Source organism: Micropterus salmoides, unplaced genomic scaffold (genome assembly GCF_014851395.1).
Source record: "Micropterus salmoides isolate LMB-PRFRI ecotype aquatic unplaced genomic scaffold, ASM1485139v1 Ms_hic_scaffold_23, whole genome shotgun sequence".
In the NCBI taxonomy this organism is placed as follows: Eukaryota; Metazoa; Chordata; class Actinopteri; order Centrarchiformes; family Centrarchidae; genus Micropterus; species Micropterus salmoides.
This window is the reverse complement of record NW_024041484.1, coordinates 21,748,093-22,868,190: the sequence shown is the minus strand read 5'-3', so window position 1 is coordinate 22,868,190 and position 1,120,098 is coordinate 21,748,093. Positions and strand designations below refer to the sequence as shown.

Below are 1,120,098 nucleotides of genomic sequence, written 5' to 3'. Positions count from 1 at the left end.
AAGAAATGTGAGAAGTGAAAAAAAAAACAAGAAGAAGCTAAAATGAGTGTATTTCAGTCTTTGTATCTGGAGGTCCTGTGGTGCCAAATTCTGGCCAGAGCCTTGCAGCGTGTCCATTTACAGTTAAAGGAATTGGAGACAGAGATACAGCACAAGCCTTAAGGTCGTATTGCTCAGGAATTTAAAGATGCAGTTTGTAAGATGTGAAACTTCAGTGGAATCAATAAATCCAACTTCACAGAACCCCCCCCACCCCCCCAAAAACAACTAACAGAGCAACTTCGGTAGCAGAGACGTGGGGTTCAATATCAAACTTATAAACTGCATATTTAATCTTTGATATTAACTCAAGCACTACATAAAAGCACTTCATCTGGGATCAGAAGGCAAAGAATAATGTAGATATATAATGATTCTATGGTGATTAATATGAAGCACAGGAGAAGATAAATTAGTTCATTTACACTTCAGTGGGGTAACGGCACTTAAACCCAAAGACTGCTGCAGATCTTTTAATAACTTGGTCCACAATTTGCTCATTTACAGTGGTTGGTTATATAAATGATGGTTTATGGATTCAAAAAGATTTTTTTTCTCCCATATTTCTCTAATTAGCACTTGACATAAACATATTGTCCCTCACTCTGCTTTATGGATTTAAAAAAAATTAATAATTCCTGAAAAGGTCGACTCCTTGTACGTTTTAGAAAGACATTAACGATGCGGTTTCACAAAAATGGGGATTTTGGAGACAAGCTTTGTGCAGGTTTCAGCAGGTCAGAAACAAAACAAAACTGTCCTATTTCTTATTAAACAAACCTCATGAACATTATGAAACATTTAATGGGAAGAATAATACAAAATATTTGACTTTTGTAGTTTACTTTATTTCTTTGTTTGATTTGCTTTTAGGCTTTTTTTAAAATCTACCATATGATGAGGGGGCAATTACTTGTTAGGAGACGTCCAGATTTTTAATGTACTCTAGAGTCCCTGAAAACATTTCTGATACTAACTGCATTACCCTGCTGAAAATCAATCAATTTAAATCAGACTCTTGTAGTCCAGTCGGCTAATGGATGCATATTGGTTCTATATTTTGCAGCTCTAAAAACCATCCTCAAATGGACAAATGGGGCCTATAATAACTGGATTTAATACATTTGAACACCTTTTCAAAGGATCTATGAATACCCTGTCTTCAGAAGACACTTTTTCTTGTATGTGTGCAGTTAAACAGAAAATTATAAAACAAAAAGCAGATGTGTATATGAAGGGAGTTTTGCAAAAGAAGTGAAATTATACAGTTTATAAAAACAAATCAAATCACACTTAACAGTAAATGTGTTTGGCTTTTTAGACCACATGATTAGGCAGTCATGATTTTTTCGCATAAAGTAAAAACAAGCTGGTTCTCAGTGGCAACGGTGTTGATAACTATCAAACGCTCACTCACACACACACGCACAGGATCTGACATTATGGACCACCCTGATTAACACTTTACAAAAGAACAAACTAGGTGGCACGATGTCAGTCCATTAAAAAGATCCTTTTGATGTTGTACATGGAAATGCGAAGCCTAATAATAATAAAGAAACTAAACAAAGTGAAATGATTCAGCTGCGGTTTGAGTCACAGAAAGACATGCTCCAGCTCAGCTGATATGAAAAACAACATTTGGCCATGATACAAGAAAAGTCTGTGTTGATTTTTGGACTTAATTCATCTCATCGTACCCTGAATTCACTCTCCTCAGTTGTGCCATCAAGAAAAAAAAAACAAGACCCGTGACTGGCCGGTGGTGTGTACCGTAGTGGGTTTTCATTGGTTGATAATTTTTTTAAGAGCTCGCTTGAAGGTTGAAGTCCATCAAAGCATTTTCACGCTTTAGGATGAAACCAGTTGCTGACATGAGATCAGATTTCCTGGTTACCATTTAGCAGAGAGACAGAAAAGCTGACCTCAGATCAGGAGTTGGGAGGCAAATTCACCTCGCATCCATAGTTCATAGACTTTTGCTGCAACACAATAAGGAATTAGTGATCACAAAGCGTCCTGGAGAAGCTGTACTTCTAATCCAAGCTTCTAATAAGAAAATATTTGGTAATGTCTCCTTACTTCACTTATCTTAAACTATCCAAAAATCTTCAATCTTCATTCCTTGTGTGGCACTTTTTTCTTAAGTCCTTATATGGGAAAATTAAAACTGGTGGTGTGGAGAAGCCAAACACAGAAAGAACAAGGGCGAGGAGTACGCAAACCGAACGCCCTAGCTATGATAAAAAAAAAAAAATAACGCTTTGATTTCACAAGAGCTCCCATCAGCAGCCACGTTACAGTCACCATTTTGCATCCCTGCTTGGGATTTGTTTTGGGATGCCAAGTGGAGGTACGCCATACAGACTGTAGTGGATATCAGCGGTTCAGTTTCCATCACTCTGGGAATATTTTTACACTTCATTTGTCCAAAATCTCCCATAACTCCTCCCACTTCAGCCCCTCACATGGTCAAATATTCGGTAGAGTCCGCGAGCTCATCCTCTTTTGAGTCCTTAAATGAAAAACAACATCTTGTGTTTTAGTATCCGTTCGCTCTGCCCCATAACCCCTCCACGAGGCCAGAGGTCAAAGGTCGGTGACCTTGTTCTCCAGGGCAGCAGCGATCTGTTGGAGGCGGAGGGTGAGCTGTTTATTCTGGGCTGCTGGGTCCTCGTCCAGCGACTGAATGATCTGAAGAACACAAAATTAAAACAAGGTTAGCCTGAAGCAGCTGAAAGCCAATATTAAATAATTTGATGCTAATGTTTTTATCTCAACAAGTGTCTCAAATGTACGTGTGAGTTTTACTGTTAAAGTGAGTGACTACACCCAGGCTGAAAATCTTTACTGCATGCTTTGTCTCATCCTGTAAAGTACTGCGCTTTACAACTAACCCATTCTCATTCCCAGCTCGTCTCATTTGAACGCTTGGTCCACACCCTTGGCGTACCTTTTTGACCCTGGCTAACCTTTAGCGTCAGTTTTGCACGTGTAGGGCTCCGCGTTAAAGTTAGCAATAATACATTTGCAACGTCAGGTTAGAGTTTCAAACTAAAACTAGTGGTTTGGTTTATGAAAAGGTGGATTAATATAACTACATTACGTGACTTAAATAAAAGGAATTAATGTTCATTTTTGTTTCACACAGGAAATGAACACCGTTCTTCTGGGTAAAACTCCGGTTTCTGACCCACCAATCGATCCCAACCGCCTCCTTACTCAGACTTTTCTGTTAATTATACTAGGCCTACTTTTAACATTGAACAATAAAGGGCTTCTCCCAGTGCGTTGGCCTATGATGCTAAAGGCTGCCATGTGCGTTGGTACCAGACGCCAAAGGACGAGACAAAAGCGTAGGCATTTGACACTCTGGGAGGGAGAACGGGCTGTTACAGCACAATATTAGGCAATGCTAATGATGGTCCATCAAACCAGAATTAAGACTTTATTATTTAGTCATTGAAAACGGGAACTGACAAGAGTAATTTATTATCAGTTGTGTTAAGTCATATCAAAATCTTTTACAAGAATAAGATCTTTCCTCAGACAACCAGCACTGTGTTTGTTTCATAACAATTATCTGTTAGCTAATCAATTAAACTGGAACAAAAAACACCAATATCAGCAAATAATAACATTTATTTAATTTAAATTTAATAATAACATTTATTCTTCTGTTGTATCTCATGTATTCTTCACCCTGAACAGAAGTAGAAATGAAATGGTGCGCAGCAACATTTTGAAATTATATAAAGACATTTCTCACCACATCGTAGTACTTGCTGGCGTACTGGTACAGTTGATGTAAGGCCACCTGGGTGTTCAGCTTGTCTGTGTGTTGCTACAAAGTGGAAACAAAGGTTGCGTATTAAAATAGTTGAAATCCCCTGAAGTAGACACCCAGCTGTTTCCATTCAAACATCAAGCTGCAGAAATGTTCAGAATATTAGTCAGGTACATATTTCCCGATTATAAAAAGCAAATTCATCTCTCAGTCTTTACTGGTTGTACTGGGTTTGTTTTCGTTGGTGTCGGCTATATTTCAGGCTTTAATCAGAAAACAGTAATAAGTAATGCACTTGGCCGTAGTGCAGTGCCTATATTCATACAATTGGCTTTGAACACACTCAAACATTACAATAATTTATAGATAGAGTCTCTAATAATGTTATATAATAAAAACTATAGGGTAGATTATTTGGCCAAAAATCTAATTTTGGATGGATATTACAGATGCATTCATGTGTATGCAGCATTTTCTTGTTGTATGTGAATGTGGATCAGATATGAACTATTTTTTTTTACTGTTTGATAGTTATTTAGCTTTATTACCGATCGTCAGATACGATCATATGTTTTTATATGTAAAATTTGTAAAGCAACTAGTATATGTACGTAAATGTAATTCAAGCATAAATGGAGGTACTAAAGTACTAAAACCTTAAATGTGTACTTAGGTTTAGTACTGAGAAGATGTATTAGTCACATTCCATCACTGTCTGTCTATCTAGTACATGTACACAACATACCCTGGACACCTCAGCAAGGTGTGTATTCATGTCCTGGTCACTGACTGGAACCATCTGTCTGATACCTTTGTAGTAACTGGGAAAAAACACACACGCCAGTCAACACATGTGATCACAAGTGATAAAATGACATTTGTATCTAGAACTCAATAACATGCTCCGATATAGTTTTTGCCATTATGGTTTGTCTTATACGTTGGACTTTTTATTGCCAAGTGGACCCACATGCAGACCCAGCCGTTCTTCCCAAATACTTTTACACACACATCTGCTCAGTTTCTGTTCATTATGTGCAACAAACTCACTCGTCCACCATCTTCTTGTATGTTGAAATCTCTTTCGCATAGAGCAGCTTGTTGCTGGGAGACTCCTGCAGTCAGAGAGAGAGAGAGAGAGAGAGAGAGAGAGAGAAAAAAATAAGATCAAATAATTTTTGGTCCTTTTTAAGGCTTCCCGGAATAATCTTAATTTCCAACAATCAAAAAACACATTTTGTTTTATGTGGAGTAAATATGTTTTACAGAGAAATCCTCTCTTGGATTCAAACAGTCTAGGGTTTATTTTATGATTAAGTGTAACTCATCAGCTGCAGCCAGTGAAGGACTGTGAACATGTTTTCAGTTAGAGATACACTCAATCATAAATATGCTTAGAAAATGCGCTTCAGCCAGAGAATCATCAAATTCTTACATTTTATTCAGTATAAAAATAATCAAGCGATAACTGTGCACATCAATGGGGAGACTGAATACAGGAACTGCTAATAGCTAATTCTGGATACGTTTAATGGAGCTAATTTACCAAAATGTAAACAAATATAGGCCACAAATACAAGGATGTCGCTCTGAGGGTATCTAAATTAAAAAGGACCGGCAAGTTCGCCATAAGGTAATTTAGGCTGTAATGTTATAATCCCCCTCTACCTCCCCCAGAGAAATAAATCCAGGCTGAATCAGGGTTCAGGCTCACAGAGTATAACGTTTGTGTGATCTTTATTTGTGCGGACTGACTCTGCTGAGTTTGTGCTCCGTCTTGGTGCAGGCGTCCATGAAGGTCTGAGCGATGACATGCAGCGAAGCGTCCACCACCTCCGTCACGTGCACGTCGACGATGAAGTGAGGGTTCCTCAGGATGTTCACCCAATAACGCAGAGGCAAGCTGAGGACACAGAAAGACTTGGGTTATGGGTCAAACCTTTTTAAAAGTATCTGGAACTGGATATTTTATTAAAAAAAATGTTTGCTGAAGTGTCTGAAACTAATACCACTGACTTGACATTGTCACTGTTGAGTCGAAGTTAGATAAAATATGGCTTATTGCCTTATTTATTTATCAAACTGCATTTGGGCTTTATTTTATCTTAATAAAAGAAATGCTAAATACAAAGTAATTAAGATAATTTTATTTAGAGTTTGGATGTCTTTGTTAAAAATCACCTTTCCAAAACCAAAAACACGAGCAAAAGTGTGCATCTCTAACGTAAGCTACAAATGTTAGCATGTCCAGTGAAGAAGCTCACTGCCTACCTACAGAAACGGAGTTACTTACAAAGGCCAAGAGCACATTATTAACTAAAGACATTATTTAAAGTTATAGGTTACGAAAACAAAACAGCCTAAATTACAGCTAACACATCCACTGTGTAGTATTTCCCATCTTATCAGAAAACCGGTCCTGGTTAGCCGTTAGTTTAGGCTAACGTTAGCAGCTCTGTCCTGCACTTTATTAGATTTGAGGAAGTTTATACTCCAGCAAATGGGACGAGAGATAGCTTAAAATTTGCCAAACACATTGGTTAATCCTCATCCTAAAACCTTTCATTTTTTTTAGCAAATATCACTTTTTATAAATTACTTTTTATTGTAAAAATACTCGATTTTTGGACTTAATTCATCTCATCGTACCCTGAATTCACTCTCCTCAGTTGTGCCATCAAGAAAAAAAAAACAAGACCCGTGACTGGCCGGTGGTGTGTACCGTAGTGGGTTTTCATTGGTTGATAATTTTTTTAAGAGCTCGCTTGAAGGTTGAAGTCCATCAAAGCATTTTCACGCTTTAGGATGAAACCAGTTGCTGACATGAGATCAGATTTCCTGGTTACCATTTAGCAGAGAGACAGAAAAGCTGACCTCAGATCAGGAGTTGGGAGGCAAATTCACCTCGCATCCATAGTTCATAGACTTTTGCTGCAACACAATAAGGAATTAGTGATCACAAAGCGTCCTGGAGAAGCTGTACTTCTAATCCAAGCTTCTAATAAGAAAATATTTGGTAATGGCCGTTAGTTTAGGCTAACGTTAGCAGCTCTGTCCTGCACTTTATTAGATTTGAGGAAGTTTATACTCCAGCAAATGGGACGAGAGATAGCTTTAAATTTGCCAAACACATTGGTTAATCCTCATCCTAAAAACTTTCATTTTTTTTAGCAAATATCACTTTTTATAAATTACTTTTTATTGTAAAAATACTCTGTCACAAGTAAAAGTCCTGCATTTAAAATGTAAAAGCAGGATTTTACTGCTGTAGTTGTTGAGCTGGAGCTAATTTTCTACTATTTTGTATCAGACTGCAACTAATTATTTTCATTATGAATTAACCTGCTGATTATTTTTTTCCATTAACTGATTGATTGTTTGGTTCGGAAGACAGTGAGAAATACAATCATTCAAAGGAAAAGAATATCTTCACATTTGAGAAGCTGAAACCATGAACTGTTTTTACAGGAAAAACGACTTAAACGATCAAAACAGTTGCCAATTATTTTTCTGTCAATTGAATAATGTTTCAGCTGTTGTTGTATAAACTGTTGGTTGGTTGAATTTACAATAAAAACATCAGATTTTATAAGCTCTTCATATGCTTTCATGCAAAAAGTAACTAAAGCTGTCAGATACTAAATGTAGTGAAGCAGAAAAGTGGCATAAAAATAAACAACTCAAGTAACATAAATCTGCACTGAAGTACAGTACTTGAGTAAATGTACTTAATAAAGTTTCCAGACTTTTTGAGGACCCGCTGACACACGGTTTCCCTTTCCTCTTCCCTCCATCCCTTCATCTCTTCCTGCCGTCTCTACCTCCACAGACCATAACCCTTGTGAATTATTCACTATAACTGATTAATATTTCATGTCTAACCAGTGTGTGTGTGTCTTTCTAATGATTGACAGACTGAGCTCAAGGCCAGTTTGAAAGTTTGGAGAAGAAGCAATCTTTCTGTCCGTATTTCTTCTTCTCCTTCGTCATCAGTTATCCGTCCTGATAACAGATTAGATCTGGCTTTAAAGTTGTCGTCCGCCTGCTTTAGCATTGACGAGGACATAATTACACTGTAGTTTAGCTGTGGAGACTCACGCACACAGCTTGAGAAGCATTATAATTATTTCTCGTAGCAGGTTTTCTTCGCAGGTCATATCTCCAGCTGAGATTCAGAGAAGCTTTGAAGAGAAGCTGGCAGAAGTTGAATCAGTTAAAAGTGTTACATATAAACCAGTCAGTCGTTTCCTGACAGTTCGATCCATGTGAGGCCAAAGGAGAGCTTTGGTCTCCCACCTTGTATACTGATCACACGTGTTTCACTCATTTAGAGATGCCTATAGTCTGTCTATTGACCAAAAAAAGTGTCGTTTTAAAAGTAAAAATTATAAAAATATTCTGATATGTGAGGATTTACTGCATTTCTCTGTTTAATAAGATTGTAAACTGAATATCTTTGGACAAAAAAAATTTTTTTTTTAAGACATCTGAGAAAGTTCTGAGAAACCTTAATGGGCATATTTCAATATTTCTGATTAGTAATACAATGAATTGTGGAAAATAATACATAATAAGACACACAGGTCCATATCGAATCAAATTTAATAATTATATTTATATAAAACTGACAAAGTTGATGTGACAGTAAGTACTGGATCTTGAATAGAACATGCTGGTCAAAAGGGTTGAAAATATATAAAGAAGAAACTCTTGACAATACATTTTATTGCAGGCACCAGCTGACAAACAAGTCTGAAAGATGGCAAATGTTCACAACTGAGGATAATATTCCCAACGGCCACAGAGAGCTCCTGTACAGATCACTAAAACACATCTCTCTCTCAACTCTGGCTGAGCTCTGACTACAACGTGAATGTGTGTTTGTGTGTGTACCTGTTAGTCTTCCAGATGTGCAGCGTCTCCTCGTCCACGTTGTCGTGTCTCAGCGCCTGTTCGTCCAAGAAGTCAAAGAAGTATTTGACGGCAGGAGGCACGACAGAGCCCGAGCACAACACGCTGCGGAAGAAATCATCCACAAACTGCTGCAAAGTGCCCTGTAACACACACACACACACACACACACACGTAGTGTTTGAAATACCACTCTCATTTTCACACTAAAGTACGTCTGAGATGGTGAGAAAATAAGACACACCTGACGATCAGACACCTGGATCATGTTATGGTCGGGTATACAGGGGTATGAATAACTAGAGCTGCAGTGATTATTCGATTACTTTTAAATTATTAAATGAATCGCCAACTATTTTAATAATCAATTATTCAGTTTTAAGGAAAAGAAAATTGAAAAAAGGATTTGATTGCAGCTTCTTAAATGTGAATAATTTCTGCTTTCTTTGCTCCTCTAGGACAGCAAACCGAATATCTTTGGATTGTGGACCAAACAAGACGTCATCTCGGGTTTTGGGAAAGACTGATCGACATTTTCTAACATTTTATAGGCTAAATAACTAATAGATTAATCGAAAAAAGTAATTGAAAGATTAATCGACAATGAAAAGAACAACCAGGTTTTTCAAGTTCCATGTAAACGCAGCATCCTGAATATGATCAGAAAGGATCCAAAACCGGCATACTAATGTGCATGTAAACACACTCAGAGGCATTTATATATTTACATCAATCTAACTAATAACACATTATTATGAAATCGTGTTTCTTTCCACTGCTGAAGCTCACACACAGCTGTACCTTGACAGACAGTAGCCTGGTCAGGTAGATCTCAGTGATGGCTTTGGTCATGGCTTTGTCCTTCATGCTGCCTCTCTTTGACTTCCCTTCATCGATTTCATCTGCCGGCCTCACCAGGTGGAAGGTGTTGTCGTCCTCCAGCAGGGCATTTTCTATTAGCGAGTAACACACAGAGAGAGAAACAAGCCTTTTTCACACATGGAGTAGGTGGCGGGTTTTTACTACCCATACATTTTTACAATTCAATTTAATCATTTCAAGTTATTAGAGCTCAACTTCTGCTTTTAAAATATCATCAGTGCACAAGCATTCAATGACTCTAAGTTGGGACTCTTGTTCATCTTAAAGTCTGAACAAGAGTCTGTCATAATGTATTTAAATCATTTTGCAGTTGGCCTGCATAACAAGTATAGTAGTATGAAAATATAAGGATTATTACAGAAGTTTTCTAACCTGTTTTGGCCATGATCGCATTATAAGGGGAAAATTGTTTTGAATGGATCTGATATATAAGAATCTACTTCAAATTTAAAGTGTTTCCTAGTTTATTAAACTGATTTTGTTCCTAAGAAATTATATTTGTTAGTGGGAGGGGTTGTTTAAACTAACATAACATAACTGTGTCCTCTGACACTAATACTTTTTAAAATGTGTGTATTTGGGTGAATAACTGAGCCTTACCAAAAAGCTGTGGAAGAAATATTTTGTACTTTGTGTCATTGTTTTCCTCAAGTAAAAGTAAGTTTTGCGGTCAAGTGACAATATTATCAGGTTTTCAGATCAATTGTAGAATCACAGTTATAAGTTTTCATATTAATCAAAGATCATTTTTGGCTTTAAATAATTTTCCAATAAGTAATTACGTTTTTCACCTGCCAAGATTTTGTCACTTTTTGTTAAAAACCACAAATCCAGTTTGTGTGATTTTCACCTTTTTCTGGTTCTTACAGGCACAGGAAACTCAAAATTGTGTATTTGTAGCTTATTATGTGATAACTGTCTCCTGTGTCTGTATCTTTTCTTGAAAATGTTGCTGTTTCTATGTTGTTTCTTTATCTAAATGTTATTATCTTTATTTCCTGCTTCAGGGTTCGTTAATTAAATATCAAATCTTTATGATTTTGTTTTCTGTAGTAAGTCGTAAGTTTCAAAGTAACCAGAGACCACAGCCATCAGATAAGTTGAGTCTAGGAAAAGCAAAGTTCAAGAACATGAAAACTCTATTTCAGTATAAGACCTGAGTAACATTCAACAAGTGCCTCAGAGCGTGTGTGTGTGTGTGTGCGTACATACTTTCTTCCTGGCTGTCTTGGTGCTGGTGAAAGGACTGTGTGTGCAAAACTCTGGAGAGGACCAACGTGGCGTTATCACGAACCTGGAAGACAAAAAAAATCATAGAAATCAGTGAGAAAAATATCCTATGCACACAGTTATCAAGGTCTCACTGCAGCTTTCGCAATAAATCATTGTCTTTGAATGTGAGAGGGGCGTCTGGAGAAAGTGTTTCTAGTTTCTGACTGTTTTCGTGCAACCATGAGGACGGGTCTCGCGTGGCTCGACATTTCTCTGCACTTCAGTTTTTTGGTCGTTTCGGTGCAGAAGAAAAAGTCGGAGCTCAACACACAGAAGGAAAGATTAAAAACAACCAGATTCTGCAGCAGGAACATGAACTCCAGTCTCTCCTGACTCGCTGCATCAACTTAAGCTTGGGACAAATCTGAAGCCCAGCTGACTGACGAATGCTGAAAAACGGTAGTTACTAGAGTAGGGGCTGAAAAATATGCACATATGCACTCTGGACAGGATTAAAATCACCCCATCTAACCTAGAGTTATTTAATCCAATTGTAAATCTGGGTTTCAGAGAGACAGTAAGGAAATACTTTTGACTGCACTGAATAAAGTAAATTATAATAAAGTATAAGCACGAAAGCCTACAGACAAATTTGTGGCAAACCAAACTTACGTTGTAATGAGCCAGGGTGTTGAGCCTCTTCCAGCGTCCTTCTTTCTGGGAGGTCAGGTCGAGGTCGGACAGGATCTGACCCGTGGAGCCCGGGCGCCACTCTGTGGACGTAGGAGAAAATCACATTTTCTTTCATAATACAAGCGGTCTGCTGGGGAGAGACAGGAATGACGGAAGATAAAGCAAACTTTAATGTCCTTTTTTGTTTATATCTTGCTATACTCAGATCTCCATCGCAAAAGGGATATTGATCTCAATGAGATTACCTGATTAAATAAAGGCTGTATATAAAAGGAGAGTGTCACTGTTCTATTTTGTGTGATTTAACTGCTGTGCTTGTGAATTTCCATTAAGGATCAATAAAATACTCTCTCTCTCACTAATTTACAATAATCAATAAGTTGAGGCACTGTTTTAAAAGTACACAGTCTTTGTATAAGAGCTTTTTGTAACTGTGTTATGTTCTCCTTAACTAAACCGCACTCTATAAATATTAAATCGACTAAAAATAGTTTTATTGGTTGTTGATTATAGCATTACACCCCCCCATGTTAACCATGCAGAGTCAACACACAGCTGCAGGGGGCGACAAACTCCTGAGCATTCAGTGACAGCCAGGGTTGGGAGGGTTACTTTGAAAACGTAATCCGGTAAAATTACTAATTAAATGTTAAAAAATGTAATCAGTAACTTAATCCAAGTTCCAGAAAATAAAAGTAATGTAACCTGATTACTTCTAGTTACTTTTGGATTACTTCAATACCAAATACGCAAATAAAGACAAGAGAGTGTCAAAGCTATGTTGTCTGTGCAGTGTATTGATTATATAATTGTAAACATGCAATTATAAAATATCCCATTCCCATGAAATCAAAATCGATGTTTAAAAGTTTTTATATCATATGCCTTGCCCTGGGCCTAGATGTCATATGGCAGGATCTGGCCCATCAATGACTTGTCTTGTAGGTTTTCTTGAAGACATTTTAGAGTGTGTGCTGCTAAACGATTTCAAAATGTTGATGAATCCGCTCTGGGGGGCCTGTATTACTTTAGTGTCCAATGAAAAGCTTTCTTTATTTTTAATGACTGAAAATAGTCGTTCTGGGATTGGGCACCACTGATTACTGTAAGAAAGCACAACTTTATTCATTGATTTTGCAGAAACTGGATCATATTTGATGGAAAATATTTTCTCGTTTTCTCTCTGATGTTCCCCCGGCTGCTCCGCCTCAACCCTGATGGCTTTTCTTGTTGCTGCTAACTAGCTGCCATTATCTAATTAGCTCAGTTAGCCTGAAACTACTGGTCAAATTAACTTCCTATGCCAGTGCTGGGCAACTTGGAGCACCGGAGTGTGTGTTCAGGTTTACACTCAAGCACTGGAGGTTTTCAGGCCAGGGGAGGGGGAACCCGGCGGGGAATGATTGCGGGGAGCAGTGCTGAGCGAGCAGGGCAATAAAACTGCACTCAGCAGCCTCCAAGTGAACACGACACGAACTGGACCGAACACAGCCTCATTAGTTGACTCCTCCCCGGGGTGACAAGAGCCAAACCGGCAAGAAAACCTCCTTTGTACTGTATTCCCAGTGGTCAAACTGGCCTCTATCGTTCACTCATTTAATGGGTGGCGTAACCACATTCAACTACTGGCTACATGCCAATCAATATCTGTGTCCCTCCCTAGCTTTGTGTTTTTACAGGAAACACGTTAATAGCAAATAGCACTCCGCTTTCCGTTTAATGGAAACTTTCTGCTTAAAGTAATCCATATGTTCAATCCCCGTTTTTACAAAATGTACCTGTAACGTTAATCTGACTACGTCTTTATTTTCTGTACTGTAACGGAATACAGTTACTTTATTTTTGTATCCTCAATACGTAACGCCTGTAATCCGTTACTCCCCAACCCTGGTTGCAGCCATATTATTGACTTGTATAAATATCTATAAAACACTTCTTTAATTTAGATCGGTGTCCGTGTCTTACCCAGGGCAACACTCTCCACCTTTGGTCTCTGTGAGTACGGCAGATTCCTGTAGACCTGATCGATGATCTTCTCTTTCACCTGTTGAGCAGAAAATTAAGATTTTACTTGCCAAAATGTGTGCTAGGACACATTTATCAGCACTGAACATCAGAGAAATGTCACAAAAGATTGATTAATACATGTGGTGGAAAAACTTCCAGGTAAACTGTCTGGTGTGAAGGATTTACCTTTAACCTTTAAGGCTACATTAAACAGTGGCAACTGAAGATACATCACAGAAACTAAACTAAAATGGAGTCCAGTGTCCATTCTCTGCATATATGAGATAAAATCGTGGACTGAGTTTAGCTGAAACCCAAAATGAGGAAAGATATTTGGCTCCTGACGCAGAGACGGGTGAAGAAATTTACCTGGGAGATGGTGTCGCAGTTCAGCACCTTCACTGGAGTCACATCGGGTCCCTCCCCGTGCACCAACACCTGCAGAGTCTGAAGTCACAAACACATTAGTCAGCCAAATACTGATGCTGACCGGAAAGATATCAAGAGTGTGTTTTAAATTTTAGGTAACGCCTAATAAACTCTGAAGTGACTTCATTGCTGATTAGTTTGCTGAATTAATTGTTTCCTCTATATAATGTCAAAAAAGAGTGAAAGAATGTCTAACACAGTGTCTCAGAGCCTGAGGTGACGTCTTCAAATGTCATGTTTTGTCTGACCAACAGTCCAAAACAAAAAAAGATATTTAATTTACAATTATATAAAACAGAAAAAAAGCAGCAAATCCTGAAGGGTCACAGTGGAAATTAATTTTTGAACTACTTTTGTGTTTGTATTCCCCTGATCCATTGGCACAGTAGGCGCGCTGGTCCAGTTATTATGCCAGTTACTACAGACAGCAGAGATGATGTGACACTTTATCTAAAGCATTTATTGCTCATTACTCTTTTTAAAAGGCTAAGCGACGGATTAAAGCCACTGACTGTGAGCACAGCTGCAACCGCTCCGCCTGGCTGTGCTGGTTGAATCTAGGATGCTATGGATATGTCTACGGTAGCTGCACGTCGACTACTCCTTCCTGCGAGAAAGCTTCATTAAACCACACGCGGTTGTAACCTGTGGTGCTTCTTATCAGAGTTGACAGATATGTCACCAACACACCTCAGGAGCTCAGAAATAGCTTCAGTACAATGCTCAGCCAGCACATACACAAAACTTCTGCATATAGTTAGTGTTACACCCAATATAAACCAATTGATCAGAGCCAGATTCATAACAACCAACACACAGCTCTGACTACAGACACAACTACAGCCTGTCTCAATGAATTGCCATGACGCAGGCTTGTGCCTGAGCAGCCACAGCGGAAGATGCATCCACTCATAATACAGCTCAGGCTTTTCTGTGTGATCTTTTGTGGGGTTCAAAGCGACCAGAGTGCTCCCAGTTTTTGCTTAAAAAGTAGAATAGCAGATTCATTTTGTTGATTGGGAATTTATCATTCAATCGTTTCAACTCAAATTTTTTTTTACATGTTTTATGAAATTAATAAGCATTTTTTTGGCTCAACATCTAAATTCTGATCTAATTTCAGAGGCCTTTTCTGTTCTGTCAACGATCGAGTCAGGAGGAAACGCTGAATGCGTTCGGTTCACGAAAAGGAATCTAAGAATATCTCTGCCCTTCAAAATTCAAAATGCACACTGGTCAACAAGTGTTTGTGTGTACTGTGTATACTGACCAGTACAGAGTACTCAACGTCGTCCCCCAGCAGCCCCGTATCGTTCAGTGTGTATTTGGCTTTCTTCATCTTGGCATCCACCGGTCCCTTCTCAACCTGGTGCTTCAAGGCCTTGAACAGTTTGTATAGAGGCTCTCCTGCCGTGTCCTAAAACAAGGACACAAACACATTAGTTTTTAAAAAAAGCACTCAAACCCTATGAACAGGTAAACAGGCCGATCCATATGAATCCATATTGTTTTTATTATTTATTACAATTAGATTTCTATTTATCCTTAGCAAGACTTTTATCTCATGTGATGAAAATAGTGTTTTTTTAGTAAAAGATTTCAACATTTAAATACATTTTATTCATAGATCTGCTGAATACAAAAGGAAAAGTGAGGGTATTTTTCTGCGGTGGTGGAGGAAGTATTCCTATTCTTTACTTCATCAAGAGTACTTATAGCACACTGTAAAAATACTTTGTTTATCCAAGTAAAAGTCCTTCATTGAAAATAATAATAATAATCAGAAAAATGTACTTAAAGTATCAAAAGTAAAAGTTCTCAAAGCAGTCAAATTTTCCTTGTTAATGTTGTACTATCATATATTCTATCATCAGAGTATTATTCCTTATGTATTTATGTAAAAGCAGGATTTAACTGCTGTAGTTGGTTGAGGTGGAGCTAATTTTTTTTTATCATGGATTAATTGTCTAATTATTTTTACCATTAATTTATTGATTATTTGTTTTGCAAGAAAATAGTGAGAAATGCCGTCCAAACAGACAGCGCCTTCACAACGCCTGCTTTGTCCACCCAACAGTTTAAACATTATTAATAAATCAATATAAGGAAACGCAGCTACTTTTTGAAAGCCATTTTGAGAGCCATGAAATGCTTCACATGAAAAATAGCATAATATATAAACTCTTTGTATGTTTTGTGTGCAAACATCTTAAATTTGTAAAGCTGTGTGTAATTGTAGAAAAATACAAATAGAATATTTCCCTCTGAAATGTAGAGTAGAAGTATAAAATTATGAAAGCTCAAGTAAAGTACCTCAATTTTATACTCACGTAAATGTACTTAGTTATATTACACCACTGGTTTTCTGTCTAAAGTGTTTAAGTACAATGAAATGAGTTTGTTCTTAAAGCCGGGTATGAATAAAATTATCAAGATAGCAGTGCCCTGATTTCAACTTTGTATACTTTTATAAAGTTTTAGTGAATTTTAGTGTCCCACGGTCTAAATGTTTAAGAGGCTTAGAAGTCTTTGGACTTTGTTATGCTCGAGGGATTAAATGCAAACCACAATTCAACTGTTGATCCTAATCACAACATAAAAAATATCCATGGTGGGAAAACCTGGTCTGGAGCTGAAGAGTAAACACAATTTTTGGTATGAGAATGTTAAATTATAGAAACACACCACAGCACAACATATCGGCTGGCTGCTGCCAGTATCAACTTTCCAAAAAAAGCCACAGAAAAGAGCAAAAATACAGGAAAAGGTTTCAACAAAAGACAGAGAGAAGTAAAGAGTAAAGTAGAGTCAAATATAACAGAAGGAACAACAGGAGAAGAAAGAGAAGAAGAAGGCAGGCGAGAGCAACAGATCGAAGAGAAACAAATCGAAGAAAGAAAAAAACAGAATGAGCGAAAGTATTTGTGTTACCCGCAGGAATTGATAGAGACAGATGGACATCCAATTACAAAGCATCCTCTCCACCACAGTCTCTGACCTAGAAACACAAACAAAGAAACAAGAAAATCATTTCAACCATCATTTTAAGCCTGTGGTTTTTTTGTAATCATGGAAAAGTCACAGTGTAAATAACTACATTATTAAACTCCCAGCCTAGATAGATAACTGTGGTGTGAATGTGCTCACACAGGGCTATCCGTCCCTTCCTCACCTCCTCAGCATGAGTTTGGGGTTTTTGTTCTGCACGTGTTCGTCCATCAGCTCCAGCAGCAGCGTCCTCATGATGTCCGTGTAATACTCCAGTTTTCCGTGCAGCGCCACCGTCAGCAGGGAGGCAAAATAACCCCGAGCCCGGGCGTTAAAGTCCGGACGACTCTCCAACGTGCGGATGAACTAGAGGCAGAAAATACGGTGTATTTTAAATTGAAAAAACATAAACGTACTTTGGAAATAGTAGTTTGTCAAGCCTCAATAAAACATATAGAGCAATATTATGGGGTCTTATTTTTACTGCTGCAGATCTTGTGTCTGTGTGTCAATGTGTCAAACACCCATGTGGATCGAAACCAGATCAGACTATACTCAGCTCTGATCAGATGCTACGTATGATCACAGCGGGGGAAAATATATTAGGAAATCAGCCAATTAAAAAAATGTATGCTGACATTTATTAGTGTGTTTTTGCAATTTGATTCACAGATATTAAAATTAAAATTCTCAACTTATCATCCAGCTGGGAATGGAGTGTTTTATTGTTGGTGCAGGAGTTAAAAACAGGACTATCTCAGTATTTTTAGTATATAAACAAGTTAATTTCTATGGCTTTATATTTGTACTTATTACATTGTTAATTGATGGATCGTGCTGTTGCCGCCAGCATCAATGTTATCTCTCTGTTAGCGTCTGCATTTTGGATTTGGTTTCATTATCCTTCAGTTCCTCTTTTTAAAGACTAATTAATGTATGTTGTTGTTTGGGAAGGTTTTCCACGGGTCTGTTTTGGATCCGTGAAGACCTCTAGTGCGTGAAGGTTTTGGCCTGATAGTGGTGCTGGAGGTAAGTTCATGGTGTCACCTAAATCATCAGGGATTCACCTTCTAGAGAAAATATATTTTACTGTAAAATTAATTTTCTCTAACAAAATGCCAGAACCTCCGAGTGTCACTGGTTTGCAGAATCATCATTAAGAGCTTGAAACTGCTGACAGTGAGAAAAAGAAAAAAAAAATAGGACAGAAAGAAAGAAGACGGGGGAGGGACCCGAAATAACCAAAATTCCACCAAAAGCTTCAAACTCACATTGATGAGAAAGGTTTTACTGTTCAGTAGGTTTGAGAACTGGTTGAGTGCCTGAGCCACGATGGCCTTGCGGGCTTCTGGGATTTGTATTTCTCTTGTGATTATGGCGTCGTTGGTGCCGTCTTTGGAGGGCAGGAAGAAGTTTCGGTCGGTGTAGGTTTTGTAGTCCAAGAAGGGGATCCGGGCCTCGCTCAGATCACTGGTGTGGTCCTCCATTTCAATCATGAGATCTGACAGAGACGCATACAAATCGGGAAAAATATCCAGTCATGTCCCTCAAACAGCCATTGTCTAACTATATATTAGCAACCGTAAATAGGGGAGCAGGTGTGTCAAGCTTTGCATTTCTGAGAGGTGAATGGGTCTGTAGTAATAAAGAGTAATAAAGAGTTTGGACTGAGGTAAACTTAATCATCATATTACATTTCCTTCTGCTACAAAGCCGACAATGTATACAAAAATGAATAAAAATAAACCTGTATTGCATGGAGCAGTGCTGAGGATAAGTTATGTTTGTTTATGTTTCTCCAGATCAGAGGTTTTCAAAGTCTGAGACTGCGGACCTCCCCTCACACAAAGCTTGAAAATAGGAGATCCCTCACCCAGTCTTAGTTTACTCGCTTAGTATTGCTCAATTCCTGGATGGCTACGAGATCCTGATAATGTTATTTGGTCCCATAGACACTCAAAAATTGAGCAAAGATAGCCTAACATTACAGTTTGACACAACTTTAGACTGCACCAAATACACAAAAAAGGCATTTATCTGTTTCTGACTCTGGGAAAGACGTAAACAAACTACCTCTCTATTATACATCTCTTTTACCAAATCATGCACATTTACGCTTTAATACGTGATCTCCTTTTGATAACTAATGTCATATTTTTTCCCCACTTCCATTCCCTGAGCCTCCCCTGAAACTGCTTGGAGCGCCGCTGGGGTAGTCCCGCCTCACACTTAAAAAACATCTGCTCTAGATAACTTCAGTCATGTGACTCCCCAGCTGTCAGGGGATTGCGTCTACCTGTAAACTCTTTCTTGCAGCGATCACGCACACTCTCCTCCAGATTCTCCAGCTGGTGTTTCACCTTCTCGTATTCTCGCTCAGCCTGCTGACTCTTCCTCCTGTTAGAGCAAACACACACCAAAGACACATACACGGAGATATTTAAACACATCAACACACAGAAAAACAATTATTATATAAAGAGTTTTTGGGATAATTTGTCGAACCTGTAGCAGTAGACGGACACGGCGATGAAGAGCAGCATCGGTATGATGACTGCAGGGATGATTATAGCCAGAGGAATGTCCTCTTTTCTGGCGTAGTACACTGAACCCACATTCCACTCGCCATGACCAAACTTCACCTGGAGAGAGACGAAGATCGAAAATCTGCATCATTTAAGACATTTTTCTGTAATTTAGCTCGACATATTTGGTATTAAATGCCTTACATTTATTTAAGCTACAAATTAAAACTGTTTTTGTGTCTTTATGTGATTTTAATCTTCTCCTGAGTGTGTATTTGGGTAATTTCTCACCACTATCTCAGAAATAATTACAACCCCCAATGAAGTTCTGTTTTTCTACAAACTTGTTGGTCCTCCTGTAATTTAAATCCCATCCGGAGCGCTGTGCTTGTATGTTAAAGTGAACCCCTCGGCTTTTTTCAGCGTTGTCCTCAGCACAAAAAAAATTTACTTTTGTGTGAAAATCGAGCAAGGTAAAAACATTTTTGCTAATCTGACAGATGGAAACATGCTCACACCAACATATCGGCCTATTTAAACAGAAAACTGTTAAGAGAAAAGACCCCGAAAAAGGTAGGCACTTGTATTCAGTTTTCAGCCCGGTTTTAAGCCTATATTTGATAACACTTTGGCAAAATGGCACCGTTAAAAGTATGCTGAATTAGCTATTAGCAGTTCCAGTTTGCCGTGTAACCCATGGATGTACAGACAACTATCACTGGATTACTTTGATACTGAAGAAACGTGATGATTCTCAGGCAAGTTCTGAAGCAAATTCACTCACGATGGACATTAAAGATAATCATATTTTCAGGAAGTGTAAGTCACACAAAAAATGATATCCATGTGTGTCGCAGTTGCGATTTTTGACTCATGCAGTATCTCTGCCTCTCCCTCAACTCTCCGGTGCCCTCTGGAGATGCTTGTCTTTCTCTTTCAGCATTTTCCTGCTAAATGTCTTTTATTGACTGTTATGGCAGAAAATTGTGTCCTCTTACATTTAATCTTTTATGTATGATCTTTTAATATTATTATTATTACTATCATTGTTATGTCATATAGATATATATGTATTGTGTTTTTTTATCCTTAACCTTTCCTCTCCTCTATATACTCCTTATGTTAGTCTGTCCACATTTACTAGGGTTTAGGTCAGAGCTGTGAGATTGTTTTGGTGTTTCCCTCTCTTGTTGTTCCTCTCCTCTCCTGGAATGTTCATTCAAGGCCTGGAGAGGATCTCTGTTCCCCAAAACATAGAAACCTAGACTGTGTAAATGATGATGCATCCCTTTGCTCGGGGCCAGACGCCCGAAGCCGCCATAGGCTGCAGGTCTCTGGATCAGCTGTGTTTTAGTACAACGGTTGGTTGTTACTCAATTCTTTGCTCAACCCCTCACCAGGAATATAATTTCCACGACACAGACCATATCCTGTCATTTCCTGATGGTTAAAATATCGTCTGAGTTAAATTACGGAGGAGCACTGTGAATATTTCATTCACCTCCACCTGTAACCTTAATCCCATTCAACTGTTTTATATTAAATATCCCAAGGTGGTAGGTTGACTTTTACATGAGCCCCTGAACATAGTTTAGTTGTGTGGTTACCAGTAGCTCCAGCGGGTCGTTGGTTGTGTCTCTGCGTTGGCGTCTGGATCTGGCTCGGGGCGGTGATGAAGGAGCCTCAAGGATCAACTTATCATCCTGTAGAGGAAAGATGGGAAGGAAAGAGTCACCCAGCTGAACAAAACACATGTTAGACTGTTGGTCTAACTCTGTTAGTGATAACATGAGTGATGGGTGACCTGAGCTAAAGACACAGGTTAGCTTTCCAACTCATCCACCTACTGTGGTATAAAATAGTGTTTCCCAGCCTTTAAAGCCAAGCAAGACAACATAACAGTTACATATGACATTGAGCAGTTTCTTTTTCAGATTGTTCAATTTTAATAGTGTGTGGAGTCCTAAGATATAAAACGTTCCAGTACTGTACAAAAAAATCTTTAAGAGGACTCACAAAACTAAACATAATTTGTCGTTGCAGAAATATGTTTTTCTTTCCTACTTGATAATCATTTTGCAGCCCCTCAGCTTTATCTTGTGACAAACCACTGGTACAAAACACCATGTTGTATTCACTTTACATTAAATTTAAAATGCACCAGATTCATTACATTGCTGTAACACAGGCGATCAATTGAGGCAGTCATTTCTCACCTAAAGATAAACTACAGTTAAGCAGCCGTTTCCCAAGGTGTTTTTAAACTAAACAAGCTTTGTTTTTTGTTTCAGGAAGAGGGGCAGTATTACTGTAAGCAGTAGGACAAACTTTACACCACCTACTGCCCAATAACTGCGTTTAATCTGAACATTATTCTCATGGAAATAAACAAATCTTGGCGGATTGACTCAACTAAATGGAGGAGCAGCTGTTGCATAGCTCAGAAAACACAAGAGGAGGAACATTGAGGCAACATATCTTTAGGTGCATTTAAACAAGCTGAAAGTGTAAAAGATTTCTGTTTTTGTCAAATAATCTTTGCAGCAGAATCACTGCTGTAACTGGGAGCCTAATGGTTTGCTGTATAGTGTTACACAAGGGATCAAGTGTTAAGTGTGTCCTAATGCTGCATTTCTGGAAGCCTGTGTTTCTGTAGCATGACAGCATCATCCTGAATTAACGTCACTGCAGTTTTAGACGTGGATGATGTGACTGTCTGATATACTACATTTAATAATATGCCAATATCAGCTCCGTCTTTACAGTGTAAATCCATTAAAAAGCCATTATAAAGTTCTATTTCTTTTTAAGTTATCTTCAGTGTGTGTTTACCTGCAGTATGTTAACGTGGCAGGAGGCATCTCCAACAAATGCCTGGGCCTCTTTGGCCGTCATCGCCTTGGAGAAACCTCGACCCTGACGAAAGCAAGAAGAAGCGAATGAACTCAACAGATTCAAGAGATAAAGAGTGCTATTAAGTGTAAAAGTGTAAAAATAACAGTTTGTCCTCACAGTCACGATGATGATGCTCGTCTCTGTGATGACGTTCTTGGCGAGTTTGTTGAAGGTGGGGTTAGGGTGATAGTCGAAGCTCTTCAGCTCCTCCATCACGTTGTCCAGCTGGAGAACCGTCCTGAAAGACTGGCTGTCGAAGCAGGAGTTCACGGCCGGAGAGTAAAACTGGAGGACGGTGTCGTTCTTACTCAGAGCCTCCTCCACAAACTGAGAGAGACATGAAAACGGGGAAGAAGCCACGTCACAGTGTTTTACTCCATTCCATTCAGCCAGGACCCCATTGCATTATTTGGTTTCTTCAAATGCAAACAATAAAATAAATAAAATAATAAATGACAGAAAACCTGAGGTCTGCTTCAACTCTCGGGGCTGAATTTTTTTTGTACCTACTGCTTTTTATTAAATTAAATATGGCTTTTTATATTTATCTCTCTTTTATTCTTCTATTAATTCTGTTTATGTAACTTAGATTTATCTTCAATTCTATTTTATCATTTTAAAAGTTTTATATAGCTTGTCTAAATGCCTTTTTAGGCCTTATTTAAATCACTTAAAACTGCAGTAGCTAAGTATGCTTTAAAAAGTAAATATAACCTAATTTAAATTGGACCTACCAGCAATTACTTTAAATATGCCCATAAACTGGAAATAAAAACAATGTTTGTCTTTAAAAACAAAACAAAGATGGTTCCACTCTTGCTCTCAATCCGCAGTATTTTCACTTTGTTTACGTCACATTTCAGAACATTCAAAGAGGCTGTAACTTCTATTTAGAGACTTTTTGTTGTCTTATTTAAATTAGTAAGTTTTAAATTGAGTTTCAGCTGACTGTTTATCTGTCTGGGCCACAACTGAACTGTTTTGGTTCACTCTCGCTGCTCTCACAGCGCCGTTTTTGGTCGCAGCAGGCAGCTGTTTTCAGAGAAAAAGCTCTAAAAAGCCACCTTACACGACCTGCTCAGCAGCAAACAGCAGACAGACAGTTAGAGACTAGCTGGTGAACACAGAGCAGCATTAAGCAGCTTAAGAGCCAGATATTTCCCTCAGGAGGTGGTGGAGACCAAAGCCAGAGGTAAAAGAGAGAGAATACTGGACATTCATCAGGTGGACACAAATTCACACATCTTCTGATGGTTGAAAGAAAAGTGTCTGTGTCTCCAACAGGTAAAGTCAAGTAATAATCCAGATTTTCAGTGCAGTTGTAACTTTTACTTCAGATTTCCTCCCCCCTTCTTCCATCTTGTCTCTCTGCCTCCCCCCACTGGGTCTGCTCATCTTCCTTCAGACAGCAGACTTTGATGAAGCCACGATAAGACGACTTCACCTTCTGTCCCCTGCAGTGAATCTTTCCTAAGAGACGACTAGAAAGCTATTCAGCAGTGAAAAAGAAGCGTCGCCCCCCTTTTTCTGTTTCAGGTTTTCGTCTCAGACAGAACAAGAGTCAGTCGCCGCTTCAGGCCGATATATATCCAGTCATTGTGTTTTTATAAAACTTTGATTTAGTCCCGTCAGTGTCGTCCACCTCTGATATTAGGTAGTTTTATTGATTACACATTTCCTGTAGAATTGATCCGTATAGCTCAGACAGATCACAAGTACAAAACAAAGATTTATCTTCTTCTTTAATCTAAAATCTAAGAAAACCCACTGACAAAAAAGTAAGTGCTTAATACTTGACTATTTTTTACTATTATTTGTTCATTTTTTGTTTTGACTTTATTTTATCCCTTTTATTTTATTGTATTTTACTAAGTTTATATTTATCTTAAACGTGTATTTTAGTCTTTTCAATGCTTTCATGCTTTTATCTTGTATTGTTTTTGGGTATTATGGTCTTTACACTTATTAAAGCACTTTGTAACTTGTTTTTGAAAAGTGCTCCACAAATAAAGGAACTTTTTTGTAATAACATGTAATATAAAAACTTTTTTCAAATTCAGATACTGTGATGTAAAAAAAGTAAAAGCTAAACATTAATACCACAGTAAAATGTGTCTAATGTAAATTTCATGATATTACACATAAAAAAAAAACACAAACACATTTCTGACAATATGTTCGACGTTTCTTTGAGGATGGTTGTTTTCCCCATGATGGTCCTCAAGTGGCAGTTTAGTTTACCAGTGTTTTTATTTGCCACTACACTACTAGTTTAAAACTACCTAATTCTTAAAATTATCTTAGTTGCAACCAATTTATTTGCTCTATTTTGTTATGTACAAAACACAGTACACCGTACTTTAAGTGTTAAAGACAATCCAGTTGCATATTGTCTTTGATAAACTGTCATCTTTTCTTATTATTAACATCATCAACAAAAACGTGTCACCAACATGATAATGATTTATGACGGAACAAAGGGAGAAGAAACACTGAGTTTAAAAGTGTGCGTGGAAAATAAAGAGGACAAAAATAACTTTCTGCAGAGAAAGGAAACTGTGAAACAAGAGCGTGTGTAAGAAATAAACAGGAAATGACCAACAAACTCCATCAAACAACAGCAACAACACAACTTTTAGTACAAACATCAACTCCAAAACAAACAAACACACACGTCTTAATCTTCGCACCTGATTTTGATTGAATGTTTATTAGTTTTAGACTTTTGTTGTTTTTTCTTTTTATACCTTCTAAGCATTTTGAGGCTACACCTGACGCCCTCTTTGTTATGTACAGTTAACACGGTCACAGGTGTCGCTCTCATCTGTCGCGAGGTTAGTGGAAAAGGCTCTGTCTACTTGTCCCATGCGACTCTGCTCTGCAGTATAAATCCAGTTGCTGTTATTCTGAACCGCTCTATGAAGCGCTCTCTCTGCCTCTCTCTCTGTTGTTCCTGCTCACCTAGCATCAGCACATTAGCACCGCTACCTGTTCTCTCCACTGATGCTGATTCACTAATTTGTTCACTATCTGGGTTAAGCTCAGCTCCAGTTTGTGCCTCTCATGTGTCGCAGAGGTAACCATTGGTCTCTCTAGAAGATAATTAACCGGCCAAACGCAGAAGGTCGTTTAAAAAACACACTTTTATACCATTATTCTCTGACCGCAGGGAGCACTGTGGCAAGTAGTTGCTGCTAAAAAGTTATTCATTCTTTAATTGTTCATTCGTCCAGCTTTAACATAATCACACTTATTTTTATTTGTCAGTACATTTATACAAAACATAGTACATTTCTGGTTTTCACTGGTTACTTTTTGATTTGTTTTCCTATTTGATTGTGATCAAGGATTTCAATGATTATTTTTTGTCACAGTTTTCATTGATAAAATTCATACTGATCACTCACACACACACACACACACACACACACTTACCTCTACAGTAGTTGTATTCTGTGAAAACTCGTCAGAGCAGGGCAGGACTTTCATTGTGGCTCTCTGGATCAGGTCAAAACCATATCCCATCACCACAATCCTTCGACCACCACTACACACACACACACACACACACACACACACACACGGAGAGGTGGAAATTAATTTAAATTTCACACATGATAAAGTTTGCTACTATACTGATTGTTCCCCATAAAAATACTTCATGTGAGTAGTTTGGTTTTTGTTGCTTTAGTCCACATTCCCTTAAATACTGTATCTGTACTATTATTCAAATAAGACTGTAAACTTTTACTTATGTAGTATCTCAAAGTGGAATTTACGCATATAACTGAGGATTTGTTTACCTTTTCCACCACTGACCAACAACTGTGTGTTGTAATTACATTAAAGGGACAGTTAATCTTAATAACATAAAATGACTCCCGGCACATCCCCAAAAGACTTTTTCTTCTACACTGCTCTTTGCTAACGATGCTTAGCATCAGTTTTTATGAATCTCTGTACTTTGCCAGCTTTATTTTAGCCAATACGATTCATTAAAATATGCCCACATAAGCCCTGATACTGATCTTTAGGATGGACTGAGGGCAGCTCTAAATGCTTCTACATGATATAATAATAGCTCAATCTACAGTACCACCAAACTGATGTAAACCAACGTTTAAAAACATACTCACCACACGAAGCTGGTCTTAGGGTAATAATCTGTGATCTTTGGGTTATCAGAGTACTGGTATGCAGCTGGGACGTCTTTGGTGGTGTTTTTACCGTATTTCACCGTCACCGTTAACGGGTCAGAGGGCACCTTCTGCCCACGGTACCTCCCGGTCTCGCAGGTGATCTGTGCGCCGAATGACCGGCTGAAGAGGGGAGATATATATATTTTTAATGTTTAACTGTCTCTTAGGAAAACATAAGTAAACATATCACACTGTGAAGCAGGTGTTGCTTACACTTCACAGGGAACTCCCCCCACAGTGACGGCGATGTCGTCTTTAGTTGCAGTGTCCAGGTCTGTGCCGCTGATGGTGATCATGGTTCCTCCGGCTGCAGGACCCTTCGCTGGGTGCACGGCATCTGGTTTGGGGTCCTGAACAGAGATGATAATAAATTAGCAGATTAAGAGTTTTCTGTCACCCTGATGCTAGACAAGTAGTTTGAAGGAAAAAAAAGACAGACAAAGATGGTATAACGCTTCAATGATTTCTACATTTACAGAACTTTTTGCTCTAGTTTAGATTGAACAGGGGGGAAAAAAACACTATTTCTTCATTTTGTACTTTTTACTTTGTACCATAGAATTTAAAATAGAAGCAAAATTGTGAAGTAAGTGTAAAAAAAAGTGCAGTTCGTAAAACCCTTTCAGCATATAAGTTGCAAATCCAAGCATGCACATATGCTGTATTTGTCTTTTTCCTCTTGTCTAGCTTTAAATTGTTGTCATAAATTAATAGTTAACTTCTCCTTTTTGGATGTGAGAGACACAATATAAAATGTTCCATGTCCAATCTGTTGGGGGGGGCCGCCTGGTACGGCCAAAGGTGAGGTTTACCGAGCGGCTGTAGAGCAATGTAGCAGTCATGTGTACTGTCATGGTGCAACCACAGTTTAGCTGTGCAACCAACTCGTCAGAGGGTGACATGGGAATGGATTTTCACTCCTACAGCTTAAGCCACTGGGAATATCATCAGTTTTGCAGGTATTTTGGTATAAACCAAAGTACTGGACATTTCTAAACTTTGCCCTTATGATGACGTTATTCACTAAAGATACTAAAATTTGCCCTGAGGTTAAAATGAATGTGTGAACCAAATTTAATGGCAGCATATCCAATAGTTAAAAGGTATTTCAGTCCAACGTCTTTTTCCAGATAATGTTTGTGACTCATTTCAACTTGAGTCGTTTCCCAGAATCTTTTAAATTAATTATGATGTCTAATTAGTTTTTCTACCCTCCATTAAAAAGGTCTGTGGTGTGTTTTTCCTGCAGTCTGAAACCAGTTATTTTCGGCGGGAACACTTTACAAAGAGAACAAAACAAAGAGAAAAATAAAATGACAAGTGAACATTAAACTTTAACAGAGTTCTTTCTGTTCCAACACATCAAAACCAAAAACATATTTAAATTTTTCCAAAGCTAAATAACTCCATACCCTATGGTATTTAGGCACCGAGCTATAACTCAAAAACAAACAAAAATCAGTTTCACTGTAGAACTTCACCTGGGGGGAAGTTTTATCAACTTGTGTGCTTGAAGAATATTGATAGGAGACGGCGACTGCTGAAATACACCAGCTGGTTAGTTTCCTGTTTTTACTGGCAGGTTTTGTGCAGTGCTGACAGCATGACAAACACAGCAAGATGGGATATTAATTCTCAGCTACACTGAAGGATATAGTGGCTTCGAAATTTAAGAAGTCAATCTGTCTGGAGAATTACAACACAGCAGCCCGAGCACAGTGAGCGAATGAAATTATTTGTGGTTGTTTGGAAGCGAGGGGGGTGGGGCGGGATAAAGGTGCAATATGATTCCACACTTAAGAAGTAAAACAATGTTTTCTAAATCAGTGTAGCACGTAGCAAGTGTGTGGTGTGCAGCTGCTGAGATATACTTAAGCATTTGGTTTGGTGGCGTTTCAGATTTGTTCTTGCTTTTCTGGCAGAGAGAGCCGCAAAGCACAAGAACAAACATCCCCGAAGAGAGACAAACTAAGAACAACTCTGCCTGGTTGGAAGTTGTACACAAACACAACAGCGTCACAGGAGGAAGCGGAGACTGAAATACATTTGGTCTGTGAGACAAAGACAACGCAGACAGTTCTATTTTTTGACTCTGGCATTAAGATGACAGAAATTCAAACTTGGAGATTCACTAGCAGATATACAACGGATGGAAATATGAACAAATCAATCTGGCAGACAGTTAGCATGTAGCCGGTGAACACAATGGAGCATGTTCAGGAGCTAACTGAGCTAAAAGGAGAGTGAATAGAGGTCTTACATACGTCAAGTGGCCAGAAACAGGAATACAAATTCATGGTAATGTAACTTTGGGTCTAGCTGGATGTGTAAATAAGCAACTGCTTGCATGTTAACATGTTAGCATACCAACTTCATATATGTCAATTATGTGTTTTAAACTGTCCTGATGAAGTAATTAAATATTGTGTTAAACTCTTCAAAAACAGGATTAAAAAATAATTTTTGTTTTCGCCTTTTACTTTGTTGCAAATATTTATGTTAAAGAGAAATACTTAAGATTTGAAACCAGGTTTTCAGGGTTTTTAACATAATGTAATATACTGTCTTGTAGTATTTACATACTTTATATTGTCTTTGCCTTCTTATATTTTGTTCATGTGTGGCTCTTTCCTCTACGACTATCTAACTATTATTTTCATTGTTGATTAATCTGATTATTATTTTTAGCAATTACTAGATTAATTGTTTGGGCTATAAAATGTCTGAAAATAGCCCAGATGCATTTAAAATTCATCGCTTTATCTGTTCATTCCTCCAAAACCCGAAAAACATTTGGTTTACAATCATACACGACCAAAAAAAAAGAGCAACAAATCCTCACATTTGAGTGGCTAAAATCAGACAAAGGCATATTTGCTTCATATACGTTTAATTTTCAACAGATAAAGTGATTGATTAACTAGACGTTTCATATCTACTCTCCTCTTTGTCCTCACCTTGAGGCGGGCTGTAACAACATTCTCAAAGCACTCCCTTTAAATTTCATCAACATTTTACCGAGGCAGGAAAATATCATCAACAAATGTTTTGTAATACAATGTTTGTATCCTTTAGACTAATTTAAACAATTTAATACGTTACCCAAGCAGTAATCCACAGAAAGACCGGTCTGCCTGTTAGTGTTTCCACAGTATTGGTTTAATTTAAGACAAACAAATCCAGACTCTCTGAGGGAAGTTGGAGGGTTTACAGACTGAGACATACTGCTGCTGAAGCAAATGAGTGATTGTGGTCTCAGCAGTCTTCTTTAATTAGCTTTTTGTCAGCCCAATAGGAAAAAAAACAAGAAATATGAAAGTGAACAACAACATTTAAATTAAACAACTGAGCCTATTTGGAGAAACAAAACAGAACAGCAGGTGAAACTTATTCATTTTGATCATATTTGTTTTTCTATTCGTGGTTTGTGGAAAGAACTGCTGGAAGTTGAATCTAGTTTTGTTGCAGCGGTGAATTTATATGCGAGGGATATTTTCAAGCATTGCTGCTTCTTTAGCGAGCAGATTTCCCTGCACCACACTCGAGGACGGCCGTGTGCTTTTCCTCTGTTATAAACCTTTTTAATGTTTCTGGGATTTGATCTCCTGGCTTGAAAGACGTTGTGTCACACAATGTTCTGTATTGCTTTGATGACGTGTGTACACAGCGTCTGCAGGTCTCAGGGTGCCAGCTTTTAACAATGTTTTTGCTGCAGTTAAACAAAAATGTTTTAAGTAACAAAATCACGACACAAAACTACTGTATAAATGGCGTCCTAGCACACCTGGAAATTACATGTTACGAAAAGTGAATTTTGTGGATAGTAAAGCAGTATGCATTTTGTACCAATAAACCTGTGCTGTTGTAAAAGTAGTATGCATGCATCATCCAGATGCATGATAGTGGGTTTTTCAACGGCTGATATTTAGAGAGCAGGGCCGATATACAGGTGAAACTCGAGACATTAGCATATTGTGCAAAAGTTCATTTATTTCAGTAATTCAACTGAAAAGGTGAAACTAATATATTATATAGACTCATTACATGCAAAGTGAAATATTTCAAGCCTTTATTTGATATTATTTCGATGATTATTGCATACAGCTTAGAAAAACCCCAAATTCAAAATCTCAATCTGAAATATTGCGCAAGAAAACTACTAATAATAAGAAAGAAACTTCACAGAGTACCTTGAGTATAAGAGTGGACATGCGTCACCACACAGTAGGCACTGATTGGTGATTTGTGCGTCAAGAAAGTATAAATATGTGGGTAAAATTTGCAGTTAATTACACAAAGAAATATAGTCGATATAAATGCTGTTGAGAAAACGGTTATTTGTCTTTTCGGCCCTGATCTGAGTCATTATTTGGAGGCGTCTTTAGCACAGCGTTTCGGTTTAGACCTACCCGGTAAGTGAAAAGGACCTGAGACGTCCCTCTCCTGCTTCCATCTACTTCTATCTCCACGGGTCCACTGGTGGTTGGTTCAAACGGGAGGTCAGTCGGTGGGACTCGCTTTGCTGGGCCAATCTCGCACACCACACTGTAGACAGAAAGAGAGGGAGAGATGAAATAATGGCTTCCAGCTAGGGTCTGCGACTGACTATTATTATTATGCAGCTCTCCTTCCAGCTTCGATGTTAGGACGGACGAGCTCCTGTCTGCTGTATGGTAACGTAAATGCTGTCGTTCCGTTAGATTACCTGGTAGAGACTGAGTATCTGTCCGCCTGGTGAACACAGTCCACTCCTGCTACTGTGATCTTCTTGATGTCTTCCTTCTTTATTCCCATGTTGGAACCTTTGATGGTCACTGAGATCTGACCGTTTAGAGGGCCGAAGCGAGGGATGATCTGCAGAAGGAGAGGAAGGACAGTAAGACATGCAGCTCTTTTAATTTATAGTACAAAATATTATCTTTTTACATAAAGTCTGTGTTTCGACTGGTGTCCATGCAGCCAGATTTAAAGCCAGTCCTTGTTTTTGCTGACTGACCTCCAGTGGTTTAACTTCTCACCTCGCTGCGGTGATGGACAGGTGTTCACTGTTGGGTGTGCTTACAGGTGCAACACTTATGACCGCACCCAACCACACCATTTTTAACAATGACAGCATTTAGAGTAGAAACAGACTTGAAAATATGAGTCCAGTTGGTCAATATCTAACTTTAAACTAATTTATTTAGACTCGTTGGGTCAACTGGTGATATTACACAAACCACAGCCAGATTAAACTCACATGTTCCGACTCACTGAGCCGTTTTGCCTCTAAATTACATTTTTTTTCCAACTTATAAGAATTCAGAAGGTTAAATTTATGTTCTGACGTTGAGACATTTTGCTTTAATTAGCGCAAAGTGGCCGTCCAACGTGATCAATGAATCGCTGTCATCTGCTGAGCTGAGTCTAATAAATTGTGACGCATCGTCTCTCGTGACCAATTTAGTTACTGGACGACATTCAGCCGTTAAATATGTGGCCTTTGCGATGACATAAATGTAACCATATTCATTAAAATGTTGAGGTAAACAGCTGGCGAAGCCAATTTTAAACCTAAAAGCTGTATTTTTCAAGGAGGCTGCAAATATCTGCTACTGTTTGAGCAGATTTGGCTTCGCTTTCATGTCAAGTAAAAGTAATTTCAGCTGTCCCTTGTATTTAATGCTCCCTGTCTTCTTGCCACAAAAAGCTCAAATATTGAGGTGGAAATATCACAACTTTTGACCTAATCAGCTGCAGCACAAAAGGAAAATCCAGACGGGACCTGAAACGAATGAGAACAAACTGAAGATGTGCTGCAAAAAGGAAACAATCTGAATATAATATGAGAGTGAAAACTTAGTTCTGAATGTTACACTCAAGAGAAGAGGCGATTGATTGGGAAATTGTCCCTTTGTGAAAAGCTATATGGATTTAAAAGATGTACAATTTGATCTAAAGAAGATGATGAATTGTTAAAATTAGCAAGTTAGAAATGATCCGATCTGCGAGAGAGAGAACTAATGGAGCCGATCACCCTGACAGATTGAGGGATTCTACTCATCCTTTATTTCTCCCTCGTGTTCGTCTCAAACGCACAAAAGTCATACTTGGAAGCTGTTTCAAAAAGCAGTGAGTTACTGTGTTAATCTGCCTGTACATACATACATACAATATAATCATATATATATATATATACACACATACATACATACATACAGGCATTTGTGATTCACTTGAATATTTCCATTTTATACTTCCACTCACTACATGTCATAGGGGAAATATACTTAAAATATTAATATATTATATGTTACATACTTTTTATTGCACTACATTTATTTAATACATTTAGTTACTAATTACTGTACAGATTCCAATTAGTAACACAAAATATTATCAACAAATAAACCATCATGATATTATTATAGATGAAGCCACTCAGCAGTACGTGATTAAAATTAGCTTCACCATTACCAGCTGCAACACTAAAGTGATAAGAACATTATTCCATCAATTATTGTAATAAAATAATAGTATAATATATTGTATATCCATTGTTTATAAAGAGTATTTTTTGGTAATCAAAAGTATATTTAGATTCTGTTTTTGTACTTTTAATTTTGAATGCAGGACATTTACTTGTAACAAAGTATTTATTTACTGTATTTTAACTGAATTCACTTTATTGCTACTTTTACTTAAGAAAAAGATCTGAGTACTTCTTCGGACATAAATTATAATTAATTCCATTACATCATAATAAACAGGACTGAAATGTTTGTGACACTAAAGGAAAAGCTGTGGCTACGTGGTAAGAGATCTTATTCTCATTATTGTTAAGTTAATTTTGAAAGCTTCAAGAGGCCTGCACAGAAAATGGTCAAAAGTTGAAGGAAATTAGTAAATTAAATGTCACATGATAATTAATGATCAAGAATTAAACTCTATAATCTAGACTGTGAATGCATGCTCATATGGTTTGTTATACCGTATGTTGTTCTGCCCGGGCCAGCTGTGCAAAGCATTAATTAGCTACCTGTCGTAATGATACACTGATGCACTTGTTTATGTTGTGACAGGCAAATTTCTTTCATTAATAACTTTTGTGAGTTTATATGAACATATTTTTATCACAACTGACTGACTTACTGTATAATAGGCCAAGCCATAAGACTTAACTAATGTAGAAGCCATGTGCTGTGATCATGGGCAGAAGAAGTACTCAGATCATTTACTTAAGTAAAAGTAGCAACACTACAGCATAGAAATATTCTGTTATAATTCCTGCATTCAAAAGTTTAATTCAAAAAAGTGAAAACACAAAAGCGGTAGCATGAAAATATACTTAAAGTACCAAAAGTTAAAGTACTATTATGCAGATGGTAATTACTGATGCATTATTGTGAACATCACTTTAATGTTGCAGCTGGTTAAAGGTGGAGTAAAAAGTCTCTCTCTGCTGCTTTGATGACTCTGCTAAGCCCCGCCCACCAAACCCATAAGAAGGAGCCAGTCGCCCTGGAAACCTCATCCCACATAGGGCTTGCTCTCCCTGGTGAGAGTCTCGCCAAGACCCCGGTCCCTCTCGCTGCGACTTGTCATTTCAAAGGCGCCCTTCCGGCTCTTCATTTCCCGGGGCAGAGCGCCCCAGGCTTCAGAGGCAGCTGCTACAACGTCTAACAGCAGGATAAAAAGGCCAGTACGCCACTGTCCCCCCTCAAAAGTTATTCCCAGTTATTGTCGTCATGCCTCTCGTTGACAGACTGACAGCAAGTGTGAGGAAGGGGGGCAGCGCAGCATGTAGAGATTATCTGTCAGAATATAGTGACAGTTTTAGCAAATATGCCAAAAAGTAATTTAAAAGAATTCCCTCCTGCTGCTTCAATACACTTCTAACTTGTGAATTCCCCACGATGGAATACCACACCATCATTTATTTGTTGATTATATTCTGTGTTATTAATCTGAAACTTTAAACTACACATAGTTATCAAATAAATGTAGTAGAGTGGAGGTATAAAGTTAAGTACAAGTAAATACAAATACAAATACGATCTCCGTCCACATTAGCGTTTTGACTGCATATCCGAGTTGATCTGTGTCTACATGATAACGACTGAAAACGCACACATAGTGGGCGTTCAGGTGCACTGGGCATGCGTGTTCCCAGTGTAAACATGAAGCAGATGGTCTATTCCGTAGTTACAGAAGATTTGGCGAAAGAATAAAGAAATGCAGACAAAGAATGCATGGACCAATAACGAGCTGGGACTGTTACTGAATGTGACAAGGGAGGTTAAAGCGACTTTGGCGGCGGAAAACAGACAGGAAGTCCAAGTACAAGTGTAGGTGATAAGTGTTATTTGCATGGGACAAATATTTTAATAAAAATACCAAGTCAAAAACTCAGTAGCACCACGCCAAAGGTGAGCGTCGGAGTCATCGTTTCGAAAGATTTTTGTCCCTTCCGCACTAAAGCGCTACCCGGAGTTTTAAGACGAAAACGGGGTCTGCAGCGTTATCAAACTTCTCCGTTTTAGGTCTTCATTTTTGCGGTTTTAGTCTGGACGGGGGGCGCAAACGTAGCAAAAGGTCTCCGTTTTAAAACGAAAACGCAGTAGTGTGGACCCTAAAGAGCTTTTCTTATATCACTTTTCAGCACATCAGGAGCCTGTCCTGTACATGATGAAGCTCATACAGTGTTTGATAGTGACACATAAGAGGGAGTGTTCTGGTGTTTTTTTTATGACTCACATCTGTGATTTCCGGGTTGGGGCACTGTGTCGGCTGTGGTGACTGACAGAGCTCCCGGTAAACACAGGTGTGTGTGGCGGAGCACCAAACGCACTGATAGGTGTCATCGGCGTGTTTACACAGACTGCAGTCTTCTCTTCCCACTGAGCAGTTATACAGCACGACTGTCGGGAGGAGGAGGAGAAGAAGAAGAAGAGGTTAGCGCTAATTTGCATAATTCAGCTGGAACTGAATTGGAAATAACAGAGAAAAACTCAAACAGCATAATAAGTGCACATTCACACTTTGTTGAATTGTGTGCGAGTGTGTGTGCGTTTGTATAAGGGACACACCAACCTGTCAGGGTGCTGTCAATCTTCTTCTCAGTGTTTCTGTCTTTGATGTGGAAGGATACGTTCACCTCCTGCTGTTTGTCATAGGAAAACTGCAAGCACACACACACACTTTGCATTAACACTTTGCATCTATCTAACTGTGAAGGTCAGCACCCACACACAAACACACACACACTCCTGCAGCCATAAATCAAGTTTTTCGTCAGGATGTGTGTGTGTAAAGAGAAAAATACAAGAGATAATGAGAGGAGAATTAGCAGCGACACACACACACAGCCTTGTAGCACTATCTTCGTGGGGACCTGTCACTGACGTAATGCATTTCCCAGCCCCTTACCTAATTCTAACCTGAACCATAAAACCAATGCTAAATCCTAAAAAAAAACCTTTAAACTTGTGGGGTCCAGCATTTTGGTCCCCGCAAAGCAGTCGGACCCCACAAGAATAGTGGGATCCTGGTTTTTGCACCCCTACAAATATAGTAAAACAAGCCCAAACCCACACACACACACTCTTTAGCTACATATTGGCAGTCTTAGACTCAGCATGAGGTGAAGATCAATGGAGGCAGAAAAGTGGAAAAGCTGAGGGGTGTGTAAGAAAAAAAAGAGAGAGCAAAAAGTCCCTGACACACACATAGAAACAACAATGACTTATATAAAATAATCATATTGTTAGAGTGTCAGACACACGGGCACCTGTTAAACAGCTAAAAAGTAGCGTGAGTTGAAGTATTACTAAAACTGAAAGACAAATAAATAAAAAATCATTACAATACAAATACAACATGAAATACAATAGAACTGAGCTTTTCTGATGGACAATTATGTTAATATACTCACAAATTAACCCCTAATGAGTCACTAATTGTCTAATTATCATTAATGATACACTCCCTGATTTTGAAACGCCTGGTAGGGCTCAAAGATGAGCGTCAACACATAAACAGAGAGCCTGGAGGAAATGTATGCATTTGGTGGCTGCTAAGAATCAGAGAGTGGATCTTTCAGTGGACTAAATGGGTTTAATTTAGGTTATTTAGTGCAGAGGCAAAAAAACAACTACTGCGTCAGTGTACAGACAAATAAGGCTTTTTCTTTTTATCTTCCCTGTTGATTTTATTATTTTAATCTCTTCCTCATTATAGTTATTTATATGTTGCTTTATAACATCCGTGTGCTCTGCTATAACACCAGTGTTGATGGGCTTTTATTATCTGCTCTGGTGCTCATTGGGTGTCCAGAGTCCTCTATACTGACCTCATAACCTGTGAATTTGAACTTTGAGTCTTGCTCCTGTATGACTGTCTTCTCTGTGTGTTTCATCAGCTCAGTCCCGATGGCAAACGTCTTACCCTGGAGACAGAGATGGGCATTATAAAATACATCCAGCAGATGATAAGAACTTATTCACCAGTTGATGTGCAATCTGACGGATCTCACCGTGTAGATGTCCAGGTTTCTTCCCTGGAAACTGATGGGGATTTCAAATCCCACAGGGATTAGCAGCGGCTCCGGAGACTCAAACTGAGGACACCTCTGCGACTTTATCACAGAAAGACAGCCAGTAGAGGAAATATTGAGTTTAACAGTCACATCAACACATATTAGTACAGTAAAGGCCTTCAAATCATCATCTAAAATGATGGGGAACAAGAATATTGTAGACAAAGTAAATTTGTGGTCAGTAAATTAGCATCATAAATTCAAATATTCCACTATTTAATTAAAACCTAAACATCATACATCTTGTATTTAATGTCTAACTGTAGGGACTTTATCTGTGAAGTTTGTTGGGAGACATAAAATAGGACATAAAGGACATTAAATAATGATGAAATAATAATTCCGCCTCCTACGCTGATTATTATTATTATTGTGTACATTTCTAATCGGGGACTCAAAATCAGTCCGGTGCATAAGGACGAGAGTTGTAATGTCACAACCTACTAGAGCCAAAATAGATTTTATATAAATGTAATTTGTGATGCTGTTAGATTGCTGCTAGAACGCTTGTTAATACAGGTGTGCGCCTCCCTTTGTGTGCAGCACGCGGGAGAGAAAATTTTGTTTTTAAAATGCTAAGCGCCAACAAGTACAGACTGAAGCAGAATATTTCTTCAGATAAAAACCTATTGTGTATTTTGGAAATTATATCTTTTTTCAGCTCTTGAAAATGTTGGAAAGAATACAGCAACAACAGGAATCTAATTCTACAAATACGGGGTGCTGATGGAGCAGCGGATAAGACACTTAACCCCCAGTTGCTCCAGAGGCGTGCGACCTCTGACATGTATAGCAATTGTAAGCTGCTTTGGATAAAAGCATCAGCTAAATGACTGATTATTATTAATATTATTATTACAAACAGAAGTCTCTAATCTTTGCAACTATGCAGAAATACTTGGTTTAAACAGAATGGAAAAAGAAAAACTGTGCAGCATTTGAGTGCGGATTTACAAAATCCTCCCAAAAACGTGAACAGCACAGAAACGCCTACCTGTTGTGGTTTAACTATGTGATCTTCATTTACGCCATCTTCTCTGTCACTGCAGCTGTGATCCTGAGCGTTCCACTGACAGCTCCATTCACTGGTCACACACGCTATACACCTGAAAACACAACAACACAACATACTTATGATACACGCCATTCAAGTGTGTGTGTGGGCTTGTTCTAGTATATTTGTGGGCTCCAAAAAAACGTTTCATTTTGGTCCCTACAAAGCGGTCAGACCCCACAGGTTCAAAGGGCTGTTTAAGGGTTAGGACTTGGTTTAAGGGTTAAAATTAGGATAAGGTTAGGGCTATGAAGATAGTGACACAAGGATATGTGTGTGTGTGTTGTCCATCTTACGGTGTGTTTGGGTTCTTCCTGACTGTAGCAGCGCAGTTGTAGAAGTGATACTCTCCAGACGTCACATCGATGTTGTTGTTCACCAGAACCTTGACTGGGACGGACACATAATCTGAACACACACACACAGACACACAGTTTTAAAGCGAGAGACAAAATAAAGAATAACAAGACAACTGAAACTTTAAAAACACTGAAGAGTATCTGTGACATTCAAAAATATAATGCTACAAAGACTTTGTTCCCCGAGTTCAGTCTCACAGGCAGTACTTCCTCCCAGGTTGAGCACTGTTCACCAAAAGCTCCAAGTTTTGGTTTAAAGATATACAAAGAAATATGTAGACATTTGGGAAATTGCTGTGATACGTTTCTGATTTTCTGAGCTTTTAAAGTGAGATGTTACGCCCAAAACACACCTATGATTAATGAAGAGACTAAATACAAACCCTTTTTATCTTGCACCTTACTTAATGCCCAGATTATGCGCAGTTGGACACGACCTAAATGCACTTGCACCATGCGCTTTAGAGCATGTGCTTTAGATATTTTAAATAGGGCCCTCAGTCTTTATAATCCAACAGTTCTTTTGTCACACAGTAAGTCAGTGAAGGGTAGACATTTCTGCATGCCAGATGCAACTCAAACAAATTCTCCAAATGAAATAACAAATGAATCCATATATCAATAAACACTTGTGCATCTTGTAAATCCTCCATGTGCCCACTTACCCTGCTGGTCAGGAGTGGGTGGGATTTCCACGGGGTCCGGCAGCGAACAGGTGACCTGTCCACGACTGCTTATGGACATCACAGCGTCCTTGATGACAGAGCCGAAAACACACCACAGCCTATCAGAGGTGCTCAGACTGGGGAGTGTGGGTATGTTGATCTCAACCTAGAGAAGGAGTGTAAAAAGAGAGGGAGTGGGATTAAAGGACATATGAAGGAGTACCAGAGGGAGGCAGACTGAGAGAGGAGGAATCAGGAGAAAAATGTCGAGAGTTGAGAGTAGTTATTTTTCATCTCACATCTCTACTGGCTGCAGTGAGATAAAGAAACGAGACATGTTAGTTAGTGGTACACAGAGAAAGGGAGTGTTTGAGATGAGTGACAGACAAAATCTGGATGTGACAGAGTAATTAAGATAATAATTATATGCATTTATATGCAATATTAAAAAATTGGGCTGGCTTTATTTAATCTTATTTAACCCGAAAATCAAAAGTCCACAACCAACAACAACTTTAATCATGCAAACAAGTGTTGTTTGTGTAGCCAACATCTTACACCTCTACACAAGGTCTGCTTTGTAATCGTAAAAGTTTTATCACCATATATTTAACTTTATAGTGTAGTACAAATATATATTGTAACATATTACATTTTTTGGAAATTCAATTGTTTTATAGATTAAAAAACAAATGGGAATAGACATTTTCGGCTAGTTTTGGCCAAACTTGACGATGTACTTAATCACACTGGTGTAAATAGCCTGTAAATCTAATTTTCCCAACATAACCAGAGATGTTAAAGGAACAGTTACCTTGATATAAAGTGCAGTTAAAAGCTCCAAAAGGCAGTAAATGGAGTAGTAAGTAGATTATTTTCTTAGATATACTGTTAACACTTCCAGGCTCAAAAATCTCTGAGGACTGACAAACTTCTATTATGTCACTTTACATAAAGTCACATCACCTGACTTTACTCAACAGAACTCCTCTGCCATCAAAAATCTATTAAAAACATCGTCATATGGGCACCTGACGGCTGTTTTAAGACGGATGTATTTATTTATTACTTTTATTTGAAACCATACATGTTGACTGTTTTCAGTAATATTTTGTTCATCATTATTTGTCAGCTTTTATGTATGACAGGACAGTTGAGATAAACAGGAAACAGGCAAGAGAGAGAGGGGTTCACATGCAACAAAGGGCTACGGGTTGGACTCGAACCGGCAAGGACTCTGCCGTAGCAGAGAGCTAACTGGCACCCCTACATCCACATTCTTGTTAATAACACTTAGAGAGGGTAATAGAGACAGATAGTACGTGTGTGTTAATAAGCAAGAAAGCAATATGTGTAATTGAGAGAAAATAAGTAAGAAAGTTCAAATGGCTGACCTTGACAAATTGTGCATACAACTGTCTTTGCACGTGTGTATGCAGTCTCGTGTCGTTTGTGTGTGTGGTGGAGTAATAATTACTATTCAGCTGTGCTGTTGAAACATCAGCTCCTCATTACGCCTCGCTGACCTCAACAGTTTTAATTTCGCTGCTTAAGTTTTAATTTCAGACTTTTTGATCTTAGCTAACTGAAAAGCCCCTGAATGAATTCACCGGAGACTTTTTCCTCTTTTTAAGAACGTAAAGCTGCATGAAGCAAAGTTTTTTAAAGCCAAAATCCAACCGTCTTTACTAAATCAAACAAGGGGCTGCAACAGAGACGATGGTCCCAGACTCCCTAATTAACATGCAGAAAATTCACCCATCTGGGCCTAAATTAATTCTGGTATTTGCTGAGGTCAAACTTAAAGAGTTGTTGTGTTTAGAGAGAGCTGGACTCGACTCCTCCCCACCAGAAACTAACGTCATCTCAAAGGATTCAAAGGAAATGAAGACCAAATTAAAACACTTGTGCACAAAGCTGTACAATCATTCCATTTCCTGATCAGAACTTCTGATTGTTTTTGTGATGTTAACAGATTATAACATCGCTATCTGAAGCACAATATGATGCATGAGAAATTAAAATCCCATCAGAAATGAGCAGAGCTGCAGACACGACAGCTGATTTGAGTCAGACTTCAGTCACAAACAGAGGACTCAGAGACTTGACAAGACCAAGACCAGAGTTTATCGAGATGGAGCTGAGACCAAGACCAGGAGGAGGGTGAGACCGAGTCAAGACCAAGACCAGTTCTCCACATTACATGACATACAATAAAATGTGGAATGAGATCATAGGTACTTCTCAAATTGATCTGAAAGATCCACATTCCCATTAAAACACCCACATACAAACACTAAGAGCTGAAATCAACGTAAGCATCTTTATTCAACGCTCCTTTTCCATGCTTACCATCGTGAGGAGGGAGGACAGTCGTCAACGGTAACAACACAATTAGGGTTAATTAGGGTTATTGGATTCATTTGCCCTGCGACCCGACCCCGGATAGGCGGATGAAGATGGATGGATGGATGTTTGCATTTGAAGCAATACATTTCACATCCAATAAAAAATTTGGATGTAAACAAATAAACCAGACAATGCAAAAGCAATTTATTGATATTCCCAGAGTTGTGGTCTTGAAATAAAATCCCATGTCCTCAATGACCGAGACAAGACCAAGTACATATGTGGTTGAGTCCGAGATGAGACCAAGACCATCAAAAAGTGGTCTCAAGACCGGTGTGAAAGACAGAAGCAGGCAGACCTTGCATAGAAACTCTGTCTTATAAAACTTGCAATAGCAAATACATGTTGCTGCTTTATGCTTTTAATGAATTAAGGTTAGGGAAAGATGGTGGTATTGGTGTAGGACCCTCATGAACACCACTACCTTAATCTGGTCTGTTCATACTCCACAACTCATCATATATATATTTTTAAAATTGTGGGTGTGGAAAAAAAGGATTAAATAGAACACCCTTTTCCAATATTTAACTAAAAGCACAATCTTTCCCTAAAATTAACCATACCGAAAATTTCTAGAGGCTTAAACTTAAAAACATGTAGGACGTTCAAAGCCCTGTGCTTTGTACACACAGCTATTCATCCTGACCTCCAATCAGACTGTTTGTGCAGTAGAACAATGTCACAAATCCTTGATTGGAACAAGGCAGCAATTATTATTCCTCCAAACTATATTTGACAAAGCAAATCAGTAGAATGTAAACGTATTTGTAGTAGACAGGGTTGTTGTCCCACACAGCTTGCATATTTAATCAGTAGTTCTGTGCATTGACAGGACTTTGTCTCAATTGTGTGAAAAAGAAATACTATTAATAACTTTGAGCATCCAAAGCAGAAAGCCTTAAATCTTGAATTTGTTTACAAAGACATGTGACTTTACTTGGACCTGCAATAACTTTCGTCACTTGGCAGCAGCATACACAAGCAGTAAAAATAATTTTGACCTTTTAAAGAGGTCATATTATGCTTCTTGCCTCTCATTTATTGAGTTTTATAGCTTTTTTGTGCATGTAATAAGTTTGCAAGAATGTCCAGCCCAAAGGGAGTTCCCATCTCCCACAGAAAACTCTGCTCTGAACTGCCTGAAAACAGCTCGTTTGTAGTCCAGCTGTTTCTCTTTCATCCCTGTGACGTCACAGGGATGAAAGGAAAATACGCCTCATATAATGCTCGCCAAGCGGCTACTCCGACACGCCCTCAAAATCACTGGTGGAAAAACAGTGAGCTGCAGCACACAGCTCTCCTCTCCCTTCCAAACACTAGCTACCCTCCAGGCAGTCAGTGGACATGAAGTTGTTCCTGTGATGTAGAGACAGAGCTCAGTTAAAACTTTATGGATGAAAGATCCTTTTGTTACAGATTAATAACTCACCACTCTGAAACTCTCGCTCCAGTCCATGTTGCCAAGCTGGTCGGCAACATGTACAGCTGAACCAAAGCCGTTTACCCGCTTCTCGCTGACCCGCCCTTCTCTGCTTCTGATTGGCTAGTAGTCCTTAACTAGGAACTGCGCATGTTTAACTCCCAACAAAGATCATTTAGAGACAAGATGTATCACTCCATAGCTAAAACGAACCCTTTAACCCAGGGTGAAAAGAGGAGCTGCAGCAATGTGAAGTATGACAAAAAATAAGTGAAAATTAAACCATGTAAACCTGTTCTGGTACAACCCCTAAATAAGATTTTGAACCTGAAAATGAGCATAATACCACCTCTTTAAATTGCTGTGGTGAACTTGTGTGCAAACAGTTGCTCATTTACACATCCAGCAGTTAGAGAGCAACATTATCAATAGTTTGGAGTTGTGTTTGTGTCACCTGATTAATGTAAGTGCAATATTCACTCTCTTTAAGCTCTGTTTTTGACATCATGACATGTTGCTGAAAAACATTTAAAGTGATATTTTTTTAAATGATCAGGATAAATGATAGGTGGTTTATTTGAAATTTGCTTATTAACCTGACCTGACCTGCGACCTGCCCTTGCCCTCAAGGAAAATATGACTTTAAATATTGCTTTAAATGGACTTGAAACTTTAAACGGACTTGTCTTGGCTGACTTGACAATTGACTAACTAACTAAGTTTGACTGTGGTTACTGGAGTGTTAAACTTTCCCAAGGACCGAAAAACAGCTCTTGAAGTAACCAGACGTAATAAACTAAATGCAAAGTTTTTTGCAGTTGCACTTCAAAAGGATTCACCTACTTCTATTTGCATATTGTTTATTATAACCTGACCTGATTGTAATTATCGCGCACCCATAATGATGTTTTGTTGACTCTGCATGTCTGATGAGGTTGACTGTGACAACAATGTTACTAAAATCACCAACGTTACAATCTACATACAAAACACATTTCTGCCTTCAGATCAACCGGAGCAAGGGAAAGTCAGTCGATAGTCTGGTGTCTTGAAGGACGACGGGTCTTTCTGGCTCTTAGATCAATTCCTCATTAATTCAGCATGTTCAGACGTTAGGTTCAGTTTAAAATGGCTGCCACAGCATTTTGATTTAGAATTTAAAAATCTCTGTAGTAAAAAAGATACAACAGATATGTTTGGATGGTGATGCCTTTATTTACTTTTTATAGAGCCAAAAATATAATATAAAATACACTATAACATATTCTGAAATTGACCATTCTGCACAGTAAGTACTTTAAGTATATTTTGATGCTAATACTTTTACTTGAGTCAACATTACCATCACTGTGGTATGGCTACTTAAATAAAAAGGTCTTAGTAGTTCTTCCACTACTAAAGTCCACATATCCACATATCATTAGCTAACTGTTAGCCGACCAGATTAGATTGCTTGTTACGTTAAAAGTAGTGATTTCTGATACCAACGTTTCCTGCTCCAGGATCGATACTCACATAAAAGGATCGATATCTAAACTCAGTCATTTGGAGTGAGTGTGTGTTTTATTATAAGTATCTTACTGCCACCAGGATGGTCTAATTATACTCTGTTCATAGGAACTACTTTTCCTTCTGCCTGTCAAAGTCATGCTTGCACTACGGCTCTGTGACAGAGCTTCTTCTTTGAAGTGAGCCGCTGCAGCCTTTTACATTTCCCGCGATTGAATACAGACTCTGGCTGACTGTAGAAACAGACACATCTGGCTGTATTTTAGCTGTGAATGTAATAATGATGCTCTGTGTGATGTGTGAGCAAAGTTTGTGAGTTTAATACTTTGGCAACACCGCAAACTTCGCTAAACATCTGAGATTAACTGAAAGTAATAGGATGATGATATGAAGCGGTAGTTCTGAGCAGGATATTTTTATTAGGCTATAATTAAAGAATATGACAGTAGTTTGATGTCTTGTCATTATGCAGCTATTATTTTGAATTGGTAAGGCCACAGCCTGCTCCTTATTTCTCTCATAAATACAGAAACGGGAGGGGGGAGGTCACATTAAACTAGAAATATGTAAAAACTATTGGTATCGGCAATACCAGCCTGGGTATTACTTGGTATTGGATCGGATAGGAATTAAGTGGTATCGCACATCACTAGTTAAAAGGTTTGGTAGTTTTACTTTAGGCAAAATTTAAATGCTGGTAATAGTTATTTCTACACTGTGGTATGGCTACTTTTACTTAAATAAAAAAGGTCTTAGTACTTCTTCCACTACTACAGCAAATAGTTAGCATATCATTAGCTAACTGTTAGCCAACCAGATTAGACTGCAGGTTATATTAAAAAAAATCCCATTCATGGCTGTCACATTCACTATGAAGTATTTCACCACTGTGTGGAAGCCAGTTCCAGATGTTCAGGTTAACTTGAACTGCTCTAGATTTGGGAAAGTTTAACACTCCAGTAACCACAGTCAAACTTAGTTAGTTAGTTACCGAGTTAGAATTACTTTTGCACTTACATCATCATCTTCCTTTCTTCTGTAAGGTTAAAAGTAAAAAAACAAAAATGCTATTTGAAAATAATAACTAATTATGTAAGCTAAGAGTCAAACAGTGTCCATGTATTATATTATCAACTTTTGAGGCTTAGCCTGAGTCTTTTAGCATGATAGCATCTAGAAAGCCATCAAGTGAACGTTTTAAACCCTTTTACGGGGTTCTCATTTTAAAATGAATCAGATGGAAACATTTTTAAAAAAGTCAGCAGGAGGCTTTTAACCAACTCTTGAAACAAACGCTAGCTTAATTAGCTAGCTAGTTACAGCTGATGAAGTGTAGTTGTGTTTTTGGTCACAATTATCATTGTAAAGTTTAAACTAAACATGTTCCGTGCAAGAATGGAAAAGCTTGACAGACTTAGCAACAGTTCCTGAAAGGGGAGGACACGTGCAATTAATTGACAGCAACATACTTATTATTTAGCATTCATCAGGTATAACCGTGTTGTTTTGAACCTAACTGAAATCAGCACTGTTGATCCTGTTGCTCATATGTGATTCACCAAAACAAGTTATCATCAGCAGTTTCTGGGTGTGACACAACATTTCCAAGCAAGCATTATTTCACTTTATGAGCTGAATCAGCCCAGAAACTCCAGAGTCAAAGCAACTGTCAGCACAAACAATATAGATTCTATGCAATATACATCTGGCTCATATCCAAAAATAGTAAATTATAATGCCACTGTTCATTAAAAATGTATTTATTTCTTTGTAACTCCCTTGAGGGCCTCTGGCGGACCACGTTAGGAGCCTGTTTGAAAAGCTGCTGATAACACATAGCCCTCCAAGTCTGCGAGAGTTTCAGGAGGTTTGACTGGTTTAAATTTAGCAGAGCTCAGCAAGAACCGAATTTGGCTCAGGGGGGATTCCACTCCGCAGCGGGAAAGACTCTGAATAATATGCATGTTCATTCACACCATCGGTATCACTCTCTACTTCCTACCTGCTGTGTCTTTTTGCAGCTGAGGTTTGGAGGGTTGAAGCTCTGGATCCGAACACACTGCTGATTGGGTGACCACAGCCAGGTGTTTTCCTCCGTCGACCTCCTACACTCCTGCTTCCTGGTGCACCTGCGAGTCAAGCAGATGGAGATAATATCAAACTTCCCTAATAGTTCGATCTCATCTCAGAAATTTGACTCAATTAAAACGTTTCACTAAATAACAGAAAAAGTAAAAGCGATAGTGTTACTTTAGTTTAATTAATACATACACGATGGAAACACATGATGTTTGTTTGAAACCTTTATACACACAGACAGATTGACTCACTTTCCCTCCAGGACACACCAGCCACAGTACGGATCCTTCAGCGAGACGCAGGAGTGGCAGTCTGTCTTCAGGTGGCATTCCTGGACTGCAACCATTGTGATCTGCATATAGAAGTCAGACTTTTATTGTGAATGAGCTGTAATTGTGAACAACATGCAGCTTAAGGGTAAGAGGTAACCCTTTCGATTAGGACAAAAAAAATGGATGATTCTCAGGCAAGGTCTGATTTTTAAGCAGATTTATGGACAGTTTCTCACGATGGACATCAGAGATAATGATATCCTTGCAACGTTTAATTACTGTACTGTAGGCCGACAGTACAGAGCCGAGCCTGACAAGCTTGGCCTGAAATGGACACCGTACAGAAGAGACTTATCCTGTTTGTTTGTTTTTTTTAAAAGAAGAATGTCTGGAGAAAAATACAGGTGATAAATGCTGAGATGCATTTGGGACATGTGTTTTGGTTTTGTGTTTGTACGGTTTTACTTTCCCAGCTGTCAGATTTAATGCACTGCCTTATGCTGCATTCAGGTACTCCTCGGATGGTTCCACTTCCCGAGTTGGGAAGTTGATTTTCCTACTTCTGTGTTTTCATAAGCTTTAAGTCATCTACGCAGACAGCAGCTAACCTAATACCATACTAAAAATTACATACAAAAAGCATTTACTGTGATCTGTGATGTTTTTGCGTGATATGACGTCAACTACAAATCGAGTACCAAAGTTTTCGCTGACTTTGCAAGTCGTAGTTGAGGGGGCATTCAAGCGAATAGTCCCAGTTGTGAACACATTTTTCTGATTATAACACCACATGAATGCGGGGTTAATGATTAATCATGTGCTCAGAGTTACACCCAAGATATACATCACTTAGTATTTACCCTGTATAATATTTTCTTGGTCTTGACTTGGATGGATGGTATTTTTAGTAGAGAAGTTCTTCCAGCCAGCTGTGGAAATAATTTTCCTATCTGACAAGAAGAGCTGGGTCTAATAAATTTAAATGAGCAGATGGAACAAGCTCGAGTATCGTCACTTGACTTGATCAAAGTAAATTGCCCTCTTGAAGTGCATTCTAATTAATTCATTTCTGAATCAATAACATCAATTTCACTTCGGTGTGGCGTCAGAGAATGATGGCGACCGAAAGATGAAAGGACAAAAGAAGAGAAAGACAGATGAAGAGAAAAGAGAATGAGTGAATAAATCAATGGCTGACTCCTGTGTGGTAATGCAGATGGATGTATCGGCGTTAGTCGAACGAACGAATAAATGATCAAATAAGACGGTCAGAATAAATGACTCGTGGCGTGATGGATGAAATGAAACAGTAGAAGTAAGCACATGACTGAGTCCCTGACCTTCTTTATATGTGGCGACACAGAGGTGTTAGATGGATAGGAAGAGAGAGAAATGGATTTAGTAAAAAAAAAAAAGAACGATCAATGTGTCCAAGTCTGAGTGAGTTTGACCTTTTTCTCTGTGGTGATGTACAGGTGTTGGAGGCTGGAATCGAACAGCAGGTTCTTGTTGACCTTGTCTCCTGTGATCACAACTCGCGAGTACACCTCAGGATGGGCCGACAGATGTACCTTCAGCATCTATAGAAACACAAATACTGCATTAACACACTTTGACCCACTCTGCACTCTGGATTTTCTCCTTTGTACAGACAAGAAGGAAAAAATGTCCAGCTTTCTCAGGATAGAAAGCTCATTCACAGCAGTTTAGGACTGCAGGAAATAAAATGTATTATAAAAAGCTGGTCTCTTTATTTGGAGGTTTCCTGGAAAACTGTGTTTTTTAGTAAAACAATAAAGGGGAATTTGTAGACAAGGTTCTGAGACATTTATATAGGTTTATTGTACTGTGTTGAGTTTAAACTCTTGTTTATTTCCTGAAAATGTCATTGAAAGAACTGTGAACCAAAATAAAAATGTATAAATGTATTATTGAAAACTTGATCCTTCCTGTTTTTCTAGTATGCTAACCAGTAGACAAATCACATTTTTGTGCAGAATTAATACAACATTACAATCATTGTGGATGCATTGGAGGACAGTGGGAATTGAACCTGAGTTTGAGTCTCTCATACCAAAGGCATGTGTCTTATCCACTTCACCATCTCCAGAACAATGTGCAGTCACTAGGAATTGATTGGATGTGTGCATTTATTTGTACATTTTCTCTATAATTACTAGTAGTACCACAATACTAAATGTTGGAAGTAACAGTTAGATATCAGTTCATTTCCAGGAAACTAAGAAACGCTTTAAATCCAAATAATTATTTAATTAATTATTTAACTATAATTTTGCCTTTTCTTATTGAATTCTAAAATATTAACCACAATACAAACCTACTGTGGCACTCAAACGCCCGAACAGTCATTTCTTACTGTATAACTCTTTGGTTTTGCCACAAACAGTTTATAATATGATATAACAACATAACTGACTGGCAGGTTGTGCATCTCCAGAATTATATGATCAGCTGATGAGCCAACTAGCTGGTGAGCTTTCTAGAGAGGCGTTCTGGTAGCCTAGCTGTTAAGACCTTAGATTTATACTGCGATCTCTGGTTTGACAACTGCCCCTAACTTTCTTGCGAGCACTATAATAAGCTAACCAGCTAACTAGCCAGATAACTAGCTGGTGAGATATCTAGCTAACGTTTTTAGCTGCTCAGTACAAGACTCTTTTCCTTGGGTATGTGAGGTTCATGATGTCCCTAAGACCATTAACAATATAGGCCTACTTGACTACAGTCTTTTCAGTCAATACAAACCTTTAACATCATCAGAAAACATTAATAACTTTTATTTAGCTATTTATATTTATTGTTTACACACCAAAGCTAAGACTAAGGATTGTAAAACTGAATAAATGGTGAAAAGTCAGCCGGGGAGGCTTTACCTCTCCAGTGGCGGTGCCCAGAAACGCCACAGCGTGCCCCATTTCCACAGCCACAGCCACGGCGGTCATGTGAACCTTTCGGATTAATTGGGGCTCAGCTGTTAAGGCGAACTCGGCCTTGCTGGCCAATGGGGAAGGCAGGAACTCGGCTCCACACTTGTAATTGAGGGCCATGTGCTTTTGATGAAGCAGAACAGAAATTAAAATCACTAGTAGAATATTCATATTAATACTGAATTTTTGACTCATTGTCAATATTTATCTCGCTCTTATTTCAGTCTCTTTTTATCTCTCACACAAAGGCATAGTTCCTCACCTGATTACTGCTGAGACACAGCTCTTCAGACTTGGAGGAGTAAGGCGAGTAGACAGCAGACTTCTCGTTAATGATACCGGTGTTGCTGTAACAGGCTCCTATTATCTCCACCAGCCTCTTATTTATAGACTGCAGAGGGTACATACCTATCAACAGGAGCAAAAACACAAAATTTTTACCTGTTTTCCACCAGTTTTAAGTTTTCTATTTAGCTGAAATGAGTCCATGTTTTCTGTCAAAAATCACAAACCATAAACAAAATATTTAAGGATTGCAAGTCCGAACTATTTACAGTGGGTTTTTTTGATAAAAGAAAAAAATAAATGCTGATTTCTGTTGACCACCTAAAACCTGAGAATATTTGTACAAGAATGAGTAATGCAAAGTTTAAAGAGATTTACAGCTTTATGACCACTAAATTTCAGTAGACCATACTTTTGTAGCCCGACCTTTACTGTAGGTGAAATGTCTGCAAAGAATGTGTACATCCTAATGAGGTTACACAAAACTTTCAACTGCGGCGCATTTTTGTCAAGACTGTCCACACCTCTAAGAATTGGGCGACCTAAGGAAAATAATAATCACTCTTTCACTTTTGGACTCATGCACCAAATAACAGTATGTTATTAAATAACAGTATGTTATTTGGTAAAAGGAAAATAGAGATATTTTTTAACTGTATAGCCATTTAAATTATTTTCAATATAATGGAAAATCTGGGTTTTGATCACTCTGTTAAGGTGTTAAACAGTTGTATTGACAGATTTGTCTGGCTGCGTAGAATAATTTCTGCACATTCTCACCACAAGTTGCTGTTCTGGAGCTTTCTGTCATATAACATGATCTTCATCGCCAGATAAAGTTACCCTGCTGTTATGTGAAGCTATATATGAGAAAACTGCCATTTTTCTCTGAGCACTTTAACGACTTCTCGTCCATGTTGGCTCAAAAGCTGAGGTTTAAAGTAGAGGAATGCACTTTGAACTTTCGCTCTGTTGATGAAGATCATGCGATTATTGCTTACTTAGTAAAATGTGCAGTACATTTGTTTTATCAGCTGCTGTTTCCAAGGTCAAGAATGAACTCTGAACCTCAGATTTATTAACAGATTTGTGTTGAACAAAAGGATATGTGAAATATAAATATATTTCAGAGCCACATGGTTATAAATGGCAACTAACAGACAACCGTCAGCCAACATAAAATACCAGGAACACCAGCCTATATTCAGATGACACCTACACAAGGCAGAAGTAAGTGGGTCTTCATCAGAGGTGAAGGTGACAAACAGCACCTTGTCAGAGGCTGAAACTGGTCCGTACTGGCCTGATTTGGTCATAGCCTGAGCCAAAACATCACCTGGTGTTGCTACATAGGCGGCCTGGGAGACGAGGAACAGATAAAAATGCTGAATGTTAGATGTTCACAATAAAAATATGTATTTAGCTGATATAACAGTGGTACAGTGAGAGTAAAGACCCAATATGTTGAAGCTATTTCAAGTTCAAGAGCATTTTAAATCCAATTTATAAAGTTTTTTTCCAGGGTCAGGATCGAGGCATTCTCAAAAAGGCTCCAATTTAACACAAACGCATCCAAACGTGAAATGTCCAAATGTGTTTTTCCAAATCACTGCTGCCCTCAAAAAAAATGCTGCGGCGACCCAGTGGCTGAAGATTGTATTATCATTACCTGAGCTTTGTTGTACTTGTTGGTAGCGCTGCAGTTGAGCTGCAGTTCGGTGTAGGAGTAATAACCCTGATCGTTCTCGCACATCCTGGAGATGAAGGTGAAGTTCTTGGTGTCCTGAACCCCCAGCGTCCGTGAGAACAGGAAGTACACAAAGCCGCCGTCTTTGAAAGCAAAGCGGAAGTCGTGGAGGTACCGCAGGACGAAGGGGTTGGCCTGGACCGCTGAGGCCTCTATGATGCTGTCAAAAACCACCCAATCACCATAGTCCTTGAGGATGCGGGTGGAGATCAGCTTGGTGCTGTCGTGGCTGCCGTACCCCTTTCCAACCTAAGACAGAAGAAACATCAAACTTATGTAATGAGTAGGGATGGGTATCGAGCAGCGATACCGCTAATCGACTGAAACAGCCCAGTATCGAATAGTATCGAAACGTCTCCAGTTGGCTAACTTAAATTCCTCCTTCCTCTGAGGATGACCTAATTAGGATGAGGAGCGATATGATACAGTTTCCCAATATTTTTATATAACAGGTTTTTTTAAAAAGAAAAAGATCTCCTTGCTTGTCCATAACAACCAAAAAATAGCAAGGTATCAAATGAAGTACTCCATTGGTATCTGTACCACTTTAAGGGTACTGGTTTTGGTTCCGGTATCGTAAAAAGTTTAAACAATACCTAACCAACCCTAGTAATGAGGCTGTCACGTTTCTGGGGTGTTTGTGTTTCATGTATCCTGTATTTCCTGTTTTATTTTGAAGTTGTTCTGTCCCTGGTGTCATTGAGTTCACCTGTGTCTCGTTATGTCCTCCTCACTGCGGTATTTAGTCGGTCTGTTCCCCTCATTCTTTGCCATTTCATACCACTACTTCATCTATGTTTATCACTCAGCCCTGATGTTGTTGTTGCACTCTAATTAATGCCGTATTGGATTAATTTGCTTCTTTGTTTGGATTAATTTTGCCTTGTTTTGAACCGCCTGCCTCACCATCATTGTAAGTTCCACATTTTATTAACAAATCTGCTCTGCCTGGTGACTGCGCCTGGGTCCAAATCCTAGGTTTTCCTCATCAGCGCTGAAACTAATCATAACAGCAGCATCTGAAAAAGGTCTTGTTTTCATTTTGTCATTAAGACAAAGTGCTTTATATACGTTTTCTTTATGTGTTAAGCTCCAGTGTTAGACTTGAGACTGGAGGCATGGACTGCAATGTCGCAATTACGACTTGTCGGAGACTTGATCTGACTTGAGACTGCGGAACGACCGAACAACAGTGTCACACAGTTTACACAGTTTATCATCAGGCCTTTGTACCAAAAAGTTATGTAAAACTCACAACATTAAGAGGAAAATAGTCAAATGCTGTTTCAATCCAATGGTCATCATTTACATTTATTTATTTAGCTGACGCTTTTATCCAAAGCGACTTAAAATTGCTATACATGTCAGAGGTTGCACGCCTCTGGAGCAACTACGGGTTAAGTGTCTTGCTCAGGGACACATTGGTGTAGGGGTCACAGTAGGAATCAAACCCGGGTCTCTCACACCAAAGGCACGTGTCTTATCCACTGCCCCATCACCTCCCCATTTAGCACCCAAAGACTTTAATCATGACTTGTGACTTGCATTAGGGAGCTACACTTATCAATATCTTTATGTTAACAATAGATCAAGCAACTAGATGAAGAAGGTGAAATAGCTGAAGAGCCAGGTTTTTTTTTTTTAAGCAGTTTGTTTGTGACCAAAACAGAGCTAAAAAAAAAGAGCAAATATTGGACTTATGTTCATTATGTATGACAATGTCAATAATAATGTTTCTTTATGTCTGCTGGGTGTGAATAAGCAACAGCACCAGAACATCATAAAACATCTTGTAAAGATCAATCCACTGATACTGTGTGACTAACTGACAAGAGCGTTCATTTCCCATATGGTTGCCAATTTCATTTCTCCACACAAATTGCAATTTTATAGCGTTTGTTCACACAACATCACAGATGGAAGTGATCATTCATATTCTTTATTTTTATTTTTTTATTCCCTCGGTGCCACTGGAAATTATATATTTAAGTGTTTCTTTTCCTTCTTACCAGGAACACGGTGAAGTTATCTCTATCCTTGGTGAAGTATGACATCACTCCCACCACGGAGACGCCCTCCTCGGCGCTCGCCACGTATGACTTCTCTCCTTTGGTGTCACTGAAGTACAGCAGCTGCTCCACGTTGCTCAGGTTCATCAGAGAGCAGATGCCTCTGTAGACGCTGCCACAGACCACCAGCTCGTTGTTGGCCTTGTGGACCAGCAGCAGCTTGTTGTGGTTGTTTGTGTCCACGGCCTCCTCGCAGGCGTCGGTGACAGGCGGCGTGCATTGTCGGTTGTCTCGCTTTGGGCCCGTGTCGGTGTGGGCCTCGACTTCGAGGTCAGAGTTCAGCTGGTAGAGTTTGTTGACGGCGCCGACGTATAGCCGGCCCGTATGAGGATCGGCCACCACGTTGTTGATCAGAAACTCAGAGCGGAACTCTGTGTTAAAAACTGTGTTTTTGCCCTGGGAGGGGCTGAGGTAAATGGATGCCAGGGCGAACAGGGCAAACTGCCACGCCAACCACCGCTCCATCATGACTGTTGGAAAAACAGAGATAAGAAAGAAGTGTTAGTTGTGTTTCTTTTTCTTTTTGCCCCAACATCAATTACATTTATTCATTTTAGCTGACGCTTTTATCCAAAGCGACTTACAATTGCTATCTATGTCAGAGGTCGCACGTGTTACTGTGTTACACAGAGGGTTACTGTGGGGAACTGAACCTGGGTCTCTCACATCAAAGGCATGCGTCTTATCCACTGCGCTGGCAAAGTTCTGAAATAATTAACATTTTGTTGCTGCGTCTGTGCAAAAGCGGTAAGTCAGATTGATCGATTAGTCCATCTGTAGAAAATGAATCAGTAACTATTTGATAATGACCTAATCTGAAGTCATTTATCAAGCAGGAATGCTGAACACTGTTGCTTTAATCTGTTTTATATCATTGTAAATTGACTATCTTTTAGTTTTGGACTGTTGGTCAGACAAAACCAGACGTTTAAAGATGTCACATTGAGCTCTGGGACATTGTGAGAGATGTTTTAATTTTGTTTTCAGATAATATATTGACTAAACAATTAATTACTAAAGAAAAATAAATGACATATTAATCTGTAATGAAATTAATACTAAATTACAGCCCTAAACTGTTTTGTAAAAACTTTTGTATTTCTGACAAACAGTCCTGACAATAAACCCACTGAACTTGACTTTAAGAGACAAAGACAGTTAGTGCTTGTCCTCTAAACAAAGCAGAACACTGTACTGTGGGACAGCACCAACAGCAGCAGAAACTCAAGGAGAAAAGAATGAACGCTGAAAGCAAAGAGAAACGAGAAGCGGTAATGAGAAGTTTCTCATTAAAACCCAAAAAAAAAAACGAGAGGTGGAGGAGGATGAGGAGGAGACCGTGGAGGTAACGGCCTGAAAAGTGAGAGTTGCTGAGACAGATTAGATTAGCAAAGACAAAAGACAAAAGTGTGTGTATGTGTGTGAAAAGAGAGACTGAGTGTAGCAATTAGTTGTCTGACATACTGAGTTTCTCCTTCCATTAGTCTGGATGGGTGTGTTTAATTATAGCTGTGGCCTGTGGCTGTAAAACAAGGCTCCAGTGTGCAGTAACATCACGCTCACTGTAATAACATCTTTCTGCAAAAACTGTTTGCTTATGATGCTACTATCAGGTTATTCTTGGATGATTCACATAAACTCCACAAGATCATTTCCCCTCCTAAATTGTACTGAGTGCATCATAAAAAATGTTTTTCATTACAGCAGCATCGTCTTGATCTTCTGTCCAGTAAATCAAACTGTTTAGAGTCACATCATGTTCATTTATTTACGCTCCCGTGATCAGGCATTTTACTGGCCAATCACTGATTTTACAGGGGCTATCAGATAGTTCTGATTGGTGGTCAATTGACTGGAGCTTCCCCTGTGCTCTTACTCTCTCCAAATTAGATTCACTTCAGTTCGCCTCATTGCAAAGGGATTTATTAGTGTGAAAAGCCTTATCTCTCTAACCACCTGCTCGCCTAAATTACCTATCCACTGATATCAAAAGTATTACATTGGAGAAATAACATAAACAGACTTTTGAATGAACAGTTAAGACAGGAACCCCAAAGTTCCCCACAGGAATATTATTTGAAACTGAATATTGAATTTGAAATCCAACACTTTGTAACAGCATTGCATTCACAAAATAACTACTAATTAGGAAAGTTATTTTTCTGGGAAACTTTTTAATTCATTTACGCTTTCAACTGTGTTTTCATTCAGACTTCTGAAAGAAATACAAAACAATCTTTTTGTGTCAGGGTAACTCTATTTTGGTGGACTGCCTAATTAAATACTACAGTTAACAATGCAATCACACAAGATGTCTTGATAAAGATACCTGAAGTCTACAATGACAAGCTTTCTTTTTCAGATAAAAGTTGCACTAGGTTTTGTGATACAAGTGTGTTGTCGATTCTGTAGCATCATGTCTGTGATTGTCGATGGTTTGATCGTCTCCATGTCAAAGCGTCCGAGACAATGAACCCCAAATGAATAGGAATCTGTATTCAGGTGTTGTGGTACCTTTGAACGATGGTTTCATACGTTTATAGAGGGTCCCACTATAGCTAGGGAGCATTCTGACAAAATTACACAGGCTACAAAGATCCAGAAAGACTGGAAGAGTGTTTGATGTGCTTTGGCTGGTTTGTATTTCCTAACCTGTTTGGTTAGTTAGAACAAACCCTGGTGCAGACCAAACAAACAGGACCGCGGCCGCCTGAAAAGGAAGGCCCTGCTCTTTCTCTAAACCAGACTATTGTGCGGTTAGCTTGTGGTGTGAAAGCGAAAAAGACCAACCACAGGATTTTCTGATAGTAAATGTCTGATATTGGCTTGATTTCTAAAGCTAGAATACTATTAAATCAATCAGCTGATCGTGAACTGTTCAGGAAGCAATCTTATAATCTGAGCTGTATAAGACATGTGCACTCACCGGCCACTTTATTAGGTAAACCTGTTCAATTGCTTGTTAAATAGCTAATAAGCCAATCACATGGCGGCAACTTAATGCATTTAGACGTTGTCAAGACAACTTGCTGAAGTTCAAATCAATCATCAGAATTGTGAAGAAAGGTTGTTTGGACCGAAATGTCTTGTTGATGTCAGAGGTGAACAGTAAATCAAGTAACCTTTCGTTACATCCAAATTTGCATCATGGATGTGCAGCCGACAAAATCTGCAGCAACTGCGAGATGATCTATCATGTCAATATAGACCAAATTCTCTGAGGAATGTTTCCAACACCTTTTTGAAAGACTGCCACGAAGGATTAAGGCAGTGCTGAAGGCAAAAGGGGGTCCAAGCTGGTGCTAGCAAGGTGTACCTAATAAAGTGGTCAGTGAGTGTATATATCCACGTAAAATAACTTGGTAAACATAGTAACACGTAGGTGCAGCGATTTTCCCTGATCAATCAAGGCAGTCAAAAGTAGATAAAACTGTCTGTTGTGCTTGTATCCTACTCTGTGTTCTTTGGCAGTATCGCTGGATACATTTCCTATTTCTAATCTACAAGATAAAGATTGTTTAATTTAAATTCTTTTTGCCCTTGCTTGTGGCCTCCTCTCTCATTAAATTTCATTTCTCTCCAACACCACAGTAAAAAGAAAAAAGACGGCAGGTATATTCACCTTCTTCATCTCTTTCTCTCTCTCAGAGGGCCCGTTATGGATGTGTGCATCTGCCACATCAAAGGAAAATCATCTTTGGTTTCCACATGGGATCTATCTGTGCTCTGTCAGCCATCTTGCCCCCTTTCTTTTCTCTCTGCCTTATTTTCTTCTTCTTTCATCCCGCTGCTTTGGTTCTTTAAAGCCTGACTGGTGTCAGCCCAGGAATAAACTGTATGTCAATGGTGTAAAATGTGTGTGTGTGTCCTGTTCTTCCATCCTTGTTAGCAACAGCTTGACTTTAAGATCTTCTGATTTGTAAGGTGAGGACATGCTGGCGTAGCGCTCTTTCAAGATTTCTTTTTTCAAGTGAGGCATAATGTTATAACATCATTAAATCCTACCACTTTGAGGCTTTAGTGCAATTATTTTAAGAAATCTGCTGGATGCTGTAAAGCAGAAAACAAGAACAGGGTGCTATTTTTCAAGATAAAGAGTTTTGCTACAATGGTAAATATGCTTACATGTCTAGTTGCTATCTTTGTTTGGTTTGAGGATTTGGGACACCGTTTGTGAAATCAATTGTAGTGGCAGGACAGATAAGGCCATAAGGATTATGGAAATGTATCCACAACATGTCAGATGTTACATTCACCTGCATTGACAGATTTCTTTTGGTCACTTGGTGGCAACAGAAACAAGCTGGAAATGCTTTTTAAGCAAACAGCACCCTGCAGGGCTGATTAATCAAGCCAACAGGGAAGTGCCAAAACTGCAGTTCTTTCAATGGCCACTTGAGGCTGGCTCCAAAAGTGAGTCAGTCCTCAAAGACCCCCATGTTAAAATGCCCAACTTTACAGCAGAAATAAACATGTTTACAGCCTGGTGCAAAATAACGGTTTTGGTTTCCCTGTTCATGACAACTGTACAGGAGTGTCTAATTATATAACTCACCTGTTTTAATTATATTTAAGATTAAAGTTATGCATGCCTAAGGATGTGGCTGCTTTGAGTGTGTGCGAGTGGGTGTGGCTAGCAGCTAGGTGGCTAGACGCTTGTTGTCGGATAGCTACACCCACCCTCTTTGCCCATTTTTGGATTTGGTGACCGCCACACTCTTCAAAAACCTACGGGTGGCTTCAACGAGACTAGGTTCACGATCTATCCCGTCTATGCTTTTAAGATGGCAAATGTGTTAGCAAACAGTAGCCTTTTTAAAAATTCAGCAGACGCAGAACAACATTATCATTTATTTCGTGTTTGTGATGATGAATGTAACTTCAATATTCTCTCTCTTGCGGCTCTATGTTTTTGGTCTCTACCAACTCCTGAGGGAAAATCTGTCTCTTTACCTGCTAAGTACTCCACTATGTTCACCAGCTAGTCTCTAACGCTGTTGGTCTGCCGTTTGCTGCAGAGCAGGTAGCGTACAGTGGGTTTTTAGAGCTGTTTCACCGAAAACTGCATTGCAAGACAATTTATTAACAAAATGATTGATTGATTTATTGCATCCATATCTGGCATTAAATCGAGGATGAAAGTAAATGGTAGTTGCAGCCCTACAGAGAGGGATGTTAACTGGTTAATTGTTTCATGCAGTACACCTGTATAGAAGCATCTCGTTACGTCTATCAGACTGTCTGTCGACATGGAGTTCAGTCTATCAGGCGGGAGTCAAGGTTTAAAGTTTGGCATGTCTTTGTTTGGGTTACTTTAGAAATGCATGTATTCACTAGAAAGTCTGCGTAAATATAGTATTACAAACATCTGTGAGTCTCTGTGTGTGAGATTACACTGGCACACACCAGCAAGACATATTTGGTAGAAAACTGGAGTCACCAACAATGGGGATTAAAATGCAAATGTTGTGATGGAGAAGTGATACCAGTCTAAACACACTGAGACACACACACACATATACAGGAGTGAGAAAAGCAATCTGTGACTCATTAAAATCCTGAGAGCATACTTTGTAAAAGTCTTGAGCACTGACCCTTCTGCTAAAAAGTTTGGAGTGAAACTAAATCCAGGAATGTCTGCTGAGTCTCCGGCCAGGGGAATAAAGCCTCACTGATTTTCTCTCCCTTTAACCTCTCTAAGCTTCTCTCTTCCATCTTTTCTTTGTAATTCACATTGTTTCTCTCTCTCTCTCTCCCTCTGCATAAATGTCTCTCTCCCTTTTCTCTGTCTGTCTTTACAACCTCACCCGCGGGAACGAGTTCAAACAAAACTGGTTTTCTGACACAAGAGATCCCCGGGGACAAACCAGATCTGAAACTCCATCTATGGTTCTGTCTGTGTGCTTGCCTGTCTGACTAACTGTCTGTGTGTAAACCTGTCTGTCTGTCCAGATGTGAGTCTGACACAAACAGTTTACCCAAAGAAGCATTTAAATCTTTTAAAGTCTGGTTTGCATTCCAGTTAGGGTACCAGCAGATTTGCTACATGCAAACATTGTGGTTTACTTTGTGGTAGATTCTTGGAGAGGGACCAATCTGTTAAAATGCCCAGGTACTCCATTCCCAAGACAATTTTTTCATTTTTTATCTGATCCTGTGAGGAACAAAACTCTTAAAATTGCGACACTGCCAAAACTGCATGACCAGAGGGAAACTTAGGGAAAGATACTGACGGCTCTTTCTTTTCACTTGTTAGGAATTTTCACCAACATAGTCGAGTGTGAGATTTTATTCCCTGGAACCTCAGAAATACGTTGTATTTTAGACAAAATGATATTTAGAAAAGGTCTATTTACTACCTTTTTTCTGAAGCTCCCAAACGGAGCTTATGGTCTTCATCAACTCATAAAAAAATAAATGGAAATTAAAAGGAAGCAATTTGGTTTAATTGATTTTCTCTTGGATTTTGTACCCCAAAATTGCAGTGTTTTCTACTGCAAGACGACACTGATGAACCTAGGTTGCAATACATGAGGACCTCTTATGGCGGGTATGGCTCAGTAAGGGCTTCTCATTATAGAAAGTAACGAGAAAAATTAGGAGAAAACACAAATGAGCTAGGGCTGGGCGATATGGCCTAAAAATCTCCGATTTTATTTACTTTAATTCAATTTACGATTTTTTCCGATTTCCCCCCCTACTTAAGGAAAGCAATAAGGTTTGTTGGTCAGTGCGGCTTTGTTCATTGCGGAGAGACTGGCATTTTTCATATTCGGCTGGATGTCTCTGTTTCAGGTGTTGGAATAGGTTTGTGGTGCTGCTGCCTTTCACTGCGATAGGCTTTAGGCAAATGTTGCAGCGTGGTGTCTGTTGTTCCACATCTGTCGCAGCAAACCCATACCAGTTCCAAACAACAGATGACTTTATTCCTTTCTTGGGAACAAACTTCCTGCTCTCACCGGTAGCCATTTTGTCGCTTGCTGTTGCTGTTTAGTGTATGATGTTGTCGCTATGGGAAACGAACACTACGGAAACCCCGGGGAGCCAAAAATGTGCTATTACACAAAAACTCGATTTACTTATTTTTTAAATCGCCCGCAACAAAAAATTCGAATTAATTCATTCAATCGATTTTTCGCCCAGGCCTAAAATGAGCTGTCGTCTGAGCACCAAAATTACTCTGAAAAAGTCAAAATGAAGATATTAATAAGTTTAACTTTGGATAAGATAACTTCAGAGCGGTTGAGCTAGTATTTTCAACATCACACCCATATTTGATAATAACCAACATGTTTTCACTTAAATATCTGGTGCAGCAGACTGAACTATTCTATGTAACTCAAGTCAGAATATCTCACAGTCCGAAAACAATGGACCCTACATTTCCCATAATGCAACAAAATATGTCTCCTGCCTGGTACAAGCCCACATCTTTCAAACTACACCTCCAGTTTGTGTTGCAAGATGTTGCTTATAAATCTGGAGTCAGCAGGGTTGGACAGAATGCGGGGCGAATTTTAGAGGCGGTGCGATTGCACTCAACGGAAGCACAGGGCGCCACAAACTGAATAATCTGCAAGAGCTAACGAACTTGAGCAAAAAATGTTTTACTTGGTATTACGAATCTGCTTCGGACAGAGTACTACAGGGTAAAGTGAAGTAAATGGAGTTTGTGTTCAGTCAGAAACACTCCCACACACACTTTCAGTGCATCAGTTGCTAAAGTATGTAAAGTCAGTGCACCGGCTGTCTGAAGCAAATAAACATGGACTACACACATGGATTATCCAGCAGTCAGATTCACGCAAATGATGGAAGGCAAATATTTGCTTTGCTTTCAATATGAACACACCTTCACAGGCTGAGCGGTACTCCCCATGACTCGTACACTGATCTTTATGTTTTACATCAATGGAGGTACAGCTAAAAATAACAAGAATTCTAATAACCCAGAGTGATAATTCAACTTCAGTCTGGTATTAACATGTATCAATAAAGTAAACTTTTACCTGACTCTAACACCCAGGGCAGGAACAATATTATCATGTTTGCTCCTTGGACTAGCACGTCCCTGCTTTTGTAGCCCAACATTTAGACATTGCAGACATTTGCTCTTAACTGAATGTCTGCACTGTTCGAAGGATTTTTCTCTCTTGTTCCTTTTTATATTCTTGCTCCAAACTTTGACACCAGCAGAAGGGTTTCTTGTTTATGGCTACAATTTTCTTCGAGTTAGAAAAGAACCTGATGTGGTCTCATTTACATTCATGCCCACCACCAGGTGTCATTAGCCATTCATGACAGCAAGGCCGGAGAACATTGAAGCTGATTGGACCGGCCTGGAGGGGATATGAGTCTTATGATTGGCGGAGCCCGGGGGAAATTGAGTTCTTATTGGTGGTAATGAAGAGGCCTAAAGGAGAGCATGGCCGAGACAAAGTAAGCATAAAACCAAAAGGCGGAAGAGGATAGGACACACACACAGCTGCTATACCTAATCTATCCCAACACACAATGTCTTCTACCAGTCCCAGACTCCACAAAAGGTATTACACTCTCATGTAGAGATGAACAAAGAGAGGGGAACCACATTTTAAGATGTTTTGAAGATGCTTTCAGGTGTAAGAGGAGATTCCACATGTGCTAAAAAAAAAATGGGGGAAAAATATGGATTCTAGAAAAGATATCTTTATTCAGTTCTTTCTTTATTAATCTGCCAGTGTTTTTTCAGACAACAGTGGAAATGTCTATTAAATATAAAACATTTTTTGTATTTATTATTTTTGACTGCTATCTGTGAGCTAAATTGCTCCCCAGGGACATTAAAACTTTATCACTCTACTGCAATTCAAGTTCAAGTCCAAACAGCCCTGACCAACAGCGCAAAATTATATTATATATGTAACCGGCCCCGAGTTGTACTGCACAGTCCTGACTCCAACCGGTGAGTCTAGCGTCTGTGGCTAGTGCGTCTCTTAAGCCGGCGGAGAGTGAGGTTGACTCTAGCTGTCTACCGTTACATATTTAATTTTAGGGATCCAACTTATGATTATGTTCATAATTAGTACAAAGTAATTAGTTTCTTGATAAATCGATTAAATGTTTTGTCTATGAAGAGTTGGAAAAAAAGTGAAAAATGCACATCACAAGTTCCCAAAACTCATGTTTTTAAATGGGTCGTTTTATCCGACCAACAATCCAACCCCCTAGAAATATTTGTATTTTTTATCGTATTTGACAAACAAAAGGAATTAAATAGTCACATTTTATTAGACGGAACTAGTACAATCTGACTTTTTTGGTTGAAAAATGACTGGAACGAATAATTAGTTATCAAAATAGATCACGATAAATTTTCTGTCAGTTGACTAATCAATTTATTGTTTCATTCTTTATTCAATTCCTAATGCGATTAATCAGCAAAAAGCAGCGTACCATCGCATTTGAGAAGCTGGAATCAGTGAATGTTGGGCATTTCAGAAAAAGATTAATCATTGGCAACATCAAATTAGGAATCAAAATAGAGCCACTAAAGAAAGTATTCTTCATTTTCATTCTGTGGCATTTCATCGAAATCCAATCAGTGACATCCGAGATATTGTGAGTGACACACAGCTGTGGGGGACGACTCTTTTACGGTGGACGAAGAAAAAGGAAAACAGAAGGTAAGTAAACCTGAGAGGATGCAAATTACAATACGAACTCGCACTAGTAATCTCACAGTGGACATTATTACACGATGACAAAATAAGACCCTCTAATAACGCGACCTTTGAGAAGAGGATTAGTCTTATGATAGAAGGTCTGAGAGGTCGGCAGCTATTAAGCTGACTGAGTGCTTTATACACACACACACACACACACACATCTCTGTATAGTACCACTTGGTAACATCTCAGCAGGGCAGTGCCCCAGCGAGCAGAAACTAAAAGTGGGTGAAGACAAAGACGGACTGTCAGAGAAGTGAAAGAGACAGAGGAATCATTCAGGCCAACGGTACAACGAGTAGTAAATACAGGACAATACATATAAAAAATTATTTCTCTGTCACATAGGATCGATGTGACATTTAAAAATATTGTGCTGTGAGTCCTTTGTTGTGCAAGAAGTGACAAATCAACCGACTGCAGTGTTTCAAGCTCCCCTCAGTATGACAGATTATAATCTAGCACAATCATTAGCTTCAGCTCTATATTCATTTCTAAAATAAACAGCCAACAGAGACACAAAACCTGTTTGAGAAAGCAGAAAACATCTGATTGGCTTCATTTTTTTTGTTAATGATGCGTCTTTCAAGGAAACTAAGACATCCGAGATTTCCCAGGAGGCTGACTAACATCAAGATTTGTAATGTGAGAAGCAGCATATTTATTTAAAGTTGCAAATGTGCGTAGTTTTTTAAATGAATATGGCTTTTTAATTGGATGCTTTTTTGCAGACACAAATAGGGTCTTTGAACGCACCACTGTGTCCCCTGCTTGCAACTGTGACATACCACAAAAACACAAGTTTGACAAGAACTAAGTGCAAGGAAATGTTCACTGTGATTGATTACCAATCTAAATCAAGTCTCAAGTCGGTGCAAATTTATTTTCGCCGCACGCTGGGATGAACTGAAATCCACCGGCTGCCTGGAAGGAAGGAAATCAATCTTCTTAAATAAATATGACTTTACATCAATGCATCGAAAGTTTTCTGCTAAGGTAAAGACAGAAGTAAAGACGGGGATGAGAGACAAAGAGAGAAAAAACATGATCCCATTTCATGGCAGTAAACTCACGCACAGATTAATTCTGTGTTATGCAAATGTAATTTAGCGGTTGTGTCCTCTGCGTTGGAGTGAGCGATTAACAACCACTTTCTATCCTGGTACACCTCCCATTAACCCGGCAGTGACACACACTGATGAGACCATGTGTGTGTATGTACGCCTGCACGCCAACAGACCCCGTCTCCTGCATTAATCATCTCTCATACCTAAGAAGCGTTTCCAGCAAACTTTTAAAAAAACAAAAACACTGCTTTGCCCTGTCAAGAGTTGCCGCCGAAGGAATTAAAGGATGTTCATGTCGTACAGCGCCGAGGACTCATTCAGTGCACCTCATCCTGTTTGGTGTAACGCTGCATTCAGCTCACATGGGAGTAACTGTCAGAGCGTGCTGACAGCTCACAGCAACTCATTTTTAAGTCCTTAAGATGTCATGATTGAAGTCTTCTGTGGACTTTACTGGCTCAGCTCCTGATGATGCTGTTTTAAAGTCAAACTGAACATGAAAAGATCAACTACAGATCAAAAACCTGGCAGGTGTTCTGTCACGTCATTTAAAAGGGTTAGAGATCAAACACTTTTCTTGTTGGTTTTAGTCGAAATGAAATGACTCCCACACTGTTTGGATACAGGTAATATTATGTAACCTAAAAGATGAGCCAGGCATTATTCTATTATTCATGTTCTCCTTGTGAACAATTCCTGCTAAAAGACCATGTACATCGTGAATAAACATCCATAAATCTGCTTCGTAATCACAGAAAAAAGACAGAGAATCATCACATTTTAAAGTTTTCTTCAGGATCAAGGAAATCCAGGTATAGCTGTCTGTACATTCTTTGGTACACTGCAAACAAGAACAGCTAACAACTAATTCGGCATACTTTTAATGCAGTTGGCCAAATGTTTATCAAATATAGGCTAATAACAGGCCTCAAAGGAGAATACAAGTACATAGGATACCTGTAACTGACATCGCAAGAACAATTCCCTAATGGTACTATTAATAATGACAAATGCACTACTTGTCACTCACTACACCTGCACTAATGCTGCATTTCAACGCTATCAATCATTTAAGACTTTGAAATATGACTTTTTGATGGCTGATAGTGATGTTTTTGTATTAAATCCCGCAAGGGCTGATACTGTGCTCATTAGTTACTTCATGCTGATAATTACCATGTGATGAAAATATTTCATTAATAGCCTAACCTCCTGAATGGAAATTAAAACCACTTAATATAATCGTTTTAAGACAACCAGGAGGTATTTTGGAGAATTGGATTATAAATCACCTTGTAATCAGATGCAGTCCGGAGGAAAGCAGATATGTGGAGAAATTAAAAATACAGATATAGTGTGAAAAAGTGTCATGTGTTGGTTGGAAAATGTTATATGTTTAGATTAGTTGAGAGGAGGAATGAAGAGGAAAATGTGGTTGACACTGCTGCTGTTTGTAGCTGAGCACAGAGGTGGGCAGCCTCCGTGACTGCAGCTCCTGCTGTCGAGTCATTATGTCTGGACAGAGTCCAGCATTTTTTACGGTCTCTCTTCACACTCTGAAAATTAAACCACTGTCTCATCTATACAGAGCGAGAGGGAGAAATCGAGCGAGAGCTGAATGTAAAAACGCGTTATTAAAAACTGCTCGTTTCCCTAAAGTTGTATCAAAAAAATAATTAGCATCAACTGCGCACATGGAGCTCTGCCAAAACCTCACGTAGTGTATGCATGTTTGTGTGTGTTTCTGCTCACGCATGCTAGTCCGGTCCAAATGTTTCAACTCTTTTTTTCCACCTCGACATGTAAATTTCATAAGTTTTCCTAACTTTTTATCCTTTGAACTCCTGCTCTACAGCTCCTTCTAACCTTTCCATGCATACATATACATAAACAGAAAGAAAGAGCAAGACATTGGAGAGGCAGCTCTACCAGCTCTCAATTAACAAGGCAGGCTCTGTTTCAGCAGTGGTTCTTTTGTGTGTGTGTGCGTGCGAGTGAAAATATGTGTGTGAGAGAGAACGACAGAAAGAAAGAAGGAGAGATTGTTCTTTGCAGCCAGAAGACAGAGATATAGCCTCCATTCCTGCTCAGATTAAAGGATTTAGAGCAAGAAGCCTTATTACAGACCCAAAGAAAGAGAAAGAGGGAGAGCTTTCCCTCCTTCTCCCTCTGTTCTGGGCTGATTAAAGCACAGATAACTCTCCCTTCCAGGCGGCAAGCTGCTGGAAGCCAACTCAACACACACAGTGACTCATTAAAATCCAGACATAACAATGGTTTCTCTGAGTTTCGAAGGATTTTGACCTGTTGGACAACCAACCTTCTTATGCACAATCAGTGACCTCGCTCTGTTATCAGTATTTAAAGAACCCCTGCAGGGCGTGTGTGTGAGGTTTTTGGACACGCCTCGTAAATGTCAGGGTATCTGCAGATGTGAGTAACTTAAGACTTCTTAAGACTTTTTAATGCTACCTGAAAATGAACTCCAGACCCATTTAAAAATGAGAATGAAGAAACCCAGGAGTCAGAAATGTCCTTTATCTGATTTAATGTGCCTAATGAAGAGTCTGAAGTGTTAAGTGGGCAGAATAGAATAAAAGAATAATGAATAGCTTTATTTCTATTGCTATGTCTTTTCACGCAGTCGTCTTTCATTTAATAAGAGTTACGTAAGAGTCTGAAATAAAGAAGATTCAACAAGATGATATCATGGGATAGTGTACAATAGCATGCCGGACATTCACGTCATGTCTATGCATTTTAAGCTTTTTAAGTGTCATTTAATATTGTTAGAAACGGCACATTTCATGAGTTATGAATGTGGAGGACATGGCAAAGTAAGGTGACCCTCGTCATCACAATAATAATAATAATAATAATCAACATGTGGTTCTGTCGCAGTTTGGTTAGGTTTAGGTACCAAAAGTGCTGGTTAGGTTTATAAAAAGGATCATGGTTTGGGTTAAAAGAAGATTGTTAGTTACGTTAGTTTTGTTATGTACATAAGTTAAGTTACGCACGTGGCGTAAGTTACATACGTTACAAGTTGGCTTAAATACGTTAATTTAAATAAGTCACCGCAGAACAACCCGTCAATACAACAATGAAATATTATCATCTTATATGGCGTACTGGCAAACAGTTGCTTATTTACACATCTAGCTGTTACAGAGCGACATTATCATCTGGAGTTTTCTCTCTTTTAGCTTTGTTTTTGGTCTCCACCAGCGCCTGAGAGAAACAGCTGTGTCTTTAGCTGATAAATCCTTCATGAAGTCCACCAGTTAATTTGCTAACTTTATCTGATCTGAACATTAAATGCAAGACTTCCTTGAAGTAAACATTTTTACATTTCAGTAGTAAAACTTCAACATCAGATCTTCCTAACTTGCATTTGTTGGGGACTATTTTCCGCAGCGGATTAATCCACATTTGGTGCTCCAGTGAGTATTTGGGGCAGCATATTTTAGTAAAACATACTTTGTAATAAAATACAGTCATGTTGTTTTACTGCATGTACTATTAAAGACATTGCCATACTTTTATAACATGTTGTCATCTGTACTGCTATTTTTCAGTAAGGAAACAAAGCTGGATCCCCCTTGAGGGAAGCTTTGCAGTGGTTCAGCTTTTTCCAAAGTGTAGCTTGTAAAACTGTGAGCTTTTCAAAGTAGCTTTCCCAACACACAGCGGCCTTTATGCTCAACTCCAAACAGCTAATCACATCGAATTTTTACCTGGGTGACTGTTCGTATCTATTTTAGGCCGTTATCCATATCCAACACCTACATAAACTGACACAGACGTCATGCAGAGCTACAAGAAAAGACATCACATTTACATTTGTTTTCAGCTCATTCCGGTTACAGTTTGCACTTTGTGTTTTTTTTAAGCTCTTTGTTAAAGTAAGAAAGCATGCAGATGACATCGGATAAGAGGATGGCGTTGCAAAAGTGCTGTGGAGCATTTTCACACCATTTTGTTCCATTAAAACTTGTTTTCACTTGACATTAACAGACAAATGCAAGCTGTGAGTCACTGTTTTCTGTCAATTAAGAGGCTGAAAACACGGCTATATTAAGGGTGGAGTATCACTTCAACTTCTCCCATTTAATGCACTTTTTAATTATGAGAAATGGAGAGGAAGTGGTGTAGACAGCCTGAACAACAACAACAAACATAGACATAAATCATGGAGCAGGAAATGTAACTCCGCATGAAGCAGATGCTCCTGATGTTCAGTCCAGTCAGTGCACGGCTGGTTGTGTCTGAGTGTTTACTGACTGCAGCAGCACTTGGCAGAGAAGTTGTGGTGTGCCACGGTAGCTCAGGCCTGAATGATTGAGCCAGAGTAGTGCTGTTCTACTTTTCTACTGCATGGCTGTCCATCCATACAAACTGCCTTATCAACACAACACACAGCCTGCTGGGTAACACAGCGACTGGGTGACCACTTTAGCAAACTGAACTATGTCAAGTCAGCCTGACATTACGGATGATTTCCTACCGTTTTAACTCTACACTGAAATGTTAAACACTACCAGCCAGATTGCCAATAAAATTTGGTATGAATACATTTTGCCCACAGACATGAGTCACAATGACAATGGCCACAGAATGACAATGACCTTTCTTCTAGTTCCACTATCAGGCCAAAGTGTTTTATTCTACACAAGAAAAATTTAAATGTAAAGGGCATGTGAGTGAATAATATGGACTAAACAAATGTTGCTTGTATCTATGTCAAAATTGTAGTTGATGAATATCAATATGCCAAGATACCTATGAGAATATTCAAAATCAAAACAAATAACTGCATTAAACAAAATCTTCCTTCAGCTTAAACCTGGAATAACTTTTAGGGTTTTGGCCACTTGAGGGCAGGGAAACAGGCCGACGTATGATCATCTTTTAAGTTAATGTAGCAAATGTGTTAGCAAACAGTTGCTTATTTACACATCCAGCAGCATTGTCATTTAATTGGATTCCTGTTTCTGGTCACCTAATGAATCCAAGTCAGATATTCACTTTCTGAGGAGACCGTCTCCACCATCTCCACAGCAACTCTGAAGATGCTAAATGCTCCACTATGTTCACCACAGAGTCTCTTAACTGTGTCTGCCATTTGGTCATTGGGGGCAAGTAGTGTGCATTGAGTTTATCAGAGCTGATACGGAGTTTTACAGTTGTGGGCTGTAAAACCAGAACAAGCTGAATGTGCTCAAACACTCACACGGAGCCGAGAGGGTCTACAGGGTTTCTGTGGCTTTTTCACTACAAGGGATCCCTTTCTAATACATGTAGTCGCTTGTTTCCGTTGTTTTCATAAACAACTGAACACTGATTAGAGCAGCTTAAATTACTACATCTCTAAAAAGTGCGTAAAATGCTCACAATATAGAGGAGTTTGGACTCTCCACCTGAACAAAGTAGTTGTGCATGTATTTCTACATAGAAATATGTCCATTTGGGGCGATTTACTAAGCTTATTAGGGATGCATCCTGTATAGACACCTTATTTTGAAAACCGGACGTTGTCACATGTGTATCCTTCTCGCACTAAATTCATCAAGTCCGACCCAGTTTGATAAATAATGTTGTATGTGGTTCTCGTACGGCGTAACATGAAGACTTCACAGCCTCTCTTCAGGTAGGACTCTCATACTGCAGCACTTGTCTTTGTAAAGAGACAAACTGACAGGATACAGTCACTAACCTGCCATTCAGCTCGCTCAGGTCCGTTTAAGTGGATTTACCATAAAGGCTTGAATACGTGTGCACTCCATATTTAGGTGCTTAATCGCCTTCTCAGAAATGAGTCAGACCGTTTGTTTCCTTTTCTAAGAAGTCAGTCACAGATGGAGTAGATGTGCCAGGAGACAATTCAGCTGAACAGCGTCTGCAAACAGTGTTTTTTGTGTCTTTCTCAGACACTTTCAAATGCTCCTACACTGCCAACATGTGTGCATCCCTAAAGCTTATCCATGCTCCCCAGGGAAATCACACTCTGAGAGCTTTGCTCTGGTTCCTCTGTCTGTTATATAAATAACTGAACATTGATTAGTGCAACTTATTATTATTGCATCTCTAAAAAGTTTGTCCAAGTGAGGCAATTTACTATGCTTACTCATTCTCCTTACTCATTTTCGCCATTCTCCTCTGGTTCTGACAGGACAAGTCGTTTTTTACTAACACTGAGGTAGGGCCTATCACTAGATCCTCAGTATTTAGTTCATCCACATTCACAATGTGTTATGAACCCTGCAGCCTCTAGTTGATCCTAGTTGGGCTTTGGACTTTCAGTTTTGTTTTCTCAATAAATAAAAACTGGTCATTTCTCACATGCTGTATTATTAAAGTAAGCCAAAAAATAATTAATTTACCTGTTGCCGAGCTCAAGCTGAGATGAAGAAAAAGAGTGCAGAGATACTCCAGTAACAATATGGGAGACTCATGAGCCCTCCAGTGTTTCATCTTACAAGCTATACATAATAAACTACAGTGTCTACCTCAAGGCTACCACGCACCTTATTCAGTGTGTGTGTGTGTGTGTGTGTGTGTGTGTGTGTGTGTGTGTGTGTGTGAAGAACAAAGTGGATGTACACAAAGTGAGAAGAGACAGTACGAAGACACCAACAAAGAGGTAAAGAACAGTGTGCATACCAATGTGTATTTATGAGCTCGTGAGATAAAAGGAGAAGAAATGAAGAGTCAGTGAAAGAGGAAGATCATGCCGTCGCTAATGCGCTGCATTAAAGTGCTGAGGGGTGCATTCTGGGACACCAGCCTGGAAAGACGGCCTTTATACTTTCTAACCAGAGCAAGAGACAAGACAGACTGAAGTACGATCCAACACTCATTAGACTCCCCTGAGTCCTCTCTCCAAGAGGACGTGTCCAGTTAAATGTCCATTAAGTAATAGTTCTGACGTTAACATTGAATCAGTGATGTGAAAAGACTGATATTATTGCCAATGTGACTGAGAAACAACACCTCAGTGTGCAGTACAGAGCAGCTTGTAGCTGCCCACACAAGCCGATTGGCTGGAAAGAGCTGAAATAAACGAGTTGCTGGTGATGTAAATCAAACATCTAGCAAGACCCAGATATTTTCACCATGTTCTAGAGTTAAGAAGAAGTTGGCGGGAGAAACCAGAATTAAGACATGGAAACATACCAAGAGAGCAGACTCTAATTCAATGCCCATGTTGCTCTGCTTTTGCTACATGGCTAAGTGACATTGGCCATGTGTTTGCTGTTAACTATTATTTTTACTTTACTTTTTTAAAAAGGTCAGATTGCAAAAAACTGTTCACCTCCCGAAGAGTAAGTGTTGGCAGGACCTTTCATCCAGTGCTCCTGCCTTATCCTAAAACATTTAATTAAAGATTAAAAATAATATACAGAGATAAATCATACTTTAACTGTCACCAGGGACTTGATTAGACACTCAACTACAATTAAAACCTCACTGTTAAAGAAGCAGTGGTTACTGACAAGAAAGAACACACTTAGTTTAGTTATTTTGGTGTTTTGGTTACTGTTGGTTGATGTTTAACAGAGACGTTTCCCGTCTTATCTAAACTAATTTCCATAGTTGAACTTTTCCAGACTTTCTAGAGCATGCACACTGGAAATGATAGCAGTTCCCTGGTACTACAGGAGAAATAAATACGCACACGCACAAATGCACAAGCATGCCTTTGTACCGAGGGAAACCAGAAAGGCTTTGATATCTACATAATAGGACGAGTGTGTTGTTTGTTAAAACTATTGGGGTCAATGGGGAGTTGGCTGAGCAATAGGAACTGAAGGTATAAAAGGCACACACACACAAACGGGCACACAAAAGGTGCGCCCCTGGTTTAGAGCTGAGGAAATTGAGAGGATTACCGGGTATTAAAAGTTACACACTTTCTCTCCCTCTCTCTCTCTCTCACACACACACCTGTATAGTCAGTCAGTTGAAGCGTGCACAAACACATCGACAGGTGTACACACACACACACACACACACACACACACACACACACACACACACAGTGTGTCTGACCCAGTTCATTATATGAGGGTCTTAGCAGGGAAATCCGCATTATTAATATGCAGTGTGAATTTAGAGGCTATTACCAGCTAAATGGTACTCTCTCTCTCTCTCTCTGTGTGTGTGTAAAGCAATTTCCCTCGGCCTTGTAACAAAGTGTTGCAGTTAAAACAGCAGAGAGAAAGCGGGCGCGTTTAGATTTAACAAAACTTTCATCTGCCACTTAGCAAAAAACAAGCAAACAAAATGCTAAAGCAGACTTGAGGATGAGTATGGATTTGTTTGTTTGTTTGTGTGAGTGTGTACATCAGTGTTGTTTCTGTGTGTAAAGCAGCAATAGTAGTTGTTGTGGTATCAGCCAGTGGCAGCCAGCTGCTGCAGAGCGATAGAGAGACCTTTAGTTTGCACCACTCTCTCTCTCTCGCTCTCTCTGCCCTGAGGGTGTGTGTGTGTGTGTGAGTGAGTTTGTTAATAGTGAATGTGTGCACTATATAAACAGCTAGCAGGGAAACAATTACACTGATGCAGAACAACAGCCAGAGCGTCCATTGTCTACAGGCAAACACACACACACACACACACACACACACACACACAAAACCAGTCAGTCACAATCTAGGAAAACTGTGTCACTTCCTGACTTTAAGTTGTGTTTTCAAGGAATATCAGCGACATGTTTGTGTTGTTAATTTTCAAATCTTTACTAATTAATAAAAAGTTCTTTAAGGTATTTTAGCTTCCATTTATTTACATATCCCCTCTATATAAGTTTAACTCTGCTTTGTAAAATTATTTGTCTTTGTTTTTTTGTGGAAAAAACAGATCAGTTACCTTGTTAAATATATTTGGAATTGAATCCACTTCTTCTTCCTCCTGAAAAAAATCTCGAATCTATGAATATGCATATATTGTTCATTTTGAAAGTTTAACTGCTGAATACAACACGTCTCCTTCGTCACTGAGCAGTCTGTTCTCAGGTTTCCACATCACACTAGTGTAATGTCAGGATCAGAGCACATAACATTTACATAGTTTGTTATTTTGATGTTCATTGTGTGAGATTAGGCGACTATAAAATCATAACTTCTTGACATGACTTGTTCGGGAGAGACATGACAGACTACACATGTTGGTCCTCCACCAATCCTAGTTTTCCGTCTTTCACAACATGCGGGCAGAGGCAGACTTCCAGGAACAAACAATGGTATCTGAAGCTAAGAATCAGATACTGGCTATCTTGTGCAAGGAAAAAAAATTTTCACAGATCCACCTCACAACACCATCATTATTCCTCTTTCGCTTCGCCATGTTTACAGTTGTGCTCTGTGCTCCTCTTAGTCGATGTCACCGAACATATCAAATTTGTCAAAGAAGGCAGAAAACTGACTTTTTTTTTGACCGCTAAGCCTGACGCCCATTTTCGTTCCTAAAGTCCAATGTCTGTGAGGTCGGGCTATTACCAGGAGTCTGAACTCGGCATAAGTTGCGTACTGGACCATGACTGTCTCCAAACTAGTTGTGATTTCACAAAATCCAGGTGTTAAACAAAATACTATTTTGAGCGGAGAGGGACTTTAAACTATAATAACATGGACACCTTTGTCAAATTTCACCCAAACGTATTACCAGCACCATGGTCTTCATGTAAACATCACCACCACCAAGAACTTTGGTTGAGACCTTTCCTGTCAGACAGCCAAAAATTAGTTTTCAGGCTTCTGATTTACAAGGCCGTTAAAAGCTTACTGGAGAAAGCTAACTGTAACCCAGTTACTTCATGTAAACACAATGAGAAAATACAAATAAGGCTGATATCTGAAAGTACAAACAGGAACCGAGGAGTAAAACTAAACTCTAAACCAGAGGGAGTCAGTTACAAGTCGAACCCAGAGAATCGCAAGATGACAACATTGCAGGTCAGCGCAGTTAGCCCCTGCTGTGAGGCCAAAGTGGAGTCGAGCTACACCTACAAGCCCACGAACAAGCAGGTCAGACGGCCTCTGGAGTCTGCTACAGCTCAACACAAGATCAGCCGAGGGGGACACCAGGAGCACAGGGAGGTTAGGGTAGCCGACGCAGCACGGTATCATTATGTCTCTTCAGAGTGAAGCTCTGCAGTTACTAGACTGTCGTGGTAATTATAAAAGAGTCTGATAATATAAGAGAAGACACCAATTATGGAGAGGTTCGTCGCAGGCACTGCAGGTAGCACTTTTCTATATTATTGCCATTAGAGTGAGAGAGAGTGTGTGTGTGTGTGTGTGTGTGTTACATCCTGCCTGGGCTAGCTGAGCAATCTGACAGGGCAGATTTTTAGCTGAGCAGCGCTAATCTCCTGTTACAATATGAAGCGCTGATTACACCACTGCACACTGTGGGAACGAGAGAGACTGTGTGTGTGTGTGTAGGTGTGTGTATATAGGTGCGTGTGTCTGTATGTGTGTGTATGATAGGGAATATAAGGGGGCAGATAAGACGACAAGGTGAGAAGAGGAGATACAGAATTAAGTTTAGAAGAAAAAGAGGTGAGTTGAGGTTATCCTGGGTAATCTCTCTCTCTCTCTCTCTCTCTCTCTAAGCTAACAGCACAGTATGTACAGTAGGAATGTTTTGACTAGGATGTGCCTCTGTGCTGTCCTGTTATGCTTGGCCAGGGTTAGGGGGGGGTGTGTGTGCTGATGTTGAGATAACAATGCTAGAATAGTGTGTTAGAGAAGCTCAGAGGCCTGGACTAGGACCATGGAAATGAATAGGTGACTTACACACACACACACACACATACACACAAATTACTGTGTTTGTGGGGACCCGTGATTAACATATGTGTTCTCTAGCCCCTTACCCTAACTTTAACTAGGCATGGCACCCATCCGATATCGGTCCGATTCTGACCCAAATAGCTGGATCGCTTATCGGTGACAGCGGGCTGATCTATCGGCCGATCTGTTCACGTAACATTTTGCTAGGAGAGCTAAAGTAGTATTTTTAGCAAGCAAGCTATATGAAGAAGCAATATAGCTAGCTTTGTATTCTCAGTTTGGATATCACGGCAGAGGCTGCGTTAACTTACCGAAGCAGGAGAAAAAGAGTGACGGAGCGACCAGACAAGAGTAACTATCGGACCGGCTTTTACTCTAAAGCTAACAGGACGCAGGACAGATGGCGAGCTGGCCTTCTTTCTGTTGCAATAGTAAGTAATAACTTATTAGCTGGCTTGCTGTGTCTTGTGTTGTTGTGCTTGCTTGATGTTTGCCTGTGTTAGACTTAAGTAAAAGAGGTTTCATAGACAGAGGTTTAGCCGCCAGCTATAAATCTTGTGTTGATGCTTGCTCCTGCGTTAGTGGCTGACTAGCTTTGTTGGCCACCCACGTTTCAAGCAACATTTTCCTGCTGTGGGAGAGCAGCGCGGGGGCCGAGCTGTTTGCAAGGGTACCGACTTGCTACTTTCTGATGCAGTGTAATCATAACAAATGCATGTGTGTGCAGCTGTCCCATTTCACGACAGCGGTGAATTACACTCTGATCAGGAGGGACGCCAAATCGCGGTGAATGACTCCCAGGCTCTTCCTCACTGTAAGCAACACAGCAGTGTTTCCCACAGAACCACTGTGTCTGCGTCTTGTATCTTAAGATACTCTCTCTGTCTTTCTCTGCAAAATGCTAAAACGGGTGGCCAAACATACCTGGGCGGCCGGTCCAAGTAAAGTCTATGTGTGGGAAATACTGCACAGCTTATTCCTTTTACACTGGTATCGGATCGTACTCGGTATTGGCCAATACCCAAAGCCCAGGAATCGGTCTCGGTATCGCACATGAAACAATGGTATCGAGCCATCCCTAACCTAATCAACTATGTACCTAACCTGACCTAATTCTAACCTGAACCCTAAAACAAAGTCTTAACCCTCAAACAACACTTTAAACCTAAGGTGTCCAGCATTTTGTTCTCCACAAAGCAGTTCAGACCCGACAAGTGTAATGGAATCCCGTTTTTTTAAACCCCACGAATATGGCAAGACAAGTACACACACACACACACACACACACACACAATAGCTTTTTACTCAGTAAGTAAAGAATGAACAGTTTGTGCCACATCAGCAGCCAGAGCAGCTGCTTCTGAAATTCAGGAGAGGAATTGATGATGATGATGATAACGACTATTGTGGTATCATACATTTTCTGGACAAGAAGCAGCGTGTTTCTCCTTCTATTTGTTGATCCCTCCAAAGATGTGTTCAGACTGAACAGGAAGCTAATTTTTTTTTTGCAGCGGCACGACTGGAAACTAAATCAAAGGGAAGACGTGGAAAGAGGAGAATAGACTCAAATTTGCTGTAGCTGGTAACTGCACTGAGGGTAAAATTATTCTGTGACATTTCCGTTCATACTTTTAAACTGGATTATTCAAACATAAAAAAGTCTTTTTATAACATTATCAGCTCCTTTTCTGGCCAAACAAATTGCTCAGTGGTGCTTAAATTCCCTCATGTTTACATAAATGTAGTGTTTGTGTTTTTTGGCGCTGGTCACAGTCCCATCTTTCAACCACATGTCTCTGCTCGTCACATCTGTTTTCTTATCCAAATGTCATCGTCCATATTACTGTCCATTTTTATTGCTTTATCCCAGCTGCTACCCACAGAGGGATTTGTCTTTGACCACCCACAATTTTATTTCCTGGGTGGCCAATCCTCTCGTTCTACTTAATAATTAAGAAATTAGTTTTTTCCTTTTCTGCACCGAGTGTGCACACGTAGACAGGTATGCTGAAAAGGCTTTTTGTTTCAAAACCATGTTTTGTTCTTTGTTGCACACTGTGCTGCATCTGTATGATCTGTGAATGATTGTTAATTTAAGGGACCATACCAGTTTTAGTTCTTATTTGCCAGATTTTCTTTATTTACAGGCAATTAGTAGAGTTAGTACAAATCTTATAAGTTGGGCTACTCAGAAATACCATCAATTTGCATGTGAGTTCATGGTACTTGGTCTTAGTACGAATACTAAAATTAAATGTGATACCGTACACTGACAGATGTTAACACGGTTTATCCAAATCAAACTGCAAATAAGGAGAGAGTGTAGAAAATATCTTTTGATTAATCAATACTAAAAATAATTAGATAGATGAAGGCCGGTTGAGCTGCCTATGGCCTTGAAATGACTTACTTCAAGTGTTTCTTGTGTGCTTTCTCTACTCTGCTGTTTGTGAGATTGAATCTGCTATTTTTCTCTCCAAGCACTTCAGTGCAAAAAAGGAAAATTGGTCCTTCAATTGACTTTGTCTTTTCTGTCTGTTAATACACACACACACACACACACACACACACACACACACACACACACAGGGTGATGTCTGTTAGATAGTTTGCAGATTTTCAGAAGGTTAGAGAGAAGGAAAAGAGGCAAGTCAGTGAAGACCTTTCATTAGTTGGAGAGCAAAGAGGAGAGAGGAAGACTTGCTGGGAGCGAAGGAGAAGAGAGGAGGAGAGGGTCAGGGTAGTTTTGTCTTTGAAGACCTGTGCTCCAGGAGAAAACAGACCAGGGGGGTCCCAACATGAAAAGCCTAATTGAAGACAGGAAGGTGACAAGCGACTGGGGAGGAGAGAGAGAACGCAGCACATTGACCGCTGTGTAGGAGCTGCAGACCGCAGAGAGAGGCAGACAGAAAAACATGCATCAGAAAATATGAATTAAATATGAACCAACGTGGGATTTGTGGCACTGCAGTCTTGGAAGTTATACAGAGAGAGAGAGAGAGAGAGAGAGTTGCAATACACAAAAAACAGTGAGTGTGGCCGTCCCGTGGGTGGAAACTCCAGAAGCAAAGACAGAAAGACTCAGTACAACATCAGTGTAGAGAAGGACATCTGACTGAAGAGGACGGGCAACAACCCCAGAAAGTATTTTTTCTTGTCTAAATATCTAACTTCCTCGACTTAGACCATGAGAGATAGACCTTGAATAACAGATTTTGTGGCCACCTGGGGGCAGCAGAAACAAGCTGTGAAAACAACATTGACATTTCACAACCTTTTAAGTTGATAGTGAATAAATCCATCGGCAAAAACCAACATTCTCATTTGTTGGGAGTTGTGTTTACCTGATGAATTTAAGAACAATATCCACTCTTTTTTAGCTCCGTTTTTGGTCTCCACCATCTCCTGAGGGCAATATCTGTCTCTTTAGCTCAAACGCTCCTCTATGTTCACCAGTTAGTTTCCAACTGTGTCTATCTGCTATTTGCTGCTGAGCAGGGAGAGTTAACCTCAATTTGATAAACAGAAATTAAACTCCAAACAGAAATGGATTTATGTGCAAGTTAACTTTGAGTTGAGTTTTCCACAGTGAAATTACATGATTTATACAATATATCCAGGTATCTTTCTTTGAAAATCAATAAGCATGTTTTTGGTACAGTGTTAGGATACACAATTTGGTTTTGAAGAAAGACCTGGCAGCACACTGATTAAAAGACATATCAGTTTAAATATAAACTTGATAAATTACCATCAATGAGCTCCATGCAGTAGAAGGAGAATGATTGTTATTGTATTGCTGAAAACAATCACTCTTGCAACAAGTCCTGAGTTTATCTCATCGCATTTAAATTTTGTTTTTAGTGCGTTGCCACGCTGACAAGAAAAAGGAAGCCGAGAGAAGCATCTCTTTAATAAGTAGAAGTCAAAGATGCTTTATTGAAAAGATTTCACTTGGAATATGAAGTGAGATAGACACAAAGCGCTGCAGGGTCTTTTAATATAAAGTTTCTCCTTCATTTCTCCTCTACATCTTGGCAGGCGATAACAGCTGGATATTAGTTTCCTGCCGAGGATTTCATATATCATCTCATTACTGCACTTTGTTATCCAACTATTATCTTCAATATGGACTATTACATAATATCTCATACAGGAAGAAACTCTGGCAACTTTCTCGTTTCTCTCTTTATCCCTCTCTCTGCCAAAGTTCAGGACAGTCTGAAAATCATACTTTTTTAAAGTCAAGTGAATTAAATGTAATAACTTTGATGATCTCTTAAAAAGAGCACTCATACAGATTTAGCTTTTAGGTTAGTATTAATAAAATAAATAATTGTTTGATTCAACACATTCTTCATCCACGTTTTATGACATATTTATGGCTCTATCCAGAGTGCCCGTGACGTGACGCCATGCGCACCGGGAACACTTGAACAAAATTTATGCTAAATGATGTCAACATATATGTTTACAGAAGGCACCCCGGTACTTTCTAAGGAGGAGGCAAGTGTCGTCCTTAAGTTTCTTGAAGGTCTTCAATATCATTGTTGTGGCATTGCATATGAACTGTGAAAAAAAGGTTATGAACGTATGGGAAATAAAGATGTTTAGCTAAATAAGTTTGTTTATTATCATTATTATCATCTAACAAAAATCTATTTTAATTAAAGAATTTTAAATGCTTATCACAGCAAATATTGATATATGTCATGTGATTCATTTTGATTCATTCATTACAAAACTATCAATCAGTGCATAAATTTAAAATAAATGACATGTACAAACGTTGCTGGCACACTGGATGTCTTCATCTTTGTATATTTACACTCATCACAGAAAAGGTTGCCAACCCCTGTATCAGACTAAAGGCTTTACTCCAAACCCCTTCTCCTTGAACTATTTATCTAGTGTCATCATCAGCTTCACTTTGTGTGTAATAATTTGATTTATCAGCCTCAGCTACACTTTGTGTTCAGCACTAATTAGTAAATGTTAGCATGCTAACATGCTAAAAGATATTGAATATGGTAAAAGTTATACTTGCTTAACATCCTCATGTTGGCTTGTCATTGTGAGCATGCTGACATTAGCATATAGCTAAAAGCACTGCTGTGCCTCAGTACAACATCACGGAGCTAATAACATGCCTGTAGACACACTCAGTCTTGTTAATTTTAGATTAAAATTAAAGAGTCCTATTAATCATTTCAGGGTGATGTTAAGAAACGGTCTCATCCATCACCGCTGACTGTATCATCTACTTCTAGATCTTATCTCATCATTTTGTTTAATCGACTGTTTATGATTTTTAACACATGCTTAACTATTGTTTAATGTTTGTGGCTAACTCGGGTACATTTACATTTGTGTTCAGTGTTGATCAGTGTACATTGTCCATTTTCAAATAAACAACAAATCAATTTCACTTTTCACTTTTCTCAGTATGTATATTTTCAAGCTGCATTACTATTTTATTTTAGCTACAGTGACAAAAAAAAAAGAATTATTAGATCATCAAAAGGTCGAACTGGAAGTTAGTCTGACCCAGACTTAACTTCACAAACTTTTTTAGCTGCTAATTATGTTGTTGCAACAGATTTTAAAGACATTTCCCAAAAGAAACAACCTCAAGGTCAAAATGTCCTCAGCGCGCATCTCTCTGCCAAGCCTGCACATTACTAATTCTCTGTAATTAAAGCAACACATGTAGTTTTTCTATTTAAAAAAAGAGCAGCAAGTTCATGGGAAAACAGTGAAACATGTCCAGAAATGCCCGACTTTGCCAAACAATCCTGGATCTCCACCAGAAATTAATCACTTTTTCTTTGGCCCATAGCCTATCTTTCCAGACCTGATATCATTGAAATTTGTCCACTTTTTCAGATGACCTGCTAATTAACCCTTACAACTAAACAATAATGAGAGGACAGGGAGTGAATTAGTTTCTATTCTTGAGAGATTTTTAAAGAATAGCATAATAATAGAAAAAACTCATATCAGCAAAAAAAAAAGTTTGTTTAATCCTGCCTTTCCCCACTCCATCTCCTCCTATTCTTCTTCTTCTTCTTTGCCATCTGCTGTTTTCACTCCAACATCCCTCCTGCCATCGCTTCCCTTCCCCGATAACAAACTAGGACTTCTTTTTTTTACACTTCGGTGGTCCGAGGCTGCAGTCAGTCCTTCCAACTTCACCGTTATCTGCTGGTTTACTTGTTTTTTCTCTTCATCTCCTCTGCTCGCCCCTTTCAGTGCCTTTATCTCTTTGACAGAGTAAGCCCAGGTTTCCAGCCAACAAATTCAAACAAACATTAGAAATGTTGTTGAAAACTAAATGTCAGTTTGGTGGCTGTTTTCTTTTATTGTTGTAGAGAGTCGACTACAGTTTAAGGAGGTCGTATTTCATGCTTATATATGAAAACATGAAAACTCTTGATAATGTGTTTCTGATTAAGTCACTGTGATCATATCACTTCTTCTTGTAACTGAGTGGGCCATCGCAGCAATGCCCCATTTCAATAACACTTTTGAAACGACAACATGTTCCTCTTAGCTAAATGACAAAATAGGCCAATTAACCGTTCCCCAAAATGACATATGGCCATTGGAAAGTTCCAGTGCATGACTTACAGTGGGGCTGCACGATTAATCTAATCGCGATGTTGTCATTTGTGATTAAATAACCGCAAAAAGTGTGCTATTTAATATAAACGGAAAAGGTGTGTGTGATGATGTCTTCTCTGTGTGCGCTGGCACAGAGATCAGAAAAATGATTCACAGGTAGTGTGCAAATCTTTTAAGACGACAACCTGCAGTAACCCTGCTCCATCGCTAATCGTTCAAAACATAGTCGGACGCGCCGCCACAACGGTGGATGGGTCACAGTGGGGGATTGAACCCGTGTCTCTCACACCAAAGGCATGTGTCTTATCCATTGCACCTATTCCTATTGGTTTGACTTTTCGTCAACCGACCAATCACAGCCTGGATCGGGCGGGACATTAAAAAAGCTTTGACTTACTACAGCAAACTTTCAAATGATGAAAAATATGACTATTGACAAGTTAGTTCTTAGCATTAACAAATTATAGACCAATGTTTTCTTGCACAAGGTTTAAATAAAAAATAAATAAAACCCCACAGAAATAAAACAGTTGTAACTGGATTTAATATTCAACTAGTGGTCAAATAGTACGCTATACTATTATATGAAATTATAATGAATATAGTTATTAATACAGGATATTATTGTTCTTCTTACAGTATTCTATAAACTGAAAATTATTACACTAATACACTGATGTATACTAGTTCCTGCATTGGACAGGTGTAGATTTAGCCAGTGCCAGGATGCCAGTGTGCCAATATTTGCTCCTTCAAGCCGCCTCCTTTCAAAATGTCAGTATTTTGTTCATTTTCCTTGATAATCAAGCAAGTACACTCATATTACCATTTGTTCCATTATATATCGATTCCCAATTCACAATATTTTCCACAATATTAGCAAAATGACTTTTTCTCCAAATAGTGCAGTAAGTTACATTAAAATAAGAATGTAAGGTGACGTAACTAACATAAGTCACCTACATAATGTTATTTAACCTAAAACTTAAAATAACTCAATGTTTGCTTGGTTTCACACGGGACTCGAGCCCCGGTGTCCTGGATTAAAGTCCTGACTTTGTTTGACATCCATCCCAACCTCCACCTTCTTACAAGGACGTTGTCGCTCTTTATAGTGCGTCACCTGACTTAATACTTTGCTACCATCCTACGGCGCAAACAATTGACCGACGCATTTTTTGTTTGGTGAGCACAGACGTTAAAATGACCAATCTAAAGCTGGATTTATACATTTGAGCATAAGTGGGGTAATTTCCTTCCTCCACATCTTCCTTACCACAATTTCACACAAATGTACTGTGGCCACGACAAAAAAAAAAACAACACACAGGAAACACAGGTTTCGGTTCATTTTTCTGCAGATAGCGACCCCACATCGTAAAATGATAAAATCTATATCATGTAGCTGCTTTGTAATTATAATCAACACTGGTATAAATAACGTGTGTGTATCGACTGTGTGTGTGTGTGTGAGAGAGAGCGTCATGAACTTTTCAACTGTGTCCCTGTGTGTGTGTCCCTGTGTGTGTGTTGACTAACCCACTGGGAGAGAGAGAAAATAATTGGTCATTTTCTCAGGCCTGTATCTGATCTATCGTCTTAAGAGGTGGAACGGGAGGAGTTGTTTCACAAACTCACACACACACAGCAGAAAGTCAAAATCCAATTTTAGAAGTAGCTGGAGGAAAAGGTTACCGCTCTCTCTCTCTCTCTCTCTCGCTCATTGGTTGCTATTCCTACTTTACTCTCTGATTTTCCCATATATCTCCCGCTCTTCCACGCTCCTCTCTCTTTTCCTCTATCTCTGCCTCCAACACTCAATGTCAAATAGAAATAGTCTAGTATGTTCAGAATTTTTAATAAAATCAGGAACTGTCTATCTCTTACCGTCTCTGTGATTTAAGAGATCACAAATATTTAGATACCAAAATACTTTTGATACTTGAACATTGTTGATACATCTTTTGTTTAGGGCACATTTTGATTGGTAGAAGAAACATCCTGGGTTGTCACTTTTTCAAAAAGTGAAGTTTGAACAAAATCAAACTCGTGACTCGCATTGTGGCTTGAAAAAGATATTTTATTTGAATATTGATTGTCTTTCGTAGCTCCAGTTTTATCATCATCGTCCTGAAAACGTTCCTCTGAAACAACGCCAGTGGGCCACGTTTCTCATCGGTGACGGCCTTTTTATGAGTCGCTGGCTCCTGAGGATGAGTGTGCAAGAAAAGGTCAGGTGAGGTTGTACAGTTGACGTTGCTCCTCTCGTTTCTAATGCCTCTGGTGTCTCAGTGAGGCTGCAGAGAGCAGGTGAGTCCTCAGATTTGTTGTCAGAATAAGCTGCTTTTCACAAAGTTCGCAAACCTCTCAGTTCAAATAGTTCTGTAGTAATTTTGCCATCTACGGTGCAGAATAGGGCTGCAACTAACGATAATATATTTTATTATCCACTAATCGACTAATCCTTTAGTCTATAAATTGTCAAGAAATTGTGAGAAATGCTCATCACAATTTTCCAGAGCCCATAGTGACGTCTTCAGATTTCTTCTTTTGTCCAACCAAAAATCCAAAACCCCATTTACCATCACAAACGACTAAGAATAGCAGCAATTCCTCACATTTAGGAAGATTAAACCAGCAATGTTTCGAATTTTTGCTTAGAAAAAAATTACTGAAAAGATTAATCAATTTTCAACATAGTTGTCGATTAATTTTCTTTCGATTGACTAATCGATTAAATCGACTAAATGTTGCAGCTCCAGTGCAGAACGCAAAATATTTCCACACACTGCTTCTTAGATATTTCTCGCTTATGTCCTCTCCCATTTTTATTTGTTAGCTTAGTTAACTGATAGGGGAAAGGGCGTAAAACTTGTCAAGCTGATAGTGGATTTTAAGAGAGCCCTTTGCTGGACTACAAGGTAAACTACTTCAAATGTAAATTTTGAATTCTAACATGTCATTAAAGTTTAAATATAACATTATTTCCCACATTCGAATAAAAAGTGACAGCCCTATTCAATACCCAGCACCGATACTGTATATAATCGTCATTTATTAGTCATACATCATCTGTATTTCCAACAACACAGACACATTTATTTCCCTCAACAATAAAAAAGGCGCTGTTTAATTACTCCAGAAATCCCATAAGAACATAAAATCTTCCATGATGCCGTATTAAAACATAAACAGATGTCCATCCAAAACTATATTTGCTGCAGCTTGCACAAGAAAAATTAAAGTTTGGATGAAATGGTGAACAGAGCTTTGAAACAGCTGAGAGAAAGCTGCTGATGAAAATGTAAAGTCTTAACCATGGCTGGTCTTATATCACAGCTCTGAGGTAGGAGCGGGCCATATTGATAAAAATCAAATAAACACGGACAAGAAAATTCTACAATAAATTTCCAAACTGGATCATGAGTCACATCGGAGATGGACCACACATGTGATTTTTAATAAAAGTACAACACCGGCCCTGTATATCGGGTTCATCTCAACTCCCATAGGTGCTCTTATTTAATTTACTTTTCATCACCTCCCTCTTCTTCACCCTCTACTTACCCTTTCTCACCCTGAAACCTTATCTGTCCTCCTCATATACTCTTAGTTTCTTCAGCACTTTCTCTCCTTTACACTCTGTCCAACTTTCATACTTGTTCGCACTGGGTTTAATTTCAGCTCGTCTCTAACCTGTCCTTGCCCTTTCTCTCCATCTCGCCCTTTTCACTATCTCTTACCATCTTTACCACTCAGTTTCTGAATCTCATTCCTCCTCCTGCTCCTCCTCCCCCTCCTCCTTTTATTCCTCTCTCAGGTTACCTTCGCAGGAAAGAAGGCGAGGGAAGATGGGAATGGAGGATAAGAAGGTGACAGACAAGTCAGATGGAAAGATATAGGAGAGAAAGAGAGGAGGTAACAGCGGGGGAGCTTTGATATGAGCTACCCACTCTATGAGCTGCCACGCAGGACATAATCCAAAATGTATTGGCTTCATCTAGATTTTATCAGTGATAGTTAATAATAATAAAGCAGCGACATGTGTAAAAATAGTCCTGTTATCACTACCGCCATGCTTAATGCTTTAATAAACCACTGAATCACTTCAACATATAATTAAAAGTTCTGATGAATTCAACTGAAAGAACGTTTTAAAACTAAAAGGATGCATTTTATGTTCAAATCTAATCAATTTTCTTTGTTAAAAAGATTTGCGGACAGGAGCGCCTTATCTGAAGAGTTTAATATTTATACATTGAAAATCTCTCTCTACTGAGTCGATTGTTCATCAGTAGGGTTTTTCTGAAAATAAAGAATATATTTTTAAGAAAGACAGATTGCTTAATAGTGAACCAGTCAATCTTAAGCCCAGTTTTCAGAGCTTTACTCATGTTTTCCCGCAGTATATAACCCCCTGTCTCCTGGAAACTTTGTTTATATACCGCTAATTTGTTTTCCCAATTACATTTTGATGGGAAACATAATTGCTGCCTAATTATGTTCACAGGCAATGTTTGGTTTTTAATTTTTTTGGGGGGGGGTGAAGGAAGCTACATTAGGCAAAGTTCAAATACAGCTGCTTTGTGTTAAGGCACATTAAACATTGACACATTTGATATGATTTGTTTCACAGTTGCTTCTACATGTTTTGTAGATAACATTTTGTAGATCATGTGTTTGTTATCTATAAATGTATCATTGTGCAAAACCTCAGATGTCGTACTCCCACTGGTATCGATACAATATCCACCAAACAAATCCCCTCCATACAATTAAAATTAAAATAATACAACATTAAATAGAGGTGGGAATCTGACGTACACGCTCCTGCTATGCACCTCCAATGCACAAGGCCGTTTCTAAAAGCCTTTTCAGTTTCTTAAATGATTTCCCAATGAGCAAATAAATGTAGTGATTATTTGTTTAGCGCTGTTGGTAAACAATCCACAAAAATGGGTCAAGTTCAACAGAGCACCAAATTTGTGTCCATTAGCAGCCAGAGAAGCATGAAGCTGCTCATTTCCTGCCGTGTCGACTGCCAACAACTTCCTTTTCTCTGCTGAAGTGAGGGAATCTTTCTCAGGAGGTCATGGCCCCTTGATGCCTGTCACATGGCATGCGATGAAGGGCTTTTAATGTCCGTACCGTAGCTTTCACTAGATTAATTCCTATTTAAACTGAAGTTGTACAGTCATGCAGACCTGCAGGAATACTATTGAATCATCAGCAATTACTACATCAAAAGACTTGTTAGGTCTTCATGGTCGCTACAAATGCAAACATAATAAATAACAAAAGACTGCATCAGATTCTGTCTGTCTCATGTTTGCTTTTTAGAAGATATTTAAGTCTGGTATCCCACAATTAACTATTTTAAGAAAAATATCCTGTAAAACAACAAAGATGTCAATAAAATGTCTTATTCTGAAAGAAATTGTGTAAAACTTTCCAAGTCATTCAGTAGATCAATCGTTTCCACACTTGTTTTTGGAGTATTTCCAGTCTCCTTACTAGCATGTACTCACATGTTATGTAATTGCTGTATTTGGGTGGTAACAAAGAAAGCATTAGAGGTGCAGCAGGTGAATCACCTTGCTCCATTAAAGAACCGCAGGTGAAACATAATTTCTCCAGTATAACAAGTAATAGTAAACAAGTCAGGGCACAATGCAGCTGCAGGTTTGCTCATAATAGTAGTTTCGACTTGCACACACATACAAACTCTCTTTCAAAACTTAGACACTTTTATCTAAAGCAACCATGCAAACACTAATGTGGGGACCATATTTCCATTACTTGAATTACAAAAGGGCTTTGTAACTGAAGTCTGCCAACTTAATGACATGTTTTGGTCCCCAAACTTTAACAAATCATCACGACCTTGACGAGACGTTATGGATAAATGAAGAATTAATTAAAAGTGAGCGTGAGTTAAATTCCAGCCAACATCAAAATGATTACTCTTCTTTAGAAACATTTTTTGAACTTAATCGTTTGTCCTGGTTCATTGTGTTGGTTTTAACTACTTTTAACTCTACCTGATTACATAAAGAGAAACCCTTTGAATCTGTCTATTGGTTCAGACAGTTGTTTTTTTCTGTCTCTCCTGCACATCACAAAAAACGGCACAATGTGGTGCAAACTAAGTCTGAAAGAGAAGGTGGAGACGTGGAAGGTCATGAAGCTTTTTGGATCTTAGTTGGAGTCCACCTACTTTTTCTTGATATAATCTGTACAAATATGTTTTTTTTTTATTAAAGTGTTCAGAACTTTAAAGCTTTACTATTCAATATGTTTACCATAAAACTTTGATTAATAGCCCAGGCTTTTATTTTCTAAAATCACTGAATTGACCCTGCTTATATTTGGAGAGGCCTTTAATTCCTCTCACACAAAACTGAAATAGCCTACTATGAAAACAGTTTATTTATTTCAAACAGAATTTTACTTGTATAAAAATGATCAAATAATGTCAAATACACATCATTCATTTGATCTAGGTCCGACAGATGGTTTATGCGCTTTTATTTTGTAGGCAGCAACGTAACGAAAACAAACATGCCCAACAACAGAGTGCAGACAGAGAGCGATGGATTTCACATGACAGGACTTAACGGGGCTGAATTGTGGAGAATCTAACAGCATGTCCATACTGACATATTGATCATAGTTTAAACATTAAAATTTGTATTAACGCTCTAAGCAGCTTAGAAGCAGCTACAGCGAGCGACCCCGCGGGGTTTAAGGGGTTTTATACATCCAAAGAACTTCTATAAAAACCAGACCAAGCGTTTAACCTGCGTTTATTCATCAGAATGTGTTCCCACACCAGGCAAGAAAACGGGGTAGGCGGCTATTTGGGAGTTTTACAGTATATCCACAATGGGTCTAATGGCTTATGTGAAAGGAGTCACTCAGTCACAAAAGTTCCCTTCAGCTTTGTGGACCTTAATACTTCTTGTAGCTCATTGTTTTTGTTTTTGGGTCCACAACTTCACTGTTTGGTTCAGTTTCTCTACATTGTATATACTTCATGTAATTGGCCCAAAAGTCAGAAACCAGCCAAAGCATATTTAAACACTAGAAATAAACCGAACCTATGGGAGGATTCACACCTGCAATTTTGTTCCGGCTCAAACTGAAATGACCAGACGAGGTGGTAAAAGGGCCTTTAATCTCATCACTCTCATCAGCGTTGTTGCTAGCAGCTGTTTCGGCAAAACAACTCTAAAAAGCACACAGTACACTTCCTGCCCAGCACCAAACAGCAGACAGGCGCAGTTAGCGACTCTCTAGTTTAACAACCATTTATTTCTCCTCAGGAACTGGTGGCGACCAAACTGGAACTAATATTGCACTTAAAGTCATCAGATGGCCAGAAACGCGTCTCCAAATGAAAGCTGATGTTGCTCTGTGTCTTCTGGATGTGTAGATAGGTAGCTGATGGCTAATGGGTTCTCCATATTAACTTAATAAGGTGATAATATGTCAGTGCTGCATTTACAGCTTGTTTGCCTTCCCTCCAATAAATCCAGTAATGCTGCTTCTCAGACACAGTCGCATGGTCTCTCAACACCAACTGCATCCACAGGATGCCACAGCAAAGACCATACTTTCTGAGGCGTCTCAGGAGTTTTGGTATGAGCATCAAGACTCTTGTGAACTTTTATTGCTGTACCTGAGTGTTCTGACTGCTCAGGACTGCAGACTGCTACAAAGGACAGTTAAAGACAGCAGGAAATATAATTGGCACAGAGCTACCACAACTTCATAACATATACGCTATTTGCTTTAAAAAGAAAGCCCAAAACATCATTAAGGACACCGGCAGCCGCCCCGCTCATGCTCTGTTTTCACTCCTTTTCACCAAGAAAATACCTTACCGGAGCAGTGAGGTCGCTGAACAGCTGACGCACACACATGCACTTCACACTTTAGTAAATATTATCATCTTATCCTGTACTGTATATTGCGTATAATAACGCTGGGAAAGCCAGAGCACAAGGATTTTCTTGTATTTTTAATACACATGATAACAAACTTGAACTTAAACTTTAAAAATAAAAACAAACTACTATTTCAAAGCAAGGAAGGAAGGACTCTTTTCAGTTTAGATGATTTATTATGATGATTCAGATTAATGGTGACAATCAAGAGACTGGGTCAAAATAAATACTAAAGAGTAAAAGTACTATAGAGTAACTTGTTGACAGGGTCACGCTGTCAAATGCTTTTACCAGAGTTTGTAGTGCGGAAAATCTGGATTTACAGTGACAACTGTATCTAAGGAATAAGGGTTAGAATCCCTAAGTAAAAGACTTGTACAAGCAAAAATTAAATAAATAAAATAAAAGGGTAGAGTGGGAGGTGGGGAACCAAAGGAGTAAAATAAGAGAGACCTGATTATTCCTCACCTATCATTAAGGATCCTGTTTTTATTTTTTAACTCTTTTTTTATATTTCCCTGTTGCTTTTATGTTTTTGCACTCTGAATTACCTTGTTGTTGAAATGTGCTACACAAATAATCTCTGCCCATAATAAACAGAAGAGTATGATACGTTTTATATCACAGCAGTAGGACGTGTAATAACGCTACAGCAGAAGATGCTGATGCACCGAAAGACGATTCGTGGAGATGATTTAAAAAATAATGTGTTTACACATTTGAGAGAAAATGGGATAATCAAGAAAGCAAATACGCATTTAAAGAGCAAACAGCACATTTCCATATCTATTACTTCTCCTTAATGACAAAAATAACTAGTTTTATTGATAGTAGAGTATAACCGCTCCTGTTTTGGTGCAGTGATTAGATCTTTGCTTTCTCTGACTTCCATTTAACTTGCTCTGTAGGGATCCACCTCACTCAATTGATTTGACTTGATGGGTGAGCTTTTTGAATTAAAAAGGATAATCCCCCCCCCCCCAAATATGCAACATGCGTCTGTGCACTGCTGAACTTCAAAATAACTTCAAGAGAAGTTGGTATCAATTTTCCTTCTGGATGGCAGAGAGATTGAGGTTATGAACTCTGGAGGAGGGAAATCGACTGTTTTTATGGCGCAGTTAAGTTTGTTAAAGGGAGTTTTAAAGAGTTGAAACCGATGTCCGAGGGGTCAAAGGTCACTGTTTGTTTCACACAGCCTGTCTGGGACTCAGCAGGGGTCTTTTCTCTTCACTAAACCGCCGTCTGACATATCTGACATCAAGAATGTCTCCGTTGGGAGTGTTTTGTCTCTTTGTCTCCGTTTTGTTCTCCCCGTCCATCAGTTCGCTGTGACCAAAGACAGAAAGATCAGTGTGCGAGTGTGTGACTGAGCTCTACGGGGATTCAGGACGATCCGTCTGAAAATTACGATGACAAAATGACAGCTCGAGCTGACAACCCAGCCAACACACACTCAAATAGACACACACACAGTCTGTTCTACTGATACGGCTGCCATTTCTTATCACCAAAGTCGTCTGACAGCCGAGGAGGAAGAGACAGATGGAAAGAGAGACGGATAGCAATAAATACCTAAGAGGAAGAAGAGACAGAGTAACTGACAGAGAAAAGCCAAGATTGATAGAAGACTGACAGATGGACAAATGTTGGGAAAAAGAGACATGAGAGAGAAATGGGAGTTAACCTTCATATATGTTCTTCATCTTTCATCATCTTATATATGGAGCCAAACTCTGCCCTTTTTTGACATGAATAACATTTTAATCTCCCAATTAAAATCACTATTAAAGTGTCAAAAAACACTGGGCAGCACAAATTAATGTCAAAGAGGCTTCTGCTGGGATAAATAATTTGTTCATCTCAACTTGACTTAATGATGGAGACAGAAACTGGTGTGTGATGCTATCTAGCTACAGCTAATGTCTGTATAGTTGGAACATTGGTTAATTATAGTGAATAAACACTGACTGCACAAACAGTTAAGCGATTTCATTTTTTGTGAAGGAAGTGAAAACCCTTTTCCAGCGCGGTGCAAGAGTGAAGTCAGTAAAATCAAAGAAGTGTTCATCTACTGGGGAGCATGAATTTGTACATTCATAGATTAGGATGAGGATTAGGATCCAATGTACAAACCTGACATCTGGCCAGTTGGTGGTGCAAGAGGGAAGCTCATAGTGTGTCCAAAAGGGAAAGGGTTCATCCTCTGGGTAGCATGAATCTGCTCAGTACATTTAATGGGACTTTGCCCATTACATTTTGATATTTATCGTGTGTTATCATATGAGAAACACTGGATATTGCAAGGTAAAGATATTGCTAAATACTGGGGTAGTAAACAGATAGAGAAGCCTACTTGCTTTCTCATATTGGAAAATTCAGAAAACAAGGCCTAGTTGGGATTGTCCAAAACTTGTAGATTCAGCGAGAGGGCAAAGACTTCTGGGTATCCTTCAGCTATACTCGGGCTAACCATTCAGTCTCTCAGTTTCATATCTCTGCATTATGTTGAGCACTGTGACTGCACACAAAGAAGGAGAGCAGTCCTGCACTGATCACTGACAGATCCATTCATCAAGACAGGGTTTTAGCACTGGAATCAGCAGGGGGCTAATTACTTCCCAATGCTTCCTTATACAGTGTTCACTCAGCTAATGTTTCCACACACACACACAAAAAGCTTTAGGAAGCTTTTCTTAAACTTGATGTGAAAAAGATCCTCAAAGTGCTGCAAAGAGCCTCAAACTACCACAACGTGCGCACTTTGCGGGACCTGATGGTTCGTTGTCAGGATAAAGATGTGTTGGAAACCTTTAACCACAACACTACCAAGTATCAGTGATAGAATCCACAGAAACCAAGAAATATAGATATGCTGAGGTCCAAATTCCCCCAGTGCAAGCCCAACACAAAGCCATGTAAAGTTTGAAAACCAAAATGTATATTATTGTTATTATATATGTTCACAGTTTTTAACGATTGCGCCTATATTGATTGTCTGACGTGGTCTAGCCTATTTTGCACACCTGTATGCCATCACTAATTACCATACAAGCCATGTTTGCATGTTCAAACCTTTGGCCCATTGCACATTTTCATGAGGCTGATGAGTGAAATGCATTGCTGTTTAATGGGATAGGTGTGCGATCTCTACCTTTTGTATTGTTTTTTATGATTACCAATAAAAATGTATTGGAAAACTCTAGATCCCTTTATTTTATATTCATTTAACTTAATTGTTTTGCCTAAAACAGTCAAATATAAAAGATTGCATAGAAGTATCAGCCTTAAAAATATGTGCAATTGGGTGTAATTGTACAAACAGTTTGTGTTTCAGTCACAAACGTCTGCACAAAGTTCAGGAAAAAGTTCCTTCTGGCAACACAACCAATCAATTCTCAACTTGTTACTGGCAACGTCTGCAGTGAAATCTGCTCCATATTTCAACAAACAGTTGAATGAAAGCAGAGACAGTGTGGAGAAAATGGCACCGGTGATACTATCCTTTGCAGCAAAGCCCAGTTTTTAGACCAGAATATGCGACATATGGAAACTTTTTTATTTCTTTTGCCAGATTTCAGCCTTCCACAGGCACACTGATGAAGTGCTTTGCTCAAAGGTCCAAGAAAAAGTTTTCCTTTTTTGCACTGCCCTAATTTTCTTCCCGTTTCCCACTTAACATGTGCAGCCAGTTGCGGTTGTGTGTGTGTGTGTGTGTGTGTGTGTGCGTGTGTTGTGTTGGGGCAGTTTTATCCTGGCCCCCATAAGGGTTTCTAATGACCAATTTACATAATTAACACGCTGAGGCATGGCAGGCTGCCTCCGCCTCTGTGACACACACACACACACACACACGGGTGGGGGATTCACTGACTGTGAAGTTGACTCGAAGCCAAAAACTCTCTCCTCCTTTCTTGGCTTTTATTCCAGCATTTAGTCTGAATCCCTTCTTTCACCCTTGTTGTCAATATTCACATTATTCTCTCTGTGTTCCGTCTTTGTGTCCAAATATTCTCAGATTTTAACTCTAACCACACGTCAGTAAAATGTAGAGGTATCTGGTTTTGGTGATGTTTAAAATAATAAAAACAGGAACACTGAACGTGAAAGCCACAAAACAAACAGTTTATCCAGGGAAACTATAATATACTGGGTAAAGTACTACTGTGCTTCCAAATAAACCCCAGGTATTATTGTAACTGCATACTTAAATCCCATTTACGCTTCTGCATCAAATCTATGTCGTAGTTATGCTGTACTCCAAAAGTGTAACTACACGTCGAAGTGACGCAGAGCTGTGTCAAGATCTGGGTGACTTACCACCTTGGCTTAACATTTTCCTGGTGGAAACCAAATAATTGTGCCAGTTGCATAAAGAGATTAATAGAAAATACAGCTACTGTTACAGTTTAAATTGATTGTTTGAGTATTTACATAAGCAGTGAGTTTAAAATAAGAGATTGGTTAAAAGCATTACTGTATGTCGTTTCCTCTTAGAGTGCATACATATGATCTCGGTTTGATCTCTGCTCACTTTGGTTAATACTATAAATTTTTTCCTCAGTGTGCACCACCTGAGGTTACCAAAATACAACAATTAGGATCGTCAATTACCGCAAAAAGGACCAGAACTATGACAAATACTGTTAGAAAGTATCAAAAAAACGCTGGTAACGGCATCTTAAGATATACGCGATGGATTTAACCCTTAAACAACCCACTGACTTTTGCAGATGGTCTGCTTAAAATAAAACTCACTGACTATTCTTGTTTGTTAGACCCTTGAAATGAATTTAGACATCTATTACCTTGATGGACTACGAGTCTGCTCTGCTTTTTCTCCTGAATTATAACCATATTCAGTGTTATTTTCACATACCTCACATAAGTCCTGCAAAGTTATACATTGTGCTGCAATTACAGTGGATGTTCAACTCTCCTTCACTTGTGTTTCACTGGGAGCTGCAAGGTCCCATTAAAGTGTAATGGGGTAAAATGCTGAGCTAGAAAATAATCACGCACACACTATATCCCATCAACTCTGCTCTGTATATAGTTTAATGCCAGGGTGCCAGGCTGACTAAATCAAACAGGATTAGATGGACAGGACATAATAATCCACACCAGACAGTGAAAGGCTAAATCCATCATAAGGATTATGTTATGAAAAATGATATTTACCCAAACCCAATCAGCCCAATCTATGGCTGGCCAGAGTTTAATAAATATGGCTCCCAGACGATAAATAAATATGTAGAACCTTATTTCCGCAGCATAACAACTTAGTAGTAAGTCCGCTCAGTATCTAGAGCTGTGCGCTGTTTTAAAGGGCAAAAGCAATCCACGGGGCCCATGAGTAACAAGCCACTGAAGCCATTGATTAACCAAAACAATGGTCCCTTTTAATGAAGTTTCTCCAACACCACGGCTCATTTAACGGCTGATGATTATAAATCTTAGTGGAAAGAAATGCAATGACATTTTTGTTGTTTTAGTTGTGCATGTTATACAACCAGTGTCTGGAGTAGTAGAAATGCATTTTAGTAAGATCTGGAAACTAACGTTACTTAATTAGATGTTATTAATAAATCTACAGGACAAAGTTAATTTTCTGCCTGCCAGTATAGCGGCTGTTAGAGGCTTTGACATCAACTGCAAACATGTCATGTTTTTAATTATTTATGCCCTCTAGTAGCCAAAAACTTAATGCTTATAATGTCTTTGCAAGCCATGCAAACACTACAAAGATCCAAAAATCAGGACGGTGTCTCAAACACTTTTTTAAACGCTCAAATCTTACTAAATCTACTCCAAGTGTAAACTCTGAGAGCCATACTGATACAGAGTAATGCTAAATGTTTATCCATATGAGTTATCTTAACCCCTCTAATACCTCAATTAAAGGCCTATACTTCATCAACCAGGGGTATTTGTACCCCAAGAGGTACAAATAAAAGAAAAAGATATTATGACTTAATTTATATATTTCCACATATTTGTGGTTCGGAAAAAAAGTCAACACACAAATAAGATTTCAAATCTGTGTGATACTGATCTTTTCTGTTACTGTCACAATAACTAATAATATGGTAGTCTGCACAAGAATGGCTTCATCAAGTCAACTGTAAGTTAATGAGATCAGTTAGTCTTAGACTAGTTAAAGACTAGTCAAAACAATAGGGCTGACATCAAATAGTCAAAGATTCGATGCTCCGATGGGCGGAGCCTGATTCGACTGTCAATCTCACAGTTGAAGATTCGCAGAAATGAGGATCGCGCCATTTTATATGGCGATATGGGGGTGCTCAACGTCTGATTTTACATAGAACCACCAGTTTTCTCCCACATAAGTTAATATACAGGCTATTAAAATACACATTTAAACGTTTAATGCTGTAAAATAAACAAGGAAAAAGGAAAAACTTTCAATAAAAGTGCATAAATAAATCCAAAATTGTAACCCTAACCCTGGGTCGCGCATGTGTGTGTGTGTCGTGGAAGAAGAGGAACACTTGCTGAAGAGACGGAGCCACAGCTTCACTGGTGTTGTGCCGAGTTGTCCGCATTTCGCTGGACTTTTGGGGAATTTAACACTGTAGATGAACCACACAAAGAATATTTTATCGTTTTTAAACAGCCAGCTACTTGAAATAGAACCGCGACGTGCATGCAGCTGTCGGCAGCACGGCATGCACGCGAAACTCTGCTTCAAGACCGGTGAAAGGCCAGGTGAGAGAGAGAGAGAAAACGGTCAACAATAAGCCTCAGTTTAGCTTCGGCTCGCAAGTGCCGTGCACAAAATACACACATGTTTTGATCAGTCGACTATAGGCAGGACTTGACGATTCTGATTCGACTATGTAAAGCCCTACAGAACAAAGACAACAGAAAATCTAAAAGTACAGTTTCTGTCACTCCAAACAGTAGCAGCAGTGGTACAAATCCAAACTTACTAAAAAATACAAAAACGCACAATACCGTAAAGCTATCCGATCTATTAAAGGGGTACTGATAGAGCAGTGGAGGTACGTCGGAGAAAGGTTGGGAAGTTTTGCTATATCTGATCGGCCTCACCATTTTTTCAAACCCCGATCACGACTTTAATCTACAGTTTCAACTTTGTTTTGTTTTCCTCCATTGTCACTAGCAGTGTGTCAGTTAGTCGGTCTAACGATTGTATTCAGATCAGCCCTCCATCATCATTTCCTCAGACTGATAGTTTATGAAAAGGGAAACGGCATCGCGGCTCCGCCAATGCAAACACAATTTAGTGTGAAGAAAAAAGGGAATGCTAATTCACCTGGGAAGAGAGTGAGAGAGTATGTGTGTGTATTGACTCTCACAGTGAGGGGTGTGTCTGGTGTTGTATTTCTAATCTGCAGTCTGAATAGCGAGTCCGAGAACACACTTGACTACCATAATGAGGTAGTCTCAGTACTGTGCGAGTGTGTGTGTGTGTGTGTGTAAACAGACTGAACCCAGAGCTTTATGGGTGCCAAGGGAGGGGTGAAAGAGAGAGTGAAGAAAAAGGGATAAAAGTAAGAAACACTCCAGTGTACTGAAAGAGGAACAAGAATCCCTGGAGTTTCTCCTCCCTCCCTTCCTCTTCTCTCGCCTGTACAAACATGTTCATGCCCTCCTTACTCTTCATCCTGCCCTCCCCCTTTTCAACTGCCCTCTTTATCTCCCTTCTTCCTCCTCATCTTTCTCGCTGCTGAAACTCAAAACCCTTGAAATCCTCAGGATCCATGCCTGTTCAAAAAGGGGGAGGGAAGAGACACGAAAGAGAGACTGAGACGCTGAAGGGAAAATGAATGAGAGTAATGTGAAGAGGAAGAGCAAAATAAAATTTCAATAATTCAACAACAAAAAAAAATATCATACTTTAATCATACTAAGCGGGAAGCTTCCGGTTGGAGAAGTGAGGCTAACGCAGAACTCCCTTAAACCCGCATTCTATCACGCGGCCAGCAGGGGGCGACTCCTTTGGATGCAAAAGAAGTCCGGCTCCATTAGAAATAATGGTGCAATGACCCAACTTCTCACCTGATTTATTACCTCAGTAAACACTTTCCTAATGCGTTTACGGTCTCAATCACTATTTGCAAGTCTTCTTTAATACAGTCTGATGTTCATTTAGTAAATTATGGTCCCAATTAGAGGAAAATAGACCATAAAGCAGTGCGGGATTATCTGTGATTGACAAGTCGTTACCATGGCGACTTGTCAATCAGGCTAGAGTGACTCTTAAGCTTATTAGGAGTCGGCCGTTCACTTTCTCTGGTGAGTACATTTAGTTTTAAGCCTGTTATTCGCTAGACAAAACTATCATCCCGGTTAAAATGACAGTTAACGTGAATTTCAGATGCACCTAACTAAGCAAGCTAGTTCGCTCCACATGGAGCTGCTGGCTCCACCGTCTCTTTTAAATATGGTCACGTCCGGTGCCGCTGGTTGCAAAAAATTAACATGGCGGCAATCTAACGAAACCAATGGGTGATGTTCCAATGACTACGTCCACTTCTTTTATACAGTCTGTGATTCAGACTGAAGTTCAGATTTGTATTTATAAATAAGTAAGACTATTCTAAATGGGTGGCTATTATTTATCTATCATTTCTGAATTCTGCTAATCTATTGGTCCCTATAAATTTCAACAAGAAACATAACTAAAGCATGTTCCAGCATATTTCTAGATGACAATACAGTAACCATAAACAATAATAAATGTTGAGAAAGTCTGGTTTTCCACTCCCCCCCACCCCCAAGATACTTCAACACGTGTCCACCAAACACCTACAAATCTGGATTCACGACCACCTGTAGCCAGAAGGAGAATTTAAAGTTTCCACTCTGAGCTGCGAACTCTATAATGTCCGTCAAAGCAAACTCAGTTTTAAAAGCAGTTCAGGCCTCTTATGCAACGAGTGCAGTGACACACTGTAATGGAGGTCCTGCCCAGACAGATGAAACCGCCGATGAGCTGTGATACAGACAGAAGTGCTGTGACGAGAACAAAGGCTCTTATTCCTCTCTGTGAGGTTTTGGTTTACATGAGAGGGCCTTTGAACGGCGAGTCGTCGAAGAGATGGTGAATGAAGTCTACCTACTTTACATTGCAATTTATTTCAGAGGGAAAGTGGACGGGTATTTTGCGGTAGACAAAAACCCATCAGAGCATAGCAATCAGGTGGCTTCAGGACACACAGTTATCGACTCACTTGCTGATAATAAGAGACCGTTAGTGCTTCTTTTTTTCCAATCTAATCATGACATGATTTAAAGGCAGCAAAGCGTCTCAGGCGACTTAAACTATTTACATCACATTTTCCCCTGATTTTGTTGTCTGCTTTCAGAGGGGTGTTGGAGTGTAGCAGTCACCTCCGGGCACCAGAGCTCTGGTAGCAAACTGTGATTTTATGACAAAACCCACAGGAGAAAAAAAAAAAAACACTTTTGGCAAAAAGTGGATTTTTAAGAGTAGACTCCCTCACTACGAGGGGGCCCCAGCTACCACTCAACATAAATCAAAAAACTCTGACATGCTCTGTTTTACCAACTGTTGGAAACGGTCATCACTGAGAGACATATAACGCTGAAAAGGTGATTCAGAGGAATCAGATTGGACTTTTTGCCCATCCTGTAAAATGCCAAAACCAATAGCCATAATAATAGTAATAACCACGACATAAACTATCCTCTCTAGCAGGAGGCTGCAGTCCATCAGGAGCAAAACTTCAAACCACAAGAATTGTTTGTTCCCGTCTGCAGCTGGCTTCATCAACAAGGCCGGGACCCCCACGGACACGGACTCTCATCCCGCTGCACAGACACTACACGTTTTACATGAATGCAGCATTTCTCAAACTGCAGGGGAGGATAGAGCCACAGCAGGGGTGGCGTGGATGACCAGGGGGGGAAAAAAAGGAAAGTGAAAACTAAGTTGAAAGACCGTGATTTAGAGTTTGCTGATGCAATCATTTCTTTTATTTCAACCAAATTCAACTTGGGTCCTTTTTTATTTGTTGCTCCCAAAATATTGTTTTAGAATACATATGTTTTACACATTTTAATGACACATTTCTATTTTATATTTATGGCTCTTTACTTTTACAGTATTTGTTTTCTTTTGCACATTTTAAAACTGGAAACATTCACCCCTGCCATCTATTTTTTTTGCAAGTTCTTGTGCCCTGTAAAAGACAATGAAATGCCCTGCTGTATGAACTGCACCATGCAAATAAAGTTGCGTTGCCTCTTACTTGCTTTATTTAATGCATATCAACAATAAGACAATTTACTTGTATGTGAAAACTAATATCCCAACTCACAAATCAATTTAAACCAAATTACATCACATCAAGGAAATAATGCTACCATTTCATGGGACTTTTATGGAGTAACAAGCCAAAAAGAGTTGGAACCACTATTACACAAAACATGATTTTCATAGAGAAACAGCATCCAAAGACTGAATTTATGAGCTAAAACACTCTAATTTAAGTGTGTCAAAGAGCTTTAACAGCCTTGAGTTAGTTGTGAAAGATGTTTTTAGACTTTCTCAGGACACAGAAAACACCCTGATGAAGAAAACACAAAGGGAAACGAAGAAGAATAATTGCTTCTAGTTGCACAAAGCCGGAAAATAAAAGAGGGAGGTGAGACAAACCCTGACAAGAACACAGTCATAGCAGAAGAGCAGAGAAATTCAAAATGATGACAGTGAATGATTCAGGAGATCAAAATGATCCAGGAGATTAAAAATCGAGCCTGTAGCTAATATGGGGGTGAGGAGATAGCAGGGTGGAAAAAATCTTCAGAAAATAGTTTCATTATCTTACTCAATCCTTCCTGAAGCTTTTGGAAAATGTTTGAATAGTTGAAAAGGGGAAGTGCACTCTTGTTCACATGCACGCGCGCACACACACACACACACACACACACGTAGCTCTAAGAGAAGATTATCTTTAGAGAATAATTTTGTTCTCCCATTAAATCCTCCCAGATGCTTCCGAAGAATATCTGAATGAGGAAAAATAACACACCACACGCTGGCGGCATTCACGCTTCCTGATGAAAAACGAAACAGTCATTTGTCACGGGCCACAGCTCGTCTCTCACACACACACACACACACGCACACACACAATGTGCATGAGTTGAAATGATGAACACACACACTGCAAGAGTTAGTTAGGAAGAAGTCTGAAAGGACGAATGCGTCGTTGACAGACAGACGTGCATGTTTGTAATTATCCCGATGCTTTTCATGTCACTTCGCTTGATTTGTCTATGCTCTTTCATTACATGTCTTTGTGTGTGTGTGTGAGTGTGTGTGTGTGTGTGTGTTACTCCTACTCCTAGTCTCTGCTCTGTGACATCCTAGTTCATTAATTTTGACAATCCTGTATAAACTTTAAACTCCTCGCAGCTCCCGTGTGGCTCAAAGCGCCTCCATGCAGATCAACCCAAGAGCTCCTCCGGCAGGACGTGTACGTGCCAATCGACAGTCATCTAGGACTACTACCTATTATTTTCCATCAACAATTAACGTGTAAATCCCTTTTCCAACCAACTGATTTCTCATTTAGTCTATAAAATGACTTGAATTGTTTATTTTGTGCCACCAGCAGTCCAAAACTCAAATATATTCAGACAGATCCACGTTATATAGCCTACGTTCGTACGTCTTTATCCTCACTGCGCTGCATTAGAAGGTGTTGCCTCCAGATGCTGCCACCTTCATCAGACAAAGTTTTTAGATTGCCTTTCAAACGTCTTATGAAGGAGTTTGTCAGGTACGTAGAGGAAGTGCTAGCAAGGATTCGCTTCCCAACGTTACTACAACACAATAAACTCCTCTCTCTGACTTCCTTCTTCTTGCAACAACTCGCCTCTCTGAGATTTCAGAGCAAGACTTCTGTTTCTGGTTAAAACCAAGGGGTGTTACCGGGTGATACCTTTTTCATGATGATGTCAGACACCTGGTATTAACAGCTTTGACGTTGCAGCCACTGCAGCCAGTTTATGGCCGTCGGCTGGAAATGTTTTATACCCCAAAATATGTGAAAATATAGCCCAGGTTTAAAAATAACAACATTACCCTTTAACATGCTTTCCACCGCTGGAGACAGCTCTTGGAGAGAAAAGGAAGACGTTTGATGCTGAACTCGCAACGTTTCCTTAAGACTGGTAAGTTAGCAGCTGTTAATGCTAATGTTGCTATTAACTTATAAAGGCGGCCAATTGTATAATGTAACTGACAGTGTTAATATCAGTGTTTCCCATTAATTAACGAGACCATGGCGGCCCACCACAGTCTAATTTGCTCTGCCATAGTTCTAAAATAAACAAAAAATATTTTTACACATCTCATAGTAACATTACAGACCTCTAACGTTGTGTTTTGTGGATGCTGCTCCACGCTGCTCTAAGCTCGCGCGCTCAACCACTTTTCTTTTGAGGTAACTACGGTAACGGTTTGTTTCTGTCACTCGTTTGTGAGAAGGCGATTAAGCTAACCGCGCCTAAATTAGGAGTGCACACGTATTCAAGCATTTATGGTAAATCCACTGAAACGGCCCAGAGCGAGCTTAACGGCAGGTTAGAGACTTTATCCTGTCAGTTTGTCTCTTTACAAAGACAAGTGCTGCAGTATGAGAGTCCTACCTGAAGAGAGGCTGTGAAGTCTTCAGGTAACCACATACAACATTATTTATCAAATTGGGTCGGACTTGATGACTTTAGCGTGAGGAGGACACACATGTGACAACGTCCGGTTTTCCAAACAAGGTTTCTTTACAGTATGGAAATAAGATGATTTGGATTATATTCACAGAAAGTATAAAACAAATTATATGTGTCCTTTAAAAGTAAAAAAAAAAACAACAACAATAAAATGTTAAAGTGAAATTACTTTATTAATTACTTAATTTTGGGGTTGCTGGAAAAACATTAAATAAATTTGTTGACTTTTGTTGGCGTTTCATCTCCTTTTATAGCTATACAATGAGTTTATGATTAAATAGTTTACTAGAGCACAACATTGTTTACAAGAGTGCAAAGTTCTTCACAGATAGCCAGGCACGCACCCAGACCCCCCGAGAGGGTCCGAGGTCTCTTAAAATCCTGTGGGAAACACTGAATGTGTTTGCTAAGTTAGCTTTCTGAACTTGCCCTTTACTTCTTACTGGGTGGACATCCCAATTTTCTTGTGATGTGCTACTACCTCCCTATTTCTTTGGAGTATGAATTGGCTGGGTTACATATAAACCATTAAATTCTATTTTTAAAAGACACTTACCTTTCTCGAAAGTTGGACACTTGTTATTTACTGCAGCACTATGAGTCAGTAAAGCTCCACAGAGATCTCAATCACATGTGAAAGACATTAAACATGAACCTGTTGCTACAGAGCGCAAACACACACACACACACAGTCCATTTAAGAAGTAAGAAATGAAGAGAATAATAGCGAAAGAGGCTGTGGAGAGCAGTGAAGTAAGCTGTTAAAGCCATCAGAGGCTGGGAGGATCCTGCTGTTGTCCATAAAAGCTTAAATGTAGCAGACAGCTTAGAGAGCCTGCTTCAGTACTTTTCCCTCCTCCTTCCTCCTCTTCACTTCACTTTTTCCTCTCCCAGACTGCAGCATTTCAAAGTTCATATATATAATATAAAATGAGCTGCAGGTATTCCCAATTCAGCTACTTCTGTGATCAAAAAGGAATCAAAGGGAATGAAATACTCAACTCTTGCTGGGTAACAACAGAGCGCTGCTTAAAAGACAATAAATATATTCAGCGACATCCAAAAAATTAACGCCTCGGGGCACACCGGCCAACCGCAGGCCGGGGCCTTGCCGGAAACAGAAAGAAGACAATGAGGAAGAAGAACTGCACAATTGCTCAAAACTAATTTAATTTAAATTCAGGGAAATTCAATAAATTCGGGAAACTGAAAGCAAAAAACCAAACAGCAGTACTCGAGCGCTCTGTCCACACATCAGTGGACTTTATTACTGACAAATGACACATGTGGATGACTGATAAGGGTGGAGTTAAGTAACAGGGAAGGACACTGTCACAAACAGTAAACTCATTTCTACTCTGCAAGTAGCTCACTGCTGTAACACAACAGATATTCAGCCACTGCACTGCATTACCCTCATGTTTCTACTTTCTGTGTAATAAGCTGTGTGAGACAAGAAGAAATGTGCTGTGATGGTGGAGCGTTTTCTGCTCTCTTTGCTACATTAACTCAGTGGAAAAACATTTAAAGATGCTTAAATGTGTAGAATGAACAAAACAAAACACTGTATTCATATCTGTATATTCATATTCTTCCAAATAAAAGGGAGGTAACCGTATGTTTGTTTACTTCTGACCAACAGCTACATAGCTAGCATTATACAAAACTCGATTCTCCATTACAGCTCTGAACCTGCTAAAATCAACTGATGGTTAGAAGTTTGGAAAGTCTGGAAAATTATACAGTTTTCCAGGTCAGGTTTAATTTGGTTAAACATTTGCATGAGAGAAAAGAACTAAAAAGTGAGAAAGACAAGGAGGTGTGGCTAACGTTTAATACAGAGTAGCTTGTTACGATGCAACACGGTCCAAGTTTCATGCCACTGAATATGAGTGGACACAAAAGTTCCCGTCAACATTTTCTCAAGACAAGAGTCAATGTTTTCCAGGATGATTTTGACCAAATAGGGTGCAGCGTTGGCCAACAGGCAAGAGCAAACCAGTATGTCACCGGTTGGGTCATCGCCTGAACGATCAAGCCGAGCCGCGGTGGCAAATTCAAGCTGCCGCTGACCTCGGGGGCGTGGCTGTCGTCATGTTTACATTGAAAACAATGGAGGCAGAACCTGCTCTCTCAATCGTTAAAAAAGTGTTTTTGAATGTGCACATGACGACGGCGTAGGCGTACAGGATATGTATTGCAGATTTTATACTCAGTAAACTCAAAAAAAAACTTTACGAAGCAAGAACCTGCATACCAGCGTGACGGTAAATTATGTCTCCTTAAAACTGCACTGTCTGAGAACACAAATCAGGTGTTGGAATATCTGAAGGAATCTTTGGGGCAAACTTGAACCAGATGTTCCCCCTGACAAAGCCCTCAAAGAGAAGAAGAAATAAAAAACAATCTGATAGCAAACAGCAGTTTTCATGGCTAAAAGAGAAATTCCCACAGAAACTTCAATTTTAAGAAATGACATGCATCTGTGGAGGAACATTTGAAAGCAAAAAATGGAGGCAAAACAAACCAAACCAAACTTTTTCTTCTTCTTCTGTCCAATCCCAGGGCAACTTGGAGCAGAACGGGTATAAAGCTTTCCACCACGGTGACGGGACAGAAGCCACACTCTGCTGGCTAACACAGAAAAGAAAATACTGAAAGCCACACATGAGCACCCACTCACCCACGCCCTCCAAACACACACACAAATACTGGCATCAATCCTGAAACTATTCAATCACAGCACACACGAACACACCACAGTACCCGTTGGCAGCTGATGAAAAATCTGCTTCAAGTCATCAACTTCGCCTTCTAAGTCTCTTTCTCTCTCCTTCACTTTTCTTTCCATTTTTGTTCTTTTCCTGCTGTTTTTTTTTTTTTTTGCTGCTTTCATTCCTTTTGACTTTCTTCCATCGCTTTTTACCTTTTTTTTATTTCTTCATTTCTTCTTTCCATTGGTACTCAGTTTTTTTGCATTTAATCCATTTATCAATCCATTTATCATTACTCACTTTCCGTCTGTCTCCTTCCCTACCTTCCTGACTTTTTCCCTTCCTTCCTCCCTCACTATTGCCCGTCTTTCTACACCTCTTTCCTCCTTCTTTCATTCTTTTTATTTGTCTTCATCTCTTTCTGCCTTCCATTATTTCATCTCTTCCCTGTTTTTCTTTCTTTCCTTCCTCCCCATCTTCTGTCTTTCTACACCTCTTCCTTTCTTTCCTTCTTCTCTCGATCCTTCTCTTTTATTCTTTCTATTTGTCTTCCTGCCTTCCTTTCTTTCCTCCCTTTCTACATGGTTTACTTTATTTCCTTGTTTCATCCTGTCTCCCCTCTTTCTTTCTCCCTCTCTCCCTCATTCCCTTTCTTTCTACATTACTACCTTTCCTTCCTTCCTTCCTTCCTAACTCCCCATCTCTCTCTCCTTCTGTCTTTCTACCTTATTTCCTTCTTCCTTCCTTCCTTCCTATGGATTAATGACCTGATTCATATATAATGATAAAGATGGACACACACTGAGTTTTGGCACGCCTGAGGAGATGTTTGCCATCTGTCTGTCTGTGTGTGTCTGTGTGTATACAGACAAAAATGGACTTCAGTCAAACCCACACACCTCACATTTTATTCTGGGACTACCTCCAAACAACAGTCAAACATCTAGACACACAGACACACACACAGTGTCTGAATCATGTGTAAAGCTCTGGCAGCAGCAGATATGGTGAGGTAAGTGATGGAGTGATGAAGAAGATTAATAGAAAAGTGAAAATGAGTCGACTTGATGAAAAGCTCTCTCCGATATCCGCACGTCTTAAAGTTTTGCACCATAAAAATGAACCTGTGGCGACATTAATCATTCACTAGAGTTTGACTGATGTGGCTTTTAGAAGGTCAGTATTGATATTTTCTCGACTGAATCTGCTGAGAGCTCATGTTTTGTACCGCTGTTCAATATTTAAAGAACAAACAGTGTTGCTCACTGACTGTCTATGAGGTTGTTTTTATATAATGAAGTTGTTAAATACTTGACCTCCCATTTATTCAGTGATTTTTCCTGAGTGTAAGTAAACAGGAGGACTGTGGCTCACCGTGTGACAGTAGAAAGTCTCAACTCAAAAGAAAGTCTCATGTCAATTAGGACAAGTTCAAAGAAAGTTAATCCTCGCCAAAAAAGACTCAAGTCAAGTTCCAAGTCATTCAGAACAAGTTGTAAACTGAATATCTTTGGGATTTCGCCTGTTGGTCAGAAAGCTTAACTTTTTTTGAAATGTTGGAGAATATTATTATTATATCAATAATGAAAATAATCATTAGTTGTAACCCTAGTCAAGGTATATTTGTGGCTGAAGTTTGACTAATGCAAGTATCAAGTTTTGTCATAACATGTCTCACGCCAAGTCCCAAGTTAGTAAAGACAAATTCAAATGAAATATCAAGTCCTGTCAAAGCAGTTTCCAAGCAAATCCAAGTGAGTCGAGACAAGTCAAATATCGAGTGTGTCAAAAAAAGTCTAAACCCAAACGAGACGTGTCCGTGTCGAGTCCAATGTCTAGTCAAAACATGTCTCAAGTCAAGTTCCACATCCCTGAAGGTTAGGGAGGGGCAAGTCTTCATAAGCAAAATGCAAATCGGATGACGGTGTGTGGCTTATTATTGTTCCGGGATTTTAAAAAAAAAGGTCAGAACTTGTGTTTATGATTTAAAATCTAAAGTCAAATTACGGAGTTGAGTAGCCCTACAGCCCTGCCAGTTAATATTTAGGTTGTTAGGTTTAGTTTAAGGATAAGATTTCAGATTTCTAGTTGGTTACAGTTGAGGTTGGGGGGGGGGGGGGGGTAAATGTAAATGAAGGAACATACATTTGACATTTGACCTTGTATGACTGCAGTTTGCAATATTTGTTTGGAGGAAAGACATGCAGACGCTGCTGACAATGAAAATTATAGCAAACCAGGAAAACTAAAGCAAAGTCATAGTTGGTGCACCTCAAATATGAAAGGGAGATGAATGATTTGACCCTGAGAAATTGATATCTTAAAACTCACCCCCAGACACACACACACACACACATAGACCCTTGTATTTGCTTTCATAAGATTTGAGGAAGTGACAAGGTACAAGCTCCCTTAGAAGGCTGAGAAAATGAAGCAGTTTATGGGAACAAGTACTACTTAAAAAAAACACACACATTTGATAACACAACTCAGGGGAATGAGATATTGAGAACATGCAGGCAAGAGGGAAACAGTGATGGATGGAAGACAGAAGGGGAAGTGAAGGAAAGGCACATACACACTGTAGTGTCATGCTTTAATGTGAGCTGGCAGACCGCGAGCGGGACAGAAGCAGATCATAGAAACCAGTCATTCAGATCAGATGACCATTCAAATCAACCCGTCACACCAGAGGGTTTCATTTTGGTCCAGTGTGAGTATCTGAAGGGGCCACAGACACATATTTGGACTGAAACTGCTGATAAATTATTTCACTAAATTATGTGTTTAAACTTGTCAAATTCAGGATAAACTATTTTAAGAATGTTTTTCTTTCCAGAGAGGAAAGGCCTCTGAAACAATAAATAATGTTTAATCATTTCGGGGTTATGAACTGAGAAAGAAAATGCCAAAATATCCTGCAGCCAGTTTGCAGGCAGCAACGGAGACTGAGATATTACTGAGATATTATCCATCACAGACCCACTCCTGGACCCCTACAGAACCAACAAGTCTGTAAACATGGCCCTTCACTACATCCTCCAGCATGTGGACTCCCCAGGAACCTACGCCAGGATCCTATTTGTGGATTCCAGCTCTGCTTTCAACACCATCATCCCGGCCCTGCTGCAGGACTCCACCTGCAAGTGGATCACAGACTCCCTTACGGACCAGAAGCAGCATGTTAAGCTTGGGAAACATCTCTCTGACTCCAGGACCATCAGCACCGGTTCCCCTCAAAGCTGTGTTCTTTCCCCCCTTCTCTCCTCCCTGTACACCAACAGCTGCGCCTCCAGTCACCAGTCCTTCAAGCTCCTGAAGTTTGCAGATGACACCACCCTCATTGGGCTCATCTCAGGTGGGGATGAGTCTGCTTACAGGTGTGAGATCGACCATCTGGTGACCTGGTGCAGCCAGAACAGCCTGGAGCTCAACTCACTGAAGACAGTAGAGATGATCGTAGAGCCCAGCCAAGCTCCACCCTCCCCCATCATCCTGGGTGACACCGCAGTCACCACTGTGGACTCCTTAAGTTAACCTCAAGTGGGAGCTGAACATCACCTCCATCACCAAAAAGGCCCAGCAGAGGATGTACTTCCTGCGGCAGCAGAAGAAGTTCAGCCTGGCAAAGACAATGATGGCGCACTTCTACACCACCAGCTGGTACGCTGCTGCCACTGCCAGGGACAAGGGCAGGATTATCATTCGCTCTGCAGAGAAGGTGATTGGTTGTCACCTTCCATCACTTCAGGACCTAAACGCCTCCAGGACTCTGAGGCGTGCAGGAAAGATTTCAGCTGACCCCTCCCATCCCGGACACAAACTGTTTCAGACACTCCCATCTGGCAGGAGGCTGCGGTCCATCAGGACCCTCTCGCCACAAGAACAGTTTCTTCACGATTGCAGCGGGCTTTGTCAACAAAACCCAGGTCCCCACTGTCACTGACTCTAATGCCCCCCTCCCCAAACACACACTCATACACACTCCTGACCCCACACTTTACAGGAACGCTCAACTGTGCTTTTTGCACATACTTGTGAACATTGTATTATAGTATTATTGTAATTTTCCATGTTAATGTGTACTGTAAGCACCGATTTATACCAAGGCAAATTCCTCGTATGAGAAAATGTACCTGGCAATAAGACCGATTCTGATTTTACAATCATTACTGTGTTTGTGCATGCAAGCTACACATACTACTACAAACTCTGTCTTTATATGTGTGTGGTGGAAGTCTTCACATGGCCAAAAATTTGAATCAGACAAAAAAAATTTCAATTATAAAAAGACCCAAACTGAAGACGGACCTGTTTGTTTCAGATTTACAGACCAAAACCCAAATAGATGTGTCATTCAGCATAATAATTTAAAGAAAGGCCATTGTACTGACACAAAGGCATGCCAAATGACTTCTTCCAGGAGAGGGCTGCCTGAGTGACAGATGAACTTTTTATTATAAAAATCCCAAAAAGATGAAAAAGAACTTATTAGTTATGTGCAAAAACACTGTGTCCTCTACATAGTGAAGCTGACTGGGTCTGGCTTGCTCTTCAGTAGCCAAATGCCTCCTGGTCAAAAAGCAGTGCGAATCTCTTAAACCCGACTGACTGCCCATGGTTCAGCCAGTACAAACTCATATCGTCCAGCCAAAGTCCTTCAGACGCAAATATCTATATATTAAGTCCAAAAGGTTCAGTTTCGGAACAATCTGTCTAAATTGATGTACAAAGCATCTGGAATATCTACGGTTTGAGTATTTCACTCAGTGTAAACAAGAGAAACTTCATCCAGTCTAACAATGTTTTCTTCCCACATCCTGTATGCATGTAGTGATATACGGTGGCACTATGTACCAAGCAACATAAAAGCAAGGTGTGGTCCTGAGCCCAACAAACCAAAACCTGACCACATGATGGTGAGGTTGGGTGTGGTCAGAGTTTCAAGAGACTTGTACCCTTCAACTCAGAGGACAATGAAGCTTTGTTTTTCTTCCTTCCAAAATCCAGTGTGGATTAAGGTTAAACAAATGAGGAGTTCTGTATGATAAGGGGTAACAGTCTCTGCAAAAATGTGTAAAGAAAGACATAATATACTCATAATATTTTACAACAGCAGTCTTTTAGTGCTTGGTAACAAAACGTCCAATAAAAAGGGGATGATCAGAAACTCACATGCATTTCATTCTGGGGAGTTGCTACTCTCCCCCCTTTGTAATTGTATTTTTTTTATATGCACAAACAAGCACCGGTTCAGTGAAACTAACTGGGGCTTGCCGACTTTGGGAAAATCTCTGTAGCCAAAACAGCTGCGACCAGACCAGCAGGGAAAACTCAAGCGGTAAGAGACATGTCGTCAGAAATTGGCTGCCATCATCACCCTGTTCTCAGGCACTGTGGGGCCACATTTAAACCAAGAGACCCAGAACAGCTCTTGATGCCACCCAGAATCATAATAGAGGAGGAAATGTGGATGCAAGATCAGTTCAGGTCTGAACATGTCGCTGGTTGATCTGGCCTGGAGACCTCTAATGTGTGTTTGTGTATAAACAAGGGTCTTATTGTAATCTCTCATTCACTTGAGGTTGACATCTACATAACTTGAAGCTTAACTTTCTACATCAATTATTGTTCCTGTGTGTGTGTGTGTGTGTGTGTGTGTGTGTACTCTTGTATTATTTATGGGAAGGAGTTTTATTTAATGGTCCATAACTTCATTGGCTGTCTGAAACTTTTTGTTCAGGTATAGGGTAACTGTTCTGTTTCTTTGTCTTGAAACCTGTATTTTTCCCCCACTGTAAGCATCTTACCGCTTCTCACTGCAATATTAGAAGAATGCAATGTCGGTTGTGTTTGTGTATTAAAGCTTCAGTTCCTTGACAATTGCCTCAACGACATCATGGAGTTCAAATAGAAGAATAAAGCAATATAATTAGCGAGAGAGAGAGAGAGAGAGAGCGAGAGAGCGAGGTGTGTATTGTGTTAGTAATTGGCTGATATGTGAGAAGAGTGTTTGCATAAGGGGCAGCAGAATAACAGCAAGAATTAATTTCTTAAAAACGGCCTGAAGCTTCCAATTACCCCCCTCCCCCACCCCCTCCCCCACCACACACACAAAATGTACGAAAACACACAAGCAGCTGAAAGACGCCAAAATAAACAGCCAATGGCATTCAAGAGAACCTACAACGCTTGCTAATGACAGCAGAGGAGGGGGGGGGTGGGATTTGAAAAATGAAATGATAGCTATGTAAAAAAGGGTGAAAGAGCAAGTGGTATATATTTTGTGAAAAAAAATGAGAATGAAAAAAAGTCAAAGTTGTAACGCTTCCTTACCTGTTCAGTGTTCAGGCCTGTTGATCTCTGATGACATCAAACACCTCACTCTCCTAAAAGACAAAACAAAAAATGTTTGGATAAATTTGGGTTGGTATGTTTGTAGCTGGAACCATTGGTCTCAAATCACAGCTTGGATGTGCTGGAACAGGAATCAGTGACTGGCCCGAGGGTTGCACTCGAATTACAGGTCAAAACTAGGTGACGTTTGTTACTGATAATGATCTGCTGCTGCTGCTTCTGTCCTCTGCTGAGTCTAAACGGACAGTCTTGAGCACTCCAAATTTCGGCACTGTTTTCCGTACGGGACATCAAATACTGTAAACTACGCAAAACTGTCACATGCTGCCGTTCTGCTGCTGCAACCCGATATCATGCCAAAACAGGTAATAAACACATGCCGGTCCACCGTTGCAGGGGCAAATGTTTCCTCGCCAAGGCAGTCAAGTTAGCAATAATAAATACGTAGTATGAGAAACATTTCAGGTCATAGGTACGGTTTGGTTTGTTAGGTTTAGGCACCAAAACTACTTGGTTATGTTTATACACAGATCATGGTTTGGGCTAAAATAACTACTTCCTTAAACCTAGGGAAGGCAACATTGGAGAAACTAGCAAGAGACGTCTAGATTAGAACAAAATCTCTACCCCTCCCTTCAGGCCTCCCTCCAAAGCCACTCCCCCAAAACACATGTTCATGAGTACACAGGTAGGTAAGCCAGATTGGTCATGCTCATTAAAGTCCAACAACCACATTTCTGTGTCAGATCATTTGACTTTGATTACTGTTGGGATGTAAAGAGAATTTCCACAAATATAACAAAGATTGCTTCTGAAATAAACTTCCTACCCCAGCTTTAAAACAATCAACAATGACTATTTCATTTCACACAGAAACAAACCCAAATCTCCCGTGTGAAATTCCTGTGACCCATTTATCTTCTGTTTGAGCCTTAATTAAATTTAGTAGCCAATACTTGAGTAGAAATTTGACATTTAAGACTTCTTGAGTTGTATTTTGGTTTGAACGGATCAACCGTTGATCAATATATTCAAAACTAATTTTGCTATAGCCTCTTTAAGTTTGTATTCAAGATAATCCCTTTGCGTTTCCGGTGGATTTTTTCCATCTACCATTCCCCTTGGCCGGTGGGTCAAAAAGTTAATTTCAGACACTGACCGATTAAAGTTATTAGCCGCGTTTCCGTCAATGTTTTTTAATGCACATTTTGAAGTATAGCATTAGAAAAGGTTGATGGAAACGGCAAAATTCAAATAAAACTTTCTTAATTTCGCAAAAAAGTTTTTACGCTCACTTGAGGTGGTTTTTGTCTTTGTCGAAAAAGAATCCATGCGAATAATGGAAGATGGAAACACTTTTTTCGTTTCAAACCAGATGATGGAAACACTCCTATTTTGCATTATCGTTTATTATTAGTTTATTTTTTTGCGACAAGCAACAAGCAACAGTGCATCATGAAGTAGATTGGCTGATCATTAATGCTGTTAACTTAAATATGTATAAATAGATAAACATAATAAATTGTTGAATGTGTCTCATATGCTGACTTGGTATCAGAGTACAGCCGCAAATAACAATTTAATTGTAATATCAAATAATTTATGTATTATGTTTTAATTTTTTCTATTAAAGTTCCCAGATGCCAATGAGGCCAAATGACCCTAGTGATCCTCTGACTTTCACTTTGTCCAGCACTTGGTTTATGACCAAATACCTGCAAAACTACTTACAATTCCATTAGCTTAAGCTGTACTATGTGTTTAGTGCTGACGTAATAATGAAAATATTCGCATACTAACAAACTAAACCAAGTGTTGAACATGGTAAACTGCTAACGTCAGCATGTTAGCATTGCCGCTGTTAGTGAGTTAGCATGCTGATGTTAGCATTGGGCTCAATGATGGTGCATATTTATTTATTGGTCATCTCTCCATAAAGTTTTATAAACATAGGGATCATATATACTTCGGTACATCAAACATTCTTAACCTGCACAATGATACTGTGAATAACTCAGTTTCAACAAAATTTAATCTGGCCCGACTGCAACAGAACCTGCTATAGAAAAGCCTGTGGATCAAAGTGAGTGCAATGTTAATTAAACATAATTAATTCACAGAAACTGCCAGAAATCTCGTATTATCTATCAGAGAGAAAAGCGTATTACTGCCTGGAATAATAACAAAAAGCTGGAGCTCTGCCTGAGTTTAAATAGACCCCTTCATCAGGGCATGAATTAAACTAAAGACATTTTAATTTGTGATAATACGGGAAGAGAGCCTCAGTTTTTCCTCTCGTAACGATAACAATAATGCTTATAGGCTCACCAGGCTCTAAAATAAAAAGGGACTTTTTAACTGAGAAGATAAAGGAAAAAATCAATTTGGGAAGTAATCTTCATAATGAGACAACCAATCAGACAAAAAGCTACCGACGCCGCGAGCGTATAATGGACAAAGACCAGCCGTGGCCCAAGTGTGGCTGAGTAAGCCTCCGGTAATCCAGTTCACAGGTATCTTAATTTTCATTTCACACCGTTACACTCAGATGAGGACGCTGCTCGCCTCTCCTGCAGAAACACAAATGAATGTCGCCTTTCATTTCGCATTGAAACAAGTGGCAAAGCAGCAAGTCACTGAATGTGTGTGTTGAGTGTGTTAGTGTGTGTGTGGTTCAGTTTGTTTGGCAGCACTTCTAACAATGTTGAGGCCCTCGGTGCTATCCAACAGAATGGCCTAGTCTGTCTCCACTCTATCTCAAAAGAACCATATGCTTCTGGATAGCAGGGCCGACTCGTGTGTGTGTGTGTGTGTGTGTTCAATTGTTTGCGTGAGTGTGTGTCCATATGTCTTAGCATCTAAAATCCAACATCTAAAACATCCAGATGGTGAAGCATCAGTCCACACAATGTTTACTTCCATCATCAGGAAGTGGCTTGAAAACCATTAAAAGACAATAAATATTCATCATCTGGGCTTAAGGGAGCAAACACACCACTCGTTTGACAATTATAGTGCAGTTATCTTATTATGATAAGTATAACAAAAAGATGCCATGGAGAATAAGAGAAACTGTGTTCTAAATAAGCAAAAGAAATGGATTAAATTTAACATGAATTGACAGCTCCAGTTCTCCTCGCTTACTTTTTAATCTTTTGTCAGCTGGATTTAGGTCCCCAGTGTTAAGATGATGGTAAAATCTCAAATCAGTCCAACCGTAGTTATTTAAAAAGAAGTAACCAATCAAAAGCATGCTTTCTAGCTCCACCTAAATTGTAAAAATTTTTTCAGGTTCAAGGCTGCATTAGAGATGAGACAAAACACAACAGACTGACACATGGACATCGTTCTCAGTCAACGGCCACGGTTAACCTTCGTCATGCTGATCGAGGTACTATGTCGATTGAAGAGTTGTTATTTTGGTATGTGGCGATTTAAAACCATTTTACAGTTACACAACTTGTCCACCAGAGAGCGCTGACAAGAAGAATTTTCATCTGTAAAATGTCCCATTCCATGTGCATGTTGGTCTTTCTCTAAAAAAAAAAAAGAGGTTCACTGTTATTGTTTATTAATCATTGTAAACGTGAGAATTAATCTTGATTTCAGGCACCCAGCCCTAATTTCCATTTTTTGTCACTCTATAATTGAGTGCTACTTTCTAAATAAATTAAAAGACGACAATAATATGATAGGCGTCAGGTGACACACACCTCAAAATATCTGAAACATTTTCATGAGTTGAGGGTTATCATGCATTCTTCTCTTAGCTCACCCTCCCCTGGCCTATCCTCTGCCTCTTTCATTTTCACTCTCCTTCTCTTCTATATGATTCAGCAACTGTCTGTTAATCAGTAATCGGCTGGAACAAGCGGAAGCCTGCACAGTTGCATATTGTTTTCATTTAAATAAACTTTTTTGCGACGAATAGTGTGATGGCAGTGCCACTTAAATGTATTTTTACTATGATTTATTGTAGTAGCAGTAATATAAATCCTGATTTTCATAAAATCTTTGGCCGAACTTAACAATAATAATGAGGCAGACGGAGGACAGTGGACCCGCACAGCAGGTCCAGATTGTAGGCAGGGACGCCCTCTGCTCTCTGTCTGACCTCTACAAAAGGAAAAAAACTAAACAAAAACGCATACACAGTCTGTCCATCTCATACACACAGACACACAGACAACATGAGTCATGTGTCATGTGCCAAGAGAGACGGTCGTACAGCAGCAGCCACCTCCGGAGACAAAGACCCCAAACACACTTTCTATTATGAACATACACCCAACTGTTCATACACAACAAGTTCATGACCAATGCTTCATTTTTTGTGCATTTAAATACACAGACACACACAAAAGACGTAGAAACCGTGTGAATGAGTAACAAATAAATAATATCTCAAATATCCACTAGAAGGTGGAAGAGTTTTATTGTTAGCAGCTAAAGGTTTTGGATTTGAATGGGAAGTTGTCATTGGCTCTGCACTTTTACAGAAATGGTGTGTTTTAGGGATGTCTCTCTCCACTGCCTCCACAGAGAACTCAGAAAACTGAAGCTAGATTGTGAATCTTGCAAACTCGCAATTCTTAATTCTGTTATGTCTGTGGTATCTAACGTTTTTAAAATCGTTAAAGATTTGAAAATGGTCTAGTGTGCAGCCGGAATAACTGAACAGCTTAGTCTATAAAATGTCAGAAAATATCTTCAAGCATCTTCTTTTAACAGACTTAAACCAATTTTTCAATTCACAATGATATAAAACAGAGAAAATTTGAATATTCTTACATTAGAGAAGTTAGAACTGATTTACTGTTGGCATTTTTTGCTTAAAAAAACCCCAACAATTTCACAGTTTGTCAATTAACATTTGTAATTTATTGACTCATAATTTAGCTGATGCTTTTATCCAAAGCGACTTCCAAATTTCAGAGGTCGCACGCCTCTGGAGCAACTAGGGGTTAAGTGTGTTGCTCAGGGACACATTGGCAGATGCGTTGCCAATGGAATTGAACCCGGGTCTCACGCCAAAGGCATGCGTCTTATCATCACCCCACCTAGTGTTTCAGCTCTATGGCCCAAATGTGAAATCTATTGACGGGTGAAGTCTTTCACTTGTGCTTTATGATATTTCAGCCACTACTGATTATATACCAGGTCTGTCGACTCTTCTCTCTTCAGTGATTTTAATATCAGGACATTAAATTGCAGCTGAGGTCTAGAAATCATCGTGCTCAGTAAAATTAAGGCGACATCTACTCTCTTTGCAGATGATGTCATTCTTGTGATTGATATGTGACGCGCAGTAAGAGTCTTTAGAGGTGATGTTTATACAGGCTTTATAAAATTATAGTTTCAAACAGCTGAAATGAAATTTTTCCACAGAGTCACAGAGGGTTTAACAGTAAACCAGATTGCTAGCAACTGCAAGGTCCCCTTCCACCTCTTTACACACACCTACATAGACACTTTGATCTTTCAATTTCACACACATGCTGGCTTTCACACACTTAACAACCTTTAGTGACAAATGCATCAGTGAGTCCCGTTTCTGTGGCTGCATGCTTTAGCTACACAGGTGTGAAAATCATGACGGTTTTATGTTCAGGTCAGCAAACCTGGTGGCTGCAAACATGTTACAGTAGGGAAAAGCACAGGTGTAAATAATAACATTTATGAAGGTTGAACATTAAGCTGTTTATATTGTCAAAATCTATCTGTTCAGCTTCTTTTATTAATAAACTGCAGCTGTTGTTTCCAACACAAGCTCAGCACCAAAACAGCAGATAGACATCGTTAGAGACTAGCTGGTGAACATAGGAAAGCATTTAGCAGCTAAAGAGCCAGATATTTCCCTCAGGAGCTGGTGGAGCAAAGGGAGCTACTGTAAAAAGAGAGTGAATATCCATCAGGTGGACCCAAACATGTCTGGTAATGAATACTAATGCAGCTCAATGTCTGCTGGATGTGTTAGCAACTACTTCCTAACACGTTAGCCACAGCATCTCAATAAGGCAAATTACATTCAGTGTTTCTGAGATGTGTTCTCTTGCAATTAAAATGGTTAAAGATAAACAACTAATCAATTAATCGAGTAATCATTGCAGCTTCACGCTCACCATCTTTCACACAAAAGCCCTAAAAATTATGATATATCAATCGTGTTCAATCGTGCCCAGGTGAAATACTGTGAAGAGGCTCAGAGTGAGGGAAAGAGGTGTCAAGAAGAACAACAACAACAAAAATGATGAATGTGAGCACAAGTACTGTGAAAAACATAAATGAGCAATTCTGTCAAAACACATAATGAAATGCTAAAACTATCTCTCTAAGTCATTTCAAACATATGATTTTAAATTGCATAAATGACAGCGCAGATGTGAGTGAGCGGAGGCTTATTTGTGTTGGATTTTCAGCAATTAGGACAGGAAACAGAGGCGCTGCTTTGGCTTCCTTGTGGAATTAAGCTATGCATCGTCAACACACACACACACACACACACACACACACACACGGAGCAAATTCCCACACTGACCGACAACACGGTCTCAGCTGTGAAACATCACACACAAATACACACACTTAAGAACACACGCTCAACTTCCTCTTGACCCATTTCCAAACACATCTCACCACCTCTCTGTTTCCATCCCATCCCTCCATCCCTCTCTTTCTCCTCATCTGCTGGAAGCAAAGCAGATCAGACCACTTCTGCTCTGTGTCATCAGATCAGAGGACACACACACACACACACAGTTAATCAGTTTGTTTATAAGGCCAAAGGCATGCAGGGTAAAATCCTTCTCTGTACTGTACCGTGTCTTTATTTAACTCTGCTGCACTGTTTCAGGGTTCAGAAGGGTAATGACTCTACTGTAAGACTGAAAAATGGGAACGATATTTTGGCTTTCATTTAAATTTACTTTGATTAAACATAATTTATTAAAAAAAAGGAAACCACACAGATTGGGAGTTTAGGTTTAACTGAAGCTCCCACATGAATGGAAAAAACTTTCAGCGTCAGCAGATTACTGTGCTGTTCAGACTACACAACTTGCTGTCTTGTAACGGGAGTCTTGAAGTCGTTGTGATGTTCACACGACGTGACTAATAGGCGACAGGGGGTCACACACTACACAATGCTGACAACGACTGTCACCTGGTTTCCAAATGCCCTTTTGTCATGAAAACACGTGAGAAGTGTCACGGGAAATGCTGCGAAACTACATATGAAACAGGAGTTGTTTATTATCGTAAAGATAAAATTATAAAGACAAAGAATATGGGTGAAAGAATGGATTAGCACACACGGGACTGTCTGTGCGACAGAGAGAGTTGGTGTTTTGTAGTGAAAAAGTACCTCCCTGCTCTCATTGGCTGAAAGCTAGATATCTGGCTGGTATCGGCGATGCATAAGCGATGCATTGGCGAGCCGTTTTGATGCGTTGTTGAGTAGTTGACATGTAACGATTGGAGAGCACTGATCGGTCGCCAATTAGCCCCCCATCACAGCCTGACGATTTGCGAGCTCGGCGACTAGCAAATCGGGCTTAAAATCATGTAGTGTGAACTAGGCTTAAGTTGTTACTTGTTCCCCTCAGTTTTAGTTTCAGGTTAAAGATCTTCTTAAGCTGATGATACACGGGGCAACTTTTTGAGCAATGTTGCTGGGCAATGTTGCTAGAGGCAAGTCCAACTATGTTTTGAACAGATAGCGGCGGTGCGGGGCGGGTGGCAGAGTGGTGGGGGAAGAGGATTATGGTAGTAATTTTTACTCATTACCATCGACGGCAACGTTGCCCTGCACGATTGCTCTAAACGTTGCTCCGTGTATAATCAGCTTTAAAGTCTCTTTGAACTGTCTGCTTACTGACCAGCTCCCATAATCCAGATGAGAAATGAGAGTTTACTGAATTAATAACTGAAGGTTAATCACATAACCATATCAACATTTTTAATCAAGTGCTCAAAGCAATACACTTAGGGAGCAGGAACAAGTGGGTTGCCTCTTTTAGGCTACACAAAAGGGTCCCTACCATATTGGTGGAGGTTGTTGGGGCTGAGAGGACTACCTGTAGACACTACTCAGGGCTGAAGTATTAGTATCATACTCTCAACCGTGTTTTTTGGGTTAGAAAACCAATTCTGTAATCTTTTTCCTAAGAATATGTTATAATTAAACATCACATAACTTTCAGGTCAGTACCATAAAAGTATTGAGGTTTCCAGCACTATTCAGGCTTGTAAAACTGTGTTTATTATATATTTCAAACACATAATCACAGACTGGTGTGTGGTCAAGTGTGTGCAAACACTGTAGTAGTAGTAGTCATTTGTAAGAAAAATAAGAAAATCCATCCACTTGACAGTTTGTGGAATGAAGAGGAGATGAAATGAGGAATGCAAGGACATAAGGAAAACAAAGACGAGACGGAAAGAAGAGAAGGAGGCAAAGGAGAGATGAAAGGTGGCAGTTGGACAGAGCTGCAGCAGTTTGTTTAACAGTCTGACAGGAAATGTTGAATCTGGCTCCATTGGTATGCTCTGATCAAGGCTGCCGAGACGTACCAGCCCAGAAATGAAGTGGAAACTAAATGGATCCATGTTGGTGGAAGAATTTCTTTGTTTACAGAGATATGTTTGGAGAGGGGTAAAGAGGAGGAAATGAGAAAAAGACAGAGGGCAGACAAATCTAAGATACACCAACCAAAAACCAATATGTGAGAGCATTAAAGAAATAAACTTGTATAACATCTCATGCTCCTGTAGTTTTCCTCCCTTTTCTCCTCCCAAATCTCACCTCCTTCCACACCCACTTCTCTCTCTATGAAAACTCATTTCCAAGGATTTATAAAGTAACATTATCTTGCAACAACTGTCGTGATCCTCCTTTATTTCCCCAGGGAAGGTTGACTGAACACTGAACATGCTTCATGTTCACTTAATTCCACACATTTATAACTGGGAGATGCCAAATACATCCACACGCCACAGCCCTGTTGTCCATTTAGACTCTTAATTCCTCATTGAGAGTATCTGACTCAGATAAAAGAGGTATTCATTCATTTTGACTGTGTTTTTTTAAGTTATACTATGGATTCAAATAAAATATCAGGTTTCATTGAATCACTTAAATGTTTATTCTATAAAATGTCTTCAATTTGCTTTCAGTCTTTCCGACTAACAGTCCAAAACTCAAAAGATATTCAATTGGTAATCATTTAAAACAGAAAAGCAATTCACAATTCTTCACGAGTCTGTCTTTCCATTATTATCCTATAACTTTGGAAGATACCCACATGAAAGGATTAACTCAGACTGCCTCATATTAACTTCGATTATTTTTTGAATATATTTTTATAAAATGAGGACTGTGGATTTTGTCCTCCATCACTTATATTAAAAGCACTTTAGGAAAGGATTGTCGTTTAACAGGAGTGAATTATTATAGCAAGCTAAACCTGTTTCAGTGTTAAGATTTTTTTTTTTAGGCCTGGTCGCACCAGCATCTAAAAAAATGGCAAAATTCTACAGCAAAATCAATTTATTTCAGCGGATTAGCAACAATCAGTGGATGTCCTTGCAGGGACGAATAAATCCATGCAACTCTTTCCCATCAAATTCAACTCTGATGAATTTTGCACTAACCGCTGACCAATAGCAAACAGCTTTAACAGTGTTGATTTAAAGTTAAGGTTTAAGGGACCAGAGAGCCAGAAAGTCCATTACTATCGTAGTTTACAATCTGCGTTTAACCATCAATCTTTATTTAACCTGTTGGGAGTAATAAACTCCTCCATACAAGGAGATTACACAAATAAGGGGTTGCTGGCACAACTACGTCTTTTAAATAATCTGTTACCGACCGAGCTAACAAGCTTGCTAAATGACAGTTAACAGTAGTAAATTAACAGTTAGCAAGCTAGCTAATGTGGACTTTTCCCCCCACTTCAATAACTCATTAATGAAGAAAATTAACAATCCTGAAAACAAAATATCAGGGGGGTAGTAAGCCACCTAGAACAAATTAGATATGGCTCAGAGAGCTATTGTGACTCATTAGCACTAGTATGTTCCCAGCCTGATAGCATGTTAGCCATTAGCTCACCAGCTACAGTAGTTTATTAACTAGCCCTGGAAAAGCCTCTAGCACTGCCTTTTTTGCAAAGACAGATGTCTTTCACTGTGCTACTTTCTCAGGGCCTTGAGTGATTGATTATCAAAATGAACAAATAATTTATTGTCAAACCGCTAATCGATTAATCGCTTCACCACTAGATTCAGTCCAGTCTTTTAGCCATGAGGTTGATCCAAATAATGTGAAAAGGATATCATTTTTTCCCCACCAGTGACAGAATTTATCGCTAACACATAAAACCTAAATATGTTTTAAACTATAGTAAAACCCCAGTTTGATCTAGAAACTAATGGCCTACTGTCATCCAGTTTTGGCGACTTATGGCTACCAACAGAAGAATAACATTTTTGATAACTTACTGAAAACCATTTTACCAAAATAACTATTATCCTTTAAAAACCCATATCAGACACAACTGTCGGAGAGCAGGGATGGATGGCTGGATAGGTGGAGGTAAACACATCTGGTTCTGCTCAATGTGGCTGACATTCCTCAGGGAAGAGGGAGTCCGAGAGGAGCAGGCTGGATGGTAATGAAATGGTCTTTTACACCAACACCAGTCTCATCAAAACCCTCTTCCAACGGGCATTTCTACAGATCAGAAGACTGAGGTGTTTACCATGTAAATAAAATCCCATGACTTCCAAGCTGAAGCAACCAAAGGGTGTGGGATCTGGGCTGCCACTGTGGCCTTGATGGAAATTTATGACTTTTCCATGGTGGTCCATTACTTAGTTCGAGAGCTTCAATGACCTCATTGAATAAAAATGTCCTTTCCTGGTTTATTACTGCAGTTTTTCAATGTGTAAAAGTATGACTTCAGATATTTTCCAAATTTATTTTCGTCTTTCCATGTCTAACTGAACAGCTCAGATTCGAAGAATTTCTTGACAAAAGCACAGGGGAGAAGAACTATGACCATTTTGAACAAGCTAAACTCCTTCCCTTAAAATAAATAAAATACAACAAAAGATCATATCCTCAATTGAACCATAACAAATGGCTTTCCGAACCTGGGTCAACTTTTGCCACAATGCCGCAATCCAGAACTACTTTGGCAAATTAAATGTGTGTAAGCAGACATTCATGATGGAATAACATGTAAGGTGATTATGTTGATTATTGTGTGTTGATTATTGTTGATTTGAACATGGCAAAAGCCAAACCTCACCTTTACTATAGTATGCCGATCTCAGCTGAATTCCAACCTTAGCATTTTAAAAACAATTTACTGATCCTTAGCGCTGCCTATTTCCCTCAATGTACCAATCAATAGCAAACTTCATGATAAATGAAACCTCAGTCATACTTCGGCTCAGGACGATGTTGTTTTCACTCCATTCACAAGGCCTAAAACAAATCTGGTTAAATGTAAAGACAGGATTAAGCTTTGCGGGAGACATCACAATGAGCTTAAACTATGGTGAGCAGCTTAACAGTGTAATTGCAATAGTAACTGGGGGCGCGGCACTGGTAAAGACCGGTTAATTATTAGGGCAAAGAATTACGAGTTTAATAGTGTCTAATTTTTTGTCTCCTCAATCTCCAATATTGTATTTTTCTAACATAAATCTGCCTGGTAACTTTTCAAAAACCGCCATGTGGTGGAAAAATAGCTGGGAAATCATGATTTATCCCATTAGTACCAAATATCTAAAATATACTAAACCACGTTGGTTACAGGCTAAACTTACATTTACTCATTTAGCCGACGCTTTTATCCAAAGCGACTTACAATTGCTAAGTCAGAGGTCGCACGCATCTGGAGCAACTGGGGTTAAGTCTTGCTCAGGGACACATTGGTGGATATGTCACAGTGTCGAACCCAGGTCTCTCACACCAGAAGCATACGTCTTATCCACTGCTCCATTGCCACCCGTTTCATCTCAAAAAACTACTTTAGTTAGATTTGTTTTGTTTTTCTCGCAGACAATTATTTGTAGAGGTCAATAAAATCCCTCACACCCCACACATTCCCCACCTCTACACAGAGCTTAATCGAGCAGAAATGCAATATTAAAAAAAAATTATATTCCAAACATCCAATCGAACTCCAGTCAAAAGACACGGTAGCCACCTACAGCAGCAGTAGCAACAGTGAAAATCAGAACTTCTCTCTCTCTGCAATAGAAATGAAATGCCAAGCCTGGCTAAGGACATAATGAAAAAGCTATTATCAGCATGAGCTTTCATCAGCACCGCATTCAACCATGTTCAATACAAACTGATTCTCTCATCTCATGCTGTACCCATCTGAATGCTGGGATATAATAAAAGGAGGCGAGATAAGAGAGAGAGATCACATTTTCACCCCCCGTTAAAGAAGTGCATCAGCACATTTACAGATGAGGCAAAGTTTTTATGAGCAACACACAGACACATTTGCCATCGCAAAAGGGCAACATAATCAACCTCTCATTCCAAGAATCCGATATATTCAAATCATTTAGTGGAGTCTGTATGTATATATTTCTTTACCTCCTATGTGTATGCCCCTTCATCTGTCAGCCGTTTCATTTTCCTGCTTTGTTACGTCTATTTCTTGATGTATTTATTTTCTCCAGAAGTCTCTTTCCATCCGTCACCTCCGGCATTACAGTCTCTGAATTCAAATACAGCCGCTTCATACAATATTCAATGAAATATTGAATTATGTATATATTACGATACAATATTCACACTGTATCCAGCATATATTAAGATCTAATGATGAGGGGCTGAAGTCAGTCCTGCCAAGTATGAACTGTGCATCAAACTGATTAGATGTGACAGTTATAATGTGACTCTCAGTAGCTTAAATATTTTGTAAATACTCCTCTGTTAACAAAAATTAGAGGTTGATATCATAAAATAAAGAACTCTGTAGGTTTAAATGTACTGCCAGTCTGAATTTGTCGTTTTATAATTCAGCATTTAACTTCAACAGTACAACACTGGATATTTCAAAAGTACTTAAAATGACCATTTCAGTTTATTACAACTTCCTTCTTATTTTAGCCTTGGCCATCGTTTCTATCAGTTAAGATAACATTATACTTACCAAAGTACCACATTGAACTGAATATAAGATGTTAATTCTTACATCCACTAATTCACAGACATGGAGGCAATTCTCCTGGAATAATCTGATTTGTTTCTTAATGTGAAAAGTAAGCAGTTACATATGTTGGAAATACAGTTTGGATAATATATAATATATGTTTTTTGGGAAATGGTATGTAAAGTGTTTCAACAGATATTGTTATTTTTTTCTGGATATTACATTTGAAAGAGGGGTTCATATTATATTTGAGAATTAGACAATGACATAACAGCAAAATGTGGTCTTTGAACGCAGTGAGATTCGGTCCCTTGCAAAGTGAGCCTGGTGCATTTTTACATTACAATGTGTTGGCATAATGAGTTGTTTGTGGCCTTAATGTTGCTAGGCTAGCGAGTTTCTTGCGTGTCTTTTTGAGAGTTCAAAAACCAACATGGGCAGGGGACATGCATGCGGTTCTGTTAACATTACACTGGGTGTCTGCATAAGTGGACATGTTCACACATGTTTGTAGGCACGTTTCCACTGTGGTTTTCAAGTGGCCATAAGTAACAAAATGTTCCTTGACAGACCCGCATGAGTTAACAGTCAAAAGTGAAACATGCTAACGAATCATTCTGACTGCTTCAACAGCCTGATAGGACTGATAAACATTAAGGATTTAGCAACATTTACATAAATGTTATCTTTGCGTTATGCTTAATGGAAGTATTTTCATATTTAACTTAACAAAAATAAGATCGAAGCTTTAATAAAGCAGAATTATTGTTTATGTTCACCTCCAGAATGTCTACAGCTAGCTGTCTGACATTAACTTCTGTCTGACTAACAAAGAACGATCTCTTTCATCCATCTCTGCTAGATGAAACATTTCTACCCTGACAAAATGTAGGTGTCCAATCTTTGTAAACACAAATGCCTCCTTTTGAGAGTCATTCTGGCTGCCATAGAATCACTCCTTCAAGGCAAATTTGGAGCACATCGGAAATTGAGAATGCTTTTTGTTAATTAAGCCCTTTGCAAACATGAAATCTCTGTGGTAGAATAAAGAGATATTGGTGGTTATGCAACTTCAGGTTTATGTGAGGAAATCTGTATTGAATTTATGTATCCAAGTTGCTTTTTCGAGTGTTTTGGAACAGGTTTGATGATTGTTCCATTTTCCCCATTTTCCCTTCTGATAATGTGGTTTATTTAAGATTAAGTAGTCCTGATACAGTGAAGCTTATGCGTTATTTTCCGTTTATTTGTTTGGTATGTTTTCATTTCTTGCTGCTTCAGCTCTTTCAGTTGAGTTCATTTCGTTTGACCCCTTAGGGCTGGGCACGTTAACGCGTTATTGTTATTTTATCACACGTTAATGCAGTTTTTTAAAATAATTATTATTATATCCGATAGGCCTTCATCTAGTTTTGCGGGATGCGAATTCCCTCCTGTAAATGTCCTGATAACTATTTAGATTCTGGACACTCACAAACAGCAAAGATCAGTCTCTCTTCCAATCTTTTCTTATTCTATTTTGCGCATAAACAATGCGATTAAAAATTTTAATCATTGCCCAGCACTACTTATAATAAACTTTACTCACTTTTAATGTTGTTAATTAGAGTATGTTTTGAGGCATAGTATATGTAGCTGTATGAAACAAGCCTACAAATAAACATATTTGTCATTGTCATTTAATCTACTGATAATTTTCCTCAATTAATAAATTAATACAATGATTATTTATACTACAAAACAAAAAGAAAATGGTGGAAAAGGTCCATCATGTTTTCAATTGTCTTGTTCAAAGATTGTATAAAAGAAAGCCTCGAGTTCGGCATTTTGGCCATCGCCATCTTGGTTTTTTGGTGACTATATTCGGACGAGAGAGTGGAGCTAGCTAGCTAGGGTGCATTTGTAATTCACATTAACTGTGATATTTATTGGGATGCTAATTTTGGCTAGTAAAAAAAAGGCTTAAAGCAAAATGTACTAAAAAAAATTACAGAAAAAATTAACAGCCGAATTTTAGTGGTTTAGTACAACCAAACGCTGAAAAAGATTTTTTAGGCAACCAAAAAGTTATCATCAACTTTCATGAACTAAAAACACATTTCTTAGACCACAGATAGTTAAATGTACACAGTACATGGGATATGATTTGCCTTTATCTTGTTTGGCTGCTGTTGTAGCGACTTGTCAATCAGAAGGTAGCTACGCCCTAATGCATACCCTGCTTTTTCAGTTCAGTTCAAGTTGGTCTTCTCTGTCTGCTGGACTAAATAATCCATCTATAATAGTGTGCATGTTTACCGACTTAGAGCTGTGATACTCAACCTGCATTTGAGACATTACAATTGAGACTTTTCTGGAGCAGGAAAGGAACTGTTACATTGGTTGACAGTTAAACTGACAGTCCCTGTCCTCTCCAGTGTGTGTGTGGAGTTCATATTTTTGAGCCAGCATTCACAGCTGCGGCTCCCCTCTGAGACACATAAACACCCACACAGAAATGAAGATGCAAACACACTGAACACCATACTGCAAGACAAACCAGAGCTTTCCTGTACACCTCCCAGAGGAAAGTGAGAGACTATGTGTGTAAAGTGTGTGTTTGTGTGTATTAAGGTTAAAGGCGTGTACATTTGTCAGAAAAATAAAGAAACTAGATATGAAGACATATACAATGGAAATAGGTCGGATGGACAATAACATTTCAACTTATGTTTCCTGATGGGATTTATTTAAGAGGGTTTAATCAAATTAGAAGGAAGCAGCACTGCAACTAATGCAACCGTTTACAGAATGCTTTAGTATAAAATGTCTAAATCTATACAATCTAAAAAAATAAAAATACACAAAGAATAACAAATGTACATTAAATCTGTCCACAGCCCAACATTTTATCGGCCGTGTCTAGATGGTAACCCTACATTTGCAAACTCTAACACATGTGCGTATGATTCAGTACAGTAGCACTCGACTCGAGAGCTGCTTCAAAATATTTCTTCAACATTCTTGTCTTGCCAAGTTCGAAGCCCATCTGCACTCATACAGCAAGAAAACGAAGACTAACTTTGTTGTTCTACAGGGCAACAAATGAAAATTTGACAAAACCTGTAGGAAGTCAGGTAACGTAGTATAAAGAGTGATACAGGGGGGAGGTTCTGGTGGATGAATAGGTCAAAAACAGAACATTCACCCAGTGAAGCCAAAAGGCAATATTGACTCTTTTTTTTTCAGACTCAGTTAAATTATTATTTTCAGGGTAGTTAGGTTTAGGAAAAGATAGTTGTTGAGTTAAAATAATTACTCAACAGTGACATTTGGTTTCACATGGGACACAAACAACTACTGCACACTCAGACTAAAAACAACTGCTGTTTGTCACTGAGGTGCACACATTTCTTGGTTAAGAGCATTCAGTCTTGTCAAGGCTGCTGAGGTTAACCAAGCTTTAAATGTAGATATAGCAGGGTGTCATCTGCATAGAAACGTGCACCAACACATTATGTCTGTAAATAAATTTAAATATACTGAACCCTAAACTTATATCAGTTCAATGCAAAACAAAATATTAAAGATTTAAGTTTTCATGCCATTTACTATTAGTCAGTTGTGCCCATTACCAAAATAATACTTTTTACAATACCTTACTTTGAGAAATTTAAAAGTATTTCTCTCCAAACCCTATTTTTCATTATTCAAAAGAAGCCAAAGTTAAATGTTATCTAAACATAAGCAATAGTTATTTTAAATTTGTTATTTAAATGTTTAAAAATATTATTTAAATGAGGAACTATCTGATCCAGGAAGTAAACAAGACTACAAATCTAACCACACATTCAGAGTACGCTTTCAGTAATTGACAGTTTGATACTAAATGCTACAGACATATTTTGCTAGTACAAGAAAGTAAGCCCAAACTATGAGAGGGGAAACCTCCAGTTTAAAGTAAAGTAGCAGAGAAGAGACATTCCATTTCAAACAGTTACCACTTACTGTAGGCAACAGCAGATTTAACTTTGTCAAGTATACACTGTTAAATATTAATAGCCCGCTTGCTGTTGTCCTAAAGAATGTTTGTGATAAACATCAGCACAGTTCCATAAATGCTTTTCATATTATTACAGCTGAACTACTTCCTGTGTCAGTGGTATTATGACACTTGTCTTCCTGTATGCTTTCTATCACTCTGACATCCTGCCATTTGTTTACACTGACTCACATACACACTTCAAGGCTCCACACAAGATAAATAGTGTGTGTTATAAGGCCAAATAATTAGATAACAGCTTTGCAAAACTATGTGTTGACACAGCGATTACAGTTTAATGAACTGCTTTTAGGAGAATTTAATATGACATAGCATACAGAAAGAAAAGCAGGAGCCCTTTGTCTGAGGGTAGGAATTTATCAATAAAACAGCATGCCACGCTAACTACCCCATGAACTTACTAGAACTACACACATTTTGTTATTGAGAAGTTTTCAAACATTTGGGATATTAGCATGATTTATCAATAATGATCTCAGTTTCAAGTATTCTGTTAGTAAAGGAAATCATCTTCCATTCCCTAATTCATGTCGTAATTATTAGGCACAGTTTACCACCAAGGCCAAACCAAAAATCCAACCAAATTTTAAAAAAAGTTTCAATAAACTGAGGAAACTAGTAGATCCCAGTTGATTCTGCCAATATTAGTAAGTAAGCAAGAAATAGCTGAACAGAATTGCCAAATATGTTTGCTGTAATTTAGAAGCAGGGTCATCATTATATAGTTTGTCCACAAGCTCTGTGAAATTAAATAAATAATTAAATTTTAAAAAGTAACTAAAAAAACTGTTTAGGCCAGGCAAATAAAAAGTAGCCCTAACCACTAGGAAGACATTATTTGAAGAGCAAGATTAGAGAAGAGATGTGAAAAAGCAAAGAGAGTACAGTAGTCTTACCTGTTCAGTGTTCAGGCCTGTTGAACTCTTGATGACATAAACCACCTCACTCTCCTCTCCTACAAAATGCACAAAAGTTGCATTTGTTAATTACCAGTTTGGTTAAATTAGGCTTTCTTTAGAATTCGAGAATATTCATTTGAATAAAGTAATCCATTATATTTTATTCAAAACTCCTCTCAACAGAGGACCTACATTAATTTGCCAAAGGTTTACATCTTTATTAATACTGACATGAAACATAAATTCACGGCTCACAACCAGAACAGGTGACAGTTTTAACATTAAAAACATCACTGCTTGGTGAAATCCTCAGCTAATTATTTTTACCTTAAATCTGAGTTTTGTAAGAATCCTCCAATGGGTTTTGTTAAGCGTTTCATTAGCCTGATGAATTTAAAACACGTAAATGAACAAAATTGAAGCCATAACGTACAAACTCCCATTTAAAGGAAGGTTAATTACGCAGAGAAGCAGTTAAAAACTCAGGAGATAGGAACAGCGAGGAAGTCATATTTAGAGGAGACAACGCCCATACACCACCTCCGCTAAAAGGAGTGTGTGTGTGTGTGTGTGGAGGGGGTTGTCACTTGACAAAGTAGGACACGCACACAGAGAGATGCAAATTAATTGCACTTAATGGAGGCAACACTCAGCCCCCAACTTTTTCTATGACTCAGCCTAATCAGACTTCAGTGGTCCATGTAATCTGGACCAAACTAATCAACCACCTACACTACCAATCATCCATGACTCAGAACACTTAACTGCACAGTCTGGCAGGGTGATCAAGCTCAGATTAACAAAGAGCTTCACCGTTAACATTGATTAAACCGATTTCATGGTGTGCTATGGTACAGACATCCAAGATCTTATGTAGGACCAATTTCCATTAAGCTACATACAAAGGATTTTTAAAAAACATTTACCATTGTTGTAATAAAACCATACCACATATCGCTGCTATTACATTCACTTATATCTTCAAAGTGACATGTCAAAGTGACTAAAAGTGAAATGGGGAATAAATACTATAATAATATGTGCTTGTGAGCCCACCAATCTCTGCCAAGAATTTGTCACCATTTATTAAGCTGTCACTATTTAACAATAAACATCTATTCACAATCTCGTCAAGACCGCAACAAAATCAACAAACTCCATTTTTAATTTCTTTGTTCATTCAGCTTACATAAGTTACTTTTCTCAGTGCAGAACATTTTGCGTCTCTTTCAAAGTCGAGTGACTTAGTAAAAGGAAAGAAGGGACAGTTGGAAGGACTGGATTAAGTGGATATTATTCATCTATCCAACCATCTGCCAATTGATCCTGCATCTATCCAACAGTAAATACAACCTTCTGTATTGCAGAGTGTGCTTGGGACTTTACAAACCCACTTTCGAGAACAAGTGCGGTTTATGTCCACATCTCATTAGCCTGTGCGTCACTGAAATTTCATTAGTAAAGTAATAAGAAGTGTTCAAATGTGATGTAGAAGTGTACTCAGGGTGTGGCTAGTACTCTATGACATCACTGTTAGCCGTTTCAACCAAATGAGGCCAGTGAAATGAACACTTTCCAGCTCGGCGTTAAGTTACTCTGGGACGGGTGGTATTCAGAAGAGCCCCGGTGGCTGGAAATCCAATAAAAAAAGGAGTTAACGCTTGCATTCTTGGAATTCCTCCCCCCTGTAATATTGATGCCCGTATCAAATGACTGTTGCTGAGAGAAGGAGGGAGAAGAGAATTATGAGTGTGTTAATGAATGGGAGTGAAGTAAACCCAATGAGCTAAAGGAACACTAGAGAATAAACATAATACACAACCGGGAAGGGAAAAAAAATTAAAAGTAAATAAAACACAGGAGGATGAAGAGAAAGATTTAGCTTCAACATATCCAAACTGAAACCTGCATATACTGCAAACACACTCTCTCACACACACCTCTGCTGTGTGACAGATGCAGAACGAGTGTTGAATGCTGGGATTTGATTTGCAGGTTGATGTGTTTTTGCTGGCGGAGTATTTCATAATAGTTTATTACACTTTGAGTCTTTTAAATCAACGAAAACCCTCACACTCTCACACAGAGGGAGGAGAGAGGAGCCTTGTAAATCAGTTGTGCTGGCTGGTTCTTATCTGAGAAATGCCAGCTATGAGAGCAGGGCGGTACAGTGAGCTGAAGGCTGTGCAGCTGAGCTTTCTCTCCCTTTAATGACTTGCAAGGAGTCGCTGCCTTATTGAACAGCAGGGAGGAGGCGAGCGGCTGCCAGGTTGAGGTAAGAACAGCATCACAATGTGCAAGTAATGATGAAACATTATGAAACAACACTGAATGCTCAACTCATGTTTCAACATGGATCATACTGTTATATAACAAACTGAGTCGCTGCTAAACTGGTAAGACTGGTTATCTTTTGACCAATTTAAGCCCTGTGCTAAAAATAATACCATTGTCAGTGTGTGTCCAACACTGATAATGATGGATGTTTACCCGACTCCATATTTATAGTGGACCTGAGCAACACTATACTGGCTATTATTCTTATGCAACATCGATCTGATTCCACTCAAGGATGCATGATAAGTTGCCTTCCAATGCCAGACCGCAATTTTCACATTTTTTCCCCCCCATTGAGGTTTGGCAAAATAAAAATATTGGTGGAAATAGACTTTTTGACATGATGAATATTTTGCTCTTTGAGTTCTCATTAATCTTTGCTGTGGAAAATCATTGCAGCCATTTTGGAAACTGTCAAATTTGTTAACCAAGAAAAAACAAATTTAATGAAAGTAGGCTGACAGACGCACTACAATTTGACTTTATTTCATGAACAGACATTTCCTTTAGTTCCACCAGGCTGCCGGTAGGCTACGTAGCGCATGACGGTTGCTAAGCCACATACAAAGGCTAGAATTATTAGAACTTTTTATTTATATCTATTTGCTCGTTGGCGTTTGTTGTGCAGCCCAGGGCTGTTAAGTAATAATATTATTTAACAACCCTGATGCAGCCATTAAACTGTCCAGGGTCAGTAGATTGACTTTGGTAACTTGAACTTATTTGAAAATATGCTCGCTAATGTGTGCCGGCACCCAGCAGCGAGTAAAATAATAACACTTTATGATACCTACCATAAAGGGCGGAATTGCGTCTCTCCTTGAGCAATAGTCTTTTGAACAGGTTATTGAAAATTAAACTTTGTTGCAATATTGCAGACATCTGGGGCAAGTAGTGGACTACTGTGTGTGTGTGTGTGTGTGTGTGTGTGTGTGTGTGCGTTTTCGTATGTGTAAGAAAGGGAAATGTTGAATCACGTAATAAGAAATGATTTCTCTGCGTCTCTCTCTCATTATCTATCTATCTATCTATGCCGGTAAAATGCGATCTGTATCCGATTTGTCTCAGATCGCATTTTAATACCAGGTGTAATTGGGGCGTGAGACCCCCACGAAGCTCAGATTATAACTCGAACCCTGTTTGTCTCGGAGTGACACGGATGTGTGCAAACTTAATTCTATGGACACAATTCAGGTGGCCCTTCAAAACTAGACCACAAGGTATTTATATGTAAACTATTGGTGAAAATAACTTCCCTCCTCTGAACGCTCACAGTTCACTGACTGTTTTGGTTGAGTATCTGGACAGACTGATACACGTCTGCAGTATTTTGATGCTTCTTGGTGATTCTAAATGTTAACCAAACCTGAAACTTGTAGCAAAGACATGAAATGGCAAGATGTAGTCTGGCTTTGAAGCCACCTAAAAAAGCATTATCTGGTCTTTTGATCTGTACCCCAGGTGATCTAACTAATGTGTGAGAGCTCTTTCAGTGTGGAAAACAGTATTCTTTGGGGAAAGAGGAAACCAAACACTTTGATAGTACAACGACTTTGGTTCAAAGTACTTTCCATGTGAATATTTAAATGTAAAGCCGTAAAAGGACAACCCAATCTATCTTATTGAAAACTGAGCGCTGAAGGCTTGAAAGGTGACTCATTTATCAAGCAGAAAAGTCAATCATTCTCTAGTTCAAGTTTCTCAAATGTGAGTATTTGCTTTTCTCTGTTTTATATTTATTATCTTTGGGTTTCAGACTGTTCAAATCAAACATTATAAAGATGTTAACCTGGGCTCTGGGAAAATGTGATGGGCATTTTTCAATATTTTCTGACACTGACAGATTATAAAAACAATAGTTGCAGCCCTGGTCCCAGTGCATACCATCCATAGAAACGTGTCAGACCCCTGCTGCATAATCCACTTCTCCACTGTTAATCTGTGTGATCAGTTTGTTCCAAACACTCATGCCACAACATGGCAAAGCCTCATACCCGCAAAACTCCAAAAGCAGTATCATATTTACTGAATTGCTGCAGGTGTCTTGTAAATAGTGCTCAGAAGGAGTATTCCTTTTAAACAGAGGCGCAAACTATGAGCTTTTAACATTGTTCAAATGAAAAAGCAACCATCAGTTATTAGTAGTCTTAAAATGCCTTTGTTCTCTCCCTGCCAATGTTTCCAAAGGGTTCACCTTATCTTAAACCCATTATGCAGACATGTGACAGTTGCTGTAAGAGTGCAGCTCGAGGAGACACTATGATGTTGTAATAATCTGAGTTTTTGAATTGAGGATTAATTAAAAGGTGGTGGTCATTTCTTTTTTCTTTAAGCCAAATATGTTGTGTTTTGGAATTAAAGACCTTCCCCCATCAATCTTAAACGCTCTTCCTCCCATCCTCTATGTGGTTCATGTTCTCTGTTTTTCTCTCTGAATCTCTCCTTCACCGCCTCAGTGTTACTGCTCACACTGTGTGGTTAATCCACTGTGGCATGGTAAAGGCTTTACACACACACACACACACACACACACACACACACACACACAGGTCTGTGCCTGTAGTGGAAGCCTTGCAGACATGGGATTTCCTTTCACATCCAATTGAGACCAAAGAAACTTGGTGAGAAGAGCATGGAAAAGATAAGCTGCAAACAAACACACACACACACACACACACACACACACACGCACACTCTTACACACGCACACTCTTATACATGCACACTCACAAAAACATCTGTGTAAATATCAAACCAGCATTGCACACAAACATCAATAGCCTAAACACAATGTTAACGTGATATAACATGCAGCTTATAAACCCCCCAAAGAGACATCAACTGTACAAAAAAATAAAAAAAAGACCACCCTCCACCCACCAACAAACACACACTCTTCTTCTTCTGTAGGAGTATGTAGACAGGAATTTGTTGGGACATAATTACAATGTGGAGTCTGAACAGCATCCGATTAAGATCCAGAGGTTTTATGGCAGGCCTTTGAAGAGCTCTGAGTGCAGCAGCTCAACCTGGTTTAACCAGACTGCACACACACACACACACACACACGCACAGTAGAGACTGAAGCCAAATGTGGTTTTGCTTCTTTCTGGTTGCAAATGCACCAGTTTCCCAGCACCAAAATGCCAAAATGTGATCTCACTACGAATATCACTCATACTAAAACATAGTGACGATTAAATTATCTTATAGATTCATAGATACTTCAACCAACTTTCCTTCTCACTTTTCAGTTATCTGAAGATGCTTGATCACTGTAGCAGCTCTAAAAGTTTTCAAATGAACAAGCAATTTGTAGCAGAGCCTGGAAATGTGGCAGGAAAATACTGTAGCAACATGAAGATTTTGTTAACTGTGTTGTTGACTATTATCTTTTAGATAGTTGAGAGTAAGGAACAAAGGGAAATATGGAACACAAATGTTATGCAACATCGATACCAGATCGTATCAGGACACAGGATATTGTCACCACATGGACTGTGCAAGAGACCACCAGCACACCCCCCGTTAAATCGTTGGTATCTATGCTGCAATACTGAGGAATACAAAGCTCTAAAACTAAACTTAAAGGGACTACATGCAGGGTTTTTTAATGAAATTAAATCACTTTTTATTGCAACCGGTGAACGGGTTGTACCCTCACATTAAAAATGATCCACTTGCTGGGTTTTCTGTTAACTAACTGAGTATGCCTAATCCTATGTGAAGACTCAGAGTCGGATTTTCCATGAAATCCCTAATTTTATGTGCCTCTTGACTGTTGATTCTGTCCCATACAAACAGTAAAAACAGTACAGCTAACAAGATGGAGTTCGCTTAAACCAAAAAAAAACGACCAGCTCCCAGCAAAGTACAGACTCCAACACAAACTCCACGTAAGGATTAAAAAAAACAAGAAAACTGTTTTATGTGCCTGTCAGGACAAACAAGAATCAGATCGACATCAGATGAAAACACAGTATCGTTTTGGTTTCTGGCACTGGCAGATGGTGTGGTGCTGCTTTAGCTGCAGTTGGCTAAACTCAATATTAATTGGCCTAATGTTGGTTTCCTATCAGCTAAAATGGTAATAATGAAGGCTTACAGAGTGTTTCCGGCTCCATAACATTGCGTCTGTGATGTGGTTTTGTACCATCCTCTGAGTTTCAGAACGCTCGTTCTGCCTGTCCGATTTCTTTGACTTGATTAGACGTAAGCGCCATGAGTGAGTAGGCTACGTAGTTAAATCCTTTTAATTGTATTTATTGTTGATATTCAAATCGGGAGTCTGCACAGGGCGTTTTATTTTGAAAACTGACCAGATCCTCTTTGCAAGAGGTTTTCAAAATGGGAATCGGGCTTAGTTAGTTATTACATTAGCTATCAAAAGGAGAACACATAGAATAGCGTAAATGTGTGTGATTTGGTTGGAGAGATAAGTCAGAGATCCAGTAGTTTTTAAGGACTTTTTAATGTATTTGGTATCGTTGTACATTATAAGCCGAGCAGAGCAGAAACTTTTGGGCCACTCTAGACGCATTGTCTAGAGCATATCAAGCATGTTCACGTGAAGACAGAGAAGAGTATGTGAACAGGAAACAAATGCAATTCCCCAAGCTGAGAACTTTCCAGAAGGTGCTATTGATTTTATATGGTGTTAAAGTAGAGAGGCAGAAGGAGAAGTAAAAAAATAGAAATGAAGCTTCTCCCAGGGAAAATGTTGAATACAACATGGCTTCTTGTGCTCTGACATTAAAGATATAATGCCATTTGTTGGACAATAATTACAATAATTTAGGTTTGAGATTATTATTATATTATTAAATACTACCCTGGATCTCTGTTGGTTTAATTTTTACTGAACCGACTGATCATTTATTTTAATCATATTTTAAAGGTCAAAGGTTTTATTTTGTGTTTTAATACTTGAAAAAAGTAAAATTGTTTTAATGAACTGCATCTCTTCTTTAGTTATATTGACCACTGCTATCAAATTAAATCTCACATGCCAAAATTCCCAATACTCCAGCTTTTTCTATTGCCCAAAATAGAGTCAGAAGCTATGACTATATATCAGACATTCATACTGAACTGAAGAAGCCTCTTGGATGAGAAGCAAAACATCTTCAAGTACCTTCAACAAAGCCCGGTTGCCCTTGATTTAACCCTCCTTGGGTGACATTCATACTGGGAGTGAGTGGACTAATAAATACAGTGTTGTTTTCCACAGAGGCTTTATGCCCACCATATACAAAGTCAGTCAAAAAAAACAATTTGTCTCGACAGGAGAAAGAAAATGCCAGGGCAGAATTTTGATCTATTCTGACTCTGTTCATAAATAATGCACTGTAGTTGGCTAGTCTATAGTATATTTTTGCAATAATCATCATTCAAAATAAAATCAGTCCTTTTTATGACTCAGTGATGAAAAAAAAAAGTTAAAAGCTATAACTGTATGATAAATCGACCTTCAGCAGCTGTTTCGTGTGTAGGTTCGCGCCATTTCCCCGTTTCACGTGTGTTTTCTTGACAAAACGTGGTTTGGAGACCAGCGTCGGGTGACAGAGCCGCTGTCAGCTCGTGTAGTGTCACCCCCTGTTACCGATCAGTCACGTAGTGTGAACGCCACAACGATTTCAGACTCCCGTCACAAGACGGCAAGTTGTGTAGTGTGAACGACACTGAAAGACGTGTGGTCAGCACAAGCCTTAAGGGTCCACCAAAAAAAAAGCCACAGTTTAGAAAAGCCCAGCTCTGAACACCACAGCATTGATCAACAGTCCTCTGTGACCATGAGGAGTAATTAACCGTTCAGAGGAGATTCACCCAGAGGTGAACTTGAAGGAAGTAGAGAAAACTCAGCTGACAGAAAGTTTAATCTTTCAACCCTGAAACCAAAACCTAAAAGGGAAAATTCATCTTGCGGTTTCAATCATTCAGACTAGACAGACAAATCAACAGTTATGTAACAATTAACAGCTCACCATAGTAGCGACTTGTCTTGGAAAGCATACCCTGCTGTCTATTTTCCTCTAAATGCGACCATAATTTACTAAATGATCGTCATGCTGTATTTAAGAAAGCTTGAAACTAGCGATTGAGGCCATAAACTCATTAGGAAAGTGTTTACTGAGGTAATTAATCAAGTGAGAAGAAGGCTCATTTTGCCATCGACTACAATGCAATCATAATCAAAGTGGGAGCATGTCATATCTTCTGGAAGTTTGTTTTAGCTTTGTGGTGCAGCTACATGTTGTTTCTCTATGTTTAACATAATATTAGATCATTTTAATAATACAGCTTATGAATCTATGGTCTGTAACAGTATTACTTCTGTAGCATGGAGCACTGGAACCAACAATCTACAGGAGACACATGGATCTCTTGTTTCTGAATGGGTAATGGATATATTCTTTAAAAGTCCTTGGTGTAGTCTTTTAGACCAAAAGACTTCCAAATCAATAGGAAGCCCAGCGTGATTAGTTTCCACGGAGCAGATCAGTCGTAACCCACTTTTGATCAATGGTAAACTTGTGGAAGAACTCCTTTTCTTTGATGACAACGAAAGCAAATCAACATGCCACTGAACATTCCTCCTCTGTGTTAGCCACTGGCAAACAGTTGCATGCCAATGTGAAAACAAAGACTTTTTGTCTTTCATGCGAGACAAAAAAAAAAAAAGACTCCCATTAAAATTCACTCAGTCACATCCTGAGGGGAGAAACAAGGATTTTTAAAAACAAAAGACAATTCGCTTCCATACATGAAAGCAGAAATGTTGATGCATAAGAATAAGAATGTGTCATAAAAACATGATGTCTGACCGCACTGATGCATTTCATCATATGGTGCATATTTAAAGCTTCTGACTCTGACGTTTCTGGATTTCCTGTTACATATGTACCATAAAATCCACTGGGAAAAGGAAATCCCATAATTCTCAGACCTATAAGGCAATAAACAAGTCAATAAATAAAGTCTGAGGAGAAGGCGCAATGAGTCTGCAGAGGTTAGGAGCTACAAAGTGGCAAAGAAAGAAATATATGTGCTTTGTATTTGTGTCTTACAGCCCTGCACGAATCCTCAGAGGAGAAACTGATATAGCAGGTAGGCCTGCTACCTGAAACTAAATTTTAACACAATTTAACATACAAAGCATTTTTGTTTTAATATTGCTAGTAGATAATTGAAAATCAACATATTCGGTCTGTTTACTTAGTTAAGTAGAATTTTCTTTAATTTAGTTATGTAGGTCATCTACAAAGCAGTAGCTTATGGTATAACCAAAATATGCAAAGCCAAATAACTCATGGGAGTTAGTTTTAACTATGGAATAAAAACATTTGAACTAACGTTACTGTTATTATCTGCTAGCTTTCGAGTATTATTCACATAAAGTTCCTTCACACCATTCTTTAGAGGGCATGTCAAAGCTGGTCACAAACCCTAAACTGGATTGATCTAAGACCTGACAATTAATGCAGCAAAATATGTCACTAAATGATGAAAAAGCAACAATAAATGCCTTAAACTGCATGCAAGACACTTAAAAATCTTTAAATTAGATAATTAACTCAAAATTGCGGCGTTAACTCCAATGTGTGTCTTACTGTTGTAGTTTTGCTCATTAGTTATTATACCATTGTACTCTACAAAGTGGAGGAAATCTGGGAAGATTGCCTCGACAAAGTCTGATGGGAGAAGAGTCACAAGCGCTCAGATGATTAGACATGTTGTAAGATTATCAAAACCACTTTATCCGTGGCTAAAACCAAAAGACTTCCTGTGCATACACAACTACGGCAAGCGTTTTAGGTCAAAGTTTAACCATGAAGTCATCTGTAAACTGCTGGTATAATAATGTTACTGTTGGCTTTAGTTTTCTATTCCAGATATGATTGATTAACCTGGGCGTTTGTTTCCTACCAGTCTGATCTTTTGAATGCTCGTGTTTCTTAAACCGCTGGACAAAAACAAAATCCAAGTTGTAATAAACCACGATCGTTCTAATTCAGATTATTTTAAATTTGTAGAAAAGATAGAGATCCTGACCAGCTACAGGCGGGTACAGTAAAAGCAATTTCTTCTGCTCTGTTTTACAACTTTTCCACATCATCCTGCATCCATGACCAATTCCCTGTTGTAAAGAAAGACATGTAACTATAGACCGAGGAAGGAAAGGTCCCTACAGAGGTCATTTCTCCTATGCAGTGGTACAGAGAAGTATGTCTGTTTTTAATTAACTCCTACTACGTCATACCAAAGCCATTCAGTGTTCCTCAGAGACCGCAGGGGCTTTCCCTTTTCCCATGTACATTGCAAGGATAGGACTGTGTTATGGGAGTGGACATGCAGAGACCATAGAAACCCAAAGATGAAGAAACAAGGTTGGGAAAGAAGAAAGAGGACCGTTACTCACGCCACAAAAACAACCTAAAGAAAGGTTGCTCAGTAGACACACGGATGTTGCCTCAGTGGTCAAACAGCTTAGCCTTGCTTGTCAGCAGGATAAATTAATTGATTCTCGTGGTCGTTTTATTGCTTACTGTTTTTAAATGTGTCTATGTAAAGCATGTTGCATTGCCTTCGGGTATGAAATGTACTACATAAATAAAGCTGCCTTGCCTTTATCTTTTCATGGGATTTGTTGAGAAAAATATCACCAGGCTTATCCTTTAACTAACCAAGACACTCCACACTTTATTCACATAAACGCACTCTTGAGTGTCCCACAAAAGAAAATAATGGTAACTGAAAAAACAGAAAACTGAAATGTGTCTTTGCTTTATAGAGAGTTAGTAAAAAGACGTTTTAAAAGCCTATTTTATTGAAAAAAAGATGCCGTTTGGCCACAAAAGAGTCTTGAATGGGGCCGGTATCAAATTTAGTTTTTCTTTTGTGTCCCAACAGAAATGTTTCAAAAGCAGTAGGAATAAAATATTTGGTCAAATTCAGTCTTGTTTACTTAACTTCTAAATCGGGATCTGATTCATAATCATATTGTCGATTTTATTCAGGAAATATTTGACAAGTGTTGTTAAATACAACAGGGTTCTTACAAAGATTATTTCTCAAAGTAAGATAACTAAAGTACATACATACATACATACATACAGTACATATTGTATGTACACTAGTAAACACTAACACAATATTAATGATCTTGATTCTTTTGTTCTGGTGGGCAAAGAAACCCACAGTGAACGATCAACCCATCTAACCTCTGAGTTTATGACTTTGCACAGGGGCACATGTTTACAAGGGAACACACGTCTGAGCATTATCTGGGAGACAAAGCTCCCACAGTGAAAAGTCGTCAGGGATCACACAGGGTCTTCTGAGGGTCACGACCCTCAACTCCGACAATGAACTGGCCAACTACTGAGGTCGTGGCGAAAGGTTAACTGACAGGATTGTTTGGTGCAATGACAGCGACTGTGTTGTGGAAAGAAAAGTGCCTGTGCCTGACAGCTTTTTATTTTTTACATTTAAAGAAGTATGTCTGTAACTTCTGTTTGTTGTGTTAAACAGCTGGTGGTACTTTTTTAAATTAGCTGCTACTAATAAGCTGAATTACCATCAACACGTAATTTTCTTGATTTAAGTTTAATAAATGTTTAAAAAGTAGATCTGGAATGATTAGTTGATTCAACAGAAAATTAAGTAGGTAGTAATTTTTCAAGCTTCTCAGATTTGCTGCTTTTCTTGGGTTTACTTCATTGTAAATGAAAGACATTTGGGTTTCGGACTTTAGGGTGGAAAAAAACAAAACATCAGAGGACACACCATGGGCTCGAGGAAAGCTGTGGCGGGCATTTATATAAACAGAACAGTTATTTAAAGAAGAACAGAATCTGCAGATTAAACAGATGATGAATATTATTTTTAGTTCCACCACTGACTTTGCTTTTTCTACCATGATTTGAAAGAAGGAATTTAAAACAATGAAACTTATCTGGCCTCGTCGCAATAAGGAACTTTAGCTTAGAGAATATGTATAGCTCATAAATTTATTCTCAGTCTGGACTTTTCTAGGAAAAATTAATATATAGATATTTTTAACATTCTTGAGAAACTTAACATGTTAAACAATAGGCTAAATGGTCATTTTGGCATGCTAAGAGGCTCACAATGACAATGTTAAATGACAATGGCATAAAATTCACCATGTCAAACATCTTAGTTTAGCATGTTAGCATGCTAACATTTGCTAATTAGCATTAACCCTGGAGTACAGCTGAGGCCGATGGGAATGTCATTTGCAGGTATTTACCAAATTTTTAGACAACGATGGAGCAAGAAGAAAATTCAGCGAAGCCCTAAAGATATTAGGATTGATGATCTGGAAACATAGGGTTAGGTTTCAGCCCTAACCGTACCGCTAACCCTAACTTAACAAGTAAAACATCCAAAACAAGAATCTGAATTTCATTTTAGTACTACAACTAAAGTCATGTCACACCATGATACCTTTTAGTACACTCACACCTGTACTTACATGCAGAAGATAGTTTAACAAGCCAAATGGGACAGGGGAAAAAAGTTTGATAAACCCTACTGTTTAACTTTCTTCCAGGTTTTATGAAATCACTTTAAAAAGGTGCCTTTTTGATCTGTATTCCTGTGGCTGACTCATTTGTTTTCATGAAACTGTAAAATCCTGGCATTAAGCAAGAGACCCACAAAAACTGTATTTACAGGTCCGGTTCTGCACAAACATGGAAGACTGAATCTCTCAGTCATCAGCTAGAGACGCGCACATACACACACCTGCATGGAGGGACAAAATACATATGCAGCAAAGCAATCAGAAATGCAGCCTATTTCCATAATGAGGTTCAGAAGGTGAAACAAAGTCCTATCCGCCTGCTCTTCATCTCTCACTGTTTCTCTGTTGGTGGTCTTATTAAATCCTCTCCATCTCCACGACCTCGTCTTTCCTCTGGCCGTTCAGAAACTCATTAGACTGCCAAAAGACACACAAGCAGAATATGCCAGCTATTAAATCCATCTCTTGGGTTGTCAATCTGCCTCCCGAGCTTATTTTTTTGGACAATTTTAATATCGAATAATCAATCCTGATCCATCAGGACTATTGAGAAATCTGCTAATGAGTTGGGAGTCAACTTGGAGATAATTATGCAATCTGACACTGGAGAGGGAAAAGAAGAATAAATATGAATCGATGAATATCTCTTTTGTGTGCTACCTGTACATCTGTGTGACTGTGGGGTGACTGCCATCTTGAGATCTATTATTTCCTTTGCGTCACACTAGAGTTAACTTGAACACCCATGTCTGATTAATCTCAGTTTGACCAGACTAAACTTACTCTTTGATAAAGGTACTTTTTGTATGTCTAATAAAGAATGACACTCTGATGTAGGGCTAAAACTAATAATTATATTCTTGACTTATCGATTAATTGTTTTTCACTATGTCGGAAAAGTTGACGTCTTCAAACGTTTTGTTTTGTCTGACCAAGAGTCAAAAATCAAAAGATGTTCAAGTCTACCATCATGTATGACAAAGAAAAGCATCAAAACTTCCCATTAAAGAAGCTGGAACCAGCGAATATTCTGCATTTGTGATTTACTATTGGACTAATGTTTGCAGCTCTACTCTGATGACCTAAAGGATACATAGATATAGACATAGACATCTGGCAACAAGGCAAAGAGTGTTGTCTCATGTCCTTAAAGAGTCACAGGTCTAAGGAATTGTGGGAAGAAGGTTTGGGCTCTTCTACTGATGTTTGTGATCAGAATGTGGTAAGTGTTGAAACTAGCAATGCTTTTTTAATAATTACTTGTTTTGTTTACAGTATAAAATGTCAGAATGGTAAAATAACGTCCCTTAAATAAGTATATAAAACAATATAGCGGCGCTGTGCAATATGACGATATATATATCGTTTGGCGATAGCAAAATGTCTATCGTTTAAATTTATCTATTGTTTATTTCGTTGTGGCGCAAATTCAACACTTTACAAGGGGACAGTGCTTTGCATCTCGGCCTGGAGCTGCTGTGCTGTGTCTTGCTTAGGGACACATTGGTAGATGGGTCACAGTGGGGAATTGAACCCGGGTCTCTCACACCAAAGGCATGTGTCTTATCCATTGCGCCATCACCACCACATTAACGTTACGTGCTGTGTGGTGGTTCACTCTATATCATGGTATTGGATTTCTACAGAAAAGCTTACCCCACCTTTATGATGCAGAGAAAAATCACAAGTTCATAGTTTTTCACTGAATTTACAAAAAAGGTTCTATATCTGCATATATATCGTTATTGGGATATGAAAAGACCTCTATAACCGGAATATAAGATTTTAGTGATATCACACAGCTGTACAAAATAGCCTATATGCCATCAGAAACAGACATACGCATACATTTGAATATACATTCACACACCGATGGCACAGCCATTGGGAGCAATTTGGGGTTCAGTATCTTGCCCAAGGATACTTTAATATGCAGACTGGGGGAGCTGGGGATCAAACCAAAGACCTTACGATAAGTGGACGACTGCTCTACCCCCTGAGGCACAGCTGCCCAAATACAATTTTATTAATAAGTGACTTAATATCAACCAAAGAAAACCTGAATGAAAATTAATCCCCAATTGTCTAAAACCTTTTTCTAAATATAAGACTGAAGCTTTCTCAGACGTTCTCCAACAAATTAATAAAATACCTGCCGCAGGTGCCTGTATGCTGGGTATTCTTCCATCACCTTCTCTCAATTCTTTTAAGATTTCAGTTGCTCAAAAATCTTCATGTTCTCTGCTAGACGATGTTCACTACGACAGTGGATTTCTGAAATTCCTCCTTTTATTCTTTTTCCTGAAGGACACGTTCAACAAAATACGGGACCCTTCTCAACTTTTTTATGGTTTATCAAAATTAAAACACATCCCACAACTCTTCTCCAGTGCCGTTTCCACTTCCCTTACGTACAACGCATTGATCCGTCATGTGATTTATATACGTCACCATACTTTTACAGTCAACTTTATCCCTCAAAATACTATTTATAAAGACTCTTTGTCCTTATTTGGTACAAAAACTATTAATTATTATTAATAATTATAACTATTATTATTAATTAACCTCTCTCTCTCTCTCTCTCATTACATTACGTTCAACAAATACAATTCATCTTAATCAACCTGTTTTCCAATGATGTGTTTGAATTTTTCAATACAAGTAAATTGATTCAGTATCCTTTAAACCTAATTATTCAGATTAGTTCTCAAAAAACAGTGTATTTAAATCACCGGTTTATGATTTAACAAAAAAAAAAAACTAAACTTTATTTTCCCTTGATCCCTTTCACTCAGTTTGGGCTGAGTCAGAAATACTCTTTCTTCACTTTGCTCAAATTCTGAGTCAAGCTCTGCTTTGTACAAAATGTTAATTTTACGACTGAGTGGTTTACAGACAGGGACACATCATATTTCATTAATGCCTGTCATCTATATTATAAGGGGGCAATAACAGAGATTTTTACTGGCCCACATAGCAGAAAAATGACCACAATATATCTGCTGAGGTTGATAGGGTTGATGATCAATACCAGTGACCTGACCATTACTGGGTCTCTGTGATAAGATTTTTGGCTTTCAACACTCCCATTTCAAGTTGTTCTCTGTTTTGGAACAAAAACCCACTGGACTTCACAGAAACTCCCAAAAGTCATAAATTACGTGGCACCTTTAGTCACAGAGGAGCGTGACTGTGCACATCCAGCTTGGTTCCAGGGCAGGCAGTGGATAAATGCTGAGTGTACTGTGGGAGCCAGAGGACAAATATATCCAGGATATTATTCAAAGCATTGCAGTATGAAATCTTGCTTCTCAGAACTCAAAAGTACTGCTGGGAGTCTATCACATCGATTGCTTTATTAGATTTTGTGTGAAAAGTTTAGGTACTTGCTGAATGAAATGATTTCTTCCATACGGTGCAAAAAAAAAAAAGAAAAAAAAAAAAGATTTATGAAAACGAAAATTTACTGTATATATTAAAACTTTATCACATACAAGATCTCTTTAGGTTGTTTTATCTCTGCATGAGAGTAAAGTTGTTTCATTTTCAGCTTCTTCAGATTTGCAGGTCCTCAAAAAAACCTTTCCTATCTCATGCTGGAAAAAAAGAATTTGCTGTCAAAGCAGTATTAAGTGATTTTATGGCCACATGGGGGCAGCGGAACAAGCTGTTAGTACAACATTGAGATATAGAGACATGTTGCTAGCGCAGGAACAACTCAGTAATTAATCGTTAAGATAGATTGACAGAAAATAAATCGGCAACTATTTTGACAATCGGTTGTTTTAGTAATTTCCTAACATCCTATCGCTAGAGCTTTTCTTAATAAACTGAATATCTTTGGTCTTGGACGGTTGCCAGACTGAACAAAACATTTGAAGGCTTCACCTTGGAGCCTGTGATGAGTTTTCTAATGACCAAACTAATAGTTTTAATTCATAATTATGTTTTCATTAACATATAATCACCTGAAAATAAGAATCGTTTTGTTTTCATGACCTTAGAACAAGTGCTTTATATCTACAGAGCAAGCAGGTCCTCTTCCACAGAATCCGCCATGTTGCACCAACATGTTTCTACAGTAGCACAGAATGGACAAACCAAACACTGGCTCTAGAGAAGGCCTCCTACAAGCTTGGAAGGGGAGGGCAAGGTGAAGGGTATTAACTAAATCTTATAATCTTTAATCAAGAAAATTTAAGTAAGTTAATCATTAGCTGCAGTGCAATGTGTTGCAAAAAAAACTGCCTGTTTACACATCCAGCAGACACAAAGCAACACTAGCATTATTTCACAGTCGTGTCTTTGTCCAATATTCACTTTATTCACAAGTCTAGTTTGGTCTCCACCAACTCCTGAGAATAATATCTGGCTCTGCTAGATGTTTAACTTTTTTACCAGCTAACTGCTAACTTTGTCTGCCATTTCTTGCTGAGCAGGTGGTGTGTGAGTGAATTATTCAGAGCTTATTTGCTGAGAACAGCAGTCTTCGACTGAAAACAGTAAAACAGAGGGCTGCACAACCAAAATAATGAGCTGGAAGACGCTAAAAGCTCCATAGCTGGGCTGGTGATAACTCTCTTTGGGTTTGAAACTTCGAACGACACCTACACTCAGCAATTTGCTCCTTTGTCTGTATTAAAATATTTATTAGTGCAGCTTTAAGATTTTATGTTTGTTAAATGACAAATGACATAACATAAATGGACACCACTTAATGTGTCGTAATGGCTAGCTCACATGTGCAAAAAAAGATAACCATCTACTTATTACAAAGCAAGATGCTCTCTCTCACTTCTACAACGGTACACTGGATTTACCTACCATCCAAGGTATAATATCACCCCAAAAATGTTAATTGAAACGGTGCATTACATGTCTTTGGGTTTAAGTTGTTTCCTAATGCTGCAACATATAAACCAACTCTTAGTGTCTTGGCAACTGTTTGAAATTTAAGTTTATTACCCAGAAATTCTATTCATAGAGGTTAACTACAGAGCATGTCATTATATTTTACATTTTAAGTTTCAATTAATCACTTCTTTAATAGAAAAGATTCCCCAACAGTGACCATTTTATCATCATACTTTGAAAAGAGTGAATCTACAGCCTTCAAGCTAACAAGAAAATTAAGCTTTTCTGTTATAATTTCGTTGCCTGGTGTAGTTTTAAATTGAACTGCTGCTCTTCTGAGACCTCTAACTCGGCAGTTCCAAAATAATTAGACCAGAAAAATAGCAAAGAGACAATACTCAAACAGATGCACTATATAGCAAAAGAACCGTGATAACAATTATGCTAACTATTCATCCATCTCTCTGTAGGTTTGTGGGACTAATTCAATGAACCATCTGTGACTGGAGGTGTCCAATTTTTAATCTCATGCCTGCAGCCCTTTTCCAAAGAATCAAAGAAAGGTCTTTATTCAACACAACAACGCTGATTTACTCAAGAGATTATTTTACAAAAGCATGTCAGTGTTATGTGAAAAAAAAAAAAAATCACAAGATTGTCAACACAACTTCTTCCTGTGTGCTCTCCCATCACGCTGACTTCATACTAACAGTCAGACCACGTCTTTTTTCCCCCTCCACGAAGAGCTGACATCTTGTTTTGGAGCCGGATGTGTCAGTGATAAGGAGCAGCAGTGTGGTCTGCATTCAGAGCTCCCTGCTGGCATCAATCACCGTCAAGACGCTTCAACCCCACTTAAGCGCCTGTTCTCATGGGTTCTAGAGATCACAAGCTGCAAGTCGTCTAAGAACAGGATGTGCCTGATTTAGAGCTTTACTGCTTGCTTTCGTATCCCAAAACATCCCAAACTGGTGCCCCTGAAGATACGATGAGAGTATTGTGAAAGCTGATAACTCTAAATGATAATGTCTTGAAACTATTTAAAAGTATTCAGAGTTTCTGCAGGCAGCACATGCAGACAGCAATTAACAACAACACTTTTCATATATAACCATAAAGCAGACGAGAGCAGTAAGCTTGAGTAGCACCTGCCATTCCCTCATTACTAATGGTGGAAAGTAACAAAATACACTTAACTTAAGTACAAACTTGACATACTTGTACTTTACATAAGCATTTCCACTTTATACCACTTCAAACTTCTACTTCACTACAGCTCAGAGGTAAATACTGTACTTTTTACTCTACATTTAGAAAATCTTATAAAACATCTTATGAAAACAAACAGTTAAAGATTATTACATGTTTGGCTTGTGATCTCTTACAAAGAACCAGTGTGGTTGGGGCTTCTTCATGCTGTCGTTTGTAGTCTTACAAAAGAGATACTTGCCCTCAAAATTTTAAATAACTGCTTATCACATTTATCTTGTGAGCCTTAGGTTGGGAATCAATGGACTAAACTACCTAGCTGTACATTAGAGCTGTGCGATATGGCAAAAAAATCCATATCCCGATAACGATATATATCTCTCGATATAGAACATTTTCTGTAAACATTTTTTGGCATTTCCAACTGTAAGTCAGATTATTTTTCTGCATTATAAATGTGGGGAAAGTGAGAACTCAGAAGGGAGAAATCCAACACCATGACAAATACTATGATATAGTGAACAACGACACAGCAAGTAATGTAACCAACGTTAGCTAGGTTGTGGGTTAGAAAACTGACGCCACTTGCTGCTGCAAATCTAACATAAGAGGACGAGATGGTCCCAGAGCAGCACAGCAGCTCCAGACAGAGACACTCACAACTCTCCTGCTACCACAGCTAACATCACAACAACAGCATGTCTTGGCGTCCGTGAACAATTCATTTAACGTTACCTGACTGACACACACATCATGGCTGGTGTGGCTCGTTCATTATATTTAATGCAATTTCTTCTCCACAACACTGGCACGTGTGGAAGAACGGACTGCAGTGAAGTTAGGTTCAAGTTGGATATTAGTTTTACGTTGGACATTCGGTAAGTAGAGGTCGAATTCCAATGTAAAGCTAACTTCACCGCGGTGCATAGCGCCGTTCCCTCACCAAATTATTGCAGTAAAGTGGGGAATTTGCGACACAACGACGTAAATGATAGAGCATAATTATAAACGATAGACACTTTGTTACAGTCAAACGACAGATATCATCATATCGCACAGCCCTACTGTACATAAAGTAGTTCAAACTAGCTCCACCTCGAGAAGCTACAACAACAAAATGCCGCTTAGACACTGTTGCAGACCAATAAACATCACCATCCTCACCTCCCATTCACAAATACCAACTCGAACACTATAGGGAAAATAACAGTCCAATCAGATCTGAGTGAGCGCTTAACGCTAAACACTCCCGCAAGCTACTGAGAGGGTAGTTTGAGTCCATGTGTGTGAACAGGCCGTGTTGCTACTGGGAGCCTTTGTATTTATCTCTCTCCCTACCTTACCGTGTCCACGACTGAATGCTGGATGGATTTAGAAGAAATCACTGTGGAAATCCCACAAACAGAGATGACATAGCGTACGCCAAGCTGCAGGCGGTATTGCAACCCATCATTCGTCTCTCACTCATTTTTTCTGAGTTTCACAACCTTAGGCTGACTACTGGGAATTCATGCGTTCAGATCAACTTACATTCCCTGATGTTTAACATTATTGCTTGTATTTCCTTTTGTATCTCTTCTTGTATTTGTCTCTCCCTTTCACTGCTTTGTAATCATTTGTTAACCCCTGTTTTACCATCTTTTGATCTGTTGAACGTCCCATTCCTCCTCCTTATGTCAGCAGCCTCCATTTTCTGTCCTCCCTCATTCCAACACTGTTTGTATGAAGATGACTCTACGTTTCCGTTCACATGCTCGCTGACCCTCGACTAAACCTCTATCCTCAGATGTGCATGTGAATCTTGCATATGTCTGTCTGCATGTGTGTGTGGGTGGGTGTATGGACATCCTTAAATTAGTCCTACCAAATGCGAGTGGACAGACACACACCATTGAGCATGAGACACAGGAGAGAAAGTACAAACTCTGAGTGAAACCTAATCTCTCCTGACTCTTGGAGGCTTTTGGTTTATTCAATAAGCTATGAGCTGCTGTATGATGGCACTCGACTGGACAGGGGCCAAGACGAAGAAACTATATATGTTGCAAGAGAAGGAGTGATGAAGTGATGGCTGCAAAGAAAATGTAGGATGCAATATTGTTTATTATCCAGTCCATTGCCACTTGTCATTCATTAGTTGGCCACTGCAGTTGACATGAACTAGTTGCATCAACATGTTTGCAAAACTCACCTGAACTCTTGAGAGTCTGTCTGTCTTTTTAGGAAGATAACATGTCTTACAATTGGCTGTCTAAATGGGGTCTTTCTCCTTGCATGCACCAAGCAAAAAAACAACAGCAGCTCCATGTGCCAGCATCAGTGCCTATACGTTAGACCACAGTACTGTTGTGAGCATCTACAAAGCCATGACGACTGGGTACATTCGATCTGCTACTAATTGGACCAGGTGAGATTCTTTTGCAAACTACTGTTTCCAAGGTCAGTATTAAACCTTTGCATCTCAACATCCAACACCTATGAAGACAGCTGCATTAATTGAAACTGAAACATGGAAGGTAAGACAGAAGACTGAAAAAGCACCTCAAACATGCCCTGTGCAGACAAGGTGAAAAGAGTAAGACGCTAACCTAACTGAACTAACCAGTGTTTTTTGGGTAGATGAGTGGGTTACCAGGTGGGGTACACACTTGACATTTCAGCAGAGAAGACTTCACACCAACGGGCTATTTATGGTCACTTAATCAGAATTTCTTTCGACTATGGGAAGAAACTGTAGCACCCAAAGGAAACCAATGCATACACGGGGGGAATGTGCAAACCCAGCCGCTTGATTTAAACCCAGGACCTTCTTGGACACATGGCTGCCTCCCTTTTTCAAGTCACTTTGGTAGATCTGCTATACTTCTAGATTACTGACTGCTTTTAGCCCTCGAAATACACACACCTAACTGTTTTGCTCAGTTGACTCTACGTGAGCCTAATTTTAGCAATCTTCTTTTAAGAGAGGGAAAAATATCTCCCAATGAGCCAGAAATTAGTTAGGGACCCTCCCATGAACACGTCTTTGTTGTCTGATAAACGCCTAATGTTGGAGGTTGGGAATTCACCAAACAACTCATTCTGGAGGTTAATGGGAATTTGCCAAAATTACTCAGCTGCAAGGTTAATGGGGAATCCAGTTCAGGGCTGCAAACAGCTGAGAGGATAAATTGGGAAATTTGCTACGGAGGAAATTACAGTTCTAAAGGCACTGAACCGAGGCTTTTTTAATATCACCTGGGAATTAATTTTAAGAGCAATTTAACAACAGAAATAATAAAAGGAAAGCTGCTCCATCAGCCTGTTTCTTATTGAACATAACTAATGACAGATTTGAAACTGCAACAACAAGGAATATTGACCATGTTTACCAAAGCGGAGAGGATACATATTTGTTCTTCTATCTCTGCTTTTTATTAGAGTAGTGGAAAAAATTTTATCGTGCATTTTATCATTAATAAAAGGATTCGATTTACATTATTTGTTGTATGTGTTCAGACCACCAAAAAGCTATTTTGTGAGGAAGTAAAATGGCATATATACACACACACATAAAAAGGCTTATGTCACAGGTGACACACGCGCACACACAAACATACACTAATCTGTGCCAAATGTTTCCTCCTGGTCCCAGTTTAACACATCAGATGACAAACTCCCAACGAGAAACACAAAGAAAATGTCAGAACACACACACACACACACACACACACACACACATATTTGCACACGTGCAGACATGAGCGTGCACGAAAACCACCTGAGGAGGGCTTCTCATCACCACTAACACTGTCAGCCTGACAGATAGAGAGACACATACCATGTATTTGTACTGCAAACAGAGAGAAGCTGTGGGGCTTGTGGGAATCGCACTACAGGTTGAGAGGCGACTGACACACATACAAATATCAGCTCTAAAATCTTTAACTGACATAATTTTATTTGTTACCAATGCGAGTTATTGGAAAGACGGTTAAATATAGATTTGATTGATCCATACCAGCTCTTTCCTGATACCAAAATAATACTTTATTTTTCTTGGAATAAAAAAAGTTCCCATTTTTCTCCGCAGTTTCTTCTTTATTACCATCCCAGTAAGCACCGATTTAGCAATTTGCAGGTCTAAATGTTGAGGTCTCACACAGCCGTAGTATCAACAGCATTTTGTGAGTGGACCTGCAGTAACAACCATATTTAGGAAGTCTAGACATGTTTTTTACCTGCAAATCACCAAATGAATACTTATGGTGATTAAGCCAGAATTATTCCACACGACTCCCCCAACTAAGTGCAATACTACATTGGTGGAGTGCCCCTTTTAACAAGTAGCTTTAGCTCCCAAAACAAATTTAAGTATGGCTTTCGTTGCCACAACAGACCTTTATGGATAATTTCAGTTCATTAAATAATTTGATGTACAACTCACCAATCAAATTTAAAAAAACAAGTCTGACAGGGAAAGAAACATTATTTAGAAAAATTATTTCCAAAATTTCAGTTCTGCTCACTTTGGTTTTCACCTCTAAATAAAGTGGTTTAGATAATCAGTCTGCTCCCAAATAGTAAGCTGGATACAGGAAAAGAACAAACACAGAGCTACGTGCGTACATGAGGAGATATCACGGGGAGTAACGTTACCACCAGCTGGTCCAGGAGCTCCGCCTGAATGCTGGTCGGTTCAAGGATGAGTCGGGGCCAATTTAACAGAGCAGTGAGCTAACGCTAATTTAACACAAACCATGAACTGTATGCTACCAGTTATCCATTAGTGCAGTTTAAATCATGAAAACAACTTAACCTAAATCATAAATACTGCACTAATTTGCCTCTAGGCCTCCTGTTTTCTCTTCAAATCGTGGCAACGATGGTTGGTAAAATAATTTAATATCCAGCAACAACCACCACTAGTTTGTCCTCCATTGTGGTTATTTCCCAGCAACTGCTAACTCTGTCGTCACCACAACTCAAAGAATACACAAATGACAGCAGGCGCTCTTCTGCCCCGAGTTGACGTTTTATCAGAGCACTACTGGAAAAATGCGGCACGTTTCAGCAGCATGTGAACGCCTCGCTGCCGTGGCAATACTGTTGGTTTATTAAGTATCATCTTAACTGCAACGGTGGCTAAGACCCTAGTTGTAACAAACTAAAATTATCCTACACATAACCTATTTAGTAGCTTAAATATGAGAACTAATAATCAATACTACAACAAATATTGATATTTAAAATCCTATATGAGTCTCCGCTCACATCTACTTTTCTTTGCCCAACTTTCTCTCTCTGACAGGCTAAATGTCTTGTAATTAACATCAGTGCCTTATCTGTCAGCAGCACACATGGGAGAGAGACACTGACTGTCAGAAAGACAAAAGGCAGGTGAGAGAGAGAGAGCCAGCAGCTCTATCTTTAAACTACTGATAGTGTTTCTGTAGATAAGACTCCATAGTTAAAACCAGCAAACGGCAACAGACTCCTGTCTTCAAAACTCACTGAGAGAGAGAGAGAGAGGGAGAGAGAGAGAGAGAGAGAGAGGGAGAGAGAGAGTGTGTGGTATCTGGGCTTTTCAAAGGAATTTCATTTCCAATATACAGACTGTTGAGGGTCCAATTTCCTGACCAGTGTAGTGGAGCGCTCTGTCTGATGTGCGTGTGCGTGCGTGTGTGTGTGTGCGCGCTTGTGTATATTGCAGCAAGCCAGAGTCCAAACCTCAGCAACAGCAACCAAGCGAGAGATGAGCATCGCTGGGAAGAAGAGAGAGTAGAAAAAGTGAGATGGAGAGGGAGGTAGAGATAGGAAAGGTGAGAGAGAGAGAGAGACACTGGACAATACATGAGCGAGGGAGCAAGCGAGGTAGAGCGCCGAAGAGAGAACAAAAATGAGGACAGCATGTTTAATGGAAGTGACAGAGCAAAGCCTTTACACCTACAAATCACTGGACACACACACACACACACAGTTTTAGTCTGCTGAATACAAACAAAACAACTTTTCAATCGCCTCTCTCCCTCTCTCTCCCTCTCTCTCCCCCTCTCTCTCTCTCTCTCCAGCAACAGTGACTTGCATTTACTTGCCAACAGAAACTCTTTCCCCTGTTTCTTCTCATCCATCATCTTCTTAGATACAACTGGACTGACACAGCTAAAACTGGCCTTCTCAACACGTTCTCATCTCAGTGCGTCAAATACAGACGCTTTAAGACAGCGTGATAAAGCGTAGTTATTTTACGTGAAAGGTACCCTTCAGGGTCCGTCTGAAACGCTGCAGATTGCTAGTAGGTTGCAACACAGAGGAGACTAACCCTACGTAGGGCTACCCGGTCGAAATGCATGTATATTTACTGACTTAGGTTTAGCCACAAACTTATGTGATTGTTAAGGTTAGGGTAAGTTGCTTCGGGGGGCTGCCAACGCCTTAAACACAAACTTTGCTAGCTAGCTAGCGAGCGACTGGAAGTGCTACTAGCATTTCACCCCAGGGCGTCACATAGACGCTTTGTCATCCTTTCTGAAATCGTCTGTATATGACGCCCTGAGATGAGAATGGGCTCGCCTTCTACTACACAGACTACAATAATCACATAAAGTACAGACTGTTATCCACCTCTAATGTGATGAATTTAATTATGTGCATTTGATTACATATTGACATTATTGCTGGTCAGTCAATCTCTGTTATACCCTTTCTTTGAATTACATAATGCATTGTGTTTGAAAGCTGCTTTAAGTGCAATTTATACTTCTGCGTCAAAACGAGGTCGTAGGCTACGGGGCTACGCAGAGGCTACGCAGTCGCCTGACGTGCACCTACTCAAAAATGTAACTACACGTCAAGTCGACACAGACCGTAAGCTCTGTGATTGGTCGGCGTAGCCTCGTAATGCCTCCGAGCCGACCGGAAGTACCCCGCGCTTTGAAGTAACATTTACTAGCGGCCAAAACGGCGGCTGTAACACAGTGAATCAATATATTTGACCGTCGCAACCCGAGCGAAATGACGCAAGCCTGCTCGGCCGGCAAAAGTCAACACAGTGGACGCTGTAGCGCTACTGCCGACTAGCGTTTGGGGGTGTAATTGCAGAATGACGGACACACTTACGCACAAGTATAAATGCATGGCTATATGCGTAGCCTACGGCGTAGGTACGCACGTAGACCCTACGCAGGAGTGTAAATGGGCCTTTACAATTAACCCCTTAGCCCCAACAAAGACCTTAAGGGCCCGTCGGTACTCAGTTCTTATGATGTGTATATCAGAAGTGTTTATAGTTGTTCTGAATCTTGTTAATCAATCTCATTTGAATTTTCTGCGCCTCTCCACATTCTTTAAGTTACGAATCACTGTGTCTCAGCAAACATTTACAATAAAAGGCCGTTTCAATCATTCCCATCCACTCCAAGACATAAGGTAAAATGGGAAGGACATTTACATTTTAATCCAACCACAGAGTGAATACATAGTGAATCTACCTCACTATCTGCTGATGTTATTTACTCACTAATGCGAGCAAAGCACGGCAATTTCTCTGCTTTCAGCTGCAAGAACCAACACAAAAGTCTTCATCTAGAACTCCCATCATCAGAGGAAGTGAAGACCCAGTGTGTATACTTTATTTTTGATGGAAATGTTCCCACAGCAACCGGAAAACTCTTATTTGTGTGCACTAACCATTTTACTTTCTCAACGAGGTCCAGTACAACCCAGGATTTGCTTCAAAACTGAAACTCAAGGATGGATCGATACCAACTTCAAACTTGGAATTTTTATGTTGTTTATTTTGCAGGTTAGCCTGTTAAACTTGGCGACATTTCTTGTTTTTTTGCCTCTGCTGGTGTGCAATAGTTTAATGTAAGCAGTTAAAGATTTCAAACAATAAATAAGAAGAAAAAGTTGGAAAAATCTGCTTCACACCTACATCATAAAGTCTTTAAACCTGATTCATGTACTGCTGTTGGCATTAGTGCGTTTCTTGACACGTTTTTCAGTGGAACAGTGTGAAACCATTGGCTGGAATGTGTATCGCGTTCACAAGAGCTGAGAGCCACAAATAAAAACATTGCTCCATACAGTTAATAGAAGTCAAAACCTCCACAGGGAATCTTTGCTTTGGACTGCCATTGTTAGGCAGACATGGCGAAGCTGAAAATTAAGGAGACCCTAAAATGGGTGAAAACTCTATTAACAGGTAAAATAACTAATCCACTGGGCTGAACAATCAATCAAAGAGCCCCGAATCTGTCAAATGGCTGCCAATATGGGAGAACAAATGGTGCTGGTCACACTGTAACAAGTATTGACAAGGGTCGAACAAAAACTTTAAACCACGGCCCAATGGCTTTCAACTACTGATCACAGAGGGAAGACATCTGCAGCTACAGAGCCCACTAAGAATTAGTATGGCTGCATATGGCTTATAGCTGTGCATTAATTCACAAACACACACAGCAGCTAGCTACCATGCAAGGTGCTCGCCTTGGGGTTCAGTGTCTTGCTCAAGTACACTTCAAAATGTGGAGGAGCTGGGGATCAAACGACCAACCCTGTTATCAGCGGATGATTACACAACCGCCCAATGATAGGCACGTTACATTTTTGGTCAGACCCCAATCTGGTGGCATCAATAGTAAACACACCTTCTTTGGCAGAGTTGCAGAACAGTAGAGGTGGTGCAGCTTTCAAACTGAAATCCACAACTTTCTGCACGTTCAAGGCGAGAGGTGCCACAGTTGAAATGATGTCAAAATAGAACAAAGATGGCGGGGCATTCAGAATCGTCCTTGGCCATTTTGTAGCTGAATTAAAATGTCTTCGACTCACTAGATAACACCTTTGATCATTTGTCATTTGCTGAAGGGATTGAATTACACATCTATGGTGTACGTTTTGCAGTATAAAAGTAATTTCACACCAACTTACATTTGCATTCATTTGTGTGTCAAGTTCTGGTTTCAACAGACTTTGCTGTCACACAAGCTCTTATTGGCTCTTGCTATTGGCTAGAAAGTGGAAAGCAAGTCCAAGTATGTGTCTAACAACACTTTACAATGCAGATGACAAAAAGTGAATATACGCAACGAAGAAAAATCTACTCCACACCTGCATCACAAAGTCTTTAAACCTGGTTCATGTTCTGCTGGCTGGCTTCCAGATATGTTTACAGTGGTGTCTCGATAGTGTTGAATTATTGCAGGTTTGTTATATCCTGACCATTCACAGCTTTTTTGATGAGCACTCCAACCCAAAATGAGCTCACGGTTTAAGTTTTCACTTCCCTTCTTTGTCCAATTGCAGATGCAGACCCTGTTCCGACTTGAAGAGAAAGAACCTATTGTCACATTGTTGAGTGTTGTCAAGACTAACATTGAGAACTTTTAGGAAATCTTTTGGCATGAAAATGATAGCATTTAAAGCTATTTCAGCAAAAAAAGAAATAAGGCTGCAACCGTGAAACCGTCTTATCGATCAAAAATCCCACTTTTGATCTGTCATAAACTCCTCTCGACCCCCTCTGCTTTCTCTCTTATCTGTCTGTTTCACTTTCGTCATGCCTTCCCCATGTCCTGAAAATTTCTCTCTCTTGACAAAACTCTTCCCTCCATGACTGCTCTGATCTGTTTGCTGCAAAGCTTGGCATTAACAGCACTTGGGTGCACATCAAATATGTGATGGGAATGCATGAGGCACTTGGACATCTATCAGAGTCAGTGTCTGGAAAGATAGATGAAACTAGAAGAGATATGGGTTTTTGAATGTGGATACCAATATGTTTTCTGTAATGAAGCTGCACTTAGCGAATATTTGATCCAGATAGAGAGGCTGAACCAGTTTAATCCCTTCAAAAGATCTCTTTCAAATGTCAGAAGTATTCAGCGTGTCTCCTAGAACTGTATTTTTCCATAACATTTTACGTTGTAGAGATTTTTCCACCCTCACAGAAACAGAAATTAGTATGTACCACTGTAGGAAATACACCTATTCGCTTTCTTGGTGAGAGGTAGAAGATCGACACACCCATTGAACAAGAAGCTACAGCCAGTAACCGATTAGCTTAGCTTGCAAGCCACATACAAGCCCCACTAAAGCTCACCAAGTAACATATTATACCTTGTTTGTTTAATCCGTACAAAACTTTAATGTGAAAATGACACATTCTTCTCTTGGAGCAGTAATTTATTGAAGTGTCCACTGGTTGTATGGTATTATATCTCTCCGTTTCCAGATCTTATGCTAAGCTAAGTTGGTCAAAATATCAAAAGTGCCCTTTAAGATATCAAATACTGGCATAAAATATCAGCTATTGGCACCTTCCACCCATAAATGTCTTCATTTGCATCACACAATTCATTCTTCTTAAACCTTAACTCATCCATTATTCATCTTTGCTGCATTACTGTGACTACTTCTTCTCGAATGTGGTTCAGTTAAAGTTAGACACAACTTAACCTCTAAGATGAAGGTTTGGGAGATTTCTGGCAGCTGAAGGGGGAAGAAAACTCAACTTTGACTTTTCCAAACATTTCCTCGAGGGGTGGAGCTTGTTCGGTGGAGGTCTGTGCAACCTCATGCTGATAGGAGACAGATTCACCCACAAGCATACGGCAATAAGCCATGTGTGTGCCTGTGTCCTTGAGAAATAACCCTGAGGCGAGTGTGTGTGTGTGTGTTTGTCTGTTGTTGGCACTGACGTCCTCCTGTTTGGCAGCTCTCTCTGCCCCACACACTTTAACGTTAATGAGATGCAGCTTTAGCATGCCATGTCCGCCTCCTGTGGAGTCAAACACATGCTATTTCCCACATCTACATCTTTCCAGCGCAGTCGATCACTCACACACATTTACATTTCAAAAATCCGTAACATTCACAGGACCTTGAACTCATACCATTTACACAACCATAAATCCCTGACTGGCTTTGAAAATGTGTTCTTCTGATTACTTTCATGCCAATTACACTTCAAAGTCAACATAATGTTGTTGTTGGATTAATGAGAGACTCCAGATGCTCCACTCATTGTTTTGACAGCAAGAGCAATAGGGTAAAGGACACGACTATATTTATCAATATGCTTTTAATGTACAGTCAATTATATGTCTTTGGTTTTGAATGCATATTGAATATGTGAAGGGGGCATGCTCCAGCAAAACATGGGTGTTGTTTGCTCTTTAGGGATATCCTTTCGTTGCTGGATAACAAAAGTTGTGGTCCAATTCAGGTTCTTTAAAGTCTGTGTTTCAAGGACAAATACAGCAAGACCTGTTGAACTTTATATAAAAGTAAACTGGTTTTATTCAGTAGTATTACTGTTTTATTACTTCCAGACAGTGGTGGCGCTGTTGAGTGTAGTGACGCTGAACAGAACTCCAGTTGCTGAGTGACGAAGAACTATTATGTGTCGTCCTTGATTTTACATCATTCACGTGATCACTAGGGCCGGGGCGACTCATCAACGTAATTGACGTCAGTGATTACAGAAATACGTCAATCTGCATAACGTGTGTTGGGGCGTCACACTGAAGTGCTGCGCCTGGTTAAAGCTGGGATTACCAATTACCCCGGAACCAAACAGGCCTATATTTGTTTTCATTTTGGCCAATTTGTAACACTAAAAGTAGAATTAGCTATTTGCAATGGACCCATGGATTCACAGACAGCTTTCACTGGATTAGTTTGATACTGAAGAAAACCTAAAAATGTTCTCAGGCCAGAATCTTTTTTTCTATGATTTCGAAGCAAAGAGCAATAAAAACAGCGAATTCTCACATTTGAGAATCTGGAACCATCCAATGTTGGGACATTTTTGCCTGTTAAATGATAAATGAGAATAGCTGCAGAATCACTTTCTTTTGGATCGGTTAATCAATTTCTTTAAGGTTTCAACTTAAAGAAAAAACAACTTTACAGGTAGTCCTGAAAACTGCCCTACACCCTAATATCTCACCTCTATTCTGATACAGAACAAATACGCAATTACCACCAAAGATGCAGCTATTTTACGGTAACAGGATTACTCACGACTTTACCAAGCAGCAAATAACTATGTGGTGTGATGCCTGTGTTTCATTAAGTCATGCTGTTTTTCTCCAAATGACCCGTAATGCCTGTTTTCCAACACTGACATGACCAAGGCGCCATCACATTCCTACATAATCAGACGTTTAGCCACAGAATGTAAACACTCAGCCGGCCGCTGTCTGTCTCTGTGTGTTTATCTCCATTCCTAACCATCCCCCTCTCTAATTGACACAACATTAAGCTTGTTCAAGTGCGAGATGCAAGTAGAATATTTATCGGAGCGGCCGCAGTCAGTCAACCTGGAACAAAACAACCATTAGCTTAATACTGAGGTAATCTATTACTCTAATGCAACTAGTAAACACCACTGATTGGGTTGTTTGTTTCAATTAATGCAACATATGCTTTGCTAGTTTTTGGGGGCAGAGTTTAAAACCAAACCGTTTAAAATGAAATGCTTCCTGTAAAGTCTGAGCATGTTTTTTTTTAATAGCTGGGAGGTGCAGAACCATTTTGTCATCCCCTATAAATGTGAAGGAAAAGTTCACATTAGAGTGGGAGGTGGCAAGGGGAGGAGAAAAGCCAAAGTAGAAAATGATGATAGAGGGAGGGAAAATTAAAAAACAAGAAACTGAAGAAACAACAGCCATATAAAGATTGGAAAAAGTGATGAGAAGGGGGAAGGTGTGGGATTAAAGGAGGAATGAAAAGAACGTGATAAGAAGGAAGAAAAGGGGAAGGTGAGAGGAGCAAAGAAAGGCAATAAAATGAGAGCTAAAGGGTGGATGAAAGAGGAGGAGGGCAAAGACAACAAATAAGAGAAGAAGAGCTCAGGGAGAGAAGGAAGTTGGGAAGCTGAGAGAGGGGCGTGTTTGGCAGCGAGCAGTTTCCATTACTGGCAAAATAAAATGATACCATATGACTAATCACCTCATAACTGGAGCAGGAACTTACTACAAAACACACACACACACACACCAAAATATAATACTGCAAGAAGGAGAAAAGGTATGAGAGGCAGAAATGGATAGAACGAGAGTGAGATAGAGCTAAACTCAAAGAGAGGGAAGGGTGGAGGAGTTGAGGCATTCACTCCAGACAAACACATTTTAAGAAAACACCCACTGTTCTGAGGAATCACAACAACACACAACAGGAAGCAACAATCAGCTTCTCCTCATAAACAAAACATAGATATTTATCTGATGAGTAACACCAAAATGTATGTGAGCCTAGTCAACACAATGGCTTGCACTTTACTGCAGCATTCACATGATAAGGGTTTAATAATTACTTGAGATGGAAGTATAAAGTACTTTGGTTAGCGTGTGTGTGTGTGCGCGCGCAAGTTCAATACGGTTGAAAGAAGCTAGATGGAGCCACGGTTTCTGTAAACATCCATTTTAATTAGTGCTGGGCAATGATTAAAATTTTTAAATCACATGATTCTCTCTGTCTCGCTCACCCGTCCCTCTCTCTGTCGCTCTCTCTCCCGCATGAACACAGCAACACAAATCTGTCCAACGCAACGCTGTCAATGTCGGAGACCCAGCTTAAAAAAAAGTTATTAGAATGCATGTAAAGAGCCTAGCTAACAAGGAGAGCTAAGTTCATGTTCGAATGCAGCTGGGTTTTCGAGGCTAGCAGGCTAGGTGTTTTTATCCATTTAAATGAGTTAGGCTAGCAGTTTCCTCCCAGATTTCAGTCTTTGTGCTAATCTAGGCTAAAATACATCACAGAGCTATCACTGTAGTTTAATGGGATGACAAACCTTTCATCTAAGTTTGCTTATTTGCTGTTTTAAAGTAAACTCGCCAAACTTTAAGGCAAATTCAACCATTCCTCAAATTATTTGTTAAAGTTGTTTTTTTTTTGCCCATTATAAAATTGCCCATTGTAAATATTTCTACAACACATGGTAACATCAGAAAATGCTTACAAATTTATCAGTCACCACTTTTTTGTATAAAATAATCTTAATTAGCAAAGCCCTTCTCCCCCTGAAATCGTCTTCTCAGGCAGCACCAATTGCCAAGCTGTGAGTCACCACCGGTGTAAGTTAAACTTGTTAACCTTATGTGAAGCCTTTTCCATTTCCAGTCAGAAATACTCAGACTCATACTACCAAATGAAATGTGTGACCAATTATTCAACTCCCGTACAACACACTGTAACAGACCTGTGACTAACAACATTCAAATAGAGCTTAATGCATAGTGACAATACAACAGGAAAATAAGACTTAAGTAAGCACACACACACAGCTGGATCAGAGATGAGTGTCCTGGCCTTCCCACAGCCTTCCTGTCTGTTTCTATATAGCCTGTAATGACTGCTGAGATGCCAAAATGACCTAATCCACAAACACATATGTACAAACACACAATCAGGGAATCTAAACGGCTGATGCAAACCTCACCAGATGAAAGATGTACATTCACTGAGCCAGCACTTTGCAGTGTGGTGTTCACTGTGTGTGTGTGTGTGTGTGTGTGTGTGTGTGTGTGTGTGTGTGTGTGTGTGTGTGTGTGTGTGTGTGTGTGTGTGTGTGTGTGTGTTCGTTCAGGGAAAAATACGACATTTGGTTTCACTTATAAGTAACAATGTGACTGTAAATGGGCACAGCTTTTTATGGCACTGCTGTGTGTGGGAGACAAATAGAAACAGAAAAACAGCGACAAGTTGTACATATGCACAGCAAGTAGGGTTGGGTCATTATAGCTGGTTCCATTTTGTGGATGGATGGATGGATGGATAGATGGGTCGAGAGAGCGAGAGAGAGAGACCAGAACAACTTATTCTAACTGTCAAAATGTGTACTGTTAATTCTCAAATACAATCCAGTACTCAAATACTGCACTCCAATAATAACCTATAACGTAACCTAATAACCTACCTATTAGTGTAATGGATAAATAGTGCACATTTCACCACAATTGATTCCAACACTAAAAGAACAAAGTCAGACCATACTTATCTGGACGGCTTTCACAGTAAAAGCCTTCTGGGGGAGGGAAAGGATCATGCCTCCTAAACCACTGGAAGGCTTTTAATGTAAAACATCTGCAGGAAATGCTGAGTTTGTATCAACAGCAAACAGCAGCAACAGCAAATTAACACAAGAGCATAGCGAAAAACAGGGAGGCTTCTAAATAAAATCCGACCCGGTGTAAAACAGGAAATCAAAAAATGTCTAAAAAAAGACCTGCTCCTGCTCCAGCGGAGTTAGGTAAAAACTAAAAGCTATTATTTCGGAAATTAAACTATTTTTTAAAGTGCATGTGTTTTTTGGATGTTTCTAGGAAGAAACAACAAGGAAATCCAAGGAGTGAGGGGAGGAAAGCATGAAAGACGGCAAGAAGGAGAAAAGAAATAGAGAGACGAAGGCAGAGAGCCAAATCATGCAGGGTCACACAGGCAACAGGCCAACGTACAGGAAATGAAGCGCACACAAACACAAACACACACACACACACACACACACACACACACAGACACACACACACAAACTAAATATAAAGATACGTACATAAAACCCAGAACAAGTACACACTGTAACTAGTACTGCATGCATTCAAACTAAACAAAGCACACAAACACACACACACACACACACACACACACACACACACAACACACACAGCTTTGAGGGTGTTCATGTGACCCTGCTGCAAACCAAGAACAAGGTTTCTGTAAGAAATCTGGGTCTGAGGTCGCCTCCCAAAAACAATACTTTAACATGACGACAGTTCTTTATAATGAGAACATATGACGAGAGACAGGCCTGCATTCAAAGTTCAAGAGGGCAGCATGGTTTGAATATTTCTGTGTAGACGTTTCTCAACATTTAGGTCAAAAAGGTCCACGTGCAGACGGGGGCAGAAATGTTTATTTCTGTCTTCCGATTGGACAAGACCCTGAAGCGTGTTTACCCGGCGGTCGTTGGCATGAAAAATGAAACCGTGTCCAATGTTGTTTGGTGCTTTCTTCTTTGGGAAAACCAAACAAGCTTAATTTTCCTTCGCAACTAAACAAACAACTACAAAAGGCACTTTCTTGGCGACATATTGAGTACTTCAAAAGGCTGGCGCGTCGTCCTGCGCTGAGCGGTAGACAGACAGAGCGTACTGGTTGCCAGGACGTTCAGGCAGCGCATTCCTGTTCCTTGTGGGTGTGACCTGTATGCTATGCCTGAAGAAAATGACCCTATAAAGGAAACCGGAGCCAAAAGTAAAAGAAAAAAACTGTTGAAATCAGAGCGTTTAGAACAGTGGGAAATCTGAGGTTTTGCCTCAGGGATTTCTTTTAAATACGCGTACCTCATTATTTAACATGAACATTGACATTTTAACAATATCGTTCTGCTGAAAAGTATATAGGTCACCTTTAAGAGCTCAACAAAAACCTGAAAAACTCTCCCCCCTGAATATAATTAACACCAACAAACAACATTCATGGAGTCCTTTTAGCTCTGGTTGGTTTTCCACCATAATTTCTGGCTCTTCAGTGCTACAACTTTGATCCAACTACAAAGTTTTACTTTATTTTCTGGTTTATTTGTAGCCCTAACAGCCTCGTGGGCTTCAAGGGTGGCTACTGGCAAGATATTTTTCAGTCTTTGACTGGAATTGAAACCCTTACTGATAACATTATTTTTTACTATTATATGTTAATTTGATGCTGATTAAATTAAACTTGCTCACCAGGGTTCAACTAAACTGACCTTTGTTCACCATTAAAGTTAAATTGATTAGTCATTTCGTCAGTTAGTCAGCTGACAGAGACTGAATCTCCAATCCTTTTCATAATCAATTCATTGCTTAGTAATTTTTTAAGCACAAACGCCAAACATTTAAATGGTTCCAGCGTCTTGTGATTATTTTCTGCCTTTCTTTTTCTTATGCGATAGTAAACTGAATCTAGTTTAGACAAAATTAGCAATTTTCTAACATCAGCTTGGGCTCACAGGTACATCTTGAACAACATTTTTCACAGACAATTTGAAATCTCTAGATTAATTGATAACAAAAAAGCAACAACAGGTTACATTCCTACTTCGCATTACTGAAACATTTCTTAAAGTTAATAGCAAATCTTCAGTCGGTTTCACTTAAATAACCAGACTTTCCGAGTGTCTGTTAGATGTACTGTTAGTGGTAGCAGGGAGCATAGGTCATTATCAGATTTGCAGGTATTTACTCCTACCATAGACGTGCGGGTTTTAGTTGTTTAATGCAGGTTTACCTTTCAGACAGCGGCGCAACCTTTTTTGTCTTCATAACAAAGAGAGACAGGAGACTAACTGGCTGGGAGAAAGACAGACTGGAAACTGAAGTGCGGGAGGCAGGTGGTCAAGTGTTTGGTCTGAACAAAGATGATGAGCCAGAGTTTAGAAGAGATGGAAACCTCAGAGAGTAATAGACTTGAACAGATGCTCACCCGGCAGGTTAATGGTTTAGGACCCCACACACACACACACACACACCAGTGTGTCAACAACAGCAGCAACGCTGTTAAACTGGTTTATTCATGGGTAACTCTGTCACATCCAGTGGAAAGTACTGACTGTCACTGATTAGAGTGTGTGTGTGTGTGTGTGTGTGTGTGTGTGTGTGTGTGTGTGTGTGCGCGCCCCCCCTCTCCACCTCCTGCCTGCAGCCAAATGGGAAGCACTTGACAAACATTACTGAGACCTTCAACAGTGAAACAGCCATTCTGCCTCGACCCTGATTTACCTCATGATCCCTCTGTTCTTTCACACTTAACGTTGATTTAACCAGGTTATATCCAAAGACAATCCGACAGATAAACAGACAAAAAAGAGCAGATAAAAGCACCATTCAAGAGAAGAAAAACAAGACTAAGAGCTTAATACCATGCTTGTGGCTCTGTAAAGCCATGGTTGTAAATAAGAATTTGTTCTTAACTCACTTGCTGGTTAAATAAAATAAATAAGAGCTGTATTTAGGCTAAATGTTAGCAGAGTAACAGTTGCTAATTAGCACTATATACTAAGTAGAGCCAAGGCTGCTGGGAATGTCATTGTACAAAGTAAATTTTTACCTTATAATGGATCTACATGAAAAGTCAAAGGAACACTAAAGTTATTACGAATCCTGAGGGGGACGTGACCATCTGTACCTAATTTACTGATAATCCATCCAACAGTCTTTGATAATAATAAATGTATTTTTAATTTAAAATCACAAATGTGAACTTGGCATTGGTCTTAGATGAAATCTCAGATGATCACCAAAGTCTTTGGGATTTATCCTCGGGGGAACCATGAATGTCTAGAAAAAAAAATGTAATGGCAATGCATCCAAAATCGCTATTTCAGTCTAAAAATAACTTCCTAGCAGCTGGCTTGACCACTCCTGTTGAGGCAGTAAGTTTACACTGACAACATCGGCTCGGCTGAGGGTGGAGACGGTCACAGTTTGCTCCCAAATGGGACCAAATAATGCGGGTCAGTGCAAGTAAGTGCAGAAAATCACAGCACGCAACAGAGTGGGTAATGCTTGCTATACAGATCCAGTGAGAAACTTGTCGAAGTAATAGAGCCTGCATGTTTTTGTTTTCTATCTAAAATCACGCATAATATCCCTGACAAGTGCTAAACCTACAGTCGTATACTAGGAATGTTTTACAATCTGCATCGTCCTTTAAATTCGTCTTAATTTAGGAGCAGGCTTAATCCTGATCCCAGAATCAGGCCTTGGTGTCGAACTTCTCTTTTCTTCCAAATTCAAACAAACAAAAAATAAGCAATAACCACCGCTTCACATATGAAGAAAAACAAAAACAAAGAACTTGCTGATTGCCACTTTAAAATGTGCATGCTTCATCTGTAATCAGCGGTTTCGTGTGCATGTGTGTTCATGATTATCATCACTGCATGACCGGTGGCATGATGATTGCATGATCAGGACAACAAATAGTGCTTAGACTTAATAGAAGGGCTGTCACAGATGACTACTGGTGGTGACTATTTCTAACAAAGAAAAACACTGCAGGGTGGAAACCAAAATCAAAACAGAAAATTTTAACACGGAAATTAGAAAGAAATGAGGGTGGAAATAAGTGAGCGTGCTGAGATCCACAGAGACATGTGAGAAAGTTTTGGCATTAAACACTAAAATGTTGAATAAACAAAAATAGTGGAAAAGAGGTTTGTGGTTTCGGGTTTCCTGTGGTTGGAGTCGAGAGGTCAAGCAGCAGCTATGAGAACACACACATCCACATATCCTTTATTAAAGTATCAAAAGTAGCTGTACTGCACTTAAACAAAAGAACTTCAGTAGCGTGTCTAAGTGCATGTGTGCCGTCATCAACCACCCGTCTTTCCACAAGTGAAAAAGAAAATCACTTATCACCTCAGACCACATGTGAACACCCTGCCACCCACCTTAAGCACACACACACACACATTTCACACTGCCACCATGTAGGTCTTAAATGTGTGAGCATGTCTGCAAGAATTTGTGTACCTAACACTCACACTGCGTTTCGTGTTAGATGACACGCACACAAACACCCACACACACACACACACACACACACACACACAACCCAACAAACAGCCAGCAGTGTCAATGAGATGCCAAAGCAGCCTGCAGACAGCGGCTCAGGGGGCGATCACACTCTGATGAGATAACGTCAGCAATGACGCAAATAAATCTGAAAATGGAGCTTCTTTACGCAGTTTCTCGCTTCCATCTGAGCGAAGACTTTTCCACAACTCAACATGGAGCTCCAGAGTAGAGATATCTAAAAATGGCTGCTCACACGGTGGAAAAAAGCTTTTCAAAAAATACACAAGTAGTGATACAGAAGGCGTAATGGCTTTACGGTGGGATTACACAGGCAATCTGACATTTATTTTCTCAATTAATTGATATTGTCATTATCACACAGGCTTAATTACCATATTTATGTTCTTTATGTTTTTACACTCATCTGTAAATCACATCAATTACTAATTTCCTTTGCGATAGATGAACTTCCAATAAGTCCAGCAAAGTTTGATATTTTGGTTAGGATAAGTTCAAAATCAGATTGTAGCTCAAGGCGGCTATAATCGATATTTTTATAACGGTGTCTGAAATGATATGAAAACTTTACTGTTTTGTTCATTGCATCGTTTTTGGCGAAATTCACGATTTTATCACGATTCATTTTCATGTTGGTTTTTAAGAGTATTTTGAAAGTTATTGGCTTATTTGTTTAAAAGAACTTTATTAATCGTATACAATGATTAATACTAATGATTTATTCAAACAACAAAGAACTGATTCACTTTGTTCTTATAACATTTTAAAGATTTTAATATACGTAAATATTTTTTGATTTGATTTCCCCATTAATGTGCTGTTGTTTCTGCATGTTTAAAAACACAAAGACAGGGAGAGACTTGTTGCAGATATTGATTGGCGTTTACGGTAGCCAACAGCGCTGAATGTTGCCCACTCGCTCGGCCCCGGTTCTGGTGCCCAGTCCGGCGCCACTCTCTGACGTTATCCTGGCCTGAAAACCTCCAGTGCTTGAGTAACGTCAGAGGTGTAACACAAACACAAAACACTCCCCAGGTGCTCCGAGCTCCCAGTCCGGGCTGAGACAGCTATGACCACTAGGCTAACTGAGCTAATTATATAACAGCAGCTAGTTAGCGGCGGTTAGCGGTTACCTTAGCAACACTTTCGGCTCATCAGCAGACTCTGTAAATCACAGACAGTTGAAGCAGAGCAGCCGGGGGACACGGGAAACTTAAATATAAATTTTATGACCCCCAACAGTTCCATTGTTGCCTTTGTATGTATGTGTTGTATGTGTATGCCTTTGACATGTTGACAGAGCAGCTGTCAACTGCGTGTATGAGCCACAGAACTATAACTGATTGATTGTGCAATGCAGCACGATACAATCACTCCGAAAAGGTAGATCGAGGAGACATTTTAATCGTTCACGATCTAATATCGTAATATTGCACACCCCTACACTGAATACGACCTGCTTATCAGCAAATACACAGTTAACGACGAGCTGGTGAACATATTGGAGCATTTAGCAGCCAAAGAGGCAGATATTTCCCTCAGAGCAGGTAGAGACCAAAATAAGAGCTAAAAAAGAGTGAGTACTGGACTTACATTCATCGGGTTTTACCGTTTTTGCTGTACCCTCCCTGCTGTTCATAACCAGGTGAGAGCAAACAAGAAAAATTACACAATATTAGCTTTCAAAGAATGTTGGACTGCTGCCTGTCAGATGTCACATCCGATTCCATGACGCCGATAAACCCGTATGTTACAGGACTGTTTCCTCCTGACAAACTGCACCCTAGTGGACTCGACACTCTTGGTGTGAAAGCATCCTTCAGTAGATGACAAGTGCTTTTAATTATAGTCCACGCAGAGAAAGCACTCACATCTAAATCCTCTCTGCACCGACAGTCTGTTGACCTTCATGCAGTATTTGTATTTATAAGAATAGCTATTGCTAGACGCCATGGAGAGGAGACATCCTAGATGCACACAACACTATCATGCAGTCTCTAACTTTGACACAAGTGAGAGCAACTTGTATTTTCAGATCTTTGCAGACTTTGGTTCACGTCAGTGACAACAATACAAGAAAGCTTCTTATAAATACGCTAATAAAACACTGGAAATTCCCACAGCCAAAGCTCAAATCCACATACATGTTTTCCCATCAACTCAGAAATCCCCAGTGAGGTAATGAAAACCGAATGTAGTCCACACACTGATAGGATTAGTCTGCAATCCTAAAAAAAACACACGGGTCTTGTGTGGATCATCCATGTTGTCTTGTTTTACAGCAGTTTCTGCTACACCCAAATATTTTCAGATTACCATCACAGAAGACCAAGAAAACCAGAAAACCCTCACACATGAGTGTATTTGCTTAAATAATTACTCAAACAATAAATCTGTTGTTATCGACTCGTTCTAGTTTCTGCACATTTCATACAAAATCACACAGATGGATCAGCGTCATTGTCCACAAATAGTTAATGTATTTTGATTTTATATTTACAGCACTTTATTTGCATAAATCTGAATTGTTTACATATTTTTATTTGATATTGTTTGACTATTCTTTATGTATTCCTGCGACTTTAATTAAAAGTCTGACGGATGCTGTTATACTGAAAATAAATTATGATTTAAATTAAAGCTACTTAATTTCAGAATTTCGAAACATATTTGTTTAGTTCTGTCTTGTTTGATGATGCTGACACAAAGAGAAACTTTACTGGGGGGAAAAAACATGACATTTTCACACTTTTGGCACAAGTTTTAAAGTTGTACAACAGTGATTCAGTAGGCCTACTGCATTTCCAATAAAGGTGGGGAACGCACAAGAGACAGATTTGGAAAAAAAAAGCAGGAGAAGAAGAAATATTCTGACTTTTAGTCCCAAGTAATATTCATTTCCCATAATGCAACAAAAGCATAGTTCATTAAACACCCCCCGCCTCTTAACTGGCCATTCTTTCAAACCCCTCAACACTGTTTTCACAAGCTGAGTTGTTCTCCTTGTTACAAGTGAACTAAACGTAAAAATCAGTGGTGTGCCACTTGCAGGCTCAACAGGAGACCAAATCACTTTTTAAATTAAATGTATCCTTTCAGTTAAACCATTTCCCATTGTGTTTTCCCTTTAAAACTCACGTCAAACATGACATAAAATGTACTCTAAAAACAAACTGAGGTGGGGCTGACGGCCAGTGAGTCAGACTCTGACAGGAATAACAAACCCATATAGAGAACAATGTGAACAATGCGGCCAAGGCCTGAACGACGGCAGGGAGGATAGAAAGCTGGAAAAGCGATGGTGAATAAACTCATACAGTCAGAACATGACAGAGAAAAATCAGGGGAAGTGTGAAAACATTAAATTCAATGGAAACAAAAAGGAAGTAAAACTGTAGGAAAGTTGATGATGCATGGACTTTAGGGGAATTTTTAGAGAGACCTAGGACGCATTCAGCCTGGTGTCTATTGCTGCTAACACTAACCACCCAATGTCAGTCCTCCACTGTTGTCTTGACTGAAATATCTCAACAGCTATTAGACAACCTGAAAACTCGAACACAGACTTTGACATGTGTGGTCCCCAGAGGACTTTAGAGATCCCCTGACTTTTCATCAAGCGCCATGAGTCCAATACTTTGGTTTTGGACTAAATACCTGCAAAACTAAAAACAATCCCATCAGCCTCGGCTATAGTTTGTGTTTAATTCTACAGGCATTAGCATGCTAAGACTCTAAACTAAGTAATATGGTGATCATGGTAAACATTGCACTGACATTAGCATTGTCATCTTAGCATGCTAACATTAGCATTTAGCTCAAAGCAACACAGGTAGAGCAGCACAGAGCTGTTAGCATGACTGTAGACCCTTAGTCTTGTTTAGAAACATTTGCTCAAACCGATAAAGTGCTTGAAAGATTCAAACACCACACAATGTTCTAAACAGAAACTCTCTGATAAGGAATATTTTGGAAGTACAGAGAAATATGGATCCCAATGGCGAAGTAGCTGTTGTGCATGGAGATATGCGTCCATAGGATTATATAAATAATAATTACTATAAAGCAATAAATGAGGCTCCAGATGTTTAGAAACGGAGATACACACTCAGTTGTCAGTTTGTCTAGCTTAAACTAATGCAGTCTAATACAACAGGACTGCTAGAAATACCACTACATGAAGGTTATAATATTTGGCTTCTGTTAAAATGGTATCATGGTAAATTTAACTTTATAGTTAAAAGAAAGAGTAAAATAGCTATAGCTTTACCTTAATCTGCTTCACCTATCTGAACAAACAGAGTGGTCAAGGACACAACACCCACACACACACCTACTGCTGTTTCTTGGTTGTACTGCAAGCACAACCTTTGGACGCTCCCTAAAAGCCCAAACACACATTACACACATGCTCCGATGCTAATGGACAAAGTTACATACAACTTATGCACACACACATATAAATTACTGTCTGATAAAACAATCAGCCCTGTTTTAGAACAAAACTATAGTTTCCCAAAACCTGGAGCCACAGGTTGACCTACAACTGCACAGACTGAACGTCCCGGTGAGCAAACTCCGTAAGGATTTTTTTCATGAGGAATGCATTGTGGGAGGCATCTTCAGGTCGCATGATATGATAATACTGTAATCTATCTACTGTCAAAAAAAAAGGCAAACATACCAGAAAAAATGCCAACACCACAAAAAAAGATTTAATATATTCAAATATATATCAATATTGTAATATAAAATTAAATATACAATGGTTATAATTTTCAATATCTAATCATAATTGTTTAGTTAAAAGTTATCAGAGACCAAGGCGACATTTTTAAGTTTCTTGTTTTGTCAGACTAACAGTCCAAAACCCAAAGACTTTCACTTTACAATGATTTAAAATGGAGGAAATCAGCAAATACTCACATTTGAAAAAGTGGTACGGGGAAATGTTGCTTGAAAAATGACTTGACTTATTAGCCAATAATCATTAAATCAATGAACTGTGCATTGCTCCATCATGTTATATTCGACCAACTGCTCGACGCTACGTAGTTCTCCAAAAAAAAACAACCAGCAGCAGCTTTGTTAGTCAAGGATGAACACGTGCAATCACTGATAAATTAACTTCTACCTTATTTCTTTAGCTTGGATACTTCTTTCATCTCCAAGCTCCTCCTGGATGCAAAACAAAGCTGACCCAATGTGAAAGCACCACCGCCGTGATGCAACATCAACATAAGCAGCAGCAATTCAGCTTATAATGACTTTATACAAAGCATCGCCTTCCTTTGGCTGTTGGCTGACGGAGGAGCTCGGGGGTTGAGGGTATTTGTAGGGTTGGGTAACTGATTGTATTACACGCAGAGACTTTGTTGTGGCTTACTGAGCTGACACTGATGCTGCCTTTAAGAGAAATCTCTTCTGAAGTTTTTGAAGTGTTTGTGCATCCTGTGAGCATTATTCAGGTCGGTCAATCCTACCTAACCCGGTTAATACGACATGTGACTGTACTTTGGTAGAAAGCAAATGCCTCTGTCTCAAGGATCCCGGCCTTTCTTTCCCTAGACCGTCTCTTTCACAGTTTCAGACTGGAGTTGAGGCAAAGCTGCCAGAAATCACGTGACTCGCAAGCTTGTAACTGTGTGGGTAGATCTGTACATTCAACATTCTGCAGTACGAGTGCAAATGAACATCTGCAAAAGTTTCAAAACAGAGATTTTCATAACTCAAGGTTTCAACCCCCCCACCCTACCCCCAGATAAACTCTGAAACAAAAAAAATGTTAGCATAGATTTGAATTTTTTAAACCTATCAAAACATTACACAAGCATTCAAAACTTAGTTTCAAGTTGCAAAACAATTTTTTATTGGATTTCAACCTTTCTGACCTTTCAGTTTTAAAATGATATTCATCCCATATATATCATGAAGTAGAGCAGAACAGCTGTTGTAGCATACCAGTTTGAGCCAGAGTATACTGAGGAGGAAATGGTGCTGAAACGAGCAGATTGAGACAGGAAAGGTGCAAGAGAAGGGGGCCACTGCTGATGCATCATCGGATCAACCAGACGGCCAGCCTCTGGAACCAACAGACGGCAGCTGGTGATGTAGGTGCAACACATGATAAACTATGCAATCCGTCTTTCTGCTGTCATAAATGGGACATTTTAGAAGCACTACACGTTCATCTACCGCATCAATATTTTATCAATACTCTTTTCTGAAGAAGCAACAAAACTATACTTTCCCTGCTTGAGACTATGAGGTCGCCCGACCAATTGTACACTGGACATACAAAGATATGATTTGCAACAAAAGGATTCATCTAACAAGTTCTTAAAATTTGTTGGGTTTAAAACATTGGACACCATGGAGATACTGTTTCACATGGACACCTTTTATCTGAAAGTCAAGTGCTACAGTTAGGAAGTCAGCTAGAAGACCAGGAAGCCATCGATTTTAGTGCTCTCTTGCAGGTACGCAGTAAAGTTTCCAAATCCCTCCTAGCTACAGTGCTTTTGTCTGAAACATGGTGTGCTTCACGGAGTCTGTCCCATCAGAACTACTCCTAGGAGGCACATCTATCCTGCTAACCACTCCAACACAGAACTAGACACGTTTTGCAAGCAAAATCATCTTGCTGGGGTGGTGATGGAGCAGTGGATAAGACACATGCCTTTGCTGTGAGAGACCCGGGTTCAACTCTACTGAGCAAGAGACTTAACCCCTAGTTGCTGCAGACGTGTGCATCCTCTGACATATATATAGCAATTCTAAGTCGCTTTGGATAAAAGCTTCAGCTAAATAAATAAATGTAACGTACTGTGACTTATACTTACGGATGTGTTTTGGCAACGGACTGAATTTTAAAAGTGCATGTATCACCTGAACATTTAATTTTGAAAATTTAAACAATTCAGCAAAATATTAGAAAAATATGGCTGCATGCTTAAATGGCTGAAAGGTTTGATTGGTGTCTCCAAAATTGTCCTTAGGTGCGAGTGTGAGTGGTTGTTTGTCTATGTGTGGCCCTGCGATGGACTGGCGACCTGTCCAGGGTGTACCCCGCCTTTCGCCCGATGTAAGCTGGGATTGGCTCCAGTACGCAGGATAAGTGGTTGACGATGGATGGATGGATGGATGGATGAAAGGTGTTAGTACATAGTAGTTAGCTAATAGGTCTAAATATGCAGAGCACCACATATGGTCCTTTAAGATCCAAAAATCTTGTTCCCCTCTTCAATGCAGAAAACACTCAACTGAACACCACTACAAAAAACTCTGAAGTACATCCATCTCTATGTATAATGAACTTTCAATAGACCCTGTGATAAGCCCACACAATAGACTCAAGCAACTAGAATAGCAAGTAATTAAAGGCATTGTATGAAATTAAATAGGAACAGAAAATGCTGGGTAGAATCATTAGACTGAGGGCCATTGTATCCCTCCTCCCCCGGGCTTTTTTTGTCTTTGCGTCTCTTTTCATGTTTTCTATTCTCTATCAAGCAAGCAGCGGCCTTTTCTTCATTTAATGATCACTCTGTCATTTCGGAGAGCGACGCCTCACATCTCCAAAACAGACTGACTGGCGTGACCCTGAATTAACAGAGACAAGACTCAGTCAGCAATCCCCAGGTTAGCAAAATGGCCCTCGACGCTTCCCGCAAAAAATCCATCATCATAAATGTGTTTGTGAGACAGAGATACAAAGACAGGGTGCGTATATGTATCAGCAGTCATGGTGATAAAGTTAAAGGGCATCTAGGGTAAAATAAACGCCGCCTGATGGTTCAGAAGCCTGCAGGCATGGCACTCTTGGGAGTTCTGCGAAAGCGTGATGCTGACGAAACTGACATTCAAATTGTCCCATCAACGAGACAATGCAATGTGAGTTGATTTGATTTGTTTTTCCCCTCCATCAGGCTTCCCGCCCGGGTTTGTAATGTGGAAGATAGACCAGAGAAACGACATGAAACAATTTGCAAAATGTCAATGTCGCACGAAAAGCTCATCTTGGCAAAACGTCCACTTACATTTCTGCTGCACAAGAAATTGCCTTGGAGATGGGAGGTATCTGAACTAAAATTAGAATTTCTAAATTTCCCTCCAAAACATTCAAACATATAGTGATGGATTACTAATCACTATCCTTTAAGTGTCGGGTGACTCTTTAACATACATACATAAGTGTTTTACAAAATCTGAAATTCCTAAAAGCTGCAGTGTGGTAGAAGCTTGACCTTCCACAGACATTTATAAAGCGCATCCACAAAGCACAAGTAGAAAGGAGTGCAGGTCAGTAATCAGTGAGACAGCTCTTCACCCTGAGGCCCCTTGACAACAGCCTCTTAATGAGACCAACACATTAACAGCTGGACAAACACAACACAGCAAAGCTCGTCTGTGTATACACACACACACACACACACACCAGCCTCAATCATCTGCTGCAGCCACACAAGGCATGAACAGACACTTGGAGGCCGTTTTTTTAACCAATTTACATACTACTTAAAGTCGAGTTCACACTAGACCATTTTTAGCCCGATTTGCCGATCTGCAAGCGTCAGGCTGTGATCGGGAGTAAATCAGCGGTCGCCAGTTGTTATGTATGAATACATGTGTGTGTATATATATATATATATATATATATATATATATATATATATATATATATATATATATATATATATATATATATATATATATGCGCATCTTTTTCACCTTAACAAACATCTGTTTTGCAAGTGTAATACAGCACAATAATGACTGTAGCTCAAATCAGGAAAGTTTCTACATTTGGTGCTCTGTTGAACACCTACACTCAGATACCTGCGTCGCTGGAAAAAAGTACTCTGCGGTAAAAAAAAAAAATGTCTTTTGATTCTTCTGGGAGCAGCAGCCTTTTTTTATTCACCAACACGATGAAATCAGATATGAAATGGTGAAAAGAGGAACAGAGAGGATGATCCAGCTCTGTTGAGCGTCCTCATTATAATGTTAAAGAAGTGTGAGGAAAAACACCTCAGAAATAAGCGCATATCAAAGGGGAATGTCTTTAATTATCTGGTTTTGTGCGACCAACAGTCTGAAACCCAAAGATATGCAATTTAAAATGATATAAAACAGAGACAAGCAGCAAATGAAGCAACAATGCCAAACATTCACTGGTTCCAGCTATATATATATATATATATATATATATATATATATATATATATATATATATATATATATATATATATATATATATATATATATATATATATATATATATATATATATATATATATATATATATATATATATATATATATATATATAGTATCATTTGCTGCTTCTCTTTGTCATTTCTGATAATTAACTGAATATCTTTGGGTTTTGGACTGTTGGTCAAATAAAATAAGCAATTTAAATATAACACTTTAGACTGCGGGAGATTTTTACACAGATTTGTCACTGTTTTGTGACATTTTATAAACAATATAATTGATTATTAGATGTAAATATATCTTTAGTTGCAGCCCTTGTCCATCTAATATAGAAACAGGACAAGCAAACAATGTAAAGAAGACCAAAGTCTTTACCGAGTCATCAAAAGAGGTGATTTCCTGCTCTGGTGTTTACCCACACTGGGCGTGATGATAAGGGCCTACTCATGGCTTTAATCAGCCAATCAAGATGAGCGCTCCCTGGAGGGTGGAATGTCACCTGGCCCTTTCATTGGTCGAGGTGGGAGGACAGGAAACATATCAGCCAATATTCATCTTCCTCAGATTAATGAGCATTGGTAATGTCACCAGTCAATAGAAACTCCTCATTTGACATATTTACAGGTAACGGTGTTATGTTTGTGTCTCATGTACCTGAGACACACGTGTGATAGAAAAGTAAAGCTGTGTAAGATTTTATATTGTGCCAGGAATTCTTACTTTAATGAACCAACTTATTTTAGTGTAGTTCTTGGTCGTGTTTTTGCTGTTTTATTACAGAGCTAGAGTTCGTGACATTTAAAAAAATAAATTATAGATCAAAACATTTATCAATTAATTGAGAAAATTATCATTAGATTCAGCCGTACTGGCAGACCTATGCAGATGAGCACAAATGTACTATCTAAATAATAAGCGTATAGGAAATCCTTTAGTTGTCTATGCATAACAAATGTTTCATATAGGATGGGCGTGCTTGATTAAACTCCTCTCCCACGTTAGTGTAACTTTAAGCCTCAAATATACTCTGCACAGAGCCTACACGTACCCCATCTGGTAGCAATTTTTTTCGTCAGGCGTACCCTAGCGGACCCTTGCGGACACGGAAAGTATAATCCTTGCTTTAGATTGCAGTGTCAATGAAATGATGCTAACAATCATCACAGTCATGCAAAAGTCATAATAATCCAGTTACACTCACTTAGTGACTTTGAACACCCAGAGATGTTCAAGAGATAGAAAGGTGCCTCGGTATAAACAGCATAGGAAAATCCTTATAAGTGTAAGTATATAATCATCATATTGCCCAATTCTAGTTGGTTAAGTATATTTTTAAAGAAATGCCAGTCTCTGAAATGTATCTCTGGTCACTGCACGTCTAATACAAACTGACCGAAATTGGCATTATCTTGAAAGCATAAAATGCTACACACAAATGTGTATTCAAGTAAAGGTAGAAAATAACATCACCTGCCAAGGACAATGAAACTCGCACACAAACCCTTGACAACAAATAACAAATGTGTGCAAATGTGCAGCTGAAAGTGAGTGAACATCAACTTGACTCTGCATTCATGTTCTCTGCCACTGACCTCTGCCTCTTTGACCTATGACCCCCGAGTACCAGCTTCCTGTGTTTAATCACAATACAGAGAACTCAGAGGAAACTATTTTAAGAAGGTTTTCCCTCTCTCTCCCTCTCAGTCTTCACTTGTCGTCTCCGCCATGTTATGAAGAATAATTTAACGTCAGGCTTTGAGGTTAAGGGATGTTTTATTTTTCCAACAGAGTGAAGATACTTACTGTGGTGTTTCAACACATGAGCTACAGTAAGTTTGTGCTAAAAACTACCATGTGGTTCCAATAGAGACCAAACAGGCAGGGACTGCTGTGTAGAATTTACTATAAAATGCATTAAAAATAAGTTTTCAAGATGCTCTATAAGCTTGACAACTGTAGAATACAACTGTTATTATATACATATGAAGAAGATGTGCACTGATCAAGCAGCCAACAATTACTGTAAACTGAAAGTTTTTCTTATTGAGTGACTCAACACATGCTGCAGAAAGCCTGAGCCAACTCCGCGGCAGACAGCAGACGGTCAGTAGTGGGAGCATGACGCCCATCTGTTCGAGACAGTTTTATCTCTAACATTGTGTTTTCAGTTTGCACAAAGCCTATGATCATAGATTAGACAGCAAATGCTATATTATGAAGCCATAAAAACAGTCTGTTGAACACAAAGCTCTAGGAACTTTAAGTGCATTTAATCAATCACTCTCTTTACTTTATCCTTAACCATTACTTACTCTTACTTATTCTCTTTTATATGTAGCCAGCAGCTTAACGCAACATGTATGTTGTAGTCCAACTAGGGCTAATTATCGTGATATTAATGTGGCTATTTTCCAATGTCAATACAACACAAATTAGTAATTGTAAGCAAAATCAAACATAAAAAAAACTGAAGCAAAGACTTGTGTTCCACTTAGTTGAGTATTTGCAATTTATGGCTTTTATACTTCTACTCTGCTACATTTCAAAGGGAAATATTGTACTTGTTACTTCACTACATTTATTTACAACTACAGTTACTAGTTACTTTGATTTTACATACAAACCACGTGATCAACGTATAAAATATGATTCATTATTATAGATTAAAAGGTCCTGCATAAACACAGAGGTGTTGACATGATTTTACACCATGGTAGTTTTGGGTTCAGTATGTTCTCTGTGCGTACACACGTTATAATAATTTTACTTCATTTTATTCAGAGTTTACTGTCGGCCTCAGGAAACGTCAACTTTCTGTGTGAAGACAAACAGCCATGTGATTGTGACAGTAGCAGAGTTACTCAACCGGCCGCCTGCATTCCACCTAAACAGGTTTCTGTGTACGCACCATTAATGCTCTCAGGAAGATTAAGGATTTATCAACACAATCATTCCCCCTGACGTTGAACAAATCTCATTGGTTCATTAAAACACAGGTGGGCGGAGCCATAGTGCAAGAGTTTTGCTAGCTAAGGGACTAGCAACACGTAAAATATTAAATGATTTTTTTTATTACAAGTCTGGCCATGATGCTCGTATGTTTATATTCTGGTACAAAACACACACAGGCACGATGCCGTTACGTTAGGACAGGTGTTAGCTTTATGTTAAAGAATATTCTTAGGGGTCTTAATTGATGTAACAGGGAAAGGTAAGACAGGTCTAGAGGAGTCATTAGCTGACCCCAAAAGTGTTCACGGACCTTGTTAAGAAGACAACAGTTAAACTGATAAGGAAGAGACAGTAGCTCAGGTGTCAGGCTAGAAGATATCAGTGTTTTCTGGGAATTTTACAAGGTTGAGTCTTACATGAATGTTTACAAGAACTTCCTGGCTCCACAGATTAGAGTACAACTGATGGACAGTAATAGATTTCAATATGACAAAGCATTGGAGTCTTAACATCAGATAGATTTGTTATTCTAGGTTAAGGCCTGTTAAAGATGACCTAAGAGGGAAACCTACAGGCATTAGAGGGAAGACAGAAACATAAAAGGGACCAAAAGATGTTATCCTTCAGATTTGGTGTTGGCATTTGATGTGTTCACATGTTGTTTGCTTGCGCTGTATCTCCTCAGCCAAGTTTTCATCAGACCCCGAAACTTCTTCATCACACCTGAACCTGGCTCACGATAACTCTTCGACACTTCCGTCATTGAGAGAAAAAGTTACGACTTCACATACATGACTTTTGGGTTTGTGGTCTTTCTAATTACATCTTTTCACAATTTTACAACAAACTACAATTGCTTTGGTAATTCAGGGCATCAACACACTAGTGGTCTCTCGCCGTTAACTACTGTACGTATTTTTTCTGAAATAAAGCCCTGCGGTGGTCCACCAGAAGGGGAGAAACTTAGGTTCTTGAAACCTCTCTCCTCAGGCTCCTCTCATGCATGTATATCGCCACTGGTCGGAGGATGTAAGGTAAAGTAAATCATTCAATCATTAATATCTCAGTATGTTGATGGCCTTTTCTCTTCCCTTGGCATCTTCTGTGCATCATTTCATTCTATAAAGAACTATTGAAAGGGGGAAAAGCTCTCCAAGCTAGCAAGCTTGCTCACTGTCAGTAACCAAGCTTGGTCACTAATGGGACTAATCAAAAGACACATCAATATTAAAGACAGGAACCGACAGAATTACCTGCAACCCTGCCCACATCATTAGCAGCCCCATCTGGGTTTCGCTACAACATATGAGTCACCTTTCATCTTGCCAAATCTGGTCTGACTACACCTCCAGATCAGAGTGAAGTCCAGTTAAAAAACAAACAGATAAGAGAAGAAGAAGTCAATATCAGGAATCCCAGAGCTCTGCGACCAAATGCAAAATCTTGTTTATCAGAACCAAGCAAGATCCAAAATACCTAATAAACCTGCTGACCTTCCAAGATTGTGAATGTCTTATGAATACATTAATAAAAAAGGAGGTCATTGCCCTTTCATTCCTATTTGTAAAAACTGCCAAGAACTCTGTGCCTCATTTCCAAGTCAGAAAATAATGTAAAAAACACTTCACAGTTTGTCCCTAAGGCTATTCAACATAAAGTTCAGCCACTCACCAACTAACTTCAGTCAGTCCACAAAATAGTGATGGATAGTGTATGTATTGTGCTGTGTGTGGCGGCATTTGTCTTTTACTGAAATCGCCTGGCTTCTAGCTAAACATAAAAAAAATAAATAAAAAGGATTTACTGAAGAGCTAATTCAAAACAAAGCGGAAGCATTTCAACAATGGTTTGCTTTAAGAACACATTAGAACTGCTATTTCCTTGAAAACATTAATTGAACAAGCAGCAGCAATGAGCTTTAGGACACATTTTCATTACTGGTATTGATGCTGGAAGCCTGGGTCTGCTGTTTGCTGCTAGGTTTGTGTTTTAAAGGACATTTTTGATATATTTCTTCCTAGAGAGTCTGTCGCCATGCCATGCACCTAAAATTGTAATAAGTGCAAATGTTCAATAAATGCAATAACTCCAAAACAAATGCACATCCATACTCCCCCCCCACAATGGTGATAGCAGAAAATTAAACATGACAATGAACTGTTCAAGCAGCCTTGAAACAGCATGCTTGAGTGATCGGAGCATCATATTAGCCATAACATTAAACAACCTGAGCTTAAACAGAGCGGTGCCGCTGTAGCTATAATGGTTTTATGGCTTCAGAGCTTAAAGGTGCAGTGCTGAAGCTATTCTAATCCATTAACTGACACCATGGGCAATTACCTTTCCATCATGCACAGCGATGCTTGGAAGCAGATGGCCACAGCACAGTATTTTCAAAAGATTCACTATGTGAGGGGGTTAATGTGTTTAAATGACCTTTGGAGCCAAATATGTGACTAAGCACAATCATTATCTGGCTGCTGCTGTAATGGTTTGAGCACTTCTGATCAATAGTGTCATCAAAAATAACATCTGTTTCCACCACAATTCACTAAAAGTATACAGTTTTAAGAATATATATCTGACAGTTCTTCAGAGCTTTAACATCTTTACTGCTAATTATCCTCCCTGGAATTGGTATAGATTTAATGAGGAGAATCGATAATAGATAATGGTCTTTGTTCAGCTGTTTGAAGTGCCAGAATGTGAAGTTAACACTGGAAGAAGTTAGCCCAGTCTGGAGTACTTTATTGGAGCCGTGTCACCCGCTCAACAGGATCAGCCCACTCACTGAGGCTCCAGATGTTCTGTGCATTGATTTGTCCCAACACATTCCGTTGTCTCCCTTATGCATAGACCATCACGCCAGACTCTGTTTGGAAATGTGGAAATTAATTATTACCTTACCCATAAGCAAACACTAGTACACCCAAAACAGGTTCAAGCTCCTGTGAGGAACCACTTACAGCCCAGCCTTCATTTCGGGTTTAAAATACAAAACGTCGCGCAACACTTTTTTAAAATAAACGTCATTCCGCTTTTAAATGCACCCGCCACCTAAACGCCACAATGTCTTCCACTACGCAGCTTGTTACATTAACAGTTCAGGGACTTGCAGAAAAAATCCATTCCAAAAGTTTCTCAAAATAACGCGCTACTTGGTTGAAAAGTTGCAGGCCGAATATCCAATACTTCAATTATATTTGTAAAACATGGCAAATGCTGTCCCCATGGTGCGTTTTACATTCGCCAACAATCAATAAATAATTAAATTTGAAGTTTTGTGAGCGGAGTTCGGCATGACGTTCTCTGAACATGGGAAAAGGGAACGAAGCGCTTTGATAAGAAATCACAAGTGCCTGCCTTACAAACCTTTAAACCCCCTAAAGCCTTTCCTGTTGTGAGAGTCTTTGGAGACTGGTGCTGTAGAGGAATAGCCTAGGTTTATTGTGAAAACAGCTAAATTTATATTCATGGCAGCGGCGGTATAAAGTATCGAACAGGCAAATGCTGCTTACCTCTGGATTTGCAGCTGATATCCCTCTCACTGTACAGCCGTGGTGTCTGTCTGTATTCCGCAAAAGGTATCAAAAGTTAGAAAATAAACGGTCCTTCAAAAAAAGTTCCCAAATTTACATCCTGATTTTGAGGAAACTGCTCTGGAAGAGTCAAACTGGAGCGAAATGAACGTCTAGCTGAGCTGCGCAGCTGCTTCAGTCACTGCTGAAGTTTACTTCAACAATATTCCCACGACAAACAAGTAGACAGGCTGCTTTCTTCGTCCTTCCCACGCCCAGGAAACCGGTAAACTACATGCCCAGCTCAGGTGTAATTCATGTCTTCACCAACACACACACACAAGCAGTTTTTAATGGCAGGAGTGTGCGTTTTCTGTTTCCACTGCTGCGCACACATTCAGCCGGATCTTCAGCCAGGAGCTCTGCTGCAAGGCGCGATACGGAAAACTGAGGAATATCAGGATGAGGGCTTTTTTTTCTCCTTCTTCTTCCTCCTCCTCCTCCTCCTCCCAATACGAAACCCCCAATGCCCATAGGTTTATACAAGTCAGTCAAGTCAGCGAGAAGTTGCCTCATTAATACCAGAAGCATGGTTTGTTTTCCTTTCAAAGTAAAAGCATCTTCCTTAATGGTGGAGAATGCACAAGTGCAAGAACCAGAAAAAACAGTGTCAGGTGGATGAAAATCTATCTATCTATCTATCTATCTATCTATCTATCTATCTATCTATCTATCTATCAAAATGATTAATCCTCTGTATGGTGACTGAATGGCAAGCAACTTTGGTTTGGAGTCGTGAGTTTATAGGCTGCAAAGACTCAGTGGATATTTGCTCTGGATGGCACAAATTAAGGCAAAGAGAATGTTTCAATTGGAGTTAAAAAAAACAAACAAAAGGTTGAGTCATCCCAAAGCTTTGTGACTCTATTGCATGCATGTACAGAGATGAGAGGAAAAGTCTGGAGAAAAATAATAAAAGAAAATTTCCAGATAAGTTTCAAGACTAGTCAGTTATACGTTTCCAGCTAACATCTGTACAGTCTGGTACATTGGCTGTTTGGGGAAAATAAAAATGGACCACCCAGTCAAATTTGCATGACTGATATAAGGACAAAAACTTGCAATGCAACATCAAAACAGAGATGAAAAGGGTAAAGAAAAATGTGTGGTTTTGGTGAGAAAACATATGAAATCAATAAATCCTTGGAGATAAAATTTCCATTAGTTGTTATTCCTGAAGTTTTAAAATTATAAGTTGGCAGTAGCCTCATGCTTTGTGCAAACTTTACATAATTTCTGGAACAGTTTAATTCACTTTAATTCACAGAGTTAATTTGGCTCCATAAAACTACACATATAAAAAATGTTTTTATTTTATTCAATATTTCTCAAGAAACATTAATATAAAACATAATATTACAAGTCTGGTCCAGAAAAAAAGAAAAAGAAAAAAAAAGATGAGAAAGTGAAAGATGCACCAGATGAGGTGATTTTATTTTGAAAATTTTATCAGGAAGTCTTGCTCTGTATTTTTCTGACTTGACAATGGGACCTTAAACTCGGTCCCATGGGTTTAAATTTTAGGTTTAAATTGAAGGAACATTTTTTAAAAAGCCAACCATGCCTTTAAAAACAATGGGAAATAAAAGGACATGTTCACAGCTTAACATCACTAATAAAGTCCTGCCTTTAACCAAGAAACAAGCCAAAAAATATACCTCAAACATTCAGATTTTTTCTGACAGATGTGCTGCAGTCTAATCCATGCTTTTAAATAGATTATAGACAGTTCAGTTTACATCCATAATAATCTATTTAGATTCCCCAGAGATATCAATTGGATTTACTTTTCATTTAATCTATACATTTCATTTTATTCTTTCTATTTTTTTTTTTTCCTCAACATTTGAAATGGAAACAATCTGAGTAGGGCCTAAATCTTCAGAGAGGTCTGGGAGAGTGGTTGCGCTGTCAAGCCCAGTTAAGCGTGCAGTCGCCCCCGCTGCTAATTCGAGGGCTTGATGGGGCACAATGGAGGCTTTGTTGATGGAGAATTTGTCTGAGAAGTAATCCTTGACACTGGGCCATTCAGGGGCCTAACCTTTTGTTTCATAAGTCTCCTGAATGTTACAGTAGGCACCAGTGCATTAGAACAACCTAAAGTAGTGAAAGTCGCCTGGTATGGCAGGAATGGTCAAGGGTCATGAGCAAGGCATGAAGTTGAAGACTTGACACACATTTTCATATATACTGTATATACTAGAGCAATATGTATTTACTTACAAAATGACATTGAATGTTGTTGAACATTGTTGTTTCATTATTTTATATTCGCATCTATTTGTTTCACCTGCTTGTATGTCCATTAAAGCTAAATGTTTATGTTTACCTGTCTTTGTTCATCTTTTTGTCCTTGTTTTCGGCTTTCCGTTTATTTCTGTCTTCCTGTAAATTGTTCTGTGTGCAACACTGAGAGCAAGTTAAAACTAGAGTTATATTCCTTGCATGTGTTCACATACTTGGTCAATGAAGCTGATTCTACAGTGGCCAGCACCTTACGGGAAATTACTCTCATTTTTTTCAAAATGAAACTATATATTTGTGAGCTGCTTTTAAGGATTTGCATCTCCAGTGTAGGAGCCAATGGGCTTCAGGCTGAGAGCCGCAGACAGGAAATCAAGCATTGAGAGACAAACTAACACACTGTTGTTGTTGTTTTTTTTGTGGGATTTGAAAAATTATTATAGCATAGTTTATCCTATAATATTGATCTGTTATAGCAGAGTTTGTGTGCATAATTGGAATGGTGACTTAAGATGTTTCTGAGCACATAAAAATATAGCATCACTCAGTATGGTAATGCTGTGACAAGACTCGCTAATGGAATTCAGACTGGCTCAGATTACAGACAAATTATCACTCAACTATACTGTTCTGTACAGACATTTGAAACTGAATGTTGGAAAACTGAATATCCGTCCGTGCAAACTAAAAAAAGGTAAAAGGCATAAAAACTTGAATGTAATGTCTGTGATATCACTTTTTGGCAGCCCGTCCTCACCAGAAAAACAGGAGCTTATTATGACCCATATTTATGTATAAAGAGCAATAATGTCTGTGTAAGGAGGTGATTGGACAGGTTGAACTCAGGACTTTCACTCAGGAGACTAAGGTTTGAGCCCTGTGTACACAAAAGTTAAATAACTTCCGTAGATGACTTTCGCCACATGACTCACGTAATGTACTTTTTACTAACAAAAATCTCACACTTTCACAACGTTTACCATGTGTTAAATTGTCATGGGACTTACATAGCGTCGGCCTTCTTAACGTCTAGTAGCTTGTCTCTGGACTGTTATTTGCCATGGCTCTTACACATCTGTGTATTTTTCAAAGGTCATATATGTTGTTGTACTTGAATTTACTCTACAATCTACCTATTTAGTTGTTTAAGTATGAGGACGTGTTGGATTTTTAATGGTTGCTTTTGGTGCCTGGGTTTTCGTTTACTGTTTGATGTTATCTTGGTGGTTATTGAAGTTTAAAAATCACATTTTGGGCATGTAGAGACTTGATGTCCCGCGCCCTTTTAAAGCCAGCCTTTGTTCCGCTCTGCTTAATTAAACAAGCTTCTTTCCTTTTGACGGTTTCTTCAATCGTTCTTTCAAAAAAGCTGAAAAAATGGGGGGATGGATTTTCTCAGCAGACAGTAAAACACAAGCATCTAGTCAATTTAACCAAGTATTCTGTCAACAACATGAATCATGGGAGATGTAGTTATGAATGCTGTCTGCAAATGAATCCTCGATTACATGTACACAAGCAGGGTGTGAGTGCCACCCTGTGTCAGTCACGTTATATTATACTGAAAGACTTATTAGGTGCCTAAATCACTGATTGACAGACTAACAGGCTAACTGACAAACTACTTCCTGGTTGGCTGCTCAGCTGACTTGTTAATTATGTGTCTTGTGCGTGTGTGCGTGTGTGTGTTCGTGTGTGTGTTCGTGTGTGTGTGTGTGTGTGTGTGTGTGTGTGTGTTTGGTTGTCTTTGTATTTGACTTGCTTATCATATGAATGTGGATGGTTTGCAGGGGTCACTAGTTGACTAAGTGAGCTGTTAAACACAGTGTTGGAATGAGCAGGCCGTGTGTGTGTTTGTTTTTACACTGTCTCCTCAAACAGAGCACATGCACATACTGTGCTAGTGTACACACTCTTTCGTGTTTTAGACAGACTTTCAATACACATTATTTAGACGTTATGCATTGTTATTTCTTGTGGACAAAGCTTGTTTGCAGTCTCTGGTCATGTTCAGGCTCACCAACCCTGTTGCCAGATAAGAACATTAATATTTGTCAATTCTTCAAAACTGCAGATTACATCCAGAGGCCAATGTTTCCAAGATTGTGGCTTTTCACAATATCTGCACACAGCAACTTCAACATGGTTAAAGTCAGAGAAGGATTTCTGTGATATTACTGCAAATAAAATATGGTAAAGTTTGGTCATAAACCAACTTTGGATTGACGACCAAAGGAAAGAGAGTCAAAGACATAAAATGAGACAGCGATGTCTCCAGAGTTCAGCGGAGTTTTAAAGGAAAATACTGCTTACAGTTGTCAGTGGTTGATTGTCAGTATTTTGAAGATTTAGTCAGAAGCGTGGCTGTAGGGATGTCGGTTGTTCCACCACTTTGGTCCAGACTTAGATATCTCAGATTAGTATTTGTTGGATTGCCACAAACGTTTGTGCAAACGTTCATGGTCCCCAGACTGGATGTTGGATGGATTGGTATGAAATTTGAAACAGAGTCCAGCGTCCCCAGAGGATGAATCCTCTAACTTTTCATTTAGCGCCACCAGCAGGTCAGAATTCCAGTTTGTCCAATACTTTCATAAGGTTTATGACCAAATACCTGCAAAACTAACAACATTCCCATCAGCCTGAGCTGTATGTTGTGTTCATTGCTAATTAGCTAACGTTAGCATGCTAAACTGAGATGGTGATTATATCTGTTTAACATTAGCATTTGTCACAATCGTGGTATGAGTCTGTCTGTAGCCATGTTTCCATCTGATTGTCATGCAAATTTTAAGCGGGCTTTTGAAATGTCACAAAAAAAGGGAGGGGGGAAAAAGAAAATGAGAAATATGTGCGTTTTCATCAGCTGGTTTGGAGCGAATACACCAGGGCCGAGTTCAGCGCAGACAGAACGTAGCAAAACGTCTTTTTCAACGGAAATGGTGGTTCCCTGAACACCCTGCCCTTTTAACACTGTTGTGTTTACAAATTTGTCGCTGCTGATAGGGTAACACCTGTGATACGCCCACCAAACGGGAGAAAACATACCTCGAAGCCCGTTGCAGAACGTTACGCAACGTTGCAAGGAAACATGTCGTTCGATCCGAAAATGTTGCAAACCGGAGCAAAACGTTTTGAGATTGAACTCGCCCAAGGCTACAGCAAGTGTAGTTACGTCAGTAGTTGACGTTACACATGGCTGTAATTTACAAGACGTATGTGTTCCAAACCACAAAACAAAACGCATGAACCTGAGGGCCATGGATCTTAGAAAAATGGTTGATGGAAACACAGCTAGTGTTTGTAATTATTTTTGCCTTGTCTGCTCTGTCTTCTGTGTTTTGATTCTTGTTTCAGTCTAGTTTTCCTATCTCCATGGTTTTGGTTTTGTATCAGCACACTCCTGTTCCTGTCTAATGTAGAAATGGTCTGTGGCCGTTGTTGAATGCTTGTTTTGGGGTTGATCTGCATGTCTGTCTGTTTTGTCTGTGTGCTTGTCTGAACTTGGTTTCTTATGGTTCTTGTTTGTTCTTGATTTCGGTCTGCTCGTTCTGTCAGTTTGGTCTTTGTCTCAGCATCTTGTCCTGTTTCCAGTTTTAGTTTGAAGTTGTCTGAGTCTAGTTTTGCTTTATGTTGTCTGTCTGATTACCTATCTGAAAATTTGCCTCTAACATCACATTTCTTAATATATTTTGTGTATTTTATATTTTCTTGTTGTGTTGTTTCTTCATATGTATTTTGGTCTCTCTCCCTCACAGAAGCCAATCTGCCCTCACTCACTGATGTTGACCCATCACCTTTGACCCCATGTGTCTGGTGACCTTTCCGCGGTATGTCGATATGTCATCCATGGATAATACACTTCTGCTAACTGCCCGATTCTCTATGTCTCACTGCCATCATGTTTGTATGGTGGCTGAACAAAACAATAGAAACAGAAAGCATCGCAGAACACGTGTTCCTAAATCACATCTGCAGAAACATCTGAACAAGCAACACTCTTGAGCTGAAGATATCCAGTGAGAAGAAATAATTATTTGAATTGAAAATTTCAACTTTCTTTTAGATAAATTATGACCACATCCCAAACTAACTGCATAGGAAAAAAGTCGAAGCTTTCCAACATAATAAACATATAAACATATACAGCATATTTATTTACATTAGACTCAAAAAGCAAATTGAGGATGGAACAAACTCCCATTGTCCAAAATACCTAGCATATTTATTTCAACTATGTTTGAAATATATAATATAACAACATAATTCCAGTAGAGACCCCAAAGTTTCCAACAACACCACATACCATACATCATGTATATGGATATTTAGAGTATTAGATTTTATAGTATTCCATTCAATGCTGCACTGCTGGGTCTGAATATTTCATTCAGTATGAAGAATGATATGGTATATACAGATTGTACTGTGAAACAATCCATCCGTCCATCTATAAATGGGAATGTGGATTTTTTTTTTAGCTGAAAGAGGTATTTAAACATCTCATTAGCACAATGCCCACAGTTGTGTGTGTGTGTGTGTGTCTGTGTGTGTAGATTTGAGTGAGAGAGATGTCAGATGTGAATGATTTATGAGTATGTAAATGAGATTGTTGAACTGCTGAAGGACAGTGAAGAACGAGACTGTATAGGCACACACACACTTATACACACAATATTTTGCACTGTCAAAGATGCCAATCTAAAACTCTGATTACTCTCCATTTCAAATATGCAATAAACATTAGCTGTGCTGCTCAGCCTAATTCTCCTAATCTAAATGAACTGTTTACATTACAGACAGCCAAACCAGACCAAAGCTGCATTTAAATGGGGTAATTTCTAGAAAACACTAGAAATACTATTGCACGATCAGCACTATACATTTAAGATTTCAATACAGGTTTATGGTGGCCCCTAAAATCATAACAAGAAGATTATGTTCACAAGAGGGGAATACGTACACCCTAAAAATATAAGGCACAGTGCAACTGTTTTGATATGCAAAAAGTCGTTATTGTGGTGGCTACATGATTAAAAGCAAGACCACACACACACACAGAGACCTTCCTCAGGGTCAAATAATCAGTCACACAGACAAGTGAATGCAATAACCACATTCTTCAGTAACACATGTGAGACCTTCTGCAGCAACATTTAGTTCTCATTTGACCTGTAACCACTCAGTGAATGAATACTGTGTCAAAGAGACCAGCAGAGAAAATAGCAATGCCATGTCAAGTTAAGTAAGTCAATAATTTTTATTTCAATCAGGTTTCCACTTCCTACACAGTACTGAGAATGCTCTGAAAAAGATCACCAATCATTTGCTGCTTCCAGCCAACTCAGGCCTGTGCTCTGTTTTAATTCTTCTTGAACTCAGCTCAGCTTTTGACACTGTGGACCACTTTGTTTTAATTAGACGTTTGAAAAACTATGTTGGCATCAGTGATGTGGCCCTGGATTGGTTTGTCTCTTATCTGTCAAATAGGTCATTCTCTATTATCCTTTGAAAAGCCTCTCATGCTCTTTTGTGGGGTCCCCCAGGGGTCGATCTTAAGGCCAATGTTATTCATTATATACATGCTACGCCTGGGGAAAATCTTTCAAAGTTATAATATTAATTTCCAATTCTATGCAGATGACTCCAAGTTGTATATCCCATTAAAGGCTGGTTCTGCCGATGTTTCTTGTATTCTCTCTTGCCTTGCTGAGAAGAAAGCCTGTATGTCTAATAACTTTCCGCAGTTAAACAACACCAAATCAGAAGTCATTGTATTAGCTACTTTAATAATCTCTCCACTAGTCTGGACGCCTTTTCGTACAACATTTAAAAAGAAGCCCTCAACCTTGGTGTCATTTTTGACTCAGAGATGTATTTTGACGCTCAGGTGAACATAGTGGTGCAGTCCTGTTTTGTCCAGCTGAGACAGCTAACCAAGATCAGATTGTTCCTGTCCTTTGCTGACTTAAATAAGGTCATCCATGCCTTTATCTCCCCAAAGACTTGAGTACTGCAGTTCTCTGTATGCTTCTGGTATCAGTAAGGGAAACATTCATAGACTGCAACTCATTTAAAATGCACACAAAATAATATCTTACACACAGCATAATTCCAAGATGAATAAGAATAAGAGTTTAAAGCCATGCTAGCGACATTGTGTGGCTGCAGCTGATAATGGTCAACATGAAAGTCAGGGGCTCAGCAAACGTTATTAAAATCCAACATAAATGACATGAATGTCTGTACCAGATTTAATGGCAATCTATTCAATAGTTGAGTCATTTCACTTGTTGAAACCACAAATGTCAACCTCATGATGGCGCCCCAGTGGCTCACCAAAGTTATTACGATTCATCCTCTTGGGACCACGAATGTTCAATGCAATCCATTTTACAGTTGATGAAATTTGTCAGTCTGGACCACAGTGGTGAACTAACTGTTTGGCAGACCTATATGCCACTCGCATGGTTAAAAATTCAAAAAACAATTTTGCTTTAGGGGCATCAAGGTAGCCTAGTCGTTAAAATGCTGACCAAGCCCTGATTGAAGTCTAGCTAGTGACCTTTTGTTACACACACATCAGTGCTCCTCTGTTTCGCTTCATTTCCTGTCACTTCTCTAAATAGAAGCAAAATGTCCCGAAAATACTTTCAAGACTTTCATTGATGCTTTATAGATTATTTTCTAAAAGCTCACCATTCATAAATACCAAAACAACACGGAAATGGTTGAATCTCTTCTTTGTCCTCCTCTTGCAGACAACATTGCCAAATATGGCTGGATACTCTCAAAGCAAGATAAAGCTGCATTCTGTGGCCTCCAACTCTCTGTGATATCTGTCGAAAACACACTGTGGGTGTTGTTATTGACATGTTTTTCTGTTTCTGTTGTGAGACGACTGCATGAGTCGAAAATAATGATTTGATTGAGGGTCATAAATGCTACCTGCCAGCCACAGCTCACTGTAATTCCCACACTGCTGTACTGACCCCTCGATTAAGTCACTATTTCATACTTGTGCAGTTGTCTCCCAAAGGAAACATAAAGATACTGTATATCATTAAAGCAGTATCACAAAAGGGCTTGAAGGTGACAGTATAGCATGTACAAGTGCTCAACTATGTCTGGACATGATGTAACGCTCTCCACTGAAATTCAGACTCATCTTGTTGGGGCAGAGACGGTCTGGTTTGACTGCAGACGTGGTGTGAACAACAAGAAAAACCTCCACCCTGACACCGCCTGCCTGATTTTTAAGACCAAACATTGCCCCCATACATCATCATATCAATACACAGTCCATAAATCTAACCTTGCTCTGTGTCACACAGAGAGACAAAATGAAAAAGGAGTAGTGCCAAGTATAGCATCAGGCAGTGGGATGTAAACTGAAAGGCATGTGAGAGTGAGACAATACAATGAACCCCAGTGCATTTAGGATGTTGTTTAAAAAACCCATTCACTCCTTCCCTGGTGCAATGGTGCGTTTTTCTGCAGTACACCCACTCCACACACTTCATTTTTGTCTGTGTCTTTTCTCTCATGTCTCTGCAATGAAGCCTTTGAACAGACAGAATAAAAGTGTTGTGTGCTTCATAAAAAGAAGGGAGGCAATGATCCAGCATGCCAGCTACTGCTACTCTTCAAATATGGAAAATAAGTCTTTTTAACTACTAATTGACATTAAAGCATTTACTTTAATTACTTATATATCTTAACATTTATATAAGCAGATTTAATATGTATATATTTACAGTGTGTGTGTATATATATATATATGTTTAAAGAATTGAGACTGAGAGACAAAGGTTAGTTAAATCCTCAACAAACTAAATTTGCTGATGCATCAATTTATGTTCCTGTCTGTGATAGGATACAGGATTGGAAAGTGAGTATTGATTGGAGGGAATCATACAGAACTGGGTTCATCTTCTCTGCAATTATGGAACAAACAAATTGAGCGATTCCTCAAGTCCATTAAGGAACAAATAGAATATCTCACTTACATCAATACGGGACTTGTTAACAACATGGCCAGGGTGCTGGGGAAGATTAATTGCCCCACACTTTAAATGCCTTCCACTGCACAGTTTATTCTTAGAGCGCTGCCAACTGTTGAGAAGGAGAAGTGCCGTACAGTTTGGTATTGATGAGAATGCACTTGTGGCTATATGTGTAGTAGTACGATCAGGGAGAGCATAAGCAATAGTACTCGTAATAGTATATTCATACTATACTATTAGCAGACGTAGCAGAAGTATCCCGGATTTCAGGGAAGGGGAAGATTTCTGAGACCTTTCTGGGGAAACAAAAAAAAAAACTTCATATATCTTCAAATTTTAAACAAAAGTTTAATATTTTGGGAAAGACTGTTCATTTGCTGTCTTGCTACCCAGCGTCAAATAAGAGGATACATCCCCATAAGCAGTGAAAGAGTATGTCCTCCAACAACTTCAAAGCGTCTTGAGGATATATCCTTCACATTCTTTGAATGAGCTGGGTTAGCAGTGTCCTTCTCCCTCCAGTCTTGTCTGTTAAGCAACAAATCCTCCAAACTAAACAACAAAATATTCAATTTAGTCAGTCAATTCACATTGAATAGATTGTATGTGAACGTACAATATGTACAGAGTTGATGTTTTTTGCGTCCAGGATCTGACCTTGTCGCTGCCCACAAGGAAACATCAAGCTCAGTACAGCAGGGAGTGGGAGTGACAATAAGATATTGCCAAATTGCCGAGTTTCTGTTTGAGCACTTAAGCTCAGTGTATAAATGTGGGTGATGTAGTGTAAAAGCACTTTGAGTGGTTGAAAAGACTAGAAAGGCGCTATACAAATAAGGAGCATTTACAAACAGTAGCAATGGTGCAGCATTAGCAGCTAGCAAAAGAGCTTTCAGGTGAGTCTTGTGGCAGCAGACTTGGCAGGTAAAGAGTGAACAGAGCACCGACAGCTTAAGTACATGGCAATCTCAGCTCTTCAAAGATTTTAAGTGTCTTTCAGCTTTTGTTTTTTTACAGCCCCAACTACTGTTTGGCTGAATCTCACGACTCTGTTCAGTGCTGAGTCCAGCAGAAGCTGTTTTCAGCACACACGCTCTGATAAACCCGCTGTACGCTGATTGCCTGCCTGCTCCCCCTACCATGAAGTTTGGTAGGGGGAGCATTTAGCAGCTAAAGAGACAGATATGTACGTACCAGAGCTGAACGAGAGTAAACATTAGACTTACATGCCCCAGGTGGCCAGAAACAAAATAGCAAATATTTAACGTGTTCTCCATATCAATGTTACAAGGTTATAATATGTCAGTGCTGTGCAGCACACAAGTGGCCAATATATGCTCCACTATGTTGACCATCTAGTTGCTTATTTTAACGTGCAGTATTTTTTTTTCTTCAAGCTTTTTCCTTGAAAACAGCTGCCTGGAAACAACGAGAGAATTGACACTGAACTAAAAACAGTAACGTTTTAGGCATAAATCAAAAACAGTGAGCTTAAAGACGCTAAAACACTCCGTAGAGCTGAAGGAAACTGCAAAGGCACGGGATATCTCTGTGAATTCATCACTACAAGGAACACCTTTTACATGCATATAGTCATTTGATCTATTGTTAATATAAAAATATTGATTATAGCAGCCTCAATGCACAGACAGGCGCATCGATTTTTCTCATCTCTCTCTCACACATAACCAAATTTCCCAACATGTTAAACTACTCGTTTAAAGACAGGCCTACTACATGTGAGTACATTACATCAGACTTGAGTGTCTTCAAAAACCCCATCCGTCTAATGTTGGTGTTGTGCTCCTCCTTGATGACTTACTCACTGAAGACGACCTAATCAGGTAAAATGAACCCCTAACCCAGGCCATGTTAGTGCCTTGCTCTACGCGATGACCTAGACAGGGAAGAGGAACCGCAAAACGTGTCCATGCAAAGAGTGTTGGAGTGTGTGTGTCTTGAAAATATGGCAGCGGTGACAGCAGAGGGCTGTGAAACAAAGAGCAGGTAGATTGATGATTGATTAGCTGTGGCTGTCTGGCTGACTGAGACTCATTGGCAGCCGTCACTTTGATGAATTACACCGCTGAGAAAAACACACTGCACTCTGATTACTGCCAGAAAGACTGGTGTGTGTGGTGTGTGAGTGCGTGTGTGTGGGGTCGATAGCCTCTGTTTAGGGCACGTATGTACTGTGCATGTTTGCGTGTGCATGTTGCCGCTGACATGCGTCCCTTCATGACTGTGAATTGCTCTGCAGGGATTGTTTTTAGTGGATGTTGCCTGTGTTGTTTACATGCTAATCCACCTCTCTGAGCATCAGTGTTCACACACCCAATATCCTTGTTTAGTATTCTGCCAGAGGAAGCGGTACATCCCCACAAGTCTGGCCCAAGGTCCTACGCCACCAGTATACAGAAGGCGATTTGTTCATATCTAACAAGCTGAATGGCAGGTATGTACGTTTTCATCGTCCCTCAGCGCCACCTGTCATGGGACGCGCTGAATAATTGATGCTGATAAAGGCCATTCTGTGTCTTTTGATCTGGCGAAGATCAAAATTTGATGGGAGCATTAAAATTATGGGCAATTGATTTAATACAACATTTCGGGAGCCGACACAGCGTTGGACATATATCAGTGCTTGAAGGCTGACGTTGATGTGGGTGGTGTTAAGCTGCTGACTACTGATATTTGGGGCTGAAAGTATTTTAAAATGTGCACATTTTTTTATGAAAGAAAATGACATTCAGTGTAAAAGGGGATTGTAGCTGTTGTTGATAGATTTAATCCTCTTACCGCCCCATTTTCCCACATTATCTCGAAGAATCAACCCTTGCTTTGAAAGAGGGTTATGAAGCAGATGACTTACGATGGTTTATTTGGTCATGAAAGGGAATGAGGACATTTCAGGTCTAGTTCTTCATTAAGAAACATGCCCTACCTCTTCAAAATTAAGTTAATGATGAAACAAATAGCTCAGCCATTTGTTTGATCTTAAAATGTTGATGAATAGTTTCAGAATCAGGAGATCTCTGATAATCAGCTACTCAATATCCCTTGCTACACTGATGGTTTGTTAACTCTTCACATGAACTGGCAATTAATTCGCAAACTGCTGTGACATTGATTTGACTCACTGCTCTGCTTCTCAAGGTGTGTTCATTTCACCTCAACTAGCTGCGATTTAGTGATTCATAATTCACTGTCTTGTTTGTGCAAAGAAAGTTGTTTTAGATTTTCATCGACCTCCGAAAGACATCTTGAAAAAACATTATACTGTTTTTGGTCTCCAAAAATGGCCTTGGCTTGGTACTTATTTTACTTTTTTGTTCATCCATAGACGTGTCATGACCATATGTCCATGTTTAGACTATATTTGAAATCCTAAAGACACTGTATCCAAACTGCACATCTCATTTAACCTTTACTTATACAGGGTTGGTTGGCTGAGAATATCACCTCTTTTACAGCCACAACCAATCAACAGTTCAGTTGATTAACGGACACAAAATAAAAGGAATAGAGTGAATAAATAAAACTGAAACTGACAGTAAACAAGGCACAGGTTCATTGAAAGCAATCACAGCCAGCCAGAGAGCGGTTACTGAGAATGGCCTTGAAGCAGAGTTGCACGTCTAACAAACGCACAGAAGAGGGTTTGGATTAATGGACATGATACAGAAATTTGCTCGTTCACGTCTTGTGTTTTCTGGGTCAGTGGTTTAAAAAAAAAGGAGAGGGATTTAGTTGGACTCTGGTTCTCAGGCAATGTGTAGAGAAGTATGACTGTGAAGCAATGCTGAGAATCCAAATTGTTCAATATTTGCAAGCATGCCTTCAACATTTAATAAGAGAATTTGGTTCTTCTGAAAAGTATACTTATGCTATAATTTTGAATTTCACTAATTTACTTATGTTCAGCAGTCAAATAAACACATAAATTGAGTATCATTTAATTTGAGAATTTAGCACCCAGTTATACACCAAGTGATTGAGTGACAAAGTGATAAAGCAGCTATCATCAATACTTTCATAATAATTAATCAAGTGACAATGTGTAAACCTGCTATTTTTGGTTCCAACTGGGAACCAACTTTTCAGGTTATGAACCAATTTATTTTTAGTCGAAATGCTCCAATAGTTCAAAAGCCGGTTCTATATTGGTGGAAAAGACCTAATAGAGTAATTTTTGGCTACAGCAGGCAACGTTTTTCAGCTAAAAAGCATGTGAACGTAGTGAAGGATTTAGCAGCTAAAAAGCCAGGTTGAATGTTAATTTGTGATAAAATAGTTAATGGTTTGACAAAAATAATCCCTTCTCAGTGGATGGAGTTTGCTCAGTTGTCCTCCTCCTCCTGTACACATGCTTGCTGCCATCGGTGGGGTGTTTGTGTGTGTGTGTGTGTGTGTGTGTGTGTGTGTGTGTGAATGGGTTAAAAACCTTGCTCCGTAAATCTAGCCATTTACCATTTGCCACAAGATGTGACTGAAAGGTCTGGAAGAAATATAGTGAATGGACCTCGAGTTAGTAGCTTTCCACCACCCATCATGCAGAGAGTAAGAGTCTAGAGTGGACATCGTTCTCGAAACCTTAACCACATGTTTATTATTGTGATCCATGATGACGCAGATCCCCTAACCGTAGCAAAGACGTCATTTTAACCCAATCCATAATCTTACCCTAAACCCACCCAAGTCATGTTTGTTCCTGTTGTGCTTCTGATAGGTGCATCAACACTTCCATGTCGTTCTAGAGGGAACGGACAAACTATGTATTCATTGTTTGTTGTGGAGGACTTGTTGGAAGGATTTGTACACCATCAGAACTGTAAATATTCCACCTACCCCCTGTATGTTTTTCAGTCTCTACTTCTGCCCTATTGAGGGGTTTTAAGATGCCTCTGGCAAGAAGGAATATTTACTAAAAGTCCAACGCAAGTGGAATTTTAAACATGAAATTATAGTCGTTGTTTTTGTCTTTCTTTATTCTTTTTTTTTAAAACTTTATTTATTGCAGGGCTATACAAGATTTGTATCAAGGACAAATACAATTGCGTTTTATAATGTTTAATCAAGGAAGTGGACACCGAACACACAGCAGGGGAAAAAGCAAATTAGAATTCAATGAAAATTATAATGAGGATGTTAAACGGCACATAAATTTTGTACCTCCATTCATTAAAACAAAAGAAAACAGGGACACCTGTTTGCTCGCCTGCTAGAGCACGCACACCATGTACAAGGCCACTGCCAGTGGTCAGGGTATGATTCCAGCCTGCAGACCTTTGCAGCATGTCATCCCCTCTCTCTCTCTTCAGCATTTCCTCAAATCCCACATTGTTACACATTAATCCTCCACAATTAATTTATTAGGTTTGGATATCTGATATCTATAACTTAGTATTAAATGCATTGGACCTCCGTGACGGGAGAGATGGGGGTGCAGGAGATTTCTACTTCTCAGTCGTCCAGCCAGTAAAATGTTGAAGGTGATTACATTCTTTTGGGATAAAGAGAAAGAAGGTAACAAGGCTGATGTCCCAAAGAGAGCACTGAAATTTTAGGGTCAAGCTTTCGGACAAAGTCTTAAAAATCATTGACCAAAAAGTTAAACAAGCATGGACAGAGCCAGAGCACATGTAACAGGTTGACAGGGGCCTGATGAACTCAGTTATTTCAGTTATGCTTGTATGTTGTGTCACATGTTCTTGTCTTTATTGTGCTACTAAGGTCTGTGGTGAACAATAATGTTGTATTTTATTGTACTCTAGTTGTGCAGCAGGACCACGTCAGGCTGAGGTTTCTGTTGACTGATAGGGGGCCCAGCATGTGCAGGGTGTGTTTATTTGTTTCTCTTTATCTCTCTGGTGCTGCCTCTCTCCTCTACCTGTCTTTCCTGTTGAAGTGGAGCACCTGGCAGAAATTAGTGATCAGGGGGAGGTGATATGGAGTCGGAGGGTGGTTATTTTTCTTTAAAAAAAAAAAAAGAAATAAAGCTTGTGGGTTTTCTCCTGTACTTTATGTTGGGGTTTAAATGTTTCTGTCTCCAGCTGTTTCTTTAGAGAGTGTTGTTTCCAATTTCAATTTGATTCTCCATTTTTATTTTAGCCTTTGCAATTCTATGGTGGTGACGGTAAATAAAGCTTGGTTACAAGTACAGACCTCTCTAATCGCTGCTCCCAACGCCCCTCCGTCCTTGATGAAGGCTGACCTGAACACTGTGTGCCAGCGTGAACACCGAACGTCCTATCTGCCTTTTTTGTCCCAAGGCTGCAGCAAGTTGTGCTGAAAAACGAGAAGCACACTCAGCAGTGTTAGACAGAAATAAGTCACTACACGTATGATATTACAGTATATGTGGATGCTGCTTTCATCTGTGACCTGTCCTTTGAGCTGTGCAGGATAAACACATTAAAGCCATAAATCAAAAGGAAGCTGTTCCAAGAGACACTTCAAGCGGATTTTAATCAGAAAAACAAAACAGTGTTTGTTTTTAAAAAAAAAAGCAATATTGCAATGAACTCCAAAACCGCCTCTCTGACCTCTGGGCCGGAAGCAGCTCAACAAAACAGTATACAAACAGGAAACACAGGAAACTTTAACATAAGACCCTGATAATCAATAGTTTGTGTTGAAGTGATCCATTATATGTTCTGATGACACTATAGAACCTGATACAAGGGTTTTATAAACATGTATAGTATGAATTATGAACTAAAATTAGGATAATATTTAGAATTATTCTCTCTTTGTGTACCCACATACTGCACTATGTGCCGTGGAGCATTTTTAGTGTACATGTAAGTAGGTAATTAAGTTAGTCAGGCCAATGTGGTGCTACTAAGTGTCCTAATCATACACTAATTAAGCAAAGTGATTAACAGGATAGAAAAGCAGAGAAAATGTTTTGGCATCACCAAATTAAATATATTTTTTTTATAATCAATTCAAAGATAAAAAATAAATCATAATTAGGCCTATCCACATAGCAACGAGGGGTCACAAGTAGACAAAGATTTGTTTTTAGCCAAAAGGTTGTGGACCAGTGGAAAAGGGCATCAAGTCAGTAATAAATCCATCTGGAATTGAACTTTTTTTGGAAAAGAGGCACCTGTCCTTGTAATGTAATCTACAAAACGCTCAGAAAACCCTTCCTCCCTTGTATCCCAGTATATTGCTTTAAGTCACATGGAAGTTGGATTTAATTTCAACAGTCAAAACTAACAGGCTAGTTTCAGTGTTTCAATGTCTCTACTTAAAGTGTTAGTTTGTGTATTGAGTCTTATCTTTATGATCTGTTGGTTTGGTAATCTCAGCGTGAATAAAAAAAACTTGTGCATGTGTGCTGTAAAGTTACTGGGGCCACATTGAAAGCTCGGGCCATCTTATTGGACTCCCAGCAGCCTTTACACAGTGAGTTCAATTTGCTCCCCTCAAGGCGGAGGTTTTACCACCCAAAGGGTGTCAATAACAGACACATGAGGTATTTTATTCCGTCAGCTATTGGCTTTTTAAACAAAATGTGATTGGGCCTGTGACTATCTGTAGATGGGTTACACTGCTCCCTTTTTTGCCTTTCTTTTTATGCTTTTTCTCATGGCACTGAAGACAAGGGACAACTGCAACAGTGACGTGGTGGCAAACTGTGTATTGTGTTTCTGTATGTATGTCTATATATATATATGTATGTATATTCTGTGGTATGAATTCTATTTTTATTTATTATTTACTGTTACTATAAGACAAATTGCCCATCTGGGACTTTAAGGCTTCTACTCTACTATGAATAGGGCAGAACAGCGGTTATTACGGACTCTGAAAATCACATAGTCAGTGTTAGAATGCATTATTTTCTTGTCCATTCAATATATACAAATAGTAGACTCTGTACTGGAGATCATTTAGGAATTACATTTACAAATATCTTCCTATCATCACAGGCTGTAGTGCGAATGAGGAAGATGGAGTCATGCACCACCTGAATGAAAGACAGACTTGTACTAATTTCCTCAAACTCACAAGATCAAAGTAAAATCTGGATTCAGTGTCTCGCCCTTTTCGACATGTGGACAGGCACGTCTCCAACCCTTTTATTAGTGGACGGCCCACTCCACCTCCTGAGCCACAGCCACTTCTAGGAAGTCTTAGTGATGTTGCACACTTGACATTGTGGAACGTCACTGTGTCGTTTAGTAATTAAATGTCGTATATGTGCTGATAGAATTGCATTTTACATGGAATATTATTTGGATCTAATTGTGAGGTTATTTAGTTTGCCTTTTAACTTCCTGCAGCATGTGATAGCTCTGTCCTGGGGAGTCTTATGTGTTGCACAAATGTGTGCATTTCAAATTTCATATGAGTAGAGCAAACCTGTAGGTATTATTATACTGGTGTGTGGTAGAGACCATCAAAAGAAAATTCTCAGATTTAAGAACACAACTGCAAAGAAACTTAACATTGTGCTCTGCTGTGTTTCCACTTTTCTAAATTAAGGCAAGGATGCCCTCTAGTTGTTACAGTGTTTTTCTGTTACACCAAAGGGTAACAAAGTATGCACAAGTATATGGATATATTTTAATAGAATATACACCCTGGATTATTACACAAGCTACAGAACTGCTAACCCTGCTGACCACACTTTTAAAGTAAACCTATATTGGTACACTATGTGGCCAAAAGCATGCAGACCTATTCTTTTTTATGTACCAGCACGTACCTAGAGATCCTCGGGCAGAGGTCTTTTGTCTGTTCCAGAGTCTCACCCAAAATGGGGAACAGACCATTTGCAGTCAGGACCCCGTCAGCACGGCTGAGTTAGTGAACTCTTTTAAGTCCCTTCATAAAACATACTTTTATAGGAGAGCCTTTCCTGGTTTTATTCATTTTATTCAAGTTTCTTTCTGCTTTTACTGTGTATCTCGTTGAAATAAATTTTGGTGTAGGAATGGACACAGGTTTAAATCCACAGATACAGTAAATTTCCTTTACCCCAGTCCTCCAACTGAGGGGCGGGGCCCCCTTGGGGGGCATAGTGCCACTGCAGGGAGGGCATGGATGTTAAGCAGACCTATAGTTGCTTGAATGTGGGTGGTGATGGCGCAATGGATAAGATCCATGCCTTTGGTGTAAGAGACCCAGGTTCAATTCCCACCTCCACCAATGTCTCCCTGAGCAAGACACTTAACCCCTTGTTGCTCCAGAGGCGTGCGACCTGTGACATGTATAGCAATTGTAAGTCGCTTTGGATAAAAGCGTCAGCTAAATGAATAAATGTAATTCATGTGGTGGGGTAGTGAAAAAAAATGGTTCTGATACAGCAAGGTGATCTTTTATTTCACTCACGTTGTTAATGATTTAAAAAAAGGAGGGATTGACAGAAAAAGGTGGAGAACCACTGCACATATTTGGTGGTCACATATGCCAACTGGAGCCTGTAGGCTGGCTCATGGTTTGAGCTCCTGGTTCCACTTCAATGTCCATTTAGCAATCAGATGTTTAACAATCACATGTAGGTAATGTTTGTGTGCCCACATCCTTTTATGTAGCATTAGAAAAGAAAACGGATGCATGCAGGGAAAGAAAGATCTCAGATTAATGCAAAAATTGATGGGAGATTGGTACAATGAGAGTCTGACAGGGTAAATAACTGTGTTTTTGATGTCAATAAGTTCTGACAACCCAAGTTAGCTTTCAGTGAAGCAGTTGTGTGACTCTCCATGTACTGCTGTTCTGCAGTGATGGGACATGAGAGGAGGCAAAATATGAGCTTTCATCATGAGAAACACATTTATTTTCTCCATCTCACCATGATGCACTTTATTCTGTCAACTTGCGTCGTAAAAAGGTGCCAACCTCTGCTCCACAAATGTGCAGGTGGGTGATTTGTGCGTTCACCTTCACTACATTCCTGAGAATCGTGACAGTTTGAATCGACAGGATCTTTGTGGGTTTTGACCCCCAGCAGCAGTGTAGCTGTCAAACGCTTTGTTTTCTTTTCCCCCTGCCTCCCTCATCAAGCCTGCCTTTGTCACATCTGTTTGTGATAATGATTAAAAATAGAACTAATTTCCTTTAATCCGCAGGACTCACGTCGTTCTCATCAGGAGTCCTTTCATTCACGGTTGGCTGCTGTGGAATAACAGGCTTCACCGAGCAGAACAATCCAATAAAAAGGTTTTTGAATGTGTAATAAAGGTTTCCTGCCGCCTCCTGTCTCTGCTGTCTTTCTGAAAAACCCTTCAAGTGTCAAAGAAAATGACGCGCTGTCATCTCTTGTTAGTGGAGGATATGATGAAAAGGAAGGATGATGGCTGAATTTTACTCAGTATCTTTTGAGTTTATAAACATTAAAAATTTGATTTATAGCTTCAGAAGATCAGCAACAGTTTAAAATCAGTGTCAGCAAGTCACCAAAAGGGGGCAGTAAAGACTAATAACTAATCTAATCTTTGTGAGGACCCGTGAGTTTTAGGGTTCAGTGGTGGACAGTAACTAAGTATATTTACTCAAGTACTGTACTTAACTACAAATTAGAGGTATTTGTACTTGAGTATTTTTTTTTTCATGGCACTTTCAACTTATACTCCACCACATTTCAGAAGGAGATATTGTACTTTTTACGTCATTACATTTGTCTGACAGTTTTAGTTACACAGTATGAAGTTTTGTTATAAATTAATTAAACTACCCAACAGTTTTATCAAGTACAGCTGGTACATTTGTTGATTGACGGAAATTTAATTGGCATCTATTTTGATGTTTGAAGTCATTTTTCATGTGAAAACGTTTAATTTTTCCAGCTTCACAAATGTGAAGATTCGCTGCTTTCCGCTTTGATTATTTTGATGTATTTTTAATCATTTTTGAGGTTTAGACTGACAAAACAAGCATTGTGAAGGTGTCACTTTGCGCTCTGGGCAATCGTGACAACATTTCTCACCATTTTCAGAATTTTTACAGTTGATTAACAGAGAAAACAATCACCGGATTAATCCATAATGAAAAAATCATTAATTGCAGTCTGATACAAAATGATTTAATCTCAGCTAACTACAGCAGTGACATCCTGCTTTATATTAATGCACGAGCAATAATAATCTAATGATGTAACATGTGATAGTGTAACAGTCACAGGGGACAGTTTTCATTCTGCATACTTTTATTTTTAATCCTGATTATACTTACATACTTTTACTTAAGTAACATTTTCAATGCAATAATTTTACTTGTAAGAGTGGTAATAGTGGTAGTTTTACTTAAGTAAAGGATCTGAATACTTCATCCACCACAAACAGGGTGAGAACCTGTTTTGTAAAATAAAAACAGTTTTGGAAAGAGGAGAGCTTGTTGGACACTGTTGCAGGGTGTAAATATTTTTGGAAATCAAGAACATTTGGTGATAGTTTTGGAAAGTAGAGATGTGTTAGAAATGGAATTTTGTTTTTTTACATGTCGTCACCTTCATAATTTGTTATTGTTGGTCTTTATGATTATTAATTTGGAAAGTGAGGAAGATATTTTGGCAAGGGGAGGACATTTTTGGAAAGTGACCACATTTCTGGAAAGCGAAGATGTTTTTGCAAAGAAAGGACTTTTGGCAAAATAAGAACAAATTAGCAGAATGAATACATTTAGGATTTTGAGTATAATGTAGGACAGTGTGGGCATTTTTGACATTTTTAACCTTGCTAATGGCACGGCAATGTTGGTCAAGTTGGTTGGTCCGCCACTTTGGTTCAAAGTCAAATATCTCAACAACTATTAGGTGGATTGTCACAAAATTTGATACAGACATCCATCATCCCCAGCCGATGAAGCCTAATGACTTCACCATCAGGTCATATTTTTCTTTTATCCAGGGAAAGATCACAACATCTACCGGATTACTGTGAAATTTGGTTCATACATTCACATCCCCCTCAGAATCTTTTTATTTTAATCAGTTATCAGTTCTTTAATTATCTATTGAATATTGGACATCTTGTATCATCCCTACTAACATCTCTTACTTTTATTATCAGTAGATTAACACTTGCATTGACTTTGTTTGTCTGGCATTTTTAAAGTCACATTGAAAAGGCACTAATAAAAACTTGATTAATTAGTTAACTTATAAACTAATTTATTTCAAGTTCCCGTTTCATTGTCTTTTATATTCTGTTAACTAATAGCGTTATTCACATTATTTTATGTTCATTTCATTCCTTAAAATTGTCAAGTCAAATGTGATGCCTTTTGAAAAGTTGTGTGTGTGTACTTGAGAGGGGAATGGTCCCCACTTCCTGTTCTCTGGCGACGTGTCGGTCAAATACTTCCCCCAGGAGAGAGCTTTCTCACGCTGCAGAGAATAACTGCACACACAAACAAAGAAACATCACATGGATACTGGGCGCATAAACACAGTGAAAAAACAAACAAATTTAAGGGCACAAAGTTTGAAACACAAATAACATCAGATGAGCTCATGTGTCACCTGCTGTGGGACAAAACAGTGAATTCAAACAGTTTCACAGGTGTTTCATGAATCATGCTCAACTTTTAAAGCAGGAGGCTTTATTTTAATAATTCACAGAAATAATTTTATCTCCATCTTCCCTCCACCATCCTTCTCCCTGGGTGTCACTGCGGGTCTTCCTGTGATGACGAGTCACAAGTGCCACTTCCTCCTCTGGCGACATGAGGGTCAACGGTGAAAGTTGAACAGCTGTCTGGTTTAAGTTTTTTCCCCGCTTTATGTGAGTGTGTGTCTGTTTGTGTACATGCAAAAAAAGAGGAAGGGGGGTGAGTGGGAGTTTTTGTCGGGGGCCAGTGGGAGATTAAGGCCTATGGGGGTATGGCACTTGTGCGTGTGCGTGTGTGCGTGTGCATGTGTGTGTGTGTATGTGTGTGACAGTGCCTTGGGAAACCCCAGTGAATGGGAATCTCTTACACATACACACAAATCATGGTGAAGGCTCATGTCTCTTGATTTTTATCACAAACCCTCCCACACACACACACACACACACACACACACACACACACACACACGACTGCCTCCACTCCCTCCTCTGCAGTTCAGCTGCTACCCCCAGGCTTTGGCCTCTCAGCGGAGAGTGCAGCAGATGAGATCTCAGGCTCCACATCCCAAATCCATAACCTTTATTTAACATGTTCTAGTAGTGTTGAAGTCTGTAGACCCATAGGAGCTAGACCTGGGTTTGGGGCCCCTTCAGGGGCTCACGAGTTGCAGTAATTCTGGGGGGTTTGCAAGATAATCACTAAGACTGTGAGAAACACATTTGTGTATTTTCACTTTTATCTTGTGAAACTTGTAATTTCAGCTAAATGAAACAAACATTTTAAAATCGGGATCTATTATTCATATTTTGAAAACATACAGTATTAGATATGATAATGTGTTTTTTAGGTTTTACTCCTGCATCCTTCTGCTTGGATTACACCAATTAAAGGGCCTTTTTTTAAATGATTAACTAGACATAAAAATGATGGTAATGTCATCATGTTATTTGACTCAGCTTCTTCCTTCTGGACGAAGGTTTATAGTCCCAAAGTACAGAACAAAGTGGTTTACAAATAGTTTTGTTCCACCAGGCATCACTGAGAACAAATTGCAGATGACACAGAAGCAAAATGTATTTATTTATTTATTGGGTGAAGATTCAAACCTTGAGCAAATCTACTTTTATGTTTATCTATTGTCTACTGTCTATTATCGATTGTCCATGTTGATTCTAAAATGTGAGGATGACTCTTCTATTGCAAAACAACAATTTGTATGGGTACAAATAAAGCAACCTGAACCTGAACCTGAACCTGTCACTTGCAAATGTGTCCAACACCAAGAAAGAAGAAAGCACTTTATTACTATTATCCTTCAAATGTTTTATTTATTCTTTAAACTTTATTACAGTGACAAGTGATATTTAAAGAGTACTCGCTTTACTTAATGAAAAGTAGCAATACTGTAAAATAAATATACTGTTATGAGTGAAAGCCCTGCATGCAGATTGGCCCCCTTCCGAAGTTTGTATTATTTTCTTCTAAAACTACTTCTAATGTAAACTGTAAACAGTATTCATGTTGGTCAAGATGGAGCTCAGCTTTTATATAGAAGCTTGTATTTGCACTTTTCCAAACATTATGTTGCTTCTCTGTCAAAAGGTTGACTTTATAAATATATCATCTACTGAACATGACTTTTCCATTAGCTTTTCACCTCTTCCGCTCACCACCTGCCACTGATGCAAACCCTTCAGAAGCTTACACTGATGGGGTTTTAATTAACAGCGCCCTCTTCCAGCTCTGTGCTGCAAAGCAATCTGTAACATTTCAAAATAAAATGCAGCGCAGGTAGACAGAGACTGACGGTCTTAACAGATGTCATTTGTTCAGAGATTTATTTAATGATGTTAAAATTAAGAGATCTTCATTTCCATAGCCTGACCGTTTATAGATATGTAATGACTGTATATTTTCACAAACATTTTCTGGGAAGGTTTGTTCACCAGACTTTTTTCATCCTTTATTATATGTTTTATATAATGAACCCATCCAGTAAAAGCCCGTAGCTGCTGCTGTGCTCCGTTCAGACCTTTAGCCTACCTTTTACTGTCAGTGAAAGCGCACTGTGTGGTATTATTAAATTACAACAGGCACCTTTTAAAATAGGCAAAATGTTAAAAAAAACAACGCATCTTTGAAAACAGACAGCCGAGTCAGCACCGTTGTGCTTATTCGGCTTTAATATGACCTACATTTGCCCACGTTGTCATGCGTTATGAGACACTTCAGCGGAAAAAGCCAACCACCATATCTGGGAGCGTGTGCGTGTGTGCGCGTGTGTGTGGTGCTGGAGAGCCACCATAGCGTCTCTGAGCGGACACGACAGTAAATGTACTATATTGGCATTTCCTGTCCGCGTGCGTTCGGTACAAACCGCAATAGGCTATCATAAGACGTCGCACTGGGGAATTAAGATCCGGGAAGGGACGCTTTGACCCAAACGAGCGCACACACCTGCGTCAGAGGACGGGTAAGTGCTGGAAAATGCATTTCTGTGTTATCCTTCTGTCATTCACATCCAGGCGTCAGCATCCACAGCCTGGTGTCATCCGACGTCTTCAGTTACGAGCGTTCTCTTAGTGTGAAAGACATGCGGTTTGCACCGGACTTCATTGAACAATCTTACACTTTAAAGTCATTCTGCCTCTCAGCGAATTTTGTACCTTAAACATGAACGTAAATACAATATCGGAATCATTAAAAGACACATCTTTAATTCGGCGTCGATATAATCCACCATGCATTTATATTTTAGCAAAATATGAGCTTGATTCTAACTGGGCTCCTTTGATGGACTCTTGAGGGAATCACAATCACAAGCGGGACGGTTCAAAAAGTTAAAGATTTTATAACGATAACTCTTCCCACATTCGTTTTATGTTTACCGAATATAAGAGTGAATCGAATAAATCTAGAAAATCACCTTAAGTCGCGATTTATGCATATAGATATTTATACAAACGCGTAAAACTTAAAATTGCGTGATTTCTGAATTGAGTTTTGGTTGTCTCATTGAAGGGACATTGTAGGATAGGTTATGCTGCACGACACGTGAAAGACACCAGCTTGGTTTATTATTATCTCATCCATGTTTTTGTGATAACAGCGTGCAGGAATTGCATCTCGCTGTTCTGAATCCAGCAGTTTATAACCGATAATACAGACGACAGCATGGGATTGTGTTCGCTTCAGTGCGCCCTGCTGACCTCCGACGCATTTTAATGCCAAACAAAGCGCTTTCACGTGTGAATCCCGCACCCCCTCAGATTCAGTGAGGTTTTAGATTATATGATTTCAGAGAAAGCTTCTGATCATGCATCCATTAGAAATCAGATTATAGATTTCATACTGTAAATCTTTATAAATACAAATGTATCTTTAGGCTACTACAATATTTATTCTCTTAGGATAGTTTAATAATCTATGTTTGTAATGTAGAAAAATCTGGGTCTTTTTAATTATTTAAGAGATTTCTGTGAGTAATGTCTTGTGTTAATCTGAAAGCCAAAGGATTGGACTTAATGTGTGTAATACTTAAATGGGCAAAATGTTTGCATTCTGTCCATTCAACCCCAGAAAAACTGCTGCAGATGTTTAAATCAAGTTCGCAGACCCTCAAATGTTATTAGGTCCCAAAAAAACTAGCCTACATGCCATAAGCAGATGAGGTGGTGTTACTTCAGTTGCAGGTTTGTAAACTGTACGTGTTACTGGTATGTCAGTGGGCTCTTGAAGAAGCCCATAATAAACCCTCTTCTCACCGCTAAACTGGTTCAAGTTTGGAAATCTGATAGGAGGGGAACGTTTTGTCAATGTCTCTAAAGTATAATACACCTGTACCGGAAACTACGAAGTGTATACCTTCAAAATAAACTGGCATAAATCTTCCCTTTTACCACCAGAGAAATCTTTTGAGGAAAACTGATGAACATAGAAGCAAAAAAATAAGAGCCAAATCCAGCATAGAAAATGTAATGTGGAATAAGTTAATATGTGTTTAGGGTGAAACAAGAAGAAAGTAAACAAAATAAAACAACTAGGGAAATAATCAATGGTTATATACTCAAATATAAATGAGAATAAAATACAAACTATAACTAATGAGGACGACAAAAAGGATATAAAATAATGCATGAACTCATCCAGGGTGTGCAAAACGTGCATCACTCACTATACACCTCAAAAAGAGACAAGGAGATATCAGCTCAGAGGGTAACTACCCTCAAGGGGCCTCGGGGCCCTCAGGTGTCCTGTGAGGCAATTATGGTATTTTAAATAATTAATTAATGTAAACTGAAAAGGAAAATGGTTTAAGGGGACTTGTGCATTTGCACTTAATCTTGAGACTCTGTCTTTTAGAGGGCTCCATGTGCAGCATTTAATCAACCTACAACTAAGCTAAAAAAGAGGCTTAGTAGCGGCCCACATCTCCTTTTCCCCTCGCCAGTGAGTTAATCAAACCTTAGTTTTGATTTCTAAGTATGTATTAGTCCTAATATTATAGTTTAATATTATATATATAGTTTTAGCCTTTTATTTTGAAGGAGTCCACCGGAAGCTTTCTGTCGTATTCGGTGTAGCTTGACACTGTTGGCAGAGACAGGCAGTATGCGGAGCAGCTGATGTCTTTGCTGGGCTAAAAATAATCAACTTCTTTCTCTCCAACTCACTGTATTTTGTTTCTTTTCTTCTCGGTTTTGTCTTTTTTAAATCCCAGGTTTCAGGAATGAAACGGTGTCAGTAAGGATTTTTACTTTTCATCCGAGGTAAGAGACTGTGGTGTTTCTCATTAACTTGTGTGAACATTATCTTCGCATGCCAGTAGGAACTAACATTATAGGATATATAATTTGATTGGTTTGATTAATGGAGCTGTAAGTTACTCTAACAGGTTTTGCTTTTGGTAAAAGCTGCAGGTTAATTAACTTGTCTGTCAGCTAATAGCTAGATTTCAGTTTTGTTTAACGTTACTTGATATTTAAAGGATGTGCTAAATTGGGGACCAAATTTCTTTTTGCCATAATCTAGTAACAATTTCACTGGGCTCCTTGCTTTGTTAGTGAGACAAAATAGTACACAGTTAAAGGAACATTCATATGGAATATGAAGTTATAATAGTTCCCACAGTGCCTAGTTTTCTTGTTTAATTAGGATGTGAGTATCAAAACTTAAACACAAACATCTGAAACCACATAAGCAATATAATATAGGTGTTTGCTATGAGTCTGTTTTTCCATTTTGTCCCAAACAAATGATAATTTCTCCTTAATGAGGCACCAAAATATAAGGGGCGTGTCTTGTCCCAAACAAAGATGGCCGCCAGATGCAGCCTTCAGCAGCCATCTTTGTTTTGGGGTTGGGATGGAGACATTTTCTATGTTCCAAATAGCATACTTTTTATTTTTAACATTTAGTACATATTTCAGCTACCCTTACAAAGTATTTACTGTGGCAGTATGCATACAACTGGGACGTACGACTTCGCTATACATTGATTCTCATACTCATGCTGTCCAGAGGATTGTGGGTCACAATAGCCACAAAAGGAGGCTGGCTTGTTTACTGCCAGATGCTACCAGGTGCAGTAGGACACCTTGGTGTTTACTAGTAAGGTAGTACAGGTATTGGAATGAACCTGGTATAATAAAATAGTAAAAACGTGGTAAAACTCTACTTCACTACTCTACTGTGCGTTGGAGGAAATGTTTGACTAGGCAACAAATAGTCTAAGGATGCATCGATCGATTTATTTTTCAGTCCTGATACTAATACCTGGGCTTTGGGTATTGGCCGATGCCGAGTACTGATCCGATACCAGTGTAAAATTAATAAGATGTATTCGTCACTGTGAGGAAGAGCCTTGGAATCATTATTTTATGTGTGAGGCAACATCAGGCTTGATTTAAACTGTTCTTCCTAAATTTGTAAAACAAAAAGCTATGTTAGCACTTGTAGCAAAATGTTCGGATCTACTGGCGTGCTGCTGACGCATTGTGTAGTATACGCGTAATTGAACAGATCGCCACCCTCATCACCGATACCCAATCCAGCTATCTGAGTCAGTATCGGGCCGATATCCGATATCATTGTTGGACTTGTGCATCCCTTACATAGTCGGCATTAAAACCAAAAATTTACAGATTTTCTGCTTTCATAATAGAACTTATTTAAATGTAAACGTAAATGCTCCGTGTTTGTATAGCGCTTTTCTGGTCTTTTCGACCACTCAAAGCGCTTTTTCACTACATTCACCATTTAGTAAGTTATAGAACGTCTTATATAATTTAAGTGTATTGTTGGCAGTGAACTCAAATGTAAGAAATTACATATTTATTTGTGTCTAAAAAAGAAGCACAACACTGATTGGCTTATTGAAATAATTTTAGATTTATAGTTTTGCTGTAGGGCTGAACAATTAATCATTAAAAACTTGATTGTGTGATTTTCGCTTTGCAAGAGGTGCAAAGTAAAAAAACAAAACAATAAAAACCACTAAACTACAAAGTGACACCCATAGCTGTTTGGTTAATATTCTCCCTGCACATCTAAGTTTGGCCAAAGATAGTTTAGTCGAGACAGAAACATCACTCTGAATCATTTTGTTGATGATGTTTGAAAATCAAAGAGGGGAGGTGTACTTTTTTGCTGATCAAACAGACTTACGTTGCACTACTGACATTATGGAGCAATATTTTAAGAATACAAAGTACACTGAATGACTGTTTTAAGCCTGTGACCTTAAAACCTTTGAATCAGGACGTACAGAATTCAGGGCTGTGATGCTTACGTTAACTCCAGGCTGTTAAAAAGTTAAAAAAGGAACAACCCGAGTCTGCTGAAACTTAAGTCATGGCATCATGACAACTTTTAATGATTCATTTAACTTTAAAGCACCATAAGCCTGGGGGGGCGTGTAGCTGGGCGGTGCCCCTGAAATAGCTCTCATGTCTGACACTGGACTGTAGCGTTTGCACTTGCATGTGTGACATACCATGAAAATGTCTTGGCTGAGACTCCAGTTCGAGCCAAAGCGCCGCTAGTGACACAGACTGCTAACTGTTTTTGTATCACACTGTACACTTTATATTCACTGCCTTTGGCATCTTAGAGCAGTTTTGAAATATGAGTTGTCTTGAGTGAACTGATGGTTTTTTTTTTGCAGATTGACTCGAGGCTTGTGTGGAGCAGTTGGGCGGTGTTGGCATGGCCTTGTCGTTTTGTGGCATCGACAACGGTACCAATGCCTACAGCGTGGAGAAGGGCGTGCTGAACAATGGCTGCTTCGTGGACGCGCTCAACCTGGTTCCCCATGTCTTCCTGCTCTTCATCACCTTCCCCATCCTCTTCATCGGTAGGTGATAGAAATTGAAAGGACATTGTATTGACCTACACGTATTCCCTGAAAGATCTACCCTAACCATAAACTTACCCTAAATACATAAAACTGCAGTAACTTTTACAGTATCATAGCTGGATGGTGGACACACTCTCTTATTTATGACATATGTATTCCAAAGTACCGTCTCTGTGTATCGGACACTCCAGTAAAAAAAAAAAAAATAATCCACAGCTGAAAAGGGCAAAATTAAAAAATAAACATTTTCAGGAGTAAATATTTAGAAGTGCTCCATGCATTTTCTGTTTTGGAACAAAATGATCTAGATTAAGTACACAAAAGGTTCTGTGCTTCTGCAGAAGTGTTTCAGTCTGTGAAAATCATTGCAGCTGTCAGGACAGAACTAATCCTGTGAGGGTTGGAGTCAGACAGATCTTTTGCTCTGATCGTTTGATACATACAGCACTGTATTTAATACATTTGATTATGGAACGCAAATAGAAGTAAATATGCTTGTTTGTCTATATGTATGACTAAACTAGTGCCCAATGTGACCCTGAATCAGATAAGAGAAAATATATGGACGTAAGAGTAGGCACTGTGGATAAAGTGATGACCCTGATATGAGTACATATAATTGTATATGGATAATGCTTCTGGCTAATACAGACAAATAAATACCTGACAAATCAAGAAACGTCATCTTATTGATGCATAAAAACATATTAAAGGTCAGAGTGAGTGGTTATGGTGCGTAGGTGATTCCAGGAGACATGCCAATAAATCCTGACATTCATGCCAATAAAGCAAATTGAAATTGACAGGTAGATGGAAGGTTAGGATGGCAGGCAGGCAACAGAGAAAGAAACTGATGAGTGAAAACATTAGTAGCAAAAGGCTTCAGAGCTGGACGCCAAGACATACGGAGCAGAACTAACGATCCGACGAGGACTGGAAGTCTGGTCTCTCCTCTTGTATCGGTGTCGGTCTGATCGGGCTTTTGGGTCAGGTGAAGGAGAGGCAGAGGTAGAGAGAGAAAGAAGAGAGAACAGAAAGACAGACAAAAACTCACAAAGCACACCACATTCACCCAACTGTAAGAAAACAAACAAAACCACGCTCCCTCCCGTACCAGCTGTCACAGGACAGGTGTCACGGCACGGGGGTTGTGACAATTACCTTTAACCAGGTAGACTCATTGAAATCAACATCAACAGCAGAGAGAAAGAAAGGACAAATGCATACAACAAACCATTAAAGACAAAACGCGCATGCAGCATCAGAGACAATTGCAGACATCACTAAACAGATCAGGAGTTAAAAGTTTAAAATTGGCCAGTGGGAATTTTTAAAATCCTCCATAATTCATTGCATGTATAGGGTGCAAAGTGGTTAAAGGAAGTCTTCCCAAGTTCAGCATTTTCCTAGGGGGCAACTAGAGTTAAACATCTGGTTTGGTGAACAGTGGGGGGGGGTTTTGAGAAGAGAAGTGATATACTGAGCCAGCTTTTGCAGGAGAAAAAAAATGCTTGTGTAACTATAAATTGGCATATGGCCAGTTGATGTTATTGAAGAGATTGATTAATAGTATAATTATGATAAAGAATTTTACTTGCATGTTGTTGCACAGATTGTTGGGTTCCAATAGCCGGTTCCATTTTGTATCTGGTTCCAGGTTGATAAAATACCTGGATTCACTGAGCTTTAAGGGTCTGGGATGGAAATTGTTTTGTCTCCGTCTTGCTCTTTTCTTAAAATTATTATTTTTTTCCAATTGGAAATCAGGTAGCATAAATTTCTTTCAATTTGCAAATTTGTTTAAAAAAATAAAAATCAATGAAGTGACAAACAAACAAATGAAAAAGTAACTAAATAAATAGATAAATAAAATAAAGTAGCAGAGAACCAGGTGGGTTACAAAACAACCGATGGTCTTCTACCTAAAGTCTGATCTGAGAGGGTTGATAAACTCAATCCAACCTTTCTAACATTTATCAAATATATCAGTCTTCTGTCTTTCCATCACAAAACTTTAATGCATCACACTTTAACGGACAACACAGTGGATAGTGGTAGGAAACAAGGGAGAAAGAGATGGAGCGCGACACGCAGCAAAAGGCTGTCGGTCCGATTCGAACCAGGACCTCAGCCTTGTGGCTTTCTTACTGACTATCTGCATTATTCTATACATATATACATATATTTTTGACAAACCAAGAAGTTGTGGTGGCATCTTACCCAAATACGAGACCTGAAAACAAAAGTCAATCTTGTGTGTTGTTTGCTGATCCGTGGACTGTTCTCCTTGCAAATGTACAAAAAGAAAATACAGGTCCCAGCAGGCTTCACTTTTTCTGCAGAGTCGCTTTTGTTGGTTAAAATGACAAATGTTGCTGTTAGATTATATCAGTTCAACTCAATGGGGCTTTATTGGCATGGGAAGAATAAAATAAAAACATGTAGATTTAAAGAAGGATTGTAATTTTGCTATTACAACTATAGACAGATAAGTCAAATTATTTGGAAGAAATCTTTAAGCAACTTTCACAAAAGTCAAAGTCTAGTAACATGCTCTATGCAAGCTTTTGTTGGTACACGGCCAAATATTATTTGTCAGAGAAAGAAACATCACTCTGTAACACCACTGATGTGAATGGACTGTAGGTTTTTGCCGTGGTGAGTCTTTTCTAGTGAAAATGATCAGCTGATCTCATAACGCCCGTCCCTAACGTCTCATTAGACATTAGACATTAGGCCTGCCACTATGAAGTTCTTACTCACCCCCTCAATCAAATCCTCATCCCGTGCAGGACAAAGGGCCATAAAGAGCACCCTCCATTGATCTGTATCCATGGCAACACGTCGAAGCTCACCCCAAGTTAAGGTCATCTTGGATACCTTGTTTGTCTTATTTCTGCCCCCAGGCTACTTTTGATCTTCCAGGTTTCCCCTTGCCTGGTAGAGTCGATCCCAGTGCAACCTTTTGTGAGACAGTCTGCCTCTATTGGAAGCACATGGCCCAGGGATCACAGTCGCTTGATGGTCTTGGTTTTTCAGTAAAATAACAGAGTTGTGGTCTTATTGGGTGAGAAAGATGACTGATCAGTTGACTTCCCACTGCTTTTATACACAGCCCTTTGTTTTTACGCTATATTGGTCTGACTTCCAGAGGATCGAGGTACTGAGAAAATGCACCCTGGACTTACCCCAATCTTGTTTTTGGAGCAAATAGCTTGTGCAAAATAAAGGTTAAGTGACATATATTTAATAAACATTTACTGATCACCTCACTTTCAGTTCCCTCTCAGCCAGCAAAGCTGCTTACAAATCCTGGAATATTTTAACCAAGTTTGTTTAACCAAAGGCTTACAAATATTAATATCTGAACGTAAACACATTTATGGCCATTGCAATTCTCTTGAATTTTCTTGACAGTGTTGTGATCTCAGAGGCAAAGTATAAAAAACAGCTCTCACAATCAAGAGTAAAGGAGGAGGACTTGTAGTCCCCGCTGAGCCGTGTTACAGTAATCTGTAGTAATCGGCAGGCAGAGCAGATGTGTTACCAATATTAACTGTCCCTTTCTCTCACATGGACACACACACACACATTTTAAGGCACTTTCTTGTCACCAGTGTGAACATTAAGCAGCTTTGAAGAGTAGTTAAGATGCGATTAGAACAACAGTTCATTGATCCACTGGGCCTCTGCTGCAGGAAATAGTGAAACAAACATCATCAACTCATCAGCCATCTACTACTCACTAATTTCATCTTCTACATCTGGTCCTTTTGCTGTTGAATAATGAACCTCAAATATTAAGAAGAAAAATTATGGAGGAGGGAAATGGAGAAAGAAGAAAGCAAGGGAGGGAGGATGCGAGAGGAAGGAGGAGTAGTAAAGGGGGAAAAAAGTAAAAAAGAACAGTATGGTAAGGAAAGATGGAAGCAAGAAGGGGGAAAAAACAAATATTTTTTAGTTTTGTGTGGTATTGTGGTAACTCTTTGCAGAGAATAACATGAATTGAATGCGTGGTGTGTGTGTGTACAGTAGTGTATGGGAATAATTCTGACCAGAGGCCCTGAGCCTGCTCCCCGAGGACTCACTAATTGATGCTTCCTGGTTCTAGTGTTTTTATGGCCTGTGTCCCCTGAGACTCTGGAATGGCTGCGGTCCATTTAGTTAAGAGCAGAAACAAACCTAATAGGAAACCCTGTCAGCACTAATAAAACCCATGTGGTACTGAGCTCCCATAGCATCATCTGTTTTTTACCAATAAAATAAAATTGGATTAAATTGACACAAGAAGTATATTAGTGTTAGACTGGAAATTAGATTTGCCAAAACATCAAGACTTTGATTTTATATTGTGTTTGGAGTTGCAACTAGTCTGTTTTCAAGCAAAAAAACACAAATATTTGGCCAAGTACCAAACGTTTAACGTACCAAATTGTAAGATACAGGAGAGGAATTTTCTATCTAACTAAACACTTTGGTTTTATGATGCATGTAAACTTTTTTGACAGTAATGTTGGAGTCAAACATCAGGGCCCGTATTTATCAAGCCGCTCAGAATTACTCATAAGAACACTGCTAAGAATTGACTTAAGAGTAAAAAAATTCTTGGCTCAAAGCTGTGCTTAAAAGTTAGTTATCAAGCATCATTGTCCTACTTTAAGTGAAGTGTAGGACTAAATCTTAAGTGTCAGTCTTAGTGCTGATTTACGACACTTTGCTGTGCCGCAAACAGGATTTTGGTCGATGATGTAGCCAAGGACCAATCACTGAAGAGATTTCCTTATTTAAGAATATTCTCAGATAAATTCACATTGAATGGTGAAATTCCTAAGAGAAGTTTATATTCAACACACGTTTAACAATAAAGATTTTTCAAGAGAATACATTATGATATAGGCCTTCACATTAATAAATGAAAGATAAAAAATTATCTTTACATGAGCGCCATTAATGCACCTACTACTTCTGTGTTGCCGGCTATTTGCATGAACTGTGTTTGCTTCTGTCAGATTACCGGGGGTGTTGGGTGTTGGGAAGTCGATGAAACGCGTGACAATGTGTGAAGCTGTAGCCTAAGTGACGTAATTGTTTCCATGACTATTGATGGTTGTGACGGCCAAAATCATCAGCATTGCTGCGTTTGTCCTAAGGCAAAGAAACCAAGTGTCATCACAACCTTCAGTTTAGCTGAAAACGCATTACTACCTAAAGTTAGTGGTGAGCTGACGTCCCGCACCAACTCGCTGACAAAGATTACGCCTGCGCTGTCCGACCCCGTCACAAGCCCTACTGGCAACTCCTAACCACTTGAGAGACCTCTGGAGCTGTCTTAAATAACTGGGAGAGTAAGAGTGATTCTTAGCTTTAAGATATTTGACAACTTGCTTTTATTGTTAAGTTTAAAAGTAGGAGTAAATTTCATGAATTCTCAGCACTTTGAGAAGCTTGATAAATACCAGTCCAGCTGGTGATGGTGCAGTGGATAAGACACATGCCTTTGGTGTGAGAGACCCAGGTTCAATTCCCACTGTGACACATCTTCCAATGTGTCGCTGAGCAAGACACTTAACCCCTTGTTGCTCCAGAGTTGTGCGACCTCTGACATATATAGCAATTGTAAGTCACTTTGGATAAAAGTGTCAGCTAAAGGTAAAATGGGTTTACTTTTTCAATTATGATAATTTGAGATACACACAAAATACTTATGAATAATTATACTTAATTATGTGTGTGAATTTAGCCCATGTGAATTACGTAGAAGATATGAAGGAGTGGTCCTCTGAAGAAGACGTGATGCTCACTGTGATGATTCATATATTTCAAGCTATTTTTTTTGTACTTGCAAGCTGATTTTTACAGTATGGTGACATGAATATAAAGTAGTATAATATGTTATGGCATAATTTGGAAAGTATATATGAATTGTAGTAAAACAGTAGTCTTCCTTCCCGTTTCTTTACATGCTGCATTTTTCAAAAATATCAAGATATTCATTAAATCACCCTTCATTATATCTGTATCTATCAGGTTGGGGCAGCCAGAGCTCCAAGGTCCAGATCCATCATAACACATGGCTTCATTTCCCCGGCCACAACCTGAGGTGGATCCTCACCTTCTCACTGCTGTTTGTCCATGTCTGCGAGTTCGCAGAGGGCATCGTCTCCAACAAGTGAGACATCAGAAAGATATCTTATGAAATTATCACAGAACATACTTTTTTTGTGTTTGTTGTCTTAAGCAAAGTTACACAAATAATAATGATTGTTAGTAAAACATTAATTAGTTTGGTCTTCAATTAATCAGTAATTTTCCATATTAATTATATTTTGTATTTGCCTCTCGCTGTAGGATGATGGAGACCAACCACCTCCATCTCTTCATGCCAGCCTTCATGGGTTTCATAGCAGCCACAACATCAGTGGTTTACTACCACAACATAGAGACATCCAATTTCCCCAAACTGTTGCTTGGTAAGACTCAACACTGGGGGCACTGTGCTGGTTAATCCTCATCTTTTTTTTCTTGTGTGGCTCAGTACACAATTTCCAGCCTTTAAAAGAGTGCTTTTTCCCATAACTTTGTTCGACTCATGGACTTAACAGTTTAAAAAAACATCTCATCATATTTATTTTCCTACCAATTCTTCTTCCTTGTCAAAACCTGGCGCCTACATTACCCACAGTGCAGCTAGACTGCGGACAGTAAGGACATTTATCCCTCTGAAGACACTAAAGGCTTTATACTGTTTTTTCACATATACAGAAGAACTCCCCAACACATGTAAACTGATTTTGATGAGTTCCCCTTTAATCTGTCGTTTAAACAATGACACTTAATCTGGATGTGGAAGTGGCTACAGAGAAGATACCAAGATATTTGATAATTGCAGCCTGTTTTTGATATTAAACAGTCAAATAGCATTTATCCATATTTATTGAAGGCCAGAGGGCTTTACACTGGTGAAATGGAAGAAATGCGGCATCGCTACAACCTGCGTGGGCTCATGCAATAGGAACTTTACAATGCAAGTGAGGTTGCTTTTCAGATATTACACACACACTGGATTGCTTTTCTCTCTCCACACAGTCCTGTTCATCTACTGGGTTTTGGCGTTCATCACAAAGTCAATTAAGCTGTGGAAGTTTGCAGAGTACCATGTTGGACCACAGCACCTGAGGTTCTGCATCACAGCCCTGTTAGTGCTCCTGTATGGACTGCTGATGGCCGTGGAGATCAACGTCATAAGAATCAGGGTGAGTGATCTTGTTTCATCCACTGTCAGTAACCATATAACCTTTAATGTGTTTAATACATCAACCTGGATATTTCCCTTCTTTTATTGTAACATATCTGTCTTTCTGGCTTAGATTAACTTAATCTTTTTCTCTCTCTGTAGAGATATGTGTTCTTTGCCAACCCCCAGAAGGTGAAACCACCAGAGGATTTACAGGATTTGGGAGTTCGCTTTTTGCAGCCGTTTGTCAACCTGCTGTCCAAGGTAGACACGGACACACGGTCATTGATACAATCAGGATAGTCTGAAATATAAGTAAAAGTCTAGTTAGGCCAAAAATGTTATCACAATAAAAACTTTCATATCTTTCGATATTGATTATTATCACTATAAATATCAAATCGCTATTTCTTTCGAGTTTAAAGGCTGATTTTTGCTCCTGAGTGAAAGTTGAAGAAACCTGATGGTTAATTGTGGTTTAAACTCATCTTTATGGTCAACACTTAAGGCCAATGGATAACTTCACAAATCTGAGGTAGAGCATTCAAAACAAGTATGATAAAATCTTTGTCAACAAATATGCATGAGTTAAAATAAGTAAAAGGTTTTTTCAGTCCTTTTCCTCAACAAAATAAACATCTTAATTAAAAAAGTAAGTCCTAATTTGTGTATGATTAAAGTGAATAAAATCAAACATTTATTGAATATTTATTGAACGTTTGTTATACTGTTATTGAAAATAATTATATCGCGATAATTAGTTTTTATTGTTTTATTGTCCTGCCCTCGTTTCAGCCTAGCTTTAGCCAAACTTAATGTTCAGACAATCCGAGGACACTACTTAGCAGCAGAGCACAGTAAATGGTGTACATTTTTTGGCACATTTTTTAGGCAACATATTGGTGGATGAATCCTCTCATTATTGGAGCCCATAAGAGGCCCATAGAGCTGAAGAAGATTGGAAAGCTGCCCATCGCCATGAGAGCCCTCACCAACTACCTACGGCTCAAAGACGCCTATGAGGATCAGAGGGTGAGCAGATGGAGGCCCTAACCTGATTTAACACTAATGTTAACCTGTGGATTATCAGTAGAGAAACCTTTACAATTTCTTTCCCAACTTCCACTCCACACAGACAGCCGAGGACCCCGATCGTGCCCCATCAATCTGGCGCTCTATGTATCGAGCGTTTGGTCGTCCCATCCTGCTCAGCAGCACTTTCCGCTACCTGGCTGACCTGCTGGGCTTCGCTGGGCCGCTCTGCATCTCTGGCATCGTAAAGTACCTGAAGACTGACAAGGATGTCGCAACGCCAGACAAGATCAAGGTGGGTGTATGTGTGAGCCAGAGAGGTGGGAGGTGAGCAGGGTGAACTAAACTCTAAACTTCCATATTAAATACAGAGCAAGTGAAAGGTTTTAATACTGCATTTACACACACAAGCCAGTAGGTACTTGATTCCTACTACTTCCTAAAAGATACTCCAGCCTACAAACACCCTACAAAACACCAGTACGTTATTAAATGGGGCATTTTCTCCTTTTTATGTATATCAATTTCTGTCATCTTACTATGGTTAGACTGATGTAATGTTTGAGCTATAAATCACTAGTGTTGTACTCAAGACCGCCCAAACCGAGACCAAGTCAAGACCAAGACCAGAGTTTATTGAGACAGAGACAAGACCAAGACTTTTAGGGTCTGAGACCAAGACGAGACCTAGACCAGTTCCCCACATTACATAACACACGGTGAAATGTGAAACAAGATCATAAGTACTTCTTAAATTGATCTGGAAGATCCACATTCCCATTAAAACACCCACATACAAACACTAAGAGCTGAAATGAACATAAGCGTCTTTATTCAACACTCATTTTCCACGCTGACCATCGTGGGGAGGGGGGACAGTCGTTAACGGAAACAACATATGTTTAATTAGGGTTATTGGTTGCTTTCAAAGCAATACGTTTTCCATCAAAGTTAGGATGTTAACAAAAAAATCAGACAATGAAAAAGCAATTTAGTCCCAAATTTGTGGTCTTGACTGGTTTTGAAATAAAATCCCAAGTCCTCAATGTCCGAGACAAGACAAGACTATCAAAAAGTGGTCTTAAGACCGGTTTCGAGACCAAGACCGTTCTTGAGTACTACAACACTATAAATCACAATATTTTCTTAAACAAACTAATTCAAATAGACAGTAAAGCTGAAAGAACCGTTTTGTATAGATAGAGCATTTTCACCCCTTCATTACCTGAGGGGTGTCCAATGGTGTAATGCAGAATCTGCATGTTTTAGGTATTGTACGTAGTCTATACCATGATTTTTAGGCAGGACAGAAGAAAAAAGCATACCAATAAAGGCATCACAACATATCTGTTTATAGTTATTGCTCTCCGCCTTTTGTAGCAGCGCGTGGCAGCGCAGTGATTTCAGTGAGCAGCTCCCAGTGTAAAGGGTACATGGTGGGGCGGCGACTCTGTTTTTGACCTGTAATTAATCAGCAACGACATGGTCAGATTCGATTCGTATTTCTTGCCAGTACTTGGATTCTTCTGCAGCGGAATGGTTTTGAGACCTTTCAGAGAGATAGAAGATGGGCTTATGGGACCTAAAACAACACATAACTGACATTTTGCTCAACCGTCAAGCCAAATCCATGGCTGAAAGTAGTCTATGAAGATTCTCAGTCATCCAGGTCATAGTTATCCAACGAAGGTTAAAATCAAGGGCAACTGGACTTCAACCAAGTCCAGTTGCCCTTGATTTTAACCTTCGTTGGATAAGGCTGAAAGTAGGTTTTGATAGACCGTAAGTGCAATTAATATAACTGCTACATATGGCTCCAGTATAGTAGTATAAGCTCGAGTAAGCTGGACACCACTGGAGGTTCCTTTCTGACTGTAAAACTGGTACAGAAATGGATGGACCAAGTGCCATTTTTGAACAGCTTGTTAAGAACAGAGACTGTGTCTGAGACAAGGATGTGAAAAGTTGAACGTCATCCCTTTAGAGAAATCTGTTGTTTGGGCAAGGCTGATGTTACTGTTGTCGTCAACGGGTGTTTACATACGGTCATCTTATTAAAGATTAAGTGCAAATTAGTGCAACATTACCCACACAAATTGGGTGATCCAGCCAACCCGTGAATGACTCACGCCCAGTGTGATTTCACCGAGGCGTTGGACGTCATCATGTCACCACCAAGTATGTGTGTCAGTGCATGTCTAAGTGTGTGTATGACGCTGTATCTGACGTGATAATATGTCTGTAATGTCATAGCTTCTGATGAAGTGGCATTACACACACACATGCACATTTGTAGTTCTGTTCATGTGAGGAGGACCCTTATTCCCTAAACCTAACTTTAACCATAACCTTAAAACCAAGTGTTAACCTTCAAACAGCACAGCATGAAGTAAGGACTCGCCAAAATATTGTTCCCCTCCAGAATATCTTCACTTTCCACAAATGTCAAAGTCTAAAAGGGTGTCAAAGTCTAAAACTCAAACTGGTCCTCGCAAAGACAAAAGTACAAGAACACACATGCAGAGTCTTGTAGATCGTTTCATTAGAAAATGATGAATCAACAGAAATCATGTTCCAAGTTTAAAGTAACTTTAATTGTAAAGTAACGGACAAATGCTGATGTTACTTAAAACTCCCGGGTGTAAAACATAATTTTTTGGATTAATCATTTAGCACATGATTAAGCATTCGAATTGCTTGTTTTGGCTGACCAGCAGCCCACACCCAAAGATCAATTCAAAATCATGTAACACAACAGAAAAACTGAAAATCCTCACTTCTTTTTAACTTGGAAAAAGTTAATTTTTGCTTATTAAATAACTTCACGAATCATTAATGATCAAAATTCTTGTTGGTTTATTACATCATTGGCTCAACTGTTTTGGTGCTACATTAACAGTCTGCACTAAATATAAACTTTTCACTTATTCATTCCAGATATATCAGGATGTGCGCTAAATCAGTAGCATCTCTATTACACAACAATTATACGAAACAGCAGTATCTGCCCCTGACAGCACCATGAAGAGGTTGTAGCAGACGGAGAGAAAGCAGACATTTTTACAGACGGTCCATTTGGCGAAGGAAGAAACGTTGGCAGAGCTGATCAGACATCGACTCCTTTTAATCCGTGCCAGCCTCTTCCGAAGGTCGGACAGAGCTGTTAGGAGAGGCAGAACAGATGTGTTTGTAATGACAGTAGATTTTCAATCAGTCCATTTGGCTGGGATTTGTTATAATTGATGTTGAACGTGAGCTGATGTCAGGTCCGTGCCTGCCTGTTATAATGGGCAGCAGAGAGAGAGAGCAGAGCCTGGCTTCATTTCTGAGTGACATGGAAAAATTCACCTCACCTCAGTTTAATACAGAGGGGAAAGTCTGCTGAGCATCAGACCGAGCTTTTTTGGTACTTGTGTGTGTGTGATTTCATCCTGTTTCATTCACACATGTAGTAGGTCTATGTATAAAAAGTCATACATATTCTTTCACACCAGTAGGAGTGGGTTATATGGATAAAATCCTCTCATCGCAGCACAAGTATGTTTAAGTTGCAATATTGATATTATATATTTTCTAGAAAATGAAAATGAAAAATCAGATAAAATTCCAACATTTCCATAAAACAATTATGCTTTGATTTGCAACACTGGCTACAGTAATTTGGAGCAGGAACACCTTGAAGCTAATTAACGTCAGCTGATTCATTCATGCTTCACCATCAGTGGCTCCAATATTTATACTGGTGTATGAGACATATTATTAAATGCAGTGACAAACACCTGTAAAATGAAAAAGTGGACTTTTGAACTTTTGAATCTAAAAAAAATAAAGTTTATTCCCCAGTATAACAGGAAAAAATATTTACATATTATTCACCAGATTATGGACATAATTTTTGCTTTCATTCAGTGATTAAAAGAAATACATGCACTTGCTGATGCACCAGCCAGCGGTTCTTTTGAGTCAACAGATGTGATACAAGCTTCTGTTTGCAACAGAAGAGACTAAAAAATATGCGGTGCAACAAAAATAAGCCTTGAACACTATGAAGCTCATTAATGTCAGCTGGCTCATTCATCGGTTGCTTAGCAACCAGCTGACTAGTAACAGCCAATCTTGTTTATTTTGGTGTAAATGGTGGATCATTAGTTCCCCCGGCAGTTTGGATTCTTTTGAAAGCTCCTGGAAACCTTTTCTACTATAGTCTAACTGTGTGTAACAAGCTGTTATAAAGGGTCAATTCCTCACGGCAAAAGATAGCTACATTAATATTATCTCGTGGTGTACATGCTGATGTCTTGGGTTTCTAAATGTATTCTGTGTTTGGTTATTTTTAGTATGCGTAAATATTATAGTTATAGGGGATGCTGGATTTTTGTTGCCGACAGTGATCTGATATAAGAAATGATTTATTAGCCGATATCCAAATAAAAAAATATGACAAAAAACTTTTTTACATATCATCCACCAGATTCAGAAACAATTTGTGCCTTTATTAAGTGATTGAATCAAATCAATGCACCTGTTGAATCTGTACATGGAAGAGACAACAGATGTGAGACAAGTTCTTGTCACGGTGGTGAAATGATAAATTGGTTTGACCTTACTGTGTGCACCCTTTTAATAGTGTTAATGTATTTTAAACTTGAATGTCTCGTGTGTGCTTTGTTGCAGGAGACATATTTCGGTGTGTACTTCATGTCCTCCACTGAGCTGCTGCAGAACACTTCGGTCCTGGCTGTGCTTCTCTTCCTGGCTTTAGTCCTGCAGAGGACCTTCCTGCAGGCTTCGTACTACGTCACCATAGAAACAGGCATCAACCTGCGGGGAGCCCTGCTGGTGAGGGGAAACATCATGGAAATTTAAACCTAGACGTTTTGTTTCCATGCTCAGGTGTTGTTTGAAAAAGGTCTACATGAGCGATCTCCCAGTTGTTCCAGAGTCCAAGACTGTTTGCTGATATAAATGTATTTTGTTTCATTCCCTAGGCGATGATATACAACAAAATCCTGCGTCTGTCCACCTCCAACATGTCTATGGGGGAAATGACACTGGGGCAGATCAACAACCTGGTGGCTATAGAGACCAACCAGCTGATGTGGTTTCTCTTCCTCTGCCCCAACCTGTGGGCCATGCCTGTGCAGGTAGGTTGAACCTTTGATCCATACATTTATGGCCTTATTTAATCCAGGGTTCGTACACGATATGGATAAGAATGGGGGAAAAAAAGAAAAGTGAGGATGGAAAAATAGTGATTGCACATGATTACCCCTAGTCTGTTTTCTAACATACCGTAAAACTTCAATTAAAGTCCAAGTACCAAATTGCCACGTGTCCCCTTTACCCTTTACCTTTAGCCCCATAGTCTAATTCATTCAGATTTACTGGCATGGTAAACAACAGATGAAATAAAGTGCAGACTCCCTACCTTTTGAAAAGGTCATTAAGTCCGAATGTGTCCATTCCTAGATTATTTATATTCCTTTAGTCTGTACGGATCCACCGATTAGAAGAATAAAAAAACCTTTAATAAAAATGTATTCTCTCCTGTGAATAATGTCACGTGAAGTCCATTGCTCACTGTCTGCCAACTCCTGCCACACAATTTAAGTTTTACGGTATAAAATTCAGAATTTCTAAAAATGAATTCATCATACAAGCAGAATGTTTTTCATTTAACCAAATAAGTTTGGAAGGAAATGAGGTAAAATTAATTATCTGTTCTTATTTATGAAAGACACGTAAAACAATAACATCGTGTTTATTCAATATGGTAAGGGAAAATAAGACGAGTATAGATGGCACTGGTTAGTACATACATTTTAATGGTTGGGTTTTAAAACTAATGATTTGCACTAGAAATATCTAGCTTTTTGTAGATTCTGTCGAGTGAAGATGTTTTTTTCTTACCATCTCTTTTTGGGTTTTATTTCCTTCTTTGCAGATTGTGATGGGAGTGATCCTGCTCTACTATTTGTTGGGCTGGAGTGCCTTGGTTGGAGCATCCGTTATAGTTCTGCTGGCTCCAGTCCAGTACCTTATCGCTACAAAGCTGGCAGACACACAAAAAAGCTCACTAGTAAGAAGAAGACTTATGTAATTGTTTTGTTTTGAAATAAATCACATCTTCAGCAGATTATTTTGCAGATTGTTGAATTATCTTTAACTGAACTGCGTGATGGATACTGATGTTTCACTGGTAACTATTGTGTCTTCTAATGGGACCTAAATATGGTGTAGAATAACATATCGTTTTTATTCTCTCTTGTCTCTTTTAGGAACACTCTACTGATCGTCTGAAAAAGACCACAGAGATCTTAAAGGGCATAAAGCTGCTGAAGCTGTATGCCTGGGAGAATATCTTCTGTGACAGCGTGGAGGACACCAGAGGCAAAGAGCTCACCAGCCTCAAGACCTTTGCTTTGTACACATCTATGTCCAGTAAGATAAAAACAAAATCTATGACATGAATTTCAGGTATTACATTTTTGTGTGATTGCAGAAAGTAGATTCTTTAGTCAGGGTTGGTAAAAAGACTTGAATCCATTTTTCCTTCATGTATTTTGATTTTCTTTCCAGTCACACTTATTATTTCCATAATGTAATATGTAAAGCCCTTTCAGCTCATATGACGATATGTTTTCTGCTGTCCTCACCGCAGTACAGTAAAACCTGTGTTCTCTCTTTGTGCAGTTTTCATGAATGCTGCTATTCCCATTGCTGCCGTTCTTGCGGTAAGACACTTTCACCAACTTTCACCACACTTGCAGTGTGACACCTTAGTAAAAGAAAGACAATCATTTATGATTTTGTAACTCCTCCTTGAAATATTGCCTTGTAGACATTTGTGATGCACCACTTCCTCGATAAAACCGGTCCCAGTCCTTCTGAGGCCTTCGCCGCTCTAGCGTTGTTCCATATCCTGGTCACCCCTCTCTTCCTGCTCTCCACCGTCGTCAGATTTGCTGTGAAGGCTCTTGTCAGGTGAGCGTCTGTGATAGTGTACAACTAAAATATATATTCTTCCTGCTGTGCGTTATGTTGTATTCACTCTCATTGTAAAGAGACTGGCTGTTACTGGTGAAGCCAACCGTTAATGTTATTTTGTCTGAGAGAGAAGGAGATGTGGACACGACTAAACAAGGAAGACGAACTGGAGATGCTGTGTCACAAGCTGGATGTGGTTCCAATGGTAAATCTAATTAAAGGAACATGGAGGGAACCTTCCAGCACTGAAGAGAAACTCTAAACTCCGGAGAGATTACTGGTATTGGTATCGTCACAATCACACTTATTCATTGACTAAATGTGTGTGTGTGTGTGTGTTCACAGCGTCCAGAAGCTCGGTGAGTTTCTTCAGAGTGACGAAATTGGAGACGACAGCTGGAGAAATGGAGACATGCCTCTTTCCTTCGAAGCTGGAAAAAAACACCTGGGTGTGGTAAGTGATGATGAAACCAGATCAATCAACAAAACTGAGCACTGACAGGGAAAATGAGTAAAATTTTATTTTATGAGAAAAAAAAATTTTTAAATTTTTTTATTTAAACCATTATTTTGTTGTTTATATAGATTATAGCCAGGTAGCAGGTCAAAATGAAGGTGAAGCCACCATAACTTCCTGTTATAAACCTTGATTTGTAAAATTATGATATCAGCAGACGCTGTGTCTCAGTATCTCTGCAACTAACCTGGTGAATGAAATGTAACCATAATTGATGAAAAAACAAAACAAAAATGAATTTTGATAAATAATGGGACCACTTGTTTTAAACAGGTATGTTCACTGCAAACTTTTATTTCAAAAAGCAGCAAACATATTATACTCTGCGTCTACACATAATTGGACCTTACATCAATGTTTGAATGTGCTGCAAAGATATTTTTCTGACCGTCCTCGTTTATGTCCGAGGCACAGGCAGTTTACAGATGTCACGTTCAAGGACTTCTGGGTAATGAAAACCTTCAAACTGTAAAAAATCCAAACATTTATCCTGTATTTAAAACAGATGGCGTTAATAAAGCACACTGCAGGTGCCAAGAAATCGCTTTAACTTGCTGAGTTTTAACAGCCTTAGTTTCCTCATGGACAAAGTTTGGATCAATGAGGTGGCGCCAGAAGACACGGCACACATTCCTTCCATGTTACTCCAGGTAACTTTTGTCCTTTCTATTTTGGTGACAGGTTTCTTTAATGGATTGTTCTGGGACGTTGTATAACGTCAGCACTGTCTGTGGATCCTAATCAAGCAATGAGTAGATCCTCCAAGGAATTTTCACGTATTTAGGCAGTGATGTGCAATGACTCATAATTACTGTGGCTAGCAGCAGGTCATCAAGTTCATACGAATGAATTTTGAGAAATACAAAAAGGAAACCCAAACAGCATTATTTAAAAATTTTATTTCTTCCTTTTGGTTTAGTAGAACATTTTGTACACAAGCTGTTAACAAATTAAGAAACAATAAATGCCACTTAAATTTCAAAAACAACATGCAGTTTTTGTTTCATGTTGTATTGCTGCAGCATTAACACAAGAAAAAAAAGAACATGATCCTATGTTCCAGCCTCAAACACCAACACAAGTTAACATAACATTTGGAAAGGAGAATTCATTCATCATTACAGATATGGAATGTTACTTTACTTACATTATATGTCATGCTATTTCCTCAGGGACTAATTGTCATGTTTTTAGAAGCTGTGGGGCGTCCTACAGAACATCACCACCCACTGAACTGCAGCCCAGACTTGAGTCTTGCGTCTGTCTGGGGTTTCAGGCCACTGAGTCACATGGTGACTATTATGTTGCAGTGGGATTAACACAGTTTGTGTCTAAAATGGACAGTTAGACCACAGAGCAGAGTGACTCACGGAAGGTTTAATGGTTTTCAAATAGGATTGTAAGGCATAATAAATAATCAATTTTTATAATGGAATATGTCTTTACATTTATTATAACTAACTGAATAGATAGTGTTACAATCAGGGCAATATTAGCTACCTAAATGCAAACCGTCTTTCTGGTTGTCATTTTCGTTTCTTCAACTTAATGCAAAAGCCCCTTTTGAAGCCATTTTGTAGCAGCTGCATTATATCCCTTTTTATTAAAGAGGTGGTATTATGCTTTTTGCCTTTCCCCTCTTCTTTATTGAGTTATATATCTTTTTTTGTGCATGTACTAGGTTTGCAAAGTGAAAAAGCCCAAAGTCCAGCCCAAAGGGAGTTCCCATCTCCCACAGAAAACTCTGCTCTGAACTGCCTGAAACAGCTTGTTTGTAGTCCAGCCGCTTCCCTGTGACATCACAGGGATGAAAGCTAAATGCGCCTCATATAATGCTCGCCAAGCGGCTACTTCGACACGCCCTCAAAACCACCGGTGGAAAAACAGTGAGCTGCAGCACACAGCTCTCTTCCAAACACTAGCTACCCTCCAGGCAGTCAGTGGACATGAAGTTGTTACTGTGATGTAGAGACAGAGCTCAGTTAAAACTTTATGGATGAAAGATACTTTTGTTACAGATTAATAACTCACCACTCTGAAACTCTTGCTCCAGTCCATGTTGCCAAGCTGGTCGGCAACATGTACAGCTGAAATGAAGCCCTATTTACCGGCTTCTCGCTGACCCGCCCTTCTCTGCTTCTGATTGGCTAGTAGTCCTTAAATAGGAACTGCGCATGTGCAACTCTCAACAAAGATCATTTAGAGACAAGATGTATCACTCCATAGCTAAAACAAAGCCTTCACAACACAGGGTGAAAAGAGGAGCTGCAGCAATGTGAACAAATATGGTGTTTTTTGAAAATTAAATTATTTAAACATGTTCTCGTACAACCCCTAAATAAGATGAGCATAATACCACCTCTTTAAGCCATTAATCACTAAAAGTGGTAAAGTGGTAATTGCAAGACTTGAAATTTTGCCAGGATATCTGGGAGCTAAGTGGCCACTGATAGGTGGTCTTTGAGATTCTGTCACCTCATGTGTCCTCTGCTCAGATATTAGTACCTTTGCCTTTGTCATTATATCCAACACATTGGCCAAGAGTAAGTTACATCTTCACTACTAACTACCAAGATTGTCATGAGTTTGGATATCAATATTCATGGTCTCATTGAGGCTAAGCTTTCACTCAGCACTTTGGTCATTGACGAGGTTTTGTTTTTGTTTAGCTTTTATCCAAACAACTCACAGTTGCTAGACATGACAGAAGTTGCATGCCTCTGGAGCAACTAGGGGGTTAGTGTCCGGCTCAGGGACACAATGGTGGATGTGTCGCAGTGGGAATTGAGCCTGGGTCTCCCATACCAAAGGTATATGTCTCTTATCCTTGCGCTATAGCCACCATAAATTAAAAAGTCATGGACAGATGTGTCTTCTTTCCTTTTACCAGTAGTTCCTCCATAAGGCCACATTTTCCACTTACACACAAGAAATACTAAATCTAGTTGGCAGATTGCCTTGATTTAAAGAATATTCTTGCTCCCCAGTGGATGATGGTATTACATTTTATTTATTCATATTTTAGCCTTACAACTGGTTAAACTTTAGCCATAGTAATATCATCAGCGTGCTGATTCTTCCACCACTTTTGATATAATTGCAGCTTCTAGAGTGTTATGTACAGGGCTTCACATGAAGTATAAAGACACTTGTACACTGTTTGTATGCAAAGTGTGTCTGGATAAGAACAGGATAATGTGCTAGCAGCGGGGTTGAACCCTGTGGTGCAACATCCTCTCTAGGCTTATATCAGAGGGAACCCTCGCACTTTTTCTTCTCCCCAAGGAACTAAAGCGGATGCAGGAAAGTCTTTTAGTTTAATAGTTAATGCTAACTTCTCTCTCTCTCGCTCTCTATTAATATCCCCCTCAAGACCAAAGCCATCAACAGGAAGCAGCCAATGCGCTACCAGATGGACAACTACGAGCAACCGACCAGACGACAGATGAGACCCACGGAGACGGAGGATGTGGCTGTAAAGGTCAGGATCAAAGTTCACATTTTGGGGAATGGTTGAGAATAACTGCCACCATCCAAGGTTAATGGTTCAAAAGATATAACATATAGTCCCATTAGCAGGACTGGATGTAAATCAGGTGGTGGATGAAATCAGAGGACTTGAGAGGCAGAAGCAGCTCTGTAAAAGTAATGTGTTTCACAATGTCAGACTAATTGACCTCCAACAGTCTGAGAGAGGTGGTTAGAGGCAGCACATTCACGAGCAATGAACTCAGCTTTCCAGATTTCTTCCTGGCGCTTGTATGCTCCCCTCTTAGTGATAAAGTTAAGGAGACCTTGGGGAACAGACAAGTTTAGGTACAGAGGGATGGGTCACCAGTTTGATGAAACTGGAGATGGAAGAGGGGGTAACTAACAGAAATAGATTCTTTGGAAGAAGAAGAAATTAACAGACGGACATGAGAATGTAAAAGCAAGATATAGATAATTCTCTTTATTTTGACATGTTACTGATTTTGACTTTAAACAAAGAATACCTGTATTTCTTAAAAGAAGCAGGCTGGTTTAAGTTTAATTTTTAAGTTGTTATGCAAGAAGGCAATGTTTTTTTTTGTGGACAAGAAAAAATAAAAACCTTCTGATTAACAGCATTACCTTTGATGCAACAAAATCAGAAACAAAACTACTACTCTTGTTGACAAGAAAACCTGCTAAATGGCAGCGTTAAAAGAAGTCTGACGATCAGACTTTTGGATGTTTTATGAATGAGAGTTATTAAGAAATATACAAACCAGTCTCACTTAACTGTGTGGATTGGTATTGATATGATATTCTGTATTTATTACAAAACCACCTTGCATCAAGTGTTTGATTCATATGAATTGTGGCATTTGCACTCACACACAGACACTTAGGAGCTGCTCCCTAATACCATAATTTATTTAACTCTATCAACAGCTGTTTCATGTGTTCGCTGTTTGTACATCCATGGGTCTTTTGTGATTGCATGGAATCATACATGTGACGCGTGTTTGTCTGTGTATCTGTGTGTACTCTCAGGAAGTGTAGGATTCACACGAGAATTAGTTGCCCCTTAAAGGGCCTTGTCAATGTGTCCAACATTTTCTCAGCCCCTCTGTGTGAAGGCTCCTCTTCCTGTCTCATCCCTGTGGAGTGACGCTACCGACCAGACGGTGGGCCGCTAATCAGAGGGGGAGATTAACAGAGCAGTTTCCATACTAAACACACTCTTTGTTGACTTTGTAGTCATCAATTTAAGTATAAAATGGAAAAGAATCACTTCTTTTATACATTACATGGGTCAAAGGTAGACTATATGGACACCTACACATTACTTTTATGAAATCCCATTCTAAATCCATTAGCATTAATATAGAGTTGCCCCCCCCTTTGCAGCTATTACAGTTTCTGCTCCTCTGGGAAGGCTTTCTACAAGATTTTGGAGTGTGTCTGTGGGAATTTTTTCCCATTCATCCAGAAGAGCTTTTGTGAGGTCAGACAGTGATGTTAGATGAGATGGCCTGGCAAGCAATCTCCGTTCTAGTCCATCCCAAGTGTTGGATGGGGTTAAGGTCAGGGCTCTGTACGTGTTCTTCCACACAAAACTGGACAGACCATTTCTTTAAGGAGCTTGCTCTGTGCATGTGGGTATTGTCCTATTGAAACAGGAAAAGGCCAAACACAAACTGTTGTAAGAACTATTGTCTAAAACTATAGCATTAGGATTTCCCTTAACAAAGACCACACCATGAAAAAACAGCCCTTCCAAAAGTATTAGGACAGGAATGTCTACATACTTTTGGCCATATAGTATATGTGTATATTTTTGCTATATTGTGTGTTATTGACTCCATGCAAATAAAAGCAGTTGCGCAACCGGATGTGGCAATTATGTGCAGGTTGTTACAGTGGCCATTGAATTTCAGGGTACTAAATTTCTCCCAGTATGGATTTGTGTGACATCTACAGAATGTGAACTCGTCACCTTGCCCAAGTGAAAAAGAAATATACTGAAGTAGCACTTTTTTTGGATGCACTTATTACATTTTAATTGTACGTGTATACTAAATGTGTTATTTTGGAAAAACTTAAAGTATGTGAAGTGTAATTTTAGAAATACTTAAAGTGAACTAATGTGAATGAACACTGAATGAACTAGTGAATAATTGCAATATATTTTAACATACTTAGTTGTGTTAAAATGGACCTATTTTAAGTACCTTTACTGTAATTTAAATATACTTCTTTAAATTTAACTTAAAATACCCTTTTGTGCATAACTTGAAAAACAGTTTAAATATATTTTAAACTTCACATAAATGTGTTCCCTGAACATTTTTATTAGCATTTCAGCATATTAGTAATTTATTACTAGTATACTCCAAGAGCCACTATTAATATCTTGGGAAGCTGCTTTATGAAACCAATAATGCAATAATAATAATCAGTTAAAAAAAATTATTTTACAACACACACACATACAGACAACTAAACTTTAATTTTGTGTACATTACAAAAATAAATTCCTGTACATTAAGAGGTACAGCAGCATGTATCACATCTTGACCAAAATACCTTCAAATAAAAATAAAATCAGTAAAATGATGACATGATCAGTATTACTGAAAAGTACACTATACACATCCCATCATTAATGTTACCCATGGGGGGTCCCTCATACGGTTCGGACTCTGGGCACGGCTCAGGTGAACTCACGGCAAGCCATCCCACTTCTGACGCCATATGCGGCCAAAGGCGAGAGCAGTCACCCTGCCCAGGTTCAAACCCAGGTCTACAGGGTACCAAACATGCAACTTTAACAGCAAGGCCAAAGAGCAAGGAAAATTGGTATGGCAGTCCAAGTGCTTACTCAGCTGTAGTGAAGGTACTCCGTCACAAGCAAATGGTGGAACCAAACTGAAACTGAAAAATTTCACTATCCTTGGAGTGGAGGGTCGGTATCTTTGAGTAGGACTCGTTGTATTTTCTCCGACTGCAGACACTATGGGATTTGGAAACTGCTTTATCACACAGCATCTGTGGAAGGGAAAAGGAAATATTTTGTCTATATCAAAGCAATATTACCTCTAATTAATTAACAACCATTGTCAGATTTTTTATTTTGTTTAAAGTTGCTGAAACACAAAATGACATCATGTTTAACTGTTCTGATAGTGCTAACCATTTAGGTTCAGGTGAAATGGTTTTCCACAAGGGACCCATCCCAGTTAATGCTCAGTTCTTCCTTTACAACATGATCAAAAACATTACATAAACACTACTGTACATTCAGCCAAGGAGCTGTATATGATAAAAGGTTATTTAACAGGTACAACAAATAACACAAACATACAGATTTGCTTAACAACTGTTCTGTCTACATGTCATTTCACATTAACACAGTACAAAAGTAGCCAATTACTTAATGTATAACAATATTTTAAATAAAATTATTTTTCACAACAATATTTGTTTATTTAGTCTGACCCCGTTGACATGTAGTGAGAGCAAAAACAGTGATGGTGTGCAGGAGCACATTGAGCTTGTGAGGGTTTTCTGGTCCTTTGAGGTTTTCCTGGCCTCTAAGCCATCTGAGTGAGGCAACGATCCCAGTCGAGAAGAAATGAAGAAAAGAAATTGCAGTTGCAAATGATATATAATAAATATTCAGTTAGGCCAGTATTTCCACCTAGTTTTTTTCTTCATTTGCGTATCGTTATAAACACTGTAATTCTATTCTTATAGCAAATCTTTATTGTTATTCTTTATTTAATTTTCTTGATCTAAGGTAGGAAATTCCAACTCTGGGTTTAGCATTAAGTTGGTTAAAGTTGGCAAAGGGTAGGTTCACCTTTTAAAAAGTTGAATACAGGATCTATGACCATACAAATGGACATAACGTTGAGCAGTATTTTATATATCATCACATACTATTATTATATTACAATCATAAAGACCTCACTGGTCATTTTAACAGTGCGAAATATGTTTTAAAAATCATTCTTCTGGAAATCAGGCTGAAACATGTGGCAATTGCATAAATAATTACAATATTTTGCAGTGGCCTACACAATGAAGCATGTTTGGCATAAATATATTTTTAACCCACTAAAAGTGTAATTGTTTAACAATGTACTTCCACAAAGTACACCTAAATAGTATTTACTAAGAGTTAAATGAATATATTTTTAAAAAATAGACAAAAATGTTGTGAAAAATATAATTTTATTTGAGCATGTTTATTAAAAGTTTAATTAAGTACATATTTATTACCAATTTATTCAAAGTATACTTTTGAGAAGTATGTTAAACCTCAGGAGAATATATCTTTAATATATTTGTAGTAAGCATGTTAGGAGTACGAATGTACTATAGGCATACTATGTGAATTTCTAGTATATTTACAGTGCCTTTAAGTGCACTTCTTTTTGACCTGGGTGAAGCCTCAGAAAATCACTTGCAATGTGTATTAAAAGCTGATTTTATGCGTGAAGTCCAAAATCCATCAATTTCTGTTTTCAAGCTGTTAGGAAAAAGTGGTGCAACTTCAGACACTGAATGAAATGTGTAGACACGGGTACAGACATTGGTGCTTTAAAATGGGTGTTTTCATTTAGTGGTTGTTTCATATATGAAAGTGATCTTAAATTTTTTACCCAAGGTGGTATTAAAAGTAGCTTATGAAAAAATTTTTAGGATCATATCCTGCAACTTCTCACGTACAGCAGTGGCCCCACATGTTACCCCATATTTCCTTATTTTCACTCCCTGTTTTTTTTGGTTTACCCTCCCCTGACTTCTTTTGATAGTATCTGATCTTGCTTTCCCTTTATGTACCTCATCCTGCTTTTGCAGTTTTTTCTTGGCACAACACCAATATGTGATTTCTGACATGTTTGTTTATCCTAATCAGTTGATTTTAAGTATGATGCTGATGCCTGGCCATTTTGTGTATTGGAGAGATTTAGTTGGTGGTTAATCACACGGCAAAAGTAAATCAGAGAAAATAACCACCATGTTATTACCAATATGCCACTAAAAACAAAGTCAAATGTTTTAAGTAAGTTCCTATTGAATATTTACTTACAAAGGAACAAAAATGTTTTTATCTCTAAGAATCCTTTTGGGATCTGTGTCAGGGGGAGAAAGGATGTGTCGAGGAAAGACTGTGGGGATTGTCAGATAAATTAAACATAAAATAAACAAATAAATGCAACAGATGGGAGGAATGTAAACAGTCCTAGCAGGAAGCAGGGTGATAGATCACTGAACAGGGATCAGATACGAAGGGCTAACATGCGTCTCTGCTGTTGGACAGTGATCTCTTTTCCTGGGTCATTTAGTGCAGTTGTGACGGACCACCTACACTATGGTTGAGTATGCGTTGTGACTGCCATACCAACAAGCCTGGCTCTTTGGCGTTGTGGGCAAGTTGCATGTTTGGTACCCTGTAGGCCTAGGTTTGAATCCGGGTGGGGTGACTGCTCTTGCCTTTCCGTCACAGCAGTGATCGTTCACACTGCCCTCTGTACAAGTTGAGTATATGCTTTTGCAATCTTTCTTTACTTTTTAGAAAAAAAAACTCACCAACAACTTTTTTGCAAGAACGATGGAGGCTAAAGATCTCACATTCGTCATCAACTATTGTACTTGCAGGAAAGTCCCAAGTTTGAGACAAAATATTTATTTAGAATTGTCATCATGATTGTATGAGGAAAAAGTTGACACAGATTTCTAAACTTTGATTACTGACCACCAACAAACTGACAAAGCTTATTCATTCCTTCCTTACATTGACTTTATTATTAATTTGACAGCGGTTTTGGTAGCACTGTTCTACTAATCAAACATTAGTTCAATAATTTAGCTTTTGTTTTAAGTACAGTGTTTTATGTCACCGGCCATATCTTAAAATTTAACAGCACAAACACCAGCATTAACAATAGCAAGGATCTGGCACTGGCAGCCAAAAATGTGACCATGATTAATGTTATTAGTTTAAACAATGAGGTAGGAGAAAACTTTTCACATAGTGTCTCTTTACACTGGATGGAAATATAATGGTGTCATCTGCATAAAAAAATTAGTTTACATTCAATTAACAGCTGTACCCCTGAAACCCCAAATTATTTATTTAATTGATTATAGTAATATGACAACGATGGAGCTGGAAAGAAATTTTGGGGATTTGGGAGTGTTAAATCAGATTGAGGGAGTAAATAAAGTAAATAAAACAAGAAAATAAAAGGTCATTGCAGATTTTAGAGGATTTGTCCTTATCTGAATTGAAGGTCTAAAGATAGAAGGTGTTGTACTGTATAAAGTATAGTTTGTAATGCAACTCTAGGATATTTTAACAACTGGAAATAACTGTACTTCAGCACCTGCCTCCTTTTTTTTGTAATGGCGTTTTATTTGTCCGTAAACATTCAAATAATCTCTACCAAACTGGAAAAATGCATCACAGAATCAGTTTTGTCACCAGTCCCATATACCATCAGCACAGTTTGTGTCCTTCATTATGTAATGCAGTTATCTCAGCATCTTTCACACCAATGAACTCACAGCTAGGGTTTCTTAAACTCTGGGTCAGGACATGAAGTGGGTCATGTGCTTAACTCTGTTGGGGCTTCACATAACAACAAAACAGCACGTAGTCGTGTGTTGCACAATGGCAACTGTAAGAAATCCACTGCAAAGGATAAGTGAATCATATTTTCACATAAGTTGTAATACTTTTTAATTGTATCATTCCTAAATTTAATCTTGTGACAGATTCAATCTAAATGCTCTTTTTTGCATTGAATTTATCTTCATCTTTCTCTTGTTTAGGTGAGCAACGGTTTCTTCACCTGGGGAAGCAACCTGTCCACGTTGTCTGATATCAACATCCGCATCCCCACAGGTAGGGCTAACAATTCCACCAGGTAGTAAATCACTTGTAGCCAAGCTAGATTCAGATTTCATCAGAATATTTATAAACATTTTCAGTAATACTAACTAATCAAATAAAATTACCAGGCGATCCAGGGAATATGATATAAATTACAAAAAATATTGTGAAAAGTATTCTGTGACTGATGTTATAAGCAGATGTGACTTCTGTTAAAATAGATTAGTTTCTGAATGCTGGTAATTGTGATAAAGTGAAATGTTTTGTCTTTAGACCAACACAGAGTCATCTTGGCTAATCTAAACAAACTGTTAAATTTTGGCCTAGTTAGTTAAAGGTCTAGGTACAGTTTATTGGCAAATTTGGCAAAGTTTATCTTAACTTATGTCTAAATGATACTTCTGATGCTAATGCTGTCTGAATCTCACTTCAAAGTGTAGTGTGTTTTTTTACAAAATTTGGACTATAGTCAGATAACATGTAATAAGTATGGGCTGCACTACAGTCATAGCATGACAGGTCGCATACTGGAAAACTCAGTAGTTGTCAGCAATCAGTTCCCAAACACTGTGCCCATAAAGGAACTATGTTATTTGGTTCTTTTCAGATGACCAAGAATGGTCTTTTAGAAGCACAATCCGCTGTTTATCTTTTGGACCTCCAAGATAAAGACTTGCCTGTGAATTTTTTTATGAGATGCCATGTTCTCAGTTCATGACAAACCCCAGATAATAAAAACATGATGTAATTACCATTTTTAATGCTAGCTTTAGAGGTTAGAAGTCACTGTGGATTTGCAGGTAATTCTGTCAGTGGGCCAAAAGTTGAAATCCCTACTCATGCTGTAAGAACACTATTTGAATGTGAATGAAACATGCAGACTTGCTGTAAGAGCACTACAGTAAGGCTGCAGCTATGACACTGAAATACCAAGCGTCAGGAGACCAGGTCATGTTGAGGAGGCTGTCAACAGATGGACCATATAATATATCTCTCACACACACACACACACACACCTTCCCCTGGGAAGTGACTCGCATGCCATCCCAGTCATGCTACTACTAAGATACATGATTTATTTTTGTGCCGAGTGCTGGTGTAATGGTACTGGAGTAACTGTAGAGTGTGTTTCCGTACCTGTATTTCCGTGTGAATCACTTTTTCAGAACGAGGGAGGACATTTTGGCTGCTCCTCACGTCTTCAAGGGAATATTTTAGCGTTAGGACCTGGGTTTAGAGTAGTTAGACTAAAAGTAGGGTTAGGTTTAGGGTTGATTTTAGGCATGCACTGCTGATGGTTTAATTAGGGGATAAGGAATGAGTGAAGTCATTGGAGGAATAGCATGACACGGATGTGTGTGAAGTGGAAGAAGGACTTTTTTCACCTTAAAATTATATATCAAGAGATTAGTAAGCGTTGTGTTGTTGTGGAGTATCACTCTGTAGCTAGGTTACTCGACCTTTCCTGACCTGTGACCCCATTTTAAGGTCGCAAAATTCTCACGACCACAATGTGCCAAGTTATCATGTGTATTTCAGTAAGACATTGTCGTCTATTTTGTTTTCAAAAGCAATATTGCAATATTTACAGTTAGAATTAGATTATATTACTATCTCAAGTGACCTCACGTGGGATCACGTGGGAAACCCTGCCATGTAGTGTATAGTTTCTATAAAGGACAATTTATGAAATTCCTTGAAATAAATTCAAACTCCATCATGTTCTTTATATTATAGGAGGATAACGCCAACAATAACAATCTCAATGTTTTGTTTGTTCAGGTCAGCTGACAATGATTGTTGGCCAGGTGGGTTGTGGGAAATCCTCCCTGCTGCTTGCCATGCTTGGCGAGATGCAGACCATCGAAGGAAGAGTCTTCTGGAGCAAGTAAGACATTACAAAAACACTTAATTAAACACAGTATCTCATGTCACATTAAGTCAAGTATGAAATATACAAGTAAGGCGTATCTTAAGTTTCTGTCACTTTTATCCTGTTAAGCTGATGCTGTTTTGATGCTTGAATGTTGTTCCTCAAATGTAAGTCACTTTTGGATAAAAGCGCCAAATGAGTAAATGTAAATTTCTAAGCTTTCTTGAAACAGACTATCTTTAGGGCCCTATGATTTCTTTGATGCGGAAAACAGAATTGCGGAGAAACTGTAAATCGCGGAATATCATGGAATCTGATATTCTGAACATTTTATATCTGAAAAATTCCGGTTTCACCTAGCATAATACGCATTTTGTCCGTAGCACTTAAACCAAATGAACAGGAAAAAACTATACTGCTATGCTTTGATTTTCTCCATGGGCGCTGCTTCTGTCCTCCGCTCTCTGCGTGTTGGTCTTTCACCGAGGACGGGGCTCAGCGACCTCCTCCACACACACGCACGCACACACGCACGCACACACACACACACACACGCCATCATATCGAAAAGAGTCTGCGCCCTAGCAAGAGCTCATCACTTCAACAAACTCTCAAAAGTGCAACCACATCTGCAGATGCAAGACACGAGCTCCTTGAAGACTTTGTGGCTGTGTAGGTGGAGTGAGATATCCCCTAGGGATAAAATAAAAAAGCTCCATCCGGTCAAGCTTTGTAAACAGGGATGAATGTTTCCCACATGGAGTAGCCTCCGTCAGACTCGCTTATTACTGTGTGTTCAGCAGCATATGGAGACTGTCCTGCAGAAGAGCCGTGGGAAGCAAATATCAGTTATCGACTATGGTAATAACCTATTTAACAGAGGACAATTCACAGTACATGTACTGCAACAATGCAATCACTGTGAATTGTCCCCCCTGTTAAATAGTATTATAGTATTTTAATGTCGTACTGTTGCAATACATTTATTGTGAATTGTCCCCATAAATAATTTCTAAATCCACATTTGCATGATACATTGATATTGATTACATTTTTAATATTTTGTCATTTAATTGTTTTGAAATTGTATTCATCCACACTCTTTGTAATGATAATATACGACTAAATGGGAAAACCCAGTATTCAGGAAAATTAAAATGGAAAACACGGAATATGGGAAAAAATAAAAACGATTTCATAGGGCCCTATATTTTTAAAAGTACTATGACAGTACAACCATTAAGACAGTTTCAACCTAAAATACTTTAGAACTGCTTCTTACGTCTGTAGCCTCTCAAATGCTAATCAAAATTTCCATTTATATATTATCCAAGGCCTCATTATAAACAAACTCAATGCTTCTCTTATTTAGTATTCCATTAAGCTGTTTGTGTTTTCAGTGATCTTTTCATAAGCTTAGTAAGGACTGTTTATATCATATTACTTGGATGTAAAATATTATCTTGTTTGTGCACAGAGAGAAATATTCACAGTTTGAGAGATACAGACAGCGACAAATTATTATCCATTAGCATCAAGTGTCCATGAGCAGTATTCAGTATGATTTAATTTGCTGCTCTGATGATTATAAAATAATTAAATGACGTTGTTTGCGTTATTGGACGTATAAACTCAGTCATAGTCATATTTCATGACATTTTAAAGGAATTTGTTCTCAGCTGAATATAACTGCTGTTCAAGGCAATGACATGGGGATACTATGAAGTTACCATACCAGTGCCATTATCAGTATCATTATTTTGTTTGTCTGTTTCCAACGCGACAGTCAAATTACCTAAAGTCTCATACAACAGCAACAGAAGTGAAAGTTTCTAAGAGTGACTAAATCAATACTAATGAGAATATTGACTTAGCAATAATGAGAATGTGAGTCAATACTCTCTCAATGATTTACCCTGAAGGTAATTTCATTCTGATGTAGAGCGCTGGGCTAAAATGACTGCGAGCATCACTTTGAATCAGAACAGAGTAATATTTACTGTATATTATCATGTCCTTTGTCACGAGCTAACCCCATTCTTCCTCTGACTCCCTGATTTGGTCATTTTTACAGGCATGTTGGAAGCTGTTACTTGTATAATCCATGAGTTTCTATGAGTACCATAAGTAAAATGTCTTACCATGGTATTCCCCTCTTTAGTGAGAAAGACAAGAGCAGCACATTGTTAGTGTATTAAGATTACTGTTAGAGCAAGGAAAAGCATTTGTACATGGACACTCAACAGATACAGCCAACACTAATATTACGTCAATGATAAAGTTAGCTAGCTAGTTAGCAAATTGTGCAAGTTTACATTTAGCTACTTTTAGCTTTTTACTTCAGAACAGTTGAAAATTTATGTTTTTCTGAGGATTGACAACAAGGTGCTTTAGGGTGTTTTGAAGTGCACGCTTTCTTTTTGTGCATATCACTGCATCTTAGAAACCTTTGGGACATTTTGCTCAAGTTTCCTTCCTGGAATTCCAGCTTTTGTTGCATTTATTTCTTACAGGAAGTTTGAATTTTTATCAGCTTTCTGTCTCAACGTCATCAGTCACAATATCTGCAGATTATAGATGCAGATCTGTGTCAGAAGAGAATCTGTCACCTCCAGTACACTAACCTTTGCAGTATGTGTGTGTGTGTGTGTGTGTGTGTGTGTGGTATGTTTGCACATCTGTTTCTATGTTTATGTGACTGCATGTATACATGGATGTATGTGTGTGTGTTTACGTGGTTTCTATCCCTTTACCTCCTGCCTTCTTGCCATATCAGACTGCCTGAGTGTGAGGTGGCCCGCGAAGAGAACATAAGGTACTTTCTCTCTGGTCTCGTCTTTCTTAAACATAATCATATACACAGACTCCGAACATTCACATTTACTTTTTATCCATTGAGCTGATTTGTCTAATTTACAGTGATTTTATTACCAGCAGTGAAAGGCAACTTAATAGCCCTGAACAAACAGAGCTCAACAAATTCTTTTCACAACGTCTGGTGAACTAAAAGCATTAAATAGTATGACAAAACATTCTTCAAGCGTCACCTTAATGTCAGTGTAGCCAGTAAGTGATGACAACATAGACATCTACAGTATATTATATATAGTTCACCAGCTAGATCTGTAATAATATTTATAAAAAGAAAACATTGTAGGACTTACAGTACAGTATACAGTGACTATAAAAACAGAATCAGAACCCACTCTGACATGAGCATTATTAAAATTATCCATCCCCTTGGCTGAACATGAACATATGATTCAGGACTGCTACGATACTTGTGTTTTTGCAGGAAGGCCCCAAAACAGTAATGCCATCAGTGTGTGCAGTTGTAGCCATGCATGGTGGATCTTCCACCTGGTGTTGTTAATACCTCACCAGGTGGAACCGAGATTCATTAGAACAGAAAACCAGTCCTGATGTTTTTTAGCACATTGTAAAGACTCTTAAACTGGGCCAGTACTGTCCCTGAATGTCCATATAGTACCAAAGGCGTACTTGGACTGAAAAGATAGATCATCTTAAGGTAGGGCTCGTCACTGAAATAAGAGTTTATCCGCCAGACGCAAGCAGAGCTGTGCACCATGTATGTTTGTAATTTGAGCTAAAATAGGTACAGGTTAGGTGCTATCTCGAATATCTCTACGTTCTATAGGGCCTCATTATGTAAACGCAGACTGAATATATGTATATATGTAATCCTTTAACCCAGGCCATAGATATCATACGCACACGCACACTCACTCATACACACCCTCATGCTCATAACATGTGAGACATTGTCGAAGAAGCCACAAAACCTAATTATTACAGACAGACAGTGACTGCATCACTTAGATGGCTCTTCATTTCTGGGTGGGAAGGTTAATTTGGTTAACAGTTGGAAGGCTAACATCATGTCTTCATTATCTGGGGTTTGGCATGAAAACACATCTGTCTCCTCCATTTCTTTCTGTCTTTCTCTGTCTCTCTTCCTCCCTTTGTTGTAATTTTCCATGTTTCCTGTGTCACCTTTGACAGAAAATAAGTTAGTTGCTCTTAGCTGTCTCTCTCTCTCTCTCTCCCTTTCTCGACTTTTACTACATATTTCCACTCACAAACACAAATATACACACAGTTGATTGCAGTAGGCTCATTCTAACACGATGACGTGACTTTAACAGTTGGTCAGAGACAGAGGAGACTGACGAAGACATCAGGAGGTATATGTTCTTCTTCCTGTCTCCTGCTTCAGTTTTCAGATGTGAAGTGACCCACTCATTCATTTACATCTCCTCCCTTTGCTCTCATCTGATTTAACGTCATTTTTCATCTTTACTCTGCCTCTGTCAGGAGAAAGTACTGTTTTCCACTGCACTCAGAACTATTTCTTGCAGTATTTCAGGCTGTGTTGTTCATGGACAAATACATATGGGCATATGTGTTTATTTTGGTATTTTTTTCTCTGTGCAGTATACTGCAGTTATACTACAGTTTAGTCTGTGTGTTCCTGATCTTTCTTTGTGTACATTGTGTTTTTTTAAGCTTTTTTACAGATATTTTAGCTTTATAATATAATAAACTTCACGTTTATACTACTTTGAGACACAAAATGCAGCTCAAACTGCTTTAGACATAAAAGAGCAAACAATTTAAACAACAATTAAAATATGAAAATGCATTTCAAAAGAGGAAAGTGAAATAATATACAGTGTTTTATTTACATATTTACTTTTATACAGAATGTTTTTTTATAAACCTCTTGGAGCTGCAAAGTCTTTTAGTATATTGGTGATTGAGAAACTCTGCAGTTTTAGTGAAAGATAAACTCTTTTAATATGTGTCTGTTCAGGAACAACCACATCAGCCTTTGGAGTGTACTATCTTCTGCACATTGAGTTGATGATTGGTTTTGTGCTCTCTGATTTAATGCTGGGAGTCGTCGCCCTAACACAAATCAACAAACTCCAACATGCTCTGCTAATAGAGATGTTTTATTTATGCAATCTCTAGACGTGGTAACAGTTAGGCTTTTTGAGTTAGTACCTTTAATCATTCATGACCCCCGCATAAGTGCTTTCATTCTTTAAGGCTTGGCCCGGATACTTCCATAACACGTGCAGGTGTTTTTTTTTTAATAAGAATACATATGATGCTCTGATAAAGTCTTTTTTATCAATGTCTAAATTTCTCCAATGTCTGACTGTTATATTTGAGACAATACAGTTTCAGGGAGTTTATGAATTGTACTGTGTGCTCCACATTTCTATTACAAATTTCTGTATGTTTTGCTTAAACGTACAATAATCCTTTAATAATAATGTTTGCACTTTATTTCAAGTGACAAAGGGCCAGTCAAGTCATTCTGGATTATATGTTAATGTCCGACAGAACACACAACTAAGTAAAAATAATTACTTTAGAGACTTTCACTACTACACTATTTTGTTGACGCTATGAATTATTCTCTGTTTTTTAGTGGTGTAGCTAAACATCTGACTCCCAGCAAAGTCCTTCAGTTGTTGTTGTTGTTGTCCTTGTTGATGTTTTTATCGATGTTTGTGTTGTGTAGCTGATATTATTGTTGATTTTTGTTATTGTTTCTGCCGTTGATAATTTGCAGCTCATCATTAACCCAATCCATGATCCATATTTCTCTCTCATATCTTGACAAAACATTTTTAATTTTTTGTGGTGGAGTTTGACCGCTTCCAAAGCCTAATCCTCCCCCTTGTCCTCCTTTTTTTTTTTTATGTTTGGGTGTCGCATCTATAAAGCTGGCTAGAACAGGAGTACTGATCTGATATTATGTTCACTAAACAGTTTTTAGGCTCAATTTTCAACAATGGAAATAAAGAAAGAGAAGTATCTGGTAGCCATAAGCTGAAGTTGCAGTTTGGATTTGTAAAAGATATAGTGTGACTTCTGAAATATTTTGAAGATTGAGGTGATAGATATTCTTAAAGGTAAAATAGAGGTAGTGAATACTTGTGAAAACTTGTGTTGACCTACATAAAGAGAAACCAGATACATCACATTTAAAGGATTGTCACAAAAACAACAACAAATTCCTTGTTTCGATAAAGAAATCTGATTTACTGTATTAGCCTTCTTGAAAACAACGTAAATATCACTGGAAGGAATTAACTGTTACGGTAATGTAACTGACCAGAGATGGCAGACCAGTACTCCTGCTCTTTAAAGCTTTATGAATTCAGGACTTCAGGACTTCTCAGTAGTTCTTACTTGTCTGCCTCTGTTTCCCATGATGTACCCAGCAAGAACAGATACTCTGTGGCCTACGCTACCCAAAAGTCCTGGCTGCTCAACGCTACAGTGGAGGAAAACATCACCTTTGGCTGCCATTTCAGTAAACAGAGGTAGAAAAAAACAAAAAAAACACAGCTCACAATAACAACCAATTTCAGGAATGATGTTGTAATAATGTCCTTGCTGTTGGCTTCTTCTTATTATTTCTTTGTAAACTGAGTGTCTTACCCTTTTCATGCATGAATTCTTCTACATAGGACAGATGTGTGGGGGCTATTTTGAGCTATTTTAAGTTATTGTACCATGTCCCAACCATGCATCATAAATTCAAAATAGGGGGAGGGAAGTGGAGATGCAGCAAAAACCTCAGCAATGACCGTAAAATCCTTTTATTCTCATAAAACAAGACCGGTAAAACAACTATTTTTCTAATAAATTGGATGTTAGAAATACTTTTAGCCAGATTTTGATTATATATTTCTTGTACATTTTGTTCTGTGACTGAAAATACATCTATCCACTCCATTGGACGTGGTCAGCCAAAGGATAGATTCTGCCTTATTTTTATATTTTATTTAAAATAATGATACAATTTGCGCATAAAATAACTTTATGTGTATATTCCAAAATTTGTTTTTTGGACTTATAATGAGTTTTACTGAATCATTTTTGATGCTGTTGATGCATGGCGTCCACTGCTGTGGACACATTTCAAAATTAAATATACTGTGAAAAAAGGTTTATAGACATAGTTTATGACTTGTTTAAAAGTAAAAACAAAACATGAAAATAATTATTACATTGTGATTTAATCATTCATGCATGATGAAAAGGTGTCTTAGACTACAACTCCATGATTGTAGGTAGGTTCTGTAGGGTGATACGGTGGTAGGAAGACATTAAGATGTCATCTGGGATGTATTTTTCAGGTACAAGGCAGTGATTGACGCCTGCTCTCTGCAGCCAGACATTGACCTGCTGCCTTTTGGAGACCAAACTGAGATCGGAGAGAGGGTACGCACATGTTTAATTTATTGCCAAGTAGATTAATTATCATTATTACATGGTAAATGTGAATACATTCATTTGCAGTATCTATCAAATGAACACTAAGATTTTAGTGTCAATATGTATTCTGAAAAGAAGGGATAATAAGCTAAAATATCACTGAAAGACATTTAAGCTTATTTTTGGTACTGTACTGATATCTGACTTCTCATCACGTGTTGCTGTGATTTAGGGCATCAACCTGAGTGGCGGTCAGAGACAGAGAATCTGCGTGGCCAGAGCTCTCTACCAGAACACAAACATCGTCTTCTTGGTGAGCTAAACCTCTTAAAAAATGTACAGAAGATTGGAGATAACTGATGGCTTTCTGTCTAATAGATGTGTAATAGCAATTGTGTTTTTTAATTTCACACTGGAAGGAAGGACTCTTCAAGGATAATGACTCCAGTTTTGTTGTGTATAGCTGAATTAGATTAAAGTCCAGCAGAAAGAAACACCTTCTCTTTACTGGATTAGTTTCAGTCATATCCTAACCCTACATTTCTTTATGATTGACTGTATGATACGACAGATAGTGCATGTTGGCCTTTGGGATGAGGAGGTGTCCGTGTTCGCTCTCCGCTGTGCTGTCATGTGTTTGTCTTTTCGAGTAGTTGCATAGTTTCCTGTTGCCACCGCAAGCTTTAATTGGTTATCAAGCATACATTCCACATTAAAAGCTATCAGTGGCATTCTTTTATACACTCATCACTCTTCGTAATGTCTAGAATGGTTTAAAAAAAAGCGTACTTTGTAAAACTGTAATGTTTAATGAGGAGGGGATGTTTTCTTTAATTAACATTATTTCACTATGAAAGTGCAGCTGCTTGGGCTTTTCATATCTGATCTCTGGGTTGAAATACACGTCGTCATACCCACTCATCATAAAAAGACATCAAATAATCATAACCAGAGCTCCATTACCACACGACGGCACACGCTCTAGTCGACCCACCCAGCAAGATAGACACTAATGGAACAAAACATTCATTTAAGTCTTCACGAGTAAGTCAACATCATGGGAACAAGTGGCTATAAACATTTACAGGGAATCAAATTAGCTCAATGATAAACAGGAGACATTATCAGGTAATACAGAGACACTGAGATCTTTTTTACTGTGTAGGCTGGGTTTACTTCATGGCCCTGGTGGAAACTTTGTTGAGATTTTTGAGAGAAAAAGAGTTTAAAATGTCATAAACAATACTGAACCGGCTGATTTTTCTGTCCTACTTACTTGACACTTGTAAAGTATATTCTGTGATATTTCTTTTTACACTCTTGATGGACCTATGGTGGCTGTTGCTGAAGTAACAATTAATAGGGATCCAAATGGACAACAAACAATACACAATGTTTTGATCAGCTTCTAGATTTCACCTGAAGATTAACCTGTTGTTTACTGTCAGGAGGTTGCCTCACAAAATATTCCAGGAATTCAGTTGTAGGGGAAAATAAAAGAGCTAGAAAGCAACATTGTGTAAAAATAAAAGTTAAATGGGATCTCAGAATAGGGGTGGGGAATAGAAAATGACAAAAATGAGCACAGTACACTTGTACCTTTCCTTGACTACTTGTTTTGTAGACTCTTGTTTCTTTGATGCTCAATGTGGACGCCATTTGCGACGAGTGTGTGTAACCTCCGGTGCGATAACACACACAGCTAAACATCACCACATAAACAGGATTCAGGTCATGCATTTTTGTGACATAACCATAATAATACATAATGTATTACAGACTGAGAAAATCAGGTCCCTCATCCATGAGTCCTCTGTTTTTCTTACAGGATGACTTATTGTCAGTGTTGTACACGTGTGTGAGTCACCCTCTAAAATCTGGCTTATTTCTTGTCTTGCTTTTAAATCCGTCTCCGTCTTGTGTCTCACAGGATGATCCCTTCTCAGCACTGGACATCCACCTCAGTGATCACCTGATGCAGGAAGGCATCCTCAAGTTTCTGCAGGATGATAAACGGACTGTAGTCCTGGTCACCCATAAACTACAGTACCTCATACATGCAGACTGGGTAATATAACTAAATAAATTACTATACTTTTCTATGGAACATATACAGTAGTTTTATTTGAATTAATATTCAAGTGAGATTTTTTTAGTGGCGTGTCTCAGTGAGAAAGTCAAATTTTCCATAACATGAATTTCTTGATCTATTTGTATGTATTGGATTCTTATGCAGCCATTTTTTACTACCTTTTAATAGTATTTATTATAGATATCTGTCCTGCTTTTTCAGTCAAGTTTTCCAAATGTGTAACACTAACATTAAAATCCTTCCCTGGGTTAATAATTATTCTGATCTCTGTTACCACAAGAGAAATTAGGACACGCCCAAAAATATGAAAATGATAGTCCCACATATTCTCCTGCATTGACCATGTTCAGGTTTGTTGTTTCATTCATTTTGTGTGTTTTTCTATGTGTTTTGCCCAGATCATAGCAATGAAGGACGGCTCTGTGCTGAGAGAGGGAACTCTAAAGGACATTCAGACTCATGACGTGGAGCTTTATGATCACTGGAAGACCCTGATGAACCGACAAGACCAGGAGCTGGAGAAGGTAGTGGGACAATGTTTCAATTTCTGATACCATAACAGCATCTCCACCTAATTTGTACTGCAGATAACTGATGTACCAAATGGACATGACCAAGGTTTTAACCTGGCAGTAAAAGCTTTAGTCTGTCTCTAATGTAATGTTTCTATTATAATCCACTGTGTCTCTATACGTAGGACATACAGCAGGACAGTCAAACGACACTAGAGAGGAAAACACTGAGGAGAGCTTTCTACTCCAGAGAGGCCAAGAACCAGATGGACGATGAGGACGAAGGTAATGGATTCACCACTTTTCTAAAGTCGGTCCTTGGGGCCAGTTTCTTAACAGACTCTTAAATTTAGTCATCGGTTGTAAATTTCTTCGCCTCATATACAAAATACATGCAGTCAGACATAACTCAGAAGATAAAACCTGAAATGTAAATTTTAGATCTGACAAAAAGTGTCCAAACGGAACCACTGGTACATTAGGATTCAACGATTTCTAACTCTCGGGTGATTAATGTCGCTTGCAGAATCAAATTTTTCAGCTTGCTTTTTAGTAGTTGTAGTGGTACAAAAGTGTTTAATGTTAGTTTGAATCAAAAGTCATTTTAATTACTGATTTTCATTCTATCAGAGGAAGAAGAAGAGGAGGAAGAGGATGACAACATGTCCACAACCACTAACAGAAGATCAAAGATCCCATGGAGGGTAATCCATCTTTGCAGCTGCACACATCTTTTTAGCACATATAGAGCTGATCTAAATGAGCTGAAATAAGTTAAAAATATTACTATTATTATTAAATTATAAGGGATACAAAATAGGAATAGCATGCAATTAACTGATCTGCTATACTAATTACTTTCTTCTGCATCCAGACCAGGTCCATTTATTTTGATCATCTGTTGTATTAACTGCCGCTTCATCTCCTCAGATGTGCTGGTGTTACATGTCTTCTGGTGGCTTCTTCATGGTCTTCCTGATGGTGTCCTCGAAACTCCTCAAACACTCTGTCATCGTTGCCATCGACTACTGGTTGGCTCTCTGGACCTCCTCTAAAACCAATCAGAGTGCTGGAGCAGGAACGTACGCGTCTAATGGGACCCGCCTGGCTGACAGTGCCAGCAGCAACGCCACACTGCCCACACCTGGTAATCCGGAGGCCGAGGTATAATATTCCTGGTTTGTCTTTTTTATTTTGGCCAATTGTGGGGATGAATTTGTCACAATATCCTTTATAATACAATTTTTATGAAATTTTAAGGGGTTGGTACCAAAAGAAGTAGGAGAGGAAACTTACTTTACCTGCTCTGACTAACCCTCTCCTGCTCTTTACCTGCTCTGACTAACCCTCTCCTGCTCTTTACCTGCTCTGACTAACCCTCTCCTGCTCTAAACACTGGGAACTGCCGTAAATTTGCAGCAAAAGATTTGCATTATATTCTAACTTATTATAAAGCAGCGATTCCCATACTTTTTAGACAATGCACACCCTTCTACATCGTGGTTGCTGCACCTCCAAACCCCCTTTCTCTCTAGGTTTTTTTACTTATTCATTTATTTATTTATTTATTTTCTCATCTGATTGGTTACACGTCGCGAATAATAGCCTATCAACACTTTGCTCTGGTGAGCAGCGGGGCTGTAAAGGCAGCTGATATTACTGAAGTTGCAATAAACATCAAATTATAATGATCTGTTTCTATGAAGACAAGCATCATAGCAACTGTTACCCCAGTGAACATACCCGAAGTCACAGAAACGTGGTTTCACTCAACGACACTCTTGAAAATGGCGGCTTTTAAATCAGTCGCTCTCCCCTTACCCACTCGCTGCGCTTAAACACAGCATGCATCTGACTTCTCTGTCTTTTCACTGCAACTCTGAATCGCAATGTAACGTTAGACATGTTACTTTAAAAATTAACAGTGGTAGTAAAGCTTTTTTTCATACTGTGATGGTTAAACTTTGCAATCAATCCACAGTTCACCTGCATGCTGAACCGTGCGGAGGGAGGTGTTTGGTATTTCCATGCCAAAATAAAATATGTTTCATTTTTTTTTTTACAAATCGCACCCTGTTGCAGCCTCAAAAACAGATAACATGGACAAAAAAAGGACCCATTTCAGGATTTGTAAGTACAGTGCGGGTGGCTCATTCTGATAGGGCGAGGAGAGAGTGGGAAAGAGGTGCATGAGTAGCCATTTCCTGTGAGCTAATGATAATAACATTTTTAATTTTTTTATTAAATTTACATAGGAAAGTTTTTAATTCAGGCATTTTTCTTGTCGCGCACCCCCTAGAGGCAACTCATGCGCCCCCATGGCTGTTGTAGAGTGTGTATCGTGAATAAGTATTTTAGAAGGAAATGATTTGGAAATTACAGACCTGTAAAATTACGTGTTACCCTGTTGAAATATATGCAAAGTCAAATATTTGACAAGTAGATTTTAAACAGTTAACGATATATAGCTGTGTATTCCTGTGTGTGTGTGTGTGTGTGACCCACAGAGCGACTCCTACTATCTGCCAGTGTTTATCGTCCTGTGTGCGGCTGGAATCACGTTATGCCTCATCACTTCTCTCACTGTGGAGTTTCTGGGTCTTTCTGCAGCCACCAACCTGCACCACAACCTGCTCAACAAGATCATCCACGCTCCCATCAGGTACACAAACGCACACACAACTGTAACAAGTCCAGACTTAAAGTACATTTTCACACATTTATGTTTTGCACAAAGACTGAATCTGCCAGCTGTCACTGTAATTAAAAATGTTCAAGAGCAAAACAACAGATACAACAGCGATTTGCAAATCATGAATTGTGAAGACCTCAGGATTTTTAAGTGCTGTGACTTAGGTGACTGTCTAATTGAGCAGCTGTTAATCTTCCATATGTCTTCACTGATTTGTTTTTATTAGTTCCCGATAGTCTTATTGGCCCAGTATCAACAGGATGTTAGGTACAGTACCTTAAATTACTGAGGCTTTTCTTTAAAAAAGGATCAAAGACAGGACAATAGCAGTCCTGTCCCCTCTGTGCGATCGCACTTGACTTGGCTTGCTTTTACTGCTTTAGTCAGTAACCACGGTGAACTAAGTATGAAAGCTACATCAGTGTGGTCTCTTTGTCTGACTTACCTCTTTTCTTTTTTTAAGGGGGAGGAAAGGTCAGAAAGTGGGTAACATAACCTTTGTTTAAATGTCAGAGCTGGAAAACAAATGTTGGATTTATTACTTGTCTTCTCAGGTTCTTTGACATCACTCCCCTGGGGCAGATCCTCAACAGATTCTCTGCTGATACCAACATCATAGACCAGGTATGTAGATGATTTCAGGTACAGTAGCATGACAGGCTGAAGAAAAGAGATCTTAGTCACTGTGAAGAGGACTTACCTACATTGTCTTTTGTTGCACGGGAAAAATCTACATATTTTAAACATTTAGTTGACGCTTTCATTCAAAGCGACTTACAATTGCTGTATGTATCAGAGGTTGCACACCAGGGGTTAAATGTCTTGCTCAGGGACACATTGGTGTCTCACAGTGGATTTGAACCCAGGTCTCTCACACCAAAGGCATGTGTCTTATCCACTGCACTCCTAAATACTTGCAGGGAAGAAGTTAGATTATTATACTGTTATCTGTAAACTAAACAAAGACTCCAAACATGAATTCACTCTCACTTCATCGTCTCTTTATCTCTCAGCACATTCCTCCAACGCTAGAGTCTTTGACGAGATCCACGTTACTCTGTTTGTCAGCCATCGGGGTCATATCGTCCATCACTCCAGCTTTTCTGATCGCCTTGGTTCCCCTGGCGGTGGCCTTCTACTTCATCCAGAAGTACTTTCGGGTGGCCTCCAAGTAAGTCAATAGTGTATTTATTGAAGAGTGCATTGTTTTTGCATTTAATCAAATCTGAAAACAGGAAACAAGAACTTTTGGCTTTATGTACACATTAATTCTGGGTTAAAATCTGTTTAAACCTTTCAATTCCTGTTCTTTTTCTGTGTAAACCAAATATAATTAACCTTATTTGTAGGCTTATTTGTTGACTGATGCAATTCCTTTCATTCAGAAAACAGCATATAGCATTAATATAAAGTATGTATGAATGAATATGGGACTGACCTGTTAGTACATACATTTATACATAAAAAAGTAGTTTATAAACTCATATCCTCATATTCATACTCGCTCTCTCTCAGGGACCTCCAGGACCTTGATGACTCCACACAGCTTCCTCTGCTTTGCCACTTCTCTGAGACCGCTGAAGGTCTCACCACTATAAGAGCATTCAGGTACAACACACATTACTTTTTTACGTTTTTGTCCCTCTGGGGACACTTTATAAATTTAGGTTGGCCGCACACTACAGGAGAATTGGGCCAATTCTTGGTCCTGAGCTTGGGCTGGTCGGAAACAATAATTGTCCCACATGATCCTGAAGTGTGAGGGGTTTCCAGACCTAATCTTAAGGTTAGCGAATGGATCGGAGCCGCAACAGCCTATGAGAGCGGGATGACTTATTTATTTTCTCGCACTTTACAATTTATAAACCGTTTTACACACAGTTAGATTCTCTTCTTTTGTTTTTCTGTGTAAAACACAGCACACGCAAGTGCAACTACCTGACAACGACAGTCTCCCTCCATGTTTGTTTATGTCTGAAGTCACATGTGTGTGGTCCTGCGTCTTGACTGAATCTTCTGGTGTGTGAGTTCTTAAGATTAAACTATTAACAATCTGTTAACTCTGTCGTTATGTCTGTGGTATCCCACGCTTTTTAAAGCTGGTAAGAGGAAAATCCTCTAGTGTGCACCAGGCATTACATCCTGGACACTTTTTTTTTGCGTGTAACAGCTACACAAAGCAGATTTTCCACCTTATTTTCTACCTTATGCGTGGTAAGGTGTTAAAATTAAGTCCCTGGAGGCTTCTCATATGCAAGCATGACCTCTGAATGCCTAACCCATAACCTTCACCCCAAATATAATCTAAGTTTAATTCTTTCTGTAAACAAAACTAAATCTGAGGCCTAAAATAAATCGTATGCCAGCTCTCTCTGCTGTCCCCAGATGGGGAATAAGTCTTGCAATGTGACTGTATAAAGACATCTGCATAGCCAGAACAGAGTAATGAATTGCATCCATTAATTGCATGTTTGGTGGTTCAACCCCTATTTTACTCCTGTCCGAGTGTCCTGGAACAAGAAAATGAAATGTTTAGAGAAATTGGTGTGCTTTTTGATAAATGACATGTTGGTTTTGACATTTTAATTCCACAGCCTGGTTATAGTGTTACAGCAATCGAGAAAAACTTGGATCACTTTTTAAAAAACAATCAGTGTCTTGACCACATCGAAAGTAGTAATCGATAAGAATTATTAAGATGTGAGCAGCATTTCTCTCTGTTGTTATAGAGCCAGTAGCGGTGATATCAGTCTTAATATTAATACTTATAACTGCAGTGATGGAAGCATTAGTTCTAACTCGTGTTGTAGTTAAAGTTATATTGGAGGAAGCAGCAGCTTCTTGTATTTCTGTCTTCACCCTCTTTCCCATCGTCGGTATAATCCAACATTAAACAGCTCTCATGCTTTTTTCTCCTCTCCTCCCTGAGGACTTCCTCTTCCTCACACACACACACACACACACACACACACAAATATACAAACACTGAGAGACTCACACACACACACATACTCAAGCGCGTATCATGCACACACCCGCAGAATGAAGACAGATTCTTGGCAATCACTGGATGGTTCCCATTATCCTTGTCCCCTGGTCTCCCTCCAAACCAAGTCTAGTTTAGATGGCAGTGATATACTACTGACACAGATGATAATAAAACCTTGAGATCCAAACTATTTTATTCTAATTCTTATTTTGCAATTGTTTTTATTGTCATTTTTTCTTATATCCTGTTTGCACTTTTATTCGCTGTTATATTTATTATGCATAGTTATAACTCCACATCACGAAATGCTTCATTTGTGAGTTATTTGTTTTAATTTCGATATCACATTGAGTAGAGATAGTTGTAAACCTTGTGGACATCCAGAGAGGATGCTGTCAGTTAGGCCAAAAACAGGGGAAAGGACAGCCAAATGCAAACACCAACAACATAGTATTCTAATGAAGAGATTCATAGAAGAACGGAGGGATGTATTTTGAATCTTATGTACGCTTTGTTTCAGACACGAGGCTCGTTTTAAACAGCGTATGCTGGAGCTGACAGACACCAATAACACAGCCTACCTGTTTCTGTCTGCTGCCAACCGCTGGCTGGAGGTCCGAACGGTGAGAAACTATGTTATGAAATATGTCTCACTTGACTGTTTACTGGTTGTTCCTCCGGTACTATAGAAGCATATCCGTGTACAGTCACTAGATATTTTACATATTATTTCTTGTAAGCCCAGTCTTCACCACATAATCAGTGGCCAAGTTTTTAATGAATAGAATATATGGAGGAATATCTAAAGTTTGTTCATTCTTACATGTTATGTTGATCAGACTCTAGCAGCTCTTTGTTTTTACTTCTCTTACACTTGGTGTATCGGTGGACCTGTGTTCAAAACGCTCTGTAAATCTATATTTTGAGTTATCATGTTCTGTGAGTTAACATTTCTTCTTATTCTCTCATCTGTGCAGGACTACCTTGGAGCAGTGATCGTGCTGACAGCAGCAGGAGCCTCCATATGGAGTTTTAGCTACGGTCTGCGTTCTGGAGGCCTGGTGGGCCTTGGGCTCACATACGCCCTCACAGTGAGTTTTCTCTCTTAGCTTTCTCTGCTCTTATCTGTTTCTTTTTATTCGGTCAATCTGCCTGCCTACTAATGTAAATGGCCACCTGCAGTTTTTGCTGTAAGTTTACTACACATAATTTCAATCAATCCTACACCTACGGCTACATTTTGTAAATCTCATTGCGTTACATCTCACTAATTGCACTTCTCCACTGATTTGCTAGACAGCTGTCGTGATGTAATTTTTGTACTTTAAAAATACATTTTAGTGAAAACAACCTATTTAGTGTAGACAAATGGCATTTCAATAATGTCAAATCCAGGGAAGGTTAAAATCAGGGGCAACTGGACTTGGTTGAAGATACTTAAAAGACGTTTCGTCCCTCATCCGAGAGACCTCTTCAGTTCTGACTGACTGTTTGGGAAACTCAGCTATTTAACTGTCTTTATGGTTGTTGAAGACACCTGAGACCGAGTTTGAACAACCATCGTTGGCAACAGGGTGTAAATGGATTCCTCGAGGGAAGCCATTTAAACCCGGGTCGAGAAACCGTCGCTTAACAGGGGAGTAGGTCTGTGACACCACTTATCCCCTCTGTCCTTTCATGTCTTCAAACAAACAAACGTTCACTTATGGCCTCAGGCGAGAATGCCAACGATGGTCATTCAGACTTGGGTGTCTCCAACGACTACTAACAAACCAGCGGTATCGATCATCTTGACAAAGACCCCACAGAAGTTAAATAGCTGAGTTTCCCTATTAGTCATTCAGAACTGAAGAAGTCTCTCGGATGAGAGACAAAATGTCTTTTAAGTATCTTCAACCAAGTCCAGTTGCTCTTGATTTTAACCTGCCTTGGATAACTATGACCTGGATGACTGAGAACCTTCACAAATAATAATAGCACCCTGAGGTTCAGCTTTAAAATGCATTAGCTGTTATGTAATGTGGCAGTGCAGCCTAGTGGTCAGAGAAGCTGTCCTGTAAACAAACACTTTCAATATTTGGTCCACAACAACAGCCAGTACGTCTTTCTTGTTCCTGTTGTGGGAATATGTCCTATTAAAGCACAATACCAACTACAAAAGAGGACCCTTAATTATGAGGTGCTGTTTCAGAGAGTAGATATTTGTCAAAATGTACTTTTAAGATCTTTTTCTTTCAGTTGATATGAGTTCCTCTGTAAATACATTTGTACGCAATTAAATTACCACAAGTGAAACACACCAAACTAGTGGCTATATAATATTGTGATTTGTGGTTCTGGCACAACTCCAACCAACACCTTGCACAGTGGGCCCTGTCACATTAATCAAACAATACATTCAAAAAATAAATTGTATTTAAAACACAGGTAGAATCAGCAAAGGATTACTGGTTGGTTTCTAGGTGAAATTCTGCTTATTTTAAGCTGATGAGTGTGCTTCATGGTGACAGTATATAAACTCAGCGCACTGGGGGTAGAGAAAAGATAAGTCTGTTGGGGCAACCAGTTCATTTTGGCCCAGGATCCCTTAGGGGGTTATTTCCACCATGGTTTACACTGCGGAGATAAACATTATCTCAATAATGGAAACATGATCCAGTCTCTCTTCATATGTCACTGTGCAGGTCACCAACTACTTGAACTGGGTTGTGAGGAACCTGGCAGACCTGGAGGTCCAGATGGCAGCTGTGAAGAAGGTCAACAGCTTCCTCAGCACAGAGTCGGAGAACTACGAGGGATCTATGGGTAACTGAGTTCTTGTTATCAAGCTGACACACAAATCCTGGTGACCCGATGCAGCTTTGCAGAACTGGTGAAATTATGCATCACTGTGTTATGACGTTTTTCATAATGACCCCGTTAAGCCCAGGAGAAGAACCACATCTTTTGTGCCGTATTTATTGAATATCTCAGACAGCAAAACGGGCCAAAGTGTCTCATTTCTGCATTCTTGCAATAGCCTTCCACCAGCATTTGCCAAAAACCAAAAGTGAAAAACTTAACATATACAGTATAACAGGATAAAGAAAGTAATTTATACACACACACCATACTTCAATATGATTTTGTTTTCCAAGTACAAAGAGATGAAGACCAGCTCTTCTTGTAACTGTAGAGTATGTGTGTGCGCACGTATGTGTTTGTAGTCCAGAAAGTTTAGGGTTTCTGAGATGTGCTGTTGTTATGGTGAAATACAAATGCTGCTGGAATTTCTTCCTGGCTGGAAAGATAACAAAACAGAGCCTTTTCATTATTTAACTGCTTTTCTATCAGGCTAGTGCCACTGAGATAACCAATATCTAACCGAGCCAAAGCAAATCTAACTAAACCAAACCTCGTGAACAAAAAAGGAAACACTCTTGAATCTGCCAAAGGAACTTTCATCTAGACAGAGCAGCTATTTCTGGAAACATAACAAAAACAATTCCTGAGCTTGAAGGATGGCTGGAAGAAACAAAGAAGGTGATGGAGTGAAAAGAAACCAAGAGAGAATAGCTGTTTTTTCCAGACTCTTTTAAAGTATTAGAAAAGTAGGAGAGCGGAGTTAAGGAAAGAGATGGTCTCTTATGAGGGTTGACTTTTCTTCTAAACTTTGTGTTTCTCAGTAAATGACCCAAGAAACCATAAAACAATCCCAAAACCCCTGAGTGACTGGGAACAGAGAGTATTCCTCTCTGACATCATGGAAGCTTCCAGCAAATTGATAAAAGCAGAAAATTCTCCAAAGTTAGGGAGGAACAAACAAAGTCTGTAGCAGAACTATTAAATTCTTATCTTGTCAGTGTTGTAATATGGATAATACTGAAAAATACTTACGTGGTTTGAAGATTATACATTTTTAATATCAACCTTTTGTTATGAATTGAGGTCCGGGAGTTTGAAAGACCTTGCCGTTTTTCTAAGCACAGAGTTGCATGATGGGAAGTGTGGTATCCAGAGTAAAATATGGAATAGGTTGATTGATGACCCTAAATTGTCCTTAGGTGTGAGTGGTTGTTTGTCTATGTGTGGCCCTGAGATGGACTGGCGACCTGTCCAGGGTGTACCCCGCCTTTCGCCCGACGTCAGCTGGGATTGGCTCCAGCCCCCCCGCGACCCTGTACGCAGGAGAAGCGGTTGACGATGGACGGATTGGGTGATGACATTCATGCCACCCTTAGGATGAATTTTAATAACTTTGATGATCCCTTAACTTTTCATTTAGCGTCGTCATCAGGTCAAATTAATTTGTCCAATACTTTGGTTTACTATTTACTACTTATTTGTGGTGTTTTGTGCTAGTTAGCAGCTAGTTAACATTAGCGTGCAAACATTGCCAAACTAAGATGGTAAACATTATAAGTGCCAAACATTTGGATGATAGCATTATCACTGTGAGCATGTTAGTATGCTGATGTTAGCATTTAGCTCAAAGCACCGCTGTGACTACAGAGCTGATAGCATGACTGTAGACTCCGAATGCTGTGACTCAATTCGGATACTTCTGTTTTATGTAGTACACGAACACGACTGTTGTGTACTTAAAGGAAATGATGATTACCGCCAAATTAACATAATAAACACACTATTGATGGCTTCAATCGAACAACAGTATAATGGTACTTATATGGGAAAAAACACATGTAAAACTTAAATTTTTGTAATGCTGTGTTTACCAGAGCAACCGCAACTACTGCAGCTTTCCTTTCCTTTCAAGATTAAGGGTGTCCCGCATTCTACTCTTTTTTGACTTTACACCTTCCTGGTACTCAAGGTATGCTGCGTTTTGCCATAATTGTCAGTGTGAATACTTAAGCACTCAAAATAGCAAGTGCAAATACAGAAGAACGCAAATTGAAACACAGCAGTAGTCATGGAAGCGCACTTGCAAATCACTTGAGTAATTTATGGTGTACTAGTGATTTTTATATCTTGCACAGGATTAGTACAAATGCGAAGTAAGTGGCACGTTAGATTGTGTCCTACTGAGTACTGTTACTTGTCATTATAAATGGTTGTACAGAGGCAGGCATGTATCATTTTCTGATAATCCAAAGTTTTGTTGATTTGAGTATCATACAAAGCAAAATCTGGTAGTTTAGTGTCAAACTTTCACAAAATAAAACACTACTTTGTCCAGCCAAAGTTTGAGTGTAGTTACTTTTGTTCCCACTTCTATAAAAAAAGATATTAGGAATATTTTAATAACCTAAATTGGTGCGTGCAACAATTTTAAATTAATAAATTGTCTGAATCCTATGTAATTAAATGAAGAAGAGCTACACCATTCAGTGACATCCAGTCAGCAGTTCAGCTTATCAATGAGGTCAAAAACTCTTTAACTGGTCATAGTGTAAATAATCAGGACAAACATATACAAGTTAACTAATATTAGAAATCTAGATATCATGCCCTGATATATTATTAAAAACCTTTTTCGTGACATTTATTAGTATCAAAGTAAATATGGCAGTTAAATGTAGGATAGCTTTTAATTTGTCCAGCACTGTGCTAAAGATTGCAGGAATAATAGATTTAAATTCTACAGTTTAAAGTAATAATTTAAGAAAGTGTGGTTATGATGTCAGAATCTCTACAACACTATAATAGGAAAAACTCTACCCTTGTATATCTGCAGTGTTATGACTTGGTCTATATGGTCTATACGCTGCTGTTTACACCAGCCAGGACTGTAACATACACAACTGGCAAGCAGTAAGTGGCCTGTTTTTTTTTTTTGAGGTGGCCTACTACAGACTGCATTTTCCAGTGTGACCGGGTTCACCACCCTTCAGGGAATGTGAGAGTTAAAATAAATGACTATAAAACACTCGTGTGTGTTTCTCTGCCTCTAGACACCTCTCAGGTGCCTGAGAACTGGCCCCAGGATGGGGAGATAAAGATCCAGGACCTGTGTGTGCGCTACGATCCCATGCTCAAACCAGTGCTCAAACACGTCAACGCGTACATCGAACCAGGCCAGAAGGTAATTAACATGAAGCTGTGAAGCGAGCGTGGGCAGGGTTGGGAGGAGTGGTAGCGTTGCGCTTACAGTTGCAGGTGTTGATAATTTGTGCTGATATTTAATATTTATAATTACTTCAGATATCAGTTTGAGCTGTTAATTGTTCATTTTGAGTCTAAAACTTTTTATTCAAACGTAAGATAATATAAGCTACCACATCCAATAATTTTACTGGTAACACTTTTATAAGCACTATATAACATTTTTAAATTGGTTGAAGTTGTAAGCCTATATAGGGAGAATTTAAAATGTTTCCTAATGTACAGTATTTGAAAAATGATAGCTTATGTAGACATAAATAGTAGTTTAATGAAGTTAAAACTAGCAATATTGTATTAATCAATATGTTGAAGAAACCACAGATGGCCAGTAATTCAAACCTGGGATAAGAAATATTCTCCATGCAGCATTTTCCTCCCCACCACCAGCTACGGGCTCTAGAGTAGCTCCTGGCATATGCCCGGTGTTTTTATCCACTTTGTTTGTGTAACCACATGGTAAAGCTTTTTCTGAATTTCACTGCAGGCCTCCTCAAAAAGTAGAATCTGAGATGGGGTTTATCAAACTCATCACAAACTGTAAATGAACACAAAATGTTCCCAAAAGCAAATATAAACATCATTGTGAGTGTCCAACGTAATAGTTTTTTAAATATTGTTTAAATCACAAGCACAGTGTGGAATGTCAAAGGCTAATAAGAAGGCCGTGGGTGTTGTTTAAATGTGGCGTTTTCCTTTGAAGTCACGGTCATGTGCCTCCATTAAATATGAAGTGACACCCGGTTGACCAAACTCCATTCACACTCAGCATGTACCTGCCACTCTGTTATCACGCAGGTGTCTGATGTCTCACAGCGGTGTCACAGTGAAGCTTATTGACTGTCTCTGCTCTTCCTGCTAGGTGGGAATCTGTGGTCGCACAGGCAGCGGGAAGTCTTCTCTGTCGTTGGCCTTTTTCAACATGGTGGATATTTTTGAAGGTTGGTCTGTCTCCTGTCACACTGTTACCACTTCTTTCATCTCTCTCTCAGCTTTGGTTTCTATTCCTGCAGTCTCTCTTGCCTCTCTTTGTCTTGCTGTCTTTCACCGGTTGGGTTTGTTGTGTCGGTTTGGGAACATTACAGGAGGATTTCCCTCAGGTTTGCTGCCTTGAGTACCTCCTCACCATGAGTTGTTTTTTACCCCAAAAATCTCACTGTTTCTGTTTCTCTCTTTGTCTCTCGTTTTATCTTTCTGTCATGTTCCTTCTTAGCCATTTCCGTTAATCTACTCATGAGATAAAGTAAGTTATGTTTACTTTTAATCTCATACTGTCCAAAAAGAGTGAGAGGGAGATGTAAAAATGAGTTCCCCAGTGTCTAATCTCTTCAGGGAGGTGGATGGCAGCGCAGAAATCAGAACGTTTCCTGGGAAATCTATCTTACATTTAGAAACAGCACAGATTGGAAGAGACAGGAATATTTATAGTAATTATTCTCTGGTATCATGATGGATCTAATGCTTGAATTCTTTATTCCTGCTACATTGTAGCCCTTTTACTTTAAAAAGTAGTCTCCCTCTTAGTTTACACTTCCTTTCTAAAGTGGTAATCATAAACCTTTTCAACTGTAAATCTGGTCCCTCTTAGTTCCTCTAACTCACTATAGCACATTACAAATGTGGGTAATTCAACAGTTAGACCCAGAAAATTTTAAGTCCCTTTTTTAAAGTTCCCTCTTCCTTTATTGAGTTATGTCTTTTTTGTGCATGTACTAGGTTTGCAAAGTGAAAAAGCCCAAAGTCCAGCCGAAAGGGAGTTCCCATCTCCCAACACTGCTCTGAATTGCCTGAAAACAGCTCTTTTGTAGTCCAGCCTTTGCTTCCCTTTCTTGTGATGTCACAAGTAAATACGTGTCATAATGCTGACCGAGCGGCTACTCCGACACGCCCTCAAAAACACAGTGGAAAAACACTGAGCGGCAGCACAGCTCTCCTCTCCCTTCCAAACACTAGTTTACCCTCCAGGCCGCTAAAACTGTTTAGTGTTTCTGACCTTCCCCTAAACTTTCCTTTTTTATTCTTAAATACTGCAAAGTTTTAACGCATCAAGCTTTTAGGAACTACCACTTTTCTTTTGTTGAACTGCTCACAGATATTAGACATATGGAAAATGTAACTACTGTAAGCACTGTGTGTGTATCAAAGCCTGAAACATATTACTGTTCCATAGAGCTCCATTGTTTAAAAGAAAAAAGAAAAAACTATTAAAAACACATCACTGCTGCACTGGCTGACATGTTGTCGTCACCATGAGCACTCGCGCTGTAGTTTATTCTGATTTAGTCCCACATACACTGTCCTGCTGCCCCAAATACTCACCAGAGCACCACACTTGGATTAATTGTCCCCAACAAATGCACTATTTCCTCATGTTTGAGTGATATTTGCTAAAAACTATAGAGCTCAGCTGTTTAAGTGAACAAACCAACAGGCTTGGAGCTGAGTGTATTTTCACTCCTGTCCCTTCCCACTCCCACAGAAATACTCCTGTCCAGTCCCAATCCTAGAAGAATGACTCCCATCCCGCTTCTCTCCCGTTGACTATTTTACTTTCCTCTCCCAGTCCTGGGATAAATGGTGAAAGTGACACAGGAATCCCATCACCCACAGGTTCCCGAAAAAATGTCCGACACTACAGACAGGAAGTCATAAAGTATTGAGAAGCTAACATGTTGTTGGTTTTGGTCTTTTCATAAGATTTGTTGACGATGAGAAAAATATAGAATAGCGGCAATAGACTTCTCTTTAAAGGATTATAGAGACAATCCACTGAAGCAAACCTTTAATAAAACATTTAAACTCAATTACAGAGAAACACAGTCAGATGTGGGTTGAGGGGATTTAATTGAGACAAAATAAACATAGTGGGTTTTGGTTAAACTAAATCACGACAGGAGGTAAATTTGTCATCTAGATTTCCTTCAAGAGATTTCTGCGTCATCTCAAAATGTCGACCATCTTCCCTGTAGTATAGAAGTGTATGTTTATGTTAGAGAAAATGTTTATTTAACCGTCCCTCCTTGCATTACAGCTCTTTTTAAACACAGAATGTGAGGGTCTTTTTGTTCTTCGTGTGGGTTGTTTCACTTTTAAAATCCTGACAAGAGGACCTGAAGTGGACTCTTCTATCAGAGGATTAAAAACAGGACAAAACAAAAGACGTGGCCCATTTCTTCGCCAGTCATTTCCAGGCTCTGGGTCAAATTTCTTCAAGACGGCAGTCAAAGTCTTAAAACTGTCTTTTGTATTTATAGGATTTTGAAAGTGAGTTGTAATCGTATCACTCTGTTTTTAGTCTGGATGAAGATGACAGATTATTCGGACAAAGATGAGATTACACAGTCACTTTTTCCATACACGCGCGCACACACACAGCTGGGCAGACATTTCATTTAACAGTAAATTAAGACATGTGTCAGCAGCATGTCCTTATAAAGCAGTGAAATAAAACCAGAGCAGCATCCTGATAGCTCTCTTTACTGAACTGTACAGGACAGTCTTGATTTCAATGCTCCAAAAATAAAACATTGTATTTGACAGACAAAAATAACAAAAATATTTATTTAATGTGAAGGAGTGAAGGATTTTAAGTTTTAAGGACAGATTTAAGGGGATAATTTCAGTTTAAAAATAGAAAATAAAGGAACAGAAAGTATTTATCCTGGAGATGTGTTACCTATCCACAGGGCATTTGTACTGTATGTTAAATTACAGGCAATTGTAGCTCAAAGATACGGAGGCCCTATGGATTCAACTATTGTTTTTACTCTGTTTTCCCGTGACAACGGGATAATTTTCTTGTGATCTCGTGATAACAAAACATTTGTTTTGTGGAAAAACCAATGAAGTTAATGAAAAGTCTTAGGCAGTCAGATTTATTTTAAATAAAAAAATGAACTGGTGTTGCCTTTCCTGCTGATCTATACTGTGACTTTCAGTCTTTTAGATTGGTGATGTGAGCATGTGTTGGTTACTTGCAGGGAAGATCGTTATTGACGGGATCGACATCTGTAAGCTTCCCCTGCAGACACTGAGGTCGCGACTCTCCATCATCCTTCAGGATCCTGTGTTATTTAGTGGATCAATAAGGTACACAGACACACACTCAAACAAAAGCTTCACTGGATCCTGTTTAACAACCTGTGAAGCATCATCGTGTAAAGTCCTAAGAACCTGTTCATCCTAAAGTCCCCATCCTCGCTACAACATCTGGTTTATATTTTTCTTCTTCTCACCCACCATAACACCGGCATAATAATTTTAAATTGTTTGGACAGCACTCTCGGATCATAATAAACATTTGAGGCTTCAAGTCTGAGAGGTTAGTGTCGACAATGTATTTTCCAAAAAAGTGAAAAAAGAATTGAACGTCACCATCTCGACAAGGACGGCGTGGAGTGGAGTAAAAATTAGAAGGTGTTGGCGAATATACTAAAAAGGAGGAACAGGAGTGCAGCTGATGTTTTCGAGCGGGTAGCCTTCTGTCACAGTTTGAAAAGTTCACGCAGATTAATTTCATTACAGCTAAAATAATAATTCCAACAAGTAATTTGGTCTTCTCCTCTCCCTGTGCGCTACCTCAGCTCATTTTGTTTTGTTGCGTTGTTTTTCTTTTATATCATTCTGACAATATCCTGCCAGAACTTTCTGTAATTGGTCCGGCAGTTGGAAACCATCCAAAAAGTGTTTTCACGTGAGAAACGAACTCGACCATTGGTTTGGTCCAGACCGTGGAGGTGTCACACCTGTAATTTTGGTTCGGATCAAACTGAAAAGTAAGTTAGTCCGGACTAGACGAGGTAGGTGTGAAAGGGCCCCTGGATGCTCATCGTTCTTAGAATACGAATAGGAAACTGCAGAAATGCATTTTTCTCAAATGCTAGTGGAACAATGTCCAGAGATGAAGTGACGTCAGAACTTTGGCTCTTGAATGCAATCATACCTCGGCATCACAGTGCTGAACTGACTACACTCATCTTTGGAAACTGTACGGCGGAAATACCACATCATGAGCTCTCAGCCAGAAAGAGAAAAGCAGTGACATGTTCATATCAAGAAAATCCCCAGAATGTAGCAACAAGTGAATAAACAAAATGGAAAAACTGTAGTTTTGGGTGTTTTGTCGTGAAAGTCATTTGACACGTGACGACACAAAGTCCCAGCTGTGGGGTTAGTGGTTGAAAACACAGTGGGAACTCTGGCTGGGACCTAATCTGACTTTTGTCACAGACGTCACGGACTGAGGAGGTCGTTCGAGGGATGAAGGACCCAGCGTCGTTTCTCTGTCTCCTTCTCTCTTCTCATACACACTCCCAACCTCTGTGTGTTTGTCTTACTAGAAGACACAGTGACTTTGTTATAAAAGACCAAGAGCATGTGCTATTTGTTTGGACAGATATGCCGCTCCAGATAATTATGTGTGAGAGAGAGAGAGAGAGTGGAGAGTTTGTGTGTGTCTTGGCGTTTCCACCGGCGTTTGTTTATGTGAACGTAAGCCCGGGGTGAATGGTCGACAGTAACTGTTTCACACTGTTATCTTAGATGTTCTGACACCGTTTGACTCACTCTGACTCTGCCACACACAGATTGAGTAAAAAGCTTGCAGCAGATTTGTCACGTCGTGATTATGTCCGCAGTTATTCTTTAAAATCTCAAGTTTAGTGTTGAAAATAAACAAGGAATTAATTAAGTGCTACATTAGCGCAGCAGTAACGACTCTCTGTATGACAAAGAAATACACAGACACATAAGTAATAAACTGTGCTATGGTTTGCCTTTTCTCCTTTTTTGGCCTTTTCAGCGCAAATTATACTGCATATAAACAGAACAAGCTCCTGGCTGTCAAAGAAATCTGTGCAAAATCTTTGTGTGTGGTTTGTCCAGTCTTCGTTGGTTTCCGTTAGTCTCCAAGTTATCTCACCAGGTGGTGCATTAAATCAGGGATGAATACATTAAAGGTAGATGCAAGCTCTGTAACTCTACCTCAATGAATGAACAATTTCTCTGACCCTAACCAACAATAACTCATAACATCATAAAATGTTTGTGCTATAGAAATAAACCCTCTGACTTCTGTTATTACAAATACGTACACCCAGTGTAAGTTGTGTCCTCTTGTTGCAGGTTTAATCTCGATCCAGAGAGGACGTGCACTGATGATCGACTCTGGGAGGCGCTGGAGATCGCTCAGTTGAAGAACATGGTGAAAGCGCTGCCCGGAGGACTAGGTACATGCCCTCATCTGAAGACATAGTTTCTGAAGGATGCATTGATTAGCGCAAAGAATCAAATATCTTTATTGAACGTGTCTGTTTGCCTGCAGACGCAGTTGTGACAGAAGGCGGAGAGAACTTCAGTGTCGGTCAGAGGCAGCTCTTCTGTTTGGCCCGAGCTTTTGTCAGAAAGAGCAGCATCCTCATCATGGACGAAGCCACAGCGTCTATAGACATGGCCACGGTGTGTGTGTTTTTGTGTGTGTGTGAGAAATTAGATAATGTACAATTCTCACTGATGTGAGACAAGTACATTTACTGTGTTGTAAGTACAAATTTGAAGGACTGTATACTATTTTATACTTTTACTCCATTGCATTTATGTGACAGTTTTAGTCACTAGTTACTTTGCAGATTACTGCAGAGCTGCAGTCTCTATTCATTCGACTTACACTGTAAATTTCCAGCTAAACTGACCCTTTCTCCCTCCCTCTCTCTCTCTCTCTCTCGCCTGCCATTCACCGGTCTTGTGCAGAGTTTTGCGTGCATGCCGTGCTGCCGACAACTGCACGCATGTCGCCGTTCCATTTCAAGTAGCCGGCTATTTAAAAACGATATAATATTCTTTGTGTAGTTCATCAACGGTGATAAATAAATTATCCGAAAGTCCCTCTGCACAACACCAGTGAAGCCGGAGCTCCGCCTCTTCTGCCACTGGGCTACACCATAAACTGTATCAACGCTACGCCTACACATGCGCCTACACCTACACATGCGCACCCAGGGTCAGGGTTACAATTTTGGATTTATTGACGCACTTTAAAAACCATTTATTGTTTTTACGTGTTTATTTACAGCATTAAACGTTGAAATGTGTATTGTAATAGGCTGTATATTAACTTATGTGGGAGTAAACTGATAGTTCCATGTAAAATCAGACGTTGAGCCACCCCCATATCGCCAAAATGGCGTGATCCTTGTTTCGCAGCTTCGACTTTGCGATTGACAGTCGAATCAGGCTCCACCCATCGAAGCATCGAATCGTCGACTATTTGGGGTCAGCCTTAAATAATACTATATGATAGTAAAACATAATTTTGAGGCATTATGAGTACTTTTGATACAGTTTGTTGATAATATGTATGTACAGTTCCTTCCTATTCCAATAATATTCCCTTTCAAATAATAACTCTCACCATCTCTTTTCTTCCTCGCAGGAGAACATCTTACAAAAAGTTGTTATGACAGCATTTGCAGACAGAACAGTCGTCACAATCGCAGTAAGTCCTCCAGTCTGTCCTTCTGTTGATTTTGTTGTTGAAAATTAAACAAATGTGGAGACAAACCACAAGGTTCATTTGAACTAGACGATCAGCAAACTCCAGTCTTCCTACAGCCGGCTGAGGTTCTTGGTTTGTTCAGTGCTGACGGATGCAGATATGTGGCTCTTTTTCTTTGAGCTTCATGTGCATCTATTGCATTATATTTTCCATATTCTTCCCACTTCACACTAACTGTTTTCCCATGCTGTAGCTAATATGGTTTATATTCCAGATGCATTTAGCGACTTTAATGTAATCTGCTTTCCTTTTCTGACTTATCTCTCTCTCTGTGATACTGTCTTGTTCTCTGTTTATTCTTTCTCCCTCCTTTCTTTTCTGCTCCTCTTCTTTCACCTGACCTTCTTCCTCCTACCCCTTTCCTATAACCATTCCCCTTTTTAAATACATCCTTAATTCATCCCTTTCTTCCTCTCCAATGTCATAAATTTGCCTCTACTCTCACTTTTCTGTCCTTCGACACTTTTCTTTTACTCCTATCCTCACTTGCTCTATCCCTCCCATTTCCTCCTCTCCATGATTTTCTTTAATCCCTTCCCCTGTCCTCCTCTCTCTCCCTTTTATCCTGCCGCCAGCACCGCGTGTCTTCTATCTTGGATGCCGAGCAGGTGTTGGTCTTTTCCTCAGGGATCTTGGTGGAAAGTGACTCTGGTCCCAACTTGCTAGCACAGCAGGAGAGCCTCTTCAGTGTGCTAGTGAGAACTCACAAGTAGACCCGGATCAGCACAAACCACTTTGGCACTGCCCGACTCTCTTCTGTTTTGTCTCTTCTTCCATTTTTCCACCTGTTTCATGTTTTTTTCTGTACTTTTCCTGGCTGAGTCTGAGTCTGCTGAAGCCTTGCTGCCACTGACAGCCTGGTTGGTATAAAATATATTAAACTACTGCATGCTGTTTTGTAGATGTTTCATGTCCATGCAGTATAATTTGGCCACACCCTGCTGTGTAAAGGGTTGTGAAGATTTGGAATATCCTTCTGCACGCCACTTGTTTGGGTGTCATTTTCTTTAACAGCTTCTATTATATATACTGGTAGATTTAGACCTGCAATTCAATCGAGAATGTCTTCCCAGAGGTTCAGCTATCGAAACTTTGCGTGAGGATAAAATACATACAAATACTAACTGATAAAAGGACAGCTTCACTAACTGTTTTTGTTCAATATCCAATATATTATCCATAATGATGTAGAGACAGAGCTCAGTTAAAACTTTATGGATGAAAGATACTTTTGTTTCAGATTAATAACTCACCACTCTGAAACTCTCGCTCCAGTCCATGTTGCCAAGCTGGTCGGCAACATGTACAGCTGAACCAAAGCCTTGTTTGCTTCTCGCTGACTCGCCCTTCTCTGCTTCTGATTGGCTATCAGTCCTTAACTAGGAACTGCGCATGTGCAACTCCCAACAAAGATCATTTAGAGACAAGATGTGTCACTCCATAGCTAAAACGAAGCCTTCAACACAGGGTGAAAAGAGGAGCTGCAGCAATGTGTATGACAGTATGACAAAAAATATGGTGTTTTTTGAAAACTAAACCATGTAAACGTGTTCTGGTACAACATCTAAATAAGATTTTGAACCTGAAAATGAGCATAATACCTCTTTAACACTTAATAAATAACCTTGTTGTATCTGAATCCTTCACTTTGGAAGAATGCCCTTCAAAACGGGTTATTCTTTGATGTTTTGAGTTGCCGATCCTCCTTCCAGCAGTGTCTAACTTGGGTCTGAAGTAGAAAAGGCAACATACAGTGTGTGTGTGTGTGTGTGTGTGTGTGTGTGTGTATGTATGTATATATAGATATATAAGTTTTTTACTAGATTACTCACCACTGCTGAAAGTAACTAGTTACATTACTTTTGGATTACTGTGTAACATCACCTGTGATGCACTATAACAATATATAGTTACACCTCATATATGCTCAGATCAACACAAATCCCTATTACAATGAGGACATACAGAGGATCTCTCTTATATGCTCTTTAATACTACAAAGTGACAGCAGAGTTGTGAACATCAGCCCAACATTTGTCAAGATAAGAACAAGGCAGGAGTACAGTACTGCAGACTGTGATTCTTACTGCTGAATCATTAATAGCTGCAAACATTTAGGCCTGGAGCTGACTGTGAAAGAATCAGGGATGTGTGTCTTATTATAATAATAATAATAATAATAATTAGTCTATTATTATTATTATCATATGTAGCCATTTTGCCATAATTACGCTGGACACAACGGCTGCGTCTGTGTTTGCGACCTGACCTTTCTTTTCTCCGGGAGAGGGAAGAATTTAGGAAGTTGCGTGGTGCTGCGGAGAGCCCCCAGCTGCAGTAGTGCATGGATCATGCGTAATATTCCTCCAGACAGAGGGAACGATCACGAACCGTTCACAGCGCTTAGCGACACAACCTGTACCGAAGAGGAAGAGGGAGTGGGGCGGTGGAGCGTACAGGGCCAGGAGATCGAGGAGCGATTGGCCCGCTGCGGACGGTCGGTCATCGATCCCTCTGGCTGGATGAAGTCTGACGCACCGCATGATCCATGATGATAGAGAAATACAGAGATTAATGTCAGTAAAGCATGATGTCAACCCAAAATATCACAAATCCTACTTTTAGGGGAGCTGATGTCTTATTAAGGGGTGCTAAGCTCACCCTGGCTCCCCCGTAGTTTGCACCCTGGGCAGGAGTCTCTCAAATCGTTTGTCAACCTGACAACCTGTTCTGCCCAGGCTAAAGAGCCTCGCCACAGGCGCACTAGAGGGTATCGCTGTCCTTTCACGAAACAATATGAAGTAATACCTCCACCCCTTGAAAGATTTCTTTGGCAGCTCTGCAATTTCTGCGTCCTCATGGACTGGCGCTGAAGTCAAAAGTGTGAAAATGGACGTTTGATGTATTTTTCTTCTCCTGTTATGCGGATAGTTCAAGTACCAGTACGCAAGTAATGCGAGTAATTTGTTATTACTAACTGTAATGTGATTACTGAAGTTATCAACAGTAATGCGTTACATTACTGCCTTACAGACAAAAGTAATCTGATTATTGCCGGTAGATAAAACTCTTACATCACTGCTGTGACTGCGTTTCTACCACATCTCTGATTTCTCTGTATGTTTTTTTTGCTGTGTTGTCTCTCAAAACACAGAGTGGTGTGTTGCATGTGACTTTGCAAACTGATCCGCTGTGACTTTCCAGTGGCTTTATGCTATATCTTTTTGTTAAAGTCATCTACATTAGACCTGTTTTCCTCAGGTGCTCCTAAAAAGAGCACAAGGCCTCTAACACATAAATCTCCCAGACATTGATTGACGGCACAGTCATATGACCGTAAATGTATGTGGTGACGAGCATTTATTTTAGTGACATAAACGCTTTTCCAGAACCTAATTGTCATTGTTGCTTTGTTTCCAGCACCGTGTCCACACCATCCTAACAGCTGATCTGGTCATTGTGATGAAGCGAGGGAACATTTTGGAGTACGACAAACCTGAGACTCTGCTGGAGCAGGAGGACGGGATGTTTGCTTCATTCGTCAAGGCTGACATGTAGACCCACGGTCGACTGACAGACTGATCCGTTGGTTGATCTACTTTTTTTTTTATCTTGTAGAATTATTTACAGACGTCAGTGACACGAAACACTCCAGTGAAGCCAATAATACACTGTGTTTCTTTAATAAGAAGCTTCTTTTCACCATCAATCACCAGAAGGTACATTTGAAAAGTTGTACTTGAATCATTCAGTCAGCCAATTCAAAATATGGCTTTTCTTGTTTGTACAATTTTCACATTGAAACAGCAAAAACACATATCCAGAGAGTTTTTTATTTCTTGGGTCACTGATCTTTAAGCAACCAGTACTAAGTGGACAGCGTTACATTAGCAATATGAAAGAAAAAATAAACAGCTCAGCGGCTAGATCTTGATTTATCCGAGACAAATATATCTTTCTTGTGATCTAGGACTGGGAATATTGAAAGGATAAGGAGGCATTAATCTGTCTGTGAAGGTTCTCAGTCATCTAGGTCATTGTTATCCAAGGAAGACGTTTCGTTTCTTATCTTGGGTGTGAGCCGAAACGTCTTCCTTGTCTTCGAGCATCTTCAACCAAGTCCAGTTGCGATTGATTTTAACCTTCCTTTTAGGCATTAATCTTTATATTTCTTTACATTTATATTTATCTTTATATTATCAACAAATCCTACAAAAAGACCAAACCAATAGTCTCTAACAGTGTTGGGCAAGTTACTCAGAAATTGTAATATATTACTAGTTACTTATTACTCCTTAAAAAAGTAATATTATTACTGTGTGATAAAAGTAACTAGTTACGTTACTCGTTACGTGACTATATTAATTTCCAGTTTGGGGGGGGTTCTAACTTTGGACAGGTTTGTGCAGCGGTAGAGAGGGAGAGAGAGAGAGAAAGAGGGAGCGAGCAAGGAGGTGCTGCACGAACATATGCTCCTCAATCAAAAAGGATTTTAAATACGCCTAGTAAGAAAAAACAGAAAATCAATATGTGTGCTTTCACTACCACCCCCCTTCACCCCCCAACAAAGCAGTCTCTCCCGACTTTTTTAACTAATATCATATTCAAAACATCAGCAAGAAGTAGGTTTTTTACAAGACATATAGCCTAGGCCGAACGTTTCTTAAATATAAAATAAAGCAAGTAAATCCTGACTTTTGAACCGCTGTTTTTCTGCACATGTAGCTTATTTATAAGAGCAATATCCAGTAGTTACAAAACGTTACGTTAACACCACTCTCTCCCGACGAGTCCAAGCATCAGTGACAACAGCTGCTGGAGTTTCTGTCTGTAACTTAAGTTTCGCGTTGCTGTGCTGCTTCAGCAGATGCTTCAATAAAAGCTCTTACAGCTGTGGAAAGAACGTCTCTCTCCCTCGTTCTCCTTTATTCCTAGTTTTCATGTCACCGGACATGAACAACAGAAGGTGCCACTGACCTGCCTTACTGTCGTAGATTTACATCACGGATGGTGCGTTCAGTAACGAGTAACGCAGCGTTACTTGCATTAGTAACTAGTAATAATATTACTGATTTAGAATAGTAATTAGTTAAACTACTAGTTACTGGGGAAAATAATATTATTACAATAACTGTACTAGTAACGCGTTACTGCCCAACACTGGTCTCTAAACACTTTCTGACTTCCTGTCTGTGGTTCTCAGCTTGAAGCCCATTGGTTGTCACAGTACTGAAAAGGTAAACACCTCACAAATATATAATTTCATTTAAAACCCTCCATCTGATAGAATAGGATTTTTGCTTTTAGATGTTTTATTACAGCAAAATATTCATACATTCTGTCATTGTGGTACTTACGGTATGGATGGAATTAGAGATTTAGAGAATGGTGGGTAATATATTAGGTTTTAAATGTGCCATGCTTTATTTTAAATTAGAATTTCATTAACTTTTTGCTGGGGACCCCCCCGGGAACATCTTGAAGTACCCATGGGGGTCCCTGAACACCACTTTGAGATCCACTGCTCTAGTGAGTATTTGGGGAAGCAGGATGGTGAATTAGTCCAAATTCATTTTAATGAAGGAACATGTTACTCAGTGCACCAATGTGGCTCTGGAATTTAAAATGATGTGCAGAGACTGTTTCTGTTTCTATGCTGCAGAGTTGTTTATTGGATAGTTTTACAGACTGAGCTGAACTTGCAGCTCCTGTAAGCATCATGTTGAACTAATAGAATAGAATTGCAAAAGTCTTTAATTATCTTGTTAATACTGTCTTTTACATTTATTTTAAACATATGCACAACACGTATCACTTTTATTAATCTTTAGCACTCCTATTATGCAGTATGAAAGCAAAAGAGAAACATTTTTAAATAACTGAATGTTGGCTTCGGCCACTCTTTCTGTGCTCTGCATATATCAATGCATTGTGCAGATTCTCACTATAAAGGATTTTAAATCCTAGTATTTTAGTTTAGTATGTGCTACATTTATATATTAAGTTCTGCCATAGAAATAATACTGACAGAATTGACTCTGCAGCCAATAAGCAGTTTTTTACACCCTTTGTTGAATCACATCAAACTGTCCAAACAGCATTGAACCTCCCTAAGGCTGCGCTCGCATCATGTCAGAAGTTGGAGAAGAACAGGATGACTAAAAGCTCTCATTCCCAAATCCAAGATGAGGATTGTAAAGTGGATTGTTCTTCTGAACTAATGTGACAAAGGAAACCAACATCGAAAGGATTTGCTGCTATTTTTGGTGTCAGTTTTGAAACACTTGTGCAACTTGTGATGCCAAAAAGGAGACCTTAATATGTCCTTCATCCTACTCGAAATTTCCACCAGGAGGTTGAGCTGTGTTTCTTTTCCCAGTTTTGGGATTTTGCTGTATGATGTTAGCATGGCAAACATTTCCTTGGGACAAGATCAGGAGACATCCTTTTTGCGACAACAGAGCGCAAAGGGAGGATCCTGTGCGTGTGGAGCCAGTCGGATAACAACTTTGGTGTAAAGAAGGTGGAAATATACCCGAAACAAATCCAATATGAGCTTTTTAACACACCGAAAGAATTTGTTCATTCACATTAATTACATTTAGAAAAGTACAATCCAAGCTGGCTCTTCATGAGGTACAGAGTAATCAAACTTGTTTTACTTCTGTTCATTTTCAAAGTGAATCAGTTTAAGGATAAACTTGTTGAAGTCGGGAAAACATTTTTGCATTTATACGAACAGCAACAACATCCGTCGTCCATTAAACCAAACTTTAAAATTTATTTTTGTGATTTAGAGTTTATAACATGTGACGTTTGTAAATTGAACACCGGAAGAAAAAATTTCTTATATAGCACAATTTGGAAGGTTGGCTATTTTATTTCTGGTTTACTTCCACCTTCACTCTGTTCTATCAGTATGTATTTCTACGCCTACACTAGTACAAACACTGTAGGGTGTCATGGCTCAGGCTGAAGCCGGTGAACCCCCTGTCTGTCTGTGGTCATGCTTTGCTGAACTTATTATTCTCTGGGACAATAGACACCCAATATGAGATGGTTTGTTGTGGACTGGTAGTTATTTTTAAGAGTTCTAGTGGAAAGTTGTTTGATCCAGAATCCAAATGTTAATCAGTTCTAGTTGCTGAAAGGATTCAGCAAGTTATTCACCGTAAAGCTTGAAACTTAAATCTACATTAATTACTAATAGTTTTTAGACTGAAAATGAATCAAAGGGATTCATGTTATGTCAAGGCCGCAAATTCTGTCCCTGAATTTAGCAACTAACTGGTGAAGAAAGTGAAGAATTTAGCTGTTAAAGAGTCAGATATTTGTCTCTGGAGTGGAGTCCAGACAAAAACAGATCTAAAAGAGGAGTGGATAACCGGCTTAACATTTACCAAGTGGCCACAAACACACATTTAACTTCTTTCATTTAACTTTAACACTTTAACTTTTTCCAGTGCAATTGTACTGATGATTCAACTAGAATTTTAATTCCCAAACAAGTATTGGAAATATTGTCAGGGGCAATCACAAACAGCATTTTAACTACATAAACATTTATTAATTTAGCTGACACTTTTATCAAAAGCAACTCACAATTGCTAGATATGTCAGAAATCGCACACCTCCCCGGCAACTAGGGGTTAAGTGTCTTGCTCAGGGACATATTGGTGGTTATGTTACAGTGGGGGATTGAACCTGGGTCTCTCACACCATGTGTCTTATCCACTACGCCAACACCACCCCTCAACATAGAAGTGATTTTTCCTTTAAAGCAGTACATTGACATTTTTGTGAATTAACACTTTTTCCCTCTCTGGCAATGAGTTAAATGATTAGATTCCTACGACTCGCATATCTGTACAGCTGATTAGCTTAGCTTAGCACAAAGACTGGATACAGGGGGAAACAGCTAGCCTGGCTCTGGCCAAAGGTAACAAAATCCACCTGCCAGCACTTATAAAGCTAACTAATTAACACGTTATCTCGTTTTGTTTAGCCCTTAAAAACAACACTGGGCGCTAATGTGCCAGACTGTTATGTAATAAATGTTAAATTCTTAGTTAATGTGCTTAAAAAGAGTCTACCAGTCTGCCAAACTCGTCATGTTAGCAGTGAATACACTAGTTTTCCATGTTCTCTTTATTTTCCATTAGCAGCCAGTGTGCTGCATTAAACAATGTTTGTGCTTCTGAACAAAATAACAAGGAAAACAAACTGCAAATAGCAAATATTTTCTTTCCATTTTACACTTACAGAATCACAAAGCTGTCTCAGCTAAGTGATTAAGAGTGGTGCTATTGTCCCTTTATTATCGTTATGGATTATACTTATTAAGTGCTTGTAAATGAGTTTTTAAAATAACTTTGTACTGTGCTGACTAAATGCCAAATAGATTCTTTTGCAAGAATTTCAACATTTTTTACAAAATGTACTCGCAGATGTTTCATCTCAAGACTTTTTGTCAGCCCCGCCCCTTTTACACAAGTTATTCTGTAATATATTAATAACCATGTCCATGGTTATAGCAACACCTGTGCCACGTGTTGATCACAAGCATGGAAGCACACTTACATTAGATCCTTCTTTTTTTACATTCAAATGTGTCTGCCTTTCTCCATCTATGTCCTTTATTTTAACCTTGATACATCTTTTGTCTATTCAGTTAGCTCCTCCTTCTCAGTCTTCTCCTAATGACCTAACATTCTTCTTCTTGTTTGATCCTGATTCAGCCTTGGCCAGAACTACATTTCATAAATCCTTTGTGTTTAGTTTTACTGCATGTGAGTGTGTCTGGACTGGGTGTTTTCCATGCAGCCTCTGTGCTTTTGTCTGAACTCACCAGCAAGAACCCGCAGCCCTGCTGCCTTGTAAACTCTTCAATTCTCACCCCAAACCATATGTCTTTTATACGATGTCAATGCAAAAGCAGACAAAACACAGAGAGACAAATTATTTTCTTTTAGGACACAGGAAATGCTGATTTTAATATTTCTTTCCCCTGTAGTTTTGGGGAGCAAACAAATAAAAAGAGACTTAATGTTTCTTATTTTAAATTCAGCACATAGGTGGCAATGTTGGTTAATTTAGGGTTGACACTGACAGTCCATATACCTGCATGTAACACAGAGTGAACATAACACATTATCTACGCAGGAAAACATGAATGCGTATTTAACTTTTGTCAGAAAACATTTGTACAAGTACAGGTTGATTGTTTTGAATTCTAAATGTATGTAAGTGTACATTCTGTATATCCAAGAATTTCTAAACTTATATAGCAAAGTATTATTATGTGTGCCTAATTTTTTTTTACACTTGGAATGATAATAAAATGGTTTTAAGTGAAGTGAATATTTTCTTTCTGCAGGACAATGATCCTCCACCTGTTTAATATATTGCTGAATGGCGCCCCCTGGTGCCCAAGTCTCACATTTCTAATTGCTATTACAACAATTTAAAATTTTAAAACCACGGAGTAAAGAATTTAGATATGTGGTTTATACATTTCTTTTTAAAACACAATAACAGCACAACCGGAAAAACAATTATTCAGATTCAAATCAGACAAAAACAAGTAAAATTTTACCTGTATGGTTTTGTTTGTTACCATCTAACAATTCGTTCTACATTTCTAAATATAAAATGTTTATTTATTTGTGTTAAACCATTGTTAGTGGAGTGGGTTAACATTTAGCTTGCCTGGAGACGATTTCTATATCATCATGTCTAAAAATGATTGAAGGCCCTTTCTGCATTAAATGCACAGTTTCTCTTACAAAAGTGTTCTGGATGCTCAGAGACACTCGGGAAAAAAAGAGAAAGAACAGACTTAAAACCATGTTTCAAGTTAATCTAGCATACATTACATCATTTGATTGCAGCTGCAATTTAAAAATGAGAAGGAAATGTAAACTTTAGTTAATTAATCATATTAATTCAGATAGTCCATTTGCTCCTTTTATGAGACAGTTAATTAAAATTAATTAAATTAAAGCCCCCCTGAAGGGAACACTGCCTTATGATGAATGTCCATTTTCCACCCTGAATGACAACTAAAAAATATTAAAATAATCTACCAAATAAAGGCCATGACAGAGACCAAATTACACACCTATATGCTCTGTGTTTACACCAGGGAACAGCATCCATTAGTTTTTACATCTTAAACCCGTTACAATTATGTGGATTGGTGGAAACACAAATAAGGGGGGTTTTGATTCGGTTCGGTTTGATTTGAATTGTGTTTTCCGGCGGTCCCTGAATGGTCCTTGAAGGCAGCGGCACCCTGGTCTGACCGAGTCTGGACTCTGGAAGTTGGACTACGTCAACAGGAGAGTGGAAACCGTCCCAGCCCTCAGAGGAGCTGAGCAGAGGCGGCGCGCTGCGGTCGCTCCGAAACATCCCCAAATGTAGACAGATGGAAAAGAGTTTGTGCGTCTTTGAGCCTTTTTCCTGCACGTGGACATGTTTGATCCGCGCGTAAAGACGCACTGAAAGCGGACTAAAAAGCAGCTTTGACGCGTTTTCTTGACCATCAAGAGCAGTAGCAGAACATGTTGGCAAGAAAAAGCATCATCCCGGAGGAGTTCGGTTTGCCGGGGCTCGCCTCCCGCATGCCCCGCAAGCCGGTGTTCAGGGACCGCGTGAATAAAGCGCGCTTCATTGCCAAAAACGGCTCGTGCAACTTGGCGCACAAAAACATCCGCGAGCAGGGCAGATTCCTGCAGGACGTCTTCACCACGCTGGTCGACCTTAAATGGCGCTTTACTCTGGTCATCTTCACCACGACGTTTGTCAGCAGTTGGCTGCTGTTTGCCATGAGCTGGTGGCTGGTGGCTTTTGCGCATGGAGACCTGGACCCGGAGCGGCAGAACGGGACCCACTGCGTCACCGACGTCAAGTAAGAAAGAGACAGAGCGCTGTGAATATTATAGAGGTTCAAATTAATAATGCAATTTAGATTGTTGAAGTGTGTTTGATGAGATTTGAAACATGTTTTTGCGGTCACTTGAATCCTTTCCATCTATCCTCGGTTGATCCAAACCTCCCACCCTCCTCTTCCTCTTCTCCTTCTCTTCCTCTTTCTCCTTTTTAAAAAAAAAATCGATAAAAGAAGAGGAAGAGAGGGAGAGAAAGGTATGCATTAGGTTAAGTTAGGAAACTTTTGCTCTCATAATTTCAGGGGAAATAAAGTAAAGATGACAGGGGAAAGGAGAGTTTGGCACCTCCCTCTTATTGTAGCTCACCAACACTTCCCCCTTCCATACTTTCATCTTTCCTTCCTCCTTTCTGCCTTTCCTTCCTTCCTTTCTTTCCCCCCCTTCCTCTGTCTCTCCTTTTTAGTTGTCAGCCACTTCTCCCCGTCTTCTTTCTTTTTCCACCACTCCTCAACAGTGATGCAAAGTCAGTACATTAACTCAAGATCTAAGTACAATTTTGACTACCTACTACTTGTTGCTCAGTATAACACTTATAACACTTCTCCTTCAATACATTTCAGAGTGAAATGTTGTACTTTTTACTCCATTACATTTATTAAACAGCTACAAGTCACTTTTCAGAGTAACTTTTTTGTTTTGTAATATAAAACACATTGTTGAAGATCAAACCAGTGGTTCCCAGCCTTTTTTTCTTGTGTCTTACAAAAATCAGTGTTGGGGCTTCTTGTCATGTTATAGATGTTAATGAATTATTAGCAGTTCCACAAAAGAAACATTTCCCCTCTAAACTTCTCACATGGTTTGATTAAAATAACAGTTGGAATATTTCACAAAGAAAGCAAAAAAGTCCAAAAGTCAAAACAGATTTGATCAGAACATTTTTTTCTTCTTCTTTGCTCTACCATTAATCATTTCACGACCCCTCAGATCTGTCTTGCGACCATTTGGATGGGCCCGAGCCCTATTTTGTGAACCACTGGACTAAACTAGCTGTTTATAACTGAAACTGTAGGCCTATATAAAGTAGTTAAAACTAGCTAACTGTATTTAAAGCAGTTAAAACTAGCTCCACCTCAAGCAGCTACAACAATTAAATGCTGCATATTGTTGCATCAGAACTGAAAATGGATTCAGGGTCCATTATTCTGCAGAGTGAGTACTTTTACTTTTGATACTTTACAGACAAGGTAAAAGGTAGGTTAGATTTATTTGTTATTTTACAACACAGGTGAAGATTGTAGTTCCCTTTATGCCACTCACAAGGAGCAAAAGTTTTATAGTCTACAAAAATTATACAATTATATACAGAAATAAAACTATTTTACATGGTTCAGTGCTGAGGATTCTCACTGGGGGAAGAAGCTGCTCTGCAGTCTGGTGGTGTGACAGCAGATGGCAGCAGTGTAAAAAGGCTGTGGCTGGGTGGGTACTGTGCTTTTATCATTTTGGCACTGCAGGCACCTCACTGATATCACTGATGCCCAGTAATGAACTTCTGTGCGGTTTTAATCACCTCCTGCAGTTATGTAGCATTTTGAATAAGGACTTTTTCATGTAATGGAGCATTTTTACAGTACTTAAATAAATGATCTAAATAATTCATCCATCACTGCTTTTCAGACTTTCCCCTGTCTTTTCCATCCCTTTCACTTGAAACCTTGAATGTCACATAATCAGTGGAAAGATTCTTAAACACCATCATGCAGCTGCAGGATTGTAAAATGTTTGTTGTGAAATGTTTTTGTTTCCATTTTGTTGCTTTGTGAATCTGTCTTATTCTCATAACTGACCAAATGTAATCAAAATGATGCCTTAAATAGGAGCAGATCTTGAGAAAAAGGGCCAGACTGATTTAAGACGATTTCACTAAACATCAGAAAAATTTAAAGCTGCAGGAGAAGATTTATTCTTTTCTAAAAATATACCCATTATATCTGCCAAAATCTGAAAGCGGGCCCCAAGACACTGATAAGTGACTCTGTTTGGCAAAATGAAACGGTTCTGAAGAGTGTGTACATGAAACTCAAAGGATCCTGGTCTTCTAAATATCAAGTTCAACAAGTCATGACAGCAGAACTCTCTCTCCTCAGGTCGTTCACTTCAGCCTTCCTGTTCTCCATCGAGGTTCAGGTGACCATCGGCTTTGGAGGACGTATGATAACGGAGCAGTGTCCGACTGCAATCACCGTCCTCATCATGCAGAACATAGTGGGGCTCATCATCAACGCTGTCATGCTGGGTGAGACTTGGAAACTGTTTCCCAGTTCAGGGGTCACATGCTTACAAGGAAATGGCCCTCAGAAGACATGAAAATGAGACAAAAACTATAAGGCGTGGGGAAAGAAGTGTGATATTTTACTTAAGTAAAAGTTGCATTACCACCAGAATTACCCATTTTCAGAATATTATGTTGTATTATAGTTATTGATATATCAATGTGTTACTTTAATATACTTTTAATACTTTATATTCTGCTGGGTAGCTTGTGAAATCCACCAAGGGATAAATACCTTTTTATGTTATCTTAACCTATTGTACATCTTAATTTATAAGTTGATTATATTTTGCATTATTAATCTGAATCTGCAAAATAACTTAACTACATTCATCACACAAATGTAGGTGAGAAAGAAGTACAATATTTCCCTCTGAATTGTAGTAGAGTGGTATAAAAGTAGCAGATATAAAGTAACAGAAATTATAGTAGTAAATGTACTTACTATAGTTACATCCCACCACTGTTAACTTAGACAACCAATACATGATGGACCTGCTGACGTATCAGTAAAGCAGACATAAATCCTCACGGCCAGATTAGATCGCTGATTAGTTTCCTCTCCTCAGGTTGCATCTTCATGAAGACGGCTCAGTCAAACCGTCGAGCGGAGACTCTGATCTTCAGCCGTTACGCTGTGATCGCGGTCAGAAACAACCGCCTGTGTTTCATGATTCGTATCGGGGATCTGAGGAAGAGCATGATCATAGGAGCGACCGTCAGGTTACAGGTGATTGTCTAGTTTTTTCTTAAACATCTGCATCCGAGGACAGTCCACAAATCTAATCTGAGAGGAGGAACAAGTGCAAAGTTTTTTAGTATTTAAAACAAAGGTGTAAACATACAGTTGCTGCAAATTTCCATCTCCCACAATCCTTTATGTCTGAGTTCTTCTAATAAGATTTAAGTCATCTGACAATTATTGTTAAACACCATCTGCAGGTGGTGAGGAAGACGACCACACCAGAGGGGGAGGTGATCCCCATCCATCAGATCGACGTTCAGACGGAGACCGCTGTGGCCAGCAACAGCCTGTTCCTCCTCGCCCCGCTCATCATCTGCCACATCATCGACAAAGACAGGTACAAAGAAGCAGGTCCTGCAGTGGTGATGTGGATGTAGTTAAGACAGACTAAACAGAGGTCAGTGATGAGTTTACACGTCCGCTCCGTTCCCGATATCACCCACTAAATGCCAAACCCTAACCCTCCAGCACCCCTGTGACCCCTACCCCCTTTGAGCCTCTGAAGATTATTCAAATGAAACGGTAAACAAAAGGATCATTTCTCTTTGGTTGAACCTCTTTCAGGATAGCATGTAGGTCCTGCAGCTGAGAATGGGATTAGGAGGTGCAAATTTGAGCACTGGATCTTGTATGTAACTCACTACCTCCATCTGCTGGTTAAACACAAACTTACAGTACAAAAGAGAAAACTCCTACACTACAAAGTCATTGTCAAGAGGTTTTGAGTATGTTGTGTTAACTATTGTCAGTTATTATGAATCCTGCTGCAGGAAGATCTCAGAAAAACAAAGAAATAAGCAATCTGAAGAATAGCTGTTTAATGGAGGTTTCTATCACATCTTAGTCTTCATGCTCAATGTTTTCAGCAGCATTTTTGTGTATTCATCAGAAACTCACAAGTAAAGAGATGAAAGGGGAACGGCGCCTTAAATGTGTTTAATCTGTGGAAAAACATTGTGTTGTCTCTTCATAGTCATTTTCTATTGATCTAATCAATTACAGTGGTCATGTTACAGTTAGTGGTGGTGAGGCAGGTTGGAGGACCCAAACACAGGACTCAAGGCAGAGGAGGTACGGTTCAAAAGGTGATTTATTTAACAAACAAAAAGCGAGCACACTTACATACTGAGTGGCTGAGTCCAGAAAAAGCCAAATGAGAAACGAAACACAAATCCAACACAGGTAATCCAAAACACCAAGAGCGGGGAAAAACAGCGAGGCGACACGCTGGACGAGACTGAAGTCACGACTGACAGGGGGTAACACAAACAATGACCGGACCAAGACTGGAGAGAAACACCAAACATATATACACCAGGGACTAACGAGCACGGCGGGAGTAACACAGGTGACAGACATGAGACTAACGAGACACAGGCAGGTGAAAACAGACAGACACCAATAAGACCATAAGGAAACTAATGATAACCAGGAAGAAACAGAGAATAAGTGACTGAACCAGAACATAAGCAGACAGATCACTAGTATACCAAAACTACAACTAACAGGGAAAACAGACTGAACTAAGATTAAACAGAACGCAGGGCAACATGGACAAAATAATATCAAAGTACACGGACCAGGAGTATACACTAAGACACGGATAAAAATGCAGGACATAACTAGAATATGAGACTAGACAGATACTAAGAAAACTTAAAGCGAATGAACAAAATAATAAACTAGACGACAAAACTCCAAACCATGACAATATCAAATAAACACAGGACCAAGAGCTAAGAGAAAAGACAAGACATAAACTACTAAGGACAAGGAACGAGACAAACAGGCAAATAGAAGGACACATGAAACAATGGCAAAAAACTCAGAAACTCACAGGGAAAAACTACAACAGGTCAAGTACATAGATTTCTTGTGTAGCCTACTAACAGGGCAGATTCAGCACATTATCAAAATTAGTACTTAAATCTTTTGTTTAAAAAAACTGTCACAGGTACATACAGTAATATCTATTTTCAGCGGCGGGTTAACACACATCTGTTGCTCTACTTAGAAGGATGGTGTTTGTGGCGCTGGGCCAGAATAAACTACAGTGTGTGTGTTCATGGTGATGAAGCAACAATGAGGCTCAGTGATGGGTTTTTAATAGTTTTTGGACAACAGTGGAGCTCTATGGCTCAGAGGAGGAAGATATATACATACATACAGCCTATACTTGTTAGTATGATCAATTTATTGTTTTGTTAATGGGATTTGTCCTTTAATGTATTCCTGATTGAGCACATTGCATACTCACAACCTGCTAAACATCACTAAGTTGTAGGAAATTGGGACTCAGCTACAGAAACTTATGATGCAGATGCAGTGTGATTATGTCGTACGAATCAAGTACCAATAAAGTACATACAGATTATGTTCACTATGTGGGACATGGGAGTAACAACTGGGCATTTAGGAGGAACAGGTTACATATGGGGAACAGCACTGGAACAGAGGTTTGGGGGAAATGGTTTTAACAACACAGATATTCTGCGAAACCTATAAGGTAATTGTGTTCAGTTATAATATGCCATGAGTTTAATGAATGAATCACTGGACACTGTAAAGACGTAGTTGTGACCTTTTAGTATCTGCTCTCAGCCCGCTGTACGACCTGTCAGCCATGGAGCTGCAGTGCAGCGACCTGGAGGTGATCGTCATCCTGGAGGGGGTCGTGGAGACGACAGGGATCACCACACAGGCCCGGACCTCCTACGTCTCAGAGGAGATCAAGTGGGGTCACCGCTTTGTTCCTATAGTAACGGAGGAGGAGGGCGTGTACTCTGTGGACTACTCCAAGTTTGGTAACCTAGTCAAGGTAAGAGTTAAATTGGTACACAAAGTGTCAGAATAAATAAATATAGGACTGATACTTACTTTGGATACTAACAGTTACTATATTTTAAGTATCCCTTCCTTGTTTAATTGATGATTGATGCTCTTTTCTATTGGTATTGTTACCTTTATCTTACTTACTAATCATTGATTATTAATAATAATAGTATTATTATTAGGCTACAATACTGGCCATCAAAAGAGAAGCAATCTATAATCAGGCATGTGGATTATTGCTCAACATCCTACTGACGTGTGGTAATAATTTGCTAAGGGACAGACCGACAGACATAGCTAACACCTCTAAAAATGTTCTGTTGTTGTTCTTGAAGGTAGCGACGCCGCCCTGCAGCGCCAGAGAACTGGACGAGAAGCCGTCCATCTTAATCCAGACTCTCCAGAAGAGCGAGCTGTCACACCAGAACTCGCTGAGGAAGCGTAACTCCATGCGACGCAACAACTCCATGCGTAAAGTCGCAGGAACCACCGGAAACCTGCGCAGGAACAACTCGGGGCTCGCACCACCTAAAGTCCAGTTCTTCACCCCGACCGAGGGAAGCCAGACCCTGAACGCCGTCACCTGACATGAGGCCTGCCTTCTACTGGCTGCTCTGCTCCTCCTGGTGGGAAGGAGGATTGTGGGTGTTAGTGTGTCTCTTGCTCTGATGGGACACATTGTTTTCCTGTTCCCTGCCTTTTCTAGACTTGTTTCCTACCACTTTTAATGTTAATGTTACTCCATGTTTGTTTACGTACTTGGAGTAATCTAGTTCTTATTAGAAATAACTGTTCAAATAGTTGACGTCTTGCAGTTCAGCCGCACTGTAAACCTCTTCAGAAAATATTTCTCCGCACTGATACAACCACCACAAACCAAAAGTAAAGCATTGTTTCTGTTCATTATCATTAAAGCAAACATGGGGCCTTTATAGCCATTTTACAGTTTTGGGGAGATAAATTTTCTTAACGATTAAAGTCACAGTTTAACTACTAGTAGTGGTAACTAGTGACATCCAATCACTGTACTGTACATGTGTATTTTTCACTTTATTTTGTCATTTTCTGTTGTTTGAGAATAAATGCACTCATTTCATCTGAATGTGGTTTCAATATCTGAAGTGCTCAAATGATCCCGGTGACTAAGTGTGTTAATTTAATAGTTAGCACAACCAAACAAATGCATTATTACACATTTAAAAATGTGTAAATAAAATGGCTATACAAATAAATATATGATTTAATTCTGTATAAATCAACAGATGTATGGAGTATAAATTGTAAAAGGTGGTGTGTGTCGAATAGAGCACAGTAATTTGAAACGTTAAGGATTCATTATTATTTTAATTTGAAGCATATACAGCAGTTTTGCGTTAGGTAAAGAATGGAAGGAAACATATCTCATGAAAAGCAGTGTTGCTCTTTTGTTTTTATGTTATGTACACAATTATTTTTTATTGAACTTATGATTATAGCATTATATCAATGTAACAGTATTTTAATGAGAATTAGATTAGAGATATTTTGCAGTTATCAACATGCACAGTAAATAAAGTTGGAATTCTAGTACCAGAACATAGCATAATATTTTATGCAGTACAATCATTTACATCAATTTTCCAACAAACACATATCTTAAAAATAGAAATAGAAATGCATTAATTTCTATCTCCATGAATGTTGGTTTATTCTTACGTCGCACCACGTGTTTTTGACGTCGTCGATCCCGGAAGTGCGGGTGGACCAGCAGCGAAGGTAAACATGGCTCGTTGTGTCCTGTGCAGAGCTGTCGGTGTATTTCAGCTCAGCAGGACTCCGACACTCCTGACAGGGACGCGTTTGTACTCTCAGACTGAACCGGAGCCGCCGACAGTGAGACAACAAAACGACGGAATAAGGTGCGGTAACGAAATGAGTCCGTCGTCCTTGAATTGTTACTCACAGGTGCTCTCAGGCAGAAACAGCACATTTACGGAGAGAATACAGACTTTAACAACAGCATCAGGTTACAGTGGTACATTCAGTACTTAATTGCACATGCAAAGGTCTTAAGGTAAATTCGGCATAGATGTTATGCCTATGAAAAGTACATTTTTGTAATAAAATGTAAAGAAAGACTATTATGAGAATGTACAGAGCACCGGGAGGTAAGGTCACTGAGGAAAAACTGAAGTTATTAAATCGAGAGCATTAATTCGTTATGACACTTCCCCGGGCTCCTATAAAATGCAGCAAAACAATAGCAAAATATTGCAAATATCCATTAGCCTAAATGTTCTGCATGCTTCAGTTAAAGTGCTGAAGTAATATAAAAAAAAATACTGAATAGCTTTCTCTCACTGAGCTTAGGTTTTTTAGTAAATCATCTGCAAAGCATGTTATCTGCAGCAAGTACAACATTTCTCTTTGCGGTAGAGAGTCAAAGCTCAACGTCTCCTAAAATAAAAATACTCAGGTAAACCACAAGTACCTCAAATTCATTCGTCAATACAGTACTTTAATAAATGTACCTTGGTCTTAGTATTCCTTGTTGAAGAAAGTATTTACTGAAAGTATAAAACATGTTGTGTGTCCATTAGAAGTTAATATGTTTGGGAAATAACTATTCTTTCATTTTGGGTTTCTGGAAAAACATTACATAAATGTATTGACTTTTTTGCTGTGTCATCACCATTTATATCTATACAATGTGTTTATGATCAAATTGTTTAGGCGACTAGAGCACAATATTGTTTACAAGAGCTCAAATTGCACCGGATCAATGCATTTAATTTTCATTAATAAATGTTCATCACTAAATTATTAAGTCTTACTGTAAAAGGTATGTAGCTTTTTGTAAATGACAAAAACAAATTCATAATCTCTCTGGTAATCTTCTGAATAAACCTATTATAATATTCATCTGATTTTGTCTGTAGTATTCAATGCTGAGTTTAAAGTGACTGTCCTGCAGTTCATTCTCATTTTATCTCCTACATTTGTTGTGTCACAATGATAATATTACAGAAACACTGTTATTTTCTTCTTTTTATTGAAACACAGCAAAGATCTGTGCCTTTATGGCTCATTAGTAGAGATTTTCTGTAGTAAAACTTATGTTCAATACACAAAACGCTAATGTTCTTCTTCTTCTACTTCTTCAAGGAGAATAATATTGAACAATCCCAAGAAGAGGAATGCTCTGTCTTTGTCCATGCTGGAATCCCTCAGAGAAAACATCCTAACTGATGTCAACAGTGATGATCTCAGAGTTATTATCATTTCAGGTAAGTATTTATTGTATGTGTTTATAAGTATGTGTGTTTGTGATAGAGAGAGAAAGATGCTGGTCTAACCTTGTAATGTGTGTGTGTGTGTGTGTGTCTGTCAGCCAAAGGTCCAGTGTTTTCCTCTGGACATGACCTGAAGGAGCTGACGTCAGCTCATGGCAGAGAATATCACACAAGGGTGTTTCACACCTGTGCAGAGGTTAGTTTGTCTTGTTTTTCTCTCCCTCATTTCATCACAAGAATAACTTATCAATATTAAATATTTATTAAAAATCTGCTCCCCTGAGTGTCGCTCACCTCTGATATGATGCTGTTTACATATTTAGGAATCAATCATAATGTCACCAGTTCCTGTGAGCTTTAATACAAAGCAAATATAAAGAATAAAGAAGTCATTTTCTCTCATTTTATTTGTTTATTTTTTAATTACTATATATCTATCTGAGTGGCTGAACAAATAGGAAATGTTGGCGGCGATAGAAAGGTTTTGAAGTAGGCTGTCTAAATCTCACACGTACAAATAACTCACTGGCTCTTGTGCTTCAGGTCATGACTCTCATACAAGACATACCTGTCCCAGTGATCGCCATGGTGAATGGTGTTGCCACCGCGGCTGGTTGCCAGCTCGTTGCCAGCTGTGACATTGCCGTGGCCACGGAGAAGTCCACCTTCGCCACTCCGGGCGTCAACGTGGGTCTGTTCTGCTCCACGCCGGCGGTGGCCATCGGCAGAGCTGTGCCGAGGAAGGTAAGAGCTGAACACAGTGAGGGCTTCAGTAGAAAGACACTCATCTTCCATAGGTGTGTTTTTAACCAATTTGAATTTCTTTACGTTGTATTTACTGTATATAGGTGACTGTCTAAAACAAAAATGTCAGACTTATCTGGCTGATGCGCTGATGTCCAAAGAATCTAATATCCAATTGCTGTGTTTATTGCAGGTAGACAGGTTATCACTTTCATACAGCATCCACAAGATCCAAACAGTTTCACAAGGATACAAGCGTCCAACAGCAATAATGTCTATAAAATACGATAATCAGTCTGAACAGCAGTCAGCAAAATTAGGCTTTCCCCTCTCTCTCTCCAATATATTATTATTATTATACAGTATAATAATAATAATAATAATAAAACATGTTTTTTAAATAAAGTTTAGCTATATATTTGTTTTATTTTATTATTTATTTAATATTAACAACAACAGGTCATTAATCATTTTAGTCATTTATCTAGATAATATATCTAGATCTTATATCTTATTTTCTTCTTTTGATTTTGAACAGTTGGTTGGGCAAAACAAGGAATCTAAAGATATCACCTTTAATTAGAGCCCTAGTTTTCTTAAAATATCCTGCTAATAACCTAATAAAAATATCTGAGGTTTCCTTGTCAAACATTTTTGATAATCTTATATGATTACCAGCAGATTTTTTTCGCTATTATTGATATTGACATTGGCAACCACCTACAAAAGTCCAAGACATATTTGCTATTATCTTCCGACTTTATACCAGATTGCGATGGAGATGCTGTTCACAGGAGCTCCCATCTCCGCCCATGATGCTTTGTTGCACGGTCTGGTCAGTAAGGTGGTGCCGGAGGAACAACTGGAGGAGGAGACATTAGCCATCGCCCAGCGGGTGTGTCAGGCTAGCCGACCTGTTGTAGCCCTCGGCAAGGCCACTTTCCAAAGGTGAGAGTTTTTAAAGCACGGACAGACCAATTTTTACCTTTTCCTTGTGGTCATCACTGTTTTTTAAAGTCCACGGATGCTTGAGATGCTTCAAGGGGGTCCCCCAAAAACAAAAAATGCTAACCTCTACTTCAAATTACACCTAATAATCAGTAAGTAGCATTTTGCCATCAGTTAAACATTATCCTCATTTATTAGTGATGTAATGTTTTATCAGTGGATAGATTGTCAGATTGTAGTTGCAGAACGATGATGGTTTTATTAGAGAATGTTTTAGGGCAAATATTGTATTACCATTGTAAAATTCAATACTTAATCAACAAATGTATGTCAATATGGGGGACCCACAGATCAAATATTATCAAAAACTATACATTTTCTATAATAATCAGGATTCCTTATGTGAAGACATTTGAAACATTGTGATTAATACATATAAATTTCCCTTCGAATGTTTTGTCCTCCCGTTTTTTATTTCCTCCAAAGACAAATGGCTCAAGGACGAGATGCAGCGTATGCTACCGCCTCCAAGGTGATGGTTGACAACCTGGCTCTAAGAGACGGACAGGAGGGGATCCAGGCCTTCATAGAGAAACGCAAGCCAGTGTGGAGTCATAAAGCAGAAAAGGCCCATGACAGATGAACAGGAGATCACTGCAATGAGCTCGTCATTATCCTTACTGGTACACATGGTTTTCAGATACCTGTGTGGAGTAATTAGCACCAGTCACAAGCCAATGTATGGGCTATGCTACTAGTGAAATGTGAAATTTAAATTAAATAGTTGACTTGTTAATTTCCTCCTTTTTGGTGAGACTAAAGATAAGTAGCAGAACCATTGTGTGCCTTGCAAGCTGGAGTGTGGACACGAGAAGGAAATACACTCTTATCATCCAGAGGACCCAACATGTTAAATGACACAATGGACTCAAATCTTAAGAATACTGCTCTCTGTATGTATAAAGTTAAATGCAAAAAATAAGGTTACAGATTGGTAGGAGTTTTGTCAAACATCCAGCGTTCTGTAAATAAAAGTGTACTTAATTTTTTGCCGAACAATGGTAGTTGACGTATGGTTTGAACTCGTCCAAGGCTTGGATGGACATGAAAATATTACAGCAAAGTAATATCTGGTTCTATGATAAAATGTGATAGGTACAAGCATGTGTGATTTAAAAAGTAAGGAGATAATTTTGTATTGTGGGGTGTTTTTTTCCCCCCATTTAAAATTTATACAGTTCTGATTGACTTTACTGGCAACAGCAGCTGTACCAAACTGAGTGTAAAAAAAAGCGATGTTGGAGTAATTAAAAATTATTATCAAATGATAATAAAGCTATACAATCAATAACTAGTCATTATATTAGTATCCTCAGGACACTGAACTTTGTAATGGGAAATGTTTCAAACAAATACTTCCAATTGAAGTCCTACAAGGTTGCCATCAAGTATGATTAAAAGCCACACATTTCACAATACACAAAGGACAGTACAAGTATATGAAATTGACAATTTTTAGTTAGGCCTCCAGTAGTTGATTGGCTACCAGCTGACATGTCTTAGTCATAAATGTACTTAGGTGAAAACCAAGATATTTTCAATAAAAAATGTAAAGTATATTTGTTTTATATTTGTTTATTCTGTACTATTTGCAAATGTGCGTATATAATAACATGTAGGTTAAAGCATTTAGTTTTTTGTTTATATACCGGTTATGTCACATCCGGTCGCCATCTTTGTTTTAATGGTAACTAAACGAGTAAAAATTATTTTTCGGGAAGAACAACTTTGGAACCAAATAGACAGAAGAGTGAATGAGGGCTCAGGAAATACTTCCCAAACAGCGGTAAGTCTTGTTTCACGACCTTCTAGGATTATGAAAGATCACCAGTGATTTATATTTGAGAAATGTGTTTTTTAGCTGGTCGACCGTTTGTCACACTAAAGTTAGCTAACTTAGCCGTTAGCCACCATTTTATGTCGGCCATTTAAAAACATAGACTGTATATAGGTTTTAACTTGCCATGCTGCTTGTGTTTACATGTTTAATGCCTTGCCTCAGTTATAAAGTATGTTTTTCCCCCCGTTAAATGTCACCAAGTTATGCTTCTGCTGTTGTTGTTGGTGGTGGTTACCTTCAGTTTTGCTGCTTGCATAAAGCTACAGTAATTTACTTTGTTAAGTGCATTGTTTGCTTTGGATTCCCTTCTTGCTTGGTAGTGAATGATTGATGCCTTTAGTGAGTATGTTTACTTCATAAATGCTCCTGGCTGCAACCTGTGCTTTATTGATTTGCTTTATTGATTGTGAAATAATGTAATGTACACTCATTTCATGGTAATGAAAACCTATGTCAAAATCCTAATTTTTGTAATCAAGTTTGATTGTAGCAAGGCTGCAACTAACCATTATTTTCATTATCAATTAGTCTGCCAATTTTCTTTCCATTAATCATTTGGTGATATGTCAAAAAATGATTAATGCACACATTATTTCAGCTCCAGATTGTAATTTATCCCCATTAATAGAAAAAAAAGTCATGTCTGTGACTCCATGAAAGTAGGTACAAGGTAGATTTATGTCATTTTCCAACACAGGTTTGTATTTTGAGATGAGGCTAACTCACAAAGAACAAACAATACACAAAGATTCTATACAGAAATAAATGTATTTTACATGGTGCAGTACTGAGAATAAATTAAGGAGTCTCACAGGGGGAAGAACCTCCTCTGCAGTCTGGTGGTACTCTCATGCCACATGGCAGCAGGGTGAACAAGCCATGGCAGGGGTGGGTACTTGCCTTTAGTATCCTTTGGCCAGTTTTAATCACTCGCCGCAGAGCCCTCCTGTTGTGGGCCGTGCACATCCCAGTATGTGATGTTTCCAGTCAGGATGCTTTCTATTGCTCCTCTGTAAAAGTTAACCAGAATGTGACACGGAAAATTTGCCATGTTGTATTTGTTTAAGAAATTCAGCGGGTTTTTTTTCGCTTTCTTTACCAGCGTGCAGATGTGGGATGACCACTGATGTAGCTGAGTGTGTGTCTGCCTCCTTTTTCCTATAATCAACGATCAGCGCATTGATTTTGCTGACATTGAGCTGTAGGTTGTTCTCTGTGCACCAATCTGTGAAAGATTTTTCGGTTTCCTCCCGAAATGATCATTGTTGTTTGCTATCCGGGCAACGAGGGCGGTGTCATCCACAAACTTTACAACAGAGCTCTCTCCATGTCGGGGTTGCAGTCGTGGGTGTACATCGTGAGTAGGGGGCTGAGCACACAGCCCTGGGGGGGTTTCGGTAGGCAATAATTAATAAATAGTAATATTCTTAATAATTTTCTCATGCATATTTGTTTAAATTTGAATGTTCTGCTTGTGTTTGTCTCGTTGTGACTATAAAGAATATTTTAAAACCACAATTAACCATCTGGTTTTACTAAGGAGCAAAAATCAGCCTTTAAACTTGAAAGAAATTAATGATTTTATTGTGATTAATTATTTATATCAAGTTATATGATTGGCCATATTGCCCAGCCCTAGTTGAAATTTAGTTGATGATTCTTTTGGTGTGGTCTATTAATTACTGATAGTAATATTTATTGTTGGTTCTGAAATAATTAGTCAGTTAATTGATTGACATTGAATAAATTGGATTTTGCTTTTAAATGAATTAGTTGTTAAACTCTGGCGCTCTGACTCTGATGCTTGATTGTAAATGGAATATGTTTTTGGGTTTTGGACTGTTGACTGTGGGCCGTCACCTGGGGCTTAATGAAATTGATGATCATTTTCTCACTTTTATAGACTAAATGATTAATCAAGATTTGACAGATTAGCCTAATTGATATTGAAAACAATTTGTGGCAATATTGTCTATGGACATTTTCTGCTTTATACCTCAGAAGGGCTTCACTAGCGTTTAAGGGAAATAGAAAAATGTAAGATGGCAACAGCTCTGTTGCTTTGGGTTAACCACACTGCCGAACAGTGGTGGAAATTAACACCTGCCAAGTGCCAAATGCGGGTAGGTTTTCCATTTGGTGGCTAAATGTTGGAAGGCTACCCACCACATTGGCGTCTAAACGTATTCGGTGTGATATCGCCATATAATAGCTTTTTGATGGTACCTAACAGCAGATCAGCGTTGTTTTTTGTCGTGTGTCGCACTTAAATTGGTTCATTGAAGCGTTCATTGGTTGTTTATGTTGATTTCAGGTTTCTTGTGTTTGATTGGCGTAGATATGTAGGGGGGTGGGCGTTAGGGGACTGGAGTTGGGAGTTATCAAGTCATGCTAGGAGTACGTGATGTGTTTTTAGCATTTATCTAGCCAGCTACCTGTCAACCCTCCCGTTTTCCCCGGGCTTCTCCCATATTTTACCGTTCTCTCCCGGTGTCCTCACATTAAAATATGTCCCTGTAAATATTTTCCGTTGATTTATACCCGTTTTTGCTACGTTCCACTCCATTAAAGCCAGTGGCAGCATGTAGGACAGCTTTGTAACAGCTCCCGCAAATAAAACAAGAAGAATAAAACCAGCGTGACGGGTTCAGAATGGATGATGCGTTGCTAAACAAAGTATTTCACATGCATTTGCCCCTAAAACAGATGTGTGCGAACCAGAAAAATAATACTGTACAATGTGCAAGTAAAAACTGCAACCTACAGTTATTTTGTGCATGAATGGTTATGATTTTTTTGTTAGTACTTAGCATTAATAAATTACAGACCAATGACTGTTTTTCTTGCATACAGATTTAATAAATGAAAACAACCTACATTTAATATTAGGCCTATAGTAGTGAAACACTATATATGCAGAAGCAGAACATTAAAAAAAAATAAAAAATTAATTGACGAGGTTTAAGTTGAATGATGGGCTAATGCGAGGTGGCAATGGTGCAAGACTATGCCTTTGGTGTGAGACCCGGGTTCAATCCCCCACTGTAACCCATCCACCATTGTGTCCCTGAGCAAGACACTTACTCAACCCCTAGTTGCTCCAGACCTCTGACATGTATAGCAATTGTAAGTCTCTTTGGATAAAAACGTCAGCTAAATGAATAAATGTAAATGTAATGCATGATTAAAAGTGAGCAGTGATGAGATTTAAGTTGAATGATTAATAAGCATCATGTAAGTATATGGAACAATTTACTGTTATGTCTTAAGTACATTTAATAACAATAAATTACCTTCAAATTTCACCAAATATGGTGTCTTCTTTAAGTTTGTATTTCGCAGAATACTTTATTATCTCAATTTTACAGTACTGAAACAAATGGCAAGTTGTTATTTTGGCCGGTAACAAATATGTTTGGATTTTTTTTAATCCACCAGTCCCATTGGCAGGTGACCCAAAAAGTCCTCCCGAATATAAATGAGTTGGGATAACTGTTTCGGGGGAATTTTTCTCCCATTTACTAAAGATCTCTCTTCCTCCAAATAACAAATCTCTAACTGTTCGCAAAAAAAGTTCAGTGGTGAAACTGTTTCTCCATTAATTGGCAACAAATTTAATAACAGATTTAAAATCAGTTAATTATTTTTTTGTTGAAAAAAGTAAATGCCAGACACCTGCTGGCACCAGCTTGTGAGATGATTTGCTGCTTCCCTCTGTTTCAGGTTGTAGTTTTACTGAAGTGTGTGTGTGAGAGTTAATCGGAGGTGAAAAACCAGGAAGCTTTGCCAGTGTAAACATGGTATTGAGTTCAGCCTTGTCATGCTGAACAAATAGTTTTTTAAGCCTTACTAAGGAAAAGCAGATTGTAGTTCCTCATAGATGTATGAAGGTTGTTGGAAAAACTTTATCACAATCACAGGAATGAAGTGTAACTAAAATCTTTTTCTTTCGAAAAAACTGTGGGGCAGCAAGCAACTAACGATTGTTTTCAATCTGGTCTGTTATTTTTTCCATTAATCAGTGAATCGTTTATTTAAAAGAACTCAGTGAATAGTTGTGAGTGCCATGTCATCATCTTCCAGACCCCAACCTAATGTCTTTAAATTGCTTGTTTTGTCTGACAGTCTAAGGCCTAAAGATGTTCAATTTAATAAGATATTACAAGGAAGCGGCAAATTTACTTTAATAATATATTAGGGCTGAAACGATTTATCGATTAAATCGATTAATAAAATGCTTCGACACAAATTCTTTGCATCGATTCTTCGTTTAATCCATGTAACTATACAGCACAGTGGTTCGCACGGCATTTATTTATTATATTATCGCACATCGCGCTTACGCTGTGAACACGACAGGATTATAATGTAGCCGTTTGCAAAGTGGAGAAAGAGAGAGAAAATGGCGAGGGACAAAGAAGAAAGTGTCCAAAGTTATTATTTCATGCTAAAGAAAACAACAACTCTGTAATGTTACCGTCTGTCCACCGTAAAACAACAACTGCACGGCTATCGGGCGACGCTTTAAAGTCGTGTAGGCTGCACGAGCCTTTAATATAACTTGTATAGCACTGGGGTGATATGTGTGTTTGTAAAGCGGCTGTCTAGTAGTTGGCCTGATGTTTGCTGTATGACACAGTATGAATTTACGAAAGGACTAATAAATATCTATCACCTATAAACGTGCACAGCTGATCCCGTTACGGGGGGGGGGCGCCGCCGCCAAGCAAAAGTAGTTCTACTTCTTAAACGACGAATCGATGAATCGTTGAAATAATCTATCGAAGCTTCGAATACTAAAATCATCGTTAGCTGCAGCCCTATAATATATGCTTTTCTACTAAAGTAGTATTTAAAAGTATTATAAATAAAGTATTTAAGTAAGTTACATTCCCAGTAGGGTTGCAACTAAATATTTAAATTATTGCTCATTCATTTCTATAGATTTCAGAAAATGGTTCAAAATGCCAGTCACATTTTCCCAGAGCCCAACTGACGTATTGAAATACCTTTTTTTTTTTTTTTACTGACGATCAGTTCAAATCCTAATATTTAGAGAAAAGCAGCAAATCCACACATGTGTGAGAAGCTGTAACGAGCAAATGTTTGGCAGACAAATAACTTAAATAACTATATTAACTATCAAAATGGTTGCCCATTAATTTTCTTTTAATCGAGTAGTCGATTTCCAGCTTCACCAAACATAATCTTGGGCTCTGCATTGATTTGACAGCTGATAGTATTTTGCAGGAAGTTTGTTTCAAGCGCCAAACTAAACCTTCCCCACTTTTCTCTTCTTTCAATGAGCAGCTTATTCCAGTGAGCTTTCTTCTAATGTTTATCTTCTTATTTTTGCAAATTATTTCCCACTGTGGACCAAAATAACATGACTGGGCTTAAGATTCCTAGGTTCAAAGCCACATCCCGCTGCGTCACGAGAATCTCTTTTAGCTCCTCTTACCACACGGTTATCATCCGATTTACACAAGTCTTCACACCACCGACAACAAACATCCTTTGCAGCCATCAGAGGCAGGGTTTTGTTGCTCCCCAGAGTTTGCTCATCTGACAAAGCTCTTGACATGACATTCCTCTGAAGCCGTCTTAAACTCTTTCGACCAGAAAGATACAGAAACAGCGTGCGAGCTCAAGCAGCAGAATGATGAGATCAGGCTTCCTACAAGCTGTAATTATGTCTTCAGCAGTACGTTATTTATTTTACCATAACATGTATTTTTTACAAATTGTTTCTGGTGGTGGTAAATGGTTAAAAACATTACAATTTTCCAAAGCCAGATTTTTATTTTTTCAAATAGCTTTTTTTCCCCCAAGCAATAGTCCAAATCATCAATTTACCAAAGAAACAAGCTGAAAATGCTCAGAGAGCTGGAACTGCATTGATTTTCATTGAAAATAGTATTTGTATGCTGCTTTCACCCATTGATGAATCCACTTATTTCAGCTCTAGACTGTGATTTATCTCAATTAATAGAAAAAAGAATGATTTAGATGAAAGTCAGTAGCTAATCTAAAAATCACTTATATATGTACAACGTATATAATTTATCGTCCTTTAATAAGTCTTGTTTTATGGGGAAAAATAATTTGCTGCTCTTAAAATGTGGCTTTAACTTAATGATTTTCACTCTGAATTAGTCTTTCAATAATTTAATTAATTTGATTCAATAGTTTAAAATATAAAATGTAAGAAAATAGTGAAAAATCCCAAATAAACAGTCCACAACCCAAAAAAATATTTAATGTACAGTGATATAAAACAGAGAGAGGCTGCATATTATTCTCACATGTGAGGAGATGTGAATGTTTGTCACTTTAGCTTTGGAAATGATAAGTACTTTCTAAAATGATCAGTTGTTTAATTATTTTAGCACTAATAGTAGTACAAACTAAAAAAAACGAGTGGTTAAATTTTCGTATTAGTATGTTTGGAGACTCAAGTGTTTCTGCCTCTCATTGAAAAGTATTTGAAGCTGATTTACAGGAATATTCAACATGTACCATCATCCAGGATTAAAAACCTTAAATCCTTACATTTTTGGCTTACGTCCTACAACATTATTCCAAAACTACACTGCCCCACGGGGAGGCAGTTTCATTTTTAGTGGAAAAAAACAAGCAGCAGAAAAAAAACCCCTATAATACGACCTCCAATTTACAGCAAGTCAAAGACAGAGCCAAATATTGATTTTCACCCCACCTCATTTTATTAAGTATCAGAATGGTCTGCAATTAGTTGTTTAACAAAAAACAAAAGATAACTTAGGAAATGTAATGAACAGTACGGAAATACTGTTGAGAGTACTGTTTGAGAGTAACTGCTTCAAAACCCAGTATGAGGAAGAATAATAGGGAATGTGACTGATTAAATGTTGAATTGTGTGACATGTAGTGTGTGTGTGTGCGTGTGCCAGATGACTCTGTATGCCAGTGGAAGTGCCAGCAGCTGAACAGTAGTTGATATGACAGTGTCAAGAATAATACGACATAATGAAATAAAGCAAACTTGTACTGGAACCAGTTCACATCCTGCATGTGCTCCAGATGTGGTAACAGTACAGTGATTAAAAAAAAATGTTACCTATGGTTACATAGCAAACCAGATGGCTTAAAGCCATCAAACAAAATGTTTATTAGCCCTCACAATTTAGCTCGCTATTCCTTGAGTCTCTAATCAGGGTTGGAATTTAATCCAAAATACACTGGCCTCATATACATGTAATACCCGATGTACTATACTTTACGTATGAAAGTGAAATGGATTGCACATCAGTTAATCAGGAAGGAATATTATCAATGAAAGATAACTAAAAATACACATCAAACTCTGCTTTTTCTACAGTGGAGGCATTTCAAAATTGTAATGGACATCAAAACTTATCCATTCATCAATGCTCTCTAATTCTATCATTGGACATAGTATTATTTCTTCTCTTTGAAAAATAACATTCACGAGCATATAGAGTATGCGGTCTCTAATGGAAATTTCTGGAAGTAATATATAAAAAAATAAAGATGGAAATAAATCAAGAGTTTTGCTCTCTCAGGAGAACGTTCCCCTGCTCCTGATAACAACGCAGCATATTAACAAAAGAATCCACTGTACATATCAGACTCTGAAAGATATATACTGTCACCTCTCGTAAATGATTTACATCCAAAAATAAAATAAAATCTTCAGGGTTTTTTTTCTTCTCTCTCTCTCTTTTTTTTTTTTTTTTTTAAGTAATCAGTAAAAACGTCAGAGGCTGGTGTGTCCTGCAACGTTACGATGCAGCGTGACAGTCAGAAGGTCAGTACTTCACACATTAAGAACAGAGCAGAAACAAAACCAGGTTCCTAACAAAGCTAGGACTACTGCTCATCTTTACCACAGTGTCAGTGACTACTCAGTTTATTTTTTTTTTTTACAGTGTCTCGCCATTTTCTGTATCTTCTGATCACAGCAGCATGGACTCCTGCATGGCAAACGCCTCCTGTGCGTGCCTGTAGTGTGGTCCTCCAAACAGCTGGGGGAGCTGTTGCCTTATGACGGGCTGCTGTAACGGAGTCCTGTAGTGCCGCAGGTCGTCTGGGTTGGCGGGAAAAGTGAACTCCTGAACAGGAGACATTTGGGCTCGCTGGAAGCTGGGCGAGCGGGGCATCCCACCTGGGGATTGAGGGGGCAGCTCATCCTCCAGCCCCCACGGGAGCCCGTCTACAGGCCGCCTCGCCTCGGCTCTCCGATGTCCCTCAAATCGGTTTTCCACCTGTGCAGTGGAGGTGAGCTTTTGCAGGTAGATCGGGGTGGAGCTCCCCTGGGTTTCCAGCTGCAAGGAGTGCTCCGGGAGTGGCCCGGCGTTTCGGGGTTTGTGGCTGGAGCTATATAGCGGCTGCCTGCGGTAGGTGGCGAAGGAGTTGTTCACGATAGCCTTCTCTGGGGAGAGGCTGGTTTGCCGCTCGGTGGTGGCATACGCTCTTTCCCCGTACGCCATAGTAGAGGGCGGGGTAAATTGGGGGGGCGGAGCATAGAGTCTGTCTTCTCCTCTGGGGTCCAGGCTTACGCTGTAGGCGGGATGGAAGATGGGGACCTCAGTGGTAGTTCTGCCCGGTGAATGCTGCTGGGGAGGGGTGTGGTACTGGCTCTGACTGGCAGGGTAGCTTGCCTGGACCCTGGCTGGACTGGAAAATGGAGGAGGAAGAGGGTGTTTGGGCATCCTGGGCCCTGATACGACAGCGACGACACTCCCAGCCACGTTGGGATTGCGGCTGGGGCTGACCTGATGGAGGGATGATACACTGAAGGGTGTCTCACTACGAGGGGTCCGCATTCTGGACGGAGGTCTGTCAAGCTCCAGGATCTCAAAATCCTGCTCCGGCAGCCCTGGTACGTTGTCATACTGGGAGGCGTTGGAGCCTCGGTTGGCGCTGGGGACGAAGCCCTTGGAGCGTGGCCGGCGGTGGGGCGGAACAGTGTCATCTGGGCTGGAAGGGCCCGGCGATGCCCCTTGACTCCGATGGACCTCCCGGGCTGCCGCTACTTTGGCTGCTTCCAGCTTTGTCTCGGAGGGTTTGAACCAGCGCGGAGTGATCTCTTTGTGAGAGCTGGAGGCCGCGTTAGAGTTGTGGTTGGCGGTAGCGTGGCTCTGAGGCTTCCGTCTTTCCACCGTGCTGAGCTGTGGCGTAGGGGTGGGGACTGAGGGTGGTGTGACTCCCCTCTCAGGCGTGGTGGATGTGGGCTGCTTTTGATGCTCAGTGGGAATCTCCCCTGATCCCCTGGAGCGGCCATCCCTCTTGTCACCCTTGTGGTGGCGGACCGATTTCTCCACTGAGTTCCGGCGTGACCGGCTGGGGGGTCGACCGTCCCGCTGGTCCCTGGGAGGCTCGGCTGGCTCGGCGTGGCTTTGACCGTTGGCCACGTGGTTCAGCTCAGGAGGAAGCTGCCCTAGAGGCTTCTTGGGAAACTCTTCCTCTTTACCTGCAAGATCAAAACAGAGGAAATGCATTAGAACGGCAGGAAACAAAACGGAGCGGTGATGGTCTAAAACACTGTGTGGCGCTGATTCACATCAGATGAGGAGTCACAACAGGGACATGGATTCATGCAACACCACTGCCATAGAGAGGTAAAAATAAAGGAGAATTACATTCATGACGACACATAATCACATCTCAACAGTAGGGCTGAACGATTTTGGAAAATAATCTAATTGTGATTTAATATGCGATGAATTTTTAAGCTCTTTACCTTCTGTATTTTTCAAAACGGACAAGCAATAAATCAGTGTATAGTATGACCAACACAATATTAGATTAAACATGCACTGTTCTGCATGAATTGCAAGAATTATTATGAGCTATGTTGGAGAGTCTATGGGTGTCAAACTATAAAAATGAGAAAGATAATTTGAGAGTCAAGTCATGGCATTAAATAATATCAGGTAGTCCCAACTACAGACAGCAAGAAAAACTACGTTCACCACAGTGTATTATAGGCTACAGTACAGCGCTCAATACAAAACCCACAGTTCAACCACCAATTAAGTCCTTATCTCAGTTCAGATCTCCACATGAGTCCATCTCTCAATAAAAGCCCCCTTTCTATATCCCAGTAAACAAACAAACAAACAAAAAACACTATGAGGTTCAATTCAAAAGTTGGCCAACGGAAATAAAACCTAGTGACGCCTCTCGTGTTTAATAGACAAGCACTACAGCCTCTGATGCTGGTGAGCAGCACGCTGGCTGTGACCAGGCTGTAACTCGGGACAGACTTGGCCTCTTTTGGACCTGTGCGTTTGGTTTGACACGCCGTTTCACAGATATTTCCTGAGCTGACCTGTGTGTGATCTATCGCCACAATGCGCTTACCGTACTACACGCGTCTTTCTGTTGTGCATTTTTCCTGTCCGTCAAAGTGGCAGATGGCCTGAAGATTTCGCCCACCACCAAGTAACCCGCGGGGGGCGGGTGCTACTTTCATTTGTGACACTACAGTTTCTGTAGTGTCAGCTTCTGTCAAGCTTGAGCCCGCTGTACAACAAGAAGTCAAGGTAGAGCGTAATGTGCGCAGTTGATGCTTCCTCTGCAGACTGCTTTACTCTCGTGTGTCATGTGACCAGAGTGTAATCGCAGCCTTTGTGATTAGAAAATCTCGTTTTATCATATCGCGATAATATCGCAAATGCAATTAATCGTTCAGCCCTACTCAACAGGCAAAGAGCAAGGGACAGAAAAAAACACCAGAAATAGTGTTGGATATCAATTCCCAGCTTGCTGGAGGGGCTCAATTAGGAGGTGACACTCAATCGAGGGGTCTCTGAAATGAGTTTCACTCCATTACATTAAACTGTACTTAGCTGCAGCAGTAGCCCCGGACTTGAGAGGTCATACAGAAATAGTTCTTGATAAATGGACCTTAAATGTACTGAGACTTGTAAGTACAAGCATTAAAGCCACAGAAGATATTTCTTCACTTGCACCAAAGTTACTATTCTAAAATCAGTACATGTTACAACATTAATACTTAAACATACTGCTTTACACCAAAAGAAAAAGTACAGTTGACAGGAACGTATATACGGTGTGCAGACACAGTGATGCTGACGCCGGTTGTTGGGGACTGTAAGGGAAAGTGTGATCACCAGAGTCAGGAGACAGCAGCTGGAGGAAGATGACTTGCTGTGGGAGTGATCCAGGAAGTGCAGTGATTGGCACTGAAGCCAGAAACTAAAGTCCATGATGTGTTTATTCACTGACCTTGGCCTACAAACTAACCTAAACCTTCCTGTTCCAGTTTTCCCTCATCAGTGCTGATCTGAATTGGCATAGTGTTCCTTCTAGCACCTAATTAACACAGTTTCGTGTCGTCTTTCAGGAATCTTTATTCACCAGAGACTATAAGTTAAGGAAACCTAGTCACAGTTCCTCTGCATATTTTTAGATATAGTACAGTTAAGATGATGATTTTTTTTATTCCTGTGAAAAATTCAAATGTAATTCTAAAAAGCCATTCATGAGTGAACATCACAGGCAAGATATTCTGTTGTTTTTGACTGAAATAGCAGATAGATACCATATTTTTTTAGTTGAAATTAAGACCTGTAGCTACAACCTGAATATACAGCAATGACCATGTTTATAACTGACACAATTAGGCCGCGGGGCGTACAAGCTTTTATCTTTTTCACTTCAAAAATAGAAATACAAATGACTTTACTGTACTGTGTAACAGAACATTTGTAGCTTCATTTTGTAGCTACTGCTGATATATATATATATATATATATATATATATATATATATATATAAAATATTTTAATGGCTGAAAAGGCAGAATTACAACAATTTTGAATGGAAATACAGGGCACGACAGTAACGGTGGCCTGATGGCCCGGGGCCAGTAAAACGTAACGTGGGGACACTAGCCCGATCGGCCAGTGCAAAAACTCAACATCCTGCAGTTGTTTTGCAGCTCTTGGCGCGCACCGATGTCCAATCCAGAGTTGCAGTTACGTGACTTGTCAAATGTTATTTCTCTAATCTCAATCATGCGGCAACCTCTGGGTCGAAAGTGAAACCATGCAGACGGACCTTAAATCTGCGTTCTCTCTAACGGCCAGCAGGGGGTGGCTTCCATTAGAAATAATGGTCAAATGTTGCTACTTCTCAGCTGATTTATTACCTCAGTAAACAATTTTAAATGAGTTTATGGTCTCAGTCGCTAGTTTCAGGTGTTCTTCAACACAGCATGATGTTCATTTAGTAAATTATGGTCCTATTTAGGGGAAAATAGACGATAATGCAGCGTATGCTTTTGGACGGGACTACCTTGTGATTGACAGGTCGCTACCATGGCAACCTGTTCATCATGATAGAGGCGACTCGTGTACATTTTTCATAAATGGCTGTCAGCAGGGGAGCAGAGAGTTTTAAAAGTAAATTGTTTTGTTAACCTTTTTATTTTTTTATAATTTTAACTGTACACTTTTGTTTATTTATTTATTTTTTATATCCAGGATGTATTTAATAAACGATTAAACACTTTTGGAAGGAGGGACAGTAAAAATTGTCTTTGGGCCAGTAAGTTTCAAACCCACTGGCCCAGTGGGGCCAGTTGCAAAACGTTGACGTTGAGCTCTGAAATATATGGTAAAAACAAAATGGTGTAATAGAAGAAAATAATTTAAATTCTAATTCTGTTCATCATGATAGAGGTATACATGCATGCATTCTGGCTGATTTAAGGTGAACTTCCTCTCAAGTATTTGCGCATTGTTTGAGCCTAACATGGTTTTTTTTGTCCTCCGGCTTCCTTACTTAATGACTCAGCTGTTCAAGACCATCATATTGGTTGCTTCAAGCAGGTACAAGTATTGTTTTTATTTCAACAGAGTTGGAAAGAGGAAGGAATTTCAGTGTCTATAAAACAATGAAACCTCCCTAACGTCGCCTTAAGGAGCTGCAGTTACACCATGATGGTATAAATGCTGTTGCAGAGGCCTTTTCCTTGCTTACAAAGGCCTGAGGGCAATGAAATAAGTTTTTAAGGGTCATGAAACCACATGTATTTCTTCCTTTTTGTATGAAAGTCTTCAAGGGGTCCATAGTTAGACAGAATCCAGACACTTACTCCTTTTTGGCTTGACTACTAAATAATAAGAGAGAAATCCACCCTAGATTAGAGATTCATCCAGCTGGTGGTGAGGGTGGTTTGGAAAAGAGGAGGATCTCTTAACTCAAACTAAGCTTATTGAAATTCAAGAATACAGAACCATCAAACCACTTAAGTGTCTTCACAGTTCAGCCAATTCAGATACAAAAATGCAGCAAGTGTGATAGCAGATGGTTGTTTAAAACAGAAGTTAAACAAAAGCCTCCGCTGTTGGAAAAGTGTCTCATTATCTTGTCAGCGGTGCAGGGAAATGAACAGACAGCTACTGTTTTAGTTGTGTGGGCTCTGGAAGAAAGGAAAGTTCTGGTTCCTTCTTCAGCTACAGTATTAATTTCAAATCTTACAAAAGAAGTGGCTGCTGCTGTTTTAGAGGACTGACAGGAGGAAGGTGACACAGAAACATCAAAGAGATTAAAAAAAAGTATATTTCTGTGACAGTCTTTACAAAAATAAGTCTTTAGTACTTTAAAGTTTACCATGTGCTGCAGGTTGCACCCTGAGAAAAGTCAGGTTACTTTAGGAGAGTAGCCATTTTTCATAATAAGCTGCAGGTTTAAATAGTCAGATCAGCTGTTGATTAACATTGTAATGTAGTGCCTTAAGTTGGCCACCAGAGGGCACATTATGTCACTTTTTAACCACATTTTAATTAAAACACGGGAGTAAAAAGAGTGAAGCTAGAAAGACCAGAGGACAGCCAGCCACTGCAGGACTCGAATAAGCACTGAAGCAATGCATCTGAGCAGAGTTAAAAATATTGTGTTAAAAAAAAAACAGCTGGAAGACAAAGTTTGCGAAGTAAAAACCGGAGTGCTGCTGGACAGACAGGAGACAGACAGGACGAACGGACTGAGGGACAGATGGACAGAGACATGAAGAGGGAAGACCAGTCAGGATAGCCCACCGGTTACTGTTGAAGGAGGGAATGTGGCCCCCACTCACGGCCACACTTTTGTTGTTGTTGGCTAACATCATTTGAAGGAAGAGGAAGAGAAGGCAGATTAATGAGGAGACAGAGCAAGATTAGAAACACACTGCTGCTACTACTACTACTAATACAGCTGCAGGCTAAACGATGGCAGGAAGCCACATGCACTGCCATCTAAACGCCATAATACCTGATGGGCCATTTGTTTCACGGTCAACTAACGGTAGTGTTAGACTGATTTGATGTTGTTTTTAAGGGATCACATTGTTGAAAGATAGCTGCAATCCACCGCATTTTTAAATTTGGACATATTTATGTAAAACAACCAAAGTTTGAGTTTAGGATTATTCCTTATTTTTTCGATTAATGGACTATTTGTTGAGTTTATAAAATCTTGGAAAGTTGTGAAAACTTGAGCCCAAGTATCCTTGTTTGTCTGATCTAAAGTTAAACCCCCAAAAGATTCAGTAATGATGATATAATACACAAAACAGTGCATTTTCACTTTTTATGCTTGATAATAGAAATCATTCTTATTAATTGTTTCTCAGACTAATTAGGGATGATGATAATAATGACTACGTCATGCAAAAACGTACTTGTGTATTGGTTCAGGTAATGTTTATATGATGAACAACTATGATAATATAACAGCTTTTATAATATTTTAGATCAGATTTTTAGTAAAATGTGAATAAGAACAGCAGTATATTAGTTTATAGTTGTCTCTCTGTGGATCTGTTGCAGCCACATCACCACTGGACCAAAAAGGCAAAAATGTCCTTTTCCGTATTATAGCTGGTAATACGGTCTGTGTGCTTCACGCTGCAGCAGTACCTGGTGCGGGAAGATCCAGCTTTGCCCTCCTGAGCTCCGTCATGGACGCCTGTAGCTGCTCAATCACAAAGTCGTCCTCGAAGAAGAAGTCTTTGGACAAAGTCGCCTGCAGAAACTCCACCAGGTCTTCCATTGACAGCTTCATCAGGTGTTCTGTAAATCACACACAGAACAAATAAATAAGACCCTTTCAGTCTTTGAGAGGTGGACACCAGCTGGTACCACTGTGTGAACAGTCTTACTCTTGTGCAGTTTGAGGATAGTGTAGGACATGGCGGGGAGCAGTCTTTCACCCTCCAAGATGTAGATGTCCCAGATCCTGAGGGTGAGGGTGAAGGGAGTCTGAACACAAACAGAACAAAAGGTCAGAAGATCATCTCATTGTTTTCCCTGGACGCCCCTTGTAGACTGATGTTTTCCTTTGGCTCACATTTTCCATAACGAACAAGGCTGTGGCTATGTATCTATATTTTGGTTATTGCCAACAAATCCCAGCAATGTTTTGGTTCATCTGTCAATACTTTCTGACTTTTACTACACTGTCTGTGGCTCCTAGCCCCAAGCCTATTACTGGAGATATACAAATATTGTATTTTTTAATAAAGGCTCAGTAATTTCCTTTAGGTGGGAACTGTAGTTTGTCAGCAAACATACTGCAACACAAGGAAAATAGTGCATATGTTGGGGACTTGTTGGTTTTGGTCTTTTCGTGGGATTTGATGACAATAAAAAAATACAGAATATAACCAGACACATCCTTTTTAACATGATGGTATCGCATATCATTTCTGCACTAAATGATTTGAAGCCGTTTTCTTCCTGACTGCAGCTGGACAGTATGCTTTTATTTTCATTCCAAGCATCTGACCAGAGAACATTATTCAGTGTGGTGAGGGGGGGGCGACCACTTATGAAGCTTAAACAAAGAAACTATATTCATATTTCACATGTGGGGTGAGCTTGCTGTTAATGTACTCACTCTGTCCAGGAAGCACTGGAAGAACCACTTCATGGTGTAGAGACTGGTTAACACCTCCTGACTATCCTGCAGCAGCACAAACAAACCCAACAGAAAACCTATTCAGTGCATTGAGCTGGGCGGGCTGAGATCTTTTATGTCATTTGTCAAAATATATTAAAAAAAAGAGTCCTTCTAAATGAGTAAAACACATGAAGCTTGTTTGTCTTGTACATTACATTGAGTACATATTTTATTAAATAGTTACCCCCTAACATTATCCAACAATTGTTTTATTTAATCACGGAGTTATTTAGATGGATCTTTTAAGTCTGGTATTATGAGCACTTGTTACATTATTCAGCAGTTGTTGCATTATTAATCGCTGCAGCAGTGTTGTGCGTCTCACCAGGTGCTGTTTCAGTTTGGGCATCATCTTCTTGAGGATGCGGTCATGGTGCTCCTGGAAACGCATCAACTTCGGGAAGCCGGGGACAAAAAACCCTGCAGGTGAGGAGAAAAGGCCCAATCAGGTTCACTGGGCTGACATAGACCTTAATGTGGAGTGTGTCACAGTCTTACCTGCTCACTCTTATTCTATTGGCCGGAAATTACATGCAGTAAAACTTTCATGTTTTCCAGTTAAGCTTCATGATGGCAGCAGAACTTTAAGTCTTCTCTTTTTATACATAGTCCTGACTTTCAGGGCCAATTGGTGAATCTCTTAAAACATGTATGTATCCTGTATGTTTATGGTCTATAATGCGTATCCCCGAGTGTAGTGATGGCCATTTATGGTTTATCAGTTACTAGAGATTTATGAGCTCATTGCTGCAGCATGCCTGCTTGCTAATTTGTCCTAATTTTATCAAGGCCAGCAACGGTGCTGAAGCACAAGTCTCACAGGGGTCTTTTTCTTGAAGAAATGTCAAGTAAGGACTTGATAATCATGGTCAGAAGACTGTGTGTCTACCAGCCACTTGAGTGTTTTTAGTGATGCTCGCTGGATGCTCCTGTGTTGCATTTCGGTTGCAATGTGCACTGGAAGCATTTTAGAAGCACCTGTTCTTCAGTAGCCACATTTTCAATATCATTTTCAGTTGTTTAGCCATTTTATTTTGTGTTTTACAAGCATGTTAAATACACCTTTTTAGCTACGTGCTTATAAATAACAAAATCTAGTTGACAAAACAATCTCCCTGCAAGGTTCATTCGTAGCTGTTCTGGAGTTTTTGACTGAATTTCAGTGTTGTAGGTGTTCACATCATCTACTTTGACACTTCAAATCTGGAATTGAGAATACAGGAACAGCGAGAATGAACTTTTAATATGAAGAAAAACTAGTTTTGTCTGTAACAAATGAAACTTATATGAATTTTAAGCCAATTGTTAGTACATACGGGCATTTATGTACATTCAGAAGTGAATTTCACGTTTCATTCTGCTCCAGCAAAAATAGAACTGATGCTTCAAGATATTGCAGCGAAGAAGGAAAGAGCAACAAGTGAGATCACTCATCCTTTTTAATGTCGGCACTTCAGCTAGAAGGCAGCAGATGGTCTCCGGCGGCCACAACACAGCTGCATCCAGCGAACATGCTGTTGAAGTCAAGATAACCAAACGCTTTTGCCCATGAAAGTGTGTTTATATGTGTTACCATGCATGGCATGCTTCTGCCCAGACAGTAGTTTGACCAGAGCCCAGAAGGCGTCCTCTTCATTCATGTAGATCAGCAGCAGAGCTGTGATCTGACTCATGCCCTGGCAGTAGCCCACCTCCTGCAAACAGACACAGCCGGGGTAATGATGAGTTGATTCCTTACTGCCTATGAACCCTGTTTTCTTCTTTCTTATGCGAGGCAACATGAATGAACTGAACAATGCCAATTCTGAAATGTTGTGTAGGATTGCCTACATTGGTTGTGTTCATATATCATTATGTGTGTGTTTATATATTTTTATGACGCCGCTGATGTTTTTATCTGCACCATTTCTGTTTGTAAATCTTATTTATGTGCAGCTAGTATTTTACTCGGACCTTGTGTGATTGATTATAAACGTCTGACATCTGCATTTAGTGGGAAACAACAAAACATTTTTGAAATTATTTGTGGTTCAGTGGATTAATCTGTCTAATGCATCCAAAACCTGAAGTAGCAGTTTGGAAATCCAGTACTTCAACAACAAAATTATTCCTATAAGATCTGCAAAAAAAAAAAAAAGCACCCAAAAGTGTAATAAAAGCATAGTAACCTTTGCAGCATTCTGCAGACTGAGAGGTCGAATGACTCACCGTGTTGTACATGGAGTAGGCTGTGAGGACGTGGAAGAGAGCCTGCTGCCTGAGGACACAAACCACAATTACCACAAACGCCTGCAAATAATCCAGAGTTCAGAGCCAGGATCATAGTAGTAGTACTTCATAGTTCTGTATTTTAACAGCTTCTAACTTCCACACAAGACTGATTTGTGTTTCTTAATTTCAGAGTAGCAGCATTAAAAACTCATTACAGCGATGTTGAAATGTGGTGTAAATACCAGAGCTACGGCTGGTTGCTGATTCTCTGATTTACAATTCATCAGAAACTGTTTGTCAGATTTACGTGACAAAGCAGAAGTCCAAACAAACAGAAAAAGGGGACATGAGCCCTCTCACTTCCATACTGGGAAAGCTTTCGGGCTTGAGATGTTAAGAATCAGTTAGGGCACATTCACCACCTTCTTTTGATTATTTATACTTTCTGTAACTAATTAAACGACAAAAATACCTGTTAAATAAAGTGTGAAAATACATTTCTTGCAGCTATCTACATTATTTTAGTACTGCGTATGCTTTGCCACTGTTTTTGCTGCTAGGTGCCAACTCCTGTGGTGTTTGTGCCCTGAAAGAAATGAATTGTTGTCATGTGATTAATCTTGCCTAGCAACACCATCTCGTTTAGCTCCCGGAGGTCCTGAGAAACTGAAACCCTAAAATCAGCTAGAAAATGTGCTATATACGTAAATAAATGTGTTTTCTTCTTCTGTTTTGATCGTGTTTTGCATGTGTGACATACAAAACATGATCAATACGATGGTAAAACTGTGAAGACACAGTGGACTTACAGTATCTGACACGTGAGAGTGTTTTTAAACCCTTGAACCAATTAAATTGCTGCATCACAAATTTCAAGGTGTCATTAATCCCTCACCTATGACAAGATTTTCACCAATCCTATGTTACCTACAGTCTGCTGTGTAAACTAACGTGTATACTAACAGCTGAGTTCTGCTATTTAGTCCACAAGGGAACTGCTTCACTTCCTATCAAGGTAATAACATTTTAGCTATATTACAGTTTAATCAGGGCTGTGGTTAATGTAGTCCATAAAACGTATTACATTGTTCCAAACACTCCTTCTGTCTCAGGGTGTATATTGTGCTGGATTAGCTTACAATTCTGTACAAACGTGTAGCTTTAGGGCACACACAAGTGTTGCGAATGTATTTCTACGGGAGTAAATCTGTCTCCATGTAGGGAATGTTCAGTATTTTTATAGTTCATTTGCACTTCCGCTGGTTTCGTTTTCCCTCTGCATTTACGCCAGAGAGGCCCTGAATGCTTTGTTTCAGGGAAGTCACAGCATACATTTAGAGGTCTAGCCTTTAAAAAGTTTCCACTGGCTGTTGGTGGATCTATAGTTTTGAAAAAGCATGATGTTTTTCTGTAATCTAAGATTAAGTACCAGGTCAGAGAGGTTGAACAACAAGAAGCAGTTTCTGTTGAGCGTTGTTATTGCTAAAGGAAAGTAAAGCGTGGCTGTTAAAGCAGCAGTGTATTCTGGAGAGACCCACTTGACATCGTAGCGATGCATGAACATGATGTGGTCCCTGTAGGTGCGGTTCACATCCAAGTCAATCTGGCGGATATCTGGGGAGACTCCTCTGGCTCTGGCCTTTAGTTTCTGTAGACGAACCAGAAAACAAAGACAGAATGAGTAAGAACAGAGTGACAGAGAAGACTACGAGAGGAAAACACTGAACATTTAAACTGAATACCGAAAAGTCTGGAAAATAATAATCGATTAACTACAAAGATTGTTTATGATAAAGAGTAACGAGCAGTACCGCATCTCATGTTTGACAAAAGTTCAGCCTAATTGCATTTCTGCTTGGTGACCAACTACTTTAAACTAGCTTTGTAGGGCTGAAACTAAACATAGTTCAGCAATTCAACAGCATGTTTTTTTACCTTGAGTTTATTCAGTTTAGATTCAGTTCACATTGCTGAACAGTATAGCCTTTACAGTTTAAAATACATGTAAAATAAATGTAAAAGCATTTATCTCAACAGGTTAAAGGAGGATCCACTTTTAAATTAAAATGTTGCGACCTACATATTCATGAATCTTACATGTTCCCTTATGCTTATGTTCATTTGGTGCTAAAATGTTTGGTGTCAACCAGATTAAAGATAATGGATTATTACTGACAGAGCTCCCCTGCTCACCAGACAGAACGTTTCTCTTCCTCGCTTTCTGTTTTCAACTTTGTTTGCTCGTTTACCGCATTTGCCCTAAACTACAACACTTCCAGTCAGCGACACACCGATCCTGCCGGTGTTGTGCCGAATTCTGCCTGCCAAGAATTGCACGCACCTCGCGGCGGGTAACGCTCATTTATGCTGAGGAAAAGAGGTGGAAGCAAATCTCGGCAGGTAGCCTACAACATCTGTTCTGCCGAATTCTGCATCCACCTCTTAAGGTCCTTTTCAGACACTTTGCTGTGCTCACTGATCAAACGCGTTAATCACCACATCTTTTAACTGAATCACAATGCTACTTCTACAAAGTGTAATAAAATATTAACGACTCTAAACGTTCAAAAAAGCAGTATTTGGAGGTGCATGCAATTCTCGGCAGGCATGCAAAACTACGCCTAAATGTTTTGATGACATCCAAAGTTTGCCTCAGTGCGGAGCAAAGGTTCTTTAACAGTGTGCAGAAACAAGCGGTGCAGCTTCACACAAACACAATTAAGCCTCCAAACCCACATCTTGCCCACAATAATTCTGGAGCTCAGTGAAATCAAATAAAGCCAAGGTGTGTGCTGACTTGCTTATGAATCTTTATGAGGCTTGTGCAGTAATGAAGGCTGCCGGGCAGCACTCGTTTTATAAACTGGTGTGGGAGAGTGTTAAGTGCCGGCAGGCAGAGGGTGTGTTTTAGCCAAGACATCCATACCTCGTAGAAGTCTTTCTTCTCCTCCTTTATTTTGGGAACGTCGAGCAGCAGACACCACACCTCCCCTCGGAGCTGCAGGGGAATTCCCTTATAGATCCTCCTGACCAGCTAGAGGCAAACAAACAGTGGGGAGGTCATTGTTAGAAAGGCCTTCAAAGGGGAACAGCTTCACTCACCTCAGATACACCCTCCACATTTAGACCAGAGGAGAGGTTTTTATAAAGGTTTTAGTCTGACAAAACATCAGGCCATTATTATTATTTTCATTAAATATCAAATACTGGTGACAAAGTGTTCCTGACAACAGCAATATTCTATAAAAGACACGACATAAAAATACCTTCTCTGTTCATTTTTAATTAGCTTCTAAAAGCCTCACCTGCAGTGGATGATCCCGCTTTAACCCCTAAAAACATGCCAGTAGTGTGTGTGTGTCCCTAATGAGGCTGTTTTGCCATTACATAATGTTATAAATTTGCTTTGCTCAGTTTTTCTATCATTGTCCAGTAAATATCTTTGGGATCTGGACTGTTGTTCCGACAAAAAAGGAATTGAATATGTCACCTCTGTAAAACATCAGCATGCAGTGAAAATACTCGAGACAGACTCAATAATTGATTGATTAATTATGGAAAAAAATAATTGAAGAGAATAATCATTAGTTGCAGCCAGCCCAGTTGTAAAATCTTGCAAACCCCAGTAACAACTGAACCCTGCTGGGAAAGATCTTTAAATCACAGACCACCAAGTTTGTTTACAGATAGTTTGAAAAGTTCTTTATCTATCTATCTATATATATATATATATATATATATATATATATACACACACACACACAATTTAATTATTACTAATTGTTTTACATTATTCATACTGAAGAATTTCTTTGGATATTCTGTTAAAAAAAAGAAGTAATGTTTATATCTTGAAACATGAAAAGTACATTAAGTTGTTTTTTGTGCATATCAGGATTCAATTATTGTTGCTGTCATGGTGTATTTGGAAGAAATTTACTAAGTTCCATTTATCATTTTGTATATTATCTCAACTTGTCCATACAAAGGTGCGGATTTATAACCTTCTAAAAAACTTATATTCTTGGTTTTATATCATTTGATCCATAGACTATGACTGCACGGATACTGGTTGTTATCTGTGTTTACTAATAACTTTATTAATAGAAAACAAGTGTGTGCTCACAAGTTTGAATGAATAAAAAGACAGTGAAATAAAAAAAGAACTCCATGCCTGCAACAGTAAAACGCACATTTTTATCTGCTCAAAGGTTGTTGCTGCAGACCTCAGAGATGCAATCAGAGCAAAAAGTTATTCAGAATAGAGAAACCCATCAACCAAGCTGCTCTCAGCGTGTCAAAGATACAAACTGTGTATGCATCAATGTACTCGGCGCTCTCCCCGTGCAAAGGCAAAGGGCTTTGGAAGGTGAACCGCGGCCATCTGGCTGGATGAGCTCCAGGAGAGATTGTGGGCAGAGAGAGGGAGGTAGACAGATTGCTATGCATGCAGAACAGTCCAAAGTAATTCAGTGTCCACAAAGAGATGGAAAATCAGTCGGACTCCGGGCGAGGAAGATTAAGTCTTAAAACCCAAACTGCTGGAACAGCAAAGCTAATCGGAGCAGTGAATTCTCCGTCTACAGCTATTAAAACCCAGCCAGCTGGAACACTTATACAGCAGGTATGGGAGCTGTTGTGACTGTAAATGTGCTGCACAGGTGACTGACAGGGGACACGAACCAAAGGGTCAGTCCTTCTATTTGGGGGCTGTGTTCACAAAACAAGGCTAAAAGTAGCTCCTAACATGTGGACTTAAAATTGCAGGCGTGTCAGGGGTATCGTTAGGATTCCCCAGGTTTTGGCCTGAGAGTAAATCACAAGGCATTTCAGCGATTAAACTACCTCCTACGCACCCAGGGGACTCCTAAGTCGCCAAGGAGCCATTTACACGTGTTATTTCAAGTGTCTCGTATCCGGCTAAAATTCAGATTAGATTTAAGACACTTTCACTTCCTAAATATGCGTCTCTGTGAGTCAGATCACAAATCTGAGTGCAACCTGTATTTGTTTTCTCAGCTGCGTCTGCCCTCCTCCAGTTCAGCAGAAGGTGGTGAAGAAGAACTTCTGCACTTAGTAGTTTAGCTAGCCTTAGCTACCAGTTATCCAAAACCTGAAACAAAACACATGATTGAATTGTTTTTATGAAGTACAAGCGAGACGAGAGTTTTAATGTCTTCGCAGCTCAAACTCACGCCCCTCTCTCACACTCACAGATCATTCAGTGGCTGAACTGTTCAGGGATCAGCTAATCGGGACATTCACAGACACAGACCAGGGACTAACCTGTGCCAATCACTGTGGACGAACTGATTAAGATCATTAATAAAACATATCGCCCATCTTAGGAGTCTTAGCTTAAGAGCTCTCTCAGCTTTTAAATAAAATTTGCTCTTGGCCATTGAAGAGGAGACTATATATTCAGGATGACTACTGGCGGTAAATACGGCCCCTCGTCTGTATAACTGGAAGGTATATTATTAAAATGTTCCTGTAACATTTGTACAACAAAGATCCAACGTTTGATTTTGCCTGAAATTCGAGTGAAAAACAGACAGAGAGCTGATTTAGACGTATGAAGACTGTACATGATGTATGTGTATGTGGTTGGTGTGTTTTCCTCTTTGCACAGTGTTGTGTGTGTCATATCAGAATTAATTACACGTGGTTGTGTGAGTGTGTGTGGAGTATCCAAAGCCTACACTCCATCAACCTCTATCACCACACTTGGGACTCACTAGTTTCTAGTGCAACAGCCTTGTAATTAGGCTCTGATGAGCGAGTCAATGAGAGCATCTGTTAGACTAATCATCCTTCCAGTGTGTGTGTTTGTGTGTGCACTAAGACATGTGTGGCAGCATTTACATTTCCGTGAATCCGTGCAGGTCTAGTATTTCTTTGAATTTACAGTGTACAAGCAATACAGCTCATTGTTTTTTATAGATTTTAATAAAAAGCGACCAGATTTATTTTTAAAAAAAGGAGCAGATTTTCAGCTGGAGTTTGCTCTCAAATATCCAAAAGGTGTTGTTTTCTGCTACAAGTTCCAAACAAACAAGCTCCTCTAGCATGGCTTAGAAAACTCTGACTTGGGACAAACCTGAAGCAAACCTGAATTGTTTAAAAGTAAAAATCTGCAGGTTTAGTGATTAACTTGTTAGTAGAACTAGCTGTAAGATAGGAAGCGCCAAACTTTGTTCTGTCCTTTTAATCTGATAGACGTGCTATTGTCAAGTCACATGACCTCCTTTAAAATGTGGACGTGCCCTCCCAACTTTGAGAAATGTATAGTAGACAGCGTGAACTGACCAAGACTCGTCTTAACTAAAGCCACCAACTTGAAGTTAAAAACCAAAACTGGAAATGAAACAAACAAATCCTATTAGCTGTGATTCACCATCAAACTTCCTACAACCCGGCTCTGTTGAATAAGAAGCGACACCAGTCAGACAGCTTTCTTCTTCATATCAATGTGACCGCAAATGAAACAAGTCACAACAAACAGCAGCCAGTGAACAGCCTCACCAAGCTTCCAGAGGGCACAAGAACACAATTACTTTTGCTGTCCCACTTTCTGGTGCGCCCTGGCAGTTATTATTATGAAGAATGGCACTGGGACGCAGCTTTATTCTCACTCGCAGGGTCCACCTCGTTCAAGGTTTCGGATGGATATTACTGCTGTTATGCTAAACAATACAACCATCGTGTGTGGTGCGAGTAGAGAGGAAGGGGGGGGGGGGGGGCTTAGGCTGCTTTACGTCTGCTCAGCTCTCTTGTTCTTTCCTACTGCAGGCTAAATGTTCTCAGCAGCTGGCAAGCGAGGAAACAAAATAAGAGATGGTTCAAGCGTGACCCGTTTCCTCGCTGAGCTGACTGACAAAAAGAGGAAAAGAAACATCCCTGAAGCTTTAAAGAAGAAAGAAGCAGAAGAAGAGGGGAGGAGGAGGAGGAGATGGGGGAGTGATGTGATGGAGGGAAGGTCCAAACGCTCTTCAGTGTCCTTGGCTGTTATTCGCTTTGAAACACAGTGGAGGCAATGCCAAAGAATGAACCTCACTGTGCTCTCTGTGCCAGCCACGAGTGTATTTCACATTTCAAAGCCCCGGCACACTACATACCCACACACGCTAAATCCCTGCTGAAAGCTAACATACAAATGAAGGACATGGGGAAGCGCTCCAGGCAGCACCACAACACAACCTGGACCCTAGAAAGGCACTAATGAAGGCAGCACAACTGATACATGCCCTCCTCTAATGGTCCTTGTGGGAGGTGGACTGAGAGAGAGCTGCTGGCAGGACGGCTGCAGCAGAGGGCAGCAGCAGACCGATATGAACTTTATAAGACCGGTATGTTAGGGTCGGGCGATTAATATAATAATTTATTGTTTTTCATTGAAGTTAAGAAAATAATCAGGAGATTCATTCATAATGAAAATAATCGTTGGTTTTATGTTGTTCTGCTGCCCCCAAGTGGCCAAAAAGATGAATAATGCCGCTTTAACTAACTTCTGAAAGTATTACTTTTAAAATACTCTCCAGAGTATTCAGTAATTGAAAACTAACAAACTTGAGTGTTTGTTTTACACATGTATGTTACCATATTTTAATATGGGCCTACACTTAATTATACGTTGTGTGTGTGTAGCACGAATGAAGTACAAATTTCGTTTTGTTAAGCAGCCTTGTACCTTTGTAAAGGACATACTGGCACAGCGAGGGGCCTCAACACAGATATCTCCGGCCAAAGTCACATGTTAGCAAGTTAAAGTCCTCTTCATCCCATTGAGAGAAGTATTTTACAACGAAATACTGCAATAAACTGTGACTGAATTAAAAGTAAACATTCACGTGGACATAACACGTTATCGTGATACTTGTACGGGACCTGTGTAACAATATGACTACACAAATCACAGCATCGACTTAGTGGTGAGCCTACTGACACTCACTTTTGTTAAAAGTGAGTTTCTTCCCAGTGGTGAAGGACAGATAGAGGTGAGTATGAAAGGGTAGAGAGAGGAGGATGAGATGTGGAGGCAAACAGGAAAACAGAAGATCACCTTCTCACTGTTCTTGTACTTGTCCCAGCTCTTCATCATCTTCAGCCATTTGGCGGTCCTCTCCACCTCCATGTGTTTTTGCTGCGTGGAAACGAGAAGTGACACATTAGCAACTTCCCCTCTTGGCAAGTTTTTTCCTGTGGCGGCGTTCACGTCCGATGGGAATCGCCGTCGGAACGGCTTGACAGTTAAAGAGGAGCGACTTGCGAGTATGTTCGAAGCCGTCAAGATGCTCTGATGAAAGCCTTCTGCAGATTTGGGCTTCTCTTGATCAGCTTTTCCACATTTTATGTCGTGTGCAATCACAAATTTAGAAACAGGCTGTGTGCAGCTTTGGGATTATGATTCGGGTTTCATATCACTTTTGTTTGTTTTAGTGTTTTTATTTATTACATTAAGTAACTAGTTTCATTTTAGAAGGGGGGTAAGAAATACATAATAAATAAATTAATATGATTACATTGATGTCTTTTTCCCCAAACCCTGAGTACTGCAGTAGTATGTACGAGCTTTGAACAGAGTGTAAAAGCTTCCACTTGGTACGTGAATGCTACATTTGACGTGCCAACACACCTGCATGAAGGGTAATATCACAGGTTGTAAAAGAAAATCAAACAGACAACTGGACATGTTAAAAATCCTCTTTGAGCAGCTGAAACAGACAAAGAAATACCTGATAAAAAATAAAAACAAGCCTGCGTCGAGAAAAATTCAGAGATTCTCACAGCCTGCTCATTGTAAATAATGTGAATAGTTACGAGAACTATTTTTTAAGTTATAATTACATTGAATCCTTAGAATAAAACATTGAACTAATGCTGGAACACCTAATTGATCTAATCTTCACAGTTTTCATTTCCTGATATAGTTGCAAAGTTTAGCTCCTGGGACTGTTTGGTTAAAAGCACAGGTTAAAGTTAAAGAGAAGTAACGGGGAGTAATGAAGTAACTCACCCTCTCCTCCACGGAGTCGTAGGATGGAAGTTCATTCTCACTGAGGAGGGGAGAAGAAGAGGAAGGAATGAGTAACAGAAAAGGGAAGTAATAAATAGTCTAGCACTCATCTCTTAACCTCCAGGTTATATTTAGTTCTGTCCTTGCTGTCATATGTGCAGTGGAAGAATCACTGATTGTCAATCCTGCCAGAATCCCATAAAAAACACTGCTTGATGAAACAACTGAGTGATATCTGGGTCGGTCCTCGTCTCACTCTCCCTGACAGGAACATCAAACATGTCAGCGGTCACACAAACAGGAAATAACTGGTCAAACATTCCTCAATTTCTGCTCCGCTTATCTGTGTTTCAAAGTCCCTGTAGGAGCAGCTCTGTTTTCTATGAGACAAACTCAAACCACTGAATCCCACCGGCAACCCTGCTCTGGATACTACCTGCCATTTAGCAGAATAAACAGTGAACAGATTGAGGCCAGCTGAAAAATCTTCCATGCATGTTCGACAAATATCTTTCTCTTACTTCCTTCTTGGCTTTAATGCACAACAACGTGGCCTAAAAAATAGATTTCACAGACAGGGATACAGGCAGGTGTAAATTCATCATAAATAATAAACAAAGTTCTCTCTCTCTTTTTTTAATTATAGTACAAAATGACAAAATCACATAGTTCTTCTCCGGAAATAATTGGGAAGTTATTAAGAAATAAGAGACCCGTGAAATACAAAGTGTTACACAACTGTCAGTTAACGCATCCACGCCACAAAGGTGAGAAGTTAGTCAGGATGAGGTGTTTTTTTATCCCGAATTATGCATTAAAAGTTCAGTGTGTTACATATACAAACTACATGTTTGCAAAATATGTACATGCAATATGCCATTTTGCACAAATCAAAGTTCTGTATACTGTTAAGTATACTTTATTTGTCTTTTTGCAATAAAGATTTAGATAAATAATACGTGTGGTCCTCCATTTGTCCAAATTTCTCTTCTTTTCTTACTTCTAATAAACCAGACGACTACTGCTACTTTCACTAACTGTAGTTGTTGTGTTTCTTCTTCTTTGTATGCAATTTAACGTAGTGAGTAACTCGCTCTGTAGATCCGTTCGTCTGTTTGGGCTGCTGTAGAAACATGCTGGCGCAACACAGCGACTTCATATATGTAGATAGAAATAGGTCATAGCTAAGGTAATAAAAACATAACGGTTCATCATGTAAGGTCTTAATACACCACTAAAAACATAGTTATGGATCCTCCTAAATATTACACACTGAACCTTTAATTTAAATTATGCAACTTCTGTTTTTCTTGATTCTTCACTGAACAAACCCAACGTTTTGGGGAAACGGCGAGTGTGAAAATGCTCTTTAAGTTAACGTCTATTCTTGCTCTGCTCTTTTGGCCCACACAGCTTCTTCTTTCTCCTAAAAAGTACATGGACATCATGGGTTATCTTGGCTCGTCTGTGCTGCTAGTCTGCCCAGTCTACAGCATCTTTCCTGGGCTTTATATTTGTCTTCTTCCTTGTCCAGTCAGTGACCTTCACCTCAGGCTACTTCTGTCCCTGTCTTAAATAATTATACAACCCAGAGGTTTCTTTCTCCCACCATCCTACACTGTCTCCCTCATGTTGCGCTGCCTATGGTCTGGATCGTACCACTCTATCGTAACACTGATGCCCTGTGATTGTGGCTAACCACGTTTCCTGCCTGCATGAGCCAGCCTATATATAACACTTCAGCACAGTGCTGTTTAAGATCCTCACAGCCTCCCGGCCAGCGCGGCCTAAAGCCACAAACACACTCTTCCCTCAGCGACACTCGCCTTCACAGCCTCTCATTTTCCCCCTTTTCTCTTCAACCTGGTGCTTCTGTTCAAACTGGGCTTTGGAGGGTTTTCATTTAGTTATTAGGAATAGTTATAGGTTGTGATGTTTTTCTGTGCGAGTCCTTACTGGACGAAGCCAAAGCGGTCGATGACTTTGTAGAGGTGGAAGTTGGTGTCCTCCCAAGGCTCCACGGTGGCCTCTTTTCCCTGGAATCAAGAAGAAGAAGAGAGAGAGGAAACACCATAAATAGCACTGAAAACTAAAACACAACATCTATCTGTTTCGGAGCAGATGTCCTTTTTTGGATATGCGTCGCGTTGGTTTCCATAAAGATCTCTGATTTCCAAGAACTAGTAATGCTAGTGAATGCAAGATGAACGATAAATAAAAAGATACAATAAGCCAAGGACTTGTGTGAGTGTAAACAGACCTAAACAATTACCTGATTAACTAATTAGTTCATCAACAGAAAGTTAAATAAATGGTAATAATAAACTTTAATAGGCACAAGATATCTGGCAATTAAAATAATACAGTAATAAAATAAAATAACACAAAACCCCCAACAATCAAGATGAATACTAACAATTAAACAGATAAGACATATTGGCATTCAAAGATACGTTTTGAGAAGTGATTTAAAAGATGTCCTCCTCGGACAAGTAGTTCCAGAGCTGAGGGGCCCTGAGGATCTGAGGCCGTGCTCTGGCTCACAGGGGAGCAGCAATTCAGCAATGTAGCTGGGAGCTGAACCATGAAGAGCTTTAAAAGAGATCACTAAAATTTTAAGATCCAATTCCAAAACGAACTGCTATCCCGTGAAGAGAGGCTAAAACAGGCGTGATGTGATCTGGTCTTCTAGTATTTGTTACAAGCCGGCTCAAACCTGAATACAATGAGGCACAGTAATCTAAAAGAGATGAGATAAAACCGTGAATGACCTTCTTAAAATCAGGTCGAGAGAGAAAAGACCAGATCTTTTGAGATGCTGATCAAACATTTGTAATTTGTTTTTCAAATGAAAGGTCAGTGTCAAATATAACGCCCTGGTCTCTGGCTGCAGGGTTGATATTAGAAGACAGGGATCAAACTTGTTTCTGTAAAATAAGGATGGACTTGAGAAGCGAGAGAGAGAATTATTTCCGAGTTGTGGTGGAGAAGATTTTGGGACATCCAGCACTTTATTTCTGACAGACAGTACAGAAGATGATACAATTGTGTGTCATCTGCATAACAGTTGTACTGGGTTTTGTGTTTATTTATTATCTGTCCCAGTGGTAACATGTACATACGGAACAACAATGGGCCGAGGATGGAGGTTTGGGGAACACCACAGGTCAGAGGAGCCACTGAATAGGAGGCTTTACCCGCGACAGCTGAGAAAGTCCTGTTTGATAAATAGATTTTAAACCATTTTAGAGCAGTGTCCCTGATGCCAACGTACTACAACTCACTACTGTGTGCTTAAGGCAGGAGAGAACACAGCCAGTGGACATAGAGCTATTTACAATTGATAAAATACTGGGACTGCTGACAACTATTATGATAACTGATTCATTATTCAATTCTTCCACAAGGAAAACAAATGTGAGTCTCTAATGAAGTTGGGTTTAGACAAAACAAGCTAAATGAATTCATCATCTTGGGAATTTTAATGGGCATTTTTCACAGTTTTCTGACATTTTATAGAAAAACTAATTAACTGCTGAACAAGAACAATGAGTATTTGCAGCCTTGGTGTAAAGTAAGTAAGTCGTGTGGCTTGACTTTTGACAAATTATTAAAATGTTTAATACAAGACTTCCATCTGAATTGGCCTGTGTTAACACTTACCAACTCAAGTTTTTATTTTCAGTTTTCCAGTTTCAGTCCAACCGTACAAAAAGTATAAAACTAAAATCTTACCAAAAAAATCTTTATTTTTTATGGATTTGATGAACGAGCACAGTACATGGACCTCAATCTCTATATGAGGGAACATTGTTTAAAATCACTGAAGTTAAGAGAAAGAAAAAGATGAGAACGGAAAAAAACTATAAAAATTAAATAATAATATTACTTCTACGTGCTGGACTGGGTTGGGTCACCTTGGACTCTGGGAAGGTGATTTATTTTTCACTATTTTCTGACATTTTATATAAAAAAAAGGTGATTTAGCTAATGTGAAAAAAAATCGGCAGATCAATCGACAGTGTAGAAAATAATTTGCTGCAGCCCTGCAGCTTGTGTGATGCTGGGTGAGCACTGAAATAAACTGAACAGTGACTTCTGATTGATCGCTGACCAAATTACATGCCAGCCACGTTTTTCAGGGGCAGAGAATCATGCTTTGATCGGCTGCTAGATTACGAGGGGACAGCCACGACTCTGGTGCCCTTGGGAAAGTGTGTCGGAGTGAGTGTGTGTTTATGAGACACCACGTGTGAGAAGCGATTAACAGGTGTGAAATGAACAGCCAGACGTCCACCTGCGTCACCGTCTGACTCCAGGCCTCCGAAAAACAGTTCTAGTTAATTCACCATCATGGGCCGATGAAATAGAAACCCCACAATAAGAGTTTGTGAGGACGGATTATGTAGAGAGAATATCAAAGAGAGACAGAGCGTGTGGGGAAAGAGTAAAGGAAGAAGAGAGTTGAAAAAGAGTCAATGTAAAGCTCATAATGTAACGTACAGAAGTATGCGAACGCAGCGCTTTGAGTTACGTTCAGCAGATTTGAAGCTGCACTTTCAAGCAGGATGGAAACTGTCTGTATTGATTTATGCTTCAGCTTTCTTTTTCATTTCAATCTCTTGCTTCTATCACATGCCTTAAGACTCAGCCGTTTTACCTCCGGCTCACCCAAAATAACCACACGTACAGTAGGTACGATTCCTGTGGCAGGATGTAGTCCAGGCGACGTTTGTGAACCACCCGGAGTGACCAGGACACTCACTGTGAGAGAGATGCTGCTGCTGAATTTTTAAATGTAGTTTTTCCAATCCTGTGAGCAACACAGAAGTTCCCATAATGCTTTGGGGGATGTAAACGGGAAGTATAATGTTGCTGTGGTTGAGCCCATAGACTGTATATAAGAAGTGGACGTAGTCATCGTGACGTCACCTGTTGGTTTGTGGACTGCTGTTTAGAAGCCTCGAGATTGGCCGTTAGTCTGGCAGCAGGACTGGACGCAACCATATGTGGAAGAGACGGTGGAGCCGACGGCTTGGTGTGGATTTAGCTAGCTTGCTTAACTAGGTGCATCTGTAATTCACCTTAAATGTCAGTTTAACTGTTATGATAATTTTGTCTCAATGAAAAACACGCTTAAAACAAAATCTACTCACCAGAGAAAGTGAACAGCCGACTCCTAATGAGCTTTTTTGTTTTTTTTTAAAACAGTGCTGGTTAAATTTAGGCAGTGCCGTGGGTATGAGTCACTCTAGCATGATTGACCAGTTGCCATGGTAACGACTTATCATCATAGATAAGCATACTTTGCTTTTTGATCTATTTCCCTCTAAATAGGACCATAATTTACTAAATGAACATCATGTTGCATTGAAGAATACATGAAACTAGCGACTGAGACTCATTAGGAAAGTGTTTACTGAGGTAATAAATCAGGTGAGAAGTTGGGTCATTTCACCATAATTTCTAATGGAACCAGACTTATTTTTGCAACCAGAGGAGTCGCCCCCTGCTGGCCGTTGGATAAAATGCAGGTTTAAGGGATTTCCATGTTGGCCTCACTTCTCAGACCCGGAAGCTTCCCGCTTGGTTGAGCCACGTTATTTTAGCCTATATATCTGTTTACATTTAAAGTATGCTGAATTAGCTGCAGTGGATATAAAAAGTCTTATTGTTATTGTACAATAACTCGAAGATTTCAGTTTGTTTTTCAGTTGAATTGTTCACATTATAGGTCACATTAAAGGAAAAAAGATCTGACATGATTTATGACACGGGTGTGTAGGCTTTTTAAATCCACTGTATAAGCAGTTTACCCATGGGTGTACAGACACACTGGATTACTTGATACTGAAGAAAGCTTAAAAACGTGATGATTCTCAGGCAAGTTCTGAAGCTATAAGGAGCGTTTTTTTTCATTCTTATGATCTGTAAGTGGATTTAGGGATGTTCATTTATTTAGTGGACATTGTTCGTTCCTGGGAAAGTATAAGTCTCATGTGTTCACATTTGACTGAATTATGACTCGCATGAAAATGGAGCAACTGCTGACCATGTTGGTAAGCAGCCAAATTGGCAAGCTGAACTACAGTAACTGACTTCCTTTTGTTTTCACCGGCATTCATTAGTGCCTTTAATCTTTCGCAGTATCTGTGGCTCTTCTAGTTTAAAAACTTCTGCATTAGAGGTACAGTCATTTGGGTGAACTGACCCTTTGAGTATGACCTACCATGCCAAGCATGCTGGGTCCTCCATTTCTATTTGCATACAAAGTTTTATTATCTGATTTCCCGTCATTCCAAGTGCTTCTGAATTTATCCGTCATTGTGCTGAACACAATGCAGATTGCATTAGTAGTGCGAACAAATATTCTCAAGAAAATACAGAAGAATAATTAGAATTTTAAATAATAAAAGGAAGAAAATGTATTTAGGCACCGGCAAACTCATATATTCATTTAGAATAGATAACATCTGTGATCTTTTGTGACCTGTGATCCCATTTTAAAGTCACACAAATTATCATGACTCCATCAGTTTGCTGAACTCATCCAGGTGAGGATGGGATCCTTTAGTCTTCCATTTTCAATAGCATGGAGGACGCTGCAAACAAATGTCATTAATTTATTTTGAACCTATTTAATTTGGTTAATTTTCAGATATACATAAAAATGAATTTATGTAATAATGCAATTCATTTAATCATGAGTAGGAATGAATGCCTAAGTGACCCCATGGATACCCATATCATAACCCAACTTTGTGTTTTTATATCTTATATCCATTCCAAGGCTCCATTTCAATGTTTCTAAATGCTGGAAAACTGTTCATAAGCACATGTTCCTAAAATATGGATGTGAGGAAAGAGTTTAAAGACAGAAAGACTTAACACTAAACACTACAGAAACAATTAATGATTCTCTAACCACGACTTTCCAGCCGCTCTCCACTGTGTTCGACCAAAATATCTTAAAAACATTCTAGGAGAGACAGATGGCCTGTCCGCCGTTTCACAGGTCAGTCTGACGACCAGATGTTGAGGTGAAACATTTCTAAATTCATCTTCACCCAGCGTCTGCACCGCACCCTCAGCAGAGACACACAAGTAACTAAATAAATAACTCGCACATCTCTGAAGGATCAAAGGAGCTCCGTGTTTTATCCCACCGAACACCACCAGTGTGTTCACACCCTCAAATAAGAGTCAAGGACCCCGCATCGTCACGGCCGACACATTTATCATTTCTCTCTCTCTGCTTAAAATCAATTTCAGGGTGAAATTAAAGTCTGACTCTGACTGCTCAGCGCTTCTATGATTGTGTGTCACCGGAACTCTGTGATCGACTGCACAATCCAGTCATGTGTGCTTTCTTTCAGTGCCACTGTTCAGGATTTCTACAGTTTATTACCTGACTCATAAAAATAATTTAACTTTTCCTAACCTTTTTTTCTTCGGACCTCCTTGTGACCGCTCCTCAGAAGTTCAGTGACTACGCAGAGTGATTTTGCACTCTCAGATGGTTTCATTTTAATTGTTTTTAGAGGCCCGAGGAGGTAAAATAGCACAGTATTTCAAAATTATTAAGCAAAGATTAGAGAAATGTCTTTTTTTCCCCCTCATTTCCTACTCTGGTAATCATCTTCACACTCATTAGATTAATCTTGTGACCCACTGTGGGGGTCATATCCCCTAAGTTGGTAACCACTGCAATAAAGAAACACTTATTATTACACTTTTTTATTCTGTAACTTTATGTTACATATTATCACAAGGATAAAAAGCCTTTTACCAAAAACAGCAATATTTGGACATAAAGGAAGAAAGCTATGAAAGACATTTTAATTAACAAGACTAAGAGTCTCCAGTCATGTTAGCGGCCCTGGGAGACTGCACAGTGGTGCTTTGCGCTGAATGCTAACGTCACAATAACAACACTAACATGCATGTTCAGCGGGTAAAGTATTAGTTTAGCATGTTAGTGTGACAGCATCTGCTAATTAGCACAAATCACAAGCACAGCTGAGGCCGGTGATGTCATTAGTTTTGCAGGTATTTGGTCACAAATCAAAGTCGGTCACAATTCATCCTGAGAGGAACAAATTTCATGGCAATCCATCTGATAGTTGTTGAGATATTTCGGTCACTTTTTGAACAAAGATGTTGTACTTTAAATATTGGCTCCAAATATTATAATAATCAGTGGCCTCGATCCAAAACTATCAGCACAAGTGGCAGGCGTGAAAACACAGACTGCAGTCGGGCTTGAGTGAATCTGTCATTTGGAAACAAAACACTTAATTTCTGCACATTCTGCAAAGACAAGAAATCATGTTAAATATCCCCAAATGAGTTGAGCTGGCTGGTGTGGAGCGACGAGCAGGACGCGCGTGTGTGGTCGGCGCGATAACAGACTCCATTAAACTCCTCCCATCCCTGACAATGACACTGATTTAGCTGTGATTGTGCCTCATTCGGCCTCGCCAACAAGGACAAACACACACACACACACACACACACACACAAACGCCTCCATCATCTCCTCTCTTCATGGTCTCTTCACTCTTAATGAGGCAGCCTGATTATGCAGCCTGCTGGACTAAATTTAAAAAAGACTAATTTACAAACCAAGCGTGGTGGGCTGGTCCGACTGATACCGCCGGGCTGTGAAATAGAGGTGTCACTCAGGACACATCCACATACACACAGTGTACACACACACACACACACACACACAGTGGAGAAACTATGGAGAGTATCACGGATTGATTCTCTTAAAACCACAGCTCCTGCAGGAGATGTTTGTCTTTCGCTGCCCTTCTGACACAGTTAGTGTTGTAGTAGTCCACTGAACATGCACACTGTGTGGACCATCAAGGTGGCTTTTTAATTGCTTCATTTACATTTTAATTTTCATTGGCTCTGGCTGAGGATACTCCATGTTTCCAGTGTTTCAAATACAGAGCGGCACATTCTGCACGCAGCTTGCTGTGATTATTGTGTTTCACAGGCAATAAGGCAGAGATTTATGGAGTCGTTTCACCACAGTGTTATGAAGTTTCAGTCTTAGCATGAGTGAATAGCTGGAATTTGGCTTAGGATGACCACAAGAAAAACCTATTGTCGTAAGTTACACCTTCACCAAAACTTTTTCAGAGTAAAGTATGCTTACTGCTGGAGTTCTCACCGTACCTTGTCATATTTGGCGACTATCTCAGCCCGCTCCTGGTCAAGTCTCACCGCCGCATCCTGCTCGGTATCAGACGCTGGAGAGAGAGAGAAAGAGATGAGAAGAGACAGGAAAGATGGATGAGTGTCGACAACTTTCAGTACAAACTTTTAACGGCTGTGTGCTCAGTGAGCTGCAAGCAAACAGCGATCACACGCTTTGAGTTTTCAGGCTGTTACACAAAGTCAAGAGAAGAATCACGTTTGTGATCAACACCGAGTGTGTGTTGGTTGTGATTATGGACATCCACCAGCAGCGTTTACAGATGCAGCAGCATAATATATATAACTGTTTTCATTTTAATCAGTACTTTCAAACAAGAAACTAAACGTTAACATGCTGATGTTTATCTTAGCATGTTAGCACATTAACTTGCTATGCAACATTTGGCATGTCAGTGTTACAAGCTAAGATTTAGCATGTTACTTGCTAGCTAGCTCACTATATTTATTAAATCAAATTTACATTTGAGTGCTGGTATTCTAAGTTTAAACTGTACGCGTGATATACTGTACAGTCGTGTCCTCAAATAGAAAATAAAATGTAATGCAGTTCTTTGTCTTTCAGGTGCAGACATTACAGCAAGTGTCTGCTGATCTTTATAGAGTGAGTGTTAAGCTAACATCTTAAAGTTAGCACGTTAGCATGCTATGTTAGAATTAATCTGCAATCTCATTCATCTCGATCAGCCATTACTTTTGGACTCCAGTAGTGAATTTAAGTGTTGGACATTTTGAACAGCTGGTGACGCTAGATGCAACAACTATTACACAGACTTTACACAGCTAGTTTTCCTTTAAAAGTAAAGACAATGCGGGCCAGTATCAACTCTAAACTGAACCAAACACTGTAGGAAAATGTCTAAAAATGTCCTTCTGTATCTTTTTTGAAGTGTCAAAGCTGTCTTTTCTCCTTGCTGCATAACCACCAGATTATTCTGTCATCACAGACATGCTTTGTGTGTTACTCTCCCTCAGCGTGCCAGGACCACGAGCTGACGTGGAGGACACACACACACACTTGTGAACACAGAAGAAAGAGCTTGGTGAGGTCAGCAGGAGCACGGTCAGCCTGACCTCAGCCTGGGAGAATAATGTGTGTCTATATGAAGAAGGCTGACGACAGGAGCTCCTTCAAAGTGACAGCAGTTGTGAGAGAGAGAGACGTCACAGTGGCACAGAAAGGTTTCCTGAGCTTATGCGCCACACAGCGCGGGTGTAAATACGTTTATAGTTGTTGCTACAGACGCTGATAACACACACACACACACAGTGAACATCGCTCACTTCCCTGTGTACCTCAGGATTGTAAATCAGCATTTCCCACAACAGTTTCCACCCTTATCCGACAACATCTGTCACACAACTAACACACACACACACACACACTTCCTGATTCACCGTACCACGAGAGGGTCCAAACATCGGATGTGTGTTAACAAAGCTGGCGCACACACTATTAAGTGGGGTCATGTTGTGTTTATGTTGAATGTAATGCGCAGCACGTAGTAATGGAGGCGTATAATGAATCATACAAGAGGAGAAGCAGCCGGCTGGCAGCTGCCTGAGCGAGGACACGGTAAAACCTTGATAATGAACTTACTGAAGAGGATGAAATTCCTACATGGTACTTTCATTAAACAGATACTGATTGAACTGTTACAGTCATGTTTGATAATTAAAGTTTATCAACGCCTTTACAATATCCTGCCTCAGTACAAATCATAATTCTTTAATTCGTCGTATACTACTATCGACCTTTTCAGACATGTAATACACAACATTGCTGACTTCATGCATCTGTTAAAGTGATGGTATTTTGTCATTCAGACATACAGTAGGTGACAATTCACGACTCGTTTAACTCCCATTTACTCACATGTATGTAAAACGTTTTGCTGGACATTAATGTATTAATCAATGCATGGAGAGTGTATTTGTTATATTATTATTGTGAGAGTTTTTTTTCTTCTCTTCTGCTCCGCTTGCACCGCAAGGAAGAACTGTTTTTATAGACTTATATGATAAGATCAAAAAGTTATTTCGATGCATCCTGAGGGGATCTGTAACCAATTTTCATGGCAATCCATCCAATTTAGGATGTGGACCAACCAACCTGGGATCACTGTACACAGGAGCAAACAGCAACACTCGTTCACACATCGATGCTACGGGTTTCAGGCGATGTCATAAAAATGTACACAAATATAAAGAAAACACACTGTCAACAGTGATCAGCTTTAGTCTCAAACTACTGGCTTAGGCCTTCATTGTTTGAATCCCAGCAGTTGCCTAATCCTAATAATTCCTTTCTTTTTGGCAGTTCTTCGGCCCTTCACAGGAATTATTTGACTCAGTCATTCTCCAACTTCCTCTCCGGGTCTCTGGGGTTCGATGGGAGGAAAGGCTTGACTGGAATTCCACAACGCTCAGAACAAACACACTCCTTACTGAGCCGGCTGGCATTTTTATGACATGATGGTGTGTGTCAGTGAAAGGCATGTCGCTGTGGGCTGCCCAGAGCACACCCAGCGGGCGAAGGCAGGCAGGCGGGGTGGGGTTGTCCATACACAACCATGCAAACTGTCTGGGGCAAATAAACAAATACAATAAAGCCTTTTTCTGCTGGGACTTCCACCCCAGGAGGCCCTGTGGTTCCCATAGTGAGAGGGAGAGGAATTGGGGAGGAAATGGGAATCGGTCTTTTCTTTGCACTGAAGCTTAGCCTTAATTCTGAACCTCTTACAGCCATATTAGTATTCCACAGTGGCCTGACTTAAACTAAATGCAATTAGACCCCTTTTCATGCTTCAAGGATCACATTGGAGTCCGTGACGGAGATTGTGTGCATGTTTTTATTTGTGGACGAGGGGCTCTCGTTGGGCTTGTAGTAGGTCCAGAGAGTTTATAGCCAATAGTATAACACCCCTTGTGACTGAAAGTTAACAGGGTGTTTTATTTTATTGGCTCTGAAATATTTCAGTAAATGGGATATTTTCTCTTGAATTCAATTTCAGTGTAATTAAACTTTGGACATATTTCATTTAGGCAAATTTCTACAGCACAGATGCTTTTGTTTAGATAACATTTAAGAACTTTTTCGATAAATGAAAAAAGCTTTTTGTAGGGAAATAGTCTTCATAGTCTTCAAAACAGGGAATTGAAAAAAGCCAAAAATCAGTCTGGTATCGGCAACAGTATCTAATAATTTCAAATGAAGCCAGCCCAAGTTGTTTTCAGTGTCAACCCGTAAATTCTTTGGTCTACTTTGCGCTGATGTTCATCAAAAATGTTGAGAAAAGTGAAGAACTAATTTGCAATTTCTCTGCTGAAGGCAGCCTGATATAAAATACCATTCAGAGAAACATAAAAGACATCATTTAGACATCACCATCCATCCAACTGTACAGGGTCGCGGGGGGTTGGAGCCAATCCCAGACATCGGGCAAAAGGCGGGGTACACCCTGGACAGGTCGCCAGTCCATCACAGGGCCACGTATAGACAAACAACCACTCACACTCACACCTAAGGACAATTTTAAAGACACCAATTAACCTAGCCTGCATGTCTTTGGATGGTGGGAGGAAGCCGGAGCACCCGGAGAGAACCCATGCAGACACGGGGGAGAACATGCAAACTTTACACAGCATATTAAACAGGCTTAAGAAAACATGGATTAACCAACAAAACTAAAATTACAACCGTTCACAACATATAACCGTTAAAAAGGATCTGAGGGTGACCTTCCACCTCCTTCCGCTCTGAGCTGCCAGTCACTCCCCAGCTGTGAGGCCGATGTCACCTCCAGCTAATTGTCCCTGTCCTGCCGTGATTAAAATGTCACCAGCTGAACTCTGCCCTGTCCCCTGCTCTGCACCCTCACTCCTGCTCTTCATGCTGCATTCAGGTCACGTGGGAATTTACTGCCAGTTGGCGGAAAGAGTCAGAAGTCTTCACCTGTGACAACTTATCCGAAACCATCACGATACGTCATGAATTCAGGAAGTTAGGTGCAACTTCCCCTGCAGGTTTTACCATGTAACATTTGAGGTGAATGCTGTTCTCAGGTAGGAGGCTCACACTGCACACATCATGTTTTAATGCAGCAGCCTTAAAGCCGACTGGGATTTGTCTCACTTAACAGCAAAGTGAAAACCTGATATTGCACTTTCAAAGCTGTGTTAATGGGAAAATGTTGACAAGGCATGAAAAGAAAGACTTAAGAGAGCAGAGTAGAAATTATGGTTAGTAATAAATCAGTCCAGTAACATCATTTAGCTCTTACATCAACTACAGACACAGTAGATGTCTAATGTTTGTATGTTGCATTTAGAGCTGAAATGATTAGTCATTTAATCAAATCCTTTGAATGTTTTCCTAAAGAGAACTCAGCACTAAATCCACTTACAAGTTGGTAAATTACAATCAAAGTCACATTTTCACACAACCTATTGATCCAGGTCCCATTTTACACTGAGAGTTGCAATAGTAGTATTACTATTATTAGTAGTATTACAGTAGTGGAAATACTACCTTTACTTCTTCTAACGTAGTAGTTTACTACTAATAGGTACCTTCTATGAAAGTAGCAATTTCAGACCTCAATTTAATTGAGAAAATAATCTGATTATTGATAACCAACAATATATAACCTAATTTATTGGTTTTTGCTTCATTCCGTTTCTATGACGACGTGCCCTGTCCTTGAATCTCAAACCTACACACTGTGAGTGCAAAGGACAACCAGACAATAGCCAGGCTTTTATTCTCGTCTTCACGCTCAACAAAAGCCTCAGTTGGACGTAGCAAGAAGGATTTTTTGGAGGAAATGTGTGGTTGTAGTAAAGTCTAATTCTGCGTGTGACCACTACACTACACGCCATGTGACAGGAAGCATTGTGGGGTGAATTTGTTCCTCATTATCATTGCGGTTAATGACTAGCACGGACAAGCACACAACATGACGAGCCTAATCACAGCCTTTCTCATTTCCGCTGCTCTCCTGAAGGCTGCTGTAATGAGCCCCCTTTGTCGTTGCTTGTTGCAGCTCTTTGCTCCTCGCCTACCATTTTTTTCCCAAATATCGCGCCCTCTCATAGATGCTATCTGCACAGTAAGAGGAATAAAAACAGTAATAATAGTGGAGAGGCTTCAGCTGTAGTGTTTCTTCCCCTGAAGCCAGAGTTCAGGGTGCTAAAGCCCACACATGATCGCCACATACACTCATTCAGAGCACCTTACTGTCCAATTATCAACCATGTGGTCACTAAACGTACCAAAAACAACACAACATAACATGGACAAATAATCAGTAAAGTAATATGTGATGATTTGTTAATATGCTGGATTGACACACAAGTGACTGAGATGTTGACACAATGATGAAACTCGGCACACACACACACACACAGACAGACCAAATGATGTCACCCACTTCATAATAAGCTGATGAGGCAGCTGCAGACACTTTACAGTACACTATTATGTGTTATTACTGACCTTCCAAAACAATCATCTGTCTCTCCCCGTCTGTATTTGCAACGTGAACTCGACCACATGAACATGACGTGACACAAAGTGACAACCACCCAAGACTTTAGCCATTCTTACTCCAAATAATTAACTTCCACCTCTCCATACCCCTTTTCCGACCCGTTTAATCCTGCATTCAAACTGAATTTAGCAAATGTTACTGCAGAATACAGTGAAACAAAGTCAGACTACTGTTACAACAAGGTTGTAATGGTCTTTGCACACCAGAAAACAAAGTCGTTGAAAGGATGAAATATAAAGAGAAAACTTTGCCATGTTGCTACCTTTCTGTATGGTGATCTGTTTGTCTGGCTCAGCTCTACACTGTCAGACGTGGATCAACTTTGTTCAGGCTGTACTTTTTAATAGCATCCGTTACACAGCTGTGCTGTGCTAAATGCTAAAGTGAGAAGGGTCACCCCATTTAACAAGTGATGAGGCAAGTGCAGACATTTCACAGTACATCATTATCTGGATGCTTGCTTTAGCACAGAATTCTAATATTAGGGCAGTATATTTGGAAGCAGAGTGTTATGTGAGCACATGATAGTTTACTGTTGTGTGTCTGAGTCAGCACTTGCTGCTAAGTGGGTGACATCATTTGGTGTTTGTGTAAAGACCATGCAGCACAACATCACAGTCGCTTCTTATCTGGTGCAAGTTAATATTAACACTATGACTATGTTAAAATTATAAAGTTTAGCATTTAAAAAGTCAGGGGATCATCAAAGATATCCTGATTCATCCTCTGGGCAACATAAATATTATTAATCAACATTTTCTGGATATCCATCCAATAACGGTTCAGGTAGTCCAGTGCAAGTGGCTACATCCATGTTGCCCATATATATATATATATATATATATATATATATATATATATATATATATATATATATATATATATATATATATATATATATATATATACACACACACAATAACTTATTATTAACTTATTAATATATAACACCTTTACATTTGCAAAGGAGATCAAAGGCATAGAGACTGAAAGGAAAATTCAAAGGAGACAGGGCCTTTGTTGTCAAGGCCCCTTCACTCTGGAACAATCTACGAGAGGAGATGAGGTTCGCAGAGTCTGTTCCTGGTTTCACTTCTTAAGACTCATTTATACAAAATAGCTTACAATGTATGATTTATTTTTCCTTTAATTGTACACTGACTTGTTTTGAGTATGATTCGTTGCACACCTGCCTGTGCGATATTGATTTTTATACGACTTGTCTATGTTTTACATTGATTGCTGTAAAGCACTTTGTTACCTGTATTGAAAAGTGCTACACAAATAAAGCTAATTTTTTATTATTATACATCACCACATTCTTGGAAACCAGGTATCATTATGGTATCATTCCTCACACCTCATCACACACTGCATTAACACAATTCACTGAATGCCTATGGGATCATGATTGTCCAAGGAAGTTTAAAATCAAGGGCGACTTGACTTGGTTGAAAATAATTGAAGACGTTTCGCCTCTCATACAAGGGGCTCCTTCAGTTTTGATCATGATTATGTTATTTAATCCCACAGAAACTCAACAATTCAGCCAAGATAGCCTTATATTTTGTTTGACCTGACTTCAGAGTGCACAGAAAGCGTTAAAAAAATTATTAGTTTCTGATTCTGGGAAGGTAGCAAGGACAGTTCCCAAAACTACTGTATCTCTGAACTCTCTCTTTCACCAAATGTCACACATTTAGGCTATTCTATGTGATCTCCTTTTCATAACAAACGTCATAACTACTGTAATATGTTTTCACTTCCATTCACTGAGCCTTCTCCGAAACTGTTTGGAGCCTCCCACTTTGAAAACCTCTGCCACAGAGTAAAGGGCATTGCAACACAAACCATCATTCATGTATTACAAACCCATTTAAATCAAATTATAAAACACACTAATGTGTGCCCATGAATCACATACCAGAGTATTAATTAAATGTACTGTATTTTCTGAATTGTCAAAGAAATGTCCAACTCCCTGACCGGACAGAATCATTTCATCTTTTACCTCTTTTAAAGCCATCCGGTGGATCCTCCAAGCGAGCCTTAGTCCGCATTGGTTACAGTTCAACCGGGTCCAACACACCAAGAGACAACCTCAACTACCTCATCCCATAGCTGTCACTACCCACTGCTACACACCAACAGTCAGAGAGGAAATATGTCCGAGAGGCAAAGAGAAGTGAGATCAGACAACGGAGTTCACAATGCCACTGCTTGTTACAGTAGCTTCAGTAGAGAGAGGGAGACAGAGGCAGACAGACAGACAGAAATCTGACTTCAGGAGCGAGTCAGTCCCACTCACAACATTCCCCACCCAAACACAACAACCCAACAACAAGCTCTATTCAACACATCAGAGAGAGGGAGAGAGAAAGGACAGAGGGGATCGCTGTTTCCAGCCAACTGACGAGAGTTTCAGAGAAGCTTTTTTAAAATGTCACAAAAATAAAGCGTGACTGATCGGACGAGTTATCTCTGTTTAATCAAAAGGCCTCTCCTTAGAAAGAGATTAGATCATTCATTGAGCTGATCATGACACCACAGCATGATTATTTATGATAATTTAGCAATAAAACCATTTTGCAATTGTTCATAAATACTTCTTTTGAAACGTCTCTGCGGCGGTGCTTATTTCAAGTGAAGTTGGCATAAGACAGGGAAACTGAAGGGGGCAGATGATGACAGTTTGATGATAAACAGTTTCCATTAAAACTTCATTATGAAATGGACGTGATGTACCATGAAGGGTCTTGTGATGTGGCGTGTCAGAGACAAGAGGGAGGGTGGGGGGTTGGGGGAGGCTGAAATGAGCAACAGGCAAAGGAAAGAAAAAAGTTCTCTTGAATCAATCTCTGTGCTCCATCGGTACAGGAAATATCTGTGTTTGTAAGGGGAGAGTTGGTGGATGGGACTTAAGTGCTGTTATCACTTCTGAAGCTCCAGGGTCACAGCGAGGGGAGGGTGGGCGGGGGGTTACTGCTTTCAGACGTCATCTCCATTTTCTGGAAGTCCACTTAATCCAATAGTAGAACAAAGCACAAATAAATGGACCCTTATTCGATACCCAGATCCACCATGTACTGAGGCTTTCAGGGAAGCTTGTATGTCTCCACACTCTTTTTTTGTTAGAAAAGTACGAAACCTTGCTGAAGCAGACTTATCCTTTTATAGTCCCCACGGACGAATCTCTTTCATAGGTTGAAGAGGCAACTTATCAAGTGCATCTGATTAAAGATAATTCTGTGAGTACCTTGGCAAAATGCCAAAATTAAACTCTTTCCATCCTGTTAACAATCTTGTCAGCCATGTACACAACTATGTAGATGTTTATCTGCATCAAATATTCAACAACAAATACATTTTCGAAGAAATGTAATGCCTCCAAGGTTATGTTATTAGTCACAACATGTCGAATTAGTAAGATGTTCACTGGCAACATAATTAATTTGTTTTCTGCCAAATTATCATTTCTTGCTTTACAAAATCCACTCAGCAATTACAGCATTATTAAAATTGGATCATTTTGATTTGGCACTTATTTTTGAGAACTCGCAGCACACGGATTGTTAAGGCCCCATCCACACTACTCCATTTTAGTTTACAAACGGAGAATTAAAACGAATACGATCTCCGTCCACACCAGTGTTTTAGCTGCGTTTGGGAGTTGATCTCCGTCTACATTAAAACGACTGAAAACGCACACATCTATTGGCCGTTCAGGTACACTGGGCATGCGCTTGCAAACATTATAGTTACAGAAGATTTGCTGAAAGAAAAAATAAGTACAGGCAAAGAAGCTTTTTTTTTTTTTTTCATGCACCAATAAGGAGCTGGGACTGTTACTGAATGTAACACAGGAGTGTGGCGGCAGAAAACAGAGCTTCCTTTGTCGTTGCAAAGTAAATACGGCACAGTACAAGTGTAGGCAGATGAGTGTTATTTGCACGGTACATAATATTTTAATAAAAATATTATATTAAAGCCCGGTCAGCAGCATTGTGTTTCTGCTTTGCATGACTTCTAAGACCCAATCAGAGAGCCTAGCGTGAGCGGGGCATAAGTTTAGGGAAACATCATGGTCTTGGTTAACTCAAAACACCATTTATCCCCCAATTACAATGCTGTCCTTTCATCTTTTCCCAGGAGGGTGACAAAAGCTCACATTTGTCCACATGTGACAATGCCAACGATGGTCGTTCAGACTTGGCCTCCAACGACCACAATGACTGTCGTTACAACAGCCATGAGCACTAACGGACCAAGGTGTTTCCATCACCTTGATAACGACCCCACAGAAGTTAAATGGCTGGGATTTCCTACCAGTCAGTCTGAACTGAAGAAGACTCTTGGATGAGAGGCAAAATGTCTTCAAGTCTCTTCAACCAAGTCCAGTTGCCCTTGATTTTAACCTTTTTAGGATAAACCCACGTGGGACTCAGAATATGAACCCTGGTTCTGTTGTCCAAACCCTAGATCTTGAATGCCCACCATCCACCGCGACCATCTCACTGCCACTCTTGTGTGGTAAATTAATGTAGCACATTCACTCGAAAAAAACTTTTCCTGTGAAGATAATCAAGTTAGCGTTTACTGGATATTTCGCATCACAACATAATAGAAAAAGAATTTAATACTATGTAAACGTAAGGAGACAGGATTGTGGCTTAAGATCATTTGTAAAGTAAAGGAAATGCAGTTCTGCGTTATCACTCTTTAAGTGTGAGTGAATGTGCCAAAGAAAGCTGCTCCTGTTAATATGTTATCTAAATGTGTCAGATACATGTTTAATCAACACTTCATATCTCCTGCTGATAATCTCATTTTCAGGTTGTAAAGTTTGATAAGGCTGCCGAAACACTGTTTTGTTTCCTTCTCCTCAGCCAATAAAAATATAAATCTCAATTAAAACTAAACTAAATAAAGTTTTAGTCAAGATATTTAACTTTAGTTACTTACAAAAGTTGAAAACTGAACCTAAATGGATTTGAGAACATGCTCCCAACTCCAGCCAAGGCAGGAAAAAGAGATTTATACATCATATACTGAAACCCACGATGACAACACATATAAAAAAGTCGATCAAATGAATCACTTGTCAGATGAAACACTACATCTACAGTAACAATAACTCAACATCAAAAGTAGAGTCAGTGGACAAATAGTGGATTATTCTTTGTCACACAGCCTAGAAGAATATAAATATAAATGAGTAATTTGGCAAAATCCAAGGAAGGTTAAAATCAAGGGCAACTTTGATTTAAGATACATGAAGTATAAACATCTCAACTTTAACCTTCCTTGGATATCCATGACCTCGATGACCAAGAACCTTCACAGATATAATACGGCAAAACTAACATTTTAATTCTAAAGATAACATATTCTGACAATGATCTGAATATGGTTTTTGAAATGCAGTCTGCTTGTCTTTCATATGTGCTGTCTTTTTGAGCCTCATTCTAATTTTTAAAATTTGTTGGCACTTATGCAACTTATCTCCCCTACGCGTTTCCTGTCTTCAGTTCTGTATCTTGAGATGCAAACAAGTAGTTTGGTGAGTGGGCATCCTGGCACCTTCAGGCAAAACAAAAACTACTAACAAGCAGCAAAAAAAAAAGCACCTTTAACCTGAACGTTGCTGTGAATAAATTAACAAAATAAAATTAAAACCACAAAGCATAAGGAAAAAATGCTGAGAATGGGCAACAGCTTTTTGGAAATAGCTCAAATTTAACAAATGTAAAAGTCTAATTTCAAACAAGTAGCCTCATCACACCCATGTAAGCCAAAAAAACACATTCACACAATTTTACCAATATCTTGGTGAAATGAGGAGGTAAATATGTTAGCATCTTCAAAAAAAACAACAACAAGTTTTCCACTTGTTTAAAAGGAAACAGAGACCAGAATTTTTTAAAATGGAACATTTGAAGTGTGGAGGTCCTCTTATTATTGAACGTTTTCATATCGTATGTATTAAGACACTGTCTTAAAATGGGCTGAATGTGTTGCATTATGGGATATTGCAGCACTTCTTCCTATCCTTTCACAGTATGTCAGTAAACCCTAAATGTCTGTAGGAAGAGAAAGTGAGTTTAAATTGTCTCCAAATGTCTTTACTGCAGAAACAGACCAGGGACAGGCACAGCAACCACAGCACCAGCACACATTCCCACAAGGCAAATATTAATCAATATCAAAGTGTCTGTCAGTGGGCGAAACAGCAGCCTGGCGGATAATTAGATGCAGTCATATTGTTCAAAGAGACTAAATGTGGGTACAGATCAGAGGAAGAGACAGATAAACACAGGTCCATCACGTTATCCCAGGAGAGAAATAATAATCACATCATCAATCGCTCCTTCTCTTTTTAGATGCATTTTAAAATTGTAACTACTGTTTAAATGATCTGCTCTTTCTTTGAAGTTGTTACCCATTGTTGGCTCTTGATGTAAAGCACTTTGAGCTGCATTTCTTGCATGACAGGCGCAAAAGACGTGTATTACTATCTTTAGCAGATAGTTGCAGGATGGATGAAGCTCTGCAGCCCTGACAGACATTCATAGAAAGTGAAAAAAAGTTACTGTTCCTCAGTGGACCAACTTCCTCACTGGTTCAGGTTAGAGTCTGAAGTAATTTCCTTGTTCCTCTGGCAGGCAAACAACACGCACCCACTACTACTGCTTGTTATTAAACCCAGATTGACTTCTGTAATATGTAAAGCTGGAATATTATTATCTTTTCCGATTGACAAACCCAACCTCATAATAAACCCTGTCTAGATTAAAGACTGAGGCTGATTTAAAGGCTATGTCCCACCTAGTCGACTTAATTAACTGCCATCCTCTCGCACTGCGCATGTGCAGATGACAAATGGTGGATAATATGCCTCTGTGGTTAGTCGTATTCACCCCGCCATTATTTCAGAGAGCATCAAAAGCTGAATGGTTTCTTGATCATCGACAGGAAAGAGGAGGTAAAAGCTGATCAGAAATTTTTAGTTAGTAAATTTTTAGGGCACGGCTTGAGTGTCCAGGAACAATGTATAACATATTTCTGTTTGAAAGTGGTACAACAGACACACGCATAAAAAGGCACATGCACAGACAACGCCACGATAAAATCTCCTACTAATCTGAGAAGTTTGAGCCAACAACAGCTGATTGTCCTGACAACATGTGACGCTGCATAGAAGCTGATGCCAAGATCATGACCGTCACCAGTCTGTCATTAACAAGACAGGACAAGTCAGTGCAGGTGGCACTGAAAACAACCGCCTACATAAGCAGGGTTTACTGCAGAGGAAGACAAGATAAGGTAGTGGAGTTCCACCGCTGTGGGCTTTTTCACAAGAAGTAATGTTTGGCTCGTTCATGTTTTTAAAGGCTGATACTGATACTTTTGGACTGATGCTGCCAAGACCTTTTTTTTGGTTTGATTTGTAAGTAATTTCACTTCTTTTTTTGCTGTCGGCTTGGTTTGTTGTGCATTTTTCTGATTTTAGTTAGATATTTAAAATTAGTTTTTATCTCTATTTATGTGTACCCCAGGAAGACTAGTAACCACTTTCATCAAATCTAATAAAGATCAAATACAAAATCCTCGAGAGTCTGGATTCAGTATGTTTCTCCTCATATGTTCTTCTTAGCAAACCACACATCCCAATTAAAACCAGTGTTGGAGGAGTATGGCTGGCCAGTAATTCAATAATATCATCGATCAGCTTCTGGGAATCTTATCATGATGTTTAGGGGTGCAAATCAGGAATCTTATTAAATTCTTGATGTGACAATTTGACACAAGATTTGTATTTTTGCACAATTTTCAAGCTCTTACTCCTGTTCAGTGTGTGCCCAGCCATTCGTCAATGGTTTTAGTCCACTCAGTGTATGATATTTTATTAACCCACACAAGATTCTTTTAATCTGAATTGATTCACAATCCCAGAAGACAAGAATCACATTTCAGAATAAAGATAATTTGATGATATTGTTCAAATTGTTAATTTAAAACCTGAATTATTCTGTTTATGCTTAAGATACTTTTGCCATCTCAAGATATACAATCTGTTTTTACCCTTGTGATATTTATTACAACAAAAACTAGGTACAATTTCACTTCTTTGCAGCCACAGTAAGTGAAGAAACTGACTGAGCATAAACTTAGTGATGATGCATGAGGGGCTACAGAGAGTCGTTTGATACATAATTTAATAAGACTAGGTGTGAAGCAGCAAGCAGGGATCAATACATTACTTCTAAACCTGACACGAGAAGTGAAAAATATATAACAAGCCCAGATGTTCAGCTAAAGCTAAGGCCAGTGAAGGAAAACCAGCATTTTGAGATTAAACCGTTCTGTTCTGCCACAAAGGCCGACAGCAGCTGTATAAAGTGTACTGCAGCTTTGCCCTTTAGGGAGGACAGACCGGCAATTAGCCCGGCTGCTACAGTGTGGATGTCAGCAGGCACCGGTGGGCCTGGACTGTCTGCCGGCGCCTTCTTAACAAACCAGCATGCGGTTTTTTCCTTCAAGCTCCGGTCCACACATAAATATAAACACACATGTATGAGCCTACACACCCACACAACGCCTCTACATGCTTCACAAGTTGTTATGCTAAACACAAAGAGGTGTCCTGGTTTGAAGCTTCTGGCGCAGTGTTTGAATATTTGAGTAAACCTTTTTTTCCTCCTTTGGTTGAGTGGTAAGAAGCCACAGGGGAGTGGGGTATCACAGCTGCTGAATAATGCAGTGAGATACTGAGTTGCCGATGGTGCTGACCAGGAGAAGCCTGCAGTTTGGCAGCAGCTGAGTCTTGCTTTAGACTTGTTATAAATCCGAACTGCTATGCTCCTCCTCCCTTTACAGAAGACACACACCAATGTGTTGTTTGTCAGTATCAACATATTAAGTTTGACAATACGGTTCCATTTTCTCTAGCAGCTAGCTAAACTAAATAAAACACAAACTATTGGTTATTTGGTGTACTTGTTTTTATATGTCATTTTAAAATGACCTTAAAGTTTTGACATCTGTTGGAGTTTATAGCTAGTAGATATCCACACACCAACGTCATGTTTGACAACGTGGTTCCATTTTCTGACGAAGTTATTATGATGAAGTAACTGTTCATATGTTAGTCATGTAGCTAGCTAATGTTGGAATATAATTAAATGTGAACTCCAGCAGACTGATCTGGTTTTCTAACTATAAAATACCTCTGAAGCAATATGAAATTAACTTCCATGTAATACACGGATGAAATATGTGTCATTACAGCAGATATTTCTTGTTGTTTGGTGAACCTTCTTTTATGTACCCAAGTTTTTATTTGTGATTTTAAAATGTCCATTAACTTCTTATATCTTTAGTGGAATATAACGATATTTATGTGTGATATCAATTCTCACATCACTATGTAGAGCTCAACCGGTGTACAGTCTTCAGTATAGTTTATGTCCCTCTTTGAAAGAGCGGAGACTCCCTAGAAACATGCTAATGGGCTCATTTGACACCCGTCTCAGACAATCCTGGCTCAAACCCTGCAACTCTCACATTAATAAGCATCAGAGTGGTTTGGGGTTAGGTTTTTTATCTTCACACGTTTTTCTTCTATGCAACTTCCATCAGGGATGAAATTTATAGAGGCTGCAGCTGAAATTATTAATGAGTGCTTTGATCGTATTTGGGGTACAAATTCAGGAGGCTCGTCAAACTGCTCAGCTTATGTCACACTATGTTTCAACTATACAGGGAGATAATCCCTAAATTGGACAGAAACACAGGTTGTGTTTATCCTCTTTGAATGAACATGGGGTGAATTCCTAAATTATAACGAGGCTAACACAAGGCTCTCTTGGCAAACTCTACTCTAGGGTGAACTGCACAAACCGCTTTAAATGAGGGCCATGGTTTAAGCCTTGGGGCTCCTGCAGGCTATTGTAGATGAGCCACAAGTCAATATGCTGACAGAAGTTTTGTTAACTACCAAAGATATTTCCCTGCTTCACATTCATACAGTGACTTGTTTCCCTTTACGGGTATTCAGAGATCCACCAGAGTGTTTGAGAGTGGAAGGGGAGAGCAGTTCTTATTAATTTCTCTCACACATTTTTGCAGTGGATCTAGGGATTTGAACCACCAACCTTCTGTTGACAAGCCATAAAAGAGTCCAAGGTCAGGACCCCAACAAAGGGAGGCTAGATAAATCTGAAGAGTCATGAGAAAATAAGCACAAAATCATGTCTGTTTTATCAGCCGTTCCTCTAGCAGTGTATTTTTTGTGACTTCCTGGATAATTGCACCTCTTAAGGCCTCTAAAAATAATTCAAATTAGTAATGAAAAATGGTTGATCAGCCAAATGTGAGGATTTGATGCTAGTCTTTGTCTTATGTGGAAGAAAACCAAACATCTTTTGACAGTAAAGTAATCTGATGGCAACACTTTGGGCTTAGAAAATTGTAATGGCCATGTTTCTGTACTTTCTGACTTGTTATAGAGCAAATGATTTATAAATGAATCAACGAAAATAACCAGCAGATCAATCGAATGAACAATTTGTTGCAGCCGTAATAGCTCCATTTTAAGGGGTCCCGAGGGAAAAGGTTTGGGAACCACTGTTATCCATAAGACCCAGACTGTTGTATTGGGAGACACCGTCCTTTATTACAATGAACATGACAACTTTGTTTTCTTTGAGCATGATCAGGGAAGTGGTTGCATTTTTAAGTTGCTTTGTTAGATTTTCAAGCTATGTGGAACAAACTGCCATTGCAATAGCCAGTGCAATGACTTTATGTCACCTGGGTTATTTTATGTTGTACATAACTGAGATACAGTCATTGCTGATAAAGCCTTATCATTTATCACTCACACACACACACACAACCTGCCGATTCCTCACAGGCACTGTGCTTTCTATTTCTCACAAACATGCCGCAATATTACTCACTCTCAGAACTCAAACCTCATCCCGGGACTTACAATAACAGCATCTGCTAGCACCCTGCACCTTACGCCCAGTCATCACACCTCAGCACAGCACCTTCAGCACCGCAGTGAGTGTGTGAATTTATGTATATGTGTGTGCTGTATCAGTTGGAGGCCATCTCTAAATCTGCCTGCATTGATCCAAGCTGAGAGAAGAGCCAAGGTGAACTCCTCTGCAGGGCCGATGGACAGAGATAAAGACGACAGCCAAATGGAAAGTGCGAATCGTTCCCAGGCAGTCGATAAAGCAGCTGAAGTCTCTGAAACACTCTCTCTCTGTTTAAGTGTCTGTGCCTTTAGAGCTGATTACACACATTTACCTGCCTCACAAAAACTTTCACACACTTGTCATCAAGTCTAATACACACTCACAACGGTGTCTACGGGTGCCATGAGTGGCTGCAGTTTAGAGCTGGAGGCTAAGTGCATGTTGGTCATGTTAGTGGTTGCACTGGTACCATTTTAAAAATCAATAAATCATTACAACATGAACTTAGTGACATTAGAGTAGTTAACATAAACAAACAAGACCATCGGTCACAAGACTGCCAGTCTCTACACTGTATTTTATATTGGGTGGCCTGTTTCTCAGACCTGGGCGTACAATCTGTTGAAAATCAAAGACACATGATTGCGCTGATATGTGTAATATTTAAACATATAAACACATCTTTTCCTAACTTTAAATAAGTTGTTTTAGGTGCCAAACATAAGTTAACATAAGTCAACAATTTGAGTTAATATAATTCAATCATGTTCAATATGAATATTTCGTGTTGATAAAAATGTGATTCAAGCAGCTGTTTCCACATAAATTATATTTTTTAAGAGTTCCTATGAATATCTTAAGACTGCAAGTTTGTTAGAATGTAAATAAAGGAAAAAACTGCAGTGTTGAAAAGGGGTGTTTTCAATTACTTTATGTGTGATATTGTAGCCTATTTCCTTAATTTTTATATTTTTCACTATGGGGAAAGAATCAGAATTTAAAAAACTTTATTGTGTGCTGGTTATCATGGCTGTCTCAGTTTGATTACAGTGTGAGCAGAAGAGGAGATCGGAGGGCTGATGTCATACATGGTGGTGGAAGGTCTGATTGGTTGTTAGCAGCTGATGTTGCAGGACATGTTGAGTTGCGACATGCTAATGCTGCATTCCTGGCAACTCACAACTCGAAAATTTCCAACCACCTACTAGAAAAAGTACAATGGAACTCAAATCCATCAACCCTGACCTCATGAAGAAAAACCTGTCTGATGTCGCACAACAATGGCAGCACCCATGGAAGAGCACTTTGGCAAAACATCAACTAAAGTATATTATAAATATATAATTATAAAATAATACAGACCGTCAATATGTCACCAATGTTACCAGCTAGCGGGTTGCAGTGAACAATCTCTAAAAGTCATCTTCTCTGCACAAAAGTTGTTTGGGAAAATGTTAAAGTTAAAATCAATGTTAATTTGTTTTTATTGCATAATGCCTTGCACCATTTGTCACCAATACACCAGCATCTGGCCCAACAATGATAAAAAAAAACATTGTTTAGTAGGTATTCTTGATGTTATTTTAGAGTTTGACAGTTCCTGGAAAACGATTTTAAAATTTTGATGACTCATCCTGCACTAGGGGCGTGTATTAATTGAGCATCCAATGAAAAGCAAAAACACATCTTTATTAACTGATTTTGGTGAAACTGGATCATATTTGTTGGAGAACAAAATTTTCTGGTTCTCCCTCTGATGTAAAAGGGAATACAATACCGAGAAGATTTAACGTTATAGAGCTTCAGGATGGACAGACAGCTTTAGTTTTTGCTAAACTGTTAAACGCTGCCAACGATCTGTCTTCATCCGTAACTAGTTAGCTTGGTTAACATAAGCCGGGCTGCTAGCGGTCCTGTTAGCTGAATCCGCTCCCGGGGTTCCAAGTTCCAAATCCGGCAAGATAACCTCCTCTGTACTGTATTCCCTCTCGTCAAACTGGCCTCTGCCGTGTTCACTAGGCAAGAGCTGGAACTAGTCCGCACAGAGTCTGCAAGACGGTGTGGGGGCATAACACAAATTCAGCGCTATTGGCTACTGCAAACCTCAATCAATCAATATTTGCGACAAGTCCCTCCCTAGCTTTGTGTTTTAACAGGAAACACGTACATATCCGGAAGCAAATAGCACTGTGGTTTCCGTTTCATAGGAACTTTAAAAATGCCAAAACCTACCAATGTAGCTAAATGGGAACATTGTAAACAAATGACATTTATGTCACTCGCTTTCATTAATACAGCTAACACCAAGGGCACTGCTGAGAGTTCAATTTCGTGTACACCTGGCAAATAAATGTCACGGACAGCCATATCTTTTGTTTTACGTTTCACATTGACCGGATACAACAAGAGATTGCTTGGAGAAAAGTAAGCGAGGAAGCTGAACTACCGGGTAAGTTCATATGTGTCTGTTACTTGATTCCAGTTATTGTTGTAGCCCAGATCAATCCAAACTCTTGGAAAACATGCATTTTTTAAAGTTGTAAGCTTGTAATCTTGCTGACAGACCTGACAAAGCATGAGGTAGTCATTTCGGCATCAGTTTGATCCAATTATTTCTAAACTAACTAAATCACAACAAACTGTTTCGTGTTGTGTGTGAAACCAGCACAAGACATCCCAAAAGGGTAAATTGTTTGACTTACTTCTTTTGGGCTGTGACTATTTAGAGACTTCGCTGTCCACCTTGTACCCATAAAAGTCAGTGAAACCTGTTGCACCCCCAGGCTGCCGCCGGGGAATCAAAACACACTCACAAGAAAAGAAACATCCTCATGTTAAACTCACAACTCCCAGGGCCACGCTCTGAGTTTGCAGGTAGAAGGTAGGCCATACTTTTAAATGGTCCAATGTAGCCTAACATTTTGCTCCCCCACAAGATCTCTGCAGCAGGGCGGTGGAAACATTTTCTCATCGTCAATCAACATCCTTCTCAATCCACATAAAAAAATATTTGTACTGCAAAATGTTTTTTCTTTCTTTCTCTAGTGCTCTGTTTCACTGTGCGAAACTAACAAAATGCTCAAGAGCGACATCTGATTTGGCATAAAGCAGTATGTCAAAAGGCAGGGTTTCGACTTGCAGCCAGCAATAGTCCCTTACCATATTAAAGAAAGGCAATTGAATGTGGTGATGTTAGTTCAATGATTCGTTAACAGCATTCACAAAAAACAGTGTGATAAGTTTGTCATTGCTGCTGGAAAAACTCAATTTATGCAAACTCTGGTACAGCACTGATAATTCAATATTCACAAGTCCTATTAAAAACACATTTAAAAAAAGTGTATCAGCCCAGGGTATTGGTGACACTTGAATCCATTAAAATGATCACTGAGCAGGCTGCGTATCAGTTAAGTTCTTATTTAGCTTTAACATTAAGCTACTTTAATCACTGGCACCTCGTGAAATGAAGACATATCTGACCTTATTCACCGCCTCAAAAATAATCAGCCCACTGTCCCCAAAATAAAACACCTGCATGCCTGAAGGTAACATCTGCTTTCATCTATCCGTTACCAGCATGATTCAGGACAAGAGCAATTTCTACCCAAAATATTGACTTCCCAATGGAATGCGAGCAGCATATAGTTGGGGCTTAATTAGTCCTCCATGAGTGCACTAGTGGGGTTAGCTGATAAATTAAAGCCATTATCAAAGCCAGCTGGCAGAGAACAAGCATTTTCTACCTGAATAAAAGCTTCTTGGATTTTAGAGCAGGTATATTCTGCGTTTAAGGTTTTACACTGGCCTCTATCACATAAATGCTTCTACTTTTGAGGGCTGGGATGTAATGGATTGCTTTATTACAGCAGCAGAATTGCTTTATGGCAGTGAGAGGCCACCATTTTACAGCACAAACAGAGCTAAAGCTAACGTTTCTTTTTTTTGAGAGGGCAGTGACAGAAAGACTGGTGAAAAATATCACTCTAAACATTTTTTAAACCTATGTTAAGTAAAGTCAAACACACAGTACACACATACGCAGGTAAACAAATACCTGGTAATATGAGAGAGAATGAAGATACTCTAGAAATATTTTCATAAATTATCATCAGTGTCCTAATTACAACACATTTTAGGAGAAATCAGCAAGAAGCACCAATTTACCTGCCCATCAACCCCTCATTAAATTTGTGCAAATCACCCCTCTGGAAATACAGAGGCTTCTTTTTTTATTCGAAGAGCACTGAAGCGAGAAGTCAACAAGCTGTGGCTTTCTTCCTCCTGCAAGGGCAAATAAACTTGGATAAACGTGTGGCTTTGACAAAACACAAACAATAGTAGACACAGATCGAGGCTATTGCATACAAGTTGATCCAATCAGGAGACAGGACAAGGGGTCAGGGATCACAGAGTGTTATACTACCCCGGGCACTATGCTTCATTATTCATTGCACACCAGAGAAATGCAGCTGCAGGACAACACACACACACAAATACATTCATGTCCCACAGCAATACAGCTTTTACAGTGATGGCTCCAGGGGAATGTCACACAGGCACAGCAAGAAGTTTAACCTTTTACACAATGACACTGAGCTCAAAATAATTAACTTATTCAATAAATCGGACCATTTTCATGCCAAATCCTGAAGTATTGAAAGTGTCACTTGCACAGTTTGGCCATGAGTGCCAGACATAAACAGCTAACTATGCTAGTGTGAAATGGGAGCTGTGCAGCTACCCATACATGTGTGAAAACACGAGTGTTTGAAAAATGCTGAGCGTAGTTAGAAGAGAACACATCACACCAGAAAACAGTCCTCAGGCTCTGGTTTCTTCAAAAGACTTGTTGTGATTTTAGCAACATGGATGTTCTTATCTGGCCTATTTGATAATGTGTGAAGCAGATAAAATATTCCAAGTGGTTATTTTTGCCACTAAAAACTCTGGTGCCTTTTCAATGCTCCATCTACATCATCGCTGGCAAAAACAAAATGAGCTACAGGTTGTTTGTACAATTCATTGTACTCTTATCCTTGTCTATCCCGACACGTTTTTCATCCTGCCTTTGAGTACGGCCATTTGGAAAGGGTAGAAACACTTTTGCCTTTAGACATGGTTGGACGAAACTTACGCACTAGTTTGTTTCAAGCGTTCCGAAACCTTTAAGAGCAAAACGTAGCCTTGCCTATGTCTACAGATCAGTCTAATAAATCTTTGTGAAACTGACCCCAGAGTGGAAAAGCCTTGGATGCAGAATTCATGATGCTAAACCTCTTCACTAAAACCTACATTAAACTAATGAAGATGTTCCAGACAGCTCCTGACAGCACGGCGAGGGAGCTTTCATTCTTGATTTAACAGACTGACACTCATGAACAATCCAACAGCAGACCATTGTATCAGAGGACGACAACAACAATGGACAATAATCATTTTCAATAAAACACTTGTAAGCCCTTAATATTGGTCCAACCCTCCTACAAACATTCTCAGGGCTCATAAATCCTTTGGACGGCTGCACTTTCCTCACATTGAACTTTCCCCCCCACATTTTGTTCCCATTGTGCAAATTCATCATGGCCATGATGTAGCAGGTGGACAATGATGACTTTGTGATGTCTGGTATTTCTTGTGATGCTTTGAGTCAAATTTTTGTCCTGTATGTGTCTAACTTTACATGCAAATACAATCAGTGGCTATGATAGGTCACAAGATTAACGATGTGATGTAGCGCACATACACGCACCTCCAAATCTGGCCGCTGCCCTGCGTCTGGACGGCGACACCAGCTCCTTGACGATCTGTAGGACCTGCATGCTCATGGGGAGGCAGCAATAGAGGCAGCCAGATGTGCCACAGGGCAGGGGCAGCCCATTCTTGCCCTCTCACCCCCAACAACCGCATCCCTCCCTGGCTCCTCCTCAGGACTCATCCCCTAATCCACATCATGACTTCCAGCTCCTGGGGATCTTGATTTCAGCATCCTTAAGGAAATATCTGTTTGGTGTAGTATGAAAGCTGGCTGCTTCTCCAGAAGTCGAAACAAACAAACAAACAAACAAACAGCCTTTTCTTTAAATCTTCTTCTCGTCTTTTATCTTTTTGATGTTCTTTCTTCAGGTTTCAACACATGCTTACAAACTCTCCGGCGTTCAAATGTCCTCAGATACTCTTTCTCTACAAAATATCTCCAAGCAAAGATGTACAGTAACAGCCAACACACACACACACACACACACACACACACACACACACACGCTACCTGATAAGTGCTTCACCTGCTTCGAATGCTGCCTGTGGTCCACATGAAACAGCCTATAAATCTCAACTCAACAACTGGCAGCTGCTGAAAGTAACGGAGGATGCTTGCTGGCAGCGCCGATTCTCTGCAAACTGAATGTGTTCATCTCCCATGTGATGTGTGTGTTGTGTCGCTCTGCTGGAGTGCTCTCACACACTCTTCATTTGGCCGTCAGCAGCAGAGAAGCAGAACAGAGCAATCCTCTTTTTTTTCTCTCTTCTTCCTTTACGTTTTTTTCCTCTCCCGTGGCTCCAGCAGACAAAACCACACCTGGTTCTTGTGGATCAATGCATGCACAGTTGACCGGTGACGCTGCTCTTCAACTGTCCAAGTCTCTTATCTGCTTTTCTGACTCCCTTTTCCTCTCTTTCCCCATCATCCTCTCCTCCCTTAGTCCCGCAGACGCTGGCTGCTTTGCTCGCCGTCCTCTCTTCACATCCTTTAAATTCTTACTAATGGGCGCTTCCACTCACTCACCCAAAGCATCTTCTTCCTTCCCTCCCTTCCTCTCTCCTGCACTCCTCCTTCTATCCCCTTCACATTGTGTCGCTTCCTCTCTCAGTCACCCACCCCTTTATTCTCGTGTACATTTACTGTGAAGCTAAGAACATGAGCAGAATGTAAAGGGGTAAATGAAAGGCAGGAGATGTGTGTACGTGTGTGTGAAACTGTGTAACACTGTCACCCTCAGGTTACACCCTCTCATATTTTCAGGCTGTCTTTGTCTTAACCTTCACTCCCCTCAGCATGCCTGTTACTGTGATGAATATGTTTTTTAATTGCTTTTAAAGGCCGAAAAAGATAATTACAAAGAAATTGCAGGTCAATTTATGACGTACCAAGAAGTATTCACAATGTGTGAATTATTTGCCTTTAAAAGGTAGTTGGTATTAATGGTACAGCTTTACAGTTCTTTTTCAGTCAGTTTGGGTAATTTGTCATCCTCTGTAGCTTGTAACTCATGTGGGGTTCCTCAGGGATCCGTTGTAGGCCCTGCTATCTTTCCCAATACACAACACCATTTGGACCGGTGTGAGGTCCACTGCATGGATGCAGACCTCTCTGTGCTTTTAGAGATTTAAAATATTGATGACAATTGATTTGCTGGTCTGTGATACCCGAAATAATTCCTATTCCCCCTACTTTAAAAACACAGCAACAAGAAAGCCGACATACTTTTAAAGAAGTAAAGAAAGAGGACGCAAGTAGAAGAAAACACGATTGGTGTACAATGGTGAATGTTTCATCAAGACACATCGCAAGCACCATTCCTGCGTGCTTGCTTTTACCACTATGCCCAATGCAAGTCCTGCAGGGAGCGCCACAACTATGCATACTGTATATGTACTGTTCTCTACAGGCAGTGTACACACAGCTGCATAGCAGATGGAGTGCAGTTTAGTAATGTGTGTATTCCTTATCTGAGGCTACATCCACAGTACTACATTTTTGTTTTAAAACGCAGACCAGACTTTTGCTGCGTTTGCACCTCCTGTCCAGACTAAAACGGAGAAGTTTGAAAACTAGACTGTTTTCCGCCACCACAGTCGCATCATACTCCCGCGTTACTTTCAGTAACAGTTCCACCTTGTTGTCTGTCCATGCAAAAACAATCTCTACTGTGGTTATTCGATTGTAATAGTACTTTCTTTGCCAAATCTTCTGCAACGGCAGAGGAGAATATTTTTCCTGTTTACACCGGCGTGCACATGCCCAGTTAAGATGAAGGGCCACTTACTCTTTCGTTTTTAAATGAAAGCGTAGTAGTGTAGATAAAGCCTGAGTGTGTTCTATATCTGTGTTGCTTTTCTTACACAGGGGATGTTGAACTTTTAAAGAGGGATGTTACACTTTTACACAGCCATCATCCAGTCTGTCCTCTGTGCATCCATCATTGTCTGGTTTGGATCTGCCACCAAAATGGACAAGGACAGACTACAACGGACAGTCAGGACTGCCGAAAAGATCATCGGTGCCAAGCTGCCCTCCATTCAGGACTTATACATTTCCAGAGTCAGGAAACGGGCAGGAAACATCACTGCAGATCCATTTCACCACCGGACATGTGTGTATATTTGTGTTGTCTACACTGTAGCCTGTGTCTGATTTTATTTTTTATTGTCTTACTGTATTATTGTATGAGCAATGTACAAACCTGAGTCAAATTCCTCGTATGTGTACACATACCTGGCAATAAAGCGGATTCTGAAAAGTGCTTTTAAGTAACATTACTTGATAAGTGACCATGTTATGAGTCCAAAAGCGTTCTGTTTGGGGTTTCCACACCAAGTCCGAATTTATAAACAAGATATTGACACAAAATCAAGAAGGTAGTAGTTAAATGCTTGCATACATTTCTTATTGTTTCTTAACCTACCTAGTCCACATATTACAAAGTGATTGATCAGACTTATCACTACAGGCTTTGGTCACTCATGGCAACAAAAGCCATCAGATAAAAGTGGATGACAGGAACAGGAAAGGGTCTTTCTTATAGTGACCCTTTAAACAAATAAAAACATCCCTCTGCTAGCTGGTGAATCTCACCATCTTCTAAACACACTGTTTATTTTGTTTTCCATTTCTAGCAAATTTTTGAAACAGCTTTATTCATATAGGACATTGGTTGAAATAATCTTCCTCCAGTGGCAGATCTTTATTAACTTGTTAGAAACCAGACTGTTAGGGCACAATTACAGACAAAGATGATTGATAATATGGAGATTTCTTGCAGTACACCCGAGACTCCCTTCCTTTCATTAGATTAGATTTGATTATAACCAATATATTGTAGTACAGTACACGCACCATGATGGTGTTTGGAAGCTCTCCACCTCTCTCATTAGCTGTAAATTCATCTTTCCTTCTTTCATCTCTCCATTTCTTCTCTCGTATTCATTGTCCACCCGTCCATTATTCCATCTCTAATCAGTCCACATACAGTCTCTCCTCCCTGTTCCCCTCTCTAACTTCATCATCTTGCTATAATCAGTCCATCTATACTTCCAATTTGTGCCGTCCTCCACACACGATGTTGACCTTTCATCTAGCTGGTGTCATTGAGTTCTGACACAATGGTGCTTTGCTAAACAACATACGTATTGAATGTAGTAACTGACAAGTATTTCACATGTTTTCAATGGGGAATAAGACTCTTACAGGCAATCATAAATATTAGAATAATGAAGACTTAATTTTCTGTGGTCTAAATGCTGATTCAGAAGCTTTTCCAACCCAAACAGTCAAAGACAATGGTTTTGGGGTCAGATGTAGTCTTTATGATGTAGCCTACTGGTAATGGTAATATGGTTGACACTAAACTAATCTAACTAGAATATTATTCTGGAGTAATACTAAAAAGGTTTAATACTTAACGTGATGTGTGAAGGCATGAATAGTCAGACTAGTCTTTAATGATATGAACAAATAAATAAAAATTCACTTAAAAAAATACAAAATAAAATTAATGACTCAGATCTAAATAAAAACTACACTATTTTTTAACTCATTAAAAAAAAACCCACAATGAACAAAAAAAAAAAAGAAGAAGAAGAAAAAATAAAGCTCTAAAATAAAAACCGACAATAAAACAGCACTAAAAACTAAGGACAAACGTTTTGGTAGCCCCTAAAAAAACCATCACCAATTCCTCCTCTTCTTCTCTAGTTTCAAATCCAAAATGGATTTGCCAGCTGCCCCTGCGGTGAGTAATGTTCTTCATATCTCTATTCGAGCTGGTCAGAAGACGGACTGAAGATGAAGTGACCTTGATCAGTGACATATCACATACCTTCAAGGCACATGAACACACCGTGCCAATAGTACTCACTGTCATGTTGAACGGGAAGCTATGCACACAATGACAGCACACATACATGCATGTATACACAACCACACACACACACGCGCGCGCACTGCACCTACCCAAGGACAGTGCAGCATGCAAAGAGAAGCAGCAGTGATGTAGCAATAGCAACAGCCATGGAGTAAAACACATACTGTTCAAATAAGCTGCATGCCTCTGTCACAAACATGCACAGTTCTTCACCAATGACACACGTTTCTCTCATAGACATATAAAATTATAAATTCTCTCAATTCAATTTAGCTTTATTGGCATGAATGTGTAACAACAATATTGCCAAAGCATCATACAAACTACATAAGAACAATCAACCCCATACATTTCATTACACAAGTAATTAAAGCGTATGTGTGTTAAAAATATATATATATATATATATATTTTTTTATTTATTTATTTATTTTATTTTTTTAAACAGTAAAATAAATAGATAATACTGTAAACGTGTGTGTGTATAATAATAAACAAAAAATTAAAAAATGTATTAATTGATTAAAAAATAATAATGATACATTTTTACATATATAATGTAAAAACAAAACAATTACCAAAATAATAATAATGTGAAACTTTGTACAATTATTTATCAGTCTGAGGTTCCACTGGTTGTCCTCACTTCATGGCATGAGGAGACATATTTTGCAGCAATTATTTGACACTTGGGCATTTCTCACAGAGAGTTTCTGTGTGTCTGATATGAATTCGAATTCGGGGTATATTTGGGAAATGTTTGCAAAGTGTTTTTGTCTTTGTGTTTTATATTTAGGGCATGAGGTTAGGAAGTGCAGCTCTGTCTATACCTTTCCTGTGTCACACTGGGAGCTCACTCTGTGGCGAGCGACCCTTTTCTATGGCCAGGCTGTGTTCACTCAGTCTGTATGTTGTCAACATTTTTCTTAGTTTAGGACATTTTATTGTACTCAGGTAATTTGCCAGTGTGAATTCTCTTTTTAGGGTCAGATAACATTGGAATTTACTTTGTGTTTTGGTAATTTCTTTCCAGTATTCAATACATTTTTCTTTTTGCTTGTTTGATTTGCTTGACTGTTGTTGCTGTCCTGAGGCTGTTGTGGGCTTTTTACTGCAGAGAGCCTCAGGACCAGCTGGCTGAAGGGACTCTTCTCTGGTTTCAGTTCCCGGTATGTTAGGGCTTTGTGATGGTATGTCTGGGGGTTAAGTGATTTTAAGTGATTGTAAAATTTAATTGATCTTTTCTGTATTTTTAGTAAGAGGGGGTATTGGCCGAGCTCTGCACAGGTTATTTGGTGTTTTTCTCTGCACCTGCAGGATGCGCTATGATTGTTTTGTTCCATTTGTCAAATTTATTAGGTTTGGCCCCCAAATTTCGCTGCCATATAGAATTATTGGTTCTAGTACAAACTGGAAAATTTTAAGCCAGATTTCAATTGGAATATAGATTTTAATGTTTCTTTTCATTGCATAGAAAGCTCTCCTTGCTTTGTCCCTCAGATCTTTCACTCACACACACACACACTGTGGGCTGTGTGCTACAGTGTGTACACGTGTCCTTTTGATGAAGTGTGTCAGTACTTGTTAGCGAGTCGATCCTCAGGCACTGAGTCCAAAGGTCCAATAATTGCATTACTGGACTGACTCGGCGGCTGCTGTTGCTATGCTTCAGACCCAATGTTGCTAGGCTGTGACCCTACTGCATGAGGTGAAAGTGTGCCTTTTACAAACACAATGGTCTCCCACTTACCTTTAAGTAACTACAGTCATTCAAGGCTGTACGACATACTGCATACTCTGTTTCATAGTAGTGTGCAAACTGTTAATTCAATTACATTATACAAATACGTTTTGCAGTATGCTGTCATGCTTAGCCGGATTCCGGTTTTGGAAAGTGGAAGTAAACAAAAGGAGGAAAATAAATGTAAGTACCACCTATAAAAAAATTCTCATTTAATCTTGTGTAAGGAGAACAACGTAACGTTCTAGCTAGCTGCATTTGTCCTACTACCCATAACAGCAAGCTGTCAATAAGAAAATAACACGACACACATTTTTAAAGACTGGTTGGATATTTTTGGCATATTTCACAGGGTATATAAAGGAATCCTGAAGTAAAATTCAATACTTTTTTGATGAAGTGTGTCAGTACTTGTTAGTGTGTCGATCCTCAGGCACTGAGTCCAAAGGTCCAATAATTGCATTGCTGGACTGACTCAGCGGCTGCTGTTGCTATGCTTCAGACCCAATGTTGCTAGGCTGTGACCCCACTTCATGAGGTGAAAGTGTGCCTTTTACAAACACAATGATCTCCCACTTACCGTTTCAGTAACTACATCATCATTCCAGGCTTTACTACATACATACAAGGCCTTTTCAACATATTTTAAGACTGGCTCGCCACTTTGAGCTGTAACTGGTTAAGTCAGAAACACACCTTTAAAAAGGTTTTATGTAAATTATTATAACAATAACTTCAGTAAAACATATAACAACATCTAAATAGAACAAGATGAACATGTTTCTCTCAGGAGGAGGCGGCTGGAGGCAGCACATATTAGCACAATGGCATCCTGGTTCTGGCTAAATCTACATCTGTCTGCTGCAGAGGATCCATCCACAACCTGGAGGAGGAGCTAGCATAAATGAGTGTATTAGCATAATATTATATTAACATTACATTAAAAGTATATTGTTAATATAATAGTAAACTGTTAGTTTGATATCAATATGTAAATTATATTATGTTAGTATATTCATTATAATTTCATATGATAGTATATAGCTTCCCACTTTTATAATAATAATTCCAGTTAAAGCTGTTTCATTGTGGCTTTTTTTTTTTTTTATTTACTTTGTGCAAGAAAAATGCTCTACATGGTAGTAGTTAGTCTCAAACTTTAATTTTAAGTAGCCTATTAATGCAACTATTTATGCAGGACGATGACTTTTTTTTATGTCCTGCTCCATTCAGGCTGTGACTGATCTGTTCACTGATTTAATAGACGGCCTTCGTTAGCCAAACCCAAACGCTGCTTATATTTCCCTTTTGTCTTCTGTCTTACTGCTTCACCTGCTGATGGCGCATCTTGTTTTTGAGTAACGGCGCCGTTCAAGCGGCCACAGAGCTCAATCCGACTATGTTTTGATGGATTAGCATTGGGGGTCCGGCGTGGAGGAAGATTACGGTCGGTTGTACTCGTCAATCAGTTTTATGGTTCGCACGGATCTACTTTTAGGGGCGTATGACAGTGAAACACTCGCATGGTAGATCCCTGCGCTCTAACGTTACACAGAATAATCGCACAAGTATCAAGTGTTTTTGGTTATGCAATATAAATAAATACGTTCACCCACACTTTTAGCAGACAAACTCTTGGGCAAAAAAGGATTTTCACATTGAACAACACCAACAAAATTTAATACCTGGTTAAATGGCAATTAAGAGTTTTTAATACTTTTTAAAAGCCTTAATTTTCGCAAAAATTTATTCATTACCTTTTAAGACTTTTTAAGACCCTGCAGACACCCTGTTTCAGACTTTGTCTTTGTTTGCATACTGCATACTACATTTAGGTCAAAACAGTATGTACTGCTAGTATAGTAAGCGGTTTCAAATAGAGACTGTGAGGGAATAGGATAGAGGTGGGGGCATCTACAGATATGGATTGGCTGGCTATCACTTTAGTTGAGTTGTGGGCACCCATAGGTCCCAGTCAGACAGGGGCCCTCTCTCAAACACCAAATCAATAGGCCCTTCACGAGTTCGTCTTAACACCCAAATGATTGAGAACAGACAGATACTGTAAGTCTGGTCGAGTCGCTGATGCATCGGCTCTTTAATTTACAGGTCAGATAAGAGCCTGGCCTGGTGGCAGCCTGCTTCACTCAAACTGGCAACCGAGACGCTGTCAATGCTGCGATTGGGTCTTCGATCTTGGATGTTGGCGAAACGAGACACACACAGGTTGAAAAAACACAGGCACAATTGTGGAGAGCAGGGATGATGTGAAACAGGTTGGAGTAGGTCGATACAGGTTGATGTTAATTAGAGCTGCAACTAACGATTATTTTCACCAGCCCATAATTTTTTTAATGAATTGTTTAGACCATAAAATGTTTTTTTAAGAAGTGTGAAAAACACGGTGATGTCTTCAATTTGCTTGTTTTATCCTACCAACAGTCAGAAAGCTAATATGCTGTCACAAATGACAAAGAGAAGCAGCAAATATTCACATTTGAGAAACAAAAACAAGACAATATTTAGTCTTTTTGCTCAATAAATGCATTTAAATAGTGCCAATTAATGTTCTCTGTGTCAGTCAACTAACTGATTCATTAACTAAATGTTAAAGCTCTAAAGTGACATTCTGGTATGGGTTGAAAAGCCTATTTAGCAGACATTGGCATGAGCTGAGCTGGAATGAACTGACTGAAAAAGCCTGTGAACCAGCAATGAAAGCATTTGGGATACTTGTGATTCCCGATGTGAAACTTTTTTTTTTTGCAGTCTGCTTGGGCAACAGTGATCTTTAGTAGTTAAAGCCCATCCTTGATGATCCCGAGTGGTTTGAGAAACACCTTTAGCAAAATGATAATCGTTATCGTCGGAATTTACACAGAAAGAAAATTTGAGAGGCAGTGGAACAAAAGCCAGAGAGGCGGATTAAATAGAAGACTGTGAAATATTAGAGAAGAAGGCTTTGAAGAGGATACAAACAGCATGAGAAAAGACTCCTAAAGGAAACAACGATGCTTTATAAATCCTTATTGTCACAATTGCTCAGAATTAGTCAAGAACTGCTCCAATTATCACAACATGAAAGAATGAACATCTTTGCTGCCTGCCACAGCGTGTAAACGTCTTTGTTTCCACTTCAGCTCACTCAAAAGAAAAAAGTCATCTTTCTGGCACCATGTCGTAACTTCGGTCTCTCTTGTGCACTGCAAGAAAGTGGCAAGACCAATTTTACACAGTACTCCTCTCCATAAGGCTCTCTATCTGCTTCGTCTTCCCACTCTGTCTCTCTAAAGGGGTTTGTTTCGGGTCAGAGATGGCTGGCAAAGGGACTCGCACGCATATACACACAAATCACACAGACATAACAGTGGTGTGAACACACACTCCTCTGTTGTCCTAATGGCAGCATTCTGTTGGAGGGGTGATTGAATTAGGCTGGGTGCTGATTGCTCGGCATATTGATTAATGCTGCCTGCTGCGCTCCAGTGCGTCGTGGCACTCAGGAGGCCTGCTGCTGAATGCCAATGAGACACTATGCACGGGAACAATAAGAACATGAACAACTCATAAGCAGATGCATGTCAGCTCATAATGTAGCTCACACTTATACTTAGTTTGGTGCAAACTTACATGTAAGGACAGACCAATAGCCGGTTTTGAAGCTAATGTTGATGTTTTTAGTCAAGCTGGCAATGTGGCTCTTGAGATAAAATTTGCTAGAGACGGTCAGGATCCTGAGAAGTTGAATCCTGATGGCTTTAGTAAGCCCTTAACACCACCACCAGGTCACAATTTCCACTTGTCCAACTATTTAATTTAATTACTTAGTCTTATGACAGAATACATTTAAAAATAATTTACAAATAACCATCAAGCTCAGCTGTATTTTGAGATTAATGCTAATATAACACACGACACTACCATGCTAATGTTAGCAAGATAGCATGCAAAACTCTTACAAGCTAACATGCAAAAGATTGCATGTTAAAATGGAAAATATTACAAACCAAAAAATGCCATATAAGTATCCACAAGTAGTTTTATATGCATGATAAAATACATGAGTACAGCTTGACCAAGGTCAATACCAATAGTACTTGAAAGTAAAGAAAAAAATGAAATAGTAAATTGATAAATGTGAGGAACTGCAGTTGGGTTATAAACTCTGTGGGTTTGGCACTATGAGAAACCCCTTTCACAAGCAGTCATGTGATCCAGTGGTAATATAAAGATATGTATTACTGCAGCATTAAGGAGTAGCATGAAGCTGCAGTACCGGTAGCTGCATTTTCAGACCGCACTTCCAGGACTGGAAAAGCATTTGTAGGACCCTAGTATTCCGTGACACTGCCAGCTAGCTAGCTAACTATGTTACTCTTAAAGGTGTTGACAGCCCCAAGAAGCCCCTTACCCTTACCGAGGTGAGTGCCTAACATAGACTGTATATAAGAAGTGGACGTAATCATCATGACGTCACTCGTTGGTTTGTGGACTGCCTTATTGAAGCCTCGAGTTTGGCCGATAGGACGCTGCCATGTTAAGCTTTTGCAACCAGCGGCACCGGACGTGACCATTTTTGTACAAGACAGTGGAGCTAACAGCCGTGTGTGGCGCTAGCTAGCTTGCTTAGCTAGGTGCATTTGTAATTCACGTTAACTGTCATTTTAACAGGGCTGACAATTTTGTCTAGCGAACAGAAGGCTTAAAACTAAATGTATTCACCAGAGAAAGTGAACAGCCGACTCCTAATAAGCTTTTTTGACGGCGCTGGTTAAATTTACACAGTACCGAGGGTACAAGTCACCCTAGCCTGATTGCCATGGTAACTCATCAATCATAGATAATCCTGAACTGAAGCACACTCTACTTTATGGTCTATTTTCCTCTAAATGGGATCATAATTTACTAAATTACTGATCATGATGTAAACATCACGTTGTATTGAAGAAGACTTGAAACTAGCGATTGAGACCATAAACTCAACATCAAAGTGTTTACTGAGGTAATTATTCAGCTGAGAAGTAGGGTCATTTTATCATTATTTCTAATGGAACCGGACCTCTTTTTGCAACCAGAAGAGTCGCCCCCTGCTGGCCGTTCAATAGAATGCAGGTTTAAGGGACATACGCGTCTCAGAACGGAAGCTTCCCGCTTGGAGCCTAACCTAAGTCAGTGATAGTATGGATTTTAAACCTACAGCTGCACACTTTGGCCATTGGCTTCAAAACAAGATGACAGAATCGAATTAACAATATATTATCACCTTATAAAGGTCCAACAGACATGTAGCAACATTATCCCACTGGAGACATGTTTCTGTTCCCCCGATGAAATAAGACCAGTTGTAGAGAGCTGAAGTGTCACATATTATTTAAACATTTTCAACACTGACAACAATAAAACACTGAACATGTCAACAACTAGCAGAAGTATCTGAATTCAAAGCATGTCACAAAAGCCCATTTCTCCTTGGAGACAATAAAGCCCCTAGTTTTGAGTCAGCAAAACCTTTGGGGGGGGGGTTCCCCAGAATGCCCTCCTCTTCTCCCTCCCTTTCCTCTCTCCTTCCTCTCCCAGCCGTGCGTCGTGCCACAGAGAGCGAGGGAATGGGAACGGACGGGAAAGAAAACACAGTGGAACAACATCACTGCTCCACCTCACACTTCCTGCCTGCCCTCCCCGTGTCATTTCCTGTTTGAAGTGTGCAGCTTTTTAACCAATCAGCTAGAGTTCCAGTGTCCTTCATGGCTAGTTACATGTCGTACTATGAAATGTTCCAATACCACCTGTCCTGCTTTATTCACGTCATTGCCCCTAACCCCACTTAAAACTTTATGCCAAAACGTGTATTTAAAAACTAATTCGACCTCCTGAAATGACCTCCTCGACTGAAGCAAGGGTGTCTCTTTATGGGAGAATTAGTGATTAAATCGTGGGTTTTTGAAGGCCAATAAGGATATTTATGCCCACACTCAATATCATGCTAGAAATCTTCTAAGTAATATTTTAAAAAGTAGATGTAATTTAGAACACAAACTTAACCCAAACTGATGATAAACTTATTTATTAAAAAAATATATATTCTGCAAATGAAATCAATTCAAAACTTGGCTTTTGAATTTCTAAACCTTTATTTCAGGTAAAGGCCCTAACACAATATATCTGATAAATAACCTAATTGTGTATAATCAAACAAAGTGCATCATATCCATCGTAGCAGGTTTTGAGCATTACTGAGTAGAAAATATTTCCCAAGTTCACTCACAGTTTGGCTGACTATTGTGTATTTTGTCTGTGTTGAACCACAATGGTTTACGTTTATTTGTTGCATTTTTGTATGTGGTTTGTTTGGGGTTGCGCTGCCCCATAAAATGCAAACCGGGATTTGTAAACACAAGTCGTTGACTCGTAAGTGGCACTCTCGTGAGGTTAGAGACACGCCACAGCCATAATGGAATGGTTTGAGCTCTTTTTCACAGCTTACTATTTGTACTGTACTTTGAACTAATATTGTCATTCTGTTTCTAAACTGGACCGAGAGTGTAAGGATAGAGGGTGTCGTGTGTGGTACAGACTGTAAAGCCCTCCAAGACAATCAATCCAAACTGCATTTTGTCATCATGGTGGTATGTTTCCCAAGTATAACTGCAATCAAATGTCAACATCTGTCTTAAAATACCCATAAAAACATCCTAATGCCTAATTAACCCTTCCCAAACCCTCGCCCCCCTTAGTTACTGTTGCTCAACAGCTGGGTAGTTCGTTATTATAATCATTAAAAAGCAGAACAGTAGGGCGTTATAACATTACATTCAGTAATAAGTTAGCTAGCATTAGCTAACTAACATTACATTAGAAACAACAGACAGCCAACATTTTCCTGGATTTGTTTGGGGTTTTGGAAAGTGAATAAATGGTACTTGTCGTTTCAACTTCTCTGGGTAGCCACTGTATTACTATTACAAGTGGCCCAGGAACAGCGTTTGACAATATCTTGGAAACATACAGCAAAAATAAATAAATAAATAAATTTAAAAAGCTAGAAAACGACTTCTTTTGCATTAGAGTCAATGGAGCGCAGCCATGAAAGTGTCGGAACTCAGTTACAGCAAGACCTATACTGCGCTGTGATTGGCCAGCTGCATATTTGGGGCGTGGCTTAGCGAAGGGTCAATAAGGCTCAGCACACTATTCTCAAAAGAGGACAGAGAGTTGCATGTTCCACATTTTGTTTAAAGTCTGATTAATTTTATTTGTATAGCCCAAAACCACAGACAGACTAATCAATAATGAAAATAACTGTATATATAAAATATGGTTCCAGTTATTTCCTTCCTCCCAAGATTTGAATGGCAAGATAAACAGAAAATAAATAAAGGAGTGAATGTTCTAGAGTTCAAACAAAACACTCTAAACATAATATGCCTAATAATAAGGCTAATATATCAGAAAACCAATAAATCAGTCTAACTCTGACCGGCACTCCACATTAAGGGCCAGGCCTCCCTCAGAGCTAACCTCTCCCAGGCCTGCATGACCCCGCCTCCCAGGAAACAGCCATGATGTTTACCACAAAGGTGGAAGATTCAATGGCTTCTATAGAGGGGCCTCAATAAACAGTGTGTGAATGCATGAATGTGTGTGTGTGTGTGTGTGCTGTATTGTTTACAAGGCGACAGTAAAATAAACAGCTGGTAAAGCAGCAGAGGGACCAGGGCCAGAGCAGAAGATGTGCGCAGAGGCAGGAGACAGCCAAAGATCTACGACAACACAGTCCTGGTGACCGCGGCACCGGCGTGGGAGTCAACGAATATTACCCACAATGCTCCATGCTCACCCTCGCTGTCTCAATCTCCCCCTCACACACCCACATAATAAGACACACGTGCATTCATACATCACACAGTCGATCAGGTGTATCCCACTTGACATTGGTCGATAGGGTATGTGTCGTTTATCACACGGTGACGGGCGGCGAGCTGTTTGTCACTGACTGCTGAGTGTGTGTGGTAGGGTGTGTGTGTGCTTTCTCCCTGGTCACTGGTTTACTGTAAAATGACTGCTCATGGTGGCTTTGGGAGGTAGCAAATGTGGTTTCCTGAGGGTTGATAAGATATTCTGCCAGTCATTAACACTTGATCTGGTGAAACTGCAATGACATCATGCATCATGTTTTGGCAGGTTTGTATGTTTTATGCAACAGCCTGCCTTGTGTCTTATATGTGTGTGTTTCTAATCTCTATGAAAGGACCACTAAATCATATTTGACTCTGTAACAGCATGTTGGCTGTACGATGGGAGCAAAATGGTACACATATTCAGTTTGGACATCCGGTACTTGTTTCAGCTTGGTGTGCCCAACGAACCAAATAGTTGCTCTAATTTCAGTCTACGTATGTCATTGCACTTGTGTGACATACTCAGTTGTGTAACATACTGGAAGTTACAGAACAGGTTACGTAAAACTCACCTTATCTATGGATTCTTCTTTTGCATTGGGAAACAGTAGAACTTAGAAACTATAGTAAAACAGTAGAGCTGGAAAACAATTAAAAGAAAATCTTCCCCCTAGAAGTAGATTTGTTCTGGACACGTGTCCCTGCTTTTTCTAAAACACTGTTACAGCAGGGCTCATGATGATAGATAACTAACTGCTCTGGCTAACATGACACAGTAACTTCGTGTGAGAAACGACTCAGGTGGAAACACATTTAAATTACCCTTAGCAAGACGGCACTAGAGCAGCAACTAACAGTTCTAACGTTTCCAAATAAATTAGAATTAATTATTTGAACATATAATTATGTTCCTAGTTTAACAGAAAACATAGAAATTACTTGGGTGAGAGGCGGGGTACCCTGGAGAGGTTGCCGGTTCATCACAGGGCAGCCACATAGAGACCATTCACACTCACATTCACACCTATAGGTCACCAATTAACCCATCAACCTGCATGTGTTTGGACTGTGGGAGGAAGCTGGAACTGGGCCACCGGGCCGCCCTAGATCTGAATCATTAATCTAAAACTTAATTAATCAGCAACTATTTTGATAATTGATTAATCATTTAATACATTTTTCAAGGTAAGATGCCACACATTTGTTGGTTTCAGTTTCTCAAATGTGAGGTTTTGCTGCTTTGTTTCATATGATAGATACCTTCGGGTTTCTGTTTGTTGGACATATGAGGCAATTTAAAGATCTTACTTTGGGCTCTAGAAAGTTATGATGGCTGTTTTTCATCATTTTGTGATAAATCATTAGTCAATTAATTGAGAAAATAATCTGCAGAATAACTGACAATGAAAATAATCATTAGTTGCAGCCCTAATTTTGAATTCTAAAACCTACTGTTTAGTGTTTACAAAATAAATTACACATTAATACATTCCTTGCTTTACATACCAAACTGTGACCCTGAAATGATGTAATATGTATCCAATGATTTGTCTGATTTTACATAATCTTAATCTCTAGTATTTTCAATAACAAGAGCAAATTTAACTGGGTGGCACTGAGATGGAGCTAAGTGTAGCATGCAAACATGAAATCTGGGTGAATTCAGACCATTTCTGCAAAATGAAAAACACATTAAAAGCCATAGGGGCCCCACATTCAAACAGAGCAAAGCTTTCTTCATTGTACAAGATCCCATCTGTCTCAAGTCCAGATGACATTAAGTATTAATGGACTAAACTTTCTGAGCCGAAAACAGCAGCTCTTCTCTGCTCACCATGGCAACTAAATATTGAAATGTGAAGAGCTTGTGACGAGGCAAGAAAGAAATTAGTGTGGGTTGGTTTCAAATTTTCCTGGTGCAACTATCTTGCTTAAAATATCTTTTGTAGATAACATTATACATAGTATTTAGAATTATTCTTTCATTTATACACGTGTGCTAAGTGGAGTTTGTAGTCAGCACAGAGCAGCTTCTGGTCTTTATAAATGTTCCTCAGTCATATCGTCCTCTGGACAAAGTCAGTACTTGTTGGTTTAACAGTATTTCTTGAGTAAAGCCAGCTTAAGAAAATGCAACAGCCAGAATATTTAAGATATAGGTACAGCAGTTCAAACTGAACTTGACCATGCTGTGGACAGCCACAAAGCTCTGCATACTATAAACCTGATATGAAAGTCAAATCTTTTTATTTTGACTTGGGCTTCGGCTCGATAACGTAATTTTCTCTATGTGTTGCCCTCTCCTTCCCTTATCTCTGCCAATGTTGTAAGCCCAACAAAGGTTCAAGTCACACCCCTGCACCTGAACGAAAAACTTTAAAAAAAAACAAAAAAACAAAAAAACTACTTATATGTGGTCTGCTGGTATACTGTCTAGAATATCAGGAAGAAAGAGGAAATATAAGCCACACCAACCCTCTTTAAATCCCAAGGGCCATTTTGAGCTGTATAATATAGCTGGAAAACTTGATAAAAGTGCAGCAGTATGGAAAACTTGCCCAGCGGCAGTGACATAACCAGAAGGCAGTATAAACCATGTTACCCATTTTCAGCTGCAACCAGTGGCAGCATCAGCAATGAAAAAGTTATCAAAACTGTTCTTCTTTGTTCCACTCACTAAGAGAAATCTATCCATCCCATCATAAATCTATTACTAAAGCCCTGCAACTACAAACTTTGCATAGAGGCAATTGTATGTTTGAATGCATTACAATAAGTTTATTGGAATGATATCTTTACAATTAAAAAAAACAAGAAGTGGACTCTTTACCTTCTTCATAAAATGTAACTCCTGTTGAAACAGACTTTGGGGTGGAACGTAAATAGTAGAAATCTAAGGTTTATCAGTAAAGGATAGAATAGATAGAAAGGGGTATAACTTTTATTAGCCCTTTTCCACTGCAGGAAGTTTATGAAACTACTCATTGTCACAGGTTCTTTTGTTTACACTGTTCTCCGCCCATTTGGGCTAGGACTTGTGACTAAATCCAACTTCCAGGTACTTTGAAGGGTTGCCGGCGGTGCTATCAATCACAATTTTGTCGAGCAGATGTGTCGTCACATCACAACAAGGGTAACTACAACAAATATTGTAGCAAACACAATAAGTGTCAACCAGGATATCCAACAGTGGAGAAAGCTTGTTGGTTTGGGCAACCGGTCAGAATCAGGCATGCCGTGAATTATCTGTTGACATATAAAGTTTTGTATAAAAGTATAAAGCATGTTTTCCATGTGTCCCACAACCATTAGCTACCAAACAGCACAAAAGTGGAACAGTTGGTCCCACTGTAGCTTTTTTATGTACAAAACAACCTGGTTTCTAAAATATAGCGGGAAAAGTGGAGACCATCAGTCGATCAACAGCAAATTAATCTTTGACTGTTTTATAACACAACATTCAATTAAGCCATTTTTACTGGTCCCAGCTTCTTAAGTGTGAATATTAGCTTTTCTTCACCCTTGATGATGGTAAATTAAGTATCTTGGGGTTTGAGAATGTTGGACAGACAAAAAAAAATCATCATTTTAATGACCAAACGATAAAACAATTAATTGAGAATATCCAGTTACGGGAAACCCCAACAGTACAGGTTGGTAAGATCCTGTAATGAAAAAGATTCACACCTACTAATGCAGGATGAGGTCAGCATTAAAGACTCACTGTTTTCTGGGGAGTTAAGGTGTCAATTTTACTGTTTCGATTCACTGATTCCAAGGATCATATTACTTTCCTAATGTGAAAGCAGCATTTGTAACAGGCCACAATTCTCTCTTACAGCTTAAATATTCAGTACAAACACTGACAAAACATTACACAATAATCCTTTTGATTTAATGACCACCAAAGCAGGACTGGATAAATCAAACTGCATCTCAAATACTGAACCAGATGACGATGACTGGAACAGATCTAGTTTCTAATGAAGGTCCCATCTATGGAGAAACTAACAAATACCTATGTTATGTGCATGTGAGGATGTGTGTTCAGGTATGTGATTTACCAGGGTGTGTGTGTCTATCAGTAACCGTATAATAGGGATGAAACAATTACCGGTTTAATGATAAAGCGTGGTAAAATTACTGGTAGACTATTATTACCATACTCATTTTAATTACCAGGATAATCAGGTTCAATTACTGCGCTATTATTAACCCGCGGCAAATACTGTCCAGCATCAACCAAAGCTAGCGACAGTCGCTAACCGCGCGCATGCGCAGTATGCAATGACGGTCAATGACAACACGGCGGAAGACAGCGCTGAAGTCTGGTCGTATTTTAGTTTTTATGAGAGCGCTAAGGGAAACTTGATAGAAGAAAATTCCCTTATAGTGAACACAGGGTGAGTTAGCTAGCTTTAGTTTGTCTGTCTGAGCTCTCAGTGTTAGCTGTGCTTGTAAAAACGCTACACGTTGTTCTGCTGCTGTGTGCGTTGTGTGTCAGCAGACGACATGAGAACACGTTACGCCATCTAGTCAACCAACCAGCATATCTTGTTCATTTTAAATCCAGCAGCAATCAAATTAGTTGTAAAAGTGTCAGAACAGGGGAATCGCTACACTCTGCTCTGTATTTATGTCAGTTGTTGGGCTCATTGCAGTTACTATCACCGTCTTCTAAAGTCTTTTTTTCATGTAATTCTGCACGGGGTCATTGCATGACCTACATAATATAAAATATAAAATCTTGATGCACATTTAGATGATTTTAATGTTTACAAACAGTATTGGCTGTTATTTTATTGTTTATTATTCGTAGTTTTCAATTTAAAACTTGTTGAAATGGTTTCACTGTGTGTATCAGTAAACTTTAATCTTTTTTGCGGCACAGTTTTACATTACCCTGATGATACTGATAACCTAATCATTTTGGTCACAATAATTGTGATATTAAATTTTCATACCGTTTCATTCAGTATAATATTAAATATCTCACTGGTTACTTCAGCATGTAGAGGCAGCTGCCCTGAGGACAGGGTCTGTGGATCCATTTCCTACTGCTGCCCTGTTTACTGGGAGATGTAATCATATTCCAGCAAAAGGCTTCCTTCCTGTAACCCCCCTCCTATAACTCAACACTGGCTCCCTGTCACCACAAACATGACATCCGAGCATCACTCACCGCTGCAAGGAAAGGCCAGAAAATTGTGAGAAGGAAGGTGGAAGGACTGCATTCCACCACACAACTGGCATCACATCACACAATTACTAACCTTCAATCGTCATGAAACTCACATTGGCAAAAACTGAAACAAAACAGGGAGGTGGAACGTGGTGGTAAAACAGACAGAAAAAGGAGGACGGAGCAGACTGAAAACAGGAGATGAAAGTGAAAGAGATGGAGGAGACAACAGAATTTCTAACAGCATTGAAATAAACATAACTTGCTTTCAAGTGAAAACCTCTTGAGTTCAGTTCTATTCCCAGTGTGCAAAAACTGTCCTTTTAAAATGTGGCAGTGTGTGTGACTGCACGTGCAAAAATATGTTGATAAAGCTGCACAAGGCCACGTTATCCTTTTGAGAAACACTATACAGCATCCTACCCCTACGAAGTGACATGATTTCACATCTCTGTGTTCACCCAAAATTAAATGCTGGCATTGGTCGCTCTAGTAAAAAAGTGATGAATCAAAACTGTCCAATTTCAGGGGCCTTGTACTTAAATGGGTCCAAACTGCTGAAGCGTCAGTTTCTGCATCGTAAGATGAAGGCTTCGGAGGATGGAAGGCTAGTGGTCTGAATCTTTTCCAAATGGGACAGTGTAAACAGAGAGTTTCCAAAAAGCACCATAGCAAATTCCCGCTTTTCATTCCAATCTCATAAATTTTTTGGATACTGAAGACCACAAAAGATAGTCCTAATTGAAACTGGACTGGCCCATTATGATGTATTTGGTCTTGAAATGTGGACTACGAAGGCAAAATGGAAATTTGAACAAAGACACAGCAAGCCTCCTAAACAGCGACCGGGCAATTCAGAGAAAGTTTGAACAACAAAATCATCAGATCTGCGGCCTCTCGTGTTCGTTGCATGACACTTGCATACATCAAAAAAACATGCTGTGTGTGTTTTTTTTGTCATTGTGAGATTTGTTTGTAGTAAATGGAGCACACCTGTATTTTTTAAACTTAAGTTTATTTATTTATTTTTTTTATGGTTCCGCTCATCCATTCTGCCATCATCAAAAAACATGCTGTAGACTTCCGGATCACCCTCAACACTGGAAACAAAACTAGTTTACAAAAGGCTTCTTTTGTAGGTGTTCTGGAGTTTTTGATTGGATCCTCCTCACCTTTGAGGAAAATACTACTAAAAAGGACCTTGTGGGGACACTGTTTTCTCAACCGCTGTTTCCACTTTCAAGAATGAACTTTTGATCTCAAATTATTAGCCAACTTGGACATGAATTCTTTAAAAAGTAATTTGAACCTCTACAATCCAAACTGATCAATCCGTATCTGCTGAGGAAGATTATGTGATAGAGTTTAAAGCTCCAGATTAGCTACTCAATGGACCTAGCAACAAGATTGTTTTGTCAACATGCTCTAGAGTAGCCATTGGTTTCCATTCACTTCCTTGTGAAAAGAAAACAACTGAGCAGACACTTGAAATTAGGGGCGTGCATCTTCACTGGTCTCACGATTCGATTACGATTATCAGGTCAACGATTCGATATCTTGTACATCTATCTTGATGTATTTTTCTCAATGTGTGACTATTTGGTACTTTTAAAGCAAAGTATTTGTAACAATCAAAACAAGTAGGTAGTAATGAAATGCAGCAATTTAATGTTACATCATATAAATGTAGCTAACACTGCATTGCATCGTTATCGTGCAGCGTTATTACTGACTTCTGTTTCTGCTGTTTTTATTTCTGATGCTGCTGTTATTAGTATAAAGCCAGATGAGGGTTGAACTACGCACTTAATGCTCCAGCCAAACCATGTTCACTCCACCTTAATATCTGTTCATTTTTTTTGTCTCGTCTAGTGTAGTTACATTTGTGTCTAGTCTTGAATGTTAATTATTCCAATCCTGTATTGAGCACCATGGGCCTTGAGAAATGGCATTTTGTTCATTTGTGGATGAATGACAACTAAGGAAATTGAGCTAGCAGCCAAAAAACATCCTGCTCAGCTTCCAGACCGCAGTCTGAAGAGGAGATGTTAGCTAGCGCTAACGACCTTCACTTTCCAATAGTTGGAAAACGACAGACAGACTTTAATAAACAGACACACTGTGACCTACACTGTACATTTACTGCCACACTGAAACGTAGCGCTCATATTTTCCTCTGCTCCGCTCGCTTTCGCCGTTACTTTCTGCCGGAGCTGCACTTCCGCATTTCCGAGTTCCGCCTTTTTAGTTTTGTCAACATTAAGTTATCAATTAACATCTAGATAATCGATTACAAATATTGACATTTGTAAATCAATTCAGAAACGTCCAAGTCCGCATCGCAATATATCTAAAAATCATTATTTTCCACACCCCTACTTGAAATGTAATCCCAGAAACACTAAAGCACGGTTTACAAGATGGTTAGCAGCAATCATGGTTTGTGGTAAAACATGTTAAATCACTTGTATAGACCTTTAAAGTTCACATTTTTTCAAATTGCTGCCATTTGCAGCTGGACTCCAGCAGCCATCAAACAAAGCTGTGTCATGAAAATGGGAAGCAATAGTGGGAAGAGAACTAATCAATTCTTCTTTGATTGTTTCTGCTCTATAGTGAATGTTTTCCATTTTGCCAGCTTCTGCTTTGGAGGTATATGAAATCTATGTGTCATGCCGATAGAGCGACCAGTGAAACAAATTGAATTGTGGGTAATAAAGCGGGAGAAGTCAGAGTAAAAAACACATTAAGTAGTATTCTGGGAGTAAACATCAGAGACTTGATCACCATTTTGCTACTGAAAATACAGTGTTCATCTCCGGTGTTAATGTCACACTAGAGACAGCCTCCACTACCACAACGCCCGCCTCATTTCCTTTCTGCGGGAGACCTTAGATGTGGATCTGACACAGTAGCATTAAAGAAAACAGCATGCCATCTGTCATAAAATCTGGACTAATTTTAATACTTAATTTCTATTGAAGTTCAAATTCACAGCATGCTCAGGTTGGTATAGCCATTAAGTAGAGGCTCATAAACCTGCCCAACCTGTGTTACAACAGCAAACCAAAACAGATTTCTTTCCTCAGCTCAAATAAAAAAATACCAATCTTTCTAGTAGTTAGCCTTGAGTCATTCTGTGGGCAGAGAGGCTCTAACTTTGTGGAGCCCGTGTGAAGTCAGAAGACACATTTCACACCAGGAGATGTGTCATCATCACTTCAGGGCTTAAGGGTTTAACAGGGAAAAAACAAACAACAAATGCTGCCTTCAAGTGCTGTCACACATGTAGCATTAGCAACTGAGCAAACACGCACAAGGCAAAAAAGCAAGACATGATTGAACCAATCTGAAACTTCCAGTACTGATTTAGTTCTATTATGCAACTACAGAAAACCAAATTACAGTTTTATTTCTTTAGCAATGTTATTATTTTCAGGTACTTGAACATGTACTGTATAGATAAAATTATGATTACCAAACTTAACAACAACAATGAAAATAACCATTTAGTTGCAGCCGTATTTAACAGGCCAATAAGAAAATAATATTGATCTTATCATCGTAATGCAATATGCTGGCCAAACGTAAAGTGGAAGCACACATTCATGGTAGATTGTAATGTGAATGTTACAATTTGCAACTGTACAAAGTTGTAAAACATACCTCATAGTATTATAAACTGTTGTGTTGCATTGCTTCTCCCTATATAATAATGTTTATTTGTATTGTCACTGTTAAATAAAATAGATAAATGAATACTATGACAGTACAGCCATGCACTAAAGTTTTGATGTCATAATGATACTCCTTATTGATTTGTTTGTTTTGTGTTGGCTTGTCAATCTTACTGGATTTTAGCAAGTGGCTTCTATTGTGATGGCTGACATCCTGCTCATGGCCTCCTGCTTGATCTTGTCCATAGCATAAAGTAGGTACGCGCTACGTATTCGTTCATTGAAACTGCTCCAAATTCAGAATATAGCGGGTTTTATTTGGATTGGAATCACACATCATCCCCCACACCAAATGGGTTGCACACCACATTGATGGAAGCAAAGCGCGTCCATCAAAGTGGTGCTTAAACGCAGTGCTATTTTCAGCCCGAACACCCGCTGAGAGCTATTTAGAAGGCAATGTCTTGGGCGGAGAATGACATACACTGCATGGACACTTTAGCACCACTAGCTGTCATCTACCCTATGTAATTAACATAATAGTGGGAATAGGTAGCTTACAGTCGTGGAAAAGAGTTAATAACACTCTCCCTTCCCAAAAGAACTATAGCCTTTGCAACAGAACTTCTCTGTGGCTAACTATAGAAAGTCTCCGCTTGTGTTGAGCAGCTTCCAGGTTCGAATGTGGGCAACTGTATGATTGTAAACCAGGTTGTAACTGGAAAAAGAACCTGCATGCTCAGGCAACTTTTTTCAGGTCTAGTAAGCATAAAGACCTAGCTGTGTGCTTCGTGGCTACGCTAACAATGCTAAAGTCCAGCAGATGGTGGCCAGATGAGGCTTTCAAGAGGAGATTATTATCCTGCACCACACTGAGCAGGCCACCCAATGACATCAGTCTTCCTCTGACAGGGAGAGATGAAGGGTGTGTGTGTGTGTGTGTGTGTGTGTGTGTGTGTGTGCTGGAATAAGTGAAGGACAGGTGAACAGATTGGAGCCAATTGTCCATGCCTGCACACTTACGCTGCCTTGAAGTGCTCCCTTAAAAAACTCTTACTTAGAAGTTGTAAAGTATGACTTGCATTATATTTCAGTGCTTTTTAATAACAACATTGACCCTTAAGAAAGGTAATTTTAGGGTAGGGTTTTCTTATTTTAGAAACAGATTGGCAATAGAAACAGAAAATACATTTAGAACTTGCATTTTAAGTGATTTATCAGTTATCAGTATATATTTGATGTATAAAAGTTTTATATAGGACCAGGCACTAATGAATATTTATAAAATGTAAATGTCCCATCTTGGCAATCTGGATATATGGAAAAGTTGACTTTTCCAAACTACATTTGCCAATTTGTGGGGCTGTTCTTCTGTGTTTAATTCAGGTAGTAACAATGAAAGGTGAAGAAATGGATGACTGGTAAGTGAGACATAAAGCAGCAAGGCTATTTAATACTGACTGACCATTGCATAATCAGGTTTGGTAAAGAAAATGATGGTGATCAAGAGTGATTCTGTTAAATTTAACTGTACATAGACAATAGTTTCATACGTCGATGTCAGTGGTTGTTGTCATTCTTTTGTATGAGAAATTATGTGTTAATACTATATTGTATCTTTTATTTTATTTTTTTAGTATTTATGAATGTAATACTTATTTTAGATTTTTTTTATTCTTATTATTGTAATTTCTCATTAGTGGCTGTTTGACTTGTGACACATCATTAAAAGCAATGCAGTGAATGCTTTATCACAGATTTGTTGTTATACAGGAAAAATACGACAGCGTATTAGGTCCATTGTAGGTATAAAAAAAGACAACACACAGCCACGGAAGGAGGGTAATATTTGTTTTATAACCTACAATGGCCCTAATACGCCGTATAGGCCTCCACAGGAAGAAACACAATATAAAGGAGGAACATATTAACAACATTAGAGCTTCTTCCTCTTTCCTCGTCTTCTTTCCCTCCATTTATATCCACAGATGACACATTGAACAGCTGCTACTGACAGAAACTCTGAGTCTTTGTAGAGCCATTATCCTCCTTCAACTAACAACACCAATAAAAAGTTACATAGCTTGCATGTCTCTTCCCCATTTGTCTTCAATCTCCTCTCTTTCCACTGTTATCACTCTGCTCTGAATCCATTTCCTCCGACAGTGCCGTTCTGTGGGGACAAGCTGGGAGTAATTTTGCTGAAGGCAGACAGAACCGCAGCATATTATTAGCAGATACAATGACTGTGCGCTGTTGGGGCAAACAGCTTCTTCCATTCACAGACCATATTATTTGTCACATCATGTCCAGCCTAAAGGGATGCAAGCATGTTTTTATTGGACAAAACATCTAATAATGCTTTGTCCCTGAGACACCTATACAGAAGGATATGTTTATTTATTTATGAATTTATAGTGGTAAATAAGTAATGAAAGTAAAACATGTGGTCGTGACAATACTTATTAAATTTTATGAATACACTGGCCACATTGTGTATATGAGCTACGTCTCAGTGCATTTACACAAGCAAGCTCGTCGATGTTTGTGCATGTGTATATGCAGATTATGTACTAAACGTGTGGGTGCATGTTTGGGGGAAATCTGATTGTGTAGCACTATACTACACCTCATATGATTATTCAATGTCTCTGGTGTCATTAAGAGTAAATAGGTGATTATGCACATTATTAATACTTATTAGATGATTTGACTTTAATGAGGAACTTCCAAAACTGCTTTTTTTAACTTTCTGGTGTTTCAGGGATAATCTCCGCACTCTTGTACAGATGTGCAGGTGTTATCATGATTAACAAATGACCTTGTTCAATTGCAGTTGTTCAGTAGTCTCAGAGTCATGATTTTCTCATATTCCACGAATAGAACTTGAGTTTAATTTCCAGCTGTGAGTTGTTTCACACCCAGGATGTCCTTGCTGTGAGGAGATAGCGTTAACCACTGTGCTGCACCTTCACTTTTATTTCACAAAATGAAAACTAAAATAACAAAAGACATGGGGTTGAATCACAATCAAATAAAAAGCACTGCACCAAGAGAGTGCAAATAGGGCTTAAAAATTTTCTTTCAACTTAAAAAAGGCATAATCAAAGCAAAAATTCAGGCTTGAGAACTATCGGCCAGTTTCTCTCCTACCATTTTTATACAAAACTATCGAACCTGCATTCTTCAAACAGGTCTCAGAATTTCTCTCACGGAAGTACCTCCTAGATCCATATCAGTCTGGTTTTAAGAGTGGCCACTCTACTGAAACGGCTATTCTGTCTGCAACAGAAGCCCTAAGGTCAGCTAAAGCTGCAGCCCAATCCTCGGTTCTTATCCTGCTTGACCTAACAGCTGCCTTTGACACAGTCAATCACAGGATCCTTCTATCCGCACTCTCAGCAATGGGCATCTCGCGTAAAGCAATCTTGTGGTTTGGGGCATTCCCACAAAGTTTTGTGGCAAGGACAATTATCCTCCTCCCACTGCCTCTCCACAGGGGAGCCGCAAGGCTCAGTGCTAGGGCCTCTTCTATTCTCAATTTACACCACCTCACTGGGGCCGATCATTCACTCGCACAGCTTCTCTTACCACTGCTACGCAGACGATACGCAACTCTACCTAGGTTTGTACTTTTTTGTTAACTCTTACTTCTTTCCCTAGGTATTTACCCCATTGATGCGATATGTGCTTTCAGCTCTTACTAGTATTTATTGCTGCTCTTACTAGTATGTATTGTCAGTTGTAGATCTCGTGCTGTATCTGATGCTTTGTTGATGCTTGTATGTTGTTTCTCAAATGTAAGTCGCTTTGGATAAAAGCGCCAAATGAGTAAATGTAAATGTTGACAGTAACCACAATCAACATACAGATTAAGTACATTTCATATCTGTCTAGCATCTGAGTTCATGCTATTATTATCACATATCTATTATCATAAAATCTTGTCCTACTTTGTGTTTGTACCACAAACAGACCCTACCAGGGTTCACTTGCAAAGTGGAATGAGACCCACTTCCGTCTGGTTGTTTGTTCCAATGTTCAAATGAAAGCTTTCATACCAGCCTAAAACTCACTACTACTACTACTACTTATATCATTTCTCACTTTGCTGCAAACCTGGAAACCCTCCAGGGACCCTGAGGGACCCCATACCCCACTTTGAGAACCACACAGCAGCACCGTACCTACAGTGAAGGTCTGTTTAATGAAAATAGAGTAAAGTGAATGTACAGCAGCACAAAGATGAACCAAATTCTTTTCTTTCTGTCCCCTCTTTTCTCTTTTCCTACAAAAAATTCAGACCATCCTGAGTATGTCATCCATCCTCGTTAAGAGCCTCCTCAGAGGAAACTAACCCCGCCCTTCCCCCCGGCCCACAGCTGAGTGTGTACGTGTGTACATGGGTGTTGTGTGCGTTGAGGGGGGGTAATTAAGGTAATTAGCTCAGGATATCAACATCGTCAACTATCTCCAGGCGAGAGAGTGAGTCTCATAGGTTGAGATAAATAATAAAACACAAGCCTTTCTCTCAGAGCACCGGCTGCTTAAAAAGCACATTCAAGTCACATTAAGACAACAATAACCACGTCTGTTCATCTCTTGTGTTTCCTTTGTGTCTGTTTGTGTATTTTGAGGCCATTTTGCTCCATTTAAGTGGTTTATGGGGAGATTATGCTGGCAGATTCAATTTCATATAGTAAAAATTACATCTGAACACTTTTTAATGACTTTTGTTGATTGTTTTATCTTCTTTTTCATATTGTTTTATTTGTCATACATGATGTTAATCATGTTTGACTTCATTTGACTTTCAGCAGATTGTAGCTGCAAGTTTTGCAAAGAACAAAACGACATCATTTCTCTTAGATTTTCAATATTTTTTGCCATTACACAACAGTGTATTGATTTTATGTATCATAAACACCAAGTTCCTTTGGTTGACACCCACACACACTTTGAAAGAGAGAGTGGCAGCTAGCGCATAAACCACCAAGCTGCTGGTGGTCTTTTCCCCGCTGTTACACAACTGAGCTCATCAATCAAGCCTTCCCCATTTTAGTCACTCACAATCAATCAGATCAACCACCTAACATCCCTTATCCACAAACGCACACACACACGTTTGTTTACGTGTATGTTTGGTGGAGTGTGCAAAGAAAAAGGCAGTAATCGGGTTAAACCTCTCAGCACTTCCTTCAGCAGTGTTTTCATAATCCAATTTACTTCAAGTAAAGGCCTCACATGTGCTGGGTTGCCCCGGTAACCCAGTCCTGGATCCACAGCCTCACAACTCTGCACAGCAGAGCAAACTCTGGAGAGGCAAACGGCACAGAGCGAGTCAACACTGCGGGCGGGAGGAAATGCTGGCTCCCCAAACAATTCTTGAATGAATTGTGAATGAGAAATAAACTCCCTTTCTTTCTATTTCCCACATGTCATTTAGCTTAACGGTGGACGTAGACTATATCAATATTGCCTGAGATATTGCCTATTATTGAAATATTTTTCTGGTGTTGTCAGGTGTTACAATTCAGGCATTTATAGCAACAATAGTGTCCAACACATTATATTGTTATACACCGATATAAACTGACAATAATAATCTTTTCAGGCATTTACAGCAACAATAGTGGCCAACACATTATATTGTTATGCACAGATATAAACTGACAATAATAATCTTTTTTTTTTAAATGTCATAATAATGTGCTTTTGTAAATGTTGCTAATATTTGCCTATAAACAGTTTCTCAACTGAGTTTCCATGAAATGTACTATACCATAATAGGTATAAATTGTTGTCAGGATATAAAATTAAGGGTCTTCCAAATATGCACCTCTTTATGTCAATGTAATGACAATTTCACATGCCGGCTTTCATGTCTTAAAAACATGACGACAATCTTACAAGGTCAGACTTTGTAACAGCTGTGAAGTTGTCAATCTGGCGGTAAATGTACAGGATCTCTGTGTAAAAAAGGGCTGTAGATAGTGGGAGAAAGAAGGGACAGGTGTCATCACTTTCATTTCATTTTCAACATTTTGTCAATGCTTGACAACCAGCCCGGACTGTAAGGGTGTCATACCATGATTACGTTCCATATCTAAATGATGCTTTCAGCACAGCATTGTAAATTGTTGCCACGACCTCAGTTCCCACACCGAACAGTCTGAGTCTGTGGAGAAAGTGAAGTCTCTGAGCCAGCCTAGCACCCACACAGATTTTCAACTTAGACACTCCAGTGTTTCTTACATATAGACTTTACTTGGGCAAGCCGCCCAGGTACATTAACGACAAGAACGGAGAGATGTTTTCTGGTATTACGCTACGAAATGTGGACACGGTGGATATTTTATAAGCATGGACCAGGTAAAGTAACAGTGAACTGGTGCTGTAATTTATTAATTTATCTCCTCCGAATACAGCGCGCCTGCTGCTGTGGAAACTGAATGGCGGGTGGAAAGATCCATAAGATCAGTTCTGTGTTTTTTCAGTGACTTTATTAAAAACATACTGCTGTGGGAGAAAGTCAGCAGAGCACAGACATTCAGGGAGCGAGAGAGAGAGACAGAAAGAGGCAGGGCAGGCCAGGGTGTCTGCTGTAAATGACCAGAGGTATGCAAGTGTGGGGAAAAGAAAACTGAAGGGAAAAGCAAATATCATTTTTTTTTCTGTGATGGTCCAGGCTTGTCTGAATAAAGCCGGAACATTTGAGCAAAATTCACCAGTGTTTGAATGAAAACCCACGACTTATACTAACAGATAGATGCAGCCAACAATGTTACATGTATTCTGTCTAAAAACAGGCTTTACATAGCACTGCAGAATTATTTCCTGGGTGTACCAATATACATTTATAGATCTACAGTGTTTTATTTTATACATTTTATATGTTACCGACCGTATTCTAATATACTTTTTATTATCTGTTATGTTCTCTGTGTATGTATAAAGGGACAATAAACTTTCATTTTGTTGCACAACCTTGTGTAAATTACCTTGATCCTCCTTGCTGATTATTAAAAATTTACTTTGAACTGCATGTTATGATTATTTAACATGTACTTTTGCATACATTGACCATATGATGACATCCATATCACCCAGTGTCATGTTCAGCAGAACACAGGACACACCCTCTCGCAGCTCTTTTGGTGCAGTGTGTATGAACGTATGAGACGTTAACAGAATGTACTGCAGCCTGGCCTCGTTGCATGACTCACACTGAGCCAACATGTGAGGCGTGCCATTACAGTACGCACCGACATACAGTGGTGCAGGAGAGGAGCAGATAGCAGCGCACACACACACATATATATAATACTGTAGATGGAGCTGATGAAGTGCACATCCCATATTTGCCCTCCCACCATGCTTTGCGGTGTGATTGATGAGTGATGGAGTGGTGAGGATTGCTGCACTTGCTCCGCTGTGCCATATGGTTCTGCCATTAGAGGGGAGCAGGGAGAAGCAGGTTGAAGGTGCAAAGGAAGGCAGCTATTCATGCTACATCTTAAAAAACGTACAGGTGCAATGTGCATGATTTCTGTGCAATACTGTTCCCACCAACCTGCAGATTATATATTAGACAAACATCTATTTTGATGTTCATGTACAACCACCAGTGGGAAATCGCCTCCACCCACAAGAAGTGATAAAACAAAACTGTTAATCTTAATGCAAAGTGTCTTCCAAAACACACCGGCCAGCCCAGCTTTAGAAAAGTCAAACACTGCTGTTGATTTCACCAAACAACTTGTGTCTTCACCTGCAGTTCCTCTAATGTACTGGCTCCAAAAAACAACCTTCACTGTGATGACTTGACCTGAAACACCCAAAATCTCTCTTGAAACACACTCTTGAAAGTTCTGATTACTAGCGCACGTCAACTGATATCACTGCTTTAGTCAAATGTCTCATTTTCATCTCTAGTCTCCGTCAGGTTGAAATGCAAATACACAAATCACGAAAAGGTCTCCATGGTCGGGGGAGGGATGTGTTGGGGGATTGTTTCCTTGTTTGGCATGTATCTCAATCTATCACAGCAAGCCATGGTGGCTTTCAGCTTGTTTTTTGAGAACACAACTCCACCCAGAAATCCTACTCTTTGCACAAATATTGACTCACCGTTCAGTTTAAAACCTAACTTCAGAAGCCTCTAGGCAGCATCACAAATGCCATGAGTGTTTTCATGGTGTTTCATGCTTCCACTGGCACTGGACAGGTGTGTATTAAAAACAGGAAAAACCATAATCATACTACGACGGCACTTGTGAGACACAAAAACATACAATATTCCCATTTCCTGCAATTTGCATCACAAAAACAAAGCAGCCAAAGTGAAAGAGAGCAAACATGAACAGCCAGTTTTAATAGATAAAAAAAAACAGCAACTTACTCATGGTGGGAATCCCGGGGTGGGGGGCAGGGCGAGGCCCAGGTAGGGCGGGGCTTTGGGCAGGTGAGGTTATTCTCCACTGGGTCTTTCCTAGAGGCACTCATGACCTGAAGAGGAAACCAAAGTCAATGTTAAACCACTTCTGTTCACCCACTGAAACGTTTTGGAACAGACAACAACTTCAAAAAACAATTACTCCTTTTTGCTGGCTCACCAACAAAAAAATGCCAAACATTTGCCAACTCCAGCTTATAAAATGTGTTAATTGGCGGTTTTATATCACTGAAAACTAAATATTTTTTAAAGAGTTTCATACCGGGAAATTGAGTTGGACATTTTATAGACAAAATGCTAAATTAAAAAAAAAATATTTTAATCAATGAAAAATTTCAGCCCTATTTCTTCCAGAGTACACAGATACATTCATGTCATTGAAATGGACAAATACCATCTTAAATCCACCTCACACATTCACACAAATCAACACACATGGTTGATTATCACAGGGATAAAATGGCAGGACACAGGGTGAGTGAATGAACAGCCTTGGTTTTGTGTGAGTGTCTGTGTGTGTGTATCCATCCATTCAAATAGGTCCAGTCATTGGACTAAATAACAGTAATCTGATGACAGTATGTGGTAATAACGTGTAATTTGATCTCTGCAAATGCCTGCTGGAAGAGGAGGCGGAGGGGAGGGCAGAAAAACGGATGGGGGAAATGATGCAGGTGATGTAGAAATTAAGTCCCCCCCCCCTCCTCCTCCCCTCCTCCCCATGCTGCCATGAGCACGACTACTGCAGATGCTGGAGGATCCAACATCCTTCAGGGCTGCGAGCAAAAACCAGCACAGGTCAGCAGAATGCTTCAGCAACAGAGACAAATAAGCAGCAGAGCAGCAGTCATTCAGCAGAGATTCATTCATAAGAAAGGTGGAAAGAGAGCTGACACCGCCTCACAGGTTTTTTTTATCTCTATCATTATCATAGACGTTGAACTTACGATTGGGGTTAGACAGTTTGAAAACTAGGCTATTTAGTCAAACGCATCAGTAAAGCCACACACTAGGTTTGTAACAGAGTAGAGCATCTATGCCTGCTACAAATTCTCATATTTAAAATGCTTGAACTATAAAATAAACAAATCATTGTTGAGTCATTGTCTGTTGATCGACTAATCAATAACTTGAATAACCATTTCAGCCCCATCCTGTACATACAGTATACATAAAGGGGCTAATCAGAACTCCAGATTGTCTCTAAAACAGTAGTGAATGTCCAGAAAAGGCAGCACTCATCAACTTCAACAGATAGTATATAATATATAAACACTTTTTGTAAGGTTTTGTATCTAAGGTATTCTGTGTTATGAAGGCATCTAAACATAAAAAAAAAATTCCAAAACTTGTTTAAGTAATAAATGTTTTTTTTATTTTTTAATGTTTCGAGGGTTGTAGGACATTATGGAGAAATAAAGAACACTCTAGTGCACTAGTGAAAAAAACCCTATTAGCTTCGAGGCCGGTGACCTGGGATTACATCCACCATATGTCCACCTCTGTCCCGAGTTGGGACGCCAGCCAGTTATCAAGACCGAAACTAACAGAGCTGTGCTCCATGCAGCTAATCAACCACTCTGTCACTGAGGATCAGTTTAGTAAGAGACTGAACTGAATCCTGACGTCACAGGAAGAGGTTTGAACAAGGAGATGATCAGAGTAACAGGAGAGACAGTGAAGAAAAAAGTGCTCCGTTATAGTTATACGTTACGTCCAGCAGGTAATTGCTAAATTTGTCTTGTACTGTTTGGTACTGGGGAGTTAGCATATAGGTTTTATCAGCGTTGTAATAGCAAGTTGGTGGAAGTTTGGACTCTCCAGATGCCTTCCAGCTTCCAGTAGGCAGCCTCTATTCTACATGATTTATCTAATCAAACCTTTCCACAGATTCAACACATAATACTGCACTAATAATAAACATCTTCATCTTTGATGTAATAAAATGGATTCTTTTACAATATTTTGGCAACAGGATAGTCCAACTGTAAGACAACGAATAGCAAATGTACAAAACACTCATTCTTGGCAGCTTCGATGTAAAATCAATCTAAAAAAAAAATCTGTCAAACCACAATGCTACCCGTAAAAACAAGACCTGTTTTGTTCTGTGTTGTAAACTCAGCAGGCCAGCAGCTGTGAGGAATGTTTAACAGCGGCTATGCTGTGTTAAAGTGTAACCATGTAACCTCAGACTGGTTAGACCTCTCTGAAGTGCATTACCTACCCACTGACATGAAAACATGATCACAACAGAAAACAGGCAGCTGGTGGCAGATTTAGCCATAATGATCCGTATCGGCCAAACAGTGGCGTGTTTGTTGGACATGAGGTTAGTTACATCTGATGCAGGGTCAGGAGCCAATGCAGTTGTGTGTCTCTCTCTCTCTCTCTCACACACACACACACACACACACACACAGGCCAGAGGAGGGCTCAGCATCTGGTGGCGTGTTGTGTGTTGCTGCTCTGAAGCCGGGCATTAAAAGAGAGAGCTGTGGACTGAGCCAGCGGGGATCAGCGGCCAATAAAGACGAGCAGCAGCAGCATCTCGGTGCCAAGGCCTGGACACAGCAGTGAGGGAATGCTGAAACCCTGTGTGTGTGTGTGTGTGTGTGTGTGTGTTGGTATAGGTTACATCTGGTATGTGGGTGGGCAGCCTGCTTTGTGTAGTCAGGCGAATTCTGCTGCGCTGTACTGAAATCCTTATGGGACTTCAGCTGACCTGCAACATGTAAGACTTCAGCTGCCTTTTTAAAGGAACAGTTAAATATTTTGGGAAATAAGCTAATTCGCTTCCTTGCCAAGAGTTACATAAGAGGATCGATACCTCTCTCGTGTGTGCGATGAATATAAAAGCTACAGCCAGTTTGCCAGTTAGCCTAGCTGAGCATTTAGACTGGAAACAGTGGGAAACACAATACACCTACGAGCTAAAACCACAACCTTTTTGTGCGGATTAAACAAATAAGATGTTAATTGGTGAGCTGTTTGGTAGCACCTCTAAAGCTTTTGGTATTTTGTTACCTTTGGACGGAGCCAGGCTAGCTGTCTTACTGATTCAGGTGCTGATTCCAATCATCCTCCTCAAGAAAATTGTGCCGAAAGAGACAGAATAAGAAAAGTAAACCAAGTAAAGAAGCAAAGTCTGGCCTCAAAATGTAGGTAGTTCAAAACTTTTCCCGTCTTTTTCAGGGACTGCAGTTACCTTTACTAGACATATAGAAAGAAAACACAATTTTGATAAGGTATAAAATTGTAAGAAGCTGAGAGAGACTGAACTCCTTTTAAAGCATCTGTTGCTGTGTTACAGACATCAAGTCAGACAAAACCTGCTTTGAGTTTGGGAAGCCACCTGATGTCGTACAGCCCAGAAATAAAACTTCCCTTTCAACAAGAAGACACACACACGCCGACACACACACACACACACACACACACACACACACACACACACACACACACACACACACACACACACACACACACACACACACACACACACACACACACAGATTCATTCAATTGTTTCTGGAGAGGCTCTACAGAAGCTGTAAGAGAGACAGAAAGTGAAGAGAAGAAGGAGATGAACTAATTTGTGGTTGTTGACCCTGACGACAGCGGGGCTTTTCAATTTCCTCTCTGTCACAGAGCCGCAGATCCAACAGCAGACGCCAACCCTGCACCGGGGATGGTTTTTTGGATCCGTCAGATATAGTTGGATATATATAGATTTTATGTTCCTTATGCAATTTGAGAATTAAGATTAGATTAATATATAAATACAGCAAAGATAGCGGTGTGTACATTCAATCTTACCTACATTCACTGTAGGCAAGGTGAATGGATTCAGAAGTGGGAAAAGGAAACATTTTCTGCCTAGACATAGTTAAAATAAAAGTTTAGAAGCTATAATCCAATACTTTCTGCTTTTACCTAGATTAATATAGGCTACAGGCCATTTTCTAACAGGTTGTCTGTGGAAAAGCGTAACCTGAACCAATTCTAATGGCACTTTTTGACTCAATTTGACACTACTTAGCTAGTTCTAACAATTTGTGGATTAGTCAATTTGTTGCTCGAACCAAACCTTTGGAGTCATTTATTAAGCAAAAACACCAAAAACTCACTAGTTAAGCTTAATTTGCTGCTTTTCACTCTTTAGTACCTTTGCAAATTGAACATCTTCTACAATGTTGGTCGGACAAAATACAGAATTTAGAGCCAACTGTGTGAATAAAAACAATCACGACAGCTGAAGGCACATCTATACTTGGCTAATGTGTGTAGAAGCATCTTTTGATGACCTACATGCTGCAATATAGACTAAAACTAAGTTCTGTGGAGGAATCTGTAGCTACAGTTAACTGTTATCACATTCACTGGGTCTAAAAATGCCACACAGTGCAGCAACTATGTATAAATAGGGGGGTTGTGTGTAAAAAGGTCAAGTGTTGACAATAGCGAACTGGCAGCAGTGTGCCATGAAGACTAACCAGACCTTCAACCTCAAAATGCTGCAGCAGAGAGCTTTTATCCTACTGTAGTCACCATGAGACCCTTTCAGCTGTGTGTGATGCTCTCTGACTGACAGTTCATTTAATATTCTTTTTTTTATATATCTTGTCCATTTTATATTTATATAATTTATGTTTTATTGTTATGCACTAAAACACCGAGACAAATTCCTCGTATGTGAAAACCTACTCTGATTCCCGTGTTTTATTTTGTCAAATTGCAAGAAAAAAACAAAAACACAATGAACAAAGATCAGCAGAATGAGGCTACTAGAGGGGAATTAGGCTTGGGTTAGTCTTGTTGTTTCCTAAAGAGATCAGTACTTCAAACGCTTTCGGTTCAACACTAAAATCTGGTGGATTTATTTCAACTCCCTCCCAACTGAGCAAATTTACACCAGTAGGTCAGTTCCCCCACAAACAAATCTATTTTTGACCTTTCGCTAAAGAATTGGGTACTTCCCTTTCCATTTTTCAACGTTTGCTTCTACAAAATCTATCCTAAAACAATAAACTTTTGCACACACAATGTAAACGTAACTTTTCTGTGACTTTGTGAATAAAGTTTGCAGGGAGGCCCACATGTATCAGACCACATTTGTTTATCAAGACAAATTAAAAGTTTTTAAAACGACAATTTGTCAGTTTAAGCTTGAATTGCAGGCGCAGAACTGTCAAAGAAATTACGAACTTTACATACGTTTTGTTGAATCTATTGTCTATACTGGTTGTTTTTATTATTACAGTAGTAGCAGTGGTAGTAATAGTATGACAGGACTTGCCTCTTCCTTGAATGTTGCTGCTACTTAGCTTTCTATCTCTATTTTGCATCAGAGCTGGGAAAGGGCTGATCCCAAAAAAGAAACTCAGCAGCACAGCAGTGACACAATGGCTCCAAATAAGAGCTGATAAAGCGAATACTCTGACCCTGACACATCCGGGCACGCTGCTCATTTCATTGCAGCCTGACACTGAACACCAGACATGTAGCTCTGTACAGGAAGAACCAACCTAAAGTCAGACTTTAGAGAATTTCTAAAAAAGACAACAGTGATATGAGGACTGGGGTCTGCAGGAGCAAAACATACTTTTCTGATTAAACTGTTGTTTTTTTTTCTCAGTTTGTGGATGTTTTGCGTGATACAGGAAATCAAATGTTACCTCCAGTTAATTCAACACTCCAGTCCTGCAGGTGGACTACATATTACAAGTTTTGGGGTCTTAAAACCACATTACAGTCACAGTGATACTACTACAAACGCCTTGTTGTCAAACTGTAAAGCCACTGACTGCTTGGTTAAGCCGCATTATCCTGAAGCCGGATAGGAAGGAGTGAAGACCATTGTCAATTAATCAGCATTTGTACGGTGATTTCCTATAACAATTTTCAAAATAAAACCACATTTCTCAAAAGGAATATATATATTTATCAGTCAGTGTATCAATAGCTGATGAATAATGGTGGTAGTTCTTTAAAATTTTCCAGACACATACTGTTGAAGCCTTAAAACGCCATTATCAGGACATGCAAGCCTCATGATGTGAATGCATGCTCTTTTATTTGTATTTATAAAGTGTGTGGTTACTGTATGTTTAATATACATTTCACGTTGTACACTGATAATCTAAAAAAGGAGGTTCCTTTCAATCTATAGCTTACATTCTTATACGGGACTGACAGGTTTCACGCTTTTATTTTGAATATTAATTCACCTTGCATCCGTTTTTGTTTTGGCTCTGTATAACTTTACGCACCTTGCAGCGAAGGTAACTATCCGCTCCTCTCGTGAGGCAGGAAATAACACACAGTGCTCAACTTCATTAAACACAAGCACTGAAAAAAACCTGCACCCAGGCGACCCTGTTTATATCCACATATTTACTTATTTTACTACATAAACAACGATTAATTTCAAACGCTACAAATGCAGCAGCAGCTCAGAGCTCATCAAAGTGAGTGACAAGCCGTCACAGCCAATCACGAGCCTCAGAGCTAGCGCCTACAGCCAAAGGGAAGCTGTGATTGGTGCTCCGGCCGCATTGATTCAGTTGCGGGAGGCAGCCTGGTGGGTTTCGGCCGCGTGAAGTTTCAAACAATCGCACAAAATACAACCGGACTTCACATTCAAAATAAAACACTAGGTAGGTACCATAGGTAGTATAAAAAGAAGGTAGTAAAGACGCAAATTTCTGCATTAAAATACAGTTATTGGCTTTACTGTACACCTCAAAACATACGTGTCAGCATATTAATAAAAAAATTCCCTAAGACAACATTTTAAAAGGACGTATTTTTAATTATCTAATTTTTAAGTTGTGTTTTTTTGGTCACTCAAACTTGCTTTCGTTCAACTTTGCGGTAAATGTAACTTTAACTCACTCAAGTTACCAAAATACTATCACACCTTTAACACTGGTGCTGTCAAAAACACTAAAACTATTTTAGCTTTTTAACAACAAATAATAATAATAATAACTTGAAGATGAAGCAGCCAACGAAAGTAAAATCCATGTATAAAGCACTTGTTTTGGGGATGAAGATACAGCCATTTGTAACAAATACATTGTATAACAGAAAGATTTATTCATCCCAAACATCGTGACAATAACGTTTGCTCGTAACTTTTACTTTGTAGGACGAAACCGGAAGCTTCCTTGTTCTGCTATGCTAGCTCAACAGTGGTGGGTTTGGCTAGGTAGGCCTCGGTGAATACAAATAAGCACAAAGTTTACAATAATAAAACACATTGTACCCTCTTTAGTATACGTAAAACAACACGAATCATTTCACACAGCCGCCGAACACAGTCCCCTAAACCCCAGGTGCAATTCTCCATTTCACTTTGAAAAGCTACCGTTAATGGGCCACCGTCATTCAGCCCCGCAGTAACGCTCCCGTTTCCACTGACAGATGCGTTTCAGGAGCTCGACAAGTTCCCATCTGCTCCAACATTAGCTAACAACGCCGGGGCTAACAAACTCACGAAGGGCTCACCTTTGCTCTCAACTCAACGGCTCCTCCTCGATCACATCGCTTCAGGTATTCCCCCGGCCAAACCTGGAGCAGAAAATGTCCATGGTCCCGTACCAGGAAGTCCAAAGCACTTCTCAAACTCTGTGTGGAAAAGCCGTGCAGGATCCCAGCCAGGTAGCAATGCGCCGCCCGCCGGGCTGATCTGACCTCACCGGGTGGATGCTGCTGTTGCTGCAGCTCAGTCCAGCCTGCGACATTCCTCACACACACACACAAAATGACCCACAGTTACCGGGGGGCAGTGTGGGGTTTTGTTTTTTGTTTTTTTTGGGGTTGTGTTTTTGGTCAAGTCCTTACAGGCTATCTTAAAACGTCTCTGTCAATAATAAATAAAATGTATGAGCTGAACCCCGAGCCATCATCATAACATCAACCACATTTTTATGAGGATAATTATCATTAAACAAACCACAATAAACTATTTTTTAATATGCGTTCTTTTTTTCTTGTTTCAGGTTTTTTCCAACTTCACAAATATCACTTTTATTTCTACCTACTTTATATTTTTATTTTCATTGAAGCAATTAAGTAGCCGCTATTTGCAGGCTATACCTGCACAAAAATCTTTATTTATTCCATATTCATTTATTTTACTCTATTGTCTCGCTGTCTATAATTGTTGTTGTTTTGTTTGTGTGTACTGTACACTATAGTTTCAGTATTCTTGTTTATGCTTGTTCTCTGAGCTATGTAAGACTGGAGTCAAATTCCTCCTATGAGTGCACATGCTTGGCCATTAAAAGTGATTTTGATTCAGATTCTGATTCTGATTTATTGAACTGGAAAGTCACCTCAAACAGGCCTTTATGTCTTTAATATAAGAGACTGAAATTAAGTAATTAATATGAAAATACATGTACAATTTGAACGTTGTATCAAAACAAGTTATTCCAAGTCAAAGGTCCATCATATAAAGGGATACACTCACATCAGTTTGTTATTGCTTATAATGGTAGTATCATCAAGCTAAGCCTAGAAATGGTGGATATATTATCTAATCTTGAATTACACACAAAATAAACAAATAAATGATTAAATTAATAATTAAACTGAATGAAACTGGGCTAAAAAGTGCTAAATAGCATATTGGAAAGGAAAAGCTCATATCAAAGAACTATCTCTAAGGATAATAATCTTTAAACAAGCACAAATGCCTTTTTTTAAAGGTAAATCTAAATATTGTTTTCACTCAAGACAACCACAACCACAAAACTCACATCACATTGATACCAATTAAAGTGTATGTCATGAAAAGTCACGTCTAAATGTTGTGTACACATTCTCCAATCTTCTGTTTTAAAAAAATAAAATAAAATAAATATGGACAACAGAAAAATGCTGCACAAGTTGCTAGTATCAATTAGCCCGATAGAAGTGTTCAAGCCAGTTTTTTTTCTGATTAACAACAAAAAACAAAACTTAAAAGACAAATTCAAGTATAGAAGTATAAACAAATCACTTTTTAAAGGATATATGTTTGGGAGCTACATATTTTTACATAAGCCAACTACATATTTCAGTTAAATCTAATTTGCAAATCACAAAACAAATAAACAATCCAGTAAAACAGATTGGTTGCATATTGTAGATATAAAATTGATAGTATAGTCTGGGAGGCTTGACCTTTCTATACTCTTATCTGATGTAAATCAAAAACTTCAAACGACATCAATTATTTCAAGATTCCACAGTGTATTTGGCTACAAGCTTCAGATGAACTCTTACCTTCTTCACCGCACACTGAACCTATATTTTGTGGCTGACTCTTATCTTGGCATCATCCCAGACAGGACTTTGTTGAGGAGTGTGTCAAGTGTCCACATGTGGTGTTTGGAGACATTCCTCTCATGTTAACTTCACAGCAGCAATCCGTCATCGTAGCAACAACAGTGGGTTATTTCCGGATAAACAGATTATATGGTGATTCAGTTGCCTTTTTAATACATCTGCTCTCCAGTAGCATAAACGTGGACTCTAGTCGGTCAAGTGATTGCAGTTTTCTTTCGTAAATGACAACATCTACATCCGTCAGTAAGTTTGCTGACCTGAACTGTTGTAATTTTGATTCTATAAGTTCACACTGACCTCTATAGGCAGATGTGAGGAGCTCTTCAGGGCCACATTAAATGGCTGCTGGGGAAACAGTGGGCATAAACATGAGGGGGTAAAAGGAAAGATCAGAGCAGGTTTGACAGATAGAGTATCTTTTCACCAAAAGTCTGATACCAACATTTTTGCATATGATGGGAAAGGAAACACAGTAGGTTGTGAGACAATCTTACTGGCAGATTAGCTGCAGCCTTTGAAGGACAAGAAAAGGAAAGGCAGGGCTGTTTTGTCTTGTTTCTGTCTAATAGTATTTAAAAAGTCTAAATTCAAGTTGGACATGAAAAGAAAGGAAAGGGAAAAAAGGGTTGCGATGATCTCAAAAGGGCTGTAACTGGCACACTTTTGTGTAAAAGGGATTTAAAAAATGTCTTACTTTCTTTCTACAACCTAGATTATGTGCAACTTGCAGATTTCCTTTTAAATTAAAAGCTTACTTCAATGTGCAGAGTCCATGCAATTCGGACATATCAGGGAGGTGGAGAGGTGATCATGAGCAGGCCGTTTCAAAAATCTTAAAAGTGGCTCCTGACAACTTGTAGATTTAATGTGGGCATGATGGGAAAGGAAAGGCATGACGACCATGACAGAGTTATGTCAAAAAAGTTCTGAAAAACTCTGTAGCCTGCGGTTTCTTGCAGCTAAGACATGTAAGGCAAAGTAAGGAAGGGGATTGAAAGAAAACAGAAAGAAAGGAAAGAAGAGTAGGGCCTGTCACGACGGGGCTATCACCCGCAGATTTCTGTTTAAAAAGGTCTTTAAAAGTCTTAACTCTGTCTCTGCAGATTCCCTGGCTTTCCTCTCCAACACAAAGCTGCAGAGGGACGTGTTGAATGTGCTCAGGGCAGTGCAGCTTTGTTCAGCCAGGCTCAGTCTGCTGTTTTGTGTTTCACTTCTGTAACAGCAGGTCTGGAGGCTCTGGAGGAGCCTTAAACACACACTTAGAGTGTATAATGAGAGCTGGGTATAGGGCTGCACTATTTACATAAGCGAGTATACTGTTTATAGAGAGGAGCTGTTGAGTCCCCCAGGCAGACCACCTTATTGACTGCAGAGCACTGACAGGTGACTGCAGAGCACTGACAGGTGACTGGGACCACACCTGATGCTCAAAATGCAGCATCAGTGGAGGTAAATAGAAGAGGGCAGGGTCAACTGTGGCATCCAGTCTGGGATCAAACAACCAGCAGAGATGTCATTTTCACAGAAGAACTCATTTTCATGTGCGGCCTTTCTACTTTGAAAAGGCACAATTTCCATGTGCACCTACAGTTTGGACTGACATCCAGCTCTTGTTCTGTGGAGTTTGTATCCACTTACAGGTATCCTGTGAAGTTCTGTTGTAAACAAAGTCATGTTCACATTCAGCGTTACTCACCAACATTCATTGTGTTTATCCTTGAGGCCTGAAAAATGTGTTCAAAGCATTTCCTTTCTCATTAAACACTTGCCAAGCTGAGTATTTTAAATCCTGCTTTGTTTGGATCCATGTTTGCTGGCTTGCGATCTTCATCTTCATGCTTGCTTTCGGTGGCACATAACTAAATTTTTTGCAAGTTACTGCCACCTACTCCCTATTAGCAGCATAGCACAAAACCCTCAGCAGTAATGTGTGTCAAATACAACCGCGCCCCACTCAATAGGTGCGTTTGACTTCCTGCGGCAGTGCGCAGTGCTGACTTAACGTGATGCACGCTGGTTAGAAATAGTGTCCAACTTTCGCCAGTGCTGCAAAATGTCATGACACTGAAATTTTGCGGGAGCAAGGCGGCTGTATTCGCCGAGTCCAGCTCATGCACTGTATAAACAAAGCTTCAGCAGCTGCAGTTTTTCCTCTAGGTGCACAAATTTGGAACCACCTTTCACCTGATCTCTTGGCATTTTTCTTTGCAAAAGCAACAAGAATAGTCATTGTTTTAAGTTCACAGTAAGCGCACGCAGGCAGAATGTGTCTGACTCAACGGGGCTGTTTGCTGTCCAGAAACTCATGGGGGTACCTTTAATGCAAGATTCTTTGGGGGAATGCAATGGCAAATTAACACGAGGGAGACAGGATATCAAAAGTATTAAGGTCAAGTTCCCCACCTTTGAAATTCATACATTTTTATTAACCAACATGAAGGTCTAAATGCTGTTTAAGAGACCTCTCCAGTGCCAGGAACAAAATTATGATGGGTCTTTTACAAACAAATCTTTATGTACTGCATGTGTTCTGTTGTATCTTTAATTGCTGCTGTAAAGTACGTTTCCCTGGAATGAAGTCGAGTGAAGTGAACGACCTTTTTAAGATATGTGTTGTCTTAAATCTACACACAAGCACAACACACACATCTATGCTAGTCTTCATAAATGCATATATACTGTACCTACTGAATGTTTTGAGAGGAGATGTCATCTTTTGGCCTTAAAATCCCTCAAGATTCAAAAAATACATACAAATTACAACAACTGTGACAAGCAGACCTTTAAAACCTCTATAAAGTTCATAAATTGAGGTAAATTTTAGTTTTGCCATCTTGGTGTACCTGAGGTATTCTTCGACTGAGTATTGACTTCTGCGCCAACAATGTCAGACTCAATCCAAGTCAGGGATTGATTGATTTATTTGCAGCATGTTTTGTTCATTTATTGGACGTGTCCTTCAGTTGTCAAGGACGCGCATTCCGGTGAATCACAAGTCTGAGGAAGAGCAAGCAGTGGAACACACAAACAAGCAACCAATTTGAATGGATGTGAGGTCTGATCAATCAATAAGGCTCAGTCTGTCGTGTGTTTACAGCTCAGTGGCAGGAGGCAGTGTCACAGCCAGCAGCTAATCAGATGACAGTGATGTAATATGCTTTATAGTCCAATATCTAACAGTGCTGCAGACCCTTATACCACTTACCTTGTTAGTGCCAGGCGTTACGGCCTATTTGTTATCCTAATGTGTCATGTGACCATGTTAAGGGGGCAATGAGAGGGACACGATTCTGGCTTTGCCCTGCTGCGAGTGTTGATTTCACGGTCTATTAAGCAGGTGATTGTGGCGCTGCTGTCTGCAACAAATTCTACATCAGTTCCACCTACAAGTGCTCAACGCAACTGCACACTGTGGTGGCACTTAGAAAAACACACAAAGGGGACCGTGATGAAAAAATGTTTTTATTTCCTGAGATCTCTGTAATCACAGGCGCCCTCAAAGTAAGCCATGAGGTCAAAGTCTTGGCCTTTTTACAGGTAATGAAGTGATATGTATGTATATATGTATATAAACACAACTAAAACTATTTGATCAGGGTAACACACTTTTACTTCCATGTCACATGTGTTCAAAACCCAAAGGTCTTCCTGGTCAATACCACCTGCGTTGTAGGAATAATGATGCCAATAGGTTTTAAGCGTTTACCACATGCTTATCAGCATAATTATTTCTACATCTGGCAGTTATAAGGAAGCTCTTATGTACAAGTACACACAGATTTTTTAACAGAAGTATTATTGGCAAAAAGTACTCATATTGCTGAAAAATAAAATATAGCTGGGGGGAAGTGCGTCTCTTGGGTTAAAATGTGTTATCTAGGAGGTGAACATTACGCAGATATTTGGTTCAGTTATTTTGTATTGATTGATTTAGCAAAATGTTTACTGTGGACAGATTTATTTTAAGTGTATTTGTTTGTACGTATATAGTGAACTATCCCACAGGTGGTGTACTAAGCGAGAGGGTTAATGCGGGGTGGCTGGGATATGTATGGTTGTTGATGTCGATTACAATGAATGCCAACACAAGGGTTGATTTAATATTTACCTGACAGTCCAGACCACCCTTAATTATAGGCCAACATGTGTGTATGTGATGTTTGTTTTATAATCTTTTTAATGTTGGATGTTTAAATTTTTACATACATATAGTCCTACAACTCCAACAAAAATTTACCATTTCATAAAGTTATTAGCCATTTACACAAAACTTTGTAGATAAGCTGATTATAAAGAAAGAAAGTAAGAACTTAACTTCTAACACCAACTGGGTAATATTCACCATCATACTTGATGAATAAGAAGACGCCAAACAAACCTGATATAAAACAGGTTGCTAACAGGGCTGAAAAAAAATTTGAGAAAAAGTGGAAATGTCACATCTTGACACCTCAGTGCAGCTGCTCCTGTTGGTTTAACATCACAATCAACTTACTTTTTTTCCTCAGCTTTACAAAATGTTGGTGCATATTCACAGGTGGTGACTGAGCTGCCTGCTGCACAGAAATAAAATGTCACTTCAAAAGGGCGTTGTCATAGGCAAGTTGTGCCAAAACACACACCCACAGGTATCTAGCAGAGATCAAAGCTCTGAGATCCGGCACGCCCAAATATCAGTGAGGAATAACAGATCTAATGAAAGGTATGGTGTACAGTGCTAATCTCATCAAAGAGCATGCTACTTAAAACAAACACGCTGACATTATCCTCAAATAGGTTGGCTCCTCTTTAACATAATATCAGCAGAGAATCACCTCAGTGAGAGTTTTGGCACAAAATTCTTGTTTTTAATGAGCCGGTCATGCGGATTCTGCATCAAGGTTTACTTCCTTTTGTCAGCACAAGATGGCAGCATGGTATCATCTAACTCTGGTAACATTAAACTGTGTGCTTGAAGACCTTTAGATAACTGGGTTTTATATATTTCTCTGGTTCCGTGCTCTGCCAACAAGCTTAAGCATTGCATAAGCATACTAATTCTGTGAATATTTTGTCTAACAAAGGGGAATGAGTCACTTCAGTTCTTCAAAGGAATGCATAAGAAATGGTTGGGAAAGTGTAAAAAAGACACAAAGCCCACCCCCCCTCCCAGTCCTTGCTTTGATCAACACTATAATTTAATTACCTGCATAGCAAAGAGAGCCTTTATTTGGAATTTAAGTCTCACTAGTCTTATTTGCTCCATGGCACAGTGTATTCAAAGAGAAGTTTCAATAGTGAAAAAAAAAAAAAGGTTATCCTTTTGCTCCTAAAGAGTTGAAATAGATGTTAATGATAACTATTTACAAGACAGGATCACAAAGAACAAAACTAATGTACTCACAGTAAATATACTCAAATAAAGCGCCTCTTCAGTTCTTGATTTAAAATGGCCACAATATGTAATTTATTTTGTAAAGTTTGAAGATTTGCTTTCTAAATATGAATGGGTCAAATGTGTTGTTACTCTTGTATTGATGTTCATTGCATTGAAAATGGTGCAAATTATACGTAAATATATAATATAATATTTTGTAAGATATAAATGTAGTGGTCAGGACGATATGCGTGCCTATTCCCTGTTGTTAAAACATTGAAATGATTTCTCATTTTTCTGAATGAAACATTGTTGACGTTTAGTATTTATCACAATGCCTCGTTATGTTGTTCATAGTTTTCTTTTTCACCTTTGTACCTAACATGGTATTTGATACAAAGGAACAGCATCAAAAGAATATCGTAAATAAAAATGCATTAGCTTTAAATTTTATTTTATTTTCCTCCTTTATCCTTTTTATGTTTAGCTACTGAGCTGTTAACCAAACCCCTGATGAGTAGTTTTTAAAATCACACATTCTGAATGATTTATTTGTGAAGCAATTTACCAGGACCTAAATAATACTGAGGTCCCTGTTTATTTTGGGCCATTTTGGCTACTGCGTATATTTCTGTAGTTCGGTTAGAAAATGTAAGAACATACTTTTTTTTTCCTTTCTTGAATGAATTGTGTCCTTGTGTGAAAAGTGGAATCATGTGAAAAAACACATCCTTGGTGTATGTTATGACCTTGGTGTCCTTAGTCATAGTTATGGCCTTGATGTTGTTGCCTCCTCCTGAACTATTATCCTGCAAAAGTGCCGTTTTGAAGCTCTAATATTTGCAGCAACAATATCTGGTTTCCTTCTTGGTGCTCTGGCAGCGCATCAGCCTCGGCTTGTAGCTGATCTTCGTTTGCTCGAATCAAACAGTTCCCTTCCTCTCATCCTCTCTCTATGATCTGACCAATTTCCTGCTCTCCAGCCAAGTCCCTTGGCTTCTCTGTGGCGTCGTTGAGCGCAGAGAATCCCGTACAGTTCCTCACAGGAAGGAAGCTTGCATGTTCACGTCGGGAATGTGACGGATAGAAGACTGATGTGTATGTGTGTTCTCAGCCCCTGCGGCATGTCGTTCTACCTCTTGTGAATGCGTGAATAACAGACGAGCTGTGTGGTTTGGTGGTTTAAGAGATTCTTGTATCTTCAAACAAAAATTCAAAGGATGGTAATAAATAGCCTGCTGATCAACTGCATAATTCATTAATCTACTATATTTTACCTCCATCCAAACCACTTCATATGACTTGAATTCCTTACAGTGCCCTCACCACGCTCCAAAGCATAACCATTGTTCTGATGTTTCATTGAGCGTGACTCCTCTATTTTCATCTGCGAACAATGTCTTTGTGTTTGGTTTATTGATCCAGTATCACTGCTGTCTACTCACTATAAATAGTCTTGTATTGATTGTGGGATTTATTCATGTGTTATTCATTCTACGCAGCTGAAGGGCTTCATGATGGGTGTTTTTAAGGTTGTTCAGCTCCAAGGAATTATTGCAAAATGGGACAAGTAGCAAAAGAAGAGCTCTGTGGTGTCTGTCAAGGTTACTTGGACACATTTAACTATTATACAATTACATAAAAAAAAGCTGGTTCTCTTTGGGTAATAGTGTCCATCATAACTGAAAATATTTACTTCTTAAAACTTCAGTTATGTTTCTAAAACTTGGCTGAATCCTTGAAATCTTATGGACGGAAAATTGTCAAAATGGTCAAAATGAAGTGCCGCCAGTGGCAAAGACAGCCTTCAAACATGCAGATTTGTCAAATCTATTTCGAATCTTGTGTCTGACTATATACACCTTACCTTGAAACTCAGAGCATCATGGATAACAGCTGATGAAGACACTCACCTTTTCCAGTAGGACCACCAAATCTAGCATGTAGCCCCACACATCCCCTTTCCTTTCTGGATGCTTTCAAATTCATAAAAGTGATTTTATGAGGGGGAATAAAACCCAAAGAGCAAAACCAGAAGAGATAAACATCTATGAAAAAATAAAACTCTTGAGCTGCAGACATATTCTTGAATTACAGGCCACATGTTGACAATAATAGAGGGGTAATATTATCTATCCATGGGTAGGATTCCTCAGACTGAGGGCAGTTTATTGTATGCCTTGCCTGAACCTCACAATCAATATTTAATAACAGAGTTGGTGGACCGGTGCAGTGATGAAAGGAAAAGAATGCCATAATGTGCCAGACAGCACATAATGTACAGCTATGTGGATATTTGTTGTATGAAGTTTTAAAGACAAAAGATTTAGAGCACTGCACGTTGCAGCTTTGGTTTAAAGAGCTGGTTTAAAGTGAGGGAGTCTGCAGATTTTCATTGAACGTCTGTCTGTTTTTATGTTCTCAAAAAGCAGCCAGTATTGTCCAGTTCTTCCCATTTAAATTTTTTAGCAGTGCAAACACTTTTTTGAGGAATTCTTCAAGTACCACTTTTTATTCAAACACATGTCAAAACCCTCTTTGATATCCGTGAATGAAAGGTGAAAACTTTGACCTTTGACTTCTCTTTCCTCTCTGTCTACTGGGGATGCAGTTGTGACGGTGAGACAGTACGGGGTGTGGATTGGACACAGAGTGGACATACAGTGGACAGGCCTCGCCCAGGACAGCGGACAGTACAGGAAGGAGGACAGCATGGGCCAAAGCCCTGATGAGGGAACACTCACAGGGGCCAATCGCTGTTCCCCGATCAGAGTCAACCCTCCTATTGAAAGCATTAGCCAATTCCAGCGTGAGTTTAGCTTTTATCGCAACAGCCGTGAGAGCCGAGTGAACGTTTTGCATTTCTCAGCTGCACGAAAACGAGTAAACTGGCTTTGTAAATCAATCAGAGTGATAAAAGTTTGGGAAATACTCTCATTTGCTTTCTTGCTGAGTGTAAGATAAGTAAATAGATGCAACTCTCATACCTATACAATTTATACGAAGCTAGAGCCGGTTAGCTTAGCTTACCATAAAGACTGGAAACGGGGGGAAACAGCCAGCCTGGCTCTGTCCAAGGGTAACAAAATCTGCCTGCCTGTACCTCTAAGCTCAATGGTTAGCAAGTTTGCTGGCTCTGTGAGTTTTTTCCCCAATAATGTACTATTCTAAGAACAAAATGCCACGAGTAAACAGAGAACACAGGAAGCAGCTTGCGCCCAGCTGGCTAGTCTGTTATTTACGGTTAGCTCACCAGCTACGATATGCTAGTGACTAGCCCTACCTCACCAAGCTTTAACAAATTTTGCTGTATTGCTTTCTGGTATGACCAGGCCTAAAATCTCAGTAGGGACGCAAATAAGCGTATTTCCCAAAATGTCAAACTATTCCTTTAAGCTAAGAAACAAAAATGCTTTCATCTTTTCTACCCCCAGCTAATGCGTTTCTTACTTTTTACCGGTAAAATTTTGAGCAAGATTCAATATGGAGTCAGCAGGATCCCGGTATTTCTCGACTGTCACGCGGCAACTTGGGCTACACAGTAATATACATACAAACACTTCTATGTATATTTACTATGTTTAGTGAGAACAGCATAGTGAGTTGTCACTGGGGATGGAGTCAACTTTACTATGTGGAGAAAAAACAAATATGTGAACACGTGGGAGGGAAAAGATAGAATGAGAGAGACTATGAAAGAAAGAGAAGAGAAAACGAGAGAATGGCAGGGAGAGGTCGTGAAACAGTACAACATCAGACAGGCACTGGAACATAACAACACAGAGAGAGACAAGTATTAGGAAAAATGGTTTAATATAGGAGACAGAAGCAAAAAACTGCATCACACAAGAACATACGTTTACAAAAATAATCCTGACTGCTTCAGCTACACAGTTAGTTCACAGAGAAGGACAGAGAAACCGGAAAAATCTAAACAGCTAAAAGCAAAAATTTCTAATTAGTTGATCTCTTTATTAAACTAATACATTAATCCACTGAAGGTGACTAAATATTTCTATTCCTTCTTTTTCTATAATTGTCTTATCGTGTAGACGGCACAATACAGAAGTCAAATGAAACTTACCGCTGTTGTATAGACAAACTTGCTAGAACTATTTAAAAAGCAAAAATGAAAGATCTGACACTCACCTACCCTCTGTTTTTGTAAAAACAAAGAAAGAACGAAAGTAAGAAGGAAAGGTAGAAAGAAAGAACAACACTCAAGTGAGGAAAAAGAAGTGAAAGAAATAAAGCCAAAGATCTTCTAGAAAATCTTATATCAAAAGCCAACTTTCTTGATGCCAGCTAGAAATCATACTCGGGGACCAGTCAGGGTCAGGCCACACCACCAGGCCAGACAGCTTTTTTTCTAAGATTTTTTTGTTGTATCCTTTAATCTCCAGTATAAAAAATTCCACTGGTACAAAATGCATAAGTACAATCAGTTGTAGAAATAGGAAAGCCTGCATTTTTTGTACTTTTTAAATCCCATCCAGTGACAGATTTCGAAGTGTTGTCAAACAAACATACATCACGCTTACAGGATCCACTGAAATGCATTGACTTTGGCTTCTCTCAAGACAGAAACTACTGAAAACCTTTTTGAGAATTAAAAATAAACGGGGGGAAAAAAAAATTGGATAATTTCTACAGACAACAAGCTCTTTTTTTTTACGGCACGGAAAGAGAGAACACACAAAACATTTTTCCTCCAAAAACTTGACATAAGCCATAATGCAAAGAAACGACAAGTTCAAAAATTTTTTTTTTCCTTTCAGATTTCATTGTTTGATAAATAGCACTTAAGATAATTAAGAAAGAAGGAAAACAGAGAAGTGAACAGTGACAAGATAGAAAGATTACAACGAGCATCGGCGATGACAGCCCCTGAGGTGAGCCGCTCGACAGAAACTCTGACTCTACGGCCCTCTTGTGCTTCGACATTGAAACAAAGACAGGATGCTTCACACTAGACTGTGCAACGTCAGGCTGCGTGCAACTCCGTGAGATTTGGCAATTCACAACATAGTTTTTTGGACAGTTAAAATGTCTCAAATTGCACAGACAGCCGTGTAAAGTGGCGTGCTGCGAGTGGACTTGAACAGCACGGATTACGCAGCCTCCACACTTAACGAATAAAAGTTATGTGAATTGTGCGAGAGTGAAGTAACGGTGACACAAGTGCAATCGTAGTTCTCGGATGCAAAGATTTTGACACCGCAGACGTGAAACCTGCACACGCGCTGGTCAGAAGACTGGTCCATTAACACTGATTGGACTGGGACTCCTCCTGTCCAGCTTTCATACAGGTAGTTATGGCTGTTTGTGGCACTGCTCATGTACTGCATTTAGGAAGAAGTCTGCTTTCCTCCCTCCATGAGATCAGATAGTTTGGTATTGGGTTTGGTCTTCGAGAGGATAATGAAAGCTGTATTGCCTTCATCTCGGCTGTGGCTGTTGTTTTGCCTGTGCGGACCCGCGGACGTGACCCTTCCTCTCTAACCAACAAGCGCTTTATTTCCCCTGTCGCTATTCCAATAAGACGTCTCTCCACATAGCGCTGTTTCTAATAACCCCGGTTAGCTTGGGAGACAACAACCAGACGGAGAGCGGCATCCTTCAAACGGGCGTCTCGTTTTCTCTCTGCTGCGAGGGACAGACGGCCATTTCAGCCTCTCTGCTCTGGCCGATCGGACGAAATGGCGGAAGAGCTAAACCCAGACCTTGACGAGTGGGACGTTAACTGTACAGAAAAGTGACCTTAGACTTGGCACACGTTACTGACTGACTGACAACATCTTCTATTCTTATAATACTAGCACAACGCTCCCTGGTTAAGGCGACTGGTGAGCTTCTGTAGAAAATAATGCTGCCTTTTTTTTTTTGCAGAGCGTAAACTAGGCTTTCAGGGAGGGGTATCGGGGGCAGTTGAATAGACTGACAACACTGTGCCATGTAAACGGCTTGACTATGAGAATGTCAATAACACACTTTGGCATCTAAACATGATTTTGGCCCATTACACCACAGGACTCACATATGGAGAAGTCTTACAACCACTTAAAAGAACGTCAAAGGATAAGTTCAGCGGCAAAATCAAACAAGTAAAAACTTGCTCCGGACCGTCCCGCCTCTCTCTTTTGACACTCCGACGGCGGCATGTGCTTTTCCCTCAAAAGATCGGGGCTCGTTTTTGAATGAGCGGGTCTTGCCCTGCGCTTACATCATGAAAGCAAGCAAGCTCGCATGAGGTGATACACAAAAGTAATGATCCTCGCCGTCTGAGACAAACTGCGCCGGCTACAACTCAGAAATGTTTTGAACCCAACAAAAGGGATAAGAGGATTTGGAGAAATAAGGCTTCGCGTATGACTCTCACCTCAATTTTCGGCTGAGGAGCGGAACAGTGTGCGAGAAAACAATCAAAACAATACTTACTGAAGCCTGATGTCTGTGTTTGTGTGCGAGATACTAATAGAGAGAGAACAGCAGTGCAAAGATTTGTGGTAAGGCTTTGATGAATAAAACGGCTGTACAATGGCTAAAAATATCAGTGTGTGATTCTTGTGCGAGCGTGTGTTTTTAAAGTGTGTGTGTGCACGCTGGCGGGCGGTAGCTGTTGCTGTAGAGGCTTTCACACTCAGGGGCTCTCATGCACAACAAGAAAGTAAACTGTGAGGTCTGCACGAGAATGTGTGTGTGTGTGTGTGTGTGTCCGTGTGTGCGTGTATATAGATATATATATATATATGACACATGGGCACTTGTTTTTTTTTGTTGTTGTTTTTTTTTGTTTTTTACATCTTTACAAAGAAAAAAAGCAAACATGACATTTTCAGGCAACAAGACCACAGAATAGCAAGTTAACAAACTCTTTTTTAAATCTATATTTTAAATATGAGGGATCCATACAAAACACTTATAATAAAATACCCATGTTATCAAATAATTTCACAAGAAATACACTGACGCGCTAGGCAGGAAGTACCTTCAGAATTTGGCACTAAACTCCACTGATCTTGTCTTTTTTCATTATAAGACATTTTGCTGAACAACAAAACACATCTAAATATTGTTTCCCACGAGAGAAATAAAATAATAATGACATTGATGCTTCACAAGCTGACATTATATATATAGATATATTTATATTTATATATTTTTAGGAATTTTATATAGCTAATTAACCAACAAGAAATTTAGCAAATAGGGACTCCTTAAAAAAAGAAAACAAAGAAAAAAACCCAACAAAGTAACTATTATAGTAATATGAAAGGCTTTGTCTATTGTTCAAGTAAACTGATTTTTTAGTCTTCTCTTGAAAAACATGAGACATTTAAGACCGTTAGACTTGTGATGAAACCACAACTAAACTCACGCACCGACGTTAACGCAGGTTACAGGTATCTTAGTATTTTTTTTCCTCTATACATTTAAACAGTAGAAAATATAGGTCATTTCATCATGTGCATTTAAACCACGGATTGTCTATCTGTGAGTCAGTTCAGCAAAAGGTGACACAAGTAGGTAGCATTTCTCCCACCCGAACAGGGCAAATGTCTTTTTTATTTTTACCTTTAAACTACTCTAGAAAAAAGTGGTTCTATATATAGACTTTGAATGAGAAACAGAGCCACTTAAAATGGCCTTATCAAAAAACTTTACACTGCCTGAAAAATGTAAAAACCATTGGAGAGCTCTGAGAGAGTCTAATATTGATCAGACAGTTTTTACTCAAAACTGTTTGGAAGTAGTCTTATTTCTCAGAGAAACTGGCGCGGACTGCTTCTGGCCCGCGCTCTGTTTTTTACCGGCGCCAGAAGCAAGATGACGCGCCAATTCCTGTGGTGAACTTTCAAGTTTACTTTAAATGAAGAAGAAAAGAAAAGGAAAGAAGAAGAAGAAACAAAAAAAATGCAAGAAAACATACTGAATGGAAATCACTTTGCCACAGGTTGTTGTTTTTTTTTCTCCAAAAATGAACATTTGTTTTCCATAAAAATCTCAGTCTATTTTTGTTTTTCATATGAATGCAGCTTTATCTCTTTTTCACATTGATTCATTTTCTCACCCACCCCTCCCGTATCGCCTCTTTCCCCTTCCGAAACCCTTCCAGAAAACAGATCCAAATGAGGTCACATGCAAAAAAACACAAAAACAAAGGAGGGGAAAAATCATAAAAATCAAAGTCCAAAAAAGCTAAAAGTTCAAAGTTCAAAAGGTCATTAGGAGGAGGCGGAGGAGGAGGAGAACCAGGTTATGATCAGGTGAGCTCGGAAAAGACATCAGAAAAAACAATGACGGGGGAAGAGGAGGACGATGACACTTTTTTTGGTGGGGGATTTTTTTTGTTTTTGTTTTGTTTAAAGTTTTTTTTTTTGGGACGCCACGGAGACATGCTAGGCAAACGATGAGCTAACAGGCATGGAGATGGGTTGTTCTAAAAGGGGGAAAGAAAAAACAGGGGAGAGGAGAGAGTTACACACAGAGAGCCAGAGCACCACACCACTACAGCATTTTTGTAAAATCAGGAGAAACAACAACAACAAACAACAACAAACAAACAACAACAACAACAACAACAACAACAATGCAAACCGGCAGAACAGCAACACCACTCACTGATTTCATTGGCAATTTTTTTGCTTTGATTTTGTTGTTTTTTTAAAATGATATAATGTTATAGGTCTATATTAACAGGCAACAACACACACGCACACACACACACACACACACACACACACACACACACACACACACACACACGTACACAAAAAACAGAGAGCACCCAAAGCGTTATCCATCAGATCCCAGATGGATGTTGTCATTTGGGAGAAAATAGTCATATTTTTTGGAGGGGGACAGAGGTGGGGGGGGGGCCTTATCATCTTTCTTTGTTTTAATCTTTGGGAGGGTGGGGGGCTACAAACAAACAAAAAACGGAAACACTCAAAACAAAAAAAATTAAATAAGTAAAGACGCGAGGAAAAAGGTAGAAATACGACAAGTGAAGAAGTAGTCCCACTACGGATGGAGAGAGGGAGAGAGTGGTGGATTGATGGATGAATGCATGAACAGCCCAGAAAAATGTGTGTGAATGAATAAATGACACAGGGAGGGCGGAGGAGGGGGGGGGTGCAGTTCGAATGGCGGCGAAGTGTGTTGTGATTGTGGTTTCTGCACTGAAAAAACATGAAAAACATCGGAGAACCCAATTCCACGAGACTTCTCCACAAGGGTCTACTTTAATGATGCTGTATACTTTATAGGAGTCCAATAACTTAACGATAGGCAATAAATAAAATCCTTTTTTTTTCATCTGAGGCAGTAAAAATGTTGTATAAAAATAGAACTGCTTTTTTTACAAATAAAATTTACAGGCCTGTGGCTTTCTGTACTTTGAATTATTTTTTTTTTAAATCTTTCAACAAACATCAAGTATTTTCAGTTACCACCATAACCCATAAACTCCTTTATTATTAGAATTATTATTATAGCCTTCATCAAATTCTGGATGTTATTTTTTTTAAATGTTCTACATGCTGTAATATTCCTTTCACAACAAAGACCAATGTGATCTGACCCAGAAAAGTAGTTACTAATTATTTTTTTTCATCTTCTGAGAAATAAAAAACTGTTTTTTATTTTCACATAAATAATAAGACGTAGCTGGAGTGTGTGTGCGTGTGTTTTTTTTCCTTCTTGTGGTGGTGGACTGTAACTGTACGGCAGGCTGACGTCGCCACTGACTATAATGTAAAGAGGCCACTAACGTTTTGCAGCCTTTGCTCCCGGGTTGCCAGCAGGCATAGAGGGGTTTTTGAGAAGCAGCGGCGGCCTGCAACCAACACCGCGGAGGTCAAAGGTCGAATGTGCATATCTGCATGCGCGTCAAAAAAAATGAACCCATCGCCAGGCCTCAGGTTCACAATGAGAGAGAGAGAGGAAAAAAAATGTAAAAATCATCATGGCTCCTTTGTCTTTACCTCGGTTCTGACTGTAACTAGTCCTCAAAAATATATAAATAATCACTGAGAGAGGAAAAAAATCAAATAACTTTTAAACAAACTCTTTAAAAAAGCTACCCAAGATAGCTATTTCCTTCCATTGTTAAAAAAAAAGAAATTGCACAAAGTAATGGCGGTAATGGAAGCGTTCATGTGTGTAAAAAAAAAGAAAAAAAGAAAATTGTAATAAATAATACTTGAAAGCTAACATAAAAATCTTCAAAAAAGCAAGAAAAAAAAACGAAAAATAAAACAAAACAAGGCGTGTGTGTCTCCCTCAGGGTGGTTGTAGGTCGTCTCCCCCTCCCTCCCACATCCCTCCCTTCAACCCCCCCACCCACCCCCCAGTCCCTGTGTAGAGAGGTCGTGGCTCGGTTTGCTGTTGCTTTTTTTTTTGTTTTTTTTGTTCATTTTCATTTTTTCGTGGGGGGACTTACCCTAGCAGTGCTAACATGGGGAGCAGATAGACCCTAGTGCTAAGATCAGTACGGTTTGCTGTCGTTCTTGGAGCGCTTCAGCTGCACCTTCAGCCGCTTCATGCCAATCTGGAAGCCGTTCATGGCCTGGATGGCTGCCTGTGCCGACACTGGATTGTCGTAGCTGACGAAGCCTGCGGGGTGACACCAGAGAAAAGTAGATAGTTGGTGAAGAGAAAGAGATGGATTTAGAAGAATGTGACTACATGGCATACTTTTTCCACTTGGCATTAAACTTGCAGCATGGGAGCTGAAGTGTCTGATACTACCAACTGGTCTGTTATCCTTTAAGCATCAGCCCAAGCCCCATTTGCGGCGTTCTCACTTTGTACTGTATGTAACATACAATTTGTGCCCGGAGCAAAATTAACTTAAAAATCCTTTATCTTGCCAGTCTAACAGACTCTGCTGTTATTTGCTGGATGTAGAATAAAAATGTTATGTTTTGATTGTATGTGACAAATTCATGCATTAATGTACAATGTGCTCAGATCACAAATCTGCCTTTCTCCTACCCTGTGTCAGCAATTTTCTTACGTTGCTAGTGTTTGCCTCATGGACCTGGTATTAAACTAAAAGGTAAAACAGCAAGTAGAAACAGGGTTCAGGAATGTTAAAACTACTAATGTGTATAATGTGTAATAAGTAGGGGGTGGTGATGGAGCAGTGGAATAAGACACATGCCTTTGGTGTGAGAGACCCAGGGTTTAATTCCCCACAGTGACCATCCACCAGTGTGTCCCTGAGCAAGACACTTAACCCCTAGTTGCTCCAGAGGCGTGCGACCTCTGACATATATAGCAATTGTAAGTCGCTTTGGATAAAAGCGTCAGCTAAATGTGATGTAATGTGTTAGTTAGCAAGCAAAGCTAACCAGCATAGCCGTGCTAATGATCCATAATAAATTCCACTTTCTTTCACTCTTAGAAAAGACTAAGGTCATGAACATGTTCTATTTGGCCGAGTCGGAGGTCTGGAGACGGGCTAGTGAACCTGAGCTGGATAAACAGCAGAAAACGCATGAATGGATGGCATAATTAAACCATGATTGAGATAATTATTATTATTGAGTTGTGACAGCATTTCTTAAAAGACCACATCTGCCATGATCCTCACTGTTCCCTGTCTAACATTAAGAATTTTCATTGAAATGTTTTCCAGCCTTTTCTCTTTGTTTTGTGCCATAAAGCAGTGCAGCAGATTTCCCTCCACATCTGTCGCACCATATAAAACACAGGCGGAGACCAACAGTCGCCTACTTAAAGAACCTTGTTTATTTACAGCAACTATACTGTCTCAAAATTAAGGTGTAATAAAAAATTGATGTAAAAAAATACTAAGCGAGGCACCCTCACCATGTTCCTGTGTCTCCAGATCTGATTTATCTGTATTACATTTACATCTACATTAAAATAAAATACACCCCTGGTACACAATAAGAAAAGATTAAACTTTAATGACTCCTGGAGGGAACTGGGTTGTTGCTTCAACAAAATAATTAAAGAATAAAGCCAAGTAAAATGGAATATACATAATAGTAAAACAAATTGGGGGGGGGGGTGTAGTGACACTTCCGATGTGAAGCTTCATGAGTCTGTGAAATAAGGGCAGTAAAATCGTGAGACAAATACTATGAATCTTAAAAAGAAGACAAAAAACCCTGTAAAACCACAGGATCCACTCCAAAAATGTTACACCAACATTTTGACCAGAACTTGACAAAGGCCACTGTTGGTCAGAATACATCAAAATAAAGATTTTGGAGCAGACAGTGAGTTTATATTGTGTTTTATTTTTTTGGCTGTCTCTCTGCAAGCCATGTTTGTGCACACTTCACTTGCTCCCGTAATATCTGCAACCTCTAAAACTGACAGTAAACTCCTCGTCTCGCTTGTCTCACATCCATCCTCGCAATCCATTTTCTGACAAGTACCACTGCTGTCTGTTTGTGTGCTCTTCCCTCTCAGATCCATGCTTGATTTGTTTCCTTTTCCCTTAGCTGCTACACGAGGAATGGAGATGCATTATATTTAGGTTTTGTTGTCAACATGAACAAATGCTATGCAAATGAAAACCTACAGTACCCTTGAAAGTATTTGAAGCTTTTTTCGTGCTACTTTGTTTACATGCCAATCATCTACAATGTTAATACCAGACAGGACGGAGTCACTTGCTGTCCCAGTTCAGGGGTGGATCCCTTTTAAGTCAGGCCAACAAGGCTTGTCCCATTTTAACAGCTTCCATAAATGTGGCTGAGTGATATAATTGCCTGAATATGGAGGACACAACCGGTGTGTCCTTCGCAGCCCTCAATATCTCACAACCCATTTTGCGTCTGTCGTTTGTTTCCTGGAGGATTCAAATGATCCTTGTCACCTCGTCAAGTCTGGAAATATCACAGGGAATTGCAGGAAAATTGTTATTTGGGTTTGAGTGGTCATCAATCACAGGTAGTGGGACTTTTCAGTAAAGCTTTATTTGACGGGTTCCGTAATTAACTAATAAATTGTGTAATTTGGTACAAATTTTTGAGAAGATGGAGACAATGGTGTGAGACATTAATGTGAGTTTAGCTGTACTGAGTTTATACTGAGGAGTTATTGATTTCCAGAGGGATTCACTGCAATTGCAAGAACTCATTTAAACTCAAGGAAATATTCTTGTGTTATTGGAATATTCATTCATGCCTGTGACCAAATTTGACATGTGTGCAGCTGTGACCTGGCGTGCACTGACCAAAAGTAGCTCTGCTGGCAATTAACTGGAATTGAACAGCAACACACATCTGTGAAACAAAGTGTTTTACACAACAGAATAGGCCACTGATAGATGTTAAAAAAGTAAGCCACACAAAAACCTAGCTTTGCTCTTGTTATCTGCCTTGACATGGTTAGTCTACCACTGGCTATTTGAGGACAACTTCTCAGGGGTAGACTTTATAAGTTGATGAGGAGAGCCTGAATTCTTAATTTTTTTGGGCAGGACAGTCTCTTTTCATGTTCATGTCATGTAGGATTCCCAGACAGACTTTGGTTGATGTGAGGGATCCATACTTGTTTGCCTTTTCAGGCACTTTGGAATAGTTTTGTCCCAATATCTGAGTTTTCCAGTTGTAATGACTTCAATGTTGAGGTGAATGCTCTTAACAAGCCGTAAACTGGTTGTTAACAATAATTCCAAAATGACAGGAACATGGAATTCAACTCAGCCTATCCTTCAGAGTATCCAGCCCCTAAAGTGGGACACAGCTAGTAAAAAGAAGAGATAACAGCAGGCATTTGTGTGCGATTCCCTTTTTGGGAGCACAAACCGACGCCCGTGCTGTTGCCGTACCGAAGCACTTGCTAAGGTTCGTCTGTTTGTCGATGAAGACTTTGGCAGAGACCACGTTTCCGAAAGGCATGAACATCTGGAGTATGTCCTGGTCTCCAAACTCCTGGGGCAGGTGGTAGATGAACAGGTTGGCACCTTCGGGACCTGGCGGGACGAGATGCAGAGCAGGTATAAGGTCAGAGTGGTTTTTCATTAAGCAAAACTGCAGGAGAGGGAGGGAGCGCTGCATTGTGGCAACTGGTGCTGTTGTGCTGTCGTCATAGGAACGCAGCTGAAGCACACTGCTTAGCACAATATCGCATGACCTTGAGTTTATTATTGCTTTTAAACAACATTCTGCAATTGTATTGGACATTAAACAAAGATGAGAGCTTTTGGCTTTCGACTAACAAAAGAAGTTCCCTGTTCCCTTGCTTTTGATTAATTCATTCGCTCAGCGGCATGTTGTTTCTCTTAAGAGAGGTCACAGGTCGGCTCTCGTCTACCACACATCCCTATAATCCTACTAGGTCCGATCTCTCAGAATTATTAAATATGCTCTCCACTGATAAATGAAGCTGGGAGGGAGCCTGATATTTGTCTCGTCTTTGTCTCCCCGTGATTTTCCTGGATGGATTGTTAAAGAAAGAAAGCATCTTTACAAATGGATCGTTGGACGCAGAGATAAAAAACGTACAAACAGTGTGTGGCTTAATTCATACTAGACATTTCATCATCTGGTTTGTTTTGCAATGACGCTGATATGTAGGCTGATCAATTTTACATCTTCTCTTCCACTAGATAAGACAATTAACTGTGCAAACATACTAATACAACTAATTCATACCAACTGTACATTCTACATTTTGTGCTACTAAAGTAATGTGAGGTTTCTTCAAAATAAGACTCAACTTAATTGTAAATTGGTAAATGTGTAGTTAATTTTATACCTGAAAAACGGCTTTGGTATTTACATTTACTCATTTGTATGTTTGGAAAACAAATGTCGGTCTTTTAATGTGGAGGTTATACTGATTTAAATTAAAATTCTGAAATCAATCCAGTATGCGTATGAGGTAGAGTTAATATTAATATTTTCAGAAAGAATGAATAAAATACAAGAACAAAATCAACAATACACAACATTTGTGTGTTTTTTCTCTTCATTTCCTTTTACTAGAAGCATTGTCTGAGCTGTACACAGTATTACTTACTTTTTGGGGTCCTGCTCCATTTTTATTCATATTTATTGTATAAATACTCATATTCACAACTACACTCACTGTCTACGGGACGCACTTGAAAGGACTCATTAATGACATTTTACCTCGATATTGCACTACAATGAATTAACATTTCAGGTATCAGACACGATTTTAAATCTCATTTTGTCTATTTGCAGTTCTACAGAGAAAATCCCGTTGGAAACACTGAATGCATGTTTTTGAAAAACTAAACAGTCTGAAACTGAAGGCCCATTGAGCAGCAGTGATGTACAGGCAGATGGCCCCAGGCTACTGACCCTCTTTCTGGCTGCCAGCAGCCCCTTGCTGCTGAAGCAGGGACTGGCTGTAGAGGGTGGGCAGCGCTGCGGCGGCATACTGCTGGATCCCTGAGTAAGCCTGCGTCAGCGCGTCCATGGTGCCTGCCGTCCCGTTGGTAAGCCCTGCGCCGCCCAGGCCTCCATTTAGAGCCGCCATACCTGAGAGCATTTGAGCAACTTTACATAAAACCCAACAATAAAGAAAGAAGAGTGCACTTACTCATTAGCGCTCCCACTGAGGTTGTGTTTTTACCACACATACACACACATACAACTGTTATCAGACGTCACACACACACACACACACACACACACACAGACAGTTCACACAGACTACACACGTGTCACGTCACACACAAAAGACACATCAATACTTTGTTTATGCACGAAACACGACAGCTAACAGGTCAGAACACAGGACACACAAAGTATCAGTTCAAACACAATAAAATGCAGTATGAGCGTAGCTGATGACAGCCAGAGCTGCACACAGGTGTACTCAAAAATCAGAAGCACACAGCGATGCTTGCACACACACAAAAACACCAGAATGATCATGTGAAGGAACACTTTGTAACCCACTGACAGGGACATGGATAGTAATGCAGGGGTCACCTAAAGGGGCACATTTTCCCTGTTGGCCCCCAATTCAATCATTTAAATAGTCCTGTTAGAGCTTTTGTGCATCTTCATTAGCAGGAGGCTTCTTTTACTCCATTAGTGACAGCACTGCTTAATACTAAAAGTGGTTTAAAACAAGGTTTAAAATCTACAATTGATGTCCAGGACCTAAGGAAAACACGCAATCCATTAGCATTTCATGGTATTGTAGTATGCTGCGTTTCTGGAGAAAGAACGATTCTAAAAGGGACTAATCGTGATGACATCTCTGGTTCTACGGCTTCAGTTTTGAATATTTTTTCTTTTATTGTCTATTGTGAGGCCCTCACATTGAAGACCCACGCCTACAAACATCTCTAAAGCCTACAAACACATTGCAATGACAAAAACACTCTTGGCTCTAGCTTCATACTTGATGGACAGATATGAAAGTGGTCTCAGTCTACTCATCAAACTTCTGTTATATTAAACCGAGCGCTGTTTTCAGATACAAAGTATAATATTGTATTTGTTCACATCTCTTGCTGTTCTGTTTCCTTTGTTAGTCTGCCATTTTATCCATTTAATGTTAGTTTTATTCAGTTTTAATGCCTTATGTAAAGAACTTTGTTTCGTATTGCCTTCCACAAATGAAATCCTTGGTGGTGCTTTATTTACGTAAAAAATAATCCCAAATATAAACGTGGTCAGTACAGGACATGCAGGTAGCTGTTTTAAGACACCCTTATAAAATGACGAAGAAAGATATTAAAATATTTATTCGTTTCCACATAATTTGTATTTGTATTGATGTGTGAAATCCCATAATGGTTTGTGAAGTATGAGCTCTAAGCATGGAGAATTATCTTACTATACATTCAGAACAGCGAAGTCAAATATCATCAGCGAGGTGTGATTTCATGTGGTTTTCCAGCCTGTGACGTCTCACTTTAGGGGCGAAGACAAGCACGTGGAAAGGGGTGTGTGGGGAGGGGGGTGAGGGCATCAGGTTTAAAAAGTGAAGGAACGCAGCAGTAACACTCATTAGTTGCTTGTAACAGCTTAATATCACGGCGGAGGGCAACTTGTCTGAGGGGGTCTGACATTGGCTCGGCGTCCTGTCGCCTCACCGTCAGACACAGAGAAATAAATTATCACCGCAGAGCTCTGGATTATAGGTCACTCATTTATTCAGGAATAATTGCACTGGTGACCTTTGCAATTCAATTAAGGCCTAGATGTGTTTAAATGAGGGCGGATGGCGGTGGTGGTGGGTAGGAATGAGGAGGGGGTACAACGAGGAGCAAAGGGGTAGCCGGGACGAAATAGGATGCAAAACCAAAGCGACTCCTGTGCGTGTGTGTGTGTGTGTGTACATGTCTGTGTTTCTGTACCTGTGTGCTCTCAAGTAGACGCGTATATGATTTACACAGCGGATACAGCTACTCCAGCCGAGGAGCGGTAAAGGTCAGAGGAGAATAATGTGGTGGAAGAGGCCGGTAGTACAGGATCTCTGCTGTAATAACAGCGCCGATTAAGATCCCAGCCTCGTCTCCCCAGAGGTCACAGGCAGGACACACGCCGCACAGCTCGGCAAACGCTGGTCGATCACACAGGCTGTGCAGTTGATGCTAACGCAGTGGCCCTACAAATGCTTTTTATCATAAAACTAAACTCACTATATTGCAGTTTCATATTTTATTGGCATGCAAAAGGTAAATTTTTGGCTTGATAATGTGTAATTTATATTTTTTGGCATTAAAAAAAGCAAAATTTAACTTTTTTTTCCATGAAAATGGTCAAATTTAGTTTTCTTGGCATGAAAATTGTCAATTTGTCGTTGGGTTAAGCATTAAGACTGTCACATTTAATTTTTTTGGCATGTAAGTGGCCAGGCGTAGTACTTTTTGGGAAGGAAAATTGTCAAATTTTGTATCTTTTGGCACAAAAATGTACATATTTTGTATGTAAATTGACAGATTTGTGTTGTCTTGCATTAAAAGTTGTCTAATTTTGTAATTTTTTTGGCATGTAAATAATCAAATTATGCAGTTTTGGCATAAAACTGAAAACACTTTTTTGCTGAAACATGCCATTTTTGGCAGGAGAATTATAAAATTTTGTCATGAAAAGGTTCAAATTCAGAATGACATGACAGTACACAATAGTAACTGTCTACAAAATGTTCTTTTTTGCCACCCTCTACATTACATTGATTAATTTAGCTGCCGCTTTTTATCCAAAGACTTACAAATGTCTGAGTTTGCACGGCTCTGCAGCAACTAGGGGTTAAGTGTCTTGCTCAGGGACACATTGGTGGATGTGTCACAGTGGGTATTTAACCCGGGGTCTCTCACACCAAAGGCATGTAGTGTATCCACTGCCCCATCACCACCCACCCTCTAATGTTCAAACCCCTTGTAGAGATGACAGAAAACACAACAATGACACAGCAAAACAACAACAACAATATGAAACAACTACAACATGGTCCCACACACAGAGACAGTCACGTGAGGTGACAGCAGCACGCCAGCTCTGCCGGGATGGCACAGCAGCACTCTTACAGCAAGCATAACCCAGGACACAACCAGGAAGCGGATGGAGAGATGGAGGAATGGGTGGATGAATGCATGAAATATCTGCGGCCAAATGAATTAATGAGGTAGCCGTCGTTGAGAGAGTGAGGACAATTTAAGTTTAAGTGAAGCTGAGACACAGAGAGACAACAGGAAGAACCAAACTCCAAAGTGTAGTAGGTTGGTTTGTAGTTTGTTCAAAAATACACATTCAAATGAATACATGTAAAAAAATTATCTATCATCTTATCTATTATGTTTTCTGCCTTTTTCTTATTTAATTTTTTTGCAAAATATGAACTTTAATGTCTTAAATAAACGATAAATAAATTATAAATAAATAAAATTTGATAGATGAGTGCCCAATTTCATCCTACAAATTACTACGTATGTAAACTTAGTGTATAAAATATATTTCCATGTAGACTATGATACAATTCTGCACAGCCATTGAGATTAGAGTTGGACAACTGCATGGGTTTTATCATACACTCAAGTGTGTTTTTATTTTTAGTACAAACTCTGTTTTACAAGTTTCAATATAATGTAATGAGTTTTAGTGATTCTTTTCTTTAAATTTGTCAACTTTAAAGATTAAATATGAGAAATTGTCTGTTTTAGTAAAAGAAATTGGACTTCAAAAACCCATTTCAGTCAAACTCTAATGATCACCGCATCAGGTAGCTGTAACACGGCGTCTCTCTGCATCGACTAACAGGTTGTGGTAGTGATGTTGCCGTTGGGTGTGGATGGTCGGAAGTGGAGGTGTAGGTGAAGGTGGAGTGGCTGATGGCATGGTGAATACTCACTGTTGATGCTACCTGCTAGTGCATTAATGTTGTTCAGGCCCACAGTTGCGCCTGCCAGGCCCTGCAGGGTGCCCAGAGAGGTCAGAGAGTTCATGGCGCCGGCGTTGGAGCTGGCTGTTGTGCCCGCAGCTGCGGGAAAAAAAGAAGAGAGAGGGAAGGGGAGGAGGGAAGGAAGGTAAAGGAAGGTAAGGAGGGTGGATTGGTGAGGGGAAGATGAATAGAGTGAAAAGAGGAAGGAGGGATAAGGACAGAGGTGAGGAGGGAAAATAGGAGACAAAGAAACAGACTTGTCATACGAGCATTTAACTAATCTCAAGTTTCCTTGTGCAGAGGTGAAGGCTTTCTTATTAAATACATGAGTTTATACAGAAGGTGCCACGTGTACAATTTAACATCAGCAAATTGTCATCATTTTGAAAAATGCACAGTAAAAAACTGAATGAGAAGACTGGCAGCCTGCCCCTACATTCCTACAGCTACGAAGGATGCTTTATAAGTTGGCAGGATATTGGACTTCAAAAGATTTTAATAGAAATTGGTGGAAAGTTGATTCCTGATTACGTTCTGTTGGAGATAAAGCTACCTTTTGCTAGTACTCCTCACTCTGAAAAAGCAAGACAAAAGGTTTGTAGTTCACACCAATTTCAGCCTGAAGAGATTTTCAACTGTTTTGAATGGTACAGTGGGAAGGTAATGTTCAATATCCATAAATCAGTGGTCATGAATTTGACTAAAACATTTTGTCAAAATTGAAACAAAGCACTATAGCAATCATCACGATTAGGGCCTATGTGTTTTTTTGATGCAGATCCGAATCCAGGTGCAGGTTAAATTTGATTGTGAAATTTGATTTTCCATTATTAAAATACATACCGTGCACTCTTTTAATGTTTTCTAGTTCCTAAGATGTGTCTGGTTAGATTTGTTAGGAGATTTGCAGGAAGTGGGTAGTTCCACAAGAGCTAAAGCTTTCTGATGACAAAGAGTAACGTTGGTAGGCTGAAGGAGAAATCACTTCACCATATGTTCACCATTTAAGTAGAGCCAACTTGAATGGACATAACTAGAAATTTCTCCCTGACAAGAAGCATTGGAGTTCAAGGGATTTTTTTGATTTCATTCTTTTATTTATCTATAGTGTGTCTCCGCAGATTCTCTGGTATGCTGATGTTTAAAAATATGACAAGTAGCACCTTTAATTAATCTAACAAGTTTCGCCACCTTGACCCTACATATAAAAACCCCAATGTACATGAAAAGAGCTATACAGTTTGTTTTGGACCAGGTGATATTCACAAAAGCAGGCACATTGGAAGATTGTTACATTCAAGGTGATGCTGTAATTGCATTCAAAAAGCAGACATATGTACAGAAAGGCAAGAGCACAACCAGAAGAGACTTTTTACGCTTGCAAATAATGTTTCAGAAATGTTTATGATTGTAAAATTTTTGGAATTCTTTCTTTTTTTTCCAGGTATATTTAAATTACTTTTCCCTGAGCACAGTTGGTTTTCAATCTGTTGGTCATGTTGTCACTGACACCAAAACACACTATTCAACACAGTAGACACAAACCCACACACACACACATACACCTGGACACACACCGATGTGAAATGTGTGCCATACATGAACTGCTATGTCAGTGGTGGTGGTGGTGGTGGTGGTGGTGGTGGGTGAGATGGCAGGAAGTATGGTGCACAAAGCTCACAACCTCGCTCTGCTTTTTAGACAAGAAAAATTATTTAATCTATTAATTTACCCTTGATCTCATCAAAGCGATGCCAACAAAGCAGGACTGCCGCTGAATATGTTAAGAAATGGTGTGATAAAGGGAGCATTATGTCGGCACATGGTGCAAAACAGAAACGCTGGCCTGTCTCCATGCAGAACTGTCTATATTTATCAAACTGGTGTGACGTTTTCAGTTTCATTGACACATGCAGTATAGCACCACACATTCACACTGAGCAGCTCCACCTGAGTACTATTCAAGGTTGGACTGACATTCAGAGTCAGTCAGAGAGAAAGAGAGAGAGAGAGGCTGGATTAAGAGAGAGGAGGTGAAAATTACGGAGAGAATTAGAGTAAGAGAGACAAGACAAGAGCGGGCATTCACGCCAGTGTGAACCGGCTCGATGGAGACAGGAAGTGGGATGGAAGCGGCGCAAGTGTTAAGGGGGGGGGGGGGTGGGGGGGGCTTTTCATATTCATGCTCTGTTGGGAGTGCGCTCCAAAAGAGACAGCAAAACCATGGCTGCTGGAGCGAGGACGAGCCGACATGAAAGGGGAGAATGATGGAGCAGAAACAGGGAGCTTGTCAAAAGGAGGGCAGCAGCAAAAGACGAGGGCAACGAGAAGGAACACATGGAGAGGAGGAGGAGGAGGAGAGGAGGAGAGAGGCAGTGTGGGGAAAAAAATGAAGAAGAGAATCTGAAGGTGGCGATATTTAACCCGAGCTGAGTTCAGACATCAACCTGGTAGTTTTTAACCCCCCAGTCATGAGCAGAGACAAAACACCAACACATTCAGATGCAAACAAACCCCGTCCGCCGGGAAGCAACAAATCTACTGTCCTGAAGCTTCTACATGGCTCTCTAGAGCTGGCGAGGTTAGGCACAAACACAAAGAAATCACTAAAAACAGAACACAAAAACACACGGATCTGTACCTGACGGAAACATTTAAGCACGGCAACACACATACATGCACACGCGCACACATATACAGTGCGTGTTTCATGGGATGGCATTGTTGTTGAGCCACATGGTGAGGAAGTCAAGGTGTTCAAAGACAGGAGGACACAGGTAGGCAGTGCATCAACAACACAGCATGGTTTCTCTATTGAGATGAAGGTCTGAATAGCGGAGACGGTGGATACACACACCATGGGTGCCGGAAAGAAGGTCAACAACACTGACGAAGATCTGAACAATGAAGATGGTCATGTTTCGGCAACGATGATTGGTTGATGGTTTCAGTGATGGCGGTGAAGTGCCGGGATCATGGGGCGACAACATTGGTAATGGTAACGGTGCAGAGCGGAGGACGTAGGCAGGCGTTGGCCCCCCCCGGCGTCGGACCCCCCAACCTGAGTGGCTACGGTGTTACCTGGGCTGGCCAACGCTCCCAGGGAGGCGGCGTTGGAGGACAGGGGGTTTGCGGTGGAGGGACTGGCTGAGTTTTGGGCCGCCGCCGCCGCCGCTGCTAAAGTGGCCAGGTTCTGCAACTGCAGAGCACTCATACCTGGAGAGAGGAGCCAGAGAGGGTGGTGTCAAACCTGGGGAGCGAGGCTGAGGCGTGGCTAGGTCGCCTGGCTGGACCGGGACAGTGTACCAGAGGACAGTCCTGAACACGATTTAGCTTCGTGTGTGTGTGGATGTACTGTGCTGAAATAATCCTCGTCTTTCTGCTCTACCTTTAGACAACTTTAACGTATCTTTGCCACTGTGAAGATCCTGTTGTGTGTGAAGGCAAACACTGCAGCAGCTAATAAGTCCAAAACGTGTTTAAATCAGTAAAAGAAGACTTTGTAGTGTTTGAGTTTGGTGCTCTGGAGGCAGAAATAATCTCACTGATTTAGTTAAACTTATATTATCTAAGCAGGAAAGCTCAGTAGAGAAGACTCGGAAAAAAATACAGGAGGAAATTAACCCTCCTACTCTAGTTATGCAGGCTTTTTTCGCCAATTATATCATTTCAGATTCAACGAGAGCTTCTTCTTTGCTCAGAGAAATTGTGCTTTTATAAACAAAAGTGTAATTGCTCAATAAAACTCTACATATATATAATACTGGGTCATGATTACTGCCTGACAGGCTGATGATACTTTTGAAATTTAAGAGTATGATGGCTATGCCTCCTGTCGGTATCAGTCAAGTCCTGCTCACAACGGCACGTTATTGAGACTTTTAGCATTTCACTAAATATTAAACTGTGCCCCATTCAGCAGACATATTGTAGTTCAGGAAACCTGCAGGCTGAACTCTCCTCATTGTTAATCTGCTTGCTGGCATTAGCATACAGGCCTGTACTTAAGCATAATTAATGACTACATGCCAACACCCCAATGATAGCGAAGCAAAGGCTATAAAACACCTTCTGTGAGTACAACTCAACCTTTCACCTTACTCCATGAATATGTGTGTGTTAATGCAAGTGTGTGAGCGTGTGAACATTACGAGGCATCAGAGTAAAACCTCATAAAGCAAACAGAATCAGTCACCAGAGCCGAAGCTGTTCTTACCACGGAGAAGCTTCCTCTGACTCATGCGCTTGTTAGGTTAAAAGTTAAAGGGTGGACACTGTCAATGTGAGGTGTATGTGTCGTATATACAGTCTGGATGTATATACAGTACCATGGAAATACACACACACGCACACACACACACACACTCTCTCTCTCTCTCTCACAAACACACACACACACAAATAGACACACACAAACAAGACACCATGAAGAAGATCCATCTTGTTTTGACACCGTGGTGAATGGTTTGAGGTTGTAACATCCAAACAGAGATTTCCTTCACCCAGACAACCAAACTGAACGCAGCCAATGACAACAGATGGCTGGATTTATTACTGGGATTCACAGTTCTGATTGGTTAATTAAATATGAAAAAAAAAGAAGGCCACTGCCAGTTTTTGAATGCACATGACAAGAGTGCGTGTGAGTGGAAAAACAAAGTTAAACGCGTGTGTGCCTGCAGTAATGAGCGTGTATATTTGTATGAACCACTTTTTTTTTTTTTTTTACTTATCTGTGGTTACTTACAAGTGCATGGAAGCCAAAACCAATCTTGTTTTCAAAGTGATTTTCTCCAATTTTCTGTGATACATCAAAAGCGAAAATGGATTTCTATTTCTACGCAAGGTGGGAATAAAACAGCGGTCGCTGTCATTCTTTCCATCACAATCTGTAAATGCACGCTCAAATCTCGCACTAATTCAGGCAGTGTTTTTTTGTTTTTTTTAAAGGTAGAAAATGCTCCACATGAGCAAGACGAGAAGCAGTTTCAGTGCTGCTGCTTCGTGGAGACTCATTCTCGACACAGTGTGTTTACAATGCAAACAAATATTAACTGCAGAGCTCTGTAGAGCCATTGTGCTGTTCACTTCCTTCACCTCACCTTGGCTGCTTTTTTCTCTTCTTTTTGCATTAACTTTTGTTTCTTTCATTCCTGTTTTCCTTTTCCTTTATTTCTTTCCCTTTCCTCTTCATTTGTGTGTTCCTTTCTGCCTCATCACTCCACTTTTTCTATTTCCTTCACTCACCCTTTCTTTCCTTTCATCTCCTTTTTTAATCCTGCCTGCCCTTCCTATTCCCATATTTCTTCATCTTTCCATTCCTGTCCAGCATTTTTAATCGTCTTTCTCTCGTCCAATTCCTCCTATATCTTTTCAATTGCTTTGCTCTTCCTTTCCTGCCATTTTTGTGTCCCTACCTGTACATTTCTACCATTTCCCCCTCAATTTCCTTCACTGTCTTTTCCCTCCTTTATGTTTCACTTCCCTGTTTTCCCTTTTTCCTTTCCTGCCTTCCTATTTCCTATACCCATGTCTTTCCTATCTTTGTTCTTCCTGCTCTTCTTTTTGCTTTGCCCTTCTTTTTCTTCTCTTTTACATTTAGTTTTGTTAACCTCTGGGACTTCCTTTTCCTTTCCCTTCTTTCTGTCCATTCCTTCCTTGCCCCTTTACTACCTCCCCTTTCTTTCTATTTAACCCTCTTTTACCTTTGTTTTCCTATCCTCCCTTCCAATTCCCAATTTCATAATTGCCCTTTTCCCTCCTTTTTTTTTTTTATCGTATCCCGACTTCTATCTTTTCCTTACCTCATTTCGCCCTGGCCTTCTATTTTGCCAGTACCTTTGTTCTTTTTTCTTCCTCCCACAGCACCTCTTTCTGTCTCTCTCTTTCCATGTTATGCCGTTTTCCCCAAAGCAGCTCTACACCAATTCTTACTTGCATTTGTCAAAGGTTATCTCCCTCATTGACCATACATTTGGAAGACAGTTATAAGGAGAAAAGGAGCAGGCAGGAGATAAAAATAAGTGGGTTAGAGGGGAGTAAAGTAGAGATGAAGCCGTACAGAGAGAGAAAGAGAGAGAAGGCAAAGAAAGAGACAGTATGAGACAAATACAATCTAATTCCCACATCAGAGTTGGAGTATCCGGGCTGTGCAGATGGTACGTGAGTGTGTGAGCGACTGTGAGTACATATGTGTGCAATGAAGAAAGTGTGTGTGTGTGCTCCATACAGCCTGTATGGCAGAGCTGGGCTGCACCAGGCTGGCGTTGGCTGCGTCTAATTGAATGCTCATTGGTGTAATTGAAGCCTCTCAGCTCTGCAGCTCCTCATGTTAAAGACTGGGACCAGATGTCATTCAGCTGTGTCACATCTCCTGCCAATCACTAATGCTCACTCCCTCTCTCTCTCTCTATCTGTCGCAGATGGAGGACCAACAGATCTCCAGATTCAGACACCGTTACTCACCCATGGTTCCAAATCCCAGAGCCTATTTATCTGTGCGAGTGTGTATTTGTAAGGAAATGTGTGTCTGAGCTCAACAGCAGAGTGGGCAAAAATGTAAATCAGCCACAGGGAAATTGCAAGGCATTGTAACTCAAGGGAACACGACAGAAAACTGGAGGATACAAGACAGGGCTCGCCACTTTAAACTTGGCAATTTCTTTATCCTGTTCCCCCCCGGTGTCAACTGACTAAACAGCGTACAATTAAGACCTGACACCTTACTGAGAAACTCACAGAAGGATAGAAGAAGAAGAGAGAAGGAGGGTAGAATAGACAGAGTGTGAAGGCTGGAGGGAGGCGTAAAGGTGAGATGAAGAAACCGTGATTTAAGAGGGTGGGAGGTGCAAGAGCGCCTGCAAAAAGAGGCTTAAAATAAATAGAAGAGAGTGGTGAGAAAGAGGAGAAGACTTTAATGGAAAGAGAGAAGTTAGAGATGATGAGAAGCAAGTATTCACGAGTCCCTGAAAGTCTTAAATAACCTAAATTTAAAGCCCCAAAAATTATATTTCTTAAAGACAGAGATTTTATCTTGTTCAACATTTAATAGGAGGCTTCTTGGCACGCTCAAGGCTTAGATTAATACAGAACTGGGTTAATACAATATGCTTTTTTTTTATTGTATCAGCTTCACTTACGAGAATTGGACAGTCTCTTACCACTTTATTTCCTATTTCCTTGTTTCCCCTTTCTTATTCAACCCATTTAGAGTTTATAAACTTTCACTGGCTACATTCATTCACATTCATTTCTTTATTCTCTTCTTTAAATTGGCTTAAAACTAAATTCTTGTGGCATTAAAATGGCTATAAAAGACTTAAATATGCTTTGAACCTGCAGATGCTCTTGAAAGGAAATATAGAGGTCCAGATGACAGATCACATAAACCCTCCACAGTAGCAGAGCAGTAGATGGCGCCAGCCTGCAGTGCATTGTATTCACCAAAGGAGCACACTTTTAAACATTTTTCTCCGTTCTCTCCCACTCCCATTTTCTTTTTCTTCCCTCCTTTCTGTGATTCATCCATCCCTACAAAGCCGCGGTTCTACTGTTACACGCCCAGGGCACAACTCTTGTCTGGCCTCATTAAAAGATCAAGACAATTCTTAGCAACAGTTAATAAATCTTCAGGGCAAAGAGCTCTCTTTACTCCACCACGCGAGTTCATCTGTTATGCTCTTTGGTCGTCTTTTAGAAGTCTCTGAAAAAAACATAACACAGAGGCGCAACAAAGAGTCCATTGCTGTCATATATCGTGGTTTCAGGGGAGCTTATCAATGGATTTTTGACTCACCGGCCATCTGCTGGATCCCGCTGAAGGCTCCTAGGTTACCGGAGGAGGTTGCCTGCTGAAGCAACTGATGGCAAGAAACAGAGAAAGAAAGAGAGAGGAGGGGAGACGAGACAGAGGAAAAAGAAGAGGGAGAAACAAAGTGAGCTGGGTGGACACCGAAAGCTTAATACATGTCTATACAAAGCTACAATGAGAAGCTAAACTCGTAATGAGCGGGGTTAGCAATGTGGTTTTTGCCTCAATGCTCGATGAGTAAATGAGCTGCTAATATAGTTTGATCTCTCCTCTAAGCGAACTCTGTTTGTATTCCACTATGATTCTTCCAGACAAGTTGAGCATGAAAGCTCTAATCTAGCCGACTAATTAGATTCCAAAACAAAAGTGGAATACTGATGCTGTCAAAAACTCATCCTTCAAAGACTTGAATTAACAGCAAATTAACATCTTGTTTCCATTGTGTGATTTTTTTTTCTTCCAGAATAGAGTTTAATCTTTTCAAAAGACTGAGAAAGAGGATTTAAAAAGAGCAGAAAAATCTGGGAGCCAAATTCAGGAAAACGCTTCTTATCTCAATTTTTCCCCCCTCCAAAATAAATCAATATCCAGAAAAGGAGAAATGTTTGTCTGAGCTCTGTTTTTCCTCGTTGAAAAGACAGGTGCTAATTGCACTCGCAAACAATTTGAGAATCGAATCCCAGACATTTGAGATGTGGATTTTAAGGGGAAGTTTTTTGGGGTTGCTAATTTAGAAACTGAAGAGAAATGACTCAAGGGTTAGTGCCCAAACTTTTTACAAGAGGAAATCTGAGTATTTGCCTCTGAAAAGGCAAAGGACTGCAGAGACAAAAGGAGGCAATGAGGTTTCTGAACCCTAATTTAGAACAACAACAAAAAAAAGACCCAATCAAACAAATCAACCGATGAGAATCTCAGATGCTGTGCAGCCGAGCTTCTACTGCAAGATTTCTCAAATTGGGGATCAGTGGACTCCCCAGGGGCTTCACACTGTCCCCAGCCAAAGAACCTTTTGTTTAATCCCCAAAAAGACATGAGAATTTACCAGAATTAGTGAATACATTGGAAGAATTATTTTAGAAACAAGCTTTACTCTCAACTATTGTTTCCACTGTCGCTGTCTTGTGAAAACCCTGTCCCACATTTTTCTGTTAATCTAATGGGTTTTTTAATGTTTTATTTAGCTTAAGAAGTAGGAGAGCGTTGTCAGCCAGTAAACAAAACGCTTAATCCTTCAGTTTAGGTCAACATTTAAAAAAGACAAAATTTGGAGACACAGCATATGGTTTTCACTGGACAACGGCAACACGCAGCATAAGACAGAAGTCCAGAGTGGACATTGATAAGGCAACCCGGTGTCCTAGAATTTATGTTTATACACTGTATTACTTCTCTTTAGTCCATGAAGTGTACTGCACGGAAAAGGCATCCGTCAGGTTGTTAGGTTTGGGCGACAATACCACTTTACCAAACCAAATTAGTAGCAGGCTACATAAAAGTAATTCCAGGAGACAGGGTTAGGTAAAAAAATATTTGGTAAGATCAATATAACAAGCCAAAAAAGTGATTATTACTTTGCAATCACAATAAAGCAATCTTCCTAAATGTGTCCTTGCAGTGAGTTTAGTTTGTCTTTGGGTTTTTCACATTGTCTAAAAAGGATTAAAATACAGCACAAGAGGCTGTAACCAATTTTTCATTTTATACATAAATAAACAATATTATTATTGGCTTCTGGCAGCCTCAGACCCCATTCAGAGACCTCATTTCCTTTCTACGCTACAATCCCAAGAGAAGGATGGAGGAGAGGAACAATGGCAGGGCTAAAGGAAGAATTACAGAACAAAAGGAAGAAGGGAGGAAGAGACAAGAAGCCAGTGAGAGTATTTTGGGAATTTTCAAGTTGGATGTTTTTGATTGGGGCACTGACTGCAGCAGCGTTGGCCATGGGGCTGCAGTAAGGGGTGGAGGAGGTGATGGTGGAGGTGGGCGACGCGGCGGCTCTCCTTACAGCCAGATACTGCGGGGTGAGGCCGCCCAGGCCCGTCAGGCTCCCCCAGGTGGTCGCACTGTTGAGCTGCTGCATCTGCTGCGCCAGCTGCTGCTGCAGACGCCGCTGCTCCTTGTCCTTCTGCGTGTCGGCGAACTTCACCACTATGGGAGACGAGCAGCCCTGCAGGGGAGGAAGAGGAGGAGAGGAGGGGGGAGGAGAGGAACGGAGAGATGGGAGAAATAAAGAGAGGGGAAGAGATGAAAAGGAGAAAGCAGAGGAAGGAGAGGGGACAAGACAGAAGAGAAAAGAAGAGCAGAGAAAAAAAGAGGAGACAAAACAGGAGAGGAAAGAAGGGAGGAAATAGGAAAGAAAAGGAAGGGAAAGGAGAGAAGAGGAAATAGAAAGCAGAGAGGAAAGATAAGAAGGACAAAAAACAAGACAAGACAAGAGAGGACACGAGATAAAGGCAGAGAAGAGACCGGGAGACATGAGGGGAAAAGAATGAAGAGGACAAGAGAACAGACAGCAGCGGAGAAAGGAGAGGAAAAAAGAAACAAGAGGAAGGGAAAGGAGAGGAGAAATAAAGAAGGAGGAGAGGCAAAAGAGAGATAAGAGAAAATTAAAAGAAAGAAAGAAGAGAGGAGGGGGAGGGTAGGTTAGGATGGGAGAAAGAATAGAGCGAAGACAAGCAAGGAAAGGATAAGGGAGAAAAGAGAAAATGAGAGAAAAATGAGGGACATGAGGGGAAGGGAAAGAAGGGAAGAGGAAATGGATAGAAGATGAGGAATAGAGGGGAAGAAAACAGGAAAAAGAAGATGAGCAGAGTCATGGAAAGACAACAACAGAGAGAGAAATCAGAAAGAAGAGAATGAGGAAGAAAGGACAGGTAAAGGAAAAAAAGAAAGTTGAGGAGTAGAAAAAGTGAGGAGAGACAAAGAGAAATTGGAAAAGGAAGAGAAGAGGAGATAATTAGGAAATCAGGTTTGTACTTGCACACACACTTGATTAATAAACTAAATGAAAATTAAGGTCTTCATGAAGATGGGGAAAAGGACATATACACACTTGCACATACACAAAATACACACAGATGCACACAAACACACCTAAGGACTCACAAGAGTACAACCACACAAGAGAATCAACGCATTAACAAACTTTACATCAGCAAAGAAAATCTTTTCTCAATGAAAACTGCCGTGTAAAATTTTCTCTCGCGTGCTCAAACACACACACGCGCGCACAGTGACAGAGTCACACAGGAAACTTGACTCTAAAGCCAGTGGGCTTTCTTCTTTCCCCCACAAGGGTTCAGTTATCTCTGAGTCCAGAACGGTTTCACCAGAAACAGATTTCCTGAGTTCTCCAACTATTTCATCATCTCATATGAAGAGAGACTTGAGATCTGTGTGCGTGTGTGTGCATATTAGTGTGTGTGTGAGAGAGAGAGAGAGAGATTAGGATGACCAGAAAGAGAGGTTGAGAGGGCAAAAGGAAGATTTAGAGATTTGGACAATCACAAGTGTATATAATTGTCCGAATTTCAATTCCTCGGAGCAGCAGTGTGTGTGTGAGTGTGTGAATGTGTCAGATGAATGAACTGTCACATGCAGAGAAGGAAAAAAAAAAAAAAAAAAAAACAACACAACGCTCCGGATGAAAGTTGCAGCGACGGCTGAAACACAGCAAAGCTGAAACAAGTCATAATCTATCACACCACACCATTACTCACACGCTGCAATCAAAGCCTAACTAGGGGCAAATCCGTTCGAAACAAAGGCAATCTGCCACAGGAGAATAAAAACCTTTTGATTGAAACATTTAGTTCGAGGCACGATCCGCACTCGGCAGGGGAGAGAAGGGATTTGGCTACTTTGCAGCTACTGCGCAGCACACAGTCAGAGCTGAGATATATGTCAAGTGTGTGTAACAGAGTGAATGTGGGTGAATGTTGATATGAAAATGTGTCTGTACAGGTTCAGGTGTGTTGCGTAAAAGTAAAATAAGTGTAAGTGTTTCTTGAGAGCACGTGAGAGAGACTTTGGATCAGTACGTTCGCTGTAAAATCAATTTAGTCTAATCAACGTGAATGTATGCAATTATGTAACATGTCAGTTTCATGGCAACTTCAACAAATCAATAATATCATTTATAAAATGTAAAAAACTTTCAGTTTAGAGATTTTCAGTTTACAATGATATAAAATGGAGAAAAGCAGCACATTTAAGAAGCCTGAAGAAGAAAGTTAGGGGCATGCCTGACAGATCGCTAATAATTTGGGATAATTTCATTTATTGATTTAAGACTAGAGAAGTGTTTACCTGTAAGTTACATCAGCTAACTGATGCTAAATTTAAGTTTTATATTGATTACAAAGTGGATGCTAACACGACTACAGCAGGTTAGGATGTCATGTAAGAAGAGCCATTCCTGAAACTCTACTGGAAGATAACATTTTATTGCAAACCAAGCAGGGCGATTATCTCTTGACAATATGACATCCCAAATGTCGGCTGCACTTAATATCTTAAATGTCAAGTGTGTTTTATCCCTAGTGCCAGATCAAACCTTTCTTCTTAAAGTAAACAGACACTAGACTAGTCGACAACGCAGCATAACTTTCCATGGTGTAGGTTTGCCAAAATATAAAAGTGCTCATGTGTAGCCAACAGCTAATTGCTGACTCATTGGCAACATTACAGGTTCAGTTTGAATCTCCCAAAGCATGATGGGAACTGCAGTGCTAAAACTTCAAACAAATTCATCATGGAAATAAGAACAAGGAGTGACAAAATCCATGGCTTTTTCTTTTCATTTACACTACCAGTACATTACAGTAGACATGTACTTGCTGTGTTTGGAGAACATTGCAAACAAACTGTGTAAACCGCTTTTTCATCATCAAGTAAGTGCCCTTGAACATGAGTAGCACCGCTCATATGCCAGATAATGGCATTTCTGAGCATCCTGAAAATAATACTATACAACACAGCTAGCTAAGAAATGCTGTCACAATGCAATGCATGCCTGTACATAAGGAGAGTGAAATCAAACAAAAACACCCTGAGGCTCAGCAAATGTGACATCAGAACCAATGGCAATTCAGTAAATGTACAATAACAAGGCAGCCTAGCTAATACATTTTTGTTTTTACAGTGTATGCTTGTATGTGCGTCCAGACAACCCCTCCTTTGTGGGCCGGGGCTCAACTTTATCAGCGGAATGAGCATGTCCCCTGTCTGATGGCGGCTCGGGCATATTTACTCCGTCTCTCCACCAGTCATTTTCCCTCTTTATTCTGACCGCCGAAAGATAAAGGAGCTGAGACGATGGGAGAATTGCATTCGGAGGGAGAGTGTCACTCTGGGGCCGTGCCGCTGCAGTCGATTCCCCTTGAGACAGGAGCTCCCTTTCCCTCTCTGCTAAATATCTCATTACTCTAGCTGACACGCAGCGAGCAGGGGAAATGCAGCCCAGAATGAGAGTCCTGCACTGGGAGAGGGGCAGAGGGCCAGGGGCCTCTAGTCTTGGTGCTGCTGGTTCTCCCTGAAAACTGGGCTGCACTTTAAAGTTTTTTGGGCGACTGTTTGGTCAAATTTGTCCTTAAATGGTGAGAACACGTAGAGGGAAAGTGGGAGCTTATGCCATCTGTTGGTTTCGCACAAAGAAACAAATCATCAATGATTTTTCCGTAGGGGGATTTTTAATAATTCAGCATAGATTAGTAACAGCTTGAACTTTCATATATCAAACACTGTGTGACTATAATGCTAATCAGCCATGAGTGAGATGGAACAACATCACTGTCCAGGGAAAACAATGTATTTCCAAACTAGGTGATTCATTTTCAGTTTTCACATAAGGTAAAGAATTACATGCTTCTAAAAGTTATAATGCTTAAGATTTTTGAACCCCCTTTTTGAGACTATTTATGATTAACTGTATCTCTCCAATAGCCATTAAATGCATTTACATTCTGTAATAGGTTCTCTATATAGTAGTTTTCATTTATATTGGCGGAGTCCGCCACATTTAATGCTGCTGCTGCTTCACATTGAATGCATTAAACTGGCAAAAGAAGTTGTGTTTTTTTATTGTGAAGCAGTCACAGGGAGCTTTTCTTCTCAGAGGTTAGTGGCTGATCACGTTCGTTCATCTAAAATGTGGCCACATGATCGTTTTTTGAAAGCGGTTCAGTTTTAAATATTGCAGTAGCAGAGTAATTTTTCCGAATACTGCTATTGTGTGAAAAACTACTCGACAAGAGCACAGACTGAAATCACATTGTGGTTGCTCATTGTATGATGGAAAAGGCAAATTTTGACTAACTTCTTTATTAATCCAAAATGAGTTTGTTTGGCTGCACTGCAAACCGGTTTCTCTTCTGTTGTATTTCTGACAAAGTAGCTGCTCAGTGTTGTGATATTAAACTACACTTGCTGTTAAAAGCAGTAATGAATCAGGACTGAAATCTTTAGAGTTATAACTTTAATAGGCAAGAGAGAAGGAAAGAAGGAAGGAAGGAAGCAACCCGATTCTCGCATGTTCTTCAAATAGCTTCCGTCTGTTTAAGAATATTTGACGAGCCAGCTAATGTTTATAGGTATTTATTGCTGATGGGCGTCTGTGAAAACTCTGCCACTGGGTGCAATTACACCTCATGTAGTGCTAAACTAAATTTGCAAACCATCTGATTTATTTTGAATTGGCCACTTTTGAACAGAAACAGCAGGGGGTAACATGATGACTTTACCCTCTATGGGCACCAAAATATTTCATGACACCCTTGTAGATTGTTAACACATAAGAATACATTGAATTCAATAATAACAGACTACTTATCCAACATAAGAATACTAATTTGTAGTCATAAAAAGTTCTTAAATGGTCTCTGATTTCAAATATTTTGAAAATAACATGCCATCAACTCAGTGCTGGTGGTGTAGCATCTATTTATTTGGGATCTATACTATTTCAGGAGAGAGATTTTTACCTGCAGACAGCCTCCCATGTTGCACAACTTTCACATCTTAAGAAAATAAAGTGCTTCAAGTCTCACAGGAACCTTTCTCACCAGGAGATATTTCTACAGGGAAAACACTCCTTTCTGTTATTTTTGTCTGTTTCTTACAATGTTTGACAAATCATCTACAAAAAAAAATACCATACTTGGATACATATCTATACAGAATATATCCTAAAGTTTGGTTCATCGAAGAAATACGTTTCCATCACTTAGCAGGAATCCTTTGTGGTTCCCATAAAACCCCTCCAAACACAGAAGTTTTATCTGTATGTTTGGTGTCCTGCCATGATGCTACACCTATGATTGACAGATGAGTCTGTGTAGGCTGACAGCATGACAACCTATGGTCTCAAAATGATATTGCAAACATAGCAATAAGCACCTGGAATAATTATGGTATCCAAATGTATAATTATGTAATTACAACATATGGATCATTCGTCATGCTGTGAAAATGCACCTCAGCACCTGCTTCAGGTTGTGATTTGACCTCACTTCACTGTCCACGCATAAAAAAGTTAAACTTTGGTCTGTGACAGAAGTTACAGACTTGTGATCGACTTAACCAGGAGTTCACTCAGCTAATAAACCTGATGATACTCCCTGAAGCCAACTCCCCGAGACAGCCGTGAAAAGAGCATTACACATCACTTCCCATCTTTCCCAAAATGCTGAACTTATAAGCTCCGGTCCACTTACCTTGAAAATCAATCTCTCATAGCTTTCAAGAGAGTTTATGTGCTCTGAACCTTCTCAGTCTCATTTATTTACCACTCACCTAGCCTTTAAATGTCAAACCATGTGATCTTTAGCTACTAATAGGAAAGCAGGAGGCTCTGTTAACTAAAGGAGCTTGCAAACGTCAAAAACACAGAGTTTCACAAACTGATCAGTTACATACTTGGGAAAAACTTCTGCGATGATCTTTCTAAATCTATATCTAAACTCAAAACCTTCCTTCATGGTTGCCAATAATTTAACTTTAACTTACGCTTCACAATTTACTGCTTATTGGTTTAATTTTCAATTTTAGGTAACTTTCAATAAAAGGTTTATTTTGCCTTAATATTTTAGCCCTATTATATGTACTTTGGAAAATGTTGGAAAGACCGGATCAGTTACAATCCATCTTGCCTCATTTAATTCTCATTTGTCAAACTGCTTAAATATCATCAATTTGAAATCTATTTTTTTTATGTATAGCAGTCACTGATACCGAATGGGTGTACAATATCGTATATATATAGTCAATTACCACTTAATTGTATTTATCGAGCTAAATCAAATTAGGTCTAATAAAACAACCCGGCATTAAATCTTCATGAAGGCTTCATTCTAATTTTTTGTTGAAACCGTTTTAGAAAATTTTGATTCAACTTTATACTCATTTTGGAGATAGTAGTTTGGGTGCTGTTGCCGCTTGACATACAGTATGCCAACGAAGGACAAAATGAGACAAAATAATAGAAACACCCGTCATATATAAGACGATACAGTTCAATAGCACCACAAACTGCAGCCTCCAAAATCAACGTAAAGATTTCAACAACTGTTTCTACAAAAACTGAACATTACAAGCTACATGAAAGTAGATTTTATTACAGTTGTTGTATTACATTGTATACAACGCAATACTGGCAACTGAGTACTACTAGTATATGCACGTTCACGCAGTAAATCAAAACCATTACGTGGCCAGTCACGACAGACGACAGTTTCAGAGTTGGTGTAATAAACCCAAGGTTGTATTCAGACATTTTTGGACAAATACAAATGGGATCATCCAGTCTTATATAGAGTCTAATCTAATAATTTCTTTCAGCGTCTGTCTCTGCTCTTCACAACAGTTGACAGATGTGTTTGTTCGCTATTCAAACAGACACAGCTCTGTTTTCTCTCATGCTCTACTTAAGCGCTTGTATACATGCGCTTGAGCGCTTGTGCATTTATGGTGGGGGTGTGTGTGCGTGCAGCGAGGGCAGGATAATGTGCAAGGGGGCCTCTAGTGTCATAGTGGAAAAAAGAAAGGTGGAAACAGAAATCAGTGTTGATGGAACGCTGCACAAGGGGAGCTGAGCGCTAAATGAGTAAGAGAGTGAATAATGTAAAGCACAAATCAACACAAATACAACACAATGAAGCCAAGCTACGTCTCTCCTCGTGTGTATTTAGAGGTTCGACTGTGAATTACTTGTCTCACTCATATCCACTTTCATTACGGCCTGACATTCAGCAAGCTTGTGTGTTTGTGTGAGATGTGTGTGTGTGTGCGTATGAGTGCGCCGGTGTGTACCTGAATGTCACAGCGTAATGAGAATGGATATGACAGTGACAGGGCCATCAACGAATGGACAACCCGCACTGCCTCCCTTTTTCCTGGGTTCATGCGGCGCATACGTGCCGGGGAACACACTCAAACACACAAACACATACCCACAATCTTGCACTATCTAAGACAGTGGGGTGCAATAGAGCCAAGACAATAACCAAACTCTATTTACCAGACCTCATTCCCTCATACGGACCCGAAGTAATTACTTTTAAATTGCAAAACTGAGGAACATTAACAAACGGTTGCGGCAATTTAGGTCCGCCTGGGGCTAGACAGCTTGTTTTCAAATGGAAATGAAGGTATTTTGCCATTGTCCACTGCAATATCGTTGTGTTATGGTTTAAGGCTTTTTTCTGTGTGCTTGATAAAAGCATGGGACACTCGCAGTGTTTACCAGGCCCATTGTGGCAGACGACTGCTCAGAGCGAGGATAATTCTAGCTTAATACTAACGCTGTCGGAGGAGAGTGTCACTCCTTCTACTCAGAAAGACAGACATGCTGCTGCTGCTGCTGGGCCACATGAATCAACACAGACACTTCACTGATATTCGCAGTGTGACAACATAAACAGAAAATCCCCACTCACACACACAAAACATACACTAACAGATGGAGGGAGGAGCATGCGTTTTCCCCATGTCAGGGTCACAGCACATCAATAGCAGCCATGATTATCATGATCAGCTCTAATGAGGGGGCTACAGGGGTGAACGCCACTCGTCTTTTTTCTTTAACACAGCCTGTTATTACCACTTTTTGTCTCCCTCTCTGACTCACACACTCGTCTTATACCATGTAATTCTCTCCCAATCACAGCCCTGTCATCCTGCCCCGTCGCCAATCTGACAATGTTGACAAGGGTGCCCCAAAACCTGGGGGAACACAAAGGAGCTGTGGACGGGTCCCCATTACGGCAATGCCAGGGTAGCTGTGCAGCTGATGAGATCTGAAACATTACCTGCTCATTGCGGCTGTTGTGTCAAAGGTGCTTTTTGTCACAGTTTTGAGACTTGGCCGAAGTTTGTCTAGTTGGAAACTTTGTGAACAAAAATCCCTGATTTCATCAGAAGCCCTTTCAGAAACTGAGTCTGCAACATTGCTGGTTTATGTTTAAGCAATTTATTGTGATGTTCCATATTTGCGTAGTTCAAACGTGACTGGGCTGCTCATACGATGTTTGCCATCTCAAACAGTTCTGCGTGGGCCTAAAACTAAGACGGGAACCCTTCCTGAATGCATTTTTAAGATCTGAGAGAGCTCTGAATCCAACCTGATATTTGGAGCAATGTTTTTGTTTTGCTTGTTTATTTCATCCATTACTGACTTTAATGCAGCACATTGGCTACACTCACTGGCATAACTACTCGCAACACACATGGATACACATGCTTTGTAACCTCAGAGAAAGAGTGAGAGGGACGTTTCTTAATAACTTACATTTGAAAATAACCAAACCCAGACCATGAGCGTGAAGTTTAATGCAAAAAATTAACAAAACCTGGACCACAATTCAATCCTTTGTCGAGACCAATCCAGTTTAGGTCAGGTAACTAATTTCTCTTGTATACAACAGTCAAGATATCTCACTGCTTACTTTTTAGATACTTTATAATACATAATATGTATGCTATTTTCTTAATTTCTACTTTGTTCATCCAACACTTACTGACTGTCTGTCCTTCATGGAAGATCTGTTTGTTTCGTCATATCTAAAACAAGGGTCTACAATGGAGAATGTTGTAAATTGTTAAGATTTTAAACCCCTTTAAGGCAAATGTGTAATTTTTAGGCAGTTAGAGCTGCTTCGAGTAGATCCTCCAATAAATGTTTTCATCAATTTTATCAATGATTCAACAGATTATAGAACTGCTGCCTATTTTAAACAGTTCAAAAACGGCAAAGTTAAAAATGATGATATTTTACTCATTTCTATTTGACGACACGACATTCTGGAAGAAAAGCGTTTTGCCTGATATCCATAGTGTTAAGCAGTTGGTTTGAATGAGTGTTATCGTGGTTTTCCAAGGGATTAATCTTCTTTTCCACATTTATGTAGAAACTAACCTGATGTGAGGTGACTTTCAAAATATTATCCCATATTATCTGTTACCTTAAGTTTGTTAAAAAAATGATTAAACTGCTCTTAACAATGAAAAGCAAGACACTTGTTTAGTCTCTATTTAACATAGTGCTGCTGGATCCTATACATTAATGTGACAGCATTCAATTTAGACTTAAGTCATGCTGGAACAGTGACCTAAATGTTCCAAGGCTCAACCTAGAAAGTACGGTTTGAAGTCGAGACTTTTACAGATAGGTGACTCGGGGGCTTACAGATATTTAAACATGAGGCCGAACATATTAAATTTCCAGCACATTTACAGGGTGAAGTGCATGTTTAAATGGCGCTAAGGAGACAGAAAGAGAAAGAGAGAGTTGAAGAAAGGGCAAGAGTACAGTACCTCCATAGTCTGAGACTGGTGCATGGCTTTGATTGCATTCTGTGCCATAGCTCTGGTGGAAAACGTGACAAACGCACATCCTGTAGGGAGGGGAGGGGAGAGGAGGAGGGAGGGATGGAGGGACAGTGGAGGGGAGGAGGGGGAGGGCAGAAGGGCAGGAGGAGGAGGAGGAGGAGGAGGGGAGACAAGAAAGAACAAAAACAAGACAAAAGGGTTGGACACGTCGTTGTTATAAAAAAACCCAAACAGAGATTGATACAGAGAACAGCTCACAGGCAGACAACAGTGTTCTCAGTTGCTGTGGAAACAACAGCCGAAAAACGAAAACAGTGTCATGACAAACCCACCACACCCCCCCTAGCCCCATCCCCATCCCACCACCTCACCCATCCACAGCCACCACAGGACATCTGAGACAACCACAATCGCCACTGGGGCTTTAGACTGACTGTTGATGCCGTCCCCGCCTCCTTCCTCCTCCTTCCTCCTCCTCCTCATCGTCTCTCTCTGTCTCTTACTCTGTTCTCTCGCTCCTACACACTGAACGAATTAGTCATACCTGAATTCAACTGCTCTCTCCTCTCAACAATTCAACAATGTAAATCAGTTGAAATTTGCATGAAAGCGATTTGAATTCATTTGGTCCTGTATTGTGTGTCTGATTGGGTGCCCTCTTTCTCTCACTGTCAAACAGGAAAGAGATGTGGTGGTGGTGGGGCGGGGCGAGCTGGGACAATGCATCTCCACTGGGCTCAAGAAGACGGGAATCAGATAGAAAATCATATTAATTCAATCCACAGAGACGAGGAGGAGAGAGGAAGAGATGAAAGGAGGTGTGGTCGACCTCCTCCGTGACTGACACTGATTTAAGCCAATCAAGATTGGACGCAGCCAGAGGCGGATTTAGGGGAGTTTATTATTGGTTGTTTGTGGGTAGGGGGTGATGCAAGGTTGTGTTTGTCTGGCTGGTTAGGGAGTGATTAGAGGAGATAATGTGAGAAGTGCTTCAACAACCCCCCGGACTAATAATATGCTAACAAACTCACCAAGCCATGTTAGCGCAGCCAGGCCTGAACCGATTACACACATGTTCACACACATGTTCACACACAGACACACACAGAGACGCACACGTATTCAGGTTTGGCTGGCTGACTTGGCAATAGAGGAAAAAAAACGAATAGCCTGGGTCATCAGATAGACTCGCCTTGGCTGTGTGGATGGGATGAAAGGGCAGAGAGGAAAGAGAGAGGAGAAATTGTGAGGATGGATAATGCAACAGGGAGCAAGAGAGAGGAAGGACAGATGTCAGATGAGTGTTGAGGAATAGATGCGATCATTGTCCTCTTCCACCTCTATCAAAAGCCTGCTGTTGCTGTGATAGAACGAGGCTGGGAGTGACGGATGGTCAGTTTTTCTCCTGCTTACATCCACCACAAAGATTTCAGACAGAGGCTTTTCCCTGAGAATAGAAAAACATGCCCTTGTAGAGGGCATGCATTGCTACAGTAATAGTCTTATCATGTCTTTTGACCCCTTTTGTAGCAAAAATCTTTTTGATAACCTCACTGTGTACATCAAACTAAGTTTAATTCACCAGATGCAACACAAATGCGCTTCTTTAGAGAGGACTGGCTGCTCAACAATAGTTGGGAATCGAAAGACTACCTCATAAAAAAAAAAAAAAGTAGCTTCTTTAGACAATTCAAAAAAGACTATTCTCTGTCAGAAGCAAAGATGCAAGTAGCACAACATTGTTTTAGTTTCAGAAGGAGGTTGAGCTGAATGACTGGGTGTAAAAAAAATCCAAACTCTGGTTCTTTGCTTATGTAAAGTCAATAATGGTCTATAATCTAATCTTAAGCAAGTCGTTTTAGTTTCCTTAATGTAAACCAAACTAAAACATCAGACTTTCAAGCCAGTAATTAAGGTTTTTATATGTCATTCTGTCATTCAATATTGTCTACATTGAGTGCTGGTTTCTTTTAACCATGACCACAATCTTTCCGTAAAACCTTGAATAAGAGCCCAGGCTTTTATTTGCTAAATCACTGAATTGACCCTGCCAATATTTGGGACAGGTGTTCATATGGGACAGGCCTTTAATTCCTTTTGCACAAAACTGAAACTACTATGAAACAGTTTATTCATTTCAAACAGAATAATTCTTGTATAAAATTGTCATTCATTTGATCCAGCTCCGACAGACGGCTTATGCGCTTTTATTTTGAAGTAACATCACGGTGCAGGGTGAGAGAAGTGTGGCTGAAGTTAGCATAGAGCGATGGACTTCACATGACAGGATTCACAACTTGGATAAATTTTTATGAAAAGCTTTTTTTTGTTGATTCTTTTGATGGATGGACCCTTACGGACTAAAGGAATCTAAATAATCAAGGAACGGACCCATTGGGATTTCACGAGGGCTTCAAAGGTAATGGCACTTTTTTTCCTTTCCTCTCTTGTACCAGGCCGGTTACACCGGTAAATCTATCAGAATTAGACTTTGGGTCTTGTTGCTTCCGTTAAATGCACTGAACGACTGAATTGTGGAGAATCCAACCGATCTAACGATGTGTAGCATGTCCATACTGACACATTGATCATATGTTTAAACATTAATATTTGTATTAACGATCTGAGCAGCTGAGAAGCAGCTAAAGCCGGCGACCCTGCGGGGTTTAAGAGGTTTTATACATCCAAAGAACTATAAAAACTAGACCAGGCGTTTAATTGAGGCAGGTATATTTGTCAAAACGTGTTAAAGGAGGTAGGCGGCTAGTTGGGACTCGGCTATTAAATAATAAATTAATAAACGGTAACTAGTTTAGTTGTGTTGGAAAAGGACTTGCTGAAACTGGGAAGGCCTGGATAACACACACATGAATCTAAGAAATAAAATGGGTTGGAATATTGAGTGTTTTTAAGGTTAATGTAAATTTAATTTTGCCATCAGGCCCCTAAATTGTTTTTACCTTTAGCAGCGTTATGAGTGGCTTCCATTTGTTTTACTTTATGATCTTTTGTCACCACCTTTAACCAGGTTTTTATCATTTACTCAGGTTGTTAAACCAATATCTACATTATTCAGTCTCAAAATGATTGTTCCTTTTGCAGATGGACCTGCTTCTGATCTTTAAATGAATCAATTACCTCCTTTTTTTTTATGTCTTTGCCAACTGAAAGTTATAGTTTATTCACCTTTCATATAAAACTGCCTTAGTGCCTTAACATTAGAGAGGTAAAAAAGTAATAAAAAGAGACTCAAGGTTATCAGATTCTGCGGCACTGACCTAGTAAACATTGTGATGTGTCCTTTACAGTGCCGGGCTGCTGTGTTAGCTGGTGTGACCGTAGAGAGGACATTTGAAAAAGGGGTCATTTTTTCTACTGATTCAGGGGACTGTCTATTTTAGACGGGCAACATTCTGTCATTCAACTGCGTAATTTCTTGGAGGTTGCCCCATCCTCTGCAAAGAAGTACCACTGCAAAACTGGATCAGTTCTGGAGGGGGCTTCCATTTGGGTTAGCCCTCCAGACTGATCACGTTAGGCCCTGACTCTATTTATAAAACTGGTCAGCTACATCGTCATTGGTTGTCATCAAATGGAAACTCCTGAGTTTGTCTCCCATTGGCAGAATACCCCACCCCACACACACACACACACACACACAAAAAAAGTCTATCTTTGGCTGGTTTCTGCAGCTTAATCCTGTTGGAGCTTCTAAATAAAGAATTCCTCAGCGCTTGAACATTGATTCACTGATGTCAAAGCTGTTAATGAAAAAAAAAAAAACAACTTTACAAGCCACACTTTCTGGCTGGTTGGTGCATGTCTTATTTTTCACGGCAGAGAGATGGGATGTGGCTTTAGTACTAAAAATACCTCACGGGCCGCATTCTGTCGTCAGCTGAGAACCAAACAGTCCTTTAATGAAAGTAGGGTAGCTCCCAAGGCCCAGCCATCCACTGGTGGTGTGATCCATATTTTATTAATAGTGGGATGGCAGAGCGCTCTTCTGATTGATACCACGATTTAATAGGGGCTCAGCAGCACAGCTAGGTGGGACTGAGGGCCTCTGGGACATACAGGCACATAGAAATCCTTAAAGACCTATTTATTTTCAACCTGGTTAGGGTTGTTTATTTACTAGCCAGACCAAGCCGGACTACCAGCATTTCCTCTTTGACTTGCGTCAGCCGCTAAGTGGTTTATATCAGTTCTCCAGAAATGAGTATTTGGCCATCACATCTGAAATATTAATGAGGACAAAAGAGAGGAGCTGAAAAGGGATGGAAGAAGGGATCGTGGGAAGGGAGGGAAGGAGGCCGATGTGGGATGTTTGGGAAAAAGAGGACAAATTGATGCAAGAGAGGATTATAGGACAGCCAGGGTGAATAGATAGAAACAGGGAGGGTGGTTCTGTTTGAAGAAGCAAAGGAACATGGGAGTTTGAGTAATTTAGTTTGAGGCAAACGTTGGTTCTAGATAGAGACGACCTTCAGCAGAAAGAAGAAGAAGACACATTGAGAAAATATAGCAAACGATTAAACATCCATAACGTCTGACAAACACAGAAAAAAATATACGTGACCAACAGATCCACATTGAACCTGCATGACAATGACAATGACAGCTCGTGTGACGGGAGGAGAACGAATAGGAGGACAGAGAGTTTAAAAAGCCCCTCCATCTCCTCAGCACATAGAAACCACAAAGGGGAGAGGGGAGGGGGGGGGGTAAGGAGTATTGGGAAGATAGAATAAATGAGGGATTGGGCAGGTGTGTGAGTTTGTGGGGAGGAATGGTTGATGATGGAAGGTGTTGCTGTGTTACTACATGAGATATTCCGTAAAGATGAGGCAGCCGGTTTACGGTTGGGAGCGCTTGCAAGATTTGTTCTACTGCATGAACTGAAACTGGGACAATTTTTAGAGTGGTTATCTTTAACCCTAGACCTGAAACCTAGCGTAGTTTGTTGTACAGTCAAATACAGGAGTCGACAAGTCCAATTGGTCTGACTGCTTGCTAAAAGGCACTTTGGTTAGAGTACATTACGTGCATTACACGGCCTCAATGTGCGCAAATTACACGTAAGCAAACATGCCATGAATTCAAGAGGCAGACTATTTTCCTTTGCCTAGTGGAGGTAGTGGTGGTAGCTCGTACCTTTTTTCAAATCAAGCGACGAACATACAATTGTTCAGTTTTAGCTCCGTGACTTTGGAACAGACTCCCGCCAGGTATCAGAGTGGCCAAATCAGTCCTCGCTTCTTCTCCAATTAAGAAAAGGAAAGGGTTGCTATTGCATGGATTTTCTGTGTTATTTTAATAGCTCATGATTTGTTTGAAATTCTGCTTTCTATGGCTGAAATTCAAACCACGATACTACATTAGTACAGATTTATTTGTGTATGTAACATCAGCAATGTGTGGTCAGATTCATATTCCCTTTTACTTATTCTTTGATCAAACACTTGCTTATTTAAATAAAATATTAGACTTTATTTAGGCAATGCTCTTGTACTGCTGCACAAAGCTGAACTTTGCAGTATTTTGTTGAATGAAGAGTATGTTCCTTAAAGTATTGTTTGGTTGGGTACCCATACCCAGGTATTTTATTGGCTCAAGTAGAAGAATGACACTGATTGAACAATGAATCCTTCATGTTTGTTTAGTCTTTCCCTGACCAGTTAAGAGAATGTCTTCTATGATGTGGCTTTAAAACTGAAATTCTGCTATGTAAAATATAACCAATCCATATACTGTAAAAGCAACAAGCAGAGAGACGCTTCTAGATTTGGGCAGCCAGTTTGTTAATGCCCTCAGCCTCACTATGAAAGTATCAAAGAGCTCAGGTCTGGCTTACGGTGAGGCTAAACTGGAACGGCAGGGAAGGTGAAGGATATGAATGGAGGTTAGGAGGTCAGAGGAAGAGGGGTGATCTGGGACTGAGGCTGAGAGAGCGAGAGGGGGAGAAAAAAGAGAGAGAGAGGGAAACGAGATATATAGAGCAGAAAGGAAAAAGCATTTACTCACAGTGGCCAGCACAGCCTCAAGATGTCGCTCCAGTTCATTTGAATTTACTTCCTACCAAGACTGTTTCAAAACCATGAAGGAAATCTTGGCCATTTCCAAGAGGCAGCTGGTTGAAAACAGGATCTGATACAATGGCTTTCGTAGACACATTATGAAACTACACTGTCTAGGTGAACTGATTCACTGAGACTATACGCAAAGCTTAAAACGTGTAGTGTGGAACTTCTGTCTCCCCCTTCTGACAGTGAGTGTGACATACTGCCACACTGAGTTGCTACGGTTGCTGCTCCCTTCAGCTCTGACAAACCAATCGTAACATTTATTTTTCTTTTATTTATTTATGTATTTAATTTTCTTTTTTTCTTTTATTTCTTTTATTTGTTTCTTTGGTTTGTTACTGCATTAAAAATATCTGCGGTTTCTGTATTCTTTAGCTGTGGCCTTACAGAAAGAAATCACCTGTGCCGAATTCCAACTATACAATTTCAGCCCAATAATGGCCCGACTTGACAGATGGGCGCGACAATTGTACATTTTATCATCTGAAGCCAGCTGATGCAGCATCTGGGACACCGCACTGCTTCCTGACAAAAAGATTAGCATGTAAAAAAATAAAATAAAATCTCTTGCAGAATTACACAACTTGTACGACATGCACAGAGCACTGTCGCACACACAACTGTAGACACAGTGAAGTGGACTGATGTTTGATTTAATTTCAGTGAATCTGTAACCATCTGTGGGTTGTGGTTTCACTCTCTGCACACATATACTATGCATGATGCTCAGCCACCTTAACTGCCCAGTGACCATGGTTCAAGGTTGACTTTGATTAAAAAAAAAACACATACTGTATAAATAGTTGTTGTTAATGCTGCTAAGTGGAACAATAAAGTCGGTCACTGGCACATTGTTCCTCGATTTAACATCAAGTCTGCCATGTTTCTTGACAATTTTAGGGCAATAATGTATGACTATGATAAGGTAAAAATATATTTTTAATAATGACAATAAACAGATTTTGAATCCATAAATGCTAAAAAGAACAAACTGATACTCTTTGTTATCAGTTAATTCAATGAAAAAAGTTTTTTATACTCTGAGACACAGCCATTGGCTCAGAAGCCCTCTTCAACCAGCCACCTCCTGTCACAAAGTGATATAGTAAAGACTTGCTACAGTACTTGAGTTTGAGTCACAACACAAGTCGACATAATGAACAGCAACAGCTGCTGGAGGCTGTTCTGGTAATAATAAACACAAGAGGTGCATAAAGTGTGAATGGAAGTGAGTCAGGGCGACACACACCTCTGCTGAGTCCGTCGGGCCCTCTGAGGATCCGGCACTCCTCAATCTGTCCGAACGCAGAGAACATGACCCGGATGTCGTTCTCGTTGCACTTCTTCGAAACCATGCCGATGAACAACTTCCTGTCTTCCACCGCTGCAGAGCCAAGAAGAAGAAGGAGAAAAGAGACTTTTACACTTTTACAGCGCTATCGCCGTATATATTTCAGTATTTTTTGTATTTCTTTTGTGTAATTTTTTATCTAAAGTAATGTTTAGATGGGAATTCGAGTTTCCTTGTCGAGTCACAACTAAACAAACAAGATATGATGTGTTAAGTGATGAGCTTTAGAGGTGCTGGTAGATGGATTTTGTTATTTTTGTACAGAGCCAAGCTAGCCGTTTCCCTATGTTTCCAGTCTTTGTGCTATGCTATGCTAACTGCTTCATATTTACCGTACTGACATGAGAGCGGTATCAATCTTCTCGTCTAACTCTCAGCAAGAAAGTAAATACGGGTATTTCCTAAAATGCTGAGCTATTCTTTTAATTATATATATTTTTCTTAAGCACAAGCTTCCCATTGCACTGCAGTTCATGGTTTCTAAAACATATAGCAATGCCAATAAACTGAAAAATAGTGAAGGTGAGAGAAAGATTGGTGAGAACAAAGAGAATGAAAAATAAAAATGAAAACAAAAGGGAACGAAAAAGACAAAATGGAATGAGACAGAACAAAACACAAATCAAAAGAAACAGTCAAAGAAAGAGGGAACGAAAGAAAAAAGATGATAGGACAGAGATGAACACAGACAGAGTTCATGTATTTCATCATGCCATCTGCGAGGCTCTGATCAATGTCTCATTATCACTTCAACACTGACTGCTTGCTGAGACTCTCCAGCTTGTCCTCTCTCACCCTCTTCCTTCTCTATCCCCCTTCTTTCTCCCTCATGGATTCCTCTCTTTCTCCTCGCTGACACAATCCCTCTTTCTCTGGTGCAATCTCGAGGAATGTGAGCCAGCTGCGCCAGGTAACGGTGAGAAACTTGGGCTGTGTCTTAGCGTATGTGAAAGTGTGAATTAGGCTGAGAGCGAAATCCTTACCGCTTGCAGAAACAATATGTGTGTGTTTGTTTATGTGTTCCCACCACATTCAATGTAATGCTAATCCAATTCATTTTTAATGAGGAAACTGTCAGCTCTTACCGCGAGGCGAAAGAGATAAGCGCTCTGTTGCACTCTGGGAAATCAATAGCACACTTGTTTATTTTGCTGTTTGAATTGTTTGTGTGTTTAAAAAACAAACCGTCGGGATACGCTGCCAAGATAAGTGTTGTTTCAAAAAGCTTTAACTCCTTTGTACACAATGTGTTTGTGTGTGTGTGTGCGCGCATCACTCCAGAGAAAGATTACCACAAGTCTAACAGCAATGTAATTAATTTACTCTGTGTCGATAGAAAAGAAAGAGAGGAGATATCGTTACAATTGACTGTTTCTATTTTTCGGACGAGGCACACAAGCAGGCGGGCGGTTGATAAGACTCATAAAGCCGGCTCTGGGATGATCTGGAGTCAGCTTTGCATTCTGGGATAAACTGGAGCAAAATTGGCTTCATGCTGAGTTTCAACACATTAAGGGACACCAAAAAAAGTTTAGTGAAAAAACAAAAACAAAATTTTACCAATAATGTTATCTCTCTGTACATCTCTCCATCTCTTTCTCCTCTTCCATCTCCTCCACTGACTAAACTAATAAACCTCTGAGCTGCCTGGGTTTATTAAAGGTCATTACCATTAAGTGGATGGATATGTTACGTATGGTCTGCTCTATATTTCACCATTCTGGCTATGAGTATTGGCTGCTTTATTAAGTTCCACAACCGTTACCCTGACGGTTATGTCTTATAAAGTCGTTTTGCGTCATATTTCAGTGGAGCGGAGGATGGCTTTTATAAGGATTTCTCCCCTGCCTTGCTGGATACTGTCATTTCATTGTATTCCCCTGCAGTGGACAGTGATATAGCAGGTGGCTTATGATTCTACTCCATCGTCTGTGTCAGCCAGGACTCCTCCGTGATGTAAAGTTATGGCAAAGCCCCTGCTTTTAATATTTACACACACAGGGTTCCTGTAGGTGTCAGAAAAACACGTTTGAAACTTTAAAATCATTTTTGAAACGACCTGCAACTGGATTTTAATGGTCAGTTCATCCAATCATGGTTTTATCCATTTTCATATTCTGCTCAATTACGCAGCTTTAAGGGTCAGTTCATCCAAATTGCAAAAACACACATTTTCTCACTTAGCCATGCAAATAATTTCAGTTTTATTTGCCAAAATTTTCTGATATCTGCTGCTGAGATTATTGAGCTCTGCCATCCTGAAAAATCCACAGGCATTGCTGGCACCAATTTGAACTGCCGTTGTGTTTTTTGAAATGTAGTTTTTAAATTTTCTGCATTGCAACAAAATTTTTATTAATCGTCGTAACATTTGAGTGGCTGTAAAAGCATCAGCAGCAAACAAATATCCTCCCATGGATGAATTACCCACAAGGTAGAAGGGTCCCTGAGCCAGAGCCTCATTTCAGAGTGAAAATGGCAAAACAACAGCCAAAAAAAAATCACTCGAAGGTTGTCTCACAAAAAGAGACACTTTTGATTGGGTGTAGAACGTTTAAGTTTAGTTTGATTTGGTTTAGTATTGACAGCATGCAATCTGATGGAAGAGATTGAAAAACTGTGCACTTGACCACCAAATATGGGTCAGCTTTTAAAGACATCATTGTCCAGCGGCCTGTCATTTCATTATCCCACAGTGCTTCAACAGATGATAAAAACTAAACTAGAAACCTGAACTCTGCAGAGGCAAGAAGGAAATTACATTATGCGTTTCTACAATTTGGGTGAACTGACCCTCAAAACTGAGTAATTGAGCAGAATCTTAAAATAGATACCAAATCAGATTTTGTCCACAGTGTTTGCTTGCTTCTACCACTGAACTGCAACTTTAATAACACTGTCTTTTAGTTTCCAAATCTACCTCGAATAAATGTCACTGAACACGATGAACCTGACAAATTACACAGAATGTTATTGCTGCATAAAACGGAAACCAATTAAAAACAGATTTAAATAACAAAATCAGACCTTGTAAAATTATCTTTAAATACGCAATGTCCTGTGTCCCTACATTAACTGTTTCTATCTCTTGGTATATGTAAAATATAGCGTTTATAGATTCCTCTCTTTCTGCATGCTGTGAAACATTGTGATATTTCTAATGACTCTTCTTGAACTTGAGGCTGGATAAATAACATTTTATCCAATCAAATATTTACGACACCTGACTTCTTTAACTCATGGGTCATATAGTACAGTAGGGGCAAAAGTAGAAGGTGTGTGTTTTAATGCCGATTGGAGAAAACCTTGTTTATATTTCCAAAAACTACACTACCCAGCTGTTTCAGGAAATGTTTAAAAAAAATGAAACTGTGTATTTGTGAGCCGTCTTTAAAGATTTATGTTTTCAGTAGGATGCAGTGGTCTTGGAGGCTGAGTGCTTTAGACATAGCAGGAAAGTCATTAAGTATTTATAGTAAGACTAGAGTTATTAGACTAACACACGTTGGACGTCGTCTTTTCATGGGATTTGTTGACAAATAAGAGAAATGTAGAATAACGCCTCTCCTATCATTTAAAGACACCCGGATACTTCCCCTAGTATACACTGTCCAATACCTTCTTCATTACAATGAGGAGGAATGGAGGAAGTGGCTCGGTATAGGAAATCAATTCAGAACTAGATCTGCAATATGTAGTTTGGAAATGGGGTGACCTGAGGACAGAGTGTGTGACAGTGCTCTGTGTGTGTGTGTGTGTGTGTGTGTGTGTGTGTGTGTGTGTGTGTGCGCACGAGAGGGATGCATTTAAGCAAGTTTGTGTGTAGGAGAGTGCATGCAGCATGTTTGTATGAATGAACAGCCACAGGGGAGAGAGGCGGGTTCACCACAAGGCCAAAACGATTCAACTTTCACTGACCTCCTTCCGAAGCGCCTTAATAATTCATCACACATATAAAAGTATATTTATATATATTAGCATTTCCCACCATCGCTCTTTTTCTCTGTTCCTCTCTATGTCTCTCTCTCAGTCTTTCGCCCCCAGTCCCTCGTCCTGTCTGCCAGTCAAGCAGCGAGCAAACACATGGGTGAGATAGCTATTATGAGGCAAATTCAAAAAGGCTATTGATGCATGTGTGTGTGATATTGATGCGTCTGTCAGTGTGTGTGTGTGTGTGTTTCCACTCACCATTAGATTTCTCACTGTCTGCAGGTTTCATCTGAATGGGGTGGTGCATCTGTAGAGACAGGAAAGAAAGATTAAATATATGAAATGCTGCACACAAACACAATCAGACGTTACCCTGCACTTTTGCACCAAATTAAATCCAGATATGGTTTAAACATTCATTCATTTATATGTGTATGCATCTCAATTAGCCAGATATAAGATTTAATAGCCAGTTTTTTTCTGTGCACAAATCTTGCTCAGCCATAAAACACTTGAGTCCAGACGGTGTTGGTACGGCACCTAAAGCAGTTTGCCAATTTGTTAATAACACCAGAAGAAGATAAAGAACAAGAGGAAGAAGAACAAGAGCAACATTTCAAGAGCAAGTATAAGAACAAGATGGAAGAGAATAAAAAGAACAAAACCAAGAAGGGGAAGTAGAATAACAACAACAAACACAACAATGAAGAACAAGTAGCAGCAACTGAGAGTTTCTGAATACTGTGCTCCCACTCCCAAGGTGATTTCACCAATCAGCATCTCTGAGACCCATGTTTCACGTTATTAACATGGAATCTACATCTGATCACATGGCTTTTGCATTTACTCCTGCTAATTAATATGAACTCTACTTGCTTTTCCTTTGCAGAGGACTGACCGCATCTGTAGGGTTTTTGCCAAGCTTGGTTCTGATAGCAGAGAGGTTTTAAGAGGAGTTAAGTGACCTTTCAACTTGCTGCCTGTATATCTTTTTAATAATGTGACCAAACTGAACAGATGTCATTTAAACCCCTCTGAGATTCAATCACAACGGGACCCAGACCAACTTCAGATGTGATCTGGACAATCAGGAGCACTGTGAATACAACTTGCATTTATTTGCTTTTTCCTTACACAGAGATAAGATATCAAGATACAGACTGTATGTTTATACCAGGTATAAATGGGGTAAATAGTTGCATTTACGTGTGTCTTATTAGATCCTGGATACCTCTTTGATGTGCCCAAGAAGCAGTTTATGTAAGCTGAATGATGATGATTTTTTTTTTTTTTAGGTGGCCGGTCTTCCTTTATGGAAAACAAGAAAACACTTCACAGATGAGAAGGCTTTGTCACCTCTCTCCCTCTCCCTCTCGCCTTGTTTCAATCTCTCCTCCTTCTGTCCCTTTTTTTTTATTCCTTCCATCTCTCTTTCCTTTATGGGAGATTATGTGGCTGTTTGATCTGCGGAGAGACGAATGACAGTGATTCTCCAAATCTAGCCCGGTATCAATCACACTCAGAGTCAAATACCAGCCACGAGTGTGTGTCTGCATGTGTGCATAAGTGTGTGTGCAGCTGTATAAGTGTGTATGTGCCCCGTCTTACCCATAACGCCCCTGGGCTCAGTCACGCTGTGACAGAAGGCTTTGATCTTCTGATTCTATCACACACCTTTATCCCAACTCTCTCCCTCTTGCTCTCTTCCTTACGATCCTCACTCTCTGCTTTTTGTTCTGTCTCCCAGACCTATCCCAGACACACTCACACCCGTATGTCCGTTCATTAGTTTCCTATCCTGCCTGATGGGGGCAGTCAATGGTGGAGGATGGAAGAAATAGAGAAAGACCGAATTTAATCTGCATCTGCACCTGACGCCTACAAGTAAACGGAAGTCAAAGAATTAACTGACTCTGTCCAAAATATATCACCAAAAACCCCCCAAAATAAACCATCATTGCAGCTATGAAACTAGCCGATACACCCAGCAACAAAACCCTGTGTTATTTTAAAGATTCGGCTGAATATTCTGATGGCTAACCAAGTGATTAGTGATGCGTTTCGGGCAGAAATGTCTGCACGTAGGTAGAGAAAGCTTGAAATACTGAAAGAAAAACTGCATTGAGAAAGAAGAAGAAAGGAAGGAAAAAATCTAAGAGAAATTCTGTGACATTTGAACAACTTGTGATTTGTGATGCATTTCAGTCACACAAGTCTGCATACAGTATGGGGAAAGAAAAAAAAGAAAGGACTACCATTAGAAAGCAAATGAAGAAGGATGAAAAGAAACAATATTCAGTATAATAGTGAAATTCAGTGATGGCTAAATGTAAACAAAGATGTTAAAAAAAGAAAGCAAAACTACAGTAATAAAGAAAAAGTGGAAAAAGGTAAAATAGAAACATTATTATTGATGGTTTGACATGCAGTTTGACATGCATTTTCATGCAAAGGTCTGCATATAGGAAAAAAAAAGAGCAACAATAAGAAAAAAATGAGAAAGAAAGTAAAAACTAAATTTAAATGATATTCAGTGATGATTGAAAGCTTTAATTTGCAGTTTACAGTGTGCATGAGCTGCAAACATCTGCATGAAGGGCGATAAAAAAACAAAAGGACATAAAGAGAAGGAAGCAAGAACGACAGAGGGAAAAGAAAGAAAGAAAGAAAATCTGAGCAATAAACAGTGGCAGTGACAGAGACATGGTGAGAGAAAGATCACAAGGTAAAAAAGAACCAAGAGAGGAGGAGAGACAAGAGGAGGGAAGCGGGTCATAGACACTGGACAGTCAGGAATAGTCGATAACCCTTCAGGCTGCAGTCTCAGTACAGTATCACTAACACAAGGACAGATGCAGGGACATGGATGAGTGTGTGTGTGTGTGTGTGTGTGTGTGTGTGTGTGTGGAGCCACATCAAAAGGAGGAAAGTCATGTCAAAGCAAACCTGGAAGTCACATCAAGTCAGTTCTCGTTAATCCATTTCAAAGTCTGTCCTCCAAAGGCAAAAAACAAAAACAAAAAAACAAAAGCCATGACAACATCTGACGTGCTGCCGTCATTCACTCTTGAAAAACAAAAGCTGCCACACACACACACACCCACCCACACACACACACACACACACACACTCACACAGGTACAAAAACTCGGTCTGGTTTTCAGGCGTCTCCTCCTCAGGTCTGTCTACCTAGAATGCCCGGCGGGTGGCGGCGCTGTCGACATGTTTGATCTCGGTGAGCTCCCGCCGAGAACCACAACGCAAGACTCTCCTCTGCTATCCCACAATGCCACAGTGCTATTTCTTCTTGCCTGGCAGGCCCACAGCCGCAGTCTGCCATTCATTATGCGCTCAGCAGGAGCCCAGCAAAACTACTAGGTCCTCGCTGCGCTCAGGCTCATAAAAAGCACAGAGAACCAACAACTTCACTAGGTAAAGCCATGTGTGCAGCCGGCATGATGCTGCGCTGGCATTTAGCTTTACAAATGTATCTGTCTAGTCAGTAGGCTGCTTAATCTACTTCCTGTTTTCCTGTTACATCCTCCATGAGAGTTAATTCCTCCTCCTGTCCCCAAAACCTCTTTTCTAGTTTCTTCTTCTCTGCTCTGCAATGAACTGAATGACTCTTGTTTTCTTTGGTAATTATTTCATTGAAATGGTCCTCATAAGCCACTATAAAGAACCTGCATACTAATTAATCAGAACATGAAATACAAAAATGAGCTGAATACTTTACAGGGCAGCTGTACTGTTAATGACACAAAGTTATTTCCTGATGTATTATTATTACGTCATAAAAGTTTGTCTGAGCTTTAAGGGGATTATTATCTGCTTGTAATGTAGCCGCAGTGCACTTGAAGTAAAGTGTCTTCATTTGTTTTTAATCATTTTAGAGCACTTGAATTGCCTTATTACAAACTGCATAGTTCAGTTCTGATTGACTGAGTCACACTGGGCGCCGCTGTAAAACACATGATAAATGCACACCTTTGAAAATCGATTAACATTTAATTTACATATTAATGTGCAAACTGAAAGTCACCACTTACACCACTAATAATGAGTTGCTAAGCCACCATGTTGTCCTACTGTTTAAGAATTACAGCGCTGAGAACAACACCTCCTATTTGCTGCTCTACAATATTATATTTATAAGCCTGTTATAAAGTTGTTTGATTTAAAGTTTCGTCAGCAGCAGTTACATGGGCACCAAAATCCGTAGTGATTGTCTGTTCGTTCATGTCTAAATTAAATTAAATTTGATGGCTTTATTCATCCTACAGGAGATTAGAATTTTTTCTCCTCAACTTAGTTCAACTCTGTGTTTTGCTTCGAGAAAACTCACTGAGTTACAGCTGCTAGCTAGCAGAACAGAGGCTATAGCTGAGAGATAGGCAGGGATTTCAGGTCTTCTACATCATGTCTTTTTTTGGGGCCACTTAGGGAAAGAGAAACTACACCAACAAGCTGACAAACACATAAACATGACACTTATAAAGCAGTTTTATGGCTAATGAGCTGGCTAATGAGCAAATTCTATATATCCTACAGGCACATAGAATCATTAGCATTCATTTAGCATCTGTTTTGTCCACCTGATAACTTTTAGCTCTTTTTTTGATCTCCACTAACTCCTGAGAAAAATATCTGCCTCTTTCTCCAAAGAAGGTTAAAGTCAAGGGCAACTGGACTTGGATGAAGATACTAGAAGACATTTCGTCCCTCATTCAAAGGACTTCTTCAGTTGCCCTTGACTTTAACCTTCTTTGGATAACTATGACCTGGATGACTGAGAATCTTCACAGACATCTGCCTCTTTATGGAGCTACATGTTCCACTGTCTTCCCCAGCTAGTCGCTAACTTTACCAGAGTTTGGAAAAACAGGGTTCATAAGGGACTGAATTATACAGTAAATGTCCTGTAAAACCAAAACGATGAGCTAAAAGAGTTGGTGGGTTTTCTGTGGGTCATTTGATTCACTATTAATATAAAAAGTAATTGAGCTTTAATTGTCTGTGAGTCTGACAAGTTGTGGCTGTGTAAAATTAGCTTATCCAATCACCGGAAGATATTTATGTCTGTAAAAACCAGGATGATTGGAACCATAAGGTCCACATTACACCAGAGGGATCAGTGTGCAGTGAGCAGCCAGGATGGATTTTACGATCTTCCAGTTACGGGACAGTCTCTTTAATCACACTTCCTTCCTGGCTGAGGTGAGGTGTCTATCTGTTGGGCACCCACTAACCCCCCTCTTTTCCTTTTACCTTTTTTATCTTTATAGCCTCATCATGTACAAAGACTCCAGGCAACCTGTCCGGCAATCAGGTGATATATGAGCTAACCCCTGCTTCGGCGGGCCGTGAAATAGCCCCTCCTTGTGTATTGAGTGCAGGAAACCCTACACCTCCTGAATGTTAACTGCTGCTCCTGGGTTAACTTTATCGGCTGTTGCCTCCCCTCGCCCTCTGACATCTCCCAGGAATGTCCTGATGCTTAAAAGGTCAGAGGTCAACTTGTCCTCCAGCCAGAGGACTAACTCGAGGCTCATGCTGGAAATAGGATGAGTGTGTGTTGTGTAAGGAGTGTGTATATGGGGAGTGTGCCACTGTGAATGTGTGTGCCCTTTGCCAGCAGTTGGCGCCTTCAAAGCAGCAGCCAAGTTCACATGACCAGAGTGTGTGTGCCAAAAACTGCGGAGTGCACATACTGTATGGTACCAAATACCACCTCTCTCTCTGTCTGTGTCTGTCTCTTTCGCTCACACACACACACACACACACACACACACACAGCGCGACCACACACTTTTTCTCCCTCCTCCTCTCTGAAAGAGTGACGGTGAGCTTCTGGGTGAAAGTCAGACAGATGGCTCACAGTGGGGATTCAATACCAGTGCCCAAGACTGTACGACCGACCACAGACACACACACACACACACACACACACACACACACAGACACAAGTGTGTTGCATCCACACTCAACCACAAATGTGCCACTGACCTCTAGACGGTGATCACCACTGACAACACAAAAGACATATCACCTTCATTATCAAAAATACTTTGGTTTCACAAAAAAATACATTTTCCTTAAGGCTTTTTGCACACTTAAAACAAACAGTGTTTGGGGATGTAGTTGTTATTTTGGATTGCCGGAGTTGGTGTTTTTTTAATTAAATAAAATACAATCAAGACATGGAACAATATATCTCTACCAATATAATCAGACTGTGAGGATACTACAGTAATTGACAAGGCTAAGAAATACAGTATGTTACTGATACATTCTGTCCATGTTTTACTGGCATGTCTTAGAAAAAGAATGAAAAAGAAAAACAACAACAAAAAAGATGCAGGACTATTGTATTTTTAACAGTGGTATTCACCCACCCTTTGCAAGTTATCACTTTATTTATAGCCATAATTACCACATTCATGTTTCTTCGTTGTTCGTCTTTTTGCTGTATGTGTACTGTGCGTTTCTTTACGTGTCAGCTACGTCACTGTCACACTAACAAGTCAGTGACGACATTGGCCTAAAAGCTGGTACATTGTGGAGTATATTATCTGCTATTTAGCCCCTACTTCATGCTAATGATAGTTCTAAAGAAAAACCAAGAGCTTAAAACGGCAAACATGCCTCCGTTGTCAGTAACTTTTTCTCTCTCTCGCGTACTTCAGAATTATTAAACTCATGGTTTGAAACATCTGGTTTCTTTTGATGTATAGCCTTGAATGTGCACCAAAAGGATACAAATAAACTTCAGGAGGGTCTCCCCACTCTCCAACGTCCCTGCTCACAACGGTAAATACAAACTGTAAACACACAGGACTCATTACACTCTGCTTCCTCACATCATTCTGACAAACACCTTGATACAGATAATGTGTGACTTTAATTCTCACTCTCCTTTCTGCAAACAAACGGCTATAAATCAAATTGTCCTTTACAATATCCCTTGTCTTAGCAGTGCTTAGCGCACAGTTAGCCTACATTATCCCCACTTCATTTAGCTTGGTAAACAATTAACCCAGCGCGTGTGTGAGCAGAATGATTGAGGGATTTGGCATTAGCTATGCTGCGTCGCGTCTCCACTCTTAACTACTAAGTGTTTAACATAGTTGGCCTGCATTTACAGCCACCCTCCTCCCTCCCACCTTTCCTTTTTACTTCCTCCCGTAGAATCAATATGCTTAAACGCCGCCACCAACTTAGAAAGAAAAGAGGGGTTAGGGAAGTTAATTTGAAACAAGCGATTAATATTTCTTTCGTTAAATAAGAACACACACACACACACACACACTCTGAGGGTCGGCTCATCGATGAGGTTTACCTTCCTTCAGCCCTGTTTGCGATAGCATTTGGGTTTCACAACAGCAATTACAGCCTTTAATTGAATTGATTTTGATAATGAGCCTCTGTAATGACACCACTGTGGGAATGGTTGTGTGTACATGCGTGTGTGGTGTCTTGCAGTGAATGAACTACTGTTGTTTCTCTGGACTTAAATGATCTGTGAGGAGCCGGGCAGGATTTAACTATGAGGACGCACACAAACACACATTTAAAACACTGGTGCGTGCTGCTCTAATTGCTGTCTACTGGTCAGCTATCTCCGTTAAGGCTTTTTTTAAAAACACTTGTCCAAGGTCTAACCTTTCAGCTTGTTGCATAATATCCTCCAGGCTATAACACATGAATGTTTGATGACACACGGCTTTGTACATGATAAATTTAATATCCTACACTGCCGTATATCTGCTGTTTCTGACTTAGCACTACCTACAGCTACTTCCCACGTCCTTGGGCTGTTATGGCAGTCAGGAACTCGTCTGCGGTGCAGCGAGCTGCCGAAAAACTTAAAGAGGCTGAAGAGTAAATCAGCTGGTCTATCAGTCAGCGGGAGTTACCTAATCTCTTTTTCCTGGCTGCCCGCTCTTGTGCTTTTTAAGTGCTGCGTGGAGAGCTATTTTGATAGAGCAGTGATATGTGTAATAGGCTCGCACCTGAACAAACAACACACATTGACCGACAGGCGGTGGACATGATGCATTCCTCCCCTCGCTGCACAATCAAGTACTTTGTTGAAAACACACACTCGTGCACACTTAAGGCTATACTTAGGTATCAGTTAGCTGATAAATGGGGTCGATGTTGGCCTTTTACTGTATATATCTTGCTTGCACCATTACTATGATGGATTTGGTTTGGTTATGTTCAGAAGTTATTATTAAATTGATCAATGCAGTTTAGATCAGATTCCACTCCATCTCAGGTATCAGCTGACAGCATCAGTTTCTTGTGGTCTAAAGTGTTTGAGACGCCATTTTGTGGAAAAACCTGCATATCATTGAAAATAAATGGCAGGATCTGTGCAACTTAACACAGATCACAGTTGATTAAAAGACAAACACTGAGCTGAGAGGATATTTGGGGATTTGGCGTGCATGTGTAGTGCATGTTATACACAGGCAATATTGAAACATGAAAACTCACGCAAATTCACGCAGGCTTATAATTGTTTGTTTACTACCATCATTCCTGTCATTTTTGATAACACTATAAAATACAAAAAGTCCAACATGGTAGACACACTATTGATGTTTTGTCATACTAACTGCTTTTGAAGTAAACTTGAACATAAACACATCAGGTCAAGGATTTTCATGGTGCTTTATGAATAGTTTATAAAAAACGTTTTCTAGATCAGCAATAAAGCATTAATAAAGTATCTGCTATGGTTAATAGACACATAGTTACAACTTATACTTATAACTAAACTAATACTTATATAACCTTTGCAGAGTCAAAACCTTGCTGAAAAGTGGAACCCTACAAAAAGAAGACTGACATTACCTAACATTTCTGTACAATGTGAGCAGAAAGAGATGATCAGATAGGGTTTACTTTCAAATACGAATGTCATCAGGCAAATAATAAATGTAGCAGAGTTACAGCAAACACTAAGGCCTGCAGTGTGAAAGTAGCCACAATCTTACAGGCCACCATTTCTGAAGCGAGCAACACACAAGTTCCCTTCAAAGGCTGGAACAGTCAAGAGTCTTATGACCACAGGGGGTTTTGCATGAAAGAATATGATTTCTTACATCATTGAAATTGATAATAGACATTATCACTTACAGTCCGTGCTTCTATCTGCAGCTCTGTCCACCAACTTGAAATAATAAATGACCGATTAAATGACTTGTGTCTTTGGATTGTAAATTGCTGCTTTTAACCTTAACCTTGCTTGAGATCACACTTACTTTGATGAGGGCCTTTGATGTGCCTTTGGTTGCACGAACACACACAATCTTGTGCCTGTATTCTGGCAGCGGAGCGTCACTAATTATCTTGCCAGCAGAAAGGTAAGGGAGGTGGGGACCTGTGTGTGTGTGTGTGTGTATGTGTGTGGTCTCAGTGCGACAGTAGCTTTTAATGAGCCCCACGCTTCTTATCAAGCTTGGCGCTCGACAAACGCTCTGATCCACCCACGTGGAGGATGGGGCTCGACTGAAGCCCCCCCACCGCAACCACCTAACCCACCTCCCACACCCCTTCCACGCACCCAACCCAACACCCCTGATCACCCTCCCTCTCTTTCCTCCCCTCAGACTCAGCCTTAGCGTCAGAACGAAATATCCTTGAGAGAAACTGTGAATCAAAGGGCTTTTTATCCTTTTTCACAAAGAGAAAGAGCGATAGAGAGAGTAAGATGGGAACAGAATTCCAACCGGACAAAAGAGAAAGATAGAGAGAAAGAGAGAGGGATGAGAGAGGGCAAGAGGTAGAGAGAGTGAGAAGAGAAAGAAAACAAGGATAAAGGACTGAACTTCTCCAAGCTGGAGGGCGCTCCAGAGGACACGTCCTAGATTAGCTCTCACCCTCCCTTCATCCTACCACCTCCTCCATCTCCTCCACCCTCCCTCCTCCAACAAGCTTCAGATGGAGAACAGCGGCCCCATGGCCCTCTTGGCGGGTGTCAGGGGTGTGTGTGGGGGGGGGGGGACACCGGGCATTTAGACATCTGTCAGCCACTAATGAAAGAGTTCAATTTAGTGGAAAATCTCAAACAACCTTGTCTGACAGGCTGGCTGACAGGCTTTAACTCGCCGCGTGTTGTTGTTAGTGTGTGTCTCAGTGTGCGTGCTGTGTTAGCGTGGAGGGCGGGTGTGTGTCTGGATCAGGAGGGGGAAAATAAAAATAAAAAAATAAAGTGAAAGAGAAAAAATGGAATGTAATAAACTCAGACTGTGCCGGGGCATATGCTTGTGTGCACATGAAAGTGTGTGTAAGTGTGTGTTTGTTAAAGAGTCATGCAGGGGTGTGTATCAGTCCATGCAGCAGGGGTTGGGTCTTATGGCTTTAAATCGCTCCAGGGGTACAGGGCATGTTTTTCGACGATAGATGGGTTATGGCGAGGGTTTGTGTGTGAGTGTGTGTGTGAAAAAGAGCGCGTTTAGACTTTACTCGTGCTATTAGAGATGGAAAGATGAACACACGGCTCTCCAGGCAACACACGAACACAGTCACACACACACACACACACACTTTGTCTCCACCCCCCCCAAAGCTTCATTAGCAGGTCATTAGAAACAACTTCAGTGAAAGCTGTTGTTCTTTGAGAACAGTTTTGCTTACCCGTCTTCACTGAAAAGGCTCAATGTGTATCTCATACAGATGACTCATTATTTTTGCTTTTTACTGAAAAAGAAAATCTGGCGAATTACTCGTTTTATGTGACGTGCTCTCTAGCGATGCTGCTATTATTTATTCAGCCTTACATATTCTTATTGCAATGCAATAACTCTGAAAGCATGAATGTTTGAATGGATTAATGAAAGTCAGCAGTTGGCTTAAACAGGAAGGTGTCCTAGACTAGACACTAGACACTGAATTTAGCTAGTATTGTGCTAGTTTATGATGATTAATCGTAATGTCACCACATGAAATACAAAATTGCAAGCTATTCTGGCTCTGTTCAAAGGTTTAACAGTAACAAAATACATCTAACTGCACCTCCACAGCTCACTAATTAACATGTTAAATTGTGGATAGTTAATCTGTACTAAACCAAAGTGCAAAAACAACACAACGTTTACATGTTTCTCTGCAAAAAAGCTGTACATAAGCAGCTGCTACAGCCTTATTGCGCTGGGATACAAGAAAGTTGCAATAGCAGTAATGATGGCTTGTTTACTTTAGCCCACTTCCCAAGATTCTTCTATAACCAAAAGCTTTTCTGAGCTGCACTCATCACAAGATGACCTTGTTTACAGGAAACTACAGTGATCAGTCTTCTTACAGCAGGAGACAACAACTTGTGGGTATGATGGGGCCAATCTACTCCAAGCATTTTGTGAAAATCTACCGACAAGAAAACCAGAAACCTTAGTACCTTAGACCTGTGTGTGCTGTGAAAACTTCCTAGTTCATTATTTCATCACTTAAGTATGACAGACAAGACTGGAGCTGACATAAATATACCCTATCCTATCCGCATACATTTAAACAGGTATTTGCTACATACATTTGGAATATATGTGCTGTCAGACGGCTGACAAATCTTCAGCAGAGACAGTAGGGAGTGATGGAAAGAGATATAGAGATGTGGAGAGGCTGGGAGCTGGCAGATAAGCAACAAAAGCTCCCGTTTGTTGCTGATCTTCATCTCCTGTGTGTCTCTGTGAGAAAGCCTTAACCAAAATCTGTGGCCTCTCTGAGCGCCATACAGGGGGAAATTCATAACATTATCCACAGACCCCTCCACTTAACGCCCTCCTAAAAAAATGGCAGCTGTTCAACTGTTCTTGCCCTAAACCAACATGGCTGCCAGTCGGTGCTGCAAATACCGGCGTCCTTTTCTCCAATTTGGCCCCCATCCAGCTTTCCACTCTGATTGCATCTCTCCCTGTTAGGGCGTGGGGTTGGGAAGGAGAGATAGAGCGAGGAAGGGGAAGAGTGCCAATACAAACATTGTTCCATTGGCTTTTTACAAGCCAGGAGAGTGGGGAAGTTAATAAGCAGGTATTGGTTTTTAACTGCGGCCCGTTTATTGCTTTGCCCTCGAGCGTGCTGGAGTGCTCCACTCTACCTTTTTACTGTCCATCTGCCCATCACTCTGCTAACCTCCCGTTCAATTTCTCTATTTCTCTGTCAGCTCTCCTTTTGTCTTTCCTCGACTCGTCCAGCAATTAATTTACCATCCTCATCATCCTTTTTGTTTTGTGTCTCTAGCTGATTCCTTCCCGTCACCTTTTATAGCCCTTTTTTTTATTTAAAGCTGAGGTGGAGCCAGTTAAAAAAAACAATCCACTTAATGATCTGTCATTATGCCACTATTGATTCAGTTTTGCAAGTGTGTGTTTTAGGATGTACTGTATTTATTGGTCCTCCTCATGTGAATGTATATTAGATTTAAACCACATCCGTCTATCAATTTTGGACTTTTATTAAAAACGGGATGTCAGCCAGTCAGTGTTGTCCAGCTCTGACATGATGAATATGATGCAGGTTTAATTACGTACACATTATGCTGTTGTCTGGGTTTTAATGGACAGTTTTAATTTTCCCTGCTCTCTGAAGCTTTTCTGCACTGCCAAGAACAAATATGAGTTTACTGGAGACTAAAATGTCCAGTACCTGAAGTAAACCATGTAATCTCTGTTTCTTATTTTGTAGTTTCATCTTTTAGATGACAGAAACAACCTTCTTGTCTTGCCTTTCACCCTTCTGTTCCACCCGGTGCGGCTCTATGACATCGCGTCTATGAAGTGGTTCTGCCTTCCTGATTTTGTTGATTTGATCATTTTTTCTTGATTTTTGTGCTTCTAGGCAACATAGTTAATTGTTTGGCCCATTTCCTACTTTGTGACATTGTAATGTTGATGTAGAGATTCTCTATGCCGTTCCTGTGTCTGACTTCCTGCCAGGCTCGGTCTGCTCTGTGCAGCTTGACGCGGCATTCGTCAAAAGACTAGGCGCATATTTTAAGATGAGTCGAGCAGAGAGACGCTTTTGAAACGTGCCTTTGCATGTCTGGTGGAATCCAAGCATTGTCTAGAGTGGCTACAATTAGCTCTGATGGAGTTTAATCAATTAAATATAAGGCAGTAAAAACAGTGATCTTCTCCCCAAGGATACACACGTTCATTCACACTGAATGTAAATATAATAAAACTCCACATGGGATATTTAAGTATCGTTAAGTATCAGGTCTTTATCGATCAAAATAAATGTGATATTACAGTTCAATACATATAATCTGTATCTATGATACAGCAGTTTTATATAAACTCAGACTGAAAGGTACAGTCTCTACCACGTGAGCTACCGTGATGCCATTTTTTGTTGTTAAAAGCTGAAAAACACTTATTCTGAAACTTACAGCCTTGCAAATAACTACAATCCAAATATGTTGGTATCCACCTTCAAAAAGCTCCAAACATAACAACCAGATTGAGATGCTGCAGGACAGAGAAACTAGCGAGGAGGAGGGATGACCAGACAGAACAGAGGGAGGGTGGGTGTTAAGGTGTAGAAGAAGGAGATTTCATGTTCCTATAATCCTGAAACTGCAGCAGTATGTGTTCTCCCCAGGGCTGTTTCACACCTCCAACAAGGGATAAGTGACTAACTCTCACGGTGTAGGAAAACAGACCAAATTTAACATACTTATTCCACAAGCAATTAACACGGTGACTCTGTGCAAAACAACAAGCTTGACTTCGAATTGGGAACCCGAGCACAAATCCCAGGTAGCTCTTGTGAGATTCGCAGAATCTACCCCGTCTTGCCCAGGGGAGCTATCCGCTGATCCAACTGACAGTAGCAAGAGAGTGCAGGCGCTCAACTGATGAGTTTCCAGTTAGCAGGCGCAGCCAAAAAGAGAGGCGGGGAAGCAGCCAATAGCCTAAGCAGAAGGGATCTGGGGGCCTCTAAATATCCACCCTGGGCTGAAAGAGCGAGAGTGTGAGCAGGCTCCAACCCACTTCTTCTATCGCTCTCCTGGGCCACAGGAGGGAACAATAGTGGAGAATGGAGCAGACAGCATGAAAGAAAGGCAATACCACAGCATCCACACACACCTTTATAGTCAAACTCATACGCAATAGTCCAGATATAGAGAAACCAGATGCAAGCAAGTACGTGTTTTTGACCCCTAGTGGTGCTGTAGAGCAATGTCTTGATGATACAGGGATACTACTGCCATGCGATCTTAAAATTAATGAATGAAAAATGACATAAATTAATCAAAGTAAAACAAAAGAAAAATCAGTTACTCATTTTATGTGTTTGTTTGATTAGAACGATCAATTTGGACCAACAGAATATGTAAAACCATAACACAGTACAATTATATGATGACAATTACACCTACGATATGATCCCATTGATAATCAATAAATACATTTAGCCCAGTGCTATTTTGCTACAACAGCTAATTCAGCTTCTATATTACTGTTTTAGGAGATTCTTCCTTTGGCTGAACAAACATTATCATCTGTCAAACCTGTCAAAGGGTTAGGCTACTTGACACCCCTTGATTTCACATTTTCAGATCAAGTGGTGGTGGTAAAAGGTAGCAATATGCTGAAAAGGGAGGACAAGAAGAAACAACCACACAAACCCAGATTGTCAGTTGCTCACCTGCTCACACTTTTTGTCACTTGGTCACTCACACGGTTGCAAATGCACTGTGGCAGCAGTCCATACACCCACACGCACACGCACACACACACACACACACACACACAGGTTGGGGCGGGGCTGCCTCGGGGTGCTCCTGTAAGTGTGTGATTAGAGGAGAAAGTAGGCAGAGGAGAATCGAGGACACACACTCACCCCTGTTAAGGTCTTTATGTTATGCAGTGCATTCTGGGCTTCAAGGGCAGCTTTCCTTGTGTAAAACGTGACAAAACAGCAGCCTGGGGAGAGAGAGAGACAGAGAGACAGAGAGAAGGGATGAGCATAAGGAGCAACAAAGAGCATTTTCTTCATTCATCTGCTTGGCATCACCTGTCGACCCTGGCAGACGCTGAGTGAATGTTAAGGACGAAACAGAGAGGAAGTGAATGCTTTTGGATTTGTTTCAACGCTGATGACTTGAGCCTCGAGGACAACACACAATACAAAGACACAGAGACAGAAAGAGGAGGTGGTGGAGAAAGGGGTTACCTCTTCATTAATCACTGAGTAACAGTTGCTTACTTACATTTACTAAAGTATTCACTCATTTATTTATTGCTCACACTCCCTCATTCATTTACTCACTAGATCATAACCACAAGGGTTATTTAGTCCCTTACAAATTCAAAGACTTGCTTCTGAGTGCTTCTGAGTAACTCGCACTGATTTAGTGATTTGCAGGTCAAAAGACATCTCGATGCCTAAGGGTTAGGCATTTTATTTGGCTGAAAAGCATTTTGTGTATAGTACCTGCTCCAAACTTAATAGTATTTTAAATGCTTAGAATACTATTGAAATAAAAGTTACATATCTTAAAAACTACCCAGATTACTCCAGAAACTTCCAGATGGTGAATGTCCAATGCTATTTCAATAGGTCTGGTGCAAGCAGGAAGCTTCCGGTCTGAGAGGCGAAGCCAATGCAGAAGTACCGTAAACCTGCATTCTATTGAACGGCCAGCAGGGGGGCGACTCTTCTGGTTTCAAAAAGAAGTCCGGCTCCATTAGACATAATGGTGCAATGACCCAACTTCTCAGCTGATTTATTACCTCGGTAAACACTTTCCTGATGAGTTTATAGTTTCAGTCGCTAGTTTCAAGTCATTCATTCATTCATTTAGTAAATTATGCTCCCATTTAGAGGAAAATAGACCATAAAGCAGAGTGTGCTTCAGGGCAGGATTATCTATGATTGACAAGTTGTTACCATGGCGACCTGTCAATCAGGCTAGAGTGACTCGTACCCCCGGCACTGTGTAAATTTAACCAGCAGCGTTGAAAAAGCTAATTAGGAGTTGGCTGTTCACTTTCTCTGGTGAGTACATTTAGTTTTAAGACTGTTGTTTGCTAGACAAAATTGTCAGCCCTGTTAAAATGACAGTTAACGTAAATTACAGATGCACCTAGCTAAGCGAGCTAGCCAGCTCCACACACGGCCGTTAGCTCCACCGTCTCGTCCAAATACAGTCACTTCCTGTGCAAAAACTCAACATGGCCAAACTTGAGGTTTCAAAACGGCAGTCCACAAACCAACAGGTGATGTCACAATGACTACGTCCATTTCTTATATACAGTCTATGGTCTGGTATTGTGCTCGTTTGTAGCCGTTAGAGCAAGATAACCCTGCTTCCCAAACAGAAACTGATTGCCATGAAACCAATGTCAGACTGAATGATGAGAAAACAAAATGGTACTTGAGTCTGATTATCAGGCTACTAAACAACTAACTCTAAATTTAGCCCGTGTTAACCTCACTATGCTTTCTCACTAAATCACTCACACACATACAGTACTGTATATCTGCACTCCAATGAATGTGCATGCACAAACACAGTGCACAAAGTAGAAAGGGAAAAGGGGATTTTGTCTCTTCCTTAATTTGTGTGTAATCCCTGCAGTTGTGGGCCATTCTCAGTCAGCATGCAAACCTGCACAGTCAGGCAAAAACCAGCAGGAGGACATTTAGGCCAGACACAGAGGTGCGACTCTCATTTTCCTCTTATAAACAGCAGCTGTTATTTATTTCATTTCTGTCAAACCCTGGAAAAATCACAGTATGGACTCTTGTCTGTATTTATGTTCCTCATGACACTTTTGACATTATCATCTAACAACCACAGGGAAATTTACAAACAGAACTGAAGAAGAAGGATGGATCAAGACTTTTTGAGCCAACCCTAAAATATGGAAGATGCACTGGTGAGTCGGTCAATTGTACAAACAAATAGGAAGCCTTGAGATTTATGAGGTGTCCTCAAGAACAATGACATCCCGCATTTTAATTGATGACCTTAAGCACAGCATCTATCTTAGACTTTGAAGCTACTTGTTTGCTCACTCAAGTTGGCATTTTGTAGCAATATGAACACAAACATTTGTGAATATACATGGAATAAAGTTCTAACAAGTCTGGACTTAGGCCAATTAGAAATAGTGATATTTGAGAGTTAAAAAAATATATTGGCCGAGTTGTTTTTTTAAAATAAAACGCCTTTAACAGTAACATAATTTGCTAGCGCTAATAGTAGCTAATGCTACAAAAAACACCACTAACGCTAGCTAGATAAGGCTACATGATGAAAGCTACAGAACACTACCAAACGCAAACCCCCCCCCCCCCAAACTTATTGCTAACACTAGCTAACGCTAATTATACTACAAAAACACAAAACAAACGGATGTTGGTATTTTAGTTCACATGGGAACCGAACTCCGGTCTCCTGGGTGAAGGTCGTCTAATTAAATGGCTGCAAGAGATCTCTTAAAACGTAATATTTGGTTGTTTTAAGCCCTTCAATTATTGATCTATATTGTCGTTTTCTGTGTGAGGACGGGCTGTAAACCTTACACACTGGTTTAGAGTGGTGGTTGAGTTGATCTGTAATGTGATTTTAATGGATATCTGGCAATCAATCAGAAACCAGCAGAGCATTTGAGTTTATCTTGCATTTAACTAACACAATCAGTCCTGGCTGACTTGGTTAACAAGGCTAAATCCACATTATCCCCAGGTGAGCAGCTAGTCTGTGCTGGTTTTAGCTTCAACATCTTCCTTCCAAATGTCGCAGGTTCAAATGTTTGGGCCTTCTGCCTCCAGCTTTTCTCATCTGGTGATTTTGGTGTGTATTTATTTGTCTATAGATGAGCTGAGTGCAATGAGCCATTGTTTTCTTTTCCATTGTGATTATGACACAAATAAACTCGGAGGAATGAGGTGGACTGGTTGTGGTTTTGTTGCCCATATCGCAGACATCAGCCCTTATGACACTTGCCCTGCAGTGCATCTTAGTGAAATCCAACAGTGAGCATCTGGAGCAGATTTTGCATCCGAATCCCAGAGTCCCTTTGATGGGGCTGGGAGCGTAATGGATCTGAATTCCTGTGGTGTCCTCTGGGTGCCACGGCTGTTGAATAGTTGGCCCTTAGCCTAGCGTCAGCAACGTGATTGGTGTTGTGATTCAAATGCTGCAGTGCCTGTGTATTAGTGGGGATAACTTCCAGCTTAGTGTTTTCTTCTACAACCTCCAGCGTGAAAGGCAGCTCAGGGTGTTACTTCACTAAAAACCCTAAGCCCCCCACTTCGACTATCAGTATTAATTTACCACCGAGAGTTTCACACCAGTTTCTACTAGTAAAAGGCTTGGAGATAAGAGAGGAAATTAGTTACGACTGGCAGTCTATCGCTGGGTAAAAAATTATACAATTTATTCGATGTAGGTCACCAAACTGATAAACTGATGGCTTTTACACAAATAAAACTCAAGTGGTAAAGAGGCGGCTTTCGAAAAGTTTGATCTCTGAGAGTTCTGCTTCATCTTTGCTCTCCATTATCATGATAAAAACTGGACTCACTAAGGATAAATTTAAGAAAGAACTACTGATATCCTTAAATTAAGGTTAAGTAGTAATACCAATGCTGTAAAAAGAAAGTAAAACTAAACAAATATACGCAGTAGAGTGTTCAAAGCATTCATGGCAAGGAATGGTCACCTTCTGAGTGTTATTAAAATGAAAATAGTTTGTGATTTCAATTGGAGACAAAACAGAGAAACCCAAAAAACTGGAATTTCTAAACATCCTTAATTTTATATTTAGGTCTCCATGAACTAATAAGGTGTTCTAAAACCTGATCCACACAACTTGCTAATGCCGACTTGATTCAATGACTTGTGCGGCACATTTAACAAAACCCTACATGTACCAAAATCATGCACAACGGAGACTAATGAACATATTTTTCACATGGCTTTTTGTGGAAAAGATACTGAATTGTCTCTGCCAGTTTACTACAGCATCCATACTACCTACTGCTGTTGGATTATCAGCTGAGAGAGATAACACTTCCTACCTGCCACCTCATATGCTGCCTGCACTCCATTCAAATTGGTTTCCCTACATAACAAGTGGCCTGCTGGCAAGACCTGATGGCGCACAGCTAATAAAAGCCATAAAAGTGTAAATTGTTCCACCCCAAAAGATGAAACAAAACAGGAGAGGAGAGTGAGGAAGATTAATAAAGCACAGTCTGTACACACGCACACAGTATTGAAAGGAGGTTTAATCGGGTACAATAAGTGAAAAGACCTCTGCAGGTGTATCATGGGTGAAATGCATTTTCCTACAGAGCCACACTAGACTGGAATGGTTGTCAGTAATACATTCTAATACAGTTAAACATTTGTTTACATCATGTTTATAAACCCAGTAAAAAGAAATATAGTATATTTAGATCATATTTTCAATTAAAATCAGTTAAGAAATTAATTAAATACAAATTTAATTACTCAAACTCTTCAATCGGTTTAGAGTGAATGCTACGTGTATACAAGTGGGATCTTTTAGCATTGCCTCAGTATTGTACATTATAATTACATTATAATTCCTATTGCACCTGTGTTCAAGCTTGGGCCCCTTGTGTGTGATTAGTAATTCCAATAGCACTGATAGGGTTAGCTGCTAGCTGTGCACTGTGAATTATGATTCCGGTGCCAATTTTTTTTCTTTTTTGCAAATCTTTATAAGGGAGGGTTAGCTTTTGGTGTTAGCATTAGCGATTCTGACAGTGTATAATGTGGAGGGGAGGGTTGACTGTTAGCACTGTGTTAGCCGCTGTGTGTTGTGATTCCCATGGTGTAGCCGGGCCTGGGAGCCATGCGGCGTGTGACGGATCGTCCCAGGTGGTGGGCTGTCAAGACGAGGATCAAAGAGCAGAGGAGTGGACCTCACACACACACACACACACACACACACACACACACTTACGCATACAGACACATTCCCTGCAGTGTTCCAGTTCCACCTGTTTAAGAGTCAGCACACTCACAGCTCACACACACAGAGTTGCAGAAAGCCAATAGGAGCGTGCATATTTTTTCAAGTGTATGTCAGCATTTATGCTTTTTATTTACAGAGACATATACTTGTACTACAACCTAAAACAAGTGAAAAAAAGTGCTGCAGACAAGCATTAATAAGCTCCTTCCATCAATTTGTGTGTATGTGTCTCTTTTCTCGCAGCACAAACATTTACCTGAAGGCCGAGAGGGCTCAGAACAGGGACATACACTCTGCTTGTGCTGTTGAAGAGGGACACTCAAAAACACACACAAGAGATGCGCACACACACAAACTCGGAGTGAAAGGAAGAAAATCTATTAGAAGCTGATGCACTATATGTGTGTGTGTGTATCAGACATGGAAGAGTGTAAGAAAAAGACAGACAGAGAGGACGTCAGAAAGAAGGGCAGAGTGTGTGCAAGATAAAAAAAAAAAGAGAGAGAAGAAGAGGGGAGAGGAAGAGCTGCTGTGAGTGGAATAGAGAGCAGAGGAGGGAGATGTCTGTTCATAAATGCTTCATGGCTGTTGAAGGGGGCCTTTGACTGAGTGGAGACCCACTGCTTCCCACCTCTGTCAACACATCTACCCCCTCCAACAACAGGTCGACCCTGGCTTCACTGCTCAAGACAGCAAGGCTGCAGAGGAGCTGAACTGTGTTCAACCTCATGTATTGGTATTTTGGGCCGTTGTTGCCTTTTTTCTTTTTTTAATCAGGTACCGGTCAGGCCACGGTAATAAGACCAATCCGGTGCGCAAGGCACCTCAGAGGTGGCAACCTGCACTGCAATTTTACTTTCTTTGTACATTTAATTAATGAATGTAATTTTTGTTGTAATTTTCCATTTAAAATGGAACATCTAAGTCTCCCCCGCCACAGGATAGGTGGAAAGGTCATCTTAGCTTAAGCAGCAACTAATCTACTTAAAAGACTTTAATTAGCCTGGGTTTCAATGCAGTGTCATGTTCCAGAAACATTCTCTTCTTGGCAGAAAAAATATAATTTGGATTCTTGTGCTTTTTATTTCGCTTTTTTGTTCCGTTGTTGGAGCTTTACAGTAACTCTAAAACTTATATATCAGCTTTGAAATCTAAATCCCACAGGTGTAAGCTCAGCATCAAACCAAATGAGCAGCAGAATCTGACAAGAAGATATCACCGTGCGGTGAAAACCTGTATTGGTGGAGTATTTTCTTCAAATGATGCAAGTTGAAGCTATGCACGACTGCAGGAGTCATCTCAGCTCTTAGCTAGCATTTTTTTTTTTTTTACAGAGTGTGTGCATTAATGTCACTTTTTCACAGCCCCCTACACTGTCACTAATTGGCCAAAACCCACTATGGTTGAAATGAGTGAGAAGGGCTGCAACACCAGCAGGAAAATAAACCAGTATCTTGAAAAATTAAAGGCTGTGGAAATAACTATACTATCTCAAATACTGGACCATCAGCAGTCTGTAGGTATTGTAACATGCCCAGATACCAATTTTCTTGACAATTTATGAGTCCAATTTCAAAGGAGTTGTTAGAAAGATCAAAATCAGGAGGCTAATCTGGTTGTTTGTCCTAAATACTTTCATGTGAATGCAAGTTGGCACATGCTGAACGGTAATGATGGTGAAGTGTGTAGTTTTTCAAAGGTTCTCGACATATTTGGCTTGTGGCCCTTTAAAACAAAGAACTGTATTTCCTGCCCTTCATAACAGGTTGCATATGTTTACAATTTGTGACCAGTTAGCCAAGGAGTCCCAAATTGAGTTATTTGAAAAGATATTTTGAGATCTGTGGAGGGAAAAGTATCTGGTAAGTAACAAAGAAAAGATTCGAGCAAATTTTGAAAAAATAATATATATTATAACATAGACTGTATATAAGAAATGGACGTAGTCATCGTGACGTCACCCGTTGAGCCATGTTGAGTTTTTGCAACCAGGAAGTGACGATACGACGGAGCTAACGGCCGTGTGCAGAGCTGGCTAGCTTGCTTAGCTAGGTGCAACTGTAACTCACGTTAACTGTCATTTTAACAGGGCTGATAACTTTGTTTAGCGAACTGCAGTCTTAAAACTAAATGTACTCACCAGAGAAAGAGAACAGCCGACTCCTAATAAGCTTTTTCAATGGCGCTGGTTAAATTTACACAGTGCCGAGGGTACGAGTCACTCTAGCCTGATTGACAGGTCTCCATGGTAACGACTTGTCAATGATAGATAATCCCGCCCTGAAACATACTCTGCTTTTTGGTCTATTGTAAAATAAATGGGACCATAATTTACTAAATGAACATCATGCTGTGTTGAAGAAGACTTGAAACTAGCGACTGAGACCATAAACTCATCAGGAAAGAGTTTACTGAGGTAATTATTCAGCTGAGAAGTAGCCTCATTTTCCCATTATTTCTAATGGAGCCGGACTTCTTTTGCAACCAGAAGAGTCGCCCCCTGCTGGATTTTTAATAGAATAGAAGCTTCCCGCTTGATTATAAATCAAAAAACGTTCTCCACCTCCAGGTTGCTGCTCTTGTCATAATCAAATGTTTGAGGTTAAATCAGCACAGACTGAGGAAGTTGGGGAAAAACAAGCAGGGGGACATGGAGGAGAGTGAAGCAGTAATGCCCTGCAGTCCAGCAGAATGGGACTATGGTTTATTAAAAGGGAGAAAAAAGAGAGGGGTGGGGGGTGTATCAGAGAACTTCACCCTAAGCCCTTCCACCCGAGGCAGGCTGCAACTCTCACAGTGACTCCCTCTTTCTTCCTCCAGGACTCCGGTTCGTTTTCCTTTCCTCCACACTCCTTTTGACCCCTGGGGTTCCACTCAACTGCTGACCCACATTAACTACACTCTATTGCAATTACTGCTCACACAGGCCTATGGGTGGCATGGGATGCATACTCCAGCTCTCTCTATTTCTTGCATTTTCCTCCCCCTCTCACTGTTCCATCTTTTCTTTCTGTGCAGCTGTAAAAATGCCCCTTAATGTGTATAATTTATGTGTGTCAAAGAGCTGCTGAGTGACAGCAGGGATGGGGGGAAAAAATGACAAGAGAGCGCATTCTGAATTTGACAGTGCAATAAAGAGCAGATTGTCAGATGGAAAAATAGGGAGAGGATGAGTGGATGGCTTCAAACAATGCCGCATCTCTGACGGGCATTTGGCTGATGTTCTAATCCTGTCAATGTAGGAATTGGTCCAGCACGCAGCACTTCACAAATCTATACAATCCCCTGGTTACTTTGGTGGAAAAGCACCAATGTCACACCCACCAAATCCTCCCTCACTCCCTTCCTCGCTGCGAAGACAACAGGAGCACTTTCCGGAAATCAAAGCTGCTTTCTGGCCAACCCCCGAAGTGCTCGAAGAGGAAAAACATTTCCATCTCTGCAACTTCTCTTATAACCAAGCAACTCTTTCTCTGTCGCTGAGGCATGCAAAAGTATAAACAGAGTGAAAAAAAATGACAAGCTGAGAATCCACACACACAACCACCCATTAAAATCCACCTGCAGCTGCTCTCTAATTGGGTCTGGGTAGCCAGCTAAAAAAGCTAACGTGTAGTTAAGGCGATATAATTGGCCGCTCTGCTGTAGGAAAGAATGAAATAAATCACTTCTCTGTCTCAGGTCGGCCCTGTCTCAACTGAATCCATTAGAGCAAATAATTGTGTTGGACAGCAAAGCGTTCGATCAGCGTTGCCACAGATGAGCGGGAGGACACAGTTGGCTTGCAGTTGCAAAACGGATGTCTGTCATTGGATGGGTGTGGGTCCCGGTACGCAGCATCAGAGCAAACCAGGCACTGAGATTTTCATCTGAGCAGTGATCGAAAATCAGAAGCTATAATCCGCCTGCACGTGTTTATCTCCAGGCTTGAAATTATTTTCCAAATCTTCATTGGATTTTTGTGTTGTTGTTTTTTTCGCCATCAAGATGACATTTCAGGTTAGAGCAGATTTAAAAAACGATGGTTGATATAAAATCTATTTCAGGGGTCCAGGTCAAACACTTATCAAGACAAAAAATCACCTCTTGGGGGGCAGTATTGATTGTACTTTTTGTTTTCAAGGTGGTTTATATGAAGGAGCAAACTGTTGCAACATCCTTTGTGTCTATCTTTGGTGCTTAACACGTGACTGTGTTGTGGCTGCTCTTCCTCCCCAGAGATCAGCTGTCAATCAAGCAGTGTGGGTGGCAACGTGTTTGTCTCTTTTCTCAGATTTGATTTTTCTACAGGTGGCCCTTTTGTCTTTGTCTTTTCAGCCATGATGTTTTGGCTGTAGGTTGAGTCACTTTTGTGCTGCAGTAATCAGTGACAGAAAGCAGAAAGCAAAGCAAATGCTTATTTATTTCAAAGAATATGTCATAGATTCAGTGAAAATATCTAATTGTGATTTTTCTAACCAATATTGCAATTTCAATTAGGATCATTTAAAAATGAAAACACTACAGGCCTGTATTAAGGGTCTACATGCTAATAAACAAGATATGTTCGCTAAGAATAATCACAAATTCATCAAATTTTTACATTAAAAGAATCAGATACGATAATCATAGTTGTTTCAGTCTATCTAGATAGACAGATGGATAGATAGATAGATATCCTTGCTGTTCCCCATTTCTAGTCTTTCTGCTAAGCTAAGTTAACCAGCTGCTTGCTGTAGCTGCATATTTAGGGTAGGAACAAGAAAATGGAATCAATATTCTCATCTAACTCTCCCCTAGAAAGCATGTCTCCCAAAAAGTCTAACTATTCCTTTCAAACTGAGAGATTCTGACAACTCTGTTCACCAGCTGTCTGTCAGTGACACTCAACAGCTGCAGAGATACCTGTAAACTATCTGTCTGAAACCGATGGAGAAAAATACTTTTTGAACAGCAAAATGACACACAACACACACAATAGCCAACAGCCTGAACAAAATTAACATTAATCAACTACAGTCGAGTAAAATTTGCAGTTTAAACTTTCTTTTGCTACAGCTTTAGACACAGTTAAATATGTAAGTAAGAGTATAATTAAAATTGCAGTTCTTGTGATTGGAAAATTGCACTCTTTTGAGCTGCGAACCGTTTTTCCTTTGTGTTATTCACAGGTTAGACAGACAACATCGCTTTATCAGACAGTAGTCTCATTTCTTGGCCTTTTAAAAAATCCTCTATGTATTTTCTATCACGTTGTTAACGACTCAATTCCATTCTGACCAAATGACACACAGTTCATTTATTTTTTGATTTAGATTCTTATTTGTTGTAATTTGAATGATTCCCAGGCAAAGTTGTGCACAGAGGCTCTTATGTAGGATAGAGCCTGTTAATGAAGACATTAAACTTATTTTGTGTGTGTGTGTGTGTGTGTGTGTGTGTGTCTCAGCAGCTCATGTGGGCAGGCTGTATCATTAAGATATATGACACAGCGCGTCCCCTGCCAAAACACAGACACACACTGCAACAAACCTGTCATGGCGCTTAAGGTTGTGTTTTAGCAAAAGGACCATTTTCTGTTTACCCCTCTGGCTCTCTTTGTCTCATTCTCTCTTTATCTCTCCTTCTATCTCTATCTCTTTTTCAGCACAAAATGCCAAATTGCTCCATTTCTCACTGGCTCCCGTCCTCCCCTGCTCATCCACTCATCTGGTTATTAACTCCAAACACATTAAACCAACAGTAGTGCCACAATATTCCCCAGACCATCCTAGTCAGAATAAAAAAAATAAACACACACACACAGCCTAAATGCACACACCTGGGTCAAACTGCAAAATGGATTCTGCATGATGCTCAAAGGTGATACAATTTAATGCTTTAATTTAATGCTTTAGGGCGAAAAACAAAAAGTCAGGAAACTTATTAAAGGAAACGAACTCATGCTCAAATTGTTGTCTTTGATTGATTACGTTTTGGCTTCTAACTCGCCTATAGAGGCTTAAAGAGATCATTTAATGTATTTGCAATATGGATATTTTGGATATATTTGGAATCATGATATTCTTTAATGCGAAAAATGTTCAGAATATGACTTGTGTTTGCTCGAGGAATTTTATCCTTGTCAGGCTGAAGAAGCCTCTCAAACAGGACTTGCGTCATGTGATGCCTTATGATTACAATAATAAAATAAGGGGATTACATTGATCCACAGATATCCACTTTCTGGTTTGACGTGCAAAACTGTATTCCAGCCATAGCTCTGAGCGAGCGTTAAGCCTTGGGTTTTATCTTTGACGTCTTCTAATTAATCATTAATTTATTCATAGCTGTCCAAATCCAATGCCTGCCATTTTAAAACAATATATTACAACAAACTGGACATGCTGGTAAAATAAAGAAAATAGGATAATTTTAGATACCTTCACAAATTAAGTTACAGCTTTCAGCAGAGACTGATGAATTGAGCTGATGTGAAGAACCCAAAAAACACACTAACTGTACTGGACTGGAACTGTGGACTTGAAACCTGGACTTAAGTTAGATCACAAAAATGAGACTTGACTTGACTACTTCGAGGCTCGACATCAGGTGCCTAAATTAAGTGCCTGGGAGAAAGTCCTGTGTTTGTTTGACCTATCCATCCACCCAGACATTCTTTTCTTGATGACATTCGCGTGTAAAATGACACGCCGTCTTTGCACGGTATGAGTCAGTAGTGAGGTTGGTGCAACCGGCTCTACATATTAAGAAAAACTACACAGACTAACCCATTTTAATTTAACAAGGCTCAGTCTTGTGTTCCACACCCTTATATCCTCCATAAATTGAACTTGCCAAATTTCTGCTGTCAGTTAATACTACCATGTTGTGCTGTTTATGTCTTTTTGTTGTTGATGTTCATTTTTGGGCTAGCAGTTGCTGCAATGTCAGCTAATGAGGATCCAAACAAAACCAAAAGAAGGAAACATGTTGTTGGAGTTGTGAAGTTCTTGCTGCAGCGGTGGAACTTTTCCTGCCTCTCAGTGGGACTAACAAACTAATTTAAATCCAAACTGCTATTTCACGAAAAAAGGAAAAAGTGCCTCTGGGTCGCCACTAGGGCATCAGAGTGGGCTCATTGCCCCAAATGGTCGAGATCCTTTTCAAACAACACCGTTGCTAATTTAAAATAAACACACCGAGGGAGGAGAGGGGCCACAGTTTCCCTGACACTGGTGAAATTACCGTTCGCTCCAGCACAACAGTGAAGCCGGCAAGGGGGCTATTGCAGCTCCTCCGAGTTGAGCTGGTGCAGATGAGGCCAGGCAGCTTACTTAACTAGGAGAAAACAACAATGGTGCTCAAAGGCTGCGAATAACAAGCCAGTAAGAGCCCAATCAAATGCTACATTTCCTCTTAAAACACTCCACCTTGCTGCACACAAAGAGGGTCTGCAAAAAAGAGGCATATAGAGTGATGACTGTCATTCAGAGAGGAAAAAAATTAAAGGCATGGTAGGTGGCTGTGTTTTTTTATCCCCTGTAGAAGTGGTGGTGACTGATACTCTTGACTCATCAACCACAAAAACAACTCATTTCAAGGATAGTGAAGATGAAGCAGGAGATATGAGGGAGCTGAAGGACAGGAGGAGGAACTCTGGCCCTTTTATTCCTCAGCAGCAGCAGAGAAAAAAAGAGGAGGGAGAAGAAACTGGTGGGGAGAGAAGGAGTCATCTCAAGGCTAAGAACACAAACACAAAGCGCATGACAAGTGTGTTGGTGTGCAAAAATGAATTGATTTGGGTCTCGACAGAACGCTGTCTGCAGGCTTTCATAAGCTCATATGACTCAGTCAGAATGAGAGGAAGCGAGAGAGAAGTAAAACACGGAGACAGAGAAACTAAAAACAGAAGCAGACTGAGTCTGAGTGTGTAGGTGCAGAAAGGTGAAGGACACCACACCTTTTAGCCACTGAAAATGTGATTAATGTGATTTCAAAACATGATCTTTATAGCGTGTCATAGTTTAGAATTTCTGTTAACTCATCTGCCTCTCCAAAAAAGCTTTTACAGTCATCCGAAGGAAATACGTTTGTATGATTTTGGTGCAGGAAATCACACAAAAATAATAATAAAAAGCAAACTCTGCAAAGATATTTTTACAGAAACAAAAAAGTAATTGCAAAAGAGCAGAAAAGTGGAAAGAGAAAAGAAACATCATACATGTTTCTACCATAAGCCACCCATTGCCAGTGTGTGTCCACTATACACTATATGCACACACAACAAATCTGCTTTAGCAAATATGTTTTATAAGAAACTTAATTCCATTCATATCAACATAACAAGAAAACATATCGGAACATATTTGTAAGCACGGCCGGATTACGAGGCTCTGCGAAAAACTGCGAACTATTGACCACACACCCTGTAAGCACTGCACTCCAAGTTCACCACACAACAGACTATACATGGCAGCTCCATTATATGCCCACATTATATTCCTTTGCTACAACATTACTGGACTAGCTGTTTATTGAAATTAACAAAACCAGTTGCAAGAACTTTTGTAGCCCGTGGGCATCTGGGGCCCTTGTTCAGTTGCCTGGTGTTCCTAGTTAGAAACGATGCCTTGTTTGCATGGACGCAAAATGTTCATAACAAATGTAAAAATAAGATTTTCACCGTCAAAGTATTTAAATCAATACATCAGTCAGTCATGCTCATGTGCATGCATTGGCCAGCAGCAGCGGTGTGGTATTGTTATGTTTTTCAAATTTAAGTATGTAAAAACTACCAATTTCTAGCATTTCATTGCATTTTTAAGGCAACTTAGTTGGTCAAGGTTAGGAAAAGATATTTAACCAAACCCCCAATATATAAGTTTTTTGTCAGCCTAAGAAAACGACATGTGAAACATGAACCATGGTATACGGTGTCAAGGAGCTGAGCTCTGTATGGCCAACCCTTCATCAAGACCTCCCTCACGTTTGTGCAATATAAGACTGTCACATTCCACAGTTTGGAAACAACATTGCCAGCAAATGTAAACCAGGCACTAATTACATTTCCTCCAAAATGTATCCGACAAAGCAAATAAGCAGTATTTAAATGTATTTTGTAGAACATAGGATTTCATTATGTGGATTTATGACTGTTCGCTGCTACATTAAATCATCACAGGGTGTTTCAAAACATGTGTCACAACTGAACTGAACTGCACATTCTTAATTCACTTCCATTTTTCTTGTGCACTTGCATTATTCACTTCATCCACACTTATTCATAAAGTGTTTCTTGCGAACTTCTCTTGAAATTTGCTTTACAGTTGGACGGAAGTGCCACGTCTCCCTTCTTGACGTCCTCTTTTTCTCTTCCTCTCTCTTTACTTTCCTCCCACTCTCCATGTCTCATCAGGAATGTCATCAGCCCCCCACTCCGGTTGATGCCTGTTAATATGGCAGCGCTATTGTCTGTTCGTTCGTTGCTGCTGTCTCTATTGTTTGCTTTCACACTTGACGAATTCATCAAAGGAAAAAGAAAGGGAATGGGAGAAAATAGCTGCAAATCATGCGGTTTTGCACAATTGACTGTGTAAGTCTGGCTAGGCGAGTCTTTGTCTTCCAATGTTGCACGAAATGTGTGTTTGCTTGTGTAATTTTGCATCGTTTGTTCTGCCATTATAGGTGGGATGGCCCACTCAGCCACTGACTGCTGTGTGTGTGTAGGAGCGGACATGGAGTATGTGTTTCTGTAAGTGTATCTGATTTCATGGAAGTGTGTTTGTATAATAAATATGGATAGTATGTCTTGATATATTTGTGTATCTGTGTCCATTCAAATCCCTTACTTAAGTTAAGGTAGCAACAATAAAGTGGAAATTGAAGTATGCATTAATAGTGATTCATACTTTCAGATGAAAGAAAGGAAGAAAGAAGAAAAGAAAGAAAGCTAACTAGAAAAGAGAAAGGACGGAAAGAATGAAAAGATAGAATGAAGGAGAAAAGGAAGGAAAAGGGCAATAAAGTAAGAAAATAATGATAGAATGAAGAAGAGAAAGAAAAGAAATGCAGGCAAAGAGGAGAGAAAGAGGGAATAAGCACGAAGAGTGGGTAAAGTAAACTAAAGAAAAAAGAGGGCAGAAAGTAGGAAAGGGTCAGAAAATAAGAAAAGGAAAGAAGAATAAAGATTAAAATCTAAATCTGCAAAGCAACTCCTACAGGCATCAGATTAGTTCGGTCAAGTAAAATGTACAATTTGAGCAAAAGAAAAAAAAACGTCAGAGTGTGTCCTGTGTTGGTGTACCTTTGCTCTGTGGAGGGTTCTGGCTGCGGTCTCGGAGTATGTTGATCTGGTAGACAGCTCCATACGGCTCAAACAGCTCCTTCAGCTCCTTCTCTGACCAGGAGCGCGGGATCTGGCCCACAAACATCTTGATGGCATCCGGGTCTGGCTGGTCCGAATGCTCCAGCGCCCCGTTCATCTTCCCGGCCGTGCCGTTACTGTTAAGGAAGCAAAGTACAGAACATTAAGAGCTTAGAAATACACCATGTTTATACCAAAGACACCAATAGCTTTAGACGCAGTCCAGTCACGGTTCATTATCAGGTGCCGCTTGCTCTGAATTTCTTAATCTCTACAAAGATTTTTTGTATGCTTTAATTATTTGTACAAGGTAAAATCAAACAAAGCACATCCAAAGTAACATGAACTATAGTACTGTGCTGTGAAAACCTCCACAATGTAAACTTTTCAGAATGTAAGAAACAGAACAGCTTTGGTATTCAGCTTTGTCACAATGCATTTCTCAGCGTTTTTTTAAAGTGGTTGAAAGATCTTTAAAAGTATTTCTGAAATTGTCTGGAACACTTATTTCTTTAGTTCATTGGAAAAATTCAACCACCGAATCACCAAAAGACAGAGATGCACAGTTTTCACTGGACAGAGACAATTAGTAGGGGGGGGGGGTCATAACCTCTGTCAAAATAAAAGAAAGCAATATTTCACCAGACAGAGAGAAACATAGAATTACATACTGTGAGTTAAACAAATGAGTAAAAACATTCCCTTTAGACAGGATAGAAAATATAGGTCAAATAAATTAAATAATCTCTCCAACACAGTGGTCTCTAAAACAGCCTTTAGACAATCAAAGGGACACTGAAACTAAAATTCTCTCTGATGCCTCAGCAGTTCCAGACAGCAGAGCAGGACAGCAAAGAGCAGAGACACTATGAATGTAGGACTGCTGTCCTGTGTGAATGTTTGTGCATGTTTGCATGCATGAATGAGTGAGTGCTGCATACAGCGTGTTTATGTGAGGTTGTGTATGCGGGATTAGGGTTCAGAAACGGCACAGTTAACCTCCAGGCCCTCTAACAGGACACAGACGCTTACATGCCAATTGATCTATATTTCCACATCTGGTATGCATATGAAATAGAGGTGAAGTGCTTTCACCCTTTTCACTACAGAGCTACAACACTTATCTTCATAAAACACACTCGTCTGTCACATGTTTGGATTGCTAACTCCAGCTACAGCTGCTTTTTTAAAATTTTTTTACCCCGGACGAATAAAGGCAAGTAAACAGCGAGATCCTACAGTGATGACAACGGCACCCGAGCAAGTATGAGGCAAAGTGTGACTGTTTTGTGGTTTGTAAATGGCTACACACACACACACACACATCACTGCCATCAAGGCCTGTGGTCTACTTAAGATGGCTGAAAACAAATTTAATGAAACCAAAGTCAATGGCTGTGCTGTTTCATTGCTCTACTTTCCCTTTTGTTATTCTCGGCAGGAGAGAGAAAGAGCATTATCTTAAGAGGCAAAAACAAAACAAAGCCAAATCCTGAGCTTGGTTAGCTGTCAACACTAATACCACCGTATAAAGCTCAGCAAGAGAGAAAAGAGAAAGAAGGAAGGAAGGAGGGAGGGGAAATGAGAGATATGGAGAGAAACTGGGAAGGAGGGAAAAAACATCCAGACCTTTGAACGCGGGCCATCCATCTTTTGCAGAAAGAGCCAAGGCGCTCAGCAGAAACGCCCAATTCTTTAAAGGACTTAAAGGACATGTCAAATAAAACGCCAGAACCGGAGAAGGAGTCAACGAGCCAAATCAGGGCTAACAGTCCTCGGGGCAACAACCACTCCTCGCTAAGCTGTCCGATAAATCGCGGGGGCCACGCGCTGAGGGAGACCCTAGGGTGACGGCTGAAGGGGGAAAGGAAGGTGGAAGGGAGGGAAGGGCAGCGGCGGTGGCGAGGAGTTACGGCCCCTATCACTGGCTGATGTTTAAGGTACATAAACGGCGAGTCCCACTCCTGCGAGACGACTGTATCGGACGAGCCTTGGCGGTCGCTGGGTTCAGATTGCAGCACATCATCCCTTTGCCCTCTGACTCACGCGCAGCGCTGATGTGTGTGTGAAAGCAAAAGAGCAGAAACAGAAAGAATAGCTGGAGACAATCCCTCATTGTTGCGCGTTTATGTGAGGCCTGGGAGGACTGAACGAGTCCACGGGTGAGACGATACAATAGCCGGTGTCAGAGGAGCGCCTCCCTTGTCTAGGACACTGTCCGCCCTGTGCTCCCTCCACCATTCACTCCGCCTGCTAAGACAATGAATAGCTTCACACTTGCAGCCATAAGGCGTACGAACGCTTACAGAACTGTCTTGTGTAGATTGCATGCTCTGTCTTTTCCCGAGGTGTTTGGAAGTAGGTGACTCTCCTCCCCACTACAAAGGAATGAGCGCCTCTTCCATCGCCCCTGTGGCCAAGACTGACAAGGTGTTATTGCAAGCAGACAGAGCTTTAGCGTATGTGTGTGTAGATGTTTGTGCGAGTGTGTGAAGCTCAGCAGGAGAGTGTCCTGGGGCTCGGATTAAGTCGTTGAGTGGATCCACTCCTGTCATGGCCTCTCCATCTCCCTCCCTCTTTCCCTCTTCTTTTCTCTCTCTCCCTCTCAATTTGAGCCAATTGTTTGCCTTAATGGCTTAACTATTGCTTCCATCACTCCAGTCTCCCTGCAGCACAGGGCCGTGACTGAGGGCTGATCTACACTGAGCGTGTGTGTATGTGTGCTCAGCCAGACTGCAAAAAAGTGTCTGGATAGGTCTTTGAAGCAGCTGCTGAGAACTGTTATTCCCTCAACTCACACTCACATTAGACAGCAGGCTCGTTCATCCAAACTACAGCTGCACGATACTGACCATAAAACCTTATGACGGTAATTTATTTATTCATTCATCATCTTCAGTTTACATTCACAGCTCTTCAGATCTCCCCTCCTCTTGTTCAGCATTTTGGCAAATAATAAACAAATAAAATTGGTTTTCTTTCCGGCAGTGAGATGAGAAGATCAATACTGTTTCAGTCTCATGACTGTCAGTGTGCGGTTAGCCTAGCTTAGCAAAAAGACCGGAGGCATTGTTAGCACTGTTAGCAAGTTACTGTAAAATCCACATATGTACAACAAGTCAGTAGTCAGGTTTCTCTCTGTCCCCTGCCCTTATTTTGGAACCATGGTTTCTGGACTGACAGTGCAGTGTTGAGAGAGCAGTTTTTCTCTGAATCTTAATTAGACCTAATGAAGTTTCTTTGTGTCAGTTTTTAGTCTAACTAGGACTGAAACTTATTTAGAAGAAGCTATTTTGAATATAAGGACACGTCGCTAAGTATAATTTTGTAACTTTGTGTTCATCCCTAGCAGTAGTTTCCCAGTCTTTAAATTCTTGGTCATGCATATTATTTTATTATCTCCTTAAGAAGCTGTTATGGTTGTGTATGTGTTAGCAAACAGACCCAGAGCAGCAATAGCATACATATGGATTTGTGTTTCTGGTCCAATACACAATCTCCTTTTTAGCCTGTTTTGGGATCCACCAGTTCCTGAGGGAAATATCTGTCCAGGTGCTACTAGATGCTACACTATGTTCACCCGCTTATCATTAAATTTGTCTGTCTGACACTTGGTGCTTGACAGGTATAGCGAACAGTATATTGTCAGAGATTTTTGCTGAAAACAGCTGCCTGGAAATGAGTCTGATGAAAGAAATGAAACTGAACCAAAACCGCAATGTGGTGGGCCTTAAAACCAAAACAATGAGCTGAAATACGCTAAAAAGCACCTTAGAGCTGAGAAGAACTGCCGAGTCAGGTGATTATTCTCTGTGGGTTCTTCAATACGAGACTGCAAGACCTTTCGTATCACACACAGTTATTTGACATGTTGTGTATAAAAAAATAATTTGTGCAGCTTTAAGAATTATATGTGGTGGCTATAATAGAAAGAATAAGATTTATAAGCTCCACCCCCACAGATGAAGAGTAAACAGTGATAGCGATGAGCTACCTGAAATACATTAACGTCCTGCTATCACCTCTGTTTGCTTTGTTCCCAGCTGGAGTCCAACAGGCAGCTAGATAGAAATGTGCAACTAAAGCCGCATAAAAGTATCCGCGACTAAAAGACAACGGTAAAGAGACAGAGAGGACAAGCAATGCTGGTAAAAGTGGGAATAAAAGAAAGGGAGGGAGTGGGGGAGACGGATGCAGATGAGCCAGGTCTAGGAGTAAGCACAGCTCAGAGCTCAGCATGGGCTCACTCAAAAACCAGGCACACGTACACACATGCGTACACACATATCACACATGCATAGGCAACAGTTCAGGCTGGCTGCGCTGATCCCCCTGCTGTTTTTCCCTTCTGTTTCTGCTCTAAAACACACATCCTCTCTGACTCCCTTAACCCCTCAATCGCAGCACACACACGCCACAAAACAACGCTCACACACACTCCACTGGGTTCGTGGAAGGGCCGAGCTGTCGCACACTTCTTCTCATTGGCAGCATGTTTGCAGGGTGTGTAATGGTCCCACAGGGGAACTAATCTTGTTGACAAGCAGAGTGAGAAACTTCAGTTCCTCCCCGAGGGAGCGGGGCAACCAAGGTCAGCTAAACACACACACACACACACCCCCACCTGTTAACACATACACATACAGACCTGGACAGTCACATCTCCTCACTCGTACAAACCTTGACAGATTTACACAACTTTCACACATAGACACAAAATGTGGAAGATGCTGAAACCGAAGCGAAGGCATCTGGACACACACGAGAAGAACTGAGCGATAAGTTAATAATCACTTTCAGAAGATACGCATCATACGCTCCATTGAAAGTATTTTCAGACAATGTTCCAAGTGTTTTATGGCATGAACCACTGTTGCTATGAAGACTGAAGGCCTAGCTTCTTACTATGAGTGATGGGATCCTACGTAAACACAGCATTTTCTGTGTTTTAGAACAATTCATATTATTTAACTTTTTTCTGCTCTTCCCAGCGTAATAGCACATGTTCTGTGCACCAATCAGTATTTAGAAACATTTAATTCAGAATCAGATGACAATTGGTGGGTGGTTTGGTCACTGTCAAAAAAATCTGATTCAACCACACCCACACAGTCCTGATTAGCTGAGTTAAAATGTTAAAAAAGTTATATGTTAAACATATCTGAATAAGTTGTTTGTTTTTTATTGTATGGATATTAATATTACAGAGAAATACTGTGGAGCCAAATTTCCAGGGAATGTCTCTTCTCCTCAATATGATAAACACAACCCCACTTGAAGGCACAAGACAGCCCCAAATGGGGTTAATACCCACCTAAACAAACACGACACCTGTGTGCACACATGCACGGAAGCCACAGGCAGAGACATCCACATCTAGAAAAACACACACACAATTCATTTCATAGTGCTGAATATTTTCTGCTGCTGTATCAAACTGTAAACAAGATTAGCAACTTCACCACAACACACCATAAGAGGCGTGCTTTTTTCCCCTGAATCCCACTCTGTAACTGATTTTGTCATCGGCGGTGCGAGGCGGATTAGTGACTCAAACTAAATGAGTGGCGTACTGTATCGACTGATTTATTTGGAACGCTTTTAGTTTTCCGTAACTGAGTTACAGCGAGGTAAACTGGCTCCCGGGGGCCCTGTTCGAGCCAAACGAGGGAGTGTGATATTGCCTGTGATTCACTTGAACTTTACAATTAGCAATATCCCGCCCACCTTGGGTACAGCACTGGGACAACAGCCACTGGTACGAACTGGATCCAGCACATTTTATACATTCATGTTTCTTTGCTGCAAGGGGGAGGACAACTTTGATGGAACAAGCGCACACAGTATGAATAACTGTGACCAGTTGAAAGAAATGGATCTATGCGAGGCTGAATGATTGCCTTTATGTGCGTGTGTATGCATTTGTGGTTGCCATGGAGACCTGGCAGTACATGCGATCAGATAAATGTCACAGTAGCTAATGAAGCTGCACCGGTGCCCTGATGCTCAGCTAGCTCTGCGCTAACGAGCTACCGAGCGCCGCCGCCCGCTAATGAGAGGGAGACACACACACACACACACACACACACCTAAACTCACTCTCTCTCTCTCTCACACACAGTATGAAGAAAACACACTGATGCATGACACACGTGGATAATACGAGTGAAATGGGTCTTATTTTGCTCGTTTCTCATGTCTCTTATTTTCCTGCATGTATAAAACACCAGAGGAGCCCACACTGTTTCCACACAAATGAAAACGCCTTGTTAGATGCTGCTGACGCTAGTCTGTGCAGTGTAGGGATCTGTGGCAAATAAAGCTGTCTGGATATGTATACTTGAATTATATTGAAAATGAATGAAAATATAAAAGGTTGCTAAGCAGGAAAAATGTCTCCTGGTATTCTTAAATGCTTTTTTAAATTCTGTCATTGCAGCGGCAGTTTAAAATATGAGCTACATGAGAGAAAAATGACATTCCTCCTTTGGACAAAAGCCTCTGCTAAATTCTCTAAATCTAAATGTATTAAGCAAAACATTGACAATGTTATATATTGTAATCTGTTGTGAGTTACCCCTTTATGTTGTCTATGAAGTTGTTGGACCAGTGTCAAAAAAGAACCTAAATAAATTATTTTGTAGATAAAATTTTTGAGAATATCTAAATCCAGACACAGGTGAAAAAGCTTACTAAGTGAACCTTAGGTTTAGAATATTTTATCACAAATATGTGTTCACAAGGTCAAGAATGAACCTCCACCATCATATACTTGTAACATGTACACGTAATAGCTTTTTGGCAATAACAAACACTCTGTTATTCGGGTTTTGTTCCTGATTGTTTAGCTTTGGATTCGGTTCTAGATTGATAAAATACAGAAATTGGTTATGCTCTGCCGCTATGTTAAAACCTGAACCTAAAACATTTAAAAAGATAAAAGATTCTATAAGCTAATTCAAAACTATTCAGATTTGATCAAATGATACAGCATTTCAGCCCCATCTGTTGGTTAATAATTTTATGTTTCATCACTTCCTTTGAAAGATAATCAGCAGCTCTTGCTTTCACTGTCAGTATAATCCAGGCAGTCCTCCTCACAAGAGGACTTTGTAGTGAATAGTCCTTTTGCAACAGGAACCACAAATCCAGGTGAGAATCATCTTAAACATATCTGATCCTTTTGAATACAGTATTATATATGAATAACTGTAAGTGTATCACAGCTGAGGAGTCAAACTGGTATTTGAATAACTCCACTGGATCTCTATTCAAGCTGAAGGTTTTAACTTCATTTTAAAATCTTTCCCTGTTCCATTCACCGTTGATGAATGAGAACCCATCGAAGGCGGTACAAAATCGAACTCCAGAGTTTGCACCCTATTGGCATGTATGTAAGTTATTTACGTTGCAAAAAGACTCTTGAACTGTGTATTATTCTTTGTGCCACCTCTTCCCATACACACAGCAGACTTGTCTTCCATGTACTCCCATGAGCCTTGAGAAACAACAAGGGGAAGAACAGCGCACCGTCACATGCGGAGGAGGACATCCACTTACAGCGAGTCACACTTACGGTACAGCTGAACTCTGAACTGTAGAGGAGCGCTCTCTACAATTGTATATTACATAGAACTGTGCACATCTAAACCCCCGACAGACTGAAGCCCTTTATATTCATAGAAACATTTGGAATACTGTGATAGATTATACAATTCAAGAAGGTTTTAAGAGTCTGCTAAATGAGCTGAAATGTGTCAATTAATCACACAGTCTAGAGCTGAAACAATTACTCAAATCTAAAAAAAAGAACACTGCAACTGTTAGTTGCAGCCTTAAATTGGTTGATTCACAAAAACTATTGATAACCATTACTAAAAGTTTACAATAAAAATGTCAGATATTTGATTGATTAGTCTATCTTGTGATTGTAAATTGAATTGAGTTTTGCACTGAAGGCATACAACATTACTTGTATGATCCTCTAAAATATGTAGGACAACACATTTGAAAGCAGAAATATGTTTTCCACATATCATAACACCTTGCACTCAAGTCAATGTATTTACTCCTCAAATTAAATTTTCTGGAGGGTTAAACTGAACGTGGATGATATAAAATGTTTTGCCACCACCTTTGATAAATGAATAAACATACAAATTTGATCTGGTCACCAAATATCAATAGGTTTGTATCTGCTGGGAGCACGAATGTGGGCAAATATCGTGTTTTTACAACTGATTTTCTCATTGGAAAATCGAATACCTGGCTTAATGGTGCCCCTGTAGGAAAGGTTATAAAGTCAATATATCGAATGGTGTTCTTCCTCTTGGGGGTGTGAGCAAAGCAAATTTCATGCACACGTGGTCACCACATTTTCAAGCTTACAAACGTGCAAATGGAGGTGATCACGTAACGTCTGCTGAAGAAAAATTCTTAGCAAACATAAACCGCACATTAATAAAACCTTAATGTGTTTCTATTTTGGGGCCTGTATTTTGGAAAACATGTTTAGTTTGTCCCACTTCTTCCTACTTCCACAGCGCAGTTCCTAGAATTATCTCACTAAAATTATGCTTTCTAGTTTACGTCAGCCTGACCTGGACTTTCTGTGTGTGTGCGCACGTGATAGAAGGAAGGAAGAGGAAAGGAATTAGAGCATCGTAAAGCCTCAATACCAGATTGGTCAAATCCAGGCAGTAGCAGCAGCAGCAGCAGCAAAATTCCACCCTAATCTTCAGCACACTTCTTCTCTCCTTCACCACACGCCTCCTCCCCATATCTTGTTGCTATGGGAACAGCAGTGTCGGAGGGGCATGGGGTGAGGGTAGCTGGGGGTACTGGGTGTTTGGTAGGCGGGTGTCTCTGGATGACAGCGCCACAGTGCACACACACTCTCACCCTTGACTCAGATTTGTGGTGTGTCACCAGTTTTTTCCCCTCTCTAATTCAGACTTATCTCTGTTGGAAAAAGCCTTCAGCTCCCTGTCTTTCCTCCTTCCTCACCTCCGTATTCCCTCACTCAATCTCTCGTGTTTGCGGGCTTAATGAGAAACAGCTTGTTTGTGGTGTGAGTCTGCGTGCGTGGCTGTGCGTCCGTGTGCGACCGTGTGATGAAATGGCAACGGCTCTGATTGTCTGGCATGGCGCTGCGGCTGCATTCTGCCAAAAGTCATCATCTGACTCGCCGACGGGGATGATGGCCCATTTGACTAATGCTTCTCCACAAAACGGGCCAACAATACGATCCAACTTACAGAAGAAATAGCGGATGGGGACGGGGTTGGGGGGTGGGGGGATCATATTAGATCGGTACCGCTTCAATTCAGTTGTCCCAGATTCGGGATGCAGGTCAAAAAAGGTCAGCAGGGCCTTAAGAACATCCTTTGCTTGTGTGTTTTGTTTGTGTTTTAGAGTAAATCCTGAATGTTGTGTACCTGTACAACATGTAACACCCTCCACCGCTGTGCCCTGCTTGAACAATAAATGTTCAACTCGTGTGTTCACGCACATCGGTCGTGACACCTCTAAAGGGGACGACTGAGCAGAAAACCACAGGGTAGAGACAGAAAATGGCGTAATAAGGGCAGCGTAGAGAGACAAAGAGAAACACAGAGCGCGGGGAGAGAAAAGGCAGCCAGTTGTCAACGACAAAACACCACTGATTTAACAACACGAATGAATTTGTTGTACTGGCTTCTGTACAATTACATCCCATTGTGAGTAAACCTCTATGCCATTTGCAGCGCACAGGTTACAAAAGCCTGGATATTACCTCTATTAGCATTTGGCTAGGTTGCTGTTTTCATATATGACGGTGATAAAAAACTACACACGTGTGTTGCCAAAATTGTCCATGTGCCTGTTTTCTGAGGGCGCTCAGTGTGTTCCTGTGGCGAGGACAGGCAGAAACCGCCTCTGACACTTTAATAAACCACCATTACCGCTCTTCTCACACACACACACACACACACACACACACACACACACAACCTCAGAGGGGAAGGACTGGTAGTTGTGACGGTACGAGCGGAGGGGATGCTGGGAGCGAAAGCAGAGAAATGAAGTTGAACACGGTGGAAACAGACAGCCTGGGGAAACCTACTTATTGGCTGGCATTGGAGGGCAGTGTTTTCTGTGTGTTTTTGTGTGTGTGGTCGGACGAGAAAAAAGCCCAACCCTGAGAAGCTACTTTCCTCTGCGAGGACAAATCTGTAAGCTCTTGTTCGTACTGTAAATTCCCTCGTAGATCATCTAATGCTGGTTGCAGCTGAGTCTGTTTGTGTGTTTGACCTCAGGTACTCTTTAAATACGCAGTATAACCAGGGCATTTTGTCCACATGTACAACACATTCTTCAGTATGGCGTCATGCACTCACACACAAACACGCACACTGCACTGAGTGGCCCGGGCTGCTATCCAGAGGATCCCTGCTGCGATTCAAGTGAACGCCGCCACGCTTAGCCAACTCCATCTACTCCTCTCTTCTTGTTTTTCCCTTCATCCCTTTTTTCTTTCTTTTCTTGCCACTTTTTCATTTTATAACTCCCTTCACTGTTTCACATTTGTCCCGGGACATCCAATATGTTGCGGTATCAACACAGACATCAGTGATGGGAATGGGTCATTTATGAGGGTTTTTGTCAAATTATATTGCAAACTCAAGCAAGTTCATGTTTAGGTTTCAAGCTGGTCAAGACAGGTCAAAGTCAAGTCTCATCAAACCAAGTGTCAAGTCCTTGAGCGCAAGTACAAGTCAAGTTTCAATTATGGTCAAAATAATGGTCAAGTTAAGTCAAAAGTCAGTCAAAACAGGTCCAAGTCAATCCTCAAGTCTCGTCAAATCTAATGTCAAGTCAATTAGCAGGTCTTGGAGGTGCAAGTCCAAGTCAGGTCTCAAGTCTCAAAATAACTATCAATTCAAGAGAAATTAAGCACAGACAGGTCCAAGTCAAGTATCTAATTCACTCATGTAAAGTCAAAGTTTCAAGTCTTGTAAAACCAAGTCTCAAAGTCAGTTGGGACAAGTCCAAGACACTGCATGTGTAGTACTTTAATTCATTTTCCACATATCGATTTATAGACAACATCATTGCAGTGCATATTTGAGATTTTCAAGTTTCAGGAATTCATCAACTGCAAAATCACAATTATCAAAATTCATTATGTCACCCATTGTGTTCCACAACACAAAGAGGTTGGGGTTAATTTGTTAATTACTCATTAATTAAATGTTTCCACCTTCAACACTTTTGACTTTCATGTTATTCATCTATTTATTGCCTCATTTGTTTTTTTATATCCCTTCCTCCCTTCTTTCTGTCCTTCTCTGCTTGTCTGATTCCTTCAGCATGCTGTCAGCATTAAGGAGGAAATCACTTGCACATTGCAGCCCCGTGTTTCCAATAGCTCTACTTTATAAAACTACAACAATTCACATTCTGAGCCAAGTTTATAGGGGGGCCTTGGATTTCAGAAGGCTGACAGATCAGGACAGCAGCAGGGCATCTTCAGTCTTTGGACTTGCCTCCTTGATTGAAAGCGCCTCCAGAAGAGGGGCTGCTATTGCCCACTACAGTGTAATTATGCCTATAATGTTGTACAAGAGGAGGGGTGGGGGTGGAGGAGGGGTGGGGCAGGGGGAAGCGGGTGATGGCATTAAGGGATATTAGGCCGGGTGGGGTGTTCATTTTCATTAGGTTTTATGGGTTGGAAAAACATTGTCATGCATACCAATTAGCACTGGAACAGATGGCTCAATATGGTTCTATGTTTCGTCACACACACACACGCATATGCACATAAGTGGCTGAAAAGTGTGTGTGCTGAAGGGAGCAGGAGCTCGACAGTAACAATCCAGACGACAACATCAGCCCGGTCAACAGGAGGAGAGAGTTCAGGTTGACAGCTGTTTACTGAGAAAGCCCCTTTCCTTCTCCCCTTCCTTTTTTAATTTTTCCTTTCTCCTTTCCTATTTCCTTTCCCCCGCATTTTCCTTTCCTTTCTGCCCTCTGTCCCAGGTCAGAACCTCTAGAGCAAAATCAAATCTGGTTCAGTCTGTTCAACAGTCTCTCTGAGGAGGGAGCCATATGCTGGCATATGTTGAGGGAGAGGGATTGCCTGATTATGCATGTGTGCGCGTGTGTGTGTGTGTGTGCATATAACCCATTGCGAGTCACAGTGGTTTGACCGATATGGGATATTGATTTTTAGAGTCTTAAAATCTTTTTTTCCACCCTTTCTTTTTTGGTTTTACAAATTTTTCTCAGAACTGTATTCAAGTCAGAGTTGAAAAGCCTCTGAAAAAGCAGTTAGTCTGTCAAGAGAGACTCACACTGAGGGAATAATAATAACATTTTCCATAATGATGCTGATCATTATAATAAAACACTTATAGAGCATATTTTAAAGATTTCAAACAAGTTTTATTCCATCAATACCGTTACACAACCAGTGCTGTACGGATCAATTCTACTATAGTTCATCCATCCATCCATCGTCAACTGCTTATCCAGCCAGTCCCAGCTGACATCGGGCGAGAGGCGGGGTACACCCTGGACAGGTCGCCAGTCCATCGCAGGGCCATTCTACTATAGTTATGTAATAAAAAACCTGTATCATCACATCAGATGGATGACACAATGAGAACTCAATATCCAGTCAATAAAGCTTTTTGGCCAACAGAAGGCAGAAAAAAACAAATCAAAACAAAACAAGCAGACAGATAGCCACCAGCATTTCCCTAGCTAGATTTATGGCTACTGTGTTAGCAACGTGTTAGCAAACAGTAGCGTACATGTAGCAACATTGCATTCAGTTGGAGCTATGTTTCTGTCCATCAGTTAGACAAGGTACAATATCAACTCTTCTTATAGCTCTGTTTTGGTTTCCACCAACTCCTGAGGGGCTCTTGAGCCGCTAAACCATACTCTAGGTATGTCACAAAACCAAAACAATGAGGAAAAGCGGCCACAAAGCTGTTTAATTCTTCACAATTTTGGTACCACGAGCAACCGCAGAGTCATCTGAGTCAATGCTGCCATCAAAAATATTGATAAATGCATGTTGAAAGGGTTGGTTCAAACCAAATACAAAATACCTTTTCTACATGTATCTAGCCATACAGATAGCTTTTATTTTATTAGCTCTCATTGAAAATGCTTTCTGCAGAAGAAAAAGTCCCTATGAAAACTGTTCACAGTAAGGTCGATGGATTATCAGGGACACTGCTTCTGGAAACATGCTGTTAAGTTTTTTTGAGTGCAAGTTTTCAATGCTTTGAACACAACAAATGAAATTCCTTTCACCTTCTTGTATTGTTGTGGCAGCTGCAATCTCAGAGACAGATATCTCAAAAGCTGCTAAATAAACCCCAAGCCATCTGCATGGCTAGATATCACTGGTAAGTCAGAAACATTTTTGTCCATTGAGTGACTGACTCCAACTGGACCCAAACACTGCCACATGAAAGGCCCCTTTGTACGACTTCTCATCTCCCAGTCCACAGTTGTCCTCTTACTCCTAACTGGCTTTAGAGCTCAGCTTTACATCTGTAGAAGCAGGGCGGGTCCAGGTGCCCACTTCGGAGACTTTATACTAGCAAACCCTTTAGCTGTTGCGTTAGCCACGGCTCAGTGGGTCTGAATGGGGACACGCTAACAGGCTAGCGCTGCAGTCCCAGAGCCTATTGATCTGTGCTGCTCTCTAATAACAGACGGCAGAGACTCCCTGGCTCTCTGGGGCCATTAGGATGCATGAGTGGGAACCGTGCTAAATGGGACAATACACAGAGGTGTGTACAAGGGTAAATACTATCCAGTTTATATGAAGAGGCAGATACACAGCAGGTGAGCTTGACTAACACGTAATTCCTTTGGCTAACCTTGGAATTGCATTACTCCGCGTGTTTGTTTTTGCATGTGTATGTGTGTGTTGTGATCTGGGGATTAAGCGCAGTGTTGCAGCAGCATGACTGAGGTTTCTATATTTAGGGTCACGCTGTTACATTTCCATGACATTATTTAGACCTGTGGGGACAAGCATGGCTTTCCGAGTGGCAGAAAACACACACACAATACACAATGCTCTAATGCTGGTGTGTTTCAGATCTACATTCAATCTCTGAATCTCCTGAACAGTAAGAGGAGAGAAATGGAGAGGCCTGTCTGCTCTCCGTGCCTCTAAATGTTTAATGAACCATCTCTCTCTGTCTCCCTCCCTCCTGCTACTGTCTCTCCAGCTCTCTCGCCCTCTCCTACCCTTCTGCTCAGCCCTCACCCATAATCTACTTTTTCTCACTTCATCCTTGTTTGTCTGTCTCTCTCTTCCTTCAGGCTAACAGACACCACATATTGGTTCAGGATGAGGTTTGAATGCTGACGAGGAAGAAGAAGAAGAAGAAGAAGAAGAAGAGGAGGAAGGCTCATCTGCATCCCATTTCCCTTCATGACTCAACCACCCTCTGGACTGGATCCAAACTCGCCAAATATATCACTTGTTCTCACTCCATTTTTCACTTGATGTTAGACATTTTGCAATTTGTGGGGTCCGTCAGCGCTCTTCTCTGATGGGACGGTTTGGGGTTGACAGTATCTTTCATTCTGAGTGGATTCTAGCTCGTGTTTCCATGTTAACCACATGAGGGAAGCATGCGGCGGCGCTGATCCAGCTCCTAAGTGCTTGTAATGTAACTGGCAAATATTTTTGGCATGAGGGAAAAATGTGAAAATGCAGCAGTGCTATTTGTGAACTCCATAGTCACAGCTGTTATTATTTAGACAACAAGCTTTGGCTGTGCAGGATGAATGCTGTTGTGTTTTATTAAGCCTAATCTACTGCACTCTTCTTTATCTCTTAATTCTGAAGAAGCTGTCTTTATCTTTTTACTTGTTCTGAATAAGCTGCTTTTACCTGTTAAACAGCTCTGGTAAATCTGTTTTTGTCTGTTAATCTACTCTGAATACATTGTTTACAGGTTAAACTTTTAATCTTCATCTGTTGACGGCAAAATTTGAAAACCTGTCACATTTTAGCGAGCATTTAGTGGTCACATTAGCAGACTGGATTCAGGTAGAGCTGAAGACTCACTTGTCACATAAGGCGTTTCAATCATGGCTTGACTTGAACTTGACTGCTCTGAGAATTAATTTTCTTGAGATTTGACTCTCTGAAAGACTTGTGTTGCCTTGAGATTTGAATCAGCAACGAACAGCAACAGGGAGGCCTTGCATTTTTGATTATATATTGAAAACACTAACACACAGCTTTACAAGGAAAATGTTGAAATGCCGTGTCATTCTAATGGTCAGTATTCAGAAACCAATTAATACTGAGTAGCATTTTGTTTGGACTTGACTTGGACTTGCTTTGAATAGACTTAACATTTGTTTTGGACCTATCACAACTGATTTGAGACTTGACTCAAGACTTGCTTTGAACTGGTCACAACTGACTTCAGACTTGTTTTGAGAAGGCTGGAGACTTGACGTGACTTGAGTTGACTTGGCTTGAAACTTGGACTTGCCTGAAAATATTTGGCTGGATTCAAGAAAGTGAATCCAGTGTTCTAAGGAGATACAGGGAGTCATTGCGTATAAGTAGTAATTGTTCATTACAGATCAAACACAACTGGTTCTTTCTGAATGAATGAAAAACTCTTGGGAGTAAAAAGAATTAATTTCTCTGATTTTGTTTTGCCCGGACCCTCTGAAGAAGATTTAAAATGCATAAAAACCTCTAACTGCACTGTGAAAATATACACATAATACACTAGACAAACGACACCGCACAGTTGTGCTCGCGAGTGTGTATTTCCGCGCTTGTGTGCGTGCGGATGTGTACGAGTGTGGGTGTGAGCAAGAGAGCGTACTTCTACTCCCAGCCCCAGGACTTCAAATTATCCCGAGGCTCCTTCAAAACACACTTCAGAATTTTTGTCTGCTTTCCAAACTCATTACTTTAGTAGGGCAAATCAAACAGGGCGCATTAAACGGAACTCAAACGTGAAGAGAGTGGAGTGCAGGGGGAAGAAGAGTGTGTGTACGTGCGTGTGTGTGTGCGCCAGAGAGAAAGCGAGTGTGCCTGCGTGTTAATTAGAAGGATCCTGCTCTAATTAATGGCCTATGAATAGCCATGCTGGGTGAAGAGTCAAGGTTAGACACCTGCGTGGCCATATTGACGCCAAACCGAACTTCTTCTCAGGGTCTATCAAATTATTCACGTTTGATGTAAATACAACATTGGCAGCCTCATCTGCTGCTGAGCCAAGAAAGGAAGCAAGGTGTGTGTGTGTGTGCATGTTAAAGAGACAGTGTGTGTATCCAACATGGATGATGTCAGAGCAATTAGCGAACACATGAATCATCACTGGGGAGGTAATGACCTCGGAGCACCAAAGAGGAGAGTCAATTACTCCATCATACCGGAACCTGGCAGTATTGCACATTATTTATTACTATTTCAGAAGTGATATTACGACTCTGCCGTGCTCCATGGTGACATTAATTTGTTATAATCCTTGAATTACTACTTTGTTGCACACTTTCAAATTTACAAATTGAATTCTTGCTTAAGCCAGGAGCACTTCTGAAGACTTTTTAGGCCCAGCTGACTGTGAAAAGACTCACACATTTAATAACCTACTTTCACAGGTTACATTCATTTACATTCAGGTTTCCGTTGTTAATTGGATCAATATACAGGATCGCCATTTGTCCAGATTTTGCTTGATTCGACACGTTTGAAAAGCAGTGATGATTTCAGTTGCTCTGGGAGCTCGATCCACAAGCGAGAGATTTCAGTCATAAACAAGCTAACGTGTATCACATGTCTGTCTTTTGCAGACGAGTGCAAGTCTTTACGGTCGTAAATTAGCCATCAGCACAACATATAACAAAACCTTTGTTTAAAATTTTGTATGTTTTTGGCTTTACAAACCAAACCGTTCTTTTCCACAAACCAGTGTATACTGAATGACAGCCAGTATGGTATTCCCCTCTATAAGGGCCAATCTGCATTATTATATATTAGTTATATATATTAATTATAATATAGTTAGTTAGTTAGTTTTTTTCCATGAATCTATGAAAAAAGGACATTTGGGGACAATTTATCTGTTGATCATACTTGTATATAAAAGAGCGGTAACACAATAACAGCGAGTGTGTGAATCACTGATTTGTTTTTTTAAGAAGCAAAGAAAACAAAGAGTCACTGTCCCGACAGTTTTGGAGTTTCGGCGCCATTACACATAGAAGCATTGCTCGGAGTCAAAACAAGACCTATCTTGTGGTTGCACTGGACGGAGGAAAAATTGGAACTTCAACTTCTGCTCTGTGGAAATCTCCCTTTGTGATGTCTGAAAGTTGGAAAACCAAATGTTCACCGTTGACGTTTATACACGCAAAGATTAAAGACAGTCACTTCCTGGAAACAATAGTTTTCTGAAAGGTGACCAGATGCCGCACGCGCATGCAAACTGAACATTCATAGTATCTGAACAAAGCTGCCTTTCCGCTCCCTATATCAAATAAACTGCCTTCTCCCTTCAGTTTACTTCCAAAACGGTGGATCTAGGGGTTTCTGGAGAACTCTCGACATTACGGTTTGATGCCATTTTTTGCAGTGCCTCTGGGTCTCCACTGGAATCTGTTGTAACTGCTGTGAATCCAATCTGACGACAGCTGCCTTCCGCCATGAAGGAACAAGTTACAAATGTTTCAGCACTACACAAGCTGAGTATTGGATATTTTAAAGACAAATTGTATTCCTTTAAAATGTAAGCATGCCATTTTTTTTACTTGATCTTTAATTAAAGTAACATTATGTCTCAATACCAATTTACTTAATCTGCATTTATGGTGATGGGTCTTTAGGTTGAAGGTAGCAGACAAACCAAGGGTGGAGGGCAACATGCTAAGCATGCACGTAGGACTGGGCGATATGGCCAAAAATGTAATCACCATAAAAACATTTCATATAATTCGATATTGATAATTATCACGATAAATGTCATCATTATTTCTTTCAAGTTTAAAGGCAAATGTTTGCCCCTGAATGAAAGGGCCAGATGGTTAATTTTGTGGTTAAAATATACTTTATGGTCAGAACGTGACAAACACTTGATTCTAAACAGTGGATCACTTCACATATCTGAGGTAGAACATTCAAAACAATTATGATTAGATCTTTATGATGAGATCTTCTCTTTTTCACCCCCTTTTCCACAACAAAATAAACAATTTGTGATTCTAATAAATTAAATCAGATATTTATTGACGATATATTGAACACTTGTTATATTGTTATTGAGGAAAATTATATTGCGATAATTATCATTATTGTTTTATTGCCCAGCCCTACGTGCACGGCCTTCTCCCTTTTCAGTGTGTGTGTGTGTGTGTGTTTGAACAAAGAGAGCATTCCCTTGCCAACAGATCAATACTCCGGATCCATTCTGGTTTGTTAAGAGTAATATGCATGGATTTGAAGAGAGAAGAGGGAGGCTAACGGGCGCTGATTTAGCCAGGCTACACCGGACCCATTTACTTCTCGACTACAGCTAACAGGGTTTCTCCTGCCTCCAAAACACTTTGTACTGCCATCACAGCGCTGTATGCAGCAGAAGAGAAATTACCCCCATTATGTAATCTCTATAATGATTCCTATTGAGGAAGCAGAGGCTACAACGCCGGTACAGTAAATTACACTAAACACCATTACTCTTGACAGCTCCTTTTGAGTGCGTGTGCATGTACGTGTTTGTTTGAGAGCTGGTGTGTGCTTGAACGTGTTAGGTGAGTGAATGATTGAGTGTGTGTGCACAAGTGTGTGAGCGCAGCTCTCACAGTGAAATTAAACTGGGGCTCAGGTGAGAAACAGAGCAATGCTTCAGCACAGAAAGAGGAAGAAGAAGAAGTGGCAGTGAGGAGTTAAACACCCCAAGGACTTTGCAGACGATGTAGAAAAAGCCTGTCTGGGTTAAAGAGGAAACGGAGGGGGGAGGAAGAAGTGTAGAGAAAACGAGGGAGGTGGAAAAAGAGAAGGGGAACAGAGGGAGCTGACAGGGAGATTGAGAGATGGTGAGATTGATGGCACGTAATGATGAAACGGATGGAGGACGAGACAAGAGAGACATGCACGTCAGAGGCCATTACTCATCTACAGCGCACACTCACACACGCAAACACAGCAAACGCCACCCAAGGGTGCCGCAGGAACTGTCTACCACCCGCCTCTATTTCTCTCACTTCTCTCTGTCGCCCTGTTCATCCCACCCTCCGTCTGTGCCTCCATCTTTTGCTTGCCTCCTCTTACACCTCAGTCTCTGTCTCTCTGGAGATTCATATCATTCATTTCACATCGTCAAGAAACTGTGAAGCCTGTTTATACAATTTTTTTTATTTCAAGTGAAGCAGCAGCGGACAAGATATTACAGAATGATAAATTATCAGATGTAGTGCATTGATTGTAGATGACACTTGAATGCTTCCCTAAAAGGGTTTTTATTGTTCTTTATAGGTAAGTACATTTACTTAAGTTGTGTACTTCAGTATAATTTTGAGATACTTGTACTTTGAAAATATTTAAGTAATGTATGATTCTTTATACTTATGCTCCACTAGTTAGTTTTCCTTAAATTACATTTTCCTAGCAATATGTACTTTTACTCATGCAGAAGCTTGAATGCACGGCTGTTACTTATAACAGTATTCTTTCTTGTATTAGTATTTTTACTACGCTAACTACGTCTTCCACACAGCAGCCCCATAAATATTGCGTCGAGGAACCCACGATTCAAACATCGAACTGTCAGCCTGCTGCGTCATTGTACAAAGAACACCCCAAGATAACGGCAAGGACGAGTGGTGGAAAATGTGTATATTTATTTGTATAAGCTGCCTGAAAAGGCCTTAAAACTTGAGTTTTACAGGCAACAAAATTAGCGTGTAGGCTGTTAAAGGAATTTAGTCTAAGGCAGCTGCTCTGCGAGGTACGCTTAACTGTAGCGTACTTCATTGGAGGCTATGAATGTCTTAAAATCCAAGATTCAGCTTGGAAGATTCTGATTTAGTCACAATGTTGGTGCCAAAAAACAACTTTGGTTGATCTATGCTCCCCATTATGATAATGCAAGAACTTAAGTTTGGAAGTCCATATGCTAAAATATGAATAAAGTCCCACAACTTGACCCTTTGACAGACCACTGTTGTGCATTACGGGAATGAACCATGTGAGACAGAGTAAATTCCTGTCTACATCTGAGTTTTATGTGTATGTGTGTGTTTTAGTGCAACGTTTTCCATAATGAGCACCCAGGGGACTTGTTGCAGTGAGCTAACTTCTCAAAAAGGTCTGCACAGACTTCTGGGACACCTCTGATGCTCCAGAGAGGCCTTAGACAGACTAAATGGCCATTTCCATAACAGCATACTCACAGCCAGCACCATCAGTTCTGTCCCAAGGGCTTTTCATTCACATAAAGAATGAGACTACATGTTAAAACCAAGGACAGAAAACTAAAGAGGTGAGTAAATATTTATATGTAAAAGACATCAGGCAATCAGACCTCCCTTTTAGGTGCTGGCCAGATATTGAGCCAGAAGTATGACACCAGAGCCAATGATCTACCAGTAAGAAGACATGAAATAGTTCTTATTACTACAGGCGGCTCTCCTATAAAACAACTTGTATAGATTTGAAAACCACTGAACTGGTGTAATATAATTCAGATATGTCTCTGTGAGTTAAGTTAGACTGGTATACAATAATACAAAACCAAAAGTGGACACTCTGCTGCTGTATAAATGCCTCCTTTCTGCTGCTGTGGACTTGTGTAGGCTGTTTAAAATGAGCCCGCTCTCGACTAAGCTGCATTCACTAAACATCTGCTTAACATCCCGCACACACACCCCTTAATACAATGAGCCGATATGCTGAGCGGCGGAGTGTGTGCCGTCCTCTCTCCCCGTGGAGGCTTCAAATGCATCACGCCTAATCAGAGAAGGAGGCTCAGCTCATACCGCCGGCTAGTGCTGCATGCTAATCCTCTGCAGATGAAGACGCTAAGCTAAGCGCAGGCTGACAGCCATGAGGTGAGAATGGCAAAGGAGGCTAACTGCAGTGTTACCGCTCCTTCCCGCCTTCATTTCCCCACAAACACACACTCCTCAAAGCTCTATGCATTTGGGTATTTGTTTGTAGAATAGTATTTCATGACTTGGCGCGTGTGCACTTGTGTGAGAATGCGTGTGTGTGTGTAGGAAGACTAGCCAATGACATTAAAAACCTTCAATGTCAGCCTGGCCAGCTGAGATCTGATTTGGCTGTGAGCATCTGTGTGTGTGTTTTTGTGTGTCTGTATGTGTGTGTGTTTTTGTTCATGAAGGAATTTGACAGTACTCTGAGCATAAAGTTAACTTAAGCAAACACAAACAGTTCAGTGAGTTGTGATTGTTGTTGTTTACAAGCGGAGGTGAGGCAGAGCCGTGGCCTTCTCATTAAAACAAAAACCTCTTGAACTCTTCTCATTAGTGTGTGTCTCTTCACACCGAGGAATGATTTGTGAGTGGTTTAGGCACAGACTCAGTTTAACCACACTTGTGAGTAGGTAAGCACAACCATCCATCCGTCAGTGTGTAAGAGTGTCAGAACATCTGTGTGCCTGGCTAAAGATTTTGAGCGGAAAACCACCCGCCTCCGAGGGATCATAGTGGTGATGCACACACTCATGGACACACACTAACTGGCTATAGTTGTGTGAAAGCACCCCAGAGAACCACAAAAGGCTATAATGTCTGCCGTTCAGAAAAGCACTTAGAAAGAGCTGCCTGCCAATCTCAGCCAACCACAGCCTCCATAAAGCCCACCGCTGTGCCCACTCACCGTCAATCACATTTCACCACCACACCCACCGCCTGACAACCTGCAAAACGTCTTGAAGCACCGAGCCAGCACTCCTAATTACAACCACCACTGCCAACTGCTACAACACTAACCCTCTGCCGACCAAAACCAAAACTCCACATAATGTAAAGGCTGCTGCCCGGGCTCCACAGCCTTTTAAATATACAGCCATGTCCCGGATAAAAACCCTCCTCGCCTCACGTTAGCTTCCTGCCTCCCCTCTGACACGTTACATCCCATTAACGAGGTGTCACCACTAATATTTAGGGCGTTAATTTGTGCCGCTCCTGAAGCCGCTTTGATCCAAACAGAGTGTGACAACTTTAATGACTAAACAAAACAGAGGACAAACAAACCTAAAGACCTGCTGCTAAATCATGGAGGGGTGGTCTGCGGGGAGACAGACTTTTGAAGTGGAGGAAAACAACCAAAGGAAGCTTTTTATGTGGCCGCGGCATCATTACGCCGGGCGAGGTGAGGCAGAGGCCTAATTAGGGCCGGGATTGATTGAAGTGGTGTGTTCTTCTACATTCAGACATACACAGGGAACAAATGGAGAGAAAAATTAGGAAAATCCTGGTGAGGATGATCCTCAAAAGTGCTATTTTAAGAGTAGGATTTGAGATGTTGTCAAATTGAACTTACTCTGCCGTCGGGAACCTCACTGGCAGGTAAACTCCTCTTTATAAGAAGGGAGCGAGTACTTGCCCTAAGAAACCTGGACTCGAGAATGTATATAGTTAATTTTTTTATAAGCTATTATAGACGGGCCAGTTTGGTGAAAATAAAACATGACATCACCCTTACAGGATTTCTGAGTAGTGAAGTTCAAATGGTTTCTAACAGTTATCTTTGGCTGGCATTTATAGCTGACAACGCTCTATGCTGCAGCTTCAGGATTACAATTATCATTAACTTAGGGGTTACAGGAATCAATGAACTTGTCAATGGAAGTCCTGACAAGATGGATGGGTTGGGGTTATGTTGGAGTATTTAAAAAGAGGGGGATAATCATGGATACACGCACCTAGAAAAGAAAGCAAAGTCATTCTGTTCTTTTTAAAATGCCGAACATCTGTGGCATATCCCTAGCAAAAGCAGCACCTCACCCTCTCCTCCTCCCTCATACTATATCTCTCCTTTCCTTCCATCTTCTAAACCAGGTTATTCTTGAGAACTGGGGCTCCTGTCAGCTCCCACCAGCTCTTGCCTCTAAATGACTGAGGTAACCCTTTTATATGAGCAGCCACTGCTAAAAGCATGTCATTTTCTCCTGCTAATGTCAAGTGGGAACAGATCAGAACAGGCAGAGAGAGTTAATAACACTGCATTCTCCCCTCTTACAGATCCCTTGGGTGCTCCTGCTTATGTGAACTCAAACTTCCTGCGTGACCTTCACTGTTATGAACAGCGAGTAATCACCTGGGGTGACCTGCTCCAGCTTCGCTTGAATCTCACAATCTCCTAAAAAGCCCTGACTCATGATAAGGAGGCGGAGGGATTGACATTTTTCCATTGCAACGTTTCCTTAGTCTTAAACTTCTTCATTTGTCTTTGTACCCTGTCTTTGTTTATTCCACATTTGATCCAAAGCCATTACATATCTTCCTTAAATAAATCCCCTGCTCTGTGTAATTATCCTGTAGATTTATGAGCCCTACACGGTTGCTTATTTCACAAAGCCGCACACAGTGACTGACTTTTCCTATTGATCTATACATTAGCAGGTTGCTGAACAACCTGGACAGAAATAGTGGCACCTTGATTGGTCTACTCGGGAAGGTTTCACTGCAATCACATCTAATCTATGAGCTGATTAGACACAAGTTGGAGCAAACATATTGGTTGAAAAAAGGTATAAATACATAAATCATATTTTGTTTGTAGGCTGATATACGGTGGATGTCCTTGATTAGCTAGACTGGTGGAATTCAAAATTAATGATGAAGTAAAACAACAGTATAATCAGATAGCAGTCTAGCAGTAGATTGGCAAGAGTAGCAAATAAAAGAACAACAAAAAGTGGGCTAATGATGAATCCTTTGGCTAACATTAAAGCTTACTTGCCTCACAACTTCACAAATACTAACCACTGCCAGAACTATAAATTTACAGCAAACCAAAACAAGGGCAACAGCCTATCCTGGTCTAAATCCTTGTTAAGCCAAGACAATGAATGAATCTTTCCCATTAGGCGTGATTTCATGTTTATTTATCTGAAATTTAAGTATTTTGTTTAACACTTTCTTTTGTTTTCATGTCATGGATAAAAACATCAAATCCTCCCCTTTACCTTGTTAGTGGTAAAGAAACATGTCATTTGTGATGATGCATCTCAAATCAAGTGCATTGCTGGGCTGCCTCAAAAAGAGGTTGGGGCTGTTTCATCCATAACCAACAGAGCCATCAGCGGGAGAAACAGCATCTCTCTGTATTCCGCTCATGCTCCCCTCCTCTCCACTGCAGAGGCTAGAGGTCCACACACACTGTGGCTCCACTCATTACCTTGCCGCTTGGATGCCAGACCCCATTCACCCCGCTCACACGCACAGATACATGTGTGCATACACACACCGAAACTCACACATTGCAACCCCTTGATTAATCATCTCTTTTTAACCCCACCTTCTCTTTGGAGACTCAGACCCACCTCCTTGCAAGACACACGGTGGGTGAACGAAACGTGATCCTGATTTTGATTGGTACCTTCCTGGCTAGATACTGTAGCAGGGCAGCTCACATTATTTGACCTCACCTCGCTGGTTCACAATAGAGCTGAACAGATGTGGGCTTTGGACGGCTTTATTACTAACATTTATTTTCAGCAATCTGATCTAAATGTGATTAGACTCAACTAAACATTTTGGGGTTTCCTCAATGAGAAAACAGTAAATACACAGTCCATCAAACTCATATCAGAGGAGGACAATAATAAAATCGCCAATATCAACCCTGTATATAAATCATTTCTATGATTCGAGCAGCTCAAAAAGAATATTAGGCCCCCTGCTCCTAAGCACAGCAGCGGAATAGAGCTCTATGACACCTAACCATGATTTACGCTTCCTCTATTTCATCCTATTTGAGGAAGGCTGGAGGTTGCAGACATTCATTATTTCACGAAACAAACTAACATTTGTCTTCTGTGGAAAAACGCAGTAATGCACAGTAACAAATCTGTATGTTGCTGATCTACAATTCTTCATTTCTTTTTCTTAAAGCTACTGGACTGCAGTCACCTTTGACAGCCTGCGTGTAAACATGGGCAGAGGTCAAATAAAGCAATATGAAAATTAAATTCACGTAGTACCTGAATGCGCCATAACACAGTCCAGTGATCAATCCAGTGATTTGGACAGTAAATTTAATATCTACAATCCCAGTCAACTGCATCCCTGGGCTGCAAATCTGAGCGTCAAGATTTGAATTAATGTGATATGTGATGTGACACTGAGGCCATTGTGCTGATATTAAATTAGTGACTGAATACCTGAGCTCAAAGAATACAGGTATCCCATCCAAATGAGTTTTATTTGAATGTATGACTTCCAGCTGTGAATGGGAAAATGTCCTCATATTCTGCTAAAATCACCTCGGCTGCTGTCACAGTGTCCTGGGAGTAGTTCCATTATTCACTGTCTACAGAGCAGCTCCAGGATTTGTCTCTAGATAAAATCATCTCTACACTACACTACACTGTCTCTCTGGTGGTTTGTTTATGGAGAAACTTGTTAAAATACACATATGAAACCTCATCTGTAGAGAACTGTGCAGCAAACATTCTGTCTATTCATTCTGTAAATCGTAATCCTTTCACTCTCAAGATTTCAGTCCTGGTTGATTTGGCGACACCTTTAGTTACTCGTGGTAACAACAAATCCGATTTAATACTGTGGGTCCCAGAATTCAGGGCGCTGCAAAACTATTGTCATTTTAATAAAGAAATAAGTAATTGGCCTTTTTCCATCATTCTGTGAGAAACCGCTTTTCATCTAACAGCTCACTGTGGCTGCTCCCTCTTGTTCCATTACTCACTGCAATAATTCAAACTGACCCGCAGTCAAAAGAAATGTTGAAAAATGACCGTTGTCTTGTTTCGCTATGTTAAATGCTTTTAATGTGAAGCTGCAGCAGTAGGAAATGTACGGCATTGGCAGTAAATTAATTCAGGATTTTTCTAGGAATGTTGCCACAGACCACAGGTTCAATAACTATTGTGTTACTTATATGGTGACTTAACAGACATTTATTAAACTGACAGTCTTTAAGATAGGTATGGTTTAATAAGTGCTGAAACAAAAAGTGTATTAATAGAAAATACAATTTAGAGATCATCAATAGAGATTTATTGATAATCAATTAACCTTTTTAAGTCCTGATTTTCAGCATATCACTGAACTGAATATTTTAGGGTTTTGGACTAAACTAAAATGGTTTGTAGTTTTGTGATTGTAGGTTAAATGATAAATCAAAACATAAATGAAAAACAACAACGTTGAATGTTTGCTAAACCTCTCCCCCAAGACTTATAGATAGATCTTAAACATTTTCAAACTTGTAGTCCTTAGCCCCAGCCAACATTGGCTCAAATGACATCACTCCGGAGCCACAAAAGGCTTTGTATGACTTTTTTCTCTTATGCAGTAGTACTCCCTTAGGCCTGTAAACACACTTTGATGTGTAAACTCGGCTAAGTTCCCCTTTAACAACAGCTAACTTAACAGCAGCTAAAAACCTTGTTTTTTCGGTCTCCCAGTGGTTTAACTTGTGAAGTGTACTCAAGGGTGATGTCATGACATCACCACTGCTTGTTGTGCAACAGAGCCAGTATTGGGCAAGTTACTAAGAAATTATAATAAGTTCCAGTTACTTATTACTCCTTAAAAAAGGAATATATTACTGGGTGATAAAAGTAACTAGTTATGTTAGTTGTTACGTTACTATATTACTTTCACCACCCACAAAGTTTACAACGGACGACAATGTTCTGTGCATCTTAGACTGTAACACAATTTACATTTACTCATTGGCAGACGCTTTTATCCAAAGCGACTTACATTTGAGGAACAACATACAAGCATCAACAGAGCATCAAATACAGATCTACAACTGACAATACATACTAGTAAGAGCAGCAATAAGTACTAGTAAGAGCTCATAGTATATATCACATCAATGGGGTAAATACCGAGGGAAGGAAGTAAGAGTTAACAAAAAAGTGCAATCAATACAGGATCATTATAGGGGATAGAAGAAGAAGAGCACAGGAAGTGCATGTTAGAGGTTAGGAGTTAGAGGTGTTATAAGAGGAAGTGTTCTCGGAAGAGATGAGTTTTCAAGAGCTTCTTGAAGTTAGAGAGGGACGCCCCTGCTCTGATGGCGTGTGGTAGCTCGTTCCACCATCGTGGTGTCACAGATGAGAACAGCCGGGACTGGGATCGCTTTGCGTGAAGGGATGGCAGAGCCAGGCGGCATTCGTTGAAGGAGCGTAGTGGCCGAGAAGGAACGTGAGTTTGTATGATGGAGTTTAGGTAGATGGGTGCAGACCCAGTAGTCACTCTGTATGCAAACATTAGTGACTTGAATTTGATTCTGGAGGCCACGGGGAGCCAGTGGAGTCACTGAGTAATGGAGTGACATGAGTGTTTTTGGGCTGATCAAAAACCAGACGCGCTGCTGCGTTCTGAAATAACGGCAGTAGCTACTTACAGCTGTCAAAAGGCCGATCTTCCTCGCTCCCTTTAGCTTCTTGGATAACAGCTGACTTGAACAACTTACTCTGACCTGCCGTACATTTACGCCAAGGATGGTGCGTTCAGTAACGCACTAACAGCGTTACTTGGATTAGTAACTTTAATATTATCACCGTTTTGGAAATAGTAATATGTTACACTGCTAGTAAATGGGGAAAGTAATAATTACAGTAATGCGTTACTGCCCAACACTGAACAGAGCACACATCTGCCCACAACCAACCATATCTATCAGATCAGTCAGAAGGAGGACAGACTAGAGAGGGCAGTTCAACAATGCTTTTCATCTTGCTTTGAAGTTACTCTTTAAGATGTGATGTGTTACATCCTCATGTTGTCTTGCACATAAGCTGACCCCAATCAATCAATCGATCAATCAATCCCAATTTCACACAGATTTTAAACTGGGCCACTGATAGTAGATCAGGTGTTCATAATATGTTGGGTTTAGGTATTGGAATCAGTACCTGGTCAGGCTAAAAAGGAACAAATGAAAAGCAGAGTAACTAAGCTCGGGTTAGTTTACACTAAATCTGTCTCTTTACCTGTCTGGACTCAGTTTGCATCCACTTATCCCTCAATCAATCCTACTCTTTAGTCTCCTGTCCTCTCCTGTTTCACTCTGCCTCACACTCCATCTCGCCATCTTACTGAGACCATTAAGTTTAGCGGGGCCAGCTCACTGGGGTTGAATACACATAACCTCACAACCTTACACTGCTCCGACAGGGGGGAAAGAGGTATATAAGAAAGACTCACAAACACACACACACACTTGTTTGAAAAGACATGCACACACTCACTCGAACATATTGAGGTCCTCACTGCAGCTTTAAGAGCGGTGATTGCTGTAATAGCCCTTTAGAGGAGAGAAAAAAAGACAGCAGAGAGGGAACGAAAGGATTGAGAGAAGAAAGAGTTGATGGATGGGTCTGCTTTCCAGGTCACTTAGGGGGCTCCTCCCCCCCATGTCAGACTCTCTCCCCTGGGTCACTATTACTAGGCACACACACACACACACACACACACAAAGACACCATCGTATCGCCAAGCACAAGAACAGAGGCAGGTCGCACCACAACGGGCAACATCGATTTTACAATATAAACTAATGAAGCAGACCAAACTCAATACATAGAACACACACAAACACGTACACAGGGGAAGCATGTGCACACCAACACACACACACACAGACCTCTTGTAAACACATACCTACACTGTCCCTTTGTTCCTTTTCAACCCACATACTGTAATTGCTGATGTGAAGATAAGTGCGTACGTGTGTACATTACTGAAACACAAACCAATTATACTCACATTCCAGCTATTCTCTGGCTCACAAACAAACATGGCTGCACACACAAACATGCTAAAATACACACACACACACACACACACACACACACGACTTCCAGGCCTCGTCTGAGAGAATGTGTGTGTTCCCTTGAGGCAGCATCTCTCCTCTTGCCTCCTCCTCTCTCTATTTCCTTGGTGACAGCTGTCATCCTGTCAGGCCTATGGCAGCCCATTCTGCTCACACACACACACACACCAATTCTCAAACTTAACAGCCCCTGCAGATCCAGCTCTGTATCTCCCAAACCACTAGTCAGCTCAACCAGACCATCCCTGAGCGCACAGAAACGCTGAAGTCGACTCCCAGTGCTAACTAGCAAAAGTTACTCTTCTGTTGCTTCCCAAAAAGAAACGGAAACAGCATCTGACAATAAAAATTACATTTTGTGAAATTCACTTGTTTGCTGTCACACACACACACACACACACACAGACACACACACACACACAGAGTCAGACGAAAATATCAAGATCAGTTTCATCTATATGTGTCCAGTACAGAGATAGATCTAGGATGTAATTATATTTGCTTAGCTCAAAGACTGGAGGCAGGGGGAAACTGCTAGCTCAGCTCCATTTACAGTCAAACAATACTTCTTCCAACATGTCCAAAGCTAGATTTTTCACATTATTCAAGGTTTTTAACGTCAACTTTACATTGTACTCATGAAACTGAAACAATATGGAATCTATAGTTTTAGTCTGGCTCAATGTTTTTTGTTTTTTATTTTACAAAGAAAATTCAGGGAGTTTATTTAAAATTTTAGATGCAAGTACAATATTTACTCGTTCAAAGCTCTGTTTTGGTCTCCACCAACTCCTAGGGGACATTTCTGGCTCTTAAGCTGCAATGTTACCACCGGATAGTCACTTATTTTGTCTGGCTGCTGTTTGGTGCTGAGCAGGGTTTATCTGAGCTTTTGCACTAAAAACTGCTGCTTGTTTAATCTAGAAAGGAGGCTAAAGAAAGTGGTGAGTGAACCAAAATTAACATTAGCCCATTTTTTTTAACTAAAACTATTGATTAGTGCAGCTTTAAACAGACTGAGTTTATTCCCGTTGTTGATAAATGAAGATTACTAAAATGAAGATTTTCTTAGCCGTTCTGGCCCCTGTTTGCTGTTAACTTATTCAGTGTCTTCTTACAGCAGGAAACACAACACCTTTAATTTGGGTACTGATTTGAGTCTCTAGTATGTTAAACAGGTTTTCAATTACAATTGAATCACTTCATATGACAATTAAATTTCATGAAAGTGTATGCTAAAACCTGCTTTGTCATCACCATCTTGAGTTTCAGTGAGTTTAAGTTGCATGCAGGCCTTCTTGCTGCAACCTGACCAGAATAACCTTCCACCCTAGATGCTGTTCACATGTGTTTATTTCCCCGCAGATATCTTTGACAAGGACATAAAACTAAAATATTGACTATTGGCAGCTTCACTCCAAAATTATCTGTGTTGGCCTTTAACAGCACATATTGGTGCGATCCTAGTCTGTAATCCTACACCAGGCCAACACAAACCTGCTGCTTAGACACATTCCAGTCATGTACACATCTACTGCAGCATGCCAAACACATCACTCTGACACTGACCCAGCGCTGTATTACTGCATTTTAAATCTGACTTTACAGCTGAATTTACTGTAGAGCAACATCACTCTGCTGAATCTGGCCAGTAATAGACCTTAATTTTACAATACTGAAGTAGCATGTGGTATCTAATTCTGTCCATAAGATGACTGATGAACTGATTGATTGGGTTTATAGACTCCAATTTTGATAATTGATAAACTTGTTTGTGTTTTATATTTTAGTTTAATATTTTTGACTGTTGGTCAGAAAAAAAAAAGTTCTTTAAAGATCTTACATTGGCCAGCACGGGGAACTTGTGACAGGTATTTCTTCATTATTGTATAACTTTTTCTAGATTAAATCTTTAATCCGTAAATTATTAACAGATTCATTTGTAATAAAAGCAATCAACAATTTCAGCCCTAGTATTATTATTCATTTTACTGTTCAGTTCACCCACTAATAATCTATAATAGTCTGAAACAAACTGCATTTTTCAAGCTACACAAAGTGTAATTGGGCCGATTGGAGCTCTAACGTGTGTCATTGTATATTTGCATATTTATTCAAAATGCCGCCAAGAAAAGAAAACAAGAAAAGATCTGCACCTTCAGCAGCTCTGTTTCTCTGAATGTGACTAAGAATCTTTATGTATAATGTCCAGTATATGACTTTAAACAGGAACACGCACACACTTATGTAATAAACAAACACAAATGCCCATATAAGCCAACACACACACACGCACGCAAGCTCGCATGCCCACACACACAGCCAGAGACTGTTTGGCAAATGGCACCCGGTCGGAAAATGTAATTGCTTGAACTTTAGAGAAGCGACTGCAGCTTCTGAAATACCCAAGGGAGCCATCAGACCAGTGTTTTACAGCACACACACAAACACACATATACAGTACACACACACGCAAAACCACAAACCTCCCTGTCAGCAAGTGCAGTACTTTAAGTAGTAATAACTGCTCTAGCTGTTAGGGTGAAGAGAGAGAGGAAGGAGGGGAGAGAGTGTCTGGGGAAGAAACGAATGCAGGAGCAAAGAGGAAGAACAAGCGGCGCTTTAATCTCCATCAGTCTGAATCTTATTCTTCACGCGCTGGGCAGCACTGCGTTGAGAAAATGGGTTGTGAATGTTGATAATTCTGCAGTTAAAGAAATACTTCAAAACTCTTTACACAATAGCTTCTAGCTTTATAGCTAGCTACAGATAGCTTTATATAATCACTCTCTGTTACACTGGGCACTTGAGGCACAAATTTTACACATGAAGTTGAGTTTACAAGTCATAAGGGGTACTACTCAGCCTCTTGTATGTCTTCTGTGGTTCAGGGGGCTTTCTCAAATCTGCTTATCAACCCATAGTCATAGTGATGTCATCGGGGTTACCCTTGTCTTGGCCTCACAGACAAAACATTTTAAACGGAAAGCCGGCGTTAAAAACACACTACAAAGATGTTACCGGCTATGGGGGGGTCTAAAAAATATATTGTTACGTTGCATTATGGGAAATGTGGGATCCAGTGGTTTCAGAGCTTGATGCGTACTTGAGATTCAAAGTCAGGATATCTTGGCCTCTGCTCTTTTTGGAAGCGCAGTACTAAATCTTTGGAGTTTCCCATTAATCCAGAGCAGGGATGGGGCAGTCGTTGAGGATTGAGGCTGACAATGTGTTGTTCTCTCGCCTCCTCATAGCTCCAAAACGCCACTGGAAGCAGCAATATTAGCAGTTTATTTGCAAAGCAATGATTGTTTTGAACATACTCAACATATGGCGGAAAGATTGGAAAGGCAGATTGTGCTGCAGGACTGGTTTGAGAAGTGTCTGTGTAGGTTTTGATATTTTTTGACGTGCTTTCTGGCCATGACTCTGGGTCACCTTTTGAATCCCTTGTAACTGCTTTGAATCCAAGCTCACTAAACGTGCCATCCTCCACAAAGGAGCATGCTAAGAATTTTCCAAACCTCACAGGCAGCAAGTTTTTGATACCTAATGGATAAAATAGATTTTCAGTGGTATTTTCCATTTAAATTCAAAAATTAAATGCTGAATATGTCCATGAAATATTGTTTTGACATTGATTATCAGATTATTACCAGTTTCAGTCCAAAATGCTCATCCTTAAAAAACCCACAGCAGCCTCTAATAACTGACAGTATCACACTAATCTGGAAATCCTGTCAGAACAAGCAGTAACACACCCTCCTGGACAGATTAATCCCTCGTCTACTCCGCTTGTTTTTCGAGGAACATGTGGACTGCTTGAACCATGGGGATACTATTGTGTTTCCATGCTTGTAAGTGTTTAAGTGTGAGCGTCCATGTGTGCGTGCGTGTGTGTAAGCCTCGGGCTGTCCCCTCAGCACTGTGTCTGTATCGACCTGCAGTGGAAAACAGGCCTGTACTTGGCCATGTAGGCCAGGGAGTCGATAGGGACATCAGAATGAGGGCAGCCGTCCAAAACGGCATCACAATGTGCCCAGAAGCCGTGCTCTCATACACACACACACACACACAGTATACATACAAAGGCATGGCCATTTTTCATATAGACTTGGATTTATGGTTTATAAATCCCCCAGATGGTGATTCATGTGTAATATGTCTGTAATAGTTACTTGATGAACTCTGTTTCAAACCTTTCAGGACAGTTTATCTGTTGTATTAACCAACACTACCATCAGTGGATCATTATCATTTAAAAATAAATTGCACATGTAATCGTGCATAATTGCACAGTGAATTGTTCATACATTTCTACATTAACAAAGTGACTTCATGTTACACTGAGTGCTGCAACACAACAGCAATTCAATTTATATTTTCCTTTGCTCCTCTAAAAATAAGTAAGGTATGTTTTTGTTTTTTCAAGATGTGTCAAAATCTAGATTTAAAATCTTCATTATTAAGTTCTAACACAGCAAACCTGGTCCTAGGTAGTATATATAGGGGCTTTGGAGCAAAATTTTGCCCCAAATTCCTGCACATCTTGCTTCTTAGTATAAGCTGTGAGCAAAGCTCTTACCAGTTTTACAAAAGAAGTGGTTTTGTGATTGAGCTTTTATTTTATGAATTCTATGATTCCTTGGTATCTGGGATGTATTTGGGATAAATCAACCAAAAACTTTGCACCAAACATGAGCAACATTCGACCAACCTCAACCCCGCTTTAAAAGCATAATAATTAGCTTCTCAAATTATGAAGAATAATAAGTGTAAATGATGAGAATGATCACAATATTTCACGATTACCTGTTATCATCGTCTCTGCTGTTTTATGAGAAGCTCTTATCCAGAGCCCTACACCACAGCAGGTTCAGACGTTTGTAGCTTGGGTGGCCCAGGAGGGGAATCAAACCCTCCACCGTGGCAGCGTTTAGTCCCTTGCTCAATCACTCACCTACAGGGCCGTGGTGTTGCTGCCTCCATATCAGCAATTCCACTGACAGATTACTCCATCAAACCGCAGCAATAATATGTGAAAACAAAAATGATGTCTCTGGGTTTAGTTGAAAAATAGGTTTGGCGGTCTTATCAGGCAGCAGCTTTGATAACTGGGAGCAAGTCTGTGGATAAGTTAAGTTTAAATCATTGTGCCTGGCAGAGAAAAAAACCCACCTTTTTCCAAAATGAGATATTTGAGATTTTTGTTTTTGCTATGGTTGTGTGAAAACTGTACCTCCACAATATGCCTTACAACTGTCAACAGACAAATAAGGCTGCACTGTTTCTGGCTAGATGCCCATGTATTTTTTATTCTGCTGAATGAGGTTTGAAGTTAATAGCCACTGAATTTTCTGAGCATGAAATACTTCAATTTAACTTTAAAATAAAAATCACCACCTAACAGCAATTGGAAGCACCACCTCTAGTCTACAAAAAGTACCTTTTCCAGCTAAGTACAAACATTTTGAGCTTGCAATCATCTATATTTGAGCAACAAAATAATAAATTTGAAGCGAAGATGCTTCATAGCCTCACTGCCTTGGCACTTTGACCAAACTAGACTGGCTAAGGTGCCAATTCATGTATTACTGGGTGACATCTTGTTGCTGCCTGTCTGCCCTACCTTTGAACCACACATGAGATGACTGTTTTCAATTATACAAATTAGGCTGACTTAAGGGGGGCCTTGATCACACACACATCCAAACACGCAGAGAGATCACATGAGCTAAGCATCCCGAGTGGGAAATGGTCTGGGACATTGTAAAATAGATCTGTGCTGAGGGAAATGAGCCAAACTTCGAGATTGCCACTATGCTCCTTTAAGGTTCTTTCCCGCTTGTGTTAATGTCTTTCCAGCGGTGCCTTCAGTTTTTCCCTCTGCCAAAGTCATCAAGCCTGTTTGATCAGCAGCGGCTTGGAGGAATGAAGCCATGTTTGTCCGAGCATCTTCCTCCCTCCCTCCTTCACTTCCTCTAAGGGTTGAGAGGCCATTCTCCTCTCCCCTGCTTTGTTTAGGGTTATTACAGAATATAGCAAGGCACTGTTGGGCATGGATGCATGCACAGATGACCAGCTACGTCATGCTCAGTGCACATATCCCTGTGCATTACAACATCTATCTGAGGGAAGCTAAAGCCCTAAAATGCCCCAGATGTTTGTGTTTCATTCACAGGAATGGCTTCTCCCTTGTTTTTATCATCGTCTGGTTGCCTCTCGCCACTGAAAAGGCTTAGGTCGACAGGAATCAATGGCTCAAAAGACACCTCATGTTTCGGCTTTTCAGTGGCAAATTACAGTGCCCTCTCCTGAGCGGCGGCATTTGAAGGAGCGAATCACTCTGGGTTTTTTTCACAACTTTGAAAAAGGACTTGGCTGTTCAGGGGAGAAGCCGATGCTGGTTTTAGCAGGCCATTATCATCATGCGATGCTCCGACCTCAAATACTGCATTGTGCGAAACAGCTGATATGCCGACCTATACCAATTCACCTGGGGCACTGAACTGCACAGACACATACTGAGCACAGACACTAACACACGACAGTGTTTGTGCTGAAACCCGCAAAAACACTTTCACAAAAAGAAATCACAAATTGCTGAACTCAATCCTCCAGTGCAGTTTAGCCATGCCAGTTTTGAATACATGAGTAAAAAAAGGTAAATACAGGATACATTATTGGTTTCTGCATGCTAAACTGATCTAAAATGGCTGACAGTTTACTTATGCCTTTATCTAAACATGGGAAATGCACTATAGTCTCCCTGAGGTGTTTGCAATGGAGGGGAGTGGCTAATATTAAAAACCTGACACTTTTTTAATGCTCTTTCTGCCCCACACCCCTACACAACATCCCCAGACAGCAGTGATGATCTCAGTACATATAGTATCTCCTTTACACCCCCACACACACACTTTACTGTCCTACTCAACCCCCACAGCATCAATTGTCATTTGACATAGACCAGGCATATAGCGTATGGTACATATGTCCATATGATACCAACTCAGCATGCCAGTAAACACGCAAGGCATGCAAGCCCTTAAAGTGGCTCCTTACAGAGGGAGGCTTCAGTGGACAAATGACAAATTGGCGCAGCTGTGTCATTCATGCCTGAAATGATGACGTTTCCCTAAAATTGGTGTATTCGTTTTGTCCTGTAAAAAGGTTAGAACCTTCTTTCAGTGTTGATGGGTTTTCCACACACATACAACAACACAATTCTGGGACAAATAAATAATGATGATGACGATGATAATGACTCACTGAGCAGACTCAGTGGAAATCAGTAATTAATTCACTGAAATTAATCATTTAATTGGAATTTAAAGTCTTTAACCTTTAACATGATTGACAATCTTTCATAAGGTTAAAAACATTGTTTCAATCTCATGTGATGCAAACTTTTCCTCAACTGCAAGAATCAAACTCTGAGGCAAATGCCAACGGAAACAGACACCACCTTGCAGGCGATGGGGGATTTTCTATTTTGATAAAGAAAGACAAATTTGTCATCTGCATAAAAACAATTCTAGGACAAATAGCAAATTTAGTGGAGCCTGTAACATTTCAGGGTCATTTTTTCAGTTTTATTTTTAGCGACATTTTTGCATTCATTTTTCATTTATGCTGTCAAAGAATTTTATGACCAAATTCTTAATAATAATAAGAATTTTTGGTGTTTGTCTCAGATTACTTTAACAATAGGAATTGAAGTAACCAACATTGCATGCACACCCCAAACCCCTAACCCATCAACTGCAGGGCTCTGTACATATTTTGATTATCGTAAATATTTTTTTGCCATAAATTGGGCATATAAGCACTCGGCAGCTTCAATCTGAAATATCTGGCATCCATTTCTGCCTTTACAAGTTGACTGAACTCTACGGTATCAGAAGGTAAATGGGCAGAGGAAAAGGGAGTGAAAAAGAAAGAGAGAGAGAGATGAGCCTAATTGGATTTCAGCAGGATGTAGGAGTGAAGGCACAGGCTGAAGGATGGAAGGAATTCTCTGGTATGAAGGAGAGGATACATTAAAAAGTGGAAATGTGGGCTGAATGGATGGATTGAATGAAGGGCAGGTAGATTACGGTTTAAATGGATGATTGGTGGCATGGGCACTGTGAACGAGAGTGTGTGTGCGTGCACTCTCCAGAGTTGCAGATTAGATCACTGTTATGACTGCACAAGCCCTGAGGACACAGCGGATAAACATCAACAGATAACCTACACGTTTATTCCCACCTCTGCACCATCCTCACTTCCTGCTTGTACTTCATCCCTCTTACTCTCTGATGCAGACCTCCCCTACTTCCATCCATTCACCATCACCAACTCTTCCCCGTTTTTTTTTTTTTACTGCACCCCTCTTTCTTTTCCTGCCCTCTCTAACTACATCTAAGAGTCCTGGGGCGATGCACTAGATCACGCTTCTCAATAAACCCGTCAAGCTCTCCTCTGTACCTCCACCCCATTTCCCCTTAGCCTTCCGAAACACAATAACAGCAACTCTGAACGCCCCTCCCAACAATACTACCATCGATCACTTCGCTATCTGGAGCACACACATCTATCACTACAGGGGAGTTTAACACAGGGTTAAGGCCCTACCGCTCTGCTCTATATAGCAAATGTTTTCATGTCGCACAACCCAAATCGATTAACAATATGCCCCAAAGACTCCAGTCGAGTCCAGTACACAAAATGTTTGGCCCAGGAAACATCAGGAGGGGAGTATTAATTTTTCTGGATGTAGCTCAATTGTCTGCACCTGTACACAAATATATACTGTAATAAAACCAAATTACACCATTTCCACACCTATAAAACATATCCAAATTTGGAAGTCTTATATGGGCCAGCTCATATTTGGTCTTCCATGGCAGAATACAACTGGGACAAAAGCACACCAGTAACACCGTCCAATCCTGTCAATACCAGATTTCACGATGTATTATCATGTACATTTTTATCTGTCTCCTATACAAAGCTTTCAGACTTTCTGATTTAGCTTGGCAGCTGGTGCAACTTGTCAACTCATGTGATGTAATCCAAACAACTTGCTACCTATATATGATTTTGGTGTCCCATGTTGACATTATTTGACCAAAGCGCTAATCTCACACAACTTTATTTTGCTTTGAAACTCCTGGGATGTGTTTGGTGAGAAGAGAGAAAAGGGAAAGGTAACTATTGCGGTCTAGTGAGAGGAGAGAAAAAATACCTGTAACAGAGAGATTGTTCAGAGTTGGACTCCACAGGGAAGAAAGAGGCAGGTCGGGCAAAACCGAGCAGCAGTTCTCTGACATCCTGTTTGTGCCCCCCGCCCTCCCTTTTGCATTACAATTCATTCTCTGTGCGAGTCAAGGTTAGACCTGACAGCTCTGCAGCTGTGTATAGATACGTGTGTCTTTGTGTATGTGTGCTCACGAGTATGTTTTGCAGCGCCCATATAAAACAGATGGGGAGGATGGAAATGAAGAGAGTCAGACTGAGAAGAAGAGACTAGACAGAGAGATTTATGGGTAGGAAGTACAGTCTGTGCTCTGTAGATGAGACTGGGCGGCACCCTGAGGTTTGGGTGGAAAGCTCAGATTAATCCCTCATGCATGGCTGGAGGTTTGATTCCTAGTTAGATTCCATTATAAGGTCAGGCCAGAAGGTTTTTGGAGGCTAATGGAATGTTGTAATAGTCATTTTCATGTGTTTTGCTTGAATATTTCATCACCAAGAAAATGAAGTAATTGATATTTGAGCCAGAATTTTCTTTTGACACAACTGAAAAGCTACTGAAACAGAATCTAGACTTTTTGACCCTAAAAGTCCACTGATCTGATACAAAATGGTCTTGACTGGGTGAGCAGCTCACTCACTACACAGACTGAGACAGATTTCACTGCAGGCTTTTTATAATGAGATATAGCAAATTAAAAGTTTGATTTACAAGAGGCCAACATAGGTACTGTTTATTGGCTAATTCTATCAGTGATAAATATAGTTTATCCACTTATGCTACACATTTATACCCAACTTTTAAAGGTTAAACAAGGAAGAAATAGAACATTAATGGACAGTTTGACCCCATAAAAACCATTTACTCTCCCATATACTTTCACAGAGAAAACCAAGTGCCATCCAGGATTGAGAGCTTGCAGGTTTCCTTTTCAAACCTGACATCAACTCCCCCTACCCAGCATGCCATCATTTGAAGAGACATTAAAGAAATAATCATCTTTCGTGAAAATTACATCTCACGGATGCAACAATGATTCCACCTGCCATCTCGCCGGTCATGAAAACGATTACATTTACTACCCTAAATGTTCAGTGTCTGGCTTTCCTGGGAAACATACTGTTGTGCACAGGAAGCGGTATGATTCACAATTATGACTTGGATTGTTAAGATGACACAAAGTCGAACAAAAAAGAGGATTATCTCTTTAAAAAGCAAAAACTGCTGTGTGTGTTTTGTGTTTTGAATGAAAACCAGGGACTGATTTGTACAGCAGGAGCAGTTCTTCACGCGGAGAGCAGGTGGCACTGACCTTTCTGTGGCCTTTGACTACCATGCGATCGAAGCCTTGAAGTTTCTGTGCTGTGTAATGTCACCGGGCCAGCTCTTACGTGACCCAGCAGCTACACTCATGCAAGCTAACCAGCCAACCTATGCAAAACCCCAGTGTGTGCATTCTGGATAAGAGAAAGGTTTGGAGGCCAGAGGTGATTAACAGGGTTTAATACCAGGATTGGGAAGCTGGCATTTCCTGGGTTCTTGTATTGCCTTCTTATCAGGATGTTTAGCATGGATGTTCCTGTGTTTACTGTATGTACTGAAGACAATTGTATGTACTGAAACAAAGCCGCCTTATTAATGTCAGCTTGCAACCGTCACAAGTACTTACTGAATTCCGACCCCGAAATATCAGTATTATAGTAACACACCTTTCATCAACTTTCAGACTATTCTGTAACTGTTACAGTTACACTTCATGCTATAATGGAAGATTATAGCCATATGGTAAAATAACATATCATACAAAAAAAATAGTATGATAAATAATTGTAAATCCTTCTGTTGATAATTACACTTTATTTATGGTGAGAAATCTCCTTTTCCCCAGAAATCAGTACTTTCCGGGAAGTAATAATTTCAAAATCAAAGTAAGACCCTCAACCATGGTGACTAGTGAATAATAGCGCCAACTAACGCAGGTAAGTCTATCCCTCTCTGTAATTCTGACGGCTCTTTTAGCTGAACAAGAGCCTCAGTCCACGAATGGTGCTCCTAATCCAAATTCCTCTCCTTCTCCACAATAATGAGCTCCTCTCAGACTCAAGAGTTGACAGAGGTAAAGCATTTAGCACGCTTGAATGCAGAAAGAGGGAGAGAGTGGGAGTGCAGAGAGAAAGAGGGGAAGATGCAGGCCAAAGAGGGATAAAGCGAAGGATGGGGGAAGAAGGGGTAGAAAAAAAATCTACTGAGACATCCATGAGGTAAGCTCTCCCTCTGGCAAGGCAGAGTAATGCCGATGCATGGTACAAATGCAATGGCTGACTATTGAGAAAGAGAGGAAGAAAGGAAGGAGAGAAAAAGACAGAGAGAGGAAAGCTGGTGCAGTAGGAGAGATATACATAAACCAAGAGGGGAAGAGAGATCATCACTGTGTTCTCTTAGTCTCTTAGGATTCAGTTATTTTTCTGCCAATCACTACAGCCCAGGGACATGATCAACAACGTGGGGACTGTGTTTGTGTTCGCCTGTGTGTGTGTGTGTGTGTGTGTGTGTGTGTGTCACATGGTGTGTATTCTGCTTATTTATGTGGGTGGCAATGTGTGTATGCAGCACTGAAAGCGTGTGCATGCTTCATTCGTTTCAAGGCCAAGTGATGAACAGAAGACTCACACGGACACACACACACACACACACACACACACACACACACCACGGTCGTACTCACACATGTAATCGCACACAGAATACTCTCTTTGCACAGCTCAATTCACGAAGTAAATTGTAAGTGTGTGTGTAACTATGTGTGCTGTGTGAATGTGTACTTGACTCAAATAAGCAAACCAAAGAGATGGAGACCCATGTAATAACTTACTGTAGAAAGAAGAATCAAGGGAGATAGACAGAGAAGCTAAAGCTCACCTAACCATTCTTGAAGAGTCAAATCAAGTATTCAGTAAAATGATATGACGATGGAAAGTACCAAAGAGAGGAATCAAAACAGGGAAGTTTTGCAGACCTTGAATGCAACATGGCTGACAGGGAGAAAAGAGTAATGAGACAATCACTGGGTGACCATTAGCTAATGAAGGCTATACACACTCACAAACACATGCAGATTAAGCAAGATGCATGTTCAGGTATAGGCTACGCACTATCATGACTACTTCTGTCAGCTTGACATTTACAGTGTGTGGTATGAGCTTCAATGAGATGTGGCAAATGATGCAACGCTCTGTCTGGTCACAGGAGGAAGTGGCAGATCAAAATTCCTTGATGCATGGCTACCATTATTAGCCTGCTCCCTCTCCGAGCTACATTATGTTCCACTAGCATCTGTGACTTACTGAGATTTGTCGAAGCTGGGTATAAGTCTGACCTTCTGATAGGGCTGGACAATAAAACAATAACAGTTATTATTGCAATGTAATTTTTTTCAATAACAATATAACAAGTGTTGATTTTATTCACTAGAATCATACATATTGAGATGTTTATTTTATTGAGGAAACTTAATTTTACTCATGCACATTTGTTGACAAAGATTTTTTCATAATTGTTTTGCATGTTCTAGAAGAAGAAGAAGAGTTTAAACCACAATTAACCACCAGGTTTTTTCAACTTTCACTAAGAAGCAAAAATCAGCCTTTAAACTTGAGAGAAATAATGATTGATACTTATTGCGGTAATTATCAATATCGAAAGATATGACTTTTTATTGTGATAACATTTTTGGCCATGTCATCCAGCCCTACCTTCTGAAAAGCTTAAACATTTTCCTGGGATTTTCTAAGCTAAATGGGCATTCACTTCTGTATGGCATGGTCAAATTTGAAGACGTCTTTTTTATTAGCATCCACCTGCTACAGCACCCATGGGGTTTTGACAGCGTCCCCCGTGCTGAAACTCATGAGACTCTCTTGTTGAGAGAAACCCAATGAGAAACCCATTAAGTTCCAAATGCTAGCTGAACGGAGGCTAGTTAGAAGAGGAAGTGAGCACTGTTAGTTGTCTTCAGGCAGTACAAGAAGTTAGCTAGCTCGCAAGGTTAAATATTCATTATTGCACTGGCCAGCTAGTTATCTTGCTAACTCAAAACAAAGCACATTTATGAATAGTAGCTCATTTTCACTTCAATTTTAGTAGTCTATGAAACAGCATAGTTTGGAATATACTTATCCTTAAAAGTGAAGTCTATTATCCAACAGTGATGCCATTTAAATAAAGTGAATTTGGTGGGCATTCAGTGGTAATTTTAATATCATAAATTCTGTTGTGACCAGGACCGAACACAACTGTGTACTTGTGGATGCCCTTTTACATACAGAGCACACACAGAGACACAGGAAGCAGAAAATGTAGGCCCACCCACACCTGCACCTCTTCACACAATTATGACATATAAAGATGCTTGTTGACCCCATCATGTATCCACACACATACCTGCTCATACGCAACCACACCCCTGCTATACCCACAGAGACCCCAGTCACACGGTCGTGATACATCACCACCTACACACAGCGGTGTCAGCCACAGACAACTGCTCCTGAGCCCCAGTAGAGCAAAGACATTCATCATTATGACAACACACACACATACATACACACACACACACAGATTGAGAGAAAGCGACATAAAACAACGTTGCAGCTGGTGATGCGTGAAGACGACTCCATCACATCATATATCACACATACTGTATGTGTTTTCCGCCTAAATAACAATATTATGAACAAAAACAGTCATAACAGAAATGACGGAGGGCTTCTTCTACTGTTGCTGATGCATTTCTCCTCATTCCTCTGTGTGTGTGTGTGTGTGTGTGTGTCTCACAATAAAGAATGAAAAGACCTCTCGGTTGCTTGGGAGAAAAATTAAACCACCACCACTACGATTCTCTTTTATTCTTCTCATTTTGTCTTAATCTCCACATCAGATAAGACACAATTCAAAAATCGACCAGCTGTCTGTCCAGGGAGTCGTATGCTGTCAAACCATCACTCTTCCTCCCTCTTCCACGCCTTTCCCCCGGTAAATCTCCCCATGTCTGCCCATGACAATTTTCACCATATTCCTTCCACCACTTTTCTTCCTCTTTTTCACTTCTAGGATCAGTCTCATGTATTAGATTGATCATCTATACATGCCATAAATTAGATGGTTACCTTCTATGTAATGGTTAAGATGCAGTTTTTGTTTGATTTCTTGTTTAATCTGCAATTGATCGATACATAATTGACTGTCTGTGTGAAGCTCTTAACCTGAACTGATCTTTGGTGGTTATTGTGGCTTTTATGAAAAATATAGATGCAGTTTTCAACTTTCATTGGGTTGCAAAAAATATTTACAATAATGCTTAGGAAGACAAAATCACGGGAAATAAAGTGCTGCAGGCTGAGGGGTGATTTTGTTTAACGCGACTTACAATTGCTATATATGTCAGAAGTGTTTTGCTCATGGACACATTGGTGTCTCACAGTGGATTCAAACCCGGGTCTCTCTCACCTAAGGCATGTGTCTTGTCCACTGCACAATCACCACCAAGGTCCATTATAAATAATACTTTTTTATAGATACATAATGCTGATGATTAAGAAAATATTCTTCCAATTTGACCGTTTGTTTCACTGAAATACTGTAGGGAATATCTGATGTTGCAATTCTTATTCTAAAATTGTTTTATGGCTTTTATGAGTGTAACATGCAAAATAAGTTTTTTGAAATTGAACAACGTTCATATTTTAATTACATGAATTAAAGCAAAGATCAGCGGAAGGATCATCCTACCAAAGTTATTACAAAGCAGACAAGCCATCTTTCACCCCTCCCACTAAAACTCTGTCCATCCCACCTCTTCATTTAAAGACAAAGACGCTTACATACACTTGTATACATTTCTCATGAGAACCCTGTGTTGTCTGTCACAGGATCCTTCAGCTGTTGGGTTCATGATTTGTGTCCGTTCAGGCTTGGAAGGAGCTCAGGAAGGGGAAGTGAAGTGATGAGTGGGTGGGGTGGTGGTTATGAGAATCAGTGGTCACATATACATACAAAAAAATTGGAATGGGTTGTCTTTTTAAGTGGTGGATTGTTTACACTTTGCAAGAATGTGTCAGCATTATTGTTAGTCTGGCAGTGTATTTGTAAAAGTTAGCAACCTCTTGTTCACTTGATTTTTGGCTAAATATTCGGTCACAACTGTGTGCACTTTTAAGAAATGATTGCTAAATGCTGTCCATCCTGCAGCCTATAAATGTGATAGACCCTTTAGAACCTTATAGTTTTGTACCAGATGGGGATTCAACACAGAGTCGAAGGAGGTGAGGGGGTCACATATTTCCCAGAGAGTGACCTGAGTCTAGGCTTCAGAGTTGGAGTTAGAGTGGAAAGTAAAGGGCAGAGGTCCAGCGCCATTTTCCTGATTCTCTGACTTTACCCCCTTTTCATGTTCGCAGCCCTGACAGGACTGGATAGAGAAAGATTAGACTGCTAGTTCCACTTATTCTCATATGATCTCAGCTGATATTTGTCAAGTCTGACGTTGTCAGAGGCTGTCAGCGTCAACGGGGGAGTCGCTACAGGAAGTGGCAACTAGAGAGAATTTCAAAAACGTATCATGCGGAAGGAACTTGAGGGGCCGGCATAAATGCAAAGTGTTACATTGCTACTGGAAAATAGTACCCTTAAACACAATGACACACACACACACGCACAACTAGGCCTAAATCAAAAGATCACCAAGAGCACCTCTTGTGAGCTAAATAGCCAGGCTCAAGAGGCGTGTTCACGTAAATACATAGTGTCATCTCCATAAGCGCTGTCTGGTTAAACCTGTCCGCCTCCTCTCTTGGTGGGTAAGAGGGCACAGATAGACCTGTCTAATGCCGGCAACACACATTATTCATAAATCCTTCTCTCCGGGGCAGATGTACCCGCAACTGGTGATGCAAGACACATCAGAGGGAGAAAGAGAAGGGCAGCTGGAAGTATGATGGCTTCCTCCTCCACCCCCGCCGGTTGTACATGGGGCCCACGCCGTCAGAGCTGATGACACTGATTAATGAGAAAGCCGTCTCATCACTATAACATCTGGGTAATAGACTACATGGAGAGTCAATAGGGGAGATGCCGTGGGGTTGAGTGCGCGCCCTGGCCTTATATCTATGTGGTGGAAACAGAAATATGATTAATTCTGAGATTCAGTTCAGTGGTTTAAGTAGAAACACTTGTTTGATCTCCTATAGCACACTTCTATATATTACTTTGATGATATAGAGCAGTTGTTCCCTACTTTTTGTTTGGCTTGTGTCCCCTTAAAAGAAACAATGACTACAGGTGACCCAACCAAAGTGATTTTCCCTTCTTAAAGTGTGTTGTTTCTGTAACCCTAACCCCATTAATAATCCCCTGACTCCTCAGATTATATTTTATTGGGGTTTCCTCTAATAAATCTAAAACTGATTTATAGCCTACCTGTGGTGCTTAATTGTATGATTACAATATTTCTAAAGTACTATTATAGTTAATCATGTATCATCAATCATGTCTCAGCACATATACAGAATAGTTTGTGACTTAATGCATGTAGGGTTTTATTTACATCTCTATGATGTAACTACAATAGAAATTTTAGAGTTTCTGTGTGAAAAACTGGTTGTCGTAAGTCAACTCTATAGCACCAACAGAAACATGTTCATCTCCAGCTGCTGCATGATTTGATATGTTTTGTGATATTGGTACGCTCTACTAAAATGTCCTGCATATTGAGTTTACTAAATCTATTTTTCACAACACCCCCCACACACACAAACACACAGACATATTCACACTTTATTAGATTTGTTCTATTCGTACACCATGAGTTACCAGAAGTTAAGTACAGGATCTGAACAAACTGTAGGTTGCACTCTAAAAGACTATAAAAACCTTCATGAGACCAGGAAAGGAAGAACTACAGCACACTATACATTTTCTCTGCTGGAAAATAGAAGAACATGATCCATCAACAACTTGGTGCTGTGAGCTGAGGGGACATAAGTGGGACATGCACTGTGGAAAAAAACGCATGACCATAATGTCGGGATGAAAACCTCCCTTTGTCCCTGCTCTAGAAATTCCAGAGTTTAACTGAATTACAGCAAATCCAATTGAAACACACGGGATACCAGTCATCCATGCATTCCTGTATGTTCTCAAAAAGCCACTGTGTTGCTCTTTCTCTCCTTTTCACAGTGGATGTTTCTGCAAATGCTTTCCGATGACTGAGTTAAATCAGTCTCATGAGACTGAGATCACTACTGCCTTCCACCCTGCGCTTTTTGAGCCAACAAGAAGAATAGAGAGATCGACTCGGCAGTCTTTATGTGTCTCAGCATGGTGCGCTCCCATAGCCGGCTGCACAGTCCCGAACCCACCGTTTCCAGCCCAGCAAGACCCAGAGAAATTATAATGGGCGGCTGCCGCAAATCATAGCAACTTCCCCTCCTCTATTCCACGGAACGAGATGGGAAGCCGATGCTCTAAATGCTCTAAGAGTCGACCTGATGGGTTACAACAATTTGACGACATGCAGCAGATAATACAGCTTCATAAAGACAAGGTTTATTCACAGCGGTAGCATTAATTCCCCATAATGGCGTTCATTCATCACCATCCTGTCTATAGCTGATAACAGCCCCGGGCGCTCCTGCGATCCCCGTACAATTTATCGACGGATATTAATAACAACAAGCCATAACAAACACAATAACACAGAGATACAGCCACGCCGGCTATAGCGTTAATTGTGACCCCGATTCCAGTCACATATCCAGCAGCGGAGCAACATTTCCACATCGGACAGCTGCTTTTCAGGACAGTAAAAATCACCCAAAAACAGCGAAATCACAAGCGAAAAAGAGGAAGAGATGACAAATAACTCACATTCTGTCTCCGGGAACAAGCAGGCGGCTCTCCACCATCATATCGGGCAGAAAATCCAGATTGTAGGATGAAGTCATGTTGCCTGCCTGCCCTGTGTATGTGTGTGTGTGCGTACAGTATCGTGTGTGTGAGTGTGTGTGTGCGCCTCCGCCGCTGTGCGCCCTGCCTGACAAATAAAGGAGCGTCGCTCTCGCCCAAACTGCGCCTGGCCGCGGAGACGGAGAGGGACAGGTGCAAGAGCCGAGGCCTCCCCAAAGGCAGTGTAGCCAGCCGCACACACTCTGTCCGCATCCAGCAGTTGTCACATTCTCCTCTTCCACTCCCCCATTCGCTTTTTTCTCCTGGTTTTCTTCCGCCGGTCCTGTCTGAAAATCCGCTCTGCAACAGCGCAACTGACGGACTGTTGGAGAACCAGGTGCCGACTCGGGGAGGCGTGGCGCATAATGCTGCAGCTGATCTTTAACTATTAGGTCTCCTCAGCCATAGACGTCTTTAAACAGTTAACCATTACGCATCATTGTGGGCACAGACGTGCTCAATCTACACATAACCAATTCTTTAAAATAGAAGGTGGTAAAATAATTTCTGTTGAGATGTTCTTTACCACTAGCATCACACACAAGATATTCATAATCAACATCCTTATTCAAGACTCATTCCTTAACCACTGGGTCTCTGTCAACATTTTGAAGGGGCTACCTTTCTGACCAACCCTTAACAATTACACAATGTACTGATAAAGAGATTTCCCAACAAGTTGCTAAAGTTGTAATGACGTGCAATAATCAATAATTAGATATTGTTATTAGTTAGTCCTTTTGAAATATTCCTTTTGGCATTGGTCTTGTTTGTTGGTAACCCATTGTTGTTAGTTATTCAGGATTTTGAAGAACAAATGTCAATTCGGTTTTCTGGTTACATAAAGTTAAAAAAATATCTTACATTGTACACTGTATAGGAGAGCATTTGGACCATGAATAAGGCCGCAATGTGTATCTTTACATACGTACAAACAGATTTTTGGCATATATTGGTTCTTCATTTGACAGTGCTCAGGCAGACCTAGCTGCATGAAAAAATGCAGGTCCCTCATTTATTTCATTGTGGCCACTGTGTTGAACGCAGAGGGCTCTGGCAAAAAAAATGCAGGTTTGCCCAACAAAAAAAATGGCTTAATGTGAAATCATCCGGCTATCTACTCCTAGATTAACTCCTGAATGCTGCAATTCTGCTGTTTTTCTGGGTTAAGAAAATCACTTACATTATTTCCAGAGTTGTAAAACTCTGTCTCACCACAGTGCAGTTTTTTGACGTCTGAAGTCCTTCAAACTCATCCATCATTATTCAAGCTGGCCTTCCTGGTATAGTATTTCATTATCTCATGTATACCTTGAATAATACTCCCACACCAATGCAGCCCCTTGTGTTTTTTTTAATGCAGGGCTGTTTTCAGCCTGACCGCCCAGTAAATACAATGAACAATCATGATTCAGAGCAACAGACTGTTAGAACAGAATATCACACATGCTTCAGTGTGGCGACTTAATAAAAGAATGGCCAGTTAGATGATTTACAATCAAATGAGCTGGCCAAATTTGGAGAGGTGCAATTACGCATGGGGATAGGCCTGGGAATAATGAACCAGCCCCATAATTTGATGCATATTTGCTGACTATTTTACGCTGCGTTAATTGTGTGGATCCGGTATGCCTCCCTGTGGAACCGGAGTGGGCTTGAATGCACCCCTGTGCTGCACATCAACCAGGTTGCCCCACTTCCTCCCTCCTCCATAGGAGAAAAGAGGGGAGGCACTCCAGTAAAATAATGAGCCTCTCTTAGACTGAGAGAGGCGGCTCTCTGGGGGAAGAATATGAGTATCTGGGTCAATGGGAAAAAATGTGCTCAGTATGCACACATACTGCAGTGTAAGTATATGGCGTGGGTGGGACTTGGCCCGCGGCTCTGCTCGCGGGTCAGTTTGCATGTTTACTTGCAAGGACGGAGGTCAGAATATGGATGGGAAATGCTGATCCTACGTCAGCCCCTCGGGGCTTGCAGTGTCTCAGGAGTGGGGACGCCGCTGCATGTTTCACCGCAGATGACCCCTCACAGAAGAGGAGTTATACAGGACATTATTTAACCAACTGCTGCATCATAATCAGCTGCTCTCCCATTGCAGGTTTTCATGTTCAAGCCTGAATTGATGCTCACTGCTGTTGTTTCAGATGACGGCTTCTAACCCAAATCCAACACATTTATGAACTGACAGCAGCATCGTTACACTAAAAGAAGACATCACAATAATTTGTGTACCTAAATATTCCTCTGCTTTGTTCAGATTTTGGCTATGCCACCTTTTTTTTTTTTTTTTTTTTTATCTAAACAGAGTTCTTTCCCTAATTAGCACATCAGATATTTTATGTGCTCTTTCCTACATGTTAAAATTCTGTTCACACAAAATCATATTTCCCTATGGGATCTAGGTGTGCAAATAGTTTTGATATTAGTTCCACAAGCAGGTTTTGAAAAATCAGTCTCAGAGATTTCTGCCCCCACCCCAATGAAGCTGAATGGAATTCTGTTTGTAGCACTCAAAGCATTAAAAACATACATAAAAAGAAATCAGCAGCCATTTGCTTTTCCAGAAGTGTCCCTGTTACTTGGAAAATCTGCAGAGCTGACTACTACGAAGAAATAGTCACTTTGATGACTGCTGACAATGTGTTCTTGAGAAAGATATCCTGAAAAATGGACAAATAAAACCAAATTGACATGGCTCAACACCACTGTATTTTTGTAATTTGGGTGAACTGAGCTTTTAAGACTGACTCAGCTATGTCAGGACCACTACTGTATATCAGTAGGTGATGATTTAATGCCCATGCAAAAATATCTGGATTGCAATATAAGCATTCAAACACAAAACCGACTGTGGTAAAGTTCAACCATATCACATCTTATTCTACATTGAAAACCAAGCTGAGAATGACAGCACTCACTGTTATTACTACATGAGACTTTAATGATAGTAATCATTGAATAACACGGGTGATGATAGGAGCTAAAGCGAGAAGCTGCATGACAATGTTCCTCTGTGTTTGCCAGCATTATGAACACCTGTCTCACCATGTGCAGCTGCCGCAGTGAAAATGCATCGCGTTCAAAGCATGTTCTCATGTACATCTGGTAAACGGGCATGCAATCAAGTCTCCTTCATTTGCTCCTTTCCTCCACTTCGCCAAACAAATTGCATCCATCCACAAATAAAACATGAACATACTCTAAAAAAAAGTGACATTGATTTAATATGCAATTTGTGTAGAAGCTGTTTAATATTGCATTTACTATGATGTATGTATGTGTTTGTTAGCATGTGTGTAGCTTTTTTTTACACAACTGTGGTGGTTTTGGTTTGAATTTTTTTTTAAATTCCAGGAGAAAAAGCTCTATAAAGCATGTTCCATGCATTGTGCATAATTTGGCATAAAAAACTCAATGTATTTTCTAAATTACATCTAATTTTCTATGGAATCCAAATGATTGAATCAGGAATATTAATTATAAAGGAATGTCTTCAAATGGCTTCCCATACTCCAGCATGACCCTGAAGAACTGGCTTTTGGTAATGTTAACAGTGAGGAAGTGAATCCTGACCTCATGCCCTCCATATGATAATGGAGCATTGCATACATTGATAATGGATGCTCATGTTTAATCCCTGAACCTTGGGATGCGCATGTGACATGCACTGAAAGGTCACACACTTTTGTTGTGTCTGAAAAAGAACCATGGTGAAAGAGCGAGCCTGATGTTCCTCACAGTGCTGTCACCAATGAGTTTCTGACTCTGAACTACATATTGTTTATTTTTGGGTAAAATCAGTTTATCATTTAGTATGTACAATTTAAGACAACTGTGAAAAACATTTTTTGTATTTAGAACTGTTGATTTACTCTTGACAATTGAGTAATGATTTAATTCGCTAATCATTTAAGCACTGCTGGTCAATGTGATAATTTACAACATGCATTTAATTAAATAATAAAATAATGGAAACACAGGCTGTGTCCTCCATTCATTCATTAACAGCAATTTTCAATTTAGCAATTTCTTAGAAACAAGAAATATAAAAAAAGACTCGTCATTATGCCATTTTTAAATGTTCTGTATGGCTAACAGTTAAACCATGGAAATGTGTAATGCAGTTACAATAATTAAGAATGGAATTCAGGCTTTGGTAAATGCTCACAAAAAAACAACAACACAAACCTCCCCCCTCAGTTTCAGTTTCAAGTCTGGCAGGTGGTGGGAACATAATGATACATCTGCTCAGCCCCCTCAAACCTTCAAATCTTGCTTCATTGCCAACTTTCTTGAAGAGATTTCATGGAATACTTGTACGTCTTTTTTGCTGCTACCACAGACCTCCACAATTGCATCATTGTGGCTTGCCAGAGGACCAGATACATACCTTTCGAAAACTCGCACTCTCCTCATTGGTCCTAGCACAGTGTCACGAGCACCAAAACAAAGTGGCAGTAAAGGAAGCTACCATATTTTGAAGACGACAAGAACTGAGAGAAATGGTGTTGGGGAAACTGTTAACAAAGTGACATTCAACCGCTTCATGGTTGCGTCCTTTAGACACCTTAAGAAATGCATCCTTGAGCCTGTATTTCACTCACTCCAGTGAACATTTCATACATTTTGTTGTACCGTATTTTTTCCCCTGTTGTTGCTGTAGTTCTGCTCTTTTCCCACCCTCACCCATCACCTCTTCTATCTCTCTATCTCCTCACCCTAGGGCCCCATGTTCTCCCAGATCCTGCTCAGGGCAAGGTCTGCCTCTGCCCTCGCTTGCTCGCCTACTTTTGTCTTTCTCGCCCCTTCCCCGTGTCTAGTTATTTCTGTCTTCTCTCCGCCTTCATCTCTCTCACCTCGGGCTGGGGGGGCTCAGCTGCCCGAACAATACAAATCGATCACTTAGAAAGGAGGAGAGGGGAGGGCAGAGGAGGAGGAGGAGGCAGTGTGGGGTGACGAAAAAGAAAGAGACAGGACCAAAAATAAGAGGTCTAACAGAGCAAAAAAAGAATCATCCAGGTCTCTCTATGCTTCCACCTCACATCTCATCCAGAGGAGAGGATTGTGGGTAGCTGATGGCGCCGGCTTTTCACACGTGAATATTTAATGAAGGGCTCATGAATAATTCAGAAAAGCAAGCAGCTGCGTTTGAGCCTAAGTGGACATGTGAGGAGCCCGAAACCAGACAGACCCTGACTGCTACCGTTCATCCTCACCGCTCAAAAGCTCCAGGAAAACACATTTTGATCAGCGTATATTCTCCACTACACATTGGTGTGTGTTTGCAGATGAATCACTTCCTAAATGAAAGGATGATAGAGGCGTCCCAATCTAGTCTAGTCTCTCCTCTACTTTCTTATTCTGTGAAGCGCAGAACCCCAGACTGAAAATCAAACAAAAATAGAGATGGAGTGGATGGATACTCCCTCATATCTCTTTCTAACACTCTCTCCATGACTCTCGCTGCCACTCACTGTTCAATCTCGCAAATCTTATTCCCATATTTTCTCCATCCCTCCATCTCTCCTCCATTTTCATGCTTTCATCTGTCTACTTCCCTCACCTCCATCGATCACTCCATCTCTCTCTCTCTTCTCTCCACTCTGTCATTTTGTTATTGCTCCTTTCTGGACTCTGGTTAGGACACTGTGTTCCAGTTAACATGGATCACAGCTCTACACGTGGGGCTGCAGCCTCTAAATGTTCACTGACCTGTTTTGGACACAATGAAAAACAAACAAAAAAAAGAAACAAAATGTTTCACACATTTTGAATTTAGTTTTTTTGTTTGTTTTTGCATGCATGTCCAATTCATTTTTAACACACAGCAAATATCCATATATGAAAGAACAGAGGAAAGTGTCAGAACTATTGGTAGTGTGAAACCAAAATAAGTTATTTTTATTTTTTACTTGTCACATCTCTGGTTTTCTTCTTGTTATTTTAATTTGGAATTAATATGCATTGAGTTTGTTCAACCAAGGTTCCCATCAAGCTTTTGGTGAGGTTTCGAAACAGTTTTGTACTGGAAGCATGAGTGTATAGACAACAAGATGAACAACTGAGGTGAGATCTGAAGTTGTAAGACGCAACTTTGGTGGATTTTTGGATATCACTTCAAAATAGAAATCTCAGATAACATAATTACTGCAAAGATTATGTCCTGCTAATTTCAGTATTAATTGAATTACGTCTTGTGTTCCAGAGCTATGACTCTGAGAAGGGGTCATAACTGGAGTGCGATTTCTGGCTGTTTGAAATGGTTAAAAGAGTCCATCTTATCCATCTGACCCTGAAACACACACGTCCGTGCAGACCTACACACACACACACACACACACACACACAGCGTTACAGGACATTCTGATCAAGTCCAACAGTGTCGAGCAAATACCTCCTGACCTGTTCACTGACCCTCACACACTAATGTCTGCAACGGTGGTCTCGACATGACTTAGAGTGTGGGTCTCTCTCTGTCTCTGTCTCTCTCACACACACACATTTACACAAACACACTTGATGTCCTCTGCCCCTGAAGAGGCCTCCCGGCTATACTGTGCTGCTGTCTGCTAGTTTTAATGGTCTCTGCTAGACTGGACTGGACAACGCTCAGCTGCACTGAAGTAGAAACATATCGCTGCTGTCGAGGGAAAACCTTGCATCTCTCAGCTCTCAATGAGATGACTTTGCCTTGGTTTCGGTTCGAGCACCGTGTTCTCTCAAGGATCTAATCAAGTCAAAATAATTGTTTACAACCCTAAAGTGGGCTCTGGAAAGCTTTGAAGTAAGGTTAAGTTGCAGCTTTGACCTAAAGCTCTAAGTGATACTCTTTTTTTATCAACAGAAATAAGAAAAACTTAATGTTAAAATGTGTAAAAACTGAAGTTATAAATTCGGACCTTCTGCACAGAGTGGCACTATTACTGTATTAAATTATCACATACAGTAAAGCTTTCATTTTAAAAGCATTTCTTACCCTTAAGAGAGACATGGTCTATGCCAAAACCAAACATTAACCTCTTTAAGACATTTGGGGACACTGATGTGCAGAAAGTATTAAACATACAGCGTAACAAAGCAGTCTCTGCCCTATTTAATGACATCATACCAAAGATGTTGAGGTTATTTAACCTTTGTCAGCAAAAAGTGTTTAAGCCCCCAACTAGTAAAAGGCTCTCCATGTCACTCTCGATACTGTAGGTGCTACTGAGCTAGCTTAAGCCATGTCCCCGACACCCCACTTGGTTGATTTTTAAATGTGTGTAAGAGGTGGGGACAGGCTGAAGAACACTTTAGAGGGTTTCATTAGCTGTAAAAAAAAAAAAAAGAAAAGAAGAACAAAAACCTTAATGGAACATGTAATCTTTTCATTTACCTGAGACCTGAAAACCCACTGTATTTGGAGATACAGGTTTGACCTGGACACAGTGTAAAGAATACACTTTTATAGTGCAGTTCAGTATAATGGTATATGACATTAATGCAGTTCTACTGAATTGCACAGTAAACCCCCAAAGCTGCTCTAAGTTGTATACTGTGCAGTGATTTATCCTCTCAATGCAAATGGAGGATGGAGGGATATTCTCCGGCCACTCAAAACACTGTACGCTCCACCTGCAGTGCATTGGAGCGCGCTCCAACTGTAATTGGCCATCCCATCGGTGACAGAGAGAGGCCCTCCATTCATCACCCCCCTTCTCCATTCGTCTCTCTCGGCTCCTCCATTGCCAACTCCGACCAACCTCTCCCTCACTTTCCAATTTCTCCCCCTTGCCTTTGCACCACCCATCACATCCTCCCCTCCCTCCTCCACCTCTGTCCTCCTTCTCCTCCCTCCCTCTCTGCTCCTTTTCCTCATTAAAGTGGGACCCAGGCAGTAGCGGTCACTGCCTCTCATTTATTTTCATTTGAAACTGGTGCAGCTCCACTGATCCTCTGGGGCTGCAGGAGAGAGAGAGCAGGATGGTGTCATTCTGATAACAACTGACACACACACACCCTCATGAACACACACACACACACCTACACACACACACACAGATGTACAGTATGCGCACAAACTCACACACACACACTCAGAAAAATGGAGGAATACAACACACTGCCCGCACATGCCACACACAATGGAAAGTAACCATTTGCAAATACACTCATGCACACACACACTCACAAACACAAAGGGAGGTGTATATGCATCTGCCCACAAATAGATGCACTTTCACACCCATTTCAATTCATTTCACGCACATATTCACACATTTCATGTACCTGCGAGCTCCCATGCTCTGATCCCTCCCTCCTCTTTCACATATGCACCCCTCTCCCTTCAAAGCCCACCTACCTCCCACTGCCCCCCCCTCCCTTTGATTGTGTGATTGTGCGAAGGTGATGATAACGGGGTGTGAATCAGGGGACGATAAACCTGCGCCCATTGTCACCTGGATGATTGCGAGTATTGATCCGCGCCTGGGTATGTGGTGCACGAGTGTGCGCGTGAGTATTTGCCAGTGCCCCCCTTGCACCCCACTTCCTGTACGTGTCTGTCCACGCATTGTATTAAAGTCGTGTCGAGAGCGGCCCTGCCTGACACCTCTTTGATTGAAAAGGTGCTCGGCAGATTAAATCATTGTAACGGAGACGAGGTGCGCTCCCTTCTCAGAGGCTGTGACGGCTGGTTTAGCAGATTTAAGAAGGCTGGGAGGAGGATTGGGGGAGGTCGTTTCCATTTCCCTGACCCATCTGGGGAAATGGTAGCGAGAGGCAGTGACTCTAAACCAACGGTCATATCTTTAATAGATGACTAATATCCTCCAGACCATTAGATAGGCACACTGTGTGGGGTGTGTGGGAGGGGACGCTTGGTTTAACTGCCAGCAAGAGGATAGGAAGGAAGAGGGAAGTGGAGGGGTGGAGCAAAAAAAGACTAATTTCAGCTCGCAGAAGCAAACTCTCATAGGAAAATGTACTGATTATCTCCACTGTCACTAAAATTCCTCGGATACATCTTCCTTCCCTACTTCCACACATAGTCTGTAAGTAGCAAGACAGATTTTTTTCCTGTACTTCAGCACAGCGGATTTTAAGTAAAACAACAACTATGAAGTTCCAACTTTAACAGAGTATTGGATTTCATAAAATTGACTCGCAAGAGACAGATTAAAAAGGATGTGTCAAAATCCAAATAGCAGAGCCCAAGATATCCTGTCTCTTAGTCCCTAGCATGAGTCTGGTTCCAAAAACACTGGCTCCTGCACCTTTTATGCAACATGATGGCTTTTATTAGACCCTCCCTGGCTGGTAAATTTGATGTCTTTCAAATTTTGCACCCCCGGGTTTGTAATGGAAGCTTACAAATTTGCAGTCACCAAGCTAAAGCCAAGATACTGGAATGAAGTCACTTGAGGAATTCTCTTGGACTTTACAAAGCTCCCTTCACTGCAACAAACAACTTCATAACATGAACTGTTTTCACAGTAGTACTCCAAGTGCCTAGTAAACTGATTGTACAATCATTGGACTTCTAGCTTTTAGTTTGAGGGTGTTTGCATTCACATCACATGAACAGTTTAGTTTACCAATTTTAGATGACAGTAATTTGTTAAAACAATGTACAATACCCTTAAAAAAAAAGTCACCATATTAAATATTTGGTGTTAAATCCTCTTCAGACAGTGACCGAATGACATTAGCAGAAACATGGAACTTTTCCAGGTGATGCTCTGCCAGGCCTGGACAGCTGCCATCATCACTTCTTGCTTGTTTCACAGGACTTTTTGCATCTAGTCTGGTCTTCAGCCGGTGAGTCACATGAACCTTGATTACCTTTTCTGTTCATTTAGGATATCTGCTCATGCATTGTCCTACAACTGGGATAAAAAGTGCTACAAATCCTACACCCACTCTAGATGTGAACACCCTCAAATTAAAGCTGAAAGTCAGCATTTTAACCTCATAATAATTGTTTAATTTCATATCGAATGTGCTGGAGTACATTCCAAAAACAATGAAAATGTCCTTAATCTTTCTGACTGCACAATGCATTATTAACTTCTGTTGTGTTGAATACTCTTGCACAACAAAGGCCTTCTCCTCTGATGTACAATGCTACCTCACCCCAACCACAGTCACTCTACCGTCCTGCACATGGGCTAAACCTCTGGAAAATTTCCCCTGTGCTTCTCGCTCGGAGCAACCGCTTGATGCAGAAACTGTTCAAAGTCATATTTTTCATCGGGAAATTGCAAATGAAGTGTATGCCTCAAAAGCAGTTTCATTTGTCACCCAATGAAGCATTCACCGATTCAGTCAGTAAATTATGGTGCAATAAATTACTACCTGCAAACATCAATGAAATATGTTCACTCATTGCAAAACAAGTCAACCTCAGCATGACTGTTTTTCATGATCAGGTGCGTGGCAGACACTTGTCTCAATCTTTTATGCAACAGGAAAGGAGTACAGACAAATTGTGACTGTTGCGGGATCAGTATTGGGACGTTTAAAATAAAAATGTGTAGTTTTCAAAAAGATGGGACGCAGCAGGGATGGAAAGTTGGGAATCTCCATTGTTTGGCTGCCCAATTGCTCTTGACCACCTTCCATTTTAACCAACTGCTCGTCCTCCTTTTTTCTCTGTTTTCTCCTAATTCTCCCCATTCTCAACAGTTTAACACTTAGAGAACAAGAGCAGACATTTCTCCTTCATCTTCTGTTCATCCGTCATCCCCCCGCTTGTGCATAAAACATATAAGAAATGAGACAGACCTGAATAAATCAAAATCAATAACTAAGACAGACACGAATTCAGGCTCTGTTAGTTGTCTTGGAAAATGCCAAATCCCCCCTTCGGTCGAGTGGATGCCTCTGGCCTTAATACAAACACCATAGCATCTATCTTTCTTTCCTCTTAAACACTCAATGCCATAAAACAAACCCCATGGACACTTGACAATTTGTTGAAACTTCATTAAATCTGTCCATTTTTTATGCCAAAAGACTCCAGAAAATAAGTAACCAGTATCTTTACAAAGTAGCAGAAAATAGTGTGCTCGTCACTGTGTGCAACCCCATCACTTACAGTAAGATTGAAAAACTGTTGTTTTCAGGAACTTTAAAACTTTAGGATATCAGATTGTATTAGTAGAAGCTTCAGAATCAACAATGACACAGATATACTACAGCTCTTGAAAGCAAGATAAAGAAAAATAATAAAAAATTATACATATTTATGCATATGTGGGTGGAATAATACAAACATGTAAATTAGCTTAAGGGCAAACACTACAACTGTATGATAAATACAGTTTGTATATGAATAAAAAATGCTGAGATGTGTCCATGATGTCAAAGGTGAATGACATCAAACTGCAGGATATGTAATTTCAAAGCAAGAAAAAAAAAAAAAGGCTGTAGATGGTACCATATGCCAGTTGAATTCTACTTCCTAATATTTCAGCTTTAACTGCTTGTCCTGGATACGATGCTGCTAACACAGCAGGAGGAGGTTTGAATAGAGAGGAAGACAGAGAGACAGAGAGAGAGAGAGAACAAAAAAGAAGAAGTACAAGCATTTATGTTACGCTTGACTGGGCAAACAGTTGCAGGAAAGTTGGGAGAAATCTCTTACCGTCCAACAACAACACTGAGACAAAGTGCCAGGAAGGCATTACATTTAAACCTGTTAGCTGCAACCATCCCAGATGTTAAATATCCAGGAGTAAGCCAGCGCCTGTACTTTGTTTAGCCCCTCCCTTCAAATAAAATGCTCATAAACCTTGTTGATACAAAAGCAACAATGCAACAGCGCCACACCTTAGCTGGAAGTGTAACAATCCCCGAGAGGGATGCGCGGATGTAGCATCTGGGTCAGAAAAATGGGTGACCACGTGTATGTGTGTGTGTGTGTGTGTGTGTGTGTGTGTGTGTACCTCAGCAGCAGCTCGTCAGTCCTCATGAATCCTGCACTGGCAGCTGCAGGAGGAGGGCAGCACACGGCATCAACACATACTCTCTCCACAAAGCCCAGCTCGGACGAGTGCTCCAACATTACAAACAAACAAATGCACCGTATCAGGCTACAAGCTGTACTCTCCTTCTTCCTCCTCTTTTGTCTGCCTTTTCTCTCTTCCCTTTTTCACTGCTTGTCGTTTTCAACAAGCTGCCTCTCTTTGCTTCTCTGTCTCTTGCCTTGTTCCTCTCAGCCTCTGCCGTTGTTCCCTTTTCTCTCACGCAGAAACAAGTGCCCCCCTTTCCTCCTTCTCAACCCCCCCCCTGCACTCTCTCTCTGGTGGAGCAGCAGAGCAGCGGAGACCCCGCTGGCTTGCCTAGCTGAAGTAATCCCCTGTGACAGCTCAGCTCATGTTGTTATGTTGTGGGCCTATTTGAGTCTAATACTACAGCTCTGGAACAGGCTAGCCCCAGTCCAGCTCTGGACTGCCTGCATGGCTGCTGGGCCCGGCCCAGTCCGGCACAGCGCCATGCCAACAATGCCCACTATTCACATTTACTGCACATCATTCCTGTGTTTTTGGCGCAGCTCAACAGGGCCCAGACTTTAGATGTACAGCTGGAGACAGAGTGAAAAATAAACCGACCTATCTCAGCTTTGCCATCTTTTCATGAAGTTTTTATGAGGTAAATAAATCGTGTACATCATAGTAAAGTTGTATTGAACCAAAGGAAAGACCAAGTTCAACATCAAGTCAAGCATGCACGGAATTTTTCCAGTTTATTAAGATAGAGTATGAATAGCCTCAACACAAGATATTGGTATATTACAAAGATATGCAATGTTTCCAATCACTGGCATAATTTCCAGGCCACTGTCCAGTTCTGGGCCCCCTATCAAATTCAGAGTCTTGCAAAACATAGTTTTGATTTGTGCTTTGAATCTGGTGAAATCAGATTAACTACAAGTGGTATGGGTGGGCCAGGGTGTGAAGAAGAGAAGAGAAAAGGCTCTCATGGTGAATAAAAAGCATATATTAATGCTTTCCGGGAAAACAGGGGCGCTGCCACATAAATTAGTCTATAAAGGTAATAAAAATAACTATACAATCTATTCACTTTTCCCAAGTACATTAATAACCACAATTTAAATGAAATAATAATAATAAAAAAACAATTATCATATTTGTTGCATTGATGCATTTTGATGAACACCAACAGGTGACAGTGTGATTGAATACGTCTGTCTACAGCTACATCACAGCTGGACAGCCTTGATTCTATAATATCACCAAGCCTTCCCCTCCTCAGATGTCCCATTCTATCTGGACTTAAGCCTCCTGCAGGTACAGACTGCGTGTTTCGGCCGGGCCGGGCCAGTCTCGTCTCCAGAGAGACGGCCCCGTCCAGCAGATCATGCCCAGGAAGAGGCAGCCCAGACAGGCATGTCTCAGTGAGTAGCCCTCCCGAAGGAGGCGCTGCCAGATCCTGCTCCATATACCTGGCACATCATGGCATCTCCTCCCCATAGGAGGCTGGGGCTGAAGACACAGGCAGGGAGCTGCTGATTAAAAATTCATCTCTCTGTTTATTATGATTTATGCATGTTTCACTGAGCCAGGAACGGAAAAGAGAGGATAGGAGAACAGCTTCATTAGTGCATATTGTGTGTATGTGTGTGGGTACTATGCGTTTGCCTGTTTGTGTACTTGTGTGTGTGTGGGGCTAGCTGGCAGGTGGGGGATAGTTAAAATTATGGATTGTACGTGAGGTTCATTAGAATGTTTGGCATACAGGGCAAAATCGTCTGTCTTCACAAAACACCTGCATTTCACTGAAAAACAACAACAATTGAAATCCTAAATTATCCGGCGTGCACGGGCCATCGCCATTAAAATGCAGCAGACACTTTTACTAACTTCTAACTTAATTACCCATTTCCGCCTCTGTTGTTTACCATTCAAATCGTATCGGCCTCTCATTGCACTTTGTCTCAGCCAGAACTCGTGGCAGACGTGCAATGCTGACAAATATTGACACATGGCGAGTGAATCAACAAAAAATGGGGAATAAGAGCACAAAACGGGCCACAGAACTCAGCGGCACTCTGATATAATGATCTCATGCATTTCCTCAATTCAAACAGATGCTCCAGCCACTGATCAAATGTTGCTCACTGTTTATTACACTGAAAGCTGAATGTAGAGAGCATAATAATATAGAGTATAGAAAGAGCACAAAGTGGGGAATGACGCGTTGCTTTCAAATTAACATATACAATTAAGTGGTTTTGAGGGCTGAAAATGATGACTGATTATTTGTTACAATGACAAAAGCTCATGTTTCTGCAGATATTCAGTTACTGAAGCCGCTCTAGGCAGTATTTTTGCATAAAAACACTTGTTTTATCACCGTAAATGTCAAGATGGGGCTGCAATAATCCCATCCAGGATGCATAAGTTAAACCCTATTTTTCTTATTAAAATGATTGTGCCAGTTACATTTTCAACTGTGCTGCACATTGCTTCATCCACATGAAGTGAAAAAATGCAACTGACAAAATGTCCATCTCCTTCACAGACACACCAATGTTAATGGTAACATGTATGGCATGCATCGAAAATACCCTTGCCTATTGTATTCTATGTCCACAACAACATGATGTTGGGCATAGAAACGACAGGGGTTGACGCCGTGTTAGGATAATAGTTTAATTCCATGACATGACACTACAGAAAAGCATCAGTTTTATCATTGTCACTCCTTGAATTGGTGTATACCATCTAATGGACCTTGATTACTTCTTCTGTCTTTATAGCACCTCCAGTGTGTCGTATGACGTGATGCTAAGTGACACAGCCTGTGCGTTTGCCCTTTAGACTATTTGCTTCTCTCTGTAATCTTTGGAATCACATGTCAGATGGGGTAAAAAACATGAGCAAGTTGCGTGCAGTCTCCTGACATCATCATCCATGGTTTATCAATGCTGACAAAAACACTGCTGTGAAGCCATCAACATGGTCAGTAGCTCCTGTACTCCAAGGATTCATGTTTCTATCTTCTTGTCAGGCTGCAAAGTATATTTTACACCATGGGAAACTAAACTTTGAATAATGAGAATACATATTTTCACGAGTCCGTTCAGATAAAATACTTCTCCTGGTTAACTTGTGTAGTCTTTATTAAATCTATCAAATGTCTAATTAGAAGAGAACAACTGCCTTAATGTATTACAAAAAAGGTAAAAAGTTGATGACCTGATACACATTCAATACCTAGAAGTCAAATGTAACTGAATTTACTGAATACAACAGCAAATCCAGTTAAATTGAACTTAAACTTATCCGCAAAAATACTCAAAACCGAACTTAACTTGTTTCATTGTGATCCCATCCAGTTGCCTTTAAAATTAGTACTTCTACATACATCTTTGAATCCAAATCTACTAACAAGGACCGCTCTATAGGCCTGCATCTGTCTCTATCTGCTTGCTGCTTTAAACCTGCTCTCTGCATGTGTGTTGAAGGGCTACTGTTGGAGAACAGAGAACATATGGCAGCGTCTGGGAGAGACAGAAGCTAGGGGTTGCAGGGAGGGGCAACTGGTACCATCCAGAAGCTCCCTATTTGCAACATGCCAAATTGAAATCCTTGTTTTTATATTTTATACGTTTGGAGCTGCCCTGCTGAGCCGTGACATCATGCCTTCTGAAGACGAGCATGTTGTTTTTGTCACTCACAGGAAACACACAAACTCTGGCGTTGACATCGCAGTAACTTGAGGCCACAGCTCAAACCGAGCAGCCTCTGTCTCTTTTAAATTGTGTTTACAATTTAATGACCTATTTGTGTTTGTTGTTTCCGGCGAGTTCCTGCTTCGCTCTCTCCTCTCCCCGTCTCTCTCTCTGTGCATCTCTCGCTCCCTAACACGCTCTGACAGCAAAAGGTCAATGCCCATTGGCTACATGGGGGGCACTGAGTGATGTAAGGGGGTTGTCATGGTAACGTGCAGGGCTCGGCGAGGACGCAGGATGCTTTTTGTGGCAAACACCAAGGCCGGGACCCGAGCAGGATCAAAAGACTCGAGAGCTCAACTTACCGGGCGGAAGCGCGGGACTGAACGCCGCTTTAATTGACTGGCAGTTTACTGGCCTGGCAAATGGGAAGGGTGGCACTCGGCCAGTCATGCCAGTGAAGTAGATCTGCATGTAAGCGACAGACAGAGAGGCCTAAAGACAGTCAGTTGTGAGCAGCTCTGTTATGTCTGTGAGCCTGCATTCTGCTGAGCTTGGCTTCACATTAATAAAAGAGGGATTACCAAAGTCTGCAGGCTCCTCTTTGGCCACTCTCCAGCTGAGAGCCGAGCGAGGGTTCACTCCCTCCACACATCAGCCTCCCTCCTGCCATACTTCGCTCCCTTTTCTTACTGTCCTCAGCATGCTGCTCACGTTCATCCCATTCAAAAAAAAAACTCTCATCTGCCTTTCTTCCTGACTGTCTCTGTTCCATTTCTCTCCACTCTTCCTCTAAGTACAGGAGGGGGGAAAATGCACCAAAACACAGATAAATTATTTAGATTTTTTCCCCAAAGAGAGAAGAAAAAAATGCTTGACTCTGCAGTTTGAAAGAAAAGGAAAAAGGGGGTAAGGCAGGGGGGTGAGAAATAAAAATTGCATTAGATACAAGATTCCGCAATCAGCCCGCGATATGAAGAATTAATCTTATCTTTCACCGGCACACACGGCCAAGTAGGAGAGCGCCTCTAAAGACTTCAAGATGACAACGGGACAACTTCGCCTTTCCATTACGCTGCCATTCATCCATTGTGGCAGCCGACACCTCGCGATAAGCGGACGTATTGTTGCCATTGACAATGTCATTATGGGACAGTAAACAAGCGATGCAGCGGAGGGTCGGGATGAACCAGGAGGGGCCAGAAGGTCACAAAGACAATCTGGAATGAAAGGATGCAAGACCCCCAGGGAGAGATAAGAGTTCTCCTCCTCTTCTTTTTCTTCCTCTTCATCTATCTCTTTTCTCTCCCTCTTACCAAGGCCAAGGACGGGCATATGCTTAGAACAAAGCCCCGGCACTGCCGCGAAATCAACTCCTCTGTACTCCAACAGCAGCAACACAATCTTCCCTGGAGGTCATCCACAGGAAGAGGCTTAGGAGGCAGAACGGCTGCAGGATCATGGGCTATTAAGATGGGAAAATAGGATGACATTCACCCGTTTACCTCAACTACACATTATGTGCATGTACAAACAGAAACTGCATTCAGACTGATGCCATGCAGGTGTTTGTGTTAAGGAACTACAGAGATTTGAGAACTCATCTCAAGTGATCCAGCAGTCATAACCATCAGTGTTGACTAAGTCACTTAGAAAAAGTGATCCATTACTAGTTAGTTTTTAGCGCTTGCTGCTGCTAATTAGTTATTATAGTGCATGGTTTTTAGCATGATTAAGCAAAAGGAAGGACGTGTTTTTAAGTCTTTTAGGCCAGGTCTCAAGTCTTGGTTTAAAAGATGCGTTAACAGTGTTAAAAGCTGATATCGAGTCTTTACAATGCATAGGCATAATAATTAGATATTGAAGTCTCAATATGCAAGAACTGTCTCTGGCTGTCTATTTATTTTTTGTTGTTCTGGGATTTAGCAGGTCTAAACATATGGCTTTAGAGACTCAGGTACGTCTTAAGTCAGGCAAATCAGTCAAGTTTCAAGTCTATATCTCTGAGACAAGGTGAAATAAGTGGAAAATAGTTTGGCTTTTGGTAGTTGGCAATCTGTATTCCCACCTACTTTTTCATCGCAGTTGGTAGCAACTTGCCTCTCTCACTTTACGTCTCCTGTGATGCTTATAGCAATTGCAGTACACCTTTCAGTCCACTGTCTAAATTGGACCTAAAGGCTAATTCACAGTTTCCACATCCACGTGCCCGTGAGAATCTGCAATGACATTTTGTTATCTGCCCAAGACTGCGAGGGTCTGCGCAGTTCTTTGTGTGGACATCCATGTGCAGCCCGCAATACAAGCTAATACTATGCATGGATTAGAAAAGCCAACTGGACTAGTGTGCATGTGTAATACATGAAAACTCTATGGATTCAGGCCTGAAAACTAAACCACTAAAAACATAATTATTTCCAGATCTTTGGTTGGTTAAAAAATCATCATCTAGATCCTTCAGTGCTCCTCCTTATTTCCTGAAGCCGAGGAGAATAATATTTTGAAAATATTTTTAGGTGTACTGACATCCCTAAATCAAACAAGATGCATCATATCCATCATCAGATATGCAGCGTTTAATAGCAGCTTCAACCTGACACACTCACTCATACGTAGTCGCTCACAGCAGGTTGGTTGAGCATGGAGGTGGCAGGAGTGGTCCTGTTCCATTTACAGACATTAGCACAGAGAGATTAATTTGTCCCCTACCATTAGGTGGGAAAGCAGCCATCATGGCTGCTCAATTATCCCTTAACAAAAAGAAAAATGTAAATACCAACAAACAGGAGCCATCAAAATAATAATGTGTGTGTGTGTGTGTGTGTGTGTCCACATCATATGGATGCATACGTGTGCAGGTATTATTTGCATATAGAACCTGGGAGAGGGGGAGTGTGTCTGGTCAGGAGTTTTCTGATGGCTGATGGCTCATTAAATGGAAATTCTGCATTTTCTACAAATAATAATTCAGCACTGATAGAGCAAAAGAAGTGACGTGAGAGAAAAAACAAGGATAGAAAGAGGGATGAAGAGTGAAACAGAAACAGAGACCGTTGTTGTGTTTTGACTTGCCGTCTTCCTGCCGTTCTTTCCTCTTTTGTGAAGATTTCGACTTCATTAGAATTATAATGAACATCAGCAAGGCTCGCTGAAATATTTTTGGCTCCTTGAAAATAAATGAATACACAAGCAAATCAATTCAAATCTTCCCATTATGCCTGTTTTCTGGGTCGTATATTACATGCATAATGGGATGCAGTATAGGCAGACAGCACCGTTTGTTGCAGGCAGCCATGATAATAAGCTAAAATTAAAGGATCATTTGTCATCATTCCCAACATTGTTACATGTTGTAAAATCAATTTCATATCCACAGTGACATCGACGGGCTCATGATGGCGTACTGACGACTGAGAGACACATCAGAGCATTATGGTGGTTATGTTAACACTACAGCAGAGTCATGTGGAATGTTGGTATGTTTTGTGTGTGCGTGAATGTGTGTGAGTTTGGCTGTCGTGCTCCGCCGGTGTGATGATGTTGCTGTGTAGTGAGACTCGCTAATTGGCTCACCTGTCTCTCAGCCATCTGGAGCCTCTCAAAAAAAGAGAAAAAAAAAACCAAAAAAAAAAATAACGTCACACCGAGTTCCCCCAATATGACACACACAAACACACACACACACACACACACACAGGCGTGCATATGTGCCTAACTACAGAAAAGACGAACGACCAAATGTAAATGAAAGTGAGAAATACAAGCAAAGCTGACGATATTTTTCCACGTCACACTGCTATTGAAGGGTTTTTGCTTGCAGAAGTGATTTAATAAGCAAAAACAACCAGCGTATTGCTCTTTATTCCAAGTGGTGTGGTAATCACACAAATGCCTGAAAATTAATGTGATAATGATTAATTATGGCAACAACAAGGTTTCTGCTGGGGTAGAAGTCAGTAGTAAGAGCGAGCATGCAATCAGAACAGAATTATGATTCATGTACAATAATAACAAATGCTGTTTTATAAATAAATATTGTTATTGTTTTAGGAAAGCACTGGAATGTAAAGAAGACACACTGACGACTTCAGCTCCCCCCCATTCCCACCTCAGACCTCAGCTGGAAGAGAAAACACTCCACTATCACAGAAAACCCTGGGGCATGCTGCTGCTGTGTGTGTGTGTGTGTGTGTGTGTGTGTGTGTGTGTGTAGTAATGCTGGTCTGGATGAGTCTGCTGCCATCAAACAGCAGTGTTTCAGCAGGATAGAAGATATGAAAAACTGTTTGTCTGTGTGTGTGTGTGTGTGTTTATTTAAAGGCTATGTCAAAAGAACAAAGTCAGAATGTACAGCTGATAACCATGGTAACCTCTGTCACTGACGCCATCTTGGGAGTAAAAACTTATTATATACGTTATAAACTATAAGTTATTAAATGCAAGAATATATATTTGTTATCATAGCATGAATAAATAATAACAATAAGTGAAATAATCAAAATATAATAATATAAACATGGCAAATATTAAATGCCATTAAAATAGTTTAAAATAAAAGTATATTACATGTTATGTATAAAAAAAAAATTTAATAAACAAAACAATAGAATTACATTTAATAATATAAATAATAAATTAAACATGTTAAATTAATATGAATATGACTTGAATTCATAAAAACAACAATAACAATACTACTACTACTACTAATAGTATAATCATTACATTACATTCAAATATATTAAGTAATATATACAATAATTACATTTAAAAACAACTACTAAAATAAAATAAACAAACTATACGAACAAATAATACTGGAAATTGGAAATTGTTATGAAAATGATTATTTTAACAATTAATTTATAGAAGGACCTACAACAAGAGTAATAAAGGCTCTGAGCTCAGTGTCTGTGTGTGTGATATTTTTTTATTCCCTCAGTACCCAATGTGTTCCAGGTCAATGGTCTGAATCACACACTGTATGTTCACCTGCCACACTGTGTGTGTGTGTGTGTGCGCGTGTGCGTGTGTGTGTGTGTGTGTGTGTGTGTGTGTGTGTGTGTCTTGTCCCGTGTCACTCAGAGAGAAATAAAAACATTCCTGAGAGAAAAGCCAGATTGTGAAGAAGTGAAGATAGAAAAGATGTCTAAACGTCCGTCCAGCTCTCTCCCCTACCTCCTCCCCTCTCTAACCCTCCCCGTCATTAGCAGTTCTTCATAATTCATGTGTTTAGATGAAAAATGGATGAACAGCCAGCATGACACCAGCACCGTCTCCCAAAATTAAAAACCCAATGAGAATTTCAATCCCACTTTTCCTGCTGTGACAGTAGAAAGCACAGACAGGCAGGGTGTGTATGACGGTTTGAATCCCAAGTCCAGGTGGGAAAATGAATGAATTGTCAGTCAGTAGGGTAAGTTCACCCAAATCACACACAAACAAAAAGATTTTCTCACTTACCTCTAGTGGAGTCTAGTCATGCAGACATTTCGGGCTTTACCTGTTCAGGTTTTGAGATATTGGTCCCCACTCAGCAAAAGAAAATATAAATAACCATGTTTTTTTAACTTCTGTTATGTTGCCTAGCAAAGAAACCCAAGATACATTTGGTGCAAACATCTGCAAGTAAAGTTGGGATGGCAGTGAATGTTTTAGATATGTGCAACAAAATAATCTCACCAGGAAATGAATGAATGAAACCATCATTGAAGTAAAACTGGGGTTGTGATATCCCCCCTAATACGTCCACTTGTTCTCAACATCCACACTTTAGTAACAAGATGAGTAAGGTTGAAAGCTCCAAAAAAGACATTAAGTGAACCTTGAGTTGACATTATTTTGTTACTGATATTAATCCCAAGGTCAAGAATAAACATCCATGCTTTTAGATATAGATGTCTCACAACGTATGCAAATCTGCAAGGCTAGATCCCACTACAGGTAGGTGATTGAATACGTTTTGAGTGCCCATCAGTAAGGCACCACACTGTTCACACGCTGCACTGGAGCCAGTGTTTACACTATATGAATGTACAGCATGCTGCTTGTAGGGGAGGAAAAAAGAAGAACAGAGAGAGGTTGATCATTCTTCCTCGAGACAAAGTCTGATTTTGAGACACAAGAGGAAGCTTTCTCAGGTCTGTGAGATCCTCGTGTGTTTGTGTAAAACCTGCGTCATTCTCCTGATTGGGAGAATCAGTCTCTTGATTGAAAGAATGCATGCAGTCATCAAGTTCTGGTGCCAAAAGACCAAATTCCTCCTAGTTGTCAAATGACGTCGCATCTCCAGTTATGCTGACTGGGGGCGTTTTTAGAAAGCGTATCTTCCCGACTGCAGCTCTCATCGGACATTTTCTCACCGGGGTATAAATTAGAGCTCAGGAAGGAGCCTTTAACACTGACAACTGTCACTGCTGAGGAGAGAGAATACTCTAGCCAGCATCTTCTGACTGCAGTGAGCCTGTTCCCCTCTCATAAATATTCAGATGTGGGAATACTTGGGGAGGCGGGGCCAGAAGCAGTCGCCGTAGCGAGAGACCGCTGTTGTCATGTGGCAACCAGGGAGGCAATATCGGACGCAGCGTACCGGGACGCCACATTGTGTGAATCCCTGTAATTATAGTCTCTGCTGTCTATGTGTGTCTGGCTCTGTAAACAGGAAGTGTGTGTGTGTGCATTTGTGTGTCTCACACACACCTGTAGCCCTTGTGCTAAAGAGGAACTTGAGGCCTTTAGAGAGCTTTTGTATCAGTTCCACTTGTGAGCTGATGCTATTCATACACTAATCAACGCTTGTTTACACCGATTTGTGTACTGTACCGTGTGAGGGCGCTATGTGTGCATTCGTGCCGCGTCCTCTCCGTCCCAGGAGGTCGTGTCAGAGCCAATAGTGGGTTTGCGGCTCATAATGACCGATGCTGAAAGGCATCCGTGGAGCCAAGCTCGCTAATTATCCGCTGTGTGCCTTCAAAGAACATTATCAGCACAAAGAACTGCAATTATACACACACTCGCACATACACACGATCATATACACACTCATGAACACAATCCCATCACACACACTTTATCACCATTGTTTCCAGCCTCCAAAACTGTCTTCTATTCTCTTAATTGTTGTTGTCCTCTTTTTTCAAACTCTCTTATTTTTGACTCCTTTTCTCTGTATCGCCCTACGAGTCCCATGACCCTCTTTTACTCCATCCCTGCTCCATCTTTCTTGCCTGTTTTCATGTCCTGTTGTCCATTTATCCATCCCCATCCTCCCAATTCCAACCCTATCCTCTCCCTTGTTTCCACTTTTCCTGTCTCTTCCGCCCCATCCTTGCTTCCTCCTCCTCTTCCCAGCTCTTCTTCCTACTCCTGGCCCAAAACAGACGCTTAAATAACAAGCCGGTTGTCAGTCAAACCGCCAGAGAGCTTCATTAGAGGAGGAGAGTGCACAGGATCAAATTACACGCCCAGTTCTCTTTTGTGTGATTCTGTGTGTGTGTGATTCTGTGTGTGTGTTTGTTTGCAGGGGGATTGTGGGGGGTCGGCGGTGAAGGCAACAAGGAAGTAAACACAACGTTCCGGAATGACGCAGCTGTGTTGCGGATTAGCGTGCAACACACATCGTTTGTGTATGTGAGAGCTCATGCACCAGTCACAGCCTCGCCTGTTTCTCCAATCACAGAGAAAAACAAAAGCAACCTATTTTGCCTAATTATTCACAGCCACAGTCGTCGTCTTTCTTTTCCTGCCGTGCTTTGCTTCTTCTCCGCCGGCGTTCTGTGCTGGATCTTGTTTTTGATCTTAGCTGATTTACCTGCTGCGAATACAATCAGGTGTAGCTTAAGACTGATACACAGGGTCTACTTTATACAGGGTCTTTATTATTAAAAATCAAAGTCATCCAATTCCGTTATGAGAAAATGATGCAGACTAGAACTGATCATGATATCATCCATAGGACATAATTTTATCCATTTTCTTCCTGCACTGCCAAAGTAATTAAGTAGTTATTTAGAGGTTAAACTGATAAAAGCAACAATAAATAAAAAGTTAAAGTAAAATTTATACAGCCACTGAGCTACTTAAAGGACTACATCAATGGTCAGACATGATTCAGCCCGTTAAAATTGCATATTCTTCACACTGCTGCATTTTCCAAACACACAATGTTTTTAAATGGGTTTCCATTTACCATTAGATGCTGTTCATTTCTTTAGAGAATGGAAATCAGCTCGCATAGACTTCAGACTGGCTCAACTTAGGTATACCATCAATATGAACAATTTGTCACCTTTGTCTTTTTGTTGTTTGCCAATGGTTTATAAAAAGGCACTGTTTCAAAGAGACCAAATTCACCAATTCTTCTACACAACATTTCTTTACTGTTTATCTGCTAAGGTTGATAACGTAGTTCATGAACGCAGTGAAAGCAACCTACTTTCAAATTGTGTTGTGTCCTTAAATCCACGAGCAAAGATTTATTTCAGAAGAGTCCAAACTGACAGCAGATGTATTATTTGGTAATCTGTGGGAATCTACTCAGTTACAGCAAGAAAAATCATTCCCACTAAATATTACTTTCATTTTGAAAAGTTAAATATTCTGATCCTTATGTGAACTAAATATTTAAAGGGTCAGTTCACGCAAAAACTAAAACAAACAAACAAACAAACAAATATAAATTATAATATAATTATTATGGTTAATGACCATTCTTACATCCATTATGGATTCTATAAATGTTAATGAGACGTTCTATTTTTAGGGCCTTTGGTAGATAACAAGTCATTAACGCTTTCACTTTTAGTGTATACCAACTGAAGTATTTACCAAGTGTTGCAGTAAGCACTATCTGGGATTATAATCCAGATCATAAAGCATTATAGGTGCATTGGAATTCTTTGTGAGTGTTCTTGCTAAATGGAGCAACAGGTGCAAAAACACTCTTTTTTCCCCTCTACTATCTCTCTCCATGATGGGAGAAATGAGGGTGGGCATTGATGGTTTTCAGGACAGGATATTTGTCCTTTTCCTGTTAACTCTGCCTCAAATGAGAAATAGGTACTGCTATTTTAAGATTGGCCCTTATTTAAACCTCCTTCTCCCCTTCCCCCCTTCTCCCCTCCCCTCCCCTCGCCTGATCTGTCGCTCTGTCGCCAAAGGGTTTAGTTTAATGACCCTCCTCGGTCGTAGATCTGAGCCGCGTCACATCTCTCCTTTCCAATTTCCCTTTTTCTCTGCCTTTATTTCTCCCTCTCTCTCTCCCTCTCTACCGACCACCTTGTCTCATCTTACTCCTGTACTTCTACATTACCCACCCTGCTAACACCACTCCAGTGTTGAAGTTAAAGTACCTGTTGATGTAGTCAGAGCTTGGTTTGATACCTTGCATGCCTCAGTGAGGATGAGGCCAAAGCAGAGTGAATTAGTAAGGGGTTAGATAGAAAAAGACGGAATAAGAATAAAAGATGTACAACAGTACCTTTGTATCGGTCCGGAGAGGTCGCTGGCGTCCTGCCTGTAAGACAAGAGAAAAAGAGAAGATTTGTGAAATGCTATGAACAACAATCACCAAATATTTTAATAACACAACATAAGTAACAAAAAGTGAATTTTTTCTCATATTCAGCATCAATGCAAGGATGTTAACAAAGGTAAGCATCTCATTCCCATTATTTGACATCCTTCTCTCGTTTTACGCCGATGACATTCTGCTGTCAGAGTGGTCATTGGTAAGAAATCTTCCCCATGCAGGAAGTGACAAATCGACACAAAATGTCTCCCAAAAGGCACATTATTTAAACATAAATACTATAAAGTTGCAGCATATCAACCTGTAGAGTACACTGTGTGTCCTCACACAAGTGTGTCTCCATTTTTCTAGCCCTGTTCCTTGCCAGGGCGACATTTACTAATTATCTTGCCCCACCCACACTGCCTATTTCCAAAGTGAATATATGACACTGCAGAGGAGCTCTGTAGTTTTAATTTAAGTTTAGCTACTTTTAACAGTGGAAGTAAAACAGTTGGGCGCCGATGAACGCAGTGTATCTGGAAATATAATACAAATCACATAAGATACTGGCAAAACAAAATACACACACACTGAGCCATCTAAATAGTAAATTAGTCTCGTCTGTCCTTGGGAACAGTAAAGAAACTTGTTCGTTCCACTGGGTATTCTCCATAATTCCCTGCTGTTTCCTCTTTCTCTCTCCTTCCCTTTTTGTTTTATCCCTTCATTCAATCCTCAGTTCCTCTTCCACTGCATGTAAATAAATTGGTCCCCAGGCCCAATCACTAGACACTGTGTGCGTGTGTGTGTGCACGCCAGTGTTACACTCAAAGCAACACAGTCACACACAAACACACAACCCTCCAGAGCTCAGAGCTGCACCGAATTAGCACAAATTTTATGTCACAGAGGTAAATAAAATAATAATGAATTAACAATGCTGTCATTAATAATCTGCGTGGGTGTGTGTGTGTGTGTGTGCGTGTGCGTGTGTGAGGGAAAGACTCAGAGTGTGTGTGCATTATGATGAAATAGTGAGAAAAAAACTCATTGCTCCTCCTCAACACAGTGGCCAATCACTATTATTGCCACTCTTTGCATTTCAAAGACACACTCTTGTCTGTTTCATCTCCAACCACAGAACGCTCATCCGGTTATGTTGCTACACACATGTGCGCGCGCGCGCACACACACACACACACACACACACACCCGATAGCCACCTCCGCTTCAGTCCATTTTCCCAATGCCATGAATTATGAAAAAGGGTAAATGGAACATCAAACACACTGCTCACACTCACAGGTTTACACACCACATACACACACATGCAAAGAAGATGCTCATAAGCCACTACACAAACTCCACTACATACACCATCTCTTATATTTTTAAATCTACATAAATATATACAAGCAAAACCTTTACACTCCACAGTTCTTATTAACTTGTATATTACAGCTGGATGTTAAAACAGTTGTAAAGACCCTAATAAACCTTTATGAGTATGATGACACTAAAGAACCGGTGAAATAACCAAGAGCGGTTCTTATCTCGTTGCAAGAGGAAGTTAAAAAACAAAACAAAGTGGAATTGCATATGCATATGGATCTGTTTTCAAAAGTTACTCATTATTGTGGTTTGTTTTTGCACTGCTGTCACACAGTATAGCCTCAGCTGTGACTGTGGGAATTGTCCTTTATTTTTTTTGTTCTGTTCAGTCATTCTGGCTATAATGACTAATGCTAACTGTCCCAAACAGTTTCAGGGGAGGCTCAGGAATAGAAGTGAAACAATATTATAATACTTATCGCAGTAGTTATCAAATGGAGATCACATAGAATAGCCTACATGTGAGACTTGAGATACACTAGTATCTCATAAACTAATAAATGCTTTAGGATAGACCTTTTTTAAAACTATTTGGTGTAGTCAGAAGTTCTGTCAAACAGCAATAAAAGGCTATCTTGGCTCAAATGTTGAGTGTCTGTGATATCAAATAATATAATCATCATCCCATAGGCATCCAGGAATTGAGCAAAACCTACCAAGTAAACTAAAGATGTGGTGGGGGGCGCGGTTCCCAAGCTTTGCCAGCAGTGTCAGGTTTAGAACATTTTCTTCCAGCTCAGGCCAAATAAACTGTTCACTGGATCACCTCAAAAAAGGTAATTTCACAACGTGTCTTGAGTGTCTCCTTAAATATTTTTATCTAAATAGTTGCTTGACTGTGTTACAGTACAACAAGAGCAATAATACAGGTCTGCCTTTTCCCCAATACCCTTTAAATCCAATAGGATTACCTCAAAAATGCACTGGCACAAGGTTTAAAACAAGACTGTTTGTACTAGTTCATTACAAATTGACATTTTGAAGATAAAAGGTTATAACATGATATTTGTTTGTGTTGAAATGTCTTGAAAAGCCTTTTCAGAATTCCAAATTACTGTGGGAACTTTATGATTTCATAACAAGCATTTTGGCTCTGGACGGTAACCCTTTCAACATTTTCCTTTGACCAGAACACTTTTAGCTGCCTCACTAAAAAGCCACTAATAAAAAACATTTCTCTTTACAGGGGAAGTGATCATTTTGTTGAAAACAAAAAGCTTTTAGGTCTCCTTTTTAGAATATCAATTGCCCATTGCTGGTCTGCATAAGTTGAGCCGACAAGATTTGGGTCAGAATTGATCACTGAGATGGAAACAGATGGGAAAACAACATCCAGGTGGCAGCAAGCCAGACTTAAGCTTCACGACAGACAGCTTTTTGGCGGCATGTATGAACCCGAGCACAAACTCCTGCAGGCCTAATGCTGCTGTGGGCCTGGCGGAGACGTAAAACGAAGCTGAAACGTGAGGGACTCTTCGGGCGACAGTGCCAGAGACACTGCAAAGACGGAGCAGGTGGCAGGACCCGGCGAGTAGCAGGAGCATATCTGGACACAAACAGACACACTCTGCATTTGTACTACATGAAGGGAGACACTATGCGCCAGCTGCCACTGCACTTCTAAACACCATCGATGACAAGAGCATTCCCACGTTGGAGCTTTAAAAGTGATTTCCCCCTCTGTCTCTCTGTCTTCTAACACGCAAACATACATTGGAAGTGACATGGTTGCTTCTATTATGATGTGAAACACGAGAACCGCGCTAAACCCTTATGGGATTGGTGTTAATCCATTATCAATGACAATAGGCAGCAGGTTGCTATGAGAAATCAGATTACAGAAGGAAAACAGAGAATGAGTTCACATTCACTGCAGTAACCTGCAAAACATGTGTTTACACGCATCTTGTCCTTAATCTGATTTCTGCAGCATGATGTATATGAATTTTACTCTTCAGTAAAATGTGTTTTTTAAGTCAACATATTGAAGCTCAAACTCAAACACACCCTCAGTTGCCACCAAGCTAAAACTAGTGCAGTCTTATACAACAGCCCTGCAATAAATCTAACCTTCATGAAGGTTACAATGTTAAGTTTTAGAGAGGTGGTAATTCAAATGTATGGTCACTTTTTGGAGGCTGTAGTTTGTAGCGCTGTTGAAAAGTGTTTCTATTACTTTGTCCACTCAATTAATATCAATGACAATAGGCTAAATATTGGTTACATTTCTCTGTATAATGCCCCATAACCTTCATGAAGGTAGGGTTTATTGCAGGACTGCTGCATTAGGGCTGCAGTAGCTTTAGCTAGGTTTTAAAAAATAAACTGGCAACTGAGTGTAATGTATGCCGTGGGGTTGTACCAGAACAGGTTTACATGGTTTAATAAAAAATAAAAAAAGACACCATATTTTTTTGTCATATTGCACATTGCTGCAGCTCCTCTTTTCACACTGCAGGTTGAAGGCTTTGATTTAGCTTTAGAGTTATACATCTTGCCTCTACATGATCTTTGTTCGGAGTTGCAAATACGCAGTTCCTAGTTAAGGACTACTAGCCAATCAGAAGCAGAGAAGGGCAGGTCAGTGAGAAGCAGGTAAACACGGCTTTGGTTCAGCTGTAATGTTCCCCTTAGCAGCTTAGCAACATGGACTGGAGCAAGAGTTTCAGAGTGCTGAGTTATTAATCTGTAACAAAGTATCTTTCATCCATAAAGTTTTAACTGAGCTCTGTCTCTACATCACAGTAACAACTTTATGTCCACTGACTGCCTGGAGGGTAGCTAGTGTTTGGTCCACCGGTGTTTTGAGGGCATGTCGGAGAAGCCGCTTGGTGAGCGTTATATGAGGCGCATTTTTGAAAGGGAAACTGCTGGACTACAAACGAGCTGTTTTCAGGCAGTTCAGAGCAGAGTTTTCTGTGGGAGATGGGAACTCCCTTTGGGCTGGACTTTGGGCTTTTCACTTTGCAAACCCATTACATGCACAAAAAAGATATATAACTCAATAAAGGAGAGGGAAAAGGCAAAAAGCATGCTACCACCTCTTTAAAAACAACTTTAATTATCAGTTTAATCTGGTAGATATCTTTTAAATTATTAACAGGTAACGACTTGTGATGGAGTGGCTTGAACTGCCATACCAATGAGCCTGGCTCTCTGGTGTTGTAGTCGAAGTAGCATGTTTGGTACCTTGTAGACCCATGTTTGAATCCGGGTGGGGTGACTGCTCTTGCCCTTCGCTACACATCTCTTAATTGCTTGTTTTGACTACCGCCAAAACTAAAATATATTCACTGTATAATTATATAACAGAGAGCAAAGCCATACATTTGCAGTAAGAATCTGGAACAAAGTAGATTGGTATGTTTGCTTAATAAATTACTTCAATGATTATCGAAATTGTTGTCAAATGCTTTTGTGCTGATTGACTGGTCGATTAATTGCTCAATTTGACATTCGATCATTCTAAAAGCCCTGGGAGCGTCTCGAGCTCGGTCTCTTTCTATTCCAAAATGGGTTTCTTCCCTTCATCATCCTCCTCTCCACATCCCATCTGTGTCATTCTAACACTGTTTTTAACACATTTAACACCTGCTATCCTGCCTTTCACATATACACAACCCGCTTCACATACCGTACCCACAATCCCCAACCAATCAACACATCCAAACACACACAGCTTTAAACACCGATAAATACACTAACACACTTGACTTTCACACCCTACCAAGACTTCCCACTTCTTTCTTCGTCTTAATCTTATCTCCATCGCAGGGTGTGTGTGCTAGTATTGGTGTGTGTGAGACAGCCAGTGTCGTTCTGCCAAAATGTGCCAGGTCTTAAGATGATGTCAGATGTAGGCTGCTGGCCCGCCTCCAGATGGATCTAAACTCCCCCACTGGAGAATGAGTATCATAGCTGGCAGTGCCAAAGCGCCGAAGGGGAAAGAGGGTTGGACGAAATCGAGACCTAAGAGACACCAACGAGCTGCCATTTCATTAATCATCCTCTGACTGATGCTGCATTTATAGTGTATGCTAGTGTATCAGGAAAGACTGAGAGTGAGTCAATAGTTAATTAAAGCGTTGATTTAGATGTATTCATGTACAATATGAAACTGTTAAGATTTAAGGCTTTTTAACTCATTCTGCCCCAAATATCTTCCTGTACGCTTGAAGGGTGCCTCCAAGGAAGTGTGTTGTTTCCACACTGAGGGAGAAAAGCAGCTGTGGTCAACTTGAATTCAGCCAGTTACACGATTAATGGTGACAAGATTTTAAAGGTTGCAGGGAAAAACAAAACTTTGCAAATCACTCCTGCAGCATAAGGCATTTCTTCACTGTCCATCTGCCAAATAAGACGGCTAAATGGACTTCTTCCGTGTCATGCTATCATCCTCCTGGAAGCTCTGAAGCACTGCCAGAAGCAGTACATTCATATTTTGGCAAAACAATTCACTAATATTTGATTGAACATTTGCACGGACAGCGTGGGAGCAGAAGTGACAAAGTAAAAACTTTCAGCATTGGAAACTGTAACTGACATGAATTCAAGCTAACTACAGCCTCCATTCAGCACCAGTCAGGAAATAACAAATGTTTTACAGCCATCTGTTAACAGGAACCAGGAAAAGAGATCACGTTTCTCCCATCTTGGCTTCTCTGCACTGGCTTCCTGTAAAACCCAGAATAGAATTTAAAATCACACAAAGCTCTTAATGGTCAGGCACCATCTTATCTTAAAGCGCTCATAGTACCTTAATTCAATTCAATTTTATTTATATAGCGCCAAATCACAACAACAGTTATCTCACAGCGCTTTTCATAAAAGAGCAGGTCTAGATCTTACTCTATGATGCTATTTACAGAAGCCCAACAGTTCCCACCAAGAGCAGCACTAGGCGACAGAGGCAAGGAAAAACTTCCTTTTAAGAGGCAGAAACCTCGAGCAGAACCATGGCTCAGGTGGGCGGCCATCTGCCTCGACCGGTTGGGGGTGAAGGGGAGAGAGGGAGAGAAAGAGAGAGAGAGAGACAGAGTGAGAGAGGGCAAGAGAGGAACAGAGAGAAAAAGAGAGGGATGGAAGGAGAGAGAGAGAGGGGAGGGAGGCAGCCTACACAATATACACACACAGAGGTACAGAGAGTAAAGGTGATGTTGCTATAGACTAAATGAAAAATGGTACAGGTATTTATAGTAGTGTTAATGATAACAATCAGAATGTTAATGATTATAATAACAATAATAATAATAGGACTAGTAACAATAGTTGTTGCAGTAGAGGGCGCCGAGCAGGAACACTGGGGCAGCAGGTGAGCCGCAGCCACAGATCCAGACTCCACAGCTCCAGAGTCAGAAAACCTGCAGGAAGTGACAGGAAGTGCTCTAAAACTTCCTGGTAGACGGCTGCGTTGACCTTGGACCTCAGAAAACACAATGGACCAACACCAGCAGATGACATGGCACCCCAAACCATCACTGACTGTGGAAACTCTACACTGGACTTCAAGCAACGTGGATTCTGTGCCTCTCCTCTCATCCTTCAGACTCTGGGACCTTGATTTCCAAAGGAAATGCAAAATTTACTTTCATCAGAGAACATAACTTTGGACCACTCAGCAGCAGTCCAGTCCTTTTTGTCTTTAGCCCAGACGAGACGCTTCTGACGCTGTGTCTTGTTCAAGAGTGGCTTGACACAAGGAATGCGACAGCTGAAACCCATGTCTTGCATACGTCTGTGCGTGGTGGTTCTTGAAGCACTGACTCCAGCTGCAGTCCACTCTTTGTGAATCTCCCCCACATTTTTGAATGGGTTTTGTTTCACAATCCTCTCCAGGGTGTGGTTATCCCTATTGCTTGTACACTTTTTTCTACCACATCTTTTCCTTCCCTTTGCCTCTCTATTAATGTGCTTGGACACAGAGCTCTGTGAACAGCCAGCCTCTTTAGCAATGACCTTTTGTGTCTTGCCCTCCTTGTGCAAGGTGTCAATGGTCGTCTTTTGGACAGCACAAGTCAGCAGTCTTCCCCATGATTGTGTAGCCTACAGAACTAGACTGAGAGACCATTTAAAGGCCTTTGCAGGTGTTTTGAGTTAATTAGCTGATTAGTGTGGCACCAGGTGTCTTCAATATTGAACCTTTTCAAATATTCAAATTTTCTGAGATACTCATTTTGGGGTTTTCATTAGTTGCCAGTTATAATCATCAAAATTAAAAGGAATGAACACTTGAAATATATCAGTCTGTGTGGAATGAATGTATACATTATACAGGTTTCACTTTTTGAATGGAATTACTGAAATAAATCAACTATGAATGATATTCTAATTATATGACCAGCACCTGTAAAGCTGTTGTATCACAGCAGCTAACGGAATCTAAACGAACAAATAAACTTAGATCTGCTAACTTTCCTATTGGTTAACGCATGCTAATGCAGCACTGACATTTCATAATGAAAAATAAAACATATGGATTGTTGATTTCAGTGTGGAAACTACAGAAAATCAATGCAATAATAAATAATAAATAAATCATTTTACAATCTATTCAATCAGCAATTCAAATGGAACTACTCTCCAGTTTGATGCTGGAATTGCTGGGAAATGGCCATTACCCTGTACAGTAATGTGCAGCAGTAAAACTGTGCATGAGTGCGCTATAAAAAGGGTCTGAAACAAGTGCCCCAACAGGCTTCATTTACTCTGAGTGTGTGTGTGCGTGTGTGTGTGCGTGCGCACACAAACGAGTGTACGTGTGTTAAAAGGGATGCATGCGTTCGTGCATGCATGTGTGACATATTGAGGACATTTAAATGCAGTGAAAGAAACAACCTGAGCGGTAAAGGGTGGACAAAAGGGAGAAGTGGTAGTAGCGTGCTAGGCCTCATTTACCTCGTGATGTTCAAAGGTATGCAGTCTGGTCACACACTCACACACACACATAGTATGCGTACGTGTTGCTGTTTGAACACTGCAAATTGTACAACAACCTAAACTCAGTGAAGGAGAGACTCTTGAATCATCCATCATGCCCCTGGGAGAAAAGAGAAGACCTCCCCACTTTTTGCCTCCCCCTCCTCTTCCTCCTCTTTAATAATAACCCCCCTACCCTTCTCTTTCCCCATTTAATAACAGCGCAACAGATCAGCTCCATTAGCCCAGACCTCCTCACACATGCAAATGAGGCTGGTGTTATGGAGGCACGCGTCACGCATGACTGATGACGCCCTCCTCGACCCGGCACTACTCGCAACACAATAAACTCTGCATATGTGTATGTCAGAGAGAGAGAAAGAGAGAGATGGACAAGGAGAGAGGGTGTGCATGTGTGTGTTACAACAATGGTTAAATTGAGATGCATTAAGGTTGCGATTGGGGCAACGGATACGATGCCAGTGTGTGTGGAGCCAAGAATGAGGCCATTACCGGGTGGCCGGATAATAAGATTGTGGAAAGTGAACATGGAAGGTGGAAGAAGGTTGGAGGAGACGGGGAAGAGGGAAAAATTAGATGTGAGAAATGGGGCTAGCCGAAGAATATTCCACGTAACAGTTGATCGTGAATTTATCTTCAATGTTCCAAATTGCTTTTTCTTTTCATTATTAAAAAAAACATATTGGAACATCTAAGTTTGATGAAGCCAATGACAGTTATGTTATCACCACCTTTTTTCTAATGTGACATATATATATATATATCACATATAGTGAGTTTCAGGTCAAGTGACAAACTGCTCTGCATTTTTATGTTTATGTATATGTCAAAAGTTATAACAAGACCATTACAGTAAACACACATCTGCATTAATAAGGTTTTACTTTACTGAGAAATGTGAATCAGCCAAAGCCTCAACAGTATTAAGAACTGTTACTCTATGAAGGACTGTCCGAAACAAAAACAATGACAGTAATAGTTGCTGCAATGTTTTACTGAATGTTTATTGTCAGTAGCAACTACGGATGTAGCAACATGCCGCAAATTACTTGGGTAGGTAGTCAGAATGGATGGCTGGAAGACTAAAAACTATGGATTAGAACTTTCCCAAAACATATAAAGTTTCTTAAAGCCACTGGCTGGCTTGAAAAAAAATAAAGCAAGTCACAAAGAAATACTGTTGGCAGTAGGCTACTCAGTGGTTCTGCAAAACACAAAACGTTACTTAATGCCACTTTCTTCCAACGAGTGGATGTATTACTGGCACTACCGGCTTTCTACAAGTTTCACATTGCTGTGCTGCTTTAGCAGATGCTTCAGTAAAATAGATGTAGAATTGTTCGTAGTTCAAAGCTTTGTGCTGGTCGCACAAAGTTTACAACAGATGAGAATTTTCTTTGCATCTTTGACAGTGACAAAATAATGGCAATACTTAAAGCTGTCAAAACAACTCCTAACGCAGTAAATCAGAGTTACTTGGATCAGTGATTGTAATTTTATTACTGTTTTGGAAATAGCTACAATAATACATTACTAATTACTATTATTACAGTACACTGAAAATAACCTTTCAAGGTAGATGATATTAAAAATGAGGCAGAGGCAAGTCTGCCATGTCTATTATTTTCCATTTCAGGACACCTTGGAGTGTATATATATATATATACATACACCATGGCCTATTGGTCTGTTTCAGTAGAGTTATTACCTGGAAACGCAGCAATAAAAAGATGTTGCTACTGTATACATAGCAACCTGTATTTTAATATGCTTTGCAAATTGCATTTCTCACAGTGTTTACACTATTCATGGTAAAACTTGGTGGTTAACCCAGATGTTGGTTCAAGGTGTCCTTTTACACAATTTTAAGACCGCTGTCAGCTAATCATCAACTTTAATTGTACTGCAGACACCATCAAAAATTATGTCTGATGCCCCACCTGCAGTGGCATTTGGTGGAGTATCCAAATGACTTGAGGTTTGAACGGATGCATCATTGGAGGGTGTAGAGGTGGATGGATGGTCGAGAGGCTTAAGTCAGGATCAGGTGAAAACAAATGGATGCAAAGATGTATGAATGGAAAGAGGTTTAAGAATTTGAGTGCTACAAATGCTTTCCTTTGATTGCCGGCCTGCTGTGCTCATGTTTCTTTGTAAAGGTGTTGACAGAGAAATTAATAGGGAACCTCGATCACATACTAGACAGATGTGCAGAATAATTGAGCTGAAATGATGGTTTGTCATAATTGGAAGTAATTAAGGGTTTTTTGTTGTGAAGATGTTACTCCTGAAGCTTTCATTAGCAGGTTCAATACCAGGACCTTGCTTTTGTCCACTTGAAAAACGGAAATCAGTCATGTCCTTATCCACCATCTTGTTGCCGCTCTTTCAAAACTACGGATTTGATGAATAAACCTCACGTCCCTAAATAATCATTCCTGGCAGCCAGTTGGTGGTTACTTAGCGCAAAGGCCCTGGTGACAAGGGGCCTCATAAAAGGCCATCATATCAGATCTATTGCTGTCCATGTGAATGTGGACAGATAAAAGAAGCTGGGGAATAAATCAATATCATGAATGCCAGTTCATCAGATTGGGGGGTGGCTCAGACGGTGAAATCTCAACCACTAATCTCTTTAATAGTCTGATATTACATTTTAATCCCAGTCTGATTCCTTCACTCCCTCGTTCATGCTGTCTGCCGATGACTGTCAAGGAGGTAGGGGAGGAGGACAGTAAATAGAGAAGGAGAGGTATCAAAATAGAGTAGAAAGAAGGTGGATTAAAGAGAGGGAAAGAGCAGGTGCCAGACTGAAAAGGGAAAAAGGTGAAAGAGAGGAGGAAGCAAAGTAGTAGAGGAAGAAAAATGGTTGGTTTATGGGGTGTTGTGGCACACTGCCATTTCAAGTCTGAATTTACAGTGCGGGGTGATGGACTGTGAGAGACGAAGAGGCAATAAAGTGATGTCGATGAGAAGTGAGGACAAATTGATATGATCATAACATGTCACATTAAAGACAGGATTGCCATCCATCAACATGATAAAAGGCCTCCCTCATTCTAACACTAACACCACTGACATTGATCTCAATGCTTCACTTAGCCAACCGCTAACCATTTATGATAACTATCATTATCCAGTTATGGGTATAGTGACAATCTATCAGTGCCATCATAGTTGAGGAGTCCACAATGAAAAGATAACCCTCACTAGTTTGTTGCACTGACAAGCCCAGATCATGGACGGAAATTAAGTAGAAAAGACAAATATCCCACTAAATTTTGCTCATTATTTCTTAGAATAATACGATGGTGATGAAATGACAAAGCAGGGGGAGACAATGTGTAAAGAGCCACGGTTGTTAAGTATGATTTGAAGTGAAAAGTCTTGAGGAAAACACACTTCAACAGAAAGAAAAAAAAAATCCTCATTACTACAAGTTTTTGTTGTTACCAGAAGGACGGAGTGCTAATGCCTTCAGAGAGAGACAGAGAGAGAGGAAAAGCAGCACTGACGATAACACCAAACATGCTTTTAAATCACCCTTGAGCAAATCAGTAAATCAATATCTATTAGGCTGTGAAAGAGCCCAAATGGACAACTGGCTTTGTTTTAACTAATGAAGTCTGTGGAGAATCCAATCAGTCCTGCCCCCCCTCGACTCTTCACTACCAACCCCCACTTCTCATTACCGCCATGACAATGTGGAAAAAATGTACACAGGCAGATACGGATGCACAAACTCAGAGGCAATTTCTGATGTAGATCTAAAACAATTACCATTGATTTCTTGAAAATCTTTTATTGGCCAGAAACTGTCACTGACCTTTTTATATGATGAATAATAAGGAGTTTGATTAAATATTGATCTACACAAACCAGGTTTCAACACAACAAGGTACCAATGTGCATTTCACTTGTCTTGTGTAAAGATTATTTACACATATTTATTAACAGTTCTGAAAAGTATTATAATGCTTAAAATTAGATGGACTATTTGTTGGTCAGGCAATGGATGTATTATAAGAACTGAATACCGGACACAAAGCCCATTGGAGACGGGGGGAAAAAAGCTTCTGGGTTTTTCTGCAATTCCGAGAGCGGCCACTGGGCAAAAATGGAAGCAATCCCAAATCTTCACTGGTTGTAGCTTCTCCAATGTGTTAATTTGCTGTTTGCAGTTTTATCTTTGTATTTTGAATATGTTTGAAACCATGTGAAGACAGCACGGGAGGTTCAGGAAACCTGTGGTGGGAATTTGTCATTTTTTTCTTCCATTTTGTGAACTAAATGATACATTGGTTATTCAATAATGAAAGGAATCAGAAATTTGAAGTGGTCAGTAGAATCATTCTTGTTTACTATACCTTGGATCTTTGTTTTATCCAGCATTTCTATTGGTTAATTGCTGTGATCTCTGAGAATGGCAACATCACTACAAAGAGTGATGAGTCAAGGAAGTCCAATGAGGCAAGAAAACACAAGCATCAGACGATCGGACAGGTCAGAAAAAAACAGTTTAGCCAGACCATCCACACTCTATTTGGAGGTTAAACTAAGAGTAAACCAAAACCAAAAGTGTGCATGCATTACTACAGCAAGTTGAATTAGGAAGTTGATCTGTAGTCTGTGATGGATGTTTACAACTGACAGTTTGGGTAATATTTTTATTGTTTACTGTCTCTTCAAATAGGTTTGGCTAACCTGGAGGTTTGCTTAAAACCTGTCTTTTCTAATTACCTGTGTTTTTCAAGTTACCGACTGAATTCTTTTTAGCAATATCACTGCATTCTGAGATCTCAGCAAATAACTTGCATGCAGAATGTGAGTACAATGTTCTTATTACTGTCATAAGCGAGGGCCAAAGCTATGAAAAGAACATCCAAATAGTACCAAGTTACCCCTTACTATACGTAGCTAAAAGAACAAAAGTTGTTGAAAGTTTGAGAGCATATGACATTTTGATATAGTTTTCACTAAGTGATAAGTGGCACACACTACCACAAAAGCACACACACACACACACACAAACACACACACACACACATTATCCCTGGCTGGCAGCATGTGGCGAGGCTGCTCAGGGTTGCCATATCATTTTAAACATCCATCAGCTCAGCAGAGATATCATATTAGCTCCTCATCTGCATACGGCGCAGACAGAATGACAAACGAGAGAGAGAGAGAGAGAGAGAGAAAGAGAGGGCTCTCTTCTCCTCTCCTTCGTTACATCTCTTACATGGCTGCCTTTCACCCCTCCACTCCCCTCTTTGCTCCCTCTATCTCCTTATCCCTCCCTTCTAACCTCCTAAATTGGATCACCACTGCCGGCAGCGCGTGTGTGAAAGTGTGTGCGCGAATTGTTGCAGTGTAATCACATCTTTTAAATGGAAAAAGGGATGAATCTCGGGAGGAACAATGACCACTGCACCCATATCTGACTCCCCAGTCCCCCGATTGGCACTCTTTGTATGTCTGTATACTCCATCACACTCACTTTCACTGAGCAATCTAAGACTCCTGCAAACTTTTCTACCATTTTTACTCCAACTGTCCACAACTCCTCAAACTTTTTAAATTTTGTGCTGCTGTGGCTTTATACTTTCAGCTAAATGTTTACCTGTTCCAATTCCATTTCTCTGCTAGATCCCAGATTATGACCATTTTTACCATCATGATCCTGGCTTAGTATTAGACAAAGAACTGGCTGTGTTTATATGCAATATTGCCATTTAGCATTAATTCTATAGAAGTGAAACTATCCTCATTTATCCTGTCATTGCAAGTCAGGAAAACTAAAATAAAAAGTAAAAAATCTCAAACTGTACCAGTAGCCATAAATTAGTGATGCCAAAGCAGGTATTAGCTGCCAGCACCAGTTGTGACATCACTAAATCGCCATATTTCAAAGTTCAACCCCTCTGCAGCTGTAATTTTCTGCCACTGAAATGAACAATTTTACCTCCTAGAAAACAGTATATCTTTAATGGTGATGTCATCCTGGACTGGTATGTGTGAACATAAAGTCTAACCAATGAAATAATCGCTTGTCCAATCAAATAAGGCATCCTTTCCCTTCTTTACTTAAAGATTCAGTGTAAGTTTTAGTGGCATCTTGAGGTGAGGGTTGCGAATTACAACCAGCAGCTCAGCAGGTGCTCCTCGGATGGTCCCGTTTCCTGAGTTGTGAAGTCGTTCACAACTTCAGTGTGTGTTCATGTGCTCTTAAGTCGGAATGTGGAATCAACACGGACGCCCTCCTGGATTAGCATTATCAGAGGATATAAACAACACGCAGACATTTAGTTCACTCTACACGGACATCAAACTAACCATATAACAAATTACATGTTTGCAAAATATGTATAAATACATGATTTTGCAGGAATCAAAGTTCTGTTCTACATTAGTTGTTCTTCTTGGACTATTGACAAACGTTGTGCCGTTTGTCCATTTCGGCAACTGTAGAAACATGGCGCTGCAACATGGCAATGTCCATGTAAGAGGACCCGCAGTGTATGTAGAATGTAAATGGCTCATTCTAAGGTACAGTTCATTATGTAAGGTCTTTATACAACACTATAAACACAGTTATGTATATTATATTGCATTTCTGTCAATAGATTCTCCTAAATATTACACACTGAACCTTTAAATGTCATTGGTTTACCCAAAATGCAGCTTTTCAAGTGCTGGCAGCTATAGCTAATTCTATAGCTGTGTGTTTTATTTTTTTATTTTTAATATACACTGCTCAAAAAAATAAAGGGAAAACCTAAACAACACAATGTAACTCCAAGTCAATCACATTCCACTTTGGAAGCAACACTTATTGACAATCAATTTCACATGCTGTTGTGCAAATGGAATAGACAACAGGTGGGAATTATAGGCAATTAGCAAGACACCCCCAATAAAGGAGGTTCTGCAAGTGGTGACCACAGACCACTTCTCAGTTCCTATGCTTCCTGGCTGATGTTTTGGTCAATTTTGAATGCTGGCGGTGCTTTCACTCTAGTGGTAGCATGAGACGGAGTCTACAACCCACACAAGTGGCTCAGGTAGTGCAGCTCATCCAGGATGAGTCCAGGTCTGGGAGGAGATCCCTCAGGAGACCATCCGCCACCTCATCAGGAGCATGCCCAGGCGTTGTAGGGAGGTCATACAGGCACGTTGGAGGCCACACACACTACTGAGCCTCATTTTGACTTGTTTTAAGGACATTACATCAAAGTTGGATCGGCCTGTAGTGTGGTTTTCCACTTTGATTTTGAGTGTGACTCCAAATCCAGACCTCCATGGGTTGATAAATTTGATTTCCATTGATTTTGTTGTCAGCACATTCAACTATGTAAAGAAAGGAGTATTTAATGAGATTATTTCATTCATTCAGATCTAGGATGTGTTATTTTAGTGTTCCCTTTGTTTTTTTGAGCAGTGTATGTAGTAAGGACTTCCTGGAAAGCATTATGGATAATGAGTAAATTATCCAGATGAAATGTAGTAAATTGAAATAGAAACTGAGTTTGCTAATGACGTTGACTCTATGCTAAAACAGCCTGTCAGGACATGAGTCCTTTGGCAATATACAGAAACCTGTGAGAACTCTTTAAATAAAAGATATTAAAGTGTCAACTTTGATTTGATTTGATTCAAATTTACTTTTACTTGATTCTATTTGAGAAAATGATTGAATTTCCTTTTTTTTGACTGGAACTGGTCTTCAACTAAAAGAAAAAAATCTGGTGCAGTTTATTGTCTTCTACTTATTTTAGTAGTAGTAGTAATAGTATACACTTTGTAACATCTTCATAAACCTTTTCTTGACTCAAAAAGTATAGAGCCCTGAAATCCAGTACGACCACCTTGTCCTGAACTCTAAATTCTCTCTCTTCTTTCTGATTCTATGTCAGTCTCTCTCGCCCGCCCTTCCTCCTTTCCCCACATGTTGAGTGAAGAGTATAGAACGGCGAGTAGGAGCATGTCACCCCCCCCCCCCACCAAGACACGGAACAGCACTTGAGAGTGTTAAGGCAATATCATAGAAAACAATATTCAGGAACACACTGGTACACAACACTGTGACAATGTCTCTGGATGCTGCAACACAACAGGGAGAAAAATACTGGAGGGGTTGGAGAAAGAGAGAGAGGGATGAATGCAGTAGTATCCTCAGATCTGAAGGCAAATCCCCCTTGGTGGTAGTTCTGCTCGAGCGGCTGGCACTGACACATGAATATTTCATACTGTTGATGTTTAAATCCCATCATTTGTGATGTTCTGTATGAGCGTGCGTGGAGATTCATTGAAAGGGGGAAGAAGAACAAGAACATATGTGTGTACGTGTGTGTGCATGAGAGAAAGAGAGAAAGATATTGTGTTGATCTATAATGCATAGTTTCGGTAAGTTCACTTGTGAAATGGTCTATTGCATCTGTATTTCAGTATTGTGCAAAAAGTGGACGTGCTCGCCTATGTTCGAGTGCATGTGCGTGCGCCTTGAAGCGCAAATTGCCCCGTGTTAGCTCATCCATAAACAACTCAGGCCGTGACACATAAAAACACGAGTGACGTGCGTTCATACACGAACACAGGTCCATACACTGACATGCAGAAGAGCTTTCGCAAGGTCAAGTCAGACTCTACAAAGCCAATTATTCAACCAGTTTCAGAAACTAGTTCACAATCTAGTTTCTAGAGCACAAAACATAAACCAGAGCATACACAGAACAGAACATAAAAGCCTCAATTTCGGCAGACGAGAGGGGACCTGACATACCAAGATGTCGTTTGGCCACAGTTGAGCATTGGGGAGGGGGGCGGTGTGTCCAGCACATCCAGTTGGCACTTATCAGCGGCCATTTGTTGAATCACTGGCAGAGGCTGTCAGTGAGAGAGCTGTTTGATTGCCTCGCCAATGGGTGACCTGTCTTTTTAGACATCTTTAGGTTCGGTTGAAAAGTCTGTTTTAAGACATTTGCTTGGTTTAATATAACTGAACCAGAATGTGTTGGAGTAAAAGTCAGAGCGCACCCTGTGTAATAAAAAGCAGGCATTGATGATTAGAGCTTTCAAAGTAGTAAATATTTCACAATAGTCATGTGACTTATGTAGCACTAGCCAAAACAAGTTACAAAGTGCTTTAGACAATACATAAAATCCACCGTGAAATATAAAATCGGTGTTCTTAGGGTTTCATATATATTACTTATTTTATAGGTCTAGTTTTAGTTGCATCACTTGTGATGTACCTACCAATTAGTAAACCAATTTTACTTTATTAGTACATTTTGGTTTTATTAATAGATCAATTTATCGTTCCACTGGTATCTCTCACTGGTCCCAGCCTACATTACAGAGCCACTCAAAACAGACCAGACCATTTCTCTTCCAACTCATCCCTCAGGCTCATTACTCCATCCCTCTTCCTCACTAGGTCTCTTTCTGTCTCTCTCTCAGTCTCTGCTACTTTGCCTTTTTTCCAGGTAAGCAACATGATCAAACCTAGACTCTCATTCTGACTTCCAAATACACAATTTCCCGGCTAATAGAGTGTACTCAGAAATGACTAATCGAATCGGAGCTACCAGGAAAATTAATTTACCATTATGTTCTTCCAAAATTGTAACAGGGAGGGCCGGCAACCTTGTGTAGTACCACCGCAGGGGAAAGTAAACAATTAGAGACTCGGTGACTAATGAATTCTGTGATTAACGAGTGAGTCGGAGGTAAATGTCTACAAGACTGACACACACATGCGAGCACATATGTACAGTTACACAGGGTGATGCGCTCCTTATCTATACACAGCATTCATGGTTGAAGTGAAATATTCAGCACCTCTTCCAAATTCTATTTTTCCCCCAGCTGCCAACATTCTTCCCCTGCATGGTTAAGTGAAATAGCTGGCATATCCACTCACAGATTGAGACTGATAGCATGTGTAAGCTCTGGCATAGAGAGTGTGTGTGTGTGTTTACATGCAGAAGCAGGCAAGAGAGTGAGAATAAGGCTAGGTTGGAGTGTGTGAGTGTGTGTGTGTGTGGGGGGGAAGAGAACCCAGATAAGGTGATTCTGGTTTGTATTACAGTCTCAGATAAAGAAATAGAGTGGTGAGGGGAAGATAGCAGAGCGCCAACATGCACGCTTAAACCACAACCACTGTGGCAACCACATCAGGTGAGACTCAGTGTGTACAAAAAGCTCAAGTTTCAGATGAATTTGTCAAGAAAAAACCCAGAAAACGAAACTTGGTGTGGCTGAGGAAGTGTCCGTTTTAAATACTCTATCAGGAAGGCTCGATCATATACAAAACCCAATGGGCCGAGTCCCATCTGGGATGCGGGTAATGACAAATATAGAGGGAACATTAGGATTAGATGAGAGAGTGTGTGTGTGTGCGTGTGTGTTTGTTGATGTGAATGTGCATCAAATCCCCAACACGAAGGCTACAGGCTTAATTGAAGGGTGTAGTGGCATAGTGATAGATAGAATGAGACAGAGGAGACAAGTTGTGTGTTGCTCTGTGCATATGTGTGTGTGTGAGAATCCCACAGTGGTGTAATGACTCCCCAAGGGAGCAGGACCCGGGGCTGACTCCCCTCTGACTCCCCCCTGCCAATGGAGAGGAGGCACAGAGGAGGAGGAGGAGGAGGAAGAGAGATGGCGGTGAAAGAGAAGATGATGGTGGCGACAGCTGTCGGCTCCTCGGGACAGTAATTGGTTGGCTGTGAGAATGAATATACACACATTCACTGACACACACACACACACGCTCACAAACATGCACCTAGAGCTGCACATCCTCTAAACCCACCACCCAAAATCGACGGTGGCAATCCAAGATGGTCATTAGCCACATCCCACCTGGCACAAGCACTCTGCCATCCAACCCTCGAACCCACAAGGGTTTCCTGGACGCACAGAACAGGGGTTTGAGGATGGGGAGGAAGGGGTGAGGTGGGTGAGGTGCGCTTATTCAGTGTGACACCTCCAGTCACATCTCAGTAAACAAGCCATCAAACCCCCAGACTCAAAACCCAGGGCGACTGACAGCTCCAAATCACACATGACAGCTTGACTGACAGGTCTGTATGGGCAAAGGGAGGGATGGAAATATGAAAAATAATAAGCTGTAATATTATCCAGGCAGGAGAGAAGGGGAGGGGGGAGAAATAGAGGGAGGGAGAGAAGGTGATGTGAGAAGATGAGGGTGGCAGGAATGGCTGCAGTAAAATAAAACTACATGTTGAAGCCATGACTCCCAAAATCAAGAGCATGAGAAAGACTTACATTTATCTTTTTCTTACTTTGTGTGCACTTTCCTTACTGTGAACTAAAGTACATATAATTGCTTTAGATGTATCAAAAAGAAACAAAAATTGGTTCAAAAAAACAAAAAAATTTGCAAAGCAACTTCTTCTGTAGTTTAACCATTTCATTTGTTGTTGTTTTTGATGTACTTATAGAGCCTATGGCAGAATCAGGACCTCGTTTATGTTTACAAGAAAATGGTTTGTGTTTTGCGGGGCATAAGGGCTTAAAATATGGGTAAAAAAACATTCATAACACTGTTTCTTTTCAGTGCTTTTTCAGCTGTTGTGTCATTATCAAATTAGGAAGTCAAATATTGATACTGGTATAAGCCAGAGCTCTACTATGAAGTGACGTGCATGTTTAGCATCTATTTTCAAACTTAACATTATATATATTTCATGTGCACGTGATGGAATTCCATGCATGTTAATGAATACTTTGCTACCACGAAATCCATCTTTAGTAGGATGGTCATTAGACAGAGAACAGATAACTGCACTTAAAATATGTCTTCTGTAACTAATCACTGTGTTTAACATTACTTAAAAAAAAGGGGGGGTATTTTGCAGCAAAACCTTCCTTTTAAATACCTTTAAATTTAGACAAAATATTGTTTTCACACTGGAAGACATGCTACTGAATTGCTTAGTTTTCCTCTCCCGTAAGTGTTTTTCAGACAATGTGGAAAAGCCTTTAAAAGTATCACCAAGACCACCACCATGGTTTTAATATTGTTGATAAAACATTATCAATCATCATATCCTCGTCTGTCTTACTGGGGCCAGATGACCGTCCCATATCTCATTTAACAAAAGGCCAGTGCTGGTGAACTGACATCAATCAAACCCTAGATAATAAAGTAACTGGAAAAACAAACCAGTCCGTTGTGGAGGGCAGGTGATAGGACAGGAAAAAGAGGGCAGTGGAATAAGAAGGACAAGCAAGAGGTGTAGAAAGAGGGGTTAAATATGTGAGAAGAAGAGAGGAGAACAGGGGGGAAAAAATTCAATATATTTTTAATCTAGCGGATGTAATCAGATTATGCGTCTGCCAGGAGCGACGTATTTCATAAGGAATAACCAGTTTCAGGGAGGGAAGGTGAAGCGTAGTGGTGAGGAGAAGCGGTGGAGATGTGCACTTTGGCTGGCCGATCTACATCGACACTGACAGATTCTAATAAATGCGCTGGGAGGCGCCCGGAGAAACACAATGCCGTGTAATCATTTTATCATGACAAACCGGAATTCCAATGCTGTCCCATGTGAGCCCAGCCAGGGGAAAATTGAATTAACTGTGAATTGCTTATGCTTGGGGAATGGGGAAGAGGAAAAGGCGGGATCAGGAGGTGGGGAGGGGGGTAGAAGGAGGGAAAGTAGAGATGAGGATTTGGCCTGCTTTAGTTTTGGCAGTGTTTCTGGACTCTCGGGGCTCAGCTGGTTTCATAGAGGAGCTCTGGTTTCAGCAGCTTCAAGCTAACAACGCTAACTCTGAGATCCAATACTGACGCACTCAATCCCTGCATGACTTAGCAGTGCAGAAAACACATTATACGCTTGTTAAATGAGACATAGACGCCCTCAAGTATCCAAGGGAGGAAACTATTAAAACAATCACACACATCTGCTAAACCCACGTCAAACCATACTCATGCTACACTTCCAGGTTTTAGAAATACTGAGCTTTTGATGAACTACATTTGTACCCTGAGTGACAAGAATGAGCAGGTTTTGGTAAGAGTGGCGCTGTGGTAACCACAGAAGCCAAAGTTATCCTTGCGGCTATGGTAAATTATTGCCTTCAGCTGTCACGCAAATTGCTTTTTTTGTAGTATTAAACATGTCACTTTTTGGCTAGTAGCTGAGTTTTTGTTAAGAATGACCAGTATCAAGCAGTCCTGCCATAACCGTAACTACTAATGTTACTTTAAAAAGTAACTTTCTATAAATTTTCTGCACAGCGGTAAGGGTCTGCAGCCCAAATATTCTGATTGCACACGATGACTGCATGTGTGACCACATTGGCGTAGGCAATATCACATCACATGCTTTCAGAGCTCCATCCAAGCAATAGCCACACCTTCTGAGGTGGTTTGAACAATTAGATTTAAGTCTGTCCTCCCAAGACACATAAAGTGGTATCCGGTATCAGGCTAATACTAAGGTTTTACTTGTCCCCAGCTGTAGAAAAAAGGTTATGCTTGCTTTTTTAAAAAGTGCTATTTTTGCTATGTATTGTGTTTTACATTTCAAGCTAATTTCCTACACAACATCCCACATTTGGCTGGATATCCTTAAAGAATTACCACTACATTTAGCTTGACAGTCGCTAATAGTTCTTATTCTCTCACTTTTAAGATGGATCAACATCAAATACAACATTGTTAGCATGTTATCCAAAAGTTTAACTGACAAGTAAATTCTCAGATATTTCTTTGAACCTTATTATTAGCCTATACCTCAACTACATTTTTAACATTATTCTTAAATCTGCCATTATTCTTAATGAGCCCCATGTGGAAATTCAGTAAATGCCTCCACTTTGATGAAATTTGCTCATCTGTTTTTTTTTATTTTTTATCTCATTGGAGGTATTTGGTCCACTTGAGGATAGCCATAAAAGACACACATGAACAGAACTGAATCTGCCCTGCTGTGGCCTGTGACTTTAGATTAGGGCCTGTCAGGGTTTCGGAGTCACTATGGATACAACCCAGATGCTGCAGCTATGTAGCAGTGGGTCGCTGTAAAAACGGGAAATGTTGACTGCTGAGAGATAAAGTGCTTGAATCTTCCCCCCTACTGAACGTATTCCAGAAAGAAAATGAACACACACACACACACATACTGTACATAGCCATGTGTACAGTACATGTGTGAATGCATTGTGTTACATGGAGTGTATGTGAAAAAAGAGCCTCTTCCTCTAATCCTTTAGACACCCACACAATCCCTCTTTTTCTTTTCCTTCTGCTGTCACTCTATCATTCCTTAATCATTAATATCACAGCTTTGACCCAGGCCAATGAGGATGAGGCAGGGATTTGCATAATTAGCCCCACTTGGTGGACAAGTCCCACTCCAGACCATATGAGAGCGTCTCTAGTGGGCTTGCTCAATTTCACATGTAGGAGACTGCATACAGTTAGATAACCACAGCTGAAAAGAGGGAAAGTGCCAAACAAATGACAAGCAGACAAAAGAGTGCATGTTGTAGGTTTTGTGATAAAGGAGTGTTGCCCCAGGATAAAAAAGAAAAGACATAGCATGGAAGTGGCTTTGACATTAGCATTGCCTCAGTCAGAATGTCAAGTGAATGACATAACTTTTGAAACTTTGAGATATGAGAATCACAGTAGGTGCATTTGCTTGCTAATCTCAACCAGGGAGAAAAAATATATATATATATATACAAACTCTTGCCCATGAAATCATAATGAAGGCCTGATAATGTAAATGCGTAGAAGCGTTCAGGTCCTTTAGTTAAGAAAAATGTAGCAATAGATCAATTTACATATGTTCAATTACAAGTACAAGTTATGCATTTAAAATATTACTGGAATATAACTATCCTAGGAAAAATATATTAAGTGTAGCTGTTCAGCAGCATTTTAATGTTGTAGCTGGTAGAGGTTGAGCTCATTTAATTGACATACTGTTGTGCAGTTTAAACTACAAAAAGCATCATATTTTCCAAGTTGATCATCGAATGTTACATTTTTATTGGTAAAATAACTACAGCTGTGAAATAAGTAAGTACCACAAATAATAAGCAATGTAGCAACTGGGATTCATTGACATGCATACCAAATGTATCATATGTATATATGTTCATACATCAACAACTAATTAAACTCATCCAAGAGGCGGAATTGAAATCCCATCCAGATCTCTTGTCCTGTCATAGTAAAGTTAGACGAACCTCAACAAGCAGTGACATTTCTGGAGAAGTTGCAGTGGACAGTCATTTCACTGAAAGCTCTTGGCTGTAAATGTCACAGTGTCATTTATTTGACAGATGAAGTTCACTTGACATTTATTGCATAACTTTTATTGACAAAACCCTCTCTGCCTCAAGCAAACGTTAAAACTTTATTTAAAAAAATAAAATTAAACTATCCATTCAAGCATTAAAATTCAATACATAACTCAGGCACAGGGTTAAATATCTTATTTTTTATAGAATTATGTTCTCATCAAAACCACCCAGGACTGATTACAGCTGGACAGCCAACAAGGCAGCGAAAGTCCATGTATTTAAAGCAAGCGAAGAGGAGAGAATGAAGAAAGGGGCAACTGAAGGGATGAAAAGATGGATGGATAGATGCAACGGAAAGTAGATGTGCAGAGGAATACCATTAAAGAAGCCAGTACTGAAAGAGCACGTCCACACAGACTGGTCTGAAGCCTAAGGGATGTCAGCCGTTATCTCTCACACACACACACACACACACACACACCCCCCCCCGAAGTGCCTCTCGTCCACTTGACAATCCCCAACACCATTAGCTCTTGTAAAGATTTCTTTATTGGTATATGTCATGCACTGAGTTTTCCTAGAAAACATCAGTGCCTAGTTATGAAGTAATAGCCTTAATCAGTGGCTGGCTCTGTGCCTGAACCTGGACTCGTAGCTTAATCATCACTGTTTGGTTTTCTCCATGGATACGGCGAAGACGTCCCAAAACACTCACACTTTACGACAACATCCCCCAAAAGTAGGAAAAATGAGGCCCAGCGTTTTTGGAGAAGAATGAAGTGGTTATGTAAGTTAAAACAGACAAGGCAAGAGTCTGTTGATACATGAGAATCACATTAGGCTGATCACATCTTGTTTCACTTCATCCTGATACAGCTGGTGTGCGACAAGAAAGAAAGACAGGCTCAGATGGTAGAGCTGAGTGTGACAGAATGGGGCAAGTATAAAGGAAAGTAAAGGACAGATGAGCCAAGGTTATTTCCACTGTCAAGAACAGTTCTTAAGCAAGTCATTTCCTAAGAAGGAGCATTTCCTCTGAAGTTCCGGAAAAAGACACATAACCAAACGGAGAGGCTTTTGGAAAGTTCAGGGAGGGAAGGAAATCTGCACCGAGGCATAAAGGGGATTTGCGTGAACGCTAAAGTTCAGCTGTGCTGTAGACAGGAAGCCTGATGCATACAGGCCCATACAGCTTTCATTGTATAAAGCTATTAAGCCAGGCTAACAACCCACATGTAAAAAGAATTAAACAGACCATCGTCCCTACTCTGCTCTAATAGGGTTCAAGAGACTAAGAGAGCTGCAATTGACCTGTGATAACCCAAGCACTTCATTGTTTCTCTCCCTGTCTTGAAAATATACTTGATTAAGCTCTGAAGACCAAAACGTACAGTTTGGTAAAAAAAAAAGAAATTGTGGGAGTCTTTCACAAGGTTTGGGAGGGTTAAGTTGCAAACGTCAAGTATTGATTTATAGGCACTTTTAGGCCAGGGATGGTATGTACAGTAAACTATAGATTTATGATGCTGCCAAATAGCACTGAATGGATGTTAACATTTGAGACTCAACACCTGCCAATGCAGGTCTGCTTAAACACAGAGAGGCCATGTATATGGCACATACAGTACTTTAGTCATAACATTGTATCCAAAAATGGCAGCTGGCCAAATACTGGAGATCTTGCAGATGGCCGGAAATGGAGCAGCCTAGTATCTCTAGGATTCACTTTTATCTGGGACAATTCTGTGATGAATGATTATCATGCAATGCCACCGTTTGGTGCCAATGCAGGAAGTACTGTGACCTTTATGTAGCAATACAGTAAGTAAGGGTGTGGAGATTGGGTGGTGTCTAGGTGTGTTGTGTGTCTCACGGTGCTTTCATGCCAGAAAGTGAACCAAAAATCATTGCCTTTTTTAAAAACCTAACCCTAACGAGAACTCATGCTTACATTAACCGTGTCTTAACCACAGCTTGGCAATGGTTTATTTGTCATTCCACTTTGTCAAACTATATATTATAAAGAAAATAAATAAAAACATATGCGCTAAATGTTCAGAAACTTTTTTTTTTTCAGAATTTTGTATCAATGTTCATTCTGATATGGCTAAAAAGAAAAACCTAGTTCCACTACAGCAACCACCGACATACGTTATGCATAGAAAGGTCCCGCTCCATAATGGCAATGATCATATAGAGCTAAAGATGCAGAATACCTTAAAGCACTACACTATAGTTGTTGCATTAAGCTAAAACTGACCAGAATCCAAAAGTGAACTGATTTAATTGATTAATGTTTTATCTTCCATAAAGGAAAGTCTCCAACTTCAGCCAGCAACACAGTACAATTTTAAGAAAGGTGATTGGATGTATCTTTTATCTTATAGTTATAGCTTTTATGCACAGAGACTTGTGACTTTTTATCAAAGAACCTGATATTTTCTAAAGCCGTTGCTCATCTTTTGCACTGATGATTCACAAGTACTCCACCTGCCGGTTACTTCATAGTACTCTCTATAACAAATATGGGATTTATTCCAGCGCCTTCAAGGCATTCAGGGTTCCCTCTGTGTCCCTGGATGCCCGAAACCCCTCCTTAAAATGACTCTATTGCTCAATCTGTACCTCTCTCAGCAACACCGTATCCCAGCAGATGCAGACTCAGACTGCGGGACTGCCGTGGATCAAATGTGGAAGTGGAGCGTGAATGGTGGCGAGCCGGAGGTAGAGTCTTAACTGCCTCTAACTCTCCTCTCCATCTCGTACTCTTTCTGCTGGAGTCACTTTAGGCCGATCAACCTGCGAAAGACTGTGAAATAGTGGCACTGGGATCTCATCCATCAAATCCACATGGAAGGCCCTGGAGGGCTCCGTGTAGAGAACGGTAACCACATCCCATACCGTAGTAAAACAATGAAAGAACTGGGCTTCCAACTTCACAAAGATCCTATCAAATTAAAGATGTCCATCATGGGTCACTTAACTGGCTACCAATAAGGTTTGGCAGATCACTTTAGAGTCTGATGCCATCATTGTGGTTTTCTCTGTTTAATATGGCAGCACTGAGCTTATAGTGCTAGTCTCCTCTACAGCCCTCTCCATCCCAAAGAGCTTTAATCTCCCACTGGGCCTCTATGCGACCCATCGAACACACATTTGCATACATCTGCATATTTCCCATTAGGCTCCACTTGTTGCCTTTTCATGGAAAACTCGGATATGGTGATGATCACCCTTGACAGTAATGGTCCTATCTTTTGCTGCCTCTTTCTTTCTTCCTTTTCTCCTAACTTTTTTCCCCACCACCTCTTGATCCCTTGTTTCCACTCATCCATCTCTCTCTCTCTCTCTCATAGCTGTGTTCAGTGTGGTATGGAACTCTGATCTGGAGACAAAGGGAGAAGCTCCCAGTTAGATCAGCGTCACTAGCTATAGTAAACCATCTGGGGCCACTGACAGCCTCCAGCCTGAGAGAACACAATAACAAGACAAAATAAATGAATTCAGCGCACAATGACCACGTCTGAACCAGACTAATTGGATTAATATGTGATCAACTATTCAATTAGGCCCATTCAGCTGCAGAGCTCAAGAGGTATGGATACATGCAAATGAGATGAGTGAGCACAAATTAGGGGGAAAATGCCATCATTAAAGACAGAGAGGATTGAATTGATAAAGTGCGTTAACAACCTCTACCTATGTAAGACTCTTTGTATACATACAAGGGAGTGGATTAGTGTTTTATAGTACTGTATAGCCATGAGGATGTCATATCGTGCATACATATTGAATGGCAGTACATAACTTTAGATGGCCAGCTGCTGAGGAGCAGTGGTGGAGCTGAGTTAAATCAGCACTGAGGTTGGTTAAAATACTCCCTAACTGATGCCAATGTTTATTCATCTGAGAGCCAACGTTAAATTTGGCTCCGGAGTCTCTCAATTGCTCATTAAATTCAGATTTATGCCAGACAGGTGGACAGAAGACTCTAGTTTGCCCCGAGTGTGTGAATATGTGTCAGTGTCATGTTTTTAGACAGACTGGGAACTTCCCAAGGGTCTTTTTCTGCCTGGCATTCAGGTGTATGCCAAGCAGAAAGACAGCAGCTTCCAATAAACCTTAAAGGGTCAGTATTACCAAATTACAAGGAGAAAAAATGTTCCTACACTTTTGTACTAGCGATTCTAATGCAGGTAGCTTTGGTTTTTCTTTGTCCAGGTTTTGGGATACTTGTCTCCGTCTCTACTCCAATGAAATTAAGTCGTTAGTCTGGATAATCCACAGACCTCATTGTCAGTGGTTTACACTGGAACTACTTTCTGCTCTAGAAATGGTTCCTACTGAGGTCTGCCATGACATTGTTTCTGAACAGACAAATTGCATTAAATGTTATTGTTCGATTCACTTCCATTGAACTGGGTTGTTTCAGATTTTATTTTCAAGTCAAGAGTAGATGGAAATCATATACCTATTGGACAACAGTTAGTCATGACAGTGTTCTATGAATAAAATATGACAGCAAAAGCCTTTATTAACTTCCTCTTATCAGGACGAGTTATATGCTATCAAAAAGAAAGTGCACTGAGGAAGGTGGCATCCACCAAAAAGCTCAGCATCACCTTCCCCCGGCTGCCTAATTTTCTGCAGGGCACTAATCAAGCGCCTGTCTCCGCTCATGAATGTAGAGGGAAACCTAGAGCATTTAAATGTGCATTTAATTGCGTTGGTTCTCGAAGCGTCGTTAAGTAAGAGCTGGGAAATACATTTCTTAATGCGACTTAGTGATGCCCAGCAAATCAAAGACCATCAAGCGAATTAATGAGGGTGAGCGGCGAGCGCATTAAGAGTAGAGACGGAGCGCCTCCATAAACAAATACATATCTCTCAACTAGACAGCAGGGACGGAGGGATAATGTGGAAGACGTAATAAATACACTTCCCTGTCAATAGGCATGGTACGCTATCCATTCCAGCACAACGTGCCCCACTTTAATAGTGTAAATACACACACACACACACACACACACAGGCAACACACCTTTTCTTCCACTGTTTTTAAAAGGCAGACAGATGCTTCTTCAGTGGCGTTCCTTTGCTCCTGTGAATAGAGCTGAGAAAGCTTCTAAAGAAGAAGAGAGGTGGGGGAGGTGGTGGCAGTGGGGAGGGGGCAGAGATGAAAAAGAGGAGAACTAGAAATATGAAACCTTCCTGGTTATTAAAAGCTGTCTTGCGAGGGCAGCGCTCCTGTTGTTAAGTACTCTTTCAATTATTAACGGTGCCGCCGCTTTCATCCGCTGGCTTGTGAATGCCGATACAGCTCCAGCAGACACTTTCATCGCCTTCCTTCTTTTCTTTTCTACTTGGTAACAGGCAAACACACACAAGTACACGCATGAGGTATTCAGCTGTAATTGTCGCAGAGCCGGTGAGAGGATAGGTCAGCAGTGAGTATGATTACATAAAACTGGATGTTTTCAGACTGTCTAAGAGCTCAACAGCATGATGGTCAGAGACAAAGCAAATAACTTTATCAATTCAGATAACACACTCACTAAAACATTTTTCAACCTGAACAGGCCAGCCTTTGGGGGGAGCTGCAGGTACACATTGGTGGCCAACAGCGCTCAGGTCAGGCCCAATTTGGGGCATTTTTCTTGACTGTCCGTCAAGCTTCAGCAATAAAGGAGAGGAGATAAGGAAAGAGATTTGGGATAGTTGGGATTGAGCCGTGGGCAATAAGAGGGGAGCAGGAAGCTTTTAGGGTTTTATCCTGCCTCTATGTTCACAGCTCCAAATGTTCCTGTGCCTCTGATGAGATGGGCTCATACGACAGATTACCAGCACAAATGCTGCTCGAGGAAAAGATGGCACCGGGAGAGATCCAAACACACAACTGTCAGATATATAACTGTGTGTGTTGGATAGTGTGTTGTGTGTAGAAAGAGAGACGGATGGTTTCCGGCAGTATGGCAGGATCATATTCATGCCTGATGTAGTCACTGGATGAATGTAATAAGACGTTTTCTGGCATGAAAATGCAGGACATCACTCACATATTTATGCACTTATAGTTGTGGTTTTCTGTGAAGATCTCAGAGGGTTTGCACAGGAAGTAAAATTCCTATTAAAAATGAGGGATAAGTTGAATAAGAACAACTTTATGGTTGCCAGTTTGTGATAAAGTCCTTTAGGTTGGTGTTTATCCTCGCCTAGCATAAACGGAACTGGATTTTTATTAACCATTAGGCTAGTTATCAAGTATCTAAAAAGGATGCTTTTTAGAGAGTGGCTTTTTTCTGTCAGTTGAAAGGACATTACCATAATTAAGTCATTTCAGTCTGAATCCTAAGTCTTATTTCCCTAAAAATAAGTTGAAGGAAATATTTCCTTCACAGAAAGAAAATTTCCATCGTATTTTCTAACATCAAGTTTCATTTTCCTGTTTACACCAAAGCATCCTGCCAGTGCTACTGCCTAAAATACAGGCAAAAAAAACAAAGAAAAATCCTTGAAATACTGAAAACTACATTCTTTAAACAAGTGAAAAAACTGCCAGGGCTATACGAATATTTCTAAGCAAATCACCTTCCTTCAAGATTGTTTATACAAAAAGTGTCTCTTAATAAGATCTGGAATAACACTGAAACAAGAAAAAATTCACTTTAAACTAAAATTTATAAAAATTTAAAAAGAGGTTAGGCGACCTTGCTATGTGCCTATTGTGGGCTCTTAGAGAACACGGGTTGTGAAGCAAAGCCAAGCCATTCTGCCCAGTGAAAGTTAGCAGAGTAGGGAATGTTGGAATGAGCGGGAGCACTGCTTATCGACCGTGGCCGGGTGAGTTTCCACTCTGGAGATGGGATGCAAGGCTGGGGCGTGCTGACGACCATCCCCTGGGACTCCTGTCCAATTACAGCTCAAAATGATCCAGGAGAGCGCTGAGATTGGGCTGGGTGCACCAAGGTGATGATGGAAGGAGGGAGGGGGCTAAAAGATGGAAAGTAAGGGGGGGCAAGGATATGAGTAGTACTTGAAATTAATGGGGAAGGGTGGAGCAGGATTCCCAGGGGTGAGAACACGGCCTACTGATGACATTAACTCTGCCCTCAAGCAGCTATTAGGGGGCAAGAGGTTCCAGTAATCTCAGGACACAGAGAAGAGAAGGCTCACAGCGTTCCACGGATTGCAGTATTGCAGACGGGCTAAGCTGGTGCTGCGAGCGGTCTAGAACATCAACAGCGGGGATGCATGGCGAGTTAACTAAGCATGACACCATAGGAGCAAGCCAGACACCCCTGATGCTCAATACAACTCATGAAGTCTTTAAAGCATGATCACATAACTAAACTGAGAATTTCAGTTTGCAATCCAGATTTCATTCTGACTCACATCACGTAAAAACTGACAAATTGAAAGATTTCACCAAAGATTTTAATAAGTGCTGGCGTTCTGAGGGCTTTCATTTGAAATGTCATATTTGGACGACTTTGCTCCAAGAGCTATTAAGCAGAAATGTGTTCGTCTATAAAAGAGCTCTTCTGTGTGTGATTGCCATTTAATAGCCAGCCATACGTTCACGCTCCAGTCCCGCTTTAATGTGCAGTGCACCCGGGACCGAGTGAGGAGAGAGAACCCAAGGCCTCGAAACATCTCGTCCAAATTACCGTCATCTTCCAAAGCACAGCGTCGAGGGGATGAGATGAAATGTTGTCATAATGTTGCTGTAGTGGAGCTCATTGACTCCACATTCAGTGTGTATGGCCACAAGACACGACACAGACTGCAATAATAACGCACTGACACTGTGCAAAAACTAACATTACAATGACAAAACTGTTTTGATTACACATTCACTGCCTGTTTCATTAATTCTAAAATGATTGTGTATTGGAAGCCCTAATTTGATTCTAGATCTACATTTTCAGATTAGACAAAACAAGTATAATTTCTACTGGTTTTAATGGAAAGTGCCATGAATTGCCTAAATGGCTTCCAAAGAAGCTTCCAAACTGTCAAAAACATGCATTTTGTGAGTTGCACATCATGGCAATAGCCTAATTTAACTTTAAATATAGAGAATAATAGTATAAGATATCAGCTTGTATCATTTGCAATCCAAAAATAACCAGCTATCAGTTAAATCCTATCAATAAGAAACTGGCACAGACAAGTGCACTTGAGTTCTCTGTTTGACAGAAAAGAAAACATGCCAGTCGCAGTCGAGAGAGAGGGAGAGGGAGAGAAGGAGAGATAGAGAAACACATTTAAAGTTTTTGCCGGGAGTCAGCGATGCTTTTAATACATACAGTCACATCAGTGGCACATTAAGACAGTGTAACCACGGCAACAGACACCAGGATTATGTCAAAGAGAGGCACACAAAGGATCCAAAGATGCTTTGTTTAAAACAGTGGCAACGCGGTCCTGTGAGAAAAGAAAAGACAATAAAAGAAAAGAAAAAAGAACTGAAGACTGAAATAAGCAAGGTTCCAAGAAAGAAAGCTAGAAATACACTCAGGCCTGCAAGGCAGGATTTGCAGCTCCCGCTGAGTGTGTGTATAGTTGTATTAATCACATTGTGGCGACATACTTCTGTGCACAAAGTCACATTTTGGGAATTACATTCATTTGGGGACAGAAAGCAGGTCCTCACAAGGTAAACCCTAAATTAAGACTTGTTTTTTGCAGTAGGAGTAGGGGTTAGGTATGTAGTGGATATGGTTAAAGTCTACAGGTAATTAAAGTAAATGCACGTTCCTTATACAGTATATTTAATGACACATAATGTGTCTTTAAATGTGCTTTTGTTTCAATACATTTGACACTAAACTCTACAGGAGGAACTGAGGTTTCTGCTTCCCACTTCATATGCATGACCCTCACCATCTCTCTCACTCTGAGATGTAATGATCATGATGGCTCAGGGGCTGTTTTTTTTTTTTTGTCATCTGACTGTGAGCAGAACATTAAGCAACAGTCCATTCCTATGAAACACACTGTTTCTGCAGCTGCTGTAACACCGTCTGTCTCCTCCTACTTCACTCCTGCTCTTCAATACTTCCCCCCTCTTGACATTTCCATCTTTATCCAGTGTTTTGGTCTTCAAGAGCCATATTCAGCCAGGTCGAGCAAAAATAAGAACATTTATTTCTTAATGCTTGGCTGCTTTAAAACTTTGTTTCAGTGAAGTAATTTTGAGCAAATTGATTGTTCTTTACTCGTAGTACTTGTACTAGTACATTAGGTCGCCAAAATCTGATAATATAATAAACCAATCCAATATAATCCCATCAGTAAAGGTGAAACTTTTTGGTCCTTTTTTGTTGAGTTTGTCAAAGAGGTGTTGACTGAGCTCTGTGTTTCAATAATTTTGTCCAACCCTTTATAAAATCAATGAAAGTTTTATTAAAGCAATGCCACTTTAAAATGCATTGAGTAATCAATAAGTTATCTCAGAGACAAGTTGAAATATGTACACTTAACTGCCATAAGCTAACCAATCAGAGCACAGATCCAACAGAAATGTATCACAATGCAAAATGTTGTAATAAGACTCCTGCTTTGCCACTTCCTTTTTAAGCTAAAAATGTATTTTGATGACTGTGAGGTTCTTGAAACTCCAACAGTTAGTTTTGAAAGCTTAAATCTCCAATGTTGAATTGCACGGTGAAGTAAAAGCTGTGTCAACGAGGAGGAGTTTGTTGAAAGGATGTTCGGACTACGGCAAGGATCCAGAAATGCTATGTTCTAGGGATACAATGCAAATGTTACATATGAAAACAAAATGTGAAGTGAAGGATTTGAGCTGCATTATCAAGTTTAAAATGATAATCTTGATAATTTGGCCCAATATTCGGAACAGAACATTCAGAACATTGACCTGACTTTCACGCTGTTCAGTCAGAGACACTCATTGATGAATTGACCATTTAACGTGAACTAAAATAATCTGTTTTTGAAGGGACTCTGGTGGCAGCCCAGATCCCCCTTTAACAAACATGAACATAAGATTTCAGCAAAAGCCTAGCAGCCTATCCCCATTCATTCAGATAGGATCCTGGGGCCGTATTACAGAAACTTCCTAAACGGCAGATCCTATCCTAACTGCTTGGTAACAATGGTAATAAGGGTTAGGAAGTGATTTAGGAAAAAGGCCATTACAGATTAACAATTCCTAAGTCAACATTCCTTTCCTAACTTTAGATAAGAAAAGTGTATTACAGATGCTTCCTAACTTCGTAAAATCTTAAATGAACTCTCCGAACTTTAGGAGAACTGTTGAGCTGTCCTAACTTTTACTTTTGCACCAGGTAGTGTTTGCTTACTCGTTTAAACCACATGGTTGCTCTTTAATTGCTTTGACAAAATCAACAAGATGTCAACAGGCGGAACTTAATTGATTCTACCGATGCGTTTGGTGACAAAACACTCGTTAGTAGAAAGGCTGTCGCCGATGTAACGCTAGATAATGTCTCATTATATAACATAATGCAAAGACTTGATGTAACAAAAGGATCCTAATGCAAGTCTTTGATAGGAGGAGATCGTTAAATTCAAGAAATACAATGAAAAACATGATGACGAAGCATTTCTTATTATTATAAACCTATTTTGTTTTTTTTATCCATAATTATGAACTTTCCAGAGAAGAGTAGCCTACGGGGTTTCTGCCGGGGTCAGTGAGGGAGCACAGGAGGAGCCACCAGCGGTTTCATCTGCTCTTTAGACACAACAGTTGCCTGTGTCTTCGTATCACTGTCAATGGACTGATTTTCTTTTTGACAGCATCAGCGCTCTGCTGGATGCCAGACATGCGGAGGTGACTATGTGCGCTATTTTAGCCCACTCTCTATATTTGGATTTCTCGACGGAGGTTACAAACACCTCTAAGTCATCTGACTTGAAGTCAGTTCAGTTTCTGCTCCATTTTCAGGGTATGTTTCATTAAAAAAACTACCATAAAACAGCGATTAAAAGCTGTTTCGCTCTGCGAGATGAGTGAAGTGGCATCGGTTATTCGGTAACAGACATAAAAGTTGATAACCAATGTTAGTTTGAGTATTTAGGATTTCCTAACCCAAGATAAGATAGGATTCCTAAAGTTAGTTGTGATTTGCTTCTGTACTACCAAACTGAGGAAAATCCTATCTTACACTCTTGCTATCTTAAGTTAAGACTTAAGAGAGGAAGTTTCTGTAATACGGCCCCTGGTCTTGTTAGTCCGAAATAGCTGCCCGGAGGCGTTGATGGCTAAGATGGCCAAGATGGCTACTGAGTGGCATGACTTGCCTGTAAGGACTTTGGCGTGAATGGACCAACTGATGCAAATGTGACTTCACTGAATTAGAGGTCTTCCCGGTTGACCTGAAAATATCCCACAACAACCAAACCTGATGTTAAATTATTAAGAAACCAGAGTATATAATAATAATCTGGAGAACAAGCAGACCCCAATCCAGATGTGCTTGTTCTGAACAGTTCACTCTGATTCATTCTGGGCAATCCAACAGGGTCCTTCCTACCTTATCTTAATATAACTTTGACCTGACACAACTGGAGTCCTCGATCAGGTCTCGGATACTATGAATGGAGTTGACCCGTTAAACCCTCTAATGGTGCCACTGTTAATCAGCATTGAAAATCATGCAAGCAAACTGAACACAAAGCAGAAGTATTCAACCACATCCATCTATATGAATATATTGTAAAGATGAAAATGTGATTACACATAAATATGCAGTGCTTGCATAATATTACATCGTCTTCAACAGCTTAGAAAAGCTACTGTTCAGTACTAGTTTGTAAAAGGGGGTTTTCCTTTCTTTCACAGAGACATAACGACTCAGTGTCTGGAGCGAATCAGCTCTGGTTGTTACATCATACAGTTTTCCCGCTATCTGGACTCCACCCTGCAGTGCTGTTCTCTTTTCAACACTATGTAAGTGTGTGTGTGTGTGTGTGTGTGTGTGTGTGTGAGAGTGTGATCTCCTTCATAGCATACATAGAGTGTGAGAGTTGTGTGTTCTTATCCCTGCTCTGGTTTATCTCTTCCACTTGCCAGTGCCCTATCTGTTGATGTCGTACAACTACAACCCCCACAGCCCAAGACCAGTGATCCCAACCCTCCACACTAAATCTGTATCTGGGTTCAACTGATAACTGGGGACTCAAAAAGCTCTCATAAAGACAAGACAGACAAAGTGTCTCCATCACAGTGTAATTTGAATGTAATCATTAATCATTTTAATTGATCAATACTATGGTAGCCATCTAAATTTGGCAGTTATTAGTATCAGCCTACATAATCCAACACTGGCTGTATATCCAGTTGACAGTGATCATGATTGTGATTAAAGATGGCTGTGAGCCCTCGGCAGTCAATCAGTTTAAAAATAAATAAAAAAGCAACACTGTCTCTCTCTTTTCACTTATTTGTCTCTTGGGCTTGCTCTGTTTTTCTTCCTTTTTTTTTTTCCCTCCCTCTCTTTTGCAGCACTCCAGGGTCACCATCTGCATGGCAACACTCACAGCGTGACACTTCCATAACCCAGGAGGAGGAAGAGAGCCACAGAGCACAGACCTCTCTCTATCGTTTTCTCTCTATTCACAGACCACCCATAATTCATTAGCTCTCCCTCTCTTCCTCTCTGTATTTTTCTCTCTCTGCAGTGTGACCGATGCAGGTTTCTGAAAGCTCGTTGAGGTACTTTCTGAAATGAAGGTGCTGACAGTTGATATTTTGTACCGCCATTCAGCACGTTTTAAATTTGACCATTTTCACGCCAAACCTCATTCAGAAAAAGCTATATTTTAGACAGTGGAACAATGCAATTTCCCATTTAACCCAAAGGTGGTAACAACAATGATGGCTATTTGTACAGCTGAACCAATCAAACAGCACCTTACCCAATGTGACAACAATATATAACCAGATCAGACTTTTCATTTAAAGACGACATCTGCCTCATTTAACTGTAATTATCATCTATTCACTTGGTCCTTTTTGCGAAATAAATTGCAGATCATATCCATCTACATGAATAATGATTTCCTTTACAGATAGCCTCTAGTACTTCACGGCTTCAGTCTGACCTATTGAAGTGATCCTTGCAAAACTAAACCCCCTATGATTGGTCAGTTTTTCATTTGGCCTCTGGTCATGTGTTGTCTGCCTTTTTTGGAGGAAACACAAAGAGATTTAATTCCTTTTTTTTTTTTCTTATTTTCACCGGGAAGAGTGCCAATGTTTTTTGCCCCCGCCCCCCCCCCCTTTAGTCTGCTAAGCTTTCTGTTTCAGTTGGAAGCGAAAGCTGTTTATTTATTCAGACAAGATCTATTTTTTACCTCTCACCCCTCCTCCCCACTTTCTCCCCATCATCGTCGTCCTCTTTCCCCCCCTTGGTTACATTCTTGTAGAGGATCACTGAAAAAGAAAAAGAAGGGATGTAAAGAGAGAACGTGGGAGAGAGAGTCTACTCTATACTTCCTGTGTCTCTTAAGGCAGTGGGGTGTCACCGCAGGAAATACACACACAGGTATACAGCTTCTTTATGGGCTTGCCGTCGTAAGAATAAGACTGTAACAAACTACAGCACTAAAATTCAGCCAGAGGGAATGATTAGAGTATGTGTGTTTGTGTGTGTGTGAGGAGGAGAAAGCGTGAGGGTTGGTGAAAGAGAGAGAGAGCGTGAGCAAGAGAGATAGAGAGTGCCATGCTTCAGGTGGTGCATTATTAAACAGATTTGTCACTTTGGGCCAATAGTGTTAAGTGTGTGTGTGCATCTGTTGGTGTTTGTGTGTGCAGAGGCTCATGTATAGGTTGCACTGAGCAGTTGATGTTGAGATGGAAAATTAAAGAAAGGAAAAAGTAAACTGGCTTCTCAGGAAAAAAGAGCATCAAAAGGACAGAAATAAATTTACTAAAACAGAATAACAGACAGATGGGAAAAGGCAAAAAGACAGAAAGAAACAAAGAAAAGTCAAAGGACAAGGATGGAGATGTAATAAAATAGACAAAGACAATGATGCAAAAAAGCAGAAAGAAAGACAGTTGGCGTTTCTTATACTTCCAGCATTTTTGATGTGCAGTAATGTTACCTCATGCTTACATTTTTAGACTGTACAAATGCACACACACACAGACATGCAGGTTGTCATGTGAGGTGTGTGCGGTACGTACAGTTGTGTTTTAAATCCCTGCAGCTGCTGTTGAGTAAGCTGATCTTTTTGTTGGGGGGGGGGGGGGGGGGGCAGCTACTGCATCTTGGCATGACAGGCAACAATACTTGTTTTAGTCAAAAATAACATTAAAGACACAGACAATGTCTTTTGTGTGTGTGTGTGTGTGTGTGTGTGTGTGTGTGTGTAGTGTCTGTGATCTGTAAGCCTGCAGTCAGTAATCTTACTTTTGGAGGAAACCAAACGAGATGAATGCTGAATCTGGCAACAAATGCAGAGGATGGGACAAGAAAACAGTCCACACACACACTGTAACCAGTGAGCATTCAGTTTGAAAAGCTGAGAATACCAGCACTGCAACTGAAATATACATGCAAAGGCAGAGCAATATCCAGGCTTTGAAATTGACCTATTTCAAAATAGGTCAATTTTCATTTCTCATGAGCATTTTGTTTCCCCAGATACCTTTACTCTCACTAAAATGGAAAACGCCTCAGAAATGGTAGCACCTCTCCTTTCAAACCAAAGATAATAAAACATGTTCATGCTTAGATGTGAATTCAGACCCATTATTTGCATTGTCACAATGTAAAAACTACAATACAGACAGAAGTCCAGTATAAAAAATGGGACGTATCAAAAGTCCTCAATATCAGTGCAGTGTTTTACATCAGAGGCAGCCCACCTCGCCTGAAATATAGACCACCCATACATAAACATTGTATATTTTTTATGAAATAGCACTTTAACCTTCAGGAGAAAACAGCGGAGGTGCCTTCTTCACCATATCTAATGAACGTGGCTATTGTTTAGGGTGTCATCTACTAACTAAATGTTGATAATGAGATGAAAAGCGTCATCATGATGTAGAAAAAAAGGCTAAAAGTTGTTGCATTTGCTGTTTTTCTTTTTCTCATGTGACAGTAAACCGAATATCTTTAGATTTACACCTGTTGTCCGGTCAAGTTTAATCTATAAATTTCTTATATTTTATAAAATCATCCCATATATTGCATGTAAATCTGCACAGTGACAACTACAGCTGTTAAATAAATGAAGGAGAGAGAAAACTCAAAGTGAAAAGTAGTGCAGTAAAAGTACCTCAGAAATTCACTTGTGTACATGCACTCCACCTGCGTAAATCCCACATTAATAAAACTATAATAACACCACAACTATCACATCCAACTTTTAATAAAACACCGGCTGCATAACATCACACACACCTGGATGAGTGTTGCCTACATTTTCGTTCTTTTTCCTTTTATTTCCTGTAATTTCTATCCTTTCCTGCTCCTCTGTAGCTTTTCCAGTCCCCTTCCCTCTCTGTCATCTTTCCTCTGTCTCTTTTGTGTTTTGTGACGCTCTCTCGCCTCAACTATGTAATTATCCCTTGCTGATTCCAGGGGGTTCGGAGGAATTCAGCCCTCCCTCTCGCTCTCTCCTTCTGCCCGCCCCGTCCGCCTCCGTCACTCGGATGCTGAATGCCATATTGTTCTATGCCGCTACAAAGCTTTGACTGACAGCTGTGGGAAGCAGAGAGTGAATTTTTAGTCCGCCCCACAGCACTCCAATCCTCCCTCCCGCTCCAATCACTTTCATTTAAATTTGTCAGCCTGTGTTTCCAGTATCACATACTTTAAGTGATGCGGTGGTTAAAAAACAAGCTCCGTCATTTGGCAAAAACAGCACAAAAATGTCCAGGCCGTAGTTATGATTTAAATATCGCTTCGATATCAGTTTCACTCTGCACTATGGATTTTACTTCCCAAAAGTGACTAAACTTTATTCTGCAAATCCAAATATGAAGGTAAATTTCCAATACGAGTTCTTTTTCCAAAACAAGCCTGCTCCTGAGCTCTACTTTTTACTCTTTCCCCTCATTCAACCCAAATCAACCGCAAAGGGACAGAAGAGTCAAAACATAAGTCGAACCTTTTAAGGCATTTCCCAAAATAAACCCCTGGAAAGTCACATGACTGAAATTGCGTCATCATTCAGTTGCAAACACCAGGGTGCAAATCAGGCCCGGGAGGGCAGCAGAGACTCCTCTCCATGGAAAAAGTATTGTAAAAAATAAAACAAATAAGCCTCATTTCTACACTGAAAACATAATGATGGAAAGATGGAAAAGGAAGAAGGAGGGTTTTTCAAAGTTAGAGGGATTTATCCAGTTCTTAGTGGATTTTGATTAAAAATCAAACATTAGCAAACTAGATGTTTTTCACTCTCACGGTGAAATGACAGCTGCCGCATTTTACATTACTGCTTCAGTGTCCCTTGACGGTCTCCCATTCTGAGCCTTTTCCAACATGACAATAAGGAAATTCTGGGAAACCACTTAAAACGTGGCAGCTTCTGAGCGTGAAAATGGTTGAATTTAAAGATAAAACACTGACTATTGGCAGCTTCATACTGAAAATCATTAACTGCCTGTACGAAATGTTTTCACTCTAACCTTTTAGTTAAAACCAGTATAATCCTGAATGGAGAAAAAGGTCTGGCTTATAGATAAAGCACCACACACACTCTCACGCCGCACTAACACACACTATCAGAGGGGATTTAAAGATTCAAACAGTGGTCTTGGTAATTAGGCAGATGGATTTGTGCCTCTCCTCGCAGTCCAGCGGGATATAAAGCGACACAATGCAAGCGGACGAACTCTTTAAGTGGATTAATTAAAACCAACACTGCGGGGTCAAAGGTCAAGCCCCCTTTCGCTGTTAACCTCCTCACTCTCGCACTTGAGCTTCAGGATGGTACACCTGTGTAAGTGAAAGGATTTAGATGATTGGACGACGGCAAAAACGGACCTTAAAGAGATCGAGGAGGGAAAACGGAGCTTTTTTAACATTTGAGCTCGGACATTGGGACTAATTTTGACATTAGCCCCGAAAATACACACTTGATCCTCAACTACTTTGTTGTATTTCTCTTTAAAAAACACACTTTTATCTTTAACTTGCTTAACTTTCTGAATATCCAGCAATGATTTAACCAGGCGTAGGCTAAGAGACTAAAAACCTGAGCTCTCTTCTCTCCCCTCCCTCATTGAATACAGAACACCCCTCGACTTTGCTGTGTGTGTGTGTGTGTGTGGTAGCTGGATGTAATCAGATGGAATTAATATGCATGCTGTTTCTGATTATGGAATAACTGAACTGCACTTCAGATATGTGGCGTGCACTGTGAGAGGCACGGACGGATTTCTAACATCCATCCCGTGTGCTTCCTTTGGAACACAAGTGTGTGTTTATATATGTGATACAGCACATAAGATAGCAGAGATAGTGAATGCAGAAGAAAAGGCACACCCCGTGGATGATCAGATAGCACTTTAACACATGCGTGCACACACATTTGTCACTTGCATTAACTCCTTATTGCATTTAAAGTAAATCAAATTCCACAGAGGTGCATTAATCAGCTAATTGTGCTAATATGCATATTACGTTTCCTAAATGTGTAACAGCAGTGAGGTCTCATCTTTCATCTGCAGCGACAGTTTTCTGTCCTTGTTTTAAAAACTTGACGCTGCAAATTGTTTTTGTTTTGTTAAATGTTACCAGACGAAATCGATTATCAAAAACTGACAGTCTACAGGGTGGCTCAGTTGTCGCTGTCGCTGTCACTCAACCACAATGCCAAAAATGCAGGCTTCAGCTGCGTTGTCATGTGTTAAAATTAAGAACATTGCACCGAACTAAATCAAGTGTTTGTGCTCCTTGTCGCTTCCCTTTGTTCAGCTGCTTCTGGTGCTCGACAATAACAACAGAAACAGCGCACACTTTCTTGTTAATGCTGTGTTTATGATGAGTCTTCGAGTGTGTGTGTGTGCATTAAGTGTGTGTCTGAGCGTGACGGAGGTGAGTCTCATTAGGGAGAATACGATGCAGAGAACGCCGCCGAGGTACTTCATTATCATAAATGATTGAGAAGTGCGTTTGTGAGTGTGAGTGCTCATTTGTGTGTGAGGGAAAGAGCGAGCGAGTTGGTGAAAGTGTGTGTGTGTGTGTATGACCCCAAGAGAGTATGAGTGACGGGCCGGCAGTAAGCTGGTCTTTATTAAGATGCGCCGTCTTTTGAGAGAGGGACAGCTGCTGCTGCCTCTAATCTGGAAGAACAAAGGTTTAATAAAGAGAGAGAGCAGAGGTAAATAATCTTTTCTCTTCTCTCCTTCCATCCTTCCTTTTTTCACTCCTCATTTGCTTTCGTCCTTCCTAATGACTGACCTGACTCTGCCTGCTCTCACGAACCGACGACAAAAATGTTACTCTCTTTGATTTCCTGTACACAAGTTTGCATTCGAAACTTAAATCCTCACCTTTGACCTTTGACCTTAAACGATACCATGGCTGCCATTAGGCCAATATTAACTCGTCATCTGTGCTAAAATTAGTCTAAAGGGACACGTTTTAATGCTACCAGGAGATCTGTCCCCGTCTCTACTGCGGCTATTTATGAGTGTGTGTGTGTGTGTGTGTGTGTGTGTGTGTGTGTGTGTGTGTGTGTGTTGGGTCAGCTGCATGTCCTATTTCTCATTCTGGGTGGTCATCACTGCCTGTTTGGAAATGACATCATTTAGCCCCCTCCTTCGTCCATCAGCAGTTTACTGAAATATGCCTGCTCTACATTACTCCACTCATTTTCTATTTTGGATTTGTGGATAATGATAGTGGGATGGAGGCCAGCGGGGGGATAAAAAATGATAAAAGAGGGGAGAGGCAGCATTAAAAGAATAATTTGAGGGTCTTGAGGGTTCTGCCTCCTCTCTCCGTTTCTAAAATAGAATTTGCGATAGTCTCTGCCGCTGCTGCCGAGTCTGTCGAGGGAATAATGACTTATTTATCAAATGGCTGAAATATTCAGGGACAGGGTCTTTTAAAATCCAGCTTTTAAATTCATAGGCTTTTCTGCTGAGATGCTTAATGACAGTGAATGTATTCATAGTGATTTGCAGGTCCGATAAAGCCTTGTGTCCTGCCTATGAGTCTAAGCTGTTTGACAAAAAGGAGAGTCCTCTCTCAAGACAAGGTGAGCAAGAAAAGTTTCACCTTTGACCTTATGGGAGGCTCAGTGAATCCGATCTGTATCAGAATTTCCTGCTCCTAACATGTAGTAAGGCTGGGTTGCTAGAACAGTGCTGAAAACATGTTATGCAGCTTGGGAGATAAAATTTAATGTTCCCTAAAAGCGCTCTGTTGCAGGCAATCAGCCATGAGTAAATGTTTCAAGATAAATTCCTGGAGGGGCATACTTTTTTCTGGCAGTGCAGGAGGCTCTTTAACATTTGGAGGGACCGAATCAGCCGGTTGGAAGGCAGGGGGCGGGGGAGGGAGGAGGGGGGTGAGGGTGATAAATGAGTGTTATTCTTACTTCTATGCTGCAAAGGACGAAGTTTGGAGATGCTGGTGGTGATGAAGCGCTGCGCGGGGCAGCAACGGGGGTTAATGAGATGTACGCAGACACAGAGCAGCTTGCATGCGTCAGACTCATGGCAGAGCACAGCAGAAGAGGGAGAGGAGTACACAAAGTGGAAAGAGCGCTGTACCCGGCGCAGATTATAGCCAAATGGCGCAATCCGTGCGTAATTACGCACTGCTATGAGACTGCACCGTGTCCCACCCTTATTTTCTCCAAAACACCACCGCACTTCTGTCTCTATCCCCTCTCAGCTATCACCCCGTTCACAATGGCGAGGCTGTGGAGAAACTGACCGGGCGCTTACCTTAACACGTTCCAGCTTTTCAGAGGGTCCAGGTCTGAAATTATAGAAACCATGGTCGACTGGCTGGGCAGCACCGGGAGAGGGAGGGGGTGCGGCAGAAAAAGATCGAAAGAAAAAGCGGCGCAAAGGCTGTAAACTCCGTCTGCGAATGGCAGGATTGCTCGGATGCAACCCGTCCTGGTTGTTCAGTGATGAGCGCTGTCACAGCTCTCTCTCTCTCTCTCTCTCTCTCTTTCTCTCTCTCTCTCTCCCTCCGCCCCCTCCTGTACAAAGCCTGCGCTCTGCAGACGCGTCTCCGAGCTTCCTCCGCTCCCTCTTTCACAGGAAGGCTGCTGCTGGAAATGCAGAGATGTACAGTAGAGGAGGGTAAATCCCACCTAGGAAACACATATACCCATCTTCTTCTTTTTCTTTTTTTTTTTTTTAAATACACCGGAGGGAATAGAGTTTACACACCTTTGTAGGGTTGGTACGCTAGAATGTGCACACTGCAAAAAGTATCAACCTCAACGTCTTGTTTTGTTCGTTTTCAGGCTGAAACCTCGTTTGAGGATGGATTGTTTTTGTCAGTAGGGAGATGTGTTTCACGCGCAATTTTGCTTGTTGGAATATTTTAATAGGAGCCAGATCATTTAGGGGAAAAAAATACACGTATTTTAACCAGTCTTTAAGCATGTGAACAAATTAATATTTCATCCCACTGACTTCAAAAAATAGTTAACACAAGATTTAAAGACGTCTTCAGATTTACCTGCAATGACTCTGTAAATATACTATAAAACCAGTTTTAAAGATATTAACATCACTTCAAATTAAAGCTTCCCCTAAAAGCAAGTTTAGTCTTAGCAAGACTGAAGCACAATTACTTAAGTTATTTTTCATTATCCAACTAAAGCTGATCTGAAACCACTTGATGAAGCTGCTGCTGCTTCCCAATAATGTCCAATATTTTATGGCTGAGATCTCATTCAGACGTTCCGGTTCGGTGAAGTGTGTTTAAGTGCAGTTGCAAAGTTCGAGGCATCATCGCAGCCCTGCAGATTACCCCGCTCTCTGCAAACCCCTCTCAGCGCTGACTTCCTGTCTGACACCACCACATCCTGTTGATAACTGGGTTTTTTTTCCCTTTTTCTTTTCCCCTCCCCTAGACATGGCAGCAGATGCGTCATCCCTGGCGAAGAATGACAAGGCAACAGCCAAGTCTCCTCTATTCTGAGCTCCTATCTATTTTCTCATTGGGAAAAACAGATGAGCCCCGATGGAAAAAAAACTAAACAAGAGAGTGTCAGAACTGTGTCTGTTTCAGATAATTGTCTGGGACAACAGAAGAGAGTGGGACTGAAAGTCTCTGCCAAAGCCATCGGAGTTACAGTACAAGTGGTTTGTTATTTTCAGAGTTTTGATATTAGTCATTGCACATGCACTCTCAAATAACGGTCAGTTTGACAGGAAACAGTTGTGGTTTCATTATAGACAGTTGCCCATTGAATATGAGACATAAGTCTTGTGTTAGCTTGATTTAGTTTCACCAACTGAGTTTGACTGTTTAAAAGACCATGAGATCCACCAGCTAAACATTTATTAAAAATCCCCAAAACTGGGGTCGCAGGGTTTATTACGATAATGAGCTTTGAGGTAATTTCCAGCTGACATTCTGCAGAGCGGAAACGCTGGTTCACATGGAAGAGAATTTGAGCTCCGAGTCGAGCACACTGTAGGTAAGACAACAGTAATGCAAAGCTACAGCTCGGCGCTCTCTGCATCAGCAGCCATACTGCACTGGCTTTAAATAGACTCAATTGGACATCTGCTTCACTGAGGAGGAGGAGGAGGATGGAGAGAGTTGACAGCATCTCTCTCCTCTTCCTCTGTCTCTATTTCTGTCTCCCGCACTTGTATAGACACAAACGCTCGCGCAAACGCACGCACGTACATCAGAGAGCTCAAACAGAGTTCATCTCTTCTCTGCACAGTTCTAATTTTTGCATAATAATCGCGTTGGCAGGCCTGACGTCTTGGAGTAGGTGTTAATGCATCTTGCATATACACCTGTATGCATGAAGGGTGAGAACACCGACTGCAGGGTTTTAATTATCATCTTTACAGCCGGTTTCTCTTTCTTTAAAACTTCTTTGGAGCTACTTGTTGAACCAACTGCTGAGCAATGTGTCTTTAATTGTTCTTTTCTTTCTTTTGTTGAACTCATTATAAGGCGTTCCTGCGAAATATCAAAACTTCTCTGTTTTTTTCTGAATCAACCGCAAAGGAATGCATAAAGAAGCAATAATTCTTGCTGCAGTGAGAGACTAAAAATACACCCAACTTTGCACTCAGACTGCATATCAGACTTCTAGATACACTCAAAACGGTCCCCTTTACAAACCGCAGGCAAGAACTTAAATAACCCTAAGGTCAAGCGGTATGAAAGGGCAACCTAACCTGTTACAGAATGTATGTACAATAATATGTTTGTAATAAAATACTAAAAATATAAATAAATAATAATAAATACTGGAGTAATAAATATAAGTGATACAATTAGCGGGCATTACAGAGTTGTAAGGGATGGCTCACATTTATAGAATCACCTGGCCATTTGTTGGTCATCAAATTATAAAAGTCAACTGTTCTTTTACTTATATTACCTAATTTTGATGTCACTTTTTTCTTATCAGCATCACATACCTGTCAGCCAATCAGAATTGAGAATTCTCAGTGGTCATGGCATTATGAAACATAACGTATAATTATTCAAACTAAACGTATATAATATGTACCACTTAATTACACAACATGAATGAGTAAACTCAAGGAATTACGGTAAATCAAAGTGTAATAGATACAGTAAGTTAAAATTATAGAAACATTAACCCCTGTTAACCTGTGAAAGTACACAATGTCTTACAGCAGATAAAAAGGGGTAAACAGATGCTGTGTGGTGAGTCGGGGAAGTGGGGGAATGGTGCAACAGCATGACAAAAACCAGAATTCACACTCATGTAGCTCCGTGAATGGAGTATGTAAATGACTACAATCAACTGCCTCTGTGTGAACACACCCTGCACTGTCACTGCCTGTTTGAACTCACTGAACCCATTATTCAGCAAAGGATTAAAAACCCTCGGACTCTTATTGGCACAAACACATACTCAGGTACACATATTTACACACATGCGTTCAACATAGACCACATGCACACAGACGGAGCCAAAACAATACCAGCATGATACACATCTTGTATTTCTCCCGCTTCTTTATTCGACAAAATCGGGCAGATCTGAGGACAAGCCTAGAGGTTTATGTCATCATGCATAATGTGATGTGTGCATTTCAAATCTAAACAAAGTCAGTGTATCTTACCACCCACTGAATACAGATTCCCATTTTACCTCAATCCATTTAAAGGTGGTGGTGGGGGGGGGGAATAAGCATAGGAGAGGATGTGGATGAAATAAGTATAGGGGGATTATTTCATAAATGACAGAATTTTCTTTTCTGTGTAAGTCATTTGATCCTGTCAAATATGCCTAAAGCCATACACCCACGTGCTCATTGTCTGAAAAATGCACCATTTAAGAGAATCTCCCCTCTTTCAAACAATGAGCGGAGCGGTTCGCTGCTCGGCTCCACATCAGTGAAACCCAGAGAAGGCAAATGAGATTTAAATCTGGGGACGCAAAGTGGCACACACGCCCAGGAGAACGGCCCAGTGAGCTTGTTTGTTTGTTTGTCCCACGCTGCAATCAGTGTGCTAAATTGCAGAAGGCCTTCGTTTGTTATGTTTACCTCCAGGACGGCCGACATAGATGCAGAATAAACAGAGCGGCTCCCTCTCCCATCTGGACCCTGCATATCTCTAACACCATCTCAACATTTACACCAGGGAGACTACTGCACACAGTGTTTTTGCATGGTTCGTTATACTGTATGTGTTGGTTTGAATATTTCTGGTCTTTATTTTTCAATTTTGTTTGTTTTAAACACCATTTGTAGAATTTAAAACTGCTATAATTAGTATTTCTTCAAAAAAAAAACAACAACTATGGATCAAATGGCCATTTGTACTGTAAAAGGTGTTGGCCATAGTGACGAATAGAGAAAATCACGCAACCCTGCAGCACTACAGAGCATTTTAACAACAACAGCTAAGGACCAAGATATTTCCTTCAAGAGTTGATGAACAGCAATACCGAGCTAAATGGTGCGTGAATGTTGGACTTACACGCATCAGATGGACACAAACAGGACTCCAAATTAATGCTTATGCTGCTCCATATCTGCTGGATGTACAAACAAACAACTGGCCAATGCAGTTTTTAAGCATATTCAATTTTGCCGCTCCCCAGTAGCAGCATTAGAAATTACACTCCAGTATACAGCAAAGTGTGGTCAACATTGATTAGACCTGGGAAAACTTAAGTGAATGAGTTGAGTGGAACACGCAGACTGTACCACCTTTTCTTGGATTGACTCTTTTGACATTTTGCAGGATGCTTTATAAGAAACCTTGCTACCACTTTCTAATAAGGCGTAATTTAAAAAAGGGTTAATAACTATGATGCTTTTTTTCTTTTTTACTAGGTCTCATTTGACAACTAACCTTATTAATGACTAACATTCCTAACTGCAAACATGATGGCTTAGGAGAAAGTGAGAAAACTGTATCCCACAATTAATGACATCTTGAACCACATATGTTTTTACAAGCAATTGTCATGCTGGAGGGGGATTTAAACAAACTAAAAGGAGTGGACCTTGTTCACGGCAAACCTCAGTGATCACACAGCTAAACAGAATAAATTGATTGAAATTTGATGAGAATAAGCCTATGCACGTGTCTACACATGCATGTGTTTCCTTGTGTGTTCAGTAAGTGGTGAGTCATGCAGAAAAAATACAGTAGAAAGTTTGAAGGGTTACGTGTGTTGGCATGCATACAATTGTGTGATGTTTCCCGTTGACTTGTATCTAAACATGCCCACTATAAAATAAAAGTAAAGTTTTATTCCCCCAAGATTATAAAAGTGGACACCGCTCTGAATATTTTGCCCATGATTCCTGAATTTGTCAAATTATCAAATGATTTTCAGCCAAACCTGGCAACATTGCCTGTGTCTCTCTATCTCTCCCTCATTTTTTTTTCTTTTTTTGGGGGCTTGACAAATGATGTGCTCAGAGCGAGTGGAAAGGAAATGGAGAGAGGAAGAGAAAGCGCTTGGCAGAGCAGCGTCCAGGCGAATCGGGCAAGAGAAAATGCAGAGAATGAGCGATTGAACCAGTGTGGGAGAGCGAGTGGGTGAGGGAGCGAGAGAGAGAGAGAGAGAAGAGGAAGAAGAGGAGGAGGAGGTGGAGGAGGTGGAGGATATATTTAGAGCTGCTCCTAATCAACTTCTCCGTCAGTTTGTGTCTGTGGGGGCGAAAGGGAGAGCGAGAGAGAGAGAGAGACGCAAGTTCAACACTAAAAATCAATATGCAGCCCACTCGCTCACTGAAAGCAGCAGCGACAGAGGAAGAGAGGAAGAGAGTGAGAGACAGATGAGACTACGAAAGTGGAGGAAAAGTGTTCTTGTTTCGTCACTGTGGTTCAAAGTGTCATGTAAAAAATATATACGGTATATATAGAGAGATATAAAGAAACACAAACACCTATCATAATACTTCACTTTAAAGGAGAGTGTTCAAGCCTTTTGTAATAAAATACTTAGACAACACGAGTACTGTACGTTGAAAGGGTTTTTGGTCACTGTAATCCTTTCTCTTATGTATAAGGACTGTGAAGTGATCCCTTCCTGAAGCTCACATGAGACGTCTTTTTAGCAGAGCTGTTGTGTTTCACCAAACAGTGTCTTTCTGCCGAGGTGTGTTGAGGGATACGTCATAGTAGTCGCAACACCGGCAGTGAATCAATGCACAACTGCCAGGATGAAGATCCGCACACCTGTCTGACTAACTCAATATTGCTAAAGCCTCATTCTGGCTTTGGCTAAACTTTATCCTTTTTTGTGCAGAACAAGCATTGTAGATTTTGTCCCTCATTTGTTACAGTTGAGTTTTAGGACAGATCAAAGCCTAAACCTATAAATAAAATAATAATTAAATTTACATTTTTTGTCTTCATGACGGTGCCTTCTGCCTGTGCATTATAATAAATATACTCGCCTTGGTTCTCGTGTAAACAGAGAACTTTTATGTATGCAGCCAATCAAATTATTTTATCTTAACTGGTAGTATTTTAATAACGGGCTGATGATGACACTGGCTAACAGCGAGACAGCAGCCTGCCACATTTCACAACTTTGAACTGCAAGCTATATTCACTTTCTAGCTAATGTCTCCTCCTTTTCTACAAACAAGGACATTTATCTTGTGCTGCACCTTGGCGATTGGGGGAAAGTGCAACGCTAACTTGTCAGCTTGCAGGCTTAGATAGCTAATGAGCTTGCTAGGTGCAGTAACTTAGGGAAGATTCACACCTGAAGGTCCGGTTCATGAATCGAAACAGGAGGATGATACATTGTTTCAATTTTCCAACTGGTCCCGTTGGCGCTCACAAATGCAAAACTTAACCGGTCCAGAAATTGTAAATGAAAGCCTTGTGTTGTGGTGGAAATGTCATTCCATTATTGGTCATACAGTTGGCACGTAAAAAAACAAACCCCTCCAAATTTCTATATTGTACATCCAAGGAAGACGCTCTATCTAAATAATTAATTAAAGCATATATCGAAGCTTTGATCAAAAGGTGCTACCCTTTCATCAAGAATAAATATTACATATTATAATAAATATTAATATTATATATGGCGCATATTTGATGTTATGGTCTTTTTTTCTATTTTCTAAAATATTTTATTTTAATTCTTCTATTCTATTTTTATGTTCTTGACTGTTGCAGTACATAATATATGAATTATATATCCATAACAGCAAGTCAGAAATATTACAAATAACAATAATACATTTAATAGTACAGTAATAATAAATAAGTACTATTTTAAATGACACAATAAAATAGTATGCTTCCTGTTATTGGCTCAAATGGCGTTCACACCAGATATGAACCTCTCTGGAGTTCATTGACAGTGGTCTGAGACCAGCCCTTTGAGGGGAACCAGAGAGCGATTGTTTTGTCCACACCAGAATTTGAGTACGCCGTTCACACCAATCCAAACAAACCACACCATGAAAATGATGTGATTCTTATCCTTCAATAGCTACAGGCATTCATTCGTTAACAATATATGTCCCTATGGCTCCAACATCCATCTAACACGTACACAGGCCCGCCTACTCAGAGGTTTGAAGGCTATAGTAGCATTTGTGATGGATCCTCAATGACCTTTGTTTTCCTTCTTTAAATAATAGAAAACAGTAATAATAAATATATCTAAATCTCTTTGATATGATTTTGACTGTAAAAATGGGGATGGATTTTAGTTGCATTTGGTTGATCTACTTTTTCACAGCAAAGCTGAATATCTTTGGACAATCCACATAAATCCTTGCATGCGTATGTGTGGATATTGATAGGTCTAACTTAGGTCAATACAGTGTGGGCTATAATGAAGCCGAGATGCAGGAATGATAGCAATGAGACCATTTAATAGAGGAGGAGGAGGGTTAGAGCTCATATACAGTAGCCTGTTCTTACAACAACCGGCTTTTGGCTTCCACTCCCCCTTCCCGGCTCAACATCTCTCATTAGCTGATGATCGATCTCCATCCTGTGTAGCCCACACAGAAAGAAAATGCAATTAGAGCATTGACCAAACGATTGTCTGAACTGGTGCTCGATAGGTGATCATCGCCTGAGAGGGGCAGGAGGCAGGTTATGATGGGGTGAGCAGGGGTTGAGGGGATGAGAATGTAGGAGTGGAAGGAGAGGTGGGCCAGAGGAAAAAACAACAATAAATAAGTAAGGTTGTGATGTCCATTTCGTGAAGAGGGTCACATCAGCTTTAAATCTGTATCACAAAAATTAGTAGTTCTAAAGTTCACTACAAGGGTTTTAGTTGAAGGGAATGAGACTGTTTTAATCTGATTTCTATACCCGCATTTTCCAAATTGGCTGTATATGTGGGTATTTATCCATACAAATGAGTGGTAAATACACTATATCAAAAACACATACATAAATCCAACTATAGGTTAATCAGTATAACTACATATCTCAATAGAAAGTATAAAAGGTTACATTTATATTTCCACAGAAAAAAAGAGGAAGACATTTCAATTCAAAAATTGTGAAACTCTGTCAACAAATGTTGACAAATGTTCTGACTTAGGGCACACAACAGAGACTCTATAGAGATTCAATAAAGGCGGACAAACCTTAAAAAAGGCACTTTGAATTGCAAATACTATGTTGGCACTTCCCTGCGACCCTGTATGCAGGATAAGCGGTTGACGATGGATGGATGGATGGATGGATGTTGGCACTTACTCTCAGGCAGGACCCATGCCATATGAATTTTTGGTCAACATTATCAAGTAGCAACAAAGCCAAGGGGAGGCCCTCCTGTGCTACATACTGTATGTGTAAAGTGCCAATAAATGTACCGTATATTGATTTTAGCAGACAATAAATAGCGTATCTCTTGTTCTTAGAAATTTTACATTTTTAAATAAAGTAAAATTTTATGCATGTCTGATACTGCTGGAAGATTTAAATCTTATATTATTAATTATTGAGATAATATAAAACAAAAATGGTTTTAGATAAGACAGTCACATTAATCTTATGGCAGGGGTTTTCAAAGTCTGAGACTGCGGGCCTCCCTTCAGACAAAGCTTGGGAAACGTGCCCCCCTCCCCTCCAGCCTTATAGTAATCTTATGACTTGCTTTAAATTTTTACATCCAATACCCACTTAAAGGTGAGCCATGGCTCTAGTGATAGCAATGTCTGTCTGTCGCTCTGTCCATGACTCGGGTCCAGATTGAAATACACTATTGGATGGATTTCCATGGAATTTTATACAGACATAATGTCACCCTGAGGATTAATTACAAAAGCTTGGTTGTCCCTTAACTTTTTATTGAGTACCATCATCAGGTCAAAAATGCAATTTGTCCAATACTGCAAAACTAATGACATTCCCATCAGCCTCAGCTGTCCTTGGTTAATGGTTAACAGTACACCAGCTATTTTCATGGTAATATTTTCATTATGTGAGCATGCTGACGATAACATTTAGCTAAAACCACCAGTGTACAGCCTGACAGACCTTCTAAGCATGACTGTAAACTCTTAGTCTTGTTAAACATCAATTCCTCATTCCGCAGTTAACGTTGATCTGAGTGGGTGAAATTATCAAGAGCAATTACACCATGGTTGACACTGGCAACCTCCGTCTCTCTAATGGCATTATTATTGCTACAGTTCCTTAAAACTAAGACCACATTTCCCATAAAGCCGGTTTCTTCTCCTCCACCCTTTTGGTTTTTGCTTAGTATAAATTTAGTGTCTTAAAATTCTGCATAACATTAAACCCCCTTAATCTGCCAGAGCAAGGAAATGCCACTTAAATAAACCTTAGCAATAAACATCTAAAATCCGAAGAGCTTTTAAGCAATAATGACTTCACAGTGATCGTTTGGAGATCTAATCCAGTTGTTTTAACCCATATGGTAATCATCCCAATTTAAACTTAGTTTTAAGTGGTTTCTTTAGGCTTATGTGACGTGAAAGGGGTTTTTTAATTCTTTTTTAGGGATGTTTGCCTACTTGTGATTGGATGTGGCATTTGTTAATTACCTAAAACAACGGTCTTTGTCACTAATGCATGGCCTCTTTTATCCAGCTGAGTTTTAACTTAATGTTCTTTAAAAAAAATCAGAATCTGTACTTGTGGCAGGTTTTGTCCACTTATTTACATGTATGAGCAATGTATAAAAATGTACTATTAAAGAAAGCTGTGCCTTCAACAGCTGCACTGAAGAGAACCGACATGCGGGGGGTGATTTTTCTATTAGTCTGCCACTTCTTTCCAGCTGTCATAGCAAGACATTTTGAAAGTTCCTGCTTTAGCAGTAACTAAATTTAGTGATTCTCCATCTTGAATAAAACCAAAACCTGATCAAAAACTGTACTGAAAATGTTCTCTAGGATCCTGTTTGTTTTGTTACATTTGCAGGGGGTTATGAAAGTGGTGTGCACACTTCAACAGGAAGTGCCCTTGCTTTCACTTCCTCTTTGGTGCTTTACTGGAGAGAGGTGGCCTCATTGCTTCCTGCATTAATCCAGTGTATTTATTCCCCCTCTATCTCTCCTTCTCTTATTTCCTCCTCTGTATTTCATTGTCTCTCACTCCCACTCTTTCTAACCCCTCTCTATCCCAGCGTCTCTGTTTCATGCATTCCACCCAATTTCCTCTCCATCTCTTTTCTCTGTGTGAATAGCTTAAAAAGCATTATGCACCACACTGATTCACTCATATTATGAATAAAATAACACAACCAGTCACACAGGGTCTAAACCAGGTTTCGACATGGGTTTTTCAAGACAGATACCAATATCAGTATTTTTTATAATAGAGCTGCCAGTAGCAAAACATATTTAACCAGTACTCAACAAATTTTAAATGTCCCTGTTTTCATGCTGAAAATTTTGCGGAACAGCTAATGTGATAAAAATAATTCTAATACATTATGTTATGGTACATTTAGCTGGAGATAATTCCTGGCCATGTATTACTGTAACATATAACCAGGTGGTGGGGGTTGCGCATACATAAGATGCTTGCCTTTGGTGTAGGAGAACTGGGTTCGATTCCCACTGTGAGACATCTACCATTGTGTCCCTGAGCAAGACACTTAACCCCTAGTTGCTCCAGAGGCGTGCGACCTCTGACATGTATAGCAATTGTAAGTCGCTTTGGACAAAAGCGTCAGCTGAATGAATAAATGTACATACATAATCACTCATAATCACATGTGAAGTAGGTATAATGTTTACCAATGTCACCAGCATGTTAACATATTGAAATTTGTAAATTAAAACACAAAATACAGTTGAGGCTGATGGGAAATTATTTTGGCAGGTATTTGGTCATAAAAAAAAGTGCTGGACAAATTATAATTTTGACCTGATGCTAGAGGGAAGGTCAGGGGATCATCATAATCATCATCTCGGGAATATGAATATTTGTATTTGTATTATCATTTCATGATAATTTATCCAAAAGTGATAGACCAACACGGCCATCCATAGAGCCACAGAAAAAACACACACAAATACATATTATATATGTATCATCATATGGAATCCAATATTTTTTAATCAGTTGTGGTAGAGGACTTCTTAGAGTCTCAATCAATACAATATATCATGTATAAACAATTTTATATTTGCCCTGTCAGGAAGAGACCGTGGTGTCTGGACCGTTTCTCATGTTAATAAAAGGCTAATATCAGTCCCATATATTTTGGTCAAATCCTGTTCTTATCCTGCCAAGGAGACTGCGAATACAGCACTTATGAAAAGAAATAAAACAATAAATATCACAGCAAAATACCATACTAATCCCAATATGTCAGTGGCTGTGAAAGTGTTTTCCCCCTTATGGCCTTCCCATTGATCCAACAATATAAATCAGTCCAGGGAATCCTTTCACTAACCAATACCTGATGGGAAATCTCTCTTTGTCTCAGGTGCTGTGATCATTTGTGCTAAAAGGTCAAAAGTCAGTAAGAGCAGCAGCCAATTAAATCGCTGCAGATTCGTCGCAAGAAGGAAACAATCTCCAACCCCATCTGTGGACCTTCGCCTCTGGGCCCGGTTACCAATAACTGCCCTACCTCTGTGTACAGAGAGTGTGTGCGTATACCTGCACCTGTCTCCCTTCCTGTATTTTTTTATATCTCTCTTTCTACATTCCCCTCCGAAAACCCAACCTTATCGTTGTGGGGTTTAGGCATCCCTGTGACCCTGGGAGCTGTGTTGTCAGGGGCAATAGCTTCACAGACCCCACATGAATTGGACAATAAGGAGCTGCACCTTGTCTGGAGCAGTTCCTGGGCGTCTGGACTAACAAGTTAAGCCTAGTTCACACTATACAATTTTAGCCCGATTTGCCAGTCACCGAGCTCACCGACTGTCGGGCTGTGATCAGGGGCAAATCAGATCTATCGGCGGTCACCAATCGTTGTGTGTGAACTCCTCAAAGACACATCAAAATGGCTCGCCGACACATTACTGACGCCAGCCAGATATCTAGCACAGTAAATATCTGGTGGAGACGGCCGACTCCACGTCCAGCCAATGAGAGTAGGCAGCTAATTTTACACTACAAAACAATTTTTACTCACCTCACCAATCCCTGCTGCCCATGTGTGCTAATCCATTCTTTCACCTATTTTTTTTTGTTTTTTATCTTTATAAAAATAAACAAGTCCTGTTACGTGTGTATTTGTGCATCAGTTCCGGGGCACGTTTCCCATGTGTTTTTTTGACAAAAGGTGGTTTGGAGACCAAACAGAATCATTGGGTGACAGAGTTGTGTAGTGTGTGACCCCCTGTCGCCGATTAGTCACATAGTGTGAATGCCACAACGACTTTAAGACTCCCGTCACAAGACAGCAAGTTGTGTCATCTGAACAGCACAGCGACATGCCGACATTAAAAGTCGTGTAGTCTTCAAAAGCCTTTAGTTAGGTGCTGCCACTGCGACCCAGCACTGGAGAAATGGCAGAAAATGGATGAATGAACCTTTCTATGTTAGCTGCCACTTGAGATACACTACAAAATATGTTTATGTGAGTGTCTGTACATGTGTGTATCTTTTATTACTTTTATACACTCCACAAACACACTCCCCTGTCTGAGGTGTCAGTCCACAGGCGTAGATCTCTGCCGGCTGCCGGTGCAGAGGTCACCGCAAGCCGGCACACTCCATTTCCCAGGCTGCCGTGGGGCTGGCCAAGGGCAGAACAGCACATTGTTCGCTGGCTTGATGAAACATGTCTACCTCGGTGTGTGTGTGTGCCTTGTGGGAGGGGTGGAGGGTCAGAGATGAACGTGTATATGTGTGTGCGAGTGTATATTATGCTCTTTCTACTTCGAGATGGCACGCTGACAAGTCAAAGGCTCATATATCATTCTGTGGCAGAGTGATATTTATGGGTGTATGAAGCAACTGCGTAGTGTGTGTTTGTGTGTGTGTATGCATGTGTCTGTGTGTGTTTCAGAGAAAAGGGGAGACAAAGTGACAATGTGTGCAAAACCTAGGATGGAAGGAATTCCTTCTCAAGTAAAGGCAGGCCTTACTGAGGTTTACTTAAAGTCAAAACTGTCATTTCAGCTTGCTTACATGATGACTATTACCTCAAGTACAGCTTTATCAAAGAAGAATTAAGTGATTCCTGCCAAAGGTTCTGCTTCAACAACCAATTTAACACTTTACACTGTGTAGGCACATGGCATCATGATCATTATAAGATATATCAATTAGAATTTTGTTTAAATTAAATCTGTAGTCGTGGGAGCTTTTCTTATGGAATTACATGTTTAAGGTTTTTTCATATGTAAACTTACGTATGCGGTAATAACAGGTGGATGGAACATTGTTTTTGTCAGCTGGTTACGTTTTAACATATTAAATCCTATGAATAACTCATGGACACACGTGGCAGAAATTGTTGGAGTGTGACTCTACCTACACATACAAGACAAGACAAGCTGTTTTTGGGTTAACAAGCAAATTTATGTTGCAATTTGAGCTAAAATGGAAAATAATCTCAGAAAAGAAACCAAATTTAGATGAAATAATGAATCTCGACTTTGTACTGAGAGCGATGGAGGTGAGTAAACCTTTTGAGAGCCATACTAAAAGTGAAGAGTGGCAGACTAAGAAATATAGGTAGCGACTTGGGTTGAGGGCAAATGATTTACATTTTGAAACACAAAACACTACATGTGTCCCGACTATCGTCACCAACTGGCACTGAATGAAACGGACTTTTCGTGACGCCCCAACAGTAGTGATGTGTCCTTTCCATCAGCTTTCTCACCTAATTGTGGAAATAATGATGCTTGGCCGAAGAATGAAACACTTAATAACAGTTGATAACAAAAGACAGTAGACTGTAGCAGTTCTCAACACATTGGTACATCATGTGGTGCTGCTTATTATTCTATGACTGCAATAATATCAACTATGGCAACAGATAATGCCGTACACCTTGTGAGGTGCCATATGACTGAGCCCAATTTATCCTTATGTGCGATCAAATAAAGTAACTAAAATCCTCTTTGTTTTGGTGTAAGTCACATTTCGAACTAAATCAAAGCAACAAACAAAATTACAAAATATAAATTTTTCCCTTCAGCCCGTATTATATCAGCTATTACACTGTGCAATCAAAAAGTGATGAATAAGGCAAATATCAAACAAGCCTTGGCTTTCGCCTTTCAGTTAAATCATTTTGTCGTAGTGATCTAATAGAAAAAACATTACCAATCTTAACAAAAAGAAGCCTTCAGCAAGCTAGTATTGGAGTAGGAGGTTGTAGACTGGAGCTAAAAACAAACTCCTAACTAAGCTAAAGGCATTAATAAGAGCCAGGGATGTCATCATCTCTGGACGTGTGGTTTATAGACTATGGCTTCTTGCTTCTATCCAGTGGGCGGGAGGGAAAACAGCCTGCCAAGATGTTGTTTCATAACATTCGGCACTACTCTTGACAACCAAGAGCTGGTTTTACTGGCCGGCGAAAATCGTTGTTTCCCTGTCGGTCCCACAGCAACGCCATCCCACACACACTCACCTCTGTGCAACCCGCTGCAGGGCCGAGCAAGGGAAGAGAAAGCAGGATGGACGGATGAGGGAAGGACGGAGGGATGGCTCTGAAAAACAAGTCTGTGAGTGTAAGGAGGAAAACCTTTGAGTATTGTGTCACTGCTGCCAAAGTACAGCGGACTGCAGCTGCGGTCCAAATGTGTTAGCAATAAAGTTTTGAGAAAACACACTCACACATGCACACGCACACAGATGGAGTAACTGAAAGATGGCGCCTGTGTGTTCGGCTGGCCGTCGGTCTCTCTCGTACTTATTTTTATGGATTTATCTATGGATGTCTATCTGGGCTTCAAATTGCTGCACACGTCTGGTCTATGACCGACAGTCACTCCTGAACATTCGCACCTCTTTTATGGACTTTTACAAGCAGGATGTAGCGCACGTTTTTAATCAAACACACAGAAACACCACTACGCATACATTGGAATGTATTCGCCAGTGGCCGCTTATCACTTCACGAAGGAAACGCAGAAGGAAACGCGGGAGTCGGGTGGACGCATCATCAGGTTGAAAACCACTGAAAGACTCAGGATCGATGCAAATCCAAACCATATGTCGGACGGCAATTACGTTGCCCGGCGACCGCGAGCCCTGGCTCATCGGTGGCTTCAATCTATCATTCCCCCGCGATTTTCGTCTGTCCATTTGGTTCGCTTACCTCGGGTTGGCCGCTGTCATCGGCAAAACGGTGTGAATCCCGGAAATCTACGTTCTCTGAAGAAAGGCGGAGTTTTCCCCGTTGTGATTCATCCGCCCAAAATGGCACTGATCAACGCTAGATCCTTGGTCAACAAAACCTTCCTGCTCAACGATTTCTTCTCCTCTCATAGTTTGGATTTCATGTTCATCACGGAATCCTGGACTACGGTTGGTGATCTAACCCCTTTTTCTGAACTAGTGCCAACTGACTGTTCGTTTTTTAACTCCCCCCGTCCGAACAGACGAGGGGGCGGGATCGTGACTATTTTTAAAAACTCTTTCTCTGTGCGATGCCGGCCGGTTCCTGTCAGTGCTTTTTCAAGTTTTGAAGCTCAACTACTTCACTTAGACTGGAATGGCCCTATTTTATTAGGGGTGATTTACCGTCCTCCACATTCACTCAAAGACTTCATTCAGCAATTTACAGAATTCATTGGTAATATCACCACAACCTATGACCGTTTTCTATTGGTGGGTGATTTTAATATTCACGTTTGTTGCCAATCTAACACCCTGTCAAAAGATTTTCTCAGCCTCATTGAATCTTTTAACCTAGTCCAGTGGATAAATGATTCCACTCATGTTAAGGGTCACACTTTGGACCTTGTGCTTTCATATGGGATGGTGATTAGTGATGTTGTGATATCTGATTTTATGCTTTCGGACCATAAGCCAATATTATTTTCTACATCTCTTCCTTGCATTGCTCAAACCACCAGTGCAGATGTAAGACTGTCTAGATCATACTCTCCTCATTTTGGCTCAAATTTTAACGAGCACTTTATGAATTCCTCCACACACTTGCTTCTGAACTCTCCACTACTGGAATTAGATGCCGACCAACATCTCGGTCTGTTATACTCCACTTGGTTTAATGCCCTTAATGAAACTGCTCCGCTTAAGCCCTTTAAACCTAAACCTAAATCTGAACCATGGCTCAACGTGGATATTCGGCGACTAAGACAAGCTAGTAGAAAGGCTGAGCGCAAATGGAAGAAGGACAAGCTACATATTTCACTTCAGTTATTTAAAGACAGTCTGTCGACCTACCAGAATGCTGTAAAGGCGGCAAAAGCTGCACACTTCTCTGACATGATAATGGCAAACCACTCTAGACCAAAGGTTTTATTTTCTGTTATCAACTCGGTTTTAAATCCTCCGGTAAATGTAATGAATGGTGTTTCGGATGAGCTATGTGAACGTTTCTTGAGATTTTTTATTGACAAAATATCTAACCTGAGATGCAATGCCAGCCGCTTTGAAACTAGTCAGTTGATGAATTCTGTTACCTGGGATGCTTTTGAGCCAATCAGTCTGAATCTCCTTAAAGAAATTATCACTAAGATGAAACCCTCGTACTGCTCTCTAGACATCATCTCTCCTAAGTGTCTTAAATTAGTTATTGATTCAGTTGGGCCAGGATTGGTTTCCTTTATTAATAAGTGCCTCCTTACCGGCTCTATCCCTGCTGCCCTTAAGGAGGCCACTGTCACTCCGTTACTCAAGAAGCCCTCACTGGATCCTACCGTGTTAAATAACTTCCGCCCTATCTCTGTTTTGCCTTTTGTCTCTAAGGTGTTAGAAAAAGTTGTGCTTGACCAACTCCAGATCTTTCTAAAACGCAATGATATTTCTGAAAAATTTCAATCTGGTTTTAAGTCTGCTCACAGTACTGAATCTGCTCTGCTGAGAGTTTTAAATGACATCTATCGTTCCACTGACACTGGTGATTCTGTGGCTCTTATTCTTCTGGATCTGTCGGCAGCTTTTGATACGATCGACCACTCCATCCTGTTATCCAGACTAGAATGTGATGTGGGGCTAAAAGGCATCGTCCTCCAGTGGTTCCAGTCTTATCTCTCGGGTCGTACTTTCAGAGTAAAGCTAGGAAATTGCTCATCGTCTGTTGCGCCTCTAACCTATGGCCTTCCTCAAGGATCTATCTTAGCGCCTTCTCTCTTTTCCCTCTACATGTTACCGCTGGGCAACATTCTAAGAAGACATGGGGTATCTTTTCACTGTTATGCAGACGACACCCAAATGTACGTTCCAATCAAGAGAAATGATCCCTCTGCCCTTTCATCATTCTTAGGCTGTCTAGATGAAGTAAAATTTTGGCTGGACCAAAATTTTTTGTTTTTAAATGAAACCAAAACAGAGATCATTGTTTTCGGGCCCACTGTTAATCCCCAGGCTGCCACCCTCGACCTAGGCAGACTAGCGGCGTTTAGATCCTCAAGTGTTCGGAACCTGGGCGTTCTACTGGATGAGTCTTTAAATTTTGATAAACAAATCTCCTCGGTAATAAGCTCTAGTTTTTATCACCTACGTCTCTTGTCAAAAGTCAAACCTTTTCTTAATCCTAAAACTCTTGAGATGGCTGTTCATGCTTTTATTACCACACGTGTAGATTACTGCAATTCACTTTACTGTGGTATCTCGAAATCCCAAACTGCTCGTCTGCAATTGGTGCAAAATGCCGCCGCAAGATTCCTCACAAATAGTCGTAAAAGTGATCATATCACCCCAATTCTGCGGTCTCTTCATTGGTTGCCCGTTAATTTCAGAACTGAGTTTAAAATCCTGTTATTTGTGTACAAAGCTTTATGCAACCAAGCACCTAGCTACCTAACTGAACTGCTACAACCGTATACTCCATCGAGAAGTCTCAGATCAGGCGAACAAAATCTGTTACAAGTCCCTCACTGCAGACTTAAACGCAGAGGGGATCGAGCTTTTTCTGTGGTTGGGCCTCGGCTGTGGAACAATTTGCCCTTAGACGTTAGGATAGCCCCTTCTGTGATCTCTTTTAAGTCACTTTTAAAAACGCACTTGTTTTCTTTGGCCTATAATTAAGGTTGTTTATGTATGAGTATCTTTGTATATACATATACCTATATGTATATGTGTGTGTGTGTATGTTTATATGTCCTTTCTGTTGTTTATTTTTGATAACTCTATGATTGCTTGTGCTTCTTCCGTTCTAAGCTGTTCTTATCTTTGCTGTACTGTTCTATGATGTGCTGCTATGCATGGTGTTAGTGTCTTTTAATTTTGTTGTTCTGTAAAGCACTTTGGTCAGTCATTGGCTGCTATAAAATGTGCTATATAAATAAAATGAACTTGAACTTGAACTTGAAAGAACACCATCATCTGTTTCTCATTGTTGAGGAATCTTTTGAGCTGCTTCCAACCCTACATCCCTTCTCCTCTCCATCCTCCCTTCCCTCCTTCCTACAGTTCAAACTGTAAACACACACTATGTTGGCCAAATTCACAGCATCAGGAAATAGACTGATGTAGCTTTTTGAAGGCTGATACTGATATTTCTATCTCATCTTATCAGTTTAACTGTGACCATGTCATGCTAACAAACTTTCTGCAAAAACCTAACCTAGATAACATCTGTTAATGCAGACTTGTGTAGAATCTGATTAAAATGTTGCATTACAACTTAACATCAAGGCCATCAGTTACTTTAAAACTCCTATTTAGCATTTATTAGCAGTGAATAACCATTAAACCTTTGTAACATACAAAAATTTATTTATAAGCATGCATAAAATTAATTAGAATATGTTTTAAGTGTTTATGTATGCATTCATAAACAACAGTAAATCCTCCTATGAAGCATCCCAAAGCATACATAGTTAATGAATGCTTAATCGTACTTTATACCATAGTTGTAATTACATTAGAAAACAGTATTTAAGACCGCAGCTACAGGCTGTGGTATCAGGGAAGAGGGAGGATGATGGGGGGAGGGGGAGGAGAGGGAGCAAGTCCAAAGCCGAGCTGTCAGGGCCCTCTGGGTCAGCGCTCCAAGGAGAGAAAAACACCAACTCAGCTTTCACGTCTAGCGAGTGCTGCATAATTGCATCATCAAACCGTCAATACTTGCTCCAATGACAGATTGCATAAACAGCATATTTTTTTTTCTTTTTACTTGTCACACATGTTGTGTGTGTTACCAAGTCCAATGAGGTGACATATGAGTGAATCAGCGGGACTTCAGCTTGTTTCTGTCCGGCTGCATTTATGAAACTTTCATGAGGTCTGTCAAATTTTCCAGGATGCCGGCACGGCCAGATCATCTGAAGGAAGTTTTCCTTAAGCCTTTACATGTGTATACCAAGCATTTAAATCTTTTCAACAAGCTTTTCACCCCTCCAGCGTGGACAAAATCTGACGTCACATGAAAGCAGAGAGAAAGAGAGAGACCCATGGATGTTTCAGACATCCATTGAGCTGCAGGGATCCTCCCAAGCCTTTTGAAGTTTATATCCTCCAAACATTTAAAAGGGTCTATCAGAGACTTCTAAACTCCCTCCAATAGTCTCTCCAGCACAGTAAAGTAGGCCTGTGTTGCATTTGGAATCAACAGGAAAGCCAGACGGAGAGATATGAGGAGAGAAAGCGGGGGAAAGAGAATCAACAAAGGGAATAAAAACGTGTTGTTTCGTGTTCAGGCCTGTCTCTGTTTTGGTAAGCGAGGTCATGAGAAGAAGGTGAAGAGTACATCTGTCTCCTCCTTCAAAGACAGACTCTCCACTGTCTTTCTATCCCTCTCTCTGTTTTTAAAGCCTGGCAGTATCACATGATAAAAGTGCTGCTTTTAAGAGCTTTTAGAAGTATAAAAAGGACACTGTCTCTTCTGCTCTTATTCTTTTTCAGCTCTTTGCGCCCTCTTCCTTCCCCCATAGCCGCTTGAGCAATCATATGGTTGGTATTCTTTATGCATGCACATGCTTCATGGCCCATATTGGATTTGCTGATAAAAATAGAGGGAAAAATGAAAAGAATATTGCGAGCTAACAATTTTGACGTGGGTATTCAAATGCGCTCCTGTGAAGTGTTGTGGAGAGAAATGAGGGCTGCTCTGAGGTCAGCTCCAATACGGCAGGCCTAGATCAACATAAAAGAGGAACCGGCTCCCCACGCCTGATCCAGAGTCAGTTCATCAAATATTAATGCTGCGTGTGGTATTCCTGGGAGCGTAGCCCGACCCGAATACAATTACAAGCAATAAACAGCAGTTCTGCTTTAATCACAAGAGCAACGTTTACATGATTAATGCAATATACTCCAATCTCATATCGCTGTTATGAGCTCAAGCTGAGAGCATAGTGCCAACGTTGTGATTATGCACATGATTATGTTGATTTTTTTATATTACCCCTTTTCATTTGTCTTTATCATGGACTCCAGGATTTTCAGCGTAGGTGACATGGTGTGGATCCGCAGAGGAAGCTCGCTGAAAGAGCAGAAACGCGGCCAGCTTGGAGATTAATTCAAGGCGGGTTTGAAGCCATTCCAATTCTGCCTGTCTCTGGTCCTCTAGCATTTCAGCACAAGATAAGAAATGTGCCGCTCATTTATTCCAATTCTCAAGTTTCTGATTTCTTCCCATCCAAACCTCTATATCCCATATTTCTTATCTTTGTATCTCCATTCAGCTATAATATCTTAAAAAGACAAAGGGTCAAGAAGGGGTGACAAGTGATCTGTTAAGACAGGATCAAATTTTTCTGAACACTTTATATTAGTACTTGTGAGTGTGAACGGAAACTATGACTTCTACTTCTTATAGGCTTTACAGTGCGTAACTACCGATTTCCTGGCAAGGAAGAAGAGAGACAGCTGGACTGAGATCCTTATAGAGGTTTCCAAAGCTGTATCAAATTTAAATGAAGAAACGAAGGAGAGAGAGGCAGCAGCAGTACAATCGAGTTTGTAGGGGGAAAAAATCCACTCCTGATTAGGCAAACACACTCCTGATTAGGCAGAATCAGTAAGCTAAGGACAGCATCAGTGTGATTGGAGGTGGTGGTTTGAGACCTGAGCAACAGTAAAGAGGCTCTCAACACTGATGGCCAACCTGACTGCTACTTGACTCACCCCTTCACAGTGGCAGACCTCTGTAACAAGATGCCATAACCCTACCACACCCCATATTATTATTATGTCTGTCCTCTCACGCCGCCAAAGGCAGAGGTTACGTGACATTGTTAGGAGTGCTAGGAGATTAAGAGAATGGATAGATGGATTTAGGTGTGCAAAGCGTTTGGATTTGAACACCAAAAACTATGATTTGCATTCCGTCATCCAGCGGTTTCTTTTAAACATCATCTTACTTTTAGTTGCCTAAATTTGAGTCATATAAAATAAGGCTTATGTATGGGGACTTTAAAACCCCCCATATCATCACTATCACATCATCTGGTGACATATAACGGTAAAAGCAGGCAGATTTATGACTTTTCTTTATTACCATCATGATTTTCTGAAAGAAGGTGGTGATTGGAAGCTTGCAAAACTGGAAAACAAAACTGTGTTCCATCTGAAGTGCCAAACATTCAGTTTGAAATATATCCACCCCCTCCAACAAATCCTTCCCAAATCTGACTGTATCTTGATTTCTGTTTGTCCCATCTTTTTCCTTCCTGTTCTTGTGCTTTAGGTCTATTTTTCTCTCAGAGAGGGAAAATACTTGTTTGGCCAATAGTTGTCAGAAAACATCTATTAGGGGGTCACACACTTTTCAATGTAAGTGAGTCATCCTTGTACATCATGGAGGCTTCGTGGACCCGCGGAGGAATATCAAAACAAACCTTGCAATCAACAACTAACAATTCACATCAGTAGTACATTTATAGAATTTAAACAGTGGGCATCCAGAAGTGTACTGAACCAAAAACATGATGCCTAATCTCTCCTTACATTTCCTGCAGCACATTTGTTGCCTCGATTAGAGTTGAAAGGGATGTAATATGACCAAATATTTGTGTTCCACTCAGGTGAAGGTATCAAAATTTACTGTTTTGTAGATTGAATTGTTCTCGTAACTTATTAAATATGGAGAATGAAAATGGTTTGTTGTTACTTTTAAACATAGGATTGCCCCAGTGTGAAATTAGGCTTGATGGAGAAGGAAATTATCCAAATAGCTTAAATGTAAATGGACAGGCTTTAATTGTTTGGTTGAAAAATAAGGTAAGGTTGATTTATGTGAAATGTACCGGTTTCCGGCGTTGTGTACTTTATGTGTGTACTTTAGCTACAGTGTTGTCAGTGTAGTTAATTTTGGGGAACATAAACATCTTACCAATGTGAGTAGCTGGTAATTTGTTATATCATATTTAATGTCTTCCATGTGTTTAAGATATCTTCCGGCAAGCCTTCAAAATGAAGATGTTAGTCTGCTTCTGTGTTTGAAATGTACTCATGGACAGACTTTTGTGAAGATCCCTTCAGGTGATGATTCTTGCCCTCTGCATCCCAATTATTCATTTAAAGAGGTAGAATTTCTAAGTTAGTATCCAGAGATGTCACCACTGTGACATATCATTTTATGGACCAGGGCTTGTGGGTTTGTTAGGAATAACCATTGATGTTTTAGCATGCTGGAAATGTTTCTGCTCTAAAATCCATTAAATGGAAATATAGTACATCACTATAACATTATATTGTTTTACAATTAACAAGCAATGAAGTATTGAAAGGCACATCACTAGTAGTCGTTTTAACTGACTGTTTCAGTTTGGATGCTTTTGAAAAATGTGCATATGACTGCATTGAGTGAGATTCTTTAAGAATAGAGGTCTTGATGTTGGTGATGTAAAAGTCAGGAGGATGACAGTCATGTTTTTAAGTCCCTAGTTTGAGTGTATGGCTGTGAAGCATGCAGTGTGATATGTGCTGCAATTCATTTTTCAAAATTTGTTAGGATTTTTAAAGTCTTCTCATGTGTCCCCAGGCTAAGATACCTGAGCAGCTCTCTCTTCCTCCCTGCTGTCTGCAGTTTTATCCTTTCATCCTTTCCTGTCCGTTTTCATCTTCTGTTGGAAAGGGAAACCGTGTTCCATCTAAACTGCCAAACATTCACTTTGAAATATATCCACCCCCTCCATCGAATCCATCTCAAATCCGCATATATCTTTATTTCTCTGTTTCCCCCCACCTTTTCCCTTCCTGCCCTTGAGTGGCTGTTGATCAACTTCTTTTTTTCAGGCTGATTTTTCCTCTGAGTTGGGGATGTGAAGATTTGTGAACGGGACCTGGTTCTGAATGTTGGCTTGTTGCCTGGTCATAAATATCTACTCTCTGAGTTCGGGTGCAGACCTGGATCTCTCCATGCATCTGCTCCTCCCAGCCCGTGGCGGAAGAGAACCATAAAACTCTCTGGCCTATAAACTGGACCGCTGCTGGAAGACAACTCTCCCCCCTGTGCTTTTTATGGCCACTTATCCTTGTAGTGTATATAGGCCCTTCTGAAGCTGAAGGATGACTTGCTGTCATGATAAACAATGGGATAATTAAGTGCAATGAAAAACAAGATAAGAGTTACTGTTTGCTGCTGAGAAGTCAATCTTTGGGCATGTTCTGAGCCTATCCTTAAGGGGGGATGGAAAAACATGTGACATTGACTTGACTGAGCTTGAATAAACTCTTGATGATTTACTGCTATGTGCTCATTTCAAAAGTGGCTGTTCACTAAAGTGTCAGACTGGAAAAATCCTTGTAGTTAATATTTTTTCCACCAAAACTGAAGTCATCATTTCACTTTTCTCCAGATGCACCAACCAACCAATGACAGTCTCTACCGCAGCAAAATCAGCATAATCCCTCACTGGCTTCCCACTGGTGAACACTGCCAATTTTGTTCACTAAAAGGCATAATCGGGCCAGAAGAACCTCAACCTGAACAAGAGTTTGATGATCACTGTCCCATCACACCTATTTTTAGCGTGTTAGCTCTGTTCTGTGATCCCAGCAAATACTTTGGTGAGTACAATGTTATCATAACCAGTACAATCAGTGGCTGATGCTGCTAAAATAAAACCCAGGTTCTAATAAGCTGTAGTTTTTTAATTTATCCTCTTGGTCTTTAAGAAATACTAAATAGTCAGATACAACTTTATTTATCTTCTGAACAATCATGAAACAATTCAATTATGAAAGTAATCGATAGTTAAAGCATTCAATTAAGGTGATTTATTGAAACAAGATCATTTTTCATCAGAAGAAGATTATGAGGAGGGTTCATAACTAAATGTCCGGTTCCTGAATTGAACCAACGCGAGGATGATACATCGTTTCAATTTTCCAACTGGCCCAGAAACTGTAACGAAAGCCATTTGGTGGAAATGGCGTTCGATTATTAATCATACAGTCAGCAGGTAAAAACACAAACCCCTCCAAATGCTTACATACTCTAGTGCTTTCATGTATTGTTGACACAGTTGTTTAACTTTCACACGATACTGCTCAACAGATTGCTGAATATTTTGAATACATCAGTGTATCTCCTTCTCAGCCCAAATATTCAGGACGCATCTCACTTTGTTCTGACTCCAGGTGTGTCCCCTGCTAGTTGATATTTTAGTAGCAAAGTCACCAAAACAGGAAGAGAAAATGTTTTTTGCCAATGAAATGACACATACGGTAGTACACTTCATATTATTGCTCAAACAATCAGATAATCCCTGCTACCTGCGTGTGCAAATTCATTCTTTCATTCATATTCTTTGTCTTTATAATTGGTATCTTTATAATAACAAACAACAGCTGTTTCGTGTGCAGGTTTGCGTCATTTCCTGTTTCACATTTAACGTGTGTTTTCTTGACAAAATGTGGTTTGGAGACCAGCATCGGGTGACAGTCGTTGTCAGCGCGTAGTGTGTGACCCCGTGTCACCAATCAGTCATGTAGTGTGAACGCCACAACGACTTCAAGACTCCTGTCACAAGAAAAGCAAGTTGTGTAGTCTGAGCAAGTCTTAACGCGGTAAACGCTCCAGGGTTTGGTTCAACTGCACTAAACCACGCTGGTGTGAATTCGCCCTAAGAGTCTACATCTACACTACTAACCGCGTTTTAAAATGAAAACGATCTCAGTCCACACCAGCGTAATAAGCGTAGCTGCTTATTAGAATTGATCTCCGTCTAACAGACAGTTATTTCCAGGAAAAACTATAACATACCCAAAATGAATCAGTAAAATGTCTGAAAACGCATGTGTTGTGGCCAAAAGAAAGAAGAAAGTTATACTAGAGACGAAGAACCACACCAGAAATTAGTTTTTTGCATGGAACTGTTACTGAAAGTAACACGGGAGTCCAATGCGACTGTGGCAGTTGAAAACAGACTAGAGCTCTGCAAAGTAAATATGGCGACATGCACAGTACAAGTGTATAAATGTTATTTCCACAGCAAATAGAGAATGTTTAAAAGTAAAAACAGAGGGCAGTTGCGAATGGGTGGAAAAGCTACAACAAAATACTTTGTGTGACCATGCCCTCTTGTTCAGTCCTTATTAGATTTAAAGTAGAGGTAAAAAATAGATGCATGTTACTTTCTGCCTGCCACAGCTCCCCCTCTGCTTCCCAAAGACAAGCAATCAAGTGGGTAAACACATACACACGCATTTGCACACATATACACACAACCGCTACAAGTGGCTGTGGATGTTTGTCCTTCTCTTCTCCATCTCTCCCTCTATCTCTCCCTCCATCCAGGCTAATCTCCCATTAAAATGGCACTGACTCTGTGGGCTCTGTTTACCCCGGCGGATATGAAGTGTGTGTTCCTTTTTTTCCCCTAACCAATGCCTTGTTGTTTGAAGTGCTAATTCTGTTGTTCTGCCTTTATCTTGTGATCAGAGGGCCTCTCACTTCACACCTCTGGAGGGACAGGATCAGTCCCAGGTGAAAGCTTTTCACTGGCTTGTCCTGGTTTTTCAGCTGCTTTTAAAAAAACAACCCGAAACAGTGATCCATTTTGTGCCATAACAGCAAATCGAATGCTTTTTTAAACAAACTTGAGAGAAACATTTGAATAAACCCAACTTTTAACAGACCATTGGCTCCATATATTGTCCCACAATGGGTTGCAAAACTTATATTTAGACTGAACAGAAGAAAAAGAAGCCCTTTATTTAGCCAATAAATAGAAGGCGTTTCTGGATGTTACCTAAAGGCAATTCCCATTAAGCTGGATACTGTCATCAACAGCAATTCCCAATCAAGGGCCCCCTGAAGGGTCCAAAAGAAGTCAGAGGTGTCAACCAGCTAATTAAAGGGATAAGAGAGAAAAACTCTTTTTTGACTTTTCTTAAAATGTTTGCTTTTTGTCTACTTCCACCTTTTCAGGCCACTGGAAATCCTTCAAATGAAGGATTTGGTTTGTTTGTTTGGTTGAAAAAGGAAAAGGCTCTAGATCAAATGTTTAGGATTATAGCTTTGTCCAAAGTTCAGTACCTGTCACCTATATCTCCTCATCTTCCCAGAATGAATACACCTTTGCAACATAAAAGCCCTGAAAAATGCACAATTTAAATTCCACTTTATACTACGGCAGCACGTCCCGCAAATTGTTTCATAGTAAGGGCTTCAAAGCATCACAGAAAGAGTTCTGATTTGCATTAAAAATAGCTTAACAATGGACTTTATAATAACATTAAGAACCTGACAAAAGAGAGCAGATGGGAAAACAGTAAGATTCCAATCTGTTAGATTAAATTAAATATAGGACTGAAACTCCAAGCAGAATCTACTCTCAAATCAAGCAGGAGATAACACAATTCATGTCCTCGTCATTTGTGACATCAACAACAACTCTGCTGAGGGTGGGAGGCATCACAGTTTGCTTAGAAGCAAGGCCATCGCAAGTTAACACATTAATATCCTGCTGTGCTGTGAGGATCCAGTGGAAATAAAAATGTGTAAAGAATGCCATGGCTAAAAATCGTAACACCCATGCCAACGGAAAAATGAAATTACATGTATGTCGTTGCTTGTGGGGGGAAACCTTTTGAGAAATCTCTCAGCCAAAGCTGGTCCGTCTCCCATTTGCTGTGTAAAATTGGCATTATTTGTTGACTTTTGTGCTCTTTTTATGCTCTCTCAGACTCTTCTGCATTGATCCTTAGAGGAAAAAGGATTTAAATGCATTCATATAGTTGTCAATCCAGTATACATCTTTTTAGTGGCTAATAACATCTTAAGAAACGGTAGCATTTTGTGTATCTTCACAATATTTATGTCAGCTTGAACTGAGTGTGATAATCCATTCAGCGTGGAAACAGATCCATTGGAACAATGCCTCAAAAGTATGTGTGTTTGTGTGTGTGTGTGTGTCTAAACTGTGAATGTAACTCAGCTAGAATATCTCAGTCAGGGCTGAGCTGAGCAGGTGACCCAGAAAAAGAGCAAACAGAGATGGAAGGAGTGAAAGGAGTGAGGAAGCCTGGAAAAAAAGATAAAGTCTGATATTTATAGATATGAGGATAATGATGGTACCCAACAGAGAGTGTGAACAGAGACTTGTGGATGTAAGTGTGTGTTTGTGTGTATACGGTGTTGGGGGAGAATATATTCCAGCACTAAAACCTGCCTGTTTGCAGATAAGACTCGTACATCGTCAATATCCCTCCTCTACCATTCCAACATATCAAACTCCAACCAGTCCATCTACTTATTCCTCCATTCTTTTATTTGTACTTCCCACTTCCAGCTACAGCAAGGTAGATTTTGTGAGTTTACGTGTTTTTTAAGATAACAGTGGGGCAGATAAGGAAGTTGGAAAATGTTTCTTTTTAAAAGTTTGCCCTAAAGCGACAGTTTAAAGAATCTCATTAGGTTTAGAAGATTTAAAGTTCTCAGTAATCATCACTATTTTATTTTAGGGGCTCCTCTATCCAAAAGAGTTAAATATTATATTTGCAAAAGAGTCTGCGAGATGTTTTTGAAGCATCTGAAAAGCTAGTAAGAAGCCCATATGTGTACACATGTGTATAAATGCAAAAATTCACAAAGGAAAAAGTGAAAGTTTTGTGATACACTGCGAAAGTTTACTTTGACGCCAGCAAAAGTAGGTATGTTTCTTTTCCATTTAAAATATTTTCCAACTTGTCCCATCCAGGGCTCTGAACCAACCAGATCCTTGCAGCGAATTTTTGAAATTTCTCTGGCATGAAATGAGACAAATGTAAATATGCCAGCAGGAGCATTTTTCAGTCCAGAACTATTGATACAGGCCTTCAGAACCCCATACTGGTCAAACTCTATTTCCAGCAGCCTTTAAAAGCAAAATTAATGCCTTTCTTTCTCCATCCTTTGTCTCTTCTTCCCTCCCTCCTTTGTTCCGTTCACCAGTGTCCTTCCCACCATGTTGTCATGCAGAGCCAGCCGGTAGACGGTAGGCCTGCTGACACTCTGTTCCATCGCTCAGACCCACACTGTCACCTGCCTCATTAGTGCTGAACTGGTGGAGAAGAGACACACAAATCCAAAAGCTGCATAAAACGCACACACTTCTACCACGGTCAACAAATGTGAAGGTACACGCATGCAGCCACAAACCTAGCCAGACATTCGCATGCACAGGCAAGCACACTCAACTCAACTGAGAATGAGAAAAAAATAAGGAGGGAAGAACTTGTTCTAGGTCACTGATATGTGTGTGACAGCATGCCAGAGTGTGTGCGCAGCAGAAGCCTTTTTACTGAGCCGACTGTCTTGCTGTGACAGAAGGTTTTGATTTTCCTCTTGTCTGACAGAAGTGACTTATGGCCGTACCGCTGTCTGTTAAAGACCCCAGGCCCCTTGAACAGGAGGCTATGTGTTCAAAGTCCACATATCATGGAGTGCAGGCCAGCAACCAACCCTGGAACTAACATTCAACTAATATGGGTTGTTAAAGGCTGATAGCAATTTTCTGGACAGAACCTGCCAATAGCTCATTCTGCTGTGCCAATATTCATCTTTTTTACAGTTCACCATTTTCGTGCTAAAAAATTAGTCAGTGTTTTCTGAATTGTGTTCTTGGCAGAGTGAACCGGCCTCTGCAAAACAGCAATTACGAGACACGGAAACTCATCACAAAAACCAAGCATTATAATAGTAATGATGATGATGAACACATTCATATACTTGTGTGGAATCTGATTAAAATGTCACATTAGAATCTGTTCAGGTTAAGGGTTTCCGGATACACAGCCAATGTATTATTTATCAACTGTGCAGTAAAAGCCACCTGAGGCTGTAATGCTTATTAAATACCAGAAAACTAAATAGCTTGTACACTCAAATATGCAGAGGCAACTTTGCTGTCTATAGATCCTTACTATTAGTAGGAGAAAAATTTTACATTTTGACTTGATGATTGGTGTCAGAGAAAGGACATGTTGATACCTAAAGGACTTATCCACAGTAGGGTGGCCATTTTAAGACATTTCCGACTCAGGTGTGACTCAGCAGCACCATCTTGGAAGACGGTATTCACTACACTACACTAGTTTTCATTCAAATCAATCACCTCCAGAGGAGATTTCGTCAGGAGTCTATAGAATCTACTTAAAGAAGTGATCAGCTGACAGCTTTGAGCTTTGAACCCTTGCTGACTGTCCCTTTGCTGCTGTACTTTGTTAGCCTAAGCTGTATGCCATGTTCATGACATGGAACTTTCAGTATTTCCCAATTTCTTACTTGTTAATATTTTGTAGATGTAAAAGTTGTAATTTTGACTGGGAATCTCTCTGAAAATTTTATGAGGCTCTAATTTGTGATTTGGCAAAAATGATGTCCATTAATGCTAATTTAGTAATGCACAAAATTTCTACCCCCACACCACAGCTCAAAAAGCAGATACTAATTTGTCAGTATAATTACTCTTTATTAGCAACACTAGCAGGCAATATCTGGAGTTATCATAGAGCCTGAAGACTTGGATCAAAGTCATTAGGATTGACAATGAATATATTTAACAAATTTCATGGTTATCAATCCAAAAGCTGTTTGGATATTTTACACTGGGTCAAAGTGGTGTGCCTGATGGACCAACCAACTTCCCAACATTGTCATAAAGTGAGGCAGCTAACTAGTTGTATCATTTAGAGTTGGACAGTAGCATCCTGACTAGTTGATTCACAATATTATATACAATTATATAACAGTCATATACAAATACATGTCACAATCAGTCTATTTTAATTACTTCAACCATTAAGGAGATAAATTTAGTACAGCTAGCTAGCAGTGCAGAAATCCTAGCAAACTGGCTACCGATTCTGCAGCCAGAAGTTAGCTTTGCATGTTTTTCAGGCATTTGTTTCTTTCAGATGGTGTCAGCGTGGAAAACAAATTATTTTTTTGTGTTTTTAAATGGACACCTGCCATATATTCTTTGCTCCAATTTTTCCTTCTGTTTTTGTTTTTTGTTGTTTACTGCGGCGGTTAGCTTTATCTTGTTAGCCACAACAAAGGTCACCTTTGATCGCACTGACAGAGGATGGTGGATGCCTTCAAAACATTGTGTACAAAAAGTGTAATGCGAGAGTCCATTTTAAATACCAATCAATCCTATGGCAGGTGAAGTACACGTCTGTTTTGTGTTAGTAATCAGTCCCGGTGTTAAAGCCGCGTGTTAAAGAAGGCTTGTTGAGGCAAAGGGAGAGAGCTCTTCATAAACATGTGGAGTAAAGAAATCATCTTAGGTAGATCACTCTAGGGAAGAGAGCTAAAAAGAAAAGAGCAGAAAGAGGTTATGCTCTTGTGGTCAGGGTTATGAACATACAGCACATAATCACACACATATGTTATGCTGATGCATAAACCGACTGGCATTTCAAAACAGCCCAGACACCCTTGACAACCTCTTTACCCACCTTACTTTAAACCTTGTAGATAGCCCCCTTCAGAGTCAAACCACACTTAGTCAGACCGTGAACGTGGCAGTGTGCGTTTCAGAATGTACATGTGTGTGCCTGTCCACTGACCCTGCAGGCTAGGAGGAAACAGATGCTTAGAGAGGGGCCTGGGTTTACACAACACCAAAGGATCAAACCCAAACCACAGCCAGGAACAAGATTATTGCTCAACAGCGCTCACACACAGAAACAGGAAGCTAGTTAGACTGTGGCAGTTCACGGATACATGGAGTCTCTGTCAGTCTTTTATCACATCGGTATACAACGTTTGTGTATGGAAACACCTTAACCTGAACTGATTTACATGTGATGGAAAGTTGGGCTAATGCCAGTTGCATACTAAATGATTTTCAAATCTTAACTGATTTTAAAGACATGGAATAGAATAATTAGTTTGTTTTTAAATATTTTATTTGTGAGAAGGCAGACAAGGCAGATTTTAAAGTGGCGGTACTGGGGACTCGGGATTTCACAGATCACACGTGACTTCAGACATAAAGAAACAATGGAGACTGAGAAAAGGGAATCAGCACGGTGTATACATTTTATAGGGACACAGCATGTTGGTGATGCTCCCTTACATTGGCTGTTGCAGGTTTCTGACTAGAGGTGCCGCAATTTCAATGATGTTATGTATCATATTTACGATTCAAAATTCGGGTGCCTCCGATCCAGTCGGTGACCGTAAGATTATGTCCTTAAACCATTTTCTTCCTGGAGTCCTTGCTTCAACATACACTGCTCAAAAAAAAAGGGAACATTAAAATAACACATCCTAGATCTGAATGAATGAAATAATCTCATTAAATACTCCTTTCTTTACATAGTTGAATGTGCTGACAACAAAATCACACAATTAATATCAATGGAAATCAAATCTATCAACCCATGGAGGTCTGGATTTGGAGTCACGCAAATCAAAGTGGAAAACCACACTACAGGCCGATCCAACTTTGATGTAATGTCCTTAAAACAAGTCAAAATGAGGCTCAGTAGTGTGTGTGGCCTCCAACGTGCCTGTATGACCTCCCTACAACGCCTGGGCATGCTCCTGATGAGGTGGCGGATGGTCTCCTGAGGGATCTCCTCCCAGACCTGGACTAAAGCATCCGCCAACTCCTGGACAGTCTGTGGTGCAACGTGACGTTGGTGGATGGAGCGAGACATGATGTCCCAGATGTGCTCAACTGGATTCAGGTCTGGGGAACGGGCGGGCCGGTCCATAGCATCAATGCCTTCCTCTTGCAGGAACTGCTGACACACTCCAGCCACACGAGGTCTAGCATTGTCTTGCATTAGGAGGAACCCAGGGCCAACCGCACCAGCATATGTCTCACAAGGGGTGATGATCTCATCTCGGTACCTAATGGCAGTCAGGCTACCTCTGGCGAGCACATGGAGGGCTGTGCGGCCCCCCAAAGAAATGCCACCCCACACCATTACTGACCCACCGCCAAACCGGTCATGCTGGAGGATGTTGCAGGCAGCAGAACTTTCTCCACGGCGTCTCCAGACTCTGTCACGTCTGTCACATGTGCGCAATTTGAACCTGCTTTCATCTGTGAAGAGCACAGGGCGCCAGTGGTTTAATTTACCAATCTTGGTGCCAAATGTCCTGAACGGTGTTGGGCTGTAAGCACAACCACCACCTGTGGACGTCGGGCCCTCATACCACCCTCATGGAGTCTGTTTCTGACCGTTTGAGCAGACACATGCACATTTGTGGCCTGCTGGAGGTCATTTTGCAGGGCTCTGGCAGTGCTCCTCCTGCTCCTCTTTGCACAAAGGCGGAGGTAGCGGTCCTGCTGCTGGGTTGTTGCCCTCCTACGGCCTCCTCCACGTCTCCTGATGTACTGGCCTGTCTCCTGGTAGCGCCTCCATGCATTTACATGCATGCAGTTACATTGTGTTGTTTAAGTGTTCCCTTTATTTTTTTGAGCAGTGTATATTTGAAAGCCATTGCGATTTCCACCAAGGACGGTTTTTGACATTTTGAATAATTTGCAGTATTTGGCAATTACTTTTTTGCCAGTTAATTATATCTAATCGTCATCCAATTTGAAATGTATAATTATATGATGATCCTGAAAAAGATATTTATTTGTTTTGATATTCTGAATTTAAAATCTCATAATTTTTCAAAAAATGAAATGGTAAAATTTCCTGTAGAAATTACATATTTAATAAAATTCTTGAAGTCATTTAGCAATTGCAACCACATTTAGAAGCCGCATATGTACATGTCAACTCCAAATTATCCTGTCAAATATGATGGCATTTTGGCAGGAGCTACAGAAATTTGAATGGCCATGAATCTGACTGACTCGCTTTTGAACAATGTCATGATATTCCAAGGATTTAGTTCTCCAACATTTTGAATGACTGTCTGTGTGTATTTTGATGCACATCTAACTGATTTTGTAAAAAAAGAAATAGGATGATTGCGCAGCCCTGGGTGTCTTATGGCATACAGTAATAGTGTTTAGTATCTCCATCTTTTCCACTCTAACAACAATATCAATTTGTCAGGAAAACTGTGACAATTTACTTTGTACTGTAGTTTGCACAAAATTGAATACAGGCAGTAAATATCTTCTATCTACAGCTTAAATTCAAAAATATCAGTACTGACCTTCAAACACACATATCAGTCAGTAAAAGAACAAGCTGTTAGCATCAAACTTATTTGACAAACATCAGCAGCTTCATGAAAATGGAATCCTTTCTGCCTGTCTCTCCCTCTCTTACATACACACACTGAAAGACCTTTTTGCTTTAGAAACCAACATTAATTTGCACATGAACTCTTACACAACCGCCATTGTCATGGCTGTGTCGAGCCCAATAGAGAGAGGAAAGAGAGGAGCTGAGAACAATGAGCCAAATAACAGAGCTCTATCAGAGTAAACAAATTGCTGCCCAGGTTGATGTGCTGTCAGTGTGTGTGGGAGGAGAGACAGGTGGACACAATGTACTCTTCACCTGGGTTTAAGGGTTCTCCAGGCAGGGATGAGCGAGGCTGGATAGCAGAGAGGCGAGAGAGAGACTGGAAAGCAGAACGGGAGGGCGAACACTCTGCTGAGGCCTCAAAACACTAAGGGTTGCTACAAGTGCCCCAGGTACTACAGAGTGTGTGTATGGGTATATGTCTTCATAGTTCGATTTAGTTGGATATGTATACAGTATTTATTAATATATTGGGTCATTTTCTAAATGTCAGACATTTTACACAAACTCCTCTACAACTGATATGAACATTATTTTCTCGGCATATTCCATTGTTCACTAATGCTTATAGTTAATCAATTCATCGTTTAAAAGTGTTAATGTAGGAATCCTGTCACTGAATAAGTGTGTTACCCTGCCATGTTCAGCTCTTTGTCTTAGCAGACAGTTTAAGTGTGTCTTTATGGTTTAAATGGCATCATCAAGTTTGAATCTCTGTACCCTTTGGGTATACAAAATGTTCAGATTAAAAGACACTGACACAAAATGTCAGTTAACCAAAGCATCATTTTAAATCTTTCAGGTCCAGCTCTTAGCACTTCACATCTCTAGTGTCTATAGAGAGGGGTGACACATTAAAGAAGTACGGTGCTCTGGAGCATCTGGAGCAGCCTCAAAGCTCCTGGACACAGATTCTCCTCACAGATAACTCTAAATTTATCAGGGACACTGGAAGTCTGGCACAGTTTGGGATGAAACTCTAGTGTGCAGTGTAGTTTATACACTTCACTGATAAACCACAGATCTGTACAGTAAAATTAGGCTTCATGATCAAAGCAAGTTTTTATATCACGTTGACTCTTGCTTGACATTAATGAGCGCATCAACTGTACAAAAGGGTGAACATGTTTCAGCAAAAGGCACCTTATACAGCCAAATAGCCAACCTTGTTTATCTTATGGATAAATTTCTTTCTCTATTGTTAGGGCTGCTCAAGCGACCCACAGAGTGACCCGGTGCTACCCATGGCCAGTCGGTGGTTGGATGGTTTACTGTCTTATTTGTTCGCTAATTTAACATACTTTCTTACTTCAACTCCGACTACCCAAGGAGTTCACTCAGTCACAGCTTTGAGGCATCGGCACACGACGATGACTTCGATTGAAACTCCTGGTTGGCCAAGCTTGTAATCAAACCCACCACTGGTTATGTGCTCAGTGTTTCACTTGAAGTTGCCCAGTAAGGATTTAGAATCTCAACCACAGGACATTGGTGTCTAAAAACTTTGACACCAAAGAGGCTGTGGAGAAAACGACAAAATCAGCTGGGGCAGTGCTGGGGCAGTGCAGGTGGGGTATCAAGGCAGCAGTGGCCGCAGGGCATTTCATTTTTTAAACTGAGGAGGCACGGTCAGCATGGCCTTCATAGTCCCTGGGCATTCCTGCCCTGATTTGCACATATGTATGCATTTCACTCAAGATGATAAAACACAAGATTAAGCAACATTAGCATCCACTAAATGCATTACCATTCACTGACAGTGTAGGGTGGACTGAGTTCTTAAAATATTTGCTGTTTGAAAGGTCTTACTACATTAAACGGAATTCCCAAGATTATTACAACATCTGGAAGTCCTGTATGAACTTCTATTTACAAACATTGTGTGACAACATGATTTTAATTATTTGAAATGCATGTAGAATATCGTTTACCATATGGGCCATACTTTAAGATGTAAAAATGTAAATTTTTTGAAAAATAAAAGCTGTTGCCAAGCAGGTGGTTACCTGTTAGAGTGGTTCTGCAGTTCTCACAATCCTTCTGTCTGTTTCAACAGTCAGAATATATACATTAATCATTGCTTTCTAAACACAATACACACCTTTGATAAATTACTGTAGCATAATAGCCATTAACTTAAATGGAAATTGTTACAGGTAATTATTTTTATTCGATGTACAGCATAATATTACATAATTTTTAGTGGCACATGTGTATTGAAATGTGTAACAACTCATGTAAACACACACACACACACACACACACAGCATGACAGACCTGTGGTGCCATGCCAGAGTGGAAAAGCTAGTCGAGCAGAACCCAGGGCAGCCTGGGATCCTGCCAAGCCCAGCTGGGGGCAAAGGAACTGAAGAGAGCAAAGAGGATAGAGGATGAACAGAACTGAAGGAAGAAGGGAGGGAAGGAGGGAAGCAGAGGAAGGACAGGAGCCAGGGGAGTGAAAGGGATTGGAGAGGGCTGGTGCAACATCAACCAACCAACCAAACCTGTTATATCTGGAGAGCAAAGAATCCTGTGTATATAAAAAAGAGGGAGAAAGGGATTTAGAGGGGGATGGTATACATGTTGATGCATGCATGTACGTATTCATGTATTTGTGCTTCTCTCTGTAAGAGGTATGTATTTTGTGTGGGCGTTGTGTGGTTGATATATCCCCCCATATATCAAGTGGTTGATATATGGGGGGTGGAGGAGTGGAGTAAAGGGGGCAATAGAGTAAAGCGGAGGGGAGTTGACTCTATAAAATTCTGAATGCCACTAAATCTTTCCATTATCCACAGATAAGGCGATGACAGATGTTTCGGAGCCCAGATCGAATTTAAATCGCTCAAGTTTGGCTGATACTGAGGGGTGAAGAATGAAAACAGATAGTTGGAGACAGACACGGCGAGACAGCAGCCGCAATACTGATATACACAAGCACTGTAAACATTCTTCATCCCTCCCTCCTTCCTCCTTCTGCTCTCAGCTGGAGGGTGTTGCCCGGTTTGAGGAGCTCTGACAGGGTCAAGGGTGAGATGGCGCCGGCCCCGGGCTGATTCTGATGAAGTATGTGTGTTTTATAGATTTGTGCACTTGCATGATATTTTAAGACTGCACAAAGTGTATACAGTAAGTGTTTGTGTGCTGGAACATTTGCGAAAGTGACAGACTGTTGGTGTGTATATTAGCCTGCGTACAACAACTATGTGGGTGTATTTTACTGTTGGTGCTGCAATCAGGTAAAATAAAGTTGTATCTACAAAATGTAAACTTTTCAAAGCCAAAAATTTGATTGTGTATTTTAAATTTGCCCTCTCATCTGACAAATAATAGTCAGTATAATTTAAATTTAATCTGGACAAAAATGAAAACCATCAGAAACAGCATTTGATGCTAAATCTCCAGTGAAGCCTATACTAATGAAATCTTTTAGGTGGGTTAGCAGCTCCTTGAGGCACGGTGCATGGCAGGATTTACAGACTGACATCCCTGCTGTTGAGTAAAAATCCCTGGAAACAGTTTTATTATTGAATAGACGCTGATGCAACGACCTGCACAGAGGTTGAAAATACACACACACATAGCACAAAAATGAATGTAGAGACAATGTTCATAACTGCTCTGTGTATGACTTTTGAAATTAGGAACCGAAATATCTTTTAGTATGGTTTTGAAACTCTTTATTATCTACTCTTATTTTTATGTGAACTTGAACGTTTCTTTTTTTTTTTTTTGTAAAAATGTTAAACTGGTGTTGAACTTGGCTAAAGTCAGCATGATGAAATGCCTCCAGAGAGACATACTCACACAGCACATTGAGGTAGTTCTCTGCTCTGGTAAGATATTTGATATTAGATCAATAACAATCAGTAAAATTGTAGACTGTACACTGGTGTGTTAAATGTTCAATTTGTCAATCAAATGCCACAATTGCAAAAACCCAAGATTGGAAGGTCCTATGAGGTCCTTTAATCCAAGGATTAATAAATTAATATTTTCTGGGGATGTAAAAGGACTGTTGACATCAGTAATGTTTCTATACACAGGCCTACATTTGTGGCACCTTCAGTTGAGAAGCCCAAAAAATTACAACTGTCAATGCTTAGAAATTTGTAACCAATTTCCACTATCTGTGGATAGATATTTCCTGCAGTTAACAGGCAGCTATTCATTTCCATTCATTTATGTACCGGATTAAATCAAATGTCAGCGCTCAAACTTGGTTGAGTTAATTAATCCATCACATCAAGCCCAAATTTAATTTATTTTTGCTTACAGCCCAACACCGTGCAGGACGTTTGGCATTTGCCAGAGAACACCAAGACTGGTAAATTCGCCACTGGCGCCCTGTGCTCTTCACAGATGAAAGCAGGTTCACACTGAGCACATGTGACAGACGTGACAGAGTCTGGAGACGCCGTGGAGAACGTTCTGCTGCCTGCGACATCCTCCAGCATGACCGGTTTGGCGGTGGGTCAGTAATGGTGTGGGGTGGCATTTCTTTGGGGGGCCGCACAGCCCTCCATGTGCTCGCCAGAGGTAGCCTGACTGCCATTAGGTACCGAGATGAGATCATCAGACCCCTTGTGAGACCATATGCTGGTGCGGTTGGCCCTGGGTTCCTCCTAATGCAAGACAATGCTAGACCTCGTGTGGCTGGAGTGTGTCAGCAGTTCCTGCAAGAGGAAGGCATTGATGCTATGGACCGGCCCGCCCGTTCCCCAGACCTAAATCCAATTGAGCACATCTGGGACATCATGTCTCGCTCCATCCACCAACGCCACGTTGCACCACAGACTGTCCAGGAGTTGGCGGATGCTTTAGTCCAGGTCTGGAAGGAGATCCCTCAGGAGACCATCCGCCACCTCATCAGGAGCATGCCCAGGTGTTGTAGGGAGTTCATACAGGCACGTGGAGGCCACACATACTACTGAGCCTCATTTTGACTTGTTTTAAGGACATTACATCAAAGTTGGATCGGCCTGTAGTGTGGTTTTCCACTTTGATTTGCGTGACTCCAAATCCAGACCTCCATGGGTTGATAAATTTGATTTCCATTGATAATGTAATTGTAATTGTGTGATTTTGTTGTCAGCACATTCAACTATGTAAAGAAAGGAGTATTTAATGAGATTATTTCATTCATTCAGATCTAGGATGTGTTAGTGAAGCAGTGTATTTACATGTGGACTTAAATATTACATAAGAATACAATGAAAACTTGTCATGTGTTTTCATGACTTATAAAGCAAACTACAAGAATCTAGTAATAGGGTTTCTGAAAGTCAATAGATGCTTGCAATGTAAGCAAAACATCCATCCATAAAGTGTATGTAGTAAGTAGGATAAAACATGTTCAAAGATGGGATGCCAGTTAGATCAGATGGTAGAAAAACCATGTACAAGGCTTACCCCTCAGCGGTTAAGGTTCAGCTGTTTCTATCAAAATAAAATCTAAAAAGGCAACAAAAAGACTCCAGTATGGCCCTTTAAAATCCACTGCATCATCATTATATCAGAGGTGGAAACTGACATGTGATTTGTATTAAAAGGCAAACTGACATATCGGCCTGTAACCCCACTTTGACACACTGCATGTGTGTGTGTTCGAGAGGCATGTGATCTCACTGTTTCCCTGCGTGAGAAGAGAGACAGCAGAAGCATACTGAGTCAGTGTTCAGCCATGCAGCCTTCTCAGAGACACACTCACATACCAGTCATTTCTAACACACACACACACACACACACACACACCAAACTAAAGGAGACCATTGTCCTGTAGTGGAATAGAGACAGAGAGGCCAGAGGCAATCTTCATAGGAATCTGCTGCAGAGGGTAGACCTTACACACACTGTCACATGCACATAAACACATGCACTGCTTCAACTTCTACACAACAATCCTTCCATTTCTACACGCTTCATCTCCAGATAGCAACCCATCTCTGCCTACAAATCCTTTATTTGTGTGCCACTTGTGGTTATGTGATTAATGAGCGGCACTAAGGATGCTAGCCAGCACCGCCAGAGGTCAGAGATCAACTCCGCTAGGGTTCTAAGGTCGCCACCACAATGTGGGGCGCCACTGTGCTGTCTACTGTACATCTCCAGGAGAAAAACCCACTGAACCTCATGAATATTACATGAAGACCCTGCCATGACAGGATGGAGGGGAAAACAAAGGGCAAGATTTCATCTAAGAGAGAGGGAGAGGAAGGAAAAGAAGGATGGAGGAGGGATAAAGAAGGTCCTGTGAGGCCCAACAAAGACAGGCTTTATAGCAGTGAGGGTCAAATGGGCGTTTTATTCATGGTTTCCCCCTACACACTGAGAGGAGGTCCCTTAGGACTCTTTAAAGCCGAGGAGGTGTGCGTCTGTGTGTGTGTTCATACAGTTTTTCCTGGTGGCTCCAGCACACACTTGGGACAATCTTTAGTCCCCAAATATCCACACTTTCCTGCTCATTGTGACAAACACACTACACAAAGGTCTTGGATGTTTGTGTGTCTGTTGGATGTCTCAGTGTTCTGTCATTTTTATAGCCTTAAGCTACTTATTATCCCAGAAGTCTGGTAGCACAGCTATATGGTTTGCTATTTCCTCATGGCTCGTACCTTGTGCATTGTTCTGATTGGGACTAGGCAAGCAGCAGATGTTCGGTTTGCAGCGGCCAGCCAGCGTTGGGGACATTCCTTCGTGGCTCTCATTGGCAAAGAGCTGACTGCATTTTCTTGTGAGCCAACAATGAGTTCATATTTAACAGGACACGTAGCAATGCAGGAAATTGCAGAAATCCCTTTCTTTTTTTCTGCCGTGTGCGGGACACTTGTGAAATCTAGCAGAACACTGCATCCCCAGAGTGGTTGGACAGCAGAAGTGAGCAGAGTTATTCTACTAACTAAAGGCCACATACATAGTTACATAGTCTCTCGTGGGGATGAACCCACAGGCAATCATCACTCTCTCAGCGCTACAGAGCTTTTTAGCGTCTTTCAGCTGTTATGAGTCTGCAGTTCTCCTCCCTGACCCCTTGTGTCTATGTTCTCTTCCCTCCCTGTGTCTCCTGTTTGTCTGTCTCTCTGTGTTGTCTGGGCCTGGCTCTCCACCTCCACCTGCACACCTGATCCACATTCCACTAATCAAGACTCTGCAGTATATCAACCCGGTTCTTCACCTCACTCGTCGCCAGATCGTCAGCTTACCTCAGTGGTATTTGCGCTGCGGCCTACAAGTCTTGAGTTGTATATTCTGTTGTTTGTTTCTTTTCATCATTTACCTTGTCTCTCTGTGCTCAGGATCACTGCCTGCCTGGAAATTCTGCCACTGCCTCGCTCAGCTCACTGCCCGCCTGGAAATCCACTCGCTGGTCTCCATTCCCTGGTCTGCCCTCTGCTTTCGCTCTCACACGCCTTTTCAATAAATCCTGGATTTAAACCTGCCCCGAGTCCGCTCGAGTCCGTTCACCTAGTCTGCCATAACAGACAGACGGTTGCCAACTACTAGTGAACATGGTGGAACATTTAGCTGCTAACGAGCCAGATATCTCTCAGGAGTTGGCAAAGACCAAAACGGAACCAAACGAGTAAATACTGGACCTAAATTCACTCCTAAACTCCAAATTAATGTTAATGTAGCCTAATGTCCATGTGTGTAAATAAGGAACTGTTCCTTTTTGCAACTTTAAAAGGTATTAATAAGTCAGCATGTAATAAATCAATGCAGATTTGAAAGAATAAAAAAACATGTAATTTTACATAGATGGCAGAGATGAGGAGATTCAAATACTTAAGTCGCACACACAGTGACTTTAGACGTGACTTGAGACTCGTCCTTAAAATACGTCAGACTTGACTCGACTTACACTGGGTTTGAGAGTCTGGGGGATGTGTTGACTTACAGTAGTTTAAGCTGTCATTGATTGCATTGCACATTACAACGTTGTGCTCTGTGAAAAACAGGTTACAGGTTTATTGTTGATTATGTAACATTACAGTTTTATTTAGTGAACATTACACTGGGTTTGAGAGTCTGGGGGATGTGTTGACTTGCAGAAGTTTATAAGCTGTCATTAGTTGTAGACATGGTTGTGCGCTGTTCGTGAAAAACAGTTTACAGGTACAGAATTCCTTGTAGATATGCTGCGTTCTAAGCTGCTTGGATGAAACGCAGCAGGTGATACAACAGTCGTTATAACCTTGAGAGACTTGAGACTTGGCTTGGACTTTAGCTCAGAGACTGCGAGCATCATTATGTATGCTTTTAATATTTACATTTATTCATTTAGCTGACGCTTTTATCCAAAGCGACTTACAGCTGTATGTGTCAGAGGTCGCACGCCTCTGGAGCAACTAGGGGTTAAGTATCTTGCTCAGTGGATGGGTCACAGTGGAGAATTGAACCCGGATCTCTTACACCAAAGGCATGTGTCTTATCCATTGCACCATCACCACCCCATCATTTAGGTAAACCAACACTTTATATGACGCCATTCTCGTTGATATCACGGACTATAATATATGCTTTGATATGCTAGAGGTACTAATCTCTATTTAGAAAATAAATAAAAACTCTGGGTAAACTGCAAGACACCTACTTTTTAGCAGAATGGATTAAAAAAAAGAGAAATCACAGATAAAGCAAACACATGTACACTGAAACAGAATACCATCACCAGTCCACCACATTATGGCATGGACAAACAAGCACTTTTATTTGCTTTATGGTGATTTCCATTTCCCTTGGCGTCCCCCTACCTATTTTCCACTATGTCTAATACAACTGTAATCACCATTGTAAACCTTGTGTCATTGTGAGGACACATATAATTAAAAGAGGATTAGCAATGGACGGGCCCAGATGCCTTCTGCATGTAATTAACATTCAGACAATGTGGCAGGCATACAGAGAAAACACCTGTGTTTGTGTGTGCGTTTTTTGTGAGTGATGCGAAAGTGTCTGTCTGTGTGTACGTGTGTGGGCGTGTCTGAAGATGTGTATTGGTCCGTGTGTTTGAGAGGGATTAGCCTCAGAAAATTCAGTCTGACATCAGCCAATCAGGGCCATTCAGGGGTCTAGCCAATCATCCACAACAACAGACAGGCTGCCAGGAAATGGTATTAAAATACGCTTCATCTACATAGTGACGATGGGCAACATTGACAACAGTAAATAGACCAACGTAGTGGACAAAAGTAGCCGGTGTTCTTACACAATGTTTTAGAAATTTGCTACTAAACATGCTCATGAATGCTAAAGAAATGTCCACAATAATGCTACTATTTAGTATTTTTCCTTAACAATATCATTTTCTGAGCACTGAAACACTTTACTGGAGCACCACAGCACACAAAACAATCTTCACTAAAGTTTTGCAGGATCCTGCTGTGAGTCCGGCAAAGTTCTTGAGTAGAGGATGAGCCACATTTTTCTATTTCGCTCAACAAATCAACTGCAAGGACAAAACATCATTATATACTAACAAAAGGAGCAAAAAGTGGAGATGAAGGTATGCAGCAATCAATAAGACAAAATGCGCCTCATGTTACATTACATAAGAAGGATTCAAATGATTTCCATGCAGTGAAGTATAGAGATTTTGTGTTTAGGGAAAAGGAGCAGGATCGGCAGATACCCTGAGTTGAGACATCCGTATCATATCATATCCGTATCAATAGCTAGTTTAAGTGTGGAGTAAATTTTAAAGTGCACATAATTACCTTATTATTCAATCAACTTGAATAATCTCTAAAATTAAAATAAAATGGCAGCAGAGCAAAAAATTCTGATGTTGTCATTCGACCTTTGAGGACAGAAAGGACAATTTTAGTCTAAAATATACTGTATCACGAAACTGCTATATCAGTCTATCCCGATGCCAGTGAGTAGATGCTCCTAGGCCTGTGGAAGGACTGCTGCAGTGTGATTACACTGTGATGTGATGCAGCGAGGAAGAGGTCGCAGTTGCTCTTTCCAGGCACTGTGACATTAAAAGGTGATCGTCTAATGGAATTGACCTTTCAGCTTTATCTCCCTATCATGCATATATGAAGAGGGCGCATTCTCTGTGTGTGTGCTTGTTGGTGTATATTAAGATGTGTGGATGAATGTTTCATATGGCGTGAATGTAGGCAGGCATACACCAAAATGTTCTCCGCATTTGTGTGTCTGTGTGGGACTGCCTGCATGCATGTAATTTAGTATCTGTGTGTGTGTGTGTGTGTGGAAAGACAAGCACATTTGTGTGTGTAGTTAATGCCAGAGGGATCGTCTAGCATTACCCGAACGACCATGAGATGAGGTCGGAGAGAAAGGGCACAGTGGAGACGTGAGAGTGTGTCACCCCTGACCTCTGGGCCATTAGCTGATGGGTAAATACTGTCACCCTGCTGTAGTGCGGGAGAGAAGCTGACTTGCTGAATCAAGTCGCTCGCTGCTCTAAGTCTGCAAACTTGTCCATAAGGGTTCGACTTCTTTCTGATAATATCCATGTAATTTGTGTCTGAACGGAAAAGTCTGAATGTTTTCAGTAAAACATTCTGGGGTCTCATTTATAAAACTGTGTGTAGAAACCTCACTAAAAGTGTGCATGTGCCCAAAAACCAAAAATGGCGTACACCAAAAAATATTCAGACTTCACCGTGCGTACGCACACTTGTAAGCAGTGTACCCTTTATAAATCACAACTTGAAATCAACTTGAAAAGTGGCGCATGTAGGGGAGTGCCATGTCCGACCCTTTAAACGCCCATAGTTGCCTATAAATGGTCAGTGAAACGCCCCTCATTAATATTAATACGTCCTTACTGCATGAAGAAAAGGAGGCAAATTCTGACAGAAAAGCTACAAAAGGAAATTTAACTCAGTGTGACACTGACGTTCCTTTTGGTGAAGCGCAAGCATGTTGTTTGGTGGGTAAAAAACACACTTTCACGCAAAGGCTATAGGAACCTCTGGTCCCCTACCAGAGGAAAGGGGACACCAGAGCTCCACCCCTTTATAACTGATCTGCAGGAAGGGGCATCCCTCCTGAGTAGTGACATCACTAGCTGGAGGGGGACCCAGGTACTAATTTGGAGTCCCTCGTTTGAAAAGAGAGTAAACCAAATGCATTCCGCTTGTGTTTGAGCATTTATTTAGGCTACACAAACAGTCCATTCACTTAATGAGGCTGCCGATGAGTTAAAATAAATATGACTTGTTGTAAATGACATACAGTTATATTTCCATAATGTGTTTTTACAAGCAGCGCATCACATCCACACGCTGGCGCACAGCGTTTGGCTCAATAAGGCAACGAACATGTGAGAACAATATGAAACTATGCTCTCATATTTGCTCGACCGACACCTTGAAAACGGCATCAATTTAAATGTAATTTTTTTTTTTCCTTTTTTATTTATGAGAATAAATTGCACTGCATGCAAAGTATTAATATGATTCCTGATTAAACTGTACAACATATATTTGCATTCTTTTGCAGAAATAGATATCTAATTTTGATTGGATGTAACATGTATTGCTTCAAATGCAACCAACAACCCTAATTAAAAATGTGTTGTTACCGTTAATGACTGACACCCCTCACCGCGATGGTCAGCATGTAAAAGGAGTGTTGAATAAAGATGCTTACGTTGATTTCAGCTCTTAGTGTTTGTATGTGGGTGTTTTAATGGGAATGGGGATCTTTCTGATCAATTTGAGAAGTACCTATGATCTCGAAACTCTGGTCTTGGTCTTGACTTGGTCTCAGGATTTTCCACCCAGGCAAACATGCAGTTCTGGGGAAAATGCTATATAATTGTAATTTCTGCTCATTATTCTGGTACTGTATGAAAAGCTGCTATCTAATTTAGATAATTAATTTAACTGTGGATCCAGATAGTGTTCAAACAACAACCATAGAATAATTTGATAGAACAGGCATTAACATTCACAGCATCAAATACGTAAGAGATATTGACCATGTCGACCTACATGTGGCTACATGAGTCACTCTGCTTCTAACACTGCACTGAGATACTAGAGTGGCAAAAGCTAGCTAATGCTCATTTCTCATAATGTGCTGTCTATGGCTAGTGTAAAAAGACGTCACAAGGACGCCATTAGCAGCAAGTCAAAGTAATCAAAATTTGGTGGCCAAGAGCTAAGGAAGAACTGATAAACTTTGATGCAGATAGTGCAGTCAAGTGACCGTGTATGAAGCAATCGGTGAGGCATAGAACTTTTGTTTCCCTTTTCCTTGACTTCCAGCCATATATGTCACTCTCATTTGTGTGCGCCATGCTTTCAGTTTTATTCATGCATTTGCGTACAGAAGTCTAGAAACTACTTCAAAGTCTTTATCCTGATAGGAATAACAGGGAAATAAACTAATTCTTACATTGTAAATCACGGTGTTGGCACTTGTAGTCCTAAAGGCCTGTCATCACAAAAGGTTTTCAGACATGTACAATGGCTTATTAGGGTTCAAGGGTTGTAGACAGTCTTTACGAAAGTGTCTAGTTTCAAGGATCAAAATGAAAACCTGAAAAATATTTGGATGTACGAGATTTAGAGGCAACACTTGAATCTCCCATCCTCTTGTCTGCCACTGAGTGCTGAGTGGCTCTGACTGCTCTAAGAGAGCACTCTGCTTCTCAGGGCTAAATCACTCAGGATTCATAAAGAAAGGACTTGCAGCTCAAATGCTGAAAATGTTAGCTGAGCAAACAGACAAATGGAAGTGTGCAACGTGTGTGTGTTTGTAGGCCTACTGCATAACCGTTCCCATTAGAGCTTTTTCATCAATAATAAATCTGTGTTGCAGCTGCATTAAAGCCACTGTACATTCTACAATGTACTGTACACTTAGCAAATCCTTATGTATATATTCCCCATATGTGGATATTCACGTCATCAAATGATGAGGTTTTTACATAATTCATGCATTTCCACTTACGTTGTTCTTATATTGATAATATAGTTAAATCAGTGATGTTCTGGTGACCTAGTGGAAACATATGGACACATTATGTAACTTCTGGGTTCTGGGTTCAAATCCAACAAAGGATCTTTGTGGTGCCAACAATGTCCACTGTTATAAACTGTACTAAATAAAGCCACAGCTTAAGGCTTAATAGATAAAACTCATATCTTCAAATGAACATGAAAGTTGCTGAATGCACTTTAACGTTTTGTGACTAGACAAAAACAAGACTAAGTTTATGTGTGTTTGTTTGAGTCTGTGTGCGTCTTCCCAGTGAGCCTAGCTCCTGACCCAGAGGACATTACCTGTTGCAGAATGTCATCAAATGAAATTATGAATAAATATCAGCTGGGTGTGACTCCCCACAAAGCATTTCTGTTTCTATTCCTGAAATTTCTGTCCTCCTAGACATAAATAGATGAGAGAAAGAATGAGAGGGAGGGGCAGAAAGAGAGAGAGAGAGAGAGAGAGAGCTCAATGGGAGATAGTTAGCTTTGGCCTGTCAGTCAAGATAAAAACATCAAATCCCGTCAGCAGTACAGCTCTGTACTGTACCAACTCAGTCTGTGTGCCCCTGCAGTCAACAAGAGCTAAATAACAGTAAAAAGACAAACAGAGTAACTCTCAGCAGCAGTCACAACTGTTATAAGATGGATATATGAGTCTGATCACGAATTGTTTATCAAAATCACTTCTCAAATGTGTCCTTCCGTCCATGAATCCACAATGTTTTGCTCCAGCAAGATATCCCGAATTAGCTAATGTAGAAAGACAGGAACAACATGGCTTTGCTGTGGCAACACTCTCAGGCCAAAATTTACATTTGTTGCCCGGCTTGTGGCAATCAAAGAACATCAGAATTGTCACTCTATTTTTCATTTATTCAACAATGTTGTGTATCAAGAATTACAGTCTCACAAGGCCACTCTAGCTCAAAAGCTAATAATATCTGCCAATACCAAAGAATTGAGATTGAAAGCATTGAGATGAAGAGACTTGTTAAAAGAAAAAAATAGCTGAAGACAAACTCTCATTCTTTCATTCTGTGATTCTATTTTCTGCAGGAGCCCACAAAGCAATCGATCTCATTATGTATAAAAAGTAAAAGAAAGAAACCAGACAAGGCGTGGTGGAGTACGAAGATTACAGCAGGCCTGCATACACACCCAGAATTACTCTGCCTCCATGGCTCCAATCTATTTCAATTGGACATGGCTGCTGAGTGTATAGCATTGGCTCTTACACACACTTCTCACGCTGCACAGCCCGTAAACAGAGTGACGGAATGCATTCAGATTTGACTCACACACACATTCACACAAGCACAGGTATGAAAAGCCCAAGCACAATGCCCATGTCCACATATGTAAAGACACGCACGCAAGCCCAGAGCAGACAGAAATCCAGACTATCCACCCCACACACCAGCTGTTTACTACTGTCAGGAGTAATAAAAACAACATGAGTCAGTTTAAGAAAAACATTTGTGAGAGAAAATATAAAACTATGAAACTCCATATGGTCCCTCTGTCTGTGTCTGTCTCTCTCCATCAGCTTCTTCTCCTCTCTATCTTTCTTTCTCTCTTTGCAGAGAAAATGCAGCGTTGCATGAGCTCAGTTGAGAGATGACAGATCATTGTAAACGCTGACAACCTGTATAACACTCATAGCTTCAAAATTAGACTCAAATTTTCAGCTTTGAGATGTATCTCGGGATGAATTAAGGCAGGAGAGGAGGACAGCCGCCGAAGCTGACAGTGATGTTTATTGAGTTTTTTTCTCCCATTATGGCATGTCACTTTTTAAAAAACACTTTCACAATATGTTACACACTATAGATATTGTTTCAATTTCAGTTTCATTCTGCCTTGACTGCAATAATTCAAAGGGATTAAAATGAATTTACAGAACGAAGAGAAGTCGGGTCATTGAAATGCAAAGTACGTGTTCATTTTTTCCTCCCTCAGTCCGTTCAGCAGTGACGACTTTAAGCAGAGTTGCATACCAGCCTGAGCCGCAGGAGGAGAAGCAGCAGCACTTGTGCTTGACAGAGAGATAGACTGTTATAGAAATGTAACACATTGCCATCTGCAGGCAAGTCAAATCAGCAGGCGGGGAGGAACGCACACACAAACATGCACAGAAAGACACACACAAGCAAGCAAGCAGATGAACCCGCTGAGAGCGAAACAAACTTGTCTAATTTAATCAGAAAACTCATCATAGAAAATAAATTGCACTCGTGAACTTGTTTATTATTCATTCATTCATTGTTGAGGCTGGACAAGCTGCTATTTTACACTGAACAGAAATAAATATGAGCCCTGCTATTGTCATTTGGTGGTGTGAACTCAGAGATCTGGCTGCTAATGTTGGCTGGAGTGGATGGAGTGTATACTTGAGCTTCATGTCTTGGGAAATAATTAAAAACATGTAACTCGAATATGTATTGATCCTCGTGAAAAAATTTCCCTGCAGCACCAACTAACAGGTTTAAAACAGGGAAAAAAATCTAGTACAATAACCTGTAAGTACAAAAACATACAAAATACAGACCAAAAAAAAGAGGAAAATATTACTGGTAGCATCAACATTTGCTTCCTTAAGTTTCTTTAATTTTAAAAGAGCCCCACAGGAGAACAAATACATACATGAACAAACAGCTTTACACCTATTTGGAAACCACTCCGACACACTCACACACACTCCGACACACATACTCTCACACAGAATGAAATGAGAGCCATCAGAGGGCCAGTGATGGAAAGCAATGGTGACACCAGCCGTCAGCCAACATCAGCCCCGGGAAGATCGCCGTGACAACCACGACATCGACCCCTCCGAGAGATTATCGTCAGCTGCTGCCTCACGGCTACAAGGCGCGTGCACGCAGGCTCACACACACTTACACAGCCCACCCAAACTACTGAATGATAGAGGGCAGAATGCATGCTTTTAAATGAAGAATTACACTTAATGATGCCAAGGATTTGCAAAGAATAACAAAATGTAATTTTCAGTATTTCTGAAGATTTTAATTCTGATTATTATAGCTACTGAGGGTAAACAATACTGACTGGCAAGTATTTGGGATTTTATCAGTTTGGGTGCAGTGACACTGGATTTCATTTAAATTTCATTCTGATTTAACTATAACACATAAAATCGCGAGGCTCTCCAATGTCCAGCCAGTTTGAGAGAGGGGCGGTATTTACCTCGTGATTCAGGAAATTAATGATTGTGAACTGTTGCCATCAGTCCGCTAGCCATGCTAGGTCCTGCAGCTTTGTCTTACAACCTTACGTGCTATTGTTTTTCACCACACGAGAACATTTTGTAAAGGGGAAATCCAGTCTCACAACTCCTTCAGACCGGCCCCTATCAATTGATTAATTGGGGGTGCACAAATCTGCATGCCAGTTTCTATTAAAAGTGACTTTTGGCAGACGTTTCCGATGTAGTTTAGGCAAGTGATTCCACTTTAGCAACCAGTATGAAGTACTGTACATAATTAGGTCAGTATGAAACCAGTATATAAACTTGTATGGAGTATGCCACAGACAGTATGGGAAAGCAAAGTGATAAATATTGTGAAAGGGGGGGCAATCATCAGATTTGGTTTGGTATGACACTGTGTTTGCAAGCTGTATGCTGTACCACTCTCCGGCCTCAATAAACAATGTTGTGTATGTTTTCTTGAGTCTCTGAGAACTTCTTCATCACACCTGACGCCTGCCTCCCTTTATTTCCACAACAGCAATGGTGGTGTTGACAACAGTGACAGAAATGATGCTGCTGCTGCTGCTGCAGATTACACTGACGATGACAGCATTTAGAATGATGATGACGATGTTGGTGGTGATAATGATGATGATAATTATGACATTGATCTATCAATCCATCCATCTATCCATCCATCCATTACGGCCACTTATCCAGGTCCGTGACACAGTGGAAGCAGGCTAAACAAGGAAGTCTAGTGAACAGGACCCTGAGATACTTGAATTCCTTTACTCACTCCCAACCTGGAATGAGCAATCAAACTTATTACCTACCTATTGACTATTAACGACAACAAATAACAACAACCATAATGAAGATGATAACCACAATAACTGGGAAGAAAAGGATGAGGAGCTAGAGCTATAGGACTGCTCGCGTGTGGTGACTATTCACAGAAATCACAGTTATCTGTGCTTTTCCTCTCAGTCTCCACTTCAGTTGACTCTGCTACTGATTACACACATCACCAAAGCACAACTACCACCTGATTGATAATCTATAACATCATCCAACATTTCATTGAAACTCTCAGTTGGTGTCTGTTTACATGTAAATGCACAGTGTGTGCATCTGTTTGTTTGCTGTGTAAAAGGTGACTTCAAAACTTCATCAGTCATACATATTATTATTATATTATTCTTTTTTTTTATGTGATCGAGTCATCTAACACTGTATGATGAATAAGATTACATGTCTATGCAAATATAAATTAATCAAATATTTATTGCATAAATTATCCTAAATTTACACTACACTGACTGTCCAAGCCAACTGATTTAACTGGATTCAAGGAATTAAGCTGAATATGTTTTCATCTTGTCCTCATTTGTATCACCATATTTCTGGGCGCCGGTCTTTTAAAATTGATGATAATGTACATTTCTTATGCAACTTTCTTTCACGTTCAAATGTTGCGGTTTTAGACACACAGAGACAATTGCACTCGCTCTGGCTGTGTCCCAGCATAAACAAGACATCCGCCACAGACACAACATATTTTAATACTTGCATTTGATTTTTGTCTTACTTCATCATATCCTCTCCATTTTCCATCTTTTTCATAATTAATGTGTTTATATTTGTTGTCTGTGTTTATTCTGTCTGACACTAATCCACTCCACAGAAAAAAAAAACAACAACTTATTAATGGACTTTATTTTTTTTTTATCTGGGGTACAACGACATCTATATGCAACGTCAACTCGCACACTCACCATACGCCACACGAATCCCAATGTGCGTTGTGTGATTTAGAGCTCATGGCAGCGGTTTTACAGTAAAGTGTGTGAACTGGGAGTGAACTCTGTACGGCGCGGTGAGAGCCCTCGATGCCTATGGGGAAGGGCAAGAGAAAGAGGAGGCAGAGAGGCTCCTCTGGAGATAAGACTCGCAGAATTAATCCTCTTGATGAAGCCTCAGCCTTAGCCCCACTCTGTTTATCTGCCATTCAAAGGCTCCAACAGGACCGGATGGGAACATGGAAAATAGATTAGGCTTCTCCTGTCTAGACACCACACACATACACATACAGCAATACGCACAGCCATAGCGACAAATGTTGACAAGGCAGCTGACAAAGTGCGGTATCATTGAAAATAAGCAATTTAGAGGGAGCAAAGTGTCCCAGAGTTTCCCCTAATGTTGAACGAGACAGTCAGTTTCTCTGCCTTAAATAACAAAACAGACATCTGGAGAGTTTCGCATTGGTCACCTCGCCCAAACTCTAAACAAAACATGAAGGGTTGGGGTACGGTTTAGGTAAAGGCTAGGGAAAGATCATGGTCACGGTTAAAATGGAGCTACAGTTGACTTCTGGTTGAAAATAGCAAGCAAAAAGGGATCTCCATGGTCAAAGTCACAACAATCCATCCTGAGCTCCTCTCTAAGAGATTTAGCAGTGCTACTTCAACATCAAGCTCCATCTTTGCTCCTTACAGAGACATTACATATCCACTAGAGCTCCTTTTCAGATAAATGCAACCAGAGGTTGTTGGAAAGTTGTTTTTTTTATTTAAACAAGTGAGGTCAGTCTCAAATTAATGTCTGTGTGTGATAGACTGCTTTATTTAGTATTAATGCAAATGCTAGCATTTTTAAAGGCTTACAGTACCTGATTAACATTTGTTATCATTATACTGTAAAGTGTGAAGATCTTTGAATACCCAGAAGAGTTCATACAGTTTTCAATTGCCATAAGATCCATAACGTCTATGTTACGGTTGAATTGAGGAAGCAGTCACATAAAACGTAGCTGGCTGGCAAATTGCAATACTTTCTTGGATTCCTGTGAATGAACTTTAAAAAAGCTGCTGTACTTTAATCAGAAGAGATTTGTTAAAAGAAAAGTGAGTAGAATTACTACAGTTGTATGATCTGGAGATTACTTTGGAAAGCAAAGAGATATCTTCCTGTCATTAACGCGCCCGCTTGTTGGTAAACCTTGCTCGACCACTTCACCTCACTCTAACAGGGAAACTTGCTACTGATTGAACAGAGACTGTTTATGCTGCTCCCTGATAAAAGAAAAATGTTTCTGCTGATAACTATTCAGAAAACCCCCCCAAGAAAACAAGCTATGAATGGTAATGCCCTGACAGTTGCAAATAGCTTTGGTTTAATATTTTATTTGATTACATTAATGTTTAAGTTGAGATTTACAAGAAATATTTTATTGCTACTGTGTAGAAAGAAGGTCGTGGGTTCAAACCCCGGTTGCCCCCGGATTCCTCCCACCGTCCAAAGACATGCGGCCTAGGTTGATTGGTGACCCTAAATTGTCCTTAGGTGTGAGTGTAAGTGGTGGTTTGTCTATGTGTGGCCCTGCGATGGATTGGCGACCTGTCCAGGGTGTACCCCGCCTTTCACCCGATGTCAGCTGGGATTGGCTCCAGCCCCCCGCGACCCTGTACGCAGGATAAGCGGTTGACAATAGATGGATGGATGGAATTGTTTGGGGTGTGGCTAACTCCAAAAAGACTTGTGTACTGTATTACCAGGGTTGGCTGGGACCCTATGTTTGACTCCCAAGCAGCTGAGAGATTTCATGGAAACAGCAACAGAATGCTAGGCTTCAGCTAAAGTGAATGGGAGAAGGAGCCATTATTTGCAGTATGAAAATGCAATCCATACCTTTACATTTTCAGTGAAAAGCAGAATAGATTTGACCTGCAGCAGCTTTTTATTGAGTTCATTGGAGTGGACCTGAAGCTGGAGTTTGTTCATCTGGCTTGGATGAAGACAGGACGTGAAGTAGTAAAGGACGTTTTGAAAGCCTGACATATTGGTTAATAGAGATCAAGAGAGAGACAAGTCAAAGTGGTGAAAAGCGACACCACCGAAAGGCAGCTGGGAGACATGCATAGGGAGAGAGTATGAACAAATACCACTTGATCTTTCGCTAAGGCACAAGTGTAATTGTGTTGCTTGAAATGTAGGAGCTACTCATGGCTGGGGAAAAAAAGTGAGAAAAGATTATTGACAGTGGCAGAAGTTCTGGCAGAAGTTCAGAAAACAAAAACACACTATTAAATCCAAGGATTCTTTTTGTGAAGTTTTCAAATTTGGACTGGCAGTAGTGTCCCAATTTGTAGCCCAGTTGGCTTCCTTTAGCACGATGTTGCATCATTTCTACTTAGTACAGAACAGTACAGTAGCCTACATCAGGTTCTTCTATACCAGCTGCCAAAATAGTGCAGTGTCAAATGTAATTCAAAGTGTACACTTGTATATTATTTATAGTAATTTATAGAATTAGGTCACACTTTTAGTCATGTGGGCAGAGCCTTGGAAAGTAGTTCAAGAGAGTGAATTTTTTCATGTTGTATATTTTCCAAACCCCTTTAAAAGTTTGGCAGGTTCACTTTTGGGATAATGCTTGTCCTTTGATTACTCTTGTTTCTTTATTGAGATAACAAGCAGCAGTTTTGTCCTGATCCATCACTGTGATTGGAACTCATTTGGTCGAGTATTGTGCTTCTTACTTTATATATTCTGAAAAAGAAAGGATGAAATTTCACTTGTTTCTCTAAATGTATTTCTGTCCTAGGTTTTCTGTTCATGATAACAGAGCAGTTTTGTTAATAAAAACTAAATGGATATGGAACTAAATGTCTTGTTAAATGCATATAAATTTCACAGGGGACTGCATGTTCAGTTCAGACTTCATCAAAACTCTGGCATGGAGGAGATGCAAGGGATATCTGTTGGTGAAGAATCAACACAAAATAAAATTCTCATTGCAAATGCCACAAGTGCTTGTCAGCCAAACAGAGTGTCCAGAACGGCAACATCTTTTTCCCTTTTTTTAAGTCTTTGTCTTGTCTGGCAAACAGAAGACTAGAGTTGGATTCTGATATCTTGTTTTGATTTGATGATTCTGTTCCATTTTGAATCTGGTTCCAAGTTGGTAATACCAAAATTTCAGACTAACATCTTGATGATTTATTGCTTTCAGTTTTTTGGACTAGCAAATGTACAATTTCCAAAATCTTTAAAAAGCCATTTAGCTAAATATCAAATATGGTATCTATTTTCAAACTTCAGTTTTCAGAAACTCAATAATATTTAAACTAATCAGCCTTTATTAGGTAGCCTACACCTTGCTAGTACCAGATTGGACCCCCTTTGCCTTCAGAACTGCCTTAATTCTTCATGGCATATTTCCAACAAGTTGTTGGAAACATTCCTCAAAGACTTTTGTCCATATTGACATGATGGCATTGCGCAGATTTGTCGGCTGCACCACATCCAAAGGTGCTCTATTGTATAGAGATCTGGTGACTGTGGAGGCCAGTGGAGTACAGTATCCCCCACACCATGATACCACCACCACCACCAGCCTGAAGCATTTATGTTGTTTAGACCACATTTTGACCATACCATCTGAAAGTCGCAGTTGAAATCAAGACTCATCAGACGAGTTGTAACCCATCTGCTTAAAGGTTCGACGTGTTCAGATATGGTATTCTGCATACCGTGGTTGTAACCAGTGGTTATTTGAGGTACCGTTCTGTCATCTCGAACCAGTCTGCAAATCTAAATCTAAAAATACCATAGGACCAGACTGTGGAAAATGTTTTCACTTTACCCACAATTTAAAAAAATGCTTTGGGGTGAGCTGTGTCTTTGATAAAGGCTCACCCATGTCTTCTTCAGGGTGAAAGCAATTTTCAGATCACAAAGCAGTTGATGCTGCCAAAAGTCAAACACCTGGCTTGACCCTACTGATTGGGGTGCCACATTAAGGCCAACATGGCTAAAAATGTTAGTCTATACAGAGCAGAGCATCAATAATCTTCTGCACCTCTAAGCTACTGCAGCGCTCAACATAAAAGTGTTGACATTAAGGGTTAATGCTTTTTCAGGCATATAACCATGTTTACAGCTCTTCCATGTCAGGTTGCTCTTTAAACATAAAACCTACTCCTACCCAGAAGCAAGTTACTCTGTCCACAGGAAGGAGCATCTTTACCATTGCTGCCATTTGCGAGCACCAAAATGCATAGCTGCAATGTGCATAAAAAATGAACAAAAGTCACTTTTGAATTTATGAAATTGTAGTCTTTCCCTAAAATAAAAAGTTTAATTTATGAGCAATAAACACGGCCATCTTTATTAGTACACTTTGTTTGTTGCTTCAATCTTACTTGTTGATGCAACAACTGTTAGCCAGGATTTACTAACTTTGGCTAGATAATTGTTGCATAATTAATGGTCATTGCTGGCTTCAGTAATCTTTTTTCTACTTACAGTAGCTATTAAGCCAAGTTTTGGCATGCCACAGACAACCATTTAAATTTTTTACAAGCACAAAACAAGTAAACACACTACACCTCACAAGCAAACACATTTGTTGTTTCTTGCTTTTGGTTAGTGTTCCACCTACCCTAATGCTGTCTTCAAATGGCACTCGACAAAGGAGGTTAAGCACAGATAAGCTTGACATTGTAGTGGTTTTCTCATGTCTTTCAAATATTTAAACCTGCCACAACATTTTTTTAAACACTGGTGTATGTCACAACTCAACCACAGCTTGATTAAACCTAATGCTTCTCCAAGTTGCCTTATGTCCTACAGAAAACAGAAATGTACTATTGTGCAGCGTCTCCGGCTACAGCATGGGTTGCCAGATAGTAAGCAAGCAGAGGATTTGGTTTTGGTCTCTGTACAGGTGTGATGGTACCAAACCTGGCCACCTCACTGTAACAACAAGACTTCAGAAAGCTGCACGCATTCATTTAACCTTGTTCCTGTATGTAACCCTCTATAAAACCACAGCTCTTTCTGTTAATATACAGGTTAATTATAATGTGTTAATTAGTGAGACATGATTAATATTGGTCTCCCTATCTCACTCTCATGTTCTTAAATGTTGAACTATTCCTTTAAAAAGTTGATGGTGTGAAATTTCTGGTTGAACCCCTTTACACTTCAGAGTAAATTAAAAGTTTGCGTTTTCGAACCAACAAGAGTCTCAGTACATTATACAACGGTGGAAATCCAAAGTCACCAGACCTCCATGTACTTGTGCTTCCACTAAACACGCAGCTTTGAAGTTAGATTGATGCCCCTGGAGATATATACATTCATTTGTCACTAACTGGTTGTCATGGTACGAGTCATTCACGGAATTTGGATTTCTGCAATTTCATCAGGTCATGTGTTTTCATTTGTCTATCTGTTCACAGCCATTTATAGAAATACATTTGGGTCAAATTCCACTATTTGCCATCTATTCAGAAGCAATTCTGTCCTGGTAAATGAAAGAGATGGAGGAGGGAATGTGTCTATTACAGCTGGTTTGGTCCTGAATGAGCTCCATATGTATTTACTGTCTTTGTTGGTGTGTGCGTGTGTGTGTGTGTGTGTGTGTCCTAGAGTGTGCGGATGTGTGTGAGTGCACGCATGTTTCGGTTGTGCATGTGCAACAACGTTACAGGGGCAAAGACAGAGGCCGAGCTGAGATAATTGAAATAAAATACAGAACACAATGTCTATATGATAATGTGTGTGCGTGTGTGTATATTTGAGACAGCTGTGTGATGATAAATGGACTGATAGCCGATTTAGCTGAGCTTACACCCTCTAATTAGTTTTTAATTGACAGCCATTAAAGATCCCCATTCCCAATCCTGATTATCTGTTGCACAGAGCAACGATCTAACTGCCCCCTTCCCTTCATCTCTTATTCATCTTCTCTAGTGCTGATTTGCATCATTTCTGTCTCTTATGGTATTGTACAGTTTTAGCATATTTATATATGTATTAAGCTGACACTCGAAACAAGGCATCTGTTGTGGGCTGCAAGATATTTTTACTTGGTCTTGTTTTGTCATTACCATATTATAATTAAATATCATATTTGTAATTTCAACCATTGTTGCTATTGATTATGGTAACATTTTACGTACTAGAGTTCTAGGGATATGGCAACACCCCAAGATACAACATCTTAATGCATGAGGTATCTAAAAGCTAATTACTGTACTGACTGGGAAGTAATAACAAGTTGAATGTAACCAAAATGTTGTGTATATTATCGTGTCTACAGAAACTACTACAGGCAGAGTAAATCAAAGCTAAAATGGGATCTATAATGCAACGGGCACATTTTGAGTAATTTCTAAAGTATATTATTTGGCCATGTAATGTCTTTATTATTAGAGAACAGTAGAAAAAATGAGGGGAGAGAGAGATCTGAAACAACATGCAACACAATTATCTGGCCAAACTCGAACAGGAGATGCTGCAGTTCATGGTCAGTGCCATAAACCCCTTAACCTCCAGGGTAGTTTGAGTAACATTAAACAAGTCCAGCAGTCAAAAATGGTAAATGGGGGTTCACATGGATTTGTTAACAACTTGTCTGATCATTTTGTGTCCCTGTTTCGTAACCGTGGTGATGAAACCTGTGGAAACAACGTTCAGGTTGGTAAGCCACGGTTTTATTAAAGGTACTGGAAACCGCAAACCCTGGAGATTTGGGAAACACATTTGATTGGAGTGGATGTGCTGGCTTTATTTCCTATGAATCAGTTGTTGACAATCCTCTGGGTCAAAGGATTCAAGAAATGCCTTCTACATTTAACTGCATGCAAATCCATAAATATATGTTCAGTGTACCTGCAGGTTTCTTCTTTTTCCATCTACTCGAAGTACAGGACAGTGAAAAAATGTTTTTTATCAACCATGTACAAGAAGTTTCAGGATGACAGAATGATTAGTGTTGAGAGGATCACGAGACTCTCTGTTGTTTGTTCTTCTGTGAGGTGTCACTGTCTGTACGAGTGTGTGTTATTGACACGCAGACTGTCCAGCATATGTGATCAGCTTTCATCCCTGGAATCTTCTGTCTGTGATTAATCATGAGCAGCCTGGCTATTCAAAGAAAGTGACGCTGTGAATCCAAAATGTGTGCCACACCTGGACCAAACCATAGATACTGACCAAGATCAGAGCACCAAGCTATCAGAAAAAAAAAAATATCATGTTGACAAGAAGAAAGGCTAAAATTAACACCCTCATTAAAGCTGAATGGGTTTGGCTTCATCTAGAAGGTATGAGAAGGTTTTCTGAGCCTGAGTGGGCTGGAAAAATAACATCAACCCATGAAAAAACATGTAATATTTCAACTTATTTGAAAGCATCAAATAAAAAAAACAAAACACAAATACAAGGTTTTCAGCGTACTTGGTTAAAAATGTATGGCATGGCAGCTATCCGATTTTAAATTTCCTTCCTCTCCCACTGGCTTCAATACAAAACTAGTAACTGTCTGCACAGTAAAGACGACATGGCATCTAGTTTGTGTAGTTATTTCATCTCATTGTTGATCTGCCATAAAAATGTACAAGTCCTCCAAATTAAACAACAAAATATGATGTTGGTCCAGGCCCTCCAGAACAACACATATTAAGCGTTTTCTGATCTGACGCCACGTTCAACAGGACAACATTGTTTGTTAGTGCCTTAAACTCTTACAAATCAATGTTGGGAAAGTAAAAGTGTTTAATGAACTGACTACTATGATTAGGCTTTGGTTGGGTGTAGGCACAAAAATTACGTTTACGGAAAGACCTACTTTTTTAAGGTACAGGGATGTTTGTTGTTATGGTTACAATAATAACTAATTGGTCAAGGTTATGGTAGGCCTATAGTCATGGTTAAAGTAAACCAATGTTGACAGTCGGTAGGAAACAGGAAACGGACTGCAGCTGCTGACTCATCAATCCGACCCAACTTCCTCCTTCTGCGGTCAGACTTTGTGTCACCAGACTTTTGCCTCCAACAGGCCAGATTTGCTGAAAAAAATGTGACGTGTGAATACACATCAGTCTAAGAATTCCTAGATGAATTGGCCAAAAACCAAAATAAGCTAAACCTGAATAAGAAACACACAAACATAAGACAAACACACAATACACAAACAGACACCGTCATGGGACAATGTGCCTGAGGCCATACCATATCCTCCTCTACAGTGTAAAGGAGTGTCAGGGTGGTGTATTGAGCCGCAGGCTATCAAAGCACCTGTTTATTGTCTTCAGCCAGAGTATCCATCAGATCAAATATGATGTGAACTCTACCTGAGTGACTGGCTTCCTCCTTACCCACCAGTCAGTCTACAACACCTGTAACACACATACTGTAGATACAGTACAGTACACTGTACAACAAGCACTGTACTGTGTGCTCACTATTCTGATCATGGTCAGAATCATCACCTGCTGAGATGCTGGTTCTCCCTCCTGCTTTGATGAATCTGAGTGCATGCAAGAGATGGATGGATGATGGGGAATAGAAAGGAAAGGAAAATGGAGAAGGAAACAGAAAAAGGAAGGAAAGGAAAGGGCAAAGAACAGGAAAATAAGAGGGAAAAGGCAGCGAAGAACAGAAAAAGAAAGCAGAAGGGATAGAAATGGAAATAAATGAGAAACCAAATGCACCAAAAATATACATACTGTAAATAGGAAAGGAAAAAGAAAATTGCATTCAAAATAAAAAGTATGAGATATCTGAAGCGATTGAGGGAGTGTTTGTGTTTAGAGCTGTTGATGTGTTCGAGGGATGGAGGATCGCGTTATTAGAGGTCATCTCTGTGGATTACAGAGGCAGAGTTCAGCGCACAACGGCGCCATGCAATTTACCTCCATGAAAAATAGATGCAGCCGAGGAATGAAGTGACACTTGCACTTACAGAGAGAAACGGACAAGGGGCTGGATAGTTAGATAAAAAACAAGCTGATCGGCCTGGGGAGATGACAGGGTGTGTGTGTGTGTGCGCATGTGTAGAAATTAAAACTATACAGAACATATAGTTGACCCTAAACATGTAGGACACTCTCTGATCTCCAGTTGTTGGGTTGTTGAGGGACATTTTCTGTGAAAAATACAATACGCCATACTGTCTTCATAAACTGTAAATGTTTTTGTTTATTGAGATCAGTATTATTTTAATTAATTATTTTCCTACAAAAAACGTGTTCAGTTCCTAAGTTTTTACTGTCGCTCCCCAATCTTTGCTGCGCTATGCTTGGTGCATCTGTGAGGGATTGACGAGGTCAGGGCCTACACGCTCAATATTTTGCATTTATGTAAAAACCCATTCCAACTGTTAACTTACTGAACTGAACTACAAGGAGAGTGCTCAATCTTCTCTACAATAATATCAGAGCTACAAGTAAGCTACTAGTAAATATTAAATCAAGATTTTACATTTTAACTGTGTATACACAAAGAACTTAATGAACTTAACATTAATTTTATCTCTGCTGGGGTTGGTCAAATCTGTCTGCCTGTCTGGTTGGTGACCTTTTCCAGAAATGTTAAAGTGGAGCTCAATTTAGCTCTTGTATCTTTTATCACTGCCCTGTTTATTACAGGTGGCGATCCTTCATGCTCAGAGCAACACGGTGAAATGTGGTATCTCCTCCCAAGCTAATTTGATTCAAGATTTCATACATTCACTTATAGTGATTCTGTCCCACCCATAGGATGGCATAATTTTTTCTCTTGGGAGACCGGGAGCTTCTGTGGCTCGAGAGCTCTGGACTGTCCCCTCCATCATGAAACTGTCAGATCGCTGCAGGGCACAACACCAGCTCATAATGTATTCTTCCTAATCCAACACCAATTCCAACTGAGCTGCAGCTTAGCTCTGCGCTTCTGTTCACAAAATTGCCATAAGTCAATAAATAAATAAAAAACATCTGTCCTTCCCTTAAGTGACCCGTAATGGTCAAACCTTAAAATGTATCCGTGCATGTTTGTGTGACCACGGGCCTGGCTGAGATGCTGGTTCTCCCTCCTGCTTTGTTGACAGAAGATAATTTGGTTTTGACAGCAGATGCTGCCTGTCCTCTCCTGTGCCCCTATTAGGAGGCAGAGAGGTATCGGATCTGACAAGTAGTGGAATGTGGAAAAGCTCCCTGAACAGAAACCATTCTCCAGCCTCTTCTCTCCATTCACCAGCCCAGCAGGCAACGCGACTACGGCGGCAAATGAGTTCCCTCGCTTTGCATTTCACCTTTCCGAGTTTAAAAAAAAAAAAAAAAAAAAAAATTTAAGCATTTGAATTTTTTGTCACAGCAGCAAAAGGAAATGGGGAGCGATGCGATAACACGTCGAGATGTCTCCCGTTCTGCTATCTGCAGTCGTTTAGAAGGCGTCTGTGACAAGATAGCGAGAGGAAGATGCATCGTCTCAATCCAGCTGCTCGGAACTCATTCAGTGTTAGTGACTACGCCAAAATGCAACAGAGTGGTCACATTTATTATGTGAGACTTTATGAAAGCACAAAAGGCTGCATTAAGCCACTACAACTGATATTTTACTTCTTTATGCCAGTGTGCTTCATTCCACACTTTAGCCAGCTTAACCACAGACTGACTTTTTAACTCTCCATCTCTTGGCCAGCTGGACAAGCCTGGACAAGTGTCTTACAAATGCTCACACAGACAAGTAGCCATGTGCACACACACCCTCGAGAGAAGGGGCTCCTATATCCTTTCTGCTTCCTTTTAATATTTCATCCTCTGACTGGAGGCCTTATGTTTTATTGAGTCAGTCACTGCCATCGGAGGGGATGTACTACATTATGCACCATCATTTATAAATGATCACCAATCAATGTCTACCCTTACACATAACACTCACTAAACAGGCTCTGCTTGTCTCTCTCTCTTCCACCGCTGAACACCTGTGCACATCAATATAAACACTTTCCTCGGCCCAACACAGGAATCACAAACTCATCGTTCCCAACTTAGCTGGAGGAGATGAGTTACATTTGGCTTAATGAAACTCAGAATTTTGCAGAGGCAGCTCTCACATGCTCATAATTCACATGGAGGGGGATTTCACTTCCCACTGGTTTACTTTGCTCCTCTTAATGTGAACTTCTGACATAAATATTTTACTTTGTTCTGTTTTTCTACACCGCTTCGTTCGCAAAGGCACATACCACCACACTCACTTATGCACACACACACACACACCAAATCACAACCACACTAAACTTAACCCACAGGCAGTGTGAAGGGCCAACCCCACCAAATAACAAAAACCTACAAAAATATTTCAGCACGTCTTGTCAAGACAGGGTGATTTAACTCTCGACTATTTTGTTTGCTCCAGTTAATGTGAACTCCTGACAAAACTCTTTACCCTGCCTCTCTACACTTACACAGCATACACAGACACACACACACACGTGAGCACGCTGACACTAGGTGATGGCACTTTTAGTCTCCATAACTTGGCCCTTGATCACTGTAATCAAACAGAGGCAGCATCAGCCTGAAGCTCTCGTAATTATGGGCTGCTCGGCCCCTGCATGAGGAGCGCACATGCACAAAAACACACAGTGGCGTGCACCCACGTGCTCCCGCGTGCACGGCGGTAGACAATCGCAGTTACAAAAACATACATACACACACGCAGGCCTGTGTGTGCGCTCTGCTGCGTGCTCAGCACAGACGGAGCCTTGGTAAAGGACACTAATGAGTCCAATGAGACTGAGGGGAAAACAGCTCCTGAAATCTACACCACAGTAAAACACCTCCGAGAGACTGAGAGGGACCAGAGGGAGCTGGGCTGATGGGGGTGGGAGGGGCTTCAGAAGGTAAACCACAGACCGAGAGAGAAAAAAGGAAGAAAGAGGAGATAAAGATAGAGTGAAAGAGGGAAAACGAGAGAACTGACGGTTGCGATGGTGGTAGGTGGTGGGTTGCCAGGGCCCTAGCGGAGCTGTTGCCAGCTGTAACCATGGTAACAGGTTCCCATGGTGCATGTGTGGTGCAGCCGGTGAGTGTGGGGTGTTAAGTGTGTGTGGAGGGGGGAGCGGGGTGACATTTCTTTCTCTCTTTTTTAATTTTTTTTTTTTTTGGCGACCGTCCCACCTTTATCAGCTGCCCGGCAGAGGAAGGCCTTATGTAAGCTCTGTTTTAATGATGCTGCCTATAAAAACATGTGGTCTCGTTACATAAAATATCATATTTTTACTAACATGGCCTATAAAAATGGGGTTTTTTTTGAACAAGAGACACACTCATTGGATCACTATTCCAATGAGCCTGCAGCAATTCAGTGGCCTTGATGAATGAAAGCCCCGGGCCAGTGGTGGTCCGGATGTACAGAAGCCCAGAGCAAATTGCTTGATCTTTGCAAGTTTTCAGCCAATGGAGAGCCTAGATGATTACAACCCTCTGGCCAATTGAGGTCTTGCATTGATATCACCATCTAATGCCTCGCACCGTGTCTCAGGGCAGAAGGACTGAACCGGGTCCATGAACAACAATAGCTAATTAATTGTTTTCTCATTAATCAGTTACTAAATGGGTCGACTTTCTATTCTTTTAGAATAAGTGATAATATATAATATAATATAATATTCATTTTAACATATGAACAACTTATAAAATACAATGTTTATTATAAATTAAACCATTAAACCAGTTTTTAAAAGTACAATAAAACGATTAATCAATTAATGAATTAGTAGGTTGACAGAAAATGGCAACTATTTAATCATTAATTTTAATTTATGTAAAATATTTGATGGTTTTGTATTTTATTGTTAATAATGTTGAGGTCTGCACTGTGCACAAAACAAGCACTGTGAAGTGAAGGTGTCACTTTGGGATCCGGGTTATGGAATTTCTCACTATTTTCAAAATTTTAACCAAATTTCTATAACCAAATGAACTTGATTAATGGAGAAAATAATCAGCAGATTTATCCATAATGAAAATAGTAATTAGTTGCAGTTGAATGCAAAAAAGTTCAAAAGGAGCTTCAACTCAACAAACTATTCAACTATAACAGTAAAAATCTTACTTTTACATATACACATTTTTGCCATTTTTTTTTTACCACTGCATAAATTAAATAGTCAAAATGTGCTTTTTAACTCAGCGTTTCCCACAGGATTTGGAGAGACTATGGTGGGTGAGTCCGAGGCCCAAGAGGTAAAGTAAATTACCTTAAATTAAATTAAAGTGTCCATTTACTTTTAATGTACACACACATGTAATGTGTTTTATTCTTACTGTGAATATGATCCAATTAATCTTATTTCCATACTGTATAGAAACCTTATTTTGAAAACCGGACGTTGTCACGTGTATCCTCGTGCTAAATTCATCAAGTCTGACTCAATTTGATAAATAATGTTGTATGTGGTTCTCGTACGCCATAACATGAACACTTCACAGACTTTCTTCAGGCAGGACTCTCATACTGCAACACTTGTTTTTGTAAAGAGAGAAACTGACAGGATAAAGTCGCTGCCTGTCAGCTCGCACTGTTCCGTTTCAGTTACCATAAAGGCTTAAATACATGTGCACTCCAAATGTAGGTGCGGCTAGCTTAATCATCTTCTCAGAAATGAGTGACAGAAACACTCAAAGTGGGTCAGATTGTTTGTTGCCTTTTCTAAGAAGTCAGCCACAGATATGTGTGGATGTGCTAGGAGACAATTCAACAGAACAGTGGCTACAAACGGCGATTTTTCTCAGACACTTTAACATGCTTCCACACTGCCGAAATGTCAACGTAATTGTTCGGTAAAATTTATCCTGTCTTTTGACGTATTAGAAAGTGCTATTTTTACTATTTTTGGCCGATTAATTTCAGTGGCTGAACATTCGGTGCATCCCTAATTTCTGCCCATGATTAGTGTGGCTTTCACTAGCTGTGATGTGAAGTGCGGGAAATTAACAGTGTCAAGATCCTTTCATGGTAGCGTGTTTGTATGAGTATATGAGGGTAAATAAGTGTATCTATGTGTGTTATACTTCTGTCCTTTTACTGTAGGGCAGTTGGAGTATGTTTGTTCACTGGTCATTAAAGCAAAGCCAGGAACTGCAGAGTACTTGCCCACTGGGCCTGAGACGCACATAGAGCAGGCCAGCATGTCTGGTTCCACTTGCATGCATGACCGTTCATGGACCGAGTCCATATTTCTCTGCAAAGCATAACAAAAATACATAAAAAAAAACCTGGTGGCAGCGACCACCACTGGGGAAACCAGAGGAGGGAAAACTATTTATTAGCTTCAAGATAGAGTGTCTATCATGAGCGTGTTGGGTGGAGCGGCTCTTTTGTTACAGGCAGTGGGGGATTTGTCTACACACAAGGGCAAAGGATGGCAGGTAATATGTTGATTTCACTTAATTTTCTATTAAAAAAACGATAGCTTACAAGGGGAAGGCCTTTTCATGGACTGTACTAGAACAGCAGAAAGCTCCCCATCCCCAGCCACTCTCACTCTCCATATAATCACCATCTACAGCATTTAACAGTAAGAAATAAGTGCTGCCACTGCTACGGCAGCTATTGAGATTAGGTCATACTGTGGCAACTCAATCAATAATGTTTGCTGAAGGATGCCTATTGTGATATTTCGGAATTGGACTGAAGGTATGCATGCTTGAGTGTTTGCAAAACTGTCAAATAAATGTAAAAAATCAGCTTTTAAAACATGTATTGTTGCAATTTACTGTTCTATAATCTGACACCACATGCAGTGTGCTGACATGATCTGTATTAAAGCTATATTTGCATATAATAACTGTCTGGGTCTAATAGAAATACTGGTATACAAAAATTAATCTTACCAGATATTTTAGTTCTGTTTAGTTGCACTAGAATAATTCTCAATTGGGCTTATTTCCATAGACATTCAGTGCGCTACTGAGAATTAAAGCAATGTTTGTTTTTACTGTTTGTCTTTTTATAAAAGATACCACTTCAACCCTTAAAGGATCATCTTTGGTATAAATTGATGAAACATGGGCTGTAAAATATGGTTTCATTTTGGGTTTCGAGAAAGTGAACACAATACAATGAGCCTATCATATTTTTGATGTACAAAAGATGGATTTATCAAACATTTTCATTTTATTATCCAATGACAATGTTTTTAAAAGTATTGCTTTCTACAGTTTCTGTAAATGGCAAATACAGTACAGCTAAGGTTAGGTAAATAGTGGTTATGACAAAAAAATATACATAATTAAGATAACTTAAACATTTGGTTATGGATAGGAAAAGATCATCTTTACCATTAATGAACTTGAAAATGTCCACTTGAGTCTGTGATGAGACTCTGACTCCAGTCTCCTACATGAACGTGCTACACCACCCCAACTTCCTCACTCTTAGGCTGTGTCCGAAATCACCACTCATTTACTACTCCCTGCTCCCTACCTAGTGAGCTGTATGTAGAGGACTATATAGTGAGTTCACGGTTGGTGGGCTGTTATTTCTATTAGCGAAATGCATGATGGTATATAGGGCTTGGTTAGTGACCATCAGTTGTACACTACTTTTCAAAATGCATTCTGCGATATTTTGCATGGACTACATAGGGCATAATCATTTGGGTGGGAATGGGTGATTTCAGACACAGCCTTACTTTTAGCCTTGCTACATAAAGGACACACTACTTCCTGCATTAGCAATGGACACTGGGGTTGGATGTAAATAAATTCCTTAAGTCCAATATGAACGTTATTTCCTAGGATACTGGGATGATCCATCATAACTTAAATAAAAGACCAGAGTCAGCCTTTTACCAGCCAATTGCTACATCAGTCTAACCCTTGTACTGTGTGCCTCAACCACGGTAGCGCTACTAGCACCTCCTAGAGCCCTGCCGAGCCTCTGATGCAGGGCCTGATCCCTCTAAGTCTGCCCTTTGCTGGGGGTCAAAACAATAGGTTGCACACTGTAGGATAACACACAGGCAAAGGTCACTGCTGGGGAATAAAGAGGATCCATTATGTTCCCACTATGGAGCATGGTGAGACACCACAAACACACAACATGCACACTACACACTCAGCCACAGTCCAATTGTGAATGTGAAGAATGAATAATTCCTGCCCATCTATTAAATCTGGGATGCGTGTGGGCGTTTGCAGCTTGCCGCAGGCGTGCTTGTAAGTGTTATAATGTGTATTTATGGACAGATCTCACAATGTGAGAAAAAAGAGGGAAAATGTTGTTTGTGGCATTTATAGGTACAGCGTAGAGCTTTCTCTATATGGAGTATTTTGAAATTGATTGAGTTTATTGAAAGATTATGAATGAAGGAATCCATAACAGGGATTAACACTGTGCTAAAGTACAATGTGCTATAGCTTCCTTCAGCATCCTGGATTCTTTTTATTTTGAAGATTATGTGGGAAAACAAACCTGCAAACTCCCAAAATTTGGAGCAAATGATAGTAGGAAGCAAATTGGCCTTCATTGCTTTCAATGGCTTGAATGCATTTATTTATAAGCTAGCATTAGAATGAGGCATTACACCTAATTTCACAGTGAAATATTCATGAGGGGCTCCTGCATGTAGTATGTTTAATGTCAGCAGTGTGTCTTCCTACTGTAAAAAAGAGATAAAAGACTGTCATACTGTAATGTACAGAGGAGGATCGGAAAATCGTGTGGGAAAGCTGTGGCTGTGTGAATTTGATTTTTTATTATAATGATGTTTGCCTGGTAAAGTGGCCACAATTATTCAAGCTCCTTTGTCAACACATATTATTTACTCTATAATGACTTTAAATGCCTTCATTTCGAACAACACACAGGTGTAGAGAGCCAGAAAAAGGGTGAATGTGAGATGAGAGAAAGATCTCCAGTTGTTATTGTCCTCGCCGGCAGATGTGCTTTTTGCCAGGATGTAATTTGGGCCGATCCATCACAAGAGCAGTAATGAGGTCTAATGTTAGAGCCCACTGTGTCCTAATGACACCTTGGCTGTCCCATCGCCAAACCCAACTCGTTCCAGTGATAGAACCCTGCTGGGCTTTGGGCAGCTGGGACTTCACACCTGACCTTTAGTGAGACAGCCCCCTTCATCACACCCCAAACACAATAAACCCTGGTTTATGAGATGGAATGTAGCATGGCTGATAATACTACAGCGTCATAAAGACAATCCCTCAAACTTAGATTGACATTATTTCTATTTCCTTTTAAAATGATGAATTAATTGATTCACGTTTAATTACACAGGTGCGATGAGTCACACTGCCAGAAAGAACTGCTAAGCACCTCAGTTTTCCATTTGTATGGGTCTCAATAGAGTCACATGGTGGTCTACATGGCAGCTTTAATATCTTTTGTTAATCCACGTGATAGACCAGAGACCAGTTTTGTGTCCCATCTCATGCAAGTCAGCACTGGCATCATCAACATTTTACCATGATCATAATCTTTGAAAATGGGTGCAGTTAAACTTTAAGCTTTTAGTCACTTAATTCTCTTGGGGTGAATTTCTGCCTGCCTGTCTATATTGTTTTTAAATTCATTTATACACAATCAAATATGTTGAACTAAATGTGTTTGAAAATTAAAATGTAATTGCTACCAGGATTATGTTAACTAGCAATGTTTTCTCCAGTCCAGGGAGTGTTAAGTTGTAATATGTCTCAGAGGTTTTAGGAAGGTCGCTGTGTGCAGAAACTAGGGCTGGTGTCACAAAAGGTTTAGACTACTAAAACACTTTTGTTAAAGGTTCAGTGTGTAAGTTTTAGTGGCATCTAGTGGTGAGGGGTGCAAACTGCAACCAGCGACTCACAGTGCATTCATGTGCTCCTTGGATGGTCCCATCTGTGTTGTGTCATTTTTGGAAATTGGAATGTTGATTCATAATGGATGCTCATGTGTTGGATTAGCATTATCAGATCATATTAACAACACACAGACATCTAATTAACTCTACATGGACAACAAACTAACCGTTATAATCATATTACAAATTACATGTTTGCAAAATATGTATATGCAATACGTGATTTTGCACTTACCAAAATTCTGTATAGTTGTTATGTCAGATGTACACTTTATTCTCTTTTTGCCAAAAGAGAGCCTACGCTCTGGCGGCTCTGCTCATTTTTACAAATTTTTTCTTACTTCTAATAAGCCAATTGATATTGCTATCTTTGCTTCTTGCATTTCTTTTTTGTACGTATTCAACGTAGTGACGAAACACGCTCTGTAGAGACTTTTGTCCATTTCAGCTACAGTAGAAACATGGTGCCGCAATATGGCAACGTCCATGTAAGAGGAACTGAGGTGTATGTAGATAGAAATGGCTTATTCTAAGGTAATAAAAACACAACAGTTCATTAAGTATACTATACATTTCCTCTGAAACGTATGTCAAAGACATAAGCATAATGTAAATTAGGGTAATTTGTAAGGACATGGTTGGTAATACAGCATTAAGTTGAACATTATTGTAACTAAGGCTCTCGCGGTGAAATAATTTCCCCTGCAGTAATATGTTGGGGCTCAACAGCACTGTACGGTGTTATCGCATTTCTTTCATCAGTGAACTAATTTGGTGCCATATAGCATAGTATGAGTGTCTGTGGATCTCACCTCACTGCATAGCAATCCGCTAACAGCACCTTTATGGTCGGCGCAAGCTAGCTGCTGGGTGCTAGACAACAACATTGCCAAGCAAACTGATTTTGGTAGTTTGACTGTCTTTTTCACGCGTAGCTATGTCGTTACCTTCAGGGCATGTCTATCAAGTTAATTTACATATTGCAGCAACACACACACACACACAGACACCGGTGCAGACCAAAATGGGCTGTCCACAACCACTGCGCTCTAGTAACATAACTAAATTTCCACAGAAAGCAACATGAAAAACACCTGCAGGCATTTGACACACTACACTCGTTAGTTGGTGAGTTTCAAATGATGCTTACCGTTCGGTTTCTCTCGACTGTCCCTCGGGATTACAATGTTAGTGCAACATCACCGAGCCTGTTAGCCACATTAGCCGCACATGCAAACACCAAGTTAGCTAACCTATTAAACAAACAGTAAAACAACTCAAAACAAAGCAAAACTTCAACAGCTTCCAAGATTGAAGTCAGGTCACGTACAGCCCATGGCAATCCGTCCTTGAACCGTTACAGAGCTTGTTACAGTTGTGGAACTTTTGAATCACTCATTTATTAATTTAACATGCACTGAAATCTAAGTATGAACATTGCGGTTGTTGCGGTGCTTGCCATCCTCCGTTGTAGGCTTGACCAAAAGTGCGGTATTTCAATTTTATCACAACAGCCCTAATTGTAACTACTGGTTGAACTGACGTTAGGATACTGATAATGTGAAATGCATACTGCACTAAACATGTCAGAATGTGCATGTATGGACATCATTTCTGTAAACATTTCTGTACACAGTGCTAGTTTTATATTCTTTACACCTTATTGAGGGAGAAGAATAATCAAGAACCCCGGCATTGGAGGGTAAAACAATGAGGAGATGGAAACGATGCAGCTTTAAGGAAAGCATTTTTCCCACACTGACAGCATTTTTTGAGGGTTTTTGTGTTTAGGAACAAAGACGTAAAAAAGTAAAGCAGTGGAAATTTGCAGGTCTGAAGTTTAACCCATAAAGTCTTTTAGTGAATTCAAGCATTTCAGACAAGTAAAGCAGCAGCTAGCCGAGACCTGGCACCCTGCTAAACGCAAGGCTGAGCTCATTAGGACTGGCCTAACATCACACACAAACACACACACACACACACACACACCAATCTGTCAGTGTCTTCACATTAAATAAGCAGACATACACACAAAAAAAGCAGGAGGATAGAGACAATGCAGGGAGAGAAACCGAGAAATGAGGCGAGCAGTGGATTTGGCAAAACAGCAAGGATCACACAGGAATGGTGAAGGAGCGATAGAGTGAATGACAGACAGAGATCGAGTGAAAGACAGAGAGAAAGATACAGATAGAGAGAGATGGAAACAATGAGGGGAGAGACAAAGCAGGTGGCCTGGGTAATTGCCTGGGGAATATAATGAATGAGCCACAGTGCGTCTGACGGAATAGGAAATCGTCTCTATCTTCTCATTCCCCCCGCTCTCTCTTTCTCCCTCTCATTATCTCTTGCCCTCTCTCATTCCACTCCTCCCCTATCCATCTCCTGCGCACCCTTTTAAACATATCTCCTAACCCTATCTTTCTTTCTCGCCGATTGCCAGCATTTTCTTTCTCTCAACTGCAGAGCTTTTACCGCCCTTTCTTTCCTCTCAACTTGACTCCCCACTAGTTTTCTGTTCCCACCTTTTTTTAAACATCAAACTTCCACCTCCACTAGCCTCCCCTCAGTCCCTGAGCAGCCTGGACAGCAGCACCTCTTCTGACTATTCTGCCCATATCTGTGGGATATCACAAAAGTTCACGTCCTGACTAAAACAAGAAACTACAAAGGTTCAACATGCTGCAAACGTGCCTCATCCCAAAGGTGATCTATTAGAACTAGACTGAAATACAGTGTTTTCACTTTTTTCTTTGTTTAGTGCACCACTTGTATGTCCTCACAACGCTTCAGTATTTTAATTCTAGGCAACACTGATGGTTGAGCAAATTATGAAGAAGGGGTTTAATGATGACGCGACTTGGCAACACTTGCATTTTTCAAAACTCGAGAAAAAAATGTTTAAACTAGAAGGTATAAATATAAAATGAAGCATGATTCTCCAATTACTGCCTTATATGTGTGCTGGAGCCAAATTTGGGGATTAGTATATGGGACATTTCTAGGATTGCAATAACAATTATGTAGATACCTATCATTTTTTTTTTGTATTTTTCTTAATGTATTTTAAAATTTGTCATATTAACCTGCTACAAATACAATGACAAATACATACTGAAAGTCACCGGAGCCTGAAGTGATTTGTTACAAAAGTGTGTACACCTAAAAGTATTCACATTAATGTATGATGTGTTTTAGCTCAGCCACCATGCTTTCCCACTTTGGTCGCCTGGCTGTTATTGGCCTTTGCTTTCGATTTTCAGTCTGTTGAGCCAATCAGGTTCATGTTTATGTCTCAGTAAAGGAAAGGACTTAGGGTCAACATATACTTTCACAGAAGTGCTATTTGGGCAGTCTGTATAAAAGTATTTACAACATGACTTTTCCAATATGGTTCTGACAGAGAATATTTCACCCTTTCTTATATCTGACCTACTGTCTGTACGAGAGATCCGTTTCTGTGAAGGGAGACATATTTAATAGAGTGGCCATTGAACACCCTTGCCTTATCACTTATATATAGTAAACACAAAATATGGAACTGGGGCTTTCAGCTTGAACTTGAGCTTGTTTTTTTCCCCTCTGGCCTCCTGTCAGTGGTCACTGATCGGCATTGTGAGCGAGTGAATGGGTGGACGGATGGCGGCGGCCGCAGGTAGATAGTGGACAGAGTCAAGATAGATAGGGAGGGAGGGAAGGAAGGATGGAAGGATGTGTGGGTGAGATACCAAGAGAAGAGGAGGTGGTGGTGGAGGAGAGACCGATAGTGTCACGTCTACTATTCAGGCCCGTTTGATGAGATGCCTCAAACAGCTGAAAAGAGGAAAGACAGGGAGAGTAAAAGAGTGAAAGACCCTTTTCATCAAGGCGACTTGTGCCGCAGAACCCTCCCGTCGCCTCCTCCTCATCCCTCCCTCCTTCTTCCTCTTCCTCATTCGCTGCACCCCCCGCACGGATAGATAAAACACATTCAATCAGAGGGAAACGAGCGGGGGGGGGGAATAAAAGAGAAGAGTTCAATCACACTGGCGTTCCTCTCTCTATTTCAAAGATGGGGATCAGGTTGGGGGTTGGTGGGGCTTTGAGGAGAGTGTGCCACTGGCTTGTTGCACACTAGGGCGCTAAAACCGAGGAAACTTTCTTCCATTCAACTTCATAAGATAACATATGCATTACTAAATACCCTGGCTGAGAAAGAAAGACAGGAATCACACAGCTGGAATGATTGTTTCTCATGCATAGAATAATGAATCATAACGGGGGAAAAAACACAGACATAGAATTGCATAAGGAAGATGCTAAAGAGAACATAATTGCAATGAAAATTCCATCATGAAATGTTGCACCAAGTGATGCACAAGCAGAGAAACAAGCTGCTATCACAAATACTGTACAACAGCAGATAATCAAGGTAGAAAGGTTTAAAAAAAACAAACAAAGTTACTTTAAATCCATTCAGACAGGATTAATAAATACACAGCTTTAATGTTGATGAGTGGAGTTTTCATTCAGTGTTTCTCACTGAAACGCATCCAATGTGACCTTAATGGCCATCAAACGAGTTGTGAGAGGCCTTTTTTGATTTAGAAATTTGCAGTGTTAATGTCAATGTTTATACTGGCTAATGGTCTTCTTCTTTTTAGACTACATTTCTTATCATGTTAATGCCCGCATTTTAGATCAGCAGAATATCTTGAAATCGAAAGGCATATAGTTTGTTCTTTTTGTTCTGTGGTTCTATTTTGGATTTGGTTCGTGATTGACAAAAAATTCAGAGTCACTTACTCTGACGCCAACTCTCTTTGTATTACTAAAAAGGAATTTCAGGGTTTTAGGTAACAGGCATCACATTTATCAACAGCACCGGTTAAACGTCTATTCGGCCAGTTAGATTGGGTGTAGCCATTTCATATTATACAATGACATTGGAAAAGTAAGATATTCTTTATATGAAGAACCAAGATGGTGCCGCAGACGGCCACCTCGGGATTACGCTCTGTAGTGCTTTTTGTGTTTTTGTTAATTAACGCTGTTTTCTGCCATCCCTCTCTGGTAACTTTTACCAGAGAAGAGCTCTTAAACATTGGACTTTCAACTGCTCATACTATTCCACCGCTCTTTATTGACCCTGGAACTTTCCCGGAGTTACTAGTTGGAGGAGCGTCAGCTCTGTTTGGGATCCTTCGGAAACGGCGCAGGGGAAAACGTGCAGGCGCGCTGGTTAAGCTGAGACAGCGGGGATTTCCCGGGATTTCCCTTCAATTCACCTGCCGAATGTCCACTCTCTGGCCAACAAAATGGATGAACTGCTTCTCCTCAACAGAACTAACTCGGACTCTGCAGATCTGCTCCCTCTGTTTCACCGAATCCTGGCTCACCGAGCGCATCCTGGACAGCGCACTTCACCTACCGGGATTTAATCTCATCCGCGCAGATCGTGAAAGGGAGGACTTGGGGACTTTAACAAAGCAAACCTCAGTCATGAACTTCCAAAGTACAGACAGCATATTAAGCATATACTAACACACTGGACCACTGCTACACAACATTAAAGGACGCCTATCGCTCTGTTCCCCGTGCAACCTTGGGACTCTCTGATCATTGTCTGGTTCATTTTATCCCAACATACAGGCAGCAACTGAAATCTGCTAAACCTGTTGTAAAGTCTCTGAAAAGATGGACCAACGAGTCAAAGCTGGAGTTACAGGCCTGCTTTGACTGCACTGACTGGAGCGTTTTTGATGCACTGAGGTGCTACGCTGAAAAGCTAAATAACAGCTTTGCAGCCAACGACCCTGCCTCAGTGTGGAGAAGCCTACGGACACTCACAAACTACAAGAGACCATCCCCCAACACTGCTGGTACTCAACGACTGAGAGACAAGCTGAATGGTTTCTACTGTAGGTTTGAAAAGCCCAGAGTCACACCTCTCCCCCACTCCAACGCCATCTTCAAACAGTCACCTTCCCCCGCTGACCTCTCACCTGCACTCAAGATCTGTGAAGACGACGTGAACCACCTCTTCCAGAGGTAGAAGATCAGGAAGGCTCCTGGCCCCGACGGTGTGTCTCCATCCTGCCTGAAAATCTGTGCGGACCAGCTGGCCCCCCATCTTCACTCAGATCTTCAACAGATCACTGGAGCTGTGTGGAGTTCCCTCCTGCTTCAAACGCTCCACAGTCATCCTGGTCCCAAAAAAACCCTCCATCTCTGGACTAAATGACTACAGGCCCGTCGCCCTGACATCTGTAGTCATGAAGTCCTTTGAAAGACTGGTGTTGGCCCACCTGAAGGACATTACAGGCCCCCTGCTGGACCCCCTGCAGTTTGCCTACAGGGCTAACAGGTCAGTGTATGATGCTGTCAACATCACATCCTGCTACACCTCGACTCTCCAGGGACATATGCAAGGATCCTGTTCGTGGACATTATTCAGGAACAATTCCTGTGCAATAACCCAGTAACCCTCACCTCTAATCAGCACCTGTTTACAGGTTTCCACTTATTATTTATTTATTCATCATTCTCTATTTCAGTGCTATTCATACTATGTCATATTGTATATACTGTATACCAATACACCTACCTCGGGTCATAAGGTCATAGGTCTTGTTTATTTTTTCCAGCATCCTTTGCACTATGTTCCATCACACTGTGTACATGTATGTGTACCTGTATATCATATCAACATGTACATAATGAGAATAGTTTACTCTTGCATCCTTTGCACTCTGATCACTGCACTATTTGTCAATATGTCTATATTGTTTTGTTCATAGTGTGTATGTTAGTGTTGTCTATACTGTAGTTTGTGTCTGGTTTTATTTTATTATTGTGTTGTATTTTTGTACAAGTAAGCACACCGTGAGCAATGTACAATCCCGAGTCGAATTCCTCTTATGTGTACACATACCTGGCAATAAAGCGGATTCTGATTCTGATAATAGCTCAAATTTTACTTTTTGCTGTTGAATGTGAAGGGTAGATACTCTGGGTGGTAATTTAGTATCTTGGGAGGTATTTTGGTTAGTAATTTATATGAGGAGATGGAGGGGAAATTCTGTGGCCAAGTGGTACTGAAATAGTACATAATGTTGGTAGTGTCAAACCCTAACCCTATCTATAGACTATGGATGTCCCTCACAGTTTTGAGCAACAGTGAGACATGTCATCAACAGAGATACAGTAAATTCCCCCAGCACGCCTTGCAGGCCAACTGTACTCACCCGCAGTGCAGCTGCCAAACCAGCAGAGGCTGGCAGTCTGGGTAATAGTCGGCTGCGGTTGAGTCTGCAGCCCAGCTGATGTGTTAGCACTGTGGTTAGCGGTCAGATTGGAAGTTTTAGCAGCCTGTTTTTCTCTCAGTGAGTGAAACCACAAGTGGGTGGCAGTTGCGTGAAGAAAGGAACCCCGTGGTTTTTCCAAAGGGACACAGTGATTTGGTCTGCTGTGCTGATGATTTTTCATAAAGTACAAGCAACTGCGGCCAGGTATTTTGGTCATTTTTTCTGATGTTGGAGTGTGTGTGCTTTTCTGTGTGCAGACGAAAGCCTCTGAACAATAATTACAGGTAAACACCGTAAAGGCAGTCTTGATTGGATCTGAATCTCTGCTGTAAGTACACACAAACACAACACCTCTCAGTCTGAGTAAAAACCTGATTAACACACTACTATAATACCACCGTGTTATTTAAGTTGATGGGTGTATGAACATGCAGAAACACACTCTTTTACTGAGACACAATGAGACATTGCATGCATATTTAGCCGCGACTGCAACTACTGCACAGTGTTGGTTTTTCCACAGTGGAATAATGGTAATGATTTCATAACCTATTACATTTAAATGCTTTCTTCACCTACCCAATAAGTAATTTGGCCTTGATGCTTTGTGGGTATGCTTTGCGCTGATATTCAATTATAAAATCTTGTCCAGTCTGTATTTGGAGTATTCTGTGGAAATGAGAGTGAGGTTTTTAATGATCACATCCAGCCTCCCCACAACACCAACCCCTGAGGTAAATCATGTCTCATTTGCGATTTAGAGTGTTGATCAAAAAACCTTTTCACCATCATATAATGCTTTGATGTTATTCGAATCTCAGGCTTTGGTCATGTGCAGCATGTGAGCAAATTGGTTGATAAATATCTAAATTCTGACATTATTGGGCAATGAAATAATCTCTGATTCATCATTGCAGTGGTCTAGAGGTGGACTGTGCTGACCAACAAGGCATACTGTGTTTGGCATTGATACTGAAATTTAACACGGTATTCCAAAGATGAATGAAACTGTAGTGCAAGCCATCACCTAAAGGATTCCTGTAGTCCCCCCAAAATTGTCGGTTGGGTGACCCTAAATGGCTGGAATTCAATAAAGTACTGTTTGGAGTTACAGGGAGAAATGATAGTTCATGAAATGAGATCATATGTAGACTTGGGCTCTGGATAGCAGCTGTTTAAGGAAATACTCTTAGTGGCCAAGCTTCATGTGATGGCAGATTGAACAATGGCCATCATAGCAGTTGTGTTTGATGTCATACGAAATGAACCGACAACACCACTGACCTACAGTGTGGAAGCAGTTGCATATCCTTTTTGAGTATTTAATCCACGCCTACATAGTAAATGAGCAGATACTGAGTGTCTAAAACAGTGGCTCCCAATTAATTTAGCCATAGTTATTTCCCCATAGTCTTTAAGTCATATCACCTTTTCAAATTTATTTCACAAATTGTCAACAAAATGAACAAGTGCAATTGAAGCTCAAAAACTACAGAGATTACAAGCATTGCAACTGCAATTACAATTAATTAAGGTTAATCCAGGCTTCCAAGCAGTGTTAACTGGCAACATAATAACAAGAATAGGATAATAAAACAGTTGTTTTGCTGAAAATGATTAAAGGAATGATGATAAATGATGAAAGGAAAATGGTTAGGTTAGTAGGCTGACACATACAACACACATAGGTTTTTTAGTCCTTGTTCGTCTAAAACGCAAGTAAAACCAAATTTAATATCTTCCACATCAAACTTGTGTTTGGCCATGTTGGGGAGATACCTAGTGTACTCTCCACAGTGGAAGCACTCTTGAGAGACCGCTGTAATGTGCGAGCATAACGTGCAAAGTAATGGTAATGGGACCAGTGGAGGCAGCCAAAGAGTATTTTTAGGAGACTTGGTAGCTGTACAGAAAACTAAGCTCTGCCAGTTAAAAGACTGATTTAATGCACTTCAAAATAAAGTGTGGCCAACAGGCTTGTAGTCCATATTTCCAAAACCATTGTTCTGAAGTCAAGTCAAGTTTTATTTAAAGTGCAAAATCACCAAAAGACATGGCCCCAATACACTTTACAAAATGCATTAAAATTAATAAAATAAACCATAAAATAATGATTCAGTAATTTAAAGTTTGCTCAATGCTGTCCTAACTAAAAGCTTTATTAAACAGAAAAGTCTTAAGTCTAGCCTTAAAAGTGGTGATGTTGTCCGATTCCCGAACTCAAACTGGAACCTGGTTCCATAGTGGAGGTGCTTGATAACTAAATGCTCTTTATCCCACTCTAACCGTAGTTACATTAGGCACCACAAGCAGCCAGTCTGAAGAGCTCCAGTCTGGCAAAGTTTTGGACATGGAAGTAAAACTTCCGTTCAGTTAAGGAATTTGTTTTTAACCACTAACCATTCAAGCCTTTATGTGCGAGGATGTAAACTTTTTTAATAAAGATGGGAAAAAATCATGCAATTACCAATCTTGGCCAGGGTAGCTATGGGTCATTGTACATCACCCAAGACAAAGCTGACAAAGGGTGCTGGAGAAGGGGTCACAATGGAACAATTCCAATAGAAAAGTACTGAATAGGAAACAAGACACTCAGAGGCTCTCTGTGCTGTTGTTGTGACCCCTCTCTTCTTGATAAAATACTACAGTGCAGAGTGGGTACAAACAGCCGTCATGCTGGGGCACAAACCTATCATTACCAAATGGAAAGTGCTATGAGCTCTCCAAGTAAATCGTGGCATGGCCAGCTTGGGACAATAGAAGCCTAAGATAGTCGGTCATTCGGCTTGATGACTGATGCAGAGAATAGTTTTTATAGAAAGGACAGAAGTTTCCAATCAAGGAACGTGATTAAATGTTGAATTAGAAACATAGCAGTAGAAATATTTCACTTTTAATAGCACAACTACAATAGTTAAAAGGCAGGCAAAGTATGCATTCATTCATCCTTAAATCTAGACCACATCCTCATGTTAAAGAGATTGAGGCAGATAGGGTCAAGCACTAGAGGATTAGAGACAGGAGGGCTAACAACAACCATTAGAGGTATTTTGCTCTGAAGTGCACAGGATACAGAAACGAAAATAGGAACTAACAGCTCACTTTGTAGAACAAGGAAAGAAGTTTCAATGAATTTGGGGGCTGCCTGTATTTTGTGTGACTTGAATTCAACTTTGGGGTACAATGTCTTTACTGTCACATTCACAAAGAAACAAACAATTGCACTGGACAATACAATTTTTTTAGACTGTGCTTTGTTTAATGCACTGTTGAAATGATTAGTCAATTAATAAATTAGTCAATTGCCGGAACATTTATCAACAATAATTATGTAATAATTATAATTGATATCCTGATACATAAGTTGTTTAACAAGCCAAATTGCCAATGAGTCATTGGGTTCTAGCTTCTAAATAATCAGACTGAATTGGAGATGTGGGCGGCAATTTGGAGGCCTAAAATTGGCCTACAATGATTTGCCACTTTTCTCCATTTTGCATTATTGTGTTAAATTATCAATGAATTTGGATCTTCAGACAAGCAATTTTTAAAATAACAGTGAAAAGGGTTTCTTCAGACAAAACCATTAATTGAAAACATAATTGATAATGAAAATAATCACTACTGCTACTACTAATAATCCCTAATTTAATGACGCCATTATCAGAAAGAGTTTTCGAAATTTAAGTAATATAGTTTACACAAAAGATTCAAACTATGTAAACTGTACATACAACAACACAGGCTGCAATATAGTCTGTCATGTTTGTGTGCATGAAGAATGTTGCAACTCACATGGTCAGAGAGGTTATGATCTGCAATGAAATTAAATGCCCGAATAACCCACCAATTTACAGTACACCAGTTTGGTTTGTGTATTACTAAGGCTGGTACTGGTTGCGCAAGATTTCATCAGGTTACCCACAGTGAAAGAGGTATGCGTGATTGTGCAGCTATTGCACACTTCATCCCTCAATTTACAGACTACAGATGGAAGGCACATACCTGTCCTGCCACCCTCAGATAGTTAGAGGGACTTAATCATCTGAAAGGAAAGGCCAGAATTGCACTGCACTACCTGGCTGTTACTAACACACCTCCTGCTGTGCCTTTCCTCCCATTTCTGCACAGCAAAGTTCTCAAGTTACCTGCAGAATACACCAAGTGTTTACAGATGAGGACAACAATCTCTGTATGTCCCCAAAAAGTGTTTTGCTTTCTAATAAAATAGACCACTTTTTCTCAAGATGACCTCTTCAACTATTACATTCATCTCTTAACACCCATTGTCCAATGTGAAAGGAACTAGGAAGCTTTGATCTTCAGGCTGTAGGAATTATTTTGTAAATTCAGTTCTTGTCTCCATCCGTAGCCTCAACATACTATAAATGGAGTTAGAAACTAAAGTGAAGAAAATCTATAATTTCAACAGATTACAGCGCTGAACATTGGGGTGGAGGCTGGCCATGTGTGGAGAATACCACTGTTTCTTGCCTGCTAATGACCTTGAGTTAAAAAAGCGGAGAGACATGGCGCAGATTGCAGGGAGAGGGTTTCTCTACTCCTGTAAGCCAGGGCGAATGCAACATAAGTGTCAACACTGACTGGATCAATGAATCAGTCATTACAGTATCTGACTGATGTTAGCCTTTTATTAAAGAAAAAAGTACATTTCTAGGGATCACAGATGCAAGTACACCTACACTTATTTATGCATTCTTACATTCAGTTGTACTATTCACTGAAGTTCCCATTTTGTCACTTTAAAAACTCAATGAAATTTCATTTTCTTCTTGCTTAAGGTGATGCAATTCCTGCTGAAAAAATTGTTGGGATACCACAACGAGGAATCATTTCAAACTTTAAACCAGTGAAATATAATTTAAAAAAAGGAAAGGCTATTTGATTCAACAGTAGGGACAGACGAGCAGTATTTACTGGGGAACTAATTTGTAGTGGCTTTATTGCAAGATTTTAGAGATGCCATATTTCAATAACTGTCCATACTGAATGCGTTTCAGCAGCATTTTTCAATCTCTCTGGAGGAAAAGATACACATCCGTTTTGATCAAAAAACTTTCCACACAAGCAACATGACAGCACATTCTTAGCTTGGGCTTTACACATGTAAATGCTGCCTGAAGCACTTTTGTAGAATACTATTATAATCCAATTTACACACAAAACTACACTGATTGTTGGCAGAGAAAGTTGATTCTTAACCTTGGAAACTACTGTGTCTAAAAGTAGGCTATTGTGCATGAACAGATGCAGTGCAGACACGGGTGGAGGGCTACACCTGCTGCTGTACTGCTGACGTGCCGCTTTCTCTATGTGGCTGGTCTGGACAAGGTTAAAGATTTACCGTGATGCTGCAAGAATTAAAATGGAGGTAGTGTGTTTAGCCATATTTCAGTGTTTGGAATACACTGAACATGTGGATGAATGGCAACAATGTTTATTATGCAGAGAAGTTTCCATCGACGTGGTGTCTTTTTTCCCCTCTATGGAAACTTGTGACAGTGGGGTTTTATTGTAAGTGGATTTAATCCATGCTGAACACAGCTCCATAAAGGACATACTGTTGGTCATTGTGGCCAATGTTGCAAATCAATGAACAGGACTACTTTACGGCAACATTGGAATTTACAGGAGTATTGCTTTGATTTGATAAGGTACCTTATATAGTCGTGTTCATAGCCAAAAACAGGCACTGAGATCTGGTTATTTGATAAGTTTCTATTGAATTTCAAGAAAATGACATACTGTGATAGACAATTTTAAGATTTTATTAGCCTCTTTGTTCTGGTCATCTTCTGTCAACCTACTGAGTGCTGTATGAGGAGTGTGTGTTCTCTTTGATGTACACTGTCATTTCCTGAGCTTTGTTCTACCTGGCTGTAGGCTTGCTCATTACACAGATGCCTATTAAACTGCACTGCTTTGTGGATGAATCAGAGAGGACGGATCAGGATGTGCAGGGGTGGAGCCAGCGAGGCGGAGTGGAGATAATCAAACACTGTGTCTTCACGCCTCGCTGTGGCTTCTCTTATTAGAATATTGTAATAGCACTTCTAATGAGCTACACTTTACTGTTGACTGATAATGCTAAGACGATGTGTACACACCACATAGAGACAATATTACATTTAAGACCCTGGATGAGTCTGATGAAGTGTTTGATATGAACTGTGTTTGTGTGTATTATCTGTGTGCTGTGTTATGTATTTAGGATTTAGCCTGGATCCTGTGTGTGCTCATACAACATTGACTGGCTCAAAACAATGACATTCTAATCAGAGAAGGGCGAACAAATGCAAAATTAAGTCAGAATTTCAAGCAACAAGTCTCCAGTCCAAGTTTGAGAGATAAACATGCAGACTAGTATTCACAGCAACATGACAATCAACACCGTGAGCAGTAAACAAATTCTGCCTTTGCCGAGTTAATTTGAAAACACATCCAAAAATCTCTCCAGTTGTTTTTCTGCAATGATAAGAACACGTTGTAGCAGCTTAGTCCTATCCATTTATAATGTTATTTCTTTGATGGACTAGCTGTTGGACGGGTAGACATACAGAAGTCTGTGGCTACAGGGGGTGAACAAAATAACAACACCATCTTACAGCTGAATGCAATTCAATGCAATAGCCCTGCAATAAATTCTACCTTTGTGAATTTGGTATTGTTCAGTTTTTGCATCACATGGTTAGGTGTTAAACTATACACTACTATACTAAACTAAACTATAAACTACATACGGCATGATAACATCCCTGGTCGTGTACTAAAAACCTGTGCCAATCAGCTAGCTGATGATACTGACATCTTCAACATATCACTGTCTCAGGAGAGGGTTCTCATCTGCTTCAACACAGCCGCCATCGTCCCTGTACCTAAAAAGTCTGTCCAGTTTGAACATCTACCCCCCTGCAACTCTCACCCCAAATCTGATAAAGTGCTTTAAAAAACTGGTCTTCCAGCACATAAAGAACAAGATCTCAGCAAGCCTGGGCCCTCACCAGTTTGCTTCAGAAACAGCAGATCCACAGAGAATACCATCTCCACTGCCCTCCACTCAGCACTCACACACCTGGTACAGAATGCTGTTTGTGGATTTCAGCTCAGCATTTAACACAATCTCCCCCATGAATCTGATCGGCAAATAACACACTGCAACTTTTGGACTTACTCACAAACAGACCCCAGACAGTTCGGATTGGCGGACACACCTTCTCCACTCTAGTGCTCAACACCAGAGGCCCCCACATCTCCAAGCTGGTGAAGAAAGCTCAAAAAAACTACTGTATTTCTTGGGGAAGCGAAAGAAGGCTGTGGGCGGTGAGAAACAAAACAATTAGCTGAAAGATGCTAAAAAGCTCTGTGGAACTGAACAGAACTGCCGAATTGGTGATAATTCTCCACGGGACTTAAAAATCAGCATAGGTCAGAATACATTGGTAGCTATTTCCCCTCAGTCAGTAAATAAGCATTCAGCTCAGCTATGTGATATACAAAATTCTGGACACTAATAAACAATATTTCTTTCTTTTACAAAAAAATTTACATTTCGTAGTATATCTTGCAAACTAGCCACCGCCCTTGTCGCCCCTCTAAGTTCTGCAGATGAAGATAGCAAGGTGACAGGGTGGCCGGGGAGCGTGGCAGGAGGTTGAGATGGAGATCAGGTTTTTATAAATCTCCTTTCTGCTGCTGATTTATCAGTTCGCCCTGGTCCCTGTCAGCCACACACACATGTGACCGGCATGGCAAAAGGCTAACTCATTAGTCTGCCTCATCACAGTGGGAGGTTTTGCAAGCGAGCCCACACACACACACACGTACACTCTGACATACACACTCTTACAGCCTTTCGTCTCATCCTCTTTCTTTCCTTGCCTATTTCCTATTCTACATTTTTTCCCCAATCAGTCTTTTTCACCGTTGCTCTACCTTTCCCTCATTTTCATCCGTTTCTTCTTCGTCTCCACTTTCTCCCTCATTCTCCAAGTCTGAGTGGTGGCCTCTCCATCCAGGATTTAATTAAAGCAGTTTAAATGGCCAGGGGTGATCCTCATCATGTCATCCCCTTCCCTTTCTCTCTTCCTCTGGAGGTTAATATCAGACTAATCCACTCTTACGCCCCCTAAGCCCTTCCTCAATAATGCATGGCTTCTCTCTGGCCACCTGAGTGGCTGCCTTCAACACAGGCAGAGCTTACAGGTCTCACATTCATACTGTCAACGACAGGTACACCTTATCTTTGTGTATTTATGTTGAACAGACCTACAGTATGTCGCTGTGTTGACATGCAGCACTTCTCTCTAGGGGCTGTGTTGGGAGGATGTGCCGTTTCAGGTACCAGCGAGATGGTGAAATATGATCCAGGAAGGTTGATTGGAGTAATAGATCAATTAGCTTAAAGGCTTATCAGATACCAACGCACTGCGTGGTTTATAATTGCGTTAGACACCATTTTACAACGTGGGAAAGTATTATGGTGACAGTCATTTTTGTGGTCCATCTTGACGATTGCTATAAAAATGTTAGAACCACTACATCCAGGTTACAAAGGAATCTACCAGGAATGTGCACTTGGCAAAGATTGAGCACAGATACGCTTTCTTCGCTGGACGACCATGAGTTTTTTTTTGCCAGAGCCCTTTGTGTCGGCACCCGAGTTAGGGCAGGAGCCACATCGTCAGAAGCCACGCGTCTTCCTGTTTCTGCTATGTGTGTGTGTAGCTCAGCCCCACCCTTCGTCAAACAGTCACAAAGACCTGCAGCTCTTTATACATCCATAGTCTTGCATAGCCAGACCTATCTCCACACTTTAAGAACCCCTGACTTGTTGTACCCCATCTTCTGAGACCAAACCTGCACTGCTGCAGATACCAGTCCTGTAATGTAGTAGTTTGTCGTTGTAGTTGACATTGTGCATCTTGTCTTGAACCAAGGCTTCAGATGATTTTGACAACATAACTTTTAAACAGCATTCTTTTCTTTCTTAAGCAATCTTATTTCAGTCTTGCTTGCTTAAAATCTCTTCAGAGGTTGGAGGCAGTTGAAAAAAAAGATCCCGTCATTTGTTGTGATTGCTAAACCATAGCTCCACTACAACGCAATAGAGCAGGTATTCACAAAATTTGAATTAAGTGAATAAAAATACTTCTAGGTGTCCGTGGAACACCAGTTCTGGATGACAATCTGCTATTAAACCAAGCACATCTAATGACCTTTTCACCAATTGCTGTGCCTCTTTGTGTGTGTATGTGTGTGCGTGGGAGGAAAAGCAGGTAGTCTTGGGCTGCTAATGAAGACAGGGATATACACGACAACTACCAATTAAAGTTGTCAGAGCCACAGTGTTCCCAAGGTTTGACAGTCTCCTCGCACAGCCGCTGATTTTCCTTTACATGCCTTGCAGCGCAATTAGAGCACGGTGGGTGTGGTTGAACAGAAATTACCTCACGTGCCATTGTCTTTCCCTCCATTATGGATTTATGGCTGGCATTGTGTTTGTGTGAATGCAGCAGCAAGCACAGCACCCATCAAGCACCCATGGCTCCGGAAAGAGAGCACCACAGCTACCAATTAAATACACACTCGGGTTCACATTAATGCCAGCGAGGACACAAATGGAGATGAAAAGCACACGTGCACACACACACAGCATCACACAGACAGACATGCACGATTTAGTACAGGTTATAATCTTTACCCCTGAAACCCACTCTTCTTCTGGTCTCTCAGTAAGCATGAATCATCTCCTCAGAGAATTAAAAGACTACAGGGAGGTTTCATTTGCTAACCAGCATGGCTAATAGCCGTTTCAGCCATAGCCACAGCCATAAATATCATTTCATGGCTGTTCTACATAATTTATGATAGTGCAGTTGATAGGAAGCGATTAACACTTTACCAGGCTGACCTTAGCCTAATTAGAGTCTCCGATTCACATTATGAGAATATACGATTAGGTTAAATTGACACACTGGGCAGATCGTAAAGGAATAGTTTATCATAAAAGCTAAATATTTCAATCACTGTAAGAGTATCATCGATTTTGAGCAATTCTGAATGTGCTTACTGATTATGTTTCTACTGATAGATAGTTCCACTTCTTAACCAAAGGAAAATATAAATTGTGAGTTCCAAGTCTCCCTAATTCACTGCTTTCTCATTTGCTGTGCTCATAAAGTCAGTTAAATGACTGTTACAAGAACACAGAACCTCTGTAGCTTTGTAATTAAAGCTTTTCAGTGGTATATCATTGCAAGGCGTTCGTCTCCGACCCTACGGACTGCTGGCTTGCTGGTGCAAATTTAGCATAATTTTAGGGCTTTGTGTCAGAGTTTAAGAGTACACGTAAAGCTGGGGAAATGCTGGAAAAACTAGCAAGAGACAGCTCCCTCCCGCTGCCTTAAGGCCTCCCTACAACGCCACTCCCCCAAGCCTCCCTACAAAGCCACTTTCATTCACAGTGAGCGTACGGGTAGAGTGATTTCAGGTAGGCAGGAAGGTAGACAGGCAGGTAGGCCAGCCAGCCATTTCATCTAGATCAAATGAAATGATTGGCCGTGCTTATTACAGTCCAGCCAAAACGACAGATAACAGTTTTTTCATTTACTTTATTGATTGCTGTCGGGATGTAATGAGAATTTTAACAAACATAAGAAAAACTGATTCTGAAATAAATTGCCAACTCTAGGTTTAAGTTTGTATGTGACTATAATTTTTCAGTATCAAAAGCAGAAGAAAGCATCTTTTGAAATCAGAGGTCATGGCTTAAAAAGGACAGCCATATTTTCAAAAACACCAGTTCATGACCGGATGTCAGATGAACATTAACACAGAACAGGAAACTTGTATTAGTTTCTGCATGGTCTGTTTTTTTTAAATCAACAAACATCCTATAATTAAACTTAGTTTCCAGTGCTTGTTAGCAGCCAAACAAACTTTTGCAGCATGAACTTTTGTAGCTTAAGAGCACTCAGGTTGTTAATCACATGATTCCCACTTTCAACTCTGGACGTTAACAAAAACAACAAAACACCCAGGGAGTTAGCTCGCGCAGCTTTGTTTCAGCCTTCTCCGAAACAACAACAGAGGCGTATGCTGAACTTCACATTTTCTTTAGAGCTGTAAATGGGCAATAATGTAACCATAAAATGACTTCAGAAAGAAAGTGCACCACAATCAATAATACTGCGCTTTTGGACCTTAAGCCCAAGTGTTTTCTTTTAAAAACAGTTGGATTAAGCTGTAAGTTATCTGGGAGAATGTTATGGTCTGTCACAGTCAGTTTTAAAGAAAATTGTGCTTAGGGTCACAAAATCGCTTGAGTCAGGCCTGTTTATTTATATCGTTGATTTTACTACAGTTGTTATGGTTCAGGTTATGATTTAGTGTTTTAGTGTCAAATATGCAATATAACAAGATAATAAAATGAAACAATAAAAAGAAATTAAAATACTAAAATTTAAAGACAGTGAATGTCTACACAGGGTATTAGCCATCAACCCCCCCCCCCTAGTACAGCAACAGAGACATAGAAAACAGAGAGAAAACGGTAAAGGTAGAAATGAAGCTGACAAAAAGGGGTGAGCGTGGAAGAATTTGTTGGGGCATAAAAAGTGTGTGGGATGGGGTGAGTCTAAAATGAGAATGGAAAGAAGGTGTGAAAGAACAGGATGAAAAGCTTTCCGTTGGTGATTTTGCATGTGTGTATTAAAGGGAAATAAAGAGAGGATGCTGAGTCAAGATGAAAGTATAGCCTTTTGGGAATGAAATAATGGTGACCAATGCATTTCTTCTTGGCAGGAAACACATATCAGTGTATGTGTATGTGTGTACTTTGAAGTACAATTTTTTGAAGGGAATCACTGACTTTTTTGGCTGGTACCTGTAGTGATTTCAGCCCATATATAGAGAAGGTACTGGTTAAGGTTTACAGTGAAGCATTCTTAATGTCAAGTTAAAGTTTAGGTTTAAGGCCACACAACACATTTTCTGTGTGGCTCCAGTCAAATTTCTGAAATCTTGCAGTTTGATGTCAGTTAACTTCAGATTCATTGTTTCTTATCTGAAGACAGTAATACATAGTATAGCTGCATAATGGCTTCACATTTATTTCAATAAAAATTGCTCCTACAAATTACCACACATCAAGATTTGACATTTAAAACTATGATCATCCGACCAATTATGTTGCATTGTTATACTGATTAAACAACCAAACAGCACAAAGTAGTTCAAATGAGCTCCGTCTCGACCAACTACAAAATGATGCATGCACGTCTTTTAGTGTGTTTATGCATGAGATAAAAACAAATTGGGACCTGCTCTTACCATGCAGCTCCATAGCTCCAGTCTCTCTCCAAAACTCCTTAAGGTAGATCTAAAGCTGTGCTAATCAATATCTGAATATTAATCACATCAGTAATGTGTGAGGGTCACTTGAAATGCCAAACTTGACAAGAATTTTCTTCCATCTGATTGCTCTCATCCACCTTGTTACCATCACCAAACAGCTGACAGACAAAGTTAGCTTGAACTTTTAGCAGCTAAAAGCCAGCCACTTGGGAGTTGGAGGAGCCCAAACCAGAGCTAAAAGAAGAGTGAATTTTGGACTTCATCAGGTGGCCAGAAAAAAATCCAAATGTATGCTTATGCTAATGTCCATGTCTCTTGGATGTGTGAAGAGGCAATTGTTTGCTTACAATCACCTAAGAATATACAAGGTGATGATATGTCAGTGTTGTTTTGTGTTTTTACAGCTTGTACCGCTGCCCCCAAGCGGCCAAAACAATATGCCAAAAAAACCCAATGAAAAGTCCATTAACACAGCTTTAGGTAAGAACCTTTGCTTTTAATGGAGTTCTTCTATATTGTTACTGAAGAGGAGAATCTGGATGCTTTTTCCACCCCACAACCAGAGCATTATAGGGAAGGCTCCAGTGTCTTGCCAGCATTCATTCAGCCCCTTAACTGAGCTAGAGTGTCTAAGTTGACTCCAGATAAGCCATGTGAACACAGTGGGCACTGCACAGCACGAGGGAAGGGGCTTAAGACCCCCAGCTAATTTTCTATTTCAATCACAGGATGACTGAATGCTTGCCAAAGTGTTGCACAAACCAACACCATCCAACCCAACAGAATGCTAAATTATCTTGCCACTTAGCACATGCAAGGGTGTGCGAAATTCTTTTTTTTATATCATTTTAACACCCACAAACCATACACTATAATCACTCTTTTGTACTGCTTTTCCATAATTTGTGGTATGCACTGTAACAGGGCCAGAAGGAGAACAGCGTATTGTCTTGAAACTACCAGGTAGAGAACATGATACAATATCTAGTTTATGACGCCAAATTCTTGCCTTCGGGGGTTGCTATGACAACTTGAACGATGCTGGTGGTGTGTGTTGTTGGTGGCGGGGGGTGTATAGGGTTACAGTTCCCTCCCAAACCTTGGGTACTCAGGATAAACGCAGCCAATCAAAAGGGGATGTGGAGGTAATGAAGACTAAGGCGCTGAGAGGCAGGGAGCTTTTAGAAGCCGCCGTAATGCTGAGCACTTCAGACCTGCTCTCTCCGTCTTCTACAGCTCGTTGGATTAGCCAGCCTAGTCTCTATGGAAACCTTGCCCCACATGAAAATGCAGACACACACACACACCATGAAGATTTTTATTTCCCTCAGTTCAAAAATGAAACAGGATAATTTAAGTGCTACTTGTGATTTTCTGTTTTTTTGACATTGCTTTGCCTCGTAGACGTGGTTATGGAGTCATCAGCTCTACTGAGGAAAAACAGGCCTGACTGCAGCAGACATGCACATATATAAAGTCTGACTCCTCAGACCTAATGCCTCTCTATTCACTGTGCTCTACAGACTAGCGCTAAAATGTTCTTAGGGTATTTGAAAAAGAAGATACACCGTCAGGGAGTGAGCATGTGGCCTATCAGCTGAGGAATCTCACTGCAATGAAAATCTACAGGCTCAATTAATTTCTCACCTGAAGGTATATTCTCTCTCTCCAGGTTGATCCCTCCTCATCCGCGGTACACTGTAGCCAATAACCTTCTGCTTTCTCAGTATAAGCTCCAGCTGAAGGCTGTGTGCACGTCGGAGAGGAAGTGTAGCTGTTTGGAGCCGAGCCAGAAGTCTGAAGGGCAGAAACCACCCACAGCATGTGCACAAAGTATGCAGGAGAGAACTCACCCACTTCGACATTTGTATATGGTCTTACTGGTGTCAGTGTGATGATATATGGGACTATTTATGGAACCTTTGATATGATGAATGTATTTTGTATGAATGACCCTTTACAAATCTGAATTGATTGTCATTTTGACTTGGTAGATATATTGTATTTAACCTATTCAAGAAGCTAATTCTAGGGCAAACCACTGTAAAAGGTACAATATTTATAAGTCTGTCAGACAGAATCAAACACAGATCTGATTCACATATTGATACGGGGACAACAATCTGTTGCACCCAAACATGGGAGTTGTGATGTCCAACATTTTATAGTGATTTCACTAGTGGCATTAATTAATAGTTTTTCTAATTTAAATTATATATATAATTGAAACAGTTATAGATCTACTAACACCACAAATGGGAGCAAGGGTATAGGATAGTGTGAGCATCTTACACAAAAAATAATTAAACATGTTTAGAGCTGCATCAAATGATTCATTATTAATTAATCTGCTGATTCTCCATAAACTGATCTATATAGTGTCGAAAAATCTACCACAAGTTCCCAAAACCCTATGTGACACCATCAGATTGCTTGTTTTGCTAACCAATACTTGAAATGACTGAGGAGCTTAAATCAGTGAATGTTGTTTGCTTAAAATATGACTGATTAATTAATTATCAAAATGGCTGCAGCTTAATTTGCTCCTGGTCGACTGATGAACTGACTTCCTACAGTGTTTCAGCTCTAAAAGTGTACATGGTAAAAACACAATCAGTCAACTGTGAATAATCTTGATAAAAAGACTATTGCTTGGCCACTATTGGATATCTAAAGAAACCATAGTTTGAAAAAATGAACTAATTACTGTGCTACATTTAGCTGGGGACGAGGGGTTATGCTTAGCTTCAAACAAAAACAGCTGTGCAAAGAGAAAAGGTGTCTGACAGCTGGCAGCTGAGTGACATGTTTAGGTTTATGCACTTTCTACTGTGCATGGTGAACATCTCTCACAGTGTTGAAAATTCCTCCAGAAAGCAAACACTAGTTGTTGGTTCAATGAGGTGAGTTGGTGAGTCATGTGGCATATCTGAGCTTTGGCATTGCTTTCCTATAAAGAAAACTGTAGTGCGAAAGAAGCTGAAATAGCATCATTAGCAACCATTATGCATTAGATGCTGTGTAATATCAAAGTCCTTATAGGCAAGTCATGCCACTCGGAAGCGATCTTGGCAACGCCTCCAGGCAGCTATTTCGGATCAACAAGACCAGGCTCCTATCTGAATAAATGGGGAAGAGAGCCAGAACTGGACTTTTACTGGTCACTGGGACAAAAAAAGTACATGAACAGAATCACCAGTAAAATCTAATAAAAATCATAGAAAAAGTTTGACGACTTTGCCCCAAAATAAGGTTTAAAAAGCGTTTTTTCCCGACCGGTTCTACTTCTACTGTGCATGCGTTACTACTACCACACATGCGCAGTCTAAGTAAAAACAGACCCTTACATCAATGGAACCAAAGGAATGACTATAGGAATACACTCACCTAAAGGATTATTAGGAACACCTGTTCAATTTCTCATTAATGCAATTATCTAATCAACCAATCACATGGCAGTTGCTTCAATGCATTTAGGGGTGTGGTCCTGGTCAAGACAATCTCCTGAACTCCAAACTGAATGTCAGAATGGGAAAGGTGATTTAAGCAATTTTGAGCGTGGCATGGTTGTTGGTGCCAGACGGGCCGGTCTAAGTATTTCACAATCTGCTCAGTTACTGGGATTTTCACGCACAACCATTTCTAGGGTTTACAAAGAATGGTGTGAAAAGGGAAAAACATCCAGTATGCGGCAGTCCTGTGGGCAAAAATGCCTTGTTGATGCTAGAGGTCAGAGGAGAATGGGCCGACCGATTCAAGCTGATAGAAGAGCAACTTTGACTGAAATAACCACTCGTTACAACCGAGGTATGCAGCAAAGCATTTGTGAAGCCACAACACGCACGACCTTGAGGCGGATGGGCTACAACGGCAGAAGACCCCACCGGGTACCACTCATCTCCACTACAAATAGGAAAAAGAGGCTACAATTTGCAAGAGCTCACCAAAATTGGACAGTTGAAGACTGGAAAAATGTTGCCTGGTCTGATGAGTCTCGATTTCTGTTGAGACATTCAGATGGTAGAGTCAGAATTTGGCGTAAACAGAATGAGAACATGGATCCATCATGCCTTGTTACCACTGTGCAGGCTGGTGGTGGTGGTGTAATGGTGTGGGGGATGTTTTCTTGGCACACTTTAGGCCCCTTAGTGCCAATTGGGCATCGTTTAAATGCCACAGCCTACCTGAGCATTGTTTCTGACCATGTCCATCCCTTTATGGCCACCATGTACCCATCCTCTGATGGCTACTTCCAGCAGGATAATGCACCATGTCACAAAGCTCCAATCATTTCAAATTGGTTTCTTGAACATGACAATGAGTTCACTGTACTAAAATGGCCCCCACAGTCACCAGATCTCAACCCAATAGAGCATCTTTGGGATGTGGTGGAATGGGAGCTTCGTGCCCTGGATGTGCATCCCACAAATCTCCATCAACTGCAAGATGCTATCCATCAATATGGGCCAACATTTCTAAAGAATGCTTTCAGCACCTTGTTTAATCAATGCCACGTAGAATTAAGGCAGTTCTGAAGGCGAAAGGGGGTCAAACACAGTATTAGTATGGTGTTCCTAATAATCCTTTAGGTGAGTGTATGTTTCCCACTTTGGCTGTTAAAAGCAGATGATTGGCTTTCTAGCAGGAGGGGCGGGATAACCACCATGTTTGCTGTTACGGGCTTTCCCCATAGAGTTATAGTGATTTCTGGTAATATCAAGATTTACTGATTTACTGACACTTGTATCTGTTTTCTGACTGCCTCCCAATTGTATCCAATACAAGATGTTTGCATCTAACTATTCATATCCCAACCACACAGATGCATATCAAATAATTGCAAGCAAGCACATTCACATTCACATTCACTGGCCACACATGAAGACGCTTGGAGGCACATTAGTCAGAGAAGATGAGAGAAGGATGAGGGGAAAGCAGAGTCATCCTCGTCTCTCAGGAAGCTTTTTATGTCCTCCAGCAGCTATTCCAAGTTGCTGAATTGCCTCCTGCCAACGTTCCCCCTGTCAGGATCTGATCTGATAAAAGCGAGGATACAGAGTAGCTCATCTGTGCAGCTTGCCACGATAAGACTCAACTTCAAAACTGTCCGGGTGTCAATGTTCAAAAAGGACCCGGTGACAGTCCACTCCTTTTGTCCACGCTCAGCTCGGTTAGAGAGTAATCTGTGGCTGTGTCCGCCGCTGCCCATGTGGGCCTTTGAGGTTCGGACTTCAGGTTTGACCTTGCAGCTATAAGCTTCCTGTCAGGGTTCAGCCATAAGCAGTCAGTGTGGACAGTGGATAGAGAAGACGACAGGCATGAGGCCATATGCCAAACTATAGATAAAGACAGAATCAAACTGTGTGACACAGATTATGGCCAAAATAAATGTTCTCTCACAATTCTCCCTAGAGCTCTGACATCTGTGTGTTTGATAATTACATCCACTGCTCTGACCTATCAGCGATGGTACTGTCCCTCTGTTGTATAACTCATTATGTTCAATTATTTATTGCCAGCATTCTCACTAAATATCATATTTTTTCCTTCCTACCCACTGTCTCTATTTCTCTTCTGCTGCTGTGACCCTGTCTCCCTTCAAGCATCATTTAAGTTTTATCTAAAATAATCTAATCTAATTAACACTTCAAGTAAAGTCACTTAGTGGCTCGTTAAATGCTGTTAATTGTGTTAAATATAGTGAATCTGAAACTGGAGCCAATCCACTTCAGCTATATCTACTGAAGCTGTCAATTTTAAATATTTTAACTATCTGTTATATTGTGGAAACAGTCATTAAATTTGCACTCAATTCATCATATTATGTACTGATTCTAGACCCAAAAAGAGAGTGTATTACTGGTAAATCAAAGAGCAGGTTTGCTTTTCTTTTACTTACTAGGAACACTGATATATCCTTAAAAAAGCAGTTTACAAATGCAGTTGACAGCAGCAATTTGAGCAAATAAGTAAGACCTGCCAAGCAGTGACAAGACAGCAAAAAAATGGAAAGATATTTTTATCATCTTTAAGTTAGGATTTTGTGTACTGATAACATTGCTATGCTCTCTGGAGCTCATTTTTCTGCCACTTCGGCAATCCAGACTGTCCCTGCCATATACTCACACTTATATGTCATCCATGCGTGCTTTCACACACAGCAGGACTTTAATAAAACACAGAACTAGATTTTCTTTGCTTTGTGCATCAGCACAGTCTCACCGCTGCTGGCCCACAGGTCAACCGGCCCACTGGGACAAAACTCCCGCTGCTCCAGATGGCTCCTCAGCCCCTGCTGCCAAAGTCTCCATGCTACATAATCATAGCCAGCTGGTTTGCTAGGTAACAGTGAGGTCAGGATGCCCGAAAGTAGTCATGGTTGTGGTCATGAAGTATGAAGAAACAGCAATGTCAGAGCAGAGAAAGCAGTGTTACTGTACCCTGTAGGACCCCTAGCTGTCATGGTTTACACTGAGGTGTAACAACCAACTGTATTGAATTCAGGTTGATTTTACAATCAGACAAAACCAATTCATGATAGTAATGCCGTTTCCCAAGACACACCTATAAAAATCACTTTCTTGTATGGTGCGGTGTAGTGTGTGTATGGAGCATAATGTTTTAATTGGACCTTTTTAGCCAGAAGGCAGCAAAGGCGGTTTAGTTTAGGTGAACAAAACAGCAGGAGAGACCTTGTATAGTCCCATAAATGTGTATGTGCATGGCCTCTCTAGAAAAAAAGCTACTGTTCCAAGACAACATTGGTCAAACTTTGTACAATACTTCAGTTGTGACCAGTTTGTGTACCTTCTCCTGTCAACAGTCAACAGTGGTTGTTTTTAACCAATCTTTCTCTAACAGTAACAGAGTTTTTGGTCCCCTTAACACATCCAAATCTTAACCAAAAGGTGTGTTGTTCCTGTAATGGTCAAATAGGGAATTTTTGAAAGTGCAGACAAACCTATTTGGCCATGCAGGTATAGGCATGTTAGAATGTTAGAGTGTGTTATGCTGCTACTGTAATGCTGAAATGATCCGTGAAACAGTTTTCAGCCAATTAGGTTTCAATAAGAGGTTTTCCCATATGGTTCAGAGCTGGATAAAGGAACAGATGCCAGCTCAAAATAAAGTGAAGGGGAAGCCTCAGGAAATGGTGACTATCAAGTTCTGTCTGATCATGTTTAGGTCTGGATCTGTCACATTTTTCATATTCTCAATAACGCTGTCTCCATTGAGAACTTTGATATTGGACAATTCTGCAACGTTATGTTCAACGGCAAAGTTTTTAAAATTGTGAATTTCTACGATATCTGCAGATCGGAGTAAACAGACACCCTCGGGACCAGGAGCAACGAAGCTCAGGGTGAATCCTCTTATTTAATTTTTTAATTTTGACCGTTTTAAGTCCAAAAACCCGCCTATTTTGTAGCTCCGAATCCCAGCGGGCGCCATCTTGATTATTGCGCAATACCCGTGAGCTGCCTGCCCTCCCTCGTCTTTATCTGCAGAGCATGAGAAGTGCCGCTTTAATACGCACAGTATTTTTGTCCATTTTCTCCGTTGGAGATACATAGACAGGCAGGGTATCCAATGAAAGGTCGGCTCAAGACGGATTGATTGATGCCCCCCCCCATCACTGTGGGATGTTCAGTTCTCAATCTACAGGCCTGTAAAGCATGAGTGTGCTTTTGGTGACAGGAATGCTGATGAATACTCACTGTTTTTATCAATATTTCAATGTATTGTTATTTGGAACTTGGTTGTATGGACAGAAATAGGGTTTTAAAGATATCTCCCAATAAACATTTAAACAGTAAATATTGCCAAAATATGGACATTCACCTGGTATATTTTGAAAATATTGTATGATAACGGTTTTATTCTAGTTTATTTTCATGAAATGTACAGTTAGAATTGCATTCTAGGTGTATTAAATGATGTTCAGTTGCATTATAAGCTTCCTTATGATGGTTTTGATGGTTTATTGCATTAAAATATAGTTGTTGTTTTTTACCAGGCGCGGATGAAAATATCATTTTTCTGTATTGCATCTCCATGTAGTCTGTAATGGTAAAATAAATATGTTAATGCAATGGATTTATATTCCTTAGCTTCTGGCCTTTCAAAGAAGAGCAGAATCATGCATTTAGGACAAATGGTTGAGGACATCTGCCTCAGGTCATAAGGTCATAGGTCTTTTCCAGCATCCTTTGCACTATGCTCCATCACACTGTGTACATGTATGTGTACCTGTATATCATATCCACCTTCTACATGTACATAATGAGAATAATAGTTTACTCTTGCATCCTTTGCACTCTGATCACTGCACTATTTGTCAATATGTCTATATTGTTTTGTTCATAGTGTGTATGTTAGTGTTGTCTATACTATAGTCTGTGTCTGATTTTATTTTATTATTATTTTATTACTGTGTTATGGTATTTTTGTATGAGTAAGCACATCATGAGCAATGTACAATCCTGAGTCGAATTCCTCATATGTGTACACATACCTGGCAATAAAGCTGATTCTGAGTTATTTTTTACTGGAAAAGTGTGTCCGTTTTCAACAGTTTAAGATTAGGGAACGATTGTTTTGCGGCCAATGAACTCGGGGTATGTTTATGATTAGGCAATAAAACACTTTGAGGATGGGGAAGTCTCGGGCTTACGGTTAAAAAAGGTGAATGCTGGTTGTAGGTATCTGGTGGGATTGAACTCTAGTCTCTTGTATAAAAGTCAGATGTGGAACTGTTACTTTATGCCTCGCTACAGGGGCACACTAAACTCTGCATTGTCCATGTATATTGGAATTAATTGTGCATAATCCTCCAAATGGATACTGGTTGGGATTGAAAAAACCCTAACTAGTGATGGCTGTCTTTACAAAAGTTTGTCCTAAAGAGCATAGGACTGAGGTTTGGATTGTGGTACGCCACAGTAGTCACTGTTGTAGGAGTGAAGTTTGAAATATTGAGCAGTATAGGGATGAGGTCAGAGAGTTGCAGTACCCTGCAGTAGTCACGGTTGTAGGAGTGAAGTATGAAATATCCGACAGTGTTACGGTAGCGCTTCGTGCACCAGGAGAGGACCTCGGTTCGCTCTGCTGGGGGATCAGGCTCAGCCAATCAAAACCATTCCACATCATTGGCCAAGGCCATCTCTTATCTAGCAGAAGTGAAGAGGCTTTCCCTACTAATGCCACCCAGCTTGCTAGATTCTCCATCCTTTGCTTCACCCCCTTTCCCAATCTTTTTTATCCTTGCATCTTCTTTCTGATCCTGTCTCCTCTGCTCTCTCCATCCAGTAAAACTCTCAACTCCACCTTTCCTTTCTCTCATCTACTGCACTTCATCTTCCTCCATTTCTTTTGGTTTTTTCAGTCATGCGTTTTTTCAGTTATTGGTTACGCATTGCTGAGGTGTGCGATAGTCCTCCATACACTACGCTGGAGAAATAGGCCTGGTCATACTAAACATCTGTGCCGAATTCTAATGAATGTGTGTGTGTGTGTGTGTGTGTGAGGGCATGTGTGTCATGTGATACAGTACAGAGCGAGAAAGACAGATGAAATTAGAATAGTGGGGACATTAAGTGCTTTCGACTGGCTTGATATTGCAGACGGAGACACAAAAAGGCAAATCATAGAACTGATGATATTTTTTTTCCTCAGTTCTTCCTGAAAAGGGAGGAAAAAGACGGCAGGCACAAATAAAAAAGGAAGCAGGCAATCATGTTACTTCTAATCTGTTAATCTTTTGCTTGGAGAAGGAGGTGGGGGTATTAAGTGGACAGGGGGGGCTACTGGAATGAAATATATTGCAAATGGGAAAAGACACCAACAAGAGATCGGTGCTTGCAGATGGAGACCCTGCTTAATCAAGACAAATTGCAGATGGGCTTGGATTTTGATTCTCACAGAAAATAGACTAAAGCCGCCATCCGAAACACTACTACAGCGGTCTAAATCAACAAGCACACATGGAAGAAAAAAATTAAAACACTCCCAAGAAGCCAGAAATGATTTCACACACACAAACAGAGAACACAAAAAACATGCTCACGTATGCAACCCAAAAGCTATTATTGCTCACATACTTTGAATCTTCTTAAAGGTTAGAGGAGGACAAGTTGTGTTTTGAATCTTGAATAACCGTGTGATGTACTCTAGGCATCAAACAGCATATTAAAACAGTGTCCCCAGTCATTCAAAGCTCGCCTAAGGATGTGCATGACTCCTCCGGCTGCCATATCCCTCATGTCACAATCCCTGTTCCCGTACACAAATCAACAAAAAATTCCCATTTATTTATTCTTGCATCATCACAGCGGCAAATTGCTTTGTAAATGGCACAGTTCTCTCAGTCTCTCCTGTAAATACAATGTCATTGGCGATGTTAATAATCCTTTTGTTTGCTTGACCAGAAGCTCTCGAACACCGCCTGTTTCCTTGATTCAATTACTGCGGTTTAGGGAGTGGGGAGAATGAAGGCTGGACCTTGAAGCCGTCCGTGTTAATGACATTCAAATTGATCACTGCCACATGTTGCTATGGTGTGGCCCATTTAAAAGCGAGGGTAATGAAAAGAGGAGCTCTCCATTACAGAGAGCGTAACTAAACATGACACCTCCTCGCTGAAAAAAAAAAAAAAAGGGCCTGAGCTCGCTGCTACATGCAATTCGGCCCGGACGCAGCTTGGAAACCTGGCAACCGCAGAAATCATGCAATTTGGAGCACTGTCATGCCTCATAGACATGTTGATATCCATAAGTGTGTGTAAGCATGCATGTTCATTCATCCACAGAAAACTATTAAGGAGGAGCTATATAACTTTGTATACCAAAACCACAAAGCAAACCTGCAACAAAGCTACAATGTGCACGTTTTTCGCTTGAGGCGGTGTGGAGTGACTGCGGTGGCTGATACTAATGCCTACAAACCTTAGGACCGAACAACATGACAACACATGCCCAACACCAAAGATGTAAAAGGAGTCTTCAGGGAAATATTCAAGTTCCCAGAGAGCTGGGTTACTTTATGATAGCTTTTGGTACCAAGTTTCCCCAAAGGGAAGTCCCGTAAAACAAATAGCAGCCGAATGAATGCTGTTTGTATTTAAAACAGTTACAAGGTTATAAGAATACTATTCGAGCGGTGATGGCGTTGTGGATAACATACATGCCTTTGGTGTGGGAGACCCGGGTTCTACCTCTGACATACATAGCAATTGTAAAACGCTTTGGATAAAAGCATCAGCTAAGTGTCTAATTCATTATTATTATTATTGTTAGGTTACTATCTGGTCTTTTTCTGTCATACTGGTTTTTAAGATGCCTGTTGCCAAAGATATTGCCATTTTTTAAATTACATCTGTGATTTACCATAATACCCCCATGGTACCTTCTTAGGTTCTTGCACAGTATATGTATAGGCATTTGAGTATGTTGCTGTGTGGATATCTGTATGTTTCTATGTGGAATATGCACTGGCTGTGAAAACAAATCTGCCCCTGTGTGATCATAATCTGGTAAACTCTGCTAATTTGTGGTAGAGTAGATTGTGCTGCAAAATATACCAACAATGACTAATTTAAAAAAGCTTCCAGAGTCACATATTAGATCTATTGGGTAAAGAAGGATAAATTTGTGTTAATCACAAGTTAATCTCAACAAGGCTGAACTGTCCTCCTTTGGAGTAACATAAAGAGGTTCTCAAGTTGCTCTTATTTTTAAAATGAATTATGATGCTTCCATAGGTGTTTAAAATAAGTGTAATGTGTATGTAACCACAGACCAAGCTAATGATGAAAGAGGACAGAATATATCTTCAATTGAGACACTACTTTGACAAAAATATTAAAAGTACTAGAGACACAGGATTTCCAGGATTTCTTCATGTTTACAATTGGAAAGAGGTCTTTCAACAATGTTTGTAAACTCAAAATGGGAAAAAGAAGCTAACATAAAATTAAGTCAAGATGACTGGTTAAACATCTGCAAGACACAGACTACCACCTCAAGCTCAGATACGTGGAGGGAATTCACCTGGAAACACACACATTTTAAGGTTTTTCATTACTCCTAAAATAAACTTACAAACTTCACAAAGGAACAACGCTGAATATGGCCAATGCTGGAGAATGTGTGGTAATACATCTACTGATTTCCTTATATTTCTTCATACTGGTCAGATGTGGTATTAGATCAGTCATCAGCCACAGGCTTGATTTTAACTTTAGTGTTTTGTATTTGGGAAACCTACTAAAAGTGAGCTGAAAAAGCAGGATAGGTACTTACTGCAAATACTGTTGGCCAGTAGCAGAAAAGCAATAACCAAGAAATGTCTGAACAAGTAACCCCCAACAGTCCTTGAATGGAGAGAAATCGTCAAAGAAATCTAGGTTATGGAAAAAACTGACTCATTCCTGAGACATACTACAAGAAAATGTGAAAAATACTGGGAAAACTGGCCATCTTACCTAAATGTTTACTGATTGACACATTGTTGTGTATCTGTTTGGAGAGCTTGATTCTAAATTCAGTTTAAAAACAATGAGGACAGAATACATTTAATTTATATCAAAACTAGTACCTTAGTTAGTGTGTGTTTATAGTGTAATTATATATTAATAATAACTGGAACTGACTGCAAAGCCTAAAAAAGCATTAAGATTAAGAATAAATGACATGAACAATGATTTTGTATTTCTGAAAATAATTTAAAGAAACCTAAATTGAAACATCCAAACAAGTTAAACAAGAATACATTTCCCACTTACACAAAGATGAAATTCAGAAAACCATAAAGTGGACAGTAGCACTTTAATTGATTAACTGTCAGCATCATACCCGTCTAGCTGAAAACAGTACATTTGTCAGTTTGTGTTCTTTGGATAGTGAAAGTACAGCTGATGATTTCCCCACACTTTGCCCAGCAGCTACATTTGACTTTATGTATGACATGTTTGTATGTGGTCCTAAAACTGTGATTAACTGGTTTGCTTACATTGCAGCTCACCTTTAGCCCCACAGCAAAAGTCTCCAACATTACTGAAAATACCTTCAGGCAAACAGGCATTAAGAGTTGAACTGAAATGGTTGGAAACTAAAATGGTGTAATGGGTGTTATTATCATTTGTCAAAGCTTGACAAAAGTTATAAATGTACAAACAGTGTGTCTCTGAGACCTAGGCTACTCGCCAGAAGAATGATGCTGTCACACACAAGAGCCCACAGGGGGAATGCCAAGCACAGAGCCAAAATGAATAAGGATGTGTTGCATGCATGATGAGATGAATGATACTAAATGTATGTATGAATGATAATGAAAGTGGGTTGTTGCGCTACTGAAAGATGGGCTGTTAAACAGGATGGATGCAGGGAAGAAGTATGGTGACAGACAACACAAAGTCCAGAAATGGGATTTGATTACATGCACAAAGTAGCCTAGCTACAGTATTAGCTACTCATGATACTTTATTTTCTTTCTTGTTTTTCACTACTCTTCGTCCAGTTTTGCTGTGCTCTACTAGAAAACAATTCCAAAACAGGGGATCTGAATGATATGGAGACTTTTTAGTAGAGTTTATTTGCCTCACTGACTAGTGTGGCTTAGCTTGCAACCACCTTTGATAGGTTAGTAAACAGTACAAAGCAGCAAGGAGGACAGTAACAATGTTATGGTGGTTGCTGTGTGTAGCTAATTACAGGTGTAGCTCACAGGTAACTTAACCCTTTGCTGTATTGTATTGCTCAGTTCTCCTTTCCCCGCACACACCTCCACCTCTGGTCTCTAACTGCAAACACACCTGCGTGCCCCACCTCTTTCTGTTTCTCTCTCCCTGTATGAGTCTGCTCTTCTGACTTTCCCCATCAGCAGTATGTTTTCTAAAGGCACCGAAAAGGCACAGAACTTGTCTTTAGGATTTTTCGACCCATGATTCCATTTTCACACCAGCAGGTGTGACGCGTGTGGAGGAGGCTTGTTAATGAAGTAGTCCATCAAAATGATCAAAATCAAAGTGGTACCGAATGGCTTTTTCACTGGTGTGGTGTGCTACTTTGGTAACATACCTGGGCGCTCAGTCCAAGTACAGTCTATATTTGGGAAAGACTGCAGGCACAATATCCCTGAAGGAATATGTTGTATGCCGACAGCTGAAGCCATTTACTGCACAGATTTCAAAACATTTTGTACATACTAGTAATTTCAACACACAACTATGTGAAAATAGGGACCAGGTTTGCCGTGATCACTGGAAAGTATGTGTATGACACTTAAATGTGCTTCAGTTACCAACTCTCTGAAGACGCTAATAATTTCCTCTAACTGCATGTGGCTTTGGTGTTTGTGAATTTGACTTATTTTTGCAGTGAGGCTCACCTGTATAGAAAGTACTGGAACAATGCGGCACTATTTGCTTGGCAGCGCAGTTAGGGGTCCGTTTCATCTTTTGTGGGTACTCTAAGAATTACACAGTTTATTTTGTCATAGCATGTTCGTGTAGGTTTATCAGCTGCAAAAGCCACGCAATCCTTTGGTGAATTTGGCTCAGAGTGTGCACAGTGTACTACCAGAGTCAAATAACACAACACAAGGTGACCGGAATGTCCTTATTCTCCTGCTCTATAAAATAATTGATTTGATCTGGTAAACCACAGGGCTTCCAGTTTTGTAAATAAGAGTTCAGGACAAATACCTCTACACTCTAAATTTTTGACGACCTTTAGCCTAACTTTCCCCACTTCTGATGCCAGTGAATTCAAGGCTAGGATTATAATGTATGATATTTTTCTCTCTTAACAGAGTATTGCATCAGAAACTGTGCCATTAACATCCACTTCCCTGTAGGTGCCACACCACAATGGAGATTCGCCATCTGTGTTCGCTTAACCTTTGGAGGATAATGTATTTTCTTGTTCCACACCTGATGCAGAAAAAAATCCATCTCTGACCAACCTCTGCCCCCCACCCTTCTTCCAAACTCTTCCCAATTCTCCCTGTGAGTAACTCTGAGTCTAATGAAGTAGCTCTCAGGGACGCTCAAAAACCATCATGGGATGGGATCTGAACCCACAACCTCCCCCCCGTAAAGCAGTTCATCTCCATCAGACAGTCCTGTCTCCCTTACCACTGAGTAAATCTCAGCTAAATGCTGTAATCACTCCAGTTGGACAAAACCTCCTAGTAATGCATTGGTCAATACTGGCCTCAGGGCTTAAGGGGACGCTCTGGCATTGATGCATCTCTGTTTGCTAGATGGACAGTCACAGAGACAGACAGTCTTTACGGAGACACTATGTCCCTTATACAGAGAGAGGGAGAGCAAACAGACGCATCGGGTCAATTTTCATCTTTAACTCTCCCTTGGCAGAGACAGATGAGGAGAATCTTCTGTTCCCAGATGGAAAACGTCTGTGTCTCTATTTAATGAAATGGCATTACTGCCAACGTTGCTCAGCCAATCAGAAACCAAGACAGTTATCACGTGACAAGTGGGATAGATAGCCCATCTCATAAAGTGCTTTTACATCACAGCCTGCCCGATGAGAGCAATATCATCACATTTATGAGAAAATAATGATTCCTTCTCTGAATTTATGAACATCTTGGAGAAAAAAGGGTTTATTTGAATTATATCAGTATGAAAAAAGAAGAGGGAGAAGAAGGGGGAAAAAAACACTCCCTTTAATTTGTTTTCCCCCCAAGGGAATAAATACAGCTCTGTAATATCAGGGATAAAAGTCAATCTTGTCGACAAAGAATAGCCCAATTAGTTGAGATAGGAGGAGATGAAACAAAGCAATCGAAGCAAATCAATAAGGTAGATTCACTCCTGCTCTATGACCACCACTCAATACGAGCAGTTTGGAGAGACGGACCAGTCACAGCTAACCTGTCCATAATCAAGAAGTGTACTTTCATAACTTCAGCGCTCGCTGATGGCTCTTTACAAAGACACAATCATCTGCTGGTGATGATGCAATGACATTTGTCCTGTTGGACGCAAAAATGAAATATTAAAAGTGATTTTCATGGGAATATTCACATAGGACTGCAAGAAGGGATATAAACTTTGTCAAAAGGTCTGGCGAATATGGGCTTTTACTGATAAATGTTCACCCAAAATAAGTTATATGTGCCAACAAATGTTCAAGTAATTATCTGATTGTGTGCATAGTGGGCTCCATAGTTCGGATCTGATTTGTAGTAATTTGTAGCTGTTTTTTTATATAGGGCACCAAATAACCAGTATTTTGAGTATATTCTGTATTGTTAAAAAGCACATTTAGCAATCTGTCACCTCTATAAACCTACCAACCAAAGACTCCGCCTATATCACACGTCTTTCAGTCAAATTGTGAGATGACTCTCTTTTATTACTCCTGGATCATTTGTCCTCAAATGATGCATGATAAAAAACCTTCAGCTGACAAAACACAATGAGCGGTAAAACACTGCCAAAAGTGTGATGCCTACCAACCAAGCACAAAGTGCAACACATACTGCTCCATTAGGCCTTTGTGGTGTTAAATATAAATGTACAACTACTAGTGCAGTCCAGTCTTTTCTCAAATACAGGCAAGGTTTTCTCAAAACGCCATAGATATATAAGTACTGTGCATTTTTTGAACTTCATTTTTATTTATTAGGGCTGTCCCACACTAAAGATTAGTCAAAACACAATTGTCAAGTCTTGCCTACAGTTGACTGATTGTCCTATCGTGTGTGTGTGTGGGGGGGGGGGGGGGGGGGTTTACACACGGTAACTGCTTTAATCTCGAGAAGCTGCAGAGCTGCAGTCTCTATTCATTAGTCACTGCAACTAACATTGTATGTTTACAGCTAAACTGAGACATATAGTTGACCCTTTTCTCTCTGCTCGCCTACCATTCATTTACATTTATTAATTTAGCTGATGCTTTTATCCAAAGCAACTTACTTTTAATAAACATGTCAAATGTCGCATGGCTCTAGAGCAACTAGGGGTTAAGTGTCTTGCTCATGGACACATTGGTGGATGTGTTGCAGTGGGAATAGAAACAGGGTCTCTCACATGAAAGGCATGTGTATTATCCAATGCGCCATCGCCTCCCCTTCACCGGTCTTGTGCCCCGCGACAATTGGATGCACATCGCAGTTCCTGGCGGGTCTTTTCCAAATATAGTTTCAAAACAATATAATATTCATCAATGGTGATAAATGCTTCGAACGCCCCGCAAGGTTCAAGCACAACTCAGCACAGAATGGGCGCAGCTGGTGCTCAGTCTCTCTCCTTCTACCACACACACACACTCTCTCTGCCCACACATGTGCACTGACCATCTCTTCCTTAAGGGTTGGTGTTACCATTTTTGGAATTATTTATGCACATTAAAAAGATTTATCAAAGCTCATTTCTTTTCACATTTTTCTTTACAGCATTATATGTTGAAATTTATATCATAACAGGCTGTATTTTAACTTATTGGGAGAAACCATGCATGATGAAAGTATGATACTCGTTTCATAATGCCTCTGCATAGCTTTGATGATGGGATTGGCAGTTGAATGGCTCCTCCTATCGAAGCATCAAATCTTCAAAAATTCGGGGTCACGCCTATTATTTATATTTCCAAGTGGGAAGTTTGACGGGTTGACACTTTCTCTCAATTACGTATGTAATGGGGCATACCAGTATTTTAAATATTGCTCACATGGAAGTCTTACGGTGTATGGAGGACTGATCCAGACAAATGCACAAAATATAAAGTAGATAAATAAATGTAGGCAGTAATTAAATTATACAAGGAGACATAAATGTATATATCTCTTTTAATTAGCTTCTTTATATATTCACCTTTGTAATAATTACCTTGTTTATTTATTGTCCGTTATAATCTTCAACTTTATTTATTAATTAGTTCTTTTTTAAATGTATTTATTTGTGTGTGTGTTTTAATATTTTTGTCTGTTTTATTTTTCCTTCGCATTTCTACCCTATTTATTTCCACAATGGTTATATATTTCTGCCTCCTCTTTTTACATTTCTCTATGCATTTCATTATGCAAATGAGGAGAGGTTGTGTCTCAAGGGGTGAACTTCTCCCCTATTGGTGGATCAGTCAGACAACAGAGGTGGACTCCAAACTCACACATCAACAAGCTTTGCTCCCCACACAGTCACAAGAGATTGCTTCCTTTAGTGAACTGAAGTGATTAGCAACTCTATCTGAGGACAATTCTACCTGTCATGTATTCCTTCCCTTATCGTGTGGACGCCCTGACAGACAGTGTTTTCAGTTTGCTGCACGCATGGACACCAAACTTTTAACTTTTAAAGTTTTAACGGAGCAGAGCAAGCTGACAGGCAGAGTCTGAGACTTTTTTCTGTCCATTTCTCTCTTTACAAAGACATGTGTTGGATTGTCTGAGAGTCTTATCTGAAGAGAGGCAATGAAATCTCAGTAGTACAACCATGCGAGCACCACATATAACATAATTTATTAAATTACGTCATACTTTCTGAAATTAGCACAAAGATACACATGCCACACATCCAGTTAAGGTGTTAACACAACGGATATACAATATGAAAATAAGATTAATTGGATTATATTCACAGGAAAACCTGCTACATGTGTCTATTAAAAGTTAAATAACACTAAAATGTCAGGGAAATTACTGCAGTTGTACCTTCCTTTCTGATAGGAAGTCTTCTTGAGGTGGTATAAAACATTTCTCCTTAAATTCTGATTTGAGTTGTGGACAACTATGACCACATGAATTAAAAAATGAAACATTTCACTGCCCATGTAAGCTATAACACAAGGCTTGTTCATTTGACTACATGCTGTACAGTATTTGTGGACAGATTTTGTCCCACGATTTATTATGCATTTCTTCTTCTTCTTCATTGCATGATTTAGAAGAATAAGTTGAAATACGTCTGTTAGTTCATCCTGCACTGCAGCAGCTAATAAAGTCTATTCAATCCCAAAAAATGTTTTCTTTTAGGCAGGGTAGAGCGGAAAATAACTTTCTCAAGTTGTACAGTAATGTCACATTTATGTATGAAGATGGATCAAACACAGCTAATCTTAAATGTTTAAGAGGAGCCTAGTAGGCCTATTTATTTCCATTCTTTACACATTGCACAAGATGAATAAGCTATGCAGCCAGTTGTTCTCCACTTGTTATCCTGTAGTTACACAGTAATATTAGGGGTGTAGGCTGTCTTAAAAGTACCCACTTTTATTCCATGCTCTATAATCACGCAGTAACGATGAGATGTGTACTGTTCTCCCATTCTTCCTCTGTATCTACACATAAACAACAAGGCATGTAAGGGGGAATATCAAAGGAATTTATTTTATTATTTGGGGATTATTTTCTTTGTTGCTCTGCTCCTTCTTCTTTTCCTCTGACGAATATGGTTACGTTCTCCGCATGCCTCCTCCTCTGTCTTCTGTGCAAGACATAGAAGTACAGTAACAAGCCTACATTAAATCATTTCGACTGGTTAAGTGCAGTAAAGTTAACTTTAAATTGACTTCACCACCACACATAAAACACGGCTTAATAGCAATCACATTTAACAAAAGCATAAAATTCTTCTTAATGATAACTGTCAAGATTAGTTTATTTGTTAGTCACCACCACTAGCTTAAGAGCTTTAGCCTATATGATATTAACGCTACATAAATTAGCCTAGCGGCTAGCAGACTTTTCCTCTCCTCATAGCTTAACAAATTACATGTATTATTCATAATATTCCTTACTCACCGCTGGTTAAGTCACTGCATCTCCCGACACAGCACCACGGTTGAAATTTCACCCTGAATGGTGCTTTTGTTGACACAGCAGCTGATAACAGCAGAGCAATGAGCTGCTCCCTGTGGGAGCAATTACCGTAAATACTCAAATAGGAGTGCACTCCAGATTTAGCTGTGGCTAACTGACCATGTGGTTCTCAGAAACAACAGCTCACTTTCCCGCAGTTCTGTGTCTGTGTAAGTCGCTAAATGAAAACTCTGTCTGTCAGAGCGTCCACACGAAAAAGAAGGAAGACATGGCTGATAGTATTGTCATCAAATAGAGTTGCTAAACACCTCAGCGCACTGAAGGAAGCCATCTGACTGTGTGAGGAGCAAGCTTGTTGATGTGTGCAGGTAGAGTAGGCCTAGAGCTCTCCCGTCTGACTGATCCACCAATAGGGGAGAAGTTCACCCCTTGAGACACAGCCTCTCCTCATTTGCATAATGAAATGCATAGAGAAATGTAAAAAGGACAGGCAGAAAATACCATTGGGGAAATAAATAAGATAGAAAATGCAAAGGAAGAATAAAACAGACAAATATTACAACACACACATAAATAAATACATTTAAAAAAGAAGTACTTAATAAATAAAGTTGAAGATTATAACGGACAATAAATAAATAAGTAAAGAAGCTAATAAAAAGAGATATATACATTTATGTCTCATTGTCTAATTTAATTACTGCCTACATTTATTTATCTACTTTAGTGCATTTAATCGGATGCTTATTTATTTATTGAGCATTTATTTATTTCTGAATTTGTCTGGATCAGTCCTCCATACTCACACCATACAGGTTATATAACTAACAATAGCAATTCAGGTATTTTGGTTAGGGGGCTTGCAGACAGCAATTTCCGTGTGATTGCTATCTTTATAGCTACCAAAGGAATTTTTAAGAGACACTCATCGTGTGTCATAAGTTTATCTGGAATTTTGCCCAGGTATAATTTGACAATGAAGCAGTCAAGCTCAATTCCAAGTTTCATTATCTCTTTAGTAATCTCTTGCAGTATGATCAATTTAAAGTAGAAGCAAAGAAAATAATGACTACATTCTCTACTTTCTGAGCAGACAGTGGTTTGTGTTCATGTTATTATTCAATGGTTAATTAATTAATTATAAAAGTTAACTTGTGGGAACTTGAAATTCAGTATCGTCAATCACTGTCAATCACAGTTACCACAATATCTTGTTTCACTATTTTTTTGCTACATTGACATTGCAGATCATGCAAGATCATGCAACTAAGACAGCGAGGCCAACTCTGAAATCTTTCTTGTTGGTGCAAAAGGCAAATTGCATCGGTCAAAATAAAAACTGATGATATGCTGTCTCATACGGACACATGCTGAATCTTCATACCCCTGAATGAAAGTAGTAAGGTAGAGCCCTAGTTAGTATTAATGCTGATGACTGCATGCCGTCGTTGTCTTTTAGAATGACGCTCTAAAAATGTTACTTTCACTAAAATTTAAATGCCCCAATGTGTAGTATAAAACTTCCAATTATCCAATATTTTCATCATAATTTTATTCTTGGCAGGGTGGAAAAAGCTCATTAACCACATGTATACAGTGTAATAGGACACTTAAACTCTCCATAATAAGAGGAAAATATATCCAAGCATATTTGTGTGGAATCCAATCAAAATGTCTCATTAGAATCATTTCAGTTTAATGGCTTCCCATAGAAATTGATCAATTAAACACTGTCATCATACAAACTGTGTCACATCCATCAAGCCAGCAGATATCCAAATTTGAATAAGAAGTGACCTGACTTATCAGCAAACCAATTAATCAGTGTAACCCAACGAAGTGACACTCCTTCGCGAAGGTTCAGACAACCCCCGCTCAGTCCATTTGGTTGCTCACAGCAGAATGAAGAGGTGAGACCGGGCTATTATAATGTAATTATGATGCCAACTTCCATTGCAGAGAGTGAAGTGAAGATCTGTGGAAGTTTTGCAGAACCTGTGGCTCCCTCCGGGCACAGCGAGTCCCGCCACTTGTCAGTAAGTGATCCACGCCTGTCCGACACGAGTTCTTGCTCTGTACCTCTAAACCCTAAACCACCTTTCCCCCTCCTCGCTGCTCAACATCGGTCCCACGGGTCCAGGCCCTCACCCAATCACACACCGCATAAATCCATAGCTTTGGCTCTCCCCTTGGCCCCCAGGAAAACACAATAAACTGCGTTCATCTTTTATGCATGATTTTCTCTGTCTCTGTAGCTAGCTTCGCTCTCGGTGCATATCAATCATCACGGGGACGCTGCGGGGCAGGGAGACAGAGGGAGAGAAAGAGCGATGGCAGGTGGAGAATATACATGGTTGCACAACAAGGCGAAATGAAGAGTCCTGTTTCTTTATCCACTGACTTGGATTTCTATTTCAATTTCATCTGCCCAATCCCTTCTTCCCCTCCCTCTTTCCCTCTCTGCTATTTCTTCTACCTCCTAAAGTCTGCCTTTGCAGGACGGAGAAAACAAACATTAGCAATATGTAACTGACCGGCTCACCTCTCGCTGTGCATCTATAGGTGCGAGTTAACAGACACATGTTGGTGTTTTTAGAGATACCTTTTCCCTCAGGCTCAGGGGGTTGAGGGTTGTTTTCCCCTCCCACACAGCACATAAACACAGGTTGGATTTGCGAAGAAGTGTACAGCAGATCTACATAGGCCTCATTGGCATGCTAACATATTCACTGACAGCTAAACCACAGCTGGCTCAGTGTGGAAGAGGCCAGCGGTTGGGCAAGAAATCGGACGGCAGAAAAAAGACAACTCCCTATAGCTCCAGAGCATTACTGGGTTGGAGTTTAGAAATAATGATCATTTTATTTATATGGGACATAACCAGCAGGATGAATTAAATCAAGCAGCAATAATACAACACACTATAGTGAAGGCAGATGGCCACCCACCCTGAAATGTTAGGTCCCTGTAAAAATTACAAAGACGTCTAGAGCAGCTCTTTATGAAAAGTACAATAAGATAACTTTTGTTATGAATTAGCGGTATATGAATAAAATGTTATTTAATATAGTAGAACAATATTAATGAAAGATTTTGTTCAAATCAGCATACATATAGGAGAGAGTTGGTTGCGCTGATAAGTGAAAAAAAAAGAATTAAAATTAATTAATTTAACATCACCGTGAAAAGATGCAACAGGTAATTTTTCAGTTTTGTTTTTAAATCTATTTCTTTGAATGGAGCAAAATAAATAAATGTATTTCATTAACATTTAAAAAGTGTTTTTATTATGTCACTAACAACTATAGATGATGATAAAGTAAAAAAACCCCAACATTTTGATTTTAGGACGCTTTACATTCACTTCATGATGGTTAAAATTGTTTTTAGGGACGGTTCAGAGATAGAGGTGACTTTTTAGTCTGGAGCCTTGGTTAATTGAAAGAAAATGTAACAACATTAATTTTGATAATCTATTAATCATGTAAGCAGATTATCAAGCAAAACTTAGGTACTTATTTTTGCACAAATTATTTTTCACATACAAGTACCGGAGGGCCCAATTTGTATTTATTATTGGAATACAAGTCAGATTCAAATTGGAACAAGCTATCATAACACAACAACAGACACAGGTTTGCAGAAAACATGTTAACTAGCACAAAGTGTCATTTTGGTTACTTATGGAATTGTCAAATGTTAAGTACTTAGAGCTGATATGATCTGTTGCTTTCATTTCAACTTGTGATAGAGAAGTCAGAGCCATCTTTACTGAGATTCAGTAAGAGATTTGTTAGCTCCAGACCATAGAAAATCCAGGAATTTTACCAACCTGGGATCTGACCAAAATGGAAATGCTATCAGACCTCTACCCTGATAATAAATGTGTGAAACCTGCAAGAACAATCCTTGAAACCTCGTTGACACCTGTGCATTATACACAAATTGTAGCATTTAATACGTAACTGTACTCTGACATGTCTACCAGTACCTCACGCAGACCTATTATTTCCTTCATAGCTAACTCTTGAGTGTTTTGGACGGAAGGTCTTTTACAAGAGAAGTTGTGCTTTGAATAACCACCCTGGGCATGAAGGTGTTCATTATTCTGATCCACACCCCCGCAGGCCAATCCATCACAATCAATCAGTCAATCAAATGCTCTTTTTGTCATGCTTTTAACCGAAGCATTTGTCACCCTTCACCCGTAGTTTCACAGCACCGTGCGCAGCAGTAATGCACATACAAAACAAAATGTTTTGCGGTTATAATGGAATAGTCTAAGGATAAGGTGTTTAAAAGCCTCTATGTAACCGCGGCAAGTGTGTTCTCAGGTAAGTCTGGGGCTGAGTGGCGGCCACAGGGAGGCTGAGATTACAGAGTAAAGCCCTCCTCTTCATCCCTCAAGTAATAAAAGCGAAATGAGACTGACATTTCACTCTGGAAGACACACACACTCAGTCAGCCAGTCGCACATGCACACACACTTTGTGAGCTGAGAGACCACAGGACAAACACAACAACGCGGAGCAGGAAATGGCGTATGCACACCTACACACAGACATACACCAGACTAGTTTGTAACAGCCCCTAAAGAGAGACAGGAGTACAGAGAGTGGCAAAGGTACAAGACAGACTGTACAAAAAAAAAGAAATACAGATTCCAAATAAATTGTACTAAACTTCAAAAATGCTGGAAATTAGTAAATGTTTGGCATCTTCCCATCATGTGGGCCGAGGTAAAATTATTCAAACAAAAAGAAACCAAATTGTGCCATTTACAGTAGAGGCTAATATTTTTACTTCAGGAATTCAGTGTCAGGCAATATGATCTGATTCTGAGCCCATTTTTGGGGAGTGTTTATGTGAGAATAGCATCCTTGATATGATAGCATTTTATGAAATGAAAAATAATCATGTAGAAAATTGGATTGGTCTGCGCAGTAGTAGTAGTCTAGTTTCTTTCAGCAAACTCTATTTGCTGTTTCCCAAGGACCTAGCTAACAATTTGCAAACTATGCAAGAAGTTGTGTTTTGACTAGTCAGCAATGTATAAAATCCTACATACAGGCTTTTCTGTAAGGTTCAGCTACAGTGGAGTTCCTGTTGGCCAGTTTGAGTAACCATCACACAGGGACAAGAGAAGTTCTCTCACTTCCACACAAATATTCATCCTGCTAGGTCAGGAGTTAAACCAGCAGGTCACAAACAAAACTATAATTCCAACAGTCTAAAAGAGGGGCTCAGTCTTGCCAATGCAATTTCCATCACTACTCAACATATGTGTGCTCTATTGAAATTTTCTGAATAGCTTCTTTCAGCAAAAAAATATTAAAATTACATGAGATTTTTCCATTCATCCTTTCAAATTCAATATTTTATAATTCACAAAAAATATGTGAAGGGAAACCCGGCCAGAGACAGACAGACAAAGACAGAATCGGAAAACAAGGAAGAAGATGGAAAGAGTTATTAAGCGCATATTAATGTTTGCTCTCCTCCTCCATGACTCTCTCTCCCCTGAGATCTGCCCGTCGCTACTTTAAGCATGAAACCTTAATCACACACCAAACACTGTCTAATTCCTCTCCCCAGAATGCAAGGAACAAGATGGACCCAGAGAGACAGAGCGAGAGAGAAAAGGGAAAAAAGATTGAAATGTCATGAAGGCAATGCTGGGATACTAATAAAGCTATGCAAATAGCAATTAGCTGAACCAATAACCTCTGAGTCAATAGCAAGCAATTCAAATGGGAATATCCCAATGCCAGGCTCATGAGTTCAAAGGTCATGCTGTGATTCCAGGTCACAACCCAAGCCGATAAGTGACAAATTTCAGAGCAAAAAGGTTGTAATTATGGCCAGGAAAACGAGCCGCTAATGTTTGCATGAACTAAGGGAGTCACTGATGCTTTTGTCAAAGTTAGAACCTATAAGTGGCTGACTTACGTATATGCAATTTGAGCTTTTTCCACTGGTGGGACTTCTCCGAATCCATAAATTTAAGACCATGAAGAAGGAAAAATAATGAATCATCACCTTAACCGTGTGCTCCATTTTGATGAATGAGAAACTCAAGATTTACTGTAGGTTCTGAGGTTTGCCAGATTTTTATTTATTTTTATTTTTTCAAAGACATCGGGGATGGAAAAACATCTAAGCGCCAAGAAAAGCTTTGCACTAATACTTTTACTGCTACTCTGGAGATAAAATTAGCATAGGCAATTAGCAGGAAAACAACTCTGGCAGTTTATCTGAGTCTATGAACATGGGTGGTGTGCGTGTATGTGTATGTGTGAGGTGTGTGTTCTGTGCTGAAAACATGTCTTGACAATCAGGGACTGACAGGTGCAATGTTTGCACTCTTCCCATGAAACATAACCTTCGCTGCGTGAGATAAACAATGTGGAAAAAAAATCACTGTGCAACTTTGTTTGTGTGCGTGACAAAATGTACAAATTTCACTCACTCGATGAAAGTGTATCATGATTTCACACCTTTCCCCCCATGCTATAGATGCATTCTGAACAGATTTACAAGACTGTGTACGTGAAGGTGGCCTGGGGCTGGTGCTGCTCGGCTTGGCTGAGGTCAAGATCTGTTCCCACTCTGAGAAACTGAAATGTTAAAATGATGCCGGAATGTGTTTTCGCCTGACTACATAAATACATAAGTCCTGGAAAAAAAGGGAAATGGAAACATTGCAGGTACTTTTTGCAAAACATTCTACTCTGTTCTTTATGTTCTACTCCACTCTATGACTGACCAAAAGAGGTTTTACCCCGGACTCACACAGGCGGCGTGTGCAGCTGCTATACCTAATCGCTACCATTGTAGTCAATGCTTGTGCTCACAGCAGAAGCGCCGCAGTACGTCCCAGAAGCGTCTCTCCACTCCGCTGTGCTGAGAATAGGCAGCCGGTCTATATTTGACAGAAGACACGTCAAGCAGCACAGAGCAGATGAGCCGGGCAGGAAGTCACACACAGAAACGGCATAGAGAATCCTGCCGATTTTCTAAATAAAGCACATTGTGCAGACTCCCGATCGTATATCAACAATAAACACAGAACAGACAAAAAATAAACAATTTTACTATGTAACCTTCTTAACCACGGCAGAAGCACAGAAATCAAGGGCAAGTTACCAAATTAACTAAATCTAAACAACTCAGCAAAATCAGGCAGGCAAAACGCTCTTATTCTGAAATGGAAACGGCTAACAGAGAGCTGAGATCGGTAGCAGAAAGACACAAAATGACAAATAAGTCAAACGTGCCGCTGCTGAAACGCTTCCAGTGTGAGTTACGCAGGGCTGAGGACGGGTCAAAACCGTCAAATTCCGATTTTTTACCCAGATCCGATTTTTTTTTTTGTTTGACAGTTCACATTATTGCTTAAATGTGGCCCATATCAGACTCCAGTGTGAACTGTCTGCAGCCTAAAAGTGACCCGCATGCACAGAACACAACGTCACACGCAGCACGCTGTTGCAGGCTAGAGAAGTAAACAAGGAGCAACAGAGAATAGCTTCGGTTAGCTCACGGAAGACTCCCGTTTTTTGTTGTCCTCTTACGGGTCACATATCTCCCGAATTATGACAAGTGTTCACAAGTTTCTGTTCTTTTCTTTATGGTTTCTGGCGCTGTGCAACGCAACTGCCACACAACTCACTAGTATAAAACATACAGGATGAGATACTGAGAACAGAGATGATTTAATTAACCATTTCTACATGTTTAACGTTACCTTACAGACAGGTGTATTGATTAAGTATTGTGTTTTTACTTGCAAAGGTTTTATCGCACGTACTTACAGTAACAAGTGTAGCTGTCATCAACTAACGTTACAGTAGTTTGGAGCTAACTTAATCCTCACCATATTCCACCGTGACGGCGCAGCCTCCTGCTCTGAATAATGTGTGTGTAGGAGCCGACAGACCAGGCAGAGACTGCAGCCTGAAGATTTTCTTATCCACTGTGTTTGAAATTAAATCAGATTTGACGCTCGAGACACAACGTTACATCATAGGACCCGCAAGTCTTGTAGTAAGTATAGCAGTATCGATAAGTTCAAACCTTATTGATTTTCGGGTTTTGAGAAATTTTGGAACCGGGTCTCGATCCCCATCCCTAGCCACATGTATAATAATCTTTTTTGTTCACCACGGCCCCGTCTACAGCAGAACTGTGACAACAGCTGCTGTAGAGTGACGTCAAAGTGGCATCAATTCTGTCCAGACTCAGGTCGCATTTAAAAAGATCTGATCCGTATCAGATTTGGACCACATATAGAAGTGGCCCAATTCCGAACTGGAAAAGATCAGATACCATCATTGGTCTGCTCACACTGTCATAAAAACATCAGATCTGGGCAAAAGAAAAACGGATTTGGGTCACATTGGCCTGCAGTCTGAACATAGCCTAAGGGTGCACATACTACAAGACTACTACTACTACTACTACTGCTACTACTACATGATACGCCCTTTCAATGGTCGCAGTTTGGTTAGGTTTAGGCATTAACACTACTTGGTCAGGTTTAGGACAAGATCACGATTTGGGTTAAAATAAAAACATTAATCCAGGAAGTTGTCTCAGGGGATGTGTTATGTGGTCTGCAAGATTGCAGATACACCCTTCGCGACTAAACTGGTGGTTCCCCACAAGCTAAAGGTGGACTAAATTAGTAGTTCTCAAAACAGGTTAAGGTGGACATAATCGGTGGTGCCCAAAACAGGTTTTAGGTGTGGTTACCAAAACATATTTATGGTCGACTAAATCAGTGGTTGCCAAAGCAGCTTTCAGGTGGACTAAATCAGTATTTCCCAAAATATGTTTTATCAGTGGCTTTGAATACAGGTTTAAGATGGACTAAAGCTGGTTAGGGACAGGGTTATAATGTAAGGTGGACAAGATCAGCAGATAGGAACCACTGTTAGAATAACGTATTCAAAAACACTAACTCACATATGGGCCTCATTTTACAACATTTAATATTTTTATGGGTTCTCCAATTTGACTGTATGTACAGAAATGATGCAGATGTTAACATTTATTAAGCAGTGCAGTGCTGGGCGGTCACTGGCATTAAAGTGTAAAAACCTCTTCAGTTATCTATTGCCGGAATCAATCTTATTAAATCACACCCTGCAGAGACAGAGAGGGAGAGATTACTTGGTTGCTCTTCATTTGTTTTGAGCCTTTTAATCTGTGAGAAAGAGCCGGAATGACCTGTGTTAGACATACACACACATAAACACATGATAAACACACACAAGCCTTATGCGGGGGCCACTTTTGATGTGCCGTTAGTCCGAGTCCGTAGCAATCAGAAGCAGCATGTAGCCTGAGGCTAGCAAGACACCATAAGATCCGCTGCAGAGAAAAGGCAGAGAGATGCAGTGGTAAGTGAATATGTGTCGATGGGTGATTTTGAGGAACGCTTCTAAGTGTTTACAGAAGGAAGAGCAGATATAAAAGCATAACGTGGGAGTTTGTCCCTCAGTGGATTTCTGGAATGTGCTGTAATATTTTCATTTTATCTGCTTCAGAGGGAAGACGAGCTTTCAACCCTCTGTGCTACTGATGGAGCGTTTGGTCTCTCTAAACTGTGTGTAAGAATCTTCTGCGCAAAGCTTTGAGCTTTTCTTTATGTACATTTCCTGTTTTTTCAATTCTGACGTGCCTATATGTGTATGTTTGTGAAAGTGTGGATGCATGTATTTGTCCTTCGTGTGTGTGTGTGTGTGTTATAGCCCCATCTTGTCTCTCTAAGAAATCTCCCCTGGAACTCTTCTTCCACACCTTTCGTTCTCTCTTCTCTCTCTTATTTCGATGTCCATCTTAAACTTCTCACTGCATTCACTTGACTTTTAAGTATTTTAACCTCTAAGGACTGCATTTAGAATAAAACTCCATCTTCTCCACTTCTAACAAAGTAAAAGTAGACATGGTGTCCCTTATGAATGATGCAAGAAACTCAAAATGGTGGAAAATCCAACACAGCAAACTAAAGATAAACTGGTGGCATTTAAGATGTAACTGTATGCTTTAATCTTCAAACCTTGGCTATTTTTGCTTGGTTTTCACTTTCCACAGTCTCATGCCATAGACATTAGAGGCATGCCATATTGTTATTTTCAGGACATGGTAGGCTATCCAGAAATCATTTGGGATGGAAATGTTTCCTAACTGCGGGCTGCAGACACAAAATACATGAATCTGCTGGTAAGGGTTCATGGTCACAACAATGAATCAACAATCATCCACAATGCACAACAACTAAAAGATATAGCACAAAAACCATCAAGAGCAGGAGAGGGAGAGAAACTGCTGCTTGGCGTTGTCAAGTCTGGGGATATGAGTGGAGCAAATGAGGATGAACCAGTCACTGTTCCAGACAGGCAACTGAATAGACAAAAAGAATGGAGAGACAGGATGGGAGGGCGAGAGGGAGGGGAGGATTGGGGAGAGTGTTATTGTGAGCACCTACAAGTGATGGCAGAATCTGGGTGCTGGGTGTCACTTTGGAACAATCAGAACTGACGTCCCAGGTGGTGTGCAGCGGCAAAAGAGAATTCACTTTCCTGGGCTGCAGCATTTTCCATCCTAATCATACTGGGAAATAAATACTGTGCCAAAAACCAGCCTGGAGCCCTCCAAGACATGTCATAAACACCAAAACAAGCCCAAATGATGAGAGTTAAAGGAATATGACACGTTTCTGAGGGATTTGTAGGAAGGTCTTATAGTTGAAATTAATTAATTTAATGTGACACTGTAATCATGAGCAGCTTGTTGTTTGGACAGTTTAACGAAGACTATTGTTGCTGGACTACTGTTGATGGATGGCAGGTGACTAGAATTCTTAGTTTTGCTTGATAGCTGTTGTGAATGTAATTAGTTTTGCAGGTATTTGGTAATAAACTAAACTAGACAAGTGAATTTTTGACCTAATTATGACGCCAGAAGAAAACATCAGGGTTTACCAAAGCTTTTGAAAATTCATCCTGGGGAGGGTATGAATGTACCAACGTCTACGGCAACCAATTCAATAGTTGGTGAGACATTTCACTTTAAACCACAAAAGTCAACCAATGGTGACTAGATTGAATGCCAGGGGATCACCAAAGCCAGTAGGATTAATCCTCTGGAAACCATGAATGTCTGTACTGAATGTCTTGGCAATTCATCAAATTGTTGTTTCAGTCTGTATCAGAGTGGTGGACCGGCCAACAAATCGAAAGTTGAATTTGTTCGAATATTCAGTATATATGTGATAAATAAAGTACCTTGACTGCAGGTACATCACATAAATGTGTTACGTTCCACAGCCAAATGACAGGCGGGAGATAAGTTGTGCTTTCTGCAACTTTTGTTCAGTTGTTACAAACACTCCAGTGTGAGGACACATTAGGACAATTGCATTTTTTGTTTTTACCAACATTTGCTTGTCTTTTAACTTATTATTCAGCATATGTATGATGGTACAGTATCTTCTATCAAATGTCTTACAGATATTTTGATTGTGTTTACCCCAGATATTCTGGTTATGCATACCCTAATTTCGATTTAATGGCAATAATGACTGATATGCTGCTTAGATTCATTAAGACACTGTAGAAATCAGCTAATATCACTTTATAACCCACCAGCATGGTGATTTCAACTTCAGGTGTTCAGCCACATATTAATCAGCCGCACAGACACATTTAGCTAAACAGTCAACTTTCACCATTCAACATCAGTATGCCGGGTGGTTCAAAACACTATGTTAAATATTTAGTCTGTCTGTCAGAAAATCTGCCATGAAATTTGGAGAGCAGATTGGCCTTAGGCAAAGGAACTGTGGATTAGATTTTGGTTGTGATCCAGATCTGGGATTTCTGCTGTTCCACAATTATAGTTTTTATCTTTAATCATGGAGCTGCTAGAGATAGAGACTTGATTTAAAATCCTAAAGGTATATTTTCAAGGTCAGGCAAATCAATTTCACTTAAATCGTCAGTGATGGGAATTATTTTTTGAGAGGCTTATTAATATTTGGTCAGTGATGGCAAAGCTTTTACATTTAAGGTAAGTTTGACCCTTTCGAAGGTCAGAACTTTCCACTTTCAATCCCTACCAAAAATATAAATCTGCTGATCCATACATACATTAGAGGCTTAAGACTTTCTCAATAAATGTGAATTTAAACGTTGTTTAATAAAATACACTACATCTCTTTTGTTATTTATGACTGCCCTTCTAGTTTAGATTACAGTCAATTCAATTCAAATTAGCTTTATTGGCATGAATGTGTAACAACAATATTGCTAAAGCATCATACATACAACATAAGATCAATCAACTCCATACATTTCATTAAACAAGTAATTAAAGCTTAAAGTAATCAAAGCGTATGTGTGTTTGTGTAAAAAAAAAAAAGAAAATAAGAAATATTGAAATAAAATAAATAAATAAAACAGTAAGCATGTGTGTGTGTTAAAAAAATAAAAATATATAAAAATAAATAAATAAACAAAACCGTAAGAGTGTGTGTGTTTGTGTTAAAAAATATATTAAAAATAAAATAAATAAATAAAACAGCGTGTGTGTGTGTGTGTCACTAGTGTATGTTAAGGCCAAAGTCAACAATAATCTATTCAATAATTCTTGAAATTTTGGCAAAACTAAATGATTTTGAGTTTCACTTAACTACCTTTATGTAAAAACATTCAAATGTTACAAGATTATGTAATTGATAGAGTACCAGTAACTCTACTACATCATGGCATATTCTTGACACATCCCCTCTAAGATGGCACTGTTGGTCTTTTTATCAAAAAAGGGGTGAAACATGCAACAAGACATGCAACATGTCTCAATCAGCCTTTCTCACAACTTCTATTTTGCAAAAATGCCAACTCTCTCACCTCAGCCAAATTTCTGCTGTTTTCACAAAAAAGAAAAAGCCAATTTGCGTCTGAACTTTGATTCATTACCAAGGTACATTGACCAACACCTTAGTTATTCCCATACTTTATATGGTGAGCAATTTGAATGTAAATCTGTATTAAAATAAATTAGAAACTGACTCCACTATTGTCAGTTATTTGCTGCCTATGGAGCAGCGCCAGGATTCATCTCTAGATAACATCACCACCACAATCTGTCTCCCTGTTGTTCAGCTTGAAGAGAGACTTGGTGAAATTCATAAATTAAAACTGAGCTGTGCATGTTACAGAAATGACACATGGATTTTTTAGGGCAGATTCACTTCATTAATGCTAAACAAACCAATGTATCCTAAAATTGTTGCTGCTCATCAGCGTAGCATTATGAGCAGGTCAGAGACACAAATCAAAAGAAATAAAAGGAAACCTAGCCGGCTGCTAATGATGTGTGGATTGTTAAACAGTAGAGTGAGACACCAGGAGGTTTCTCCATGGTGTTAGTCGAAAAAAAAAATTGAGAGAAAGAGACAATAAGATGGTGGGGAAAAAAAAGAGATAAAGAGATTCAGCAGCTTTGTAAGGAGGGACTGGCAGGCTGACTCAGAGGGAAGAGCAGAAAAGAGGAAGTGTTTTTATCTTCCCTCTCGCTCTTTTTTTCTTGCCTTTCCATCCTTTTCTATTTCCATCTTGCTACATCTATCACTCTTTTCTCCTCTCTTACTTTCTCTCCGGTATTGTTGTCTCCGTCAAGAGTTGTCATGATAAGGCTGTTTATTTCTAATGTTTGACATTTCGCCCTGTGCCGCTCGCCTGAAAGAACACACTGGGATGAATGCTTCGCGATTTTCAAAGGAACATCTTGTTATTAGCCAGCATTTCCCCATTCTAACACACTCGGCATGCAGATAAACACTCGAGCACGAATGCACGAATGCTTCAGCATATACACATGTACGTGCACACAGAGAACTGCACACACAGGCGCAAAGGTGCATTTAAAAATGGAAAGATCTATCGGGCTTTTTAACCTTTCATCTCGGAATAGAGAAAAGCAGGTTTCTGACTCCCACATCATGTTTCAACCATCAGCCGCATCCTCTCCTCCCTCCCTTCACCTCCCTCTGGTTCTCTATCTCCTCCCTTCTCTGTGGGAGGAGATGGATGAATTAAGGTAGTAGATTAATAAAAAAAAAAAGTGGGCTCTCGTCTGAATGCATGTTAATGTAGGCTGCAGGCCACTAATTGTGGTGCTCTGACAGTCAGAAGAAGAAAAGGATGGGGAGGATTTGGATCAATTCTCTCTTTCACCCAATTTCCATCTTCCGATGCCCTTCTAATCATTTTACTCTCATCTCTCTTTCTTTGTCTTCTATTTTGACTTCTCCATTTTTTCCAATTCTCCTTCCAGCTTTTCTATTTTTTATATTGTTTGACCTGTCTTGGTTTTGATGCCCAGACCGAACAATGTCCTCTGGAGTAGTTGATCTCAAAGTCAGGCCCATGGACAGCAAGGAGTCTTAGATCACGTCTTCAGAAAATTGTAGGATATTTATTGTAATATATGTCATTTTAAGCTCCATTAAGCAATATTTCTGACAAGCTTTCATACCTAATTGACCAAAATGATGCATATAATGAATCTGAAAATTACTCATGTGAGCAATTCTGATCTGCCAAGAAAATCTACTTGGTTGAGTTTAGGGAAATCTTGTCGTCATGCTAAAAGTAACTGATAGTGACTGATGGTGGATGATAGGACAGTGTCTGGTGTTGAAGTCACACTCTGTTAACAAATCCAAATTTAAATGATGAATAAATAATGATTCCAAAATGAAACATAGGAGAATTCTCTGCTCTGGCACTCTATTGGCTGGACAGTGTCATTTGTCAGTACTTGCCAAAAGCGTTTCAAAAGTCATGTAGAAAATTTTAAAATATGATTGCTATCTACCACCTCTATGATTAATGTTAAGGCAACAAAAGTACTCACTCACAGTACTTATTAGGGCTGTCCCCGACTAACAATTTACAAAGTCGAATCAGAATTATCAGGTCTTGCCGACTCAACTGATCAACTGATCGTCGAATCAAAGCCTATGTGTTTGTGTGGCAGCGATTGCGAATGGGGCTGGGTAGCTCCGTCTCCATCTTGAGAAGCTGCAGAGCTGCAGTCTATTTATTAGTCACTGTAACTTACACTATAGCCTACATTTCCAGCTAAACTGAGGCTTATTGTTGACCCTTTTCTCTCTGTGCTTGTGTGCGTGTGTGCCATTTGGCCGACAACTGTACCACAATATAATATTCTTTGTGTGGTTCATCAATGTTGATAAATGTTCATAACGTCCCGCGAGTTTCAGAAAACTCAGCACAACAACGGCGAAGCTGAAGCTCCGTCTCTTCAGCAAGAGTTCCCCTGCTGCTACACACATGCACATTACGCCTACACATGTGCAGTGAGACCCTTTCCTTAAGGGTTAGGGTTAAATTTTGGATTTATTCATGCACATTTATTAAAAGCTTCATTCTTTTTACATTTTTATTGACAGCATTAATGTTTATTGTCATAGGCTGTATTATTATTATTGGGAAAAAAATAGTAGTTCTATTCAAAATCAGACGTTGAGCACCCCCCATGTCGCCAAAATGGTATGATCGTCGTTTCATAATGCCGCTGCGAAGCTTCGACTGTGAGATTGACAGACGTATTAGGCTCCGCCCATCCAAGCATTGAATCTTCGACTATTCGGGGTCAGCCCTAGTACTTAAAGGAAAGGTTTGTGAAACAATAGCAAGCATCAAGAGATTTTGACCATACCAGGTCTTTTGGGGACTGATAAAGACTCAGCAGGGTCAAAACATTGTCTTTTTTTTTCCAGTCCAGTACAGTTCTGGGACCTTTTAACCAGATTTGTCCCAAAATTTGACAAACCTAGGTTGTTGTTTTTTTATCTTGATGTTGAATTTAATGACAGAAATGTTAAAAAGGGCTGCTGGAACAGTAAATTCTAGTGAGGCTTTCAATAGTTTTCGCATAATTCGTAACTTGGTTCAAGTTTGGTTGACGTAAACATAACGTATACATAAACCCAACACAAAGCTCATACAAGAAACTTGTCTCTTACCTGCAGAGAGAAGCATAGTATACATGGCTAGTGGGGAAAAAAGGATATATTCCTGAGGAGCTGGCAAGCCATTCTAAAGCAAAGCTAAAACACAAGACAAAATTGGACCTTGGAGTTTAAACAGGTGCTTAAACTGGAGTCCTCCATGGGGATGTTTTTATTGTTTATCTTCTGGGAATGTGCAAGGAACATGAAGGCTCAACAATACAATACCAAATTCAAACCAAGATTTTCTATTTGGTTTCAATAGAATCTTATCAAAAAAGGCCATGGTTTTAATATCTTTCTGGAAATCCATCAAATGGAAACATTTGCTCAGGAGAGATAGATAAGCAACAGTACAGCAGAGCAGGTCGATAGGCTGACACCAAAAAGCAGGATTTACTCAAAATGGATTAGATAGCCTTACTTCCAAACTGTATATTGCAATTGACAGCTGGAGCAGGATCAAAGCCAGCACTGTGTGAGATCCTGGCAAGGTTTGGTCAATTCCCATCAAGTCAACTGGACGTGGAATTTGTCCATAGGTGCCTGATCCAATTCACGGCACTGACGCGGACGTGAAGTGAAATTGAACAGTGACTGAATGTGTAAGGTAGTGTTATTGGTCTTTTCCTCCGTTGAGGGAGACAGAGGGAGAAGGCCACTCTCTCTGAGGTGTTGTGCACACCTTGTAGGCTGCCAAGCCCCATTAGAGGGTGACAAACAGACGTCCACTTGGCTCAGCGCTGTCAGACCCCGGTAATGAAAGACACATCAGCCTTAGAAAAAGCAGAAGAGGAGGAGGAGGTGGGAGAACAACAACAGGCCATGCACTGACACAAACACATTTTAAGACTAATGGCTTAAATGCAACTGCACTGTGTAGCAATGCAGGGCAGGAAAAATGTCCTCGAAGCTATGTAATGACAGGAAGGTGAGAGACCAGACAGAGAAAATATAGATGTAAGAGTATCACAGAAATATACAAGACAGGAGAAGAGATAAGAGAAACGCATGAGGAGGATGTTCCGCAAGATCTAATGAAAAGAGAAAACGTGCAAAAGCAGGAAGGAATAAAAGGTCCTTTGCGACTCATTGAGCTACATGTGTCGGTGTCACTAAACGGCAAGACAGAACGTCAATAATAATCTCTGTTTCAGCCACATTGCTATCAAATGATTTAGTGGTACTAGTTAAGCCATAACACAACAAAGTGTCTATCTTACGTGCTGTAGTTGAGAACTGTGCTCTACATAATAAAGCTGGTTTAGAGTGTTTCTATTCCCTTTGCAATGAATCAGAGTTGTACTTTGTGAGGTGTGCAGGAATCCATAAGTACATAATAATGAAATATACACAAGTTGTCAGACAGGTGCAGCTCCAGACATTATGGATTGAGCAGTATGGGAGTCCTGTCATCATAACCTATGGACGCTGGTGTAGGAACAGTCTCTTGCTGATGCAGAGGGGATAGCGAAGCAGATTGTGTCATTCTCCGTCCCTGCCTGCTTTGTAATCTTTCCAGAGAGGAAGGATGAGACTTGGCTCTGTCCGGGGGGAAATGTATTTTCTCTGCATGGATGTGAAGCGAGAGCAAGCGGCCTTATCAAATCTATATTTCTCTCTCTGCGCCGCCTTGAAAGAGGGAAGAGAGGAAAGACACAGAGAAAGGGAGAGAGGCCGATGGTTGGGGGTTATCGAATTGATTAATTTAATGGCGTTTGTAGCACATCAAACGTCGCAATTTTCACTGTGTTGTCTCTCAAGTCAACCGGAAAGAAGTGCGTACATGATGAAAAGTTATGAACTCAAGAACAAAAAAAAAAAAAAAAAAAACAGGATGACAAAGCAGTTGATGGTTGGACAGATATCAGTTAGACCGATATCAGTTTTTAAAAAATGTGTTATTGTTCACATGATCATTTCGGCGCTGCTAAGATGGACAATATGCAGTTTGTTTGATTAGATAGTTATTAAAATGAATTAATTAAAAAATGAATAAGTTGTATTTTCGTGCCATGATAAAATGGATGCTTTTCCAGTTTGTCAAGAATACACATTTCAGTGAAAAGGTCTTTTTGGTCATTTCTAGCCAGTAAAATCTTTAAATGTAAGCGTATTGATTAGTGTCAAAAACACACCCAGAGCGTGAATTCTTTATCTGAATGTGTGCATGCATGTGTGTCAGTCTGTGTGAGGGTTCCTCTCAATGGAAAATGACACACTGACATTTTGGTTGTGGTGTGGATGCTTGAAAAGCATCACACCATGTAACACCAACACAACTGTGCAATTCAATACTGGCCTGACAAAATCATTACGCTGTTTCCTCTTAGGTTAAAACCCCACACTACATGGCCACTTAGGAATATGGATCGGACTTGTAAAATAGTGAAAGGGCAGGTTAATGCAATCAATTATTTTTTAACAGTAATTGCTATGCAAGAGTCCTTGACATACCCACACAGTCTATCTCCGTGTAACGTAATGGGCCTCAATGATTCTTTTGTGTGGGTTTTTGCTCATAGTTGGCCCCCTGATGACATTTAGAAAGGGACAAAAGATCAGTCCATTGGAAGAAGAATCACATTTTATGGTTAAGTTTCACTTTAGGTACAATTAAAGCAAAACAATGTAATGCAAAAGCCCACTGTGGAGCCTGGACAGCAAACAGCGGTGTATGAATGCAACAAAGGGACCCTGTTGAAATTGAAACAGAGACAATGTACATAGCACCAAGAAATCAAGGAATCTAATGACATGTAAATATGCTTCTATAACTCCAAGTTCAGCTGCTATGAGCCAATGTGTTAAATGGCCTCATGGTGGCTCCATTTAATCCAGATCCTCACCACACCTAATTAGTTACTTGGCACCCTGGTCTAACATTATACCTTATTTCATTGATATCCACTAAAATCTTTCTGGGATGTTCTGCTAACCATCAGACAAACAAGACTGTAAATCTACCTCCTCTGTGGGTGTTAAAATGTTCTTTTCTCATGCTCAAACTGCAGCCTACATCGAAAGCTAATAATGGTATTTGCAGTGCACTGCTGTTTATACTGTGAAAGCCTTTCCATTAAAGCTCAACATAAATCTGTCACGGAGCTACGTCAACGAGCAAATGAGCACACACCACATGAACACACACCACGGGGGGTTAGAGGAAGAGGGCAGATTTTCCCCAGCACTCCGGGGACCCTCATTACAGCAAAGAGTGGGTGCAGGATGACATGGCGGGGCATGCATGTGAATAAAGCAGCATGGGGGCAAGACATTGGGACTTCTTGCATCAGTCTGTTTCCTCCTTATTAGTCATCTTGTGGTACTGCATGTACAACTGACCACAATACTGAGATCACTGCTGTCTGCAGAGTGACTTTGTGCAGAGGTGTCTGTAATGTGACAGTGAGAAAGCTTTTCATTTGCTAGTCAGGGGCAAGATATTCAGGGTGAGTCCACATGCTGGGTTTATTGATGTCACCTAACAGGATTTATAGAATGATAAAATTTAATTAATACCTCTTGCAATTTTTAACTTGCCCTGTGCAGCATTAAATATTTTGGGGGGAAATTTGAAGCTGCGAATTATCTTAAGTTGTGGAGATGTTTGTCAGATTTCTATTTACCTGCACTGTATTTGGGTGGGAGGTGAAATCCCAATAGACAAACATAACCAAAAACTATCTGTATGGCAAAAACACCAATTGTGGGTAAGTGAGAAAATAAACTTTCCTAAAGACATATTTTAAGACATAAAATACTCTGATACTTTGAATTAGAACTTGTGTCTGAAATGGTTTGTCCACAAAAAAGATTATTATCTTGTTTCTTAAACTGTCATCTTCTCCCTCATTGAAATTGGAATACATAATCTATGACCATGTCTAATTCATACAAGCTTTTATACTGTTGTTGCTGTTTGTAAACACCTTTTTGTCTCGTCAATCGATCTTGAAGTAGTCACTTAGTGCACAGAAACTGTCATGTTTCACATTTATGGCTTTTTGCAATTTCTTTTAAGAGAATACAAGGACAAAGCAGCATCGTGCTGCCTGCGCCGTTTGATTGACAAGAGATCTCAGAGAAACACACAGCAATAAGCACTAACCACCAAAGATTTTGCCAGAACCAAAAAAGAAATAAAAAAATGCAGAGGTATGTCACAGGTGAGAGCTTTAAAAGCTTGCTTTGATGTCACGGGCAGCCGCTGATGTGAGTACTTTGTGTAACAGGAATAGCACGTCTTTAATGACTGACTTAAGTAATGTGATTCATTGCTTTTGACAGTCGTATGCTGTTGCAAATCACACTATAGCAACCGGAGAGTGCGCACATATCCTAAAAGCCACTGACTGAACTTCTGCTTCCCAGCCTACGCTGAAGAGAGATGACAGCTACTTAGCCTTTTCCAATTATGACTTTAAGTTAATTGAGAGGAACGCCAAGCACATTTTAGTCAGTGTTGTTGAATTGATGGGCATTCTGCAGCGAGAACTATTAGAGCTTGTTTATGATAATAACACAAGAGTAATATCCATATTCTTCATAATATGTTTATCTTGTACAACATATACAACTTAAATCTAAGGTCTGAAGGCATAATCAAGTATGTTTTGCTGTTCTCCGCCTGTGTGTGTGTGTGTGTGTATGGGGAGCTTTAAAGAGCTTTCATTCAGCCGTTCAGCTAATCTGATTTTAAATCTGGCGAGTGGCCGAGGTAATATAGGGGCTGCGCTGTCATCTGTGGGCTGCATCAAACCCTTGGTAATGAAACGGGATGCAACCCCGGCAAACACGCTCGACCAGTGGTTCTACAGAGAGAGGTGGAGAGACAGGATGGGGGTTGGGGTTGGAAGAATGGAGCTCTGACTCGGAGGTATCCCTGGTTGTGAGGAATAAGAAAGCCAAATCAGAGCCTTTTGATTCAGTTCAACCCACTGGCCTCTTGAAAAAACCAATTACAACTTAATCTGCACTGGAGACGGAGGCGAACAAGTTAACACGGCCATCCAAGAAATGAGAGCAGCGGAAATTGGAAAATAAAATAGTGACTGAATTAAAGTGTGTGGGTTGTTTTCAATTGAGAAGTGACAGCAGATGTTACATGTTGAATCCCTGTGTGATGCTTAACGTGGCGATATTAGGGAGGGTTTATATTTCACTGTTAAGACTCAGTTATCATCACCAACGATCTCTTGCCCCCGCTAAATTGTTTAAATGAGTGAGTCATTTGTATTCATTTTGAGTGCCAACAATTAGTTATATAGTAATCTAAAATCTGGAAAGATGTGTCTCAAACACTTTATTTAATTTAAATTAAAAACAAATATTGTTTAAAATTTTACGATACCAGTACCCTTAAAGTGATACCGATACCAATTTTCAGGGCTGGTGTGTAGGGAAGGTTGAGGACCCAAATGCAGGACTCAAAACAGAGCAGGTACAGTTCAGAGGTTTATTTTATATTTTTATAAAGAAACTTAAGGTGTACATAATTACTAGTAGTAGAATTCAAGACAGAGCATGACAAGCTACAATCACACAGAACAAGCAGAAGACAGAACAATATAGACCAACTCCACAAGACACACCGAGAACTAAACTCAACAGAACACATGAAAGGACTAAAATGTGTATATCTGTTGAAGCCATAGTTGTTGATTGGTAGCCTATTATTATTATTTTTATTGTTGTTATGGGCAAGCATGGTGATCTATTATATATTTTTATTTTTTCAAATAACTGTTACATGAAAGTATTGGGAAACCAATAGCCAATGCAGCCGGATGGCTCCATCAGTTAAAATAAGCTGATCGCTGCTGCGCCACAAAAGCGTTTAATTGATGTGATAGAACACAGCTATCGATCAGTGACGAGTCATGTGAAAAGTATTGAATGATACCAGAAGATAAACCAACGGAAAGCCAAGCTTGTTAAAGACACGCGCGTGCTGCCTTTTTGTTTGTTTTTTTTTTGTTTTTTTTTTGAATAGGCTACAGTTTATGATGCAGGCACATAAGGGGGGAAAACTGTACTCTTCTCTTTCTTTCGGTGTGTTGCTTGCGTGTTAAGTTTTGTAAGCAAAACCATACAAATAGTCATTTATTGTCGCGTTCTGGTTACAAAAAGTATCGACTGAAGTACTGGTTTGACTGGAGACGTTTCGATTCTACTCAATACTGGGCTGTTTCGGTCAATACCATAAAGGTATCGAGGAGCGATACCCATCCCTAATTATAACCTGTGAATTATAATATTTTACCTGTGATAAAAGCATTTTGCCTTAAGAAGGCTGTTTGGTTTTGTAGGCTGTGTAACCAAAAAAGCCAACCATTTTCCAAGCTACACCAGCCCATTTCACCTTTCAGTGCACTAATAAAGCTCGGATTCACACTGCATTCACATAAAGCATGCTGGCAGCTGTTTATTTGAACTATGGGGTGTTAAGTATTTTAGTTTGATTTGTTAGGTAATGAGCAATAATGTCATTTGAACCCTGGTGGGACTTAATATCTGCACTGACACAAAGTATAGTTCTAGCTCTCGGTTTTATTCTTAATCATATTCTCAGTTTTCCATTACAGTCTTACAGTAGATTTGTGAGCTTGACAAGCCATGCACGAGGACTGAGAAGGGGGCAGCATATCAAACCATATTTTGCTTTAAAAAAATGTGATTGCTTGGGACATACTAAACATGCAGAGGAGAAGTTTGCAGTAGGTGAGATGCTTCAGTTTTCATGCTGTTTTGCCAACTGTGAATCTAAGATAACCACAGCCTCCAATCTCTATGAAGCAGAAAGCCACTTTTGAGTGTTTGATCCTTAAGAGTTTGGTTTAATCAAATGTTTAAGATTACATTTGATTGTAATAATAAAATGTTACAAATGATACCCTGTTCACTGTCGCTTTCCAATAAAACTGTTGTGTGGATCATGGATAGTGAAAGCATTTCTGAAACCAATTACAATCAATGATTGCAAAACACAAGGGTTTATGGCTACAGGACAGATGTTGACATCTGTTAGTGAGTAATTACTCATAGAAAGCCTGGCATAAAACAGTAAACTGAGGGTAAACCACATTCTGAGTTTATGTTTAAATTCAGCTGGAACTTTGTGTTCTTGGGTTCATAAGAGATCTGATCTCATAAGTTTTGTTTAAGTCCCAGTACGTGGTCTTCATTACAGCTCAGACCAAAGAAAAACAAAATATGGTCCGACCAAAGGAAACAAAGTGCTCTCTAGAAGCTCTGTGAAATGGTCATGAGAGCTGGTCAACATCGCCTCATTTGTTTTTTGTTTTGCACAAATCTAACATATTAAAATTTCCAACCACATGTAAACCACAACAAAACTACAATGCCAACAAATGAGTCAGTAAATGGTCAAAGCAAGATCCCCTAGAGGCTGCAATGTTAACTACACTGCACAAATATGTTAGCCCGAATGAGGAAATATACATAAAATACATGTTATTAAAAGGTTTTCGTCATGTTACAGGACAGTGCAGATAAAGGAAAAGTCAAGGGGGCACAACCCTTTTTGGGGGATGAGTCAATTGGAGAAACACAAAAAAGAACAGTGAGCACAAAAAAGACAAAAATAAACCAACTCAAATGGTTTAAACATCATGACATGGGCAGGGCCTTTGGATTGCAGTAAATCAAAATTATAGCTCTGAGTGAAATGTCCATAGAAAAGCAGAAAGTTAGTGACACTGGCCTTTCATGCTCTCTCTACATTCGTGTCTCCTTCCTCTGCTCCTGCTGTAGCGGTCAGTGAGCTCCGAGGCAACTTTGATGAATTAATCCAACAGAAGAAATTGGTCTTTCAAATGTAAAGAGCACCTTGGTTCTGGAAAGTAACTCATGAAGGAAGGAAGGTAGAGGGGCACGAATGTGCATGAGAAGAGAGGTGAATGGACCAACCTGAAAGAAATTGACCACACTGGAGGGAGTGTGTGTTAGTGAGTGTCTGCCAGAGCAAGTCACAAGGGGAAAACTCATTCTAGGTAAGGTATGTGTGCATGGGATATTGAGGAGACCTCAACAGCCAAAAAACTAAGGATCAAACCTAACCCAAACAAGGTCTCAGGCCCAAACTTTCAAATAGGCTTAGGTTCTGGGGTGGGCTAAGATCCCAAAAGTTTCTATAAAAAAGCATGATATTGTTTGTGGCTTGCATTTTGTTTTGATAATGTGTTACGTGCATATGTGTGATAAAGGGTTACGTATCTGAAATCAGTTATGAATTGGAGCTGTAAGAAATGGGGAATTGTTTGATTTCACTTACCGATTCCTGAAAGTAAACTACACTACTACATGACCTTCTACTTAGCATGTACAGGAGAGATCACTGAAGAATCACAGAATGTATCACTGTTTGTGAATGTTTATGGCTACCCAAAGCTCCTGTAAATTGAGGTTTTGCTTTAAAAGTTAACCCTGTAAAGCCTGAACTATCAAACAATCGCCAGAAAATTCAGATTTTTAAAAACATTTTATAACCCTTTGCATGTATGAGTGTTGTTTCATATTTGATACATTCGTATTTTATTGCAATCATGTTTTTTAAGAATACAAAAAAAACATGCAGAACACAATATATTTTAAGCCTTTTTTTTAATCATTATCTTCCCCTAACTGCTCCATGTAACTTGAATTGCCATCCATAATCATGATATCTTCAAAACTGTTCTTTTTTGCAATTTAAAAAATACAAACGAAACACAATTTACTGTGAATTTCTCCTCTGAATTGGTCGATTTTTATTTAAAATCAATGACAACAATTATTATGAAGTGAGTCTTGGAAACATCCAATTAGACATTTAGCATCTAGATACGGCGGGAAAAAATAGGCTACAACATATCTCAATTTCGCCTCTAAATATACCAAATTATGCCTTTAATTAGTTTACTTAAATAATTAAAAGAGTGTATGTAGCTTAATGGAATGCATAATGAAGGAAATGCAATAAAACTATGATTTACAGATGTACACATAAATTACCTTATATACCCTGCTGTATATAATTTGACACACACATTTTCAACACAATTTTACTATAAAATAAGTTATGAAATATTAAGTAACTATACATTGCTTATATCCAGTAAATATTCATAATGAAGTATCCAAAACAATTAGAATGTTTTTCTCACCTTAAATCCTTCAGAATTGGCAAAAGTTTCGTTGGAAAACCACCTGTAGGTCACTGATTGACAACCTCCATTTTGGCTGTCTCAACTGAAAGACCTAAAGTGGACGAATTCCGGCTCCCTGGTGGATTATTTGTGCATTGCACATATATAATTACATACTTATATACTGTCAGCTAAATGAATAAATGTAATGCTTTTCAGGGAGAAAATTGATCACACTGATGATGTAGAGGTCTCTAAAACTCATGTATCATATATGATACACTTAGGGTTAAGAAAATAACCAGAATCAATGAACAGAATAGAAATTGATCAAATCTACACAATACCCCAATGCTTCCCGCTCATAAAATAGTCAGATGAGGTCTAAGAAAGGTCTCTGGTTTGGGAGAAGTTTCACTTGAGTCTTTTCTGGACTCAGGTCAGTTCAAGTCTCATTTCATTCAGGTGGTCTGTAGTCTTTAATCAACAGCCAGGTTTGTCTTGGGTTTAGGTAAGATAGTCATGACTTTGCTTTGGGTTGAGTGCAGACAGCACAGCAGAGTTAGTTTTACTTATTTTGAAATTGATTGTAATGATAATAGACAACAACCAAATGCCTTTATTGCAGGTTGATCCGACATCTGCACAAGCCACATGTATTAAATCAAGACAAATAGCTAAATTGAAACTAAATCGTTCCAAATGATTTCCCCTCTTATCAATTTGCAAGAAAGATTTAGCTTAAAGTTAAAGGTGACAAATTGCATCAAGGATCCAGAATTGACTCGTATATTAGCTTATAATTCCTTGAATTTGTGTGCAACTCCACTGTGGTTTTCATTACTTCCTTAATTAGTAACGCTCACTGTAAACATGTACCATATCAGAGAAATATGATGATTTTTAATAAATACCACTCATATGTTTGCTCACAGCAATTACTGTAGATTTGACATGTGTGCTTGCAGCAGTTGAATATGTACTTGTTGGCAGGATGTAATACTGGTGCAGAGACAGTCCTGGGGCAATTTAATGTTGGATTTCAGACCTGAGGAATAAAGAGGTCAAAATGTGAAGTAAAGCTCAATTGGCTTACATTATAACCATTCACAGTACAGAAAGAGCACATTAACAACCTTAATAATGATTCAAATCCAAATGAAAATGTTCCTCCCTGCTATTTCCAACTTCGTACTAAGAAAAAAGAAGTCAATGCATCTCACTTATACACCTCTTTGTTCAAGCACTCTTAAAACAAGAGACAGAAAAAAGCTGATAAGTTTCAATTGAGCATAAATTCAATCAGCGCATCTGCGATTGGCCTCATGAGGATGAAGCAATGTGACAGGCCTAAAGAGGTTAGATGCCAGGTTGATCCAATTACAGCTCAGCAATAAACAATCCCAGAATCCATCTATCCCCCAATGGGCTCATTGCTCCCTCTCTCTCCTCACTCAGTTTGAAACTTGACCCACCATCTGTATCTATATACCGCTGACGGATGCCCTTGGAGTAAGCACTGACACTACTTGTGATGAGTGTGCGCGACTTACGTCTGCTAATCTGCGCCAGTAGCAAGCAGCCCTTCATGCTCCTGCCCGCTAAGCAAATATTCACAGACACTGATGGCGTCGTTTTTTTCTACATTAGTGGAGAGCCGTCTGCAGATGATGATAATGAGACACTATATTTCCCCTACTCTGGCCATTTGAGAGACAGTCAGATGGACGGATAATCCGGTTTGCGCTGGGGGCCTCATCCATAGAGTCCCACCGTCGCGTTGACATTAGCACTAAGACGTATTAGCACATTAGCCTGAATGGGCGATGATGTGTTCTCAGTCAGTTAAGCGGAGTATTATAGCGGCTGCGTTATGGTTATGGTGATGGCTTTATGGAGTCTGTGACAACTCCATTGATCTCCAGACGCACCTGCTAATGCCAACATTCGAGTGAACAACAAAATAGCCTGAGATTAGTGAGGATGATGGAATTGACAGAACAAACCGCAGGGTGAGGAAGATCTAGATTTAGCTTAATTAAAAAGACAAACAGGCAAATAAAAACAGGCTAGAGGACGATGTTTGTTTCAAAGTAGGGATTGAACAAGTTAATGAATAGCAGGTTCCAGCTACCTTAAGGATCACAGTCAGGTGATCGAGACTACTGTAAGTGAAACGTTTGGGAAAGGGAAAGGCTTTCAAAGAATCTATTTTGATCCTAATTTAGCGGTCTGGATGTCCCTGGAAAGCAGGAGCCCTGCAGTCTCGTCATTACACACCACACGCCATAGACACAGATCTATAAATGTTTGGTATTAAACGGACCCATTGATGGTCTGCCCTCACTCCCCTTGCTCCCGTTAATGGAGCTTTTATGAATCTCAGGCCTCATTTGTCTCTCATGGTTAGGGGCTTTCTGCAGTCTGAATTGTGTAATAATGGCAAACCCAATTTGCTTTGTGCTACGTTAATCTCAACACGCCCCTTCTCTCTCTTTCATGCTTCCCTAACTGCATTCAGCTCATTCATCAATTATTCTATTATCACTCTGTTCTTCTGACTGTGTGTGTGTGTGTGTGGGGGGGGGTGGATCATAAAATAAACCCAAATTATGCCACTCTACTCATAACAGACAAGTAAAGCAACAATGATGAAATTGTGAAAAAAGCTATTAACGACAGGGCCATTATCTCCTTTAAAATTCCTTTTTTGTTCAACATAAACCAAAACATTTCCTCAAACAATCAGACCATTTTAATGAATGTTTTTTTTTTTTTTAAGTAACAGAATGTGGGCTCTGTAGAGCTTCTGTTTAAGCCGCCGGTTTTGCAGGAAATTACTGATAGAGGTTAAAGGGCTCACATCTGTTTTGGGAATAGACACACTGGTCTCAGAACAGCCATGTAGGACTCTAATTGCAAAGGAAACTGCAGTTACTGCTTTGCCTGCATATGGAAAATGACAAAACAATGACCTTTCTACAACAGACTCCACATTACACAAATTTCTGTCCTCTTTCTGTCTGTCTCTCTAGCGAACATGCACACATACATCCCCTTTCATTTGGATAAAGATGATTTGAATGAAAGCATTCAGAGTGGAACCATCCCATAAATTGCTTATTTTAATTAGCAGAAAACACTGAGAATGTTTTCATAATGTACTTGGCATTTTTGCCTTTATTGGACGACTGATGGTATAAAGGCAGAGAAGAAATGAGGACAGACAGACAGACAGAGATGGGTATGATATATACAAAGGTCACAAAAAGGTCCTGAAACTGAAGCAGTTAAATGTAATTCAGCTATTTTAACTTGCTTTTCCTACTGTGACATGTAAAAATGTGAAAAAGGCCAAATTAGACACCTATCGCTTTTACTGGCACAACAGCGTAACTTAATATTTAAATCTCCCAACACGCCAACAGAATCAATCAGAATCTAATGTTAATTCATGTTTGTGTTCTTCTACACATCCAAAAGGCCTCACACACAGTCCAGATTCATACAGTGAATACAGTGAGTTCCATCAAAGCATCTAAACATGGATTATAGAAGCTGAAAGTTTTATTCTGTTTCCTCTGTCTGTCCTGTCTCTTTTTGTTTTGCTGCTTAAATCTCACAAGCTATTCGCTGCGCATGGAAACATTTTAAATGACTGACAGCCACCTCTATAATCACGAATGTAAAGTGTTAGAAAAGAAAAAAAATCATACGTCAAAACAAGTAAAGAAACCTGGATAGCTACAAAGACAGGTTGAAGTGGGGTAAATCTGTGAAAATATATAGTTGGTGGGGGGGCTGGTTGGATGATTTATGCGTATGTGAGTATTCGGATGTTGACAGAGACAATCTGCCCATCACACCAATTAAGCTACTATAATGATTCAAAACAGTGCAAACAGCTGCTGACGTCAAATTATTAGGCTGTAATGTAACCAGAGCATCTTCTACATTCAGCACTAACATGGTGTATTTTTATGTTGTCATGTAGAAATAATAGTGCCCATTATGTAGTCTGCACTGGTTTAAGCCTTCACTGCCCACACAGAAGAAGAGAGCAAAATTCAGCTTTAATATATTTAAATTTTTTGCCAAGAGGTTCCTTTGTTGGCCTATGTATTTCATTGTAGGTCATTAGATTGTGTGACTGTATTGTATAACTTTGGTTGTGTTAAGGGGTGATTTTGTCATGAATTACTATAAATAAGGTCTACTAAGGGATACAAAAAATCTGGACCTCACTAATTTCTAATCCCTGGTTACGACCCTGGCTACAGTGTCTTAAATATTTATAGTCCTTCAGTCCATAAAACTTATATTCGAAGAATGATCAAATAGTTGTGTATACCCAAACCATAGCTTGAAACACTCATATCCTTGAAACCCCTGAAGTTGAATATAGTTAAAATCTAAAAAAAGGTTCCAGATCACCACTTCATTATCAAAAGGGCGAGAGGGGTTCATTCAGGAAAATCCCATTGTGACAGAGGCAGAGGGAGTGATGACATGTTCACAGAAAAGACAAACTTTGTCGGGTGCAAAAGAAAACAAGATGGGACTTATCTTACAAAGAATTTAGCTGAATTACCTTCTGATTCTGTGAAAGTGTGTGCGCATATTTTACTTCCTAATGAATAAAGCTCAGTGATAATCAATCTCTTCATCATGTAAATCAGGTACTGTATCTAGTATCAAGTGTGTCTATCAAGTTGATTATCTTGATTTTAATGCATAAGACATCTATTCCCTTGATTCACAAATCCTCAAATATGGAGGTGTTCTCAGGGGAATAAATGATTCAAGCTCATTTCACAGGTTGAACATTACTTTGAGGGAATGTCCACTTTTGTCTTGTTAAATTTTTCTGACTCCGCTGCGACTCAGTCAGGAGTCAACAGTGTGATGGTGAGAGAGGTCAGTGTAAAAGTAATGGCAGGGTGGGCACTCATGTGAGCTAAAAAGACCACCTGGATGAAATGAGAATTGAACGTTTCACATGAAAATTAATCAGAACATCCTTATGGGCCTGTGAATAGTATGTATGAATTACTACTCTTAAAAAATAAATAAATAATATATATATATATATATATACATAATTATTAATGGATTAATTAATTTCCTCTGCCAATGAGGTCATAAAAAGTGGTGGACATTAAGGCCATGGGCTAAGAAACTGGTCTTATTGTTATCATTACAAAGAAGACTAATATTTTCACAGTTCTTTCTTGGCTTACTACTACTCCACTACTTACTAGCAAAAAATATTGTCACATGTATCAAGTAGTATTCTGATGCAGACACGTTTTTATTATTCAAAAATGTTTCATGATTGTGCAGCCTTGGTGGAGGTATGTGTATGGTGTTTTATCCAGAGAGGGATGGCTCTCCAGCAGAGATGTAAATCTAGGGAGATTGACAATTTCAGTGGCTGAAAGTCAAACAAAACAGTACCTGCATTTCCAACAAACTTGCTTACACTCCAGTCTCAGTCTTCTTCTTTTAACTACAACTCATATTAGTTTTAGTTATTTCTGTGGAGTTGAATAAGGCCTTGAAAACAGATGCACAGTCTGCTGTGTCTGTCTTCTAGATGGTTGTACTTGGATATCTATCAACATAGCTGCACAGAAAAATGCATTTAGGGCATAGCTCAGTGGTTTCCTATTAGTAATTTTCTGTCAAACATAATCCGTCCTGCTACTTTACAGATGAGCCAGAGTGAGAGAGGAGGGGGGAAGGAAGACTGCAAAATATTAATAAAACCTTCATAGCAAAGCTTGAAGCACATATGTCTCCATTTGCTTGTGTAAAGCATGAATTAGATTGTTGTCATGTGATAAAAGAAGGAACTTAACATATTTAAGGACCAGAAAACATATGGTGTGGTCAGGTCCCTTCTAGTTGTGGCTAATATTCCATTTATTAAAAACAGTCATTTGTGGAGTAGTTGATTGATACACAACAATGGCTGGTTTTCAAAGTTTGCTATTAGGCCTATCTGGTGTGTTTGATCCCAATCTATCTTAATGGTGTTGAGATTCCAGATTTCACGTAGGATGAATCCCAGCCCAGCCTACACGGCAGCTCCAGAAGAACTGTGATGGATTGGTATTGGCAATGAAGCCCAGTCCATTTCTAAACATTTGTTTGTTAGCCTCAAGTACATTATACCATTCACCATTAAAAACACTGAAACTGCACACTGCTGTAAGCAAGTGAACAGTAAGTTAACCAAAGAGAGAACAATTTAGTTCGCTAGACTGCAAGCAAATTAAGCTAACATTAGTTCCATCAGTTGGTTGAAAAGGCTCCAGTATATGAAGGACAGAGTGACAAAATGGAAAATTATTATAGAAATTAAAAAATGTTTAAGATAAAATAAAGATCCTATTAAATGTATCAAAAGTACATTTAAAATTTAAATGTAGATGTTCTGCCCTCTGATACATACTCAGTAAAACTGGTTTGTATGGAACTTTTATTTTGATAACTCAACCTTTATTTTGGTATTAATTAAATTATACAATGAGACATAAATTGATATACCTCTTTTAAGTTGCTTCTTTATTTATTCACCTTTGTATTAGTAACCTTATTTATTTATTGCCCTTTATAATTTTAAACTTACTTTATTAATTAGTTCTTTTTAAAATCTATTTATTTCTGTGTTTGTTTCAGTATTTCTGTTTATATTCTTCTTCTTTTGCATTTTTATTGAGACGGAGAAGCTTGTTGCTCTGGCTACTATCAGCTGCTTTGTTTAAAAAAAACTACATTCAGCAGGCTGAAAATTCAACCATGGTGTTGTGTCGGGAAATGCAGTGACTTAACCAGCTGTTAGTAAGATTGTGTCAGACTCCGTCCTTAATATCAGCAGGGGTGGGCAATGCACAGCATTTCAGCATTTGAAAAAATCCAAAGCTTGACAGGACTGCCATGCACAATTACACTTGCTAACCTTTGATTGGTCGATCACTGTTTGGGGGAAGTGTTTAGCGAAGGTTCAATTAGCAAGCAACGCAAGCTGAGCTGCCATTTTTCACCAAATTGAGTGACTTCTGCAAATAAACTGAATCCAAAAGTGCATTTTAACATTTTTGTTGATGCTGGAGATCTAGCGATGAAGAGATGTTATCCAAAACCTGTTCAAAGTGTCCTGCCCCAACAGATCCACACTGAATATTATCTCTCCATGGATATTATACAAAATACTAAAGTAGAAAATAAAAACTAATATAGGAAACCATTAAAGGAAAGCTATGCTTCAACTATCAGATATTTAAATAGCTTTACTTATTAATATGTAGTCCTACTTTATTTTATGATCCTCTGTGGAACTGTATATTTGAGACAAATAGGTAACGGTACCACTATCAGCAGATACTTAAATCAAAGAACTCAAATCAGGTCCTCCCCAACCAGCTCATGAGAACTAGCCAAAGTGTCTACACAATGGAATACTCTCATCTTTCTAACCTTGTTAGAACATTTGGTGCTCGCTGGATAGAATTATAAAAGCACACACATTCTCAGAGTACACATGCAGGGAGAAAGTCACAAATGTGATTTGGACAGAATTAAAGTGCAAGCACTGCCTGAGCATCTCATTGCGCAGTACCATGGAGAAATGTATTTCAGAGTATTAGATAGGCAAATGATAAAAAACGACTTGGAGAGAGGAGTTAAGAGAGCGTAGGAGTTGGTGTGAAGGAGAGAGTTTCATCTGTGCTGCGAAAAGATGGCAAAGAGAAAAGGAATGGCAATAGAGAAAACAAGAGCGCGAAGAAAGAGATGGGGGGAGGGGATAGGGCAAAGGACGAAGGGCATACTGGGATATGTGAGCGAATGCCAACCATTTTTGTTATTATACTCTACTACCAGAGGCTGCCAAAACACCTCCTACACACACACACCAATACACACAGATAAGACATTTACACACTGGGACGCACACACAGTCTCGTACCCGGAGCATGTGTGTGAGTGTGTGAAGGAGAGAAATTGAAAGAGTGAGAAGTAGATGGGGAGAAATGGGGGGGGAGGGATGACGACAAGGAGGCCAGATTGCAGGAGCAGCTTTAGGAGCATAACTCAATTCTCAGGCTATATTGACGGCAATGCACACTCCCGCACACTTTGTCTCTGTCTCATTCTCTCTACCTCTGTTTGTGTTGCCCCGTTTCTCTCTCACACACAGTTACATACAAGTAAAAGATCATCAACCAGCAATGTGGTGTTGAATGACGAGAGGACAAATGTGACATTCAGTTTGGAATAAATACTGTAAAAGTCCTCTAACTGAATTTTTTGTCCTTCCGAGCAGAGCTGCTCTGAAAGAAGAAATAATCTCAGTGGTTCAGTTAAACCTTTATGCACATGGTCAAACAATCAAGCTGGCTAAGTATAGGAACTTTGGACAATAAACAAAGAAAATTTTTCAGATAGATTAAGATTTATTAATCCATGAAAAACATTTCTGATCCAATAACTTGGATCTAACCTGGCTGACTAGTTTCAGTAGGAATTAGCTAACCAAGATAACTTTTTAGTTAGTAGTTATGGGTTGATGCAGCACTCTGCCTACCCCCCACCACTTTTACTCAAAGGTCTGAGTATAAGAGAAGTTATAGGGCCGGTCCTATTAGCTGTTATGATATATTTAATTAATTAAAAACGCCTTCTGGTACTGCCTTCAAATGCAAACAAGGAATTTCGCTTGGTATGATTGTGAATCTCAAGACGCAATATTTGACCCGAAAGAAAGAGCCCAGGATAAATTAAAACCATCCTTGATTTACTATCTTCTATGCTCTCCATAGCCATTTTTCCATATTGTATTTTTGTGCTTCTTATCCACAGTAAAATCAGCATACCCAAATTAACACTGTCAGAGTGGATTTTAACACTTTTTAAGTCTATATGGGTCCATATATATGTATTGGAGTGTTGGAGTTACAATTTAACACTTTTATGCAGTGTTAGACATGAACTCTCTCATAGTATTGTTTGTTAACTAAACAAGTATTAGCCCCGTAACATTTTAAAGGTGTGAATACAGATCTTCCATATAAAGTTATCTAAATAAAGGTCTTATGGGCCTTTCATACATACCACAAAAACACCACGCTGAAATATGAAACCCATTATTTCACGTGGCTTGTACCAGTAGATTGACAGATTCTACTTCATTTACTTATCAAACAATGTTAAAGCAGTGTTTAGACACAGGTAAAAAGCACAATCCCTAGTTTCCCAGCAGTCAGTGGAGTGCTGTTATGAAGACTCTCCTGGCTTCAGCCAATCGGTGTGTGTAGGTCTACGTGGAAGACGCGGGTTGAAATGAACACTCCAAGTGTAACAGCCAGGATCAGAGTTAAGAGTAAGAAGTTCAGACTGTGTACAAGCCTGATACCGGCATTCATTAGAATTCGATACAGGCTGCAGGAAGCTATAGACATATTTCACTAGTACATAGATCTACTGATTATACATATGGTGAGTGTAGGAGTAGATTAGGTTAGAGAAGTGGTCGGAAAAGTTGCCATGGATGTAATAACACATTTTGTGCTATAAAATATTTTATCTATTGGGTTACGGTGTAACTGACACTAATTCGAGCTGACCACAGCTGCTGTTTTCTCTGAAGGAGTAAAGTTTTGCCAGCTACCTTTCAAAACTAAAAGGTAGTGAGTGCAGTATGGGAGAAATATATATTTTGAGTGGTTAAATTAAAAGGGAATAATATAACCAACACATGATTGACACCTTTAAACACAAATACTCCATGAGATTTTTTACAAAACAACTCCAGCACACACACCCGGGTTGTGTTTTCCACCTTTTGGGAAGTAATCACAAGCTGTCACACGCGAACAGAGAGAAGGACCCAGGAGAGATGGACATCTGGACTGAGAACAGGGAGAGGGAGAAATAAGAGCCAAAGGAGGGGAGGCGAATGGTGAGAAAGAGCAAGAGAGGAAATGAACATCTGGCTGTAACACAGCCCTGGAGGGCAAATTGCATTTAGCCATTTGTAATGTGAGTACAGAGATTCTCACTATCCATGTGGTGACATGAGCCTGAATGCAGTGATTATCCTACAAACAACAAGATGACAAGCCAGTATAGCTAATACTCCAATTCAACTGACACAGGTTGTAGAAAGTATGCAGAGAGGCAGGTCACTTGAATGAAGCAGGTAGAAAAATAATTTTCACACAGTGTTGTGTGGTACTTTAGCACTGGGTGGGGTGAAATGTAGTGTGTTTTAAAGGTACAGCTAACGGAATAATAATAACCATTAATAAACTTTATTTATAGAGCACTATAAATAAACAATGACAAAGTACAAATTGCTTCACACAGATAGAGAGAGAATGACATGAAAATCACAGTGAATGATAAAGGAGTTAAAAGATCTAAAATATAATCTGGAACCAGGTCACTGAGAGCATAAAACATGACTGGACAAGCTTTGCTCAAAGCATAAATTGCTATCAAATAAGACACCAAGATGACCCCTTGACCTTTCCCCATTAAGGATAGGTCATTAAAATGGAGCATGTCCACCCATTGTTTTTTCCCTGCGTACCAGACGAAACTTCACATGCTAGTGACGATAGACAAACATTCAGAGTCATCAAAAAAAACATTACAATTTATCTTGAAGGGCTCTAACATTAAGGTTTCCCATAGCATTTCAAAGCAGACACAAGCCATGTCACCATAAATAAAATACTAATAAAATGTTAATACGCTTTTTTGAAATTAAACATTGTTATGCTTTCATGGAAACCCAGACATTACTTTTAGAGATACATTGTCACGGATCAAGAGCTGGTCAAGGGGACAACCTCGACTACTTGAAACATATTGGGATCGACAAGATTATTAGCAATCATACTCTTGGGACCTAGAATATCCATTCCAAATCTCACCGTTTAAACCCAGGAGAGAAATAATTATAATTAAATTTGTTCATTTTAAAGAAAACCTACAGTCTGTGTTGAAGTTGACAACATCGACTGACCCTATGTTTTCACTGTAACACTTTACTTAAAACCTGTGGACGTACTTTACATAGCTCATCAATACAAACAGCGGTATGTACTAAACCAATCCCAAAAAGCAAAAAATGCACTGTTCCATGGCATCTGTGTTATTATTTATAAAACAAATCTGTCTCGCTGCTGAAACCTGTAACATCATGGCCACTGAAGTACACTTCAAGAGGAACTATGACAAAGCTTAATAAAGAGGAATTAAGTGTTTCAAACTGACCTCAGTTTGCCTCTTCCACAGTGCATAGCAGTAGATATCATCAAGGATTTTTCTCTTGACTTTGTAGAAATTCATTCCTCATAGGAAAGGCATGGGGACCAAAATTCTACAGCTGAATAAACAATTATTCAAACATAAAGGGATAAGACCAGAGGCAAAATAGACTGGAGATGAATTAAATTAAATTAAATTAAACGGTGGCCCAGTACAGCGACTGTACTCTAGAGTGCTTCCCCAAAATACAACTTTGAGTTCTGAGGAAAACCCTTGGTTTGTCGCACAGACAGACTCATTAAAACAATGAAAAATGTGGCTGTTTGAGTTGCATTAATATAAAATTTTCTTTACGCGTTTGAACTATTTTCGACCAAATTAACTGATAATGCAGTGCTCTCAGAATAAATATGTTGAAAATCCAGAGTAGATGAACTCTTAGATAATCGTCAGTGCTTCTAGGCCAAGATACTTCACTTTGAAAGCTAAAAAAGAAGCAAGTCGGGTGCAGACTTGTGTGCATACGCGTAGGAGCCATTATACGTGGGGGGACAAGTCCTCCCCACATTTCAAAATCTAAGTTTTGTCCCCCCCCACTATTTCCCAAGATTTTGTTTTGCATTGCCTGCCTATCTCTGCCAATTTCAGAGTCTCCAAATGAATCCATTCTGCAACTTTTAAATACATAATTAAATTTTTATAAACTAAATTATAGGCTTAAGTGCAGGGTCCGACTGGAGCATACATGGCCATCAGGAGCAGCCTAGCGGGATTTTTCCCGGTGGGCCGCTGGAAAATTAAAAATTTAAACCACAATGAATAATCATAGAAACTGCAGTTGTAGCCCTATGCCCGACGGTGCAAATTTATTAGGCTAAACAGCATGTCGCAGGGAAGCTGATCTTGGCTTTCATAGTTTCACTCAGTCTTACTAGCCTGTGTATTCATTCAGGAAATAATATTCTTGATGATGCATAGGGCGAGAGTAATTACGTAAATACGGCCATCACCAGCGGGTTAGGAGCGTTGTTTGGAGAGAACCTGGCGAGCGGTGTAATGAAAATCGTCTGCCTGACGGAGAGCTGCTAAAGAACAGGGAAGTGTACAGGGAGCAGCGTTGCAACTTTTGGACAAATAAACCCCCATAGTCGGACTGGATTATGCTCTGACAACTACGCCGTTTACCCGCTGGAGGAGCTCAGAGTTAACTGCTTTTATTAAATTAGCCTTTTACTTTATTTTTTGGGATTACAACGTTGATTTATCTTCACTCGCGCTTCTCGGCAGCCAGCTTGCGTGCACATCCGGTGCCAATGTTGTTGTTAGCATCGGTTGGCACCCAGAGTTCTGCTGGACTACTTCTTCATATCTTTATAAAAAACGGACAAAACTGGACATTGCTTGGAGAAACGAAAGAGGAAGTTGACCTACCTGGTGAGTTCAGAAAATATGTGTCTGTGACTTTATTAAAGCTATCGTTGTTCTGTGAAAAGGTTGGCAAACGCTCTGCCTCAACCTGTCTCCATCAGTCTGCCGCAGCCTCTCTTCATTGCCAGGCTCTGCCCCAACCTCTTTATCACCAGGCTCTGTACCAGCCCGATACTCTTCTAAATGGTGTGTTTTCATTTATTTGTTCTTTATTAAATAAAGTATGTTTTTGTACAGTTCATGGTATGTAGTCATTTGGTTGTAGTTATTAGATTGCTTCTCTCTGTTTTTATAATCTACCCTCCCCAGTCTGTCACTGCATATACCCTTATACAACCAAACTAAGTAGTATAGTCTGTTCCCAAAAGTCATTAGAAACGAGCATTTAAGTGCTTTACATCGGGCATGCCCCCAAACCCCCTTAAAATTTACTGTCCCTCCCAGGTTCAAAATTGCTCCTACGCCCCTGCTTGTGTGAACACAAAATTGGTTGGCTATAACATCGAAGGCCTTATCCCAACATTCATTGGTGAAGTAATATCAACCAGCTCCATTCTAAAATGTATTAACTTTTCATCACCTGTCATTTTGTAATCCAATACAAAAATTAGTTTTTTCAGTTTCTTGGTTTTGGTTTTACTGTGGTTACCTACCCCCCGCCACAAAAAAATAAAAAAAAATAATTAAAAACTTGGCTTCCAATCTCAAGAATTTCAGTAAATATCTTATATTTATATAATATAATATAAAAATGACTAAATAAGCAACAATCAAGGGTAAAAGTATGGAAAAAAGAATCCTTTGGTATTACTTATTTAGAATACACACTCAACAACTTCTCCTTCATCAAGACTGTGTGGGTGTGATTTAATTGACAGTTGCCTGGTAACAAAAGCAAACACCACCATCATTGTCACTTTTTTAAATTAAATATGACTATATTATATGTATTTATTCATTACTATATTATTATTCCTGATTGTTGAACAGAAGTACATATTGTCATCTTTTTTTCAACTGGCCCGACCCACTTCAATTTCCTCAAAAAGTACTGGAACGGTAAGGCAAATTCCTTTGTTTTTGTTGTTCACTGAAGACATTTGGGTTTAAGATCAAAAGATGAGTCTGAGACAAGAGTTCAGAATTTCAGCTTTTATTTCCTGGTATTCACGTCTAGATTGTTAAACAACTCAGGACAAACTACCGTTTGTTTGAACCCACCCATTTTTCAAGTGAGCAAAACTATTGGAACATGTGACTGACAGATGTTTCTTGTTGCCCAGGTTGATTGTCCAGACATTAAATAGCTCCGCATGACTAGTCTAAGTTTTCATCCTTGGTTCAAACTTATAAAGACTGTATTTCCTGTTAAAGAGGATAAAGCAACATGAAGACCAGAAAGCTGTCTATGGGAGAAAAGCAAGCCACTGTCAAGCTGAGAAAAGAAGGAAAATCGAGCAGAGCCATTGGACAAACATTGGGCAGAGCAAGCACAACAATTTGGAAAGTCCTGAAAAGGAAAGAAACTACTGGTGTACTGAGCAACAGACGTCCAACAGGTCGGCCAAGGAAAACAACAGTAGTTGATGACAGAAATATGGTGAGAGCTGTGAAGAAAACCCCCAAAACATCAGGAAGTGACATCAGCAACGACCTCCACAGTGCAGGGTGAAGGTATCACAATGAGTTGGAAGAAGACTCAGAGAGCAGAAATATAGAGGCCACACCACAAGATGCAAACCACTCATCAGCAGGAAGAATCAGAAGTACAGAGATGAGCCGCAAAGGTTCTGCAACACAATCTTATGGACTGATGAGACCAAGATTAATCTCTAGCAAAGTGATAGAAAGGCCAAAGTGTGGAGAAAGAAAGGAACTGCTTATGAGCCGAAGAACACAAGCTCATCTGTGAAGCATGGTGGAGGTTATGTCATGGCCTGGGTGTGCATGCTGCTTCTGGAACAGGCTCATTAATATTTATTGATGATGTAACTGATGACTGTAGCAGCAGAATGAATTCAGAAGTGGACAGAAACATTTTGTCTGCCACTTTACGGAGAAATGCACTGAAAGTAATCAGGAGGAAGTTTACCATGCAGCAGAACCAAAGCACACTGCCAACAAAACAAAGGACTTCATCAGGGGGAAAAGTAGAAGGTTTGAGACTGGCCAAGTTAATCAGCTGACCTGAGCCCAACAGAGCTGCATTTCACCTCCTTAAGAGGAGACTGAAGGGAGAAACAGCCCGAAACAAACGGGTTAAAAGCCTGGAATAGCATCACAAATGAAGAATGCAACAGTTTGGTGATGTCGATGGGTCGCAGGCTTGAGGCAGTTATTGCAAGCAAGGGTTATGCCACCAAATATTAATGGTTATTTACTTTAAGATTATTTGTTCCATTACTTTTGCTCACCTCAGAACGCTGTGGTCTAATATAAACGGTGGTTTGTCCTCATCTAGATGTAAATACCATGAAATGAGAGCTGAAATTCTGAACTCTTGTCTCAGACTCATCTTTTGATCTTAAACCCAAATGTCTTCAGTGAACAACAAAAAGAGGAATTTGCCTTACCGTTCCAATACTTCTGGAGGGGACTGTACATGTGAAGTAAATCAGGCAAACAACATGTGACTTGCCCTTTAGACTGTGCATTGCACCACGAGTTGATAAAAATATGTACCTTCGTGACAGAAGTCTGCCTACACTTCAAACCACTATTCCGCTGTTTTCCAGCGGAGAAAAAAGCATGCAAGAAAGCCTCGGCAGTCTATTTGGCGTTCTTTTGGTGTGAACACAACATGCTGCCACTGTGTTAGATAAATGGACAGAGTTCTGTGGCAGCCTGTAGATTCGGCAGAGAATATCTCATGGCTTTATATAAAAAAATAAAAGGAGAAATATAGGGTGCATTTACTGCTGCTGTGAGTCTACAGAGGCCAGGGAAAAATAAGGAAAATATGGCCCTGGGGGGAGGAAAGTGAGCGATATACTACAGCTCCCTGGAGCCTGCTGTTAGAGCCACAACCTTTACACCGTCCTCCCCTGGGACTGGTCAGGCGCTGTTTGGCATCAATATTTAACACACTACACCCTGACGGGACTTATGGCTGCATCACACATCAGACACACATGCACAAAAGCACACAGTCACAGGCAATGAACACTTGGAAAAACATTTTAAAAGGTTTGCACATTCTGTAACACTGCACACACATGCACATATACACACAATGGTGCTGAAAGGACAGGGTGAGACACCACATTAGTCCGTTTTGTCCCAAGTTAACTGAGACCTTTCTGCAGCAGTGTACCGGTCATCCAACTCACTGTCAGCTTTTGGTTCTTTATTTTAGAAAATATTTATAAGGTTTTCCACACTCATTTTAAAAGTAACATTAGTATTTAGTATGTTTTAATCCTGTCGGTTCCAAATGTGATATAACTCTTACTATTAATGATCCAGACACCAAACAGCATTGATGTCCATTACAATTCCACCTAATTTCCTAATTAAAAGTAATAAAAAGTGAGCTCCAGAGCTCATTCTTGACTTGGAAAGAGCAGCTGAGAAAACCACAGGATCTATTAAGTTATTAGCTGTTGTAGTGCGTTCAGTCATAGTGTATGACCTCCTTTAGCAGACAGAGTTTATAAGTTTCTATATCCATGGGCAAGACTAAACATCAAACCTCAGCTTTTACTCCAACATTGAAGAAAAATACTTAAGGCCCGATCAGACAGGTTAAAAAACACACTGCCTTTTTTATTGCAGCCTACAATTAAACAAAAAAAGCAGCTCGGTGTGTTTTTCTTGTGTTGCCAAGCAACCACCGAATCATCTGTCCTTAGCCTAGCCATTATTTTGCAAACTAACAGATTTGTAGACTTTTATTTTAAAAAAAATATATACAAATAAATGGACAGGTAAGGGGCACTCGCTCTGGCTGTCACTGAGGGTGAGAGGCTGCTCTTAAATAGACCCTGGACAAAGGAAAACTGAGATACACGTACATAGCACCCCCAGAAAGAAGAGAAATCACCCCTAGTGTTTATCTAACAGCCTAAGACACTGCCCGACCATATATTTAATCCTAACCCCAAGTACGTGCACAGGTCGGGCACAACTTGTTTGTCTTCCACTTTTGCCATCTGATTGGACAATGGGGGGAAAAAATGCCATTCACGTTGGACGCTTTTCTACTCTGAGTTGAAGTTCAACTAGAGGCACGAAAAACATTTACTGCCTAAAGAAAACTATTGGAAAAATGTGCCTTTCACTGCAAAAACGCTGCAGATGTGTCTGATGACTACTTCAAAGTGCTCTGAAACACATGAGGCAAATTCCATCTTCTTATAAAGATCACGTGATAAGACTGAAAGCTCCAGAGAAGCTACTCAATGGAACTTGTTTTTTCAATGTAGTTATGGTTATTATTATGGCAAAAATACCTGGTTTCACCTTCTCAGATGTGAAGATTTGCATTTCTTATTTTTTTTATATTACTGTAAACTGAAGATGCATTTTTCTGTAGTTTATACAAAAAATAAATCAATTAAGTGACAATTGAGTAATCGATAATAATCATTAGTTGCAGCACTGGATCCCTCTAAAATGAAAGCATTTCTTTAATACTAACTGGTAACATCACTGATGTTGAAAGAATTTGTTTCATCTTATGAGGAAAAGTAAAAATAGTACAGTACAGTCCTGTCACCCAATTCTTTCTGATGCAAAATTTCTCTGACTCTCATCTCTGCTGTATGTCTGCACTCAGCTGTGCAGCATCCCATCCCATCAAAAAGATATCACACTCAGCTGCACATTACTGTCCTGTTGGACTGTTTGCTCAGTCAAAGCAGGACTTTGAAGGCTTCCTTCTAAGTTAATGGCCCAGTTAAGGAAGCGCGCCGGCTGTTTTTAGAAGCTGTCCAGAAAACGATGCTGACAGGAGCCTTGTTTTACCTCATTTCATCTCATTTGGAACTCATGTCCTCATTATGTCAGTGCTGCGATGGAGCTGTAAATAAAGGTGGGGGAACAGACAACAAGAGACAGAGGTAAAAGAAGAGCAACAGAGACTGCATGTCCCGTGGCTTTCAAAATACAAAGGCTTCAATCAGGATATGAGCTCTAATTTGCCAGGACCTGTCTTGCTGGTGCAATCGCTCTCACTCTAAAAGCACACGTACACTCCATCTATAAAAAATCCACCGACACAGATGCACGAACACAGAGCCAAGAACACAAGCACCCCAGGGTGTTGCTGTGTGTGCATTTATATATATATATATATATATATATATAAATAAAAGTGTGAAGGTTTTGTTATGTGCCGCTGCCTCATTCCCGTGCCATGGCTTCGTTGTTTTAAATCTCTCAGTGTGTTAGCGCGTGTCTTCTAGCCATTCTGATTTTCAGTGTTTTCATTGCTTCACTAAGCTCCAGCAGATGTTTCTCTGCTTTTCTAAAGACCTTTGCTGCAGCCTGGGCGGAATATCAGAATACCTCTTCCTAATCCACTTTACCCACTAATCCCTGCTCCGTAGACCTGTTGGCTTGCTTTTTATACAACACTAGTTCTTATTCTCTCTCCCCACAATTCACTGGGGGTCTTAGTGAGATCACTATCGAGGAAACCGGCAGAATTAGTCTGCGTCAACGGACTAGGGGAGGGATCTTATTTCCGCTTGATTTACTGATATTCAGAGGAAGTGGAATTGATCGGGACCAGCGGGGCCCTGCCACTGTCTGCAGGGGCTTTGCAGGAGTGAGTTAACGTTTCCATTCCACTGTTGGCCCGCCAAAACGATGGGGACAGGATTTAGCTGCCTGACAAAAGCTTGAGAGGGATGTGATATGTCATCTGTTGCTGTGGGATACAAGTGGATATTCACAGACACAGCGTAAATAAAGGCAAAAGGAACAGCCAGTGCAGGAGACGCGGCACAGACAGCCCACATCCCACTACCCTGAATGAATGACTGGAGGGTGAGATTTGATTCAGGCGACTGGCAGTGGGACATCTGCAGGGGGAGAGGAACAGAATTAGGCTAACTGGTGCGTTTGAATCCTTGTATTCTCAGAGTTCTTGTGCTCAAGGGGCCCCGGAGTCTGGGAAAGAAAGGCTTATTCAGTTGCTAGAGGTTGACGAATGGCCAATCTAATATGTCTGGTCAAGTTTCCTACCTGCTGCAGTCAGAGGAGCAGTTGGCTCGGTACAAAATTCCACCCAGTGATATGAACAACAAAATAATCACCATGTAATGACACAATCTTTGTACCACTAATATTAAAGCTGCAAGACACAATGCAAAACCTTCCGCGTCTCCATCTGCTGCTTGTATCACTCCGCTATGGCCCTCCGGCCAAACACACAAGTTCATCCGACAGCAGAAGGAGCCAGTTGCCCTGAGAAACTTCATCTCTCGTAGGGCTTGCTCTCCACGACAAAAGCCTACCCACAACGCAGCTCAACAGCTCCTCTCGCCGCAACTCGTCTTCTCAAACTCGCCCTTCCAAGGACAGAGCGCCCCAGGCTTCAGAGGCAACTGCGATGCCATCTAACAGCGGGATGAGATGATACACCACTGTCCCCCTTCAAAAATTTGTCATCATGCCTCTTTGGCGCTTGTCGATACGAGCGCCACGGCATCAAACATAATGAGCCGAAAAGTCTGTGTGGAGCCGTGTTTTGTACTATACACTGTTGTTGGCATAGGAGGGGCAGTTCTTTCATTGCTAGTGATGGCGATGGTGGGGGCTGCGCAGTGTGGGTACAGTGATTGACACGGTGTTAGAAGCTCCTCCTGGCTCAGATTGGCTGTTTTGACTCAGGTGCTGTGGAGCCATTAGGCCATACCATTTGGAGCACGAGGATGAGCCAGAGGAATCAGATTTGTTTTGATTACAGATCATAGGTCTCATGTACTACTGTCAGGATATAGTTTCCAGTTTCAGCAAATATGTTCTATTTATAAAAGTTACCTGCTGAACCTTTAATCACCTGTATTTCCTGTAGGGTCTTGTATTACCCATGTAGTGGTGCACACACAACAAAAACAGGGATCATGTGTTAAAAGATTCGTTTAAAACCCATCTCGCCTGGATTATTGTTTTTTTCACATTTTGACTTGTACTTTATGTTTGCCTTGGCTTGTGTGTCTGTTTCTGGGTCCAAAACCTATTTATTTAGCCTGAGCATACGGCACACCCTTGACAATTTTTGTCAACTGATTTCCAATGCTTTCGAGTTATTCTTCATGCTGCTTCATGCTTGCCTTGTGTTTTACAGTATCTACCCATCCAGCCATGCATTGAAGGAGCACTCCAATTAACTTGTGTTGAAAAAGGTTAAACGCTGAGCAGATAAATGTTACTACACCAACACAGCTTTATCAAAAGTGCACAGGGACAAGCTAGACCAGCAGAAATATCAACAACAAAAATGAAGGAAAGTCTAGCAGCTTTTGTCAGAGGAAACACAAAGTCCTTAATTTCAAGTTGCCAGTTTTGGTTATGAATTATTATTTGTCTGTTGTCAAACAGTTGCAGTTCTTTTTTTTGGTTTTGCAAAGTAAAGTTTTAAGTCACCATTCAGGGCACCCAGTTGCTAATCTCACTGCTTGGGGGAACATTAGTGGGGAGCTTGATGTTTTCAGTTTTGTTTATCTGGTACCTCTACAAAGCTGCAGTTAATTATCACGTGAACCTTGTAGCGAAAAGTGACTATGGTAACGTGGTCTAAAAACAAAAACGAAGCGTCTAACTGTACAAAACAAACAACAACAAAAAAACAACAACCAAAAAACCAACAAATCTGATCAGGATCAGAAATGTGAAGTATAATGAAGTATTGTGGTGCACCTCACTGTCTGAATGTCAAGAGTAATTGCTGCCTAAATATGCATCTTCTAACTGGTTCCCCAACTTTGTATTGGCAATTTCTGTTTACTGTGGAAATGGGATGCAGATAAATCAGGCATGTTCAAAAACCTGTCTGAGATGACGCAAAGCCTTGGTCACCTCTCTGACCTGTTCAGGTTCAGCTATGAAAATATGTCTGGATCAACTAAATCCAGCCTGAAGCGTCAGCTTTTCCCTAAATTAAACAGGTTGGGATATCAAAACAGACTAAATAGTTTGAACTTAAGTATGTTCTGCATCTCAGACTAATCTGTAGGTTTTTTTTGTTTGTACCATGCTATTTTCTCACTTTGTCTCTTAGCAACAGGCACCTGGTCAGCCATGTCAAAGTATTCTATCAGAGGTAATACAACAAGGTATGGGCAGCAAATATGTCTTTGTCTAAGTAAGTTTGATCACAGAGGTTTTAATTCCCATTAGAGCTCAAAAACAGGCAAAGCAACGTTCTTCACTAATCTCACACCGGACTGACACAACATGATCATGAGTCCAATTCAAGTCTTAGAGACTGAGTCAAGTGGTTGGTTCAGACAATATTTCTAGAAATTTCACAGCAGACAAATTTTTATGCAACTGAATACTCAAGTGGGGCACAAATGACCAACAATTACGAAAGTATGTCATTCTGTAATTATGCATCTTCTGGGTGCTCATCTGTTACTTGACAAACAACATAAATGTAAACCTCAAGCTAAAATCCAGTGCAAAAAAGTACTCAAAACAGCCACTCCATATAATATATACTTTATATACTTTTGAGGTCTCAAATCAAGAAAAACACCTCTATCATGGAAACCTGCTAATTCACATTCTCAATCCCACCACTTGCGGCTTGCAAATTTGTCACCCAGAAGGAAGGTCCCACAGTTGGACTGGACTCCAACTGTGGGACCTTCAGAAGAACAGTTCCCTCTAAGCTGATAATTTTCATGATTGGCTAAGAACATCACATCTATTTGTCCACAGAAGTTAACTACATAAAGGGACTCTTCTAAAACCTTTAGTTATTTACTGACACTTCTGTTGAGGAAGCGAAATATACTTCACCTTCTGGAGACGCCTCTCAGTGAGAGCCAGAGGAAGACCTCACCATTGTTGTGTATGCCATGTCAGAGGAGACTTAAAAAGGGCAGGGCTGAAAAAATCTAAAAGATGAACGGCAGAGACGAACACATAAGGACAATTTAGAAGGCTTTAATCATAAGTATGTTTATGTTTGATAGATCATCCATCCATCCATCGTCAACTGCTTATCCTGCATACAGGAATCCCAGCTGACATCGGGCGAGTTTGATAGATCATATTACAAAAAAACATAATATGGTTTTGCCCAGCAAATAACAACAAACAAAAAAAGCTTGAAACTCTTTTTGGACATACTCTTTGAAATCCATCCGTCCCAGAAATGCCATACTTCACATTATTAGCACATGCTCTCAAACTTGAGGTGTACCTGTATTTCTAGTTAACAGAAGGAACAAAAGAGTTTGTGCAAGGAGCCTTAATTTGCTACAGTTGGCAGACTTGAAATCATTTGTTATTAATTGTTAAAAAATAAAATGGATGGAAGAAATTGATAGCTCTGCTTGGGACAATTCCATACAAAAAAAAAATGCATTTTTCTAGTGAATGGTTTTCGAAAATCAGTTTACATCAGGCAAACCAATGGAAGTGCACCTTTTTTTCCACATTTTAGTCTTTTCAGACATTTGAAGTTCAGTCAAAATTTCATTTGACATTTGGACAGAGACAGAGCTGGTTTGAGGGAAAGACTGGCATCTGACAGGTGGTGACAGACCCAGGGAGAGAGAAAGAGGGTGAGGAGGGGAAGAAGGGTGGAGGGATGACGAGGATGAGAGACAGATGGAGACTCAGTTCTCGCTTTCTATCCCCGGGGAGACAAACAGCCGATCTGAGATCCGAGCCCCACAGATAAAGAGATGGAAATAAAAGAGAGGCAGAGGAAATGTCCCCCATTTCCAGATTCATGCATTTGCACAGTGGGTTCAGCCCAGTACAACAATAGTCTTCTACTGGTGACTTCTACTGACCAGCTTTGTAGCAACTGTATAAAGACAAAAATAGGAAAAGAATGGAAATAATTTTTCTGCCTCTGAAGAACTAGGTTTCTTTGTGTTTTGATGGAGAGAGAACTGTCTTGTTCACTGATTAATCATTAAAATCAATACAATATTACAAATACCAAATGTTTTCTGGTCAAAACCTCTCAAATGTGAGTTTTGCTTGCGGCCTCTATTTGAAATCAGTGTAAATTAAATACCTTCAACATTTTGCCCAAGCTTGCGGTGTGACTGTATGGTAATGTGGCATTATGATTGTTTCATGTATTAATTTGAAGAACATTACGCTTCCTTATCTTAGCACAGACCTGATATTTGCCGCTGCCGCCATTTTTATCTCTTCAGTGTAGAATAAGCTTCAGTGATAAGTCACTTGTTTCATGTATTATTTCAAGCTAAAAGAAAACTCTGTAATGTTATAGTCCATCCACCGTAAAATAAAACTGATGTGGCCGAACGTTACCGCAACATCCCGACAGCATGTGATCAGAAAGCACCCGGTCTATCATCAAGTCTACGGAGTGGACCACAGACAAGGTAACATTACCAGTAACTTTAGCATTTAACAGAAATCATGATTGATTGTTGAGTTGAGCCAAAGTAAGCCGCAATCCTCAGCTGTAAATGCATACATGTGCGCTTGTTGTTCTCCGCCTGATTGGGCCATGAGTTTGTGTTGTAACGTCACAGTCATGAGTTAACTTAAACAGCTAATCTTTTTTGTTTTTAACAATACATCAACTTTCCCACCCTTTTCAGGTTTCTTTATGCGTGAATTAAAAATGTGCATCCAAGCAGGTGGAAAGAAACACACTTTCAATCTTGTTAGATGGTTAGTCAAACACAGTAAGTCCCTTTAAGACATCACTTTGGTCTTTAAAAATGTTGGGTTCAGTGCCTTGCTCAAGAGTGACAGTGGAGAGAGGGAGAGTTCAACACATGAATCTAGATGAAAAATGAGGATCTGCCCGACAGAAGAAAACTAAAAGCAAAGATAGAAAAGAAGAAGAAATAAATTGTGAGGATAGTTAGGGAGAAGACTACACAAAAGAAAAAAGAAAGAAAGAAAAAACAAAGCAAAGACAAAGATAGAAAAGAGTAGAGCACAGGCTGCCACTGAATGGTAATTAAAGGGGAAAATGTCATTAATTAGCAAACAGGCCAGCTGTGGCGCTCTTTAAAGCTCTGCTTCCTAACATTAAATATAGATTACAGGACATGCAGAACACACACACTCTCTCACTCACACACACACACACACACGTAGAGACAAAATAACAGTGATGCACAGATCTAATTAGTGGGATTGATTTTCTCTAACCCCAGTGGAGAGACAGCAATAGGAGAGCGAGATTCTCTAAATGCCACTCCTCTGCAGGAATCCTCTCGCTCTGGGGGTAAGAAATGAAAGACAAACTGACAGAAAGAGAAAGAAATAGAAATGGAAAGTGGTGGGAGAGGAAAAAAGGGAAGATGGGCAGGCAGCTGTCGGGAGAAAGAAAAAGCAGGAGAGAAATAAATAAAAAAGAGGGAAGAAGGTTGGGAGGGAGTGCAGGAGGAAGACAGAGGAGAGGCGGCCTACAAAGTCTTTAGATTACATGGGCGCTGGGAATAGACCTCACAGCCGTGACAGTGTTAGTGACTTGCTCAGGTGCTTAGTCTAGGGAGGAGAAATAAGAAGTGTAAAAGAAAGAAAGTCAGATGGAAAGACAAAAAGAAAGTCAGATGGAAAGACAAAAAGAAAGTAAGCTGTGGTGGTTGGCAGCAGTCTTAACTTCCTGCAGAAATCAGGAAATCCACCTGCCAGTTGCCGTGGTAACAGCAGGGGCAAGTTGGAGGCTTCACTCCCCCTTCCTACTGCCACTACTCAGCCCCTTTTCCCCCCACGCTCCGTTCAATCACTCTTCTTTTCGATATTTATTATTTTAATCACGATAGGACGGCTGGAGAATGACACGTGGGAGAGCGAGCGGGGACGACATGCCGTAAAGGGCCGCAGGTCGGACTCAAACCCAGGTCTGCTGCGGCAAGGTGGAAGCCTTTGCACATGGGACACGTGCGCTAGAAATTAGCAAGATGACACCACTTTCTTAAACTTTGTTCAATCCAATTGTCTGGAAATGAATGCAAATAAAATCGGCTGATTTGTACAGAGATATGTTATAGAGAAACATTGACCAAGTCAACTTACCTTAGATGTGTGCGTGCAAAACTTTAAAAACTCAACAACAGACACTTTCAATTAAAATATGTGATGTTCTAATAAACATAAAATCTAGTGTGATTTTATGTTTATGATAATCCCATCCAGGAATAGCAGTTCTCTTCTAGACTTGTCACAAACCACAGAACTGGGGCTAGGTACCAATTGCTTCGATACTGACAAGTATTGTCATTCCAATTCAAATTTTGATACCTGAAGAGTAAGTCTCATCAGCACCAGTGAGCCAATAAGCATGCAGAATGCTTGTACCTCAATCTAATTGATTGACTGTCTAACGTTGCACGTCGTAGAGGCATTCAGGAAAAACACTAGGCTACGTGACGCCCAGAAAGGGGGCTTTTGCGCCGCTTGTTAGCTAGCCAGTGCAGCTAATCTGTATCTGCTCACTGGTGAGTCCATTCACCACATCATCTACTGGGATGAAAGCATGGGCTGATCCCCTTCTCGCCACCGCGGGGATGGATAACCTGCCCAACAGGAAAAGTCTTTTGCTCAGAACAGTCTTGAGAAAGCACTAAGATCTTTTTGAGATCACTTCACTCTGAACTGTTGCTCCAAAAAACCCCTTAGGAGAAAAGATGAGATTGAGTTTTTGAGACATGGGTAAGATACATGGATACTGAATTGAGATTACAACAGGGGAAATGGAAGTAATAGATGATATCTAATTTTTGTATCTTTTTGAGATCACTTCAATCTGAATTGTTGCTCCCAAAACCCCCTAGAAGAAGAGATGAGATAAGGAGAGATTGAGATTTTGAAAGACATGGATATTGAATTGAGATTACAATAGGAGAAATTGAAGAGATCTCATCATTGTATCTTTTTAAGTTCATTAATGTCTTGCCTTTTGCTCCTAAATAGCAGTTAAGAGCACCAGAGAGATGCTATTGAGCTTGATTGTATTGTAGTCTATGCTTGGAGAAGTATACTGGAGACTTGTCCTGAGCTGGATTTGAACCCCGGTGTTGCTGTTCAAATGTCGACGGCACTGCCAGTGCGCCGTTCAGCTACAACTAAAAATCTTTAAATCTTTAAATATAATACAATGTCCTTCCTGTTCAATAAAGAAGAATTACCATATCCACAATTATAGGCCTCAAAATTCTACTCAAGTAAAAGGTATAAAAGTATTCCACAGTGAATGTCGGTAGATATCAAAAGTAAAAGTACTCATTCTGTATGACATTGTTGTATTTCAGTTCTGCATTCAGTCCTTAATGAATTAATCTCTAAACATCATGTCAAAGAGGTGGGTGTTCCAGTTAAGCTGGAACAAATTGGAAAATAAGAAATTTTAAAGTGCATTATTTCAATGACAAAATATATTTTATCCTTCTTCTCTGTAACTTAAACAGCAATAAATACAATAAGTACAATACAGGATTTTAAATTCAGGGGAGTAACAGTATAAAGCCCCCTACAAAGAAAATTCTCAAGTGCAAGTACTTAAACATTTTACTTAAGTAAAGTACTTAAAATAACTTTTTCCACCCCTACTTAGGGGTCACAACTTTTTTTTCAATCCACATTCTGGAGACTTAAATTACACTTATTAAAGAACATTTGGAGATCTCATCAGAATAAGAAGAAGATAAGTTATTTGCTCCTGAGGTCACTATGAGAAAACTGAGACATATTCGAGAAGAATCATGAGATCCCAGGAGTCATCGCTGAGTTTTCTTTGAGCTCCTTCTCTGATCTCATGGTCCTGCGTTCAGGAGACTTAAATTAGACTTATTTAAGATCAGTTAGTGCTCTCTCATTTTGTTAAGAGCAATACATAAATGAGACTGTATATAGTTGTTTCTCCTGAGCTGAATTTGAGAAGTAGGAGAAAAAGCCTTTGTTCTCACCCTAGAATCAAAAGTAGCTCATTTATTTCCAGGAGACATAAAAGAAACAACTGTGAGATCTCTTCTTTGATTTTGCTTTCCTATGGGTGGAGCCAAGGTGGAAGACATTTCTGACAGCAAACATGGTACTGACTACAGACCAACAGGTAGAAGGAGAGGAATACTCCTGAAGTTGACACAGTGGATGTGAGACCAAGGCTAATTGCACTTTAGCAAAGACAAATTAAGAGGTCTCACTCTGTCACTATTTCCCACTATCACAAAGGTCACCCACACTGTCATGCCCTTCTTTTTCTTTGGATTAGGCAGACTAGATGCTAATTGTACCGTAAAGTGTATTGTAAGTGTTAAAATAGATTTTATAAAATTAGTAATGTTCAGGAACCGGTATCGAAGGCAAGGTATTGTACAAAACCTTTTTTGCAGAATGCAAAGAAATATAATTATTAACAAACTTTATTTATAGAGCACAGAGACAGACAAAGAGATGAAATTAAATAAATGATAAAAAAACATGAGGGGCCATAAAAAAAAGAAATAATAACAAGAAAATAAAACATTAAGATAAACAGGCAGCTCTGATAAAATCAGGATGTGTTTTCCGATAAAAGGTAGGTCGTTTCAGAGCCTCAGGGCCCTGACAGCAAAAGCTATGTCCCCTTTTGTTTTCAGCCTGGACTAAAATAACAAATGACAGAAATTATCTAATTAGCTAGACTTAAAACATCATCATGGAAAGCCATATCACGTCGCCAGGGCCCCAGGTGTCCTGGGCCATTCAGTGTGTAAAGTGACTGCCTGTACCATTTCTTAATGCAGAATTAAAGGACAAAAAGTCCCTCTGAAATTTTTTTTTAAAAGCCTAAATATTGACTTTGAGGCTGAGATGATTTCAAAGGCTCTGATTAATGAAATCAAAACAGTTTACAACTGTGTGGGGCCTTTTTGGTGTCTATGCCCAGGGGACTGAAATTAAATGAATGGAGGCCAAAATTGCACAAATGAAGCCTGAGAATTAATCAGGCTGTGTTGGTCGACCATGTCATGTATGTCTTTCTCTTATGATTCTATTCTGTACACACAAGATTTATTGCATGAGATCCCTGTTGCTCTTCCTGAGTTCCCTTACCGTTCCATTTTTTTATTTTTCCTTATCTGAATCAAGGGTCTAAGGACAGAGCGTGTTGTTTGCTGTATAGACTGTAAAGCTCCTCAAGGCAAATCGTAAAGTTTCACTAAATCATCTGCTGAAAGAGCAACAACAGTTTTTCACAATGATAACTTTTTCATCTGAGTCATCACAGGCCCCTCCCTTCTCAGCTGGTTAAATTACAATTGCTTTCTGATTGCTTTCTGACAATACAACCCCCCGACCCCCGACAACACAACAACCGAAAATAGCCTGCTATTTACATGAGCATTTATAGTATTCCCACTGTGAAGGGCATTTGTTTGAGTTATTATTAGTCAGGGCTTTGCTGGTTCTGCTTAGATGCTTGTTAAATAAACCCAGTCTCTGTGATAACTGCTGTGATACTGTATACGGTCAAACAAATACACACTGTGTCCATGTTTTGCTTTGTGTGCTCATAACTGGGCTTGTTTTATATGCCAATTATGAAGTTTGAGGGGGAGGGGGTCTAGCACCACAAAATGCCCCCTCAGATATCCATCAGATTCATTGAATGAGCGCAAAGAAAACATTCTGAGACACACACATGATAACTGTCATTACCACAATTTTAAATAACAACCAGAACGTGGTGGTTTACCCCTTTGAGCCCTTGGTGGCCTTTGAAAAGCTTGCATTGTCCCTGTATCTATTAACTTGCATGCTTATATCGTTATTTTCAGGTTAGAAATGCCATTTTTTGGTATGAGTGGTACACACTCTATGAAACACTTTTTAGCAGTTGGATATGTTTGTTGTTGCTTGTTTTTCCTACCTATCAGGCCTCTAAAATGATCTACGAGCAAGTACGTGCGAGTAACTACAACAACACAGCATAACCCAGTACGCCGCGTCGCTAATCTTTCGAAAAACAGAGGGCAGGACGTGACGCAAAGCTGGTGTCAGTCAAATGAGACTTGTTGAAACTCTGAGAGGAAAAAAGCCAACTATCCACCGGAGCACTAGGAGAGATCCCGGTGGGCGGGTTGCTCGGTGGCCACTTGAGCAGCTCGTCACAAAAATAAAGCCAAAGATGCTGTGTCAGCAGCTGGAGTGGTGAGCCAGAAGAAAGTAGGGAGAAGATTAGGAAGTTGTGGGTTTGGCTAGCTTTGGTTATTTAGCTATGTCAGGTGCCTTTTGTTGAAACATTTTCAACTTTTCATAAAATCAATGTTCTCGTCAATGTCACATTTCGTCAACTGACCAATCATAGCCTGGACGGGGCGGGACATAAAAATAGTTTGACGTGCTAAAGTAAATTTTCAAATGTTGAACTCCTCCTGCATGAATGGTTCTGATTATTGATGAGTAGCATTAACAATGCTACTACCAATGTTGGCAATTTTTTTCCTGCACAAGATTTAATGAATGAAAACATGACTGCACTGCAGTTTTATTATACTTGTGGTGAGCAATAAAGTATTATTATTAGATAAAATGGCAATGCATATAGTGAGATTATATGATTAATATATTAACATACTAACAGTATACCACTAGATTGAAACTGAACTTTTTATCTAATGTTATAATATTATACTAATACAAAACTAGTTTCTCCTCCATGTTGTGTGAAAGAACCTCTGCAGTCGAAAGATGCAGATTTTCACTGCACAGGATGCCAGTGTGTGCCCCTTGTAGCCTCCTCCTGACAGCAACATGTTCCCCTTGTTCTGTTTTACTAAGTTATTGTAATACTGTTCAGTAGTCTTATTTACATTAGGTGCGGCATGGATTTTGTGGGTCGCTATGAGAAAACTATGTATATAATAAATATGTATATAAAATAGTTTGTTAAACTCTGTGTTACTTAAATCGCTGTGCCCCTAATTTTTTTCAAGTCATACTTGTGCTCCTTGGGAAAAATGTTAGCGTAGAGTCCTGCTTATGTGTCCAAATATTTTAAATAAACAGCAAATTAATATTAATTGATAGAGGAGAATCACAGTGCCACAAAGATGCAAAGAACATGTTTATTGGACTGTCTGTGTGTGAACTATCACATAGCATGAGGGTCTGCAGCTACACTAGCTGCTCTGTGATGATAATAGTTTTGCAGGTATTCAGTCAAAACCAAAGTATTTTCCAAATTACAATTTTTCCATGATGGCTCTAGATAAAATGTTGTTTTCCAAATCATCCTCTGGGGGACCATGAATGTCTGCACCAAATTTCATTATAATACATCCAATAGTTGTCGAGATTTTTCAAATTCAAACCACAAATGTTCAGCCTGGACCAAAGTGGTGAACCAACAGACTGATCGAAGGACATCGCCCTAACAATGTGTGAAAAACTTCAAAAGAGCAATATCTCACGAGCACTGTTTCAACTCATAATTTATTTTAAATTTATTTACATTTGTGTTAAACAGGTTTAAAGATTTGGTGCTACAGTTACCAACACGCTTTAGGTTATGTAAGCAGAGTGGCACGGGATCAGTGAGTTATTTGTTTGCTACACCTGTTGTTTTTAACCTACCAGTGTTTACTTTTGATGAATCTGAAGATTTTTATGTAAGATTTTTAAATACAAGGAGTGCTTTGCTATTTGATTTCTATATGGTCTATGGACATAGAGTAAACACTGGAAACTGCTATCACTGTAAAGAGTGCTTTCCCCTAATATTATCAGTGTGTGTGTTTAGAATAAGGATACACAAAAGTTGCACATTAGAAAGACACACATACAGCAGTTACAAAACCAGACACAAACACACACTGTGGACATTTAAGTTAAGTTTTGCAATGCACCGTAGGACATAAACAAAGACTCAAGATGAATCCCCCATAGACGGCTATGTGAAGGAGTGCAGAATAAAACTATTCCTCCCTCAGCCAAGTGTGTTGGTTCTCAGAGACGCTTATTGATATTTCCTGGGTACATGCTATTTTTTTTCTTTATTACTCTACTTGAGCCGGGTGATTGTATGCAAGTGTTTCTGTATGTGTGAGAGTGTTGGTGGTAGCGCTGTAGCTCCCAGGCTAACAGAGTCTGGTGCACTGTGGGAAAACAGGAGGCTTTTGTCTTCTTTCATGGTTTACAGCACTCTTTCGCTGCTCTATCGATCCTTCCCTCCATCTCTCCCACACACTTGGCCCCTTCCCCATACCACCACAGTAATGTGTGTGTGTGTGAGTGTGTGGGAGAGATACAACTCGGTTTGTCCACCTCTTGCATGTTTTCTGCCATTTACTGCACAGAAATAGTTTCCCATAGAACAAGAAAGCACACACTAGTGTGCTGGCTTAAACCAAAAGCTAAGAATCTGCTCATTTAATAATTTAATCTTAAAGTCAGCATCAATGACAGAACAGTTAAACAGTTTATACAGGCAGTGTTTGATCTGATGTTGGTGCTAGGGCAATGATCATAAGGCCCACAAGTAATTAGGTGTCTTGTTCCTGCACGAAGGAATTTCTGTGGTGATGAAGCCTGATGGTGGCGCCAGATAAAAAACGTGTGCACAGCAAATGTCATACCAATCCATCCATTCATTTTTGAGAAAATACGCCGACAGACAAACAATCAAACGGAGAGATACACAGAGATGGGAGTGTAATGTCCTTGGCAGATGATTGTAAACACTCAAAAGCTATTGGTGTCCAAGGTTATTAAACAGACAACAACAGCAACCGGGAAACTACTGAATGTATGTAGAAAAGCTTAAAAAGCTCTGGAACTACAAACAAAACATCTGGTGTATCTGTTAGCTAAAGCCAAAATGAGAGGTTTGTTCACACTGGAGGCGTGAGACCTTTCCAGCTTTGTAAGGTCAATTTCTCCATCTGCATATCTCCTGTATAAGATGAAGCATATAAAGTGAATCAACCGCACAGAGGTATGTTTATACTACAGCCATTATAAAATGGAAAAACAAGGTTAAAACAAAATGCTATACTATGCTCCAGATTTACATGTGTGGATGGACATATCTGTCTTGTGCTACTAAAAGAATAAATAAAAAACTGATGTGTGTCTTTCCTGTGTTTCTGCTCCGCCTTGCAGTTAACACACAGCTCCAGTGGTTTCACAAAACATCTGTAGGCTGCTTAACTCAGATTTCCTTGAGTGCATTTTGTAATTGAACTGCATGTTTTAAATTTGTCTAAAAGAGGTTTTTGACTACGCTTTCTCTTAGCTTGTTCAATAGCAAGATGGTGCAAAGAAAAATATACATTCCCAAATAGGGGACCAACTTTTGTTTTTACTATTACAAAAAACAAAATATTCAGTGAAGGTCATAGATAGGTCACCAATTTCACTTTTGGAAAAATTAAAAATAATAATCAAAATGCCACAGAGAGAACTTTGAGAGGCATTTTGGCCTTTCAAATCAAAGTGGTAAATAGTCCTTCTTAAATGAGAGTAATCAAAGGCACAGTAAAAGAAAGTGGATATTTATCCAATCAATACTTGGCAGTTAATTTTTATAGATAATTAGTAGACTAGATGAGTAGTTTTGCGCACATCTTTTCTCATTGGTTTAATAATAAAGCTGCATTAAAGTGATATCCCCTCTGCCCCTAACAGTGAAACATTTCAATAACAAAACAAACTTTTCTCAAACTAGCCAACTTCCTCTGAAAACAGAAAGTAAATTAAAACAGAAATCATAATTAGAAATAAAAATCACGAAGACAAGCAGATAAAGTTTGCAAAATATTAATACTGGTTCACATGAGGTGAAACAGAGGAAAGAAGTTAAGCAAATGAAGCAACACACTGCCTCTCTTTTACAATATCCTACACACAAATGCTTGCGCACAAACATGCCTAAACCTGATCTTCTTGCGTCTGATGTAGGAATTGACGTTTTCCCTGACACCCTCTCTCTAATCCGGCTGATTTGATAAGGAATCTCATTCCCCCTTGCGAGGCCATGCTGAGGGACCATCCGACAGATCTGACTCCACTTCATCCTGCCCTGTCAATGCTATCTCCCATTGCTCATTGCAACCAGACAGGAAATAAAGCCTGGGCGCTGGGGGAGGGGGCAGAGGCGTAGCAGCCGTTATGGCTGCAACACTGGCCCCTCTGGGACCCTCTCTGGGAATGGGCCTGTGAGACCCGAGCCGATCGATTCTTATCGACAAAGGCGGTAATTACATTTCATTAGCTTTCAGCACTAATCCACATAGCCCTGCTGGGATACGAAGCGAGAGACAAAGAGAATGAGAAAAAGAAAAGATAATGGAAGGTAAAGAAGTACAAGGGAGAGAAAAATACTATAAAGCTTCATCTCTAGTTGTTTGTTTCAAAATTATTTTAGATCTTTATTCAATTAAAAGGTGATAGTTTATTGAAGTTACTGCTTTTCTGGTGATCCTGAAGTCCTTATGTGCAGTAAGTTCCCATCAGCTGTTGAAAATGTTATTTCAAACAATAGATTTGTATTGGCTGCTTTAAAGTCTAGATTAAAACAAGAGGCTCCTATTGGCTTTTCCAAAGTCTAAGATTAAAGCAAGGGGCCTTAGCTAGACTGAAAACAATAGGTTCCCATTGGCTATTCCAAAGTGTAGATTTATTTGGTAGCTGATTATCATTATAGCTTTGTGATCACAAAGGAAGCTCTCAAACAGGCTTTATGGGCTTAACCTTTCACCTCCTATCTACATACGGAAATTTGCATAATGCAACCAAGTGTTGGATAGCTGAAAGTGCCTCATGTGCAGAGGACCCAAAGGCAACATTGGGAAAGGCACTGCCACGTGTACTAGCTTCAACACTGTGCAGCGCTATGGGTTCCTAGAGTCAAAAAATGAGGTGCAATTTAGCTTCATTACAAGTAGCTTTTGCATTGGATCATCCAGCCAATCACAAATGCAAGGTGTTTACTGAAGCATCAACTCATTTTGTGGGACATGGCTTTTGTCTTGAACTGTGTCAAAAATATTAGGTCGTCGACATAGATGATCACTCTCTTTTTCCCTGGTGTTTCAGTGGCTCTAGTGCCATCTCTTAACACCCTGAGAAGATGTAGGGTGCTGAATGGTGGTCAAATGTATTTTGTAATCCCTGGAATGCAAAAGGGTTAAATTCCCTATAGGGGAAACATAAAGACAAACTAAAGCAAGCATTATTCCTGTTTGTAATTACAGAAATAGCTCATAAAAATGTATTAATGAAAGAGAAATGGGAAAACCCTAGCAATTCCAATAGTATGTCAGGTGTAGCGTTTTGGCACATTACACTACACAGGACCACATCCAATTTGGATGTTACATGCTAAAAGCCACACAGTGTGACATGTGCTTGTGCTGACATGAAAAATGGTAGACATAAGTTAAGCCGGACAGATGTGTGGTGGTCATGATGTTTTCTGTCTGTGCCCCATCTGTCTTGGCGCTCCCTGCTGGTTTTAAATTCCATTAGACAGTTAAGAGTTCTCGGCCAATGGGAGTGCAGACCACAGTTTAACTCAACCACACTTAACCCTTGGACCACAGATTCAACCATACTGAATTAAATACTAATTCATCCTTTTTCTGTCTCCTTCCCAAACTCCCTCATCCTCTTTTCTCTTATCCTCTCCTCTCCACTTTTCCTCAACCCCAGAGGAGCATGTCAAAATGTTAATTTCCCTTAAATTACTTGCCATTACAGTGCAGATATGGGCAGCGAGGAAGAAAAGAGTTATTTCTCTGTAAAGGTGAAGTAGTGAAAGAGCTCTAAGTGAGTTTCTTTCCTCCAGTCTAGTCCTAGATAAAGCTTGTTTTCTCGGCTGTTGATTTCGGGTTTTTTTTTAAGAATTTGGCATCATTTCACTCATTAGCAGAAAGCTAGGTAATAAGTTCAAGAACATCGGCAAGCCTTTAATTAACATGCTTACCCATCTACCATGAGCTGTGGAAATAAAGTCATTCATCAAACCAACAAAGAATTTCATCTTTTAGTCGCTACAGCCGTGACAAATGCTCAATGACTAATGCTTTTCTACGGAGCACAGTTACAAAGCAATTAGTGTGGCTTTGTCGAAGGGCAATTAGTGACATTTTCTGTTGGGTCAAAGTTGAACTGTTCAGCTTGTTGACACTTGTATGCATGTATCGTACTTCAAGAAATTCTGAAACACTCAGACTTAAGACAATTATCCTAAGGATTTAGAAAAATGACCCCCCTAAAACATTTGATGGTGTATTTTGAATTCCTGTCATTCAGTGTTGTATATATTTTTTTGATATATTATTATGGATACATGTCTAAAAAGGCCACATTATAAATCAAGGTATTTCCAGTACAGGTTTAGAAGCAGCAATAAACATCAATATTTAATGTCAGCTGAAAAAGCAAGATTTGAAGTTTCCTACTACAGGGAGAAAACCTTAGTGAAATATATCTATTCCTATGCTAAAAGTAGAATGCAACACCACTACCTCTAAATTGGTTGGGGTGTCTTGCACCTACTGTGTTGCTGCTGCCGTCTTTACCTACATTTATAACCCAGGGCTGAAATTAAGTTCACACTTGTTTACTCAGTATTGTCAAACTGCATCTTGTGAAATGTAGGACAGCTGAGGTACAAAGACGAGAAAGTAAGCCACTAAAGATGTAAGTTTGAAAATCCTAGCAAAAAAAGTGACATGCCAGAAGTGAACCAGGATTAGGTTTCACTGCTGAATTGTTGTACATGGTAACACTGCAGTTTTGGGATGTCTATTTGGTCTAAGACACATACTGTTCCACATTCTCTCAACTAACACATGCTGATCCACTTAATCGCAATCGGATCCCTTTCACATTTTCTGTGTGCCTACCTGCTGTGTGCTAAAAAAGTAATGGCAAAACCTAAGCAGTCTTAACAATCCCGCTGATATTGATGAATAAAAATAAAGTTTCCAATTTCTTGAACAAATGTATTATGATGAAATAATTAAACCACTTAACTATTAATGAATTCACTTATTTCCAAAGAGAAGAAACACAACAGGTAAGTCTTTCAAAAAAAAGTAAAAGCAGTCCTACATATAGTAAGTAACGTTTATGTCCTGTCATTGTTCTAACAGATTCATACCAACAACAGAAGATTAAGTATAATATTTCAGGCACATTTAGTAAACCACATCTCTGCAAATAATGATTGTATTAATTTAACATTAAATCTATGGTTATAATGAGTATATATATAATAAGTAATTGTTTGGTCTAAACTTGCTAAAATATTGACAAACTTATTATTATACTAAAGCCGGTAAATTCTCACATTTGAGCAGTTATAAGTCTAAAAATATATCTAGAATAGGAATATATAAAATTATTCCACAAATTCATGTATTAATTCGGAAGACAAAGTGCAGCATAAAGGAAACTGGGAGAGAAACAGATAAAATAAAGGAGAAAAACTAGCATTTTGCTTCTGCGGTCCACCACCTTGCTAGTGTGTGAGAGCCTGACTGACAGGTGATAAGAATTACTTACCTTTGTGACCTAATGTGCGTCACTGCCTGGCTGAGCTGTGTATCTATTTGTGAGTACAGTATGTGTGTGTGCTTCACCTGTCAGCTCACCTAAACTGCACCTATTGTCAGACGTGGCTCATGCAAGATCCCAGGTGGGAGGTGCCTGCTGGAGCATTTGGAGTAAAGTAGGGGGACTTGATGGCGGTGGTTGCGTGGGGAGGTGTTGGGGGGGGGGGGGGGGGGTGACAGATGCCGTGGGTGGTGGCTAGTGCGTCGGAAAGGAACCTGCCGTCCAATCACCTTCAAGAGACAGGAGTGTGGGAGGATAATTACAAGTATTCCTGTCAGAGGCGTCACGTTTCCATTGATGCACTGGAGTGAGACCAGCAGCGATGTAAGGAGGCGAGTGGGCGAGATAGAAAGACAGGAGCAACATGAGAATTTAGATTGCAAAGAGTAATTAATGAAAGTCTTTTTTTGTCCTTTTATGTGCTCATATTGTTTGCTGAATGTTTACAGCTGTATATACTTACAGAAGAAGAACAACATGTCATTTTCTTCTCAATTTCCAATATATCATAGGTACAGGATGAAAAATCCTTAAATTAGTCCTTTGATGTTAAACAAACGCGGCAGTAAAAAAAAAAATTGTTTTTGTGTCTACGAACAAGGCATGTCAAAGCTACATAAGCTTCACATGCAAACTAAAACACGGGGAGCGGCTTCTACATAAATCGGTGTATTAATGGAGTTCAACACTCAGGCTTTTGCATGTGAGTACTGGCACTCGTGTGTGTGGGTGCTGATGGTTTAGCATGGAAGGGCCCTGAAATAGCTGGGCTAAGCTAACAGTGTCACTCTCCCACACAGCCAAACCACTAGACTCCATCAGTGTTACTACTTCTCATGATCAGACTAACACATGCCATTACAGGACGGAGAGACTTTCATTTCTGTGGGACCACGCATCATCTGTAGCATGAGCAATGTGTTACTACAAACACGAAGACCTCCCATTGTCAATTTTTGTCCTTCTACAAATTATGATTCTATCTTAACCATGACGCACCTTAACCTTTAAAGTTAAATCCAATTTAAATTCTGACCACCTCTAAACTAAATGTTCTTCAATATAAGGCAGGCTCAGAGGAAAATAAAGCCATGCACTAGGACTGGACCAACAAAGAGTTTTATGGTTTAAAACAAGCTGTATATTTTAACTGGCCCATGTGTAGCTGTTCATTAGCCACTTCCTTATAAATCAATACTGTGATGCTTCATCCAAGTAGACACAGGACTACAGATACAATGCTGCTTTGACATAAAAGTCACCTGAGCAGAGTTAGCATGATTTTGCTAGTCCTGGCCATCATTCATATCGGCTCTAACACCATTTAATAAAAATCACAGCTGAGAGCCGGGGATGCAGCTACACAACTTGAACATAGTACAATGGGGGAAGGAACATGACCAAAGTAAGTCTATAAAGCAACAGTAAATGAGCTCTACTTGTATCGACACACAAAAAAAAAATAGGTAGGAATTGTAATTCAGTAATAAACTGCTTGACTTTAATAGCTCTTGTGTTTCAGCAGGTTTTCTACTCATGTTCAAAACTTTCTGCACATTCAGAATCTTTCCCACATATCTGTGTTCTCTGATATTTGCAGAATAATATTTTGAGACGAAAGTCTCAAAAGTAAAATCGCAATCTAATGAGAATGAAGTCTTAATATTGTAACAAAATCTACCTGATCCTGCATTACCCTGCGTTATTGCTCTGCTGACATGGTAGGCTACCTCCTGTACTGGATGAGACGAGCCCACTGATCTTGACCCGAAGTAGAAAACCAAAACTGAAAACACTTCAGAAATAAATCACACTACACATTCACACAACTGTTCACTTCAGCACCTCTAAAAAAAAAAAAAAAAAGTGCAGCTCACAGCCGCTTCAAAGTGATACACCATGGAGCAGAGAGACAGTCAAACAGAGCAAAGTGTCTTTGAGCGACGAGGACAGAGACAGCAAAGAGAGTGACAGGTGTCAGGTGTGTCATGTTATTCTCTTGCTACTTTGCAGCGGACTGTTAACCGTTTATGCAACAAACTCATTAATTAGACACTGACTGACAAAATTTTTATCTAAATGTTTTGATTACAGTTTTGTTAGGGAGAATTCAGTAGTCGCCGACAAGCCCTGCAGCTGTGAGCAATGCGCTCTCTCTCTCTCTCTCTAAATACAGTAAATACAGGCACATCATCTGCAATTATCTAGCATATAGGAAATGTGACATCACTTGCTCCCACCTCCTTCACACCTTTGATAATAGCTCACTCACATACATACAGCATTCAAAATACACAAACTAAAGCAACCAACTAAAGCATTCACTGAAGATGAAAATATTCTCACTTGACAGAAATGTAAATGATCACAGAATGTGTCCATTTGACTAATGTAAAGCAGAAAGAGCGACCCTTGTGAAAAATAACGAGGAAAAAAAATTTAAGTCGCTTGTGCGAAGTGGTAACAATTATTGAACTGATTACAGTTATAATTGTGATGCCACGACTAATCGTCCGGTTTCAGTCAGTTGTGTTGACATCCAGAAGAAAAAAACTCTGATTCTAATCACCTGCCTTTTGATCTAGTCACTGCTCATTGTTTTCAAGATCAAGCTTATTTTAGCCATGTTTTACTGGCCTTTTGCATAGAAGACATTTTGACTTGTCACAGTAAGAAAAGCAGAGGTGTAACAAAAATTAATGATGCCTAAATTCTATTTAGCTTATTCGGTTTCAGGATCCTGGTATTGCTCATGCTAGCCTATCTCCCACTGCCATGGCTTACTGGGACCCTAGAATGGAGCCATCATTAGTCACATGTTATTAGTAACACCTATGCTTTTCCTACTAGGACAACTGAACATGTCTGCTGTGAAAAGGGCTTATTTCACAACTTGAAAATGGACAGTTAACAGGAGAAGAACTCATTTAAAACAGAAAGAAAGTGTTATTTCAAGAATTCATTTATAATCAAGGTAGAAAAACAGCTCGACTCAAGCTTCCTATGTGGAGTTTAACCCATCCAGCATTTAATCTAAGTGCCTCTTCTGCTCAAACTGCATTAGAAATTAGTAAAGCAAACTGTCTTTAATGGAAGTCTTTCTATTTTGTTAACAGAATCGCACAAAAATATGTGTACTTCTGGGATTTAGAGGTTGCGTAGTTACATGACTGTCTACCTGTCGTTCGGTGTGTTTTCTTCCATCTCTACGGAGTCTTCTAATATATATTATTTTCTGACTGCCAAGACTCAAACATCCGTATGTGTTAGTCATTATGTGTGGGGTGTCTAATGTTGCTCTCGGTTCAGCATAAACTGCATGTGAATGCTGAAGTTGTTGAATGTCTCTACTGTCAGCCAAAGAACTCATTCACTGTGTAAACAAAGGCAAAAATACTTCAGCACTCAAATCTGCACATATAAAGTCAGACAACAATTCACATCACATTGTACCTGAATGGAGTTTAATAGTGATCACAATAATAACAGCATGCCGTCAGAACGGCCAGTCCAGGCTCCTAAACTGCTGCTGTCAGCAGTATCACAGACTCACTGCTGTAGCACTGCCTACCACACACACTATTTAATAAGACGGTGGTACAGGCCGCCGCTCAATACTGCTTTATTCTGTCATGGCTAATGATAGGAAGAGCGGTGAATGGGAACAACACTGCGCCACAGTGTTGTCTGAGACAGATGAATTGTAGATAAACCTCACACATCAATACAAACACCACTGGATGGCCCAAACAGAATAAAAAATACTCCAAACGCAGCCGTAAAAAATATCAAATTGCTCACAGCCTTCCTCTTTATTTTCCTGCTGTTTTACCAGCATTCAAATACTTGGGAGTTTTTTTTGTCAAATCTTTATTCCACATCTCTTCAAATGATTCCATTATATTTTACATGCTGCTTTCTGTATTTTAAATAAACAGGCCTTATTAAACCCCCCCCAATAAATGCTGCTCTCTGATATGTTAGCAACATGTACATTGCCATTTAATTATCATATATGAACAATATAATAATGCAATATATACTAACTACTGAATTCATTCAGATAAATGACTGAAATGTCAAAGATTTAGCCTCTGAAATGTGAAAATGTGCTGATTTTCTCATTTTGTATCATTCTGAACTGTAAATGTATTTGGTTTTTGGACTATTGGTTGAACCAAGGGTGTCACATTGTGTTGAAAAGTGGTGGGGACATAAGGGCCCTGATCAGGGGCGTGATGATTCCACTGGGTCACAAAATGTGATGATACACGAGAACAAGATGCGAAAATTTTTAACACTATTTTGAAGAAATATGAAATATATGAGTGGGGAGTCTGGGTATACTCCCCCAGAAAATTAGAGCATTAAACACTTAATTTCCTGAATTCTGGAGATATTTTCTGCTCCAATTTAGGGTGAAAATGTCTTTATATAAAGGGAAACAAAAAATTCAGCTTGCAGGTGACAATTCAGAACTACAGAAATACAACAGAATATAATGCAACTTTGGACAATGCACATTTGTTTCTTCTATAGTTAAATTGCATTGCATGTTTTCTTATTGTGCAAATGAACCTCTCTCAAAGCATTTTCATTTGTTAGTTAACAATTCTTGGTGCAAGCTATTTTCAGGACATTTTTAACAAATGCTTAAAAAAAGTGATTTCAATTTTAACAATATTCTGACATTTTCTAGAAAACACAATTAATCAATTAATTAAATTGTAACAGACAGATTACTTGATAACGAAAATATTTATTAGTTGCAGCACTAAAAATCTGTCCAGCCTTTTCTGTGGGCAGTAAAATAAGACTAGAGGATTATGTCTTTCATCAAAGAAGGTAAAGTAAAATTGGTAAAAAAGCCAAGAGACTGAACGTGAATTATGCAGACTGATGATGGGATTGACCCCTGTGAAGAGATTCAGTAAAGGGATTATGAGCTATCGCTTTTCATTAAGATGACAGTGAAGAAGACGAGGAATAGGTGGAAGGATTCTGATTTGACAGGAGGGCTCCTGAAACTTTGTCAAGCAATGAGGCAACAGTCTCTACAACCTCCACAATATTTTCTAAGCAAACTGACTCGGCTGCAAGCCCGCAGCTACATTTGGACTCTCCGGGACACACAAGCCGAGGCTGAAATTCCACTCAGGTCTTATCGATAGGTAGCCATCTAATCAGCAGCCGGTTCAATTTAGCCCAATACACCTCTGGCCAGTCACCGCGGCAAACAGCTTAGCACTGAGCATTGAGCCGCAAAAATGGCCCACACCCATCGCCTCGCAATGAGAACCAGCCAGCCACTGGCCAGAACATACGGCCAGTTTGAGTGTGTGTGTGCGTGAGAAAAAAGTGAGAGACAGACAGAGAGAGAGTGATAGCACATTCCTGAACTGTATGTCTGTTCAAATGTATCAAAAATCACTGCACGGACGGATATGACTCGCCTTGTATTCGTTGACTCTGGGCAATATCACAGCTAAGTGGTGCAGCGGGGTGGTGGGTGATCGGAGGAGGGGGGATTGGAGGTGGTGGGGTGGAGGATATCTAAGACGAATTAGAGAGACATGATGAATGACGCAATATTTTCATGCCAGAGGGAAACTATTGCACTTCAAATTAGAGGGGGTGACAGAGAGAAGGAAGGAGGCAGAGGAGGAATGAAATAAATCCGCAGGAATAAAGGGCTAATGAGAGGGGGAGAGCATTTTATCACTGGCGGGAGAAAGAAAAGGGACCGGGAAAAAAGGAGGGTAATATTCAGTTTGTCAATATTCAGCCTGATTTTGGCCTTTTATTGAAAACTCATCGTATTGACATTACGTTGTCAGTTAGATTTATTTTGATTGATAAAAGCGTTATTATACTGTTCAATACTACACTGGTTGTCTACGTGGAGGTAGATGATGGTACGAAATTGCATTTACACAATACTGAAATACTAATGTGAGCCAATCCTCCAACCTAAACAACAAAATTACTAGTGGGTCCTTTATCATTGCCCTCCGAAACAACATGTTTTCCTAATCTGGCGCTGACCTCTAGAAGAGATACACTGTTACAACAATTATTGATGTCTTTTGTTTAAATTAAGGTTACTAAAAGCACTTGGTTGAAATTGGGGAAAGAAACCACTGTCTCCTGTGTAAAAGTCAGACATTTTGTAAGCCCAACAGTTTCAAACCTCATCTTCTGTTTCTTACCTTCTTTTTTTCTTCTGTCTGTCTTTGCTTCCTTATCTCCTTCGTTATATCCATGCCTACTTTCATTCATTTCTTTCTTTGCCTAATCATCGTACAATGAAACAAACCTCTTTTTCACTCTGAACAATTCAATTTTGAATACCAGTACATTTTATGGCAAATACCTGTGTACTTATCAACTTAAAAAACTTGATGCGAGTACTTTTTCTACAACTATTTCTTACTTTTTGTCATTGTCAACTGGCAACCCCTTGGTGCAAGTTATGGCTTAGTTTGGATGAGTGCAAAGAGAACATGTCAGGTCCAGACCCCCACGTTTGGCACCTCTGGGCTACACACAAGATTCTCATTATCATCATCAGTCCTGTTTTTGGATGTTTAGTGTCTATTGCACTCAGTGCTTTTTTCTGCTGCTTTTAAAGAGTACAAATCTGAGATAAACACAGGATACTTAAGGCAACTTTCAAGGGGAAACTTTTGGCATGAAGACGTATTCAGAAGAGGTAAAATTCTGTGACTGGTTGCTTAAAAAAACATTGGTCCTGAAGATCTCATATAAGCCAGGCCTTAGAGGGAAAACTGAACTGAAGGGAGAGAGGAAGAGAGACTGTCAGACTTAAACACACACACATACAGGTCTCTTACGCATGCTGAGGTTAAAGTCCTCCTTGAGATGAGCTGTGCTGTGTAATAGGGCTATCTAAGCTTCCGGACCACTGAGCAGCCAATCCGAGCTCAGATCAGAATGACAGCCAGCAGCCCATCTCTCCCTCGTTTCACTTCGCTGGCTTGATCACACACATATATAGAGTACATACATACTCATATATGCTATGGATGAGACAGGGAGTTAGACTTTCACCTTTCACCTTCCGGCCAATTCAGATGATAAAGGGTAATTCACACTTTCGTACCTGTCAGATCAAAGGTGGATACGGCAGACGGGGAAGGGGAGATGAAATATGGAATAAAAAAGGATGGCAGGTAAGAGAGAGAAACAGGATGGCAGTGAAAGACAGTACACATCGGCCCGTGAGACAGACACAAACATAGGCAATGCAACTATTTATTAATTTAATTTCCAATTAACCTCTCAATTCTTTTCTGATTAATCGATGGTTTTATGTCTATGAAATGCCCATTTAAGAACAGCAATCAAGTTCCCAGAGCCTAAGGTGATGTATTCAAATAGACTAGTTTTGTCTAGGGCTGACGATTAATCGTTTTCAAATCGAAATTGATTGTTTTGAAAGAACGCGATCAGCTAATCGTGAGATGGCAATTAAAAATGTTGGTTAATACACAGCGCATCTGACCCGTTTTATACAGTCGTGCAGTTACAAATTCATTCCGTCATCCTTGTGCGACAGACTTGCTCGTCAACCACAAACGCCATACGCCTCCTGTTACAGTCCTACTAACCAATCAAAGTGGGTACAGGGCGTGTACATTTTACAACAACAAACCAAACTAGAGGAATACATGTTGGATTATGGCATTTGCCTCATGTTGTTGACGTGTTGTTTGTCATTTTGTGTGCTTCTACTACCGATAACAGCTCTCTGTAAGCCGGTTTTGTTCCGCTGTCTGCAAGGCTACAAAGCTCACATGCAAAATTTCAGAATAATTCCTCCCTGATTTTGCTGATTTCTTCAATTGTCCTTGATTTATGTGCTTCTACCATGGTTAAGTAGGCTACATAGTTAAATTGTTTCTTTTTTTGTCTGCTTTAACTGTGTTTATTGTTGATTAACGATTGGGAGTCTGTTACAGGGTGTTTTACATTATTTTGTGCCACATAACAGTTTTGATGTTGTCTGATGTTGTAATGCTCTATGACCTGTGTTGTCTATTACACAATGAATATTGAACTTAAGTTGAACTTAAAAAAAAAAAAGCAAATTGAATCATAATTGCAATATCTGGCAGAGAAATTGCAATTACATTTTTTCCCTAAATCATTCATGCCTAGTTTTTGTCAGTCCAACAACCAAAGATATTCAATTTACAACAATATAAAACAGAGAAAAGCCACAAATACTTAAATTTCAGAGGCTGAAACCAGAAAATTGGCATTTTTGATATGCATCCCTTTTCTGTCAATTGACTATTCATTTCAGCACTAAAATACACAACAATATAGCCCAATACTGGATTATTGAGGCCGATATATATACATTTGAAAGATTTTTATTAATGTTTTTAAACAGACACAGTGACATGAGATGGCCAATGCTTTTTTTCTAAGCAGGACAAACAACAATATGAAGCATATTATGTAGTTTTTGCTTTGAAAATGTAATTTTAATAGGTAAATCTTAAAAATCAGTTATATACAAGTTATAAAACATACGATGTCACAATATAAGGAAGATATAATTTGATATTGTTTGCTGCTGATCACCAACTAGGCATTGGCTCTGCATGGTCAGATCAGTGGGAAAAATCAATGACACACTTTACTTGCAGCTGATGAAGGCAGACCAGTGTTAACATCACTGACCTATGACTGATTTTAATCAAAATCTTCAAGGCAATAATTGGAGACTCGTAATTAAAGACCAAAATAGAGCAGACAGTCAAATGAATTATACTTTGTGGGCCAATGAAATGATCTGATTTGGACAATTATATGAGGAAAAATTCAGTCAGTTTATCAAAATGCAGCACACTGTCAAAATTTACACGTTGAGTGAGGAGAAGAGTGAGTCAAGAGCGGACGAACATGTTTCTGTCAAATACTGTCTGTTTTTCTTGTCAGCACTTCACCTTCCATCTCACCTACCCGACTGACACAACCCAAGACGAGGCTGCAATTGATGTTTGAGTCCAATGTACCACGTTTACTTTCCCAACCATTTTCCTTGTTAGATGGCTGGTAGAGCTGGAGGCCATTACCTCAAAAAGTATCCCTAAGGAAAAGCTGTAATGGGCCACAGAGATTAACTTTTTTAAGTTTTTAAGCTTTCACTTCTAAGTTTTCACTCCTCATAACTTCGAATGACATGTTTAAACACCAAAAGCGTCCACCTTCTGTACAGATAAAGAACATGCTTGCTTGCATTAAGGGTTGGGGGGGGGGGGAGCTATAAACAAAAATCAAGCAAACACACACTCATGCACACTCCTAAACACACATGGTATGCCCTGTACACTCCAGTGGGCGGATTGGGGTTTCTGCCTCCCAAGGCAATTCTTGTTTGTCTGTTCACAAGTCTTTTCCTCCTCTTTAGGTGTAAGAGGCGGGTCAGCATCTGTTTTCCCTCGGCGAACGTCTCGTTTGCAGTGTGGTGGGAAAGAGAAAGGAGATGGAGGGTTTTGATGCGACACAGAAATGGGAACAAAATGTAAACATGCCAAACGCCCATTTTCCCCAGGGAAATCAGGCCTTGTGAAGACGAGGTGTCAGAACACATTCAAACATGGTGTACTGCTTGCCTTGGTGCGCCTGTTTTAAGACAGAAAACATAACGACAAGAGGTAAAAAAAGAAAAAAAAGAGAGAGAAAATAAATCGAAGGTATGGCGGGGAAACAGAGGAGAAAAACTCAAAGCGTTGTGCAGTTGTACAAGCCAAGCAGATGGAGAACCAAACAAGAGGAAAAAACTTCATCCAAGTCTTAAAGTGAACGTCACCGGCACAGAGCAGGCATTTAGCGCTTGTGACAGCACTTTGTGTGAAAATAAAATCTCAAAGTGTTGTTGTCCATTAGGATTAGGTGATGTCTACCATACTGGCATATGACAATGAAACATAGCAATGAATGATCTTACTTTTTAGATGTATGTGTGATGGACATTTATTACCATTTCTATTTTTTGCACAATCGAGCCCATTCACAGCCAATCCTCACCTACTCACCCAGTCCCACCCCTTACAAATAAATGACTTCATCAAAAGGCTTTTTCATCCACTGACTTCAAGTTTTCATAATTGACAGATGTAACTCTTGGACTGCAGCGGCAATGAAGGGACACTAGTACTGTGAGCAACGTGATTTTGAAGTGAGAGTTAGTAATGTTATGATGACTGTTGGAGTACATCCACTCTTCTAACCAATAAAGGGCTAATGTTTGAAAACTGCCTAATTGTGATCCCAAACCCACCCAAATTTTGGCCACGCGCCCATACAAATTTGACTGGCACAATCAAAATCAAAACCACCCAAACACGGTAACGCTAATGTTAGCATTAAGGTAAATCATGATTGCTAGTTAAAACGAAGGCCAGCAAATGTAAGACACAATTCTTAGTTGTAAATGTATACATGTTCATTTGTTGTTATTCTTGCTAGAGTCCGTGAGTTTGAGTTTAGTAGGTATTAATATATAGTATGATCTATGGAATACTCGATTACTAAAATAATCAACAGCTGCATCCCTAATATGGACTGTAAATAGTAGTATATATTTTATGTACTGATGGCGACAAATTAAAGGAAAAACCAACATGAAGTATGGAGTCAGAAAAAATTTAATGCTTAATTTTTTAAAAATAACGACCAAGGGGGATCAGATGAGAGAAAATGTCCAAGTTACGTGACGCTAAAATTCAATTGTGGAGTTCTGTCGGGAGATCCAGTTACTCAAACCACATGTCCATCCATCCATCCATCCATCCATCCATCGTCAACCGCTTATCCTGCGTACAGAGTCGCGGGGCTCAAACCAAATGTGAGTAAGAAAAGTATATAAAGTCCTCCAGCCACTAGGCTAATTTATGATGTGTAAAATGCCGTAAACTTAAGATAGTAATGGTGACTAACAAGTTATAGCAGTTATAACCCCCCATCATCTTGGAGTGAGTTTGGGCTCTTAGGGAGGGGTGAGAGCGCACCGCTGTAAAGGAAAGGGGGGTGCTGGATTCATAACAAGACATCATTGCGAAACAGAACGCAGCACAATAATAATTTCATCTCGATTATATTGTTTTCATAATCACTGGAATCCAAAATTGTAATTAATATTTACATATATTATACATCATATTAAAATGTGATTGATTGCACAGCCCTGAAAGCATCTGCATTTGATATCGCCACTCTTTTATTCAGGTTTGTACTTTTGTCATTTGTCTCCCATCTTTATATCATGAGTACAGTATTTTTCTGCCAGCATGGATCACTTTTCTGCCTCCTAGTGTCCAAAAACTACACACTTACTAAGATATTTTAAAAACCTTAACAGCATATAGTTGATGGCTCAAGTCCCCTGGATGGTGGGTGGGCACCCTGGCAAATGTGACACAAAACAAGGCCAGTACCAGGTGAGACCGTTATTCTAAACAAACTGCCTGATGACTAATGCAATGAATCGCCCCAGGAAAGGAAATTATCATTCTACGGTGCTGGGCGGCTGATTGGAGTAATGATTGGGGTGGAGAGACAGAAAGGAGTGGAGGGGAGTCGGTGTAGGAGGGATCAGAGGGGGGAGAACACACCAACGGCACGGTCCTGATTTCTTTCTAGCAGGGGGCCGCTGCTCCAGTAGCCTGGCACCGAGCCAAACACACTGGGTTTAGTTTGTTATTGAGGGAAGGCAAAGCAATCAATCTGGAGGCTGGAAGGAAAGGAGAGTGAAGAATTATTTTTGATAAGTCGTCTAAGGAAAACATAATCACGGCTGTGCGGTGTGAGCTTGTGATGGGCGTTAAAAAGAAAAAAAAAACTTTTCTTCTCCATATCTTTCCTTTTTTCTCTTTTAGTATTGTGTATGTGCGAAATGTTCTGGACTTGTGTGAAACCCAGAAAGGTGTTCCTTCCTCAGTTAGCGACAGATGCGTCAGAGCATGAGAAGACATGAAGCTCTCGAGGGACTTCTTTAAGTGTCACTGGGAAGCTTTGCTTGCACACACACACACACACACACAGAATATTTTTTTGTCAGAAGTGCTGAATAATAGTGCTGTACTAAGCAGGCTGGGCCAATTAGGCCCGGTGGGACTGGGAGCAAGCACCAGTGTGTGAGTATGCATGTGTGAGTGTTTGCGAGCGTGTGGACTATCCTTGAGTCATAGGCAGACAGCAGGACTGAACGTCAGAATATTGTCAGACATCTGCCTGCGTGCCTGCCTGCCACTGCAAAACACACACACACACACACACACACACACACACACACACACACACACACACATGACAGCAGGGGAGGAAGAAGGCAACAGAAAGGCAGGAGAGCTGGGAAAAGGGAATCTTGGTGTGAAGCATGCATGGACATGCTGCTGTGTAGACAAGCTAGTGGAGGATGTGACCTCGTATCTGTACAGTGAAAAAAAAAAGTGTGGACACTGTCTCACATGTTTACATCTGCAACCCCAGAGACTTTCCATCCAAAAAGCAAAGGGTCTAGGAGTAGGAGTTAGGAGCATATACCATGGAATATGCACGTTATGTCACAATATTGCTGTTTACTATCAAGTTCAACTGAGATGTTGTTTATGCATGACATTACTAGATGAGTAGTCCAGTGAATTAAATACCTGACACATCAAGGTACTTCATCAAATTGATGCAAAAATCCTGTAAATCCAATAATTCCATAAAGCAGTGCAATGTTGTTTGAATTGGGATAGGTACCTTAGCTTAAAGTATAGACAAATATCCTTAATCCTGCAGTATATAGGATAACTCCAAACCCTAAAAATTAAGGCTGGTCCGTCTGGTCCGATCCAACAGACGAGCTATTTTAGATCAAATTGCTGAAAAAGCTGTTTCTGATAGAAATGTGTCACAACACAGTGCATCGCAGTTTGTTGTGTACGGGGAAAACTTGGATCCTGCCATTCATGTGGATGTTACTTTGACACATACTCTAACCTAAGCGTTGTTGCAGACCAGGTACACCCTTTCATGAAAAGGGTATCCCCTGACGGCAGTGGCCTCTTTTAGCAAGATAATGTGTGGTGTTGTGTTAAGGTGTTGAACAAGTCAGATCCATGGAGGCCCCACCTCGCAACTTACAGAACTTAAAGGATCTGTTGTTAACATCTTGGTGCCAGAAACCACAGCACACCTTCAGAGGTCTAATTGAGCCCCTGCATAAACAGGTCAGGGCTGTTGTGGCGGCAAAAGGGGGACCTACACAAAATTAGGCAGGTGGTCATAATGTTATGGTTATTTATAAATATATTTTAGCCCTGGTTGAAAGTGTTTACTACCAACATAAATTACCTTTAGCTCAAAGTACAGCTAAGGCTGTACAGATTAAACTGCTGAAATTATACAGCCTTGGAAGCTGGGTCTGGGATGTTTTAAAATGGCCACAATCAGAAAATGAACTTTTTTGATTTACACAACAATTACCTTTCCTCTGGCTCCACCCTGAGGCCAGATTTTCCATTTTTGAAGAATGCTTACGGTATCTTCTTTCATGAAACCAAACTATTTAGTTTCGCATGTTTATTGAGCACAGACTCATTCTACACAGACTGAAAGAATCAAAGGTGAGAATAAAAAGGTAGAGGATGACAGATAGTGGGAACAGTGACAGCAGAAAAGACAAGGCCAAATATGAGGGAGAGAGATTTACAGAAATGGGGAAATTAGGAAAGAAAGGGAAAGTGGAAGGAGAGAAGCAATGGGAATGGGAAGAAAATTGAATTAAGTAAAAGGAGGAGATGGGGTAGGAGGGAAGGCAAACAAACGCAACAGAAAGTAACAAGGAAGAGATGAAGTAACCAAAAAGATGGGAAAAAAGACGGAGGAATTAAGGAAAAGAAATTTTACTGAAATTATTAGTAAGAATGAATAAGCCTGGGGAGGCAAAGTTGCCTGTTGCTACAGCCCAGTAATACCATCGCCTCCTATGGGTTTTCCTCCAACACTCCAGAAGGTTCCACCTACACAACACAAACTGCCTCACACATCCACTAGGCCCCCGTCTGTGAGAGAGCACGCGCGCACACACACACACACACACACACCATGACAGTCCTCTCAGGAACTCAGCAAATCCATTGAAAATAGTCCTCAGGGGCAAAACAGTCTGTTCTTTCACACATTACCACTCATTGTAAAGTACAGCTGTCTGCTCTGTTGCAGAATGACAAGTTACTTGTCTGATATGACTGCACCCCAAAATAGACAGCTTCCATCACCTTTATTGATGAGTGAACAAACAAATTTTAATAGCATATCATGCTACTAACTCAAATCTGATTAAATTGGTTCTTTTCCACATTGGTACCACTCATCTGAACACAGCAATCTTACTCAGGTGCAGACCAAAATAACTGCCCGCCCTTAAGAGGAAGTGATTTTGTCCGTTCATAAACTAATTCTGAAGCAGTTCATTTGTTTGTGGGAATGTGACCCAACTACAAGGCATAATCTACAAATTCAAGCTAAACGGCTCCCACAGTCATGTGTGCTCTGCAAAATGTGATGTGGATGAACAAAATCAATAGTTGCTAGCACCCAGCCCTGGAATGAATCGACGTCTGGCATGAACTACAACAAAGTGCGTTGCCGTCTTGATATTTGGGAAGATAAGACCTTCTTCAGTACCTTCTTTCTGTATTTGCTTTGTGCTCACGCCCCAGACACTAATGAGCCGAGAGAATAGATTAGATAGGTTGAATTTATTTCTGTGTGGAAAGAAACCGAGCCAAAGGGAAAACACATCAAGTTTACCAACTCTGATGAAGACCACAGCAAGCAAACTATAGCTTTGAAAACACCTAAAACATATATAGAATTAGCATGGATAGATTATATTCATACTGGCAGGGGATGATACAGTGGGGAGAACAAGTATTTGATACACTGCTGATTTTGCAGGTTTTCCTATAGGCTTTCCTAGAGGTCTATAATTTTTATCATAGGTACACTTCAACTGTGAGAGACAGAATCTAAAACAAAAATCCAGAAAATCACATTGTATAATTAATTTGCAATTTATTGAATTGTATTTGATACATCAGAAAAGCAGAACTTAATATCTGGTACAGAAACCTTTGTTTGCAATTACAGAGATTATACGTTTCCTGTAGTTCTTGACCAGGTTTGCAGACACTGCAGCAGGGATTTTGGCCCACTCCTCCATACAGATCTTCTCCAGATCCTTCAGGTTTCGGGGCTGTCACTGGACAATACGGACTTTCTGCTCCCTTCAAAGATTTTCTATTGGGTTCAGGTCTGGAGACTGGCTAGGCCACTCCAGGACCTTGAGATGCTTCTTACGGAGGCACTCCTTAGTTGCCCTGGCTGTGTGTTTCGGGTTGTTGTCATGCTGGAAGACCCAGCCGTGACCCATCTTCAATGCTCTTACTGAGGGAAGGAGGTAGTTGGCCAAGATCTCGCGATACATGGCGCCATCCATCCTCCCCTCAATACGGTGCAGTCGCCCTGTCCCCTTTGCAGAAAAGCATCCCCAAAGAATGATGTTTCCACCTCCATGCTTCACGGTTGGGATGGTGTTCTTAGGGTTGTACTCATCCTTCTTCTTCCTCCAAACACGGCGAGGAGTTTAGACCATAAAGCTCTATTTTTGTCTCATCAGACCACATGACCTTCTCCCATTCCTCCTCTGGATCATCCAGATGGTCACTGGCAAACTTCAGACGGGCCTGGACATGCGCTGGCTTGAGCAGGGGGACCTTGCGTGAGCTGCAGGATTTTAATCCATGACGGCGTAGTGTGTCACTAATGGTTTTCTTTGAGAATGTGGTCCCAGCTCTCTTCAGGTCATTGACCAGGTCCTGCCGTGTAGTTCTGAGCTGATCCCTCACCTTCCTCATAATCACTGATGCCTCACAAGGTCAGATCTTGCATGGAGCCCCAGGCCGAGGGAGATTGACCGTCATCTTGAACTTCTTCTTCGTAATTTAATAATTGCGCCAACAGTTGTTGCCTTCTCACCAAGCTGCTTGCCTATTGTCCTGTAGCCCATCCCAGCCTTGTGCAGGTCTACAATTTTATCCCTGATGTCCTTACACAGCTCTCTGGTCTTGGCCATTGTGGAGGTTGGAGTCTGTTTGATTGAGTGTGTGGTTCAAACAGTTCAAACAGGTGCAGTTAATACAGGTAATGAGTGGAGAACAGGAGGGCTTCTTAAAGAAGAACTAACAGGTCTGTGAGAGACGGAATTCATACTGGTTGTTAGGTGATCAAATACTTATGTCATGCAATAAAATGCAAATTAAGTATTTAAAAATCATACAATGTGATTTTCTGGATTTTTGTTTTAGATTCCGTCTCTCACAGTTGAAGTATACCTATGATAAAAATTATAGACCTCTACATGCTTTGTAAGTAGGAAAACCTGCAAAATCAGCAGTGTATCAAATACTTGTTCTCCCCACTGTACTTGTCCTCACTTGTTGGACATGCTCATCAACTCTACACAAAAACAGCGATTTGCTTACATTCACTCCCCTGGATTGGCACAATCCAGCTACCTACCGTCTGACTGCTACTTCTGTCTGTGGAGCACGTTTCACCTTTTAGATGTAAAAGTAACAACACTAGAACCCTATTAGTGGTCCATTGAGGCTTTTCAATACATCCACCTACATCAGTGGTTCTCAAACTGGTGGGCGTAGAGGTTGGTCGTGGATGTTGAGCGGAGCTGCAGTTGCATGAATATGATTCATGTGATGACATAAACAAAAACAGTGCTCTGATGCTATCAAGGATATTTTGTTGACCTGAATCTTGTTTATTTCAATTGCCTATATTTTTATGACAATAATGATAACCACTGACTTACACAGAACCAACAAAACAAAGATTTATTCAATTCATTATATTTATATAGCGGAGTTATCTCATCACACTTTTCATATAGAGCAGGTTTAGACCCTACCGAAACCCCCCGTTAAGCAGGTAGTCCCCTTGAGCAAAACCTTGAAACAGGGTGGGCGGCCATCTGCTTCGACCAGTTTGGTTGAGAGAGAAGGGGGAAGAGAAAGATAATTTTACAAAGCCTTACCAATAGTATGGCTAAAAATGTTTGTTCTGAGATTGCCATGGGTTTTTCCCTTTCAGGGTGTTTGGGGCCAATCTGATTGCAATGTGTATTATGTTTTAAGATATCTTGAGTGCAAAGTTGACTTTTTGTCCTAAGGATGACGCTAAAGCTTAAAACGAAGTTTCAATACATTTAAAAGAATTATCCTATGGGATAAATGGACAGATTGAACAACAGACTGCGGGGAGGAGGTAAATAATAGTCATTAGATGGACTGAGATAGACAAGTGAATTTTCATCTCAATGGGGTGTTCTTGAACAACATGAGTTTTTGTTTAGCACTTTTATTAGGAAGAAGTGACTGTCTTCATTATCAGTTTCAACACTGTAACGTCTTGTCAAATGGAAACTTTCAGCAGAGAGAAAACCTGTCCCAGGTAAGCCATGCAAGATGGGAGTTCACTAGAGTCTAGCTCTCCAATAGACCAACAGAGACCTCTGGGATGAGGTGCCACTAGATCTTTGCAGAACGAAGGTGCTGCCAAAAAATCTCAATATCAGACGTCTGTCTCAAGTCAGCACTGACCGGGATCCCTAAAGAACACTACCAGCACCTTGTTGTAACTGGGCCTGAAGGCAAAATGGGTAGTACTGATTGTAGATTTATATATATATATATACACAGAGTATCAATATGTATTAGCCCAACTACTACTACAATGAGTTCTCCTCATTGGCCTATTTAACTTGATTATGCTATATATTTCATAACAACATTTAATTCATGATTTCAGAAAAAAAATGCATATTTTTCATACTCTCTCTGCTTCTTCCACCAACTGATTTCTTTCATTCTCTCCTCTTCTTTCCCTTCCCCTCTTGTTCTCGCCATTTCCCTCCTCAGTCAGCCAGCTTCCCAATGCAATTGTTAATCTAATGCCACTAGTACAGGAGTTGATGCCGCTCACCTGATACCAGTAAGTCTCAGATGACACACTCAAGCTTAGGTACAATCAGACGGCGACAGGCCCAGGAGCCCCACAGCTTCACTAGTGTTTTTTAGCACTTTTAGAAGCCTCGGTCCCAGAGTGGATCATTAAACTGGAGAATACCGGTGGCAGATGAACCAAAGGCGCAAGAGCTTGTTGGATCACTCCCAAAACAGAGTTGAAGAAGAAAGGGAGACAAAGAATGGGATAAGAAGAAAGTTCTCCTTCGTCTAAACACCGCTCATTAGCAGAAACAGGTATGCCAACGAATGAAGTGATGGCAATGGGGAAAAAGGAAGATGTCATGGAAAGTAGGAAGAAAGACGCAGGGGTGCTGACAATGAAGGAATGACAGTTCCATGCTGAATAGGCAGGAGTGTCTAATCTACTGTTAGACATCGGCATCAAAAAATGTCTCTACTCCAACAACTGTTCTGCTTCCTGTCAATTAGGTGCCAGGATATTGCGTGCACATTTGTCCAAGCGGGGGAAAGAAAAAACACACACACACAAACATTAACTACAAAGTCGAAAGAGAACATGCATCCACCCACACATGTAACGCACACCTCATCAAGATACAGCAAGTGAACCATGATTAGTCTATCCGGGGCACAGCATGCAGTGTGTGTGGCTATGCATTTGCTTGACTGAATGTGTGTGAAGCAGCTATTCTCTATGGTTAGTTGACAAATAGAAAGTGACTGCAAAGAAGCGGTAATTACACTTCCTGAGGTAGCTGTGAATTTTGAAAAAAAAAAAAATAGGAGAAAATATTGAAAACACAGAGCCAGTGAGGCCTTGAGAAAGGGATGCAGAGGACCGCCGTTGCCTGAATAGTGATGACGAGCTTAAATTACCAGACATACAAGTGGAGGAGCTGCCATGAGCTAGCAATTAGTCTCCATCACCCAGCAACACACGCTGCTACCATACTTTCAAATCAGACAAACGGTTCTTATTAGCCGTCACTCCCAAAATTGGCTATGAAGAAAAGTCTGCTACTGGTGTCATTTTCAGAATTAAACCTAATTGACTTAATTTTGGCAGAGGATGAAATCTTCAGGTACACTCCATGCGTGCACATTTTGATAGCAATTATGCTGGAGGTTGTTGCTGCCCTTTGCCGCCTCCTCAGCCCTAAACACCAATCAGCCATGTTGCACTTAGACATAACAAGCTCACCCAGAACAGCTATGACTTCTCTGTCACTTACCTCTCTCTTGTGACTGTTTCTTTTTTTTTTAATGAGGAAAAGGGTCAGTATCTGATTTTGACCTCAGTACGGATGTATACTACATAAAATGATGTTTACACAGCGATGCTGTAGTGTCAGAGAGGCAAACTTATTGGAGAATGATGTCTGGATGAGGTTGAGGGGGTGGGGGTGGGGTTGGGGTTGCGGCGGCGGAAGGGTAGACGCCGTTTATTTCATTTGATGCATGTTAAGCGCAACGCGTCCGATAGTCTGTTCTCACCGCCTGGCTGCTCTGATCTCATCCCCTCACAGAGGAGTTTTATATAAGCCTCAACATCAACATAGCTCTCAGTAACGATTACTTCAATGAAGAGGAGAAGAGAGCGTGATGAGGAGAAGGAAGAGAACTGGAAAGGAGATGAGGGAGAATGAAGAGGAGGCGGAGAGGGAAAGTAATGGAGAAGGGAAGGAGAGCAGAGGGAGGTGATAAGGAGAAGAGGAGAGGAGGAAGGGAATGAAAAAGGAGAAACTAGAAACATGTCTCCATCAACCAGTTAGGTTGTATCCATGTGTATCAGTGGAGCCCGACCGATTTATCGTTTTGCAGATATTATCGGCCGATATAAGCTACTTGCAGATATGTCTGCATCTGCGTTTATAACCGCCGATATGACAATTAATAAAACAGAAACAGAGAATCGGATCCTTCCCTCAGGTCATGAGTGTTGCATAGTTCGCCCACCAGAGGGCACGCTGCAGCTCCTCTGTTAACAACACTGCAGCACCACAGAGCAAAACATCAGCTGACTGCTGGTCCCACGGGACACAACATAAATCGTGTGGGAGCGGGCAGTTTTAACTGTGCTGTGGGCGGTTAAAAAATATACTGCGGGTCCCGCAGTAGCGCTGATAGCGCGGACAGCGCACTTCACCTACCGGGATGTAATCTCCGTCCGTGCGGACTGTGAAATGGAGCTCACGGGAAAAACAAGGGGAGGCGGACTCTGTTTCTGTACAAACGAAGGTTGGTGCACAGATATATTATAAATTTATATTATAAATTGTAAACCGTTTTATTCACCGCGGGAGTTTTCCTCGTTTGTCCTGGTCGTTGTTTACATTCCACCTCTGTGTTAGTGTTAGTTACACTTGCCCGACCAGATAACTAACGTGGAGAAAAAACGTCCAGACTCCCTGGTCATTGTTCTAGGAGACTTCAACAGAGCAAACCTCAGCTACGAACTCCCAAAGTACAGACAACATATTAAGTGTCCCACCAGAGACACTAACACACTGGACCACTGCTACACAACATTAAAGGACGCCTATCACTCTGTTCCCCGTGCAACCTTGGGACTCTCTGATCACTGTCTGGTTCATCTTATCCCAACATACAGGCAGAAACTGAAATCTGCTAAACCTGTTGTAAAGACTGTGAAAAGATGGACCAACGAGTCAAAGCTGGAGTTACAGGCCTGCTTTGACTGCATGGACTGGAGTGTTTTTGAGGCTGCAGCCACTGACCTGGACGAACTAACTGATACTGTGACATCTTACATCAGTGAGGACATGTGTGTGCCGACTAAAACCTTCCGCACATACAACAACCAAAAACCCTGGTTCACAGCAAAACTCAGGCAGCTTTGTCAGACCAAGGAGGAGGCCTTCAGAAGTGGGAACAGAGTCTTGTACAACCAACTGGTAGATGAGTTGAAAGGCTTTCATTGTACAGTCACACTTTTCCCCCTCTCCAACACCATCTTCAAACAGTCACCTTCCCCCCTCTGACACACTCAGTGAGTTGTTAATTGGTCACGTCAGTTACATGACTTAAATAATAATAAACACAGCCCTTATCACTTCTTCTCTCCTGAAAACATTCATACCAGACTTGCTAACCCTCCCGTTTTTCACTGCACTCTCCGAGGTGAGTGGTGAAGGCTAACGTTACGCTGACAGACGTGATTGTATATTTATTCTGAAACAGTGCGGCACTTCTAGTGAAAGATCCTCTCATTTCTCCCTAAAATGAGCGATTAAACTATTCATAGTTTTCAAGTGAAGTCCGGCTCCAATGAAAAGGCTCCCTGGGAGGGCAAAAAGACGTTAATTTCTGTTGCCTGCCAACAAATATGCAAGTGACACAACTGTAACTTTGAGTGGTTACTTTGCCAAAATGCTGGATGGTTGTTGTGCTTTCGGATTTACTACTCCAGGAGACAAGCCTGTGGTAGGTGAGGGATTCCCAAGAAGTAAAAGTAAACATTACCGCAGTCCGAGCGGCGGCCGGGACCTGGCGGTTTTTAACGGCAGAAATGTGGCAGCGGATGCTATAACGTTATATGGATCAGATATGCTTGCAGTTTGTGTTCATATCTTTCTTTTACTTAAGTAGAAAGGTGATCCATTTAAAATTTGACTGCTTTTGCGGCGTCTCTACGGAGTGTGAGCCGCTATGTTGGTCCGTTGTTTTGCCCTCCAGGTCACCACGCATGTCACGTCACTGAAAACTGATGAATAGTGTGTATAGACGTATTCTAAATACATCTGCGAGCTGCTTGTCTCTAGTTACAGTTGGCATGTCAGAAATGATTAAACCAGAGCGGACTTGAGAATAAACGTGAGCTGTACAAGTATCTAACACGGCTTCCTGCCCAACAAAGTTCTCTAACTTTACTTCTTCATGTATTATTTGATTAATTAAACAGCAGCGTTTTCTCTGTATCACTGTACCATAGACGATATGTTTTAGAAAGTAGTCAGTGTGGCATATTATGTGTTTTCCTGGCCCCCACAATACATACATTATTTACTTTAATGTTCATTAGTAGTAGTACTCCATAATTTATAACAAATCAGATATTTACAAAAATATTCTGTACTTTTATTTGCCTCTTATTCATCAAAACCTTTATACGGTATATTTTGTTTTACTTTTGTTCAAAGTACTATTTATAACAATAAAAAAGTTTATTTTTATACTGCATTATGTCATGGTATGCTGGTGATTAGGCATAATCTTTGTTTATGTCATGCGTTTCTTAAAATAAGGGGAAAAATTAATATTATCGGCCGATATATAAGCTATTGGATTTAAAAAATCTCAAATATCGAAAATCGATATCGGACTTAAAAATCCCATATCGGTCGGGCTCTATCTGTCAGGGCTCATATGTAGTGAAAGTGTATTTTTTGGTTATCACTAGGGCTGGACAATTTATTGAAAAGTAACCAAAACCGAAATTCAGAGTCTCTAACCAACGTAATTTTCCCATGTCGGTTAATTCAGTTATTTAATCCTCCGCCCCATCCAGTCCTGCTCAGCTTCCAGACCAGAGTCCTAAGCACCTGGGAGATGTTAGCCAGCGATTACCACCTTCACTTTCCAGCAGTTGGGGAAATGACAGACATCCGGACACACTGTGACCTACACTGTATATAATACACAATAATCAATTTTTAATATCTTTGAATAAAAAAAAATAAACGTTGCTTTAAATAATTGAGCATATTTACAGTACAAACCTTGTCAGTGAACTAAGAGCGCAAAAATAATTGTTCAATAATCCTCCTCCCAACCTCACCCGAAAGAAGGAGCCAGATTCCCTTCGCAAGCTCATCTCTCGTAGGGCTCGCTCTCCTCACGATGAACCTGGTTCGTCTTGAATAAATTTCTCAAAGACGCCCCTGAAACGCTTTGCAGTCCAGGGAAGATCACAGTACGTCATTGTCCCCCCTCAAAATTTATTCCCCAGTGTTTGCCATCATGCCTCTTTGCCACTCATCTATATGAGCGTCATGACATCAAACATACTGAGTCCAAAGCTCCGTATTTTGTATTACACACTGTTGTTGGCAAAGGAGGGTTGGGCAGTACTTTCATTGCTGCTGAAGCCGTGCTGAAATATTGAGCTAGAGTCTGAGTGAGCGTGTGGGCACGAGCAGTGATTGACACTGCGTTACAGAGTCATCCTTTTTATTTTTTTAACAGTTTATATGGCTCATGTTGTCAGGATATAGTGACAGTTTCAGCAAATATGACAAAAAGTTATTTATACAACAATTCCCTACTGCTGCTTTAATAAAGGATAATCATAGATGCATTGGGGAAAAAGATGCATGTGTATTTACTATGTAAAGATTAATTCTTAGAGTTTAGTTACACAAAATGTGGTGGTTTTGTTTTCTCCTGGCATTTTTAGATGCGAGCTGAAGGTGAAACTCACTCACAGGATCATGATTAGCTAGGCACGCTCCAATATGTCAGGTGATCCGATGATGCTCGAAATTCAGAATGTTTTTATACAACAAGCAGAGAAGAAGAAAAGATAGGAAAATTATAAGATGAGGAAAAAAAGGATGAAAATGGGAGGTGAGGAGATAAAAAGGGAAGGAAAGGCGGAGGAGACAGGACAGGAAACGCAAAGGAGATTAGAAGGAGGGAGATAGAAGGAGGAGGTGAGCAGTAAAAAGAGGAAGAGAGAAGAAGGAAAAGGAGGAGGAGATGGAGGACAACTACACACAGAAAGGAGGAGGAAGAGTAGCTAGAAATGACACGAGAGAGTTTTTAAGAAATAGGGAACAAGACAACAAGTAAATTGAAGAACAAGTAAGTGAGAAGAAGAACAAGAAAGAAAGAGGGGAAAGAAGAGGAGAGAAACAGAAAGATGGAAAACAAGAAAGCAGGCAAGATGAAGGAAAGGAAAAGGAGAGAGGAAAATCTTAAGACAGGATAGACAGAGAAAAAAATAAGAAGGGAGGAAAGAAATTGAGTTGAAGGGGAGGAGAGCAGAAGAAGGGAATGTTCTGGTATAATTGTTCAGATGTGAAAAAATAACATTTCCCTCTGTCTTTCCTTCCACACATTCTCCACCCCTCAACATCACTTTAACTCTCCACACACACATAAGCACATACTGTACACTAAAGTGTCAGTCAATCATCGGGAGTGCTCGGTGTTCTTTGTGTTCTTCTTATCTCCCCTGTCAGAGTCGACAGTTTGTGTTTGCTCAAACAGCAGATCAGGAGGCCGACATTAAGAGACTATTGGCTCCCTCCAAGTGCTTAAATAAACACATATCTGCACCTAACGCCTGTCAGCCACTCAGAGTCGGGGGGGGGGGGGGGGGGGGGGGGCATGCGGCCTGGACTATGGGAGACCAAGATTTACATGTTTGTTTGTGTGAGTCAGAAGCTGTGTACACTATGTTCAAGCAATATGTTTTTTCTGAAGGCTAACACTCATTTCTTTTGTGAGGAAGCCAATATTTAAAGCTGATATTCTATAACTTCAAAGCCTTTTCATATTAAAGCAATAAATACATACAGTAAATAGATAATTTTATAGGTTAAGGCGAACATTTGCATTAATGTGGATGTTTTGCTTTTTTTTTTTTTTAAATGCCTGCATTCGCCATCTGCCTGCTTCATACCTTTGAAAGATATGATATGAAATATGAATATATGAATATGAAAGATATGCTGTTTTAAGGTAGACAGCTCATCAGGATGATTGATAAGTGCTTGGGTGGAACATGACCAACCAAAGAGTCGGAAGGTGGGTTTACAGCATTATAATTACCTGCATCAGAGCAACCAGTGTCAAGTTGTGGCTTATAAATTCAATTACTGTCTTATATAACAAAGTACATTTATGGTTTGTTTATATGTAGTTTATGTGCATATTGTATGGTAGCATTTAAACAGTGGAATAAAAACTAAAAAATATAATGCGGATATAATATAACAGAGTGTTTGATGTTGTAGATCAAACACTATTTACAAAAGAGCTTCATTGTCTCTTGGGGGCAGGTTGTGCAGTAGGACATTTACTCTGGTTAATTTAAGATGCCCGGACATTTGAGTAGTGTTCAGTAGTGCTGAATCCACAAATTCAAATACACAAAGACAAATCTTCTGAGAGATGTCACATATAGAGGCCAACATACACAAGGAGTAATATTCGTATAGATATATTAGTCCTTTCAGAAATTCATAGTGTGGGGATATGGATGGAATCCAGCCTGACCCATGGCTGTAAAGCATGCTTTTAAGTACAGTTGAACATCCAGAGAAGAAGAAAATGGTCTCAACCATAAATGGGGTGTATGTATGTCTGTCATACCTAGTTGTAATTTGGGCTGTACCCAATGTCTTTTTCTTTTTTTTTTGCTTTTACATTCGAAGTTTCTGTTGAGGTTTTCAAATGAAGCTCCAAATGTCTGTCATATTTTATGGCGTCATCACCCTAGAAAAAAAACAACACACCATTCGTTTTTATTAAATACACTCTCTTTAATGTATGTAACTCAGCATAAATACATGTGGGCGGCAGGCTATCCCAAAATCTGAACACTCACTTGTTGTGCAAATAACGGGGGCAGTGACCTAGGTAAACAATTTTACAATATTCTAGATTTGTTGTTATTGTGGTTATATAAATGCAGTTTCTCGTGCTGATCGCTACTAGACCATATATTAATACAGGTGTGTGCCTCACTGTTTTATGACTGCAGTGAAAATATTGTTTTTGAAAGACTAAATGCCAACAAATATGGATTAAAGCAGAATATTTCATTGGAAAACAACATCTTGTGAATTCTTTATTCAATACATTTAGACTTTTGGAATTTACAACGCTTGGAAATGTGTAGATCACACGAGTCGGAAACAATCCTACGCAGCAACCGCTGGAATCTACTTTATAATACTAATGATATAAGTGTAGCGTAATCTTAATCTGCAACTGTGCAGAAATACTGGGTTTCAACAAAATTAACAGACAAAATTTGAATGTTGAGTTGGAATTCGAATGTTACAAATGAAGCTTCAAACTTCTTGGTATAGCCATAGTTGTAAGAGGAATGCGTTAACTGATCTCTTCCTTTGATAAAAAATGTTATATTTATAAAAGTAAGGTATTTTTGTAACAAAAGAAGCCGGAACACTGTCAGCCATTTGTACTCACTTTATTGATTTTTGATCCAATGCAAGTTTTTGAGAAATATGTTCACAATTTGCATTTCTCTCAATTCAGGCAACAACCAGAACAGTATTGATCAACTAAATAATAAATGCAGCAAAGTAATAAATATGTTGTCAAACAAAAACAAAACAATACTCTCTAGACAATGTGATCTTTCAATAAAAGGCCAATAAAGGCCTTCTGTATCTGTGTAGCACTTGTATAGATGAACATGCACTCCCAAGAAAGACAGTCAATTACCTATAGGATATGGTCATTATCTCCATTCATATGGGAACATAAGATGATTATTGTGTATGGAAACAAACAAATTGTTTCTGCTGACGGATGCAGGAGTTGTTGGTGAGAGATTTCATGGGGGAAATCTGAAATTCATTTGACTATGTGGTTTTCTTCACAAGCGCACTGAACAGTGTAGTGTTTGTTGTGTCGAATGGAACACCACGAACTGCATATCCATGAGGTTTATAAGAAAAAACACACACATTAAAGGATGCAGAACATGAACAAGCACTGAATGTGTACATGTACAAACCACACACACATTGGGGTAGTAACTAGTTATCAAGCCACTGTGATCTTGCCATTGATCAGCGTGCAGATCAAAGCAAGGAGCATGGCTGCAGAACTGTGTTGGCTAATTACCGGGTCCTGTAAAGGATTTCGGTCTTTAAGCATGGCCTCTGGGCCTCACCCCCATAGCAGGGTTCCTGTGAACAGGGCCACGGAAGACCTGACAGGCATGGAGATGAAGTCTACAATTATAAACACTCCACTGGCATATGTTCAGCGTGACGGATTCGCCCCGGCGCTGCCAAACTTCATTGCTTCCCTGCAGAGGAGGCATCTGCGAGCCTCCGACTGATGTTTTGTGATGTATACCTCAAAAGCGCACCATCTCTTTTTCATTCATGTTTTTTATGGTGCTTTTCAACCAGCTTGATCACCACTGATGGCATCATTACCATCAGCATTGCTGATCTTGACTGAGCATAGATATGATGATATGGGATGACAGAAGGTGATATTATGTTTCGAAGCCATTCACTTACAGGTCTGCAACTGGTTTGACAAACTTTGGCCCTTTTTTAAAAAGTATTTCATCAAGTAATTGATCCCTTGATTATGTTCACTGGCAAAATTTTTCCCAGTCCAGGAAGTGCCACATTTTGTACCAAACACAAGTCTTAGGGAGGAAGTCTTGGTGGATGGTGGGTGGATTAAGTTCAGGCCTCTAATACCCAAGACTAGGGTTTGCACCTTGTGTCCCAATGTGTTAGTAAATTTAGTCTGAGATTAAGGAAACATTGGGGTTTGGTTAATTACTGGACAACTAAACAAGCCCCGTCTTGTGTCACAATTGACTTTTTAACATTTTTAACCAGGAAAGTGATCTTTCTCTACCTAATTGCCGTGAGTTGCCTAAACATACAAACAACAAACACTGTGCAAATGTTTTAGGCAAGTGTGGAAAATATGGTGTAAAGTAAAAGTCCTTTCAAAAATAGACATGTAAATAGACAATATTTTTCAATTAAACAAAAACTAAATGTGATCCTAATGAAGGATCATGTTAAAAATTAAACCAAAATGTAACCAAGCATATTATGCTTAATGCAATCCAAAACACTACAGCTCCAATTAGAATTTACCAACGGGAGGCTCAGATACTAATAGAAGTCAAGTCCATTTTATTCATGTAGCCCAGTATCACAAATTTGCATCAAGGGACACCCTCCATTCTTGGACCCTCATCATCACAACTTGGCTTCTTCCATAGCCATAATCAGCACTCTTCTTAACTAATCTCAATTGTCTTTAAGCTACAGGGTTTGACCCTCTTATGGACTTGCCCCTTTTGTCAAGCCATGACGTTTAACCTGCACTAGTCTAGGGCTCACAAGAAATGGTGTTGTTAAAGGCCACTGAAAAAACAGAAATATTGAATAAACAACAGGGGTGCAAACTTGTCAGATCACAGGAATTTTAAATTTTATTGCATTAAAATCCAAACATAAAACAAATGTCGGGGTAAAATGGTAACTGTGCGGCTTTTAGACTTTCCAAATGTTATAGACCAAATTCTGATAGTTAAACAAATCATGTCGCAGGGTTTGTGGCACTCAAAAAAATGTATCCACCATTTTACAGCCATTTGATTGGCCACTAGTAAAATTGGCTTAAAAGCACGGAGCACTTCCAGGCGCTAAGAAGAAACACGATGCTATTAAGCCAACCAATCACAGTAGATTCAACGCAGAAGACTATCCGCATGTATCACCTTTCAGCTCTCTATATCATAGCCTATTATATGGATTTACTGCATGCTGATAATCACTCATTACACTAAAAGACATCAATCTGGCACCTAGATTGCCAACCAATGTTAACAGCTGACTGTGTTTTGGGTGGTTTATGTAGAATATAAAGAGCACAATTTTTCAAGTGCTGGAGTTTCTGCTCTTTGAGTAATTAGCCTGTTGGCGAAGATCTGAAAACATTTTTGAATATGCTTTGTTTAATCATGTTTTTTTTTCACCTTAAGGCAAAGTGGTCAGTGAGTTTAGCTGTACTGAGTAATTGCTTTGTGGTTTGCAGTTGTATCAGATTGTGTTTTATCTCTGGGAATTTAAAGGCAGGGTAGGCAAACACTCTTTGTCATATTTGTTGAAACTGTCTTTATACACCAATGCATATTAAAAAGTTAGGTGCTCTGAAAAAGAGAGTATAAAAATCGGCTGTCTGCAGTAAACACAGCCACTCATTTCATTCGGACCGAATGCAATGATTGGCTGTCTTGACTGTCACTCTCCCTCGCTGCCATGGCTACCAGCCGTGCTGCTACAGAAGCTGCCCCCAGCAGTGCAACCTGCGTTTTCCAATGCTAATATTAGGTAAGACAATTTAGGTGTAGACTGCACCGGTTTACCATCTAGGTTTATTATACTATGTTTACACCTGTCTGTATCGTTACCTTGTATCTAATCTGTTTGTGTAATTATCTTGTGTCTGCAGGCGTTGTTTGACTGAATGTTACTCTTTTACAAATGATGTATCTGTGTGTTTATAGTTATGAGAAAGACATTTCAACGTTGGTGTACATAAACAACGATGGCTAAAGGTCCCCAAGTATCTATCTATAATATAGTTTGACACTGTTCGTAGCTAAACTTACTGTGTGAAAACCTTTTACTGTAACTGCTGTTATGCCATTACTTATTTTACCAGAAGGAAAAAATCCTGTATGTTTAATTTCTACTGCGCTCTCAGGTCACCTGCAGTCTTCCAACACACTGTGCATCTCACCAGTATACACTGATCGGACCATGCTGGCTGGCCTGGATTACAACCACCATGTCCACAGTCCAGCCAGGAGAAAAGCTGATGACACTATTCAGTATGTTGCGTTATTGAGTACTCTTGTGCATTTTACTCAATACATTTATAAGTGATGAGTCAAAAAAACAATGTACAGGTATCCATTCACACAGTGGAGGGAATAATTTGTGTAGCAGTTGGTGACATTACATTTTCCACCCTGCTAGGATTAAACCTCTGCATTGTCCTGGTGGATCCTTCATCCTTCTGATATTTAATAATGATGACTGAAAGAACACGGTGATAAAGTTTTCTACAGGTGACGAATTAGTGCTAGGGGCGCTATAACCTTGATGACAGCTGTTCTGGTGCTGTTGGGAAAAACTTGCAGATGCGATACAATAGGTGAAATTGCACTTCTTTGTTTCTTCACATTGACAGGTCTAATGAGAGGTGGAGCGGGCACAAGTATCAATATGGTTGTATAAGGATGTTTCAACATCCACTAGGTAACTGTGGTGGTGGAATGAGGCTGGTGCAGGAGTTTTATACAACATTATTAACAACTAAATGGCCTTGCGGCTTTTGAAATCTGATGAAGAATTGTCATGATTTGTATGCACAGATTTTGGTTGTGTCTTGACAAAGCTTTATAAATCTGGCCCCTGGTTGTTCCCTGGTTATTCATATTCCTGTATGCATGATCATGTATTCATTACCCAGATTCTGATCACTTCCGTATTGACTGAGTTACCTGACAAAATGTATCATCAGCAAAATCTGTCAGACTTTTGCTTTGATTTGAGCTCTTAGATCATCATTTGATAGTTTACTGTCATATTTTTGCATAAATCAAGTTAATGGCGCACCCATGCACATGAAAGACAATGAGAAGAAACCTGTATCAGATTTCCAAATGCCACAGTATTCTGGTTTCTGTACTGTATCTGACTACAAATGTAATTTTTATCTGTCTCAAAACCAGGTTTAATGCTTATCCAGGTTTCCGATATCATATCAAAAACCTGATCAGTGGTCATGTAAACACACTCAGTGTTGTAGTCTTGGTTTGCACCTATTTGTGTACCAGAGAGAGAAATAGTTTTGACCTCATTGTTTTAGATTCCAGCCAGGTTCAGGCTGAAAAAAAAAAAAAAAGTCAGTTGTCCGACCCTTGCCGGGCCTGAAGCCTGAATAATTCAGGCCAGGTCAGGCTTGGGCCAAAATTTTAGCCCTGTGCAGTTTCTATACTGGCTTAAAAATCCAGCTGTGGCTTTTTCGCTCTGTGCCGACCCAGAGGCTGAAAGGATCCAGGCCACACTCCACACAGAAGGTCTTTTACTCGCCCGACCTTATCACAGTGCATAAACCTTACATAGAAAATGTTTCCCTGACAACCTGTCACACATAAGCACTTGCCACGAGTTATGGAGAGCTCGGCTGTGTGTGTGTGTGTGTGTGTGTGTGTGTGTGTGTGTGTGTGTTTCTGTGTACACACTGCCTGGCAGAGCACCAAGTGCACCCCTACCTCTGCTGTCAATCTTGCTCTCAAACTGGAACAACCGGGGCATGTGGCCTCTCCTCTCTGACGGTACAGCTAACACACAAACACACGTAGCACTCTCCCACCCGCTGTGCCGGAGCTGCTGATGGACACATGGGCTTGCTGCTGTAGCACTCTCATATTTCAATTACTCTGTCTCTCTCTTCCCTTCTTTTCTCCATACTCACTGTCTCCATCTTTCTTGACGACATAAAATGCAAACCTCACTTCCAGCAATGGTGTATTTTCAACTTTACCTAAAATCCCCCGCCTGCCCCCCACCCCCACCCCCACCCACCCAGTGAAAGCAGCCTTTTCTCATCCCCGGACCGCCGTCGCACCTACAAAGATGGGCTGGAGGTAATAAAACGGAGCTCCTACATCTACCCCCACCAACAGGAAGACGGTGAAGAATACAGAAGTGGCAGAGGCTCTGATAGCAACTCATCCGTATAATCACATCCCACTATTAGAATACTGCAGCTATCTGATGCCATTTGTTGTATCAGTGGATAAGCATTAGTGCTCATTAGTCACATGCATTAGCTCCTGCATTGGGCCTGACAGAGGAGCCGGCGTGGGATTAATACGACAAAATGGGGATGGGGTGGAAGAATGGTATATTGACAAAAGGGCGGATTGATGGATGGAGAGGTAGATGTATTGACTGGTGGGATGATTTACAGATTGATAGAATAGACATGTATGTGTTAAGACAGAAGATGGAGTGGTTGGATGGATGGGGTGAATGGTCATGGTCCAAGTCAATGAGTAGGGTTCTAACACAATGTGGTTTTGAAAGTAGATACCAATACCTTTTGATATATATGATTTAAATCTGGTAAGTTGTTTTTGTTTTTAAACGCTCTGGTGCTAGACAATTTTGACAAATAATTAATCTTTTAAGTCTATTATCAAGCAAGAAATGCCAAATATTCACTGGTTCCACCCAAAAAAAAAAAAAAAACTTCAAAAGAAGGAACAATATACTAAGAAATGCTCCTTATAAAAGTAGGCTGGTGAAGGCATTGTCAAATTTCACACTAAGTACAAGCAGTAGAGTTGATGTGTTAGTTACAGCCTACAGTTTTAATAAATTGTGTTCTCCACTTATTATTCATCACTTTTGAGTGGCTTTTTTACTGGTGCCTTCTGAGAACTACGAACCATGCCTGGGAAACCCCAGTTTAAAGCTAAATTATCCTGGTTCTAAACAGAAATGTACCAAATGTTGGGCCTTCAAAAAGAGCTTCACTTGATATTTAGGGCTGACAAACGGTACGTCAAAAGTGCAATGCTATGCTATTCTGGCACTGACCACACACCCATAAACACCAGTAAGAAAGACACATGCCACACTCCAATGCAGGTGCTATAAAGCGACTCGCCCATTATCTTCAGGTTTTGGATTGACAGAAAAAACAAGCAATTTGAAAACTTGTACTGTGATGGGCATTTACCCCCATGTTCTGACATTTAGTGATTAACAAAAACATAATAGCCATCACATTAATTAATAATGAAAATCAACAGCAGCAATCCTAATTTACTCATAGACTTCTGCTTCACATGTCTGGGACTTTGCTATTTGTTTGCTCTATTCTTATTAAATCATATTCTTCTTCTTCATCTCAGGGGGGTGGGGGATGTAAATGTTAATCAATAGCACATCCCTATTAGAGGCAACCAGATGCCACCTCCACCTCTGTGCCACTCCATGTCTTGTCTAAATGAAAGCTCGGGTCAAAACCACACCTGGGGCGGCGAACACACACATACATACAGACACACACAGATAGACAGAGTGAATGATGGATGAAAGCGGAGACAGAAGAAAGGGAAGGTTGACTGTGGGAGTAAAAGAAGTATGTTAGTTGAAGGTGGCCAACACGAATCAGTGCAGAGTGGGAGCCACGGAGCGGCTGAACTGGCTAAAGTAATGAGGCCGGCATAGCAGGGAATACAGCTAATATGGAGAGATCAAACTACTGGTACACCTCTAGGAACATACTCCCCAGGATCCCTGCACTTAGATGTGCCACCCCGCAGGCTCACACACACACACACAAACACAGAGACCACACAAGTTGGCTAGGCTTCATGCTAAGTATATTTTATATAAATTATGATGTATTGAATAACAAAGGCTGCATGGAATCCCAGGGAAATTCATGAATATTGCAACAGTGTTCTTACCTTCAGTTTAAGACAAAGATATCTTGTTGATGAAGGCGTGATGCCACAAAATGGTGTAGAAAATATTGATGTATGGTTGGAACATGTGGTTCAGTTGCTCTGGAGTTCTGAAGTGGCTGTGGACATTCTGAAAAGTATATGGCGAGTTATATGTCCACCACAGCCCTCTGCAAGATATTTTAGCACAGAAGTGCCAAGGACATGTTTGAGGTAATAAAAACATTGATGCCATTATATAGTTTGTTCAGCACAGAGCACTAACGAGTTAATTGTTAATTCTTAACAATACACTGTAAATGTCTTGCTCAGTCATCATTCTATAATAACAAAATCCATTCATTGTGTGTTTATGTGAATTAGAAATGAATATCAGTCGATTATATTATTCAACTCTCAAATGTCTATTTTATGGGCTTCAAAAATCCTGTTTAGGTTGAGTTAATTTGTTATCCATGAAATGAATAAAGCAAGTACAGCTTGAACTGATTAAACTCGAACTGTTAAAAAGTGGAGTAAGCGATTGTAAATTAAATGTCTTTATCTCCTCACATTCTGCCTGCTGTTTTTCATGTCTGCACTGAAAGAAAATCCGGTGTTTGTACATAGCCCTGGCTCACAAAAATGTGAAACAAACAAAGTGGCTTGCAGCCAATGTGCTGGCTCTGGGATCGTCTCGTCCTCTCTGCGTGTTAGCTTCACGTTAGCTTTGCGTCAGCAACTGGAAAAACAGTGTGCAAACTCACAACTTAGCTAACGTTAATTACATTACTTCCTCATTGTTTGCTCTATATCATGATTTTTATCATGGTGTTGGATTTCTCCAGAATCGGTTCCTGCACCTATTTGAAATTACAGTGCTGAGCCCGAGTCTTTTCAATCATGTAACAACATGATTTTACCTCTGGCACCACCCTTAGGCCAAACTTAACATTATTTTCCCTCTAGTGGTTAAGATTCTATCAATAGTAATGCTGTCTCTCTGCATCTCTCCTCCGTGGATGTAGAGGTTTATTCTTGTTTAAACTTCACTGTCAGGTTCTGTGCTCTTGTTGAAAAAAAAAAGGTCCGTGTTAATTTAATTCAGAATTGCTGCTAACCAGCAGGAGGCTCTCTGGCTGCCATCCGGCTGGGATTCAGTTTCCAGCCACCGGGAGTCTCCCCCTCTCCTCCTGCATCCTGACAGGGCGTGTCTCTAGCTTTTATTTTAAACATGCCCATTCATCCAATAGCGGGGTGTTAGCATGAGATACCATAATTTTTCTTGTGTTTGTATCTGTTTGGGCTAATAGGTGTGGGGGGCTGGGAGACCTGTTAGGATGGCAAAACGACGGCGCATTCAGCGTGAACAAAAAGGTACGCTCAAATGCTGATGATGTGTTTGGGAATGTGAGAAAAGAATGTGCGAAATAATGTGCACATTAAGGCAACCTTTCACAATGCTATGAACATCAAACTGCAATTTCAAGTGTAAGAAATTGTTTTATTCAGCCAAGTAACATAACAGAGGGAACCAGCGACAAAGGGAATCCTAGATATGTCATGAGGTAACGGTGTGATGGAGCCAACTGGCAGCCATGACACCCACAGGAAACCCCCAAAGAAGTGTGCCTCGTCTTATTTTAACTCAAACCACCGTAACATGTGGTTTGATCCTTTGTCGCCTGAGGAGAAAGTCCCACACTCCCTTTAAAATCGCAGTTTTGTTAGTTGCCGAGTTAAGGAAAATGTTAATGAGCTTTTTGAAAGTATTTATTTACATACTTTGTGTCTACAGTAGATGCCTTGTTAACAGCAAATAAAGTCACTTGTGCAGGTCACTGAATGTACAAGTCACGGCTGCGTTTACTGCGTCATCGAGAGGGATCTCATTTCACGGCACGGCAGGGGTCTGCAAGGGATCTGCGTGGGTCCTGTCGGGGACTGGCCGGCAATTCAAAAAGGCTGCCTCTGTAATCAGCTTAATTTTGGTTTTCAAAAGGTATTTGCTGTTTTGTTCCCTGATAAGACTGGAGGTCAAATAGGTTCTACATTTTTAATGAAACACCAACCCCAGCAAAGGACCAGAGACTCATAATATGTGAGATCAGTCATGTTAGCAGGTACACAGCCATGCCTCCCCCTTTCCCATAATCCTACTGGCCCTCACACCTGCCACTGCAAACTAAATGAGAAAGAATTGATACCAAACATCCAATCTGTGCTGCTTGTCTGGCTTTATTGTATGTCTAGGTATAAAAAGGTAAATAAGACAGATTTAGCGCCTGTGCACGCTAAGAATACAAAGTAAGTGCTGTAACGGCTCCCGAGGGAGGCCCTGTCAAATAAACAATGAGACACAATTAAATGACATTATTACAAGAAGCTAGCTCAAGTCATCAGGGAGAGAATGAGAGAGAGAGATTTACATTTGCATCCTTCATTACGTTATGGAGTTGTTTGAATGCTGACATGTTGTGTCAGGACATGTCGATGCCAAAGTAGACGTTTATGTTCCCCGTGTACAGCATCCCTCTCATTTAAACTCTACAGGCCTGTCAGCGCTGCCTGAGCGAGGCAATCGCTCAGTCTCACACACATACAGTACCACACACATTCATCCGAAAAGAGGCTGGATGCATTCAAGCATTCTCTAAACTAATAAACCTGCCTATGGACTTAGCCAGTCTTAGTCTGAAGTGTCATTAGAAATGGCAGGCAGCTGTGGCAGCCTGTGAGGGGCTAAGAGGCTTGAGCTCCCACCGTCTGTAATCCCCGCAAACAAAGTACACGGCATGCTGCAAAATAAATATATAAGTCAATAATACATGCAAACATGCTGGCACACACAGACACAAAAAAAAAAAAAAAATACACACACAGTCTTACAGTAGGTGATGCGAAAAGACGTTCTCAAAAACTTCAAAGCGACGGTGAAAATGCAAAGTCATGTATTTGACAATCAGCCTTAAAAAGTAATCTGACACGCTGACGGCTACACGAGCGAGCATGTGTGAGGTGCACAAACCCACACACACAGATACACACACAGTCTGATTTCACTTTTAGGGAGGCAGGATAAGAAGCACATTTGGCAGAAAGATACACGCACACATAGAGCTTGCTAAGTGGTAATAAAGGCCAAGGCTTATTAATGGGAAAATCCGACAACCAACAGTGCTGTGCTGAGGATTCACACACATTCACTCACAGTCTCATTCCTGATAGCTGTAAGTTATTGGAAAGGAGGTAATGTTGCCGGGCAGCTTCTCCCTATAGTAACATTTCCACTTGGAGATGAAACAGCTAATTGGACATGGGACCGTCTCAGCTCTGCAGACTCTAGTAATGGATTTGGATGAGGTGAGCCCCCCCAACCTTCTTTACTTCACATTTTATAATCCTCTCTGCTTTATCTGCTCCTCAGTCCCCAACCAAAACGTATCCAAGACCAGTTTACCACTTCATTTTACTTTAAGTTACAATTTACCCAGCGTTTAAGGCTAACATCATTGAGTTGAATAAGAAAGAGTGTGGTTGTTTTTTAAAGAGCTATATTTTTAGTTATTCTAATGGAGGTTTGCCTAATAATGATCAACAAACTGAGGTCACTGTAATAAAAAGGATGGGTCACATTTTTATTTCACTGCAACATGACTAGAAAGAATATTTCTATACCGCATAAACTCAACTGGACTCCTCATCTTTTCTTTTTTCAGTTCCAGCTCTCCATAAAGATACTGAGGCATTTGAGATATTCTTTTAAAACACTCACAGCTATTACATCTTCTCATGTGTAAGCGTTTATCTTCATCTATTCATTTCAATTCAATATTATTTATCTTCGTCTCTCTTTTTCCTCTCTGCATCGTTTTCTCTCTGGCGCTCCTGGTGTGAGTTTCTCTTTGAAATGCTTTCTAATTATCACATACAACACACAGCCAGGGTTAAATTAAATTGCTAAGATACAAGGAGGTTGAGGTCAACGGCTCTGCAAAGACCGTCAGCACAGATAATTGGGAGATATGCCCCCCCCTTCTCCCTTTGCTAAATATCCATGATCAAAATGACACCGGATGGCACACAGACAGTTTGGCAGGGTGACGGTGTGCTGAAGCAAAGACGCCTTATGAAATATGAATTTATTTTTAGAGATAGAGGAAGACAAGTAATTAGGAGTGCAGGGAGAAAATCACTTTCATGTCTCCTCTCACTCTGTCTTTACCCAAACGCTGCTGCACTTGGGAAACAACTTCTGTAAAAACTGATACATCAGGGCCGGTATTGGCTTTATGAAATATAAGATGATCTTGTTCTTTGACTGCATTTGTAATAATGACTGTAAGCGATAAAAAGTAAACTGGCTGACAAAAGCAAGCCCTTTAAAGACCATCCCAATGGTTTGGATTTGTAACTTTTTAAAATCTTTTTGTATAGATCTCATTTATTTCAGCGGTCAATGTGTCCTTGTGTTCTGACGGCATCACTTCTGATTGTAGAAGATGGATATTTCGCGCCAAGATCTTTTCAGGGAAACTCAATAGCAACAGTGTTTTGTAGAAACAATGTCCTGGTTACTCAGAAGAATTCAGTAAAAAAAGATCTCAGGGAAAACAGCAAGGTCAAGTGTCTAAAAGTACATTTTTGACAATTTTTATTTTTTGAAATGAATTTGAAAACTGTGTTATTGGGTTTGGAAAATAGTCACATGTACAGTATGTGATTTGTAGCAAAGGGTCAAAAGTCACAAAATCACAAAATTGCCTTGAAGGATTTTGTAATCTGTATATGTAATCATTCCATCCTTAGACCAAAAGGAAAACTCAAAAAAAGAACTATAACGAGTGGGAAGAATCCGCAGGAAGAGCAACAGAGGAGGGATCCCACTTCCAGCCCGGACAGACAGGTCAGAATCAGAATGACAACAGTAGGTAGACTGCAAACCTAAATTAAGAATATGGATCCAGGAAGATGTTGCAAAACTTTACAACAGGTAGGACCAGAGCCACACAAAACATACAAAAAAATAACTACTTATGGTCATAACACAAATTTTCCATGCAAGAATGAATTTAATAAAAGTGAAAACAATATATTTTCTTTATAACTAAATCTCAAGTCCACTATGAATCTGACACTATAACAATTAGCTGGCCAATAAAAGAGGTATCTTCATATTATTATATTGGCAGGGCAGCTACAAACTTGTCTGTAAAACTCACAGCAGAATAGAACAGGTACACATTTTTTCTCAGGAAGATGTCAATTGGCATTTTGGGAAATGTAGGAAATGACAAACTTGAGTAGTTCAACATGAAGAAGTACTTTTTATTCAGAAAGCAACACCTGAAAAATTAATTTAAAGTGTATCAGTGTAAAACAATCCCAGAGAGGATTTTCCCCTCACAAATGTCAAGTTTGTTAGTGTTAAGAGCAGTACAAACAATCAGCACGTTGAGACTTTGAAAAAACACAAGCCAAACATGAAGTCTGATATGATAGGTAAATAACGCAGACAACAAAAGATGTATGAAACGTGGGTGGGGGGGGTGAGAAAGGGAGGGGGGCACACTGGGAAAATGAGAGAGCAATATGTCAGCATGGCAACACCTCTAAAAGTCACCGAAATGCCAGGTCACCTTGCTCGACGGGGCGAATCAAACCACACCGCGTGTGTGAGAGCACCTTGCATCACACGTTGAGTTTACAACATCACACAAGCACACACACTCAAAAATAGAGCACCAGCTGACCGCTGCAGCCGCAGCTATCCACAACTCTGTCACCGACTGCCTGTGATTTCTTTGTTTTAAGTATGCGACAATACGTTTTGCATCTCATCTTTGATGATTATTCCTTTAATAAAGCTTCTGAAGGCGGAAGGATGACGTGTTTGCTGAAGCTCATGTGGGTCACACTGAATGTGTGTCTGTACTGAATGTGTGAGTGTGGCTCTGATTTTGTGCTGTGTTGTATGGCGCTGGCACAATATCTCACACAGAGGTAGGTGGGAGGATGATGAAGAGAATGTGCGTTAAAAATTTATTTCAGCTTCATTAATATTTCACACGGATGGGTGCAATGTACAAACTGATGACGACACTCCGCTCCGGAAAAAGCCTCCCACAATGCTCTGCGACGCCTGTTGGCACGACCTGCTGAGCTTTGCTTTGCTGCAGAGTAAACAAAGTCTCCTCTTAACACCGTTTCCAAATGTAACTGTTTGACTTTGGCTCTGACACAAACTTGAACTGAGACGAATTCCTAATATTCCCTCCCTCCCCATCTCCCTCGCCCCTCTCTCATCATATCTTAGTGATCACTGAACCTTGAAAAATCTCGAAGTAGAAAATTCTTTGTAACTGAAATATGAGACGTCTGCTGGGATGTAATCTTGGAGCTCACTGACTACCAGAATCAGAAAGATATTGTGTTTTAGGAACGTGCTGCTATTCCCAAAGAAGTAATTCACAAGAAAAAAAAAATATATATATATATTTATATCTGCGATTTTGTGAACAACCCCGCCTTTCAAATTAGCTTCCTCGAGCGCAGAGGCTAGAGTGTGCAGAATGGTGGCACTTTGAAGGTTTACCAAGGCAGTGCTGTAAGTCTTGGTTGAAGTAATCTCTCTGTAAGGAATAATTTCTGTTATTGAATAAATAAGATTGTGATTATAGACATGTTCCTCCTGCATTATAACCAATACAAAGACAAAATGTCTGCATCCACTGCGGAAGCCATGACATGGACTAACGCCTCACTGAAAAAAGTGCATCACCCATGAAAAAAATCTATACGTTATGTAGATAAACAGTTTATTTATAAATGTAATACTTTTTAATTAATACAGAAACTGACCAACAAAATGTCTTGTAATTTTTTTGTTTTGTCCAATCAACAATTAAAACCCCTCAAATATTAATTTAATTCCTCACAGTTAAGATGTTAGTTGATTCATTTTCTACCAACTGACTAAGCTTTTCATCGACTAATCATTTCTCAACACTCATCATCGCCGTATAAGGTTGTTTATCCATTATGTGTACTGTGTGTTTAATGCATATGAGTTTAAATCTATGTCCCACTGAAAACATTTTTATAAAGATATAACATATAACACCAAACTTCTAAATTCAAAATTTTCAAATTCTAAATACAATTTGCTTTATTATTTGATCAATAATCACTTAATCATTTATGTGGATATTGGAATTATGTGAAGCCACATTATGTCATAACAATACAATTCTACTGAAAGTACATAAGTGCCGACACTGAAAAAAAAAAAAAATCAATGACATAAGTGATTAGTCGAGAGAAAATTATTTGTTATATAGCCCTGGGCTAAACATCCTGGGCTATATTTAAAACAGAAATAAGAAGAATAATAAAAATCTATTCATCTATCATTCCAATCATGCATCTAAGCCCTTGAAAATAATATGATATCGTCCTCTGTCCAAGCAGCAGATTGAACGTTCCTCCACACTAACATAACTCTGCATACCTGCATTTAGAATGAGCACAAAGTGAAGATCAAGAGAAGAGAGAGAGAGAGAAAGAAAGTGCACATTGGTTACAGCTTTGGGCTTGTCAGCGGCTACTGAATAGCCCCGAGTAATAATTTGAATATAAACACTGTTGTCTGTCTGTGTCTAGACAACCAGCCATCAGAACATTCATGGATGACCTAACTTTCACAACCACATACCATCTACAGGCAAGGTGGGTCTTATCAGTGCTTGAACACATGGCCACATGGGCCCGGATGAGGTTCAAGCCCAAGAAATCAAGGAACTTGGTGATCCGAAAGGGGAAAATTCACCAATAGGTTCAATCTGCTCGTGTAAGGGGAAGTTGTTCCATCATCCGAGTTCAACCCTCAGGAAGCAGTACGACTAGTCCCTATCAGACAGGAATAACATCTCCAGCACTGAAAAACAACCAGAGGACTGGCTGAGGAAAATAGAGAAATCTGTACTTCCAGGGAAGTTTAAAAGATGGCTTTACCAACACCGCCTGCTGCCGAGACTTAAATAGTTGCTGACAATGTATGAAGTCCCATTAACATCTGTGGAAAGTGGAGAGAAAGATCAACAAGCACCTACGCAGAATCCTCGTATCGATTGAACTGTACATAAGAGATGGCCAACTACATCTCCCCCTGTCAGCTTGCAGTTAAATAACAAATGAAAATACCTTTAGAAAGGTTTATTTGCTGATTACTGATTATAAAATTACCCAAAATCGTGCAGCACCGATCAGTAACTTTAACAACTTCTTGACGCAGTTTCTTTTTGGCCAAGTTTTCTCCCTGTGACATGACAAAAGAGGAAGGAAGACTAAATCATGCCTGCATATGTGTTGCCTCAGCAGGGATGATATTACATGAGAAAAGTTGATCTACAGGAGAAACAGATCTGAAAGCGACACAGAATACATGAGAGCTACACTGACTTAGATTGTATTATATTTATATATTTTGGTCCAGGGTGAAGTGAGGTACTTGGAGGAGGAGGGAAGGAGGGCAAGAGCTGTTGAGCTGGGGCCTCAAAGTGCCAGGACAAAATGGGACCTCCCCAAAAGAAAGATCTCACGGGCTGATCTTTGGAAGCTGGAACCATTCCGTATATCTTTCCTGCTGAAAGCAGTGTACAATACCCTCCCAAGCCTAGTGAACTTGCATAGGTGAGGAATGAGGGAAGACCCACTGTGCAAGCTCTGTTGAAAGAGGGGAAGTATGGCACACAGCACTGAGCCAGGGAAGATGGCGGCATGATATGGTACTAACTGTGCTTGCGGCCACCTTGGAGCAGGAGAGAACCAAAAGCCAGAGCAATGCCGATCATCCCTGAGCACAGATATGATAGTGGACCTAGGAAGAAAGCTCCGGTTCCCGGAAGTGATCCTTTCGACGACCAAGAGGTTTCGTTCTGTCAACTTCAGGCTGCATTTCCCACAAGGGGCATTTCAGAATCAGAGCATTTTGCCTGCCTGATTTTGCTGACATGTTTAAATTTTGTTGATTTGGTAACCAGTGTTTGAACTTTGTTTCTTTTTGTCTGTTTTAACCGTTTTTATTTTTGTTTTATGATCGGGAGTCTCAAAAGGCTGTTTTATTTTTAAAATTGACCGGATTCTCTATGCCGTTCTGTGGCATACATAGACCTGCTACCTATTCTCTGCGGAGCGGAGAGCTGCTTCTGGGACGCACTGCGGCTGCGTTTGGTGGACTCACAGACATTGACTATAATGGCCGTGATGAGCTCCGGCAACCGCGGTGCAGCCGTAGCTGGAGTCAGTGGATTTTAGGCGTAAGGAGATCTACAGCTCGTGAATTGGGGGAGGCAGCAGGAAGAGCTGCCTGTTGGTTGTGGAATCGAAGGGAGGAGGTGAGATGGAAGCCAGAAGGAGATGGGCAGTGATTTGGAGTGTTACGCTTAACGGTCGAAACACTTGAGGAAGTTTGGGTACCATCTCAGGACATCAACTCCTGGTCAATGCAACTGTCGATTATACACGACGCAGGATGTAACAAGTAAATGTATGTACTACACAACTTGGGGAGAGAATAACACGACATTACATTCATTCATTTTGCTTTTATCCAATGCGACTTAAAATTGCTATATATGTCAGAGGTCGCACGCCTCTGGAGCAACTCGGGGTTAAGTGTATTGCTCACATTAGTGTCTCACAGTGGATTTGAACCCAGGTCTCTCACACCAAAGGCATATGTCTTATCCACTGCTCCATCACCACCCCCCACATCACGACACACCTGTTGATCTGTGCCACTGCTGTCTCTGTCCCCCTCGCTTGGAGACACCTGTGCTCTGTTTGGGACTGCCTCACTGCTCCAATATGCTTCCCTCTGAAACTACTGTGGACTGCACTCTATCGGAGGTGCTGAAGTTAACATATGTATGGATTTGTGTTGAGGTTTATGTCTGATCACAAGTGTTTTCAGTTTCAGGTTTCCATTTCTGATGAAAAGCAGCGCACTTGTCTTATTGGGTTCTGTCCATCAGATGGTCTGAGTGGGATACTACTATATCAGCAGAGTAATAACGTCGGCTAATGCACAGCAGAGTATAGGGCAGGTAGATTTGGTTCAAATATTTTGATTTTACTCTCATTAGATTGCAACTTTTTTCCCCCAAAATATTACTTTATTCTTGAAATGTCAGAGAACACATATGTGGGATAGATTCTGAATGTGCAGAACACTTAGAACATGAGCAGTAAACCTGCTGAAACGCAGTAGCTATCAAAGACCAGCGGTTTCTTTATGAATCAAAATGAATTCAGTTAGTATTGATGTGAATAGGTGCCACATTTAAAGACGTTTAAAGAACATTTCCCTTGACATAAACCATTGCACCATTTGATGCAGGAAATTTCACTAGAAAGCAGGAAGTATTTAACATTGTGTTTAAGGGCTAATTATCAGGTGAAAATGTGAAGATTTCTTGGCTGGGCTAAGCCCCCAGTGTTTTAACAGACGCTGTTAGTTAAGTAATTGATTTATCAATGTTGCGTTAAGTCTTTTATCAAGCAAAAATGGCAAACATTTACACGTTCGATCTTGTTAATTGTACGGGTTGTTGCTCCTCTCTGTTTTTATTTTATTGCAAGTTATTTGGATGGTTGGTTGGATAAAACTAAATATTTAAAGACATGACCCTAAACTCCTGAAAGTGTAATGGGCCTTTTCACTGCTTTCTGACATTTTCTAGATTAAACCATTTATTTATTTATTTGAAAATCCCCCCCGAAAAAATTTACTTTCCAGTTAATTGATAATAACTTCTTGAAGCCTTTGAAATGAGAGTATATTGTCATTGTAAAACTAATTTCACAAACAGAAAACCTTTTGTGTATATAGTATACTACACATACCCAACACTCCATTATGTCTTCATCACTGCTCACACACATGAATGCATAAATATATTAGGGTAACAAAAGCACCCTCCCCTCCTGCCCCAAGAAATAAAACCACAAACACTATTTACTTTACATGTGGCAATGAAGTGGGAGAGAGTTCAAGGGTAGATGGTGGTGGACTCACCAGGAGAAGAGCAGCAGCAGCTCTCTGTGGAATCAGCTCTGCTCATTACAGCAGTTGAAGAAGAAGCTTTGAACAACACACCGTGTTTGGAACCAGGAACCACGATAATTAGGAGCCACCTTTAATTAAATGACGTCAGTGACGCTGGAAGGAGGTTAGGGAAGAAATGCACGGGAAAAGGTGACATGAGGCAATGTGCTACTGTCCAGCAGAAAGGTGATAAATGACACTGTTGACCTCTGAGGAATCAATTAATCACCATCTTCCCAAAGTCCCTGTCCCTTGTTTTATTTAATTTATTATTAAACCGATCATACTACAGTGGTTGTTTTTAGAAAGAGCACATTTGGTTTTGAAACATACTGTTATACCAAGGCAGATGAGAAGATCAAAATCAGTTTCATTTCTGAGATGCTTGGACACAAAGAGACTGATGTGAGTTAGAAGTTACTTTAAAACGGTCTCATTTACTCATTAACTTAAATATTACTCCACACTGCATATCTTAATATGTACATTTGGAGAGATTAACTGACCATCAAGCCAACTAGTCTTGAAAGTAAAGCTATCAGATTTACACACCCTCCAAATCTTAACAAAACTAGGTGATTCCTCATTGGCTTATCTGTTACAAAGGGGAGGACACAACATGTACATAAGACAACTTGCGTTACCTGGAGCTGCATTTGTCATTATAAGGAGTCTCCAACAGAAAGCTAGCGTGGACCACACACCAGTCTCTCTACTGAATACACATCAAACCCCTGGTAAATCAGTAAACAGAGCCTTACTGGGATTAGTAACTGTAATTACTGAATTTCAAACTGTAAACCCTTACAATACTCTTAATACTATTAAAAGTAATCACATTACCGTCCAACACTGCCGCCAATTCATCATCTGGTTTTGTTTATAACGACAGAGTAATGACATACCTAAAGACCTGACTATGGGCACCCAACTAGGCCCAGCTCATTGATGGGTCAGCCTTAAAATATTACTATTCTATTTCCTCCTGCTTGCAGTCTTTATTGTGCTAAAATGATACCAAATAAAGCTGATGCCAATTAGGATAGCAAACAAGCACAAGTAACCAACATGCTGAACTGTTTGTTGTTACCAAAATAGATTCTAGTAAGACATTTTGATGTATGAAGATACTGGTTGGCTTCAGTAGGGAGTTTTAATGAGATATGATGTTGCAAAATACGGTCTTTAGCTTTCTCCACTTGGTATGTTTTGGAATATGTTTTTGGCATACCATGAATATGATCAATGGTCTGTTAGGATGTGAACAATCAACAAAAAAATATGGGCTATTGGAAGTTTTATTGCATAAATGTGGCAACATTTCACATCAGCTGAACATGTATTTATGAATGTGTGTGCATTTCATATTTTTCATGCTGACAAAGGGTGCAACAGGCTGCTTGGCCACCGCTCCATTCTCCTCACTAACTTGGCCTTTGAGAATGGGAGAATTCTAATGAGTTTCTCCCCTCTCTCACTTGCAGTTTGTTCACACACACACACACACACACACACACACACACACACACAGTTTAATGAGTGTGCCTTGCGCTTTCCTCATTAGCCACACAGTCTTATCGCAGGCATCAAACGTAATGCACCGCCACCCCTGACAGGAAGAGAGAAAGGAGGAAAGAGATCTTCCTTCTTCTCTCCTTCCCCCTCTTTTTCCTATTTTTCTTCTCTATCTTCTCTCTTGCTCTGAGGTTAAAACATTTCATTATGTAGCCACATCCATGCTCAGACGGGTGGCAGAGAGAAAGAAAGCCCCCAAAATGCACTTATATTTCTCACTCTCTCTAAGATGTTGGCTAACTTAGATGGCAGCTTCCCTTCTCCTCTTTCCGTGGGCTGAGGGAGTCTATTGTTGCTATGGCAGTGATGCATATCTTGCCATGTAGAATGGAGCAGTGGTAGGAGTGAGTTGACAAAGAATGAGAGAGTGTGGCCACCTGCTAAACCCCTCAGAGTCGGACTAAAGTCGATATATAGCCTCCTGGTGCAGTGCAGAATGTAAAAAGCCAAAACGAGTACCTATAAGAGTAGGATGAGCTTCTGAAAGAGTTTCAAGTCTTAGACATGAATGTCACAATAGCTTGAGTCGCATGCTTGTTTTATGACAGAAACGTCAACATGACAGCAGCCTGTGATGCACAAAGTCTGTCATTGTAGTCAGGGCGGCGGTGGCGGCAGTGAAGGGAGGTGCTGGTGAAGAGGAAATAAATGAGACCAAGGCAATCTTTTCATTTTGTTTTTCACAGGATGAGTTTGTCAAAATTTCAGATCGACTTAAAAAGACTATAGAGAGGGCGGAATAATGTGCGGGAGTGACTGAAAGGTCTAAAGAAAAGGGGGTTAGTTTTTCAGTGCGAGACGCCCAGAGCCACTGCAGAGTCATTAGAGTAGATTTGTCACATTAACAAAGGAGGAGGAATCGGGCCTTTTTAAAAAGGGGAAGATAAAGAGAGACAGACGTGGAAACACTAAGAGGCAGAGTGGGGGAAAAGGGATTTCAAGTCAGGAGGGAGGAGAACAGGAGGTAGAGAATGAGATTGATGGAAGGGGGTAAAATCTGAATACGTCTGGATAAAGCACAGGTTTTTTGTTGTTGTTGTTTTTTTTTTGAGGAAAATCTGTTTATGCCTGGAATTAAAAGAAAACATCTGCCCAGATCGTCTTACAGTTGATTATCTTCCATGTTTGATTGTCAGTGCTTTACAGAAATTTAAGTTTGAGATTCAGTGTTATTTAAATTTACTTGTCGACACTTCCTCATCCCGACATATCTACTTCACTGTACTTGTGTTTTCCTGCATTTTCCACGTTGCTTTTTCAACCACAGAGAATGTTGCTGGACTTGAAATGTGTTTCACTTCAAACAACACATCGTGTCGTAATGCATTTTGGATTGTTGAGGAATACATACCTTAGTCTCTCTTAGAATAAGTTGACTGTCGGAGCGGGAATCGTCTGCTCTTTGATTTGGAAGGACAGACGCAAAAAGTTTATGTTTACTGTTGATTTTTTTTCATTTGTTGAGAGACATTTTCGATTATGGTTCTCCACTGCCGTGCCAGAAATGTGTCGACTTCATATCATGTCACCTTGATCCTAAAATAGTCCAAGAAATCCACGCTACTTCATTGTGACTAAGCATTTTTAGGGGCGAGGCTTTTTTCTTCACAAATTCACTTTGACTACGTGAGAACATTCATGCGTCTATCACAGACTGCTGACAAAGGTGCTATGTGCAGCATGTACTGCTTTTCACATTTCTCATAAATCCCACAGTCTCCTGCAACAAAAGCGACGATTCTGCCTCTCTTCCCTTTTTTTCATTTTGGCTTACAAGAAGAAATACGAGAGGTGAAAACTTATGGTGTGTGTGTGTCACAAAGCCAGCCAACAAAATTTCCCAACAAATACAACCTGTTGACACCAATGTCAATGCACTGCAGTCTGGGATAGATATAGATAGATCTTTTTAATTAATTATGCTGAACATTTACAGGGAAACTGATATTACAATATACAATGTGTCAACTCCTGAATAGTCCACAGTAGTTTAACTGGCTTTCAGATCTCAGACATCATTATCTCGATTCTCTCTTCACACCGCCCATCCTATTCTGCCTTGCCAGACAAGCCATACGCCAGGCTGGATATCCTTTTCTCTACCTGTTAAGATGTTAAACAGTCCCTGGTTTGCTGCTCCGCCGGCACTTTGATCCTTTGACGACCTGGTCATGCTAAAAAAATGCAAAGAGGCGCACTTGAAAAGAGAGGATAAGGAGTATGTCTCAAATAATACACCTTGGCAGATGGATTTGATAGAGCCTGAGAGTGATGGGTGCTTTTTTTCCTTCTTCTGTGCAACCCTTTGCTCTCTTTAGAGTTGCATTTGTGAAATGAATCTTGAGGCAGAGGAGGAGAAGGGTGAAACGCATTTTAGATTCCGAGGGCTTATCGTGCCGGAGCATGATTATAGCAGAGGCTGTTGTTTCCTCTGGCTATATTAGGATTGCAGGGTTTAACTTACAGCAAAAATCATGGAGTATTTCTGCCCTTTAGGCAGATTTAGAAGAAAACCTAAAGCTAACACCCTATATCACACAGTGAGTTTCAAACATTCTATGCCTGCTGCGTCTCAGCCAAGGATTTGTGAAAGAAAATACCTTGAGCCGCCCCACACCTCTTCCTCACACACACAGAAACAGGCTGATAATGATGACATAGCTTGTCAAAATCTGGCACCTTTAACCTTGGATATCAGCGTTATTGCTTTCCGGTGTTACCTCAGCTGCAGATACAGTGGGTGGTTAAGTTGCCATCATGGGCTGAGAAGCGGCCAGAAGCAGAGATAAAGTAGCAACAGTATCTTTTCCATCTCTGACGAGGATTGTGCGTGTGTGTATGTGTGTGTGTTAAGCCAACTCGCCGTAGTAGAAGACATCATCTTGTGAAGCCTCACCAGGCAGATGCAAGCAGGCTAACTGATGGGCCCCCCTACACTGATAATAGATTCAGTCATTTCTGTGAAAAAAAAAATCCAAATCATCATATAAATGACATTAAATAGGGGGATGGCATAATTTAATACATAGAAAAAAAATGTATTCCAACAAAAAAAAAAGTCATTAAACTAATTTGATGCGACAGGGCAAAGTCGAAATAATTCAGGCACTTGAGTTAATGTTTTTTTTTAATGTCTCCTCTTCTGTTAGCAATTAAATTGGCAATTATGAGTGTTTGCGCAATTGATTCCAGAATAATATCAATTCATTTCTGATCCCAGCCTCCTCTCATCATCATAACAAACAAATTCATATGCGTGTTGAAATGTATAGGGGGGAGACAACAAACTTGGAGCAGGTGAGTTAAAATATTTTTGAGAGGTTATCTGGCATTTGATGAGGCCGTGTCTTGTACATTGTACAAAACACACACACGCACACCAAGACAGCTCGTTGGAACTTATAATCACGACGGACTTTGTCTCAATTTCCTCATCTTTTTCTGCTATCGCCACTTCAATTATGAATGAAGATGTTTGATTACAACAGGAAGAAAGGAGTAGAGATTAGTGGAATGTGTGCCTGAGTGTGATTGTGTGTGTATAATCAGTACTTTGATGGTGCAGGTTAAAATGCTGCTGATTACACGGGATGAGGGAAATGAATAAAATGGATAGAATAAAAGCGAATAACACTTGTTAGCATTTCTTAATGAATATAGATTAAAAACCATAAAGCAGTACAGGCATTTGGGGAGATTTGGATACAACACGAATATTGTATCACTTCCAGAATCCTGTGCAAACCAATAATAACCATTCACTGATGCCAAATTATTCTCCTGGTATGACTTGGCCAACCTGAAATTTACTTCCTGAATAGCACCACATTCGAGGAAATCGAGAAGCCTAATGACACATCAAAGGATGTGTACGCTCTGTGCTCCTGTGACCCAGATTCACAAGATGTAGGCTTAATCATTATGCTGTCAAAGGTGTGTGTGTGTGTGTGTGTGTGTGTGTGTACACATGTGTGCTTATATGCGAGGGGGGTTTGCGTGGGTGTGCAGATATGAGCCCTATTTTGTGTATCCCAATGAAGTCACTTTAATTAAAGCTTTAAGAGATGTAAAATGCATGGCCCACAGGTTCACTGCTCCTTTTCTTACAATTATTAAACCATCTCAAGCCTATGACAAACAGTAAACAAAAACAATCTTTTCCGTAGCTTGTTTTTTTTTTTTTCTTTCCAGTTTTGCTCAACAACTGAAAAACTCTTGACTACTCTTGTCACTATCTCAGTGACTACTTTGAAGAGATACTTGACATTCAGAATAAATTCAAATTCAGATTAGACTTAAGGGACTGGGTTCAATAGCAATTACGACAGTATTTGAATGAATGGAAAACTTCTCTCGTGGACAGAATGAATGTATTATGAGAATGTGATACCAGACTCCAATATGTTGCTTACTGATGCCAATGAACGTCCCAATCCCAGCGCACAGGCTTGTTAGTCATTCTATACCTAACTTCCACATAACCTAAGACAACCTTGCTAAGCAAAGCTACCAAACTGTCCAATCTTAGGGCTGTAACTGTTTGACATAGAAAATAAAGTTTGTGTATCTTGATACAATGATACAAATATGTATTATAAACAGCCAATGAAATCTGCCGTTGACAGTTTTTTGCCACAGACGGTGGCAAGCTGGCTGAAATAACTTCCACCTCTTGTTACACAAAAATAATGTAGGCTATACTTTAAAAATTATTTGTAAATTGTACTCTTTCAAATTAATATTCTATATAAATGAAGAATTCATTCATTCATGTTGTACCTGTGCTCTGGTAATGCAGTGCAATGATCATTTCAAGTCAAATATATTTTTCTTGGCCACCTTCCGTTGCGTCTGTAACTTAAATAAGGTAATTTCATTGAACTCAAACATGTGGTTGAATAGTCGCATCTAACATATTTCATATTTTTAACTTACTAATTTTCATCAAAACAAGGGGACCAATCACTTTTGATAGAAAAGATACAAAATTATAAGTTATAGGTAACAAAGGATTAACTGACTTCCTGAAAAGCGGCCTTCCAAAATAATGTTCTTCTGTTTTTGTGATGAAACCTAGAATATAAAATCTGGACTCTGGGTTAAGGCACACAAAGGTTACCACCGGTCATGTTATATCTGGAGCATTGTGAAGTTGTTGTCCTCCAAACTGGGGAAATCTGGGAAATTTAATTTGACAATTCTCTAGAGGAGTCAGTGAAAATAATCAAATGGGTCCCATTACAGGAACAAACCTGAATATATATTTCAACTTGGCACTTGGCAGTTGTGTTCAGATGATTTTCACCACAGCAAGCACAGCTGGAGCAGAAACAAGACTCTTTAGAAAATATTAACAAACCAGGAGGGAATGATGCATTTGGGCTGTGAAAGCGACTTAAAATATAATGTACTTTCATACCGGTGTTAAGGGAGTTGCTACATGTTTCCTTTTGTTGTTTGCAGCACTGACGGAGGGACAAGCAATGAGTGAATGGCAGCTATCAGGGAGAAGAAAAAAAGAGAAGAAAGAATATGGTAAGAAGGGCAGATGAAAGAATCATGCTGCTCTAACTCCCCCTTGGGATGGAGAGTTACCTTTAGAGGGTTGACATGATGAAAATGTGTACTTGTTGTTAGGGTGAACGAGAAAAACAGAAGCGAGGGGAGAAGGACGAAGATGAAGAGAGTGCAGAAAAATCGGAGGAAAATGCAAAAATGCTCAAAGAATGTGGGGGTGGGGAGGGTAATTTTCCAGTTTCCAGAGAACCAGGTTATGATATGATGTACTTTTATCCCTGTTGTTTTTATTTGCCACCTCTCACAGGGGTTTATTATTATATCCTCTGCAAAGCTGCTCTGGCACATATGGAGGCTGCCAGTCAACGCTGCAGCCAATAACGGTGGTAGTGCTCTGCGTGCAGCTATGAATTCATTCCCTTCCACAAGTAGCTATTCATATTAAAACAAGCAAGGATATGAGAGGAAGAGCACATAATAAAGCCTGACGACGTCTGGCACACCTGCCTGCCCACATACCTACCCATCCATCCATCCATCCATCCTGCAACTCTCTTCTCTATTCGCGCATAGCTCCGGTTTTATTAAACGGGGAGCGAAGCCAAGCTCCAGCCAAATTTGGACAGAGACACAGAACATCCCTGTATGCACAGAGGCAAAAAAAGATGAAGCGAAGAAGAAAGACGGCCATGGACAGTCCAGATGGAGACTCACTAGCCTTCTCACTTCACGTTGAGTGTGATGTATGTGCATGAAGTGTGTGTGTGTGTGTGTGTGTGTGTGTGTGTCGTCTGGGATCCATCACCCAATCTGCCAGCAGAGGCAGAGCTCAGCTTTATCTCACACTAAAAACTGGCTCAGAGCTCCTCTAATTGGCTTGAACGTTGCTGCCATCCTTCCATATAGTTCTGTCAGAGAGGGAACTAGTCAAGCATGATCCATTGGCCTGGCATCTACACTCAAATGCATGTGAATCTCCTCGCATAATGTCGGTGCGATTGGTCCCTCCGGGGGCAATCTTTATGCCGCCTATGGGGAGAATTAAACCTGAGATATCCTGAAGTCCTCAAGTCTTCGCTTTACGTTTTCTCCTGCCATCCTCGTGTGCTATCTAGGTTTAGCAGGCCTCTTCCTGCGCCGCCGCCGCTTCCTCTGTTGTTTGGTCGCCTCCTCCTCCCCTCTTTTTCCTCCTCCCATCTTCAATCACTCATTCTTCTTCCCCCACACATCTTTCTTCCCCTCCTTGATGTGTGCAATCCCTTAATCCTCTTCATCTCACATGCACTGGGGTTCTAACCCTTTCTTCCTCCGCACACCTCCATCTCCCACCTTCGTTCCTTTCCTCCCTCCTTTTGCTTATTTTTCTGCCTCTGTTCTCCGCCGCAACCTGACATCCATCCCTTCTTCCTACCAATCACTCTTATCCGCCACAGTCTGTCATCAAGCAGTCATTATTGCCCCAGTTTTTTTTTTTAACTCCGTCCGTCTGTGACCTTTCTTCCCTCTTCAGCCGTCCTCATCATGGCTGTTCTCCCCTCCTTTTATCTGTCTGTCAAACATAATCTGTCCTCTCCTCATCCCTTCATCGTCACCATTCTTTTCCCCTGATCCCTCTGTACACGCTCATAAACGGTCTGAGAGTGATGTGATATGGCTTGATGTTTACCTTCTTTCAACAGGAATCACCCCCTTTTAATCATGTTTTTATAAACACCAGCGTTCCAGGATCTCTGGCCTAATATTTGCTTAATTATTCTGGCTCAGATGTTGCCATTTAATGAAATTTGAACACACAATAAAGAAATCATATTACGAGGAGAGCAGAAAATTTCAATATCCACTGACAATTTAACTGATTATATACTGTAAAGCTTCTCTTCTCCTGTTTATGGAGACATCACTGAGTTTAAGAACAGTCTATTAAATGCCACTTAATTATATGATAAGACTAGTAAAGTACATACGGCGCACACACACACACACACACAGCGAGATGAAGATGGCTATGAGACATACACATGCATTAACGTGCACGCTCCATTCACGCTCACAAACACATGCATGAATCATCATACATGCTCACAGAGAGCTTAGTGAAGTCCCTCTGGAATCACTTTCTAAAGAGAGGCCCTCTGTGTCATATTAAAAGGAATTACAATTAATAATGTTATTATGGCACCGTGACTGAGAATGGCCAACAATAAATGAAACCGTAATAAAGTTTAATAAGGATGTGATGTGAAATGAAAATTAAATGTGTACCATTAGCCTGTAAGTATAAATATCTGAATGGAATTCCAGTTGAACATTACAGTCACTCACTGTATCAACTGAAGTGAAACAAAGTGAAAAGAACTACTTCAGTTGGATATACCCGACTTGAAACTAACTTCACTGCGGTCCGTTCTTCCACAATTGCCGGTCTTGCTGGGGAAAAATAATTTGCATTAATAATAAACAAACGTGGAGGAGTCTAGCTCACCAAGACATGCTGTTGCTGTGATGTTAGCTATAGCAGCAGGAGAGTTGTATCGCTGTCTGGAGCTGCTGTGCTGCTCTGGGACCCTCGTCCTCTGATGTTTACTTTGCTGCAGCAACAGCTTGCTAACCCACAACTTAGCTAACGTTAGTTCCATCACTTGCTGTGTCGTTATTCTTTCTCTCTCATGGTATTTGTCCCGGTGTTTGATTTCCCCAGAATAGCTTACCCCACCTTTATAATGCAGAGAAAAATGACTTAATAAAATTTCATTGAATTTCCAAAAAATTTTCTATACCGGGATATATTTTATTCTGGGATATGAAACCTATAAGGGAATATGAGATTTTAGTCATACCGCACAGCCCTACCTCAAAGTAATGCATATGTACTGGCGAGCTCACTTGTTTAAGTCACCAACCTGCAGTGTCATTAATGATTAAATATATATCAATTAAATATTTATTAAATACATATCAATTGTAAGTCGCTTTGGATAAAAGCTTCAGCTGAATGAGTAAATGTAATGTAAATGTACCAATGTCCTGAGATATTTGTTTGGTATGGACAAAAGCAATGGGGTCGAATGATCAATCACCAGTACTGGTTACATGTACAGGATGTACTCGAGATGATCTCTGAGGAAAGTTTCCGACACAGTGCCCGTTCCAGGGACTGTCTTCGTGTATTCTCTGAAATCATACTGTTATCATTTTGTTCTATATTGTTTTGATGATAGGGGCCAACCGCCTTCTTCATGGCACTGTCATCGTCCTTCCTTGGGAGTGTTCCCACCAACGAATTTATAGTTGAGCTTAGCTACAAAAAATGTCTTTTCTCAGATCTCTCTCTCGAGGTAAAGTCTATATTAAGTGGTGGCAGACTCATAGCAGACTCAGCAGTCTAAGCAGACAATGGTGTAATCAACAATGAACCAGTGGGGCACTAAATCCTTTCCTGTGAGTACAGAGAGGGAGAGTGCCGCAAGGAGGCGGGGGGAATGAAGGATGTTACCTGGGTGTTTGTCTGACAGTTCTTCCTCTCTGTGTCTTCACCCCTGCTGGCAGCGCTCATCAACAATATTAATCAAAGTCTGATGTCTGCTCAATTAGACATAGGCTCTGCTCAACAACAACCAAGAGCCTCAGGTGCACAACTATGCATACATACATAGAACTATAAGACCAAACCAAGTGTTCACACTCAGTAGTCGCAAAACAGAGGCATTTCCCCCCTCTTAAGCTTTATTCATAGGAATATTTTGTCTTTTTGTAGCTGTACAAGGCAGTTCCTCTTGTTAGTAACATGGAATGGCAGGAATAGGTAACCCTTCAAACTTCAAGGACCCCAGTACCCAGAGGTCCTGTAACTTGATGTAAATCTTCTGCACACAGCACCCTCATGATAGCCTACCTTGATGGTCTGTACTGATTTATGCCAAAAGGACAAACATGGGTGAGTTGAGCTTTCTGTAGACAAAATGTTGTGATATTGCTCTTCAGGTTGCACTTTAATTTTCACAGTTAAGATTTGATTCATCACTTGAGTGCTTCAATAAGGAATTAGGAAAGATTGGAATTTGATTGAACTAGACGTCTTGGCAAATTAAAGTGTGCCGAATTACACATTAGCAGTTCATGTATGCAATGTACCCATGGACGTACAGACAACTATCACTTGAGTCTCAAGTTCTAGAGTTATAAGGAACTTCTTTTAACCTGTGATTCCAAAATGGATATATGAGTTTAAATGTGCGATAATGATATCTCCGGGAAGTCACACAGAATCTAAAAATATCTGTGTGTTGAGATTTGACTGAGTTATGACTCCAACAAGAACTTTGAATTCTGATGTCTAATACAACAGATTCAATATAATGCTGCTGGGAAGCAGCGATCCAATATGCCGGATTGTACTGGCGCCAATGTTGCCTATATTAAGTGGATCAGGCATTGATTATGACATTAAATACCATGTTTTAGTAAAGTAAAATTCAGTATTTCTGCAAAAATTTTAATTTATTCTGTCACGGTGGACTACCAACTCAGGTTTTAGCAATAAATAATTTAAAAAAATAAATAAAATGCAATGGGTATCGGTAAAGGAAAAGTTGAATTAGTGCATCTATATGTTGAATGCTATACTTGGGAACAGCTGCCAGGCTGGCAACCAATAATTGAGAAAGGTTCTTGGAAAACCACTCTCTATTCCTGTCTACTCTTTCACTGCAATCGGTCATAACACATCATCCTTTCTTGTGACGTTCCAAGTGTCTACAACGTGTCTTGCATTTTTATCTGACTAGGCACTCACTCAACATAACGCAGGACAGATGGCAGATAGAGAATCCATAATGTGTAACAAATGTTAAAGGCCAAATGCCACTCCAAGATGTAATCTGGACAACAAAATATGAGGAAAAAAATGATGTTGCTTAACACTGTCTGCTTCCTATACAAGTATGAATTTAATGGCGAAGACTGGTGTCATGAATCAGTATTTTGATAGGTCGAGTTGTAAAGCTCCAGGTCCAACTTGATGGAGGAAGGATGTTCTGTATACTGAGGTTATTTATCCTCCCTTCTTCCATCTTCCCCCTTGGTACATCCCTTTGTTCTGGCATGTTATTAAAAACAAACAGCTCTATACTCTTCGGACTACCAGTGTCCTTGATGCTGCTCACCCACAGCTGTCAGCCTGTATGACACACACACACACACACACACACACACACTAAATGTAATCTTGGGGAGTTCACGACAATATGAGGCCACTTAACACAACTGACATTTTTATCTCTAAAGTCACTACCTCCTGATGGTGCTTGTTAGAGTTATGCTACATTCAGATATTGGGCAACTGGACCATGGACAGGGCCCTATGAAATCTGTTTAAATTTTTCCCAAATTCTGTGTTTTTCGTTTTCATTTTTCTGAATTCTGTGATTTACAATTTAAGCACATTTTGTATTCAGACAAATAAAATTTCAACAAGGCATTAGGAAAATATTACAAATTGAATTAATATCAATGAATTTTATGTATTGTGCAAATATGCATTTAGAAATATTCAAATATGTGCAATTATTTATGGGGGCATTTAATAATAAATGTATTGAAACAGTATGAAATTAAAAGACTATCAGATCATTTAATAAGGGACAATTCACATTGAAAGCATTGTTACAATACATATATTGTGAATTATCCTCTATTAAACAGGTTATTAGACTACTTGACAGCCTCCATGTGCTGTTGAATTCACAGTATACATGAGTCTGACAGAGTCTACTCTCATGTGGGAAACGCTGCTCCTTGTTTACAAAGCTTGACCGGCCCATAACTTAATAAAACGGAATATCTGATTCAACCCACACAGCCACGAAACTTTCTGACACAACTTCACACACATCCATGGTGCACAAAGAAGGGAAGTAGACTGAGGTCATAACTCCAGCAACACAAGACATCTTTTATTGTAAGACCAACGTGTTTCAGCTTATGGGTGAGACTTATTTCGGCTTGTGGCTTTTATCTGGGTATGAAGGCCACACGCCTAAATACGTTGGTCTCACGATAAAGTTGTTCTTCCAACAGGTGTTAGTAGAGCTTTTACTTGGAAAAGAAAGAGCCAGAATCAAAGAGATGGACAACACGGTATAAAAACATTGTCCAAAGTCTAAAAAACACGGCATTTCTGTGACTTTGCAAAAGCATAATCACACCAGCCAATAACCATAATGGTGGCAGAGTGGCTGTTTTTGGAAAGTACATATGGTTCATTGTTGAGGGCATTGATACACTATCTATCTTTGGTATATTTCAAGAACTTGTTCAATCACATTAACTGTAGAGTCTATTGCAGCAACAGAAGTTGAACATAGCTCCACATGCAGATTTATGAAAGTCCTCCATTAGCTGTGATCATCAATATGTAGATTTTGTTAAGTTGCCTATTAAATGTGACCATCAGCATGCAGGTTTCTGTGCTGCAAGTCACCCACTAAACATGACCAGTGACATGCAGATTTCAGTTGTTCACCTATCAAAGTATGGCCACTTGATGCAGTTTTTGTCACCCTCCTGTAAAGTGTGACTGATTGGCTAATGGAGGAAGTGTCTGCAATTCCCTGGCCCCCATTTTTGGGCCCTTGCTGCCTGTTCTTTATGCATTAGACCGGAGCACTCAGGACAGCTCATGCTAATTCTCTCCCCCGAAGAAAGCAATTAGACCACCGCACTCATCTAATGCTCGGAGGAGGAAGTGGGAGGGAGAGTGTCAGTGGGTGGATGAGAGAGAGAGAGAGAGAGGGAGAGAGGGGAGGTGAGTGGGAGATTGAGGTAATGGCAGGGTGGGAGAGACTGAGTAAGGGACGTAGAAGAGAGAAAGCTTTTTGGCCATCGCATTTCCAAGAACCATTCATTCCTCATCCAATTATGAGTCGTAATAATAATTTCATCAAGGTTGGCTCCTTAAAAACTGTTGGTCCTGTATAATGAGAGTGGAATTATTTGACTGGTAGCACAGGGAATTGAGTCTAAAAGAGAACAGCAGAGATGTGAATGTGTGTCTGAGTGTAGGTGAGCTACAGTATAGAAGCACTGCCAGTTTGAGTTTTTGGGTTTATTATTATAATTTGAAGCCAAAGCCACATTCTCCTGACACACTTTTAGAGTAAACTTTGAGGCAAAAATTATGTGGACACTCGATCATTATTACCTCTATGAACATTTTATCCACAATATTGTTTAACCTAACTGAAGGGATTTGTTCTGATCGAGCCGCAAGAGCATTATTGATGTCGGCGATATGGCATAACTTGCCGTCTGCATTCCGGTTCATCCCAAAGGTGTTGGATGGAGTTAAGGTCGGTAAACTCTGTGCAGGCCAATGAAGTACTTCCACACCAAATGTGCAAAACCATTTCTTTATGAGCCTGGCTTTGTCGCTACTCCTCATGCTCTTTTCTGCACATTTTCACACAGAGGTGACAGTATTTTCCCGAAACAGAACCCTAATTTTGAGAGAATAGCTAATGTAGAGACAGTTAATAATGATAATAATAACAATGGACGGACGGCACAGTGGTGCAGTGGTTAGCACTCACAGCAAGAAGGTTGTGGGTTCGAACTTTGGTTGTCCCAGGCCTTTCTGTGTACAGTTTGCATGTTCTACCCGTGTCTGCATGGGTGCTCCGGCTTCCTCCCACCATCCAAAGACATGCAGGCTAGGTTAATTGGTGACTCTAAAATTGCCCTTAGCTGTGAGTGTGAGTGCTTGTTTATAGAAGTGTGGCCCCGCGATGGACTGGCAACTTATACTTCCGCCTGATGCCAGCTGGGATTGGCTCCAGCCCCCCCGTGACCCTGTTCTCAGGATAAGTGGTTGATGATGGATGGATGGATGGATGGATACTAACAATAATAACAATGCAATACTAACTTTGAACCCAACAAGAAGGTTTGCCTCTAAGGAAGGTCACAGGTCATGATCAGTCACAGCACACTTTTGGTCAGGTGGATGGTGGCCATGGCAGGACTGCCAAAGTGAAGTCCTTACACTCTTGACGTACAAGAGGCATCACAGGAAAAAAAATGCACTTATACAGCAGCATTACATCATTCCTCCTACTTTATTATTACTAGAACTTGAGCAAACACATGTGGACGCTCAGATCGAGGTCATGATGACAGTCTGTGTGTATGAAGCAGGGTTGAGTCATACGGAGTCAGTGTCCACTCATCATTCAGTATGAGAGATGCCATACAGTGTGTTAGATTACACCTTTACAGTACATTTTGCATGAATATTATTTGATTTTTATCAATGTCCAGAGGACACACCCTGACAAGAAATATTTTTGAGAGATCTAAAATATACAAACGTATATATAAACGTATCTGAAAGAAATGATTGAGTGAAAAAGAGCCCAAAATCATGAAACAAACAAGAGATTGCAGATAACCCTATAGTTTCTTGAAAAGAACTGTAAGGCAACAGAGACTCACAGATGTAGCTGTGGTATTTGTTAGAAGGGAGGGGGGTTATTTGGGGTTGACGCTGAACCTTGATCACTCCAGGACCTGTCATTTGATTGTTTTCTGTTTACTGATGGATTGGAAACGATGGGATAGGATGGGGATGTGTGTGTTAGTTTTGTGCTGTCCCCCTCGGTCCCTCCAGTATATATAATGGGGTTGTGTTGGGTTGCGGCTGTCATCTCATATTATCCCTGGACTGACATGCCGCTGGTACTGTAGGTTATTGGTACGAAACATCTAAACAAAGGGAAGAGAAGGAGAGGGAACTGGGGTAATATGGAGCATACAGAAAATGCTGTGGTGACTCGCCATTAGTATTCAGGAACATATAAAAATTTAACAGCTCTCTCCCCTATGTCTAAATCTGAATTGGGTTTTTCAGAAACAATTGATAACCTTCTGACTAAACTTCTTTCAAACGTCTACCGTCACAAACCAACTCTTTTATAAATCTTACTCTCAATTTAGTAATGGGCTTCTATAAATTTGGTCAGGGTCAAGGTCAAAATGTATTTATATAGCACATTTAAAGGTTCAGTGTAATAATTAATATTTGGGGGGAATCCACTGTCAGAAGTGCAATATAATATACATAACTATGTTTTCAGTAGTGTATAAAGACCTTACATAATGATCAACTAAGAATAAGCCATTTTTATCTACTTACACAGCGGGTCCTCTTACATGGGCGTCGCAATGTTGTGCCGCCATGTTTCTACAGTAGCCCAAACGGACAAATGACTTGTTTCGTCGCTACGTTGATTACGTACAAAGAAGAAGAAAACATTAGTAGTATTAGTCAACTGGTTTATAAGAAGTAAGAAAAGAACAGAAATTTGGGCAAATGGAGGAGCACACGTATTAATAAGCACAAGAGCCAACAGAGCGCATCGGCCACCGTAGATTCTGCTGAGCACTTAGAAAGGGAGGGGTGAGCGGTGCATTCATGTGGTGTGGAACTCTTTTTTTCCTCCTTTAATCTCTTATTGCAAAAACAGAAATAAAGTGTACATGGGACATAAATAAGGATACACTTTGTTTTTTGTAAAATCACATCTTACATATTTTTTCCGAACATGCAATATGTTTAACGGTCAGTTTGCTGTCCGTGCAGGGGGAACTAGATGTCTGCATGTTGTTTATACGCTCTGATAATACTAACATCTTTGTAGTAGAATCCATGTTGATTCCACTGAACAAAGTGATGTCGGAAGAACAACTTCACAACTCGGGACATGGGACCATCCGAGGAGCATGTGAATGCACCGTGAGTCGCAGGTAGCAGCAATTTGCAACCCTCACCCACTAGATGCCAGTAAAACGAACACACTGAACCTTTAAAACAACCACAGTTAGCAAAGCGCTGAAGAGGATCAAAAAGTCAAATCCATGCAGGCGAATACAGTCTGACATAGGTACGGATACAGTAGACATTTTACAACTAAGCTGAAAGGCTAGAAATTCTCCTCAAAACCAGGAAACTGATCTTGATGTGTAAAACTGGCAAACTGGTAAAGTTTCCATAACATCAAAGGAACTTCTTCACAATGTTTCCACATTGTCATGCAATTTCAATCATTACCTCAATTTACTCAATTACACATAAAAGCACTATCACAATTTTCTGGTAAAGCGTCTGCAAATCCAATAATATTGAGCCTCAATATCACTACAAAACGCCAAGACAAGATGACCAAAAATGACCTTCTGTACAGATCAATCAGACTGTAGTCATGACATTCTACTAGCTGATAAAACATCCGGCAAATTGTCCCTTTAGTCGATTGAAACTTAGTAGGTCACTGAGATGATTGAGTTGTTTCCTTTTAAATTTCACTCCTGCCTCCCGTTTTGCATTTTGTTCCCTCTTTTCAGAACAGCTGTTAATAATAATGCTGCTGAATGCTTTCTACATTTCATATCCACCACATGCTGAGAGTGAATGATGCAGAGTTCACTTGGCTGGATAAGCAGTGGGAGGCCCGGGAAATATGAGTTAGGAGATGCTGCTGGTAAATAATCTAGATTTGCAATGCTTTGATATGGCAACATAAATAAAGTGTTGTAAACAACTACGGGTGGACAAAATAACAGAAATAACAACAGACTGTGAAGCTAAGAGGAGCTTACAGTTCTTTTCAAAAAAGTTTTCAGCAACGTTCAGCAGTCTGCTGGTTGGGGACATGAAAGAACTTCGACTTCTCTCTGTTTCTAATGAAACTTCTTATGAATTTATCAGTGCACAGGGACAATATTATCTTTTTCAAGTAAATAGATAACGGTACTTTACCCCTTAGAGTTCTTTTCAAGCATCCTGACCTCATATTCCTCGTCTATTCTGGGACTGTGCAGAGCAATCATGAGATCTGCTGGCATCCAGCTCTGTCATACACACCTATTTTAGTATCTGTCTGCCAGTGTTCAGAAGATTTGATTTGTTACATAACTTCTCATATATTTGCTTTGTTTTTTATTTATTTTCATTGGTTTTAAGCAGCATCCAATCAGCCTATTTTGTTACAGTTTACCCTACAAATAAATAACTTCTCTTTACCAAATCCATCAGGTTTATATTATCTTCCTTGCCCGCATGAGCCAGGTTGTAACATATGGTATAGGCTAGTTCGCACCCCGCTTCCACCGATTGTAAAAAGAAGTTAATTAGGATAAAATGATATTTGTGCCGCATGCCATTTCACACGACACTCGTTTCCCTTTCCTTTACAGATGAGGCTCTCGTCCCTCCCTGAAAGCCCAAACTCCCTCTCAGCAGGCTGTGATGTTTAATTCAGCTCAAGCCATCATGACCAGAGGTTATAACTCAACTCAAATATTTAACATTAAAAGCTTAATCTTTTTTTCATAGAAAGGATAAGCGGGTATAGTTAATACATGGGTATTATTTAGCCTATACATATTCTAAACAAGTTTGTTCAGTGTTGCTTAACTGATCGGTGCTTGTAAAATTTCATCCGCTGTTTCAGCGTCATAGTGATTTATAGTTTTTCTCACCGTTGGTTTAAATGAGTGCATCTCCCAACAAAACACCACGGTTGTATTTCAGCATTCTGTAACGAAACTTCGTCAACTCCAGTAGTTCACCTGCTCTGCTCCCCTCCGCGTACACACACACACGCACACACACGCAGAGCCCCCTCGGTGGCCCCTCCATCACCCAAAGCTGTCAACTTGTGGGAACCTGTGGTCATCTTGCACTCTAGATGCTGCTTAAAGTTAACAATCTCCGATTATTTTTCTTATTTTATGGGCTATTTGGGATTTTGGAGTAATGCATACATAATAGTTTTTAAAAGCAAAGTATTAAAATTTAACAGTTCAATAGATTAATGTTTCCTAAGGCAACGAGTAATCATGTTAAATAATCGTGATCTCAATATTGACTAAAATAATTAGCAACCCAACATGAACATTTAATTTAATTCATGAAATTATAGAACATTTGTTTATGATTGACAATTGTTAAAAAATTGTTTAAAAAAATCAATAAGTTGCGTTGGGGGGCGGTGCGGTGGTGTAGTGGTTAGCACTGTCGCCTCACAGCAAGAAGGTCAGGTTGCCCCGGCCCTTCTGTGTGGAGTTTGCATGTTCTCCCCGTGTCCGCGTGGGATCTCTCCGGGTGCTCCGGCTTCCTCCCACCATCCAAAGACATGCATGCTAGGTTAATTGGTGTCTCTAAAAATTGTCCTTAAGTGTGGATGTGAGTGTGAGTGGTTGTCTATGTGTGGACTGGCAACCTGTCCAGGGTGTACCCCGCCTTTCGCCCGATGTAAACTGGGATCCCCGCGAGCCTGTACGCAGGACAGGCGGTTGACGATGGCTGGATGGAAGTTGCGCTGGACATAACGAGGCATCTGACGACATCTTAAGACCTCTGAGAAATTCTGAGCGGCATTCTTCTCTATTTTATTGATGAAACGATTAATAAAAAAAACAAAACAATTTGATAGATTCATCTAAAAATGAAATCATCATTAGTTGAAGCCCCATTTTTATGCTGGATAATTACCAAATAAAGAGACTTATCTCGCTTTTGTTTCCGTTTTCTCTGTGACATAATGGATTGTTTACCTCCACAAGCAGCTATCATTCATAGTACAGTGTGAGTAAGGAAAAATTGAACAGCTCAATCACCTACAGTACCAGCGGCATATTAGTCCACAGCAACGACAAGGGATTGCAAGTTGATACTTTGTATTAACGGGTAAAAACGCAAAAAAGGTTGTGAACCAGTACTCTACACAAAAATTAGAGGTCTGATACCCAACCAGCATACAGACTGAATTCTATGGAGTGTATGCTCAGTCTATATCAAAGCAATCATAATCAACAAGAGGGAAAAGAGACATCGGCGAGACAAACAAACTTCACGCTGCCATCAGAACCGGCTGGCCTTGACTCGAACCAAATAGGAGTGCTACTCTCTCCCTCGCTGGGTTTCTGCCTAACAAAACAAAATGCTCTTCTCGAGCAGAGAGGAGGAGGCAGTTATTAGTGCTCTCTGATGAGTCTCTTGGCCTCGGTCTGGGTTTGCGTATTCCGCTGGCTGATTCAATTACAATAGTGAAGCACAGTGCTACAGGTGGTGCATGGAAATGTAAATTCAAAAGCGGTTATATTATTTGCTTGAGGTGATGACAGCATATAAGAGATCTGCAAGCAATCACACACTGATGCACACTGTGACCGCATCTGTGACAGCAGGGGGCGGAGGTTATGTAATTAGACATCAAGTGAATTCTACCTCAGCGGTGTGGTAATAAACAAGCAGAGAGACAAGGAGAGGGTCAGCTACCTGTGAGGCAGGTCAAACACTGCTGTACATTCATGCCGTCAATGCCGCCGCCCTCTCTATCTCTCGCTCCATCTCGCTACAACATGCATAGCTGGTGTTCAGCGCTATAAATAACGCTGTGCTGCCAAGCTGTCATGTGGAATAGCACGTGCTGAGTGTATGAGATGGCCTCAGGGCGGCCCTGGGAACCGGGAGACAAAGTAACCACTCAGTAGCACCTAGACACAGAGATGAGCTGGATTTAATGAAGAATAATTTAGCTAAAGACTTGTTTTAATGTAGTTAAAAACTCCTCAGAGCTCTTTTTATTGCAGTAAAAGTCCTTTGTAATTTTACCATCCTGAGAATCTTTCTTTTCAAATGAAAGGTATGACTGAAAGTATCTAAACAACAACAAAAAAAATATAAAACAACACATCTACACACAGTCTTAGAAGCAAGAAACTGTGAGTAAAGAAGGCATGAAATCAAAAAGACCTTAGAAACATCACTTTTGCCAATCTCAATGCTGACACCTTTGCCAGCAAGAAGGTGACGATTATGTCAACTCAAACGTGTCAGTCTCTTCTTTCTTTTCTTTTGTCACTGTGTAGTATTATTTCTGGCAAAAGTATTCTTTGCTTCAAAGTTTATAAGATTTCCTTTCTCTTTTCCTCTCTGTGAATTTTGCTTTAGGAATTTCCATCTGTTTTTCTTCACAACCCACTTTTATTTGCCTCTTTGACAGCAGCGCAGCTCTTTCTAAAGTGGACAAATTAGAAATGTCTTCCTTAGTATATTGGAATGGAATTATTGGAAACATTATTGGAAAAAACATAACAAGCTAGTGCTCATAACAGAATTTGTTCCAAGAAACATTTACAACATCACATTTCAAAGCCAGAAGGGGTGACTGAACTTCCGAGGGCAGAGTATACGCACATTCACGTGCACATGGACATGCAACAGGTACACGTACACAAGAACGCACACAGATGTGGACAGCAAGCCCATTCTTGAACACTGTTTGGATTTGACATTGGGAATCAATGCAGTCTGATCGATACTGTTGGCTTCTCTGACTTCACACACACCAGCTGCTGTTAAGACGATGCCAGTGGCACAGATTGACGTTTATGTGTATCTGGAAAGCCATCAAAAAGATTTCGGGTTTGACAGCAAAGTGTTAGCGAGTCTATATTCAAGTCCTACCTGAGCTCTCAGCATGTTTCAACATGTTTCTTCTTACTCGTGGTTTCCCTGCAGAGGTTTTTTCAGTTTTGTTCTGTGTTCAGTCATTTTTTTTTATTCTTCTACTTCATGCTTTCCGTCGCTGTGAAAGTCTTTCGCAGCCACTGCCCAAGGCTGCATCCATCAAAGCAGTCAAGGCACCACAGTCAATTGATTCGCTAATCGAATATCATTATTACCAGCAATTAGCTTGCACTATGACTTCAGTTAAAATCACTAATTAACAAATGCAGGCTTGAGTGTGTGCTGGGAAGAAAAAAAATGTGTCTTTGAGAAACATGCAGCGGCGAACAACTGCACCGGCGTAACTTCCCGTGTCTCCGCACGCCGAGATATTTAGGAGCTCCTATTAATCACATCGCTGTTGTCGTGGTGTTTGACATAGCGATCACAGAGGCGACGGGAGCCCACCTGTTTGTATCTGATGCTCTCTCAGCAGATGGCCCACCCAAGGCGTGGTGCGAGCTAATTACTGTTGATTCATACACAACATCCAACATGTTTTTTTAATGGAGACATGCTTTCTTTATTGAACATGGGGAGGGGGGGTCATCTGTCAGACAAAACCTCACAGTCTGTACCGTTTCAGACTCTTGCATTAATTGTTAACATTGTTTGTACCATTGCCACTTAACTCAGGGCTTCATCTACCGCTTGTGGCTTGTGACTTAAAGTCCAAATCTATAAGAGTGCACTCACCTGAATGCAAGGGCCTCATTTAAAAATGCTGCATACGCACAAAAGTGCACCACTTTCTGAACAAACTTTGGGATTTATGAAAAACAAACTTGAACGGAGAATGTGCGGTCCTTCTCGGTAACTGCACCATGCGTATGCACATCTGGAGAAATGAGAAACTGCGAAACAGATGGCACAAGGACGTAACGGTTTGAAATGGACACCACTGTGTAAAAGAAAAATCATAATATTACCTCTGAGTATTATATAAAACTTAATATATCATTTAGTTGACAGAAACAGCTAAAAGCCATTCTTAAAAAGGAATAAACAAACACTTGTTTGATATTCCCTGAAGTGCACAATAAAAAAAACATGATTTAAGATAATTTAAAAAATATTTGATATCTTTTCCTGCTGGATTAATACTCCCTGGAGCGCACACAAAAAGAACCATGATTTAGGATAATAATCACAAACGGAGATCTGTTTTTGCAAAAAAACACCTCAAACACATTTTAATCGGGAATCATATTTAATTTTATCTGTAATTCTTGCATGCTATGAAATGTACTCTAAATAAGGTGAAATTACAGGAGGAGAAATTACATTCAAGCTTAATGTCATCGATGTCTCAGTCAAGCAAATACGAGTGCATAGTTTTATATATTGTTATCACATGTTTGTTACCTTATCCTCGCATTTGAGCCAAACGCTGTATGCGAGTGTGTGGATGTGATGCATTGCTTGTAAAGACTCAAGGTAAGGAAAATAAATGTTTAAAAACAACTTAAATGCATTTGGTTTCCCTTTTTTTCAAATAAGTGAATACAAATTAAGTACCTGGGTCATCCGGTGCGTGTTGCATATACAGTCCCCTCCAAAAGTACTGGAACGGTAAGGCAAATTCCTTTTGTTTTTGTTGTTCACTGAAGACATTTGGGTTTAAGATCAAAAATGAGTCTGAGACAAGAGTTCAGAATTTCAGCTCTCATTTCCTGGTATTCACATCTAGATGTGTTGAACAACTCAGGACAAACCACCCTTTGTTTGAACCCACCCACTTTTCAAGTGAGCAAAACTATTGGAACATGTGACTGTCAGATGTTTCTTGTTGCCCAGGTTGATTGTCCAGACATCAAATAGCTCTGCATGACTAGTCTAAGTTTTCATCCTTGGTTCAAACCTATAAAGACTGCATTTCCTGTTAAAGAGGATAAAGCAACATGAAGACCAGAAAGCTGTCTATGGGAGAAAAGCAAGCCACTGTCAAGCTGAGAAAAGAAGGAAAAACATTGGGCAGAGCAAGCACAACAATTTGGAATGTGCTGGAAAGAAAAGCAACTACTGGTGTACTTAGCAACAGACGTCCAACAGGTCGGCCAAGGAAAACAACAGTAGTTGATGACAGAAATATCGTGAGAGCTGTGAAGAAAACCCCCAAAACATCAGGAAGTGACATCAGCAACGACCTCCACAGTGCAGGGGTGAAGGTATCACAATGAGTTGGAAGAAGACTCAGAGAGCAGAAATATAGAGGCCACACCACAAGATGCAAACCACTCATCAGCAGGAAGAATCAGAAGTACAGAGATGAGCCGCAAAGGTTCTGCAACACAATCTTATGGACTGACGAGACCAAGATTAATCTCTAGCAAAGAGATGGAAAGGCCAAAGTGTGGAGAAAGAAAGGAACTGCTTATGAGCCGAAGAACACAAGCTCATCTGTGAAGCATGGTGGAGGTCATGTCATGGCCTGGGCGTGCATGCTGCTTCTGGAACAGGCTCATTAATATTTATTGATGATGTAACTGATGATGGTAGCAGCAGAATGAATTCAGAAGTGGACAGAAACATTTTGTCTGCCAGTTTACGGAGAAAAACATATTAATTATATTAATTATTAATTAATCCCAATACTAATCGGGAGGAAGTTTACCATGCAGCAGAACCAAAGCACACTGCCAACAAAACAAAGGACTTCATCAGGGGGAAAAAGTAGAAGGTTTGAGACTGGCCAAGTTCATCAGCTGACCTGAACCCAATAGAGCTGCATTTCACCTCCTTATAAGAGGAGGCTGAAGGGAGAAACACCCAGAAACAAACGGGTTAAAAGCCTGGAATAGCATCACAAATGAAGAATGCAACAGTTTGGTGATGTCGATGGGTCGCAGGCTTGAGGCAGTTATTGCAAGCAAGGGTTATGCCACCAAATATTAAATGTTATTTACTTTAAGATTATTTGTTCCATTACTTTTGCTCACCTAAGAATGCTGTGGTCTAATACAAAGCGATGTCCTGAGTTGTTTAACAGATCTAGATGTGAATACCATGAAATGAGAGCTGAAATTCTGAACTCTTGTCTCAGACTCATCTTTTGATCTTAAACCCAAATGTCTTCAGTGAACAACAAAAACAAAGGAATTTGCCTTACCGTTCCAATACTTCTGGAGGGCTGTATGTATACCGCTCCCCCTCCGTAACTACTCAGTAGGGATTCGCATTCCTGCAAGTCATTCATCAACACGGTCGAGCTCTGGTGTCCCCTATCCTCCGATGCACAAATAATCTGTCTGCGTATGCGGGTTTTGCCCACCAAACAAAATCTCTTGCTTCAAGCTCCCCAACAAGAACTTCAATTTCACAGTGGGAAAAATAAATTGTTTTGACTTTTCTGTCAGAATTTGTCATCCTTATCTTCATGCAGTCAGTATGTATTAATATTAATTAGGGTGTGTTTCACTGACTATTTATAGGCAGCTATGGCCGTTAAAAGGGTGGGATAACAACATCACTCATGTGCCACAACTTTTGAGTTGATTGTGATTTATAAAAGGGAGATCAGCGTGGGTCGTGGGTGCGCACTGTGTTACAAGTCAGAATATTTTTGTGCATGAGCACAAGTTTTGTCAGTATGCAACCTTCTGACTTGAATCATGCACACACTTTTAATAAATGAGGCCCCTGATCTCCAGATTTCTATGCATGAGAGTAGTGGAATGAAGGGGAGAATTTCTTTTGTATAGTAGAGTAAGTTTTCTTATGAATAGAAAACAAATAAGTCAGAGTTTACAGTCCTTCACAGTCAAGATGGTAGAAAAAATAAACGTAGGGTTTTATTCATCTCGTTTGGTGCCTAACTTTAGAGGATCATAACATATCGGATATGGAATACATCTTCTTTTCTATGAACGTTAGTTTTTGAGCCATGGCAAAGGCCAAAATATGGCCTGCAACAGACGAGGTAAGCCTTGTTTTTAGTCTAGCCAACTGCAAGAAATGTCTTTTGCTATGTGAAAGTAATGCATATTGTAAAATGGCGAATGCTGCTGAAAAGACGACAGTCCAAGCTTTACAATAGGCTCGGTCAATAAAATAGGTTATTCAAAAATTGTGAATCACAGCAAACTACAACAGGTCCTTGAGCATACAGTCATAAATTGTGTGTGTGCAACACATCAGGCTGATGAGAGTAGTATGCGAGATTAGCTGCGGACAGATACACAAAATCACATTTTAATGCTTGTCATGTTGAGCTTTCTGATGTCATGTCCAGTCAGTTATGGCCTACTGTTCATCTTTATGCTGTTATAACAGCGCACAGAATGTAATGAAGAAAAAAATTAAATGTTAGCCTAATGAAGGATACAGAAAATGATTATTGATGTATCAGTCTTAGGTATACTGTTTCGTATGGGCCCATGTCAGGTCCCAACCATTATTGGACTATTCTGCAAAACCTGTTGTCCAATCCTTATTCCAGATATCTGCACATGGTCAGCAAGGATAAGGCTAGTTAAAGACTGTGGTTATTAAAAAAATATTGAAAATAAATTATGGTTACGGTATACTTAGAGTTCGGCCAGTAAAAAACTTGGTGAAGACTGGATTTTCCTACAAAATGGAATTGTTGGCATCCCCCAAAGCGATTTAACAGCACAAAAAGAAAAACACCAGTGCCCAAATGATAAGAACTGAAAATAGATATAGCAATTAAAATTCGTTCTGAATTTGTGTTAATAGTAATATATCAAACAACTGTTGAACAAGCAGAACATAAACTTAAATACGATGTATTTGACTTTCAGCAGTCTACTCTCCTTCCATTCACAGCCACTATGTTTCACACACGTGGCTGGCGCTGGATAAGCCATTGTTTTGACTGGGCCTGAAGACTCCGCTGTGAAGCTAGCACTGATAGCAGCCAGGACTTCCTGTGATTTCTCATAAAATAAAAGCCCGGAGTCTAGAAAAACGTAGCGACCAGGTTACGTCACTGTCTGTCTCGCTGCTCTGTCTGTATCGTGGATGTATAAAGAGCTGCAGGTTTGTGTGTCTGTTTGACCAAAGGTGGGGGGGCTGAGCTACAAAAAAAACACAGAGCAGACACAGCGAGCAGGATCAAGCATGGCTTTAGCTGCATTCACACAAACTCCGACAACGTGGCTCCTTCCCGCAGGGAATGTAACAGCCGTGAAACAATCAGAAAATAGTTTTATTCCTCCGATTGACTGCTCTGGTCTCGCTAACGCCGCTCCCTCTCTTCATTCACTCTCTAATTCGCTCAACCACCACTGCTCTCTCTCTCTCCCCCTCTCTCTGCATGGGGCCAACAGTGAATCATGTTTTAACAAACAGCAATCAACAAATCCTACTCATTCTGCCTTTTAAAGACTAACTAATCTGATGAATTATTTTATTCAAATTGAGGATTTTGTCAAGGATTTCTGTTTTAGCGCGATGATGTCATAAAATATGACAAGCTTCATTCAAAAACCACAGTAGAATAAAATCCCTGAATATTCAAAAAAAAATAAATAAAAATAAAGATATTCGTTACAGCCCCACATTTATGTCTATCAAATGGTTAGAAAAAAACAGGAAAACAGAGAATATCGAAGACTCATTGGGACACGTACGTAAGATCACAAATCTGTCTAGCTTAATAGCTAAAGGCCAGTTCTCAAGTGAGCACACAATTACCACAATATTTCCTCTCCAAATCATATATAATGTATGGTTTTGTATAGCAGTCTTCTTAGATTTGGATGTCATTTATTACAGGTGTGCTCCTCTGTAGTAGTTCTAATTAAATAGTAAAGTGGTGGAATAATCTGAGGTTTCAGAGGAGAGTTTTATTCTAAATTACAGGTTCTTCATTACTGCAAAGTTTAAGTTCATGCTGAAAAGTCACTGAGTTTAATGCTGACATTTTTGGCCATGTCATTTCAGCCGCACCCTAATAGGCCCGGGCTGGAACACACTGGAACGTACGGGCACAAAAAACTAAAAGGAACACACTGGAAGTAGAAAGAAAGGAAGGACAGAGGTGACCTCAGTAATTCACGTTGAGTCAAATGTCAGCGGAGGGGAAGTGGGGTGGGGGGCGCCTTTAGCTCGACGACGGAGGTCTGGGATGGGGTTGGAGAGCGGCCATTGTCGGCGGGTGTCTGCTGAGGTCTTTGTTAAAAGCCTATTCTCTCTGTGACTGCGGGGGGAAGAGGAGAGCGTCGGAGGCCGGTCGAGGAGACTGAGGGAAAATCAATGGAGCTGCTGGAGACCATCCTCTCGCTCGGCACGACGCTCACACTCACACTGCTCTCATGGCTTTCTCCTGCTCTCTATACCTCAGCTTGACCCCTTCTTTCCCTTTTATTTCCACTCTCTATCTAACAGTGTGCCGCAGTTTCTGTCGTCCTGAGCCAGAGTCTCTCTCTTTCCTACATTTTCTTCCTTTTCCTCCCTTGACGGTAATACTTTACGAGCAACAAGGCTAATATGTATTGGACATTCGCTTGTTTGGATCCAGAAATCCTGGCTGAACTTGAATATCCAGCTTATGAGGGAGTTGAATATCATGAATAACAACTACCGAGCTTCTTACTGTAATAACACACACCTCACACGACGCATATACTTGTATTGCACACAGCCGCAATTGCCCACAGCTATCATCCATTGTTTTAGACATTTAATTGGAAACACAAAAGCAGCCCACGTTCCTGCTAATGGACACAGTGCATCCAGCCTCCAGAGATCTCACCAAGATACATTTAAAGTCTTCCCCCACAGGGGAACGGGAGGAACAGGGCCATTCAACCTCCATCTGTCTCCCTCATAAGGCCTCTAAGCTCGGGGACATAACACTTTTCTCCCCGATAAACAAGGTGTGGGCCACTAAGCACCGCTCCACGCTAAAGACTTCTGAATGCAACTGACCACAGCTTATCTGACTGGATATCAATAACAACACTACATTTTTTATGCTCTGCTTCTTCCAATTCGAGCCTATTAATCTGGCCAGGCTGCTGAGGTATAAAAACATTTTTAAAAAAACACCCCCTGCCTTCAGGATTGATACAATACCTTTGCCCCTCTGTAAGTTAACTTGTCAAGAATAATGCATGAAGGTGCAGAGTGCATTCGATAGCAGCATCTTGGGCAATCTAAACCTCTCCATCTCCACTTATAATAACTGTTCACACTGTGAGAAAAGCAAGGAGGAACCTAGAATCAATGTGTTATTTAAAGAAATAGACCAAAATCATTTGCCATAACGCTCCACGCATGCTTCAGCATAAACTATGCTGAGTGGCAGCACTAGCAGTAAGAGTACGCAAATATTCTATGCAGGGTATTTGACTAATAAACAGTTTGTGGTTATGCCTAAATGGACTGTTGATTCATACATTTATTTAACATTTACATTCTTTGCACCAATCTCTTTGACCAAAATCATTCAGCTATTTTATGCATTTAGGGTAGTGCTGCAATAAACCGTTACTTTCATTAGCGACATATCATTTGGTCTATAAAAGGTCTAAAACAGTGAAAAATGGCTTTCACAGTTTCGTAGGGCCCAAGATGATGTCATCTAACTGTTCTGTTTAACAGTCCAAAACCCAAAGATATTCAGATCACGCATGACAAAGCAAAGCATCCCATCTTCACAGCTGGAGAGTTACAACTATAGGGAATGTTAAAAAAACATATTCTAGAAATTACTTTACATCACAACACAACCTTAATTGAGGAGTAAAATAAGACATACCAACATAATTATGCAGTTCCTGCAAAGTCTGTATGCACACATGTAAGCTGAACTTTCAAATCGTGACGTTACTGTGGTTACATTGTAAGTTGTCACTTTCTCGAGAAACAGCACAGACCTTTCTCAGTGTACGTGCACTGGAGGTTTCACGTCTCCACATCACACTTAAAACCTCCTTTGTTAGCGCAGTGTTTTTGCCACTTTACACCTGTCATGATGAACATGTCATGACAAACAGCAACAGGAGGTGAGAGGGAGAGAGAGAGAGAGATAGAGAAAAATATAGCGCATGTATGGACAGAAGGAGAGAAGTCTGACACTGAAACTCGGGTTTATTTAGATACCATGTAAAATGAATCACCACTCCATGAGATGTGAAGGCACATTCAAAACGAATCTGTCATAGCGTGTAATGATCAATATCTACGACAGACGGAGGGAGTGTTTTTTGACACAGCGGAGAAACGCTTCATGGAAGTGTGCGGTCGGGAGGGGCGGTCAGGTTTTCACTGCTGGGTGGAACCTCAGTTTTGATGCTCTGCAATAAATACAAGGAAGCTCAACTGAATGCGCATTTACGCTCACCATCATTCCTAATCATCTGGCCTCCACTGCTCGAGCTGGCAGGGGAGTGGATGGATGATCAGTTCTTGCCTGACACAAACAACCGGTCATTGGTCACTGGTCAAACAGACAATTCTCAGCAATTATATTACTGTGAGATGTTGCACATGACATTTTAACAGAACGACACAGTGAATTAAAACTTGTGTTAATATCTCTGTGTAGGAGAATTATTTTGTCTCTGCTCTCCGGCTCTTCAGCTCTGCACGCAGCTGCCTCTGCACTATTGCTCGTGTCATACTGCATTGTTTGCAAGAGGAAAGAACATAAATTACAAACTGTCAAAGGGCGCTGGGTAACTTGATAAGAGGAATTATTTCAAATTTACGTCATGTGTAATTAAGAATGCTAATAAAATAATACGATTAAATTAAAGTTATGTCCAGGTCACAACCAGCTGTCGAAGCACCTGATACAAAAACACTTCAAAGAACCTGCTCACATTCAAGAACATAGGCCTACTGATCACTTTTCAAATGGCAGTTCATCTGTAACATAGGGCATACTGATTACCTGTCAGATAATGTCTGGGGGGAAAAAAAGACACCGATGGCACATAAGGATCAGTTTGACTTTTAAATTTAGTGTGTAGTTAAAAAGTAAAGAAGTGATTAGTTTCCGTTTTGAGTAAAGCAATCTATATCTCAAACATCAGCAAATACTTGGGGGAAAGAAATCTTTAAATGGGAATAAATGCTGAAAGAATAAAAATTTAAGATGCCGTAAATTCAGAAATAGAAATGTGATTTTAGCACAAAGTCATATAATGACAGCTATGAAATGGTGATTTCTTCAGTGTAATGATGCATTCTGTTATGACAAGGCTATCACAGCAGTATGCTGATAAAGAACAACTGCCTTAAGTGGAGTTATAGGGATTAGCACATTAGGCTAAATCAGCTAATTACATGCAGATTTTCTTACCGTTCCTCCGGCTAATTAATTGGAATGACTACCACCACTGTGTTCAGGAAATGAGTCCTCTCAGAGAAAATGAGGTAAAATAAAAAAACATTACATCAGGCACTTTCACACGCACCTGTGAGGTAGAGAGGCGCGAGTCTTTGTCCACCTTTTCCTCCCGTTATACCACCTTAAAAGGGCAAGAAAAACAACAGCCACGTTATTTTCACCTGCTGAGAAAAGGATGAGAAAGAAGAGAGTCTGCGACTGTAACACTCTTATTCTCTGGTGTTTAAATAAGCAGCAAACACACAATCACTGGAATTGCACTATATGCAGCTGCTCTATTTGAATTTTTAATAACTGTGGTTACATTTTAAAGTCAAGGACAGCATTTGTAAACACTCTTATGTGGGAAGTGGCTACCAATAAAACTTTAAACACAAAATTCGCACTGAAGTTGATTGGCAGAAAAAGCTTTTTTGATTATTTATTGATAGTACATAATACATTAACCAAGCAAAAGTGCCAAATATTCACTTATTGCAGCTTCTGATATGGGACTGCCTGGTGTTGTCTATTTTATGTGACTGTAAATTGTCAGATTTTTGTGTTTTGAACTGTCGATCGGACAAAACAAGCAATTTGAAGAAATCAATTTGGAAACTCCTAATGGGCTGTTTCTTCTTCTTTGAAAATAAAAATGCGTGGACATGAATTTTAAAAAAATATTAAGTTTCAGAAGTAACAGGTGAATGTACAATTTGAAGACCTCAAGTGGCAGCATGTGATAACTGTCACGCTCTGCCGGTTGGCCATCCTTTGTGTTTACTTTTGAGTTGGGTTTTGGGTTCTGTCCTGTCTTGTGTCCAGTATCTGTCTGCTTGTCATGTCTAGTCTCTCTGTTTTCCTCTGCTCTCTCTCTCTGCCTCGTTAGTCTTATGTCTGTCACCTGTGTTGCTCCCGCCCTGCTCGTTAGTCCCTGTGTATATATACCTGGTGTTTCTGTCTTGTCCTTGTCCGGTCATTGTTCATGTTACCCCCCAGTCTGTCGTGTGTGTACTCTCTGCCTGTAACCAGCCTTGCTTGCTTATCCTCGCTTTTGTTTGTTTATTAAAACCCTTCGTTATACCATACCTGCTCCGCTCTGTGTCCTGCGTTTGGGTTCTCCAACCTGCCTCCACACCACGATCGTGACAGAATGACCGGACCACAAAGGGACCCAGCGGACACCATGTCCGATGAACTGCTTGATCTGTGCCGGGAGCTTATGGTGCTGAGGAATATGTGGTATGGGGCTAGTCATGTTAGCCATAAGGCAGCTATCGTGTCCCTTGCCTGGAAGAGCCTGGCTGCTCAGCCAGGAGCAGCAGACTCTCTCCCTGGGTGGGTTTGTGACTTCCTCCACACCTCAGCCAATCCCCCAGCCAAGTCCTCATCAGATCCTCAGTCTGTTAGCCTGGAAATGGCTAACACCCGGACCGCTAGCCTCCGGCCGTCATCTCTCCGGCCTGCTAGCCCTCCGCCTGTCCTGCCTGTTACCTGTTCGGCTGGCGCTGCTAGCCCTCCGCCTGTCCTGCCTGTTACCTGTTCGGCTGGCGCTGCTAGCCCTCCGCCTGTCCTGCCTGTTACCTGTTCGGCTGGCGCTGCTAGCCCTCCGCCTGTCCTGCCCGTTACCTGTTCGGCTGGCGCTGCTAGCCCTCCGCCTGTCCTGTCTGTATCCTGCTTGGCTAGCGCCGCTAGTCCTCCGCCTAGCCTGTCCGTCCGCCTGCCTGCCCTACCTACCAAGGACTCAGGGACTATGACTCTCCTGGCCTACCTGACCATGAAGGCCAGGGAGTCAGAGGCAGCACGGGCAGCTAGCCTATGGCCTGATAGCCTGGAGGCTAGGCTTTCCCCGGAGTCGTCCTTTGAGGGGAGTCGCCTGGCCATCTTTTCGGGTTCCCGTGGTGGTCATCGGAGGCGACGAGGTCACCATCAGCGACCCGTCGGCAACAAACCTGTCCCCTGGCTTGCTAGAACGGCTAGCCGCCTGCCTGATTCCCGGCCCGCTAGCAGCCTGCCTGCCCACCTGCCTGATCCCCGGCCTGCTAGCGCAGCTAGCCGCCTGCCTGTTCCCTGGCCTACTCCTGCTCCCAGGTCTCACTCGGTGGTCCGACCGGCACCTGCTTCGCCGGTGGCCCAGCTGACTCCTGTTCCCTCGTCGGTGGTCCGACCAACACCAGCTTCGTTGGTGGCCCAGCCGATTCCTGTTCCCAGTGCTCCATCGGTGAACCGACCGGCACCGGCTTCGCCAGTGGCCCAGCCGACTCCTGTTCCTCATGCTCCGTCGGTGGTCCGACCGGCACCTGCTTCGCCGGTGGCCCAGCCGACTCCTGGTCCCTCGTCGGTGGTCCGACCAACACCAGCTCCGTTGGTGGCCCAGCCGACTCCTGTTCTCCCGTCGGTGGTCCGACCAACACCAGCTCCGTTGGTGGCCCAGCCTGTTCCTCGTGTCCTGTTGGCGGATGGACCGGCTTCAGCCCCGCCGGTGGTCCGGCCGACCCCTGCTCCTCGTGTCCTGTTGGCGGATGGACCGGCTTCAGCCCCGCCGGTGGTCAGGCCGACCCCTGCTCCTCGTGTCCGGTCCATGGTCCCCAGCCCAGCTGTCCAGTCGGTGGTCAGGCCGATCCCTGCTCCTCGTGTCCGGTCCATGGTCCCCAGCCCAGCTGTCCAGTCGGTGGTCAGGCCGACTCCAGCTCCTCGTGTCCGGTCCATGGTCCCCAGCCCAGCTGTCCAGTCGGTGGTCAGGCCGACTCCAGCTCCTCGTGTCCGGTCCATGGTCCTCAGCCCAGCTGCTCAGTCGGTGTTCAGACCGACTCCAGCTCCTCGTGTCCGGTCCATGGTCCCCAGCCCAGCTGCTCAGTCGGTGTTCAGACCGACTCCAGCTCCTCGTGTCCGGTCCATGGTCCTCAGCCCAGCTGTCTCGCCGGTGGTCCTCAGCCCAGCTGTGCCTCCAGAGCACCCAAGCTTTGGGTGCCGACCTCCGGAGAGGTCTTGCCGTCAGCCTCCTGCTCGGCCCCCAGTGGGGTTGCTGCCTCACTGTTGGCCGTCCTGCCAACCCCTTGAACTCTGTGGCCCCCCTGTTCTGCCCGGCCTGTTGAGTCGACCTCCGGCACGGCCTCCTGAACTGTGTTTACCCCCTGATTTGCCCGGCCTGTCGGGTCATCCCCCGGGACGGCCTCCTGAACTCCGTGATCCCTTTGGTCTGCACGGCCTCCTGAGTCGCCCTCCGGGACGGCCTCCTGAACTGTTCTGTCTCTCTGCCCTGCCCTGCATGTTAGGCCAAGTGCCTTACCTGCCCTGTTTCCTGGGCATGATCTGCCTGTTGGGTGGTTCCCCCGGACTGTTTTGTCCCCTTGGCCTGCTTGTGCGACCTCCTGAACTCTGTCGCTCCCTTGCCTTGCCCTCTGGCCACCCTCCTGAGAGTTCCTGGTCTGGCCCTCCTCCTGTCCTCCCTCCACCCACCCTGGCTCGACTTGCCCTCCTCCTGTCCTCCCTCCGCCCACCCTGGGCCGGCTTGTGCCTTGTTTTGGGCTGTTTTGTTGACCGTCTGGAGACGCTCGTCGGTGGGGGGGTACTGTCACGCTCTGCCGGTTGGCCATCCTTTGTGTTTACTTTTGAGTTGGGTTTTGGGTTCTGTCCTGTCTTGTGTCCAGTATCTGTTATATAGTCTGCTTGTCATGTCTAGTCTCTCTGTTTTCCTCTGCTCTCTCTCTCTGCCTCGTTAGTCTTATGTCTGTCACCTGTGTTGCTCCCGCCCTGCTCGTTAGTCCCTGTGTATATATACCTGGTGTTTCTGTCTTGTCCTTGTCCGGTCATTGTTCATGTTACCCCCCAGTCTGTCGTGTGTGTACTCTCTGCCTGTAACCAGCCTTGCTTGTCTCGTCTTGTCTCGTCTCCCGGAACTTTTGGATTTTGGATTTCTGTTATTCAGCCACTCACCTGTAAGTGTGCTCGCTTTTGTTTGTTTATTAAAACCCTTCGTTATACCATACCTGCTCCGCTCTGTGTCCTGCGTTTGGGTTCTCCAACCTGCCTCCACACCACGATCGTGACAATAACAAGCTGAACTTGAAGGTCTCCATAAGCTGCTGTTTTGGAGGTTGTATAACGTTTCTTTTCATGTTTCCATTCATCACTTTTATGGTTACTGTGTTGGTGCCCAAACAAACTAGCTCACTAAGATGATTTGGTGACCTCAGGTTGCATTAGTAAATGTTTCTACTTAGAAAAAGCGTTTACTCACTGCTTTTCTGGAGATTATTTTGACTTTTGCTCTAATTTTTAATTGTTTATCCTTTTTTCTGTGTCCCGAGACAATTTCTAACCTGTGAGAACATACCAACAACTGAAAATGAATTCTGGCAAATAGTGCTGGCCGACATCATCTCAATTAGAGGTTGCACCTGTGCTTAAGCCAATTATGCTCATCCACTTCAAAAATAAATGACTCATTATGGGAACATCGCATCCTGTAAGGCCAGGGGGGAAAATGAAAAAGTGTATACCGGTGTATATATATATACACACACCTTTCAGAGAAACCTAAATGAATTATATATACATATATATAAATAAATAAATATAAATTATTCATTTAGGTAGCTCTGACAGAGGGAGAAAAAACAGTAAATGAAAGAGCGCAATGGCATTTCTGTGATGCTGTGCTCATTATGGCCTCTTCCCGGCCTCCTGAATAGGCGCCTCCATCAGCCAGGTGTAACCATAAAACTCCCACTCTCACAGCATGGAGAGTGTCTAACCTTGAAGGCACTCAAGCTGTAAATTGACAGTCAAAACACTGCTGGCTTTCAACCAGAACCTTCAATGTCTATAGTCTGGTCAGTCATTTAACCAAAAATTTACAAAAAAGTAGTCTAACCGAAAATATATAACAATTAAAGTCAAAAAAGTTCTACAGAGTGATCTGAAGAACTAGACGAGGACTCAAGAGTAAAAGAGCAAATAATATAAAACAAAATGAAAGACGAATGAGGGCAGACTGAGGAGTTTGTTGGAAAAAGGCCTGAGCCCACACATTTACAGAAATTCCTCCAGAAAGAAAGACACAGTTAGAGAAAGAGACAGATGGATAGACTACACGATGCACTACATCAGGGGTATTCAATTAGAATTCAAAGAGGTCCAGTTAGAGAAAACTTCCCGAAGCGAAACATCAAAACGACTAACTTGCGTTATCATTCAGTACCATAACGTACAGTTGTATCAACATGTGTTTTTAGTCAACAACAGACTGTCAAATCAAATAATATTTCAAGAATATTTACTGTCAGTTTTCACATCAAACTGGAGGGATAATAAATAATAACTACTCTAATAAATAATTCTAAATTTAAATAAACTAAAATAATGAGCTTAATTTTAAGAAAAAATGACATATAAACATTCAACACATCTTAACAAATGAACAGCTGTAATGCCTCCTCTTCTCTTTCATTCCCTCTTATAGAGCTACCAATTTCCTACTTTCTCTTGTTCAGTGAGAAACGGGAGCTCTAGCTTGTCCTGCCAGCTAGCATTGGAGATCTATGAGATATTCTGGTTTTGAACTGCCCGTGGGAGGAACGTACATGTAAAATTCTGTACATTCTTGATTAAAAGCCATGTGAAATCTCTTTTCAATTTCGTGTGTGTTTCCAAAACGTCTCTCTGGTGAATCTCGCAGACTCTACTCGCAAGCATCGGAATGCACAGATTTGATTGGCTGAGCAGCGTCACATCAGACGATTGGAGCACATGCGATTGGTCTGCGAGTTTCCTGGGCCGCTAAACCAGTATAGTCAATGCTAGAAAAGCTGCGTCTAGGTCCGGACCGCGGTCTGCCTATTAGTGACCTCTGCACTTCATGATCAAATGTATGTGGACACCCAAATATTACAAGCAATTGTTAAACAAAACTATAGGCTTTAACATGCTGCTGTAACAGCCTCTATTCTTCTAGTTTCTGGAACATGGCTGCAGGAACTTTCTCCTATTCAGCCACACTTGCCCCTTCGCTAAGCCACGCCCCCCTTACTGTCAGACCTGTTGGACTTTTATCACACCGCTGCCACGGTCTATAATGGCACTCCCTGGAGAAATGTAATTTTTGGAAAGAGCGATCTCAGAAAGAAGCAGGCTGTTTTGTATTTGTACTGTGCATTTGAAGGTTGTATTCAGGCTCAAACTGATGTGAATCAACTAAAGACAGAAGCTAAAGCCTTCCGATCACAGAGTAAAAGTGAACCACCGTATTACCTGACTATTGAGAAAAATTACAACGATATTAAGGATCAACACTGTTCCTATACATTTAGGGTCTCTATTCACTATTACAATTATGAAAAAGCAAAAACTGTAAGCCTATATATATATATATAACATTACACCCAGTAGGAAGTTAGCTAGCATTAGCTAACTAACATTACATTAGGATCAATATGCTACACAGTCTATATTTTTCTGGAATTATTTTAGGTTTTAGAAAGGGAATGAATCGTACTTCTACTCTCCAACCTCTCTGGGTAGCGACTGTAACTGTTACAAGTGCCCCAGGAACAGCGTTTGCCTTTTGCATTAGAGTCAATGGAGAGAAACCAAGAGTGTCGGACCTCAGTTAGAACGAGAGCTTTACTGTACTGTGATTGGCCAGCTGCATATTCATGGTGTGGCTTAACAAAGGGTATGCGATGGGGCCTGGCACAAATCTGGCGTTCCAGTTCATCCTAAAGGTGTTCAATGCGGCCGAGGTCAGGAAGTTCTTCCACATCAAACTGAGAGAACAATGTCTTCACAGACCCGGCATTGTGGAAAGTGACATTGTCCGGGTGAAGCATATACCACAACAAATGGGTTTTCCCCAAACTGTTGCAACAGAGTTGGAAGCTCATTATTGTCTTAAACATTACTGCATGCTTGCATTAAGAATTCATATAGCTGGAACTAAGGGGCCAGTCCCAGATCACAAGTACAAAACAATATACATGAGTCCAAAAACACCTTTGGCTGCTCGGATGAACGTAAAGATAGAGGAAATGGATAGAGAATGGAGGTATAAATACAGTGAGATAGAAGGAGATGGATGCATGGATGGAGAAATTGATAGCTAAAGAAAAAATGAAACTGGAAAATAGATAACATTTAATGGAAAGGATTATTGATAAAGAGAGCAATGGGATATATAGATAGAAATAGATGGATAAATGGAAAAAGATAGATAAATAACGATAGACAGATTAAAGATAGATTGATGGAGTGAGATAATAAATACACTGTAGAGCTTGTATAGCATAGAGGAATAGATAGAAAAATGGATGAATGAGCTTTTATGAAAGTGAGAATAAGAAAGATCAAGATAACAAAGATGGCCAGAAAAACAGAGAGAAAGATAGATAAAAGAAAGATGATACATCACATAGAGAGAAAAAGAGGGACAGAGATAGAGGGAGAGCAAGAGAGATTGAAAAATACTGAAAGAGAAAGATCATCAAAAGACAGAAACGTAGACAGAGAAAAAGGCAGATGGATACTGTACATAAATAGATAGACATTGACAGACAGACAGTAGACAGAACAATACATCGATACATAATGTAGACAGACGGAAGGATAGGCAGAGCGAGAGAGTTAATTTCAACTCTCACAGACCCGTTCGCAGGTGTGGGTGGGTGGAAGAGGAGGAAAGAATGAGAAAGACTGGGGGGAAAGAATTCAAATGTCTGAGTTTTCACACCGTTAATTTAGCCGTGCAGAGCCCCAACGCACCATTCTCTCACTCTTCCTTGCTCCTGTCGGAAACATGCTAATTAGGGAAGCCGACTGACGTGAGCGAGGTTTAAAGGGTAATTAGCATAAAAATCCTACATGCTGTATTTTTACTTTCTCTAATCAACACCCTCACACGTACACATTTTTCAGATGTGAGAAAAAGCGGTTTGACGCAATTAAAATGAAAATTAGCATCCAGGGGGAGGAGGGGAGGGGAGGAGACAAAATGTTCTCCCCTTGCATTTTGTTATTTGTCTCGTCACTGCACTTTTTTTGAGACTCAGAAGAAAGAAAAACTGTGGATAATGTAATTGTTTTTACAAATAGAGGACGTGTCGAGCGACAAGAACGCGTGTGTAGCTGCTATCTCGTTCTCTGTCACCGACTGACAAGCTTATCTTTGTCTCTCGGGAACGCTGATTCACTGTAACAGACATAATGCTTTTTCTCTTATGCGGTCTCTTATGCAGCAAAAACAATCTTCTCAAGATAAAATGATGATTGCACAAATGTTTACTTGAAGTGGTGCTTAGGAGGCTCCGAAACAGTATGTAAGTGCCTTATAAACACATAGCAAGTGCCTGATAATTATTATGGTCAGAGTAAACACCATGTGCAAAAACACCATGGATTTGAATGTTATCTACATAACTGAACACACTTTTGACGTTGTTGAGATGATTATGTTTGGCTTTGCTTCTAATCTGCTTGTATTTCACAATGAAGTTCGTATGACTCAGAACACACTCGTACACTTTTAAACATCAATACTCCTTAACAAAGAAGCACGGGTGGTCTGTTCAAACTACTCAGCACACTATAGACTTGAATAAAAAAAAAAAAACAGGCTTGGTCATTTCTTATGTTTTCCTTTTAGGATTACTTCTACACTGGCTTTAGCAATTCAGTCTGAGTTTCCACTGTTTCCCTCGGTTTGCTTGAAAGGAGAAAATAAAAGCTCTAAGGTCTGTTGGTAAGTCCAAAAAAGGTCTCTGCAGGGTCAAGACAAGACAAGCTGTGCTGAGGGTGAAAATAACCATTCTGCACTATTGCAGCAACGCCAGGCTTCATGGTGCAGTGAGTAGAATCAAATTTTTATCAGACATGATGGTTTAGGTGCTACTCTTCATCGGGTCATAACAATACCTTTCTGTGCTTCAGCGGACAAGTGGTGGCATCGGCAACAGACTAGATAACACATTTATCCAGGGAAAGATGATGATTACTGAGGTAATGCTATATTATTACTGCAAATAAAAAAAGAAATAGATAGCTGGCTTATTGCCCATACAGGTGGCACAAGTATCATTCCAGTTGAGTTACTCATTCTTTGATACAAGTGTTACATGTTTTGCTAAAAAGCAGACAACATTGTGCATATTTTAAATTGCAGGGTCAGTCTGAAGTATTACAGTAAAAGCTTGATGATCTAAGACCGCATCCTTGATATTTTAGATAAGTGATTAAAAAATGCAAGCGTATATTTATATTTTTAAAAACAATACTAATACAGTGAGTTCACAAGACCTTTAAATAATTTAAAAATCAAAGTAAAACTAATGTCAGCCTTAGGAAGCATTTCAGACCAGCTGTCAAATATCTTTCAAATAAGCCAACATTTACTTTTCTATTATTACTATTGCAAAATCTCAGTATCTCATATAAAACTCTGTTTAATTTCTGCTCAGACAGTCACAATGTAAGACTAAAATGTGCTCGACTTCTTTCATGATACCCTACAGGGAGAGACAGGAGGAGGAGCAATGACTTGACCTTGGAGCCCGGTCTCTGAGTACCATATTGCTCCACACCTGGGAGGCCCAGGGGGGATGGAAGAAACCGTTAGCCCTTGGAGCTCTACAGATGGACAGGAGCTGCAGCTGAAAGAAAAGGGATGCGCCTTCATGAGGGTAAGGGAGGAAGGAGGATGGCCTACGATGCCTTAAGGGATCCATATGCTCTGCTGACTCAAGCCAATGACACCAATGATTGTGATTGGTTCAGATATAGGCCAAACTGGGTCAGTTTGCTGTCCTCAAGTGTTCACTCTTAAAATTAGTTTTCTCTTTTCTCGACAGAATTAAACCTCCAATATGACACTTTGTGCCATGACGAGTTGGCTGAGTTGGTAAGTATGTTAATGGACCTGGCCTGCATCTGCCTGGTCCAAATGTCTGAATCAGATTTGATTGATTTCAATGATGGCTGTTTCCTTCCAGCTGGAAAAACATTCAACCGATCAGAGATTTTTAGGTAAGCTTAAAAATGTGGACATCATCTTCCTACATAGTTAACATAAATGCATACTTGACATGAAAAACATTAATCGCCGCTTGAAACATCTACGCAGCCTCTGTGTAAACAGAAAATGTCCATGTGAAATGGGTCATGGCAGTAAATACACATTTATCAAGGCAGAGGGTAGAGAAAGACAAAGTTGCATGGAATTACACTGAATTTTTATATATTACCTCATTAAAAATATTTTTCAAATTGAAAATAAATGTGTTAAATGATTATTGTTGTCATTAAAGTACTGCAGGATGGGTGCACGGCCAGTCCAGATGGGAAGTTCCTGTCCGATCCCACAAAGATGCAATTTTTAATTGCGTTTGCCGACAACCTCAAAACATGTTCTTGGAGTTTCTACTGCTGTACTGGCTAAGTTGTGATTGTAGGAAATATAATCTAATCATTTTGTTAGCATTCAGCAAACTACAGCTCCAATTAGGGGTGGTAGAAAAAAATAAATTCTTAGATGCGGACGTGGAAGATTCTGATTCAATAAACAAATGTCAAAAAATCGATTATTTAAATGTTAATTGATAACGTGATGATGACGGAACGCAAAAGGCGGAGCTCGCGGAGGTGCAGCCCCTGGACCGCAGTGGACCAAGGAGCTGAGGTTAATGAAGTAAATAAGGGATGCAAACGAGTCCTTTAATTAATTAAATGCTTCGTAATTATTCAGAGATCCTGTATAGAAACAAATTATGCATCAAAATGCATCAATAATCGTTTTAGAATCGCACGCAACCCTCTGAATCATAATTGAATCGAATCTTGAGGTACCAAGAGTTTCCCACACCTAGGCGATTGTAGGGTTTAGTAGTTTGAGGAGTTTTTTATGTGGACCAGAAATGTTGTGAATTACAGATATCCCCACACCTTTCGCTCTGGTTTACTTAGTAAGATCTTTTCCCTGTTCTTGAGTCCCCACCGAGGAGAATGAACAGCGTCTGATGTAAAGGACCACGAGGTCGTCAGTCTCCTGGCTGGAGAGCAAGGTGTGTGAGACCCGCCCAGCCCGTCCCTCTCAGTGATGTCACCGTTACCACAGCAACTCAGCACGCAGGCGCGAAAGCGTTGCCAAGCCCAGCAGGTGTGTGAGGGGGCTGCTTGTACTGTTACCATACCACCCCCGCCCCCCCGTTCCCTCGTCTTTCAAATGCCACCACCCTTCTCTCCCACAGTCCTCAGCCCTTCTCATCACCCCGTGCCATTTCCCTCAGAGCTGAATGCCATCTGTGCTCTGAGAAATACTCTCCATTTGTTTTGTTTTTTGATGGATCTCTCATCCACTCTTTTCTGTGTTGCAGGATGCTGCCGCAGGGGTTCTCAAACTCTTTCGTGTCAGAGACCCCCAAATAAGCCCCATTAGTCTACAGACCCCCCTTTGATAAGATTTTAACCAAGGCAGCCATATGGGAGGATCTTTGTTGATTTAGTATTGAATTTCAGAACTAACTGCACTGTATGTGGAGGGCTGAAAACTGTGATAACTCATTCTTATACATTCTGTAACTGGGGTCATTTCAACTAAACTGGATTACAGTCAATTGTTGCTTCATTAGGGGCCTTCTATGAACCACTTCATGAACCCTGGGGATCCCAAAACTTCCACTTAGAAAGCCACTGCAGCTGCCTATAGACAGCAAGAGACAAACAGAGAGCAAGACCGAGAGTTGCAACCTAAAACTAATGTTCTTTTCCTCCAATGGGATAAATGTAATAATAAGTCCTCAGGCACTTCTCTGCAGCTGTGAGAAAGATCACGTTACAGCCCCATATGAGCAAGCACAGTAAGTGAGTGTGTTTGTGTTTGTGCAGGAGTTTGTCTATGTGCACTTTCTGAAGAGTGTACTTAACACAGTGAATTGCCATCTGCATATGTCTATATAACCAATTTGCCTGCTTCAATGGGCCAATGGCCTGATGAACCAAGGGGATCATTAAAAATCGTATCCTTATCTTTATTACTATGTTATATTTACCGTTATCTTTTCCTATTTTATCACTTTTATCCTTATCTTCATGTTATTGTCATCTTATCCTTTTTTTATTCTTATTCCTAATTTAATCTTATTCTCTTCTTTATTTTATCTTTGTCTTTATCCCTATAATATTATTTCTTCCTTATCCTATTTCACCTTTATACTACAAGACTAAAGCTGCGTCTCAGTTCACGCCCTCCCATTTGTACACTTGCTATTTTGAGTGTGTTCATTAACAAGTACAGCAAAATGTAGTGCACTATGATTACCAGATGGTGTGCACATAACGGTCAAAAAGTTAAGTGTGAAACGCTGAACTCTTCTCACCCTCAGTGGTCGCCATCTTGGCTATGTAGCAGAAGGGGAGGGACCACCAACCTATTTTCAAACTTGTGAAAATGACAGCCGAGAAAGCAGCAGCGGTTGCCATTGCACACTCAAATTCATTTTTATAAATTTTTAATAAAACAGAATTAAAGTAAAATGAGCAAACAAGCCAGTAGACATTTTGGCTGGTGACAATCGCGGTCGAATGTTGACGGTAATGAGCTGCCCAGTAACAATTCGCCAATAAAAAGAAGATGCTGCAGAATGGCTGTGTTTGATTTGAGACAACACTACCCTGTTTAAATTCACTCACTACGCAGTACTTGGAAGAGTACTAACGGAAGTAGTATGCTAATGTCACAAAGCTAACATACTCGGTGACATTGCTAACATGGGGAAGTAAAGTAGGTATAATGTTTACTATATTCTATGTTTAGCTAATTATTATGCTAACATTTGCTAATCAGTGCTAAATACAAAGCAAAGCTGAGGCTGACAGGAATTGTCATTAGTGTTGCTGGCATTTTGTCATAAACCAAAGTAGATGAAAAGCACTAGATGAAAGGTTAAAGGATCACCAAAGATATTAAAATTCATCCTGAGAGAGTATAGTTGTCAAGACATTTCACATGTAACCAAAAATGTCTCCCTCATGGTCAAACGGGAGGAAAAGTCAAGGGATCACCAAAGCCAGTAGTCCCTCTCTTCTGGGAACCATCGCTATCTGTACCACATTTAGGCTATATCACAATCAAGTCAGTGGGCTTCATCCTCTAGAGGCCAAGAATGTCTGAGCAAATTTAATGTTAATGCATCCAGGAGTTGTTGAGATATTTCAGTCTGGACCGAAATGGTTGACTGACCTGAAGTGGCCTACTGCCCAAACCACTGTTATTGCCATTCCCGGAGGCACGCTGCTAGAGTGTCTAAAACAAGACTCAAGTGGAAAACATACAAAATGTGCGGGGTTTTTTACATTAAAATGTTACTCTCTCATCTTTAGCACTCAATCTTCGCTATCTCATCTTTTGCAAATGTTTATAATGTAGAATATGTGTATAAACATAGAAGAAAAGATGCAGTGCAAAGACTGCCTATTGAATATCACAGGGTGTACTGGGTTAAGTAAACATCAGAATTATGAGATCCCTTCCACTCACTGTATCTCTGTTCCTTAAGGACGCAGAGCCTCATTCAAGTGCTGTCACTTCCGTTCCATCTATTCCTCTGATCCATTCTGTAACGGCCGGTTAAATAGCCAGTAATGCCTTTTAGCCTGTTTGTGCTGGATGTTAGTGAGCCCAGACAGACTGGGATGGACATATGGTGGAAGTCTGGCAACAGACTTGCAGTCCTGATGCCATCTTCTAGGAAACATTTATACACACTCATGAGCACACACACCCACCTACACAAACACACATATCGGCACTACTTTGTATCTGTTGTCCAGAGCTCTGAACCGTGCCTACTTCCTGCTGTCCGATTATCTCAGAACCTGCTCCATACGAGCATCGTGGGAATTTTGGAACCTCCTCAATTTCCCATCATCCCTCTCTGCCAAGGGCAGGCATCCAGAACGAAGGCTGGACCTCGCTCCGCACTCGCAAATGCCCACCCACAGAGCGGGAGGATGGGACGGCAAATAAAGGCGAAAGCTGCAAGCATCCAGCAAGCACAAAGCTTTGTTCAAAGAACAGTCCAGCATGGATCGCTTCCTTCCCTCACATCTTTGTCTCTGTGTTTTCTGCCTCGCACGGGTATGTTTCAGCTCATTTTGTGTGTGTTGTCTGGTGCCTGTGCTGACAGCTGGCCTGGAAATCCTTTCCAAGAGTCACAGGTTGAGTTCTGTGTGAAACAGAGAAGTATTATTTGGAGGCCAAACTGACAATGAGACCCGCTTGCTGTCTCTATTTTTATTATACCAGCATGCAAATGCAGAACAAATCAGTTTCTAATATTGGTCTGATCCCAACTAGACTGTTTGTTGTTTCATACATTAGTAGTGTCTCTATTGAAAGTAGGTATCGTTATTATTAGAGCATTTGTTTTAATGATGTATTCTAAAATCCAATAAAGTTTAGACTCTAGGCTAATTATGGACCATAATAACATCAATAAATACTGTCCTTTGTAGACATTATTCTATTAACCTTGGTTAAATTAGGATATCATGTTGTATTGGCAGCCCCTCAACAGTTTTTCACATTTAATGTCATTGGATCTGATTTGGAGGGGAATTTGTGCCCAGAGATTCCTGTGCAACACAAAGTAGGTAGAGCGGTTTTCTTCTTGCAGAACTAAAGCTTTGTGGCAGTGGTGGCCACGGCCACAAAGCACTTCCATTATCTTTGTAAAAGTAAATCCGATCTTGGATCAATGAGGAAATATTATTTATGAGAATTAGGAAAATAGCAATGCTACCACTCTCAGACTAAGGCCATTATATACAGTTTATTTACTACATTATTACATACTGTATGACAGTTTCATTTATTCAGAGTATGCCAAAAATTATAACAAATATATATGGATATTCAAAAATATGTTGCCCTTATCTACATTATTTAGCACCAATCTTTGAGCAATAATGAGGCAGAGTTTGATCTGATGCTCAGCCAACATTATAAAATAAGTGATGGCATCATGTTAGGACACTATAGTAAGTTTAATAAGAAGGGTAGTAAAAATTCATTGCAGCGCATGCATGTAATTAGGGTTGGTTGTGATGCTAAAACTATTAAGATGATCAACAGAATTTTGCAGAATTTCACAAAAAATCTCTAGTCCCAGCTTCTCAAATGTGAGTATATGTTTTGCTTTTCTCTGTTTTTAGGTCATTTGGACTGATGAACAGACAAAACAAGCTATTTGAAGACATCATCATGAGCTCCCAGGACTCCCAAGGGCATTTCCAAGTAAACAAACATTTATCAATAAATCAATGAAAAATCTACAGATTAATCAAGAATAAAAAGAACATGTGTTTCAGTCCCTTTGGTCGCTTCTGAAATTGACAATCTGATTTTCAAGTATACATACACTCCAAGTGGTACTCAAAGGGTCATAATGTCAGTATAATGACAGTGTGGGTTCATGAGAACTATGGCCGAGAAACCTATATCGTCTGAAGGTATTTCAACATACTTTAAATAAAAAGCCCTTAACAGTACCAAGAGTTTGGTTTCTAATGTGTACGGCACTGTAAAGCATCTTTATGCACTTGAAAATAAAGAATGCATTTTTTTTCAACAATTTTCCTTTTTCCTCTCAGTATCTTGTCACAGGGGTTTTCAAAGTGTGAGGCGGGCCTCCCTAGGGGGGCTCAAAACAGTTTCAGGGGAGACTGAGTGAAGGGAAGTGAAACAATATTACATTACTTATTGCAGTAGTTATCAAAAGGAGATCACATAGAATAGCCTACATGTGTGAGAGTTCAGAGATATAGTAGTTTTTGGGAACTGTTTTCCGCCCATCAACTTCAGAAACTAATAAATGCCTTAAGACAGACCTATTTTAAAACTATTTGGTGTAGTCTGAGGTTATGTCAAACAGCAGTATTAGACTATCTTGGCTCAAATGTTGAGTGGCTATGGTATCAAATAATACAATCATCATCCCATAGGCATCCAGGAATTGATTGAAACTTACCAAGTAAACTAAAGATGTGTTGGGTGGTGCCGTTTCCCAAGCTTTGTCTGAGGGGAGGCCAGCAGTCTCCCTGTCTTATCACATACCTTAACCTATGTGTGATTACATCTGTTAAAGCGGTTGAAGTCAGCAAGAATTCCCTAGCAGTGCTCTATCTCAAATGGACTTTAATCTTAGCATTGTGTCCCATCATCACTCCATCCAACTGTTGTCTAATCCTTTGCTCTCCCAGAGAACAGCAGCAGGTGGGTCTGTTCCTTTGTGAATAATGAATGCTCCGGGATATTGTTTGAAGCCGCAAAAACCTGTTTTATACACTTTTCCTGTTGACGTTAATGTGACGAGACTCAACCTGCAGATAACTTGTCGTCCACCTGTCATTGTCAGAAAATAAAATCCACTCTGGTCTTATTGTGTGAGTGAGAGGTGGGAGGCAGAGAGAAGTGGACATCCTGACCTCCCCCAGAGCTCCGTTAAGGTTAGAGAGCAGCAGGGGCCGGTAGAGCGCTGAGGGCCAACAGCACAAATAAACATCCATTCACATAATATGCATGAATGCACTTACAACATACAGACAAACATCCACTCACAATCCTACTACCATACACTCACACATTGGCCTGGACATACCCAGATGCTACTAATACTAATAACAACCATCCAATTCTCTATGATATGCATGCCAGGTGATGTCCCACAATATGTGGGATGAAATACAGAAGGAAAAACATCGTCATTGTCGAGCACCATGTTAAAGAGGTCATATTATGCTCATTTTCAGGTTCAAAAACTTATTTAGGGGTTGTACCAGAACAGGGTTTACATGGTTTCATTTTCAAAAACCACCATATTTTTGTATTATTTTTTCATACTGCACATTGCTGCAGCTCCTCTTTTCACCCTGTGTCTTGAATGCTTCGCTTTAGCTATGGAGTGATGCATCTTGCCTCTACATGATCTTTATTGAGAGTTGCACATGCACAGTTCATAGTTAAGGACTACTAGCCAATCAGAAGCAGAGTAGGGCGGGCTCTGAGAAGCCGGTAAACGGTTTCAGTTTAGCTATACATGTTCCCCTTACTTAGCAACATGAACTGGAGCAAGTGTTTCAGAGTTATTAATCTGTAACTAAAGTATCTTTCATCCATAAAGTTTTAACTGAGCTCTGTCTCTGCATCACAGTAAAAACTTTGTCCATTGACTGCCTGGAGGGAGCAAGTGGATATCTTGTCACTGTGTGCTGCAGCTCAGTGTATTTTTGAGGGCGTGTCTGACTAGTTGCTAGGCGAGTCTTATGATGTGCATTTTGCTGTGATGTCACAGAGAACAAAAGGAAAAGGCTGGACTACAAACGAGCTGTTTCAGGCAGTTCAGAGCAGGGTTTCTGGGAGATGGGAACTCCCTTTGGGCTGGACTTTGGGCTTTTTCACTTTGCAAACCTATTACATGCACAAAAAAGACATAACGCAATAAAAGGAGAGGGGAAAAGCCAAAAAGCATAATGTGACCTCTTTAAAGCTGCACCAGGCAACACTGACATCCCCCAGTGGCAGTGTGATGTGATAGTTTTTAATTTTTCAAAGCTTAAGAATTTTGATGCCAAGAACTTATGCAACATGATATTGAGCTGTTGGCTGACACGGATTCTTCTCTGTGTTCTGGTGGGGTATAGAGATGGTGAAGAGGTTCAGCTTTCATGAATACTGTAATGTAAAAATATATCCCTTTTAAATGAAGACAGCCAAATGTCAAAGCTAAAACTTGACATTTAAAAAAGTTGAAAGCGGTGTTACTCTCTCATAGTCAAAGATTAAGGCCACTTTAAGTAGATTTAGAAAGAAAACATTGGCAGCCCACAGTGGAAAGAAAAACAGACTCAATTTACACATGGATTGACTCGTCACAATAATTTTTAAAAATCGTAGCGTAATATAAATATACACATCGTTTTTTTTATCTGTTTTTTTTTTTAATTAAAACTCAGGGGATCAACAAAGTGATAACAATTCACCCTGAGGGGGACATCAATGTGTACACCAACTTTCATAACAATCCATCAGTTATATTTTACAAAAGGACAAGAAATGTCCACCTGTTGGTGCCACTAAAGGAAAAGTCAGGGAATCACCAAAGTCAGTAGCATTCATCCTTTGGGGAACATGAACATCTGTGCAAATTCAAGGCAATCCATCCAGTAGTTGAGATATTTGAGTCTGGGCTGACCAACCGACAGACTGCCACCATCATCCCTAGAGCAATGTCACTAACATGGCTTTGTTTCTCAAACCACCATAATCTGCAAGAACCACACAGTACACGCTTGTTGTCCAGTGTCACCAAAAATAAAGTTTATGACAGTGCATTGTAGACTGCAGTTCCCAATTCTGACCTTCGGCCCTGGGTACCACTATTGTGCCAAGTTACATAGCGTCAGGCAGGCTGTTTTGCATCAGGCATAATCACCTAGAGGAACATCGATTCATTATTTGCAGGTGCTGGGTGGAAATTAGGTGCACATGAGAGACAGGGGCCATGCCAATTAAACAGTAAAGATTAGTTACTCTCTAACTTTTAATGTACCTGTTTTCTTCCAGGGGCCCCAGTCATCCTCAGGGTCCTCTGAACCATTCAGAGAACAGTTTACATTACAGCTGAAACATTTCTGAGTGACCATCATGACATCAGCAATCTAAACAGATTGAATTAGATGGGATGCTCGTCTCTGTTGTAGCACCAGTTCACTAAACTTTGCTCTGAAATGACAATATATTTTCACATAAAATTCTTAGCTTGTACAGCTTTTCAGAGAAGCGTTTTAGTTTGGGAGGTTTCATTCATCCTTTCCTCAGTAGTCTTTGGCAGAATAGTGTTGTAATTCTAATAAGATTAGAGCTTTATCAGACCACACATAAGGTGACAGATTCTTTATTATCCACTCAGAATAGACCTAATTTAGTGACATTGATTTGGAGTCTGTTAGAAGCTCTGAGCCTAGCAACAACATACAGCAGATGTGGGTGTTATGTCCGTGTGTAGGTGGACGTGTAACACTGACAAGTGTCTACTTTATTAAATATTCCTTTATTATTAAAAAGTAGATTGGTTAGTTATGCTAGAGAGACTGTGCTACTGAATATTTTCATAATATAACATACAGAGGGTCTATTGTATGTTGCTGATAAAGTTTGACTCATTATAATCAAGACTTTATTTAACCATATCCTGGATTCGATGACACAAGCAAAACAAAGAAGGTGGTAATCTTTATCTAAGGCTCATTAATTACAGCCAATGTCACATTTTTATATTGTTTATTTTTTTAAATGCATTTACCATTTTCATATATTAAATTAAACACAAACATTTTAGGTTTTATTGTTTTCAAAAAAAAGTCCCTATATCTTAAACAAAACATCCTTATGTGAAGCTAAAAAAGTGCATGTGCCCTGTTTTTTTTGTCCTTGTGCTGTAAAATATGTACAGACAGTGTTGTTCAGGTAGGCGTGTTATCACCCTTTCAAGACCCGGTTGGGGGGGACAGATATATCTGGGCTCAATTAGTTGCACTGTCACGGGAGGTTGGTGTGCCGGTAGCTTGATGGTCCTGGCTACAGGCAGCTCAGCTGTAAATCAGACTGTGTGTAATAGGCTTCGCAGCGGTCTCCAGGGCTGAGTATGTGTTAGCATCTGCACATGCTCCTCTGTGTGTGTGCGTGAAGCGTGCCAGAGCACAGCACAATGGCTTCCCAGCATTTTATCGGCCGTTTGGTAATAATAGTGCAGGGTGGAATTGATGCAGGCCTTTAATGGCGGCTGGTAATTTGTGTTAATGCTTTCAGCCAGAGCCCTCTGAGACTTTCAACAAGGACTTTTATGCCACCAAATGAGGGAAAGGTCACTGCCTGCTTTATTCCATCGACCAGACGGGATCAATGCGGCTAATGTTCTCGCCGTAACTTTGTTGTTTCGCCTGGTTAGAAAATCAAAACCATATTTATGATGGTCATTTTTTCCTTCCCCCTTGGTCGCCAGCGATTGGCACCGACGCTCAGATAGGAGCTGCAAACATACAAATCTTTATTCATGTTCCTGTCATTTAAATTCCGAGCTTTGTCCCTTTGTGGCGATTTCAAAGCCCTGTCCTCTAAAATATTTAAGTGTGGACTAACCAAAGAGCAACAATTTGGTTCAACTTGTGGGGTATTATCTCTAGCGAGCAGAGTGTAGCCCTGGCAATCAGACGCCTACCGCAGCTGAGAGAAGAGCAAGAGACACAGAGCAGAGAAATAATTAGATGACAGAGATCGACAAACACATCAATAAAATGAAAGGGATACTGTGTACACTGAGCAGGAGGCACAAATTGAAGAAAACAGGAAGAGACCTACTCATTTAGGAAAGTTCATGCATCCAATCAAAGAAGAGCACAAAAGTTAAGTATTGACCAGCATTAGCTGAACTGTAATTGGCTGCAGATAAAAAATGCAGACAGCTAAGGAAACAGGCTTTAAAGTGATCCAGGCTGGTGACCGTATTTTTCTATTTATTCAGCCAAACACAAAAGGCTGCCATGCGTTCACCTCTGCCTCCTGTGCATGATGGTAACGTCACTTTCCTTCCAGTGGCCGACGCATGAAGCCCTCGCCTCTCTGGCCCATGCAGTGATGCATGGCTGTATCTGTGTACTCGCAATTATGTGCAGCGTATGATGGATGAAGGGGGAGGGAGAAATCCCCAGAGTGCGCAGCTGACCCATCACCGCACCCCCGCCAATCTACTCAGTCCTTCCTTTATTCATACTTTACTCAGGCTTTTCCTTTTCTGCTACATCTCCTATCCCATTATTAATCTGTCCCTTGTCAACACGTTTTTACAACCATCATCATCCTTCTTACCTCCAGTACCTTCGCTTCTCTCTCCGTCTCTAGAGTGGATTTTAGCTGAATTAGGTTTTTGAAGACCCCCTAACAGATCAACTATAAAGGGTGATAATCTGCTCTAACTAATAATCACTTTTTATATATCAGTTAACCTCTTGATTTCTTTCCTGATTAAGTGTTAAGTCTTATTTTCTTCAACAAACAGTCCAAAACTCACTGATATTTAATTTAAAATGATATACAGATAAAAGCAGTGAATGTTCACATTAAAAAGCTGAAACCATTCTATTATTTGATTTTTTTCTTGATAAGTAGCCAACAAAAAATAGTTGGTTATTGACAAAAAATATTGGTAATTGACCCGTTAATGTAAAGCTGTGTCTACTGTACCTGCAACCCTTCATCGCAGGTTTCTGGTTAAACCAAAGTCACTATTCTCTATTCACTAGAATAGTGACTTTGAACGCTTTTTAGTGAAGTGATGACATACTGTATAATTATCCAAAAAGTTTATTAAAATCTGAAATATTAGCTTAGCTAATTGTAGATGAAATGCGTCTTCCAGTATGACAAAAATATTTTTGCAAAAGCACCACTTACATGAGTTTACATGAGTCAGCCATGTGTCATGTCCTTCATCAGCAGATGGAGTTTGCCCACTTGTAATGGAGATGGTTCAAGTTGTTTTTACTTTTACTTGCCTGGCAAAAGTGTTTAATTTTAGCCATGTGATAACAGGTGGTTGTGTACAATGGGCAAATCCTCCCTGTTCAAGAATAGTCTTTGGCTGGTTTCGAATGTCAAATAATAGTGGACCTTGTGGTAATAATTAGATTTTTGTCAATTTACTATTTCCAGTGTCAATAACGAACCGTCAAGCTCACTGTTCATTATTCTTCGGTTAACTATCTGGGTCACATCCAGATTTTTGTCCAGTTGGACAAACCCAAACACAATACCATAACTGACAGAGGATTCTGAACGCACCATCTTCAAATCACTACACCACACAACTCTTGAAACCAAACAGCAGCCTCAGAGAAAATACATTATTTCTTCCTTGTTGGAAAAAAAAGAAAAAAAAGAGAAAAAGAAAATCACATTACAATTCAAATGTGTTCATTTAAAGAGGCCTTTTTAAAAACATCTCCGAGGCATACAGCACAGCACAGTTCTTGGCTGTGGCAGGAAATGATAAATAAGAAAAGGAGCCTTACTTCATTAGAGGGTGACATTATTTTGAGAACAGATATTGCGCTATGAGACAGAGTGTACAATAACACAATAACAACCATCACCCGCCGCCACCGCTGCTGCCACCGCCGCCTCCCACCTCAGCCTCTTGCTGTTGACAACCCAGGATTGGATATCTTGTAGAGTGCACCGGAGTGAGCACTGTACACAATACAGTACAGCACTCACAATAACACAAAATATATTTCCCAATGTAGGCCATAATTATTTCTCCCTGCGTAATTTAATCCGCCGAGTGCATATTCAATTCCGATCTGGGTTTCTTGGTGTGCTGCGAGGTGCTCGGCGCGATTGTCTCTGAAATTGGATTATGATAACCTGTCACCGCTTTAATTCCATAAGATATTAGAGGTGGTGGTGGAGCAGAGGAGTGGAGTGTATCGAAAAGGGTGGCGGCGGTGATGGTGGTGGGGGTTTCAGCGTTAAGAGAGATGTGTTTAATGCATGTTTCATTCTGTGTTTCCTCAGGGGAGGGGAGACAGGAATAATGCGTGTCTAGTCTGACCTCTCAACACACTTTATTCCTGATCCCTGACATACCCTTTAAATATCCATTAACCGACACAGAGAGGGGAGTACAGGAGGGGTGGGGGAGTGGGGGGGTGGAGGATGGAGGATGGAGGCCCTAGGATACTCATTTCTACTTGTTATGGACTGCAGACAGAGGAAGGCGGTCTTCTCTGTGTCTCTCCTTTGCTGCCTGGCTAATAGACGAGGTCAAATGAGGTTCTTCTTCTGTGTCAGCTGCTGCAGTAGAGTTAAAGGGTAAGTTCACTTAAATTAAAAGAGACACCGTTTTTTTTTTTTTACAGAGGCCAAAATGTGTCAATCCATGCAAATAGATTTTGGTTTATGTGTCAAAATAATCTATCTAAAACTGTTTCTACGCCCCCAAAACAAATGGGGTGAATGGGATTGTTTTTCATTTGGTGCTGAAAATACCGGAGAATCAACTAAACAATGAATTTCTGTTAAACAGCAAAACTTCAATCAAAACTCTCATCCAGGTCATTTGTAATCATCTGTTTTCAGATAGACATAAAATTTACATTTCAAAAATTCAACAGCATCTCTTTCCAGACTAGACTAGACTCAATGACGTCATCGGTTACAGAAATACGTCAAATTGCATAACTTGTATCGGCACGTCGCAAAGTGCTGCACCAAGTCTAAGCAGGGACTCCCCTGGAGAACAAGCTGCAGCTGAAAAGACTTGCTTATGACCATCTAAAGTTTGGGAGTATTTTAGACAGAGACTGAACAATGTGGTGCTCTGTAAGCAGGGGCATAGAACTGGTGGGAAAAGGGGACTGAGTATACAGGGCCCTCTTGGGAGGAGGGCCCACAGAGAATAGCCGTGGATGTGGGAAGGGGCCATCGAAAATTTGTGCTATGGCCCTGTCTATAAGTTCTGTAAATTGGAAATGGCTTTGAAAGCAGTACAAATGCTTTTGCATGAACACTTGAATTGGCACATATACCTCAGGCAAAATCATCCCAGAGCACTTAGTCAAGACGGTACCGGCAGCAAGACGGCACTGAAAATCCCAGTGGATTAATAGATAAGCCCTATTCCAGACACAGTGTGCCCATTAATTGGAGTGGAATCCACTGTTGACCGTTTTCATTGAAACTACTGTTTTCTTTACCAAAAAAACAGTACATACGATAACCTTTGCCAGAGCGGTGGATTATCTAGAGCAGCTTGGACATCATTTTACTGAAAGCTCAAAACCCGGGTGCACTCAGTTCCTAGTTAATGAAACCTGATCCAGGATCAAAGTCAGGCCAGGTCCAAATTATATTCAGTCAAATCAGGTTGAGTAGGTCCCGATGTTTTGCCGGCCTCAGGTCTGTATGTCAATATTTCTTATACCCAAGTGGATACAAGCGGACTCATTAGCTTTGATGTGGTGCATCATAATAATTGCAGCAGGAAAATGTGTTTTTATGGGTGGGATGCGAGTGTGAAAAATTGCTACTTTTTGACCACCAATGCTCATTAATTGGTTGCGTATAGTGCTGCAGCCAGTATGGGTGTTTTTTCTCTATTTGGATCAATTCTGGTCGATCACATTTTAGATTTGGTCTTATTATACACGGGTGTGTTTCAGAAAAGTTCTGACTTTCCTCAGGTACATTTTCGATATGGTCACAGCAAAGTTAATTTATGTACATCAGGTTCAGGAAGGTCTTAATATTTGACTAGTGAAGACATTTATTTTCAATTGTTTTTAGGTAAGACATGCCTTATAAATTAAGTTAGATGCATTGGACTCGGGATATAAAACTCACTATGTGCATGGCTGAAAACAAATTGAATTTTTACTGAAATAAAATTTTTGCTTATAATTTTGGTGAATTGACACTACAAATAAAATATATGTATACGTCTCTAATCCTTTGCTAAGACATGAAGATGTGGCTCCTGTGTCTGTCTGATGTACAATCCAAAGCAGCAGTCAAGTCCTTCTGTGTTCAGTTTCTGCCATCTTCATTCCAGTTCTTCTGTGTGCGGAGAGTAGGCAGGTAACTGTGATCCACTGTGGTTGGAAAGACAAATCACTGTTTGGCCTCTGAGCAGGCTGTGCCTTCTAAACTCGACACAAACGCGCAGCTGACATTAAGTGTCCTCATCGGACTAGCCCTCTACTTCCCCTCTCCCATCAAATACAAACGGGCAAACACATGTCCTTATGTACACTAGTTTTTATAGTGTAGAGTTTTGCAAGGTGTGGAGTCAAACTACAAATATCACTGAGCAAAGTTTCAGGTCACTGACCTTGGCGTTTCCTATCCATCTTTCCCCCTTTCTTTTCTCACTAAAGCTAAAGGTGATGGCTCATTTAGATAATGCCTCCATCCTCTAGCGGACTCTCTTATCCAGCTTTGCATGGCAGTTTGTGCAATCATATCCTTTGATTCTTTCTTTTTGCAAGCTGCTCTAGGTAAAAGCTCTGTTCAAATGAATGCAGATCTCAGCATATTACTGCAAGCACTTACATTTACTGTGTGAACTTGGCTATACTCCTGCTTTTATCAGTGGAAAGCAATCAAATCTAGCCAATGACAAAGGAGGTCAACCAGACCTTGGTACTTCAATAGCAGTGCTATTAGACCTCTGTAAGGCTGTGAGAGAAGATCACCAAAAACATTTAATGATTGAGGTTAAATACACTGTAAAATGTGTTTTTGCGTGAAATAACATTCAATATACAGTATATTATATATTACATTGACACTGTCAACAAGAAATATATTTTGTGAAATAAAGGAAAATAGTTCTAAGCAGGCATGCAATAACCCAGGACCCAGGCCTAAGGATGATATCACCAACACTACATCGATGTCCTTCTACAATTCATCCATCTTCCCTAGTGGTTGTTGGAAGAGATGTTATTCCCGGATACCTCACTTGTCTCTTCTTTGCATTGCTGCACAGCAGCGTAGGTTGTTTTGTCTGTAACATCAAAAGCCTTTCTTCTGCAACTTTCTTATAGATCATGCACCAACATACTCAGACTGTCATTCAACACATCACTCCCTCTGAATGTACACTCACAATATATTTTTGCATGAGGATAAAGCAAAAGAACAAGGAGGTGTCTCCCTAGATTTACTCCAAGCTATGCAACGGCATGCAATTCACTTCAGAAAGAAGCTAGTAGATGTCACCGGCTATTTTTTGCCTTCAAACGAAACATACTACTCTCTCGCTCCCAGTAGCATAGTTTAGAAGAAAAAGCCCCGTGCTTGGAGCAGAGTTTCTCAGTGGAAGCCTGCCTGGCTTGCCTGCCCCTTTAAACTCAGAGGGGAGAGACAGATTGTGACAGACACTATGATCCACATCAGTTAGCGTTAGATCAAGCCAGCACAAAAAACGTGTGCTAGATGTCTCATGTTTGGTTCAGGGCTGTCAAGGAGATGTGAGGTCTCCATTTAGAAACCTGCCTCTGAAGACTATTTATAGCTCAGCATCTTCCAGCAATAGGTCACAGATGACATTGACCACAAAGGCTTGTGGCTTATCTGCATATATAATTCTTCTCCTCATAATATGATCTAATCTAAGCATCGATTTAAGTGCCAGATTTAAATCAAACCCACTAATTTATGTGCCATTTGATTTTACTAACCGCTTCTTTAAATCCGCATCAGAGTTAATGATACATTTGTGCTCAATTTGTTAAGGGACTAAGTTGAGTTGTGTTAAGAGGACTCTAGGCCTAATGGTCTGTGCTTACCTATGCTTTAATGTGCACTGAGTAAATCCCATTTCCATCAGGTCCCTCTAATCAAAGACAGAGCTAAATGGATGCATGATAAATAGACTCTTCTCTCACATACTGACTAAAGTGGATATAATGGCCAATCGCTCCAAAAACAGAGATGTTTCTCCTAAAATCAACCTTTTGAAGGTATCAGACTACTTGTTACTTCTCTCTGGCTGTCGCTCTTTTCCTCAAAAACAAAAACAGGCTCGTTTCAGATAAGCCCAGTTATTGCAAGGCCATACAGAGGCCGCAAACACACAGACTTTTATAATGCCAACAGTCACAGAAGATTAAAAAGCATCTCTGTGTCTTCTTTTTTTTCATCATGGCAGATACATCACAAAAGGTGGGGGTGGTGGGTGGGGGGTTTGTGTGTGTGGGCAAGGAAATGGGGACTGTTTTCTTCAGAGCGCCGATTCAGAAGTTGGCACCACTTCCACTCCGCTGAGTCCTCCCCCTCACAAGGCCTTTTCTTTCTGTTTGATGTCTGTGTCAGTTTCTTTCTGTCTCTCTGTCTTTCTCTAATTTAATAATCCTGCTTTGAACTTTATCGTGCAAAGGACTCACTTTGTTGGCTGAGCAGGCAGGCAAGGCATCACTCAGAGGGTAGGGTTGAGATGGTGGGGGGGGGGGGGGGGGGGGGGGGTAACAAACGCATGTTGCTTTGTGCTTTATTTACTGTGAAAAGGGAAGAGTGTGGAGACTCCTGTGGTTTAAACCTTCTGCATCTGGTGTTACAGTATGTTACATATTAAATGAGCAGGACTACAACTTGTTCAGATCAGGTCCCTCACAACTTCGCTATCAGGGAGAGTTTCAGAGGCTTCTTCATGCAGACTAGAATAAAAATGCCTGGCTCAATACAATTAGTAAAGTGATAAATTCTGATGATTGTTTCAGTTTTGTATCTGATTGATAGTTGCCTTTAGATCTGCTGAGCTTTATAGCGTCTTATACATTGTTGTTTGGGTTTTCGAGCCAACAATAGAACTGGTTACTCTCACTGCTCTCATGGCATTGTTTTCAGATGTAGAAGGCAGCTGTTTTGTTGAGCCTTTAGCAGCTAAAGAGGCAGAAATGTCCAGGGATTGGTGGAGACCAAAACAGAGCTAAAAGGAGACTATTGGCCAGAAACACAACTCAAAAACAATGCTAATGTTGCATGGGGTGGTGATGGCACCTCGGGTAAGACACATACCTTTCACGTGAGAGACCTGCGTTTAATTCCCACGGTGACACATCCACCAATGTGTCCCTGAGCAAGACACTTAACCTCTAGTTGCTCTATAGGCACGCAACCTCTGATATATATAGCAATTTTAAGTCGCTTTGGATAAAAGCGTCAGTTAAATGAGTAAATGTAATGATAATGTAATGCTTATGTGCTGGATATGAAAAAATGGCAACTCCCTGCTATTCATTTTGCAACATCAACTTAAAAGGTAGTAATATGTAAGTGTTGTATTCACAGCTTGTTTCTACTGCCCCCGAGTGGCCATGTTATTGCAGCCTCAAAAGGTTTTAAGGGTGAAATTTTCATGACATACATTTTTGTTTGTAGAAAAGACTGGGCTCAGTGCTGTCATCACTAATATACTGCCAAAGAAAGACATTTTCAAATCTTGGACGTAGGGGCTTTAAAACTGTTGAATCCTAAGCTTTGGTTTTGAGAAGATTATATAATAAATCGCAACCAAACCAAGCCGTACATACTGACTATCAGGACTATGTCAGCTGAACACTATTCGTCTGTGCAGAATACAGCACTCTTTGAAACACCAGCCTGAGGTTATTTCAGGGGCAGCAGGGCATCTTGTGTGAATACAGCCAATCAGACAGATCTGTGCTAAGGTGTGTGATAGCTCAGGCCCAATCCATGACCTTTTCTGAATGTGTGTGTGTGTATATATGTGCATGCAAACACTGCGTCTACCACAGAGCGTGCACTTCGCCGAAAGGGCCAAAGATGAAAGGGGCTCGATCAGAGACAAGAGGTTGAAAAAAGAATGAAAAAGTTTGAGTCGGGCAAAACAGAGACTTTCCTTTATGAAGTGGAGAGTAAAAGACGGTGTGACAAAGGAGCAGGTGTGTAATAAAGAAACTGGGTGGAAGACACAAAAGTCAAAGAAGAAAGTTCAGTACCCCAACAGCTCTTTAAGGTGCAGCTTTCTTTTCCAAATATATAACTGCAAAATGAACTGTGCTAACAACATTACACACTAAGTGCACTCTTGAACTCATATCATCCCAAATGCTTTTGTTGTGTAATTCACTAGACAAAGGCATCTTTGTGGGAAATGCTGCTAAGAAGGTTAATCTAAAATATTACTTGAGATCATTGCTGAGGCTTAGAGCTGGAAAAAAATCTACAAAACTTCAGTTTTGCGTAAAACATAACAGAACTGGTAACCACTGTTACCGTGGTCATGCCTTCTTCCATTTAACCAAATCTACTTTTTGTTTAAAAATCATCAATAAAAACTTGACATCTATTCTAAAATGCACTGGTAATAACTGTAAGGAAACAAGAGTTGTAGTTAGACAATCTTTTAGTAAAAGATAATGTATGACATTCCCCAATTCAAATAAAGATAACTGACACTGATTCACTGCTGGCAGAGCTGGTTAGTTCTGAATCTGGAGCAGAATTATCTCATCTCCATATGGTCCTTTCTTCCACGCTGTAACTGAGGGCAAGTTCATAGAAAGCACAGTGACAATTTTCTTTAATCTGAACTGGAAAAATAAAAAATTAAGTGCTGCTCTTTTTACCATCTTATGTTTTCTCATTAGCGCTATCATATTTTTGTAAAATATTTGCAAGCCTTGCTTTTACTTTCTGGTTTTCAACACTCTCTCTTAGGCGCTTTAGTGTGCATTCTGAGCTAAGGTAAGGCAAGGATTTTTTCAGTTTAAATGGTGCTGTGACATCCAGCGTGGTTAAGCCAGTAAATCAAAAAAATGACTACTCCTATGTGTCCTCATGGACTAGTGCTTTCATAGCAGGGAAGCAGTAAGCCTATTTGAAACAATGACAGAAAAGTTAAAAAAAAAAAATAAATGTGAGTGGGGATGGGGAAAAACACAGGTTTTAAACTAGAATCACCGTAGTTGATTGCCAGTCTAGTTGAAGTTTACATCCATGCCCGTCCAGACATAATACATGTAGTGAATACCTGGAAAGATCACGATTAGCTAGACCCGGTCCAATACGTTGTTTGCAGTCAGATTCCAATGAGGCAGGGAGTGAAAGGCACAATGGAGGAGATGGAGGAAAGCCTGTACTCTGTTCATTATTGTTGTCCTTGTGTCGTCCAAATCAAGGTGTGCAAATCATCCAATTCATTCTTACATTATGGCTAAAATCCTATTTTGTGGTCATATACGACTCACATGTTTCATCTACTTTGTGCCTGACCAAGAGTGAAATACGTTAACAATCTCTCCTTCTGTTCCTGAGTAATGGTGTTGGGCCAAAAAAGTATTTTCCACAACATTATGAAGTCGCAGTAAATTTGACCTTTGAGGTAAAGAAATGTCTTAACATCCTCGTTGTAATGGCGTTCTTGTGTCGAATCACTTCATCCTTGATTCCAAGCGGACGTTTGTGCTAAATTTGAAGAAATTCTCTCAAGGCGTTTCTGAGATGTCACGTTCACAAGTGTGGGCTGTACGGACGTATAGACGGATTAGATTGGTTTGAGAGCAATCAGAACACCTGAGAACATGAAAATTCATGTCATGATAACAAGAAAACAGGAGAGACAAGAGCCCTCACTGATGTATGAGCAAAGATTGAAGTGCAATAGTTTTTCCTACATGGGTATTAAAGTGGGATGCTGATTTCTTAGGTTCTTTGAGACCCATATGCGAGTGTGCACTTCAGTTTTGTTTACATTGTTCCAAATGATGTAATCTGAATTTACAGTACTGATAGCTTGATGTCTACAAAACTGTTCCCAGGGCACCACAAAATGCAAACAAGGAAAATAATTATTGATATTATGAATTTTTAACCACCAAGAGGCCTCTGTGTGCGACATCCACTTAATGTAGAGTCTATGTGCTGAACAAGCAGGGACAGGGAAAAAGACACTAATCCACAGTGGCGCATACAACACGAAAGCAAACCAGGAAGCGAGAATATATTTTATGGTACTGTAAGAGGTACTGGGTAACCAACTTTCATTGTAATGAATGGATGCCATCAACGATTAATAAAAGCAGTAGATCAGCCGGGTAGACAATATAAATGCTGTTCAAATTAAACAAATGAAAACAGCATGAAAACGGACTACTTCCACCTGGATACATATGGCATCATAAACATATGGCTACTACTGTAAAATGCAGAAGGCCTACTGAAACTGTTATCTCACATTCCAATATATACAGTATATCAATACGAGTTAAACAAAATCAATCGAAGATAAATATTTTGATCCATGTAAAACATTAACCATCAAATCATAACTATCCACAAAATAGCACCATTGGTAACCCATTAAATTATCTTTAAGTGTCTGCAGCATGCCATACTCTCAGCAGTCATCTAGTAAGCAGAACTGATCAGAACAGGCACAGCAATTCAACACACAGTGAGAGGTGACGCCTTGAGGTAAATGAGAAGTGATGTGAGTCTGTATAGATTGTTTTGTCAGAGCGGAGATTCTGCAGATTCTCTGTAACGGGTGCCACGTTCATTCTCCCTCCTGAGTCAGGTTGACATGTCGGAGACCCAACTGTGAAATAAGTTCAACAGCAAGATTAACAGAGGTATACAGGCAGGTGGGGAAGAAGACACAAACACAGAGAGGAAGAGAATGAGGGTGAACCTTGAGCAAGGCAGTAACATTGACAGCATTAGAGGTTTGATTCACACCGAGGCAAAAATGTTGTCCTGTAAGGGGTTTTAAAAGAAAATGCACCAACTGACACATTATGTTCCAGATAGATAGGCACTGGTAGAAAGGATAATAAGAAAAAGAAAAAGGAAGTGTAAGAGGTTGAGCTTGATCACACCTACATTTTTCATTTTGGTGGGAGAAAACTTTGTATGATTATGCTGAAAATGTATTATTGTCATTTTTGGAACATCAAAGATCTGCTTTATCGTGTGGACAAAAACCTTTGAGTCAATTTTGTTGTTTTTTTGGAGGAAATAGCGGGTTGTTTTTGCCATGAGAAGCCATGGCAGAATCCCTTAACATCAGTTGTAGTTCTTTGTCTTTGTTGTGATGCGCTCTGGAACGCTCAAATTGAGTTAAGTTCTGTGGTTAAGGTACTCTGCTTTGTTTTGCTGCACATCAGAGTGAAGTTACAGTTGACTGGGCTGAAGTTACAGTGTTATGCCCATGTATACTACAATGTGTGCCAGAACTGCATCAATGACACATAATATACATGACATAAATAGGTCATCAAAGCATTTCTGACATGCACACAGTTTGAATAAAGTATAAAGCAAATAGCGTAACAGTGACTGTTTGCAGATTCATTTTTTCTGGGGGTGACCCGGATTAGTTGAAGACTTGATGCCTGATGGCCAATGCAACAATGTCAATTGCGTAGATTGCTATATATTTTACTGTGGAGCTGGACATGGTTACACATTGTATGTCAGTCAGTGAAAGACTAAAACTATGCTTACTGGAAGGTTATAAACGTTCACAGATTTTCAGCCATACTGGTGCTTCTTATTTGGTGAGTTCAAAAGGTCATTCCTCTGACCACCTAAATCAAAACAAACCAAAGACTCCATGTAAATAAAAAATAAAAAAGCCAGAAGACCTTTCCACCAGGCAGAAGCAAATATTTTCTATCCCCTTGTAGCTCTGATGGAGGTGGATTACATTTCTACATGACAACTTAATGCGTCTCTAGTATGTGTAGTGAAATTGGATTTCCCCTTCCCTCTCTAAAGCAGATTGCCAGGTGCATCACTTTCACTTGCCATATTTACATGCTTTAAAACTGTCAGTAAACAACTTGTCTCGCTTGTTCCATATCCTAAAGCATTTCTGACAAGGATGTTACAATCTGAGCTGCCTTCCACCTGTTTGATTCAATTTATTTGTTTCCTTCTCCATCGGATCACACAAGACGATGAGAGGTAAAAAAAAAAGGAGAAAAAAAAAAGGGTTTTGGAATCATGTGACATGAACAATGAGCAGAGGACACCACATGGGATGAATCATGGGACTGTGATGACGGCAGTCGTGCTCATGCCCTGGACTGAGAGGGTTATTTCGAGCTCTGCCTTTAACCTTTCCATACAGGTGCTGAGATATCTGACCTTTACACCATGCGGTTCCCCGCTGCCTTTGAGTGCTTCTGATAGTTATGGAGTGGTGTGTGTGTGTGTGTGTGTGTGCGTGTGCGTGTGCGTGTGCGTGTGTGTAAAATGCACTTTTATTGTTTACGAGCATGTGCTTGTGTGCTTCAGCTGTACGACCCTGTGTGTGTGTGTGTGTGAACCCTTGATTCAGTGGGTGCTGCGAAACCATTCGGGCCTTGTGCAGGAAACTCGATTTGACACGAACATAGTGAAGATTACCTGTGTCCAGACAGTTATTGCCTTACAGACAATAAGACCCGCCATCACTCACTTTTAAAGGTCAACATTCTGAAACAAGGGGCTCCGCCAGGCCGGAAATAACCTTACAAAAGACCCACAGGGGAGAAAGAGAGAGAGAGAGGGGAGATGAAGGTGAGGAGAGACAAAGATAGGGAGATGGTGGGTGTCTAACCCCAACACAACGGGTGTCCATCAACCTACTGACCTCTGACCTGGCTTTACCTGCACCTGCTTCAGACGACATTTTTTTCTTTCCTTACATCCTATGGTCAAGTCAAAGCTTTGGATTTTCCCATCTTTTGCAGTGGTGTCTGATTTTTTCCCCATTTTATATGACTATGGATTTTCTGCTTTTAACTAGGGATGTCCCTGATCAGGGTTTGGGGTTTTTTTGCCTCTGTTATAACAATTCAGTTCTCTGATGTTGAGTATTTCAATGTATGGAGTCCATTATTTGTATTCTTCCAACACAGCCAAATAGTGCACAATTAAACTAAAGAAGCTTTAAAAGCTGGAATCCATCATTCACTTTGGTAAAATATATAAATAACAAATATTGTAAAGCAATATAGTTCATTATGGCAGTATGAAAAAGATAAATAAATGTTTCAAGTAATTTTAGCATTAAATAGTTTGTCCACCAGAGCGGCCTGATATTTTTTCAACTGAAAAAATGTCCAGCTCAGTACATATTGTATGCAAAAAAATGATTTTTAAACTTGCAACCTGGGGGCAGCATAAACAAGTTGTGAACACAACTTTGACATATCTCGACCTATTGGGCTGATATGGCAAAAGTGTTAGAAAAACATATTTACACATTCAGCAATTAGAAAGCATCATTATCATTTATTTGGAGTTGTGTATCTGGTCATCTGATTAAAGTATTCATTTTCTTTCAGCTATACTTTTGGTCTCCACCAACTCCTGAGGGAAATAGTTGACTCTTTAGCTGCTAAATGCTCCACTGTGTTCACCAACTAGTCTCTGTGTCTGTCTGTCATTTGCTGAGCAGGTAGTGTACAGCACCTGCTTACTGCGGCCGAAAGAGACTGTATGAGGGCAATGAAAATGCACTTTATCTCACTGTAAAACTCTATAAAGCTAAGGAGAGCAGCCAATTCAGGCGATAAGTCTCTGTAGCCCTGTCACTTTGAATGACCCATTTCACATCATCACCTTGTTTTCATTGTTATTTAATACATTACTATTGTAAAAAAAAAATATTTATTTTAGCCACTTTAAACTTCCAAGTATTGGCCTCAAAAATTGGGGCATGCTATAATGTCTCGCAGCTTTCATTAATTGTTTCCTATTACATTTTGCATTGTGTACTACAGTACTTTAATATCTCTGGAGAGAGGTGTGTTAGTGACTGTTGTGCAGGGAGATTCAGGCAGTATTTGGACAGCCTCTCTGTATTCCCAGGATGAACAAAATACTAAAAGTACAAATTAAATTTTCACCCAAGAGCAACACCAGTAACGGTCTGTCTTGCTGGAATAACGACAAAACTAGTTGTTGTTTTCTTAAATCCAAAGCAGCTTTGCTTGCTCATTAACTGAAACTTCTGGGTATTATTTGTTCTGGTCAGTCTACTATTCACTCATTTGCTGTGCTATGCAAAACAAATGTGATATACAAGTTTCACTGGTTTAATGAAGCACAGTCTGGTATTTGTGACAGCTAGCACACCTGGAACACAATGGTTTACAATAAAGAAATGAACCAAAATGGATCAGCTTTTAAATAGCCCAAACCAAACATTAAACATGTCGTGATCAGCCATGAAACTGAAGCTGCAAATCAGCTCTGGACATCACTACTTCAGTTTCTGTGGAGAAATTCATTTTATGCAATCAAGTAACAAAAAAACTGAATATATAATGTAAAGTGACAAATGTGGGATATTGAAAGATGATGACATCAACATTTGAAGAACGTCAAGTGCAAAAGTTGTAAAATGTATTAAATATTCTACTTTTTCTGTTACTACCGCACCACGCATCAGAGCTAGACCTCTGTTCATGCCAAAAATACAGTTTCCTGCCCCTCCTACCACCCACCCAATTGCATACATACAAACACACACACACACACACTCAATATGTCTTTCAGCAGGCTGCTGTTTTGGCTTGAATGTGAATAAACAGTCGTATATTTCAGCTAAGAATCGATGGGTGTAGACAGATGAATGGCATACAAAGACCCGTGTGTGTGTGTGTGTGGGAAAGAGTTTCGTCTCCCTTTTCCCCTCTCTCTCTTTCTCTCTGTTTCTCACTGTTACTCAGTGTCTCTCTCCCTACAGTGTCCAACTGCTCTTTCACTCTCAGAGGATCAATAGGTGTGATGGATTAGTGACAGGTACCACACACTGGAGACATACACTATCAAACAACACTTCCTATTCAGACCTATTTCAATCACTCTGCCAGTCATAACGTGTTTTCTCGCACTGTTAAGGCCACTGACCTGCTTCACACGCTTGATTTCTACCTCCGACACAAACATTTCGACACACACACACACACACATACACACACTTGCACCTCACACTCACACAAAGGTTGAACCCCTGACATTTGAGTATGTTTTTGTGAAGTTCGCCGTGCTGTGTGTCTGTCTATCAGAGGACGGCAGTGACTTTTCAGACAAAGGCCTGCCGACGCTAATCGATTATATCTGTGGTGCCGGGCAACAGAGGCGCAAAGGTCCGGGTTTACAGCTGTGGACTCCCAACTGTCTTACACACACACACACACACACACACACACGACAGGTATTTCATATGCACAAGTCTGGATCTGACTGATTTTCTGAAAGTTGATCCAGTGTGTCGATATTTAACACTGCTACAGCAGTTGTGAAATCTAGAGTTTGACAAATTGGGAAATATGCTTGTCGTCTGCCAAGAGTTAGATGAGAAGATCTATATCCCGTTCATATTTGTCTGGTAAATATAAGGCTACAGCAAGCAGCCAGTTAGTTAGTTAGCTTAGCATAAAAACTGGAAACTGGGGAAACGGCTATCTTTGCTCAGTACAAAAGGTAACAAAATCCACCTACCAGCACATCTAAAGCTCTCTGATTAACACTTCATACCTCGTTTGTTTTGGGGTTTTGTCCAGATTAAAAAAAACTGGATCTCATATGTTGATCACATGTAATTTACAACAAGGAAAAGTATCAAACTGTCACATCTTAGAAGCTCGAACCAGGATGCTTTGCTTGAAAAATAACTTCTTCAGCAACTGTTTTTGCAATATTTGTTTTCTTTCTGCTGCTTGATTAATTGTAGGGATGCACTGAAATAAAAATTCTTGTCCGAAGCCAAATATAATGAAAAAAACTGCCAAATACCGAACACCAAACAAGTACATTGACTTTTTTTTTTTTTTTTTTTTTACCACTGCATAAATTTAATATTCAAAATGTGCTTTTTACTCAGTGTTGCCACAGGATTTGGAGAGTGTATGGTGGGTGGCTCTGAGGTCCAAGAGGGTCCGGTAAAGTAAATTACATGTGTGCATTTACTTTTAATTGACACAAGTAATATGTTTTATACTTTCTGTGAATATTATCCAATTAATCTTATTTCCATCCTGTATAGACACCTTATTTTGAAAACCGGACGTTATCAAGTCCGAACCAAGTTGATAAATAATGTTGTATGTGGTTCTCATAACATGAAGACTTCATATCCTCTCCTCAGATAGGACTCTCAGGGGCGCCGCCAGGAATTTAGAGCCCCGTGACAAAAAAATCGAATGGAGCCCCCTCTGCACAGCTGTTGTCACCACATCTCTAGGAACAGTCCCATCAAAACCTTTACATAACTAATTAAAGGCTTGCAACTGTGATGGGGGTCCAACTGCAGACCTCCACTGTCAGGCCACCTCCACTGTAAGGCCGGTCAGTTTTTTTACGTCCCCACAGGACGTAACGTGATGCATTCTCGGTTGTTTCGCTACTCTACACATCGCGACAGCGGTAGGTGACTGGTTAGCATTATCCAAAACATTGAGTAAAGTCTGAATGAATTGCTCTTGGTATATGTTCGCCATCAATAGTTACCGCTATCAATACTGCACATTTAAATCACACAAATTACAGAATGTTACACGTGTGTAAGTAAGGTTATTTTTCGTTCTACCTAGGTTACGTTAGGCTAGCGTTAGCTCCTGAAGTAGCAGGATTAGCTTCTTCTTTTTTTTTTCTTTGGATAACGTAAGCTATACTGTATGAAGCTACTGTGTGTTCGTTTTTTTAAAGCATTTTGCAAGGGCATAGGTTTGCATTTGTTTTAACATGTTGACGACGCTCAGGTTAGTTATTTGTCCAAAAGAAGATAAAATAAAAATCTATATCGTTTAGATCGTTCGGTGGAGCTTTTCACACTTAACGTTAAACAGTGTGCAAAGACTTTGCTGGCTGTATGAATTGATCTTAGTTGAACTGAAGTTTATGTACTACGACAGTGTTTCCCAACCCTTTCCTGAAGAAGGTTACCCCCTGTCCTCCATGATTTAATCTCTCCCTGCTTCAACACAGCTGATTGAGGCAGCTTCAGGATTCATAACGAGTTCATAGTTTGAATCAGCTGTTTTGGAGCAGTGAGAGATTTAACACACACGGTTATTTAAACAGTTATCCACAAAGATACTACTCCTCACCACAGCCACTGTTGGCATATCCAAATTTGCGTGATTTAGATGTACAAATATTGATAATTGTAGATATTTTGATGGAGCATGCCAAGACCCATGCATTCAGACTTTTCTTTAAATGTTCTGGATAATGCAAATCAGTCACTGCTGCCAACTCCTTTTCTAACTGTAAACTGTGTGTGTACAGTGAATAAAGTAAAAGTTTTATTACAGTAGGCTATTGTCTCCATTTTTAAAAAGTGATACAGGTATACATGTTGTATTGCATGTGTGTTCATTTTTACAGATTTTACAGTTTGATAGTCCACATAGCCCAGCAGGGTTCTCGCTTTTATTTTGTAGTTTTTGCACGTATTTCCTGTCCTGACCGGCCTGACAGTGGAGGTGGCCTGACAGAGGAGGTCTGCAGCCAAAGTGGCTTGACAGTGGAGGTCTGCAGTTGGACCCTCTTGAACCGTCTTCCTTCTTGTAGTTCAATACTAGCACAATATTTACTGCTGGTGATTTGAACATGCAAGTCTGCATACAGTATGCAGTTCATTATTTGATGTATGCTAAAAAGGGGCAGGGAAAATGATTTAATATGAATATCTTGCTAAACGTTTCCCTGCACTGATTAAATGTTGATGAAATGTAGGCTAACACTAGTCTGTAGCTAGCTAGCTAGCTTATTTCACTGTGGACATTAAGCCAACAGGTTAACACCACTCTCAGACAAAAGGCTACCCACCTTTCTAGGTGAAAAACTGGGTTACAGATTGACATCCTTTCCTTTGTCTTTCCTCCTTCTCTTTCCTTTTTGAAAACCGGATTTTGGTTTACTAGGCAACATTGTGATCACCGTGTTTCTGGTGCATCTACTGACTGCAACTAAACACTGTCACTGATACAATGCGCTAAGGCAGGACCAAACCATTTCATGCAGATACAGGGGGGTGGTCGGTCATTATGGATGTTTACTTTTTGGTCAATGGGGATATTTTACTTTTATTGCCAAAAACAAATAAAAACAAAGAGATCATTCATTTTATTATTATATATGAAATATCTATATATAATGTATAATATAATTAGTTTTTTCCAAACTTTTCCCCCCAATACGGCGTCCCTGAGGACTCTCATACTGCAGCACTTGTCTTTGTAAAGAGAGAAAATAACAGGATAAAGTCGCTAACCTGCCATTCAGCTCACTTACCATAAAGGCTTGAATACATGGGCACTCCAAATGTAGGTGCGGCTAGCTTAATGGCCTTCTCAGAAGGTGACAGATACACTCAAAGTATCTAACGAAGGTTAAAATCAAGGGCAACTGGACTTGGTTGAAGATCCAGTTGCCCTTGATTTTAACCTTCGTTGGATAACTATGACCTGGATGACTGAGAATCTTCATAGACACACTCAAAGTATGTTTTTTTGCATTTTCTAAAAAGTCAGTCACAGATGGAGTAGATGTGCTAGGAGACAATTCAACAGAACAATGTCTAAAAACGGCGATTTTTGCGTCTTTCTCAGACACTTTAAAATGCTTTCACGCTGCCGACATGTCAGCGTAATTGTTCGGTAACATTTTTTCAACCTTTTGATGTATCAGGCCAAACAAAGAAAGTGCTTTTTTGCTATTGTCGGACGATTAATTTCGGTGGCCGAACATTCGGTGCATCCCTAATTAATTATGATCACAATATTCTTGTCAAGTTATTTGCTAAAATCTGGTGATATCAGTTAGAGCCAAACCAAACATGCAGAAATACAAGGGGTGCCATGGAACACCAAACTCCCCAGTAAACACATTATTCACACCACTTATCACTCACGGGATATAATTGAACCTAAACAGTTGATTACAAGTTTAGAAATACTGTGCAAATAAAACTGTTGTTGGTACGATGAATCAAAGTTCAGCCAAAAGATTGATCAAACTTTTGACCAAATTTAACAGACACACTGGATGTAATATTAATATTTGCCTTCAATATCTCTTGCACGTACTGTACATATAATAAACCGTTGGTTTGTTTGCAGCCTCTCTGATCATTACTTTTGTTCGTGCCCTATTAGACTCAGTGAAGTCAACCCGAGGTCCAAGCAATGTGTCTGTGAGCATAATGTGATCATATCGGATAGAAATAATGGCCAAAATAAGAAAATAAGATGCAGGTTCAAAAAAAATATTACATTCATAAAAGGGTCTGTATTATCTGAATGTATCTACTCAGACAAATGTAGCCACCCACACACACACAAAAACAAAGTGAGCTAATGATATTCATATGGCTCACACCAGGTGCTGGCGCTGCTATGCCCTAATGGCTGAAGAACACAAAGGTCTTTTTGAGGCTGTCACTTTGATCTCGGCAGCTCAGGGCTCCTGTGGCTCTGCCGTACTAAAACCTTTATTAGCCATATGCTGGGGACATCAGAAACAAGTCAATCAGCATTTACATCAGAGCAGAACGGGAATCAAACTGCAGTAGAAGCCAACGCAGCGATGCACACAACGCATGTTGCCTGACCTATATTCACTTGCTTAACAGTCCAGAGGTGCATTTATCTCTAAAAACTCTGCAGAAGTCATTCAAAGGCTAGCTCCACCCTGGAGGAGGTATTACATATTCTAATTTAATTTCTTAAAACTTCAGTGGGTTGAAAACATAGCTAAAAGATATTGTAGATCCTCACATACGTCATTGATTCCAATAGGACAGAGCGCCACGCTTACATTTTAAATAACACTAAGTACTCCGAGTCAAGAAGGAAACAACTACGAGGCAAGAGTTCAGGAAGCAGCTGTGGCAAAAAACGAGCACACCCTGAGGAAGGCTGTGGGAAATGTCAGCTGTGTTTTGGCTCAAAATACATTTTAATTTAACTAGAGTATTATTTTTGTACTTACTCAGTTAAGTCTCTCATACTACATTTTTAACATCCCGAAGATCAACATAATTCAGAATCAGCAAGACACCGGCGAGGGGATTTCCACTGGCCCAGATGTATCTTTCCAATTGCCCAACTCCAGTTAAAAATGTAGTCATGGAGATTGTGTTTCGGTATTTGCATATTATCAGTTTAAGGCTTTAGCAGTGCAAGCATTCCTGTATTTAGATCCATATGTGGACGGAATGTCCTCACAAGCACACAATGATTAACAAAGTGCTCCAGACTGCATGATTATTGGCTTATTATGATGTATTTTGATGGGAAACACATTCATAGCCCTCAGTCACAGACAGACAGGGTGGCGAAAGCACTGAACGATGGAGAAATGCCGAACAGAAAAGGCAAAGAAAAAGAGACATGGAAGAACACAGGCGCGATAATAGAAGTCCCTTGATATCTCTAATGGGCAGCTGATTAAAAAGCAGAAGCACCAAAACAGGTAATTCTTCTTCTTATCATCAGCACCAATAGTCAGGCTCACACTTATCTCCATAATGACTCCAACTATAATTAATGAGCCTTTTGAGAGTACAGTGACTTGTGCTGAAACTGCACACAAACAGGTGCACACACACACACAAACCCACGGATTGGACTATCTATTACCAGGGGACTTCGGTAATGATGGCAGACTGAAGGTAGCTGATGGAAGTTCTCATTCTATTCATATCTTTTTCTTCTCCTCTCTAACATTTAACAAGTATGTCCGAGGACAAGCAACAGCTTGAACAGAGCTGGCCTCTGATTTCTGATCAGACAACAGATGGAAGGAGCACATTATGTCTTCTCAGACGTCAGGGAGCCTGAATGCAGAACCGGGTTTTAAGCTGTGGCAAGTCCTGATGACGCCGTTGTTATTGTGTGAAAAAAGGTGAGAGGGTTTCCAGGCCGTGCCCCTTGAATCTCCTCTGTGATGGATATCAAAGGGCAGAAGCATCAAGAACGCAAAAGTGTGATGACAGGTGTTCAAATAAAAGCTCTAATGAAAGCTAAAGAAAGTGGAAGGGAACAGTAGGTGCAACGGGTACACCTGAGTTCAAGAGCGCTGGACATACGTCAAGGGCTCATGAGACTGAATGATTTATTTCATTACAGGGGATAGCCTAGCTATCACATGGAAAACACCAAACCCCTCATCACCAGAGTGTCATAACAAACTTGCTGCAGCTGCAATGACTGGGTAGAACTGGATCCATGGAGGAAAACTAATTATTAGGGAGTATCCTAATCACATTTTTATGACACTGGATCCTGATCAGAGTCCTTTAATATTGGGGTATCTGCCAATGCCAAGTCCGATCCAATCCTTAAATGTTCATTAAATATGTTTGTAAAAAATGACACCAAAATAACAGCTGTAGACTACTTAATCTGACACAGCTGATTTTTCACAAGCTACTTGGTGTCAGAAAGTGAAGCTTGTTTTTGTCCTTCAGCAATCAGTAAAAACGTCTACTTTTGCGAGTGGTGATGACAACTACACATACAGTGGACATCACACCAAGTATAAGTGTAAGAGAAACACATGGCAAATTTTAAACAAATCTTGCAAATATCGGGGAGGAAGTGACTAAAACAACGTATTGCTGCATCCTTACAAATTGCTCCATATAGCGGGCTGTCACAACAGCATGTCTCCCACAGCTCCTTGTATACTTTCAGCTACCAGAACTAATGTAGCATCCCTTCAAATCGAGGGGCTCCACGGGTGAGTTGATGAGTAAACCTGCGCAGTGATAGGTCCACTGCTGTGTGTGAGATTGGAAAAGATAGGGAGGACAGGGTTCTTGTTCAAACATGGAGACACATACTGTTACACTTTGTCACACACACACACACACACACTTTCCTAGAGCCAACCTGTGGCTTTGACACTTGGCTTTGCATTTACGGCCGGGGCCCCACAGTTACTCAATCTCCAGTTAAGGGACGTTTGGCAGCCAGGTAGGAGGTGATCAACTCTGCTTTGCAAGTCAAATGGCATGTGGAGTTCTTTTCCGTTGCAGATAGATGTAATTGATTGTAATTTGTATGCGTGTATATGTGTGTTCGTTTGTTTGTGTGATGGCAGCTATGAACTGTACAATCAGAAAAAGAAAAATCACTAAATTTTGACTGAAAACAACCCAAAAAAAAAAGGAGCGCAAGTATTGAACATCATGCGCTTACTAGCTGGCATTCCCCAACTCCAGGGAAGCTATATGTATAGTACAGTTTGTTACTTGACTGTCCAAAAAACTGTTCTAAACTCAAAGTTGTCCTCAAGAGACGCTTTTGTTTTAAAGGAGTTCTCCACCAGATATGCGCGTTGAGAACATTCACCGCCTATTGAATCGCCTTGTTACAGTGGATTGCAATGTTCTCCTTAGAGTCACAGAAATAATAAAAAATACCAACAAAAAAGGCTTGATACACATTTTTCCAAAAGGTGGTCTGAGACGTCCCCCTTCAAAATAGATATCTGTCTCAGGAAGGCAAAATGAGGAAATGGAGGAGAAGTGACTGATTGATGTTATTATCTTCTAAAACATTTTCTTGTCTTGAGATGCATCTCATTTAATGTCCGTTATTGAACACATTGTACAGTTGTTCTAAAAAATAACAATAGCAATTTAAAAACTTACAGCCCCTGGTGCAGATAGTAAGTTAATAGTAAGTAAGCTTAGACAATATCTTGCATCTAAAGGCTTATTTGTTGCAAGGAAATATCAAAGTCAGAAGAAAGTTATGAATTCAAGAAATAAAAGAATAAAACATTTCAGCCAATCATATGAAAGATTTGAAGCCATGGAAAAAATACTGAGCTGGTTGTGAAAGCTGTGTATGGTTGTTGAAAAAACTGAATTAGTGCAATACTGTTTTCAAAGAAAGGGACTGAAAATGCAATAAATATTAATTATAACAAAAACTTTTATTTATATAGAACCTTTCAAAACAGTTACAAAGTGTTTTACGTTGGCATTTAAAAAAGAGAATAGAAGAGAATAAGAGAATAAAATGAACTAAAAGCCATAAAAACTAAACATAAAAAAAAAAACACAAATTAACTAAAATGTTATAAAACATAAATTAAAATCAACAAAAAGCCATTTTTAAATGTGATTTAAAAGATGAAACAGAGTTTGCAGAGTATTATATCTTGAAAATCGCAACAGAGAGCCAGTGTAGAGAGGCTAGGATCAGCGTGATGGGCTCATGTTTCTTAGTCCGAGTCACAATCCTGGCAGCAGAGTTTTGGATGGGCTGGAGATGGGAGAGGAATTTTTACTGATACCAGAGAGCAGGGAATTACACTAATCTAAGTCAACTAGTTATGCCAGATTTTTGGCAGAAAGGAAATGATCTGATCCGCGACATGCTTCTAAAATGATGAAAGCAGAACAGAACCATTGATTTAACCTGTTTGTCTAAGCTGAAGTTTTGGTCAAAAATGACACCCAGATTTCAGCCATGTGGAGTTATTGAATGAGGCAGAGAACGAAGACCATCTTCGCCTATGATCAATATCTCTTATCAGCATTTAGCTGTAGGAAATCTTGTTGTTAATAAATATGAAAGCTTCTACCAGCTAATGAGCTGGGAGTTAAAGCTGGGAGTTAAAGCTGTTTGGTGTGGACTCAATGTTACAAACAAGAGTGCAAGAACAAGAGAATGTGCTGGAGTTAAATCAAAGGGCTTGATCTTTCCTCTTCTCTTGGATGCCACTCAAGTCTGTTAGGTCTAATCCAGACTCTGTCAAAACAGTCACGACTGATATAATCGTGACTGTCCCAAGTTAATCATGAGGGAAAATTCCTGAATTCTCACAAAAGGACAAGATTATCTGTATGGCTACCACAAACTGGCAGTGACTCTGTCTGATCTTGGAATCCATGAAAATCCATTGATTTCATATGTCCTCAGCCTCAGCACCAAAGGGCAGCTTGGCTGCTGGTTGCTGGTCGAGTTAGTAGCAGCTCAGGTGTGAGATGTGTAGAGTTGGAACAGATGCTTCCACTTTAATTACCTCACAAAGAGCTAACTTTCCTGTGATGGAACAAACGCCAGCACAGCTGGGTCCTGATGGATGCCAGAGCACAAATAACGTCCGACCACAAACACACACAAACAATCACATGTTTCACGTGCGCAGACCCGTGATAGAGATATATGCAAATATATTCTGATCTGTCAAATGTCAAGTGAGCTAATCTGAGAGATGGAATTTCTGGCACTTGTGTTGAAGGCAAAGAGGAATCTGGAACATATTGAAAATAATATCCAGGATTGTTGTTTTAACCAGAGGGTGAGTGTGAGGGCTGGAAAAGGCGACTGCTGACCGTCAGCCAATCCAGGAGCCAAAAAAAGCTATCAAAGTCAAAGCTGAATGATAAAATGTGAGTCACAGTTCATTATGAATTCATTTGTCAATTATTCTTTCAACTAATTGATAGTTTGGTTTATAAAATATCAGAAAATAATGAAAATTATTCAGCAATGTTCAATTTATAGTGACATAAATCAAACAAACGGAATGCTGATATAACAATCCTCATATTTCAGAGGCTGCAACAAACTAATATTTGGTATTTTTGCTTGATTAATGACTTAAAGCAAGGGTAGCCAATGTTGGAGAAACTAGCAAGAGACAGCTAGATATTTAAAGTATCCAACTGGAAAGATCCCACCCCCTACCTTCAGGCCGCCCTCCAAAGCTACTCCCCAAAAACACATTTTCATGTGCAATGAGTGCATGGGCAGAGTGTGCACAGGTAGCAAGGCAGGCAGGCAGATAGGTAGGTATGCTGGTATGCAGGTAGGCAGGCAGGCCAGACCGTGCTCATTACAGTCCTGCGACAGCCACAGGTACCGGATTTGTTTCTCATTTTTGTGTCCAAGCGTTTGATTTACGGATTTTTGTCGAGAAAATGCTTCTGAAAGAAATTGCCTCCCCTAGCTTTATGATCAATGATCAATTGACTATGAAAATGCTGATTAATCTTCTTTCAGTTGATTTATCAATTATTCTTTTCATTAACATTAGACTGAGAATATCGTTTTAGAAGAAAAACATCACTGCCAATGGTGTAATGCTCTGTATTTCATCTTTCAAACCTCATTATTCCCACAGTCAACATATAATACATCTAATAACAGAAAATACAGAGATTTTTGTGTATAAAACATATTGCCCACTGTCACTTACTACACTCATTTCTTCATGTATTACAGGTGAAGTAAAAGCTCACTTTGAATCTAACCAAAAAGCCTGTATAAGTTGCTGCTTTTGACATACTGTTTTAAAGAAGCAGACTATCTTGTTCCTTGACTGCAAAAGGTTTTGCATTCCCATCAGATCTATCATACAAGCAAACAAATAAGATAATTTACTGTGTTCATTCATGTGCACCTACATGCGCAGCAGAGATGTATCTGCTGAATATTTAGGCTTATTATCTGATAGAGGAATTATGTGATTTCACTTGTTTCCCAATCATGCTCTCATATCATATCCTGTGACCTATATTCACAGCATACACCGGCATATACAGTAGGTACAACTGATTTACCATGATGATACGTTCAGTGGCTGTTGATTATGTTTGCCGTTTACAGTGACTTGCTCATCAAACATTCTGAGGGGAAAACAATTTAGATTACCAGCTCAAACACAAAGGAGCAGCATCTCCTTCCCAGTTTTGGCTTCATAAGATAATGCTCAGATGATACTGGCTTGTGCTCTGAAATGTATTTTAGTGCGATGAATGGAGGAGCAAACTCCACTGAGGACAGATATTATAAACAGGGTAGAAGATATAGGAACTAAATGTCTTATGCAATAAATGTTAGATTTCTTGTGTGCTGTGTTTACCTAATTTTCAAAGCATCAACCACTGGCATTACAAAATACTTGAATTAGATAAATATTGGCAAATACACTAAGTTAAGTTTATTTTCAAGAGCTATGAGTAAACACAAGGGTAAGATCCACTAATTCCACTAAACTCTACAAATTTGACTGGATTTCAGTCCTGCTGTCTACTTTGAGCCCAACCAGCTGGCTATCAGTAAAGATCTATCATTGAACTTGAGAAAGCTTTATACTGACTCCATCCTTCTGTACAAAGGGACATCAGATGTTAATTCTATTCAAATAACACCAACCAAGACTATATGCACTTTGTGCTCCATCATTACCCCACATACACTAGCTGACTTATTATCACTATAATAACAACAAGAATCTAAGAATGCTATGAGACAATCAGAAATAAACTTTGTCGCTCTCTGTCAAACACATCTTTATCCTAAACACAATATGTCTGTCAAACAAAGCTTCTGTTTGTCTTGTTTTGGTTTCTAACAATGCCTGTAGTTTGGCAATATGGAGCCTTCCAAAGCTCCTGTAGACTTGTTGTTGTTTGAGGTCGAGGTTGGGCAAGACAGCCCTGGACTGAATGTTTACCTAAATGAGCCAATTTAGCTGCATTTCAGAGAGCTGGACCGGCTGGCAGACTGACTGGCTGCTTTAACCACACACAGACATGGATGGACACTGACAGAAACTCACAATAAATCACATAACAGAGTACAGAATCTAACAGTCCAGTGGGCCCTGTTTGCAAATTACCAAGTGGCAAAGATGCAAAACAAAATATCTTATTCATCAACAGTTAAGACAGTGGAGGTCATGGTATTCCCAGACATTTCAAGTTGAAAAAAGATAAATCAAGTTCAGAGAAAAGAGACAAAAACAACATGGGCCATCACAAATAATGTCAAATACAGACAGCATTTTAGAAAACAAAGGCTGTGAGAAATCCTGATGTTTCTGGTTGTTAGTGTCACTGTCAGCTTGGCCTGGCATGAAAGAAGAGCGAGGGGCACTGCAACAGCTAACCTAGCCAGGTCAGGCCATGACAGGCCAATGACCGAAGTAGAGAACAGGCTAGAAAGATGACAAAAAACAGGAGTAAAGTGAAATGAGCACAAACACGCACACACTGATTGTGCCAATCCGGTGCCAGTAAATTGCTCTGTGCTAGAGAGCTTAGGGAAGCATCAGAGAGCCTGGGCAGCATCCTGCTCTGAGCTGCAGATCCCAAGCCGACTGAATGTGGATGCTTGGCCCAGTCGGCTGGATCAGCCGCTAATACACAGCCTGGGACCAAGGAATTACTGAGTAAGCACTGAGCCCCATGCAGCCGCTAGCAACATGCACGCACAAACACGCACATGCACACACAGAGGGTCATGCTTGGTCACAGGAATGCATGGCATGCTTGCAGACTCTCCTGCCATGGAAATAGACAAAAGTGCAGCCACATACACTGGCTGGTGTACATCACCATGAATGTTATGGTTGGGCAACATGGTTAAAATTAATATGACAGTATTTTAAAAAAAATTCCTCTTATTATTAATGTATATCAGGCTTGGACTAATTTTCGCAAAACATGAGAATAAACTATTTATATGCAAAGCAAACACCTCATTTTATGAGTTTGCAACTAGAATATTCATAATATTCAATACAAGTCCATAGGCAATACTAAAGAATAAAGCAATCCCTACTAGTATAACAATGTCATAACATTCAGCTGTCAAAGACCACAACTAGTGCTTGACAATGTTGACAGGATGACACAAGAAAATTGTTGTCCTCCCCAAGATATCCAAAATGTTTTTGTGAAGATGCTTAAAAGACCTTAACACAATTGTGCTTGTTTGATGTTTTTGCTGACCTCCAGTGGTTGCTGTATTGTTTTAGAATTGTACTCCAGTCTGCTCTTAAGGTTTTCTTTAAAATTGAGATTTGTGGCATATTTAGGAGAATGTTACTCTAAGTTTTTGCATATTTACCATCTAAGGAGAATTATAATGTGAATTTTTGTCAGTTTACACTCCAATTTTGCAAAAGCTGACAGTATCACACCCACTGAAGAAGCCAGTTTTCCTAAGCTCTGAACACTTGATTCTGTGGATAAGCAGAATAGTTAATGGTTTCTAAAATGAGGAATGGCCCTCTGTATATGACGGCCCCCCCGCCATCATCATTTGAAGGCTTCCTCTGGTACAATCCCCCAGCTGAAAATAACCCAGTCTCCCACTAGGATGCACTGGCCTACTTCCCAAAGTATTCACATCTGGCAGAGAGACATGAAACCCCTGTAAGGTGCTTCTGAGAAACCCTTGCTCTTATTCCCTCAAAGTCGCCTGTTCTAGTTCATTCCTTTATTCAACTCACTCCGCTTCCATCTATCCACGTGATTTGAGGGTTTATGTGTGCAAGCTTTTTGATTGTGTACTTTTTATCTGTGGTTTCCGGCCTCAAAGGAGCATGTGGATCGATAAGATGTTTAACGTACTCCTTCTGCTTTTTAAAGCCTGCAGCGAACAAGCCCCTCACCATCGACCCCTAACCCTACCTGCTGGTGCAAATCGAAGCCCCCCCTGTCATGTGACCGCTTACACAACACTCACGGGAGGTCCTCTTCTCACCGGGCCGCCTCCCACTTCCTGCTCAGCCACTGGTTACCGAGGTGAGCTATCGCCATGGGCAACGGACCAAAAGAGAAGGAGGAGGACCGGGAAGAGGGAGGTGAGTCGAAGAGGAGATGTGAATAGATGTGAGAAGAGGGCATGAAATCGATGAGGCCATGCAACAGCTTTGCGGCTCATGTGCCCACACACTGAGATAGAGATGCAGACGGGAAACACACACACTTTCGCAGAAACACACACACACACACACACACACACACACACAGCAAAGTACAGAGTGAGATGACCTGGCATTCACGACTGCCAACAATCTCGTCCATATTACAGGAATGAGCACGAATGATACACACATTCCTCCCTCACAAGTTAAATGTTTCATCCATTTTTAGACTGCACAAATTAATCTTCTCCACCTCCACTGACATGAATATGAGTTTTAACTTTAACGCTCCTATAATTAAAGCAGAGCTTTAGCGGTTCATGCAAGAGATTTCAAGAGTTTCATTTTTCACAGAGCCTGTGTTGCAAAAGGTCTTGTGTTTCTTTTAAATGTCACTCTGCTAAAAACAGGGTTGCATTTAAGCAGCAGTAGGACTAGTGATATTTAACAGAGAGAAATTAGAAAGGCTGTGAGAACACTCCGCTTGTCAACCTCGCAGCTGAGAATATATTTATACAGAGACATCTATGGCAACAGATAATACCTGACTGAATTAAAATGTGTCACTAAACAGGTTCATGAGAAATAATTTAATCAAAAGTTTCGACTTGAAACAAGTCAAGAATCATTATGTTCCTGAGATTAAATTAAAACAGTAAGTACTTTATTAAAGTTTGTTTTTTTTAATGAAAAACAACACCGGCAGCTGTTCTTATTTTCAGAGAAAAATCTGCGTTTTCCCTCAGAATTGTATTGTTGTTGATGGAAAGGCCCCTAAAACAGCATTTGGACAATACAGACAAAATGTGAAACTGTGCCCAAGATCATTCACTCTCACTACAAAATCCAATACATAATTTGTGTTTGCCATTTGTAGTGTTAGGAGAATGTTTACTGAGATTTATTAACCCCTGTATACAGTTGACTCAAATTACACTAGCAGTTACAACTAGTGTTGTAGTCAAGACCGCCCAAACCGAGACCAAGTCAAGACCAAGACCAGAGTTTATCGAGACTGAGACAAGACCAAGTCTTTTAGGGGCTGAGAGCAGTCGAGGGTGGGCGAGACCGAGTCAAGACCAAGACCAGTTCCTTGCATTGCATGGCACGCAATAAAATGTGGAACGAGATCATAGGTACTTCTCAAAGTGATCTGAAAGATCCACATTCCCATTAAAACAACCACATACAAACACTAAGAGCTGAAATCAACGTAAGCATTGCGGGGAGGGGTGACAGTTAGGGAACAACACACGTTTAATTAGGGTTATTGGTTGTATTTGAAGCAATAAGTTTCACTTTCAATCAAAGTTAGGATGTTAACAAATCAGACAATGCAAAAGCAATTTATTGATATTCCCAAAGTTGTGGTCTTGAAATAAAATTCCGTGTCCTCAATGTCCGAGACCGAGACAAGACGGAGTACAAAGGCGGTCGAGACAGAGACGAGACCAAGACCATCAAAAAGTGGTCGAGCACTACAACACTAGTTATAACTACCATAACGCATTGCTCGGACAAAAAAAACGAAGGTTCTGATGACTACCAGATGAGTATAGTTGTCTGAAATAGTTTTTGTTATCTCTAAAAAAATTCTACATATAAGGAGTGTGGAAAATAATTGATTTTTAGATGCATCGCGATGGATTGGACGATTATGAATCGATTAACAAATAATAATCGATCATCTAGATGTTCATGGAACGAAAAAACTACTACTACTATAAAAGGCCGTTAGTGCTAGAAAACATTTCCTCTTCAGACTGCGGTCTGGAAGCTGAGTAGGATGTTATTTGGCTGCTGTTGATTTGTTGTCATTCATCCACATATCTAGTACACAAATGAACGAAATGCTGTTTCTCAAGGCCCATGGTGCTCAACACAAGATTACAATAATCAACTTACAGGACAAGACACAAACATATTACTACACTATACGAGATAAAGAAAGGAACAGATATATTAAGGTGGAGTGAAAGTGGTTTGGCTGGAGCATTGTAAAGTGCGTAGTTCAACACGTATCTGACTCTATACTAATAACAGCAGCAGCAACAGCAGGGGTCAGTAATAACGCTGTAATAATGTAATAATGCTATGCAATGTTAGCTACATTTATATGAAGTAACATTAAATAGCTGCATTTGATTACTACCCACTACTTTGGATTGTTAAAAATACCTTAAAAGTACCAAATAGTCAAACAGTGAGAAAAATACATCTCTATCCTATTCATTTTACAATCGCATCGTAGCCTCATAATCGTAATGAGGTACCTAGAAATTCCCACCCTTGAGGTGATGCATCGTGACGCAACGTGATGCATCGAGGAATCGAATCCAAGACCTGACAGGGAGCTTCACTGAGAGGAAGCCTCTCCTGCCGCCCTGATCACATTCACACACATTCACACCTGGAAGATGCCCAGTATAACTGGGCACTAAGCAGCTCCACTGGAGCTGTTGGGGCTATGGACCTTGCTCAAGGGCACCTCAGTGGTGGTAAATGAGTGCAAGCACTGCTTGATTTACTTTCCACACCCAGGTTTTATCCTGGCGGTCCGGGAATTGAACCAGCTCCTGGTCGCAAGCTCACTTCTCTAACCTTTGGGCCACCACTGCCATTTACAGTTTGTGGGTAAAAACACACATGTAGTGTCTTCTTACACCTCAAAGTATTTATTATATTGCTGTATTTATGTCTCGCTGTCGACCCAGAGCTGCTGAACAGTGTTTCGTTGTTACCAAACAATGAAAATAAAGTTCTAATCTATTCTACGTGGGTATCACTGTTGGGAAATATAAAGCCTGCACCTACTGAAAGTAATGGTTCATGTCTGATAGACCAAACAACAGATGTGTCAAGAGAAAGCTGAATCAACCAACTTAAAAGAATTGTGGCTGACTTTGTGCACTTTACAAATGTCATCATAAACTCTGGCTACTGAAGTTCAAATGCTACAATGTCATGAAGCCAGCTGTAGAGAAAATACAGAGGAATTTGTTCAGGGAATGAATGACATGAGAAATGTGGATTGGAACAAAGAAGTGGTAAAGCAAGAAATTTCCACACCAATCCAATGGCTGATAGAGGCACCGTGCCGTCGATATTGACTACTCATTATGTACAGCATTATTTAAAAAGATAAATAATATGTGGCGATCAGTGTAGATATTGTGGCGGGCCGCCACACTGAATTAAACTGAAGAATTAAATCATGGTTGCAACTCTAAAATCCTATATTTTACTATTGTAGACTTAATTGATCTGATACTGACAAAAACATCTACTTTATCATACCCTTGTACTTTTTCTCCATGAGGTTGTACATTATATCAATTTATATTCTAAACCTACCAACAAAAAGGCTGTGAAAATTGTCAACATATGGTCCTCTTTTAATATCTTTAGATAATATAGACTACGCCTGGCAAAGTTTATATTATTTGTGTCTTCTTATATATTTGTATACTGTTCTGTGTACTTCTTTATGTTCCATGTACACTTTATTCCTCTCTTGTCGATAAAGATTCAAAGAGGGAAAAAATAATTCAGATTATTCCGACACCACATGAATGCACCATCAGTCACTGCTCGCCCCTCACTTTGCAAGCGCATAGGAGAAGCTACGGTTGTGGACACTATCGACTAAATAATCTCCTCTTTTTGTAGTTTGTCCATTTGGGCTGCTGTAGAAACATGGCGGTGCAACATGGCAACTTCCATGTAAGAGGACCCACGGTGTATAGATGTAGAAATGGCTCATTCTAAAAAGGTAATAATAACATAACTGTTCATTATGTGAGGTTTTTATACATCACTGAAAACATAGTTATGGATATTATATTGCATTCTATTTCTGTCAATAGATCCTCATAAATATTACACACTGAACCTTTAAAAATGATAACATCACTGGAGAAAACCTAATATTTATTTAAAGGCTAATGTCCGCAAAATTATATACAGTACATTGGTCTAACCTTATACTTGGTCAAATATTCATTTAACAAACCACCTCTGCACACTTCACTGAGTGACAGACGACTGTGAAAGCCCTCTGCTCTGTGACTAGCCAGCCAGCACAATAGCCACACTGCGTTTAGAGCACCTCAGCGGCCACTCGGCAGGGGTCAGCTCTCCAGCCGCGCAGTTTCAGCTCAAGCCTCTGCTGTGCGGAGGGGAGACGAGCGCAACTGCACAAGAGCCTCCATTACGGCTCCGGCACAAGAGCCCTGCTCCATTATGGCTTTCACATAAGGGCCTTCATTCGGGCTCTTAGTCATTCTAATGAGCTGTGCTTTGCAGCTCTGCAGAGCCTCTGACTCGGTCTGTGCCGGGGCTCTGCGTAACAGCTCCCACGCGACTCCAGGCAGCCCCTAATGCAGAGGAGCGCTCAATGAGGATTGTGATTTTTTTATTTCTGTAATTGTGAAGCTTCAGAGGGCTCTTAGGCAGAGATTTAATGGCGTCTAATGGAATCTCATCACAGAACAACAGAGAAAAAAGGACGGAGAGGGAGAGCACTGACTAATGTCTCTACATACTTTTGCTTTGCAGTTGCCCTTCATTCTATGAATGCAATTACCTTTTTGAATGATACTTTATATAAAATATTTAGCACATTTGTTTATGTGTTAATATGTGTATATTTAGAGGTTTACCCTCCTTTTAGAGCTGACATATTGTACATTCAATGTTTGATAACTTCACTGGATATAACCTCTTAAGTCATAATCTGATGTAATATATAAAAAAAAATAAATAAATATTAAACTGAAGTCATATTTAATTTACCACTACATTACTGGAGAAATAGCATATGTGGATATCTCTGCATCTATCCGATTCCATTTGCACTTTTTCTTCTCTCTTCCTCACTCCACTTATTTCCTGTTATTTCCACCTAAAGTATCAAATGACAGCATCCCTCTCTAACTCTTTCACTCTGATATCCTTTTATCCCTTTTGCAACCATCTCATATTTCTCTCACTCTTGACCACGCAAAAACAGTCTCTCTCCTTTTTGTCTCCCAGCTGGTTCAGGTTAAAGCCTCCCACTCGCATCTTAAAATTTGCCTCTGCAGTATAGTTAAAAATGACAAGTTATTGCAGTGTCAGCGGTTATGGTTAAATTCCATCCCACTTTGTTGGTAGCGCAAATGCAGATGCAGGAGACCACGCATCCAGACAGTTGTTGCTCACCAGTTAGATCTCTATGTAACCCATCATAATAAAAGCCTGCATAGTCCAGAAAGAATCCTCATCATCCACAGATCACAGAAGATTTGTATAGCACAAATGGGCAGCCTGGTGTCACATAAGCCTTTTAGACGAGGTTACAAATAAAGTGTAGGAAATGCAAAGCTCTGAGAAATTCATGCTTCTGCTCCTGTCAGTGCTCATGTATAAAATTAATTTATCCCATCTAAGTAATATTTATTTTATTGAATTTGCAACTGTTCTTAACCAAGTATTACATGAGCATTACATTAGAAGAATCTCTACTCCCAAATTCATGTTTTAATTAGAAACACATTTGTACTTTGAAGACCAGATGATGTCTTAAAAATGACGTAAAAAAATTAATTAAATTGTTAACTAGTCCTGGATTTTTTGAGTGTAGGTTTTGTCTTTCTGGGAAACAGCAAGTTGTAGACTACATGTATATTCTGTACGCAGACATTTCACAGGGAGGCTAAGTGGAAAAGCTTTTGTTTTATTCAAATGTAGCCTTTTCTAAGATCTTACTTGTCATTCATTAATTGTCATGCTACAAAATCTGGCATCAATACAATGACATGACTTTTCCAAGTTACTGTAAATAAATTCTTTCCGTCTCCGTCTGTCTTTCCCTTGCATTTTCCAACACTAGCTCAAAAGAAACTGTTATTACAGTAATTTTACCAGATAACAGTCTGTCAGTCGCAGTATCAGTGTCTGTATCCACCCAGTCACAGCATGCACCAAGCTGTCTTTCCACTTTTCACTACAACTATAGACAAACACAATGTCATAGAAGCATAAAACAGGAAGGATCCTGATAGGTATTATTGTTAAGAGTTTTACTGATAAAGACTATACATGTGAATGAAAGATATTAAAAAGTCAACTGATTTAACTGCTTTGAAGGGTAGGGCGTATAGATCTATGTTTTCATATGATGACATAGTACATTTTCTGCCTGTCCAGCTAATCAAACCCAAGGAAAAACAACGCCCTCACAATAATGCATGCAAAGATCAAATATTGCCATGAAGCAGTCTTGCTTATTAATTTGCAGCACTTCCCACAATGTGCTAATGCAAGTCAAGACACAGTAGCTACCTCAGTAAATGATATTTACATTTCCCAAATTTTTACAGGATCTTATGTCCAAATTGAAGTAGAAAAAAAAATTACATCAGATTTTTATTTATGTAAGATTCTTGGAAGATAATTCGTAACTTAGGTTTTATAGTTAAAACCAACATCCACTAATGTCTGGTGTCCTTACTTCTCTCAGCTGCAGTACAAAGGTTGCTACTTTTTGCAGTAGGTCCAGCCTGCAGCACCTCAAGTCAAGTCCACCCCCAAGCCACGCTCCCTTTCAGGAAATATATAATTATAATTGGCTGTGGGGTACTGCACATGCACGTATTTATTCCTGCCTATTTGTACCACACATGTGTCAATGTTGTACTTGATGGCAGCCAGCAAATTTTTCTTAAATTTTATTAACAAATACACGACATTAGCATTGTCGACATATGACACCTTTATCTTGTGTGTTATCTTTGAGTAGAGTGTTTTCGCAGACACATAAGGAATTGGTAATATGTCATATTTCTTAAGGGAGTTTGGCATAATATTTTCCCGGGACAGCACAGGGATCTTCCATTTAATTCAAACTGCTAATACAGCATGTTTATTGTTTAAATGTTTTGTCACCAATACAGAAACACTAGGTAACACTAAGACTGTTAAGGTTGTCTGACATTGACTGCAGTTAGTTATTGGTTTGATGAATGGATTACAGTCTAGTAAAGTGTGTTTGTATTGATTACTGATAGTGGCTGAACATCTCACGAAACAATGTTCAATATTGGCCAATACTTTGTTGTTCATAGTGGAATTAATTCATCATGGATATTAGTCTAAATGCAATTATTTTGTAAGCAACCATATGGAAAATGTCAGTGTAATAATAATAAAACATGTGGTACACTATATTATGTAGATTCATATAACAGCAGCAGCAGCAGCAGCAGCAGTCATTCAAAAGTAGGCTATTAAAGATTAAATATATTACGACGAATACATTTTCCCTTCCTGAATTGGTGCACTCATGATCTACAAAGAGATGCATCCACGCATACATCTAAAACAAGGTGTGTTTTCTATCATGCTAGGGGGCATGGTGCATGTGACAGAAAGGAGAAAGAAGAGAGGGAGAACTATAGAGAGAGAAAGAAGACATCGAGAGAGATCAAAGGTTGACACACTGACAGCTGTCTTTGATTCACCTGTAAGCCTTTGTAAGCATGCACAAACGCACAGGAATGAATAAAAGGTAACACACACCCTTACACACAAACACACACAACAGGGTTGACAGTACGGAGCACCAAATTTACATTAATAAGACTTCTTGTTTTTTCCTGACTTAGACAAGAGATATTTCAAGCATTTATTAAATTATTAATCTATTTATTTATTCATTTAGTCAGTCAGTCAGTCATGTTTTTTTCATGGCTGAGAAGCTCAGTGTAATTTCATTGAGCTACCAGATGGCTGAGGGTTTAATTAACAACTTCAAAAGCAATAACTGGAGACCTGGCCAAACACGCAGAAACACACAGACACACGCACAATATTAGCTGCCTATGCAAAAGTCCTGCGCAAGCACAAATGCATTTCATCCACACTCACTTATTCATTCATACTGCACAAAAATCAAACAGAAAAGCAGCTATTGTACTCTCAGCGTGTTTATGTACCGTTCCTTTCTCCTCGTTATGGAGGCTGCTCCCACAGCTCCCCAGACTGTCTGTGAAGGCGATAGTTGGAGTGGAGGGGAGGTGCTATGCATGGGCTCCAGGCTCCCAGACTGTAAGTCACACCCTGCTGATTGGATCATACTGGCCTCTCGGGGACAATAAAAACACCCGTCTTTCCCTTTATCCCCCCCGTCCTCTCTGGCTTTACTGGCAACCGCAACCATTATTCCACTATAATGACATTATTTTGATTGGCGCAGCAACAGTGGGCCTCCATCTGCTCGCATTAGGCATTGTAATCAGACAGCACTATTATGTTAATGAGTGGCAAAGGGCAAAGAGCCATTAACCCGGCTTAGGGGTCAGACGGCCTCTGCAGTTTTTGGCCATTTCTTTCAGACACAACACATACAATCCACAGATAGTTAGTAGTATGTCGGCCTCCTTCAGTACCGATTCCATTCAATGATGTTAGTGGCCAGAAAGATACTTGTGAGTAGCAAATCTGGACTGAAAACAATTCTCAACAACAGCTTGCATCTACTCACTAAACCCTATGGTATGACAGTGATTCTGCATCCAAAATCATTTGCCACAAAAACTTCCTAACAGCCTTTCTTGTTTGTTTCCCTAAATTTCTCACGACAGCACATTTTTTGGGCTGTATAAAGTTAGAAAAAAAACAACACAAATGTGTCCTACCTAAACAATAAAAAGCCAATAATGAGGAGAGAACACGAGCAGAGAAGGAACACTGCTCCTGAATGATTTTCTTTTTAATCGTCTGGCCTTCCTATATCTCCTAGCCTCATACTGTATGCAGCAGTTTTCAAAAACTCTCTAAATTGTTCCTCTGTTCTCTCTGGATTGAATGGTCTGTTTCGCTTTTACACACATCACAGGTAGGAATAGTTAGGTCTGTTGTACTTTTAACCACACCCAATCATCATGTGCATTTGCAAGACAGTACATTATAAACAAAGTTAATAAAGAAAATGTCCCATTACGATCCTGAACAGTTGGGGGGGACTTAACTTTAGCACTCACAGGTGCAAAAACACCAGATGTTGTCCCCTGCTCCCCATGTGCACACCACTGCCAGTATTGCTATTCTTTACTAGTCTTTACAAGAACTACAAAATGAAAATGAAACTGGACAAAGACAGATTCAATGCCACAACTTGCCATAGTGATGCCCACATTAAATAAGTAAAAGAGAGTGCATTATTATTGATAATAGTGACAGAATGGGCTTAACCGTTTTATCTGCTTGCCAAACCCACGAAAATGTAAAAAGTTTGTTTGCCTGAAATTGGCAACAGTCCCCAGTCAGCATTTGTTTGCAATACTAGATCAAGTCAAGGGGGAATCGAGACAGTTGGCTCATTTAAATCCTCCCCAAAAAGTTCTGTTACTTGTTTCTACTCTTACTGTAGGTCAGGAAACCAAATGGCTTGAATTTGTTTGATTTCCAAAAGAAATAGTTTAGGTCCCGGTTGACTTTCAACTGACGCCAACAAATTCTATCAGCAAGCGCCAGTCAGTTTCTTAAATAAAACACATAAAAACAGGGTGGGTGGGGGGGGGGGGGGGTCTCTTTAGATGTTATGAAGGAACTCCTGATTAATAACAAATATAGTAGCTTATGAAATTCTGAGTTTGCCCTTTAGATTAGTGAGTGTGTCTGTGTCTGTGTGTTCATACAGCGACTGTGCTTATAGTCGGTAGATCGGTAGATAGCATACATATTTCCTCACTGTCAGCCATTGTTTGCAGGGTAAACAGGACAATGAGGATCTTCAGAAGGCCTCCAGATCAATGTCCTTCCTGCTGGAAATGTCAGTCCAGTCTGTTCATTAATCTTTTGCCACCAAACAAAGCAAAGAGCTTTGTTAGATATTGGACCATCCACCATCGCTTTGATGAATAATCCCCTTTGCTCACAACAAAGGGAAATTGCTTACTGTACAATCTCGCCACCTAAATCAGATTCCTCTGTGCCTACCTTACTTTTACATTAACAGGTATATGATACAAGCCATGCAAAATGTTTCCAGGGACCATTTGTGTGGTGCCCATAATGAAGGTCCACAGGTTTTCACAACAACATTTGCAATTTATCAAACTAAATTTCAACATAAATCATTTATTAAATATACCACCTGGTCACCTCAGCAGTATCACAGAGATCCATTTTGTTTAATTTTTGCAGGTCAGGCTGCAAAAGCTTGCTTGTCAGCAGAAGGGAAACCTGGGTCTTTTTAGTCATTTCAACAAATTAGCAAGGCTTCTGCTTATCAGGTGAGGACACTTGTGGTTAGTGGTCTATTAAAGTCCCCAAAAAACCCCACCTTGTTCACAGTAACTGGCTCTCATCTACTGTATTAGGCCCTTTAGTGTAGGTTATGTTTCCATACAGATTTGCACCCACAACTGTCAACGGTTTCTGATGTACCCCACACTGTGCCATAATGTTGCAGTGAGGAAAAGCCCATCAGTGAAGACTCTGCTGAATGTCACATGTGCCAGTGTTAAAGAAAGCAATTAGCCACTGTTGGCATGTCCTGGTCTGTGGATGAGTAATGGCTGGCGGGGCGGGAGTGTCTAGCCCTGATAAATTCTACTGTCCCCCTGCCTTATTAGTACAATGGCTAACTGGGAAGGAGGGGGGCTGGGAGCTAAGGTGAGAGACCATAGGGGGTGTCAAAGATAAACCCAGATTGACAGCAGAGCGTGGTGGCTAAATGCTAATGCACCGAGTGACATTTCCGATGCCGGCCCGGGTTAGCTTAGATGCTGCTGGCGTGTTGACAGACGGAGCTGCAGAGACAGGGGGTGGGTGTGTGTGTGTGTGTGTGTGTGTGTGGGGGGGGGGGGGATACTCAAAATACCAGTCCACCAACTCTTTCTCCTCCTTTTCATCCCTTCTTTATTCTTCAAAATGCAAAGAAGGTGAAGGTGGTGGAGAGGGTTGAGATGTTGTCACGAGCTTTTTATCAGAAGTTAGCAGGCTAAGCTAATAGCAGGTGCTTCAGATAGGGTGACAGGTAAAGATTGCACCATACGTAGACCAAAGGGAGACAAAAGCAGAGAAGAGGAGAAGACAACACTGATATTTAGCCACAGAAAAGCCCCTGCTTTGCCTTACCATCAGCCACCTGGGGAGTCCGATACTTTGTCCACTAAATCCCCAAGCGCTGCTTTTGTTGATAAACCCTCTGCTTCCTCTCCTTCGCCCCCCGGCGAGGATGATTTCTATCTCTACCCTCAATTTCCAGGAGTTGCCAGACCATTACAGACAGGAGAAAAACTTCTGTGACTTTTTTGGCTGGTGGTTGGAAGTCGAACGCCTGTCGAGGCAGAGCGAGGTCTCATCTTTCTGGGTGGTCGGACGTGATGGTGTGTTGAAGCTGTGTCTAATTGGCAGTATTTTTAACATCGAGTGGTGTGTCAGCCAAAGAAACCTCCGGAGTTATGAACGCCACCTTTAATGGAATCTAATTAGCGGATGGCTGTGCTAACAGAAAGTCAGTGAGCAGAACAAGCACTTGTGTATATGTCTGAGTGTGTGTGTGCACTCCTTATCTGATTTGCTCACTGAACAGTTCTGATACCTAATGCATTGTGACAGAATGTGTGTGTGTGCTCGCATGCATGCATGTCTATGAGAGCAAACAGCATTTAACAGAACTTTATCAAAAGGTTGCTAGACCGTATATATTATATAAAGGACAGCTTAGAACAAGAACTTTACATTTAATTAGGGCTGCAAGTAACACTATTTTCAATATAGATTAATCAGACAATTAGTTTTAACATTTAATCAATTGTTTAGTTTGTGAAATATCAGAAAATAGTCAAAATGCCCATCTCTCAAAAAGCAGCATCTTCAAATTGCTTGTTTAGTCGAACCAACAGTACAAACCCCCAAAGATTTTCTGTTTATAATGTTATAAAACCTAAAAAAGGTATTCATTTAACAATGGCTTCACACTGAGAAAAGCAGAAAGTTTCCACATTTGAGAATGTGCACTCTGCTTTGATTTATAAACAACAAACAATTAACCAACTGTTCAAATAGTTTTTGATAAATGTTTAGTTAATTGACAAATCAACCTGCCTGGTTCCAGACAATCATATCTTAATTATTGTTTTAACGATATGAGAGCAAACTGTGTCATGGGTCATGCGTGCAGTGCAAGAATTATCACGCCTTGCAATCTACGTTGTTAGATTGGATTGCTAGACGCGGCTCAACATCACTCACATGGACGTGGGTTAAAAAGACAGATGTTGCCCAAAATCAATCTGCAGACTATGTCGGAAATTGAATGTTGAATGTTGAATTTGAAGACAACAAACTAACCACCACACAGAATATCAAGAATATGTAAAGCTTCGGGATTCTGCTGTCCACGACAGGCCTAAAACAGCCAAGCTGCGAGCACAAAAACAAACACCGCTACAATGATTATAAATCAAAGCCATTACGACAACAGCTATGACAGAACTCGCGGCTACAGAGATGGATGAAAAGGTTTACTCATACTTGTACTGTTTGATGTCAGTAATGCTTGCACTGGTGAATTAGGTGTTTATCTACATGTCTTTTGTCAATATCGCACACCCCTAGTCCCAGATTCTTTCTGTAATTCGAATAGGACCAGTTTTGTGCCCATTGTTGACCGTTTTCCTGGTTTGAAAAAAACCCACAGCCAATCAGAGCTTCATATGGGGGTTTAAGAATAGGAATGTCACCTTTTGCGCCAGAGCCACAAACAAGCATAGATGAGAATGATGCAGCTACGCAGCTTGTTCTAAGTTGACCAACATTGGCATTTGGCACATTTCACTGATTAATATGACAAATGTTAAAAGATCTCCTCCACCCCCCAAGACATGTTTTACGACTTATAAAAATAATCGGCTTGGAAAAATTTGTTTGATATGGTTTAAAACAACAAAAAGGTTCAGTTGCCCGTGATAAATCAGTACAACTACATATCCTCTTTCTATTCTCCCTCACAGACAAATCCCGAATCTATGAAAATGCAAATGCACAAGATGTCACCTACTTCAATGCATACTCAAACACAAATGGCTTCCAAAGTAGTTGTAATGTCACAATCGTATTCAGATCTTAAAGTCAACTTTCTCCCTTCAGCAGGTGGATGTTAAACAGCTTTCTAGTGTAAAACTCACAGTGTACATAAATCATTCTGTAAAGCGAAGGTCAAACATACAGGTTAAACACATTTTTAAGTGGAGTGGAAATTCAAGTTAACTTCTCCTTCCAACCATGACCATAGCTTGTGTGTCAACTGAAAGTACCGTTTACTCACCTATCAAAGTCAAACTCGTCTACTGGTAATGGCAAAGGATTCAATCGCCTATAACGCCTGCATATACTTGTTGATTTTGGTGTAAAAAGGGTATTAGTGACTGTATTTATTTTCTTATATTATTTTTACAGCTTTCATTTTCTCTCACTGTTCAAGTTAGGAAATCAAGAAAATCCAGCGTCAGTCAATCCAAGTGTATGAGCCTAGTAAGAACATGTGCGCGCACACACACACACACACACACAGATTACAGTATTGTTTTTGGAATTAGACAAAGACAGATTCAAGAGAGATTAGTCTTCTCAGGCGACATAATCAGATTTAGTTTTTGGCCCCGAGCATCCTCTGGAGCAGCGCTGATCTGATCCCGTCGTTGAGCACAACAGCAAAAACCCAGACATAACCCTGCCCTCCTCCATCTTACTCTCCTCTCCTCCTCCTTCCAGGCTTTTCTTTCCACAACTGCATCTTTCTATTCTTCTTCGTTACCCTTAAACTTTCTTAAACTAGCTCATTTATTTTTTGTGTGCTCTGTAGTCTGTTCTTCCAATGTCTGCCCCGCTCTCTCTTTTTTCTTCCGGACCTTTTTTCTAAACAAGTTGTTTTTTTTTGCTCATTACCGCCTTCTGGAAGCATGAAAGTGAGTCTAAATCGAACATTAAAGACTGTTGTGTTTATTTGTGTATCCAGTGTGTTAAAAATGCCAACTAGCTGGCCGGTGATGTCTGTTTTCATGATGTGCCTTCCCATGGAGTGTACACCACACACTGAGTTCATTACAATAGATCAGTGAAGAAAGAAAAAGGAGAGGACGGACACAAACACACACATACACACTCACACTGACATCTATAATGGGTCTTCCTTTTATGATGAGCAGCGGTAATTAAAAATGCCACTCTGTGTGACAGGGCAGGGTGGAGGGAGGGGAAAGGGGAGGGAAAGGGAGAGATGGGAGATGGACAGAGAAGGGGGGAGGGAGGAGAGTCTGGTCTGGTCCTCTCTTTAATGAGGATCCTAATCAACCCAGCGGAGGCTGCCCTGAGACCCCCCAGGTTCATTAGACCAGAAAAATCAGACTGCCAGTACAGGAGGGAGGGGTAGGTTCAAGCTGAAGAAAGAAAGAGAAAGAGGGGTAAGTTTTCACCGATTGACGAAGTAAAGAAGTGTCGGTGTTAGGGGGAGGCAGGGAAAGGCAAGAAAAGAGAATGGAAAGTGCAGGGAGACATAGAAATGAGGGGAGAGACAGGAGGATGGCCAGCAGAGATAACAGCGTGGGTCATTGGGCGAGTCACGGCTGTCATCGATCCCCTGATTGGCTGTCTGACAGTTTCAACACGGCTGCCAAACCCTTTAATACAGGGTGTCTCCTACTGTGTGTGTGTTTGAGTCCACGTGCGAGCATGTGTGTCACAATGAGCACTATCAGTGCCATATGTTGTCCATGGCTTTGCCACCAGAACTGATATCTGTCCAACTTCCTCAGGAGGCTGATAAGAGCACCTTGCAGCTGCACTGATAGACACACACACACACACACACACACCATTCTTTTCCCAGCCAGTGAGACAAAACCTGGAGGTCTGCGTGTGCTGAGTGTAACGTTTAGTGACGTGTGCGCACTGCGAGGTGAGAGTGTTACAAAGTATTATACTGGCCCTCAGCCGTTCCTTTCCTGTCCTCTCACATTGATTGGACAGCAGGACGAGGAACACACATCGCTTCCAGCAGCCCACTCCACTCCTCTCCTCCCTCTAAATGCCAAGACACAGTATGTGTGTGCATGTGTGTGTCAGTAATAATTTTGTCTGAGAAAATTCTTATGGATAACACTCATCAAAAACAACCATATGTATTGTTTAACAAGACCAAATGTGGTTTTTATTCTCCCTCTGTGCTTTGAATGAGTAAGAAAGTTCAAAGATGCTAAAATGTGACTGGACCAGATATTCTGTCATTACATCAGTCTATTATGGTAAAGAAGGAAGCGTTGAAAACATAAACATATGACGCAACTCTTCTGTAACTCTAATCTAAATATATAAATATCACCACATCATAAAGATTTACGACGGTTTCCTGTGGGTAAAACTGTTGCGACTGGTTTATCGCTGGATCTAAGTTTGATCTGAGGGTTGATTATACAGATTCAGAATCTGCATATTTAGCTTTTTACATCAGTGTTGTGTACACTGTGTCTCTAAAGGCTGTGAAGAAATAAAACTATGGTTAAAGCTAAAAATAGGCAGGAGGAAATGTTCACTGGGCAGGGCTAAGACACAAAAAGCACCTGTAACTGTGTTTAGTATTTGGACCTCCGTGGACCCCCGGGTGCTCGCTATCAGCCAGCCCGGGAGCAACTACTGCTTGGCCTGATATTCCTTGCCTCTTTTACAACAATGCAATTTTTCAATACCCAGTGACTCCCAGTAGATGCTGCCATTACACAGCAAATCCACCGCTATGTTTAACAGCTGGCTGTTTTGTGCCCCTTTCACCAGGTTATCCATCTTTGTGTTCAGGCTTTGGATACAAGTACTTTCTAAATGTAAATGGCAGCCTTACCACAAATATGATTTGTGTGACACTCACAACATATAATTTTCATTGAAACTCTGTCTCAGAGGGTTTGAATCAATCTGTAGTGTTTTTTAAGGCTGTAATTTTGGGATCTTCAGCAACTATTGTTGTCCGTCTTTCCCTGACGGTGAGGTTTGACGTGTGATCATCGTTCCTGTCGCTAGTACAGTTTGCCTGTGTCAGGAATATGCTGTCAAATGTTGGCCCCCATCAAATTATGCAGTTTTTTGTGACAGGTAGTTCTACAATTTTTGCAAAAATGAACGGAATAAATGCGTAATTACTGAAGTTGGTAAAGTCAAACACTCTGACGCACTGACACATATATAAGTGTGGATGACCTGTAGAAAGTCACCAAGCACAAACCACCTGTCCTGCCCGCAGCTAAGATACTGTGACTACTCCACAAAGATTTCCATGCTAGACAACAAACATTCATTATGCTGGAGACAAACAATTCAAATTCTCCTCATCTAAATAGGCATTACAGCTTAGAGGAGAAAACAGGATTCACAGAGGAGCTTAAGTCTTGAGGATGCTTTTCTTGGCTTTGAGGATATTGAGGCACCTCTCTGTGCTAAAATTGCTCCCTGGGTCGTATGCATCTCACTGCATTAGAATAATCACCTGTTTTGTTTAACTAAATTATGGAAAACAGGACTGCATTATGACTGAGCAAACAACTATTTTTAATCCCAAATGTGTAACTCGATTAAACGCAATTTAATGGTACTCTTTCTGACGGCGTGGGCGCAGCTAAATCGATACGTACTTTACACAAAAGTTTGCTGCTTAATAAAATTTGTGCATTTAATAAGCAAATTATTCTAATCATAAACCTCTTGCCAAAGCAATTAGTGATAAATTATAATCTTATGATAAATTATCTCGTGTTGACAGCCTGGGGGAATGCTGCAATCAAACATTAATTATTCATTGGGTAATTAAGTTCATAGGTGTTTCTCCCTCCCTTTTTCTCCCGCTCTCTCCCTTCCTTTCTCTCGGGGAGGTGTAGGTGGAGTGTCCACAGTTTGGTCATCTAAACTTTTCATTCGATCACTGTGCGCCAAACACCACAAAACTAGTAACTAGTTCCTATAGACCTGCTGCTCTGTGTAACAGCACATTTCAGGTGACCATCTCAGTTGACCCCATGTCATATAGCTAACTTGATCAAAACAAAAAAACATTTCAGTACTCAATAGATGCTTACAAGACAGATGGCATCAACAAAGAAAACGTATCAGAACTGTAGCTACTATTGCATTGGATTTTGTATTACTCCACCAGAATTATCTCCCTGGCAGTGTGGAGAATTCTTTGAGGGTCAGGGTCACAGATCACTTTCAACATTGATTAATTTCCCAGTAGTTTTCTCGATTGGATAACTTAAATGTTCATCTATAAATAAAGTATGAGTTAAAAAAAAAAAAGTTTAAAATGCAGACCACAATTTTCCAGATCCCACAGTGACATCTTCACATTGTTTGTTTTGTCTGATCATCTGTTCAAAACTGTTCAGATATTTAGCTTTTAACATTTAACAACAAATAGTTGCCAGTACATTTTGTGTCTAGTCATTTTAGCTCTAAACTGTTTAAATTTACTGAGCTTTTTTTGGTTGGAGTGTTTTTTTTGCAGTGTGCAGTTGCGCCGGTTGAATTTACAGTGTTCTTGGCTATGGCCATGACACAAAATGTGAGTTGACACAATGTCATGAAGAGCTTGCTCTTTTTCTGAAAATCTGACCTAAGTCTTAAAGCATGGTGGTGATGGCGTAATGGATAAGACACATGCCTTTGGTGTGAGAGAGCCGGGGTTCAATCCCCCACTGTGACCCATCCACCAATGTGTCCCTGAGCAAGACACTTAACCCCTAGCAATTGTAAGTCGCTTTGGATAAAACTTCAGCTGAATGAATCAATGTAAAGTTAGAAGCATTTTCCAAAGAATCTTTATTACAATATTCAACCTGCTTCCGAGTTAAAAATTAAAATACTGAATTGGAACACGTGCATCTGCGGAAATTCTTGTTGTAAAATATCATCTTTTATGAATGTTTTAACACCGACCATCAGCATCTTATTTAACATTAACATTAACAGAATGCAGCAGCACCCACAGGGAAAAAAATACTTTCTCATGACTACATATAATTGACAATTCAAACCTTAACTCTTCGACAGACAGACAGGTACCGAACTGTGTTGTGAAAATAACCGACCGGCCCAGATCCGTCAGATGGGGTTGAAAGGACAAAGCATGTTCGCGGGAAAACAACGCCAGCATTCATCAAGTTCAATTACATGGAAGAGACATCAAACTCAGACAATGTGACGAGCAAATCAGCTCGAGTTTGGGAATGTTTTTTTTTTGTCTTATTAAGGATTTTTCCTCCTTCAATGGAAGAGACAGCCTATTACCAATAACAACGATTTGGATAAAGACATGAGGAAGATTAAAGAATCAAAGAAATAATGAGCTCTAACTGTCCCTCTTTGTTTTTCGCTCATAGCTTTCCTCCAGACATCAATCAGATTCTCTGTGTCTCGGATTCTTCCTGTATGATACAGTGGCATGCTGCTGCCATCTAAAGGTAAAAGACGGCTTTACTCTGTTCAGTGTTGTGTGTGACAGAACTATGAAACGCTTCATTACAGGTTTATCCAATAAATCGCTCCTCCATCCAAGCAAAATACTTTTCCTGTGTAAAAAAAATAAATGATGAACAAATGGCTTCAAAGTGCCACTTCACGTCACTGAGGATGTGTTGCTGATCTTCTGTGGGAGGGTGAAAGGTTGAGATGAACAAATGTGAGGGATTTAATTAGACAAACAATGCCGCTAACGTGACCAACGAAGAGGCAGGAGCACAAAGCAATATTACTGTAATCCCTTGTAAGCTCTTGCAAGGTAAAACTGCTAGACAAACATAGGTTTGGTAATGGTATACTGCGGTCCTAAGGCCTTCTATTTACATGCTTAGAAATACTTTGCATGGCATGTTTGGAAGTTACATATACAACTAACACCTGTAATGCACATAAGAGCATAATCATCATTGCTATGTTCTTACGTATGAATGAAAATCTTTTTTTCCCCATTGTGAAACCTAAAGGTAGGGGGGTGCTTCACTGTGTCTTTTTGATAAACATTTGTTAAAACAGTCAGCAATTCAATAACGTGAACACAAAGCTTATTCAGAGGTTAATGAAGCTCTGTGCTGCACAGTCATCATCCTGCCGTTCTCTTGCTTCCTGTTCAAGTTTTGCTTGTTATGTGCTGTCAATACATCTTTGCCCAGTAAAATATGCTATTATAAGTCAGCTTAGATTAGTTTATGTGTCCACAGAGAATACTTCTGATTGGCTGAGGGTCTGGTTTATTTTTAGATAACCGCACAGCTTTGACGTTGTTGCCTCAGCTGCCTGGAAGACTCCTCAGCTGTTACTAGGAAACAACTTTTCCCACTTGTTAGAGTGGTAAAGTACAGTTTATACCAAAGTTGACAAAGATTGTGTCAATACAAGGTTTTCGTTTGAGATGTGCATTCGTCTAATATACTATATGAATAGGCAATGCTTATGTTTCGATAGCCGTCAGATGGTATGTATGGGATAATTCACTGTGATGCAGCGGTTATGCAAAAACAAAACTATAATCAGAACACGTCAAAAATGGTCAATCCAATAATCAGTGTTCCCAAATTAGTGCTCAGATTCTTCTTTATACAAAAAGAGGCTAAACATCTCAAACAGTAAATTTGACTTCAGCTGTTTTGATCCTTCAATAGGTGACCATGGTATCAACAGCATTAGCGTAGGGCGATGTCTACAAAATTTCCATCGGACGGTGTAGCGGTGGTCTTATGTGCATGCGTTCACTCGCACAGACTTCACTCGGTTAAAAATCATTAACATTACGATGCCTCGTGATATCTGTCAGCCATCGCAGATGGATGATGGCATCTTCTATCAGCCCAACCCTAAACAGCATAATGCATTCTGATGAGTCCCATTATAGAAAATAATACACACGGCAGAGAAGTCCATTATTTTCTTACATTGGGACACCTAATCATGCACTCCAGCCTAAAACAGAGAAAGTTTTGTCTGCCAATTAAAAGTAGGCAAACTTACCGCTACATTTCAGAGAACACACAAACACACACACACACACACACACACACACACACACACACACAGGTTTAATCAGTGCGGATGTACTGTGGAGGCCTTTGCCCCCTTCTGTGCCAGGCACTATTGTGGTGATGAATGCACTGGCATATTGATGTCAAGTCTTTATTGTGTGGGTTTACGGTGGAGAGGGAGTGTTGATTATCTTGTAACCCCTCCGCCCTACTCCACACCTCGCTCCCTCTTAGCTAACAACGTCTACGTGTGTGTATGTGTGCGTGTTTATGGGTTTAGTCTAATGAAAGCTACATGCTCACGGCCTCCTTTCCCATGTTCACGCCAAAGCCTCAGACAGACACTCATGGCTGTGTCTATGTGCTGGGTCTCTCTTATCCCTCGCTTACATAAAAAAAAAAAAGGAGCTTTGAAGGGTGTTTGTGTTGCTCCCCCATGTCTCACTGTCACTGAGCCGCTGCCTCTGTCCTTGTTCAAAACCCAGATATTAAAGTTAGGCTACACAGTGGCAAAGACACAGCAAGTGAAAAGGGGAAAGATGATAGAAGATCTGTACACACCAGACAAAAAAATATAAAGCGGGAGAGTAAAAGGAATAGTTTCTGAAAGTCAGACATCTAAACAGGCACACAGATCACAAAGACAGAGGCATGGTTAGATCTCCAGTCAGCTCCCAAAACCAGAAAGGCGAGAATGAATGAGCAGAATGTAAAGGATGACAGGCATTTTGCTCTTCTAACAAAGCCTTTTAATGCCAGCACCCCACCTTTCTGCTATAATGTGCGTTTGTAAAGGTGGGGTGGACAAAATAATAAGAACACCCTATAATGGATTTCATTCCAAAACTATAATTCAAAGCTTGCTGCAATAAGTTTTTGTCGAGTTGTGGATTCGATTCACTTTTGAAACTGTAGTTTGTGGTGTTGTTCTGGTCTGCATTCTTTCTGCAATTCTGACTCCCCACCTTATATGTAAATGTGTAAGCTGAAGGGATACTGTGCCTTCTCTCAAGTAGTAAACATAACTACAGACCACATGATATCAGCACAATAATGGCCTGATCTAAGACATTTGTTGGAAATGAAGGACCAGACACAACAATGGCTCAGTGTGTCCAGTGCAGTGCATGTGTCCTAGTGGAGAACAAATAATGCCTCACAAGACCCATATAGCAAAGGTATTCTAGAAGCACTACTTGGGGAATTACAATCCAAGCCTAGAGTTTGAGCCCATAAGGTGGACCATCCTCTCGCACAATGTAAATCCATAGCCTTTGCTTTCATTGATGGACCTTTAACAGAAACCACTGCCACAGCTTCTACAAATGCACACAGCCTGAGAAAAGTACTGCCTGGGGCAAACGCAAAATGCTTTCTTCCATTTAGTCCACCAACTCACATAAGTAAATTTATTGTTCAGAGCTGATATGTGGCATGTAGGCTTCGACCTCATCACTCCCCCCCAGTAATTGAAGAGTGGCAATAATAAACATCCTTCCCTAAAGCAAAGAGCTATCTGTCATGAATCTGCTGGGTGGGTGCCAGGGTCCAGGGTCCAGGCATCATACATGTTCATCTTTCTGATTTACCACAAGGGGAATATACTTAAGTGAGCACCTGCAGCAGTACCTCAAGACATGTCACCTAAGCAGCTGCTAATTATTTACATTAAAATCACAAAAACGCATGACTTCAAGCAGACAATCTCCTGTAATACAATGTTAGTGTAGCACTGAAGAGCAGCAAATGATCAGTGCGTTACTAGTCGGGTTGCAAGTGAGTGAGGCTGCAGTATATAACTGCAGAACAACAGCCCCATAGCTAGGATGGAGTTATCAATTGTTGCACTTAGCTGAACATGAAATGTGTAAAGAAAATGTGAAATGTGACTTAAGGTGAAACAAAACAGCAGTTTACATCCAAAAAGCCGATACAATATTACATTAACCAGAAATTGCACTAAACCAAAAGGCAAAACATCAAAAACATGCTGTAAAACCAACTCCAACCCTCATATTTCACCTCCAAGAAGAAACAGCTCAGCAGAGGGGAAAAAGCTCCTCCATTACAATAAATGAACAATTAAAGTTAATACCAAAAACCAACCAAATAACGGTAGGCTACCCTCGCAAGGTGACAGCAACAACAGAACAACAGAACAGAGCCATTAGCATACAGGTAGCCTCAGATCTTGCAAACATTTCCAAACACCAACTAACACGCACAGCACAGATGCTAGCAAAAAAAAGCAGCTCTTACCTTTGTCAAGTGAAGAATTGGGAATATATCCTTTGGGAAGATTCAGGTCCACTGTTCCCGAGTTATATTAGCCAACAGCAGGAGAAGAAACTCCAGCAGCTGGCCTGTAACGTTAGTTCACGTTTGAGGCCGGTGAGGCAGGTGCAGAACACTCCTCCACAAATCCCTCCTGAAGTGACTTTAACTTTCCTAACTTAGTCTATGACACACTACATAACAGTATAGCAAGCACTGAGTATTTTCACTAAAGTTAGCAAAACAAAAACATTACAAAGTCAGACCCCCCCCGTGCTAGACCAAAAAAGTGGGCATTTGACTATTGACTTAATTAAGCCTCGTCCCAATGGTGCGTTTCACGTCTGTCACGTGACTGTAGCACCGCACTGGAGGTTTGGACAGAGAGCAAGAGCCTCATTTGAAATGAACATCTCATTTAAGGCTACTTTTTACCAGCAAGCTGATTAAAAACCACTTTTACCACACTTCTTTGGACGGTAGGCTATTATTAATATAGCCTAACATCATGTAGCCTAAGTTAATGTTATATGCTGTCCCTTTTTATGCTGTGGTGAGCTAAAGACAATAAGATTTTATTCTATGTTATTCTAATCTATTCTAACAATTAAGAGAGAGAGAGGTAAAATTTGCTCAAGAACAAAAAAATATAAATATAAGGTGAGAACAACTACTAGTCCTACTGCTGATGTGTTCGTGATGTAATTTTACCACTGGCCACATTTCAATGCACTATTTAGAAACATCTTTCCTTTCCACTGAAGAAATGTTTGAGTAACACCCAAACAACTGAAAAATAATTTTGAGTATTTAAAAAGATGCCTTAATCAACCTAACACACTTTGATATCAGCACTGACTTAAAATGCTGCGAGTACACTCACTTACACCTAAAACATAGAGAGTCAAACTAATGACAATGTTTTACATTAATTGCACTCATTGCACGTTTAACTTACGGCCTAAGTGCAGTAGTAACAGCAGCACTCTTTATTTGCCTCACTTGAAATATCCTTGCGTCTGCAGCTCTCCATCTCAGTTCCGGGGTGCTATACACCTGCAGTAATTGCCACCAGAGCGATTGCTCCTCATTAGATGCTATGGAAGCTATAATTGGCTATCCCAGGCACAGCGATCAATGCTATCGTTATTACCAGGATTTCAGGCACCCAGGCCCCAGACAGCAGGCCCAGTCGAGGCCAAAGGGGAACTGGAACGGAGGGGTTGGGGGTGAGGGAGGTTGGGAAGGTGAGGCTCCACAGCTTGTTATGGCTGCACAGAGACTGGACAACTACTTGTCTAGGTGTCTATCAACAGCTTGCCATCCAGCATTCATCTGCTCTCTCCATCCAGCTCATTGATACTTTCCTCTTTCAGCCTCATCCCATCTCTCACCCTGCCTCATTAATGGGAGTCCTTTTCCGTCGTTTCTCATTCTGCATCACAAGCCCTGTCAAAGGGTCATATTGTGTCCAATCTACAGTAGGAATTCCAGTATTAAAACTATGATTGCGAGTTTATTTTGCTTCATTTTAGAAGCACATGTAATAAATTGCTGCATGTTTAACTAATAACACAATTGTTTTGTAGAGCTTTTAAAGCAATTATAATATCAAGGCAATGAACGTGATGAAATGTGGTCAGATGACCAACTTCCATCAATTACAAAAAAATTATAACATTATTAAATAAACTCCCTTTAAGTTGTTTGCGTGTGTAAGTTTGAGTGTGCACATATAAGTTGTTGAGCAATGAATGAGCTAGTGACGAATCCATGTTTTTATTCACATAGATCCACATGAATTGGAAACAGTGATAAACATTTAAAAGCAAAAGTGTGTTTTAAGCAACATCTAAACCTCAGTAATGCATTTGAGACATCTTGTAGTAGACCAAGTAGAATAAGAGAAAAGATGGCTGCCCTTTAGGTCTCACAGTGATTTTATTATCATTATGGATCATTACAGGTCATGAATTAAGTTGATTATGCAAATGAAACTTCAAGACTCAACTCAGGCTTTCAAAAGTATTACTCATGACGCTCCTGATAATCTTTCACAGAAAGGTGAAACCTCCAGACATCCAGGCAGACACATTATTGCCAGCACCGGCTCTCTTACGTCTTTCACCTGTCTGCTTTTGTGGATTAATTTATCTCTCCATTAGCCAAGAATCTTCCCTCCTCCATAAAGGGGACTTGACTTTCTAGTGTAATGTAGAAAAGCTTTATTTAGTCAAAGTTATTTATACATCTATACCACATGACTGAGGTATGGAGTCATCTTAAGCCGTGACAATATCCTTTGAAAAATCAGTTCCTCATAATTCCCTCCAAAACTAATATTTTAAATGCAACATTTTGATATCCCTAGCTTTTCTTTTATCTTAAAAACCATGGAGCGCCTGTGGTTAATGCCTTTTTTCCTGTTCATCTTTTAAGGCAAGGCCATGAAACCCTGCAAACAAATCCAAAAGGCAGGGCAGGCAAGAGTCAATTAGCTGACCTCAAGTGGTAGACAAACAAAGGAGCTATAAACTCAGCAGTGGCAGCTGGTGGACAGGGGAGGAATGGCAGATCTGCAATGACAAGGTTAGAATAACCAAAGGAAGTAAAAGCAAATAAGAAAAATAAAGACACAACATTACAACAAGCAGACACCACAGGCTCATCAAAATGGCTGTTGTAAAGTCAAATAAAGGCCAATTTATAAGGCAGTATAACCTCCCATAACTTGTTTTATGTTCAGTAAAGGCTTGGTTATGTGTTGTTTATCAGAAACTACCTCTTTTAATTTGGCACCGCATGACCAGACGCAGTCCAGAATAATGAGTCTGGCTTCCAAGGAGCCAGGCTAACATTTTAACACCTATACCCATCTTGAAATATTATTCAAATAATTTAGATTAAAATCCATTTACATAGTATTGGGAGATTAACTGCCAATTAATCTATTAGCTTTGAAACATTTAACGTAATATTAATATTATGTGTTTTTCTCATCTTGTATTATTCCTGCAGCTCTATCCTCTGTTGGCTGCAAATCTTCATTTTCCTGTTTAAATAAACAAATGCTTTATCAATTTAATACATCAACAATTAATGAGGCCTTTCATATGAGCTCATATGAAATTAGAAGTTTATTGTATTTAGTACAGTTTGTTTTTCATTGCCTCTACAACAGTTTAAAGTGAGTCTTAAGTTTTTGTCCTATTCTGTTTTTCTGTCCTTAATAGACTGAAAATCTGGCATGTTGTATCAGATCCAGAATTTCTTACGTGGCATGAACTACTCCTCAGTTCAGGAAAGAGAGCTTAGTTGATTATTATTATTGTTGGTTGATATTGGTGTTGTTGTTGATGTACAGTACCTTTCTCCGTTGTGTTTTTTATGCTGCACCAGAATTGCCCTCCAGGGAAAAATAAAGCTTTATTGAATTGAATTCTGAGAGACATACAAACCTTCACCATTACACTAATAGCACACAGTTATTTTAATGATTGGCAGCGGCCCCTGATGATGTGAAAGCTCTGCAGCATTTGCTGTAATTAATAGCATCACCACATGGCGTGGTGGCTTGTGATCAATTTTCATGAAAGCTGTAATCACCAATATCGCTCAAACAGCCTGAGTTGATTGACTCGAGCACGGGGAAATTACACGTGATCGAGAATCTGAGGATGTAGGACACTTATCATCCATGTTGTATGTTCACAGGCTCACAGCTTTGAGTGGTTTCATTCCAGTGTGTTATTTTTTAATGGGTACAATACTTTCAATGAGGCTTTAAAGACAACTTGGATTCGGTTATACATTGAAAAAAGAAAGGTTAAATCTTATTGAATCTTACATGCACTTCATCTGTAGGAGGGAAGAACAAGGATTAATGCAGAGAAGTGTATTTGTTGTGTCACACTGCCCTCTTTAGGATATAGTGTGAAGAAAAGAGCAACATCATTGAGGAGACCACAGAGGGGCAGTATTCACCTGATAACTAAAAATATTAAGTGTGTATTTCTCAATGAATGAGTTCAAATGCTACAAATCTTATTTGATGCAATTAGCTATTGAATGTGCTTTAGACACTTATTGTATTCGTATTTTCTTCATAAAATATAAGGTTATAAGTTTCAATTCCTCACTGTATAATGGCTGGAGGCCAACAGAACACTCTTCTAACTTTAAGTTGGTGACCACAGTTTCATCATTGTTTATACACTTATTAACTTGACAGTCTCAACAACAGGAGTACAGCCAGCCAGGGCAATATGTGGAGTACATAGCATGGCTGAGTTTAAATACAATTGCAATTACACTCATTGGATGAACATGGTTTGTAGAAATGAGGGGCTAACTTTTGTGTTCAGATTCTCAGTGGATGTGTCTAATTAATTCATTAATGGAAACTGTGTAACTGTATCAAACAGGTGCCCCCACATAATCAGAAAGCTTATTTTGAGATGGAATTGAAATTTAAGTTAAAATGAAGCCATTTTTATTAATGAGGCTCTTAGGCTGTTCAACAGCACTTCATGGAGAATACGTACATACAGCAGAATGATCCATCCATCCTTCCTATTTCTTCTCAACCCTATTCAGGATAACGGACATCACGGTTGTGAAATGTATATAAAAACACGTATGATAAGACTAATAAACTGGAACACAGGCTTATTCTATGTGCTTTTGTTTGTATTCTATGTGCTTTTGTTTGTATTCTATGTGCTGATAATGATTTGTGTTAGACTGATAAAAAGGCGAGTGGCACAAAATTTTAATCAAATGTATGCCCAGTTTATAGATTCACTAACAGACCAATGTTGACCTTTTATTAAATACCAGATACTGGCCAGTGATTGTCGTCCTCCATCGCTGTCAAGAAAGTTTTATAAAAATTCTGACTTTTGTATCTTACCTCATTGTATTTACATATTTCATTGCTCAATCGTGTTGTTTTTTAAATTACTTTAAACAGGATGTACAGGTAAATGAAAGTTAAAGTCTGTATTTACATTTTTCACATGCTATAGCATTGTTTTACAGTTCTCCATCATATGTTGAGGTGAGGACCGTAACGTGGATATCACTGAAAATTGTCCACTGTTCAGGGGCAACTTCCTGGTGATACATTTTGATTTTCTTTATTTAACTTTACATGTTAATAAGGTGTCCCTGGCTGCACTTTTATTGCTTGAGTGTGTCATTTTGAGAGGCTCACCCAGCATTTCCAACGGACACATCTTCATGGAGGATGGCTAGATGATGCCCTTGATGAAGCCACTGACTTCCTAAATCCCTGCATTCATCAAGTCAGCGGTCAAACGTTAATCCTCTAAGGATGAAGACTCTTTAATAGTGAAATCCTATGCAGTGCCCCACTGCAAGACTCCATTCTACCACAAGATGGCAGTGTTGCATTGTTGAATACTGCACTCTGTTCAGTCTGCCTCCTCTCCTCTGCTCCACAGCCAACTAGTTGACTGACAAGTCATCCAAGTAAACTAATATAAGAGACCTGGATATAATTATTGATGAAGTAGCCTACATCTGAACTTGTAACACAGAGCAAAATACAGCAGTTTTATCTTTGATACAGCCAAGATTTTCTCAAACGGAAAGTCCATCACTGAAAATGCATATGAATGACTTTCTTTCCACCTTCATGAATAAGCCACACGTGTAAGCATCTGTGTCCATTTCCACGGTGCTGATGTATGTGACTGTGATGTATGAGTCTCGTAACTCCTGCATCTTTAGGCTGAAGTCAGTCCATCTCCCCCCATTCTGATGCATTATTGGTCCACTCTGTAGCCCAGGAAGCATTGAGAGATAAGGGAAAAGGCCAGGCTCTGTGATCCCTCAGATAGCACCTAATCACATTCATTACATCAATTAGGGCAGGCCAACACAACACCGGGCTGGGAGTCAGACCTCCATCTCCTGCTGATCGATGCTAAACACAGAGCACATCCTCCAGTCTTCAACCTCCACCAGTAGACCGCTATACTGATCTTACCCTCACCTGCCAAACTGGTCCTCCACTGGGAGATCTCCACTTTTATGGAGTTTATAACAAATTGTTGTTAGCAAGATTAACTTTAAATGAGTTATTGAAAGCTGCAACCAGTACTTCTTGGATTGAGGGTGCCAGTGGCCAAATTCAAAATCTACTTTGGGATTTTTTTGTGAATGAAACCATAACCTCATAGAGACCACAAGACGCTACAACCCACGTATGTGGGGATATGTAGAACAAAAGATATAGATGGTCGAGATGTGCAGTTTAAAATCAGACTAAATGCGGTTAAGATGTGAAATTGTTTTAGACGTCTGGGTCATGTATTACTGTAAATTTTCAAATACTATCTTTCAGTGAAAAGCATATTGAAATAGTTATTGAAACAGCAGTTATGTGCAATTTAGATGTCTAAAAAACTGTCATAATTCAAACAAATATTACCCAGTTTTAACCTAGATGTAAAGTTAAAGTCCTCCCATAGATATCCAATATAGAATTGATCAATAATACGTTACAAATCTAATAAAACAAGCTGGATCATATCAATAAAATCACATACACTACATAAACACAATCCCAGTTTAGTGGTGCACTGATCTACTCAGCAGTGGACCTGTGGTACACTTTAAGTGGTAAGGATATTAAGTGGTTTAAAGCAGGAGTTGAATGCACATCCTGAAATCCCCTGTGTGTAACTCAATCCATATAATGATTACCAAAGTCGAATCTTTAAGAAGGCACATTTTGGTGGCATATTATAAGTCCAGACAGCAGTTAAGCTCTGCACAATGGTTCTTGAATGATAAATATAAAATCATAATCTGAGCTGGTTGGTCATTAGATGTAATTTCAACAGAGTCTTCGGTACTATGACAAACCACCGAGCTGCTTTTTCTTTCTGCTGATAGATAAGAGAAGCTATGTGAGGCATTCAAACTCAATGTTGACACAGAGAACTTCGATGTCAGGTAGAAAATAAAGAGAAAAAGGACAATTCCTCCACATCTGTGAGTTTTACTGGTTCAATAATCTCCGCTGTTGAATCCTCTTTAGGATAACCAACCTGAAACTAAATCCTGAAAATATGTCATTTAGTCTTTGTGCTTTAAACTAATATTCCCTCTGCAGAGTCCAGATGAAATAAAAAAAAAACATCAATGTCACTATATAATGTTGATAATGAAACAGCTGAGACAAGGGTCAACATGACTGATCTCATATAAGATACAGTAATGTTAATCTAGCATTAAAAACATGCTATTTTATGTCTTTTATCTCCTGTCCTCCTCTCTGGCAGCTTTGGTTTATACTTCTAACAGTATATCTATATTGATTTGAGTGTTTTCCACTAGACTCTGACTTGGTTCACCATCTCCCATGGCTATGGGAGAGACACTGAGGTGTGTTTGTGCTGAAAAGTGGTGGCTTATTCCTTTATTGCTCCATAAAAGAATCCATCAAATTTCCTTCCAAATCTATTTCAAGTGGCTTCGGACCTTTTCTTTGTTGGTTTCACTGGTGCAAAAAAAAAATCATATGAAAGCACAATGAAATTGAATCTAAATGAAAACAGGCTTAAACTAAACTCTGCACATGATGCATATTATATATGTCAGGTGCAAAGACGCACACTGGTGCAGACACCTCATTCAGACAGGGTCACACAGAGTTTGAGCTGATGACACACATAAGATGTCACAAGGTTAAAACCACATTGTACGTGCAGGTGTTACGTGTGGACGAGGAGCATGTGACACCCTCTGCTATGGTTTTCAGTTGTGGAATGCTACCACAAGCATTCTCAGCATCTATCAGATGTCTGAGTAGGATGAGTGTGATGGACAGGTATGCCTCAAAAATGTTTATCTATTTTGAAAACTAAATGACTTGTGACCATCAGGTGCGCTGTCAGCATGTATGTGTGCACGTGTGTGTCATCAGTGACCTCCTGACTAAGATGGCTCCCTCCTGAAACCTTTTGCCTTCCTCCCCCGGCGACAGAAAACCTGGTGACACCAGGATGAGCGACAGGCGAAGAAGAGGAGAAATGGCGCCGAAAACTGGAGGGAGATAAAATGGATAGATAAGGTCGGGGCATCTGTGAAAAAAAAATGGGAAAGTGGATAGATTGCGACAGAAGAGAGAGAGAAAGAAGGGGGGGTGGGGGAGAAGAGTGATGCTATTGATACACTGAAGCTGCAGAAAGAGGAGAGGAAGGTGCACTCCATTTTTTCCCCTCAAAGTGCTATCGGAAGACATACATTACAATGACAGCACTGTGACCACGCCAACCACATAAAAAACACACCGCCTTTATTTCATCTCCCACAGATAGTTATTAATAAAAACCAGGACGAGGACACACACATACACACACTTGGAGAGACAGAGAGGAAAAATAGATGAGAAAGAGCAATGGAGAGTCGAAAAGGAGAGACGAAGGAGGAAGATCATGTTGTGAGGAGGCTTGTCCGCATGACAACGTGAAGTCAAGAGCAATGGGACTCACACCTCGATTTGTCAGTGTGATGAAATAAGGTACCGACCACAATCCCATACTCCACACTCTACTCCACTGACGTGACATCTAAAGCATCTCTTTTTCCTCCCTCTTCCCTCTTCTTCCAAGTATTCATGTATGCCCTTATTTCTCTTCTTACTTCCCTCACAGTCTCTCTCTGCCTTTCTCTCCCTGAGTCGCGGTGTTATCAGTATCTGACACACAGTGAATCAGGGAGTATCTAGCGGCCCGCTATCAGACCTCTCTTCATCTCCCACTGCCCCTCTGTGCTCAGGCCTATCAATCAGAGAGCCACTGCCAGGACAGATGCCACCAAAGCAACCGCAACCACTGACACAACTTGCATCTACCACAGCCTAGCAATGGAACACAACTAACGCAATCACCGGGAGCCATTTAGTCACTGCAACAGAGCACAGCTGAGACAGACATTTAGCATAAAAAGTAGGGAAATTAGGAATATTATGGTTAGTTAAAGGACTGATTTCCAGGACTGAAGTCATCTACCTCACATATGATGGATGTTTCATGTTTTTTTTCACAAAACCAGCTCCACTGCAAGCATTTTACAAATTCCATGTACTTCCATGTGCTCGCAACATACTGCAGAGGAGGCTGATATCACATTAGCTAACGTGCACACAATCTTTATTCTATATAATTCATCTGGCATTTAGTTTTTATTTGATGGTGACAATTGAGCTACAAGGATATCGAGAGATATGGCATGCGAGATATGGCACACAGTAGGCCATGCATCATAACCACTAAGCCACCAAGACATCTCACAGCACAAGCTAATGTTTAGCTAAAACTCCAACAATGCAATGTCTGTTTCAAGTGAATTTTTTAATATAGCCCCAACTGACAAATTTGTACAACATTTGACGCTCTCTATCTTTAGTCCTTGGAAATGCCAAAATATTAGAATTACAGTGTGCAACATAACACCATCCGTTTCTATCACATGTACAGTTCTTATTTGTTATTCATTTGTTAAATAGAACAAACTTTGCTTTAGTAAATGGCTCCTCTATTTATTGTTTAAATGTTGTCATGGTTAAAACGGGAATGATGGGAATACTGAATGAGTGAGTTGTGCCACTTTATCTGTGTCCTCAAGAGTGAATATTGGTATTCAGCAGCTTCAGTAATAAACAGAATAGATGAGAATTCTGAATGGAGTGTGCTACTTAAGTCACATGACAAACCCTACTGGCTGCAACATATCAAACGCACCCCAGTGCACTAAAAGGCGGGCTATTTAACCTGTCCACGCCCTGCTCACTGTTTTGCCCAGCCATCATGCCAACCTGTCCATGAACCCTGCTAAGGTAATGAGTAACTCTGTTTTTTTGTGGGAAAAACTTTGTGCTAGAGAAACTAATGTTCATGTAGCATTTAAACTAGCTAGATGGTTAGCCAGCCTGTCACCAACAGTCTTACATGTTGCTTCAGGAAGTGTGTGCTGGCTCTTCATCATATCAGAGTTCCCTTTCTTGATGCTGGCAGTTTGGATCACCAAAAATCTCAGAGATGCCAGAGATGGATGCTTCACTTCAGCAGGGTAGGAGCTGCTTTTGCTAACATTTATGTTGTTCATGTCCTGTCTCTAGGTTGCTGCTTTCTGTTGTGTCTCAGGTGTCTTGGTGCTTTCTGGCTGCTAATATCTGCTTTTTATGGTGCTTTCATCTTACTATGTGCCATATTTGCATTCTCATTAACTGTGGATTGATTTTTTTTAGTGACAGAGCATATTTTTCTTGGTTGTTGTTTCTTGTGTGCATTATGAGGCCTTCAAGCTATTGATTTACATAGTGGTGAATTATGAATCATCATCATGGTTGGAGTATTATGAGTGTAATGAGCTGAATTGATTGTGCTGCAGTTTGTTGCCTTTTTGTTGTGGGTTATTGTACGCTGGTTTTAGGGATGTTAACATGACTGTTTTCTTGCACGCTGCCCATCCATACAATTATTCTCCTCCAATATGCACTTCATGGGAAACTGAGCATGGCTTTTGTCACACAACATAGGTTGTCACGTTCACATTTTCTCCACGCACTTCATATTTAGCAAAGAGCCCCTGCTCAATGGTTGACACTGCTGCTAAACTCAGTCGCATTCATTGCCAACCATAAGCTCAAATCCATGTGCTGATGATCATCTGCTGCTTATCAGTGCTGCTACATAACGTGTCGCCGCCAAATGCTCACTTCAAGCTTGAGGCCCCTGTGTGGCGGAGATGCCAGGGGATCACTGGTTCACTTTAGCAAGGTAAGTGCTGATTTCAAATGTGTAAATGCCTTACTTCTGCTCAGTCGCTGTTTGTGTGCTTGGAAAAAGCTATGAACATTCTGGTGCTGCTGTTTATTCTTTGATCTGCTAGCTGCTAATGTCTGCTTGTACTGTATGTGGTTGCTGATAATAATGTATGGCACTTGAGACTATTTTTCTTTTGGTTGTTGTTTGTCGTGTGCATTATGATACTTTCATGTGGTTGATTTGCCTGCTGTTGAAATCTGATTTGAGGGTTATAGGCTGAATGGGTTTTGGAGCAGATTTATGATGTTGTTTTTGGGGTTTAACTGCATAATCAAGCACCTGAAGGTACCGCTGCTGCTGCTCATGCAGCTTTGCATGCTTCAGGACAGGTTTGTGGAAGAAACATCCTTTTTGTTTGCACTGTATTCCCTGCTGCTGCTCTCTGTTTCTTAACGACATTAGTTGTCCCTTCTGTTAGTCATTTTGGGTTTAAACTAGCTCCTCAAATTGAAGCAGGGTATTGTGTTTTTGGAGTCACAGTAGCTGGTGAGTCTTCTGACTACACTAGCTTATGAAATCATTAGCAGCTAGCAAGGTGGTTGGCCAGTGTCAATGACCAACAAATAACAGTTGCTGGAAACCCCCCAGTTAAAGATTTAAGGATCAAACTTTTGCACTCCATCAATTGCTATGAAAGAATTGAGGGTATTGACAGGTAGATGGTTATGGTTTTTATTGTTACTGTAGAGGTTTAGATCTGCTAATCCTAGTGATGGAAGGGGGTTGTTTGCAATATGTTGCTTAAGTTATGGCAAAAACTCTATACTGAATCTTTGGCTTTGACAGTAAAAGACCAAAGTCTGTGTAGCACCAGAGCTAATTATTACACATTATTATTAAGTCTTTCTCTCTGTTCAAACTAATTATACAGTATTTAATGTCCGCTATCTTCAGGTATTTGTCAGGTAATTGCACTGATGTCTGCTCAGATTGTATTAAGCTTCAGGATTGTTGTTCCTTTCCTAGTTTTTTTTTTGCCGTGTCCAGAAACTCTTCTGAGCCACAGCCACATTCCTTGCCAACCCTGAACAACCGTTTTGCCACAGTTTGTTCACAGTTTGTGAACAGACTAATTCTTTGTAGAAGCATAAATCACTCAGTCCGCAATAACTGCATTACTGTTGGCCTTCAAAAAGCTCATGGTGGTCAGACACTCGAATCTTGAATTAATTTAAATCTAATGCACAAACGTGACGAAAGGAGGGATAAAAGTATGTTTGAGACTCTCATCTATTATTGAAGAGGCCACTAGATCCAGATCACATCAGGCCTGGGACAGTAGATAGTGTTTCATGGTGGCTTTGTCTTTAAATATTCTCCTAGATTGAAAGCTTCAAAGTAAACTTCAATTACTGCAGTGATTAGATCTGGCCTGCTCCATTAGAGGACATTCTAGCTCGGGGGGGGACCGACAGAGAGAGCAGGGTGAGGACTCTCAGACCCCCAGCCAAGGAATTACTAACTATTGATCTTGCTGCCACAAGCCATCTGACAATGACATTATAGTTGTGTAGCTTCAGAAGGCGCAGTACAGTTCAGCACAGGGGCTGACGTAGTCCCTGCAAAGCACTTAGACATGGTGATGAAATCCTGTTTCATTTGGGATGGGATAGAGAGCAAAGGATTTCTGCCGGCTGTGGGTTAAAGTTCCAATTTGATTCAGTTTTTATCGTTTTGTTTTGAAATACACCACGGCTCAGTGTAAGAATAGTTGTGTTTAATGTTTTTTGACAATGTGGACGTCCAGATCAGTCACTTAAGAAATACTGTGTTTATCTGTTTTCTTTTTAGTCATGAACACATGCTTTGCAGCTTAACAAGCTGATTGATATAACACATTTTAAACTGACATGTTCTTGCAGCTGTAATAAAGGTGTTTGTGTGTGTTTTTATAAATGACACAGAACTTGACTTTGGCCGTTTTGAGAATGTCAACATGTTATATTTCAAGATCCGTAAGAATGCCCCACATTTCTATTTCTATATCAAGTGTTGTTCATGTGAAACTGTGCTCTTTTGACATATTCTAGACATTACAAACTCTCTAAATACACATTATCTGAGAGTTGATCAGAATTTCATTTAATGTTGCAGAAAGGCCTGGAGGAATGACTATGACATTTGATAAGAGAATAAATGACTCTAAATTGCTTATAGGTATGAATGTTTGCTCCTGTGGCTACTAACCAGTATGGAGTGTACCCCGCTTCCCACCCATTGCATGCTGGGATAGACTTCAGATCACCGTCTCCCTGAACAGAATAACAGGTTGAAAAATTGGATGTAAGGATGAAAAGGATATACATTAGAAGGTCTGCAGTGCAGGGAGTCAATTGTGACTATAATTCTAGTGATGTGTTGACTGTAGTTTATTTGAAGGTGGTTGGCAAATACACAAGACTATCATAATAACAATAACAACAAAATAAAAGACAAATCAGACCAAATACAAATTGTAATGCAAATGCTGCAATGTGGAACATGTAACATACTTAAAACAATCTTATTAATAATATTGCATATTGTGTTAAAACCAAATTTGTGATTTCTCAGCGTCAGACATCTTGCAGTGTCAAACTGCAAGAAAGGAGACCAGGTGTCTTGAGAATGATTAATCCTTTTGTTGTACGAAAAAGAGGGCTACAACTTAAACAATGTCTTCATGTAGAAATATTTGGATAGCATACTATATGTTGTTATACACCATACCAATACAATAACGATATAATAAAATATACGGTTTGTAGAAGCATAAATACGGTTTCTTGTAGTAATTAAATAAATAATTAAAAAAATAAATGTTGTACGGTATGAACACTTCATAACCTAATGCCACCTTATCCTCCTAGTCGGTTCCAGACTTTATATACTAAAAAGAGCAGTTATTATCAAGCGATAATTTGTATTAACCCAAGTTTAATTTATTGACATTTGTATGAGGGACTTGCAATTGTACTTGCCTACATATTATTATAAGGGGGGCAGTTTCAGTCCTGTAATAAGGCCTTAGATAATCATTCTTGTAATATCGTTTTGATTGTTTTTACCTTTTCTGCTTTCTGTTCATGTGATTCAATTTCCCAGTTATTACATTTTCTAATACTGCACTCTGGCATGTTATATTTTGACTTGACATTAGAAGGTTGTCACATAACCAAACCAAATGCCCCTTTTTAATGTTGCTGAACCTCTCATGTTTCAGAAATAGTCTGAGGATTTGGGCTCTGTGGATCTTGAAACAAGTAGACTGAGTAGAAATGACAGGAAAATGTATGACCTTGATAATGATGATAATGATCCTGATGGTTTTCTTCGTCACAATGCCAATACTGTTAATAATGACAGTGATGATGATGGATATGATGATGATAATGATGGTGCTCCCAGTGATGGCACTGTTGATGCTGCTGATGATTGTGGAAATGAGCATGTTGATAAGGCCAAAAGATTTTCTTTGAGCATTCATGGCTCCTGATAACAGTCACTGTAAGTCTACACTGATAGTCCCACTGACCATCTTATCTACTACATCTCACTGTCAGACATCCACTTCCCTTTCCTCTCTGTTTGCAGGCTCCCGAAAACCATTACAAAAACCTGATCAATGCTGCGCGCACTTCCACAATCATGAAATAAACACAAGAGGCTAAATTACACAAACATAATGAACAGAGGAGGCAGGGATTTGATTTAAAATGAAAACAGGACGAAAGAGTGAGGGTGGAAAAAAGGTCTTTGGGGGGAGTGAAGAAGAACATGGGCACTCAAGTAGGAGAGGGGAAGATGGAGACAGAGAGGGAGAGAGGGGAAAGAAAGAGAGAGCGAAAAGGCAGAGGGAAGATAGATCACGGTCCTGAGCGATTGTGACAAGCATAGACCCTATCAGCCGCTGTTTGTTTGCACACTCCCCTCTCTGCATTAAAGGAGCCGTCCAGGCCGCCGGCAGGCCGCGAGCGCTCCATCTCATCACCTGACACGCCAACAGATGTTATGGGCTGATAAGAGCCCCGCGGCCCCCTTCCCTTTGCATCTACGATTACCTCCGCACAAAGGAGGGGTGGGAGGTGGGGGGTGAGGAAGGAGGTGGAATGGAGAGAGGGAAGGAGGCAGAGGAGGGAGGAGAGGGAATCAAATACTTCATGATGACCTGGTGTAAAAAAAAAAAGAAAAAAAAAAAGAAGAATGAAATAGATGGAAGTGGAGAGTGTGTGTGTGTGGAGGGGATGGGAGATTGAAAAAGGGAATGAGAGAAGGAAAGATGGTAGGGACACACTCATTTGTCCTGTATGAAGTGGTAAATGGCCTCGCCGTGCTTCCTGGCCCCATGCTGTTTGTCTCTGTCCTAATCGGCTTATTCCATAAGCACTGCTGCACCATCGTCATTAGGCAATGATAATGATATTATTTAACAGGGGATGAGAGAATTAAGGAGGCGCGCTATCTGATGGCTAGTTTTGTTCGCTGCCTCATTTCCTCATCCTCGGAAAATGTAGCATTTCCCAGTTGATAAGAATTGTTTTGCAATTGTAAAGATGCTTTAATAACAGCCACATCCATTGGCTTTATTGCCTAAAAACATCATTACTCTAACTTTTATTGTGTATTACATGGCTGGTTTGTTCTCTGAATAACACTAACTAAATTGGGATGTCATAAAAAAAAATGCTACGTGGAACATTGGTCTTGTTATGGCAAATATAACCCAATCACTGCAGTAAATACATATATATCTCCGTCTCCCTCCCTCTGTCGCTTCCTCCTGATCACTAATTTATGATATAATTTAACAACGTTTCTATATTTGTTCCGCTAAACACTTTGCGTGGCATCAAATTACGGCTCACAAAAGATCATAGAAACCCAATATCATGCATCCCATTCTCAGCCAATCTGAATGGAGAGATTGTGTTTCTTTTCTTTTACACTGCTTGGCTCCAAGTCCAGAGGGGGAAAGATGACATTACTAAACACAAATCAGCCAATAGAATAAACAAACTCGGGGGATAAACAACAATGCAATCTCCATCTATGCGTAAACAATGTGGAGTGTGCATGTGTGTGGCTTCTCTTGATGAGATTGAATATGTGTAGATGATAAGCCAACCAAGGTAATCAATGCAGTAATGATGAGGGGGATGGAGGGTGAAATAGGGGCACCAGGTCCTATCGCAGGCAGTCATCAATGGAATTTCTAAAGCGCCTTGCGCCCTGTGTGTGTGTTTGTGCACTTTTCTGTGGGTGTGTGTGTGTTTGTGCGTGGAGCAAAAGCGTGACAAACGCGTCATTTCGTGTGCGAGAGAGATAAGCTCTAAATAATTGCAGTCTGACAGGCCTGAATAATGGCCAAATTAGACAGAAGGTGCACATTATTACGAGCGGCAAACATTCAAGGCTGGTTTGAGATGTAACTGGGCTTGATTAAGGCTCCGATGATGATGATGGTGATGATGGTGTTGTTAGACCCCCTGTATCCCACCCTAATCCTATTTCTTCTCTTCTACTTTTTCCTCTTTCTTTTTCTTTTCTGTGCATTAACATTGCGGGCTGCTCCACTGAGTTACCTGTGGACGACCTCCTGTTGAGCAGCAGCCCACACACTGAGAGCAAAAGGGGGGATGAGCAAAGAGAAAGAAGATGAGGGGGGTAAAACAGCCACGGCCATTGATAATCAGTGGATAAAAAGAGCAATACAAGGTCAGGGAAAGGACGAGGAAACAGTTGGGTGAAGCTGGGTTTGTGGGGAAGGGGTGTGAAAAGAGCGATGACGGAGAACAGAGAGAAGATGGAGGAGTGGCGGCTTTGATGTTGATCAGCTTTGGATTTGGTGTTTTGTCTGTGCTGCGATTATACCACGCTCGGCTAGGAAGATGAGAAAGGCCTCTTGGAAGCCTTTGCTTGGTTCTGCTTACCTGAGGCCCAACCAAAACAAGGAGCCTGTATCCACTGTATAGATCAGAGCTGTGGTACAGCATGACCTAATGGTAGAAAGAAATGAAAAATGACAAAATCAAGCATGTAGTGGAGTAAAAACAGATCTAAAATCAATTTTTCCACCTGACATAAACCTTTATGGCATAAATCATGAAATATAGCAAACTAAATTACATCAAACTGATGTCATTTTGCGTTGACATTTTTAAAGGGAAAGCCACAATTCATGCTTTTTCCAAAAATAGCTTGGATCTTTTTTTTTTCAATTTAGTGGTTAAACATAATTCTACATTTACTGCTATTAGTATTTAAATATACAGCAGTCTCCTATGACATAAATTATAAATAACAACAAATGTAAAGTAGAGGATATACAGAAATATGATATACAGAAATACATGAGCATGTAATGGGGCAGCGTATTGGCTTCTCGGGGAGAAGTTTCTCCAGGATTCCTCATACAGTTCACAACACATGCAAGTTTATGGACTGGAAAACTCTAACATTTATATGAATGTTTGTCTGTCTGTATGTCTAAGGCTCAAACTTATGATGTGACTAGTCTGACATAGTATCGTCGAATATTGAGCACAGTTCGGTGTGTAGTCTGGTGACACGGGTTCAGTCAATGCCTCTTCCACAAATGCAACTTAAAACACAAGACACATGAAGACCTAAATATTTATATTGGCTAAAAGATCAATAAAGATGAACCTTGACCAGCGAATGTGTTTGACATTTTCAATCATGTGGCCTTCAGTAGAAGTGGAAATATTGAGTGACTGCCTTTTAACCATGTGATAGTCATTGACCTGTCCAGGGTTTACCCTACTGCCCATCCAATGCATTGAAGAATAGGCTCCAGGCCCAAAACCATGAACAGAGGTGGTGGGTACAAAAAATTGATACGATAAATTAAGGTTCATGTACAAAATAACAATGCCTATTTCCACATTATTAAAGCTAATAACAGATTTTTTTTTTGTGGTAGCAAAACAATCTTTAAACACAATACTGGCATATTATCTTTTTTGTTGAGATGTCAAAACTTAGCAACTATTTGCCCATTTGCACAACCAGTACATATGGAGCAACCTAACCATTCACTTGGAGTTGTGTTCCTGCAGGATTCCTGCAGCTTTTGTACATTATATTTACTAATGGATTATGAACATAAAGCTGCTTGGCAGCGTATGTGGCTTCAACAGGCAGGAAGAAGATCATTTCAAGAACCATACTGAAAAATCCAGGCGACGTCATCGAACTGAATGTAGAGGCATTTTGGAAATTCTCCATTGTTGTCCAGCTTTTGGACAAAATGGTTTCTCACTGCTTTTCATCTTATGTTTTGATTCGTCACTTTCTGCAGTTTTGAAGTTTCCACAGCAACATAAGCTTTAATGCAGGCATCTTAGTTAGTTTGGATGGGACAGTATTCTCTGACTTATCTAGCTTTTTTTTTTCTCATTGAGACAATTTTTGTGTTTCTTTTCACAAGCTGGATAATTTCAGTTTTGCAGAACTCCCCAAATCTATTTCAAACACCCATCTGATATCACCAGGAGTGATCAGATCCAGATCACATCTATAATCTTCACGCTGATCACTGCCCAAGCAGACTGTTATCTGTGAGCGTTCGTGATTGGGGAGATTAGTGTTTTTAAATGCTTATCCGTGTAGACCTCCCTGAGGTAGTCTCTCACCAGAGCCTCAGTTGAATCACAGCATCAAATCAGAGACTCAGACACACACATCTGACATGTTGGCTTTTGGGGGAGAAGGGAGATGATGGACGGGGTGGCTGGAGTGGATCATGTACATAATCACTTGTTTATCACCAGAGCATCTTGCCAAATCACTAAAGCACTGCTCTAATCACAATAACCAGAGCAGCTGCTGCTTTCCTCTTCTGTGTGCATCTTAAACTTAAATGGGGTCAATTTATGGTTGCATAGATACAGGTTTTTGAGAACTGATAACAATAGCCTATAGATATATTTGGATAAAGGGGACCAGCTCCAGATCTGAGCCAGTGCCTTGGTCAGTGGTACCAACTGGAGAACCTAACCTAACATGGATGTACTGCTTGCTAGCTTTCTAACATGAAACAGCTTTCAAGTTGCAGGAAGTTGTATTTTGTTTTGTTGCTTTGCCTTTCTTCCAGTCTTTGTACCAAGCTAGGCTAATCTTGTCTTGGGTTAACCTTTATCATCAGAGATTTAATTCTTCAGATCTTCATATGTAACTCCATTATCGGACATGACTGCAGCTGCCAATGAAACTAATAATAATAACATGCATGCATCTATTGAAAAACGTAACAGGAATCCATTCCAGCTATGATCTTCCCCATTGTCACATTGACCAGTTCTGTAATATATATGCAGTCAAACTGCTACTTCACCTTGCATGCCTTGTTGGCCTAAAGTAGTGTATGTCTGATCCAACTGTATATGGCTCTGAGTGTGTGTTTTTGTGTTTGGGATCAGGATGAGATCAAATCCTCCGTACAAAAAACAGCTTCCTGCTATGTATCTGCTATCCTCATCTACCTTGGCCTGCTAGGAGATGTTCGAGTGCCAGTAGGATGGAGGGGGATCTTCAAACACGAAATAAGCCATATCTGCTCCCAGTGCTTGGCTGAGATTAGGACAGGCGTAAAGGAAGCCAACAGAAAGGAAAAGAAAGGAAGTGAATCCAACATATAGGAAAGGAAGCAGTTAGGAAAAGAAAAGAAAGTGGATAGAACTGTAATACAAACAAATGGATAGTAACGGAAAACAAGCCAGTGAATTGAACCGAAAAGTTGCTAGTGGACAGAAAAGGAAAGCAAGCCGGTGGAAAAGGAGGAAGGGACAGGAACCCAGTGGGAAGGAAAGGTAAAGAAGGCAGTGGATAGGAAAGGAAACCAGTGGAAAAAGGAGGAAATGAGAGGAGGCCAGTGTGAAGAGTAGGAAAGGAGAAGATGTTGGTGGGCAGGAAAGGAATCCAGTAGAGAAAAAAAAAAAAAGGAAATGAAAAGGAGATTAGAAAATAAGGGATGAGAGGAGAAGAAGTTTGACAGGAGCTAAAAGGAAAGGTGATGATACAAGGGGAGAAGCAAGGAGACTAGATGTGAGTGTTAAATGATTGGTGTACTGGCTTATTCAACCAATTCTAAACTACCCTCTGCTTTATAACTCCCCACTAAGGAGCAACAGAGTCAACCCCGCCTCCTCCAGGAAATGAGTGTCTATCTTTGGAGAGAAGCGCTTGTTTTTGATTCCATTACCCAGGCGAGGTGTGGGGTGAGAGGGTGGCAAATGGGGGAATTTGGGAGTGCTTGGCGAGCGGGCGCATGGGGAGAAAAGCCAGTTTGGGAAGCAGCGGTGGAACCACAATCTCTGGAGTCCATTCTGTCCCTGCCGCCCTGCGATCCCCACAGCAATTAAAGGCAAGGAGAGGGAGGCCACAGGGAAGTCCAACAAATCACGCCTACATGTACGTGCACTCGGGCTGGCTAACAAATGTATTAAATTCGGTTGTATATAGAAAGGTGCAGAGAAAAAGACAGTGAGGATGTATAAACTGAGATTGATTTACAGAATCCCTGTAACAGAGGATCAGAAGGGATTCAGAGAGTAAATAATTTAATTTCACTTTTATTACTTGAGAACTATTTTATTCTGAGCTATCACCTTCCCCCTTCTCACAGGTTTCCTTTCACTGGAAGATATGAGTATCTTTTTGACATAAAAGAAAATAAGATACATTAAAAAGTAAATATCATAATGTGAATTGTTTTAATTCCCATCAATAGGGTACTGTGTACTTTACCTTTACCTTAATAGGGTATTTGAAGGGAAGAAATCAATGCGGTCATTTAGTTACATTTACATACAAATAATTACTCCAGTCGGGGGTTTTGAGACCAATTTCTTTAAGGTATTGATGGTCAATTAGGGGTTATTTGGTCTGAAAACTGTCCCAAGTACTTGGGTATAAATCTTTAAATCTGTTTCAAAACTTTTCATCTTGTGAAAACGTTTACATTCATACCTCTTGAGAATACAAACAAAACAAATACACAGAAGCCAAAACATTTCAAATTTTATGTTTCCCCCAAAAGATCATAGGATAGTAAATCAGTATTTCCCAAAGAAAGGCACCCACTGAATTCTCACTTTGTCACAGACCAACTAACACAATGACATCATTACCATAATAAGTTTGTATCTCTTGTCCTTTCCCCCTGTTGGATGTTACTCACAGAAGTTGTGATATTCTGATCCCTGCTGTGTTTTCTTACTCCTACACTGTCCAAAAAGAAAAAGGATAAAATAACACCCTCATCTGACCAATCGCAGACAACGATAGTGAGATTGTCTCCATCCTTCATCGTAGGATGATCCTAAATCCACATCACATCTCTTCTCACACCCCCAGTTTTCACTTTAAGTTGAATATCACCACTCACTCTTTCCCGGAGCTTTAAACCAGTGCCAGTGGCCACCCACTCCAACTCTTATCCCCTCTTCTTCCCCTCTCCTCCAATGTCCATCAGTCATTGTTCCTTTCCCATCCTCCTCCTCTCCTTTCCTCTCCTCTCCTCTCCTCACCCTCCACCTCCCCCAACCCTTTGGCTTTGATCTTGATTTCTTACCAGGAAATATCTACCAAGGGGCCGTCCAGCTACAATAACATTCAATAAAAGAACACAAGGGTGGCCAAGACCGGACCACTGATAGTGCCACGATTTATGGGCCTTCTCGCTTGTTTGCTACAACACCCGGGCTCTCATACACAACAACACACGCATAGGGTTATACATCACCAAGCACACTGCCTTGCATTCAAGCATGCTGTGTATTTGTATTTGAGTATCTTGTATTATCTCTCTTGATTTTATTGTAATGAGCATAGTAATGATGCTTATAAACCTCTGATATGCTCCTGGTCTTGTCGCTTTACCATTTTACATATGTAAGCTCCTTTTCTTGGATAAAACATGTTTCCTTTTGTTCATGGGTTTGGTTTTGATTCTTTCAAACTACTACGAATTACTGCATGCTTTGTATCTTTTTATGTAGCAATCCACCAATTACAACAGCCTTAAAAAGCTTATTTTCTTTTTCCGTTTTTTTTTGCAGTGAAACATCTCTGATGTTTTTTGTCTTTCATAGCACTAAATAATTCCTATATAGTCTTGATTTGGTCATAACTTTTTCAGATCATGTGTGTATGTGCCTCCAAATGCTCTGTCTTTGCCGGAAGATTTCACATCTGGTCTGTTTTCCTTGATAAAATGATCCAGTAGTGGGGGGAAATTAGTTATTTTAAATTTGGGGGATAAAACTGGTAAGATTTAAAGATGCTGATACCTGGCACAGAATTTCGTCTGCAACTTAAGTTGAAAGTGCTGTGTGGGTTTCAAGGTTCTTGTTTCAGCAGAGAAACTTTACATCTGACATCTTGGTTGGGCTTTGTTCCTTGATGCTGTAAGAATAAAAGCACTTGCTGTGGCCTGAAGCAAACCACATCAAATCAAACACAGGCTGGGCTGTAGTTCTTGTTGTTGTTGTTGACACTTGTCTCAATCCCCTTTGTTCCAATGTCCATATCACCAGCCCACTGCACACTGACGCCTGTCCAAACAGGACTACAAATGGCTGCCGTCCCGCATTCTTTAACATGGTGTGGGACCATGCATGGCTTCTCAGCCTGCTTTGGAAATCCACTGTGACCAACGCCGTTCGACCGGACAAGAAAAGACAGCGTCCCCTTATGCCTCGACCCCTAAGGGATGGAACAAAGTATGACACCGCTACCCACAAACCAGTGGGGTATCAGCCCCACTGCGCCCACACTCCTTCGGCCGGAGCAGAGTGGAGCTGTTATGAGACACACCTCTGGGATTCGTTCCCCGTCCCGCTTGTGGTCCCACCGCGGTTATCTGCTCAGGGCCAGGGAGCAGGGACAAGCGTGGGACGGAGGGGTTGGACTGGGGTGGGGGGGGCAGCACCGATCCATTTTAGGACGGTAAAGGATCATCATTGTCTCCCGTCTCACCCTGTCACTTACTATTACCAAAACCACTGGCTGACAGTCTGTGAATTTTATGTGTGTGATTCCACAAAAACAGTACTGGATGTGTGGTCTTGGCATCGGACTTGCACACGCGTACTTTACAAGTGGGTACACACTCTCTCTTTCTCACAAACACACACTCTCCACACACAGATACACTGTCATCACTACAGGCGCTTCTCAGCAAACCTACACATCGGATTGTGAGTGGTATAGCTCTTCCCAGCAGACTGTGTGTGGGAGGGACAGAGCCACAGGCGCTAAGTGTCTCTATAGCCCATGTGAAATCACATGTAGGCTGCGATGAGCCTCCAACGATACCGGGCACAATCACATGGAGAAACAGAGGGAGAGGGAGCTTTAGAAGACCACCAAGGATAGCACCATGGCGCAGGATGCCTGGGCTGTCTTCATGTTAAGGCCTTTTTCTTCACTGTTCCAAAGTATTTACCACTTAAAACAGATTAAGAGCTTGGGGAATAAACAGGCCCGACGCTACGAAGTGGGGAAACACAGGAGGAGGGTTTTGGGAATTAGAGAGCAGGACGAAAGGGAAAGAAGCCTTTCAGGAGATAACGCCTCAAGAAGCAATCAGGATTGTTCCAATATTGTGCTTGTGATGAAACAGATGAATGGATGAACAAAAGGGGGTAGAATAGAGGCATTTGGATAGCTTCATGAGAAAGGAGCTACTTTATGTAATTTGAGATGTTCTGAAGCTCTGTTTAGGACTCTACTGAATTGATAAATGTCAGAAGGTGTAGTTATTGGTTGTTTTTTGTTGTAACCGTGTATTTGAACTAAAGACCACCATCCAAAGAAAGCCCTCAGGCCATATGGTCAGCGTGTTTCTGTTCACTTTGGCTTGTTTTGGAGATGGAGGAGGTGGATGAAGCTTTGCCGACACGTCGCCCTCCTCTTCCTCCACATTTTCCAATCCAGTGTTGCGTCTGTTGGGACAGAGTGCTCTAAGTGGGAGAAATGCATCAGATTAGACTCCTTTGCATCTGATTAGTTCGTATGGGATGGAGTGATTTATAATGGTTTCCCATTTTTGGCCTGTTGTTAGTCTGGATATAAGGCCTTTCAGTGCTGTCCATTTCTGATACAATGGACATAATACATTTTTTTTGATAACAAAGGCCTTAGATCACACAAGTATTCATGAAAATGTAAATTATAAAGAGCTTTTGATTTGAGAAAATAGCAGACATGGCTGAGCCAAAGGAAGGCCTGAGTGATGTTTTCTCCTGTCCGTTACTTTTTTTATCAGGACATCATCATACATTGATTCAGTAAGATTATACATTAGGTTTGTTTATTGTTAGTTGGAGTAATAGCTGATAACATACCATATGTTCCTGTATCCTGTGCACAAATCTAGAACAATGGTCAAACCGTTGACTGGAACTACAATTGTGGTGCCCTGCAGTTGCAAAAAACAATGTAAGGTGATGTAAGGTGAAGTGCTGTTTTGTGGAGCACTTCCAAGGTTTATATGGGCTGCGAGAAATCAAAGTTAAGGTAAGAAAAGGTGAACAACTAGAATTGTTGCTGAATTGTATCCAGGGGTATTTACAACCATGCTATACCAAACTGATGGGGAAAAAAACACAATTCCTCAAAATAAAGTTGAAATAATTACAAATTGATAACAATAAAATAATATATAGCGAATGTTACCATGTTATTAAATTATCCAGGAGGCTCGAGTTTTTTACACATCGAAGAACATTGATCAACAAATCAATCAACATTGATTTCAATTACGAATTTACAGTAATATAAAAAACACCTCCATGATTTTACTCAGAACCTATTTTCTGTGGCTCCTTTGTTGTTAAATAAGAATTTAAGAGTTCTGTGGTCTAAAGTATAATTCAAAAAGTAAAATTCTGGGGACAACTGGTATTCAGGTAGTTGCTTCACTCCAGAAATAACTGTGTCAGCATCACCATTCATAAACCTAGTTAAGTTGCACCACAGACGTTTGACTCTGGTTGTGAATTTATGTTGTGGTCAGCATGCTCTCAGAAGGACGGCATCATCATGGGATTTGACAGACAGGGTCAAAACCGGCTCGGATCGGATCGCCGCCAAAAACCTCTGAAGCTGGGACTTTTGAAGCTGGCGCACACTCAGATCAACAAAAGAGGAAAGACAGTCAGAAAGTGAGGGGGAGGCTGCGTGAGTGAACAAAGTGGATGCTGCTGTTAATCCCTCATTGATTCAGTCATGCTTTTTTTTCTTTTTTTTTATCTGTGGGCATTTGGGACCTACAGAAAACACAGCTGCCTTTAAAAAAAACATTTAACTAAGTTGCCATAATGATGCTGATGATAATAATAGAGAATGCCACCAGCAAGCGCAGTGGGCGTTATTGTGCGTTATTGGCCCCCCTACTGATTTGATTTGCACAAAAGATGTGAGAAGGAGGAAGATGATTACCATAACAAACACACTTGCAGACACACGTTTCCCCAGGGAAGTGTCAATCTAAGTGGGAGAGTATGTTGACATTTATAACCATCTGGGGGGGACATGGTCGCTATTTCTCAGCTGTTTAACTTCAATTAGGGAAGGAAGAGTGGAGAAGGAGGGAGCAGGAGAGAAGAGGGGGGAAAAAGGGAGGAATGGGGACAACTTGTTACCGAATGGTTAAGTGGTGGCAAAATAGGCGCTAAGGGGGGGAGACACATTTATGGGTGTCTCCTAAAGAGTTTGCATTGTGCCCTGGCCTTTGTGGCTTCACATTGATGGAGGACTGCTGATAGCTATAGGAGATTATGTATTGACGGAGGATGTTAATGTGGACCGGGCCCTTTTTTGCAAAGAGTGATTACGCGGGCGAAGCCTCACACTGCCTGGAAGTTACATCCATTCACCTGAAAGCCAAACAAATATCTCAGACCTTTCTTTTTTTAAGGTCAGTGTCGGAAAATGCCAGCCAGTAAAATTGAGATGGTAGATCCCAGCGGACTGGACCAAGAATGAAAGATGTAGAGAAAGAGAGAGAGAGAAAAAAACACCAATAATAAAATGATGAGGAGGGAAAAAGGTCCTATTGGACAGGAAATAAAGTGTGCTGTCAGTCAGTAGCTGCGGCTCTGCCGGAGTCACGTCTCCCAGGTTATTGCTTATTGTTTACTCCCCTCTGAAAAGGTCAGAGGTCACAGCGACCACATCTATTTTTCTCTCCCACCCACTCGCCCCATTATTCTCCAACCACAAGGAGGAACAAAGAGCGACGGCGGGGGCGGCGGTGGAGGTAGAGGGATGGGGTGTGTGGTTGGAGGGCGAGTTGGTGGTGGCAGTGGTGGTGGTGGGTGATGGGGGAGTGGAATTAGAAAAAAAATATAGAAAGGGAGAGCAGCGATCAGACAGCGCTGATAAGGAGAGGAGGCAGGGGTGGGGTGTTGCTGTGAGCTTTTGGGGGGCAGCGGTGGTGGGAGGATGGGGGGGTGATGTGTGTATTCAACTCCGGGCTGACTCCTCTTATGCTAATACAGCCAATTTCCTCTTTTATTTCATTTCTGGAGCCGAAATCTGCGATCTGCGATAAGGTTGCCGTGGCGACCGCCTGTTCCCCGGGCGGATGCGGGCAGCCGTGTGATGGAGATGTGTAAGTCGGCGGGAGCAGCAGGGAATGAATAATTTAAAACTCCACCAAGCTGGAGAGATAAGAGAGAGCAGGGCTGAGGCCTCTCTCTCTCTCTGCTCTCTCTCTTAGTCGCGCACGCACACACACACACACACACACACACACACACACACAGACTATGCCTCTCCCTCCATCTCTTTCCCTCACCCTTCCCCACAATCCATCTCTCCACCTCACCCCTTCTAACTCTCAATCCCCCCCCCACCCACCCTCTCTTTCCCTTTCTATTTCTCTCTCAGGACATCTAAGGCTTCATCCTCTAAAGCAAGCTGACCTCCAAGGTCAAGGGCATGATGGGTAATTGAACCAGCGGTTTGGGGCGGCTGGGATCGGGCCCGTGGATGATACAGCAGAGACAAGAGTAGATGATGGTGGCGGAGGAAGGCCCGCGCTCACTCGCTCCAATTCAATCTGCTGTTTCTCCTCCTGCTCCATTTAAACGTGATGAATTCTGAACCGGAGCTGCCGCGCTCCAGCTGCCAAGTGTGCGAGTATTCAGCGAACTTCGTTTACTTCAAGTTAAGCCCACTTGGCTCATGTCATTCTTACATTAGTCACTTGAACAACAGCCGCTCTCCAGCAAACAATGGCCCAACACTTGAATGTAACACATGCTTGGAATAGTTGAGTGTTCCAGCTCAATGGGGCTCCTGTGTAAACACACTGTGGCTTCACGGTGACTCGGTGTCCTGAAATGTGTGTGTGTGTGTGGGTCCTCAAGGTGTGGTTCACACAGGTGAGTTAGTTGGTTATGATAAAAAAACCCACCCTAAAACAGTTTAAACTGTAACAAAACTGTAAAGTAAACTGATAAAGTTGTGGTAAGCAATTGGGGGAAAGTGGATCAAGTTATAGTTCAGATCAGAAACGATATATCTATGATGGTTTAAAAAAAAGATTTATGACTTCATGGGGTAACAATGGGCTTGGGTCTGTGCGACGGACAGGGTAGGTAAGTCAGATTACTGCGAGACTAACACATTGCTGGTTTAGGTTTTTTCATGGGATTTATTGACGATAACAAATATTCAATCACTGTACTTTTAAGTTAAATATCCATTCGACAGTACATCCAAGTTGCTTTACTAACTAGTTAGGAGGGAGGCAGAGAGACAGTTTGTCACCCACAATACACCAGTAACACCTGTTGCTGTTTCAGTAAGGGGTTGTACTTGAATTTTATTTGACTGGAAAACTTTACTCCACTGTTGCTCTAACTGTTTGTTTGTTTTTCAACCAAAGATTGAGCAAATCATGTGAGGCACATTCTCTGGATTATCGGAAGATGATTTAGGAAATGCATAAATCACAAAATAAAGTTGAAGCAAGTAAAGGGCAAGTGGGGTCATCAGAAGCGCAGCGTTTATTTTTCAATACACTCTCATGTGAACGGTATGCAACAGTGTGAGAGGATCTTAGAGGGGATTTTTCTTTTTAATTCAGAGTTTCTGAAGGCGATCATGCAGGTCGCTGGCTCGGCCGCTCAGCTGGATGGAGCGGTGTGTGTTACGTTACATCCTTGACTCCTGTCTGTCTGGCCCGCCAACCTGTTTTCATTCCATAGCCGTAGCACAAGGCTTCATCGCCATGGAGATAAACCATGGATATAAACACCCTGAGGGTCACATCCAGGTGAGGGGTTCACTGTGAGGTGTGGCCGGCTGACGCCTGTCTCCTCCACACTCTTTCCCTCCCTCCCTCCCTCCCCGGGTGTAGGGACCTGTCCTAAAAAGACACGAGTGGAGGGGAAAATCGGAACAAAAAAGCTGATTCATAAACAAGCCACACAGAGCGCCCGCACAGGTAATCTCAACCCAAGCGTGAAGCCTTCATCCCCATGGCGCCAGGAGGCAGCTCGCCCTGCCAGGACGCACACGTACACACACTAAGCTGAAAGAAAAACCTTAAAACATTGTACATTAACTGCATCCCTAGCCTTGATATTCATTCCCACATCTAAACATTAAACTTTAAACATTGTGAAACAATGTGTTAATTTATATATTGTGGTTTTAGCAAGCTTTTAAAAAAAAACCAAACATTTTGTTGTACGTTGTCTGTCAGAGCACCATCTTTCATCTACGCCGAAGATCTCAGCCCACATCCTCCAAGGTCTTCTTCACATCAAGGGGATAAGAAACTTGTTTGGTCTGCCAAGTGCAACATCTCACATTCCTTCATCTCACCCGAAACACACAGAACGACACGCATAGCTCACTAACAAACACGCAAACAAACTTGATGTGCAAAGATCCAAACATGCGGGTTTCCTCCTTTTCTGCACAAAACACCTGCAGGTCCTCCACCGTACACATGGTGGCACTACGTACTTATTAGAGACCTGCAGCTTGGGTCCCCTCCATCCTGCCTTGAACATGGAGTCCCACCAAGCAGAACAGAGGTAAATACACACACACATATACACACACACCTTGCAGATACTCCAGATTACATTGATAATACCAAAAATATTGGCCCATAGAAATAATACAACACAGCGATAACAGAATGCTATCTGGTTTGATCATGATACCACAACTAAACGCAAGCAGAATATCAACTCTCACAAACAAGAAATAAGAAACTGGGCCTCGCATCATTGAAATGACAAAATAAAACAAGACTGGCACCCTCTATCTGACACAAGTGAAACCCAGTAGCTCAAAAAGCTGCCGTCTTGATATGGCTGATGAACATTACAGTGAATTTTCAAGTGTAAAACTAGTGTTGCAGCTTCTCTATGTGAAGCCATGTAAATAGAGCAGTTTTAAGAGGCTTTCAGGGCTGCGTGTGAGCAAATATGATTTCATTAAACAGGATATGAGCTCTTTTCTGATGGCTGTTAATCTAGATTAAGGTTTGTCTGGATATTCACAAATAGATGTTGGAAGAATCAAGCAAATTAAATTCACCCCAGTCATCAAATCTATTCAAACATGGTCAAAATATAGAAGAATTCCTGCTCTTTATTCAAACATTATTATCTCTTTAATTAAATTATTCCCAAATTATTTCCTCTGTTAAAATTGTAATCTATATAAAGGAATACTAATAACTTTAATATATTTGTTTTAAATGGGGAGATTTGCCTGCATGGGATGCACATCAGTCTGTTTTCTTTTTTTGAAAGGCACTGGTAGATTTACATTTGTTTAATTATGGAAGCTTGCGATCGTCTCTATCTGAACTGGGAGTGTGGAAAAAGAATTGTAGGGCCTCAATTAAATCTGATGTTAATTAAATCTGATCTTGTTTTGTATATTAATCAAGCGGCAATTTTAATCTAGTGAATACACAGACTGTAATAAGAAATGTGGATATAGAGGGAGAGCAAGAATTATTTTTAATTTCATGCTTGTGATGAATGTTTTTTTAAAATATTTTATTTAGCTGACTTGCATTAGTTCCTAATCTCCCCCCCCTCTCCTCCCACAAGCCTCTCTTTATGCAATCTGAGCATCAGATTCATCCAGTGCTAAATGTCTGCACACATATAAAGAGAATGTGAAACAGCTTGCATAATTTGGCCTACACTCAGTGAGGTGTCTTAATAACTTCTGGTGAGTTATTATGTGAAGAACTCTTCTGTGGAAAGGCTTTTTTAAAAATAGTATTGATGTATGAAGGCTAATATTTAATTTATTTCCCCCAAAGAGTGCAAAGAAAGGAGGCTTATTTGTGTGAAGTGTTCAGATTTTGTACTTTTTACAGTTAAATGTTGAATTTATCCTTCACCTAATCTGAATTTCTGTTTGTGCGTCTACCTATGAGTGTGTGCTCACAGAGTGCGCGCGTGTGTGTGTCGGAGTGTTAATTATGTTTACATCAGCATTAAACTGCACCCTTATCAGATGTACTATTCCTTTTCAGAGGCAGGTTCTTGGTAGAGTGACACCAGAGATAAGTGGGAAAATTTACTCTGTGGTCAGCAACTCTTTTCACAGATACACACACTTTATTTCCTCTGGTTATTTTAAGCAAATGTTCCTCCTGAATGCAGAGATAGGGAGGGAAACACAACCTCTATCCAAACCACATTAGGCTAATTAACAAACTCATTTAAAGCCGGAGAAATATTGATTGCCATACATTTGGAGACGTAGAGGATGGAGGTGGCGGCGGTGAGGGGGAGGAGAAGGAAGTCAGGGGAAATAAATAAATAAGAGTCTGGCAGGTGTATGTAAATTGTTTGTTGGCAATGGAGAAATTTAAATTACAGTTCAATCAGAGAGGAGGAGAGAGGGGGAAGAGAGTGGTGAGCACCCTGTGATTTCCCGTCTCCACGCTTAGTTGATATTTCACTGGGTGAGGATTGAGCGCTACGGGTGCATTTCACACCCTGAATGAGAAAGGCAATCTCGCTCAGCCGACTAGAACAATAATTAGAATGGAGATTAAATAAAAATAATTAGAAAAAGTTCATCTAGTTTTGATGTATTAATTATTCCGCCCCTGCTTTATTCCAAGTCTAATTATCTGCTTCAGTGAAAATGCCAAGATTTTCTGTGAGTCATAAAAAATTACATTCATGTAATTATGTCAGCAATTTGGGGGGAAGTCAGCTAAGCAGAGCGTCAGCTCTCTACTCCCCCCCAGTTTAAAGTAAGTAACTTCTAACTACTTATAACTTATAAGTTAATACAGTCCCTTTCAAGCCAGGGGTATAAATAATAGAATGCAATGGGAGATTATTTACTCTTTAAATGAGGAGCTGCTCTCTCTCTGCTCTCCCAGCTCCCGACACTTCCCGCCTTCACACTCACATGCTCTGCACACCACAATGAAAACAAGACGAGTTTTTATCCATTCTTGGTCAGTAGATAATAATTTGCATATAAATGGAAATATTTATTGTGACAAAAAATAAGGAAAGGGAGATGTAGGAAGTAATATGCTCATTTTTCAAAAACTCATGGGGCCCAACTGTGATATCTGTATTTTAGGAGTCAAGCAGTTTAAAAAATAAGACGAACTGAATCTGAAAAAAAGAGAGAAAGAATAAATAAATAAATAGCTGGAGAAGAAAGGGAGAGGGGAGCCAAGGGAACCTTTTAAGATGTTTACTACACAAATGGAGTCTCCAGAGAAGACAGCGTCCTGATGAAATATGAGAGATAGCTGTCGACATTCTGTACTTTTCTTCTGGCTGTGTAGATGGAGGCAGGCAGGCTGGAGGACTAAGCTGTAATGACTTCCCTTCCTCTACCTGACTCACCGGGGGAAACCAATAAAGTTACAAAAATAAACTTTACAGATGTGGAAAATGTATTACCAAGATAGGAAATAGGTGACTACACTTGAAAAGAAATGGAATATTGAAGGTGCCCCCCAAAAAAGGGAGGGGGGAAAAAAGTAAGAACCTCTAAAAAAAAAAGAAAAAGAAAAAAATGCTAATGTAAACACACTTTACATTTATTTTATTCAAACTGTAAAGTGATACATAAAAGTGTGAATATCTTTAACATTTTTTGATAAGTCACACAAGGTGGCATGGAAATGCAAACCTTGGCTTACATGGTAATCAGTCAGACCAGGCACTTTGAAATGCAGAAAATACAGGGCTGCATGAAAATACATGGTGCAAACACGTTAAATGGGCTCTCATTGAAGTCAGGTTTGTTAGTTTTGTGTCTGCGCTTTGGAAAGTTAAATTACCATTCATAAGCACCTTTTAAAATGGGTGAACTATGAAGCATTACAACATGAAAGTGCAGACTTTCTATTGCATTTTTCTTTATCAACCATACACTTTGGATTCATTAAATTATAACCAGTATGGTGCAATAGCTGTGTACACTGCTGGTGGGACGTCTATGTGGAACGAATATGCATTCAGATAAAATGTATGTAACCGTATGTACACAGTGCAGATGTGATTGTGGGTGTGGGATGCATGTTAGCCTAAACTGATTGAAATCGATAGGAAACAGGAAGAGGTGTAGAGTATTACATAGTTGGTCGTTCTGGTACAGCAGAGATGTTAGCGTGCTTGCGCCGCATGTAATGGCTTCACATGAGCATACATACATATGAAGCCCCACAGCAGCGAGCTCTGAGCAGATAAGGGCTAAATCTCTTTGACTTTCTATTTCCTTTTCAGAAAACCAGCCGAGACTCCAGCTGTCAGGGTTCCTATTCCCGTTGTCGCTATATTGTTTCGATTTTCTTCATTTAGACGTTTGTTCCAAGTTTCTGAGGGTGATTTTTACAGTCAAACAGCAGGTCATTTAGATCAAATTCACAAGTGAATGAAAAAAGGTTTTGAAGGAAGAAGCCAACATCCTGGAAATTACAAAAATGTACTTTTCCTCCCCCAGAATCTTACTCATATCTTCTCTCTGAAACAGCACCTAGACAATCAAGGGACATGAAACAGTGAGATGCCTACTATTGCAACTCTTTGTTACTTTAGTAGTGGGGTAATATCGTTTGGCTTTGAATAAAGAATTAACTTTTAATTTGCTTTTTTAAAAGGCTTTTGTTTTTGTGTAGCCGCAGTCATGAAGTAACCTGCATCATTTGACATCCGGCAGCACTGACAGGTTGGTATCTCATAAGACCAATATCGCCCCGGTTATATGTGCAAACTGATATCCTTAGATGATGCGCAATCCACCTGTACATTTACATTTTGATAAAATGTTTGAATCTGACATGTCAAAAGCATTTGTATAACAGAACCATGGGTTTCACAGAAATATTTTCTCATCCTGTGTAGCTTTGTACATTCTCATTTGGTTTCTTTCTTTCGACCCTCTATCTGTCTGTTGCATCTGCTGAGGAGACACCATGTAGGAGTGGTGATTATCAGGCTCTGATCAATGCAAAATGCAAGCAGGAAACATACTGATTAGAATATGAACAGACCGCAGAGAGAGGAAAATATGGCCACATACACATGCACGCACGCACACACGCACACACACACACACACAAGTTTTGCGAGATATTTGTCTTTTTCTTTGCAAATATAATTCTTATTGAATTTCACAGTATGACCACATGCATGAGAATTTGCTTTTAATATGTAAACAAGCAAGAGTGTTATTCCCCCCTTCAATCAAGCCTGAGTCAATAGGAAGGCAGACACTCACACAAAAAACGTAATTTACAAGCATGTATATTTCTAAAAGCTCAAACTTCTGATACTTGGAGTTGGTCCTTTTGCTTTGAGGAGCAGTGGAGTGCAGACAGGTCTCCCCTTCACTGTGAAATAGCTGTAACGTTGGTTAGGTTTTTAAAGAAGTCCAGGAGCTTAACTGCACTTCTACCACCATTGTTAGAGTTCCAAACATTGACTTTAGGCTGGATACATGATGCCAGACTGACTGAGCTCTGAAACGATGGGTACAATTATTTTTCTTCTTTGGAACATGTGCTTGATGACACACTGTAACTGTAAGACACTTGGTATCGGGGTTTGTTTCGGTACCTATTCATGAACCACTTTTAGTCATTTATTATTAATTATACTTTCCACCATGTGCAGTTGCTATTTGTAGTAAATACACATGCCATTCAGTGACTTGTTTGTATTGGTGTTTTCCATTTCTTATTTTCATATATTATATTATATTTCATGTATTTGTCCTTGGCTGTACTTGTATATTAATGAATGACAATAAACTTGAACATTTATTTAGGCAATATGCTAGTGTTGAAACAATTGGTTAATCAGCAACAAATGTTATAGTCTCTAAATCTTTTTAAGTCATTTAAACAATTGCTGGTTTCAGGTACTCAACTCATTTGATTTGCTCACTTTCTCTGTTTGATATTATTGAGTGTTTGCAAAAAGCAAACTGAAGCTGCTCTCTTGGATTCTTTTGGAGGGCATTTTTATAGACATTTTGTCAAATAAAGGAAACAATATACTATAATACAATCAATAGATTGGCTATGTATGTCCTGCAACATATGAACCTGGGGAAACCTACTTCATACATTTAAATTGGGGGACAAGAGAGAGAGTTTGAGGAACTCACACCTGATGACAACGAAAAAGATATTTAGGGCACACACCCTTTTAGTTTTTAAGGTTAGTGAGGATAAAATGCATTTAGAATACAGAAACTCCCTTGACAACCAATAACATTTGGATAAATGTATTTTAAAATTTGGTTTAGGTGAAAACACACTTGACCACCAACTAGAAATTGGGGTGCACACACTCAACCTCTAGTTTAGTTTTGGGTTAGGTAGGTCATCCACTAATGAAAGGGTTTGGCGGTTTGTTAACTTGCTTCCACTGAAGTGTAATTGAGAGGCAAATGGTAAAGCATTTTGAATAAATAACCAATAAAATGCAGCCATTTACCAATTGCCATTTAAATTCACTGTAGGACTTTTGAGACAAAATAAGTTCTGAAAATTATTCTTGCACTAATATAACACTAAGACCAAGACAAACATAGAGATGGTTGTTTAATGAGTTTTTACTTCGACAGGCAACAGTCCTCTGAGGTAGCTTTGGCTTCCTTGTGGGAATGTCAAAATGTGTATGCAGGTGTTTGTGCAAATATGCGTGCGTATGTATATGTTAGCTATTAACCGCATTAAGATGCAGATTAAAGGAGAGAACGGTACAAGCCCTGGTCAGTAAGTTGTGTTGACTTACCTGCGGCCTCCAGCAGGCTGCCTAAAATTGTGTTGCAGGGCCAGAAAAAACATGTGCTTTAATATGAGATAATATTAATATAGAAATGTACAGAAAATGTATATAAGGTTAGACTCACTGAAAGGAAGCTGTGTTTGTCTTTGTTCAGTGATGATCTTTGAAAATGTATGAATGCACAGATGTTCCCCTATTATTGGAGAGAAGTATGTTTGAGTCTAAAAATGTTAACATAAATATCGGTGAATGTGAGTGTCATCACTGCATAAATTTGGAGTGATAATGGGTTTCAAATGATTTTATTCTAAGAACAATAGGCCTCAAAAATAAGTAGCACTAAATCAGTGAGCACAGGGTTAGTTAGTTGATGTTTTAAGAAAGCCTTTTATGATATACTTGTTGATGACTGTGTGTGTGAGACGTACCACTCTGTGTAACTTTGTATTATGTGCCTTGTTGTTGTTGTTCACTGGTGTTTTATCATTATTTGGATGTTTTGGTTGTGACCTGCCAAGGGACTATAGATGAAAAATAGCTTTACGCTAACTCTGGTACAATTCAACAAATGGTAACATGTATGTGTAATCTTGTACATGGTCCCTTTCCAAATAAAATTAATAAGTAAATGATGTAAGTACAAGTACAAAAAGACAAAAATGAAACTACGTCTTTTCCACAGCTTTACTTCCCTGCCCTTGCCAAGAAACATGGCTATTATTTTCTCAAAAATATCCATTAACAACAATCAGCGACCCCATAAATTTCCAGATGTGCAGCCAACAAAAACACAACGCAATCAATCCAATTTCTTTCCCTAAAAATTACTGCTACAAATTACTGCCAGCCATTATTAGTAGGGCTGCCACTTTGACTGCTACAAACCAGAATACAAAGATCATATCTGAAAGTCAACTTCCTGTTGTCGGACCGGGCATACTGTTTTCTGTTGTTGTTGTTGTAGCGTAGCAATCTTTTTGTATATCTGGATTAGGGGGCACATAAAACCTAAATGTGCCTCCACCAGAGCGTTTATGACAGATTTCTGACTTGAGAAAGAGTCATAATAATGAGGAGTGTTTGCTTTAGATTGCTATTTAAGGCCAGTTGTCTTTGGCTAACAGAAGGCGCCAAGTGGGGGGATCGAAAAGACGGCCTATCAATTACTGACCTCAGTGGTCAACCTCCTGACTCATTTGGACTCCCATTTTCTATACACACACACACACACACACACACACACACACAGCCACAGGTTAAGTCTGGGGTTTTGGAAGGATCCCAGGGTGAACATTAATTTCTTAATGCATTTTGGATCCCATGGGGGCTGTCCTCAAGAGTAGGCCACATGGGACCACTCTGCCAACTCTCATAATAGGGTTAGTGACTGTGTAGTATGTGATGCAAGTCTGCGTGTGTGTGCTGATGACTCCACATCTTTGCAGTTAAAATTTTAAAGACAAGAGAACTCTTTAATCATTTTATTTCTCTTGATTTTCTTCTTCCAATTGTTCCCTTTTCCCCCATTCTGATAGTGGCACATGTGCATGTACGTTATATGTGTATGTGGGGTGGTTAACGTCAATGCCATGCAAAGGAAAATAAAGCCGTCATTAATTAGCAAGGTTGAGTTCCTCCTCTTGGAGGTTTGTTATTGCTATGTCTGAAGCGGGAAGGAGGCAGACGGCTAACTGATCGACAGGCTCTCTGGGATTCGGTAATGATAATCAATATTGACACATGTTTTCTGCCCTCACCATAACTCATAAACATCACTACGCAGGCAGCAGCACGACGGCTGGATATGTGTATGCCTGCGGCAGACAAACAAAAACAACCAGCATGTTCAAATTTAGACTGGAGATGAAATGGAAAATGTCTGCTCAGGCAAGCTTTTGACCTCTGCAGGTTTCAGACAGATGATTCTGGAGACTGATAATTTTGGATTAAAACTACAGATAGAAGTTTGTTTTTAACCAACCATATCAAAAACGAAACTACTATATCAAAAATTCCAGTGAATTCAGTGAGTTTTCATTATCAGGATGGCTGACTGTGTGGAAGACATTGTGCATAACTTTCCTATGAAATCACAAAACTCTTGAGCTCATATGACAATTATGAAATGCTCAACCAACATTTGTGGGTGAAAGTAAGACATAAGTAATAAAAAGTGATGGAATATTTATAATATATATTTGACAGTTGATCAATCCAATCAACAGATTAAAAAGTTTAAAAAGTGTATTATAACAAGTTTTAGTCTAAGATTTGCTCTAAATTAGAGCTAGGCGATAAACCTGCTAGCCCGATATATTGGTCAATATTTTCATATAAATATCTTGGCCACAAGTCTAAAGTAAAGTATTAAAACAAATTTAAGGGAATATCATAACAGTGTATGTTGGGTGTTTATGTGTACAAATTACTATATTTTGCGATCAGGCAGGCTTTAGTCTTAGAGAGGTGGTATTATGGTTTTTGGCTTTTTCCCTTTCCTTTGAGTTATCTTTTTTTGTGCATGTACTAGGTTTGCAAAGTGAAAAAGCCCAAAGTCCAGCCCAAAAGGAGTTCCCATCTCCCAACACTGCTCTGAACCGCTTGAAAACAGCTTGTTTGTAGTCCAGCCTTTACTTCCCTTTCTTGTGACGTCACAATGAAAATGCTCGCTGAGCGGCTAGTCTGACACGCCCTCAAAAACACTGGTGGAAAAACACTGAGCTGTAGCACACAGCTCTCCTCTCCCTTCCAAACACTAGCTACCCTCCAGGCAGTCAGTGGACATAAAGTTGTTCCTGTGATGTAGAGACAAAGCTCAGTTAAAACTTTATGGTTGAAAGATACTTTTGTTACAGATTAATAACTCACCACTCTGAAACTCTTGCTCCAGTCCAAGTTGCCAACCTGGTCGGCAACATGTAGCCTACAGCTGAATGGAAGTTGTTTACGGTCTTTTCGCTGACCTGCCCTTCTCTGCTTCTGATTGGCTAGTAGTCCTTAACTAGGAACTGCGCATTTGCAACTCCCAACAAAGATGATTTAGAGACAAGATGTATCACTCCATATCTAAAACGAAAAGAGCAGCTGCAGCAAAGTGTGTATAAAAGCCCAACCAGGGACAGGAGTTGAAAATTAGCATTAGCTATAAACTTTATATGCAGCACTTCAGTGACAAGCTTTGTTTTGACACTGTTTGTTTGCATTGTCCCTGTCAAATAAATAAATAAATAAAATAAAACCAAAGTGCAGTATGACAAAAATATGGTGTTTTTTGAAAATTAAACCATGTAAACCTGATCTGTTCCAACCCCTAAATAGGATTTTGAACCTGAAAATGAGCATAATGCCACCTCTTTAATGATTTAAAATTGATACAATTATTAATTCAAATGTATAGGTAGATCAGCAGAACAAAACTGACAGCTTTTGTCCCTAACTACTTGTCTCAGCTTTTTCAAAACCTCCATATATGTAGGAGGGTCAACAACACATGGCAGCCACTTTGGAAGCAGAAGGTCAGGGTCTTGGTGGCACAAGAGAGCTATGATGAAAAAGAGCATTTGGGTCACTGGGCAATTACCAACACTCTCCATCACAATAAATGGACCCGCACATACTTCCCCCTCAATTAATGCATTAGAGGGGTCAGAGGTTATGTAAGCACCATCCTTTCTGCCAGAACTGGGTGGAGCATCATAATCCAGGAAGTGTGGTGCTCCAGCCTGATTGGTTGTGTGTGAATGTTTAGCTTATATGTCAAAAGAGAGCTACAGGGGGGCAAGGAAAGTGCTGTGCTGGGTGAGTTTTGTTGGCTGTAGTGCTGTCTTATTGAAAGCCCTATATGAAAAGGCTGCAGCTTGGCCCACTTAGACAAACATTAAAAGCTTCTTTAGTATTTGTATAGTATAATATAAAACCTTATTTTTCATGATAAATCACTCAAACTTTACTGTGACCAAATTGAAGAATATATATATATATATATATATATACATCCAGTAATAATCCCACAGGTTTAACAGATTGTAAGTAACTGAAGTTGTGTTTGGATAGAGGCCCATAACAGGAGGAAAGCAACACAAACTCACGTAATGTACCATAAATAGAAGCCCTTACTGTTTATTTATTCAAATAGTGCATGAATGGTGTATTATAATGGCTTTCATCTCTCAGGTAAAGGTGCAACACTCTTCGTCTGTCCCTTTCTCTCCCTCTGTGTTTCTATTAGGGGGGTTTAAAGCGAGAGCGTCAGTCATTGCGCTTCGGGCCAAATTCCACGTTCATGCTGAACACACACACAAGCTCACATGCTTCACTAGTTAAAGCTTTCTAGGAAACGTGAGTTGACCTCTCCTTTCCTTGCTACACCACCATGTAAAGAGACAAAGACAATTCAAGCATATTTGTTGCTTGTCATGCAGTTGAACAGGTTTTTTTTTTTTTTTTTGAAGGACTTGACTTATGGCCTAATTTGCTGAAGTCAAGTAAAAATCTATTGATATAGTACTGTTAATTTACATGTGTAGTACAAAAATGTGCTATTGGTGTTTGATTAGTTAATCAATTAATCTGTTGAACTCTAGAGGCCGTCAGTGGATCATTTAAGATTATAGATAGTTTTTATATTTTACAGGAAGCACATCAAACCCCCCAAAACCCCAAATGTTACATTAAAATATACTGGCTAAAAGTAAATAAGTAGGTTGGGAAGGTCTTTATTGTGACTCATGTATAGCTGGTTCCAGAAATATTCCACTCACAAAGGCTGAAATGACTCGTTTATTGATAACCTATACACTACATGACAAACACTTAATAGTTTACTCTATAGTGAGCAAATTAGGATTCCAGACTGCTATGAATCATCATCCTTTGCGCAATTACTTAAAGGTGATGTATTACATAACAGCATTTTAAACACCTATCAACAGTGAGGCATTGCGTTATGGAATTTTTAGCAAAAGGTACTATAGGTGCTATGGACCGTGCTATTATGTCCTGAGGGTAATTTCCCTAGACTATTAGAGAAACAGACTATCTCTTATAATGGCTGCAACTGCTAAGATACGTCTGGATCAATAGAATTATAAACCTTCTTCTCACCACCTCTCACCAGACACTATAAAAAGACATTCATTTTTTTTTTTTTTTGACTGCAACATGATATTTACACATTGCAGCCTTTCTCGCTGCCATATGTGGCCACCAGTGTGTAAAGTGTCCTTAACTTGATAGCTGCAATAGTTAATGCTGGACAGGGCTCTTGTGTGTCCTGAATTTCACATCTAACAGTTCTACCTTTCTCATGTGTGCCCCACCAGAGTTGTACCTGCTTCCAAAATGTATCACTATTCTACTCAGGGCATGTAGAAAGATGAAAAGAACTTAAGTTTAGATATTCAAATAGGCTGCTGAATTGTCCTGTGTTCAGTGCAACTTAAACAATATTATCAGCTCTACAAAATCCCATATCAGTCAAATCTTGTTATGCAAACAAAGAATATGTTTGATCAGAAAGTAAAGTTTAGACAGTCCATGACACAAGCTGATACTGCCACTGAAATTGTAAAAAGGAAGCAGGATTGCAGTTCATCACCACCAGTCAATCATTTACCAATAATAGCAGTTAAAACCCTCCCTAAAGCACTCTTTACATTTCCGTGTATGAGTGTGTGTGCATGCATGTGTGTTTACGAGGGTAGTTGAGGCCATGTTATGTTAAGTTTTAAGAGACTGGGTGTGTGGAGGGGGGTTGCAGGGACAGAGTCTCAACGACTTTGAAGTCGGGGCAGTTCTCTCTTTGAGGTGGTCTATCCCCCGTTCTCAACAGCGTTAATCATGCGTGAAGAGAACATGCTCGCTCTGTGGTCGACCAGGCATCGCTACTGATGGCTTCCCTCTTTCTCTGTGTGGGATAGAGGGGTTGGGCTCAAGGGGGGTGGCATCTCTGATTAACATGGCCATAGGCTAACACAATAAAGAGAGAGCGCAACAAATAAATCTACGGGGTCAACTCGTTCAACTGTAGCTACAAAGGTAGAAGTGTTCAAGGCAATTGAAATTTACAACAAGGAAGCTTTTTTTTCTTTGCCAGCTAATAGAGTGGGACTCTGCTGTAGGTCACTTCAAGGGATAGTAAAATAATGCAAATAACTACACTGTATGGCCACAGTATGTGGACACATGTTTTTGTTGGCCTTTGGATAGGGACTTGTTTTCATTGTTTGGGCCCAGCCCCATAGTTCCAGTTAAGGCCAGCCTCCCTTAATTGGAACTTATTTCAAAGGCTGTTTTTTCTTCCCCATTTACACTTATTCTTTTTCATGTATCTAGGGTGGATAGCTATCAAAAATTACACAATTCAAATGAAATCTTATACACTTCAACTTATACTTAAATGTATCTCCATCAACCGCAAATCTTATTGCATCCGTTTTGGTTTGCCTTGGCTGAATGCAGGGTTGAGTTTGATAACTGCCAAAAATGCCAGAAGAAGAATAACTTAGCAATTTAGTTACGACAGTAACTGGTTTGTCTTGGTAGCAAACAACTATCTATAAGCTAACACAAAAACATAGATCACCAACATGGATGCATCCATACCAAGTTCCATACCAGTATCCATAGTTATGTTTTGTATAGGTGTGGAAGAACCTGACTGGCCAACAAAGTGCTTTGACCTCTATCACTTCCAATCCAAATCGGCAGCCAGAATGAGATGTTGAACCGTCACAAGTGAAATTTTTGGGGTGTTTATATTCTTTTGGCTCTGTCGTGTGTATATATACCAAACAAGGGTAATTCGGCTGGCTGCAGATATTAATAAATGTATTGGGAGAAAGACGGGTCAATAAAGAAATGTAAGAGATTGCAGGACCAGAGGAAGGGATAGCAGAGGGAAAAAGAACCAGAGAGAGGAAATGGGGGTGGAGGGGAGTACTTTTAGCAGAGGGAGGCATAGACAGTTGAGTCATATTTCAGGCCTGATTGGAACTGACAAAGTGTTATTGGAGGACTCAGTCCCCACAGCATTGTTTGCTTTAGAAAGTCAGGGCCAGATTTATTATGACTGAAAAACATTAGAGAGATCGGAAGTAGGGACAGCGCAGGGAGCGCTGCATGTCTGTCTGCACACAGGCAAAAGGAACTTTAGAGGGCTCATATGGAGATGTATTAGACCAGATCTGACATTTTATGCCTTTCATAAAAAAGATTTAAAAGTCTTGTGTTGAAAAAGCTAATGCAGTCAAAGTAATGACACAGTATTACCAATATAAACCTGTCAGTGCCCACAGTCTGTAGTTCTCCATGAGTTCACTCATGGAGACAAATGGCTGCCATTTGCCACGTTTAGTGTTACGGTGGTTGGGGTTGAGGGTCTGAGGAGGCCGATAAGCGTATACATCTCATGAGTGTATACTCCTTTTATCTCTTCACAAAGCCTGCAGTCACTCCGTACCACCCAAATCCAGACATGATTGAAATAGCAACAGTGATCAAATTCTACATTGTCTGTTTAAGAATCTGATCATTTGAGTTTGGCAGCAAAAGCGTCTAGGAAACCAGGCTAATGGAAAGTAGGTTGCAGAATTAAATCCCAGGACTAATTGTGAAAATTGTGACTGCACATGGTATCCAAGCAGGAAAAAAGTGCAGAGCTACTGCTCAGTGTCTTACTTAAGGACACTAATACATGTAGCCAGGAGGACTCTTCTTCATTATTAACTGGAGTCAATGAACCTCGATCAAGGCACTAAAAGGAGAGCTCTAAGGAGGCCACAACTGAGGCCTTTAACTGAATTTGAGTTGAACTAAATGTAATTCATCTTAATTTAAAACTCTGCTTAACTTCAAACTTAAGACACTTGGCTACCAGATCCCGTGTGAAGATACATAACACATAACCACAATGTCCCCCTTTTAATTTATACCTGGAACCTTTATTGCATGCCATGCGTTATCTCTCCCTGCATTTCCTGCCTGTATCTCTATCACTATCAAATCTAAAACCTAAACAAAAAACCCCTGAAACCTTGCTTAACACTTCTCTCAACAAGAAATCCAACTTATAGCAACAAATAAAAATGTAATAGATGATATATATTGGGAGTCTACTTATTACAAGCAGTTAGATCCTTGGTTCTTCTTGTGCACATGTGAAATTGTCCTTGAGCAAGACACTGAACCCCAAATTACAATATGCTATGTAAGTGCAGGTCATTTACCATTCTGTTTATCATTTACATATATGTGAATAAGGTAGGTCCACAACTTCCAGTGGTGGTGATGGGCAGTGGATAAGACACATGCCTTTGGGGGAGACCAAGGTTCAATTCCCACCGTGACACACACTGTGTCCCTGAGACAGACACTTAACCTCTAGTTGCTCTAGAGGCCTGGGATTTATATAGCAATTGTAGGTCACTTTGGATAAAAGCACCAGCTAAATAAATGTAATGTGAAGACGAAATACCTAATTTTTACAATAGTTATTATCAATATTCCCGTTATTATTGCAGCTTAGCTCTTGAAATTACAAACCCCAGTAAAGCTGCCCCCAGTTGTGTTGATGATGTTCTGTATATAAAGACCTGTCAGGAATATGAGGCTGTTGCTGGAAAAGTACATGTTGCTCGCTCAACTTTCCCTGTATAAATAAAGCTTAAAATAAAAAGTTAACACAGGCAGAAAAACAATGGCAGCCAGAGCAGGCCACTCTCATCCTGGCCAGCGCTCACATATGTTTTGATAGTTAATGGACAGTGTGGAGAGGCTAAGCTCACTGTATTTGAGTAACCTCCGCCTGACCCCCTCTCCACCACTCCCCTCCTCGTACACTGGGATAGTGAGCGACAGTGAAAAAGAGGGAGGAGAAAGGGGAAAAGAGGGAGGCGGCGGGGCCATGGCGGTGCATTGGGGTCCTTAATGAATGAAGGCTCTAGCTGGTCGTTGCCTGTGTTGTGTTTGGCTTGGCAGGATGTATCCACACAGTACGGTGGCACAGACAGCCAAAATCAGCTGACTGCTGCGGTGTGTTCATTTGATGCATGAATGCTTATTAGTTTAGTGGTTAAATGAGTTAATAATTTGAAAAACTAAAACATGCAATATTTAAAGACTATTATGCAATATTTAGTTGAATTAAATATAATATTTATAAGTTTTATTTAATGGAATCAAATAAATAAATAGTTGAAACTATTTTTTAGTTGATTGACAGAAAACTAATTAACAACTGTTTTGACAATAAAGTCATATTTGATAGTAACTTCAATATTGTTGGGGTTTGGACATTTGAAGATGTCCTCTTGGAGGATAATTATGGTATTTTTTAACCTGGGCCCTATTTTCTCATATTTTGGTGTTGAAATGACCATCCATCCATCCATCCATGTATCCATGCATCCATCGCCAGCGCTTATCTGTACAGGGTCGTGGGGTAGAAACGACTAGTAGGTATATTACATTACATTTAGTCATTTAGCTGACGCTTTTATCCAAAGCAACTTACAATTGCTATACATGTCAGAGGTCGCACACCTCTGGAGCAACTAGGGTTTAAGTGGCTTGCTCAGGAACTCAATGTGGGGAATTGAACCCGGGTCTCTCACACCAAAAGCATGTGTCTTATCCACTGCTCCATCACCTCCCCAATTCAGGTATATTCCTGCAACAACTCGCCTTTGATGGACACAATTGCCCTACAAGAATATGTTCATCTACTTCCAAAACCTTTTGTACCTACTACTCATTTCTACACTAATATATGTGAAAATAGGACCCAGGTTTAAAAATACCGACATTATCCTTTAATTTATGATAGGCATTTTTCACAATTTACTGAGTTTATAGACTTGACTGTTACAGTTATATAAATAATAGCCAGATTACAAAAAAATGTTGTTGCTGCCTTTAAATTCATGACATTTAAGAATTATCTTGCAATTCATGCAACATCAGTGACTGGAGAGAGGTTACTTCTTGGCAAAGCATCATGCAGTCTGCCTAACACATCTAGCAGTGATGGAGTAGTTGTCAGGGAATGGCCGCTTGAGCTGAAAAGCAAAAAACGGAAGAGATAGATAAACTGAAGACTGAAAGATGCAGATAAATACTACCACAGAGTGGAGAGGTTGATTAAAGACACAAAGTATACGGAGATGTGGAGATCAGAGCAGAGAGTAAGTGTGGGAGGGAAAGAGTGAGCTGAAGGGAGAGAAAGGGACATAGGCTGGCAGATGTGAGCAACCTTGGCAGTGGCACAGTGCAAAGCTCTTTTGCAGGAGAGAAATCCAACGGGTCCTGAGCAGGTGGTGAGAGTGCCAATAACTGAGCTGCCTGACAGATGACACAGGGAGAAAATGAGGAAGGCGGTGAGGTGAGGAGAAAGAGAGAAAAGATAGCAGGGTTTCTCAAATTCCTTTAGGTTACAGACCCACAAATAGACCCACACAGACGCCAGGTTGATAAGATTTAGCTTCTTCTCACCAAGTTCATATTTTAGATAATAACCTGGCACCATAATTATTCTTATTTGGATAATATGTCTTAATCTTCAGCCATCAGTCATCAAATCATTATCTGACCCTCTTGTTCATAGACTCCCCCTCTTTGCAGGAAAGGGTTCGATCAAACTGCCACCAGCTCATAACTGCAATTTTTAGTCCTCCAAAAGTAATCTGGTCATATCCGTACGCGCTCCTTTCCTCCCCCTGTGTCCCTCTAAGCAACAGTGAGGGTGGGGTCTGTTTTTTGGAGAAATAAGTTTAAGGTCTGATCCCACATGAGGGTTCCCTGGCTGGGTCACAGGGTCGTGCTGGGGTCGGTGTGGTTGTGCTGATCTGGGAATGATTAGTCTAATACGATTAGCCGTGATATGACACGCTAGCAGAGCCAGGTGTTAGCTAAGGAGCCATAACTGTCGGGGATCGTGCCTGATGCGTTTTTAAGGACAGGAGTAAAGACTGGAGTTTAGGGGGTTACAGAGTCTGTGTTTTCAAACTGGAATCAAGGATATGTCCTGTGCCATACATACAGTACAGACGGCCAGGAGCGCAAGGACCCTCGCTAAGGTTACAAAGATGGCACTAAAGGTTTATCTTTTTTATATTTGGCTCTGAGAGGAGCCAGGAGTAAATTTGACCGGTTTAACCCTTTTGGCAGTGTGACAGAGGGGCAAAAGCAGTCACCCCACCTGGATTTGAACCCAGGTCTACAGGGTACTAAACATGAAACTTGACCACAGCGCAAAAGAGCCTGGCTTTATGTATGGTATGGTCACAGCGCATACTCAACTCTAGTGACAGTAGTCCATCACACTGCCCTCTCCTTCGGGAATTGCCCCCCCCGCGCTTCACGCACACAGGCGTCCGTCACACCTCCCACCAACCGCCCTTCTGCCATCCGATGGTGCCCCCACCCACTAGTACTTCACCCATCTCCGGGGTCCCTCACGCACAAGGGTCCACCAACACTAGGGGTCCCTCGGGCGCTTCACACACTGCGTACGCCTCCAACAATCTCACAGCAAGCCATCCTACCACTGCCAACTTATGTGACGGAGGCGCAAGATCACTCAGTGTATACTCAACTGTAGTGATGATAGACCGGCACAGGTGGGTTTAGAAAAGGTATCATCCAGAAAATGTACAACATAGAACAACTTCGTGACAAAAAGCATCCAATATACTGTAGCTTGTTCCTAACCTATTTTCAGTTTTGACCCTTTAATGTGTCCATATCATCCATATCTTAACCATAGTTTATTTGCAACCATGATCTTTCCCTAACCTTAATCATTCTATCGTTGCCTTGCAAAGAGGTTGATGAAAACGATCATTTAAAAATGTCAGTATCGTGCTTTATAAGAAAAAATGTAAATGAACGTAATCCACAGTTTGCAGAATTATCCAACATTGATGTGCTTGCCTTGCTTTAGGGTTTGTTTTCTGTTTAAGGCTTGAAGACGTGATACTATCAGAAATAATTTCCCCCCACCCGTCTTCTTTCCTTGTTAATTGTAGCGTGACCCCTCAGAGTTATCTGCTATCCCTTTAAAGGTCCTGACTCTCAGATTGGGTAATACTTTCATTTGTCAGCAGAAAATTGTTTTTTATGTTTTTGGTGATTTAGAGAAAGTTTCTCAAACTGTTCTCTCCAGAACTTTGCTGGTGTGGTTTTCCACAGAATCATAGAGATGCTATACTGTCCTGTGTATACAAATGTAAGAAAGGTGCCGAACTTACCTAGATTAAAAGACATAAGGGCACTTCTGTTTGTTTTTTATATTCAAAGGCACATATGCAATGGTATACATATGCCACGTATGCCATGCATTGGGGGGAGTTGCACATAGCATCTGAGTGAACTGTCTTAATAATTTCACAATTTAGAATCTGTTCTGAGTCACTAACAGCCCTTAATTTTCTTTAGGGATGTTATAGATCTGAAATGGGATGAAGACAAGCGGTAAAAGGTTTTTGTGGTTTAACAAAACAAAGGAAAACATAAAAAACTCACCAAAAACTAAAGTTGAGAAATATGGTGAGAGAGAGGCAGAGATGGGGAGCAGATGAGGACTGATTGTTTGATCTTTGACCTGGGCGTGGATCCAGGCTGGCCCAGACGGGCAAACAGACACTGTTGGTTCTGGCCTAGGACACCAGCTGTGATATATGTTTTCCTGGAACCAGAGAGAAGGAAATCGGGGCTTTTAAAATATATTAGATATCATTTATTTTTAATAAATGGGAGTTTGGAGTGTCTGCACGAACTGCATTCAAAAAAATTGCTGGTGGACGCTGCACTTATAAAGATATAAGTTAAGTCAATAACAGCTGGGAACTGCTGTTTCAAATCCAATTTTTTCTTTTAACGCCTGATCTTATATGATTACTGTGGGAGGGTGTGTGGGTGTGTGTGTTGAAGGGTAACAGTAAAGCACAGTACTGAACTCCATATCGGTCAGGTGGTGCAGGTGTTGTATCTGTGTCCGTCTGTCCTCTCCAGGCATCAGCACATAAAGAATTGAGCTTTGTGCCACACACACTCATGTTACCTCAACTTTACCCTTAAGAAAGCAGCCAGAATGAGGGACATGGGTTTGTTACCTGTAAAGGACTGTGGGAATGACGCAGAAGAGTTGTGGGTCAGCACCCGGTCACACTTCCCTCTGGAGTTTCCACTGACTCTAAAGGTCACTTGTTAAGTTTCCATCTAAATCTTCCTCAAGTTTTCACTCAATCACGCAATCGGTAGTTCTTTCCACAAATATTAACACTAGTAAGGATAGGCAAAGATTAGTGACAAGATTACTTAATTAATCAAGCACCAGTAACAATGATGGATCATGGGATTTTGTTGCTGCTTACCTGATGTTCTCTGTGCTACTATCCCTGGCCAGACTTGTACCAAAAATGGCGCTATTACGTAATAGGTTATTCGTTCAAGAGCACCAGTTTAACAATTGCGCCTGCTCTTTTTATTCTTAATTTTTGTGCTTTCTACTGGAGGAAAGGCTCTAGGCATCACAGTTAGTGGCTGCAATACACAGGTGCTCTGTCTACACTAGAATAACCAGAGATAAGTAATTTAATGTCATTGTCTGCTTAGTGCGAATTGGTGATAGGTTTTTCAATTTCGCAATTCACACTGCAATTTCTTAGATACAAGCAAGAGGAAATATGTTATTTTTATACTGTATTGTGGCTCTTTTTATAAAAAAGTTTCATTGGTGGATTGAAATGTACTAAATCTTAATGACAAGCTGTCTTCTTCTGTTAGCTCAATAAAGACCACAACATGGAAAACTGGACCACTGATCTTTGATTTTTCTTTGTTACTTTTGTTACTATATCAGTATCCAGTCTAATATTGGACTTTAGGTGAAAATCTATTTTTCCATCTAATATAATCCACTTGTAAGACCAGTGAAACTGGATTAACACTGATTGAATCTGGACTACTGAGTGGGCCATGGCGTTCAGATGAAAATGCCTATCACGTCAGGGGGGGCAGCAGGTGTAGGTTAGACTAAGCATATTAAAATGTAGGGAAATGATCAAGCTGCCATGTATCTGCTCAGAATTCAGAGACAGCTTAAAAGTTACTACTATAGAATGCCCACCCAAAGTCAAATAATCAATAAAAAACACAGAATGGATTTCCAGGAAACCCTCTCACATGAATCCTGTAATACAGGATTTTTATCTGTTCACAGAAATTGTAGTGCTTTATAATATGCACATCATGAAAACACTACACGAAATACCCTTAACTGAGGAAACTTAAAAACTACTAACACCTTCAAAGCAGCAGATCAGTAGTAGACTCTACTTTTCTTATGTGATCTAATCCAATGAATGCTGTGACGGTTCCACAAAGTCCCTCCTGTTAGAACACCTGGCTCTTTAAGGGGGCTCCTCAAGGACCTCGAGGTCCAGGGGCTGAACCTGGAGCTTCCTTAGCCCGAGCCCCGGGGCCACCCTGCCTTTTGTCACCAGGACGGTTGCACTGCTCGGATTCCTCGCTCCCATTCCCAGCTCCGTAAGAGAATACCCCAACTACATGGGGTCCAAGGAGTGGTCATGACATCAAGTGCATGTGAATGCATGCATTTGTGTGTGTGTGTGTTTCTGTGTGTGTTTGTTGATCTGTGTTCCTAATTGAGTGACAAGGTGGATGTCCATGTGCCGCAGCTGACTGGAGCTGAATAGTGCACCTGCATCATTGTAAGATGTGCAGCCCTGACCCCTCACCCCTGACTTTTGGCCTGTAACTGTAAACCTTGAAGTACTGAAATACAGCATGAATGTACTCCCAACTTAGAGACTCATTGTGTGTACTCATGTTTGAATTTGCATTGTATTCATAACAGTGTGTGCACGATGTGTTCTAGGTGTGTGGTTGGTCATCTGTGGAATCTGTTTACCTTGAAACTTCAAGGTAGCACCTGTTGATTAAAAACACATAACTTCCTATGTGAGTGAACAATAGTCCCAAGTCCAGGGTTCCAACAATGGTCCCAGGAAGTCTACAAAAGCCTGTTTGGCAGCTTCGAACATGTGAAGCCAGCTGTGAAGGACATTAGGCGGTGACGCCAAGACTGCTAAGAATTAAACTGTACAGTGTGTTTTGAGATGAGAAGTCCGAGGCAAATTCCCTGCATGGCCCCAGCTGTCTCTTTAAGAGCTGGGTTATTACTGGCTTTATTGTTATTACTGCCTGTTTTTAAAGGGGCAGGCGAGCCAGGGGAGTAATCCGCCCGTCAGCACTCACATTAATGGCCTAATTGGTCTCTTCTCTCCCAGTCAAAACGCAGGCCTCAGCCTCACGGAAATGCTAAGCCCTCAGAGCCCCTCGCGCTTAAATACCCGAGAAATGCATGATGTCTCTGCAAAGTGGAGCCGTCAATATCCTTCTCTCTCTCATTCACATTGTTGTCATTCCTGTTTTTTTTCTCTTTTCTGTTTCCCTCCATCATGCTGGGAGTCATTTGTGGCACCAACTCGTAGGGAACTTCAGTGGGTTTAACCTCTAGGCTTAAAGTGGGTAATGTGTTGTCAACCAAAAGGCTAATATTTAGACATGACATGATAATCAGCATCACATGCAAAAAAGAATGGCTCAGTGGGGACTTTTCTTTTACTCAGAGGAATTTTCTTACTTATTTTTTAAATAAATATTTGAATGATTTGTTGCGGGATGTTCAGCACAAGATGATATCTTCAAATTGGGTTTTGGACTGTTGCAAATATATTCAGTCAGCACTAAATCTGCTCTGGTAACCTGATAGTTTCACCATTGTTAAAGCTGGAGTGGGTAACGTTGAACTAGCAAGAGACAGCTAGATTTTGAGTATCCAACTGGAAAAAAACTCACCCTCTCCCTCCAAAGCAACTCCCCAAAACACATTTTCATGCACAATGAGTGCACAGGCGGAGTAGGTAGACATGCAGGTAGGCAAGCCAGTCATTTCAATCAGACCTAATGAAATGATTGTCCGTGCTTAAAACAGCTCTGCGACAGCCACAGATACTGGATTTTAATTATTTTTTTATTTCAGAGTATTTCATTCATTGATTGCTGTCAGAGTGTAAAGATAATTTCATCAAATGTAATAAAAAAGACCCCAGATTTAAGATTGGCAGCCCCTGATGCCAACTTTGTGTCCGCACTATTCTATTGTATGGAAGATTATTTAGATTTTTTTGTGTATATTTTGCACACATTTGCGTTTATAGCAAATGTACTCTCTTTAATATCATTATGTTTTCTACATCAGCACTGCCTGTCCGATTTAAATTACTTAAATTACAGGGCTATAATAGCAAAGAGCATCTTATCACTGCTAATTAGGATGTTTTAGATTCAATCCATTGGCACAAATTACATTCTAGTGTCTGGTAGGGATGCTGGCAGAGAGTATTTTCTCCCCACAGGTAATAACAAAACTTCTGTGCTGAATCCAGATTGCTTTCTAAAACTAGTGGGTGGGAATCCAGACAAAACTGGACTCATCATTGTTGGATCTCTTGCCTCTCTTGTCTCTATGGTATCCGTTGGTATAATCACATCACACACCAGCCTGGTTAAAGTCTGTCGTGTGCAGTTTACTGATGTTACTTCACATGATTTCTGGGTATTGAAGTTCACGTCTTTCATTTGGTTCCTTACTGCCATTTCAAGCCAGCAGTGTTGCAGCTTTAAATCCTCCAATACAGCTTCACTCCTGCAATGCTGGCAGTTGAGCATTTTGAGGTGTTAATGCCTTGCTTGAGGGCACTATAGCAGGAGGCTATTCATGGGGGAGTCCCTGGGTGACATCAGACCTTCCACTTCAGCTCTCAGACTCAGTCTCCCTTTTCAATTTTAGCTAAAATATCCAAACTTGCCTCAAGCTTCCCTGTCTGTCCATGCAGGAGAAAGTTTCCCCTTGATGGATGATGCAACAGAATTTAGAGTTGATGCAGGTCCCTTGCAGTGCAAATCTCCATTTTTTTTAACATCTCTGTGCACTGTCACCCTCCATTTCAGACACCAACTAAAACACTACTTTTAGCTTGTTAGCACCAGCTATTAGTTCTTCAAATGATCTTCAACATTTTTGTTCCAAGCACAACCAAAACATTTTACCACATCCCTATATTGGCACTCTCAGACTTTATCCATCATAATCTAATTGTTTAGATGGCAGGCAACATTTCTAAATGTTCTAAGTGTCAATCCCGGGAGCTTTCCATCGCCTTGTGTTCCCCCGCGTGTGCCAGAGAGGTCAGCCACAGTGTGAATGCAGCTATCTGCAGACTGGAGGTTAGCCAGCTAAATGAAGAGATTAGTACAATGTGAACCGCCACAGGTGGATGCAGTTATTCGATCATTTCCTAAACTTAATTAAATCAGCAACAGTGAGAACGAGGATGAAGAGGCGGGAGCGATTGACGCCTATCAATGTGGCCATCGACATAACCGGCTACTCAGTAGTTTAATTTTCAATTTAGCCCCTTTTCCTGGTCCCCTTTAGGCAACTGAGAAAGTAACACACACACACACACATACAGTATATACTGGTGCTCCCTTGCCAGATCAACCAGGATGGGAGGCTAGGGGTTCAAGGTTGGAGGTTGGGGAGGTGAAGCAGTAGAGCTCAGTTGGCAGTTTTGTAGGTTTGTGTGTGTGTGTGTGTGTGTGTGTTAGGGGGTGGGGTTATGGGAGAGCTCATGTGTTAGTGTAACTGAAGCTGTCATCCACCCCCAGGGTCACCTCCCCAAAGCATGCCGGCTGTCTCTTTTAATAGACTAAACACATATGTCTCTCTATACCAATACATGAGGAGAGAGAGGAGGAGGGGCGTAGGAGTGGAGGATGTGGACTGACTTCATAATTGGCCTGTCACAATTTTCTAATGGTAAATGGAAATTGACAAAAACATGAGACGTTGCCACTTGGCCACGTCACCCTGTGCTTTGATTAGAAGAAGCTGCAGCCGCTTTCTGTCACTTGTCATTGAATGCATCAGAAACAACAAGCAGTTAATGACTGAAACCAAGAAAACGAGCTTGCAGTTTTTTGGTTAACACTTTCTGTGGCTAGCACTATATATAGTGCACAAAGGGAAAACTTTTGCACTTTTTTATTTTTTTAATGACACCGGTATGGTGGCTGATGCAACATGTCTGTCTGTAACTGTTTTATAAAGATAAGCATTCTCTATATGTTAATGACTAGTTAGTTATTTAGTTGCAGTTAACTAGTTAACTAGTTGCAGTTTTCCAAATGATGCAAATGTGTTAACTTTGGAGCTGCTTGATCTGTAGTTGATCAATTAAATCTAAAGAGATGTGTTTAAGAAACTTCTCCTTGTTTGTGTCTGTATCGGTGGCACTGTACAAGTGGACTGTTCATGAACTGTTATACCATACAATGGTGAAGAATCTAGTGAGTGAAAGAGGAGAAAAAATGAACGTAGGCTGGCACTGATGTAAGAACGGAGGTGGTTTGAGGAAGTGAGTAAAAAACAGTGTTCGTGGAAAGCAATTTAGTGGTGTGACTTAAACGCTGTTATGCATTGTATACATATAGCCATTTGTCAGTAACAGTCCACATTCAAAACACTGTTGTATAGTTACTTATATGGAGGCCTTTATTTCTGAACACCTCATGTCTGCAGGCTACAAGGAAAACTGAACAATCAGTCGTTAAAGGCAGGCGCGTGAAAATATTTTGGGTGGTGTAATGAATAGTGTAACTGATGTAGGTCAGTGTGGCACTAGACTGTTTTGTTTTCAAATGTACCCCCGTAGGTCTTAGTCAGACCTTAGTCATTCCAGTGCTTTTAGTGAAATGTCAGGTAAGGTAAGCTAAAATCAAAAGGTTTAGTCATTAAGACGTGCACAAGACTTTCTCACTAAGACTTTCTCACTAAATCTTTTCTCCATTATCTACAGTAGCTTTGGTCACTATGAATTCATGTTAGTTAGAAAAGAATTTGTGATAAATTTCCCCCACCACTCCTGCACCATAAATAACGTTTCAGTTGATGATGTATATGCTCATCATCTACATGAGCATCTTTTTGTCAGTATATGGCTAAAGACACTGCTTCAGTATGTGACTCATTTGGTGAATTTAAGCTGACCGCAACTTCCGCTTCCTTGTGAGGGCATAAAGATTTCAACTTTGAGTATTTGATACTAAAATAATTCATTTTCACTGTGATATCACTTTAGGTAATTAGCCAAGTAGCTAGGCTAACTAGCCAGTTTTATTACTTCTGTAGCTGCTAGTGGTATTTACAGATGACACGGTACATGTTTGCATTTGGTTGTTTTGATTTTTAGAACACACACATTTGATGCATAAATATCATTGTTCCCCTGTTATAACAATGAGGTATAATATCGACAAGCCTCATGCTGAACAGTACCTTCTTTAACGTCACGGACTAACTATATTCTCTTAGTCAGAAAAGGAGGTTGTGGTAGAGGGGTGGGGGGTGGATGTGCACCAGAAGGGGTCCAGAAGTGAGTCAGAGAGCCTCCATACTTCACCCCACCTCCCTCCCCTTCAAACAGGCAAACAGACTCTTCAGAGAGCGGCTGCCTGGCTGTGCTGTTGAACTTGGCCTTGCCGTCACTCCGTGGTAACCCTATACCCAGCACAGAGGGGCCTGACAGACCTGGGGACGAGGGGGGCTGGGAGGGCAGGGGCCCGCTGGGACGCAGAGTGCATTTCAAACCCATCAGTGTCAGTTAGTTCACTAAGTGGTGACATAATCACCATCGCCATGGCTGTTCCTCTGGGAGAGCCAGGCAACGAGGGAGAGGCCCAGGTCCCCTCCTCCTCCCACAGTTGCCCCATTGGGGTGGAGTAGGGGGGGGCTTTAACCAAACTGCTCTTCTTCTGTACAGTTACCTATTTCTCAGAACTGTGGTGTTATGAGTATATAGTATATTGGTCAATATGATCGCAAAGCAACTCAGTCCACAGCCATTTTACCCTGCTATAAAATAGTTACATAAGCCCGCAAACCAACATGAAGCTAGAAGACAGAATAGAACAACCTGTATAGTTATATATTTAAAGGACTACCTTTACTGCTTTGCATGTTTCAGCCAATGAGTCCTGGAAGAAGAGTATTCAGATCTTTTACTAAGCAAACCTCCAGCCCATCCTCACCAGAAAAATGGCCATATAGGTTGATAATGCAGCAGCTTATTATGACCCATATTTAAGTATTTTTGTTAGGCCGTGACCTCAAGTGGCAGAGGAAGTCCGGTGACATAGTATAAAGAGCAACAAAATCAGTGTAAGGAGGTGGTGGAGTGGATGTCTGAGTCAACTTATTGAAACCCAAACCGCAATCTTTTACGAAACCTAAGCAAGTAGTTCTGTTGCCTAAACCTAATCAAACCTAACCTAAGTCATGTGACTTAGGGCACTTGACCGACGTAACGTACTTAAGGTCCGGTACGCCTGTCACTGGACTGGTACTTGGCAACACTCGTACATGTTTGGGACAATTGACAACCTATTTTGTCCTTTTAGGAATGAAGACGTGTTGTAAAAGTAACAATACAAATAAGTAAATATAAGCTATTACAAGTAAAAGTCCTGCATTCAAAATTCTACTGAAGTAAAAGAACAGAAATGTTATCAGCAAAATATACATTCAGTATCAAAATTAGAGTATGAGTAAAATGTCACCTGTGATTGTTTTCATATGACATTATCAGATTGTTCATATAGATTCGTCAATGTGTTACTGGTGGCAGTGGAGCTAGTTTTAACTACTTCAGATCAGAATCAGCTTTACTGGTCTAATACGTGTACACAAGTAATTTCACTCTTTTTTTTTTTCATTGCTGTCAATATACTTAAACAGAAATATACATAACAGCTAAGAACAAGGACAACAAAGCTGAACAAATAAAGGCAAAAGACAATTATGTACACCAATTACCAAGTTGAAAACCATCCTTATAGAGCAAAGAAATAAATATTAAAGTGTAAACATGTAGTGATGATTATATACAGTACACGCATGTATACATAGCTACAAACAGCATGCAGGATTTAAATTGACAGTGCATGATGATATGTACACCTTAAACTAAAAATGTAATCTATAATGAAAGTAAGTGGATGTTTTAGTGCTATAGGGTTATTTATAATAGTCACAGGTAATAGATGAACTATTAGCATTTTTTGAAACCATGTGAGAGAGAAAGGGGCAAGCCAAAAAATAAAAAAATAAATTACAGCTATAGTAAACCAGTGGCTGTACAATACATGTAATGTGAAGTACAATATTTCCCTTTTGTAGTGGAGTAAAAGCATAAATTAGTAGAATATAAGAAGTATAAAACCAGTAAGTCAAAATGTACTTAAAGACAATAATTGGTTATTTTCTACCACAGATACCTACTTACTAATAAATCGGTATACTTTCCTGTACTAATGTTTTCAGATTTTTCCTGCCACTGGTTTCCATTCATTAAGTATTCAAGCCACTTTCACAGACCTGAAACTTGTTGCTGTTCTTTAATCCATCACAGTGAATGTCATTTGTGTCTGGAAAATATGAAAACTGCAGTAACACTTTACAATACAGTGTATATAAAATAGCAAGTGGTTACTATGCAACGAGTGCAGAACAAACTGATCATGAAGTAATCCCTCATAAAGTAATTTATTACTTCATGATACTTCATTGTTTTAACAACTTTAAGTAATTAGTCGTTTATAGTTTTGTATCTCTGCAGCTGGTTCAGAGTTAATCAGGAACGACTCATGAAGAAAGTGGTCAGTATGATGATTCACAGAAATGTATTAAGTAATTATTACCTGATGATTCATTAATATAGTATCTCCCAGTCAGTTCTCTAGTAAATCTGCATTATCTGTTTTGTAGTCCTCCATTCAGTCATTCACTAACTACTTTTGATGATTCATTAACTATCAAGTCATTCCTGATTCGTTCCTCACTCATTCCTTAGTAACCACCTGCAATTCTGTGTAACGTATTGTAATGTCAAATTGCATGCTTTGAAAAATGATCAGCAGTAATGTAAAATATATGACAAATTTAGTGTAGGCTGAGAGATGAAGAGCTCTCAAAGACCTGAGAATATAACACTAAAGATATGGTTTAATAAGATCACAGATTCAAACAGCTTATTCACTATATGGTTTATAAAAAAATTATTCATCTCACTAAACACCACATAAAATATTCATGTATAAAAAATAAAAAAAAATGTACAAAATATGAAATATGTAAAACAAATACTTTTAAATTTTCCTCGATTTGTGTCTTTTTACATAACGTTGAGGTGACAACATAAATATGTCCTAATGAAGTCGCTCTTGAGCAGTGATATGCAGCAGTAAGTTCGCCACTGTTTTGTTTCCTGTTTCAACCACATGAATAGTGAGGAAACTACAGGGCTGTCACAGGAAGACAACAGGTCCGATCCAAATGACTAGCGTGACTTTTTAGAGAGAACTTGAAAGTGATGCTGTTTTTCACATCTCACCTACATGTTTCCATTTCAAAATCTGAAAAGAAAGGGGCTTGTGTGAAACGCCTGCAACCCCCTCCTTCTTTATTTCTGGTGCTCTTAAAGTCACAAGACGCCTCGTTGTTGTTGTTGTTGTAGTATCGTGGATTTGTCTTCCACGAATTTTCATGAAGAAAAAGTACGATACATGAGTCATCTTGCACACTCAAATGTAGATATACAAAAGAAATGCACAAGGTCGAGAAAAAAAGTTCTTTTGAAAATAACTTTTTTTCTCAACAGATGAATTCTGTGTAGCTTGTGCTCAATGTTAAATTCCAGTTGGAAAAAGGACAGTATATGAGCTAAATTTTGTCTCAAAAATAGGCACAGATCAAAATAATCTTAGTATGTGCAGATTTATGGTAGGTAGGTACATAACGGATATTAATGAAACTAAATACTTTTACTACTTTACTACTTTTTTTCTACTACTATTTCTTAATTCATTTAGAAGATGCTTTTGCTAAATTGTGTCTTACAATAAGTGAATTATTGTTAGGAACAAGACCCATGTGTCATCTAGCCCCCACAACAAACAACTAAAAGCATTAGTGTGACTGACAGTTAAGGTACAAAGCAATTTCTAATAGCTTAAGGGTATGAATTTGTACCAGCGTAGCCTGAATTAAAGCTACAGTTTCAAAAGTTCCCCCACCGCAGAGACCCAGCTTCAATCCCTAGCAGTGCAACCCTGTACCCTGTGACTTGCATTAAGGGTACTGTCAAAGGAACTTTCCCTTTTTCTAAGAATATGTACTAATGATTACATTGTTATATACCTGTGAATCACTGCACCAGGAAACAAATATTTTAGTTTAGCATTTACCATGAAATTGTAACTGATTCTAAAAAAAGACAAGGATGTGGGATGTTGTGTTCTACACCTTATCTTCACTGCCACTAACATGCATCAAAAACACAGATGAGAAAGTAGTTCACAATTTTTTTTTTTTATTATTATCATCATTATTTTTATCTGTCTGTGGCTTGTATCTTTTACACCCTAACCTAAGAGCGGTGAGCCTTGGTCCAATCTTAGAGAAGATGGTTATCAGACTACAAAGCTATGAGACATCACTTTGTCACTGCACAGAACTGCCAGTGTCAGTAATGTTACCTGTATGCCTACGCAATGATCTTTACTCGATTTCCCACCGCTTAGTAATTTCCAAGTGACAAATGGGATAAAATGTGAACAAGTTTCGTGCTAACGTGATCCCCAATAACGCCCTCCCTTCCATCAGCACTGGCTATCTGACGATGGACAAGACAAAGGAGCTTATCAAACAGGGCTGATAACACAGCAGCCAATTAAGATATGCTCTCTCTATCACACATATGCGTTCACTATCACTATCAAAGGGTCAAAAAAAGAGAAGGAAATGAATGGGATCAGTAAACGAAGAAGCTCTGTAACCTGAGTGAAAGGAGAGTATTTTGAAATGTGGCATGGGACGATATCCCTTGAGAGCAAGGAGACGAGAATTTGTTTTGTGGACAATTTGTAGATCTCTAAAGGCATTGATGCACTACTTTAGGAAAAATGCCCAGTATTGGGGTAGTGGGCACTAGATGGCACTAATGAATGGTAATTATAATGATCTGCGCCTGTAAGAATCATCAATAATATTTTTTCCTTGTAAGCCTTTGCTTAGATTCACTGTTACAGTGGTTAAATAGGAAAACTATGTCACGCAAACGGTAGAGCAAAGTAGATACATGTGTCCTTAAAGTGTGCTTAAAAATGTACACAGTTATGAATATGTCCACAATAATATATGTGAAATATATTGATACTATATATATTGATTTATATAGATAATAATTTGAAACTTGAAATTCAGACTTTACTGGGGAAAACAACAGATAATTTCAAAACTATAGATATTCCTACTGTAGCTTTTATGCTTGTGTCTTTAAAGGTGCATAAGTAGTAAATACTATACAACAACAAGTTTTTTGTGTGCAGCATATTTCGGCCAATATAGAAAAGTGCTATTTGCATTGGATCTGCTTTACTAAACACATTTTGAATTAATAAAGTTTTTAACATTTTGTTTCATGGTGTCTTTTTTTCTTCTCCTGCTTATTTGTAAATTCAGAATGTTAAACAGATGTGCTCAATCAGAAAGAGACATATTTCACAAGCTTTGATTCTTTATTTGAGGTTTTAAATTAGTATTCCAGGTAGCAAAAAAACATGGACTTTTAACATACAAAGTTCAAATTGTATGGTGTTTTGGGTCTCACACTTTTCCTCAAGTGTGGGCATCATGTTTAATTTAAGTGGGGGTTTCAGGCGGCTTTTAAAGCTATCTTGCTTTTTAAAGACATTGCTATTGTTATGACATTGATAATTACAAAAATTATAAGGTGCAAGCAACTCATGGAAAAGGACAACACAACCACCAATAAAAAAAAAAAATAGGATTGGCTGTCTTTCTCAATTTGATTGCCAGTTCTTTTAAAACAAAGAACAAAAACTAAATATAGACAAAAAGGTCTTTACATTTTCATACTGTTACGGTTTTGCAAACACAAACAAGCATGTTTTCACAGAGGATCAGTTATAAAACATAGAACCTCTAATGATTTATTCAGCATTTAAACTCTTTTTACATACAATATGTACACCTGAAAATTGTGCCTTTTAAGTAAGACTGTAACTGAGAAAATTGATAAGACACAGTAACAATAATGAAGTGATAAACATGGATTCAACAGGTGTTTAAAGTCCATCAAACTCCATCTTCATGCAGTACAGTATGTGATCAGACTTGAGCTTGCTTTAGCAGATAAGGCCTCAGACATGTCAACTTAGTGTAGGTGTCAAACATCCGCTGCTTATGAGAAGGCCAGGGAGCAGAGCGATAATGGCGGCCTGCGACGGCGGGGTTAGTTATCACACAAACGGGGGTCGTCGCTCTCGACCCCCCTTGTGCCACGGCGGCCCTCTAATCGCCTATCTGGGCTCCATGCGCCGCCATCCTCCTGTTTGTCGTCGGACCTTATCATAGGCAGGAGCTTAATCTGCACCGGTGATAAGATATGTGCGGCTGTAGACACACATATGCGTGCACACACACTTTTACTCTGTCCTCACACTCCTGCTGTTGACCAGTGATGCTGTGATATGTATGCAATTGCGTCACTTACTGTTTCAGATTATTCATTCAGACCTTTATGTCATATTAATGTAGAAATAGTGGGAACTCCCTTATTTCCTATATATTCATTTTCTGAATCCGGTTTGGTGACTCATGCACAAAAACATAAAACATCTAACAAGCAAACAACATTGCATGTTGCTGAGTTAGCCTGATTATCTTTAAGTCTGACTGACCAAAGTAACCGCAGTTTAACAAGTGAAGACATTTATCCTGTCACACAGCTTCCGTACTTGGACTTTTTCTCATCGAGTGCAACAATAAAATGCCCTACTGATCTGATACTATCTTTCCGTTTTCACACTTTGTCTCATTAACAGCTGAAGAACAGAACAGAAAATAAAGAGCAAAAACATCTGATTTCAAAGATTAGATAAAGCAAGACAAAAAAGAGGTTTATCTCTAAGCGTACACGTCCTTCAGTTTCTCTGAAGGCTGCCATATAAGGTCACCCTCCTTTAGGCACTTCATGCGGTTTAGGTAGGATATGAGTGCTGGCGGGACGTGGAGAGGAGAAGAAACGGAGAGAGAGCAAGAGATCATCTTGGCATGACCCGAGAGTCTCCTCTGTTCGAGCCCGTCGTCTCTCTAGATTGCAGATTTGAGCTCTGGGACAGAAAGCGACTGCAGTGCAGACAGTTCCGCTGCAAAAGCAGCTCCACTGAACACTTGAAACAGGTGAATAGTAATAACAATTAACAGCTGAGTGTTTTTTAATTTAAAATATACAGCATTCATGAGCATGTTTTTAAAAATATTTTAAACAAGACTTTTCTGCTTTAATAGCAGCTTTCATTGTGGTTAACCCTTGTGTTTTGTTGAAATTGGCTATACTTCCTCATTGTTTGAGCTCTCACAGATATCAATCTTTATATATCAATCTTTATATATAATATGTTCGGAGCCAATTACAAAGAGGCATGACTCCCTGTTAAATCTATTATAAACAAACTTTATAAAATTTAAACAACAGAAATCCAAATTATATTCTTTTTATTATATTTTTCTTTCCCAATTTAGGATTTGGGAGGGTAGCTGTGTACAAAGTACAGTCAGCAGCAATCACAGCTATAGATAAGTTTTACTGCTAGGGTCTCCAAAGAGTAGTAGTGTGTCTTTGGCTTCAGCTTCTGACATGACATGACATCAGTTCAAAATCATATTTATAAGGAAGTCTCATATATATTTGAAAAGACATGCAGTTTCAAGGTGATAAAACTGTTAATTAGATTTTTTTGAGCTGTTACAGAGGGCCCAGTGTCTCCACGACCCCAAACACAACATACAGGAAAACATTAATAACAGAAAGAAATAGGGCCCGATTTTTCAAATCCACCCAGGCAGACATTTCTCAGGTTTTATTTTGATACCTCATGTTTTATCTGTACCCTGTCACATCAATATCTATTCAAAAGCAACATGTTTACTCCATAAGATACTATTTTTATAGTAGGTGCAGGAATCCAGTAAGAAATATGTACAGAAAACGGAGTATTGTGAAAAATAGTGTTAAGTTTGCGAGAGATTTGGCAGAGACAGCAGTTGAGGGACAGGCTGGTAACCTGAGAGAGCCTCTGCCACTGCTGGACTGTCGCCCATCTCTTTATCACCACCGCAGTGAAGGAAAAACACACAAAATATGTTTACACCACGCTGATAAGATCCAGCACTCGGCAGCCATGCACGTCTACACTCAGTATTAATAGATACCGTAAAGCGCACACAATAACATAATAACACCATCCCACACCATAATATTGCATCTTTGTGGCATTTAAAATGTTTTTTTTGGCTGGATTGTCACATGATTGAGACCAAGATTATCTATCAAAGTGATTAAGAAATATAGTTTTAAATATTATATCTTATTCCTTGTTTGTTTAACTTCAGATTATCAGCTCCTTCTGGTTTTATTTTATTTTAAACACAAATAATTTTTTTCCTAACGGCTGCATGCAGCATTTCAAACAGCCGACATCTCTTTTTTCATACACATTTGCTTATCAGCCGCAGTGTGAATATCGATTTCCCGGATATGGGGTGATAAGGTCTTTACAAGGCCGGCCCCTCTAAGAGTGCTGGTGAATATTTTATTCGCCGTGGATTATAATGAGTGATTAAGCTCAGTCAGAGTCATATCACCAGAGCCAACCTTTTAATAATTCACTAACAAAACTGTATTGATAAACAGGCTTAATGCGATTCGGTGAAAAGTTATAAGCTGCTCGCTGGACGTTAACACAGAAATTCTGATTTTATGTACAAAAAAAAGAAAAAGCGGTAAGCCTGAGACGCAATCTAGTGCAGTGCCCTTTCTGAAAGTTCCCCAGTAAACAGTTTGAATTGAATACAGTACTGTGTGTGTGTGTGTGTGTGTGTGTGTGTGTGTGTGTGTGTGTGTTGAAGGAACAGACTTTAAGGAGCCTGAGAGGGAGCCATATAATGGTGCCTGATGACAAGGGAAGTGATCTGAGCTAGTTGGAGGCAACCGTGAGGAGGCGAGCGGCCCGGCTGTAACCTAAAACACTGAAAACCACACACACACACAGAAGGACAGGACACTCATAGAAACACTAGTTGCTTCTCACTTTCTACAGTAACTGACAATATACATGTCTGTCTTCTGTGACTAAGCATAAGAGTGAAGAGGCGGCCATGAGAGCACACACACTTTGCATGTTTTCTATGAATTCTCTACTGGTTTAAAAATCACTGGAACTACTCACATTCTGCATTGAAGTTTCATACTTAGAATGTGATTTGCAGCAGTCTGCCTGGTATTGTTTTTGCATAATTTTCCTCTGTAACAAAAGTGACTTTTTTAATGGTTTTTGACTTTTTTTAACACCCAGTTAAAAAGTAAAAAGAACAAACTGCAGAAACTACAGAAAACACTTGGAGTAAAGGGAGCGTATTGGTTTATTATACATTATACTTCAATTTTACAAATTATGAATTCATTGTTCTTGGAAAAACAACATTTTTACATCCATTTACAGTGATAGAGATGTCCACCTGCGTACTTCTTTACAATAACATTAATAAAGCAGAGATGCAGCAAGGATTTCTTGTATCCTTGTTCTAAATCAAGGGAACTCATATAACCAAAAGCTTGTCATATTTACAGCTTCTTTGAAAAAATAGCTGCAGACATACGATGGAGGGCAGCACAATGCCGCCACAAGGTCTTCTAAGACAAGTATGATTACTGTTGCTCTTTTGCCCTTTCATGCTGTCTTTTTTTATGGTGCACTTTCAACAGTTCCGCACTAGCTGTAAAACTGAGGGCAAAATAATAGAGAGATCAAGACCTTATCACATAAGTTTGGATGGGAAATTTTCCCTTATATTTTTTCCTGGACCTCTTATTATTCAAGACAGGCAGTGTACAATGCATGGTTGTGAAAACGGGAATAATCTCATGCCAGCAGATTAAGTGGATTAATTAGGGTTTTATTCATCAGGGTGAATTGGTACCTAAAGAGCTTCCCCCTGCAATGACAAGGATTTTTCACCCTTAATTATCTTGGGCTGTGGAATGCAGTCCTGCATGTGCGGCGCATCGAGAAAAGAGGAGGCAGATCACCCTGCAGTCGCACTGTAGAAATGAATCTTTACGCCCTCGTAGAATGATTTGACTCTCATTTATTTATTTCAACTGCAGCACTTTAAAAAATAGGCTCTTTTTCCTGTTGTGCAGAATTTAGGCTGCCCCTGTTGTGTTAAGTCATGTCAGACCACAAACTGTTATCTCACGATCGAGCCCCTCATCAGGCCCATCTCTTATCTCCTCATCATTTTCCACTTACCGAGCCTTCTCACACACTCTCACTCTCGATCTCTTTCTGTCAATAACCAATAGTTGTTAGAAAACCACCTACCATACTGTATTTGCAACCACATGTGCAAGTAGTTGGCATGAGAACAGACAAAAATGTTTTTAAGGAGCCTAACAATATGAGTATTTCACATGTAGTATTAAAGTGATACTATGAGGAGTAAAATTTGATGTAGGGTTTTGCATAACTCCAATTTAAACAAAATGGAGACACTTAAAATCTCGAAGCATTTTTAATGAGAAATGACATTTACTTACTTTCGTTGCTTTTGCACAATTTCACAATTATAAAAACATAATAGGAAAAATAATTGGTAACATTTTATTTAAATGTTAAATAATGAAATTAAAATGTATAAACATTATATGTAACCAAGAGGAGATTTATTAATGTTAGTAGATGTATGCGTATTAAAATTTTGGTTCTACAAACAAAACAGAACAAGTACATGACATCAACACACAGAGTAAGAAGCTGCTAGAGAAGAAAAAAAGTTTGTCTGTTCTTGTAGAAATTTCTCACGCACTAAGAAGATAAAGCAGGTCTGCCACCTATGCCACCATATGAAGATAATATCATATTTAAAAGTAACATTTCCGTACCACTAATGTGAAACTATCAACGCATAGGGCCACTGGTGCTGTATGCGTGTGTCTTAGTGTTTGTGTGTGTGTGTGTGTGGGGGGGGGTTGGTTTTTCATCCTTGTTTTTCAAAAAAGTGGTGAAAGTGGTTTTAAGACCCATTCATGGCGAGACAAGAGCTTCTCAGAGACACAAACGTGGACTTTCTCAAGTTCCAGCCTTCAGCCGTGAAGCACAAAGAGGCCGGGGAGGAGCCGAGCATCCCCAAACAGTCAGATAACGAAGTTGGGGTAAGGATGGAGAGGGAGGTGAGGGGGTATAAAGAGGGGATAGATGGGTACTGGGGTGGTGGTGGGGTGGAGGGATAAAAGAGGGTGGGCATTCACCGACCAGGTCAGACGTAATGCTTGACTGCCGAAATGTCTGATACACATCTACGGTCTTTAGTCTCCCCTCAGCTGACTGACAGGCTATTCTGTGAGACGAGGTGTGCGTGTGTGTGTGTGGTAGGCCTATACTTTTTTATACTAATTTGTGTAACAACGAGAACTGTACAGTATATATCGCTGGGGTCAGGTAAAAACTAAACATGGCTTCAATGGATGAAAACACATTTGCGACAAACTATTTTGAAGGGATTTCACTTATTCGTTTGTTGAAGGTGTCTAAACACGGATGTGCACTCAACACTTCGACTTTTTTTTGCATGAAAGCACATTGTGGTCACAACACTGACGACCGACTGCAAGGTTGTGAAACTTTAATAAGAGGAAATATTGTTATTTACCATGACAGGTGCTAATAAAAACTACTAGAAAGCCAAAAACAGAAATATATTCTAAGATACTAGTTAAGAGTTATATATAAATGAGGAATGGTTTGAACATTAGATATCATAGAAAAATACATTTGAACAAGAGGTACATTTCAAACGTTAGAGCACAATAATTGTTTGCTAAAAAAGTAGATCATACTTCCTGAAAAAGGAAAGTAAAACTACAAAACGTATGATTATGTAACAAGAGAAATATGAGTTGATTAACAAAATATGTGACATATATGGTGTATATATAAACTGCCACTGTTTTTTTTATTTTAACAGAGTTTTTCTGGCATTCAATAGGTAATCTTGGGTTATATTGCCTAAAGGAGCTGCTAACCTGAAAACAATTCATTTGTTTATTTTACAGTATCCCTCAGTGGTCTGAATGTAGTTTATGTCGCTTGAGAATAAGAATAGACAACAAGGACACTTACCCTGTTTATGTTACTGCATCTACAGCAAACAAAGTGCTGATTTGGGGGTGTTTTTATTATCATCATGTTGGTCTATGACAACCTGAGGTCTGTTTTCCTGTGACCTAGAATGACAATATGGAAGCAGTGAGAAGTTCAGTAAGTAACATTTTTATCTCCCGTATCGATTGTGCACCTCTCTCTACTTCATCATCACTTTTTTTGTTTTGTTTGTATTCCTCAGAGGTGGCACAGCTATACCACCAAAACTCCAAATGTGTGTGCACTGTACAGTGTGTATCTTCTTTTGGACCTGTACAGTTGCTCTCATCCTCACAATTTAAGAATTACAGAAAATGTGTAGGAAGAAAATGTTATTATAATAACTGAAAGGGCAACTTGTATCCTTGAATCAATCAAGATAACAATAGTTTGATAATTCAACATAATAAGTGCAATCAAATATGAAATCATAGATGGACATCTTTTTAAATGGTGGTGAACTGGTGATAATTGTCGATAGTGGCAACATTAGCTTATATAATTTAACCACTGAACCTTAATAATATTTGCAATTTTACATGTAGTTCCCAAGCTAAGTTAAACACAAATTAAGTAAACAAATTATGTTCACGAGTTATAATAATAAAATACATTTGGTGGTATTTTCCCACAGTGAATATATGTATTTTTTTCCATTCGCATTTTTAAAGAAACTTTTGTAACATTTTCTAAAATACATAAATGCTGGATAAGAAAAAACACATTCAATATATTCTGTAAAGTCACTTAAAATTCTGGACGTAAACCGGTAACAGTACAGACCTTGTTAATATAGTATCACATTAACTAAATGACCATGTTTGAGGGTTTGTTTTCCCAAGTTCCAAATTTGTATTTGAATATATTTCTGAGCGGTGGGGAAAAATCAATACCAACATTTGTCATTAATTATCATTAATATCTACAAAAGTGCCCTGACTCTTCTAATCATTTTGTCAAAGGAGTAACTTTTGGACCAACTCTTAATATAGTTACTTTAATTTTGTAAATATTTATAGCAGTAATTAATGTGATTGTTACGTTTTGGTAAATGTTGTGTTTTAACATAGTATTATTCCTGAGTGAACCTTTTTTATGTACAGACAATTTGTACTGCAGAAATATAACATGGTGATTTAAAGGCTATTACTGTTAAATGTGGCCTCCTTTATGCTGTCTTCAACACAAGCCATTTAAACCTTTAAAGGATACGTTCCTTTAATAATTAAGCATAACATGAATGACAGTGACTTCCTCTTTCCCTCTGTGTTCTTCATCATTCTCTGCTAAAAGTAGGTCAACAGGGATTTCCTGCCCTCAGAAATTTTCTTTCCAGCCACCACCTGGCCTTTGTAATACCACTTGTGTGCTATATGTATATATAACATACAGGATCAAAAGTTAAGACAGCTTTTTTAGTTTTTACCACTGTGCAGGGAAACTTAGACCAATAACGACCTTTGTAGAGCAACCAGTACTTCAGTAGTGTTTCTGTGAGAGTTGAAGATGTAGCTGCAGCTTCAGGCTGGGATTTTAAAATGCGCAAAAACAACAGACACATTTATTCCTCTAATTTTCCCAATTTAAAGTTCGCTGGAGAGATGCATTATGAAACAAAACCCTCCCGTTACTTTCTTTTTTTTTCAGAATGAATTATTAACAACCCGGGGCTTACCTTTGCATTTCTAATTATGTGACGCACAGAGATGGCTCTCCAACTCTGCAGGCATCCAGTTAGTGTCATTCTGAAGGAGAAATCCAGTGCAGAAAGACTTCGAGGGGGGCTAATTCACAAAGTAGGTTACAAAAAAAGTGTTCTGTGAACTAGTCCAAGTGTTTGAACACCTCTGACCTCAAAATCTGATTTCTTAGACTCATTTTGCAAGTGGGGAAACCAAAACAAAGTTCTGTGAGACATATTCTCGAGAGCTTCACATATTACTTATTTATTAAATGGCAAAAGAAAAGGTGGCCTGATTTAAAAGTATGGGGACAGAAGAGGTAAAGAGAGGGAGTTGCACAGCTTTCGATCAGCTGTCTAACTGACAAAGCATGTTAGTTTGACAGGCAACTTTCACATTAGTTTTCTTTCGTCTTTCTCCCCCAAGACTTGCAAAGGTGTCAGATCACCCACAGTGTGTATGTGATCAAAGAGACACAGAGGGATTGAGGGGGAGGGGACTACGTTTTGCGGCGAGCTAAACAAAACAATTCATCAAACACAGCCAATGTGGGATCACAGCAAGCTTCTTAGAACAAAAAAGCTCAAGAACACATGAGGGGGAATACTCACCTTTGCCTCAACGCTTTCCTCTTCCTCTGCTACTTTCTGTCCGAAACCTCCCTCCTTCACACACCGACACACACACCTGCACAGCGTTTGGCCCAACACTATACATTCAAGCTGATAGTCATACTGAGAGGACAATGCTGTAAGATTCTGAGAATATGATTTTTTTCTGCTTCTCACCGTGATCTTTCTGAATGATTAATTTTCCGTTTCGGGGGCACCAGTTTCAAATATATGTCAGGGTTCAAAAGCCTCTCTAAGAATTAAAAAGTCACCAATACAAAGAAAAATTCAAAAGGGGCAACTTCATTAACAGCAAGTTTCTTTGAGACTCATGAATATAAAAAAATGCATGCTGCCTGCAGGAAAAACACACACATAAACCCACACACTTAAGAGTCAGTTGCACCACTTTTCCGACCTCTCTGGATGGAGTAGATGAGGTCGCAGTGCCTCACTTCCCTGCAGAGAGTGTGTGCTGCTGGGTGTGGTTTTACACTGCGTCTCCTTTGCACCCTTGGGTGCTGGTTCCGTGGTCATCCCTTGACACGCCACGTGAGGAACACCTGGCCACCATGACAATAACGTGCCGTATAACTGTTGCCTCTCACACATGTGCAACCGAACCTTCAACCACATGTTTATTCACGTGTTTTCAAAGCTTGCAGTTGCTTTAGGCTGAGGTACTGTGGGTGTGGGGGCACCCACAGTACCTGTAGAAGGTTCCAGGGTTCCTTGAAAGAGATTGTGGGTTCCTCAGCAAAATAAGAAATGATTTAATTTCACAAGTATTCAATGTTGGGACTGACTTTTCTAGTTATAGGTTTCATTCTAACTACTGTCATCTCCCCGTATTGTATAGACTATTACACTCCTGCAATGAAATAGATAATTTATTCATTTTCAAATTGTCAACCTTAATTATTAAACAACTGAAAACAATATAAGTTTTCATACTTTATTGCAGTGGTTGTTGAGCCTTTTTTTTCTCTTTGACATTACCCCACAGCTCAATCAGACGAGCTCAAGCACCCTGTAATCGACTACTCAACATGTTCCAAATGTGATCATTTGAACTGATATGAAACCGGATGTTATTTAACACTAGAGGATATTATTAGTCATTTTTTTCATACAGACACAGCGATCCTGCACTTGTTAATGTTAAAGCTTGGTCTCTATTTTTTTTTTTTTTTTCCCAGTAGGTTTGGAATTTTATTGCTGCCACTTGAAATGTCTGGATATTTCAACCATTTTCCATTAGTTTTTCGTCATGTATTTTGACTTTTCTGCTAGCATCGAAATATCACAGCACAATGTCTTTAAGGTGTTAAAATTGACTGTGTTTTGTGGAATGGGCCTGTCATAGCTGGTAGTTTACTACTTATTATGACAACAAGCATCCTGAAGGTTAGCCTCACACACATTTGTAATCTAATTTGTGTTTATTTTCATCCTATTTTCATTAGTAGGCATTCATGCTATTGGCATGACTCTGAGGATGGCAATGTCAACGGGTTTGGTCCAGACTGAAATATCTGCATTGTTGGATGGATTGCCATGACTTTTTGTGTAGACATGCATGTTCCCTCAGAGGATTAATCCTAACTTTGGTGAGCTCCTAATTTTCTTTTATTGAGCGCAATCATCAGGACTTTGCAGATATTTGGTCATAAGCAAAAGTTAATTACATTTCCATCAACCTCAGCTGTGCGGGGGTGGCAGTGGCGCAATGGATACGACTATGCCTTTGGTGTGAGAGACCTGGGTTCAATCCCCCACTGTGACCCATCCACCATTGTGTCCCTGAGCAAGACACTTAACCCCTCGTTGCTCCAGAGGCGTGCGACCTCTGACATGTACAGCAATTGTAAGTCGCTTTGGATAAAAGCATCAGCTAAATGAATAAATGTAATGCTTTGTGTTTAGTGCTAATTAGCAAAAAGTTGAGTAACATGGTAAACACTGCATGCAGACATTAGCATTTTAGCAGTCCTGTACAGGGCCACAGAAATGCTAGGGCTGGCCCTGATTTAAGTGTTGAATGCCTGTTTGAGACAAACATTCTGTTTTTTGTGAAAACCTGTTTATTCACACAAAAATTACGGGACAGGCACTTTGTCAGAAAGATTCAAGGTCAGACACACTTGTGTACCCTATTAACTTACTGTTCATACCGTGGTTTTCTCCTATACTCCCCATCGTTCTGCCTCTCAATTTCAAATCAGGAGTTTAACCTCCAAGCAGATTCTGCTCACGCTATGGCAGCGGACCTGCCACGCACCATGGGAGAATTACCTTCCATAATTATACTGCAATTATGACCAAGATAAAATCAGCATTATTCTAAAAAAAAAAAAAAAGAAAAGTTTAAATGAGTAGTGGGAGGGAGGGATGGAAGAAGTTGGAGCTTTACTGTCTCTGAGGGGATTGGTGACAGTCCTGTGAAACAAAAGGAAACGAATGGACAGAAAACCTTTTCTAATTAAGCATAGAGAAAAGATGGCGTCTCCGGTAATTATAAAAGTGTAAGAGATTCTTAACTGGGTTGAGGGTAATTTTGTTTCAGTTCTGTAAATTTTAAAAGTTGAGTCCAAACGGTAAAACTAAAGCACAAACTTACAGTAGAAAAAAGAGAGTGGTCATATTTCTTAGAAAATGTCACAGCTGTAATCTAAACCGATCTTCAGCAAACTTGGCTGACCTTTAGATATTATCCGAATGTCTTGACACTATAAAAAACATAAACCATGCTTTCCTAACTGACCACCAGGGGCTCTGTGAGCGCTCCCATGACTGTGAATCACTCCTGGCTGCAGCAAACAGGGCCTGCAACAAATAAGCTCTCCCTTCAAACCTCTTCAAACAGCCAACCACCTCCCAAAAATAGACATGCAAAACAACTCTAGGAGCTTTTGGAGCTCCACTTTCCAGCTAGTCATATTTAGTGACGTGTGTGCAGCTTTAAGTCTGGAGCTGGATGCCAGCAGACAGGACATCTGCTCTTCATATCCGCCTGGTGTGTTGCACAAAGTGGACTCTCTTAGCTCCAGCCACGGGCCCAGCGGCAGCACGGTGGGCACAATTCCCTCTCCAAACACAATTCGGAAAAGGGACTTGTTTATCTAACCATTCAAGACTCGGATCAGAGGGAGATAATGTCTGGATGGGTTTGAGTCTCCTTTCCATGTAGCTGCGCACATCTGTATCTGGGTTTTCCACTCGCAAAAGTCGATGGAGTGGTTTAAACTGAGCTGGTGTACAATATACAAACACACACAGCAAGAGGAGTGCACCAACATAAATACACAGGTAGGCCAACGGTGCATGCATTGCCAAGCACTTAAGGAAGACATTGGTGGTCCATAATAGTGCGTTTGGATCATGGATAAAAAGCTTTAACCTCTGAAAATAGAGGAAACATCACAAAGTCACAGAAGTTTAACCTTCACTACTTTTTTCTTTCCTTTTCTTCAACTGTTCAAGAAAATCAGATTCTACAGGTCAAAAAAAAACTCTTAGGATCCATTTGTAATGCATTTTCATCACTCCTGTGTCACATTTCTTTTATAACACCACAATCTCAAACCTCCCATCACCCTTTTAAGGTCAGTGTATGAAAAAAAATTAAACATTTAAAAGCAGCAAAAATGATTTATAACCTGTATACCTGTATATTTCAGATATGAAATGACTGCAGAGTATCTCCCAGCAATGCCATTACTTATTTCTGAAAGCCCGCCTGATTGTAGTCAGACAGACTCCCCTAAAAACACCTAAAACAGCTCAATAAAGCACCTTGAGCCATGATTGGGATCTCACTCATATTCCCTCGTCACAAAGATGAATGCATTTGCAGAGGAAGCATGAGAGAGGAGGCTGAGTTTTAATAAATTCTGCATCATGCTTCCGCCACGGTGCCCACGAGCCAGTGACAACTGCATTTATTTAAAGACAGTTTGATAAATTAATTTTTATTTTTTTTTATCTGGAGAAATACATTCACAGACAAATAATGATCTTGACTGAAAAATGAAACTGTTACAGCCAAGGATTGATTTGATTCATTCCATTTTTCTTTAAATATTTGATGATTGGTGGTAGAAGAGGCTGCAACTCCAGAAACGTATTAGCTAGTTTGTATATCATCTGAAAATACCTTTTCGTATTTTCATAAATTAAATACAATTTACATACGTCCAATGAGTGTGACCCAGTTACCATGTATTTACGGGGAATTTTTGTGTCACTTGAATTATCAGCCAAAGGAAAGAACCCAACACCAGATCTTGATAAGCGAAAATTTTGCAACAAGACAGACAAATCAGATAATTGGCCAGAGGTCACACACGCATGCAAACGCACATGCAAACGCATCTAAAGAACACATACAAATTCACCAAAGCTGTCTAGAGGAAGCTAATCTTGATGCTGAATTTTTGTGAGAAATACTTCTTGCCGCATTCAAAAACAACCAAACGATTCATAATATCTGTATCAGCTGCATCTGCACGCATTTCAGGCGGGCCAGCAATATCCTTCAGAGGACAAAGTGTACGAAATGAATCAATAAACTCAAAAGCCCTGAAATCTCAAATCCATTAGGGCTACGATGAAGCACATATTACTTCAAAATGGAGTTGCATTAAGTGTCAGATGTTTGTGATAAGGCTGCCTTCATTTGGGTTTTGTTGTTTTTTCCCCTGATGGGATGCATGAGTGGTGACTCCTTATCATTCATGCCATAAAGCGCTATCTGTGTCTCTTATCGCCTGTCTCTGCACGAAAGAGGAAAAGAGAGTAAGACTATGACAGAGAGGGAGAGAATGAAGGACAGAAAGCAGCAGATGATAAAAATCGCTGCTGTGGCCACATGTATGTACACCTGTATGAGTGGACACAGACGTACTCTCGCCACCTTGACACACGCATATCAAACAAGGCCATGGGCCTGACATGTTCTTATCTCCTGCAGCCTTTTGCTGTGGAGATAATGTGCAGTGCTACTTCAAAAGCTCCCCACCAAAAGTACAGAGGAAATCAAACTGTTGCAGAGAATCTGAAGGTTTTTTCCTTTCTCTGTTCACTGATGGCCTTTTTGTGTTATCTTTTCAGATGAACTCAAATTCTCCTCCAGCCAATAACTTTGATTAAACTATCGGAACATGTAAATTTCCTTTCAAATTTTGTCGAGACGTGAAAATTAAACAAGTTTTACTTCTGCATCATCACTTTAAATTCGAGGAATAAAATGATTTCATCAATGGGGAGTATAAATTAAAATCCAGATTTCACTGCTCTGGAGAGTGTCATGGCTTGCAGATTGTTCGTATGATACAGCACATTGACCCTGCTTGATTTTTAACAGACGCAACATGATACATTCTTCTCATCCAGGCTGTTTTTAATACAATCTGAATCCCTTCCCTATGCAAGGCATAACCTGAATCTCACTGCCTTTAACCTTGCCATTCTCCTCCTCTATCTCTCCCTCCTTCCCTCTCTTGTTCCATCTCTCCCTGCATTTGTTTATCCAGCACTCTCTCGCTGCCTCTCTGATGAGTGTTTTATCTTGCGGCCCACCTTTTCACACTGCCGCGTTCACAATCATGAGTATCACCAGTAATTATCTCGCTGTATTCCCCCTTCTCACCCTATCGCCGGCATTCATCTCAGTGCTGGAATTATATGCGTTTCAGATGGGTGCCACTGCACCCCCCCCCCTCCCCCCCAACCCCCAGAGGAGCGGAGGAAGAAGAGGAGGAAGAGGATAGGTTTGGAAGAGGAGGGAGGGAGAACAAGCAGGCCCAGGTTGGGTAAAGACAAATCTAGTGTTTTGCAAGTTGGAGAATGTAAAGCCTGGCTGGCCTGACCTGCATCATCATAGCGACCCAGACCCACATCTCTGGTGTAATTACTTTGTTTCACAGCTTCCCTTTATCTCCAATCGACTTTGCATCTGTCCCCTTTCATACTCCAGCACTCCTTCGCATAATATAGTTGTGGTCCCTGTCAAAGTCGCCTTGACCTTCCTCCTTTCTGCTGCAGCCATTGTACCAATAAGAAAACCAATTAATGACTTATCCGTCCATCTCAATGTCAAGTCTTTTTCTGAGGTGTACTATTATGTCTGCTTTTCCGACGTGCTGTTAATTAACTCAATGCCTCGTCTTCTCCATCTGAGCCTCCCACTGCTCACTCACCCAACCACGCCGGTATTCAGGGCCGCATAATAGTACTGTAGGTGCGAGGCAAGCTGCGGAGCTCATACGCGCACACACACACACACACACACACAAATCCTTAAACTTCTGAGAGCAACAGAATTTAGAAAGGGACGGTGGACTGGCAAAGAAGGATATGAAAGGATTTAATGAACAAGATGTCTGTAGGAGAATTCAATGGAAAGGCCAGATAAGGCTCTAAAGTCGTTAAGAGTGGGCAGAGTGTGGCGCATCTGCCTCTTTAGGTGAAGACGACGGAGCAGTAAAACCCTGCATATCCTCACCTTTCATGAGGGAAGCCCTAACACTGGCTTGGAGTGAAGCGAGGGGGAGCGTTTGCTTTCCCTTTATCACATTCATATTCAAATTTCTGAGTAAAATGTCAAAGATGATAGACATATCACTTTTAGCTTTTCTGTTGGAGGAGCATGTACTAAAACCCTTTTCACAGCCTGGTTTTAAAGGTAAATATTCCCACTAGGACTCATGTCACTGTGTAATTGTCAGTGATGATTATTCATGTTACTTTATGTTGACCTAAAAGGCCCTGCCTGTGAGTTCACCTTTTTAAGGTTCGGACAAAGAAAACAGTATTCACATTGTCACTAAAATATGATTTATGCAATAAGACAAAGCCGTGCATAACCTGTGGCGACATTCACCTTCGGACGCCAAGCAAGATGTCTATCTGTTTCACATGTCCCCATTTCCACATTTATATTAATTAGAAATTTTGAGTATTGTCCTAGGGGATAACTATTATGAAAATCATTCCAATATAAAATATATATAAAATTAGAGCAGCACTGTTTATGTAGTGTTTTTTGTTCTTTTTTCTTTTATTTGAACAGTCTAGTAATAAATGATATACTCACACAGCCAGAGTGAGGAGCAAGCCATATCTTTTTAATTTTCTAAATGCAATTCATTGCTCCGAACACGGACTCAAAACACTAATTAATTTGTATTTGATAATTTGCCCACTTTCACGGCATGGCATAAGTGCATTTTTTCTTTTTAAACTTTGCACTGCATGCACAAGTTTAATTAAGTGAGAACTCTCCACATTATCAACATCACGAATTTTACGATTTTGTAGGAAAAAAAAGGTCTGTAAGGGCATTTTCTACTCTTCCTCTCCACTCCCACAATTTCCCGCATAAAAGAAATTTCCGAATTGAGAGTAGTGATTGCTGGAGGAGGTATACATTTCAAGTTAATTTTACATTGACCTTGTAAAAAGGATTGTGAAAGAGCGTGGATAAGTTAAACAGTAATGAAAAAAGAGTTAATGCACCTTCATCTGGCTGCACTGAACTGTCTCACTAACGGACCATCCACTCCTCCTCTCAGCTACAGTACAATCACACTGTATAGACGGCTTTCATGGACCCATAGCCAACCTACATTTGAGCTAAATTGTACATTAAACAAGATTAATGAGATTTTGGTTTCAGGGGGCTGAATTTTAACATGTCTGCTGCTGGGCTACTGGAAATAATTGTCTTCATTTCAAAAGTTCTGACCATGAACAATTATGCAGCTGTGACTTCACTCCATAGCCTGCATCATTAACTGTAAAAACTTAGAGTTTAGTCGATCTTACCTGTATGAGCAGTGGAGGAGCACAGTATGTGGGAGTTCAGAGTATGTTGTGGTCTCTAAGCCATTATCAAGGGACTCATCTCACATTCAACCTGATTTTACTCGCTGTTCTACTTTTTAAAATTATAGGACAAAATAGCTTCTCACAGACTTGCCGCTTGTCTCTGATGTCTTGTTCGACAGGTTGTGATGGACTCGCTTGCTTTTATGCAGTTCCTTTCATTTTGCAGTGAACCATTAGCTTCTTTACCCACTCAACAGACAGAAGCTTGAAAACATGCAATGAACCAGTGTTACTTTGCAGTGCATTTAAAATTATTGTTGCTGAATACTGGCAATGCATTTGGTTTTCAGGTTGCTCCACAAGTTATTTCAACTTGTTAAAGAAACAAGCTAAATCTCGTATGTTAAATATAGTAGGGCCACAACTTCAGATTGAAATATTAGTCAGTCTGATGTTTGATTCAGAGTTTGTCTTCAGACCAAACAAATGACAAACGGCCATTACCACGGCCTGGTCAACCCACTAGGGGGCCCTAGGGCAAAACATATTGTGGGCCCGAATTGACTCCTTGTTCTTTAGTAACATGGTAAAACATCAATTTATTTAGGAATATGCAAATTCTGATACAGGGCTTTGGATTTGGATACTTGTTAAATAATAAATATGTAGGCTGTGTTAAAGCTAAAATGTGAAATCTGAAAGTCTGAGGCACCGGCACGGTTGCTTGCTTGTCTGGCTGGTATTCCAGCTTTGCCCTTTGCCAGTTCCCAAATCCCAAGATGTTGTCTTCTGACTGCTTCTTATCTATGAACAACAGTTTAAAAAATAAATAAATTTCGGGCTTGGTAGCGAAACTCAAAATTGTCTCAAAACTCACTTGGATCCTTATTTTGCCACTTTTAGAATTTACATAGGAAAAGTTCTTGTATAACGATTTGTGTTTAGACTACATTTTTCATTATTGCAATTTTTGCACAACTCAGGTCCTCAGTGGAAACTGAACCAGGTACATTGCGATTATATGGTACACAATGCATCTAACCTACTAACCAACAGGACAACCAAAATGTACAGTACAGTTGTTATGATTCCTAAAAGTCAGGTATCGGCAATAGTATCAAAAACTATTTAATAATATCCTGCGTGGCCCAGAGGAACTCAATTAATAATTAAAAAATTTGAAGATAATAACTTTTTTTTTTTCATAAATGACCTGTTATTAAATATGTTGCAAAAGTCTAACTGTTTCAGCCCTAATGTGCAATTGCATTACATTTCTGCCCTGCTTTCCACTTTCTTTTGCTTTTTCAAGATCCTAAGCTTATGCAGTTTTGTCTCCTGAGCAAGAATCAATCTTTTTTGCTGACTGTGAATATTCCTCTCCGTGTTCAGCATGGACAGCACAACCCTCCTACTGTCTGATCGCCAAAGCACATCAGCCTCCAACGTGTCCATTTCCCCTTTCATTAGCTTTCCTATCTGGACAGCGCTTCCTCTTCTTTACACGTTTTGTCCATCTGTCACGGGACAAAGACTTGACGGGGACCTGGCTGGGCCTTGAGCCCAGAAAATCATTTTAACAGGCCAATCAGAACGGGGTCCGATCCCTGTGCAGCCATTAGGGAAACCCGAGCGCCGACCCCGACCCCCTGTCTCTCACAGCCTCTTTTACGTTTTAGACGCTCTACAAATTGAGCATCATCCTCCAGCCCTCAACAGCCATTTTGTAAATGACAGGTCTGGGAAAGAAGAGAGTGGGAACAGACATGAAAATGATGTTCATCTGGTTTTATGGTAGAGATGGGGAGAAAGAGATAGAAATTAAATATCCTGGCTGACTAGAAGGGGGTTTCTAATTCTCCCCCCTCCCATCCTCATCTCCTCTCTGAACCCCAACCTTTAGTTCACTGACTCAAAACCATGATAAAACCCTGTTTCTCCGCTTTCATTCTTTCACTCTTCCTCTTCGATCCCACCACAAGGGAACACTCAGGCCTTTGTTCGGTGAATTGGTTTTCAGATGTTATTTTTTCTTCACTCTTTCTTTCTCTAAGAGCATGTGATTAAAATCACCTCAGTCGTTTAGCACTGATGCCTTTTGTCTCTCTAGTCCCATTCTGCTGGGAGTCAGAGGGCTTACTACTCTACATCTAACAGGTAGGGTATAATAGGATTTCACTCCTGCTCTTTCCTGCACCGTCCGTCTGCATATTTAGAGCTTAAATCCATGCATATGTATAAATTAAGGCTCAGGGCAATAATCTGAGCTTTTAATAAGAAGCAGTGTATAATTTTAACTTTTAAGTCTGGAGGGACATGTGAATACTGCTGGGAATATGAATATTTTACATGTCCAAACACGACTCTGTTTGGCCAAATTATAGCAGTTTCACGAAGGTTGTAGCACTGTACTTATTCCTGAAGAACAAATATTAGTTGAGAGAGAGTTATTCATGAGGGGTAAGTGTATCAACTTTGGCACTGTGGAAAATGAATCAACAGATGACCATTAACTTAACCCGTATATTGTCCCCATCCAGCTCCTGTTGCTGGTTACAGCAAGTGGTAGGTATTCTCACAAGACAGAGAACTATTTTTGCTGGCAGCTAAGGTGCTTGAAGTGCATCACTATTAAAAGAAGAGTAATATATGTAAGACCTCTAAGGCTGGTATCAAACCTCAATGGTTTTTTGGAACTGACCAAAATGTGTATCGAGTATTGTAAACTGCCAAGTGCCTCAAATTGTCCTAATGTCCCTAATTGTCTCAAAATCCTAATGTTTACTTATTTTTTGATTAGACATTCCTTTAATCATTTTCAAACAAGTCTTGCTAGGTTTTCATAAATTCAACAAATGAGTCCTATTGACATGATCGGAAATGACCTTCGTGACCCTTTCACCCATCATCTCTTGCCTCTGCAAGTCAATGGAACCGTTTCTGATCTCACATGCCTACCTCCACCCACATACACACAGAGGAAGTGAAAGAGAAAAGCGGAGTCTTTACCTGTTCTGAGAAAGTCTTTCTTTTTCTTTTCCTCAATCCTCCTCCTCACTGTCTTACTCTCGGTTCGGCTGCCAAAGGCCTTGATTAATGGTCTGCTTTAATTAATACTTTTACAGTACTTAGAGCAGAGACCTTGCAATTAGCATTGGCCTAAAGAGTGTAATCACCTGAGCTCATCCAGATTCTTATCCACAGACTGACTGCCTACTGTTCAGTCAGTCATTTAGTCAGAGAGAAAATAAATGAACATCTAAGCCATACAAGCTTACACATGCCCTAAGAGGTACTGTAGCCTTGCATGTAGAATTCAGATACAAGTCTTTATTAAGAGGAAAACTGGCATCATCTAGAAGTGGTAACTTACTTTGCATATCTTACTCTTCAACTAAGGGTGATGTTCCAAAATGTTCTTTTGAAGTAATATGATATATGCAACAAATGCTAACATTTGCGAATTAGCATAAAGCACAGTTGACACCTATGGGAAAGCCATTTCTGCAAGTACAAGAATTTGTTCCTAAACCAAAATATTAGACAAATTTGACATTTTGAGCTGATTGTGGCCAGAGATGAAAAGTTAAGAGATCAGCCAAATAATTACAAGTCATCCGGAGGGAGACATGACGTGCGTTCAAGGCAATCTGCGACACATTTCACTTAAATCTAAAAATGTCAATCTCGTGGTGGCGCTGGAGGAAAAGTCCACAGATCATCAAAATTAGTAGGATTTATCCTCTGGGCACCATGCATGTCTGTACAAAATGTCATAGCAATCTGCCCGGTAGTTACTGACATATTTCAGTCTGGAGCAAAGTGCTGGACAGACATATTTCTATGAAATATGGTGTAAAGCTAGATCACTGGGCAAAGTAATTATTTTTTGGTCAGAATGCAGTAATTATGAATTCAGAATTCTTAAGAATATTTGACACACAGGTAATGTGATTGTACGTATTTTGGTGCAGGTCTGTGAAAAATATCAAAATACTTTCTACCATTAAAGTAACAAATTACTATGACTGTGGACGACTGTGGAGTGCTCTAGAGCTAGTGCTTTAGAGAGCCTTTATTTACTGTATTCACCTTAATTTGGTAATACGGTATTAGATTTATTATTTCATTAGGCGTATTACTGTACTCAACTACAAATGTAATATTTCAAATAGCTAATGACAATGCTAGGCTTCTCAAGTGTCACTGTTTGCTTCTGTAGTAGAAATTGTAAAATAAATTCTCCATTCTGCTAAAAACCTCAGTAAAGAGCATATAAAAGCAACGCCTTTATTTCTGGGAACTGGAAACAGCAGCCAGTGAGAGAAATTCCACGGCATTAATTACAAACTGATTAGAAGCTCCTTTTGCAGGAGGCTGTATCATTTAATTGAGGGGAAAATAATGATCACAATTCCAGCAACTTCTAATTAGAAAAACAGCTCAAATCTTATCAGGGCTGCGTGATGCATGCGGAACACACATCGCTTTCTGTTGTACACAAACACACACACATCCAGAAATAAACTGTTTCTATGGAGTGTATTCTTTTGTGCCTTATTTTTTTTCTGGGGATGCACACTCGTGTAGGCGCTCCCACTCTGAGAGGAGCCGGTTTAAGCACATCAAGTCGACTGCGGATTATGTTTGTAGATATTACCCGAAGAATCAGCGGTGCGCTTTCTCAAAAGAGACACAGACAATTACAGATCTGATAACCCCTGAGTTGTATCACAGTTGTTGCAGTGTGTTTACACTATCTGACATGGCTGAAACAACAGCACAAATAAGAACAGAGAGAAGATTCCCATCTCAACTTTCCTGACTTGCCGCTTATCACAAACCACAAAAATCACAGTGTCAGACAGAGCTTGGAACGGGACCAAAGAGCCAACACACTCGTAAAAAAAACAAACCACCATCACATCAAATTTTTAGAAATGAGTTTCTCGATTTATTGGCAGCTGCTGGGAGTGTTTTGTAATACTTAAGAGGATATTTCCACACAGATAAACAACAGCTTGAAGAAACCTTTCCAAAAGGAACGTGTAATGTTTTCTGTTAAATTGGCAAACAACGGTGTGTGTGTGTGTGTGTGTGTGCGCTTGTGCTTGTGCACATGCGTGCATGTGCACGACCTCAGGGGGGAATTGCATACAGTATATGATTCGTGTTATGTCAATGACACAGTCAGAATCAGCAGCGCTTTCACTGAAGGACGCATTATCTTCCCCGCAGGTCAATGAGACAGTTTCATAACATCCCAAATGGGATTCTTATTCGATGTGAGTGGCGCTGAGTAGAGAAAAAACTGTTTGTTTATTCTCTCTGCCGTTCATAAAATGTATACACACAGCGCTATGATTAATAGGCAGTTTTGTCATTGGTTTTATTAATGTGAAAATGCCTGATTTATGGGCCGTGTCTAGACATAGTTACTGCTTTCTTGTCTCTGGCGGCAGATCAACTGATCGGCGCGAAAATATGTGAGTCTGTGTGTCTTTTGAACAGACAGGCGACAGTTTTGTTGCCATTAATCGACTCTGCCGTGATTGCTCACTTGCTTGGAGGGTGAAAATGAGCATTGTATATGTGGGTGGCTTCTCCGATTCTTTATAAACAGAGTCATTACAGTGTATTAGGCAAAACAGCAGTAAATCAGCACACTGACAGGGCTGGCAGAGCAGCACAATTAATGGCACCGAGTTGAAAGGAGAAGACAGGCGGCACAGAGTAATATTTGAAATTGCACTCTCAAGTGATCGACGGTATATTTGCAGCTGTCATATTGGGGTGGTTGCAAAATTTGACTCAAATTAAAATTAAATAAATTCAAAACCTCCACTCTCCACACCCTCCAACTTTTATTTTGCCAAAGATCCCAAGCATAACAGCCAACAGCCACATTTCTGTCTTAAACAGTGAGAAAATATCTCATTATAATACATCACACTGACACACTTGCACAAACACGCACACGTCATCATCATAAAGGTATCTACTTGAGTAGAAATTGGAATCAACCACTCCCTTGGATCAGTCAGAGTATTCCTTTACCATGTTTCTGCAGGCTTGGAAGAGGATGCTGTAAGGGTGTGCGTGTGTGTGAGGGGGTTGGGTCGGGTAAGGCTGGGGGATTGTCCAGGGAAAGTGTCTGCTTGGCCGTCCCTGGCTGAGAGGTAAGCCTTGCCGGTGGTGTGCTGAAAACCAACCGTGTTGTCGCGGGCTGCGGAGCCAAAATCACTGACGCGTTTTAGAAAGGGCCCCTGGTGCCGGAGAGGATGGGGGTATTAAGCGCACACGCACACATAGTCATGAACATGTACACTGCTTTTATACTTACACACACCTACTCGAACAATACTCAAACAAAAGAGCAGGCATATACCGTAACACAGAGCCAAAGGTACACTCTCGAATGCGAACACACACACACACACACACACACACACACACACACACACACACACACACACACACACTGTACACACACACCACTCGGAGCAGCGAGCCGAGCCGCTGTGCCAGGTGGCAGGGGGAGGCTCTCGGCTGAGAACGAGCAGAGAGGAGGAGGAGAGGCTCTTGGCCGGCCTTGAAAGCGAGAGGCACAAACGGCAGCGGCGATGCCCAGGTTTGGATATGGCCGGGGGAGCCCTGGAGGGGTTTCCTGGGCACACAAGCAGGGAGGAAGGGAGGGATGCTGGGATGTTTTTTGGGCTGCTTCTGGGCCGTGGTCATCCCCCTCTGTAACAGAGAAGTGTGATCCCAGACACAGCTGTCCTGTTCTGAGCCGGACCTCCTTGTCCACAGGCCCAGAGCTGCTGCAGGGACGGGGATGCTGCAGCAGGCTAAGACTGGGCTTACACACACCGTATTGTTCTCGGCGTTTGCGCTAGATACTAAATAAGACGTACCTTTCCCCCCTAAGCTGTGTGTGTAGCATGGCGGGTTTAGGACAAATGCTATGCTAATTATCTCTGGAATAGAAATACAACACCCGGAGATAAGGCGCTGTGTGTTCGCACCCGTCCCGCTGAGGTGATCAGATAAGGGTGAGCTGACTGGATACAGTAGCCAGATGGATTGGGTACCTTCACACACCAAAAACCACAAAAAGAAGGTCAAACAAAGACAAACCTACATCAAAATGGAAGAAAATGAGAAGTCAAATCTGCACAAAAACCTTGAAATGCTTAAAAAATAACTCCCGCTTTAAACTTGTTTTGTATTTATCTGCTGCAGTGTATTCTGAACCACAAGGGACCTTCCCACCCCAGGGTATCTATTGTCCCTGTTGCCCCTGAACTCTCCAGCTACTGCAAACAGGATCAGGTCCCGGCGGAGGAGAACTCTAAGAAAGGGAGACTGTGAAGAGGAGGCAGGAGGGGGAAGAAGGAGGGGTGAGGAGGAAAAGAAGAAGAGACCAGGTGAAGGAAGACTGGGAAGCAAAAAAAATAATAAAAGAGAGGGAACAGAATGAGTGAAAGATGTGAATTAACAGAGTGCCGGTGAGGTTTTCTGGTCGTGGCTGGCTCACGTAAAGTGAGCTGTGGGGCGTGTAAAGTGAGCAGGGGGCTATTTGGGTCGTTGTCACATGGAGCCTGGCCAGACTCCAGAATTGAGCGAATAGAGAGAGGGAGAGAGAGAGAGAGAGAGAGAAAGAGAGAGAGACAGTGAAAGAGAGAGAGAGACTGCTAATGGCTAAGCCTTTCACTAGGCCACACTGCAGTGAGCCGTAATTGAAGGTAATTGTTGGGAAGAGCCGACACACACAGCTTCCCCACTGTTCCCCGGGCCGAGATGGACAAGCCTGGGATGACAGAGAGGGAGAAAAGGGGTGGAAGCGAAGGTGGGGAGGGAGGGGTGTTGAGAGTGAGGACTGTGGGGAGGCCAGGTGAAGGGGGGGAGAGCAGGAGGATACAGGGAGATTGCATTACCCCACCTCCACCATCCCCAACTGTCCTACACGGCATTTGTCTGCTCGCACAATTGCGTAATTGTGTCCCCGCTAAATGGTCCGAAGGGCTGCTGCAGCGTCTTGGATCCAGGTGGGCAGGCTCAGATGACAGACAGACGGACTGAAAGAAGACAGAGAAAACACACAGTGAAAGGAGCAAGACAGACAGAGCCGCTTTTGAAATGGTGGCAGTTGGACGACCACAAGCTCACGATGGGACAGCAACTTTGAAGCATCCCAAAAAATACATGAATTTTCTTTTTTTTTGGCGAGGCCTGCACTGCAGTCCAGTAAATTTGATCTTTTTTACCCCCAGAATCCTTCAATGAATACATTTCGCTCTTTGTCACACACATACACAGACATTTTCAAATAGATTTCATGAGGTTGTGCAGAGGCGATGATGTTCATGTGTGTGACTCTTCTGAGTGCTGCAGTGTGTGTGTGTGTGTGTGTGTGTGTGTGTGTGTGTGTGGGCAGGAGATGGAGGAAATCACCTTCCCCACTTTGCCTAGCCTCCTCGGTTGGATGGGTTTAGCTCCATGAGCGCACTGGAGCAGGAAATCCAGATTCGCAGCCTATCAGCGAAATAGCACATATATGACTCCCCAGCCTAAGACGGTCTAATCAGGCCTGCCAACCCGCTAACTCCACCACCATCATCACCAGGCGCCAGATTGACTCCTGAGCCCAAATCGCAGCTCCTGCTTTACGCCATAAAATGATTCCTGTATTGGTTTCCCCTTAAACCTGGTGAAGCTAATGCAATGTAATGTAAAAATTAGAAGCATAGTGCTACTGTGCTGCATGTCAGCAAGTGTAGATTTGAGTGGACGAGGCTGAGGGAGGGAGGCAAGACCGACTGGACTTATTGAAGGCGGGGGGGGGGGGGGATCAACCCAATTACCCAGGCGAGGTACTGTTCTGCAGCCTTTTGCGAGGAAGGCTGATGAATGCGAAATGCTGTAATTTGCAAGTGCTGATAGTGACAGAAAAGTGGCGCTAGATCCAGTAGAATTAGAATTAGAGGAATGAAAGACAGGATCCGATTTTCCCTATCAGAAGTGTTTTTTCCCTAGCTTTTTTTACTCGATAAGCTCGCTCATCTTTTATTTCGGGAGTAACCTTTTGCCTTAATTACTGAGTATCTGTGATTCAGGGTCCTGCGTCGCCGTTGGCATCGGGGGCTTTGGCTGGGCACACACACACACACACACACACACACTAGGACAAGCTTTGATAATTAGCCAAGCAAAATGAACTTCAATTCTTTCTTTTCAAATGCTAGATCTGGGCCATAATTACTGCTGTGTAATTAAAAGTCCCAATCAATCTGTTGGATTGCAGAGTCTCAATGAAAGAACAGGAGAAATTAGACCTTAATCCTCAGAGCAATGTCTCCCGTTGTGCCCCTCACTTCTCATCGACCCTCTCATACGTGTTGTTGGCGTTGACGTTCACACACACACACACACACACACCCAACATCACACACTTTTACATTTCAGCCCCCAACCATGAAAAGACAACCCCATTTTAACAGGGCAAGCTTCTTTTTTCTCTTCCTCACCTCCTCCTGCTAAAAATGTATAATATAATATAGACCATTATGTTCTTAAAAAACTCATTACAGCGTTTGAAATGGGAATCTTGGGAAGTCTGTTTAAATATTTCCTCCTCCACATTGTGCAGAGATGGGTAGAAGACACATCAGGGGACGTGGCATGCAATTAAGAACAGAATGGATTAGTTTCCTTTTTAAAGTTATTGAGACACAATGAAGGGAGAGGCTTTCTCTGTTCCCCCCTCTCATCATCTATTTTGATGGCTCCCCTGTAAGCCCCTCCGCTTGCCCTCTCCCGGTTAATGACAGTTTGCATTTCACACTACGGGAACCAAGGAAAACCCTTTGGCCTTTTCCTGTGAAGAGTGAAGAGATAGACTGGGCTAGAGAAAAGAGGTGTGACAGAGCCGTTTGACTTCGTAGTTCGTGGCTGTCGTGGTGTGGAGAGGAATTAGCCCAAGACAAACATGTCAGAAAGACTAAAAGGCATTACTGCTCTCTGTCGTAACAACCCATTCTTCTCTACTCATGGCGTCCTGAAAGTCAAGAAATCTGAAAAGTTCGCAGCGAGGCAGAAATTACTTGGCTTACTGTATTTATGAGGCCTGATGTGCAGTTGCTGTGGCTTGTTTAAAACTAGGCTGGCAATAAAGAGGTGTGCTGCTACTGCAGCTGGTAAGCTGTGTATATGAAGGTTTGGTTGTGTGCTGTACAAGGAACATGCAAAATATAAAGGATGGTTGATGTTTTCATGGAATGCATTAATAAGGTAAAACCAGTCATGGCACAGGTAGTGCTGAAAACAATAATTTGTTGTTGGGCCAAGGTGTATAAATACTAAGACTTCCAACCACACCAGCTACTTACAGTCTGCAACATATACTGAGTGCTTGCCCGCAGTTGCCGAAGAAAGGATGCAGGCCTTTCGAGTGAGTGAGTTTGAGTTGCGTTCACAGAAGGGCTGCTTGGATAATGCATTGGGCACTTTCTAACGCTAGCCTGTCACGATCAGGTTGAGTTTGATTCATCTCCCGTGATGTTACTTCTTTCGAGCACGGTGATGGGAGCTGGGCCTGGCGTTCCTCCTGTGCATCGCCAACTACGACTGCTCACTGCTCTGCTTTTGTTTCAGTTCGTTTAGGTTGACGTATAAACGCAGACTGAAACTAAACCAAAATTTGTAAAGGATGGTAGATATTATTCATTCGTCCATCACAATCTCAACAAAAAGGGTTTGCCCCAACTGCAGCATCTTTTGACAACCAATTAACAAGTGAATGTTAACCATGTAATGTGACACAGTTTACAGGCTGGCTGCTGGTTCAGCACTATACTTACACACAGTTTTCCTTTACAATATAACTGACATAACTGAAAGATTTTAAGATCTACTACTTAATATCTGGAAGATTTGTCTTACCTTTAACCTCCTTCTAAACTTGGGGCACAAACACGTTCTAAGGAACCAGAATTTGCAAAACTCAAAAAGCCAAACGGCGTCACGGTGGCCTACCTTACTCTCAAACCACTAATATCATTTTGCATAGGCCCTAAAACGCAGGGCTTATGATTAAACACCAAGCATATATTAAATTAAACCATTCCCCCCTTTTTTTAAAAGAAGAGAGAGAGGTTAAAAAACTGCATTAATCGTGTCAGGTATGAGAAATGTTATGATAATCAGCCTCGTTTGGAGTCTATCCTGCCACAGCTACATGGTTCGCTAATCCAAACGCGGCTCCTCTCCTGCACCTGAAAGCTCTCCTGATCCCGACTGAATTCTAATGATTGAAATGAAAGGCATCAGCAAGCCAAATCACAGCCCGGCCTTTCCTTTCACTGCGTCACATCTTATCTGACTCCTTATTCTATCAGCAGAGGTGCAGAACAATGAGGACACAAGTCATATGTGCTTTATGTGCCGTACAGCACACTGTTAATACTGCTAATTTAAACAGATGGACACAAGGCTCCTAGATCAGTTTGCTGATATTGATCTTGTCTTAAAAATATCAGACAATGAGTGTCATTTAAGCCGATGTAACTGACATATTTATAAGACTTGAGGTTATAATTATTTTCATAATTAGTGTATTGTCAGATTTCCTCCATGATTTAGTCTTTAAAATGTCACAAAATCATAAAAAATATGTTCCAACACCCATTAAATAAAAAATAAGCAAATTCTCACTTAAGAAGTCTGGATAAGTGACTTAAACAATTCATTCTTCAGCAGTAAAGATGATTTTACTCAAGAGCTTCTGTGGAACAGTCTGTGGAACAGTCAATTTAGTATAAAATCTGAATGAAGTTCAGCCAAGTTATAATATCACATGTTAATCTAAGAGCTGTAAAGGTTTTTCCACCACGAAAATTCATATAGTCCTCGAAAGAATCACAAAATTTGAATCCAAAATCCAAAAAGTGGAGTCCTTACACACACACACACACACACACACACAGACACACAGACACAGTGGTCCTCCATCACTCCTGCCACCCCTTCATCACAGCAGAGCAGCCTAATCACTCACTCTGTATCCTAACCAAAACAAAATGGTGCCAACCAGTAGCTTTTAGCTGTGTTTACACTCCTACCTCCCCACCTCCCTACTGCCCTCCCCCCCTCTCCTTCCCCCGGCGGCTCGTGGCGGCATGGGTGATTAATTTGGGCCGTGTAGACAGGTAAACACAGGCCTATTTAGATGGCTTACCCGCCACCATATTTATACTCAACAGGACTAAGCTTCAGATAGAATATCCTCAAAGCTCCCATCTGTTTATTTTCTCTAACTGCTCCTTGAGCTCCGTCCTGACACCCGTCCTCTACCTTCTTCTGCCTCCCCCTCGCTCTAAGCTCGATTCCCTTTCCCTCCTCCTCCCCTCCTGACCTGCCTCACTCTCAGGTCAAACACGGGGCAGTTTTTGTCTTCTTCTTAGAAAAGGCAACTTAGTTTCTTCTAGTTATTTGAACTAAAATAACACATTGATGAGGCTGCCTTTCAAAGAATATTCTTATTTATCATAACCTTCATTGTCTCGTTCGGCTTGAAATGCCCTCCTTCTGTCTTACTTATTAAAACGCCTGTGGTGTAGAAATGATTACTGTAGCTAACTTGCTAACGGTGCTAACTTGGGATTCTTTTCCTGAAAATCAAAACAGGCTTTTGTAGCATTTTTATTCGGTTTTGTCAGAGTTTTGTATGTCCACTGAGTCACACAACAGTTTGGCCATTCTTGCCGCATTGCGTCTCGACCAGTTTGGGAACTTGAGATGCAAATGCTGCAGTACTGTCGTAGGCCCAGATGGACTGCAGTGGGGTTCTTTCATTTGGTCATTCATGTGGTATTGCTGAATTAGTTATAAACTGCAAAATATGAGATACCGCCACTTCTATCAAGCTTACAATCTGAGTAATTACATTGTGTCTGGATCCGTGGCTGATAATATTCTTTTTTTTTTTAATTAACAGAAGACGAACTAGGTAGTTAGCATGTGCAGGGATAGCTAACACTCTTGGACATCATCAGTGTAAAATGTAAAATTTGACCAGGTTGTTGCAGTAATACAAACTCAGTTCAAGTAACAGGTGTTCTGTGAGATTTGCATTGTAGAAGCACCACAGTGATGAAAATTAATGACAGTGAAAACAAAAAGATGAAAATCTGACCTATTATTAAATCTCTTATCATTACCCTGATTCTTCCAGACTGGACTATGGCATGACATTCACATGGTCTACATCTAGTACATGTGATGCAGACATGCCAAGAGTACAATAAGGCCTCTCAACTATGTGAATAACATGTGAATGATCACAGCACGTCGTTGTGCTTTCTATCTCTGACGTATATCTGTTCCATTGAGATTTAGGTTTGAAAGAACAATTTAGTTTTCTGGGTTTTATAATTGGCAAAACGTGATATTTGTTGTAAAGATAATAAATTGCAGTTAGTTACTTCATTTTTTATTATATTTGAGAGCGCAGAAAGTTCTCTTGCGCCTTAAAGCCATTTTCATTGGGAAATTGGAATATTTCCATTCATTCGGAGCAGACATTTCTGCAATACATTTTGGCATTTTAATCAAGTAATAAGGCTACATGCTAATATCAGAAAACAGATGTATCCGTCTAACACTAAATCATTTCAGTGCACTCACCCAGACATACACATACCACCGCATCACCTAGCGTAACTCCCCACCCATTCATATAAAAGCTTTAACAATAGCGAGTACAATGGAGATGTTCCCCGTCATGCTTTGCATTCCTACAGTTGCTGCAAGCACGTAGGCCGGCCGCACCCTGCCTAACGAAGGTCAGCACCAGGAAACCAGACCAGGTGTAAAAGAACCGGTCATGTGATTCCTCACTCAGCAATGGCTGCACAAGTTCAGAGGTGTCATCCTATTGTTTTCAAGGACAAAGCCTCTCAAACAATGATCACTTTTTGGGGTTGATTACATAATTTCCACATGAAGCTAAATATCCTTTCTCCTGCCAAATCCATCTCCTTTCCCACTCATCACACAGCAAATGTGCATCATTAGCTTGTCAGATCAACAGGTGCAGCATGTTAACATAATCTTCAGTCTAAATGTCGTTTTTCACCTCCTGTGAATCTTAAGTGGATTGTTAGTGATGAAGACAGCAGTGGGAGGAGATACAAGCCATGCTAAGTGCTATTATGCATACACACAAAATACATACATGCATGCAGAATCATACTTACAAAAATCGTGTATGGGCGATCACTAATTTAATTACTGATCCACAGATTCTTAGTCCACAATCCGCTCTTTAAAGATTTACTGTATGTGCAATACTGCAAACATATCATACAAATGTTGTCTCTCTCTGTGTGAATCCCATCATGCCTTTGGGCAGGGATAATTACTTATCAACAGTAGAGTTCCTTAAAGGGGTGTCCAAGAGCACACAGCTTGTCTGTTTGTCTGGGGATTTTTATTCCACCACCTCGTGGAGATGATTTGTCTATTATCTCCGGTGGATTTGCTCCTCTCTTCATCTGCAGCGCATTACTGCAGTCATAAAGCTGCAAGGTCAGGGGAAAGGCAGGGGAGGGAAGGAGGAGGTATGAGTCCTCTCTTCTCCAGTCTCGCCTACAGTGGAGCTTTACCCAGCACAGATGTATGATACGGCAACTTATCACACACTGGCCAAGCAGTCATTAGGGTAGTGTGGTCAGGATAAATCATCACCTTTATCATCACTACTGCTATTGAGATGACCATTTTTCTGCATTTGTGCTTTATTGATGCAGTCACAGAGGAGAGACTGGCAGGGTGAGTGTGAGAGGGAGATGACAAAAGGTCTTAGAGGGAGATTCGGGATTTGACCAGACATGCTTGTCTGAGTCATGATTCAACTTAAGTTTGTGAAAGCATAATATCAGCTTTCTGCTATAATATTTTGAAGTTAGTGGGTCAAAGAAAAGCATGACATGTCCAGCATATGTCACCTACATACAGTTTCAAACAATTGCGTTGTTTTTGGGTTTCGCCCTTCTGTGTTCTGAAATGAAACTTTGCCTTCAGTTTGTTGGTCCTGTAAATTAAGTTTAAAAGTGCTTAATGGCTGACCCCATGATTTTGTCCATACATATTATGTCCCTAGTATCCTCCATCAATGTTATATCTAGTGCGTGTTAAAGGAAACAACACACCTGAAAATGCTTCATCGCTGCTAAGAAAACAGCTCTAGGCGATGCACCTGTGCATTCCTGCGACCAGTGTCTCCACCATTGTTTCTTGCTCCGATGGACAAAAATGTTCAGAGTAAACATCAATCATTGCTCTGTATCTGTTTCCAAAAAGCTGTCAGTGTGCTCAAACTTTACAGTGAAACAGAGGGAACTACCATTCCAAGGTCGTCAAATACCAACATTTGTCATGCCCCTTAGTGTCTCATGCAGATGCACAAAGTATGCTTGAGTGTCTGTATGCGACACACTGGGCTTTCAGCCAACTCCAATTTAACCCATCTGTGTCAGGTTATCTAGTATACAAAACGTCACGTAACTTACCAACCTAACCTAACCAAGTAGTTTTGTTGCCTAAACCTAAGAGCCCACTAAAAGTCTAAATATGGATGCAGCATGTACAGTGAGCTCAAAATTTGCACAGAAGTTTGTGGATGTAAGCACCTGACGAAATGTATGTCACAAGGGGAACTCATGGAATAATTGCCTTAAGAATGGAGAGTCACTTCCATGCTGATTAATGCAAGTGTGTCATTGCCATTGGCATTCTGGGAAAGGGAAGAAATTAGACAATCAGGCAAGCAGAGGAACAAGCCTGAAGTATAATAGTGTGAGAATCTAAATGAGGATTTCCCATAAATCGTAACCATCAGTAACGTAATCCACCACCATCTAGTTCTCTGCAGCCGCAGTATGAGTTCCTACAGAGCGAGCTGATGGTAGCTAAGGGTCATCTATTCTATTCTACATGCAGACACAGTACGGCTAATACCATACTTCACAGCCCAGCCTTAATCAGCTGCTGCACTGACAATGTAATTATAGAAGTGTCCAGGCACTGCAGTCAGCCGGGGAATTCTAATTATTTACAAGACTGAGAAGGAGAGCCAATGGTTCATCTAAAACCCACGACCCGCTCTCTCTCCACATCGAAAATCATCTCAAGGGGAGGGCCGAACTGCAGGATTTTGTGAAATACAGAAGTGATGAAGAGAGACAGACAGAGAAGGCAAAATGCTTCTTGTTTTTACAAAACCAGGAATGATTTGATGGATAAACTGAAAATTTGCACTACTAAGTCAGTTAGTTGACTGTTTGGTTGTCAGTGTATTGTTCAGTTTAAAGGTTTTTAGTAAATTGGTAATTTATTGGTCTTTGTGTGGGAAATTCTTATTATTCATCATTAGAAACTGATAACCACATCCCTGACATCAGAAATGAATATGTATGCCTAGGTTTTAAGACATCTAGAGATTGAAGAGGTCATGCTAGGGACAGATGTCTTAGATGTCTAATTAACAACTAATTAGATGAGATGCTATGATTGTTTGTCAGGCATAAATTTCTTCAGTCAAATGTCTTTATTTTTATTTATGTTATTGACACTGCTGTAAATGACTGAATGAATCTTCCAGAAAGACTGTTTGATGTCATCTGATTTGATTTTGACCTCCATACCAGTTCTATAGAGATATGCACAATAAAGTTGCATGTTCTTATTCTTGGCAAGACACAAACAAATTGCATTGCATAAAGCATTCAGTGGCCCCTGTGGAAGCATCTACAGCCATCACGTTTCTCCACTTCTCCCTTTAATTTGTCAGCCTCCTGTATATCACAACCAATACCACAATCTAGTCCATAATGCTTTATCTTATGTTTATCTTAACTTATCCCTCCTCTCTCTTATTTCCTCTGCCATGTACAAACTATCCTGTCATTTCAGATCCTGACACTCCCAACTGCCCTGCAATAACCCCTGGGTTCCTGCCATTCCCCATCAACTGGCCTACCTGCAGCCCAGTAGCATGTATATCAGCCCACTTCTGTTCAGATTTGCATGTAATGACACCTTTCCTGCCATTTGGACTCCTGCTCTCCAGCCTGGTCCCTTATTAGTTGAGTTTATCTCATCTCCCCTGACTGTCTGGTTTTGACTTTTGCCTGTTTTCAACCCAGATAAACTACTTCTGCTGTACTTTTGGATTCAGACCTGTTTTTACCATGCCTTTACAGAAGCAACACATGTGTCCATTTGACTTATATCTATAAGACCTGGTTTGGTTGGAATTTGGACAGTGTAAGAAAGTTAAAAACAAAGTCAACTTGCACCGTATTGCAAAGAAACAAAACAAACGTACTGCAGGTGCGACACCTAACCAATAACCTTACTGCCCTCCTCTGCAGAGAGCAACAAACTCCAACACCCTGGGCTTGTAGTCTTTATCCTCTCCACTTCAGACGGCAGCTGGAGAAGAGGCAGAGGAGCATCTCTCTTATCAGTATGTGTGTGCGTGTATGCTTGTGTACAGTAAAAGCCTAATCTAATCACCACACACTCACTGGTTCCTCCAGGTGTATTACTGTACCAGGAGTGTAATGCAGAGAGAGGGAGAGGGGAAGAGATAAGTAATATTGATCTGATGCAGCGATTGTCACTCTGTTGCCTGCCTTGAATAGCTAATCTCTTTTCTCACGGGTCAGAGGGAAGAAAGGCGACAGGGGCTACAGGTTTAACCACAGCCAATTGACAAATTGTTTTCAAACACCAGCCGGCAGTGCTGGATGTGAAATTGTACCTCCCAGCTGTTGTTGTCAGAAATGGTTATAGTGATGATTATGTTGATAGTGCTGAGGAACAAGTTTTGGGTACTTTTTGCAGTGGATTATGGCGTTAGGACAAGACACAGAAATGTACGGTCACACTTGCAAATACGTGGTATACGGAGTACTGTATCATTAGTGCTTGATATGTTTGCTTCTAGTTTGTAAGTGCAAAGTGTATATCTGTAGATGCAAGTATGGAATAATTTTCTTTATATCATTTTTTTTGGTACTGGCTACTTTCATATCAAAACATGTCTAAAAAGGAGGGTGAATGAAAATTGTGAGGAAGATGATGCTAACTGCAAGCTATTTGGGCCTTAGATTATCTCAAACCTTTTGTTTTGTCTTTCATATATGAATTCTACTTTAGACTTGAAAACAGAGTGAAACAGTACAGTCTTGTTTGATTACCTTCATCTGTCTAAATAATAAAACTTAAACATCACAAGAACAAATTGTGTTGCTAACAGCAGTGCATATACATAACATAATAACAATGTAAAATTACAATATGGAGAAACAAATATTAAGTTAATAGCATGAATATGAAGAATATGGATCCCGGAAGATGTTCAGTAACTTTCAAGTTTCACCAAAACAAGTAGGAACTGGGCCACACAACTTCCTCTCCAACACAAAGACCTGGAAAGAGGACAGACTACATGTACACAAAAGAGGCAAAATTCAAAGATATCATTCATACAGCGCTAGAGAGACGAGAGGTGGTGCTGGGTCTCCTGGAAGATGAAGACATCTTCAATGAGGCACCGAGAGCCAAAGAAGTAGAAGAGTAAGAGGGTCCCAGGGTTGACCTTTTGTCCAGCACAAATATCATCCAGTACCTCGCCCTATTTCTTTCCGTTCTTTCATTTGAATTTCTTTAGAGGTCTGAAGAGGTCAACTTATCCAGTATTTCACAAGAAAAAGCATAGTGTTTTCCCTACCCTTTTAATCATCTCGCAACCCCTCATATCTATCTTTGGGGCCTTTGGGGACATCCCAACCAGAAGGCCGTGGTCCATGTTAAGTTTCTGAACACATCTTTATCTTTCTCTTTAAAACCGAGAATAGACCGGTACAATCCCCTTGTTTTATGTGTGGTCAGTGAACAGTTAGTGGTTAAGTGCCTTGGCTTAAGGTCATGGCGGAATAGAGGAAAGCATGTTGCTCCCCAACTTAACATTACCCTGGTCAGCTAAAGTCCAGCTTTAATTAATGTAGTGCAAATATTGCATTTAGACATTTCAAGTTCAGATCTTTTTTTCTTCCATGTGTCAGGATGAGGTCCTCTTGTATCTACCCTTCATCACCCCCCCTCTGTATACGTATCTATCACCCTTTCCTCTGCCACATCTCCACCTGGAACGAGAAAGGAGGGATTGATGCAGCGAACATGCCACAGTAGTTTCCATTTACCGAGACCAAACATCAGCAAGCATATCTCTGACACCAAAGGGTCTGCCTGGGTGCCCCCTCTCTCTCTCTCATTCTCATTCCCCGCTTTCTCCCTCCTCTCCTCCTCCCCTCCCTCCCATACCCCCGCCATCTCCTTTTAATATACAAGCTGGAGATGAAAAATGGTGTGCTTTTGTTTATTTGCCACCGATGCAAATGCGACCACAGCAGGATTAGTGAGTTCTCCATCTCTTTGCTGATAGCGGTGGGAAGAAAGGGGATTTTTATGCAAAAAAGATCTCTCCCACCCTTGCTATGACAATTGCAATGCATCACTTCATAGACAGTTTTTAATCTGTTTCAAACCAACCACACTTTGAACTGCTGGGAATGTGAGATATACAACTGTGGGTATATGCGTGTGTGTGAGAAAGAGAGCACTTGTGTGTATGTGCTGTATGTGTTTTCCTGTGATTAATCTTTGGAGTTGGTTTAAGCACACTGCTGACACAGCACAGATCTCCCTCTCCCTCTCTCTCTCTGGCTAACTTTGTCTCTCTGTCTGAATGCCCTTGGATTTAGCTTTGAATAACAAAAAGTTTGTATCCTAATTCACTACTGGTCCATTGTGTCCAGCTCTTCTTATATTGTAAAGAAAACTTTACTTGGAGCCTGTAAATTGATCTTTAATCGAATATCTGCATAGCTTAAGCTCCTTGGATTCACTGTAAAGACTCACGTTTCCCTCAGTTGAAATTGCACCCTGGGAATCTGAAAAAACGTCAACCATAAATGTTCCTGAAAGTTCCACAAGTGAAGATTTGTTTGTAGAAGTCCTTCTTTTTTTTTATAGGTGTAAACGACGAAGACAGGCTGAAACGAGGCGACTAACGCATCAAGCCAATAAAACGTTCCTTTAAAATTCGATGTTAACTGGACTTACAGCCTTCTTCTGGTTCGGCTTATTTTAAATGAAAAGGTAAACTTTTTCAAACTGGTTTTGGTTTAAAATGTTTAAGATATCTAGGTTACATTTAACTGCTTTGTCCTTATAAATACACATTGAAATGTAGCAATTTGAACACCTCATATATCTTTGATTATTTCAGTGATGTAAAAGATCCAATGACTACTTAAACTTAGGTCCCTGGAGCTTTAGTATCTAATGTGTTTGAGTTATTAATTATATATGTCACTTGATTATTAGTTGTCTTTCTTCATATGTGTTCTTGTGTGCTGGTCGTGTGAGTGCTTGGCCATTGTTCTACCTTGAAAAAGATATTTTGATCTCAATAAAACTACCTGATTAATTAAGTTGGAACAATGTTCATAAAGTTTGTGATATAGACATAAGAAAACCTTTGATTTTTGTCCAGTGTTGTCTTAAACGCCTGTACATCTATTCACACAAAGTCCATGCTTGCTCAGTCTTCCTGACGGGACAACATTGTGAAGAAGTCATTGTGAATGATGCAGGCATTTATTGGCATTAATTGTTTATAAGTGGACCGCTTTGGCCTCCTTTAGTTGAAATCATTGTAGACAAACATGACCATACTGTGTGTAGTTCATTTTTAACTTTCATCTTAATATGATTTCTGGGTGCTTAAGTACTTGGATTTTAAAAATTACCTTTTAATGTTGGAGCTGCCAACACAAGTATAAACTAACTAGGTTAGAGCTTATGTTGTTGCTTGTTTTGTAACAAAGTTCAGAGACAACAAAATAGTTTTAGAACAAAAGTTTTTGTCCAAATAGTTTTTAGTAGAATTGTTTTTCTCAGTCTAACAATTTAAAAAAGTGTGTGTTCTGTTGTCAGGACACCTTGGTGGCCAAGGGGTTAAAGCAGTGAGCATTACCATGTGTTAATTTCATGGGCTGATTTTTGTTATTTCCATATCTAACAACAATGACAAGGGCTCAGCTCGTGCATACCAAGCTGTTGTTAGATTATAGAGAAGGCCTAAACATATAGCAGTATAAGCTTTGTAGAAATGCATCCAATTTCAAATATTTCTTCCATATAGCACTGAAGTGTGTAGCAGAATAAAAGAAATGGGTGTGTTTCCCTGGAGTCCATTTCCTTATAAATAAAGCCTGTCTGCTTACTTTCGTTTGCATGTTCCTTTAATTCCACGTATTCAGATGCTCAGTGTCAGATCAAACCTTCAAACATCCATCACCTAACCCTCAGGAGAAAGAAGTAAATGCCAAAATCCCAAACCGTCATCAGAGCAAGCTTCACTGTTGTCGCTTCGACAGACAGATAGAGCAAACTCTGAGTTTCCGTTTAGGATTTCTGACTGACTACACAATTAACAAGGGCTACGGGTGTATGACTGCATATCATGAAAAGGGGGAGTGAAAAGGGAGTAAAAGGAGGAAAACACAGGCCTGTTTATCTTTCAAGCCACTGTTGGCGTCCTGAGGAGAGTGTCTGGCTCTGGGTAGATACCAACGGGACGACACAAAGGCGAGATAAAGCGTTAAGACATTTTTTACTCATCAAATTTAATAAGCCTCGTCTCAGACACACAGGTATTCAGCGCGGTGCTTTCAGGGAAAAGGTAAACACATCCATTTTGTAAGCTCTTGCAGAGATCCAAAAAAAACAAACCTTAAACCAGCAGCTGACATGCATTCTGAACGTGTCAGGGTGACAATAAGATACACTATGAATAATAGAATAAACAGATACATATTTTCCCATATGCCTCTCTCTCCTCCTCTGTAGTTGACACCTTGGCGGTGTGATAAAACCCGCGTCAGAAATACTTTACTTTTCGTGCTCCGCCCTTCCTTCACTCCCCTCGTTTTCGGTGGCGGAGGGGCTTACCTGTGCCCTGCTCGACTGACACCTAGCATTCGAAACAGCTCGCCGGGATTTAATCAGTCGTCATTATGGCTGAGGAGAAAGAGGCTGTGGCACAATGCTGACACAAAGACAGTCTAAGGAGATCTTTGTGCTGTAAATGTGCTTCTCACAGTGGCTGCGTGACAGCTGACGGTGAGTCGCTGAAACACTGATCCACTGTTTCCTTGTAGAGACATCAGGGTGAATACAGAGGTGCCATGGCGTGCGCTGAAAGCTGCCTCAAAGACCTGAATGCTGCACAACACCTGCATGGCTGCTGTGGCGGATTAGGGTGTCAACACACACAATGGCTGAGGGAACTCAATGCCTTTTGACTCGCCTCGTTCCCCCTCTTGCGCTCTCTGACGTCTCCCATTGTCAACCGCTCTATTTTATTTATCAGCACACCAGCTCAATGGGGAATTAAGGTGAAAGAAAATGGCGACAGGTTATTGAAAAATATTTATACACTTCGAAAAATAAACATTTTTCAGTTAAAGTTCATTTCAGACAAGGATAATCCTGAGAAGGCGACAGAAGTTGTTGTTTCCTGTTTCCTGTACTTTGGGGACTTTGGTCACATCTGCCTCCGGTGCAGCCCTGAGCCAGCGGAGAACAAGATGGCGGAGAAGCGCACCAAGAGGAATAAGAAGAAGTCCATTCCAGCGCAACAGATGGAGCTGAGAGCGGGTGAGGAGGAGGAGAGCGGAGAAGGATAAGGGAAGGCTGGTGAGTCTTCGGCAGGAGAATTTGGCAGGAGGGCAAAGAGTGTCGAAGCCTGGCAGCGCCACAAAGAGCTGTGGCTCTCGATCCAGCTCTGCTCCACACCTCTCTGGCAGACATGCCATCACAGGCTTTGTTTACATGGGTCTGTGCACTACTGGGAACCTTGGACAAAATAAAGAATGACATGCAGTAGATGTGATGTGTATGATGAACAACTGTCCTTTTATGCTCTTTTGCTAGCTATGGTTTACATCGCTTTAAATTGGCAAAATTTGCTAAATGTTTTGGGGTTTTCTCTCCTTCTTTGATGCTGGCACTGCACAAACTAAAAAAATTGAATGTATTTTACTATATGTAAAGCAGATTTCATACTGTGTGCTGGATGATTTGAAACCAAACACTTGAAACCACTCGAAAAACACATGCATACAGACTGAATATTCCATCCATATGTCCATCAAAATACACATATTGATAATGTCATACATGCCAGATTTTTCTTTCTGTATCAAGTGGAGTATTTCCAGAGAAATGTTTCAATTGTTGAAATGCATTTGAAAAAAGTTGTGCACCAAGTTCTGTTTTAATTTGTAAATGTTTTGTTTGGTATTGTATTCACACAAATGTGAGTATTTAAACAGGCACTTATTTGACCTCAATTAAAAAATTAAAATGCCTATAATGACAGATGCTAATTTGAGGGGGATAAAACCCATACTGAACTGCACATACCTTTTTCACACAAGCACAGACGCGTTACACTTTCCATAATCTTCACTGAAAAGTTAAAAAAAGCTAACCTCTACACACCCTGGATAAATAAATAACTCCAGTTTAACTTGACTCACACTCCATGTTTTATCCTAGTCACAGTAAATCTCTTTAACACTACTGTAGCCTTCCTTCCTATGCTGCCCTTCAGTGACAGTGTTAGCCGAGTAACAGTAATGCAGTAATGGTATCAGAGAAGGAGGCCCTAAGCGCTGGGCTTTGACGGCCTGCCTGCTGATGATGGATGTCTTCAGAAACTAAACTACTCCGTCCTCTGCAGCCCAGAGCGCTGCTGTTGCGTGTTGGGATCCCCTCTGTAATGCCACAATGGATATTTGAGAATGGAGAGTGTGTATGTGTGTGACTGAGAACATGCACATAGCTGACTTTAAAGTGTTTGCATGTGCTCTGTGTTGTTTTCGGCGCACATGTGCTCAGACTTAGTGTGTGTGTGTCTGTGTCTGTGTGTGTGTGTCCTGCTTGAATGAACTTGGGAGAGTCGAAGGCTCTTAGCGTGGAATGTGAGGGATGTTATATAAACACATTACTGATGGTACCAACGTACAGCCATACACACTGCTGGCGCCAGCCCACACTGCATTAGCCGACATTTTATACAAAAATGGTGAAAATGGACCGTCTGAGGGAGCGACAGAGTGTTTTCTGGTTCTCCCCAGACTCTGTTTGGGTTGAAGTTGTTCTCTTTTTAGCCTCTTTTGACTTTTGATTGCTGACTCTGCCTCCCAAAGGGACTGTCAGGAGGTGCTGCGGTCATTCAGTCTGCTTATATGACCTGACAATTTAAATGGGAAAGGATTTTGTAATTTACATCAAGTACGGGAATGGGAAATTAGTCAGAGCACTAAATGTGATCTGGTTACATGACAAAAGCAACATGCAGTGTACAAATACAAACACACTCTCAGCACATAAAAGCATTTCCTGTACATTTACACACTGAAATGAATGGTAAACAAATTCAGAAAAATGTGCACACTCACAATCAAACATACACACGTGTTCTCCCGTGCACACCAAAACGAACACACCGACTTTGAAAAAGCAATTAATTCCAGATAGCATGGACATGAAAGGCAGCGGGATGCTGTGAACATTAAAAGGCACAGAAGCCCGCGCGTTGCTTTCCTGCGTGTCTTTAAGGCTTTCTCAATCCAGGCCCTTCTAAATAGGATTCAATAATGTCCAGGTTGCTTGTTTTTAACTTCAAAGATTTTCCACCAAACGGCTTAAGTCCATCAGAGAGAGGAAGAGAAGGAAAACACTGACAACTCATTAAATGTCAACGTTCACTTTATTACATTGTACTCTGCTTTCCTGCATCACCAAAGTGGTTTCACTCATGACATGGGAGAGCAAGTTGGAAACCAGCTCTCTGTTGCTACTGGATATTCATGAAATGAGACATTTCAGGACAAATAACCATTGTCTGAGGAGAGCAGGCAGAGGCTGGTGAAACCATTGAAATGTGCGTTGTTGACCAGCGAAAATTCAAGAGGTGCTTCACATGAAAAATGTTTTGATTTTATGCCAAAATCCCTGAAGGAAAGGAGGGGGAAAGTGATGAGTTGCATTATAGGTGAGGTTCAGGAACAAACATTTTGACACTGAATAGATGTGATTATAAACACCCTGCATTAATGTGGAAAGTTTACATGATTGTCCCTAGCAACTACCTGAAAAGGTTTTTCTATATGACTTTTTTTGCATTGCAGTTACATCATCTGGCAAAAGCTTTGTTGCTGTTTCACTTGATATTTAACATACATGACATGTATGTAAACTGAAGACGCAGGTCTTGGCCTGTCCTGCACGTTGCTGTCCATCAAATGCTTTCTTGTAAGCCTCTCTATTTTGATATCTGGCGCAGAGGCAGAACAGAATCCAGACTGGCAAGACGAGCCATCCAGCGAAAAAAAAGGAATTGTGTTACAGGTGATGGAGAGGAAGGAGAGAAAAAGAAAAGAAGAAAGAAAAAAATCAAGGAGAGTGGTGGCAAACCTGTCTACTTCTTTGTGAAACAGCTCTCGAACAGATCAGCACTTCCTCTTCTTCTTCCATCCTCCCGGCGCCTCCTATGTCCGTTAACCCCCTCATAAAGAAACAAATGTTTCATCACCGGGGAACGAGCACACGGGGATGTTTAACCAGGCGAATGGAGTGCCTCCTCCTTCTCCTGGGCCGCCAACAAACCACTGGCTGGGAGAGCGGCCAGGAAGAGAGGCAAGAAAGCCAGTCTGAATGTCAGCTGGCTGGGCTCCGGCTGCAGCAACGCCATCTCCCAACACACTGAAAAACACACACACACACACACGCACCCAGGCACGCATGCACATCAGCATGCAAGTACACGCAGCACTATACATCCAAGCAAACATGCGCACATATTTCACCCTGTCACGCTGGTCATGCTCAGAATCAGACAGACTACTACGCACATGCTCAAACACACACTTGTACACATGCACAACCCCTGTCCCCTGGCAGCGCGTCTTTCCACAGCGCAGGCCTGTGATACTGAGGCTGAAGGAATTTGCTGTGGATTACTTCTGGACTGAGGCAGGCAGCTTTGGCAAGGAGCGGCCAGGCCACTTTGAGGATTTAACCAGCAGCAGCCACTGCCTCCCAAAAGCCCCAGGAGCCGCCCCGACACCAGCAAACACGCACGCACGCACACACACACACACACACACACACACACACACACACACACACACACACACACAGTCTTATCAAGTTGTACGTCAAGGATTCATCAAACATATTTCAAGAACTAGAATCACTAAGATTGAGGCCATTTGTCAAATCAATGTAACTATTTCATCACCTTGTTTATGGGCAGATTCAAAAAGTCAGCATGAGAAAAAGGGTAATAACCTCCTTCCTCAAATACTGTTGGAGTCAATGTATTGGGTTGTCTGTTTTAGTGGTGGCTAAAAGTGAGAGAGAAAGAGAGAGAGATAAATACTTGTGACCTGTCCCTTGGTGAGGTGTGGTAATTATCCTGGGTATGTCAGCACTTCCTTTCCTTTCCCACTCCCTAACGAAGCTCTGCCCTGTCATCTCAGGAAACTGATTGGGACTCGGTGTGTGTGTGTGTGTGTGTGTGTGTGTGTGTGTGTGTGTGTGTGTTATAGAGTGAGAGAGAGAAAAAGAGAGCGAAAACATGCATGCATCTCCCCCATTCACCCCATGACCATGAAGAAACCACTCTACCCTGCACTTCACACAGGAAAATTCCTTTTTTTCTTTTTCCCAACTTTCCCCCCACATCTGACGTGAAAATCAATATATTAATCATCCTATCATAGATGATGGAGACAGAAGAAGAAAACTGAGTGGAAAAGAAAACCAGGAGAGGGGAAAAAAGCAGTGAAATAGCATTGGAGAGTCGATGAAGGAGTCGGGTTTCAGTAGGGGGCAATGCAAGGCTACACACTGAGAGAGCTGAGACTGACTGCTCCCCAGCAGCACACACAGATCATCTTTAATATCAGCCATACCGCTGTATTTACTGTTCCTTTGTAAAACATCAATGGCATTTGTGAAATGACCAGAACATCATTGCCTCAGCATTTCTTAATATCATAGGAAGTGCTTTGGGCAACAAGGTGCATCCTTGGAAATAACCCCAAAGTAAAATAAATGTTGATGTTTACACCAGAGAGAAAACACTGAAAACATAACGCAAAAATGAAAGTTGAAGCAATGTCTGCAGCTGCAGTCATTTGCAAATACATAAATTAATCATATTAGAAAACAACTATTTACAAAGCTGTTGAAATATTAAAAATATGTTCTAATAAAATCTAGTAATTACTGTATGTTTACTTGGTTTGATCCTGAAGTTGTCCACCTCCTGCACGTCGCTGTCACTTAAATGCTCTCTATGATGTCTTCAATTCATATTTGTGAAAAAGCAGACCTAGAAGTCGTAGCAAAAAATTGGTCATAAAATGCACTTACAATAAATGTGCGCATCCCGCCTGTCCCCCACTGCCGCTCTACATCCACGCTCATCAGCAGCTTTTAATCTTGCCAGAATTAGCATATTCAAATGGTTTTTCTAATGACTTTCATCTGGTAAAAAGGTAATTTCATACACGAGAGTAGCCTTCAACTTTGAGGCAGTAAAGACAAAGCTGAGTGCAGGGGGCAAAAGATACAGCAGTTTGCCAGTGCAGTATGAAGGCATTTAATTGGTTTTAATAAGGATGTTTTTAATTGAACATATGGGCTTCAACTTTGAACTGTAAACGCTGCCGTCCTATATGTGCAGGAGTGGCTCAGGGGGAGCAGGAGCTCGGAGCGCTAGTGTAAATGGCATATCATAGGCTAATACTGGGGTGGGAATGGGAGGATTCAAATGATCAGGCCACTGTTGGCTGGAGATGGCTGGAAAGCACATTAACACACATCTATGTATGCATGTAACACACACTCAGACACAGACACAAACACACCCAAACTCTTTTGAAATTTTATTCTTGAGTACAAAAACAATTAAGAGCAGTGGTGCTTTGATGTTCAGTGCTGCCCTGCAGGTCAGGAGGGAGAGTGTTTCTTTATCTTAATTGAAAAAATTAAATCATTAACCTGATGCCACTATTTCTGAATGACAAGTCCTCTGCTTTTCACTCTTTCCCAGCTTACCCTTAACTAGCAGTGAGAGAACATGAAGAGACATGCTCAAGAAATGCTTGAGAAGAAAGTAGGGAAAAAAAGGACGACAATTTCAATAACACAAGAAAAAGAAAGTTTAGTGGGTGTAATTTGATTAATAATGCTAAACGGAGACTGGGAGGGGGCGAGATAGGGCCGAGGGAACAAATTAGCCAGCACAGCTGGGGAAAGGACTCCGTTCGGCAGGGTATCAAAGGCTCACAACACCGCCTTTCTCCTCCACGCCTCCGCAAACTCAAATTGAAATTCGGTATCTTGTCATACGAGCTTCAGAAGTGTCTTCCTTTATTGGGTTATTTTTTTTCTTTTAATTTCACTCATTCAGTCCTTTATTTTTCTCAACGGACATGGAAACGGTATTTATGTGTTAGAAACTCGTTGGTTAAAGTCAGTTATTAAAAACTGATCAATAGTATTATTTTAACCACAGAAAAATTAAAGATGGCTATCGTATTATGTACTATCGTACTTTACGTCTGACTGTGTCTACTGAAAAACATTCAAACTCAGATGAAACAGCTCATTGGAAGCTTAAGTGACTCATATGAAATCAACCTGTGTACATCAGTGCTTTTTAATGAAAACAAGAAATTATCTGTTACAATTAACCGTGAAGATATATATGATTTTCTAAAACACATTTAAGACGTTTATTATATTGAAATGCCCACGACATTTTCCAGATCATGCGTTGGCCTGTACTGAGATAATGGATAATGTGTGTGTGTGTGTGTGTGTTGGGTGGGAGTGGGAGTCAGCTTGTCATAACACATCTAACGTTTAGCGGGCTAATCGTGGGAGACGACCATGTTGTTTTGATCACCTGTAGTATTACGGCTAATGTAAATAAAGGCTTACACTGGAGGCCTGTCACTCTGCCTGTCTGAGGACTGCGAGAGGGAAAGATGATGCTGGTGGAGGCGGGGAGGTGTGACCAAGGAAAGAAAAATCACTTCTTCTTATCTCTTTTCCTCTGACCTGAAACAGTCAAACTGTGGTGCATGAAGTCACAGAGAAAAGAGCTGGTGGAGGGGAAAACACACACAGGAGTAATCTCAATGGTAGACATTAAAGGAGCTCCACGTGGCGATACATCATTGTCAAATTAGTTGTGATACCTTGGTGTAATTACTGAAAATAAATAAGACCACGGTCAAGAACATGTTTGACTTAGATTCACAGTAGTGATATCTAAGTATCTTTATTTAAATAAAGGTTAAAAAAAAACATAATGTAATTAACACTTTAAATACAAGTCCTGCATTCAAAATGTTACTATTAGCAAAATGTAGTTAACAATGAAAAGTAAAAGTTCACATACATGTATATTATATCATTTATAATTACTGATGCACAGATATAGAACCTTTAAGCAACTTTGTAATATTGTAGAGGGTCGAAGTTGAGCTTATTTTAACAACATTATATACTATATATACTGTTCGATGGTTAAATCTGTAACATTTTACTATATCTAAGATTGCTGTGTTTTGTATGTAAAGTATAATCGCTGTCAAATAAATGTACTCCGGTCAAATATTTCCCTCTGACGTTATTAAATATGAAAATGGCAATAGAATTGAGATAATTAATGATACAACAAGAGTTACAAGTTTATCTCAATATTGATATAATTAGAAAAAGCAATAGAAAAAATGTGTGACTGGGATTACAGGTCATGTGACCTAGACACTACCTAGCAGTGAACCTGAAGAAGCCAAAGGCAAAATGCATTCTTCACAATAAATCACAGTAAAGTCATATCAATGTGCAGTGGCTTGTTTTTGATTTTTCATAACTTATATTCATCCCATTGGCTAAATATTTGATGGTCCAAAATGTTTCAAAATAAATGTAAATATTTATGTTCAGGGCTGCAATGTTTAAAAAAAAAAAAAAAAATCGATGGATTATTTTTTTGATTAATCAATAAATCGTTTACTTCATAATGCCCATCAAAGTTTCCTAAAGCTCACGATGATGTCTTTAAATGTCTTGTTTTATCCAAGCAACAGTCCAAAACCCCAAATATTAAATTTACTATAATTTAAAACAAGGAAGAACACACATTTAAGAAGCCGTGACAATCAAATGTAATGTGAAATACTGTAATTGATTTTCCGTCAACCTGAAAGGGAGATACTTTTCAAAACCATTATTTGTTTTGTTTTTACCATAGTTTCTACACTTTCTCTGGGAAAGGAACTCTTATGGCGCTTTTGTGCCATAAAGCAATTTTCCAACAAGTTTAGTCTGTTAATTTTCTTGGAAACTGTCTTATTTGTTTACAGTAATTCCACTCATGTCTCAGAGGTAATGTTGTGATGATTTATTGATGTCAAAACACAAGACGCAGCAGCATGAAGAAGTGGTGAGGGGGTGCTGGGTTCGTTGACTTTTGCCCTGCACCTGTGTTTTCACACACTGTTTCATCTGCGGTTTTGCACATATGCTGTACAGTATGTTGCAACAGTCACCTTAAAAGACCAGCAGAAACCTTTCAAGTCAGTATCTCTTTCCCACTGCAGACGTAACCATCTGCTATCTGGGCAAATAGTCCTCCAGTGGAACTTCCAATAGTGCTTGTAATTTTTTTTTTTTTCCATCTGATATGGCATCATTATGCACAGAGCGGTGAAAACATAACATTTCCAAAATAGCAGACATGTTTGGCTTTCTTTTACCATCATTAGGTCTTTTTCTTTTACAAAATAAAATGTCAATATTTCAAGTTTGCCGCAATAAAAAAAAATAACAATATTCCTTTGCAGACACATTAGCTTTTGTGACATAGAATGAATATACTTTAGTTCATCTCAGTGGTGTAATGATGTCTTATAATCCCACATCCATATCTGCACTGACTCTAGCAGGCCACACCCATATTTGGAGACTAATATAATGACTTTATATTCAGTTGAACGGTACACAATATAGATAGATTATGCTTATTCGTCCCAATACATAAATATGTCATCTCTTGGGCAAAAGCTCTCGATTGTGCCTTGAATGAGGCAACAGGATCCCAGTGCACAATCATCTCTGTCCGTGAGTCTTTCAGAAGTTGAAGGATTTCATACAACACTTTTCACCGCCGTCTTATTTTCTCCCTTTTGAAAGAGAGGGAGTTGGTTATGATTTTTTCGCCCCCTCCCTTCTCGCCCCCTATACGGGTTTAACTTTGGCTATTTCAACCTCGCTGAAAAAAGTAAATGTGTTTCTAGGCTGCTTTCAGTCTGAGCTGCACAACTTATCTCCCTCTTCCTCTTTGTTATTAAATGCAGTGAGCGAATGATCGGCGTTTCTCTAAGGGACAGAGAGAGTGAGTCAAAAATCTAAATGGGGAGGCACACTCCCTGCATTACCATAAAAAAGGAGAAAGAGGGGTGTGTGTGCGTGTGCAGGGGGGAGGCGGGCTTCAGCCTATCTCTTGTGGAGGGGTGGTCCTGAAGCCCTTATCGGTTCACCAACAGGAGAACGGAAATGATTAACATCTAATTTAACCCAATCTCCTGCTCAATAAGCCGCCATTCAAAGGGACGCATCTATATGTATTTAAGAGGTAATCACTGGTTGGACCCCCACTCTCAGACTCCCCCCTCCCTCCTCTTTTATGTGGCGGGGACGACACACAAACATATTTCCATCTGAAAGGCGGGCCTTGGTGGCTAGATTTCTGAAGGAGAATCACTGGTGTTATTGTTGGGTTGTTTGTGCAGGGTCTCGCTGTACTTGCATCATGTGGGTATTTGAGTGTGTGTATATGTGAGTGCAAATACAGCCGCGTATGTTAATGCTGTCAGGGACCATATGGTCTACAGTTAGTAGCCCAGTAAAAAATGGATTATGAATAGTGTAACAGACATTTTTAGTATCTGCATGAACAGTTGGAATTTATACTTCTTAAATAATTCATCTTCTAACCATGTATGATGGAGTGATAGAGTGCAAATCTATAGACATGCTAGTGAGACTGAGTGTCTATAATCAGTTCAGACTTTTCTCAGGTTCCACCACTATAAACCAGTTAAAATCAAGCTATCTACTTGTGACCCATCAGAGTGGGAGTAGTGTTTAGGTGGGAGTAATGGTTTTGTTTTTCTGCTTTTTGATGTGGTTAATAGTCTTGTGATCCCTCAGGGGTATAGTGGCCCCGAGGTCCAAACTGTGCTTTGTATGCAGGCTCATGCTAACATTAGTATGTTACTTTGGTAATTTTTACATACTTATTGTAGCGCCAACATCTTTAAGCATGTTTGTTTGTTGGCAAGCTAACAGGCTAAGTACCATTAGCTTATTATTATTATTAATATTATGTTTTTGTGGTGAAATTGTAATATTGAACATGTTTATTTAGCATGTTAGCTAAGCCTGAATCGCTATCACCTGAGGCTGAATTTGGTCTTAGTAAGGGATTGTAACCCAATACACTTTTAGTTAAAATCAGTGAATACTGTATTTCGGTTTGTTAGCACCGGTTTTCCTTCACAGCCCTGGCTCTGTAAAAGGAAAACAAAGAAGGTTTTGTGGACCCTGCCACACAACATCGTTCCAGCCAATCGGCAACACGTTTGTTCAGTGTGCACAGGAGTGATGGGTGGAGGCGTGCAGTGGGAGAAAGAGTTCTATACACAGTCACATTCAAATGTGCCGGACTTCAGGCATTGTGAAGAAAGAGAGGTGGCCGTGAAACAGCCATAACAAATACTGTAGCACCAAAGGGAGGGATGTATTTGTTTGGCAGATGAGTTCAAATATAAACAGTCTTTCTGCAGAATCACTTTTAAAGTGTAAATATTCACATGTCAGACACTAGATGAAAAGTCAGGGAATCACCAGTTAGTGTCATCCTTTGGGACAATGAATGTCTGTGCCAAATTTAATGGCAATTCATCCAATAGTTGTGGAAATATTTTACTCTTGGAGTGAAAGACATTGCCATCGGTAGAATAAAAACAATGTTCTTAGTATGATTAGAGACGCACTTTTTTCTTTTACTGAGAAATGTTTAGTGTTAATCTGTCAGCAAGTGTAATAATGCTGTCCAACATAATCAATAATGCTACAGTTTTACTGTGCAAAAAGTGAAAAATTAAAGCCTTTGTGATGTAAATTCACAACATGTATTATATCAGGTATTATCAAAATGATACATGTTTTGTCATGATGATTTTTGTATGCTTAGACACTGCGGTGTTTGAATTCACACCTTGCCTGTGTGTATGGGAAGTGGACAGGTTTTAAAGCCAACTCTTTCATCCTTATGTCTTTTAAATCTACCAGAAGAAGACTTTCAGATTAAAAAAAGAATATTTTTTTTCAAAGATTGCCTGGACAAAACGCAAGGATAAGTGAGAATGGAGTGTGAAGAAGAATCCAGGCCACTTTTGAATGGAGATGAGAGAGTCTGTGTGCAGGGTAGGGCTACAGCATCAGGTTAACCCTGGGCGAAGCCTGGCAGAGGCAGTTCTTCATTAGGAGGAGGAGGGGGTGTGGAGATCTCTGCGGAGCTTTCTATCAACACAGATTACATGCATGTAGACGCGGTCAAAGAGAGTGGGAGAAAAGAGGAGGAAGAAAGTAAGTGTAAAATAAAGAAGTTGGAATCAAAAGCACCATGTGCAATCTTGGCAATGGGGGTGATGACAGGTTTGCCTCACACCTGAGTTGTATTATGCATTCCATAATCGGTCAAAACCTGCGCACGCACACACACACACACACACACACACGTTCACACACACAGTGACCGGTGGCAACAGGGTTGTGTTGGGTTTCTCTGACAAGGTGAACTTCATGCATCGTGTACATGATATATAACTCCAGAGCGGTGAACAAAAGCTGGCCAGACAGAGCGAGAAAGAAGGGGAGAAGTGCTCCCCTTCTTCTTTCTCCCACTGTCTGCTGCAGGGGTTTTTGTCTTTTCCTGGACGAGTGACAAAGGCAGCGCTAGGTAGGTGACCTTCGTCTCCATCCCTTCTGGCACAAAAAACACAGGGTCAAGTCCATTCATCCGCCACTTCAGCTTGTCTTCTCTTTTATTGGAGTAGCAAAAAAAAGAAGGCACAGCACGCACTCTGTCTCTAGACTCAGTGATGAATAAAATTACACTATGTCCAAAACTGGAGGAAAAAAAAATCTGAGATGAAAAAACTGTTGACCACCAGAATCTTGGATCCTTCAACAAACGTCTCAAACCTTTTTATTTTTTTCCCCCCAGAAACAGTTGGTTGCGTTTTGGGAAAGTTGAAAAAGGAAGAAAAAGAGGGCGAAAGAGAGAAGGGAGAAAACTGTCCATTAACCAAAAAGCAATTTCTGTTGGTGTGCGCCTGGCTGCTCCGAGGTTCCTGGCCGGGCTAATAGCCTTTCATTACAAGTTTCCTCCCCAGCCAATTAGAGACAGGTCCGTGGCCGTCCGGCCCGCCAGCCCACCGACACATACACTTTGATCAGTTCTCTGTTCACTGACACACGTCTAATGACCAGGGGAGTGCAGAGAGGGCAGCCTGTGTTCACACATACGGTAGCTACACACACTGCTGAGAGTGCGCACACACACACACACACTACTTGTACTTCCAATACAGCCACAAGATAAAGGAAACTCATTGATTTTGGTCAGAATTGACATAAGTAAAGATGAAGGTTTAAAGTTTTTTTTCTTGTCTGACCGGATAAAAACAATTTATCTGCCTTAACCAAGTTAAAGGAATGTCATTGGTCTGGATATCAGAAGGTTATTGTCTAAGAGCTCATTACAAAAGAAATCTCTTTTGTTTTGTTCCATGAGATATTGAAAATCACACTAAATGTGTGGATCTTCCTTCAGAACCTCTAAGGCCTAATACAGGCAGCAGTATGTGTTGTATGTACACATGTAATCACAAGCCCACACACAGACAGACAAACCCTGGCTCCAAAAATTAGAAAACAAGCCCTGTAATTAGCAAATTAGACTTAACTGCAGCTTTCATGCAGCCTGCTTTCTTCCCCTCTCAGAGGCTTTACTCCTGGTCAGCACAGTGCATTCACACATTCCTTCCATAGATCAAATAGGGGTGTGTGTGTGTGAGTGTGTGTTGTGTGGGTAGGGTGACTCAGGTGAGTTGCTTCTGTTTCTCCTGCCTCTTTAATCATTTACAGTATTTATTGCCTCACCTCTGACCCTTTGGCTGTAGTCAGCTTACAATGCCATCAGACAGGATGCCAGTTCATCTGATGCATGACTTCAGGGAAGCATTACAACAGAGCAGAGTTTAAGCAAACTTGTTCTGTCAACAACAGAGGGGGAAAAGTGTTTTACTGATTTACTGCTACCTCTACTACCTTCAGTTTATACTTTAGACCTGTTATGTCCAACATTGTGTTTTACCAGAAATTACATCATATTGGGTAATACTGACACCATCTTCCAAGTTATGATCACAAAAAATTACCATTGCATTCACCTTTGCTTTGTTTACAGATGAGAAACTGTATCCATAAGAAAGAAAATGAAACTGTTCACACAAACAGTAATATTGCATCAAGGTGTTTGTATTTTACCTGACTCATATTTACGCAACAACAGCCCAGGTGAAGGCAAAACTTTGTTGTCTGCACACAACATTAAAGCAGCTAAACGGAGACTAAACTGGAGACGAATACTATCTTGTGTTATGGGATGGAGTGTTTGGACACAAATACTGAGACTGCGATGGAGACACAAAAGCGGGGGTAGTATTACCCTCATGTCTGTGTACAGGAGGAATAGCAGTATTTTTAGAATGAGACAGGGGTACTTCAGCACAATGGGTGATTTTATAAACTCTGTGTCCAACAAGACCTGAAATGGCAAAGAGTGAGAGCTGAACATGAATCTGCAGCGAATTGGAATAGTATTAAATTACAATGCATTACAGGATATGGTGGTTGAACTAATTCTGATGGAGAAATTGCTCCTGTTATTACACTGAAGACATTTTTTGTGAGCTTTCTCTCAGGCATTAAGTTATGTCTGTGTGTGTGTGTGTGTGTGTGTGTGTGTGTGTGTGTTTGTCTCTGAGAGAGAACTGAGAACATGAATAAGGAAGAGGACGGAAGAAACGGCGGGTTTTCATGTTGTTAAAATGTTTCTCAACAAAAAAGGCCATTAAACATGTTAAACACACTAATAAACACGTGTATATGTCTGTGTACAGGAGGAATAACAGTATTTTTAGACAGGGGTACTTCAGCACAATGGGTGATTTCATAAACTGTGTCCAACAAGACCTGAAATGGCAAAGAGTGCGAGCTGGGTGGTGATGGGGCAGTGGAAGACAAATGCTTTTGGTGTGAGAGACCCGGGTTTGAATCCACTGTGAGACACCAATGTGTCCTTGAGCAAGACACTTAACCGCTAGTTGCTCCAGAAGAGTGCGACCTCTGACATATATAGCAATTGTAAGCTGCTTTGGATAAAAGCATCAGTTAAATGAATAAAATGTAAACAAATGTATAAGATCATCCACTGATTAATATGGAATAAGACCCTTTGCAAATATCTGATTTTCTTCTTTTCTGATTTTCTTTCACTTCTGATTTCACATCTTGCACAACTTATTCTGAATGATTACATATTTCTTGTAAAATCAGTCAATACTACTCTGGTTGTGTATTTAAACTTGATACCCAGGCTCCAGGTGTACTAGCTGTTCTTAAGTTCAAACTTGGACTTAGTATAACATATAATCAGTGTTTACTAACTGGCTTTAGTTTAACTGATGCATGACTGAGTGAACCACCTCACAAGACCTGCTAGCTAATATATGACCCATTTAGAGTAAAGAACATAAGAGCAAATATGGAATATGGTCGACCTAAGTGACCTGACCCTTGATTAAAATACTGTCAAGCAAAATGTAAACTGTTACAGTAAAAAGTTATTGGTATGCTCGCTCCACCTTCAAACTTTCACAAATGTCACCAATAACCGTAAAGGGTACCTTGTTGAGTTTTTGACCACTTGTAGAGCTATAGAGCAATGTTTTAATGAGTGGGTCCCTGCGCATGAATGTGCTCAAGCATGTGGACAGGGCAAATTTTAACTGTGCTGAACAGTTGATGGTGGTAACACGACATCAAACAATAAGCCAACAAAAGCAGTGAAGAATAAACTGCTTCCAAGCAAACATGGATGTAAAAATGTAGGAGTTAAACTATAAGAGGAAGGAAATCAACATGATTGATAGACCAATCAATAATGCACACAATGTGTTTTTGGTAAAAAGCAAGAAACCTTCACAGTGTACCTTTATTAGCCCACAAAATCTTTGTAGATTTGTTAAATAAAATGGTTAATTTAAATAAATATAAATCAAATGCAAAAAGCTAGACTAGATATGACCAATAACATTGGTTAGGTTATGTAATGGGGTACATCCCTCTTACTCTAAACTGCACATACACTACTAATTCTGAAACACATGCTCTGGTATGTTTTTCAATGTGTGCATATTTAAATAAAACAAAGTGACACCTACATTTAAAAATAATTGTCAGTTAAGTTTAATAATGCACTGATCTTATCTAAGTGATCAAAGAGAATGGAAGAAGCATGCCTACTAACATTATTAATATTATTATTATTTTGTCTGCTCTGATCTTGACTTTCTGATTTCATTATGTATTGTTTTTGATTGGATGGTATTACAAATGTTTCCTAGCAACACATTTATACAATTTAATGTCTTTAATAGCCAATGCATTCCTTTTAGGATTTAGTTAAGCTTTATTGGTGACTCCATACTCCATTTACTAAATCACTAGTTTTAAAGAACTTAGGAAGAATTTTACACAAAAACTTAGTGAAAGATTTACAAACCTCTGCTGCAACCCAATACTATTGGGTTCTAATGGTCACAACCGGTTTCAGATTCTATACAGGTCTGTATTAATTTCTATTTACTTCCTCATTGTCAAAACATTGCCAACTTTTGACAGGGAAAACAGTACTTGTGATGCTTTGGAGTATTTTGGCATTCAAATGATCAAAGTTAAGATAACGACTGCAGCATTTCCTCTCACAGCCCATTATGAAATCCCTACTATGTGCTAAGTACACTTCCAAACCAAATGATTAGTCATCTGAATAATTTTAATATAAAAACTTGGGTGTTTGTTTTTTGAAGCCGATTTTGCAATCCTATTTCTGTAAAACAGTAGCAGTAAAGGAAATGAAATGGAAAAACAACTGACTTGAGAGAGAGGGAGGAAGCAAAGAGTGTGTGTGTGTGTGTGTGTGTGTGTGTGTTTTTAGGGGCGTCATTCCCTTCCGCTGACTGCTAGCTCACCTTGTCCATTAGGGGGGTCAGTGGGAGGTAATATTGTGGTTGAAACATACCTGTGGGGATGACCTGGCTACGAACATAAACACCGGCTTTACACAGACACACACCTGACATTCCACACACACACACACACACACACACAGAGTGAGGACACTCCCCAGATTCTAAACTACAAGCCAAAATACCGACATTAATCTGGAGTTTGACACAAACCCAAAATTACTGCCTCTCAAGGCCAATGGAGCATGTCAGTGGTTCTGCACCGCTGGCAAGGATGAAGGGAAAACGAAGGAATGAAGCTGTGAATGTATGGATGAAGGGGGAGAGAAGGAAAGGAAGTGACCCAGTGAGAGGAGAGAATAAAACGTGTAATTCGGAAGAAAAATCTGATTTTTAAGGTATTTCATCGCTGGATGCTGGCGGCAGAGGTGAAGAAGATGTGGTCAAACGAAGGCTTTCTTTTGATTGACCACATTGTGTGTTTGTTTGAATTGCCACTTATCACTTCATAATAGAAGACACACACACACACACACACACACACACACACACACACACACACACACACACACACACACACACAGTGATGATTACCATACACCATATTACTGGTGTACAGATAACTGCTTGGCTCCCATGGGCCTGCCAATCCACTGTAATCCCTCAAACACTCTGAATTTTCATTTCAAACAAAAGCTCAACTGCCAGAAGACACAAGGAAGCATTCTGTTGCCTCCTCTGTTTTTTCTTTTTCTTTTGCCGGCCTCATTTTTGTCAACGTCTCTGGGCTTCCTTCCTCGCGTTCCAGCCACTTGTTCCCTCTTCTCTGTTTTCTGCATTTGTGAAATTCAATATCAGAATGATAAATGATGCTTGTACTATACACAACAAAAGCCCTGATTCAAATTTGGAGTGATGTTGAACATAATCCAGTATTTACCATCTTAATAATCTCATCTCTCTGTCTAATATCACCATTAATGAAAGCAGGTAAAAAATCCTAAGGTAGTTAATGTGGGTGATCAAAGAGAAAAGGGAAGCATGCTTTACATTCCTGAGTCTTGCAGTATGGAAAACACGACATCCAAGCCCTTTGGCTTCCCATACCTTACCTCATCTTCTATGCATCAGAGAACATGCTAATAAGACATTAAAGTATGAAAAAAGAAAAAGTACCAGCACAAAGCCGTCGTCCATCAGCTAAATTTTACAAAGGCTTAATTTTTGTATAAAACTCAAACTTTTTTTATGTATAAAGGTGGATTCTCCATTTTGGTAAAAAGGTAATATAAATAAAAAGATAAATGTACTATTGCCATGCAATGAGTGAATGTTCATTAGTAGACTCTGGAGCACTGCAACTATGTCTAAGGACATCGAAAATCCTTGAAAAAGTAAGGTAGGAAATTCTGCATCATAGAACTTTGTTCCTGCATGAAATTATGTTTTCACAGTGACTGCATTTTGCAGTGACACTGCTGTCTTCTGTAAAGCTTAGCCAGACTCTTTTGTGTACACCTTCACTGATGCATATGAACACAGTAGATACAGACTTTTAGTAGGTAACTGATTGGTAAGTTGCAATGGTATATGCACATTAAAACACCTCACAGCATACTGAGAGAGAATAATGGACAAGGTTGAGGTGACACTAGCTGTATTATCACTTATTAAATATACATGCCAGTTTACATCATATTCTGACAGAACGAGTTCAGGTGTATCACTGTTTGATACTATCTGCGTCCTTGTGCATTTATCACTTTTCCACATCTTGTCCACCACAACCCCCAAGTAACCCCCTTCCCCACCCAGCCACACACGCTCTCACATGCATAAACACTCAAGTAGCCACCAGTCAAGGCTCGTCTCCACAGTGATAGGCAGGAGAGCCAATAAAGGTGATAACAGAAGACAAGAGCCATTACAGGGAGGTGGGAGAGATAAGCTAATTTAAATTGGATATTGCAGTCATCTGACAAAAAATAAGACGGAAAAGAGGAAGAGAGCGCGCGAGGAAGATGGGGACATGTTTGATGGGGTAAATATGCAGTGTAGTCATTTCTTCCTGCTTAAGTAAGTAAGACTATAAGCGGAAACCCTTGAAATGAAATCTGGGTGGCGGCGGACTGAGGCATCACGGTGGTGTTGCAGTGCTGAAGCCTTGCTGTGTTAAGCCTCTTAGATTACAAAACACTTTGGCTGCGTGTGCACGTTTCTGCCATTTAATTATCAGTCAAGATTCCCTGCTTGTGCACAGACACAGAACATGTCTGTATACACATGCAACACTGTATTTTCACTACACTGATGTTGCACAGGGGCAGGATCTGGGACTGTCAATTCAGTCAACCCCAACAAGGCAAAGACATTTACAAACCAGTCCACTAAATGTGTGCTGAGAAAGTGGAGCAGTGACTCAACGACTGAATAGGTAGTATCTTATCATTAAGATACGTTTCTGTTTTTTGTTCACTATTATAGCTTGCTCATATTCTAGTGTTCCTTCCTGTATGTAATTGAGCAAGTTGTACAATTTTCTCAAACCAGACAAGACCTTCTTTCAACTAAAGTTAAAATATGAAAAACCCTTAACTTGTATGCAGGGTTTCCAGGGCTGCAACAATGAGCACCTGTAAACAAAACCTCATCGTAAGGTTCTTGTGAAAGGAAGGAGACTCCATTTTGGCATCACGTCTGTCATCGCCAGGCTGCACTTCACCCCCTGGCGTTCGTCCCCCTTTCAAACGGCCTCCCTCGCAAACGCGACTGTCACTACGACCATTACCTGTGGCCATTCAGCCTCCGCCCTCCCTCCAAAGGCCTCCTTGTTCTCCCAGTTGCAAGGCTGCCCGGCAGCAGTCCACTGGCCCGCTGGCTACTGACCCCTGGTCTGGCTCAGTCTGGCACCGGCGCCCTCCATTAGCCTAATTACAGCCATGAAAGCAATGCAGACCGAAGCCAGCATTAGGGCCAATTAGGGCCGCCCAGGATGGGCCCTGACCAGGGTTGGGTTACCCACACAGACACACAAAAATGTTTGGATCACTATGTATGAGCGCCTATATTCATTTCCTAACTTCTAATCCTGAATGAAATTCCCTCAACTAAAACCTTAAACTAGCCCTGATTCTCAATGTCCAAAACATGAACCTACCGTAACAAAGTTGAACCAAATCTTAACCTTGACCTCTGACCTTAAACCCTGGGTGGAGTTTGGATGAGAAGCTGCATGTTGTATTGGCCACCTTTCATGTCGGTGGAGAAAAGCAGGTAGAGATAGAATGAGTAAAAGACAAAGGCAGCAAGAGGAGGGTCTTGTAAAAAGAGAGAGAGGCTTGTGTCTGTCCATTCATGCATGTGGATGTGGATGCCGAGCCGGGGAGCCAGCAGTAATTTGTGGCTGTCACAGGGAGATAATAAGGCTTGTGTCTTTCCCTTCAAATAAAAAGGTGGAGATCCTCCTCTTAAAACACTATCCTCTCTGTCTTTTGTTTCCTCAAGGGCCCCTGCAGGTATGGATGGATGGATGTATAGACAGAGGGATGAGCGGAAGATGTCCATCATGTTGTTAGCCACGGAAGAATAACTATCATTACCCAGAAATGTTCCTGTTGTGCTGAATTCGTGTGTAACTTTGTGTTGATGGACCTTAAATTAGAAGTCAATTGAATACAGTAAAGTAATCATGATGCCACAATGAAGAAAATAACAAACTTTTTGTCTTTTTCTCACCTTCAAAATACCTTTTTGTCCTTGTATCTGATCGGATTCCTCCTAAGGCTATACTCATCAATGTTGAGTAAAAATTACAATAAGAAAAGAAATCTCTCACTCTCTCAAAATGTACAAAATACTAATCAGTTGGTGAAAAAGTTTTCACCTCCTTGCGTCTTGTCAAAGTGCAACTACAGTATTTAGCTTACATTGATCCCTTACAAATAAATTGTTTAATTCATACCACTTCTTCCTCTCAATTTCAGGCAGGCACCTAATGATGGCAATTTTAAAGCACCTGACTTAAGAGTGCCTTCTTAAATGAAGGCAAGGCAAGTTTATTTGTATAGTACCTTTCAACAACATTGAGATTCAAAGTGCTTTACATTTATATGAAGGAAAATTCTATGTGTCGTTTTCATGTAATTGTTGTCAAGTTTTAAGCCCATAAATACAAAACACAAATCATCCTTCTGGCCGGCTCTTATTGTGTCATTTAACAAAACACTTTGTAATTTTTTTATGTTTATAAAAATACCTCTTATGGATGGAATGAAGTATTGATTGTAGAACTGATCATTAGTTCACAGATTGTCTATTTTTTAAGGTAATGTTTTATAAAATTTCTCACTGTAATTAGCACATTGGAAGTTTTGTTATTGAATGATTATGTGGTACTGTGGGGAAGGTTCAAGATTCAGGACTTTGGTCAGTTTCTGATCTTGAGGCAGTCGCATGTTATTTTGTTAAAAGAATAAAACGAGAAGACAAACAGCAGCTCCAATGTGAAAAAACAGTTTATCATCTTTTACAAAGAGAAGTAGGCAAACTGGCAATACAGTAAGTCAGTCCAACAAGTTTGTTTAGCTATGCTATACAAGTAAGTCATTCATTTGCTGTCAAGGCCTCCCCGTCTCCACAGTAGCTCCAGCATGTGTGGAATCTCCAGCCAGAACGGTGATTAATTGTGAAATCTGTCTAGAACAACACAAAGACAAGTCACAGCGCTCGTCACGGCGCTCAGCTTACCCAAGACTCACTGCTGTCAACACTCTCTGATATGATCTATGCAGAGGATGAACTTTGCCTGTTTGGGGCTTAACTGATAAACCACACATACACACGCACACACATACATTACAGATAACCAGCGTCAGGCACACTCCCTGGTGGGTGTCAAGAACAGGTGAACAGCCACCTGCCTTATGCACTTTACACACTCACAACTATTTGTTAATTCAGGCCTGCGTTATCAGGAGACTTGGCGGATTAAGCAGTTTTAGAAGTAATATGTTGTGGACCATTTTATATATATCCATATTATAACCACAAACTTCTATTTTACAGGTGTTTTTTTAGTCATAGGTGCAGATTTTTTATTATTTCTGATTGCTGTATGGGATATTTAGAAATGATAACATGGGAGTTTAAGTTATGAATAGGGTAGTTGTCATAGAGTTTGTTCTGTAATTGTGAACTGTTTTGGATTATTAAAATGCAATTTAACATTGCAGATGTGACAATGAATTTTGCATGAAAGTGGTGTGCAGTCTATGTAATTCATGGACCTATAAAATGACTCCCATTTTCCATTTGACCACATGCAACAATTGAGTTTTAGAATATCTAAACTGTGTAGAATGTGCTAGAATACTGTCAAGAAATGAATGAGAGATGGATAGAAACAATGTAAACAGAAGAGCAAACTGGACTATAAGTAAAACTGAACATCAGATTGGAGCTTTAGATAGTGTGGACTTTGGATTTCTCAGTATGCTCAGTATGTGTTCCTTACAGTCAGTCAGTAGTATGAATTAGAGTCACCTGGATGCAGGCCCTGGATATTTATTGTGTCAGAGCTGTTGTTCAGCTGTTTTCTAAGTTCAAAGTTTCAAGCAAAACCCCTGATTGAAATCAACACCAATGATGCATGCTGAAGTTATTTATGGTGGGTTGCAGCTCATTAAATTACAGGTTTAACTACCTGAAGCTTTGAGTAAGGGTGCACCATCACTTCCACTATATCTGTGGCAGCAAGCGGCCTTGGTCAGCTACCATCAGATTTTTCTCCAAAGGTCAATATCGGCTAACTGAGCCCAAGTCTATACACGTGCAAACACAATATGTGATTGCTTTTGCCTGCAGGAGCTGCAAGTAATTCATGGGAGATTGGTAATGGTGTTGCTCTGAGATGTGCACCGTTGTGTGGAAAGAGTGTATACATAGGAACCAATAGAGGAGTGTGTGTGTGTGTGTGTGTGTGTGTGTGTGTGTGTGTGTGTGAGAGAGAACATCGGGAGGTGTGGGTCATCTGCAGACGCCCCAACCTCACCTTATCTGCAGCAAGGTGGGCTGTGTTCGCAGAGATTAAACACATTTCGAAGCGACGCTAACTGTCGAGGCCTAAAGAAACGGAAGCAGAGGGAGAGCCAGTGTAGCTGCAGCCAGTGTTGTTGTTAGCTGAGGAGAAAATCCTTGTTCCCAACACTGATAAGGACATAAAGTGTTTCTGTCCCCAAGGGGGCGGGAGGCAGATTCAGCCTCTGTAGATCTACTGTAATGAATATCAATGGCAGGGAATAGGGCTGCTCCCGTCCCTTTGGGCCTCTAGTTGCTTCTCCCCTCTCTTCTGCTGTCAGAATTGCGACAGGGACACTATGCATGAAAATACGAAGCTTAATATATGGTAATGCTATGTAAACACGGGCTGATCTGAGAGAGAGGTTTGGAGGGAGAATAGATCGACGGTCGTTCATGCTCAAAGCCGAGACGGGGAGTATATCTCCGAGCCCAACAGTAGCCTCTGAGCACATTTATCTGGAAATGAATATGATACACTAAACAGGAAGAAGGGAGGGAAGGGCTGTAGGGTGGGGGAGGAGGTGAGGAGGGGGATGTGGTTACTGCAAACTCAGCACCACCTCGCCTCACCCCACCACCACCCGTCTTAGCTTCCTACTTCCTCAATTCTTTTTCAGCGAGAAATTTCTTTCTCCCTCCTCCTCCTTACCTGAGTTGAACGGGGTTTATTCAAATTGGCATCCTTCAGGCTGAGAGGTTACCTGAGCCCCTGTGAAAAGGAGAAAAAAAACATGGTGGCCGCCATGGCAGGCATTTCTGCCACACACACACTGGCCAGGGGTTCAGTTACTGCTCTAAACAGCCTGTCTGGTAGCGCCAGGGGAGGTGGGGCAGTCAGAGTTGGAAGTATTGTCCATAAAGCGGTGTGAGTTTCCCAACTTGTCTGGCAGCCCGACGCGAGCAACGCCGCATTCTTGTGCAGAAAAGCACAGATGAGCCACCCCATCGTCTGCCGCCATTCATCAAGTTAAAAATAACCTTGTGCCGGTTATCGTTTCATTCAGCAGGGCAGTCCGTTTTGATTTGACGCATAACCAAAGAGTGACAGATAGAACAAGAGGAGGACAGTGACAGAGGGGAAAAGAAGTAGAAGAGAAAAAGAAGTGCAGACATGAGGGGTGTGTGTGTGTGTGTGTGTGTGTGTGTGTGTGTGTGTGTGTGTGTGTTAGTGAGATGCCATAGCCTGAGGCAGCGAGGTGGGATTTGTAAGCCCTTTGTAAGTAACAGGCACCACTCTTAGCAGGCTGAAGGTATGTTTTTGTGTGAGTAATCCGTGATGGATGTTTTAATTGAAAGCACAAGGCTTTTAGGGCTGTTTTCAGAGACCGCAGCCAACATCTGACACCTCAACTCAGACCAGCTCCCCCCCCCAAACTCCAACTCCCCATCCCTGCCCATATGTACAGTCAGACAAGCCAGGGTCATGCTCTTAGTACACTGGCTATGATGAGAATACAGGGCCCTCCAAATTATTCCTGACACAGCTTAAACATGGCATGGTGATGTAATTTATGGATCTACAAAGTTTAACCAGCACTAGTTGGATCGCAGGCTCAGAAAACCCTTCCAAATCTCTGCAATGCGCTAAGAGGTTAGAAAAAACAGAGAGCATCAACATCACCAAATTTGGAGATCCAAGGTTTTCACCATTATAGAAGAAGTATAGATTAGATATGAATTCAAGCAAAGAACACCATATATCAAATATGGTTGTGTGTGCTTGGTTAAGTTTCTTACTTCCCCTTCAATTGGACAGCATTCATGTGGTGTCCTTACCTGTGTGGCCAGTGGCCATGCTGATAAAGAGTAGAATAGTTGACCCAGCAGAGCTATGATGCCACAGGGCAGATGAATAATTACTACAGTAGCCCGGGTGGGGACTGGGCCTTAGGGGGAGGGCCATAAATTGACATGATGAGCCAGGTTCAGAAGGGATTGACCTCATTTGACCTGAAGAGGTGGGACCTGAGGCTTGTCTTGACAACCTACAGTACCTACACCCTCCTTCCCCAAACCTCACCTGCTGACTGAACCTCACCCAAAGGTTCTGCATCCCAGTCCTGCATACCACAGATCCTTAAAAAAAAAAACAAAGAAAAAAAAATTGCAGCTCTCATTTGGAGAGAGTGCTCTTGACAGTGAGTAAATGGGAGCAAGCTGTGGGAGGGGGAGGAGAGTTGGGGGAAACTTCACAGGGATTTCTTCTTTCTCTCTCCTGTCACTAGTTGCCAATTTACCCCCCAACGCATTTGGAATCAAAACTTAATTAAAATTTGGAATAAATAAAAACAACGAAAAAAAGCGAAGTTATTGAATTCTGAACCCTTTGATAGATTTATCCCCCCAACCCCAGAATAATGCAAAATAAGATTTAATAACACCTTTCATATGGAGAGTACAAAGCCGGCTATTTGCATTAAAGTGTAAATCGGCGTCAGGGAAAGGCAGTGTGCCTCTAAGCTTATTGATGTTCAGTTCTGAGCAGCCGTGCGGCATTGTTTCATGCCGAAGCTTGACGGATGTCAAGGTGATTATAGTTTAGATCACCCGTAAGAAGACAACGTTTTGAAATGGTAAAATACAGACAGGCAACACAAAAGCTTTCAAATGTTTGTTTTACTGGGAGGGGAAGAATGGAGAGAGTGAAAAACTCCCACTGAGTTTCAGTGTTCACTCATAATTCACTCAGAGGATGGATAACTCCACTGCTGTTCAAACAATCTGACAATTTGTTGAATTCTTCTGACGGGCACAAAGTCCTTCTGCGAAAACCATTACTGAATGGCATGACAATGAGCGAAAAAAGTACAAGGGATTGTTGTATTAGTCCTATCTGTCCCCCCTTCACCTCTGTTTGAAAGTAAGCCACGAGGCAAGAGACGGAAAGAGCTGGAAAAAGTTTCTTGTCAGTTTACACTTTGCCAGCAGCGAGGTAAAAACAGAAGACACAGAGATCCTCAGTGGAGGTGAAGCCTACTTTAAAATATTTGATGACACTTTTTCATAGTCCTGTTTTGTAGTTTTTACTGCTGGTTAATTTACTCATCAGATGCACAGAAAAAAGAAAGAAACAGACGAAGTGTAATATTGCTATCTGGCTAGAAGGTGTGCTATACAGATTTTCACCAGACACAAGCAAGAAGCAGGGAGGCAGCACTAGACTGACAATCCTAATAGAAATTCATATAAAAATGTAGGATTGATATATCATTTTTTTAATAGCTGTCCTGTCTTAGGCCTCATTTTCCCATGTTTCCTAGGAATAAACTCAGGAGGTGCGAACATACGAGCTAAAATAGCATAATTTGGATCCCTTAGGGAAAATAATTAATTGATTTTAAGTGGAATAATTTGAAATTATTTCAAATTGCAGTGAAAACTTTTACTCTCTGCAACCCTTTCAAGGGTTCTATCTTTGGGACTTCAATCCCCCAAAGTCACCAGCCACTTAAGAGTTTGACTAGGCACTATAAATAAAATCTTGTTTTTTGTAATTACTTTTCTTATTTCAAATTTAAAACGGTCTGTATCAAATTAATACAAATATACATTTTCTTTCTCTTGTTGAAGAGTTGATGCTGTTTTAAAGCCTTTTCTATCTTGCCAGGAATAACGTTGTGGTTGGGAAATTCTTAACCCGTTTTAATTACATTTTGGGGGGCTAAAGGTACTCAAATTAAAGTATATCAAGATAAAAAAATAAGTTTTTTTTTTTCAGTTGTAAAATGTAACTCCTCTGGTGTTGCTGAAACCCCCACATTCCCAGAAAAAAATACCCAGGACATGACCTCAGAGTCCTCTGTGACAGCGCCGGTCCTGCCCCTTACTTCATACTGTCAGACTGACTTTTCCCAGCTGGGTTCATACAGTAGTGAGAGCTTGTGCCTGAAGCTGGAGGTGTGCTGTTCTGTGCTGGGAGACAGCAGGCTAATGGCTGCCCTCCCCCCTGTCTAATTACTACTTATCTTGCTGCTGATAGGACAGCTAAAAGAGGCAGACACACCCTGCCTCCACAGGTGTGTGTGTATGTGTGTGTGCATGAGCAGCCTTTTCCGCTGCATGGTGCATATCTGGGTACATGTTGCTTAGATTAAAGCAGTTTGATATGAAATGTCATGATTACATATGGCACACTGCAAAGTTGAATGTTTGATTTTAGCATTAGAATTGGAGGTACAGTAGTAGGTTCCAGTAGCTATGCAATAGATGATAATTTCACGAAGGTTATAATGTTCAGTTTTTTGTTAAAACATTTTCAGAGAGGTGTTGATTCATCTTTAAAGTCATTTTGATGGCTATAGTTTGTGGTGTTGAATTGTGCTGCATTATACTCAGAGGTGTTAATGTTTAGTCTTCCTTTTATTAACTTAAAATATAAACTAGCAACAGCTTTTTAATATTAATCAGTTATTACTACATGGACTTTAAGACATTTTGTCTATATTCTGAGAAAACAAACTTTCTGCCAAAAACCTCAACACTGCATTTTGTGTGATACACAACTTTATTTCACTATTCTGACAGCAGAGTTTAGTAAATAGTAGCTGGTGTTACTTTTTGGCTTTAATCAAGGGATCTTGCTGACTCTTATTTTGAAACATTGCTTTAGTGATCAGTATCAAAATGTGAAGCACTGGTGTGTAATATTTTTTTTTCTTTGTTTGAAAAATGAAAACCAAATCTGCCACAGTAAAAAAAAACAAAAGTGCAGTGACATGTTTAAACTCTGTAATGTCCCAAACAGCCATAAACACACCATCTTCCACCTTTACACATTATGGAAACTTATTGTTTACTTAATGCTTAGCATCAAGTATAGTAGCATAATAAATTACTACCCACAAAGCCTGCTGGCATGGGAATGTGGAAGTGAATTACATAATGCAGACTGAAAAGTGATAGCCCTAGTCTAACTTTGTAACACTGCTACAAATGTGTACTTTTATCTAATTAATACCAAGTTTCTGCTATTGCTATATTTCAACTTTAGTTTGACTTTTTGGTTATTTGTTTTTGTAATTATTTATTTAAGGTTATAATTACATTTTTGATTGTAATAAATGTCTACATGGTCTGCTCCATTTTAAATGTATCTGATGCAAAACATGAAATCTATTGTTGGACTGATGAGTGTAAATTTCCCATGACATCAGGTTGATGTGGTACGCAGCCCCTATCTATCTTCTGTATTAGTGATGAGCACAACTTGTAGATCTATACAGGTTTGTATGTGTGTGTGTGTGATACTGCAGATGGCCTGGTAGATTTACAGTGCTGTCATTACCTGGATATATGTACAGTGTGTGTGTGTGTGTGTGTGTGTGTATGTGTGTGTGTGTGTGTGTGTGTTGATGAGGATGTTGAACTATGTAAACTGTAGGACTCATAAACACCAGTCCAGTTTCTCTCATCTGACCTGCTCCCACACGTTCATACACACACGCACACACGCACACACGCACACACACACACACACACACACACACACACACACACACAGATATTCACAGCACATTGATGTTTTCTCCATTTTCTTATAGATTATCATTTCTCTGCAGGAGAGTGGGAGCACTTTGTCAATTCACCACAGCCCCAAAGCAGAAAAAAAAGCCCCAAAACGATCAATTTTCACTACAGAGATTTTCATACCCCCCCGCCCCCCCCCCCCTTTTTTTTTCCTGGATATAAAAGATTTTAGGGGACAGAGGAGAGATGGAAGGAGCTAAAGCAAAAGGGACTGTGGGGAGCGATGGAACTCTGGGTAAAGGCAGGCGAATAGGTAAAGGGAGGGAGGAAGGTGGGAGGGAGGAGGAGGGGGAGGTCAGGTTAGAGGTCACGTGTGCGAAAGAGATAAGACCTCCTCATTCCATTTTGACTGACAGGCCAGGGGAGGGCTCAGCAATTCCCCCCCCCCGAGACAGGCACACACACACACACATACACACACCTCCCTCCATCACTCTCCCCTTCTGCTATCACACTTTTCTCTAGGCCATCATTCTCTCTGTCTCTCGCTCCGCCTCTATCATACGCTCCATCATCCCCTCCTTCGTTCGTCACCTGCTTCCAAATACGCTTTCTACTTTTATCAAGTAGGGTTTTTTTTACCATCAACTCTAGCTTCTGTTTCTTAGTCGCATCTCTGTGGCCGAATGCATCCTCTTCTCTTTTTTGTATGGGTTTTTCTTTGCACAAAGAATTTATGGTGTTTCTTCCTTGTATCAATTGAATTTGTAGAAGATATGTCACACCTTATACCACTGCAGTCCACAATCCTGTAGCTTTGGCTGTTTTGTTGTTTCCTTAGCCATTTTTTATTGGACATTATAGGAAAATACCAGTTTATTACAGCTTGGGCATATGTTTTATCTGAGTTTTATCTGTCATTTCTGTCAGAAACAACTTTGACATAACTGACATCTGGGAACACAGATTTCAACAAGTAGCCATCAGTGGTCAAATGGTCAGACAGGTTGTGAAATAGCCAGCAGTTTATTCAGATTATCTAAACTACTGATATCAGGTAAAACCGAAAAGAGAGCACACTCGAAATGTCTTTAAACACATCTTGCAATAGTCAAATTTCAAAGTTGAACCAGCTCAGTTGGATGTTGGAATGTTTACAATGGACAGGTTATACGATTACTGTTCACCTTATTTTTTCATCCAAATACATTTGGAAAGCTTCAGGTTTGTTTAAAACCTGTCTGATCATCTAATAACTTGGGTTTCTTGCCCCATTTGACCTATCCTTTTTTTTTTTTTGCAATTTTGCCTCTATCACAGAGCTCAATAATTAACTTGGTGAGTACAGTGTAATTATTACCGATAGAAATAACTGCAAAAACTCTGAAGCGAATGTGTGTGGTTGAAGGTTGTTTTTTTTTTAAAACCAGTTTTTAATGCCCTAACCAGTATTTCTGAACTTATTCTAGTCTGTTAAAGTTTTTAACACACCATCCAATGAAATCATTTCACTAGAGGTTATATATATCTATGCTTACTAATATATTCTAATATTTATAGATGACAGATGTTGTGTATCATTTAATACACATTTTCTCTAAACTTGATGCATTTCTTGTTGTCTTGTCAATGATATAGAATAAATACAATAATACCTGACATGTTTTTAAAAAGTCCCTCAGTCTTCCATCCAAGGTCAGTGCAGTTAGTGTGCAGAAGCTTTTCTTCTTTTTACTTCATTTATCTTTCAACTCAAAGTAATTTCATTCTATTAAATTAAATTATCAGTAAAGGTTGGTTAGTTAAAGCTATAAAAACTTATTACATTTTTTTTCTTGGATATTATTAATCATTACTCCATAAGCAATGGCCTGTAATTTAAATAGTTAGACTGCTTGTGTAAGCATGTAGTTGATCAATCATTGAACAATTGTTGAGGTTATTATCATGATAATGTCATGCGTGCAGGTTTTGTATATTATTAATTAGATGAAGATGACAATTATGTTATTACGATCAAAGAAGATTTTACCTGTTTTTGCTCTAATTCTGCCGTGCAGCACTTCGTGTGTTTAATGATGGAGGCTGCACAGTAAAAGCTCTCCACGGGTTATGATTGGTTACTGACAAGAACTTGACCCTTAACCCTGAATAAGTCACTCATGCCCTCAGGCTGCCTTTTTCATGCCAGTACAAGACAGAAAGCAAAAGCACAGAAAGAAAGACGCAAACAAAAGCATGAGCACTGTTCCAATAAGCATTATCTCCATTTTTTAACGCCAAACAATGCATGACAATGCACAGCAACAACAGGAGCCTTTATGGAAAGCGGCAGAATAGAGTTGAGGCCGTTGTATGAAGTGGCAGAGGAGACGAGACAAAGCGGGATGAGAAGGACGATCTTCATTGTGGTGTCTTTTCTCATTCTGCCATGAAAGACACCGGCGAGGAGTCCTCAGGGCCGCTGCCAGCTGCAGAACAATCACACCCATACGCCACAACCACGCCGCCCATCCAAACACATTAGGAGAGCATTGTCGAAGCTGTAGCGCTCCATATTCCTCTACACTCCTCTGAATGGCTGTTCAACGCTGAGATGCAATCATAACATCTGCTGGTATCAGAAACATCTTACATTTACATAACCCTTACATTCACACGCCCGCATGTGTGTTTTCCACCTCCTTAAGGCGTCATTTAATTTTTTCTTCCTAAAAGGATCGTTTAAAATAGACCTTAATCAGGGTAGATTAGATGCCATTTCAGATGTTATTGGTGGAACTGGCATTTAGAGGTTTTTCTTGGCTCAATCACACCAATAAGACACATGCTGAATGAAGGGAGAGTATAATCTATGCATCGCAGGATTACAGCGAAAAAGAGAGACTGAGGGAAGAGTGGAGGGGTAGAAAGCAATGGTGAGTAAGGGAGAGTGACGGAGAGAGAGAAGGCGATGGATGTCAGGTTCTTCTCTCCATATAAAACACCAGACGCAGCAGAGGAGGGGATTGGATTCACTTTTTAAAATGTCACCCAACATCTGTTTCATATTTATGATGGTGGCGTTGCTTCTCCGATGCCCCCTTCAACACTCTGGCGATTCTATCTCTGCCTCGGATTACCCCCACTACCCACCAATGCATAATTTATAAGGCTAATCTTTCAACGAAAGACTGCAGACAGAGAGAGAGGAGAGGGAGTGTGAGAGAGGGAAAAAATGGATTATAAAGAAGAAAAAAATCTGCCACAGATTTTTTGCTGATATGTGAAGCGAATGGCTGATTTTGGAGATGATACCTTAAGTATCTCATGTAGTCATTAACAGGATTAAGTGAGTGGGCTCCTGATAAGGTGGGAAAACAATTCAGGATTCGGCACATCTTGTCCTTTTTAACCCAAACAGAGACATATCAGTGTATGTGGCCCATGTTTTTCTTTCTTCTGTAATTTGTGATGCCTTCAGATGCCACTGATAAGCTATGGATGTCATTAATATCACTAATGATAACATAGGCCTCTCCTCAGTCTTAGTTGTATCACACGTCATGCTGTGAGGCCATAATTTCTTCAGATTGTGGCAGAGGAAGCTGCCATTTGCCCTTCCTTTGTTCTCGCTATATGACTGTTGCCAATTTTTACACCCAAGACCACAACAAAAAACAGAGGCGCCTCCCTCTTGAACCGGTTAGTTCTCCTCTATCCCCTCCTTCCCACTGTCTTTCCATCCGCCACATCTGACATGACTGTTTCTTTCCCCTTTTCCCTACTCACTCACCCCCGCTCCCTTCCCTTCCACCCTCCTCCGTCAGCTTTATTATGAAAAGTACACAGTTTCGATAGAGTGCCCTTCTGACATTTTCGACTTATTAGCTAGTTTTCATGCCGTCTTCAATCAACCTCCTTAATCCTCATAGGGAGAAGCGCTTTTAATTCACTGATGGACTGATAAGGGGTGCGAGCAAAGCGCCGGAGAAGCAGCAGCAACGCCAGCAAAGCAGGCCTCGGATGAGGAGGGGAGAAAAAAAAGAAAAAGAAAACGAAAAGACGGGAAAAAAACGATTTACACGTAGATGAATCGTGCTTACAAGATGGAACCCTGGGCATTAGGAGCGGATCTGAATTTCCTATCTGTCATTTTTTTTCACCCTCCCTCTCTTCCTCCCCCCAGCCGCCGCATTCGTTCAGTGTTTTTTTTTTTTTCCTCCCTCTCTCTCCCCTCCTTCTTCTCCGCCATTACCCTTGCTGATTGCAATCTTTAAGCGCCATTGGGCCCACTGCTTCTGCAGTTTTTAATCTGTCTTTAATCCCATAGATTTTAAATATTCCCCAGCTCCCGGAGACTGGAGGCAATTAACTGCCCTTCTGATGCTCTCCTTATCAGTTGCCTCCTTGTATCTCTCTGAAGCAGCCTCAAGACACTGCCAGAGCTGACAAATAATACCGCCATTTACCGCCGAGCATCCTCGGGGACTGGAAGGGAGCGCGCGGCACAGCCACCGCCGCATTCTAAACAGGTATTTGGTAAACATATCATACAGAGGAGAGAGAGGAGGAAATATACTGCAACAACACTCCCAAAAGCAATGTATGTTTGTCTGGCTGCCGTTTTGCAAGTGTGTATGTGTGTTCTCCCTCAGACCGAAGACAAAAGATAGTCCTCCAGCCTTGTGCTGATGTGAGGAGGCTGAGCTGTATGGGATGCATAGCCTGCTGTGTTGATACTAATACATACAATCTGCTCTCTGGTAGCCCTCTACAGTTTTCATACTGAAAGAAAATGAAACTATTATGACATATCTGAGACATATGGCTCTCTATCTGCACTGGTTTTAAGCTTACCCTTTCCTATTTTTTTCGTCTTTTGTTCTTTCCGTTAACATAGAGTTGTGGTAAATTACGTGAAACCATTGATGGTAAAATCCAATTTAGCGAGCTAGAGAGTTGCAACTCTGTATTGACAAAAGAAAGAAAGAAGCATACATATGAGAGACAGATGCCCAAACATCTGCATTGATTTTTATCATTGATTTTCCTTAGACCATACGATTATGCATAATAGCCAACGTATGATTTAGGGACCCCCAGTTCCGAATTGACAGAGGGGAAAAAAGGTCAGAGGATGAGTACACTATATCAGACACAGATGCATGGCATGATTTGCTTTAGCCTTTCATCTATTGTCTGATATACTTGATTACTAATTACTTAAGTAAAGTTTAGGGACACTCAAACAGCAAGAGTGAATGCTTTCTGTGGGTTGATTCAACCTGATGAAACTTTTTTAAGTGTTAAACTGTGCTATACAAGGTATCTGATTAGAAAAGAATAAGATGACAAAGATGGAGAGAGGCGATGATTGCAACACTGACTGATGCCCAGCTGTTAATTCATTTTGTTGTTCTGTCCGACACTTTCATTTTTATCTTTATGTTGCTAAGAAATCATGCAAAATAATGCCATTCTTAAGCTTAACCTTTTGTTGTCCCCCCAAGTCACCACTTAACTGCATCTCAGCACCATTAGTCTCTTATTTTGAAGATCATAGTGGCACCTGGGATTGGTTAGTTCAGTCTTGACCTTTGCCAAATGGTTGGGGTTCACACGAGATGGCCAGGGTTTCCTTTTTGCAATCTATCCAATCACTCGTCTTGATAATGCGTCCTATGGCAGCGCGATGAATGCAATCACCAGCCCGTGCACCACAAGCCTGCTAACAACACCACAAGACACTGCGGCTAAGCCAAACCCAGCGAGCTCAGCCAAACCGACAGATAACCATCAGCTAAGAGCTTTGTGACATCATCAGACAGAGACGGCTACTGAGTCCATGCCAGGTTAGAGCTGCTAATCCAAACCACAGACTACAATAACACAGACAGAGACAAAAGCAGGGAATGTGCATCATTACAAACACTCTTAAACTCTTAAGCTCTTTGTTGACCCGAACAACACCATCGCTGTAATAGAGCTTGTACCTTTTTCCGGTCACTGCCCAACTGGCGTGATGAGATCTGATGATCATAATTCCCAATTTCTGATAATTCCTGCTCCTGTTGACTTAACAAACCTTCAGATTCCACCTATATGCGCTGTCCTGATACTCATAACCAAGTCAAACCAACCCTTCACTTGACAGTGGCTGGCATTATCTTCCCTTCTCTAGTGTTGGATTACAGTGTGCACAGGCTTCTCACCATTAAAATCACATTCAATTACTGAGAGGCAGGGAAGACTGGCAAGACAGCAGCTCTGCTAATGGGGAAGGTCATCAAATTATGATTGCAAATGCAGTACTGTTCATACGCTGGCACATGTATATAAACAGAGATAATAAAAAAAGAAATCTCCTTCTCAGACCTTCTGATGCATATTTTGGTTGTGCTTTCATGGGATCTGCCACCTCTGCACATTTCATTTCTCACAACTGAGCAGGAGTTTTGGTTCTTTGCAGCTGAGGAGGGTGTTGGCCAGGCAACCCAACAATGCACCATGGGATCATGTTCCCTTGGCCAGCCTTTCCTGCAAATGTGAACCAATCGGCCACAAGCTTGAGCTTCATTTGTTTACCATCATATCTACAACGGGATGACCTCTTTCTGGCTATGCCTCAAATTGGATAAGAGGGACTGACACTACAGCATGTACGAAGCCATGACTACACTCATTCTCTCCTTATTGTGCATATTCTATAATCCACTCCCACATGTGTACACTTTGTGTCTCTCTTTGTAAGTGTCTATGTGTATATGTACGTGAGTTTTGTGTGTTTTGTGAGGTTAAGCTAGTGCAGTTCTCTAAGCATGGCCGATACTGATCCAGAGAACCACGGGTCTGAGGGGGCCAAGGGTCCGCAGCTCAGCCCGCAAACAGGAGGCCGTGCCAGGCAGGACGTAGGCCAAGTGTTGGGGGGCTTTGGTGGTGGAGGGGCGGCGGCAGAAGAGAGGGAGGGGCGACAACCACTCTCATCCTTTTAAAACCCCGGCACTTGGGTCACACTAGGGGGCCACCCAATTTCACACTCTTCTACAGCATGACTCCCATACAGAGAAATAGAAACACAGGAAAACAACTCAAGTAAGCCTGTAAAACAAAAAAGAGCTCCAGCAAAAATAGTGCTGAACAGCTTTTGCAATATTTGTTTTTTACGCCTTCAGAAGAATTTGCAAGTAAGGTGACAATGTTCTTTTATTTTTTTTCCAGCTACAGGTCAGAGATTGCATTTTCAGCCCTGCAAAATAAAACACACTCCAGCACTTTGACTCAAATCCAATCAAGCTCCGTTATCAGCTCTCTTCTCATCAAGGAGGGTTGCTGATCGAGGCTGATGGGGGTGGAGGGGTGGTGGCGATGGGACTAAGCCGACCCCCCAACCCCATCACCCAACCTACACCCCCTCACCCCCACACCATACACACTGAACCATACACACTTCACCCGAATCCACTCACCCCCCCACCTCCCTATACCCTCCTCCCCTGGTTTCCGTGGCGACTGCTAAGCCCGAAGTTACGGTAAAGCTGGTGTGCCGCTGAGCCCTGGGCAGGATTTGTGACAGAGAAATCACATCAGCCTATGCTGATTAACAATTCCATTCCACCCTGAGATTTATATAAAAAAACTATCTTACATTTGGCTTTTTAATAGGAACGATCGCTATCTCAAATTGAGTCCCTGCAAACTTTAATAAAGGCTACAGGGTTGAGTGGCATTTTGCATGCTGATTTAGGCCCGATTGGCGGCTTTTGATGAGAGGGAGGCTGCTATGTAAAGCGGTGCTCCTAGCGCTTTTCCACATCGCCGGTTCAAATGCGGAAGGATAAGAACATGAAAAAAAAAATACCACTTCCATCTGCAATCTCCGGATTTCTCTCTGCCTTCCTCCCTCACTCACTCTCACTCACTCTCTCTTTTTTTTTTCAGAAAATGATTGACTGTTGAATATGAATAAATGGAATAGAATGAAGCAGGAATAGAGAGACTGAGCACAGAAGACAGATGGAGGACGAGACGGAGAGAGGGAACAGGAATAAAAGAAACCCTCTCCTGGACTTTTTTTTTTCTGGAGGTGAAAAATAAAATCATAAAGCCAGGGTTTTTATGCTCTCCCATTCTGACATTTGGAGAATGGTATTAGTGTAGAATATTCACAGTGTACAGAAAGGACCACGGGCGCAAGAGAGCGCTGGTTCGTGTGTGAATGTGTATGTGTCGGGAGGAAAGGAGGGGGGGGTGGGCATCAAATAAAAAAACATCGCCAGAAACACTTATCCCCTCCACCCCTTCACTCTGGCCCCCACAAATCTACATCGGTATTAAAAAACTATTTATAGTAAGAGTTCAGCTTAATGGGATAATCAGCTCTATTTGTAAAGATATTGGATAATCCCAAATAGTTTATATGGGCATAGAGATTTAAAACATTTTCATTAGATATACTGCATTTCGGGGGCATTTCAGATGTCTCTCAGTTCGCTATATAAGCTGGCCGAGACAAAAGAAGCTAGAAAGAGTAATTCCTAAGCTTATGGCCAAACGCTGTGGAGTATTTTTATTAAAATGCACAGGAAAGGAGAGGAGAATCCACTGTTAACTTTATTGTCATCAACCTGCTTGGGTTTGTCACACCTTTCTTGTCAACTTCCTGTTTTTGAACTCTCATTGCACAACTCCTGGCAGTGAATAAAAAGAAACACGAATGTATTTTGCAGTTGCTAGTGTTGAGCATGTATGTGTGGCCATCTCAAATGAATACAAATAGTGTTTTATTTATGTTTTGTGAATAGTTTTTGTCCATCATATTACATGCATAGTTTAGTATTGCAGAACGTTCACTCTTGCCTTAACTAGAATCACTGTTGAAATATAAAGAGAGAGGAAGAGGAATAGTGGGAGAGGGAGGAATGGGGGAGTTAAGGGGAAGAGGGCCAATGGAAGGCATCCAACGGGATCAGTGAGTAGGGCATGCTGCCAATGCCTGCCGCGCACACACACACACAGACACACAGACACACACACACACACACACACACACTCGGTTTATATCTGCCCCGCCTCTCTCCCTCAAGGAATCCCTCATATACCCCGCAGGGTGGACCACATGCACCAGGCATCAGTACCCCACCCCTGTCTACCAGCCAGTAAGTGTGCACTGGTCTTACTGGGATGTCATTTTGCAGGTGGATGATAGCTTTAGGGGGGAAAATATTGGGGGGGAAATCATGCAACAAAGCCAGTGTAACCCCAGCACTGGGCCAGGAAGAGTTAATCCCCAGATGCAGAACTGTAAAGAACACTTTAAATTCTCATGACTCTCACACTTTCCTATAAGAATAGCCATTAGTCCTCTTGCCAAATATCTGATGAGAGGACTGGCATCAAAATTATCTTTGGCAGATAGTTTTTTCTGCTGCACATGCTAGCGGTTTAACAAAAAATAAATAGGCTATATAATGGTACAATGAGCCTAACAGTTAGAAGATGGGAACTTGTAGCATCTCTTATGATTTTTATTTCAGTTAGATTCGCTTTATCCAAAGTTGGTTTTGTTTATTCTGCATTGACATCTGATTAAACTTTAACATTAACTTACATTGGCCACAGCCAAAATGTAGAAAGTAAGACACTCCCACCCAGGGTGTATTGGTATAAGGATGGGTTTGCTTTATTGCTCATAAATAAATCATAAATAGAAAATAATAAAAATAGAAAATGTGCTATTTTTTCATTCAAAAGTCACAAACGCTAGCTTTAATTGCTTAGCATAGTTTATGCTAAGGTAATAGCTTCTTTGGCAGACCATCTGCCTTGAAACTTTCAAAAAAGTTTGTGCAGTCTTCTAATCCAGACAATTACCTTGGCAAAGTATTCTTTTTTCTTTCTGGTTTAAAAATACAATATTAAATTATGTTTTGGAGGTTGCTGATGCCAACAACATTTTTAAATTTTTATAACTATCTGACACTCGGACACTCAATGACAGCTGCAGAACTGTTACAGATATCCAGTTTGTGGGTATAAGCTTGTCAGCTTACTTAAAGCCGTGAGCTTATGTATGATAAATACCATTGTTAAAGAGCCAATTGGGAAAATGCACATCGACTATTAAAAGGAAGGACTTGTTGATGGCGTAGTAATCTCCTTACAGTTTTCACATACCACCATGAAACTAAACATAAGACTACGTGTAAAAAGCAGTAACAAACCATGTCCAGCCTCCTAGTCCATTCAAGATTCATGTACAGTTATCACATACAGACAGCATTTCTATCAAGAGCACAGTCAATTGATTTGCATATGGAAAAAACCCTGTCATCCCAGTAAAATCAACAAACAATGCCAGAAAGCCAATGGATTGCAAGCTCAATGCTTCCATACCAAATCAAACACAAAGGACTTACAGAAGAGCTTGAAAAAGACAAATGAAAAACTTCTGACGCCATTTTCTGCACCTTGCAAATGCATCAAAACAAAATATGCCCTCTCAGAGGAACAAAAAGTAACTCAACCCCTTGACAAATGTGTGTTTCTTGTCGTCTAGACTCCATCCAATAGACCAGTGGTTGTTGAAGCGGTATTGGTCGTCAGGGCCATGGCTTTCTAATCTGTCAGGGGTTAAGTTAAAGGGGTATTGTGTGTTGAGACAGACAGAGACACACATACTCATACACCTCCTTAAACTGGCCTGGGACCCTGTTGGTACTACCCCCCCACCCAACCTCGCTTACCTTCCTTCCCTGGGCAGTGCTCTCTTCTAGCCCTGATAAGATGCTATCTGTAACCCTCTAAGCACTTGAGAGGCACTTTAGGAGATCACTGAAGCCATTACCATGAAAAGTAAAAGATACAGGCTATAGTGATGCCAGATTAATACTGACCAACATGTTATTGATTTCTGCCCCCTCCCTCCTCTACCCTATCCCCTTTTACTCTCCCCCCTTTTCTTCTTCACTGTTCTGGACCTCACAATATTTTGTGGCCTGGCTTAGGGATAAGACCGCCAACCCCCCTCCTCTTCGTCGGTGCGAGGCCACTATCTACGGTTTCACAGGGCCATCCTTTAAAAGGCACAGAGCAAAGGCTTGCTGTTATCTGCTGATGTTATTCAATTGTTACAGGACAATCTAGGCCATTAGCCGGCTGTGTTAAATAATGCATCCGCTTTTAAAGGGGACCCTTATCTCTTCTATGCGTGTGTGTTTTTTAACATTATTAGTATAGGAGTGTAATGAAAGGTCCCTGCCTGATGGGCGCTGATATAGCTCCAAGGTCTCAATGAACCTGCACAACAACAACAATGCATAAACAAACAGTGACCTTTTTAATGAAGCCTAGTTTTATCTCGTTTTATTAAAAAGGACAACAAGAAGCGGAAACGCTTCAGACGAGATAAAAATGTATTCAAATGCGCTCGTCTAAAGGCACGGACAATCAATCACGATGCATGTACAGCCGCTTGGGAGGAAAAAGGACAGCACATACAGGCTAGCGTGTTGCTATGAGACACAGAAAGGAGGAAGACATTGAAGGAGAAAGTGAAGGAATGGAGAGAAGGAAGATGTAAAGAATGAGAAGGATGGGTAACCTGAATGAGGGGAAAAAAAACAAATGAAGAAAAAGAGACAGCAAGGCAAAAGGGAGACTGTAAAGGATGAGTACAGAGAGAGGGAAGGATGGAGGAAAGGATGGGGATGGCGGAGGGAGAGCGATAACCACAATGTCTTCAGTCACAGATTTACACAGGCCATTGCACTCCCATTCTCCCTGGCTCTTATCAATGGAATTATTGAGCAGTGTGGCATACCATTAAAAATTCTGCTTAGATTTCACAAAAATCAAATTGCGTAAGGTAATGAACGCAGCTTTCAAATGGACTCCTCACTGATACCCATTCTCAGCAGGCAGAAATACATCTCAGTCATAATTCACTATCTTTATTGTACTTCTACGCAGACTTAACTATGCTGCCAAAGGAGGAGAAGGCTTAATAATCACTGTTGCCCTTGATGTTAAAGGGGTGATTTTGTGGCTATTGCTTTGCAGCTATTTCTTGCTCTCCCTCTCTGGCTCTTTATATATTTTTCCTTCATGATTTCTCCCTTTATCTCCATCCCCTCCCCTTTTATGTCCTCCCTTTATCCTCCTATCCCTCTCTTTCTTCTTATGTTTCCCTTTCTCTGCGGGCCACACTGTCAGCTAAGGTTAGATGGGTCAGCACAGGTTTTTACTCTCAGAATCGTCATCTTCCACAGCGCTGTTTGCTGGTGACTGGGAGCTGTGAAGCCGAGCAAGAAACACATTTCAAGGATGTCAGCACCCCTGTTTGCGTTGGCTCGTACTCGTTCACACACACACACACACCCACACACACACACTGGCACAGACAATCACACAACTTCATTTACCTTCTTAATTTATGGCTCAGACACATTCAAATAAAAATGACTGTATGTATAAGCAGAACTGGGGAGTAAGTTTCTTTCTCACACACTCAACTGTACTGCAGTCATGAGACTGACAATAGAGTAACACTAAAGGAGTGGCAAGGTATGTAGACCCACTTTGTATCTTCCAACAGCTATAAATCTACAGTAGTACTTTCAGAATCGTTTATCCATTTGACACATAAGACGTTGACACCTGCAAACGCTAAGAAGTCTTTAGAGTATTAGTTGAAAGAGAAAAGGATAGACTTCTTTTTCTATTATGTTTCTTTGTGCGGAGGGGAGTCTGGGTTGTGTCTTTAAATGAAAAGAGAAAAGCATTTAAACGATGTTTGCATGTGAAGTTCAAAAGACCATATTGAAAGTGTGAATTACATTTTAACACCAGTGATTTGTTGCTACGGTATATTTTGAGAAATTAATATAGAGTAATTACTATTTACAGATTGACAGTTTTCCTTCAAACTCAACTCATTCACCAAAATACTTTGCTCAAATCCCTAACTGGTATATTTTATTTTTGATTTGATACAGTCTTAACTGTGGCAAAATCAATTAATCACAATAAAATCAACATAATCAGTGGATTTGCTTGTGGGGGCGAAGTTGGATAATAAACTGCTCTACAAAAAAGAAATAGTGTACAAATAGGTATGGAACGAGAGTCTGTGGTACAAATATCTACAGTTGACTGAGGTTAGGAGCTTGCAAACTGACAGCTTGCTGTCAGACAACATTAAATCCAGAGAACGAGCAAACTGCACATCATAGAGAAAATAGAAAGAAATTTGGGGAGCTATTGTGACTGACTAGCACTAGCATGTACTGGCTGGCTAGTGTGATAGCGGATAGCTAGCACGCTATAAAAAGTAACCAACTAACCTTGTGTGAGGTAACTATGTTACTAAGCTTCTAGAAGCAAATATTTTGTGAAGACTCAGTTTCACTGTGCCACATTGAGGTGAGACTGGGCCATTACAGTGCTTCGATACTAAATTTCAATTGCGTAAATAAGCAGCTGTGATGGCAGGCCCCATAGAGTGTATGTAAGAAGTGGACGTAGTCATCGTGACGTAACCCGTTTGTTTGTGGACTGCCGTTTTGAAGCTTTGAGTTTGGCCAATAAGGTGCCGCCATGTTGAGTTTTTGCAACCAGTGGCACCAGACGTGATCATATTTGGACGAGACGGTGGAGCTAATTCACTTTAATTGTCATTTTAACAGGGCTGACAATTTTGTACTGAACAACAGTCTTAAAACTAAATCTACTCACCAGAGAAAGAAACCGCCAACTCCTAACACGCTTCTTCAACTGCGCTGGTTAAATTTACACAGTACCGTGGGTACGAGTCACTCTAGCCTGATTGACAGGTCGCCATGGTAACATCTTGTCAATCATAGATAATTCTGCCCTGAAGCACACTCTGCTTTATGGTCTATTTTCCTCTAAATGGGACCATAATTTACTAAATGAACATCATGTTGTATTGAAGAAGACATGAAACTAGTGACTGAGACCATAAACTCATAAGGAGTGTTTACTGAGCATACATATGAACTGAACATATTCTTAATGCATTTGGCCTGCACTTGATCAGTGAGTAATCAATGCACAAAGCTGCGTTATCAAACAGTTTTTTCACTACTACATCATTCATTTAAATTTGAACATAAAGGACATAAACAATGACAATTTGTCGGACAAACTTTACTGCTCAGAAGGATCTAGTTCAACTTAACTTAATGTCAGCCCCCCCCACACACACACACACCCCCCACCCCCTACCCCTGGCCTCATTCATCCAAAACCAAAAATAACAACCCAAAGCCCAACACTGTTCTCTCTGTAGCTTCCTGGCACAGACTCTATCTGGCTGGCCTTTCCCTGCAGCCAGTATCAGTGCGATGTGCCAAAGCGACAACTGCATACCACGCAGATCTCGCCTGGCCTCTCTTCTGCGGCTAGTTAGCCCGCTAGCGCTTTCAGCTGTCTGCCCGTCTGTTGGTCGGTCCGTCTGTACTCTGCTGGGCTTCTCCAATCAGAGGCCTTAGCTCGTGCAGCCCCTAATCCAACCATGGGCTTTACCCCACCAGCTCAGTGTAATCACACAGCTAATTCACAGGCGGACGGGAGGAAGGCAATCCGTGACGGACGTTTTTTGTGCAACTAAGAATGAGCTCCCCGGTGACCAGGGGAGGTGGTGGAGTGGGAGACTGTCAATGAAGGGGCCGTGAAAAGATGGCTCCGGAAAGGCGAGATGCGAGGGGAATAGATTAATAGCAGAAGCGGGCTCCGAGATAGAAGTACGAAATAAGGAAATTGTTTGGAGTGTATAAAAAAAGGGACATGAATCTGAAGCAGTCTTTTGCCAAGAGAGTGTTGAAAGAGCCATTGTGAGTTGGAACAGTCTATATTACTCAATAAAGGCTTTGATGAAAGGCGAGGCTCTGTATTAATTTGGATAAGAAACCTTTGCCTCCGTGCCCCTTTTCTCTCTCGGCTCCCATCCACGACACCTCTGTGGTTTAAAGCAGTGTTCGGTTTCAGTTCAGCAAGCCAAGTCATTACATTTCAACATGTCGCACCTTTCAGAGGGGGAATTAACTAGTGCTGTTATTTCTTCATTCCCCACACGCCGGGACCCAGAGGAACAAAAAAAGGGAAAATAAGGTGTCGATATTTTGACATTGTCACTTCATGCACACTTGCATGCATGCATGCCTATGCTGTGTGAATGTACTGTATGCCCTCTGACTGTCCTCTCCGCAGAACAGCCTTCTCATTGCTAATTTCAGATGAACTCAGGGGGTGCAGGATTTGTAGCTTGGCTGTCTACCTGATTTTACTGTTGACATCCCAGCAACAAAGGAGAGTGGATCTCTCTTACACTTCACACGTCAACACACCCCAGCAGTCACCATAAACAGAGTGGAAACCACAGATATACTATATAATTATGCGTGGAAACCAGGGATAGAAAAGTAAAGATAAAATAAGTGTCAAGATCAGAACAGAAGCATCAGGTTGATAAGAACATATCAACAGGGAGGGAGTGCAGACAAATCCAGGTACTAAATGCACATGATGAGTCAACCATCTTCAAAGAAGAGAAGAATTCTACTGAAGCAAAGTAGCAATTCCATTAAGTCCATGAATTTCTATATTGGGACACCTCGTTGCGCATTTTTTTTGATCCCATGCTTACTTACCAAACTATTTGTAAGTGTATTAAGGTGATGTTTAAATCCTGCCCCCCTTTGAAAGTTTGTTTGTGGTCAGTTTAAAGTGTAACTTCACATCATTTGATGTCCCCACCAGATGCACCTCACTGGCTGGACTCCAGACATGTCTTAACCGTGTTTTTCAGTCATCCATCTAAATACATTGTATTTTGAAATGACCTTCAGCCTACTGGCTTCTTCAGGTTCACTGTGTGAATTAAGTGAACCTGAAGAAGCCATAGGCAAAACATGCTGTTCACAATTAATATAGTAAAGTCACTTCAGTGTGCGGTGGCTTGTTTTTGCTATATCCTTTGGCCCACCAGCACACACCTGTTGTTGAAATCTAAGGTAGAACAGTCCCTTTTGCTACCGGTGTAGACAAGGTTGTTATGGACATCATAGTCAAGGTATAGTAATGAAGATGTCCCAAACCAGGTCACTGGGAAATACGGCAGTGCCTGCGATCTGTGTAGACCTGAAATGATGTACACACACACTCGTGTTACCCTTAACCCATGGTGAGGTTAGTTTTACCAATTAGTAATTTAGTATGACTTATTGTTGCTAAGGTGAATGGTAGTTTAATAGACCTTGTATTTTTTATCTGTATTTAATGAAATCTTATACTCTCTTACAGTCATTATCCTTATATTAATTCATTACATTTTAAAAGTCTTTTGAGTATGAAAATCTTCACATTTAAGAATGTATGCTGTTTTATAGTTATGTGATCCTCTAATGAAGCTTTTAAACAACTGTAGTGTCATAATAAGATTTACCGGCTTGAGTAACAGTGATCAGCCTGTATTGATTGATCACTGCAGGGCTCTGTTGGTCTTTTTAAATTACTCAACAGTCTGATTTGTTTGGTCTGCGCTGACTGGTGGAGCTCTCCTGGAGGTGGGCAGAACTGCATTTTTTCTCTGTCCCTACCTGTTTAGATGAGTCAGAGTTGGAAATGGGTTGGAGGCAGGCAGCTGCTTGAGGTTTAGGGAGGTAATCTGCACTCATTAGTGGCACCCACAAGTGTTTCTGTGTGGTAATTTGGTCTCCCAAACCAGAGCCTGCAGGGAGAAAAACAGGCAGAGAGAAGATACACTAACTGATAGGGTGAGCAGGTTCAGGTAAACTGACACTTTTATTGTGTATGTCTGCATTTGTGTTTACATGTGTATGCAGGCAACCCTACTCAACAGAACAGAGATCTAATAAAACCATCACATAAAATCTCAAAAGCACTACTGTCCTTATGGGCCCTTTGATGTCTATATTGACCTCAAATCAAACCAAGCCCAGTGGGTTGGATGTCTTTTTGTCTCATTGGGTTAAATGTAAAAAAGCATGTATCTCACATTGACAACCTAAACAGAGATTTCAGATTTTACAAATAACTGAGGAAGACCTACTTGGATTTCCTAGAAGTTAAAAACAAGACAGGTGCTCCTTCATCTACCCAGATAAAGAAAATCAAAAAAGTAAATGTGCAGGAGGTCAAGGAATTATCAATTCTTCCTATGTCTTCCTATGATGAGTAAAAAAACCACTTACAAAACTGATTTACATAATAATGTGATGTCAAACAATTGGATAAAATTCACAATTTTCTGACATTTACAGCAAATAATAGCAACGCTTTATTAAAGCATAAAATAACTTCACGTTATTAGACAATTCTGCACTAATCAGGCCTAAAATGTACTATAGTCAGTCAGGAATGAACGCTTGATAACATTTTATTTAATTTCTGCAAGTGTTTCCCAGAGATTCCTCCAGATGAGGTGGTGAGCAGGTGAGGGGCAGAAAATCAGAAACTGAGAAAGAGAAACTCTTTACAGCTCGAAACCGGTGATCAGGTGTTGACGTGATTACTCACACCCACTTTCACACATACATGCACGCACACTCACACACACACACACACACACACACACACACACACACACAAACTCAAACACATAGAACACACACACACAAAATAAGGAAGCAGAGCAGAGGGGAGGGGGTCAAACCACCAGAGGAAGACACTGCTCCAGAAGCCTTTATTAACTTCACTGACAACTCGTGCTTGTAACCACAGCTAGGTCATGTCACACATGGTAAGAAACAGACACACACGCATACATACACACACACACACAGACAAGCACCCTGCCACCAAATTGGACAGCACCCAAGACTGTTGGTGGCACCTGCATTGTTGTGAGATGTTCCCTCTTATTTAGCTATAGCATCCTTCTCCAAAAAAAAACAAAACTGTGAGCACGCACACGCACACACACACACACACACACACACACACACACACACGCGCACACACACACACACACACACACACAGTCTGGTTTTGGTTGCAGAGTGTGTTCAGCAGGAGACAGTGTGTATTACCTGTTTTAGTAGTGGCCAAGCTCATGGAGGGGATGGGGGGGGGCAGGATTAAGCTGGCTGGCTGACATTGTGCCAACACTAAAATCAACCACACACACATGCTCACACCAAACAGACACACACACAAACACACACACGTCCACCATTTAAAGCGTTTCTTTTGTTCATGCCTGTCTCTGAATTCTTTAAAATCCTGCAGCCCCAAATTAAAGTGTGTGTACATGTAGACACTCTTGTGTGTGTGTGTGTGGGTGTGTGTGTGTGTGTTCTTGTGTGTTTTTTTAGGTGTGTGTGTGACGTCTCCTGAATTATAGTACGTGAATATGTGAGAAACACACACCTTCTGAGATTAGTTTCTTCAGAAATTGGCTGATGTGTTAAAGTAGCTTTTCTGCGGACACGCTCAGTATCAGTAAGGCTAAGGTGTGGTTGGGTGGGTGGGTGGGTGTGTGTGTGTTAGGGTGGGTGGGTGTGTGTGTGTGTGTGTGTGTGTGCGTGCGTGTGTGCGTGCAAGTGTGAAGGGAAGGTGTCCAGTTTCTAGTGAACAATATGAAATTACATATTGTCAGTGGGTTAAGAGGGGTTACCATTTGCTTAAAGTGGTGTTTTCTGAGCTGTTCACTTTGCAGAGAAAATGTTTGCTACCCATGGAGAATTCAACATACACAAATCTCACACGCACACACGCACACACACACACACACACACACACACACACTGTCTACATAGACGGTTCAGACTTCACAGTGGGGCTTTGATAATGGTGTAATTTCTTTTATTAAATACAATTACAGCAGCTTTGCTTTTCTAACCTGGTCATGAGAGGCCACAGGCTTGGCGTGTGTATATTATTTTATAGAAAACAATTTTGTGAAGGTTTTCCTACTGAGATATATGGAGTGGACAAAATAATAGAAACACAATTCATTACAAGCAAGACTTATTGCTGTAGCATCTGTATTGCAGTATTAGAATGTGTTTTGTATTAGAATGCATCAGTTTGAGCTAGGTATACCTAATAAGCTGGTGTTTATTGTATATGTATGTGTGTGTGTGCTCCTGTGGTCAGTAATGTGATCTGAGGGCCACAGTTAAGAACACAAACAGAGATGAAAGCAAAGTGCCGAGTCAACACAACAGCTGCAGACGGCCACATTGTTTGTGAAGAAAAGCCGACGCTGTTGAATTAAGGCAGAAAAAAAACAGCATGGCTTAATTACTGTCGCATAATACCAATTATTTTGTCTCCACACCCTTATCTTAATTACTTCAAAAGACCAACTTCAATTAGGATGTGAAAACTGCATCTAGAATTGGCAGGCCAATCCCTAGCTCCCCACGGAGGCAACGTCACTCAATTACACACACATACACACTCAATTATTCTCACGCACAAGCTGAATCTTACCAACAAATTTGCTGATAATTAATTGACATGCCAGGCATAATATTCAGCATAAATAAATGAGCATTGTTCTGAAAACGAAGATGAAAGCGTAGCAATTAATTCCCTGAATCAGTACAGAGCGAACCAGTAGCCGTCCAAATCATTTCATGTGTGTAAGATTCCAACGAAATGTCAGTGATTTATCTAATCAGTGGGTTTGAATTGGAACGATGTGCAGTTATATGTTTCAGAGGCAAAACCAGGTCGTTCCAGACCTCTAAGTGGAGGAACAAGAACAATCTAATAATGGATTGACTTGAATTCTATCCACATGAGCTTCCTTTATAATCAGGCTTGTCCTCAGTGGCGGTTCTAGACCAATTTTATTAAGGGGGCCAGGCTGGGGCCATTTGTTTTGTCAGAGGGGCCCATTTAATCCGGGACAAAAGAGACAAAGGCAATGTTCAAGCTTTCAAAATGTCTTGTTTAGTATATAATGTAATGTTTTAGTAACTTACAGTTACTGTATTTGTTTCAGTAACAGGATGTTTTCAGTAATTATAGTTTTATTAAATTACATTATACAAAAAAAACAAACTCATTCCTGTTAACTTTAGCTCAAGTTACAGTACATTCTTTGATGCAACACTTCTTTGTAAGGCTTAATGAACAGTATAAGCTCTAGTGTCCTACACATTCTCTGGATCCCAGTTTGTATTTTGTATCCCAACAAAAACATACAAAATACAACAAACTTATCCATATTCACCCCTGTTATTAGTATACACAAAATTAAATACTTGATAGTAGGCCATCATCTGTGCTTTATAAAGGGGGATACATATTTTGGTAGACTGCATGTCCAGCCTGGTAGGACCAGTAGGCTACTGTTGGTTAAATGCAATGCAACTGAGTTTATAATGTGTCGTATTTTAATGTACGTCGCAAACTAAGCTGAACAGTTACTAAAGACAGAGAGCTTTCACTTTAGCTCGTTTGTAACAATAAGCTATTATCTGAACTAGCGCTGTGCTTGTGTAAAACCCAAACACAGCTGCGGTGGATGAGAGACTGAGCAGATTAAAACATTGCGTTTTGCATGTTTATGCTTATTAAACAGGAATGTTGGTAAAGAATTGGCTTTTTACTCTCTAAGTCTTCAATGCACCATGTACATACACTAACCAGGGTAGTTGTCGTCAATGTCCGCTGATCAGCTGGCTGACTTCGATCCGTGTGTGCGCGCGCATGTGTGCGGAGGCGCAAAACTGGCCCAAAACTGCCACAGCATGTCCTTCTTCTGTTGTTGCTCACTTAAACCCCTAAAAGCCATAGAATCTTTAGGTGATATTAATAGGAGAACACTGAGTTTTGGCAGATGGCTTGTTGGTTAAAATACTTTAAAAACTTTGGACAGCAAAATCATTCTTGGATTCTCAATAGCACCATACACGGACCATAGAACCATGCGTTTTAAAAATCATCCACAAAGTTTCAAGTTATCAACTACATACATCTACATTTATCTGCTGCCCTGTGCTTTTCAATTTTACTTTTCATGTTCTACGGAAACAGAGAAAGGAATACTTGGTAGTTAACTATCATTTAACACAGAACATGCCAGAGGTTAAATAGCTGCTCTGGGTGTCAGGCACCTCTGACCTGTGACTATGTGGTCTTCTATAATATGCTGGAAAATCCATTTGAATCACGCAACACATATCTGAATGCAACCAAAAACTTCTGTGAACATTCACATTTTGATGACAAGGATCCACATTTAAACAATTAAAAGCTGACATTTAAGAAGTAAATTGCACCTTATACCAGATCCATCCAGTGTCAAATCCAATTTCCAAAAATGTTTTCATGGTCTTTGTGGTATTCTATAACCATCTCTTCTGAAGACTAACTTGTTAAACACACACACTTTGTTAAAATTTGCATGCCTCTGATGAGTACTAATTCTGAGCCAATTGGTCACCAGACCGTTTAAAAAAATTTGTTTGCCTTTTTCATCTGTAATTTGTTTTCAAGACAGTGATGAGTACTTCAACAAGCCTGTTGCAGTGATTTTAACACTTGTAATCCATATACCTTAAGACATAACATTATTACTGTATCCAAATGTTGCCTGAAGTCGGTAAAACCAATAGGCATGTCCATCTCTCAGCTTCCTTTAGACCAACGACATGGTGTTGACACAATGTTGTCTCATCTCCTAAAGACCCTTTAGTGTTCGCTAAGAGCGGGCTGAGAGGGGTAAAGTGCACCGTGTGTGTTTGTATGTGTGTATGTGGGGGAGGTTGGGAAGTGCAGGAGAATGGGGGTGATGCCCAGGCTGTGTTTGTGAAGAGATGAAAGGAAATGCAGACCATCAGGTCACGTCATGTCTGGCTGCATGACGAAGGCTGTTACCATCCTAAACTTGGAGGGTTGGAGGAGGGGGGTGGGTTACATGTCGGAGAGACTCTTTTGGTGGGTGAGTAAGGCAGTAGGTGGGAGGTGGAGGGGTGTTCTTGTCCCTGACCCATGTCTAAGTGGCGCTGCAATGTTTACTGTGAGGAAGGAAGCTGTCAACTGTGTTTGCTCCCATCTCAACAAGACGGAGCAGCTCCTCACCCGCCCTCTACATACAGAGATGGAGAGAGACCAATATGCAGTACATTTTTGAAGACAGAAAATCAAAAGCAAAGGAAGAAGTTTTTCTTTGACTGACTCCATTTGGTCTGCATTGGGGCGTCTGTAGGAGCGTATGTCGGGCCAGAGCGACAGGCCTCCCCTGCAAGGGCCAGGAGGTGATTGACAGGGCTTTCTACTTGAGGTATAGAGTTTCCCCCTGGTGTAAAGTCTCTGTGGCTCTCCTCCAAAAGGTGACTACATTCCTGACCAGGTCATGAACTGACCACCTTTACAACTGCCACCCCCCACAATTACCACAAACCTCTCAAAATCCCCCCACCTGAGCTGCAAAGCCATTCCAAATTTAGGCAGCCCTTGGCTGCATGCTACTCCCCGAAGCTGAGAAAACTCTGCATGAATCAATCAATAAGCCGTCATTTGGGTTCAGTACTGGAGCAAAAGCCTGTGTTGTTTCAGGACTTTCATTGTGATTGAGTCAGGACTATTATCATCATCTTCAATCAAGTTTTGTTATAAATTACAACTGTATCCCAGTTCCATTCTTTGTTTTGACAATTTTGGTTGATTTTGAGTTGGTGTTTCAAAACTGATTTCACTGTAACACAATATTTCTTTCATTAGATCCTCCCTGCTCCCTTCTTTATAACTCCACACGGCAGCCTGTTATAAAATTTGTAATATCCATGCTCAAGCTGAGATCACCCTGATGACACCACCATGACATCAGGTTTATTTTCTTAAACTTAAACAAACCTTCTTTTGAAGACATTTTTCGACTGTTTTCACTGGGTGGTAAACTGTCCTTTAACGTGGACAATTGGTGGAGCGGCCCTTTAATAACATAATTAATTATAAGTTAATTAAGTTGTCGTGTTTGGTGACGATCAGTTTGTTAATTCACTGGTCAAGCAATTTTAAAAGTATGTGTGTTGATTTTTTTTGTTTACATTTAGATCAAAAACTGTAGTTTTAAATGTGAGTATCCCAACATTAAACACAACATTAATACGTCATTAAATGCATAAATGCATCTGTTTTTCAGCTGTGTAAACTGTACTTTGAGTGCTAAATCCAGGTTTTATATGGACCTTATAGAAGCAGCATACTCTCTGAAGCACACATATGCATATCTACCCCTATATTAGTACCATTTACAGCTATAACATGGCATGGCAGTCTCTATAGGCTTATTGACTCTGTTTCTGTAGCTATTGTTGTGCCTGTGGGTGGGGTGGTGAGATGGATTAATACTTCGTTGTTGTTTATTCACTCTTTTTTTCTTTTTACCCTGGCAACGTTTCTGAGCCTATAACTGCATTTCTTCCCTACCCTCCCATACTGTTCCAAACACACACACACACACACATACACACATGTAGATACACCGCAGCCCAACCCCAGCACCCTTCAGGCCTACCTCTGGGGCCCGAGTGTGATGAGCTGCACCCATCCCTGCTGCCTGTACTCTCAATCTCTATCTCGACCCCAGCAGAAAGCCAGGGAAATTACGCGCCTTTTCCTGGAATGTGATTAGATTCCTGATGTTGGCAGCCACACATCTCTGTTTTTTAATTGGGTTCCGAGGCGCGACGAGATTAGCCTTGTGACATCATTGATGGTCTGTGTGTGTGTGTTTGTGTGTGTGTGTGTGTGTGTGGGGAGGTTGGTGGTGTCTGCTGATAAGAGATGGTAAGGGGGTGTCAGGGGTTTTGTTGGTGAATCCCACAGTCACCAATGAATGATGCTTACTAATAAGGTCTATGAGTGTTTTTTCTTCTGTACATATGTGTCTATTTTCTTTTGTTTGTTTTTAGTAATACCATTGTGTAGTGTATTTTGTGTAAAACATTCATGCAGCATTAGTCACTTCTCTTCAGTGTTAGTCTGAAACGTGTTGCTTCCATGGAAACAATTGAACAAACATGCCATAACTCTCATAAATCACATTCATCTACAATATATAATCAAATTAATACTTGCCAAAAGCCAATATAGGGCTTACATTACATAGGTACAGTCTCTAGCTGTATACTCGTAAGTTATGCAAAACGTGTCTAGCATGATCAAAGATTGTATTTTTCCTGGCAACATTTTTAATTTTATGCCAGCTCTTTACTTTTGGCAATCAAACTTTAATTGGCATGCAAGCATATAGCTCCAAAGAAATTTTGTCTTACGTTGGCTGATATCCCGGATCTTTGAGCCAACCAAAAGCTGGTAAAATGGTTGGGGAAGAGTTACCTGACCAGTTAAAAATCCTGTGATTCACAACACAAGCAGGGAGCTATAACACTATAGGTACACACATCTCCATTTGCTCAACTATTTCAGAGGGTTATAAGATGTGCCACAGTTATTTTGAATAGAATTACTTCAACAGAAACTTCTGCCAGTTTTTAAAAAAATTTAAATGGAAACAAGATTTGGTATCAAGTCAAGTAACTTTACAACAACAAGTGGTCTTTTTAGTGAGTTTAGTAGTTCAATATGAGCCTAAATGACAGCTGCCCTTTGACTGGAAATTCTTAATTTTACTTTTATTTAGCTGATTTTGAAGATAATTCTGGTGTATTACTATTTGGGACTTAACGCACTGACATTTTGACCGCACTCACTTTTGGTCTTGCCTTCAAAAAAACAACAGGAAAAAAAAAGGATTTACTTTGCTAACCTGTGAGCGTATGCCTAGTTCACACTACACGATTTTCAGCCAGATTTCGGCAAGCTCGGCGACCGTCAGGCTGTGATCGGGAGCAAATCAGCGGTTGATCGGCGGTCGTCAGTCGTTATGTGTGAACTACGACGTGTCACGACACGACTACATGATCGAGTACAATGCTATCATAACTGACAGAAATGATGGCTAAAACTATGAAAATAAAACCCACATTGTAGCAAACCCCTATTATCCTTGCATTTTAGCTAAATTGTGTTTCACAACACTACACAGGTCTGTGTCAAATCATTTAAGCTTGGTGCTATACCTTATACTGATGAAATTATTTATTGTTTCTCCATTTAAACTTATGTTGTAGTACTATCTACAGAATATAGATTTGAAAGTGACAACATATAGTATTTGACACAGGTGCAGCGACTGAAACTTTCACACGCAGTCTGTACTGAAGGTCATGGACAGTGTGAAAGGGGGTGGCGTGGCGGGTGGGGAGAGGGGCCTTGTGGGTGTAAAGGTCTCCCACTCCTCGCCTCTTCCTCGCCTCCTCACCCCCCCATTAGCTCGCATCCCCTCCTCCTCAGGCCAGAGAACAATCAGCCTGGCGTCTGATACTTCCTGCCCGGCAATAATTACCCCACCTAATTAAAACTTAATTGCTGGCCTCTCCGACCGCCATCTTAAATGAGCAATGGGAGCCGGGGCGGGGGCGTAAGCCTGCTGGGATGTTTGTGTGGACGGCAAATTGGTTTATCCCTATCAGATTCCTCAGTCCCTGGCCCCGCGCACGCTACTGCACCGCTCTACTGCCCAGAAACAGAAAGAAAGGGAGAAGGCTTAATGTGATGGAGGCCAGACAAGGCCTAATGAGATATACTTTTTTTTCTTGCTTCTTTAAACCTCACTTTCATTCACAGTTTCGGTTAGTTGGCTTAAAGGAACGGTCCGAGGCCTGTCTGGGCAGGTTTTTTGGAGAGAGTGATTAAAAGTTAGCCTTATGAGAAGAGAAAAAGAGGCTTGAGGAGGGGGCAGAAATAGTGACAAAGAGACAGAGATAAGGAAGTTAGGATTCATGGCCAAATCATCAGGGGTAAATGAAAGAGGAAATGCTGTGTTAATCGTTATGGATTCTCATAATTGTTACGATTAAATTTCATAATTGACTAATGGCCAGCTGCGGCTTACATTACACGCAGGATAAATACATCACATTAAACATGCAAGCTGAGAGGAGATGAGTAGAGATGGATGGATAGATAGGACAGGATGGATGGACGGACAGATGGATTGATGGTTTATAGGCCTGCGAGCAGTGAACAACTCATGGATGAAAAGCTGCAGGGAGCTTGGCAGGACCTGAGTGAGATCAGCAAAGGTAAAGCGTATGAGAGTGATGGAGAGAAGGGAAAAATTGGTGTGGAGATAAAGGAAGTGATGAAAAGGTGGGGAGAGAAAGAGATGGAGATGTGGATGGAAGCTAGATTCATGGCCTCCGGGTGGTATTAGGCTGGGTGCCAGGGTGTGTTTTTCCATGTGTGTGCTCTCCGCCATACTGCCTACTTCCTATGAACTCAGATTTCCCTAAACCTCTCGCTCTTGCCATCCTTCACTCTTGAACTCTCTTTGCTGTTGCCTCCCTTTCTTCATTTCCATCCCAATGAAACAAGCAAAAGGCAGTTGTGATGAGCAGATAGCAGGAGGCCAACGGAAGGAGGGGAGGCAGCGGGGGAGGTGGAGGTATGGTAGGGAAGAGAAAGTTGGAGGGTGATTAGAGAGAGATGACAGGTGACATCCATAAAGGGATTACGGAGCCGGCCTCAAAGACAGGGCCCTAATCCTGGCTTTGTACAGGCACAGATAAACAGCTCCACTGATGGCTTGCTCTCTTAAAAAGTGAACATGAGCTACACAAATAACTTCCTAATTCCCCCTTTGTAGAAGTGAGTGCACGCTACAACACAAATAAGTTCCCTAATTCTTCCTTTGTACAAGTGAGCCCAAGAAGCACAAAATAACTTGCTCTCGAGGTGTTTGTGAACAGGATGCTCTATAAGAGGCGAGAGTGACTGTGGGTGTTTGTGTGTTTGCAGGGGGCCCAGAGTGTAGATATGTGTCTTGGAAATGTGCGATTGTATGTGGTAGCATTAGCAAGATTTACACATTCGTATTCAGCAGAAATGCTCAGGAATGAGAATTAAAGTGGAAATATACTTCTTTTCTAGCTTCTGAAAACGCACACAAACCCTCAGGAACACACACTTGTCAGTTTGTGGTCTAATTAAGCGTTACCTTAAAGACACAGAGGGAGTCAAACACACACACACACACGCACACACACCACACACACCTGTGCTGCACAGACAGGAAAGACCACCAACTGAAAGTCTGGTTTCCCATGTAGGAGTATGTGTGTATGTGTGTGTTCTTGTACATATGTGCCTAAACTCAGCGGACTGTCAATATTTGTGCGTAGACTGTATTTTCAACAATCAGGTGTTGGGAGTATGTCTAAAACAATACACATTTATGTTCCGGTAGCTGGTGTTTCTAGCTTTTGACATAGTTTTAACTTAAATAACGTTTTATCATCATATCATTGTCAAATTAACCATCTTCCAGGAGGACGTCCAATAATTTTCCAAGTGCTGCCAGACACATAGGATCTGAGCCACACAACCTCCTCTGCAAATAATGCACAATAGATGTATTGATATCTTATATTTACTAAACCAAATTGGAGCGTTTTTTTGGGGCTGCAGCATTCAGTAATAGGCCAATCTGTAGAGCTACCAGTACAGTCGATTATGTACAAATTGGAACAAGATATGTATGGGCATCAGGTATGCATGAGCATTACAGCCTCATGCTGTATCATTTTTGACCCAACATCTGGGTTAATACCTAACCCACATTTTGGGTTAAAAAACAACAACATTTCAGTTAATATAACTTCTGGGTCAAAAGAACAACCCCAAATAACCAAGAAATTAGTTGGTCCCTTTCGAACCCAGGAGTTGGGTCAAAAATAACGTAACTTGGGTTACTATGCCAGTAACCTTATTTCAGAAAATAAAACTTTTTTTTTTACATTATATCTGTCGAGGTGTGTTGCAGGCAGAAGAAGAAGAGGAGGAGTCCAAAGTTCCAATTCAAACGTTTTACTAATCCAAAAGGTACAGACAGGCAGGATGTACACACACTAAACAAGACTACAAAGTAGAACGGCCAAAGACTGACTGAACTGAAGGAACTAACACAGATGAACATTGATTAACAGAACACAGGTGGAACAGATGATGATGATGATGGTAAGTAACTAAACATAGGTGATGCAGATGAACTAAATGACAGAAACCATGGAAACAGATGAGTCTCTGGAAAACAGAACAAAGAAAGACATGTGACTAGGGGGGACTGTAACAGTATTACACACTTCAAGCACTTTTACATTTTTATTGCATTAAATTAAACTCTATATAAAAAATTGAAAAGTAAACAACTCTCAAACATTCGACAACATTCAATTCATAGTTTTCATGTGACGTCACATTCCAAGTAAAACGCTCCGTTGGTGGGCAAAAAAGACGTTATGTTCCGCTGCCTGCCAACCAATATGCAAGTGATACACTGTTACTTTAAGTTTGTTACTTTTGCGTTGCCAAAATGCTGGATGGTTGTTGTGCTTTCGGATTTACTAATCGAAGAGGAGACTAGCCTGGGCTGTGTTAGGGATTCCCCAGAAGGTAAAATTAAACATTCCTGCAGTCGAGCGGCGGCAGGAACCTGGCGGTTTTTTACTGGTTGAAATGCGGCAGCGGATACTGTAACGTTGTATGGATCGGATATGCCCTACACTTGCAGTTCGTGTTCATATTTTTCTTTTTCTTAAGTTGAAAGGGGATCCAAATACAATTTGACTGCTTTTGCGGCATCTGTACGGGGGAGTCGCCCTCCAAGTCGGCGCGCATGTCACGTGACTGAAAACTATGAATAACTGGATTGAATTTAAGGCTTAAAGTCTTCAAACATTGGTTGAAGACTTCATGTGTGACTTTACACTGACTTTAAACTAGTTAGATGTACATGGCAACCACAGAATTACCACGGCCAACCCTAGTCTTAACGTAGCAACTAAGTCATGGTAATTTTTTCAGCAAATGGTGCTAAACTAGCAACGGGGACGTGGACACAGAAAAGTTTACATTACATCAACAGTGAAAATACTCGCTTACCTTAAATACACAAAGAAGTTGCACCAGAGAAGCACAGGCCATAACGGACCGAGCGCAAAGCGACAGTTATTTCAAACGACTGTTGTGATAAAAGTCCAGAACAACTGCGGGGTGGTTGCTATACATTCATGCCAAAAAAGCTAATTTGAATTTGAGAGAGATAAAACCAACCCTATGACCCGGAACATGGGTTACTCTTTGAAAAATAACCCAGAAACCCAAACAACCCAGGAATTGGGTCAAAGTATTAGCCCTACAACCCAGAGAATGGTTACTCAATGGAAAAATAACCCATAATTTTAACCCAACACAACTAACCCAGAAAATGGGTTGAAGAAATAACCCAGGATTTTATTAGTGTGTGGGGCCACTCACAAGGCTTTAGTCATTAGCCTTGTTTAGGTACTATAAGCAGCCGTTACCATAGCACCACAACCATAGTTTGTTATTATTAGGTACTGACTCAGTTCTCTTGTTCACAAGCACTTTAACAGTGTTTGTTGAAGGTTAAGATTATGTGTTACGATCCCAGCCCATTTCCTCCTCGAGATTCCAACAGGCAACCATACATGGTCGGACCAATTTAAGTTAATAGTGTTTTGATTACATGGCCACCTATCAGACTGGCTTTGATAGCCCCGTGGCTCCCTCTGGCCTTCTCTTTCTTCCTTTAGATATGCACAGTCAAATCTCTATCTGCTATTTCACACTTTCCCTTTCATCACTCTCCATTACCTTGTAATGAATAGATCCTTTCTCTTTCTTCTTTCCCCTTTCTGTTAACTTAATGCAAATTTGGGTTGTAGTCTCTCCGCCACCTACACATCGGTGGTGACTTTGTGAGTAATAAAACTGAAGGGGAGTAGAAGGGGGGATCTGGCTAATGACTTCATTTTCTCTTTCATGGCGCTTTCAGTGCGTCGGCAGCGGGATTCCTCCCCTACAGCACAGAGTTGGTCGACACAGATGCTATAATGTTAAACGTACAGGCTAAAAGAAACATGAACAGATGTGTGGGATTGATGCAGAAACGGGTCAAGCATTGATTGGATGCTATTTTGAGGATTGTCAAATGCATTGATACTGGGAGAAGTTGAGTGTGGGTGTGACCAGGAAATAGGAGAAAAATAAGTAAACAGCAGCTACAAACGTGCGCAGACACATAAACACACATGTCACACACACTCGTGTTACACACTCGTACACACACCTCAGCCCCCTCTAATAATCCGCTAATCCTGTTTATCATCAGCCAGCTCTTCTTAGTGCGCGTGATACATGAGAGAAATCACACTCACAAACACACTCCAATGTGCAGAGCCGAGATACAGTATAAATACACACATCTCTATTTCTTGATTTCTTCCTCAATCTTCACTCCGTTTTGCTATTTTCCTCTACGCTCTGTTATGCATCAGCTATGCAGTTACACATCACAATCCCACATCAATGCCCAGCCTCTCAGAAATAGGAGTGTTTGCTTCTTGCTTCTGTGTCTGAAGAGTTTTACTAAGCTGTGGAGAGCTCACTTCTTTACTCTCCGCATTGCTTTTTAACTCCATATACACACACTAAAATTGAGATACTTCCTTGTGGGACATTGCAAAAATATTTGACCCCATACTACAGCTGAACTTTTTCTTCCTTCCAAAAGAAAAAGCATATTTTCTTCGAAATCCCAGTCTGAAAATAGAAATATAGGGTATAAGCACAGATGATCCTGCCTTGGCTACCTAAGAAGGCAAAATATCTATATATTCATATTTCTCTTTTGGGATGCCGATTCTAGTAAGAGCTAAGTAAGTTGTAAATATAGCCATAATCGCCATTTCTCATTTCATAATAAGGTAATCTTCTGTACTTAGGAGGTCATTGGAGGAATTGCTATTTGGCTGTTGAGAACCACAGAGCAGGTTTAGTCAAGCCTAGTATTGTGTAACTCTTGCATGGCATATCTTTGAAGGAAAAGGGAGGGGGGGGTGAGGAGAACAAGGATAGAGGAGGGAAACGCCTCGGTTTCACAAAAGCAAAAAAAAATTCAACACACCATGATTCTGTTATGATGGCGACTCTGCAAGTTTCAGCTTCACGACCCACAGAACTTTAAAAAAGCACAGGCAGCGAGTTTGGTTTGACATCTGAAACAAAATGCGATGTTAAATCTCCGAGTTAAAGTGCTAAGCCAGTGGTTTTCCATGTGCAACGATGCATGTAAAACTGAGAAAAGGTTTCTAAGAGCGAATCACAGCGTGCGAGCACAGGTACGAGTCTAAAAAAGTATTATGAAATGAATGCATAAAAAGTTTGGAGTGTGGAGAATTAAATATTAAGCATCTGATGATTCAACAGCTGTTACTTCCCATATTGTGATTTTGTATCAGGAATAATAATCTATTGATTAACAAGACTACAGTCATGCTAGCAGGTTTATGAGACTACTTTGGTGCAGAGGTGCTTTGAGCTAAATGCTAACACTGACAATGTTGCTGATGTTAAGCAAGTATAATGTTTACAATGCTGACCATCTTAGCTTTCTAACATTTGCTTATTCGTACAAAGCACAACTCAACAACTGAGGCTTATGGGAATGTGATATTTTTTTTTGCAATCAAGTCAGTAGGGTTAATCCTCAGGGGCCCATGAATGTCGTTATTAGACAACATTCATGGTGATGGTTGTCAAGTGGTGGACTAAAAGGCCGACATTGCCAAACAATGTCAAATTCAGCTTTAAACACTTACCAAAAGTTCAACTCTAGTCACAAAGCAGTATACAGAAAAGTATGACACTGAAATGGTAAGTGTGTAAGTTTTCGCAGAGTAATTTACACCAAGTCCCGATCAGATTTCCCCCGATTAAAACATCTGCACTCAGTTCCATCTCTCTAATTAATGTGAGTGAGATGGCTTGACAGCGGATGAGCTGTTTAGTCACTTATCTGTCACCTCCATCAACACCTACTTCATGACAAATTACATCCACAACTTGACCAGGATAGATGGAGGGGCAGATAGAATTGCCTGCGGAGCCTTTGAGCATTTGCAAAGAAAGAACATTCGAAAGAGATGAACAGCATCAGCTTGAATTCAGCTTTTTTGCTGTAATGTGTTTTCTCTTAAAAGTGTGACACTTTGATGTCAGTCCAAGTTTGCTTAGAGGCCAAAGAGGCCTCAGGGAAGCAGAGAGGTCTGGTCACTTAGGGCTACCTTTTAAACACCGGGGGGCCGTTCCATTTCCTGAGTCCAGGAAGCCCTCTGTTGAGGAAGCTCCGTGGGTTTGATTTCTCTCATTTCCTCCTCTGACACCGTTCCTGGTTGGAGTGCAGGAATGCAGCCAGGGAAGCACCTCGGTGGCATCCTGTGGACATTTCCTGACTTTAAGAAATAAGACATCGACACAGCAGAGCAGCATTGATTCGTTTATTGTGCCTGGAACCTTGAGTTGAGAGGTAAAGTGCTTCACAATCAGCGTGTGTACTCGGTCGCAATTATGCTTCTGAGATACTTTCTAAACTTTAATAAGTGAAAGAGAGAAGGCAATACGGTGTTAAATATACAGCACATGGACCATCTAAGCTGACATAACCCTATTATACACACATACACAAACTGTCACATACACATTCTAGGACACACACATGCACACACACAGTAATTTCCTCAGATGGCCTGTAATCTTGCAGGCCTCCATCTCGGCGGCTTAGCCCAGTGGACTGGGGCAGCCGCTGCCAGCTCTCTACCCAGGGCGGGGGGCCCGAGGGGGGGGGGGGGGCACAAGGGAGCCGCAGGGCCTGGAGGAGCCCCACATGGATTGTATTTGGGAGCCTGAGGCATGAAATGGAATAGGTTTAATCTGTTATCACCTGCAGGGGAGCGTCGAGGCCAGCCTCTGACAGATATAGCGGTTGAGGTGGTGGTGGCGGTGTTGGGCTGGGAAGGGGGGGGTCGCAGCACCTCAGTCCCCGCTGGTAAATGAAATATCAGCCACTACAGGCAGAGAGTGATATTAGTTTAATTTCTCTGAAGCTCACCTCTTCTGCCTCCCTGTCTGCCTCTCTACCTCTCCATATATATCTCTCTTTCTCTCCCCCACATTCAAGATTCAACAGTCAACTTGTGTGACCTTTGCCACATGAACCATATTAATGCTTTAAAAAGTTGTTGTTTTGTGCCTAGCATGTCGATTACGATAACGATAACTTTGTGATATCTAGGTCTGGGTACCAAACTATGCAGACCGAATTACTTCAATACTTACGCTTATCCAAAAATGCCTTGTCATTCTGTACCAAATTTCGACACCTAAGGAGTAAGTCTTATCAGTGAGCCAATAAGCATGCAGCGTGCTTGTGTCTAATAATGCTGGCGACTGGCTGTCTAACATCTAACGGGGCTCACTGTTTTGTTTTATTTTACTGCAAGCTGCTTATCTGCACAGATTTATGCTGCTTGTGAGCTAGCCAGCACAACTAACCTGTATCTGCTCGACGGCGAGTCCGTTCACCACATCGGCCACCGCGATGGAAGCCCTGGCTGATCCTGTCCTTGCCACCGCGTGGACGGATAACCTGGAGCCAAGGCGGAGAGCGTTTCTGACATGGTGCTGCTTACAGGCCGACAGGTAAAAGGAGAGGAATACTCCTGAAGTTGACATGGTGGGTGTGAGAACTGGGCTAGCTGCTCTTAAGCACAGAGAAGTTAAGAGGTCTCACTCTACCACTATTACCCACAACATGCCCTTCTTCGTTTTTGCATTAGGCAGACAAGATGCTACAATGGCGGATTGCTGCCATACTGTTTGTTATTAATGTTGCTTTTGACAGTTATTTATATTTCTTTATAAATTCCAGTAATGTACAGATATTATCAGTTCCTTCATTTTCAGTTATCCAGGCTGCGTTAAGTGTGCAGAGTAAGAACAGTTTCTCCAGCTTTTCCTAGGTCTGTGAACAGCTTGCTGCTTTGAAGTGAATAATTATGCCATAATTTGTAATAAACTTTTCTGTTGTTGGAGATGGATTTTATAAAATGGGTATCATAAGTCGAGGCCAAGGTCATTTTTTGAACGATACCCAGCTCTAGTGATATTAAATCTCTGAAACTCCCCACTATTCCATCTGCTTTTTCATCTTAATCTCCTCCTATGTGATTAGAATTGTTAGATGACATGATCGCTACTTTTCTCCTACCTGTCCACTTAAGAAGCCATGGTCAGCCGGCAGTTATCTTAACTCGGCATAAAGACTGACCACCTAGGAATCCTCTAGGAAGTGATGGCAGCCAACCAAAACATAGTCATATAACCACCCTAAAACCACAAATTGACATTTCTACACTTTTTGTTTTTGTTTTTGTACGGGTTCATCAGACGGGATGTAACATGTTAATCAGTGAGCTTGAATTAGTGCTGTTAGGTGGATTTTGTTAACCTTTGGACTGAGCCAGGCTAGCTGTTACCCCCTGTTTGCAGTCTTAGTGTGAAGCTAAGCTAACCATCTCCTTGCTCCATCCTTACATCTAATGCTTAGACATGAGAGAAGTATTAATCGTTTCATCCAACTCTCAGCAATAAATCAAATATGCGTATTCCCAAAATGTCTAAAACTATTATTTGTATAATTATGCTGCAGGAAATATGATTAAGGCCATGCATTTATACTTGTGCGTAGGTGCTAACTTCAGGTTTAGCCCTCCGCTAACGTAAATGGGGGTAAAATTGTAAACGTGCAGCTGGTGTAGCCTTTTCAAATGTTACTGACCGAATGGATCACATTCTGATAGAAACGAATCATTTCGCTCGGGTTGGGACGGTCAAATATATTAATTCACTGTGTTACAGCCGCCGTTTTGGCCGCTAGTAAATGTTACTTCAAAGCGCAGGGTACTTCGTCTCGAAGGCATTGCGAGGCTACCCAGCCGACCAATCAGAGCTTACGGTCCGCGTCGACTCGACGTGTAGTTACATTTTTGAGGAGGTGCACGTCAGGCAACAGCGTAGCCTCTGCGTAGCCCCGTAACCTACGCCGTCACCTACGCCGTCGATTTGACGCAGAAGTATAAATTGCACTTATTAAAAAGTTATTAAATCACAGGAATACACACCAATGACAATGAATAAAAGGAATATTACATCCAAAACAATATAAACATTTGCAATACTAAATAAATCTTTAAAAAGAGAAAATATGAAGAAATAAAAACTGTTCAAGATTAAGGAAAAAATAAGTCTTTGGTTGGACACACCTGGTAGACAAATACAGTGACAAAAACAGTGATGAGGGATTACAAGTGGACAAACCAAAAAGGAAAACAGTTGTCTACCAGGCCATATTTTTTTTTTTTTTGAGCTTCCTGTAGCAGAAGAAAGTAATTTAAACTCCTTTTATAAAGTGGTAAATCAGAACAGTTAAGAATAAGGTGAGACCTTTTGACTTTTACTGTAAATTAACAGGAAACAAAGTATTTATATTATAGTTTTTTTTAATCCAGCAACTGGCCTTTTCTTTTATGAATGTCTCCCCTGCATGAACTGATCTGCTCAGCACAGGTTTGAGAAAAATACGATTAACTTGTAGTAGTTTGACGACGCTGACATCTCAACCACAACTTCCTGTAAAGGAATGAGAGGGGGGGAAGGTCTGGTTTGACACTTGGGGGGCGTTGGAGAGGTTGAAGGGAGGCAGCGTTTTTTGAAAGCCGCTTTCACACCCCTTGAAGTGGCTCACCGTCTCTGCTACTGTGCGGAGAAGAAGACATGAAGGATAGGAGTGGGTGAAGGTTATGAAGGAGGAAATCGGCAACCGAGGGAGGGAGAAAATGTTGGGAAATTGTGGCATAATAACTATCTGTAACTGAATAAGCTTCATCTTCCATCACATTAACCTCTGTGTGAGTCTCAACCTGCAGCTCTTCGGGATATGCCAAATAATTCAGGATGTTATTGCTTTTTTCTCGCTAGACAATAAACCACATCCCTTTTTAATAATGTATTCATGCCCTTCCTGCTTCATATCAATATAGGTGGTAATGTTGTTGTGGGCTGTTTGTTTGTTATGGTAAAATTGTGTGAAGCCTGACAGATTGTACAGCTGGAAGTGGCATATTCACTCCTTTTTTTTTTTTTTCTTCCTTTGCGAGACAAGTCATTTTTCGGTTTAAGCTGACATAGCTCTAAAAATAGGTGTGGTTGGTTGGTTGATATTCTCACCTACACATATTTACAAACTCCTACTTCTTACTCCCCCCCACACACACTTACACACACAGATACAGTATATTCACACAAACTGCTCCACTTTGCCGACAACCCACGCTACACAAACAGATGTGCCACATGAGACAGAAAATATTCCATTTCACACATTTTTGCTCGAGTTTATTGTAGCTGAGTATCACCAGGAGGCCTTCAAAAGTTCATGGCACCCAAAAAGTCAGTTTCTCACTTGAGTCAGGGTGAAAAATACACTCAGATGCAGCTCACTCCAAACAGTGATACAATTTACACACAGAATCCACATGGTATGTACAGTCAGTAGCACAAGAGGAAGCAGTCAACCAGTGCTTGGCAGGTGTGAATACCCCCCACCCCCCCCACCCCCACATACACATTCACACACATGGCCATCACTCTCTGTGATACATCTAACAGCTCCTATGAAGGGGCAAAGGCAGCACAAGACAGGCACCCCACACGCCCGACTACATCTTCACATGGCGCAGAAGCAAAGCTAACAGAGCAGCTTTCACTTGCATCACCACATTGCTATGTGGCGACAGCACAGCAGGACCCACTATTGTGATTGCAATCAAGCATCCCCAGACAACTATCACAACGAACTAATTACAGGATTAGGTGATCAAACAAGGCTCCTCCAACACCAGCGCCAACCACACTGCGTATTTTGGCATGCGTCACTGTGTACCTGGCAAAATGCAAACAGCTGCAGATTCTGGGGAAAAAAAACGACAAAGATATAATCAACTCTTGAGTTTCTTCCTGTATGACAACTATGATAGAAATTCCTTTGCGCTAACTATTATTTTTGTTAGCACAGAAACAAGTCTGTGTAGCATTGTTTCTCAAATTAGGTCACCCGGCAGTGATGACACATGAGTGACACATCTTGCTCAACGGCTGTTCAATGCATTGCTAATGAACCATAGGCAAAGTAATGAGAAGAAAAGGTAATGAAAACAGAAAGGGGGGAGCAGAGGGAGGAGTGTAGGTTATGGAGGGCAGGGTTGGTCCTACTGTATGACATAGCATGTAGCTGGGTAAATGGGTGACTAGTGTTACAGTAGCATGATGCCGTATCAACTCTCACACTATCTCCGTTCAGATCGCACGAGGAAACCCCGACCAAGAACAACAAGATTAGTTAGTAATCAGATGTGATGCGATACTCTGTACACTCCACTGAGGAGCCAGAATGCAGATAGGATGTTTGAATATAGGCAAGAGTGGAGCAGCAGGTGGACAGACTGCAACGTGCAGAAAAAAAAGATAAGGAATTTCATAAGTCAAAAATGTATGTACATACCAAGTGTGTATAACAATACATCTTATAGTGGGTTGTATATTCTATGTGTAGTTTAAATACATCATCATCATTGCCCTCTGAAAACAACTCATGGGTGACATAATCTAATAGCTTTAAATGGTTTATTTAACTTAAGAAGAAGGCTATCATTCATATATAATATAATTTAAACCACACTTAAGGCTCACGGTTGTGCATTTTTACCCTTTTGTCATACAAAATACCCAAATTTAACTTAATTTTCACAAAGATTTTATGTCTCAGTCCATTTTTGATATTCAATATAATATTTCTTTTTACTCAATGAATGGGAAAACCACAATGTATATGTTTGAGTATGTGCTAAATGTATTATTACATGTGTATCAATGACTTAAAAGTACAACTTAAAAGTTAATTGTAAAGTGTATTTCACTGTGGTACATTCCTGAAAAGTGTAAGTATACAGTAACTTAATCTGTTCTCCAGTATAAAAGTGCACTATCTACATACTAAAAATTAGAATTGTAAAAACTAACAAACATATCTTCCGTGTCTTGTTTGATTTAGGTACTTTCTGCAGTTAGTTCTCCATTCTTTTAAAAGCAACACACCACTTCCTTGATGTTAGTCCAAGTGCTGCGCTGTGACACAAACAGAATGCGACATAATTATTAATGTCCCCCTTGCCATGACAGCAGCGTACAATATGAACTGGCATGTGACATCCAACGCCTCAGGGCCCTGACCTCAAGAGAGACACATACTGTACAGACACATATTTGCAGACATGGAGTGTGCACTGACAGACTTGCTGCATGCACGTGTTCACACTTAATCTGTTCTGGGCCTCAGCGGGGTGAGAATGAAACGATAGAAAAAATGGTAGCATGTTAGCGTGCATGTGTGTGTGACAACGATGAGGGCAGGCTGCTGACAAGAGTCTTTCTCAGCAGCTCTTGCCCTGCTCTGTTTGGAGTGTAAACATGTCCGAAAGTGTGAGAAAGCCTCTGTGTGTGCAACGGTGACGGGCTCCTTTGTTTTGGTTCTCAGGGTAATAATAGCTGATGATGAGCCAGTCGTGCAGGTGGTTACAGACGGGGGTTGACTGTGTTGAAACGGCAAAACTGTCCGGCCCACCGCCAGAACAAGAGAGAGTTGTCTTTCCAATGTAAAACTATGCTGACTGCCACTTCTCAGAAATGGACAAATGACAAAAAAGCACTTTTATCGAGGACTTTCCGTAAGCATCTATCAAGTTAATTCCACATTTTCCATCATAAACTGAGATGGTGGTGAAACGAGATAAAGATGATGCAGTTTACGCCTGAAATATTATAGTTGCATTCGAGAAAAATTAGAAGAAGTAAACAGGCAAAGAACTCCCTGAAAGCAATACACCAAGTGATAAGGCCTCACTCTGCAGCCCTACTCTAAATCAAGCCCATCAAACCTCTGTAACGCTCACGATATACAATTATAGAATGACATAATCTTATTATGTCATGGTACATTACTAAACCTTGTTAGACCATTAGCTCCTGGCGGCCATAGTGATTAGTCATGGCAGGCCCCGCCCTTTCCTGTACTCCCACTCACTCAGAGAGGAAGCAGGAAGCCGCTCGCATGTCAGTCATCCCCAGACAGGAAGTGCCTGGGAGATGGCCACCCTTTAATGCTGCAATTATTGTAACTATTGTTTGGATTGATAATCACGCTCATTACAGAGAGATGGGGGGGAAAAGGAAGGAAGTTAGAAGCTCTTAGGCCACTTGTTTGAGGCCAGGGTTTGTTCCGTGGAGGCCTGGCGGACTAGGGGAAAGGGAGGGAACGCGGAGCTCCGGAGGGATGTGTTACCGCTTGGGTGCATGGGAAAGCTTGTTTGTTCGAAGAGTTTGCATTTGATCTGGGTTTCTCAGAGTAATTATCTGGGCTGGTGCTTCCAGGGAGAGGAGCGATTAACACAAGTTAGGGGTCAGGATAGGACAGCCTGACTCAAGAGAAACTGTACATTCTCTGAAATAAAGCAGAGGAAAGAGAATATTTAGACGTAAATATTATATTTTTTACCCCACTATGTACTATGTATGTGACAGCTGTAGTTACTGATTAATTTAGAGATTTTAAGCCTTACATTCAGCATGAGATGATAAAGTGTCTTTCTCAACCTGTACATCTCTTTATCTGTCTTCCTTTCAACCATCCTTGTCAATCTTGTTTTCCCTTCTGCTCTTTCTTTTTTCCTTTTCGCTTTCTTCTTTCTTCCTTTCTTTCTTTCACACTTTGCTTCCTTTTTGACTTTTTTCACGCTTTCTTCTGTCCTTCCTTCTGTTTTCCTTCCCTCTTCATCTGGCCTGAAAGCATGCAAATACCGAGCTTAAAGAAATGGTTCAGCATTTTGAAAAATACGTTTACAGCTGAGAAGATCTTAACTGCTCCAATGTCTGTACAATAAATATGAAGCTATTGCCAGCAGCTCTTTAACTTAGCTTAGCCTAAAGACTGGGAATAGGGGGAAATGGCTAGCCTGGATCTGTCTAACCATAAGAAAAGCACTAAAATTTTCTAATTATTTTCTAATAAAAAGTTGTGACTATTTGGCCAAGGTAACCTAAGATAACTGGCTGTAGCTTCAGTACAGACATGAGAGTGGTTTCAATCTCCACATCTAACTTGGCAAGATAATAACTGTCCTAAAAAGTGTATTTTTATGTAGAACAATTTAATTTACCTTTTAATGCATATTGCAAAAATTACAACAATACACATTGCAGTATGCATTGATGTTTAATGATACTGAAGATTATAAAAATGAGAAGGTGTTTTACTTTTGTTTGAAAATGAAGAGTAATTTAAACTATAAATTGAATTTTTGGAGTTGTGAGAGTATTTCTACAGTCTCTTTATTATGCAATCAGTTGATTCTGGTCACATTCTATAGTGTTTAGCAACTTCGAATTCTGTTGTTTTTTCTGACTTTTTAAGAATCTTTTTTCTTGTATAATACTGGATAATTTAACGTCTTCGGGCCTTCAAAAGAAACACTAAAAAAAAAGACAGAATTGCTCCTTGATTAAACTGCTCACAGTTCATGTCCACACAAAGGCCATAACTTGTAAGTAGGGGTCATAAGTTGACATTTTTTATGTGGTCACAAGCCAGACATGTTGAGAACCACTGTTGTCGACAAGGTAAAATAAAGGGAACAAACGTAAAAAGGAAACCGACAAGGAACACATTTAAATAAGAGTGTAAATGAAACCACAGTGAGAAGACATCAAAATAATAACAAGGCAAGAAGCTCGCAAAATAAAACTGGAATTTCTGCTTGCAGTGCCAACCTAGCCTCTACATCTGAAAAGACAGCAGAGTGTGTGCAGGGGGGAAGCCCACATATCACACCTGCTTATCAATTACATGCTGGTAATTTCTGCATGTAAGCAGGTCTTTAAAACGATGGCAGAGAGGAACTGCTCATTTTCGTCTGAGAGGGGAGAAATTTGCTTCGGGATAAAAAAAGACCACAAAAAAACCCCAGCACGGAGCCAAGTATTAAAAGCAAGCAGGCAACGTTAAGCGTCACAACATGCAGGACTTAGAAAACCTGTAATTAGAGAAGCTGTCAGCCGGCAAATATCATTTACTTGAGGCACACTGCTGTGGCATAGATTGTAGAAGCTTGCCAAGCACAATTAGAGAAGTGCCACTGATTACGTCTTTTTTTCTTTTCTTTTTTTTTTTTTTTTACATAGAAATGATGGTTGTACCTAATCCTCCTCATATTTGTGGCCATTGCAACACTGCCTTACATTTCACCACTGCCAATTAGATACAGAACCGATTAAGAAATGAAGAAATGTTGTAAATAGTAATTAAACAATGTCGGCGTTGTCTTAATAAATCACAAGTTAACCGGATGAATAGTCAGAATAGAAAAGACAGAATAGAATCGAAATAATGAGCGGAAACGAAAGGAACAAAACTGCTGTTTTTACTGGATTATTACAATTTTATATTAAAAATCAAGTGTATTTCCTCTTTTGATTTCCGCAGAGTTTTCAGATAGAATTTGACACTTTCAGTTTAGCTTTAAAAAAATGTTCATCATTTATATTTGCGCTCATATAAAAAAGTAAATCAATAGTTTCTTTAGTTAATTTTGAAAGCACAGTTCATTTTTTTTTCATATTGCAAACTACATTTTACTTTCTATCCTCATTCTAGTCAACTAAAACATGTACATAGCTCAAATCCCTCAGTGTTTAAAGTGAAATAATGAAGGTGACGTGCTTCTGTATGCAAGGAGCAACCTCTTTCCCCCACTCCCAGAGAAACAAGCCTGTCCAGGTTCACTTGCACGCACGCACACACGCACACACACGCGCGCACACACACACACACACGCACACACACTTCCTCCACGTGTTTGGTCTTAAAACAACAAAAAGGAGACATTAACATTTGACCTCTTGCCTAATCCTGGGACCTGCTACTGTTCCTCACATTGTTTCCTAATTGTGTCCTTTCTTAATGGCTCCTTCTGTGTCCAGAATGGCTTGTGGGCCTTTCTCAACTGAATAGTCCCAGAACTTAACAAATAAAATGCACATTTGTGTTTGCAAGATCCATAAATATCAGGCATTTTGGACCTATAAAAGTAATTTTATTTAAAAAGTGACTGCTTAGTTTGAGACGTATTTTGTAATCTGAGATATTTTAAAGAAGACATTCAGAGGTGAAAAAGTACCAAAGTCACAAAGGACAAAACGCACAAAATTTGTCTTTTTCTCTTTCACTCGACACTCATCACTTATTTTAAATTTATTTTATTAGAATAGTCAGTTATTTGGCTTCTTAAGTGTTATTAGACCTTGAGGAAGAATGTCCCACCCATGCCTTAACATTATCAACAGCCAGTGCCTGGTGGCAGTCGGATCGCATACATTGTATTAGTAAGTGGTGTTTTTTTGGTAGGTACTACGATCAGAAAGTTCCATCTCAGTGGCAGAGAGGGCACTAACTGTGAGCCATGAACCAAAATTCAAACCATGTTCCTGCTGTTGAAATGCTGGTAAGTACCTGAGTGCCAATAGAAGTTTTGTGGTTCCTGTAAAAGTTCCTGTGATCTGATCGATGGACAGGTTATTGAGATCTATACTCCACTTAACAACCACAGAGAGTGTTGTGAGTCTAGATTTTCTTTATTCTTTCTTTATACTTGTTAATTCTTTGTAATTTCACTCAAAGAGTTTAGAGATGGATGAATGAGACAGAAGAATGTCTTTGATAAACACACTCATGGCCCCTGGGGTAAATGAGCTTATTAGGCAAGCAGGAACACACACACACACACACACACACACACACACACAAACACTGCTCTGGGGTTGGCTGATTACAGGGGTACGTTAGGACCCTGGGGGCCAGTTCATTCAGTGTGGGGTTAGCGCACACACACACACACACACACACACACACACACACACTTATGGTATTTACATCCATTTGCATTGCTAAGGCTCTGACTGAGGAGTTTGTTTAGTCCTGCTGGGGGCCACCAGCCCTCCACATCCCTCCTAAAGAGCCGACTGGCCTGACCAGCTCAGCTCAACGGGGGTGTCGCTGTGTTTGTGGACATTACAGGTCGTTCCAACTGGGCTTCAGTGACTTTTTTTCCCCTGGTGATAATTTCTGTCCCACCTTCTCCCACCTTCTATTGACTTCTTTCTTGCTTGCTTGCTTTCTTGTTAACGTTGGTTATTAATTATGAAGACCTACATTTTCACCTAAATTAAAATGACATAACCAGCTACAACAGATTGTTTAATAAAAACTATTAAAACATCCTTCTAACACAGTTAAAAGTCTGTGACCAACAAAAGATAGAAATTACTTTTACATAATTAAATGATTTGTCATTTCAGACTGAAACAGTGAGTAGTTTTTGGGGCAGTAAGCCAATCAGAAGGGATGCCTGACCATGTAGTGTGCACTCAGATTTTGGTCCATGTTTGGGACAAAAGTGAGTGATCTTAGCCGAATGAAGACTGGTTGAATTTTGGATTTACAACTTGTGGCATGTGTTTGTTGTGAAGTGAAAGTCCTCATGGTTTTAAGATTATTGGACTCCATTTTATATTACAGATTAATCACTTTATTCTTTATCGTGTTTCTGTGTCAGGATATGTATTTTCTGTTTGGATGTATTTTATTTCTAAATGCCTTTGAAAACGTAAATAGTAATTTAGACTACTTACAGTATGTGTGTACAGTAGAGCTCAACAACTCATTTAATCAAATAACATTATTTTCCAAATATTTACCCAGTTGCCAAAAATGACCCTTTCTCAACAAGTCCCTGAAATAAAAGATAATGATCTGTTTGTTGCTCAGTGCACAAGCCTGATGCAACAGATCATGAAGTCAATCTGCCAAACAATAGAGCTGGAATAAAACTACAGGGGCTAAATTAACATTATGAGTGTGTGTGTTCCTCCCTCTGACTGCACTGATGGCTCTGTGTGGGCTGATAGTTGGCGTCAGGGCCCCCTGCTCAGCCAGAGCCCCAGAAAGCAAATAGCCAATTTGGTTTTATTGTGCTGCTGGAGGTCCACTCGACCCCAGAGACAGATGACAGAGCAGTGCAACACAGAAACACAGGAGGAGGTAAATGAGACCCAATACAGTCAACACAAATACTGCCAAAAAACCTGCTAACACAGGCATCTGGCATCTGGGTAGGTGTCAATGGTGTGCACTGGTCCTTTAAACACTAATGGAGGAGTTTAAAACAACGGATACATGTCATCTATTTTGATGAAAATTTTTACCAAATGTATACATTTATTTTTTGTCATGGTGTCTGGAAAAACGTTTTAGATGGTCATGAACTCAAGAAAATCTCCACTGAAACCCTTAATGTTCACGGTGTAGTATTCATCAATACTACAGTCAAAACTTCGAACAATTTCCTTTACATCAGAAGTGGATTACACTGACTAGACTAAATCTGATCAATATAAAACAGAAAGACAAAAAAACCTTTTAAGAGTAAAGTTATTGATTCATTTGATATCAGTATTTTGAATGCTGCAGCCAGTGGATGAAAGTACTATACCTAAGTACAATTTTGAGGTATCTATTGAAGTATTTTCATGTTATGTTTTTTCTACCCTTTCTTGTTAATTCATATTTTACATATTAGTTGAAGGTAGAGTTCATAATAAAATGGTACATTGTTATTTTCTCTGTTTATGGACCTGTTGTTAGGATAAACACCCAATCGTAAGTCCAAAAAATCCAGTTTGACTTAGTTACAAGGTTTTCTCCTGACGACAACAACAACATGTCTTGCATGTAAGATCTTTATCTGTAAAAATAAAAAACAGCAAAAACAAAATACAGCAATCAAATAAATGCGTAAATTGTATGATATTACTTTGATACATAGTATAAAGTTACACAAATGAAGATACACAAGTATAGTACAACTACTTGTAAGTTCCAACTCCCCTTCTCCACAAATAAACACACAAAATAGCGGTCTAATCCTGTTAAACACGCACTCTTACGAGGCAATAAACGCCTCAACAGGCACCCCAGTACACGCACACTTAAACACAAGCACATACTTAAGGCCATAAACGGCAGTCAGCAGGCCTGCTGTGCTGTCTGCCATGGCAGCCGTTGGTGTTAGCCGTAAAGGTTGCAATCAGAATGACCTCTACAGTAGAGAATAAAGCTGAATGAGGACCAGGCCTGGCCAGCCTGTAAAATCTCTCATCACCACTGTACTCTGCTCTTAAGAGCCACACGGATTGGCCTCATAAACCACATGAGGGGTCCCTGTCAGACGCATTTGGGTTGGATGGGACAGATGGAGTGCAGAGATGGGATAGGTAGGGATGGGTGTACGTAATTAAAGCAGGAGTCGGGACTCTGAGGAGACCAACAGATGGAGAGGAGTAACCCCCCCTCCCATCCCAATTCCACAGAGGGCTGAGGCTGGCAAGCACAGGAACGCTAAGAGCAGAGTGTGTGTGTGTGTGTGTGTGTGTGTGTGCGGTCCTGGGTGTGTGATAAGCACATGTTCCCCTGGGTGAGTGCTTGAGTGATCTAACAGGGGCAATTAATTTGTTTTATATACAATTTAACTCCTCCAAGCTCCGACAAAGGAGGCAGTCTTCTGGGAGCTCTGAATGCTCTCTGATACAAACCAGGACCACAGGGGAGATGCACAATCAGCCAACGACGTGAATGCCCGTTTATGCCCGAGCTTTCATGTGTATTGACGAGGGCTGGGGTGGGGGGGGGGTCCAGATGTAAACTCATTTTCCTCAATGAATATGTAATGGAAACTGATGAGCCTAATGACTCGTAGAGGTGACCTACTTATTTATGCAGAGGAAATGGGGATCTGAGGCTTTCATCTGTCACACATTAGAGGAATCTCAGATTATTTATGTACAAGCGATGCTTCTGATATCCCAAGAGAGGCTATCATCTCTGTGACAGCGTCCTTTCAATCTAATTTAAACCTCGCTATCTTTGAGTTGTCACTTGGCCCACAGAGGACGTCGCAATGTGACCTTTCCGCCCATCACTTTCTCTCGGGACTCGGACGCAGATACATCGGGAAATTTGCAAGTGTTTGCCAGGTCTCAAAAAGTCTAAAATGATCTACATTTCTAAACTCAAAAAGTACAATAAAGCTATATTAAGATGTAGGATTCATTTTAAATATAATAAATAAATGAAACCGGGAGGCGAGGTAAGCCATGTGAAATAAAGGAAATCCTATGAATTGTGCTGTCTCACCAAAGGCTGCACATTAAGCCAGCAGCTTGTTGGTGTTGGTTACACTAACCGACACGGCAACACTGTAACCGAAGGAATTACATCCATATTGGATGATTCGTCAGTCCTCGGCAATGAAAATGTCCCATTTTATTGCACTCCTGATCTTCTTCAAATGTGTTTTTTACGTTTGTCATTTGTTGTCGAGAAGCTCTTGAAAACTCATCTCTTCCGAGAACACTTTCTCTTATAACACCTTTAATGCGGCATTCAGACCAAACGCGAATTTAATCTTTGCAAAGCTTTCCTTGCGGGGGTTTTATCGCTGGACAATTGCCAAGTGTTCACACACAATGCGATAACACGAATAAACACAACTTGCGATTACTACCTCTGTATGAAACCAAAGTAAACATTTTGCTGTGATTTAATAGCAATAAATGGATGAAACTGATGCAAAAATAACTACAATAAGATGCAGATTTGTTAAACATAAGAATTCATGCTTTGTAAGGTCTGTCAGCAAGTCAGTAGGACAACAATTTTTTAAATGTCGATCAGGGCTATGCTATGCTAACTTGTTCGCAGTAGAGTACAACTTTAGCTGGAATAAAGTTACAGACACATATTTTCAAAACACACCAGGTAGTTCAACTTCCTCGCTTTCTTTTCTCCAAGCAATGTCCAGTTTTCTCCGTTTTTTTTTTTTTTAATATAAATGTGAAGTAGTTTTCCAACCGACGCTCACAACAACAGTGGAATTGGATGTGCATAGAAGCTCGCTGCCGAGAAGCGGCATGGCCCTCTGCACACAGCGCTCCGAAGCCGTCTGTGACATCCGCATAATCTCAATAATAATCTCATGCAACTTTCTTGCTCGAATTGAAAATTTTCAACTAACGTGAAGGCCTTTGCGTCACCGGCAGCACCCCATCTGCAGCACCCCCTCTGCAGAGCCCCCTCTGCAGCGCCCAACAGGAAATCATGGCTCTCCGCGTCTTTGCATTGAATTTGTATGTAAACACACCACCCCAGCGCTCACTTCACTTTTGGTCTAAAACACCATAACCCCTGACCTCTAACATGCACTTCCATGCATCTCCTTACAATTCTTTTGTATTGATTGCACTATTTGTTAACTCTTACTTCTTTCCCTAGGTATTTACCCCATTGAAGCCATACATACTAGTAGCTCTTACTAGTATGTATTGCTGCTCTTACTAGTATGTATTGTCACTTGTAGATCTCTTGCTGTATTGATGCTTTGTTGATGCTTGCTGTTCCTCAAATGTAAGTCGCTTTAGATAAACGATATGGATTTGGATATGACCTTTTGAGGGAACAGAGGAAGCTATTAAATTAGCTTTGTTACACCACCCACATGTAGTCGCCACGTTACCATGCATCACCTGTTTCTCTTCATGTGCATGTAATGTATTTTGCACTTACTGTAACACACCTCAGTTAAGCTAAAAGTGGTCAAAAATAAGGATAATTAAATAAGCTTGGTAAAGGTTTATCATTCATTTATTCATTACCATAGCCTTCATGATCTTAGACGAAATGACAATTCAAATATGGAAATTCCAAGTGTCCTTTTCCTTAGAAGGCTTAACTTCAAGTAAACTGGCTGTTTGTGGAAGCTTTTTGTTAAATTTAGTTACAAGCAGAAGGTTTTTAAAAACTTTAAATTTGGCTGTCAAAACCTGCAGTTTCCATGAATCCACACAGAGCAGCTTATGCTCCTTGGCCATCATTGCCTTATTCATGTTGATCCTGTGTCAAGGTTACTTATGAGGGGTCAGAGTCTGAGCCCTCTGCAGCCTGTGTGTGTAAAAACTAATGACTGATATGAGGACTCAGCGGTCAGCCCCCTCCCAAAAAAACTGTTCACTATCTCTCATCAAAATCCTTTTCACACCCCTTTACCCTCCCTTTTCTGGCCCTCATTTGGTCTCATTAACTCGCCAATTCTCCCCTCCTCTCCCTCCTGCAGCAGAGCAGTGATGCTATCTGCCCATCACTTCATATTGGTCTCCTGAGAGAGGCCAAGGCGCTGGGAACCAGGACCCCCAAACGGTTCTCTGGAGAAAGAGGAGAGAGGGAGACAACAGGTTAGATGATGAAGGGAATGACCCTTTAAAACAGCTAGATTCATGTAGGTGGGCACTGCGGATAGCAACAGGCTCCATTGTGTCCCTGCCTCCCCTAAATAAAATAAAAAACAACCTGGACCTGACGATAAGGATGGTGTCATCAGTTGCAGATATGGAGAGGAAAGAATGAGAGAGAACAAAAGGACACAAGGGGCATACCGTGGGAATTATCTGCTCAACCAAACAGGACAGTAGTTAAATCCTCTCCATGCTGTTGTCATAGGACGGGAATGATGATTGATCAGCAGGCCTGCAGATCCAGGAGGATACTGAAGGCAAATAGCAGCATTTAATGTTTTAGTGTTTTTCGGTAAAATCAGTTATTTAAAATGTGAAATATCCTGGAAGAAAACCTCAAATAGCATTTAAAACATACAACCATAAATGCAGCTAAAAGTCTTTTACATTACCTTTTAAAGTGTTTCCTTTTCTACTCAGTCATAACTCATAACATTACGAAGTATTATGCTTCACATATTGTACTTGTTGGATTGTCAACTAGATCAGACACCCCCTCTCCCCACAACTTTTCAATGTCAGAATTCAGGGGGTTGTGTCCGCCCTTTTTTTGAACTTTCCAAAACAAAAAACCCAACAAGCACACCCACTTCACGCAATGAATTGGCCAGGTGTGTGGAATAGTGAAAGTAAGTTGGGCTTAAAAGATTTCTAGCAATTACTATCAATTACTTCAAGGAGATATGGTCCGAACTGCCAGTGTGTTGCATTCAAAAATGTATCAACACTTTTGCCTTCAAATGTCAATGACAAAAACTAACTACTGCTTTGTTTCAAGCATACCCCTGCCTTCTCAGAAATTCAAAGCAACACGGTACTTCCCGCCGGGAACAATGACACTCCTCGATCATTTATATAAAAACATTTGCTGAATATTTTAAAATCTTTTGGCATAGAGGCAAGAAACCCAATTAGAAAAACTCACACAGAGGGGGGACACTGGCAGCAGCACCAATAACCATCAGTGGTTGAAAAAGCAGCAGTAATTTTCTCCTGGACTTCACAGTTCACACTCTCCTTGTCACAACTGTTTTTCTCCTGCAATGATAATGATGCACTAGGAAACTTATGTTGAATGAACTTGTAAGTAAGGGGAGTAAAAAAAACAAGCAAAAACTGAATGAAACATCATCTGAAAGAACAATACCAAAACCAACACTAAACCTGCTAGTCATTTTCAGTATAGCTGACTCAAAGAGATCTAGTATTTTATTAAAAGCTAATATCGTCCCCAAATATTAGTCCAACTCTACTATCCAAACCCAGAAAACTTCGTCATTTAATGAATAGCCCTCTGACACAAAAGATGACATTTAATCTCCACAATAATCCCACCCTTCAGTCAAGTAGCGTTGCACCATCGCTGAAAAAAAAGTGTGTAAATGTTTTGAGAAGGAAAGTTACATAAGTTTTCTCTCGTTTGATACGTCAGTGGGGGAAAGTGTCGGTGCAGGAAAAACTGTGGGCCACAGATATGGCTTTAAGAAAACATGGACTCTCCTCCCTGGAAATGTTCATCAGGCTTTAACCCATTTAGCCTGTGTGTTAATGAGGTGAAAAGTCTTGCTGATTGGACCTCAGACACATGGGTAAATATCACCTTGGGGAATGCCGGGAAATTAACAAAGCACATTTCAGTCTGAATCATTTATACATAATTATACACAGAGAAGGGATGAAAGTATCTGTCAGTGAGGGAATCCACGCGTCATCAAGCCAAAAACTAAACTATTAACGAGGCAAAATGGAGACTATTAAGTGGTTTGACCCTCAGCAACCTCAACACTGGGAGTTGTAAAACAGTCCAGGCATTTTTGGCATATTAGCTTAAAGACATTAAAGTTATGGAAAGAAGAAGAAAAGACAGAGAGGGAGAGCAACAGATTAACTTTCCTTTCATGCTCTGATTTACAGCTGTGTGTCAGTTTAGTTTAAGGAATTTAATATAAAGTGATCTATGTATCTTGGCAACAATCTGGTGTGACGAAAGGCTTGATATGAGCAGGTAGATTTCCATTTCCATGACCTCCCTTGAAATTCTCTGGAAAATTCTTAGACAGCACAAGTGAAACTATCTCACCCCATAGGTAAAGTGATGTTGTAAACAATGCTTAATAATTTCAGGTACAGCTGACTGGTGTGTCATCCTCGCTGTCATCTATTGTGATCAGTAACATCAAATACAGAAGCATTTCCTTTTGCTTTGGTGTCTGTATTTCACCCACAACGCCAATATTCACCATTGCTGATTCGTTCACGTACACAGGCATGCAACCAGGCAGAAGACCGTGTTCTAATTTGCAGATATTATCTTCAAAATCCGATATTTGCCAGCTCTGATAGGGTTGATATGATCCTTGTTGCTTACATAACAAGAGTGTTAAACCCCTTTTGTACAGTTTACAGATCCTTAATGTAAGATCACTCATCTCCAGTTTTGACTTCCACACAAATATCGCCACTGTTACTCTTGCTTTTACTTCTTTTATTGCATTTTTTCTGATCTCTATTGTGTATTATATTTGGTATTTTAGTAGTTTAGTAGATTTTTTGCAGTGCTACCACTGATATATAGATGATGTCATTGTTACAAAACTATATGTGACAATTGGTGCACAAACCAGAGGTGGAAATATTTCAGAGTAAGTTGGAGGTAAAAATTCTGCTTTCCACATGTTACATGAGAACAAATATAAATATTAAAATACTGGTAAAAAGTAGCTCATGGAAACAATGTCGCATGGCCATTTTTCATCAGGTACAGGTCCAGTTTTGTTTGTCACACCCAAAGGTTTCTGGAAAATAGAGGCCATTGTGTTAAGATGCGTCATATGCGTCATATTGTATGAGTTTATTTTCTGTTTTCCAGACAAAATCTAAACATTCAAAGTCATGCAAAAGAAAATACAGCTGGTAAAAAAAATCAGGAATATTGGAATTCATGTATAAAGTCTCATTGAACAAATACATTTCTCAACAAGTAAAGAAATATTTTTAATATATTAGGCCTACACAATATTGATTGGTGGCAGCTTTTGTCCATTTCAAGATCAGTATAATTATTGGCCTTTACAAAGTGATGTTACTGTGTGATGTGATCAAACCTGAAGACCAACTCTAGCCTTACACACACACTCAATTTTCTCCAATGCTATCTCTGCAGGTTACACTTAGAAAAGAAAACTCTCCACCCTCTCTGCCTGTTATACGACACAAACCTTAGTGTGTTTGCTCTCGCTGAGAGGTGCAAACTCAGAACTGTGTCAGTTTATCTGCAGCTGACAGCACTCCACGCCATCACGCAGCCCGTACAGCTGCGAGTGTGTGAATGCAACAATGGATCTCTCTCACTTCGCTGTTGACCAAAAGATAGAAATGATGCTAATGTTAGCTCAGCTCTGCTATCACACTGCAAAGCCCTTAAGCATATGAAGAGGCCACAATACATAACACACACACTCTCATACAAACAAACACACAGAGATTAAATCTGGGCTGGCTACTGCTGGCCTCTCACTTTGATGAGCCAAGGAGCCAAGAGTCTGGGTGCTGGATTAAGATGGCTGAACTAGATTCACACACACACACACACACACACACACACACACACACACACACACACACACACACACACACACACACACACATACCACACTCTCGCTCACTCCCTAGAGGGGTTAACCCTGATCCCCATTCATTTACATTGAGTAGTCTTTTTTTTTTTTTTAAGTGAACACAAAGACTCCCTCCACAATGGTTAAAATAATCCACCTTTGAGATTATCCAGCATAAACAAACACTTAGTCATCTGAGAGGAGACCTTTCTCTCTTCTCTCCATCACACACGAGGACTGAGGCCTTCTTTAGCCTGGGCCTGTTAATAAATTATATCTGGGGTCTAAAGGAATGATCCATATTATTAGAGCTGGTGGAGGCTAGTGTGACTGGGCTGTGTTGTGTTACACTGCGGAAAGCTAACTTGATTCTTACTGCATGGTATTGTTTATGGAAGCTGACACCCGAGGCCATTCAGTAAAAAGTGGTGAAGAAAGAATTGATGCGGACTTGATTCATGGTTCAAGCATCACCTTTTCCATCTATGTCAATCAGAAGATTGCTCTGGAAAGATGTCGCTGCTAAAAAGCAGAAGAATATATTATGCTGTTGGTGTCTTTCCACTGTAATTTAATTTATGTAAAGCTGTGGTAGGCAATTTATTTTAGAAGCATTTTTTGTTATATTTGTTGAAATTCTCTTTACATCCTGACAGCAAACAATAAATCAATGCTCTGACATGAAAAATAAGGTATCTGTGGCTGTCACAGGACCGCAATAAGCATGGACTGGCTGGCCAACCTGCCTGTACACTCACTGCGCATAAAAATGTGTTTTGTAAGGAGGCCTAAAGATACAGGTGTAGGATTACTTTGGTTGGATACTTTCAAAATCTAGCGGTCTTGCTAGTTTCTCCAAAGTTGTCTACCCTAACTTTAATACAAGATATTTCATTGAGGCAAAACATGAGGAGTGTTTTGATGATCAAATATTAAAAGGTCAGAAATCTTAATACTATGGCACAAACAAGGGTTCACTGGAGCTTCATTTGCTGATATGTGTCACCATGAAATTGTAAACTGAGGCCACAGGAAAAATAAAATCCAGATTGCAGGGATTTAACCATGTTGTTTAAGAGTTTTCAGCACACAGTACCATGCAGCTTAGAAATGTCATGTATGCTGAAGTTTTTTCTGCTCATTTGCTTTGAAATAACCTCAAACTTCTTTAAGAAAATACAGCAGCATGTGACGTTTATAGAAGAATTAAAGAAGACGTGCAATATTCGACACATTTATCATTAAACCAGTGTATTTCATGACATTAAATTGTCTGACAAGGTGATAACAGTATAAAACTGAGAAAAGCGGCAAATCCTCAATTTAGAAACGCTGTCACCAGAGAATGTTTCTGTTTGATAAATGAGTGACAATTTTAATCAATAATCAGTCAATTGTTGGCAGTTAATTGGTTATTGACTTATCGTTTCAGCACTGTTTGAGCCCCTTTTCTCCTTTTCGTGTCTTTTATCGAGGTTTGATGCCTCAAATGGATGGTGTGCCGGCTCCTCTTCCCTCATAAAAGAAACTGACAGAAACATTCAGATGTCTGTCATTAAGAGATTAAGAAATAAAACAGTTGCTTTAACTCAAACCAGTATATCTGAAGAGAGGAATGCCTCAGGTGACTTTGACAGTAACTGAGCAACAGTGTCTGGCGTTAAGGCCTGTAGGATTACAGAGGAGTTTGAGTGAAAGGCAACAAGAGCGCTTAAGTATCCACCTGATCCTTTGCTCACAAACACACACACACAGAAACACACACCAATCACTTAAACATCCACACCTGTAATTAGCCATTCTGGCATCGGAGGGGGGGACTGCCAAGAATTGTGCGTGTGTGTGTGCATGCAGGCATGTTTTAATTGAACCACTTCAGTTAGATAATGAACATGTGAAAGTATGACAGATTAAACTACCATAAACAAATATAGCAGCTAAAACATCTTCAGAAATATGACTACTTTAGCAGCAATATAAAAATCTCTGAAATAGCATTTACAGCATCATGTGACACTCAAACCGTCAATTGAAACCCAAACCAAGGGAAGTTATTTAGGTTGGTCAATATGGGAAATGTTTACCAGATATTAGATGAGAAATCTGATGCAAATTTGACCTGTGTGCATTCAGTAACCAGATTAGCCCATGATATGTTAAGCTTATCTTAACACAAACAGTGGAAGTATGGGGAAACAGCAAGTCAAGCTTCATCAAAAGTTCCTTCCAACAAGGCCATCGTAGTTAGTTTTAATGCGTGTGTATTTAACGTGTAGAAATGCATTGTTGGTTTAACAAGGTGTTATGCTTATACATTAGAGCTATTTAAAAAAACAAAAACAGCTAAACTTAGCATCTCAAAGCCTGTTCTGTCCTGAGATACAGTACTGGCCCAAAATCTGCATCCTAGCTAGAAAGAGACATTTTCCAAGAAGACAATTTTGCAGTTGCTGAAAGGCATGCTTATTTTGTTTAGTGTCAGCTAGCTGTGTAGTCTAACATATCCTAGAGCAATCTTTCCACTGAATGCGCCCATGTTCCAAGATGGTGCCTATTCATTCCAATGAAAATTACTCACTGGTGGTCATATGGTGAGCAACTTTCAGAAGAATCTTTCAAGTTTCGTCACGCTTCCACATTTGCGTTTGGCAGAGCTAGGTAACATCCTGCACAAAGGAAGGGCAAAACAAAAAGTTTACAATGCCTCTCTCCTGGTTGAACCATCTCTAAGTCACAGCTTTGGTCAGAGAGGAATCTTGATCACATCAGGTGTCGGGCGATTGACCATAGTATAATATGGTATATTTAATAAGAGGACAGTATTGACGGATACACGTACATGTTGGGATAACCTTTTTAAAAAAAAGTCAACAAAGGAGACAGGAATGAATTGAAAGTCAACTCCAGACATGATATCATTTACAGAATACAATACACAACAGCCTATGCAAAGAACTACTGCAAACTTTTCCAGTGTGATTCAACATCACCTTCCATCTCTCTTGTACAAGAGGGTTTTGTTCTCAGGTCAGGCTTATCTGGCACCCATACTATGAAGAAAGAAGAGGGGGAGAAGGAAGAAAAGAGAAAGATGAGACATGAGAGGAGACTGCCAAGCTCCTCGCACCTCCCTGTTGCCCCCAAGCGTGGATTTAGTCGTCCGTTATTGTGCAAGCGTTTCACATGTTTATTGTGCCGCTCAGAAACCATTCACTCTGTTCTGAGGCATTACTCAACAGATTTCTTCATTACCACTGCAGTTACCCACTGAAAAAGATGCAAAGAGAGGTAAATAAAAGGTTCTCACTGAAATGTCTTTAACAGCCAAGTTAATGAAAAAAATTAAGTATCCGTATTCTCTGTAATTGCTTATGTTTACATTCACAGGGAAATACAGCTTATACTATTTTAAGCTGTTACAAAATCAGTTCATGTTATTATTTCAACAATAGGAGCTCCAACCGTAGGACTTGCTTAGCCCTAAACGTGTAAACCAGTTCTGACTGTTTGCTCTTAATGCCAGCAAAGTCAGGGCACTCCCTATACCTTTCTGTGGTTTTGTATTAAAATCTTGATGGTGTTAATGTAAGCCATTTGTAATCACATATGAGCAATCTGACTATGTCCTCATCATAAATTATTATTTTTCTTACATTTCTGGGAATAGGAAGCATAGTCGCCACAGAGTGAAACATGTTGCAAGTGTTTGAAAATTAAAGAGCGCGCACACTTAAGAGCAAGCGAAGTGAGAGTGTCAGCTGCAACTGCAAAGACAAGTTGAGTTCGGCCTCACCCTACTTACTCTAATTGTTATTTTAATCACAGTATGATTGCAGTTTCTAGGTAAACAAGCACTTTTATGTGTACTGTGTATGTGATCCAATCATTTCATACTTTATGTGACTTGTGAGAACTTTAAACGTTAGTGTTTTTGAACAGCATTTTTTGATTTTACAAGAAAAAAGACTTGTAAGCGTGTAGTCTGGCTTGCTACTTTCAACAAAAGTGTAGTGGCACTGTAGCCTTACTACTGCCAATGAAGTATACTTTTTAGCACCACTAGCTATCATAGCACATGAACTGTTAAAGGAAGCTCATGTGCAGGGAAAGCTATTATAGCTAAAGACTGTGTCACAGTTACAGCTAATGTGCTAAAATGAGACTGTTAACTGTAAAAACGGTTAACTCTGCCTTTGTGGCTGAGAACAGAGAGCGGAAAGAGAGCAAACGTCATGAAGGAAGGGGTGAAAACTAAAAATGATATACAGGAGATTTTCATGGTTTCACTTAAGTCTTTCTGCAGAGTCTAATCACCATCCAGTTTGATGATGCCATCATCAAACCGGAGTCATCAGTCTTAAAGAAGAAAAGACAGATGATCAAAATAATTTGGGGGAAAAAGAGGTTGTAGAAAATGAGGGGAGACAGACAGATTGCTGCCTATAATTCAACAATAATTTGTCAGAGGAAGCAATTCCCTCTGGAGCCTTGCCAAGGCTGGGTATTTTTAAAATTGCAGGACTATCATTACATCTTTATTAATTCCAACAAAACTTGGCAAGTGTGATTGGATGAGTCAGACCTCCTACACACAGTCTGTCATTTTCCTTGTAAAAGTCAATCAAACTAGAAACCGTAACTGTTTTGGGTGGATTACTTTACCTTGGATACCCTCTATGCATCAAAGTGTGTGTGTGTGTGTGTGTATTTGTGCACTCACCTTGGTACATCTTATGGAGATATGCAAGTCTTACTGTGTACATGCTTTTAGTAAATTGTTCACGCCTGTAGTTTATTTTGTGTGTCTATTTAGAGTGTGTATTTATTATGCTTGATGTTGGCATTAACAATAATGGCTGAAAAATTGATTATGTTCATGATTGATTTTTATTAACCTGTGGATCTATAAAATGTGTATAAACTGCCAGTCAGAGTTTCACAGAGCCTCAGGTGATGTCTGTATCATGGTTTTGTGCAACCAACAGCCCAAAATCCAAATGTATTCAATATAAAATGATTTATAAAAGGAAAAAAAAAGAAATTCTCATATTTGAGAAGCTGGAATTGGTGGCATTTTTGCTTATAAATAAAAAATGCACGCACATACACGCATGCATACACACACACACACACACTCACTCACTCACTCACTCACTCACTCACTCACTCACTCACTCACACTCACACACACACACACACACACACACACACACACACACACACTATATGGTCTTCCTGTCTAGATATCAGCAAATTAATAGTGTAAATATAGATGATGCTGTTTTTTTTAGTCATCACACACATAGAATATTATTTTTCTTACATCGGTACCACTTTCTAATGGCCAATTTACTAGCAGATTTACTAACCATAGCAGGGTTAGTAGTACATGATAAATAAATGTTTATTAACCTTTAACTATGCCATTACTTACAACTTATAAAGGTGTGTTGCTAAAAAAGTACTCTTACATTATATAACATTTGCCAAATTTACAAAATAAGATATATTAAACTAAATGTTATGTTTTAATGGCTGTCAAACTATTTACTACTATTTACTTTGACAACAGATATTGTTGTCAAAGTTGGGATAAACATTTAATTGAGGTGGTTTCTACACACTCGCTGTTTTTATAAAGACTTCCTCTGGCTGCCTCTCTCTGACTCTGTCACCTCTATACAGGTCTCTATCACTGTAAACAATGTGCTACACCCCTTGAAAGGTGTCATTTAGAAAGCTACATTCACTAACCACAATCCAAAATTAGCCTTCAGTAACTACAAGCTCCTAGATATTTATAGCAGCGTGAATGAAAGCAGTAAGACTTTCCGTAGTATGATCAAGAATAAATAGAAGTTACTAATAGAGCTACGGAAAGTTGCCTTGTTCCAAGATTGATTAATGAAAGCAAATTACAGAAAAAATGGTCATACAGCTTGGTTTCAGGCAAATACACAGACCAGCCATCACTACTGAGAAGACCTAATGATAAAAAGTAACTGGTATGTTGTTTGTATTGTCTTCTTTTATGCACAAAGAAAGAACGTTTGAACCCTTTCAAACCTGTTTTTATTTTATGTGTTGAGCTTCAAATGTATGCATATCATTAACATTTTACTTTATTTTTTGCACATATACCCCATTCTCAAATCTGTGTTCTTCGTTTTGAACATCTGTTGGGGGTGTATTATTGTGTATATTTTTGCAATTATATCATTCTTGTATTGTTTTTTGAAAGAATGAAACTTTGTCAAACCAAGCCAGCTCAGTCACAAAAAAACCCCGAACGTGTACACCGAAGACTACGACATTATTGTTTGTTGAAACAGATCTTTACGTCACTGGGAGCTTTATTATGACAATAATTCCAAGAATGCAATTTTAGTTTACAAACGGAGAATCTCCATCCACACCAGCGTTTAAGCTGCGTTTTGGAGTTGATCATTAAAACGACTGTAAACACACATCTATTGGCTGTTCAGGTACACTGGGCATGCGCGTGCCGGTGTAAACATTAAGCAGATGATCTCTTCCTGGTTACAGAAGATTTGGCGAAATAAAAAATAAATACAGATGAAGAAGGGTTTTTTTGCATGCACCAATAAGGAGCTGGGACTGTTACTGAATGTCACACAGGAGTGTGGCGGCGGAAAACAGACTGGTTAGTCGTTGCAAAGTAAATACGGTGACATGCACAGTACAAGTGTAGTGCATCATTTGCACGGTACATAATATTTTAATAAAAATATGATGTCAAAAACCCAGTCAGTAGCATTGTGTTTCTGCTTTGCATGACCCAATCAGACAGCTGAGCATGAGCGTCTGCATCATCGTTTCTGAAGTCCTCCATTTTGGCCCGTCTTCACTAAAACGCCCTCCGGAGTTTTGAAACGCAAAACGGGGTCGGCAGCGTTTCTGAACTTCTCCGTTTTAGGTCTTTGTTTTCACCGTTCTAGTCTGGACGGGAGGTGCAAACGTAGCAGAAGGTCTCCGTCTTAATTCGAAAACGCAGTAGTGTGGATGGGGCCTAAATAGAAGATGGAAACACTTTTGCAGAATAAGTTCTGATGTAGCGAACTTGTAACTCACATCTGATCAACTAACGTGCGGATGCAAGGCTGGTAGCAACTTGGCCGCTGGAAGCACATTCCTGAAGATGTCTCTCCATATTTCTCAGCTCCATGGTCCTCAGGTCCATGCAACTGCTTTTGTTTCTGGTTTGGACCGCATTTGTCTTGTCTATTACAGCCATGTGTGACGTAACTATGCTTGCCGTAGCCTGGGGCAAAGTTTGGCACCAGTTTGCAACGTTTTTGGATTGAACGACATGTTTCCTTGAAACGTTGTGCAACGTTCCACAATGGGCTTCGAGGTATGTTTTTCTCCGGTTTTGTGGGCGTGTCGCAGGTGTTACCCAATCAGCTGCAGCAAATTTGTAAACACAGCCGCCTTAAAAAGGCAAGAAAATGCAGTGTGCTTGCGTAAACAACAGGGTGCTCTGGGAACCACTGTTTCTGTTGAAAAAAATGTGTTCGCTCCAAACCAGCTGATGGAAACGCACCTAATTCGCAGTTTCTTCTTTTCTTTTATGTAACATTTCATAAGTCAGCTTGAAATTAGCATGACAATTCGATGGAAACATGGCTAATGAGGTCAAAGGGGCTATATAAAGTCACTATACTGTTCATGACTTCCCTGTTTGCGCTTGTTTAGTGACTTTGCTGTATGAACTGCCTAGTATCTGTAAACTTTATATTTACATGGCTACATCCACGTAACTCGTGTGGATGTCTGTGCGTAAATGACTAAGTGCTTACAGTTACTTCTGCAAGTCAACACTGACTGCTACTTTGTGTGTGTGTCTTTGCATGCCTGTGTAACAGAGCCCTGGTTGGGCCTGAGTGGTTCTGATCCATCCATGGTCGGCATTCGCATCCAGGGCTTCTCGATTCCTCTTTGTGTGTGTGTGTGTGTCCTGGCGGGAGGCTGGCAGCCGGTGTAGCCACGGCTGGCAGCGGGCCACCCCCCTGCCCCCCTCCCCACTCTGTCTGAGAGCACAATGGGCGATCCGGTAAAACAATACAGGCCCAGGAACAAGGCCCTCTATAGAGCAAGCGACACACTATCCCTGAAAGAGAAACACTCCAAAACGCAGGGCGGCTGAAACAGAAATAGAAAGCTAATTTCTACCCCTCCACCGCTTTACTTTCTACCTGTTTCTCCTTTTAAAGCCAACAGTATTATTTTACCCTGAATAGAAATTATTATCAAGTTTATATATGAACTTTAATAATACCCGCCAAATTGGTGATTTCATCTTCTTTTTCTAAAATCAGGGCGAGTCAGTTCCCTTTCACTGTGTTCAATCAGCAAACTTATCATTTATAACTGTTGCCTTTACCTTGAGTTTTTCTTCGGCCTAATCCTTAACAGTGACTGACAGGATGATGACAAATTTGGGAATTCTTCGCGTTCAGTCTGATGTTAGAGTAGTTTGCTGGTTAAACAAGGGATAGAGCAAGACTTTAACAGCAGCTACCATGTCATTTGATGTAGCTTGCTAGCTTGCAAATGTTAGCAAGTAAGCATAAGCAGACTGCCTTCACCAGCCCGTGTCTAGTAATACTGCAAACCTCTATGTATGTCATCTAAATATATCATGAGCAGTGATTAAACAGCATCGCTGTGTTGAGGTGCAATAGTCTGTCAGACAACCCTTTGATACCCTTTCATAACCCCCCACCCACCCCCCCGCACATGCACACGCATACGCACACGCACACAAACCAGTGACTCAATTGTTTCTCTATAGAGGGAAACAGCTATTCAACAGACCATTTTGAATTGCTGACAATATCAGTGTGGGCGGCTACATACAACATAGTTAGGAGTAAATGTAATCAGCTTGTTGCTCAACAACAGCTTTCAGTAACTGAAGAAAGTAGTTCACACACAGCAGCCAACCAACATAAACTCAATCCCACAATAATATGCTTGCTTTGAGTTGTATATACGTTAAACATGAAAAAACCCCTGAAACACACCCACCTATCCACACACACACAGCCTCGTGCAGACACATAAACTGGGTTCTGATGTGGCCCTGCGGGTCTGACAGGTAAAGAAGAAGAGCTGAGCAACCTGTTGATGCAGGTAGAGAAACATTCCACGTGGCCCCACACTCTCACCAAGAAAACAGGGAGTGTCAGGAAGACAGCACTGCATAAATGTCATATAGTCCTAACATCTGAATGCCAGTATAGTTTTTTCATTTATCAAGCGCAGTAGATCTTCCTCTCAGTGCCCACTTGCTAACACCAGTTATAAACCCAACACCCGATCTCATTGCTATCTCTGCTACTTTACCAGAGCTGCCACTGAGCAGAAATCATGAATCTCAGTCCTCCAAAGAGAGAGCAGCCTTCAGACATGTAGGCCTAATCAGAAATCTAACGTTTCCCTTGTTTGCAGATGGAATCTCTCCCATATTTATCAAACACAGCCCATCTCCTCTTCCCTGTTCCCCCCCTCAGGCTACCGGGTGCATCAGAAATGACTGGCACATCGGCACATTTATCACACCTATCGCCATCACAATCACTCTGCCACACATCCACCCGACCCAACACACACACAGACAGACACACACCTCAGTTACATTACCACTTATGACACATTACACAGCTGATAAGATCCCTCATGCTGATAACGTCACCTTGCCCCAGAAAAGGTCGACAAAATGTGTTGGGAAAAACTATCAAAGCACGCGCTGGGAGTTTTTAAAACGTGCCAACATGTCATGCTAGACCGTTGTTTGTTTAGTTTATTTATTTATTTTTTACAGCTTTACAAAAGGCTGACAATGAAACTATGTAAGAGGTATTCATTTTTTCTACTGAGCCTTGAAAGGACGGTTAAAATTTTGTTTGTTTTATGAAGTTGATTAGCGGGTTATATTTAACTAGAAACAGGCATATTACAAACCATGTACATTCTAAAATAACTTTTATTTTTTTTTTTTATGTATTGTGTGTGTGTGTTTGTATAAATATATATAGTAATTTCATGCATATAATACAATATGACACTGGGTATGTTTCAATATATAACAACATCATCAGAAAATCATAAGCAATCATTCAAGTTAAAATAATGTCATCATGACCTGTGAGATATGCCCCATGGCGTATTTCATATATGACCTAAGAGTACACCACATCAACCTTTAACTGCAGTTGCACGCTTAGGTCTTTATATAACGAGATTTTAAAAATGTCGGTCATCTTGAAAGTGACTGAGACTGAATGCTTTCCCTGAAAGACTCTGACTTCTCTTCACTGCAGGCTGCACTGCGCTGCATTCCATCATCTTAACCGAGGCCCCATTAAATAAAGTAGTAGTCTTCCATCCAGCTGCCCTTCTGTCAGCGTGACTCAAGAGCAGCGCACCGTAATGCAGCAGCTCCGGCTAATTGGAATATCTCTGTCTCACTTCTCCAATCACACCTGACATGTTCCCGTGAGGGGAGAAGTGGTGAGGTGATGAGATGAAGAGGCCCCTGGGGGACAGAGAGTTGCTCAAACTCTTTACCTTCCCCCTTTCCAGCGGTGGAGGAGAAGATTGGGAGAAAGGAAAAACAGCACCTCAAGAACTCCTAAAGAAGTTAGCTGTGTCTGTGTTTGAAGGAACAACCGAGACAAAAGTTCAACTGTTCCAGGATGAGCCTCAGTCTCAGCCTCACTGTTTTTCATGTCAAATCTTGTCTCATCTGCTACGCCACTTGAGGAATGTGAGTAGCGTGAGAGAGTGTCCGATTTTCAGATTTTCAAAGTAAAAGTCAATAGTTTCAAAGAATAAAACATTAGCTCAAACTTGATTTAGTTAACTTCAAAGCCATATGATGTCATAATTGGATCAGAAGACTGTATAAAACATTATATAACAAACATAAAAGGTGATTGCAAATGACATACAGTTTTTAATAAAGTTTTCTATTCACACTCGCACTATATCTTCACATTCCAAAAACCTGTCCTCATGCACTTCGCTTCACCTCTGACCATGAATTATAGTGTGACTCACCTTTCAGGTACTCTGCACACGTGTGTGTTCAGATACAAGTGGACTAATATGTGTTTATATGCATGCGTGCACATATTTGTGTTGCTGCTGTTGCTGTGTGTCTGTGTGTTAGACCGTGTGTTTAAAATGGAAATGGAAATCAAGAATGTTAATGTTGCGAGTAGCCCCGCAGCGAAGGGAGCTAAATCAACCAATGACTTCTCTCTGTTAATGAACAGTTGCATTTGAGCATTCCTTCATGCAGTAGCGAGTCCCTTCTGTCTCCAGCACTGACACACACCAACATACACACCTGTCTTTCCCAGCTGTTCCTGTCTTTTTGTTGCTCCACAAAAAAAGGTCATAACAGGACATGGTGACTTTCCTTTTTCTTGCTCAGATCAATGCAGTGGCCCTCAGATTTAATTATGTTTGCTCAGGTTTTGAAATGGACAAGCTAGTCCTTACCATGGTCAGATGTAATCTGAATCAGGCTCACACACCTGTCCCACAAGCCCCTCCCCTTTACACCTGTTTCCACAGTGGCAGAAGGCAGGTAATGGTATAAGATGGCAATGGTGATCAAATTTTAACTACCGGCTGGTGGTCAGGGCTTTGTGAACCTTGGCGTGACCCCCGGCGACCCCTGCACTGCAGTTCACAGCTCCTCAGAGCTGGCTTCGGCCTTGCTGTGAATGGAGCTTTAAATGAAGCCTATTATGCAGTTGCTCAACCTCCAAAACTGAAGTCCCACTGGGGCTCCCCTTAGGGGCTGGCGAGGGTGTCCATTATGAGTCTTCAGCCAGGAGTTAGAGGAGGGGGAGGTGGGCATCCATTACGGCTCAGAGGGATGTAATGTCCAGATGGCCAGGTGCTATGGAGGGACCTGTCCCACCCCGCAACAATCCCAGCTTTCATCACCAGCCCACGTCAGCCCTCCACTGGCCCAGACCTGGTGGTCACACAGGGCTGGTCAAGCAGAGAGAACAGGAGGAAGAAGAGTGGTGGACCTGGAGTCGTTTCATTGACAAGATTTAAATCTTCCTCTCATGCTAATGGAAAGTCATCTGTTCAAATTGGGGCCGTCTATGAAGTTCATTGTAATTCAGAGGAAGGTCATATGACAGTAATATACAACAGCACGTACAGAGATGTTTCTGAATCTTCAATCTGTCAACAAGTTTATATGAGGCAAGAGTGACAGATAGTTATATAAATGTAGGACTTGCTACATCATCCCAGTCATTCCGCTTCTCTTTGAGACTGGAATTACCCGAAGAGAGGTAAAGAAAAATAAATCTATTTTTAATTCCCTGTTGCTCAAGAGCTTGGCAGGTATAAAGCACGCTACACTCTCATTCCAACCCTCCACCACTCACGCAAACACATAAATACATTCAGAAACTCATACACTTCCCACCCACATGCATACAAATCCCACCCCTGTACACAGGCCCATTGTGAAGCCACAAAACAGAAACAACAAGCCGCTCAGAAAACACCCAGGGGACTCGCAATTCACTGCTCAATCAATCTAACCGCTGTGCAAGCAGACACACACTCTCACTCTCACACACACTTGAGGCACATTTAAATGCAACAGATATGTTTTATGACAAATGAATGAAAAACATGCACACACAGACAGCGCTACATTGCATTGCCCTCGAGGGACAGACCAGCAAGTGCAGATATAGGATTACTAGAATTGAGGCTTCAGTCTTTCCATTGTGAACATGAAAATCCAATGAGGGGCCTCTAAGTGGATGCACTCACATAGAGAACCTGTTCTGAGGCCGCTAATTAAATCTAAACAGGCGCTGACATTGATTTGAGAGGCCATTACTGTCCCCTTTATGGTCATAGAAACCTCATATGTTCTACAGGCGTGTTTGCGAGGGAGACCAGAGCACCACAGGGTTAACTGTTGATAACTGGCAACAGCAAAATGCATTGGTCAATGCCAAACATATGTAGAAATAGAATTACAAAATCGGAAGAAAAAGGTGAACGTTTTCTGAATGTATTCTGATTAAACCACCTGTTACGGTGTCAGCAATCCATCAGGTTATGCCTTTAACTGTACTTCCAGGAGTTGGAACAGGTAGAAGAGAGACATTTTCTATGACAAGAAGCACTGCAATTTAGGGAAATATGACACGTTGTGTCATATGATATGTTGTGTACAGGTTTAACAATTGTTTCAGTCATTTTTAAAGGAAAACATCTGATTTGATTTGCATATTTACAAACAAATTTTTTCACCTGGTCACAGTTCATCTCAATTTTAGTTTCATGTTTATAGTGGCAGAGGGAGAGAAGAAGGGGGGGGGGCATGATCAACAACTACAGGAAAGATAGAAGTTTCTTCCTGAGTTTCAGTTGCCACTGTAATTACCAGACCTCTGACAGCATTCAGTTAAATATGCTGAGCCACTGTGGGTGTCTCAACCTGCTTTCCAGCTACAAACGTGATAGGAGGAACAATGAAAGCAAAATGAACCACAGAAGGGGCTGGTGGGATTTCACAGAGGAAAAACTCCTGGTGGAGTATCAGTATGACGTGTTAATAACTCGTAAATATCCCACCCCATTCTCTTCTCATCCTTCACCAGGGATACTTGCTGCGAGGCATTGACGTCCGGGTGAAGGAAAGTTCAGATAGCTTTCCCTGCCTGACAAGCTGCATGTAAAGAACACACACGTGGCACAGGGAATGCAGACCTCATCAGTGAAACCAGACTAAAGGCATTTATTACATATGAAACATTTTTTGTGTTGTTTGTATTGAGTATATTTTCTCTGAGTCACTAAGAAAACTAAATAATTAGAAGATGATTTTTTTCTCAAACTGAAACCAAAAGAATTAAGCCTCCTTCACATAGGCAGTGGTGGAGCATCAAAGGTGAGGGCTTTATCCCACCCAAAAGTCCCAACACAGTGAAAATTCCTTCATATGTAGTTGCTGTTACCTGACGTTAGCTTGCTCGCTATCATGCTAGCAAGCTGGCTAGCTTTAAATGTAAAGACACAATTATATCTACTGGATAATGTGTCGGGAATTACTGCAGCTCCTATCGCTCCACCAGGCTTTTTCACTGCATATCATTGCTTGTAATTATTTAAATTATTATACCAATATGAAGCTCTATTAGATAACATGATTGTCTTCTCCATGTTGGACTTTGAAAAAACTCTTTTGACCCCTTGAAAAAACAAAACAAGCGGAAAACATCACCTACACTGGATCTTTAGATGACAAACGAAGCAGTGGAAAAATCTGCCCTGCAGGTGTTGTGATTGAGGAGGATGGTGGGTAACTGGCTAATGCTAATGCCAGCTGCTAAACTGATGCTGAAGGATGCTGAAGCAGGTCTTTAGACTGATATAACTGACTTCTGAAAGCATGTTTTAGAGCATTTAGATATCATGCTAAGAAAGAAATGTCACATTGATGCTAGTGTGAAAGCACAGCATTTGAATCTTTTCATAAAGACAAAGCTGAGGATGTTTGTGACTGAATGGTTGCAAGTTTGAACTCCATAACAGAAATAAGATAATCTCTGCCTTCCTCTCTTTTTTGGGGGGGGGGCATGACAGATTATTTTCATTGTGTTTATTTATTATACAATATATGTTTTATTTTTTGGCAGATGTCTGTATGATGTGAGACAACAAATTTCCCACATCCTATTTGTAATTTCCTCTGTAAGGGTATATGGTTTTTACCATTCACATTCACGTCATTAACTGTGTTAGCTGTTCTCCTCAACTGCATATGTAGGAAGTTTTTTCTTGCCTCTTTCGCCTAGTGCTGCTCTTGGTGGGAACTGTTGGGCTTCTGTAAATAACATCATAGAGTACGGTCTAGACCTGTTCTTTTATGAAAAGCGCTGTGAGATAACTGTTGTTGTGATTTGGCGCTATATAAATAAAATTGAATTGAAAAATTGAAAATGTACATACATACATCTCGTCTCGTGGTGCTTGGTTGACTTTGGATGGAATAAAAGAAATGGTTCTTGCATACAGAAAAAGCCACGACAATAGACTCATCGGCCACATTAAGTCAGGTTTATCAGAATTAATTTCCATTGATTGATATTGTCACACTGGTCAACTTTCAAACCTGATTAATTGCCAAGCGTGAAAAATACGATAATAACAAACAACATGTCATCACGGCCAGACAAAGCAAAGAAAAGAAAATGTCTGGCTTGTCATAACTCTATTTATCCAACTTCTCTTGGTATGTGGGAGTTTATATTTATCTTTTTAATGGGCCAACAATTGCAGGAATATTTTCATCTCTCTGGAATAAAAAAAAATACCTCAGTGGGGAGAGGAGCTCTTAATGGAGAAACATGTTGTGGGGGGAAAGCCCTGCTTTTGGGACAAGAAGAAAACTGAAGGAATGATGGAGATGGATGCGATAAAGGCAAGCAAGGGAGAAAAAAAGATTGAGGCCAAACAAAAAAGATTGATGAGAGGCGATGGGAAGTGTTTTTCTTTTCCGAAGACTCACTTGCTCTCCTCCTCTTCCCTCTCTTTTTCTTGCCTTCCCTCAGGCTGATCTCTCTCTTGCATGTCCGGACGGGCTCGAGTCAGTCCCAGGTAAAACTGGTCACCCGAGTCCTCCCCTTCATCTTACCCCACCTCCATTTCCCCTTTTGCTCACCTGCCCTGAGGCAAACCTCCCCCTCCATCTGGCACCATGAGTAAGAACAGGAGAAACTGCCGGGGTTCTCCACAGCATTCTGCACTGATGAAACATTACAACAAACAATACCCCCACTGTTGAGCCAAAGTTTTGCATGAAGCAACTTTTTTTTCCAGTTGATTTACAGCAACATTGTTCCAAAATGAACCCATGTATGCATTTGACAATCCAAACTTTTGTTTGTCCCGCTGCTCACAGTGCTTGGCGACAATAGGCCAGCTCTCAAGGTTAAGCTGCAGATGTGTTAATGTGCTAAGACCGTGTGATCGGGCTTTTTAAGACATTTGAAGAAACAGCCGATTGAATAGCAGAGGAAGAAAAGGGAAGGGATGAAAGAGGAGGAAAAAGCTAATTTCTGCTGACATGGACGGGCTGCTTAAAGGGGACAGCGAGCCAGGGCAGCAGAGAGTGACAGAGCTACAATGGAAACACAATGGAAACTTTCCTTCCCCCAACGCCAGCCATCTCCCCTCACTGGGTTTTTTATCCCACTGTCGCCCCTGCCAGGCGACGGCGCGGGCCAGGCTTGTTCAGCAGAGCCGCAATAAGACAACACTAATAAACGCCAACTGGGGGGAAAAACAACAAACAGCTTACACTTTCAAATTTTACACTGAACTAGTCAGAGCTAATTCCTCCTCCAATGTTTAGGGCAAAACACCAACCCTCACAAACCCCTTCCTTTTTCTCTCAAACTACCCAATCCCAACCCCAACCTGTTTATCCACTGTCAACAATACTGGGCCTGCCGTTGGAGCGAGGCACCTGCTGCTTCCTGGTTCACAGCCGGTGATCGGGAGGCGTTCAGATAAACAAACTGTTTGGTTCAGGTGTTGACAGCAACGCATTCCCGCATTTCATCTGCGCTTCTCTTACGCAACCCCACACTGCGCTGCCGTTCTGCAATGCTTTTTTGACAGATTGCTTTCCCTCACTGGGGTTAAGTATATTTCTGCGCATGTGTGTGTTTACTTTGCTAATTTTGCAGTTTAAAAAATTGCTTGCGCAGGCACCATTAAGTGCAGTGCTCCAGATCCCTAGAGCAGACACGAAATGAACTGTTTATCTGTCTATTACAGTAGAAACCACACCCACCCTTATATTATCCTGAGTAAGGCCCTGATGGAAGAATTTCTCTAAACTGATTAAACAGCACTGTAGCTCAGGTGAATCATCAAAGATATTAGAACCTTAGGGCCTTGGCTAACCCACGAATCAAAGTCAATAATGACTTTAAAGAATGTCTTTAATAATCCAAAGGAGAGCACTTGTTTTCGGTTCTCAGTTTAATCTTGAAGAGATAAATTTGAGGTAGTAGATCGTCAAACAAAATTATGGTGGTTTCTTTGTCTGCCTGCTTTGTGTGACTGTCACTAGAGGTCAAGGTCTATTAGCAGCATTCTTATCTCTTCCTCACCGTTTAGACTGCACTTAAGTAAATTAGAGGCCACTGTGAACACACACTCCTCCCTTGTCCAATCCATTCTTCCTCATATTCGTCTACTGTCCCAGGCTCTTCAGACTGATCTGTATAGCATGAGGCCTGAACTTCAAACAATATGTACATCGTGGTTTATTTCAAAATGTAAAGCCTGCAGTAACTTGGGTTGTGTGAACAGTGGTTGGTGTCTCATTTCATCCTACTAGGGCTGACCCCGAATAGTTGAAGATCCGATGATTCAATAGTAGGAGCCTGATTTGACTCCCAGCAGAGATGCTCACAAGTCCTTGAGCCAGAGTCCAAGTCAGGTCTCAAGTCTCTGAGCCAGAGTCCAAGTCTCAAGTCTCTCGTGGTTATTACGAATGTTGTATCACCTACTGCGTTCAATCCAGGTTGCTAATAAAACTTTACTTCAAGGAATACTGTTAACCTGTTTTTCATTTACAGAGTACAATGTACAATGCAATTAATGACAGCTTATTAAATACTGTAAGACAACCATGTAGCCTAATGTACAATGTGGCTACAATTAATGACTGCTTATAAACTACTGTTAGTCAACAAACCCTGTTGAGTTTCAAACCCAGTGTAAAGTTAACTAAATAAAACTGTAAAGTTACATGGTCAACAATAAAGCTGTAACATGTTTTAACTTACAGAGCACAACCATGTAATGTGCAATGCAGTTAATGACAGCTTATAAACTATAAGTCAACACATCCCCCAGACTCTCAAACCAGTGTAATGTTAGTCTATAACTAAATAAAACTGTAAGGTTAGGCTACATGATCAACAACAAACCTGTAACCTCTTTCCAGCCAATGCAATAATTAATGTAATGCCAGCCAGCGGGACGTAAATTATTACGTTAATCAACCACCACAAGTTTGGCAAGTAAACAAATGCTCGTTCATCTTTTCATCACGAACAACAGTCAGAGTAAATCACCCGTAGCTCGTAGCTGAAGCAAGAAGCAAGCTAATGTTAGATGGCCAATGCTGAGCTAAACATGTTCACTCAGCACATATTTGCGTTCAGCGCTTCTTTGTTTGGGTCTTGTTGTATGAAGTTTTAAAGCCAAAGTTTATGATAAATGGCGTGGCTGGTGTTTGTTGTCCTCTCTCACGTGTGGCCGCGTGCCGCAGATGTTACGTGTTACGTAGGCAGGTTATAGGTAACAGAAGGAGGGAATAACGGCACACTCATCAGACGTGTCCTAAAAAATAAACATTGTTCACGAGTCCCGCGCCTCAAGTCTGAAGTCTTTTGAGGACGAGTCTCAAGTCGAGTCTGAAGTCACTGTGTGTGCGACTTATGTTTTGGTTATATGGGGGTGCTCAAGATCTTATTTTACATAGAACAACCGGCTTTCTCCCAATATTATTATTATACAACCTAGTATGATATAAAGCTGTAAATGGACAATTTAAGTTACAGTCACTAATAAATAGAAACTGCAGCAGTGCAGCTTCTCAAGATTAAAGCGGAGCTTCTGTGTATAACACTAGCCCCCACACACACACCACACGATTTGACTATAAGTCAACTATAAGTAATCCTTGACAATTCTGAATCAACTTATTTGGGGACACCCTTGTTCCTACTATATAAATGAAAGCAGCATACATTAACATCACAGCATCCCAGTAAGCAATAATTTGGTGATTTGCTTGTCACAAGATGTCAAGGCGTCTAGCTAACATTTGACATTTACTTGAAACTGTTTCTTTTACATATCAAGGTTACGTATGTTACAACTGTTGATGCAACAGTATTTGATTGTATTTCAACATGTAGTTGATACTCACCCAAATTATGGTTGAGGCATGGTTAGGGTTAAGCCTAGTTCACACTGCACGATTTTTAGCCCGATTTGCTGCTCGGCAAGCTCGGCGACCGTCAGGCTGTGATCAGGAGTAAATCAGCGGCTGATCAGCGGCCGGCAGTCGTTATGTGTGAACCACTCAATGACGCAACAAAATGGCTCCCCGACACATTTTTGATACATCGCCTGCGTCTGCCAGATATCTAGCATCCAAATATCTGGAGGAGTCGGCTGACTCGACATCCACATCCAGCCAATGAGAAAACAGATGTTTTGTGTGTAGGTTTGCGTAAATTCCCGTTTCACATTTCACCTGTGTTTTCTTGACAAAACGGGATTTGGAGACCAGCATCGGGTGAAGGAGCCGCAGTCAGCTCATGTAGCGTGTGTGATTACTTTCATACTACAAAAATGGCACCGAACTTTCTGCATAGGCACTGAATGTTGGCATTAGATGTGCGGAAACGTCCGATTAAGTTTCAACTGGAACATAATCTTGACATTACAGTTTTCTTCTATAACATGCGTCAACAGCTAATAGCCCTTCTTGGCTGCTGAAACATTTTCAGGAACCTTTTAAGGATTTCAGGAACTTAACATTTCAGCCACGGGTTCCTGGTTCCAGTGTTTGTTTGTGAGTCGTAGTTTCTGCTTGCTAAATTGTTGCTGCTGTTGAATAGAACCTTGTCAAAGACTATGTCAAAGAAAACTCTATGGATGCATACACACTGCTACTTACACACAGTGGGTTTAAATATGGTGTGTAATATTAGCATCATGCTATAGATGGAGTGTATTGATGTTTTTAAGGGGTTTGGGCAACTGCACTTTGAGTTTTTCAATGTTGTTGCAATATTTCTTTACCTTCACTTTTTTATTTGTTAATGTGCAGAATCTTCCCCCCCTTTTTATTAGACTTTTGGTCCTCTTGCACCACACAATTTGCTCCTGAAAGTGATCTTATATAAAGATAAGTTCTCATGCTAACATGACTTGTTAAGCCTGCCAGAGCTAAAGGTAGGCCTGACAAATGTTGACTGAAATATTTGAGGCTGCTTCAGGCGATAATTCACACTGGGAGGGCAAGCTATCTGTTAAACTATTTCTCCATAAATTATTTTATCAAGACCTTTTAAAGTTGGCAGTATATTTTGGAATTGTCAGTAGAGACATAATTAATCTTTTTTTCATTATCCAAAATGAAATGGGACTAGGAAGAAAAATAATGAGCAGAAGATATTTGACCTAATTTCTGTTATGGTTTTTTTTAATACAATGAATGTCACATTCATTCACACGTGGGGCGTGGGCGTGGTTCATATAGACAGGCAAATGCATGTGAACTGCACTGAAATCATGTCATAGTGCAAATATCGGCTGCTAAACATTAAACTGTAGAGCTCCATGGTGATGTGATCGCAGACCATTCATGACCTCTTGCCAGAGCCGCTGCTGGTCTGCTGCAGCGGTCAACCCAGGCCAACATTACCTCAGGAAAGAGATTTTGCTGTGAAAACACCAGCCGTCTCCGCTGGCTGCCTCCAGTACAAACACTCCCAGGGCTCCCAGAGGGAGGTGGGGTGGCTGTGGGAGCAGAACGGGACTGCAAAGACCGGGGAACATGGGGGCAGTGGCAGGGGTAGTGGGACAGCGTGGGTGAGGGAGGGTGAAGCAGACTCCTTCAGTGGTGTTCTTGTGAAGCTGTGAGCAGTGCAGGAAACATGGTTGATCATCACTATTCGGGCTGATTACAAACTGTGCAAAAAGCAAGTTTTAAACAGGCATATAGTGTCAGTTACACTGCGTTGGCGTTGCCTCTCAGTGTTACATCATCTGATCATCGAACAATTACTGGAACACAAAACTGTTGTTCAAAAATTAACTAAACCAATATCATGAATGTGATCTATGTTGCACACAATGTAACTGTGTCATGCCGTGCCCCTTTTTTGTGATACAGAAAATCATTCTGTCTTCATCATTTTATATTGAACTTCTATAGTTCTAAAGTTAAAAGATTTGATGGATGTGACACTGCTCCTGATTGGCTAACCATAACTTCACCCTAACCCTTACCTTAACAATTGGACGCAAGGAGTACTAGCCAATCAGAGGCAGAGTTGTCGAAAATCGGGGGCAAATTCAATCAAAATGTTTTGTGCCGGTTTTCTACGTTTCTGGTTTGAACAACGTGTTTCTTTGAAATGGTGTGCAACGTTGCACAACGGGCATAGAGTTATGTTTTCAACGCATTCTCATCTCAGTGCGTCATTACTGACGCTTTCAGACAGCGTGACAAACCGTAATTATTTGACACTAAAGGTACTCTTCAGCGTCTTATGAAATGCCACAGTTTGCCACGTTGCAGCAACACAAAGGAGGCTAATGCTACAGCTTTGCTAGCAGGTAGGGTTAGCTGGTTGACTTGCATAAAGTCAGAGACTTAGGTTGAGACACTAAGAATTGTGATGATTATGGTAAGGGTAGGGGGCTAGTTTGCTAGCTAGCTGGCTAGCACTTCCGGCCTCTAGGGACTGAAGGGATACATTTAGCGTCTAATAACTACACTTTTTCTGAAAGTGCTGGTATTGGACACCCTGAGATGAGAACGGTCTGATGTTTTCTTCTTTCGGTGGGCGTGTCAGAGTTGTTATCCAATCACCTGCAACAAGTATTTAAACACAACCCTATTAAAAAGGCAGTAAAGTGCAGTGCGCTTTCGTACACAACAGGGTGTTCAAGAAACATTTTGGACGTTGGACCTAGTGAGAAGAATGTTTAGTCAAACTATTTCCGTGTTAAAGAGTGAACCTTTAAGCTGAACGATTTTCGTATGCATTTAGCTGTACACAATGTTGTCTATTTTTCTGTATAAACACTACTTTAAACCTGTACTGTACTAAAGCATTTGGACAGGGCTCAGCTGTGGACATTTATACTGGTTATGTCTCCTCTGATTATTTCATTGTAAAGTATGAATCAATGTTTGCTTGCCAGGGAGAACCTTTTTTGATGAGAGAAAATCACATCATAGGGAAACAAGGAAGTGCCTAAATCTTCTGAATTTCCTGATTGTGTTGACCATGACGGAGCTCCCTGGTTTCACAGCTTTGTAGAAAGTAAAGGGATTTTTCCTCATTGTGTCATTCACACACAGTACTTTATCCAGTACAATGACCTGAGAACTTTGTGATTCTAGGTATTCTTCAGAAACAGAATGTGGCAAACTTCCTCAGTAAAATCAGGGCAAAATGGTAGTATACTCTACGTGATGGCGTCTGATAAACACACCTACTGAAATATGACAAATGGACCTGTCTGGTATCCCGTATTTCACGTTAGATATATCAGAAATAGAAAAAAACTAGCTCCAAAGTTGTGATAAAGTTTTTGATAGTGAGAAAATAGTCAAACATGTTGTTACATGTTTGTTGCCAGACTAAACAACATAACTAAGATTAAATTGGCTTGTTAAGCTGCATGACAACTATTTTTTTTTATCTGTTGTCTTTTGAGTTTATTTTTCTGACAAAATAGTGTGAAGAAGCAATGATGTTTATCAGCCAATTTGGAAAACCCACAAGTTGGAAGTTCCCAGCAACACATGAAAAAACTTTATGCTAATGTGAGCCTGACACCCCAAGTGCATTACACTGAAACAAAAACAGCCCAACAACTAAACATTCCCCCGTGTTGGTCAGTGCTTCTGCAAAATCTGGACAAATCTGGAGATCGCCACACTTCTCCAAAACATAAATTCATGAGTGAAGCTTAAGCCCTTCTATGAAATCCATCGGCCACAGATGATGAGCGAGCAGAGAGATATCGACTCTCCAATCAGACTGCCTCATGAATTAAGTCTCTAACAGAGATATGAGGTAGATAGTCAGAGGGGGAGGAGATAGTTTTGTCACTTTTCTCATCATTTCTCCCACTTCCTGGGGTGCTGCAGATAACCAGCCCAGATCCATGTGTGCTTGCCAGCGATTGGCCGCAGCAGGCATATTTACCTAATAAAGCTTGTCTGATTGGCCCATTGGAGACAATGGCATGTGTAAACAGCCCCAGGGCTCTGGACAGCAGACCAACACAGCACTCCCTTTGTTAGTTAGGTAGCTACTCTAACTGTTGGCAGTCAACACATGCATGATCACACACAGTGAGGTTGCAGTTAAAGTTGGACTTATGTGGGGTTTTAAGGCCAACGGTGAAACTGGAATTTTTGCAGTGGGAGTCCCTATAAAAACATGTTAGGTTCTCCAGTCAGTGCCATTGACCAGGGACTGGAGTAGATCTGGGGTTTGTCCTCAGGCGCTGTATGGTGGCTGCCCACTGCTCCCTTGAGGGATGGGTTAAATGCAGGGAATGAATTTCATTACATGTATGTACAGTATATGTGACTATAAAGTACCTTCACATTTTACCTTCTGATGCAGAGACACCAGTGAAAAATGCAGTCCTCTGTAAAAAAAAAATAAATAAATAAAATTGACTCAACTTTTGCCACAACACACATCAGCCAGCAACGTACTGTGTTGGCCAGCCAAACACATGCAAGCCCTCATTCCAAATAGATTACGTAATGGGAATGGTAAGTCTACTGTTTATCTTGTGATTGAGAGGGAGGATAAAGTGTGATAAAATGCTATAGTTGTAATGACATTCCCATCAGCATCAGCTGTACTGTTTAATGTTATTTAGTAAATGCTAGCTTGTTCACAAGCTAAACTAAGATGGTGAACATGGAAAGCATTATACCTGTTTTACATCAGCAGGACAGCCTCAAGGATGTACATCAAGGATCCATTGCTCCAGATGCTTAGGTTTGTCTCATTTCTTAAATTCAAGTTGTTCTTCCCTCCAGTGCTCCTGTCTCACATTCAGGTGTGCAGAGATTTTTTAATTTTTTGAGGACAGTCTGAATCCCTGCAAACCTCAAATCTGACTAAATCTCTAGAAGTTATTGCTTACTTCTTTGTGAGAAAAGAGCTTTCTGTGGAACCATTTCTCATTCAAATAAAAATTATTTTCTTTATCACTTTCTTAAATTTAGCTTGATGTATCAAATGTGTTGATTGTGTGGTTCCCGCTGTGAAGTCTGTGATGTGTTGACAAATTGATAAGCAAACCTTAAGAAGCTCGATACAAAACACAGCAGACAACTATAGAATCTAACACAGATATAAGGAATAACTTCAAGAGATCTGGTGTGCAGTGAGATGTGGAATTCTGCATGCTAGATGTTTCTTTCTTGCAGTTTTTTTGTCTAGACCTCATCGTAATAAAGTGGAAAAATAGCATTTTGCGTATGTAAAAAAACACTCCACAATTAGAATGGATTAATTAAAATAAGTATGCAAAGATATAAAGCTGCAACATCTGTCCTGAGATATCAACTTTTTACCCAGTTTATTAAAAGGTGATTAACACATGACTTGGCTCAGATATAAACAGAGTGGAATTCAACAGACACTCTTCAAACACACCTTTGCAATTGGTGCCAAGATCATGTCATCAAACACAGCTTAGCTAATGCATGTCCTCTGGCGCTGCAGTCAAATGAACAGAATACAAACACCTGTCTGCTCTACTTTTCTGTGTATTTGTGATGCACCTAAGAGATGCCAGTCAGCTATCAGTCAGTTGCTGTGTGGCTCAGGTGTGTGAGTGTGAGTTCTCTGTGAAGAACAGTGAGGAGTAGTGAAGGCTTTATACGGTGTTGGGTAAACCCCAGTGACAGTTTGTGGACGCAGGCCCATGCAAATGTGCTGCTGCCACGAAGGTTTTGACAGGTGAGGTTCAGTTAGGCCCAGGGGCTTGGAGAGACAGCTGTCCGTTACACAGGGCCAACCATGGGACAAGGCTATAAAACATGTCATGAGAGCCATTTGGGACAGCAGAATACATGGAAATACACTCCAGAGGTGTTGCAGGGACATCTGATGGAAAATATTTGACATCGGAGAAATAAAATCAGATTCTCAAAAACGAGTCTTTGTGAAGTTTAGCATGTTTGATCAGACAGTATAACACAGAAGACAACATTGAAGAATTGGAACAAAACACAGCACAACAATCTATTATCCCGTATTCTGTCTTACAGTTTTTCAGGTTCGCATAATACAGAGTGTATAGCCCAGAATGTGAAAAGAGAGACCACATCCACCAAACTACAGTTACTCTAAATTATTGTAAATTAGTGGACAGTTTTGTATTTGTGCACTTTTATTTTGGGTTACACTTTGACAAGTCCCTTTGTATTCATATATATTCCTTGGTAGGAACTGATACAGTGCTGTTTTTCCTAGAAGGTTTCCCAGACACAAATGTGGGTAGTAAACAGCTTACGTCACATGACTTAAGTAATGTACTTATTTTATCCCAAACCCCAATCTTTTCCTAAACCTAACCAAGTAGTTTTGTTGCCTAAACCTAATCACAATGTTTACCACGTGTTAATCATGTGACTTAGGTCACGTGTCTTATGTTACAGACTTAAGCTCCTGTACACCTGTCGCTGGACTGGGACATGTCATTTTGGGGAATGGTCATATGTGTCGTCTTGGGACAATCGACCTATTTTGGCATTTAGGTATGAGGACATGTTGTCCTCAAAAGCTCACTAATTAACACATATCTCTAATTAGTGAGCTTTAAAGGTGCCACTAGCTAGCTGTTTCCCCTTGTTTCCAGTGTTTATGTTATGCTAAGAAAGCTGTTGCCTGTAACTTCATATTTAACATACAGATATGAGAGACGAATCAATGTTCTCGTCCAACTCTTGGCATTCGAGCGAATGAGTATATTTATAATGAATGTTTGAAGTAACCAACAATGAAACAGGAATTTCAAAGAAATCATTTTAAAATCAGAAATAAAAAAAACTAAATATAATTTGACTAAAGTATTGTGCACAGTAGAAACCATTGTAAGTTATCCATTTGTTTCGAGTCACAATAATGTTTCTTGCTTTTTATTTTTACTCTTGCAACTTTTCTTATTGCTTACTAACTAAACTTTAACAAAATTATTATTTGCCTCAGTAGGATAATTTAGTACTATTTCCCCTACTTGTAACAACATATTTCATTCATGCAAAATATTTCCCTCTCCACCTATGTTTAACCCAAATCCTTCGTGTCGTGCCTCACCTATTCCCTAAAACACATCACCTCACGCTCTTCCTGGCCTTCTCAGGTCGTCTTTCATTCCCTCTGACACTTTCTGCCATAGACTGAGGTTTGTATCTCGAAGCTGCTCCCTAAATGAACTTGTGAACTTTGTGCTACCTCCACTACTCCCGGTAGTCTGTAAAAGCAATTTCTAAATCTGAAACAGGTGAAAAACCCTGTGTTTAGTTTATTCAGAGCCATAAGAGAAGGTTTGGTGATGATTTGTTCATGTTCGTGCATTCACATGTGCATTTAAACTCATCTGTTGACAAATCTCTCCTCATAATGGCAGCAGACTCCCAAGCCTGTTGCGTGTGTGTGTTGGATAAGGGTTTAGGCACGTTGTCTGCTAGGCCGTCCAAAAAGCCCCAGGGCACCTCAGT

General features: G+C 40.2%; 6 protein-coding genes and 2 long non-coding RNA genes across 36 annotated transcripts; 4 read left to right on the top strand and 4 right to left on the bottom strand.

Moving 5' to 3' along the window:
- Window positions 1–662: 662 nt before the first annotated feature.
- On the bottom strand, window positions 663–184,735 carry plxnb2a.1 (plexin b2a, tandem duplicate 1). Of its 4 annotated transcripts, none has more exons than XM_038738306.1 (43): window positions 184,254–184,735; window positions 130,046–130,104; window positions 111,906–111,958; window positions 53,900–54,429; window positions 51,813–52,139; window positions 51,363–51,501; window positions 50,121–50,266; window positions 49,805–49,981; window positions 48,362–48,490; window positions 46,890–46,990; window positions 46,562–46,688; window positions 39,222–39,387; window positions 38,494–38,605; window positions 38,138–38,249; window positions 37,081–37,182; window positions 36,898–36,993; window positions 35,640–35,727; window positions 35,304–35,467; window positions 31,273–31,421; window positions 30,977–31,112; window positions 26,781–26,917; window positions 26,505–26,687; window positions 25,804–25,915; window positions 22,486–22,695; window positions 22,306–22,389; window positions 21,081–21,176; window positions 19,454–19,590; window positions 19,245–19,345; window positions 18,220–18,449; window positions 17,133–17,314; window positions 16,892–16,958; window positions 15,231–15,377; window positions 13,901–13,978; window positions 13,490–13,568; window positions 11,504–11,604; window positions 10,832–10,913; window positions 9,539–9,690; window positions 8,720–8,880; window positions 5,582–5,729; window positions 4,877–4,941; window positions 4,572–4,647; window positions 3,809–3,883; window positions 663–2,733 (listed from the first exon to the last, which is right to left on the bottom strand). In XM_038738306.1, exons 4-43 carry the CDS (start codon window positions 54,425–54,427, stop codon window positions 2,629–2,631), a joined length of 5,607 nt encoding a protein of 1,868 aa, XP_038594234.1. In that variant the 5' UTR covers window positions 54,428–54,429; window positions 111,906–111,958; window positions 130,046–130,104; window positions 184,254–184,735; the 3' UTR covers window positions 663–2,628. The 4 variants fall into 4 exon arrangements, with proteins under 4 accessions (XP_038594234.1, XP_038594235.1, XP_038594236.1 ...); XM_038738307.1 differs by lacking the exon at window positions 184,254–184,735 and adding an exon at window positions 183,076–183,140; XM_038738308.1 differs by lacking the exon at window positions 130,046–130,104.
- A 24,700-nt stretch (window positions 184,736–209,435) lies between these two features.
- Window positions 209,436–281,056, top strand: abcc9 (ATP-binding cassette, sub-family C (CFTR/MRP), member 9). 9 transcript variants are annotated; one of them, XR_005447402.1, is made up of 44 exons: window positions 209,436–209,603; window positions 211,851–211,899; window positions 214,296–214,484; window positions 220,515–220,656; window positions 220,833–220,957; window positions 221,574–221,740; window positions 221,884–221,985; window positions 222,613–222,753; window positions 222,857–223,048; window positions 227,428–227,592; window positions 227,742–227,897; window positions 228,698–228,832; window positions 229,032–229,194; window positions 229,447–229,487; window positions 229,595–229,737; window positions 230,086–230,194; window positions 233,631–233,738; window positions 240,569–240,641; window positions 242,412–242,517; window positions 245,279–245,317; window positions 246,669–246,707; window positions 248,763–248,864; window positions 249,684–249,768; window positions 249,995–250,075; window positions 251,693–251,830; window positions 252,253–252,378; window positions 252,552–252,651; window positions 252,997–253,070; window positions 253,297–253,530; window positions 254,874–255,028; window positions 255,613–255,682; window positions 256,072–256,229; window positions 256,574–256,666; window positions 258,568–258,670; window positions 259,025–259,138; window positions 260,732–260,852; window positions 263,942–264,072; window positions 265,012–265,090; window positions 268,130–268,238; window positions 270,273–270,376; window positions 270,472–270,605; window positions 271,579–271,641; window positions 272,277–272,561; window positions 275,122–275,250. XR_005447402.1 is itself a non-coding variant. In XM_038738816.1 (43 exons), exons 3-43 carry the CDS (start codon window positions 214,337–214,339, stop codon window positions 275,257–275,259), a joined length of 4,806 nt encoding a protein of 1,601 aa, XP_038594744.1. In that variant the 5' UTR covers window positions 209,437–209,603; window positions 211,851–211,899; window positions 214,296–214,336; the 3' UTR covers window positions 275,260–281,056. The 9 variants fall into 9 exon arrangements, 6 of the variants coding, with proteins under 6 accessions (XP_038594744.1, XP_038594745.1, XP_038594747.1 ...); XM_038738816.1 differs by lacking the exon at window positions 272,277–272,561 and having other exon boundaries at window positions 209,437–209,603; window positions 275,122–281,056; XM_038738817.1 differs by lacking the exon at window positions 272,277–272,561 and having other exon boundaries at window positions 209,437–209,603; window positions 220,836–220,957; window positions 275,122–275,259.
- A 960-nt stretch (window positions 281,057–282,016) lies between these two features.
- On the top strand, window positions 282,017–289,604 carry kcnj8 (potassium inwardly rectifying channel subfamily J member 8). The gene is made up of 6 exons (XM_038738825.1): window positions 282,017–282,610; window positions 284,741–284,889; window positions 285,495–285,655; window positions 285,868–286,007; window positions 288,272–288,488; window positions 288,838–289,604. Exons 1-6 carry the CDS (start codon window positions 282,264–282,266, stop codon window positions 289,087–289,089), a joined length of 1,266 nt encoding a protein of 421 aa, XP_038594753.1. The 5' UTR covers window positions 282,017–282,263; the 3' UTR covers window positions 289,090–289,604.
- Window positions 284,863–287,072, bottom strand: LOC119918207. Of its 2 annotated transcripts, none has more exons than XR_005447405.1 (3): window positions 286,793–287,072; window positions 285,371–286,024; window positions 284,863–284,946 (listed from the first exon to the last, which is right to left on the bottom strand). It is a non-coding gene; the product is annotated as an uncharacterized LOC119918207 (long non-coding RNA). The 2 variants fall into 2 exon arrangements; XR_005447406.1 differs by having other exon boundaries at window positions 285,371–285,613; window positions 286,793–287,056.
- A 623-nt stretch (window positions 289,605–290,227) lies between the features above and the next one.
- echdc3 (enoyl CoA hydratase domain containing 3) lies at window positions 290,228–295,083 on the top strand. The gene is made up of 6 exons (XM_038738826.1): window positions 290,228–290,400; window positions 291,647–291,768; window positions 291,873–291,970; window positions 292,318–292,518; window positions 293,288–293,466; window positions 293,953–295,083. The coding sequence occupies exons 1-6, from the start codon at window positions 290,264–290,266 to the stop codon at window positions 294,107–294,109; spliced, it is 894 nt and encodes a 297-aa protein (XP_038594754.1). The 5' UTR covers window positions 290,228–290,263; the 3' UTR covers window positions 294,110–295,083.
- A 6,985-nt stretch (window positions 295,084–302,068) lies between these two features.
- On the bottom strand, window positions 302,069–393,547 carry usp6nl (USP6 N-terminal like). Of its 3 annotated transcripts, XM_038738824.1 has the most exons (15): window positions 392,944–393,547; window positions 385,378–385,484; window positions 331,761–331,834; window positions 324,528–324,607; window positions 322,572–322,611; window positions 321,618–321,698; window positions 316,482–316,589; window positions 315,094–315,203; window positions 313,553–313,601; window positions 312,918–313,038; window positions 311,670–311,764; window positions 311,282–311,347; window positions 310,545–310,644; window positions 310,303–310,455; window positions 302,069–304,841 (listed from the first exon to the last, which is right to left on the bottom strand). In XM_038738824.1, the coding sequence occupies exons 2-15, from the start codon at window positions 385,379–385,381 to the stop codon at window positions 303,325–303,327; spliced, it is 2,598 nt and encodes an 865-aa protein (XP_038594752.1). In that variant the 5' UTR covers window positions 385,382–385,484; window positions 392,944–393,547; the 3' UTR covers window positions 302,069–303,324. The 3 variants fall into 3 exon arrangements, with proteins under 3 accessions (XP_038594752.1, XP_038594750.1, XP_038594751.1); XM_038738822.1 differs by lacking the exons at window positions 385,378–385,484; window positions 392,944–393,547 and adding an exon at window positions 354,089–354,511; XM_038738823.1 differs by lacking the exons at window positions 385,378–385,484; window positions 392,944–393,547 and adding an exon at window positions 339,363–339,624.
- Window positions 310,530–312,885, top strand: LOC119918208. Its single transcript, XR_005447407.1, has 3 exons — window positions 310,530–310,666; window positions 311,673–311,770; window positions 312,711–312,885. It is a non-coding gene; the product is annotated as an uncharacterized LOC119918208 (long non-coding RNA).
- A 10,373-nt stretch (window positions 393,548–403,920) lies between the features above and the next one.
- On the bottom strand, window positions 403,921–914,845 carry celf2 (cugbp, Elav-like family member 2). Of its 15 annotated transcripts, XM_038738416.1 has the most exons (15): window positions 914,556–914,845; window positions 843,091–843,144; window positions 553,225–553,260; window positions 480,720–480,916; window positions 465,339–465,421; window positions 450,747–450,795; window positions 446,457–446,591; window positions 439,107–439,186; window positions 429,223–429,465; window positions 427,278–427,341; window positions 422,564–422,698; window positions 419,453–419,581; window positions 415,444–415,623; window positions 413,943–414,086; window positions 403,921–410,743 (listed from the first exon to the last, which is right to left on the bottom strand). In XM_038738416.1, exons 4-15 carry the CDS (start codon window positions 480,895–480,897, stop codon window positions 410,616–410,618), a joined length of 1,548 nt encoding a protein of 515 aa, XP_038594344.1. In that variant the 5' UTR covers window positions 480,898–480,916; window positions 553,225–553,260; window positions 843,091–843,144; window positions 914,556–914,845; the 3' UTR covers window positions 403,921–410,615. The 15 variants fall into 15 exon arrangements, with proteins under 15 accessions (XP_038594344.1, XP_038594345.1, XP_038594339.1 ...); XM_038738417.1 differs by lacking the exon at window positions 843,091–843,144; XM_038738411.1 differs by lacking the exons at window positions 843,091–843,144; window positions 914,556–914,845 and adding an exon at window positions 596,789–596,937.
- Window positions 914,846–1,120,098: the final 205,253 nt, after the last annotated feature.

Coding starts and splice junctions, on each gene's coding strand:
- plxnb2a.1 (XM_038738306.1), bottom strand. CDS start 54,427: ATGATGGAGCGGTGGTTGGCGTGGCAGTTTGCCCTGTTCGCCCTGGCA. Junction 37,183..38,137: donor ACATAGTTAAACCACAACAG/GTAGGCGTTTCT, acceptor TCTGTGATAAAG/TCGCAGAGGTGTCCTCAGTT. Junction 26,688..26,780: donor GGGGGAGTTCCCTGTGAAGT/GTAAGCAACACC, acceptor TCCCCTCTTCAG/CCGGTCATTCGGCGCACAGA.
- abcc9 (XM_038738816.1), top strand. CDS start 214,337: ATGGCCTTGTCGTTTTGTGGCATCGACAACGGTACCAATGCCTACAGC. Junction 220,657..220,832: donor GAGGGCATCGTCTCCAACAA/GTGAGACATCAG, acceptor TGCCTCTCGCTG/TAGGATGATGGAGACCAACC. Junction 252,379..252,551: donor AAGACCAGGAGCTGGAGAAG/GTAGTGGGACAA, acceptor CTCTATACGTAG/GACATACAGCAGGACAGTCA.
- kcnj8 (XM_038738825.1), top strand. CDS start 282,264: ATGTTGGCAAGAAAAAGCATCATCCCGGAGGAGTTCGGTTTGCCGGGG. Junction 286,008..288,271: donor CACATCATCGACAAAGACAG/GTACAAAGAAGC, acceptor ATCTGCTCTCAG/CCCGCTGTACGACCTGTCAG. Junction 288,489..288,837: donor AGTTTGGTAACCTAGTCAAG/GTAAGAGTTAAA, acceptor TTGTTCTTGAAG/GTAGCGACGCCGCCCTGCAG.
- echdc3 (XM_038738826.1), top strand. CDS start 290,264: ATGGCTCGTTGTGTCCTGTGCAGAGCTGTCGGTGTATTTCAGCTCAGC. Junction 291,971..292,317: donor TGTTTCACACCTGTGCAGAG/GTTAGTTTGTCT, acceptor CTTGTGCTTCAG/GTCATGACTCTCATACAAGA. Junction 292,519..293,287: donor GCAGAGCTGTGCCGAGGAAG/GTAAGAGCTGAA, acceptor ACTTTATACCAG/ATTGCGATGGAGATGCTGTT.
- usp6nl (XM_038738822.1), bottom strand. CDS start 354,164: ATGAGCATGCAGGTCCTACAGATCGTCAAGGAGCTGGTGTCGCCGTCC. Junction 331,835..354,088: donor GGCAGCGGCCAGATTTGGAG/GTGCGTGTATGT, acceptor CTCTCTCTCCAG/CGTCTGATACCGAGCAGGAT. Junction 311,765..312,917: donor GCAGAAGCATGCCATGCATG/GTAACACATATA, acceptor CCTCACCTGCAG/GGTTTTTTGTCCCCGGCTTC.
- celf2 (XM_038738408.1), bottom strand. CDS start 540,113: ATGTTGGAGCACTCGTCCGAGCTGGGCTTTGTGGAGAGAGTATGTGTT. Junction 450,796..465,338: donor ACATAAAGACCTTAACAGGG/GTGAGTGTGTGT, acceptor CTGTCTCTACAG/ATGCACCACCCCATTCAGAT. Junction 419,582..422,563: donor GGGAGCGTTGGCCAGCCCAG/GTAACACCGTAG, acceptor TTTTTCCCGCAG/CTGCGGGCACAACAGCCAGC.